This window comes from Heloderma suspectum, chromosome 5, assembly GCF_057233095.1.
Source record: "Heloderma suspectum isolate Gila_16-S chromosome 5, 16-S_ref, whole genome shotgun sequence".
NCBI lineage: Eukaryota > Metazoa > Chordata > Lepidosauria > Squamata > Helodermatidae > Heloderma > Heloderma suspectum.
The window spans coordinates 11,066,019-12,219,451 of record NC_139462.1 but is presented as its reverse complement, the minus strand read 5'-3'; the positions used below and the strand labels follow the sequence as shown (position 1 = coordinate 12,219,451).

The 1,153,433-nt window shown below is 44.7% G+C and overlaps 2 protein-coding genes across 4 annotated transcripts; one reads left to right on the top strand and one right to left on the bottom strand.

Moving 5' to 3' along the window:
- Positions 1–255,067: 255,067 nt before the first annotated feature.
- CTNNA2 (catenin alpha 2) lies at positions 255,068–1,112,265 on the bottom strand. 3 transcript variants are annotated; one of them, XM_084855357.1, is made up of 19 exons: positions 1,112,068–1,112,265; positions 975,651–975,757; positions 897,888–898,083; positions 858,571–858,737; positions 841,468–841,587; positions 832,373–832,639; positions 801,444–801,647; positions 504,257–504,337; positions 467,170–467,322; positions 386,601–386,693; positions 386,138–386,294; positions 375,161–375,361; positions 329,910–330,061; positions 320,639–320,752; positions 301,602–301,783; positions 293,841–293,946; positions 287,331–287,465; positions 276,535–276,678; positions 255,074–255,573 (listed from the first exon to the last, which is right to left on the bottom strand). In XM_084855357.1, exons 2-19 carry the CDS (start codon positions 975,750–975,752, stop codon positions 255,286–255,288), a joined length of 2,862 nt encoding a protein of 953 aa, XP_084711483.1. In that variant the 5' UTR covers positions 975,753–975,757; positions 1,112,068–1,112,265; the 3' UTR covers positions 255,074–255,285. The 3 variants fall into 3 exon arrangements, with proteins under 3 accessions (XP_084711481.1, XP_084711483.1, XP_084711482.1); XM_084855355.1 differs by lacking the exon at positions 276,535–276,678 and having other exon boundaries at positions 255,068–255,573; XM_084855356.1 differs by lacking the exons at positions 255,074–255,573; positions 276,535–276,678 and adding an exon at positions 266,421–268,755.
- Positions 563,743–566,156, top strand: LRRTM1 (leucine rich repeat transmembrane neuronal 1). Its single transcript, XM_084860194.1, has one exon. It carries the CDS (start codon positions 564,360–564,362, stop codon positions 565,926–565,928), a length of 1,569 nt encoding a protein of 522 aa, XP_084716320.1. The 5' UTR covers positions 563,743–564,359; the 3' UTR covers positions 565,929–566,156.
- Positions 1,112,266–1,153,433: the final 41,168 nt, after the last annotated feature.

Here is a 1,153,433-nt window from a genome sequence, read left to right as displayed (position 1 = left end):
AAAATGGCACCGTTTGGATTCTTAGAAATATTTCTTTTCTCTCTCTAAATGTTTCTAACCATCAACAAACTACTTCAAGCACACCTGTGGATCTGGGCAGGACCAGTTGGATTTTTTAAGTCTTTTCTTTGAAATCTTAAACTGTTTTAGAAGGTCCCCCTCAGTTTTATAAACAACTTGCTGTTTGGCATTAAAGTGAGGGCTGAAGTCAAGAAAGCTGTCCAAAGAGCACTTGGATATTCAGAACTCTTACTAATATTTCTTCTGCTGTTCCTTTATGGCCATTGGATGCAATTCAGAGAATGAGTCAGAACTAAAGGCTGGATGCGCTTGATCTTGTCTGATCTCAGAAGCTAAGCAGGGTGAGCCCCAGTTAGTATGTGGATGGGAGACTACCTGGGAATCAGGCTTCCTGCATTGAGCAGGGGGTTGGACTTGATGGTCTTGTAGGCCCCTCCCAACCCTACGATTCTATGATTCTATGAAGTCAAGAGGATATCAGTACATACTGATCAACCTGGGCTAGGGATGGGTGAGAATTTCATTTGAGATAATTTTTGATAAGAATGTATGAAATTTTGCAGGTTTCTGCATATTCAGGACAGAAATAACTTGAGGTGACAAAAGTGTATGTGGCAGAAACCAGGGATATTTGTACAAGCAAAACTCAAGCTCAAAGTTTTCTAAATTCCACCTTCAAGCTTATTCTGCCTCATGTCCATCTCGGATTGCAATCTTTGTTTTTTTCTTTTCAAATGAAATGTTGTGCATATATTCCCAAATGTGTGCATCAGTTGGGCACAGTTATGCACGTATGCCTTCTTCTCCCATTGACTGAAGTGTGTTTGTGCACATTTTACAAAACTATGCATGCCTATTAGACTAGGAACCAGAGGTAGAGAAAGAAAGAGGTTATGGAAAATAATGCTTATGACTAGGGATGGAGGGACTCACCCAAGTCTGCAGGCAGCAGGCACCCGTGAAGCCATCACTGCCGGCCACACAAACTGGGATGGCGAGCCCCTGGAGAGCTTGGTGAGTGGTCTGTGAGGACCTCAGCACCCTGCAGCCACCTACCCCTCCATGCGAGCTGCCATTTTAACACAAGCTGGTGGCGGTACATTTCCATATATCTAATGCTGCACACAACAGTGGCCATAAAGGGCCTCTAATGTTGCGGAAATGGTCCTTTACAGCCACCATTGTGTGCAACATTAGATATATAAACATGTGGATCCCCCATCTTGCATTAAAATGGTGGCTTACATGGAGGATGGGTGGCTCCCAGCCATTTGGGTGACACTGTGGGCAGGGACAGCAGCTTGCTGAGCCAGGTTCAGAGGGTGAGCAAGGGGGAGTCCAATGGACTCCCAGATCGTATTAGAACAATACGACAATGGAACCAATTACCTAGGGAGGTGGTGGGCTCTCCCACACTGGAGGCATTCAAGATGAGGCTGGACAGCCATCTGTCGGGGATGCTTTGACTTGGATTCCTGCATCGAGCAGGGGGTTGGACTTGATGGTCTTGTAGGCCCCTTCCAACCATGCTATTCTATGATTCTATGACAGACATATTTATACCATAGACTTAAATGGGTACTCTTCAAGTACTTGAAAGGTTGTCACAGGGAGGAAGGCCAGGATCTCTTCTCGATCATCCCGGAGTGCAGGACACAGAATAATGGGCTCAAGTTACAGGAAGCCAGATTCCGGCTGAACATCAGGAAAAACGTCCTGACTGTTAGAGCAAGACAACAATAGAACCAATTACCTAGGGATGTGGTGAGCTCTCCCACACTGAAGGCATTCAAGATGAAGCTGGACAGCCATCTGTCAGGGATGCTCTGACTTGGATTCCTGCATTGAGCTGGGGGTTGGACTTGATGGTCTTGTAGGCCCCTTCCAACCCTACTATTCTATGATGTTATGATCCAGTTGGGTCCTCGAGACATGCCTACTTATGACCAACATTTTTATCCCATCCTTCCTCCAAAAAGTTTGAGGTGAGGATGCTTATGACAACCCAGTGAGATAGGTTAAGCTGAGAAAAAGTGACTTGTTCAAGCCAGTGAGCATTGTGACTGAGCAAGCATGGAACCCAGATGACTTCTACCAGCAAATGGACCACAACTTTGTGGTACAACCACATTTGGAAGATTCCGTGTACAGTTCTGGTTTTCCTGTCACATCAGAAAGGTCATCACAGAGCTGGAAAATGTGCATAAAAGGACAAGTAAAATGATCATGATGGCCTTGTAGGCCCCTTCCAACCCTACTATTCTATGATCATGGGGGTGGTTTTGTTCTATGAGGGAAAGGGCCAGGTGCTTGGGAAATGAGGCCTGCTCCAGAGACAGTGAACAGATCTCTCTCACACACACACAATACTAAGGTCCATCATCCAGTGAAACTGATGAGCCAGTAAATTCAGGACAGACAAAATGAATTACTTTACACAATGCATAATTAATTCACAGAATTTGATGCTGCAAGATGACGAGATGACTTCTAAGGCAGATTAGACAGCCATGGGGGAGGAGATGTCTAAGAATGCATATTGGTGATGATGCCTACAGATAACCTACTGAATACTACCAGTGGGCAAACTTACCCCTGTTGAATTCATTATTTCCTCAGTTTATTACAAACTGACCCACGTAAGTGTGGATGAGAGTTCTCCCTTAAAATGAACTCTCATTCCACATAAATGAGCTTTTGCTCATGCGCAGTATCAAAGTGAATCTTGGGAGTTATAGTTTGGAAATGCATAGTGCATCATGGGTGTCATGCATCACCACATTATGTATCCCCATCCTGATTGGTTGTTTCCATGTGGCCTCTCACAAAAACACTCCACCCACCAGGAGCAGTAAGTAAAGTACACATTTACTTACAGAACAAAATAAAATAAAATGCTGTATGAATAACAACGGCTCATATCCAATCTGATGAGTAAGGGAGAGAGTGTGCTGACGTGATTGGTTGTGAGGTAAAGTGACAACATCACAGCTTACCATAAGCAAGAAAAGGATTAATCCAAAAAATGCAATGCATGTGCAGAAATAGTGTTGTTTGGGTACAGAGTGCACATGCTCAGAATCTCATGATCAATTCTGAACTTCATAGCAAATTTGTAAAATGGTGGTCCAGGCTTGATAAAAAAGGTGAGCATTACAAATGGGCAAAGCTGGACCAGCGTGCTGACTAATTATGGAATTTAGCAGCAACACCACAGAATACTAGGGCCAAATCTACACCTTGTGTTATATCGATAGGATCCCATCATGGTGATGCTATGTCCCTCTTGCACATTTATACCTTGTTGCACACACAATGACAACTCTTGTGGTATTTCGGATAATATGGAATAAAAAGTAGGACTGTGCACCGCTTCCGTCCGAAGCCCAAATAATGAGGTGAATCGGGCTGATTCAGAGGTGCCTTTTCTTGCTACAAAGCAGATCAGAACAGCACTAAGGCACCCCAGACTGAAGCAGGTCACTTATAAGTCACCTTGGTCCACCTCGTATATTTGGAGCTCTTCTTATGCCCACACAGGCTGTCTCTAAAATGTATCAATTTGTAAAAGATCACACAGAGAAGAAGAGGAGGAGGGAGGGAGGGGGAAAGAGAAGAGGAAGCGGAGGTGCCAAATATATCCATTTGAGAGCGATCCGGCCACCAGGAGGGGCAGAAGATGAGGAGGGAGGGGGAAGGGGAGAGGAGGAGGAGGGAGCTTTGCTGTGAGTCAGCCTCTGTTTGCTCTTTGTGAGAGAGGTGGCATTACCAGAGAGGAGAGGACTAGAAGCTAGAGCAGTGGTCTCCAAAGTGAGCTCCAAAGTGAGGTGCCCTGGGGGGGCACAAGATGATCCATTGGGGTCCGTGAGCTGCCTGATAAATGAGCAGCCTCCCACTGCCCTGATGAGCTGCCATTGTGTGTAATGATGGTGGTGGCAGCGGCAACAGCAACAGGATGGGACGGGAGTTGAGAGGGAAGCTCCATGACATTTCTCTCTTGGCTCCAGTCCTATCCTGCTTCTGCTGCAGCCACCGAGGGCAACTGTACCAGTTTCTATCAGCTATGGCAGAGGAAGCCTTACCCCTTCCCACTCTCCTTTGGCAGAACGAAGCCAAGAAGTAAGTGTGTCTGTGGACGGACGGTGGAATAAAAGGCACCTAACAATCCATGAAATCCGGCCGGAGTGGATTTTACACAGTCCGTACATCCCTACACACAGTCCACATTTCCAAAAACAGTGGGCAAAGGACTACACACATTAACAGTGATTATTTAAATAATATAATACTACACTGTGTGTTGCAGAGCAAGCAAGCCCAATATGGGGCACCTTTGGGGTCTTGGCAGGGCAGAGGTGGGTGAGGTGCTGCTGTGCCCTCCGGGCAGGGTTGCTGTGTTACTTTCTGCCTCTGTCAGTCCAGCAGATAAGTGTCGTTGCTCTCCGTTCAAGTCAATGTGCCCACCTGGCAGGGTTGCTGTCTTGGTTTGCTTCCCACCTACCAGCCAGTGTTTTCTCAGGCAATTCAGCCAAAGAGACCCTGAGATTATTGGCTGTGTGAATAGTAAAGTAGGGAAAGGGGTTATTTGCACTTCCAAGAATCCTACAGCAGAGTTTAGGGATAGTGAACTCCTAACTGCTTCAATACCTAACTTGATTATCCCTTTATGAACTTTGGTTTGAGTTTCTGAGAACAGCACCTTTCACCTGCACCTTTCACACAAACTAGTTGGCCAAACTGTCTAAGATTTGGCAGGTGAGATGCCCTCGTTGGGGGGGGGGGGGGCGCATTCCCCAACTTTCATGTACTTCTGTGCAAGCAGTGAAAAGTTATAGCTCTTTGCTTTGAGAGATTCCCTTGAAAAAATCAAATTTCACCTGCACGTAGTAGAAAGAGTAGTGGATGAAATTGCCTGAAAACTTTGCAGGTGGACACTCTGATAGTCCCCCAAATTTCATGTACGTATCATGAAATGTGAAAAAGCTATGTCCGTTTGCGTTTTTCCATGCAAGTCAATGGGAAAACACCCCACACGAGTGGTTCGGATGTCTGGATCTTGCTTCAGATTCGCCTCCGAGTCAAAGTGGATGGGGTCTAAATTGATCCGAGGTGAAGTGGGGCCACTTCAGAAGGTCTGAAGTGGCATCCGAAGCGAAGCAGGGGGTCCGTTCATTCAAAGCCCTGATAAAAAGCAGGAAATAAGGCTAGAAACGTGGTATCTGGAATGTGCCCCAATGGTTATCAATGCACTTGAATAGTGACGAAGAGCACTGGTGTATATCTAGCCCAGGAGTCATGCCTTGTTATTGCAGCCACCAAAATGAGAAGCCTTTGTGTGTGAACCAGTCTCAAGCGTACACTAATCATGTGATGGACACATAGGTGTCAATGGGGTCTCTCCAACCATCAGCTCACTGCACTCTAGATCTTCAGCTGTTCTGTTTTAGCATACTACAACTCATGTCTTTGGGGAAACATAGCTCATCCTGCCTCCCAGCCACAGGTTTTCAAGGGCAGCTCCAGCTAGCTGCCTTCCACAATTGCAACCACTCACTGGTTCTTCTCCCACAGGTGCAGTTGTTAAAATGAAAAATCGTTTGTCTTTTCATTTTGCTTTTCAGCTAGTTAAAAGAACCTGGGGTGTGCTAGTGGATGTAGTCCATGCTCCAGCATTAACTGCAAGGACAGAAAATCTCCTTATTCCATTCCAGATGCAGGAAGCAGATGTCAAGGTGAAGAGGGGCAGGAAGAGAAAGGAAAAAAAACCCCTAGCAGATTGAAATGTTGAGCAATTCACAGTCACACAAAATGTGATTCTTCTTGTGGGTGTATTGCAGCTTGTCATCTTATCTCTAATCACTCTTGTTAACTTTAAAGTTGTTCCTTTAGCAATCCCCCCCCAAAAAACACACGCACACCCCCTACACTTAACAATGTCTGCCTATGCAGTCTCAGAGAATAAGATGCCTATCCTGCCCAAATACTTTGCCAACCCCCTTGGTAATATTTGGATTAAAGTTGAGGAAATTAAAGAGATTGTCGTGGTTAAGGAAGTTTGCCATCTGTAAAATCGGAGACTAGTCACGCTAATCAGCTCCACGAGTTAATTGGATTTTGGAATGGGCTGGAATGAAAATGTCAGAAGCAGATTAAATTCAGGCTTCATCAGACTACACATTAATTCTATTCAATTTACGTAATAATTTAGGATTGGTTCCCCAAAAGGGAGAAAATGGCACAGATGTGAAACAAACAGGTAATTGTAACATATAGTGCGTGAAAACTTTGAAGTTTAGTTTCGAATTAACAGTTTTCAATGGGGCAGAAATATTTCCCAAAAAACATTTTGGATCTGTGAATATTCATGTTCTTTTGTTCAATCCTGCCTAATGTCATTAACATCATTTCCCTTGTCTGCTGCCATTTTAGTAGCATTTAATTCCCTGATGGCTACTTCTTTCTCCTTCCTGGCCCAGTCACATCGGTAATTCCAGTTTATAGGGATCATTGAGTGAAAGTGATAATATGAAACAACGATCCAGTGCATTCACAGTTGGCTGAAACAACGATCCAGTGGATCCACAGTTGGCAACAGAATTGGACTCAAAGGGCCCTTATCAATGGAACCTTCTCAAACTGGGGAGAGGTAACGATCGGGGTACCGCAGGGCTCAGTCCTGGGCCCAGTGCTCTTCAACATTTGTATTAATGACTTGGAGGAGACGGTGCAGGGAATGCTGATCAGATTTGCAGATGACACAGAATTGGGCGGCCGGGATAGCTAATACTTTGGAAGACAGAAACAAAATTCAAAGTGATCTTGATAGACTGGAGTGCTTGGCAGAAAACAACAGAATGACATTTAATAGGGATAAATGCCCAGTTCTGCACCTAGGAAAAAGAAACCAAATGCACAGTTACAAGATGGGGATACGTGGCTCAACAACACTACAAGCAAGAAGGATCTTGGAATTGTTGTCAATCACAAGCTGAATATGAGCCAACAATGTGATGTGGCTGCAAAAAAGGCCAATGCCATTTTGGGCTGCATTAATAGAAGCATAGCTTCCAAATCCCGGGAAGTACTAGTTCCCGTCTACTCAGCACTGGTTAGGCCTCATCTGGAGTACTGTGTCCAGTACTGGGCACCACACTTTAAAAAGGATGCAGACAAACTGGAGAGGGTTCAGAGGAGGGCAACAAAGATGATCAGGGGACTGGAAACAAAGCCCTATGAAGAGAGACTGAAAGAACAAGGCATGTTTAGCCTTGAGAAGAGAAGACTGAGGGGAGATATGATAGCGCTCTTCAAGTACATGAAAGGTTGTGATAGAGGGGAAGGCCAGGATCTCTTCTCGATCATGCCAGAGTGCAGAACACGGAATAATGGGCTCAAGTTACAGGAAGCCAGATTCTGGCTGAACATCAGGAAAAACTTCCTGACTGTTAGAGCAATACGACAATGGAACCAATTCCCTAAGGAGGTGGTGGGCTTTCCCACACTGGAGGCATTCAAGACGAGGCTGGACAGCCATCTTTCAGGGATGCTCTGACTTGGATTCCTGCATTGAGCAGGGGGTTGGACTCGATGGCCTCGTAGGCCCCTTCCAACCCTACTATTCTATGATTCTATGACATCATGATGATATGTAACTAATCAGATTTTCCCATGTGATACCATCAACTGAAGGTAGATGAAGTCAATAGAGAGTGAGGGGAATGTAAATTAAATAGTTAAACGATTTTCCAGTAGTGTAAAAAGGAAAGCTTTTTCGAAACGAATGGCACAATCCTATGCTTGGTTAGACAGAAAAAGGTACTACAATTCCCAACATGCCCCAGCCAGCAATAATTTACACAAAACATTTTTTTTCTAGTTCAGCTTTGTTTCTAACGATCTACACTTAGGGATGTATGAAAGGTACTTACCTTTCCTCGGATTATGCTGATGCTGGGGGGGAGGCATTCCGTCCCTCCCCCCGGAATCCTGGCCGGGGGGGAGGTGCTCCAGTCCCCCCCCGGAATCCTGGCCGGCCGGCTGTGCTCCACAGCGATTCTGCAGAGCCGCCAGCCGGCTCCGCCAGCAGCCAGACATTTGGCCGCTGGCTAGAAGGAACGCAAATGGCAGCAGCCGTAGCCACCGCCGTTTGCGTCCCTGCAGTCAGCTGTGATAGGCTACGTAAATGTTTACGTAGCCTATTACAGCTGAGTAAAAAAACAACAACGCGCATACGCAAATGGCCGTGCCCATGGGCGCCGCCATTTGCATTCCTTATTTTGGGACGTCTTAGCCTACGTAAACATTTACATAGACTAAGACGGCAAAAATAAGGGGAACGCAAATAGCATAGACGCTACGCTATTTGCGTTCCCCTTATTTTCGCCGTCTTAGTCTACGTAAATGTTTACGTAGACTAAGACGTGCCAAAATAAGGAACACAAATGGCAGCGCCCATGGGTGCCGCCATTTGCGTATGCACGTTGTTGTTGGGTTTTTTTAAGTCAGCCGTGATAGGCTACGTAAATATTTACGTAGCCTATCACAGTGTTTTTTTTAAAATCTAGCCGTGATAGGCTACGTAAATCTTTACGTAGCCTATCACGGTTTTTTGTTTTTGTTTTGTTTTTTACCTGGAAATGGCGGCGGCGGCAGCCGGTCAGGAGACCGGCCGCCGCAGCCGCCACCCCCGAACCGCCGCCGCAGCCACCGTTCCCTTCTTTCCTCAGTACTTGTAAAGCCTCATCAGACAGCCACTTGGCTTTCTTGCATTTCTTTTTCTTGGGGATGGATTGAGTTGCTGCCTCCTGAGCAATGTTACGGACCTCCCTCCATAGTTCCTCAGGCACTCTGTCTATCAGGTCTAATCCCTGAAATCTATTCCTCACCTCCACTGTATATTCAAAAGGGATATGATTTAGGTCATACCTGAACGGTTTAGTGGTTTTCCCTACGTTCTTCAATTTACGCTGAAATTTTGCAAGAAGCAGCTCATGATCTGAGCCACCGTCAGCTCCAGGTCTTGTTTTTACTGACTGTATGAAGCTTCTCCATCTTTGCCTGCAAAGTACATAATCAATCTGATTTCAATATTGACCATCTGGTGATGTCCATATGTAGAGTCGCCTCTTGTGCTGTTGGAAAAGAGTGTTTGTATGATCAGCGTGTTCTCTTGGTGTTAATCAATCTTTTTTTGGCGTTAGTTCTAGAAGGTGTTGTAGGTCTTCATAGAACCAATCAACCTCAGCTTATTCAGCCTCAGTGGTTGGGGCATAGACTTGAATTACTGTGATGTTGAATGGTTTGCCTTGGATTCATACTGAGATCATTCTATTGTTTTTGAGACTGTACCCCAGTACTGCTTTTCCCACCCTTTTATTGACTATGAGTGCTACTCCATTTCTTCTTGCCCACAGTAGTAGATATAATGGTCACCTGAATTAAATTCACCCATGCCTGTCCATTTTAGTTCGCTGATTCCCAAGATGTCAATGTTCAATCTTGCCATCTCATGTTTGACCACCTCCAGCTTACCTTGGTTCATTGATCTTACATTCCAGGTTCCTAAACAATATTGTTCTTTACAGCATCAGACTTTACAGTGATCCATGAAGGGGATGCATCATAATACAAGATAATAAATACATAATGTAAAATATCTAAAATGCAATGTTTAAAACAATTTAAACAGCTAAAAGATTTACAATAAAATACTGGACTGGATAGGAACAATTGCTGTAAATGCTGCCATCAAACACCTGGGAGTAGAGGACAGTCTTAACCTGGCACTGAAGCAATGACAGTGTTGGCCCCAGGTGGACCTCGGTGGGGATAGAATTCCATAATGGGGGGAGTACCCCTGAGAAGGCCCTCTCCCATTGTTGCCACCCTCCGAGCCTCCCTTGGAGGAGGCACTTGGAGGAAGGCGTCTGATGATGCATTTCCTAAACACTATCAAACGTCCCACACCACTCTTCTAATATTGTGTCTGTCTCCTTCCACCCCTTCATGGATCACTGACTTGTTGTGGCGAAGGGGCTTGCATAACTCAGTGAAGCCATAAGCTATACCGTGCAGGGCCACCCAAGACGGACAGGTCATGGCAGAGAGTTCTGACAAAATGTGGTCCACTGGAGAAGGAAATGGCAACCCACTCCAGTATTCTTGCCAAGAAAACCCCATGGAACGTATCACAAGGCTAAAAGAGATGATGCCGGAAGATGAGCCCCTCAGGTCTGAAGGTGTCCAATATGCTACTGGGGAAGAGCAGAGGGTATTTCCAAGTAGCGCCAGAAAGAGTGAAGCCGCTGGGCCAAACCCGAAAGGACACTCAGCTGTGGATGTGTCTGGCGGTGAAAAGAAAATCCGATGCTGTAAAGAACAATATTGTTTAGGAACCTGGAATGTAAGGTCAATGAATCAAGGTAAGCTGGAGGTGGTCAAACATGAGATGGCAAGATTGAACATCGACATCTTGGGAATCAGCGAACTCAAATGGACAGGCATGGGCGAATTTAATTCAGGTGACCATCATATCTACTATTGTGGGCAAGAATCCCTTAGAAGAAATGGAGTAGCACTCATAGTCAACAAAAGGGTGGGAAAAGCAGTACTGGGGTACAATCTTAAAAATGATAGAATGATCTCAGTACGAATCCAAGGCAAACCATTCAACATCACAGTAATTCAAGTCTATGCCCCAACCACTGAGGCCGAAGAAGCTGAGGTTGATCGGTTCTATGAAGACCTACAACACCTTCTAGAACTAACACCAAAAAAAGATGTCCTCTTCATCATAGGGGATTGGAATGCTAAAGTAGGAAGTCAAGAAATCACCGGGATAACAGGCAGGCATGGCCTTGGTGTACAAAATGAAGCAGGACAAAAGCTAATAGAGTTTTGCCAAGAGAACATGCTGATCATAGCAAACACTCTTTTCCAACAGCACAAGAGGCGACTCTACACATGGACATCACCAGATGGTCAATATCGAAATCAGATTGATTATGTCCTTTGCAGCCAAAGATGGAGAAGCTCCATACAGTCAGTAAAAACTGAGCTGACTGTGGCTCAGATCATGAGCTGCTTCTTGCAAAATTTCGGCTTAAATTGAAGAACGTCGGGAAAACCACTAAACCGTTCAGGTATGACCTAAATCATATCCCTGATGAATATACAGTGGAGGTGAGGAATAGATTTCAGGGATTAGACCTGATAGACAGAGTGCCTGAGGAACTATGGACGGAGGTCCATAACATTGTTCAGGAGGCAGCAACGAAATCCGTCCCAAAGAAAAAGAAATGCAAGAAAGCCAAGTGGCTGTCTAATGAGGCTTTACAAGTAGCTCACGAAAGAAGGGAAGCGAAAAGCAAGGGAGAAAGGGGAAGATATACCCAACTGAATGCAGAGTTCCAGAGAATAGCAAGGAGAGACAAGAAGGCCTTCTTAAATGAAATGGAGCCCCTCCAGGGAGGTGGAGCACAGGTGGAGCACTGCAGGTGGAGCAGCACAGCTGGCTCGGTATCTGGGGGCCTAGTCCTGCAGGGACTGGCGGTCTGCTAGGCAGAAGTCCACAGGGAAGGCCTGGTGGTGGTGGCAGCGGCAGCAGCAGCAGGCCCAGCGGCGGCAGCAGCAGGCCCAGCGGTGGCAAGCACCTCTTCCCCGGTGGTGGTGGTGGTGGCTTCTCCTGCAGGCCCTGGCTCTCCCAGGCCACCTCAGCCAGCCAGCTTATGTAGAATAAGACTTATGTCAATAAGACTTGCTCCCAAGTGGGTGTGTATAGGATTGTATCCTGATTTGCCCATCCCAGTATGACTGATCTGTAGGTGAGGTCACAGAAGTGAGGAATTGCGTGTGTGAAACAGCCATCTCTGATCCAGGACAACTGGTAGAGCTTTCTTTTGACTAGACATCATCTCAAATAAAGTACTTTTAAGGCTGCATCTACGCACACAGAGCAGAATGCATCTACGCGCACAGAGCAGAATGAGGTGGCAAGGAAGAGGTAAAATCCTGAGGGAATATAGAACGGACAATATCCCTTCAGAAGGCAGATGGGAGTGCCATTTTTAATGCTTTTCTAAATATTTTTCAAACCATTCCTGAAAATAGAAAACTACCAGTACACACAGACAGCTGCCTATAACAATTGTCCATGCTAAACTAATTTTCTGCTGGTATTTTTACTAAAACTGAAGCAGAACACCTCATAAAACAACATTTAGCTTGAACTTTTATGGTGGGGCAGGAGGGACACAAATGATTCCCTGAAACCACCATGACCTGCATTTGTTTTTGCTGTGATCTGTTTTGTGGCCCTAACAATATCTCAGGGGCTGTAAGTCACTGTTTTCCCCTCCCTAGATTTCCATGATCAAGGATATGGTCATCCTGAAGACAACCAGAGTGGGGACAATGCTTCCTGCTCTCACACTTGACTTGGGAACCATGGGAAAGAGAGAGAAAATGGCAACACTTTCCACCAAGACATTCATTAACATCAACACCCCAGTGGCATGTTCACTGCTGACTTCACTCATTTTCAAGCCCCCCAACAGCAGGGATGACTGTTTACCTTGGGGTGCACAGGGCATCCAGAAGCCCTGTCTGAGGCAGATGGAGGGCCAGGATGGCTAAGGCCTAGGTGGTTCAGGGAACAATGCTCCAGTTCATTTCCCAGAAGGGTTCCAGGCAATTCAAAATCTCTCTCAGCTGGTGGCCCTGAAAGAAACTGTATCCATCACTAGTACCTCCCTGTAAAGATGAGAGAATTAGAGAAGCTTGTTCTCCTCACGGTCCCTCAAGTTCCACCTTGAGGCTTGGTTGGCCTCATTCCCAATTGTGAGTCTTCCCCCACCCTTGTCATCTCAACAGGAAAAGTATGCATTCGGCAGCGGCGCGCGGGGGGGGGTGTTTTTAAAACGTGTCCATGTAAACGTGTACTCCACCTCATTGACTGAAGTGTGGAAATGCATCCCCCCTATGCATATTTTTAAGTTGCACATTTTTTCTGATCAACACATTTTGCAAGCATGATTGCAAGCTCAGGGATTTGTGAGCTTTGCCCACAAAATGCATTCACATTTGGGGGAAGCAGGGGGTGAGCAGAGCAAGTTCTAATGCTAAATGAAATAAAATTCTAGTATCTACCTCCCTCCCTGTGCACATATCCTTTCAGAGGCCATGGAGTTGAGGCAAAGAAAGAAATGGTTGCTGGTAGCCCAATTCTAGCTAAATAACAGGGCCACAGATTTAAATTATAGTGGGAGTAAATGTGATTGATTAAGGTGTGTTGTTCTTTCAAAATGAAAGCATAGGCAGAAGGGAACTTCAGTGGCAAAAGAATCAGTTGTCATTAGGATTAATGCTAAATGATCATTCACACATCTGCCTTATCTTGTGTTATGTTGCTGTTTTTAGCTTGAACTTTAATAATGGAGGCTTTATTGTGCATTACAATGATAAGATTTTGTCAGAATTTACTTGGACTGATTAGTTTATAAGAGTTAATTTTAAATGCACCTCCAGTGTTGAGAAACTTCCCTGAGTGGATTGATAATCTATTTTTTTAGGATTTCTCTCCCCCTTTCATAAATTGATCTATATTTTCCCCCATCTCTGCTTCTAATTTACTGTTTGTAATTAGGCATTAGCAGCAGAAGGAAACAAGGATGGGGATATGATATGATATATTTATTGTATGATATACTTTTATAGATCTGTTGCCATATAAAACAAAATGATTCCTATTACTTTTGCACGTTGAGTATTCTTATGAAAATATGCAATAAATAATGTTAATGCGGAGTGGTAAATGCACACTATATCTGATGGACCCTTGAAAGATGGAAAAAAGAATAGTTGGAAAAAATCAGTCTAGAATTGCATTGAATGTTCACCCATTTCAATCTGAGGCAGGGGAATAGTGCTTTTGGTGGGCTAAGATAATCCTCTCCCTCCTTCCTCACCTTATTTACTGCTATGTTACTAGGGATGTATGGTTTGTGTAAAATCTGTTGTGTCTGCATTTCATGGATTGGCAGGCACATTTTGTTCCATCATCCACTCATTGATGGAACTGGATTATTATTATTTTTGGAGTGTCTGAATTTGTGCAAATTCAGATTTGCGCAAATTTGCAGTTGAGTGAATTTGTGCTTGTGAAAATGCCCCAGTCCCCCCTGAAATGCATATCTTCATGTTTTAGCCTATGAAGGGAAATGTGCATTCTCAGCCTCCCCCCCCCTTTTTTACACTTTGCATATTTTTTGTATTACTGTCAGGAGCACCCTAGCTGCCTCTTGCAGTCCCCACCAATAGCCAACTCAGGACACAGACGATGAGGAATTCTTTCCAAGACTTTATTCCTGTATTACTTTATGACTCTTTCAGATACTAATCACTAGCGACAAAGCAAGGAACAGCACTGGGGAAAGATAGCAGAGTAGCCTAAGCTCCAGGTAAGGCAGTTGGTCCCCGTTTGAAGGGGAACCATGGGAGGATTCTGAACTTATGGGCTATGGAGAGATCCTCCCTCTTTCCCTTGGGTCCTTGGGACGTGACCATGGTTTGAGCGCCAAACGAGCGCAAAGCCTCCTTTCTGCGCCTTCCATCTGTCTTCGCTCCCTGTGTCTGTGCCGAGCGTCCAGCAAGCCCCCATCGCCCCTCCAGCACTCTTTCACTGCAGGGTCACTATCTATCCCAGGAATGCTGGCAGGAGGAATCTCTCCAGCTGCTGTGCTTGTGAGAGATGAGCGAGCTCCTCTTCCACGGATTGCTGTTCCTCCTCAGAATCAGAACTGCTCTGGGGCTCTATTGGCTCAGTTTCCACCCTGACAATTACTGAATTTGTTCAAGATTCCAGAATGTTAGAAATACAGTCCACAAGCCTGCAGAATTTGCCCACCCACTGCAGAATCTGCAGGTCAAATTCATAAAAATCCAAACTCATTTGATTCTGTTGTGGATTTCTATAACATCCCTATTAGGGATGGCAGAGAAATCTGCCATGGACTCCAATGAGGCTGGATTCTTTAGAATCCAGCCCCCCAGAGTCTGTGGCGGAATGGAGCCCCCCCTCCTGCCACACCACGAAGTTCTGTCAGGATGGACCCTACCTGCCACCGGCCAGGTCCAGGCCTGTCCTCTTCAATCCACAGCCGTCCATTGCCAGGCTGCAGACGCAAATTTGCGCCCCTGCTTTTGCTATGATAGGCTATGTAAATATTTACATAGCCTATCATGAGAAGAGCAGGGATGCAAATGGCATCCGCTACGCCGGACGCCATTTGCGTCCGCAGCACAGCAGCAGCCAGAAGTCCAGCTGCAGGCAGGCCCAACCAGCAGCTCTGCGGACTCACCGTGGAGTGGAGCCAGCTGGGGAGGATTCTGGGGGGAGGAACAGGTCACCTCCCCCCCCACGGATGCCCTGAACCAGACCAGTGAGTGGGGTTTGTACAACCCTAATCCCCATAGGTTACCCCCTCATTGGCTGTTTTGTTTTTAAAACGTGTTTTAAAAATATAAGGTCTTGTAATTTCGGGGAATATATATCTCAGCCTATCAGGAAATAGGGATGTACAAAAGTCACTTAACTTTTGTGGATTTTGTTGATGGTGGGGGGGGAGGCATTCCATCCCTCCCCCTGGAATCCTTGATGGGGGGGAGGCGCTCCGTTCCTCCCCCCCGGAATCCTCCGCGGCTGGCTGTGCTCTACGGCAGCTCCGTGGAGCAGCCGGCCAGGCCCAGCCAGGCCAGAGCCGTCCGCAGCTGGATTTCCAGCCAAGGAGGCTTCTGGCTAAAACAAAAACAAAAAAACCCGCGTACACAAATGGAGGCGGCTATGGCCGCCGCCATTTGCATTCCTTATTTTTGCCCTCTTAATCTACGTAAATATTTACATAGACTATGATGGCGAAAATAAAGGGGAACGCAATTGGTGTAGTGGGCGCTATTTGCATCCCCTTTTCATTCGCCGTTTTAGCCTACGTAAAGATTTACGTAGGCTAAAACAAAAGGGACGCAAATAGCACCTGCTACGTTATTTGTGTTCCCCTTTATTTTTGCTGTCATAGTCTACATAAATATTTACGTAGACTAAGACGAGCAAAAATAAGGAACGCAAATGGTGGCGGCCGTAGCCACCGCCAATTGCATAATCGGGTTTTGTTTTGTTTTTTAACCCACCCAGCCATGATAGGCTATGTAAAGATTTACATAGCCTATCACGTCTTTTTTTTTTTTAAACCTAGCCATAATAGGCTATGTAAATCTTTACGTAGCCTATCACGTCTTTCTTTTCTTTTTTTTTTACAAGAGTGGAAATGGCGGTGGCGGCAGCCGGTCGGAAGGCCAGCCGCCACCGCCGAAGCCGCCACCGGAGCCGCCGCTGCCCGGAAGATCCGCCCCAGTTGAGTCTCATCCTGGGGGGGATCCGTGGGTGGGCGGGGGGGCAGGCCGTTCCGCCACGGAGTTTGGGGGGGCCGAATGCACTGGCATTCGGCTCACCGAGATCCGTGGCGGAATTCTCTGCCATCGGTGCCCAGCAAAGGTAATTAGGTAAATCAGCCGCCACATAGCTGGCAGATGCAGGTGTGGTAAACAAGACACCATGGCTTATTAACCACCCTCATGTCAGCAAAACCAGGTCACTGTCATACAGCCAAATCTGTTTCTCTAAGTAGCACTGTAACATCATCACACTCAACTATGTGATTTCCAGGGCACGGCTTGGAGACGGGTGGCTGAGACGTTTAACCAACCAACCAGCAACCCTGGAACAGGCTATGGGTTCTGGGAGGTTTGTTAACCACCCCAGCTACCCACCATCGCCAGGTTCGGGCATCACAACAAGCCACACCCAGTGAAGATAATTAGTAATCAGACGGCGTGCAAACTGCACACGTGTGCGGATTACAAGCCAGCCTGGCTTATTAACCACCCTCTGTTGTACAAACTGGGCCAGTGTCACAAAGCCAATTGATAGTGAGGGCAATGCTTCCAGAATTGGCATCACATTCACTCTGAATAGGTAAAGACTAGAGCTTTGCACCAACCACAAGATTCAGGTTGGATCCCAATTTAACACCTCACAAAATGGCTCAGTTCTGCTTGGACTGATTCAGAGGCTGTCCGCTTAGACTCATGGACCAAACCTGAGTCGAGATTCAGAAGTCTGAGGCTTTATGCCTCCCATTGACTACTATGGAAAATATAAAACAGCTATAATTTCTTTTCTATTTGTCAGACATGGATGAAATTTGCAGACATAATAGCCCCTTAGTCTACCAAACGTGAGAAAAACAGGTGCAGTGGTATGTGTGCTATGGGCCTTTATATTTGATTTTTTAAAGGGAACTGCCAATAACTTCTTGTTATTATTTCTTGCCAGAATTGGATAAAATGTGCAGGGATAGTTGCTCTTTCTGAGGGGATTGAGCCTGCCAAGATGCACATGAATAGGTGCAGGGATCTCTGTGCAAGAACAGCATTTGCATTTTGAAGGTATCCTAAGAAGGACTCATTTAACCTTCTGCGTTCCTTATTGCAGCACCCCCTCACATAATTGTTTCCTGGCTGAAGCATCAGCTGGTGCTCTAGTTGATGTTTTGACCTGGGCCACATGCCTGAACCACATTGGCCCCAAGGGTCCCCATGCATGCAAAACCACCCCAATCGAGGCATTGCAGAGGGCAAGGGAGCGGTCCTTTCCATCCACCTGGCTGACTCAAATGCCACTCAGCCCAGTCCTTCTTGGACTCCAGCATCAGCCTGCCATTCTTCTTGGGATGGTGAGATAAAGAGAGGTATTTAACCTGCAGCATACAGAAAGGCAGTTAATCTTCTGTTCGAGGAGGTCATTTTGCGGATTGGGCTACAGGCTGATGCTCTGCCTTCTTTTATTGCTGGTTGTAGTGTCTATAGTTCTAATGTGATGTGTTTTAGTTTGTGATGGGCAAACTTACCCCAAGTGAGTTTGTTATTTACTTGGAAAATAATGACCTCACTCATGTAGGCGTGGATGAGACTTCTCCCTCAAAGTGAACTCTCGCTGCGTGTAAATGGGCTTTTGCACACGTGCAATATCGAAGAGCATCTTGGGAGCTTTGGTTATGGTGGTGACAATGAGAGAAGCTGCTAAGGAGACTGTAGAATGACTAAAACTTGAGGGAGGGGCACTGCCAACTCCTCCTCCTTCTCATGGAGTCAGAGCAGCAGTGGTGGTGAGAAACCAGATCAGGCAAGGAAAAGGTTAATCCAGCCAATGCAGCACATGCACAGAAGTGGCATTGCTTAGAATAGATGCAGACTGCACATGCTCAGAAACTCGCAATCACTTCCAAACTTAGTAGTGGCTTTGTACGTTCAGTCCAAGCTCATTTAAAAAGTGGGTATTGCCCGTCATCATCCTCATCCTCATCATTTCTATATCACCCCGTAGCCGAAGTTCTCTGGGTGGTTTACAGAAGTTAAAACATTGCATACAATGTAAAAAGTTTAAAAGCCATTTACATAAAAGCACACAGACAATATACACAAACAACATATAGCTAAAAACAACTTTGAACTATCAGTCATAACTAAAGACACATCCAGGACTGATTTAAACTCATCATGTGCTGCCAAATTCCTGGGAAAAGAGATGGATCTTAACCTGGCACTGAAAAGATAACAATGTTGGTGCCAGGCGGACCTCATGGGGGAGCTCATTCTACAGATGGGGCGCCACCACTGAGAAGGCCCTCTCCCTCGTTGCTGCCTTCTGACCTTCCCTCAGAGGAGGCACTCGGAGGAGGTCCTGGGGGCAGTTCGACCAGTGAATGGACTAATGACATGATTTGGTGGCATCACTAGTTTTAACTTGCTTTGCTGCCACTTGAACCTTATGGATGAACGATGACTTTTAAAATAAATAAATAAAGTCTGCTCCCCCCCTTCCAATTTCAGTGGCCATTTGCCACTATTTAATCCACCTTTCCTAAACTGCTGCCCACCAGATGTGTTGGATTGCGACTCCCATCATTCCCAGCCTGCATGGCTTGATCCCACTCTGCACCCATCCATTCTACTGGGCTACTGGCCTGAGAGACCCATTTGTCATCACTGGCCAACAATGCCATTGCCGAAATCAGGGGTGAGCAGACCTTCATGGTCTACTTTTTTTATTGAAGACACTAGAGTCAACATTTACAAACCAAGATTACATGCTCAAGATCTCTTAATGGTTAGGACTCTTTTTTTTTCCTTAAGTGATTCTGAGTATCAGGGCTGGTGCCAAAGGCAGGCAAATTTGGGCACCTGCTGAAGGCCCACACCAGCAGGGGCCCACTAATGAAAGCATCATGGAGTTACTCCTCCTCTTCACCATTGTAACCTGCTTGTTCATCTGCCTCTCTCTCTGGCCCAGACGGTGGTGGTGGTGGTGAGAAGGAGGAGCAGGAGATGCCACTGCCTGCACTGCTCTGCCTGTCAAGGAAGCAAGTGGTAGGTAGCACTGATGTGAAAGAGGATGAGGAGCAATAGCAGCTGGTGACAGTGGTGGAGAGAAGGTAGACTGACTGAGGGAGGGGGCCCATTGAAGTTGTCTTGCCCAAGGGCCCTCAAAATTTGGAGCCAGCACTGCTGAACATGCAGTCTTCATGAAAAAACACAACCAAGGCCTACATAGGTCAGGATTGTTAGCTAGAATCCCAGCAACCAGTGGGTGTTCCAACAGAAACTGGCCAATCAATCATCCCCTTGATGACCAATGACCTACCCTCTCCACACCCTGGTCTAGGTAATATCTACTAAGCTTACCTCTGTTCCATGCCAAGAATAGACAGCCCAAATACCCACATATGCATTGGGCATATGCTAATACCCACAAATCCATTGGATATATGGAAGGCACTATAGGAAGGCACTATTTTCCTATAGGAAAAGGAAGTGTCCCTGTGTTGGTGTTTTTAAACAATCACACCAGAAACATGCAGAAAGACATACTCAAAGTCAGGCAGACATCACAATACATAGGCATGCACAGCACGTTCCATTAGTGCACCTAGGGAATTCTACTTATTTTTATTTTTTAAAGGTGAACATTTATTGAATATGCAGTCATAAAGGACATTATTTTTAACCATCAAACTAAAGAAACTAAAACTTAACTAAACTGATGTTTTTTAAGAATTAATAATTAAATTTTACATAAAAATACAAACTTAAAAAATGAGGCACACACACAAAAATTGCAGCCACTTAAATAGGTCAAAGAATTTTCTAGAATAGTAGTCAGAAGGGGAGGGGAGGGCCAATGGTAATGTGGTGCCACAGTAGTGGGGACACATGTTACGAGCGAACATGGGCTTCCTATATGTTTCTACAACATCTGTATTACGCAATTTGACGCTTATTGCATAATACAACAATCTATACCTTAAAACTAAAAGAGCAATTGAAATGCAAAGCCACTTTTTTTTTTAGTCGTTAGGGTGTCCCTGGGCACACCCAGCACACCCTGTGTGTATGCCTATGTCACAATGGCTATGTGGGAGAAGTGTAAAACTGGGAAGAACACTGAGGAAAGAAAGGGAATTAGCTGCTCGTCTGCATGCAAACAAGTGTGTAAGTCCTCAGTCAGAACCTGCAGAGGAGAAATCAGGAAATGTCAGTTCATAGTGGAGAGGAAGGTAATACAAAATGGAAGGATCCCCCAGAGCAGGAATGAATCCCCACATCCTGTCAAAGACTTGATAACTTTCCATTTGACCATACTATCATTATAAAAATATGTAAGGCATGTTGGCACTTACTGATTCAATCAGCACGTGCAAGGACCAAAAGGTAGGTCCTCCTTTCATGACATGCATCATGTGTACTTGGTATACCACAAGAATTCTAGAGGAGCCCTGCTGGATCAGACTAAAGATCCACTGAGTCCATCATTCTGTTTCCCACACTAGCCAAAACATGAGGGCCATCGCCTCTCCTGCTGTCATTCCCCAGCAACTATGATTCAGAAGCAGACTGTGTCCACTTGGCAGGGAGCCATGGTCCATCTCAGGTCTAACCAATATTGTTAGCACTGGGGTGTTGGCAGCATTGACTTTGGAATTTGGAAGGCCCTTAAGCAGTGGGACTTCTTGACCTGGAAAATGCAGGCTGTGCAGGGTGAGAATTCTCTCATCTTGTCTCTGACCTTCTTGGAAGCTCCATGCAATAGGAAGAATGGTAGAAACTTGACTGTGAGAGCAATATGACAATGGAACCAGTTGCCTGGGGAGGTGGTAGGCTTTCCCACACTGGAGGCATTCAAGACGAGGCTGGACAGCCATCTGTCAGGGATGCTCTGACTTGGATTCCTGCACTGAGCAGGGGGCTGGACTCAATGGCCTTGTAGGCCCTTGCCAACCCTACTATTCTATGATTCTATGGTAGCCCAAATCTGCCATGCTTTGGAGCTGGCTCTCTTTATAAGCAGCAGAGAACATGAAGAGCAGAAAGTTAGAAACCTGGCAGGTCTGGAACTGGGAAGAAGCATTGTAAGGGAAGGCAGAGCCAAGAAAGCAAGCTTACATTGAGGTTGCACAGGAGATCATGCGCAGTCAAAGGAAAGCAAGGATCTGAGCCAGGGAGACTGTGTGAAGGGGGCTACAACAAGGAAGTAGGTAAGGAGCAGATTGATAAGGGCATTGATAGGCTGAGGGGGTGGGGATTAGAAAGGCAAGCAAACCTACATTGGGAGCCACAAAGACAAGGCTTGAGTCTAGCACTTGCTTATACCAAGACCCAAGCCTTACCTGGAAGCATTTATGGCAAGCCCAAGTCAGGAAGAACTAATGAGCTGTGGTCGTGGTGGTGGTGTAGCCACATTGGAACCTGGGAATACAATACTCCCCAAATATCTTTCACTTTACAGCCTTGAGTGGCTCACCACTACGGGCACCCACCAGGGCACAAATGAGGAGGCACCTGTTTGAAGTTGCAGCTGATCCTGAAAGATGTGGACCTATAAGGTTTCCCTGGGCAGAAACCACAGTCAGGTTAGAGGCTGTAGCTCAGTGGAAAGAAACCTGCTTTGAATGCAGATTGCAGAATTCCCCTGGTATCTCCAGTTTTCGTTTGTTAGTTTTATGGATGAGGTTGCAGCAGGTGTTGTGAAAGACCTGAGAGACTAAAGAGCTTCTGCCATTCAAAGCAGACAACAATACTGGATCAGAAGGATACATGGTTTAACCTGAGACAAGGCAGTTTAATATTTGCCACCTGCATGGATTATAGCATGGATTATAGCAGGGGTAGACAACAAAATTGGGCAAGTGGGCCAGTTGACTCGCTATCCAGCCCTCCACAGGATGAATGATATCAGGGGGCAGAGCTGAATCCCCTGATGGTATTTGGTTCCTGGCCAATGATCAGAGATAACAGTGGGGATTTCTCCGGGGGGGGGGGGCTTGGAGGCCAAGCCCTGCTCCCTGGAGGAATCCATGAAAGCCCTGCAGGCCAGATGGTGAAACGTCATGGGCCATATTGGGCCTGTGATGGATTATAGGTACATGTAATACAATATTTTGGAACAAACAGACAAACCAAGAGGGGGACATATGAAGTAGCTTTTTGTCTTGAGGGCCATGTGTGACCGAAACTACCAACAGTGGATCGGTAACTTGTGTGTGGCCCCTACAAATAGTAACCTAAGAAATACATCCTTAACAGTCTAAACCATAAATACATGATAAATGAGGTGTTATTGTTTCCAAGGCTTTTCCAGTTCTTAGCCTTCAGGAACCAAAGAAGTTTTTTAAAAAACATAAATAAATAGATCAAAGAAATGAAATATCTTTCATAATCTCCACTTTTTAAGGGGATCTTAGATACAAGTGGCTAAACAGGAGTTGCACTTATTTGAGAATTTGGCCGGAAACACTCAAGAATTGTAGCTGAAAGGGATGTATCAGTGCAAATTATGGTCATTCAAAGTAATAATTTCTTTTTAAAAATCAAATATAACTTGTAGCTATCTCTTCAGCTTACACAGTTCACCTATGAAACCTCTTATCACCTAATGGCAGAGAGATATAATCTCCATCAATAACCCATTTCTTTCTTGTCTCGTTTTTCAATTTTAGCGATGAAAGCTCCCCACGGTGTAATAGAAATTCATCTAAATCGACCTCCTTGATGGATTGGGAGCTTTTCAGCTAGTTTTATGCTAATCATTTCTCTGTACCAAACAGATTTTGTTGATGACTGTTTTCACATTGTTTGGGCATCAGCATGAAAAGGCAGAATTAAACAAACCTGCTGTTCTTCTCACAGTTCTTTAATCACCTCTCCATGAGTGGTTTGCTAGAAATGGGTTGGAGGGTTTAAGAAAGGATGAAAGAGATGGATAGCATTGTCCCATGTTTTGGGATAATAAAGCAATTTGCCATTAACCCGCACATCACCACCATCTCTTGTCACAGACCTCTTGAAGTAAGTAGGGGCTCAGATGAGATGACGAAGCATCAAGGCCCTCCAATGGAATCACTGGACATCAACAAGATGGAAGCCCAAGATGACCTTACTCCAACATAGACTGAGGTTTCTGTACAAAAGGCTACAGAAACATTTTCAACTTTGCATGGCATTGTGTTGGAGCTGTAAGGAGGATCTGGCTGATTTTAGACATATTGCAAATGCAGTCATCTTAGGAAGAGAACAACATCTCCCAAGAACCACTGGGCTCTGCCACCTAGAATGCAGCTAATCCGCATGGTGGTTCTAACGAGACCCATAAAGGGTATGGGTACTGGGGAGTATATTTGGGGCTGGTGAAGAAGCCTTTTGGAAATAGAGATGAATAGTTTCTCAAGTTTGCTGGAGTGGCTCAGAACTATTATTCAATTTTCTCTGATTGCCCGGCGGGTGGAGGGTCATATAATTAACAATCCAACCCAAGGCAAGTTTGGGAAAACTTACCCATCCTACTATTAACACTTCTTTTTTGTAAAACTTCAGTGATATTGATCTTACGTATGTACCGAACTTCCTCTCCAGCCAGCTTGTAGGTGTGGGGATAGAGATTCCAGAAAGTGAATGATATTGGGATGTGTGATTATTTATTCATTACTGATGTTATTACTAATACTTTGTCCATGATGAATGTGAATGTTCAAAGCAGGACTGAGAAGTGCAGAATTAGAAAAAGTACAACCTCCCCCTCCCCCAAACAACCACAGCTGACGTACTGTTGAAAGCTGTGCCAAAGATGGGAAAATCCCCCTGAAGATTTGTGTGTGTGGATGGGGGAGGGATTCTAATGATACTTTAAATAATAATTTATTTGAAATTATTGCCTTAGTTTCAAATAAAACACGAAGTTCTTCATTTTAAAAAAACAGGTTTTTTGTTTTTGTTTTAAGTTGTAAAAAAGCCAAGCTTGCTGCCACATTGCAACACTCCATAGCATCATCATTCCCATGGGATATTCTATTGAGGAAGTGCTATACAGTTGCTGTGTAGAATCAGCTCAGCATTTTACAATTTAACAAGGGGGGAGTAAGGAAAAAGTCTACAACACCTTGTATTTTATTTGAAATTAAGGTAAGACACCCAATCCCCTGCAAAGTTATTTAGAATTTGGTTGACCCCTCAAAGCTGAGCTATTTAAAATCCTAAAAGATGATGCTGTTAAAGTGCTGCATTCAATATGCCAACACATTTGGAACACTCAGCAATGGCCGCAAGACTGGAAAAGGTCAGTTTACATTCCAATTCCAAAGAAGGGCAATGCCAAAGAGTGTTCAAACTACCGCACAATTGCGCTCATTTCACATGCCAGCAAGGTGATGCTCAAAATCCTACAAGCTAGGCTTCAGCAGTATGCGAACCGAGAACTACCGGAAGTACAAGCTGGGTTTAGAAGAGGCAGAGGAACTAGAGATCAAATCGCCAACATTCGCTGCATCATGGAGAAAGCAAGAGAATTCCAGAAAAACGTCTATTTCTTCTTCATTGACTACGCTAAAGCCTTTGATTGTGTGGATCACAACAAACTGTGGCAAATTCTTAAAGTGATGGGAGTACCAGACCACCTTACCTGTCTCCTGAGAAACCTGTACGAGGGTCAAGAAGCAACAGTCAGAACCAGACATGGAACAACCGAGTGGTTCAAAATTGGGAAAGGAGTACGACAAGGCTGCATATTGTCACCCTGCTTATTTAACTTATATGCAGAGTACATCATGAGAAACGCTGGGTTGGATGAATCACAGGTCGGAATTAAGATTGCCGGGAGAATTATCAACAACCTCCGATATGCAGATGATACCACCCTAATGGCAGAAGGGAAGAGGATCTAAAGAGCCTTTTGTTGAGGGTGAAAGAGGAGAGTGCAAAAGCTGGTTTGAAACTCAACATTAAAAAAACTAAGATCATGGCATCTGGCCCCATCACTTCCTGGCATATAGAAGGGGAAGAAATGGAAGCAGTGACAGATTTTACTTTCTTGGGCTTCAAGATCACCGCAGACGGTGACTGTAGCCATGAAATTAAAAGACGCTTGCTCCTGGGGAGGAAAGCTATGGCAAACCTAGACAGCGTAGTAAGAAGCAGAGACATCACCTTGCCGACAAAGGTCCGTCTAATCAAAGCTATGGTTTTCCCAGTAGTAATGTATGGCTGTGAGAGCTGGACTATAAGGAAGGCTGAGCGCCGAAGAATTGATGCTTTCGAACTGTGGTGCTGGAGAAGACTCTTACGAGTCCCCTGGACTGCAAGGAGGTCAAATCAGTCCATCCTAAAGGAAATCAACCCTGACTGCTCTTTGGAAGGACAGATACTGAAGCTGAAGCTCAAATATTTTGGCCACCTAATGCGAAGAGAAAACTCTCTGGAAAAGACCCTGATGCTGGGAAAGACTGAAGGCAAAAGGAGAAGGGAACAGCAGAGGATGAGATGTCTAGATAGCATCACTGATGCAATGAATATGAACTTGAGCACACTCCGGGAGAGAACGCAGGACAGGAAGGCCTGGCGTGCTATGGTCCATGGGGTCACGAAGAGTCGGACACGACTGAACGACTGAACAACAACAACGAAGACAAAGAACCCACTCTACTTTCATGGGGGAATATGAATGGCCCCATGCCAATGGGGTGGTGGTATTTTCAACATGGCTCTACCATTAGCCTTGGACAATGTTGCTGTGAGGATAGGAGACACAGTTCTTCAGGAACCCAAGGAAATGCAGACCAGTGGCCTTTGCAGAGTATGGGTTTCGTACAACAATTTTGGTATCAACCAGGTAGTTAAACAGAGGCCTACCAGAATCTTTCAGAACCTGACCAGGCTTAGCTTGTGTAGTAAGAGCTTGAGTTCTAAATACAACCTGGGTCGGAACTACCTCATATACTGGTATGTTAGAAATATGAGGAAAACATGGAGTGAACTCCTAACCATTACACATGCCTGATATCCCTCAGTGTAGTAACCAGTGTAGTAACCATCTCCATTAAGCCCGTGCAGCCCTATGCCTCGCTGAGTGCTCAGGACTTCTCTGCAGCAACAAATATACACTTTTCACTTCGGAAATGGAAATATTTGAAGCACCTTCCTAAGATGAAGCCAGCCAGCTCAGCTCTGACTGTCTTGCCAGGCAAAGAATCCTTTGTACTGTATAACACAAGCCCTCAGCTAAACCCATTCGAATGGAACAAGCTGTGCCACTTCCATATTTGCTTGAGAAATGTTCCTTACTAGTTCCTAAGCTTCTTATTTATTGCTCAAGCAGCCAGAGGGATGAGGCAGTAAAATATGAAATGTGTGTTTCCTTGTAATGTTGTTATTCTCCAAGCCATTTGTTCATTAGCTGTAAATGCCTGAGAAAAACAGATGCCCAAGGTGGGCCTACTAGGAAGAACAAGCTGGGGCCTACATTTGGATATGCAAAGACTTGTGGGCCACTTTGTCAGAGTTATTACTCAATCTGATTGCATGTGCCAGGAGAGGAAGTGTAAGAATGCTAATGAGAAAGGATCTATCCATCCATCATTCCAATAGGATGCTCAATCACCCCATGAGAAGGCAGTGTGTGTGTCCCTGGAATGCTCTCTCCCCTATTCATCAGTTACCTGCATTGCCTTATGACAAAGGGAAAAGTTTATTTTCGACTCACACTGAACAAGGGACTTGAACAGCATTTTCAAAACTGTAATCACCTGTTTGAAACCTATTGGAATCCCCACAAAAGACATTGAGAACATGTGAGGACATGCCCAAAGTCACATTGGTGCTACAGATAGCCTGGCAGCATGCTAGTCCATAAATGGACCAGGTGGCAATGGCACATCCACTATGGTGGCTGGTTAAGGCTGAAGAGCCCCATGCCATTTTAAATTGAAGCACTTCTCGAACTGTGAGGAGAAGGTGGTGAACTGAACCAATCAGTCACTGCCTTTGGCAGGGGGCAACCAATGAAGACACTGGGGTGGTGAGAAGACCACCCGCTCATTGCTCCGGTCCCCTCACTGGCTGTGTGCTCTCAACTGCAGTGACTTAAGAAAATACTTCAGTGTGAAATGGCATGGGGACAGCTGATGCTACACTTTTCTTTGTTAGTGGCCTACTAGGCCTGGCAGCAGCAGGGCAAGGAGGATGAGGAGAAGCTGCCGCTGCCACCACTAACGCATTATCCCTTACCTAGGCTAACAAAAATACAGGACTGGCAGGGAGGGGAGCTATAGAGAGGTAGAGGGGGGTGGAAAGCACCTTGTCAGCCCCCTTCCAAATTTGGTGGTCATAGAATCATAGAATCATAGGGTTGGAAGGGGCCTACAAGGCCATCGTGTCCAGCCCCCTGCTCAATGCAGGAATCCAGATCAGAGTATCCTTGACAGATGGCTGTCCAGCCTCCTCTTGAATGCCTCCAGTGTGGGAGAGCCCACTACCTTTGGTGCCTTTGACTCAGAGAACATAGCCCCGATCCCTTGGCTATTGCTGGTTAGGTGAACAATGTTGGAACAGTGGTGGCTAGGGATCACACTCCCAAAAGATGTAAGCTACTGGTTAATTTGTGCTTAGGCTTTCAAAAGTAATTAGTACAGTGACAAGGGGCACTCAGGATGCAGAGCTATTTAAAAGCTCTGGATGCATGAGAGGTCCTTTGGTGCAAACAGAAGTCACAAGGGGAAGGCATGTTGCCAAGCAGATAAAGAAGTTTGTCATTAGCCTGTGTGTGTGTGTGTGTGTGTGTGTAAAAAAACAAAATGAAAACGAAAACCTAGCATGTTCACTACGTTCTGTAGTAGTAGTGGTTTCATTCTGTTAGAAGCCTAGCCTGAGTTGCTCTGCTGCTTAGCCAGAGGACTGAGTCAGTTGTTGTTCTTCTTAAATCAATTTATATACCACTTACCATATCAAAGATATCTCTAAATGGTTTGGCTATATATTAACTATATATAATGGCTATGTATTTCCTCCAGAATCAGAGGCATTATGTCTCTAAATACCAGTTGCTGGGGAACACAAGCAGGTCCTGCTTTTGTCCTCATGCCCTGTTTGTGGGCTTCCAGTTAGGGATGTCAGAGAATTTCGCCACGAATCTCGGGGGCATTCAGCCCCCCGAAATTGGTGGCGAAACGGTCTGCCACCCCCCCGCCACCCCCCGAGACGGGACTTACCTTAGGCGAATCCTGCTGGCAGCGGTGGCTCCAGTGGCGGTTCGGCGGCGGTTCGGCGGCGGCGGCTGCAGCGGCCAGTCTTCCGACCGGCTGCTGCCACCGCCATTTCCAGTAAAACAACAACAACAACAACAAAACGTGATAGGCTACGTAAAGATTTACATAGCCTATCACGGCTAGATTTTTAAAAAATACCGTGATAGGCTACGTAAATGTTTACGTAGCCTATCACGGCTGAGTAAAAAAAAAAAGCGCGTACGCAAATGGTGGCGCCCATGGGCGCCGCCATTTGTGTTCCTTATTTTGGCACGTCTAGTCTATGTAAACATTTACGTAGACTACGGCGAAAATAAGGGGAACGCAAATAGCGTAGACGCTACGCTATTTGCGTTCCCCTTATTTTCGCCGTAGTCTACGTAAATGTTTACGTAGACTAGACGTGCCAAAATAAGGAACGCAAATGGCGTAGATGCTACGCTATTTGCGTTCCCCTTATTTTCGCCGTAGTCTACGTAAATGTTTACGTAGACTAGACGTGCCAAAATAAGGAACGCAAATGGCGTAGATGCTACGCTATTTGCGTTCCCCTTATTTTCGCCGTAGTCTACGTAAATGTTTACGTAGACTAGACGTGCCAAAATAAGGAACGCAAATGGCGTAGATGCTACGCTATTTGCGTTCCCCTTATTTTCGCCATAGTCTACGTAAATGTTTACGTAGACTAGACGTGCCAAAATAAGGAATGCAAAATTCCATTTCAGAGAAGCTTTCAGCGACCACATTCCAGTGGTAGGCAGGCCAAAGGCAAAAGGAGCAAGTCCAAAAATATCAAAACTCCCAGCATACTTTAGCTTAAAGGTCTTACTGCCAGTAACTAAGCCTCAGCAGAAGCATTTCAACCTTTGGGAATAGGGAAAGAACTACACAAAAGCTGGGAAACCACCAAACTATCAGTGGCTGGAGGAAACTGGATGAGCCCTGGGGAAGGGGGCAGAACCATCTGGAGAACTTCTCTCTCTCTCTCTCTCTCTCTCTCTCTCTCTCTGTGTGTGCGTGTGCGTGTGCGTGTGTGTGTGTGTGTGTGTGTAGCTGTAGCATTTGATTTTGCTAATGAACAGAACCTGCCAGGCACACACACACACACACACACACACACACACACATATATATATATATATATATATATATATATATATATATATATTCTCTACAAAGCCATATCTGGCTTTTCTTCTGAAGACCTCACTTTGCAAGAAGCAAAAAGAGAATACAGCTCTGGGCAGCCTTTGTTGTAAGACAAGTGAAAGTGAAAAATGATGTGCAGTGGAATGTCTGGTGTACACAGGATATATATTTTATGTCCAACAAATGGGGGACAACAGAAAAGCATGAGTTAATCAATAAATAGTCAGTCAATTTCCACACAGGTAAGGGGGGGAAAGAAACTGCTGATGTCTGAACTGCAAGCTCCATAGGTTTCCTACTTTTTTATTACTTGCCACAGCTCGGACTTAAAATAAAGACAGATTTCCAGGGGTGGCCTTTTGTTTTGGCTTCTGTGAACTTGAGCAGCACTTGATAAAATAGGTATGTGCTTCCAAGGAAACCAGAAAAGATCAACAGGAAACTTGCCAATGGGACGAACCGTGATCCAGTCGTGGAACACTTGCTTTGCATACATAAGGTCCCAGGTTCAATCTCTGGCATTCTCCAGTTAAAGAATTTCAAGTAGAAGGGATGGCCAAGCCCAAGACCTCATGCACTGCAGAACACAAAAGACTGGACTAGACTGGCTAATGGTCAGCAAAAGGCGATGTCAACAAGATACACAGCATGAGAGTAAAAATGTATGGCTCAACTTAACCTGGGATTGAACAAGAAGCGCATTTCTGGTTTCTGTTGGGTTCCGAGCTCACATAGCACCTGAGCTTACTGGAGGAAGGTGATTAGGGGAAAAATAATATCACTGGCTCCATGATTTTCCCAATCGACTATATGGTATTAGCAGGTGTCAGCTAGGGATGTTAGTCACTGGGAAATCCAGCCCTTTGGGGGCTCACCGAATTTCTGTGGCATCCCCAACTTCGCTTCCATTTGTGAGTTGAGCCATGGGTTTTTCCTGAAATCTGGGAACTTTCCCCATTTTTAAAAAAATCACATAAATAGAAATTTGAGCAAATAGCTCCTGCAATTTGCATGATTTCCATGAATTTTGGTCATAATGTGCACAAATTGCAGCTGCTATTTAGGAAAACTGCAGCCACAAGTTCCACAAGTAACGGCCAAAATTTGCACAAATTACACAAATCATGGCTGTGAGTTGTGAAAATTTCCATTTACACTTTTTTTTTTTAAAGGAAAATCCATGAGCTGGCCCGAATCAAGGCAGATCAAGTTGGGCCAGATCACAGGAAATGAGCCAAGGTCCGGAAAGCCGAGCTGATGAAAGCTCAGCAAGCTCCACCCCTTAGACAGATTTCTCCATCATCTCTAGGATCAGCTTATGGTGCTCCTACCATTAACACCAAACCTATAAAAAAGGTCAGGAGATGTTGATCTCTCTAGGCCTAACCACCTTTTGATCTGCATCCCTCCAGATATTTCACATGACAACCCCCATAATCCCCAATCATGGGCCATGCTAGCTGGGCTCATGGGTATTGTAGCCCAAAACACCAGGCAGAGCTGTGTGCAAATGGCCTCTCAAAACTCTCTACCCTATTTGTGGGCAGAGAAACTGGTAGGACAATTTCACCAAATGTCTCCAGCGGGAGGAGAACTTCTCAACAGTTTCCCACAGGTGGGGCTCACCATTGGCAGGGGCTGTAGCACAGCTTCTTTCTTTTTTTTTTTTCCCCCAGGGGTTTTTGGCTTTTGTGTATGCTGCCATTACAAGTGGCAATAGCATCAACTGTGTTGGCAGGCTGGCCCCCATTTTGCATCCACCACAATGCGGGGCAGGGGTAGTGTTGTGTTTTGCTCCAGGGAAGAGGAGGAGCTAATGCTGTGCCAAAGGTCCTCCAATTTCCTCAAAGTTTTCCTCCCTTGTGAACCTCATTGTTCTGCCTCATTCTAAGGGTGTGTTATAATGCATTTTTGTGGTGTTTTTGAGCTTACCTAGTCGCTGTGAGGCAGCCCAGGGTGCTGTGTGTGCGTTTTCTTTCTATTATACATCTCTCCAGTGCTCTGCAGCCTCCCAGGCTGCCTGTGATTCCTATTCGGAAAAACGGTGTGGGAGAAATTACCTCATGATGTCTTCCTCTAGGTTTTAGCTGAAGTGTGGGAAGCTGGGGAGACTACAGGCTGCTGGAGATGTGATTGTACAATAAAAGACAGGACACTTGTGTACATTCCTCATCCACCTCCTGAGTAAAATAAAACCCAAATCCAGCCTTTGAGAATTTCTCTGAAATGCTCTTCACCACTGAATTTCTTTTCAAAGGCAATTTCTATTCTATCAGATTGAAGGAGAACGGTTGAAAAAACATGGGGGTGAAATTCTCAGCCACACTATGCCACACAGGGGTATGGATCTATGGATTGTGTAAAATCCGCTCCTTCTATATTTTGCAGATTGTCAGTCTCCTTTCGTTTCATCATCTGCCCATCAACAGAATGGGGGGGGGGGTTAGTTTCTGATCTTGCACAAACTTGCAGATGCAAAAATGCACAAATCCCCCCTCCAAATGTGCAAATTCCACCCAAATGTGCATTTTCACACTTTAGCCTATGGAGGAAATGCACATTTTCAGCCACTTTTATTTTTTTGCATATTTTTCTCCAATGAAATTTGCGCAAAATTCCCGAAGATTAGAAAAACATTCCGCTAGTCTGCCATATCCACCCAACAGGGGAAAAGCTGGTCTGCAGCAGAATCCACGGGTCAGATTCATAAAGATCCAAACTCCTTTGGTTCCATTGCGGATTTCTCCAACATCCCTACACAGGGGGCACTCACTGAGATGACTCTCATATTTTATTTATATGCTTTAATATAGGCTGCCTTTTGGTTCCATTGGTTTCACTTTTCATAATATAGGCTGCCTTTAATAATAATTATTAATAATATGTAATTATAATTATAATTATAATATAGGCTGCCTTTAACAATAATATTATAATATAATTATAATAATTATAATATAAGCTGCCTTTAATATCAGCTACCTTTTGGTTCCTCTGGTTCTACTGGTTCCAGTTTTGGTCCATCGTGGATTTCTCCAACATTGCTACAGGGACTACTCACTGAGATGGTTCTCATATTTTATTCATACATTTTAATATAGGCTGCCTTTTTATGGCATAGTCATAAAGCTTACTGAAGCTTACTTGAGATTCCCCAAATCCTTAACCATCCATCTTCCCAAAGAATAATGCATTTTTTTCATGTTTTAATAATAATATAGGAGTCGAGAATCAGTAGGCAGGAAATTAATAACTTATTTTGGCATTATATTTTTAATGTATGTCTAATAATAATAATAATAATAATAAAAAATAACAACAACTCTGTTTACATCTCTTGAATGGTCATAATTAGGTTATTACCTGCTCTTCTGAAAAGACTGGGCTCATACTTAAAAATAAAAGAAGGTAATTTCCACACCGCAGGTGTGATGTGCTCTCATCCTGGAAATATTGATTGGCTGCCTTAAAATCATGCATTAAGGCAAAAGCAGAAATGATAGATCAAACAGGTGGTTTCCTTTAAACAAGATGTTAAATACTCAGGTGCTACTAATTACACATCCCTGAATTTTAACCTCATAAATGACCTGGACAAGAAAAGGAAAATGAGAAGTTATCAAGTCATTAACATAAAGCAAAGCAAAGATTATCTTTGCTTTAGAAGTTACATCAATCTGTTGCCTTACTTATACCTAAGTATGAGCAACAGAAAACTGCATAGAGTGAAAATAACATCTCTGCAAATTAGAAATATGCTATTTCTTTGTTGCTTGGATATTGGTGGCTGTAGAGATTGGTTCATGTTTTCCCTTGCATGTGTGGGTAGGAGACATCATCTGGCTGTTTGGAATACTTGGGGTGGGGTGGGGTGGGGTGGGGTGCTCCCTTCCAACATCCACTAAAGTTCCCTGGGGCAAGAGAGGCTTTGGGACTTGGCCCACCATCTTCCTGCCTGTAATCTTGCAGAGAGGAAAAAGACCAGCCATCACTACAGGTCCCCCAAACCAACTCAGCATTTTCAGCAGCTGTGGATATATTTTAGTAGCAAATTGAATACACAAAGAGTGCATCATGTGATACAGATTCTACTAGACTGATTATAAACAAACTGGAACAGCCTGTTGCAAAACATTTCAACCCTCCTGCACATGGTCTCTCGGATTTACAGTTGGTTCCAAAAGAACAAACAAAAGACCCTGATATACTTGACAAAAGGGAAAATTTCTGAATATATAGACTCGGAACTCTTAGTCCAAGTCCAGAGGACAATTCATAAGCAGTATAACAATCATACCTCTGTTACTTTTCTTAAGAAACTTTTAACCTCCAGCAGCTGCTGATATCCATTTAACCTACTGATGAGGATGAAAGCTGAAACATTTGGCTTTACGCGCACGCACACACACACACACACTCTGTTATTTGTCTTTCTATATTTCATGTGTGTGTGTGTGTGTGTGTGTATGTATGTATATATATATATATATATATATATATATATATATATATATATATATATATATATATATAAAAATATAAATATAATCTACTCCCAGGCATTTATAATGGGGCACTTATGTCAGTTGCCAATAACAGGTCTGTTATCAAAAATTCTTTACCAAAATTGCTTTTAGCTATTTAAATCATTTTAAAATTTCTATGTTATGTTTTTTAGGCTATGTTTTATTATAATGTTGTAATATGTAATGGTTTTATAATGTTGTAGGTTTTTTTTTCCCCCTTTGGTTAATTGTTGTGAACAGGGCAGGGAGAGAGCCTTGGCTATTGGGCGGTATAGAAATGAAATTATTATTATTATTATTATTATTATTATTTTATTTTACACACAGTGTCAGGAGAAGAGTCTAGCCTTCTCTAGACTAGCCATTTCTTTGATGGGTTAATTTATTATTTGTTGGGATTCCCCCTCCCATAGGTAAATGTTCAGTCTTGAAAAATCCTTCCAGCAGTATGAAGTGGTATAGTCCAGACACTTTTACTAGGTGTGTTCTGCTTTGTATGTGTGTGTAGAAAGAGGGCTTCAAGCCACATTGAAAGCAAAGGAGGGATGCAAAGGCTTAAAACAGAAGACAGAAGCTTTCCATATCTGTTGCTCAGCTGTAGCTTTAGTATTATTTGTTTTGACTGGTAGCAGCACTCGTTATCAGAGGTCCATCTTGGAGATGCTGAGGACTGAACCTAAGACCTTTGGAATACAGGTGGGAGCGGAAATGTTTGATTGTCCTTCCTCCAAAAACACTAAGCAAGTACATCTGGCCAAAGATTTTTGGCTAGCCTTTTACCCAACACTGTAGTTTAGTTTTATATTTACAGGGAGGGTTGTTGTTATTTTTAGGGCTGTGCACAGACCCCCCTGCTTCACTTCAGATGTCACTTCAGACCTTCTGAAGCAACTCTGCTTTGCTTTGGACCAATTCAGACGCATTGCTTTGGATCGGAAAAAAAGATTTGGATCCCCGAATCATTCTGATACGACGTTTTCCCATTGACCTGCATTGGAAAACAGAAACGTCCACAACTTTTCAAGTTTTCATGATAAATACAAGAAATTTGGAAACCTGCCAGCTCCCATAGAGAGAATTCCACCTGCCAAATTTCAGACAGTTTGACTCTGTAGTTTTTGTGCTAGGTGGAGTTAAAATGTGCTGTTCTCAGAAACTCAAACCAAAGGTCAGAAAGGATAATCAGAGAAGTAAGGTGTTGAAGCGGTGATTAGGAGGAGGTCACTCTCCCGAATCTCTGCTGTAGCCTGTAGGTCTCTTTGAAGTGCAAATAACCCCTTTCCCCTAGTACTACTTTCCTATTCACAGTCGATGACCTCAGGGTCTCTTTGGCTGAATGGAATACACATTGCCTGGGGGGCAGGGGTTTGGGGACAATGGCTTCTGTGTATTCTTGCCACCTCTTCTTAATCTCATCTGCTTCTGTTAGGTCCCTGCCTTCTTTGTCCTTTATCATGCTCATCTTTGCACAAAACGTTCCCTTGAGATCTCCGATTTTCTTGAAAAGATCTCTAGTCTTTCCCATTCTGTTGTTTTCCTCGATTTCTTGGCATTGTTCATTTAAGAAGGCCTTCTTGTCTCTCCTTACTATTCTCTGGAACACTGCATTCACTTGGATATATCTTCCCCTTTCTCCCTTGCTTTTCACTTCCCTTCTTTCCTCAGCTACTTGTAAAGCCTCCTCAGACAGCCACTTGGCTTTCTTGCATTTCTTTTTCTTTGGGATGGATTGAGTTGCTGCCTCCTGAACAATGTTATGGACCTCCATCCATAGTTCCTCAGGCACTCTGTCTATCAGGTCTCATCCCTTAAATCTACAAATCTACTCCTCACCTCCACTGTATATTCATAAGGGATATGATTTAGGTCATACCTGAATGGTTTAGTGGTTTTCCCTGCGTTCTTCAATTTAAGCTGAAATTTTGCAACAAGAAGCTCATGATTTGAGCCACAGTCAGCTCCAGTTCTTGTTTTTACTGACTGTGTAGAGCTTCTCCATCTTTGGCTGCAAAGTACATAATCAATCTGATGTCGATATTGATCATCTGGTGATGTCCATGTGTAGAGTTGCCTCTTGTACTGTTGGAAAAGAGTGTTTGCTTTGATCAGCATGTTCTCTTGGCAGAATTCTATTAGCCTTTGTCCTGCTTCATTTTGTACACCAAGACCATGCTTGCATGTTATCCCAGTGATTTCTTGACTTCCTACTTTAGCATTCCAATCCCCTATGATGAAGAGGACATCTTTTTTTGGTGTTAGTTCTAGAAGGTGTTGTAGGTCTTCATAGAACCGATCAACCTCAGCTTCTTCGGCCTCAGTGGTTGGGGCATAGACTTGAATTACTGTGATGTTGAATGGTTTACCTTGGATTCGTACTGAGATCATTCTATTGTTTTTGAGATTGTCCCCCAGTACTGCTTTTCCCACCCTTTTGTTGACTATGAGTGCTACTCCATTTCTTCTAAGGGATTCTTGCCCACAGTAGTAGATATAATGGTCACCTGAATTAAATTCACCCATGCCTGTCCATTTTAGTTCGGTGATTCCCAAGATGTCGATGTTCAATCTTGCCATCTCATGTTTGACCACCTCCAGCTTACCTTGATTCATTGATCTTACATTTCAGGTTCCTAAATGATATTTTTCTTTACAGTACCGGATTTTCTTTTCACCACCAGATACATCCACAGCTGCGTGTCCTTTCAGCTTTGGCCCAGCCGCTTTACTCTTTCTGGCCCTACTTGGAAATTCCCTCTGCTCCTCCCCAGTAGTATATAGGACACCTTCCAACCTGAAGGGCTCATCTTCCGGTGTCATATCTTTTAGCCTTGTGATACGTTCCATGGGGTTTTCTTGGCAAGAATACTGGAGTGGGTTGCCATTTCCTTCTCCAGTGGACCACATTTTGTCAGATTTCTCCACCATGACCTGTCCATCTTGGGTGGCCCTACACGGCATAGCTTATGGCTTCACTGAGTTATGCAAGCCCCTTCGTCACAACAAGGCAGTGATCCATGAAGGGTGTTTTATACTTTGCACTTTATTGTGGTGGTGCTTTTGAGCACACCTAATCAGCGAAGGTATTGTGATGGATGAGGGTACTACTACTGTCTCTCTGTGTGTTTTTCTTTCTAGCACACCTCTCTCCATTGCTCTGAAACCTTCGCCACAACAAGGCAGTGATCCATGAAGGGGTGAACTGTGGTGCTGGAGGAAAATTCTGAGAGTGCCTTGGACTGCAAGAAGATCAAACCAGTCCATACTCCAGGAAATAAAGCCAGACTGCTCACTTGAGGGAATGATATTAAAGGCAAAACTGAAGTACTTTGGCCGCATAATGAGAAGGCAGGATACCCTGGAGAAGATGCTGATGCTAGGGAAAGTGGAGGGCAAAAGGAAGAGGGGCTGACCAAGGGCAAGATGGATGGATGATATTCTGGAGGTGACGCACTCAAGCTTGGGGGAGCTGGGGGCGGTGACAGCCGACAGGAAGCTCTGGCGTGGGCTGGTCCATGAAGTCACAAAGAGTCAGAAGCGACTGATAGAATAAACAACAACAATGTGTGTAGTGCTTTGCCCACTGTATTTTGAAATGTGTACTAGGGATGGCAGGGAATTTCACCACGGATCTCGGTGAGGCCGAATGCCAGTGCATTCGGCCCCCCGAAATCTGTGGCAGAATGGCCTGCCCCACTGCCCCCCCGCAGATCCCCCCCGGGATGAGATTTACCTGGGGCCCATCTTCTGGGCGGCAGCGGCTCTGGCGGCGGCTCCGGCGGCGGGTGGTCTTCCAACCGGCTGCTGCTGCCATTTGCATTTTTTGGGGGGGGGGGTTTACAGAGACATGATAGGCTACGTAAGTTTTTTGCGTACGCCATTTTTTTTTTTTTTTACCCAGACATTTTAGGCTACATAAAAACTTACGTAGCCTAAAATGACTGGGTAAAAAAAAAAAAAAAGGCGTACGCAAATGGCGGCGGCTATGGCCGCCACCATTTGCGTTCCTTAGTTTGGGCCGTCTCAGTCTACGTAAATATTTATGTAGACTAAGACGGCGAAAATAAGGGGAACGTAAATAGCGTCCGCTACGCTATCTGTGTTCCCCTTATTTTCGCCGTCTTAGTCTACGTAAATATTTACGTAGACTAAGACGGCCCAAACTAAGGAACGCAAATGGTGGCGGCCGTAGCCACTGCCATTTGCGTACACGGTTTGTTTGTTTTTTTTCTCCCAGAGCCCTCCACGGCTGGAAATCCAGCTGCAGACGGCTCTGGCCTGGCTGGGCCTGGCCGGCTGCTCCGCGGAGCTGCTGCGGAGCACAGCCAGCTGTGGAGGATTCCGGGGGGGAGGAATGGAGCACCTCCCCCCCGTCGAGCATTCTGGGGGGAGGGACGGAACGCCTCCCCCCCTCCATCAACATAATCCGAGAAAGGTAAGTGACTTTCGTACATCCCTAATGTGGACTACGAATGTGTAGTGCTTTGCTTGACCACAACTTGAGCATACACAGAGAGAGACACTCACAAGAGCAAAAGGCAAGTAAATAGAGAACTACTTACAAGCAAAGAAAAGGATAGATAGATAGTGTGTGTGTGTGTGTGTGTGTGTGTGTGTGTGTGTAAAAGATATAGTGTTCAAAAAAGGGAAGGGAAGGAATTGAGTAATTGAGAAGGGGTGGGGGAGCCAAGAACAATGAAAGAAAAGAGATAGAGATAGAGATAGAGATTAAATATAGATTTGGATCTAACTGGAAAACTATGAAGAAAGAGTTGACTTGGGGGGAGGGGAGCCAAAGAACAAGGCAAGGAAAGGCAAGGAAAGTAAACTACTTTTTAAATATTTCTTGGTTTTTGTTTTGTTTTGTTTTGTTTTAATAATGAATTTAGAAAGAAAGACAGAGAAAACTGATAGGGTGGTTCAGTAATTCAGAAAGGCAGGGGAGGGCAAAGAACATGCCAAAGAGAGTACTAGAGTACCAGATGTTTGGGTTTTTAAATCAATAACTGAGAAAAGAAAGCAAGTTGAATTGAGAAGGGATGGGTGGGAAAGTATAAGAGGAAGCTGCAGTACAACACACACACACACACACACCACCGATCTAGCAAACTAACTTAACAGTTCTCCCCAATAACCACCACCTCTAATAGCTCTCTCTCACAATGAACAAACACAGGCTTTTTTTTCTCCATTGAATAGAATATCCCCCCTCGCCTCCACCACTGTCATTGATTGGAGACTGCTGGGATATGTTCAGCCCTAACTTGGCAACTAGAGTTGCCATTTGCCAAAGCTCACTCTCTCCTCCTCCTCCTCCTCCTCTCCCCTTCCCCACAGGTACAAACCAGAAATAGAAGCTATGGTTTGTTGTTGGCTTACAATGTTTGGCTTGTTTAAACCATGGCTTCTTGTGATGTCTGAACCCAGCATCATGCCCTATCCTTAGTTTGTTTTCACTTTTGTCCATTTTGAAAGAGAGGTAGGGATGGCGGAGAATTTCTCCCCGAAACTTCGGGGGGCCAAGCACCAACATGTTCGCCAACCGTAGCTATTTGCGTTGCCCTTATTTTCGCCGTAGTCTACGTAAACATTTACGTAGACTACAGCGACTAAATAAGGAACGCGAATGGCGGCTCCCTATGGGGGCCGCCATTCGCATATGCGCTTTTTTTTTTTTTTAAAGTCACCCGTGATAGGCTACGTGACGATTCACGTAGCCTATCACGGCTGACTTTGCAGATCTAGCCGTGATAGGCTACGTGAATCGTCACGTAGCCTATCAGGGGGCGTTTTTTGTTTTTTGTTTTTACTTTCGCGTTCGCGGCCGGGCGAGGTGAGGCGAGGCGCCTCCTCCCCGGCCTGAATTTCGGCCGGGCGAGGCGGGAAGCCTCCCCCCCAGCCTGAATTTCGTCTGGGTGAGGCGGGAAGCCTCCCCCCCCGGCCTGAACTTCGCGGGGGGAGCAGCGAAGCGCCTCCCCCCCACCGCGAATGGCCTTCGACGACAGGTAAGTGACTTTCGTCCACCCCTAAAGAGAGGCACCCAGCAAGAGCAGCCTGAAAACAAAACTTTTCTGAAGGCTGGCAATAAGGGCGGAAGAGAAACAAACCAGAAATGGGGGGGGGGTGCTTGTCTGCAAGACAATTCATGGCTAAAGCAACAAGCCATGATTAATATAAACCATGGCTTAGTGTGACCTGTAAATGCAGCGATCATGTGGGGCATCTACTGGTCTGTTTTTGCTGGTAGTCTAAAGTAGTGTTTTAGCAAGTGGAACTGGAAATCAGCTTTCAAATGATGTGAATACTTTTCTGCCAAGGGCACCCATTTTGGAGCTGCCCCTGGAATCTGCATGCAAAACTCAACTGACAGCATATGGCTGGATTGCTGGGGTTAGCACCTCAACCAGCTGCACATGATTCAAGAGACAAAGGATACCACCCTCCTCTGTAGTTCTGAGTTCAGCTGGGACCTCAATTCAAGAAGGATGTTGGCAGTTTGGAATGAATTACAGGAGAAGCTGCCAAGATGATGAAGCATCTGCAAGAAAAATCTTACAAGGATATGGATATGTTTTTAGTGTAGAGAAAAGAAGATTAAGGGAGGAAATGTTGATGGTTTTCAAATGCATAAAATAACTCAGAATTGGGATAGGAGAATCAATCTATTTGGGTATGTATCACTTTTGCAGATGTTCATCATCCCTGTTCTGTCCTGTAATGAATTAATCTACCATTTTTAAAAAAAAATCTGCAGAAAAAATGATCATTAAATACATATTCCTAAATCTACGCTCTCTCAAGATACACATTTCTAAACACCTTTCCTTTTACGATACACTTTTCTAATTGTATTTTCTCGTCAAGATATGCATTTTGGGCAGTCCTATGCATGTTTGCATAGAAATATGTCATACTGTGTTCAATGGGCCCAAGTTAAGTAAGCATAGGATTGCAGCCAAACTTCACAATCCCGTGCATGTCTACTCAGAGTCAGCCACATTGAATTGAATGGCATTTACTCCAGGTAAGTGTGCATAGGACAGTAGTGCTGGGACTGTGCTGGAACACTGAGGAAATGCAAAGCTGGTCGATAACTATGTTCCAAACCATACATTAGTCGGGGAGTTGCTGATTAGGTCAATGTGTATCAGAATTGTAGTGCATTGGTCATCCTGGCTTGCCATGCCAGGAAAGTGCCTGAGTCACTTCTCAGGCACTGTGCTCCCTGTTTCCCACTCAGCTGTGCCTGCAGCCACATGTTGCATGGCCTGCTCTCAATGAGCTCTATTTATCAAAGTTGTTGTTGTCAGTTTTGCTGCATCTTCTATGTGGCCTTCTCTTCACGATCCACTTCACAACCATCAAATTCCTCAAGCACCCCATCTCTGAAGGAAACATGCGATGATTATCCACCGTATTAATCAACAACAATACATAAACAATTGCTTTTGCTGTCTTTTTAATGTTAGATTTCTCCCCACCCCCACCCCACCCAAACATGGAGGGAGCAATCCTATGGTCTCTAGTCAGCAGCTAGAAGGCCATAGGATATGTGGATTTCTGGGAACCGACCTCCCCCCCTTCTGCACTGCCTCACAGGCGGCACAGAACAGCCCTGTGCTCCACGCTCGCAAGAGGAGTGCGGAGTGGCCAAATAGGGGCATTCCAGGGGGCATTCCAGGGCGGGGAGGGCAGAAATGCCAGTATGACACATCCTATGTGTCGTCCAGCAGCCTCCTCTCCCACTCCGCCCTCCCGTGCCTAGACAGCCGAAATCCTGTCTAGCCGAAAATGCAAGAGAAGCACAGAGAGAACAATCCCATCTGTGCTTCTCCTGCCCTGCATTGGATAGGCGGTCGCCTCCAAGTTCGGAGGTAGCTGCCTATCTGCATAGGATTGCGCCCTAACAGTACCAGAATCAGAACAATATGTGGGCAAATAGTTCAGTGAGAATGCAAAATATGTGGAAGGGGGCATTACTGTATATAAATCTGAACTTTTTAAGTTCCACTTCTTCACAGAAACCTCCTGCACCCCTTTTCTACAAGAGTTATTGACATGAGCAAAGCATCCAGCCATATCATCCCTCACATGCACTTCAAGGTGGTACAGTCCCTGCTCTTCATAGTTCTGAATATGTAGCTTTGTTCTTAGACCACTTAAAGTAGCAGGATTTTGACATCAGCAGAAGCTCAGACAATTACCTTTCGTTTCATTTCTTTTTTTCCCCGTGCTTAATTTTCTCTGTAGGTGTTTGTCGCATGGATAGTGGGCTTGAGATAGTTTGAAAACCAAAAAGTACAATTCTGAACCACTTTCAGGAATGCTTGTAATTATTGATGGAAAATGCATGGCAGGAATCTAAAGTGCACATTTAGGAGGGTTGTTTCTATGAAGCCACGAATGTGATCATTCTTTTTTACTGCAGGATTATATAGCTGACAATAGCCTTATCAAAAGAAGAAAGAGGGAGTTCCATTGTCTGAGATTTCAGAGACAGTTAAAAAGTGCAACTTTGTATGCAGAATGGCATGGTAGGGGGTGGAACACCTTCTTTGTGACGAAACGCTAAAGCAGTTGGAGTTTTTTAGTTTCTTAAGAAATGGCTAAGGGTGTGTGTGTTGGGATAGGAGACCAGTTTATGAAATTATGCATGGTTTGGAGAAAGTGGGGAGAGAGAGAGAGAGAGAGAGAGAGAGAGAAATGTTCTTCTTGTCTCATGGTACTAGCACAGGGTCACCCACTTAAATTAATTGGTAGCAGATTTACACAGACAAAAGAAAGTACAACTGGAAGCAACAATACATTTTGGCAGGTCTCTCTATTCGCCAACAATCACTTGGTGAGCCAACAGTGGAAAGTTACATTTTAGACATACACACCATCTGGATCAAGAAAATGGTTTCATAGAATCACAGAAAAGTAGGGTTGGAAGGAGCCTATAAGACAATCGAGTCCAACCCCCTGCTCAATGCAGGAATCCAAGTCAGAGCATCCCTGATGGATGGCTGCCCGGCCTCGTCTTGAATGCCTCCAGTGTGGGAGAGCCCACCACCTCCCCAGGTAGTTGGTTCCATTGTCGTATTGCTCTAATGGTCAGGAAGTTTTTCCTGAGGTTTAGCCGGAATCTGGCTTCCTGTAACTTGAGCCCATGATTCCGTGTCCTGCAATCTGTGATGATCAAGAAGAGATCCTGGCCCTCCTCTCTGTGACAACCTCTCAAGTACTAGAAGAGCGCTATCACATCTCCACTCAGTCTTCTCTTCTCAAGGCTAAACATGCCCAGTTTCTTCAGTTTAGTTCGTAAAAGATTTCTTCATCATGTGTCGGGACTATTATTATAAGTATGTAAGTTTGGAAATATATTTTTGGTGTAAGGTACAGATGGAAATGAAATAATCTTATTTAGAAAAAAGACATACTGTATATTACGGCCTGGATCCAAATTTAGGCATGTCTAACTGGACCCCTTTATGGATCACTGCCTTGTTGTAGTGAAGGGGCTTGCGTAACTCAGTGAGGCCATAAGCTATGCCATGCAGGGCCACCCAAGACGGACAGGTCATGCTGGAGAGTTCTGACAAAATGTAGTCCACTGGAGAAGGAAATGGCAACCCACTCCAGTATTCTTCCCAAGAAAACCACATGGAACGTATCACAAGGCGAAAAGATATGACGCCGGAAGATGAGCTCCTCAGGTCAGAAGGTGTCCAATATACTACTGGGGAAGAGCAGAGATAATTTCCAAGTTGCGCCAGAAAGAGTGCAACGGCTGGGCCAAAGCCGAAAGGACACTCAGCTGTGGATGTGTCTGGTGGTGAAAAGAAAGTCTGATGCTGTAAAGAACAATATTGTTTAGGAACCTGGAATGTAAGAACAATGAATCAAGGTAAGCTGGAGATGGTCAAACATGAGATGGCAAGACTGAACATCGACATCTTGGGAATCAGCGAATTAAAATGGACAAGCATGGGCGAATGTAATTCAGGTGACCATTATATCTACTACTGTGGGCAAGAATCCCTTAGAAGAAATGGAGTAGCACTCATAGTCAACAAAAAGGTGGGAAAAGCAGTACTGGGGTACAATCTCAAAAACGATAGAATGATCTCGGTACAAATCCAAGGCAAACCATTCAATATCACAGTAATTCAAGTCTATGCCCCAACCACTGAGGCCGAAGAAGCTGAGGTTGATCGGTTCTATGAAGACCTATAACTAGGGATGTCAGAGAATTCCGCGACGGATCTTGGTGAGGCCAAATGCCAGTGAATTGCCCCCCCAAAATCCATTGCGGAATGAAGCCCTTGCCCCCCCAACGCACGAAAGGAGCACGGCACGAAGTCCCTGCCACCCCCACCCCACGAAAGGCGTGCGAAACGGAGCACTTACCATCCGCGCTGCTTTGCGAATGGTGGTTGTCCTGCAGCCGACATTCACTTCCTCATCTCAATAGCCGTGATAGGCTACGTAAATACTTACATAGCCTATCGCGGCTAACTGTGGAGGCCGTGATAGGCTACGTAAGTATTTACGTAGCCTATCACGGTGGGGGGGGGGAACCCCAGTGTACGAAAATGGTGGCGGCTACCACCATTTGCATACGCTGGGGGTTTTTTCCCCGTGCCATGATAGGCTATGTAAGTATTTACGTAGCCTATCACGGCTCACTACAGGGACACAAAAGGCAGCGGCTACGACAGCCACAATTTGCATCCCTGCAGGGCTGCCCAGGAGCTGGATATCTGGCTGCGGGCGGCCGGAGCCAGCCGGTGGCTCCGCAGCTTAGCTGCAGAGCGGAGCCGGCCGGGCAGGATTAGGGATGGCAGAGAATTTCTCCCCGAATCTTCGGGGGGCCGAGCACCAATGCATTCAGCCCCCCAAAATCAGCGGTGAAAATCTCCGCCACCCCCTGCCACCCCTGGGATGGGACTTACCTTTGGCGAATGTCCCTCCTGGTGGTGGGTCCCGGCGGCGGTTCGTCAGCCTTTCGTCAGGGGCGGGGGCGGCAGCCCGTCTTCCGACCTGCTGCCGCCGCCGCCATTACAAAGTGCAAAAAAAAAAAAAAAAACGTAATAAGCTACGTAACGATTAACGTAGCCTATCACGGCTAGATTTCCAAAGTCAGCTGTGATAGGCTACATAAATCGTTACGTAGCCTATCACGGGGGTTGTTTTGTTTTGTTTTGTTTTTACACTTTGCTTCGCAGCCGGGTTGACGGGGCGCTTCTCCCCAGCCTGAATTTCGGCCCGGCCAGGCAGGACGCCTCCCCCCCCTCGCCTGAACTTCGTGGGGAGAAGAGAAGCACCTCCGCCCCACCGCGAAGCACCCCTGCGAAAATGTAAGTGACTTTCAAAAATCCCTAGGCAGGATTCCAGGCGGAGGGATGGAGTGCCTCCCCCACCACCGCAAATTGCCAGCACGGAGCCGGGTAGGGGTTTTGTACATCCCTACCTACAAGACCTTCTAGAACTAATACCAAAAGAAGATGTCCTCTTCATCATCAGGGATTGGAATGCTAAAGTAGGAAGTCAAGAAATCACGGGGATAACAGGCAAGGATGTAGGGATGTCAGAGAATTTCGCCGCGAATCTCGGGGAGGTCGAATGCCAGTGCATTTGGCCCCCCGAAACTGGTGGCGAAACGGTCTGCCCCCCGCCCCCCCGGGATGGGACTTTCCTTGGGCAAACCCTCCTGGTGGCGGCGGTTCGGCGGTGGTTTGGCAGCAGTTCGGTGGCAGCCAGTCTTCTGACTGGCTGCCGCCGGCACCATTTCCAGTAAAAAAACAGCAACAACAACAACAAAACGTGATAGGCTACATAAAGATTTACGTAGCCTATCATGGCTAGATGTTTAAAAAATACCATGATAGGCTATGTAAATGTTTACGTAGCCTATCACAGCTGAGTAAAAAAAAAATCGCACGTACGCAAATGGCGGCGCCGATGAGCGCCGCCATTTGCGTTCCTGATTTTGGCATGTCTAGTCTACATAAACATTTATGTAGACTACTCCGAAAATAAGGGGAACGCAAATAGCGTAGCGTCTATGTTTTTTTGTTGTTTTTTACTCAGCGCGCGGTTTTTGTTTTTGTTTTTTACTCAGCCTTGATAGGCTGCGTAAACATTTACATAGCCTATCATGGCTGACTGCAGGGACGCAAACGGCCCGGCCAGCCAGGATTCAGGGGTGGAGGGACGGAGTGCCTCCCCCCAGCCAGAATTTTGGGGGGAGGGACGGAGCGCCCCCCCGGCCAGAATTTCGGGGGGAGGGACAGAGCGCCTCCCCCCACCGTGAATCAAATTTCGTTACAGGTAAGTGACTTTTGTACATCCCAACACGCATGGCCTTGATGTACAAAATGAAGCAGGACAAAAGCTAATAGAGTTTTGCCAAGAGAACATGCTGATCATAGCAAACATTCTTTTCCAACAGCACAAGAGGCGACTCTACACATGGACATCACCAGATGGTCAATATTGAAATCAGATTGATTATGTACTTTGCAGCCAAAGATGGAGAAGCTCTCTACAGTCAGTAAAAACAAGACCTGGAGCTGACTGTGGCTCAGATCATGAGCTTCTTGTTGCAAAATTTTGGCTTAAATTGAAGAACCTAGGGAAAACCACTACACCATTCAGGTATGACCTAAATCATATCCCTGATGAATATACAGTGGAGGTGAGGAATAGACGTAAGGGATTAGACCTGATAGACAGAGTGCCTGAGGAACTTTAGGGATGGACGGAAGTCCCTTACCTGGTCCCGCAGCTTGCTTCGCGGTGGGGGGGAGGAACTTCGGTTCTCCCCCCAAAATTCTTGGCAGGGGGGAGGAGCCGCGCCCCTCCTGGCTGAAATTCAGGCCGGGGCGGAGGCGCCGCATCCCTCGCCGCCGAAATTCTGGCCGGGGGGGAGGGCCCCATCTCCCCGGCCGCGAAATAAAAAAATAATGGGGAAAAAAAACACGTGATAGGCTACGTAACGATTTACGTAGCCTATCACGGCTGACTTTGAAAAAAATATATACGCAAATAGCGTTGCCCTTATTTTCGCCGTAGTCTACGTAAATCTTTACGTAGACTACCCGTGCCCAAATAAGGAACTCAAATGGCGGCGCCCATCGGCGCCGCCATTTGCGTACGTGCGGGGGGTTTGTTACTTAACCTATCACTTTAAAAAAACGTTTTGTTACTTAACGTTTTGTTACTTAACCTATCACTTTAAAAAAAAAAACTTTATGGGGAAATGGCGGCGAATTCTGAAAGAGATGGGAGTACCAGACCACCTTACCTGTCTCCTGAGAAATGTGTATGAGGGTCAAGAAGCAACAGTAAGAACCAGACATGGAACAACCGATTGGTTCAAAATTGGGAAAGGACTACGACAAGGCTGCATATTGTTGCCCTGCTTATTTAACTTATATGCAGAGTACATCATGAGAAACGCCGGGTTGGATGAATCACAGGTCGGAATTAAGATTGCCTGGAGAATTATCAACAACCTCAGATACGCAGACGATACCACCCTAATGGCAGAAAGCGAAGAGGATCTAAAGAGCCTCTTGTTGAGGGTGAAACTGGAGAGTGCAAAAGCTTCTTTGAAACTCAACATTAAAAAAAACTAAGAACATGGCATCTGGCCCCATCACTTCCTGGCATATAGAAAGGGAAGAAATGGAAGCACTGACAGATTTTACTTTCTTGGGCTCCAAGATGTCCACAGGTGGTGACTGTAGCCATGAAATTAAAAGACGCTTGCTCCTTGGAAGGAAAGCCATGTCACACCTAGATAGCATATTTCTAAATATTTACGTAGGCCAGAATGGCAAAAAATAAAGGAACGCAAATAGCGTCCAGTACACTATTTGCGTTCCCCTTTTTTTCCGCCGTTTTATCTTACGTAAATTCTTACGTAAGATAAGTCGGCGAAAAATAGGGAACGCAAATGGTGGCCGCTGTAGCTGCCGCCATTTGCGTATGCTGTGTTTCGTTTTGTTTTTTTTACGTTAGCTGTGATAGGCTACATAAATTCTTACGTAGCCTATCATGGCTGTCTAGTTGGACGCAAATGGCAGCTGCTATGGCGGCCATCATTTGTGTCCACATGAGGCCATCCGCGGCCAGAAATCCAGCTGCGGACAGCCCTGGCCAGCTGCTCCGTGGCCTGGCTGAGGAGAGGAGCCAGCCGTCAAGTATTCAAGGGGGAAGGACGGAGCAAAGGTAAGTGAGTTTCGTACATCCCTAGGAGGAACAGCAATCCATGGGAGAGGAGCTTGCTCATCTCTCACAAGCACAGCAGCCTGCAGAGATTCCTCCTGCCAGCATTCCTGGGATAGATAGTGACCCTGGCAGTGAGAGAGTGCTATGCCTCCTTTCCGCACCCTCCATCTGTCATCACTCCCTGCGTCTGCGCCGAGCATCCAGCAAGCCCCCCTCCAGTGCTCTCTCACTGCCAGGGTCACTATCTATCCCAGGAATGCTGGCAGGCGGAATCTCTGCCAGCTGCTGTGCTTGTGAGAGATGAGCAGCGAGCTCCTCTCCCACGGATTGCTGTTCCTCCTCAGAATCAGAACTGCTCTGGGGCTCTATTGGCTCAGTTTCCACCCTGACAGGGGGATCCTGAGGAATGGGGTGACCTGTTGTGCAGGGGGAAACTGGCATCTCCAAAACTCAGATAGAGGCACTTTCTATGCTCTTCTGTCCACATAAGGCACATCCTAGATCCAACCTACCATCTATAGCAATTATCAAATGGTAGAATGAAACACACACACACGTGTGTGTGCATGGACGCACACACACACATGTGTGTATGCATGCACGCACGCACGCACACACACACACATACCAAACATGAAAACCTGGATTTTATGCCCAGACCTGCCCCTGCTATACAATGATGTTCACAAATGTGGTTGGTTATTATCAGTAACAAGTGTGTGTCAGATATCATATGGAATATATGCTGCTTCCCACACTGATCAAACACTTGCCCAATTCCTCCCACAGCACTGAAAGAAACGATGAAGCAAAATAACACCACCTTTCTCATTTATGATAAATTGTGAATGACTCATGCCACATATGAGTTCATGCCATCATCAACTTGACAGTACTTTGAGAATAGCGAAAAGGGTAGGCCTCCTGCACCCGCATAGGAACAAAAGAGAGGTGTCCACCTACCTGCCTGCTTCCAATTGGAAAGAATACAGTGTAGGTGTGCAAAAGTATATTAAGGGCAGGATGGATGATAAAGGTGGCCACCCCCAGTGATGAGGAGGAGTTTCATGCCTCTCTCCCCATGGAGAAAGGGATTCAGCTGGCTCTGGGAGGAGTAGTATGGGTGGATCCCTGACTTCACATGGCACCTGGCATCTACTAGTCTAATGGCTACTAGTCTTGATGGCTACGTGGTACTGGTACACCAGTTGCTGGGGAACATGGATGGGAGGGTGCTAGTTCACTCATGCCCTGCTTGTGGGTTTCCCATGGGCAGCTGGTTGGCCACTGTGTGAAAAGAATTCTGGACTAGGTGGACCCTGGGTCTGATCCAGCAGGGCTCGCCTTATGTTCTTATCCCCATGCAAACAATTTGACCAGCTTCTCCTCCGGGGACAGAGGATTCCTCCAGGCCAAGCCCTGCCCCTGGAGGAACCTGAGGAGCCTCCACAGGCCAGACCGGGGAGCCTAGCAGGTTGGATTAGGCCCATGAGCTGGGGGTTCTGTACCTGTGGTCTAAGGTAAAGTTCCCCAAACTGGTACCCTCCATTTGTGTTGAACCACACATCCCATTATCTCCAGCCAGCATGCCCAACATTTTTTGTGCCTTAAACAATTTTGGGTATAGTGGTGTTACTGTAACTCTTCTGTGTCAAATCATTTTTAGTCTTGCGAGAGACACTTACGATGGGCAGTCCCCACTCCCCAGCTTAATTCATAATGGCCTGAGCTTGGGTTTGGTCCAACTTGAGCCCATGTTGACTCATTTTACATTTAGGGTGCAGTCCTATGGGGATAGCTGGCCACCTCTAAACTTGGAGGCGACTGAGTATCCAATGCAAGGCAGGTGAAGCATGGAGGGGAACTTCTCCGTGCTCTGCTTGCCATGCATTTGCAGCTAGATGGCCAATTTTGGCTGTCTAGCCAGGTTGCCTTGTAGTGGGGGCTGGAGGGTAGGGGGCAGGGAGCTAGGACAGCGCATAGGAAGTGTCATAACAGCACTTCCACCACCCCATCTCCCAGGAACCTCCCCCTTTTCAGCTGCTCTGTGCTGCTCTTACGAGCACAGAGCCAGGGATGAACCGTGCTGCCTACGAGGTGGCGGGGCAGGGGCAGGGGAGCTGGGTTTCTGGGAACTGACCTTGGAGCACTGGCTCCAAGCTCAGTTCTCATGAAATGAAAAATCCTATGGCCATCTAGACACTTTGTAGCAGCCACAGGATTTTGCCTTTAGTTGCATTATGAATCAGGCACAAGAACAACTACCTGCATATGACATCTTAAGACTACAGAAACCTTGATCCAGGGTGACATGGATGAAATATGCATTGTCCCATGCTGAACTGATAACACAAGTATTTGCTACTTATATGCATGTTCACTATGACGTTAGTCCCACTGAATATAAGGGGACCTACTGTAAGGTATGTATGCAAGATTACAGACTTAGTTTCTAAGGTGCCATGACACTCATGGAATAGCTGCATAAGCTTTGTGCGTTTGGGGCTATGCTCCCAAATAAATACATTTGTTGTTGTTGTTGTTCAGTCGTTCAGTCGTGTCCGACTCTTCGTGACCCCATGGACCATAGCACGCCAGGCCTTCCTGTCCTGCGCTCTCTCCCGGAGCGTGCTCAAGTTCATATTCATTGCATCCGTGATGCTATCTAGCCATCTCATCCTCTGCCGTCCCCTTCTCCTTTTGCCTTCAGTCTTTCCCAGCATCAGGGTCTTTTCCAGGGAGTTTTCTCTTCGCATTAGGTGGCCAAAATATTGGAGCTTCAGCTTCAGTATCTGTCCTTCCAATGAGCACTCAGGGTTGATTTCCTTGAGGATGGACTGATTTGACCTCCTTGCAGTCCAGGGGACTCGTAAGAGTCTTCTCCAGCACCACAATTCGAAAGCATCAATTCTTCGGCGCTCAGCCTTCCTTATAGTCCAGCTCTCACAGCCATACATTACTACTGGGAAAACCATAGCTTTGATTAGACGGACCTTTGTTGGCAAGGTGATGTCTCTGCTTCTTACTATGCTGTCTAGGTTTGCCATAGCTTTCCTCCCAAGGAGCAAGCGTCTTTGAATTTCATGGCTACAGTCACCGTCTGCGGTGATCTTGGAGCCCAAGAAAGTAAAATCTGTCACTGCTTCCATTTCTTCCCCTTCTATATGCCAGGAAGTGATAGGGCCAGATGCCATGATCTTAGTTTTTTTAATGTTGAGTTTCAAACCAGCTTTTGCACTCTCCTCTTTCACCCTCAGCAAGAGGCTCTTGAGATCCTCTTCGCTTTCTGCCATTAGGGTGGTATCGTCTGCATATCGGAGGTTGTTGATAATTCTCCCGGCAATCTTAATTCCGACCTCTGATTCATCCAACCCGGCATTTCTCATGATGTACTCTGCATATAAGTTAAATAAGCAGGGTGACAATATGCAGCCTTGTCGTACTCCTTTCCCAATTTTGAACCAATCGGTTGTTCCATGTCTGGTTCTTACTGTTGCTTCTTGACCCTCGTACAGGTTTCTGAGGAGACAGGTAAGGTGGTCTGGTACTCCCATCACTTTAAGAATTTGCCACAGTTTGTTGTGATCCACACAATCAAAGGCTTTAGCGTAGTCAATGAAGCAGAAATAGACGTTTTTCTGGAATTCTCTTGCTTTCTCCATGATGCAGCGAATGTTGGCGATTTGATCTCTAGTTCCTCTGCCTCTTCGAAACCCAGCTTGTACTTCCGGTAGTTCTCGGTTCGCATACTGCTGAAGCCTAGCTTGTAGGATTTTGAGCATCACCTTGCTGGCATGTGAAATGAGCGCAATTGTGCGGTAGTTTGAACACTCTTTGGCGTTGCCCTTCTTTGGAATTGGAATGTAAACTGACCTTTTCCAGTCTTGTGGCCACTGTTGAGTGTTCCAGATTTGTTGGCATATTGAATGCAGCACTTTAACAGCATCATCTTTTAGGATTTTAAATAGCTCAGCTGGAATACTGTCATCTCCGCTAGCTTTGTTGTTACTAATGCTTCCTAAGGCCCACTTGACTTCACTCTCGAGGATGTCCGGCTCAAGTTCAGTGACCGCACTATCATGGCTATCAGGGACATTCAGATCTTTCCTGTATAGTTCTTCTGTGTATTCTTGCCACCTCTTCTTAATCTCATCTGCTTCTGTTAGGTCCCTGCCTTCTTTGTCCTTTATCATGCCCGTCTTTGCACAAAACGTTCCCTTGAGATCTCCAATTTTCTTGAAGAGATCTCTAGTCTTTCCCATTCTGTTGTTTTCCTCGATTTCTTTGCATTGTTCATTTAAGAAGGCCTTCTTGTCTCTCCTTGCTATTCTCTGGAACTCTGCATTCAGTTGGGTATATCTTCCCCTTTCTCCCTTGCTTTTCGCTTCCCTTCTTTCCTCAGCTACTTGTAAAGCCTCATCAGACAGCCACTTGGCTTTCTTGCATTTCTTTTTCTTTGGGACGGATTTCGTTGCTGCCTCCTGAACAATGTTACGGACCTCCGTCCATAGTTCCTCAGGCACTCTGTCTATCAGGTCTAATCCCTGAAATCTATTCCTCACCTCCACTGTATATTCATCAGGGATATGATTTAGGTCATACCTGAATGGTTTAGTGGTTTTCCCCACGTTCTTCAATTTAAGCCGAAATTTTGCAAGAAGCAGCTCATGATCTGAGCCACAGTCAGCTCCAGGTCTTGTTTTGACTGACTGTATGGAGCTTCTCCATCTTTGGCTGCAAAGGACATAATCAATCTGATTTCGATATTGACCATCTGGTGACGTCCATGTGTAGAGTCGCCTCTTGTGCTGTTGGAAAAGAGTGTTTGCTATGATCAGCATGTTCTCTTGGCAAAACTCTATTAGCTTTTGTCCTGCTTCATTTTGTACACCAAGGCCATGCCTGCCTGTTATCCCGGTGATTTCTTGACTTCCTACTTTAGCATTCCAATCCCCTATGATGAAGAGGACATCTTTTTTTGGTGTTAGTTCTAGAAGGTGTTGTAGGTCTTCATAGAACCGATCAACCTCAGCTTCTTCGGCCTCAGTGGTTGGGGCATAGACTTGAATTACTGTGATGTTGAATGGTTTGCCTTGGATTCGTACTGAGATCATTCTATCATTTTTAAGATTGTACCCCAGTACTGCTTTTCCCACCCTTTTGTTGACTATGAGCGCTACTCCATTTCTTCTAAGGGATTCTTGCCCACAATAGTAGATACGATGGTCACCTGAATTAAATTCGCCCATGCCTGTCCATTTTAGTTCGCTGATTCCCAAGATGTCGATGTTCAATCTTGCCATCTCCTGTTTGACCACCTCCAGCTTACCTTGATTCATTGATCTGACATTCCAGGTTCCTAAACAATATTGTTCTTTACAGCATCGGATTTTCTTTTCACCACCAGACACATCCACAGCTGAGTGTCCTTTCGGCTTTGGCCCAGCCGCTTCACTCTTTCTGGCGCTACTTGGAAATACCCTCTGCTCTTCCCCAGTAGCATATTGGACACCTTCCGACCTGAGGGGCTCATCTTCCGGCGTCATCTCTTTTAGCCTTGTGATACGTTCCATGGGGTTTTCTTGGCAAGAATACTGGAGTGGGTTGCCATTTCCTTCTCCAGTGGACCACATTTTGTCAGAACTCGCTGCCATGACCTGTCCGTCTTGGGTGGCCCTGCACGGCATAGCTTATGGCTTCACTGAGTTATGCAAGCCCCTTCGCCACAACAAGGCAGTGATCCATGAAGGGGAAATAAATACATAAAGTTACATAAAAAATGTACTAGTATTCTCTATAATGAGTAGTTCATCCCAGTAATTTAATTCTTCTTGTAGTAGCAACAAGAAGTAGTTAATTCTGAGCAATTGCTGCTTGTATTTATTCAAATAAATCAGGAATTAATGTAGTCATATATCTCACACAGAGCACAGCCTCTTGCAAAGGAATTTATTTCCAAACCATGTGGTGTCTGATGCATAAAAGAGACTTCATAGACAGACTCAAGATCATTATTAAAGTTATGGGTACCACACACCATTACCTTTAATGCACTGATTAATAACAATTATTGCCGCCCCTCATAATAATTTTGGAAAGGCGCATTTGTGCTAATAATAATAATAAGAAAAAAATGTGAAATGTTTGGTTCTGATCACCACCGTTTCTCAGTTAAGCTTCTGGTTGTAAAACAATTCCACCCTTCTTACACAATAAGCTGCTTTAGATGGGAAACCTGCATGAGTTAGGCATTTCTTGGAGGTCCTGCAGATGGGATCCAATGGTTGTCTTGGAACTTGGAGCCCTAGATTCAAGTTTTGGCTTAGCCTTGGACTCACCAGTTGTCCTTGGGCACAGTGGAAGCTCTCTGCCTCAGTTCCCCATCGTATAACATGAAAATAAACAAGGAGCATTGCTTTAAAACAGGGGCGCACAACATTTTTGGCCCCTAGGACTACATTTGGTTTGCGAGAGGTGATGGGGGATGACAGACATGTATGAACAAGCATGCACGGATGCATGCGCACGTGCACAGAGACGTGTGCATGTGCACGGACACGTGCATGTGCACGCACACATAAACACACATGCGCACACCCAGAGCTTCCCAGATCGTTGCTTCCTCAGCACTGCTACTGGTGTGAAAGTAGCCTTGCCTACAGGTACCCCAGTTATCCCGAGGCTTGCACACCTCTGTGGCATGGAAGCAGTGAGGCCAGCTGCTCTGAGACACTGGGAGGAGGAGGAGGCTTTAGAGACCCCATGGGTATCGCTGCTTTCATACTGCCACTGCTGGCATGGAAGCAGAGATCCCAGTTCTTTCAGGGCTGATGAGCCTTGCTCCAGCAACCCTAATTGCTGCCAAGTTACTGCCACCATTAGTGGCAGTAAGACAGGGATCCAGGCTGCTTCAGGGCCACCTTCTCTCCACCCCAGTGATCCTGGTCTGATCACTGCTTCACTGCGGCCATTAGCAGCTGCTTTGGCTGGACATCTTTTGGCACCCTAGACCAGGGTGGTATTTGGGGGCCCAGCACACCCTCTCTTCTCTCTTGCCCCCAGCCCCAGAAGCAGCCACAGCTGCAGCCACTGCCACCACCACTAACCCCCGCTCCTCCTCATCTTCTCTTCCCCAGCTACCACAGCTGCCGCCACCACCCACCTCCCTCCTACTCACCTCCCTCCTGGCTCCTGCTGCTGCCTCCTCCTCCTTCCCTCTCCACTTTCCTTCCTCTATGCATCCTCCTGGCCTCCTCCTCCTCCTCCTCTCATCCCCTTCTCCCCCTTGGCCACTGCAATCCTCCACTTTTCCCTCTCCCTGGCCTGGCTGCCCTGCGCTCACCGCGAAGAGTCCTTCCTAGCAAGGCATTCTGGGCGAGGGTAGCCCCGGAGACCGCCTGTGCTGCCACAGCACAGGCAATCTCCAAGGCCGCCTCGATGCCTCATTGTGAGGAAGGGTCCCTCACAGGGAGGCATTTGGGTTGTTCCTTCTGGGTGGGCTCTTGGAGGAGCCCCACGGGCTGTTTTTCTGCTAGGAGATTTGCCCCAGAAGGGAAGCAGCCGCTGGCGCTTCCCAGAGAGCCTGCCCTGCCCCACTGGGCAGGTCAGTGCCTCGCTCTGAGAATCCCTCAGCGTTGGGCATTAGCCTGCCACTCCATGCATGCCCCCCTGGCAGCAGAGGGCTGTGGGGCTGTGGCTCTGGGCATGGCTAGAAGGACCCAGAGTGCTGCTACTCCCCACCCCCACTCCCCGAATTTGCTGCCCAAGGGGGCCACCATGTTCACACACACACACACACACACGGAAACAGTCCTGTGATCTGTAGTCACTGGGAGCTGGAAGAGGCTGCCTGCCCCAGTGCCCCTGAGCTGATTCCTGCCTTACTGCCACAGTTCTCACCACACAGCCACGTTTCTTTCTGCAGAGGTGGTGGTTTTCACAGCAGTCTGGGGGTCTTAGGGGGCTGCCGAAAGGGGGCTTGGGGAACTGCCTGTGGCCCATAAGCTGCACACTGTGCACCCCTGGTTTAACACAACCCGAGTCTTCCTGCATGAAAATGGCTGGGGAAATTCGCCGAGCTGCTGGGCAAATAGGCACTGAGAGAAGTCTGAAGGGGGAGTTCTCTACAGGACATGGTAGCAACTACTGGAACCCCTCACTACTTCAGCCACTCAGAGGCTTCTCACTACTTGGAACCACATTAGGGTGCACATGTGTCCCAATGTATAGAGGACAGTCCTCTATTTGAAGGGCTGCGGGAGGACAGTCTCTCTTCAAAGGCATCCTTTATTTGAAGGGTTATCATGTCCAAAGCCTATTTAAAGAGAAAGAAGCATAAGAAGGGTGAACCCCGGAGCCTAGAAGTTGCTCATCAAAAATTAGCACCTGTACAGCAGACTAAACAGGCATACAGGTCACCTGGTCACCACCACCCCCACTATGATGGGATTTATTGTTTTTCTACTTAAACTATAGTACTTATTTGTAAATTTGCACCTATACCTATAAGTTAGCATATACTTATTCTGTATAAATCTGTGTCCTCCTCTTTTCGGGTGCTGCATTTCCTATTTATTTATTTATTTAATTTAGATCCCACCTTTCTTCCATCATGGAACTCCAGGTGGCTACATGGGGTTCTCAGGTGGTCTCCTCTCCAAGCACTCACCAGCCCCAGACCTGCTTAGCTTCAGCACGGTGGCTGCCTCATGTGCCATCAGATGATGCCCTGGAACTGATTGTGGGGTGACGTGTTTCCACACAACCATATGGTGAAGACCAAACTCACAAAGTTTCTGATACTTTTATAGGGTGCTGCCTCCCAGACTCACCCCTGAAGATATACCTAGGGAGCAATCCTATGGCCACTAGACAGTGGCTAGATGGCCATAGGATATGCTGTGTTCTGGGAACTGACCTTGGAGGCCACACTACGCCCTGGGATGATGTGAAAGTGGCCATGATGAGACACATTCACTGTGAGCTGTGGTCTACTGAATCAGTGGTTCTGCTCACACCAAAATGAAAAAAGGAGGAATATGAATGCAATAATAATGATGATAATGATAATGATAATAATAATACCACCACCACCACCACACCATCTATAAAGAATGCAATCAGTGATAAAAAAAATTCTTCTGCTGCCTGCCACGTACGGGCAATTCTCCTGAAGAGCCTTCCAAGTGTCTGTGCCTCTCCTACTAGCTGATTTTGGTGCAGAATTATTACCTTTTTTCCCCTATGCATTTTCAGATAATTTGATTATGCTCATAGTGGTGCCCATCTTCCACACGCTGCCCTCTGCAGAGTGACAAAGATAATAAGACTCGAACAGGGAATGAAGGTGTGCTGTGCATGGGCCCTGTGGAAAGTAGTTTGCCCCTGTTGTGTCTGTCTTCTCACATGGAGATTTAATGCTATCCCCTGGAGATCCAGTCCACACTAAGCCTTGCATATGACTTCCAATTCTGCTGATCTTTCTGTGGTCTGGAAGCTGCCATGAAGGAGGAGAGGACTCTCTCTCTCTCTCTCTCTCTCTCTCTCTCACACACACACACACACACACACACATTAAATTGTGTTTTTAGGTGAAGGAAAGACACCCCAAGAGAGGCAGTTTGCACCTTTATCTAGCATTACAATCATCAGATACTGGAAATGTAACTGAAGAGTTTTGCTCATTGAGCCTATGAAGGAAGGTAGAAAAATTAGAAACAGCAGATAAAATGGCAAAGGCAGGGCCCTAATGTCTGAAAGCAGAAGCAGACTTTGGGGTGGCCATTTATGAATTGCTAAAAAAAAAAAAAAAAAAAATGAGGAGAGACATCACCAACAAGGAAGGACTTATTGTTTCAGTTGTGGAAGCAATGGAAAGTGGAAGATGTCCTGCCACAGGCCCATTGATTTCCATGGAAGACCGTAAGCATGTGTTGAGCTCTCTCCCATTGAAATGAATGGGGCATAGAAGTATCTCTCAATATTTCAACAGGGAACAGCTAAGCACATGCTTCTCTCTTTCACCGAAACTGAAATGTGCTTGACTCCAGCTGGAGTCATATTTAGGGGTTTTTAAAGTATAGATCCAAAATTGCATATAATACTGAGATACCACAGAACTGACCATCCGCATGCATGCACAAACTCTGCTATACAATCTGTATAAAATCTTCATAAAGCTTCAATATAAGATTCATAAGTCATAAATCAGAACTACAAATCTTCAGAAAGCAATAATTTCCTCCCTTCTAATCATGAATATATTTCATATTTCATAATTTAGTCACAAAGAACAAAATAACACAAAGTGGAGAATTTCATTTCATACTGTCAAACTACTCCTATACTGCATAAATGTACTGGCCCCTATCCAGCAGTCCATGTACACAACAGCTAGGGCTGGGCAGATGGAGCCTTGTAAAAGAAGCTGCAATTGTGACGATCAACTCCTTTGTATGGAGGAGGGAACCGGGGTACCCTCACTTAGTTCCCCACCCCCGAACATCCCAGGTCTACAAACACGCAGACCCATTTCCTGGATTACAATGGAGAATGATGCACACTTCTGCAGTTGGAGAGGGACACGCCTCTGTGGTAGAACATACAAGCTTTGCCTGCAGAAAGTCACAGGTTTCTCCAGGTTGCCATCAGTGGCATCTCCACTGAAAGAAGACCTAAGGTTTTATGTCTTGGAAAGATATCTCTCCCTGTCCAAGATCCTAGAGCAGCTTTCCCCAATCTGGTGCCCTGCAGATGTGTTGAACTTCAACTTCCATCAGCCCCAGTCAGCATGGTCAATGGTTAGGAGTTGTAGTCTAAATCATTGGGGGGGGCAGTTTGGGAAAGGGTGTCCTAGAGAGCCACTGAAAGAGCAGGTAATACTGGGCTAGAGATGGACCAATGGTTCCACTTGAGCTCAGCAAAGTTCTCCAGATACCATCTTGAAGCTCATTCTGACTCGCGTCCGTATCAGATTGCAAGCTGCTGCTGCTGCTGCTCCTTTGTCTCCTTCGTCTTCTTCATCTGCTTCTGCTTCTTTTGGCATATGAAAATCCATGCATATTTTTGTGTGTATTTTCCCAAAGGTTTGTTGTTTATTCGCTCAGTCGCTTCCGACTTTTCGTGACTTCATGGACCAGCCCACGCCAGAGCTTCCTGTCAGCCGTCGCCACCCCCAGCTCCCCCAAGGTCGAGTCCGTCACCTCCAGAATATCATCCAACCATCTCGCCCTTGGTCGGCCCCTCTTCCTTTTGCCTTCCACTTTCCCTAGCATCAGCATCTTCTCCAGGGTATCCGGTCTTCTCATGATGTGGCCAAAGTACTTCAGTTTTGCCTTAATATCCTTCCCTCAAGTGAGCAGTCTGGCTTTATTTCCTGGAGTAGGTACGCATCAATTTTGCACATCTTTGAAATGTACCATTCTTTTTACATTGATTAAAGCATGTTTGTATGCATTTTTCAGAAGTATGCATTTTTCATGCACATTTTTCAAATGTACGTATGCTATCAAATCCCCTTCATGGATCACTGTCTTGTTGTGGCAAAGGGGCTTGCATAACTCAGTGAAGCCGTAAGCTATGCCATGCAGGGCCACCCAAGACGGACAGGTCATGGCAGAGAGTTCTGACAAAATGTGGTCCACTGGAGAAGGAAATGGCAACCCACTCCAGTATTCTTGCCAAGAAAACCCCATGGAACGTATCACAAATATAGCATCACCGGCGATGCAATGAATATGAACTTGAGCACACTCTGGGAGAAAGCGGAGGACAGGAAGGCCTGGCATGCTATGGTCCATGGGGTCACGAAGAGTCGGACACGACTTAACGACTGAACAACAACATGCTATCAAATGCATTTTGTTTTGCTCCATGAATCAAATTGCAAGGTTGGAAATGTACAGACTTCAACTACAGATTGCGTCCAAGGCCATGTTCAGTCCAGAAAGTGCAAACTGGGTAATCCAGAGCAAAACCAAACTGAAATGAATTTCTGACACATCTGTATCACACACTCAAAATGTCCAGGAAAATGCATGCTAGCTGCACCACTGATGCAGATATGCATGCTCCCATGCACCCATCCCAGCAGCTGTGCATTCGACAACAGTGTGAAGTGTGGCATGTACAAATACACACACACACACACACACCACACACACACACATACAGGAGCTCCTCCATGCGAGTGCAAACCTGGAGTTGCCAAAGCGATTCTGTGAATTGGCTCTGACCAATCTTGGAATGAATGGTTTAAGGCAGGTATCACTGACCAGGGTGGCTCATAGACCAACTCAGTCAGCACTGCAAAGCCATTTTATCTGGAACTGGAACCCACCCTGCAAGATCTGAATCAAGGTGAGGCAAAACATTTGTCTACCTCTTCCCTCACAAGGGGAAATTAGTTGTCAATAGTCATTAAAGGCACAATCCTATGCATGTTTAGACAGCGAAAAGCCCTACAATTCCCAGCATTCCTTAACCAGCCATGGTTGTAGGGTAATGCTGGGAGTTGTAGGCCTTTTCTCTGTCTAAATATGCATAGGATTACGCCCTTAGAGGCAAATATCTTCCAATTTTTGCCATTCAAAAGCGCTGGCCTCACTCCAGAGCAGAGGTGAACTTTTCATTTAATGGTTACTGGTGATCAAAAGTGATATTTGGTCCTGTTTGTGGGCTTCCCAGAGCTATCAGATTGGGCACTGGAATAGATAGGTATGCTCCCACACAGCTCTTCTTATTTATTTATTTGCACTATATATCCCACCTTTAAGAAAGGTTGCAAAAACTTCCAAGGTGGCTTACAAAAATGAAAATACATCAATAAAATCACCATGAAGCAATATCAAAACCCACTGGGATTCCTCCCAAGGGGCAGTTGGTGTCAGTGGTCCTGTGAGGAAAGGGTGGGGGGGATCCATCTGGAGGAGGAACAGGCCTCTGATGTTAGCTTCGCCTCCATCACTCTCTTTTTCCTTCAGTGGGGTAGAATGGGGCAGATGACAGAGTGGTAGTGCGGGGGGTAGTTAGCTCAGCTGGAACAAGCTCTGATGTCTTCATCACCTTCCTCCTTCACTCAATAGTGAAAGTCTTAAAGTATGGGAATAGTTGTTGTTGTTCAGCCGTCATGTCTGACTCTTAATGACCCCATGGACCATAGCACGCCAGGCCTTCCTGTCCTCCGCTCTCTCCCGGAGTGTGCTCAAGTTCATATTCATTGCATCGGTGATGCTATCTAACCATCTCATCCTCTGCCGTCCCCTTCTCCTTTTGCCTTCAATCTTTCCCAGCATCAGGGACTTTTCCAGTGACTTTTCTCTTCATGATAGGTGTGCAAAATATTTGAGCTTCAGCTCCAGTATCTGTCCTTCCAATGAGCAGTCAGGGTTGATTTCCTTTACGATTGACTGATTTGACCTCCTTGCAGTCCAGGGGACTCATAAGAGTCTTCTCCAGCACCACAGTTTGAAAGCATCAATGCTTCAGTGCTCAGCCTTCCTTATAGTCCAGCTCTCACAGCCATACATTACTACTGGGAAAACCATAGCTTTGATTAGACGGACCTTTGTCGGCAAGATGATGTCTCTGCTTCTTACTATGCTGTCTAGGTTTGCCACAGCTTTCCTCACAAGGAGCAAGAGTCTTTTAATTTCATGGCTGCAGTCACCATCTGCGGTGATCTTGGAGCCCAAGAAAATAAAATCTGTCACTGCTTCCATTTCTGCCCCTTCTGTATGCCAGGAAGGGATGGAGCCAGATGCCATGATCTTAGTTTTTTTAATGTTGAGTTTCAAACCAGCTTTTGCACACTCCACTTTCACCCTCAACAAGAGGCTCTTTAGATCCTCTTCACTTTCTGCCATTAGGGTGGTATCATCTGCGTATATGAGGTTGTTGATTCTCCCGGCAATCTTAATTCCAACCTGTGATTCATCCAACCCGGCGTTTCTCATGATGCACTCTGCATATAAGTTAAATAAGCAGGGCAACAATATACAGCCTTGTTGTACTCCTCTCCCAATTTTGAACCAATCGGTTCGTCCAAGTCTGGTTCTTACTGTTGGTTCTTGACCCTCATACAGGTTTCTCAGGAGACAGGTAAGGTGGTCTGGTACTCCCATCTCTTTCAGAATTTGCCGGTTTGTTGTGATCCACACAATCAAAGGCTTTAGCATAGTCAAAGAAGCAGAAATAAACGTTTTTCTGGCATTCTCTTGCTTTCTCCATGATGCAGCGAATGTTGGCGATTTGATCTCTAGTTCCTCTGCCTCTTCGAAACCCAGCTTGTACTACTGGTAGTTCTTGGTTCACATTAGGGTAGGGATGTCAGAGAATTCCGCCATGGATCTCGGGGAGGCCGAATGCCAGCTCATTCAGCCCCCCGAAATCTGTGGTGGAAAGGCCTGCCCCCCCCCCCCCCCCCGCGGATCCCTCCGGGACAAGACTTACCTGGGGCAGATATTCTGGGTGGTGGCGTCTCCAGTGGCGGCTGGGGTGGCAGTGCAGCGGCAGCGGCTGTGGCAGCCGGTCTTCCGACTGGCTGCCGCCGCCGCCAGTTCCCGTGTAAAAAAAAAAAAAAAGTTTACATAGCCTATCATGGCTAGGTTAAACACACACACACACACGACGTGATAGGCTACGTAAATCTCTACGTAAATCCTATCACGTCTGACTTTTAACAAAAAAAACACGCGCCTACGCAAATGGCAGCGGCTACGGCCGCAGCCATTTACATTCTTTATTTTGGCCTGTCTTAGTCTACCTAAATATTTACGTAGACTAAGATGGCAAAAATAAGGGGAACGCAAATAGCCACCGCCATTTGCATACCTGTGTGTTGTTGTTGTTGTTTTTTTAAGTCAGACGTGATAGGCTACGTAAAGATTTACGTAGCCTATCACGTCGTGTTTTTTTTTTTTAACCTAGCCACGATAGGCTACGTAAATCTTTACGTAGCCTATCCTGTCTTTTTCTTTTATTCCCCCACACTGGAAATGGTGGCAGCGGCAGCCAGTCAGAAGACCGACCGCTGCAGCCGCCGCCGCAGCCGCTGCCACCCGGAAGATCCACCCCAGGTAAGTCTCATCCCGGGGGGGATCCGCGGGGTGGTGGGGGGGTGGCAGGCCGTTCCGCCACAGAGTTCGGTGGGCCGAATGCACTGGCATTCCGCCTCACCGAGATCCATGGCAGAATTCTCTGGCATCCCTAGTTCACATACTGCTGAAGCCTAGCTTGTAGGATTTTGAGCATAACCTTGCTGGCATGTGAAATGAGCGCAATTGTACGGTAGTTCAAACACTCTTTGGCATTGCCCTTCTTTGGAATTGGAATGTAAACTGACCTTTTCCAGTCTTGTGGCCACTGTTGAGTGTTCCAAATGTATTGGCATATTGAGCGCAGCCCTTTAACAGCATCATCTTTTAGGATCTTAAATAGCTCAGCTGGAATACTGTCATCTTTGCTAGCTTTGTTGTTAGTAATGCTTCCTAAGGCCATCACTCTCTATGGTGTCCAGCTCAAGTTCAGTGAGTGCACTATCATGGCTATCAGGGACATGAAGATCTTTCCTGTATAGTGCTTCTGTGTATTCTTTCCACCTCTTCTTAATCTCATCTGCTTCTGTTAGGTCTCTGCCTTCTTTGTCCTTTATCATGCCCATCTTTGCACAGAACATTTATTTATTTATTTATTTATTTATTTATTTATTTATTGCATTTATACCCCGCCTTTCTCCCTCTCGCAAGGAACTCAAGGCGGCTTACATTATCCTCCTCCTCACCGTTGTATCCTCACAACAACAACCCTGTGAGGTAGGTTGGGCTGAGAGTCTGTGACTGGCCCAAAGTCACCCAGTGAGCTTCCATGGCCAAGTGGGGACTAGAACCCGGATCTCCCGGCTCCCAGTCCGTCACTCTCACCACTACACTACACTGGCTCTCAGAACATTCCCTTGAGATCTCCAATTTTCTTGAAAAGATCTCTAGTCTTTCCCATTCTATTGTTTTCCTCAGTTTCTTTGCACTGTTCATTTAAGAAGGCCTTCTTGTCTCTCCTTGCTATTCTCTGGAACTCTGCATTCAGTTGGGTATATTCCCTTGCTCCCTTGCTTTTCGCTTCCCTTCTTTCCTCAGCTACTTGTAAAGTCTCATCAGACAGCCACTTTGCTTTCTTGCATTTCTTTTTCTTTGGGATGGATTGAGTTGCTGCCTCCTGAACAATGTTATGGACCTCCATCCATAGTTCCTCAGGCACTCTGTCTATCAGGTCTGATCCCTTAAAGCTATTCCTCACCTCCACTGTATATTCATAAGGGATATGATTTAGGTCATACCTGAATGATTTAGTGGTTTTCCCTATGTTCTTCAATTTCAGCCAAAATTTTGCAAGAAGCAGCTCATGATCTGAGCCACAGTCACCTCCAGTTCTTGTTTTTACTGACTGTATAGAGCTTCTTCATCTTTGGCTGCAAAGGACATAATCAATCTGATTTCAATATTGACCATCTGGTGATGTCCATGTGTAGAGTCGCCTCTTGTGCTGTTGGAAAAGAGTGTTTGCTATGATCAGCGTGTTCTCTTGGCAAAACTCTATTAGCCTTTGTCCTGCTTCATTTTGTACACCAAGGCCATGCTTGCCTGTTATCCCAGTGATTTCTTGACTTTCTACTTTGACTTCCTACTACGGCATAGCTTATGGCTTCACTGAGTTACGCAAGCCCTTTCGCCACAACAAGACAGTGATCCATGAAGGGGATGGGAATAGTTACACTACTGGAAGTCAGAAAGCATTGCTGATCTAGTACAGCCAGAGGTCTTGCAGTATATCCCCATCGTACCTCCATAAATATAAAGCCCTTGCTGCTAAGCAGTGGTGTCAACTTCATTATAGAGCTTGACCACCTCTGAAAGTCTGGAAAAGAGAAAAGAGAAAAGAGAATGGCCCGTAGGAATATAGCAGCCTTCTGGCTGAAAGAGATATGGCAATAGTTGTATGTCTTCCCTGTGAGCCAGAAGAAAAAGAAGATTAAGTCTCCATGCTTGGACACAGGACTTCATAGCATTGTTCCAGTCCGTGAATGAATACCTAGCCACTGGCAGTTTGTTGTGAGATTTTCCTAATTGTCTTGAAATAGCAGGGTGGTGGAAATCAATAACAGACAATGGCTGGTTGCCTAGAGGAAAAGGCCAAGTATGAGGCACCAATATCCATTTGCAAGGTATGTGTGTGAAGATCATCTGCCATTCAAAAGGCTTTTACCCAACTCTATAAATATTGAGATGTGCCAAACTTCCCTTGTTTCATTTTTGACCATCAGTTTAATTTCTCTTTTCAATGTGAGCCAAGTTCTTTTCATTTCTTTTTCTCCCAGCCTTTTAAAAAACTTAGTATGATAAAAGCTTTTAAGCAGGGTATTCTGCAAACAATTTATTTTCCCCTTCTTTTCTATGGCACTTCCCAACATCCATCCTGATCTTTTTGCCCAAGAAAGATTCAGATCTGGACAGTGATTTGAACTTGGGTTATATCTCTTATATTCTTGCAGTTCCCTGTGCTATCCTGTTTTGTTTTGTTTTTCCCATCAGCCCAAAGCAATTTTCAAAATAAAACAGCAAGCGTACAACCAATTCAAACTGGCAATAATATCTGAGACATATGCCAAAACTGCATATAATATAATATAGTAGGGCTGTGCAGGGACCCCCCGATCCTACTCGCAAGCTGCTTTGCAGAATCCAAGGCAGGCCCAATCTGGCTTGGGCAGATTTGGGGGGCCCCGACCCACCTCAGCCTTGAACCCCACTTTGGGTCCTCCCCTACACCCCTGTGCAAACCCGTTCACCTTGCCTCCTCTGCCACCATCCTCACCACCTCTTCCATCGCTGCCACTGCCGCCATCCTCACCGGTTCTGCCCTCGCCACCATCCTCGCCACCGCTACCACCACCATCACCGCCGTCTTCAGTGCCTTCTCTGCCACCATCCTCACTGCCACTGCTCTTGCTGCCAAAGCCATCTCCTCTGTCATCACCCCCGCCGCCGTCCTTAGCACCACCAACTGCTGAGGCCTGGACACGCATGGTGACTTTTAAAAAAGGCAACTCCCTGCAGTAAGAGTCACCACACAGTCCAGGTCTCAGCAGTTGGTGGCGGGAAGGATAGCGGCAGCAGTGAGGGTGGTGGAGGTGGTGGAGACGGTGAGGGTGGCAGCAGCAGAGAGGACGACAGTGATGGAGGCAGTGATGGCGGCGAAGACGGCAATGGTGGCAGTGGCTCAGTTAAGGACCTGGAGGTGCCGGTGGGGGGCTGGGCCAGGGGGGTTGGCTGGGGGGGCGAAGCTCCAAAGCACACCGAGTGCTTCGGAGAGCCCCCAACCTGCTCTGAGTCATTTCATACCCCTTCCGCTTTCCCTCGGAAGGGGCACAAATAGGGATATACGAAAGTCACTTATCTGGTCTCGCAGCTTGCTTCGCGGTGGGGGGGAGGCGCTTCACTTCTCCCCCCGAAGTTCAGGCCGGGGGGGGAGGCTTCCCGCCTCGCCCGGCCGAAATTCAGGCCGGGGGGTAGGCTTCCCGCCTCACCTGGCCGAAATTCAGGCCGGGGGGGGAGGCTTCCCACCTCGCCCGCCCAAAATTCAGGCCGCGAACTTCAACAGAAAAGTAAAAAAAAAAAGCCCCGTGATAGGCTACATGATGATTTACGTAGCCTATCACGGCTAGATCTGCAAAGTCAGCCATGATAGGCTACGTCAATCGTCACGTAGCCTATCATGGGTGACTTAAAAAAAAAAAAAAGCGCATACGCAAATGGCGGCCCCCATAGGGAGCCGCCATTCGCGTTCCTTATTTGGTCGCTGTAGTCTACGTAAAGCGTTGCCCTTATTTTCGCCATAGTCTACGTAATCTTTACGTAGACTACAGCGACCAAATAAGGAACGTGAATGGCGGCTCCCTATGGGGGCCGCCATTTGCGTACGCGCTTTTTTTTTTTTTTAAGTCACCCGTGACAGGCTACGTGACCATTTACGTAGCCTATCACGGCTGACCTTGCAAATCTAGCCGTGATAGGCTACATTAATCGTCACGTAGCCTATCACAGGGGCGTTTTTTTTTTTTTACTTTTCTTGGAATGGCGGCGGCGGCAGCCGGTCAAAAGACCAGCTGCCGCCCCCGCTCCTGTCGAAGCCCTGCCGAACCGCCACTGCGACCCTCCACCGGGAGCGACATTCGGGAAAGGTAAGTCCCATCCCGGGGGAGGGTGCGGGGGGCATGGGGGGGCAGAGAATTTCTCCCCAAAACTACTTCGGGGGGCCGAATACGTTGGCACTCGGCCCCCCGAAGTTTCGGCGAGAAATTCTCTGACACCCCTAGGCACAAAGTGACCCAAAGCAGCCCGCTTCGACTCGGGTTCAGGCCTCAGGACAGAGCAGTGCACAGCCCTAGAGCTAGGGATGTACGAAAGTCACTTGCCTTTTTGAAAGGTGACATTCACGGTCGGGGGGAGGTGCTCCGTCCTTCCCCCTGAAATTCTGGCTGGGGGGGAGGCGCTCCATTCCTCCCCCCCGGAATCCTGGCTGGCCGGCTCCACTCCGCAGGGATTCTGGGGAGCCCCCAGCTGGCTAGCCAGGACGCAAATGGCGGCGGCCATAACCGCCGCCGTTTGCGTCCCTGCAGTCAGCCGTGATAGGCTACGTAAATGTTTATGTAGCCTTAGGGATGGGGGAAAATTTCTCCCCAAAACTTCGGGGGGGATTCAGCCCTCTGAAGGTTGTTCCTGGAGAAATTCTCCGCCCCCCGCCCCCCCCCCGGGATGGGACTTACCTTTCACGACTGTCCCTCCCGGCGGCGGGTCCCGGCGGCGGTTCGGCAGGTCTTCGTCAGGGGCGGGGGCGGCAGCCAATATTTCGACCGGCTGCCACCGCCGCCATTACAAAAAAAGTAAAAAAAAAAAAACGCCCCTGTGATAGGCTACGTAACGATTTATGTAGCCTATCACGGTTAGATTTGCAAAGTGAGCCGTGATAGGCTACATTAATCGACACGTAGCCTATCACGGGTGACTTTAAAAAAAAACAAAAATGCATACGGCTAATGGCGGCCCCCATAGGGAGCCGCCATTCGCATTCCTTATTTGGACCCTGTAGTCTACGTAAAGATTTACGTAGACTACGGCGAAAATAAGGACAACACAAATAGCGTTCCCTTCTTTTCGCCATAGTCTACGTAATCTTTACGTAGACTACAGCGACCAAATAAGGAACGCGAATGGTGGCTCCCTATGGGGGCCGCCATTTGCGTACGTGCTTTTTTTTTTTTTCAAAGTCACCGTGATAGGCTATCACAGGGGCGAGTTTTTTTTTCTTTTGAAGTTCACGGCCGCGCGAGGCGGGAAGCCTCCCCCCCGGCCTGAATTTCGGCCGGGTGAGGCGGGAAGCCTCCCCCCCCGGCCTGAACTTCGGGGGGAGCAGCGAAGCGCCTCCCCCCCACCGCGAAGCAAGCTGCGAGACCAGGTAAGTGACTTTCGTGCATCCCTATGTAGCCTATCATGGCTGATTTAAAAGGAAAAAAAACGTGCATACGCAAATGGCAGCGCCCATGGGCACCGCCATTTGCGTTACTTATTTTGGCACGTCTTTTGGCACGGCGAAAATAAGGGGAACGCAAATAGCGTAGCATCTACGCTATTTGCGTTGCCCTTATTTTCGCTGTAGTCTACATAAATCTTTACGTAGACTACCCGTGCCCAAATAAGGAACGCAAATGGCGGCACCCATGGGCGCGGCCATTTGCGTATGTGCATTTTTTTGTGTGTTTTTTTAATCAGCCGTGATAGGCTACGTAAACGTTTACGTAGCCTATCACAGTGTTTTTTAAAAATCTAGCCATGATAGGCTACGTAAATCTTTACGTAGCCTATCACATTTTGTTGTTGTTGTTTTTAACTGGAAATGGCGGCAGCGTCAGCCAGTCAGAAGACCGGCCGCCGCAGCTGCCGCCGCCGAACCGCTGCCACTGCCGCTGCCACCAGGAAGATCCGCCCAAGTTAAGTCCAGTCCCGGGGGGGCCAGGGGGGCAGACCATTCCACCACCGATTTTGGGGGGCTGAATGCGCTGGCATTTGGCCTCCCCAAGATCCATGGCGGAATTCTCTGACATCATTACCTAGAGCACTGATTCATGCATGCACAATCATCAACAAGACTGTGAAAACTTATACAGGAGAAAACAAACAAAAAAAACAAGGATGTCGAGAGAAATCAGGAAGTATGCAGGACTAGTTTCTTGTAGTGATGCCACCAAATTTACTAATTAGTCAGCTCGCTGGTAGAACTTTGCCTGTTTGTAATGCTCACATTTTTAACAGGCCTGGACTGGTGTTTTACAATTTGCTATTAAGCTCATAATTGATCACAAACTTCTGAGCATGTGCAGTCAGTATCAAAACAACACTATTTCCATGTGTGTGCACTGAGTTTGTTGGATTAACCCTTTTCTTGCATATGGTAAACACTGAGGCTGACACAGGTCTCTCTTACTCTTATCAGTTTGGATTTGGGTCATTGTTATTCAAACAAACTTTTATTCAGTAAGTACATAGGTACTTTACTTACTGCTGGTGGAGTGTTTCTGTGAGAGACCATGTGAAAACAATCGACCAGGAAGGGGGTACATAATGTGGTGACACATGACATCATGATGCACTATTTGTTTCCAGACCTTGATATTGCACATTCACTAAAGCTCTCTTACATGAAATGAGAGTAGGGATGTACGAATCCCTTACCTGGCTCCACGCAGGGGCATCTGCGGTGGGGGGGAGGCAGTCCATCGCTCCCCCCGGAATCCTCGATGGGGGGGAGGTGCTCCGTCCCTCCCCCCAGAATCCTGCCCAGCTGGCTCCGCTCCGCGGCCAAGCCATGGAGCAACCAGCCGGCTCCGGCCTCCCGCAGCCGGACATCCGGCCGCTGGCCAGCCCTGCAGGGATGCAAATGGTGGCTGTCGTAGCTGCCATTTGCATCCCTGTATTGAGTCATGATAGGCTACGTAAATATTTACGTAGCCTATCATGACAGGGGGGAAAAAAACCCAGCGTCTGCAAATGGTTCCCCCTCCGCCGTGATAGGCTATGTAAATACTTATGTAGCCTATCACGGCCTCCGCAGGGACACAAATGGCATCCCTGCATTAGCCGTGATAGGCTTCATAAGTATTTACGTAGCCTATCATGGCTACGAAGAGGAGGAAGCGAATGGCAGCCAGGACGTCCACCATTCGCAAAGCAGCGCGGACAGGAACAGGTAAGTGCTCCGTTTCGAGAGCCTTTCGTGGAGTGGGAGTGGCAAAGACTTCATCCCGCACGCCTTTCATGGGTTGGGGGGGCGGGGGCTTCATTCCACGATGGATTTCGGGGGGCAAATGCACGGGCATTCGGCCTCACCAAGATTGGTTGCGGAATTCTCTGACATCCCTAAATCAGAGTTCATTTTAAGGGAGAACTCTTGTCCAAGCTTACATGAGTGAGCTCTTCTGAGGAAATAACAAATTCACTGGGGTATGTTCACCCATCACTAGTGTCTTGTCATTTAGAAAATGAACTAAAGAGTTTGCGGGATAAACTCCAGGAGGAGTCCCTGGCATCTCCAGTTAAAAGACCAAGTAGCAGGTGACAAGAAAGACTTCTTCCTAAGACTCAGGAGAGCCACTGCCAATTAAAGTAGACAGTATGGGGCTACATGGACCCATGGTATCACTCAGTACAAGAGACAGCCAGTGTGGTGTAGTGGCTAGAGTGTTGGACTTGGAGTCAGGAGATCTGGGTTCTAGTCCCCGCTCAGACATGGAAGCTCACTGGGTGACTCTGGGCCAGTCACAGACTTTTTCAGCCCAACCCACCTCACAGGGTGGTTGTTGTGAGGATAAAATGGAGGAGGAGGAAGATTATGTATGCCGGCTTGGGTTCCTTGAGGAGGAAAAAAGGCAGGATATAAATAAATAAATAAATAAATAAATAAATAAATAAAGTTTCTGGCATCTCCCGTTAAAAGGGTCACAGGTAGCAGGGATGGGAAATACCCCTCTCTGACACCTTGAAAAATGTTTTGCTAAATGTTCTGCTAAATGGCCCAGGATTCAACTCTGAATCGTTCCTGTCTCAATTCCTTGTCTCAAGGTTGAATGTGTAGGGTTTGGAGCAGGGGTATATGCTGTATGGAAGTCTCTACAGACTCCCCAGATGGGTCATCTTGGAGGATGGCAATCTTAGAGTGTTTGTCAAATGTCTGCTGACTCCCTGTGGTCCACGCATGCTGGTATTAAGGTGCTCTTCCTCTAAGAGGGTCTTGTCTGGCTCTGTATCTGGCCATGAGCTGATCTTGACAAGAGGGTGACAGAACATGACCTTCCATGGGTTACACCTGAATCTAATTATCCTGCCCTCTCCTAAGTTACCTTTTTTTCCTTCTAAACTAAAAGGCTCTTTATAACATCTTTATGACAGATACTGGCAACCTGGGGTCCTAGTACCACAAGCACCCCTTGGCAATTTCACGCAGCTTTCTACGGATGTCAGAGAAATCCTTCAAATGAGGCTGAATTCTTTGGAATCCAGCCTCAGGAATCCGCAGCAGATCGAGACCACTTACCTCCGCTCCAGGAGGACTGGAGGCAGAACGGCACTCGGCTGCTTCTTTCCAGCCAGAGCCGTTCGCCTCCTCCCTGTCCCTGCCAATTGCTATATCTTTAAAAAAATTATTTTTTAAAGACATGGCTATTGGCAGGGACAGGGAGGAGGCGAACAGCTCTGGCTGGCAGGAGGGAAGGTAAGCACCCCCAAGCCAGTTCCCCCTGCCCCTGGAATCCAAGTGGAGTGGAACCGCTCTGGAGGATTCTGGGGGGGGGGAGGAATGGATCACACACAACCCACACAAATTCTCCACAGGAACAGATGGTGGGGAATTCATACACCCCTTCAGCTTTCAGTCTTATTTCAAAAGCCCAAGTGATCAGTGCAGATCACTGGCAAGAACAGTCCAGCAGCCCAGTGGGCAGAGAGGTGGGGGAGAAAGAAAGAATGAGAGAGAAAAGGTGGTGGATGAAAGGGCAAGAGAAAAGGGGAGGGCCCACTTCCATTTCTTCCCACTGCTGACTTCAGCTCACCACCAACCTGTGGCCACCAGCAGATTACTTCCAAGGGAATGGATCCCTCAACAGAGAAAAGATTCCCCACCCTTGCCTTATAGGAAAAGATCACTGAAGTTAAAGCAGAGGAGTGGAATACCTGCCCACAGAATCCCAGTTTTGTAAACTACGGAAATAGCACCCATATGCTATTTGCATAATACTTCTTTTGCATTAAAAACTAACTTTCTTTCCTTTTCTGAATGCATCAAGGTTCTGTCAGGAGTTTTATTTTATTTTTTTTGTTAAAGGAGGACAGTGAACAATGAGGGTAGCAGGAACATTTTGCAAGATACGTCGTTTTTCAGTAACAGGGAAAGTGTTTTAACAACTGGTATTCATTGGCACGTAACTGAGTTGTCCCTCATTATGGACCTAAATTTATCTCCCTTCCCACACAGCCCCGGTGTTATCTCACATTTTCTTCTTCTAAATTATTCACATCCGAAATGTAGGATCGGGAAATGGGGAGAGCAGAGCACATTATTTATATGGCAGGAATGGTATGCTTGCTTCTTTCTTTATGAAGCTTTCTGCATAACAAGGTTATTCCATGGCCACCCCATTTCCAGATTTAGTGCTAGGGGATATATCTACATTTCTGCCTCTCAAATTTAAAAGGCCTACATCTCTCAAGCTTCTGAAAGTTCCAAGTATCCTCGATCTTGGTCTTAAATGTACTGTGAAAGAAGCTAGCATCTTTATTAACTCAGAGCTCCCTGGATGTGGGGGGGGGGAATGGAAATTCTTGAAATTCTTTTGCTCAGCTTCCCTGAGCTTAGATTCTTCTCAAAGTTGCAAAGGCTGATATATTATATGACCCTGCCATTTGGGAAGGCTTCTGTTAGGTCCTGGCCTGGGGTGGATGTAATTATGACCTATCTGATTTGAGAGTAATCTCCATCCTCAGTCTTTGTCTACAGCTGGGGGCAGGGGCTTTTGCATATTTGCTGATTTCCCAGCTTTTGGATACCGCCCCCCTTCTGAAAGGCTGAAATAACAGCTGTGTCCAAATGGCCTCTTGAAATCCTCCACCTTACTTGTGGGCAGAGAAACTTGGGAGACAATTTCACTGAACTTATCCCGGGGGAGGAGAAATTCTCAGCAGGACCCCCCATTGGCAGGGCTTGTAGTACGGCTGTGTTCTCTTTTGGTAAGGGTTGGGGGGGGGGTGTTGTGCTGCAACAGCATCAACTAGGGATGGACGAAAGTCCCTTACCTGATCCCGACACCTGCTTCGCGGTGGGGTGGAGGCGCTCCATCCCTCCCCCTGAAATTCTGGCCGGGGGGAGGCGCCCTGTCCCTCCTTACTGAAATTCTGGTTAGGGGGAGGCGCCCCGTCCCTCCGGCCGTGAAACCTCTTCTCCTGCCGGGACACAAATGGCGGCGACTGTAGCTGCTGCCGTTTGCATCCTTGCAGTCAGACGTGATAGGCTACGTAAATGTTTACGTAGCCTATCACGGCTGACTTTAAAAAAATAAAAAAGCTCGTACGCAAATGGCGGCGCCCATGGGTGCCGCCATTTGCATTCCTTATTTTGGCACGTATAGTCTACGTAAACATTTACGTAGACTATGGCGAAAATAAGGGCAATGCTATTTGCATTCCCCTTATTTTCGCCGTAGTCTATGTAAATGTTTACATAGACTACACATGCCAAAATAAGGAACGCAAATGGCGGCGCCCATGGGCGCCGCCATTTGAGTATGTGCTTTTTTTTTCCCCCAAAGTCAGTCATGATAGGCTATGTAAACATTTACGTAGCCTATCATGGTGTGTTTTTTAAAAAAAAATCTAGCCATGATAGGCTGCGTAAATCTTTACGTAGCCTATCACGTTTGTTTGTTTGTTTGTTTGTTTGTTTTACTTGGAAATGGTGGTGGTGGCCGCCGGTCAGAAGACCGGCCGCCACCGCCGCCGCTTCCAAACTGCTGACGAACCGCCGCCGGAGCCGCTGCCGCCATACATTCGAGCAAGGTAAGTCCCGTCCCGGGGGGGTGGGGGGGCAGACCGTTTCTCCACCAATTTCAGGGGGCCAAATGCGCTGGCATTCGGCCTCCCCAAGATCCGTGGAGAAATTCTCTGACATCCCTAGCATCAACTATCTTGGCAGGCTGGGCCGCAGTTGTGTCCACTGCAATGCAAGCTGGGTCAGCCTTGTCTAGCTCTACGGATGAGGTGGAGTTCATCTTCTGCCAAAACCTTTCCTCCGATTTCCTGAAAGTTTTCTCCCTCCATGAAAGAGGCTTACATTGTTCTGCCTCATTCAGAATGTTTTATAAGGTATTTTTGTGATGGTTTGGAGCTTACCTAATCACAGTTATCCTTCCAGGCTGCCTGCACATCCTGATCTGAAAAAGCCCCATGGGAGGAATTACCTCATAGTGCCTTAAACAGGGCTTCAATTGAAGTGTGAGAAGCTGAGGAGGCTTGTTGTTGTTTATTCGTTCAGTCGCTTCCAACTCTTCGTGACTTCATGGCCCAGCCCACGCCAGAGCTTCCTGTCAGCCGTCGCCACCCCCAGCTCTCCCAAGGTCGAGTCCGTCACCTCCAGGATATCATTCATCCATCTTGCCCTTGGTCGGCCCCTCTTCCTTTTGCCTTCCACTTTCCCTAGTATCAGCATCTTCTCCAGGGTATCCTGTCTTCTCAGGAGGCACCAAGTCCACTGAGGAGGCTACAGGCTGCCGAAGAGATGATTGTACAATGAAAAACAGGATGCTTGTGCTTACTCCTTGGCCACCTCCTAAGTAAGGTAAGCCCGAGAAACCCAAACCCAACCCATGAGAATTTCTCCAAAATTTCTTAACCATTGAATTTCTTTTCAGAAGCTATTTCTCTTCTATCAAACTGAGTGAGAATGGTTGGAAAAAATGTGGGAGAAATTTTCAGCACAGCTCTAGTTGAAATTAGGGATGTCAGAGAATTCCGCCACGGATCTCGGTGAGGCCGAATGCCAGTGCATTCGGCCCCCCAAAATCTGTGGCGGAACGAAGCCCGCGCCCAACATAAATATTTACATAAGCTATTACGGCGGGGGGGAAAGGAATGCAAATAGCGCCCACTACGTTATTTGCGTTCCCCTTTTTTTCACCGTAATAGCCTATGTAAATATTTACGTAGGCTAAAATCGCTAAAAATAGGGAATGCAAATGGCGGCCGCCATAGCCACTGCCATTTGCATACGCTGTTTTGTTTGTTTGTTTTGGGGGGCTTGCTGTGATAGGCTACATAAATACTTACATAGCCTATCACGGCAGCTTCGCTGGACGCAAATGGTGGCCAGTACAGCAGCCGCCATTTGTGTCGGCAGCAGCCCGTCCATGGCCGGAACTCTGGCTGCAGATGGCCCTGGCCAGCGGCTCTGCGGAACCGCCATGGAGCGGAACCAGCTGGGCAGGATTCTGGGGGGAGGAACAGATCGCCTCCCCCCCATCAAGGATTTCGGGGGGAGGGACGGAGTGCCTCCCCCCCACCGCAGAAGCCTTAGTATTAGGCTAAAATATTGTGGTAGTTTTGATGTTTGGGGTATTTTGTCCCACTTCTTTTCCCATTGGCCCTGCTCCCTACCACTGGAATGTGACCCCTGAGGGCTTCTATGAAACTGAAATTGGCCCTCACGCTGAAAAAGGTTCAATACCCCTGAATTACATGTTCAGATTGTGTGGGAAAGTATCTGTTTAATTGCAGATTGCAAGTTGATTACTGGCCAAGTTTTTTTGAGATGGTTACTGCTGAGAGCCAGTGAATATGCCAACCAGAAGCAAGAAACTCCAGGATCTACTCAGAAGTTATCTGGGGATTCAAAGGCTGCCTCATATCAGACGTTTCCTCGGATCTGACACGAGAATACAAAATGTATGTATATTTTTCATTCTGTTGTCCATTTATAATACGTATGTGTGGGTGTACTTGAACCAGGCACACTATCTTGTATGATGCCATGTGCCAGGACAGGGTGGAGAAAGACCTCCCACTGTTACCACTGCTCCTGGAAGCAGCAGCCAGGTGAATGGGAGGAGGATTGCAGGTAGGTGAAAGGGGAAGGGGGTTTGAGGAGTGAGGGAAGGGGGTTGACCAAGAAGGGTGGGAAAAAGATCTGCCCCCAAAAGAAAACACTAAAGAGGTGAAACTTAAGAGGTGCTAAAGAAAACAGCGCAACTTCCCCAAAACAAACAAACCATGCATCAAATGTTTTTCAATGCCATGATGTGTTTGAATATGATTGTTATGTCAGCATTTTTGTGATATGTCAGCTGAATCTGTGTTTGGTTGCCTCTGATGAAGTCCTGTCATAGTCTAAATGCAAATACAGGCATTTAAAAAAAAAAATGGCAATCAGCAGGATGTGCCCATAGACTTATACGCAAAATAGAGCTATGAATCTTGCGTATGTGTCCATAGGCTTATACTCAAGATTCACAGCTCTATTTTGCATATAAGTCTATGGGCACATCCTGCCAATTGCCTTTTTAAAAAAATGGCGATCGGCATGGAGGCGAAGGGCTCCGGTTGAAGATAAGCGGCCCTCGGCTCTGCGGAATCTTCATGGAGCAGAGCCGCTCTGCGAGGATCCTGAGGGGGGGAGGAACAGATCGCCTCCCCCCCCCCCCCAGATTCCCCCCTCCCAGAATAGACGGTGGGGAATCTGTACATCCCTAACTGGGAGATTAACAGTCTCCTGCTGGGCAATACCATCTGAGCTCTAACTGCCAGATGAAGTAATTTGCCAATCTGTGCCTTTCATCACTTGCCCACCATAATGGTGAGATGAGGGATAACTAACTGCTCCATCCCATCCCCAGTGGGCAGCTTCCAATGGGAAAAAGTCTCCAGGGACTGAGGGCCATTCCCTCCCCCTGTCCCCTTGAGCCAGCCAACAGTGAGGAGTAGGTTAGGTAAGTGTCCATTCATCCTCCAGTTTACTCAGTGTACTCAACAAGGTATCCTATCTCATGTCATGTCCTTCTAGATGACTCCTCTTCCGAGGATGACTTGGAGTCCCCTGAGCTGAACATCCCAGCAGAGCTACCTGTGCTGAGGGACCTTGAGATAGATGAGGGGGATTATGGGATGGCCATCTCCTCAGGGGAGATGGCCATCGACTCTTCCCCTCAAGATGTCATTCACCCCCTCCTGGACTTGGAGACGGACGCCAAACACCCACATAGCCCCAGGGAGTGCAGCTGCCTAAACGTGCAGTCTCAGCTGGCTACCAGATGCTGGAGTGCCTGCCTGAGGAATAAGGACTCCTTGTGAGTAAATGTATACTTGTGTGAACAAAGTTCTACTCACTAGTAGATCAGTACCCTCAGGGTTTGCCGCTGTGCTTTGGGTGGGGCTCTGAAGGCTCTGGCTGAAAAGCCTTCAGCTCTAGGCATAGAGTGCTGGATCAATGTCTATGCACCAGCTCCTAGACATCTGCCATTCCCCTGCTAGCACTGCTGTTCTCTGGACCTCCATGTTTTTGGATCTTGGACTATCCTTGCCATTGGAATGGAACCTGGCTATATCCCTGGAGATCTGTGCCCATACCACTGCAAACAGGACCTCTCAGCTCATTGGGTGCCTGAACTATTTACCAGTTTTGTCAAATTATTATGCAAGACAAAAGCCAATCAGACTACTCAGTACTAACACCACTGTCTCAGTGACAAACACTAAGGTGTAGGCAAAACCTGGTGCCCTGACTGTAAATAAGGGGCCTCCCAAAAAATTCCTACCTCGCCCCTGAAAGACCAGATAGCTATGCACTTACTGTTGCACAGGGAAAGGAGGATGAGATAATAGAATCATAGAATAGTAGGGCTGGAAGGGGCCCACAAGGCCATCGAGTCCAACCCCCTGCTCAGTGCAGGAATCCAAGTCAGTGCATCCCTGATGCTAGCTTCAGCCTCTGGACAAAAATGAAGTGATGGATGGGCACTTAAAGTCTGCGCTGCAATATCCCCTAACTTATAGTTGCCAACCTGGCAACTCTCCTTCAAGATATCTGAAGTCCTCGCTTACTGAAGAGGACTACTCATGAGTCAGGCCCTCCTCATGAGCAGGACATCTGACAAGCCTCTATCAGGAAGCAGCCATGCACTCGGTGGGGTTCTGGTAGCTTTAGCTATATCATAAATCATAGTCTATAACCAATATGCCTACATAACACCTACTGTAAAACAGCCTAAGTAGGAGCTCAGGACATAATGAAAGTAAATATAGAATCATAGAATAGTAGAGTTGGAAGGGCCTACAAGGCCACCGAGTCCAACCCCCTGCTCACTGCAGGAATCCAAGTCAGAACATCCCTGAAAGATGGCTGTCCAGCCTCATCTTGAATGCCTCCAGTGTGGGAGAGCCCACCACCTCCCTAGGTAATGGGTTCCATGGTCATATTGCTCTAACAGTCAGGAAGTTTCTCCTGATGTTCAGCCAGAATCTGGCTTCCTGTAACTTGAGCCCATTATTCCGTGTCCTGCACTCTGGGATGATCAAGAATTGATCCTGGCCTTCCTCTCTGTGACAGCCTTTCAAGTACTTGAAGAGCGCTATCATATCTCCCCTCAGTCTTCTCTTATCAAGGCTAAACATGTCCAGTTCTTTCAGTCTCTCCTCATAGGGCTTTGTTTCCAGTCCCCTGATCATCTTTGTTGCCTTCCTCTGAACCCTCTCCAGCTTGTCTGCATCCTTCTCAAAGTGTGGTGCCCAGAACTGGACACAGTAGTCCAGATGAGGCCTGACCAGTGATGAGTAAAGGGGAACTAGGACTTCCCGGGATTTGGAAGCTATGCTTCTATTAATGCAGCCCCAAATAGCATTTGCCTTTTTTTGCAGCCACATCACATTGTTGGCTCATATTCAGCTTGTGATCAACAACAATTCCAAGATCCTTCTCGCTTGTAGTGTTGTTGAGCCACGTATCCCCCATCTTGTAACTGTGCATTTGATTTCTTTTTCCTAGGTGCAGAACTTGGCATTTATCCCTATTAAATGTCATTCTGTTGTTTTCTGCCCGGTGCTCCAGTCTATCAAGATCACTTTGAATTTTGTTTCTGTCTTCCAAGGTATTAGCTATCCCGCCCAATTTGGTGTCATCTGCAGTGGTTTGAAATGGGATGGGTGGGAGGCAATGGCATCTTATAAAGGTGTGCATTCCACCATCCAATTGGCTGAAGGATCTAGTGTAGCTATGGCGATATGTTCCCTGCCATGACCATAGAGCTTCACGCTAGCCTAATGTGGGAGGAACAAAGCCACCCTAAGCAGAAATTTGGGAAAGCGATATTCTAATTGTAAAAAAAGAAAAGAAGAAAGTCCTTCAAAATGAATATTGCTCTAAATAGCACACACAACAAAACTTACAAGTCATGAGCTTCACCCATATTTACAGAGATGTAAGTGCCGGGGGGATCCTTCAGGGCAGTGACATTTCTTTACTGACAAAAATGTAAAGGGTGGAAAGTGAATACCTTTTGTACGTATTGTTCACTGACTGCTAGCAGCTACTTCTATCCTTGCAGCTTTATTGTCATTTAAAAGAATAAAAAGGGCCTCTTCCTGCATGGATACCATTCAGTCAGGGATGACACAGGCTGTGTGAAGACATGGTGTCATCACACCATCAGATTTGGCTATGTGTTCATGTCACAAAGCCAGATCAGAGGTGGAGCAGGGCAAATACTGTTTCACAGCCCCTGCCTCAGACAAAACTTCAGATAGAGAGGTGTTTAGGGGTGCGTGGGTGGGTGGAAATACATCCCCCCATTTCAATTCAACCCCAGAATCTTTTCCTGACTCTGCTGGGCCCAACTGATACTTCGCAAGATGCCCATCATAAATTTATCCAACTCTGCTGATGAATTAAGTTCCTTTTCTCACACTCTTTCTAGAGAAACAGTTCTCAGATTTTGCACTTTTGATCACCTTTTTCAATTATTATATTTGCCATACTTCAGATTCCATTTGAGATTTGCTTCAGATTATCAAAATTCTGAAATTTTTGCTTCCCCCGCACCCAATGCAATATTGTGAATGGTATTAACTGGAAGACCATGCAAAAAAATTTCACGAGCATTTGTGGAACAGTGTGCCCAGCTGTGGAGGAAAGCTTTATGAAAAGAAAAGAAAAATCACTGGTTTATTATACCATTAACCTTATATATTAAGCAAACTCATTATCTGAGCATGGATCCTCAGGTAGCCAAAACAGCACCATCCACACACAAGTGAGAGGTATCAGCAGGCTAAGTATAGTGGCTATAGAAAGCTGACAGATTCTTGCGGGGGGGGGGGGATGGAAAACCAAGAGGAAATAAAATGGAGTTTCCCAGAAGAGGGTATGGCTGGCTAGCTGGCTGGAATCCTAAACCAGAGCACTTCATGCTGCAACGTTAAGTTGCAGGTAGGGACGTACAGATTTCGTTCTGTTCCATCTATGTTTCATGGGTTGTCAGGAATAATTTGTTCTGTCATCCACACATCGACAGAATTGGATTTTTTGTTAAGGTTGTATGAAAATTTTGTTCCTGTTTGCAAATGTGCACTTGCGCTAATGCACACTTGCACTAATGTGTGCGTCCGCGCTAATACACAATTGTACAAATATGCATTCGCACAAGTGAGTACTTGCACAACTGTGTATTTGCACAAATCCACCACCACCATCTACAGAAAATGTAAAAACTTGGTCCTCAAGTCCATAGAATCCGTGCGATTAGGAAAAAGCCAGTCTGCTGAGGCATGTGCAGGTCAGATTAATTGAAGTCCTAACACATTTCAATCCATTGTGGATTTCTGCAGCATCCGTAGTTGCAGGTCCCAATTATATTTACTATGGATTAAATACAATATCACTTTAGCAGACTTCCACTCATGCAATGGGACATCTCCCCTCTCCTCCTGCAGATGGCCAGCATAGGCTACAAGCCTACAACCCTATATCTATAATGCTTAAAAAGCAAGGGCTGTACGAAATATAAAAGGAAATAAACCCTGCCCACAGGCTCACAATTTATATTGTTATTTATTCTTTATATAGCACCAGCCCCTGCCCCAAGCAGATTGCAATCCAGAAAGAGACACAAGGGAGACAGCAGAGGAAGAGAACGGAAACTGGGGCAAGGGCAGACAGGTGAAAAGGATGTGATTATTCCAGGTGCATGTACAGAAGATTAGTTACAGTAGAGCACTGGGAACATACAGTTACTTGGACTATGGAAGCTAACTCCAGTGTGATGCCCTCCAGATGTGTTGGATGGCAACTCCCATGATGATGCCCAGCTGCAATTCAGCACATCTGGAGGGTGCTGCATTGGGGAAGGCTGTATTAGGAGGTTGTGCTGAAAACTTCATGGAAAAATACAGACACATAACAAAGGTGAGAATGCAGCTGGGAGGAAGAACAGAGGGAAAGTAATGGCCAAAGGATCTCAATGAGTGAGGCAGGGCTGGGCCTGGCCGGCTGCTCCGCGGAGCTGCCGCAGAGCACAGCCGGCCACGGAGGATTCTGGGGGGGGAGGAAAGGAGCGCCTCCCCCCCAGTGAGGATTCCGGGGGGTGGGACAGAATGCCTCCCCCCCACCATAAACATAATCCGCGAAAGGTAAGTGACTTTCGTACATCCCTACTTAAAAGGGCCTGGCTTGTTTCTGCAACCTCAAGCTGTGACAACGTGGGAGTGGCTGGGGCATCCAAGTGTTCTCATGGCCAGACTCTTCCAAGTCCTAAGATGGCAAGACAACATCCACTGGATGCAGAGAATCCAACTGGCAATATCTTTCTGGGTTATTAAATCCTGGGTAGGTGGAAGCCTTGTGATGCCTTTCTGGGCTGCTCAACATCAGGTTTTTTATCCCACAACTTTACCGGGGCTTCTGCTTCTGGATTCTTTGTGGGATTAAGATGGGCTCCTTCACACACACTTCCTGTGTGGGTTTTTTTGGAGGATTGGCTTTATCTGCAAGTTCTATATGTATCATTATACAGCCACTAGATAGTGCTGTTGTTATAGCACCACTTTACACAGACAAATTCAAACTGATTCAAGCTGATTCTTTTTATTAGCTCATTATTCCTGTTTCAAATTAAGCTCTGGAAATGGTCAGAAGCCATGGGAGAGATGCTGGATCTTGATGATGTCATGTAAAGGACCCACAAACTTCCACAAGTAACCAATCTCAATCACAGGATAAAAGCCCCATGTGAAGAAGCCCTCTGTGACTGAACCCTCTTCCTAATTATTAATTCTGGAGCATCCTTGATGGACACGGGGTCAGGATTATCTGAGGATAAGGGTTCAGGGTCATGGTACATGACAGTGATGGAGCAAGCACCTGAACAAGAGCAGGTGGAGGGGAGGCAGTTTGAAGCTGCAGCCTTGCAGAGCAGTGCTGAACTTCTTTCAGCCTGAGTGCTGAATTCAGTGATGGACAGGGTTGAAGGCAAAAGAGGAAGGGATAAAGGTGAAAGGAGCAGGGACATTTTTTTAAACAACAACAACAACAACAAAACCAACAACAACCAACATGTATTAGCTTAAATCTCTTACTGCCAGTAACTAGGCTTTAGGAGAGGCATTTCAACCTGTTAGAACAGAGGTGGGAGAAACCACACAAAAGCCAGGAAACCACAAGTGAACAGTAGTCATGGGAAAGAAGGTGAGGCTGGGGGAAGGGTGTGTGGCCATCTAGTGAACCCAGGAGAATCAGACTGGGATCCTGGGTGGGCCATATTTGGCCCCTGACCCTGAGATTCACCTCCTCTGGTGGTGTAGGGGGGGTGATAATTGTCCTAACAGCAGTGGCAATTGTGGCAGGGCAGAGGAGGAGGGGATGGGACCAAGGTGGATGGTTGATCTAGGTGGAGGAGAGGCTTCAGGCTGGGTATAAAGTGTATGTGGGTGGTGCTTTGCCAGAAGCCAGTGGTTCCCTATCCCTGGGAAGAGCCAATGAAGACTCAACAGTATTGGAGTGATATACTCCAAATGACTAGGTTGTATTGGGACTTAGTCATGGCTAAGGGGCCACAGTGGCTTAGTGGTTAAGACCCTGAACTGCAGACGGGCAGGTCGGCAGGACAGCAGTTCGAGACCCGAGTGCTGCGTGACGGAGTGAGCTCCCGTCTTCAGTCCCAGATCCTGCCAACCTAGCAGTTCGAAAGCAAGAAATTGCAAGTAGATAAATAGGCACTGCCTCGGCGGGAAAGGTAACAGTGTTCCGTGCACCTCGGTGTTCAGTCATGCCAGCCACATGACCACGGAAGCGTCTTCGGACAGCGCTGGCTCTCCGGCTTAGAAATGGAGATGAGCACCACACCCTAGAGTCGGACACGACTGGTTGGGGACACCTTTACCTTTACCTTTTTAGTCATGGCTAAGTGTAGCTGGATTAGGGCTTTTCTCCTACTTTCCTCCTTTACACTCTGTCCATCAACATATTTTTATGTATGTGATTCATGGATCAGGGTGTTATAGAATCATAGAATCATAGAATAGTAGGGTTGGAAGGGGCCTACAAGGCCATCGAGTCCAACCCCCTGCTCAATGCAGGAATCCAAGTCAGAGTATCCCTGACAAATGGCTGTCCAGCCTCGTCTTGAAGGCCTCCAGTGTGGGAGAGCCCACCACCTCCCCAGGTAATTGGTTCCATTGCCGTATTGCTCTGACACTCAGGAAGTTTTTCCTGATGTTCAGTCGGAATCTGGCTTCCTGTAACTTGAGCCCATTATTCCGTGTCCTGCACTCTGGGATGATCAAGAAGAGATCCTGGCCTTCTTCTCTGTGACAACCTTTCAAGTACTTGAAGAGTGCTATCATATCTCCCCTCAGTCTTCTCTTCTCAAGGCTAAACATGCCCAGTTCTTTCAGTCTCTCTTCATAGGGCTTTGTTTCCAGTCCCCTGATCATCTTTGTTGCCCTCCTTTGAACCCTCTCCAGCTTGTCTGCATCCTTCTTAAAGTGTGGTGCCCAGAACTGGACACAGTACTCCAGATGAGGCCTAACCAGTGCTGAGTAGAGGGGAACTAGTACTTCCCGGGATTTGGAAGCGATGCTTCTATGAATGCAGCCCAAAATAGCATTTGCCTTTTTTGCAGCCACATCACATTGTTGGCTCATATTCAGCTTGTGATCGACAACAATTCCAAGATCCTTCTCGCTCGTAGTGTGGTTGAGCCACGTATCCCCCATCTTGTAACTGTGCATTTGGTTTCTTTTTCCTAGGTGCAGAACTTGGCATTTGTCCCTATTAAATGTCATTCTGTTGTTTTCTGCCCAGCACTCCAGTCTATCCAGATCACTTTGAATTTTGTTTCTGTCTTCCAAAGTATTAGCTATCCCTCCCAATTTTGTGTCATCTGCAAATTTGATCAGCATTCCCTGCACCTCCTCCTCCAAGTCATTAATAAAAATGTTGAAGAGCACTGGGCCCAGGACTGAGGCCTGCGGTACCCCACTCGTTACCTCTCCCCAGCTTGAGAAGGTCCCATTGATAAGCACTCTTTGAGTCCGATTCTGTAGCCAACTGTGGATCCACCGGATCGTTGTTTCATCTAGCCCACTTCGAGCAAGTTTGCTCATCAGGATATCATGGGGCACTTTGTCGAAAGCTTTGCTGAAGTCGAGGTATATGATGTCTACAGCATTCCCACGGTCTACAAGGGAGGTGACTTGATCAAAAAATGAGATCAGATTTGTCTGGCAGGACTTGTTTTTGACAAATCCATGTTGGCTTCGAGTAATCACGGCATTGTTGTCAAGGTGCTTCCAGATGGATTGCTTTATGATCTGCTCCAGAATTTTCCCAGGGATTGATGTCAGACTGACTGGTCTGTAGTTCCCAGGTTCCTCCTTTTTACCCTTTTTGAAGATAGGGACAACGTTAGCCCTCCTCCAGTCATCTGGCACTTCCCCGGTCCTCCATGATTTCTCAAAGAGAATAGACAGCGGTTCTGAGAGTTCTTCTGCCAGTTCCTTTATGACTCTAGGATGCAGTTCATCTGGCCCTGGAGATTTGAACTCATTCAAAGTAATGAGGTGTTCCTTGACCATATGCCTGTCGATCTCAAGCTGCAATCCTGCCCCTTCAGCCTGTACTTCGCCTTTGCCAGGGGGGTCATAGACCCTCTTTTGGGAGAAGACTGAGCCAAAGTAGGAATTGAGCACCTCTGCCTTTTCTTTGTCCTCTGTTATCATTTTGCCATCCTTATTTAATAGCTGAACAACCATTTCTTTCCTCTGCCTTTTACTATGCACGTAGCTGAAGAAAGCCTTTTTGTTGTTTTTAGCATCCCTCGCTAACCTCACCTCGTTCTCCGCTTTAGCCTTCCTGACGCCATCCCTGCAATTCTGTGCTACCTGCCTGTACTCTTCCTTTGTTACTTGGCCTTCTTTCCACTTCCTATATGTGTCCTTTTTTGTTTTCAGGTCATCCCTAAGCTTTTTGTGAAGCCACATTGGCTTCTTCTGTTGTCTTCCACCTTTTCTTCTTGTTGGAATTGTTTGTGATTGTGCCTTGAGAATTTCCTTTTTTAAAAGTTCCCACCCATCTTGGACTCCTTTTCTCGCTAGCATTGCTTGCCATGGGACCTTACTGATCATTGTTCTGAGTTTATTAAAATCAGCTTTCCTAAAATCCAGGGTACGCGTTTGAGTACACTCGGCTTTTGCTTCCCTTAGAACCAAGAACTCAAGTACAACATGGTCGCTTTCCCCCAGAGTTCCTGTAACTGCTACTTTCTCCACTAAGTCATCTCTGTTGGTTAGGATCAAGTCAAGGATAGCCGATCCTCTAGTTCCTTCCTCTACTTTCTGTAGGAGGAAGTTATCCACCACACAAGTCAGGAATTTCCTGGAGGGGCCATGTTTTGCAGAATTTGTCTCCCAACAAATATCGGGGAAATTGAAGTCCCCCATTACTACTACATCATGCTTCCTTAAAACATTGGCTATTTGCTTTTCAAAAGTTTCATCCTTGTCTTCTCCTTGATTGGGTGGCCGGTAGTAGACTCCGACCACCAGGTTCCTTTTATTGTTTGCTCCATTTATTTCAACCCAGATGCTCTCGATGGGGCTACCAAGCTCCTCCTCCTGTATTTCTGTGCAGAGATATGTATTTTTCACATACAGTGCAACCCCGCCTCCCTTTCTGTTCCTCCTGTTCTTTTTGAACAAGTTATATCCTTCAATTGCTGTATTCCAGTCATGAGAGTCATCCCACCAAGTCTCAGTTATACCTATCAAGTCATAATTTCCCTCCTGTATTAAGAGTTCAAGTTCGTTCTGTTTGTTTCCCATACTCTGGGCATTAGTATATAGACATCGAAGACCATGTGCTTCATAGTCTGGCTTTCTTCCTACCTGTGTCTGAAGACTATTATTGGACGCTATCAGAGCTGTTCTCTCCATTGCAGTGCATGCGCCTACGTCCATTGTTACCCCCAACATTACATCTCCCTTCCCCGTAGGATTCAGTTTAAAGCCCTCCTGATGAAGTTCTTCATGCTGTGGCCAAACACATTCTTCCCAGCCTTTGTGAGGTGCAACCCATCCCTAGCCAACAGCCCATCTTCCAGGAAGTATAGCCCGTGGTCCCAGAATCCAAATCTCTCTCGTCGGCACCACCTTCGTAGCCAGTCATTCACCTGGAGTATTTTTCGTTCCCTTTCTATCCCTCTTCTAACTACTGGAAGGATGGATGAGAAAACTATCTGGGCCCCAAAGTTCTTGAGTTTCCTTCCCAAAGCTTCAAAGTCTGACGTGATCTCTTCGTAGCTCCGCTTGGCGGTATCATTTGTTCCCACATGGATGAGAAGAAAGGGATACCTGTCAGTGGGCTTTATGAGTGCAGGCAACCTTTCAGTCACGTCTCTAATCTGTCCTCCCGGGAGACAACATACCTGGCGAGTCCACGGGTCTTCGCGACATACTTGGGTCTCGATCCCACGCAGCAAGGAGTCTCCCACTACTACCACTCTTCTCTTCTTCTTCTTGTAGGCCTGGGTTTCATCGCCTCTGTTTGACTGACCTTTAGCCTCTTGCTCACTCTCATGCAGGTTCCCCTGTGATTCTTCCTCTGCAGGCTGTCCTCCAGTCTCATCTGCAAGTACCTGGAATCGGTTCCACAGCTCCACCGCTTCCACTGGTGCAGAGTGTCATCTAGTTCTTCTTCTCCTAACTGTCACCGTTTTCCAAGGAGTATCCTCTACTCCATTTTTCTTCACCTCAGCATTTCCCACTGCCTCATCTTGCTGTTGCTCTTCAAGCTTCTGGTCTGCCCTTTGCTGCTGTAGTTCCCCCATTCTGTCCAAGAACTCTTCGTGTTCTCTTATTCCCCGGAGGGTTGACAGTCGCCGCTCCAGTCCACTTACTTTTTCCTCCAGCAGCGTGATCAACTTGCACTTGTTGCAGGTGTAGGCCATGTTGTTCTCAGGCAAGAAAACAAACATTGCACACACCTTGCAGGTCACCACCACTGGAGAGTCTTGTCCTTCCATAGCCTCTTTTCCCTTTTTGTGTCTAGCTTTGTGATTGTTCTAGACTAGCCTGTGCCTGCTCCTCTACTCAGTAGAGGTTAAAAGCAGAGTCCCACTGGTGTGGAAGTGTGTGTTACAAGACAAATAAATGAAAAAAAGTTAGTAAAAAAAAAATATTATTATTAATAATAATAATATATATTATTATTATATAATAATAATATTAAAAAATAATATTAATTATATATTAATATTATTTTTTAATAATTAATAACATAATATATAATAATATTAAAAATATTATTATATATTATGTTATTTAAGTGACAATATTCAAGAACGCTCCAATCATTGATCTGCATGATGCATCATGTTCCAGAGAGGTGCTGGACTAAGAAGCTTCTGGACTGAAGACTGGGGTGGAACTTGTATGAATTTTTGAAGACTTATGCAGGAATTGGCCCCACTGAACACATCGGGTTTACTTCTGAGGAAACAGGCAGGGGCTCAGACTGCAATCAATAATTGCCTTGAAAATAAGGCTTTCAGTGAGTATTCTTAATTGTGGGTCACCCTGCTCTAGCAATTAGTTCCAAAAACATCACACTGAAAAGAATCACTTCTTAATCTCATTAACTAAAAAAGGGAAATGATCTGTAATTCTTAGGCTCTGGAGGTGGGAGCTCTATTCAGTCCTGCTGGCAGGCTGTTGTATAGGGCTAAGAACTGGGATCTATTATAATCCACTTATCTCTGGAGAATTTAATTTCCACATGGATGTGTTTTTGGACGGAAAAAAGGAAAGAAAGAACTCTGAATGCATTGATGGCTTCCACATTCTGAATATTTCACTGTATCTAGTAGGAAGGTTAATAACTGATTCTCAATTTATATAGGAACAGTGGGGGCGGCATTCTCTATAGCCCTATTCAGAAGTTCGCCCCTATGTGATTAGAATAGTATGAGGAGGGGAGCAGGTAGAGGCCCGTTGGCCCTCTCCCCACCATTAAATTCTTGCTGCCCTTCTTGCAGCCACCATGAGTTGGAGGGATAACTTCTACAGCAGGGAACTTTCTCTACTGATGTAGCCTTCCTAATGCAGAACCCTATTTTCTCAACACAAGTACAGCTGGCTCCTTGCTGCAGACATTCAGCCCCCAACGCATGAAGGGATGGCCAACTTCTTTTAACTATGTGTGCCTTGAGAGGCAGTGCCATCAAGCAATGTTAGAATGCAATGATAATATTATCTCCATGCTATGAAAAGCCTCACCAGCTAACCTCTGTAAATTAAGTCACTGGTGAAGACACAAACACAGGGCAGTCCTGATTTGTTCCATTTAGCTGGTCAATCTAATCTGAACTAGGGATGTCGGAGAAATCTGTAATGGATTCAAATGAGTTCAGATTTCTGTGAATCTGGCCTGCAGATTTCACAGTGGACCAGCTTTTTCTGAGATGTGGATTCCATGGACTGTTTTTCACTTTGGGGGGTGGGGGATTTGTGCTGATTCACATTACTTAATACAATTTAGTGCTAATGCACATTAACTATTGCTGTGCTGAAAATTTTGACTCTTCCATTTTCTGCATTTCGGGGGTGGGTGGGGAAAAAATGAAAACTCTGGAGAAAGATGCTGGGAGATTTGAGAATTTTGGAGAATTCTCTCTAGGGGAAGGGAACAGGGTTTCCACATGCCCTTTTAAGTGTAGGCAATTCCTGAGAGGTCTTTCTATGTTGTTGTTGTTGTTGTTGTTGTTGTAAAAAACACCCCCTGCACTTGCAGGAGCCCAGGCCTCTTCTCTAGCCCAGAAGTTCTTTCTGAACTGCCAGGAGACAATGTGACCTCGCCTCTCCAATAGGCATTCAGGAAGAACTCCGAGCTGGTGAAGAGGCCTCAGCTCCTGGAAGTGTGTGTGTGGGGGGGTGTTTTTGTTTTTTTAAATAAAAAAAAATGGACAGAAGGCCCCTCAGGAATCACCTCCACTTTAAACAAAGGTGTGTGGAAACCCTGTCCCCCTCCCCAAGGCAAAAATTATCTGAAATTCTCCCCCTCCCTGCAAAAGAGGCAGAAAAAACAATGCCTCTTTTGCAGGGAGAGAAAAAGTTCCCCAAAATAGGGGGCAGGTTTCACCAAAGCTCTAACATTAACTACTGAAGACTAGCACATTTGAAGAAGTGTGCATTAGTGCTAATGTGAATTAATGCAAGTAGAATGAAATTCTGGTTAAAAAAATCCAATTCCGTCAACGAGCAGATAACGGATTGAAAGACGTCTGACACTAGACGAAATAGAGATGGGTATCTTTAACAAAATCCATGCATCCCTAATCTGAATGCAATGCAACTTCCAAAGAGGCCAGGGGGAGATGGTCAAGGACATGAGGAAGGGTGATCCCAAGAAGAGATCCCATGACTTCAGCACATCGCAATTAGGGATGGTGCGAGCGTCTGGTTGGGGTCGAAGCCCAGAGAGAAGTTGCCGGTTCGGCCCTCCGGACACCAGTTTGAGGACCTGAGATCTTGCCCGACTGTGGCATGCTGAGGCAAGAGCATAGGCCAGTCGCCAAGAGGGGAAGAAGGCAGCGCCTCTCCTCCTTCCCCCATCCTTGCCACAGCGGCAGTGGCTCAGGACAGGCTGGTCATTTTCCGTAAGTGTAAGAGCCTTATGGAAAATGACCAGCTTGTCCCTTGCTGCAGCTGCTATAGTAGGTGGGGATGGAGGGAAGAAGGAGGCACCTGTCCTCTTCTCCCCCCCACCTGCTGGAGACCAGGACGAGAGGTTGGGGGCTGGCTGCTGAGGCCCTTTTCCCCTGAGCCAGCCCTTGACAGAGGGCGCAAGGAAGAGGGGTGGCTTGTGCAGCTCACGGGCAGGTGGGGCAAGCAGGGAAGCTTGCAGAGCTATGAGGGGCAATTCGTCCAGCTCCCCCCACGCCGGACGGGGATGGGCTCTTCCATCCCTAAATGTAATGTCAACTTATCTATCATGGGGTCTTGTCTTGTCATGGCTTTGGAGAGTGGATGTGGTTGTAACAAGTTATTTGTGAAAAAACCTTTAGAAAAGGTTTTATTATTATTAAAGATAAACAAAGTGTCCTCAGTCTATTTGCAGGCATGTTCAGCAGCTGGGTCTCTGCGTACATACCCCTGGTCAATTCATTGGCACCAAATACCTCCTTTAGAAGACTGGGGAGGATCGTAGCTGGACTGTAGGGTGGCCATGTGTCCCATTTTACAGAGGAGAGTTCTCCGTTTGAAGGGCTGCCAGAGGATATTTGAATATGGTTCCCTACTGAAGGACAGTGTTGAGACCATGTCTAGTTTAAAGAGCAGGGGCCTTGAATTTGGATATCTACCACACGTGGGCAGTCGATTGAGCAGGCACACCAGTGTCAGGAGCACCCTAGTGGCCTCTTTCAGTCTACTCCAATAGCCAACTCAAGACACAGACAAAAGGATTCTTTTCAAGGCTTTAATCCTTTTACAACTTAATGACTCTTTCAGATGCTAATCACCAGTGACTAAACAATGAACAGCAGAGTAGCCTATGCTCCAGGTAGGCAGATGGTCCCCGTTTGAAGGAGAATCACTTGAAGACCCTGAACTTATAGGCTAGGGAGAGTTCCTCCCTCTTTCCCTTGGGTCCACGGGATGCGGCCGTTGCTTGCGCGCCAAATGGGCGCTATGCCTCCTTTCCGTGCCCTCCATCGCTCATTGCTCCCTGCATCTGCAGCGAGCATCTAGCAAGCCCCCCTCCCGCACTTTCTCACTGCCAGGGTCACTATCTATCGTAGGAATGCTGGCAGGAGGAATCTCTGCCAGCTGCTGTGCCTGTGAGGGATGAGCGGGCTCCTCTCCCATGGATTGCTGCTCCTCCTCAGAATCAGAACTGCTCAGGGGTTCTGTGGGCTCAGTTTCCACCCTGACAACCGGTTACCTGGTGAGCATCTTCTCCGCTATGGTGAGATGAGATGTATTGTATTTGTTTACATTATTGAAATTATTTATACATTTGCACCTATACTGTAACCCTATTGTTGTGGGTTGCACATATAAATTTGCATACACAAATTTTATGCATATCTGTGTGCTGCCTTCTGTCCCCTTTTGGGGCAATGCATGGCTCCTTAAGCTGGAGCCATGCTTGGGCAGGCCTGGCTGCTGGTTTGGGCCATGAATGGCACATATAGCAGCCATTTACTCCTGCTTCTTCAGCCATCTAGAGGTGTGCAGGCAGAAAGTGTTATAGCAAGAATAGAATATGAAGCAACCAGAATGGCTACGGGGGGAAATATTAGCATTCTCCAACTCTTCGAACATCTATGCCCCCCACTCCCCCAAGAGAGCACAGATTATTTCTGGATGGTTCAAAAAGAAGAAAAGAAAAAGAAAAATGGGGACCAGAAAGGAACATCTTTCAATGTGCATTTGTGCATCACATCCATCAGATAATTTGAATTAAACAGCTTCATTTCAAAGGACTATTCAGCTCTGAAATGGCTGTTTTTCACATAACATGCCACATTAACTGTATTCAGAAGGGGTTTTTTTTAAGAGCTAGAGTGATGGGGGGGAGCCCCACTTAGCATCAGTTAAGAATGAACCCCAAGATCTGAATCCAGTTGCAGGCCTGACTGCACATCCCTTTCCTGCCCCTGTGCCCTCCTTGGCTGCTCTGCTCCAAAGCAGAATCTAATTTGTTCAGACCACTGCCACTCAGGACCTAATGGCGGGGGAGAGAGTTTTGCTTTCAAAAGGTGCAGGCTTGCCCAGCTGGCTGCTACAGTGTTTAGTTTTGCCAGCAGGACTGGCTAGGTGAAGGGGGGGTAGCTGGAGGAGGCCCTGGAGGAATTGCCACCGCCACCACCACAGCAGCAATGGTCTGGCCCTGGCCACAGCTGCTGCAAGGTCAGAGCTGGGCTGGGTTAGGCAGGGCCATTTTAAGTCTTTGGGCCCTAGGCAGTTGCCCACCTATGCCAACCCCTGACTCTGGGCCTGGGCAATGGATGTACTGTTCCCTCTTCTCACCACCACCATTGTCTGGGCCAGAGTGAGAGGAAGGTGAAGAAGGAGGTTGCAACTATGAACAGGAGGTGCAAGTCCAGGGGGAACTGGTCAGTGGGCCCCTGCTGGAGTGTGGGCCCTTGGCAGATGTCCAACTGTGTTTACCTTAATGCCGTCCCTGTTCTCCTGTCTTACGAAAATTGTTTTTGCTTGCCTTAAAGTTCCTCAGGTGCTTTGCCTAAGTAGGAATCTCCTAATTCAACTCAAGATTTTCCTTTCTTTGAAACATAGATTCTAGACGAGGACAAAATCCTCAGTAATATACTACTTAACACAGCAGTGGGTGCAGTAATTCAGTCTCTCAAGGTCAATAGGACATTTGTGAACTAAGGCATTTTTATGTCTAAAACTGAGATCTGTCATATATTTTGAAAACTTACATTGGAAAGTGCTCCTAAAAGCAATGAATTATTGCTTTTAACACAAAGCTCCTATTTATTTTCGCTTCTGCTTCTGTTAGTTTCCATAATGGTAAAATTTCTTCATTGTTTTTGACAGTTCTAGTCCCATCCTATAAGATTTAATATTTACCTAACCAGATTGGAATTTATTTCTCTCATTAGAAGCATATATACTACCAGTAATTTAGGCATAAACAATGACGTAGAAACGAACTCAGATACAGAATAATATGTTTTTCTTGTTTAAACCCAGATATATGGGATCACCCCTTCATGGATCACTGCCTTGTTGTGGCGAAGGGGCTTGCGTAACTCAGTGAAGCCATAAGCGATGCCGTGCAGGGCCACCCAAGACGGACAGGTCATGGCAGAGAGTTCTGACAAAATGTGGTCCACTGGAGAAGGAAATGGCAACCCACTCCAGTACTGTTGCCAAGAAAACCCCATGGAACGTATCACAAGGCGAAAAGATATGACACCGGAAGATGAGCCCCTCAGGTCGGAAGGTGTCCAATATACTATTGGGGAAGAGCAGAGGGTATTTCCAAGTAGCGCCAGAAAGAGTGAAGCGGCTGGGCCAAAGCCGAAAGGACACTCAGCTGTGGATGTGTCTGGTGGTGAAAAGAAAATCCGATGCTGTAAAGAACAAGACTCTTACGAGTCCCCTGGACTGCAAGGAGGTCAAATCAGTCAATCCTAAAGGAAATCAACCCTGAGTGCTCATTGGAAGGACAGATACTGAAGTTGAAGCTGAAATATTTTGGCCACCTAATGCGAAGAGAAAACTCTCTGGAAAAGACCCTGATGCTGGGAAAGACTGAAGGCAAAAGGAGAAGGGGACGGCAGAGGATGAGATGGCTAGATAGCATCACCAATGCAATGAATATGAACTTGAGCACACTCCGGGAGAGAGCGCAGGACATGAAGACCTGGTGTGCTATGGTCCATGGGGTAGGGATGGCGGAGAATTTCTCCCCGAAACTTCGGGGGGCCGAGCACCAACGTGTTTGGCCCCCCGAAGAAGTTTCGGGGAGAAATTCTCTGCCCCCCCGCCCCCCGCACCCCCCCCCCGGGACGGGACTTACCTTTCCTGAATGTCCCTCCCGGCGGCGGTTCCCGGCGGCGGTTCGTCGGGTCTTCGTCAGGGGTAGGGATGGCGGAGAATTTCTCCCCGAAACTTCGGGGGGCCGAGCGCCAACGTGTTCGGCCCCCCGAACAAGTTTCGGGGAGAAATCCTCCGCCCCCCCCGCACCCCGCACCCCCCCCGGGACGGGACTTACTTTCCCTGAATGTCCCTCCCGGCGGCGGGTCCGGCTGGCGGTTCGTCCGGTGTTCGAGCGGGGCGGGAGTGGCAGCCGGTCTTTCAACGCTATTTGCGTTGCCCTTATTTTCGTCGTAGTCTACGTAAACATTGACGTAGACTACAGCAACTAAATAAGGAACGTGAATGGCGGCTCCCTATGGGGGCCGCCATTCGCGTACGTGCTTTTTTTTTTTTTTTTTTAAGTCACCCGTGATAGGCTACGTGACGATTCACGTAGCCTATCACGGCTGACTTTCCAGATCTAGCCGTGATAGGCTACGTGAATCGTCACGTAGCCTATCAGGGGACGTGTTTTTTTTGTTTTTTTTTTACTTTCGAGTTTGCGGCCGGGCGAGGCGGGAAGCCTCCCCCCCCGGCCTGAATTTCGGCCGGGCGAGGCGGGAAGCCTCCCCCCCCCGGCCTGAACTTCGCGGGGGGAGCAGCGAAGCGCTCCCCCCCACCGCGAAAAAGCTTCGGCGAAAGGTAAGGGACTTTCGTCCACCCCTAGTCAGGGGCGGGGGCGGCAGCCGGTCTTTCGACCGGCTGCCACCGCCGCCGCCATTCCAATGAAAGTAAAAAAAAAACAAACGCCCCCGTGATAGGCTACGTGACGATTAACGTAGCCTATCACGGCTAGATTTGCAAAGTCAGCCGTGATAGGCTACGTTAATCGTCACGTAGCCTATCACGGGTGACTTAAAAAAAAAAAAAGCGTGTATGGCTAATGGCGGCCCCCATAGGGAGCCGCCATTCACGTTCCTTATTTGGTCGCTGTAGTCTACGTAAAGATTACGTAGACTACAGCGACCAAATAAGGAACGCGAATGGCAGCTCCGTATGGGGGCCGCCATTTGCATACACGCCTTTTTTTTTTTTTAAGTCACCCGTGATAGGCTACGTGACGATTAACGTAGCCTATCACGGCTGACTTTGCAGATCTAGCCATGATAGGCTACGTTAATCGTCACATAGCCTATCACGGCGGCGGGTTTTTTTAAACTTTTTATTTCGCGGCCGGGCGAGGCGAGGCGCCTCCTCCCCAGCCTGAATTTCGGCCGGGCGAGGCGGGAAGCCTCCCCCCCAGCCTGAATTTCGGCCGGGCAAGGCGGGAAGCCTCCCCCCCCGTCCTGAACTTCGGGGGGAGAGCAGCGAAGCACCTTCCCCCTACCGCGAAAAGCTGCGAGACCAGGTAAGTGGCTTTCGTGCACTCCTACCATGGGGTCAAGAAGAGTCGGACACGACTGAACAACAACAACAATATGGGATCAGCAGATCCACAAGTCTGAAACTCATAACAAAACAAAAAAACTGCCTCACTCATTGAGATCCTTTGGCCTTTACTTTCCCTCTGTTCTTCCTCCCAGCTGCATTCTCACCTTTGTTATGTGTCTGTATTTTTCCATGAAGTTTTCAGCACAACCTCCTAATACAGCCTTCCCCAATGCAGCACCCTCCAGATGTGCTGAATTGCAGCTGGGCATCATCATGGGAGTTGCCATCCAACACATCTGGAGGGCATCACACTGGAGATAGCTTCCATAGTCCAATTAACTGTATGTTCCCAGTGCTCTACTGTAACTAGTCTTCTGTACATGCACCTGGAATAATCACATCCTTTTCACCTGTCTGCCCTTGCCTCAGTTTCCGTTCTCTTCCTCTGCTGTCTCCCTTGTGTCTCTTTCTGGATTGCAATCTGCTTGGGGCAGGGGCTGGTGCTATATAAATAATAAATAACAATATAAATTGTGAGCCTGTGGGCAGGGTTTATTTCCTTTTCTGTTTCGTACAGCCCTTGCTTTTTAAGCATTATAGATATAGGGTTGTAGGCTTGTAGCCTATGCTGGCCATCTGCAGGAGGAGAGGGGAGATGTCCCATTGCATGAGTGGAAGTCTGCTAAAGTGATATTGTATTTAATCCATAGTAAATATAATTGGGACCTGCAACTACGGATGCTGCAGAAATCCACAATGGATTGAAATGTGATAGAATTTCAATTAATCTGACCTGCACATGCCTCAGCAGACTGGCTTTTTCCTAATCGCACGGATTCTATGGACTTGAGGACCAAGTTTTTACATTTCCTGTAGATGGTGGTGGTGGATTTGTGCAAATACACAGTTGTGCAAGTACTCACTTGTGCGAATGCATATTTGTACAATTGTGTATTAGCGCGGACGCACACATTAGTGCAAGTGTGCATTAGCGCAAGTGCACATTTGCAAACAGGAACAAAATTTTCATACAACCTTAACAAAAAATCCAATTCTGTCGATGTGTGGATGACAGAACAAATTATTCCTGACAACCCATGAAACATAGATGGAACAGAACGAAATCTGTACGTCCCTACCTGCAACTTAACATTGCAGCATGAAGTGCTTTGGTTTAGGATTCCAGCCAGCTAGCCAGCCATACCCTCTTCTGGGAAAAAACAAAACCACATACGCAAATGGTGGTCGCTATGGCCGCCGCCATTTGCGTTCCTTAGTTTGGGCCATCTTAGTCTACGTAAATATTTACGTAGACTAAGATGGCAAAAATAAGGGGAACGCAAATAGCGTAGCTGACGCTATTTGCGTTCCCCTTATTTTCGCTGTCTTAGTCTACGTAAATATTTACGTAGACTAAGATGGCCCAAACTAAGGAACGCAAATGGTGGCGGCCATAGCCGCTGCCATTTGCGTACGCCTTTTTTTTTTTTTACCCAGACATTTTAGGCTACGTAAAAACTTACGTAGCCTATCATGTCTCTGTAAAAAAAAAAAAAAACCTGCAAATGGCGGCAGCGGCAGCTGGTTGGAAGACCAGCCACCGCTGCTAAAGCCGCCGCCACCCGGAAGATCCGCCCCAGGTAAGTCTCATCCCGGGGGGGAACAGTGGGGGGGGTGGGGGGCAGGCCATGCACTGGCATTCGGCCTCACTGTGATCCGTGGCGGAATTCTCTGCCATCCCTACTTTTAAGAGACAAAACCTCCATCGGTGTAAAGATGGAGCCAACCAGCCTAAAAGCCGCTGAACACCTACTTAAGGCTCAGTCATGACCTGTTTCTTGTTACAGCAACATACAGACACCCCTGTCTGGTCCCCAACCCCAGCACCATTCAGAGCTTTCTGTGGTGTTGATATCTTCCTTTCTTGCTTCACCCAAGAAAACTAAGCCAACCTGACTCCTGGTAAAGATTTGACCCATAGAAGAATCCTGCTACCCAGGCTATAGCACAGAGCACCAACAGCACCCATGGCTTGAAATGGTTCAATCACTCACTTTCCCTGGCTGCTTTGACCCTTCCTCCTTCTCTTCCCTGATGCTCCAGCACAGCAGTTAGCTACATGTTGGGCAACATAGCACAATGGCTTGTGGAACTCGTTCTCCCAAAGCCAGAGCCAATTACGTCATCTCTGCGCGCATGCTTTCTCTCATATGATTCTAATCACATCGGGAGTGAAATACTTACCTGAATAGAGACTAAAGCTATCCTTGAACTGAAGTGGGAAGCTGCTGCTGCTGCAAGAGCACAAGCTAGAAGGGCTGCAAAGTGTCTTTCAGAAAATTGCTATCTGATCGATTTTACAGAAAGGGAAGAACAGCTTCAGATTGGCTCCAGCAAAACATACAGCATCTTAAAAGACCTTCGAGCATGGTACATGAGGCTCAGCATCGAAAGAGCTAGTTTGATGTCATCCAACAGCCTACAGAGTGAAATGTTTCACTTTTTTCTCTATGGATAACAGTCCCCTCTGTCCTATCACAACAAGGCATGGGCAGGCACCCTCCCATATGGGTTCTCTGCATGCCCACCCAACCCCTGCCCCTGCTCATGCACACCCAGACCCACAATCGAGCTCCTTGTCACTTGCCGAGCCACCCATACTCACTGGGGCAGCCTAGTCGAGCTCCGTGATTGCCATTTTTTGGAAAATAAAATGGTGATCGCAAAAATGTGCATATTTGCCTATATGCAAAATGGGGCCATGAATCGCCCATCTATGTAAGATTACAGATGTTTGCTTATCTGTAATCTTGCCTATATGGGCCATTCACAGTCCAATTCTGCATATGCACACATTCGCATATGTGCAAAATGGGGCCGTGAATGGCCCATGTAGGCAAGATCACAGGCCGGCAACTGCTTGTAATCTTGCATAGCTGAGTGATCTATGTTTTTTCATGATCACCATGTTTGTTTGTTTTTTGAAAAATGGTGATTGTGGAGCTCAATGGTGAGTGCAGGTGGCTCAGCAAGCATGGCTCTGGGGTGCAGGCAGCACGGGGGGGGGGTGTTCTGCCAGATTCCCAGATGGAATCAGGCACCCACACCATCCCTAATCACAACTGTTTCAGTTTCTGACACTCCCCTCAGTTTCAAAACAGCACTGTTGCATGACAGGATTGTTGAACCTCAGGCCTGCAGGCCATATCTGGCCCACCTGAAATCCCAGTCTGGCCCTTCCTAGATGGCCATGCTTTCCCCCCTCAACTCGCAATTGTTTGTTGCTTTCCTAGTTTTTGCACTCTTTATGGCTTACTTACTGTGGCAGTAAGAGCTTTAAGTTAAAATATTCATGAGTTTGGGGCATTTTGCCCCAGCCCTTTTGCCTTCATTCCCAGCCCCACTTGCCTTCAGCCTCACTTTCCACAGGAATGTAGTGCCTAGGGATGTCAGAGAATTCTGCCACGGATCTCAGTGAGGCCGAATGCCAGTGCATTCGGCCCCCCGAAATCTGTGGCAGAACGGCCTGCCACACCCCCCCCGCCACCCCACGGATCCCCCCTGGGAAGAGACTTACCTGGGGCGGATGTTCCGGGCGGCAGCGGCTCTGGCAGCGACGGCGGCGGCGGCAGCTGGTCTTCCGATCGGCTGCCGCCGCCGCCATTTCCAGGCTTGTGGGGGAAAAAAAAAAGACGTGATAGGCTACGTAAAGATTTACGTAGCCTATCATGGCTAGGTTTAAAAAAAAAGACAAAAAAGATGTGATAGGCTACGTAAATCTTTACGTAGCCTATCATGGTTGGGGGTGGGTTAAAAAAAAACAACAAACGCGTACGCAAATGGCGGCAGCTACAGCCGCCGCCATTTGCGTTCCTTCTTTTTGGCCATCCTAATCTACATAAATATTTATGTAGACTATGATGGCAAAAATCAAGGGGAACGCAAATACCGTAGTGGGCACTATTTGCATCCCCTTTTGATTCACCGTTTTAGCCTACGTAAAGATTTAGATAGGCTAAAACGGTGAATGAAAAAGGGACGCAAATAGCTCCTGCTACGCTATTTGCGTTCCCCTTGATTTTCGCCATCATAGTCTACATAAATATTTACGTAGATTAGGATGGCCAAAAAGAAGGAACGCAAATGGCGGCGGCCATAGCCACCGCCATTGGCATATGCAGGTGTTGTGTGTGTTTTTTTTACCCAGAGCCCTCCGCAGCCGGAAATCCGGCTGCGGACGGCTCTGGCCTGGCCAGGCTGGGCCTGGCCTGGCCGGCTGCTCTGCGGAGCTGCCGCGGAGCACAGCCGGCCATTCGAGGATTCCGAGGGGAGGGACGGAACGCCTCCCCCCACCACCATCAACATAATCCGCGAAAGGTAAGTCACTTTCATACATCCCTAGTAGTGCCCAATAGTTTCTTTGGAACTGAATCTGGCCCTCCAACTTAAGAGGCCCGACATCCCTGTTGTATGGTGTAGGAGCCACTGCTGGAAATACACACGTCTAAAGCCCCTTAGGCACAAGGAACTAATCTCACAGATCTTTGGATCAAGACCAAGGGAAATAGGATCTGAACATGCAGTTACAAACTCAGGAAATTGGTCAAGGATTCTGCTATGGATGGCTTTACTTCTCCCAAACTGTAAGTGCTGGACATAAGAAAAGCCATGCTGGATCAGATGAAAGGCCTACCCAGTCCAGCATGCTGTTCCCAGAATGCTCATGAAAAGGCTACAAGCAAGGCATTAGCACAGCTGTAGCACCCTCCTGCTCATGTTGCCCAGCAACTGGTATTGAGAGGCATACTGCGTCTGGTACTGTAGATAATATATAGCCATCATGACTAACAGCCATTGGTAGCCTTATATGCCATGAAAGGAGAGTGCATTAGAATATACATTACAGTACAGTTCTATGAAGGGCCATTAACTGAAGGGGTGGGGAATCAATCAGCAGCTGGAGCCATCAACAGGCAGAGATTGAGCCAAAAGTGGGTGGAGCCAGATCCAAAATGCCAAAAATGAGGGCCAAAGGTATGAGAGAGAGAGAGAGAGAGAGAGAGAGAGAGAGAGAGGTTCTACTTCACATGGAGCTTTTATGCTGCTATTGAGATTGGTCACTCATGGAAGTTTAAAAAGGTAAAGGTAAAGGTGTCCCCAACCAGTCGTGTCCGACTCTAGGGTGCGGTGCTCATCCCCGTTTCTAAGCCGAAGAGCCAGCGCTGTCCGAAGACGCTTCCGTGGTCACGTGGCCGGCATGACTGAACACCGAGGTGCACGGCACGCTGTTACCTTTCCCGCCGAGGCGGTACCTATTTATCTACTTGCAATTTCTTGCTTTCGAACTGCAGTTCCTTTATATGACCTCGTGAACCTCTAGGGCATCTCCTGCAGTATTTTATTTATTTATTTATTTATTTATTTATTTATTTATTTATTTCTATACCGCCCAATAGCCGAAGCTCTCTGGGCGGGTCACAAAAATTAAAACCAAACAACACACAATAAAACAATTTAAAATATATAGAACATTAAAACCACAATATCACAATACAACCACAATAAAACCTAGCAGCGGTACAGGAGTTTAAAATACAGATTTAAAACAGCAAAGATAAAAATTTAGAAAGCTAAAATGCTAAAATGCCTGGGAAAATAAAAAGGTCTCCACCTGGCGCCGAAAGGAGTACAATGTAGGCGCCAGGCGAACCTCACTAGGGAGCTCATTCCAGAGCCGGGGTGCCACAACAGAAAAAGCCCTCCTCCTAGTAGCCACCCGCCTCACTTCCTTTGGCAGGGGCTCACGGAGAAGGGCCGCTGATGATGATCTTAAGGTCCGGGCAGGCACATATGGGAGGAGGCAATCCTTCAGATAACCTGGCCCCAGTAAATGACCTTGATTTCATTTTTAAATAGATCAGTGATAATGAGGTATCAGATTACTTCTGTAAAAAAGGAAAAGCCACAAGAAGAGGAGTGAGATCAATGAAACCTATGGAAGACTTAGATAAGGGGGGAGGGAGGAGGGGGGGAGAAGCGTGTGTAAAAGGAGTCAGTTATGATCCAACAGAAGCAGAAAGCCCTATTTTAAATGCGGGATTGTAGGCTGGTGTAGACATGCTCAGAGGAGACAGACAGACAGAGATGTATCGGAGGAGGATATTAAATAGCTTTTCTAAATCTGAAATTTCTCTCCCTCTCTTTTGTTTCTCTCTCTCTTTTATTTCTCCCTCTCACAAGCACACAAACTTCTCCTTTTCCCAGTCTCAAGGCCCATAGAGGCAGCAAGTTTAACTTGCGGTGGCTGTGTACAGCTGATATCCAACCCCACCCCCATCCTTCTCTTCTGGTTTTCTCTCCTTCCTCAGTGTATTAAATACACTGTCAACAGAGTGCAGTTAGCTAAGAGCAGGCCTGTCCATTCATTGTACCATCACTCCCCTACTCCTATCACCTGACCAAATAAATGCTTTCTTCCTTTAAAGTACAGCAGCTGGTAGCTCTGTCACTAACACTGGGTATATTTGGAATTATTGCTTGCAAAGGAAAGAATTTCTAATTTTTTGTCCCTGTCAGGCAAGCAAGGCAGCCAGAGCTGTGCAGAAGAAGAAGAAGAGGAAGGAGAAGAGGAAGAAGAAGAAGAGGAGAACACTTGCACCAATTGAATTCCCAATGTGTCTCAACATGGATCTTTATCCAGGGGAAAATCTCTTATGGGGCAATCCTGTGCATGTTTAGACAGAAAAAAGTCCTATAAGACCCAGCATGCCCCAGCCAGTCATGCTGGCTGGGTCGTGCTGGAAGTTGTAGGACTTTTTTTTCTGTCTAAACATGCATAGATTGCACCCTTAGAGACTTTTCTGGAGGATTCCCTCTCCCTTATTCTTCCAAATAAGGGTCTTCTTCCCATGAAATCCCACTAGCATCCCCAATTTTGGGTGGAGTGGAAGGAACACAGCAGGCTAAATCCAGTTCTCAACTCTGAGCAGCTGATTGGTAGAATGCTAGGCTTTTAAAACAGGCCATGTATGCTTGATTTTATTGGGAATTGTGCCTGCAGAACCTGTTTACACAAGTAATTCACCACCTAGCATATAACCCCTAGGTGGATTGATGCACTTGAATATAGTACAGAATACTATTTGATAGGAATGTACAAGAAGTTCATTTTTGCTCACAAAACATGTGAGCATCCTCTGTTTGGCACCCTGAATGTGAGCGCAAGAACGTGCCCACCAAAAACGTTTGCAAATTGCTGAACAAGTGCTCATGTTTGATTTGCATAACTTTCCCCATTCAATTTGTGCAAATTTCCCCAACAGACTGCATTAGCCCTGCTGTAGTCTATCAGAGTAACTTTGCACACATTGAGAAATGTGTGCAAATTTGAGGATTTTTGCAAAATGTTCACATTCAATTGCTGTTCATTTTGCGCAGTTTTCCTGTTCATGCAAAATGAGCCGCAATCGCAAACGTGAACAGGAATCAGGCGTGAGATGAGCATTAAGCTGATGTTTGGAGAACCTCAGCAATCTTGAGCGTTGCTCATTTGCCCATTCCTACTATTTGATGTGCTGCCTTCTAACTACTTTATGTATGATGCATTTCTTATTCTTAAAGAGGTAAATATAGCTTAAGTTTAATGGGTTCCTTGAATCCCCCCCCCCCCGTTTAGGGTGTGTTCCATATATAGTCCCAAAGCTTCCCATTTTCCAGTCTACCTTCTGCAGACACGCCCTCTGCATCAATTGGAAGGCAGGTGGTAATGCTCAAGAGCTCTCACCTCTGACCTTCATCCAAGGTAATAAATCATGATTTGTTTCCTGAGCTGTCAAGAAGAGGCAACTAAAAGGGGGAGGAGCTTTATCCCACCTTAAAAGAAAATCTTCTTTGCACTTTCCTGTTAGTAGTAAATAGAATCTGGTTTGCTACATCCAAGCTGATGACATTTGAATGGAACCTTTTAAGGTTACTGTTCTTTAAGCAAAGATGCTTGCCCTATATTGTGCACTTGGGTACATTAACTGGAGAAACATCAGATTTCCAGTCAATTCAGGATCAATGTCAAAGGATTGTAGCATATGTTGGTAGCAGCTGTGAAAACCTGCTACTCTGATCTCACTCTAAACTAATTAATTACATCTCTCCCTAACATATGTTAATAGCAAAACCCACATGATATATGCTAATATTATGGGCAGGCTTTGCCACACAGATAGTTTCAAAACCCCAAGATGACATGCAGGACAGCTTCTTCAGCAGAAAGAATACATAATGTGTTCATACACAATTACATTGGGTCACCCCATTTGTGGGTTTCTATAATTGGTGCAAAAAGCTTTTTATCACTGTTATTTTATATTATGCCATCAGTATATGGGTTCTTTACCAAAACAGGTTCCAGTCCCAAAGATATTACAGTCCAAGGATCTCTTACAATTTAAGTGGAGGAGAGGAATTAGAAATGTCCAAGGGTTAACACCAGACTTTGGCATGTGAGCTGGTCTGCTGAGTTGGGTGATGTTTTCATTCTGTAAGTTTTGCAAGTTTTATCTGTGTTTTAATGTAGTATAATTCTTTTTAACCAAGCTGCCTTGAGAACCATTTTCTTGGTGGAAAGGTGGGGTACAAATCAAATAAATAAATATGGATGGAGGTCAGTAGGAAAACAAGAGAGGGATGGAGTGGCAGGTGGGCAGAACAGGGGGGATATATGCTTACTTAGTTTGCTTATAATTAGGAATTAGAATGAAGAAGATAAGCGAAAGGACATGGAGAAAAAGTGGGTTTTCATGAGGGTAACACCTAGTTGTCCCAATCTTCTGATGCAGATTGGGAGAGATGATGTGATTCCATCCCTTTCCTTGTGATAGTGGCATTGGGGCACATGAAAAGAAGTATGCTGTAGACCTCTTTGTGTATATCTGGAGCAGTGGTGTAGTGGATCAGTGTACATTTTGAAGTGCAGGCACTCATCATGACAGTTTCCATTGGCATGCCCAAGGAGACTCCAAAAATTGCAGGCAACTGTGTTGATCTCTGAGAACAAACCAGTTCTACTTCTAGCAGTTTCCATCCCCACCAGGAGCAACTCTTTTGTAAAGCTAATGGGTCATAATTGCCCATTCCAGATCAACCCAGCCCAAAATACATGGCATTACAAAAGGGAACAATATATTGTTGCTGGGAAAATTAGTTTCTCCCCAGCTAAGCTGAGGATTGCAGCTAAGCTCGGAGGGAACAGAGAAGTCTGAGGGGGGTGGCTGATGGTCAGCATCCCTACCGTGTCTCTGTGAGCCCTGGCTCCACTTCACTACTGGTCTGGAGTGAATTGCAGAACTCCTTTCATACCCCCACAATCCACTCTGCCCAAACATGGTTGGTGGAGAATCAAGTGGTTCTGTTCACTCCAACTTTTCACATTGTCTTCAATGGATGGAGCACAAGACAAAGGCAGGAGTTCAGATGAAGGGGGGGGGGCACCCAGTCATGGTAAAGGCAGCTCTTCCTACGTTCTATGTCCAAATAATTTCTACAATCCAATTAGGGTTTTGTCTATATCTGAATGGGTAGCAGAACTGGATTTTGCCGACCTTCGATTCATGAGATAATATAAAAACAGACACATAGAGTTTCTGACCCATCCACGGAAGGCAAGAAGTAATTAAATAAGTGACTGAGTCCAAGTCTCAACTCCTGTGTTTTATAGCGGATGTACACCATCTTCGGAAACCTTTTACTTTGAAGTTAATTAAAAGCCTGAATTAAGACCCACAAGATGCCACTTGTGCGAAGAAATGTGACATCGCCTGAAAATAATGATTCACCAGTTTGATCCCTATGATTTTTTCTTTCTTTCTAAGGAAGCCCCGAAGATCCATTTGGTGATACATTGCCGATCTTAATTTTTCCAGTAAATGGAGATTTTAAAGGGAGTTTGGGGAGTCTGCTTTTGAACTTTATATCTTTTGCAGCATTATAAAACTTAAATGGCCCTTCTGCCTTCACTGCAGAAGAAACAACACAGAGGCTGGTGGCACCTTTAAGGCTAACCTATTCATTATGCCATAAGCTTTTGTGGGCTAGAGTCCACTTCATCAGATGGCACATCTGGAAGCTCTTTATCTGAGGTTCCAGATCTGAGAGTTCATTCTTAATCCTTTCCTATTTGCTGTAGAGGATGCTGATTATCTGATGGTTTAGCACAGCCTTCCCCAACCTGGTCCCAGGTCATAGTCTGAAGGCACATGAGGCAGCCACCTTGCTGAAGCTAAGCAGGTCTGGGTCTGGTCAGTGCTTGGAGGGGAGACCACCTGGGAACCGCATGCAGCCACCTTGAGTTCCACCATAGAAGAACTTGGTGGGTATAAATGGAATGAATGAATGAACCTGGTGCACTACAGATGTTTTTGAACTCAACTCCCATCTTCCCTAGCCAGCATGGCCAATGATCAGGAATGCTGGGATTTGTAGTCTAAAACATCTGCCAGGTAGGGGAAGGTTGGTTTAGCAGTTCTTGGAAGGCATGCTTCACAAGTTCTCCACACAGTCCATATGTAGTATGTAGTCTAGTCTGTAAATGGATCCATTCTCCCAAGAAGCTCCATCCTACCTGTTACTTACATGGAAAATCATTCCAGCACGATCAATTGCCCAGGCTGTGTCCAGTGGCTCACATTATGGTCCTTCCTGGTAAGAATTAGCAGTTACCTTTGGGGAAGCTCAAATTTTATTGATTGATTGATTGATTGCATTTCTATACCGTCCTATAGTCAAAGCTCCCTGGGCAGTTTACAGAAGTTAAAACAACATGAAATACAATATAAAAAGTTTAAAAGCCATTTACAAAAAGCGCATAAAAGGACACAGACGATATACACAAACAACATATAACTAAAAACAACATTGAACTATCAATCATAACTAAAGACACAGCCAGGACCAATTAAAAGTCATCATGTGCTGCCAGATGCCTGGGAAAAGAGATAGGTCTTAACCTGGCACCGAAAAGATAATAATATTGGCGCCAGGTGAACCTCATCAGGGAGCTTGTTCCACAGATGGGGGGTAACCACTGAGAAGGCCCTCTCCCTCGTTGCTGCCTTCTGAGCTTCCTTTGGAGGAGGCACTCAGAGGAGTGCCTTAGATGCCGAACGTAGTGCATGTGTAGGTTCGTTTCAGGAGAGGTGTGCCATCAGGTATTGTGATGATCTCAAGCCATATAGGACTTTATAGGTTAAAACCAGCACCTTGAATTGAGCTTGGAATCACATAGGCAGCCAGTGCAAGCAGGCCAGAGTCGGTCTTATATGTTCGGACGTTCTGGTCCCTGTTAGCAATCTGGCTGTTGCATTTTGCATGAGCTGCAGTTTCCAAACCATCTTCAAAGGCAGCCCCACATAGAGTGCATTGCAGTAACCTAACTTGGAGCTTATCAGAGCATAGACAACTAACGCCAGGTTATCCCTGACCAGATAGGGGCGTAGCTGGGCCACCAACCGAAGTTGGTAGAAGACACTCCACGCCACTTAGGCCACCTGAGCCTGAAGTCACAAAGATGGCTCCAGGAGGACCCCCAAGCTATGGACCTGCTCCTGCAGGGGGAGTGCAACCCCATCCAGAACAGGTTGAGCACCCTCCATCCAGTCTGCAGAATCACCCACCAACAGCATCTCAGTCTTGTCTGGATTGAGTTTCAGTTTATTAGCCCTCATCCAGTCCATTGTCTCAGACAGGAAAATAGGTTATTGTCCTTAGAGGTTTCTCAGCTGGGACCTTATGCACTCAAACCATGTGCCCTACCACTGAGCTATGGACTGTTCCCAATGGACGGTTTGTGAACGATTTTCCATGTCCTATCTATGGCTAGGGATGTAGAGAAATTTGCTTCAGTTCATTTTTGATCAAAACTTACCCGGTTTGCACCTTCCAGACTGAACACAGACTCAGATGCAATCTGTGGTCGAAGTCTGTACATACATTTCCAAATTTGCAATGTGAGTCATGGACAACTCCCCCCCCCCACACACACACACACATTCAACAGCATGTATACATTCAAAAAATGTGCATACAAATGTGTACTTTCCAAAAATTTGCACAAATACACTTTAATAAAATGGGAGAAGATTGCATACATTTCAAAGATGCTTACAACTGATGCATACATTTGGAAAAATATGCCCCAAAAATGTGCATGGATTTTCATGCGAAACAAAAACAAAAACCCAAAGCTTGCAATTTGATACAAAGTTACGTCAAAATGACCTTCGAGATGGAATTCAGAGAATTTCGGCGAGTTCAAGTTTTACTGATTCATACATCCCTATCTGTGACTGAGGCACAATTGGTCAGGATGGAGGGGGGGACCCAGTGGCTGCACCCAGATTATGGTATATACCTTTCCCCATGAGATCTGTTTTGTCCTCTCCCTTACTATTTTTCACCAACTGGTTAAAGTTTCCCTTTTCCAGCAGGCATTTGTCTTGCTTAGCAGATGGATTTTATGTGGCAGACCTTCATTTTAGGCCCTTAAAAGTGTGCCAAAAAGTAACTGAAATAAAGAAATACAATAAAATTGCTTTTTATCTGCCAAGTCAGTTTTTGTTTTCATCCTGTTGTTTGATTTCCTGCATAGGATCGTTTTGCTCTTCATTCTTGTAAGCTGCCCGGAGCAATGCAAATGCATTGGAAGGGTGAGGGTATCAGTTTTCTAAATAAATGAATGAACCCTTCATAGAAATTACATCAAGGTATTGCTTAAGCTGTCACAACTTCTAAAACTATGGAAGCAAAACCACAATGAAAAGAAGCATGAATGTTCAGAATCTCTAGAGAGTTTCACAGTGAGGCTCACCAGGCAGTTAACAGGTGGCTACTTTTAAGTACAGATGCTTCAAGCCATCATTGCAGATGGCTGTTCAGTAGAACATGATCAACACACACACATGTCTTAACTGAAGATTATGAATCATTTTTTTCCATAAAGAATTAAACATCACTTATTCTCCTTGGTAGAGCTGTAGAAAACAGCTGGTGAATTGGCATTCCAAATATATTCAGAACTAGCTGTGCATGGACCACCCAATCTGACTCGGAGGCTGCTTCGGGGCATCCAAGGCAGGCCCAATTCAGCTCGGGCTGATTCGGGAGAGAGAGCTTGCTTTGGGCTATGGAGCCAAAGTGGGATTCAGACATTCGAATTTCCAAAGTCAGCCGTGATAGGCTACGTAAATCGTTACGTAGCCTATCACGGGTGAATTTGAAAAAAAAAAAAGCGCGTACGCACGGCTAGATTTCCAAAGTCAGCCGTGATAGGCTACGTAAATCATTACATAGCCTATCACATGTGTGTGTGTGTTTTTTACATTCACTTTTTTATTTCGTGGCCGGGGAGACGGGGCGCTTCTCCCCGGCCTGAATTTCGGCTGGGTGAGGCGGGGCGCCTCCCCCCCCAGCCTGAATTTCGGCCGGGCGAGGCGAGGCGGGGCGCCTCCCCCCCCGGCCTGAACTTCGGGGGGAGAACCGAAGCGCCTCCCCCCCACCACGAAGCAAGCTGTGGGACCAGGTATGTGACTTTCGTACATCCCTACTTCCCTCCTCCAAAAGAATAAGACAATTGCCAGCACACATCCATAGGACCCAGGGAAGGAGTTGGGGTCTGGGTGGCGGTAGTGGAAGCAGCATGGTGGCTGGCCCTCCCAGACCATGTCAAAGCACATCAAAGAGCTTTGGAGCAACCCATTTCAGTTTGGGCTGCTTTGTGCCCCTTCCACCTCACCTCGGAGGCAGCCTGAAGTGACCCGAAACACCCTGCTTTGACTCAGAGCTTGGGTTTCATGCTGAAGCAGTGCATAGCCCTGTTTAGAACTTAAATGAGAATACTGCCAAAGGGGTTCGGAAAAGCCATTTGCTCTGACCATATGTTAAATTCCAAAAAAACCCTGGTAAACAGGAGGACGTGTACATCATTCAATATTAAAGAGTGTTCCAATACAAAGTTTATCCATATTATGACCTCCTCCCAAAAGGCGGCAACTAACAGGCATTACCAAAACATATGGATAAGGGTAAGAGAAGCATTAGGTGTATTGCATCTCCAACCATTATGTAAATTAGACAAACCCATATATATATTAGCGTCCAATAAACCAAACAACTGATATTACAACATTGGAAGGATAAATGTTCACCTCCTATAATGCAATGGACTGAGGACCTGACAACACTATGAATATTTGAACGGGTGGTATATAGGTGCCATTTGCGAATGGATAAATATATGGATATTTGGTCTGCTTTTCTTGAAGCTTATGCATAATCTCCTGGGGTTGTTTTTTGTTTGTTTGATTGATTGTTTGATTGTTTGATTGATTGCTTTTAGAATGGTGTATTTAATGGAATATTGATATTTCATTGCATGTAATTTCTTTTCTTTCTTTTTTCACTGTTTTGTTTTGTTAAAATCAGAATTAAAAGATCAATGGGTGGGGGAAAGAGAATGCTGCCATTATCATCTAATCTGATGGAATGAACGATATGGCAGATAAGAGGTTCAAGCTAGAAAGTTCTAGAAAAAAAATAAGTAAATAAATAAAAGCAGGCTAGTAACTTTTGTGGGATTATTTACTATTTTATATATTCCTTATGCAGAGATTTGGGAGCGGGGAAATGTGAAAAGAATAGCTCAAGGTTATGATTTGTTGTCTGTGCCTGATTGCAGCCATTTTATTCATCTCTCCCTCCCCCAATACCTCTCTTCCTCCCAAGAATCTTCATAAGCAGCCTGCTTTACCACCCAGAGAGGGGGGAGTGGAAGGAGTGGACTACCAGACTCTTTGTGTGTGTGTTGGGGGGGGGTAGAATGGAAGGAATGGCCACAGCCTTAGCATCCACAGTTCAATTCAATTCCTTTTGACTCCTACGTGTAGCTTAGCTCTTCCACTCCTGGAATTTTCCATTGTCTCCAAGAGACTGCCTTTGATTTGAAATGTCACTCCGATGACCCTTATTTGAAACAAAGCAGACATTCTCATTATCATTCCACAGTCACACTTCAGGCTCAAATGTCACTGGGCATATAGCTCACCTTTATGTGTGAAGAGCATCTCCTTACTTGTGGTTTCATTTCCACTGACAGATCTGCTCCAGTACTGTCCTCAGGCCTGTCGATCAAAGTGCTTGAGATATCACACTTGTAGCATCTAGCGGGAACTCTGCAGGATATTCTCAAGTTCTCCATCCAGAAAGTTCAAAATCTTAGTGAGATAAATGGGAGGCCTCAGGTGGAAAGCCAAAAGGTAGACCTTCAGAAATCCTGAATGGAGAGAAGAGACAAAGATCCTATATGTTCCCAATGGTACAATGGCCAGATACAAGCTGCTCTCCTGGAACAGCTTTAGAAACAATCAAATTCTCCCCCATTATATTTAAGGATGCTCACCATGTGACCAAACATCATGTCGTACATTTTCATGCTTCTTACCAGCATCATCAGTGCAGATTTCACAGCACTGGAAGGTAACTGCTCTGCATCAGCTACATGACTGGTATATTAGCATATGGCACCTAGCTCTCCTAGTGAAATTGACTCATCAGACCTGGCTCTCTAGAGGTTTGGTTAAACCTGATACCTTCTATCCTCTTTGGTATATCCTTTTGTAGCAGGGATGGGCAGAAGGTAGATCTCTGGGTGATATGCAGTAGATTGGCAAGGATTTCTGATGCTCAAATGTTCAACAGTAGCAGCAAAAAAAGACTCCCCAACCCTAAATTAGACTGCTGAAGTGAAGGAAGTTTGGGGTAACAAGGATTGGATATTTGTGTGGGGTAACTCTGAGTTCCTTTCACTTCTGGTACTCAAAACAAATTCCTGGGCTCAGAATTGTTTAATTCTAAGTAAATGTCTTTTGTGCCAGGTTCTAGTTGGTGGATCTTGGCGTTCTAGTAAAAAAAAAAAGTGGATCCTAAAAGCATAAATTAGACCCCTGCAGTAGAGCATATATTAAAAATGAGCCATCTCTTCCTAAGCTCCCCCTTAGCCCACTGAAAAGTCACATTTGGTTAAATATTTTATGTGCTTCTGCCTTATTGGTTAACTTAAAGGGTTACGTTTGTTTCCTTTGGTCTATATGTTTATGTTTTGTTTTTTATCTCAAAACTAGGCATGTTCTCTTTGCTAATTTATGTTGATTCATTGGGGGATGTATTTATTTTATCTTTGTATCCTGTTGATAAACTCAATAAAAAGAATAACGATGATGTAAAAAAGAGGGAGAGTGAAAACTCCAGCATATGTCAAGACCACTGCACTACCTCTTGACTTAGTGTGGAAGCATAGAGTTGTATCCAATGTTAGTCTAACTTAAGTCCCATTTATTTAAATGTGTTTACTCTAAGGAGGACTAACACTGAATACAACCCATAGGTTATATCAGCCTTCCCCAACCTGGTTGCCCTCCAGATGTTTGGGACTTCAACTCTGGTTAGTCCAAGCCAGCATGGCCAATGATAATTAATTAGGGATGTCCACGAAATCTGCCGCAGACTCCAATGAGGCTGAATTCCAGTGAATTCGCCCCCCCCCCAAGTCCACAGCAGAACGAACACACTTACCTGTGCCTCTCTGGACCAAATTTCCACCCCCGGCCGGTTCCATTCCGCCATCTGTGCGGAACCTGGAAGTAAGTGATCAGACGCAAATGGCGTCCGCTACACCGTTTGCATCCCCGTTTTTCCTCGTGATAGGCTACATGTCTCTATTTACATAGATACTTACGTAGCCTATCGCTTGAAAAAACAGGGACACAAACAGGGTCGCCATAGCCCTGAGCTCACCCACCATTCAGCCACGTCATGGAGTTCTCTGTCCGGATGACCTCCAGGGGGCTTCCGGGGGACTTTTCTACAGATCTGGAGATGAAGGGCTCCATCCCCAGGAAGTTGTTGACCGTGGCCGCATACAGAGTGCCATCTAGAGGGCAAAAGAGGCATTACACCTTGCACCTAGGGGACTGGAGTTCAAATCCCACCTCAGTGGGGTACTTGGCACTAGTCAGCCTCCTCCCCCCACACATAAAGCGGGGATATGAGTGACTTGTGCCACAGGACAAAGACCAGACTGAAGACAAGGGGAGACCAAGGAGCAGCTGCAGCAGCAGGCCATGAACCCCTCCAGCAGCCTCTGGAAGAGTGAGTGGAAGGATCAGGCCAGAAATCTGGGGGAAGGGCAAAACTTCGAGAAGTGCTTCCCCCCACCACCTTTTGCACATCCAAAGACACATCCAGCCAGCTCAATATGGTCAGGATGAGTTTTGCAATGCAGTGCAAATGCTGGGGGTAGTGCATTTATCAGGATGGTTCATCTCAGAGGAACGCAGGAAATCAAAGGAAATATCCTTATCCTTGTTTAGCAGATTGTGTTCCCTTGTGATGATGTGGGTGTGATAGCACTGTAGGAACACCATATAACTCAGAGCCCGCCAAGGGCAGCAATAAATTACATTGTGCCTTTACCAAGAGCTCATCCATGGAAAGAGGAGAATGCAAATGACCATTTCCCCTTGGTAAGTAAACGAGGTCTGCTCTCTTTATTAGGTATACATTCCTGGAATTCCAGAATGGCCAGGGATCATAAGGGCCTGCCTTATGATTAAACTCAGAGATTTGTCTAGAACTGCCAGATCTTACGGTTTGGCCTGCAATTTCAGGTTTTTAAACTTCTGAGGATGTCTGCGGTAAGAAGTAACATCTCAGAGAGAAGGGACAGAATCAAGGGTTCAGGCTAATTTGGGCTTGACTGAAGAGCTTTTCCTATTTGCTGTGTCCCCTATCCCTCAGGCTCCACTCTTCAGGTTGCCAAATAACAATGCTGCAATGCCAGTAGAACCTACGGTTTCAGAACTGCCTGGTCAGGGTCTAGAATGCTAGATATCCCATGCCTGTCCACTTCTTCCCACCTCTAGGTCAGGGCTGGGTAACTACCAACAGATGGGCCAAATTTGGCACACAAGGCCAGCCCATTGTGAAAGGCCCCTCCCACAGCTCCACCCCTCCACAAGCCCTGGCCCTTCAGGAAGGGCGAGTGGCAGATTAGGAGCTTTGCCCACCCCACATCCTCCTCAATGGGGGAAGACATGGGACAGGCCAAGCCACCCTGACCAAGGCTCCAACTGGAGGAGCACTCTTCCACCCCACACCTCAGCCAGGGTGGCTTTGCCCTCCCCACACCTTCCCCAATGGGGCAGATCACAGGACAGACAAAGCCAGATCCCCAAATATAGTGCCAGCCACAGTGAGATGTGTATTTGTGTGTGTGGGGGGGGAATTTATATGTGTGTATGTTCATGTGCATGTATGCATGTATGTGCTTGTATGTGTCCATCCCCCAACTCAGCACTGAATGTGGTCCTTGGGGCCAAAAAGGTTGCCCATGCATGGCTTAGATTCTTCTTGCTTTGATTCCTTGCACTTTTCCTCAAGCCTCATTCAATAGCAATGCTCCTCCAACTGCTATCGTCCCCCTTCTTCCAAGGGCAAAAAGACTCTCCTTGTAGAAGCAGGAGTGGATCAGAGCAGAGGCAAAGAAAGTCACCAAAGATGACAGAAGAGACACATCAACAAAAAGTGGCACCATTGGAGCATCTTTTCTCCCAGAGGCTAGGGATGGACTTCAAGAGAACATCATTTCCTGTTGGAAAGGAGGCTAGTGGGCCTCTCCTGCCTCCTAGCATTGCCACTTACAAATTACCAGAATAGAGGACAAAGGAGAGCACAGATTTGTAAAACAAATACTCACATGCTAATGTATATGCAGAGATCCACATTTTGAAATCATTGCTAGAACTGAAATTTAAATACAATACATCTCACCTTAGTGAGGACGACTATGACCCAGTGATCTGTGTGCCTGCTCAGCCTGCTACCCAGATGTTAACTGTTGATGAGCAACCTCAAGGCCCCTGCTCTCCCTTCATAATGTGCCTTATCCGTAAACAAGACTTGGGACTCAGCAGCGCTTCAAATAGAATCATAGAATAGAAGGGTTGGAAGGGCCTACAAGGCCATCGAGTCCAACCCCCTGCTCAGTGCAGGAATCCAGGTCAAAGCATCCCTGACAGAGGGCTGTCCAGCCTCATCTTGAATGCCTCCAGTGTGGGAGAGCCCACCACCTCCCTAGGGAATTGGTTCCATTGTTGTATTGCTCTAATAGTCCGGAAGTTTTTCCTGACGTTCAGCCAGAATCTGGCTTCCTGTAACTTGAGCCCATTATTCTGTGTCCTGCACTCTGGGATGATCGAGAAGAGATCCTGGCCTTCTTCTCTGACAACCTTTCAAGTACTTGAAGAGCGTTATCATATCTCCCCTCAAGCTTCTCTTCTCAAGGCTAAACATGCCCAGTTCTTTCAGTCTCTCTTCATAGGGCTTTGTTTCCAGTCCCCTGATCATCTTTGTTGCCCTCCTCTGAACCCTCTCCAGTTTGTCTGCATCCTTAAAGTGTGGTGCCCAGAACTGGACACAGTACTCCAGATGAGGCCTAACCAGTGCTGAGTACAGGGGAACTAGTACTTCCCAGGATTTGGAAACTATGCTACTATTAATGCAGCCTAAAAGAGCATTTGCCTTTTTTGCAGCCACATCACATTGTTGGCTCATATTCAGCTTGTGATCGACAACTATTCCAAGATCTTTCTCGCTTGTAGTGTTGTTGAGCCATGTATCCCCCATCTTGTAACTGCGCATTTGGATTCTTTTTCCTAGGTGCAGAACTTGGCATTTATCCCTATTAAATGTCATTCTGTTGCTTTCTGCCCAGCGCTCCGGTCTATCCAGATCACTTTGAATTTTGTTTCTGTCTTCCAAAGTATTTCCTATCCCGCCTAATTTTGTGTCATCTGAAAATTTGATCAGCACTCCCTGCACCTCCTTCTCCAAGTCATTAATAAAAATGTTGAGGAGCACTGGGCCCAGGACTGAGCCCTGCGGTACCCCACTTGTTACTTCTCCCCAGTTTGAGAAGGTCCCATTGATAAGCACTCTTTGAGTCCAATTCTGTAGCCAACTGTGGATCCACCAGATCGTTGTTTCATCTAGCCCACTTCGAGCTAGTTTGCTCATCAGGAGATCATGGGGCACTTTGTCGAAAGCTTTGCTGAAGTCGAGGTATATGATGTCTACAGCATTCCCACGGTCTACAAGGGAGGTTACTTGATCAAAAAATGAGATCAGATTTGTCTGGCAGGACTTGTTTTTGACAAATCCATGTTGGCTTCGAGTAATCACAGCATTGTTGTCAAGGTGCTTCCAGATGGATTGCTTTATCATCTGCTCCAGAAGATAGAGGACTGTAAATTAGGACACATGGCCAAACTACTGCCTGCTATCTACTCTGTTTTCCCCAAGATGAATCTTTTTTGTCCTTGTGGTGGGGGGGGGGAGCAGGAGGAGGATGGCTAGTTGGGTGGAAGCAGAATCGAGGCATGTGCCCGCTCAAAGTGGACTGTGTCCACCTCAGTTTTGCTCACAGACATTTAACCAGTGGTGGTCACGCAGCTGAATCAAATGCCTTGTTGTTGTTCAGTCGTTAAGTCATATCCGACTGTTAGTGACCCCATGGGCCATAGCACACCAGGCCTTCCTGTCCTCCGCTCTCTCCCGGAGTTTGCTCAAGTTCATATTCCTTGCATCGGTGATGCTATCTAGCCATCTCATCCTCTGCCTTTAGCCTTGTGATACGTTCCATGGGGTATTCTTGGCAAGAATACTGGAGTGGGTTGCCATTTCCTTCTCCAGTGGACCACATTTTGTCAGAACTCTCTGCCATGACCTGTCCGTCTTGGGTGGCCCTGCACGGCATAGCTTATGGCTTCACTGAGTTATGCAAGCCCCTTCACCACAACAGGGCAGTGATCCATGAAGGGGAATCAAATGCCTACCTCACCACTTTTCCTGCAACCTCTTCAGTGTCCCTAAGCTTTGCTATCTCTCAGGGATTCTTCCCTTTTCTCTGCAGAGATTTTAATCACAAAAAAACTGGCAACTCCCCCTTCCCTCAAAGAATGTGGACTGGAAATTGCTTAGTTCCCTGAGCAACTGAGCATTCCAAACCTCTGCCAATCAAAGTTGTAAGCTTCACTGTACAATATAGACACTGTAGTGGAGTATTTATGTTATAGAATCATATCATAGAATCATATCATAGAATAGTAGGGTTGGAAGGGGCCTACAAGGCCATCGAGTCCAACCCCCTGCTCAATGCAGGAATCCAAGTCAGAGCATCCCTGACAAATGGCTGTCCAGCCTCGTCTTGAAGGCCTCCAGTGTGGGAGAGCCCACCACCTCCCCAGGTAATTGGTTCCATTGCCGTATTGCTCTGACACTCAGGAAGTTTTTCCTGATGTTCAGTCGGAATCTGGCTTCCTGTAACTTGAGCCCATTATTCCGTGTCCTGCACTCTGGGATGATCAAGAAGAGATCCTGGCCTTCTTCTCTGTGACAACCTTTCAAGTACTTGAAGAGCGCTATCATATCTCCCCTCAGTCTTCTCTTCTCAAGGCTAAACATGCCCAGTTCTTTCAGTCTCTCTTCATAGGGCTTTGTTTCCAGTCCCCTGATCATCTTTGTTGCCCTCCTTTGAACCCTCTCCAGCTTGTCTGCATCCTTCTTAAAGTGTGGTGTTCATTGGGTCCATTACATTTTATGAAGTTTGGAGATTCAGTATTTTAACAACACTCAAATATTTGTGTTCTTGGCCATGTAGCATCTACCCTGTCCATTGGTTTTGTCATTAACCCAGTTTAATCCTAACACTTGTGCTAACTGTTGCTATATTGAAACAGGGAAGTTTAGAAATGCTCCATCTCATTTGAATAACAACAACATCTGGACCAAATCAAGGAGGAGGAATACATCAGGGGGAAACCTAGAGGTTCATAAAATATGTACACATCTTCATCCTGAAGCATCTTGAATGAAAATGGGGTATATTGCAGTATGAATCTTTAAAAAATGCATGTCTGTAATCCCAATAATATTCTATGGGTGCTTATGTCTAGTACCACTGTTACTCTGTGCATCTGTACACTGGTGCAACACTTGGCAACGGGCATGGAATCCTGGAAGTCTCTTTCTACAGTTTTGTTTTGTTTTAAGTACTAGTCCTCATGGATGTGGATATCTAATGAAGGGTGCAATCCTATGGGTATAGGTGGCCGCCTCCAAACTTGGAGGCAACCACCTATCCAATGCAGGGCAGGAGAAGCATGGAGGAGATCATTCCCTCCACTCTTCTTCTGCCCTGCATTTGCAGCTAGACAGTTGCCTAGCCACGGGAAGGCGGAGCGGAGCGGGGGAGGATGCTGCAAGATGATACATTGGATGTATCGTACCGGCATTTCCACCTTCCCCGCCCCGGAACGCCCCCTGGAACACCCTGTTTTGGCTGCTCCGCACTCTTCTTCTGGGCATGGAGTGTGGGGCTGTTCTGTGCTGCCTGCAGGGGTGGGCGGAGGTCGGTTCTCTAACCAACCTGGGAGGGCGGGCTCCGAGGTCAGTTCCCAGAAAACCAGATATCCTATGGCCATCTAGCTGCTGACTGGTGGCCATAGGGTTGCTCCCTTAAAAGATGTACTTATATTGATTTGTTTTACTTCCATCCAAAATAAATTATACATAAGCTCCTGAGAACAATGGCTCACCATTAACAATGTAGGAATCCAGCTGCCTCTACAGTACCCTGGCATAGATGGATATCCTGTCTTAACAAACAAAAACAGATGTAATTACCCAGGCTAAAGGGTAAGTCTAAACCATTCTTCAATCTTGACTTCCCCCAGTCATGATCTTCCAACCCATTTTCCCAGAAAGGATATGCAATCATAGTTATATAGGGGATGGATCTGGTTAAATGAAAGATATCAAGCTTTAATTAAAAAATTGATAACTTACTAATTTTGGAATGCATACTGGAGTCTACTTTTGCAACAGAGCATAAATCTGCCTGACATATTAATTGGATCTCACTTCATTACTTTCCGATTTATCTTGCACTTCTGCCACCAATCATAATTATATCCTGGAAACAGGATCTCCCAAATTTTTATGACGTGTGTGAACATGAAATATCTGTGAACCCCATGAATTCACACTGACAAATACTCTTCAGAACTGGCGTGATATTAGTGGCTATGAGTATGAAGTGCAAAGTCCTTGGCTGATAGGAGTTGTAGTCCAAAACGTATAGAGAGCACCAGATTGAGGAAGGCTGCATTTGATGATCTTAGGAAAGCCATTCTCTCTGAGCTACCTCCTCCCTGCACAGTATGGGTATGAGATAAGAGTGCGGAGTTACCCAAATCTTGAATCCCAAACCAAATCAGTCTGACTTGGACAAATTCAGAAGCTGTCTGAATCGAAGCAGGATTCCTACAAAGCAGATAAATTACGAATCTGAAGATTCAGGATTCAGAGGGGCATGGTGACACAGTGAATGGTTTTCACCAGGGCTCCCCAAACCCAGTGTTTTGGGGGAGGGATGCTGAAGTAATATATTGCAGAACTGATCCAGTGTTCTGTGCTCTTGGCTCAATCTCTCTCACAAGAGCAGGAACATTAAAAGAGATTCAGTAGAGTCTGTTTACTTCTTGGGAGGAGAGCAATGACAAATCTTGATAATATAGTTAAGAGCGGAGACATCACACTGACAACAAAGGTCCACATAGTTAAAGCAATGGTAAGTAACCTATGGCTGCGAGAGCTGGACCATAAGGAAGGCTGAGCAAAGGAAGATAGATGCTTTTGAACTATGGTGCTAGAGGAAAATTCTGAGAGTGTCTTGGACTGCAAGAAGATCAAACCAGTCCATCCTCCAGGAAATAAAGCCAGACTGCTCACTTGAGGGAAGGATATTAAAGGCAAAACTGATGTACTTTGGCCACATAATGAGAAGACAGGACACCCTGGAGAAGATGCTGATGCTAGGGAAAGTGGAAGGCAAAAGGAAGAGGGGCCGACCAAGGGCAAGATGGATGGATGATATTCTGGATATCTGGTGTGAGCTGGTCCATGAAGTCATGAAGAGTCGGAAGCGACTGACCGAATAAACAACAAAAGAGTCTATGTAGGACTGGGTGCTTGCTTGGAAAATCCTGGATGTTCAGGTCCTTCTGCTGCTGCCAGTGTATGCTTCACATCCATCATCCACCCTGTCCTACTGCACTCTCTCTGACTTTTGTGCCAATTGAGCAGAAAACCAACAAGTCTTAAACTGTTCTTCAGACATCATAACTCTGTACTGCTGTACCTATCCTTCTGAGATTTGGCAAGTTCCTTGTTTAGGAACGGGGAGGCTGATTTTGGTGGGGTGGAGATCCCCTTCTGGGTTTTAGTTACAACCAGCCTGAAGTCTAAAGGAGCTATCCAAAGTGCTGAACCCTAACCCCAAGTGGGTACAGCATCCAGGATACCTTCTTCAGACTTCTGGCTGGTTGTAACTAAAACCCAGAAGGGGATCTCTGTCCCACCAGAATTGGAACCACCACCACCCCTGTTTAGAAACACCTCTACAACACATACTATTTCCATACAAATGGCTAAAAAAATAGAGGGGGGAGGGAAGTAAGTCTCTTACGCTCCCCTTCAATTTCAACACTCCCCTCCCACAGATGTCTTAACAGGTTTCTTAACTAGGGACACTTCTAGGCTGTATGCTATTTCCATCACAATTGTCCGCCAAAAACATAGCAGTGTAAGCACAACCCCCAAACTAGAAACCGCCAAACTGTAATGGCTGCCCTTTCACACAAAACTCCCTGCACCTATCTATCTGAAACTTGGCAGATTTCATCCCCTCTGGGGGCAACTATCCCACAATGTCATCTAAGTCTGCCAAGAAATAAAAACATTAATGTCAGTTCCCTTTTGTAAAATAACAATAACAACAACAACAACAACAACATAATCACAATTTAAAGGCACATGGCACAAAACTCCCATATTTGCACATATTTGACTGAGATTTGGCGGGCATAATCCCACGCTCCGAGGTCAGTTCCCGGAGAACCAACCTTCCCCCCATTCCACACTGCCTCACAGGCAGCATGGAACAGTCCTGTACTCCATGCTCTGGAGCATGGAGTGGCCAAAATGGGGCATTCCAGGGGGGTATTCCAGGGTGGGGAAGGCAGAAATGCCAGTACAACATATCCTATGTGTCATCCAGCAGTGTCCTCCCCTGCTCTGCTTTCCCACAGCTATATACCCAAAAATCTAGCCACAAATGCAGGACAGGAGAAGCATGGAGGGGATGATCCCCTCCATGCTTCTCCTGCCCTGCACTGGATAGGCGGCCACCTGTCCCTAGGAGTGTGCCCTTATAGAAATTTGTCAATTGCCAATGGTAGTCAATGAGAAGCATGAAGATGTGGGTTTCCAAATTCAGATTCAGAGCCATGTCAAAGTGCCCAGCCTCTGAATCGGTCCCAGATGAACGTGGCTGTTTTCTGAATCATGGAGAGAGCAATCCTGTGGCCCCTAGACAACATCTGGGAACCATAAGATGCTGCAAATCTCATCCTTCATGCCTGTAGACAGAGCAACAAGCATGAAGAAGGAGATCCAGTTGTGGATCTTCCCTTCCCCAGAGCCTCCCAACTGCTACAGAGAGCTTCTCTTAAGAAGCTGCAAGAGCGACCTTGTAAGAAAAGTCCTGTCCCCTCCCGTCCACCAAGAGGTAAGTCAGCTAGATGAGCCCATCTAGCTGCCTTTTGTATTTTAAATGGAGGAAGAGAGGAAAAATCTCTTCCATTCTTCTCTTGCCCTGCCTGATTCTTGCTGGCAGGGCATGGGACAGGAGGAGGGCTCCAAACTCATAGAATTGTGCTCTGAATCAGTTATTCTGAATGTTGTGGTTGGTGAACACCCCTGGGACTGAGATAATAACTGACATATTTCACAGGTTGCTTGTATGGTTGAGTGAAAATGGCCCCCAGATTCTCCACCCATTTCATATGTGGTAAGTTTGAGGGGGAAACATTTTGTTGATTTTGGAATTTGAGGGGGAGGCATTCTGGTGAGTTTTTGGCATTTCGGGGGAGGCATTTGAGGAGGATTTAAGGGGGAGGCATTTTGTTGATTTTGGCGTTTGAGGGGGTGGCATTCTGGTGAGTTTTTGGAGGTTTTGGTGAGTTTTTGGTGTTTGGGGTGTTTGAGGGGGATTTGAGGGTGAGGCATTTTGTTGATTTTGGTGGAGGGCCTTGGGATTATTTAAAACATTTAGGGGCCTTACCATTAATAGTGGCAGCAGCAAAACAAGACTTGTTTAAAATTAATTTTACCCCCACACCCTCCCCATCTGTTGTTGCAGGGGCCAAGTCCTTCACAGTAGCCACTGGATGGCAGCTGCCATATTTTCCCAGAATGCCCTGGACTTTGTGTCATGCTGGGTCATTCTTGGGCAGTGGGGAATGGTGGCTGCCAGTGGCTCCAAATTTTGTTCCCTCTCCAGTTTCAAGCTAAATACTGTCACTTGAGATATTTCAACTTAGGATTGATTGTAAGGCTACTTGTAACTCCCCTCCACCACCACCCCACACACGCCTCTCCACACACCAACACACAATTATCCAGTGTTGTTACATGACATCTTGTAATATACTGATAAAAATGGTGAGCTGTTTCTGTCTTGGGCACACAGGAGGCATATACATTTTTTAATGGGCTTCTGCAATTTTCCCCTATTAAAAATAGATCTGATAAGAACATAAGAATATAAGAAGTGTTGTGCTGGATCAGAGCAAGGTTGGTTGATAATGATACAACATTATCTTCACACAGTGGCCAACCAATTGCCCAGGGAAACCCAGAAGCAAGGCACGACTGCAACAGCACCCTCTCACCCATGTTCCCCAGCAACTAATGTACGTAGGCATACTGCCTCTGATACTGAAGGTAGAATATAAACAACAGGGCTAGGAGCCATTGATAGCCTTATCCTCCATGAATTTGTTCAATCTCCTTTTAAAGCCATCCATGTTGGTGGCCATCACTACATCTTATGGTAGTGAATTCCATAGTTTAACTATGCGTTGTGTGAAGAACAGCACATACTTTTATCTTTTCTGAATCTCCCACCAATCAGCTTCATTGGATGACCACATTGGGTTCTAGTATTATGAGAAAGTGAAAAACAGGTCTCCCTATACACTTTCTCCACACCATGCATCATTTTGTACACCTCTATCATGTCACCCCATATTTGCCTTTTCTCTAAGCTAAACTGCCCCAGATGATGTAAGCTTTCCTTATAGGGGAGATGACTGAGGTTTGACTCATCTGACTTCTTCTTTTAGCTCTGTGGTTTTCAAACAGTGGTCTGGGGAACCCAAGTTCTCCTCAGAAGGTAATCAGGTGTTATTCAGTGAGAAAATCCATAACAACAGACACACTTCACTGAAAAGACCTATCTACTGCCACTAGAACTGAGCCAAAATTTCTCAGAAGACATTTTTTTTCTGGAAAAAAAAGTATCAGAGTTGTTGTTTTCACACATGCACGTGCACGCGCGCGCGCACACACACACACACACACACAGAAAGAGAGAGAGAGAAGGCAATCCTACATAATTATCTCCTCCCAGTGGAGAAACTCAATGAACTGATCCCCACAATTTCTCTTCCATCGAATAGGTGGGGGATTTTGCCATTTATGTACAGTGCTGCGTGATCTTCCTCATACAAACTGCAGCAGCAGGGTTATTTGGGGTGTACTTGAGCAGGGTCAACGTCAAAGGTAGGCATGGTTGGGCCTCTGCCAAGGGCAAGGAAGTGGTAGCAGTGGCACTGATGAGAAAAAAGATGATGCGCAACAGCAACTGGTGACAATGATGGTAAGAACGTAGACTTACTCGGGGAGGGGACTCATTGAGCTTCTCTTGTCAAGGGCCCTCACAAACCTGGAGCCAGAACTGCACCTGAGTGTGAAGTTAGACATTTTTTAGTTCATATTGGGTAATGACAGGTCCCAACAAACTTGGCCTGTTTCCTGAAAACCTGAGTTGAGCTCAGCACACGGCAGTCTCATAGCCATCAGTTTCCATGAGGGTGAAATTTTGAAAACCACTGTTTTAGCTTGTGGAGAACTTGGGTCTTGGGGTGGGTGCCTGCACACTAGGGCAAATCTACCCCTAACCCCAAGTGTGGAGGATCACCCCTCACCACTGGGCAATCCCTCCCTTTCCTTCTACTGCCACCATTAAATTATACCCCCCTTTTTATTTAACATACACATTTTCCCTTAAGCCAAGAGGCCAGGCGGTGTAAGACAAAACAGATCAGAGGTGCCAGAAAAGTAAACAATGATATATCTTGTTTTGTTAAAAAGAAAACAAGAAAGCTTATTATTTTAAGAATGTTGTTACTACTTTTTAAACAGGGTTTCTACCCATGTAGAAGAAGCCCTAGTTGCTGTCCCTAACCAACCTTAAGCCAATTCCCCTATCAAGCTCCACGCCAGTCAACTCACAGGCCTAACATGAGGGCTTGAGAGGCAGCCTTCTTTCCAGTTGGGTTCAACTTCCACCTGGAACCTTCAACACCAGGCTTCCTCTGAAGTCTTCAGTCTGGTCCAGCAGCTGTTCAGTCTCCACACCACGGCTATTTGCTGTACTCAGGCTTTCCTGCAAAGGCTGCTCCAGGCATCTTCCTCTTCCCACTTGCAAGCCTTCTTCAGCTTCTGCCCCACGTGTTCTCAGCTTGGCCTCTGGCCTTGTAGCCTTTGTTCCTCCCAGCTGATGTCTTCTTCAGGCTCCCCAGCCTCTCACAAGGACACCTCCTCAGGCAACTCTCTTGTCCAACTCACCCTGTCAGACTCTCCACAGCTCTTTATATTTGTTCCAGTCAGAACTCTCCAGCCAATCAGCTTTGGGGTGGCCAACTTTCCACCACCCCATCTCTGCGTAAATGTTTGACTAATGGGTATCTTGAGAATGTTCAGTCATTCCCCAATCAAATTGTACTGATTCCAATCCTCCTTTCATATACATAGAGATAACCTTGCTTCATTTTCCCCTTCTAGTGGTAACAGTAACTGCCAATTTACCAGCACACCATATTTAATGTAACTCCACTCAGGCACAAGCCTGGAGTAAAAACCATAGTTTCTTCTTCTTCTTCTTCTTCTTCTTCTTCTTCTTCTTCTTCTTCTTCTTCTTCTTCTTCTTCTTCTTCTTTTACTATTAACCCCTTCAGACCTGGAGGGAGCAATCCTATGGTCGCTAGTCAGCGGCTAGATGGCCATAGGATATGTGGCTTTATGGGAACCAACCTCAGAGCCTGTGCTCCAAGGTCAGTTCCTGGAGGACCAAATTTCCCCCCTTCCTGAGCTGCCTCACAGGCAGCTCAGAATGGCCCTGCGCTCCGTGCTCAGAAGAGGAACGCAGAACGGCAAAAATGGGGCATTCTGGGGCAGGGACAGTGGAAATGCTGGTACATCCTCTGTGTCGTCTGGCAGCCTCCTCCCCCACTCCGCCTTCCCGTGGCTAGACAGCCGAAATCAGCTGTCTAGCCACAAGTGCAGGGTGGCTGAAGAGCGGAGGGGATGATCCCCTCCATGCTTCTCCTGCCATGCATTGGATAGGCGGTCGCCTCTGAGTTCGGAGGCAGCCACCTATCCCCATAGGCTTGCGCCCTAAATGGCTGAAACAAAACAAAATACAACACGTGAACTTTTACCTCGGTTTTACCTCAGGTTCTTCACATAGCTCATCTGCCTTTTTTGCCTTTATGAGGGACACATGGTAAGGAAATGTTCCGTATAATAATAAAATGTTGGAAATGAAGCCTTCCATGTAAGCACAGACCAGCAGGAAGAGGAATGGTGCTTCAAAAAAGAAATGCCATAAATTTCAGATGAGTGTTGATGTCTTTCTTTATTAAACAAATGTTAATAATGTTGTTGCAGAGCTCTATTGATTGCTAATATGAGCTGGAAACACTGGTCTCTGGCAGTGTGCCAGCTGAAACCAGGAGTATTTGCTCATGTAAAAGTCAAGCAAGAGGGTGCTTGAGGGGATGAGTGCTGGGTAGGGAGAACATTGGGTCAGAGAATTGTCAGAGCTTGGAACAGCCAACTCCACAGGCTACAAATTGACCCTCATTTTCCTCTGTTCAAATATTGGGAAGCTGCTCTTTTCCCCATACCAGCTGGAATTGTGTTTTGCTGAACAATCCAATGGTGCTTTGGTTCTATAATAAAGTCAGCACCATACCTAACAGTAAAGCCATTGCATCTGCCCAGCTACTGATGAAAACAAGTTGCTGGACTAGATAGAACTTTGGTCTGATACAACAGGCCTTTTCATATGTTTGTATACAAGACTCAGAGAAATATAACATTAAGGTCCAAAACCTCTCAGTTGCATTTTGCACGCCCTATGTTCTATTTGAAAACAATGTTATTTTAGAGGCGCACATTTACCACAGCTTAGTTCAGGAGTCCACAACCTCTTTGGGTCATTTTGGACTCATTTGGGATTTTGAGGGTGTCATGGGTACTCACAAAATGGCTGCCATGGTAGGCATGGCCAATCACAAAACAGTCAATTACCAGAAAGCAACTGGTAAAAGAAAAGTAACTTGCCCAAAAAACTAAGTACAAGGCAGAGATACAGGTGTTGAGCTCCAAAACACAAAAACGCTCTTTTGGACCTAGGGATGGCAGGGCAGTCTGTCGAGCTGAGCAAATTACCACCAGCTGGGGGCCCTCAGACTGGAGTCCACAGACCAATGTGGTGCATGCTGAGTCAGGTAAGCATAGCAGGCCCTGCTGCTCCACTGAGCCACCATTCTGTGCAAACTGGGGGCTTGGCCTTTTCCGTAAAGCCCAATTTTATGTAAACAGTGGCCATGAAGAGGCCCATCCATGCAACATTATAGGCTACTTATGCAAAATCAGCCTTTCTGGAAAGGCTGAGCCACCATTTTGTGCAGAATGGCAGCTTGGAGAAGGAGCTGGACACCACATGCCACTCAGCGGGCACCGTGAGCAGGGTCGAGTGGCCAGCAGGGGACCGCCAAGCATCATAGATGGGAGTGAGTTCACCCATCCCTATCTGAACCCCAATAAAGATGGCCCTGGAGGACAGAACTTCACTTTTCAGCTTGCAGGTCTTCCACTTCAAATAGCAGGGCCAGGAAGCTTGGCCCATATCAGCACATGTGTGTCCACAGGCACCACACTGGAGATCTCAGGATTAGTTAAAATTTGGAAGGGCCAGATGAAATGACTGGGGGGAATAAATATTTGGTGCACAGGACACAGCTGGGCACCACTGCTACGTTGTCAGGAGCTGTGAGGCCTAGAACCAGGAACCTTCAGGTTCTGTGTGCAGCTACCCTATGTGGTGAGCTACCAGAACTCTGCAGCTTGGAACACCTTCCTGGCAGTTAAGTACTCTCCGGCTCTAGACTGGCCCCACTTACCCAAGTTGGCCACTGGGCTCTCACTGACAGAAAGAGCTATAAAACACTATATAGGACCGTAACCCTGTGCAAACATTTACCTGCTACACGAGAACAACTGAAGTGCAGATGGGACATGGGGAAGCATGTGTGCGCCTCGTCTGCTAGGGATGCCATGAGCTCCTCATCATGTCTGGGAGTCCAGACTCAACCCCACCCGCTTCCCCGAGCCGTGCCCGACCCAGCCCCTGATCAGTGAGCTGCCTACACTCATCCTGGGCCCATCTGGTGACCTCTGCGGCTGCCATGTTGCAAAAACAAAAGGCGCCTGCTAGGGATGTTGTGAGCATCTGGTTGGGGCTCAAAGCCCAGCAAGAAGTTGCCGGTTCGCCCCCCCCCCCCAGACACCAGCTCGCAGACCTGAGCTCTTGCCCAACTCGTGGTGCGCTGAGTCGGGAAAGAGCTCAGGCGCCCGCTCCTTCAGCAAGGAGAGGGGAAGAAGGCAGCGCCTCTCCTCCTTCCCCCATCCTTACTACAGCGGCAGTGGCACGGGAAAGGCTGGTGGTTTTTCATAATTTTTCCTGGCCTTACGGAAAACAACCAGCTTGTCCCTTGCTGCCACTGCTGTAGAAGGTGGGGATGGAGGGAAGAAGGAGGCACCTATCATCTTCTCCACCCCCTACCTGCTGGAGGCCAGGGTCCGCAGCTGGGGGCTGGCCACCCAGGCCCTTTTTTATGTGCCAGCCCTTGACAGCCGGCACAAGGAAGAAGGGTGACAGCGGCACCCCAGCGCTCTCACCCTGGCCTCCTCTAGAGAAGTCCAGGGCGAGAGGCTGGGTGGTGGCTGTGCCGAGTCCCTCCTTCCCTGCACCAGCCCTTAGCAGCCGGTGAGAGAAAGAGGGGCAGCACGCGCAGCTCGGGGGCAGGCAGGGTGAGCAAGGAAGCTTGCCGAGAGGCCTGGACTACACAAGCCATGGGGGGCAGTTTGTCAAGCTCCCAGATCCCGGACGGAGATGAGCTTGTCCATCCCTAGCGCCTGCAGATATGTGCACTTTTGCTCTTATGCACAATGGCACTGTGAATGGCCGATATGTGCAAGGTTACAAATGTAAATGGCCCATTTTAAAAAAATATATATTTTTTTTGCAAAATAGCAGCTGCAGAGATCGTCAGATGGGCCCGGGGTGAGTGCGGGCAGCTCAGCAAGCTGGGGGGGGGGGGTTGCCAGGCACAGGTCCAGGGGTGCCCGAGCAAAGGAGGGGCTTGGTGGGCATCTGGAGAACCTGGACGGGCGGGATGCCTGTCCTTCCCTACTGCCTGCAGAGGTCCTTATGTCTCCAGCTGTGTTAAAGACCTTCCCACATGGAGTGCAAAGATGTGAATAGGGGTTTGTAAGCATCTTATCAGCTGAACACACTTGCAAGCCCCTATTCAAATCAGCTGGTTCTGTGGAGATGTTTGGGGGCAGGGTTACATGTTTGCCTGTGTCCTGTCCCCACTCTGATTCTGATATACTCATGGAACACCAGTGTATAGCCCTCCTGCATGAGCAAATAGTCTTCCTAGCTCTGGTGTGTTCCTGTACAGTCCTTGGCTCTTTCTCTTGGCTTGGTTGCTCAGCTGTGACTCCCTCACTCAACTCCTATCTCTTGGTTCCTATCTCCCCTATGAGAGCTCAGCTACCTATGACTGAGCCCTGACATATATTGATCCAGCTGCATCATGGCTTGCAACTGCAGTCAATGTCCTTTGAGTCTCAAAAGATTGGACCTGGGATCTTATCTAAGGTATAAATGTTTGAGAAACCCAAAGTGCAGTTTTGCAACTTATTGGCTATTGACTGATGCATCCATCTAGTCTGGCCTCCCCCTGCCTTTTTTTTTTTTAAATGAATGCATACATAGAGTACTTGAACATACAGTACATGTTTATAAAGCTATTCAATTTGAAAAAAAGTAAGATGATTAGAATATAATCCTCATATCAATCAAACATGGCAATAGCAAGTTAGAAAAAAAAATGGTGCAGATTTATAGTATTGAAAATCTCAGACAAAGACAAATATGTTCAGTAGGTTCAAAGTAACAATGCTATGAGTGGTGAGCAAATAGCTCGGTCTCCAAATGTCAAGTGACAGATTAATTCATCAATGATTATTTAAGTCAAGCAGTCATTGACTTGATTTTTCTCTACTAACCATAATTGAAGTGCATTACGTATTTTTAACTGTCGATATCAAATAAAATAATTGTGTAATAAGAATAAAATTACTTTCAGGAGTGATTAATTCAGGGTACTTTTAAATGAGTTGAGATGAGAATGCCAAATGGCTAGCAAAATGGATAAAGATGCCTTTTGCAAACCCACAGGAATCAGATGGGCCAAGCAGCCTTAAAACAGCAGAGCCATTTGGTAGTCAACTTCTGTATGTTTGTGACGGTGACCATTGATATGAAGAAGTAGGGCAGGAGTGCAGAACCCCAATGTCATTAGGGAGTGATAGAAATCACTGCAAGACTGGAGACCAGAATCAAAAAAGAAGACAGCTACATCGGTTAGATTCCCAACATGTTTTGACATAAGCCTTTATCAAGAGAAAGATTCTTGGTCACTTTCCTGGACGATTCCCTCTCCACTCCTTATCCAAAGAAGTCTTCTTTGCAGAGTAGGGATGTGTTAACCCACCCTGTCTGGCTGCTCCAGGTGCCCACCCTGCCCCTGCCTCTGCTTGCCAGTCCCCAGACTGCGCTCGAGCCCCTCCTGCACTCGGTGAGCAGCCCGCACTCACCCCAGCGGCCTCATCAAGCTCCATGTTCGCCATTTTTCGAAAAATAAAATAGTGATCGCAAAAATGTGCGTATTTGTGTATGCTTGAAAATGAGCATTTTGTGAATGTAAGTATTTGTGCATATGCAAATATGTGCATTCTCAAAAATGTGCACTTTTGCATACACAAATATGCGCATTCGCAAAAATGTGCATTTTTGCATACGCAAATATGCGCATTCACAAAATGCGCACTTTTGCATACGCAAATATGTGCATTCATTAAAATGTGCACTTTTGCATATGCAGGGGCTCGGCAAGCAGAGCTCAGGGGTGTGGGCAGTCATGATTCCACCAGATTCCTGGATGGAATTGGGCGCCCGCCCGCACCATCCCTAGTGGAGAGGGGATCCTCCAAGAAAATCACCAAGAATCTTCCCCTTGATAAAGACTGACATCAAAACATGTTGGGAATATAACCAGGAGTGCAGAACCTCTTGCAACCAGAAGGCTAAATTCCATTTCTGAGAAGCTCTTGGGGACCGCAGTCCAGTGGTGGATGGGTCCAAAGGCAAAGGGGCAGGGCATGTTTTAGTTTAAGGATCTTGCTGCCAGTACGTAACCCTTAGGGGAAGCATTGCAGCCTTTTAGAATGGAGAAAACTGCACAAAAGCTGAGAAACCATCAAAGCATTGTTGGTTGACGGAAAGGAGGTGGGGCCTGGGGAAGGAGGCATGGTGTTCTGGAGAATCCTGGAGGACCAGATTGGGACCCCAGGTGGACTGGCTTTGGCCCTTGGAACTGAAGTTCTGCACCTCTGAAGAAGGGGAACCAAACTGCACTGATTATGCTGCTGCTGCACATTATCAATAGTATCAGGCCTTAGTCTGGAAGTCACACCCCCTTCCACTACCTTCCTCCATCACCAAGGAAATTTTGGCGGGTAGCATTGGTTTGTGGCGTAGGGATGTTGGAGAATTTTGCCACAGATTCCAGGGAGGCCAAACACCAGCGCATTCGGCCCCCCGGAATCCATGGCGGAACGAAGCCACCTGCCCCACTGTCAGGGTGGAAACTGAGCACATAGAACCCCAGAGAAGTTCTGATTCTGAGGAGGATCAGCAATCTGTGGGAGAGGAGCCAGCTCATCCCTCACAGGCACAGCAGCTGGCAGAGATTCCTCCTGCCGGCATTCCTGAGATAGATAGTGACCCTGGCAGTGAAAAAGTGTGGGAGGGGGGCTTGCTAGATGCTCGACGCAGATGCAGGGAGCAACGAGCAATAGAGGGCGCGGAATGGAGGTGTAGCACCCGTTTGGCGCGCAAGCAACGGCTGCATCCCGTGGACCCAAGGGAAAGAGGGAGGATCTCTCCCTAGCCCATAAGTTGAGGGTCTTCAAGTGATTCTCCTTCAAAAGGGGACCAACTGCCTACCTGGGCCATAGGCTACTCTGCTTAGTCGCTGGTGATTGGCATCTGAAAGAGTCATTAAGTTGTAAAAGGATTAAAGGCTTGAAAAGAATCCTTTTGTCTGTGTCTTGAGTTGGCTATTGGAGTCTACTGAAAGAGGCCGCTAGGGTGCTCCTGATACCCACCACCCCACAAAATGGCCCCTGAACGGAGCCTACCTTTGTCGGCCGTCGCAGTGCTCCTCGAATGGTGGCTGCATCTGCGGCCGCCATTCACCTCCTTTCGAATGGCCGTGATAGGCTAGGTAAGTATTTACGTAGCCTCTCAAGGCTAATGCAGGGATGCCATTTGCATCCCTGCAGAGGCCGTGATAGGCTACATAAATATATACGTAGCCTATCACGGCAATAGGCAGGAACGCAAATGGCGGCCGCCATAGCCACCGCCATTTGAGTCCCTGCCTTTTGACATGATAGGCTATGTATATATTTAGGTAGCCTATCATGGCAAAAGACAGGGATGCAAATGGTGGTGGCTAGGGTGGCCGCCATTTGCATCCCTGCTAGGGATGTCAGAGAATTTTGCCACGGATCTTGGGGAGGCCGAATGCCAGCGCATTCGGCCCCCCAAAATCGGTGGCAGAACAGTCTGCCCCCCCCGCCCCCCCGGGACGTGACTCACCTTGGGCGGATCTTCCTGGAGGCGGCAGCTTCGGTGGCGGACATTTCAGCGGCGGTTCGGCGGCGGTTCGGCGGCGGTTTGGTGGCAGCAGCGGCGGCCGGTCTTCCGACCGGCTGCCGCCACTGCCATTTCCAGTTAAAAAAACAAAAAAACAAAAAAGTGATATGCTATGTAAAGATTTACGTAGCCTATCACAGCTAGATTTTTAAAAAACACCATGATAGGCTACGTAAATCTTTACGTAGCCTATCATGGCTGATTTAAAAGGAAAAAAAGCGCGTACGCAAATGGCGGCGCCCATGGGCGCCGCCATTTGCGTTCCTTATTTTGGGACGTCTTAGTCTACATAAACATTTACGTAGACTAAGACGGCGAAAATAAGGGGAACGCAAACAACATAGATGCTACGCTGTTTGCGTTCCCCTTATTTTCGCCCTCTTAGTCTACGTAAATGTTTACGTAGACTAAGACGTGCCAAAATAAGGAACGCAAATAGCGGCGCCCATGGGCACCGCCATTTGCGTACGCGCGTTGTTGTTGTTTTCTTTTAAATCAGCCGTGATAGGCTATGTAAACATTTACGTAGCCTATCACAGCTGACTGCAGGGACACAAACGGCGGCGGCTACAGCCGCTGCCATTTGCGTCCCTGCTAGCCAGCGGCCGGATGTCCGGCCACTGGCAGAGCTGGCTGGCGGCTCCACAGAATCCCTGCGGAGCAGAGCCAGCCAGCCAGAATTTGGGGGGGGAGGGACGGAGCACCTCCCCCCCCGGCCAAAATTTCGGGGGGAGGGACGGAGCGCCTCCCCCTCGAATCAATTTCGTTAAAAGGTAAGTGACTTTCGCACATCCCTAGTCCCTGCGCAGCCCAGCGGCCAGATGTCCAGCTGTGCGTGGCCCCAGCCAGCGGCTCTGCAGAGTTGCCACGGAACGGAGCCAGCCAGGGAGAATTTCGCGGAGATGAACAGAGCACCTACCCCCCACCGCGAATGACCCCCAACGAAATGGTGAGTCAATTTCGTACATCCCGGCAATAAGGCCCAAAGCAAACTTGGCTTGAGTTTCAGTAAGTCCACTTGGGCTGAATTTGAATTAAGATCATATTCATTCTTCTGAGCTAATCCTATTCTTCATAATAGGGGATTATAGGGGAAGGAGCCTGGGGAAGGAGGACCAGCCAGCAGCTGCACCGGGTGATCCTGAGCCTGAGCCTGCTTCTGCCCCCGCCACAGGTACTTAAGGCGGGGCTGCCAGAGGCAGCGCCTCGGCGTGCGCCTCGGCGTCACGCCAAGTGCGACGCTAAGTGTGCACTTAGCGTCGCACTTGGAGTCGCAAGATCTACCCACCTGCTTCTCCAGAGACACCAGCAGCCACAATACCAGCAGCAAATAGCAGCAGCAGCAGAGGGCAGCAGCTTTAAAGACCAGGGGAAGGGGCAAACGTGGACTATCTGCTCCTTCTTAGCTGCTGTTCTCTTTTATCTCTTTTATATTCTTTTAAACTGTTGTATATTTTATATCTTAATATTTTAATATGTTCCTGGGAGGACTATTGGACAACTCAGGGGGTGGGGGAGGTGCCACCATAACTGTGGTCACGGGCAGGGGGAGGTATGGCGTTGGGGGATTAACAGGCCAGCTGAGGAGAAGAGGCGCTAGACACCTTACAGCTGTCCCCTCTTCTGGTTCTTCCCCCAACCTGATGGCTCCTGGCAGCCTTACCAGTCTGCCCTCGGGTCTGGTGGTGCTGCTGCTGAATGCCAGGTCGGCCCAAAATAAGACCTCCCTCATCCATGATTTGATTGTGGATGAGGGGGCTGACCTGGCATGTATTACTGAGACCTGGGTGGGGGAACTGGGAGGGGTCACTCTCTCCCAGCTGTGCCCTCCTGGGTACTCGGTGCAGCACCAACACCGACTTGAGGGTCGGGGAGGGGGGGTTGCCGTGGTCTATAGGAATTCAATCTCCCTCTCCAGGCTTCCTGCTCATTCGAGTGCAGATCTTGAGTGTCTGTACCTTGTGTTGGGTACCCGGGACAGATTAGGGATTCTGTTGGTGTACCGCCCACCCCACTGCCCATCAGACTCCCTGCCTGAGCTGACGGAGGTGGTCTCGGACTTGATGTTGAGGACCCCCAGGATGATGGTCCTGGGGGATCTCAACTTCCATGCCGAGGCCGCTGTATCCGGGGTGGCTCAGGACTTCATGGCCGCCATGACAACCATGGGGCTGTCCCAACATGTCATCGGCCCAACGCATATAAAAGGACACACGCTTGATCTGGTTTTCTCGACTGGGCAGGAGGATGGTGATCTGAAAGTGGAGGAATTAACATCTGTCCCTTTGTCATGGTCAGATCACTTCCTGCTGAGGTTTAGACTTCTGGCGGCCTTTCCCCTCTGCAAGGGTGGGGGACCTATTAAAATGGTCCGCCCCCGGAGATTAATGGATTCCGATGGATTCCAGAGGGTTCTGGGGGATTTTCCTGCTGCTATGGCTGGTGCTCCTGTCGAAGCCCAGGTTGCTCTGTGGAATGCAGAAATGACTCGGGCGGTTGACACGATCGCACCCAAGCGCCCTCTCCCTCTGAGCAGAGCCCGGCCAGCTCCTTGGTATACACCTGAGCTGAGGGCAATGAAGCAAGAGGGGAGACGGCTAGAACGCAGGTGGAGGAAAACTTGTGCTGAGTCTGACCGAACACAGGTAAGAGCCCACTATCGAGCCTACTCTGTGGAGGTGAGGGTGGCAAAGAGGCAGTTCTTTTCCACCAGCATTGCATCTTCTCAGTGTCGCCCGGCGGAGCTTTTCCGAGTGGTTCGCGGCCTGTTACATTCTGGGCCAGGGAGAGAGACGGTGGAACCCTCGGTAGCACGCTGTGATGAGTTTGCGCGGCACTTTGAGGATAAAATCGCTCAGATTCGTCATGAATTGGACACAACCATTAATGCAGTTCCATTGGTAGAGGCGTTCAGAGCACCGTCTGGTCCAGTTTTATTGGATGAGTTTCAGTTACTGAGGCCTGAGGATGCGGACAAGGTGCTTGGCCAAGTCCGATCGACCACTTGTGTGCTTGACCCTTGCCCTTCATGGCTTATTAAATCAAACAAGGAGGGGTTGTCCGGCTGGGTCCAGGAGGTTGTAAATTCCTCCTTGAGAGAGGGAGTGGTGCCTGCCGCTTTAAAAGAGGCAGTAATTAGACCACTCCTGAAAAAGCCTAACCTGGACCCAGAGGATGTTAACAATTATAGGCCAGTGGCCAACATCCCCTTCCTGGGCAAGGTGCTTGAGCGGGTGGTTGTAGGACAGCTCCAGGCACTCTTGAATGAAACGGATTATCCAGATCCATTTCAATCGGGCTTCAGGCCTGGTTTTGGAATGGAAACTGCCTTGGTCGCCCTGTGGGATGACCTCTGCCGGGAGAGGGACAGGGGGAGTGCGACCCTGTTGATTCTCCTGGACCTCTCAGCGGCTTTCGATACCATCGACCATGGTATCCTTCTGGATAGGTTGTCTGGGTTGGGAGTTGGAGGCACTGCACTACAGTGGTTCCGCTCCTACTTGGATGGCCGATTCCAGAAGGTGGTGCTGGGGGATTATTGCTCTGTGCCATGGCAATTGTGCCATGGGGTTCCACAGGGCTCTATTCTATCCCCCATGCTGTTTAACATCTACATGAAACCGCTGGGGGAGGTTATCCGGAGGTGTGGGCTGAGGTGCCATCAATATGCGGATGACACCCAGCTCTACCTCTCTTTCTCATCAAAACCAGGTGAGGCAGTGGCTGTTCTGAACCACTGCCTGGGCACGGTAATGGACTGGATGAGGGCTAATAAACTGAAACTCAATCCAGACAAGACCGAGGTACTGTTAGTGGGTGGTTCGTCTGCCCGGCTAGGTGATATTCAACCTGTTCTGGAGGGGGCTGCACTCCCCCTAAAGGATCAGGTTTGTAGTTTGGGGGTGCTCTTGGATCCAGAACTGTCACTTGAGGCACAGGTGAACTCAGTGGCACGGAGCACTTTTTATCAGCTTCGGCTGGTATACCAGCTACGCCCTTATCTGGACAGAGATAGCCTAGCTACAGTTATCCATGCTCTGATAACTTCTCGTCTGGATTACTGCAATGCGTTATACGTGGGGCTGCCTTTGAAAATGGTCTGGAAACTTCAGCTGGTCCAAAATAGGGCAGCAAGATTGTTAACAGGGACTGGCCTGCGAGCTCATATTACGCCAGTACTTTTCCAGCTGCACTGGCTGCCAGTCCATTTCCGGGCCCAATTCAAAGTGCTGGTGTTAACATTCAAAGCCCTTAACGGCTTGGGGCCAGGTTATCTGAAGGATCGCCTCCTCCCATATGTGCCTGCCCGGACCTTAAGATCATCAGCAGCAGCCCTTCTCCGTGAGCCCCTGCCGAAGGAAGTAAGGCGGGTGGCTACTAGGAGGAGGGCTTTTTCTGTTGTGGCACCCCGGCTCTGGAATGAGCTCCCTAGTGAGGTTCGCCTGGCGCCTACATTGTACTCCTTTCGGTGCCAGGTGAAGACCTTTTTATTTTCCCAGGCATTTTAGCTTTCTAAATTTTTATCTTTGCTGTTTTAAATCTGTATTTTAAACTCCTGTACTGCTGCTAGGTTTTATTGTGGTTGTATTGTTATATTGTGGTTTTAATGTTCTATATATTTTAAATTGTTTTATTGTGTGTTGTTTGGTTTTAGTTTTTGTGAACCGCCCAGACAGCTTCAGCTATTGGGCGGTATAGAAATGAAATAAATAAATAAAATAAATAAATAATACTGTTCTGAACTGGGCTGGAGGGAAGGTCACCCATCACTAAGTTTAAGTGCACTTTTCCCTTCCTTGGACCAATGAGTAAAGTCAATAATGACAGCCAATCATTCAGATTATCATGAAACAGAGGCTCCTTTTACAGACACGCACACACATGCACACACGCGTTTCCATAATGGTTGTGTTCCCCATGATGCAATTTCATATACTGAAGTGCCCGAGGCCTATGGCTTGGTTTGAGGGAGGGCAATGGTAGAGTGGGAAAGAAAGTTCTGGAATTGACACACAGACACACACTGCAGCCATGTGGGATCACACCACAGAGAAGCAGTTCGTCTGTGTGTGTGAGAGAGAAAGACAGAGACAGAGACAGAGAAGAAAGTACATAAGATGGCAAAGAAAGAATCTTGAAGAACGCTCATGTCCCATGAACAGAAACTGAGAAAGAATTATCAGCATGACTGGAGAGGAACCAAGACAAATACAACCCCTCCAACCTGCAACACTAAAGGGACTTAAGAAGAAGCCATTTATTAACATTGTCTCAGCAGTTCAATGGAATGCAAACAGAAAACAAGTCCCTGCTTTTGGGGCTGTAGGAGAACATTCAAAAGTTTACTAAGAGCAATTTGTTAGGTGTACAAAAAGGGGAAAAACTCAGATGGAATGATTGGCAGTATTTAACATAAGTAAATAAATATAGAGTATACAAACAGATGTGCAATTGCCACCTCAGTTTTTAATACAGCATAAAATGGGGGTAGCTGGGAAATGCATAATTCCAATAAGAGATTATTAGTAAGCCCCCTTTAAGAGAAATCTCTGTGCTGAACAGTATATAAAGCTCACTGAAAACATGTCATCTGTTCATGCCGTTGGTGCCTTGGCTGTCCCAGATGACTATTGGATCAATGAGGCTGAGTTATTAAGCAAGTTGTAGCAATTCCAAATTAACAAGCTTCAAGGACCAAGCGGGATTTGTTGGCAGTATTAAAGGGAAGATCAGCAGAAACCTGCATGGTAGTGGGATGTTTAATTCACATTAACAATTTGCTGCCGTTTTATGGTTCATCTAGAAGACAAAATAAAACATAGATGCACATTTCATTTAAGGGAGGAAAAATGGAAGCTGCAAATGTTACCATTACTGATCCATGATGGGTCCACTGCAAAAGTCTGGATCCTTCCTTATCGGGTTCCCAGTTTGTGACATTGCACAGGGGGCAGGGGGTAGGGGGCAGGGAGGCCGTATCCTCTTTTGCTGGAGCAGCTGAAACCAAGGAGGGGTTTGGTGAATCTGGGGGCGGGGGGAGGTGGCAAGAGTGACAGAAAAGAAGTGGCAGCCAGGACTTTCTCCATCTGGCTAGTGAGCTGTGGAGTGTTTACAGTGAGCAGAATCTCACTCCGAACAGCCTGCCAAACAGCCCAGTTCTGCTGGGAAACGAGGTCCTTTGCCTCCTCCTAATTCTGTAGAGAAACAGAGTGTGTGGAGGTGGCTCCCTTCATGCACCTTGTTCCTCAGAAGAATGGGACTCCCAACAACCCACCCAACCAGTTTTTGGAGGGCTCTCCCATCCTGCTGGGAAACAAGGTCTGTTTTCCCTGTATGCCTTATCTCCCAGCAAACTCGCTGGGATTTCGGGGGTGGGGATGACACTTCTGGTGAAAGTGGCCACTTCTGGCAGCAGGGAAGGATGTGGCCACCACAATGTTCCAGGGGAGCAATGCGCCCCCAACCCCTGAAAGTTGCCCACTTCTGCTATAGGTCTCACATTTGCTATTGGTTAATCCCTTTGTTTAAGCCACAGTGTCCAGCCTCATGTCAGTGTGGATCTGTGGACACAGCATTCAGTGCTGGCTCCAGATGCAGGAGGGCCCTGTTGGGCATGGCACACTCAGCAGGCCCCCTTCTGTCAGTGAGTCTACCTTCTTCTCAACACTGTTGCCGGCTGCTGCTCCTCCATCTCTTCCACGTCATTGCTCCCACCTGTTTCCTTGCCAGGCACAGAGCCAATGACCAGGGGGCTGTTGTCAGTAGGTCTCCTCCTAGGTCCTCGGCAGAAGCCCAGTCATGCCAACCCTTGGTGCCAGCCCTGACAGCATTCGTCATTGGGCACAAGTGTATTCTTCATCATCCACAGGGGGATCTCACCTAGGCCTGGGTGACAGGCTGTGCATCACCTTGCTCAGCAATAGGGGTACGTTGTGGGAAGGACTCATCCTGATGGTATTTAGGCCATGGAAGGAGCAACAGACAGTGAAGGAGATGCAACTAGGAAATAGAGGCTAGGAACAGATCTACAAATAGGTATGATTAAGAACCTTGTGGTTAGATGACTCCCCTGAAATCTTTACTTCAAGGCAAACATCGAACCTGAACATTTTGGTCAGTGCTAGGCCTTGTGTTTTTGAATGGACCATGGCAGACCTAACAACACTGAGAGAACTTCCATATCATGGAAGAGTGCTGAGAGCCAGTGTGGTGTAGTGGCTAGAGTGCTGGACTGGGAGTCGGGAGATCCGGGTTCTAGTCCCCACTCGGCCATGGAAGCTCACCGGGTGACTTTGGGCCAGTCACAGACTCTCAGCCCAACCCACCTCACAGGGTTGTCGTTGCGAGGATAAAATGGAGAGGAGGAGGAGTATGTACACCACCTTGAGTTCCTTGGAGGAAAAATGGCGGGATATAAATGTAATACATCATCACCATCATCATCATCATCTCACATCACCCCAGACAAAATCCTTTTCAATGGGGTCAGATTATAGTGCAATCATATACAAGCCTACTCAGGTGTAAGACCCATAGTTATTCTCAAGTAAGTGTGTATACTTGAGGCCGCGGTGGCTTAGTGGTTAAGATGCTGAACTGGAGACTGGAAGGTCGGCAGGGCAGCAGTTCGAGACCCAAGTGCCGCGTGATGGAGTGAGCTCCGGTCTTCAGTCCCAGCTCCTGCCAACCTAGCAGTTCGAAATCAAGAAATAGCAAGTAGATAAATAGGTACCGCCTCGGCGGGGAAGGTAACAGCGTTCCGTGCACCTCGGTGTTCAGTCATGCCGGCCGCATGGCCACGGAAGCGTCTTCGGACAGCGCTGGCTCCTCGGGTTAGAAATGGAGATGAGGACCAGACCCTAGAGTCGGACACAACTGGTTGGGGACACCTTTACCTTTACCTTTAAGTGTGTATAGGATTACAGCTTTCCTAGCACACATTGACTAGTAGTGATGAGTAATCAAGGCATGGGTGAATCTGTCCTCCCAGTCATGTTTGCTGCTTTACCTACAAATAAACCCCCGTTTTCTTATCAATACGTGGAGGTAGCCTCAGCTTTCAACTTCCTCTCTTCATGGCCTGCTAGAATTGTAGAATTTTTGCCACATCCTCTCTTAAATTGTAGCATCAGATTTATTTTATTTATTTATTTTTTTATTTAAGGAAGAGCCAGAGCACAGGTGCATTCCAATTTATTTATTTTTTTCTTATATACTTCCTGCTAGTAAGGTGGCATTTTTATTAGGTAATAAACATAACAAAATAATTTTTGTACCAGCTATCTTGGCTCATATTATGCCAGTTCTTTTCCAGCTGTACTGGCTGCCAGTCCATTTCCGGGCCCAATTCAAAGTGCTGCTATTAACATTCAAAGGGCCAGCCACGTTACCTGAAGGATCGCCTCCTCCCATATGTGCTTGCCCGGACCTTAAGATCATCCTCAGAGGCCCATCTCTGTGCGCCCCTGCCAAAGGAAGTGAGGCGGGTGGCTACTAGGAGGAGGGCTTTTTCTGCTGTGGCTTTTTTTTATATTTCAAAAAATGGCAACCGCAGAGGTCGACGAGGCTGCCGGGGTGAGTGCAGGCTTCTCTCCAAGCAAGGGCAGGGGGCAAGTGAGGGTGGGTCTTGGCGAATGGGGCTTGGGGGTATGGGGGGGGGTTCTGCCAGATTCCTGGACAGACAATACAGCTGCTGTTCCAAGTGGACAGATAGATGTTCATCTCCTGATTCTGCTACTGAGTCAAGTACTATGGTGAGACTGCAGTGAGACCACATGCGAAATGTTTGACTCAACTGGAAGACTGATGGCTTGGTCTACAAGGGAGGAGTATTGTGTCTTTCTGCATTTTTCAGCAGTAATGCTTCATGGCAGAATATTTCATGGCAGCACTACTGAGGTAAGCAAATTTACAACAATTTTTCAGTGTTTGAATTCAGTTAATACATACACTGCTTTCAGACAGTGCTTAGTTGCTGCATCACCATCTAAAGGACTCCAGAGAGAGTTTGGTCATGCCCCAGGCTATGTTTTTGTTCTGGAGTTTTGCGGGGAGGACAACAAATAGTTCCTAGTTAAACACTGATCTGTTTTGCACATGCTGCATTCTTTCTGCCATTTCCCATTTCCTACAACATAATACTTCTCTTTCTCTTTTTTTCCTTTTCTTTTTTGAGAGTAAGAGATTTAGTGGATTTGCTTCATTAGGTCTCCATATATGTCATTGTGAATATAGGTGATAGATAGATATAGATATAGATATAGATATAGATATATAGATATCCCAGACACTGTGTGTGTGTGTGTGTGTGTGTGTGTGTGTGTGTGATGTTTGGCTAATACTTTGATTATAGTAGATTAGATTAATGTTAGATTAGACAATGATCTCTGAGAAGGGTTTATTTATTTATTTATTTTCCTAAATAGCATGTGGCTTGACTTCTTCAACTGAGACACATCAGTGTGATTAGCAGAGCAATCCCATCAGTGTCAAATCAGAAGTAAGTTCTACTGAATCTGAGTACATGAGTATAGGATTGTAGCCTCAATATATTTTGTTCTTGCTCTCTATCTGTAGCATAATGAGGAATTATATAGCCCCTGGGGGATGGAAGATGTGACCTTGAATCAAGAAGCTGGACCCAATGAGTGCCATCTTATCTTCCAATCCAAATTATGGCTGAGGCAGATAGTTGATTATTTCAGCTGCTCTTGATGAACATTTAGTTTGTGGCCCTTCTATTTCCTGAAAAAATGATTAGTAATTGCTAAGAATCCTCTGTCCTTGATTAATAGGAAAAACCTCTATAATTGATGATTGAAACACTTCATCCAAATGTACTCAAGTTCTAAGATGTTTAGAGACCATTGTTTAGTACTCATGTATTACTCGTTTTGAACCCAAGCCAATACACTATCTCTTCTGTCAACTACTAACAGCATTCAACTATGCAATTTGGTGAATTCATCACAGTGGGAAAGACACTACTATTATCTCTTTTGAATGGACGGTGTGCCTGACATTTCATGTATTGCATGCTATCTCCCACTCTTGAAGATCTTCACAAAATCACTTCCCAGAGATGTTGCAACATATGAGCATCAAGTCCATATCCTTAAGTGGGTGAAAACCCATTGTAGGCTTCTTTTCCCTTTATCTAAACATCTTAAAGGCCGTCTTCTTCTTAAATGCATCCATCATTTTATTCCTGGTCTCTGCTGTGTTGCTTGTAAAGGCTGCGAGAAACAATGCCCAGCTCAATCAGTCAACAGTGCCTTTGTTTATCACTGATCAGAGACTGTAGGCTTGTTGGACAAAGGGGGCATTTAGGAAATGCACAAATGTAGAGATTGCTGCTCAGCATTGTACAGATTTCTGGCCACAAATACAGGTAGCATGTGGGCCCGCATTCGGATCCAGGAGGTGAGAATTGGGTACCATTTTAAAAAACCTTGACGAGTGAGTTTCTCACAGAACAATAGTGTGCAGAATCTGAACTCCACCAACAGTGCCATGATATCACAGACTTACTGTATATATGCTAGAAGTATGTTTTTGCTTTATTCATTTTCTCCATGATTTTAATCTGCTGTGAAATAATCTAAAGCATGGTTTCTTCTCTAGATTCAAGATGGTGATTACCCCAAAGGAAGGATTATCCAGATAGGTGTGAAAGGTGAGATATACAAAAGTGAAACCACGTTACCTGAGAATGTATGGCTGATTAACTCTCTGTCTCTTCTGGCAATATGATTGAATCACCCATTTAACTTCACAGTTCAATAACTTCACATCAACAGCACAGTTGTGGAAGAGAATGGAAGGTAAAGGAAACTTCAACACAAAGCATTGCATCTTGATTCACTAAAACAGAGACTTGTATATTGAGCAGAAAGTCAGAACTTAATCTACCAATGTGTATTCAAGTAAAATATGCATATAAAATGTTGGCGCAGTAAGGTAAGCTCTTTTGGAACATTTTGCAATTGGGAAGACAAAAATGACAGATCAGACATGTATGTTAGTATATGTTACAGCAGCATTGGCTTTATTAATAATATGAGAACAACAAAATACAAAAGTGACATCTAAGGAATTAATTACGTTCATGCTGATGGCAGCATACAGGGAATAGTTAAAAGTTGGAAAAGTGCAGATCTTTTAACACTGAAGTCTGGGTACATAGAGCTATGGCAAATAGTCATGGCCAAAAAAAATGGCGTTATCAACTTAAAATAGCAAAGGGAGCAATCCTATCTAGGTAGGCGGCCGCCTCAGAAATCAGAGGTGACTGTCTATCCAAAGCAGGGCAGGAGATGCTCGGAGGGAATCATTCCCTCTACACTTCTCCTGCCCTGCTTTTTTGGCTAGACAGCCTATTGCAGCTGTCTAGCCATGGGAGGACGGAGCGGGGAAGAAGGCTGCTGTATGACACATTGGATGTGTTGTACAGGCTGTTACACTCTCCCTGCCCCAGAACACCCTCAGCCACGCCCCCTTCCAGCTGCTCTGCACTCCTCTTGCAAGCATGGAGGATGAGAATGTTCCACGCTGCCTCCGAGGCAGCATGGAAGGCAGGGGTCCGTTCTCTGGGAACTGACCTGGGAGTGCAGGCTCTGAGGCCAGTTCCTGGAAAACCACATATCCTATGGCCTTCTAGCCACTGTCTAGTGGCCATAGGATTGCTCCCTCCAAGCAATGTTAAACTATCTGGGGGGGGGGGGTTATACAATATAGTATGATTTCATTTCACATACAGATCAGGGACAAATGCAGAAACAGCTATGAAAGTCTTTCCTCTAATTATGGAAAAGAGACTAAATATAATTACCTATTATGAAGAATCATAAAGAAAACCTCCAGGCGGCCAATGGATTCAACCTTAATTTTTTTTGTCTATAAGTAAAGGTAGATGTTAAACATACTATCTTCTGTGAAGAACTAGATTTCAACTTGATGTAATCCCCACTTTTTTTGTTTATATATTTGTCTTTAGATTTGGAAAAATAATAAAATCTTAAAAAATACAAAAAGAGCACATGAATGTTCATCATGTAATGACTATGCCAGAATCTGGTAAGGCCAGAACTAGGGACCTACTACAGCTCTGTGTAAAATTGCACCATCTGGTGATGAATCCCCGGGGCTGCAATCTGGACCTTCTGCCTGGATAACAAATGGTGTTCAGGTATTGGACTGGATTCCAACCTCCGAGGCTGGTCACTGGCTGTCCTTAACAGCCAAGAAGGCTTCCTGTTTAGGCCAGGACTAGGCAGCATCCTGGCTCCAGCATGTTCTGACTCAAACTTTGAGAATTTCTCCAGTCTTAAGTTCGGTTCATCCTGAATCTTGAGAATACTCTATGTAGAAATAACATTGGACGTTACCCTTTGGAGAACACCATTACGAAATTTGGAGAACTGTGAATTTCAGAAGATAGCTGAGGTTCGTTCTCACAGTGCTTTGAAAGTGCAAAATCAGATAAGTTCACATTAAAATGTGAAGTGAATGAATTTCTCCTCCATCCCTATTTGTATGAGTGACAGCCATAGTGGTGGCAACGTAACCTTTATATCACCTCCATGATTAGGCACATAATAAGGCAGCTTCTTTAGGCAGCTGATTTGGGGTGTCAAGAAAGGGCAAAAAATCATGGGTAATTTAATTGATTTTTGTGTTTTTGTGCAAAATGCCCTGACACGTTTTGGATACTATGTTCCTGTGAAGATTCCCCTTATGACCTAGACCTCTGAGTAACCCCTTAAGGATCTCTTGCCTCCTTCAGACTCTTACCTTCCTTCTTTTAAATTTCCCCTTCCCAGTAACATGGGGTTTAGGCTGTTGACGTGGCATGACTGACACTGTAGACACAGGGTTTAATCACAACAGTTTACTAGTAGATTTAAAGCAAACAAATCACAACTAAAGGTATTTATTTATTTATTCATTCATTCATTCATTCATTTCATTTCTATACCACCCAATAGCCAAAGCTCTATTTACACAATAGAGATGGGTGACACAAAGGTATTAAAAGAAAATAAAAGTTGCAAAATGAAAATTCCTTTACCCTACCTGTCTTTATACTTTTCTAGGCTGCCTCTTCCTCTGCTCACTCTTCAGATTCAGCTCTCACTTCAGGCTCGCTCTCTCTCTCTCTTTCTGGCTCTCTGGCTCTCTTTATATACCTTTCTCCCTCAACAACAAAGGTATTGTTTCAAACCTGAAGAAATGAAGCTTAAGTAGAGAAATGAAACTGACACTTAGGGAGAAATCCTATGTCCACTAGACAGCAGCTAGATGGCCATAGGATATGGTGTTTTCCAGGAACCGACCTTGGAGCTCACACTATGAGGTCGGTTCCCAGAGAATCGACCTCCCCCCAATTTCCGTGTTGCCCCCCAATTTCTGCGGAGACAGTGCAGAACAGCCCCATCCTCTGCACTTGCAAGAGTAGTGTGGAGCGGCTGAAAAGGGGAGTGTCTGGGGGCATTCTGGGGCAGGGAGGGTGGAAATGCCTCACGACACATCCAGTGTGTCATACAGCAGCCTCCTTCCCCACTCCATCCTCCCGCAGCTAGACAGCCACAATCTGCTGTCTAGCCAAAAATGCAGGGCAGGCGAAGCACAGAGGGAATTATCCCCTCCTTGCTTCTCCTGCCCTGCTTTGGATAGGTGGTCGCCTCCGAGTTCAGAGGCGGCCACCTATCTGGATAGGATTGTGCCCCTAGCCAGAGAAATGAAACTAATCCTCTCAGGGTTATACCCTCCCAACAGAAAACTCCAGGCATCTAAGCATGACCTTTTTCCCTTTGCCTCTGTAGGCCTCAAACCTTCACAGTACCATATGCTGCTTTGCTTCAGCCAGCAAAAATATATTGGACTGTCTGTGCCTGAGTAGTAGCCCCATTGAACAAAGCAGGACTTCCTTCCAAGTAAACATGTATAGGAGTCAGCTTCAAAACTTGCAGCCTAAAATATTATTTGGACTTTAAATGTTTTACCGATAGATAGATAGATAGATGATAGATAGATAGATAATTAATTAGGGATAGAACAATCTAGGCATTTCCATAGTCATAACAGGTTCCTCTTGTTATATACCTGTTATGAATCTAAACCAATTCAATCCACCAAAAGATTTGTATACCCCTTAATAAATGCATTTAATTTCCTTATTTTCAAATTTGGCCCTACTTAACTTATGCTTACCTTTTGGAATTTAATGGAGCCAGCAAATTAGATGTGGATCAATATGAATTACCAGTTTACAAACACAGGGCATGCAATGTAAACTCCATTTTTCATGTTGGGAAGTAGACCATTTCTCGTTAACAAGCGTATGGATTTTAAGACCTGGGCTAAATGAGTGTTGCCAAGCTTTCCGGCCTAAGCCAGTGCACAAAGCCGCTGGACATGTTCCCATTTTAATCCGCATCTCTCTCCTTTCGTGCTTGTCTAATCACGCCAGAGGAGTGGAGGTGTTTAATAAACCGTGTTTGAGTTGGAGTGATTCAATTAGGCAACATTTCCTTTAATCTGTCTGCACTTTGGACAGAAATTTTAGTCACTGCTAATTAAATATTTTTGGTTCAAGAAGAAAAGCAGAAATGTGTGGTTTGAAAACTGAGACCTCCGTGGCATTGATAGTGGAATCTCTCTCCCTCTTCTTGTCAACTAAATTAAAGATCTTAGAAACACACCATGGCATAACCACTCAAGCCTTTCTTGCTTCTCTCTCATTACCTTTTCCTCATATAAGCAGCCCAAGATGAACATCTGACATCTCAGTGATGTCTCTTAAAACAGATGTAGCCAACATAAAACAATCCCCACCACCTTTTCTTCTTAATTAGTTAATCCACCATGTGTCTAAAGCCAGATCTGTGCAGGAAAAAACAAATGAAGCTGTGTTATACTGAATAAGATCATTGCTCCATCTCGTGTGGATAGTGTTGTTATATAACGCATGCTTAAATAAAGTACATGAACATGGGGAAGAGAGATGGGGATGCATTTACTGGCCCCATCCACAATGTCCTCATGTGCACCAGCCCTACCCTCTCAATCCCTGACCTCCTCATGTCGAGTGGGGAGGTCTGCAGGGGGCTTCTGTTCATGAGTAGGGATGGGCAGATCTGTAAAGCTCAATCCTGTCAAGGCTGTTTTGCCACCACCATGTTTGTTCCATCCCCGTTCCACATGGGCTTTTTCTTTTCCCTGTACAGAAATGGGTACATACTCTGCACACACGTTTTTCCAATGTATGCATTTTTGTATGCATGCACCCATTGACTAAAGCATGTTTATGCTCTTTTTAGAAATGTGCATAGCTTTCTTTGTGCATTTTTCAAATGTGCATATTTGAATGGACACTTCTTTTTTCTTTCTTTTTTTCAAAATTCAGTGCAAGCAGATTTCTGACACAAATTGTCAGAAATGTTTGATTTGGGGAGATTTGTTTCTGAGAGTTGTGAACTGGATAAATCCATTAAAAATAAAATAAAAAAACCTCAACAGAGTGGATTCCTCAACCATCTCTATGCTCAAGTTTAACTCATTGCAAACTGAACCCTTTGAGCTATTGGGAACTCTGTTAAAGCATCCATATTTGGTTTGTATTTTGGATCAAATGAATACATATCCCTAGAAATAATGTGTTTCCAGGTGTACATCTGTCGCTTCTTGTTTAAATCAGACCTTTGCCAGCAAGGATGATCCCAATCTTCCACTGCATGTTCCTTTATATGCATCATAAAGAGGTGTGGACAAATCAGTCCAGTCTCGGGTTCACATCACTTTCACCTGCACTTATTCACCAATCTATTAAGTCCCATTTCTACAATAATCTGTTTATATTTTAAATAATCTAGTTGAAAAATTGCATTTAAATATCTATTTAAATGGCTACTCTGAATAAATTTTCTCTTTAAACAGGCATTTCTCAATATATTTTCCTGCAAAGGATGAAGTTTTAAATGCATTTTGCTACCCCTTTTAAAAGCCAAGAACTGCACTGGAACATTCAAACAGTGTGAAAGGTGGTAGAGAAATCACTTCTGATTTACATATTACCCCAGGAGTGCAGATCAGATGAATTTGTATCAGAATTTATAAAGATTGAATTCCTCAAAGCATCACCAATCATAAATGTCTGCACTGGGCTTATCTCAGCATGAAATAACCCCTGGTTACATATGTATGAAAAGGAAACTATTTAGCTTAAAAAATGTTCTACCAATTACCTTTGTAACCACTTTCAAAATCTATTCCAGACTTTGCACAACATTTTGCTCCTTGGCCCGTCCAAACTATGAAGCATGTACATGCCACACATGGCAAAATCTTAGTAGTAAATGGCTGGACGTGGAGGCTTCCTTAAAATTATTTGTACTCCGGAAATGTAATGATAGGAACATTAAAATACATAAATAAGAAAGCAACTAGGTGAGATATGACTGCATTACTGGAGAGTGAGTTATGAGTTGAAGAGACAAGTGACTGTGAGATGAGATTGGAAAAGGGATAGTGAGTCAAATTGTCACACAGGGTTGTAGTGGGGGGGAGGGAAACTGTCTTTGATAAGAGGAGAAAATTGGCAATTTTCTGAAACATGTATACCCATTTCCATAACTGAAACATATGCATCAAAATAACTCTGCAGTTTACTGACCTTGGCAATACAAGAGAAAGAATTGTTACGGTACGTGTAAACTACTTTTGAATTGCAGTCTTTGATATTCATAGTAGAAAAAAGAAAAGGTTCCTTCAACCAGGACAATATTCTTTACAAGTTTTTGTACACCGTATCATTCACAAAAGACAAATGGCTGCATCTAGTGTATGAAGGAAAGCATGTCTTTGTGAGAGCTGACATACTGGATCAAGCAAGTGGTTCACCTCAAACCATTCCTGTCCAGCTAGGTAATTACAGATGATGCTGTCAAGGTGATGCATGCCATAAGCCAGCAAATTTGGAAAACACAAGAATGGCCAACAGATTGGAAAAAATCAACTTATATCCCCATACCAAAAAAGGGAAGCACCAAAGAATGTTCAAATTATTGAACAGTGGCACTTATTTCACATGCCAGTAAGGTAATGCTCAAGATCTTGCAAGGTAGACTCCAGCAATTCATGGAACGAGAATTGCCAGATGTACAAGCTGGGTTTAGAAAAGGCAGAGGAACTAGAGACCAAATTGCCAATATCTGCTGGACAATGGAGAAAGCCAGGGAGTTTCAGAAAAATTCTCTTTCTGTTTTATTGACTATTCTATTTTATTGAAATAGAATATTTCTATTCTATTTCAATAGAATAGAAATATTCAATAATTTTTATTGAAATTATTTCAATAATTTTTATTGAAATGACTATACTATTTTATTTTATTTTATTGACATGCTGGGCTTGATGAAGTCAAAGCTGGAGTTAAAATCGCTGGAAGAAACATTAACAATCTCTGATATGCAGATGATACCACTTTGATGGCTGAAAGCGAGGAGGAGCTGAGGAACCTCATGACGAAGGTGAAAGAAGAAAGTGCAAAAGCTGGGTTGCAGTTAAACCTCAAAAAAAACAAGATTATGGCAACCAGCTTGATTGATAACTGGCAAATAGAGGGAGAAAATGTGCAGGCAGTGACAGACTTTGTCTTTCTAGGCGCAAAGATTACTGCAGATGCTGACTGCATCCAGGAAATCAGAAGACGTTTACTTCTTGGGAGGACAGCGATGACAAATCTTGATAAAATAGTTAAGAGCAGAGACATCACACTGACAACAAAGGTCCGCATAGTTAAAGCAATGGTATTCCCCGTAGTAACCTATGGCTGTGAGTGCTGGACCAAAAGGAAGGCTGAGCGAAGGAAGATAGATGCTTTTGAACTGTGGTGCTGGAGGAAAATTCTGAGAGTGCCTTGGACTGCAAGAAGATCAAACCAGTCCATACTCCAGGAAATAAAGCCAGACTGCTCACTTGAGGGAAGGATATTAAAAGCAAAACTGATGTACTTTGGCCACATCATGAGAAGACAGGAGACCCTGGAGAAGATGCTGATGCTAGGGAAAGTGGAAGGCAAAAGGAAGAGGGGCCGACCAAGGCCAAGGTGGATGGGTGATATTCTGGAGGTGACGGACTCCACCTTGGGGGAGCTGGGGGTGGCGACAGCCGACAGGAAGCTCTGGTGTGGGCTGGTCCATGAAGTCACGAAGAGTTGGAAGCGACTGAACGAATAAACAACAACAATTTAAAAAGAAAAAAGAAAAACTGGACTTAACAGTAGTGCTGTGCTGAAAATTTCACCCACATTTTTTTACCATTCTCATTCAATTTGATAGAAGAGAAATTGCTTTCGAAAAGAAATTCAATACTGAAGAAATTTCGGAGAAATTCTCAAAGGTTGAGTTTGAGTGTTTGGGGCTTATGTTACTTAGGAGGTGGCCAAGGAGTGAGCACAAGTGTCCTGTCTTTCATGGTACAATCATCTCTCTGGCCTCCTGTAGCCTCCTCAGCTATCTACACTTTGATTAAAGCCCACTTTAAGGCACCATGAGGTAATTCCTCCCATACGGCTTTTCCAGATAAGAGTGTGGGAGGCTAGCTATGATTAGCTAAGCTCAAAAATACTGCAAAATACATTGTAAAGCATCCTGAATGATGCAGAACAATGGAAGTCTCTTTCATGGGGAGAGAAAACTTCCAGGAAATTGGAGGAAAGATTTTGGCAGAACACGAACTCCACCTCATCCCTGGAGCGAGACACAAGACTGCCCCCACCTGCATTGCTTCAGATGCAAACTGGGGGCCGTCCTGGCAAAGCAGTTGATGCTGTTGCAGCACAACCCCCCCCCAAAAAAAAAACCCTAAGAAAAAAAGAAAGCAGCCATGTTACAAGTCCCGCCAATGGGGAGCCCTGACTGGGAGAAACTGCTGAGAATTTCTCCTGCCCCTGGAGAAATTCGGTGAAATTCTCTCCCAAATTTCTCTGCTCATGAGTAAGGTGGAGAATTTCAAGAGGCCATTTGTGCACAGCTCTACTTGACAGTCTTGAGAGGGGAGGAAGGGGTTTTAGATATGTGTATTACTTCAGTTTTGAAGCACACAGCTACCGTTTCTCTTCTTTGGCCCTGTCGTCATTCCGTGCTTCACATTCCTGATACATTAGAGCAACCCCAAAAAAACTGTTTTCCAACCTTAAATTAAAAAAAAGAAGTACTCCGAGCATGTGCAGTTTCATGTTTTAAACTCACTTAAGTCACGGCACCATCATGACTACAGCAATATAATGGAGTTTGCTTCTGCTGCCTGACGCTAAACGCATCAGTTTGGGAATAAGCACGATTTTTACTAAAGTAAAAATAATAAAATGGCCATCTTTAACTATGTACATGCCTGGCCAGCTGTCCCAACTCTAAAATGTAAAAAAAAAAAAAAAAAAAACAAGAAAAAAGAAGAAAGAAAATATGATGTGACAAGCGGTGGACTTTGGCATGGGTTTTTGCATGCCTGTTTTGGCCCAGATGGTGACATGGGGCCTGTTTGTTAGTGCCTCTATCACCTGCCACTCTCTAGGTGGACACTGAACCACTTCCTGTTTCCAATGGTGTAATGGAGGCAGGGTTCACAGGGACACAGCACCAGCATTATTATTCTCATTCTTATTATTAAACAGCGATGTTGACCATGTCAGCCACAGCCCTCAGAATTCCCTGTTCATTCTGAGCTTAGCTGCAATCCTCACAGTAGCTGGGGTGGGTGGGAATGTATTTTGTGAGCACGCGCACGTGTGTGTATGTGTGTGTGTGCCTTTCTTCCTCACCATTTTGTCTCAGAGTTGGGCTTGTGCGGAAGTGTTTGATCTGAGCAAGGGAACAGTGTGAATCTCTCTCGCCACCGCCACCACTTTCTGCTCACCCTCAGATTCAGGACCTTGGGCTGAGTAGCTTCTCACATACAAACCCTCCATCTTGGCGTTCAGACCTTGCATACTGACCCTTTGCGTACAGACCAAAGTGGGAGAATGTCTTCATCATCAGCGATGATGTCATCTTCCCTTCTCCCTCAGAGAGGGCTCCCCACCACTGCACAGCTGTCATTCACAAACACCAAAATATGCAGACCCTGCTTGAAGCAACCAGGCCAGTCTGACCTCAGCATCTTTTCCTTCGCATGCTGCAAACTCTGTATCCAGCCCTGCTTTGCCCTGTGCCTGGTCTGCCTCACAGCCCTGCTCTTGCACGTGTGTGAGGCTCTTAACTGAGGCCTGAGAGCAAAGAACAGTCCCACAGCATCCAGAGACTCCAGGCCACATGAGTTGAGAGGCCTGCAGGCTGTGTGGGATGAGGCTATTGGCCACAGATCATCCACCACTGCCCTGTGGAATTTACTCCAATAAGAAGGAGGGCCACCCTTACCATTAGGCAGAGTGAGAGGCAGCCATCTCAGGCAGCTGATCTGCCACCTCAGGCAGCTGACCTGCCACAAATTGTTAGTTATTTAATGCATTATGATTGCACTTCCTTCTGTAGTACAGGGGGAGAGGTGCCTGTGGGATTTTATGCCTTTGAAACAACTTCACTGGCCCTTGGATACTATCTACTCTTCGGGGGGGAGGGGGGTGTTCTTGATAGGTATCTGGGGCCAGACTGCAGGCCTTCATTAAGAACTGTGCATTAGAGTCATTGCCGCCATCTAGGAATTGGGGAGATATTCTTGACTGCCAGGATTGTGTTTCCTGTGCCCTCATCCAGTATAGCCACACTTCTAATATTATCTATAAGCAGAGTCATTTGCCTCCTTTGATGGCATGGCCCTAGCTGTGTGTCCACAGCCTTTGTGATTAATGCCACTTCTGGACAACTCCAGCCATAAAAAGGTGTATAATTGTCCAACTATTAGTGGGCATGGTCCCTCTTCCGCCTACTCATCTTGAAGCACCTTTAACAGATGATCAATGATTTTAAGCACTGTCAAGCAAAGGTGACCATAAACAATCCAAGGGATACATCTTCCCTGACATGACCCTTATTCACTTCAAATAAAAAGTCACTGCCCTTGATTAACATTGCGCTGCTGAATTTGATATCCCTGTAGTGACATTGATCAAGGTTTAGAACAAGATGGAAAGTTCAGTGCCATGAATATATATATATATATATATATATATATATATTCACATTTACCCAGCTTCTGAAAAACAGGTCTGACTGAAATTAAGGGACAATGTTCTGTTTCTTCCATCACAAGAGCTGATGGCCCTAGAGTTATGCACTTCTGAACAAGAGGGAGAGCAGACCAGTTGGGAGGAAAGACCAGCACTGAAGCCCAGGGTGAAGACATGATTGCTGAAATACTGCACGTTTGCTAGGTCAAGGAGTTTGGCAGGAGAGACATTGCCCCTGCTCCAGCCAACCAGCAACAAAAAGTTCTTATAGTTGTGAGAAATTACAGTGGTGGCAGCTCTCAGATGGAACCACCTGGTTATCAGAGAGCTGCTGCCACTGCCTGCCACTGCCACTAGGTAATCCTGCCAAGGGCCCATCTGGACAATGTTGTCTCAGCAGGGAGCTAAAGCCAGTCAAAGCCTTATATAGGCTGACAGGACCTATTAACGTGGTTAGCTTCACACTCTTGGAGTAGCTCACGGGACAGTTAAAGGGCCCTCACCTGATTAAGCAATCTGAGTCTTCTACAGGACTGGGGTGATAGAGGTTCTGCCAGGGACCCATCATCTGAGGAGGGTGGCAGGGCTGTGTCCTTTGGGAGGCCCTGAATAAACTAAGAACTGCCCTTCCCCTGAAGAATGCTCATTAGTCTTGCCTTAATCATAGTCCTCCACCATGCACTGAAAGCTCCAAGGGCCAGAGTCATGACAGGAGGTATTTGTAAGATTTAATAAGGAAGTGATTTTGCTGGGTGGTAACAATAGAGGTAAGAAATAGAGATGCCTCCTAAACAAGAGTAAAAGTTCAGTCTCACCTAAATGGCCTATTGTCTGATCTCCACCTTGATGCATAAACCCATCTTTACCGTGTCTTCCAGTTCAAGAAAATCACAGATGCCCACTGGTGAGCTCTATTGCCATACAGATATGCCCTTGGAGATAGGCTGGTCTCTAAATGTTTAAAACACATATAATATTTTGTATAGGGCCTTTCATATTAAATAAGCACCCTACCTTGGACTAAATACATGCAAGGATATTCTTACCATCCTATGGTATTTCATAGTGATTACTACCTATTATTAATGTTTATATGGAATCTCAGGCAAAGTAATGGGTAAGCCTATCAGTAGTATTAGCCATAGAATCTATATATGGAAAGACAGGATGCCACTGGTTGGGGAACCACAGTGGGAGAGGTGTGTTGCTTTCAAGCTTGCTTGAAGGCTTTCCCCAGACATCTGCCTGGCCAATGGGGGAATGTCAAATGCTGGATTAGATGTATGTTTTCATTGGATCCAGGAGGGCTTTTCTTAAGGTGCAATCCTATGGCTGCTAGACAGTGGCTAGATGGCCATAGGACTGTCCAGTTCCCAGGGAACCACCTCCCTGCCCCTCCTCTGCCACCTCATAGGCAGCACAGATTTTCCCAGGGCCCCAAGCTCATAAGAGCAGCATGGAGCAGGGCAAAGGGGGGCATTCCTGGGGGCAGGGAGGGATGGGGAGTGCGGAAGTGCTGGTATGATGCTTCCTCTGCTCCATCCGGCCTCCCCGCCCTGCAGCTAGACCGCTGAAATTAGCCATCTAGCCATGAATGCAGGGCAGCTGTAGTACAAAGGAGAGGATCCCCTCTGCACTCCTTCTGCCATAGGAAGCTGCTTCTGAGTTTGGAGGTGGCCACCAATCCTGATAGGTGGCCACCTCCAATTATGTTCTCAAAATCTACCAGCTCCCTTTAGGGATGTACGAAAGGCACTTACCTTCCGCGGATTATGTTTATGGTTGGGGGGGAGGCGTTCCGTCCCTCCCCCCGGAATCCTCGCCAGGAGGGGAGGCACTCCGTTCCTCCCCCCCCCCCCCAGAATCCTGGCTGGCCGGCTGTGCTCCGCAGAGATTCTGCGGAGCCGCCGGCCAGCTCCGCCAGCAGCCAGACATCCGGCCGCTGGCTAGCAGGGATGCAAACGGCGGCGGCTGTAGCCACCGCCCTTTGCATCCCTGCAGTCAGCCGTGATAGGCTACGTAAACATTTATCACGGCTGACTTAAAAAAAAAAACACGTGTGTATGCAAATGGTGGCGGCCACGGCCACCGCCATTTGCATTCCTTATTTTGGCACGTCTTAGTCTACGTAAACATTTACGTAGACTAAGACGGCGAAAATAAGGGGAACGCAAATAGCGTAGCATCTACGCTATTTGCGTTCCCCTTATTTTTGCCATCTTAGTCTACTTAAAAGTTTACGTAGACTAAGATGTGCCAAAATAAGGAATGCAAATGGTGGCGGCCATGGCCGCTGCCATTTGCGTATGCGCGTTGTTGTTGTTGCTGTTGTTGTTGTTTAAAGTCAGCCGTGATAGGTTACGTAAACAGTTGCGTAGCCTATCACATTTTTTTTTTTTTTTAAACTGGAAATGGCGGTGGCGGCAGCTGGTCGGAAGACCGGCCACCGCCGCCGCCGGAGCTGCCGCCGGAGCCGCCACCACCAGGAAGATCCGCCCAAGGTAAGTCTCGTCCCAGGGGGGAGGGGGGACAGGCCATTCCGCCACCGATTTCAGGGGGCTGAATGCGCTGGCATTCGGCCTCCCCGAGATCCGTGGTGGAATTTTCGTACATCCCTACTTATGTTCTCAAAATCTACCTGCTATATTACAGGAAGGCCATCCCAGGCTCCCTCTGCCACTTGCAACTTAGGTGCTGCTTGGAGGGGACAGCTCAGCCAGGAAGTTACCGAAAGGCACATGTTTGTTTTTCTGGCTGATCATCCCTGCCATTAGAGAGGGAGAGGGAGGAGGAGGCGGAGGAGCATCCATGCCCACCCCATATCAGCCTTCCATTTTCAGATATGACATATTTGCTCCAGCTGCAGCCACCTTTACATTCTTCCTCCCTGCAGAATTCCAAACAAGCAGAGGGAAACTGCCATCTGCATGGTGCAGAGAAGGGGTACAGGGTCTCAGGCCCATGGGCCAAAACTAGCCCTCCAGGGTTCTCCAGATGATCACACACACACACTCCTTCCCCTAGCCTCACCCTCTTTCTCCTGACCACTGATATTTCAGTGGTTTCCCAGCATTTGTGCAGTTTTTTCCTCCATTCCAAAAGGTTCAAATGCCTCTCCTAAGGCTTAGTTACAGGCTGTGAGAGTTTTAAGTTAAAATAGGCTGGTAATTTCTCCCTATACATGCCTGCCCGAGGCTGAGATCTGTTGGAGTCACCCTCCTCTGCATCCCACCAGTATGAGAAATATGCTATGGTGGGACGTGGGAGAGGGTCTTCTCTGCTGTGGCACCCCGGTTGTGGAATGCCCTCCTCTTGGAGGCTGGATTGGTGCAGACATTGGTCTCATTTCAGTGCCAAGTAAAACATGCCTTTGGCCTGCTTTATGTGCCAAGTAAAATATGCCTTTGTGGGCTAAATGCATTCCCTAAAGTAGTGCACTGTTTTAACTGCTTTATCGTTTTAGATTTTAATTGGTATTAGCTTGTTTAATGGTTTAATATGTTTTTAGCTGTTTAAATTATTTATTGTTTTATTCTGTTTAAATTGATTTTATATATATGCCACCCTGAGATCTTAATGATATAAGGGTGGGATATAAATCCTTGGACTGAAAGAGGTTCAGTGCCTTTGGTGTGGACTGCCTGAACTGAATTGATGTTGGTCCTGATATACCAGCTTCACTATCTCTAGCAAAAGAGATAGTGCCATGCAAAATCCTTACTGTTCTAATCTCATATAGGTTGGAAGAGCTAAGAAGGTTGCCAGTCAATTGTAACCTTATCTGATTGAAAGATCTACCTTGAAGCCTCTTCAGAGATTTGTGGTCCAGGAGATTATGACCAAGGGTGCTGACAGACTAACCAGCAACATGGTATATGAATCTCTGCTGAGTTTACTCCCTGTAATAGTATATCACTCCAGTGCCTGAGGGAAGTACTTGTTATTCTAGCACCTTTAGCTCCATCAGGCTCATAAGCACTTTATCTTCCTCCCCATCATTAAGGGAGCAAGATCTCGCAGGCTGGCGGGAAGCAATCTGGACTTCCCAGTGCAAAAAAAGAAAAGGGAAGATAGGAAACAAATAGAAGGCTGAGGTTTTGTAACCACTGAGGTTACAAAAAGCACTGCAAATTGAATGAGATCAGGGGTTTTCTAGGGTGATATTTTGGTTGAGCATGCTAAGAAGCAGGATGAGCAACAGACTTCACCCACTCCATTCCATTATTTCTCTGCCAGATTCATCTGCTTTGCATTCCACTCTGTCTATCTTCCACTTTAACTTGGAGAACTTCTACAGCTGATTTCAGAATGGGCACACACACAATTTTCTGTCTTTCAGTCTGCATCTTTTTTTCATACAAAGTACTGATATGCACCAGTGTGCACACATGTTGTTTAAATGGCAGGCAAAAAGGAAACTTGCATCAAGATTCCTTTCCGCACAGTGGTTTAATTAATGCCAAGTCAAAATACCTTCCCCCATGTTTGCCACCCTGTTCACATGCTACAAAGCGGGTGTAGACATTTTGCAATTCAAGATGGAAAGCAGCAACAAGTACGGGGGGAAAAATTGTGGCCAATGGGCGATAAAACTCCAGGGAGTCTCAGCTGGTGCTGAGTGCCATTTCTGTTTGTCCACCAGCCTCCAGAGTGGGGGCAGAAAGCATGGTGATGTCATGAAGGCAATGGAGGTGTCTGGTTGGTTGTTTGTTTTTTAAAAAAATCCCTGCAAAGCTGGGATTTTGAGAAGCAAATGGCTGGAGGAGGAGGTTTAATCCTCCTCCCCTGGTGTGTACTGGTCCTGATCTGGATTGAGACCATGCACACTTACTTTTGAGTTTAAGGGATCAACTACACATTATGCAATTAACAGAACATATAGTTTGATCCTTAGGAGAAGCATGTTGACCTTTTAGAAGGGGTGGGGGGTCTGGGAAAAAGGGTGTGGCCATCTAGGAAACCCAGAGTGCTGGATTGGGACCCCAGATAGGCTGGATTTGGCCTGCTGGCCTGAGGATCAACATCCCTGATGTAAAGTTACCCTTATGTTGGGGGCGTGGTTGCGGGCTGGGAGGGCTTTGAAGCCTTTGGATCCACTCCACCCATGCCATGCCCTCTTGCATTCCCCTTTCATCTCTCAGTGGTGTCAAAAAGGTAAGGACCACAGATCCCCCTGTGGGGACAGGGAGGGGTGATCCAAGGTCAGATCTCCCCTCCAAGGTCAGAGCTCATCCGATCTCTTCTTCTTCTTTTCTTTTCTTTATTCAAGTGGGTTTTTGTTGCTGTTGTTGTATGTATGCGTGGATCTGTATATATCCATAGCAATAAATACATATGAAATCTGTATATATATATATATATATATATATATATATACACACACACACACACACACACACAGAAAGACAACTTTCTAGCAATTACACATAATCTTCAACAAAAGTGTACCAGATATCCACAGAAGTATCCATTCTAAGGTGGCATCTATATGGCAGCCATTCAAATACTGAAAGATTGTAAGATCCAATCATTCCTAAAATAACAATATTAAAACAAAATCAAAAACTGGGATGCTGCCCTGGGGACCAGTCATCTATTTTATCTCTGCTGATGGTTTTGTCTTCTTTTTTACAGTTTGGCTGTTTTTACTATGTTATTTTTATGTTTCAACTATTTTTATTCAGTTCTGTTTTGGGGGGAGGGTTGGTAAGCTCTCCTGGGAACATTTTTAATGGATGTCATAGAAACATCTAAAATAATCAAGCAAACAAATCAATAAAACTGACAAGAGCTCAGTGCGTTTTACTTTTCAGTGTCATCATTCTAAACAAAATTTGCAGTGGTTTTGTTTGTGGTATTCCTTTTGATCCCATATAAAAGCCAAAGACCTTGTCCCATCACCACAGATAGCTTTTCCAGCAGGAAATATTCACAGACTGAATCTGGGACCTCAGACATCTTTTGGAATGGTCTCCCCAGGGAGAATCAACATACTACATCACTATATATCTATTGCCACTGGGCAAACAGATATTTTCCTTCTCAAAGGGTTTTTAGGTTGTGAACTGCTACTATTCAGGGATATGGTTTTTTTTTTTTTTACAACTCCTTTGTATGTATTTATTACTATTTTTTGTTTATTCATCGATAGGGTTTTTTATGTTTTATGTCATCCTGGGTTATTTTGTAAAACTCAGACATTTCAAATAAAGAAAAGTAGTGATGTAGGGAGCAATCCTATGGCCCCTTGACACATCTAGGATGTTTCAGATTCCTGGATCTGAGGTCAGAGACAGAGCTCTGACCTCGAAGGGGGAATCTGTGTTGCAACCCCCTCCCCCTCACAGACATTGTGGAGAAAACTGTGCCTGCTGCCTCTCCAAGGTCCGGAACACAGCCTCATAGAGGGGGTAAAGGGGACATTCTGGTGGGTGGGGAGGGGAGGGGAGGGGATTGGAGAGGCTGGGATATGAGCTATCCTGAAGCCTCTCCAGCCTCCTTCTCCTCCCCTTCTGAAATGCCCCAGCTGGATGAGCAAAACAAGCCCATCTTGCAAAAATGCAGAGCAGGAGGACAGGGAGGTGAAGATTGCCTCCACCATGCCTCCCGCTCTGCACGGGATGATTGTAAGCCTCTGAGTTCAAGAGTGGAAGTAATAGGATTGTGCTCATACTGGCTTAAATTGTTTAAAAGGGCCATGAGGGAAATTCATGGAATATTAGGTTATCAATAGCTATTGTATAATAGCTAACAAGAGTGTACAAGAAAGGGTATTCAGTTTGAAAACTGCTTTGGAACCTTGGATGTGGGGCCACTTGGATTCAGATATGAACCATGACTTCAATTCTGTTTGTTTTCCAAAGCTGAGGATGTCTCCTCAATGGCAATAATGGGGAAATCAACAAATGACTATTACTTTTTAATCATTGTTGTGGCAGAATTGGATGAAATATGCAGATGTAATAGCCCTTTATGAGGGGATGAAGCCTGCCAAATTTAAGGAAGATATTTATTATTATTATTTAGTTAAGTTATATCCAACCTTCCTGCTATAAATTGAACTACTAATAAAATTCGCAAAAACTGTAATGTAATTAAAACATCCCCTTCATGGATCACTGCCTTGTTGTGGCGAAGGGGCTTGCGTAACTCAGTGAAGCCATAGGCTATGCTGTGCAGGGCCACCCAAGACGGACAGCAGGTCATGGCAGAGAGTTCTGACAAAATGTGGTCCACTGGAGAAGGAAATGGCAACCCACTCCAGTATTCTTGCCAAGAAAACCCCATGAAACGTATCACAAGGCTAAAAGAGATGACGCCGGAAGATGAGCCCCTCAGGTCAGAAGGTGTCCAATATACTACTGGGGAAGAGCAGAGGGTATGAAACTCAACATTAAAAAAACTAAGATCATGGCATCTGGCCCCATCACTTCTTGACATATAGAAGGGGAAGAAATGGAAGCTGTGACAGATTTTATTTTCTTGGGCTCCAAGATCACCGCAGACGGTGACTGCAGCCATGAAATTAAAAGACGCTTGCTCCTTGGGAGGAAAGCTATGGCAAACCTAGACAGCATAGTAAGAAGCAGAGACATCACCTTGCCGACAAAGGTCCGTCTAATCAAAGCTATGGTTTTCCCTGTAGTAACGTATGGCTGTGAGAGCTGGACTATAAGGAAGGCTGAGCGCTGAAGAATTGATGCTTTTGAACTGTGGTGCTAGAGAAGACTCTTACGAGTCCCCTGGACTGCAAGGAGGTCACATCAGTCAATCCTAAAGGAAATCAACCCTGACTGCTCATTGGAAGGACAGATACTGAAGCTGAAGCTCCAATATTTTGGCCACCTAATGCGAAGAGAAAACTCCCTGGAGAAGACCCTGATGCTGGGAAAGACTGAAGGCAAAAGGAGAAGGGGACAGCAGAGGATGAGATGGCTAGATAGCATCACCGATGCAATGAAGATGAACTTGAGCATGCTCTGGGAGAGAGCGCAGGACAGGAAGGCCTGGCGTGCTATGGTCATGGGGTCACGAAGAGTCAGACACGACTGAACGACTGAACAACAACAACAATTAAAACATAACCACATCAATTTAAAACACATCAGCTAAAAACACACCAGTTAAAAAGAAAAAGGAAATAAACAGCACCCGCCACCAGTTAAAACCTGGTTCAGCAAACAAAACAGTTTAAGAGGCAAATATATGTTTGAATAAAATCCCTTTGCCAGCCAATGGAAGAACAATACAGATGGAGCTAGTCTTGCCTCCCTTGGCAGGAATTTCCAGCATCTGGGAGCAGCCACCAAGAAGGCCCTCTCTCATGTTCCCACCAAATATTCTTCCAGTGGTGTTGGGTCAGCAAAGATGCAATGCTATGGTCCCTGGAATGACATACTGGGGCCATACCAGTGGAGGCTGGTGGCTCTGATTTCAGTAGGGCTGTGAATCCATTCTGGGTTTCAGTCAGAACCAGGTAGAACTCTAAAGGAGCTATCCAAGGTTCTGTACCTATTCTGGGGCTAGGTTTCAGTGCCTTGGATAGTGCCTTCACTGAGCCATAGGAAAGATCCGATCCCATCTGAGGTCAGAGAGAGATTTCTGACTTCAGAGGGGGAAATCTAGCCTTGGACTCCCCTATCTTCCCCAGTGGAAAGATCTGTGACCCTCAGCCTTCTGTCGGCAGAGCTCCCACAGCAGAAAGGGAGAAAACGCAAAAGGGAGAGCTGAATGTGTGAACTGGCTCCATTGAAAAAGCACTGCATTTGAAGTGATGTGTGAGGCTGCAAATTTATAGCCCTATTTGGCTTCCTGGAGCTTGTTACCTCATATCAGAAGTTGCCAGCAAGCCAGGTGCCACCTTTAGCAGGAAAGTGTTGCTTGGGTAGGGAGGGATGAGTGGGTTGTACACCACTTGCTGGACCCCCATTGGCTGCCTGCTCCTGTTTGCCATGCATGGTGAGGTGCCAGGAAGTCCCACAAGCACCCAGTGAGCAACCGCCCAAACCCTTCCTGAGCCACCATTTTGTTTAAAAATGGCATCTCAGCCTTTTTTGTAAAGGCCGGTTTATGCAAATGGCAGCCATAAAGTGGCTATCTACATAAGATAACAGGTGCAAATGGCCATTTATGTAATCTTAGTAAATGGTCGCTTTAGGGCTGTCAATTGCATAAAAATGGCCTTTACGAAAAGACCAAGCCACCATTTTGTGGCTCGGCATGGGAGCAGGAATCCCCTCACTTGCCCAGCTCAGCATGTACTGAGTCAGGCCAGCTCAGGGATCCATGGACTGGCATCCAGGGGGCTGAGCTGACGATTTCTCACCAGGCCTCAGGCCCCAGCTGGATGCCCGTGACATCCCTGTTCTTGGCTTTCCCTGTCCTGGCAATTAAAGAAAAGGTGCTAGAGGAGCTTGCATCAGGTTGTGGGGGCTCAGTGGAGCTCCACATATATGATTGGGGGGTTGGTGTAAGCTGCCTACTGAAGAGGCAGCAGCAGGTCACCAGGCATCTCCCAGCCAGTAGTGGCCACATGAGTGATTCTTGGAAGCCCTGAGCGCTGCTGACAGTGTCGGTTCCAGGTTTTTGAGGGCCCTTGGGAAGACACCCTCAATACCCCCCCCCCTTAGTGAGTCTCCCTTCTCACCACCATTGTCACCATCTGCTATTTCTCCTCATCCTCTTTCTCATCATGGCTACCACTTGCTTGCTTGCTTGACAGGCAAAGAGACAGTGAGGAAGTACGTGGCATCTGCTACTCCTTCTCAGCACCACTGTTGTCTGGGCTAGAGTGAGAGGCAAGTGAACAAACAGCTTGCAGTTATGAAGATGAGGAGCACGTCCAGGAGGCTCTTGTCAGTGGGCCCCCGCTGGGCTGTGGGCCCGCAGCACGTGCCCTGCCATGCCTACTGTAATGTTTTCAAGACTCTAAAGTGAACCACAGAGACGGAATTATCAGGAACAAACTTTACTTAGCAGTGAGCTGCCTCCAAACTGTATACATAACTGCTTCACAGGCAGAGCAAATAGGCAGTAGCAACTACTGCTTCTCCTTCTCACCACCACTGTTGTCTGGGCCAGAGTGACAGGTAGGTGAACAAGCAAGCTGCAATTGTGAGGAGGGGCAACTCCAGGGGGCTCTTGTCAGTGGCCCCTGTTGAGTTGTGGGTCCTTGGCAGGTGCCCGAACATGCCTACCCTTGATGCTGGCCCTGAACACTGCAGTCACACCAAGGAGTGAAAAGGCACTGGAACAGCTTCAGATAAGTGCCTTCTATGCCCCTCTCAAAAGCACTGTGATTGGAAGTAAAAAGGAGAGGCCTGGTAAAGTTATTCCCTGGTTGGAAGCTTGAGCTGTCAATCATGAAATGGCACCCCCTCCTCCCCTTCCCCACTGCCTCGAGTTTTCCTTTTATGTAGAGCTTTCCTGGGAGATGTCCAACATGGTATCAAATTTGGCTTACCAAAAACTACCCTCTGAAGCTCTCAAGTGAGTCCAAACCATCAGGGCCAACCCATCTCAATTTGGACCAGAGCCGCTTCAGTTCAGACGTGTTCTGAATACTTCTGAAGTGGACCAATTCAGTTCAGAATTTATTATTTATTTATTTATTTATACATTTATATCCCACCATTTTTCCTCTTTAAGAAACGCAAGGCAACGTACATAATCCTCTTCCTCTCCATTGTATCCTCACAACAACAACCCCGTGAGGTAGGTTGGGCTGTGACTGGCTCAAAGTCATCCAGTGAGCTTCCATGGCCAAGTGGGGACTAGAACCCAGATCTCCCAGCTACTAGCCCCACACTCTCGTCACTACACCACACTGGTTCTCCAATTTAGGCTCTGTCCTAACACATAGTGCCCACCTGGATAGCTAAATGGACCTTCTGTATTTAGAAGCAGTATACCACTGAATATCCAGTCCTTTGGGCAAACCATGGAGGAGGTCTATCATCTTTGTGGCCTGCTCCCAGGCATCCTTGAAGCATCTTTCTGGCCACTCTTGCAAACAAGATATTGGACTAGAGGAGCCACTGATCCTGTCCTTCAGGGCTCTTCTGAAGTTATCATTTGCTGTGCAGATATTCAATGGCCAACTGGGTTTTTCACTCCCCCCCCCCTTTGGATTGGCACTGGCAGAAGCCTGTATTATATTGCTAACTGTTTTGGAAACCCTCCTGAATCTCAAAAGCATTTTGCCAGCACGGAGATGCGGCTGCTGTTTGAGAAATAGATGCCCGCAGCCCACTGGGTTCATGGAGATGGTTGCCTCTGAGCTCATCTTTCAGACTTCTCCCTCTGCAATTGTTGCCTTCTCTGCTGCTCATGAAGAAGAGAAAGGAGGAGGAGGAGGAGGGGGAGGGGGAGGGGGAGGGAAAAAAATGTTTCAGTCTGCACGGATCCCCGATTATTCCTCCAACATCCTGCCAGGTTCATGTGTGGCTTTTATCCTCTCTATTCTCAAGTGGTCATGTCATTAGTTCCAGATCTTGGCTTTCTGCAAGATCACCATCCCCTGTGGTTCAGGAGGCTGTCTTCATGCAAACTGGAAAGGCGAAAAAGAAAAAAGAAACAAACAGGAAAAAGTGAAAAGACTTTAAATTGTACATTAGAAAGTAAAGAACAATAATTAGCCAGACAGTTGGAATGTTGGCATCCACAGATTTTTCCAGTACAATGAATAATCTTGGTGTTAATTGCTATGCATTCTGAAAATCTTACATTCAAACCAGGAACTGGCTGGTTGGTTTTAATCAATATTTTAAATCCATCACCCCCCACCTCCATTGTCCTGCTCCTTGGGCTCCATTCCCCTCTTAGCATTGCCAGGGCACACTGAGTTGTATCCAAAGTTAGTCATACATAGAGTAGATCCATTAAAATGAATAGGACTTAAGTTAAACTGCTTTTGGATATATCCATTGGATTCAACCCCATGGGTTTAGTCATACTCACAGTAGACCCACTGGAATCAAGTCACATTTATTCAAAGAAATCAACTGGCAGAATTCCCTTCCAATTAAGATATTAAAAGATACAGTGGCCTTGTTAGGGTCTAGAAACTCCAGAACTAGCCTGGAACCATTGTCAAAGGCATATTTAAAACAGAGAAAATCCATCTAAAGAACCAAAACAAGTAGAACATTAAGAATAAAACAACAACAGAGAACCAGCATATTGAGACATAAAAACGGAGAGAAATCACACCTGGAAATAATTCCTCACTGCAATCATTTGTTAAGTATGTTTGATTTTCTTTTTGATACATTAAAATAAATGCACTCTATTTATAAACAATGAAGATTAAGAATTGTGACCCTGACCCTCACACAAGGACTTCTGTCCATTGGGCCTTCGGAGAGGTTTTAATGCCAGGCAAACGGACAACTTTCTCTTCTCTCACTGAGCCAGGGCTGTGAATACCTTTTCTGCGGTGAGCAGTAGGATCATTTGAGAACATTCTGTGCTATCATAACCAGCTCAACCAATTGGTGTCAGAAGCTCCATTGGTACAAATGAAAATACCATAAAGATGATCAGAGAAGAAAAAAAAAGAAATAACAAAGAAACAATACTTTTAAACAGAGGGTTGAGTAGTTAAGTCACAGATCTTATCCAAGCAGTATGGGGGAAAGCTTCTCAATATTTATTTACTTTGATATAGACCACCCTTAGGAATGGATAGACTCATCTCTATCTAGGGCATGGGGGAGTTCAACAAGCTGCCCACCCCTACTGACACAGCCCAGACCCGCTCAACAAGCCTCCCTTCTCACCCTGCCCTCCTTTTACAGCAGCAATTGATGGAGATGTAAGTGCTTCATGGCTGCAAATGTTGTGAAATGCACAATTTACATCCATAATTTTCCCAAGGTCCACATATGGTAAACACCATTCATGGACCTTGCCTTTTAAAAATTGGAAAGGCATTCCACGAAACCTGGCATGCATGTGCAGGTCTCCTGGGAAATCTGGTGAGCCCAAGTGGCTGGAATTTCCCTGCAGCAGACACCACCTGGACTGGACTTGATGTGTGTGTGTGTGGAGGGGGTTTGTCCATCCCTATCCAGGGGTTATTGTCAGTGGACCCTGATGTGGTATGGACCCTTGCCAGGCACTGGCCATGCCTACCCTTGATGCCAGGCCTCAGACAGTGGCCTGTGTCAGCCAATGTGTCAGCTAAGACTGCCAACTTGTTTTCACTGGTTCTGCTTCTGTGCTTGTAATAGCAGCCTGGGAGTCAGAAATTCGGTAGAGAAGCTTTTGCCATCACATTATCTGTATGTCAGAACAAAAGTCAGCTTTTAAAGTCCCACAAGTCAGAGTGCTATTAAAAGGCAGAACTAGATGTTCTGGGGAACAACCAAGCATGGCATCTCTGTGTCTCATTTCAGCCCCCCAGCCCCCCTCCCAATGTCTAGTGAAATTGGCCATGCAGTGTGAATCACTTCTTTGCCTGTGGATTTTCTCTTCCCTGAGATAAATTCTTCTCAAATCCATAGTTTCTCTGTTGGAGAGAGGGAGCATAATTGAAAAAAAAAATCAATTTGTGAGTATTTTTAATTATAACCTTTGTCTCTAGAGATTGGAAGGAGATTATAATAGAACTCCGAGACATGAACTCCATCATCCATTAGCCTACTCTGACAAGGTTCTTCCCCTTTCCCAGAAGTTCTGCCTTTGGGGTAGTAGGGTTGGAGAAGCAAATGGGGGCTCAAGGTCTTAGGTGGAAGAAGGTTTTGGTGCTGGGAAGTTTTTGGCTCTTTTGGACTCTCTAAGTAGAGCTTTAAGAGACTGAATTAAAGGGCACTTGAAACTTTGATACCAGGTAAGCTTGATCGTTTTTGTCCAGCAGTCACCAAGGCTTCAACAAGAGGCCCAAACTTAGGGGATGGGGTTGGTCTGCTCCTCTACTAAACTGACAATATCAGGGAAGATTAAAGATCTCATCAGACAGTTTTGCTTCCCTAGTTTGTATGGATCTTTCTCATTCTTATTGTAATAAATAAATCACTTGTTTGCCTTTAGAATTGCTCCTAGCTGCAGCATCATTACAGGAATATTGCAAGTGTTTATGCAAAATGAATAGTGGGGGCCTGTGTTAAAATGTTCATGCAATGAAAGTGAATGTTTGAGCAGGTTCAGTTAGGGATGTATGGATTTTGTTAACGGCGGGGGGAAAAGGAATGCAAATAGCGCCCACTACACTACTTGCATTCCCCTTTTTTTTTGCCGTAATAGCCTACGTAAATATTTACGTAGATAATAGCCTACGTAAATATTTACGTAAATATTTTTCGCTGTAGCCGCCACCATTTGCGTACGCTGTTTTTGTTTTGTTTTGTTTTTTTGCCTGCCGTGATAGGCTACGTAAATAGAAAGGGAAAGAAAAATATTCTGGGTGAATGACTGCCTACGAAGGTGGTGCCGGCACGAGAGACTTGGAATCTGGAACCACGGGCTATACTTCCTGAAAGATGGGCTGTTGGCAAGGGAAAGGCTGGGAAGTATGTGTTTGGTCACAGCATGAAGAACTTCATCAGGAGGGCTTTAAACTGAATCCTACGGGGAAGGGAGATGTAAAGTTGGGGGTAACAATGGACAAAGGCTCATGCACCGCCACCGAGAGAACAGTTCTAATAGCGCCCAATAACAATCTTCACAAACATGTAGGAAGAACACCAGGCTATGAAGCACATGGTCTTCGATGTCTATATACTAATGCACAGAGTATGGGAAACAAACAGAACGAACTTGAACTCTTAATACAAGAGGGAAATTATGACTTGATAAGTATAACTGAGACTTGATGGGATGACTCATGACTGGTATACAGCAATTGAAGGATATAACTTGTTCAAAAAGAACAGGAGGAACAGAAAGGGAGCTGGGGTTGCACTGTATGTGAAAAATACATATCTCTGCACAAAAAAACAGGAGGATGAGCTTGGTAGCCCCATCAAGATCATCTGGATCAAAATAAATGGAGCAAAGAATAAAACGAACCTGGTGGTCGGAGTCTACTACCACCCACCCAATCAAGGAGAAGACGAGGATGAAACTTTTGAAAGGCAAATAGCCAATGTTTCGAGGAAGCATGATGTAGTAGCGATGGGGGACTTCAATTTCACCGATATTTGTTGGGAAACAAATTCTGCAAAACATGGCCCCTCCCAGAAATTCCTGACTTGTGTGGTGGATAACTTCCTCCTACAGAAAGTAGAGGAAGGAACTAGAGGATTGGTTATCCCTGACTTGATCCTAACCAACAGAGATGACTTAGTGGATAAAGGAGCAGTTACAGGAACTCTGGGGGAAAGCAACCATGTTATACTTGGGTTCTTGGTTCCAAGGGAAACAAAAGCCAAGTGTATTCAAACGCGTACCCTGGATTTTAGGAAAGCTGATTTTAATAAACTCAGAACAATGATAAGTAAGGTCCCATGGCAAGTGACTCTAACAAGAAAAGGAGTCCAAGATGGGTGGGAGCTTTTAAAAAAGAAGATGCTAAAAGCAACAAAAAGGCTTTCTTCAGCTACATGCATAGTAAAAGTCAGAGGAAAGAAATGGTGGTTCAGCTATTAAATAAGGATGGCAAAATGATAACAGATGACAAAGAAAAGGCAGAGGTGCTCAATTCCTACTTTGGCTCAGTCTTCTCCCAAAAGAGGGTCTATGACTCCCCTGGCAAAGGCGAAGTACAGGCTGAAGGGGCAGGATTGCAGCTTGAGATCGTTAGGTATATGGTCAAGGAACACCTAATTACTCTGAATGAGTTCAGATCTCCAGGGCCAGATGAACTGCATCCTAGAGTAATAAAGGAACTGGCAGCAGAACTCTCAGAACCAGTGTCTATTCTCTTTGAGCAATCATGGAGGATGGGTGAAGTGCCAGATGACTGGAGGAGGGCTAATGTTGTCCCTATCTTCATAAAGGGTAAAAAGGAGGAACCTGGGAACTATAGACCAGTCAGTCTGACATCAATCCCTCGGAAACTTCTGGAGCAGATGATAAAGCAATCAATCTGTAAACACCTTGAAAACAGTGCAGTGATTACTTGACGCCAACATGGATTTGTCAAGAACAAATCCTGCCAGATGAATCTGATCTCATTTTTTGATCAAGTAACCTCCCTCGTGGACTGTGGGAATGCTGTAGACATAATATACCTTGACTTCAGCAAAGCTTTTGACAATCGACAAACAGAATCGGACTCAATGAGTGCTTGTCAATGCGATCTTCTCAAACTGGGGAGAGATAACGAGTAGGGTACCATAGGGCTCAGTCCTGGGCCCAGTGCTCCAACATTTTTATTAATGACTTGGAGGTGGAGGTGCAGGGAATGCTGACCAAATTTGCAGATGACACAAAATTGGGTGGGATAGCTAATACTTTGGAAGACAGAAACAAAATTCAAAGTGATCTGGATAGACTGGAGCACTGGGCAGAAAACAACAGAATGACATTCAATAGGGATAAATAGGGATAAATGCCAAGTTCTGCACCTAGGAAAAAGAAACCAAAGGCTCAATTACAAGATGGGGGACACGTGGCTCAACAACACTACATGCGTGAAGGTCCTTGGAATTGTTGTAGATGATCACAAGCTGAATATGAGCCAACGATGTGATGTGGCTGCAAAAAAGGCAAATGCTATTTTGGGCTGTATTAATAAAAGCATAACTTCCAAATCCCGGGAAGTACTAGTTCCCCTCTACTCAGCACTGCTTAGGCCTCATCTGGAGTACTGTGTCTAGTTTTGGGCACCACACTTTAAGAAGGATGCAGAGAAGCTGGAGAGGGTTCAGAGGAGGGCAACAAAGATGATCAGGAGAGTGGAAACAAAGCCCTATGAAGAGAGACTGAAAGAACTGGGCATGTTTAGCCTTGAGAAGAGAAGACTGAGAGGAGATATGATAGTGCTCTTCAAGTACATGGAAGGCTATCACAGAGAGGGAGGCCAGGATCTCTTCTCAATCATCCCAGAGTGCAGGACACGGAATAATGGGCTTAAGTTACAGGAAGCCAGATTCCGGCTGAACATCAGGAAAAACGTCCTGACTGTTAGAGCAATACGACAATGGAACCAATGACCTAGGGAGGTGGTGGGCTCTCCCACACTGGAGGCATTCAAGATGAGGCTGGACAGCCATCTGTCGGGGATGTTCTGACTTGGTTTCCTGTACGGAGCAGGGGGTTGGACTTGATGGCCTTGTAGGCCCCTTCCAACCCTACTCTTCTATGATTCTATGAAAACATCAACACAATTTGTGCAGGCATAGCCAGGGAGGGGAGGGAGGGACATATGTGAGTCATCTTCACTGCTGTCCCAGCCACTATCCAGTAACAATCTCATAACAATTACACAACCACCATATACTTAGGATCTTAACAGCAATGGCAGCACTAAACAAGGCAGGTAATCGTACTGAAACAGAAACACTAATGATAGATAGATAGATAGATAGATAGATAGATAGATAGATAGATAGATGATAGATAGAATATGAGGGCTCACCGGCTCGGCTTTCTGGAATGAAAGTGCAAACTACAGCTGGTTGATATATGCATGTTCCTTCCCTTGAGAACCTGACAAATTTCCAGGCATCCAGGTAGTTAATAGGGCTGAGCTGAAATAAGGCCCAATTTTGCAAACATCTTTGCTGGAATCAAAGCAAAAGGTCTGCATGGTGTTCTTTATGTGATACCTCATTAGCTAGGATTAGAGGTGTACGAAACAAACTCACCAGTCCGTGGGGGGGGGAGGCGATCCGTCCCTCCCCCCGGAATCCTCCCTGGCCGGCTCCAATCTGCGGCGAGTCCGCAGAGCCACCGGCTGGGCCCGTCTGCAGCTGGACTTGCATCCTCTGCAGAGCTGCGGATGCAAATGGCGTCTGGCGTAGCCAACGCCATTTGTGTCCCTGCGCTTTTCATGATAGGTTACATAAATATTTACATAGCCTATCACAAAAAGAGCAGGGACGCAAATGGCATTGGCTACGCCAGACGCCATTTGCATCCGCAGTGCAGGGCAGCGGATGGACAGCAGCGGACAGACCCGGACAGACCGGCTGGCAGCAGGTAGGGTCCATCCCGGGGGGATTTCAGGGGGGTGGCGGGGAGTAGTCCATTCCACCACAGAGTCCGGGGTGGGCGGATTCTAAAGAATCCAGCCTCACTGGAGTCCGTGGCAGTTTTTTCTGCCATCCCTAGCTAGGATCACCCATCTAAACATCACCCCTAGTACTTGATCCAGCTTCCCCAGATTTATTATGAACTGAACTAGAACATAGTGAGGTTGGCCCTTTCCTCTCTCAAGATCATTGTACAGAAAAACTGTTTAAGCCTTATTATATCAAACTACATTTCCTCAACTCCTGCAAGATAATCCCCCACACACACACACACACACTTCATTTCTTCAGAGATGATTCCAGTTTAACTGAGTTACCATAATTTCCCTTAAGCATTTCCTTTTTAAAATATAGGACCAAATATCTGAACGCATAAAAACCTGAATAATGTCATGACTGTGTTCTGAACAACAGTCCTTAGAGGGGAAGGTAAGTTCATTTATTTTCTAGATCAGGCAGCATGTCCTTTAATTCCCCACCCAAATTTCCCCCAGGGCAAAATATATCACCTTTCATGACAGAGGTCAGTAAGCATAGACAGTAATTCTATTAACTTCAGCTTCTAATATGTCTGTGTCTGGACTGAAAGTACCGATTAAAAAATCTGAACGATTCTCCAACTTTTAAACTGCCAATGAGAAACAGGCCGATGAGGGAGAAAGCAGTCAGGAGAGCACGCATCAGCAGCTTTGGGGGTCATGCAATATAACACAGAAGATGCAGAATAAAATTGAAGAGTCAGCTTGGGATGTGTGGCTTTGCTTGAAGCCTTTGAAAGAAGGCTATACCAGAAGGTACAGGACAATGTATCTATTAGGCAAATGCCTCTATGGCTGGGTTCACACAACACATGTTAACTTAGCATGATGGTTTCTATTCCGGAACAACCCATGATAGCTTAGCGTGTTGGCTGTGGGATGTTTTTCCCACCCACTGTGGGTTATTTCCCCCAAATAAGTCACCCCGAGGACCCACAGTCTGCAGTAAGGGTTATTCTACTTATGGTGGGCCATGCTGTCTGTCACACCAGCGTGGGTTATGGAGAACACCTACAGAGCTGCTCAGCAAGAGCAGCCAAAAACGCTGCCACCGTTCTTCTCCTATCAAGCGATTTCAAGGAAGCTGGGATACCTGCCCGGCTGGGTGGGAGGACTACAAGAGGAGAAGGGGCAAGGGGGAGGAAATAAACTACTCTGTGTAGCTTGTGTGCCTGATTGTCTGATGGGACCACAGTAGGCTGTTTGCATAACCACCTACCCAACCTAGCTAGCCATGCACCATGGGTTACCAGTTGTTTTCCGGGCCAAATTCAAGGTGTTGGCTTTGACCTTTAAAAACCTATATGGTTCTGGCCCAGCCTATCTCAAGGAGTGCCTCCAGCAGCACCAGACAGGCCGCTCAGCAAGATCAGCCTTGGATGGGCTTCCCTCTGTCCCATCAGCCAGGACAGCTGGGCTGGTGAGGATGAGGGAGAGTTCCTTCTCTGTGGTGGCCCCCACTCTGTGGAACTCCCTCCCTAGGGAGGAAACATTCCTCCCTAAACATTCCTCCCTCCGCCATGCCCCCTCTTTAACGAGCTTCTGCCATGCATTAAAAACATGGTTGTTCAGGCAGGCATTTCGAGTGGGTTAGGATATTTTTAGAAATACGATGTTTTACTGTGTAATTTTATTGTTTGAAACTGTTATATTATTGTGCATCACCCAGAGTGCCAGTCTGGTGTCTGGCCAGATGGGCGATGTAGAAATTAAATAAATAAATAAATAAATAAATAAATAAATAAATAAATAAATTGCAGCTTATATCTCAATCTATATCTCAGATCTACATATGTGCACTCTAAGGCATGCTTGGAGCTTCCAGATGAGGGTTTGTTCATTCAAGGTGGCCTATGCATTTCTTAAATAAATTAGTTAAATAATATGCACAGTTGCCTCAATCCCTTCAGTGGAGGACAGTAACTACTCTACAACCCTACATTGGTTTTATAACAGTTTTAACTAGCAAGTTCATACAATAGCCTGAGCTAGGGATGTGTCAACCCACCACCATCCCGGTTCTCTGGGCACCTTCCCAGCCCCCGCCCTCACTCGCCAGTCCCTGGATCACGCTTGAGCCCCTTCCACACTTGCAGAGCAGCTCACATTTACCCCTGTGGCCTCGTCAACCTCTGTGGCCACCATTTTTGAGAAATAAAATGGCAATCACAAAATGCGCATATATGAGCATGCACGAAAATGTTAACTTTCGCATACCTCGCATAGTGTCACACACACACTAGTGGAACAGAGAAGCCCACCCTATGATAGCTCTCCATTTACTTTGGAATTTAATGGGTTTCTTTGTCTCATTCTCTTCTTCCTGGCAGTGTCTGGGAGCAAAGTAGCTGTATAAAGCTTAGGGATGTCAGAGAATTCCGCCACAGATCTCGGTGAGGCCGAATGCCAGTGCATTCGGCCCCCCGAAACCCATGGCGGAACGAAGCCCCCCCAACCCCCCACCCCACGAAAGGCACGCAAAATGGAGCACTTACCTGCTGCCGTCCATGCTGACTTGTGAATGGTGGCTGCGTCTGCGGCCACCATTTGCTTCCTCATTATAGCCATGATAGGCTATGTAAATACTTACGTAGCCTATCACGGCTAACGTAGGGATGCCATTTGCATCCCTGCAGAGGCCGTGATAGGCTACGTAAGCATTTACGTAGCCTATCACGGCAAAAAAACACACAAAAAAAAGTGAATGCAAATGGCGGCGGCTACAGTGGCCGCCATTTGCCTTCCTTTTTTTTGCCGTTTTAGGCGCCATTTGCGTTCCCCCCCTTTTTTTTGCTGTAATAGCCTACGTAAATATTTACGTAGGCTAAAACGGCAAAAAAAAAAGGGGGAACGCAAATGGCGGCCGCCGTAGCCACCTCCATTTGCATTCGCTGTTTGTTTGTTTTTTCCCTTGATAGGCTACGTAAATACTTACGTAGCCTATCACAGCAAAATACAGGGATGCAAATGGTGGCTATGCCAGCCACCATTTGCATCCCTGCAGGCTGCCCAGCAGCCGAATGTCCAGCTGCAGGCGGCCCCGGCCGATGGCTCTGTGGAATCTCCGTGGAGCGTAGCTGGCTGGAGAGAATTTTGGGGGGAGGGACGGAGCGCCTCCCCCCCACCACGAATGTCACCCTTCGACAAGGTAAGTGACTTTCGTACATCCCTAATAAAGCTAGAAGAGAGTTGAGCTAGAACAAAGATGGACAAATCAACAAACAACAACATTCAACTACCACCTGGAGGACATTTTCAGGATGCATGTAGTTTCACCACTTGGTCTTCTGAACGTTCTCCTCAGAAGTATGGTAAACACAAGAACCCTGAACCCAAACCGTGAGAATTTCTCTAGGAGTGCACGAAAGCCACTTACCTGGTCTCGCAGCTTTTTGCGGTGGGGGGGAGGCGCTTCGCTGCTCTCCACCCGAAGTTCAGGCCAGGGGGGGAGGCTTCCTGCCTCACCCGGCTGAAATTCAGGCCGGGAGGGAGGCTTCCCGCCTCGCCCAGCCAAAATTCAGGCCGGGGAGGAGGCGCCTCGCCCGGCCGCGAACTCAAAAGTTTTTTTGTTTTGTTTTTTAAATGCCCCCGTGATAGGCTATGTGACAATTAACGTAGCCTATCACGGCTAGATCTGCAAAGTCAGCCGTGATAGGCTACGTAAATCGTCACGTAGCCTATCACGGGTGACTTAAAAAAAAAAAATGTGTACGCAAATGTGCGCAAAATAGCGTTGCCCTTATTTTCGCCGTAGTCTACATAATCTTTACGTAGACTACAGCGACCAAATAAGGAACGTGAATGGCAGCTCCCTATGGGGGCCGCCATTAGCCGTACGCGCTTTTTTTTTTTTTTTAAAGTCACCCGTGATAGGCTACGTGACAATTTACGTAGCCTATCACAGCTGACTTTGCAAATCTAGCCATGATAGGCTAAGTTAATCATCACGTAGCCTATCACAGGGGCGTTGTTTTTTTTTTCTTTTATTGGAATGGCGGCGGCAGCCGGTCGAAAGATCAGCTGCCGCCCCCGCCCCTGATGAAGACCCGACGGACCGCTGCCGGGAACCGCCGCCGGGAGGGACATTCGGGAAAGGTAAGTCCCGTCCCGGGGGGGGGGCGGGGGGTGGGGGGGTGCAGAGAATTTCTCCCCGAAACTTCCTCGGGGGGCCGAACACGTTGGCACTCAGCCCCCTGAAGTTTCAGGGAGAAATTCTCCGCCAACCCTAAATTTCTCTGAAATTGTCTTCTCTTTTGAATTTCTTTTCAAAAGAGATTTCTTTTCTATCAAATTGAATGAGAATAGTCAAAAGAATGTAGAAGAAATTTTCAGCACAGCACTAATCTGCCCATTCTTCCTATTACTCCTGCCTCAGTCATCTTCTCCTGTTCTCCCTCTTTTCTCCTGCCTCTGTCATCTTCTCCTGTCCTCCCTCTTTTCTCTACCCTTCTGCCAAGCATTAAATGCTAAGTTGCTTGGGGGGCAGCAAACGTTTGCTTTGAATCTTTCTAGGGTTGGCGGAGAATTTCTCCCCGAAACTTCGGGGGGCCGAGCGCCAACATGTTTGGCCCCCTGAACAAGTTTCAGGGAGAAATTCTCCACACCCCCTCTGCCCCCCGCCCCCACCCGTGACAGGACTTACCTTTGGCGAATGTCCCTCCCGGCGGCGGGTCCGGCCGGTGGTTCGGCGGGTCTTCGTCCGGGGCGGGAGCGGCAGCCGGTCTTTCGAGCGGCTGCCGCCGCTGCCATTCCAATAAAAGAAAAAAAATGCCCCCGTGATAGGCTACGTGACGATTAACGTAGCCTATCACGGCTAGGTTTGCAAAGTCAGCCGTGATAGGCTACGTCAATCGTCACGTAGCCTATCACAGGTGACTTAAAAAAAAAAAAAAGCGCGTACGCAAATGGCGGCCCCCATAGGGAGCCGCCATTCCCGTTCCTTAATTGGTCGCTGTAGTCTACGTAAATCTTTACGTAGACTATGGCGAAAATAAGGGCAACGCTATTTGTGTTGCCCTTATTTTCGCCTTAGTCTACGTAAAGATTTACGTAGACTACAGCGACCAAATAAGGAACGCGAATGGCGGCTCCCTATGGGGGCCGCCATTTGCGTGCGCGCTTTTTTTTTTAAGTCACCCGTGATAGGCTACGTGACGATTTACGTAGCCTATCACGGCTGACTTTGCAGATCTAGCCGTGATAGGCTACGTTAATGGTCACGTAGCCTATCACGGGGGCGTTTTTTTTTTAAAAAAAAACTTTTGAGTTCGCGGCCGGGCGAGGCGAGGCGCCTTCTCCCCAGCCTGAATTTCGGCTGGGCGAGGCGGGAAGCCTCCCCCCCGGCCTGAATTTCGGCCGGGCGAGGCGGGAAGCCTCCCCCCCCAGCCTGAACTTCGTGGGGGGAGCAGCAAAGCGCCTCCCCCCCACCGCGAAAAGCTTTGAGGACAGGTAAGGGACTTTCGTGCACCCCTAAATCTTTCACGGTAAACCACCATGCACAGAGAAGGTGCTACATAAAGAAACAGTAACTAAATTACATAAAGGAAGGAGTAGTATATGTTTACTGCCTTCTAGTTTTTCTTATTTATTTATTTACTGCATCTATATCCTGCCTTTTTTCCTCTTGCAAGGAACCCAAGGTGGCTTACATTATCCTCCTCCCCTCCTCCTATCCATTTTATCCTCACAACAACCTTGTAAGTAGGTTAGGCTGAGAGTCTGTGATGGGCTCAAAGTCACCCAGGGAGCTTCCATGGCTGAGTGGGGACTAGAACCCGGATCTCCCAGTTCCCAGTCCAACACTCTAGCCACTACACCACACTGGCTCTTCTTCCTATTCCCTGGGTAACAAGATAACCCAAGTAATCTTCCAAGGGTACTTAATCACTAGCCTCAATAGCACTCACTTCGCTCCATTAATTTAACCTTATGACATTACTCATTCACAAACTCATGTACTCAGGGGTGTATGAGAAATTTGTTTCAGTTCATTTCTGATCAGGGTTTACCCAGTTTGCAATATGCAGTTGAAGTCCATGCATTTCTGAGACCCCCCAAAATGCGTTCAACAGCATGTGTACATGTGGAAAATGTGCATGAAAAATGCATACTCTTGAGAAATGCACACAAATATGCTTTAGTCAATGGGAGAAGAGTGCATAAATGTCAAAGATGTGCACAACTGATGCATGCATTTGGGGAAATATGCAGAGATTTTCATGCAAAAAGAAAAAAACAACACGAAGTTTGCAATCTGATAAAGACTCAAGTCAGAATGAGCTTCTAGATGGAATCTGGAGAACTTTGGTGAGCTCAAATTTGGCTGATTCGCACATCCCTAAACTCAGTTCAGCTGCACACATTATACATATGTTCCCCCAATTACTCTTGTAAGAGAACAAAAGTGATTGTTATAAGTGTTATAACTTTACAAGACTTCTTTGACCTTCTTGGGACTTAGTTTAAATTAGTGACCCAAACTTTTTAGGTTTGATCTTCACAATCAGAGTGATAAAGACCTGGATTTAAAAGCACAAAGTAGGGATTCTAATCTGAAATCTGGTTTATGCATGGAGCAGAAGTGCAGAAGTAAGTGGTAGAGTCTTGATATGACAGAGTGGGCTATACTATACAGTTACTATACTATACAAAATTCAAAGTGATCTGGATAGACTGGAGCGCTGGGCAGAAAACAACAGAATGACATTCAATAGGGATAAATGCCAAGTTCTGCACCTAGGAAAAAGAAACCAAATGCACAGTTACAAGATGGGGGATACATGACTCAACAACACTACAAGTGAGAAGGATCTTGGAATTGTTGTTGATCACAAGCTGAATATGAGCGAACAATGTGATGTGGCTGCAAAAAAGGCAAATGCTATTTTGGGCTACATTAATAGAAGCATAGCTTCCAAATCCCGGGAAGTACTAGTTCCCCTCAACTCAGCACTGGTTAGGCTTCATCTGGAGTACTGTGTCCAGTTCCGGGCACCACACTTTAAGAAGGATGCAGACAAACTGGAGAGGGTTCAGAGGAGGGCAAGAAAGATGATCAGGGGACTGGAAACGAAGCCCTATGAAGAGAGACTGAAAGAACTGGGCATGTTTAGCCTTGAGAAGAGAAGACTGAGGGGAGATATGATAGCGCTCTTCAAGTACTTGAAAGGTTGTCACAGAGAAGAAGGCCAGGTTCTCTTCTTCATCATCCCAGAGTGCAGGACACGGAATAATGGGCTCAAGTTATAGGAAGCCAGATTCTGGCTGAACATCAGGAAAAACTTCCTGACTGTAAGAGCAATACGACAATGGAACCAATTGCCTGGGGAGGTGGTGGGCTCTCCCACATTGGAGGCCTTCAAGACGAGGCTGGACAGCCATTTGTCAGGGATGCTCTGACTTGGATTCCTGCATTGAGCAGGGGGTTGGACTTGATGGCCTTGTAGGCCCCTTCCAACCCTACTATTCTATGATTCTATGATTCTATGACTACCTTAAACCACAAGACCCCTCCCCCACCCCCACAATTTGTAATATGGGGATCATAATCCTAGCTGAACTTGCAGGGTTGTTGTAAGAGTTACTGAGTTAATGTATATGGAACAGTTACTATTGATAAGGTATTTTCCTATGATTGCGAGCATTGAACCATGGCAAGGTATGCATTTTGGATTAATTAATATAGGGGTAGTTAGTTCACAGACATATGGGCTTCATTTGGGTACTCACCACCACTTTGTGTAACCAGCAACTGAATGCATGAATGTGACCAGAAAGTATTGTATTTGAAGTAACATTGGGTGATACTTGATGAAGACATCTGATGAAGATACCAAGTGCCTGCCTGCACAGTAAATTGCAGTAAACCCAATGTACTCCACAAATGATCACATGACAGTAAAGAGAGAAAAATACCCCAGATTCTATGATTATTCAACTAGTGGACTATAATTTAGCCATCTCTGCTTTGCAGCAGTAATTTTTCAAGAAATGAGGTACAATGCTAGAACTCAATATTTTACTTTGTGACCTACAGTTCTTCCAGTCATACATGCATGAATAGCTGTGATTATTCCGTGGTTTGGAAAATGCACTCTGCATGTGCGAAGAGAAACTCTAATCACCATAAGTCCTCCAGATGATCCCTGACACTCAGCAATGGGTTTCAGAGTTGGTCCCTGACTTAAATTAAGCCCAGTTGCTGCATCTTGTATAATACACAATTTAATCACCAGCCCAAGGTACAAGCATAATTACCACCTCAAACTTTTTTTCTTTTTTTTTTAAGATAGCTATCTGACTGTCTAATCTCTGAAAAGGTTGTAAAACCATCATCATAAATTGGCAAGTAATTTATGCAGGTGTCCAAATAATGGGAAATAATCAAGAAGAGATGACAATGATGTAGAATTGCTAAATACTACTTTACAAAATAAAATGAGAGCGAAGCAGCACATTTTACCAAATTAATAGGACAAATTATGCACCACCATGTTTTCAAGTCTTCATCTGCTCCAGACACTGCTGAATATTAAAGCTACTAATAAAGGGCTCGTCAATATGACAGGCTGAATTGACTTCTAAGAATTGGATTGGCATCTAAGGGAGAGAGTAAAGAAGCTCCTGCCAAGACAATTAAGGTGGAGGCTAAACCTGCACCCTTCTACCCAATCATGCTCACCGGGGACCAGAGGCACTGGGAGCCACAGGAAAAGGTTGCATGGGTGGCAACTGTAGGTGGCTTGTGATGGAGCCAATATAACTGGGGGCACCATTAAAAGGTCAGCTTTTATTGCCCCACAGTTGGTAGCTGTGCTGGAATTTACCTCCCTGACATACGTTTTGTTTAACTTGCTTCTTTGACCTATAAACCACCTCTCAGTTCGGATGTTAAGGGAAGAAGTAGCCTGCATCTGGAAGAAGAAAAAAGCTGTATTCTGACCTTGAAGAAGGGCAGAACAGCAGCTTCCATTAAGATGATTCAGGCCTCACACATCCTAAGCAAAATTGCATATGTGATGTTTTGCACACACCTTTCTGGAGACTCCATTGTGACCCATCCTTGTTAAGGCAAGGAAACCCTGAAACCCAGATATTGTGCCAGATCTGAATTGGAATGGGGAAAAAAGGCAACTTTAGTCTCAAAGAGAGACACGTGGGAAAGTCTACCATATGAATGGCATTTTCTCTTTCTTTCTTTAGCCCCACTCATGCGGGTGGGGGTGGATTTATGAGAGAAAGTGACTGGGTGGGAAGATTTAACCCCCACCACCATGTGTGCGCAATTCTCCCAATCTGGATCAGGGCCCTGCATGCTTACACTAAAAGTAAATTAAAAAAACACACACATTATGATCAGCTACACCAGGGGACACCAGCATGGTGCTCGCCATGGGCACATCCATGCCCACCAAGGCCCTTGTGCCCTGAAAGTATCACACTATGGGCTCTGAGTTACATGAGGGAAAGGCAGCACTGCAAAGGCATTTGCTGTGTCTGAAATAGTAGACCTGTGCAGGGACAGTCAAAATCATGGCAGTTTTAGAAAGTTGTGCAGAGTGTGTGTCTGCATGAGAAAGAGACACCAGTTTTGTGGACGTGCCCTTGATGCTTTAATCAAAATTCCAAATGTGCCCACAAAGGCTGCCTCCCCATGACATTTAACGTAGCATGTAGTTTAGCCCCCAGTGATCACCTTTGTTTAAGACAGGGCTGGGCAACTTGTGACCTTCCAGATGTTTTGGTCTACAATTCTCATCAGACCTAGACAGCATAGGCAATGGTGAAGGATCATGGGAGTTGTAGGCCAAAACATCTGGAGGGCCGCAAGTTGCCCCCTGATTTAGGACAGTCACTGAGATCCTCTTGTCTGTCACCTGGACCTGTGATGACCAGGGATGTTAATGGAAAAGACCCATCTCCTTTGCCCCTCCCCTCACATCCAAAAGGAGAAAGGAAATCCATTTTATTTCTTTTCTTTTTTTTCTTCTCTCCTGGAAGAAGAAACCCATTTCCCAAGTAAGATGTGCCACCTTGAAGTGGGAGCATTGTTTTATTTCATTGTAATTACTGAATCCGGACAAGAGGGGTAAAAAGACCACCCCAAGTTTCTAGATTTGGTAGGATTTTTTTTTCAGTTGAGGAAGGACTCTCACACTTGCTACTCAGAAGAGCACCCCCCCTTTCTTCTCTCTTTCTCCCTTTCTCACTCCAGAAGGAGCTCAGCACTCACAATTCAGCAGGCTACCAAAAGGTAAATCTTTCCACTAACTTGGTTAATAAGTCAATTAGGTATGTTTTTTCTCCCTGTTTTCCTAATATTCCATACCACCTTGGTTTTGGAGCTCCCTATTGCTCATTTACCCCTTCATGGATCACTGCCTTGTTGTGGCGAAGGGGCTTGCGTAACTCAGTGAAGCCATAAGCTATGCCATGCAGGGCCACCCAAGACGAACAGGTCATGGCAGCGAGTTCTGACAAAATGTGGTCCACTGGAGAAGGACATAGCAACCCACTCCAGTATTCTTGCCAAGAAAACCCCATGGAACGTATCACAAGGCTAAAATATATGACGCCAGAAGATGAGCCCCTCAGGTCAGAAGGTGTCCGATATACTACTGGGGAAGAGCAGAGGGAATTTCCAAGTAGTGCCAGAAAGAGTGAAGTGGCTGGGCCAAAGCCGAAAGGACACTCAGCTGTGGATGTGTCTGGTGGTGAAAAGAAAATCCGATGCTGTAAAGAACAATATTGCTTAGGAACCTGGAATGTCAGATCAGTGAATCAAGGTAAGCTGGAGGTGGTCAAACATGAGATGGCACGATTGAACATCGACATCTTGGGAATCAGCGAACTAAAATGGACAGGCATGGGCGAATTTAATTCAGGTGACCATCATATCTACTACTGTGGGCAAGAATCCCTTAGAAGAAATGGAGTAGCACTCATAGTCAATAAAAGGGTGGGAAAAGCAGTACTGGGGTACAATCTTAAAAATGATAGAATGATCTCAGTACGAATCCAAGGCAAACCATTCAACATCACAGTAATTCAAGTCTATGCCCCAACCACTGATGCTGAAGAAGCTGAGGTTGATCGGTTCTATGAAGACCTACAACACCTTCTAGAACTAACACCAAAAAAAGATGTCCTCTTCATCATAGGGGATTGGAATGCTAAAGTAGGAAGTCAAGAAATCAACGGGATAACAGGCAGGCATGGCCTTGGTGTACAAAATGAAGCAGGACAAAGGCTAATAGAGTTTTGCCAAGAGAACATGCTGATCATAGCAAACACTCTTTTCCAACAGCACAAGAGGCGACTCTACACATGGACGTCACCAGATGGTCAATATCGAAATCAGATTGATTATGTCCTTTGCAGCCAAAGATGGAGAAGCTCCATACCGTCAGTAAAAACAAGACCTGGAGCTGACTGTGGCTCAGATCATGAGCTGCTTCTTGCAAAATTTCGGCTGAAATTGAAGAACGTAGGGAAAACCACTAAACCATTCAGGTATGACCTAAATCATATCCCTGATGAATATACAGTGGAGGTGAGGAATAGATTTCAGGGATTAAACCTGATAGACAGAGTGCCTGTGAAACTATGGACGGAGGTCCGTAACATTGTTCAGGAGGCAGCAACGAAATCCATCCCAAAGAAAAAGAAATGCAAGAAAGCCAAGTGGCTGTCTGATGAGGCTTTACAAGTAGCTGAGGAAAGAAGGGAAGCGAAAAGCAAGGGAGAAAGGGGAAGAAATATCCAACTGAATGCAGAGTTCCAGAGAATAGCAAGGAGAGACAAGAAGGCCTTCTTAAATGAACAGTGCAAAGAAATCGAGGAAAACAATAGAATGGGAAAGACTAGAGATCTCTTCAAGAAAATCGGAGATCTCAAGGGAACATTTTGTGCAAAGACAGGCATGATCAAGGACAAAGAAGGCAGGGACCTAACAGAAGCAGATGAGAATAAGAAGAGGTGGAAAGAACACACAGAAGAACTATACAGGAAAGATCTGAATGTCCCTGATAGCTATGATAGTGCGGTCACTGAACTTGAGCCGGACATCCTAGAGAGTGAAGTCAAGTAGGCCTTAGGAAGCAATACTAACAACAAAGGAAGTGGAGATGACAGTATTCCAGCTGAGCTATTTAAGATCCTAAAAGATGATGCTGTTAAAGTGCTGCACTCAATATGCCAACAAATTTGGAACACTCAACAGTGACCACAAGACTAGAAAAGGTCAGTTTACATTCCAATTCCAAAGAAGGGCAATGCCAAAGAGTGTTCAAACTACCGCACAATTGCGCTCATTTCACATGCCAGCAAGGTAGGTTATGCTCAAAATCCTACAAGCTAGGCTTTAGCAGTATGCGAACTGAGAACTACCAGAAGTACAAGCTGGGTTTTGAAGAGGCAGAGGAACTAGAGATCAAATCGCCAACATTCGCTGGATCATGGAGAAAGCAAGAGAATTCCAGAAAAACGTCTATTTCTGCTTCATTGACTATGCTAAAGCCTTTGATTGTGTGGATCACAACAAACTGGCAAATTCTTAAAGAGATGGGAGTACCAGACCACCTTACCTGTCTCCTGAGAAACCTGTACGAGGGTCAAGCAGCAACAGTAAGAACCGGACATGGAACAACCGATTGGTTCAAAATTGGGAAATGAGTATGACAAGGCTGCATATTGTCGCTCTGCTTACTTAATTTATATGCAGAGTACATCATGAGAAACGCCGGGTTGGATGAATCACAGGTCAGAATTAAGATTGCTGGGAGAATTATCAACAACCTCCGATATGCAGACGATACCACCCTAATGGCAGAAAGTGAAGAGGATCTAAAGAGCCTCTTGTTGAGGGTGAAAGAAGAGAGTGCAAAAGCTGGTTTGAAACTCAACATTAAAAAAACGAAGATCATGGCATCTGGCCCCATCACTTCCTGGCATTTGGAAGGGGAAGAAATGGAAGCAGTGACAGATTTTACTTTCTTGGGCTCCAAGATCACTGCAGACGGTGACTGTAGCCATGAAATTAAAAGACGTTTGCTCCTTGGGAGGAAAGCTATGGCAAACTTAGACAGCTTAGTAAGAAGCAGAGAGATCACCTTGCCAACAAACGTCTGTCTAATCAAAGCTATGGTTTTCCCAGTAGTAACGTATGGCTGTGAGAGCTGGACTATAAGGAAGGCTGAGCGCCAAAGAATTGATGCCTTCAAATTGTGGTGCTGGAGAAGTCTCTTACGAGTCCCCTGGACTGCAAGGAGGTCAAATCAATCCATCCTAAAGGAAATCAACCCTGAGTGCTCATTGGAAGGACAGATACTGAAGCTGAAGCTCAAATATTTTGGCCACCTAATGCAAAGAGAAAACTCTCTGGAAAAGACCCTGATGCTGGGAAAGACTGAAGGCAAAAGGAGAAGGGGATGGAGGATGAGATGGCTAGATAGCATCACTGATGCAATGAATATGGACTTGAGCACGCTCCGGGAGAGAGCGGAGGACAGGAAGGCCTGGCGTGCTACGGTCCATGGAGTCACGAAGAGTCGGGCACGACTGAACAACTGAGCAACAACAACATTGCTCTTTTAAGCCTCTCCATGTATTTGTCTTCCAACTGACTGCATTTGATCTACTGCTCCCCTTCCAAAATGGTCTCACAATTCCAAAACCAAGCACACACACACAAAAAAAATCTCCCCCCTTCCTATCATCCCAGGCTAAAACTGCCGTCTTCCCCTTCTCTGTAATTAGCCACCAAAGCTCAGTTCTGCTTGCTTCCATTCATGCTTACAACCTATTTTTTGGTTTGTTTGAAAGTGCACATTTTTCAGAAGCTGTACATTTCAAAAGTTGTGCATTTTTAAAGTGCACATTTTGCAGAAGTTAATGTTAGACATGTGCTCCCATCCCATTCTTGTTTGCTTGCGGGGTTGCGAACAGAGCTTTTTCAAGAGATTTGTAAGCTGAAATTAACTCCTCATACATCCCTAGCTGGGGGAAGTTGCCTGTTCCAACATTACATCCAGCATTTAGACATCAGAGAGGCTTAGAGGTAGAGCAGGCATTTGTGATCCCAGTAGAGATGGGGCAGGGGGATTTGTTCAGTTCATATTTTAAGATGCACTTACTTAATTTCACACTTTCTAACAACTGTGTGAAAGTAATCCTTCTAAATTCTCACTTTTCCACATTTTGCAATTGAGTTCTCCAATCAAAACGTTCACAAAAATTGTTTATTAGAGAAAATAATTTTCAGCTATGCATTATATTAGAAAAACCAATTGCAAAAAAGTGTTTATTCGGCAAAAATGCTTACAAAAATAGATGTAATTGGAAAAATGTGCACATAAAAATGCTTATGAATTTCCATGCAAACTTTTTAAAAAAATGCTCAAAGTTTGGGAAGAACCAAACTTAAGACTGGAGGAAACAGAAGCTGAGACAAACCACAATTGACAGATTAGACCATCCCCAGATGCTAATGCACATAGACTCTTCCCAGAAAGAGCAAAGTCTGCATGAACTTAGAAACATGCTCCTTGACTGATATTCTTCATGCAATGGTTAATGAATTGCACATGTATTGATTCAGTTGACTAATGCACACTCTACTTGCATAGCAAACAACTTTTCTAAGGAAAGAATGCATCCACTTGTCTGCTAAGTATGCATAGACACTTCACACAAAAAAGGTTACAAATCCATAATGCAATATAGCCCAGAGAGCTGCATTGTGCAACTTGAGATACTGAGTTTGATAGCAAATTTATTTATACAGTGCTTGATTTATGTAGTTTGGCTCAAGTAATCAGCTTAGCCTCTTCAGTGCTGCAGCGAGTCTGAGGGAGAGATCTAAGTTTTGTTTGGATGGAGCTCATTAAGCTATTTCCTGTCTTGTGTGGGAAAGTACTTGCAGCTTCACATATTGCAATGAACCGACAGCAGGATCAAAACATGGAGACAATGCGTGTTTTGATAATAGGCTATATACACCAGCTTAAGTTAGCATACCACAATGTCTTCTACGAACCACGATCTTTAATTCTGCATAAGTGTATTGGTTTTGAGTTTCCATTTGATTGTCTTTGACCTGTGGGACAGCATCAATGTAGGAAGATATTAGCTTTTGTTCTTAAGATATAACATGGCTACGCATCGGTTGCTACCACTGGGTAAGGAAGTCCACAAGACAGGGAAAGGAGTACAACACTCCTGTTCCTAAGCCCTACAAATTGAGATTCAAAGCAGGACCTCCTCCATGGACAGGTTGACCCTCCCATGAAGGGCGAGACTTTCACCTCAGGCTGTGGAACAAGAGGAGTGATCATGTCCACTCCCCCATCCCTGCTAGGGGGCCACCACTGCCTCCTCCAGTGGGTGCTCCAGAGAGTTCTGCCAGCTGCCCTCCCACTGTGGTATTTGCCACAGTAGGACAACGGTCTAGTGGGGCTTTCTGGAACACCTGCTTGTTCAGCAACACCGGTCCCACCTGGGGCTTGTTCCTCAGAGCCAGAGATTATGGGAGGGGTGTCCCAGGAAATTGCCTATACGGTGGGCAGTCTCCTGAAACACCCCTCCTACAATGCCCAGCTGTGAGGACAGCTTCTTCTAGCCAATGTGGCACTCCAGAGGGCAGGCAGTGGCAACAGGGGGGGGGGTGACAGCAAGCGAGGGTGGGAGGGTGGTGGGCCCATGGCAGTAATGCAGGAGAGGTGGCAGGAGAGCTTATGTCTGTACTATCCATGGATCTCAATGGAGGGGCAGGTTCATACTTTGCAGCCTTGATTAGGGATGTGCGAAACCGCCCCTGCCTGGGTTCTTCTGGCACCCACTGAAGCACCACCTCCACTCACCCCTTATGGACCTGCGCTCGAGGCCTCAGGAGCTCGGTGAGGCACCCACACCAGCCCTGGGCCTGTCTGGAGAGCACTTGCCATTTTGCCGCCTTTGTTCTTGTGAAAAAAGGGAGCTAAAAAAAGTGCACTTTTAAATATGCACAGTTTCTTTTAGCTCCTTCTTTCATTAAAAACAAGGCGGCAAAATGGCCAGCACTTGCCGGAAGGGCCCGGGGTGCATGTGGGGAATGTCTGGGAGGGTGTCTGCAATGGGGCCCCACCTCCTCTTCCTCCTGCCTGGTCAGCTGTCAAGGGCAGTCCATGGGGCAGCAGAAGCAGGAGGTGTGGGGTGCCCCAGCCGCTAGCTGTCTCATGCTTGCAAGCAGGAGACGGGCAGTGGAAGGGGTGCCCTGCGCCTCCTGCTGCTGCTGTCCAGGTGACTGTCAAGGACAGCTGACCAGACAGCCAAGTTCCAGCTGTCCCCGGCCGCTCATCAGCTGGGCCCGTCAGCGCCCTGGAGTTCGATGAGTGGAGGCCGGGGAGCCGAGCATAAGAGATTTTGCTGGCCTCCTGGACTAAGGCAGGCGCTCGCGACATCCCTAGCCTTGATCAGTAACCAGACATCGACTGTGTTTAGGCAGTCATCCAGACACTGCCTTGGAAGACAAGTGGAGTACATACACTACTTAAGGACCTGAAGGTTTTTCTGGGGACAGTCGGATGAGAGACTGGTGTGGAAATGGGGACCCTGTCAGACATGGACTTAGGAACTCACAGCCTAGAACAACCTTCCCCAACTCCCATAATTCCCAGCCAGCCTCACCGATTGTCCCAATTAGAGCTGTGTGCAAATGGCCTCTTGAAATTCTCCACCTTACTTGTGGGCAGAGAAATCTGGGGTATGATCTCCCTGAATTCTCAACTGTTTCTCCCAGGCAGGGCTCCCCATTGTGCAAGGCTTGTAGCACAGATTCTTTCTTTTTTAGTAAGGGGGTTTCGGGGGGGGTTCGGTTGGTTGGGTTGGTTTTTTGTGGTGCAACAGCATCAACTGTCTTGGCAGGTTGGGCTCCAGTTTGCATTCACTGCAATGCAATCCAGGTGGGGGCAGTGTTGTGTCTTGCTCCAGGGATGAGATGGAGTAGGGATGGATGGAACACTTACCTTCTGTTCCGTTCTGTTTCCACTGGGGGGGAGGCACTCCATCCCTCCCCCCAGAATCCTCGACGGGGGGGGAGGCGATCCGGTCCTCCCCCCAGAATCCTGCCCAGCTGGCTCTGCTCCGCGGCCAAGACGCGGAGCCGCTGGCCAGCTCCAGCTGCCCGCAGCCGGACATCCAGCTGCTGGGCAGCCTGCAGGGATGCAAATGGTGGCAGCCATAGCCACCGCTATTTGCATCCCTGTATTTAGCTGTGATAGACTACATAAGTATTTACATAGCCTATCACGGCAGGGGGGGGGGAAACTCAGTGTAGCCGCCGCCATTTGCATTCCTTATTTTTCACCATCTTAGTCTACATCAATATTTACGTAGACTAAGATGGCAAAAATAAAGGGGAACGTAAATAGCGTAGTGGGCGCTATTTGCGTTCCTTTTTGATTCCCTGTTTTAGCCTACATAAATATTTACATAGGCTAAAACGGCAAATCAAAAAGGAACGCAAATAGCGCCCACTACGCTATTTGCATTCCCATTTATTTTTGCCATCTTAGTCTACGTAAATATTGACGTAGACTAAACGGCGGAAAATAAGGCACTCAAATGGCAGCAGCCATAGCCACTGCCATTTGTGTACACGTTTTGTTTTTTTTTAACTCAGACATGATAGGCTACGTAAGTCTTTATGTAGCCTATCACGTCTATGTAAAAAAACAACAACAACAACACACAGACTGCAAATGGCGGTGGCGGCAGCCGGTCGGAAGACCAGCCACCGCCGCCGCTGAAGCCGCTGCTGGAGCCACCGCCGTCCGGAACGTCCGCCCCAGTTAAGTCTCGTCCCAGGGGGGATCCGCGGGGGGCAGGGGAGTGGCAGGCCGTTCCGCCACGGATTTCGGGGGGCTGAATGCCAGTGCATTCGGCCTCACCGAGATCCGTGGCGGAATTCTCTGACATCCCTAAGATGGAGTTACTGCTCTGCCAAAATCATTCCTCCAATTTCTTGAAAGGTGTCCCTCCCCCCCCCCACTGCCCCAGGAAAGAGGCTTCCATTGTTCTGCCTCATTCAGGGTGTTTTATAATTTATGTTTCTGGTATTTTTGAGCTCACCTAATCACAGCTAGCCTCCCAGGCTGCCTGCATGTCCTGATCTGAAAAAGCCCCAAAGGAGGAATTACCTCACGGTGCCTTAAATTGGGCTTTCATTGAAGTAGGAGTGTACAAAAGTCACTTACCTGGTCTCGCAGCTTGCTTCGCAGTGGGGGGGAGGCGCTTCGCTGCTCCCCCCGAAGTTCAGGCCGGGGGGGGAGGCTTCCCGCCTCGCCCGGCCGAAATTCAGGCCGGGGGGGAGGCTTCCCGCCTCGCCCAGCCAAAATTCAGGCCGGGGAGAAGCACCCCGTCTCCCCGGCCGCGAACTTCAAAAGAAAAAAAACAAAAAAACGCCCCTGTGATAGGCTACGTAACAATTAACGTAGCCTATCATGGCTAGATCTGCAAAGTCAGCCGTGATAGGCTACGTTAATCGTCACGTAGCCTATCACGGGTGACTTTGAAAAAAAAAAAAAGCGCGTACGCAAATGGCGGCCTCCATAGGGAGCCGCAATTCGCGTTCCTTATTTGGTCCCTGTAGTCTACGTAAAGATTTACGTAGACTACGGTGAAAATAAGGGGGTGGGGGGGCGGAGAATTTCTCCCCGAACAACCTTCAGAGGACCGAATGCATTGGCACTCGGCCCCCCGAAGTTTCGGGGAGAAATTCTCCCCCATCCCTACATTGAAGTGTGGGAAGCTGAGGAGGCTACAGGCTGCCAGAGAGATGATTGCACACTGAAAAACAGGACACTCGTGCTTGCTCCTCGGCCACCTCCCTACCACCAAGCAAGGTAAACCCAAGAAACCCAAACCCAACCCATGAGAATTTCTCCAAAAATTTATTCACCATTGAATTCCTTTTTGGAAGCAGTTTCTCTTCTATCCAATGAATGAGAATAGTCAGAAAAAATGTGGGATAAATTTTCGGCACAGCACTATACCAGATCCTACATTGACCTCAACAAGGCCTATCAAGGTATCACAAGATGGAGAAGGTGAAGGCTGGGCTCCAGGCCATAGTGTGCCCTGAGGGGGTGAGATTTAAGGCAGACTTCAAGGCCTGCACTATCTATAGATCAGTATGTATGTATGTATGTATGTATGTATGTATTCTGTATGTATTTCTTTTATATTTCACCCTTCACAGAGCAGATAATGGGAAGGGGCCTGCAAGACCATCAAGTCCAACCCCCTGCTCAATGCAGGAAGCCTGATTCCCAGGCGGTCTCCCATCCAAGTACTAACCAGGCTGACCCAGCTTAGCTTCCGAGAGCAGACGAGATCAGGCACATCCAGCATAGTCTACATCAAGACTCTAAATTCACCATTATATCATAAAAGTCAATAAACACAATCAATACAGTCAAACAATTGATTAGAAAAAAACAAAGCAAAACCATAACCAAATAGAGCACTTGCCTCTATCCTAAATGCCTGCAGAAATAGATCTATCTTTACCTGGCACCTAAATGACAGCAGTGTGGCAGACAGCCAATTCCCTGGCAGCAAGGAGTTCCAAAGCAGCAGTGCTGGCACCAAAAAGACCCTGCCACACATACAGGCCACATTCCTCAATGGCTTCCTGGCCAATATTAAATCCTAGTGCTTCAAGCCAGGGGAGGCTGGTGGTTCCAACTTTGGTGGGGATGTGCTCCCAGTCAGAACCAGCCAGAACTCTGAAATGGCTATCCAAGGTGCTGAGCCCATTTTGGAGATAGGATTCAGCACCTTGGATAGCTCCTTTAGAATTCTGGCTGGTTCTGACTGAAACCCAGATTGGATTTATAGCCCCATCAGAATCGGAGCCACCAGCCTCCACTGCTTCAAGTAGCTGAGTCCTCCGGAGCCATTTAGTGCTTTGTACACTAATACTCACACCTTGAATTGGGCCCGGTAGCTCCCTGGCAACCAGTGCAGAGATTACCAAACTGGTGTGATAGCCTCACATCGCCTGCCAGCACTCGGGCAGCAGCATTCTGCATCAGCTGCCAAACTGATCATCAAGGGAAGCCCCATGTAGAGTGCAATGAAATAGTCCAATTGGGAAGTTGTCAGAACATGGACTACTGTTGCCATTAGGGATGGATGGACACTCCCACCCCCCCGGCCCGATTTCACCTGTATTCTCGCTTATATGGACCATTCACAGCCCCCATTTGCATACAAGTAGATATGCACATTGTTGTGAGCACAATTTTTTCCATACAATGGCGCTCATGGCACTCACCGATGGCTCCCAGGTAAGTATGGGCAGCTTGGCAAGAGCAAGGGGGGGCCAGCAGGGGCTCGGTGAGCATGGCTTGCTGGCTCAGGCAGAGGGGGGGAGTTCATTGGACTCCCAGACCCAACCGGGCAGCCGCACCATCCCCAATTGTCAGGCTATCTCAGTCCAGGAATGGCCATAGCTGGTAAACTAGCCATAGCTGGGCATAGGTACTCCTTGCCACAGAGACCACTAAGGCTCCCAGCGAGGAGTACTCCCATCGAGGAGTACTCCCATCAAGGAGTACTCCCAGACTACGTACCTGTTCCATCAGGGGGAGTGCTACCCCATCCAGTACAGGCTGTATACCTAATTCTCAGCTCCAGGAACCACCTACCCACAGAGCCTCCATCTTGTCAGGATTTAACTGCAGTTTATTGGCCCTCACCCAGCCAACCACTGGGTCCAGGCACTGGTCCGGTACTCGCACAGTCTCTCCTGATTCAGATGGAATGCAGAGGTAGATCTGGGTGCCATTCATTTATTAGTGACACCATGCTCCAAGTCTCCAGAGGGTGCCCCACCCACCCCATCACAGGGTTTTCATAGATATGTTAAATGCAGTGGAGGCTGGTGGCACCGATGTCAGTGGGGCTGTGAATCCACTGTGGGTTTCAGTCAGAAGCAGCCAATACCCTAAATGAGCCATCCAAGGTGCTGAACTTATTTAGGGGATCGGGTTGAGCACCTTGGATGGCTCCATCAGAGTTCTGATTCGTGATGACTGAAACCCAGAGCAGAGCAAGGATTCCGGGAGGGGGACCGGCTTGGGGGGCGCTTACCTTCCCTCCTGATGGCCAGATCCATTCTCCTCCTCCCTGCTGATCGCCATGTCTTTTCAAAAAGGGGGGGGGGATCGGCAGGATGTGCCCATAGACTTATATGCAAAATAGAGCCATGAAACGTGCATATAAGCCTATGAACACATAGACTTAGACACAAGATTCATGGCTCTCTTTGTGTCTAAGTCTATGGGCACATCCTGACAATCACCATTCTTTTTTTTTCTTTTCTTTTTTAAAGACATGGTGATCGGCAGGGAGGAGGCAAATGGCTCTGGCTGGCAAGAAGCAGCCGAGTGCCGTTCTGCCTCTAGTCCTCCTGGAGCGGAGGTAAGTGGTCCCGATCCACTGTGGATTCCTGAGGCTGGATTCTTTGGAATCCAGCCTCATTTGAATCTGCAGCAGATTTCTCTGACATCCCTATTAAACAGCATGGAGACAAAATGGAACCTTGCAGGTCCCCACAGCTTAACTGCCCTGGAGATAGGAATGGAGCCACTGTAATACAGTGCCTCCCACCACGAGTCCACAGAGCCTGAGGTCTCCAGTGTAGTGCCTCTCTTGGTCCCTGCAGAACCTCTCTTGCTGCCTGCTAGTCCCCCTAACACTAGCAATTGTAATTCTATTTCTTAAGGTTTTTTTTAACCATTTCACTGGGAGGTTGCCAGCCTGCAAAGCAAAGTGCTGCCCTCCAGCACCATCTTCATTTGGGTTCAAAAGAGTGCTTGCTTGCTTGTTTGTTGAGCTCAGACTCCACCTCTACTGCGTACATTAGTTCTTGGACGAATTGGTCCACTTTTCGTCTCACCAGTGTGCCTTCTGGGAAATAAGTGTTTTGGGACTGGCCATTCCCAATATGGTAGCCATTTTGTGAATGGGCAACACCACACACACACACACACACACACACACGGCAGCCATTTTGTGAGAGTGCCTGTGAAGCTCGCTCAAAATTTCAACTGTGCCCACCAACCCAAAAAAAGTCGGGGACGCTTGCACTGAACAATTCCAGGAGGATACCACGGTCAGAGGTATCGAAAGCTGCTGAGAGTTTTGGTTCACATTTGGAGCATTCAGTTTGGTCTGAAAGTTACTGGGGAAAAAAGTGGTCTCCCTAGTAGATGTCCACAGTTCTGTATCCATCGTGTCTGGATCATTCAGTCTTTCCTCTTGCAGACGCCATGCAACAACCTCCCTGTCAACTCCACCAACTTTAATATGGATCTCTGTTCATGAGTCAACATATTCTGGAATCTACATATGACTCTGCCCAGTTATTTAAGGATCTGCCTTGCCCTGCAAATTTTGAGCAGCCCAGGAAAGAGAGGTGTTCCCTCAGGTTGGCTGGTCCTAGCCATTTGGGGCTTTGAAGATTACAAGCAGCATCTTTTATTTTCTTCTTTGTAAAGCTTTGGAAGCAGTTGCAGTTGATCTAATTAAATCCTATCTATGCTAGGAAAGCACTTTTTTTTCTTTAAACAAACAAATATAAACCCATATAAATAACAGAGCATGATTCTAATTATTATAACAGGATGTGCAATGCTGACTAAATTTGGGAGTTAATTATTCACAAAATAATGGTGCCATTCTCCCTCAAATAAAATGAGGGGGTGAAATGTATTTTGTGGCTCAGAGGTTCAGCTAATACCAGCACAGTCTCTCTATTTACCGATGTGTAGTGCATGCAACAGTTAAATGAGTTCCAATCAATTCCTCTACACAAGCTGCATGTACAAAATTTAACTAGCAAATTAGAGAGATGACATCTAATGCCTCCCGTGGGAGAGCGGAAATCCCCTGCAGAAGATGATCAAATTATTCATTGGCAATTGTATGAAGAAATGTTAAACTAATGCTAGTGTGGGATCTTTTCTTCCCTTACTGGAGTATTCTGTATAGGAATTATTTTCCCCAAAGCTGAACATTAATTACTGAACAAATGCAACTATTGAACAGCCCAAATCCCTGGACCGAATGATGTGGTTGTTCCTATACTCTCCCATTCCCTGTAGGAGGTTAGTAAGAGGAGGACCAACACTTTGAGAAGGTATTAGGGGGTGCAGTAGTAGCTGTCTGGTGTGCATGCAAAGTGAAGGGGTGTGGCTCAATGGTAAAGCACATGATTTGCATGTAGAAGGTCTCAGGCTCGAACCCTGGCATCTCCAGGTAGGGCTGGAAAAATTCCTGCCTGAAACTGCTGCTGCCACTCAGTGGGCTTTTCTACACGATGCTGTTAATCCGCTGTATCTACTTCCAGTTTCATCACAGAATTGAGAGCAGAGCACTACACGAAAAGCGTTTCCTGCCCTGCTTTTCTGCAACCTAACCTCAAGGTGGCACTGTGGTATAGCAGAATAGTGTAAATACACAAGTGGAAACAGCAGGAGGGGGAGTTCACTTTCACAAAAAATACTGAATTTTTACCTGCTCTAAAAAACATTCACCAAATGTGCTCTTCAAAAACAGAAGCAAAAGTCAAGGGTCATGGTGTCATCTAAAACCCCCCACAAACTGAGTAGGGAATGACAGGCACACAACAAATGCCTCATGTATCAAAAAAAGTGGACTAAACAGACCAATGGTCTCACTCAGTATATGGCAGCTTCCTGTGTTCCTACGTGTGTAGGCATTATGGAGGTGGGCAGATATAGAATCATAGCATCATAGAATAGTAGGGTTGGAAGGGGCCTACAAGGCCATCGAGTCCAACCCCCTGCTCAATGCAGGAATCCAAGTCAGAGCATCCCTGACAGGTGGCTGTCCAGCCTCGTCTTGAAGGCCTCCAGTGTGGGAGAGCCCACTTCGTCCCTAGGGAATTGGTTCCATTGTCATATGGGGACAGGACATTGTATCTGATGACAGAGCACCTGATTTGCATGCAGAAGATCCTTGGTTCTACTCCTGACATCCTTAGGTACCTATCTCATAAGAACATAAGGAAAGCCATACTGGATCAGGACTAAAGGCCTATCTAGTCCAACATTCTCTTCACACAATGGCCAACCAGATGCCTATGAGAAACTTACAACAGGACATCAATGCAATAGCATCCTCCGTTATATGTTTTCCAGCAACTGGTATTCAGAGGTATTGTTGTTGTTCAGTCATTCAGTCGTGTCCGACTCTTCGTGACCCCATGGACCATAGCACGCCAGGCCTTCCTGTCCTGCGCTCTCTCCCAGAGTGTGCTCAAGTTCATATTCATTGCATCGGTGATGCTATCTAACCATCTCATCCTCTGCTGTCCCCTTCTCCTTTTGCCTTCAGTCTTTCCCAGCATCAGCGTCTTCTCCAGGGAGTTTTCTCTTCGCATTAGGTGGCCAAAATATTTGAGCTTCACCTTCAGTATCTGTCCTTCCAATGAGCACTCAGGGTTGATTTCCTTTAGGATGGACTGATTTGACCTCCTTGCAGTCCAGGGGACTCGTAAGAGTCTTCTCCAGCACCACAGTTCAAAAGCATCAATTCTTCGGTGCTCAGCCTTCCTTAGAGTCCAGCTCTCACAGCCATACGTTACTACAGGGAAAACCATAGCTTTGATTAGACGGACCTTTGTCGGCAAGGTGATGTCTCTGCTTCTTACTATGCTGTCTAGGTTGGCCATAGCTTTCCTCCCAAGGAGCAAGCGTCTTTGAATTTCATGGCTACAGTCACCGTCTGTGGTGATCTTGGAGCCCAAGAAAATAAAATCTGTCACTGCTTCCATTTCTTCCCCTTCCATATGCCAGGAAGTGATGGGGCTATTTGCCATGATCTTCGTTTTTTTTAATGTTGAGTTTCAAACCAGCTGTTGCACTCTCCTCTTTCACCCTCAACAAGAGGCTCTTTAGATCCTCTTCGCTTTCTGCCATTAGGGTGGTATCGTCTGCATATCGGAGGTTGTTGATAATTCTCCCAGCAATCTTAATTCTGAACTCTGATTCATCCAACCCGGCGTTTCTCATGATGTACTTTGCATATAAGTTAAATAAGCAGGGTGACAGTATGCAGCCTTGTCATACTTCTTTCCCAATTTTGAACCAAACAGTTATTCCATGTCTGGTTCTTACTGTTGCTTCTTGACCCTCGTACAGGTTTCTGAGGAGACAGGTAAGGTGGTCTGGTACTCCCATCACTTTCAGAATTTGCCACAGTTTGTTGTGATCCACACAATCAAAGGCTTTAGAGTAGTCAATGAAGCAGAAATAGACGTTTTTCTGGAATTCTCTTGCTTTCTCCATGATCTAGCGAATGTTGGCGATTTGATCTCTAGTTCCTCTGCCTCTTCGAAACCCAGCTTGTACTTCCGGTAGTTCTCGGTTCGCATACTGCTGAAGCCTAGCTTGTAGAATTTTGAGCATAACCTTGCTGGCATGTGAAATGAGCGCAATTGTGCGGTAGTTTGAACACTCTTTGGCATTGCCCTTCTTTGGAATTGGAATGTAAACTGATCTTTTCCAGTCTTGAAGCCATTGTTGAGTGTTCCAAATTTGTTGGCATATTGAATGCAGCACTTTAACAGCATCACCTTTTAGGATTTTAAATAGCTCAGCTGGAATACTGTCATCTCCGCTAGCTTTGTTGTTACTAATGCTTCCTAAGGCCCACTTGACTTCACTCTCGAGGATGTCCGGCTCAAGCTCAGTGACCACACTATCATGGCTATCAGGGACATTAAGAACTTTCCTGTATAGTTCTTCTGTGTATTCTTTCCACCTCTTCTTAATCTCATCTGCTTCTGTTAGGTCCCTGCTTTCTTTGTCCTTTATCATGCCCGTCTTTGCACAAAATGTTCCCTTGAGATCTCCAATTTTCTTGAAGAGATCTCTAGTCTTTCCCATTCTGTTGTTTTCCTCGATTTCTTGGCATTGTTCATTTAAGAAGGCCTTCTTGTCTCTCCTTGCTATTCTCTGGAACTCTGCCTTCAGTTGGATATATCTTCCCCTTTCTCCCTTGCTTTTCGCTTCCCTTCTTTTGTCAGCTACTTGTAAAGCCTCATCAGACAGCCACTTGGCTTTCTTGCATTTCTTTTTCTTTGGGATGGATTTCATTGCTGCCTCCTGAACAATGTTACGGACCTCCGTCCATAGTTCCTCAGGCACTCTGTCTATCAGGTCTCATCCCTGAAATCTATTCCTCACCTCCACTGTATATTCATAAGGGATATGATTTAGGTCATACCTGAATGGTTTAGTGGTTTTCCCTACATTCTTCAATTTCACCTGAAGTTTTGCAAGAAGCAGCTCATGATCTGAGCCACAGTCAGCTCCAGGTCTTGTTTTTACTGACTGTATGGAGCTCCTCCATCTTTGGCTGCAAAGGACATAATCAATCTGATTTCGATATTGACCATCTGGTGATGTCCATGTGTAGAGTCGCCTCTTGTACTGTTGGAAAAGAGTGTTTGCTATGATTAGCGTGTTCTCTTGGCAAAAATCTATTAGCTTTTGTCCTTCTTCATTTTGTACACCAAGGCCATGCCTGCCTGTTATCCTGGTGATTGCTTGACTTCCTACTTTAGCATTCCAATCCCCTATGATGAAGAGGACATCTTTTTTTGGTGTTAGTTCTAGAAGGTGTTGTAGGTCTTCATAGAACCGATCAACCTCAGCTTCTTCGGCCTCAGTGGTTGGGGCATAGACTTGAATTACTGTGATGTTGAATGGTTTGCCTTGGATTCGTACTGAGATCATTCTATCATTTTTAAGATTGTACCCCAGTACTGCTTTTCCCACCCTTTTGTTGACTATGAGTGCTACTCCATTTCTTCTAATGGATTCTTGCCCAAAGTAGTAGATATGATGGTCACCTGAATTCAGTTCGCCCATGCCTATCCATTTTAGTTCGCTGATTCCCAAGATGTCGATGTTCAATCTTGCCATCTCATGTTTGACCACCTCCAGCTTACCTTGATTCATTGATCTGACATTCCAGGTTCCTAAACAATATTGTTCTTTACAGCATCGGATTTTCTTTTCACCACCAGACACATGCACAGCTGAGTGTCCTTTTGGCTTTGGCCCAGCCGCTTCACTCTTTCTGGCGCTACTTGGAAATACCCTCTGCTCTTCCCCAGTAGTATATTGGACACCTTCCGACCTGAGGGGCTCATCTTCCGGCATCATATCTTTTAGCCTTGTGATACGTTCCATGGGGTTTTCTTGGCAAGAATACTGGAGTGGGTTGCCATTTCCTTCTCCAGTGGACCACATTTTGTCAGAACTCGCCGCCATGACCTGTCCGTCTTGGGTGGCCCTGCACGGCATAGCTTATGGCTTCACTGAGTTACGCAAGCCCCTTCGCCACAACAAGGCAGTGATCCATGAAGGGGATTCAGAGGCATACTGCCTCAGATAGTGGATGTAATACATAGCTATCATGACTAGTAGCCTCTGATATTCTTAGCTGGCATAAATTAGTCTAACCCTGTTATGAACCTGCCCAAGTTGGTGGCCATCACTACACCTTGTGGTAAGAAATTCCATAGCTTAACTATGGATGGTGCAAAGAAGTCCTTCCATTCATCTGTCCTGCATCTCCCACCATTCTGCTTCATGGGAGATTCTACTCTTGTGACTCATAGTTTCTAGTCTTATGAAAGAGGGAGAAAACAGGCCTGGGAAAGACTTCTTTCTGCCAATCACCCTGAATAGCTGCTTCCAGTTAAAACAGACAGTCCTAGGTTATACGGACCAGTGGTCGGATCAGTACAGAGAAGTTCCATATGTTCACACAGGCTGGTCCTGCTAGTCCCAGAGCAACCTTGGGTCAGCTTCCCTAAATATTATCGGATCCAAACAGCTTCTTAGTTCAGACTCTTCTCTCACTTGGAGATAAATCACCCAGACAGAGGAATGCCTGAGACAGTGTCCCTTCAGACAGCACATAGGGAAATGAATGTGTGAATATTCTCCTACGTTAACAACAACAACAAAAACATAGCACTATCAGAAAGACAGCTGGGCCAGGCAACCTTCTTTAAGTAAGGGGAAAGAATTTGTAATATAAGGGACGTCTCAGAACACTTGTAGCCATGATTTTGTATCAGAATTCGGAAAGACCCAAAGGTACTTGCGTAGATCATAAGGACAGCTACAAATATATGAGGATGTGTGTCTGTCTGTCAGCATCACAGTGCCAAGACCGTGAAATGCCAATGAACATGACAAACATTCAGGTTTAATTAACAATGTGAGAGTACCATGCATTGGTCTTTTCAGTCGCTCTGATGGGAGATAGGGGTGGGCTTACCTCTTATTGCTTATTTATCTCATGCCTCCATAAGGGAAAAATCTGAAGGCTTGGAAAAGATGTCTGCCTTCCTTCCCTGTCCTCCCTTCCCTTCCTGCCCCCAAGACAAGCTAATAAAGCAATGGTTCCATTAGCTTGCTTACATGTGTGGGTTGAGGGGAACCTGCAAGGGTGAAATGGGAATGATGCCTCTGATTTTGCCTCTCTACCCCCAAACCCACCCCTGCATCCCATGCTAGCTGATGATTGCTCTGTTAGTTTGCATTAGGGGGTTAATTTTGTAGGGGCCAAATTGAATGGTGCAAGATGGTGATTTTATGAACTGGATATATTCATAGTGAATATATGTCTTCTGTGATAAGCCACCTGGGAAAGACTGCAATCTGGAAAGGCAGTTAAGATGCATTAAATGCATAACATAAATAAATATATCCCCTGTAGAGGATCAGCACCCCACCCACAGCATTTTTCCCAGCTGCTTCCCTCCCTCATAGGACCAAGTGAAATGGCTTTGCTCCATTCAGTCCTATGCGGAAGGGATAGAAAGCAGCTACAGAAGCAAACCTCAAGGATGTGAAGCCTATCTCCCACAAGGTACCATTTGGCACTGATCTCCCACCCTCAGAATTTGACTCTGCAGCCCCTTGGCCAGAGGAACATTCGGGTGCCTGTTAAAGCTTGCCTTCATTCTGAAGCCGGCTTTAATGAGCCCCTGAATTTTCCTGCTGAGCCTGGCTTGGATGAACTTCTTCATCATCCCTGTTTGCCTGTAGGCATTGCATAGACTAGGCATGGTGGAGAATTCCACCACGGATCTCGGTGAGGCCAAATGCCAGTGCATTCAGCCCCCTGAAATCCATGGCAGAACAAAGCCCCTCACCCACCCCACCCTGCGAAATGGGCCCGGAACGGAGCCTACCTTTGTCGGCCGTTCCGGTGCTCCTCAAATGGCGGCCGCGTCTGCAGCCGCCATGCGTGTCTTTCAAATGGCCATGATAGGCCACATAAATACTTATGTAGCCTATCACGGCTAATGCAGGGACGCCATTTGCGTCCTTGCGGAGGCTGTGATAGGCTATGTAAATATTTACGTAGCCTATCACAGCTAAAAAAGGGAACGCAAATGGCGGCCACCGTAGCCGCCACCATTTGCGTTCCCTTTTTTTTTTTTTGCCATGATAGGCTACGTAAATATTTACGTAGCCTATCATGGCTAAAGCGGGAACACAAATGGTGTAGGGGATGCCATTTGCGTCCACAGCAGCCCAGCAGCGGCTGGAGGCCCCGCTGCGGGTTGGCCTGGCCGACGGCTCCACGGCCTGGCCGCAAAGCGGAGCCAGCTGGACAGGATTCCGGGGGGGAGTAACAGATCGCCCCCCATTGAGGATTCCAGGGGGAGGAACAGATCACCTCCCCCCACCTGCGGAACCCGGCGGAGCCAGGTAAGCGGGGTTTCATATACCCCTAGCATAGACTATGCAATGCATTTCTACAGCCATTACTCGGAGGCACACACATGACATCTTTTGCAAATGTCTGTGGTAGCTCACAACTTGTGGTAAACAAACAAACAAACAATCCAGAGGCTTTATAAATAAATAAAAACTTTATAAATATAAACTTTATAAAATTTCATAAATAAATACAATAACCTTATAAATAAATAAACTGTATAAACTTTATAGAACTTTATAAATAAATACAAACAAAACTTGTAATCAATAAACAAACAATCCAGAGGCTTTATACGGCTTCTAATCACAGTGGTATCCATTGTACAGGTCTTGTTGTATAGACCCTTCTGTGTCTAACAGCACAATCCCGCACATTCTAGTCAGAAGTAAGTCCCATTGAATTCAGTAGGACTTATGTATAGGACTGCATCCTAACTGGGCTTTGAGGCCTGAACAGATATCTCAGGTAGCTCACTGGCATGACAGACTACAATTCAAGCCCTGGAGTCTTTGACAATGCCATGACTCACAATCGTATTTTGTGGTCCAACTGAGACCACACATCTACAGAAAGGACAGCACGTAAGAGTTTAGCAACAGAACTCTGTGAAACCACCTCGGCCGAACATGTCGGACACTCTGAGTCTCCAGCCACCTTGATGACTCTGCTTCATTTCTCATTATTAATGCAACCCCAAGGCTGCGCTAAAGAGGGTTCTTCACTGACCTCTGTGTCCATTTACTAATTCTCCGGATGAGCTAATAACTGTAATTATATCCCCAATGAAGCCCACTCTGAAACCTCTGTTCTTGTTCTGGCTGAGAAACCTGCTAAAGTTAAGGACTAAAAATCTTGCCTTTTGGTCCCATTTAGGTGTGCATAATTAAGACTGGGTAGTCCCCCCACACACACACTTTTTTTGTTGAATGCTTCTCTATATCAGAAGAATTTATGTGGGTTCTTTCAGACAATCCAAAGGTCTGCGAGCTTCCAGTGTGAATGTGGATCTCTGCATGAGCAGTAGTTGCACCTAGAGATGGACAGATCAGTCTCTTTCTGGTTTGTGTCATTTTCAATCATAAGTCCATCCCATCGTGTTTTGTGAAGTAGTTTTAAAGTCGCATAAATATCCACATTCAAACTGTACATTTTTCCATTATATATGCATTTTTGCATTCATTCCCCCCTGAAAAGACCCATTTTATGTGCAGTTCTTGAGCTGTTTAACTTTGTGACAAAATTCAAAAAATGAAGGATAACAGTATTCTGATCTGTGTATTAGTCCGGGAAGTGCGAATTGGGTTGATTTACTTAAAAATGCCGACTGAATGAAATTTTTCAGCCTCCCTAGTTCTGCTGTTCCCCTCATTTTTCAAGGAGTGCTTGATACAAACATTGGAGGATCCATGGGGATTAGATCCCAAGCAGTGACTCTCAGGAAGCCTTGCACTTCTCGATCCCTAATTGGCTGGCCCTGTGGAATGAGCAGCTAAAAGGAATTAGGTAGTGTCTGTTCCAACCAAAGTCAAGGGCAGGACAAGAAGCTGGCATGTTCTAAAGGCAGCAAGTGTTCACAAAATATGTCTACTGTGGATATAAAAGTGTGGAAGAGAGGAGCAAGGGAACACCTGATGGCCCCACCCATGACCATCACACATTCATCTGAAGCTGTGAATAGAGCCTATGCAATGCTGATAGGCTTTACTCATACCTACAGATAATGTGGAGGTCTTGGATGGGCTGCAGGTGTGATTCTGCCCCTTCCCTCCAGGAGTTCCTACCCACACAGATATGGCATGTGAATAATGCTTGTGTGTAAGAGCAGACCCTAAGTTCATCCTCACAGGCCCAAGTTCATCCTCTGAGCTCCCAAATGAGGTGAGGTGGGTGGCTACTAAGGAGAGGGCCTTGTTAATGGTGGCATTCCAGTTGTAGAATGTCCTACCCCGAGAGGCTTGCCTAGCATCTGCATTGTAGGAATGTATGAGAAGTTAATTTCAGATCATTCTAATCGGGATATATCCAATTCACAGCTTCCAGACCGAACATAGACTGGTATGCAATCTGCAGTTGAAATCCGTACATTTTCGAGCTTGCAGTGTGATTCGTGGACCCAAAAAACTGTGTACAACAGCATGTGTAAATCTGAAAAATGTGCATAGAAAAATGTGTACTTTCAAAAAATGCACACAACTATGCTTTAATCAATGACAGAAGAATGCATACATTTCCAAGTTGCACACAACTGATGCATACATTTGGGAAAATACACATGAAAATATGCCCAGGTTTTCATGCAGAAAAGCCCACAACACTTGCGATCTGATATGGACTCGAGTTGGAACAAGCTTCAAGATAGAATTCAGAGAACTTTGGGGAGATCTAGTTTTGCTGATTCACACATCCCTACTATGTTGTGGTCTTTTTAGTGCTGGGTGAAGACCTTTTTGTTTCCCCAGGCTTTTTGCCCTTCCATTTTTTTTAAAAAAAGTGTGTTATTGTGTTTTTAGATCTTTGCACTGCTGTTGGCTTTTATTCCGTTTCAAATTTAGGGGTTTTATATTATGTTGCACTTTGCTATTGTATGCCATGGTTTTAGGTTTGTTTTATGAACTGGCCAAAGAGCTTTGGCTAAAGGACATTACAGAAATGAGATAGATGATAGATCATAAAGAGAGAGAAAGAGAGAGAGAGAGAGAGAGAAAGGAACTCCCATTTACCTTAATTAGACTTCTGGTTAGGCTTGATTAGGATTGGGCTATATGTGTAAGCGGGCCGCGGTGGCTTAATGGTTAAGATGCTGAACTGCAGACTGGAAGGTCGGCAGGTCAGTAGTTCGAGACCCGAGTGCCGCGTGACGGAGTGAGCTCCCGTCTTCAGTCCCAGCTCTTGCCAACTTAGCAGTTCGAAAGCAAGAAATTGCAAGTAGATAAATAGGTACCGCTTCGGCAGGAAAGGTAACAGCATTCCGTGCACCTCAGTGTTCAGTCATGCCGGCCACATGACCACGGAAGCGTCTTCGGATAGCGCTGGCTCTTCGGCTTAGAAACGGGGATGAGCACCGCACCCTAGGGTCGGACACGACTGGTTGGGGACACCTTTACCCTTACCTTTATATGTGTAAGCATCTTATGGATAACTGTGTTGTGGATGTGGCTAATAGTTTGCCACACACACATTCCTACTTTTCACATGTGTAGCACTGGGAGACATATATTTCTGTTACGCACTTTGCAATAAATTCAATAAACATGCCATGGCTTCTTGGTATCTAAGTAATGGAAGACCTATAAAATACTATAGAGATAAAACATTCCACTCCACAGGTCCATTTCAACAGCACGTAAGAAAGATCTCTTTGCACCTTTGCTGTACTTTGCCAAGCACTTTGGGGTCTATTACAATAAAAGGCTGTGCATCAATATCAGAAGATATCATCTATGGACTTCTAATTTAGTCTGTAGACTTCAATATATAACTACTTCCCATTATTTAGCCAGCTCATTCTCAGAGAGACTCTCGTCCAATTTCCTCAAATGCCCAGCTCCATTTGACATTTATTTAATCTACTCCATTTTGGGCTGGTTCCCAAGTGCTTGTATGAAACTAATGACTATTATGGAATGTCACTCACTGCTGTGAGGATTTCCTCTCTGTGTTTTCCATGAAGATTGTGTCCACTTAATTCCACCTAGTAGTGCAAAATAGCTTGAATTCCCCCCAACCCCAGTTGTTCAGGCTTCTTATTTTCCTTTGCTTCACTGATCCAAAAGTAATCCAGTATAACAGCAGAGCACCATCACTCCCCATATGCATTTCTTCATTCTGTCCTCCCTTCAGATGATATTTAAAGGTCTGTCCCTTACACAGTACAATATGGCTTATCCAATTGGAGTAATAAATCACAAATAGATGATTGACAATGGAAGATGTTTTTATTGTATGAGAAGGCAGCAGTGAATTTGGATAACTTAGTTTATTCTACTTAAACATGGGCATGCCAGCAAAAACAGCAGACTTCTGTCAAGTGTCTGTGCTTCCACAGTCCTTGGTAAAGCTTACCTGTGGCCCAAATGTCATTACACTGTGGATTTCCATACATCAAGATTCCTATCTGAGAAGTGGTGGGCCAAACATTCTCCTCAGAGAACATTTGGCTCAGAACTGGACACAGTGGACAGCTCAAAATTAGGCAGTGGGGGAAAGGGGGGAACCTAAAATGGAGATTGAGAGAACTATTTCAGAGACCTGCAAAAATTGCCAAATATGGTGAGGAAGCAACATCCTTTCCAAACTGCTTGTTTTTACTTTAGCTTCTTTATACTTTTTTCTTGCCCCTGCCACAGGCATTACCAGAGCTCTTCACAAGCATTTCTTCCTGGTGGCTGCTCTTTTATTCCCCAGAATGCCCTGGATGTAGCATTATTCTGGAGTATTCTTGCAGGGAGGATTATGATGGCCGCCATGAAGTGGCTGCCATAAAGAGCTGGTGGAATCATGAAAGTGGCATTCTTGAAGAATCACAGGAACTCTGGATCCAAGTAGAGATGGATGAATCAGTGGGAAGTATCCAATGGTGCCATTCCACAAACTCAAACAGCACTAGTGAAGCTCCCCCGAATCTCTCCATTGTGCAAGCAGTTGCCCATTACACTCGATCAAGTGGTTGCACAACATGTTGCTCAACGGGGTCCACAACACATTGCACAACACATTGCACAAGTGTTCTGCACAATGCATTGCACATGGGTTGCACAAGAGGTATGTGCCACAGGTTGTACAACTGCTTGCACAACCATGCTTGCGGAAATGTAACTGAAGTTGGATTCTTCTCTTGCGCATAGTTCAGAACCTCGTTTCCCCCAGGGCAACATCATTTGTTCTAATGGAACTACACAGTTGGATACTGGCCTATGAATTTTGGTTTCTTTCCTTATTCTTTTTTTCCCAATCTTAAATTTGGTTTACCCCAAACTGTAATAATTTTAACAGTCTTAGTTTGTCCAATCTTAAAAAAAAAAAAAATGCAGATCGTTAAGACAAGTTGTGCAGAGGGTGTCATCTGCTTCTCAGTAGTGGATGTTCTGTTGGGAGTATGGAACTGATAAGCAAACTCTTCATGCAGTGGGAAATGTTAATAAGTATTGCTGTGCTGAAAATTCCTCTCCCATTTTTTAGACCATTCTCATTCAGTTTCATAGGACATAAATGGCTTCTGAAAAGTAATTCAAAGAAGGAGAAATTTCAGAGAAAATTTCAGAGAAATTCTCATGGGTTGGGCTTGGGGTTCTTGTCCTTACTTTACTTATGAGGTGGCTGAGGAGTGTGCATGAGTGTCCTGTCTGTCACTGTACCATAATCTCTGTGGCAGCCTGTAGCTTCCTCGGCTTCCTACACTCCAGTTAAAGCCATCATCAGGAGGCCATCATGAGTAGGGGTGGACGAAAGTCCCTTACCTGTCCTCGAAGGACGTTCGCAGTGGGGGGGAGGCGCTTCGCTGCTCCCCCCATGAAGTTCAGGCTGGGGGGGAGGCTTCCCGCCTTGCCCCAGCCGAAATTCAGGCCGGGGGGGAGGCTTCCTGCCTCGCCTTGGCCAAAATTCAGGCCGGGGAGGAGGCTTCCCGCCTCGCCCAGCCGCGAACGCGAAAATTTAAAAAAAAAAAAAGTCCCCTGATAGGCTACATGACGATTAACGTAGCCTATCACGGCTAGATCTGCAAAGTCAGCTGTGATAGGCTACATCAATCGTCACGTAGCCTATCACGGGTGACTTTAAAAAAAAAAAAAAAGCGCGTACGCTAATGGCGGCCCCCATAGGGAGCTGCCATTCGCGTTCCTTATTTGGTCGCTGTAGTCTACGTAAAGATTTACGTAGGCTACGGCGAAAATAAGGGCAACGCAAATAGCGTGACGATTGACATAGCCTATCACGGCTGACTTTGCAGACTTTGACTTTGCAAAAATTAATCGTCATGTAGCCTATCAGGGGGCTTTTTTTTTTCTTTTATTGCAATGGCGGCGGTAGCAGCCGGTCGAAAGACCAGCTGCCGCTCCCGTCCCGCTCGAACACCCGCCGAACTGCCGGCCGGACCCGCCGCCGGGAAGGACATTCGGCGAAGGTAAGTCCCATCCCAGGGGGGGTGCGGGTGCGGGGGGGTTCGGAGGATTACTCCCCGAAACTTGTTCGGGGGGCCTAACACATTGGCGCTCGGCCCCCCGAAGTTTCAGGGAGAAATTCTCCGCCATCCCTAATCATGAGGCACTTCCTCCCATGGGGCTTTTCTCAGTTCAGGAATAGCAGGTGGCCTGGGAAGCTGCAGAGCAATGGAAAGATGTGTAACAGAGAGAGAAAACACACACAGCACCCTCGGCCACCTCACAGTGATTAGGTAAGCTCAAAACCCACAAGAAATGCAAAATTCTGCCTCAGAAAAGTGGAAGCCTCAACACAGCTGATGCTGTTGCCACTTGCAGGAGCAGTGCAATAAACCAAAAACCCTTAGGAAAGATGAAAGAACCTGTGCTACAGCCCCTACCATTAGTGAGCCTTATCTGTGAGAAATTGTTGGAGAATTTCTCCTCCCCTAGGAATATTATGCTGCCTCTATCGCGTCCGCAGAGTGCTGTCTCAGGAGGCTGTTCCAAGTGGTCTGGAGCCTGGTCGGTCCAGTTGCTCCAGAACAGCTGGAACATTCTAAGGCCTCCTGTGAGGCCTTGGCAAGGCACTTTGCAGATAAAATTGATTGGATTAGGAGTGTTATTCCGTGCACTGTGGATACAGTTAGTGAGCATGTGGCGGTCTGTGGCACACTGGTTTTGTGGGATCAGTTCCAGCTTCTTCCTTCTGATGAAGTGGACAAGGTGCTCTCATCTGTAAGGCCGACCACCTGCTTATTTGATCCTTGCCCATCTTGGCTCATTATGAGCTGCAGAGAGAGGCTGGGTGAGGGGATCAAGGCAGTGGTGAACGCCACCCTTGAGGAGGGAGTGATGCCATCAGCCCTCAAGGAGGCAGTGATAAGACTGCTTTTTAAAAAGCCCTCCTTGGAACCCCAAGTTCTGAACAACTTTCGCCCAGTCTCGAATCTGCCATTTTGGGGCAAGGTGATTGAGCGGGTGGTGGTGATGAAGTTGAAGGCACACTTGGAAGAAGCCAATTATCTAGATCCATTTCAGTAAGGCTTCAGGCCTGGGCACGGAACAGAAATGGCCTTGGTCGCCTTAGTGGATGATATGAGGAGGGCTCTGGATAGGGGTGAATGCTCCTTCCTTGTTCTCAGTGGCTTTTGATACCATTGACCATGGTATCCTCCTGGACTGCCTGGAGGGGTTGGGCATTGGAGATACCGTATTGTGGTGGTTCCAGTCCTTCCTCTCTGGCAGGTACCAGAGGGTAGCAAAGGGAGAGGAGGTTTCGGACCCATGGCCACTCACTTGTGGCATGCCACAGGGTTCCATCCTCTCCCCAATGCTATTTAACATCTATGTGAAGCTGCTGGGGGCTATCACCAGGAGGTTTGGGGTGTGGTGTCATCAGTATGTGGATGACATGCAGCTCTACCTCTCATTCAAATCTTCACCAAGGTTGGCCATAGAATCCCTGTCCAAATGTCTGGAGACGGTGAGTGTCTGGATGGGGAGGAACAAGCTGAAGCTGAACCCTGACAAGACCGAGGTACTTTTGGTGGGAGACAAGAGGAGGCTGGGGGATGTTGACCTGGTGTTGAATGGGGTATGGTTATCCTTGAAAGACCAGGTCCGCAGATTGGGGGTCATCTTAGACTCCCAGCTGTCCATGGAGGCTCAGGTGTCAACTATGAGCCAGACAGCGCTGTACCAACTCCATCTGATACAGCGGCTGCGCCCCTACCTTCCCGACCATCTGCTCCCATCGGTAGTACATCCCCTGGTCTCCTCTCATTTAGACTACTGTAATGCGCTCTATGTGGGGTTACCCTTGAAGAAGGTTCAGAAGCTGCAGCTGGTACAGAATGTGGCAGCTCACCTGATAAAAGGCAGCCCCCGGCGAGATCACATCACTCCAGTGCTGAAGGAGCTGCACTGGCTACCAGTTGTTTTCCGGGCCAAATTCAAGGTGTTGGTTTTGACCTTTAAAACCCTATACGGTTCCAGCCCAGCCTATCTCAAGGAGCACCGCCAGCAACACCAGACAGGCCACTCAAAAAGATCACCCTCGGATGGCCTTCTCTCTGTCCCATCAGCCAGGACAGCTAGGCTCAAGAGGACGAGGGAGAGGGCCTTCTCCGTGGTGGCCCCCACCACTCTGGAACTCCCTCCCTAGGGAACTCCGCCATGCCCCCTCTTTAATCAGCTTCCACCATGCATTAAAAAAAATGGTTGTTCAGGCAGGCATTTGGGGTGGGCTAAGGTAATTTTAGAAATGAGATGTTTTAATGTTGAATTTTATTGTATAAACTGTTTTTATTGTTGTACATTGCCCAGAGTGGCTGGGTGACCAGCCAGAGGGGTGATTAATTAATTAATTAAATAGGTGAAATCTCCCCCCCCCCCAAGTTCTCTGCCCACAAATAGGCTGAAGAAATTTGAGAGGCCATTTGCACAAATCTCTGTTAATAATGCCTTGGTTAGAATTGCTACCAAATTTTGTCTGAAGTGAGAGTTTAGGATTTGATGGTTCCTGCTTGGAGAAATATCTGAGGATGTTCAAGGGAACCAAAATAATTTTGCTAAAGATAGCCAATCCAGAAGTGGGGGCATAGTTCAACATGTCTCTCATGAGCCAGACTTCTCTCAAAGGTGTATTACTTAGTGATTTCTCTATGCTGATGAAAGACAAGGTAAGATGTTAATCTGGAAGAAGCAGTCCATGAGTTCAATTGCAAATTCACATCAGAACTGGGAGGTACTGCAGGCAAACACTGTTTGCTGTATTCTAGGGAATTGTGGAAATAAAGGGTCTTGAATGAGTGAGCTGGAGCACTGAGATCTACACTAATCTACTCCCTCTAAGTCTCCACATTTTTTTCTTCTTCTATAGGCTTTGTTACATTAGCTGTCCAGTACAAATAATGATGTCCATGTGTAGGGTCGCCTCTTGTGTTGTTGGAAAAGAGTGCTTGCTATGATCAGCATGTTCTCTTGGCAAAAATCTATTAGCCTTTGTCCTGCTTCATTTTGTACACCAAGGCCATGCTTGCCTGTTATCCCGGTGATTTCTTGACTTCCTACTTTAGCATTCCAATCCCCTATGATGAAGAGGACATCTTTTTTTGGTGTTAGTTCTAGAAGGTGTTGTAGGTCTTCATAGAACCGATCAACCTCAGCTTCTTCGGCCTCAGTGGTTGGGGCATAGACTTGAATTACTATGATGCTGAATGGTTTGCCTTGGATTCGTACTGAGATCATTCTATCGCTTTTGAGATTGTACCCCAGTACTGCTTTTCCCACCCTTTGTTGACTATGAGTGCTACTCCATTTCTTCTAAGGGATTCTTGCCCACAGTAGTAGATATAACGGTCACCTGAATTACATTTGCCCATGCTTGTCCATTTTAGTTCGCTGATTCCCAAGATGTCGATGTTCAATCTTGCCTTCTCATGTTTGACCACCTCCAGCTTACCTTGATTCATTGATCTTACATTCCAGGTTCCTAAACAATATTGTTCTTTACAGCATCAGACTTCCTTTTCACCACCAGATAGGGATGGCGGAGAATTTCTCCCCAAATCTTCGGGGGGCCGAGCGCCAACGCATTCGGCCCCCCGAAATCAGTGGTGAAATTCTCTGCCCCCCACCCCCCCGGGATGGGACTTTCCTTTGGCGAATGTCCCTCCCGGCGGCGGGTCCCGGCGGCGGTTCGGTGGCGGTTCAGCACAGGTGGGGGCGGCAGCCGGTCTCCCAACCGGCTGACGCCGCCGCCATTGCAAAAAAAAAAAACTAAAGTAAAAAAAAACAACACACCCGTGCATAGGCTACGTAATGATTTACGTAGCCTATCATGGCTAGATTTCCAAAGTCAGCCATGATAGGCTACGTAAATCGTCACGTAGCCTATCATGGGTGACTTTGGAAAAAAAAAAGCGCGTACGCAAATGGCGGCGGCCCATGGGAGCCGCCATTTGCATTCCTTATTTTGGCACGTCTAGTCTACATAAAGATTTACGTAGACTATGGCAAAAATAGGGGAACGCTAGTTGCGTTGCCCTTATTTTCGCCGTAGTCTATGTAAATCTTTACATAGACTAGACGTGCCAAAATAAGGAACTCAAATAGTGGCGCCCATGGGCCACCGCCATTTGCGTACATGCTTTTTTTTTCCCAAAGTCATCCGTGATAGGCTACGTGACGATTTACGTAGCCTATCATGGCTGACTTTGGAAATCTAGATGTGATAGGCTATGTAAATCGTCATGTAGCCTATCACGGGGTCTTTTTTTTTTTTTTACTTTTTGTTTCGCAGCCGGGGAGACGGGGTGCTTCTCCCTGGCCTGAATTTCGGTCAGGCAAGGCGGCAAGCCTCCCCCCCGGCCTGAATTTCAGCCGGGTGAGGCGGGAAGCCTCCCCCCCTTCGCCTGAACTTCGGGGGGGAAAGCGAAGCGCCTCCCCCCTACCGCGAAGGCAAGCTGCGAAAAGGTAAGTGACTTTCGTACATCCCTACCACCACACACATCCACAGCTGAGTGTCCTTTCAGCTTTGGCCTGGCCACTTCACTCTTTCTGGTGCTACTTGGAAATTCCCTCTGCTCTTCCCCAGTAGTATATTGGACACCTTCCGACCTGAGGGGCTCATCTTCTGGTGTCATATCTTTTAGCCTTGTGATACGTTCCATGGGGTTTTCTTGGCAAGAATACTGGAGTGGGTTGCCATTTCCTTCTCCAGTGGACCACATTTTGTAAGAACTCTCTGCCATGACCTATCCGTCTTGGGTGGCCCTGCACGTCATGAGCTTCCTATTGCAAAATTCCAGCTTAAATTGAAGAACGTAGGGATAACCACTAAACCATTCAGGTATGACCTAAATCATATCCCTGATGAATATACAGTGGAGGTGAGGAATAGATTTCAGGGATTAGACCTGATAGACAGAGTGCCTGAGGAACTATGGACAGAGGTCCTTAACATTGCTCAGGAGGCAGCAACTCAATCCATCCCAAAGAAAAAGAAATGCAAGAAAGCAAAGTGGCTGTCTGATGAGGCTTTACAAGAAGCTGAGGAAAGAAGGGAAGCGAAAAGCAAGGGAGAAAGGGGAAGAAATATCCAAATGATTGCAGAGTTACAGAGAACAGCAATGAGAGATAAGAAGGCCTTCTTAAAAGAACAATGCAAAGAAATCAAGGAAAACAACAGAATGGGAAAGACTAGAGGTCTCTTCAAGAAAATTGGAGATCTCAAGGGAACATTTTGTGCAAAGACGGGCATGATAAAGGACAAAAAATGCAGGGACCTAACAGAAGCAGATGAGATTAAGAAGAGGTGGAAAGAATACACAGAAGAACTATACAGGAAAGTTCTTAATGTCCCTGATAGCCATGATAGTATGGTCACTGAATTTGAGCAGAACATCCTAGAGAGTGAAGTCAAGTGGGCCTCAGGAAGCATTAGTAACAACAAAGCTAGCAGAGATGACAGTATTCCAGCCGAGCTATTTAAAATCCTAAAAGATGATGCTGTTAAAGTGCTGCACTCAATATGCCAACAAATTTGGAACACTCAACAGTGGCCACAAGACTGGAAAAGGTCAGTTTACATTTCAATTCCAAAGAAGGGCAATGCCAAAGAGTGTTCGAACTACCATACAATTGCGCTCATTTCACATGCCAGCAAGGTTATGCTCAAAATCCTACAAGCTAGGCTTCAGCAGTATGTGAACCAAGAACTACTGAAAGTACAAGCTGGGTTTCGAAGAGGCAGAGGAACTAGAGATCAAATCACCAACATTCGCTGCATCATGGAGAAAGCAAGAGAATTCCAGGAAAACGTCTATTTCTGCTTCATTGACTATGCTAAAGCCTTTGATTGTGTGGATCACAACAAACTGTGGCAAATTCTTAAAGAGATGGGAGTACCAGACCACCTTACCTGTCTCCTGAGAAACCTGTACGAGGGTCAAGAAGCAACACTAAGAACCGGACATTGAACAACCGATTGGTTCAAAATTGGGAAACGAGTACGACAAGGCTGCATATTGTCGCTCTGCTTACTTAATTTATATGCAAAGTACATCATGAGAAACGCCGGGTTGGATGAATCACAGGTCGGAATTAAGATTGCTGGGAGAATTATCAACAACCGCAGATACGCAGACGATACATACCGCCCTAATGGCAGAAAGCGAAGAGGATCTAAAGAGCCTCTTGTTGAGGGTGAAAGTGGAGAGTACAAAAGCTGGTTTGAAAGTCAACATTAAAAACCGGAGATCATGGCATCTGGCCCCATCACTTCCTGGCATATAGAAGGGGAAGAAATGGAAGCAGTGACAGATTTTACTTTCTTGGGCTCCAAGATCACCACAGACGGTGACTGTAGCCATGAAATTAAAAGATGCTTGCTCCTTGGGAGGAAAGCTATGGCAAACCTAGACAGCATAGTAAGAAGCAGAGACATCACCTTGCCAACAAAGGTCTGTCTAATCAAAGCTATGGTTTTCCCGGTAGTAACGTATGGCTGTGAGAGCTGGACTATACAGAAGGCTGGGTGCCAAAGAAGCTTTCGAACTGTGGTGCTGGAGAAGACTCTTACGAGTCCCCTGGACTGCAAGGAGGTCCAATCAGTCCATCCTAAAGGAAATCAACCCTGACTGCTCATTGGAAGGCAGATACTGAGGCTGAAGCTCAAATATTTTGGCCACCTAATGCGAAGAGAAAACTCCCTGGAAAAGACCCTGATGCTGGGAAAGAGTGAAGGCAAAAGGAGAAGGGGACGGCAGAGGATGAGATGGCTAGATAGCATCACCGATGCAATGAATATGAACTTGAGCACACTCCGGGAGTGAGCAGAGGACAGGAAGGCCTGGTGTGCTACGGTCCATGGGGTCCTGAAGAGTCGGACATGACTTAACAACTGAACAACAACAAATAATGATCCAGAAGGAGTAACACATAGAAACAGCAAACCAAGGAAAGTCATCTCAAGGTGCATGGGTGCAACTTTGCTCTGCACACTTAATAAATCTTATCCAGGGCTGAGTTGTAATAATAACACATATTTGGAAGCAGTGTCCAAAAAAGTCTATCTTTGTCAATAGTTGTTTGGCATTGACCATGAAAACATTCACCTGTTTATTTCCCTTATCCTCATTTGCTTTCTCATGGCTTCACTTTTCCTTGGTCATTTCATCACACAGCCAAACTGGCTATATGACATTTTGACCTCATCCCATTCATTGTGTTGTCCCTGATTGGAAGGCATCACTGATGTGACTAACCCAGGAGGACAGGGAAAAGCAGCAGTTAAGGGGAGATACAGCATTGAACCGGCAGGAGCCAGGGGAAAGAATGGTCCTGAAAAGGAAAATAAATTGAGCAAAAACTTGTCTCCCCTGCTCCTCAAAAAAACTATTTTGACCCATACATTGAAACTAGTGCATATGTGGTACAGTCCTAATAATAACCTACATGCATGCACTCTCTCACTCCCTCTTCTTTTCTCTCTCTCTCACACAGCACACAGGCCACTGGTCAAGTCAGATGCTGGCCCCAGGAGTTTTCAAGTAGGCTAAAGAACCGTAACTACAACAGGAAATGACCTGTCTGAACCAGGTACGCTTTCTCCTGTGGTTTTTAGACCCATTCAGAATCATAATTCCCTATGGTTTTTCTCCCTAATCTCTTTTGATAGATACATTTTTGGAGAGACATTGAAAGACCAAATATTTAGGGGGGTTACCACCTCTTGTTTTGACACATGTCATGGAAGATGATTCCTTAGCGGTTTAATCAGACCTGATTGAGTTGTTAGGAACATATGCTTAGCAGTCTAGTGCAAAACACACTCACCAGGAGCATCCTATGTCACATTTCATCATTGAAACAGGGAGTTGATCAAAAGTTCAGAACATCATGTATGGCCTGGGGCATCCACCTGTTCCTTCAGATTTCCACACCTCACCATACATGGCAGATGGGGTGGATCAGCTGCCTGCAGAACTCTGCAATTATTATTCATTAATTACACTTTAGTAGCTCTGATAAAGCACTTCACAGTGGGGGGGGGAACCACCTGCAAAACCAAGCCAAATCCATCAACAGTTTACAGCTAATTAGATGAGCTATATCACCCACCATCACCAAAACCCATTTAACTTTTCTTTAAGTTCTAATATTTTCAGCACAATATAACTAATGTTATTAGCAGAAAAAGTATGTACATTAAAATATATTTTTTAAAAAACAGTAACAATGTTATTATTATTTAATTATTTAAAATTATTATTTTATTATTTAAGTTAATAATTTATGTTGGGGCTGCCATGTTTTTGAAACTATGACAACCCTAGGGATGTACAAAACAGCCTCACCTTCAGTCCACCGGGGGTCCGTGGGGGGGGGAGGCGATCCGTCCCTCCCCCCCGGAATCCTCGCTGGCCAGCTCTGCTCCGCGGAAAGTCTGCAGAGCTGCCGGCCGGCTCCGGCCGCTGGCGGATTTCTGGCCTCTGGGACGCAAATAGCGTCCAGCGTAGCAGCTGCCATCTGTGTCTCTGTTCTTTGCAGTAATAGGCTATGTAAATGTTTACGTAGCCTATCACGGCAAAGAGCAGGGATGCAAATGGCATAGCAGACGCCATTTGTGTCCCTGTTCTTTGCAGTAATAGGCTTAGGGATGTACAAAATCCCCCTTACCTGGCTCTGCCAGGTTCCGCTGGGGGGGGAGGCACTCTGTCCCTCCCCCCGGAATCCTTGCCGGCCAGCTCCGCTCTGCGGGGATTCTGCAGAGCTGCTGGCCGGCTCCACCAGAAGCCAGACATCCGGCCGCTGGCTAGCAGGGACGCAAATAGCAGCGGCCATAGCCGCCGCCGTTTGCGTCCCTGTAGTCAGCCGTCATAGGCTACGTAAATCTTTACGTAGCCTATCACGTCTGACTTTAAAAAATAACAAAACGCGCGTACGCAAATGGCGGCGGCTACAACCGCCGCCATTTGCATTCCTTATTTTGGGCCGTCTTAGTCTATATAAATATTTACGTAGACTAAGACGGTGAAAATAAGGGGAACGCAAATAGCGTAGCGGACGCTATTTGCGTTCCCCCTTATTTTCGCCATCTTAGTCTATATAAATATTTACGTAGACTAAGACTGCCCAAAATAAGGAACGCAAATGGCGGCGGCCGTAGCTGCCGCCATTTGCGTACGTGTGTGTGTGTGTGTGTTTTTAAAGTCAGACGTGATAGGCTACGTAAAGATTTACATAGCCTATCACGTCGTTTGTTTGTTTTTTTAAAACCTAGCCATGATAGGCTACGTAAAGATTTACATAGCCTATCACGTCTTTTTTTTTTTCCACACTAGAAATGGCGGCGGCGGCGGCACTCACATTCGGCCTCACCGAGATCCGTGGTGGAATTCTCTGACATCTCTAAATAGGCTATGTACATTTTTAGGTAGCCTATTACTGCAAAGAACAGGGACGCAAATGGCTTAGTGGATGCCATTTGCGTCCCTGCTCTTTGCCATGATAGGCTATGTAAATATTTACATAGCCTATCATGGCTAAAGCAGGGACTCAAATGGAGTCCGCTATGCTGGATGCCATTTGCAGCGGAGCAGCAGATGATGGCAGCGGATGGACCCCACCAGCCGGTAGCAAGTATGTTCCATCCCAGGGGGATTTCGATGGGGTGGCGGGGGGGGTAGTCTGTTCCGCCACAGACTCCAGGGGGGCAGATTCTAAAGAATCCAGCCTCATTGGAGTCCATGGCAGATTTCTCCGCCATCCCTAGGCAATCCACATGATGCTATGTTCCCCTTAGTAGGTCCATTGGTGGAGAGGGGACACCACTCTCCATCATGTATGACTATGAAGTTAGGTTTGGAAGTGTGCAAGGAATGGTAATATTTTGGTAATAGTGTTTGGAAGTGTGCAAGGTCATATTTTGGAAGCCAGAGGGAAGTTGTTGTTAATCACTAAGCTTTCTAGTGATTAGTGCCAAAGTTCCATTAAGAAAGTAAAAAAGAGACCTTCTGAATCAGACCAAAGGGTGACTAGTCGAGCAATCTGCTTTCTACAGTGGCCTGCAAAATACCTCTGGAAGCTGATCATAAAGGTAACGGCCATCGGAATCTGGTTTTGAGAGGTGTACTGCCTCTAAACATGGCGACTAATTTAACTATTATGGCTAATATCTATCAAAAGACTTAGTGGATAAACAGTACAATTCTTAAGTGAAAGTTATATCAACATGGTATAAATTGATAAATAATAATAAAGGCTGGCACTTTATCTATCATTGAGGCCTAAAAGATACAATGTATTTTTGGCCCACGGTTGGCATTTTGCCAAGAAACAGCTGAGCTGATACAGTTACTAAGGAGCTGATGATGTGCCTTGTGAGGTTTTTCACTATGTCAGTCACCATTGGAGAGCTTTTACACGAGACATTGGAATCAAAAGCAGGGACAAAGAAAAGGCAGTGATAGATCTTTTAGTGGACATTTCATTTGAACTCACTGGCCTTTAATTAAAAAACAATGAAATCAGTGGAAGCTGGTGGCTCTGATGTCACTGGGGTGGTGAATCCACTTTGGGTTTCAATGAGAACCAGGCAGAACTCTAAAGCAACTATCCAAGATGCTGAACTTATTTGGGGGATAGGGTTCAGCACCACAGATAGCTCCTTTAGAGTTCTGACTGAAACCCAGAATGAATTAACAGCCCCCTGAAATTGGAGCCACCAGCCTCCACTGAATGAGATCTTTGATTGCCAAAGTGTAACTGTTGATTAGTTAGGGGGTTCTGGTGGAAGGAAATACAAGAGGCAGACCTGACACTGTCAGTCGGAAGACAAAGGTGAAATCAAAGCAGGACTGAGAGCTAAATGGTTCCATTGGCTGTCTTAAAAGTTCAGTTATCCAATTATTTTTGTGCCCATTTCACCAAAATAGATGTATTTTTGTATGCATTTTACCTAATATACACATTTTTGCAAGCAATTTTCTAATATATATTAGGAAAATTGCATTATTAATTTTCTCTGTGTTTGAGACGAATGGAACTTAATTGGGAAAACTGTGCATTTTGAAGGATAACTATGTTTTGGTTCACATAGAGGTTCAAAAGTTCACATTCAGCAAGGGATCTCTCCTGATCCCTACTAATGGGTTTATTAGTGGTGGCACTACATTAATGCAGCATTTTCCCACCAGGGCTCAGGATTGGCCAATTCAGAATGTAGCTTGATCGGGATAGTGATGGCAATAAGAAAGACACTTCAACTCCTGGTGTTCCCATTCTTTGCATACCATGGGATTGCCCCTGACCTGATGGGTTTCATTAGAATAGAAGTCAACAAGTATAAATGAGCCCTTGTACCCTGGGTGATTCTTAACCCTTGCTTAGCCAGCCTTTCAGGACACATTGGAAATTTTAGAGTCAAGGTATGTGAGTCTAACCCCCCAAATAGCCGGCAACTGAGCTTCTTGGTGACATATTTATAGATGAACATGAAATAAGGGCTTCCACCACACACAAATGTCAGGTCCTGCCATGGTCCTGGATCTTCTCCTGTTGGTCTTGGGCCTCCCAAGGTGAGGAGAAAAATATCTGGATCTTCAGAGAGCCAGGCTTTTTCCAGTGTGGTAGCCTGGTGGAAGTATCTGACTGAGGTGGGTGAGATAAAATAGGTCGAAGAGGAATGCAGATGTCAATTACTGAAGGCGGCCCAGGCAGATGGATGGAGAGAAAGAAATAGTGGGACCAGTGCAACTGAGAAACTAGAACCAGGGTGGGAAACATGCAGTCATCAGCCTAATTTCAAAATGCCTTCAATTCAGACATCTGAAGAGTGATCTGTCCCTTCCCTGGGAGTCTGCTACATGGGAAGGAAGAATGAGAGAGAGAAAATGGGGTGGCAGAAAGAGAGAGAGAAAAGGGGTGAACTATCCAATTTTGCCTCTGGCTCTGCTCACTGCTGGCTTCAGCCCAGTGTGCCACTGTCATGAGGCCACCACTGATAGATTACCTGCAAGGGAATGCAGCCATCAATAGAGAAAAGGTTGCCCATCCCTGAAATAAAGGAAAGCTTGCAGAGCCACAGAACAAAGCAGGAATAGGCAAGGGCAGAATGAGGAGCGTAGCGTGTGAGCCTCATTTTGCGGCACAGACAACAACCTAGTTCTCATTAAGGTGGCAAGCCTCCATCTCAGCTGCACCAGTTCAGAGTGAAGGTAAGGACTCCCATGATCAAAAGCTGCACCACACACACACACACACACCCTCCAGGCGGAAAATTAGCCTGTCAAAGGAAAGGCTAGGCTAGAACACACAACCCTCCCACTGACACCCGCAGATGGAAGGGGTCCAACCCCAACACAGGCTTAAACCTAGGATGAATCTGTCTGGGGAGTCAAGCCCATGGAGCTTTTGGTGGCTCCGCCCTCCCCCCAGACTCTGGCTCGCTTGTCCGTGAGTTGGCCCGACTCAACCTGCACCAAGTCGGGCCAGCTCACAGACTTCTGCAGCTGCCATCGAGAGAGTTGTGCAGAGGGGCTGGCGGGCGATTGTGGCAGTGGAAATGACAGGCAGCGGGCAATTCCAGTGCCAGTTGTTGTACAAATATGTCACCATTTTTGTGCACAATGACCAGCTCCAGAATTGCCCGCTGCCTGTCTCGGTACACAAGTCTCCCTTCGCCCTGCTGGCACCCCATTTTGTGAGCATCTCTGAAAAAGATGCGTTTTTAGTCACCTACAATTGTACTCAAGATTTCCTGTGCATTTTTTTCCCCTCCAAAACTCATCCCATGTCTCAGAAATATATATATATATACAGATTTCCACTGGCAGTTTGGAGAGGGGTTTTTCACATTGGAATGCAAACCGAATGGATTTCTCATTCAACCCTAGTGACTAATCACAGAGAGGAGGACAAAGAGTAGGGATATACGAGAATTTCGTTTTTGCTCACAAAACATGTGGGCGTGCCTTGTTCAAAGGTCTGAACGCGAGCACGAGTACGTGTCTGCAGAAAATTTGGGGAATTGACGAACACGTGTTTGCAGTCAGCTTGTTCCCAATTCCATGTTCGATTTGCACAAATTTCCTAATTTGCACAAATTTCCTCAGTAGACTGAATCAGCTCCACTTTATTCTATGGAGAAATTTGTGCAAATTGTGGGGGGGGGATATTCACATGTCTACCATTCGAATCGATCGTGGCTCAGTTTGTGCAAGTTTCCCGTTTGTACAGAGTGAGCAGCAATCACAATCTCAAATGGGAATCATGGCCGAGACAAGTGGCAAGATGAAGTTTGGAGAATTTGAGTGATCTTGACCATCGCTTGTTCGCCCATCCCTAACAAAGAGCCAGCAAAGCTATATGTATCCTACGCTTTCAATGAAAATGCAGTGACCTCAAGCAAACTCCTGGAAGGTTTGAGGGTCAGAACTTACTGGGATTGAGAATCCTCACTTCCCCTTCCAGGGAAACAATATATTTTACTGGAGCAGCCATTTGTTCTATTGCAAGGATGCTTTTCAGTGCTTTTCCATTCAGTCTCACCTCCTCTCAGCTTATTTCCAGTTGATCTATTGATGAGGCAAGCAACATTCTAGCTCCGCTTTAAAGGGGGGGGGACGGGAGATTGTAAATCATTCATCTGAAGCTGAATTTCAGGGACATCATCCCAGCAGCTTAAACATGCAGTCACACACAAACCCTGTGGTTAGCCTTCTTTCAATTGCAGTTATTTCATGAACACATGTCAAGAATATCAATAAAACGGGGGGAAAAAACCAAGCAGGTTAATGCTAAGTCTTGTTTCTTGTGGACAGTAAAAAAAAAAGAGAGAGAGAGAGGGGAAGATGGGCTGCTGGTTCAAACGATAATTTCTCAGGCTCACAGATATAATATCCCTGTCTCTTTTCGTTTTGCATGGGAGAGACCACCTACCCCAGGAGTAGGGATGCTGGAGAAATTCAAGATGGATTAAAATGAGCTCAGATTTCTAAGAATCCGGCCTGCAGAATATGCTGCCGAGCTCCCTCCTCAGGCCATGCGGAGTCCATGGACTTTTGGATGATTTTTTTCACTTTCCCAAAATTTACACATATAAATCCGTAATGCATACATTTCTGCTGAGGAAATGTTGAATGGAATGGGGGACAACACACTAAATGTTACGTACTGAGGTAAATTATGTAAATACATACGTAAGTATTTATGTAAGTATTTGCATATTTTTCTGCATGACAACAAAAAAATATTCACATCCATCTGTGGGCAGACGACAGAATGAAGGGCTCCTGACAATCCATGAAACACAGATGGAGCAGATTTTACACAGTCTGTACATCCCTACCCAGGAGGGAAGCTGTTCCCTTCTAGAAAGTTGCCCAGAAGCAAGAGGAAAGGCCCACTTGGTTCTAGTCACTGGCTTGCGATACTATGAGGATTACTAGGAAGGTATACCTACAAGGAAAAGCATGGATAACAACCACAAAAACTGTTCACAGAATTATTACCATAAGTCAATAGATGCTTTGGAGCTGGCATCAAATAATTAGGGGAATTTTCTACATTTGTTCTTTGTTTCAAATTTAGAACTTTCACATAAAGAGCCAGTGTGGTGTAGTGGCTAGAGAGTTGTACTGGGAGATGGTAGATCCAGGTTCTAGTCCCCACTTGGCCATGGAAGCTTACGGGGTGACTTTGGGCCAGTCACAGGCTCTCAGCCCAACCCACCTCACATGGTTGTTGTTGTGGATAAAATGGAGAGGAGGAGGAGGGTTGTGTATGCCACCTTGGGTTCCTTAAGGAGGAAAAAAGGTGGGCTATAAATGTAATAAATGAAGATGAAGAAGGAGAAGGAGAAGAAGGAGAAGGAGAAGGAGAAGAAGAAGAAGAAGAAGAAGAAGAAGAAGAAGAAGAAGAAGAAGAAGAAGAATTTGTGTAACCTACTCATACCTTTTAAGTTGGAGTGATGAATAAGACCACCAACTAGCCTATTAACTAACTAACCCTGGGGTAGATTTGATTATCGCCACCCTTGGCCCGGACCTGGCACTGTGATTAGAGCTGCCAGGAAGGCTGGCAGGGCTGACACAAGGAGTGGACTTCATTAGACATCTGCCAAAGCCCACAATCCTGCAGGGGCCCAACTCTCCATCCTGGAGCATCCTGGCCCCACTCCTTCTTGCTGTTGCTGCCTGTACACTTTGCCCTCTCTAAGCATGCCAGCAATCACAGGAGTGAGAAGATGGAGCTGCATCTTCATTTCCCTTGTGCTCTTCCTCTGGGAGGCTGTGCAGGTCAGACAGACAGAAGGAGAGGCTTTGCTCAATGGCCCCCTGGCAGCAACTGCTGACAACTGCCCCATGTGGTGAGCTGTGCCACTACAGCTTCTCTGTGAAGAAACTCCCAGACTGGCTCCACCCAGCCTGGCCCTTGGTTCCTCTTGGAGGTGTACAACAGGGCTTCCCATCTCAAATTTCACTTCAGCAATAAGGTCTGCCAGAGCTCTGGATTCTGTCTGTGTTTCTGATCATGCCCTTTGGTCTAGACTCCTGGCTTGTTCTCTGGTCCTTCCTTCCTTCCTTCCTTCCTTCCTTCCTTCCTTCCAGATTGCTCTTTTTTGGCCCTGACTCCTGGTTCCCACTGTGGCCCACCTCTGAAACATCCAAAACCTGGATCCAGCAATGGATGCTGGGGTTTGACATGCCACTGAAATGCAGATTGTGGCATGTTCACCCAGAACCTAACAGGGTCTCCCTTGGGTCCTCCTCATACAGTACAGAATAAATGTTGGTCCCACCACTGAACCACCAGGCAGGCCCAGTATCAGCACTCAGCATCTCTGTGCAACTGCCTCTAAGGCACAGCCCATGGGCTGCATGAAGCCCTCAGAAGGCTTGGTTGCAGTCTGCCATGGGAGCCCAAGACCCTGACAAATTCTACAAATACACACAGACACAGACACACAATCCTGTTGCTCAGCTGTTCAACAGCTGGGGGAGTAGGATTGTGATGAAGTCATGTGTAAGGAGAGTCATCCCCATATGTCTTTTTTCCTAGCTAAATCACTCTCAGAACAGCTCACCGAACAGATGTTCCTCCCCATCTGAACTTGACTGAGATGGGGAGGATGGTGTGCGGTAATGACTCTCCCCGTGCACCTTCCTCCTTCGCTAAATCATGCAAGAGATGTTTGGTGGGCTGCTCAGAGTATAATTGGGATAAGGAAGAAGGTGCATGTACAGAATCATCCCTGTGCACCATCCTTCCCATTTAAATTGTGCGCCTCCCGCTCCTGCCACCCAACTGACTGGTGCTGGAGAAAGTGTCAAATAGCTAGGCAGAGGAGAAGGGGATGTGTGGTGGAATAGCAGCACATGGGGAGGAGAGGTTTAAATCTCCCATCCATGAAGATTGATGTGTGTGTGTGTGTGTGTGTGTGTGTGCGCGCGCATGCGCACGCATGCACGCATGCTCACGGGGGTGGGAATCTGGGGTCTGTCTATGTGTTTGAGGGAGTGAGGCAAGGGGGATGCCAGGCTGGGGAAAAATTGTTGCCCGTGCTAGTCTAGGGGCTGCAATATTGATTTCCAACAATGCCCTGAACAATGCTACATTGGGGGCATAGTGGGAAATAAAAAATACAGTTCTCTCTGTCTCTATCTCTCTCCCTCTGTTCCTCCCACCCTCTCCCTCTCTCATAATACTAGAACCCTGTGAGGTCCTCCTATGAAGCTGATTAGTTGGAGATTCAGGACAGATCAAAGGAAGGGCTTCTTCTTCACACAGCGCAGAGTCAAGCTATGGAATTCGCTACCACTGGATGTAGTGCTGGCCACCAATTTGGATGGCTTTAAAAGGGGGTTGGAGAAATTTCTGGAGGAGAAGGCCATCAGTGGCCACTAGTCCTGATGGCTGTATGCTACCTCCAGTCTCAGAGGCAGTGTGCCTATGTACACCACTTGCTGGGGAACATGGGAGGGAGGGTGCCATTGCACTAGTGTCCTCCTTGTGGGTTCCTGGTCGACAGCTGGTTGGCCACTGTGTGAACAGGATGCTGGACTGGATGGACCCTTGGTCTGAAGCAGCATGGCTGTTCTTATGTTCTCAGTCTCCATAGTTCCATACTGATGATCAGAGTGCTTGTGGTGATGTTTCTTGCTACTGCCACTGCCATCAGTTACAGCTACCAGGTCTTCCACACATAGGAGAGGGCCTTTTCTGTGGTGGCCCCCACTTTGTGGCATTCCCTCCCTAGTGACCTCCGCCATGCCCCTTCTTTGATGAGCTTCCACCGGGCTTTGAAAACCTGGCTGTTCATGCAGGCATTTGGGGTGGGTTAGGGGTTGTTATTGTTTTTAAAGCAATCTTGTTTTGTTTAGTGGACTATGTTGTATTTCATGTTGTTATTTCTATTGTATGCCGCCTAAAGTGGGTGGGTAGCCAGCCAGATGGGTGGGAATAAATCTAATAAATACATACAAATAATTAAATAAATGGGGAGGCACCCCAGAGCCAGGAGAACATAAAACAAAACTGAGCCAAAGAGTGGGCTAATATGACCAGCCTAGAAGGTGCCAAACACAAGACCTGCACATGCAGACTAGGCCCTGTGGATGTTCTGGCTACATACTTGTCTCAAGCCAGCCAGCTATTTGCTTTTGTCTGTGCACTCAAGCACCTGAAAGAACACATTCTAGAGGTGGCTTCTTTAAAAAGGAAAAATAAATAAATTGCTTGTAGCCTTCGAACAATAACAGCATCCCCCATCACTGCAGCTACCGAAAGGAGCGGCCCCAGGCAGGCAGCTCTTTCCCCTCACACATAACTCTCTGAGCTCTCAGTTATTGACACAACACAACAACACCTACGTTTTCCTTGCTTCCAGAAGCTAAGCTTGAAAAGTGCCTATTATTTAGGACTCTTGGGGAGGTCCCATCAAGTAAACATCATATGCAGAGGTTTCAAGACCTTGGAAACTTTGAATTGTTCAAGAGTTGTCTTTCTCTCCCCGCCCCCCCCCTTTTCATCTGCTATTGTTCTGCTAATGCTAGGGCTTGGGAAGCTATCAATTCTTATCCAACTGTGTGCATAAGAGCGGGGCTAAGGCCAGACTTCTTTTTCAAGCAATTCCTACATACGCTCCAACGTTTCACAGATAAAACAGAGCTCTGCTTGCAACAGCCATGTCCTCATACCAAAAAGGGTCAGTTCATGAGGAAGCCTCAACACTTCCACTCATCATCCTCATGGCGATCACTCGTGACCAAGTAAGATCATCTTCCAGGGGTAGAGTCTTAGCAGTGGGTCTGCAGGTGGCTGTGAAGGCCAATTCTGAATCCACACAGCCTCCCACAGTGAGGACACAGGTTTCCAGGTGGGAGGCGGTCACGGTGAGGGCTTGCTTGACGTACCTTCCGCTGAGCTCATTTCTCCCTTTCGCCCCGTACTCGTGCTTCTTCAAAGTCCATAGTGCCTTTAATATAGGCTGACCTCAGCTGAAACGCTCATGGGTTAGAGCTTCCCAGTTCTCAATGCTTATGTTACATTTTCTTGGAGTAGCTTTGAGAACATCTTTAAATCTCTTTTGCTGTCCACCAATATTCCATTTTCTGTTCATAAGTTGGGAATAAAGTAGCTGCTTTGGAAGATGATGATCAGGCATTCGAACAACATGGCCGGTCCAGAATTTGTGCACATCTTGCAGCTCCTCCATGACGACATGACGGCAACAATCATAGATGACAATGGCTCTCAAAGTGATCCATTCAAAGTGGGATCAGGTGTTAAACGGGGATGCGCCAGTGCTCCAACCTTATTCGCTATCTTCATCACTATGATTCTACACCTTGTTGAAGGGAAACTTCCCACTGGTGTAGAAATCATATATCGAACGGATGGAAAACTTTTTAACACTTCCACTATCTATTGCACAGCCTATAGCAGGAGGAGCAGAGTCTTCATTTACTCTGCACTAACCCCTTCCTCCACTCAGTTAAAAGGATGTTTGTTCTAGAGCTGTGCGCAAATGGCCTCTTGAAAATCTGCACCTTACTGGTGGGCAGAGACATTTGGGAGGCCATTTCACCAAATTTAATCAGGGGGAGGAGAAATTCTCAACAGTTTCCCCCAGGTAGGGCTCTCCATTGGCAGGGCATGCAGCACAGCTTCTTTCTTTCTTCTTAAGGGTTTTTTTGTGGGGGGGGAGGGTTTTGCTGCAACAGCATCAGCTTCTTGGCACGCTGGTCCCCAATTTGCATCTATCACAGTGCAGATGTGGGGTAGCGGTGTGTCTAGCTCCACGGATGAGGTAGAGTTACTGCTCTGCCAAAACCTGTCCTCCAAGTTACGGAAACTTTTCTCCCCTCATGAAAGAGGCTTCCATTGATCTGCCTCATTCAGGATGCTTTATAATTTATTTTTGCGGTGTTTTTGAGCTCACCTAATCACAACCAGCCTCCCTGCACATCCTGATCTGAAAAAGCCCTATGGGGGCAATTACCTCATGGTGCCTTAAGCTGGGCTTTAATTGAACTGCGGAAAGCTGAGGAGGCCACAGGCAGCCAGAGAGATGATAGTACACTGAAAAACAGGACACTTGTGCTCACTCCCCAGCCACCTCCTAAGTAAGGTAAGCCCAAGAAACTCATACCCACCCAACCCATGATAATTTCTCTGAAATTTCTTCACCATTGAATTTATTTTTGGAAGCAATTTCTCTTCTATCCAATTGAATGAGAATGGCCAGAAAAAATGTGGGAGAAATTTTTGGCACAGCACTAGTTTGTTCTTCGTCCTCCAATAGGCTAGAAAATGTTCAAAATATACCAAGGCAGCTGCAATGGGTGAAATGGCAGGCTCTCTACTGAATGGTGGGTACGTGCATTTATGTTAGGGATGCTCAAATGAGCAACACTTGAGCTCATCAAGTTCTCTGAACGAGCAACAAGTTTGCACATACAAACATGAATCAACCACGAGAGTAGCGGTGAGACCATGTTCGGAGAATCCTGGCCATCTCGACCATCCCTCATTCACCCATCCCTAGTATTTACTGGAGAAAAAATGCTCTGATTCAAGATTTAACTTCTGTAGAAAGTTCACCCTCAAAGAATGACAACATGAGCAAGTCACACAAACAATTTTTAAACTCAAAAGGCAAAAATAGGGACAGTGATCTATCATGGGGCGTGGGGGGGGGGAGAAGCTGTCCCTGGTAAATGGGGATAGTTGATGTATGTGTGGTCATGTTTCCTGCCTGATAGTTTGAATTATCACCTCCTTGCATGAAATGGCTGCTGCAGCTTAGCCATTATGGTCCAATATGGATGCAATATATTGCACCTCCCATAAATCATGGTTTCCAAATTGGGAACCAGAGTTAGGAACATGGACACCTTCCCCTTCCCCTCTCTGACATGGATCAAATTCCCACTCCTTTCCTTTGTTTGCCCTAACCATGGCTTGGTATTACGCATGAACTGAAGCTAACTGTGACATCACGCGTATGTAAACAGTGAACCTGTGATTATAATAATGTATTCCTATTATAAAACTATTTTTATGCTCAGTGTCTCTAGAGTGAGAATGGGATGAGTGACAGGAAGAATGGTGGGTTTGCATGTGTGAGATGACTGGCTGAGTATGTGGGTCGGGGGGTGAAGTGTGCTATATAAGCTGTGGTCTGTGCTGTGGAACTCAGATAGGATAGAGACAGGGATATGATTTGATAGTGATTAGAGACAGGGCTATAGAATTTTAGGACTGAGAACTGAAAGAGAGAGGGAGGTCTGTGGTGATTTGTGAAGTGATTGAGAGTGTGACCTAGAGTACTGTATATGAGAGAACATACATTAATAGAAGCATTACGAGTTACTTGTTTATTATTCAACAACTTACTTGCTGTAGTTAATAAAGTTTATTTGTGTAACCAAATCCTATGCCTTGTGCTCTTGGCTACATAAGGGGAAGGTAATAAAGGAAACAATACAAGTAAAAATATAAACAAGTGTGTCCTCGCAGATAGAGGAGTGAGTGTGGGTTGGACCTGAGCCTTAAAGGTCCTGGTGGCAGTGCGATTGTGTGTGGACAAAGCGTTTCCTGCTTGGGGTGAGAAAGGCCTTAGAGAAGGGGAATTCACACTAGGAGAAAGCAAGAACACCACACTCACTATATTAACACTAGCCTTATGGATGTGTGAGAATTTTGTTCCTGTCTGCAAATCATGTGAACATGTCCCTTTCACAACCCCAAATGTGGATGTGAGCACTGAGCAGGAGTGTAATTCGTGTGCAATTTTCACAATTTCCTGAGCTTGCATTTGTGTTTGAAAGTGTGCACTTGTGCAGGTATGCATTTATGAATCTCTGCATTCCCTGCCCCCATCCCAACTGCATTTTCACACTTTAGCCTATGGGAGGAAAGTTTGCGGGGGGGGGGGGCGTGGTTGGGAAAGTGTACATTTTTCATGTTTGAAAATTCACACTTCCTGTTTAAAAAAAAAAGCTCAGGTTCAAGAGCAAGAACAAGGCAAGACGAGCATCAAAGTGGAAAACGGAGAACCTCAAACATCGCTCACTCTCCATCCCTAACTAGCCTGTTTCCTTTTTAGTTGTCTTTGCAAACCCATTTCAAATAGTGGTTAAAAGGGGGGACACTGGTTAGCACTTACCATGGTTAGCACCACTTCAGAAACACATAAGCCATGGTTAAGGCAAGCAAGGAAATGGAAGGGAAGAATATGACAGACAAGGCAAGAAGGAGCTCATAGTTCTGGGGTTTGATCCTAATTTACAAAGTATGGTTTGCAGAGAGCCATTGTTATGTATGCACCAGGCTCATGTCACCCTGTGCGCTTAAATGCTTTTGAAATCAACAGGACTTAGACACAACTAACTTTCAAGGGTGCCAAGAGGATACTCCAGACTATGTTTTAAATCACATGTGATTATTAATCTGTACCAGCTATTTCCTTGGTAATAGCTGTACAGCTTGGACAACTCACTGTTTTTATACATGGAGTGACAATTCCCACAATGGTGTGCGTGTGTGTGTGTGCATGTGCGTGTGATTTCTTAAGCATGCTGGCCAAACGCACGAGTCCTTGGACAGGTGAAACTTTTCTTATTAAGGAGATGAATGACAAGGGAAAAGCTTCACCTATTTATTTTTTACCTGTCAGGCTGTTGTTAAAGGAACAGGAGCCAAGCCAATAAAAAAGTAAGGTGGTGATCCAAGCCTGGACAAGCAATCTTAATGAGTTTCTGCTTCTCTATCAATGGCTACTAATCTTGATGGCTGTGTGCTACCTCCAGTATCAGAGGCAGGATGCCTATGTACACCAGTTGCTGGGGAACATGGGTGGGAGGGTCCTGCTTGCAGGTTTCCTGTAGGCAGCTGGTTGGCCACTGTGTGAACAGAATGCTAGACCAGAAGGAACCTTAGTCTGATCCAGCATGGCTCTTAGGTTCACTCTGAAAAGAAAGAGAAACTTCTGATACAGCATAGAAAACATTACCCACAGCAATGAATTTCCAAGCTGGGTAAAACTCACTCCCGGTAGCAGAATAGATGCACACAAACATGATGTCAGCACTTTATCATCTAATTTAATTTATAGCTCCAGGGCCAATGTGACAATATAATTATACGCCATTTAGACCCTAGAGAGAGCACTTTTAAAAGCTAACCCATTCAGTGTGTACAGAACAAGTGAGATTCAAGTTATATTTCTGTGCCAGCTCGCACAACAAGGGTCTGCCATTTGCAAAGGCTGTTGCAGGAACATCAAATGATGCATGAATGGTTTTTCTAACAAAAGCCCAATCAAACATAATTAGCAAAAGAGAATCCTTGTGGCAATTCCAGGCAGAAAACCTGGTATCCTCTTGATATGTATGGCCAGGAAACAGCACAGAGAGAGAGAGAGAGAGAAGCCTTTAATGACTACCTCAAAGTGACTTTATTATAGCAGGAGTGATTCATACCATGTCTGTGCACTGCCCCCCCCCCCTTTTGTGGCTAGTCACTCAAGGCAGCAGAGTGGAGGAAGATGGGGCAGCGTTTCCTTTCCAGCTTCCTTCCTGCATGTTTCCATCACCACCCCTGGTAGCCCATTGGCTCCTCACCAACCTGCATCTAGGTTGGACCTGGCTGCTGCTTGGGGAACAAGCAGACTCTGATTTTTTGTGTGTGGCTTCTGAAATGCTGTCTAGGTCTCCCTCCTCTGCCTGCTGACCAACCTCCTTATCTGCCTCCCTCTCCACTATTTCTGAATGTCTCCAGACTGAACTCCTTAGCTCTGTCTTTTACTTGCACTCCTCTCTGCCTCTGAACTAGCCTACCTGGATGCAGGTAGCCTTCCGAGGCTCTGCCAGGGCAGAGCTGCAGAACTTCCATTCCAGGGGTGAGTGGAGCCAAAGGCAAAAGGGGTGAGGCTGAAAGCAAAAGCGGTGGGCCCCCAAATGCCAGCATATTACAGCTTAACACCCTTCCTGCCAGAAACTAAGGCCAGATCTACACCTTGTGTCGTGTCAGTATGATCCCATCATGGTAACGCTATATCCTTCTTGTGCATTGATACCCCGTAGGCCACGCAGTTACATCTGTTGCGATATTTTGGATAATGTGGAATACATAGCAGGAAATAATACTACAATAGTGGCATATCAAATGTGGAATGTGCCCCAACAGTTATCAATGCACTTCAGTACCACTATAAAGCAGTAGTGTAGATCTAGCCTAAGCCTCAAGAGAGGCATTTCAACCTTTAAGAAGGGGGGGGGGGACTGCAAATGACTGGTGGTTGGGGAAAATGAGGTGGGGCCAGGGGAAGGGGTGGGGCCACCCTGGAACCCTGGAGAGCCAGATTAAAATCCCAGGTGGGCCAGATTCGGCCCCTGAGTCTGAGGTTCTGCACCCCTGACCTGGGGCATCTGGTGCAGCTCTCCATCCGGACCCCAATTCTAGTCCTGCTGGGACCTGCACGCAGCACCTTTCTCCGCTTCACCTGCTTAGCTGCAAACAGCCCATGGCCAAAAACCATGCATGTGTGGCTCATCTGATGATCCTAGGTGCATGCAAAGCTCCATGTGTGATAAGACGGATATATCAGGGTGTGATTTAGGGCTGAGACAACTAAATTTCATTTCTCATTCTCACATGATAACTTGCCCATTGGTCTACATAGGAGTTTGCATCCAAAAAAAATTGACAAGTGATGTGAAAAATAGGGATGTCCGAGAAATCTGCTGCAGATTCAAATAAGGCCGGATTCTTTGGAATCCAGGTTCAGGAATCCGCAGAGGATTGGGACCATGTACCTCCACTCCAGGAGGACTGGAGGCAGAATGGCACTCAGCTGCTTCTTGCCGTTCGTCTCCTCCCTGTCCCAGCCGGTTGTCGTGTCCTAAAAAAAAAAAAAAAAATGGCGATCTGGAGGATGTGCCCATAGACTTATACACAAATAGAGTCATGAATCTTGTGTTTAAGTCTACGTGTCCATAGGCTTATACGCAAGATTCACCGCTCTAATTTGCGTATAAGTCTATGGGCACATGCGATAAGCAGGATGTGCCCATAGACTTATACGCAAAATAGAGTGGTGAATCTTTCGTATAAGCCTATGTACACATAGACATATACGCAAGATGCATGACTCTATTGGTGTATAAGTCTATGGGCACATTCTCCCAATCACTTTTTTTTTTTTTTTTTTTAAGACATGGCAATCGGCAGGAACAGGGAGGAGGCAAATGGATCTGGCTGGCAGGAGGGAAGGTAAGCACCCCCCAAGCCAATCCCCGCCTCCGGAATCCGAGCAGAGCAGAACCACTCTGGAGGATTCCAGGGGGGAGGAATGGATCACCTCCCCCCCCCAGGGATTCCCCATCAGAACAGACAGTGGGGAATCTGTACACCCCTAGTGAAAAATCAAATGTTTTCAGGCTGTGCGGAAGAGTTTCTCAGCTTCAGATATGTGAAGTACCTGACCAAGCTGCGAGGCTGTGGTGGGTATATTTCAGGCTTACAGAATCTACTCTGGTTTTTGTTTTGTTTTGTTTTGTTCTAACTAGGACATCAAGATCCATCAACTGAAGCCTAGTCAGCCCCACTCACTCCCAGACTTAAAGAATTCTGAGCCTGGGATAGGGATGGCGGAGAATTCTGCCTCAGACCCCAATGAGGCCGGATTCAAAAGAAGATTCAAAAGGCTAGCCTATTGCAGGAAAAAACACAGATGCAAATGCCATAGTGGATTCCACTTGCAGCCATAAAGCCCTTAGTTTAACCTAATTGCAGCCATTTACGGCTGCTTTTCGGTTAAACTAAGGGCTTTACTGCCACAAGTGGCCTCCAGTATGCCTAGGGATGGCGGAGAAACCTGCCACAGACTCCAATGAGGCCGGATTCTTTAGAAACTGGCCCCCTGGAGTCCATGGCAGAACGGACTGCTCCCCCCTGCCACCCCATGAACCAAGGTCAGGACGGATCCTACCTGGCACCAGGCAGTCTGGGTCCATCGTCTTAGTTCCACAGGTGGACGCAGCCCGGCAGCAGACGCAAATGGCATCCAGCGTAGTGGGTTCCTGCCCTTTGCTGTGATTGGCTACATAAATTTTTATGTAGCCAATCATGGCAAAGGGCAGGGACGCAAATGGCATCCCCTATGCCAGACGCCATTTGTGGCCGCAGCCTAGCAGCAGACAGAAGTCCGGCTGCAGATAGCCCCGGACGGCGGCTCTGCGGACTCACCACGGAGCGGAACCGGCTGGGGAGGATTCCGGGGGGAGGGACAGATCGCCTCCCCCCCAGTGGACCCCAGAGCAGACTGGTAAGTGGGGTTCGTACACCCCTAACTATGCCATTTGCGGCTGTATCCCTTCCTCACAGCAGTACAGTAATGGCAGCTGCCATTACACTATCTCCAGGCCAGCGATATGGAGCCAGCATGTGGCTCTGCAGAATCACCATGGAGAGGAGCTGGAGGATTCCAGGGGGAGGAATGGAGCATCTCCCCCCCCCCAGTGGATTCCCTATGGACCAGAAGGTAGGGAATCCTCCTATCCCTAGCCTGGGGGTTTATCTTGAGTCTGTTTCCCACCTCCCAGCTGAGCAGAGCAGAGGAAGCTGCTCCAGCTGGTCTTGGGACTATAGAAGCAAGCAAGCTCCCAGAGAGCAAGCGATCAGAGTGAGTGGACAGGGGGAGCAAACAGGAGTTGGTCAGGGTAGTTCAGCAGGGGAGGTCAAGGGGGAGGCCCCTAACATTTTTATTTTATTTTATTTGACTTTTTTATTTTCTTAAAAAAATATTTGTCTTGTTACACACACTTCCATACCAGTGGGACTCTGTTTTTAACCTCCAGTGAGTAGAGGACCAGGCACAGGGTACTCTAGAACAACCAGAAAGCTTGACACAAAAAGGGAAAAGAGACTATGGAAGGACAAGACTCTCCAGTGGTGCTGACCTGCAACATGTGTACCATGTTTCCTTGCCTGATAACAACATGTCCTACACCTGCAACAAGTGCAAGTTGATCACGCTGCTGGAAGAAAAAGTAAGTGGACTGGAGCAGCGACTGTTGACCCTCCAGGGAATAAGAGAACACGAAGAGTTCTTGGACAAAATGGTGGAACTACAGCAGCAAAGTGAAGAACAGAAGGGCAACAGCAAGCTGAGGCAGAAGAGGAAACTGCTGATGTGAGGAAAAATGAAGTAGAGGATACTCCTTGGAAAAGGGTGACAGGAGCAGAAGAACTAGAAGACACTCAGCAGCAGTGAAGGCAGTGGAACAAGGGAACCATTTCCAGGTATTTGAGGATGAGACTGGAGGACAGCCTGCAGAGGAAGAATTACAGGGGATCCTGCATGAGAGCAAGCAAGAGGCTGAAGGTCAGCCAAGCAGAGGCGATGAAACCCAGGCCTACAACAAGAAGAGAAGAGTAGTAATAGTGGGAGACTCCTTGCTGCATGGGATCGAGTCCCAAGTATGTCGCGAAGACCCGTGGACTTGCCAGGTATGCTGTCTGCTGGGAGGATGGATTAGAGACATGACTGAAAGGTTGCCTGCACTCATAAAGCCCACTTACAGGTATTCCTTTCTTCTCATCCACGTGGGAACAAATGATACCGCCAAGCGGAGCTACGAAGAAATCACGTCAGACTTTGAAGCTTTGGGAAAGAAACTCAAGAACTTTGGTGCCCAGATAGCTTTCTCATCCATCCTTCCAGTAGCAGTAGATAGAAGAGGGATAGAAAGGGAAAGAAATATACTCTGGGTGAATGACTGGCTATGAAGGTGGTGCCACCGAGAGAGATTTGGATTCTGGGACCATGGGCTATACTTCCTGGAAGATGGGCTGTTGGCAAGGGATGGGTTGCACCTCACAAGGGCTGGGAAGAATGTGTTGGGCCACAGCATGAAGAACTTTATCAGGACGGCTTTAAACTGAATCTTACAGGGAAGGGAGACATAAAGTTGGGGGTAAGAGTGGACTAAGGCTCATGCACCGCAATGGAGAGAACAACTCTAATAGTGCCCAATAACAATCTTCACAAACATGTAGGAAGAAAGCCAGACCATGAAACACCTGGTCTTCGATGTCTATATACTAATTCCCAGAGTATGGGAAACAAACAGAATGAACTTGAACTCTTAATACAAGAGGGAAATTATGACTTGATAGGTATAGCTGGGACTTGGTGGGATGACTCTCATGACTGGAATACAGCAATTGAAGGATATAACTTGTTCAAAAAGAACAGGAGGAACAGAAAGGGAGCTGGGGTTGCACTATATGAGATAAAAATACATATCTCTGCACAGAAATACAGGAGGTTGAGCTTGGTAGCCCCATCAAGAGCATCTGGGTTAAAATAAATGGCGCAAAGAATAAAACGAACCTGGTGGTCGGAGTCTACTACCAACCACCCAGTCAAGGAGAAGATGAGGATGAAACTTTTGAAAAGCAAATAGCCAATGTTTCAAGGAAGCATGATGTAGTAGTAATGGGGGACTTCAATTTCCCCGATATTTGTTGGGAGACAAATTCTGCAAAACATGGCCCCTCCAGGAAATTCCTCACTTGTGTGTCGGATATCTTCCTCCTACAGAAAGTAGAGGAAGGAACTAGAGGATCGGCTGTCCTTGACTTCATCCTAACCAACAGAGATGACTTAGTGGGTAAAGTAGCAGTTACAGGAACTCTGGGGGAAAGTGACCATGTTATACTTGAGTTCATGATTCTAAACGAAGCAAAAGCTGAGTGTAGCCAAACCCTGGATTTTAGGAGAGCTGATTTTAATAAACTCAGAACAATGATCAGTAAGGTCCCAGGGCAAGTGACTCTAAGGAGAAAAGGAGTCCAAGATGGGTGGGAGTTTTTTAAAAAAGAAATTCTCAAGGAACAATTACAAACAATTCCAACAAGGTGGAAGACAACAGAACAAGCCAATGTGGCTTCACAGAAAGCTTAGAGATGACCTGAAAACAAAAAAAGACACATATAGGAAGTGGAAGGAAGGCCAAGCAACAAAGGAAGAGTACAGGCAGGTAGCACATAATTGCAGGGATGGCATCAGGAAGGCTAAAGCTGAGAATGAGCTGAGGTTAGTGAGGGATGCAAGAAGCAACAAAAAAGCTTTCTTCAGCTACATGCATAGTAAAAGACAGAGGAAAGAATTGGTGGTTTAGCTATTAAATAAGGATGGCAAAATGATAACAGATGATGAAGAAAAGGCAGAGGTGCTCAATTCCTACTTTGGCTCAGTCTTCTCCCAAAAGAGGGTCTATGACTCCCCTGGCAAAGGCGAAGTACAGGCTGAAGGGGCAGGATTGCATCTTGAGATATGGCATATGGTCAAGGAACACCTAATTACTTTGAATGAGTTCAAATCTCCAGGGCCAGATTAACTGCACCCTAGAGTAGTAAAGGAACTTGCAGAAAAACTTTCAGAACCACTGTCTATTCTCTTTGAGAAATCATGGAGGACAGGTGAAGTGCCAGATAACTGGAGGAGGGCTAATGTTGTCCCTATCCTCCAAAAGGGTAAAAAGGAGGAACCTAGGAACTACAGACCAGTCAGTCTGACATCAATCCCTGGGAAAATTCTGGAGCAGATGATAAAGAAATCCACCTGTAAGCACCTTGAAAACAATGCAGTGATTACTCGAAGCCAACATGGATTTGTCAAGAACAAATCCTGCCAGACGAATTTGAACTCTTTTTTTTTTTATCAAGTAACCTCCCTTGTGGACTGTGGGAATGCTGTGGACATCATATACCCTGACTTCAGCAAAGCTTTTGACAAAGTGCCCCATGATATCCTGATTCGCAAACTAGCAAAAAGTGGTCTAGATGAAACAACGATCCAGTAGATCCACAGTTGGCTACAGAATTGGACTCAAAAAGTGCTTATCTATGGGATCTTCTCAAACTGGGGAGAGGTAACAAGAAGGGTACTGCAGGGCTCAGTCCTGGGCCCAGTGCTCTTCAACAATTGTATTCATGACTTGGAAGAGGAGGTGCAGGGAATGCTGATCAAATTTGCAGATGACACAAAATTGGGCGGGATAGCTAATACTTTGGAAGACAGAAACAAAATTCAAAGTGATCTTGATAGACTGGAGCACTGGGCAGAAAATAACAGAATGAAATTTAATAGGACTCAAGTTACAGGAAGCCAGATTCCGGCTGAACATCAGGAAAAACTTCCTGACTGTTAGAGCAATATGGCAATACGCCAGGAACCCATTACCTAGGGAGGTGGTGGGCTCTCCCACACTGGAGGCATTCAAGATGAGGCTGGACAGCCATCTGTCAGGAATGCTCTGACTTGGATTCCTGCATTGAGCAGGCAGTTGGACTTGATAGTCTTGTAGGCCCCTTCCAACCCTACTATTCTATGATTCTGTGATTCTACCAAAACTAAACAGAGTGCACAGTCCTTTTGCATGAAAATCCACTCCTGATTACTTCAAGTTCTCTTCATTTCAGCAGCATAATTTTGGTGGGAAATTGTTGTTGTTGTTGTTGTTGTTGTTATTAGCTGTTGTATGTTCCAGGGCTGTCTTTGAAGAATGCTTACAAACAAATATTTATTTTACCAGAATATGCATTCATAAACAGATATATCCCTATGTATGTCAAAACTTCCACTTGATGAAGATTTATCACAAGAAATAAAACTTGCAATGAAATCTCATTTTAGTAACAGTTATCTGCTTTCAATCCTAGTTCAATCAATGCATTCTGATTCAATAGGAGCTCCCCATTAGAGAACAAGAAGCATTCAAATCGAATTTTCTAGAGCGTCAATGTAACCCTGTGAGTCCAAGTGATTGTAAAATAGATACAAGTTCCTTTGAACTCTTTGTTTGCTTTGTTTACCTACATGATCCCAGCTTTTCAGGGCCCAATTTATTGTAAAGGGATACGTTCTCTTGATCTTTGACAACTGCCCCATAAGAAAAATGCTGCTCCTCCACCATTTGGCACTAGAGGGCAAATGAAAACAAGCCTCAGACAACAATTTCACTGAGCATATGCAGTTTAAGGATGTTGCGGATGCCTGACTGGGCCCGAGAGTCCATCGGGCTCCCCACACACACACACCCAGACTGCGCCTGCTGAGACCCTGGCTTCGCTCGCCCCCACTCACGCCATCCCAGACGCTCCCCGTGCTTACCCAGATCCATCCAGTGAGTGGCTACCATTTTGCCCACTTTAAAAAAAAGCTGGGGGGAGCTCAAAAAATGCATATTTAAATATGTGCACATTTGGGCCAGGAAAGCTTCATCTACACAATATTAGAGGCATTGTGCCTCTAACATTGCATAGACGACACTTTCCCAGCCTGAATGTGCGCATATTTAAAATGCACAGTTTTTGAGCTACCTTTTTGGGGGGAGGGGGGGAGTCAGCAAAATGGCAGCCACTCGCTGGACAGGGCCCGGGGTGACTGTGGGTGGCTCGCTGAGCTTGTAGGGGCTCGAGCGGGAGTGGCGCTTCAGTGGATACCTGCCGATCTTGGACGGGCGGGCGGATTCACACATCCCTAACTCAATTACAGTGTGCTTTCCCACACCCTTCCTCACACTTAAAGGGTCCCACACATACCTCTCCTTCTAATCGTGAATTGAGATGCAGCGTGCTGCTTAGTTTGTAGCTACGTTGGCCACGTTAACGTCATCGTCCTCTATTTGAAGGGCTGCGCGATCGAAGTCTGGTTGAAACATAAAGAACCCTAAGGAGGGAGAGCAGCAGAGGCCTTGACTTTGCCCATCAAGATGTAGAACACTTGGACAACAGACTGAGCAGGACCACAAGTCACCTGGTCACAGTCTTCCCCACTGGGATGAGATGTATTATATTTCAGCTTTTGTAACTAAATTACTGCTTAGACATATAAATCAGCATATGAAAATTGTATGCAAATCAGTACCTTCTTTTCATCTGCCACTTTGGCAATGCATTTCCTCCTTTTGGGCCATGTGTAAGTGATCATCTTAACTTAGATGAAAAGGGGTCACTGAGAAACAACAGGGAAGTATCAGCATAGTTCCGGGACCACTGAGGTTTGCAGAAGCCTTTTTTAAAGCATTTTGAGAAGCTAAGGAGGCACAACCTCAGCAATTTTGAGAGAGGGGGAAAAATGTCTCCCTGTCCACATTCTCCACATCATGCATAATTTTGTACACCCCTATCATGTCTCCCCTAACCATCCTTTTTTCCAAGCTAAACACTCCCAGCTGTTGTAACCTTCTCTCATAGGGGAGATGCTCCAGCCCCTTGGTCATTTTAGTGGCCCCTTTCTGCACCTTTTCCAGCTGTGCAATATCTTTCTTTTCTTTTTTGGTGTGGTGACCAGAGCTGGACACAGTATTCCAAGTGTGGTCGCACCATCTATTTGTATAAGGGGAGTATGATGTTGGCAGTTTTATTCTCAATCCCATTTCTAATTATGCCTAACATGGAGTTTGCCTTTTTTACAGCAGCCGCACACTGGGTTGAGATCTTCATGGAGCTGTCCACCACCACCACCCCAAGATTGCTTTCCTGGTCAGTCACCACTAGCTCAGATCCCAGGAGCAGGCAAGCAACCTTTTCAGTCAATGGTTACATTCATCAATAATAAAAGAAGCTAATTTGGAAGGAGAGAGTTTGGTTAAGGTATTGTTTTCCCCTTCAGAAGGCTGAGAAGGGAGGTCACCAAACTTCCATACTCCTTGTCCTTTTTAAGGGTCATATTCTGTTATGTACCCCTGGGGCCTCTAATACTCAGTATTTCAAACCTTTGAGTCTTCTCCCTAGTCTTAGAAAAAGGTAACAGGAGCTGCATGGAAAAGCACTTTATTAGAGTCTCCCCTGCCACCAGCCATCCTTTTGACATGGCATTTTAAAGACAAAACCACCTTTCATCTGGAAATCACACCTTCCCAACTTAATCCACTGGGGAAGTAATTAAATTTAATAGGAGGTTTGCCTTCTAAACAAAGACATCCTTTTTTTTTTTTTTCATCAAGGGATGTGTGGGTAGAATAAGAAAGGGTAAGAATACTTTCTTATTCCACTGAAGAGGGACCAGATAGCCTCTGAAGCATTCTCACATCAGCTCAACCACTTTCTCATAAATGTTCTTTCTATGCCCTCAATTTTCTAATTATCTTTGAACAAAGCCCCTGAAAGTTCAAAAAGGAGCAGGCAAGAACAGACTGGCTAAGAGCTTTGGCATTTACTTTGCCCCTATGAAAAACTTGAAGGGTGTTCTATGTACTGATAAGGTGAATTAGCAAAACATACTCAGGGCAGTTGAGAGTTAGCATATTAGGTGTGGGGAGGTTAAGATTAAAAAATGATTTTTTATTGCAGTTGAGGTGGTTTGGCTGGGGAGTAATGGACCCTACCAGATATGCAATAAACTGCGGAAGTTTAAAGGCTAAGTCTTATGATCCATGGCACTGAGGTAGGGTGGCCTATTATGTATCTCCAAAAAAAAGAGGAAATGCACCACCAAAAAAGAGGACACCAATTTGCATAAGATTTACATGTACTCATTTATATGCATAGATGCATATTTAGAAATTATTATTATAATTTAAGTAGAAATACAGTATATCTCACCATACCGTGGAAAACTGTGGCCCGGTAACTTGTGTGCTTTTGCTCAGTCTGCTGTCCAGGTGTTGTCGATGGCAGCTTCAAGGCTAGAGATGGCACAGGCACCTGATTCCATCTGGGAATCTGGTGAGACCTCCCCTTCCCGCACCCCCAAGCCCCACTCGCTGAGTCCCTGCCCCCGCTCGCCCCCTGCCCCCGCTCGGCAACTGGCCTGCACTCACCCCAGCCACCTTGTTGAGCTTCCTGGACTCCATTTTTTGAGAAATAAACTGGTGATCACAAAAATGCACATATTTGCATATGTGCGAAAAGGCGCATTTTTTCAAAAATGTGCATTCTCGCAAAAATGTGCATTCTCGCACATACACAAATATGCACATTCTCAAAAATGCACATTTTGCACAGGCACAAATATGTGCATTTTGCAATTGCCATTTTATTTTCCAAAAAATGGCAACCATGGAGCTCGACAAGGCCATCAGGGTGAGTGTGGGCTGCTTGCAGAGTGCAAGAGGGGCTTCAGTGTGGTCCAGGGACTGGCAAGCAGGGGCAGGGGCTGGGTGGTTGCCCGGTGAACCCAGATGGGGGTGGGTTCACACATCCCTATTCAAGGCCCAGCCTTTTTTTCTGATGGTTCTTTACCTTTAAGCTGGACAGTCCTTCATAGGACACCATCAGAATAGGGTACAGTCCTTTGACAGCCCTTCAAATAGAAAACTGTCCTCTGTAAGAGAGGACACATGGCCACTGTAAGGACATAAGAACATAAGAAGAGCCCTGCTGGATCAGACCAAGGATATATCTAGTCCAGCAATCTGTTCGCACAGTGGCCAACCAGCTGTTGACCAGGAACCCACAAGCAGGGCATGAGTGCAGCAGCACCCTCCCACTGTATGCTGCATCAACTGTGTGGCAGTCTTGAACGCCAAGAGAGAGCCAGTGTGGTGGTAGAGTGTTGTACTGGGACTCAGGAGATCCGGGTTCTAATCCCCAGTCAGGTGTGAAGCTGGATGATGTTGGGCCCATCACTGACTCTTAGCTTAACCTACCTCACAGGATTGTTGGAGGATAAAATGTCAAGGAGGAGGACCAGTTAAGCTGCTTTGGGTTCCTTGCAAGACCCAAAAGATGGAAGCTGTGCTGCTGGTGGGAAGGGGCTGCTGACCTGTGTGATGATCACCACCACTGCTGTATCCCAGAAAGACCTCAGCCAGGCAAGGAAGGGTTCAGGGTGCCATAGGGAACAAAGGAAGCTGCCTTATACCGTCAGACTATGTCTCCATTCAGCCTAGTATTGTCTACTCCAGGTGTGCAGACCCACAGACCCAAGGACCAGATCCAATGCTCCTGGGATCCCAATCTAACTCTCCAGGGATCCGCAGATGGCTACAACCCCTTTCTCCCATTTGGCAGCTTCCCAGCTTTTGTGCAGTCCCCTCACCCCACTTGTGAAAGGTTGAAATGCCCCTCCTAAGGCTTAGCTAGTGGCAGTAAGAGTACAGCTGTGCGCAAAGGGCCTCTCAAGTTTCTCCAGCCTATTTGTGGGCAAAGAAACTGGGGGGACAATTTCACCAAATGTCTCCTAGGGGAGGAGAAATTCTCCAGCAGTTTCTCACAGGTAGGGCTGTCTATTGGCAGGGGTTGTAGCACAGCTTCTTTCCTTTTTCCTCAGGGTTTTGCACTGCTTCTGCAGGTGGGAACAGCATCAGCTGTGTTGAGGCTTCCACTCTTCTGAGGAAGAATTTTGAATTTCTTTTAGTGGTATTTTTGAGCTTCCCCAATCCCTGCGAGGTGGCTGAGGGTGCTGTGTGTCTTTTCTCTCTCTAGTACACATCTTTCCATTGTTCTGGAGCCCCCCAGACCACCTGCCATTCCTGAACTACAAAAACCCCATGGGAGGAATTGCCTCATGATTTCTTCCTCATGACAGCTTTAATTGAAGTGCGGAAAGGCAAGGAGGCTACAGGCTGCCACAGAGATTACCGTACAATGACAGACAGGACACTCACACACACTTCTCAGCCAACTCACAAGTAAGGTAAGCTCAAGAACCCCACACCCAACCCATGAGAAGTTCTCCGAATTTTCTAGGGATGTCAGAGAATTCTGCCATGGACACCAGTGAGGCTGGATTCTTTAGAATCCGGCCCCCTGGAGTCCATGGCAGAATGGCCTCCCCCCCCCACGCTACCCTGTGGAATCCCCCTGGGACAGACCTACCTGGTGGCGGATGTGGCAGCGGTGGCTCTGGCAGCGGCAGCAGATGAAGCAGTGGCGGCGGCTCCATCATAGCGACTGCCATTGGCATCTCTACTCTAGCCCATGATAGGCTACGTATATATTTACGTAGCCTATCATGGCTATCATGGCTTCACCTAATGCGAAGAGAAAACTCTCTGGAAAAGACCCTGAAGCTGGGAAAGACTGAAGGCAAAAGGAGAAGGGGACGGCAGAGGATGAGATGGCTAGATAGCATCACCGATGCAATGAATATGAACTTGAGCACGCTCCGGGAGAGAGCGCAGGACAGGAAGGCCTGGCGTGCTATGGTCCATGGGGTCACGAAGAGTCGGACATGACTGAACGACTGAACAACAACAACAAAATCATGGCTAAAGCAGAGACGCAAATATTTACGTAGCCTATCATGGGCTAGTGTAGGGACGCAAATGGTGTCCCCTACGCAGGATGCCATTTGCTTCTGCAGCAGCCCGGAAGCAGGATTCCAGGATTCCAGGGGGAGGAATGGATCGCCTCCCCCCACCTGTGGACCCCAGTGGAGCCAGGTAAGTGGGGTTTTGTACACCCCTAGAATTTTCTCCTCCTTTGAATGTCTTTTCAAAAGCAATTTGTTTTCTATCAAATTGAATGAGACCGGTCTAAAACAATGTGGGAGAAATTTTCAGCACAGCACTAAGTAATAGCTTTAAGCTTTAAGCCAATGGAGGAGTACCAGATTTTTTTTAAAGGAATCAGCTTTGCTACATTTTGGTCCATGCAGGGCTGCACAAGCGAGTGCTCCGTACCAGTAAAAATTGCTTCACAGAACATACTTCCAGGTGCGGGGTGGAGTGGACATCATCTGATTTGCAGGGGCTGCTCAGTCTATAAGAGAGGCTTCCCCCATCCAGGTTTCCCCCCCGTTTCTCCTTTTCCCTTAAGCTCCAGATGCACTTGCGTTTCAGGAGCAAGCCTCATTGAGCACAATGGGAGTTACTTCTGAGTAGACACATATATGCTTCTGCTGGGAAAATGGGGGGCGGGGGACACAGGGATGGGAAACCAGCCCTCTTTCTAACCTGGTGCTGTGTAGGATCTCTATAATGCAATAAAAGAAAAAATGGAGAATCAGAGCCTCGAGATCGTGTTTTAGAGTATTTTGGGCATTTGTGCTTTAACTGTGCCATTTCAATTGAGGGGGATCTCTGTAAATTCTGATGTGGGCATTCAGGGGACAAGCCTCATTGAGCACAATGGCAGTTACTTCTGAGGAGACACTGATTGGTTTGTGCAAGGATGGGAAACACATAGGAAACACCCCTTGACCAAGGTCATGGTGAATGGCACAGCCCTGGGTAGGGCTAGCATACCCCTGGTAAATGTGGGGGTTGGGGCACACAGCAACTACACCGGGGAGAACCTGACTTGAGGAAAAGAATCAGACTTTATGCAGTCTCAGGAAGTTTGGTTTTTCCCTGATAAGCTCTGGAGTGACTGCTGGATGGCCACTATGTCATATATCCCTAATGACCTCCAAATGCAGCCAGCTTGGAGTAAATCACTCATGGAGACACCCTCTGTGTGAACAGACCTTGTACTAGATGGACCCTTGGTCTGATCCAGCAGGACTCTTCTTATGTTCTTAGCCTGCTCCCTAAACAGCACTTCAAATTCACTCACTGAGGTAGAACCTTTGGGTCAGCCTTGGTAATAGTTCTCCTTTCTCTTGAGCTGGTTGTTTTTCTCTCGGTCTTCCTGTTTCTTTACAGATCCTTTCCTCTTACTGACACTTATATTTGCATCTGCAGTGCTACTGTTTCAAAATCTGACAGATAAAAGGTTAGGTAGTATATGTAAATGAAATGGGGGAAGAGGTTGTGGGGAGACTAAGATGGAGCTATCTGAGAAGAAGAGAAAAGAAAACTATTGAGGAAGATAATGAAAAGAAGATGTGGCAGTGAGCAAAGGGTCTCTGCTTACACCATTAATTTTGTCATCTCAGCAAAGGAACTATGATGTGTGATCTTCTCATAATTGTTTCCTTTATTGGTAGCTTCCACTGCTAGGATACAGATTGTTATTTCTTCAGTTTAATTATTTGGCACATCATGGACAGGGGAGGGAGAAGGAAGGAAGAAAGAGTTGCTTGTATTTTATTTGACCAGCTACATTTTTGTCTCAAGACAAGGCATTAGCAATTAAGCTCTGCACTTGACAGAATGAGCAAATTGATGCAGTCTCCAGAAGACTGCTGTGTCCTTCACACTATGTAAATCATAAAATAGTACAGTGGGGTTGGAAGGGGCCTATAAGACCATCGAGTCCAACCACCAAATAGTCTCTTAGGTTTAGGATTCTTTTGAAGATAATTGATCTCAACCCCACTTGGCCTTGCCGAACAATGATAGACAGACATGAATTAGAGGATCTCAGACAGATATGACTTTAGAGGATCTAAGGTCTAGAAATGAGAAAGACTGAAGGAATCAGGTTTAGGCTTGGGAAGAAATCCATTTAAGATGGAGAAGGGCAATTCAAACAGTGCAGCAACCATCTAGAAAGGTTGTAGAATCTCCTAGAACAGCCTTCCTCAATCTGGGTTCCTCCATACGTTTTTGGCCTACAACTGCCATCAGCCCAAGCCAGCATGGGCAATGGCCATGAATGGTGGGCATTGTAGGCCAAAACATCTGGAGAGACCCAGTTTGGAGAAGGCTGTCCTAGAATATGCCTATGTCAGCATTAGTTTTAAATATAGGAGACCTAGCTACCAGGTAGGAATTGTGCTGGATCCTGTGGTGGTGATGATGATTGATGCCCCCTTCTGCTAAGCAGTGAGGGCAGCATACTACATTCTCCCCTCCCCGTGAGTTATCATCACAACAGCCCATGAGGTAAATTGGGCTGAGAGTGTGTGACTGGCTCAAGGTCACCCAGTGGGGATTTGAACTGGGTACTTCTTGATCATAGGCCAACACTCAATCTACCTCACGCAATGGACTCACTGGGTGCCCAGTCATCAGCAATGTAACTTTAATGCAGATGGCTGGGGACTCTAGGGTTACAGCTAGGAACATCATGGTCTTCTGAAGCAGGAACCTCACCTAGGGAACAATCTGGGACTGTTTGACACCAACATCTTACAGACACAAATGCTGTAGTGAAGAGGACTGTCAGGGTCTAGCCAGGTGAGCAGTCATCTCAGAATATTATATATGCTTGTGGTTTAAAGCACATTTCAGGCACAGAACAAAAGAGGGATGTGAAAACTTAGCCCTTCTGACTGAGATGCATTTTGAAGTCTCTGAATTGGTCAGACCTCATGTGTCCTGGTCTTCTGCCTTTGCCTGGTCAATAGGACAGAGCCTTCTACTGTGTACCATTCGGGCTTAGGCAGTTGCCTCTGCTGCAGGCACTGATCTCCAAACTCTAGTATCTGCACACAGGCTTGGGTGTGGCTGCCCACAGCCTCATTCCAACTCACACAGTGATTTTCCAAAGCAGCCGTGTATTTAGAAGGGCTTTTCAATGTAAGGTTTTAACAGTGAGCCACTCCCATGAACAGACAACCGTGAGGCTAACTTCCTGGTGCCAAACCAGCACAAATTAAAAGAAGAGTAATAGGATAACTCTTAGCCTTGGTAGGGCTAATGAAGCATTTTGCCCATCAGTTGGATGGACTCAGATTGATCCATTTCTGGCCTGGACCAATCTATCACTAAGAGCACAGCAGGGACCTGTTTTGTCAGCATATTACCCAGTGTGTCTCCTACATCATTCTAAATTACTCACAAGTTTAGATCTTGCCCATTTGAATCACATTGTAGCTAGAAGCATCACTCTTTCTCCTGGTTTCAGATTGACTCTAAATGAGAACAGTACTTGAGCTCTATCTTGTAATCCTTTCACAAGAGCTGGGAATGTACAAGGATTTCAGTTCACATTCACAAAGCATTGCACAAATCAGAACTTCTCCAGTCCGCAACTGCGAACATAAACAAGAGAGCATTTTTCAGTAAAAGCCCGCACATTCCCAAACTTGCGATCACATTAAAACACACACACACACATCTATCTATCTATCTATCTATCTATCTATCTATCTATCTATCTATCAATATCATCATCTATCATCTATCAATCATCTATCATCTATCATCTTTCTATATTTAATTGCACCCTAAAATGTGCATTATTTAAAAAAGAAAATACCAATTTTCATACTTTAGTTCATGGGGGAAGTGTGCACCTCTGGAAAATGTGCACAGAAGTGCGCAGAACTTCTCCCATTCAAATGAAATACCAAAAATACCTGCATATTGTGGCTTAAAATACTTAAGCCTTTGGGGAGGCATTTCAACCTTTTAGAATGAAAAAAAATCTATTTGAATCCTGCATATCCAGAAAACAATTCCCTGCACAAAGAAAACCAGCAGGTAGAAAGAAAGGTTACAGCCTCCCCCTCCCCGGTGTGCTAGCTTTCTATCTGCAAGGATTTTTATTTATTTTTTTCAATGAAGATGCATTTTTGCAGGGCACAGATCACTTTGCAGGGTCAATAGGACAAAGCCTGCATGATCTCACTCCCCCTACCCCAATATATTCACTCACTCTGCATAATAGTTTTCATAAGGTTTATATCATGCAGAAATTGATGGTAAGAGGGGAAACAGACCTGAAAAATCAGTATCGGTGATTTTTAAAAATCAGTATTTTTAAAGATCTATGTATGTCATTGAGGGTTCTTTGAACCTTAAAAACTTGCCTATTCCTACACTAGCCTAAGGTGTTCTGGTAAAAAGTAAAAGTTATGTTGAATCTATAAAGACAAATCATTTGGTGTGATCTACACACTCAGAAAAATTGGATGGTAGTACAGCCATATCAGAGAGCAGGTTGGGGATTATCTGTTTAAATGCTCTCTTGTGTAAAACATTTATTCAGCACAGGATTCAGATGAAAACGGCATTGATGGATGTGAATATATATGAGCCACCCTTGAAGGCTGTCAATAAGGCCTCTGGAATGGAAGAGAGATACATCCTGGTGCTTGTCCAACCAACTGCAACAAATGACCACATCATGGAGAATGTACGCCAGGACTTTGAAAGCCTGCTGAAAACAGGATCTTATTTAGGGAAGGCAGCCAAAATAAAATATTGTTCTTCATTCCAGAGCTCTAGCATTTTCACCTGCCAAAAGCAAAACAGCACCAGCGACATTTTTCAAGCTAAGGGCAAGACAACTTGGAGCATTTTAGCCCCCTCTAGCTACTCTTTGTTTGTGGTCTGCAGTTGTGGTATGAAGTGATTGCCATTAGGTGGTTGAGTCACCAGGAGAAAGGGGGGAAAGTTCTAAGAGAATTTATATTTACTCTGACTTCATGATGAAGTTGTACACTGAGATGAGAAGACCACTGATGTAGCATGCAGGAAGAAGGAATATAGGAAGCAAATTAGATATGCAGCTCATTAATGGCTTGACATGGGGTTGAGAATTAATGAATTGTAGAAAAATGTGGAGTACACAACTAATATCTGGAGTCCAGCTCATTTCAAGTCTGGTATAATCTTGTGTGGACTTAAAAAAGAGAGAGCATAGTATAGTTATAGATAGATAGATAGATAGATAGATAGATAGATAGATAGATAGATAGACAGACAGACAGACAGACAGACAGACAGACAGACGGAGATGGAGACAGAGATAGATGATAGAGATATAATCTGAATCTTTGTATTTGATTGTTGTTCAGTTGTTCAGTCATGTCTGTTTGTGACCCCATGGACCATAGCACGCCAGGCCTTCCTGTCCTGCACTCTCTCCTGGAGCGTGCTCCAGTCCATATTCATTGCATCAGTGATGCTATCTAGCCATCTCATCCTCTGCCGTCCCCTTCTCCTTTTGCCTTCAATATTTCCCAGCATCAGGGTCTTTTCCAGAAAGTTTTCTCTTCGCATTAGGTGGCCAAAATATTTGAGCTTCAGCTTCAGTATCTGTCCTTCGAATGAGCAGTCAGGGTTGATTTCCTTTAGGACTGACTGATTTGACCTCCTTGCAGTCCAGGGGACTCGTAAGAGTCTTCTCCAGCACCACAGTTGGAAAGCATCAATTTTCGAACTGTGGTGCTGGAGATGACTCTTACGAGTCCCCCGACTGCAAGGAGGTCAAATCAGTCAATCCTAAAGAAAATCAACCCTGACTGCTCATTCGAAGGACAGATACTGAAGCTGAAGCTCAAATATTTTGGCCACCTAATGCGAAGAGAAAACTCTCTGGAAAAGACCCTGATGCTGGGAAAGACTGAGGGCAAAAGGAGAAGGGGACGGCAGAGGATGAGATGGCTAGATAGCATCACTGATTACAACAATCTTATTTTTCTATAAGACAATGCATATTCCTTCATTACATTAATTGGATGGTCTCATATATTGTAAAAAAAAAAAATTCCCCCTTCTGAACAGAGATTGTGCCATTAAAGTAGAGCCCGTTGCTCAGAAAAGACCATTTTCTTGATGAACTGAATAATTTACCATGTCTGATTGTTCATTGCCTTCAGTTTTCAAACTTGCTGGATTACCGACTTACTGTTACTTTTGCAACAATAATTTATTCAGACATGCTGATTTCGTTTATTACTAGCCAAGAAAAAGAAAACAATTCTTGAGAATAAAGATTTATAGCCTGCTTAAAATAATGAAATTGTAAGGGAAGATGACCTTATATAGGTATAAAGGCATGACCAGGAATTGCCAAGAGTAATGTTTACATGGTTTCCAACCTTTCTGCATCATCTCAGTATATGAGTGTGTCAGGGTTCCCCTTATGACCTAAACCCCCTGAGCAATGCTTTAAGGATCTCTTGCCTCCTTAAGAGTCCCACATTCCTTCTTTTACCTTCCCCTTTCCAATAATGTGGGGTTTAGGCTCTAGGCGTGGGACGAGTCTAAACCCTATTGTTTAACTACAATAGTTTGCTGGTAAATTAAAGCATGGAAATTACAACTAAAAGTATTTACACAATAGAGCTAAATGATACAAAAGTCCTTAAGAGACAATAAAAGTGGCAAAATACAAGTTCCTTTGCCCTAGCTGTTCTTAGACTTCTCCAGGCTGCTACTTCCTGCTCTCTCTTCCTGCTCTGGTGGTCTCCCTGACTCTGCTCTTACTGCTCTTGTCTTTCTGAATCTATCTTTTTATACCCTTCTCCCTCAAAACAGAAAGTACTGCTTCAAACCTGAAGAAATTAAACTTCTGGACTACAGGGATCTTGGGTCTGATCCAGTAGGGTTCTTCTTGCGTTCTCATGAAACACTAGGTAGCTGCCAAAATCCAGCCATATTCATTGTGTGCTCCTCAGTAGAAGGTTCTCCTCATTTTGTGTTCAGTTGGGAATGTCAGGCTCTTCTGTACTGATGAGGTGACACGCAGCTGACCTTCATGACTGGCAAAATTGTTATATGCATAGTGTAAGGCTGTCCTTCCCCTGCCAAGTTTCTTCTACATGGTTTTCTTGGGCAGGCTGCTTGTCTCCATGGCTTTTAGGAGGCACACCTCACATCTTTCTCATGTTCTAAACATATAAACTAGTAGCCTCCTTTTGAGATAACTGGCTTACCAGAACGGGAAAGTATCTCTTTTTTAATTAACACCTGGCTCCCAGCCTAGCAAGGTGTTTTCTCTGTATGTGATTAGAACTTTTTTGGCAAGACACATGGGGGTATGAATCACTTCCCTCCTCCTCTGGCTAAACCTGATAAAAGGGCATAGAATTCTTGTTCTTTGGGGATCATTTGTCATTTAGACATGCCATGCTCTGAATCCTGGCACCTCTTCCCATTAGATGGAGGATGTATTCTCCAGTGGCTTACTCCATGGGAGTAAGTTACTTCTTTTGAGTACAACACAGGTTACACAGATGTATAGTACAGCTTTATTTTGTTTTCTTTAGGTATCCTTTGCTTCCCTTTCATCTCTTTGGACATTCCTCTTTTAATAAATATTATTTATTTATATATCTTCTAATCCAGCTGCATATGTGGAGTGTGGGTTTCTGACCAAGATCCTAGAAAGATCTCATAATACTAGAACCCAAAGGGGTCATCCCATGAAGCTGATTGGTAGAAGATTTGGGACAGATCAAAGGAAGGACTTCTTCACACAGCACAGAGTAACTATGGAATTCGCTACCACAAGATGTAGCGATGGCCACCAACTTGGATGGCTTTAAAAGGGAATTAGACAAATTAATGGAGAAGGCTACCAATGGATGCAGATGGTTATACGTTACCTCCAGTATCAGAGGCAGTATGCCTATGTACACCAGTTCCTGGGGAACATGGGCAGGAGGGTGCTATTGCACTCATGTCCTACTTGTGGGTTTCCCACAGGCAGCTGGTTGGCCACTGTGTGAACAAGAATGCTGGACTAGATGGATTTTTGGCTGCATTTAGCTTAAACTAAGACCTTTACAGCCACAAATGATGTAGTGAATGCCATTTGTGTCTGCAGTCAATCAGCCCAGCCAGCGATATGGCAATGGCGGCTGTATCGCAGGCACTTCGGAGCCAGCTGGCAGGGAGGATCCAGCTGTCGAGGATTGCTCTGGGAGGCGGAGGTAAGTCTTCTGATCCTCCACAGACTCCAGTGGCTGGATTCTTTTAAATCCGGCCTCACTGGGGTCCCTGGAGGATTTCTCCACCATCCCTAATTGGGACATGTGTTTGTGACTGGTGTCTATTTCTTTCCTACGGATACTCAAGAATAATTTAAAGGAAATACTGAAATGGGATATTAGACCATCCAGTCAGCAGGAAGGAGACTGAGTTTTGTCTCTAGCAGTAAAAAAGTTTCCTCTACCATTCTCAGACCTTCACCCAGATGGATGCCATAAGCATTTTGATTCTTCTTATATGTTTCAATTAACATATTTGCACTACAATTGCTGGGTTAGATCTAGATTTATATGCACAGAACTGAGCTGGCAGAAGCAGACTTCCCCACTCCAGCCTCGCCACAGCACCCTGAAAATGCTACAGACTGCTGGGGACCTGCTGAATGGAGTGAGCTGTGGTGTGGGTGATTCCCCAAAACTGGGCAGAGGAACCTTCCCTTCTGTTCACAGAATGCAGATCCTGGATTCAATCCATTACATATATGGAGACATTTTACAATTATATGTTTTGCAGTGCTACACTATATTCATCTGCTACATCAGAGGTGGGCAGGAGATGGATTGGGATGTACAGGTAGACCTCTGAGTAATTTGCAGTAGGTCAACAAGGGTTTCTTACTCCCAATCATCTCCCAATCGTCTAAAAAGCTTTTCCACCCTAAATTGTGTTGCTAAAAAAAGAATGCTCTGGCGGGAACTCAGGAGTGGATTTTTGTGTGAAAGGACGTGTGAGCTTGGTTCTAGTACAATGACAAATTTCTGGGCTGAGCATGTGCTCTCTGAGGCATTCTATTCTTTAATAATTGGTGTATGTCTAAAGCACCAGCCCTTGCCATAGGTTCCTGCCTATTCCCTGGGATCATCGTCTGAGGCCCTGCTCTGAGTGTCCCCACACATTCAGATTCAGTACATGGCTACTTGTGAGTGGGCCTTTTCTATGGTGGCCTCCAAACTGTGGAATGCCTTCCCTAGAGAGGTCCACCTGGCACCTCATTTGTTGACTTTTCAGCACCAGGCAAAGACTTTTTTTGTTCTCCCAAGCCTTTTAAAGGTATTTTAACTGCTGCTTAATTTATTTTTAAATAAGTTTAATGCTGCATTTGAACATCAGCTTCTCCATGTTTTTAGGTGCTCAGTTACTTACCTCTTTGAAATGCTGGATTTTTGTTGTTGCTTTAAAAAAGAACACCATAATTCTTAATGTGCTTCATTATTTGGTTTTGCCATTGGTTTTATTTTTGCTTTCATTATGTATGTTGCCCTGAGAGCTTTGACTAAAAGGCAACTCATACACTGAATAAATGAATGAAATGCAATGTCCACCTTCCTGAGCCTGTTTTGCATCTGGCTCCAGTTAATTAAAAACAAAGTAGATTCCATAAAGCTGACATCTGTCCATCGCTGTTGATACCCCATTTGTCCAGTAGGGAGCTCAAAGCCCCTTACATATGGATCCAGACCCTCTCTTCTCGAAGTAGCCCACGCTGCTCCACTTCTTGTGTCTTTAACCTGCATTATTAAGGCTGCAATCCTATGCATGTTTAGACAGAAAAAAAGCCCCTACAACTCCCAGCATGCCCCAGCCAGCTGGCTGGGGGATGCTGAGAGTTGCAGGACATTTTTTCTGTCTAAACATGCATAGGATTGCAGCCTAAGGGACTCTGGATACCTTAGCTATATGAGCCTATGTACACCAGTTATTGGGGTACATGGGTGGGAGGGTGCTGTTGCGCTCATGCCCTGCTTGTGGGTTCCTGGTCCACAGCTGGTTGGCCACTGTGTGAACAGAATGCTGGACTAAGTGGACCCTGGGTCTGACCCAGCATGGCTTTTCTTCTGTTCTTATGAGATAGTTGACTCAGCAATAGCAGCAGTGCCTCAGCTTTGAAAAACACAAATGCCAACATAGCTTCTGTGACCCCCACCCCACCCCCAGATCTGCACAAGTGCCAGACAAGTGCATTTTCACAGAACTGAGATCTTGCCTGCTGCATTAGCACAAATGTTCATACATGTTCATAACATGGGTGGGCTAAGGGCTAGGCAAGAGCATGAAGAAACAGCACTGCACTTGATCTTTTGGTCATTGTTGCATAGAAGTGATGGAAGGGACATGGATGGGGAGACAGGGTCAGGTGATCAGCTGTAGTATACCCTACTTTTCTGCCTACCTACTGATCTTTGTGGGGGTGGGGAACACAGGTGGAGGATCTGATGTCACACCCATGCGCTCCTGTCTTTCAATATGATATGAGTTCCCAGAAGATTGGGAATTGTGGTTTGAATGCAATTTCTTTCTTTGCTTTCTAAGGCTTCAGTAGGCATGGTCATTCTCAAAATAAAAGAATTCTACAGCCCAGTAGTTCAATCTAAGTGCAGTGTGCAACACAGAATTGGTTGGGAGGAAATATGTATGTAAAACAGCTGACTGGTTGAACATTATGAGTCATACTGAGAATTCCAAGGTTAAATAAGTTTATTGAGAGTTAGCGGTTATGGCGGTATATCAGATACCTTGTAATCCAAAGCTACACCTACATATTTGCCTCTAAATTCTCACACATGTCAGTTCCCATATCTCTACACATTCCATCACCGGTTCTTCTATGTCTAATAATATTAATAATAATAATAATAATAATAATAATAATAATAATAATAATATAATTATAATAATACAAAAGGCAATGTCAACCACCATGTTGTGCTTCATACTCCACCAGAAGAAATTCCATTGGCAAAAAGAAAACAATTTTAAACAAGAGAGAGAGGGAGGGAGAGAGAGAGAAAAACTTTGTTCATGTCAAGTGGGAATTGCTGAAACAGAAGCATTGTCATAACACTACTAGAAACGAAAGAAGAAAATGTGGGTTAAAAGAAGTGTTAATTTTTTTATCACCATCTTTGTTAAAAATTCACATACGATAATGAAGATGACTCAAAGTTAAATTGTTTCATTATCTGGGCCACACATTCAAGCATATTGGCTAGTTACATGATTGCACTGTAACAAAAGCAATACAAGCTGTTACGGTCTACCATTGCAATTTCCAGGTTTCCCCCTATAAATATTCCTGCCAATCTAATGTTTCTTGCATGCATTAAGGATTTGCTTTCCATCCTTCAGAGTTGACTATCTCCCCTTCCCCCACCCTGGTCTTACAATAGAATTGAGGGGGGGGGATTTTTTTTTGCTATTGTGGGAAAAAGAGGTCAGTGTAAGAAACACCCTGTGTCTTTGGGAAGGGAAATTGTGGATTGCTTAATGACTTTAATAAAGTCTCAGGTTGCATGCAAATTGACACTGCTTCATTATCTTTGTTTCCCCATGCCAGACGCATACAAGTTGGCAGGTACGCATACAAAAACAAGAAAGGAAATAGAAAACCCCTTGTGGTGAAGCCTAGTGAATTAGAAGGAATCCATCGCTTTAAATTCACTTAGAGCTTGTACTGGAGAAATGTGTTTCTTCTGAGAACCTCTTCTCACTCTCGTTTGATATTCCTCTGGTTTTTCTCTCTTGACTAATGGTTTCTTTTCTGGCGCCTTCATCTTCCAAGACACAACAGGTGAGTTGACCGCTGCTGTTCCATAGACCTTTTGATATTTGGTTGAAGCCACATATGAAGCTTTTACAGTAAGGACCACAGCATTCATCAGGTTTTTAGCTGCTTGGATGAGGGATGTGGCACTATCCAGCTAGAGAAATGCAAGAAAAGGAAGTGATAGGAGGGTTATTGTAGGACTGGCTTGAAGGGATGTGATGCTTGTGGAGCTGATCTGGTCATCTTGCTGAAGAGAACTTTATGCATAAATAACCTCTCTACAACAGACACACAGACTGCTATAAGCCACTCTACGATAGGCATGGGGGTGCATCCTCTTAGTGAGAATAATGGGTGGTTCCCAGCTTTTCAGTGCACAATTTTAAATGGAATTGAATTTCCATTTGTGATTTCGATATGCATTTGTGATCTGTACTGAAGAGTAGTAGCTCTTTCAGGATAATTTAACCAAAGGAAGGGGGCGAGGAGGTTATATATGTACCCACAACACACGAAAATCTGATCTTGGTTACTCTGAAGCTAAAAACAGATCTCCCTTGGATGCCATGCCTAACCCTTTTCTTAATCTGGCTTCTAGCAATGCTTTTACTGATTCATATCTTTAAAGCTACTGTGAGTCTAGGTGACATGAGAACAGTTGGATACACTTCTGACTTGCACAGCTGGCGACACTGCTGGAGCCCTAGTTCCATGCATCAAGTGTATACAGGACTGCACCAACACTGCGAAGATGTTGCCCACTTTCTCTCATTTCCCTGCACATGAGCCAGTCCAAGACATTTTGCTTGGCCACATGATCTACGTATAGTCCTGGATGTCTTGAAGTACCATGGAGAATGCTAGAGGATGCACTTATTGATATTTATTTATTACATTTCTATCCCGCCTTTTTTCCTCCTTAAGGAACCCAAGACGGTGTACATAATCCTCCTCTTCTCCATTTTATCCTCACAACAACCACCCTGTGAGGTAGGCTGGGCCGAGAGTCTGTGACTGGCCCAAAGTCACCCAGTGAGCTTCCATGGCCGAGTGGGGACTAGAACCCGGATCTCCAGACTCCCAGTCCAACACTGCAGCCACTACACCACACTGGCTCTCAATATGCCTAATAGCAGGCAACACCTTGGGCTGCTTATACAGTGAGGCCAACTCCGCATGCTTTCAGGATAAACATAGCGAGAAACAAGACAAAATTGCTGTTACAGCCCCTTCCCGTCAGTTGATATCAGGAGGGAAACACACCTTCACAAGGGCATGCCTAGGTCATATTTCACACGCCTTTTCCAATACAAGTATTAGTTCCTGTGCTGCAGCTGCCATTAAGCACCAAGAAAAAGAAGTAGGGAATTATGGCACAAAAGCAAATAATGTGTCCCCCACCCAACTATGTGAGACCCAAATATCCAACCTGTGAATCAAATGTATATGCACCATACTACTAAAACAAATATCTTTAAAGCTACTGTGAGTCTAGGTGATACGACAGTTGGATGCAATTCTGACATGCACAACTGGAAACGCTCCTAAGAAGACAGCAACAAACCAATTAAAGGGAAAGGTTGAAAATCCCCTCACCCCACTGTGTTGATCTGACCACAGGCAAGGGCATCGGCACCAACAAACTAAGCTTCTAAAGACCAAAAAGCTCAGCATTCTTCAAGGCTCCACCTGATCTTTTCAGACATTCTGAAATTCTCACTGAGTTGAATGGTAAACTTGTGGAATGGATAAGAGCATATTGCATATTTGGCATGACTGATGGCTCAAGCTTATCCAGACTCATGTCTCAGATGCATCAGAACAAACCAGCGAATCCTTTGCTCATCACTAGTTGTTCAAGTTGTGTTTATTTTTTATTTATTTTTTATTTGCATGCCACTTTGGTACTCAAATAATATCCAAAGTGCCTTACAATAAAAAAGAGTGTAACATAGTAAGAACATATTGTGTAAGATATTAAAAAGAACTGTTATGGAAGAAAGATCAAACTCATCCAGCTTTCTAGCAATTGCCAACCAATTCATTCCGGAAGGCTCAAAAATAAAGATACCCCCCTCCTGTTTCTCTACAGCCACTGGTACTGAATTATATTCCATGCAATGGTAACCAATATTTTTTTGTTTTTGCTTTTGATCCCTAGGTTACCATAAATGAACCAGATGCTTGTTCATGTGCTTTGATCAGTCCCACTTGGCTCCTCCTGCCAGCAGGAGTGGCCAAACACCCCATGGATGTTTCATCCCTGGGTTGTTTAGCAAGATGTCCCAACCCTGAGACTCTGGCTTGTCTCTCTCCCAACAAGTCAGAATTGCAACCTGAGAATAAACTATGTGAGGTAGATTAGGCGGAGAGGTGACGACTGGACTAAGGTCACCCAGGGACCTTTGTAGCTGACTAGAAATTTGAACCCAGGTTGCCCTGGGCCAAGACAAATATATGACCACCCTGGCAGTCAGTGTAGCGTTAATGGACTGAACTGGTAGTTAAGGAAGCTCCCATATGGACTGCTTTCAATGTGCTGTTAATATATTGTTTTATTTACATGTTAGATTTACAACCGGCTCTTTCTTGCAGGCCTGGTGCCAGCACATAGCACCCTTGGGCTGTTGCAGGGGCCCAGAACACCAACAGACCCAACACTGGTGCCTGCCCCACCCAACACTCCAATTAGTACTCAGTGGCTGCCATTCTAAGTTACCACAATGTCCCCAATCTAGTGTTCCACCTAGGGATGTTGGAGGAAACCACTGGGGGGTGGGGGAGTTCAACAAGCTTTCAGTAGTTCAACACCTCATCCCCCCCCCAAACTTTGGTCCATCTTCCACTGCAGAGCCTGACTCAGTCTGCAGCAAGTCAAGCCAGTTAGTGGATTTTCTGTGTTTGTGCAAATTATGGGTTTTTGTGCAAATTTGCGTAATTCGCACAAACTATAGTCACAATTTGCAGAAACGTCGAGCGCAATTTGCGCAAATCTCTCCACAAGACAGACACACACACACACACAGTTCCCAGAGTTAGGGGAAACCCAGAGTTTAGCCCACAAATGCAAACTGAGGTGGGCATGCCGTGAAACTCCATCAAGCCCCAAATTGACCTGATTTCCCAGCCACAGAGATCCATAGTTGCACCAGGGCATTTTGGTAAATTAAAATGGCTGGTGCCTGGCACTGAATGGAGCACACCAGCAGGTACGGCCCACCAAGGGCCTGCTGAAGTAGGAGGGGGCTATTGGAGGGGCCATTTGAACCTGGAGCCAGCACTGCTTCCTTGGAAACTTCATAGAAGCCCACATGGAGCTTCCCTGACCCTGATTTTGTCCACATTCATTTAGCTTCAGCAATGCTGTACGGAGGTGTTCCCAAGCTATATTAACATTTTTAAAGGCTGTACAGTTCCAGTATTGCTCATAGTTATATCTGGAAAAAAGAGAGGGAGCAAACCTAACCCACATACAGTACCAACAATTATGAGGACTTTAGTTAATTGGTTAAAATGATTCATTGTCATGCGCCCCTCAAACTGGTAATTAATTTTTAATCTCCAGATTCAAGAACATTTCCCCCTGCCCACACAAACAGATGCTTATTTTTCCATCTTTCCCTTTTGAACGAAAAACAAGTTTTAAGATGGATAGTAACATTATAATGGCAACAACGTGACAACACAACAGAGAGCTGTGATATATTGTCCAGCATAATGGTCTCGTACCATTCCACCACATGATTTACGACGCAACTTGCGTGTTTGTTGGCAAATAGCCGATCATACTCTATTAAATTAGGATATTTTAAATTACCGCTGAGATCTGCCATCAAACATTGTAGGCTGTCGAATGGCTTCTTCGCAACTAGCATCAAATGTCGGAGTTGGGAGAGAGCAAAGAAATGTGTGCCTTTAAACATTCTTCTGAGGTCAGCTCAATTGCTCAAGGCAACCAAAACAGTCACTTTAGGAGACAACAAAGGAGTGAAGGGCTAAGAAGTATGGATTAATCTTCCTTTCTTTCAATCAGAGATGGTATGAGACTATGAACGCAGGTTCAAGATGTGCCCAACTCAAAATGGAGTTTGTACCTAGGGGTGCATGAAAGTCACTTACCTGGTCTCGCAGCTTTTCGCGGTGGGGGGGAGGCACTTCGCTGCTCCCCCTGCGAAGTTCAGGCTGGGGGGGAGGCTTCCTGCCTCGCCCGGCCGAAATTCAGGCCGGGGGAGAGGCTTCCCGCCTCGCCCGGCCGAAATTCAGGCCGGGGAGGAGGCGCCTCGCCTTGCCCGGCTGCGAAATTAAAAGTTTAAAAAAAAAAAACACCCCCGTGATAGGCTACGTGACCATTAACGTAGCCTATCATGGCTAGATCTGCAAAGTCAGCCATGATAGGCTACGTAAATCGTCACGTAGCCTATCACGGGTGACTTTAAAAAAAAAAAAAAAAGTGCATACGCAAATGGCTGCCCCCATAGGGAGCCGCCATTTGCGTTCCTTATTTGGTCGCTGTAGTCTACGTAAATCTTTACGTAGACTACAGCGACCAAATAAGGCACGCGAATGGCGGCTCCCTATGGGGGCCGCCATTATCCGTACGCGCTTTTTTTTTTTTAAAGTCACCCGTGATAGGCTACGGGACGATTTACGTAGCCTATCACGGCTGACTTTGCAAATCTAGCCATGATAGGCTACGTTAATGGTCACGTAGCCTATCACGGGGGCGTTTTTTTTTTCTTTTATTGGAATGGCGGCGGCAGCAGCCGATCGAAAGGCTGGCTGCCACTCCCACCCCGCTCGAACACCCGCCGAACCGCCGGCCGGACCCGCTGCCGGGAGGGACATTCGCCAAAGGTAAGTCCCCTCCCGGGGGGGTGCGGAGGGCGGGGGGCAGGGGGGTGCAGAGAATTTCTCCCCAAAACTTGTTCGGGGGGCCGAACACGTTGGTGCTCGGCCCCCCGAAGTTTCGGGGAGAAATTCTCCGCCATCCCTATTTGTACCTCACCCGTATCAGTCAGCCCTGCTCTCTCCAAGCAAAAGAAGCCAAAACTTTTCCTAGGGGAAGGGGTTAATAAGTAGCAGAGAGGGCACATTAACACACATAGGGACATAGAGAGCTGCCTTATATTGAGTCAGACCCTTGGTCCATTTAGCCCTTGGTCCATTTAGCCCTTGGTCCATTTAGCCCTTGGTCCATTTAGCCCAGTATTGCTGACACTGATTGGCAGAAGTGGCTCTCCAGGGTTTCAGGCAGGATTCTTTCATAGTTCTACCTAGAGACGTGGGGATCAATCCAGGGACTTTCTGCATGCAAAGCAGGTGCTCTAGCCCTGAGCTACAGCTCCACAGGAGAGGCCATTCATGGGAGGTGGCCAATAGGGATGGCGGAGAATTCCGCCACGGACTCCAATGAGTCCCCGATGAGCAATTCTTCAGAGTCTGGCCACCTGGAGTCTGCGGTGGAACCGAAGACTTACCCCCACCTCTGCGTGGAATTCTCTTCAGCCGGATACTCTGGCTCCGGAATGCCAGCAATACGGCCGCCATTCCATATCACTGGCTGAAGTGGACTGACTGCAGCCGCAAATGACATCCGGGATGCCATTTTTGGCCGTAAAGGCCTTAGTTTAAGGTAAATGCAGCAGCTATAAATGGCCTTTACGGCTGCAAATGCCATCCTGGACGCCATTTGCATCCGTGCTTTTCATTAATGTGATAGGCTACGCAAATATATCCCTGCATTCCTGCTTTTATGTGATAGGCTACGCAAATATTTGCGTAGCCTATCACATTAATGAAAAGCACACCATTTGCGGCCGCAGTCAGTAGTCCCCTCCAGCCAGCGATACAGAAGGCGGCCATATCGCTGGAACTTCGGAGCTGGCTGGCAGCTCTGTGGAATCGCCGCAGAGCGGAGCTGGCCGAAGAGGATTCCAGGGGGAGGAATGGATTGCCTCCCCCCCCCAGACACCCCCCCAGACTGGCAGCTAAGGGATTCATACATCCCTAGTGGCCAATGGCACAAATTGAACAAAGGCAGTACACATCAGTTAAAAATCTCCCAAAAATTCTTTTTCCTTGCTAAAAGCTACCACTTATAGCAAGGCAAATGTGTAACAAACATCCTGTGTAGTGTAGTAATGTTTGGGTACCATGCGATGAGTATATACTGTGCTGACAGGGTAAGCATGGAGCCTTGATCAATACAGAGGGTGTGAATGTCTCCTGGGAGTCTGGCATATAGGTTCTATATGGGCTGGCATATGCATCCCTCTAGCTGTTTAACACTAAACAGTTGATGCAGGCTGAAAGAGTCCCCAAGTACACAGCAGACACGCTCCTTAAATGCACATCCCGCAGTTTTGTGGGAGATGCCTAACTCTTAAAAAGTGCAAGAACATGTATTTAGTGAGCCTGTCTCTTCTATGCATTCCCTACAGGCAACACTCAAGTGAACGTCACCAAAATTTCATCCAAAGCAAAATGTGAACCAAATTTGGGGATTCCTCCTTAGGGGTAACATCTTCAAGGAAAGTCAGAATGCTTTTGACAAGACCAGTTTTGCTCATCCCTAGAATAGTGATGTGGTAAACAAGCCTGTAAGCTCCAAATTAGCCCTCTGGGCACCCGTTTTTATTGCCTTGTACAGGGCTGGCCTCAAGGGCAGGCATGGCTGGGCACCTGCCGAGGGCCCACACCCCAGCAGAGGCCCACTGACAAGAGCCCCCTGGATTCGTTCCTCCTCTTCCCCACTGCAACGTGCTTGTTCCCCTGCTTTTTACTGTGGCCCAGACAACAGTGGTGGTGAGAAGGAGGAGCGGGAGATGCCACAGCCTCCTTGCTCACTGGCTCTGTGCCTGTCAAGCAAGCATGTGGTAGCGAGGAGGAGGAGGGGGTGGAGGAGGAGGAATAGTAGCTGGTGACAGTGGTGGGGAGAAGACAGACTCACTGAGGGAGGGGGGCCATTGAGGGTGTCTTGCCCAAGAGTCCTCGAAAACTGAGAGCCTGTTTTGCATGTAGATTTGTATTTCGACTAGGGATGTATGGATTCCCCACCATCTGTTCCAGTGGGGAATCTGTAGGGGGGGGGAGGTGATCCGTTCCTCCCCCCCCCCGAATCCTCCAGAGCGGCTCTGCTCCGTGAGGATTCCGGGGGGGGAGCCCGGCTTGGGGGCCGCTTACCTTGCCACCTGCCAGCCAGAGCCGTTTGCCTCCTCCCTGCTGATTGCCATTTCTTTAAAAAAAAAAAAAAAGGTGATTGGCAGGATGTGCCCATAGACTTATACGCAAATAGAGCCATGAATCTTGCATATAAGCCTATGGACACATGGACTTATATGCAAGATTCATGGCTCTATTGGCATATAAGTCTACAGGCACATCCTGCCAATCACCTTTTTGAAAGAAAGAAAGAAAGAAAGAAAGAAAGAAAGAAAGAAAGAAAGAAAGAAAGAAAGGGCAATTGGCAGAGAGGAGCCGAATGGCTTTGGCAGGCAAGAAGCAGCTGAGTACCGTTCTGCCTCCAATCCTCCTGGAGTGGAGGTAAGTGGTGCCAACCCACCATGGATTCCTGAGGCCAGATTCAAAAGAATCCAGCCTCATTTGAATCCGTGGCGGATTTCTCCAACAGCCCTAATTTCAACCCTCCTTAGGTTTTGATTTGAACAATGGCATTGACTACTGGGAGCATTAGCATGGCTGGAAATTGCAAGGAAAGAAGAGGACATGCATTTAAACAAGCTAGCATCACAACTCCCAGACAGGATGGGAAAGTTGCATACAGCAGAAAAAATAAAAGGTTTTTGTTATACTGTTATGACAGCTGTAATGATAAAGAAACAATGGATTGCATTTGAAAAGAAGGCTTTTTTTTTTTTACAAATAGCTACCACTAGACCTGGAAAGGAATAGCTCAGTCCTTCCCAGCCTGGTGCCCTCAAGATAAGTTGGACTATTACTCCCAGCCAGCATGTGGCCAATTGTCAGGAATCCTGAGAATTGTAGTCCAAAACATCTCCCAAAACGTTTGGGAGCGAAGATCTGCATTGCAACATTCAGAAAGGAGTGAAATCCAAAGGATTACTTCATTCCAAGCTGCATACCAGTTCAAGATGTCTCTTTGCTTTAGTCTGTTTGCTTTGAAATGTGAACTAGGGATGTCAGAGAATTCTGCCATGGATCTCGGGGAGTCCGAATGCCAGTGCATTCGGCCCCCCGAAATCGGTGGCAGAACAGTCTGCCCCCCCCGGGACAGGACTTACCTCGGGCGGATCTTCCTGGCGGCGGCGGCTCCAGTGGCGGTTCGGTGGCGGTTCAGTGGCAGCGGCGGCGCCAGCGGCCGGTCTTCCAACCGGCTGCCGCCGCCACCATTTCCAGTTAAAAACAAAACAAAAAAACGTGATAGGCTACATAAAGATTTACGTAGCCTATCACGGCTAGATTTTTAAAAAACACCGTGATAGGCTACGTAAATGTTTACGTAGCCTACCACGGCTGATTAAAAAAAAAAAACGTGCGTATGCAAATGGCGGCGCCCACAGGCACCGCCATTTGCATTCCTTATTTTGGCACGTCTTAGTCTACATAAACATTTACGTAGACTAAGACGGCGAAAATAAGGGGAACGCAAATAGCGTAAACGCGATGCTATTTGTGTTCCCCTTATTTTCGCTGTCTTAGTCTATGTAAATGTTTACGTAGACTAAGACATGCCAAAATAAGGAACGCAAATGGCGGCGCCCATGGGCGCCGCCATTTGCGTACGCGTGTTTTTTTCCTTTTAAATCAGCCATGATAGGCTACATAAACATTTACGTAGCCTATCACGGCTGACTGCAGGGACGCAAACGGCGGAGGCTACGACCGCCACCATTTGCGTCCCTGCTAGCCAGCAGCCGGATGTCCGGCCACTGGCAGAGCCGGCCGGCGGCTCTGCAGAATCGCTGCAGAGCGTAGCCAGCTGGCCAGGATTCCGGGAGGGGGAGGAACGGAGCGCCTTCCCCCCCCCAGCGAGGATTCTGGGGAGAGGGATGGGACGCCTCCCCCCCAACCATTAGCATAATCCCCGAAAGGTAAGTGATTTTCGTACATCCCTAATGTGAACAAAGCAAAATCCTTGAGCATCAAAAATATACCTCAACCCACTTTTTCCTAGAGATACACAATATTTTTTTTTAAACAAAACATGTGCCATTCATGCAAACATGTGCCATTCACAGCCCTGAATGTGAACATCAGCAGGAATGCAATTGCTGGAATTTTTTTTTGCATTTCCCAAACTTCTGAAAACGTGCATTTGCAGAAATGGCATTTCCCTGCAAAACCACATTTTCATGCTTTAGCCGGGGGGGGGGGGTGTACTTTAAAAAAGAAAAAGAAAAAAGGAATCTGCATTTTCCCTAATCAGGAATATGGAAAGGGTGAACTGAGCTTTGAGGAGGAATTTGGAAAACCTCAAAGACCTTGAACAACTTATATTCACCTATTCCTTATCCCCCCCCCCCACTAAAGCAGGAATATGTTCCAAAAGTTTGAATGAGACAGTATAATAATAGGGGTGGTGGAGGCTTGGAGGCTTTCGTCAATGTTCTAATTTCTTATTGTAATTTACATACTGTGCTCTCAGTCACCATCTATAGGGCCACACATGAGTCCCATGAGATTATCTGAGTTGAGCATGACATCTTACAGCACAAGAAACACTGTTTATGTAGAATATTTCTAGGCTGCCTTTTGAGGCAGAAGCCCTCCAAACAGCAGCTTGAACACTCTAAGTGCTTTATATGTTCTTTCGGTAATCCTTTCACCAGGGAGGGGCAACTTGGCCCTCCAGATACTTTGGCCCTCAGCTCCCATCACGCCTCACCATTGGCTAGGCTAGCTAGGGCTGATAGGACTTGTAGGCCAAGACACCTTGTTCTCCCCTGTGTTATATCAACCTTATAAGGGTGACCAGTATTATTCTTGTTCAGAGGCAGATATAATAGCAGCTTGCATAAGGCTACCCACATGAGTTCGTGGCAGAGGTGCAATTCAAATTGGAGGTATTCTGATTCACCACCACACCTCCATCTCTTAGGAGAGCAGAGGACAGGAAGGCCTGGCGTGCTATGGTCCATGGGGTCACGAAGAGTCAGACACAACTTAACGACTGAACAACAACAACAACAACATCCATACTGCAGAATGTGATAGAATCCAAAGATGGTAGAGTGGATTTACCATTCTACTTGGTGGGGGATTTACCATTTTTGGATGCTCTTCCTTAAAAATAAAGACCAGAAAGTAATAAACTGGACACATCAGGGCAAAAATTCAGGCTGCTTCCTGCTGTACTACTTTTCTACCTGCAGGGAATTATTTCATGAATCTGTGCATTCAAAAATGATATCCCTTCTCCCACACCTCCTGCAAACTGGAGTAGTATGGACCATTCTAACATCTCAGGACTCTACCACCTCATCCCCATTTCATCCCCGCTTCATTCTCCTGCATGATTAGGCTGGGCCTGAGCCATTACACCAAGGGCAGGGTACCTGTGGCCCTCCAGATATTTTGACCTACAACTCCTATCAGCCCTTGCCAGCTTAGCCAAAGGTGAGGCATGATGGGAGTTGTAGGTCAAAACATCTGGAGGGCCACAGGTTTCCCACCCCTGCATTACACTATACTAGAAGAGAAACATACACTGGGGGGGGGGATGCTACAGCTTATAGCAGGGAAGCAAAATAAAATCACTCATTTTGGACTATAGCCATGACTCAAACGTATGCAAAGGTTTTAAGATGAGAAAATGGGGAAATGAACCAATTTTCCCCTTTCCTTTTTTCTTTTTTTTTAACCTCATCACATTTAAAATTTACTTATCTGGACGAGATGCACTTTTAATTCATTAAGGTAGAGAGCTGGGTAGTGTAGTCGGCCAATCCATAGATTAGTTGCACTCATTTGCATTTTTTCAATTATTAGTAAGAAAACCACTGGGACTCCCAAACAAAATTAGTTGTATATTTAACAAATTCTGAATTTTAATGTGGCCACCCAATGCCATCTTCCTCCAGATAACATACAACAAACATACCAAGAGCTATGGACAGCTGTGAACCAGAAATATTTGTTACTCTGTAACCAGAGATTAATGTCTTAAAATTGCTTGGCTATTAGCTTCACTGTGCAAAAGAACAAAATGAATGAAAAATATTGAAGACAATCCAAAAATACACAGGATGTTCCTAAGCAAGTACACACATTTGCATTCAGAAAGATACATTTCTTCAATGGAATGATTTAATTGCTTTAGCCAATGTGATTTTTTAACAATAAAATTTAAAAATGAAATCGCATCTCATTTTGTATGCATGGAACACTCTTTTTAATATAAGTAGATATTTAATTTATGATAACTGGAGGGAAAAAAAACTAGGCACAAATGCAATCATAAAAGATAATTAAACACGCCTTAAAATTTCCGTTCAGTCCATGAATTATCTAACTGCAAAAAGAGTCCTTGAAGAAGTAATAGATATTGTTCCACCTAAGTTTGCATATATAATAATTGCTCCTAACAGGTAATTCTAATTATATTCATTTAAAATCAGAATGGTTGATACATAAATCTGTATTAAACATGGCCATGTGAATTACCCTGCATTGAAACATCCTATTTCAAACTATGTAGAAATAAAAAATGCCAACAGAGAGCTTGGTGGTTTAGATTGGATAGAGCTAAAATGGTGAAAATGAGGATTTCACCACAATGGCTAGGTCCCACTTGAATACTGGCCACAGTATTTCATGTTTAGCCTTGAGAAGAGAAGACTGAGAGGAGATATGATAGCGCTCTTCAAGTACTTGAAAGGCTGCCACAGAGAGGAAGGCCAGGATCTCTTCTCGATTCATCCCAGAATGCAGGACACAGAATAATGGGCTCAAGTTACAGGAAGCCAGATTCCAGCTGAACATCAGGAAGCACTTCCTGACTGTTAGAGCAATACGACAATGGAACCAATTCCCTAGGGAGGTAGTGGGCTCTCCCACACTAGAGGCATTCAAGATGAGGCTGGACAGCCATCTCTCAGGGATGCTCTGACTTGGATTCCTGCATTGAGCAGGGGGTTGGACTCGACAGTCACACACATGTAAATATTCTCATTTGCAGAAATGTACATTTTCGTGCATACACAAATACGTGCATTCACAAAATGTGCATTTTCGTGCATATGCAAATATGTGCATTTTTGTGATAGCCATTTTATTTTTCAAAAATGGAGACCACGGAGCTTGATGAGGCCACCGGGGTAAGTGTGGGCCACTCGCTGAGTGCAGGAGGGGCTCGAGCAAGGTCTGAGGACCAGTGAGCATGGGCAAGGGCCAGAGAACCCAGATGGGGGTGGGTTCACACATCCCTAGAGGTAATCCAACAGTTTAGGATGGGGAAAATAACTGCACAAAAGCTGGGAAACCATCAAATGTTCAGTGGTCAGGGGGAAGGGGGAAGGGGGTCAACCATCTGGGCAACCCTGGAGGGCTGGACTGGGACCCTGGGCCTGAGGCTCTGCCCCTCTGTTTAAGGGCCACAAACATACGTTCAAGTGAGGCACACACACTCTTACATACTTTCATCCTTCCATACTGAGCTTCAATTTCAAAATTCAGAATTGATACCACCAGATTCATTTTGATGCAACCTCAATTGGAACAAGCTTTTTTGGTAGCATCTGATCGGGGAGAAGACACAGCAAGCCTGATAGCCAAATGGATTTTCATGAAGCACCTCCAGCTTTCTTCAGCTGTAAAACAGGCTGAAGAGTCCCATTTTTATACCTTTTTCATGCACTGCATTACATTTTTGTTTTATCATGCTAAAACAGCATAGAAATGGACCCCACACACACACACACACACACACACACACACTTTAGGTCAAAAAATCAGATATGTGTGCTTTAGAAGTAATCCATTAGTGCTAATTTGTCTCCAGATGGAAAACTGGAACCAGCAGCATCAGAATGTCATTATTGTACAACTGGCGAATGTCCCAGGTTGTCAGTATTTATTCCCTGAATGTACTGCGATGAGAGCAAAAACTCCCAGCCCTCTGAGATGGAAATGTGCAATGCGAACAAAGATTCAACAACGTTGCCCAAGTATTCCCATGCAAGTATTATGACTATTCTGACTGGCCACCTTCCAGCCTGATAGAAAGTGTTCATTTCCGTCTTTTCTTCCATGCATCTGTCACAATATCTGCAAGATGGAAAGGAAGGCAGAATGGATCCTGACAATTGCTGATTCCTTTGCTTTCCATTCAGTAGGAAGGATTCCAGAAGAGAGCCAGCTGTCAAGAATAAAAGATGTCCAGATTTTGACAGTCAGCAGGAAGACTGGAAGGAGGATGTCAACATTATTCTAGCCAATGTAACTACATGAGAAACACGACTTTAAAACTGCATTTAAAAAAAAAAATGCAAAGCCGGAACAGTAGCTCTATGAAACTTGGAAGCTCACATGATTTCTTTAGCATACGTTCATTGCAGTAGAAACATTGAATCATACAATGAGTAGGGTTGGAAGAGGCCTACAAGACCATCCAGTCCAACCCCCTGCTCAATGCAGGAATCCAAGTCAGAGCATCCCTGACAGATGGCTGTCCAGCCTCGTCTTGAATGCCTCCAGGGTGGGAGAGCCCACCACCTCCCTAAATAATGGGTTCCATTGTCATATTGCTCTAACAGTCAGGAAGTTTTTCCTGATGTTCAGACGGAATCTGGCTTCCTGTAATTTGAGCCCATTATTCCGTGTCCTGCACTATGGGATGATTGAGAAGAGATCCTGGCCTTCCTTTCTGGGACAACCTTTCAAGTATTTGAAGAGCGCTATCATAGTAGAATGAAGTAGAACCATTATCTTCCCTAACTTATGTCTAGCTTTATGGAATCAACGCAATGACTGAAGTTCTGCTTGGGCCAAATCAGTGTAGACTATTCCTCAGTATTTTGGTCTCATCTGAAATGCACATTTCATATTACCACCACCTTCCATGCCAGCAGATACACTTTCCCCAATGCATGATCAGTGTGGATGTCTGCTATGTGGGGGCAATGCAGAGATTTTGGAGGAGGGGACAGGAAGTGCAAAGTACTTACGCTTCCTGTTCACAGCATCATCCCATCTACTCTAAGGGAGAATGTTATGATAGCTTCTAAAATATTGTCTTAAAGGGAGCAATAATTTACAAGAGACTGAGGGAAGGGGAAAAGCAGTTGTTTAAGCCTCGGCAAAACAAATGTTGGGTGGTTGTAAGGAAATGCTTCCTCTGTTGCAGGGATATTGACAAGAAGAATACCTTACAAATTCTATTATACATTGTCCTGACAAAAGACCACATCTAATAAAGTCCAGATCTCATGGGGATAAAGCATTTAGAAACCCCTTCATTCAAAGTATCAGTAAGATGAAAGGAGAAGGTAAAATCAAGCTCTAATCATAGCTACACAATCACGTAGGAACTGCACATAGTGATGTGCACAGGCCAAAGTATTAAAATGAAGGTTTCTGGAAAGGAAACATAAGAGATTTTATGGTCGCCTTCACCTCACATGTAGATGGTTGGATGTACTTTTAGGCATTATTTTGCTATTAAAAGTAGTGTGCAGAGTTTCTACACACAACAACACCTCCTAAATCAAACACCTCTGCATTTATCTCCTTTAAATATCAAACTATGCTGTCGTGTAATTTTTCCATCTCACAGATTTTTGGGCTAGGGATTAAGTAGTTCCATCAAGGCATACTCCTTTGGAACATATTGCTCAGCTCAGCATATTCACAGCTCTTGTATTAAAGAGTAAACAAGATCAACAGAATAAGTAGATCAGGGAGGAATTTCAACTTTACTTTGAAATGTTTTTAAATTCAAGCTCCTGAAATGCTACCAGATGTGTTGCTCGTGCAAAAAAAAGTGAACCTTTTATCTGCTAATGTGCAATGGTAGGCAACATACTGCCCTCCATATGTTTGGAACTACAACTCCCACAACCCCTGATCATTGGCCATGCTGTCTGTGGCTTATGGGAGTTGCAGTCCAAAACATAAGCAGGGTGCATTGTGTGGCACAGTAGTTCCAAGGACTTCTTGACGATTTCGTGTTGCAGTGTAGACAAACACCAGTTATGTTTTCTTTTTAAAAAGTCTGTGATCTATTTGATCCCTCTGTTGCCAGGAAGGTACGTAGCTGGGTTGCATAAGCTGTCATCTTCAAAGTCTATACTTATGGAGAAATCCCCCTGATAGAAAGAGGGGTCTGCCAGAAGAAGCATCTTGTGGATAGGTCTGGGTGCATTCAACATTTGCATTACTTCAGTCAGTGTACAGAGCTGTCCACACTTCAAAAGGACATAAGAAGATCTCTGCTGGATTGGAACAAAAGCCTATCTAGTCCAGCATTCTAGACCCAGTGTTCATAACCCAGACCATCCTGTCCTGGTTTTAGTATATATTCTCCAAATGGCCATTACCTGTAAAACAAATGAACAGCAAACACGTACGTACGTACATACATACGTACGTACGTACAAGAACCACTTACATTTCCCCGCAGCCCAGCTTAATAAAACAGCCATCCCCTGGCTTCTAAGATCACTCTTCCCCTGGTGCTAGTAGCAACTGGAGAAACAATTATCTCTGTGATGATGACTGGGGGATGGGAGAAGCTTTTACCTCCACCTTCCCATCCTATCAATGATCTAATCATCTCAGCAGCAGGGAGAGGAGGTTTAAACTGACCTATCCCTGCATACTGAGAGTGTGTGTGTGTATGTGTGTGTGCGTGTGTGTGTGTGTGTGTGTGTGAATGTGCGGTCCCCAGCCAACACTGGATGCGGCCCCTGGGGCTGAAAAAGTTGTGCACCCCTGCCTTAGCAGGTCCTGATCCTGGGTCCTAAGCAATGCCAGTCCGTGTGACTCCTTTATTGCTTCTTTCCTGTTATTTTTTTCCAAATGTGGCATGCTCCCAGTCATAAAAAGGCCACGCCAATGACTGACCTCCTTCTGCTTTGATGAAAGAGCAGTCAGATGCTTCTAAGCAGCTCCCCACATGACATAAGACGGGACCCCAAGCAGAGCCAATAAGATGATTTAAATGAACAAGAGGGGCAAAATCTTTACCAACCCTAGAGGCAAATATTCTCACATGACACTTCTCCTGGATTTTCTGTGCTAGAGCTTTGACATCTTGACAGCATTAATAGGTACCCAAAAGGCAGAACAGGAGTCAAAAAGTAACAAGAGAGGGAGAGAGAGAAACTCTGCTGTCTGCTTGACTGTATTCAAATGCTGTGGGATATAAGGAGGAATTCAGTAGTAACAGAAGGACATAAGAAAAAGAATGAAAAAAACAGAAGCTCCATATGTTGTTCAAAACAAGGAGTAGAGCTTAAAGAATATAGCCTGTAGCAAAAAGCTTAAAGTGTTAGGAAATCCCATTCCTTACTGCAGCCTTAACTCAAAGCAAAATGGAAGCTTGAAACCACTTATTCAAACTCAATTTTTATCAAAATAATGATTAAATGGACTGGTTCTTAAAAAAAAAAAAGATTTTAAAAAGGACATGTCATATTTTAATTTAATTTTGTTTAAGGGACTTACATGCCACTTCTCAAAACTAAAAGTCCTCCCAAAGCTGCTCACCACAAAAATATTAAGCAAAAATAGCACAAGAAAATAATACATCACCAGTATCCAATCACTGAAACCAGCTTTTGTATTGTTACCATTACTTAGATATATAGCCAAACAAAACTCCAAAGGGACCCCCAAAAAATCAAATTGCTTTAAATAGCTGTGTTTGTCAATTTGGGGAGTTGCATGGCTGTTTCTGGAATGACCCATTTATATTCCTACAAACCACAACCCTGATCATTGCATTTATGAGAAATGCATGTAACTGATGTTCACTGGAGTGCCAGTGAGAATCTGGATGAATGTGGGCATCTAAGAGATTCCCATAGAGGCTAAACACCTAGTCAAATGAAGATGAGTGCTATTCAGTGCACCCATTTCATCATTCAACAGGATAGCTCTAGAACCACCTAGAAGCTTAGCAGTCCAAAATGAAATGCCATCTTCTGCCGCAAATTATTTGAAGGACCTTGATTAGACCACACCAGAAACATGCAGGGTATATCTAATGCTGCTTCCATGCAAGCAGGACCCACTGCTAGCTATGGATGTACGGGTTGTGTAAAATCTGTTCCATCGCAGTGTTTCGTGGGTTGTCAGATGCCTTTCATTCCGTTGTCCCCCCATCGACAGAATTTGATTTCTTAAAGGTGTCCAAATTTGCACAAATTCACACATGCAGATCCACCTGCCTTGTGGATCTACAGATTTAGGCAAGCATAATCTGGCCTCTGCCATTGCCTAGGGGACCAATATGCACTGGGAAGCATCACCCACAAAAATGTCATGGCAAGAGGAAAATCCACCTGACCCCCATACAATGCCAAAGAAGGAGGCACTGATAGTTTCCTGAAGGGAAGCACAGTCTGGTTGCATCCATCAGCTGGAAGACTAACGGCTGTGGGGTTGAGTGTTTAATTTGGGTGGGTGGGGAGGTATTATTACAACGTGTTGCAAGCTGCCTTGAGAATAATTTGACCGAAAGGTGGGTTGTCCATAACCCCCATCCCAAACCCTAAGCAAACAAGCAAGCAAACAAGATATAAATTATTATTGAAGACTGCAAGTAAAAATGTTCCACATCTTCCAAGTAGTACATTTAGGTTAGATTCACACAATCATGTGTTCTAGAAGGGTTGCCATTTTTCACATGAGGGGTGAAAAATGAGCTTTCATTGCCTGAAATAGCCATCACCTGGCAAACAGTATATGAGAAAGATTTTGTCACATGTATACAATGTATGTGATCAGCATCATGTGAACAGGTTGCACCACATTCCTACAGGTATAATCTAAATGCAATATATCCCCTGGAAAGATAAATAGATCTCTGATTATCATCTTTATTATAGACATTAATAATATATATAAATAAGAACACATTTGAAAATCATGATTAGCTATACATTTCAATCCAAACTGAAAAGTGAAGGGGCAGGTGATTTATCCCTGATGGTTGTCACTATAAATCTAACAAGGTGCTTCCAGACGGACTGAGTTCTGTCAGGTGTTCTCAATCCATGTGCATGACACCCTCATGGGGACTGTGCCAGTTCCTATGGTTCTTGATAGCCACCCAAACCAGCTGGCACAGTCCAAATCACTGAATGTCGTGTTACCTCTGCCTCTCCCCCCAACCCCCCACACACCATGGTTGCTAGGAAAGGGTGGATACTAGACATGTGAAGGCCCAGGGAAAAATAGGAAAATTAGGGGAAAAACACATTTTTTCCAGAGGAACGTTTTTGCTTTTTTTCTGAAAAATTGGGAAAATTGTACAGCTTTGGGTTATGAAATATTTTCTTTTAGAATTTAAGACAAAATATTGTTATATTGTTACCCAGCTTTGACTCCCCCCAAAATGATTTCTAAAAACTATGTAAATAAGAACACTTTTACAGGAAGACTAGAGATGTAAAACATCTGGAAATAATGAAGCAACACAGATATAGATATAGATATAGATATAGATATATAGACATAGACATAGACATAGATATATAGATATAGATATAGATCTCCTCTCTGTAAGATTCCCAGCACAGTTCTTTCATTCCTTATTAAAATTATTGATCTAATATCTTGCTGATAGACATTCATGCTCAGTTTCCCAATATGTGAGCAGAGTCATTGTGCATTCCTGACAATAAATGAGCATTCTTGACAGCTTGTGTTTTGTTCTTTAGAGTCCTGTGTTTCTGATGCTGTAGCAGTCACTTAATGTAGTTCTAATCCAGTCAGACAATAATTACAAATTTACTGAGTTTACTTTTTAAAGTTATAATAATAATTTTATGAGCAAACTAAGTCATACATAAAATAACTTTAGGAACAGAAAAGCTTCTTTATGTTCCTAAAGCAGCCCTCCCCAACCTGGTGCCCTCTGGATGTTTTGGACTACAGTGCCCAGCATTCCTAACCACTAGTCATGCTGCCTGCCTGAGGCTCATGGGAGCTGATGTCCAAAATATCTGGAGGGCACCATGTTGAGGAAGACTGTCTTAAAGGACCAAAGTGACCTTAGATCTGTAAAGAGCACTAAAAAAAATAAGTATTGCTTATTTTTCAATTTTTCTAACATTTCCACTTTTTTCAGGGGAAAAAAATGGGAGAAAAAACACATTTTTTCCCCCATGGCCTCAACATTTCTGGAAATTTTACATCTCTAGTGGATATACACAAAACAACCATTATCAACAATTTTTTTTCCTCCTTCAAAAGAGATGCTGTGCCCCTGTTCTACCCAAGATATTTCCCAGGTCTTAGCAAAACCTCTCCTTAAAACCCCCAGATTTCTTTGCTCAGGCAGCAAAATTTTCACTTGAGGTGAAGTTCAGTGGCAGCTCAATTTGGCACTCTGCCTAGAGCAGAGGCATCATCAAACCTCTTCCAGTCCAGGTTCAATTTAGGGGCAGCTCTCGATGCTGCATTCCAGTGGTGGGTGGAGCTGAAGGCAAAGGAGGTGGGGTGGCAGCAAAAGAGGCAGGGCCAGGATACGAAAAGTTGACTGCATATTTTAGCTGAAAGCTGTTACTGCCAATAACTCATCCTTAGGAGAGGCATTCAGCCTTTTCAAATGGGGCAGGGGGTGGTGGCAAAAGCTGGAAAACTAGCAGTGATTGGTGGCTGGCAGAAAGGGGCGAGGGGAAGGGTAAATGGGCGTGGCTCTCTGGGAAACCCCAGAGGGCTGGATTGGGACCCAAGGTGTGCCAGTTTGATACTAGAGCTGTGCGCAAAGGGCCTCTCGAAATTCTCCAGCCTATTTGTGAGCAGAGAAATTGGGGTAGGGGGACAATTTTGCCCAATTTCTCCTAGGGGAGAAGAAATTCTCCCACAGTTTTGCACAGATAGGGCTCGCTATTGGCAGGAGTTGTAGCACAGCGTCTTTCTTTTTTCCTCAGGGTTTTTGGTTTACTGTACTGCTTCTGCAGGTGGCAACAGCATCAACTGTGTTGAGGCTTCCACTTTCCTGAAGCAGAATTTTGAATGTCTTTTGGTGGTATTTTTGAGTTTACCGCATCACTGCGAGTGAGGCGGCCAAGCGCTGTGTGTGTTTTCTCTTTCTATTACACATCCTTCCATTGCTCTGTGGCCTCCCAGGCCACCTGCACTTCCTGAACTGAAAAAAGCCCCATGGGAGGAATGGCCTCATGATGTCTTCCTCATGATGGCTTTAACTGAAGTGTGGGAAGCCAAGGAGGCTACAGGCTGCCAGAGAGGTTACTGTACAATGACAGACAGGGCACCCATGCATACTCCTCAGACACCTCATGAGTAAGGTAAGTACCAGAACTCCAAACCCAACTCATGAGAATTTCTCCAAAGTTTCTCCTCCTTTGAATTTATTTTCAAAAGCAATCTCTTTTCTATCAAATTAGATGAGAATGGTTGAAAAAAAATGTGGGATAAATTTTTGGCACAGCACTATTTGATATCCCTGGCATAGAGGTAGCTTGTAATGAGCCACTCGCCTTGTCACCTGTCACAGGAAATCTGTCCTAGGGGTATTGTCCCCAACTTCCCATTTATCCTTTGCTGGGGCAAGAAGCTGTCTGGATCCAGTTTTAGTTAGGGTGCTCAACCAGGGACAAATGAATACTTCAACCACTGACTGGCTGTGAGTTTTTTTTTTTTTTTTTAAGGAATCCACAGAATTCAATGCTCTCCTACAGAAAGACAAAAATGTGGACTAGCAGAGGGCACACATGGATCTTTGGTTTCCCATAGCCAAGTATGGGAACACTTTCTCACATCGCTTTTGGACAGGGGCTGCTCTGTTTCGGAAGTCAGTGATGAGCAGATGTCATCGCTTCCTTCCTGTTGAACACAGAAATGGACATGACTAAAACATTCCCACCTTATGGGGTAATGTCTCCTGTAACCAAAGCTGCTTAAGCTTGTACGGAAATGCATAAAGATTAGAAACAAGGTTACTCACCATGGAAGAGTCACCGCCTCCGTTTGCAAGTGTGGCTCCCTCAGCACAGGTGGGTAGGTGGGTAGAAAGTTGACTAGCCCTGCCCCCATCTATGACATCACACTCTACCTCATAAAAGGCTGTGAAAGTGCTCTGAACTCCAGTCTGATTTCCGAGAGATACAGAAAAGAGAGAGTGAGAGAGAGAGCAAGAGAAATATGGTGCCCTATTGCAGAGGGGAGGAGAAGGGGGGGCTAGGATGGGGAGGGGGACATGTACTGAAAGAGCTAGTCTCAGCAAAGTAGTCAGGGACTCTCCAGTGATGAGTAACCCTGCTTTGTTAGTCCTCTTTCTTGCTCCCTTATCACAGGTAAGCCCAAGCACTACAATAGCTCGCTAACAGGGTGAGTTACGGAGTCTGTCTGGATTAAAATGAATTGGGAAACAACTGGGGGCTGAATTAAATTCTGGTTTTGCGTGACTGGGTAAAGGAACATTCTAGAACTAGCAGCGGTCAGTCTTTTTGGCCACAAGTTCAGTCCTAAGTATGAGATAGCATGACTCTGGCTCACACTATGTAGTTGCTGTCCTTCCTGCCTTGGGTTCAGTCATGCCTCATGTCTGTTTCACTAAGGAAAAGGCAGAATCACCATGCTGACAGGAATGGGTGAGAATTTTGTTTCAGTTTGGTTTTTATAGGACTTTACCAAAATTCTGTTTTCCATATTTGGGATAAAAATAACTTGAGATTATTATTTTTTTAAAAAATGACGGTGGGAGAAAATGAAACTGACCCATTCTTCCATCCAGGCCCAGGGCTTTGAGTGCTTAGCTCTTAAAAGTCTGGGTCTAAATTCCTGGGTATTCAACCATGTTAGGGCTGAAGGAGCATTGCCAACTCTTCTTATCTGGCTGGCTCCTCATCTTTAACCCTTTCCATGCTGGGAGTAGCTGTATCTATTGAATTTGGCTGGTGTATTTGGGTGAGAATTTCATTTTAGTTTGTTTATAAGGATTTACCAAAATTCACCAAAGTTCTTCATATTGGGGAGAGAAAGAACTTGAGATCTTAAAAATCTGAGTGTAGGAAAAAACCAAACGGACACATTTTCCCATCCCTACAATGCTGAAGAGACAGGCTGGAGCTGAATCTGTGGATGTAGGTCTTCCCACTGTTTAGAAATGTCACACACTTATTTCTATTTATGCCATTTGTGGCACTCTGATCAGAGGTTTGCCAATCTTGTACTGGAAATATTGTTTTAAATCTGCTATTAGTGGCGTATTCCAGTGAGCCTTGTGCGTGTGTGTGCGTGTGTGTGTTTACGCGTGTGTGTGCATGTGTGTCAGAGCTGAATAGGATCTACAGAGATGGGAGAGGGACATTGCTTGGGTTTCTATAATGCTTGAGGGCATTCTGTTTGCAAGATGGAGCATAATCTCTTCTCCATTACTTAAGGGGTACCAAATACATTAGTCAAGAGTCTTTCTAAACTGGAGGGGTGAATACTGCTAGACTGTACTGAAGGGAGCAAGTGAATGGTGTACACTGATTTTACAAAACACAATCGAAACATCCAGGAGATTTCAGCAAAATGATGCAGAGGTGATCACTCATTTTAGTCTAGGAGTGAGGTCCAGTGACACTTGACTAGATTGAAAATGTGTTTAGAATATACAGTTCCTAATAAATAAAAGGGAAGCTAGCGAACATTTTTTCATTTCTTTCAATAGGAATAGAATACATACTCGAAGAAGGTTTATCTATTTCAACAGGTAGCATCCAAGTATATTGTCAAAACAATTCTCACATTACTGGGGGCAGGGGAATTAAGGTTTGGGGTGACAGCCTAGAAGCTCTGCTCCTTCTCTAATTCTAGCTGGGTGCTCTTTGACTTAACAACTGCAATACTGATATTATTTCAGAAATATTTGTTATAGGGAAACTCCCATTAAAATAAACCCTTGTTACAGAGAACTGTGTGTGGAATTCACACATCTCTCTTTATTGCCAGAATGATACATTTCATCCATATGATGATATCTGAAATGCTTCCTCTTCTTTTTAAATTTAAGTGCCCCTTTAAGACACATCTGTTCATCCTGGTTTTTCCCAACCAATCCTCTGTCTCTTTTATTTTCCCCCACCCTTTCCCTCTGTAATGTGTCTTGTCTTTACGTTTAGACTGTAAGTCATGTTCATCGTGACACAGTGTTACATGTCAGTCAATTTTGCTCAGTCACTGGTGCCCCACAGTCTTTTGTTCCATCAGTCCTTTTCATTTATGCCAAATCAAATCTAATACCAAGGATGGCAAAGTTATATTAATCCTGGTCCATACTTCACATTGTGCCATTTTATTTCTGCATAGGATGGATTCATCTATAGCTTCCTTTTAGAAGGAGAAGGGGAAGAAGTCATTGTTTATTACAGCAGAGTCATAAGTGATAAAGGGTTTAGACAGAAAAAAGTCCTACAGCTCCCACCATACTCCCAGCATAGCTGGCTGGGGCATGCTGGGAGTTGTAGGACTTTGTTCTATCTGAACATGCATAAGATTGTTCCCAGAGGGGATTAACACTAATATTGCTTTCTTTGGGCTTTCCACTTCAGTTTTTAATTTCCATTGTTGCAGTTTCCATGTTCAATGTTGTAATTTGCTTTGAACACTGAGGCATCAGGAAGTAAGTCTTTTTCTCTCTCTCTCTAGTGTCTCACTACTATGAGCTTAAGATGTCATTACAATATAGGCTAGTGGAATAGCTAGCAGAGCCTCTCAACATAAAAGCTTTTACTTAGGCTATTGGCTACTTGGATTAGGAAGGTACCCAGAACTTAGTCAAAAATATTCTGGGGCTGCACAGCTTATTTTCCCTCCCTACTAATCTTACCCACTGTTCCCTGGAGCCTTAAAAATCCCCTTTCAGAGAAGCATCCTTATAGCTGTGAGCACTAATTGGTGTCCAAGACTTGGACTAATATTAGATTTAGGTTTAAAAACATTCATTGTGCATGTGCAAAACTTTGATACTTTGCGTTGAAGTACTCTTGGGTCTGATTTAACACACACTTTGCATTATGCATCAAAATCCATATTTCTGAGCTGGGAAATATGAATGACAGTGGCATCACTAGTTTGGCTTAGTTCTTTTTGCCCAAAACTTCTTTATCAAGACTTCTCCTCTGCTTCTACATGTATTCTGCTCAATTTGTTGTTTTAATGCCTAGCATGGTGTTAAAGAAATAATAAGAAACACTATCCTTCCTAGATTATAGTGCAGAAGAGTCCGATAGAGTGCCATAAAATGTTTGGAAGAGATCTGAAGAGGCTTCGGTACTCATTAGCCATAGTTGACAGGTTGCCTTGGGTCCCTTAATACTGGAAAAACAATTTGTTAAGACACAAGATGGATTTCAAGCAGAATAGGAAGGCTAGGGATAGAATCTAACGAAAGAGAGACCAAGGCAGGGAAGATAGGCTGCATGATGAGCCAAATGTAACATAAAATAACTAAAATATTTAGAAAACGTATATTTCAGAACACAGGGAATAGTCCACAGAATTATACTGATGAGTGATCAAATACAAGCAACAGAAGAGTTTTATTAAATAGAAAGTAGATTTAGGAAGGAAATAGTCATCCCTTCTATGTGCAAGCAATTTTAAACTGAAAACTATTAAGGGAAATGGATGAAGATCTGTCATTTATAAGAAGCATATTGTAATCCTAGTTTCATTCATATTTTGGTATCTTGAAGCTGCAAGATTGATAGGTAATAATTTCTTCAGTTATGATTGTACATGAAATAATTTTTTCTTTGAGCAGTATAAGAATGGACAGCATTTGGATGGGTGTTAGTAGGCAGATTAATGTGCTTACTTGAACTACAGCATATAAAGAGTATAGAATTTACAACAATTCTTTGAAAAAGGTAAGAGATGAGGGGAATAATCTTGTCTTGAAAAGACTAGCTGTTGTAGGAAAGCAGAAAGTGTCTTGCAATTAAGGAATGCTAAAAAGCATTATACTCTAAGGAAGACAAGTGAAGAAATATGGGACACTGATGGTTTTCCCTCCAGAAGATTAAGCTTTGTTGAAGGGATGAGTTGAAATCCCACCTTTTCATGATGCCAAATCCTGGAGTTTTCAAATTTCTGGCAAAATGTTCCAAAAAGGTGTTGGTATGAAAGCAGAAATGGTAGAAGAACAGCTCAGGGATAGAAACTGTCACTGTATTCCTTCCAAGTTCAACATAATATAAATAATATACCACTATAATTCCCCATCATTTCCCAGTGACAAATCAGCATATTTACCTAATGCACCAGATGGTAATTACTTCCCTGTTTTTCTAACATCCAACACCATCTCATGTGCAGTAGTATCCCCCAGGCCCATTTCAGCAAGATTACCTTCACATCTGCCATAAACTGATAACACAAGGTATCATCATCACCTAAGTGGCAGAGCCCTTCCTTTTATCTGAGGCTGGCCAGCGCTCATTCCCCATATGTCGTTCACTCCATGGTAATTTCGGCAAATGAGACAGTATTTGGAGGGTTTGTTCCATTCACAGGAAGTGCCATGGAAAGAACTGCTCTATCAGTTTCCTCGATAGGTTTCTCCTTGTGATCCTGCACATGGTGATGGAATCATGCGCAGAAACACGCGCACACACACACACCCTTGCTTAAACTGACTATAAAGTGCATGCTGATGAGAGATCTGCCCACTTCTCTAGTCCTTTTTCTCTTCCAGCAATTTGGGTGGCCATGTGTCCCACTTTACTGAGGACAGTCCTCTGTCTGAAGGTATCCTGTACTGAAGAACTGTGTCTGGTCCAACTCCAGTTTAAAGATAAAGATCCCCAAGAAGGGGGAGTAGGGGCCTTGAACTTACCCATCAACAATTAGCACATGGACAGCTAGCTGAATGACCAGGCACATAGGTCACCTGGTTACCATCTTCCCCAGGTGAGATGAAATGTATTGCATCCTATATACATTATGGTATTTTTTTAAAATTTGTGTCTAGACATTTACATTAGCATATGCAAATTTATGCAAACCTGTGCCCTATTTTGTCCTCTTTTTGAAGATATATTTCCTCTTCTTTGGCGATGGCCAGCCTAGCAGCAATACAAAGTCAATGCAATAGAGCAGGAGTGGGCAGAAAGCAGATCTCCAGACATTTTGGGCATCAACTCCCAGCATTCCTGATCATGGGCTGTGCTGGCAGGGGCTTCTGGGAGTTGAGCTCCAAAACACCTGGAGATCTATCTTCTGCCCACCTCTACAATGTAGCTCTCAGCTCATAGCCTGTGAACCACATCAGTCTCAATGAACTAGGGATGCATGAGCAACCATTCCATTGTTCGTCTAGGAAAGGGTCAAGAGCTCAATGCAAGGGCTTGCAAAAGACTCAAAGGTGGCTTGTACTGAGTGCCTGCCTCTGCCATATCCTCCTTCCCCAGCCCTGGTGGCCAGCAAAGGGAAGCCAACTTTCAAGGAACGGTTGCCACATGTGTTACAAAGGGATTGCTCTGCGATGTTACCAAAACAGATTTTGCAAGATGGCCCCTCTTACAAAAACAACTTACACACAGTCACACACACACACACACACACACACATGCATGCACACACGCACACATTTTTGCTTTGCCTTTGAGAGTGAGGCACAATCTGCATGTCCTAAAAGTCCTAGTGAAGTCTAAAATATTATTCCCAATGTGAAATGTTTTGACAACTGTATCCAAAAGTAGATTATTGACACAGATATCTCATTTAGGTAAACACAATTACACCATTGTAAGTGATCGGTGAAACACAGACAGAGTGCAATTTTAATATACCAAATTTCACTTGTAAAGAGAAGGCAGGAGTTTCATTCTCACCCATTAAACATGTTTAGAAGAACGTGCCAACTGCAATTTTTAAAAACGTTGGTAGACTTCTTCTAAAGAAAAACCATATTGTTTCCCCAGGTAGGCATGCATTCTTCAATAACTCCTGCGTAACAGTTGGATTGATTTATTGCTGATCCAGCCCCTCAGAATCCTCAAGAAAACCAATTGTGATGACTATATTTTGTATATTATTCCTCTATTTCAACAATGAGACTCGGCGGGCTTACTTGGGGCTCCTGATCATCTCTAATTAGAGAGTGAAGTTCTTAGCAGTTTAATCTTTTTTCACACAATCTTCACTCTAAGTCAGTAAAGATGCCCCCACCCCTAGCATTCACCAGGCACACTGGCCCCAAACAGTCCTCAACGCTGATGTGTCTACTGGGCACATTCTCTGGCAGCCAAGCACTTGGAATTAACAAGAAAGGGATCTTTCTCACTGACACTGTACAACAGGCCACTGTAATGGCATGGCCGATGAGTGAATTTGTATTGGGGCTAATGGACAAGGTGCGACTCCCTCCTCACACATTCCATGGGTATGGAGGAGATGTTTGTCTGCACATACTTTATAACGCTAAACCCTAACAAACCTAACACTCAGAATCCATAGACAGATAAAGTTCTATCTACCATAGATATAACTTTACCAGAACACCCAGAATCCACTGCAACATAGCCTAAACACATCATTGCTTTGATGGAACAAGGTCCATCCAGTCCAGCTTCACATTTCCAACCATGGCCAGTCAGATATCTCTGGGAACTCAGAAGGTGGACATCAAGGTGGCTCACAAGATGGCCTCCTCCTCCTAGTTTGTCCCAACATTTTGTAATCAGAGGTGTGGTGCCTCTCAACTTGCCCTCCTCCTCCTCCTCCTCTCTGGAGCAAGATCAACTTTTAAAGACCCAACTGTTTATCTGAAGTATCTTATGAAGGACTTGTCATCTCAAACCATCCAAACCTCACTTCCCCCTTTCCCACCTTGCTGAACTAGGGCTGCACAGTTACTCAGTTGATCAGAACTTACAAACAAACATGGCTGGCAGGCACTATCTTAGAAGAGGCAAAGTGGGGAATGCTTTTTCTACAGCAGTGTCTGCTGCAATGTGTGCATGCATCATCGAAAAACAAAGGAAGTATCCTTTTCCTTCAGAATGATTGTTTAATGAATATGAAAATACGTGCAGATTTAATTAACCAAACAATTAAAACTCATGCCATTAATTGCCTAAGGTTTCTTGAATCGTGTGGCATCACTAGCAATGCTAGAACCAGGGATGCCAACTCATCTATAGCTCTTCCTCAGATGTTCATTTAGGTATAAATGAACACATGGAGGGGGTGATTGAGGTGGGGCCTGCTAGTCCTGCCTTCGAGATGTTCAGGTGCCCATTTGAACGGAGCTTCCATACATACACCTGAATAGACCTAGGCTCCTATATATGCAATATGGGATTCTCCTGTTCCAGAGTATTGGATTGCACATACAGAATCCTTGTCATATTTGGGTATATGTGCAATTGGTACCTTTGAACACATGGAGGTTGAGGGCAGGGTGCAACCCCTATCATCCCCCTCCATACATTGTATTTGTACCCAAATAAGTATATGAAAAAACCCCTCCCCCACAAGCCCACTTAATCTCTCATTTATTTGAATTATTACAACTTCCCAGTATTAGTATCATTTCAAGTGCCTTTTATATTATTTTCTGTTTAATGAGATGAGAAATTCCAGGAGAGATCATATTCCCATCTCACTCGTACTGGATCCTTAATGAAGATCCTAAAGGATAAAAAAAAAATGCCAGAAAAAAAGATATGGCTTTGCACCAATCACCACAAGCATTTCTACAGTTCTCTAACCTCAATGACATTGCAAATACCAAGTAACTTGGAGATGATTTCAGCACAAACATCACTGGACGACAATGCATGCATATTAATCTTCTTTGGAGACTATATACGTGTAAGGTGGTGGTATCCAACCTGAGCCCAAGTGTAGAGGGTGGGCCACAACAAATGTCAAAACATAAAATGGCTTTTTCGATTATCCATCATTTGGGAGAGGCCATGAGCACCGTACTGTATGCAAGTTTTGGAGCAATGATTTTTTTATTATTATTATTTAGTGCAAATAAAAGACGGCTTATTTGCAACCGGCTATCCAAGAGAGAATGAAGAACAAGATGGAAGCAGAAAGCAGGAAGTAGGCAAGGAGGTTACAGATGAAGTGAAAGTTGAATCCAGATCTCTGGATAGTCCTAGAGCATACAGTACTCAGCACTTTGAAGCTACACAGCAAATTACCAGTTGCCAGAAAGATATTGTGCTCATGTTTTTAATATATATATATAAATATATATATACACACACATATGAAATGTTACTTCCCAAAAGGACAAAAAGCAGGCAAATCCTCCAGTACAAATTTCACATGGGAAAGAAAGGTCATGGGAAGCTGATACCAGTGATCTCTCTGGATTTGGTTTTTGGCTTCCAACACATATTATTAATGGTAATGCCAAAAGTAATTAACTATTTACAAGGATGATGTTAGCATTGCTTAGGATTATGGCTGAATGAGGAAAGAAAATTATAAAGACAGTGGTGATGGAAGTTCAGAAGCAACAGATGCTAAAGACTACCAAACTGGGAATGAAGAAGTCAAACAGTTTGGTTGCTTTGATTTCACAGCGTGTGATGGGATGCCAACAACAACTTAACGCAAGCTATTTCAGCTACGGCCCGATGCCAGCTTCTGCAGGCGATAATAACAAGAGCAAAGACAGAAACGAAAAGAAAAGCACAACAGCAAAGCTGATGCATGTGCTGATTGGAGGAACTGGTAAGAGGCAGGTGGACGTGATAATAATTAATGAGGATGGGAAGCAGCTCCAGTGATGCCAGCAAGTCAAAAGAGAAAGATCTAAGCCTGTTACACAGACAGCAGGATGAAGGTGGGGTGTTCCCACAGCTGCAAGAACAGCAAGACTGAAATTACAACACTCGGTATGTGTGTCAAGAGACAGGGTCTTTTTTGGTGGAGAGGAAGGAAAGCAACATTTAAGCAGCCACCATTGCAGGACCACAAGGATGTTTTCACCACAATTATTCCCAAATAAAACTCCAGCAAAAAATAAAAATAAAAATTATCCTTATTCTGATTTGCAAACCCAACCATTAGTATATCGTAGCAAAATGCTTGACATTATGACTGTGTGTGTGTGTGTGTGTGTGTGTGTGTGTGTACATCTGCATGGAAGAGGAGGGAGGGCTGGTATACTCCAAGGACATATGTGGAGAGGGGTGTAGTGAACTCTGTACACACAGAGAGAGACTGACTGCACACACACCACATTGCTACAGGATCTGTGTCAGTGAGAGCTGACCACCCAGGGTTAGGACATGAAGGCAGGCTTTGCCTCCATGGCATACTTGTCCTCAAGTGTGGTGCTTTACTATTACCGGTCGGAAACATTCACATATATGGGAGAAAGAAAAAGGGTCACTCAACACTCCATTGAGATGGGGGCTAAATCTTCACCCTGCCCTTGGCGATGCCAGCAGCTTTTTATCAAGCCTCTTCTAGGTTCGGTTTGTTTTGGTCACACTAAAGTGTGACAGAATATTGGGAACTGGGTTGATGTTACGGGGAAAGGCTGGCATATGAGTAATGCATACATTATTGCTTTGAGCCAACAAAATTGTCTCCTGCCCACAAGGGTGGTTCATTTAGGTGTTATTGCAGCCATATGGGAACCATTTACAGAAAAGTGGTGCTCACACAGCTAGGGCAATGTTGAGAGGACCCCAAAGGATCACAAGGTTGTGGCTTTCATTGGGGGTGAGATGTTGGGAACTGCCACGGAAGTATAACACCAGCCTTCTCCAACCTGGTACCCTCCAGATGTGTTAGACTACAACACCCATTGACCCCAGCCAGCATGATGAAGGATGACAGGAGTTGTAGTCCAAAATATCTGGAGGGCATCAGGTTGGGGAAGGCTGTATTATGTGATGTAAATTATTATATCTTGGCAACAAACTATTTTTGGAAGCAACGCATGCATCCCCAAGGAGCAGGTTTTGTGAAATTTCCAAAGCTGGCTTTTACTTTATTTTTTTAATTTTTTTTTTGTGATAGCTATTTGCTCAACACAATATTGCTGGACCCTGAGTGAAAGCAATCTTACGACCCCTCCCTACCTTAACAAGAAATGGGTCTTTGACACAGAACCGTTTAGAGGAGGTACATTTCTGTGACTTCCAAAAGAAAATAACTTTGCAAGGAGTCAATACATTAAAAAGCTCCAGTTATAATAAGTATCTCTTGGCAGGGACGTCCTAGATTGTGTGTGTGTGTGTGTGTCTGTGTGTGTGTGTGTGTACACACACACACACACACACATGAAGGATGGATACTTTTTATACAGAGGAGCTGGGCTAAATTAAGCTGTTCTACAAGGTACCATAAAGAAGCAATAGGAGAACAGGTAAATGACAGAATAGTTCCCCCTTCAGTTGCTTACTCCTGTGTAAAAGGTGAGCAAGTAGTTGTTGTGCATAAAGGGACAGTACTCATTTTCTTTGCTGAAGTTCACACTGACATTTGGGGCAGTTAAAGATATCTCTTATCTGTGTTCTCTGTGCCTCTCTTGATTCTCAAAGGGGAAAAGGGAAGTTCCAGGGCCTTCAGCCTTTGCTAAATATAAAACAGTAGTTAATGATTAGTAGAGGATCAAAGCCTAGAATAATAATAGCAATAGATCTTTTAAAGAGCAAGAAACTTGCTTGTGAATAGCCACACATTTTGCTATTTTCAGAATACAGCCAACCAAAAGGCAGTCTATCCATCAAACAAGCAGAATATTCAAACAGCAAAATACAAGAGCTGGCTTACCCCGGATACAATAAGTTCTCCTCCCAAGTTCTGAACTTCTGCCTTCACCTTGCTACAGATATTAAGCTGGTGACAGTAGAGGGCAATACGCTGAAGGTATGCTAACAGATCTTGCTTACAGGCTGAATCAGGACACTATGAATAAAAAAAGGAGAGATAGACAGCATGTATTTGATTTATTTTGTTTTATATGCATAATATATAAGGAAGGATTAGCAGGTTTGCCAATACCATATTAGAGGCATTTGTTTCGCTTAACCCTTTGGCTACATACTTAACGAAGGCCAGTTCTCTCTCATAGCCCAGTTGTGTGAATTAAAGTACAAAGGGACCCACAGGCTAAAAAAAGAACACATTGTTTGTCACTTACCTGATGAGCTGTAAAGCAGGGTAATCTCTCTATCCATTTCCTTGGGACATGGCTCAGTTTGCACTAAACATCAGGTTCTACTGATGCATAATGCACATTCTTTATGGTGCAAGAAGGACCACATTTAAAGGAGATGCTTTCCAGCTCGTAAACCATTAATAAGGATGAAATGAAGCCGTTTGGTCACGTTGCAACCAGGAAGAACAATTTTACTCCACCAGTGGAACGCCACCTGTGGCATTCTTCTGACATATCATACAAATCAAAGAGGCAAGAGGCACAATTAAATTTGGTCAAACTAGGTCAGTGCTAGGACGGTTTTATGATCACAGCAACAACTTGAGTTGAGACACAATTTATGTGTCAGCTCTGGAGGGGAGGGGCAGGCTGACAGCTATTTTATAATAATACAAGATGCATCACCTTCCACCCACAGTGTAATAAGAGCAACATGCAAAATTAACGTTACTAGTGGTGCCTCAAGAGTGCTGTTTCCATTAAATCAGAAAGCCGCATGCCAAGAGTAGGTTTTAGTAGGGATTTTTGACACCAACATCCAAAAGCAACCCAAGAACATGTTAGCCTACGAAGTGCAATTTCTGTGATCCAAGACACGCTTGCATGAATTACTCTCCTGGTTTGTGCCCCACTGCATCTAGTTAAAGCGGGATGTCAGGTAGCAATACTGGGAAAGAATTCTCATTGACACGCTGGACAGCTGGGTTCGAGATCCACCATTTGTTAGGATCACTGGAGGCTGGTGGCTCCAATGTAAGTGGGAAGCACCTTGGAGAGGGGTCCCTTAGAGTTCTGACTGAAACCCAGAGTGGATTCACCACCCCACTGACATCGGAGCCACCAGCCTCCACTCGTCAGGATACATAACATTGACCTGATATATCAATGGCCCATGACTCAACTGAAACATGAAACATGCTGCTTTTTTGCTATCACAGATTTGTGGGGAAGGCAGCTGTCTCCAAGGTCAGCCCCAAAGGTTGTCATGGCCAGGCCCCTACTGAGGGCCACACCCCAGCAGGCTGAGATTATTCATGAAGTCAAGCAGAGGAGCACCAGCTCCAGATAAGGCCTGGCTGGGCTCCGGCTCAGCAATTGGAAGGTCCAGGGTTCCTCTCTGGCCTCCATCATTGAATCATAGAATCATAGAATAGTAGGGTTGGAAGGGACCTACAAGGCCATCAAGTCCAACCCCCTGCTCAGTGCAGGAATCCAAGTCAGAGCATCCCTGACAGATGGCTGTCCAGCCTCGTCTTGAATGCCTCCAGCGTGGCAAAGCCCACCACCTCCCTAGGGAATTGGTTCCATTGTCGTATTGCTCTAACCGTCAGGATGTTTTGCCTGATGTTCAGCTGGAATCTGGCTTCCTGGAACTTGAGCAGTGTCCTGCACTATGGGATAATCGAGAAGAGATCCTGGCCTTCCTCTCTGTGACAACTTTTCAAGTACTTGAACAGCGCTGTCATATCTCCTCTTAGTCTTCTCTTCTCAAGGATAAACATGCCCAGTTCTTTCAGTCTCTCTTCATAGGGCTTTGTTTCCAGTCCCCTGATCATCTTTGTTGCCCTCCTCTGAACCCTCTCCAGTTTGTCTGCATCCTTCTTAAAATGTGGTGCCCAGAACTGGACACAGTACTCCAGATGAGGCCTAACCAGTGCTGAGTTGAGGGGAACTAGTACTTCCTGGGATTTGGAAGCTATGCTTCCATTAATGCAGCCCAAAATGGCATTGGCCTTTTTTGCTGCCACATCACATTGTTGGCTCATATTCAGCTTGTGATCAACAACAATTCCAAGGTCCTTCTTGCTTGTAGTGTTGTTGAGCCACATATCCTGCATCTTGTAACTGTGCATTTGGTTTATTTTTCCTAGGTGCAGAACTTGGCATTTATCCCTCTTAAATTTCATTCTGTTGCTTTCTGCCCAGCACTCCAGTTTATCAAGATCACTTTGAATTTTGTTTCTGTCTTCCAAAGTATTAGCTATCCCGCCCAATTTTGTGTCATCTGCAGATCTGATCAGCATTCCCTGCACCTCCTCCTCCAAGTCATGAATACAAATGTTGAAGAGCACTGGGCCCAGGACTGAGCCCTGCGGTACCGCACTTGTTACCTCTCCCCAGTTTGAGAAGGTCCCATTGATAAGCACTCTTTGAGTCCGATTCTGTGCCCAACTGTGGATCCACCGGATCATTGTTTCATCTAGCCCACTTTGAGCTAGTTTGCTCATCAGGATATCATGGGGCACTTCGTCGAAAGCTTTGCTTAAGTCGAGGTATATGACATCTACAGCATTCCCACGGTCCACACGGTCCACAAGGGAGGTTACTTGATCAAAAATGAGATCAGATTCGTCTGGCAGGACTTGTTCTTGAGAAATCCATGTTGGCTTCGCGTAATCACTGCATTGTTTTCAAGGTGCTTATGGATGGATTGCTTTATCATCTGCTCCAGAATATTCCCAGGGATTGATGTCAGACTGACTGCTCTGTAGTTCCCAGGTTCCTCCTTTTTACCCTTTTTGAAGATAGGGACAACCTTAGCCCTCCTCCAGTCATCCGGCACTTCACCCGTCCTCCATGATTGCTCAAAGATAATAGGCAGTGGTTCTGAGAGTTCTTCTGCCAGTTCCTTTATTACTCTAGGATGCAGTTCATCTGGCCCTGGAGATTTGAACTCATTTCAAATGAGTTGGTTCTGACAGCTGGAACACAGGAAGCCGCCTGATACTGAGTCACACCATGGATCCATCCAGCTCACCAGGACTGTCTGGGCAGAGTGGCATTGGGTCTCTGGGGTTTCATACAGGGAACTTTCCCAGCCCTACCTGGAAAGACCAGGGATAACTTGGGGACTTCTGCATGCAAAGCATCTGCTGCATAGCTGAGTACTGCCCTTTCTTTAGATGTGCCTGGTGCTTGGCTGCAGCACAAAGGGCAGAGCGAAAAGCACTGGGAAAGGCTTGGGGAACCCCAGAGAAACCACAAAGTTGGCAGGAGGGAGAGAGAACCAGAACTCAGACGCAGATAAAGACTTGGCAGAAAAGTGAGTGTACAGGCAGGCACCCTAACAGCAATTACATCGCTTGTTTTACTCTCTCCTAAATCAGTAAAGAATTCTTAGGGTAGTTAAGGCTAACCTCCTCTGCTGTATATATGATAATACTGTGAAATCTCTATCTCTCTCTCTCTCTCTCATACACACACACACACACACACACACACACACAGTTGTCACATCTTTCAAGTGTGAATCCCAAAGAGGCATTTTCCCATGTAGTAGCCATTTAATACAGTCATATTTATTCCACTCTGGGGGCCTTGTATCTGAAAGAAACTTTAAAACAAATTCCCCAAAGAGCTGACAAAGGGTTTAAATAGAAGTACTTTGCAGCAAATTAAAACTTACAATCTCCCTCTCTTTAGAACAGTAATTAAAAATGCAATGGTCCATAAAAAGTTTACATTGCATGGAGGTTTCAAAACTTCCATAAAATGTCCTCATATCTGAGATTCTAAAGAAGGGCAAATAATTCTTGCTGATTTTTTAAAATAATTATGTCTCTGATAGTCCTCCCTCTGCCCCCATTTCTGCTCTGATTTCTTTTACAAATCTAATATCACTCACAAGTAGAGACAGGTAAGCTTTTTATGGAAGGCCTTGTAATTAGCTCAGATTTTCTGAGCTCTCTCAGAGAACTACCTAGGAAGGTAGTGGGCTCTCCCACACTGGAGGCACTCAAGATGAAGCTGGACAGCCATCTGTCAGGGATGTTTTGACTTGGATTCCTGCACTGAGCATGGAGCTGGACTTGATGGTCTTATAGGCCCCTTCCAACCCTACTATTCTATGATTCTAACTCTTGGGAAAATGACAGTTCTTTAAGATTTCATAATGTTGGGGCACCCCAGAAGCTCTCTGGAAGCCTTTCCTGCAGATCCCTCATCTATAGGGTGGCCAGGTGTCCTACTTTACAGAGAACAGTCTTCTATTTGAAGAGATGTCAGAGGACAGTCCTGTATCTGAAGGACTGCCCAGTCCAAGTCTAGTTTAAAGATAAAGAACCATTAGAAAGGAAATCTGGGCCTTGACACTGGCCCAAAACAGCACTTGGACAGCACTTGAACACAGGTCACCTGTTCAATCTTCCCCACTATGGTGAGATGTACTATATTTCTATTTAAATTGTAGGTATTATTTTAAATTTTCATCTATACATATACATGAGCATATGCAAATGTTATGCAAATTAGTGTCCTCTTATGACCTTTTTTGGTGGGTGATGGGTTTCCTCTTCTTTAGTGATTTGTAAGTGGCTGCCCTAATTTGCTATGATGTCACAGACAGTCTTGAAAGGGGCAATCATCAGCAGCAAAGTGTGCTGGCATGGAGGGGCTTGCATCAGTGGCAGAGGCCTCAAGATCTGGACTGACTGAACCAAGAAGCATTAGGGAGACTTCTTGACCTCAACGGCTGCTCTGTAGGAACATCCATGCCTTAAAGGCCAGACCTCGCTTGCTGTTGCAAGCCCTCCTTGTCACGTGAGCCTTTTCTTCATGATAACCAGTTCTAGAGATGGGAGGACCGGCAGTAAGGTAAGCTCATTACAAGTCAGGCCCAAACTTCAGGTATGGTTTGAGCTAGTTTGGTATCTTCTGAACTGGATGACGCTCTCTGCCGAAGGCCCCATCATTTGACTATATGGGAACAATAGCTTTTCCCAGAGAAAAGGCTAAAGGAAATTTAGTTATTTTAAATAGTTCAGAAGCTACACAGCAAACCAAATCCATTCTGTTAGTGAAAGTACCTGGAGGATAAAGGTCAGTCAGGTAGGTGGTCAATTATGAGAAAACAAAGAAACCAGAAGGGTTATCTCTGGAGCATCAAGGATTACCATGAACAACAATAAAGATGCAGGCAGTATCAAAAAGGTCTCTTTGTCATATGCATTCCAAGTGCAGTTCTTTATTAAGGGCAAAACCTATCAATATAATACAGTATATTATATGATACATTGTAATTAAGTATGGTAGCTTATGTATTGTTCTACAATATTTTATTGAATTTGACCCTGATAAAGAGCTGTACTTGAAATGCACGGGGCACTTCCCTTTTGAGTACTCACTCTTCTTGTGTGACAATTATTTACATTCTCCCCCAGTGAAGGTTTTATATGAATGTGCCCTTACATGGTCATATTTAAATTTAGACAGGTTCCTCCACAGCATTAGGCATGACTTTTTTAAAATGGCTTCCCAAAACACAGTTAAACATAAAATATTGGTGTGGCTCTGGGAATGGGAGAAGGACATGAAGAGGCTGAAAGGAGACACGGGAGAAACTGATGAAAGGACCCATGAATATACCAGCCCATGCTTTACAGCAGAGGTGAGCAACTTTTGGCCATCCAGATGTTTTGGCTGACAACTCCCATCATCCCTCACCATTGGCTATACTGACTAGGGCCAATGGGAGTTGTAAGCCAAAACATCTGGAGGACCACTCGTTGCTTTATCATCCCTGCTTTATCAGCCTGCCTACAATTTAACATCAGCAAGATAGGGCCTTCTCATCTGCCCACCTGTGAGAGCAGTTAGGTTGGTGACCACACAGGAGAGGGCCTTCTCTGCATTGGCTCCACACCTTTGGAATAAGTTGCCACTGCGGGTCCGCCATGTTCCATCATTGCAGGCTTTTTAGAAGGCCTTGGAAACATATTATTTTACCCTGGCCTTCTCCTAAGATGATTGCTGTTGTTGCTATAGTTACCTTTGTTGTTGCTGGTTTTCATAATTTGTATGGGTTTTTATTGCTTTTATGATTTTATCATCTTTAATATCTTCACGGTTATGTGTTTTAGTGTTCTGAGCTGCCTTGGGAGGGCTTCTGCCCTGAAAGCAGCCAAGTCATATAATTAATTAATTAATTAATTAATTAATTTACATGAGGGACACACATCAGATGCAGACCATAAAGCAGCCTCCCCAACTTGGTGCCCTCCAATGGCCATGCTGACTGGGAATGATAGCACCTGTAGTCCAGCACATCTGGAGAGCACAGGGTTGGGGAAGGCGGATGTAAGTTCTGCTGGTCATATTTCTTTCAAGAGCAAGTGTGAAATTACCTGATCGGCCACAGCGCGGGCCAATTTGTCCATTCTTGAGCCAGCTTCTGCAATCTTCTTGGCAGCATTAATGACATCAGACGTATTTTTTAATGGTCCCTTTCCCCTGGAAAACACAGAGTAATTATAGTGCCATCTAATTAAATTATGGGAATAAATAGGGTTAGGGCACCATCCTATCCCTGTTTAGACAGAAGTCCTACAACTCTCAGCAGTCTCCATCCAGCTACACTGGCTGGGGAAAGCTGGGAGTTATAAGATTTTTTCTGTCTAAACATGCATAGGATGGTGCCCTTAATATCCCAAATAAGAGTTTCCCTTCTTCTTTAAGAACTGGACTATGACTGTCTTCCCAATATAGACATCACCTTTAACTACTTATTATAGCATAGCCAATGATTAGTAGGAAGGAATTAAAAAAAAGCTTGCTGGATTTCCGTGTGTGCTCCAAAACACTGTGCCAGCACTTTGCTTTGATTTCTCCTCCAAGCTCATGAACTTCATTTAATAGTATGTGCATTTTTAAGTCCTCATTAAGATGGCATCTCTGCTGGAATGCAAAACTTTTTTTGTTTCAAACACACACACACACCCCAGTAGTTATTCCCCAAGCAGTGCTTGATGCAAAAGCTGCCAAATCAAATGCAAAAAATGGGACAAGCAGATATCAGAGGGGTACAGTGCAGCAGGAAGCAAGGTTGAACGGTCCACCACACATGGATTTATTCAAGGTTAAATTGTGGGAAAAGCTGTGTATTTCAGTCCCCATTTTTGTGGTTACTTTTTAAATCTCATCATAACTTCCAGAAGAACGTTATCAGCCCAGGTAAATAATAACCCTCTCCCCTCGGGAGCACATTTAACTGATGATCATCATAATGTGTACAGAAATATAGGGGCTCTTGAAGAATGACCATGTGGATATGAAATTTATAGCACAATCCTATGCATGTTTAGACAGAAAAAAGGCCCACACTTCCCAGCATTCCTGGCTGGGGCATGTTGGGAGTTGTAGGACTTTTTTCTGTCTAAACATGGAAAGGATTGCACCCTTAGCCTCTTTAAGTAGCACCCTTGAATAACAGTAGAAGCTTTTATTTTATGATCAAGCTATGCTACGCTCAGCTCCGTGTATTTTTTTTAGTGCTGTGCCGAATCCTGCCCCCTGTGGGAACTTTTTCTCTCCCTGAGAAAGAGGCATTGTTTTTTCTGCCTCTTTTGCAGGGAAGAGAAGAATGTTGGAGAATTTTCTCCATGGGAAGGGGGGACAGGGATTCCACATACGCTTTTTTTTTAAGTGTAGGCAATTCTTGAGGGGTCTTCTTTCTATTTTTGTATTTGTTATTTAAAAAAAAAACACCCCCTGCATTTGTAGAAGCCCAGGACTCTTCTCCAGCCAGGAGTTCTTCCTGAATGCCTTTTGGAGAAGGTCTCTTTCTGAACCTGGAAGTTCAGAAAGAACTGCTGGACTGGAGAAGAGGCCTGGGCTTCTGTAGGTGCAGGGGGTGTTAAAGAAAGAAAGAAAGAAAGAAAGAAAGAAAGAAAGAAAGAAAGAAAGAAAGAAAATAGAAAGAAGACACCTCAAGAATTGCCTACACTTAAAAAGGTAGGTGAAAACCCTGTCCCCCTCCCCAAGGAGAAAATTATCTGAAATGCTCACCTGTCTCAGCAATTTTCTTCCAGAGTCCCCCCACCCCACCCCAAATTCTGAAAATAGGAGAGTCAAAATTTTCAGCACAGCACTAATTTTTCTCTCTCTGCCATTTACTCTTTTAAAGCCAAAAGCAGCATTCAAAGTAGGGATGGACGGAAGTAACTTACCTGTCCTCAAAGCTTGTTCGCGGTGGGGGGGAGGCGCTTCGCTGCTCCCCCCACGAAGTTCAGGCCAGTGGGGAGGCTTCCCGCCTCGCCTGGCCGAAATTCAGGCCGGGTGGGAGACTTCCCTCCTTGCCCGGCTGAAATTCAGGCCGGGGAGGAGGCGCCTCGCCTCACCCAGCCGCGAACTAAAAAGTTTTTTTTAAAAAAAAATAACGCCCCCGTGATAGGCTACGTGACGATTAACGTAGCCTATCACGGCTAGATCTGCAAAGTCAGCCATGATAGGCTACGTTAATCGTCACGTAGCCTATCACGGGTGACTTAAAAAAAAAAAGTGCGTACGCTAATGGCGGCCCCCATAGGGAGCCGCCATTCGCGTTCCTTATTTGGTCGCTGTAGTCTACGTAAATCTTTACGTAGACTACAGCAACCAAATAAGGAACGGGAATGGCGGCTCCCTATGGGGGCCGCCATTATCCGTACACGCTTTCTTTTTTTTTTTAAGTCACCAGTGATAGGCTACGTGACGATTTACGTAGCCTATCATGGCTGACTTTGCAAATCTAGCTGTGATAGGCTACGTTAATCGTCACGTAGCCTATCACGGGGGCGTTTTTTTTTTCTTTTATTAGAATGGCGGCGGCGGCAGCCGGTCAAAAGACCGGCTGCCGCTCCTGCCCCGGACGAACACCCGCCGAACCGCCAGCCGGACCCGCCACCGGGAGGGACATTCGCCAAAGGTAAGTCCCGTCCCGGGGGGGTGCGGGGGGCGGGGGGGCAGAGAATTTCTCCCCGAAACTTGTTCGGGGGGCCGAACACGTTGGCGCTCGGCCCCCCGAAGTTTCGGGGAGAAATTCTCCGCCAACCCTAATTCAAAGCTACAAGTTCAGCAGAGGAGTGATGGGGGTGAGAAGAGACTACTTAACCTTTAACCCTATACATTTTTCAACCTTTTCAACCTAACTTTTGCTCCTGTGCATGTGGATGAGGAAAATACTGTGCCTTTCCCCACAGGGCAAAATGCATCTTGGGAGAGGACCAACTCTGAGCAGAAAACCAGTTGGTGGGGACCCTCCACCCCCCGCTGTACACACACATCCATCCACTGAAACGCATACCCCCAAAGGCTGCTTTCAGTTTTTAAAAGAAAAGATACAAATTACCACATGTAAAATTATGTTTGGCCTTCAGATTTGTATCAGGAAAGACTGATGTTTGGGATGGACTTTTGAAAATGCACATTTGCACAAGTGCACATTTGCAAATAGGAATGAAATGTTTGTACTTTCCTTTTAAAAAAACTCAATTCTGTCACTGTGTGGATGACAGAGTGAAAGAACCTGACAATCCACAAAACACAGAGGGAACAGATATTACAAAATCTGTTTGGCCTGTCCCACTTCAGGCCACAGCTTGGGGCTCTCACGAATAAATGGTCTTCCATAGAAATATATTTCCTGAACAATGAAAAATAGCCAGTTAGGGAGGAGGCTAAGGTAGTTTTCTATGTGAAGATTTCAGTTTTATTTATTTTATTTGTATGAAAAAGTATTCAAGCATGTGAGGTCCCTGCCTGCAGTCTGGAATAGTACAGCCCAGATATAGGCTTACCACCTCTGTGAGAATGAGGCCTAAGTCATTGGAGAAGTGTCATCTCAGTTGATATTGTAAATTGATACAGGCCTAGATGAACCATTCATCCTAAATAAGCTACAGTGCTGGATGATAGCCAAAGCAGTGCACTTGTTCTAGTGAAATATTCTGGGAGTTTTCCAAAGTGGGATCTCTTTTCATTGCTGCAATTCAAAACAGAATGGCTGTCCCCTTATCACAACAGGAAGGAGCAACTGACAGCACCTTAGCTGTAGGAACATTTAGTCTGCCCAGTACACGTACAGACACACACACACACACACACACACAATCCCGCATAAGGGAGCTCATGTGAAACACCTTCATATTTTTACATTCAGAGACCATTTGCCTCTGACTACTAGATCAAACTTCTCTAACCTGGTTCTCTCCAGATGTGTTGTACGTACTATAACTCCTATAGACAACAAGGCCAGCTGGTTGGGGGTAATGGGAGTTGTAGTCAAACACAACTGGCAGGTACCACAATTTTTTAAAAAGTGTATTTTTAATCTGCCCAATAAGCAACATTCTTGTCTGTAAACCCCCCGGAGATTCAAGGGAGGTTTAAAGACTCCTGTGCATTTTCCTGTCTTTGATCTCTTTGGCAGTCAATCTTACTTAATCTCAGCTTTTGCCATTATAGCTGATTCCTGGAAATGCAGGAGGTTTAGGAGAGCATGTGCATTTTGATTGGTGCTAAACAAAGTATTAGTACCTGACATTCATGTGGAAAATATACACTAACTGAACAGGCTTCCTGACAACGAGATATCCTCACAAGCTTAATGCTAAAGGGAGAAATGACATGGGAAAACAGATGAAGAAGACTGCAGGTGAAATGGCAGCTGGCTATGTACCAGAAAAAGTGCAATGCTCACACCCAATACATCATTTTCTCATATCTACAGCAAGGTTCCTAAACATGTTGTCCCAACTTTATTGCAGACCACCTGCATATCATTACACACATCCAGCTAAAATGAAGATCTAGTTTTCTCCAAGGTGGTTGACCTGAGTCAGGGCTGTACCACTTCAGGTTGTAGCTGGGAGCTCATGTGATTCTCCATCCAAACAAATACAGAACTATGATGCCAGGGAGAAGGGTTCTAGATGAGGGGTGTCTGGATAGCCAATACCCCTGCTTGAATTCTGCAAGCAGCTTTGGGACAGGGAGCACAATCCATCCCAAGGTGTCCACTGATCTTGATTCTGCTCACACGCATCCCCACTCACCACCCTATCCTGCTGCCCAAACATAAAAGCTTACCTTGGGGTCCAGGATGGGATAGCAGGTGGGGACAGCTCTTCCATAGACAGGGGAGGCGGCCTTTCTTCTTTCTTGATGCCTCTTTCTAAATCAGCTTTCCCCAGTCTGGTGCCTTCCAGATGTGTTGGACTTCAGCTCCCATCATTCCTAGCCAGCATGGCAACAGCCCTGCTAGCTGAGGATAATGGGAGTTGTAGTCCAACGTATCTGGAGGGCACTGGGTTGGGGAAGGCTGTTCTAAACTCAGTGTGTTTTAGTAAAATTTTATCCTACTTTTCTCTCATTAGGGAACCCAAGGTGTTGAGCATGGGGCTCCCTGGTGGTTCTCCACCAGGCACTGACCACGCTCAGACCTGCTTAGCTTCAGCAAGATGGCTGCATCATGCGCCCTCAGACCATACCGTAGTGGCATTGACAATGGCTTTTTTTCTGCTGGGGATCATGGGGTTTGAATCTGGGCAGCAGAGATTGTCTTGAGCAGGCCACCAGCCTGCATTCTGCTTGTACACATACATACGTACATACATACATACATTTATTATTGCATTTATATCCCACCATTTTTTCCTCTTGCAAGGAACCCAAGGCAAGGAACTTAATCCTCCTCCTCTCCATTTCATCCTCACAACAACCACCCTGTGAGGTAGGTTGGGCTGAGAGTCTGTGACTGGCCCAAAGTCACCCAGTGAGCTTCCATGGCCGAGTGGGGACTAGAACCCGGGTCTCCCATCTCCTAGTCCAGCACTCATGCCACTACAACACACTGGCAGCATTGCACCACATACACATGCCACCCCAAGCTATCTTGGTCCTTGTGGAGGGGAGGGAGTTTACCTATTGGACCAGGTCAGGATAGCAGGTGGTGGCAGGTCCTGTAAAGTTGGGAGAGGGCTGCTGGGCCTCTCCTTCTCCCGTGCTTCATCTTATCGTGAAGATGATGTTGGCAGCATAATGATACTGCCACTATCTTTTTTTTCTGTTGGGATCATGCAGTTGAACTGCAACCCATAGGATCCCAGGGCCAGCCCTACTATTATGCAGAGTGAGGCAGTTGCCTCAAGCAGCAGACCCTGGGAGGTAGCAGTAAGGGCTTGTAGGTAGGGATGCACGAAAGTCACTTACCTGGTCTCGCAGCTTGCTTTGCGGTGGGGGGGAGGCGCTTCGCTGCTCCCCCCGAAATTCAGGCCGGGAATACCCTGTAGTCTACATAAAGATTTACATAGACTACGGCGAAAATAAGGGCAACGCTATTTGCGTTGTCCTTATTTTCACCGTAGTCTACGTAAATCTTTACGTAGACTACAGGGACCAAATAAGGAACGCGAATGGCGGCTCCCTATGGGGGCCACCATTAGCTGTACGCGCTTTTTTTGTTGTTTTTTTTAAAGTCACCCGTGATAGGCTACGTGACAATTAACGTAGCCTATCACGGCTGACTTTGCAAATCTAGCCGTGATAGGCTACGTTAATCGTTACGTAGCCTATCACAGGGGCGTTGTGTTTTTTTTTACTTTTCTTGTAATGGCGGCGGCGGCAGCCGGTCAAAAGACCGGCTACTGCCCCGGCCCCTGATGAAGACCTGCCGAACCGCCGCCGGGACCCGCCGCTGAGAGGGACATTCGTGAAAGGTAAGTCCCATCCCGGGGGGGGGGGGCGGGGGGCAGGGGGGCGGAGAATTTCTCCCCGAACAACCTTCAGAGGACCGAATGCATTGGCACTCGGCCCCCCAAAGTTTCGGGGAGGAATTCTCCCCCATCCCTACTAGGAGAAAGGAAAGCTATGTGCCAAGTGGCCTGAGCTAGCTTTCTGCCTTCAGGTGCAGTGGAAGATCCTTTCCTGCCACCAGTGTCGAAGAAATAGTCAACTGCCAGTCCAAGTCAGCTTTGGAACATGGAATGGGAAGGGGCGCCATCTTGTTATTTGCCTCAGGCAGCAAAACGTCTTTGGCTGGCCCTGCATGATCCCTGGCAGAAAACAGCCAGTGTCATTTTCTGATGGGGATCTTGGGAATTGTAGTTCAACTCCATGATCCCTGACAGAAAAAGACCCTGCCAGTATCACTACCCTGGAAGTATCTTCTTCAGTTTAGAATGAAGCATGGGGGGAAGAAGGAGCTGTCTGAGCCCCCAAGAGAAGCTTTTCCTCCTTGGTAGGGATGGCGGATAATTTCTCCACGAATCTTCGGGAGGCCGAATGCCAACACATTCAGCCCCCCGAAATTGGTGGGGAAATTCTCTGCCAGCCCCCCGCCCCCCCCCCAGGGATGGGACTTACCGTGGCTGAATGTCCCTCTCGGCGGTGGGTCCCGGCGGCAGTTCGGCGGCGGTTCGTCGGGGGTGGGGGCGGTGGCCGGTCTCCCGACTGGCTGCCGCCGCCACCATTGCAAAAAAAAAAGTAAATTAAAAAAAAACACACACACACCCGTGATATAGGCTACGTAACGATTTACGTAGCCTATCACGGCTGACTTTGGAAATCTAGCTGTGACAGGCCACGTAAATCGTTACGTAGCCTATCACGGGTGTGTGTTTTGTTTTGTTTTTTACTTTTTTTTTCGTGGCCGGGTAGACGGGGCGCTCCTACCCGGCCTGAATTTCGCCGGCGAGGGATGGGCCGCCTCCCCCCTGGCCTGAGTTTCGGCCGGGCAAGGCAGGGCGCCTCCCCCCCCCCTCGCCTGAACTTCAGGGGGAGAACCGAAGCGCCTCCCCCCCACCACGAAGCAAGCTTCGAGAACAGGTGAGGGACTTTCGTCCATCCCTACGACCAGGACAAGATGGTGTGTGTGTGTTTGTGTGTGTGTGTGTGTGTGGGGATTGGGCAACTTCAAGCATTCTTTCAAGCACTGAACTTTCCCCTGCACCCCATCAATCCCCTGAAATGTACACACACACACACACACCACCACCACCACCACCACCACCACCACCAAATGTCTGGTCTGAAATCTTCAATCCAGCACCAGTTCATCTGGACAGTCCTCTACCATTAGTGTTTCTTCCTTGTCAACCACTCTCAGCAAGAGGAGTGTGAGACATACGTACCTAGTGAAGTCTGTCATCTCCATCATGATCATGCACATCTGCTTGGCCAGGACAATGATATCATTGCCACTGTCATCCCACTTGGCCACTTCAGCATCCAGTTTGCTTTTTTCTTGGTGGAATATCTCTACTTGCTCTGCTATTTTAGCCTTCTCCTCCTGGGGAAGCTGAGCCATGATAGCCTGTATCAGAAGAAACACACACAACATTTGTTTTTGTTCTAAAAAGCGAACTCTTATCAAGAACAAGTGCTGTCAATTATCTTCCTACCACTTCCACACAACTGGAGAAACCAGTTCACAAGAGCTGAATATTGTAAGGTGGAGGGAACGGCTTGGGAACATCTGTTTCTACAATTCATAGCATTTCCAGGGGGTGTTTCCACCAGCAATTTCCTCAGAGCCGTCTGCGTGTTGTGGTCGTTAGGGGTACATGACATCGCGCCCATCCAGCAGCCACCCTGGAGCTTATCAGGGAAAAACTGGATTTCCTGAGACTGCTTAAAGGCCGATTATTTTCCTTCAGTTGGGTTCTACCTGATATAGTTGCTGTGTGCCCCAACCCCCGCATCGACCTTGGGTATGCTAGCCCTGCCCATGGGTGTGCCTTTCACCATGGCCCCAGTCAAGGGGTGTTTCCTCACATTGTGTTGAATGAGGCATGCCCTCTCAATGCCCACAGAAATAACAGAGAAGCCCCTCATTTTAAAGGCCAATTCCTTAAGTGCAATTAAGCATGATCTTGAGGCTCCGATTCATTGCCTTAAGGAAGTAACTACTTCACAGCTTCCTTATAGAGACCCTATGTGTTAAAATGGGGGCTGTTTTCCTTCTCTTTCCCACAACAAACCCATTAGTGTCTCCTCAGAAGTAACTCCCGTTGTGCTGAATGAGGCTGGCCTTTGAATGCCCAGATCAAGAACTTACAGAGATTCCCCCTCAACTGAAATGGCACATTTTAAAGCCTAATTCCTTAAGAGCGATTAAGCACATCTGAAGGCTCCGATTCATTCTTTCACTCCGATTCATTCTTTCTTTCACTCCGATTAAGCACATCTGAAGGCTGCCTTAGGAAGTAAGTACTTCACAGCTTCGTTATAGATATCCTGCGGGTTACAATGGTTTCTGTCTTGTGTTTAGTGCTGTCTTTCCCACAACAAACCCTCAGTTCTGTCTCCTCAGAAGTAACTCCCATTGTGGTCAATAAGGTCCTGTGGGTTAACATGGGGGCTGGTTCCTGTCTTTGTGTTCTCTCCCCCCTTTCCCAGCACAAGCATATTTGTGTCTACTCAGAAGCAACTCCCATTGCGCTCAATGAGGCCTGCTCCTGAAATGCAGGTGCATCTGGACTTTCAGGGGAAAGGAGAAACGGGGGGAAGGGGGAAGCCTCTCTTACTGCTTGAGCAGCCCCTGCCAGTCAGATGACGTTCACCCCCACCCCCACCAGGAAGTATGTTCTGTTAAGCGATTTTTACTGCTGCGGAGAATCTGCTTGTGGAACCCTGCTCACAGCAAAGCCGATTCCTTTTTAAAAATCTGGTACTCCTCCATTGTGGGGCCGAGGTGGCTTAGTGGTAGGAGTGCACGAAAGCCACTTACCTGGTCTCGCAGCTTGCTTCGCGGTGGGGGGGAGGCGCTTCGCTGCTCCCCCTGAAGTTCAGGCCGGGGGGGGGAGGCTTCCCACCTCGCCCGGCCGAAATTCAGGCCAGGGGGGAGGCTTCCCGCCTCGCCCGGCCGAAATTCAGGCCGGGGAGGAGGCGCCTCGCCTCGCCCGACCACGAAATAAAAAGTTAAAAAAAAAACAAAAACGCCCCCGTGATAGGCTACGTGACGATTAATGTAGCCTATCATGGCTAGATCTGCAAAGTCAGCCATGATAGGCTACGTTAATCGTCACGTAGCCTATCACGGGTGACTTCAAAAAAAAAAAAAAGTGCGTACGCAAATGGCGGCCCCCATAGGGAGCCGCCATTCGCGTTCCTTATTTGGTCGCTGTAGTCTACGTAAAGATTTACGTAGACTACGGCGACCAAATAAGGAACGTGAATGGCGGCTCCCTATGGGGGCTGCCATTAGCTGTACGCGCTTTTTTTGTTGTTTTTAAGTCACCCGTGATAGGCTACGTGACGATTAACGTAGCCTATCATGGCTGACTTTGCAAATCTAGCCGTGATAGGCTACGTTAATCGTCACGTAGCCTATCACGGGGGCGTGTGTTTTTTTTTTACTTTTATTGGAATGGCAGCGGCGGCAGCCGGTCAAAAGACCGGCTGCTGCCTCTGCCCCTGTCGACGACCTGACGAACCGCCGCCCGGACCCACCGCTGGGAGGGACATTCGGGAAAGGTAAGTCCCCTCCCAGGGGGGGTGCGGACAATTTCTCCCCAAAACTACTTCGGGGGGCCGAACACGTTGGCACTCGGCCCCCCGAAGTTTCGGGGAGAAATTCTCCCCCATCCCTACTTAGTGGTTAAGACGCTGAACTGCAGACCGGAAGGTCGGCAGGTCAGCAGTTCGAGACCCGAGTGCTGCGTGACGGAGTGAGCTCCCGTCTTCAGTCCCAGCTTCTGCCAACCTAGCAGTTCGAAAGCAAGAAATTGCAAGTAGATAAATAGGTACCGCCTCGGCGGGAAAGGTAACAGCGTTCCATGCACCTCGGTGTTCAGTCATGCCGGCCACATGACCACAGAAGCGTCTTCGGACAGCGCTGGCTCTTCGGCTTAGAAACGGGGATGAGCACCGCACCCTAGAGTCGGACACGACTGGCTGGGGACACCTTTACCTTTACCTTTACTCCTCCATTACCTTCTCTTTCTGTTGTCGTGGAAACACAGCCCAGGACAAACCAGTGGTTTCAGGCACCCTACACTTTGTGTGTTTCACCTTCTGGGCTTAAGATGCTGGCCTCTAAAAGTACTAGAGAGGAATCTGAGACATGGCTGGCCCCCAAATTTCCAGCTGTGTACTTTCATACTGAGAGAAACACAATCGGTCAACATTATTAACGCATATGACTTTACACACACACACACACACACACACACACATTTATTTCTATTTCTATACTGCCCAATAACCAAAGGTCTCCAAAGCTTTTTCCCTGAAAGCTTTCTTTAATCATACAAAGCAACTGTGGCTAGCTGGCTTCAGGCTGAGCAGAAGACCAGCAGGTAGTTGGAGGTGTGGGAGCAGTTCTTTCCTTGACAGCCACTCATCCACTTAAAATTCATGGTGGGCATAATTAGGAAAAGAATAAAAAAACAAGGCTGTCACTACATACCGCCCTTACAAATCTGTGGTGCCACCACACTCACAATACTGTGCTTGGTCACCACACCTCAAAAGACACTGACTGTGGAGCTAGAAACGGTGCAAAATGGGCAACCAAAATGACCAAGGGGCTGGAGCAAGTCTCTTCTATGAGGAAAGGTTACAACATTTGGAGCTGCTTAGCTGGGGGTGGGGGAGGCAAATAAAGGGAGACATGACAGAGGTGTATAAAATTAGGCATGGTATGGAGAAGGTGGATAGGGAGACATTATTTTTCCCTATCATAATGCTAGAATTCGGGGTCATCCTATGAAGCTGATTGGTAGGAAATTTAGGATAGATAAAAGGAAGTAACTATTCACACAGCTCAGAGTTAAACTATGGAATTGGCTACCACAATATGTAGCAATGGCAATGAAAAGGTTAAACATCCCCTCCCTCCAGCATGTCCTCTACTCAGACCAAAGCCAGGGCCAGCCCACAGCTGCTTTGCAAAATTAACAAAATACGGCTCTGGATAGGAGTGAATGCACCTTCCTTGTTCTCCTCGACCTCTCAGCAGCTTTTGATACCGTTGACCACGGTATCCTCCTGGACCCTCGAGGGGTTGGGCATTGGAAACACCATATTGCAGTGGTTCCGGTCCTTCGTCTCTGGCAGGTACCAGAGGGTAGCACTGGGAGAGGAGGTTTTGGACCCGTGGCCACTCACTTGTGGGGTGCCACAGGGTTCCATCCTCTCCCCGATGCTATTTAACATCTATGTGAAGCCGCTGGGGGCTATCATCAGGAGGTTTGGGGTGCGGTGTGATCAATATGCAGATGACATGCAGCTCTACCTCTCATTCAAATCTTCACCAAGGTTGGCCGTAGAATCCCTGTCCAAATGTCTGGAGACGGTGAGTGGCTGGATGAGGAGGAATAAGCTGAAGCTGAACCCTGACAAGACCAAGGTACTTTTGGTGGGAGACAAGAGGAGGTTGGGGGATGTTGACCTGATGTTGAATGGGGTACGGCTACCCTTGAAAGACCAGGTCCGCAGCCTTTTTGGACTCCCAGCTGTCCATGGGAGTCAGGTGTCAGCTGTGAGCCAGACCGCGCTGTATCAACACCATCTGATACGGCGGCTGCGCCCCTTCCTTCCCAACCATCTGCTCCCATTGGTAGTACATGCCCTGGTCTCCTCTCGTTTAGACTACTGTAATGCACTCTACGTGGGGTTACCCTTGAAGATGGTTCGGAAGCTGCAGCTGGTACAGAATGCAGCGGCTCGTCTGATTAAAGGCAGCCGCCGGCGAGATCACATCACTCCAGCGCTGAAGGAGTTGCACTGGTTACCAGTTGTTTTCCGGGCCAAATTCAAGGTGTTGGTTTTGACCTTTAAAACCCTATATGGTTCCGGCCCAGCCTATCTTAAGGACTGCCTCCAGCAACACCAGACAGGCTGCTTAACAAGATCAGCCTTGGATGGCCTTCTCTCTGTCCCATCAGCCAGGACAGCTAGGCTGGTGAGGACGAGGGAGAGGGCCTTCTCTGTGGTGGCCCCCACTCTGTGGAACTCCCTCCCTAGGGAACTCCGCCATGCTCCCTCTTTAATGAGCTTCCGCCGCACATTAAAAATGTGGTTGTTCAGGCAGGCATTTGGGGTGGGTTAGGGTATTTTAGAAAATGTTTTTATTGTAGAATGTTATTGTTTTCAACTGTTTTATTATATGCTTGTACATCACCCAGAGTGGCTGGGTGACCAGCCTGATGGGCGATTAATTAATTAATTAATTAATTAAATAAATATCCTTGTGGGGGCAGGTGGAAGAAATCTGAAAATTACACATAATGGGTAGCTCCACCCTGACAGGGATGTGACTTACAGGTCAGGGTGGTAGGAGTTCTTCAACATATTTGACAGCTTCCCAATAAAGATAGAATGTCCTCTGGAGGATTGCCTTAGTAACTGGTTTTGCAAATAAGGTTATAGAATTGCGTTACCAGGATTTGTCTTGTGAACCAACTGAGAAAGCTGCATCAGACTTCCACTGGTAGACTGGGCCAAAAAAGGCAGGTCACGGGTCACCATAGAGGAAGCAGGCTGGGTGGGTGATGAAGAGAAGTACCTTATTGGAGCAAACTTAGGGTCGTACATGGACCCAAGGCAGTGGTATACCCAGTTTCCACTGAGACCAGTTGGACCATAGATATTTTTCCGCCATCCCCTTGTCACTCCTGAAGGATGCCCAGGGCCCTAGACAAAGAATCAAACTGCAGGCAGGCAGTAAGCTCAAGCAACTGGTTCACAGTGCAAGTCAAGAGGGAAACCAAGATCCCAAACTGGCAGGCAGGTTTAGGAAGAAAGGTCTTGGCCACAATTGGGTGCAATGAAGCTTGTTGGTACAAGAACTGTCAAGAGAAACTTGTTGTGCCAGCAAACCCTACTGGCATTGCATTAAAGGTCTCTTACAGCAGCACTGTGTAATTTACATTAGCGGTAGAGTTGAATAGGAGACTGCCCAATTGAAGAGCAAGGTTCATCCAACCATTTCAGCTTATTTGGAAAAGATTGCTCTTGTTGGCTTGCTCTGAATTGTATAGAAGAGGAAAGCAGGCTCTGGGATGATACCGGTGTCAGAAATGAATCTGAGCATGTGGAGATGTCTAGCAGCTCGGTTTCAGAATGGGAACAGCCAGAACAGGGGGAGGCACCCTCCCTAGTGAGCTCAGATATGGCAAGGCTTTCTTCCTGAGACCTTGACACACAGATGGCTCAGCCTGAACATACCTGCCTTTTCCTCCACCGTGAGAACCCCTGTTTCAGGGGAGGAGGAGAGCGAGGGGTGTTAACTTGAGGGATGCTAGGGTCCGTTGCAGAGTGAAGCGGGAAAAGTTAGGGGCAGGACTCAGACACTCCACCAGGTTGGCCACCCTTGGAAGCCAACATAGGAGGGGGCCACCCTTGGAAGCCAATGTAGGAGGGAGCCACCAAAGGGAGGGGCATCCCTGCAAAGCTGGTCTGAGATGTTCTTGCCCAGACTGCTGGCAACTTCTCTAACTTCCACTTCAGCTCCTCTAGTCTATTGATATATTCATAGATGTGTGGATTAGCCGTTTCATTGCAGTCTGAGAGTTTCCTAGAATCTGCATTTGTAAAGAAGCTAGTTGTTAACTAATAAACTAGTGAGCCTGAAGCCTTGTTTCCTAGAGTGTGTGGATTTCAAAGGGGGAGGATCAAGGAACATGACAACTGGTCCTAAACTTGTCAATTCTAGTTTACCCCGACTTTTTCAAGAAACCAGCAACAAAGTTGCAACATAGAATAGCAAAATTATAATAATTACTTTTGAAGATCAAATGGGCACTTCCAACAATGATTTCCAGGCTGAGATACTGTTTGGCTCCAGGGTTCTACCAAGCTGTGTGGTACATTTAATGGGGTGAGACATATATTTAAGTGTTGTTACATTTTTTCTTGTTTATGTCACTTTCAGTCAGCTGTAGCCTCCCTCTACATATTCTTAAAATGCTCTTGGCTTTTAAAAAATTCATAATTGACCTTTTCTAAAACCAGAATTAAAAAAAGGGTTATCTAGAAATAGGAGATCAGAAAAATGGAGAAAATGTGCAAGTTAATCAAATTAGAATTCAATGCCTGAGTTTTAATTAGGTATTATCAATGTAACTCAGCAGTCTGAAATGTTAATGTGCAAAGAAGCCCCTCCTCCCCTTTCACACACAAAGGCAAAGAAAGTGACTCCCCTCTTCTTTGCATTTGAAAGACAACACTGGGCCTGTTTTATGCATCTAATGCTCATCTTCCAAGATGATACATGTATCTTCCAAGATGATACATATTCATGTGTGTGTGCGCGCACTCCATTTCTGCTACTGATATCTGGTCTGATTCTCACCATAGCTAACACCCTAACCTTGACTGTCACACCTCTTTTAATAGCTGATGCATTTTTTAAAGAGCCCTCTCTCTGTGGGAGATAGAGCATTCAAATTCCAGTTTTATTTATTTCTAATCAAGGAGGCATTTTGAGCCATTAAAACACTGGCCTCTTATACCCTGCAGCATTACACTGGCAAAGAGTATTTTGTGGCCAGATACTGTGAGATCTTACGAATTCTCTAAAAGTCTTGCACAAAAGTGCAGATACTAGCTCTGAGTAAAGAATCCAACATTTAGGGAACATCAAGTTTCACTTTGTGAAAAAAAAGAAACAAGAAAATAAGCAAGTTTCTAGCCCTTAAGGCTGGCAAACAGGCTTGAAAGACAGTGCCATGAATAGTATTGTCTCTCCCATTGACCAGCATAAGCAGAATTCATGACAGAAAATGACAAAATAGATGCAAATCTGCTTAATGCATACTTATCTCAAAATCTAGCTTTTCTTGGCACCAACTTGGGGGCTGCTGGATAGTACTGTGAAGGCAGAACTCTTGCTTCAACTTTCAAGATCATAGTGGACCACCATAAATAGCCCTGATTCTGTTAACATGGGATATGAGTGACCCTACAATCATTTTACTAATGACACATGGAATAGGATGACAAATAAGAAAAACTCTGAATGAGAATGCTGCAAAAGGAACTGCCTACATTTCTGATGGTCTTGTTCCTAGAAACAAGAGCCATTTCCAAGCATTTGGTCATACTCTAGAGTGACCAAAAAAGACAGAACGCAGGATGAGGAAGCTAGGCAGATATGAGGAGGCTTGATTCACAGTGGCTGGAAGTGCAGTGAGGGTCTGAAAGGAAGTTTAGCCCCCATCCTATACATTTTGATGGGGGGGTGTTCAGATGACCTGCCATGCATTGAAATAGTGCATGATGGACATCACAGGGCTGCATGTGCTAGGCCATCCTCTGCCATGCTATGCATAATCTGGAGCTTACTGGAAGGGGCTCTATCTGCATACCAATGCATGTGCATAGAGCTCCTGCCCATGGAGGGAGACCCCAGGCCAGGGTTGCCCCACATCTGGAAGAGCTCTACACACATATATCAGCACACAGGTAGATTCCCTTCTAATGTGCTCAGAACTCTGGGGGATGGAAGGTGGGCTTGTCAGGGGCAGGGCTCACCTGCACAGGGGGTCATCTGAATCTCCCTAATGACAACCACACTAACTACAAGTATTTTAATGAAATGTTGGGTCTATTCAGTATCCACTTTGAAGGTCCTAAAACTTGTTGTAGATGCATGTGTTTGTTGGTGCATTTTGGGCAGTCCTGCAATACCCAGTCCTGGCCATGTGTCCTTTTTTACCGAGGACAGTCCTCTGTTTTGAAGGTGTCTTCTATGTGAAGATCTGTCCAGTACAAGTCTGGTTTAAAGATAAAGAACCACCAGAAGGAAGAGCTGATCCTTGAAGTTAAGAACATAAGAAGAGCCATGCTGGATCAGACCATGCCCAAAGTAGAATCCATGCTGGATCAGTCCATCTAGTCCAGCATTCTGTTCACACAGTGGCCAGCCAGCTGTTGACTGGGAACCCACAAGCAGGACACAAGTGCAAGAGCACCCTCCTGCCCATGTTCCCCAGCAACTGGTGTACACAGGCATACTTCCTCTGGTACTGGAGGTAGACATAGCCATCAGGACTTGTAGCCATTGATAGCCTTCTCCCCCAGGTATTTATCTAACTCCCTTTAAAGCAAATTGGTGGCCATCACTACATCTTGTGGTAGCTAATTTCATAGTTTAACTATGTGCTGTGTGAAGTACTTTTATCTATCCTGAATCTCCTACCAGTCAGCTTCATAGGATGACCCCATTGGGTTCTAGTATTTTGAGAGAGGGGGAAAAATGTCTCCCTATCCACATTCTCCACACCATGCATAATTTTGTAGACTCTATCGTCATGTCTCCCCTTACCCTCCTTATTTCCAAGCTAAACAAGCCCAGCTGTTCTAACCTTCCCTCATAGGGGAGATGCTCCAGCCCCTTGATCAATTTAGTTGTCCCTTTCTGCACTTTTTCCAGCTCTACAATACCTTTTTTTTAGATGTGGTGACCAGTACTGTACACAGTAGTCCAAGTGTGGTTGCACCATAGATTTGTATAAGGGCAGTATGATATTGGCAGTTTTATTCTCAATTCCTTTTCTAATTATGCCTAACATGGAGATTGCCTTTTTTACAGGGGCCGCACAATGGGTTGATATTTTCATCGAGCTGTCCACCACAACCCCAAGATCTCTTTCTTGGTCAGTCACCACTAGCTGAGATCCCATCAGGTTATATTTGAAGTTGGGATTTTTTTTGCCCCAACGTGCATCACATTACACTTGCTTGCATTGAACCGCATTTGCCATTTAGATGTCCATTCTCCCAGTTTGGAGAGATCCTTTTGGAGCTCTTCACAATCCCTTTTTGTTTTAACCACCCAAATAATTTGGTGTCATTGGCAAACTTGGCTCACTCCTAATTCCAGATAATTTATGAACAGGTTGAAAAGCATTGGTCCTAATACAGATCCCTGTGGGACCCCACTATTTACTTCCCTCCATTGGGAGAATTTACCATTTATTTCATAGACTCATAGAATAGTAGGATTGGAAGGGGCCTGCAAAACTATCAAGTCCAACCCCCTGCTCAGTGCAAGAATCCAAGTCAAAGCATCCCTGACAAGTGGCTGTCCAGCCTCATCTTGAACGCCTCCACAATGGGAGAGCCCACCACCTCCCTAGATAATTGGTTCCATTGTCGTATTGCTCGAACAGTCAGGAATTTGCCTGTCAACAGCACCTGGACAGTGGAATGAGCAAGGCGCACAGGTCACCTGGCCAAAGTCTTCCACACTATGTTGAGATGTACTGTATTTCTATTTAAAAAATCATAATTATTTCTAAATTTGCATCAATACATATACATTGAATAGGTGACCTTATTTGTCCTTTTTTTGGTGATGCGTTTCCACTTTGGGGGCAACTCATAAATAGCCACCTGATCAGTTGTGTCAGTTCATCTTATATCAGTCCTGATTTTCTCTTCTGGAAGGAATAAGCTTGACTTTTGATAAACAAAAGCACCACTGATGCTGTACTTATTTCTGGATGGTGTTTTTTTCCTAGATTTTGGCCTTGAATTCCATTGGTTTTTTATCTCAGCTGTTGCAGACTACTTAGCAAGAGTAAACCATTAATCCAAGAGTGGAAATACCCTGAGGGTACTACAAGCTTCACTTTTCCAGCATTCTCTGACTGCTGGGGTCACTCGTCAACCTAATCGGCAGTCTCGTTGCATAAGTCAAGGTCACCCATGACAGCATCTTCAGTTTATCATGAAACAATTACACTGCTAAAGTTGCCCTGATTCGGTAACAACTGCTTTCAGTTGCAATTAGATTTGCAAAGACTACTCAGCACGTTAAAACCATTCACCAAGACAAATTAGCACACTGGAAACCATGACTAATGGACAACCTTGAGGAGTACAGCACTCAGTATATGCCTTCAGTGGGTTTTTCAAAATTCATTTCCTGCATGCTCAGTGCTCACAGCTGCAGTACATTCTAGGGGTGTATGAAACCCCACTTACCTGGCTCCGCCGGGTTCTGCTGGGGGGGGAGGTGCTCCGTCCCTTCCCCCGGAATCCTCACCAGTGGGGAGGTGCTCTGCGCCTCCCCCCGGAATCCTGGCCAGCTGGCTCCGCTCCACAGCCAAGCCGCAGAGCCGCCAGACATCCGGCCGCTGGGCAGCCCTGCAAGGACGCAAATGGCGGCTGTCGTAGCCGCCATCATTTGCATCCCTTTCTTTCGCCATTATAGGCTACGTAAAAATTTACGTAGCCTGTCATGGCAGGGGGGAAACCTGAGCGTACGCAAATGGCGGTAGCCGCTGCCATTTGCGTACGCTGGTTTTTTTTTCCCCCTGCCGTGATAGGCTATGTAAATACTTACGAAGCCTATCACGGCAGGGGGGGAAAAACCCAGCGTATGCAAATGGCGGCAGCTACCGCCATTTGCGTACGCTCAGGTTTCCCCCCCCCCCGCCGTGATAGGCTACGTAAATACTTATGTAGCCTATCATGGCCTCCACAGGGACGCAAATGGCATCCCTGCATTAGCTGTGATAGGCTACGTAAGTATTTATGTAGCCTATCACGGCTGAAGAGGAGCAAGCGAATGGCGGCCGCAGGACGGCCGCCATTCGCACAGCAGCGCAGACGGGACCAGGTTAGTGCTCCGTTTCGTGTGCCTTTCATGGGGTGGGGGCAGTGGGTACTTCGTCCTGCGCGCCTTTTGTGGGTTGGGGGGGTGGGGGCTTCGTTCAGCTATAGGTTTTGGGGGGGCCAAATGCACTGGCATTCGGCCTCACCGAGATCCATCGCGGAATTCTCTGACATCCCTAGTACGTTCCAAACAAACATAGCATTCTACTACAGTTTTGCTTAAGTGGAGAGCTCATGCAAAGAATGGTAGAATCAGGGCAACTTCAACTGTTAATCCTTTTTTACACAGAGGGCACTTCTAAGTAGGAAAAACCTTGTGTTGTACCCCTGTGACGATGTATGCAGTTTGGTCAATATTTAAATATTGTCCTGTGAAGGGTTGAGGCCTATAGAGGTTAGGAAAACAAAAGGTCAGGCCTAGAGGCTTGGGTTTTTTGTTGGGAGGGGGTATCCCTGAGAGAAGTAGTTTCATTTCCCCAGTTATGCTTCAATTTCATTTCCCCAGTTAAGTTTCATTTCTTCAGGTTTGAAATAGGAATTTTGGTTTTGAGGGAGGAAGATATATAAAGAGAATGAGACAGCCAGTGAGAGCAGAGAGACAGCCTGAGCCTGAAGTGGGGGCAGATTCTGAACAGTGAGCAGGAAGAAGCAGCCCGGAGACGTTTAAGTACAACTAAGGTAAAGGAACTTGCTTTTTGCAACTTTTTATTTTCTCTTAATGCCTTTTGTATCACTCAGCTCTATTGTGTAAATACCTTTCATTGTGATTTACTTGCTTTAATTTACCAGTAAACAGTTGTTGTTGAGCCCTGTGTCTAGAGTGTCAATCACCCCACACCTACAGCCTAAACCCCATGTTATTGGAAAGGGGAAGGTAAAAGAAGGAAGGTGGGACTCTTCCGGAGTCAAGAGATCCTTGAGGAATTGCTCAGGGGGTCCAGGTCCTAAGTTTAACCCTGACATGTCCATAAACTAGAATGCTGGCGACAAGTGCAACTTTCCAGTAGAAATGGTGTTGGATAGTGATGAATCATCACTGTGAATCCCCCTTCTCTTAAAAACAAGACAATGAAATGTGCTGGAAGAGCCCAGGAAGCACAGGTCAGGGATGGTCAAGATGGAGAGCAAGTGGGAGATCTTTTCCACCCTGGACGACAGTTCAGTAATCAAGGCAGCATCTGAAAACCTTTCTAAACAACAAAGTTCTGAACAACTTCCTTGCTCAGTCAAACCTATTGATTAGAGTGCCAACAAAAACCCCAAGCACCGCCAGCAAAGGTGGTAGCAGCTTAATCTTGGCGGTGCTACCTCATGGTCAGCTCGTAGGGCCCTACTTTATGGAGGGCAGTCCTCTGTTTTGGAGAGCTGTCAGAGGAGAGTCCTCTATTTGAAGGTGTCCTCTATTTGATGAGCTGACCAGTCCAAGCCTGATTTAAAGTTAAAGAACCACAAGGAGAGAGAGAGAGAGAGAGAGAGAGAGAGAGAGCAGGAGCACTTGAAGTTGCCATCAAGCCTTAGCACCAAGACAGCAGAATGAGCAGGGACACTGGTCACCTGGTCAGGGTCATAAACTATGGTGAGGTGTATTTTTTTTCTATTTAAAGTATAGTTATTCTTTCTAAATTGACACTTATGCATATGTTTTTGCATATACAGATGTTATGCAAATTGGTGTCCCCTTTTGTCTTCTTATTTGGTGATTCAGTTCCTCTCTCTCTCTCTCTCTCTCTCTCTCTCTTCTTGGGGGGGGGGAATGTGTAAGTGGCCACCTTATCAGTTAGCCAGGTGGTCATGGGGCAGCATCCCACTCCTACCCTGGTGTTCCCCTGGTGAATAGGAAAGAGACAGAACTTCAGACGAAGTCAAGAGGAAGGTGGAGGCAAAAGCTTCCAGTTCCAGCAAAATGCAAGATATGGAAGAGAGGGCCAACAGCATGAACCAGAATGTGGCATTCAGGGCAGGGTGTGCCTGTGCTCCCTCAGAGTGTCAGAAAACCAATCCGGCCAGAGGGACTCTCACCCCTCCATTCAAAAAACCCATCTCAGCCTTTGTGTGACTCATGGACATTGTAAATTAGGGCTGTGCAGGGACCCCTGATCTGACTCGAAAGCCGCTTTGCAGCTTCCGAGGTGGGCCCAATCCGGATCAGGCAGATTCGGTGGGCCCCGACCCACCTTGGCCCCAAACCCAAAGCGGGTCCCCCCCCCCAATGCCCCCATGCAATCCCCCCCCCAGCTCCTTACCTGGGCCGCTGCCTCCTCTGCCGCCTTCGCCATCATCACCTCCTCCATTGCACCGCCCACTGCTGCTGTCTTCACCACCTCTGCTGCCATGAAAATGGGAGCAGCCCGCCGCTGCCTACTGTCTCTGCTGCCTGCCGCCACCTCCTGAGGCCTGGACGTGCAGCAACTCTTCTTGCAGGGAGTCGCCATTTTTAAAATGGCACTTCCAGGAGGTTGCAATTTTTAAAATGGCGACTCCTTGGAAGAAGACCAGTCACTGCACATCCAGGCCTCAGGAGATGGCAGCAGAATTGGCAGCAGGGCAGGGCAGCAGCGGCACGGTGGCAGAGGCAGCAGTGGGGTGGCGGCAGAGGTGTGGCGGCAGAGGCCGTGTGGTGGCAGAGAGGAGAAGGCGGCTCAGATAAGGACCTGGAGGTACCAGGGAGGCTGGGCTGGGGGCTGAAGCACACCGAGACCCAACCTGCTCCGGGCCGCTTCGTGCCCCCTCCGCTTTGCCTCACAAGGGGCACAAAGTCGCCTTAGCCTGCTTTGACTTGGGGTTCGACTTGACCTGTGTAAAATCCACTCCATCTGTGTTTCACAGATTGTCAGGTGCCTTTTGTTCTGTTGTCCACCCACAGATGGATGCAATATTTTTTTTTGTCATGCAAAATATGCGAATAATTATGTAAGTATTTATGTAAGTATCTACATAATTTAACTTAGTACATAACATTTAGCATATTGTCCCCCATTCCATTCAATGTTTCCTCAGCAGAAATGCGCGTATTTTTCTACAAAGAAATATACATAAATTTCAGGAAACCAAAAAAATAATCCGAAAGTCCATGGACTCTGCACAGCGACAGCCTGAGGGGAGTCACTCCGCAGTGGATTTCACAGGTTAAGATTCTTAGAAATCCGAACTCATTTTAGTCCATCTCAAATTTCTCCAGCATCTCTACATGGGAATGCACTTGTTCAGAATAAAGGACCAGAATGCATGACTGGGACTGGGATGTTGTTCTCCAGCCATACCAGCGGGATACTAGAGATGTGCAAACCTGATCCTTTAAGAACAGCTGTGCTGACTCAGACCAAAGGTCCATCTAGTCCAGTATTCTGTTCTTGCAGTGGCCAACCAGATGCCCATGGAAGCCCACAAGCAGGACATGAGTGCAATAGCGACCTCCTGGTAGTGTTCCCCAACAACTGGTATACAGAAGCATACTGCCTCTGATACTGGGGGTAGTATATAGCCATTGTATTTATTTACTCATTCATTTAAGAAATTCCTTACCCACTTTTCATTATAAAATAATCCCATGAGAACTAGTAGTCACTGATAGCTTTATCACTTACAAATTTCTCTAATCAGTTAAATTAGCCACTCTAATATTGTGAACTGCTGCGAGATGTTATTATATTCAGCAGTATATAAATGCCACAAATAAATAAATACATACATACATACATACATACATACTCCCCTTTTACAGCTGTCACTACATGAGAAATTTGTTTCAGTTCATTTTTTAATAGGATTTACCCAGTTTACACCTTCCAGTCTGAACACGGATTTGGACTCAATCTACCATCAACATCCGTATATTTTCAAGCTTGCAGTGTGATTTGAGGACCCCCCAAAATGTGTTCAACAGCATGCACATTTGAAAAAAGATGTGTATGAAAAAATGTGTACTTTTGAAAAATGCACACAAATACACTCTAATTAATGGGAGAAAAATATGTACATTTCAAAGATGCACACAACTGATGTGTACATTTGGAAAAATATGCATGAAAGTATGGGCGGATTTGTATGCAAAAAACTCAAAGCTTACAATCTGATAAGGACTTGAGTCGGAATGAGCTTTGAGATAGAATTCGGAGAACTTCCGCTAGCTCGAGTTTTGTTTATTTCCACATCCCTAACTACATCTTGTGGTTGCAAAGTCCATAGTTTAACTTTGCATTGTGTGAATAAGTACTTCCTTTCATCTGCCCTGAATCTCCCATTGTTCAGCTTCATGATGACCTCTTTAGATTCTAGTATTATGAGAGAGGGAGAAAAATGTCTCCCTATCCACTTTCTCCAAACCATAATTCCGTACACTTCTATCATGTCTCCTGCTAGTCACCCTTTTTATAAGCTAAACAGTCTCCAACATTGTAACCTTTTCTCATAGGTGAGTTGCTCCAGCCTCTTAATCAATTTGGTTGGCCTCCTCTGCACTTTTTCAGTTCTGCAATATCCTTTTTGAATTGTGGCAACCAGAACGTACCCAGTATTTTGATGTCACTTTTGAAGCACAGAATATCCACATTATATCCACAGCAATTCCATAGTGTGTCTTGCATCTCCTTGCCTTTAAGTACCTTGGGCATAACTAGGATGCATGGAAGAATGTGCACTGGAATATGGACACCATCTTGCTACTCCATTGTTTTCAGTGTCATTGACTGTGCATCTGAATGCACATTCCCACAATGATTCTTAAACTGTCAACTAGCTTGTGCCAGTACCCAATCCAGGTTTTGGGGGACCCTTGAGCAAGATTCTCTCATTGGGGACCCTACCCTGGGTGTGCCCAGGTCCTCTTCCTCCTCATCACCACCACTGCAACACTAAAGATGGAAGAACCAGGGATGCTCAAGATTGCCCAAGTTGTCTGAACTTCACTTCAAAGTTAAACTCACTACCATCCTTGTTTGTGACCTGTTGTTTGGTTGTTTGTTAGAACAGGAAAAGTACACGTTTCAGACAAGTGAACCCCCCCCCCCGACTAAAGCATGAAAATGCACATTTTTAATGTGTGCATTTTTAAAAGTGTGCATTTTTTAAAATGCATCTTTTGCAAAAACGAATGCATGCTTGGGAATCTACAAACATTTTGGGAGAAATAGCACTCCTGTTCACGTTCAGGATTGCAAACAGCTATGGGGCAGTATAGAAATGAAATTAAAAATAGCAATAATATAGTAACAGGGGATTTTTGAGTGATTTGTGAACTGAAGCAGAATTCTTGTGCATCCCTATGCACCATCTCCCAGAGATATACAACAAGTAGCAGTTACTATGACGTCTCTTTCTGATTTGTCATTGTGATTTGAAGTTACTATGATGTCTTTGTGATTTGTCATTGCGATTTGAAGTTACTATATCATCTTTTGTGATCTGACGTCTCTTTGAGTGATTTGTGAACCAAGGCGAAATTCTTGTGCATCCCTATGCACCGTCTCCCAGAGATATACAACAAGCAGCAGTTACTATGACATCTCTTTGTTTTCTCAGAAACAGCAAACGATCAGGTATCAACAGCAAGGAGGAGCAGAAACAGGGCCAGTTGTGATCCAACTACACTCACCTCTGACACTGGGTCTGGATTGTGTAACTGTTTCTCTAGCCAGCCATTTCCTCCCTATGACTAGACTGAAGAAGAATTTGCACACTGAGCTGCTGCTGATACCTTTCCTGATGGAAAGCAAATCAGATAGAATCTGGCATGAGCCTTCAGGATCATTGTACTGCCAGTGCAACGATATTCTGGGCAGAAACTCAATCTGTCAGATTACCGCAATATCCCTATAGAAAAAAAAAGTACTGTCCTAACAGCAAAACAGTGCAGATGACCTGTTTGGTAAAACAAAAGGAAAGGAAGGACAGAATGTGTGGTCTATTGAGGTGTAGGAGATAGGTTTCTAGGAATAGAGAATGGTCCACAATGCAGTAGAGATCTCCAGAAACAGTATTATGAAGGCCCCACCCAGGTGCTTTCTAGTCTCAGGGCCCTTCGCACACAATTGCCACAGTTCAAAGGCTCCAGCATGCAAACATGGGCTTTGATGTGCATGATGAGCAGCACGCAAGCAGAGTGTTCCATTCTTTGCAGTGTTGAGGGACGCGCCATATGCGTATGTCCATTCTGTGTGGAGAGTTCCATGTCACCAATGAATATAGTGAAGGCCTGATGCCAATGACTTCCACGTGGGCATTATAGTCCAATGGATATTTGTAATTCAGTCAGAGTCCTCACTCCTTAAATGTTTCTCCATCACCATGAGATCTAGGAACATGATCTCTTTTTTTAATACGAAACCTGGAATTCCTGGGACTCTTGATAGATGCACCAGATTAGGTGTTTGAAGCCAGATTCTTTTACTCCTAGTGTAAATTCCTGATCGGGGCGGGGGGCGGGGGCAGGGATGACCATCATATAAGCCAGGGTGCAGAACCTTTTTCTGCTCAAGATCTGAATTCCATTTTGGAGAAGTTCTTGGGGGTTGCATTGCAGTGGTGGGTGAGGCCAAAAGCAAAAGGGGATGGGTGAAAATATCAAAAATAACAGCATACTTTAGCTTCAAGCTCTTACTACCAGTAAAGCCTTAGGAGAGGCATCTGCTAGAATGGGGAGAAAACGGCACAAAGCCGGGCAACCTCCAAATGATTGTCATGTAACTTCCTCCACCCCCTTTGCAATCAACACACTCCAGGAAACAAGGCTCCAGGCCAACACTACTTTATCAGTTAACAACCAGTTTCTTTACAAATGCAGATTCTCTCAGACTGCAATGAAACAGCCAATCTACACATCTACAAACATCAACAGAGGAGATGAAGTGGAAGTCAGAGAAGTTGCCAGCCGTCTGGGCATGAACTTCACAGCCAGACTTGCTTGGCAGGGATGCCCCTCCCTTAGGGTGGCTCCCTCATACGTTGGCTTCCACGCATGGCCAACCTGGCAGAGCGTCTGAGGCCTACCCTTAACTTTTTCCACTTCACTCTGCGACGGACCCTACCATCCCTCAAATCAAGCCCCTCACCCTCCTCCTCCGAAATTTGAATTCTCATGGTGGAGGAATGGGGGAGCATGCAGGCTGGGCCCTCTGTGTGTCAAGGTCTTGGAAAGAAAGTCTCGCCCTATCTGGGCTCACTAGGGAGGGTGCCTCCCTCTGTTCTTGCTGTTCCTATTCTGAATCTGAGCTGCTAAACATCTCCACACAGTCAAATTCATTCCTGACATCGATTGGTGGTTGGGGGAAAGGGGATATGGCCGGGAAAGGGGGTTTGGCCTTCTGGGAAACAAAGGGCTGGATTGGTACCCCCAGAGGGTCAAATTTGCCCCCCGGATCTGAGTTTATGCGCCCCTGACATAAGCTCAGTAAAACTTTTCAATAAACTTTTCAATAAATACAATAAACTTTTCAATCAACTGAATGTGAGTGTCAAAAATAACCACCAATACATGGCAACCCAAACCGAAGCTCTGCCATCCAGTCATCTGAAGCTTCCTGTTCTCCAAATCAGCTTGCAAACGCACACTTTCTGCAGTGGAATTTGAAGCTGTGCTAATGTGTTGCATGGATTTTAAACTCACCCTTGCACTCTGCCCAGCAATAAGCTGATCGTCTTCAGTCTGAACACTCGTCCGGCTGCGAACATCGTAATCTTCCTGCTCAAAGTCAGAATCATCCTCTAGCTCTTCAGGAGTCTGGATTTTGAAAAGAGAGAGAAAGGGAAAGAAAAGAAGAGCTGGCAGAATTACAAAGGTTACAGACAAACCCCAGTGATCGCTAAGTTCCTGTTTCATCAACTACCTGCCCAGAGAACGCTGTTTCGTCTTCATTTTAAATTAACTTGTCTGTTAAGGCAGGCAGGACCCCAAATTGAATTGTCTGGGAAAAATGAAGCTGTTCCAACCCTGCTCTTTTACAACTGGCATTCATCATCACTTCGCCATGATTTCTCTCAATTCCGTTAACGGGGGTGAACGTACATTTTGCAAACTAACACCCATAGGACGTGTTTCCCCACTAGAACGTGATATTTCAAAATAATTGTATTTGGTCTCTGGGAAAGGAAGACCGATAACATGATTGTGCCAAACTGATTGCAAAATCTTTCACGGGATTAAGGATGTATCTGAGAAAAAGGCACCTTGAACTGGGAGCAACCAAATAGGATAAATAAATAAAAATGTCCTCCAACTGAAATTTAAATTGGACACATTCTGAAGTGTAATTTCTTAATTCTCAAAAGCATTGGGTGATGGAATGAATTCTGCAATGTGAGATTGCAGAGAAAATTGCAATATCCCAGTTCTATATTTGTGAAGGATATGAGAATCCTCCCCGCATTCCTTTGCTCCTATCACAGTCTCACTCCTCCATACTCTCCAAGGCCTTTTAGGGTCCCAGAGGTGGAGATGGCCCCTCTATCATAAAGGGACAGATGCATTGTAGAGCCAGTGTAGTGTAGTGGTGAGAGTGACGGACTGGGAGCCGGGAGATCTGGGTTCTATCCCCACTTGGCCATGGAAGCTCACTGGGTGACTTTGGGCCAGTCACAGGCTGTCCGCCCAACCTACCTCACAGGGTTGTTGTTGTGAGGATAAAATGGAGAGGAGAAGAATAATGTAAGCTGCCTTGGGTTCCTTGCAAGAGGAAAAAAGGCGGGATATAAATGCAACAAATAAATAAAATCATAGCAAATAGCCTATGGGAACGGTATTGGTAGTGTTGTCTATCTTTGTGTCTGCATGTAAGTTCGAAGGATGTCAAGCCACAGGATCTGAGGGGCAAACAAAAAACCTAGAAAACTCTCTGCTAAGGGAAAGGGGGATTTGATTGCCAAGATTGCTTTGTGCCATTTTTCAAAGTGCACCAAAAGACAAAAAACCCTTTCCCCCCCAATGCGAGTCTGTGCTTTGCTATTCTTGCTGCTCTCCCTTTAACTCCCACGTGAAATCAGCAGGAGTTCTGTGCGCATAAGAAGAAAACAGTCAAGGCAACCTTATCCTAACAACAGTGAAAAAGTGCCATTCTCTTATCTGAAACACAGTCATTGTTCACCTCCCTCTATGAAGGCAAGTTGTGCCATGTGCCTTGATGGTCCAATGGGGGCTACTGGAGACCCCAAGACCGCAAGATTCAAAGTAAGTGAATCCCTGCCACTTTGCAATGCTTCTCCATCTTCAGCTATCTTCTTCTCCATCTTCTGCAGGCACAAGGAACATCAACAGTCAGTAGCGGAGAGAGGGGCCATGGATGCCCCCCCCATTTGTCATAATCCCTGCTGCAACCAAACAAGAACAGTTAAGAGTGGCAGATGGAGGGGTCTGCCCTCAACTCTATGGCTTATCAGAAGATTCGTGTGATGGCCATGTGTACTGTAGTGACTAAGAGACTGAGCTATAGATCAGGGCATCCTTAGTTCACTCTCACTTTTTGCCATAAACTTTGCTAGGCAGCCTTAGGCAAGCCACAGTCTCTCAGCCCTTAATAGGAGGATAAGAATGACCGACCTTACAAGGCTGTTGAAGGATGGCAAGATAATACATACGAATCGCCATGAAGGAGCTAAAGCATATATAAATGCTAACAGTTTTGCTTATTCTCATCTTTGTTGAGTATAATTGTTTTATACAATTTTAGTCTTAGAACTGAGCTGCAAAAGGGCACATTTTACTAAAAAAAAAAAAATCCATCTTTGCGTTTTCATCCTGTTTCAGTGATAATTTGGGGTCCTGCAAAATGGTGTCAGGATTGATTCTGAGTGCAGGGAGATAGCAGCTCAGATTCAGAAGAGGAGCAGCCAGAACTGGGGGAGGTTTTTTCACAGGCGAGTTCAGCTATGGATAGGCGTGCTTCTCAGGTTACCAACCCCCAGATGGCCGGGCATGAAGCTTCATCCTTACTCCCCTCCATGAGAAACAGCAAGCAGGAGGAGGAGGGGCTTGAGGTCTGTGACCTAGGAGATGCCAGGAGGAGACGCAGAGCTAAGAGGGAAACGTCAGGGGCAGAGCTTAGACGTTTGAACCGGTTAGCTATGCTACAGAGGCTATGCAGGGAAGCAGCAGATGAGGGGTGGGACCTCCCTCCCTAAGTTAGCCTAGTCAGATAGCTGCCCTTTCAAACTGCGGGCAACTTTCGTTTATCCCATTTGAATCCCCAGGAGGCATTTCTTTGTAGCCTGAGAGTCTTCGGGGATTTTCATCTGTAATGAACCTGTGAATAATGAATTAAAGACATGAGACTGAAGCCTCTCTTTTTGTGTGTTTGTAAGTGCTTGAGGAAAGAGGGGGCCAAGGGAATCCTGACAAATGGGGTAAAATATTCTCCCATTCAGAGTAAGGGCAGGGAGCATTACCCTCACTCTGATGTGGCTTTGGTTGTGCTCTCATGTAGCTAAATCCGATTACCTGTATAGCATCCTGATGTCATCACACTAGCTATGTGATCACTGATTGGCTTGGTCATGCAATATGCAAGGAAGTCCAGCTTTCATTCTTTTTAATGCATCACAGCAGCTTACCAAGAAGGGGGATCTTCTAGAGAACACTTCCAGGGGCCCAAAGTGTTCTTTTTTACATCAAAAGCAGTTGCCCATGAAATTCAGCTCAGCCTTATTTCATTTGCTATTACTTGGGATGGAATTTTCTCTAGGTTAGACTAGTAAGCCATCCTGGATTTCTGTTATCATATTGCGTGGCTTGGCTCATTCACTTCAGTCATCTGGAGAGGTTCCTATGGTATGGTTATGGCATCCTCTTGTTAGCATTCTGTTGGCTTGTTTATGGGGTAGAAGATTGGACACTGAAGGCCTGATCCTGTCCCCCATATGATGTCAATGTTTAATATTTTAATGGTACCAACAATGTATGTGGGGTTTACTAGAGCCAGAGTAAAAAAAGTGAAGGGAAAGCATTTCACAAAGGATCAACGAGGAACGTCAGCTAACAAAAAAAAATCTGGTTATCAGCAATGGTATTCATACAAAGAGGAAAGTTTGACCTGGAAGTTACCATAAATATTAGGCTGTATCACCTGCTCTGTTCTGGCCTACCAGGTGCTCATCTCATTGTATATCTGGATGATCTCTCTACAGTTCCTTCCCTGACCAAAGTCCCCAGTTCAAGATGCACTGTGGGCTTAGGTCTTGAGAGCATGTGAGAAAAGCAAGGTTTACATTAATCGTGCATTAATACCTTTTGTCACCTAGGTTTAGGCCGACTTGGATTTTGAGAAGTTTGGACTGATGCTGCTGCAACACTACCTGAGCCTGTCACTGCCACTACCTCACCATACCACCACCACAACTCTCATATTTACTAGCAGCAGTAATGTGTCCATTATTCGAGCAGTGTGGGAAGCAGCTATGGTGCAACTACTGCCAGGGGGTTAACTGACCTTAAGATACTAGAAGTCTCCAGTGGTCTTGACCACGCTCAAAAAGCTGTGGTGGGCTCTGTTCAAGAAAGGGAGTGTGACACAATAGTTACTAAAAAGCAACATGATGACATTTTAATTCTATGTTACTGTTCAAATAGATTGTGCTCCCCAAGTTTCAGTGATCAAATCTAATGGAGGGAAAAGTAATGCCAGCAGCAGGAGAGTCATCCAGCAATGGCTGCTTGCCTTTCAGCCAAATGAAAATGAGAAAGAAAGACACTCTCTCTCTGTTATCTTCGGCTTTTTCAATTGGATTTCATTCCAATAATTCATCCGGAGGAAACACCATAAGAAATTGTGACAAAACAATATGTACCAGGGGGGCCATAAAATGGCGGAAGTTTAGTCTATTACTTTCTATTTCAATTTCAGCTGCCAAAATCATCTGGCAAAATATGTGACATTAGAAGTATTTCTCCCCCATCCCACCATGTTAGTGGGGGGGGGGATGATTCCCCCACCCACCCCTAGTGCAGACATTATTGATATTTCTTTGCACTTCTGATTCACTTCCACATGGTTGGTATAATATGGTAAAGCAGAAATGAAGCTTCTTCACTTTAATTTTTTACAGTTGAGGGGGAGGGAGAACCCTTCATCTAGCTTACAGGCTTTATTCCTACATGTCGTGTGACAAATATCTTTGATAATTGCTTTGTTCCCTGATGTGTACCCTGAACATTTAGTGTGGGGCAATGAAAGCCTCTAACAGACAGCCTGATGAGATTACAAGTCATTGTAATGTTCACTTTTTCAGAAAAGGTGTAAAGATGCACAACAAGAGAAGGAAACATGAGACCTACTGCTCCTGAACAAACTGTTCAGAAATTATGTTTTAAAAAAGAGATTTGAGCTTCAGTTTAGTGGCTCAGGGACACACAGAGCTTATGTGTCCCATTCTCTCCAACAGCGTACAACACTCAGAAGTGTAAAAAAGAATCTCAACCATATTTCTGCTAAGATGACATAAATAGGGATGGGAGAGCAATTTGTTCAGTTCACATTTTAATCGAACCCATACGTGAACAGAAACTCAGTTATCCTTCGAAATGTGTACTTCTCTGAATTTTGTAATGGAGACCTCCAATTTAAAAATGTGTGTAAAATGTGTATATTAGGGGAACAGGCAAACACAAAAATGTGTATATTAGTAAAAGAATGTTCAGAAAAAATGCTTTGGGAAAAGGTGTATCTTCAGCAAAATTGCATACAAAAATACATGTATTAGGAGAAATGCACACAGAAATGTCTCTGAATTTTCATGAGAACTTCATGAATCTCAAAATCTCAAAATTCAGGAAAATCCAATCTTAATATTGGAAAAGTTATTAAAGACTGGGACAAAGTGAACAGATTGGAAAAATGAGAAATGGAGAGAGACTGAAATGGACAGCTTCATCCATCCCTAGACACAACTTCCTTTCGCTTCAAAGGAGTGTCAGAGGTTCATTCTTTAACAAGCTGGTGAAGATGACATTGAAATGCTACAGGCAAAAGTATTCCCTCAATTATTATGCTGTTTAGTTTATTAAGGGGGGAAAGCAATACCTGATAAAATCAAATCAACTGGTTACTCAGCGTTTGAAATGACAGTTTCCTTACCTGAATAAACACTGAAAACTATTTCTTTGGAGGTTCAATGAAGCAGTTCGTTAATTTATTTATTCATTTAGATACTAAGAACACCTATCTCATACCCTGAGCTCTGCACATACATTTAACAGACACAAATGGTTCTAATCTTCATTACATGATTGAACTATAGTAAAACCTGATATCCCAATGCTTTGGGGAATGCACAGTTTTTCTGTAAAAGACAGATGTGTGCAAAGGAAAGGGGTTGCATATGTTCAGTTTTCAAAAGCCGATCAGTATTAAACTGTTGATCAGAACTAAACAGCTGACTCACAATTTCCAGACTTGCCTTATATCCCTGGCTAGTTTACTCAGTTTGTTGTTGCCATAACATACAAAGGAAAATAAAGGGGACCCCCACACACTCCCACACACCACTCAGCTTTAGAACTGGCCAGGTGTGGGTGACCTACATAGACAAGGTTGGTTTATTTGCAGATATCTAGTGTAATTCATCAGCGGTCAAAGACAATATAGCTAGACATGATCAAAATATTATGTACCCCTGCTTCATTCATTGGGGGAGAACCACTTACTCCTAGTTCCCATATCTAATTTATCTGAATATAAAAGCAGGAATGGTTGGCACAGGAGCCCATACCAGAGTGGGTTCAAATAATCAACCCAACCTAGAAAGAGAAAGGTGGAAATTCACGTTGCCAGCTGTAAAAATATGGTGGTTAGCTGGTTTCTGGTTCATATATTACTTTCTATATTTGGCTATTAGTTTCCTAGTAGCAATCACATGTAAATAGCATCATTCACAAAATGCACAGAGGTTTTTAAATATAATTTTTGGCTCTGCCAGCAAAATAACCATGAGAAGAGGGCTCAAACAAGCATTACAATTTACACACACACACACACACATTATTCATAAATAACTATGCATGTGGCATTGGTTCTTGACTACAAAAGTGTGAAGTGCTTGACAGTAAATGTTTTTACTGAATAACTTCCTTCTACAAAATAATCACTTCACTTTCTTTTCTTTTCTTTTCCTTTCAAATCCTTTAGAGAGAAACCTTTTGCCAATTTAGGGGTAGGGTGGTCGTGCCATTGCTTATTTCACAGAGCATGCCAGCTGAGCGAGCCACGTCATATCACTTTACGGATCATCTGGAAAGTGGTGCTGGTGTCCCTCACAAGGAAAGGAAGCCTGCGGTGAGTGATGCCAAGTGTGGTCAATGACTTCCTCTCCCAGCTGATCATTACTGGCAGCTACGGCCTGTGGCTTACTATTTCAGTAACACTGCTGGTCCCTATGTCATGTTCTAAGTCCACTCCTGTTCAAGATACAGCAGGTTGTAGCCTCTCCTTAGATTTGAGGGGCAGCGGGAGGGGCAGAGGGGGAATATGGAACACCATGATGGCCCAGGTCAGTGCTGGCTCCTTTTTGAGGGCCCTTGGACAAGACACCCTCAGGGCCCCCCCTCCCTCAGTGAGTCTACCTTCTCACCACCATTGTCACCAGCTGCTATTGCTCCTCATCCTCTTTCTCATCATTGCTACCAGTTGCTTGCTGGATAGGCAGACAGCCAGTGAGGAAGTAGACAGTGGCATCTACTGCTCTTCCTTCTGACTACCACCACTGTCTGGGTCGGAGCGAGAGTCTGGTGAACAAGGAGGCTGCAATGGCGAAGAGGAGGAACAACTCCAGAGGGCTCTTGTTAGTGGGCCCCTCTGGTGCGTGGGCCCTCGACAGGTGCTCAGCCATGCCTACCCTTGACACTGGCCCTGCACAAAATATATCATATGAACGTCAAAGGAGTAACCAGTTCTAGTCATAAACAGAAAGGAAACTCGAAGACAAAATGTATTCCAAAGTAAGGTCTTGGAACATGTTTGATAACTTCCCTACCTTTGACACCGGCCTTGGCCCAGGTTTTCTAAATGGCCTTTGTCTCTAGGAGAACCCATGAAGTATTAGAGAGATGGATAATGTTTTGAAGAGGCCTGGAGATGTGGAGGATGGTTCCCTAGGAAAACCAACTGTGTGGGGATGGGGGCTCCACTGTGGTGTCAGTGGGCACCAATGTGCCTAGGAACACCTCTAGGTATGTCTGTCAGGACCCCTGCCCCTCCTTGTTTGTTTGTTTGTTTGTTTATTTATAACTACGGATGTCAGATTCAAATGAGGCCGGATTCTTTGGAATTCTTTGGAATCCAGCCTCAGGAATCCGCAGCAGATCAGCCCCACTTACCTCCTCTCCTGGAGGATTCCACATGGGATGGGATGGCTGCTTGTTGAACCAGGAGCCGTTTACCTCCTCACCGATCGCCATTTAAAAAAAAAAAAGGCCATCGGCAGGATGTCCCCATAGACTTATACGCAAAATAGAGCCATGAATCTTGCATATAAGTCTACATATGCAATACTTATACACGATGGCTTCAAAATAGTGATTCTGTGTTTTGGACTTCAGAACCTACCTCTGCCTTTTACTTAGGTTCTGGAGCGAGTTACTTTTCTTTTACTCTCACTGTCTTCTTCTTCTTCTTCTTCTTCTTCTTCTTCTTCTTCTTCTTCTTCTTCTGTGAAATGAGTGTTTCGGCACTGTCCAGTCTGCCATAGCAACCATTTTGTGAATGGACAACCCCCCCCCACCGCCCCATGGCAGCCGTTACATAAGAGGAGCTGTGTGGCACTCTCAAAATTCCAGATGTGCTCACCAATGCAACAAGCTTGGAGACCCCGCTATAAAGAATGAGTACCTTTGCCCTTTATAAAGCTGCAAGGTGCTTACTTTGTGGAAGGGCATTTTCTGTACTACTTCTTGAGCCTGGGTTTACCTGCCCTTCTTGAGTTGTCACTGCTGGTAAGAATGCAAGAAGGGCAGGTAAATCCAGGTGCAAGAAGTCAGCTTCTCTCCATCATCTAGTTAAACCATGGCCTCCTAGGCCACTGCAGGGACTCATTTTGCTCTTTGCCTGTGTGAAATCTACCAGCCTTTTAACTTCCTCTAGAACTAGGGCCACTTGGCTCTGTCATCATCATATCAAGAGGGAACTGATGCCATGTTCTGAACTGTTGGGAATGCAAATGGAGTCACCTCTATGGGGGAACTGTTGGTCCCACCTCCACCCAAGTGTGCCCAGATACTGGCATGGCCTGAAGGTACATGTTGCAGCAGCAAACCTGCAGAGGCTTAGCAGGGCTGGAGCTGGTCTGTGCCTACAGGGGAGATCAGCTGGGGACTTCCTACCAGGCCCAGGTTGGTTAGGAGCTGTACCCAGATCTGGACTTGGGATGTACCTGATGCCAGTGATCTGGCTAGAGAAGATATAGTGTGATGTGTAGCTCTGTTGACCTTGCAAGTGCTGAAGGTCAAGATCACAGTATTTATACAAGCCCTGGCCAGTCCTGAGGTTCCATACTGCCTGCCAATCACAGGGGGTGATGTTGCACATCCATGTTTCCTTCTGTGCCTGAAGAAGGCTATGGAGCAGAACACACAGAATCCCAAGTACTCCATGGAGCTGAGTCCCAGGTGTCGAAATTCACAGTTCATGGATCAGAGTCTTTTATATTCTCTCGCATCGTAATCTAACTCACAGGTTTGTTGTAAGAGAAAACAGTGCCCTGAAGGAAGGATAAAAACCTATAAAAAGAGATCTTACGCACAAACGTGATCTGCCCTTGGTCTATTTATTTCGATGTCCCCCAAATCTTGCAGATGACAAAACAGTGCAAATGCCAAGCAGCTCTTATATCCTTTTCACCTCCCATAATACCTCCCCTCTAGGCCTAAATGTCTTCATTTCCCTGGGTGCCTTACGTACCCTTATCATCAGAACAGCTTTCCTGATGTCACGAACTCCATCATAAACCAAGCGGGAGGCGTCTATGAACTCATTCTCCTCAAACGGCTGTGGAATGTTCGCACTCAGAGCTTCAATGGCAACTTCGACTTGTTCAGCAAAACGTGGCATAACTAGATTAAACCAAATGAAAGGCAGTGAGAATGCCGGCCCCTTTCAGGTCTTGCTTTTTTTTTTTTTTTTTCTCCCTCCCTTGCCCTTGGGCATACTTTCCCACAGGCCTGGGAACATGCTGCTGTCATAGCATCAGGACATGAATTATTTTGGCAAACAGGCAGCTTTACACCAATAGAATAAATGTGCAATTCTCTGAGGGCAGAAAAACCCTCCTGTTCTATCCCCTCACAGAGTATACAGAACAAAGAATTTAACAACTAAAGGAGATGCAGCATAATGGCTGAAGCTTTGAGTCAGGAAATATTTGCTTCTGAACTCACCTCAGCTACAAACTCAATACATGGATCTAGGTGAGACAGTATTCTTTCAGCTTCAGTTCCCAGTCTATTATACGGGGATGCTAATACCAACAGGGTTCTCACGAGGCTCGTTGGGATAATGTATGGAACCCCACCCCACTATAGCCAGGCTAAGGAAACTTTTTTTCTTTTGAAGAGCCACAGACCCACAGGAAAAGTCAACTGGCAGCCATAGCTGACAGAGGGTGGACGCAGAGCTGATGCTGGGAGGAGTCAGAAACAAGGTTGGCAGCTCTCTCTGCCACCCTATCTCCCTCTCTGTCAATCCATCTTCGTGGGCTGCATGAAATTAGGCCAAAGGTTCCCCACCCCAGCACTATGGAGATGCCAAATATATTATTCATGGAAATTAGCATGGTCATACACAGAAGCAAATTTACATTAATCCTCTAGGAGAGCTAGTGTGATGCAACAATTAGATGACTAGGATTTGGGAGACCCAGGTTCAAATCACCGCCTGGTCGTAAATCTCATTAGGTGACTAAGACTTTGGGCCAGTCACTCTCTCTCAGCCTAACCTACCTCACAGGGTCTGTGTGGGGATAAAATGGCAGGTGATAGAACCATGCATGAGCTCTTTGAAAGAAAGACAGGATATAAATGTAATAGATAAATAAATACATGATCACATCAAGAGGTGTGTACGAGAGACAGTTTGCAATTGTATACTTATATCTATATCACAAGCTGCAACAAATTGTTTCCAGGTCTACTGGAAATCAAACATCTCTCATTGAATGTGTACATTTCCTTGTCACTTATACACCAGCAAAGAAAGTTACTAAAATCAATTTATCCAGTATTAAATACTTATGGGGATGCTTGTCTTCCCATATTATTATTTTTTGCTAACATCATTTGCAGATATAAGGACGTTACTTACAAGGCAGGTATATATTTCATTTCTAAAAATGTCACCCAATAAGATGATTTTCATTTATCCCCCCTGCCCTGCCTGGTTGAGCTCATGCAAGAACTGTACAATGTAACATTTGGATATTAAATGGTGTTTCACATGTGTTTCAAGATTATGGTTTTAATTATCTCGATATCTCGATAAAAGAGTTGGGACAGCAATGGCGAGGGATCATACCAAAAGAAGGGTGCGAGTAAGGTTCATTTGTCCATACAGCTTTAAAGCAGTTAGTAGGCACGTAGATAAACAGAGTAGTGTAGAGATCCGTATGCCCCAGAGATGGGCTCAGACCTTCAGTCCAACCCAAAAGAAACTGAGCTGCTTCAAGTTGGAACACTTGAAGCAGCCTAATTTAGCTGCTGCCCACTCCCTTTACTCCCAGGCCTTGGTTGGAAAAGGCTCCTATTATTTTTAGCTGGGGATCACAAGGTTATGCAAATCTCCGAGATCCCTCTCTGCAGTAGATAGCTCTGTGGCCAAAGAGAGGTGCTGCTACTTTCCCGTCCTGTATTGATCTGGGGTCCAGATTCTGTCAGGGCCCAGTCAAAATAGATTCTTTTAGATGACCAAGATGAAACAAAGCCACTTATGCACAAAGATGACAGTTTATTGATGAAAATAGATGCGGAATAAATATGCAAAGAAATCTCACACCTCTAATCAGCCAGTGAAGCTGTCACAGCTGATATGTCTATCTGAGTCCCCAAGATAGTTAGAAGTCATTCCTCTAGGATCAGCAAAAGTTCTCCAAGCTGGTAGCATGCATATTCCCCTTTGGAATGAGACCAAAGCACAAAGCCTTATTGGATCTTATAAGCTTCTCTGCTAGATGCCTCCCTCCAGCTCATGAACTGACAGGCCAGCACACACACATTCCAGGAGAAGGGGGACGTCTCTCTCCCAAAGTTGCTCGAAGCATCGCAGGCTGGGAAATCGATCACCCCTTCTCTGAGAAGAGGGCCTCAACATTCCAACATGGCAGGGGATGTTTCTCAGCTCTTCTGTGAAGATCAAGGCAAAACACCCATATCTTTTTCACTTCATGAGGTAAGTGGGCAAAGGCTTAACAATGTACAATATGGAGCTGTAGTTGCTTGCAACCATAAGGAGTGTGAAAGGCCTGCTTAATTAATTATAAAGCTGCCGGCTGAACCAAACTACACAGGTCTCTGGGTGGCTACCCACCAGCATACAGGAATGTTGTGAAGTCCACCTTTTTGCTAACCAACAAACTCACTACACATCCCCTTGATCTTCAGCTGGAAATGGTAGCCAAGTCCATGAGGGCTACTGCTGGACTGCATGGAGCCTATTTTCAGCCCAAAATCTTGGGCACTTGCAAGCCTCCACAACTTTAGGCTGGAAAGCCCTCAGGCCAGAGTTAAGATTTGCTGCAGGGGATTGGCAAGGTCTGAAAGATACTATGACCCCCTAGGGATGCTGGACAAATTGAAGATGGACTAAAATGAGCTTGGATTTCTAAGAATAAGACCTGTGGAATCTGCTGTGGAGCAACACCCTGCCCCAGGCTGTATGCAGTCTGTGGACTTTCAGATTTATTTATTTTTTTTTACTTTCTCGAAATGTACGCATATTTATTCACAGGAAAATACACAAGTTTCTGCTGAAGAAAAGTTGAACGGAATGGGAGACAATATGCTAAATGTTACGTACTAAAGTAAGTTATGCAAATTCTTATGAAATCTCTTACGTAATTATTTGCGTATTTTTCTGCATGACAGAAAAAAAGAAAATTGCATCCGTCTGTGAGTGGACGACAGAACAAAAGGTGCCTGACAATCTGCAGAGCACATATGGAGTGGATTTTAAACAGATTGTACATCCCTATGCCACCCCCATCTTTTCCCACTAGGGCCTTGGGGAAAGGGGAGGGAGCGGAGGTTAAATGGGACAGCTTCAAACATCCCATCAAACACTTTCCAGCTGGACTTCTCCAGGGCTAAGGGATCTCATTTGCGGCCAGGGTTTGTAGAGACTTGCCTGCCTTTGCAATCCTGGGCTGTAAATGGCAGCCCTTAGGAGCACATACCCCAGCTCAAATCAGGCAAGCTCAATGGGGTTTTGTTGCCAGACTTGAATTGGGGTTGCCTTGTTTGGGAGGGGGGAGTTTGCATTTCATGCTCTGTGGTGCACAAGCACAACATATTACTCTTAAAGCCTTTTGCAGCACAAGGCACACAATACTATAAAATGAACCAAAGTAAGCAGCTGCCTGGGGTGTGTGTGTGTGTGTGTGTGTGTGTGTGTGTGTTATACTCTACAGCAAGTGCAGGTGGGTTGATCTGGATTGGGACCCTAGTATTGGGGGGGGGGTAACGATTTCCCTCAACTCTGTGGCCCTGATCTAAATTGGTGGTACAATTTCTGTTGTCAAATAGCGATCCATTTCCTTGGAGCAGGGGTGGGCAACTTGTAGGCCAAAACATCTGGAGAGCTACAACTCCCGTGAGCCCTCACAGCTGGCTATCTTTGCTAGGGCTGATGGAAGTTGTAGGCCCAAACATCTGGAGGGCCACTAGTTGTCCACCTCTGCTTTGGAGTGGCTTTTCCTCATCACTGGACTCTACAGCCAGTCCACAAAGAGCTGGATTCAAGAGCAGAGCTTCACACCATCCCAATCAATGTTTAGCCACTTGTCTGCCTGACTGCAGTTCTGGTTTCTTTTGGAAATAACCCGTAGGGCATCTCAGCTACTCCATAGGATGCCTGGCAGATGACAACTTTGAACTCACAGAGCACAGTAGTCTTAATTTGTGGCAAAAGGGCCCACATAATCTTCAACTGTCATTTCAACTTACCAAATGACATGTAGCTCACCATGAATGCGTAAGATGGTTCTTTCTTACAGTGCTAAAACCTGACACACAAAATGCCTTAAAGTACACAGGAGAGCCACCACTTTCTAAATTCCAGCAGCGTGTAGAACATGAAAGATGCTAATGGCTATACATGAGCAATTCCCAGTATTAATGGCTGGGGCTTACATACATAGTTTATGAATATATGCATAATGGGCACATTCAGTATTTATTTCAGCAATATATAGGCCTTTCTGTGGCTTTTGTAACCCGCAAAAGCAGAAAAATCTTAGAACACGGCTTAGCATGGAAATGTTAATTGCTCTGAACAATCCTTTTGAAATGGAAACTGCTTGCACAACACTTACTTGTATGCAGGGCTGATGCTCAGCCTTTGTGTGATGTGGGTGGGGGATGTAAGGCTGTAGCCCTGCTGTCAACTCTGCTAAAGCCCGTGTTTATATTGTCACACTACGGCCAGGGGATTGAATTGCAACCGAAGAAGTCCCTGTCCCATGAACACACCAGGTGCCTTTAGTCAGGCCACTCCCTCTCAGCCTCACCTGTCTCTCCCATCTGCAACACAGAGATGCTAACACTGGCCTACCATGCAAGGTCATTGTGAAGTGGCTTGTTTTAAGAAAATGCCTATTATCATCGTTATTCGAAAGGTGCCATGGGGCTCAAACGAGGACACTGTGGATCAGGTATTGGCTCCTTGCGCCACTGGGGTTGCAAATTGGAAGAGGAAACTGTAGACCATCCCATGAGCTTCCTGGCTGGGGAAGTCATATGATACAGGGGGGCCAAATCCAGTGTTACTGGAGCGCTATAAAAAATCTGTTCTCCCTCTGTGTTTGGGGGATCTGACAGATGACAGTCTATTTCAAGGTGTCTTCTATTTGAAGAAGTGTCCAGTCCAAGTCTGGTTTAGAGTCAAAGGACCAGAAGGCAAGAGAGCAGGAAGGGGCTTTGAAATTGACCATTAGCAGCACTTGGATATCAGACTGAGCAGGCATACAGGTTACCTGGTCAGTCTCCTCCACTACTGTGAGATGTTGTCAGGGTTCCCCTTATGACCTGGACGCCCTGAGCAACCCCTTAAGGATTTCTTGCCTCCTTAAGAGTCCCACTTTCCTTCTTTTAATCCTCTCTTTCCCAGTAATATGGGGTTTAGGCTGTAGACGTGGGGTGACTGACACTCTAGACACAGGGTTTAACCAAAACAGTTTACTAGTAGATTTAAAGCAAACAAATTATAACTAAAAGTATTTACTCAACAGAGTTGAGTGATACAAAAGGCATTAAAAGAAAATAAAAGTTGCAACATGCATGTTCCTTTATCCTAGCTGTCCTTAGACTTTTCTAGGCTGCTTCTTCCTGCTCACTCATCAGACTCTGCTCTCACCTCAGGCTCTGGCTGTCTCTCTCTTACTGGCTCTCTTTCTGTTAGGGATGGCGGAGAATTCTGCCATGGATTCCAGTGAGGCCAGATTCTAAAGAAATCCCTGGAAGATTCTCCCGGAATCCGTGGCGGAACGGCCTCCTGCCCCCCGCCCCCCCCACAGAATCCCCCCGGGACAGCACTTACCTGGGGCGGATTCAGCGGCGGTGGCTACGGTGGTGGCGGCTGGTCTCCTGGCTGGCTGCGGCAGGGCTGCTGCCGCCGCCATTGCCATCCTTGGACCGTAAGAATTTACGTAGCCTATCACGGCTAACCTAAAAAAAAAAACGCAGTGTACGCAAATGGCGGCGGCTACGGCGGCCGCCATTTGCGTTCCCTATTTTGTGCCAATTTATCTTACGTAAATATTTACGTAAGATAAAACGGCAAAAAAAAGGGGAATGCAAATAGCATAGTGGACGCTATTTGAGTTCCCTTATTTTTCGCCGTTTTACCTTACGTAAATATTTACGTAAGATAAATCGGCACAAAATAGGGAACGCAAATGGCAGCTGCCATAGCCACCACCATTTGCATATGCTGCGTTGGGTTTTTTTTTAGGTTAGCAGTGATAGGCTATGTAAATTCTTATGTAGCCTATCACAGTTGTCTGGCTGGATGCAAATGGCGTTATGCCATTTGCGTCTGCACCAGGCCGTCCGTGGCCGGAAATCTGGCTGAGGATGGCCCTGGCCGGCTGCTCTGCGGCCTGGCTGCAGAGCTGAGCCGGCCGTCAAGGATTCCGGGAGGGAGGACCAGATCGCCTCCCGCCCCCCCCGTCGAGGATTCCGCGGGGAGGGACGGAGCAAAGGTGAGTTTCGTACATCCCTACTTTATGTACCCTCGTCCCTCAAAACTGAAAGTACTTATTTAAACCTGAAGAAATGACACTTTACTGGAGAAATGAAACGACTCCTCTCAGGGTTACCCCCTCCCAACAGAAAACTCCAGGCCTCTAAGCCTGACCTTTTTTCCCTTTGCCTCTGTAGGCTTCAAACCTTCACAGATGTATTTCTATTTCAATGATAGTTACAATTTCTAAATTTGCATCTATGCATATACATTTGCATATGCACATGTTATGCAAATCGGTGTCTTCTTTTCTCCCCCCCTTTTTTTTTGTTTTTTGTGATTCTTGTCCTCTTTTTGGCAATACATAACCCTACTTACCAGCCAGTCTACCTTCCTCTAAGGAACTTGGCCTTCTTTTACATATACATTTATTTCAAATTGATCCCCTGCCTTGAACTAGTCAAGGGACACATTTAAATATATCTATATCTATATCTATATCTATCTATATATCTATATATCAATATCAGAGCTTGCATGTAGGGATGTATGAAGCACTTACCTGTTCCGGTCGGGGCATCTGCTCGGGGGAGGGGAGGCGCTCCGTCCGTCCCCCTGGAATCCTCGACTGGGGGGGAGGCAATCTGGTCCTCCCCCCAGAATCCTGCCCGGCCGGCTCTGCTCCCTATTTATCACCATTCTACCCTACGTAAATATTTACTTAGGCTAGAACGGCGAAAAATAGGGAACGCAAATGGCGGCCGCCGTAGCCACCGCCACTTGCATACACCGTTTTTAGGGGGGGGGGTTAGCCGTGATAGGCTACGTAAATTCTTAAGTAGCCTATCACGGCAGCCTGGAGGGGCGGCAATGGCGGCCACAGCAGTCCACCGCCAGAACCGCCGCTGCCGCTGGAACTGCTGCTGCTGGAACCGCCGCCGCCAAATCCGCCGCCGGAACCGCCGCCGCATCCGCTGCCGCATCTGCCGCATCCGCCTCATCCGCCCCAGGTAAGTGCCGTCCCAGAGGATTCTGTAGGGGGGGCGGGGGGGCAGGAGGCCGTTCCGCCATGGATTCCAGGGGGGCAGATTCTACAGAATCCGGTCTCACTGGAATCCGTGGCAGAATTCCCCACCATCCCTACTTGCATGAAGAAACAGTCTGACATAACACACACTAATTAAAGCAGGGTGGGGGTGAATATCCTATCAATTGCAACCTGGCCATTTACAATCTTATTTGCAAATTTGGGGCAGTTCTTTCTGAGATGAATCCAGGACCACAAGCATCCTTTCTGTCATTTTATTCTTTCAACTTCTTTCTCCCCTCCCCCCATGAAATGTAAATCATGCAGGATGTAACAAAGAGGGATAAAAAAGAATCCCCACAATAACGATGAGAATTATGCTGCCATAAAGATTACACACCCGGTCAGCAGCAAAGCAGCCTCCATACTTAACCTTTTCCACCCCCTTCTTTGCCCTTTAACAAATGCTTTTCAAAAGGCTCATCGTCTTAATGTGATCAGATTATTGTGCTAATACCATTAAAATAGGTGATGCATATTCACTTTTTTTGGGGGGGGGGGAGAAATACATTATTTTTATTTAAATAAAAACCCAAAACATGGGAAGCTGCTTCTTTATGTTTGGAAGAGCTAAGTGACAGCAGCTTTGACCTCCCACCTTTCACATTTCTGAACTTTCATGCACAGATTGAGATACTCACTTTGCTCAAAGCTTGGCAGGAGTAACTCCTATATGAAGTGGTATGCTCTGAGCGTGACTCACTGGAGTGAAGCCCGTCACAGGGATTAATCTATCCAAAATAAAATTAATTCTACCAGCCTCCCTCCCTCTCCCGACATACTCTATAACACCTCGGTGGGTGCATCCTTCAAAGTGGCACCTTCATATTCGATGTACATAGCCTGTCGTCACCTGCCACTTTGGAAAAGGAGGGAAAAAATCTTGGACAAAAAGCACCTACTGTGAGTAGGGATGGCGGAGAATTTCTCCCCGAAACTTCGGGGGGCCGAGCGCCAACGTGTTCGGCCCCCCGAACAAGTTTCGGGGAGAAATCCTCCGAACCCCCCCGCACCCCGCACCCCCCCCGGGACGGGACTTACCTTCGCCGAATGTCCCTCCCGGCGGCGGGTCCGGCCGGTGGTTCGGCGGGTGTTCGAGCGGGGCGGGAGCGGCAGCCGGTCTTTCGACCGGCTGCCGCCGCCGCCATTGCAATAAAAGAAAAACAAAAACGCCCCCTGATAGGCTACGTGACGATTCACGTAGCCTATCACGGCTAGATTTGCAAAGTCAGCCGTGATAGGCTATGTCAATCGTCACGTAGCCTATCACGGGTGACTTTAAAAAAAAAAAAAAAAGCGCGTACGGATAATGGCGGCCCCCATAGGGAGCCGCCATTCCCGTTCCTTATTTGGTCGCTGTAGTCTACGTAAATCTTTACGTAGACTACAGCGAAAATAAGGGCAACGCTATTTGCGTTGCCCCTATTTTCGCCGTAGTCTACGTAAATCTTTACGTAGACTACAGTGACCAAATAAGGAACGGGAATGGCGGCTCCCTATGGGGGCCGCCATTATCCGTACGCGCTTTTTTTTTTTTTTTTAAAGTCACCCGTGATAGGCTACGTGATGATTGACGTAGCCTATCATGGCTGACTTTGCAGATCTAGCCGTGATAGGCTACGTGAATCGTCACGTAGCCTATCAGGGGGCGTTTTTTGTTTTTTTAAAAAACTTTTGCATTCGCGGCCGGGCGAGGCGGGAAGCCTCCCCCCCGGTCTGAATTTCAGCCGGGGTGAGGCGGGAAGCCTCCCCCCCGGCCTGAACTTTGCGGGGGGAGCAGCGAAGCGCCTCCCCCCCACCGCGAACGTCCTTCGACGACAGGTAAGGGACTTTCGTCCACCCCTAACTGTGAGCATCTCTACACCAGCCTAAAATCCTGCATTTAAAAGGGTGGCTTTCCGCTTCCATTTTAAATGCAGGATCACAATGGCCTCCCTTTACACAGCCTTCCTTTTCCTCCTCCCCTTTCCCCCCTCCTCCCCCCCCTTATCTGTGTCTTCCATATGTTTCATTGATCTAGATCCTCTCCTTGCAGCTTTTCCTTTTTCATGGAGAGAACTCAAGCAGAACACAAGCGAGGTAATTTGATACCTCATTATCTCTGATCTATTTAAAAACAAGAACAAAGGTCATTTAGTGCAGGAGACACCCTGGAGGTTAATGACATCATGAAAAGGATCTGCAAAGTTCTGTGAGTGAGCAATCTCAATAGCACCATAAAAGCTCCGTGTGAAGTAGGGATGGCGGAGAATTCCGCCACAGATTTCAGTGAGGCTGAATGCACTGGCATTCGGCCCCCCGAAACCCGTGGCAGAACGGCTTCCCCCCGCCCCCACCGCAGAATCCCCCCCCAGGATGAAGCTTACCTGGGGCGGATGTTCCGGCGGCGGTGGCTCTGGTGGTGGCGGTGGCAGCTGGCCTTTCGGACGGCTGCTGTGGACTCAAATGGCGGCCGTCGTAGCGGCTGCCATTTGCGTCCAGCCAGGCTGCTGTCATTGGCTACGTAAGTATTTACGTAGCCTATCACGGCAAAGGCAGCCACGCAAATAGCGGCCACCACGCCATTTGCGTAGCTGCCTTTGTTGTGATAGGCTACGTAAATACTTACGTAGCCAATGACGGCAACAACAACAACAAAACAGCGTAAGCAAATGGCGGCGGCTATGGCCACTGCCATTTGCATTCCCTTTTTTTCACTGTTTTAGCCTACGTAAATATTTATGTAAGCTATTACGGCGAAAAAAAGGGGAATGCAAATAGCGTAGTGGGCACTGTTTGCATTCCCCTTTTTTTCGCTGTAATAGCTTACGTAAATATTTACGTAGGCTAAAACAGCGAAAAAAAGGGAACGCAAATAGCCGCCGCCATAGCCACCGCCATCTGCGTACGCGGGGGTTTTTTTACGGAAGGCTGCCCAGCGGCTGGATGGCCGGCTGCGGGCAGCCCCGGCCGGCGGCTGTGCGGAATCTCCGTGGAGCGGAGCTGACCGGATCAGGATTTTGGGGGGAGGTGCAGAGCGCCTCCCCCCCACCGCAAATCATCCCATCAAAAAGGTAAGTGACTTTCGTACATCCCTAGTGTAAAGGAGACCTGTGTCTGTCTGCACAGAAACATTGTTTTGGATGCTCCACACTGGAAGTGCAGGAATGTAAAAATAGTCTTGTTGTGTTTGCTCCTTGCCTAGAAGAAAAACCCTGAGTGGAGCCTTTATTTGAGTGAAGCCTAGATGAAACAACTCTCAAGTGGATCCACAGCTGGGCACAGAATCGGACTCAAAGAGTGCTTATCAATGGGATTTTCTTAAACTGGGGAGAGGTAACGAGCGGGATACCGCAGGGCTCAGTCCTGGGCCAGTGCTCTTCAACGTTTGTATGAATGACTTGGAGGAGGAGGTGCAGGGAATGCTGATCAGATTTGTAGATGACTCAAAATTGGGTGGGATAGCTAATACCCTGGAAGACAGAATCAGAATTCAAAGCGGTCTTGATAGACGAGAGCGCTGGGCAGAAAACAACAGAACGCAGTTTAATAGGGACAAATGCCAAGTTCTGCACCTAGGAAAAAGAAACCGAATTCACAGTTACAAGATGGGCGATACTTAGCTCAACAACACTACAAGCAAGAAGGATCTTGGAATTGTTATCGATCACAAGCTGAATATGAGCCAACAATGTGATGTGGCTGCAAAAAAGGCAAATGCTATTTTGGGCTGTATTAATAGAAGCATAGCTTCCAAATGCTAGGAAGTACTAATTCCCCTCTACTCAGCACTGGTTAGGTCTCATCTGGAGTACTGCGCCCAGTTCTGAGCACCACACTTTAAGAAGGATGCAGACAAACTGGAGAGGGTTCAGAGGAGGGCAACAAAGATGATCAGGGGACTGGAAACAAACCCTATGAAGAGAGACTGAAAGAACTGGGCATGTTTAGCCTTGAGAAGAGAAGACTAAGGGGAGATATGATAGCACTCTTCAAGTACTTGAAAGGTTGTCGCAGAGAGGAAGGCCAGGATCTCTTCTCGATCATCCCAGCGTGCAGGACATGGAATAATGGGCTCAAATTACAGGAAGCCTGATTCCGGCTGAACAGCAGGAAAAACCTCCTGACTGTTAGAGCAATATGACAATGGAACCAATGACCTAGGGAGGTGGTGGGCTCTCCCAACCTGGAGGCATTCAAGATGAGGCTGGACAGCTATCTGTCAGGGATGCTCTGACCTGGATTCCTGCATTGAGCAGGGGGTTGGACTCGATGGCCTTGTAGGCCCCTTCCAGCCCTACTATTCTATGATTCTATAATTTCTTTTATTTAGTATATTTATATTCCATTTTTCTACAGTGAACTGTACTCAAAGTGGCTCATAATAAACATTAAGGGTGGAATCCAATGGGGTGCTTATGGCCCCATTGATTCTCTTGTGACCCGCGGATTCTGTTGTGCAAGTGCTGGGCCCCACCAATTCTGTTTTGTGAGCAGAACCCACCGCTTGTGCAACAGGGATTTGGCACCTCCCAGCGGAAGCCTTGAAACAGGCAGAAGTGCTGGTTTCTCCACTGGGACAAGTTGGTGGAGCTCCCTTATGCCAGCGCTGCTGACCTGCCGCATTCCAGAAATGAGCATTTTTGTTCATTCCCGTTTGCCCCGGAACCGCTAAATCTTCATTCCAGAAGCGGTGGGCACTGTTTGCAGAATTGGCCAGGTGTATGAGAATTGTGGAGGCTTATGCACCCCACTGGATTCTGCCCTAAGGTATCAAAAGTAAACATTTAAAAGAAGAAGAAAAACACAATCCATTACAAAAACATTTCTCTTTAAAAAAACAAAACAAAAAACAAAAACAAATCCCAATATGGAAACAGTTCAACAAAGGTAAAAGAAATTCAGGATTACAATGGAAGTGCTGAGCAAAAACAAAATTATCCCCCCCCACCAACACAAAAAAAACCCAAGGAAGATAATCCACACTACTAATGCTGATCTTATTGTGCTCCAAGGGTCCCAGCAACCTGGCTAAATGCAGTTAAGAGGGGGTGGGAAGGTGCCTCACAGCTGGCGCCTCATCTCCCCTCTAGAGAAGGGTGGCAGTAAAAGGGAAGACCTGCAGCAGGATGAGTGCTTACGCCATGGATGGGAGATGGCAGGATATGACGCCAAACCCTTAGGCAAAACCCACAATGCCTTCTGGGTTGTGGAGGGTAGGGATACCGGAGAAATTTGAGGTGGACTAAAACGAGCTTGGATTTCTAAGAATCCAACCTGTGGAAACTGCTGAGGATCGACCCCCTCAGGCCGTGTGGAGCCTGTGGACTTTCGGAGGATTTTTTCACATTCCCGAAAACGTACGCATATTTATTCGTAGGAAAATGCAGATGTTCCTGCTGAGGAAAAGTTGAATGGAATGGGGGACAGTACGCTAAATGTTACGTACTGAGGTAAGTTATGTAAATTCTTATGAAACCTCTTACGTGATTATTTGCGTATTTTTCCACATGACAGGAAAAAAATTGCATCCGTCTGTGAGCGGATGACAGAACAAAAGGTGCCTGGCAATCCATGAAACACAGAGGGAGCAGATTTTAGATGGTCCGTACCTCCCTGGTGACTTGAGCACACTCCGGGAGAGAGCGCAGGACAGGAAGGCCTGGCGTGCTGTGGTCCATGGGGTCACGAAGAGTTGGACACGACTGAACAACAACAAATTGCAAAGGTGTAGAAATTATGATTATGGGGGTTGTCTGTATCACGTGATTCTGATGGAACTCTGGCACCGGTGTGGTCTGGATAGCCAGTATGACTGGTCGCTTCCACATTACCAATGTGATGTGGAAGTCAGGCACTGGAGAATCAGAGTTTCAGCAGCTGCTGTTTCGCACAGGCAATATGTAAGCTGGACCTCGGATAGACACCGTTTGAGATGGTACTTTTCTGAGTGTTCCTTCTGAGTCTACCTCAGTAGAGTATATTACATGACTCTTGGTCCTTATTGTATCTTCATTGGACAGGCTGAATCAACCCATTATCTATGGAGAATAAATATCCCCCCCTCTTCTTTTCGCACTCCAAAATCAGCTATGTTTTAGCCCTTCCCTGTTACTCCCCTCTATTCTCCAGGCTTCCATGAAGACCAGTGCTGATACTGCAACATGAAATCCTGATGTGTTTAGGGGCTGTTCTGCTACCTTGGTCCATATCCGTGCCTTATTTCATCTTCCCATGGTGCGGCTGTGCCAGCTATTGGGAGCTATCGGCACTGCAAAGTTAAATGCATCCAATTCATCAAAATTTTTCTCTATCCCTCGCACTTGCCTTGCTTCTTTAACAAGGCCATTCAACAGTCTAATACATCTAATTGATGGGAAATTCTTCTTCAGATCAACCTCAGCAGCCCTTCTCTGTGAGCCCCTGCCAAAGGAATTGAGGCGGGAGGCTACTAGGAGGAGGGCCTTTTCTGCTGGGGCACCCTGGCTGTGGAATGAGCTCCCTAGTGAGGTTCGCCTGGCGCCTACATTGTATTCCTTTCGGCGTCAGGTGAAGACCTTTTTATTTTCCCAGGCATTTTAGCTCTTTAGACGTTTCACTTTGCTGTTTTAAATCTGTATTTTAAATCCCTGCATTGCTGCTAGGTTTTATTCTGGTTGTATTCTGGTTGTATTGTTTACTGTGGTTTTAATGTTTTATATATTTTGTATTGTTTTATTGTGTGCTCTTTGGTTTTAATTTTTGTGAACCTCCCAGAGAGCTTTGGCTGTTGGGCAGTATAGAATTGAAATAAATTAAATAAATAAATACATAATACAGCACACAATATCCCTTCCCCCTCCCTCTTTGCTCAATTAAAACTCACTTCTCCAGACACCGTACCTATTGCAACAGGCACTTATGGCCTAACATCTGCTTTGATCTACACACCCAGATGCATGGAAATTGAGGAGCTGAGCAGAAATCGGGGGGGAAGAGTTCCATGTGTTTTATGGTCTTCTAGCTTGGTCATATGTAGAGGACCACACAAATTGCAGCCCAAGGCACAGCAATAAGATGCTGAAGTACCGAATATTTTAAAGGGATTATTTACTTGATGCAGCATGAGAGCTTTGCTGGCATCCTAAAAATACATTAAAAGGGGGACATCACATGAAAAAGTAGCTTTTGCATTCTGTGCAGTGCAACCACCTGAAACAATGTAGGGCAAGAAAACCTTGGAAGTGTAGAAAGAACCACTGCATTTTGAAGTCTTTAGTTCAGTTTTATCTGTGTTAGAAACAAGCAGTTTGGAACTGGCAGAAATCCTCACCCTGCCGCCCCCCCAGAGGTGATTTGAATATTCACCTGTTTTTTATTCTGTTCAGCACCATCGTTTTTCCTGGCAGTGGCTCTTTCATTGTCCTTCTTTCTCCTTTCTGATTTAGTCATAGGGGAAATCAGTGATGGTAGAACCAGTGATGGTTGATCTCATTGAGATTCTCTGAGCTTCACCTCAAAGCTTGGTTTGTGTCATGTTCATGCTCTTTTGTTGTTATTTGACCAGGGAAAGTGAGCATTCTTTTCCTGGGCGAATGTTTGGGTGTGTACATTTTTGAAGTACACACCCAAATGTGCACTTTTCCCCCACTGACTAAAGTGTGAAAATACGTACATTTCCAAAATGCACATTTTTTAAAGGTGTACTTTTTAAAACGTTAATGCAAGCTTGGAAACATGCAAGCTCTCTCCCCCGCCCCTCCAATGCACTTGCATTCGTGGTCACACTTCGAGGTGTGAAAGGGGCAAATTTGAGTAAACAATGAAGCAAAATGAAATTTTCATACATCCCTGGGTTGATTCCATTCAACTGAATCATGCAACAAATGGGATGGAGTTGCTACACTATGCAGCTAATCAGATCTAACTATATAATGAGTCAAAGGCAGTTGATGGCAGGGGAGGGGAATATCATTTTCTCATGGGGTGTCAAACAGTCACCAAAAAGGGGAATTGTTTTTTTTGTCACCGCTCAATGTTTTTTTGGGGGGAGGGTAGCAAAAGAAATCCCTCCTGTAAGTAATTTCAGCTCAGCTCCAATATTAGATCAAGAGAGCCACTTTTGATATGCCCAAGGTCTTTCAGATGGGTTGTTTGACTCCCCCCCCCCCAAACAGTGGAGCAATAAACTATAGGCAAACTCTTCCTGAAACTCCTCTCAGTATCAAAAGTCTTCTGTCATATTTGGAGTATGTGATGGGTGTGTGAGAGCTGCCATTCAAAAGACCAAGCCCACAGGATGTGGATACTGTAACTGTAGTAGTGAATTTCCTACATTGGCAGGGGGGTTAGATTTTCGTTGAGGTCCCTTCCAACTACATGATTCCATGAGTATTTGTGGTGTAAGTGGATCGACTCCTTGAAGTTGTTTTTAGGTAATTGTTGTCTCTGTGTATATTGTCTGTTCCTGGGTGTGTGTTTGTTTGTTTGTTTGTTTGTTTTAATGTAAAGGGCTTTTAACCTCCATATACTGCATTTTTAATGTTTTTAATCTTTATAAACCACCCAGAGAGCTTTGGCTATGGGGCAGTATAGAAATGTAATTAAATAATTAATTGATTGATAATAATAATAACAATCATCATCTCTCCTTTGAAATGAATGCCACCCATCAGGCAACAGCCTTGAATACACAGTTGAGTACATGAAACAGCCTGGGTTAGGGCCACAGAATACCATCATTATTTTATTTTAAGAATCTGTACCCTGCTTTTCAATTTAAAAATGAATCCCTGAAGTGGCTTTTTAGATACTGCATCAGTTCAGTAGGTACAGTACAAACGTGCAGAAATAACAGGCACAGTAATTATTAATATTTCTCAAAATAGCATCTGATGTATATGTAGGCAAGAGGTAAGGTAGAGATATTATCAAAAGGGACAACAAAACTTAAAGACAAATAATAGGAGCCAAAGCCAGGCACAGCACCACACAGATTTTGGAGTGATCTGTGTTAGTTCAGAAGAAATTATTTTCCATCTCCAACTGGTGTTTTCCAAAAAGGGCATTTCCTCTCTGGAGAAAGACTCCTTGCCATATGGAAAAGTAATTATTTGAAACAGAAATAGACCCAAATGGTTATCAAGACTGCAGAGTTAAAAGATGCCTGCATTACTGAATTATAATGGGAGAAAGAAAGAATTGAACATGACATTGTATTTAGCTTGCCATGTTTGTCAAAGTCTTATTCCAGGAGGACTGTAAATTTTGTGTCAGAGGATTCTAAATATTTCATGAAGATTTTATTACACTTAAGTCCAAAGTAAAAAGCTTTATGCAGCTAATTTCCAACATGTCAAGCCTGATTGTTATGGGCATAATTAAAAGAAAGCATGCTTTTCACAATAGTGCCATAATGGTATTACATGATATGACATAGCCAATTAATCCAGTATGCCTTCAATGCTCACATATATCAGAAATGTTCAAGAGGTGGCCAATTAGGAATTAACAGGAGTTTGATATACAAATTCTTCTAGGGTTCCGAAAAACAATGACACTGAAGATATTTTTTTTCTCATTTCAACTGTATTCACACTAAGGATAGAGTAGCTTTGTCCAGGTCAGATTTGGGGAGCTGAGTTTTGCCAAAAGTTGCAAATAGCAGCAGATGTATGTTTGTATTTCTTTCCCCCATCCTCTCCCAGAACATTACAAGAGTGTGTTGGGGGGGGGGGAGTGGGGAGGAGAGAGGGAGAGAGACATGCATTGCATTCAAGATAGACAAATATATACTTTAAGTTACAGAATACCAGATGTGCTGCTGCTCAAGAGCCTAGATGGCTTTAAAAGAGGACTAGACAAATTTGTGGAGGATAGCTAGTAGCTATGTTGGCTAAATTGAACCTCTGGGTTCATAGGCAGAGTGCGACTGAATACCAGATGCAGGGGTGGGGGCAAAAACAGGTGATTTCTGAGGGACATTTGTGGCTTTGGACTTCTCAGGGATAGCTGGCTGGCCATTGTCAGAAACAGAAGTCCTACGCAGGCACTCCCCTGCATCATGTGTGGGGCTAAAATGGGGATGGGACATGTGCAAGCATGTATGCCCTGCCCCTAAGCTTCCTACATACCTGGCTAGCTTACATACCTGGGGCTTGTAAGCATGGGTGGTTGAATGCACTTACAAAGCTCTCACAGTTGGGAACCCTGCCTGATCAAAGTTGTTGATTGTGGGATTCAACCCAATGCGCTTACAAGCCCGTTTGCAGACTTTCACACTCAATGTGCAAAGATCTTTGAGCTATCCAGCATGTGCAGTGTTTAAGGCTGGGGGCATGCCTGCTTGCACATGTCCTGTTCCCAGTTTAGCTCTATGAGTGATGCAGGTGAATGCCTTCATAGAGCTAGAATTTTGTACTGGATGGGCCTTTATTCTCATCCACCATGCCTTTTTTTATGTTTTAAACCAGGGGTGAAGAATCTGCACCCAATGATCAGTGATAGCCAATGGTCAGGGATGCTAGTCAGGGATGAAAAGGAAGGACTTCTTCGCACAGCACATAGTTTAAACTATGGAATTTGCTACCACAAGATGTAGTGATGGCCACCAACTTAGATGCCTTTAAAAGGGGATTAGACAAATTCCTGGAGAAGGCTATCAATGGCTAGTAGTCCTGATGGCTATATGCTACTTCCAGTACCAGAGGTGGTATGCCTATGTACACCAGTTGCTGGGGAACATGGGCAGGAGGGTGCTGATGCACTCATGTCCTGCTTGTGGTTTCCTGATGGACATTGTGTGAACGGAATGCTGGACTAGATGGACTCTTGGTCTGATCCAGCATGGCTCTTATGTTCTTATGATAGGAGTTGTAGTCTAACATCTGGAGGCTCACAGCTGTTCCAAAATCTGTATGATTTGTGTGGTATGAGACTTATCAGTACCACTTTTCTGTTGTGTGTACAGGAATTGTCAAATTTGGCCATGGTCATTTGTATTTAGACAGCATCATCAATCTACACAGCTTTTTTTTGCAGAATAAGTTAAGTCCCCCCTCCCCCCCACACTAAAATAAGTCTTTGCCTTGAGGAACTTACAGTTTAAACCTTGACAGAGTGAGAGAAGGAAAGGGAGATAAAGATGGGGAATAAGAATGTCTATTTTGGGGTCTACTTCCTAGCTATAATTAAGTTTAAACAAAAGATTCTGTGTTTACTTGGCAGCACCAGCTTCTGTTTTGACCAGACAAAAAGAAACTAGGTCTGCATGAAACTGGAGGGGAATCTGGGGCAGCAGAAAGCAAGGGAGGCTGAGGTTCCAGGGTAGAGCACATGCCCTACATAGAGAAGGTCTCAGGTTCAGTCCGTGGTATCTCCAGGTAGGGATGGGCAAACAAACGATGTTCAAGGTCACTAGGATTCTCCAAACATTGTCTCAGTGCAAACCTCAAGCCTGATTCCTATTTGCATTTCTGATTGCTGCTCACTCTGTGCAAATGGGAAAATTGTGCAAATCAAGTAGCAATCAAATGGGAGATTCATGGACATTTTCCCAAATGTGCGCAAATTTCCCCAAATATGCACAGATGTCCTAATTTCCGTACACTTCTTCCACAGACTGGAAGGGCTGCTTCAGCAGGGCTCTTCAGCCTACTCAGGAATTTGCACAAATTAGGAAATTTGCCCAAATTGAACTAGGAATCGGGAATGAGACAAATGTGAGCACAAATACGACAATTTGTGAATATTTTTGGCAGACGGCGCTCATGCTTGCGTTTGGAGCTTGGAAAGAGCAGACTCACTAGTTTTTGTGATCAAAAACCAAATCCTCATACACCTTGTATCCAGCTAAAAGGAACTGAAATTTGTCAGAGACCAGGGGGAGCCACTGCCAGTCAGAGTAGACAATACTAGTCTCTTTGGACCAATGATCTGAGATAGGGTTAGGCAGCTTCTTATGTAGGATGTTTCCTCAGTCTTTGAACAAAGGAAGACATGTTTTACTTCGGTATGACCTCCAGATACAAAATTTACACCTGTGGCTCTCAATTTGAACAGAAAGGGATCAGGGCCCATTCATCTACAGTTTAAAGAGACAAACATTTAAAAAATACAGCTGTGTTCAGATTGAGACCTGTGGCATGTGTGTTTGTAATCAGGGACACACACCAATGTTGGGCTGAAGTGGCATTTAACCACAATGCCCTTGGAATCCATACAAAGGATTGTGGGTATACAGTCTCTTGTCTTCCGTGGACAGGGAAACAGGGGAGGGAATTCACATTTAGTTTATTGGCCCAATCAACTTCTAAATGTAGAGGTGCTCGGCATGTACAGAAATGACTATGCAGAATCAAGATCACAAAGCCCATAATACAGTGCAACAGAAAGGACAGACCTGCAGTATGATGTATTCAGGGCCTAGATCAGAAATACTTAGATGAATAGTAGTATACATCACACAAGGTACATTTCAAATCAGCCAATGGAAATATCTTAGTTGGGATTGGGAACCCTAAAGTAGCAATTGAATTAGGCTTGTTTCACGTCTAAGCATCACTGACTAAGCATCACTAAGTGACGTCTAAGCATCACTAAGCATCACTCATAAAGATGAGACAAAGTGTGGGGAGGAGGGAAGGAGCACACATACTTGTGCAGGAAGATAAACTTAAAAAAAATGTTAATGAGATTATGAGAGATTTGTAAATATAGCCATCCTTTGAGGTACTAGGGATGGCAGAGAAATCCTCCGCAGACTCCACTGAGGCCAGATGCCAAAGAATCCGACCTCCAGAATCCGTAGCGGAGCGGCTCCACTTACCTCCGGCTCCAGAGGATTTCGCGCGGAACAGCTCCCCGGCTCCCTAGACCAGGCGATACGCTAATGGCAGCTGCCATTAGCCTATCGCTGGGAGAAATACAGATGTAAACAGCGTATTGGATGCTACTGGCAGCCGTAAAGCCCTGACTTTGACCTAATTGCAGCCGTTTAGTGGCGTACAATACTCCATTTGTGTCTGTATTTCTCCCAGCAATAGGCTAATGGCAGCTGTCATTACCATATCGCCTGGTCTAGGGAGCAGTGCTCCCTAGACCAGGCAAGAGCGCTGGGGGGTGGCTGCACTGAGGCCCCTCTTCCCCGCACTGGCCTTGGACTGCCGGCACGCGGAAGAGGGATGACGACAGCCAGCGATAGGGTAATGGCAGCCGCCATTACCGTATCGCCCAGTAGAGGGAGCCGGAGTGCCGCTCCGCAAAATCCTCCAGACACAGAGCCACTTCAGAGTACTTTGAGGGGCCATGAGTGGCACAAATGGCCCCTCTGCAAACCTCCCCCCCGAACCAGAAAGTGGGGGGTTCGTACAACACTAGGCGGTACTGTTAAAATTCAATGCTGAACCATCTGGAAATAAACTCATTGTTTGTCCGTTGTTTTGAAGATGTAGTTTAGACCTTCAGAGTTTTCAGAGAGAATCTGAAGAACAGTTTAACAATAACAAAGGCATATGCAAATGTTCACGCACGCTGTGTCCCTTGTACACCTCTCCTGGGCTTTCTCCTTGTTCTCCTTTTTCAAAGTAAACAGCCTCTGTTTTTAGCATTTCTCCTTGCACAGAATCTGCCCATCTCTCCAGAAAGTTTTACTCCTTAAGCAGTCTGACTCATGGGAACATCTCCAGGGAAGTTACATGTATCTTCTCCAAGGATATGCACCCATGGGATCATTTCAGAAAGCTGCCTTTGACATACCAAACACTACATCAAAATAGGTACTGGAATTATACTAAAACCCAAACATGCTGGAAACTATTCCTCAGCTTCACAGGTGTTAAATCTGGAAGTGAGAGTTCTAGGTTGAAATCCACAGTCCACTATGAAGGTCCCTGGGGAAACTTGTGGTAGTTTTTGTTTCCTGAATTGCAGGGGTGTTGCAAAGCTATATATGGACTGCTGACCTGAAACTAAGGGTGTACGAAACCCTGCTTACCTGGCTACACTGGGGTCCGCAGGTGTGGGGACGCGATCCATTCCTCCCTCCCGGAATCCTGCCTGGCCAGCTCCACTATGCAGCCAGTCCATGGAGCCACCAGCCAAGCCAACCCGCAGCAGGGCCTCCAGCCGCTGCCAGGCTGCTGCGGCCGCAAATGGCGGCCATTGTAGAGGCCGCCATTTGCATCCCTATGCCGGCCTGTGATAGGCTACGTAAATATTTACGTAGCCTATCACGGCTAAAGCGGGAACGCAAATGGCATAGGGGACGCCATTTGCATCCCTGGTTTAGCTGTGATAGGCTATGTAAATATATATGTAGCCTATCATGGGCCAGCGTAGGAACGCAAATGGCGGCCACTTGGCCGCAGCAGCCCAGCAGCAGCTGCCACTGCTGCTTCATCTGCCGCTGCTGCCGGAGCCGCAGCCAGGTAGGGTCCGTTTCACAGGGCTTTAGCAGGGTGGTGGGGCAGGTTGCTCCGTTCCAAATTCACTGGAATTTGGCCTCCCTGGGATCCATGGCGGAATTCTCTAACATCCCTACCTGAAACAGGGAAGAGGCCGCACTTTACTCCATGTAAAAGATGCCCATTTGGGGAATTATTTGGTAGAGTGGGTTCAAACTAGAGCACAAAAGTTAAGCAATAAAGAGCAAAGGCAAGAAGCTTTCACTCTGAGTTGGCTTGGTGATATCGTCACACAGCTAAATCTGATCAGCTGCATGGTGTCGTAATGTCATCATGGTGGCTGCATGAGCCCTGAGTGGCAGGTACTATGTAAACAGCAAAAAGAACCCACCTTTTAAATCTAAAACAAATGAGGGGCAGCTTTCAAGATGGGCAGTGAATCAGAGAGATATGGATTGAAAGAGCACAAAAGAAGAGGGGGACAAATGTTCCCCCCAAACTCGCCTTTTGGTACCAAAAAGTGTTCAGCCACAAAAATTCCTCTTACCCCTATCCAAAAAAAGAGCGAAGAAGAAGAAGAGGTGGCGGCGGCAGCAGCCAAATCAGTGAATATTTGCTGGTACTGTTCATACAATTGCTCTCATTCAAGCAGAACTGGGATGCTTTTCACATAAGTGTAATATGTATATTCATCTCATGCACATATGTACAGCGAGACCAAGGGCTATGTGATAGCATCTTTTGGCCAGGTGCCTCAGTGGCACACAAGGTCAACTGCCTTGACAGAGCTGTGGGCCCTCTCCTAGTAATCTACCTTGGTGGAACAGAAACAAAAATGCTCAAATCTAGGAATATGCAAATCACCAAAAGATGAGCTCATCAACGTTCTCTGAATTCCACCCTTAAGCTCATATTCTATGACATGATACTTCTGTCTGTATCATGATTGTGAGCTCTGTCTCTTTCTTTCTTTTCACATGAAAATTCGTGTGTAGTTTTGTGTGCATTTCCCCAATTGTATGGATCAGTTGTGTGCATTTTTGAAATATACATTTTTTTCTCCAACTGATTAAAGCGTGTTTGTGCCCATTTTTCAAAACTACAAATTTTTTTCATGCATATTTTTCAAATGTACAGTTTTCAAAGGTGTTAATTTTTGTTCCGTGAACAAGCTCAGAAATGTACGGACACGGATGGCACATTGTGTTCAGGTCTGCATTTGGTTCTGAGGAGTGAAAACTGGATACATTTCATTCAAAAAATGAACTGAAAGACATTTCTCATACATCCCTACTCAAATCTGGTTCCCAACATCCAGGGGTTTAAGGCCTATTAGAGTTTACATCCCAGTTCCTTCCTGAATCAGTTTCTGAGTAATTTGCCAATAGAATCACATCAGATCTGATTAAGAATATAAGAAGAGCCATGTTGGATCGGACCAAGTGTCCATCCAGTCCAGCATTCTGTTCACACAGTGGCCAAGCAGCTGCCCACAGGAAACCCATAAGCGGGACATGAGTGCAACAGTACCCTCCCACCCATGTTCCCCGGCAACAGGTGTACCTAGGCATACTGCCTCTGATACTGGAGGTATCATATAGCCCTCAGGACTAGCAGTTCTTTTGACAGATCTAGCTTGACCCTATCTAGCTGATAGGGTCTGGCACTGGACGGCTAACCATGACTGCAAACTTTTTTTCATTCTCTTATTTTGGAACTAGCCTGAATCTCCTAACCCTGCTTCATTCTGACTCTGAAAAATGTGCGGCTGGCCTGTTGTTGCCAAGTCAGCTAAGAGACCCTGATGGGGCCCAAAGCCACATTGCCAACCCCACCCCCTTCATGGTATGAGCTTCTGCTTGGGCTGAGCCACTGTTTACTATTTACTTGTATCATTTCATGTACAATTTTAGTTGCAATGGATGCAACATTTTCTAACATAGGGATGAGCCAAAGAACATCTCCCAAATCGTTGAGGTGGGATGGGGGATTGCTGAAACTGTTTTAAAACAGGCAAGGCTGCCAACTGACCATTGATCTTATATTGAGGTCATTCTGAAAATCATGTTTATTAATTGCATCGATGGAGATGCCCTCTTTTGATGAATCCATCTTCCTTGCTATGTGCCTGTTAATTAATTATAGTACACAATGTTACTGTATCACCAATCTCTGGGCTGTTGTAGGGTTAAACCTCTTCCACTTGAAAATGGGACCATTTATATTTAATTTCCTATCTCTTTAATCAGGACTTAATCTACCAGATGTGGATTTTTTAAAACAGACATGTGTTAAAAAAAGTCACTCAACAGAGGTGTTCCCAGCATCCATTCGTGATGGGGTGCATAGAAAACTTTTTGAAATATATTCAATTATACCCATACAGTCCCCTTTTGTATGACATTATTTTATTATTATTATCATCATTATTATTATCATCATTATTATTATCATTATTATTTTCTTAGCAAAGCTCACTCTCTTTACAACAGTTCTGGCTGTTAAGAAAAACATGATTTAACTTTACCGAATACATGCAGATTTATCCCTCTCTTAAGACACTCAGCACTATTTTGAATGGGGATTTTGTTTTTGTTCCATTCTGTCTTTCACTGAATTAAGCCTCTCAGCTTTGTACTTCCTTGAACTGCACTAGCAGCCTATTGAAGAACCATATCCACTGGCAAATGGTTCTTCAGAATGAAGCTTTAGATAGCTTAACTAGTTGCTAGGCTGCTGGGTTGATTTTTAGATTGGAATTCAGCGGATTAATAAAACGTATATTAAGCAAATGAGTGAACCATCCCCGTGCTGTTCCACTTCCTTCAAAATGGCTGTGTGCTACCAAGGATGAATCAATGACTAGCAGTCATGTGGTTAAATAACACATGCGCGCGCGCACACACATGACATTGAATGGGGAGTGTTTGCATTCGCTGACCCAAATGCTCTCCAGGTTTGCTGCCTAACACTTTCACATCTGCATTATTCACTACGGCAGGCTTCTAATTAGCGACTCACCTCAGACAGGTAGGAGTATCCTCCAAGTGACCAAGTGGGGTGTTTTTGTGAATCAGAAGACAACAATGCTCCTCAAAGGATGAATACAGATGAGCATGGTCAATAATCAGTTTTGTGGGCAGATAAATTTGGTCCATTTTTTGCAGACTTATTTGCAAGACTGAACTAAATGAGAGAGAAGTATGACCGGTTCTACCAATGACTGTTGTATTATAAAAAGCAACTGTGGGATAGGGATGTCGGAGAATTTCTCCACGAATCTCCGGGAGGCCGAATGCCTTGGCATTCTCCACCCGAAATTAGTGGAGAAACGGTCCGCCACCCCCCCAGAATAGGTCTTACCTTCGGCGAGTGTCCCTGGCGGCGGCAGCCATTTCCAAGTAAAAAAAAAAGAAACGTGATAGGCTATGTAAAGATTTACGTAGCCTATCACGGCTAGATTTTCAAAAAACACCGTGATAGGCTACGTAAACCTTTACGTAGCCTATCAGGGCTGACTTGGAAAAAAAAAAATTGCGTACGCAAATGGCGGCGCCCATGGGCGCCACCATTTGCGTTCCTTATTTTGGCCAGGGTAGTCTATGTAAATATTTACGTAGACTACGGCGAAAGTAAGGGCAACACCAATAGTGTTGCCCTTATTTTCGCCGTAGTCTACGTAAATATTTACGTAGACTACCCGGGCCAAAATAAGGAACGCAAATGGCGGCGCCCATGGGCGCCGCCATTTGCGTACGCAATTTTTTTTTTCCAAGTCAGCCCTGATAGGCTACGTAAAGGTTTATGTAGCCTATCATGGCTGACTGCAGGCCAGGGACGCAAACGGTGGTGGCTATGGCCGCTGCCATTTGCGTCCTGGCAGGAGAAGAACTTTCGCGGCCAGAGAGTCGGGGCGCTCCCCCCCGGCCAGAATTTCGGCAGGGAGGGACAGGGCGCCTCCCCCCCCGAATTTCGGGGGGAGGGATGGAGCACCTCCCCCCCACCGTGAAGCAAGCTGCGGGACCAGGTAAGTGACTTTCGTCCATCCCTAAAACTATGCACCCAGTCAAGCTAATAGCTGCAGGGTTCAGGAATAATTCCAGTTAAGTAAATGGTGTGTGTGTGCGTGAGAGAGAGAGAGAGAGAGAGAGAGAGAGATTTAACCCACCTTCTCACAGCACCACAACCTCAATCTAAAACCTCATTCTATCCCTATGGATGCTTTTAATCAAAGACTTTGGGAGATCTGATCCTCTCATGTCTTCTTTGGGTCAGAGTGTATCACTGCTCCATTTGCCTGCAAGTACATCTGCTAAATGCATTGCAAAGCTGGAGGTGGGGAAGTTGGATTCAAGCTGAAGGATAAAACTAACAAACAAACAAACAAAACAGCAAGTCCTGATTTTCACATAAGCTTGTACATAGGAATGGGGGAGAAATCTGTTCAGTTCCTATTTTAATGTGAGCTTACCTAATTTTGCACTTCCAAACAACTATGCAAACCAGAATTCAGTTATCCTTCGAAATTTGCACTTTTCCAATGTAATGGCATTGTCCAATGAATAAAATGCGTACAAAAGTGCACATATTAGAGACAATCATGTTGAAATATGTATTATATTAGGAAAACCAATTGCAAAAATGTGTATATTAGGCAAAAATGCATTCAAAAGTGTATGTAAGGAGAAATGTGCACAAAAATGCTTCTGAATTTTCGTGCAATCATTTATAAAACAATTCTCAAAGTTTGGGACAAACTGATCTTAAGACTGGAGAAATTCTCAAAGTTCAAGATGAACCAAACTTAAGACTGGGAAAAAGAAAACACTCAAATTGACAGATCTGTCCATCTCTACTTGTACGTATACCAAGCCTACCACAGCAGATCATCTGAGGTCTTGGAGTCCAGCTATATATTACACTGGTCATGTGGGTAGCAGCTAGGGATGGCGGAGAATTTCTCCCCGAAACTTCGGGGGGCCGAGCGCCAACGTGTTCGGCCCCCTGAACAAGTTTCGGGGAGAAATCCTCCGCACCCCCCCCGCACCCCGCACCCCCCGCCCCGGGACGGGACTTACCTTCCCTGAATGTCCCTTCCGGCGGCGGGTCCGGCTGGCGGTTTGTCCGGTGTTCGAGCGGGGCGGGAGCGGCAGCCGGTCTTTCGACCGGCTGCCGCCCCCGCCATTTCAATGAAAGAAAAAAAAAAAAAACGTCCCCTGATAGGCTACGTGACGATTCACGTAGCCTATCACGGCTAGATTTGCAAAGTCAGCCGTGATAGGCTACGTGAATCGTCACGTAGCCTATCACGGGTGACTTTAAAAAAAAAAGTGTGTACGGATAATGGCGGCCCCCATAGGGAGCCGCCATTCCCCTTCCTTATTTGGTCGCTGTAGTCTACGTCAATGTTTACATAGACTACGGCGAAAATAAGGGCAACGCTATTTGCGTTGCCCTTATTTTCGCCGTAGTCTACGTAAACATTGACGTAGACTACAGCAACTAAATAAGGAACGCGAATGGCGGCTCCCTATGGGGGCCGCCATTCACGTACGCGCTTTTTTTTTTTTTTAAAGTCACCCGTGATAGGCTACGTGACGATTCACGTAGCCTATCACGGCTGACTTTCCAGATCTAGCAGTGATAGGCTACGTGAATCGTCACGTAGCCTATCAGGGGACGTTGTTTTTTTTTTTTTTTTTACTTTCGTGTTCGCGGCCGGGTGAGGCGGGAAGCCTCCTCCCCGGCCTGAATTTCGGCCGGGCGAGGCGGGAAGCCTCCCCCCCCGGCCTGAATTTCGGCCGGGCGAGGCGGGAAGCCTCCCCCCCCCGGCCTGAACTTCGCGGGGGGAGCAGCGAAGCGCTCCCCCCCACCACGAACAAGCTGCGAGAAAAGGTAAGTGACTTTCGTCCACCCCTAGTAGCAGCCTGACTCAACCTGCTTAGAATCCTGAATTCTACCACGCAGAGGCAGCCTTGACAAGAATGGAAAGATGGAGGAGTTTGAAATACTCACTCTCTTCTCACCTCCCCCTTCACAATTCCCAGCCCTCAGGTGAGCCATATTGACAAGGAAGGAGAAGAATTGTTAGCTCTTATGATGTAATTTTCCCTGCTCTTCCCCCGCCCACTGCTATGGAATATTAGCTGGGAGAAACTGAGTTCCCTAGTTCCAGGAGCCTCCTCTGGGTGCTGGATGGAGATAATTATGATCTTTTAGTCCTAAGGATATCAACATGGATACTATTTTACCGTTGTAGAAGGGATATATATTGCTGTACGTTAAATAGGGATGGCCAACTTCCCAAAAAATTGTGGAAGCAAATTAGCTGCTTTATTATCTGAACAACCATGACCAAAATTGACAGGCAAAACCATTCACTACTACTATGAGTGGCATAGATCTGAATAAATACAAATTTAAGAGTACAAAGCCAGGTCCACCTAAGACATAACTGTTAATACAAATTATTTAGCCTGGAATTAAAAGAAAATTGTCATTGTGTATAATTTAGGGGTGTACGAAAGTTCCGCCATGGATCTCGGGGAGGCTGAATGCCAGTGCATTCGGTCCCACAAAATCGGAGGCGGAACAGCCCCCCGCCTCCCCGCGTCCCGGGACGGGACTTACCTGGGGCGGATATTCCTGGCGGTGGCGGCTCCGGTGGCGGCTCCAGCGGCGGCTCCGGCGGCGGCAGCCGGTCTTCCGGCCGGCTGCCGCCACCGCCATTTCCAAGTTTAAAAAAAAAAAACGTGATAGGCTACATAAAGATTTACGTAGCCTATCATGGCTAAATTTTAAAAAACACCGTGATAGGCTATGTAAATGTTTACGTAGCCTATCACGGCTGATTAAAAAAGAAACAAACGCACGTATGCAAATGGCGGCTCCCATGGGCACCGCCATTTGCGTTCCTTATTTTGGCACATCTTAGTCTACGTAAACATTTACGTAGACTAAGACGGCGAAAATAAGGGGAATGCAAATAGCGTAGCGTCTATGCTATTTGTGTTCCCCTTATTTTCGCCATAGTCTACGTAAATGTTTACGTAGACTAAGATGTGCCAAAATAAGGAACGCAAATGGCGGCACCCATGGGTGCCGCCATTTGCGTACACGCGTTTTTTTGTTTTTGTTTTTAATCAGCCGTGATAGGCTACGTAAACATTTACATAGCTTATCACGGCTGACTGCAGGGACTCAAACGGCAGCAGCTACAGCCACTGCCATTTGCATCCCTGCTAGCCAGCGGCCGGATGTCCGGCCACTGGCGGAGCTGGCCGGTGGCTCTGCAGAATCCCTGAGGAGCAGAGCCAGCCGGCCAGGATTCGGGGGGGTGAGGGACGGAGCGCCTCCCCCCTGGCCAGAATTTCGGGGGGAGGGATGCAGCACCTCCCCCCCAGCATCAGCATAATCCGCGAACAGGTAAGTGACTTTCGTACATCTCTAGATAATTACAGGGGTGGGTGGAGGGAGATTCAAGAGATGTCAGAATAACTCCAGAGTTCTACTCTATGTCATTAAGAGGATGCAATTTAGTTCCACTGAAATGCAAAAAAATATTTGAGTTTATGAATCTTTGTGGCTTCATGGTTGGCATAAAGCAGCAATCAAGTGTCATGCATTATTTTTTAAAGAGGGACCATAATGAGACAACAGCACTTTAAGAAAGTTTTATCCACACCAATTGTACAGTCATTAATGCCAATGTCAGAGACACCGGGGAACACAGATGGGATCAGATGAGGCTACAGATAGTCAAAGAACACAAGGGGGCTTTTGTTATTATAGCTGGGGGAAAGAAATCACAAGTGTTCCAGTAAGCATAAAAAGGATACACAAACATTCTGGAAAAACAATATAGACATTCTGGAGGCCAGAAGAACACGCTTTTAAAGAGACAAGTGTTTACACTTCCTTGGTCTTATTTACCTCTGCTTTTTTCTACACTCTTAATAGATCTCTCTCTACTCCAGTGCCACTTTCCTATTATTTTATACAAAAGGCTCATATTCAGTTATCCATCTACATCCTTAATCTCTTACAGTTTCCTTTCTATGGAATTCTTTTCTGCCTAACATTCATACAGCACCTTCTCTCCTGGCATTCAAATGTTCCCCTGCCACATAAGGAAAGATGGAGAGATGCTTCAGAAGTTCCAAACGGGTAGATGGACAGGAAGCATGACTTACTTGTCCTTCCCTCTTCCTAAGTTTCCAGCTTTAATCCAAAGGTGAACCATAAAAACTCAGGCTTTCCCAACTTAGTTCACTGCCTCTCCTTAACTCGCAAGTCGCGTCCCTTCTCTTGTATCTTCTTCTCTCTCTCTCCTACTGTATCAGTCTGTCTATACTGCAAGCCTGTGGGGAAAGGTCTATTAGTTTTTACTGACGGTTTAGCACAGTGTTTAGCTGTAGCTACGTTATCCTAGGGATGTTGTGAGCATCCGGTTGGGGCTTGAAACTCGGCCAACCCCCCGGACACCAGTTGGCGGATCCCCGCACTTGCCTGACTCAGCGTGCGCTGTGTTGGAAAAGTGCAGGGATCCCCAATCCCTTGCCGAGCTGCCATTTTGCATAAAAATGGTGGCTTGGTCTTTTACAGAAAGGCCAATTTTGTTCAAGTGGCAGCCGTGAAGAGCCCATCTATGCAAAATTACTGGTATAAATGGTCTATTTAGACCATTTATGCCTGTAATTTTGCATAAATGTGCCTCTACAGCCACCATTTCTGCAGAATTGCCTTTTCCATGAAAGGGTGAGCCATCATTTTTACGCAAAATGGCAGCTTGGCAAGGGAGCAGGAGGCCACACACTGCTCTCTGGGCACCTGTGGACTGCCCAGTGGATTGCAGCACTCAGCAAGCAGTGTTGGCCAGTCAGTGGGGCTCCAGTGAGTGGCATGAGAGGTGGGATGAGGTGAGTTCGCCCATCCCTACATCCTCCTCCTCCTCCTCCTCAATCATCACTGTAAATATACCTAACTATTGAGTTACTACAGAGTTACTATATCACATCCTATGCTTGTTCAGAGAACAAGTCTATCCCCTACTGTCCCACCTGTCGGCTGCAGTCCTAAGGTTACAATTACCTATTAGGGCTGGGACCAAGAAGATTATGAGCAGAAGAACTAGAGCCGCTCATGCAGATGTACACCCCTTGTATATGCACCATACACACAGTTAACTAACTGTGCACACATCATGCCCCAAATATGGAAGAGTGTAACCGAATATGGCCCAGCTTGCCTTGCACAAGCAGTTCATGCAAATGGTTTGCACAAAGAAAATAGCCCAAAGGCAGGTCCCAACCTAGATGTGCAAGATGAAGCCATCATAGCTGGCCCCGTGATGGCCAGATTTACCTTTAGTATGCCACAGAAGTGAATCCTTCCAGCAAAGCTAGCATAGCAATAGTATTGGGCTCTTCTTTCCATTTCTAGCCCCCTTGTGCCCAGCAACCTAAATCAAGTAATGGAAATAAACGGGGAATCTGAGACTGGAAGGGAAGAAACAACCTGTGTCATGGGGGGAGAACAATGAAGGTTGGGAGTACATCTAACTGAGTAAAGTAGGGCTGCATGGGCAGTCACCCTACAAAGAATTATTTACCAACACCAGGAAAAGTGGTTTACATTCAGTAACCTTGGCCATGCATTGCAATATGGACATCTGGCCTTCCTTCAGAATAAAAGGGTATTCTGGACAGAAGTAGAACTGTGTCAGGAACCACCGAGGCTAGACAGTGCCAGCCGCAGATTTCTGAGGGCCCTTGGCATCCTCAGTGACATCCTCAATGTGGCCCCTACCTACCTACTCACCATCATCATCGCTAGCTGCCATTGCTCCTCATCTTCTTTGTCATCATTACTGCCACTTGCTTGCTTGACAGGCAGAGAGCCAGGGAGCAAGTTGGCAGGGGCATCTCCTGCTCCTCCTTCTCACCTCCACTGTTGTCTGGGCCAGCAAGAGGCAGGTGAACAAGCAGGTTGCCATGGTGAAGAGGAGGAGCAGGTCCAGGGTGCTCTTGTCAGTAGGCCCCTGCTTGGGTCTGGACCCTCAGCAGCTGCCCAGCTATGCCCACCCTAAAGCTGGGGACCCCCTGCTCTGTGTGTAGCTGCCCCACATGGGAAGCCACCAAAGTTGCAGTTCTGAGTTTCATCTAGGACAGTGAAGCTCTCTCAGGTCCAACCCACCCAGATGGGTCACTGGGCCCTCCTATATGGGAAAGGCTACCAAGGACTTCCTGTTTGGGCTAGGACATTGCCCGAGGAACTAATTTTCCTGGCTTTGGGGTGTTTGGAGTGTTTTTCAGCTCTGACTCTCTCATACTACCTGCTGACTAGAGACGCTGAAGGAAAAGTGACCTTGACAAATTCTGATAAGAAGAACTGATGTGATCCATGCCTCCTGAACTAATGTGAGGATTCGAATTAAATGGTCTACCAACTTTTGCATTTCCTGAACGTTCCAATGCAGTTCTCAGCTCACAAACACCAACCTTTGGGGAACACGTGTCTTCCGAGAAAAAAATACATTTAGAAATAAATGTGAGTGCAGATTTTTCTTTTCTTTGACAAAAACACACATACACAGATTAGTGTGGAAATGGGACAAAATGGGCTTCTAGGTGACATGAGAAACTGACATGGACCAGAAATAGACTGATTTCCCTTATTCCAGGCTCCCAGCTCCTATCTGCTGGCTGCCTGTAGCTCAGCCCTGAAAAGAAAACCTAGCATGTACACAGCTAGGGAACACACTGTGTGGCAGTTGAAATCAGAGCCTAGCTAGACTAATAATAATCACATCAGAGCCGAGGTAGCCACAGGTAAGTCAGCCTTGGCTTTTGAGCATCCTAAGCTACCTGGGAGATAGGCAAAGAAAGCTGTTGGGCAAAGATGAGCAACCTATGGCATCCGTTGTCCTAATTTCATGCAGCTCTCAGCCTAATTGTCAAAGCCCTCTGTAAGCAATCTGTTGAGACCTCTGGCAGGACTGCTCTGTCCCTCTCCCAGCAGCCTGTTGGGTGGGGAAGAAGAGGGAAAGAGAGAGGGGAAAGGGGAAAGGGGAGGCAGAAAGAAGGAGAGAAGGGGGTGGCCTCATCCGCTTTTGGCTTCAGCCCTGGCCACTTCTGGTTTCAGTCCCACCTACCACTGGCATGTGGATCCCAACAGATTGCCCCCAAGGGAATGTGGCCCTTGCCAGAAAGAATGGTTCCTTACCTCTGCAATAATGGATGATAGAGACGTTGTTCTGCTCTATCTATCTATCTATCTATCTATCTATCTATCTCTGCTTATCTCTTTTTTAGCAGCTAATTGTCCCTAGGAGGTGAGAAGGGGAGAAGCAGGGACAACAGGATAGATGAGATAAGCAGAGATAAACAATGGACAGAGGAAGGTGGCCAGGGGGGCTTGCTTCCTCTCGTTCGCTGATGAGCTTTCAGTGAAATGAGAACCTACTTTATGTGTGGCTGCTTTTGACGTGATGACTATAGCAAGGGTTACTTAACTCTGAGTTCTCTGAGCTCAAGTTAACCTGCACTGCTGTAGGATTCAGCTTCCCCGTTTTTTTAACACCCTTGGCATACATGCCTCCAAATGAGACATCAGAAAAATATCCCCCAACCCTTACAAAACAGTTGGAAATTAGCAGTTCACAATGACATGTGGATTTTCACAGCTCAACAGCCAGATGCTTTCCTTGAACAGATCTCTGAAAATGTAAATAATAATTTCTAAAAAGTGGGTTGCACTGAGTTCCCCCGTTTCTATTATTATTCAAATTAGTTCCCCTCTTCAAAAGCTCCTCATTTAAAAATGAATAGATGTTCAATTAAAGGGGGGAGGGGGAAATAACTAAAGGGAGCACAAAATATTGTCACCCGTGGGCTCTCTAACACAATGGGCACTCAAGGTTTGAGGGCAGAATCTGTCCTCATGTAACAGCAACAGCTCATATACTGACACATTCCTATAGCCAGAGTCGTTGGTTTACTGCAAACTAAAAACAAACAAACTAAAAACTAATTACAGAACCCAGAAAGCAAACTTAATAGCAAACCAAATATTCATTAAGAATGCGCACATTATGGAGATGTGTGTTTTGATCTAAGATACATTTAATTTATAGGGAATCGTAGCTGCTGAATCCTGAATCCCATGAAAAAGAGTGGCAGATTTTAGATTTCACGGGAGCAGATTTTTCCAACAAAGTGGGGCTTGGAATTATTGGAATCAGTAGAGGTTGCACTGTGTCCCCTCACTACCTATAGACTGAGGGAAGGGGCCATAGCTCAGTGGTAGAACATACGTTTTGCATACAGAAGGTCCTAGGTTCGATTACCGGCTTTTCCAGGTAGGGCTAGGAAAGAACCCTTCCTGAAATCTTGGAGAGCTGCTGCCAGTCAGTGTCACCAATACTGGGCTAGATGGACCCAGGGTCTGACTCAGGATAAGGCAGCTTCTTACGTTCCTATGTCCAGAAAGGCTACAAGTAGTCATCACTACTCTCCGTTATAAGGGAGGTTCTGATGTTCCTTAGATCTATGCTGGACTTGTCCAGATTCCTCGAGGTAGCAGTATGTGCCTCTGATATTATTACTACACAGCAGCACCTGTAGGGTGGCCATGTGTCCAACCTTGCAAAGGACAGTCTTCTATTTGACAAGGCAGTCCAATCCAAAGCCTCTTTAAAGATAAATAATCCTAAAGAAGGCAAGCAGGCAGGGGTCTTGAAGTGGCCCCAACAACATTTAGAACCTGGACAACTCACTGAACAGGGAGGGACACAGCCAGGTCACCTGGTCACAGTCTTTCCCACTATGGTTAGATCTAATGCATTCCTCTTTAAATTATAGTAATTATTTCTAGGGATGGACGAAAGTCCCTTACCTGGTCCCGCAGCTGTTTTCCGTTGGGGGGGAGGCGCTCTGTTTCTCCCCCCAAAATTCTTGGCAGGTGGGGAGGCGTCCCGTCCCTCCCCACCGAAATTCTGGCCGTGGGGGAGGCGCCCCATCCCTCCCCACCGAAATTCTGGCCAGAGGGGAGTGCCCCGCCTCTCCGGCCGTGAAAGAAAAAAGTTATGTAAAAAAAACAACAACGTAATAGGCTACGTAAAGATTTACATAGCCTATCACGGCTAGATTTTCAAAGTCAGCCGTGATAGGCTACATAAATCTTTACGTAGCCTATCACGTTTATTTGTTGTTGTTTTTTTACTTTACTGGGAAATGGCAGTGGCGGCGGCCGGTTGGAAGACCAGCCGCCGCCTCGCTGCCGCCGCACTGCTGCCACGCCGCCACCGCACTGCCGCCACGCCGCCACCGCACTGCCGCCAGGACCCACCGCCGAGAGGGACATTCGCACGAGGTAAGTCCCATCCCGGGGGGGGGGGCCAGGGGGGGTGTCGGAGAATTTCCCCACCAATTTCGGGGGGCTGAATGCGTTGGCATTCGGCCTCCCGGAGATTCATGGAGAAATTCTCCGACATCCCTAATTATTTCTAAATTTGCGTCTATGCATATAAATTGGCATATGCAATTGTGTCCTCTTTTTTGGTGATGCCTATGTATCCACCCCACATGATGGAAATGTCTGGGTAGGCCTAGTGTGGGCTCTCTATGCTGGGAGACTTGCTGAAAATGGGTCCCCCATTGCTCCACTTTTCATTCAGGAAGAATAAATTGGGGGGGGGGATGCATTAATCTATTGGAATTTCTATCAGTGATGTCACCCATCCTTCTTGGACACTGATTCTGTTAAGGATCAGCACAGATTCTAATCGTTTATTCATAATTTTTGCACCTGGGCCAGTGTAGGTGCTCTGTCCTGACGTCAAAACAGCACAAGAGTAGGTGAGAATAGATATAGATGGATCTTATCACACATTATAACCTGAAAGTTGTAATGGAGAACCTGCTTGCTTAGGCGCCAGGTGGTTGGTGAACCCCTGTTTCGTGCAACACTTACCTCTAGCAATATTGAGAGGAGTAGCTGATAGTTTGGTGCTCCCAGGCAAGAAAGGTGGGGCTTAGCATTGTCCAAGGAAGTCCAAGGCAGTGGGGAGAGAGGTACTGGCTGGTATTTCCTATCCCTATATTTCTAGGTTTTTCCTATGGGAAGAAAAATGCACATTCCACCCCCCACCCCCGTTTGTCATGAACACTGAAAACATGAAGAGGGGAAACTCACCAGTTCCTTGACACATTTAAAACTTTTAATCAGAGAGGGGGAAGCAAGGAAGAACCCCTATTAAAGCTGAGAGGAGAAGCAGTCCTTTTTTTCAACCATGTGCACAATGTCATCTCAGACTTCAGATATCATTACAGAATGGGCTGCATTTTGTGTGCGTGAAGTTTCTTGTTTTCCTTCTCAGTATGGTTCCCCACTTGACAAGGCAAACATGAATGCTGTGAATACACTGATGTTTCCTGCAGCAAAGACACAAAAGTGTGAACCGCACAGCAACATCTTTAAATATCTATGGAGATGGGCTTAGAAGCCCTGATGGGCCCTGGGGCCCTGAACAGATCTATCGAGGTCTTCAAAATGATTTTATGTTGTTCAGACTATACATGTTTGTTGCACAAAGCCACAGCATATCACCGATGAACCTGCAGCTATCATGTTTGCCATGTACAATGTACAGCTGCTCTGATCTTCTGGTTTAGTACATTCACAGGGGCTGTAGTTCGCTCTGAAAGATGCCATAGCTCAGTGTGATAGAGCACTTGCTTTGCATGCAGAAGGTCCCAGGTTTGATTCCTGGCATCTCCAGGCAGGCTAGGAAAGAATCCTGCTTGAAACTCTGGAGAGCTGCTGCTGCCAGTCAGTGTCGACAACACTGGGCTAGATGGACCATTGGTCTAACTCAATATAAGGCAGCTTCTTATCTTCCTACGCCCAGAAAGGCTGCAAGTAGTCACCACTGCTCTCCAGTTTAGGGCTGCCCGTTGCCTTCCCATCCAGGACACCTTCCCTACATCTTTGTGGGAATATCTAAGGCAGGGGTGGGCAATGTCTGTCCCTCCAGGTGTTTCGGCCTACGACTCCAATCAGTCCGAACCAGCAGAGCCAATGCTGAAGGAAGGTGGGAATTATAGGCCAAAGGTTCTGGAGGGACACAAGTTGCTCATCCCTGTTCTAAGGCGTCCCCAAGCTTATAAAAAATTGAGGTCGGAACAGGAGTCTCTAACTGCTTTGCTCATCCTCTCCCTGGATTCAGAGGCCCATGATAGAGTTGGTGCTGGCTTTTCCAGCCTATTTGAACCAGGCATCCATGTTGCATGACCAGCCTTCACATCGGAGTCCTTCACTGGTGTGAAATGCTGGGAAAGCCTGAAAGCCTTGTTAAGTGGTGGCTCCAGATTTTGGAGAGCCTTTGGGCAAGACCCCATCTATTTGTTTGTTTGTTTGTTTGTTTATTTATTTATTTTCTTAATCACCCATCTGGCCAGTCACCCGGCCACTCTGGGCGATGTATACCAATACAATTTTAAAACAATAAAATTCTTTAAAACATCATATTTCTAAAAAATACCCTAACCCACCCCAAATGCCTGCCTGAACAACCATGCTTTCAATGCGTGGCGGAAGCTCATTAAAGAGGGGGCATGGCGGAGTTCCCTAGAGAGGGAGTTCCACAGAGTGGGGGCCACCACAGAGAAGGCCCTCTCCCTCGTCCTCACCAGCCTAGCTGTCCTGGCTGATGGGACAGAGAGAAGGCCATCTGAGGCTGATCTTGTTGAGCGGCCTGTCTGGTGTTGCTGCCCAGCTCCCTCAGGGAGTCTCAGTAGCATTGTCACCAGCTCCTGCTTTGCCTCTTCTTCATCATAGCCAGAGAGCCAATGAGCAAGCAGGCAGTGTCCTCTACTGCTTCACCATCACACAACCTTTGTTGTCTGGGCCTGAGAAAGAGGCAGGTGAGCAAGCAGGTTGCAATAGGGAACCGCAGGAGGAGGTCCAGGGGGCCTTTGTCAGTGGGCCCCCTGCTGGACTGTGGGCTCCATTGCACTTGCCCAAACATGCAGACCCATGACGTTCACGTTGGCCCCTGGCCTTGTGTGTTATTGCTATCAAACTCAGCAATGACATGCACATTCACTTCTACACATTGGCAAGGCACCACACAAAAAGGACTGTGACAGAGATGTATAAATAGTCTTTGTACAGAATTCCTCAATCTATGTTACTGGCATCAGCCCTCCTGCCTATACTTGCAAATGAACAATGTAACAGAGTGTACACTGCTGAAGATGAAGCATCTGCAATTAGACCATCTCTGTCATCACACTGCAACTATGAGGTCTTTTTACTCTTTTTATTGGCACAAAAGACCTGAAAGAAGGGCTTGGCTAGGCACACATTTTCTACAGAGCCGTTAGCCCTTCATTATAATTCAAGTTTTATTAAAGAGCACATTAAATATGCCATGGAACTGCTGCATATTTGCCTTATTGTGTTTTATCATTGTGAATTAGTTTTATGAAAAGCAAAGAGCCAAAATGTTGCATAATGCTGGCCCAGAATTTTTAGCGATTAAGCATTATGGGTGTCTAAAAAAAATGTGTATGGGTTTTTTATTTAACACTGAACTGGTATGGATACAAAAAAAAGTTTTAAAATAAATACTTGCTTTATTAATGAAGAGTTTAATGGAAATGAATGAATGACAGACTCTTTGGCTGATCCCACAATTGAGCTGGGTTGAGCAAATTTAGATCCACTCTTGCTATGTATTTCAGTAATTAAAAACTAATAATAAATAAGGTGAAAAAGCATTCACATTTTAGGTGGCTTAATTAACTGGGCTAACTTGTTTTTGATTAGAATTTTTTAAAGCCCCTGATCCAGAGCTTTTAAAGCCCCTGATCCGGGAACACCCGGCAACAAATGCAGATCTTCTGCATATGCAGAATTCCACGCTCACTCCAATGGAAAAAGTCTCCTTATGTCCACATCCCTTTGTTCATCCTTCCAACGAAAAGAAAGGGTGAGCCCTTGCTGCCCGAGTGGTTGCTCCACACAGTCCAAGACGTGTGCCCAAGATACTTCGCAGTGTTGCAGAGAAGGATCCTTGAGAACCCTATCAGCTGTACTGGTACGCCGAAAGACAGGGCCACCACAAGAAGCATGAGCTCCTGGGTTGGTCCTCAAGGCGCAGCCACAGCTGCTTCCATGTAGCAGCTCATACGTTCCCTTGCACATCATGAGCAACATCCGGACAATACAGTGGGGCCTAGATGAGCATCACAATGCGCAGCCACATTTTCTTTGGCTACACCCATGTAAGGTTGGTTGCATGTACAAAGCTACAATTCTATGCATATTTATTTGGGAGAACTAAGTCCAGCTGAACTGGATGGGGCTGAGTTCTGAGTAAATGTTGTTGTTGAATTTGCTCTTTAATGTGAAACTCTTTGGTTTTTATCTTGGATTTGTTGTTTGTTTTTAATGCTGTGTACACTGCCCCGGGATCCTGTGGATAAAAGGGTGGTTTATAATTTATATATACACACGGAGGTAGGGGTAGTGTTAAGTGCACAACAGCAAAACAACAAGGAGGCTCTGGGTCCACTGTGGATGCCATAAAATATAAAGAAAGGATATCTTTCATACACACACACACACTGGTCTTTATCAAGGGAAAAACTCTTAGAGATTCTTCTGGAGGATTCCCTCTCCCTTGCTTCTTCCAAAGAGTCTTCTCCTGTGCCCTCAGAGATTGTCTAAATGATTCTCTCTCCTTTGTCTCTTCCAAAGAGTCTTCTTTGGCGTCTTCTTTGGAAGAGGCAAAGGAGAGAGAATCCTTCAGAGAATCTCTAAGGGCACAATTCTAAGCATGTTTAGACAGAGAAAAGGCCTACAACTCCCAGCATGCCCCAACCAGCCATGCTGGCTGTGGCAAGCTGGGAGTTGTAGGCCTTTTCTCTGTCTAAACATGCATACAATTGCGCCCTAAGAGTTTTTCCCTTGATAAAGACCAGTGCTGAAACACATTGGGAATTCAGTTGGTGCAGCTGTTTCATTTTTGGTTTTGATTTCCAGCCTTACAGCTGTTTTTTTCTGGTCCCTGTTGGTATTGCTGCATGTCTGTCTGTCTGTCTGTCTGTCTCTGTCTCTGTCTCTGTCTCTCTCTCCATACAAAACTGCTCCCATGCATGCCATTCTAAAGGGCTGAGGAACTGTACAGGAAGAGAGTGTTTTAAAGCTGCACGCGAGGATGCCCCGTCCCATCTATGACATCAGTTATGGCCTTAACAGTAAGAAAGGATGCCATTTAACTTTTGAAATGAGTTTCCACCCCAAATGCTCGAAAAATACTAGAGCTGTGTGCAGATGGCCTCTCAAAATTCTCCACAGAAAAATTTGGGAGATAATTTCACCACTTTTTCCAAGGGCAGGAGAAATTCTCAACAGTTTCTCACAGGTAGGACTTCCCATTGGCAAGGCTTGTAGCACAGCTTCTTTCATTTTTGATAAAGGATGTTTGTGTGTGCCAGGGGGGGGGTGTCATGTTGCAACAGCATCAACTGTGTTGACAGGCTGGCCCCCATTTTGCATCCATCACAGTGCAGGTGTGTGTGTGTTGGGGGGGGGAGTGTTGTGTGAAGCTCCAGGGATGAGGTGGAGTTAGTGCTTTGCCAAAATCTGTCCTCCAATTTCCTGAGAGTTTTCTTCCCCCATGAAAGGGCTTTCCATTGTTCCGCCTCATTCTCAGGACAGTCTATAATTTATGTCAACTTTCTTGTGCTGGTGTTTTGGGGCTTACGCTTACCTAATCACTGCAAGGCTGAGCATGCTGCGTGTGTTTTCTTTCTTACACAGCTCTCCATTGCTCTGCAGCCTCCCAGGCTGCCTGCACGTCCTGATCTGAAAAAGCCTCATGGGAGGAATTAGCTCATGGTGCCTTCTACTGGGCTCCCATTGAAGTGCAGGGAGCTGAGGAGGCTACAGGCTGCCAGAAAGAGGACTGTGCAATGAAGAACAGGATGCTTGTGCTCATTCCTCGGCCACCTCCTAAGTAAAGTAAGCACAAGAATCCCAAATCCAACCCTTGAGAATTTCTCCGAAATTTCTTCTCTTTTGAATTTCTTTTCGAAAGCAATTTCTCTTCTATCAAATTGAATGAGAACGGACGAAAAAACATGGGATACATTTTCGGCACAGCACTATAAAATACGATTTGCCATTCAATCTTGCTTATTCCCAAGGTCGGGTCTCCTTAGTTGTTACAGGCTCCTGTGTTTTCATTTTGACAGCAGCAACAACAGGACAGAAAGTTCGACACTGCTGTTTAGCCCTTCAAAAGCCATTATGAGATGTTTCTCACTTCGCATTCGATTCAGCAAATTCAAATGGATTTCCATTGCCCTTCAGACAACTCCAGACAAGCTCCAAGACTTTGAAATGAACTCCCACTGGAATTTATATTTCTATCAGTTCTCCCTCCTCCACATATAAACACACACCACATTCTCAATATTTTTGTTATTTAGATTTGGAACATGAACTTATATCATTAGGATGCTGAATTATCAAGAGACATCTAAGTTGAAATTTACATCTTTCCATAAATGGGAAATCTATTTTATTTACTGATGCATATTAATGAATACAGAACCTTGAAAATATGCCAATCCATCCTTTTAGGAGACAGATTTTTAAAAGTTTTGCTGAAGATGCTTGTAAGCATCTTCAGCAACTCAAACCCAGTTTGCCTCAATACACATTGGCCTTGGAAAAGCCAGTGTCTTACTCTCAGCTCCCCACCTGTAAAATGGGGGGAGGGGTAGTGTCCAACCTCATGGGGTTGATATAAGGTTTGCTCAAATGGAGAAGCCTTGCTACCTGCTATGGACTCCAGGAATACAGTGGGATGTACATGTAAATCAGGCTCCCACAAATTGTGACCCCACCATGTAAAAAGTAGCCTACAAGAATCTTATTGACCCTTCTGTTTTACTGACTGCAAAAACAGGGGAGTTGTCAAGCACTTGGCAGGCAGGAATATATGGCTGGTGCGTAAGAGTGTATGAGAAATTAGTTTCAGACCATTTTTGACCAGAATTTCTTCAGTTTGTGTACAACACAGACACAAACACAAACTGCAGTCAACGTCTGTACATGTCCAACCTTACAATGTGATTTGTAGAACAAAACATCTGTATTCAACAATGTACAATGTGCACAAACACACTGTAATCAATGGGAGAAAAATGAGTACGTTCGGGTAAAAAAAGTGTACAATCACTGTGTACATTTTGAAAAAAAAATGTGCATGAAAATATGCACACATTTTTGTGCGAAAAGAAAAAAAACAATGCTCACAATACAATATAGACATAAGTCAGAATGAGCTTGGAGGTGGAATTTGGAGAACGTTGATAACCTCACGTTTGCTGATTCACACATCTCTGCTGGTGGTCTTCTTTGGGGTCACACAATCAACAGTTGTACAAGCCTGATCTGAATTAATGGGGAGGAGGGGTAATGACTTGCCTGTAGCTATCCAATCAATTATGCGGGTCAATTCCCATGAAGGAAAAGAGTAAACAAGAAAAGTGACTAAGAAAGAAAAACAAACTCCACAAATATCTCACCTAGGGATGGTATCAAATTTCAGAATGGCAGGATTTGGAATATGAATTTATGTAACTTGGTCTCCTCAAACTCATTCCTGATCAGTTCCACTGCAAAATGGGCATGTACTCTCACCAGCTTTCCCTGCCCGCTTCTCTCTCCCACATAAGTGTCCCTGCTGGCTGCAGGGAGGACTTCTAGTTAGGGATGTCAGAGGAATCCATCTGGGAGGTGAAGCTCGCTGAGCTTTAGTCAGCTCGGCCCCCTGGACTTTGGCTCACTTTCCCATGAGCTGGCCTGACTTGATCTGCATCGAGCTGGGCAAGGTCACAGATTTCTGTCGTTGTTTTATTTGTCTAAAGCAATTTGTGCAAATTACAGCCACAATTTGCACAAATTACACAAATTTCAGCCACAATTTGCATAATTTGTGCAAATTCCTTTTTACAACCCCCCCCCACCAAAAAAGTTCCCAGATTTTGGGAACAAGCCCCCAGCTCAGCTCACAAATGCAAGCAGGGGCACTGCAGGAATCCGTCAGGCCCAAAAGGGTCCGGATTTCCCAGTGACGGACATCCCTACTTCTGGGTACTACAAAACCTGGGAAATGTAGTTCCCAGAGCTTCTGAGTTGGGAACTACATTTCCCAATGTTCCTGTTGTTTGGGATGTGCTGGGCCAGCATTCTAAGGCACAGGCAAGGTTGCACTATGCATCTCTGTAGCAATGCCCCACCACTGCTACCACTACAAGGTTAGTTATGGAGGAAGAGAAATGCAAATCAAAGGCTCACAGGGGCTACAGAGGAAGCACCCAAGCCCTATTATACTCATGATGTCATCAAGAGTGCATCAGGGACAAACGTTCAATATGCTCAGCAATTAAGTGATCAATTTTGGGTTTATTCATTGTTGTTTTCAAATAGTTATATCCAACCCCATTCTGAATGGGGCTGGGGGCAGGAAGGGAAACTCTTGCTTAACTGATCTCACCACATGGCTCTCATCTTCTTTTATGCAGCATGACAGCCAGCTTTGAAGTAGCGGTGTGGGATCAGTCAGGTGTTGATTGTGACAACTGCAATATCCAACTTCGTAGACTTGAAAGATGGGGGAAAGGAGGGCTGCCCAATTCTTTCTTCATAGCTCTCTCCACCAACAAAACTGAATCTATTATACATAGATTATACTTTGCTTGAGTGCAGAACTACATGTTACACACAAACACCTGCAACAAATCCACTTCTTCTAGGAAAAAAGCAGAAATTTGGAGCAGGCCAGTAGTTCTCCCCCACACTCTCTCAAGTCACGAGACATACATAGTTGTTAAATTTCTTTTTGCATACAACGTATATGAGAGCGACTAAGTGATGGCCACCAACTTGGATGGCTTGAAAAGGGGATTTGTCAAATTCATGGAGGAGAAGGCTATCAATGGCTACTAGTCCTGATGGCTCTATGCTACCTCCAGTATCAGAGGCAGGATGCCTATGTACACCAGTTGCTAGGGAAAGTGGTCGGGAGGGTGCTGTTGCACTCATGTCTTTCTTGTGGGTTTCCCATTGGCAGCTGGTTGGCCATTGTGTGAACAGAATGCTGGACTAGATGGATCCTTGGTCTAATCCAGCAGGGCTCTTCTTATGTTCAATTCCTAAGCACAAGAAACCCAAACCCAACCCAATAATACTGCCAGTATCAGACTGTCCTTATACAAATCAATGTTGCGACCACACTTGGAATACTGTGTACAGTTTTGGTCACTGCACCTAAAAAAGAATATTGCAGAGTTGGAAGAAGAGCAGAAAAGGGCAACTAAAATAATAGGGGCTGGAGCAATTTCCCTATCAGGAAAGATTACAACAGCTGGGATTGTTTAGCTTAGAAAAAAAGGCGAGTAAGGGAAGGCATGACAGAGGAGTATGTACACAATTATTCATGGAGTGGAGAAACTGGATTGGGAGACATTTCTCCCCCGGTCTCATAATCCTAGAAACTGGGGTCATCCCATGAAACTGATTGCTGGGGGATTCAGGACAGATAAACAAGGAAGGACTTCTTCACACAGCACATAGTTAAACTATGGAATGTACTTCCACAAGATATAGCGATGACCACCAATTTGGATGACTTTAAAGGGAAGGGGTTAGACAAATTCATGGAGGATAAAGCTATCAATGGCTACTAGTTCTGATGGTTATATGCTACCTCTAGTATCAGAGGTAGTATGCCTATGTAGACAGCTGGGGAACATGAGTGCGAGGGTGCTGTTACACTCATGTCCTACTTGTGGGTTTCCCACAGGCATCTGGTTGACCACTGTGTGACAAGAATGCTGGACTAGATGGATTCTTGGTCTGATCCAGAATAGCTCTTCTAATGTTCTTAAGGTATATGCAAGATACCATACCCATAGAGAACACGGCACATGACTTGGGCACATCAAACCTGATCTATGTGGTTTTAATGTTCTATATATTTTAAATTGTTTTATTGTGTGTTGTTTGGTTTTAATTTTTGTGAACTGCCCAGAGAGCTTCGGCTATTGGGCGGTATAGAAATGAAATAAATAAATAAATAATAAAATAAAATAATAAATATGTGTAGAAGTGGTGACTGTGTTAGAAGCAGTGCTATGTGCAGGCTGTACCGCAGTTTACATAGGATTCATTATATAATTGATCTAAAATGGGGAAAAAAGGATGGACCATAATGTACAATGTTTGCTATCCAGACTTACCTGTTTCAGAAAGCAACTTTGTTGCTTCTAACACTTTCTCTGTGTAAACACCAGCTTCATAGTTTTCCATCTCAGCGTTAATGATATGGATGACCCTGGCTGCACGACCTCGGATCGCCCCTGCAGTTCTGTCCAATGTGTCCACGTCTCCCTCTTGCAGTGCGATCACACATTTATTGACATCCTCCAGAATATGGTTTTCTGCACAAAAAGAATATCCTGATTGTTATTCACTGACATTGCTCTTGGAAAGTGTCCAAGCATTGTACAATCTGTCTTTATAGTAACAACTCCTAGTTTACAGAAGGCGAGAGGTGGCTGAGATAGTGATGTTCCCAGTGCCATTCAGTGGATCCTTGACTGAGAATGATTGGAGTCCAGGTTGTCCAAACCCAATATTCCATTCAAAAATTCAGAGTCACACTGGTGGAGGCATAAAAAGAATCATTTTATTGGAAACTGCATTTTTTTTTCATGTGAGGCAAACATGTGAGCTTCAAGTATCCCTCTACAAGGCAGATGTCCGACACCACAGACTCACATCTAGTGTAAAGGAAATCTGCTAAGAGTAGCTGGTTACCATGGGAGAGCTAGTTACCATGACTCCCTCACTAAACCTAGCCTTCATTATTATATCCAGTATTGTTCATTCTAGGAGGGAACATCCCACCACCCCCAACAAATCCTCCTCAAAGTAAGATGAATTCTGCTGTCAGGGGAAATTATGTATTATGTACTTATTTTGCATAAGCTCGCTCAGTTTGAACATGCAAAATGATATCTGAGCTTCCATAAAATTTCAGGGTGTCATTTTTATTTGTTGGCAAAGAAAGATGCAACAGTAGTAGGAAAGGAACAGTGATGATGCTGTCAGGTCCCAACCCCAAAGAGCTTACAATATACATTTTGACAGTAAGGGAGAAATACGTCAGAGAGACAGGAGGAGTTTAAGAGACTAGCGTAATGAGAAATGAATGTGAGCATATGTAGTTACACCTAAACTTCATTTCAGTTGGAGATTGGGACTAAGGAGACAGACCAACGGCATTAGTGCTGTTTACTGTGGCTAGGAGAACATGATAGGAGGCTAGGAGAGAGACAAGTAGTCATACAGGGCATAGAAGTTCAAATGCCTGACCGCTGGAGGGCTTTGTCAATGACACCCATGTATTTTCTGCATACTTACATATTTGAAGTCTAGAAGTTTCTTTTTTCTTTAAATAAATAAATAAACGAGTCCACCCAAAATTTCACAGGATATGAACTGGCTGAATAAGACCTAACCTAGGAATGGCATAATTAAGTAGATAGTATTTATCTCCAGTTCATCTCTGCAGCAAAGAATGATCCAATTGTGACTGCCAAATGGCATCTCTCTGCTTAGACTCACTGGCACAAAATATAAGGATAAAGGTGAACAGATGGTCCCAGAGAAGGTGGGCCTCCATTGTTGATTTCGGTAGAGGTCTGCCCAGAATAGAAGCTACTCCAAACTGTATGTTTTCATCTCAGTTTGGGTCCACAATTGTCCTTTATGCGTTCCCCTTTATCCCACCATCTCTGCCTAGGAATTTACCTGTTTGCTTACAACCGAGATAGGACTTTACTGCATGCCTTGGTGCATATGGTGCTATTTGGTTTTAATTATCTTCATTTTATCATTGTTTAATTGTGCTTCATGATTTTCAAGTTTGCTGCATGCCGCCTGGAAAGGGTTTAGCCTAAAAGGTGGCTTATGAATCTTTTAAATAAAACAAACAAATAATATCTACCATTAGTCTTAACACAATAGTCACTGGACCGCCTCCTTTGCAAACTATTATGCCAGTTTTCAGATTGCTTGTCCTTTCCATAGCAATTCACCTCAGCCAATACATTTAAGAAAAAAAGATTCTAAGGGGAAGATAGAACATGAAGCCTCTGAAGTAGAAGGTCGTTTAAAAAATGATGATCTCTTTCTTGGTTTGAACCAAGATCAGAGATTATTCTCTCACTGGAAAAAGTTCTTCTCCCAAGTGCTTTTCTGCAGATTGAACACTGGCTACAAAGGATGGGCAGGCCTGGGATCCATCAATCAGATAGCTGATTTCAATTGATTGGCTCATGAATTGCATCAGTGTTAGCAACAGACTCCAATCTGATAAGCCCAATCATTTGTCTTTAAGGGCCGGTTCACATACTTCCGTGAGACGGTGTGTGCTGTTTCTTTATGCTTAATAAGAGTTGAGTCGATGCCAACCTCTTTCCCGAATGCAGGAGTTCGGTGCAGATCTCCCTTTCACAATGGGCATAATGGAACATGGAACATGGATGCTCCATGCAATGATTCCTGTGCCTGAAGACCTGATTCACATTGTTCTTCCTGAACAACAAAAGATAGGGGAGTGGAAGATTCAGTGTGGCAGTGCCCTCTCTGTGGAACTTCTGCCTCTGGATGTCAGGCAGACACCAACATTGTTTTGTTTCCAGAGCCTGCTGAAGACATTTTTATTTCAACGAGCCTACCCCGGTTGACCAGCCATGGTTTTCCTTAGTATTCCCTGTGTTGTTGTGGTTGCTGTTTTTAAAACTTTTAATATTGTGTTTTCTTCCTTTTGTCTTTATTGTTCACTATTCCGGAATCTGTTTAGACGTGGACTGGTATGTAAATGTTGTAAATAAATCAATGAATAAGATTGCAGAAATCAAAGCTCCACATACAGTGTCCACATCTCACACCACATTATACACTATGTGCATGATTTATTTGCAAGGAGATCAGTCCTATGGCCTGCTAGACGCTGTCTAGAGGGCCATCGGATTTTTCAGTTTACTGGCTCCGAGCTTGTAGACAGCGCTCCGAGCTCGGAGCCAGGAAACTGCGCTCCTGCCCTGCCCCCTGCCCCCTTGTAGCCGGGATGGTTCTTTCTGCACCATTGTCGTCTCCGTGCTCATGAACAGAGCAGGGAGATGGAGAAAAGGGGGCGCTCACGGGAGCAGGGAAGGGAGGAGACTGCAGAAGAACTGTTACAAAGTTTCTTATGCTCCATGCGGCCTCCCCCACACACACACTTCGAAGTGCCCCAGCTAGACAGCTAAAATCAGCCATCTAGCCACGAAAGCAGGGAAGACAGAGTGTGGGGGAGAGGATCCCCTCTGTACTCAGCCCACCCTGCATAGGATAGTCAGCCACTTCCGACTTCAGAGGCAGCCGACTACCCAGACAGGATTGCACCCTTAAGTTTTTAATCATAGGGATGTCATGAAAGCTTGGGTTGGTCTGGGAGGCTGGTGGACTCCCCTGTGCCTGGCTGCCTGGCCCCTGCTCACCAAGCCATGGGGCACTGATGGACCCAGCCGCCCAGTGCCCAGGAACTTGGCAAGCCTTGGCACCCCTTGTGAGGAGGATGAGGCCTTGGCACCCCTTGTGAGGAGGAGATGGCTAGAGCACTTGGGGTATGCATGGCACCGAGGACTCCAGCAGTCGAGCCCTTGTGCGCATAAAGCACAAGGGCTTGACTACTGGAGTCATCAGCGCACAGAGGAGGGACGGCTCATGTGGCTTGGGGGTGGGGAAAGCAGGGAGGTTCACCGAGCAGGTCTGAGCCATGGAGGGGGGGCTCGTTGAGCTCCCCCACGCCCCAGATGGAGGTGAATCCATCCATCCCTATCTTATCCCTCTTTTCAGCCGAAAAGTCTCCCAGGGTGGCTTTCAAATAATCAGTAAAACAAGACAGTCCCTGCCCACAGGTTTACAATCCGATAAAGACACAACACACAAGGCAAAAGGAATGGGGAGAGAAGAGGAGGGGAACCAAGCCTTTCAGCAGGGCTGGTGGAATGTCCCTGCTCCCCACTTTCATCTCCCTCAGCTCAGACTGCTGGAATGGCTGCTGAGGTGACAACCAAGGGAAGAGAAGCCTCCATTGGGGTGGTCTTTGTTGGAATAGTGATGGCAGGAGATCACGCTAATAGAAGTTTATGTATGTATGTATGTATGTATGTATGTATGTGTTAAATGTCTTAATCGCCCACTCTGGCCGATGTACAATAATGCAACAGTTTAAAACAATAGAATTCCACATTAAAACATATTTCTAAAAATGCCCTGTTGTTGTTCAGTCGTTCAGTCGTGTCCGACTCTTCGTGACCCCATGGACCATAGCACGCCAGGCCTTCCTGTTCTGCGCTCTCTCCCGGAGCGTGCTCAAGTTCATATTCATTGCATTGGTGATGCTATCTAGCCATCTCATCCTCTGCCGTCCCCTTCTCCTTTTGCCTTCAGTCTTTCCCAGCATCAGGGTCTTTTCCAGAGAGTTTTCTCTTCGCATTAGGTGGCCAAGATATTGGAGCTTCAGCTTCAGTATCTGTCCTTCCAATGAGCACTCAGGGTTGATTTCCTTTAGGATGGACTGATTTGACCTCCTTGCAGTCCAGGGGACTCGTAAGAGTCTTCTCCAGCACCACAGTTCGAAAGCATCAATTCTTTGGCGCTCAGCCTTCCTTATAGTCCAGCTCTCACAGCCATACATACTACTGGGAAAACCATAGCTTTGATTAGACGGACCTTTGTCGGCAAGGTGATGTCTCTGCTTCTTACTATGCTGTCTAGGTTTGCCATAGCTTTCCTCCCAAGGAGCAAGCGTCTTTTAATTTTATGGCTACAGTCACCGTCTGCAGTGATCTTGGAGCCCAAGAAAGTAAAATCTGTCACTGCTTCCATTTCTTTCCCTTCTATATGCCAGGAAGTGATAGGGCCAGATGACATGATCTTAGTTTTTTTAATGTTGAGTTTCAAACCAGCTTTTGCACTCTCCTCTTTCACCCTCAACAAGAGGCTCTTTGGATCCTCTTCGCTTTCTGCCATTAGTGTGGTATCATCTGCCTATCTGAGGTTGTTCATAATTCTCCCAGCAATCTTAATTCCGACCTGTGATTCATCCAACCCGGCATTTCTCATGATGTACTCTGCATATAAGTTAAATAAGCAGGGTGACAATATGCAGCCTTGTCGTACTCCTTTCCCAATTTGGAACCACTCGGTTGTTCCATGTCTGGTTCTGACTGTTGCTTCTTGACCCTCGTACAGGTTTCTCAGGAGACAGGTAAGGTGGTCTGGTACTCCCATCACTTTAAGAATTTGCCACAGTTTGTTGTGATCCACACAATCAAAGGCTTTAGCGTAGTCAATGAAGCAGAAATAGACGTTTTTCTGGAATTCTCTTGCTTTCTCCATGATGCAGCGAATGTTGGTGATTTGATCTCTAGTTCCTCTGCCTCTTCAAAACCCAGCTTGTACTTCTGGTAGTTCTCGGTTTGCATACTGCTGAAGCCTAGCTTGTAGGATTTTGAGCATCACCTTGCTGGCATGTGAAATGAGCGCAATTGTGCGGTAGTTCTAACACTCTTTGGCGTTGCCCTTCTTTGGAATTGGAATGTAAACTGACCTTTTCCAGTCTTGCGGCCATTGTTGAGTGTTCCAAATTTGTTGGCATATTGAATGCAGCACTTTAACAGCATCATCTTTTAGGATTTTAAATAGCTCAGCTGGAATACTGTCATCTCCGCTAGCTTTGTTGTTACTAATGCTTCCTAAGGCCCACTTGACTTCACTCTCGAGGATGTCCGGCTCAAGTTCAGTGACCACACTATCATGGCTATCAGGGACATTCAGATCTTTCCTGTATAGTTCTTCTGTGTATTCTTGCCACCTCTTCTTAATCTCATCTGCATCTGTTAGGTCCCTGCCTTCTTTGTTCTTTATCATGCCCGTCTTTGCACAAAACGTTCCCTTGAGATCTCCAATTTTCTTGAAGAGATCTCTAGTCTTTCCCATTCTGTTGTTTCCCTCGATTTCTTTGCATTGTTCATTTAAGAAGGCCTTCTTGTCTCTCCTTGCTATTCTCTGGAACTCTGCATTCAGTTGGATATATCTTCCCCTTTCTCCCTTGCTTTTCGCTTCCCTTCTTTCCTCAGCTACTTGTAAAGCCTCATCAGACAGCCACTTGGCTTTCTTGCATTTCTTTTTCTTTGGGATGGATTTCGTTGCTGCCTCCTGAACAATGTTATGGACCTCCGTCCATAGTTCCTCAGGCACTCTGTCTATCAGGTCTAATCCCTGAAATCTATTCCTCACCTCCACTGTATATTCATAAGGGATATGATTTAGGTCATACCTGAATGGTTTAGTGGCTTTCCCTACGTTCTTCAATTTAAGCTGAAATTTTGCAACAAGAAGCTCATGATCTGAGCCACAGTCAGCTCCAGGTCTTGTTTTTACTGACTGTATGGAGCTTCTCCATCTTTGGCTGCAAAGTACATAATCAATCTGATTTCAATATTGACCATCTGGTGATGTCCATGTGTAGAGTAGGGATGGACGAAAGTCCCTTACCTGTCCTCGAAGCATGCTTCGCGGTGGGGGGGGAGTAGGGGTGTCAGAGAATTTCTCGCCGAAACTTCGGGGGGCCGAGTGCCAACGTATTCGGCCCCCCGAAGTAGTTTCGGGGAGAAATTCTCTGCACCCCCACGCCCCCCCGCACCCCCCCCCGGGATGGGACTTACCTTTCCCGAATGTCGCTCCCGGTGGCGGGTCGCAGCGGCGGTTCGGCAGGGCTTCGACAGGGGCGGCAGCCGGTCTTTCGACCGGCTGCCGCCGCAGCCGCCATTCCAAGAAAAGAAAAAAAAATAAAAACGCCCCCATGATAGGCTACGTGACGATTAATGTAGCCTATCACGGCTAGATTTGCAAAGTCAGCCGTGAAAGGCTACGTTAATCGTCACGTAGCCTATCACGGGTGACTTAAAAAAAAAAAAAGCGCGTACGGCTAATGGCAGCCCCCATAGGGAGCCGCCATTCGCGTTCCTTATTTGGTCGCTGTAGTCTACGTAAAGATTACGTAGACTACGGCGAAAATAAGGGCAACGCTATTTGCATTGCCCTTATTTTCGCCGTAGTCTACGTAAAGATTTATGTAGACTACAGTGACCAAATAAGGAACGCGAATGGCGGCTCCCTATGGGGGCCGCCATTTGCGTATGCGCTTTTTTTTTTTTTTAAGTCACCCGTGATAGGCTACGTGATGATTAACGTAGCCTATCACGGCTGACTTTGCAGATCTAGCCGTGATAGGCTACGTAAATCGTCACGTAGCCTATCAAGGGGCGTTTTTGTTTTTGTTTTAACTTTTTATTTCACGGCCGGGCGAGGAGAGGCACCTCCTCTACGGCCTGAATTTTGGCCAGGCGAGGCGAGGTGCCTCCCCCCCGGCCTTAATTTCGGGGGGAGAAGCCAAGCGCCTCCCCCCCACCACGAAGCAAGCTGCGAGACGAGGTAAGTGACTTTCGAGCACTCCTAGGGGGGAGGCGCTTGGCTTCTCCCCCCGAAGTTCATGCGAGGGGGGGAGGCGCCCCATCCCTCGCTGGCGAAATTCAGGCCAGGTAGAAGCGCCCCGTCTACCCAGCCGCAAAAAAAAAAGAAAAACACCCCCATGATAGGCTACGTAACGATTAACGTAGCCTATCATGGCTAGATTTCCAAAGTCAGCCACGATAGGCTACGTAAATCGTTACGTAGCCTATCACGGGTGACTTTGGGGGAAAAAAAAAAGTGCGTACGCAAATGGCGGCCCCCATAGGGAACCGCCATTTGCGTTCCTTATTTGGTCCCTGTAGCCTATGTAAAGATTTACGTAGACTACGGCTAAAATTAGGGCAACGTAAATAGTGTTCCCTTATTTTTGCCATAGTCTATGTAAATCTTTACGTAGACTACAGGGACCAAATAAGGAACGCAAATGGCAGCTCCCTATGGGGGCCGCCATTTGCGTATGCGCTTTTTTTTTTCCCCCAAAGTCACCCGTGATAGGCTAAGTGACGATTAACGTAGCCTATCATGGCTGACTTTGGAGATCTAGCCGTGATAGGCTACGTTAGTCATTACGTAGCCTATCACTGGGTTTTGTGTTTTTTTTACTGCACTTGTAATGGTGGCGGCGGCAGCTGGTCGAAAGACCAGCTGCCGCCCCTGCCCCTGACGAAGACCCGACGAACCGCCGCTGGGACCCGCCGCCAGGAGGGACATTCGTGAAAGGTAAGTCCCATCCCGGGGGGGGGGGCGGTGGGCGGAGAATTTCACCACCGATTTCGGGGGGCTGAATGCGTTGGCACTCGGCTCCCCGAAGTTTCAGGGAGAAATTCTCCCCCATCCCTAGTGTAGAGTTGTCTCTTGTGCTGTTGGAAAAGAGTGTTTGCTATGATCAGCATGTTCTCTTGGCAAAACTCTATTAGTTTTTGTCCTGCTTCATTTTGTACACCAAGGCCATGCCTGCCTGTTATCCCGGTGATTTCTTGACTTCCTACTTTAGCATTCCAATCCCCTATGATGAAGAGGACATCTTTTTTTGGTGTGAGTTCTAGAAGGTGTTGTAGGTCTTCATAGAACCGATCAACCTCAGCTTCTTCGGCATCAGTGGTTGGGGCATAGACTTGAATTACGGTGATGTTGAATGGTTTGCCTTGGATTCGTACTGAGATCATTCTATCATTTTTGAGATTGTACCCCAGTACTGCTTTTCCCACCCTTTTGTTGACTATGAGTGCTACTCCATTTCTTCTATGGGATTCTTGCCCACAATAGTAGATATGATGGTCAACTGAATTAAATTCGCCCATGCCTGTCCATTTTAGTTCGCTGATTCCCAAGATGTCGATGTTCAATCTTGCCATCTCATGTTTGACCACCTCCAGCTTACCTTGATTCATTGATCTGACATTCCAGGTTCCTAAACAATATTGTTCTTTACAGCATCGGACTTTCTTTTCACCACCAGACACATCCACAGCTGAGTGTCCTTTCGGCTTTGGCCCAGCCGCTTCACTCTTTCTGGCGCTACTTGGAAATACCCTCTGCTCTTCCCCAGTAGTATATTGGACACCTTCCGACCTGAGGGGCTCATCTTCCAGTGTCATCTCTTTTAGCCTTGTGATACGTTCCATGGGGTTTTCTTGGCAAGAATACTGAAGTATTGTTACTGGAGTGGGTTGCCATTTCCTTCTCCAGTGGACCACATTTTGTCAGAACTCTCTGCCATGACCTGTCTGTCTTGGGTGGCCCTGTACAGCATAACTTATGGCTTCACTGAGTTATGCAAGCCCCTTCGCCACAACAAGGCAGTGATCCATGAAGGGGAAAAATGCCCTAGCCCACCCCAAATTCCTGCCTGAACAACCACATTTTTAATGCATGGTGGAAGCTCATTAAAGAGGGGGCATGGCAGAGTTCCCTAGGGAGGGAGTTCCACAGAGTGGGGGCCACCACAGAGAAGGCCCTCTCCCTCATCCTCACCAGGCTAGCTGTCCTGGCTGATGGGACAGAGAGAAGGCCATCCAAGGCTAAGTTTCACCAAAGTTTCACCAAACGGTCAATCTGCTCCTAAAGCGTCAGAGATGAAATAGCAGAGGTTATCCAGGGTGCAAAGAGAATTGGCTGCCCTGGATACATGCAAAGAACCCTGCCTACTAGCGAGGTGGAGCCAAATAAGTTTTTTGCAACTTTAACCAGGGCTTCGTCTTGTATAGAAGGTGTGTGTGTGGGGGGGGGGGGTTCAGTTTACTTGTGCCTTTTGCAACCAAGTGAAATTTGCTTTGCCAAGCCTTCACTTTGTGGACTCAGTTATTCAGCAGCTCTTGCAAACAGGTTAGGAGCCTAGGAATGCTGCTGCTGCTGCTGTTGCTGGTGAAGAAGAGTCCAAGAAGAAGCCAATCAGAAGAAGAAGAAAGAAGGCTCAGAGAAGACCCCCTCGGAAGATGGCAAGCAGCTCAGACATAAAAGTGGGGATAGCAAAGATGAACAATGGAACACCGGCAACTGAGACTCAAACCGGACAAGATGGTGGCACTGTTGGTGGGTGATTCGTCTGCCTGGGTAAGTGATGTTCAACCTGTTCTGGAGGGGGTTGTACTCTCCTAAGGGATTGGGCTTGTCGTTTGGGAGTGGTCTTGCATCCAGCATTGACACTAAAGTCACAGATAGACTCCGTGGCACGGAGCACCTTTTATCAGCTTAGGCTATTGTACCAACTACATATTTACCTGGACAGAGATAGCCTAGCTACAGTTATCCATACTCTAGTAATGTCTTGTCTGGATTCCTGCAATGTGTTATATGTGGGGCTGCCTTTGAAAACAGTCCAGAAACTTCAGCTTGTGCAAAATAGGGCAGTAATATTACTAATGGGAGCTGGCCAACGTGACCATATTAATACACATATATCCCCATCTACAGTGCTGCCGGTCCATTTATGGGCCCAATTCAAACTGCTACTATTAGCATTTCAAGCCCTAAATGTCTTGGAGGCAGGTTACCAGAAGGATGTCTCCTCCCATATACACCTGCCCAGACCCTAAGATCCTCCTCAGTGGTCTTTCTCCAGGACTCCCCACCAAGGGAAGTGAGGTGGAGGGTTATTAAGAAGAGGTCCTTTTCTGTTGTGGCACCCCAGTTGTGGGATACGCTTCCCAGAGAAGCTCGCCTGGCACCTGTGTTGTACACCTTGGGCGGTATAGAAATGTAAGAAATGAAATGAAATAATTAATTAATTAACAGGTCTGGTAATTTAAGATGGAGATGCTCCTCTCCAATGATGATCTCTGACATGTGCATAGCACAGACAGGCCTGCGGATGACCCAGGAAAGTGGGATAAAAGGAAGAAGCAAGCAAAGGCAGACATCAGGGGCCTTTTCTGTTGTGGCACCCCGGTTGTGGAAAGAGCTTCCCAGACAGGTTCGCCTGGCATCTACGCTGTAATAGACGATCAGCTCATCCACATCTGAAAGGTATGTGGACTGTGTTGCAGAGACCGCATGGATGCACAAACTTAAGCGGTAAGCTGTACCTGCTATGGCAGCCATATGGGAGCTGTATTTGCCTCTGAAACCTCATGCTGCAGTAAACCAATCTATTCTTCACTTAATGACTGCTGTCTTGATTGAGATACCTGAGACAGAGAGGAAGTCATCCACAGAAGTGATGTCATCAACCGCTTCAGTAAGAACCCGCACCTGCTTCTCCCACTGGTCTTTGAAGACGTCCATGTTGTCCTGGGCCACTTTGCTCTGGGGCCTGGCAGCCAATGTGAGCGCTGCATTTATTACCTATGAGTCAGAGAATCAGTTCTTATGAGCAATGACAAAAAAAGACCCCTCTCTCAAGGGAAAAGAACAAATTGATTAAAGACTACATTAAAAGCACAGCTGCGTGCTTGGATTACTCTGTTCATTACGCAAGGCTCAGTATACAAATGCATTTTCCGCTATTTGGGCAAGGCAATCAACAATATAATAGAAAGCACAAAATTCTAATTTTTGTGCTGGGTGTTTTTCTATGTCAAATACCTTACACTCCTAAATGCTGCAAAAGGCTTCCAAGTATATTTTCTTTCATGCACAAATATGGCTTACCTGTGGGCACAGACTATCAATCTGGGTTGCCGCCATACGGACTAATTTTACACCTTCTTCATTATTGGAAATTGAACAGGCCAAATTGGCAACCTGCAATTAAAACCACGGGAATAAGAATCAGGTTTGCAGGCAACTAGTATTTTTTTCTTCTTCACTGAGACTTTTTATTTTATTTTAATGGGAGCATACCTAGGAAAAAAGCAAGTGTATGTTTTAGCTTTTTGTGAGCCTCCATAAATCTATATCACAAGCTTCCCACAGTGTGTATAAGGCCAAAGAAGTGCAAAGGATTTGCCTTACAATGCCTTTCTTTGTTCTTGGCTATGGAAGTAATTATTTATTTGTTTGTTTATTACATTTATATCCTGCCTTTTTTCCTCCTAAGGAACCCAAGGCAGCATACACAATCCTCCTCCTCTCCAGTTTATCCTCACAACAACAACCCTGTGAGGTGGGTTGGGCTGAAAGTCTGTGACTGGCCCAAAGTCACCCAATGAGCTTCCATGGCTGAGTGGGGACTAGAACCCAGGTCACCTGGCTCCTAGTCCAACACTCTAGCCACTACACCACACTGGCCTACAGCCTAAACCCCACGCTACTGGAAAGGGGAAGGTAAAGGAAGGAAGGTGGGGCTCTTAAGGAGGCAAGAGATCCTTAAGGAGTTGCTCAGGAGGTCCAGGTCACAAGGGGAACCCTGATGCAGGAGAACCACAGAGATCCACATGCTTTAGGGTCTGTTAAGGAAGCAAAAATGGCCAAAAAACTAAAACGTGGCCCATTAACTTTCCAGCACTATTTATTTATTACTGAGAAACATTACAATTCACCCTATTGGTTTAGTTCTTGTATCATCTATACAAAAGATTATCTATCAGTACTTGCAATATCTGTACAAGGGATGTTGGTATGTAGGCCTTGCACTGTACTTCCTACAAAACAGGTACTCTTTTATTGATCCAATACAAGTACTTACTAAAAGAGGTCAGGGAAGTATTTACGCTTCCTTATGGAGCTCCCCCCCATTGTACATTGATAGCCACTAGTGCAACCTTCCACAACCTGGTGCCCTCCAGATGTTCTGGACTAAAACTCTCAGCATCCCTGACCATTGGCCATGCTGGCTGTAAATAAGAACATAAGAGGAGCCATGCTGGATAAGAACAAGGGCCCATCAAGTCTGGCATTCTGTTCACAGTGGCCAACCAGCTGCACGCAGGAAACACACAAGTAGGACACAAATGCAAGAGCACCCTCCCACCCATTTCCCCCAGCAACTGGTGTACATAGGCATCCTGCCTGTGATACTGGAGGTAGGACATAGCCATTAGGACTAGTAACCATTGATAGCCTTTTCCTCCAGGAATTTGTCCAATCCCCTTTTAAAGCCATCCAAAGTGGTGGCCATCTCTACGTCTGTAGATGTAGCTGATGGGAGTTGAAGTCTAAAACATCTGTAGGGCACCAGGTCAGGGAAAACTGCGCTAATGCATTACAATAGTTCTCTAGGTGTTTTCCCCCTTGCATCATAACGTTTGGAGAAGAAGTGCAAAATCCAGAGGTTCTGTACATTAGTCTAGGAGGTGTGAATCCATTAAGTTTGCATTGGAATTCACAGATATCAAATTCCTCAAGCATCCTTAGAATCAAAGGGGTGTGTGTGTGTAGATACGTGGGGTACGCTATGTCCACTGAGATGCTGCTTACCACAATTTGTGAACGTTCCCTGTGAGTATTCACAAAGCCTTGAGGGCTTTTCAGAGGATTCCAAGAGAATACTTGCAAAAAACAACCCATCCATAGTCTGTCCTATGGGTGCCCTCCCTGCTATGGTACCCGCAGTTATTGAACCCGCCTGTCCAAATGGCAAACGGTTGAAATCACAGGATGTGGGCAAGAAACATATTTCTTGCCATGGTGGGAAAGAGCATTGACTTGCAAATTCCCCATGCTGTATTGCACCTTCCCAAAGTACAAGTCCCTGATTTCTGAATTCACGCACCAAGTTCTCCTGCAAACATATTCCACATCCTTTGCTCTTATTGGCACACAGAGTTTTACAATGGCAATGAATGAGAATTCATATTAGAGTATATTAGAAATGGCGAAGTGGCATCATTTGTGCTACTGAGAAGCAACTTCCACGAGTTGCTTCCTCTTCAGCAAACTGAGCATCAGCCAGTCTCAGTGTTAAGTTCTTTGAAACTGTTACACAGCCTGCATCTCACTCCGTAGTTTGTAAATTGCTCTGTCAGTATACATTTTCAGGAGATTGTCAAGATCACCTTTCCCTGACCTGGTGCCATCCATTTGTGTTGGACTGAAACTCCCATCATTCTCAGCCAAGCATAGTGATGCTGGCTGAGAATCATGGGGTTGAAGTCCAACACGTTCGGGGGGCACCAGGTTAGACAAGGCTGGTTTACATATTTGGATGATCAACACTCTCTCTCTCTCTCTCTCTCTCTCTCTCCTTTTTATTACACATATAACAAGCAAACATGCTATCTGGCAAAATACTTATCTTTCAAAGCACCACTTCGTTGTGGAATTCAGGAGAGCAGTACTCAGTGACCATCTCAAGATGTTCCTTAAACCAACAAAATAGCATTCCTGTGGCACCTTCTTTGCTGAGGTCTATGGGTCTATGCCAGTGGCCATTTTGCCAGCAATTGGGGCGAGGGGGAAGTATACCTTTTTTTTTTGCGGGGGGAGGGTTGAAAAGTTTTATTTGACTACCATAATGAGGAATAATTAATTGGTACATTTTGAAGTAATTTGGTAGTCTGGAAACTGAGAAATTCCGTGCAGAACACGGCATAATGGGCTCAAGCTACAGGAAGCCAGATTCCGGCTGAACATCAGGAAAAATGTCCTGACTGTTAGAGCAATGTGACAATGGAACTCATTACCTAGGGAGGTAGTGGGCTCTCCCACACTGTAGGCATTCAAGATGAAGCTGTACAGCCATTTGTCGGGGATGCTTTGACTTGGATTCCTGCACTGAGCAGGGGGTTGGACTCGCTGGACTTATAGGCCCCTTCCAACCCTACTATTCTATGATTCTAAGAAATTATGTGTATTTTTTATTTTTTTAATCTATTTTTATTGTGAGTTTCAACAAAACAAACAAAAACATAAAAAACCAAAAAAATGAAAATGCAACAACATATTCTAAAGTCCTCAGTTTTAAGTATTACAACATTATAGAGAGAGAAAAGGGGGGGGGAGAATAGATTACACATCAACTTCAGTAAAGTAGACCAGATATCCAAATAGAAGTCCATTCACAAGTGATGTCTATTTACCACTCTTTCAAATGTTGCTAGTGTTGTTAAGTCTTCAGTCCACTGCATTACCGGAGTGCACCTTGTAGAGTGCAAGACCTGGCCCCCTTGCAGGTCTTTTTTGTACATTCAATTAACATTTGTGCGTGCAGAATGATTACGGCAGGTTGTACTTGCAGCCTACATTGGAAGGTCTGAGAAAAGGCTTGCACCTGTGTGCATGGAGGGCTTTTTTCAGAGCTTACAGTGCATGAGTAGAGGCTGGGGGCAGAGCCTGCCACGATGATGCCATACCTCCATATTCTGGCTCTGTGATACTGAAACCACTACCACCACCACGTGTGTTCACTGAATGTGTGAATAAGAGCCACTGATGGAGTGGTGTGAGGGAGCACCCTTGAGAACTCAGAGGTGTGCTCTCCTTTTGTACATTACCTGGCCAGGTCAGAAGCAGTGTACGTTCATTGCAGCCTGTCTGCCCAAGTGCAATGTCAGAGATCGCCTTATAGTCCATCCATGTGCCCCTCTCCAAAACAGGCCAGGGCCCTAGACACAATGCCTAATGTTTATGTCTCTCTGTCTGTCTGTCTCTCAGGATGGCAGGAGCTATGTAGAGAATTGCAAGAGGCAAAGCCTAATATTTGCAACCAATGCGCTCTATGTGGGGCTGCCTGTGAAGACGGTTCAGAAGCTGCAGCTCATGCAAAATATGGTGGCCAGATTGATAATGGAGACTAGAAGGTCTGAACATATAAGATCAACTCTGGCCCACTTGCATTGGCTGCCTATATGCTTCCAAGCCCGATTCACGGTGCTGGTTTTAACCTCTAAAGCCTTACATGGCTCAGGGCCGCAATACCTGACAGAGTGCCTCTCCCAGCTTGAACATATCCATACCCTACGCTCAATATCTAAAGTCCTCCTCGGAGTGCCTACTCAGAGGGAGGCTCAGAAGACAGCAACAAGGGAGAGGGGCTTTTTTGTTTTGCACCAACATCATTATCTTTTCAGTTCCAGGTCAGGACTTTTCTCTTTTCCCAGGCATTTGGGAGCATGCAATGAGTTTTAAATTGATCCTGGATTTGTTGTAAGGTTCAGCTGATTGCTCAAGGTTGTTTTTAGATATAGTCTCTCTGTGTAATGTCTGGTAGTGCATTTTTTATGTTTTTTTTTAAATTTTGCCTATTGTATTTTTTATTTTTTTAACCTTTGTTTAGGAACCTGGAATGTCAGATCAATGAATCAAGGTAAGCTGGAGGTGGTCAAACATGAGATGGCAAGATTGAACATCGACATCTTGGGAAACAGCGAACTAAAATGGACAGGCATGGGCAAATTTAATTCAGGTGACCATCATATCTACTATTGTGGGCAAGAATCCCTTAGAAGAAATGGAGTAGCACTCATAGTCAACAAAAGGGTGGGAAAAGCAGTACTGGGGTACAATCTTAAAAATGATAGAATGATCTCAGTACGAATCCAAGGCAAACCATTCAACATCACAGTAATTCAAGTCTATGCCCCAACCACTGAGGCCGAAGAAGCTGAGGTTGATCGGTTCTATGAAGACCTACAACACCTTCTAGAACTAACACCAAAAAAAGATGTCCTCTTCATCATAGGGGATTGGAATGCTAAAGTAGGAAGTCAAGAAATCACCGGGATAACAGGCAGGCATGGCCTTGGTGTACAAAATGAAGCAGGACAAAAGCTAATAGAGTTTTGCCAAGAGAACACGCTGATCATAGCAAACACTCTTTTCCAACAGCACAAGAGGCGACTCTACACATGGACGTCACCAGATGGTCAATATCGAAATCAGATTGATTATGTCCTTTGCAGCCAAAGATGGAGAAGCTCCATACAGTCAGTCAAAACAAGACCTGGAGCTGACTGTGGCTCAGATCATGAGCTGCTTCTTGCAAAATTTCGGCTTAAATTGAAGAACGTCGGGAAAACCACTAAACCGTTCAGGTATGACCTAAATCATATCCCTGATGAATATACAGTGGAGGTGAGGAATAGATTTCAGGGATTAGACCTGATAGACAGAGTGCCTGAGGAACTATGGATGGAGGTCCGTAACATTGTTCAGGAGGCAGCAACGAAATCCGTCCCAAAGAAAAAGAAATGCAAGAAAGCCAAGTGGCTGTCTGATGAGGCTTTACAAGTAGCTCACGAAAGGAGGGAAGTGAAAAGCAAGGGAGAAAGGGGAAGATATATCCAACTGAATGCAGAGTTCCAGAGAATAGCAAGGAGAGACAAGAAGGCCTTCTTAAATGAACAATGCAAAGAAATCGAGGAAAACAACAGAATGGGAAAGACTAGAGATCTCTTCAAGAAAATTGGAGATCTCAAGGGAACGTTTTGTGCAAAGACGGGCATGATAAAGGACAAAGAAGGCAGGGACCTAACAGAAGCAGATGAGATTAAGAAGAGGTGGCAAGAATACACAGAAGAACTATACAGGAAAGATCTGAATGTCCCTGATAGCCATGATAGTGCGGTCACTGAACTTGAGCCGGACATCCTCGAGAGTGAAGTCAAGTGGGCCTTAGGAAGCATTAGTAACAACAAAGCTAGCGGAGATGACAGTATTCCAGCCGAGCTATTTAAAATCCTAAAAGATGATGCTGTTAAAGTGCTGCATTCAATATGCCAACAAATCTGGAACACTCAACAGTGGCCACAAGACTGGAAAAGGTCAGTTTACATTCCAATTCCAAAGAAGGGCAACGCCAAAGTGTGTTCAAACTACCGCACAATTGCGCTCATTTCACATGCCAGCAAGGTGATGCTCAAAATCCTACAAGCTAGGCTTCAGCAGTATGCGAACCGAGAACTACCGGAAGTACAAGCTGGGTTTAGAAGAGGCAGAGGAACTAGAGATCAAATCGCCAACATTCGCTGCATCATGGAGAAAGCAAGAGAATTCCAGAAAAACGTCTATTTCTGCTTCTTTGACTACGCTAAAGCCTTTGATTGTGTGGATCACAACAAACTGTGGCAAATTCTTAAAGTGATGGGAGTACCAGACCACCTTACCTGTCTCCTGAGAAACCTGTACGAGGGTCAAGAAGCAACAGTAAGAACCAGAGATGGAACAACCGATTGGTTCAACATTGGGAAAGGAGTACGACAAGGCTGCATATTGTCACCCTGCTTATTTAACTTATATGCAGAGTACATCATGAGAAATGCCGGGTTGGATGAATCAGAGGTCGGAATTAAGATTGCCGAGAGAATCATCAACAACCTCCGATATGCAGACGATACCACCCTAATGGCAGAAAGCGAAGAGGATCTCAAGAGCCTCTTGTTGGGGTGAAAGAGGAGAGTGCAAAAGCTGGTTTGAAACTCAACATTAAAAAAACTAAGATCATGGCATCTGGCCCCATCACTTCCTGGCATATAGAAGGGGAAGAAATGGAAGCAGTGACAGATTTTACTTTCTTGGGCTCCAAGATCACCGCAGATGGTGACTGTAGCCTTGAAATTAAAAGACGCTTGCTCCTTGGGAGGAAAGCTATGGCAAACCTAGACAGCATAGTAAGAAGCAGAGACATCACCTTGCCGACAAAGGTCCGTCTAATCAAAGCTATGGTTTTCCCAGTAGTAATGTATGGCTGTGAGAGCTGGACTATAAGGAAGGCTGAGCGCCGAAGAATTGATGCTTTCGAACTGTGGTGCTGGAGAAGACTCTTACGAGTCCCCTGGACTGCAAGGAGGTCAAATCAGTCCATCCTAAAGGAAATCAACCCTGAGTGCTCATTGGAAGGACAGATAATGAAGCTGAAGCTCCAATATTTTGGCCACCTAATGCGAAGAGAAAACTCCCTGGAAAAGACCCTGATGCTGGGAAAGACTGAAGGCAAAAGGAGAAGGGGACGGCAGAGGATGAGATGGCTAGATAGCATCACGGATGCAATGAATATGAACTTGAGCACACTCCGGGAGACAGCGCAGGACAGGAAGGCCTGGCGTGCTATGGTCCATGGGGTCACGAAGAGTCAGACACGACTGAACAACTGAACAACAACAACAACCTTTGTAAACTGCCCAGAGAGCTTCGACTATGAGGCAGTATAGAAATGTAATAAATGAATGAATGAATGAATGAATAAAAATAGTTCCAAATGTCTGTTTTTCAAAGTATCTTCTACTTGGGGTGATGATGACTAGCGGAATTGTATACTGACCATTGACATCATCCAGCCCAGAGAGGGCCTGGTGCCATCTTACCTGTGGAGAGACAGGACAATCTGCCTCCCGCCACACACACAATATCGTTCTGTGCCCCTGGCATAGCTGTTAAATCAAAAGTGGACAACTTTGGGAGTCCCAGGGGCCATTTCTCCACCAGGCCTCCTCCCACAGCTCCCCACCATGTGAGTGCCAAAAATTAACAAAAATACTAAAAATGGTGTCTTTAGTGGCTATGGAGCACGAAAAGGGTCAAAATTAGCTTGCAAACAAGCTGATTTTGACACTCTGGGTACTCTGTAGCCACTACAATTGTTTTTTATACCCTAACCCGTCCACACATACACAATTTTAATGAATTGAGGGGGTAGTAAGAGGTATGAGGGGCCCACATGCAGCCCACATACTGCCTGTTGCCCACCCTGCATTAAATGGACATTGGACACACCACTGAATTGCCTTCTAACAATCCCTTTGTAAAGGAACTGCCCCCAACTCTGCCTTTAAAAGTTGCTTTAGCGTAGTTTTGAAATGACCAAGCCATGGGTCAGGATGTCCCAGGTTCAAATCCTAGAAGTGTTCCATCTGCCTAATCTCTAATGCTAACCCTGGTTTCAGAACTGCGTCCTCCAGACTCATAGCAACTGTTGTTAACTTTCTCCCCTCCCTCCAGATAATGTGGCAGTGTCTGCCCCCCTCCCCAAAATAATGACAACACTTCCCTTTTTATGAAGAAGATTGATGTTTCAGAAGAAGGAAACTTGGCCTGCAAACTTCTTAATACAAAAGTTACTAACAGATCAATTAACAAAAACAACGGGGTTGAGTCAGAGCCACTTATAAATAAAATCAGATTTAGCTTGGATCTCTGTAGAGTTGCTTGACTTCAAATTCTAATTCTCTATTAAAACAAACATGCATTTAATAAACATTCTGCTTTAGTATTATTTATTGTGCCTGTAGGCAAAGCTGTCAGTTGGAAATCATTCATGAATAAGTTCAAACGCCCCTGTTTCTCTCTACCATTCCTTTGGTCACCCCTTGTGGCATGAATCTGTTCCTGTTTCCACTGCACAGTACCATATAAGCCCTGATCCATCTGTTCAAGTAGACACCCCCCCCCCTCACTGTTGTCAAGGACGTGGCTTGCATGCATCACTCTGTCAAGACCTATGAAAGAAATAACCACTCTAGGATGCAAGAAAAGCCTTACAGACATATCCTGGTCGAGCTCTTGATTGAAACGTGAGGGATCTTATTTTTATTTCAAGGGGAGACAAATGAATTGGCCTTTTCGCTAACAGCCTTGAAGCGCTTCTGTCAGAAATGCTCCTTTAAGATGACATCCGCCAGCTGATTTCCTATGTTTGCTTACTTAGCCATTGTTTTGCATACATCAAACAATACCCCTAATCTTCATCAAAAGGCCCCCAAAGCTACAGCAAACAGTAATTATGATGCAAAGGCAGGAGTAAAATTCAGGTGCTTCAATTCACACATATAGTGCAGATTTACAGGCATTAGAACACTAGCATGGAACATTAAAGTTCAGATAAAAAGGGGCTTCATGTATTACAAAATAAGCCATCTTTCAAACTTTCTTTTCTCCCTTTTATGATCATCAAGATGACATAATTGTCCTAAGGCTCAAAAAGCGTATATATCTTACCTCCTCTCAGGTACACTGGATATAATCTGAAAGCCATTTTAATGGCACCATAATAGGTACCTTGAAATGGCAATAGAAGCATCAACTTGGCAGCACACTAATAGAAGTGGAGGTTTGTTATTGCATCACTGGTGAGCAAACTTGAACCCCTCTTCGTATGGAAAAAAATACATCTTTAATTCAATGGTGCTTAAGTTTGACTTCACGTGCTGTCTCACATTTTAGCTTGCTCCGGTCTCATTGATTGAAGCACCATGGATTAATTTTGATACAGCTGGACAGCAGATTGTTTTAAGACATTAAAACTGGTATGTGGGGAGCAGGAGAGTTTTGAGAGAAGCCACTGGAAAAAGTATTTATTGTGTTGTTCATTCAAAATGGGATGTCATGATGGAGAATGCCACTTGTATGTTGTTAATGGGTTGTTAATTCCACTTCCATGCCCTGCAAATATACCTCTTTCTCTAGATTGGCAATCAAGGAGCTATAAAGCCTTAAAAACATCCCCCCCCCCCCAAAAAAAAAATAGTACGGATTTTTGCTCACTTATGAAGGGCCACGAAGACTAGGTGGGACACAACCTCTTGTTTTTGGATGTGTATGCAAAATTAGGGATGTAGGAGAATTTCATCCCTCTTTGTAAATCACGTGAACATGACCTGTTCGTGAATGTGAGCGTGCCCAGAATGCGAATGTGAGCAGGCTCACAATTTTGCAATTTCCTGAACTTGCATTTACATGCAAAAGTGCACACTTGCTCAAGGGCACACTTCCAAAATGTGCATGTGTGCATTTGCACATATCCACAAGTGTGCAAGCCCCCCATCCAAATCTGCATTTTCACTCTTAAGCCTATTGGGGGAAATACACATTTTTTGCTCAGGAACATAAACGTTTTGTGTTGCCCTCAACTCAAGATAAACCAGGTCTACACTGCAACACTTCCCTCCAAATAGCGATCGCTGAGGCCCCATCAGCTCTGCCAAGGCTCTACCTTTTCCCCCAGCATCAGCACTGCATTTATTCAACATCTACTCAATACTTACCTGCAGCGTTTTGCCTTCCATATCCTTTGTGCATTAACAATTGTTGGCTTCTGGTTTTGTTTTAAACCACACTTCCATGACTTGGTTTTCCTAGCTGAGTCAGCTGTCCAGTTGCGGAGCTAATCTCTGTGACCTTCTAATAAAAAAGGCTGTGTTTTTTTTTTTCCTTTTGTTGAATCAGCCCTACAAAAAGTACACATTTAGCAGCTCGAGTCACTTACTGAATACTAATTTAGAGCCCAATTTAGCCAGGTACTTTGGCACATAGATGTATTTGATATGCCGACTTTACTTGCACCAAGTTACTTGGTGAGATTCCACATGCGCTTAAATATATGGGTGTGATCACAGTGACAAATGTGTTTAGATCAGTTGTGCAGGACCAAACCAGACATGATATGGGATACACATGAACTGGCTTCCTGGCTTATAGTGTTATTTATACACCACTTTAATGCAGCTGATGAGGGTTCTGAATTAGAAAGAAGCAGTGGCAGGATGTGTGTGTGTGTGTGTGTGTGTGTGTGTGCGCGCATGCATGTGGATACAAATGCGTAACCCTTTCCCCTTGGGCTGCTTGCCCACTAAAAATGTCCCTCCCCCCAGCTGTTCTGCAGCTGTTGAAAATGGGGAAGGCAAAATGAGATAAAAGATTTGGGGATAAGGCTTACCGCTGGAAAGCGGCCAAAATCTGGAGGCCGCCATTATTTTCCCAGAAGTTCCCTTTGCGCCATGCTACATCATGACATGGTCTGCAGGGTGGGGGCTTCTTGTGGGGGCAGAAATGGCAGCTGGCAGCCAGCAGTTGTCAAGAGGGGCACTGCTGCTGCTGCTACCACCAGGGTGGCCATGTGTTTTACTTTACAAAGAACAGTCCTCTATTTGAAGGGCTGCTAGAGGACTGTCCTTTACTTTGAAGTTGTCCACTGTTGCAAGGGCTGTGTAGTTCAAGCCCAGTTTAAAGGTAAAGAACCATAAAGAGGTAGATCGGGCTATAGAAATTACTCATCTGCAGTTTGGATCCAGACAGCAGACTGTGCAGACACAAAGGTCACCTGGTCAGCCTTCCCCACTATGGTGAGATGTATTGAATTTCTATTTAAATTATAGTAATTATTTCTAAATTTGCATCTGTACATATCAATTAGAATATCCAAATTGATGCAAAAACATGTCCTCTTTTGTCCTCTTTTTTGGTGATGTGTAAGTGGCCATTCTAGCCAACACCCACAGGCAGTGCTGAAGAAAGCAATAGGGACTCGGTAGTTGTCCCTCTCTATTACCTCCATCCCCCACCCCCCAATTCAGCCAAAAGTTCTCCTTGGAGAACTTTGGGCCTAGCATTTAGAGGGAGGGGGGACATGAATGGTTAACTCCCACATTTTGAATGCCGAACAGCGAGATCTGACATTTGCCCCATTTTGAAAACTTTAGCTTTTGATGGCTCTCCAGTATGAGATTCACACTTAAAATTAGGGCTCTGCATGGACCCCCTGATCCAACTTGGAAGCTGCTTCGGGGCTTCCAAGGTGGGCCCAATGCGGCTCAGGCTGATTCGGAGGGGCCCCAACCCGCCTCAGCCTATGAAGCTGAGGTGGGATTCGGACATCCGAATCCCGTTTCCCTCCCCCACACACACACAAACGCAGCCCCCTGCTCCTTACCTGGGCCCTTGTTCTGTGAAGGGAGGGTGCCACCACCAGGGGAGCCAATGCTGCCACTGGTGCTGGGGAAAACGCTGCCCATCGCAGCCTGCCAACAGCTGACAGGCACGACGGCAGGACTCAGGAGTCACCTTCCAACTGAGCTCTCTCCCTTCCTTAAAAGGAGGGGAGGGCACCTGGCTGGAGGATGACTCCTGCCAATGAGGGTGGGCTGCCACTGTGGCTGCCACCAGCTCCCAGGCCCTCTGGATGCATGCCAGCAGCCGTCTTGCTCCAGGGAATGGGGGGAGCCATGTTCCCCCCATTTCTGCACCATGGCTGTGCCTGCCACAGATCCGTGATTTTTCTGGTTCAGTCCACAGAGGCAGATGTGCTCTGTAATATGTTGGTGGTTTGGAGGATTTGCTCAGCAAAACTCATATGAAATCACAAGGACCCCTGCCAAGGATCCCTGTTTTTTGCGCCTGGGCTGTGCCCACAAGTGGTGGATCTGTGATTTTTCTGGTTCAGTCCACGGAGGCAGATGTGCTCTGTGACTGGATGGTGGTTTGGGGGATTTGCTCTGCACAAATCATATGAAATCCAGAGGATCCCTGCCAAGGATCCATGTTCTTGCCCTGTGGCTGCCCCCACGAGTGGCAGATCTGTGATTTTTCTGGTTCAGTCCACAGAGGCAGATGTGCTCTGTGACTGGATGGTGGTTTTGCGGGACTCCCTTTTAAACATCATATGAAATCATGAGGATCCCTTTTTGATTTTATGGACCCTAGTTTTACCCAGTCACCTTAGCACACACTTTCTTCTTGGCTTCGTTCTGCCAAAGCAGAGTGGGAAAGGTTAAGGCTTCCTCCACCATGCCTGGCAGAGACTGGCGCAGTTGCTCTTGCTGGCCGCAGCAGAGGCCAGATAGGACTGGAGCCGAGAGAGAAATGCCCTGGAGCTTCCCTCTCAGCTCCCGTCCCATCCTGCTGCCATCACTGCCACCATCATTGCACACAATGGCAGCTCATCAGGGCAGTGGGAAGCTGCTCAATTAGCAAGTGGCTCAACTTTGGAGACCACTGCTCTAGCCAAATAACGTTCAGACAGCCATCTCTTCTCCAGTAACATAACACCACTTCTCTCACAATGAGCAAACAGAGGCTGACTCACAGCAAAGCTCACTCCCTCCTCCTCCTCTGTCTCCTCTCCCCTTCCCCTGCCTCTCCTGGTGGCTGGATCTTTCTCAAACTGATACATTTGGTGCCTCCGCATCCTCTTGCCTTCCCTCCTCCCTCCTCATGCCCCTCTGCAAGATCTTTCAGAAATTGATACATTTTGGAGACAGCCTGTCTAGGCTTCCCAGAAGGCACAAGAAGAGCTCCGAATATACGAGGTGGACGAAGCTTCATGGAGGAGCTGCTTCGCTTCAGGCTGCCTCAGTACTGCTCTGATCCGCTTTGTATCATGACGAGGCACCTCCGAATCAATCCACTTCACCTCGTTATTTGGGCTTTGTACCAAATCACGAGGCCCTACTTAAAATGTGCATATAATGTGAAAACTATGGGAATGATTCATAAAGTCATGACTTCACCATGTAAAAACTCCTGAGAACTAAACCCAAAATGAGGGGCAGAAGTTGGAATTCAGTATTTGCGCTGAATACCAGGGCTCACTACACACTAAAGTCATGAAAACGTTGACTAGAGGGATAGGTAGCACACCCTGTAGTAAACTCCTCTGCATATGCTGATGGATGTTTGGCTTAAGAGCCCCCCCCCCCATCTTGGTTAAACAAGTTCTGGGCTGCACACCCTTCCTGCACAAGATGTAGGAGCATCGCTGTGCTTTCTAACTAGTCCGTTGACTCATGGGGGGGGGCGGGGAAATGGGGGGTTTGCTTAGCTTTGTCCAAGCGCTAATTTGTGTCTATGGCTTGCTTAAAAATAGATGTGGGGCGCAATCCTATTGGATCTGCCCTGGGTACTTGTAAGCCTCTGAACCTGGAGGCATATATGTATCCAATGCAGAGCAGGAGGCACTTCACATCTCCCACTCTGCATTTTAGCTAGATGGGCATTTTTGCTGGGGAAGGAGGCTGGGGATGGCTGGGGATAGCTCAGGTCCCTGCGTCCCCAGTCTCCTCCCCTCCTGGCCCACTGAAAGGTCCCCTTCAACCCCTCTACAACCTTGCATTTGTGACCTCATAGAAGCAGCCGGTGCAGTCCTCTCTATGCCGGCTGCAAGGGGCAGGGGTGGGTGGGGGGAGCTCAGCTTCCTGGCTCTGAGGTTAAAGTGCTGTCTCTGGCCTTGGGTCCAGGAATCCGAGGCCAGAGACAGTGCTTTGACCCACAGCCAGGAAGCTGAAATATCCTATGTTCCCCCAGATGCTGTCTAGAGGGCATAGGAATGCTCCCTTAGAGAGTACCTGCGCAAGTATCCCAGGGACCATCAGATTGCTCAGAAAACCCTTCAAAGGTCGGAGAAAATGCTCCAACCTTGGAAGGGGAAATCAGAGATCATAGAATCATAGGATACAAGGCCATTGAGTCCAACCCCCTGCTCAATGCAGGAATCCAAGTCAAAGCATCCCTGACAAGTGCCTGTCCAGCTTCATCTTGAATGCCTCCAGTGTGGGAGAGCCCACCACCTCCCTAGGTTATTGGTTCCATTGAGGCTTCCAAGCAGTGTGGGCTCAATTGATAGAATTGCTCTCTTAAATGAATAAACATACCCTGTGGATGTGCAGAATCTCATTTCCTATTCTGAGCTGTAGAAGAACTTTGCGGGAAATCATAGTCAATGCATATGGCATTTAAACTAGCCTCCCATGGCTTACTGGCTCAAGGGGATGTGGGGTCAGGTGTCCAGCTTTGGCCTGGGTGACCTCTGACACCAAGGCTCATATGTCAGAAATAGAAGGAATGGTGATGGCCCATAATCCAACCCATTTATTGTGCCTTCGGTCTTTTGACTGCAGGTAGGCAACTCAATAAAAACAATCCGTCCAAAGCCATTTAGGGCACAGGCCTTCTTCCGGGTCAGATTTCCAGTGGGTTTGAGATTGACACATCTCCTTTTAGACACTGCCCCCATTGCCCCACAGCTCCACATGAGTTCCCTACATTGTTTAAGACAGCACTGATGCATGGAGATTCGAGTATGAAACAAGAGATGTGTGAGCCACCTGTAGCTTGCTTTAGATTGGCTCAGAAATAAATAGGAACTGGCTTGGCTCACTTCTTAGCAAATCCCAATTAGACCACCTCCTCCCCATTGACTGATTTGATTTGTACCCTGCCTTTATACCATGAAAAATGGCATTCAAGGAGGCATTTGACAGTCAGTGATCACTTATGACTCCATCAGATTGAGCCTGTGTCAAGGTTCCATTTATGACCTGGACCCCCTGAGCAACTCCTTAAGGATCTCTTGCCTCTTTAAGGTCCCAACTTACTTTCTTTCTTTCTTTCTTTCTTTCTTTCTTTCTTTCTTTCTTATTTATTTATTTCATTTCTATACCGCCCAATAGCCGAAGCTCTCTGGGTGGTTCACAAAAATTAAAAATTCTTTTAAACTTCCCCTTCCCAGTAATGTGGGGTTTAGGCTGTAGATGTGGGGTGACTGATACGTTCCACGTTCCATTGGGTTTTCTTGGCAAGAATACTGGAGTGGGTTGCCATTTCCTTCTCCAGTGGACCACATTTTGTCAGAACTCTCTGCCATGACCTGTCCGTCTTGGGTGGCCCTGCACGGCATAGCTTATGGCTTCACTGAGTTACGCAAGCCCCTTCGCCACAACAAGGCAGTGATCCTGTAGCCATGAAATTAAAAGACGCTTGCTCCTTGGGAGGAAAGCTATGGCCAACCTAGACAGCATAGTAAGAAGCAGAGACATCACCTTGCCGACAAAGGTCCGTCTAATCAAAGCTATGGTTTTCCCAGTAGTAATGTATGGCTATGAGAGCTGGACTATAAGGAAGGCTGAGCGCCGAAGAATTGATGCTTTCGAACTGTGGTGCTGGAGAAGACTCTTACGAGTGCCCTGGACTGCAAGGAGGTCAAATCAGTCCATCCTAAAGGAAATCAACCCTGAGTGCTCATTGGAAGGACAGATAATGAAGCTGAAGCTCCAATATTTTGGCCACCTAATACGAAAACTCCCTGGAAAAGACCCTGATGCTGGGAAAGACTGAAGGCAAAAGGAGAAGGGGACGGCAGAGGGTGAGATGGCTAGATAGCATCACGGATGCAATGAATATGAACTTGAGCACACTCCGGGAGAGAGCGCAGGACAGGAAGGCCTGGCGTGCTATGGTCCATGGGGTCACGAAGAGTCGGACACGACTGAACGACTGAACAACAACAACAACGTGGGGTGACTGACACTCCAAACACAGGGTTTAACCACAACAGTTTAGTAGGAGATTTCAATCAAACAAGTTACCACTAAGGTATTTATACAACACAGCTGAGTGATACAGAAGGCATTAAAAGAAAATAAAAGTTGCAAAATGCAAGTTCCTTTACCCTAGCTGTCCTTAAACCTTCCTAGGCTGCTTCTTCCTGCTCACTGTTCAGACTCTACTCTCACTTCAGGCTCTGGCTGTCTCTGCTCTTACTGGCTCTCTCACTCTCTTTATATACCCTCCTTCCTCAAAACCAAATGTACTGCTTCAAACCCGAAGAAATGAAATTTATACTTAGCTGGATAAATGAAACTGACACTTTACTGGAGAAATGAAACTACTCCCCTCAGGGTTACCTTCTCCCAACAGAAAACTCCAGGCCTCTAAGCCTAACCTTTCCCCCCTTTGCCTCTGTAGGCCTCAGACCTTCACAGGCTGCAATCCTATATACACATTAAGTCCTATTTAACAGTATTTCTTTCTTGTAGCCATGTACAGGATTTTGCTGTAAAGGGGGGCAATTTAATGAGTCTGTAGGACAAAAACACTAGTGTGGGGAAGCCCATCCACCACAGAGGACCATCTTGCCCCAAGGTCCTCTGTAGAATGATAGCCAGTCTCCCCCCACCAGCATTTTTTGTGGATAGAACAGTTAAAAACAGCCAGGCATCATGGGACGCTTGCAAGCTTCCCCAGTGGTTGGCTGCTGTTCACAGCTTTGCCTGGCCAGGATAGGTCTCAATGCAGCTTCGCCTGACCTTATCAGGCTGTCATTTTGGGTATAAGTCAGGCATTCCTCTCCAGTTCAGCTCTTGGTTGGATCTAGAGAAGAATTTGGGGTAATGCAATCCTTTCCTCTACCTTGAGGTGAGCAGTATGAGATCCCGAAGCTCTTAAACAGGCCCAAGTCCAGCAAGCTCTTTGGGCATCTCTCATCAAAGACATTTATGTATTATTTATTCAAAATCTTGGCCGCCTTTCAGGGCAGAAGCCCTCCCAAGGTGGCTTACAGAATAAAATACAGAAACATGGTTACAATATTAAAAGTGATAAAACCAGAAACACAATAAAACAGCAATAGAAATAACAATAAAAGCCAACAATAATACATGAAGGTTTTTCTGTGGGTTGAGGGACAAACACCCCAAACTCATCGTTAGAAACAGACCCTATCCCTGCACTGACATGAGAGGATGGAGAAATGATCTTGGAGGGTGACAGCGAGAAATGAAGGTGATTGATTGATTTTCTGAGGCACACGGATAAATACTTTTTACATCCTGATGGTGCACATTTATGTTCTTTCCATTCGCAGAAGGAAAATTTATAGCACCTAACTGATAGGATTCCTTCTGCGAAGGCCAGAGATAAATGAGCACATTAATCTCTTCTTACCTGTGTTCACCCAAATTGAGGGTTCTTTTTTCAATATTTAATCTGAGAATGCAGTTAGGATCCCTCCCCCATTCCCCCAACCTTTCTGTACATCCCCCCCCCATATTGAAAATAAAGCACTGAACAAATATCTGGAGGCAGTGGAACAAAAGGCTTAACTGGCCCTGGTGTTTTAAGGGGGCAAACTCCAAATTGACCTCCCACACCATCAAAAAATAGTGCTTGAAATTGCACAAGGAATCGTCCCTGAGATGTTGACGATCCTTCCTTCCTTTAATGGCATGCCCAATTGTTTCAACTCTTGCTGTGACATGAAAAAGATGAACTCTGTGCAAAATTGCAGCAAAGCCTTTTTTAAAACAAAAACAAAAACCATGCAGGAGATAACTGGAATTGTGGTGCAGTCAACATTCTCTATGACATTTGTTCATTTGTATTTAGAGCCATTGTGGAGTGGTCCAGTGTCCAGTGTAGGGGTGTGTGCAGCATAAGTAGATGGGTGCAAAATGGTTGTGATATTCTTTGGGTGGAGATAGCGGGACTTTGGGACAAGCTATGCATTTCACATGTCTCTGCACCTTTCCCAATGTAGCAAAGCTTGCTTCCTGGGCAGTATTTATTTATTTATTACATTTCCATACCACCCAAGAGCTGAAGATCTCTGGTTAGGAGACACAAAAACACACGAGAGCAGGAGAAGGTATTTGTAATCCCATGTCTAAAGGGAAAAGCCTATCAACAGTTTGCCTCGAGTCCCACTTAGTCCCACTTGCTGCCTGTTCGATTACGCCTCTAACAGGAAAATCCTATGCATGTCTGCTCTGAAGTAAGTCCCACTAAGTCCAGTGGGGCTTACTCCTATGTAAGTCTGCATAGGATTGCAGCCTATGACTGCTCTGAACCACACATTGGAGGAAGACAAGCAGAGGTGTAGGGTGGCCAGGTGTCCTCCTTTACAGAGGGCAGACCTCTCTCCACATAGGACAGTCCTCTATTTGAAGGTATCTTCTGTTTGAAGAAGTGACCAGTCCATGGCTGGCCACTTCAGTTAGCACCTGAAGACTGAGCAGGCACACAGGTCACCTGGTCAGCCTTCTCCAGTATGGAGAGATGTAATGTATTTCGATTTAAATTACAGTAATTATTTCTAAATTTGCACCTATACAGATAAATATACAGATGCATATCTTATGCAAATTGGCATCCCTTTTTGTCCCCTTCTTTGGTGATGCAATTCCACTGTTTTGGCAATTGTAAGTGGATACGCTACAGGGTTGTTAAATTTGGTGCCACGTCAGCAGCAGCTATGACTTAGGGCGCAATCCTATTATGGCTGCTAGACAGAGGCTGGACGGCCATGGGATTATTCATTTTTTGGGAACCGACCTCGGAGCCCACGCTCTGAGGTTGGATCTCAGAAATCTGCCTACCTGCTCCCACCCCCGCTGCCTCATAAGTGGCGTGGATCATCCCTGGTTCCATGCTCGTAAGAGCAGGTGGAAAGGGGGCATTCCTGGGGGCAGGGAGGGGACCTCAAAAGGGCTGGTACAATGCTTCCTATGAATTGTCTGGCTGCCCCCCCCCCCGCTCTGAAGTCCTGCGGCTAGACAGCCGAAATCAGCCATGTAGCTGTGAATGCAAGGTGGCTGGACCACAGGGTGGCTGCCTATCCCCATAGGATTGCGCCCTTAGAGTCTTAGACCAACCTTCCCAACCTCTTGCCCTCTGGACATATTGGACTACAACTCCCATCATCAATGCCCAGGCTGGCTGGTGATGATAGGAGTTGTAGACCACCAATCTGGAAGGCACCAAGGTTGGGGAAGGCTGACCTACACACTGGACAGGTTCAGCCCTCAGTAACTTCTCCATGATTGCCTGTGCTCAAAACCCAAGTGGGGTTTGTGCGGACACACCAATGGTATGGACAAATGCCTCCAACATGAGGCCACAGTGAACCTTGTTCAGACTTGCACAACTGCAGCAGCGATTTTTCAAGTTGCCATGATTGCACAACTCATAGTAGCTGCATTTATATTTGCCCACATATAGCCGCTGGTACATGCATCGGTACCTCCATGCGATCTCCACCATGGTTCAACCCGCCAATAGGCTAGGGATGGGGGAGAATTTCTCCCCGAAACTTCGGGGGGGCGAGTGCCAACGCATTCGGTCCTCCGAAGGTTCGGGGAGAAATTCTCCACCCCCCCCGCCCCCCCCCCCCCGGGATGGGACTTACCTTTTACGAAAGTCGCTCCCAGCGGCGGGTCCCGGCGGCGGTTCGGCAGGTCTTCGTCAGGGGCGGGGGCAGCAGCCGGTCTTTCGACCAGCTGCCGCCGCCGCCATTACAAGAAAAGTAAAAAAAACCCAAAACACCCCTGTGATAGGCTACGTAACGATTAACGTAGCCTATCACGGCTAGATTTGCAAAGTCAGCCGTGATAGGCTATGTTAATCGTTACGTAGCCTATCATGGGTGACTTAAAAAAAAAAAAAGCGCGTACGCTAATGGCGGCCCCCATAGGGAGCCGCCATTTGCGTTCCTTATTTGGTCCCTGTAGTCTACGTAAAGATTTACGTAGACTACGTTGCCCTTATTTTCACCGTAGTCTACGTAAATCTTTACGTAGACTACAGGGAACAAATAAGGAACGCGAATGGCAGCTCCCTATGGGGGCCGCCATTTGCGTACGCGCTTTTTTTTTTTTTAAGTCACCCGTGATAGGCTACGTGACGATTAATGTAGCCTATCACGGCTAGATTTGCAAAGTCAGCCGTGATAGGCTACGTTAATCGTCACGTAGCCTATCACGGGGCTTTTTTTTTTCTTTTAAAGTTCACGGCCGGGGAGACGGGGCGCTTCTCCCCGGCCTGAATTTCAGCCGGGCGAGGCGGGAAGCCTACCCCCCGGCCTGAATTTCGGCCGGGCGAGGCGGGAAGCCTCCCCCCCCCGGCCTGAACTTCGGGGGGAGAAGCGAAGCGCCTCCCCCCCACCGCGAAGCAAGCTGCGAGACCAGGTAAGTGACTTTCATACATCCCTACAATAGGCCCACACACAAGGCTTCCAAGATCTAAACCAGGCCTGATAGTTGTTTTATATCCTGCAAAAGCCCCAAGGAATGAAAGGTGAACCTCAGGGTTCAATGAAAGATCTTCTTCCCCCCTCGAGCAGCCAGCTGAGGAACCATAGAATGAGAGTTACTCAAGACTAACGCTGCTTGGCCTCTTTTGGCAATATTGGAAAACAAGCTGAATTCTTGCAGAAACTTGAAAAATGGCAAACTTTTCAACATGTTTTGAAGACTTTTTTTTCTCTTTAGGTTAGATCGGCTAGTGCTGTAAGGGGGAGTGTTTTTCTTCTCCAGGCAACTCGCTTACTTGAGACACCTGGATGTCAGGGTTGTATCTGAGCCCATAGAGTCCCAAAGCAGCCCTGATTCTGAGGAAGAGAGGCAACTCGTGCGGGAGGAACTCTCTCAGACTTCAGAGGCGCAGCTGGAGGGGGAGCCCCCCCTGCTCACATCCGTGGTGGGAGTGACAGTGAACCAGGTGTGGAAAGGGAGGGACAACCTGAACTTTTAGATGCGAGGCGCAGACGCAAGCACACGTGAGAGATCACAGGGCCCAAGCTTCGACGATTGGCTCGACATCAACAGTTGCGCCCAGAAGCATCACGGGAGAGGGGGAGAATTGCTGCCCTTTTCCCAAATGGAGTTCAACTGACATACTAACCCTTTGAACCCCAGATGGCTGCTCCTTTGTAGTTTCTCTGAGTGTCAAGCAATTAGCATCTGTATGCCTCATTAGGATAAACAGAATTAAAGCCTTGGAAAGCAGCCCTTTTGTCTGAGTGTTGATTTTGGCTATTGGAGTATTCAGTAGGCAACAGGGGAACCTTGACAGCAGAACACACAACCAACACATCCGCTTCTACTCCCTCCTGCCCCTGCACAGGCAGGCAAATGTCTCTGAGGTTGCAGCTTCCAAGAACAGACCACCACTTACAGATTCTTCTACAAGTTAAGTCTCACAACCTAAACTTAAACTAAGTTTTAGATGTATACCTGTAATACAGGGTGCCAAACCACATTCAGCCCAAGGGCTTTCAGGGGCCATATTTCAGTGGTGGGCAGGTCCAAAGGCCAGTTACTGCCAGTAACTATGCCTTAGGAGATGTACCAACTACGTCCTTTCTGGACAGATATAGCCTAGCTACAGAAATCCATACTCTGATAACCACCCGTCTGGATTACTGCAATGTGTTATACATGGAGCTGCCTTTGAAAATGGTTTGGAAGCTTCAGCTGGTCCAAAACAGCACAGTGAGATCACATTACACCAGTACCTTTCCAGCTGCACTGTCTGCTAGTCTGTATCCAGGCCCAATTCAAAGCTTGGGGCCAGGTTATCTGAAGGATTGCCTCCTCCCATATGTACCTGCCTGGACCTTAAGATCATCCTCAGTGGCCCTCCTCCATGAGCCCCTGACAAAGGAAGTGAGGTGGTGGTTACTAAGAAGAAGGCCTTTTCTGCTGTGGCACCCCAGCTGTGGAATGAGCTCCCTTGAAAGGTTCGTCTGGCACCTACACTGTACTCCTTTTGGCACCAGGTGAAGACTTTTTATTTTCCCAGCATTTTAGCACTCTGGTCTTTTAGCTCTGCTCTTTAAAATCTGTATTTTAAATCTCTGCATTGCTGCTAGGTTTTACTTTGGTTGTACTTTTATATAGTTTTAAGCTTTTATATTTTATATTGTTTTATGCTGTGCTTTGTGGTTTTAATTTCTGTGAAATGCCCAGAGAGGCTTTGGCTATTGAGTGGTATAGAAATGAAATGAAATGAAATGAAATGAAATGAAATAAGGCATTTCAACCTTTTTAGAATGGGGAAAATAATTCAATAATTCTTCATGTGAACTTTGGCTATTGCAGCATGTGGACAATAATTTAATGTAGACGCTGTCTATTGCAGCGTTAGGACACAATCCTATGCATGCTTAGACAGGAAAAGTCCTATAATTCCCGGCGTTCCGCAGCCAGGGTGGCTGGGGAATCCTGGGAGCTGTAGGACTTTTTCTGTCTAAACATGCATAGGACTGTTGCCTGTAATTATTGATTACACAGAATTCATTCATATCCCTAAATTACAGGATCTCCAATTCAAAGTCCACATTTTTCTGCTTTGGGACTACAGTTTAATCGTTATTGCAGAGCTAACAGAACTGTGCAAATTTTCAACTGAGCAGTAAACCAAGCCATATGCTCTACCTGATTAAGGACTGCAATGGGGATAATATTACTGATTAGGCCTCACATATTATCCCAGTCCTCAGAGATTTGCAGTTTAACTCATGAAAGCAGATTACCTTTTTCGAAGGAGCATTATTAGCTCGTAAATACATAAGACCGTTTGCACATAATTGTGTTTTCTTTCTTTCCATTTCAAAGCCCTCTGATTAGATGGCTTTTCTTGTGGTGCTTAAACAAGCAAATAACCCAGAAATATTTCAGATAGGCTAAATGCCATTTTCATAATGATTTTCTAATAAGCATAACTAAAAGCAATACTTTCAGCAACAACTGTATTTAGCACAAAATTGGAACGAAAACACAAATTGGTTAATACACACACGCGCGTGCACGCCCGCGCACACACATACACATATATATATGGTCAAACTGTGGAATATACAGATGGGCGCAAGATAAAAAAAGGATCATCTGCTAAAAGTTTAATTTAACTATTGCTGTTTGACTATTTTTATTAATTTTATTTCAAGATATAGGGCAGTATCCTATGAGTCCCCTGCACATGCGGGACCCACCACTAGTACAACAAGGAGTTAGCACTTTGTAAAGGAACAGGAAATGAGCAGAATGCTCATTTCTGGAATGGGGCAGGTCAGCAGAGCCTGCAGAAAGGAGCTCTGCTGGCCTGTCCCGATCCAGAAATGTGCTGAAGGAGTTGCACTGGCTACCAGTTGTTTTCCGGGACAAATTTAGGGATGGTGGAGAATTCTGCCATGGATTTCAGTGAGGCCGAATGCACTGGCATTCGGCCCCCCAAAATCCGTGGTGGAACAGCCTGCCCCCCGCCCCCCCCAGATTCCCCCCGGGACGAAGCTTACCTGGGGCAGATGTTCCAGACGGTGGTGGCTCCGGCGCTGACTCTGGCGGCGGTGGCGGCAGCAGTGGTGGCTGGTCTTTCGACTGGCTGCTGCGGCCGCCATTTGCACCCTGGTCTTTGCCGTGATAGGCTATGTAAGTATTTATGTAGCCTATCACGGCAAGCCAAGCAAAACAAAAACAAAAACGGCGTATGCAAATGATGGCAGCAACGACAGCCGCCATTTGCGTTCCCTATTTTTCGTAGGGATGTACGAAAGTCACTTACCTTTTTGAAGGGTGACATTCATGGTGGGGGGGAGGCGCTCTGTCCCTCCCCCTGAAATTCTCTCCGGCCAGCTCCGCTCCACGGAGATTCCACGGAACTGCTGGCCGGGGCCGCCCTCAACCGGACATCCGGCCGCTGGGCAGCCTGCAGGGACGCAAATGGCAGCTGCTGTAGCCGCCGCCATTTCTGTCTGCTGTTTGTTTGGGTTTTTTGCCGTGATAGGCTACGTAAATACTTACGTATTCATGGCCTCCGTAGGGATGCAAATGGCGTCCCTGCATTAGCCGTGATAGGCTACGTAATTATTTACGTAGCCTATCACAGCTATAATGAGGAAGCGAATGGCAGCTGCCATTCGCAAATCAGCACAGACGGCAGCAGGTAAGTACTCTGTTTCGCACGCCTTTCATGGGGTGGGGGGGGTGGGGGGCTTTGTTCCGCCATGGACTGCACTGGCATTCGGCCTCACCAAGATCCATGGCGGAATTCTCTGACATCCCTAATTTTTCGCCGTTTTAGCCTACGTAAATATTTACATAGGCTACTAAGGCGAAAAATTAGGGATGTAGTGGGTGCTATTTGCATTCCTTTTTTTTCGTCATTTTAGCCTACGTAAATATTTACGCAAGCTATTATGGTGAAAAAAAAGGAACACAAATAGCGCCCACTACACTATTTGCGTTCCCCCTTTTTTCCGCTGTAATAGCCTACATAAATATTTACGTAGGCTAAAATGGCGAAAAATAGGGAACGCAAATGGTGGCTGCCGTAGCCGCCGCCATTTGCGTACGCTGTTTTTTTTTTGGGGGGGTTGCCATGATAGGCTACATAAATACTCACGTAGCATATTACGGCAGCCTGGCTGGATGCAAATGGCGGCCACTACGGCGGCCGCCATTTGCGTCCGCAGCAGCCCGTCCACAGCTGGAAATCTGGTGGCGGACGGCCCTGGTCAGCTGCTTCACAGAGCCAGCTGGGCAGGATTCTGGGGGGGAGGACCGGATCTCCTCCCCCCCATCGAGGATTCCACGGGAGGGACGGAGTGCCTCCCCCCCCCACGAATAATCCTACGAAAAGGTAAGCGAGTTTTGTACATCGCTAGCCAAATTCAAGGTGTTGGTTTTGATGTTTGAAACCCTATATGGTTCCAGCCCAGCCTATATCAAGGAGCGCCTCCAGCAACACCAGACAGGCCACTCAACAAGATCAGCCACGAATGGCCTTCTCTCTGTCCCATCAGCCAGGACAGCTAGGCTGGTGAGGAAAAGGGAGAGGGCCTTCTCTGCAGTGGCCCCCACTCTGTGGAACTCCCTCCCTAGGGAACTCTGCCATGCCCCTTCTTTAATGAACTTCTGCCACACATTGAAAACTTGATTGTTCAGGCAGGCATTTGGGGCGGGTTAAGGTATTTTTAGAAATATGATGTTTTAATGTTTAATTTTACTGTTTTAGACGGTTTGTACTACTGTACATAGCCCAGGGTGGCTGGGTGACCAGCTAGATGGGCAATTAAGAAAATAAATGAATGAATGAATGAATGAATGAATGTACATTTCCGCTCATTCCCAGGGTTCCTTTATGAAGCACCAACAACATGTTGCATTAGTCGGAGGTCCTGCTGGGGCAATGGAATGAGCGGGCATGCAGCGGCAGTATAGGATACTGCCCATTGTTGAAACAAGAGCCAATTCTAATTTCTAATCCATCCTTATATTTATCAACTCACCAAATCATCATAGGTGACAGGAATTCCAGGCAGGTAAGTGAGTGGGCTGGGAGAGAAAAGACAGATCTCTCTGCCAGTCTGCTTTGTTTCAATGCTGGCTGTGGATGAAGCAAAGCCCTCCCCTGAAATCTGCGGCTCCTACACCAGCCTGTTTGGTAAAAGTCTTCTTTTTTTTACTGTCCTGCTAAGAGGGCATTATCCTGCTTTTCTATGCTGGCTATAGAGCAGGGGTTTTTCCCTCCTCTGTGGCCAGCACAGAAACACAGAATAGAAGTTTCTTAGCAGGTTAGTTAAAAAAAAATAAGTCCAGCAACTTTTCTGGGTTTAATTACAAGGCTGCTCTAACTAGTGATGGGGGAGAAATGCATTCAGTTCGCACGTTAATGTGAACCTAGTTAAGTCATGCTTTCCAAACCAAAACACAAACAAATCCACTTTTTTTCCCCCTACAGTATTTGCAGGTATCCAAGTTTTCTGGTGCGGTTCTCCACTCCAGTCAAATCATGTATGTAAATATGTGTATATAATGTGAAAGTGCATACACACACAAAAAACATGTATTGGTGAAAATAACATAGAGAAATGTGTGATATTAGGGAAAACTGCTTCCCCCCAAAATGTATATATTACACAAACTTGTGTACAAAAATGTATTCATTAGGAGAAACCTGCATGAAAAAATTCTTGTTGACTCTATAAAAATAGGTGAAAGACTGATGCAGAAACAGGATGAAATGCCACAAGATATAGTGATGGTCACCAATTGGGATGGCTTTAAAAGGGGGTTGGGCAAATTCATGGAGGCGAAAACTATCAATGGCTGCTAATCCTGATGGTTCTGTGTGCTACCTCCAGTATCAGTGGCAGTATGCCTATGCACACCAGTTGCTGGGGAACATGGGCAGGAGGGTGCTGTTGCACTCATATCCTGGTTGTGGGTTTCCCATGGGCAGCTGGTTGGCCACTGTGTGAACAAAATACTGGACTAGATAGACCCTTGGTCTGATCCAGCAGGGCCCTTATGTTCTTACATTCTTATGAAATGAACTTAAAACTGGAAAAATGAGAAACTGAGACAAACCAAAATTGACAGATTGGTCGGTCTCTAGTTGTAACCTAATATTTTCTTTCTTTCTTTCTTTCTTTCTTTCTTTCTTTCTTTCAGAGAAGACTACACATAGTGGGTTACATTGTCATCTCTTCATTGCATTCAATGAGAACTACATTTGTGGGTGCATTATCTTTCTTTTTTCTTTTTTTTAAATTCACTTGCTTACATTTATCCATCCTTCTTACTGGCCCTGAGAGTGAAGACAAGCCCTGGTGCCTGCTGTAGCAGACAAGAGCAGATGGTAGATTTCCCTTCCCTCCTGTTCAAGCTGAAGTTCTGATAGTGTGCTATGGTTTGCATTTCTATGGCTGACAACTGGGGACGGAAGGTTCAATTCTTGAATCTAATTTAATCCTTAAATTTAATTTTTGCAGGGATGGGAAATCGAACCGAGGTTTAGATAGAACATGCCCACATTTGATCTTATATCTCAAGACAACCCTAACATGACAGCTGAGTTTAACGAGGAGTTCAGAAATACCACTTCCCGAAAATACAGCAATTGTTTTGTATCAATGTGTAACTGCTTATGAGGAATGCATGAAAATTAATCATTGCAAACAGCTTTTGCTTTGCAAAAAAAAAGGGGGGGGGAGATGTTGCATGTTCAGGACACTTATCTACAAAAGTGGATATTTATTTATTGATTCATTCATTCATTCATTTATCTCATTTCATTTCATTTCTGTACTGCCCAATAGCTGAAGCTCTCTGTAACTTTCTTGAGGGCAGGATTTCCCAAAGCCCTTTTAGGCCCAGCTCTAAAGTGCAATAGGCTGAGTTATCATCTTCAGTTTGCTATCATTCCTTTTATTAATTATGTTTGGGGTGAGTGCCTATAGCTATGTAGCCAAAACAGCAGCACCCATGACCAAGAGGGAGGCATTAGCATACACAGGGGAACCACAAGATTTGCAGGAGTACAAATGAAATAAAGAAGTTTAGTGAAAAAGCCCAAAGGGGGCCACCTCCCCCCACCCCCCATCCCCAATGAGAACTGAGCATGTTCCATGGGCATGAAATGTTTACTCGATATTTGGGGGGGGGGATAGGGAGAGAGGTAATGGAATAGAATGTCTTAGAAGAGGACATGATGGCTGGCTGGAATCCTGCAACTTGTTTTTAAGGTCTAACTTATTTTGCAAAGTTCTAGGCGTGTATGCATCCCTATCCATTGGCTAAAATCTTGTGCAAAAAATAATCTATTTCTTTTACATGCTGACAATAAAGTTTGGAAACTTGTTGCTATAGACCACATGTGCAGAACGTGAGGCCCAGGGGCCAAATATTCCCTACCTGGTGGCCAAATCCAGCCCTACAGGGGACAGGGGTTCTGCTGAAGGCTTTGGACCCTTCCCCTGGCCCCAGCCTTTTTTTCCCTCAGCGATCAATCATTTGAGGGTTCCCCAGCTTTGGTGAAGTTTTTCCCAGTTCTAAAAGGTTGAAATGCCTCTGCTAAGGTTTATTATTTGGGGTATTTTTGCCCTGCCCCTTTCGCCCTGCCCACCACTACAATGTGGCCCCCGAGAACTTCTACAAAATGGAATTCAGCCCTCCAGCTGAAAGAGCTTCTGCGTGCCTGCGACAGACACTGAGAAGCTACAAATATGTGACTTTCACTTTCGAAAACCAAAGCCATTGATATTCACACTGTACGCTTCTTGTTTATGGAAATTTGTCATTGCTTCCCCATCTGTGAAAAGGCACTTACCATCCTCTCCCATCTATATATTTTTGCAAGTTACTTTTCTCTTTTACCTTGACTTTTGCTCTTTGCAAATTGTTAAATGCAGCATGATATCTAAGAGCAACATATATTTAAGCAAAATGTTAATGTCTTTATTTTTAGACACTATAGTTCTTATGTTAATGTAATGCTGAATGATTAAGACTAAGTGGTGATATTTTCCTTCTGTTAAGGAAAACAAGAAAGGGCTGTAATTTGAACCTTAAAATGTTAATGGTTAAACAAATCTAAGTTGCTAGGCTGGTGGTAACTGATGATAGATTCTGAAAGCACAGGCATTAAATGCAGAAGCATAAGAATCTGTTTCCTAAGAAGCATGCGTGTGTGTGTGTGTGTGTGTATGTGTGTATATATATATATATATATGTATGTGTGTGTGTACATGTACACACACACACACACACACAGATGTTTATAATGATTATAATGTTTATTTGTGTGTGTGTGTGTGTGTGTGTGTGTGTATTGGCCCCAGGAGCGTAGCCAAGTCATTTGTAGTGTTAGAGGGGCCTAGAGATCCATAATGCTTGCTTAAGTTCATTGTTGGTGCCATTCCCATGCCTCTGAGCATGTGCAGATGAGTCAAGGGCTGATAACAGCCTTCTCAGTGCATTCCTTGATAATGAGGAGAATGTCTGATCTCTGATGTGCCTGGGAAGCAAAGTCTGTTTACAGGTGGCTGTGCTTGAGAACCAAACACTGCTAGCCTACGCCGAGAATGAACGCTAGGGGCGTGTGCTGCTGTTATGCTGCCTATTGCTAATATGTATCGTATAAGGCCCATTGTACCCAATGGCTCGTGATTCAGAGAAGCTATCTGATCCAACCATTGGGTACGCCTGTGTGCTGTAAGTTACTCAATAAAGTCTCCTTGTAAGCAAACCTTTGAGTCTGATTTATCACTATCTTGGCACTTCTAACCTAAGAGTTCAACATCCACTGCAGGGATGACACATGTACACTACTACAAGGATGGTAGGGAGGGGCTAGTTCATGTCATAAACCTGTACCCTGCTCAGTGCAGGACCTGCATCAAAGGTGGGCATGGCTGGGCATCTGCCAAGGGACCACAGCCCAGAAGGGGCCTGTGAGGCCCTGAGGCCTTCTTGACCGCCTCACGATCCTACTTCTAGTCACCAGGTCAGGTGCTTTTTTCAGTGTCTCTCCTCAAGCTGCCACCTTTAGGCTCTCACCCACACCCCTCTGTTGGTGTATTGTGATGCTTCACCACTCTCTCAATTGCTGCCACCAATAACCCCTTTAGAGTTGCTTTCTTTCTTTTTTGGTAGCACCACAGACCAAGCACCCAGCATGTGGGGGTTATTCCACAAAACCCTTCCTAGCAACTAAAAATTGAAAATGAAGAAGGTTTATTTGATACAACTAGCGGTGTACAAACCCCACTCACCGATCCACCTGGGGGGTCCGTGGGGCGGGAGGCGATCCATTCCTCCCCTTGGAATACTCCCTGGCTGCCTCCACTCTATGGTGAGTCCGCAGAGCCGCCAGCTGGGCCCATCCACAGCTGGACTTCCGTCCACTGCCCTGCCGGTGTGCGGATGCAAATAGCGTCCAGCGTAGTGGATGCCATTTGCATCCCTGGTCCTTTCGTGATAGGCTGTGTAAATATTTTCATAGCCTATCACGAAAAGACCAGGGATGCAAAAGACCACTACGTCGGACGCCATTTGCATCCGCACACCGGCAGCGGATGCAAGGACTCAGTGGACTGACCCGGACCTGGCCAGTGCCAGGTAGGGTCCGTCCGGGACGAAGTTCACGAGGTGGTGGGGAAGAATGGTCTGTTCTGCCATGGACTCCTGGGGGGCTGGATTCTAAAGAATCCAGCCTCATTGGAGTCTGTGGCGGAATTTTCCACCACCCTTAGATACAACATGATGGGGAAATAGGAACTGGGTTGAGATGAGGAAAGGATATCAGGGATGATGATCAAAATAAGTCAACACTATAAACTACACAATATAACTCTTGCTTTTAGCTCTGTGTTCAAAACCTCTCACACCCTCTCTCACACTATCCGACACACTTTTTATTTTTTTATTAGATGTATTAATCGCCCATCTGAGAGTGGTCACCCAGCCACTCTCTGTCCCACAGACTATCTCACTAGATGTTCTCACTCTTATCTCCCAATCTCATCTCCCACACTTATCTAGCTGTACCCCCTCTACCTTCCCCCGAGACTGATCTGACTCCCTAGAAGCAATCCCCCCACCGTTTTCTGCGCAAGCTCTCCTCCAATCACACCGCATCCCATTCTCACTCAGCCACTCCCCCTTTCTTCCACTTGCTGAACTGTCATTCTTGCCCACACTCTGCCAAGCCCCGCCTCACACTCACCTGTCAGTCATTCCAGACACATTCCAGCCACCCTACATATATACAAGCCTTTCTATTTATGTGGAATCGCCACAGGGCCCACCGGCAATATTCTGAAGATCCTGAATAAAAAAATAAAAACAACATTTCTAAAGCCCTCTGCCCAACAAATGTACTGCATACCCTGCACTTCCACCTCCTCCTTTCTTCAAAGGAAGATGGATTTAACGAGTGATTGGTTTTAATTCCTGGTCCCTCTTCCCTTCGTATATTATTTGCACTGTTGCTTATTTGTCTAGCTACATCTGGGATTTATTTAGTTATCGGGGGTCAGTGCACGTATAACATGGTTTATAAAGTGATATTGAACAAGGAGAAAACAGTATTCGAATGATGCCTGAATAATAAGCAGCCAGCAACTGGAGGGCAAGGTTCGGCTTTTTTTCCGGTGGATGACGTGCCAATGTTTTGTTTTCTGTCAGAAGGAAAGCTTGTTTGTCTTTATTTTCCTTTATTTATAATTAATTTAAAAAGCAAAAAAATCCCAAAACATTGTCTAACCCTCTGTGGAAGCCACCAGGATGACAACTGGCTGGCAGCTAACATGGTAGGAGAAGAAACAGCAGGGCAGCATGTGACAGAAATGAGCGGATGCTGTGGTTTTATCTCACAGACAGGTATTCCCATCGGTAATGCAATGAGCTGCAAAAACTCCCAGTCTCTTGGCCTTGTGAAATATTATTTATTTATTATTACATCTATTTATAAACAAATATTTATTTATTTATTTATTTCTAATATTCAGAATATTGCCTTCCATCATCTCCCTTCTTCAGTATAAAAAGGTCAGAACAAAAACGACAGGTGGTGGTGGAAAAATCAAGAATTTATATACAGAATAAGACAATAGCATATAAAAACATGCATAACCGAATACACTAAAATACGCAGAGCGAAAACAGGCACGATGGTGGGGGCATGGGGGAGAGCCATTGTGACAAAATGGTTAAGTGTTGGACTTAAAGTGGGGAGAACTAGGTCCAGCTCTCTTTGGCCAGCCACCATCTCCCAGCCTGACCTACCTCATAAAAGGGACCATGTATGCCACCCTGTGTTCTTAACAGGAAGGAAGGAAAATCAGGAGAAACATATAATAGATAAATCTGTGATTGGCTCTCCCGTTTTACAAAACTTTAATAAAACAGTTGCAAGGGGTAGTCTGTCACGGGCTCCTTGGAGGCCTCTCTCAGTCTGATCCAGTAGCCAAGTCCAGACACAGACAAAGGGATTCTTTTCAAAGCTTTATTCTCCTCTTTTACAACTTAACAACTCTACTGTTAGCAACTAGATATGAGCAGCAGAGTACCTATGCCCTAAGTTGGAACAGTTGGTCCCTGTTTGAAAGGGAATCACTGGCAGACCCTGAACTTATGGGCTAGGGAGAGTCCCTCCCCTTTTCCCTTGGATCCTCTGGGCGCAAACGTTGTTTGCGCGCCAACTGGGCACTACGCCTCCTTTCTGCGCCCTCCATTTGGCGCCGCTCCCTGCATCGGCGTCACGCATCCAGCAAGTCTGCTTCCCACACTCTGTCACTCCCAGGACTACTATCTATGCTAGGAATGCCGGTGGGAGGAATCTCTGTCAGCTGTTGGCCCTGGGAAGGATGAGCACGCTCCTCTCCCAGGAGCGGCTCCTCTTCCTCAGAATCAGAACTACTCTGGGATTCCATGGGCTCAGTGTCCACCCTGACATAGTCCATTTTTTATCAGACCAGTGGCATCAGGGGAAGGGGTTTAATCCTTTCAAACAGATTGCCCACTGAAAGTACCATTCACCCCCACCCCCACCCCAGTGGGAGAGGGGAGATACAGGCACCAGTATCATGCCTGTTCCTCCCCCCAATGGGGTTAAGCAAAATTCAGTGGGGGAGGGGGAATTTAGACCAAAAAAATGGCATGGAAGCAGGGCTGAAACACAACTACACATCAAAGTATCCCATGGCGGCTTTATTTAAATTTTAAAAGTTTGGGAGATCCAATACAAATCTTACATTTGACATGTCTTTTGTCCCTCAGAAATGTTACCCCATTTACTATGTTCTATTGTAATTCACTTTACATGAATGTGATTCTGAGGCTCTGGAGTCCAGGGGTTCACTATTGAAGGGAATGGACCACTGAACATTTTGTCAGTGCTCCCAGATCTGGGCCAGTTCCTCATAGACATCTGTGCATAGCGTTAGTTATGATCTATAAAAACAATGGGGTTATCACATTTTAGGGGGTCTTCTCTCCATGGCCTATTGCAGTGATCTTCACTATTTTTGAAGCAAGAGCCACTTTGGCACCATAGACCACCACCAAGGTCACTTGGGGGTTCCCCGGCCATGGGAGGAGGGTCTCCTCTTTCCTCTCTTCCAACAGGCCAACTTGTTCCTTGGATAGGAATGGATGTTTTTCTTGTCACTCTACTTGAGTGCTGCAAAATCTCTCAGCACAGGTCCACATTGCTCTCTCACCCACACATTCAAATTCCCCTCCATCTTCAGATTGGCTAGCTGTACCACTGCAGCTAGCCAATCATGTTGCTCTTTGCTTCTTGTGCTCCTCCCTGTATGCCCCGGCCATGAGCTGCTCAGGTTTGAAGGTGCCGAGATAATGATAAGCCAGACCCAGATTTGCTTACAAGGAGCCTTTATTGAGTACTTACAGCACACAGGCGTACCCAGTAGTTGGATCAGACAGCTTCTCTGCACCCAGAGCCATGGGGTACAATGGGTTTTATACCATACATGTCAGCAGTGAGGCAGCATGACAGCAGCCAGCATTAATTAGCGTTCATTCCCAGCATAGACTAACAGTGCTTGTTCAGAAGGAAAACTTTCCCAGCACAGCCACTTGTAGCTCAGCATAAACATAGCCTCACTTCTCAGGCAAATCCTAGGCTCTGATAAGGTACTAGCCTTCATTAGCATGGAATGTGCTGAGACCACGCTATCAATCTTTGACTCATCTCACATGCTCAGAGGCCCACTAGCAAGGGGATTGCACCAATAATGAACCTAAGTCAAGCATTATGGATCTCTAGGCCCCTCTAAAACTACAGGTGACTTGGTTACAGGCCTGGGGCCATTAAACTCCCCCAATACAGTCAATTGGATGATTGCTCCTCCATTCACCTCTCCTTCTGGTCCCAGCACCTCACAGCTGACGAGCAGCAGGTCTCCTGACTCCCCACCCCCGAAGCTTCCTCCGGTAGCCCAGATCACAGCAGCCAGCCCACTGCTAAAGCAAACAACAAGGCAAAACTAGAGAGCTCCTGCTGAGAGTGAGCAGTTGCTGCAAAGAGGGGTGTGTGTGAGAGAGACAGGTTACTAGTGGCCCCCAGACCTTGCACTGAAGAACACTGTCCTATTGCAATTCCCAAGAGCACCCTTTTAAACAACATAATTCATGCACCAAGCTTGTATATTCGGTATGAAGTTTATTATCTGTAGAACTTGCTTCCTCTTTGGAATATTCACCAGAACCCTGTTGTTGTTGTTTATTCGGTCAGTCGCTTCCAACGCTTCGTGACTTCATGGACCAGCCCACGCCAGAGCTTCCTGTCGGCCATCGCCACCCCCAGCTCCCCCAAGGTCGAGTCCGTCACCTCCAGAATATCATCCATCCATCTTGCCCTTGGTCGGCCCCTCTTCTTTTTGCCTTCCACTTTCCCTAGCATCAGCATCTTCTCCAGGGTATCCTGTCTTCTCATGATGTGGCCAAAGTTCTTCAGTTTTGCCTTTAATATCCTTCCCTCAAGTGAGCAGTCTGGCTTTATTTCCTGGACTATGGACTGGTTTGATCTTCTTGCAGTCCAAGGCACTCTCAGAATTTTCCTCCAGCACCACAGTTCAAAAGCATCTATCTTCCTTCGCTCAGCCTTCCTTATGGTCCAGCTCTTGCAGCCATAGGTTACTACGGGGAATACCATTGCTTTAACTATGCAGACCTTTGTTGTCAGTGTGATGTCTCTGCTCTTCACTATTTTATCAAGGTTTGTCATTGCTCTCCTCCCAAGAAGTAAACGTCTTCTGATTTCCTGGCTGCAGTCAGCGTCTGCAGTAATCTTTGCACCTAGAAAGACAAAGTCTGTCACTGCCTCCATGTTTTCTCCCTCTCTTTGCCAGTTAACAATCAAGCTGGTTGCCATCATCTTGATTTTTTTGAGGTTTAACTGCAACCCAGCTTTTGCACTTTCTTCTTTCACCTTCGTCATGAGGTTCCTCAGCTCCTCCTCGCTTTCAGCCATCAAAGTGGTATCATCTGCATATTGGAGATTGTTAATGTTTCTTCCAGCAATTTTAACTCCAGCCTTGGCTTCATCAAGCCCAGCACGTTGCATGATGTGTTCTGCATACAGGTTGAATAGGTTGTTGTTGTTCAGTTGTTCAGTCGTGTCCGACTCTTCGTGACCCCATGGACCATAGCACGCCAGGCCTTCCTGTCCTGCGCTCTCTCCCAGAGTGAATAGGTAGGGTGAGAGTATACAACCCTGCCGTACTCCTTTCCCAATCTTAAACCAGTCCGTTGTTCCATGGTCTGTTCTTACCCTTGCTACTTGGTCGTTATACAGATTCCTCAGGAGGCAGACAAGATGACTTGGTATCCCCATACCACCAAGAACTTGCCACAATTTGTTATGATCCACACAGTCAAAGGCTTTAGAATAGTCAATAAAACACAAAGAGATGTTTTTCTGAAACTCCCTGGCTTTCTCCAGCGGATATTGGCAATGTGGTCTCTAGTTCCTCTGCCTTTTCGAAACCCAGCTTGTACATCTGGCAATTCTGGTTCCATGAATTGCTGGAGTCTACCTTGCAAGATCTTGAGCATCACCTTACTGGCATGTGAAATAAGTGCCACTGTTCGATAGTTGGAACATTCTTTGGTGCTTCCCTTTTTTGGTATGGGGATATAAGATAATTTTTTCCAATCTGTTGGCCATTTTTGTGCTTTCCAAATTTGTTGGCATATGGCATGCATCATCTTGACAGCATCATCTTGCAAGATTTTAAACTGTTCAGCTGGGATACCTTTGTCTCCTGCTGCCTTGTTATTAGCAATGCTTCTTAAGGCCCATTCAACCTCACTCTTCAGGATGTCTGGCTCTAGCTCACTGACCACACCATCAAATCTATCCCCGATATTATTATCCTTCCTATACAGATCTCCCCTATATTCTTGCCACCTTTTCTTGATCTCTTCTGCTTCTGTTAGGTCCTTGCCATCTCTGTATTTGATCATGCCCATTTTTGCCTGGAATTTACCTCCGATGTTCCTAATTTTCTGGAAGAGGTCTCTTGTCCTTATTAGTCTATTATCTTCTTCCACTTCCGCGCATTGCTTCTTTAAAAATAATTCCTTATCTCTTCTGGCTAACCTCTGGAATGTTGCATTTAATTGGGCATATCTCCCCCGATCACTGTTGCCTTTTGCTTTCCTTCTTTCCTGGGCTGCTTCCAGTGTCTCAGCAGACAGCCATCTTGCCGCCTTGGTTTTCTTTTTCTTTGGGATGTTTTTTGTTGCCGCCTCCTGAACAATGTTGCAAACTTCTGTCCATAGTTCTTCCAGGACCCTATCTACTAAATCTAGTCCCTTAAATCTATTCTTCACCTCCACTGCATATTCATTAGGAATATTCGTGAGCTCATATCTGACTGATCTGTGGGTCTTCCCTATTCTCTTTAGTCTGATTCTAAATTGTGCAATAAGAAGTTCGTGATCTGAAGTACAGTCAGCTCCAGATCTTGTTTTTACCGGCTGCATAGATGTCCGCCACCTTTGGCTACAAAGGATGCAGTCAATCTGATTTTGGTGTCGACCAAAGCATATTTCAGAATGACTCTTAGGCTGCAAACCTTAGGGATGGTGCGGGAGCCCAATTCCATCTGGGAATCTGGAGGAACTGCCCCTGCCTACACCCCGAGCCCTGCTCACCAAGCCACTGCCCCTGCTCGCCCCTTGCCCATGCATTTTCACACATATGCGAATATGTGCATTTGCAAAATGCACATTTTCATGCATACAAAAATATGCACACTTTTGGGATCCCATTTCATTTGTCAAAAAATTGTGACTGTGGAGCTTGCTGCTTGTCAAGTGTGGGAGGGGCTCAAGCATAGGCCGGGGACCAGCGAGTGGGGGCAAGGGCTGGGCAGGTGCCCAGAGAATCCGGACGGGGGTGGGTTTGCACTTTCCTAGCAATCCTATGCCCTCTTTGCTAGAAGTAAGCCAGACTGAAAACAGCGGAACTTATTTCTGAGTAAACATGCACAGGATTATGACCCTGTAAAACTTGTTTGTGTTTGTTCTACATTCAGTGATGGGGGTGATGCGAGCAGGTCTGTGCTTCATTTTCAGCGTAGTATATTTTACATTGTTTTTAAACAGCATCATTACCTATCTAAAGCCACGGGGACAGGGCAGAATATAAATTAAACTAAATAAATACATAACTCCTTATACACATGCGTAACTTACAAATGAACCTGCAGTGACAGCACTGGTGCCCAGGACAGTTCCATGCTCACAGTGGGCAGTGTGTGTGGAGCTGTCTTAGGTCATGATGTGAATGAAGAATGACAAAGCCCCGCTATTGCAGGTCTCCTGCTGCAAAGTCTGAAGCTTCTGAACCAAGGTGGATGGGTGCGATCTTGAGGCCCACATATGTCTGGGCTTCCTCCTTTGCTTTCCCACATACAAAGTCTAAGCATGCTTTAAGGTTTACACTTCCTTCGTCCCCAGTAGGGATGCTGCTTGAACCAAATGATGGTGTGTGTGTGTGTGTGTGTGTGTATGGTAGGGTTGGCGGAGAATTTCTCCCCGAAACTTCAGGGGGCCGAGCGCCAACGTGTTCGGCCCCCCGAACAAGTTTCGGGGAGAAATCCTCCAAACCCCCCCCGCCCCCCGCACCCCCCCCCCGGGACGGGACTTACCTTCGCCGAATGTCCCTCCCGGCGGTGGGTCCGGCCGGCGGTTCGGCGGGTGTTCGAGCGGGGCAGGAGCGGCAGCCGGTCTTTTGACCGGCTGCCGCTGCCGCCATTGCAATAAAAAACAAAAAACAAAACGCCCCCTGATAGGCTACGTGACGATTCACGTAGCCTATCACGGCTAGATCTGCAAAGTCAGCCGTGATAGGCTACATCAATCGTCACGTAGCCTATCACGGGTGACTTAAAAAAAAAAAAGTGTACGGATAATGGCGGCCCCCATAGGGAGCCACCATTCCCCTTCCTTATTTGGTCGCTGTAGTCTACGTAAATGTTTACGTAGACTACGGCGAAAATAAGGGCAACGCTATTTGCGTTGCCCTTATTTTCGCCGTAGTCTACGTAAACATTTACGTAGACTACAGCGATTAAATAAGGAACGTGAATGGCGGCTCCCTATGGGGGCCGCCATTCGCGTACGTGCTTTTTTTTTTTTTAAGTCACCCGTGATAGGCTACGTGACGATTAACGTAGCCTATCACGGCTGACTTTGCAGATCTAGCCGTGATAGGCTACGTGAATCATCACATAGCCTATCAGGGGGCGTTTGTTTTTTTTTTTACTTTCGCGTTCGCGGCCGGACGAGGCGGGAAGCCTCCCCCCCAGCCGGAACTTCGTGGGGGGAGCAGTGAAGCGCCTCCCCCCCACCGCCAACGTCCTTCGAGGACAGGTAAGGGACTTTCGTCCACCCCTAGTGTATGGCATTTCAAGTTAGCAGCATGCTGATCACTTGAAAAGCCTTGAAGTGCTCCTTCAAGTGATCAAGTTGATATGTGCTTGAAAATGCAATTTTTCCCCATTGCTGCACCTTCCCTGATGCTCACTTCACTAGCCAAAAAGTCCTTACCTTGCTGGAGGACATAGCAACAGTGGAGGTCTCCCTCAACTCAGTAGAGGCTCAATGGGCCCTCGTCTTTGGTTGCAAATCATACATGATATGATCACCAAGGAAACCTACCATGGTCTGCTGTCCCTTCCCTGAATGCAGAGCTCTTTTGTCTTGGGAATGGGGGATTGGCAGGGGGTCCCACCATGTAGAGCAGCCTCCCTGAACCTGGTGCCCTCCAGATGTGTTGGGCTACAACTCTCACCATCTTCAGCCAGCAGCCCCATTGGGTGTGTCAGATGGGGATGACTGGTGCTGTAGTCCAACACATCTGGAGGGCACTAGGTCAGGGAAGGCTGGTGTTGAGATACGGGGTGATTCCCAATTTGAGAAAGGGACTGCTCAACGCAGAAACAGTGCCGTCACTAGGGATGTCAGAGCATTCCACCATGGATGCCAATGAGGCCGGTTTCAATAAAATCCAGCCTCCAGCCAGAGTCTTTGGCAGAAAGGATCCCTTACCACCGCCTCCCTGCGGAATCCTTCCTGGACAGATCCTCCCCACCGCTGGCTCCGGAGCACCAGCAATACAGCCGCCACTGGCATGCCATCTCACTGGCTGAGGCTGACTCCGGATGCAGATGGCATCCACTACACCATTTGTGGCCGTAAAGCTCTTAGATTAAGCCATAAATGGCTGCATTTAGCTTAAACTAAAGGCTTTACAGCCGCAATTGGCACCTGCTAGCCTACGATAGGCTAGCCTATCGTGTGAAAACCGCAGACGCAAATGGCATAGCAGACGCCATTTGTGGCCGTAAAGCCCCTAGTTTAAGCTAAATGTAGCCATTTACAGCTGCATTTAGCTTAATCTAAGAGCTTTATGGCCGCAAATGGCGTCTGCTATGCCATTTGAGTCCGGAGTCAGCCTGAGCCAGCGATATGGCATGCCAATGGCGGCCGTATTGCTGGCACTCCGGAGTCGGCCAGCGACTCTGTGGAATTTCTGCAGAGCAGAGCTGGACAACTAGCGAGGATTCCGGGGGGAGGGAGGGATCACCTCCCCCCAAGGGCGGATTCCCCAGCAGAGAAGCAGGTAGGGAATCCGCCCATCATCCCTAGCCATCACTGAATTGGGGTTGCTCTAAATCAGCAGTGGAGAACCTCAAGCACAGGGGCCAAATCTGGTCTTCCAGGGGTCCACGTCTGGCCCTCCAGGATTCTCCAGATGGCCTTGCCCCTGTCTCCTAGCCCAAACACTTTCCCCCAACCACCAATGGCTTGGTGGTTTTCCATGATTTATGTAGGGCTGTACGAAAGTGACTTACCTTTTGCGGATTATGTTGATGGTGGGGGGGAGGCATTCCGTCCCTCCCCCCAGAATCCTGGCTGCGGGGGGAGGCGCTCCGTTCCTCCCCCTGGAATCCTAGAATGGCTGGCTGTGCTCCGCAGCAGCTCCGTGGAGCAGCCAGCCAGGCCTGGCCTGGCCCGGCCAGGCCAGAGCTGTCCGCAGCCGGATTTCTGGCCACGGAGGGCTCTGGGTAAAAAAACAACAACAACCGCGTACGCAAATGGTGGCAGCTACAGCCACCGCCATTTGCGTTCCTCCTTTTTGGCCGTCTTAATCTACGTAAATATTTACGTAGACTATGACGGCAAAAATCAAGGGGAATTTATGCTGGTTTTTCCTCCATCCTAAAAGGTTGAAATGCCTCTCATACGGCTTAGTTAGTGGCAGTAAGAGCTTTAAACTATGCTGGTATTTTTGGTGGTTTGGGCTCCACCCCTTTTGCCTTTGGGCCCGCTCCCTTTTGCCTTTGCACCCGCCTACCACTGCAATACAGTCCCTGAGAGCGTCTCCAAAATGGAATTTGGCCATTGGGCTGAAAGGGGTTCTGCACACCTAGTCTAACTAAATTGAGAAGGGGATCTTGCATATCAGAGCACCTCTGCCTAGAATAAGTGCCCCTTCCCTGCTCCTGTCTGTGGGGCAAACATCTGGATAAGAAGCAGGGGCAGTATTGTCCATCAGTGTGGATTGGGCAGGAAAGAATGTGAACCATAGCCCTGCATGGGTATTTGCCAGTATATTATAAAACAAAAGTCTTGGTTCTTCACTTCGTTTACATGTAAACCCAGAGATAAGTCAGTTTTAAAATCCCACATTGGCACAGGGTAACTCATAACTATTCTATCAACACTGAGAACAACTTGTGAAGATTTGTGAAGACTACGGTCTTTTCTTCCCTTCGCATTCACTCCTGGCATCGAGGCCATTTTCAAATTAACTGAGATAACCATCTCTCTGTAATAGGCACCGGCAACACACCTGCCATCATCAAGCAATTTTGTTCTTTAATGACCACTATCCCAACCCAAGCCCATCCTAACAAGCGGAATGTCACATAATCAACTGGTCTAATTTGAGCGGTGGGGGGAGAATACGTCATCTCAACAATTCCACACCTCTACCATGGAGAACCCCTTCATGGATCACTGAGAGACGACTCTACACATGGACATCACCAGATGGTCAATATCGAAATCAGACTGATTATGTCCTTTGCAGCCAAAGATGGAGAAGCTCTATACAGTCAGTAAAAACAAGACCTGGAGCTGACTGTGGCTCAGATCAGGAGCTTCTTGTTGCAAAATTTCGGCTTAAATTGAAGAACGTAGGGAAAACCACTAAACCATTCAGGTATGACCTAAATCATATCCCTTATGAATATACAGTGGAGGTGAGGAATAGATTTTAGGGATGAGACCTGATAGACAGAGTGCCTGAGGAACTATGGACAGAGGTCCGTAACATTGTTCAGGAGGCAGCAACAAAATCCATCCCAAAGAAAAAGAAATGCAAGAAAGCCAAGTGGCTGTCTGATGAGGCTTTACAAGTAGCTGAGGAAAGAAGGGAAGCGAAAAGCAAGGGAGAAAGGGGAAGATATATCCAACTGAATGCAGCATTCCAGAGAATAGCAAGGAGAGACAAGAAGGCCTTCTTAAATGAACAATGCAAAGAAATCGAGGAAAACAACAGAATGGGAAAGACTAGAGATCTCTTCAAGAAAATCGGAAATCTCAAGGGAACGTTTTGTGCAAAGACTGGCATGATAAAGGACGAAGAAGGCAGGGACCTAACAGAAGCAGATGAGATTAAGAACAGGTGGAAAGAATACACAGAAGAACTATACAGGAAAGATCTTAATGTCCCTGATAGCCATGATAGTGCGGTCACTGAACTTGAGCCGGACATCCTAGAAAGTGAAGCCAAGTGTGCCTTAGGAAGCATTACTAACAAAAAAGCTAGTGGAGATGACAGTATTCCAGCTGAGCTATTTAAAATCCTAAAAGATGATGCTGTTAAAGTGCTGCATTCAATATGCCAACAAATTTGGAACACTCAACAATGGCTGCAAGACTGGAAAAGGTCAGTTTACATTCCAATTCCAAAGAAGGGCAACGCCAAAGAGTGTTCAAACTACCGCACAATTGCGCTCATTTCACATGCCAGCAAGGTTATGCTCAAAATCCTACAAGCTAGGCTTCAGCAGTATGCGAACCAAGAACTACCGGAAGTACAAGCTGGGTTTCGAAGAGGCAGAGGAACTAGAGATCAAATCGCCAACATTCGCTGCATCATGGAGAAAGCAAGAGAATTCCAGAAAAACGTCTATTTCTGCTTCATTGACTACGCTAAAGCCTTTGATTGTGTGGATCACAACAAACTGCGGCAAATTCTTAAAGTGATGGGAGTACCAGACCGCCTTACCTGTCTCCTGAGAAACCTGTATGAAGGTCAAGAAGCAACAGTAAGAACCAGACATGGAACAACCGATTGGTTCAAAATTGGGAAAGGAGTATGACAAGGCTGCATATTGTCACCCTGCTTATTTAACTTATATGAAGAGTACATCATGAGAAATGCCGGGTTGGATGAATCACAGGTCGGAATTAAGATTGCTGGGAGAATTATCAACAACCTCTGATATGCAGACGATACCACCCTAATGGCAGAAAGTGAAGAGGATCTCAAGAGCCTCTTGTTGAGGGTGAAAGAGGAGAGTGCAAAAGCTGGTTTGAAACTCAACATTAAAAAAACTAAGATCATGGCATCTGGCCCCATCACTTCCTGGCATATGGAAGGGGAAGAAATGGAAGCAGTGACAGATTTTACTTTCTTGGGCTCCAAGATCACCGCAGACGGTGACTGTAGCCATGAAATTAAAAGACACTTGCTCCTTGGGAGGAAAGCTATGGCAAACCTAGACAGCATAGTAAGAAGCAGAGACATCACCTTGCCGACAAAGGTCCATCTAATCAAAGCTATGGTTTTCCCGGTAGTAATGTATGGCTGTGAGAGCTGGACTATAAGGAAGGCTGAGCACCAAAGAATTGATGCTTTCGAACTGTGGTGCTGGAGAAAACTCTTACGAGTGCCCTGGACTGCAAGGAGGTCAAATCAGTCCATACTAAAGGAAATCAACCCTGAGTGCTCATTGGAAGGACAGATACTGAAGCTGAAGCTCAAATATTTTGGCCACCTAATGCGAAGAGAAAACTCTCTGGAAAAGACCCTGATGCTGGGAAAGCTGACTGAAGGCAAAAGGAGAAGGGGACGGCAGAGGATGAGATGGCTAGATAGCATCACCGATGCAATGAATATGAACTTGAGCACACTCCGGGAGAGAGCGCAGGACAGGAAGGCCTGGCGTGCTATGGTCCATGGGGTCACGAAGAGTCGGACACGACTGAACGACTGAACAACAACAAACCATGGAGAGATTTGTGCTTTATGTCAAAATATTAATTAAAATTAATGAAAAGTATTAATGAAAATGAAACAGCGAATGATAAGTGACACACATTCTGTATTAGGATCATGGAGTGAAAGAGTCCCAAGATTATCTATTCCAGAGGCTATTTCTTAGGACATGATTTGTGTTTGGGGGAAGGCATGTATATAGCACAATGCAGAGGCCCTGTTCAGATGTGCATGGGGGGAGGGGGGTCGTAACCACCCCCTCTGTTGTTACGGTAACCATACTCCCACCAGCAATGATCCCAGCTATGTGATGGCAAGCATAGAGAAAGTCTGCACTGGCTAGAGCGTCATCGGAAGTGCAGGATGCTCTAGGCCACTTTCTCTATGGTTGCAGCCTAGAAACCACTTGGAGCCCATTCTGACCACTGGAGAGCCCACCACACATAACTGTAAGCCACCCTGGGACCCCTTAACCCTGCTGCAAGGGGGTGGTTCCAGAACCACAGTTAGCGGGTTTTTCTCCCACCACACAACATGCTAATGTAACACTGTTTTTTTCAGGGTCTTTAAAGGAACTCACAGCAACCATACTGTGGAGGGACAATTAATATATATTGTAACATCTTAATTAAAAACAATAATAATGCACATATAATAACTTTACACGCATGACCCACCAAAACAATAAAACAGAGCACAGCCCTCCTAAAGTTCTGTCTTTTTTTTTTTTTCAGCTTGAGTCCATGTATAAATAAAACTTATCTCTGGAGCTTGATTTTTCTGCAGGCAGAAGAAAGAAACAGTCTCTACTCAGTTCACTCCAGCTCCACAGCAATCTCTCCAAAACTGGATCAGGATCCAGCAACACAGGAACAACGTAAACGGCCCTGTCTCAAGGGTTCAGGGTCTTACAGGGAGGAGAAAATAAGCCTCTTTCACACTGCAGTTTTGGTAAATGCCTAAAATGGTGGCCATTCCCTATCTCATTCCTTTACTTAGCATATGCAGGAACATTCCTCAGAATTCTTAAAGAAACACATACCAGTGGGTTACACTAAGCCACTGTGGTTTGAGCAAATTCATGGCTTATCGTGATGTCTGAACAGGCCCACACACTGTTATGGCCCAGCTCCAGGGCTGCAGCGGCCTGTATAGTTTTTAGCCAGAAGCTGCTCAGAAGTGGGCTGGAAGGGTTTAGGCCTATTCAGCCTGTGTAATGTTGGAATCAGTGGGAATGTATCTCTGTCAGTGTTCTCAGAGGAAAGCAGGCTACTCCCATCCAGCGACTAGCTTTGACCTTGGTGGGGAGGGAGTTAGCAGCTTCTGTCCAAGAGCCTAACAGAAGAGAGGGGGGTTTCAGGGTTGTCACACAGGCTGAAGCATCAGCTTAGGAGGGCAGAATGGAGATAGCCTGTTTGGGCTAAATTCCCTTGTCAGTTAGTTGTTCGGGAGGAGGGCTATCACAGTCACACCTTTTAAGCAGATGCCCAAGCTGGGAGCCTTTGCTAGGAACATTCTCATCTTCACTGCCCAAAATCCTCTGTATGGATTTACTACCATATGAGCCTCTGGAGGCACTCTTCACTTGGACTCTCCATCCAATTTGGACTCTTGTCTCTTTGAACTTTGTATTGTTAAGAACCTTTCGTGAAAAATACTGCTATACTTTTCATAGATCTTGAATTTTTGTTTGCTATGGATTATGTATGTGTAGCATCAATTAGCCAGACTGCTTGCTAGCTTGGACTGATCCTGACTCTTGGACTCTTGTAGCATGGAGATGCCAAAGTGAAAGCCATGGTCATTGACATGACATCTCTGTGGGTGAGGGATTAATCTGGATGTACTCCTCAACCTCTCTTGACTTTTGGATTTGAAAGGCCTTGACCTGGGTAGCGAAGAGGTTCCAACAAAGATTTCAAGCCTGGACTTAACCTCTGCATGTGTGGATTTCTCTAGGTGTTTTTGTACAGCCCTTGACTTCGATTGCCTGGGATGAATTATGCCAGGGATCTTCTGAGCCCCTTGTCCTGTATTCTGAGCTATAGAGATTGCAGTGGGGAAACCAAATTGTCTGGATCTCTGACACGGATATAGTTATTGGCTTTGGATTGTTTCAGGATTGTTTATGGAGCCTATAGCTAATTGTCACCAGCTATATGATTTCTGAATAGTGTAACCATTAAGCTTTTACCCTGGGATTTGCTATAATAAAAGACTCTTACTGTTTTGGAGTGTCCTGTGCCAAAATGCCAGAGTGTGTGCTTAAAAAATTGGGCCCATCACACACACACACACACACACACACACACTTCAGATTTGCTACCCAAACTTTTGAGTGCAGCAACATTACAAGTCAATTTGGATGTTCTTCATTGAGTGGAACTACAGAGAAACCTCAGTGAAAACCAAGAAACCTCTAATAAAGCTCTGTTCATATGTTCAAAGTTTGACTCTTTATAATATACAATGATTTTTGTAGTTTTAGGTGCACCCATGAGTTTTAGCTTATCCTTAGCTAGTTCTAATTCTTGTTTACTTTCTCTAGACAGTGCAATACCTCCTATTTCTCAATTTCTTCTAATAAATTATTTCACTGTATGTATTTTTTAATGAATGAATAAGCTGATTTACTTATACATAATTCTCTAATATATACTTTAAATATTTCCCACGCTAATTTAACATCATCAGTTTTAATTTTTTTAAAAAATGGGGGAAATGTTTGAAATCAATGAGTTGGATCCAGACTTAGTCATGCTTCAAGAACTTAAGTCCCATTGATTTAAACAGGTCTAATCTAACCCAGTATCTCAGATCAACAATGGAATGCAATATGTCAACACTGAAAGAAACACACGTATTCTGGGAGGCTTCATTTAGGAAGGAAGGAAGAAATGTAAGGTTCATCTTGCACAGAACACCTTTTGCTTATTTTACACATGAATAAATGACCAAGGAGAGGGACTTTCAGAAGGATAAAATAATTTGGCCTCTGAAATAGGAAGATGCAACATTCACACAGAGTTATTTTTTTCACGGAGAGTTCTAAATTTGCTCATGATTGCCACCCCCCCCCATGCCCCACAACTTCCTTCATAGAATCATAGAATAGTAGGGTGGGAAGGGGTCTATAAGACCACTGCGTCCAACCCCCTGCTCAATGCAGGAATCCAAGTCAGAGCATCCCTGACAGATGGCTGTCCAGCCTCGTCTTGAATGCCTCCAGTGTGGGAGAGCCCACCACCTCCCTAGGTCATTGGTTCCATTGTTGTATTGCTCTAACAGTCAGGACATTTTTCCTGATGTTCAGCCGGAATCTGGCTTCCTGTAACTTGAGCCCATTATTCCGTGTCCTGCACTCTGGGATGATCAAGAAGACATCCTGGCCTTCCTCTCTGTGACAACCTTTCAAGTACTTGAAGAGTGCTTTCATATCTCCCCTCAGTCTTCTCTTCTCAAAGCTAAACATGCCCAGTTCTTTCAGTCTCTCTTCATAGGGCTTTGTTTCCAGTCCCCTGATCATCTTTGTTGCCCTCCTCTGAACCCTCTCCAGTTTGTCTGCATCCCTAATTCTGGTATTTCCTTCACCTTGAAAGCCATAATCAACAATAAAAGAAATCTGACCAACATTTCTAGCTGTGGAAACACATAATATTTGTGGAAGAGGGGGGAAATGAAGCTTCAAAACCCTAGAACACAACTTGTTAACTACAGACTCAGGATGCAGCAAGGTCAAGACAAACAACTGCCTGAATGGAAAGGATTACAAATAATTTCTTTTCAATGCAGACATTTGAATTTTACTTTTGCATGTTAAAATGAACTCATTTGCTTCCTAGACAGATAAAAAAATGCTATTCTCCATGAATCCCCCTGCGATTCTTATCAGTTGATGACTGCCTATTGTCAAAAGGTTTTGCCATTTCCTTTCGTCTTTTAGCAACATCCCAAATAGAAAACAAACGAAGTCAGAAAAATGGCTCCCATGCAGAGTGCCTTGCTTTGAATCTAGTAAATCTTGGTTTATATCAGCCATGAGGGTTTAAGGTTATCTCATGTAGTGACTCACTCTGACACATCTGGATGCAAAATTGGATTGGACATCTATTCTGTTTTGTTCTGTTGGAGACCTACAGCTAATTATTTGCAGCCAGCTTGACAAATGCAGAGAACGCCTCTCCCACATTTTCATTTTCTCAGTTTCTGGGCCGACGACTCCCCTGCCTCTTGATCCTCCTTGGTTCTCTATTCCCATGCCAACCAAAAGCAGCACAGCCTTTGTCCTGCATCTTGTGTGAGACTCCTTTTTCATGAGAACATAATTACTTTTCTAGGCCATCAAGTTCAGTATTCTGCCACCAATGGTGGCCAGACATATACCCTATAAGGCTCACAAGCAAGGCATGATGGGAACAAAGTCTTATGTTTGTCCCTGAGTCTGGTAATCACATGTATAGGGGCTTCTGAGTTCAGCAATAATGACTAGTCATTGTTGATGTACCTTGGGGCAACAGATGTTGGCAGGACAGGCTGCAAGACACCCTCTGTTGTGTACTATCTAGGGGTATTTGTAGGGATGGCGGAGAATTTCTCCCCGAAACTTCGGGGGGCCGAGCGCCAACGTGTTCGGCCCCCCGAACAAGTTTCGGGGAGAAATCCTCCGCCCCCCCCGCCCCCCCCCGGGACGGGACTTACCTTCACTGAATGTCCCTCCCGGTGGCTGGTCCGGCCGGCGGTTCGGCGGGTGTTCGAGCGAGGAGGGAGCGGCAGCCGGTCTTTTGACCGGCTGCCGCCGCCGCCATTACAATGAAAGAAAAAAAAAATGCCCCGTGATAGGCTACGTGACGATTCACGTAGCCTATCACGGCTAGATTTGCAAAGTCAGCCGTGATAGGCTACGTGAATCGTCACGTAGCCTATCACGGGTGACTTTGAAAAAAAAAAAGAGTGTACGGATAATGGCGGCCCCCATAGGGAGCCGCCATTCCCGTTCTTTATTTGGTCGCTGTAGTCTACGTAAATGTAAATGTTTACGTAGACTACACCGAAAATAAGGGCAACACTATTTGCGTTGCCCTTATTTTCGCCGTAGTCTACGTAAACCTTTACGTAGACTACAGCGACTAAATAAGGAACGCGAATGGTGGCTCCCTATGGGGGCCACCATTCGCGTACGCGCTTTTTTTTTTTTAAGTCACCCATGATAGGCTACGTGACGATTCACGTAGCCTATCACGGCTGACTTTGCAGATCTAGCCGTGATAGTCTACGTGAATCGTCATGTAGCCTATCAGGGGGCGTTTTTTTTTTTTTTTTAGTTTCGCGTTCGCGGCCGGGCGAGGCGAGGCGCCTCCTCCCCGGCCTGAATTTCGGCCGGGCGAGGAGGGAAGCCTCCCCCCCGGCCTGAATTTCGGCCGGGCGAGGCGGGAAGCCTCCCCCCCCGGCCTGAACTTCACGGGGGGAGCAGCGAAGCGCCTCCCCCCCACCGCGAACGGCCTTCGACGACAGGTAAGTGACTTTCGTCCACCCCTAGGTATTTGCTGCCACCATCCACAATCATTCAGTCTAAGCCTGAACACATGGAAGGTTTAGACTTGTACACTTACGGAGAAGGATAGATCCCTTTTCCAGGACTTCCTTTGACCTCCATGAAAGCCAGGTTAACACATATGCCAAGTAGTCCAACACTTGAGGTTAGCCAAATTTCTGTAGGAGAAGGCTATCAGTGGATGCTAGGCTTGATGGCTATGTGCTACTTCCAGGACCAGAGGTGGTATGCCTATGCACACCAATTGGTGGGAAACATGGGTGGGAGGGTGCTGTTGCACTCATGTCCTGCTTGTGGTTTCCTGCTCGACAGCTGGATGGCCGCTGTGTGAGCAGAATGCTGGACTACATGGACCTTTGGTCTGATCTAGGAGGGCTCATCTTATGTTCTTATGTTGAGCAAGACCAACCATCAGGGAGGCAAAAGAACTAAATCAACTCCAGTTTCCAGTTGAGTACATTTGTTCAAGAACAAAGCAGAGAGCAATTCAGCAATGCTCAGTTGCTTCTCAAGTAAAATGAAATGCAGAATTAATTAATAAAGACCTTACTATTAGGAACCTAACACATCAGAAGAACTTATCAAAGCATCTTACAGGTGTGTGTGTGGGGTGGCACCTGGAACTCTGCAGCATGGTTTAGCATTAATTCTTTGCCGGCCACTCAAAGACAAAGCAAGGTTTCATGAAGGCATTTCTTTGGAGGATTGGGAACTCCCACAGAGAGCATGGAAATTCAAACTGACCAATCAACAGCCTGAGAGGTCTGAATCATGCATCCACCAGGTGATTCCTGCGTGTACCTGGTAAAGGGAGGAGTAATGGGGGAAGAGAGGAGTCAGTTTCTGATGTGTAGCAATGCAGATTTTGGTACCCATAGATGTTTGGTCATGTCTGGGCATGTTAAAGGGAAGGGAGAAAGATTAGGGTTATCACAGAGCTGCCCTCCATCAATTTGTCCGATCTGTCTTAAAAGCCATTTAAGCTAGTGCCTATATCACCACATTTTGTGGCAATTTTATAATGATGCAATGCCTAAATAAACATTTCCTATTGTTTCCCCACTTACTGCCTATACATTTCTTTGGGTAATAAATTGTGAACTGGATGACACTGAGTTCTAGTCTTCTGGAGGATAGCGGTGTGTGTGTGTGTGTGTGTGTGTGTGTGCGCCAAATGAGAGAGGGAATGAATAATTTTGTTCTATTCATTTTCTCCAGATTGTTTCATTAGATCAACCCCCATTTCCCTCACAGTAGCTGCAGAGTTTGTTAAAGTTCAGATCACTGCTTTCTTTCAAGTGTTAGAATGTTCATGAACATCCCATGACATGACAGCAGGTCAGCCAATGGCTCAGATGGAGGTTCCAAAAGTGACATCCAATTTTTAGCCTACAATATTAAAGTCTCTTATTTCTGTCCTAGAAGCTAGCAACCAAACGGAATGGCTGACTTTTAATCAACAGGAACATTAGCCATCATGCCTCCTTGATCTCCCTGAGCTGATAGCGATCTGCAGCAACCTGCTGATCCATGTATTTATTGTTCTTCCATGTCTGTCTGAATATCATATGATTCCAGGGAGTTTTTTGGGAATAGATGTTAATAATGAATAATTTAAGTGTAGGTGGGGGTCCTATGCAGAAGATTGGGCTAGATGGCAGTTGAGGCCTCTGCTGAAACCTGCAATCCTTTGAACCTTAAGCCAACTTCCCAGTCATTTACTTTGTAATGGGAGTCATCTCTGACAGCACAATAGCACTGTTGTTTTTAACTGTAACCCATATTATTCATCTCTTACTCCTGAGAATATTCTCTTCATGCTTAGATTAGTGCCTTGCTGCTGCCAACAGAATTCCAGAAACTGTCTAATATTCGAACAGAGGGCCATTTGTATCGAAAATTTCTACCCATCTTTTACTTAGCTGACATAATCTCTGCTGCCCTACCACTTTTTGCACTTTTATGTCGGGCTCTCACTGAAAGATACAAGTGCATTTATAACACAGTTATCATCAGCTTCCTGAAAGTGAGTATTTCCAGACATATTCAAACATGTTAATGTTTTGCATGTGCTGCTATCCTGACATATGGGCCTCTGCGCTGTTCAGCAATACTTAGCAAAAGTAATCTGCACCACAAAGTCCAGTGTGGTAGAAATGCTAAAGAAGACGGCTCAACCTCTTTGAATGACATGGCGGATGGCAGATGGATTCAATGTAGCATGCACTGTACTGGTGATGAACATGGGAGAGAACTTCGCCAGCTCCTCCTTCCTTGAATCTTTATTTGATTTGCCCTGCCTCTCCACCACCAGCACCCCAGACAAAAAAGTGCTCAAGGTGGCTAAGAGTAACAAAATCAAGATTAAAATCAACAGATAAAACATTCATAAAAACAAACAGATTAACGCACAATTAAAAACGTATCGATAAAAGAAATAAAAATGATACTTTTGAAGGTTTGAGGCCTATGGAGGCAAAGAGGGAAAGGTTCAGACTTAGAGGCCTGGTGTGTTTGTGTGTGTGTTTTGGGAGGCAGTATCCCTTAGAGGAGTATATTTATTTCCCTGGTTAGAGTTCAGTTTCATTTCCACAGTTAAGTTTCATTTCTTCAGGTTTGAAACAGTACTTTCAGTTTTGGGGAGGAGGATATATAAAGAGAGTGAAAGAGCCAGTAAGAGCAGAGACAGCCAGAGCCTGAAGTGAGAGTAGAGTCTGAAGAGTGAGCAGGAAGAAGCAGCCTAGAAAGGTCTAAGGACAGCTAGGATAAAGGAACTTGTGTTTTGCAAGTATTATTTTCTTTCAGTGCCTTTTGTATCACTCAACTCTCTATATAAATACCTTTGGTGGTAATTTGTTTGCTTTAAATCTAATAGTAAACTGTTGTGGTGAAACCTTGTGTCTAGAGTGTCAGTCACCCCATGTCTAAAGCCTAAACCCCATGTTACTGGAAAGGGGAAGGTAAAAGAAGAAAGGTGGGACTCTTAAGGAGGCAAGGGATCCTTAAGGAGTTGCTCAGGGGATCCAGGTCATAAGGGGAACCCTGACAGCACCCAACCTAATAGAACCTGCTTTAATACAGTCCAGCTGACATGTGAAAGGCCTGCATGAATAAAAATATCCTTAGCTGCTGTGGAACGATTACAGAAAGGGGGGCTATCTAGCTTCCCTTGGCAGAGAGTTCCAGAGTATGGGAGCAGCCACTGAGAAGGCTCTCTCTTGCATCCCCACCAAATGTGCCTCTGATGGCAGCAGGACCAAGAGAAGGCCCTTCCTGAAAGATCTTAAAACCCAGGCAGGTTCATATGGGAGAATGCAGTCTTTCAGATAGGCTGGTCCCAAGTCGTATACATGATGTCCTGGTTTGCACATAATGGCAATTCCTGGGATGTTTAACCCAACAACTGCCATGACTGAGTGGAAGCAAGGGAGTATGCTGCCTCCCATGCACTCATCACTTCCACTTTCCATCAACAATCCAGGAATGCCCCTTTTCTGGGTTGTTATCATGACATCCAAACCCAGGAACACTGAGTTGTTTAGGGGTCAAACAACCCAGAATTAATCCAACAATTGCCCATGGTTTGTGGTTGGGTACCTTCTTAAGATATTGCCATGAATATGGCTGTCTTGGGCACTTTGAATGAGTGGTGAGGAACCTTCCAAAAGAAGGGTAATGTTCCTTAATAATGGTGGATGGTCCCTTGAATGGGGAAATTCACCTGCAGGGATCAGATCTCTGTGCTTTGCCAGGCACATGCATGTGCATGTGGGTGCTTGTAGGGAGAAAACAGAAAGAACAGGTTTGGAATTGGGTGTCACATCTGCTTTCTGGGAATACAATGCGGAATTAGAGGCTGATACTGTGCTTGCATATTTGAAAATATGCAAATATTACAAAGATACCATATGTCTCTCATGCTCTCTCATCCAAAGGAAATCAAATCCTGTAGCGCTGTAGCTTGAACTCACCATTCAGAAAGAAGGAGTGTGTGATGATATTCACAGAGGAAGCCACCACTTGGGGCTACATTTATCACCAATTATTTTGATGCAAGAAAGGTAAAATTTCTGATTCCACATTCGTTTCTGCCTCTTCTCATTCTCCTTTGAAAGATCTTCAGAAATAACTTACATAAACTCCCCATTGCTAGATCCAGATTTTCATTATTTTATACATAAGAACTCAAAGTTCTCAGATCAATACTACTAGTACAACAGCAAAGTGTCATATTTACAATATAGACTGCACATGAACTTGTTTTTTTATTAATTGCATTTGGAAGAAAAAGGGCAAGCAGGAACGACAGACACACACAACAAATGTTTTCTTTTTCTCCCCAGAAAGGTCTTTGGGCATGGCGAGTAGAAAAATATTGATTCATACTTCCTTACTAAAATAATTCCTACTAGATCTCGAATGACTGCTGTTCCTAATGTTAACCTCTAGACCTGAAGATTGAAGATGACTAGCAGAATTCTGTTCATGAGAAGTAGTTATGGGCTGAGATGGAAGGTGTTGATATATTTATAATCTGATCTAGTGAACTTGGGTTAACTAAGGCCTCAAGATGGAATCTTGAGCATTCAGTGTTTGCTTCTGCCTTACAATCAATTTATTTCCACATAACTAAATCCATTGGCCAGGGCTGGCTCATGACATTTTCCTGCCTAAGGTGATGGAATGGCAAATGATGCCCCCACCCTCATCAAGGTGCATTGTACCCAAGGTTGGCCAAGTTGTTTTGGCACCTGAGACAGGTATTCCCACAAGCACCTCTTTCTAGGAGGAGGATAATAATAATACTTATTATTATTATTATTAATAATAATAATAAAAAAACACATTATATATGAGCTTCTTGGACTGAGTCTGGCAGTAATGGCCCAATATCAGGGGAAAGTAGAAGATGAGGTGCATATTCCCAACCCTGTTGGGCCACATGAGTGCTTTTTCTTCTTCTTTTCCCCAGCAATGAATTTAGGTAAAAGCATGATAATCCAAGGGTGACAATCCAAGGGTCCAGATAATGGACAAAACTGCCAAAAAAGACAATATCTCTGAGGAAGAATTTATTTGCTTGAACTGTATTGGGCTTTCATGGCTTTTGTAGATTTAGCTCTTTTGAGTTGTTATTGTTTTCCTGTTCATCAGTGGTGGAGCTGCTCTGTTTGTTTGTTTTTCACTTTGGCTAAGAAGAGTGTCTCCCTAGGCATCCTAAACCAGAAAGAGCTTGAAGAAGCATATACACAAACCAGCAAGGTTGTAAGCAAGGGTATGTGAGAGTTTTGTTTCAGTTCACAACTCACTCAAAAATGCCCCATTCACCATCCCAAACGTGAACACAAATGGGAGCACATTTTCTCCCAAAATTGAGGTATGTTATACTTACTGGATGTATTATACCCATTTTGTTACCCACCAGAGTTAATAGTTTTCATATTGGCCACAATGGCACTTACTCAGTTTTCCTCTCTTCTCAATCACTGAACTTCTTTATAGCACACCCCTGTCCTGTTTTGACACAAATGTATATACAATTCCAGCTTTAAAGCAACCATTGAAATCTGGGGTTTTGAGTAGAGAAGCATTAAGTAAAATGCTTTCCCCATCCTCCACCATCCATTTCCCCATTCAAAATTGCTTCCTGGTCCAAATGTATGCACAGCCTTGCAAACATGTATCTGGAATCCTGTGTGTGTGTTATGTGTGTGGAGGCTGGAGCTTGGAATAGTTAAGCTCCCTCTTCCCTCCTGCCATTCCTCTGAGCACAATCTCAGCCTCCAGAGGCTGAAAACATCTACATCCTATGTTATGAATCTGCCGATTCTGTTTTCTTGCTACACGGAGAAATGGTGTTTAGCTCCTTTAGATGAAAGTGCAATTTGATGGCACGTGTTTGCATGCATGAGAAGGCCACCTTGTTTATAGCAGAACTATAGCAATACCTGCTTTGAATCATAAAAAGCAAAAGCCATGTATAAATGGCAATGCAACAATCCTTGATATTTTTCCCCTGTCTATGAACAATCCATACCCCTACTTAAAAAGGAACCAGGTATGAAATCAAAAGCAGCAACTGATACAAACATTTAAGGAAGTCCACAAGAGAAAACATTCTGCATTGTGATGCAGATGCAAGAAGCAGCAGCTAAGATTTGCATTGTATAAGAAACAGAATTTGGTGGGGATTAGGGATGGAAAAGTGAGTCATGTCTGAGCTTGCAAAGATTCTCCAAACATCACCCTGCCGCTTGTCTCCTGCTTGTTTGCAATTGCTGCTCGTTTCACACAAATGGGAAAACTGCACAAAATGAGCCACTATCAAACATGAAAGTTGCCCCCAAATCCTCAAATGGGTACAACTCTCCAAAGTTGCACAAATTTCCCACATAGACTAAAGCAGGGCTGATTTAGACATTTGTGGAAAAAATGGAAATTTGCACAAATCAAACAGGAGACGTTTCACAAATTGAATGTGAGCACATGTTCGGTAGCTTGTGAAATATTTTCGGTGGACATGTTCTCATGCTCATGTTTGGGATCGCAAATGGGACATGCTCACATGTTTTGCAAGCAGACATGAAATTTTTGTATGTCCCTGGATGAGTGAGGGCCAACAGTCTATGCAAGTCTGGGCTCTTGGGGGATGGGGGGCAGCTAAGGGAGAGGGATTTTGTGGGGGGGGGGTCTTTTGCCTTGGGACCTGGCCATCCAACAAGGGTTATTAAAAGGATATGAGCTTAATATTCAGTACTACTGCAATTCTGCATGACTCCTTTTGCCAGTCTGGTCTCCTGAGGTTCATAGATTCCATTTTAAAAGCCCTCAAATACCTAGCCCTCATGGCTATAGAAGAAGAGAACAGGTGGGTAGTGCCAAATTAAGTCTCTGAAGGCTGATGGATACTGGGCTTCAATTGTGGTTTTACTTGTTACTTTATATGGAGGGGGGGTCTGTTTGATAGGACAGGGCTTCAGTATTCTGCACAGTTCCTTGTTCCTCCTCCATGGCTCCTAACTGCCTAATCCTAATAGTTTTCTTTCCATTTTACCAGAACTATTAAAAGAATATGGTTTTAAAACACAAGATAGATTATAGACCAACACACCTGTAAGGTACCAGTTTGGGGAAGGCTGTTATAGACAGAGATATATTAAAGTTGAGTTGAATAAAAGGTTTATCAAGATTGAGAGGGGGCTTCATTTTCTATAATTTGAGGGGAATCATTGCCAAAAGGCTGAGCATGCTTAATTCCTAGAACAACCCTTGGTTGGCTAGAATCACCCATGTGACCAGGACAGGAACCATTGTTCTCACTTTAATGGGCTTTCATTTGCTCTTAAGTGACATCAGCACATGCCTGATTGGCTAATGATTGCACAGCATGATCATGTCCCATACTGAAAGCCCAATTATTTGGTAGCATCCAAGGGGCAATGCAACAGAGGAGTGGGGCTGGACACCAAAACCCTAAGGGAGGTGGAAACCGGTGACTGCAAACTTCCATGGAAAGTGGAATTACTCTTCCCCTCCCTGCCCCCAGTTCACAAGTTTTGAGACAAGAATTGAACTTGGGAAACATTTGGGCTCTTTAATAACAGATACAAATATAAAGTGTGGTGGATACACCACTAAAATGTGATACTGTGATTCTCATGATAAATATTTCATTCCTATGATTCCTTCTTGTTTTCTTTTGTAGTTTTGTTTTTCTAACCATAAGCTATTGTGAAGACACACAGTTTGCAGGATTTGCAACCCACCCTGCTCCCCCCACAATTTTTTTTTTTAAGTTTTAAAAATCATCACTGGATCAGAAAAATCATAGTTTTATTTAAGATTGCTGTGGCTGATCCACCATGATTCAGCTGTTAAGGTTGAGATGGCACTTCCGTGCTAAGCCTTTGTTCTCAGCCTCATATAAACTTTCTCAAGACGTTGCCCTGAGGCTGAACATTTCTCATGCTTGCTGCCAAGCTAGTGGGTAAAATCTTGCTGGGGCTTTGAAGAAAATCCATCCAACCATTTCTTTAAGGTGTTTGAGCATGGGAAAATAATATTTATTCACATAGAGAAATGAAGACTTTCTCCTCAAAATGGCAATGCTTGATATGTCACTAAAGAGCTTTCTGAGATCCAGTACTCATGATGCACTTTATAGTACCCTGGAAAGAAAGAAGAAAGATTGGATGCTTTTTTTTCACTAGTGCCTTCCACAGACACTAATTGGGCATCTGTGGAAGGCACATATAACAAGGGCCCACTGACAAGAGCCCCGTGAAATTGCTCCTGCTCTTCACCATTGCAACTTGCCTGTTCACTGCCTCTCACCTTGGCCCAAACAATGGTGGTGGTGAGAAGGAGGAGCATTAAATACCACTGCTTATTTGCTCACTGGCTCTCTGCCTGTCAAGCAAGCAAGTGGTAGTGATGATGAGAAAGATGAGGAGGAGCAATAGCAGCTGATGACAATAGTGGTGAGGAGGTTGACTCACTGAGGGAGGAGGCCCATTGAGAGTGTCTTGCTTAAGGGCTGTCTAAAACTTGGAGCAGCACTGTCTAGATGCACTCCCAAACCAGAGGGGCTCTAATTAGAGGGGGGAAAATCCACTGGGATGTTCTTCTGCACATGTCTTGTTGAAATTAATGAGTCACACAGGTAGGGAAGCTCAAGGATATTGTTCGGTCTGCATTTTTAAGAGAACCAACCTGATTCGCACTTCCGGACCAATACATGGATCAGAACAGAGTTGTCCTTTGTCTTAGGCACTATCAGAATTTTGTGAAGAAGTTCTCAGCTCAAAAAAGTACCAAAATATATACAGAAGGGGGTGTTTTAGGACAAAATGCATACAAATATTTTATGAATAAATGCATTTATATTTAAATATGATATTCCATGTGGTTTAAGAAATAAATACATTGCAGACTGATGCAGAAATGGGATGGAACAAACTTTTGAATGAGCACATGTGAAACTGACATGATCAGACATAGACGGATCCATCCATCTATCTCTATGCATAGTGTGCAATTGGGCACACACAGGAGAAGCTTGCACTTCATTGTGCCTCAAGGGCTGGCTCTACCTGTCTTCTATTCTGCCATCCTTAATTGTACTCAGAAGCCACTTCCTGAACAGACACCTAATTCTGCTTCATGATATGTCTACCTGAACTTGTTTCTCTCTATACTTGCAATTTTCTTTCGCTCTGATATTCATGGAAAATTACATCATGACTGGAATCCAAACTGCAAGTTCAGAGCCATCCAATTCCTTGCTAACTTTCTTTACTGACTTCACTGGCCATCAAAAAGTCTAGGCAAAGTTGTTATGTTGCACCATCATGCCTAAAGATGCCAGTGGACTATAATGGATGAGAGCAGCCTAGTCGATTGGAAGAGGCAATCTTTCAAGTCAAGAGATCTTTGTAGCCTCCATGCATAAACTCAGGAGTGCATTGCTCACACTTTTGTCACAACACAAACCTTAACTTTTCCACATGTCAGTTGCTACTGCTTTTGGTAACTGAAAAATGACCAAGCAAGACATTTAAGTGTATCCCGGACAGGATACAATGTAGCTATCGAAGGAGCACTAATTGTGTATTTGGAAAAGTCTAATAAAGCATGGATCATTCCTCATTTTGAAGCATGGATTCTCAAAGTTTGTCCTTATGAACCTCTTTAAATCATAAAGCCATAAAGTTATGGGAAATAAAGTAAAATACAACTAAGTTTGTGCCTGCAAAAGAGAGCGGGGGAGCACACCGGAGCCATTACTGAGAGAGGGACACAGCAGAGCTGAAGGTCCATGGAAAAATAATGGGCACATTTGCCATCAGATTTCAGAACTATCAATCAAGTGCAAAGTGAGTGGAGTACAAAGCTCACATCTCATGGCCCAGGACAGGTGTTGGAACCATAGTAGTGTTCTCCCCTCCCACAGACATTTTCTACAAAGAGACCTTCCCCTCTAATGCTCTAGAGGCCAGCTACAGCAGACATTTAAGGCACAATCCTATACACATTTAGACTGGGAAAATTCCTACAACTCCCAGCAACCCTCCAGGCAATCATGCTGGCTGGGGCATGCTGGGAATTGTAGGACTTATTTCTGTCTAAACATGCATAGGATTGCACCCTTAAAGGGTTTAGTCCTCCTGGAGGTATTTTATTTTTATAAGGCTTTATTTTATAAATAAAATATTTATTTATATTTTAAATAAATATAAATTTATTTATATTTATAAATATATTATATATATTATATATATAATTATATATATAATATTATATAATTTTATATATATATATATAATTATATATATATAAATATTTATAAATATATTATATATATTTATAATATAAATATATTATAAAATATATTTATTTTGATAAGGCTTTGGTGTGCCCCTTACTACCAAAGAGAGGCCTTAACTTCAGTTCCACTGTTAAGTTTTCTTGCAGGATACCTTGGCTTGGAAATGCAGCAGCATATATTGTAATGCAATTGAACTCAATTCAGTTTCTGCTTTTATTGTCTCACTCAGGCAATGCAGAAAGCAGTAATATTGTTACATCACAGCCACTATGTTCTCAAGATCTGAAAGGAAGGCTTCACAGGAAAATATACGATTGGTTTATAGAAAAGAGGTATATTGGCAGATTGTGCTTTACACTTCAGTGGTATGGTTTCTATTTCAGTGGTACCAAAGAAAATCAAAACCAAGCTTTCTGAAATCCCAAACCTGCCTAAGTATAGATTATCATGGGCAATTTAACAGCAGCATAACTGGAGTACACCAAGGTGGGGCTTGGCTATAAGAGAAATACCACCCTCCAACAGACCACTAAATATGTAGGGATACATATATTGGGACCACTCCATGCCCTTTCAAACTGCTAGAAGCAAATGCCATCATCACACAGATGCTGGTTGGATCCACTTTGCTCCATTTATGGAAAATTAAGCTCATCAGTATACAGACTTCGTATACTGTATTTTTTAATGGTTTTTAATCCTTGTGAACTGCCCAGAGAGCTTCGGCTATGGAGTGGTGTAGTAATGTAATAAATCATCGTCATCATCTATGAACTCAGAAACATTTACGGGTGGGCCACTTGATATGGACAAAGTATGTATACACATCCATATGTAAAGGTGTCATTTTCAGGTCATGCTTGCAATTTTTGAGGGGCAGGGGTCACAGTGTTGGGGAGGGTCAGCCCTCCAATACCCAGAAGCTACCTCTCCCCAAAATGACCCCTTACCTGTACTGTAATTAGGCATTTTAAATGACTCAGTGCAGCATGGGCAGGAGAGCAGGGAAACTGGCTTATCTCTGATCAGTGATTGGGAATAAAATAGAGAAGCTAACAGGATGTATGGAGACCTCCCGCAGGTTGTGTTAAGTCTGTAGGTTGGAGGTTCCCCAGCCCTGGCTTAAACCAACAGAATATGCCAGCTACATATATTCAGGATGTGCCTCTTTCCCCAAAAAAGGGTTTACCATTCATATGGAGAGCATGAGGTAATCCTGGGCTGAACCCTGCAGTATGTATTGCAGGTATCAGCAAATAGGTGCACTGAAAAAAAGGTCACAGGGCGAAGTCAAGGTATTAGAATCAACAGATGTTCCAAATCAAGAGACCAGTTTTTCTTTCAAAATAAAATATACAAGCTCTTTGTTGAAAATGGCAAGGATATGGCCTGATTTCTTCTAGTCCAATCCTATACATGTTTACTCATAGATTTCCTTATCATGGTCAGGTGCTAGCCTAGGGCCTGAGGACAAGCACATTGACTTGGCAGGATGAAGGTTGAACTTAGGCAGACTGAAGGTGAGTAGTCTGGTGGTACAAGAATGAAGTGGGGTCTTTTCACAGCAATACCTTGCCTAAATTGGGAGAAGGCAACAGCTCTGGGAACTTTATTGCAGTGGATGGCACCAGAGTGGCCCTTTAGTGTCACCTGATTTCCTAGGCCAGGAGAATTATAGGTGTAAATGACCCAGGTGGAACTGTATGTCACCAGCAGCTCTAATGCAGTGCAGAGCTTGTGTCTGAACCAAAGTGGTAGGTAGTTCATGCCTGGCAGGAGGTGCAACTGGACTCTTGTTTCATTTTGCTACAACAGACTAATAACATGCCTCAATGGAGGTGTGTGTGTGTGTCCTCTGCTCCTCTCTCTCATATATCTAGCTGGAGACTAACAAATTGGGAAAAAAGGTGTCTGTGTTTACAGCATATGAAGTGTCACTAAATACAGTCACTAATTTGGAAAAAAATGAAGGAGAAGGAAAGAGCTGCAGGCTTTTGAATAAATAACTGAATGGCTAGAGGTCAGTATAGAGTAGGGGATGGATTTGAACAGGGGTTCAAAATTCTGCTTTTCTGCAAAATTCTGCAAAATTTCTGCCAACCTAGCAGTTCGAAAGCAAGAAATTGCAAGTAGATAAATAGGTACCGCCTTGGCGGGAAAGGTAACAGCGTTCCGTGCACCTCGGTGTTCAGTCATGCCGGCCACATGACCACAGAAGCGTCTTCGGACAGCGCTGGCTCTTCGGCTTAGAAACGGGGATGAGCACCGCACCCTAGAGTCGGACACGACTGGTTGGGGACACCTTTACCTTTTTTACCTTTTTTTCAAAATTCTGCTTAGGCGTGAATGGCATGAGATGGCTCCAGGCAAATCACTATCCTTCAGCCTAACCTAGGTTGAGAGAATTAAACGAGACAACCCCCCAGACACTGTCCTGAACTCTGTGGAGGAAGGAAGGGATACAGATGTGACAGATAAAGAACTAAGATTGCAACCTGAAACATTTGCCCGAAGAAGTAATTCCAGTTGATCTCAAGCAAAAAATATTTAGAATTTATATGTAAGAATGGATGATCCACAAAATGAGTTCAGAGAATGGAAGTCTCTCTGTGTCCTTTTTTAGAGAGATGTTACCAAACTTGCCAAACTCCATCCCTGAACACAAAACACACACACACAGAATAAAAATAAAATAAACTATTATGTCAGGGAGAGGACCTCTCTCCCTAGAATTACAATGCACTAGCTTTCTACATGTGCTGGGGTTCCCTCCACCCAACTAAGAGCATGAGCTCCCTCCCAGATGAGCCTAAAATACTTGGTGGTGGCCCTGCAGATGTGGAACTGTCTTCCTATGAAATTACACATGGCCCCCATGGTGCAGGACTTCAACCGTACCTTGAAAACTCATTTATTCCAGACTGCCTTTCTTGAGCAGTGCTTTTTGCTACTGACCCTTGAGACTCTGTGCTTCCTGCATTCTTATGGTTTGACACTTCAAATTTATTTTAATGTATTTCCTCTCACTGGCTGCATCCAGACATAATGCTAAGCCATGGTTTATATTAACCATGGTTTGTTGCTTTAGCCATTAATTGTCTTTCAGACAAGCAAACAACCCACAGTTTGTTTTCCCTATTTCTGGGTTTGCCAACCTTGTGGTTTAATTTTCAGACTGCTCTTTCCAGGCACCTCTGTTTCAGGGCAAGGAGCAGTGCAAACAAGCCAAGTATAACCTACAGTTCTGGGTTCAGAGATCACAACAAGCCATGGTTGGAACAAGCCAGACTTCGTAAGCTAACAAAAAACATGGTTTCCCTTTCTGGTCTGTAGCTGGTTAAGAAACCATGGTTTGTTTGCAGTGATGTGTTATACAGTCAGGGCTTTCAGGGATGCAGCACTGGCACATTTACATTAGCATGGATATTTACATCATATGCCACCCCATTCAGACTTCTCTGTTCCCTCTGAGCTTATCTGCATTTCTCACATTAGCTGGGAGGGAATGAATTTCTCCCACCAACAATATATTGTTCCCCATTGTAATGTAAAGTATTGTGCAGTGGTTTGGTCTCAAATGGGCAATTAAGACCCATTAGCTTTACAAAAGAGTGGTGGAAATGAAAACTGCTAAAAATGGTTTGCTGATATGGATCAACACAGCTGCCTGAATTTGTTTGACTCTCCTTGGGGGTGTGGCTATGGGGACTTTTGTGATGAGCACCTGCACTTCAAAAGTTACCACCACACCACTGACAATGACAAGCCAGATTCCAACAAACCACACTGTGGCTTAGTGTTATGCGCAAACCAGGCCGTTCTTATGTGCCAGCTTGTAAAGGCTAGGTCCTGAAATGCAGCCTTACTATTAATAATATACTGTATTATTATTATCAGCAGCAACAATAACAATAATTTTTATTTATTTATTTATTATTAAATTTATTAATCGCCCATCTGGCTGGTCACCCAGCCACTCTGGGCGATGTACAACATACAATAAAAACAGTTTAAAACGATAAAATTCTACAATAAAAACATTTTCTAAAATACCCTAACCCACCCCAAATGTCTGCCTGAACAGCCACATTTTTAATGCATGACGGAAGCTAATTAAAGAGGGGGCATGACGGAGTTCCCTAGGGAGGGAGTTCTACAGAGTGGGGGCCACCACAGAGAAGGCCCTCTCCCTCGTCCCCACCAGTCTAGCTGTCCTGGCTGATGGGACAGAGAGAAGGCCATCCGAGGCTGATCTTGTTAAGTGGCCTGTCTGGTGCTGCTGGAGGCACTCCTTAAGATAGGCTGGGCCAGAACCATATCGGGTTTGAAAGGTCAAAACCAACACCTTGAATTTGGCCTGGAAAACAACTGGTAACCAGTGCAACTCCTTCAGCGCTGGAGTGATGTGATCTCGCCAGCGGCTGCCTTTAATCAGTCGAGCCGCCGCGTTCTGTACCAGCTGCAGTTTCTGAACCATCTTCAAGGGTAATCCCACGTAGAGCGCATTACAGTAGTCTAAACGAGAGGAGACCAGGGCATGTACTACCGACGGGAGCAGATGGTCGGGAAGGAAGGGGCGCAGCCGCCGTATCAGATGGAGTTGATACAGCGCTGTCCGGCTCACAGCTGACACCTGAGCCTCCATGGACAGCTGGGAGTCCAAAATGACCCCCAGGCTGCAGACCTGGTCTTTCAAGGGTAGCCGTACCCCATTCAACACCAGGTCAACATCCCCCAGCCTCCTCTTATCTCCCACCAAAAGTACCACGGTCTTGTCAGGGTTCAGCTTCAGCTTATTCCTCCCCATCCAGCCACTCACCGTCTCCAGACATTTGGACAGGGATTCTACAGCCAACCTTGGTGAAGATTTGAACAAGAGGTAGAGCTGCGTGTCATCCGCATATTGATGACACTGCACCCCAAACCTCCTGATGATAGCCCCCAGCGGCTTCACATAGATGTTAAATAGCATCGGGGAGAGGATGGAACCCTGTGGCACCCCACAAGTAAGTGGCCACGGGTCCGAAACCTCCTCTCCCAGTGCTACCTTCTGGTACCTGCCAGAGAGGAAGGACCGGAACCACCGCAATACGGTGTCCCCAATGCCCAACCCCTCCAGGCGGTCCAGGAGGATACTGTGGTCAACGGTATCAAAAGCCGCTGAGAGGTCAAGGAGAACAAGGAAGGAGCATTCACCCCTATCCAGAGCCCTCCTCATATCATCTACCAAGTCGACCAAGGCCGTTTCTGTCCCATGCCCAGGCCTGAAGCCCAACTGAAATGGGTCTAGATAATCAGTTCCTTCCAAGTGTGCCTTCAACTGCACCGCCACCACCCGCTCAATCACCTTGCCCAAAAATGGCAGATTTGAGACTGGGCGAAAGTTGTTCAAAACTTGAGGATCCAAGGAGGGCTTCTTTAAGAGCGGTCTTATCACTGCCTCCTTGAGGGCTGATGGCATCACTCCCTCCTCAAGGGAGGCGTTCACCACCGCCTTGATCCCCTCACCCAGTCTCTCTCTGCAGCTCATAATGAGCCAAGATGGGCAAGGATCAAGTAAGCAGGTGGTCGGCCGTACCGATGAAAGCACCTTGTCCACTTCATCAGGAGGAAGAAGCTGGAACCGATCCCACAAAACCGGTTTGCCACAGGCCGCCTCTTGCTCACTAACTGTATCCACAGCATGCAGAGTAACACACCTAATCCGATCAATTTTATCTGCAAAGTGCCTTCCAAGGCCTCACAGGAGGCCTTAGAATGCTCCAGTGGTTCCGGAGCCACAGGACCGACCAGGCTCCGGACCACTTGGAACAGCCTCCTGGGACAGCACTTTGCAGACGTGATGGAGGCAGCATAATATTCCTTTTTTGCTGCCTTCACCGCCATGTGATAGGCTGAAGATACAGCTCAATAACAATAATCACAGCATCATTTGATTCTGCAGTACTGAAAGAGTGTTAAGCAAGTGTTTTCACATATCATTAGCAATAACAGCAGCTAGGGATGTGCAAAACCCCCTTACCTGGAGTCCGTGGGGGGTCCACAGGGGGGGAGGCGATCTATCCCTCCCCCCCAGAATCCTCACTGGCTGGCTCCGCTCCACGGCGAGTCCGCAGAGCTGCCAGCTGGCTCCAGCTGCTGGCGGACTTCCAGCCACTGGGACACAAATGGCGTCCGGCATAGCCGACGCCATTTGTGTCCCTGCTTTTTGCCGTGATAGGCTATGTAAAGATTTATGTAGCCTATCATGGCAAAGAGAAAGGACGTAAATGGTGTCCACTACACCGGACGCCATTTTCTACCACAGGATGGCAGCGGACGGACTGGACTGGCTGGTGGCAGGTAGGATCCATTCCGGGGCAACTTCATGGGGTGGCGGAGGTGGGTGGTCCATGCCACCATGGATTCCGAGAGGCCAGATTCTTTAGAATCCAGCCTCATTGGAGTCCATGGCATAATTCTCTAACATCCCTAACAGCAGCCATGTTTGGGAGATGGGAAGGTGGTCTCTTAGTATGGTGTCCAGTAACCACTGTGGAGAAGAGGGAATGTTAGCATGGAAGGGGGAAGAAACCACACCCCCTGAAATACCCTCTGCTAAAGCTGCAGCAGCCCTTCCCTCCTTTGCACTCAGTCTCTCCTTATGAATGGCATCTCAGATGTTTATCCACTTAGGACACTGTCCTATGCATGTTTAGACAGAAAAAAAAGTCCTTCAACTCCCAGCATCCCCCAGCCAGCATGGCTGGCTGAGGAATGCTGGGAGTTGTAGGATTTTTTTCTGTCTAAACATGCATAGGATTGCACCCTTAATGAAGTGGGCTGCCAGTCTCTACTAGTGTGATGCATCTGGTCAGTTACCAAAGGCAGCTGCCTGCTCCATTCAAATGATGGAGCCCGCCGTTATACCCACTCAAGCCATTTTTAAATGCCCCCTACTCCCAAAGGAGACGGCTTTTTTGATGCAGTTTGGAGGCACTGTTAAAAATTCATGAGACTATTATCACCCAAATTACCCCTGTCCCCTGAGCCAGGCCAGACACCCAACGCTGCACACAAGCACTGCCAATAAAGGTTGTTAAGAGATGCACTGACACCAGCAAAACACCAGCTGTCCGGGCCACCCCCTCCTTCCATCCACAGCCAGTCCTGCCCACTTCTGCAAAGCCAGCATGCCACAGGGGGAGCTTCGCAGCCAGAATCTGTGACTGCATCTCCCTCTTGCCAGCAGTTTCAGCTCCTGGGGTCTTACGCCATGTCCGAGGTTGGCACAACCCAGTGCTTACTCCGTAGGCCAGCAGGGTCTTTATACTGCAAACTGAGATGGCTTTACCATAGCGGCTCAGGAAAACAAGAAACAGTTACCTTGCCCAAGACTGTAAAAGAGAGTGCAGAGATCAAATTGTGTAAACGTTCCCCTCTTTCCACCTCTCCAACAGTCGATGCAGTTAGTGAGAAGCAGGAAGAGGAAAAGGTTATGGAGCAGTGAACATAGCACCGCTAGCTGTGGTTGCAGTGTCCTGCTGCTTGAAGGTGAAACATTGACATGGCACAATGGCAAGCCACGTGCTTGCTTTTGCTGGTTCACATATTATGTCAGGAATCAGCTTGTGAGAGTCCTACTGGCATCAGGTGTAGTGTTGTGGCCAAGAGACAGAGTTGGAAAAAAACCCATTTCAAATGCCACCTTAGTCATGAACTCCATAGATGGCCCCAGGCAAGCCAGTTTTCTCAGCTATCAATTCCTAAATATAGGAAAGCATTCTCTTTGGCTTGGCTTAATGTTTTACCCTCTAAACTCTTAGGTGGAAGATACCGAAACACTGGTAAATGAGAGATGTTGCCCTTGCAACAATGTTGAAATGGAATCTGTAATACATGTTTTGTTCAATTGCTATTACTATCAGGGGGTCAGAGATGCCCTGATACTTCCAATTACTCAATCTTTTCCAGGTCGGTCTTTAGAATCTCTTATGTGCATCTTACTTGAAGGATCCAACAGATTAATGACTGAGCAAGTTGCTAAATTTTTGAACATTGCTATTTTAACTAGATCCTCTATGGCACTGTGACTTAATTTTATGATGTAGAATAACATATTTTATTATTCTGTATTTCTGTATCTTTTGCTGGTGGTCAGTTGCCTGTAAATAAAGGATTCATTAATTCAGCCAGTTTCCTCACATGGGATATGGAAACGATATTGCTATCTTACAAGGTTGTTGCAAGGATCATAGCACAATAAAGTTGCACAAACACACATCCCATGTTTGTCCTGTTATATAAGTTCCAGCATTAAAGAATGATTACACTGCCATTTTATAGTATAACCACAAAATGTGAGGAAAGTGAAGAATTTGGCCGGTTAGGGTGCAATCCTATGGGGATGGCTGTAAGCTTCCAAACTTGGAAGCTTATGGCTGTCCAAAACAGAGTGGGAAGCATGGTGGAGGCGATCTTCACCTCTGCATTCCTCCCACTCTGTATTTTTGCTTGACGGGCTTTTTCGCCCATCTAGCTGAGATGTCTGGGAGGGGGAGGGAAGGAGGCTAGGGAGGCCTGGGGAAATGGTTGTCCTGCCCACCAGCATGTCCCCTTTCCCTCCTCTCCAAGGTCACTTTTGTGACTTCAGAGAGGCAGCCGGTGGACCTCGGATCCAGGAATCCAAACTCTCCTATGGCCCCAAGACCTTGTCTAGGGGCCACAGGATTGCTCACTTAGATGCTTATTTTAATTTGTGGTCAAAGGCTGAAATCCTATATACTCCTGGGAGTAAGCCCCATTGAACTTAGAGATACTGACTTCTTAGTAGGAGCCTAGGTTGCACTGTAAGAGACGTTATTACAAAGCTGAAAGAAGAATGGCCAGTTTTTCAAGGAAGTCCTGTGGCACAATAATTGTTTTGATGACATGCATTTTCATAGGCTAGAGCAGCTTTCTCCAACTGGTTGTCTTCCAGCTGCATTCAGTTACAACTCCTATCACTGCCAGTCAACCTGGGCATATTGGCTGGGGATGATAGGATTTGTAGGCCAACACATCTGGAAGGCAACAGGTTGGGGAAGCTGGGCTAGAATCTACTTCTTAGATGCATTTTTTTCCAAGTAGAGACCCCAAAACTCTCTGCCCATGGGCTTCGGAAAAGCTGCACTTCGGTTCCCCAATTTTTAATCAGAATTCACAATGAAACAAGATAGTGAGCATGTATGCACCTTCCTTAAGGGCCCCCAGAATGGTGAAATATTTCCTCCTTCCATAGCCTCAATGATAAATGAACTGAGGCAATCATTCTGTTCCAAGTGCATGCCTAGTGCTTTGAGAAAATCCCAAGTTTGTCAAGATACAAAGCTTATTTACATGAATCATCAGAGTTTCTTGAAATCTCTATAAGCCCATAAAGTGTTGTTTCCACACAAATGGGGGGGATCTCTGTTCAAAAGGGGTGTTGATGGAAGAAATCTGCTGTGTTCCAGTTATACAGGAATGCCTAAATATCAAACGTCTGACTGTTTCCAACTACACATTTTAATTCTAAGATTGCATAGATATACTTACGTGGGAGTAAGCTCCACTCAACTCAATGGTGTCTACTACTGAATCAACATGCATAGGCTCAACTTGTAAAATCAAATGCCTTGATTTTGCAAAGGCTCATCTTCAGAGAGCTGAAATACAACCTTTAGCTTTGAATTAGAACTCCAAGGAGTCTTTTGAATAAATTTATGATCTCAACTGCTCAGAAAGGAGAGAAGTATCCAGGTTTTGCTTGATGCTATTCCTTTAGATGGTGATGGTAAGAATTCATTTTCTCCTCTCCCTTGACTGCTTCATAGAATCATAGAAGAGTAGGGTTGGAAGGGGCCTACAAGGCCATTGAGTCCAACCCCCTGCTCAGTGCAGGAATCCAAGTCAGAGCATCCCTGACAGATGGCTGTCCAGCCTCGTCTTGAATGCCTCCAGTGTGGGAGAGCCCACCACCTCCCTAGGCAATTGGTTCCATTGTCGTATTGCTTCTCCAAGTTTAGAATTGGGCACCACAGCTGTTGTGCTAGACTCAGTGGCAACTCCAGGTTTTTGAGGGCCCTTGGGAAGACACCCTCAATGGCTCCCCTTCCTGAGTGAGTCTACCTTCTCACTGCCATTGTCACCAGCTGCTATTGCTCCTCATTCTCTTAGAATCTTAGATCATAGAGTCATAGAATGGTAGGGTTGGAAAGGGCCTATAAGACCATCGAGTCCAACCCCCTGCTCAGTGTAGGAGTCCAAGTCAAAGCATCCCAGACAGGTGGCTGTCCAGCCTCATCTTGAATGCCTCCAGTGTGGTGTGATGTTCCTCATCATTGCTACCAGTTCCTTGCTGGACAGGCAGAGAGCCAGTGAGCAAGTAGACAGTGGCACTACTGGTCTGTTCCTCCTTCTCACTGCCACCACTGGCTGAACCAGAGGGAGAGGCAGGTGAACAAGCAGGTTGCAATGTGAAGAGCAGCAACAACTCCAGGTGGTGCTTGTCAGTGGGCCCCGCTATGGTGTGGACCTTGGACAGGTGCTCAACCATGCCTACCCTTGATGTCGGATTTGACTAGAGCAGGGGTGGCTAACATGTGGCCCCCCTGCTGCTGAATTTGCCACTGTAGTAGTTGCCCACCCCTTTGCTAGAGAAATGGCCTGCTCTGCAACGCTATGCTGATTCTACAGCCTGCTACATGGTATTGGTTCCAGTGCATCAGCTTGGCTGGTATGAATACACCTGCTGTAGCCTCAGAGCTGCATGAAACTTGGCAGAGTGGCTGCGTATGTGTGTCATGGGAGCAACTCATCTCTCCAGCATCCTAAAAGAGAACTGTGGTCAACACAGAGCCCAGCTACAGCAGTTCAACCTTATGTTGCTCATCAGTTCCCTGCTGGGATTGAGTCCATTGACTTTAATGGAAGTGGACTGCTATATGGTGTGGTGGTGGGCTGCTGAAATATAATATTGATTGGTGTAGTGCACTTGGGTTTCCTTGGGGGGGGGGAGTTTTCTTTTTCCAAACTCTCCTGGAAAATGTATGAAAATATGAGGTATGTATGATAATTTAGTCTCTGTTCATTTCGGACCAGAACTTGCCCCATGTGCACCCCCGAATGCAAACATGAGCACATTTCCTGAGCTTGCAATGCTCATGTGCAAAATGCATACTTCAGAAAAAAGGCACACTTAAAAAAAATGTGTATACAGGGAAAAATGTACATTTTCATTTTCACACTCTAGTCAATGGGGAGAAAGTATGCATATGGGTGCATTTTTTATTTATATTTTTTTTAAGTGTACCCAAATGGAGACTTTCCTCATCTGAATGGGATGAGGAGAAGCTCTCAATCGGGAACAGGAACAAGGCAAACTGGTCTTCACTGTGGAATTGTGGAAACCTCAACAAATTCAATCTTCACTGATTCTAGAAAATACCCTCAAGTTTTTGTGTCTGTTAGTTTGGAGAAAGCACAAAGTAAAACCAACCAAACCAATATGAATGAAACACACACTTTCTCCCCCACTGGTTCTATCTACCCCTTTCCCAAGCAAAAACAAAAACAAAAATACCCTTACTTTGAAAAAGAAAGGGGTTACCAGCAGCAGGGAGAGCTCTAACCTCTCCTTAACTGTCCAGGAGCATCCGCTCCCTTGACCCCTTGCTGCTGCCAGTTATACTTTCCCAAAGATATGGATCTTTTGTTTGGGAAGGGTGAAGCTGGCAGGGCAGGGGGCTGGAAGTTGGGGCGAACCCCACTTTGAGCCAGGTACAAATCCAAGAGGTTTCATTTTATAAAGCGATCCTATATCTCCTGTGTTTTTCCTTCCAGAGATGAATTGAGCCTGCAATGGCCTGAACAGGTTTCTGCACCACTTGAGAAAGGGGAAAATAGAACACGGCCTCCTATAGAGCAAAGTGCCACCATTTCACAAGGACAGGAGAGCAAAACACCAACTAAGGGAAGATGCCATTTCCTGACTTTGCAAAACCAAAAGAAATCTTTTCCTAAATGACATTCGGATGGTCAAAGGGATATTAATGAACAGCTCCTATAAGCCTAATAGACAAAGAGACTATAAAGCAGAAATAGAAGTGCGGTTCTTTAGTTCCATCTGCTGCAAATGACTATCTTGCCCTGCAATTCTATTGATTTGCCTGCACTATATCAAATTTTAATCACCATAAAATACAGGCTTGTTCAGCTCTTTGCCACCAACAAGTGCACTTTGCAGACAACTGATTATTTTGGACATCGCTAGAAACCTGTGAGAGGGAAAACTGATAGGTACACAAATAGGCTTCATAACATCTTCCTTTCAATTTATTCATGCAAAGTGACTTGGACACACTGTCTTTGGGAATAAGCGTATTGGGTTCTGAAGGGGAGCAGGCCCAAATAAGCAATATCTGAAATATTGCTGAGACTAGCACATCTACAGAATGACTGGTATAAGTATTTTGGGCTGGGGTCTCCAACGTGGTGCCCACGAGCAGCACTGTGGCTGAAGACAGATTTTCTTTTGTCCGTCAAACTCCCTGCCTCTCCTGATTTTTATTTACATTGGATTTTTAAAGAATATTTTTTCCTGCAAGGAAGGTCAGTCGTATCCCTACATTGTGGATGGGTGTGTGTGTGTCAGCATCTGAGGCTGAGAGACAGGAGGCCTTAGCTAAGCTGCTGCTGAGGTCATAGGAGGATTTCCTGGTTCACAGCTTAGCCTCTCGACCACTACTTGATGGTAGCTCTCTTTGAGATACTGAGCTGTAAATCAAATTAAGCCCTATGGCCCAAGAATTCTTGCAACTTCTATCAATATCGTGAGCTGATCCAGCCATTTGAACTTCATTCTGCACACCATATATGCACTGCATGATATCATTTATTTTAGCTTACAGACCACTCTATTTCCCAAGCTCATGGCTAGACTTCTGTAATGATCCTGTGAGATAAGCCAAGTATTCCACGCCACTATTTAAATTAAAAACAAAACAAACACACACTCAAATATTCCCATTTTGCAAATGGGATATGGAATCTGGGAGATAGAGGCTCTCTCAAGGAGGTATAGGTCCATGACTGAGGGAACCCCAAACCTTCGCCCAAATTACTTGGTACTTGAGGTCATTCAATGAGGCCCTCCTATTGGTGCCACAAGCTCCTGAAATCTGCTCTATGGTTTGCTCAGACCAGGGCATTTTGATTGTCTGTGCTAGGGATGTCAGAGAATTCCGCCACGGATCTCGGTGAGGCCGAATGCCAGTGCATTCGGCCCCTCGAAATCTGTGGCGGAATGGCCTGCCACCCCCTCCCGCCACCCCGCAGATCCCCCCTGGGATGAGACTTACCTGGGGCGGATGTTCTGGGCGGTGGCAGCTCCAGTGGTGGCTTCGGCGGCTGTGGTGGCTGGTCTTCCGACCAGCTGCCGCCGCTGCCGTTTGCAGTCTTGTCTTCCCCCCCGCCCATAGACGTGATAGGCTATGTAAAGACTTATGTAGCCTATCACGTCTGGGTAAAAAAAAAAAAACGCGTACACAAATGGTGGCGGCTATGGCCGCCGCCATTTGCATTCCTTATTTTTCGCCATCTTAGTCTACGTAAATATTTACGTAGACTATGACGGCGAAAATAAAGGGGAACGCAAATAGTGTAGTGGGCGCTATTTGCATCCCTCTTTGATTCGCCGTCTTAGCCTACATAAATATTTACAAGGTGTTGTAAATATTTACAAGGTGTTGCTTGCTGATCTTCTGTTAAAACCATTCCAGTTCACATTACCTGTTTCAGTGTGTGTGTGTGTGTGTGTGTGTGCGTGTGAAGATAAAAGGCCCCTTTCAAACAAACAAAACAGATGCGGAAAATCAAATTGCCACACATTTTAATCCCCTCTTCTCAAAGGCTCACATGGATTTAGAGTTTGCCTAAAGGCAGTCAGGAGACTGGTTAAAGGTATTTCCCTCACAGGACTCAAAACCAGATGAAAATGCTTTAAGGGCAAATGCCTAAAATGTAGTAAGGACTACAGTGAGTTTTTTGAGACATTTCAGTCATGGGTCGGTTATCATATTAGACAGGGCCCATTTTTTCAGAAACCTGCGGACTGACACTTTCAACATCGCTTGACAATGCTACAGATAGTTTAGAGTGTTTATGTATAGGAACATAGGAACATAAGAAGAGCCCTGCTGGATCAGACCAAGGGTCTATCTAGTCCAGCATCCTGTTCACACAGTGGCCAACCAGCTGCCCGCAGGAAACTCACAAGCAGGACATGAATGCAATAGCGCCTTCCTGCCCATGCTGCCCAGCAACTGGTGTACATAGGCATACTGCCTTTGACACTGGAGGCAGTATATAGCCATCAGGACTAGTAGCCATTGATAGTCTTCTCCTCCATAAATTTTTCCAATCTCCTTTTAAAGACATCTGAATTGGTGGTGATCACTACATCCTGTGGTAGTGGATTCCATAGTTCAACTATGTGCTGTGCAAAGAAGTCCTTCCTTTTATCTGTCCTGAATCTCCCACCAATCAGCTTCATTGGACAACCCCATTGGGTTCTAGTATTATGAGAGAGGGATCCAATTTCTGGATCCCCTTTCTCCACTCCAGTGGAGGCTGGTGACTCCAGTTCCAGACGAGCTGTGATTCCATTCAGGGTTTTAGTTACCGCCAGCCAAAACTCTAATGGTGCTATCCAAGTTGCTGAACCCTAACCCCAAAATGGGTTCAGCAGCTTGGATAGCGCCGTTAGAGGTTTGCCTGGTGATAACTAAAACCCTAAATGGAGTTACAGCCCCTCTGGAACTGGAGTTACCGGGCGCCACTGCTCCAAACCACACCTATATTTCCTCTGTGCTTATTTTTACTACTGAATTGTCATAAGCTGTATTTATGTTTTGGTAAGAGGTTTGAAGCCACTTCAGGAAAGGTATGACATGCTGCTTAATTTCTCTGATCTCCTGCAGCATGCTTTTTCCATCGCTGCTCCCTACCACTGGAATGCCTTTCCACGGTTCCACCTAATGTCTGGCTCTCCTCCTCTTATTACCACATCCAAGGATCACACCTCCTCAAGACACAGCACTTCACTCAGGCAGCTTTCCCTCTTACCTCCTTTTCCATTCAACCCAAGTTGTGAACTCAACTGTAAACCTATGCAAACCTGTCCATATTGTTTTTTATAGAGCTGTGCGCAAAGGGCCTCCCAAATTCTCCAGCCTATTTCTGGGCAGAGACATCGGGGGGGGGGGGAATTTTACCAAATTTCTCCTAGGGGAGGAGAAATTCTCCAGCAGTTTCTCACAGATAGGGCTCACTATCGGCAGGGGTTGTAGCACAGCTGCTTTCTTTTTTTCCCTAAGGGTTTTTGGTTTATTGTGCTGCTTCTGTAGTGGCAACAGCATCAACTGTGTTGAGGCTTCCACTCTTCTGAGGCAGAATTTTGAATTTCTTTGGGTGGCATTTTTGAGCTTGCCTCATCACTGCGAGGTGGCCGAGGTGCTGTGTGCATTTTCTCTCTGTTACACATCCTTCCATTGCTCTGCAGCCTCCCAGGCCGCCTGCACTTCCTGAACTGAAAAAGCCCCTTGGGAGGAATGGCCTCATGATGTCTTCCTCACGATGGCTTCAACTAAAGTGCTGGAAGCCAAGGAGGCTACAGGCTGCCACAGAGATTACTGTACAATGACAGGCAGGGCACTCACGTGCACGCCTCAGCTATCTCATAAGTAAGGTAAGCACCAGAACCCCAAACCCAGCCCATGAGAATTTCTCCAAAATGTCTCCTCTTTCACATTTCTTTTCGAAACCAATTTCTTTTCTATCATATTGAGTGAGGATGGGGAAGGGGGGAAGTGGGGAAAGTTTTTGGAACAGCACTACTTTTTGGATTGCTCTACCGCACCTGACATTTTTAAGGTACTGAATAAATAAGGGTTCGACTCTGCATTGAAGCCATAAAACCAATTCACCCTTACTCAGAGTGGTGTGGGAGCCAAACCCACACTGCTCCAGCAGCATAGGAAGGAAGGAAGGAACCATGTGGGAGAAGCAGCATCATGCAAAAAAGAATATGCTAGCATCACTCATCAAGCCAACTCAGTTTAGCACCTAAGCACAGTTTTCCTCATGTGATCCCTGCCTCTCCCACCTGATTTGTCCAGTAGCATGAGAATCTGGAAAATATCATACTCTTTTACTCACACATACAGTACATTTCCCATCTAGGATGTATATGGCTATCAGATCTTGTGATAATAAAGAGCCAAGTCAATCTTGCAAATGGGTCCCTAAACACTGGCTTGTTTTGCTAGCCAGCCATTATTTGGGGTTGCCACCAGTTCCCGCGCCTGCAGGTCCTGAGGTCCAGGAGGAGAGGGTATTATCTTATTTGTGCAGGATATGGAGAAGCAGTGGGTGTCTCTCCCGTTGCTCTTTCTTACCAGCCTGAAAAATACAGAGGAAATGACACCTGAAGTGTAGGGATGTATGTGGTATCAGTGTCCTGCTCAACAGTGGGCAGGGGACATCATTCCTAGTGGGCTGGCAAGTGAATGTCTGATCGTTCATTGTGTAAAGGACTTCCTCTTGCCTCTCCTTACAGTTTGTAATTTCTCCCCAAGTTCAGAGACATGCTACTAGTATTAGCATCTTACCTCCAATCCATTCAGCAGATAGATAGATCTAGATAGATAGACAGACAGATAGATAGATAGATAGATAGATAGATAGATAGATAGATAGATAGAATCTATAGAGACTGTAAAGAGTATATATCTCATCAGAACGGCATTTTTCTGGATTCCGTTTTTGTAAATGTCAATTAAAATAATGTAGCATGAGAAGCTATAAATGTTACTGAGCTACCTTATCATCAGAGAAAGAATGCTAATAACAAATGGTCACTAAGCCCATGTAATAACAGTGAACATAAAAATATATATAACTGTATTTGCATGTTCAAGAAACACATACCCTGTTAATTGGTCTTGAGCTATGAGAGGAAGCAGGATTAAACCTCCCTTCCTCAGTCATCTCACCATTGAGGTTGATATGGAACCCGTTACCCATTTAGTTGCCCAGCAACCCTACTACTGGTGAGCATGGCATGGGTTTTAGCCTTTCTAGAAGCATGGAAGCAAGAAAGCCAAACTCATATGGGGCTCAGACATAGAAAAAAGCTCCATATATTGAATCACTTCAGACAGGGCTCTGTATGCACTTGTTTTCTATATAGTTAAGCTTTAGAAACCTTGCAATTCCTGTTGCTGAAGAGTTCTGTATAACCTGAAAGCATGCACACCATTTTAAATGTATTATTCTCCAGGACAATCACAACAAGCATTATGTATAATGGACTTATATAGACATTTAACCATCCATATTTTTCAACTGTGCTGTAAAATGGACTATGATGCATAGTGTTCTCTATCATATATTATAAGAAGTGCTGTCCATTCCTTGGCCAATGACTTTCTAGGGAAAGGTCCAAGAAGTTTTTCAAGAGATTTGCACCAACAAGGTGTAATTTCTCTCTCTCTCTCTCTCTCACACACACACACACACACGCATGTAGACAGTGCTTACACAGGTTTAACTCAGGGGAGGGCAACCTCTGGCCCGTGGGCCTAATCCAGCCCACACTGTGCCCCAATCAGGCCCTTGGAAAGTAGTGCGCCCTCTGCAGGACCTGCCCCCTGCCCTCCCTAAGTCTGTCCCCCCTTCCCAAGCCCTGCCCCATGGGGGGAGAGGAATCCCCACTGGTGATCACAGATAAGCTGGGGATTCCCCTACACCACTTGGCCAACCAGGATGCAAGCCCAACTTGGAGGGGTAAAAGTAGGCGGGGTGGATGATGTCATGGGAGGGGTTTCAGGGGTGGGGCCCAGACCCTTGACCTCATCTGTCCTGCTGGCTTAGTATGGGGGTGAAGTCTGGAGCCTGGACCAAAACTGGTTTCTCTCCCCTGGTTCAAGTTAACAAAAGTTACTCACTGACCTTCAGTCAAATAAGAAGGTCTTCCCCACTCCCTGAGAATTCAGCTTGGTCAAGGCTGCTGTAGTGTCTCTGAGACATCAGAGAAGCCAAGCCAACCAGAGAGGGTGCAACTGCACTGCCTGGAAAACCATATTCTGATGTTCCAGCAAATCAAACACACATTGTGAGATACTGCTGACAGCTTATGGACAGCGAACATACTACTCAGAATGTTTCCTAAAAATACAGCACCTCCATGATTGCTAGAACTCTAGCATGATAGGCAAACTGCTTGGTAAAGCTAGAACTACAAATGCTTTGGACCACTTTGCCGCTACTTATGAAGTTGAGGGAAGGTGTAAAAGCCTACATGATTGCTAGCCACTGATTGTTCACATAAGTATGAAGTGTCTGAGCAGACCGTTTGGAATGGGGGCTGGATGTGTCCATTCTTTGAATTCAGTCCCTGAAAACCCACAAGCCCCCTGAACTGAGCTTACACTAGTTCTCCAACCATTTACATGGTAGAAAACACAACAGTGGGATTGATGGCAGCGCAGATATTTCCTGTGCCACAATTTATCTACATTTTCAGGTAATGTCACTGAAATTGGAAACACATCAAACCAAAAGTTTATGCAGCTGCATTCTAGTAAACATACTGCATGCTTAAATCCTTCGTTTGAGATCCTGGAACCACTTAATCCTCAAATAATAGAATTTTTTCAGCCTGAAATGAAAACCATTTTATTTCTATTCATTAAAAGTAGAATTTAGGCATATAAGGGCAATTCATTCCAATAAAAGGCCACCACTCGCTCTATTACCACCAGCCCATCCTCTTTTTTAATACTGCATTAACTATTTTGGACAGACAGTCTAATAATTGCCCAATGTGCTTTCTAATCCATTTGTGTCAGCCACAGTGCACTGGAACATCTATTTGGCTCTGCGCCTGGTACAGGCAGCCACCCTGCTGTACTGCTCAGCTGGCAAAGTTTGAAACAAAATCGATTTGCAAATGCTGGAGATGTTATTGACAAGACAGGAAATGTAGGTTAGCTTTCTATCGACTGGATGCAGTTTAAACTTATACTGAGGTCCAAGACCGTATAGCAGGGATGGGGAACCTGTGGCCCTCCAGATGTTGCTGGATTACAGCTCCCATCATCCCTCCCCACTGACCACATTGGCTGGGGCTGATGGAAGTTGGAGGCCACTGACATTTGTTGGGCCACACATTCCCCACCTCTGTCCTATAGGGTTAAATTGGGCAAGTAGATTTTAAGGAACCCAAAGGTGAATAGTGGCCTGAGATGTTTCTAGGTCTGAAGGAAAAGGCAAAATCCCTCCCTCGCTCCCCCCTCCCTTCCTCTCTCTCTCTCTCTCTCTCACACACACACACACATGCACACTAACACACACACACACATACAGCATTCAACTTCATTTTTAACACCACACTGTAATGAAGACTGGAGGAAGTACAGCGGCCACCTACGTGGAATTGGCCTAAAGTGACTACCTAATGTGACTGCTTCCCATTGCTTCTAGTGTTGCCAGCTATTGATTTTAAAATTTTCGGTGCCTGACTGAGTAGTTCAGAAAAGGGAACATGACTCAGCCATAGAGCACACACTTTGCATGCAGAAGGCACCAGGCTCTATCCTTGGCATCTCTGAGCTTTCTGGTTGCAGGGCTGGGGAGGACCTCTGCCTGAGCCAGAGTAGATGGTGCTGAGCTAAATAGATCAACAGCCTGAATTGGGATTAAGGCAGCTTCATATGAGCATGGAGCGGATCCTGATGAACTCTGTCATGAGCAGAGCTAATCTAAAAACTGGTCTTTCTTTTCCTGTAGCTGGTGGCGGCCAGGAGAAGGAGCTGTGCCTGTCCCTCCCTGGTTTCTAGTGTGGGGTTAAGGAGATGCATAGGGAAATTGGTGTGAGAGCAAGCTCCTACCAGTGCCACTGCCAAGTTGTGACATTGCTCTGTCATCGCCTACCTGGCCTCCTTCCATATCACTCACACAAAGGCAGCTTATGGCTATGCATGAAGAAGCACGTGGAATGGGCTGGGGCTGAGCTCATCAACCTTGCTCCTTAGCATGTAGGATACACAGTATAAGAATACCCACAACATGAAAACTATCAGGTTTCCCTTTTTCCCCTGCTGGAAACAATCAAAATCCAAATCAAAACACAGACAAGAGGCTTCTAATACATAGCTTTTAATCCACTTAATTCAATGGGTCATACAGATGCTAACTGTCAATGACTCACAGTCTACAAAGGAAATGCCTTCAGGGAGTTCAAAAGAAAGTTCTAAAGTTGCCCACCATTTGAAGAGAAGGCGGTCTTGCTATCCTAACTTAAGGGTGGGTGGGGATCTCTCTTGCTCTCTTGAGGTCTCTAAGCACAGCTGTTCCCGCCAAACCAATCGGGCAGATTGCCTAAGCTCCGCCCCTGCCATCTCCCTCTTGGCTCTGCGTCTGTACCTGGCATCTAAGAATTCAGACTCTCCAAGCCTCACTCACCTCTCCCTGTTCGCTATCTCTCACAGGGGTGTGTGAAGAGGGGCCCAACTCTGTCCAGCTAGGCTTTTGAAACCTGAGGAGTCTGTCTCTCCATGTCTCGAGGAGCCTGGGAAACTTCCTCCCCCACGTTTTGCAGATCCTCCTCAGAATCAGAACTACTCTGCCAGTTCCTGTGCTCAGAGGCAACCCTGACAAAAAATAATGACACTGATTTGACTGAAATCATCTAGTTCAGAGGTCAAAAAAAGGCGTTGGCTCGTTTTTGTTGTGTAGATCTAGTTGCTTCAAAAATAAGCTCAGGATGATGATGAAGATGATGATTGATTGGTTTAAAACTTTCAAAGCAGCCACAATTTTCAAAGCTCTGTACATATATTTTAAGTCCTTGGCATGCTTGAGGCTGCAATCCTAAACATGTCCACTCAAGACATACACCCCACTGAGTTCAATGGGGCTTACTCACAGGTAGATTGCAGCCTAAGTAGCTCTTTATGACGGAATTGTGTTCTGTTTCACCACATCTCTGCCAAAGCAAGGTGCGACACCACAACCAGGAGTCCAGACCAGCTTACCTCCACTAACTTGTTTGCATGTTCGCGGAACACTTGAGCATACTCCTTCACTTCTTTCTCATTACCACTCTTGGCTGCTTCGATGAGAACCAGCAATGGAACGTTGGTCTCAAGGAAGGAATCGGATATATGATCCATCACTGCTTTCCGGAGCTGTGAAAAGAGAGAGCAAAGAGCAGTTAAGTGGTTGAACATTTATCTGTACATGGTGCTGACAACATCGACTGGCCATTTGCCATTATAAATACATTCAACAGTTCTTACCAAGCTATTGGATGACCTGGATTTTAGCACATTGCTAATATTCTGCATAAGTATTCGCAGGGCCATTAAAAAAAATGCTAAGGATCTGACTGAGTCATCAGGACCGACATGGGGCAAGGCAGATTTCCTTAGCCTGGAAAATCCCTTTAAAATTTTATTCACTGAAGTAATTCAGGTTTACCTGCCCAATTCTCAAATGCTCAGGGTAGTTAGCAAGAGAACAGAATATATAAAATGTCCAGATAAAATAAATGAAATATTTAATGCATGGCAAACAGTGAACACTCATCTCTTCTGCCGCAGACTTTAGCCTGGCTAGCAAAGGCAACCCAAGACATAGTTGTCCAAGGCAGAATATGTATGGGGGGAAAACCTGCCAACTGCATATGAAGATGAGCAATGAGCAATAGAAGACTAAAGGTGCAATCCTATGCATGTTTAGACAAAGAAAAGGCTTACAATTCCCAGCATGCCCCAGCCAGCTATGCTACAAACTGGAGAGGGTTCAGAGGAGGGCAACGAAGATGATCAGAGGACTGGAAACAAAGCCCTATAAGGAGAGACTAAAAGAACTGGGCATGTTTAGCCTAGAGAAGAGAAGAGAAGAGAAGAGAAGAGAAGAGAAGAGAAGAGAAGACTGAGGGGAGATGTGATAGTGCTCTTCAAGTACTTGAGAGGTTGTCACAGAAAGGAGGGCCAGGATCTCTTCTCGATCATCCCAGACCGCAGGACATGGAATAGTGGGCTCAAGTTACAGGAAGCCAGATTCTGACTGAACATCAGGAAAAACTTCCTGACTGTGTTAGAGCAATACGACAATGGAACCCATTACCTAGGGAGGTAGTGGGCTCTCCCACACTGGAGGCACTCAGGAAGAAGCTGGACAGCCATCTGTCAGGGATGCTCTGACTTGGATTCCTGCACTGAGCAGGACTTGATGGTCTTATAGGCCCCTTCCAACCCTACTATTCTATGATTCTATGATAGGCCTTTTCTCTGTCTAAACATGCATAGAATTGTGCCTTAAGTGCCTGTAGAGAAGGGACTGCAATCCTCTTCCACAGAGGCCCCTCTTGTTTAGTATTGGACACTTGGTCTTGAGACCAGTGGGTTGACCAGACAATTCTGGTGATGGTTGCTCTATAGCACCATCAGTGTTCACAATGTTGTACTGCATGACAGAAGCAGAAAACATGTGTCTCTGTCCCAAGGACCCTCCAGTCTAAATTTCCACAGTGAGAGAGAAGGAGGAGGATGAAGGGCAGTGATGGATGGATGTTAGCTATTGGAGGCAAATGATCCATTTGGTTACCTTCCATTCCTATTTTTCAATTAGAGTGGGAACCAGAGAAAAAGAAAGAAGGAAAGAGATTAGGTTGCCCAAAGGAGGAAGCATGAGAAAGGGAAGAAGGGAAAATCAGACAGTGGCAGATAGTCTTTCAATGTAAAGACTAGGGGCAGAATCCAATGGGGTGCTTACGCCTCCACCAATTCTCTTATGCCCCACCCATTCCCATCTGCAAATGGGACCCACCACTTGTGGAATGAAGAACTAGTGCTTCCAGGGCAATGAGAAATGAGCAAAAACACTCATTTCTGGAATGGGGTGTGTTGGTGGAGTTCGTATAAGGGAGCTCCACCGACCTGTCCCAGTCGAGAAATGAGCACTTCTGCTCATTTCAGGGCTTCATCTGGGAAGCATTAAATGTCTGTTGTGGAAGCAGTGGGTTCTGCAAAATCAACAAAGCGCAAGAGAATTGGCAGAGGCATAAGCACCCCATTGGATTCTGCCCTGGTAGTGTAAAAAAAATGAAGAAAACAACTTGGGATTTTCCTTTTAAAGAAACATAGTCAAACCAAACTCTATCTGTTCAGGGAAACACTGTGGTTAACTCCACAATATATTTTGTGAATCTTATGTACACTTCCCATCTAGGCTTTCTGTGGTGGATAACAACCCATCACCTTAACTGACTTCCAGCCCAGCCAAAAGAGATAGGCCTTAACCAAACTAATTTCTTGTCAAACCCTCATGCTACACATCTCCACAGCCGTTGGCTTTGAGTGCACCACTTTTCATTTTTAATATCAATTTGACAATTGCATCCCCGTATCTTAAGGAAATATGCTAAGTGATGACTGTTACAGGATCGGAGAACTACCGCTATCCCAATGATGAATTATTAAGGTTTCAATCATCTTACTGGTTACCTTATAACACTGAGCAAAGCTTGACATTAACGTGTAGTTTCAAGAGTGGCAGAGGAGAAGATTGTGCCATCATTCTTAAATAATATTTTGGCTGCAAAGAACACTTAGTTCATTTTCGCCGACATGTAGGTTTTGGGTAGGCATACAGGTCTCCTTTCACTTAGAACAGAAACATGAAAATAGCTTCTTTGTGATGTGGCCGGATGGATAAAAAAACAGTGGGTAGAATAATCCCTTCTAAGGATGTGATTCTATGGCCACTAGACAGTGTCGAGACGGCCATAGGATTTTCTGGTTTCTGTGGGGATCATAGTCGTTCCTGGCTCCACACTCATAAGAGCAGTGTGGAGTGGGCAAAAAGGGGGCGTTCCTGGGGGTGGAAAGGAGAGTAGACCATGGAAGCGTCGTCACAATGCTTCCTATGTGCCATCTGGCCTCCCTCCCCCCCTGCTCCAACACGCCCTGTCTAGACAGTTGAAATTGGCCACCTAGCAGCAAATGCAGGGTGGCTGGTGCAGAGGAGAGGATCTCCTCTGTGCTTCACCCGCCCTGCACTGGATAGTCGGCTGCCTCTGAGTTTGGAGGCAGCTGACTATCCCCATAGGATTGCACCCTTAATTTACTTTTATTGGGGTTTTTTAAAATAGTTCACAATGAAATCTAAATATAATCCAAGCAAATATGATAAGAGTCAAACAGTTCTAATCTCTTAAAGTAACTTTTGATATCAAGTATTACAAATAGTATTTAAAATTTAAAAGATGATGCTGTTAAAGTGCTGCATTCAATATGCCAACACATTTGGAACACTCAACAATGGCCGCAACACTGGAAAAGGTCAGTTTACATTCCAATTCCAAAGAAGGGCAACGCCAAAGAGTGTTCAAACTACCGCACAATTGCGCTCATTTCACATGCCAGCAAGGTGATGCTCAAAATCCTACAAGCTAGGCTTCAGCAGTATGTGAACCAAGAACTACCGGAAGTACAAGTGGGGTTTCGAAGAGGCAGAGGAACTAGAGATCAAATCGCCAACATTCGCTGCATCATGGAGAAAGCAAGAGAATTCCAGAAAAACGGCTATTTCTGCTTCATTGACTACACTAAAGCCTTTGATTGTGTGGATCACAACAAACTGTGGCAAATTCTTAAAGAGATGGGAATACCAGACCACCTTACCTATCTCCTGAGAAACCTGTACAAGGGACAAGAAGCAACAGTAAGAACCAGACATGGAACAACCGAGTGGTTCAAAACTGGGAAAGGAGTACGACAAGGCTGCATATTGTCACCCTGCTTATTTAACTTATATGCAGAGTACATCATGAGAAATGCCGGGTTGGATGAATCAGAGGTCGGAATTAAGATTGCCGGGAGAATTATCAACAACCTCCGATATGCAGACGATACCACCCTAATGGCAGAAAGCGAAGAGGATCTCAAGAGCCTCTTGTTGAGGGTGAAAGAGGAGAGTGCAAAAGCTGGTTTGAAACTCAACATTAAAAAAACTAAGATCATGGCATCTGGCCCCATCACTTCCTGGTATATAGAAGGGGAAGAAATGGAAGCAGTGACAGATTTTACTTTCTTGGGCTCCAAGATCACCGCAGACGGTGACTGTAGCCATGAAATTAAAAGACGCTTGCTCCTTGGGAGGAAAGCTATGGCAAACCTAGACAGCATAGTAAGAAGCAGAGACATCACCTTGCCGACAAAGGTCCATCTAATCAAAGCTATGGTTTTCCCAGTAGTAATGTATGGCTGTGAGAGCTGGACTATAAGGAAGGCTGAGCGCCGAAGAATTGATGCTTTCGAACTGTGGTGCTGGAGAAGACCCTTACAAGTCCCCTGGACTGCAAGGAGGTCAAATCAGTCCATCCTAAAGGAAATCAACCCTGAGTGCTCATTGGAAGGACAGATACTGAAGCTGAAGCTCCAATATTTTGGCCACCTAATGCGAAGAGAAAACTCTCTGGAAAAGACCCTGATGCTGGGAAAGTCTGAAGGCAAAAGGAGAAGGGGACGGCAGAGGATGAGATGGCTAGATAGCATCACCGATGCCATGAATATGAACTTGAGCACACTCCGGGAGACAGCGCAGGACAGGAAGGCCTGGCGTGCTATGGTCCATGGGGTCACGAAGAGTCGGACACGACTGAACGACTGAACAACAACAACATTACACTGTTGTTGTAAACAAAAGATCATATAGGGCTAAATCCTAGTTTCCCTCCCCTCCTCCCCCTGCAGCCCACCTCCCAAAACTCCTCTAGGGGGTCCCCCAATTGTTAGACACAATCCATACTGTATATATTATTGCAGGCTTCCTCTTGGACCAATTTCACACCATCACAGACACCAGGATCCAGCAACACAATAATGTATCCCACTGGGATCATCTGCTGAGATGACTCCTGTTGTATCACCTCTAACTAGCACTTCAGTGTTTTCATTTTTCAATGTGTGAATATTAATTACTGTACCAAACAACACAGACTTGTGTAGAGAAACACTGTTCTGACCAGTAACAAACCCCCTTAATTCTGGAAAGTTCTGGGCATCTTCAGGTCTTGCATGCACACAGAGAAATCCATTAATTCTACAATTGTCCCCTTTTTGCTAAACAGGTATTATTCTGTACCTAGATTAGACCCTGGCATACACAGATTTGCCATTTCCATGTATCATTCGTTCCATGTGGTTATCTACCTGTGGATGTCCCAATTCCTAGAGGCAATACTTATTTGAGCCATTATCATGATGAGAATCCAGGTGTATACAGATCATCAAAGTGGAGATGCTCGTTCAAATAAATGGCACCTCCAGAACATTACCAAGGGGGGGGGGGGTGAGAGAGAGAGGGGGAGAACTATTAAATTCACAGTGGATCTTGAATACCAACAACTCTGTGTTGCCTGAATTCTGTGGTCAACACAGAACATAATCTGAGCTCTTAGCAGTTTTGAAAGACCCTTTGGAGTGTTGCTTGTGTAACAAAGTCATAGTATCTTGTGAATGGCCATCAAAACTATATCACCAGGTCTGCAGAAAGAAAGCTACCCGAAGTTAATGTGGATCAAAAAGAGGCAAAGAAGAAAGTGTTCTTATCTTTGGAGACTCTGAATGGCCTGGGTACATAACTTTAATTTTTTGTTTTTTAGCACAGCTTAGACATTGGTCCTCAGTACAAGACTGCCATCAAAAGTGAATTCACAGCCCAGTTTTAACTTGATCAGAAGTGCTTGCCATTGCAAGAGCTGAGAGTTGAGGGTCGCCAGCTGAATGACATGATGTCAATTTTATTAATACAGTTACTGCACACATGGGAAGAAATGAGGGTCATTCTCTCTCCCCATTCTGTTTCTTTACTACCTAATGAGGTGCCTGAAGTGAGCAACACAAAAGGCGTGTGTTGCGGGGGGGTCACCCCTTTGGATCATGATGTGCACATGACCCATTTCCATTCCAGGACTTGGCTGCTGGCAAGACGGGGAGGCTTTATCTGTCACAAACAGTGAGGGATATAGGCCTGCCTTAATGCCATAATTTGTCTGTGGGGATGTCTACTGAAGAGAAACCAGAAGACAGAAATGGAGGTGGGGGAGGTGGGCAAAAAGGAAATATTTCATTGGCCCAATGGGTTTCAAGTTAGGAGAGAGAGAGAGAGAGAGAGAGAGAGAGAGAGAGAGAGAGAATATGATGCTCTGACTTGGATTCCTGCATTGAGCAGACTTGATGGTCTTAAAGGCCCCTTCCAACCCTACAATTCCATGATTCTATGAGAATACTATTAAAACAATTATACAATATAAGGGTAAAACTTATGGAATGAGCTCCCTAGAGAGGTTCACCTGGTGCTTGCGTTGTACTCCTCCCGGCGCTAGGTGAAGACTTCTTTATTCTCCAAGTATTTTAGCATTTTAGCTTCCTAGCCTTTTAGCTTTGGTGTTTTAAATCTGTATTTTAAATCTCTGCATTGCTGCTAGGTTTTATTCTGGTTGTACTGTTATAATGTGGTTTTAAGCTTTCATATTTTATATTGTTTTATGCTGTGCTTTGTGGTTTTCATAGAATCATAGAATAGTAGGGTTGGAAGGGGCCTACAAGGCCATTGAGTCCAACCCCCTGCTCAGTGCAGGAATCCAAGTCAGAGCCTCCCCGACAGATGGCTGTCCAGCCTCATCTTTAATTTTTATTAATCGTCCAGAGAGCTTTGGCTATTGGGTGGTATAGAAATAAATAAATAATAAAATTTCCAGAATAAAAATACCAATAAATAAAATGGAAAAAGACAACAATCATGTTAGAAAACATTTGGCACCCTTACATGAAAATAAGAATTGGATGAAATGAGGTTTCATTTAAAAACAAAAAACCCACAAAGAATTATTTAATGTCAATGGAGTGATAGACGTGGGACTTGCAATACTGCAGAGTGTTACTGTTCAGGGTTCCAGCTATGTCATTCCCCCTCCACTGTTTTTCAGCCCCACCTTCCCAACAGCAGCCTGGTTCATACATAAGGAAAAGCCATCATGGGTGAATTTCCCCAGTGGGGCTTTTCGTCATGGCAGCAGCCACCATTTTGAATACTTGGGGCATGGCAGGGGCACACTGAGGCTTCTTGTTACATGCAAAACTTGCAAGGGTGGGTTGTTGGGGTAGTTGGTAAGCCAGCCACAACCCTAAAACAGCCCATGGGTTCAGGGCGACATGTCACCTACCCCAACAATCCACCCTTGCTGGGTTTACACATAATGACAAGCTATGGTGTGTCCTCACTGACACTTGAATATTCAAAATGGTGTCCACCATTGCAATGAGAAGCCCCACAGGGAAATTCACCCATGGTGGCTTCTTGTTACATGAGAACCAGGTCAGTCATTCGGCATTCCATGGCCACTGGGTGTTCTCAGTCCTGAATGGGCTGTTTTGGGATTCCTGCCCCTTGCTTTTTGTTTCCTAAGATTGTTTTTGTCTTTCTGCTAGCCTTGGCGTGGCCCCAAGCCTACTGATACCTCCCTCTTATGCATGGGTAGTGCCATTTTGGCTACATAAGCAATAGCTCTCACAACCTGAACACTGGAAATCACGGGAATCATATGCAACTTAAAAAGAACACCACTGTGTTCTCTTCTCTAGTGTGCTATAACCAAATCAGTTCAAGATCTGGCTACAATGATCCTTATATAATCACCTTTACACATCAAAGCATGCGTACACATCACACCTGTGTAGAGTTGTAAGAGGATTAACCTTTTAGTGATATTTTCATGTCTCCACTGAATGGGGAAAAAGTGTAATTCTTACCAAATGTAAACCTTAAAAGAACCTCGGAGAAATGAAAAACTCTTGCCTTTGAAGGCTAAGCAAGAATATAACTATTCAGGTAAGAGGAAGGCAGAAATCAGTTTTAAGCAATGGAAGAAATTCCAGATGCTACTTCAAACTGGTGGGTATTAAAGTATGTAAAGCATCCAATAACAAGTAAGTATCTCAATAGCAATCTAGAATCAGATTCATTTATGTTTTCTATAACCTCAAATGGAAGGTCTTTAATGGTGTGCACCATTTCATAGAATACAACCACACCATTCAAGATCTTAAAATGACCTTTGGGTCACATTTCCAGCATGTCATTGGTATCACTCAACCTGCACTCTAGAGATAGCTGGTGGGTTTTCTTTTTTCTTTTCTTTCTTTCTTTCTTTTTTTAATTAGGCTACAATTTCTCTACAAACATTATCAGTACAGCTTGTTTTCAGTTCTCTTTGCTATATTAACCCCATCGCCATCAGAAGACATTTGAATTTCAAACTCTCATGCAAACAAGCATTACAATCTCTTTGTGAATAGACATTTTTGAATGCCCTTGTATGCATGTTGAAAGGTATAGTTAACAGCTTTTACATATGCAATGGGATACCAAAAAATCAGCAATCCATCAGCAATAGCCTATAAGGAAGGAATGGCTCAACAAAATCATTTGTTAAATGTGACAGGAGTGTGAACATAAGGTGTTCTTCTAGTAGCATGAACAGGTGCATGACAACGGAATATTAATTGTCCCAGACAAGATATTCAAAGGTATTAGCTAAGCAGAACCAGTCTATTTTATCCATTTAGGGTCATTCATCAACGTAAATAACTGTTGGAAAGCTAATCTCATATCCCCACCCCCACCCCAAAGTATTTCAACAAAGACTAGGGTCTTCAATTCTTCAGTTCTTTCATAAGACTAGCCATGTGAGAATTTATCAGGAAGCAATGGGCAGGGAGATTTGTGACACCTTAAAGGCCAGTGTTTAGCATGACCATTCGTAGGCTACCATCTACTCTACTCCATTAGGTGTGGATGGGGATTATATACATCCATCACTTCCCCATCAAGCAACTGTGCCCCTCCAAGGTCCCCTAAACAGCCCCTCAGATGAGCAATGACCAAACCCAGGCCACTGCTACTCTCATAACCTTATTCCATGACTCTTTTGTTCCTACCATCATCTCACAGAGCACAAAGGCATTTGATGGAGGCTGTCTACCTATGCTAGAGGTGCACGACACACGACCCATGGGCTGCATGCAAGGCCCTATGTCATTTCTGCAGCTCCTAACTGCCCTTCCTAAGCTGCCTATATTTGGTGGTGCAGCTGCAGGGGGGGGGGGGGCTTTTAAAAGCACATATTTGTGGTTTGCTGCTGACATTCAGTGGCACAACAAAAGGGTTTTTGTTTATTCAAAGGGAGATAGCCCCTTTTCCCCACCACCAAGTTTGGGCAGAAAGCCATGAATCTGACCTTCTAGAATGAGGTCTTTCCCCACCCCACCCCACACACATACTGAATTTCAGCGCAGCATAACCAACCCTGACTTGATCCCACATTGGTTGCTATAGCCAAGCCAGCAGGTGTTTTACCAGCTCAATAAAGAATTAGAACAAGTCTTGTGGCACCTTAAAAACTAACACAATAATTCTGAAATAAGCTTTTGTGCACAGTAAATCCAGTAAATTGGTTAGTAAATTGGTTAGTAAATAACCAGTAAATAACCTATAATACCTACAGTAAATTGGTTAGTCTTCAAGGCACCACCAGACTCTTTTTTTTTTTTTTGCTGCAACAGACTAATGTGGTGACCCCTCAGGAAACTGCAAAGAATTGGAGCACTCCAGAGAAGCATAATCACAATCAAGTGGTATCAGTAATGGCTAAGAATGTCTCCTACGAGTCAGGAAGATCCTAGTTCAAATCTCACAGCAGCCATGCACGCATGAGGTGGATGTGTGAGCCAGCAGCGGTTTGCTCAGCTTAAGTCTCCCTTCCCATTCCTCCTTTCTAATATAGGGATAATAATATTGATCTACCTTACAAGGTTGTTGAAAGGATTACTAAGCTAATGTATGTAAACTCCTGAAATCTCTTATATAAATGCTACGAATTATTACTACCACTGTTGTTAAGTACAAACAACAGACAATATTGATTCAAGTCTGGTGCTTGAATCCTTTATTCAGACCTTGACAACTGGCCTGTGGCTGCTGCAGTAATGGTGGGGGTGAACAGACAGTCTCCACCACATGCCCTTCGGCAGCAACATTATTTTTTTAGGTACCCAAGGGTACCTAAAAAATGCTCAGGATTTTAACAGCCAGCATATGACATTAAAACACATCCATATATTTAAACAATAAAAGACAGATCAGGAGAACAGCTTCCTGTGTATTTTTCCTGGTTAGGGAGAAGGGGAAAAAAGAGTAGATCTTTACCCCTGTGTCAGTCCTGGGTATTTTTTCATTGTTTGGCCCCAGTTCTAATTGCGTTCAGAGAGGTTGAACTGCCCTCTAGAGTGGCACTTTTCATTGTTGTATAATTATTTATTCCTGCGCACACAGAACACACACACACACACACACACAGATGCCTGCTTGCCACTTACAGCCATGAAGGGAATTAAATGGCCTAATACTGACAGGAGACGTTACTGCCGCAGCGGGAGACTGATAGCTCTCACGGATAGTTAAATGTTTATCAAGTGCTTTGTGCTACAGAGTTCACCAGTAACAAAAGTTTACTGAACCTTTGTGTGCAACTGCGGCAAATGGCATTGCTCTCAGCATTTCCCTGTTTAGCGTGCACCATCTCAAGAACTCATTGACAACCCTACCGCTTGTTGCCGTTGTGTGGGCGCAATCAAATATTGATCGGTGCAAATGGAAGCAAGCCTTTCAACCGCAGCTTAAATCACACCTGAAGACAGAAATTACACCTTCCAGGCAAAGGCTGTGTGACTGGAGGGGGCAAAAAAATAAATAAATCCAGGAATCGTGCTCATAAAAACAAGCAAAAAACAACAACAACATGAAGCTATGAACGATGAAAAGAAATGAAATGTATGCATGAAATTTTGACCCATTCCATCCTCACACTTTGGGGTGGATAACTGCTAGAGGCAAATTTGGAGTCCCCCAGATCAGATGAGATGTTTGTTAAGGAAAACCAAATACATTTGAGTCAATTATCTGGGGGGATAGTGTAAAATTCATCTCACCTAAACTGAAATTTAAGGTAAACTTGGAGGGTCTTCCTTCCTTAGGGATGAGTGGATGCCTCTTGCTCCATTTTATTTTTGTTCTCCAAGCTGGCTCTGTGAAGCATTCTGCTCTCATTTAACTTGCAGAATGTCTAAAATCAAATTTTAGAATTGGTTCATGCTTCATTTGCCATAATTTTCAGTCTGTGAATTCTTCATCTAACTATCTATCTATCTATCTATCTATCTATCTATCTATCTATCTATCCTTTTACCCTGCCTCATCATAATCACATTCACATCTCAAGGTGGCTAATAGCAGAGGTTTCAAGGAGGAGGTTAGTTACTGATGTTCATGAATGCATATAGAAATTAAGGTTACAACCTTACACATGCTTACTAGGAAGTACGGTCACTGAGTATGATGGGACTTATTTCCTAGTAACCCTGCATAGGATTTCACTGTAATACACCTTGGAAAAAGAGAGTCTTGAAAGATCACACAATTGCATCAGAATTTCTTTCTGTGCTGCAGCTTAATCAATGCATATGCACACATCTGGGTTTTAATTAAAACATAACACAAAAAACGTTGTAGATTCAGATGACCCCTTCCCCCTACAATGCTGACCAAGACTCCAAGTCAAAGCATTTCTTAGGCTGTTTGAAGTAAGCCATCAAAGAAGTGGTAGTGGACCTCCACAACCACAAACTAGTTAAGCTAGATCGGGGGTGGGCAGATGGTAGATCTCCAGATGTTTTGAACTTTGTATTGGCCCCAGGAGCGTAGCCAAGTCATTTGTAGTGTTAGAAGGGCCTAGAGATCCTAGAGATCCATAATTCTTGCTTAAGTTCATTATTGGTGCCATTCCCTTGCTAGTAAGCCTCTGAGCATGTGAAGATGATTCAAAGGGCCGATAGCGTGGCTTAGCACATTCCATACTAATGAGTGAGAATGTTATCAAGCACTCTGCCTGGGAAGCGAAGTTTGTTTAAAGGTAGCTGTGCTGAGAACCAAGTGCTGTTAGTTTACGCTGGGAATGAACGCTAGAGGGTGCTTGCTGCTTCATTGCTAACCTGTAGAGTATAAGACCCATTGTACCCGATGGCTCTGGGTTCAGAGAAGCTGTCTGATCCAACCATTGGGTACGCCTGTGTGCTGTAAGTTAACAAATAAAGTCTCCTTGTAAGTAAACCTTTGAATCTGATTTATCACTATCTTGGCACCTCTGACCTAAGAGTTCAATGCCCACGGCCGGGGCAACACAGACATCAGCTCCCAGAAGGCCCTGCCAACATGGCCAATAGTCAGGAATGCTGGAAGGTGAACTCCAAAATATCTGGAGATCTACTTTTTGCCCACTCTTGAGCTAGATGGTTTTTGTTTTAGTCTGAGATTATGCCATGTGCACTGGCTGAAAAGTCCATCGTTGATGGCCTTCCTTCAGACACCCTAATTCCACTTGTGGTCCATGACCTGGTAACTGCCACCAAATCAGCTTACAGCAGCAAGAGAGAGAGAGAGACCCTGTTACAGAGTGTTCGTTAAGTAGCATAGACACAGACTTCCTTCTTGGGTGCAGACTCGACTCAGCAGGCAGCAGCAAGTCAGAAACGGCTGTACCTGCCACAGCAGAATGATGCAACATGATCAGATATCCACTCTGTGTGTGCTCTATAGCTAAAGCAGGCATCCTGGAACTAAGGGAATGAATTAAATATTTACTAATTGCTTTAAATGGCGGTAGGCGCCCACAGTTAGCCAAGCTAAGCATTAGCGTTAATCAAGGTATTGACTGCGATAAGCATCGGGAAGGTTAAGGGAGCATAATGCATCAGTAAGTTCCACACAATATTTGCCAGCCCTAGGAAAATAGATAAGAAGCCAATTTCTACTTTCCTAATATCACTTTTTGTGATGGGAATAACTGTCTGTCATTATGAGAACTGGTCAAAATATTCAGGGAAGCGTTATATCTTAATGGCAGAGCAGCTGAGCCCTGCTCAGGCTCTCTCAATGGACGGAGTCCATGTATGTGCATACAGAGTTGGGATTGTATTTGCTGGCCCAGCAGGGCACCTAAGAGTGGTCCTCAGGGTCCAAATTCAGGGCTTTGCAGCCAAGAAGTTCCACAAATGTCCACCAAGAGAGTGACTGGTGATAGGGGCTGCAGCCAATAGACCTAGTGTCAGCACCTACGCTGGCATGGGCATGCTGGGGCCCACTAGGGCTGATGCTGGTCACCTGATGCTGGCCATCCTTTCTTTCTTCTTATTTTTACAGAGGGACTGAAAGAACTGGGCATGTTTAGCCTTGAGAAGAGGAGACTGAGGGGAGATATGACAGCGCTCTTCAAGCACTTGAAATGTTGTCACAGAGAGGAAGGCCAGCATCTCTTCTCGATCATCCCAGAGTGCAGGACACGGAATAAAGGGCTCAAGTTACAGGAAGCCAGATTCCGGCTGAACATCAGGAAAAACTTCCTGACTGTTAGAACAATACGACAATGGAACCCATTACCTAGGGAGGTGGTGGGCTCTCCCACACTGGAGGCATTCAAGGCGAGGCTGGACAGCCATCGTCAGGGATGCTCTGACTTGGATTCCTGCACTGAGCAGTGGGTTGGACTCGATGGACTTGTAGGCCCCTTCCAACCCTACTATTCTACAATTATCTGATTCTATGATTAAAGGCTGGCCTGGCATGTACATGGTTAAAGAGTCTCTTTTTTTTACTTTAAAAATAAAATATAAATGATTTATAACTATTATAAATTATATATTATGTATATAAATTATCCTTTTCTGCAAGAAAATGGTGTTTATTCCTAAGGAGAATCAAACTCCAACTTAATCCTGTAGTCATGATAGTGCCATAATTTGCAAGTCTAGAATGTGAAACATGCTCAGAGTATGTCTTTCTTTTTTTAACCAGGGTTGGCAAAGGGGTGGGGGGGGGCTCTAATATATCAGGAATGTAGAATCAGTAGGAATGTACATCGTTTAGAAATCCCTTGAGCCCTTTTGGGGCTCGATGGACTTCTGCTGCCCACCTGACTAGGCTTGCATTTGCGAGTTAAGTCACAAGTTTCCATGAACTCCAGGGAATTTTTGGTGGCTTTTGGGGGGTCAGGCTACAATTTGCACAAATTATAAAAAATTTGCACAAATTGTGCCTGTAAATGTGCACAAATGAAAAAGTACAGAAAATCCTCTAACTGGCCTGACTTGCTGCAGACTGAGTTGGGCCAGTTAGTGGAAAATGGAACAAAGTCCAGGGGGCCAAGCTGCCAAAAGCTTGTCAAGCTGTGGCCCACGAACAGATTTCTCTGACATCCCTTTCTCTGACATTCTCAAGTGCTGTCTACACAAAGGCCTATGCATGTACAACCCCAATATGCACAGGCTCTGTACCTTCAATTTTTGAAGAATACAGATAACACATTCAAGTGAATGCACACAGGCCCCTGTGCGGATGGAATCTCAGAACTCTCAAAGCTAGCGGGCATGAACATGACCCTGCACTTCCCATGTGTAAGCTGTACCCATTTAGAATGTCCACACAGAGAGCTTTGGTATCCATGCAAGAGCCTTCAAAATCTGACCCGTGGAATCCCTAGAACACAATTCTTAAGTTTTGCTGAGCAGCTGAAGTTTCTTTAGGTTGGACTCGGTGGTCTTCTGGGCCCCCGTCCAACCTTATGATTCTATATGATTCTATCAAATTATTATTATGATTTTCCTAGTAAAATGTGCCATTTCAGGGACTTCTAAAAGAAAAGTGGGGGGGGGAATCATCGTCCAGTGCAAAACTGAAATCCTGCACTCTCTGTTGGCAGCATATTTGCCACAAGGAAGGATGTAGTGATGTACGAAAGTCACTTACCTTTTCACAGCTTGGATTCGCGGTGGGGGGGAGGCGCTCTGTCCCTCCCCCTGGAATCCTCCCTGGGTCGGCTCAGCTCCGTGGCGGCTCCGCGGAGCCGCCGGCCAGGGCCATCCGCAGCCAGAGTTCCGGCCACAGATGGGCTGCTGCAGACGCAAATGGCAGCCACCGTAGCGGCCGCCATTTGCATCCTGCAAAGCTGCCATGATAGGCTACATACGTATTTACGTAGCCTATCACGGCAATCCAAAAAAAAACAGCGTACGCAAATGGCAGCGGCTACGGCGGCAGCCATTTGCGTTCCCTATTTTTAGCCGTTTTAGCCTACGTAAATATTTACGTAGGCTATTACGGCGAAAAAAAGGGGAACGTAAATAGTGCCCGCTACGCTATTTGCGTTCCCCTTTTTTTCACCGTAATAGCCTACGTAAATATTTACGTAGGCTAAAACAGCTAAAAATAGGGAACGCAAATGGCGGCTGCCGTAGCTGCCCCTAGGGATGTTAGAGAATTCCGCCACGGATCCCAGGGGGGCCGAATTCCAGTGAATTCAGCCCCCTGGAATCTGTGGCAGAACGGAGCCCCCCGCCCCTCCACCCCGCAAAAGCCCCGCGAAACGAAGCCTACCTGGCTGCAGCTCTGGCTTCAGCTCCAGCGGTGACGACAGCAGCTCCGGCTGCTGTCGGGCTGGTGCGGATGCAAATGGCATCCTGAGTAGGGGACGCCATTTGCGTCCCTATGATAGCCCGTGATAGGCTACATAAATATTTACGTAGCCTATCACGGCTAAAGTGGGGACACAAATGGCGTAGGGGACACCATTTGCATCCCCGCTTTAGCCGTGGTAGGCTACGTAAATATTTACGTAGCCTATCACGGGCTACCATAGGGACGCAAATGGCGTCCCCTACTCAGGATGCCATTTGCGTCCGCACCAGCTCTGGCAGCGGCTGGAGGCCCTGCTGCGGGTTGGCCTGGCCAGCGGCTCTGCGGCCTGGCCGCAGAGCGAAGCCGGCCGGGCAGGATTCTGGGGGAGAGGAACGGATCACCTCCCCCCCGTCAAGGATTCAGGGGGAGGAACGGATCGCCTCCCCCCACCTGCAGAATCCAGCGGAGCCAGGTAAGCAGGGTTTCATACACCCCTAGCCGTCGCCATTTGCATACGCTGGTGGTTTTTTTGGCTTGCCATGATAGGCTACGTAAATACTTACGTAGCCTATCACGGCCCCCGCAGAGACACAAAAGGCGTCCGTGCATTAGCCGTGATAGGCTACATAAGTATTTACATAGCCTATCATGGCTATGATGAAGAAGCGAATGGCAGCCGCAGGGTCAGCGCGGACGGCAGCAGGTAAGTGCTCCGTTTCGCGTGCCTTTCGTGGATTGGGGGGGCGGGGGCTTCGTTCCGCCACGGATTTCGGGGGGCCGAATGCACTGGCATTCAGCCTCACTGAGATCCATGGCAGAATTCTCTGACATCCCTAGAAGGATGCCCCTTGGTTCTACCAGTGGCTGTTGTCTGCCTCTGGAATTGGAGGCGGTGGCTCCTTTAAAAGAGGCAAGCATCCATGATATGCAAAGCTTCATCCAATCCTCTTCCCCTCCTGCAAAGAGATGAGGGTTGATTTTGTTCTGATATTGTATGCTTAATGGACTGCTAAGGTTTGGAAGTCCCAAGATAATGATAAACCAGACCCAGGTTTGTTTACAAGGAGCCTTTATTGAGTACTTACAGCACACAGGCGTACCCAGTGGTTGGATCACACAGCTTCTCAGAACCCAGAGCCATGGGGTACAATGGGTTTTATACTATACATGTCAGCAGTGAGGCCACATGACAGCAGCAAGCATTAATTAGCATTCATTCCCAGCATAGACTAACAGTGCTTGTTCAGAAGGAAAACATTCCCAGCACAGCCACCTGTAACTCAGCATAAACATAGGCTCACTTCTCAGGCACATCCTAGTCCCTGAAAAGACTAGGTTGAAAAAACTAGCGTTGCCCTTATTTTCGCCGTAGTCTACGTAAACATTGACATAGACTACAGCGACCAAATAAGGAAGGGGAATGGCGGCTCCATATGGGGGCCGCCATTCGCGTACGCGCTTTTTTTTTTTTTTAAAGTCACCCGTGATAGGCTACGTGACGATTCACGTAGCCTATCACGGCTGACTTTCCAGATCTAGCCGTGATAGGCTACGTGAATCGTCACGTAGCCTATCAGGGGACGTTTTTGTTTTTTTTTTTTTTCGTGTTCGCGGCCGGGCGAGGCGGGAAGCCTCCCCCCCGGCCTGAATTTCGGCCGGGCGAGGCGGGAAGCCTCCCCCCCCCGGCCTGAACTTCGCGGGGGGAGCAGCGAAGCGCTCCCCCCCACCGCGAACAAGCTGCGAGAAAAGGTAAGTGACTTTCGTCCACCCCTAAGCCTATCACAGGGGCGTTTTGTTTTGTTTTTTACTTTTCTTGTAATGGCGGCGGCGGCAGCCGGTCAAAAGACCGGCTGCCGCCCCCGCCCCTGACAAAGACCTGCCGAACCACCGCCGGGACCCACTGCCGGGAGCGACATTCGTAAAAGGTAAGTCCCATCCCGGGGGGGGGGGCGGGGGGGAGAAATTCTCCCCCATCCCTAGATATAACCCTCTCTTTTCCCAGGAGGGGTGGTCCAGAATCTGCGTAACAAAGCAAATGAAATCAACATTTTTACATTTGCTAAGGGGCTCATCAACGGGTGGTGTGTGCGGATCACAGGAAAGGAATAGTTCTATGCAAAGGGATGAGATACCTTGAATCCATTTGCTCTTGATGGTAACAGGGCAAATGCATGAATTCACTCACTTATCCATGGGCAGTTCTAGGGTCACTGGGTAGTTTGTTAACCACCCCAGCTACCCACCCTCACCAGGTTTGGATGTCATCACAAGTCATACCGGTGAGGGTAATTATATAAATCTGGCCAGCACATGATCGGCACACACAGGGGGGTTAAGAAGCCACCATGGCTTATTAACCACACTGCGATTGTGCAAACCGGCCCACTGTATTTACAACATATCCAAACTTTAGGATCTAAAATAAAGCCTCCCTTTATTTTCAGGAGGACTGATAAAAAGATTTCTAGTAAATTAAACAACTCCCCTTTAACAGACTACTTGATTAATTTTTAGAAAGTTTGTACATGACCAAAATGTTTTGAGATACTGAAACAAGTATTTTTGTTTTATTTTATTTAAGAAGTTATTTATTAGCTGCCTTTTGGTCCCCAAAGGGCCCCCATGCTGACAGACAAATTAAAAGATATAAATATAATAAAACAATGTCATGATAACCTAATGATATAATAAACAATTTAAAATAGGAGGAAAATCATATTTAAAAACAGAGAACAAAACATTTGGTAGAGAAAATAAGTTTTAATGCCTTATCTAAAACTAAACATAGAAGGAGTTAATCTAACCTCCCTGGGGAGGGTGTTCTACAGTTAGAGTACTGCTACAGAGAAGGCCCTGTTCGATGGGTAAAATCCAACATAAGCCATGACTAATTTAAATCTCATTCATTTAATGGGTTTACACTAAGTAGGACTTCCATTGGCTTTCACCCTAGTTTCCACCAACCTAAACTCTCTTGGTGGTGGGACATGTAACAGACCATCTGAAACAGCTCATACAGAAGTATGAGATAACTTAAAATTTAATAAATGAATGTTATCACTCAGAAAGACTATTCTTTTTTATAATTCTTTAACATTGAAAGAAGCATTTGAGCTAAAATAGCCTCAAAAATAAACCTTAATTCACTGCCCCTTCAAGTAAATCTGCCCCACCCCCTAAAAATGATCTCTAGGCATTTTTTAGCAACTAAATATTTAATATTTATTTATTGCATTTATATCCCTCCTTTTTTCCTCTTGCAAGGAACCCAAGGTGGCTTACATTATCCTCCTCCTCCTCTCCATTTTATTCTCACGACAACAACCCTGTGAGGTAGGTTGGGCTGAAAGTCTGTGATTGGCTCAGAGTCACCCAGTGAGCTTCCATGGCCAAGTGGGGACTTCAACCTGGATCTCCTGGCTCCCAGTCCAACACTCTCACCACTACACCAGACTGGCTTTCCTTTTTATAAATATTTAGCCATTTAATCAACTAAAGCTTTGATTAATCTAACAATTAAACCCATTAAAGCTTGCAGCATTAAATTTGAGATGAAGGCACTTGTGTGGGGGTTCTTACTTTCAATTGGATGGGTGACTCAAGATAGAGTAGAACTCTCCAGAAAGAACCTTTAGTTGAACATTTATCTAATGTCTCCCATTATCAATAACTCCTAGGGATGTACGAAAGTCTCTTACCTGTATTGAAATTTGATTCGCGGTGGGGGGGAGGTGCTCCGTCCCTCCCGCTGAAATTGTGGCTGGGGCGGGAGGCGCTCCGTCCCTCCACCCCCGAATCCTGGCCGGCCGGGCTGCAAAAGGTGGCGGCCATAGCCGCCGCTGTTTGCGTCCCTGCAGTCAGCCGTGATAGGCTACGTAAATGTTTACGTAGCCTATCACGGCTGAGTGAAAAAACAAAACAAAAAACCGCACGTACGCAAATGGTGGCGCCCATGGGTGCCGCCATTTGTGTTTCGTATTTTGGCACATCTAGTCTACATAAACATTTACGTAGACTACGGCGAAAATAAGGGGAACGCAAAGAGCGTAGCGTCTATGCTCTTTGCGTTCCCCTTATTTTCGCCGTAGTCTACGTAAATGTTTACGTAGACTAGACGTGCCAAAATAAGGAACGCAAATGGCGGCGCCCATGGGCGCCGCCATTTGCGTACACGCGGTTTTTTGTTTTTCACTCAGCCGTGATAGGCTACGTAAACATTTACGTAGCCTATCACGGTATTTTTTAAAAATCTAGCCGTGATAGGCTACGTAAATCTTTACACAGCCTATCACGTTTTTTTGTTTTGGGGTTTTTTTTACTGGAAATGGCGGCGGTGGCAGCCGGTCGGAACACCGGCTGCCGCAGCCACCGCCGAACCGCCGCCGGAGCCGCTGCCACCAGGAGGATTCACCCAAGGTAAGTCCTGTCCCGGGGGGGGGGCGGGGGGGCAGACTGTTTCGCCACCAATTTCGTGGCGAAATTCTCTGACATCCCTAGAAGCAATACGATGTTGGTGCCTGCCTGACCTCCAGAGATTCGTGGAGAAATTCTCTGACATCCCTAGTTCCCCTTTATTTTCGCTGTAATAGTCTACATAAATTTTTACGTAGACTAAGACGGCCAAAAATAAGGAACGCAAATGGCGGCAGCTGTAGCCGCCGCCATTTGCGTACGCAGTTTTTGTGGGGGTTTTTACACAGAGCCCTCTGCGGCCAGAAATCCGGCTGCGGATGGCTCTGGCCTGGGCCTGGCCGGCTGCTCTGCGAAGCCGCCGCGGAGCATAGCTGGCCATCGAGGATTCCGGGGGGGAGGAGCGGATCGCTTCCCCCCCCGTCGAGGATTCTGGGGGGAGGGACGGAACGCCTCCCCCCCCCATGAACAGAATCCGTGGAAAGGTAAGTACATTTCGTACATCCCTACATGGAACAGCCCCATACTCCGCACTCATAAGAGGAGTGTGGAGCAGCTGAAAGGGGGTGTTCGGGGGGGGCATTCCAGGGGGGCATTCTGGGGCTGGGAGGGCAGAAATGCCTGTACAACACATCCAATGTGTCGTACAGCAGCCTCCTCCCCCACTCAGCCCTCCCGCAGCTAGACAGCCGCAATCAGCTATCTAGCTGAAAATGCAGGGCAGGAGAAGCACAAGCAATCCTGCCCTGCATTGAATAGGTGGTCGCCTCCGAGTTCGGAGATGGCCGTCTATCTGAATAGGATTGCGCCCTTAGTGTCACAGTACCCATTCTCTGGAAGTCCCTACCACTACAGATTATGCAGACACCAACCCTACAGAAAACATGTTTTCCAACAGGAATTCCAGGAGGGTAATCTTGTCCTCTGTATGAAGACTTGTTTTTGTACATCACTTGGAAAATTCTTTAATGACAGTGATTCATATATATCATTAATTAATAAATATGAGGCCTAATGTTGTGATAGCTCATTTAGAATGCAGACTTCTCATGCAGGGACCATGTCACTTCTCTGCTCTGTGAAGCCCCTTGCACAAAGTGCTAATTATATAGAAACATGGTTTAGGGTTGGTGGTCTCAATCAACTGGAATGCTCTCTCTTGCTCAAGGCAACCAGTAATATTCAACCTTTTCAGACCCAGAACCCACATTTAGACACAAATATGCATATATGTTTGTGCTGTTAATGCTATGGTCCACTTTAGGTCAGGCTGACCCACAAGTTTTGAGAGCCAATGATCTAGACCAGAGTGATTAAACCCAGACCTGCAAAGTCTTGACAAAAGCCATCCATGATTCATGCTTTAGCAAACGGCGACTAGCTTGCTGAAATACAGGAACATATGGCTTCAGCAAACATTCTGTGTCGAGTAAATTAATCCGAACCCCGTAATTAGGCAGTAAGGAAATTACGGCAGACCTGAAAGAGTAAATCAGCAGCAGTAACACACTCTCAATTTGCTCTGAAGCGCTTGAGAGCACGATAAAAACGTGCCATGTCATAGTGATAAACATCTCAGGAAAGAGGTTTGGAAAGAGCGAGAGCCAAAGGAGTAATTTGAAGTGAAAATAAGGAACAAGTCACCCTGCCTAATGTTGAAATCTAGAGCCTCCCTGCATGATCAGAATCACTCCAGTTTTACATTTAGCAGCATTTCTGTGAACCGCCCAGAGAGCTTTGGCTCTTGGGTGGCACAGAAATGAAAGAAATGAAATGAAAATAAAACATGTGTGAGGGCCACAAACTCCATCTAGCACTAGCAGCGCAATATCCAGCCAACTTGTAGGTTGTAATACTTGTAGGTAGACTTGTTGTATGGAGATAACCATCATGCTGTTTTTCAAATAATGGGGCTGAACACACACTCTGGAATGGGCTTTGCATGGGAGGGAAGAACAAACCACTAAGAAGAAAGCAATAAAAAACAACATACACAAACCAAAGTTCCTGAAATGATCGGCAAGGGCCAACCATTCTAGTCTCATAAACTTAAAAAAAAAAAAAAATCAAATCCAAACCTATGAGTGCATCACAGAGTGCAATGGAGTAGGCTGGGGGCAGATGAGCACATCCCTTGTCAATACGTCACATACAAATGTAAGAAGAGCCCTGCTGGATCAGACCCAGGGTCCATCTAGTCCAGCACTCTGTTCACACAGAGGCCAACCAGCTACCTGTGGGTAGGGATGGCGCTGTCATGTTCCCTTGGCCCCCACCTTCCTCATGCACACATACAAGAAGAGAGGCTTCAGTCTCATATCTTTAATTCACTATCAACAGGTTCATTACAGATGCAAATCCACAAAGACTCTCAGGCTACAAAGGAGTAACAGCAGGGAATCCAATTGGGAGCTACGATGCTGCTAGCAGTTTGAACAGGAACTTGCTGGCTAGAATAACTTAGGGAGGGAAATCCCTCCCATTCAGTGATGCTTCCCTACGCCGACCCTCATGCATCGCCAACTGGGTCAACTGTCTGAGCGCCACCTCTAACTTTTCCCACTTTGCTCTGCACCACAGTCTAGCATCCCTCAGGCCACACCCCGTGCTCTCCTGCTCCTCCTCCTCCTGGATTCTCACAGAGGAGGGAGAAAGGGGGGCTTTAGGACCAGCCATCTGGGTGCTAGCATCCTGAGAAGCACACCTATCCATATCTGAACTGGCTGGGGAAGATGCCTCCCTCAGTTCTTGCTGTTCCCCTTCTGAATCTGAACTGCTAACTATCTCCATACACTCAGAATCAATCCTGACAGGTGTGGGCGCCCAATTCTGTCAGGGAATCCAGCAGAACCCCCCCTGCCCGCCCCCGAGCCCCGCTCGCCCCCCTGCCCACACTCAGTGAATGGCCCACATTCACCCTGGCGGCCTCATCAAGCCCCACAGTCACCATTTTTGAAAAATAAAATGGTGATCACAAAAATGTGCATATTTGCATATGTGTTGAAATTTGCATTTTTGCAAGAATGCTCGTTTTCACACATCCGCAAATATGTGCATTCAGAAAAATGTGCATTTTTGCATACACAAATATGCACATTTTTGCTATTGTCATTTTATTTTTCAAAAAATTGTGACTCCAGAGCTTGACAGGGCTACCAGGGTGAGTGCGGGCTGCTCGCCGAGAGCGGGAGGGGCTCGAGTGCAGGCCAGCGACTGGCAAGCGGAAGCAGGGGCTGGGTAGGTGCCCAGAGAACCCAGACAGGGGTGGGTTCACACATCACTACCTGGGGGAAACCCACAATATTGTATAAATACTTTTCATTGTAATTTGCTTGCTTTAATTTACCAGTGGTGGTTAAACCGCAAGTGTCTGGTGTGTCAGTCACCCCACGTCTACAGCCTAAACCCCATATTATTGGAAAGGGGAAAGTAAAAGAAGGAAGGTGAGACTCTTAAGGAGGCAAGAGAACCTTAAGGAGTTGCTCAGGAGGACCAGGTCATAAGGGGAACCCTGACAAGGTTCAGCACATGGAGACAGCCAAATCACAGCCTCTGACTGCCTCCCAGACTGCCCTTCATCCTGCCAGTACAGCCTGTCCTAGCTAGGGTGGAACCTCAGAAGGAAGCAGCCTGTGAACTGGGTGCTCAAGGAAGCTCTTGAAGGAAGACACTATGACCAGCAAGGCAAGGGTCACAGTTGGTCAGCAGTTATGCCCAGTAAGCAAGATCGCAGCAAGGCAGCAAGGCCCCATGGACAGCACTCTGCAGGACCTGCTAGGCTGGAGTAGTTCCTCAGGAAAAGGAACTGCTGTTCCAGTAAGAGACTAACTTCAGCAGAGGTCTTAAGTAGGCTGCTCAGCTCAGGTCTCTCAGAAGCTTCACTGGGTGCTGACTGCAACCTTAAGGGGTGCAGGTTCATTTCTGCAGCCTTAAGCTCCAACATAGCTGGAGGACCTGAGAGGCTTTGGATGAGCCATTCTGGGAGATTCACTTATTAACAACATTTATATACCACTCTATGTCTAAACAGATTCCGGAGCAGTGAACAATAAAATATGAAAATGAATAAAACACCATATTAAATTTCTTTTTAAAAAAGAGAATACCAATAAAACCATGGCTGGTCAGTCAAGGAAGGCTTGTTGAAATAAAGATGTCTTCAGCAGGTACCAGAAGCAGGGATGTACGAAAGTCACTTACCTTGAATGAAATTTGATTCGCGGTGGGGGCGAGGCGCTCCGTCCCTCCCCCCGAAATTCTGGCCGGGGGGGAGGCCAGCTGGGCCGCAAACTGGGGGGGGGAGGCCCCGAATCCTGGCCAGATGGGCCGCAAATGGCGGCAGCCATAGCCGCCGCTGTTTGCATCCCTGCAGTCAGCCGTGATAGGCTACGTAAATCTTTACGTAGCCTATCACGGCTGAGTAAAAAACAAAACAAAAAACCACGCGTACACAAATGTACGCAAATGTGCCCATGGGCACTGCCATTTGCATTCCTTATTTTGGCACGTCTAGTCTACGTAAACATTTACGTAGACTACGACGAAAATAAGAGGAATGCAAATAGCGTACGCATGGTTTGTTTGTTTGTTTTACTCAGCCGTGATAGGCTACGTAAACATTTACGTAGCCTATCACGGCATTTTTTAAAAATCTAGCCGTGATAGGCTACGTAAATCTTTACGTAGCCTATCACGTTTTTTTTGTTGTTGTTGTTGTTTTACTGGAAATGGCAGCGGCGGCAGCCGGTCAGAAGACCGGCCGCCGCAGCCGCCGCCGCCGCCACACCGCTGCCGGAGCTGCCGCCGCCAGGAGGATTCGCCCAAGGTAAGTCCCGTCCTGGGGGGGAGCGGGGGGGCAGACCGTTTCGCCACCAATGTTGGGGGGCCGAATGAGCTGGCATTCGCCCTCCCCAAGATTCGTGGTGAAATTCTCTGACATCCCTAGAACCAATACGATGTTGTTGCCTCCCTGACCTGCAGAGGCAGGGAATTCCACAGAAAGGGAGCCACCATACTGAAGGATCTTCTCTGGGTGGATTCCATCCAGGCCATTGGTCTATGTGGATTGTGGAACCAGCAGGAGCATCCCATCTGATGACCTCAGGGACCAGGCAGGTTGATATGGGAGAAGGCACTCTCTCAAGTTGAGGTTGGGTTTGATGCGAAGGTCAAGACCTTGGGTCTGGGGGATGCATTAGAGGTTCCTGACAGCCTTCCCTGAAATGGGGTGACCAGTGTCTTGCTGGGCTTTGAGTCATTTTTGGTCTGATGCTGAGCCTCCAGACCAGGGGCCATGACACATCCCAGCCTTTAATAATTCAACATTTTTACTACCACTCCCCTTCCTTGTGTTTTGTGTTTCTAAGCCTGAGGTCAGAGTCTGCACCATATTTGCATGAATGTACAGTGGCTTCCACCAGCAGGATCTTTTCTTCCTTTCCCTCCTTTCATACCCTTTCAGGGACCCTCTGAAAAATCAATACACAGGGAGCCCTTCCTTCCTGGTGTCATGAAAATGTTCACAAAATCCATTTTCCTCTTTTGGCATATTAGACGGTAATAGGAGGATGTTTCAGGGATGTGATTTTAATGAGCAAGAACTGGTATGGTTTGGTCCATGCTCAGAGCTACACTTTAGGTTGATTACTAGCACTTCACTTCTTAAAAAAATGCTAACACTTTGACAGAGAGGAGTCTAGCACAGTGGGATGAGGCTCTATCACCAATCATGGAGCTTATTCTCTTGGAGGGAAACATATCCCTCCTTTCTTGTAACTTAATCGAGCCTTAGCAAGGGAGGCGCAAAATGGCTAACCTGAACATCTACAAGGTGACTACTTCTTGACATCCCATCAACTTACCTCTTCTAAAGGAGTGGCCACTAGCAAAAGCTTGACTCAATCTAATTTTAAAAGCCCTATTGGAATAGACAGCACAAACTGGTGAACTATGGACAGAAGTTCTTTTATAAATATATATAAAGGGGGGGGGGCTTTTTGAATACTTTTAATGAAGTTGCGACTGGGTCAGAGCCCTACTAAAAACACATGGAGGAAACTGAATAGACTAAAGAAAGCAGCCAGGATGCTCACAAAATGAAAATGAAAACAACAATAGCAACAAACACAGTATTCTCTTTCCACTGATAGCCAGGCTGTTCACAGAATGTGTCAAGGGTAGGGATGTCAAAGAATTCCTCGATGGATCTCGGTGAGAAATCCATCGTGGAATGAAGCCCCCACCCCCCCAACCCACGAAAAGGTGCGCAGGATGAGGTCCCCGCCGCCCCCACCCCACGAAAGGCACGCGAAACGGAGCACTTACCTGCTCCCGTCCGTGCTGCTTTGCGAATGGCGGCAGTCCTGTGGCAGCCATTCGGTTCCTCCTCTTCAAGCTGTGATAGGCTATGTAGATACTTAGGTAGCCTATCACAGCTAACACAGGGACACCATTTGCATCCCTGCAGAGGCCGTGATAGGCTACATAAGTATTTACGTAGCCTATCACGGCAGAGGGGGGGAAACCCCAGCATACGCAAATGGCAGCGGCTACCATTTGCATAGCTGCCACCATTTGCGTACGCTGGGGTTCCCCCCCCACCGTGATAGGCTACGTAAATATTTACATAGCCTATCACGGCTCAATACAGGGACGCAAATGGCGGTGGCTACGACAGCCGCCATTTGCGTCCCTGCAGGGCTGCCCAGTGGCCGGATGTCTGGCTGTGGGCAGCCAGCGGCTCTGCGGCTTGGCTGTGGAGTGGAGCCAGCCAGGCAGGATTCCAGGGGGAGGGACGGAGCGCCTCCCCCCCACCGCAGATGCCCCTCAGCAGAGCAAGGTAAGGGATTCATACATCCCTAGGCAAGGGGCCCACTGGTGTCCTCTCTAGGGATGGCAGAGAATTCCACCACGGATTCCAGTGAGGCTGGATTCTTTAGAATCCAGCTCCCTGGAACCCATGGTGGAACGGCCTCCTGCCCCCCCCCCGCGGAATCCCCTGGGATGGAACTTACCTGGGGCGGATGTGGCGGATTCAGAGGCGGTGGTTCCGGCGGCGGCAGCGGCAGCTGGTCTCCTGGACGGCCCGCGGCCGGGCTGCTGCAGCCGCCATTGACATCCTTCAAGCCATGATAAGTTACGTAAGTCTTTACGTAGCCTATCGTGGCTGTGTAAAAACAAACAAACAATGGCGTACGCAAATGGTGGCGGCTACGGTGGCCGCCATTTGCGTTCCCTATTTTTTGCTGTTCTAGCCTACATAAATATTTATGTAGGCAATTACGGCAAAAAAAAAAAGGGGGAACTGCAAATAGCGTAGTGAGCGCTATTTGTGTTCTTTTTTTCCCCACCATTTTATCCTACGTAAATATTTATGTAGGCTAGAACGGCGAAAAAAAGAGAAACGCAAATAGTGGCCACTATGCTATTTGCGGTTCCCTTTTTTTCACCGTTAAAGCCTACGTAAATATTTACGTAGGCTAGAACGGCGAAAAATAGGGAACACAAATGGCGGCCACCATAGCCGCCGCCATTTGTGTACGCTGCAGGGGGTTTGCCCAGCCGTGATAGGCTACGTAAAGACTTACGTAGCCTATCACGGCTGCCTGGCTGGATGCAAATGGTGGCCGCTACAGCGGCCACCATTTGCGTCTGCACCAGCCAGTCCACGGCCAGAAATCAGGCTGCGGATGGCCCTGGCCAGCTGCTCCGCGGAGCCGCTGCGGAGCAGAGCCGTCCGGGCAGGATTCCAGGGGGGAGGACCGGATCACCTCCCCCCTTGTCAAGGATTCCGGGGGGAGGGATGGAGCGCCTCCCACCCCCCCACGAACACAATCCGCGAAAAGGTAAGTGACTTTCGTACATCCCTAGTCCTCTGTAGAGTCAAGCCAAAATGTCTCAGGAGAGTTATTCTTGAGAATATTCTTTTTCACCCCATCCCTGAAAAACAGGACCAATTCTGAAGGAGCGCCTCCAGCAACACCAGACAGGCTGCTCAACAGGATCAGCCTTGGATGGCCTTCTCTCTGTGGTGTAGTGGCTAGAGTGTTGGACTGGGAGCTGGGAGATCCAGGTTGTAGTCCCTGCTTGGCGATGGAAGCTCACTGGGTGACTTTGGGCCAGTCACAGACTCTCAGCCCAACCTACCTCACAGGGTTGTTGTTGTGAGGATAAAACAGAGAGGAGGAAGAGGAGGAGAATGTAAGCTGCCTTGGGTTCCTTGCAAGAGGAAAAAAAGCTGGGATATAAATGCAATAAATAAATAAATAAATAAATAAATAAATCAGCCAGGACAGCTAGGCTGGTGAGGATGAGGGAGAGGGCCTTCTCAGAGGTGGTCCCCACTCTGTGGAACTCCCTCCCTAGGGAACTCCGCCATGCCCCCTCTTTAATGAGCTTCCGCCACGCATTGAAAGCATGGTTGTTCAGGCAGGCATATGGGGTGGGTTAAAAAAGGTAAAGGTGTCCCCAACCAGTTGTGTCCGACTCTAGGGTGCGGTGCTCATCCCCGTTTCTAAGCCGAAGAGCCAGCGCTGTCCGAAGACGCTTCTGTGGTCATGTGGCCGGCATGACTGAACACCAAGGTGCATGGAACGCTGTCACCTTTCCCACTGAGGCGGTACCTATTTAACTACTTGCAATTTCTTGCTTTCGAACTGCTAGGTTGGCAGAACCTGGGACTGAAGACGGGAGCTCACTCCGTCACGCGGCACTCGGGTCTCGAACTGCTGACCTGCCGACCTTCCAGTCTGCAGTTCAGTGTCTTAACCACTAAGCCATTAAACGATGTTTTAATGTGTCATTTTACTGTTTTAAATTGTACTGTTGTACATTGCACAGAGTGGCTGGGTGACCGGCCAGATGGGGATTAAGAAATTTAATAAATAAAATAAATAAATTTGCAGAGTTGCAGAGTATCCTGCAAATATTCTCTGTGCAGGCATGTTGACAGCAGCCAGGGTGTCCACTTACGCATCTCCCCCCAAAGAGGAATTGCATCAACAAAAAGAGGACAAAAGAGGACATCAATTTGCACAAATTTTGCATGTGCTAATTTTTTATCTATCTATAAAAATTTTAAATGAATCACTACACTTTAAATAGAAATATAATACATCTCTCCAGAGCAGGGAAGTCTGTGACCAGGCGGCCCGTGTGCCCGCTCAGTCTGCTGCCCTGGTGCTAACAGCTGATGGGCAGCTACAAGAACCCTGCTCTCCTTTTTTATGATCCTTTCTATTTAAACTGGACTGGACAGTTGTTCAAATAGAGAACACCTTGACAATAGACCACTGTCCTCAGACAGCCCTTCAAGTAGAGGACTGTCATCTGCAAAATAGGGCAAATGGCCACCCAAGTGGCAGCGTGGAGAGAAGGCTGGAGTAGCACACTGTAGTACCCATAAAAACCAGTCAGTGGTAGAGCCTGCTGGAGGCTTCTTACCATGCAGAGTCTCTTTAAGCCTCATGTCTGAAGAAGGCGAACCAAGTTTGCACAATGATCCAAATCTCATGTCACACAGCAAGCATGGTGCACAAGCAGCGTGCTGCTCCCTGACAGCTCCCGCTGCAAGTGGGAGGAGCCAAACAAACCTTCTGTCTGTGTTTGTTTAGCGTGGCATGTGAACCTGGACCTCTGGCCTGTCTGTCACCCAACAAGCCAGAGAAATAACCCAACAACAAGCCATGGGGTGTTTGTCTGGCTTGTTTGGGGAGAGATAAGCCAGAGGTCCTGTTCGCATGTCACACTAAACAAACTATGGACCAAAGGTCTGTTGTGGTTTGTTTAGCCACTCCTACTTGCAGCGGGAGTGTTCAGGCAGCATTTACAAGCATGCTGTTGTAAATGAAAAGGGAGGGTTCCAGAGGAACCCTGGCTTGTTGTGATGGTCCAACTTTCTCAATATCTTGGGGTAATACCTACTGGTGGAACTGCTACAGGGTATTTCCCCCAGAATTCTGAGCACACTTTTAGGCCTTATTCTTTTCAGGCAACAGAACTTGGAAACAAAGAAGACATTTGCTGCCAGGTGTGCTTATGATTAGATAAGGGAAAAAAATAGATGTTGGCAATACAGCCTGAAGACCTCATTATTGTATGTGTTTGTGATCTGCACCTTCAGCACTGAAGCTGCTAAACTGAACAGAGATCCCATCTTTCTGATCGCAATTTGCAGCTTGTTTAATAATATCTCTTTGCTAGGAACCGGGTAACAAATAATTAATTTCATAAAGGTCACTGGGGAGATTGGCAGATAGAAAAATAGCTTGTTGTTACTGGTTGCATGAAGCCAGATATCAAGGACAGGGTACAGTGAAATATCTTTGCTAAGGAAAAATAAACTATCTAGATCCATTTCAATCGGGCTTCAGGCCTGGTTTTGGAATGGAAACTGCCTTGGTCGCCCTGTGGGATGACCTCTGCCGGGAGAGGGACAGGGGGAGTGTGACCCTGTTGATTCTCCTGGACCTCTCAGCGGCTTTCGATACCATCGACCATGGTATCCTTCTGGATAGGTTGTCTGGGTTAGGAGTTGGAGGCACTGCACTACAGTGGTTCCGCTCCTACTTGGATGGCCGATTCCAGAAGGTGGTGCTGGGGGATTATTGCTCTGTGCAATGGCAATTGTGCCATGGGGTTCCACAGGTCTCTATTTTATCCCCCATGCTGTTTAACATCTACATGAAACCGCTGGGGGAGGTTATCCGGAGGTGTGGGCTGAGGTGCCATCAATATGCAGATGACACCCAGCCCTACCTCTCTTTTACATCAAAACCAGGTGAGGCAGTGACTGTTCTGAATCAGTGCCTGGGCACGGTAATGGACTGGATGAGGACTAATAAACTGAAACTCAATCCAGACAAGACGGAGGTACTGTTAGTGGGTGGTTCGTCTGCCCGGCTAGGTGATATTCAACCTGTTCTGGAGGGGGTTGCACTCCCCCTAAAGGATCAGGTTTGTAGTTTGGGGGTGCTCTTGGATCCAGAACTGTCACTTGAGGCACAGGTGAAGTCAGTGGCACGGAGCACTTTTTATCAGCTTAGGCTGGTATACCAACTACGCCCTTATCTGGACAGAGATAGCCTTGCTACAGTTATCCATGCTCTGATAACTTCTCGTCTGGATTACTGCAATGCATTATACGTGGGGCTGCCTTTGAAAATGGTCTGGAAACTTCAGCTGGTCCAAAATAGGGCAGCAAGATTGTTAACAGGGACTGGCCTGCGAGCTCATATTACGCCAGTACTTTTCCAGCTGCACTGGCTGCCAGTCCATTTCCGGGCCCGATTCAAAATGCTGGTGTTAACATTCAAAGCCCTTAACAGCTTGGGGCCAGGTTACCTGAAGGATCGCCTCCTCCCATATGTGCCTGCCCGGACCTTAAGATCATCATCAGCGGCCCTTCTCCGTGAGCCCCTGCCAAAGGAAGTGAGGCGGGTGGCTACTAGGAGGAGGGCTTTTTCTGCTGTGGCACCCCGGCTCTGGAATGAGCTCCCTAGTGAGGTTCGCCTGGCGCCTACATTGTATTCCTTTCGGCGCCAGGTGAAGACCTTTTTATTTTCCCAGGCATTTTAGCATTTTAGCTTTCTAAATTTTTATCTTTGCTGTTTTAAATCTGTATTTTAAACTCTTGCACTGCTGCTAGGTTTTATTGTGGTTGTATTGTTATATTGTGGTTTTAATGTTCTGTATATTTTAAATTGTTTTATTGTGTGTTGTTTGGATTTAATTTTTGTGAACCGCCCAGAGAGCTTCGGCTATTGGGCGGTATAGAAATGAAATAAATAAATAAAAAATAATTAAAAAACTCCATTGCCATGGTTTTCCAGCAACATAATGGCCAGGGAGCTACCAAATAAGTCCAGTGGTATCAAAATGCTAGTTTCAAATCCTTGATACAAGGAGATGAGTGTGGTGGAGTTTCAAGATGATTTGTTGTTGTGGATGTTGTTTTCTTACACCACTGCAGGTTTTTGGCTGTCACATGGTTGAATCCTCAAGGAACAGGGATAGTGGAAGCCAACACATGGAGAATTGTACAGCCCCATATCCACTGTGTCCAACTGTGTTATAACTCAGATGCCACTGGAACAATAATCTCTAATGGAGCCTTTACCATTGTAAGGCCAGAAGCATGGATTGTCCCATGGGACAGAACAAGGGAAGCCCTGCTGCCGACATCTGCTGCTACTCCTGCTAGGGATCCTTCCCCGCCTCCATTTTGGGTAGTGGTGGTGCTAATATTTACAAAACTCTTAATTTTCCTCAAAAACTCTCTCTCTGTGTCTCTTTGACCAAGTAGAAATGACCAGATCTGGTTCAAATTCTGCTCAAAATGAAATGCGGTGGCAGTGATTTAGGGATGCCCCCCAAGGAATTTCACTGCTCTTGTCAACATTATTTTGATGGCCCTTGAAACTCATCAGGTTATTTGCTCAAAGAGGGACCTCTCATTTTGCATCATTTGAAATGTATTTGTGCTGCAACTATAGCTTCTAGATTAGGGACCACAGTGCCTTAGTGGTTAAGACGCTGAACTGCAGACCAGAAGGTCAGCAGGACAGCAGTTTGAGACCCGAGTGCTGCGTGACGGAGTGAGCTCCCGTCTTCAGTCCCAGATCCTGCCAACCTAGCAGTTCGAAAGCAAAAAATTGCAAGTAGATAAATAGGCACCGCTTCGGCGGGAAAGGTAACAGCGTTCCGTGCACCTCGGTGTTCAGTCATGCCGGCCACGTGACCACGGAAGCATCTTCGGACAGCGCTGGCTCTTCGGCCTAGAAATGGAGATGAGCACCACCCCCTAGAGTCAGACACGACTGGCTGGAGACACCTTTACCTTATAGCTTCTAAAAGGAAGGTTTTTTTTAACTCCTTTCTTCTCCCCCACTATCCCTCAGGCCTGTATAAGTGAGGCAGCATCTATAAGGTCAGATAATGTCAGATAATATGAAGTCAAAATGTGAGTTCTTGATCTTGACATGGGAAGGATCATTACAGCAAGACTTGGAAACTTTGCTGCACAGAGATGTAAAGTTTCTTTGCCCATTATCTGGCTTTCTTCACATGGAGCTTTTATCCTGAGATTGAGGTTGCTCCTTCACGGAAGTTTGCAGGCTCTTTACATGATGCTGTGACCCTCCAGGGCATCTCCTGCACAAAATGCCCTTTGTTCCATTTTTAAATAGATCACAGATAATGAGCTATGAAATTACCCTCCTGTGTTCTGCTTGAGTTCCCCCGGTGAAAAGAGGAAAAGCGTCAAGAAGAGGAGCGAGAGCAATGAAAGATAATGGAAGACTCAGATATGGGGAGAAGGAGGGGGAAAGGAAGCAAGTGAAAAAGGGAGTCATTGTGATCCTGCATTTAAAACAGAAGCAGAAAGCCCCATTTTAAATGCAGGAATTTCAGCCGGTGTAGAGACGCCCTCTCTCTCTTCCAACCCCTGCCCCAGTTTCTGCCAATTTCAGTAATAACAATTCTTTGCATTGAGCACAAGATTGGGCTCTTTGAAGAGACTTTGCCTAACTGGAATAATGAATGAAAAAGACTAAAAAGCTGAAAAAGAAAAGGGCAACATTCTCAGCTGGCTCAGAAACCATCCGATTCAGACTGAGGCAGTGATGGCTCGAAGTGATAGATGCAATGCAAGAGGTGAAGCATTGGGGGTGGTGACCGTCACGCAGCTGGCAAACAGTGAGATCCACAGCAAAGGATGGTAGGGCCCTCGCAGTTTGATAACCCGCACGGAAGAAAGCCATGTTTTTCTGTCTGTCCTCCTCGCTTAGCTGTCTCTAGATGTCACCGCATAATCACAGACTCTCAGAAGTCATGTGTTCCCTGCTGCTGCAGGACAACTTGTACTGTTTAGAAATTACCAGCTTACCAATTTACTTTTTTTTTTTTCCAAGAGAGATAAAATACGAACACCAAATAACTGGCAGCAGGGAATACCCTGCTGCTGTGAACGTTCCTGCCTACCGTAGCCTGCAATGAAAGAGACTTTTGTTTTGTTCTGTTTGACAAGCTTGTCTGCAGGAGAAGAGCAAAGAATCCTGCCAGTTGGCACAACTTCCATTCAGACTTCAAACTCCCTGTCTTTTCCATGCAGTGCAAGAAGCAACGGCCAGCACTGTATACTGCTGCCCTGACATGCCTGCTTATTCCTCAACACTTTTTCCACAGCCTGGCTCCATTTCTTACTTCTCTCAGCGAATGACATTTGGAAGGGATCCATGCAGATGTGCATGTTTAACACACCCAGGGCATGACTGCCAACTATCATCTCCACCCCCATCAAAACCAGGAAGATTATTATTTAGTTGCAAGATGAATTGCAGATGAACTTGATGAGGGATCTTGAACTGAGGACACAGGAAGCTGCCTTATACTGAGTCAGTCCCTTGGTCTAACTAGCCCAGTACTGTTGACACTGACTGGCAGCAGCTCTCCAGGGTTTGAGGGAGGAATTTTTCCAGCCCTATCTGGAGATGCCGGGGATTGAACCTGGAACCTTCTGCATGCAAGGCAGGGGCTCTACCACTGAGCCACAGCCCCTCCAGAAAGACTTCTGGAGCAAATCTGGTACCTAGCTTGCCCCGTCTTCCTGCAAAACCACATGTTCGGGCTGCGAGCAGCTCCACCAACCATCACTCTCCTTGCCCTTGTAAATATCCTCTTCCCACTAACAGATTTTGTCTGCAGCAAACCACATCCAGTTCAGCTCCTAGCCTTGTTCCAGCCTCATAGCTACCCTCATTTCTGGGCCCTGCCAGCCAGCCCTATTACTTACTCCTTTTTGGTCCACCTTGCCAGTTCAGAATGCCTGTTGAATTTAATGTCTCACCTAACTGATTAGAGGCCTGTGGCTGTAACACAGCTACAGTCAAACTTGGGACAGGACGTGTGTGAGAACCCACACTGTTCCCAAGCATCCCCATGTGTCCGGGTACCTCAGAGTTCTTCATGCGTTGAGCACGAAGTCTGCATCAGGTCTTGTAAGTATGTTCAGTTGAACATGCTTTCACCGCCCCTGCAATCACACACCCCACCTTATCCAGAGGACCTATGTAATCACGAAAGTATCTGAGGCAGCCAGGCATGCAGGGATGATTGGGGGCGGGCTGTACATGCTCACAAACATCCTGTCCCCACTTCAGCCCTATGTCTGATGCAGGCAAACACCTGTATAGGGCTTAAATGTATCTGCCTCATTCCACAATTAGATTTTTTGGCCTAGTTCCCTTACGTAGGAAGATCCATGTAGGTGGGGCCAAAGCATAATTTTTGGGGTCCGGTACAAACTTTTAACATGGGCCCCTTCCTCACACATATCACAATCCCAACCCATGCATACAATCTCATGAGTCGTGAAAAAAAATGTTTCTACATAAATTCTGAAATTACATTTTCTACATTTCTGAAATTATACCATGGCCGAGCCAGGCCGACTCAGGGGCTTTTCTACAATGACCCAACACACATAGATCCCTTTTTCTATGTTTGTTTAACCTAACATCCAGCCCGAAGAGAAGTCCGATAAATAGGGATGTCGCAGGACTCTGGGAAGGGGGTGGAGACTGATAGAATCCCCCCCACACACACACACGTTTGGCCTCCTGGACCCCGCTTGCCGAGCCGCCACCACTCACCAAACCCACTTGCTACGTGCCCACATAGTCCTCTTAGTGAAAAACCATGTCGTGCAAAAATGGCAGCTCGGAGGTTTCTGGATATGTAATGTTATGTATGGCAGCAATAAAGGGGCCATTTACGCAACATTACAGGTGTGAATGGTCCAGTTATGCCTGTAATGTTGCATAAATGGCCCCTTTATGGCGGCCATTTATTGTATCCACAAACAACATATCCACAAAAAAACGCCATTTACATACATTACATATCCTGTTTTGATTTTTTTTTTTCCAATGGAGCAATGTGGCTGCAAACATTATATAAACAGACAAATTTAAGTAAAACTTTACTTTTCTGGCCTTTTTCATTGAAAAATCATGAATTATCTCCCCAAAGTCAATTTCTCTTGCAAGCCCACACTCAATAAACACAGCAGCTAGGTGCCTTACAGCACAGCCCTATATGTGTCTACTCAGAAGATTTCTTTGTTTTCAGTGGGGTTCAATCCCAAGTCAGTGTGTATAGCAATTGTCATCTTTTTTTTTTTTTCTTTTTTGCCCCTTAGTAGAATGCCTGCAGTTTCTGATGAGTACTAGGTTTCTGAAACTTTTTTTCAGCATCTGTCACACTCTCTGATATTGTACAAAGAAATCCTTAGGGTATCTACACACTTCACTGAAGTGGGTATTTTTTGTGCGTTTTTTTGTGGTGGGGGGATCTCATTTAATAAGTGAAATGGGAGTAGTTCATACTCTTTTCCAGAAGTAGGCTTGAAGATTAGCTACTGCATTGCGTGAGCCAGACTACAGAAAGGCCTTGTCCATTCTGAAAAACTGCAAGACCAATTGGCGTCCATTAGCTTCTTCTACAGAGCAATCCTAAGTGAGCAAGGAGATCTGCCATGGAGCCATCATAGCGTCAGGAGAACTGCAAGCACACAAGTGGTCAGGGCAGGAGGTGGGGAACGTTTTTTTTACTGGTTTTTATCCCAGCAGTTCCCATTGGTGGTTTTGTTTTGATTGTTTTGTTTGTTTTTAATTCCCTCCCACTGAAATCAATGGGAGGGCATTAAAGGCTGAGGCTCATGTGCATAAGGGACCCAATTGTGGGGCCTCACAGGAGGAATGGAAGGGCTTTGGATCCATACCTGCCCCTGCCCAACCTCTCATTTTGGGGCCTACAGTTGGCGGTAGATTTGGGAACATTTGTTTGATTGTTATGAGACACTGGTGAGCTTCCCTGAGAGTTGCCAGACTGAAGAGGAGTATACTAATATTTCAGTCAATCAATAAAATTCTCAGGTCATAGGCAAGTGACATTTACAGATAAATGCTTTTGCCTAACTCCTTCGTTCCAACCCATAGAAGGGCCCACACTCAGATGTGCAAGATGATTCTTGCCAACATAGGACACCTCTCAACAGGTCTGCTACTGGCTCAGCAGCTGGCCATCCACCAATGAAGGCACCCTTAAAAAAAATAGCCTCAGCAAACAGCACCAAGTACCTACCTGTCTTCGTAGATCTCTCGTTTTCTTGGTCATCTTGTCAATTGCTATATTCAGGGGGTCTCCTTTCTCCTTCCTTCCAGTCTGTTTAAAAGATAACATACAATGAAAAAAAAATCAGTTAGGAATAACAGCCCACGTAAGCATAAAATATGTACAGCTTTGCTCCATTATCACTTTGGGATGGTTGAAAAGCGGTATAGACGTTTTATGAAATAATTACCTATGTCACACCTGTAGACACTCCAATGCACAGACAGAGCACCCTCACTGACATTGAGAGCAGATGACGTGTGCACTTGGTTCTTTGAGAGAGCAGAATTCTACCCTTAATGGAAGGGACGGAAAAGCTTTTAACACCACCTGGGACAGATGGCAGAAACATCTAGCTCCCTTTCTAACCCTCATCAAACCCCACATCCCCAACTGCCTCTCTGAGATTTCTGCTTGGATAACTTGGTGCAGTATCTTGCATAGCTCCTATTTGTTTCAATGGGGCCTGCACAGAAGAACATCCAAGTGAATTTAGCCTTCTATTGTTATACAGTTTGCTTTGGTCTCAACCCAGATGTAGAGTTCATTTCCATATTAAATTTTTCAACTCCATTATTAAGGCAATAACTGCTGAGTGCAGCAGATTACTTTAAAACAAATCATAAAAGGATGAAGAGAGGAGATTAAGGTGACTCGGTAGATCGCACTGAAGTTTTGTGCTAATGCATTATATCCCTGTACTGTAGCCTTTGCTCTGAATATATTTATATATGGCAATACTCCTCACTATCAAACGGATATTAAGAGCTTCTAATCTCCATCCTGCCAGGCAGCAGGGATGTTAAACATGATAATAAGCAGCAAAACAGCTTGAGGACAGAAGGAAAATGTTCCTTACGACAGTAACAAGGCTCACATTGGCAGACATTGGGTGACAGATAAAGACGACTTCCACTTAAAACATTTTTCCCCCTTGCAGGAAGTCTCAAAGCAAAAAAGTCCTCAGTGAAGATTTTTAAAGTTGGGGGGGAGGGAAAAAAGTATTTTACAGTTCATAGTCCAATTAAAAGAAAAAACAGGGACAAGACTCACTTTAGGTTTCTAAGGTGTTTTAAAAAACGCTTTAAATTACTTCAAGGTATGTACTGTCTTGTCTTTTGGAAGAAGAGTGTTTCTTTAAAGATCAAGTCATGTCTTCTTGCCATATTTTTTTAAAACCAAAAGCTTTTAATCCTGAATCACAATGCAGCCTTCTCTCCTTTGAAATGACCCTAGTTTTCACATTAGGGCTGAATATTCAGAAGTTACCATGAACACCACAGATGGCAACCCAGCTATCTGTTGCCAGCTATGGGCTGGCACTGGGCATGTGGGTCGCCTTGTGCAAACTGCTGAAAACAACTCCAACACCCATGTCTGATCAACAAAAGCCCTCTTCTGGCATTCTTTGTCCCATGTTGAATGAACATGCACCCCCTCCATCGTCATATCCATTGTCCTGTAAGGGGGGGGGGGGTGAGCATCTGAACAGAATTGCCTCCATGGAGGCTCTATACATGATCCAGGACCAGGATCAGGATCCAGGCTCCTGAGTCGTGTGTAATGCCTGCATGGATACAGGAGGCTCTCCTGTTCAGGTCATCACACTCCACAAATACAGGGTGATGGAAATGCATGAGGAGTGGGGCAGGGCAGGTCGGGAACACTGATCTCCTTGCTCTCCATTGTTGAACGTGGCATGAAGAATGCCTGAAGAGGGCTAAAGAGATCAACACATAAGCCAGGGAAGATCAGTGTCTCTGTGTGTGTGTGTGCGTGTGTGTGTAGTGTGTATGGGGTGCAAAGCCATGGATGCCGCCCCTGTCCCCAATATCCCTGATCTTACCACTGAGGGGAAGGGTGGTGCTCAAAAGCCATCCCTGGGGTCTGCAAGGTCTGATACAAGAGCGAGGTGGATGTCTTGTAAAGGCATATTGGAGGTTGATTTGGAAAGATACAGGAGATATCTGAATTGGACGGGGAGCAGGGGAGGGGGTTTCACTGCTGAAGAAGGCAAGATTGGATTGGAATCTTCCTGAAGCTCTGGAGATTTGGAAGGACACACAGACACAGCGTGTCTGCAAAAAGTGATACGTTTTCTCCTCAGCTCTCCATATACGGAACACACCAGGGTGCGGAGAGTGGGGAGGGGAAGCGTGGGAGGGGGCGTTGCTCTAGTTCCCAACCAGAGAATAACTCTACCGGGGCTCTGCTTTTTACTTTGATGAGGGATGAAGAAGGCGCTTATCAGAGGTAGATCCACAGTGACTTTTGTGACTGTATCTGTGGCAGCGAAGGCAGCAGCAACGCTCCAGGCTTCCAAGAAGGACTTGAGAGCCAGCACTAACTGTGAGATGCCTGTACCCATTGCTGCCTGTTCAGAGGGTGGCTGCTGCTACTGACCCCCCCCCACGCAGATATATGGAGTTCCCCTGAGTCCAGCTCTCCAGCACTTTTTCTCTGGCTCCCAGCACAGCGAAGGCAGGGGCCTCATCTTCCTGATAAAGGTGACAGTTGGCCATGGCTGCAACATATAATAGAGAAGTGCTCAGAAGCCCGAGGAACCCAGGGAGTGTAGATGCAGGAAGGGAACCAATGGGATCATAGAATAGTAGGGCTGGAAGGGGCCCACAAGGCCATCGAGTCCAACCCCCTGCTCAATGCAGGAATCCAAGTTAGAGCATCCCTGACAGATGGCTGTCCAGCCTCGTCTTGAATGCCTCCAGTGTGGGAGAGCCCACCACCTCCCTAGGGAACGGGTTCCATTGTCGTATTGCTCTATGACAGGAATTTCATAAGGAATTCAGGAATTCAGTCAGGAAGTTTTTCCTGATGTTCAGCCAGAATCTGGCTTCCTGTCACTTGAGCCCATTATTCCGTGTCCTGCACTCTGGGATGATCGAGAAGAGATCCCGGCCTTCCTCTCTGTGACAACCTTTCAAGTACTTGAAGAGTGCTATCGTATCTCCCCTCAGGCTTCTCTTCTCAAGGCTGAACATGCCCACTTCTTTCAGTCTCTCCTCATAGGGCTTTGTTTCCAGTCCCCTGATAGACTGGAAACAAACTGGTCTTGCCATTAAGGTTGTTCGTCATGGGCCCGATGGATCCCCACAACAGACTTGGCTCAGCTTCCATTTGCAAGCCAAGCTGTGCAATAGTTCCCAAAACCCGGGAACTTTGCCCAGTTTTTTTGTGCAAAATTGCAGGCTGATTTGCACAAAATTGCAGCTGCAAATGGTCTAATTTGCACAAATCAGACCATCTACAGCCACGATTTTGCAAATATTGTACTATTTATGGACACACATTTGCACGCCCCCCTCATCCATGAGTTGGCCCAACTCATCGCATGCAGAGTTGGGCCATCTCATGGATGATCGAGCCAGAATCTGGGGGGCTGAGCTGGTGAAAACTCCTCGAGCTCTACCCCCAGAACAGATTACTGTGATATTGTTACTTGCCACTTCTGCTGCCTCCCCTCCCATTGCTTAATGGAAAGCCTAGTGTTGAGCTAGGCTTCTCCTCCTGAAACAAAGAGCCAGAAGAACATCTGCCTGAAGGGAGGGGGGGCTGTGACAGCTGCACAAGCAAGTACAGTTTTATGGTTGCACCAAGTACTACTGTAACATTGTGCGTTAATAATGAGCCCCACAAACTGCACACAGAAAACACAGGTGTGTGTGTGTGTGTGTGTGTAAACAAAGCAAATCTGAACACCCCCCACCCCAAGTTGTAAAGGCTGCTCTTGTGTGTGTGTGTGTGCGTGCACACACACACGCACACTATCTGTTTGATGTTTTAGAGGTCATGGATAACAAAAGTTATTTGTACTTTTATTCTGGATTTGCCTGATGTAGGGCCATTGAGGTCCAAAATGTGTTGGATTATATATAATAAACATTTTCATTCATTTATCCCATTGTTCTTCTATTTTTCATGGCCCGCTTACTTAGGGACATCTTTACAATTCATGAATACACATTTCCCCCAAAGCCATATTTTGGGGTGGGGAGTAATTATCTTTTTAGTCTCCACCCAAAATCACCTTTAAAGGCATCTCTCTCTCTCTCTCTCTCTCTCAATCTCTCTCTCTCTCTCTCTCTCACACACACACACACACAGAAACACACACACACTCTGAAACTATCATTGTAAAAAGTTGCATGTTACTTCCCTAAGGGCATCTCTGTGATCATATCATTTTCATAAAGATTGCCCCAAAGTTACCAAGGAGAGTTTTGAAGACCCTCAACTGAGTGGCTGCTTTGTGTGTGCGTGCACACACACACACACACACACACACAGATTGCCTCAAATTAAAAAATAAATAAATCAGAGACCAAAAACACCCTGCACATGTTTCTGAAATTTTGTTAGGTGTCACCCGCTCTCCCCACACAGACGGGGCTACTATTCCTGCACATTTCATCCAGTTCTGTGGGAAAGCAGGAAAAAAAACAAAGTAGTTATGGCCATTTGTTGATTTCTAATGAGAATCAGCAGGACTCACAAAACTTCAGATATCCGATTCAAGATTCAGATTCAGCCCTGAGTCAAATCAAGCAGCCTCCAAATCAGTCAGAATCAAATTGGGCTGTTTTCCAAATTGTCAAATTGAGATCCAAATGAAATCTTGTGGTCTGGGCACACCCCGCCCTCACATAAACCCTGTCCTGGTTTTCTAGAGATCTGCACCAGGTAAGTTCAGAAATGTAACCTTTGCAAAAGCAACCTTTACTAGTCAGAAGAATGGTGTCGGTGACAGCTATAACCTATGTACAAAGAACGGGCAAAAAACCAAAACCAAATAAATCTTCCTCTTCCTCTTCCTCTTCTTCTTCTTACTGTTGTATTTGCAATTTAAAAAAAATGCATAAAGAATGGGCATATGGGAAGGGTGTATGTAACACAGGCTGGAAAACATACATGCATGTTTACTAATTTGATGAAGCCAACATTTTGGGAGACTTGGAATTAAGGGGTTGAAAGGAAACTTGGCTCTTCTTCTCCTGTACAAGAAGTACAAGACACAAAAATAAAGCTTTATATAATGGTTCCATTTATAATCTAGAAGTGTCCCTGTTTTTCCAAACAGGTCTGCAAGGAGGTGTTAGAAAGTTCCATTCTTTTCTAATGCTGGAGTGCTCCTTCCTAGAGTCGTTGCAGTTGATGTACAAGTGAAAGCTAAAACCACTCCAACAGCTTTGTCTACTAACATATTATTACACATTGTGTGTCCAAAACATCCCAGTGCCATTTACCCAGTAATTTATCCAGCAAGAGACAGGTGGACAGATTATCTATCGATCCAACAGCTATAGTGCACTAATGTACATTTCTTCTCTCCCCCTTTCCCTATCCCCAAATCATCAGCTAGGAAGATAACACTATTATTCACAGTTCATTCAGAACTTCAATAGCACACTCTGTTATTAAGGCATACATTAACACTGGAAAACACACACACACACACACACACACACACACACACCCTAAAATGATTCTTATTATTTCCCTCCAACTGGAAATCATTCTTTTGAAGAAATCGTTCCTTAGTATCTCAGGATTGGTAAGCAGGAGTTTAAGAGTAAGAGGAAATCCAGTCTTATCAGCACTTATCAGAAGTAGCTATTTTACTTGACCAGGAAGGGCAATTATCCCTGTCGCCCCATCCATCCTCCTTTTGACTTACCTTACCCCTCTCCCAAATGACCTAGTAGTAGTCAGGGACTGCATGTTCTAGCAAACAGATTTCAAATGCTGCTGTCTATGATAGCCCCAGGCAACCTCAGTGACAAGCAGAGCCAGCTCCTGAGACAAATTTATCTTTTTCTGTATGGGCTAGGCAGCCTGGGTGTTGGAACAACCTTGTCCACAGGCAATCAAGAGTGGGACCTGCTGTTGGTTTTGCTAGGCCAACACACTTGCTGGGAGTCAAGGCTGGTTCACACATTCATATCCATTATACGATGATTTCAAAATTTAACATTGACTCGCGTGTTCGAATGGGATCTTCACTTTCATACCTTCTCACATCACCTCAAATGGGATTGTTCTCAATGGAGTCAGTCCACACATTCTACTGCACATCATCAAGAGATGACAATAAGAAAGTCTAGAGAAATTAAAAGCTAGACATGCATGTCTGAAGCAGGTCACAGACTGATCCAAAGCCATAATTGCCACATGCTAAGAGGATTGCAAGAATCATTCCTAAACGATGGATTACTTCACCTGTGGCTGCAAAGCATTGCCTGGTGCAAAATTTTGCTAGCATGCTCACTTTCAGTGGCTATGGCTAGCCACATCTACACTATATAACAAAATTAGACCATGATACAATGTGAGTGGGTTGGCATTGGCAAGTAGAGCCCTAAGCTGTAGGACCAGCCCTCTCGTGAGACAGACTGAGGCAGCCACCTCAGAGAGCAGATGCTGAGGGCAGAGAGTGGCAGAGAGGTGTTGGAGAACACAGCTGTGAGACGAGTAACTTCTTCTCACTCCATCCAACTAGCTTGTTTCCCAAACTTCACTGGGTGTATCTAAGATTCACCAGATGAAGACAGAATACAATGGCTGAAAGGACAGACCCCACTCAGTGATAGGCTTGCTAACCTCTACCAAGCATTTAGGGCTTCAAGAATAAATGTATGGGCAGTGGTCCCTGAAACCTCTCTCAAACCAGACAATACAAATATGGTATTAAAGAATATATATTTATTGCTCAAACAGTCTAAAGAATTTATTTATTTATCTATTTATCTATCTCATTTCTATACCGCCCAATAGCCAAAGCTTTCTGGGAGGTTCACAAATAACAAGAATAACAAGCTTTACCTAGGATGAGGTAGATTACAAACATTCCTAAATGCGCACCAATTATAATTGCTAAGAGTATAATGAAAATAATAGCAAGCATATTGTCAACATAGTAAAACCTAGGTTCTTCACAATCGAACTATCAATTTCAAAGTTTCATATTTACCTAAATGGAAGGCATGGGCGAAGCCAGCCCAAGCATGTATGGAAGGTTTATTGTTCTCCCAGGAGCTCTCTCCCAGATGAATCAAACCCTGGTCTTTTATAACCCCCATGAATTCGATGACCTCGTCCTTAGTTTCAGACCTGGTCTTACCACCATTCCCATTGCTTTCAGTGTAACCAGGCCTACCATTGTCACCAGTAACACCTAGACAAAGGTATCCCTGCTCAGCTAAGCAGTATGCTGCTTCCAGTACCTGAGCGACCCACGTGTGACAGCCTTCCTTCAATTCCGAGAATATATTCCATTACTCATAGTTATCTCATAATACACACACATGGAACTAGTCACGTCTACAAAATACAATACATTCTTATCAATTCCACACAGTGCAATGCATATTCCAGTACAGCTGTGTCTGCTATGCAGGATGCCTGCTGTCCTCAGGTGCAGTGGACAATGATGTCCAATTACCAGGGTTGAAGTAATATTCAATTGCCAGTCCAGTGCAGTCAGCTTCTGTATATGGAAATGGAAGGGGGCATCATCCTGTACTTTGCCTCAGTACAAAGCACAATGCCATGGGGGCAACCCTTCTGAGCTGATACTGTGCCAAAGTTCCTATGGAACAAAATATGGAATATTGAGGTCAAGTGAACAACATTCAGTTATTGTTGTTTGAGCTGACTGGATGATGTATGTGAAGAAAAGAAAAATCAGTTGGCAGGACAGAGTCATGTGAACATATGGGGCTTCTGTTTACACATAACACTAAGCCATGGTTTATGTTAATCATGGTTTGCTGATTTAACCATGAGTTGTCTTGCAGATGAGCAAACACACAGTGGCTTGTTTCCCTGTTTCTGGGTGTTTCCCTCCTGCCCATTTTGCCAGCCTTCAGAGCTGTTTCATTTTCAGGCTGCTCTTTCTGAGACCCTCTGTTTCAGGGCAGACAAACAAGCCGGGGGTAAGACTCAGTTCTGGGTTTAGACATCACAACAAGCCATTGTTTAAATAAGCCAGACTTCTTAAGCCAACAACAAATAATGGGTTGTATTTGTGGTTTACAGCTGGTTAACAAACTATGGTCTGTTTGCAGGGATGGGTTCAGATTTCAACAAAGCACACCATGGCTTAGTGCTATGTGTGATCCAGGCCACTGAGTCAGAGCATGGGTCTCTCTCGTGCAGTATTGTCTACTCTAACTGGCAATAACTTTTCAAGATTTCATCCATGGGTCTTTCCCAACACTGCTACTGGAGATGTCAGGGATCAGATGCAAGATGCTTCCACTAAAATTGAGTACATCCTCAGGTACATTCATGTTTGCAGACCAAAATAGGAAAGGAATAAACAGTTTAATATTTTGATCCATATTCAATAATATTTATTATGGCCCACCACAAAACCAGCACAGACCCGCAAAGAGACATGCCTGACATTAAACCCTTATATTTTATTTTTCTGTTCTAAGTAACAATTTATTTCTCCAATTTTTGCTTAATGATTTATTTATTTATTTATTTATTTTCTATACTGCCCAATAGCCAAAGCTCTCTGGGCGGTTCACAAAAATTAAAACCAAACGCACAATAAAACAATTTAAAATATATAGAACATTAAAACCACAATATAACAATACAACCACAATAAAATCTAGCAGCAGTGCAGGAGTTTAAAATACAGATTTAAAACAGCAAAGATAAAAATTTAGAAAGCTAAAATGCCTGGGAAAATAAAAAGGTCTTCACTTGGCGCTGAAAGGAATACAGTGTAGGCGCCAGGCGAACCTCACTAGGGAGCTCATTCCAGAGTCGGGGTGCCACGGCAGAAAAAGTCCTCCTCCTAGTAGCCACCCACCTCACTTCCTTTGGCAGGGGCTCACAGAGAAGGGCCGCTGATGATGATCTTAAGGTCCGGGCAGGCACATATGGGAGGAGGCGATCCTTCAGGTAACCTGGCCCCAAGCCGTTAAGGGCTTTAAATGTTAACACCAGCACTTTGAATCGGGCCTGGAAATGGACTGGCAGCCAGTGCAGCTGGAAAAGTACTGGCGTAATATGAGCTCACAGGCCAGTCCCTGTTAACAATCTTGCTGCCCTATTTTGGACCAGCTGAAGTTTCCGGACCGTTTTCAAAGGCAGCCCCACATATAACGCATTGCAGTAATCCAGATGAGAAGTTATCAGAGCATGGATAACTGTAGCTAGGCTATCTCTGTCCAGATAAGGGCGTAGTTGGTATACCAGCCTAAGCTGATAAAAAGTGCTCCGTGCCACTGACTTCACCTGTGCCTCAAGTGACAGTTCTGGATCCAAGAGCACCCCCAAACTACAAACCTGATCCTTTAGGGGGAGTGCAACCCCCTCCAGAACAGGTTGAATATCACCTAGCCGGGCAGACGAACCACCCACTAACAGTACCTCCGTCTTGTCTGGATTGAGTTTCAGTTTATTGGCCCTCATCCAGTCCATTACCGTGCCCAGGCAGTGGTTCAGAACAGCCACTGCCTCACCTGGTTTTGATGAGAAAGAGAGGTAGAGCTGGGTGTCATCTGCATATTGATGGCACCTCAGCCCACACCTCCGGATAACCTCCCCCAGCGGTTTCATGTAGATGTTAAACAGCATGGGGGATAAAATAGAGCCCTGTGGAACCCCATGGCACAATTGCCATGGCACAGAGCAATAATCCCCCAGCACCACCTTCTGGAATTGGCCATCCAAGTAGGAGCAGAACCACTGTAGTGCAGTGCCTCCAACTCCTAACCCAGACAACCTATCCAGAAGGATACCATGGTCGATGGTATCGAAAGCCACTGAGAGGTCCAGGAGAATCAACAGGGTTGCACTCCCCCTGTCCCTCTCCCGGCAGAGGTCATCCCACAGGGCGACCAAGGCAGTTTCTGTTCCAAAACCAGGCCTGAAGCCCGATTGAAATGGATCTAGATAATCCGTTCCATTCAACAGTGCCTGGAGCTGTCCTACAACCACCCGCTCAAGCACCTTGCCCAGGAAGGGGATGTTGGCCACTGGCCTATAATTGTTAACATCCTCTGGGTCCAGGTTAGGCTTTTTCAGGAGTGGTCTAATTACCGCCTCTTTTAAAGTGGCAGGCACCACTCCCTCTCTCAAGGAGGAATTTACAACCTCCTGGACCCAGCCGGACAACCCCTCCTTGTTTGATTTAATAAGCCATGAAGGGCAAGGGTCACTTTTATATGTGAAACCTTTACTCTTTAAATATACAGTGATATGAAGAGGGGAGGGGGAAACATAAAAGGGAAGGAATGAGGAGGGGGGCAGGTTGGGGGAAGTGTTTAGTGTTTGCATTGTACTGGAATATGGAAAAAAAAGTAATGAATTGCAAACTCTCTGTTAACTTTTGATGACTGAAATAGTTATAGATAATGAATACATGTATTCCCTGGATTTCACAGAACTGGAGTAGATTCACAATGCCTGTCAAACAGTTTGCTAAGAGACTATGAATCATCATGTTTGAAGGGAAAATAAGAGAAATTCAAATTACATTTTAAACTGTAGCCAAAACTCTTAGAACAATTCACATTCTGAAGAGCTATAAGCGGTCGTTTTTTAGTTAAGGAAGTGATGCGCCATTAAATGCTAAAAGGAAAAAAAAACACCCACTCTCTTCCATCTGAGGAAAACAGGTGTCTCTAATTTAACACTGGCATATGTTTTTATGTTAGAAGGAGGAGATTTTATCAGGAGGTAGTAGACTCATCCTCCCACCTCCCTTTAAAATTAACATGAACGTTCAGAAACATCTTTAAAAATGATATGGGTACAGTAATGACATCATGGGAAGGGGGCAAGTTTTGGAACAGACACAAATTTGCTGGTGGATAGATGAGACATCTGAAAATATAGCACTATTTTTGGAAATTTGATAAGAAAACCAACGATGATCGTCATGTATCATGCTTTAGGAATGATTTCAAACACATACCATCAGCTTCCTTTTCATCTGTTTCACCAGTTACATAAAACTTGTCTCCCACTTCTTTCTCATTGCAACAAACACACACACACACATGACTGCCCGATTTTCAGGGTCCCCCCTCCCCAACACCACACCCAATCCCATTCAGCAGTGTCCTTGTGTAGCATTTTTGGGATTTGTGTGGAGGGACCACCATGGGGAAGTCTGCTTCTGCCGACCCAGTTGTATGTGCCTATACTTGGATCCAACCAATGGTTTCCAACATTTGCCACTCAAACACCAATTGATGGTAGTGTGTATGCACATAGGAATGTCAGATAAATTCACAATGGAATTGTGAGTTTGGATTTCTATTAATCTGACCCACAGATTCTGCAGTGGACCATCTTCTTATGAGTTGCATAGATTCCCCAGATTTGTGGACCATCTTTAAAAAAAAAACTTTCTGGAATTCTATGCAAATTTAGTCATGGAAAAATATATAAAATTTAAAAATCACCAGTCAAAAATGTGCATTTCCGCCATAGGCTAAAGCATGAAAATGCACATTTGGGGGGATTTATGCATTTTGTGGGGGACTTGCACATTTTCACAGGTGCAAATTTGCAAAAAATACAGGATATTGGAAGAAAGTCTGATTCTGTTAATGGGTGGACAATGGAACAAGGGCACCTCACAATCCACGAAACGTAGACGGAATGGATTTTACAAAATCTGTACATCCCTATATGTACATACACGCATATATGTGAATGTTTATAAAAAGAAGAAAAAGAAAATGTTAACCATAAAAGGAGAGCTAATTAGGACTTTTGAAATAACGATGGTTACATTGAGTAAAATTAGGCCTCTTGTAGGAATGGACTGACTACAGCAGTAACATTAATGGATAAGCAGACTTCGGTTATCACATAGGGGAACAATTACTATTGTGAATGATTGGGATGGTAATAATTTTTAATTTATCTTTTAAAGAAAAAAAAATAGAAAACTCTCTCATAGACTTCTATATATTACAATTACAAAGTTGTAAAAGCAAGACCTATCTATATGATGCTAGGCGTAGCAGATATAGAAAATTCCAGTTACCCCAAAGACCTTCCAAGAGCCCAGAGGACTGACAAGAAACCACACAGTTCTTCATTTTCCTAGGAGAATTTCTTTATGAAAGTAAGATTCCCACTTATAGCTTAATGGTAGAGCACATGGGGTAATATACAATGGTGCCCCATTGCAAAGGGAAAAAGTGGCGACTGATGGCTGAAAATTATTGGCAAATTGTGGCTTTTCCCAATTGCACTAGCAAACAGTCATTACATTGTGTATGTGTTGGCTTACACTAGCGTAACATCATTAGCACTAGGTCTGGGACAACAGTGGATACTACCTATGTTTTCTATATACAGAGTGGCCCAAAAGTAGGTATACAGTATAGTTTATTTGCATTTTATTACATTGTTTATTACATTTACATTTGTTTAACACTGTTTAATCTCCTAAGTGCTCGAAATGTATTCCATCAACATTGCAACATTCCTCGAACCTGTCCAGAACACTGTGACACACAGTACGACACAAATTCCAGTCCGCATCAATGTCCATAAATGCTTCTATGTATATGTTTCCAATTTCACTCCTGGCATCACCAATTAGAAGGACCAATGGAAGCAGCACTGGGAAAAGGCTCCTGTCTGAAGGATGGGCAGATCATTTTTTGTCGGTGTCAATTTCATATGTGTTCATTTATAAATCCACCTTGTTTGCACTTTAATCTGTGGTTTTTTTAAAAAAATCCACATAAACTTTCATTTAAATACATCTTTTCTCACAAAATAAATATATTTTATCTCAGGGTACCTATTTCTAAACACAATTTGTCCTAAAATACATCATGTTAAAATGCATTTTGTTATATTTTAGTGGCCAAAAACTGCATTGCAAAATCCAGAGAACTGCAAAAACCAAGGGATAATTATGTTCCAATCCACAGATTAGTCCAGGAGGTGTGGGTCAGATCAGTTCACAGTCGAATTCAGAAGATCAAATTTCTCAAGCAGCCCTGGCTGCAATGGAGAAGGACTGTAGCTCAGAGGTATTTCATATATTCATTTAATTTGTGTAATTTATATCCCACCTTTCCACTAAAAAAATAGTGATTAATGGCTAACAGTAAATTTATTATTATTATTATCATTATCATTATCATCATCATTATTATTATTACTATTTAACAATAATAAAATAATCGTTAAAAGACATAATGATGATATTATCATCCTCATCAGTCAGCATAAAGTCATGTAGTTAATAATAAATTTGCTTTCTACAAGAACGTCTCAGGTTCCATCCCTAGTATCTCCAGTAAAAAAATGGTTTCCATGAGATCAGGGGACTGGAAACAAAGCCCTATGAAGAGAGACTCAAAGAACTGGGCATGTTTAGCCTTGAGAAGAGAAGACTGAGGGGAGATATGATAGTGCTCTTCAAGTACTTGAAAGGTTGTCACAGAGAGGAAGGCCAGCATCTCTTCTCCATCATCCCAGAGTGCAGGACATGGAATAATGGGCTCAAGTTCCAGGAAGCCAGATTCCGGCTGAACATCAGGAAAAATGTCCTCCTGACTGTTAGAGCAATACGACAATGGAACCAATTACCTAGGGAGGTGGTGGGCTCTCCCACACCAGAGGCATTCAAGATGAGGCTGGACAGCCATCTGTCAGGGATGCTTTGACTTAGATTCCTGCATTGAGCAGGGGGTTGGACTTGATGGTCTTGTAGGCCCCTTCCAACCCTACTATTTTGATTCTATGAAAACAGCAGCCTTTTGATCAGGTAAACACATATTTTTCTTAATTAGTTAACTGTCCATTTAAAAGTTTGACATTTCCAAAAAAGCAACTAGCCTTTCAAAGGAGAGCCTCCAGATGTCTTTACTCAGATGGCAACAAACATTTCAGTGAAAGAGCTAATTTCCTAATTACCACCCAGCATAGCACCCACAACTAACTCCTAATTTAGGGACCCACAGCTTGCCAGCTGCAGATTGCAATCTGTATTTGTTTCATTTTCATTTCAGCGCTCAGCTTCCTGATCTCAAATGATGCTCATGTAAAGGTAATGTGAAGTAAGCACATGTCCATACTAGGAAATCAGTAATTTCCGTACAGAAGGAAAAGCAACTAAACTAGAATGATCAGTAAAAAAAATGGCAACATTACTGTTGCTTAAATTAATATCTTGGTAATTTGGGGGATTTTACTGGGGCACTCCTTTCACATAAGAATATCACATCAATCATTACCAAAACAGACCTTTGCAAAACAGACCTTTGTCCAACATTTATTCTTTGAATTCCATAAACCAGAGGTGGACAGAAGGTAGATCTGGGTCTAGGGGTAGATGATAAGTAGTAGATCACTAAGGATTTCAAATTCCCAATTGTTTAACAATAGCAACAACAAAATGACTCCCCTCGCTCTAAATTATACTGCTGACATGAAGAAAGCTTGAAGTAACCAGCAGCAAAAGTTTGTGAGGAAGGACTGTGGGCCTCATTCAGTTCTGGCACTCAAAAGAAATTCTGGGGCTCAGAATTCTGTAATTCTAAACATATGTCTTTTAAACCAAGCTCTGGTTGATAGATCTTGGGGTTCTAGAAAACACACACACACACACAGAGAGAGAGAGAGAGAGAGAGACTAATTCCTGGAAGCCTGAAATTTGACCAACACTTCCATGAACCACTGGTCTGCAACAGGCATCCTGTGGATCACATCAGAGCCAAAAAGTTATTTTAGACTGATCGTCCACGCCCATTCCTTTCTCTACTGCTTCCAGTGACCACTAGCACCTCAGTCTGAGCTTCCATATCATTAGGTATGATAATGTAGAGCAGGGGTGAGCAGCATTTGGCCCTCCAGATGTTTTGGCCTACAACTCCCATCACCCCTAGCCAGCATAGCCAATGGTGAGGGATGATGGGAGTTGTAGGCCAAAACATCTGGGGGGCACAAGTTGCCAACCCCAATTGTAGAGAGTGAGAGGAGTACTGGAGTCCACAATGCAGAAGTTCTAGACAGTTCACCTGCTGGAATGAAACTATCAATACTTGTACATTCAAGCACTGATGGAATATTCTTGGAAAGCGATCAGTTGGTGGTCTGAAATACCCCCCCCCCTCAAAAAAAAGTATGTTACCTACAATAAACCTGAGAACTGGTCACATTTCCTTTCTCCTCAACCTTGCCCACCAGCATTCTCATATTCATAGCTCCACTACTAAGACTATCAGCCTAGATCACTGTAGAATCCATTATACCAAGTTGCATTATGAGACATCTGCCTCCTCTCTCCAATCTAATAATTAGAAGCTAGTACTATTTATAGAATTAGACTCACATGGGAAGAGAGTGGATTTGAATAATGAGAAATTCTGGGTTATTGCAGTTCAGATAACAGGTTTTCAAGTATAGTAACTTGTCAGGGTTGCTGTTAGTACATTGAGGAAACAACTTTCAGGCTTAGAGATGGCTCAAAAGGAAGAGAACCACCTAATTAATTATCTATAATACTCCCTACCAGTTCCGGGGATATCTCATATTCAAGGCTCCATCCTGTCAGCTTTATGGATCCTACTGGATCTCCACATAAACTGGGATTGTCATATAATACAGGTTTGCACAGACTTTAGGCTTGCAGAACCCCAATTATCTACCAGTTGGAATGTGGTACAAAATACTTATGTTAAGAATTAAAGAATTCTGAGCCCAGGAATTTGTTCTGAGACCAGAACTGAATGGGGCTCACAGTCCTTCCACACAAAAATCTGCTCCTGGTTACCCCAAGCTTTCTCCATTTCAGCAGTATAATTTAGAGCACAGGGAACCATGTTATTATGACTATTGTTAAATTATTGTTAAACAATTATGAGTCAGAAATCCTTAGCAACTGACTGCAAATCATCCAGATATCTATCAGTAGACCCAGATCAAATCTACATTCTACCAGATCTACATACAACATGATATTTACTTCCTATAGAAGGAGTGGAACAGGAACAAATGAATCAGGTATATGAGATCTTAATTCTGCACCTTCCTCTGCATCAACCATCATGCTTATCTAGGGGTTTTAGTTCTAGACATCCAAAAGAAGATGCCTCCTGCCCCCACCTTCATACCATGTCACCATTGACGACTGGCCACTAGAATGGGTGTTTTTCTATTGTTGGCATTATACTAGAGATGCCTGCATAGGTCTGCTAGTTGGCTGGTTTTTGTATACCCAGACATCCTGCTTGTTTTTTTTAAAAAAACTAATTATTACTATTTTCACACACACACACACACACACACTGCAGCTGTATGCCAGACAACAACTACTGCATATGTCAAATGTTGTGGGAGCAGCAACTTGTGTCCCTGGCAGCTAGCCTTGTTCCGCTGGCGGACCTCCAACAGAAGCCTCACCTACACTGCAATAAGCATGAGGATTAATTGCACACATAGTGCAACTTCCACCCATCACTTTGAATTAATGGCTGGCTGGCTAAGAAGATGACGAGATCCTCATTAGTGTAAATAATGAAGTGCTACTGAGCATTAGCTCTACTCTTTGACTCAAAGAATTTCCCTCTAGGTCCCTGCCACTAAGTTGGAAGGAGTCAGAAACAACACACACACACACACACACACACACACACACGGGGGTGGGGAGAAAGGATGGACCCAGGAAGAAGACATTCAAAGGGCCATGGCTGGGAAAGATAACTTCTCACTTCCCTACCATTTGAGGCACCTCTGCAACAAATATTGCATACAGCACACCAGATAGGGAAACCGGGGAAAACATGACAATCTTTTCCTGCCACCTCTTCAAATCAATAATGTTCTAAGCGATATCAATTCAAGTTGCTTGTCAGTTTAATTAGGGAAAGTGAAACACAATTACAGGGCATTAGTGCAAAGCCACTGCAGAGGGTCCATTTGGGACACATTGCAGCTGAAGAAACCAACTGACTGATGACATTTTCCATCAAAAAATTTAATTAAAAGCATTACCCAAGGGGCGGGAGGAGTATAGCAAGTGCCACTAATAATGAACACTGTTTTCATCTGTGCACTAATTAAAGCTCATATATTTATTTTGGAGGGGATTTTTCTTTTCTTTTCTTTTTTTTTGGCATTTCCTCCGCTGTCTTTTGGCACAAGGAGGGATGGGGGGGGGATAAGGCAGACACAATTTTAGGGAAATATTTCTATCCTTCAAGCTTAAGCTCATTGGAGGTTGCACACTGAAGGCGGGGGGGGGGGGGAGATGAAAATCAACCTTAGAGAGCTGTAAGGGAAAACTCATGCCAGAGCCCCTTGGAGAGCGATACTGTGTGTGTACAAGTGTTTATATGCTGGTGCTACAAGACTCCAAGGCAAGATGGACACCTGGTGGAACAGAAAGAACCAGTGAGATGTGGTCATCTTTGGATATAAACTGTATGGGAAAGGCAGGGAAAGGCATAGTGAGAGCATTGGCACAGTGTACATCAAAGAGGGCATAAAATCAAACAAATTAGGGATCACAAAGGCACAGACCTCTCCACAGAATCATTGATTTGGGACAGTACCAAGCCCCCAAAGCAATTTAGTACTGGGTATATATCATTGTCTGTCCCCCACCATGACAAGAATGCTTACTGGAGTTTTAGTGGTATTCAACTGAATTTATATGTACGTGGAAAATTGTCAGGGAAAATGAAATCAGGTAGACATGCAAAGCAGAAAGTGTAAGAGCAGTGGGTGACTTCAGTTATCCTCACACCGATTGGGAAAAGGTATCTTCCAGTCATGATGAAGAGGTAAATTTTCTAGATACCCTACATGGATCATGCACTCTAGAACAGTTGGTCATGGAACTGTTCAGAGAAGATTTGACTGTGGACTTAACCCTAAGTGATGTCCAGGACCTGGTACGAGATGTAAGTGTTGGTGAACGGTGACCACAATGGTATCCAACGGAATTTATATGTAAGTGGAAAATTGCCAAGGAAGTCCAACACAGTCATTAGAACATAAGAAGAGCCTTGCTGGATCAGACCAAAGCTCCATTGAGTCCAGCATTCCATTCACACAGCGGTCAACCAGCCACCTGTGAGAAACCTACAAGCAGGACATGAATGCAGTAGCACCACCCACTCATCTTCCCCAGCAACTGGTGTACTTAGGTATATGGCACTTAGGGATGCTGGAGAAATCAGAGATGGACTAAAAAGAGCTCGGATGACTAAGAATCCACTGTGAACCGACCTCCTCAGGCCGCACAGAGTCCGTGGACTTCTGGATCTTTTTTTAAAAAACTTTCCCAAAATTTACACATATTTATTCATAGGAAAATACAGAAGATTCTGCTTAGACTGGTAAATATATGCAGGAAAAAGGGGAATAGAATGTGGGACAATACACCAAATGTTATGTACTCGGGTAAATTATGTTAATTGTTGTGAATCCTCTCACGGAATTATTTGTGTATTTTTCTGCACACAAACACACAATCAAATCCGTCTGTGAATGGATGATGGAACAAAAGTGCCTGACAATCCATGAAACACAGATTGAGTGGATTTTACACATCCCTAATAATACTGGAGATAGCATATAGCCATCAGGACTAGTAGCCATTGACTTATCCTCCATGAATTTGTCACATTTGATATCAAAAGAGGAAACCTTTAAAAAATGAGGGATTGATAAAAAGGATATTGAAAGGGAAAGTCAAGAGGGTCTAACTGCTCCAGAACATTTGGGAGTATTCAAAGCCACAATAATGAGAGCTCAGCTAGAATCTATAGCACCAGTCAAGAAAGGTACCACCAAGTCCAACCCCCCCCCCCACGTGCTTAATAAGCAGAGTTAAGGAAGCCATTAAAGCATCCTTCTCCAACCTTGTGCCCTCCAGATGCATTGGACTATAACTTCCAGAATCTCCCAGCCAGCATATCAAACTCAGTCCAACACACATCTGGAGGTTGTGCAAGATTGCACTAGGTTGTATAAGATGTATTAGAGGCAAGAAAGGTTCCTTTAGAAAACTGAAATCTTGACAGAATGAGGAAAACAAAATGGAACATAAACTCATGCGTGTGCATGCACACAGACACACACACTGCAAATAGACAATATGTAAATATTTATATTTAAATAAAGATTTGTGTTTCCTACAAGACTGATATGGTTACCCCTCTGATATTTATTTCATTTAAAATGTCTACTCAGCCAGTCCACGGTTCTCTCAAAGGAGCACAAAATATAGATAGTCCTCAGTTTCCTCTGTTCACTTGTCTATGGCTTTCTTTTCAGGTCTGCCTCACATCATCTTCTAAATGGAGTGGCGATTGCACCAGAGTGCAGCCCCAACATTCTGCTGCTTTACAAGTTCACTAAATCTTTCCCTTGCCACATTCAATTTGCATCCTCCAACAGCTGCCCCGCTGCCTCCACCTTCTCCCCACTCCCCATGCCACCTGAAGTCACTTTATGGCTTACATTTCCATCACCAGTTTTCACTTTGAGAACTTGCTTTGTTCGTTTTGTCTGCAGCTGTTTGCAGGGGGAATATCAGAATGGCGAAATTCTGTTTTGTTGCAAAGATATATCACCCCAGCCAAACTGGAGAGGCATGTTCTTCTTTGTTATTATTACTGGTATTCCAAGTAGAATCTATTAGACTTGAGGCTGATTGCCATTTGCCTTCCCTTCTCTATCCCCCTCCTCTGAGAATAGCAGGCATCTTGGGTTCTACCTTGATTTTCAGTTATAGTAACAAAGCTTGGCAGGGTAATATATCTTGCCAAAGCTTGGCAAGATATATATTTCAGCATGATGTGCTGTTCTGAAATGACTGGCCTGCATGCCTTCCTTGGGATCTCTTTTCCTCTGCCTTGAAGCAGAACTGTGCAGCTGATTTGGTCTGATGACCAGACAGGACTCCCTCCTTGCACCAGGGATGCTCACAGAATTAATCCACTGTCTGCCATTCTCACGTATTTTGCCTCCTGTAACTGTTCCAATGACAGTTCACCATCACTGGGGAGAACAAGATGCTTGGCCATATTACCCTAACATAGGTGTACAGAATGGCATGCAGAATGACTGTGGAAAAGTATTCTCTGCTCCTAAGGGGTTGGTTGCAAACTGGTATAGAAGCTTTGCCTCCCCACCAATGAATTCTAGGTTTGGTAGGAGTTCTGTTAGAGATTCATAGTCCCTTCAGAGCCACCACGTCCAGAATACATGGAAGGAAGGGGCAGCAATGATTAGAAATGTTGGAGAAATCCACAGTGGAACCAAATGAGTTCAGATTTTCACGTATCTGACCTGTGGATTCTGCAACAGACCTGCTTTTCTCCTACTGGGCAGATTCTATGGACGCGCAGGCTGGTTTTCAAACTTTCCCAAATTTTGTGCAAATGTTGTCATAGAAAAATACGCCGGGGGAAAAAAAAACCTGGGAAAAATGCACATGAAAATGTGCGGGGGGGGGGGATTCATGCATTTTTGCACATGTGAATATGTTCATCTGCACAAATGTGAATTTGGGCAAATACAGAAACCAAACAAAAAAATCTACTTCCGTTGATGGGTGGATGATGGAACAAAAGGTGCCTAACAATCTATGAAACAGACGGAATGGATTTTACACAGTCTGTACATCCCTAGTGGTGATGGCATAAACCCATTTATGTTTGTAGTGCAGACATGCCATTAGATCAGTTGCAGTGGCAAATGCACATTTGAGGGTGCTGAGCCAGTGAAAGACCACAAGCCACAATGCTGCAATGGCACCATACACTCTCACTTGGAACACTGTGCTGTCAGCATCTTTTGGGTGTGCCTGTTTGACCATTACACTGCTGCATTCATGCAAGGGAGAAATGTGAGATATCAGGCTATAGTATGGGTAGGGCTAAACCATTCAGTAACTTTTTAAAGGAATTCTGAGCATCGACCTCTGGTCAAGAAGGCCAGAGACCACTTGCAAAGGATTCATAGGAAAACTAAAAACTAGGAGAAAAGATCTCAGAGCCTAATATTAACTGTCATTTCAATGTATAACCTAATGTATACAGTAGGATACCTACTGAACAAAGGGTACCTACTGAACAAAACATTGCAATGTAAAGCATAAATGCAAGAATGTTCCAACAGAGTTTAAAAACCAGATTTGAAGCATACAAGCTATTTAGGGGAACATACTGTGAAAATGTAATGAGCCTCTTCTCATTTGCAAATGTAAATGCTTCTCCAAATGGAAGGTATCACATTACTGGGGGGGGGGGGAACAAAAAAAACTCCATGAAGAAGGGCTGAGAGAATGAAGTTCAGCCTAGAGCTGGGGGGTGGGATTGCGGAAAGAGTACCATGACAATTTCCTAATATTTAACAATTTGATACTGAACTGGAAGGAACACAGGGTGGAGGTAAGGACTTGGGGAAAGGAGATGGGACCGATGCTCTGACTTGGATTCCTGCATGGAATGCTACCATTCTATGATTCTATGAAACTAACCTTGTATGATTTTCAAAAGCTGGCAACCTGGCTGGGAAAGAACAGGGAGATAGACATGTGTCCTCTTTTACACAGGACCATCCTCTGTTTGAAGGGCTGCCAGAGGACTGTCCTCTATTTCTAGGCATCCTCTGTTTGAAATGCTGTCCAGTCCAAGTCCAGTTTAAAGATAAAGAACCATCAGAAGGAAGAGCTGGGCCTTGAGATCGCTCACCTGAGGCGCACAGGTTACCCAGTCACAGACTTCCACACTGTGGTGAGATGTACTGTGTTTCTATTTAAATTATAATAATTATTTCTAAATTTGTAGTTATACCTATAAATTAGCATATGCTAATTTAATGCAAATATGTATATATTTTTTTCAGTGACGTGTGTCCTCTTTTTTCTTTTTTCTGGCTATTCAAAAGTGGTCATGCTAGGGAAGAAGAACATCACTTTGGAAACTGCCTGGAACACAAATAAGAATAGGAATAAAACCTCCCTAGGGAATTGGTTCCACTATCATATTGCTCTAACAGTCAGGATGTTTTTCCCAATGTTCACCTGGAATCTGGCTTCCTGTCACTTGAGCCCATTATTCCATGTCCTGCACTCTGGGATGACCAAGAAGAGATCCTGGCCTTCCTCTCTGTGACAACCTTTCAAGTACTTGAAGAACGCTTTCCTATCTCCCCTCAGTCTTCTCTTCTCAAGGATAAACATGCCCAGTTCTTTCAGTCTCTCTTCATAGGCTTTGTTTCCAGTCCCCTGATCATCTTTGTTAACCTCCTCTGAACCCTCTCCAGTTTGTCTGCATCCTTCTTAAAGTCTGGTGCCCAGAACTGGACACAGTACTCCAAATGAGGCCTAACCAGTGCTGAGTAGAGGGGAACTAGTACTTCCTGGGATTTGGAAGCTATGCTTCTATTAATGCAGCCCAAAATGGCATTTGCCTTTTTTGCAGCCACATCACATTGTTGGCTCATATTCAGCTTCTGATCTACAACCATTCCAAGATCCTTCTCACTTGTAGTATTGTTGAGCCAAGTATCACCCATTTTGTATCTGTGCATTTGTTTTCTTTTTCCTAGGTGCAGAACTTGGTATTTATCCCTATTAAATGTCATTCCGTTGTTTTCTGCCCAGCGCTCCAGTCTATCAAGATCACTTTTAATTTTGTTTCTGTCTTCCAAGTTATTAGCTTTCCTGCCCAATGTTGTGTCATCTGCAAATTTGATCAGCATTCCCTGCACCTCTTCCTCCAAGTCATTAATCAAAATGTTGAAGAGCACTGGGCCCAGGACTGAACCCTGCAGTACCCCACTCATTACCTCTCCCCAGTTTGAGAAGATCCCATTGATAAGCACTCTGAGTCCGATTCTGTAGCCAACTGTGGATCCACCCAATCGTTGTTTCATCGTTGTTTCATGGGGGACTTTGTTGAGAGCTTTGCTGAAGTCGAGGTATATTATGTCCACAGCATTCCCACAGTCCACAAGGGAGGTTACCCGATCAAAAAATGAGATCAGATTTGTCTGGCAGGATTTGTTTTTGACAAATCCATGTTGGCTTCGAGGAATCACTGCATTGTTTTCAAGATGCTTCCAGATGGATTGCTTTATCATCTGCTCCAGAATTTTCCCAGAGATTGATGTCAGACTGACCTGTCTGTAGTTCCCAGGTTCCTCCTTTTTACCCTTTTTGAAGATGGGAACAACATTAGCCCTCCTCCAGTCATCTGGCACCTCACCCATCCTCCATGATTGCTCAAAGATAATAGACTTGAACAGGTACAAAATGCAGCACCTTGCTTATTAATATCACCACAACTGTGGAACACTCTCCAATAGAAAATGAGTCTGGCTTCCTTTCTAGCTCTATAGGAGGGCATGGAAGACATATGGTTGGAACGATTGCCTAGTGAGGTTTTAAAATGCTGATCAGGCTTTTAGCTGTGGTACTTAGTTATGGCTTTTACTGGTTACATTTTATAATGATTTATTAGGCTTTGTTCTAATTAGGGATGGGGCAAGTATTTGATGTTCGAAGTGCTGCAAGCCAAATCAAGGTGAGCACAACCTACCACCAGAACCCCACCACCACCACCAAGTTTACTCACACCCACTCAAACCCCCTCTGCTTGCTTCTCCCTGTGTCTCATCAAAGGTAAAAGATGACTCACCTTGGAAAGGAGTGAGGAGAAGGTGGAGGATACTGGATCAATGATAGGAGAAGCCCACCTAGCCTCCTATCCTGCAGGAAAGGACACTCCCGGAGTGTCTTTTCTGCAAGCGGAGGTAGGGGTGAGGGCTGTGGTTCAGTGGCAGATCACCTACTTTGCATACAGAAGGTCCCAGATTTAATCTCTGGAATCTCCAGGTAGGGCTGGAAATATTCCACTGCCACTGCCAGTCAGTGTTGACAATAGTGGGCCAGATGGATCCATGGTCTGATCGGTATAAGGCAGCTTCCTATGTTCCTATCACCTCCTGTGGAAAATGTGAGGACCACTGGAAAATGTTCATTGCCCAACAGATGGTTCTCTCTCATCAACACTGGAGCAGGTGTGATTGTTTTGAGCTTGGGGGAGAGGGAAGGGAGACCAGGCAGAGGAGGGCTGACATTACACCCTTCAAGTATGAGGTTGAAACAGTGCTGGCGCAAGCTCTCCCACTGCCTGAGATGGGAGGGCAAACATGCACTGCCACTGCAGTGCGCGCACACACACACACACACACACACCGTTGTCCCGTCCCACCCCATTGCCACCATGTCCTCTCAGAGCAAGCCAGAGGATGGGCAGGGTCTCTGAAGAACCATGCCCGCTAGAGAAGGTGGTCAGCATGGCTCTTCACTGACTGGTACAGGTGGTACAGGTGATCTCCAGGGTCTTCCCTTCCATAGTGCCTGGCTCTGAGGAAAGACCCTCTTATTTGGGCCTGGCCAGCTCTCTGAAGAGCTGCGCCAGTCACTTTCTTTGGCTGATGCAGCTCTTCAGGGAGCGTGCCCATGCTCTGGCTCGCTCTGAGTGAGAGAAGTAATTAAAAGAAGCCAAATATAATTATATTTCAGTTTTCTAAGTAGATAACCCACTCCAGCTGAAATGAATAAACCTGGCTAGTTCTTCCTATCTCACCTTTTGTATTCTACCAACTCTGGCTCAGGACAAAAAGTAATACAAACTGCTCCATAATAATGTTTGAAAACTGAGTTGTTAAACCCCTACAATGGCTTCTGAAGTTATTTATATGCCCTTAATAGAGTACCAGTCTAATAGACCACTGGCCTAAGGCACAACCTTAAAAACTCTCTTTCTCTCTCTTTCATCACCGTTGTAGGTAATGACCTCTTTCTTCTGTGTAACTGACCAACACAAATTGTAGGTCTTCTAAGTAGTTATATGGGATATTTATATAAAAGAGAACTATTTTCTCAAATTAAAAATCAAAGTAATAAGAGATAATTCCTGCTGAGGGAGCAAAAGGAGATGAGTTCCCAATCATTAACTCTATGAAAGTGCTCAGTGGCCCATTCAGGGAAGAAAATCAAAAGGCACCTTTAGAATTGACAACAAACTACCTACAAAGGGATACTGGTAGCATCTAAATAAACACACGGTTGGTATCTTAGGGGAGAAGGAGGTTTTATGGTTTGATCTTGAAAGAGCTTTCACGTAATGGGTTATACTTCCCCGCAAAGCATTCCCTAGACTGCAAAAACAAATAATAATAAAAAACATAGCAAAACAGAAACCAAAAACACTAACAAGAAAGGGTCTATGTCTCCAGCACTCTCTCTTAGGGCCGATCTACGTTGCGCCCGCCATCGCAATGAATTCGGTGTCCCGTCAGGTTAAACGCTCTCGCATTAAAACGTGATTATTCAGACTCACCCATTTTCCCCGTTGCAGTGCTTCATCGAATGTGCAAGCTCGGTTCACACTCGAGCGCTGTGCTGTTTTCCTGCACGCGCTTGTCTGATCTCGGATGCTAAGCGGGGTCGGCCCCGGTCAGTAGTTGGATGGGCGACCGCCTGGGAATCAGGCTTCCTGCATTGAGCAGGGGGTTGTTCTATCCCTTCAAATGAGACTAAGTTTTACCCCCTCCTATCCCCCGCTCCGGATGTTGTTGTTGTTTTTAAATTAAGGCGTTATCCTCGCAGAATCAGGGCTTCTCCGTGATTTATTTTTTCTAATTGAGGCATGATCTTCAAAGCTTCTAAGTTGCGAAGCATGTCTTCTTGTCTTCTTCTGGCTACCAATCGCATAGCTTCCTCAGCAGCCCCTGTTTCCTCAGCAACAAGCAAAGGGCTGGATGTGCGTGTGCTTGTCTGATCTCGGAAGCTAAGCGGGGTCAGTCCGGGTCAGTGCTTGGATGGGAAACCGCCTGGGAATCAGGCTGAGCAGGGGGTTGTTGTATCCCTTCAAATAGGATTAAGTTTTACCCCCTCTTACCCCCCCCACCTCTGGATGTTTTTTTTTTTTTAATTAAGGCACTTCACAACTTTGAAACTTTGAAGATCATGCCTCAATTAGGGGGAAATTAGGGGGAAAAAAACATCGCGAAGAAGCCCCGATTCTGCGAGGATAACGCCTGAATTTTTTTTAAAAAAACATCCAGAGCGGAGGATAGGAGGGGGCAAAACTTAATCTCATTTGAAGGGATACAACAACCCCCTGCTCAGTGCAGGAAGCCTGATTCCCAGGCGGTCGCCCATCCAAGCACTGACCGGGACCAATCCTGCTGAGCTTCCGAGATCAGACAAGTGCGCGTACATCCAGCCCTTTGCTTGTTGCTGTGGAAACAGGGGCTGCTGAGGAAGCTACGCGGTAGCTGGAAGAAGACATGGGGCCGTCGAGAGCTGTGATTGGACAGGAGGGAAATTCAAGCACCGCCGCATATGGACAGGCGTGGGAGGGGACTACGACTGGATATGGTAGTGAAGGCGGAAAATCAGAGCACATTAAGGGGAAATACTGGGATATTAGGGTATTGAAAGTGGGAGCATGGAAGTGGGAAATTCCGGTTCCAATTCGAGGCGGCTACTGTGTAGTGTGAAAGGCGGGTGGTGAAACCTCATTGGAAGTGAAAAAAGGCATTAAGTGTATATCCAGCCTTACACATTTAACTTAGGAAAATATTGAGAATCTAAGCCTTCAAGTCAACTAAAAAGTGCTTGAAAATGATAAAAGCCCAAACTAATGGATTACATCTAGGATTACATCAATTAGGGCTGGAACAGCTTCTTTGTGTGTCCCTCCCTTAAACTCTAGGTTTCACAAATGGTATATGAACAGTATTTACGGAAGGAAGATGAGAAGCAGCTTTAAACCAAGTTTGACCATTGGTCCTTTTAGTATGGTCTACTCTGACAGGCAGTGGTTCTCCAAGGCTTCCGCTACAGAGAGGTGTTTTCCAGCCTTGCTATTGGACAACCTTTAATTGACCAGGGCTTGAACTCGAAGGCAAAGCATGTGCTAGTCAGGGTTTTTCCCCATTATGCTATGTACTTAGATAGGTATCAAATCTTCCATGCGGAACCATCAGTTATAATATGTCAAGCATCAAGAGGAGTGAGGGTGGATTTCGGAAGGGAAGGATCAAAGGGCCATGCAAATTAAGTGCCAAAGAGAGAGGCATTTTTAGAATTAAAAACTCAACCTTCTGGTTTCAATAAAGCTCACATTCAGCTTCCTCCCCCCTTCTTTTAAAGACTAACTTTTATCTCTGAAATGTACAGGAAAAACGGAGCTTGGTGACTTTCAAGTATGGTACATTCTTAAAAATTCAAAGATAAAACACTCACTTGCAGGGTAACCTAGTAAATCAAGAGAAGTTTAAGCATTTTTCACATCACAATTTAGTTAAACATTTTTCAGGTGGGTGTCTTTGGGGTCCTTCTCCCCCTAAAATTACAGATGACAGAATGACTGACTAGTGTGGCATCCCCCAGTGAAAGATGAGATAGAGCAGGATAATGTGACAAAGAGCTTCCCAGAGCAGGGTCCTTTTCGATGAATGTCATTTTGTTCTAAAAAATGTACACTTTTGACATCAGAAACAAATTGCAATGACATGCAAAAGCGAGAAACTGCCATAGAGAGTTATTTATCATTTTATATAGTCCCAGGTTTTGTCAAATGGCAAGAACGAAGTTGTTTCAAGGATGGGATCTATTTTGTGATAAGGTGATTTTAACAGCTTATTTTACTTTACTTCTGGTGAAAGTAAACATTGACAAAGAAGAGTTTATGCCTTTCTCACTTCATAGGTATGACTCCATTTTTATTTAATCATATGAGGCAAAGGGGGGGGGGGTTGCTCACCTGCCTGTGATGTCACATAATGTTCACAAACAGTCTAACTGTTAAGGGTGAATTTTCGACAAAAGGATGTCTCAGGTAGCTCACCAGGCTATGTTCTAAAGACAGAAAGTTCACAGATACTGCAGCATTCATGATTAAATCAACATGTAAGCTTGGTAAAGAGGGGAGGAGAGAAACTGGCAAACAGGACCAGCCCTACTATTAGGTGGAGTGGGGCAGCTGCCTCAGGTGGCAAATGCTAGGAGGTAGCAGCAAGCTGTTGGTGGAAAAAAATGTGTGCCATGTGACCTGCGCTGTACCCCTTAAGGTAGCCTGTTGCCTTATGGTGCAGCAGAGGATGCTGTCCCATCCTCAATACTGAGGTAAGATTCAACTGTCAGTCCATTCAGCTTTTGTAAATGGAATGGAAAGAATCTTCTTGTTCACCTCAAACAACAAATATCTGGTGGCAGACAAGAAAGTGGAAGAGATATCTCAGGTTGGTTGGGGTCTTTTCAAGCATTTCAGAACTCTAAATAAAATAAAATATAAGGCTTTGGAAAACCCAGCCTATTTCAAACTGAGGTGGGTGAGATTCAGCCACATTTAAAAATGACAAGGCAATCACCGAATCTACGGATATGACAGGGGTGCTAATTAAATCTCCTGATATATTAGAGATGTATGGATCCCCTTACCTGGGTCTGTGGGGGGGTCTGCAGGCGGGGGGAGGCGATCTGGTCCTCCCCCTGGAATCCTCCCCGGCCAGCTCCACTCCGCGGGCAGTCCATAGAGCCACCGGCCGGCTCCGGCTGCTGCCGGACTTCCGGCTGCAGCCGGTCTGCAGACGCAAATGGCATTCGGCATAGGGGATGCCATTTGCATCCCTGCCGTTGGCTGTGATTGGCTATGTAAATATTTATGGAGCCTATCACAGCAAAGAGCAGGGACACAAATGGTGTAGGGCCTATCACGGCCAATGGCAGGGATGCAAATGGTATTGGCTACGCCATTTGCGTCCCTGCTAGGGATGGCAGAGAATTCCGCCACAGATTCCAGTGAGGGAATTCTAAAGAATCCGCCGCCCCGGAATCCGTGGTGGAATGGCCTCCTGCCCCCCGCCACCCCCTGCGGAATCCCCCGGGACAGCACTTACCTGGGGTGGATTGGGCGGCGGATTGGGCGGCGGATTGGGCAGCGGATTGGGCGGCGGTGGTTCTGGCGGTGGCGGCAGCGGCTCTGGCGACGGCGGCTGGTCTCCTGGCCAGCCGTGGCCGGGCTGCTGCAGCTGCCATTGGCATCTTTGCAGCCGTGATAGGCTACGTAAGAAATTACGAAGCCTATCACGGCTAACCCCCCCCCCCCAAAAAAAACCAGTCTATGCAAATGGCAGCGGCTACGGCGGCCGCCATTTGTGTTCCCTATTTTTCGCCGTTCTAGCCTATGTAAATATTTACGTAGGCAATTACAGCAGAAAAAAAGAAACGCAAATAGCGCCCACTATGCTATTTGCGGTTCCCTTTTTTTTCGCCATAATTGCCTACGTAAATATTTATGTAGGCTAGAATGGAGCAAAACAGGGAACACAAATGGCAGCCGTCGTAGCCACCGCCATTTGCGTATGCTGTTTTTTTTGGGGGGGGTTAGCCGTGATAGGCTACGTATATTCTTACGTAGCCTATCAGGGCTGCCTTGCTGGACGCAAATGGTGGCTGCTACAGCAGCTGCCATTTGCGTCCGCACCAGCCAGTCCGCGGCCGGAAATCTGCAGATTCCGGGGGGAGGACTGGATCACCTCCCCCCCCGTCGAGGATTCCGGGGGGAGGGACGGAGCGCCTCCCCCCCCCACGAACACAATCCACGAAAAGGTAAGTGACTTTCGTACATCCCTAGTCCCTGCTCTTTGCCATGATAGGCTACGTAAATATTTACATAGCCAATCACGGCCAACAGCAGGGATGCAAATGGCATCCCCTATGCCGGACGCCACTTTGTTCCGCAGCCCGGCAGCGGATGGCTGCGGAACGAAGATGGCGACCTGGACCAGCTGCCGCCAGGTAGGTTCCGTCCCGGAGGGATCTCGTGGGGTGGCGGGGGGGCAGTCTGTTTTGCCACGGACTCCAGGGGGCCAGATTCCAAAGAACCCGGCCTTATTGGAGTCCATGGTGGATTTCTCCGCCATCCCTACTGATATTCACTTTACAGAAACAGGAAGCATTGGGCTAGCTGCCGTTAAAAGCCTTCTCAGATTTCAAAGTGATCTCTTCCTGCCATCTATTCCCACCACAGAAAGCTTCACTGAAGCTCCACAGCCAGTCTTTCCCCCCACCTTAGGAAATCTCTCTCTCTCTCTCTCTCTCTCTCATTTTCTGCCCCATACCTATTCCTTGTCTTTCAATCTCTCTTACTGTCTCTCACTAGGCATGAAGAAGCAGACGGAATTGACCAAACCAAAAACAAATAAACATGCAATTTTGCATTTAGCCTGATAGAGGCTTTTTGGAGGAGAGGTTAGAGAACAAAAAGCAGTAGCTGCATTGAAAAGAATGCTTGTTTTTGCCAGTTTCCTTGCATGAGCCGCAGTGGGAGGTTATACTGATGTGATCACCAATTACACCTCTTGGCATCACCATAAAGTGAAAACATATAATAATCGTTTCAGAGATTTTATATACAATGGTAATACACCACTTTGTACATATAATATTTTGTACACTTGGTGTACAAAATGAAGCAGGACAAAGGCAAATAGAGTTTTGCCAAGAGAACACGCTGATCATAGCAAACACTCTTTTCCAACAGCACAAGAGGCGACTCTACACATGGACATCACCAGATGGTCAATATCGAAATCAGATTGATTATGTCCTTTGCAGCCAAAGATGGAGAAGCTCTATACAGTCAGTCAAAACAAGACCTGGAGCTGACTGTGGCTCAGATCATGAGCTGCTTCTTGCAAAATTTCGGCTTAAATTGAAGAACGTCAGGAAAACCACTAAACCGTTCAGGTATGACCTAAATCATATCCCTGATGAATATACAGTGGAGGTGAGGAATAGATTTCAGGGATTAGACCTGATAGACAGAGTGCCTGAGGAACTATGGACGGAGGTCCGTAACATTGTTCAGGAGGCAGCAACGAAATCCATCCCAAAGAAAAAGAAATGCAAGAAAGCAAAGTGGCTGTCTGATGAGGCTTTACAAGTAGCTCACGAAAGAAGGGAAGCGAAAAGCAAGGGAGAAAGGGGAAGATATACCCAACTGAATGCAGAGTTCCAGAGAATAGCAAGGAGAGACAAGAAGGCCTTCTTAAATGAACAATGCAAAGAAATCGAGGAAAACAACAGAATGGGAAAGACTAGAGATCTCTTCAAGAAAATTGGAGATCTCAAGGGAACGTTTTCATTTCATCTAATGCGAAGAGAAAACTCCCTGGAAAAGACTCTGATGCTGGGAAAGACTGAAGGCAAAAGGAGAAGGGGACGGCAGAGGATGAGATGGCTAGATAGTATCACCGATGCAATGAATATGAACTTGAGCACGCTCCGGGAGAGAGCGCAGGACAGGAAGGCCTGGCGTGCTATGGTCCATGGGGTCACGAAGAGTCGGACACGACTGAACGACTGAACAACAACAACAACAACATGAGCAAAAACAGATGATAAACAGGCAGCCATATTATATGTATTCTTTGAGTATCTTGTCAGCGTTATGCATTAGATGAAAGCAGGAAAAGAATTTACAGCCTACTGTATTGCTCAGTGGATTTTACAGTTGTACAGTAGAGGAGAAAATACGTGAAACAGATGGATCTCCCCTGCACATTTCAAGTAATTCTCATGCTCATTATACAATATCAGGACCCACATCCAAAAGTTTTCTTCTTTCAGGGAAGTCAAAAACCTGGAGCTGGTTCAAATGTTTCACAAAGAAGCCAAGGGAAGCTTGAGAAATATGAAACACAAAGAGATGCATAAGCAGAAGATTAAAGAGAGATCTAAAGGCTAATACTGGGTTTCTTCAGCATGCTTTTAAAAGAAGAATTATGTTGTAGTTATGAGATAGCCTGTCAATACACTGTGGCAGAAAATAACATTAAAAACTGGTAACATCTTTTCATTTAATCTGAAATTATGATGCAGATTATAGCATTCAAGCCTTTTACTCGAAATGCTCTCCTTATTCCATTTAATATCTATTTACCAATGACAAGGTATACTTTTTTTTTAAGAACAAATCACAGGATTTTGCTTTTTTCTCTGAATTACATTGATCACAGCAACTTCTTCAGACAGAAAGTGACCTTTTCTGCATTATGAATTTCTCTTGGGTGCTAGGGTAGCCATGAAAATGTAACAGTGGGAAATTAATTCAGCGTAGTTTGACCACCAGTAAGCCTAGTGAAACCAAGCTTTTTGTTCATCCTATTATATTCATAAGCAAAAGAACCATATTTATTTCCAAACTGTCTTTTATTTGTATACATTCAGGATCACTACCCCTTACCAACAGAAGACCAAACAACCAAGATTCATTAGAATTAGGGATGCATAAGCAATTCAATCTTTTGTAATCCAAATACAAATTGAACTGTGATCTGCACCTCCCAGCTAGTGTGCAGATGGGAACTTAATTATTCACCAATTTCCACATCTCCTGCATGTTCCAATGCAGCACTACGATCAAACAACTTATCAAAATACATTTAAAACAATTGTATTTCAAGAAAAAAATATATTAAAAAATGTGTTTAAATACACATCTAAACACCAATTTTCATGTAGACATTATTTTTAAAAAATGCACATTCATGCAGGAAATGGGATGGAAGGGACATATAATTCATGCAGAAGTGACAAGGACTGGAAATAGACCAATTCATCCATCGCTAGTTAGAATCCAGTCTATCCTAACGAAAAGCTCCACATGAATCAAAGTGGTTTTAAACCTCTCTTGGCACTAACAACATAGAAGGTATTACTTTAAATACAATTGTAATTTCATTCTTTTACTTTCCTTGCTTGCTCATTGTTGCTGTTCGCATGGTTTTCCATTTCTCTTGTCTAAAAGCCACCGAACCAGCTTTTACGCCCAGAGATTCTAATTTTTAATCTCACTCACAGCTATCCCATATCATTAGGCAGTGCACCAAGTCTGCAGCGCTAAGCTGTCTATTTTCCTCCATGTTAAATAACTTATGTTTACATGTACAAGTAAACTTGTACATCGTCCAGCTTGCCTGGCCGCAGGGGGAATTTTGAGGATGGTGGTGGGGAGGCAGAGAGGAGGCAGAACGCCATTGGCATTCTGAGGCGGTACCACCAGGGAAGGGAGGGGCTTGCTCACCATTTTAGGCTGTGGTGCCCCTCCGTCCTTCCTCTTTGAAGCGTGGCTCCCTCCCTCCTGCACTGTATGCAGTGTGGGTTTTCTGGTCATCCTTTTGGGGGCTGAGTAGGAATTTTTGGCTCATAGTCTGATTGGCTTTGGCTATGTGTCTTTTTGCCTACTTCACACTGTAATTGGGGTTGGGAGTCAATGTAGGTTGTTTAGGTTCGATCTAATCACTTTGTGTATTCGGTCACATTTTAAGTTGGTGGTGATGTGCGGGTATTTCCAGTGGGATATAGGGTTGGTGAGCATTCAGAGGCACTGTTTCTGGTGATTGGTAAGGCCTGAGGCTTCCAGCTCAGGGTTACATGGCCCCAGTTGGAATATACAGATTACCTTTGAGGCCAACTCTCTCATCCACTTGGAGTTCTGCGGCCCAAGCAGGTTGACAGGGGAAGGCCTCCTGACCCCAAATTGGGCAGTCATGAGGGGTGGTGATAAAGCTGCTACTCCACAGACATTGAATGTCTTGCCTGATACAAGGCCAGGCTATGTGGCATAGAGAAGTTGCCCGCTTAGGTTTCCCTTTGCAGATCGAATCAATTCAATAAATGTGGCCCACAGTTTATATCAACTACTTGTGTCTCATCTCTTTATCCCCCCCGCCTTTGCCTGCAATTTGCTGCCCTCACATTAAACACCACCCTCAGATGGAGAGTGGTCTAACTAAATCTGACTGTCTCATCTTTATAGCACATTACAGATTATGGATGTAGCAGCTTTGGCAAAACACGGATTCAAAAGCAGTCCACATTCTGTCCATTTATGGTCAATACTTTTCTCCTCACAGTAGTTTTGCCCATATGGCAGGAGAAATGACACAAATGCATTATTTTGTGCATCACAAACCAGAGTTAATTCCCACTTACATTGCTCTCAAGCGTCTATTTTTTAATTTCCATGCTTTATATCTTATCTTGCCATTCCAACCACTTTGCACTGATAATCCTCCTAATTATATCTTTTCAAAAAGCTCCTTTCAGCAACATTTCAATCCACTCTAAAACAAAGCCATGCCTAAAGATCTCCTGCCACATCAATCATTTTCTTTGGTTGCTATCATCAGCTGTGCCTTTGCGCATACACAAATGACTATCTTGTTTCTTCTGCAGCTACCTATAAATGCACTTTACCCTGAGCAAATGTTGTGACCGAGGTGCTGGTGGTGACTTGATTCTAACATAAAATAAGAAATATTCCAAAGTTCTCAGGCCTTTTTTCCTCCTCAAACAATCCCAAACATCTCCAGTAACAGGAGCAGCAGAAAAGCCAAAGGCAGATGCTGCAGATATGGACACTATGGGCTGGATCCGCATTTAGGTGTGTGCAACTGGCCTTGGGGAGGCAGAGTTACCTCACCTCTCTCCCCCTCACAGCAGCTCCTCCAGTTCCTGAAAATGTTACACAGAGGGCTGGGGGGCATTGCTGAATGGTGAGAGCTGTGGTGTGGGAGTAGGGAAAAATCACCAAAAATCAGGCAAAGGCACCTTCCATCCATAGAAGACAGATTCTGGATCCAACTCATCGTGTGTGTAAATATGCATATTGAGAAATGATCAAATTGGTTCTTCATTTACATAGAAAGCTTCCTTTAATTTAATGTATCTGGTAGAGGCATTGGTTCAGTTTAGAGATTAACTGTATGGTTTACATGATTATATCCAGATCATTTAATATTATGAACTTAGTTGAAATTTAAGAGAATCTTTGCATTTAGATTTTTTTTTAAAAAAAACCCTTTAAAAAAAACCCTCCAATTTAAATTTTTTTATAGTTTTAAAATCATCTATTTTTATCCACTGTTCTTGGCTTACAATTACTTAATAGACTAGATCTATCTTCTATACATTTGTCTCCTCCTTTTACAAAGCCATCTAAGCTATTTTGTCAGTCCTTGGGTTGTAAATGCCTCCTTTGAAGAGGGAGCAGTCCCAGCCTCTTTAAAAGAAGCCGTAATTTGACAGCTCCTGAAGAAACCTAGCCTGAATGCATGCAACGTTAATAACTATAGGCCAGACGGTAACTTCCTTTTCTGGGATTGAGAGTGTGATGGCACTACAACTCCTACCACTCTTGGGTAAAACTGATTACCTAGATCCATTTCAGCTGGGTTTCAGGCCTGGTTTTTGGAAACTGCCTTGGTTGCCTGGAGGGCTGACCTTTGTTCAGAGAAAGATATGGGTAATGTGCCTCTGTTCATTCTCCTGAACCCCACAACAGCTATCAGTACCATCAACCACAGTATCCTTCTGGATAGGGTGTTCTGTTGGATGTGAGAGGTACCACTTGGATGCTGGCTTTAACCTTTAAAGACCTCAGCAGCTTCGGCGAGCTTACATGAAAGACTGCCTTCTGCCACACAGTGGTGAGAAAAAGTTTGTGAACCCTAATGATAATTACAGAAATTCCACAGTTGTACCACGTTAGCCTTCGTGAATCAAAACCAGTCTTTTTCTAAATATCCCATAGGGTTTATATGAACCAATTCTGTGTCTTGTGAAATAAAATGTTGTATAAATTAGGCAAACAATGAGTACTTAAGAGTCAGGAAAGGTAAGGTTCCTCCTGTGCAGGCACCGGGTCATTACTGACCCCTCGAGGGACGCCGCTTTCGCTGGCGTTTTCATGGCAGACTATAGCCGGGTGGTTTGCCATTGCCTTCCCCAGCTGTGACTACTTTCCCCCAGCAAGCTGGGTACTCATTTTACCGACCTCGGTGTCAAGGGCTCCTTGGAGGCCTCTCTCAGTCTAATCCAGTAGCCAAGTCCAGACACAGACAAAGGGATTCTTTTCAAAGCTTTATTCCTCTTTTACAACTTAACAACTCTACTGTTGGCAACTAGCTAAGAGCAGCAGAGTACCTATGCCCTAAGTTGGAACAGTTGGTCCCTGTTTGAAAGGGAATCACTGGCAGACCCTGAACTTATGGGCTAGGGAGAATCCCTCCCCTTTTCCCTTGGATCCTCTGGGTGCAACCGCTGTTTGCGCGCCAACTGAGCACTACGCCTCCTTTCCGCACCCTCCATTTGGCTCCCTGTGTCGGCGTCGTGCGTCCAGCAAGTCTGCTTCCTGTGCTCTCTCACTCCCGGGACTGCTATCTAAGCTAGGAATGCTGGTGGGAGGAATCTCTGTCAGCTGTTGGCCCTGGGAAGGATGAGCGCACTCCTCTCCCAGGAGCGGCTCCTCTTCCTCAGAATCAGAACTACTCTGGGATTCTATGGGCTCAGTGTCAACCCTGACACTCGGAAGGATGGAGGGCTGAGTCGACCTGAGCCAGCTACCCGAGGCTCACTTAAGAGTCAAGGTATGTGCAAAAGCAAGTGAACCCCTGGTTGTGTCACTTCAATTAAAGGGAATAATTAGTATCAGGTGTTTAAGGAATTAGGTAGATCTTTGGGGGTGAGTTTGAGAGGCACCACCCTATATGAGGATGAGAAACTTTGTGAGTTTGGTCTTCACCATTTGGTTGTGTGGAAACACGTCATGCCACAATCAGTTCCAGGCCACAGTCTGAAGGCACATGAGGTGGCCACCTTGCTGAAGCTAAGCAGGTCTGGGTCTGGTCAGTGCTTGGAGGGGAGACCACCTGGGAACCACATGTAGCCACCTGGAGTTCCACGATGGAAGAAAGGTGGGTAGAAATGTAAATAAGTAAGTAAGTAAGTGACATTCCTGAGGACCACAGAAAAGCAGTTATTGCTGCTCATCAGTCTAGAAAGAGTTACAAAACCATTTCTAAGGGCTCCACCAATCCACTGTCAGATAGGTAGTCTAGAAATGGAGACGGTTGAAGTCCACAGACACTTTGCCCAGGAGCGGTTGTCCTACCAGAGTCTCTCCAAGAACAAACCGGCACATCATCCAGGAAGTAAAAAAGAACCCCAGAGTAACATCCAAGGGTCTGCAGGCAACTATCGCCTTGGCTAATGTGAGTACTCATGACTCAGTGATCAGAAAAAGACTGAACAAGAATTGTGTTCATGGGAGGATAGCCAGGAGGAGACTGCTGCTCTCTAAAAAGAACATTGCTGCCCATCTGAAGTTCACTAAAGATCATATACAGTAAATGATCCCCAAGTCTTCTGGAACAATGTTCTCTGGAGAGATGAATCAAAGATAGAACTTTTTGGCCTCAATGAGAGATATTATATTTGGCGAAAAACAAACACTGGGTTCGAACAGAAGAACCTCATCCCAACCGTCAAGCATGGTGATGGGAATGTGATGATCTGGGCCTGCTTGCTGCCTCAGGAACTGGATGGCTTGCCATCACAGACACAACCATGAATTCTGCAGTGTATCAGAAGATTCTAGAGGAGAATGTCAGGCCATCTGTCTGTGAGCTCAAGCTGAACCAAAAGTGAGTCATGCAACATGACAACGATCCTAAACATGCAAGCAGAATGGCTGTGGAAGTAGAAATTCCATGTTTTAAGAATGGCCTAGTCAAAGTCCAGACCTAAACCCCACTGAAATGTTGTGGCAGGACCTGAAGCGAGCTGTTCATGCAAAGAAGCCCACAAATGTCACTGAGTTGAAGCAGTTCTGCAAGGAGGAATGGGCCAAAATTCCTCAAAACTGATGTGAGAGACTGAGCAACAATTACAAGCAACGCTTACTTGAAGTCATTGCTGCTCAAGTGAGTGCCACCAGGTACTGAATCTAAAGGTTCGCATACTTTTTCACACATGGATATTGAACGTGGAATCAGTTGTGGATAAATAAATGTTGAAAAAGCCTCATGTTTGTGTGCCATTCCTTTACTCCGTTTCTTTAGGGTTATGGGGTTGGATTAAGTTCTAATAACATTTTAGGTTGGAAATATGTGACAATCCTAAGAGGTTCAGACCATTTTTCTCACCACTGTAAGTACACCTACCAGTGCTGTGCCAAAAAAATTTCCCCACATTTTTTTTTTGAACATTCACATTCAATTTGACAGAAAAGAAATCACTTTCAAAAAGAAGTTCCAAGGAGGAGAAATTTTGGAGAAATTCTCAAGGGTTGGGAGTGGGGTTATTGGGCTTACCTTACTCGTGAGGTGGCTGAGGGGTGTGCACGAGTGTCCTGCCTGTCATTGTGCAGTAATCTCTGTGGCAGCCTGTAGCCTCCTCGGCTTCCTGCACTTCAGCTAAAGCCGTCCTGAGGAAGACATCATGAGGCAATTCCACCCATGGGGCTTTTTTCAGTTCAGGAAGTGCAGGTGGCCTGGGAGGCTGCAGAGCAATAGAAGGAGGCGTAATACAGAGAGAAAACACACAGCACACTCGGCCACCTCGCAGTGATTTGGTATGCTCAAAAACCAAAGGACATTCAAAATTCTGCCTCAGAAAAGTGGAAGCCTCAACATACTTGATGCTGTTGCCACCTACAGAAGCAGGGCAGTAAACCAAAAAAACCCTTAGGAAAAAAGAAAGCAGCTGTGCTACTACAACCCCTGCCAATGGTGAGCCCTATCTGTGCAGAACTGTTGGAAAATTTCTCTTCCCCTGCAAGAAATTTGGTGAAACTGTCCCCCCAATTTTTCTGCCCACAAATAGGCTGGAGAATTTTGAGAGGCCATTTGTGCACAGCTCTAGTTCCTACCTGAAGACCTTCTTCAGAGGCCCTGCTCCATGTGCCCCCGCCATATGAAGTGAAGTAGGTAGCCACCAGGAAAGAGGGCCTTTTTGGTAGCAGCACCCTGGTTATAGAACAACCTTCCAAGAGGGATTTGCCTGGCACCATATTTGTGACCTTTTGGCTGCTGTTAAAGGCTTATTTGTTCACCCAGGCATTTTAAATAACCCATGTAGTTAGGGCCTCTCCATTTTAAAATCTGTGGTTTCACTCTGGGGTTGCTGTGAAGTTTTCTTTTGTTGTATTTTTTTTTTATTCTATGGTTTCATGTCTTATTTTGTATTTAAATGGTTGTATAGTTATTTATTGTAAGCGATCCAAATAACTTTGTGTTATGTGGTGGCATACAAACATCATTCATAAACAAACATCATTCATAATTCTTCAAATGAGAGTTTATCATTAGAGTGACGTCCACATGCAATCTGTCAACTAAAAGCGGTAAAATCAGAAACCCACGCATACAGATAGCCAAAAGAATTTGCACACTAGTTGAAATTATAAAGCCTTACTGAAGGAGACCCTGGCCTGATCCGAAACGTGCTTACTCAGAAGTAAGTCCCACTGAGTTTAATGGATTTTCTTTCCATAAAAACGTGCTGACCATGATTCTGAGAACAAACAGCATGATGAAAAAGATTAATGTGCAAATCTGTAAATGCTGAATAAAGTAATATATTTGATGAAATTATTACCCAGTCTTATTTTTATTAAATTGTTTTAGCCAACAAAGTCCTTCAGCTACACAGAAGCTACATGATGAAATGTCTACTGGGCTGTATATTCTTTAGCTCAACTTGTAGTAGAGCTAAACTTCTCCCTATCTTCCTATTTCTGTCTCAGCAACAGACAAGCCTGAAATATATTAACTTCTTTATTATATTTCTTTTCTCCATTAGACAGTCATGTCTGAATGACTGGGGGGAAATTACAAGGAAATGCATATGCAAACCTGGTATAGTGATTCAGGGGGAAAGTTAATTGCTGGCTCCTCTACATATTAATAGTACTACCACAATTTTTTATCAATGGTTTTGTTCAATACAAGTGACACACACAGATTTTTTCCTAACTGCTCAGGCTGCATCACACACATTATTTCAGTTATCCTTACAACAGACCTGTATGGTAGACAGGTGGTGCTATCTCTGTATTATAACTGGGTGCTCAGAGAGATTGGATTGCTTGATGGCAGCTGTTGAGCTGAAATCTGAATTGGGGAAACGCTTGTAGCTTATGCTCTTAACCACAACAGGACCACAGCTCGCTAGCCCTGCAAGGCACAATACACCCTAGCCCAGACTTTTCCAACATGGTTCCCTCTAGATGTTTGGGATTTCAGGTCCCATCACCGCTCACATTTGTCCCTGGTGGCGCGGGGTAATGGGAGTTGTAATCCAACAGATCTGGAGAGCACCATGTTGGGAACGGCTACCCAAGCCCATCTGGCAAAGTATTTAAACATATTTAGTCACGCTAGATGCAATCTGTGGCTTGAGCCAGGAATCTTGGGGTCTGCAGTTCAGCCCCCTAGCTGATAGGGAGGTACCTGGGCTTCTGGGTAGTCATGCTTCAGAGCCCTGCTCAGACATGGAATAGAGTTCCATAGTGATCGGTAAGTGGTCTGCAGCCCTTCAATTATTTGGGCAAAGTATACATCCCAAGAGCCTGGCTTCCAGTCCATTATCTGGATAATGCAACACGGTATCCTGCCAGCTGTACTCAAAGCACTGGCCTAGTCAGGAACTGATTACAGTAAGCCTGGGATGGATATACTATGTCTGGTAAGTCTGTCTACAGCCTGATTCTTGTCCTAAGCAATCTACTGCCTACTACAAGACCCATGGAAAGAAATGAGATTCATATTATTATCCTACAGAGCCTACATACAGAAGCAGCTTTAGGATCATGATTTCATTCCATTCTTTCTTGTTTGATGAGATACAGGAATTACACACTGTTGCACAAGTACCACATTCAAATCATTACCCACTTCCAAATATTGGGTAATGGAGCTCTCCTGGAGCTCTCAACAGCTTACAGTAGCATAAATCATAGTATCGTTCTGCTGTCTGGGTGAGGGCAACACTGTTTGGTGGTGGTTCTGCACCTTCTCAAATGGTGCAGAAGATGGTGCTGGGAGATTACTGCTCAATCCCTTGGGGTTTTGCAGGGTTCTATTATTCCTCCCATGCTGTATAACATCTACATGGAAGAGGTCATCCAGGAGGTCTGAGGTGCCAACAGTATGCGGATGACACCCAGCCATAGCTCCCTTTTTCATCAGATGCAGGCAAGGCTATAGCTGTCCTGAACCAGGGATGCTTGAGACATTTGGTCTTTGAGAACTCTGATAAAAAAACAGTCCTGATCCTGGACTAATATGCAAATTAGAATGCAGTCACCCACCAACGTTTGCATTTCCTAAACATTATAACACAGTTCTGAGGTCAAAATGTTTATCAAAATATGTTTGAAATGTGTATTGGGGGGGGATGTCTTTAGAAATGCATTTTTGAAAGAGAAAATATGTATTGTAACACATACAGTAATTACATGCAAGTGTTCCTGCAGAATTTTTTTTTTTTTTAAAGTCACAGAAATGGGCCAGGACAGACGTACAGTGGACATGGCCTTGACATAGTGACATGGCCAAAGTGACATCGACTTCACCCAACTCTGCTAAGCAATTTTTCAGAAGTGGTGTCACACGTCCTAAAGAGCCAATGTAGTGTAGTGGCAAGAGTGTTGGACTGGGAGCCGGGAGATCCGGGTTCTAGTTCCCACTCGGCCATGGAAGCTCACTGGGTGACTTTGGGCCGGTCACAGACTCTCAGCCCAACCTAACTCACAGGGTTGTTGTTGTGAGAGGATACAACGGAGAGGAGGAGGATAATGTAAGCTGCCTTGGGTTCCTTGCAAGAGGAAAAAAGGCAGGGTATAAATGCAATAATAAATAATAAAATAATAATAATAAAGGGCGATTCTTTGTGTTGCCCTTTCTAAAATCTGCCAACCCCTTCACCAGTGCATGGAAGCTCAAACATTCATTTCAGAACTGCATTCTGCACCAGTGTGTGTGTGAGGAAACACAATGGCTTGGAACAGTTCATTAGGGCACTATCCTATTGAGATAGACAGTTGCCTCCGACATCCTCTGAAGTCAGAGGTGATCGCCTGTCCAATGCAGGCTGGATAAAGCACAGAGGAGAGGATTCCTTCATGCTTAGGCTGCCCTGCAGTTTGCCTTAGATGCCCAGTTCTGAGTGTCTAAGCACGGCTTCAGGGAGGGGGCAGGAATGGGGCTGAAGACCACATAGGAAACTGTCTAAAACAGCTTCTGCAGTCTCCTCTTCTCCCTGCCCTGGGAACACCCTCTTTTCACCCTATCAATGCTCCATGTTATGAGCCGTTATGACAGTTCTCTCCGTCCTGTCTATGAGGGAGAGAGGGCAGGGAGCACGGTTTCCTGGCTAGGAGCTTGTAGTGCTGCCAGGAAACAGAAAAACCCTATCTCCCCCAGACACTGCCTTGGGGATGCAGGATTGCACCTTTAGTATGTTTTGCAGTTTAACTGAAACTAAGGTAGAGATCTTACTCCCCACCCCCACCCGTATACACACACATCCTCTTGCATGCTCTGTATTTCCTAACAAATGCATGCAGTCTTTCAATGCAGAAATAGAATTTTTGATGAAGCACCCTGTGGCCAATTTGAAATGTTGGCCTGGGGCCCCCAACGAAACATAATTCACTCCAGTAGCTAGAAGAGATACAGCTTCAACATTTATTCCTATAAACTCATTATTGACCTGGGGGAAAATGCTAGCCTTAAGCAAGTTTTAATGAAGACTCTGGTGCAGTCGCTGCTGTAGCACTAAATGCGATAATGAGAAACAAACCACTTAGCAGCAATAGACCCAGGACCTGTATATAATCTGAAAAGTCAGTTCCTTGGGTTCTTGGAGATTCTTTCCAGAGATGACACAACGGCATCCAAAAAGATATTTAATTAGCTTGATCACTAATTTGTTACAGAAAACTCAGTCAGGCTGACCAAGATCATGGCTAGCCCCATGCAAGTATGACATATTCGAAGGCCATTTCCAGAACAAAGGAAACACTATATAAGCCTGCATTTCTGGGTTTGCCTTCTCCTTCGGTGGATAGCTGGGAAACACCTCTAAGATAGCCCTGGAGTCCTATCATCTTGGAGGTGTTCCCTTACCCCACCACTGAGATAGCTGGAGTTTAGGCCTTTGGCTTATTTTCAATTTCTCCCCCAGTTGTTGTCCCTCAGTTGCATGCCAGACCTCCCACTTGAGAGTCAGTATTTCATAGTGGTGTTTCTTCCTCTCGCAAGGAACCCAAGGCGGCTTACATTATCCTCCTCCTCTCCATTTTATCCTCACAACAACAACCCTGTGAGGTGGGTTGGGCTTAGAACTGGGGTCCCCAACCTTTTTGGGTCAGTAGGCACAATTGTAATGTTGAGGGAGTGTCATGGGTACTCTCACAAAATGGATGCCATGGGGGTTTCTCATTCCTAAAAGGGCTTCCATGGTGGGCATGGCTGGTCACAAAACACTCATTTCTTGGAAGGCAAACTAGCAAGACTAAAAATAAAAGTAACTTGCCCAAGAACCTAAGTAAAGGCAGAGGTGGGAGTCTGAGCTCCAAAAATTATTAACACACTTTTGAACCCAAAGAAATCTGGCACTGGAGGGCAGTACCTTGCACTGCAGCATGCCAACCTCCCAGTCAAAAAACAAAAACAAAAATTTAAATGCAATTCAAATGAGGTGGGGAAGGAAGGCTTGTGGGCACCCAGAGAATAAATACTTAGCTCCCATCTACTGGCACATGGAGACCCTAGCCTTGGAAGTTAGCAGAATATTCCATAAACGATAACAACACTCATCCCTCCTTCTTACCCCATCCATCATCAAGAAATTTACAAAGTAAGGCCCTTCCAGACAGGGGAAGCCATTTGAAAATCAGACTACAGTCTGGATCAACAGAGACAGGAACCTTCTGCCTGACTGACCTCATTAGTCTCTACAATGAATAGCACCAGAACGGCTCTGTTCCAGGCCTATTTGTAGCGGATAACTGGTGTTTCTTCAGGGGAGGATGCTGAGGTTGGTTGCTGCTGCAGGTTCTGCAGGCAAGACTGCACCAAGCCAGATGCAGATTTGGAGGGGAACGATTAAGGAGGCAACAGCTGAAGGAAAAGATTTTAAAAGGCAAAGTACAAGAGGCTGAGTGTAGCACTGGTTTCTACAGGAGAGGGATGGAGAATTGGATCATTCTAGGCTCACTTACACCACTGTAAATTTACAGCAACATGACATGACCCAAGTCATTGTAATTATTTCAGTTCAATTATTTCAACACGCTTAGCTCCCATTCAAAATAACTATATTCTAAATAAATTTACGCCAGCATTTTCTTAATCTCTGGAGACAAGATATCATTCTTCGTATATTGTACATGTTTGATCAAGGAATTCATAAACATAGAAGTTAAAGCACTTGCCCATAAGCAAGAGAGGATGCTCTATTTCAATAGTATAAGCAAAGATCAAGTGTTGTAAAGAACAGACTGGCCTTGCCAAGTCTCCATACTTGTTTAAATTTACTGTACATTTAATTGCTAATCCTTCTAATGCAATCTCTAAATCAATTTTTTTAAAGATATATAGTTAAGCTATTCTATTGATTTCAAGGTTGCAAGCCATTTCTCTCTGGTTGGTCTAAAATCAGATTCTACTGGGTGATTCCAGTAAAAATAGAACTGAGTCATGTATCTATCTATGCCTTATCTATGTATATAGATGAGAGATTGAGGTGGGGGTGGGGGAGAGATATTTTGACTTCAGTAGTAGATATTAAATGTCAGGAAGACTGGAGTTGCCATCTGCTGGAATGTGCAAAGAATGACAGCTGACATTTTTTAAAAAAAATCCTGCATTGCAAAACACATGCACATTGCAAAACATTTCCAAACCTTTGAGGGAAATATTCCTCGTAAATTCTCCAACAGTACATGAGCATCCTTTACTTCTCTTTATACAGCAGCTTTGCAAGGACCCCTTATTTTCCTTTTGGGTATGGTTTGTCTATTGCCTTTCCCCCATCTTCAGATGGCTTAAGACTAACCTTTTTAAATAATCGGCTGGCGTTTAATGTATGATATTTGGTGTTTGCAATTTTCATTCTGCTAGCTGTTGGATTTGGGGGAGGTAGATTTTCTGTACTGCTTTTGCTGTCTGAACTGCTGTCATTGTTACAATGGATGTGCTGTTTTCCATTGGTTTTACTCTGTATGGTGTATTTTGTACTTTTATGGCAAGATATTTTGATTTACCAGAAAAACAGGATATAACTAAACTAAACTAAACTGCACTAAGCTTTGAGCTTCACTATCCTCCTTTCCCTCCCTTCCGCTGTAAGGAGAACCAGTATATCTGAAGGCTGTAGCTCAGTGGTAGAGCACATGCTTTACATGCAAAAGATCCCAGGTTCGATCCCTCCAGGTAGGGCTGTGAAAGACTCCTTTCTGAAACCCTGGAATGCCATTGCATGTCAGCATAGACAGTAATGACCTAAATGGGCCAGTGGTTTCACTCAGTACAAGGCAACTTCCTAGGTTCCTAACTGTCAATATTTGAAAAGCACAGTTGATTGAAGATCTTTGGGCATTGAAACGGAAAGGGTAGCTATTTAGTTCTTCCAGGAAAATGCAGCACAGGTAAAGGAAGTTAGTCAATGGGAGCAAAATTTGTTTGCTACAGGAATACACACACTTCCTTACATGCAGCTAGAACCCAATGAAGGAAATATTGGGCAGAATCCCATACTGCTCCTGTGCCTCCACTTATGGTGTTGCACCAGTGGGACCATTACTAGCGCTTCCTAGAGCAACCCTGGGAATGAGTTAAAATCCCATGTCTCTGGAATGGGGCAGGCCAGTGGAGCACCCTTCTATAAGCCATGCTGACCTGTTCTGTTCCAGAAACAAGTGTTTGGGCTCATTTCCAGTTGCTTTTGGAAGCATTAGCTTCCCCTTGTGCCAGCAGTGGGTCCAGCTGGCTTGTGGACAGCATTAGACACTGTCCCAAAGGGAGAGATTATAGCTTGACAGACACTGTCACTAACTGAATCAGAATGTCTGAGTAGTGCACTTCAAACAAACATCGATAATAGGATGGAGTGGAAGAAATTATAATAAAGAAGGGAAGGATGACTGACTTCTAGGGTAGTTAAAATCTGACAAATCGCTAACAAATTCATGGGGCAGAAAGCAGCAACAAGCTGGGACATTTAGCACACTCTGCAGCCCCCCCCCCATGTTCCCCACACACACACACACACACTTTGGAAAAGGGTTCAAGACAATTTCAGTTTTTGCAGTCTCTACTGCACTGGGATGCATAGGAAAGGGGGAGAGATCTTAATATGTTTTAAAAAGCCTTGGCAGCCATGCTCATTAGCATGTTATCAGATCTTTTTGGATGAGATGACAGGGGCACTGAGGTCTAGAAAGGGGAGAGAGAGAGAGAGAGAGAGAGAGTTAGCTATAGGTTCAAATCTCACCCAATAGCGGGTCCCTGGGCAAGTTGCTATCCTCTCAGAGGCGTTCCCAAGCCGCAAAATGAACATAACATTGAATTATGTAACTCTCATGGGGTTATCATGAGAATGGGTAAGTTAATAGTTGGAAAGTATTTTACAGAGAATTAACTGATCTGAAATGACTATCAGGACAGTGAAGCAAGTGATGGAAAGACCAGTACAGATTACTGCTACCTTCCCTCTATTTTTAACATTGTAATGCTCTTGAGCTGCAAATTGCACAAAGACTTTAGAGCATGGATGGGCAACTTGTGGCCCTCCAGATGTTTTGGCCTATCACTCCCACCAGCCCTAGCCAGCATAGTCAATGGTGAGAAATGCTGGAAGTTGTAGGCCAAAACAAGTGTCCACCCCTGCTTTAGTTTCTATAGGATTCACTCAGACATAGCAATGTGCTGTAAAAGTAGGGTTTCCAAGTGGACCCATTGGCTTCCTCTCTGAATTAAGGCTTTCGCCATTCTTTTTTAGTGGAAGGAGTTCATGGTGCACATAGATTTGAACCCATGGGGAAGCCTGCATGCAAAAAGCCCCATGTATGCACCACTGCCCACATGGACCTCTGATTCAAAATGATTGACTCACATAACCAGCCTGAGGATTCACTTCTCTTGTCAAGTTACTCATTCTGGTGTTCTGGCATTTGTATCAGAGTTATATACAGCAGGAGAATAAAACCTGATGGATAAATGTATGCTTTGATGTTGCAGATGTGTTGCCTGTTCTATCTCTTCCCTAGATTGTTGACCATAAAGGAATATATTCCTCAAGAAGCTTGAAGCAAGCAGTGCCAAGTTTTAATCTTCTGTTCTTGAATGTAGGCCCTCTGTGTTACATTTCCTAATTGTGGGTTTTGCATTTGTCCCATTAATGCAGAATGACTGAAATGAAGAAATATCATTCAGCCATACAAATTGGTGGTAGTATCCGGATATAAGAGCCAGATTTGTTTTTAAAAAGTTAAAATCTGACAAATCATTAACAAATTCTCCGGGGGGAAGAATTATTGGGGGATGCTCTCTCCCCGGTTGTGGGTTCCCCACACAGTGTCTATTAACTTAACCTCCATTCCAGCTTTCTGACAATCTGTATCCTGCCCACTCTTGTAAAGAAGTTAAACAAGAGAAGGCAAATAGAGAGGCTCTTATAAAGAGAACACTGAAATGTCACAGGTGTCGGACATTGTTATAGAACAGTTGGTCTGGATTTTGTCAGATAATGTAGTGAAAAATCCTGGAAAACTATTACATTCCAATAATAACAACAACAACAACAACAACAACAACAACAGTTCCACCCACTATTTTAAATGTAGGTCACCTCCTTAACAGATTTTGGAGTTACACATTTGCTATCTGGGAAGCTACAGGTGATAACAAAAGCTGTATCTATGTGAGTGAATGTGTATTTGGAACATTGTCAAAATAAATAGGGTGATCTTAATGAGCAGATCCACGACCTAAAGAGGATAACACATGCAATGTGGTAATGAAGCAACAGCTTGAAATTTAATTACACTTATCACAACACCTTGAAGTTCTGTTGGACTGAAAATTAGCAACTTCTTTTTTTGTAAGCAGGGGGAGCAGGTCAAATGCCATGTTAATCTAACTTACTTGGTCCTTGTTCAACTGAAATTCTCTTAAAAATCCCATTTAGCAGAGGCCACGCACCAAATGTCAGCAGTGCTCCAGATGTAAATATCAGAGAAATAACTCATTTAACTTACTACTTTTGAAGTCGTTTTTCCCTCCCCAGTTCTTTCTTTATAAATGTTCCCTTTATAAAATGCACCACGGTTCAGTGCACTTGGAAATTAAAGACGACAGAGTAAAGATCAAAGTTTGAGTTTTTCCATTGCTAGCCACAAAGGGAAATTAAAATCACCACTCAAATTCCATTTTTATAACACAGTGATGGATCTAGCTTAGAAAATACAAGCCGGAGAAAGTCTACTGTTTGATTAAGAGGGGATCGGATTTTGTAGCAGTGTCTACAATGTCTCCAAAAAATTCTATGGTCTCTAAGAGGCTCTGCAGGGACCACAGGATTGCTCTCTAATATGGAAACAGGACATAACTGATTTATGAACGGGCACATGTGAAATTGACATGGACCAGAGCTTCAGCTATTGGGTGGTATAGAAATAGAATGAATGAATGAATGAAATAGTCTGATCTATCCATCCCTACCCATCACATCCAATGCTCTTTAAGATGGTCCCCTGAACCTCAGAAATAACTTTGCAATGGGCCACAAAGGGTTGCAGCTGGAAGTTAGAAAACCTCATTGTGCAAGTGGAACTTCCCTTGCTATTTTCTAGACCCATATTTTCTGTTGGAATCCCAAGGGAAACATCATGGAGAGATGGGTCGGTAAGTTAGGGGAGTCAGTAGTCACAGTTCTGTACCAGTTCTTCCTACCCTTTAACGGGTTCAAGTACTGCAGCATTAGAAGACACTAACATCCCAAAGCGCCGTACAATCTACTACCACTTTGACTTTGACACAATGTCAGTGAACCTTTTACAAGATTTGTGGGTTGTGATAACTTCTGTGTGCTGCTTTGCCTGGAATAAAACAATGATTTCATTTCCCTAATAGGGAAGGCTCAGGGTGGCTATTAATATGAGTAAATACATGTATCAGCATGAAACACATAGCAAATTAAAACAACATTCCCCACCAGTACAAAATGATCTATTTCATTCTTTTTAAAACAGTGTGTGTGTGTGTGTGTGTGTGTATAAGCATAGAATCATAGGGTTGGAAGGGGCCTACAAGACCATCGAGTCCAACCCACTGCTCTGTGCAGGAAGCCTGATTCCCATGCGGTCTCCCATCCAAGTACTAACCAGGGCTGACCCTGCTTAGCTTCCAAGATCAGACAAGATCAGGCACATCCAGTGTATACGTATGCCTGTTTTTATCCTGCTCAGTCCAAGAAACTCAGGGTGACATATCAGGTTTTCCTTAGAGCTGTGCACAAATGGCCTCTTGAAATTCTCTACCTTACTTCTGGGCAGATAAATCTGGGACATAATTTCACCAAATTTCTCCCGGGGGAGGAGACATTCTCAACAGTTTCTCCCAGGCAGGGCTCCCCATTGGTGGGGCTTGTAGCACAGCTGCTTTCTTTTTTGCTAAGGGTTTTGGGGGGTTTCGTGCTGCAACAGCATCAACTGGAGCCAGTGTAGTGTAGTGTAGTGGTGAGAGTGACGGACTGGGAGCCGGGAGATCCGGGTTCTAGTCCCCACTTGGCCATGGAAGCTTACTGGGTGACTTTGGGCCAGTCACAGACTCTCAGCCCAACCTACATCACAGGGTTGTTGTTGTGAGGATACAATGGTGAGGAGGAGGATAATGTAAGCCGCCTTGAGTTCCTTGCAAGAGGGAGAAAGGCGGGGTATAAATGCAATAAATAAATAAATAAATAAATAAATAAACTGTCTTGGCAGGCTAGCCCCCAGTTTGCATCCACCACAATGCAAGTCCAGGGATGAGGTGGTGTTAGTGCTCTGCCAAAATCTGTCCTCCAAGTTCCTGAAACTTTTCCCCCCACACCATGAAAGAGGCTTCCATTTTTCTTCCTCATTCAGGATGCTTTATAACTGATTTTTGTGGTGTTTTTGAGCTCACCTAATCACAGCCAGACTCCCAGGTTGCCTGCGTGTCCTGATCTGAATAGCCCTATGGGAGGGATTACTTCATGGTGTCTTAAACTGGGCTTTAATTGAAGTGTTGGAAGCTGAGGAGGCCACAGGCAGCAAGAGAGGTGACTGTAAAATGAAAAACAGGACACTTGTGTGCACTCAGCCACCTCCTACGCAGCAGCGTGGTGGCAAATTCAGAAGTGCAGGGTCCCTTCGTGACAGTCACAGCCACGCCCCCTCAAAGCCACGCCCCCTTCTAAGATTACACAACCTTGTAAGATATACAACCTTCAACTGGGATCCAAAAACAGTGCAGCTGAGAGTAAGGCAATGGTATTTCAATTGGGCATTTTGAGAAAAAATGCAGGGGTGCTAAAATCTTTTTCACTCACTCACTCACTCAAACACAAACATTTTAGGTTTTCAGAATATGATACTCTATGGAAGCTTCACCCCCACTCGAGTCGGTGGCAGGGAAGGGGAAGTGATGGCTGGAAGAGCCTGGCCCACAGCGGGAGGCTGGGAGTGGGAGGGACCTGGCTGAGACCTGGCTCTTAAAAAAGTCCCAGGTCTTCGTCCCTGTGAGATCCCCCACCACTGCACCCCTGCTCCTAAGTAAGGTAGGCCCAAGAAACCCAAACCCAACCCAGGAGAATTTCTCTGAAATTTCTTCACCACTGAATTTCTTTTCAGAAGCAATTTCTCTTCTATCAAATTGAATGAGAATGGTTGGAAAAAATGTGGGAGACATTTTTGGCACAGCACTAGTTTTCCTCCTTACTCCTCACAACAATCCTGCAAGGTAGATTTGGATAAGAAAAGTGACTTGCCCATGGTCACCCAGGAAGCTGTGTGGCTGAGTTGGGTTTTGAACCTGGGACTCCCAACTCCTAGCCTCACATTTTAACCACTATATATACCAGCCTTTCCCAACATGGCATCCTGTGTATGTGTTGGACTTTCTGGGAATGATGGGAGCTGTAGTCCAACACACTGGAGGGCAGCACTCAATCATGATGGCTCTAAAGCATGGGTGGCCAACTTGTGGCTCTCTACAAGTTTTGGCTTACAAGTCCCATCAGCCCTCACCATGAGCTGTGCTGGCTAGGGCTGATGGGAGCAGTAGGCCAAAAAAATCCAGAGGGCCACAAATTACCCACAACTGCTCTAAAGAAATAAAGCAAGCAAGCAAGCAAACAACCTTCTCCTACATAACAACAGAGACCTGTTGAAATTATCTTTTTACATAGCTAGTGAAGGTAGAAGAACCTTCACCTCTTTTGCATCTCGTCATCCTATACAGAAGGAGAAACAGGCTTACATACAATAAAAAAGTAAAAAGTAGGTCCCACATTGTAGGTAGGTAGAAGAAGCCTTGAAGTGTATGGGTTTTAAAACTAGAAAAACATACATGTTCTCTAGTTTTCAACATAATAGGATTTCACAAATTTGACTGGAATAACAGGGATGTATTATACATCCTTGGATGGCATAGGAAGCAGAATGGAGGGAATATATTCAGTCTCAATTGCACCTATGCTACCAATATGGCTTTTCAGCTTACTTTCCCCCAAGAAAAGTGTAATTAAATTGATCTTATGCATCCTGATTTGCATAGATTTAGTCAGTCTGCTTTAAAATGCATGTACATTTACCTCCTGACAGCTAACTTTTAATAACCCCCCCTCATTTAAATCTTCTAATATATATGCCTTCATGTTTATCTTATTTATTTATTTATTTCTATACCGCCCAATAGCCGAAGCTCTCTGAGCGGTTCACAAAAATTAAATCTTTGGGAAGAATGTGGGAACATAAGATTTTAGCAACAGTGAGAGCTGAAAGTGAAAAAGAAAGAAAAAGAAAGGAAGAATGGAGCCTCTTCCAGAGTAATTGGTTTACAAGTAAGTTCTTCCAATACAAAAAATGTAGTCTGTCTGTCTGTCTGTCTATGAGTTTGACCACCATCAGAGAGAGACCCAGGAAGGAATGTTTTGATTGGTCCGTTTAATGAGGAGTGCTGGACCACATGGGGGTAGATGGTCTTTAATTGCACTGAGTGACTTTGCCAACCTGTGTGAACCATCTGGATTGTTGTGTGGCTTGCCTGCAGACATTTCCAATATGGTGTGCTCCATTCAGTGCTGCAACATGGCATACTATAACACAGGAATGTGCAGTACTCCTTTGTGTTCAGTCACTGAAGGACTCGGAATTGGGAACAGGGCTGGATTCGATTATCTTTATGTTCCTTGGAGCTGTGCAGTTCCTAATGTCAGCCTCAAACCTACAGTAGGTCTTTTGCTGGTGAACTGAAGGATCGCTATGGATGGTAGGATCAGTGAGCCTCAAGTTCCACCTCAAAGCTCGGCCTACCTTGCTCCCTTTTTAGATTACAATCTGCTTTTTCTTTTCTTTTTTTCTTTTTTGTTCTAATGGGGAAAGGGCACATTTCAGAACATATTTTTTTTCAGTGCATACTTTTCCCCATAGACCAAAATGTGAAAACACATATTTTTTGAAAAATACAAATTCTTTCAAAGTGTACAGGTTTGAACATGAATACATTTGGGAATATGCGAGCTTTCCCCACCAAAAAATGCACTTGCAATTGGGGATGTACGGATTCCCCACCAGAACAGATGGTGGGGAATCTGGGGGGGGGGAGGTGAACTGTTCCTCCCCCCCCCCTGAGAATCCTCGTGGAGTGGCTCCACTCCGCAAGGATTCCACAGAGCCGAGGGCCACTTACCTGAATCAACGGGAGCCCTTCGCCTCCGCGCCGATTGCTTTTTTTTTTTTTAATGGTGATCAGCAGGATGTCCCAATAGATTTATTCGCAAAATAGAGCCGTGAATCTTGCGTATAAGTCTATGTGTCCATAGGCGTATATGCAAGATTTATGGCTCTATTTTGCATATAGGTCTACGGGCAATCGGCGAGGAGGCGAAGGGCTCCTGGTGCAACAAGCAACAAGTAGCCATGCCATCCCGTGCGGAATCCTCCAGGAAAGGAGGTAAGTGGGGCTGATCCGCCGCGGATTCCTGAGACCGGATTCCACAGAATGGTAATCGGCATGGAGGCAAAGGGCTCCGGTTGATTCCAAAGAATCCAGCCTCATTTGAATCCGCGGCGGATTTCTCTAACATCCCTACTTGCATTTGGAGTTGCAAACGATGCAAATCCGAGTCCAAAATGAAGTTGGGTGCTGTTGCGCTCATGCCCTGCTTGTGGGTTCCCAGTCGACAGCTGGTTGGCCGATGTCAGGATTGATTCTGAGCACAGGGAGATAGTTAGCAGCTCAGATTCAGAAGAGGAACAGCCAGAACCGGGGGATGCATTTTCCCAAGCCAGTTCAGAAATGGGTAGGCGTGCTTCTCAGGTTACTAACTCCCAGGTGGCCGGGCCTGACACCCCCCCTCCCCACCCCTGTGAGAAGCCGGGAGGAGGAGGAGAGCGGGGGCTGTGACCTAAGAGTTGCTAGACTACGGCACAGAGCTAAGAGGGAAACATCAGGGGCAGAGCTCAGACTGTCAACCCAGTTAGCAATGCATGAGAGGCGACGTAGGGAAGGGCGGGACATCCCTCCCTAGGTTAGTCTAGCCCGCCAGCCTCACTTCACACTGCAGGCAAGTCCCATGTTCCCATGTAAATCCCCTGGAGGCCTTCCTTTGTAGCCTGAGAGTCTTCAAGGATTTGCATCTGTAATGAACCTGTTGATAATGAATTAAAGGCCTGAGACTGAAGCCTCTCTATTTGTGTTTGAGAGTGCATCAGGAAAGAGGGGGCCCAAGGGAAATGTGACAGCCACTGTGTGAACAGAATGCTGGATTAGATGGACCCTTGATCTAATCCAGCAGGGCTCTTATGTTCTTATGAAGCAAAACAAAATTCTCATATACACCTAAGGATGGCACGTGGGGAAAAAGATCAATCACCCTCCTCTGGCCAAGGAGCTAGAGTAAAGCAAAATAGACTCTGCCCAGCAATGTTGGGTGATCATAGAATCATAGAATAGTAGGGTTGGAAGGAGCCTACAAGGCCATCGAGTCCATACTTCCTGACTCTCTTGTAAAGCATCTGGGATGAGAATGCTCACTTGTCTAAGCAACTTGGAGACCTGCTCTTCTTGACTACAGATTCCTGCCACCTCACCTCCATCATCACCTGCACAGGAGCCAAGTCTGACATCTGATGAGTAGGATGCAATCACCTTTTGAAAGATCTGTTATGTCTGTAACAAGTGCTGCCTGGCATAAAGTAGCAGTGTAGCACAACCCTATGAATAAAATTTCATTGAGTCCAATGGAGCTTACTCCCAAGTAAGTGTGCATAGGATTGCAATGTAAGAATAGCTTCTGTAGCAAGAGTTTACACTAGCACTTTGGCAAACACTATATGATATGATTTTGTTCCTTTGGAGCCATTGAGCTATTCCATGAACACAGTCCATGGGATTTTGTATAATTTCCCCCAAGGTGTATGCTGTTGTTGCTGGGTTTTTTAAAATAAAAATAAAAAAAAGCGGCCACTGGAGGCTTCCAACAGAAGTACAGAGGGGGAGGGGATACGAACTAACCCAGATTTTCTTCTCAAATTACAGCCAGCGAGGTACCCATGGGCACCAATGAGCTCGTCTGTTGGTGCCTACAAGGCACTCTGCCTCTCCTGATTTTAATTTTCAAAAACATTTATTGTTGTTGTTGTTATGTTATGTTATGTTATTAGGGAGGTTGCCATGCTGCAAAACAAAGTGCTGCCCTCCAGCACCGTCTTTGTTTGGTTTCAATGGAGTGGTTTTGTGTTTTGGAGGTCAGACCCCCTTGCGGCTTCGTACTTAGGTTCTTGGCCAAGTTACTTTTCTTTTAGTCTCACTGCCTTCTGGGAAATGAGTGTTTTGGGACTAGCCATGCCCATGGCAGCCATTTTAGCGATGAGCAATTCCCATGTCAGCCATTTTGTGAGAGTCCCCACAACACTTTCTCAAAATGTCAAATGTGCCCACTGACTCCAAAAAAGGTTGGGAACCTCTGTTTTAGGGGATGCAATATATAGGTCCATGTATCTTTTCCCCTGTTGGGAGGAAAACACCTTGAGAATGTGTGTGCGTATATTTCAGAGGAAAGGCATCAGGTAGGGGAATGTTTACACACCACTTCTGCTCCACCTCCTCTACTCCTAATTGCAGCTTCCAGTAGCTGCCTTTTTTCATTAAAAACAAAATGCTGGGGGAAATGTTGGAACACCATATAATGGGAGTCTGCTCCTACTTGTGAGAGGGATTTTATTCTGGATGTTCTATGGCCTATGACTAGCAGAGTAAATTTTACTTTATAAAGACCACTTCTGTGTTCATGGTGCTCTACACTTCTTCTCTTGTTCACCAATAACTCTGTGATGGTCAAAATGTAGGTCACTCACCAATACTCCCAAACAGTCAGGAGGATGAAAATCAAGAGTAATGGATGAACAGGACTTTGAAATCCATGTCTCTTGTGTTCACACTCAACGTTCTATGCAATATGCATTACCAGCATTTAAGTGAGACACTGACATGGCTAGAAAACACATCTCTGTTTACATGATCCAGGATACCTGAGAAGGTTGACTCACAAGATAAGATAACAATCCCTACTTACATGAAGAAAGGATTCTAGCTTTGTTTTCATTGCACTCCTATTGTTGCCCATCTTGTGTCATGCTTGCACGTTTTGAAGGGAGTTCTGTACTCTGCCCAGTTTTGCACAAAACGGCTGCAGTCCTGCGCTTAAGTACCAGGGAACAAGCCCCACTAAACACAGTGAGAGTTACTTTTGAGTAAACTTGCAGAGGGCAGTGCTGAAAAAGGAACAATTATTTTATTGATTTATTACATTTCTATACCACTCATTAGCTGAAGCTCTCCAGGCGGTTCAATCCTGTCACAGTTTACACCAGGGGTAGGCAAGAAACTAGGGATGTATGACCATTTCATCTGCGTTTGCAAAACAGTTGAACAAGCCCCATTCACATCTCCAAACGCAAACATGTGCACATTTTCAGAGAAAATGTTGGCACACTTCCAAACTTGTGAGCCTGTTCAGAAAATACACGTTTCTCACACTTCATTGAATGGGGAGAAAGTGCACATTTGAGTGTGCACTTCTAAACATGTGCATTTTCCCCCAAAGTAAAATGAACATTTTCCCTGTTCTAAAAAAGAAAAGAAAAGAAAAAATCTTGCGTTCAGGAATGTGAACGAGGTGAACCGAGCTTTGAGGGAGAATTCAGAGACCCCCAAGAAGCTTGAACATCACATGTTTGCCTACAAGACATGGCCCACGAGCTACACTCAACACCCCACGGCCGTTTTTGTGGGTCCTGTTGAGTCCCCCTCCTACTGCAGCTGCTGAATTTGCTGAGGTGGTAGCAAAAATTGTATTGATTTTGCAGGGGAACAAGGTGCATGGGGAGCATACACCTTGTTTGCAAGCTGAATTACTCTCCTGGCAGCCGCCCAGAAGTACAGCTCTTCTGGGAGACAAAGAACACACTCCCCATGTGCCTCGTTTCCCTGAAAAATTGCCACCATGTTTGCTGCCACCACAGCAAATTCAGAGATGGGATTGTGGCACAGTCCCCAGTCGTTTCCAGGGGGAGCAATACATCCCCACAACCCTGAGAAGGTGCCCAGCCCTGGTTTATATACATTTATCCCAACTTTGTTGAGTCACGGGGAAAGGCTGAAAATGATCGGTAGAGCACATACTTTATATGGAAAACATTCTGGCTTCAGTCTCCGATATCTCCAGGTGGGCCTGAACAGGTCTCTTGTCTGAAACCCCAGAGAATTGTTGCCAGTCAGTGTAGACCATATTGAGATACATGGTCCAATGATCTGATGGTATAAGGCAGCTTCCAAATTTTAGCCACCTATTCTTTTCCTTTTTTATCCATCAGAGCATCTCGCATTGATAAAGAAATCAGAAACTGAAAATGAGATAAAGAGGTTGTTTTAATACAAGTCCTGATCATGTAAACATTCAGTCTCTCTCTCTCTCTCTCGCTCATGCATGCACATCACTAAAAACTGTTCAACAGATTCTTCAAAAAAGGCACATTCACTGAGTCTCCATTTGCACAGGATAGTGAAAATCCTTTGAGCGGGCAAGATGTTTGCTCCCTTAACCCATGAAAACCTGCAGTGCCGATGCAACCAGAAGCTCTGTGGCGGAAGCAATCGTCCAGGTGTATCCAGACCCATTACCGTCTAGTACATCTGCGAAGCCTTTGGCAATGCATTTTACAACTTTCCCCCTGCCTGCCTTCAACCAACTCCCCTGCTGGTTTTGTATACACAGCTACCAGTGCACGGGACCGGCAGCACAGGACCGCCTGTGCAGGGAATAAAGAAGGAGGAGGAGGAGTCTGAGTATTCCATCCCCCCCACCCCCACCCCCACCCCCCAAAAAGAAGAAGATGCATTTGGGTTGGGATTAAAGCTTTGCATTTTGCTTGTGTGTCCAGTTCTGCATATTAAAATACACAAGAAGGAGATGCTGAAAAGGTCAGATTCAACTTTGGAAAAAAAAATCCATATTTTTGAACTTACACACTATGCCAGAATGTTTCCCTACTCTTCTTCTTTGGTAATATTTTCCATGGGCTATGTTTGGGGGATTTCCCTAGAAATTGACATTTGAACTCATTTAACTTCCTCTTTTCTTTTCTTTTCTACTAGATGCTGAATGCATGCATCAAAGCATATTCAAACAAATTCAGAAGCAACCAAGATCTCAGTAAATACTGTTGTCAGTGACAACATGATGCCCCCCTCCCCCTAGTCTCACCTACCTCAGTGGAACAGCTCTTGAGGGACATGCCTATTTTATTCAACACTCTAGAATACATCGATGGTGCTAGGAAAAAGAATGCATGTGTGAAAATCTTTAAGCTTGAATCGCCTGCTCCAAAAGCATTCGCCATCGGCAGACTTTCAGGTGTGTTTGCAAAATGGGCAAAGGATTGGATAGCATTGCCCTGGCAACAGAGCAGCACCTCTTCTCTAAGTCAGTAAAGGATGCAGAAAATGCTTGTCAACAATGGCCTTTTCCATACCTAATGATGGCTGAAAATTAGCAGGCAGGCATTTCTTGGTCCATTTCACAAAACAGCAGCACAATCTTAGAAAGCTGGGGGGTCTAATTCTGCCCCCCCCTTCCAACACTACACACACACACACACACATACCAGAAGTAAACTGCATGGTAGATTGATTCATATATGCAGCATTCTAAACACATGAATCACTCTTTTGTGTGCTGTAGCATATAGCGCTGAAAATTTTTGTCACAAATATGCCATTAGCAAGAATGCGAAACACATTCTTTTCTCTTTCTTTAATGCAGCAGGGTGAGACCATCAAACAGGATTCAATCTCACACACAGCCAGTCAGATTTGCAAGAGCCTCACTTTCATTTGGGTGAGGGGGGGGGGGAGAGAAAGCAGCAAGATGCTTCACTCGCTCTCCCAAACACATGCACTGGAATGAAAAACAAAACAGAGTGCCCACAAACACACACCTCTCCCTAAGGAATGAAATGAAAAGTCAAAACCTCCAACAATAGCGCATAATCCAAAGGTCGTAATTTGCACAGATTCCTCCAGAAAGTCAGGAAGCTGAACACATCCACCCATCCCAGTCTGTATCTCTATGTGCCTTATGCACTCGGACCCTTTAAACAAAGAGAAAGAAAAGGGCATCTAAATTCATAGTTTCCTCCTTAGAAATGCCTTGCCGCTGCAGCTGTCGATTTACGCGTGTGTGTGTGTATTTGAGCAATGGTGAGAGGGGCTTAAAGTATTTTCCATTTCATCAGAGAACATATATTCCTTTACTGGTTCACTAAAATGTTGGTTTTATGCCCACCCCTTTTTCCATTTGCCCATGTCTGCGAAGCACGGCGCAGGCATACAATCATGAACAGCTTACGACACTCATTGAGCGCTAGGTGCCTCTGCATGCTGTAGCTACATACTGCTCGGCTGGAAGGAAGGGATCCTTGCTGTCTCTCTCTGTTTCTCTCTCTGCTCTAAGCATCTTCTAACAAGCAAAGCGAACCAGGAATGGGAAATAAAGCCATCTTTAGCCGGTCTGGCCAGTGAATGAATTGTAAGCTGTCTCAGTGGAGTAAAAAAGGTTGTTGCCGCTCGTCTCCAATGATGGACATTAAAGAGATTGTCAAATCCTGGGGAGCTGTTAAGTAAAGAGTTTTGGAAGGGGCTTCTTTCTTTTCTTTTCTTTTTTTTATCCTCCTCTCTCACTCCCCACGTCACAGTATTAACTGCAGAGAAAAAGGAAAGAGGGGGAGAGAGAGAGAGAAAGGAAGGAAGATCGACCCTTATGCCCATACTTCTGAAACTTGAAGGTCCTGGGAGTCAGCTTAAAAATAAGGGAGGAAAAAAAAAGCTAGCTGGACATGCCTCTCACCCTTTGAGACGAAGCAAAGTGAGACATTGTGAGCCTGCCAGCCTCGCAGAAAGCCGAAAGAGACAGAATTTGTAGCAACAGAGAGCTCTTTTTTAGCCCTGCATATAATTAAGTCCAAACACAAAGGAAGCTGCTGAATGGAGGTTGTCACTCTCTGGAAAAGGGTGGGTAAGACACTTTTTAATTTCATTCTTTCGTGAAGAGAGAAATTTTTTTAATTGTTCTTTCCTTTGCTGCGGCATCTAAAATGGACAAAATCCCTTGTACCTTTTGAATGCCTCTGAACTTTAATGCTGTACAGATTTCTGCATGCTGCTTTTTCCCTAAAAACAACAACAAAAAACAAAAATCCCCAAAAGTGAAATACTTGGCCCAATGCTACTCTTGTTTTTGCCTCGTCCCTGTCCCCTTGCCCCCTGACTGACATACAATATGATGTAGAATTTGTACAAAAAAGGGAAACTGACGAACAAAAGAGTCAATGGACATTCTCAAGCACATTTGGGGATATTCTTGCTAATGGATTTCCTTCTTATTGGTGTCTGTTTAAACTGGCTGTTGAGGAAGCCCCCAGGGTTAATCTTGTGCACACTGGGTATCTTTTTCAAAATGCTTCCAGCCGTGAATAGTGGGTGTCCGCAGCTCTGTCGGTGTGAAGGCAGGCTTTTGTACTGCGAGTCGCTGAATCTCACAGAGATGCCGCACAACCTGTCGGGCGTGATGGGCTTGTCGTTGCGGTACAACAGCCTTTCTGAGCTGCATGATGGACAGTTCACAGGGTTAATGCAACTCACGTGGCTCTATCTGGATCACAATCACATTTGCTCAGTGGAGGAAAATGCCTTTCAGAAGCTGCGGAGAGTAAAAGAACTCACCCTGAGTTCCAACAAAATCACACAACTGCCCAACACCACCTTCCGGCCCATGCCAAACTTGCGCAGTGTGGATTTATCCTACAATAATCTGCAGGCTTTGGAACCGGACCTGTTTCATGGGTTGCGGAAGCTGACGACTTTGCACATGCGGTCCAACGCCATCAAGTTTGTTCCCGTTCGAATCTTCCAAGACTGCCGCAGCCTGAAGTTTCTTGACATAGGATACAATCAGTTGAAAAGCCTGGCTCGAAACTCATTTGCAGGCTTGTTCAAACTCACCGAGTTGCACCTTGAGCACAATGACTTGGTAAAAGTGAATTTGGCCCATTTTCCAAGGCTCCTCTCCTTGCACTCCCTCTGCCTACGGAGGAATAAGGTCACTATTGTGGTGAATTCCTTGGACTGGATATGGAAATTAGAAAAAATGGATCTCTCAGGCAATGAGATCGAATACATGGAACCTCATGTTTTTGAAAGTGTACCTCACCTCCAGTCACTCCAGCTGGATTCCAACAGGCTCACCTACATTCACCCAAGAATCCTCAACTCCTGGAAGTCCCTCATGAGCATCAGCCTTTCTGCAAATGTCTGGGATTGTGGCCGTAACATCTGTGCCTTGGCCTCATGGCTGAGCAACTTTAAGGGCCGCTACGACAGCAACCTACTGTGTTCCACCCCTGAATATGCCCAGGGTGAGGATGTCTTAGATGCAGTATATGCTTTTCACTTATGTGAAGATGCAACAGACCCAACAACTGACATTGACCTGCTGTCTGCTGTAGCAAACAACAGTGACCAAACATTTAGCTACAGCCCTGCCACTCTCAGCTACGACATGCAGGATACCGAAGGGGATAGAACGACAAATGCCGTCACGGTAACTATGCCCAACGAGAATGCCGAGAACGCCGTTCAGATTCACAAGGTGGTAACAGGGACCATGGCCCTCATCTTCTCTTTCCTCATAGTGGTTTTGGTGTTGTACGTTTCATGGAAGTGTTTCCCAGCCAGCCTTAGGCAACTGAGACAGTGTTTTGTGACACAGCGTAGAAAGCAGAAACAAAAACAAACCATGCATCAAATGGCTGCCATGTCAGCCCAGGAGTATTACGTTGATTACAAACCCAACCACATTGAAGGTGCTCTGGTGATCATTAATGAGTATGGATCCTGCACTTGCCACCAGCAGCCAGCCAGGGAATGCGAGGTGTGATTTAATTCTTTTCCGGTGGGGGATTTAACACAGTGTGCCAAATAGCAGTGGGCAAATGAAAAGGACAGTTGGATGAGGGTTGACTTGTGCTTACCAGTGCCCTTGTTTGCTGAAATTGTTAAAAAGAGGAGCTGTCCCCCCAAAAAATTAAAAAAAGACTTGATCTTTTAGCTTTATTGTGGCTTAAAACCTTCAAGACATTCAACTTTCAAAAAGAAATAAAATATTTCACATAACAGCTCTCTTTCTGTCAATATTCCGAGAACAAATCTGAGAGTGTAAAAAAAAGAAGTACCAATTATTGATTTTTTTTGTAAAACTACTACAAAAATATGTTTAAAATAAAAGCAAAATAGCATTTACAGTTTTTACAGACTGGTGTACATTACCTGAATTGTTAACCTATATAGGGGTGGGAAGCATGTATTTAATCTCTGTCTCTCTCTCAATCTCCTCTCTCTTGCCTATATAGAGTCAAGCCACAAAAGCTGGGCTCCAGATATGCTACATAGATGCACACGTTTAAATTAACCTGTTGGTCTGAGAAGTCTGTAGCTAGTTGTATCATGTTACTGTTGAATTTAAAAGTGTGACAGTTAAAATTATCCCCCACCCCCCTCAATATGCTACCTATAAAATTACTGCATAGTCTATTGGGGGCTGACCTGACTGGGGAAGCATTACATTCCCATGGCACATATGTCACTTTGTCAAAACTGCAGAAGGCTTAGAAGCACAGCTTCCCTGCAAGTCGCTTTAAGAGCTACCACTCCACCCCCCCCCAAAAAAAAACCCTCCAAGCCCTGAAGAATCTCTCTCTCTCTCCCTGCATCAAAATGGTCCCCGACGTAAGATCTCAGTTGGTGATCTAGGGGTAGGGATAGGGGAAACAGAAGCCTGCCTGAAATTGCCATTTCCTGCTCTTCTCCTCATGTCCCAAATTCTTCAAAGGCTTCTTTCAGATCTCATAGTGTCCACCTCCCACCCACAGTTTTATGCAGCAGCTCCCAAAAGTAAGGGAATCCATCACTCTGTGCCCTACAGAGCACTGATGAAAGGCAAGAGGAGGCCTCAAACCCATTTGCAGTGGTGGAAGCTCAGTGTGTGTTTTTGGCTCAGGAGTAAAATCTTCGCTATAATGCAGCAAGCTACCTTTGCACACAGGGTGGTGAAAGAATCCTTCTAGTTGCTATAGCAAGCCACTAGGGGAAAAGGCACAACCCTGGATGGCCAGGGCTGCTGATTGTACTTAATGGCATCTGTACCAGCAAACAGCAAAACTGGCCAACAAAACCACTTCATCGTTTTATTTCTGCCCCCTTTAAATTTCTGTCCCCTTTGGCAATAATAACTGCAATACGTTGCTCCTGCTCCCTGCACTCACCCCATTCGATGACCAGCCTACATGTCACCTCATTCTACGGCCAGCCCACAAAGTGTTCTTTCAAAACATTCTGATTCTACATGTGTTTCCTTTTTAAAAATGCAAAATCAGACAGGTGCCTCTCTCTCTCATCAAGATAATCAGACAGGTTACCATTTGAGTAAAAAGGATGGATGGTGGGTTTTGTTTTGTTTTTTTGGTAAAAACACACAATGCTTTACCTGTAGTTCCCGAGTGCAAATGCCATGGAATATCTTATATTTAATTAACTCAAAGTGTCACTGCTTTGAAGGAAATAGATGTCTGAAGCAGACCGCTGACCCCAGCTTGAAGAAGCCACAGAGAGAGAGAAGGGGGTGGGTTCCCAACTTTCCATAAAACGCACAGGAGGCATGAACTGAGTTAGACTCCTCATCCCTACCCACAGTGGCAAAGCTGTGCCTTGTAAAGTGGGAGCTTATCTGGGCTGCCTATTTCACAAGTTCCCTCTCCCTGTCAAAAGAATGGGCTCAACCTTTAGAGAATGAATGGTGATCCGCAACGCTGACAAATCACAACCCAAATTGAATTACAGGCCAGCAACTGATAGATATGGCTCCTTACTCTAGGAACGAGCATATTGTTCACTGCAAAGCCCCGCCCCAAATTAAATGTGCTTGTTCCAGTGCCTGTTTCACTTCAGTTTTGGCATTTCACAGGATGGTTAGAGGCAGCCTCCTACTGGAGTAGAGGCGGCATAGTAGATGGCACTGTTTATCTTAGAAACAGAGAACATATCTTTGCGATGCTAAGAGGAACTCATGCCGATTCTACTGCTTGTGATATCCTTCCTTGAAGCATGCCTAGTAAAGTGCTTGAGAACATAGCTCTCAAACACTCCCTAGATCAGATGCATCTTCTGTCCAAATCTAGCATGAATGCCTCCTCGCATATTTATTTAGATGCCCTACGTAAAAAGGCCGCAACAGGAATACTCCAGTTGAGACTGTGGAAGTGATACACACACACAACAACAGAATCCCTCCCAAGAATGGGCAACTGATAGATTAGTTCTCATGGACTCTTGTTGCTATGTGAATCTACTGTTGGGGGTGGCAATTCATTGTCACCAGCTTTTGTGGTTGTGTATGGTTGCTCAGAACTGCACAGCTTTGCTGTAGGGTTTCAGGGCATGCAAGATAGGACTGAGAGATGTTGAAAGAACTTTATCAGGAATTAGCTGTATTTCCAGTTATCTGTACAATATGCAGAGAATGGACAGACTGAAAGACAGGCAGGTGTGAAGCATTCATTTCCTGAGTAGCAGCATATATGGGCAGAAAGACACAAAAATGGTCTTGCTCTTTGCTAAGGCTGGCAACTTAAATCCAGGTAATTTTAAGTTCATTTGTTTTTAAGTCAAATTTTTGCTGTCCACTCACTCCTCTGTTTCTTGCATCTCACTGTGGCAGCTTAAGCTATTTCTAAAAGGTAGTGATAATATCATTCTGAAAGGTGCAGTGTTTTCCAGAGTCTGTGCTTTTGTTACAGTTTCCTTAAAGAAACCATTGCATTACCAATTACTTCTGAGTGCTTCTCCAAAAGTGATGGGTGGTGGATCACGTAAGAATACAGCAAAATGCAAAACAGGATCTGCACGAAATCCCCATGCATATAAACAGCCTGTAAACTAGATAGTCTTTTTTCCCCTTTTCTTTTTGGGCATTGCTGGTTAAATATATGTCACTAAGAATAACCCCTCAAACTAGTATTCCACAGGCTGCTTCCAAGATGACAAAAGTTAATGCAAGCAATACATTAATAATTGCAGACCAAGAGGGCAAACATTAATTTCCTGCAGCCCAAATAAGATTGCAGTCATTCCCACCTTTCTTCCAGGCAGCTGTCAGTGATCTGATTGAACACCACTGCATTTAAAGTGCAACGTGTAGCAGTAGCAACAGGAGAAAGAGCTTTCTCAGGGGTCCTTTCCAATTCCCACATTGGATGAACTGACTGCAGTGACTCAAATGCATCTGTTCTCTTTCACCAATCAAACCAATAGAAAGCCAGGCACCCTGCCCCCCCTCAGCCAAGCCCTACCTTACAGAAGTCTTCCTAGTATACAACCAATGCCATAATTCTTTGCCACTAAAATCAACGTATGCACCCATGGTCATACCAGCACATACCATCAGTTTTAGGGGACTGCTACAGTGTGTAACTCTGAATGCACATGAGGGTGAATTGCCTTCCTTCAGTACTACTCCCTTCTGTACTACAGTGGCGTGTGTGTGTATGGAGGGGGGTTGTATATGACAAAATTAAGGGTAATGTGTCACATTCTGAACATGTTTTGCATAAAGAAAATGCAGAGGGTCATTGACTTGATGGTCTTATAGGCCCCGTCCTATTCTATGGTTCTGTGATTCTATATGATGCAATGACTGATGCTCCGTGTTTTATCCTTTCCTTAAGGTGTAAAGGGTGCTGCAAGGCTCTTCCAAGCAAGTGGGAAATATGTCCTACACAGTACGTGCAGCAATGGCTCTCTTCCCTATAGTGGGTTAAGGAAGAGATGCCAATTGCTAATGAAAGGGACACATTTAGAAATGCATTCCACAGTTTGTAAGCTCCTGTCAGGCAAGCAAAGGTGTTCAGGAAGCATGGCATGCATCTCCTTTCACTCCGAGGGAAATCAGAACTTGCTTCTGAGAAGGGCACAAAAAGGTATCCCTCCTTGCCTGCCTTCTTCTGCTAGGAAAGAGATGCCAAACAAAGCCTCACTTCTATCAAATGCCTTTGCGATAAGCAGTGGGAGCAACATTACTTAGAGAACAGATAGCAAGGACAGAAATGAATTCAAGAGGAGAAAAGGAGGGGGGAAGGGAGGGAAGCTGAATGAGTGAGTGAATGTATCCACACACACAGATACACACACACACAGCACAAGACAGAGATGGGTTGAGATGCATAGGAAACAACACAGAGATGTCAAATCTAAATGGTGTGTGTGTGTGTGTGTGTGTGTGTGTGTGTGTTAGAGATGAAAAATGCAACGCAGTACAAAACTAGCAGATTTAAAAACAGAAAATGAGAATAGGAGGAGGAGGGGGAATACTCAGACAAGGTATTTTTGTTTGTTTCTTTTTCCGAATATATTTGTACGAAACTTTATGAACACTTAGTAGAACTAAGCAGGAAGATGCACAGATACCCAGCTAATCTAACTTTACCATCTTCAGGGTGCGATCCTATGCATGTTTAGACAGGAAAAAGTCCTACCATTCCCAGCATTCCCCAGCCATCATGGCTGGCCGGGGAATGCTGGGAGTTGTAGGACTTTTTCCTGTCTAAACATGCATAGGATTGAGCCCTGAATGGATTTAACTGTCCCAGCTTTACCATTTTCAGGTGTCCCGAAGGTGAAACCCTGGCAGCTAAGCTAGTCTGTACTGTAGACACATCCCACTTCCACTGAAAGAAGGGGCTGAGACCCATAACTTTCTCCTCAGGAGGTTCATAGACTCCCTTCCCTGAATCACATTCTCTCCCCCTTTCTTATCAGCAAAATCAATCAATGGTGTGCTTTTTTTCTTTATTTGTACCAGCTGCAGCACCCCCAAGGAGTTTCTTGAGAGCTTAGTGCTGATACAAAAGACAGTTTGTTTTCCTAACACCTTTCAAACATGACAGCTTTAGATTAGTGGCACCTAAAAGAAGAATTAAGAAGCAAATGGAAATCATAAAAAGATATTAACACATTCTCTTTAATTATTACAAGAGGCATCCTTTCGGGTTTTTGTTGCAAGCCGGAATAGGAAATAATTAACTTGATTATCTACTCTTTACCTCTACACACACACACACACACACAGAGAGAGAGAGAGAGAGAGAGAGAGAGAGAGAGAGTATAAGCACTTGTTATTCTATTTTTGGTTGTTACTGAAAAGTAGCTATTGCTATGGAGGGGAAAAATGCCTAAAAATACATTGAGATCCAAGCTGAAGATCAATCGTCTCCCTTTCTATCAGTGGGCCCTGGACTCCTCGCTCGCTCGCTCACTCACTGGATCAGCTTCCTTAAGACTTCAGTAGTTTTATTTCCCCCCTCCCCATGAGTGATTTATCAGCACACCACACGGTCCAGCATTACACATTCTTGACCTTACACATACTCAGTTGAGTGTTAAGAAGCTGGGCCTCAAGGCTGAATCTACACATAGCAGTTATACCGTTATCATAACTATTGGTTACCACTGGTGTCATGTGTACCAATAGTTATGATAACGGTATAACTGCTGGGTATAGATTCAGCCTAAAAGAGCTATATATCCACACATCCCTTTCTTGAGCCTTGACTTATTTATTTCCTTGCTTGTTCTCCTTTGTTGACGATCTAGAAAAAGCCATCAACCTAAAGGTTAATGTTTTAAATAGTTACTGGTTTACAACTGAAGCATCCAGTTACTCCAAGCAGGTATTCACAGCAACAGTTTGTTCGATTTAAAAAATGCAATACCCCCCCAGCCAACAGTTCCTTTGCTGCAGCATGGAAAACCTGGAGATAGGAAGGGGAGCAGAGAATGCAGGCTGGTCTTGGAAATTGTGTAGAAAAAGCAGTGCCATGAGAAACTAATGAAACAACACAGTGTTCCGGCAAGGCAAAAAAGCTGTAATTGGGTGGGTGGGTGTGAGAAACTCAGCTGAACGCAGAAGAACACTGTGGGTTGTTTTTTGTTGCTTTTTAATGGGGACTGCGTCTGGCTTTATAATGAATGCATTTGTTGTGAAACCTGGTGAGTCTTTCCGAATCACAGGCAGCTTGTTCCCCCACCCTTTTTATTGAGAGGATCGTGCCATTTTTGGTATTCAAGAACACACACACTCCCTTTCCTCGCTGCTTAGACCCATTTTTCTTCTTGTTCTTGTTCTCTAGTATTGATCATCCATAACACTCTAATTTCAAGGGGAGGGAAAAGGGGGGAAAGTGGTGCACTTTTTTCTTCTTTTCATTCCTTCTTTTTAAATGTCTTTGATATATAATGAAAGGTAAAGTATTGAAAAGAAAAGAAAAGAAAAGAAAAGAGAAAAGAAAAGAAAAGAAAGAAGTTGTGAGGTGTGGATAAGCTGAACCTGATCCCATGCAGGAGGAAGAGGGGGGAAGAACACTGGGCTTGCTCTCGGGCTAGTGCCTTTGAGATCCACTGATTGTAATTAGAGAGTGTGGCCTGTCTCTGAATCCCCCCCAGCCCGGCAGAGCTTAAGATAGGCTGGATTGTGCTCATTGTGATGTATGCATCGACTGGGAGAGCTAGTGTACTACAGTGGATGAGACTAGGACTGAGCCAAGACAGCTGCTGACTTCACAGCCCTATGTGTTAGTTGCAACAGGGCACCCCCACCCGCTACCCTTTTCAGCACTGCTTTAGGGAACCTGCAAACAGGGGCTCAAGCATTTGACTAGGAAGGGAGCCTAGGAAAAGCGGGCAGTGCTGTTTCTCGTTCAGTGTCGCGTGGCACTACATAAGGGGGCAATGGAACTGCTGCAGCACAGGAAGAGGTGAGATTGGTCTCCAGTTCCCTAAGCAATCCTCTGTCCGTACTACAGTAGGTACATTGCCTGCTCTCATAGGGCAGCACCAGTAGGATTGGCGGCACAGCGGTGTGACATCATCTCACTGGCTAAGTGATCCCTGATTGGTTAGGACTGTGGAGGGAGAGTAGCAATAAAATATCAACTGAAGAGGAACAGAGAAGAGGCACACTGTGGCTGGGGAAAAGGAACTATGGGGAAAAGGAACATTGGCTTCCCACCCCGGGGCATTTTGCATTTCCCCAAATCTTTCTTTTTATCCTCAACGTATTTATGCACAATAATTCACCTCTGCCCAACTTAAGATGATAGGCTGTGACCCAGGAAGTCTTTGGCTCAAATTACAACTCAGTCATGAACATACTTCACAGCCTAATGTGTAAGCTACTCTCTCTCCCTCAGCCCTCTGTCTTTCTGCAGCAAGTCTCTCCCTCAGTCTCTCTTACAAAAGCAGGGCAATTGCTAATCTCAGTTGAGTAAACACATACATTTTCGTCAACCGATTAAATCTTTGTGGATCTTCAAATAAATAACAAACACACACATTTCGTTTATACAAAACACATATATGTAATGCAGAAGGCACTATCTTGGAACATTCAATCTCTCAGCAGATATATTACACAGATGGTGGTCCCATTCAGATTTCTGTATCATCTATATCTATCTATTAATAGTTATGGATATCAGGAATTAGGCTCCTTATGGGTTCTGGGGTGCTCATAAATTACAGAAAAAAACTGTTTCCTGAAATTAGCAAACAATATCAGATATAATGAAGGAGGATGCAATATATGGCTATGTTTGAAAACATTTTTAACTGTGCCATGTATTGTCAAATTCATTATGGGAAGGAACAGTTCCACTGGTCAGATTTTTTAAAAGAATTAAACACTGTGTTCCTAATGGTTGTTGTTGTTCAGTTGTTCAGTCGTGTCCGACTCTTCGTGACCCCACGGACCATAGCACGCTAGACCTTCCTGTCCTCCACTCTCTCCCAGAGTGTACTTTTTATATTTGTGTAAAGCTACTTTTGCATATATTAATTATCATATAATTAAAGAAAAGGGGAGAGAAGGGGGGATACTTTTCCTGATATGGTGTTTACCACCCACAGTTCTTGTAAGTATTTATGTTGTTGTTGTTTATTCGGTCAGTCGCTTCTGACTCTTCGTGACTTCATGGACCAGCCCACGCCAGCACTTCCTGTCGGCCATCACCACCCCCAGCTCCCCCAAGGTCGAGTCCGTCACCTCCAGAATATCATCCATCCATCTTGCCCTTGGTCGGCCCCTCTTCCTTTTGCCTTCCACTTTCCCTAGCATCAGCATCGTCTCCAGGGTATCCTGTCTTCTCATGATGTGGCCAAAGTACTTCAGTTTTGCCTTTACTTTTTGCCTTTATATTATTATATAATATTATTTATTATATAAAGTATTTATAGTAATAATTAAATTTTTGTTTTGTTTTGTTTTTGCTGCCCTATTAATCAAGGACACCTTTTTAGTTCATCAAAAGGGGGTTTAACTGATTAATGTGATAGAACATAATGCATGAAGGGACCATCTGGATCAGACCACAGGTCTATCTAAACCAGCATCCTTTGCAAACATCTCTTGTTTACCTAGCAAGGATCTCAGTAATGAAGTATTTCATTTCTGTACTGGATGCAATGCCACTTCAGTGAGGAAACAACTACTGATGTTCCTCCTCTCTGCTTAGAGAAGAAAATAATGCCTATACCATAATCCCATACAATAAGGGGTGGATGGAGGATTCTGTCTTTCAAATGGGCACTCTGCCCAATTAAACAATACTAATTGTGTTCTCCACCACCACCATTACCACCACACACACATACAGTCAGGACCAGAAATATTGGAACAAGGATAACTGTTTTGGCTTTTGGCCCCTGTACACCACCACACTGAAGTTGAAAGGAAACACACCCAGATGGGAATGAAGTCAGGGCTTTCAGCTGTAATTCAAGGGGTTTGACAAAAGTGGGGCACTAACCATTCAGGAAGGACAGCCAGTGGCATACACCCCTCCCCCCATCGTTGGTGGCTCATAAGTAATGGAACAAACCAACATAATTTCAATCTTAAGGATCGCCTTTAATGCCTGGATGAAAATCCTTTGCAGTCAATGACTGCCTGAAGTCTGGAACCCACGGACATGACCAAATGCGGAGTTTCCTCCCTCAAGATGCTTTGCCAGGCCTTTACTGCTGCTGCCTTCAGCTGCTTCTTGTTTGTGGGTCTTTCTGCCTTCAGTTTCGTCTTCAGTAAGTGAAAAGCATGCTCCATTGGGTTGAGGTCAGGTGACTGACTTGGCCATTGAAGGACATCCCACTTCTTTGCCTGGAGAAACTCTTGGGTAGCTTTTGCAGTATGTTTTGGGTCATTATCCATCTGCAATATGAAGCGGCGTCCTATCAGTTTGGCAGCATTCGGCTGAATCTGAGCAGGAAGTATAGCCCTATACACGTCAGAATGCATCCTGCTGCTTTTATCAGCAGTCCGGTCATCAATAAACAGGAGCCTCGTGTGGCGCAGAGTGGTAGGCGGCAGTATTGCAACCGAAACTCTCCCCATGACCTGAGTTCAATGCCAGCGCAAGCTGGGTCTCAGGTAGCCAGCTCAGGTCGACTCAGCCCTCCATCCTTCCGAGGTCGGTAAAATGAGTACCCAGCTTGCTGGGGGAAAGGTAGTCATGACTGGGGAAGGTAATGGCAAACCACCCCACTATAGTCTGCCATGAAAACGCCAGCGTAAGCAGGCGTCCCTCTAGGGGCCAGCAATGCTTGCACAGGAGGAACCTTTCCTTTCCATCAATAAACACCAGTGACCCGGTTCCCTTGGCAGCCATACTTGCCCATGCCATAACATTGTTTCCACCATGTTTGACAGATGATGTGGTATGCTTTGGATCATGAGCTGTTCCTTTCCTTCTCCATGCTTTTCTCTTCCCATCATTCTGGTACAAGTTAATCTTGGTTTCATCAGCCCAAAGAATCTTATTCCAGAACTGGGCAGGCTTTTTTAGGTGTTTGCTGGCAAAGGCTAATCTGGCCTGTCTGTTCTTGAGCGTTACCAGTGGTTTGCACCTTGTTGTGAAGCCTCTGTATTTACATTCATAAAGCCGTCTCTTGACTGTAGATGTTGACAATGACATGCCTACCTCCTCAAGAGCGTTCTTGATCTGGCTAGATGTTGTGAAAGGGTTCCTCTTCACCATGAGCAGAATTCTGCGGTCATCCACTGTAGTTGTCTTCCGTGGTCTTCCAGGCCTTTTGCTGTTGCTGAGCTTGCCAGTTAATTCCTTCTTTTTCAGGATGTTCCACACTGTTGTATTGGCCACTCCCACTGTTTTTGCTATCTCTCTGATGGGTTTATTTTGTTTCCTCAGCCTAATGATGGCCTCCTTCACTCGCAGGGACACCTCTTTGGACCTCATGTTGGGAGTTCCAGTGAACAGCTACCAAATGCAAATGTAACACTCAGAACCACCTCCAGGCCTTTTACCTGCTTGATGGGTCATGGGGTACCCAGGAAACAGGCCACACCTGGCCATGCAGCTGCTTGCCAGCCATTCGTTCCATTACTTATGAGCCACCAACGATGGGTGTGTGTGTATGCCACTGGCTGTCCTTCCTGAATGGTTAGTGCCCGACTTTTGTCACACCCCTTGAATTACAGCTGAAAGTCCTGACTTCACTCCCATCTGGGTGTGCTTCCTTTCAACTTCAATGTGGTGGTATACAGAGGCCAACTGCCAACACAGTTATCCTTGTTCCAATACTTCTGGCCCGGACTGTATGTACACACGCACAAATGTTCCAGGGAAAACTGCAGTAAACTACTGATTGGTCTTCCAACAGCAATTTAACATAGAACTACTTCTGGTCAAGTTCAAACTCGGGGTCTGCTGGTAGTGGCAAATCACAAATCAGGAAACAGAAATCAGGAATCACAAATCAGCTAATTCCTGAACAAATCTGAACACCATATTTCCCTGGGTGCAGCCTTTTAAAGTAAATCAATAGAGACTAGAGTCCCCTGCAAGAGGGTAGGCTTTTGCCCCCAACTTGGGAAGTCTTTTCCAGCCTTGACATTAATCCAAGCCAGAGAAGAATTGGGGGGGGGACTTAATGCTTGTATCTTCTTTAAGGCAAGCACTTGTGCACCCCAAACCTTTCTCTGGATATGAACATAGCTTCACTGGTATCTCCAATTATCAGCCCCTATTCAATATGGCATTTTGGGCAGGCCAAAGTATGTGGTGGTAGACCAACTCTGAACCATGGATCCATATAAATCAGGGTTCAAACCTGGTTTCAGGATCGAAATTGGTTTGGTAGCTGTGGCTAACAATTTGCCTTGAGAGGCTGATGGGGGAAGTGTGATCCTATGGATTCTTCTGGACTTCCCAGAAGCCTTTAATACAGTAGACTAGGGGTGGGCAGAAGGTACATCTCCAGATGTTTTGGACTTCAGCTCCCAGAAAGGCCAACAGACAGGAATGCTGGGAGGTGAAGTCCAAAACATATGGGGATCTACAGTACCTTCTGCCCACCCTTGCAGTAGATCAACAAATCCTTCTGAACTACCTAAAGGAGTGGCTAGTAGAAGTACACTACTGAAATGATTATCTGATCCTTCTGACCCACTGGTTCTGTTAACATGAGACTGGGAGGAACATTTTCCCATTTGACATAATCAAATCTCAAGCAAATATAATCTCAAACACAACGGGTTAGTATCTAACTCATTGTTTTATCTAACACTCCCCCTCCCCATATTAATGAAGATGGCAAGGCATTAAATTACACTTGACTGATGTCATTAGTGACTAAGCACACAATCCCCCTTGTTTACATATTCTGCCCCTCTGTGTTCATTTTCAAAACATGCTGTTCTGTTCTTCCTCTCACACTCCCCCACCCCCTTAAACAGGCAAGCTGTGTAGCTGCAGAGTTTAACAACAGAAGACCTTAAATTGTTTTCTCAATAAAGTCCCTGACAAGAAATATCCATGTGTGTATTAAACTGGTAAAGAAAAGGCTTATCCAATTAAGCTCTTCACATCAGCCTCGTTGGGACAATTCTGCTCTCCTTATGCTCTAATGGTTATGAAGGGATGTTGGAGGGAGGAGAAGAAAGTTTAATAAATATAGAGCTCTCATTAGACACAGTTTTAAAATAATTTGGGGAGGTGAAAATCAATCTTAAGCCTTATCCATTTACTTAATCCTCCATCGTGATTTACAAGTTCATTTTCCAACTATTTCCTTCCAGAATTTTACACTGAGAGCACTGGTCAAGCACGTGGACTATAGAAACTAGGAGAGTGAGGTACACTCATGAAACTCACTCAGGGAGCATTGTGATCTCTCACTTTCTCCTAGGTAAAGTAGCAACCCGGTTTTGACCAGGGTGAATGTGATTAAGGGAAGAATCAACTCCCTGAGACACAGCAATAGAAAGTGTTATAACTATGAATTATCTTAACAATTTAGTTAAAATAATCTGAACAAAAAGTAAAGGGAAATTAAAAATAGGTGGATCCAAAATGAAAGGGCAAGAATAATTTGTTTTATTTTATTTAGTTTGGTTATTACTTGTGTATCACATTTGTATCCTGTACTTCCTGCAGGGAGCTCTAAATGAAATGGGTGAAATCACCCATTTTATTCTCACAACAACTCAGGGAGTGAGATTAGGCTGAGAGATAGTGACTTGCTCAGGATGTATAGGGAGCAGCGGCATGGGATGACGACTTACATTTTCCTGGGAGCAAGACCAATTGAGTAGACATGTATTGAACTGCACCATAAAAGAAGGGGATATAATGGGGGCCTATAGAATAATGAATAATGTGGTAAACACAAATAAATATTTTTTCACCCCCTCCTTCCCTCGTAATGCTCGAACTTGGTCAATGAAAGCAGCTTTGTCAGTAGGTTCATATCAGACAAAATAAAGTCCTTTTCACACAAAATGTAAATAACCTATGGAACTCATTGCTACAAACTGATGTCCAGTCATTTAAGGAAGGATTCAACAAGTTCATGGAGGATGGACGTCTCAACAATTACTAGTCATGCTAAATGGAACCTTGATGTGAAAACCAGACACCGGAGAAGAAAGAACAGCAGTGGGCTGTTTCTGTTAAGCCCTGCCTATGAGCTTCCAAAGGGACCTGTTCTGCTGCTCCTGGAAGGGGAAAAAATGTTATGTCACAGCAAATGGACCTTTGGTCTGCTCCCACAGAGATGTTCTAATGTACTTTAAGATCACACAGGCAACTTCATGGCTGAGCAGGGATTTGAACCCACTTCTCTGCCAGCCAGCAAAGGTTAAAAGATAGTTCTTTTCATAAGGCCACCTGCTGAGGTCTTCCCTGAAAAGAAATCTGAACTCAGAACCACACAAAATATTTTATGAGGTTCTTGTTGTTGTTGTTGATAATCTTTTTAGCAGCTGCCATCTCTGTGCTTCACATATGCGGTCAACAGCTCCTGCTTGTGTAGAGCCAGAGCTAAGCTGTCCTCTCTGGAGGACTGCAGTACAGACGGCGTCTGTACTACAACACTTCAGCTGACAATCTGGCTTGCTAAGAAAGCCTATATTAGGGAAAGTTAATAAAAAAAATGTTTTTATGCTTGGATATATAGCTCTGACTAAAGTATTGTGATGGAAAATTTACTTCTCTGATCCAGATCATTTCCCCAAACAATCTCTCAATAGGAAACATACATTTGTGGCTGCTGCCAATGTGGTTTCACTCCCCACAGTAAAGAGGACACCCAGTGTCAAATATTTAACCCCAATTTCATGTAAATCTTACAATGCAGCCTTCCCTAATCTGGTGCCCCCAAAAGGTTTTTGGACTTATACTCCCATCAGCCTTAGCCATCATGGCCAATGGTGAAGAATGCTGGGAGTTGTCCAAAACATCTGGAGGGCAACAAGTTGGGAGTGATAATGCTATTAAATATCATTTGCTTTGGTTTAGGTGCCTCAGCTGCTTCCACTCAAAGTCTTAAGCTGTAGTAGGGAGACCTTTTTACTCCAAACCTTAAATCAGCCTTCTCCAACCTGGCACCCTCCAGATGTGTTGGACTACACCTTCCATCATCCACATCCAGAAGGCACTTGGTAGTGGCACTTGGGGTGGTAGTATCTGTAATCCAACGCATATGGAGCAGACCTACACCTCATGTCATATCAATACGATCCCATCATAGTGATGCTATATCCCCCTTGCACATTTATACCTCATAGCACACACAATGGGCAGTATTTTGGAAAATACGGAATAAAAAGCAGGAAATAATGCTAGAAAAGTGGTATACAGAATGCATAATGTGCCCCAACTGTTATCAGTGCACTTCAATACTGATAAAAAAAAAAAAGCACTAGTGTAGATCTAGCCATGGAGAGTTCCAGCTTGGGGAAGACTAATTTAGATAAATGGTTGCAACCAAAAGGATAATCTCACCAAATACCAAGAAATTATCTGCCAGCAATGGCCCCTTAGCAAATAGAGATTAACGGTAGGAAACTTGCTACTTAGCAGTTCAGATGCATTGGAGACATAGGACCAAACTACCTGTTGTGCTAAATATGTATCTTCTGCCAAAAATGGCAGCCATGTGTCTGTCTCCTGCTTGTAACATCTAGTTGAATTTCTCTGGGGTCTGACGTCATGGCATTCTGTATTTGCTCTACTGCTAGCAGCAGTCAAGGATGCAAAGCATGACCACGGAAATTCACAACATTGTGATTTCAGGGCATGAGGAATTTTATTAGATTTGGGGGTGGGGCCTGACATCTTCTAGTGCAATGTCTGGTTTGGTCCACTTACTGTACATTTGCCAACTCCTTTCTTCGGAAAGCCTTCTGTACCTTTACAACTGAACGAGAGGAGGAAATCCAAAATGCACAGCTTTTCTCATAATGATGCTGGAGCAACCAGAAAAGAGGGGCCTGCCCTATCGCTGTTTAGTGCTCAGCGGGCCCTCTTTCAGTTGGCAGCTCTAATTTTTCACTTGACAGGACCCATTTGGCAAATCAGCCAATTATCGAATAAGGCAAGTGGAAGCTTTTGTAAACCCCAAAGATGTAAATGATAGCTGCTATATTCCATTTCAGAAAGAAAATAAATGTATAGCAACAATGGCATAGGCCTAGTATTGTTGTTCAGTCGTTCAGTCGTGTCCGACTCTTCGTGACCCCATGGACCATAGCACGCCAGGCCTTCCTGTCCTGCGCTCTCTCCTGGAGCGTGCTCAAGTTCATATTCATTGCATTGGTGATGCTATCTAGCCATCTCATCCTCTGCCGTCCCCTTCTCCTTTTGCCTTCAGTCTTTCCCAGCATCAGGGTCTTTTCCAGAGAGTTTTCTCTTCGCATTAGGTGGCCAAAATATTGGAGCTTCAGCTTCAGTATCTGTCCTTCCAGTGAGCACTCAGGGTTGATTTCCTTTAGGATTGACTGATTTGACCTCCTTGCAGTCCAGGGGACTCGTAAGAATCTTCTCCAGCACCACAGTTCGAAAGCATCAATTCGTCGGTGCTCAGCCTTCCTTATAGTCCAGCTCTCACAGCCATACATTACTACTGGGAAAACCATAGCTTTGATTAGACGGACCTTTGTCGGCAAGGTGATGTCTCTGCTTCTTACTATGCTGTCTAGGTTTGCCATAGCTTTCCTCCCAAGGAGCAAGCGTCTTTTAATTTCATGGCTACAGTCACCATCTGCGGTGATCTTGGAGCCCAAGAAAGTAAAATCTGTCACTGCCTCCATTTCTTCCCCTTCTATATGCCAGGAAGTGATAGGGCCAGATGCCATGATCTTAGTTTTTTTAATGTTGAGTTTCAAATCAGCTTTTGCACTCTCCTCTTTCACCCTCAACAAGAGGCTCTTGAGATCCTCTTCGCTTTCTGCCATTAGGGAGGTATTGTCTGCATATCGGAGGTTGTTGATAATTCTCCCAGCAATCTTAATTCCGACCTCTGATTCATCCAACCCGGCATTTCTCATGATGTACTCTGCATATAAGTTAAATAAGCAGGGTGACAATATGCAGCCTTGTCGTACTCCTTTCCCAATTTTGAACCACTCAGTTGTTCCATGTCTGGTTCTGACTGTTGCTTCTTGACCCTCGTACAGGTTTCTCAGGAGACAGGTAAGGTGGTCTGGTACTCCCATCACTTTAAGAATTTCCCACAGTTTGTTGTGATCCGCACAATCAAAGGCTTTAGCGTAGTCAATGAAGCAGAAATAGACGTTTTTCTGGAATTCTCTTGCTTTCTCCATGATGCAGCGAATGTTGGCGATTTGATCTCTAGTTCCTCTGCCTCTTCGAAACCCCGCTTGTACTTCCGGTAGTTCTTGGTTCGCATACTGCTGAAGCCTAGCTTGTAGGATTTGGAGCATCACCTTGCTGGCATGTGAAATGAGCGCAATTGTGCGGTAGTTTGAACACTCTTTGGCGTTGCCCTTCTTTGGAATTGGAATGTAAACTGACCTTTTCCAGTCTTGCGGCCATTGTTGAGTGTTCCAAATTTGTTGGCATATTGAATGCAGCACTTTAACAGCATCATCTTTTAGGATTTTAAATAGCTCAGCTGGAATACTGTCATCTCCGCTAGCTTTGTTGTTACTAATGCTTCCTAAGGCCCACTTGACTTCACTCTCGAGGATGTCCGGCTCAAGTTCAGTGACCGCACTATCATGGCTATCAGGGACATGAAGATCTTTCCTGTATAGTTCTTCTGTGTATTCTTGCCATCTCTTCTTAATCTCATCTGCTTCTGTTAGGTCCCTGCCTTTAGGGTTGGCGGAGAATTTCTCCCCGAAACTTCGGGGGGCCGAGCACCAACGTGTTCGGCCCCCTGAACAAGTTTTGGGGAGAAATCCTCCGAACCCCCCCCACACCCCGCACCCCCCCCCCGGGACGGGACATACCTTCACCGAATGTCCCTCCCGGTGGCTGATCGGTTCGGCGGGTGTTCGAGCGAGGCGGGAGCCGCCGCCGCCATTGCAATGAAAGAAAGAAAAAAAAATGCCCCCTGATAGGCTATTTGCGTTGCCCTTATTTTCGCCGTAGTCTACGTAAACATTTACGTAGACTACAGCAACTAAATAAGGAACGCGAATGGCGGCTCCCTATGGGGGGCCATTAGCGTACGTGCTTTTTTTTTTAAAAAAAGTCACCCGTGATAGGCTACGTGACGATTGACGTAGCCTATCACGGCTGACTTTGCAGATCTAGCCGTGATAGGCTACGTCAATCGTCACGTAGCCTATCAGGGGGCGTTTTTTGTTTTTTTTTTTAACTTTCGCGTTCACGGCCGGGCGAGGCGGGAAGCCTCCTCCCCGGCCTGAATTTCGGCCGGGGCGAGGCGGGAAGCCTCCCCCCCAGTCTGAATTTCGGCCGGGGCGAGGCGGGAAGCCTCCCCCCCCGGCCTGAACTTCGTGGGGGGAGCAGCGAAGCGCCTCCCCCCCACCGCGAACGTCCTTACTCCGCGAAAGTAAGTGACTTTCGTCCACCCCTACCTGCCTTCTTTGTCCTTTATCATGCCCGTCTTTTCACAAAACGTTCCCTTGAGATCTTTGATTTTCTTGAAGAGATCTCTAGTCTTTCCCATTCTGTTGTTTTCCTCGATTTCTTTGCATTCTTCATTTAAGAAGGCCTTCTTTTCTCTCCTTGCTATTCTCTGGAACTCTGCATTCAGTTGGATATATCTTCCCCTTTCTCCCTTGCTTTTCGCTTCCCTTCTTTCCTCAGCTACTTGTAAAGCCTCCTCTGACAGCCACTTGGCTTTCTTGCATTTCTTTTTCTTTGGGATGGATTTCGTTGCTGCCTCCTGAACAATGTTACGGACCTCCGTCCATAGTTCCTCAGGCACTCTGTCTATCAGGTCTAATCCCTTAAATCTATTTGTCACCTCCACTGTATATTCGTAAGGGATATGATTTAGGTCATACCTGAATGGTTTAGTGGTTTTCCCTACGTTCTTCAATTTAAGCTGAAATTTTGCAGTAAGAAGCTCATGATCTGAGCCACAGTCAGCTCCAGGTCTTGTTTTGACTGACTGTATAGAGCTTCTCCATCTTTGGCTGCAAAGTATATAATCAATCTGATTTCGATATTGACCATCTGGTGATGTCCATGTGTAGAGTCGTCTCTTGTGCTGTTGGAAAAGAGTGTTTGCTATGACCAGCGTGTTCTCTTGGCAAAACTCTATTAGCTTTTGTCCTGCTTCAGGCCTAGTATTAGAGATATAAAAATAAGGAAGAAAGCCTGCTTCCCGTTTTGAAATACCACAAGAATATAACATTTGCCTTGACAGATGAGACAGAAGACTCATCTACTCAAGTGTTCTATTTCAAATAGCATCTTCCCACATGCCTTTGGTGGTGACAGTCTGGTATTCCGATGCATATTGCTTTTATACGAAGGTTCCATTTAGCTAAACGATATATTCACTTGTATCATCGTGTCAGTGAACTTCACAATGCTATTTTGATTCTTCAAGGGGATATTATATATACAGCAGCATTTAGTTATTGCTGATGCAATAGAAACATGTGTCTGAAAGGAATTTAACTCGTGCTTTGACATAAATTTAAAATGATACGCGCCCAGTCACTAAAGCAAATATTACAAGGCGTGAAATCAGACTGACTGGTAGACCTCAACCAGAAGGCAGATGAGGAATCATCCTGCAAAAAGACATGCCAGGTAGAATCTAATCAACACTGGTGTCTAAGCAGGATCTTCCAAATTCATCTTCAATTTTAGTTTAGGTGAAACCTGGCGAGAACTTTAGAGATCATCATGTGGACACACACACATACACGTAACATTCCTAATCCTCATTAAAAAAAATTCTACTTTCCTTAAAAGCCCTACAAACGTTTTACTTGAACAGTCCCCTCTAAATACACTATACATTTTATTTTAGACTATATTCAGTGTCAACAGAATTCTGGACTATACAAAAGGCACCCCACTAAGAGACAAATTCTGGTATTCAGAATTCTTCTCCTCACAGTGCACAGGCCCAAACTAGGAACAGAAACACTACTGCATACTTGGAGCTGTAGAGAATGATAAAGAAGCCCAGTACCAGAAATATGATATCTAGCCCTTCGTATCAAAACATTTTCTACTAAATATAATACAGTATGGGCCCCAATTATGGTGCGGGACTTACAACAATAGCAATAAGAAAATATCCAGGTCTTAACTGTGAGAATTAAGCCCTGCATATCTGTAGGTAATTGTCAGAGATACAGGTATCTAGGAGAGAGAACATATTAAGTATCAGCAAGTGATCAGATGAAATACATGCAAAAATTCCAAACTGCAAGGATTAAATTGCAGAACTGTTCTTTCTCCCCCAAACAGAAACAACTGTTCCGGTGGGCAGGGTGATGGTAAGTGCACTTAGTTCAACACAAAATAATAATTTACCTAATACATTCTATCACACAACAGGAAAATAAGAAGAAGAACATACGATCATAAGAAGAGCCATGTTGGATCAGACCAAGGGTCCATCTAATCCAGAATTTTGTTCATACAGTGGCCAGCCAACTGTTGACCAGGAACCCACAAGCAGGACATGAGTACAAGAGCACCCTCCCACCCATATTACCCAGCAACTGGTGTACATAGGCTCACTGGCTCTGGTACTGGAGGTAGCACATAGCCATCAAGACTAGTAACCATTGATAGCCTTTTCCTCTAGGAATTTGTATAACCCCCTTTTAAAGCCACCCCAAAATTGGTGGCCATCACTGCATCCTGTGGTAGCGAATTCCATAGTTTAACTACATGCTGTGTGAAGAAGTCCTTTTATCTGTCCTGAATCTCCCATCAATCAGCTTTATAGGATGACTCTGGGTTCTAGTATTTTGAGAGAGGGAGAAAAATGTCTCCCTATCCACATTCTACACACCATGCATAATACTAGGTGATAATCAGAACTGAAACATTCTCAGTTTAATATGCTATGGATTTGTAAAGGGAAAGGAAATCACATTATCCCAGTAACATTTGAGTAGGGAAAAATACTATTTAAATGTTCACAATGTGAACCTCCTGTTTATCTGTCATACTGCCCCTCTCTACCACTGTTAAGAAGCCTAATGATGTAAGCCAACATTATGTAAAGACATGCCTGTTTCCTTCAAACTCATAGGATCCAGATTTAGTCATTAATAGTTAGCCACTACTTTAGGCCCCATTGATTTCAATGGGTCTCCTCTAAGTATGACTAAGTCTGGATCCAAATCAACATTCTGGGTGTCCTTATTGTGATTTAAATAAAGTTCTTCTGTTCTCTTTGTTTTATTTAGTTTTATTTTCAGGTTGGCCAGAGGGCAGAACAGAAATGCAAAAATACAATCCATAAAGTGATTAACAACTAAACCTGTATCTTACAGATTATAAGAATGGTCAAAAGGTAAATCAAGTGCAATTGTCCTTACAGTGACCAAGGTGGCATTATTCTGTTTCTGTCAATTTACCAGTGGGATGACCATGTGGCTCATGAGAATTCCTCAAAATGAGCTCTCAGCACAACAGACGGTGTAAAAAGCTACAGCGGATTAGAAATAGCCATAAAAATGATGAGTAATGACATGAAAGAAGAGAGTAAATGTCTCTGAGGAGGTGGCCGACAAGGTTAACTATGGATGGCCTAAAGGCTAATTCTGTATTTCTAGACAAGGTGATAGGACCTTTTTTCGGACTTCAAACAAGGCACAAGAGAGAGGATTAAGATAAACCTCTGTGGAGTGATAAAGATAAGCCAAAACTGGTGACAAAATACAATGCTGAGAAAAATAACTGTGTGTATAGCTGGGAATAAATTGAATTATTTGTCAGTGCTGCTATGTTTTAATTCAGATGCTCAACTAAAAAAGAGTTCAGTGGATAAGACTTCTTAGTTTAGCATCTAAATTAAATAGGGCTAACTATGAAAATCTGTAGGCTTCCATCATTTCAGTCTTGGGACCCACATTTAATTCCAGCCTGAAATATTTCTATTTATTGACATTTAAATTTATAGGCCAAATTCCTATCCTAAGACCCTCAAAATAGCTTAATATAAAATCATTAAAACTTAACAATAACATCATAAAACCACAATTAAAACTATCCACTTACAGTACCTTCAGAAGCTTTTAAAAATCTATAAAAATAGTAAAATTCAAACACAATAGATATTTAAAGCTCATGGAAGGATCTTTAAAAGCCTAAAAGAACAGAATACGCTGTTCAGTAGGAGAGGCCTAGCAGATGTTACTTGGGAGGGAGTTCCACAAAGTGAGGGCCACCACTGGAGAAAGAAAAAGAGAGCTTATTTTACTGGCAGATAGCCACACTACTAATGGAGATGGCACCCATAATGTATATTTCTCGAATCATGGTGCGTGCGCATTTGTTATGTAATATACATTTAGGCCAAGCACTCCCTATGCATCCTGGAATCCCATTCCTTCTAATATGCATCCTTGAAGGCACTTAGGACAAAATCAGCATCTTTAATTTAGCCTAGAAACCACTAGTGATTAGTGAAGGTCATGAAGAACTAGTATTGTATGAACTCTGTAATGAACTCCAGACAAAATCAGCAGGAGTCCAGTGGCTAGCACATTCCAGTAGCCATGTTGAGAGATTGCCAGAGTATGCAAGACAGAGGCCAAAACTCTAGTCTCCAGAGCTGGCATACGAGCTGAAGCAGGAGTGGGGGAAATCACTCCTGGCCTTGGCCATTACTTGGTCCTTCAAAAGCAATTCTAGATCCGATAGCATATCCCAGCTGCTAGCCTGTTCCTTTTGGTGGTAGTAGCTGATCCACACCAGCAGATCAACCCAGCACTTCATCTCACCTGGAATTATTTATTCAGTGAGGCCATTAATGACCTTGGACTGTCCTTCATAGACAACTGCACCACCAGCAGATACAGAAGGAAAACAGAAATAAAGCTACCTGTCATCAGCATATTGATGACAATGCACTTCAAATCCCCAGACAAGCCCATTCACTGGGTTCATGTGGACATTAAAAAAACACACTGGAGGAGAGAAGGAAACCAACAGGGGAAGACCAGTCTTTATTTAAACTGTCCATATGCTGCACTTTTGCTGTTTTTTTTTAAGGTGTTGAAGGTAGTTATAGTCTCCCAGCACCACCTTCAGGAAACAACCTGGTGCCTCCTACTCCCAATCCACAGAAGTGGTACAGAAGAAAACCAGGCCATTATTATCAAGAGCCACTGAGAGATCAACGGGAATCAAATGTATCACCCTCCCTATGCCTCTCCTAGCTTAGCTTCTCAGTCAGGGTGACCAAGTCACTTTCTATCCTGAAGCCATCTTGAAATTGATCGAAATAACCTATTTCCAGAGGGGTAGTCATGTCATTCTGTGGTAGTAAAAACAACAAAAGGTCTTCCGGCATCATAAAGGCTAAGAAATCTATTTCTGTAGACACTGTCCACTTCATAAGATGCATGTATCCAATCTATATAATCCAAAAGCACCTGGAGCTGATATACCACTCCCCACTTGACCATGTTGGCTATGAATAACACATTCAAAACTATTTTTCCAACACAAGGGCCTGAGAGAAGGTTTCTTTAGCAATGGTCTTACCATTGCTTCCTCAAGAGCAGATGGCATTCCTCCTTCCTGAAGTGATGTGTTAATGATGACTAGGATTGGATTCAGCAGAATCCCTCAACAAGCCTTCACCAGCCAAGATGGAAACGGATCAAGCAGGCATGTTGAAGGGTGAACCATGCCAAGCATTTTGTCTACATCCTTGGGGGATAGCAACTGCAACTCATCTAATGAAATCAGTCAAGGAGTGGCTCACCCATCTCTCTCATTTTATTTAAAGGGGGGGGGGCTTCAATGTAATTTTAAAAAGAGAAAAGAAAATGATAGTGCTACCATTGGGGCAATCAATCTTATGGTTTCCTACCCACTACCTGAATACTGAATAGAGATCGTCAATACTTAGCAATATGGAGACACACTGAATTACAAAATACATAAGGGATGGAACTCATAGCCATGTCATAAATAACATAGCCCCTCCAGTTGGATCACTGAAATACTTTTATTTTGGTCTTCTGGTTAAGAAAAAGGGATGTGGCTGCAACAGAAGATAATTGTGGGATGATAATTTGACTGCAAATGTTTATGAGCATAGGAAAAAAGAAATGTCCTATGAAGAAAAACAGAAAGATCAGGACTATGTTACACTCTTGTGAAATGTGTAACTATTCTCCCTCTAGTGGCAGACTTCTGAAAAAAAGAGAGAAAAAAATGCAGAGAAAAGCAAGCAAGAAATAAGAAAAATAGACATGACAAATGCAATTATATACAGAGCGGTGGGAGGGGAAGATATATTTAGTGTCATTTTCTACTGATAACATAAGTTATCACTAGAAATGTACAAGGCATCATTAAAGGTAAAGCCAAGAAGGAATGTATAGATAGGAGGAATATCTACACATTTCATTCAACCAAGGATCTCAAATATATAGCACAGTTTCCTCAAATCAGGGTGCGGTGTGGGAATGGCTTGACCCCCCACAAGTGGTATTAAGGCCACATACAATTTTATTTATTAAATTTATTTATTAAATTCCTTAATTGCTCAACCGCCCAATGACACCTCTTATCCCATAATAACTATCTATTCCATCCTGTGGTTCCTTGAGGCTCACAGGGGAAGCCGGTAGTATTGGCTGGCAGTCAGATCAAGGCAGGAAGGAAATAGGACTTTGCTCTGGGTGGCTGGAACTCTCTCTTACTAGGAAGATGCTGTCTCAACAGGGAACAAAAGCCAACTGAAGCCTTAAAAATGTAGGCTGACAAGATCTGTAGTGTGGTCAGCTCCATCCATAGTCCAAGACTGTTGAAGTGCCCCTCACATTATTTTGTAGCCTGAGGCTTCTGTGAGGCTGGGGAGATGGAGTTTCTGCTGGGGACTCGTCATCAGAGCCAGAGGGCAATGGCAGGTGTGTGTCCTCTGGCTGGGAGGGCCCTGAATAAAGCACTGACTGTACCCCTGAGGAAGCAGCCTGTGCCTCGTCCTCATCAGAATCTTCTGCTGCACACTGGAAGGTCTGAGGTCATGACACTAACATCCTCCAGTTCCCTAATCATAATTATTAATGCCAATTAAAGCAGGACATGGAAGGTGAAATCTGTGCCTTGAATTTATCCTGAGAAATCATGACTAACTAATGGTCCATGGAACTCTTTTAAGGCTGATGTATTAGGTACCAAGCAGCCAGCCTCAGGCAATAGCCAAGTTCCTGCATTCTGGAGCAGCTGAAGTTCCCAAACTGTATCCAGAGGCTGCACCTTGTAATGTACGAATCCCTTACCTGGCTCCACGCAGGGGCATCCTCGATGGGGGGGAGGTGCTCCGTCCCTCCCCCCGGAATCCTGCCCAGCCGGCTCCACTCCGCGGCCAACCTGCGGAGCTGCCGGCCGGCTCCGGCCGCCCGCAGCCGGACATCCGGCCACTGGGCAGCCCTGCAGGGATGCAAATGGCGGCTGTCGTAGCTGCCGCCATTTGCATACGCTGGGTTCCCCCCCCCCCCGCCGTGATAGGCTATGTAAATACTTACATAGCCTATAACGGCTTCCGCGGGGACGCAAATGGCATCCCTGTATTCGCCATGATAGGCTACGTAAGTATTTATTTATTTATTTTATTTCATTTCTATACTGCCCAATAGCCGAAGCTCTCTGGGCAGTTCACAAAAATTAAAACAAACAACACACAATAAAACAATTTAAAATATATAGAACATTAAAACCACAATATAACAATACAACCACAATAAAACCTAGCAGCAGTGCAGGAGTTTAAAATACAGATTTAAAACAGCAAAGATAAAAATTTAAAAAGCTAAAATGCTAAAATGCCTGGGAAAATAAAAAGGTCTTCACCTGGCGCCGAAAGGAATACAATGTAGGCGCCAGGCGAACCTCACTAGGGAGCTCATTCCAGAGCCGGGGTGCCACAACAGAAAAAGCCCTCCTCCTAGTAGCCACCCGCCTCACTTCCTTTGGCAGGGGCTCATGGAGAAGGGCTGCTGCTGATGATCTTAAGGTCCGGGCAGGCACATATGGGAGGAGGCGATCCTTCAGGTAACCTGGCCCCAAGCCATTCAGGGCTTTGAATGTTAACACCAGCACTTTGAATCGGGCCCATAAATGGACTGGCAGCCAGTGCAGCTGGAAAAGTACTGGCATAATATGAGCTCACAGGCCAGTCCCTGTTAACAATCTTGCTGCCCTATTTTGGACCAGCTGAAGTTTCCGGACCATTTTCAAAGGCAGCCCCACGTATAACGCATTGCAGTAATCCAGACGAGAAGTTATCAGAGCATGGATAACTGTAGCTAGGCTATCTCTATCCAGATAAGGGCGTAGCTGGTATACCAGCCTAAGCTGATAAAAAGTGCTCCGTGCCACTGACTTCAGCTGTGCCTCAAGTGACAGTTCTGGATCCAAGAGCACCCCCAAACTACGAACCTGATCCTTTAGGCTATCCTTTACATAGCCTATCACGGCTAGGAAGAGGAGGAAGCAAATGGTGTCCAGGACGGCTGCCATTCGCAAAGCAGCGTGGATGGGAGCAGGTAAGTGCTCCGTCCTGTGTGCCTTTTGTGGGTTGGGGGGCAGGGGCTTTGTTCCGTGACAGATTTCAGGGGGCCGAATGCACTGGCATTCGGCCTCACCGAGATCCGTCGCGGAACTCTCTGACATCCCTATGTAAAACACAGGGCAGTATTCAAGTTCTGATGCCTCACTGCACCAGGTCATAGCTCAAACCTAGTTAAGCTCACCTGTTACCACATGGGCACCACTATGACCTCATAAACAAGTAGAGAATCTCCCTTTCTTTGCGATAGTGGTGACAGTGGGACACTGGGCAGGTTTCACTAGGTACTTCACAGTTAAATCCATGAGAGCTGAATGTTCAGTATCTCACATTGTGGTAGCAGGCCAGAAAATCAGATGTCTCTGAGCACCACCCAGAGAGGGAAGTACCACAGTCCTTAAAATTATCTGTGATAAATGAACACTTGTAGCTAGAAACATATTTGTAGCATATTTTCCCATTCCAGTCATGCGCTATTGTAATGTGCTTCCCTTCCACCTGCACAGTAGAACATAGATCACAAGCAGTTGATTTTATCATTGAAAAATGATTTGGTCAATGCTGTGCATGTCTAAGTTTTCCCACCCTTGCAAAAAAAAAAATACACAAACCTTTCTCTGCTAACACATTTCCTTTCCACACAGATAGAAAGTGAGAGCTGTTGTGGAAAAATCATCAGTGCATACAGGGCAGTGAAGGCAGAAGGATGGGGCATAACATGGAAGGGAAAATGAGGGATGGAGGAACCAGGGATGCTCGAGCTTGCTGGAATCCTCCAAACTTTACTTCAAAGCTCAGTTTGGCTCACTCCCAGTCTTGTTTGCAACCTGCTTTTTGTTCCAATGGGAAAAGTTGTGCACTTGGAGAAAGTTGTGTATTCTTCAAGTACACATTTTGCAAACATGAACACAAGTTCAAGAATGTGGTAACATTTTCGGAGAACACATGCTGCTGTTCGTGTTCAGGACTGCAAATAGAGCATGTTCAAGGGATATCTGAACTGAAACGAAATCCTCATACATCTCTAGGGAAAACTAATATCTGTTTCTTGTTCAGTGTTTCTTGGTATAAAGTGACATTGGACATAGTCCTAATCTTCCCAGGAGGCCAGCTGGAGGGCCCTAAGGAGCAGCAGAAGTACGACTGCACCAGTGGAGGGTGATGTCTACCAGCACCCACTGGCAAGACAGGATCTGCTCAACTTGAGAAGCTCTGCAGCCCCACCTCGTGGCCCGGTATAAAAGGCAGCCTGGTCCACACTGCAGTACTTGCAGAATCAAGCATTGGGCCTGCAGGTGCTCACAGGTCCTCTAATGCAGATCAGCTGGGTGCCTCAGGAAGCCCTATAAAGAGCTTCCTCTTCCCTCCAGGCTTTGCCATACCGACACGAGTCTTTGTGGTGGCAGTGTCATGTTCTTACTTCTTGATCCTGGTTTCACTATGGCTTGCTGATACTCGACCCTTGCCTGTTCCTGATGATGTCTTTGCCTCTGGCCCTGCAGCATCTTGCTGGTAATTGACCTCTGCCTGCTCTGGACCTTGCTCCTGCCTCTGGCCACACCTTCTTTGTACCCGACCTCTGCCTGCGCTGGACTCTGCTCTTGCCTCTGGCCCTGCCAGCCCTTGCCAGTGTCTGACCCTTGCCCGAGGAGCCTTGGTTCTCCGCCCACCTCCGTCACCCCTGGCCCTGGTGTTCTACTCGAGGACACCTGCTGCCCATGTCCCAGACCTGACACCCACTTCTAGAGTTCTCCCAGTCTGCTATCAAACTGCAGTTGCCAAAGCTGTCCAGCTAGCTGTGGTTCTTAATGGTAACATGGAGGGAAACCGGTAGTGCTGAAGGCACATCTGGGCATACATGGATGTGCCACATCCACAACTCCCTTGTTCCTTTGATTGGGCCACATAAGTGGCGAGACGCTACTGTGGCCTGGGGGCTGGCACAGAATTCCCTCCCATTGTAATCAGTGTGTGTGGGGGGGAAATGGCTGCAACCCACTGTCCATCCTGGCCACAGAGAAACAGCAGGGTAATGGATTTCCCAGGCACTCCACCAGTAAACCGCACACGCAGACACACACACATGCACAGACACACCGTAATTACATGGGATTGCTCTGCCCATGTAATGGGTGAATGCAAAATCAGTTAGTTTGTTTTTCCTCCTACTGATATTATCCTGTCACTTGGGAAGCTTGAATATTTAGGTTTGTTTTTAAAGTGTTAGTTCTTATTAAAACAAACAAACAAACAAAAACAATGGGGGGACAATTCAATGGTCAAAACAAAACAAAAACCAGTTCATTAAGCTTTTAATAAATTTTGTCCACTTTTGTATTGTTCTTTCTCTCCCACCTAGTCCTTTTTTGTGGGATGCAACCCTTTGTTTTTCTACTTATTCCAAGTTATGACCTATTCATTGTTTTCAAGGGGAGCCATTACTGGGACAAATTAATTATCAGACTACTGACTAATTAATCACTCACTAATAAATAGCATCAACAACTCCCTTTTCATTACAGTTAGCACATTTCACAAACTACAAGAAGGACTTTCTCCCTACTAACCTTATCTCAAAGACTCTTTCTTGTTCATTACCTCAATACCATTTAAAAATAATAATTTAATCACAATTTTAATAGCTGATCATTTTTCCCTTCACTAGAATTAAATCATAAAAAGCTCTTTAATTCAATAGAATAATAATTGAATGACTTTAGTCATGCAAAGAATGAAAATTAAAGATGCTTTCCCCCGAAAACGTACAACATTTAACATCCTGGCATTGCCAGATGGAAGAAAGCTCTTACAAAGCAGCCTACACTTCACAGATATTACTTGTACATGAATAACACTCTATTAGAAACTCAGATGCTTCTTGATCCATGCTTTCCTAAAATCTTTTACAAAGGTAATAGAAACAAAATATAAAACATCCTCCTTCTGCCTGCAAAAAACATACCATAACTACATCCTAGAAGGCACACTAAAACTCCTACAGTACGACCATCCCATGTCTGGAAAAAATTATCCATGTTTACAGACATATCTGGATCTTGCCATGATTTTGGAAAAATGATGGCAGAACCATTCACCCATTTTCTGCCTATGTAAACCAATGAAAGATTTCACTGCAGGTGGAAAACCAGACTACTCCTCACAGTTGGGGAGAATAGATGCATTATTCCATTTCCACATAAGAGCATTGTTGTATATGTAGAAGCAACCTCAATTTAAGAAGGGGAGTCAACATTTAGATGTCAATAGCTACCCCCTTCTGAACACAGATGCCAATGGCCTCTGAGCCATTTATCAACCTCAAGTAGCTTTGACTAATGGAACTATTGATACATAGGGTTTTTTCTACAACAACATGAGCATTTGTGGATGCACCACAAAGTCTTAATTCAGTTCCTATTATTCTGCAGTCCTGATGATGTTAGGGATTCAGAATAATTCTATGTAAAGGGGCACCCATTGATTTCAATGGATCTACCCTTATTAAATCTGGAACCAACCCCCTTTTTTAAAAAACCACAGCATGGTTTTGGTCACCACATCAGTCATAGTGGTCAACTCACAGAGTTTCAGCAAACTGTATAAACAATTGCTTGTAAATCAGTACTGAATAATAAGTCATTAGGAGTTCGGGACACTTTCTAAAACAACTGTAACAAAGAAAAAGAAACCACAAAAAACAAACAACCAAACAGTATCTCACACTAATTGAGGCTGGAGCTCAGGCTGACAGTATGGAGTGCTGGACCAGAAATTTCTCAGACCAACCATGACTGCAGAAGGTCACATTGGGGTCAGATATATAATTGTCTCCCTTGGGACTCATGATGTTGAGCTGCAACTGGGTCAAGAGGATCTAGACTGCTTGCAGATGTTTGTGGGTATGAGTGACTGAGCTTCTAAATTAGTAAAACTAATCATCAGTTTATTAGGTGTGTAATTTCATTAGCCTGGGTAGTCACATAAAATGAATTCTTTATGGCATGACCAAAACATAAAATGCAAAATATTTACATTACGACAATGTCCAGAGATAACTGATATTTTTTTCTCAACATCAGCAGTTAAAAACAAATTATAAGTTCAAATAATTAGACAACAAAATTCACCGCAAAGAATTATGAAGTATTTGTATATGTTTGATATTTAGATTACATCCAGGAATACCTTTGAGAGTCAATTCAGATTCCATTAAAATGAAATACAATAATATATTCATTGCATTTTCATTGCACTGGGCACATGGAACCTAATCATAAACTCATAAACTACTTAGGCTATTTGAACTTTCCATCTAGTGTCCCCTCAATGTTAGAAAGGGACTAAAACAGAAACTGATTTTGTGTGCAATCCTATGCAAGTTTAGAGAGAGAAAAAGTCCTATAAGAACATAAGAAAAGCCTTGCTTCAGACCAAGGGTCCATCTAGCCCAGCACTCTGTTCACACAGTGGCCAACCAGCTGTCAACTGGGAATCCACAAGCAGGACATGAGTACAACAGCACCCTCCTGCCCATGTTCCCCAGTAGCTGGTGTACATAGGCTTACTGCCTCTGATACTGGAGGTAGCACATAGCCATCAGGACTAGTGGCCCTGGATAGCATTCTCCTCCAGGAATTTATCTAACCACTTTTAAAGCCTATAACTCCCAGCATGGCTGGCTCCAGGGATGCTGGGAGTTGTAGGAGTTTTTTCTTCTTCTGTCTAAACATGCATAGGATTGCGCCCTTAGGGAACTAACTTCTAATCTTCCATCTCTAGTGAAAGTTTTCCTAATCTCCTGACAAAACTGGTGCCTTTGACACTGCATCTTAAACAAGTGGATGCCAGGGAACTTACAATATGTTTAAGAATATAAGAAGAGCTGTGCTGGAAAGAAAGAGTCATGCTGGATCACTAGAGAGCTCAATGGCCAAATAATTAGTATCAGACATTTAAGGGGATGGCACCACCTCCAGTCCTCCCATGCAAGATATAATTCTAGCCAAGGCCCTTCATAAGACTAAATATGCAAACCTTAATTCCACCCAGTTCACACAACTACCTGGGTTTGCTACAATGTGGATTGAAGAGAGGCAGGGTGTCAATATGCTTGTGCAGCAGTGATTGCCTAGTGGTTTACTATGAACTCCAATATTCTGAGGCCCTATATATTACTAGGCTGGAAGAAAGGAATGCAAATGTGTGAATATACAAACCCAATATTGCTTGTGCTTGAGACTCAAGAACAGAATGATCTCATTTAATGAAACAGATAAGCTAAGGAATGCAATTATCACACGAAAAGCATTTTGCTATAACCTTCTCTTTCAGAATCCTTAAATAGCAAAATGAGGTGCTGACACTATTTTAGTTAAAGCTTGAATAAAATAACTCATTGCATGCATCTGTCAAGAAATATGATGTTTTCCAAAGCACTTGTTGCTATTAAAGCAAGTGAGCTCCCATTTCCCAACCTTCAGTCTGAACAGTAGGAGACAAGTTCTGAACCTATTCCACCTGACCCAAAGGTTAAAGTAATCAGATGAGATGAGTATTATGTTGTGAATGTTCAGAACAGGTTAAGAGACTTAGTAACCAAATCATTAGTGGAATTCAGGTAATGTGCTGGATTTCTCTCAAGGGCAACAAAGTAGTTTAAAGGTTCATAGAATCATAGAATAGTAGGGTTGGAAGGGTCCTTTAAGACCATCAAGTCCAACTCCCTGCTCAATGCAGGAATCCAAGGTTGTTTATTATTTTGATCAGAATTGTTCCATCACTTTGGTTTCCTCCATGTATGCAATCCTCCCTCTTTCCAAACATATTTTCTCACTCCCTCTTTCAGCTAGATACTGGTCAAAATTGCTTTATAAATATTCTGGATGAGGTCAGCCCACAGTGATGGATACTATAGATTTTTAACTGAATTGCCCACCATTGTTTCAGTAGCTCCTGTTCCAGTTGGTACTCCTTCTGGATGACCATTATCCCTACTAATAATGGGGTGAGAAATTTGTTTCATGTTTTAATGCAAATTTACTTAATTTCACACTTTTGAACCAATATAAGAACTGTTATCCTTCAAATTTTGCATTCCTCCAAATTTTGTAACAGAGTTCTCCAATTTCTTTTAAAAATGTACAAAACATGTATATTAGGGAAATGTGCACACTAACATGTGTATATTAGTTAACATGTTAAAATGCATTATGTTAGGAAAATTACTTGCAAAAATGTGAATATTAGTCAAAAATTGCATACAAAATGCATGAATTAGGAAAAATGTGCACAAAAATACATACAAATTTTCATGTAACTTTTTTAAAAAGAATCTCAGTGTTCAGGGTGAACTGAACTTAAGCTTGGAAAAATTTTCAAAATTCAGGATGAACCACATATAAGATTGGAAAATGAGAGACTGAGAGAAATTGAAACTGAGAGATTTGTCCATCCTTAATCCTTAGTCCTGATTCTTTTTGTCCTCTTCTTGCCTTGCTGTACCTTCATTGTTACTATGACTATTCATGCCCACTCATTTTAATGCTCATGGTAATTATTTGCTCCTTGAATTGACCAGGAAAGTACCACTGATGGAGGGAAATTAAAAATCAAATAAAATGAAAAAAAAATGGGAAAGCCTCTTGAGTAGGGATGTATGAATCCCTTACCTTGTTCCATTCCGGGGATCTGCAGAGGCGATCCCCAGAATCCTCCCCAGTTGGCTCCACTCTGTGGCAAGGCTGTGGAGCCGCTGGCCGGGGCTGGCCACAGCCAGACTTCTGGCCGCTGCCAGGTTGCTGTGGCTGCAAATGGCGGCCGTTGTAGCGGCCGCCATTTGTGTCCTTGCATTAGGCCGTGATAGGCACCTATCATGGCAAAAGGCAGGGACGCAAATGGCGGCCGCTACAATGGCCCCCATTTGTGGCTGCAGCAGCCCGGCAGCGGCCAGAAGACGAGCCGGAGCTGCTGCCGCATCCGCCGCCGCATCCACAGCCAGGTAGGTCCGTCCCGGGGGGATTTTGGGGGGTGGTGGCCATGGACTCTGGTTCCGTGGAGTTTCACCACAGACTCTGGGGGGCTGAATTCCAAAGAATCTGGCCTCACTGGAGTCCGTGGCGGATTTCTCCAACATCCCTACTCTTGAGTGTTAATGATCACTGGTGCAGAGTAGGCAATGCTAACAGCACATCCTATTTTAAGGTAAAAGTCCTACACAGTGTTGTATGAGAGGGATAAAAATATAGGTATATGATAAAGTTTTCTGCTGAGTCGCACAGAAAATGCAGTCTTTGAATATCTCATAAAACCTTACATTAAATATTCAAACTTCCTTCCAACTTTGCAATGCATTTTTAATTTCCTCTACTCTAGAATGGTACGTAAAATATAATGCTTTCTTTCCTTAGTTTGACAAATGAATAACCATGTTTCTGGAAATATATTAATATTGTGTGTGGTGGGGGCAGGGAGAGAGAGAGAGAGTCATTTTCATTACGATTGTGCTGAATGTTTACTGGTGAACAATTTCAACAGAAAAGATAAGGATTGGGACCCCCCAAATATTCTGCCCTCATTTAACACACGTATTCTGTCCCATTTGACAGTAACACTGTCAAGTAGCCAGTAAGATTTTTCTCTGTCATGTTGTCACTGTTTGTAAGAAAAAATGGTGAACTTGGGAAAATAAATGGTGGTCAAGGCAGAAGCAAGACTGAGATTGCAAACAGATATGACTCTGCAGAACCACTTTTCCTCCAAGGAGGAGAGTGATCCTTGAAATTATATTGGAAGAGGGACACAGTTGTGCATTTGCACTGCAAATATTTTTGCCCCCTGTTGTAGCCTCTAAAAATGGACAGAAAAGGAGTGATTTCATATTGGGTGTGTGTCCCCCCCCAAACATTCTCTATTTCAGCTCAGTCCTAATTTTTATATTCTTAGTCAAAATGTTTTGATTGCTATAACATATCATACTGATTTGAAGTCAACATTATCTCTGAATTTGAACTTCAAGGAGTGCCATATTTGAAAACAATAGTGTGATCTGTCAAGATTGGGGGTTGAGCTGAAACAAATTCCAGACCTGACATCTTCCTCAAGGTGTGCCCTTCTACAGATCCTTTAGAGACATCACAGCTTCAAAGCTGACAAAATCCCCACCCCTACCCCAAACTACCTTGACCACATCAGGGTGGGGAAGTATTCTACATTGATCGCCTTTTCTCTCTCTCTCTCTCTCATTTGACAAACCATTCTACCTCATCAAAATGACAACTTTTGATGCAAAAAGGAAACCCCTTCAAAATTCAACTCAGACCAAGCCAAGGCATCCCAGAGGATTTACAGAAGCAGACCCCTGATAGGAGAAACAGCTGTGACAAACTGTATGCTGAAATATGCAAATGGAGCTACAGTGTCATCCATTGTGATGGAAACAGGTATATCCTGCTACGTTGCTGGAAATATCACATATGAGTATACCAAGAAGTGGTCTTCAGGATGATTATTAGGTGATCCATTTCTGGTAGAAGGAGACCTCCTATTGTATTTTGTTATTGTTCTGTGGGTTGGCTCCAATCTATGCTCCATTCAGCCTGCCTTCCTCTTTAACTTCCTCCAATTATGTTTTGGAATTGGCACATGTTGTTTGTCAGTTTTCAGTTTACACCTCATCATTCCTGACAGGTCACCAATGCACAAACACACACATGAGCACAAGTTCACTGATTAAACACTGATTAAAACACCAGGGGGGGGGGGATCTTGATGTCAGCTTGTGATTGCATGAAGCCCTTTGTGCCTGGCACTTTAATCAGTCTATGCATTTGGTAAGTGGTATGGTTAAAAAGAAAAGAAAAAGGATGCAAAATGAAAACAATGGTCTGAATAGAGCTGTGCGCAAATGGTCTCTCAAAATTTTCCACCTTACTTGTGGGCAGAGAAATTTGGGAGACAATTTTACCAAATTTCTCCAGGGGGAGGAGAAATCCTCAACAGTCTCTCCCAGATAGGGCTCTCCATTGGCAGGGTTTGTAGCACAGTTTCTTTCTTTTTTCATAAGGCGATTTGGTTTTTTTGTACTGCAACAGCATCAACTGTGTTGGCCCCCATTTTGCATTCACCACAATGCAGGGGTGTGTGTATGGGGGGGCAGTGTTGTATCTAGCTGATGGGAAGTGGTAGAGTTAGTGCTGAGCCAAAATCTGTCCTACAGTTTCCTGAACGTTTTCTTCCCCCCTGAAAAAAGCTTCCATTTTTCTGCCTCATTCTCAGGGTGTTTTATCATTCTTTTTTGCGGTGTTTTTGGGCTTACCTAATCACCACTACCCTCCCAGGCTGCCAGCACCTCCTGATCTGAAAAGGCCCTGTGGAAGGAATTGCCTCACGACACCTTCCACTGGGCTTTGATTGAAGTGAAGGAAGCTGAGGAGGCTACAGGCTGCTGGAGAGATGATTGCGCAATGAAAACAGGACACTTGTGCACGCTCCTTGCCCACCCCCTAAGTAAGGTAAGCTCAAGAACCCCAAGCCCAACCCATGAGAATTTATCTGAAATTTCTTCACCACTGAATTTCTTTTTGAACGCAATTTCTTTTCTATCAATTGGAATGAGAATGGTCAAAAAAATGTGGGAGAAATTTGTGGCACAGCATGAGGTCTGAACCAAGTCTAGAAATCAAAAAGGGAAGAATGACAGATTACAAGAGTGGTGCAAACAAGAGCTTGCAATTCAATTTCTAGTCATGCTTGCAACCCACAAGTCCTGCAACATCTCCTGCTCTGCTCATATTTATGAGGGCTTTGCATTAATCTGTTACATCCAGGCCTGCCTCGGGAGTCAGCATCACTGAGCACCTGGGCCTAGAGATATACAAACTGTGTAAATTCCTCTCCGTCTGTGTTTTGCAGACATCAGGCGCCATTTGTTCCATTGTCCGGTCGCAGATGGATGCGAATATTCTTTTTTTGGCATGCAGACAAATACTGGAATGCTTACGTAAGAGGTTTCATAAGAATTTACATCCTTTAACTCAGTACGTAACATTTAGTGCATGATTCCCCATTCCATGCCACTTTTCCTCAGCAGAAACATGTGTATTTGTCTATGAATAAATACGCATAAATTTCAGGAAAGGCAAAAAAAAAAAAAAGCATCCGGAAGTCTACAGACTCTGTGCGGCCTGAGGGGGGCACCCCACAGCAGATTCCACAGGTCAGATTCTTAGAAATCTGAGCTCACTTTAGTCCATCTAAAATTTCTCCAGCATCCCTAACTGTGCCCCTGCTTGCTGCTACCACCCAGAGACTGTCCCTTTCCCTTGGGTCCAGAGAGAGATACCAAACCAGTGAGCAGCAATGTGAGCGAGGAGAAGGGGTAGCAGCCATTACTGCCTAGTTGTTTGCCCGTCCTCTCTGTCTGGGTGGTGGCAGTAGGAATTGGGTATGGTCGGGGGTGACATTCATTTTGTTTGACTTTTAATATGAACCAACCTAATTCCTAAATGCCAAGTTCTGCACCTAGGAAAAAGAAACCAAAACCACAGTTACAAGATGGGGGATACTTGGCTCAACAAGAAGGATCTTGGAATTGTGGTAGATCACAAGCTGAATATAAGCCAACCATGTGATGTGGCTGCAACAAAGGCAAATGCTCTTTTGGGCTGCATTCATGGAAGCATAGCTTCCAAATCAGGTGAAGTACTTATTCCCCACTACTCAGCACTGGTTAGACCTCATCTGGAGTACTGTGTCCAGTTCTGGGCATCACACTTTAGGAAGGATGCAGACAAACTGGAGAGGGTTCAGAGGAGGGCAACAAGGATGATCGGGGGACTGGAAACAAAGCCCTATGAGGAGAGATTGAAAGAACTGGGCATGTTTAGCCTTGGGAAGAGAAGACTGAGGGGAGACAGGATAGTGCTCTTCAAGTATTGAAAGGCTGTCACAGAGAAGAAGGCCAGGATCTTTTCTCGATCATCCCAGCGTGCAGGACACGGAATAATGGGCTCAAGTTCCAGGAAGCCAGATTCCGGCTGAACATCAGGAAAAACTTCCTGATTGTTAGAGCAATACGATAATGGAACCAACTACCTAGGGAGGTAGTCAGGGTGGAAACTGAGCTGATAGAGCCCCAGAGCAGTTCTGATTCTGAGGAGGAACAGCAATCCATGGGAGAGGAGCTCACTCATCTCTCACAAGCACAGCAGCTGGCAGAAATTCCTCCTGCCAGCATTCCTGGGATAGATAGTGACCCTGGCAGTGACAGAGTGCTGGAGGGGGGCTCTCTCCCTAGAGGGAAGAGGGAGGATCTCTCCCTAGCCCATAAGTTCAGGGTCTTCCCATGGTTGTCCTTCAAATGGGGACCAACTGCCTTACCTGGAGCTTAGGCTACTCTGCTATCTTTCCCTAGTGCTGTTCCTTGCTTTGTCGCTAGTGATTAGTATCTGAAAGAGTCATAAAGGAATAAAGGAACAAAGTCTCGGAAAGAATTCCTCGTCATCTATGTCCTGAGTTGGCTATTGGTTGGGACTGCAAGAGGCAGCTAGGGCGCTCCTGACAGTAGTGGGCTCTCCCACACTGGAAGCATTCAAGACGAGGCTGGACAGCCATCTGTCAGGGATGCTCTGACTTGGATTCCTGCATTGAGCAGGGGGTTGGACTCGATGGTCTTGTAGGCCCCTTCCAACCCTACTGTTCTATGAGTCTATGATTCTAATTCACACTTCCCAAAACTATGTGAACTAGAACACAAATGTTTGGCTTTCACACTGCTCCAAATTTTACAATGCCGTTCTCTGGTAGTATAATGTATATAAAAATGCATAAACTGGGGAAATTCTGTGCAGAAATGCATCTATAAAGGAAAATTGCATACAAAAAGGCATATATTAGGGTTAGCTGGTAACCTTGGCACTACTGATTTTGCTGGGGGGAGATACACTACAATGGCTACATCACATTTTTGTACACCCTCCCCACACAACCCTAATTTTCTTTTTCCTATTCACTTACCCCTTGCACTGGGCCTCATTACTACTGATTGAAATGTTTTTTATTTTAAGTTTTAAAAGCAGCAGCAATACTTTAACATAATTTTAAAATTAAAGATAAATATCTAAGCATCTAAAACATGCGGGGGGGGGGACAATTGCAAAACTAGGGATAGGCAAATTTGTCAGTTTTGCTTTCTCCTGAATTCATCTTTTTAAAAAGAATCTCATGTTCTTTCTCTCCTGAGTATCAACTTTGCAAAATTTGGTAAATTCTCCTTAAAAAAGAAAAGAAAGACCTGAAATGAAATTCTCACCCATTTGTAATTTGTAATTAGGCAGCCCTAATTCCAGCCCACAAACATGGCTGAATACACAAGGATTTTTAAAAAAAGATTTTTAAGAGCTGAGTGCTCAGAGCCCCAGACCTGGCATCAGTCAAAAGTCCTTTTAAAAAGGCCTTGAAGAATAAAAAGGGTCTTTGTTTGACACAGAAAGTCAACATGGCATGTGCCAGGTTGACCTCTCTAGGGAGGGCATTCCACAATTGGGGGGTCACCACAGAAATGCAGTGGAGGCTGGTGGCTACGATTTTGGTGGGGCAATGCATCCATTCCATGTTTCATTCAGAAACAGCCTTAACCCTAAAGGAGCTGTCCAAGGTTCTGAAACTATATTGGGGATACAGTTCAGCACCTTGGGTAGATCCTTGAGAGTTATGGCTGGTTCTGACTGAATCCAGCCCCACTGAAATCAGAGGCACTGGCCTCCGCTGCAGAAAAGGTCCATTCACAAATAGCTACTCACTGAATCAGTATGTGGGGACACTTGGACAGGGCCTCAGATGATGATCTCAGGGCATGAGAAGGGACATATGGGAAGAGGTGGTCTTTTAGATACGTGCTATGAAGGGCTTTATAGGTTAACACCAGCACCTTGGATTGGATCCAGAAATGAACTAGAATCCAGTGAAGATAGTACAATACTGACATAACATGGTCATAACATCCAGGACCAGACAGTACCCTAGCTGCCATATTTTGTAATGTCTTCAAGTGCAGCCCCATATGCAACACATTACAGTAGTCTAACATAACTGCAGATATGTCCAGAACTGGCTTCTCACATGGGTTTTCATTACACAGCTAGGCCAATCCACATGGGAAAGGTTACAGCGCCCCTCAAAGCTAATAACAACAACTATTTTTCTATGTAAAGGCAACAGTTTAGAGAGGAAATTCATGTATAATATTTAAGCAGTCCTCTGTGTCTATCTTTATGAATATATGTAACATGTGAATTAATTGCACACAGGGAATTCTGCACCGGTTTTGTAATTCCACATCTACCAGTATGTCTTTCAGTCCATCTCTGTGTTACCTGTTTTTGCATGTTTGCAGTCATGGGGGGGGGGGGAATCCTTCATTTCCCCAAAGGTAAATGTTGCAAACTATCATTAAGCGGAAGTTGTATCATATGGGGGAGAAGGAAGGCTCATAAATACAAGACCCATGTTTAATAATAGTAAGGAAGGAATCACCTCCAGATATAGAGGTGTGAAAGATATGAACTGTTTAATCTCTTGGGTGTTGTGAACCCAGTGTCAGCATAAAATAGCTAATAGGCACAGGTGAGTGGCAATGGTGACCACTTATGCCTGATTCAATTGATTAAAAAAGAAATTAGCTCATCCTAATGGAACAACAAGCATCTATTAGTCTCTAGATTTCATTGTTCAAACAATTTGATTGCTTAGAGCGCTTTCCAAATCCTAATAGAACACAAATGGAGGTGGGATTCATACATCTGCTAGCCTGTGAAAAAGCCAGACAAAATTTTGAAGCAATTGTCTGAGTTAATTTAAATTTTAATTGTTTTTATTTTAAAAGAATATGTTATAATTACATACAAATTTGAATATTACCAAACAAGCATAAACCTTCAGAAGATTAAAATAATCTATAGAAAATTAAGCAGGTGAATAAATAACAATAACATAATAAACTAGAGAATCCATTATAAAACAACATACACAAATATGGAAATTATAATCTTCCCAAAGGTTCATGTGGTATGTTGTATCGTGTATTGTACCAAAACATTACAAATAATGGCCATTTCTCCCCCCTGAAAAAAAGTCTTCCTTTGCTAATCCTTATAATATTTGTCGATTTAATCATGTAGATTAAGTCATAGAATCATAGAATAGTAGGGTTGGAAGGGGCCTACAAGACCATTGAGTCCAACCCCCTGCTCAATGCAGGAATCCAAGTCAAAGCATCCCTGACAGGTGGCTGTCAGCCTCATCTTGAATGCCTCCAGTGTGGGAGAGCCCACCACCTCCCTAGGGAATTGGTTCCATTGTCATATTGCTCTAACAGTCAAGAAATCCCATAGCCATTCCATTAAATGGTGCTTTGCGGCTTCCGCTTGTATGTTATTGACATCCTAGCTGTGACACATATTATGTTTTTGCCACCTAGGGGTCAAAAGGAAAAAAAAAGTGTTTCTTCAGAAAAGATGGAACTGAACATGCTCCAGCTCTGTAATTTTGGGGTGTGGGTCCAAGATGGATGCCAAACTGAGAACTGTCTGAAGAAAGACCAAGAAATAAAACCAGTTGTTGTGTTACCTTACTGGTGTAGCCTACCTATGTTATACTGGCTGCAGTTTAAAATAGATCATTACACCTCTTGTAACAAATAATATGTATAACAGGATAATATCCCTATCAGATCAAAAGGCAAGTCACAGCCAGTCATGTTATTTACACTCTCCCAAATAACCTTGCAAGTTTCCTTAATTTTAAGACATTCCTGCTAAATTATGGGGGCGGGGGGATCTGCTACTATAGACCCATTTCTTATTTATTTATTTGATTTATACCCTGCCTGTCCACCAAGAAAATGGTGCTAATCCCTAACATACATCACTCACTCCAGAATGAATATACCATAATCTCTTAGGAGTTAAATACCACCTCTACTGGATCTTGTAAACACTTTCCTTTAAATTCAATCATAATGTTTATTGAGGGACTTTTCCATGTCCAACTAATGTACCTTTTACCAGCTTAGGCTGGTATGCCAGTTGTTACCCTGTCTGTAGAGGGAGGATCTTGCCTCAGTTATTCATGCTCTGGTGACATCAGGGCTGGACAGGGTTGTAATGCACTGTACTTCAGCTTCCTTTGAAAACGGTCAGGAAAATCCCACTGGTGAGGAATGTGGCTGGCTGGATACTGGTGGCTGCTGGGTGGTCGGCTCATGTGACATCAATACTGTCCCAGCAGCTCTGGCTGCCAGTGCATTTCTGAGCCTAATTTAAAGTGCTGTTTTTAACCTCTGAGGCATTAAGTGAGTTGGGGCCAAGTTACTTGAAGGACCACCTTCTCCCATCTACCTGCCTGCACTTTGAGGTCATCAACAGAGGTCCTTCTCACTTGCAGCTGCCAATGACAGCTGGGTATTGTGGGAGGTCTTCATGCCTCCCACAATCCCTGGCTGCCTTTGGCAGCTTCGGTTGGCCAAGGGAGGTCCCAGCAGGACTCCTAATCACAAAAAGTTGTCATTTGGGGAAGTAGGGCTGGATTGGTAATATTCATTCATTCATTTAATAAATTTATAACCCACCTTTTTTCCTCTTCCAAGGAACCCAAGGTGACTTAGATGGTCCTCCTCCTCTCCATTTTATCCTCACAACAACAACCCTGTGAGGTAGGTTAGGCTGAGAGTCAGTGACTGGTCCAAAGTCATCCAGTGAGCTTCATGGCTGAGTGGGGACTACAACCCACAAGTCCCAGGCCAATACTCAAACCACTACAATACACTGTCTCAAAATTTGAACCTAGAGCTAGCTAGCTAGCTTATTAATTTACTTAATAGTTTTCATCCCCTGCCCTATTGAGTGCCTGTCCTCACAGGGTGGATTAGACTAAACCATCTAACCCATTTTTACTAGTCATGTCCACAGCTGGTCTTGAATTTGTCAGATTAAATTAAGGATGCCAGATTCAGCCTGTGCATCCCAACCAGCTAAGGATGAATGAGGGAACAGCAAGATCCACCACACCAGCTAATGAGGTCTCTTTGCACTAGCTGGCTAGAAATTCCTGACCTCCACACATTTTCTAGGAAAAGGCATAACAACATAAGAAGAGCTGTGCTACATCAGACCAAATGTCTGACTCAGTATAAGGCGGCTTCCAGTGTTTATTCTCTGTGTATTGTTACATTTATATCCCACTTTTTTTTTCTTCTTGCAAGGAACCGAAGGTGGCTTACATAGTTAAAACCTCACAATAACCCTGTGAGGTTGGTTAGGCTGAGAGTCAGTGACTGGCCCAAAGTTACCCAGTGAGCTTCATAACTGAATGGGGATTTGAACCCGAATGTCCCCATTCCCAGTCCAGCACTCTAACCACTACAACACACTGACGGTTTTATTTTATTAATATATTTTCATCCCACCTTTTAGGGCTTGGCCTCATAAGGTAGCTAACAATAAAAATGTTAGCAATAAAACAGTTGAACAAGCATTGAAAATGTAATGTGGCTTTCAGTTAATGCACAAAGAAGTATTTATAAAACTACTGTTGCAGCTGTAATTCTGCTATTGCCTATATACTGGATTTTGAAGCATTCTCCTCCTCCCACCTGGAATAAATTTTTAATAATTGTAATTACTGTCTCAATACTACAAGACTTCGTTATAACTGAATAGAGTTACAATAAGTATGTATTTATTTAATTAATTTAGGGAGCAATCCTATGGCCACTAGACAGTGGCTAGACAGCCACAGGATATGCTGTTTTCCAGGAACCAACCTTGGATCCCGCGCTCCGAGGTTGGTTCCCAGAAAACCAACCTCCCCCTTCTTTCATGCTGCCTCTGAGGCAGTGTGGGACAGCCCTGTCCTCCGCGCTTGCAAGAGCAGGCGGAAAGGGGTGTGGCTGGGGGCTTTCCAGGGTGGGGAGGGCGGAAATGCCTGTGCGACACATCCAGTGTGTCGTGCAGCAGCTCCCTCCCCGCTTGGTGGTCCTGCAGCCAGACAGCCGCAATCGGCTGTCTAGCTGAAAAAGCAGGGCAGGAGGAGCATGGAGGGAATGATCCCCTCTGTGCTTCTCCTGCCTTGCTTTGGATAGGCGGCCGCCCACGAGTTCGGAGGCGGCCGCCTGTCTAGATAGGTTTGCACCCTTAGGCATTTATATCCTGCTTTTGCAAGGCAAAAAAGCCTTTACAATAACCGACAAATAAGAAATGGTTACTAGTGCTCTGCCAAACCAGTGAAGACTGCTAAGTCCATTTTCAACACTTCTATGTCCATTTGAAAAGGTGTTATTTAACATAGCCAGAGACATGAACCAATGATATACAAATTTGTAGTGACTGAATTTTGCTTAATGGTGAGGATATAAAGGTCTAAGACAGGTTTTATCCCACATTTCATCAGACATAACACTTCTGCAGTCCAAAGTTGCTTCAAATAAATTTGAATTTATTTTTGACTAAACACTGTCCAACTAACACCTTACAACAAAACGTCATATGAATGTATTGGAACCATGGAAAAGGGAGAGATCCTTGTAATTTCTTCCTCATAGCTTCTCATGCAAAGAATTTGTTTTTGTTATCCAAGACATTTCTAAATAATATTATAAACTAGGATAGATGGCATTTGATTTGCAGAAGGCAATGAATCGTGATAAATTAATTAGAAAATCATTCTTTTTTTTCCTTTTCTTTTTTCTTGCACTCTCATACAGTTAGGCAGTTCATAGAACAGCAGGATTGGAAGTGGCCTACAAGACCATAGAGTCCAGTTTCACCATTATGGCATAATTCCATAATTTTATAAGCTGTTCTTTAGTATTAGGTATAGGTGATGTCTCTCCAGCAAAGGAGAATGTTATCTTGTCGTGGTGCTGGAGCTTGAGCACCTCAATGACGCTATGAGCTAAACCGTGAAGGGACACCCAAGACAGGAAGGTCATGGCTAGGGGTGGATGAAAGTCACTTACCTGTCCTCGAAGCTAGTTCGCGGTGGGGGGGAGGCGCTTCGCTGCTCCCCCCGTGAAATTCAGGCCGGGGGGGAGGCTTCCCACCTCACCCGGCTGAAATTCAGGCCGGGGAGGAGGCGCCTCGCCCAGCCGCGAACTCAGAATTTTTTTTTTTAAAAACGCCCCCGTGATAGGCTACGTGACGATTAATGTAGTCTATCACGGCTAGATCTGCAAAGTCAGCCGTGATAGGCTACGTAAATCGTCACGTAGCCTATCACGGGTGACTTAAAAAAAAAAAAGCGTATACGCAAATGGCGGCCCCCATAGGGAGCCGCCATTCGTGTTCCTTATTTGGTCACTGTAGTCTACGTAAATCTTTACGTAGACTACAGCGACCAAATAAGGAACGGGAACGGTGGCTCCCTATGGGGGCCACCATTATCCGTACGCGCTTTTTTTTTTTTTTAAAGTCACCCGTGATAGGCTACGTGACGATTGACGTAGCCTATCACGGCTGACATTGCAGATCTAGCCGTGATAGGCTACGTTAATCGTCACGTAGCCTATCACGGGGGCGTTTTTTTTTTCTTTTATTGCAATGGCGGCGGCGGCAGCCGGTCAAAAGACCGGCTGCCGCTCCCGCCCCGGACGAACACCCGCCAAACCGCCGGCCGGACCCGCCGCCGGGAGGGACATTCGGCAAAGGTAAGTCCCGTCCCGGGGGGGGGGTGCGGGGGTGGGGGGGCGGAGAATTTCTCCCCAAAACTTGTTCGGGGGGCCAAACACGTTGGCGCTCGGCCCCCCGAAGTTTCGGGGAGAAATTCTCCGCCATCCCTAGAGAGGTCAGACTAAACACAATCCCTGGGGAAGGTAACGGCAACCCACCCCAATATTCTCATCTTACAGAAGATAAGCTCAACTAGCCCCAGATGTGATGATGCAGGTAGCTCAAAGCTGAAAGGACGGCTAGTGGCCGATGGTGCTGGTGGTGAACGACGAATCCAATGTTCTAAAGATCAGCACACCATAGGAACCTGGAATGTAAGAACTATGAGCCAGAGCAAATTGGATGTGGTTACTGGGGAGATGTTAAGATTAAATATAGACATTCTGGGTGTCAATGAACTGAAATGGACTGGAATGGGCCACTTCACATCAAATGACCACCAGATCTACTACTGTGGACAAAAGGACCACAGAAGAAATGGAGTAGCTTTCATAATTAATAATAAAGTGGCTAAAGCAGTGCTTGGATACAATCCCAAAAATGACAGAATGATCTCAGTTCGAATTCAGGGTAAGCCATTTAACATCACAGCGATTCAAATATATGCCCCAACCACAGATGCTGAAGAAGCAGAAGTAGTTCAGTTCTACGAGGATCTGCAGCACCTACTGGATAATACGCCAAAAAGAGATGTTATTTCATTACAGGAGACTGGAATGCTAAGGTGGGTAGTCAAACGACACCTGGAATTACAGGCAAGCATGGTCTGGGAAATGAAGCAGGACATAGGCTGATAGAATTTTGCCAAGACAACTCACTGTGCATAACAAACACTCTCTTCTGACAACCTAAAAGACAACTTTATACATGGACTTCACCAGATGGTGACACCGAAATCAGATTGACTACATCTTTTGTAGCCAAAGGTGGTGGACATCTAAACAGTCGGTAAAAATAAGACCTGGAGCTGACTGTAGTTCAGATCACAAACTTCTTATTGCACAATTTAGAATCAGACTAAAGAGAATAGGGAAGACCCACAGAGCAGTTAGATATGAGCTCACTAATATTCCTCATGAATATGCAGTGGAGGTAAAGAATAGATTTAAGGGACTAGATTTAGTAGATAAAGTCCCGGAGGAACTATGGACAGAAGTTTTCAACATTGTTCAGGAGGCGGCAACAAAAAACGTCCCAAAGAAAAAGAAAACCAAGAAGGCAAGATGGCTGTCTGCTGAGACACTGGAAGTAGCCCAAGAAAGAAGGAAAGCAAAAGACAACAGTGATCGGGGGAGATATGCCCAATTAAATGCAAAATTCCAGAGGTTAGCCAGAAGAGATAAGGAATTATTTTTAAAAAAGCAATGCATGGAAGTGGAAGAAGATAATAGAATAGGAAGGACAAGAGACCTCTTCCAGAAAATTAGAAACAGCAGGGGTAAATTCCAGGCAAAAATGGGCAGGATCAAAACCAAAGATGGCAGGGACCTAACAGAAGCAGAAGAGATCAAGAAAAAGTGGCAAGAATATACAGAAGATCTGTATAGGAAGGATAATAATATCGGGGATAGATTTGATGGTGTGGTCAGTGAGTTAGAGCCAGACATCCTGAAGAGCGAGGTTGAATGGGCCTTAAGAAGCATTGCTAATAACAAGGCAGCAGGAGACGACGTATCCCAGCTGAACTGTTAAAAATCTTGCAAGATGATTAGGGTTGGCGGAGAATTTCTCCCCGAAACTTTGGGGGGCCGAGCGCCAACGTGTTCGGCCCCCCAAACAAGGGGAAATTCTCCGCACCCTCCCACACCCCGCACCCCCCCCCCCGGGACGGGACTTACCTTTGGCGAATGTCCCTCCCGGCGGCGGGTCCGGCCGGCGGTTTGGCGGGTGTTCGTCCGGGGCGGGAGTGGCAGCCGGTCTTTCGACCGGCTGCCGCCGCCGCCATTCCAAGAAAAGAAAAGAAAAAAACTCCCCCGTGATAGGCTACGTGATGATTAACGTAGCCTATCACTGCTAGATTTGCAAAGTCAGCCGTGATAGGCTACGTAAATCATCACGTAGCCTATCACAGGTGACTTAAAAAAAAAAAAGCGCGTACGGATAATGGCGGCCCCCATACGGAGCCGCCATTCCCGTTCCTTATTTGGTCGCTGTAGTCTACGTAAAGATTTACATAGACTACAGCGACCAAATAAGGAACGCGCATGGCGGCTCCCTATGGGGGCCGCCATTTGCGTACGCGTTTTTTTTTTTTTTAAGTCACCCGTGATAGGCTACGTGACGATTTACGTAGCCTATCACGGCTGACTTTGCAGATCTAGCCGTGATAGGCTACGTGAATCGTCACGTAGCCTATCACGGGGCGTTTTTTAAAAAACTTTTTAGTTCACGGCCGGGCGAGGCGAGGCGCCTCCTCCCCGTCCTGAATTTCGGCCGGGCGAGGTGGGAAGCCTCCCCCCCCCGGCCTGAACTTCGCGGGGGGAGCAGCGAAGCGCCTCCCCCCCACCGCGAAAAGCTTCGAGGACAGGTAAGTGACTTTCGTCCATCCCTAAAGATGATACTGTCAAGGTGATGCATGCCATATGCCAGCAAATTTGGAAAATACATGAATGGCCATCAGATTGGAAAAAATCAACTTATATCCCCATCCCAAAAAAAGGAAACACTAAAGAATGTTTAAACTGTCTAACAGTTAGGGATGCCAGAGAATTCCACCACCGATTTCGGTGAGGCTGAATGCCAGTGCATTCGGCCCCCTGAACTCCGTGGCGGAAAGGCCTGCCACCCCCCCGCCCCCGCGGATCCCCGCGGGATGAGACTTACCTGGGGCGGATGTTCCGGATGGCGGTGGCTCCAGCGGCGGCTTCAGCGGAGGTGGCAGCTGGTCTTCCGACTGGCTGCCGCCACCGCCCTTTGCAGTCTTTTTTTTTTCTTCCCCCATTCGTGATAAGACTTACGTAGCCTATCACGTCTGGGTTAAAAAAACAAAAAACGCGTACGGAAATGGGGGCAGCTATGGCCGCCGCCATTTGTGTTCCCTATTTTGGGTTGTCTTAGTCTACATAAATATTTACATAGACTAAGACGGCGAAACTAAGGGGGAACGCAAATAGCGTAGCGGATGCTATTTGCGTTCCCCCTTATTTTCGCTGTCTTAGTCTACGTAAATATTTACGTAGACTAAGACAACCAAAAATAGGGAACGCAAATGGCGGCGGCCATAGCTGCCGCCATTTGCGTACGCTTTTTTTTTTTTTAACCCAGACGTGATAGGCTACGTAAGTCTTTACGTAGCCTATCACAGCTGAATACAGGGACACAAATGGCTGCGGCTATGGCCGCCGCCATTTGCGTCCCTGCTAGCCAGCGGCCGGATGTCCGGCTGCTGGTGGAGCCAGCCGGCGGTTCCGCGGAATCCCTGTGCAGCGGAGCCGGCCAGCCAGGATTCCGGGATGGAGGCGCAGAGCGCCTCCCCCCCCCGGCAAGGATTCCAGGGGGAGGGACGGAGCGCCTCCTCCGCCCCCAGCAGAACCCGACGGAGCCAGGTAAGGGGGGTTTCGTACATCCCTATGAACAGTGGCACTTATTTCACATGCCGGTAAGGTAATGCTCAAGATCTTGCAAGGTAGTTGTTCTTGTTGTTCAGTCGTGTCCGACTCTTCGTGACCCCAGCAATTCATGGAATGAGAATTGCCAGATGTACAAGGTGGGTTTAGAAAAGGCCGAGGAACTAGAGACCAAATTGCCAATATCTGCTGGATAATGAAGAAAGCCAAGGAGTTTCAGAAAAACATCTTTTTCTGTTTTATTGACTATTCTAAAGCCTTTGACTGTGTGGATCATAACAAATCGTGGCAAGTTCTTGGTGATATGGGGATACCAAGTCATCTTGTCTGCCTCCTGAGGAATCTGTATAATGACCAAGTAGCAGCAGTAAGAACAGACCACGGAAGAACAGACTGGTTTAAGATTGGGAAAGGAGTACGGCAGGGTTGTATACTCTCACCCTACCTATTCAACCTGTACGTAGAACACATCATGTGACGGGCTGGGCTTCATGAATCCAAGGCTGGAGTTAAAATTGCTGGAAGAAACATAATCTCAGATGTGCAGATGATACCACTTTGATGGCTGAAAGCGAGGAGGAGCTGAGGAACCTTATGACAAAGGTGAAAGAAGAAAGTGCAAAAGCTGGGTTGCAGTTCAACCTCAAAAACCCCCAAGATCATGGCAACCAGCTTGACTGATAACTGGCAAATAGAGGGAGAAAACGTGGAGGCAGTGATAGACTTTGTCTTTCTAGGTGCAAAGATTACTGCAGATGCTGACTGCAGCCAGGAAAACGTTTACTTCTTGGGAGGACAGCAATGACAAATCTGGATCAAATAGTGAAGAGCAGAGACATCACACTGACAACAAAAGTCCGCATAGTTAAAGCAATGGTGTTCCCCCAAGTAACCTATGGCTGCGAGAGCTAGACCATAAGGAAGGCTGAGTGAAGGAAGATAGATGCCTTTGAACTGTGGTGTTGGAGGAAAATTCTGAGTGCCTTGGACTGCAAGAAGATCAAGCCAGTCCATATGCCAGGAAATCAAGCCAGACTGCTCACTTGAGGGAATGATATTAAAGGCAAAACTGAAGTCCTTTGGCCACATCATGAGAAGACAGGATACCCTGGAGAAGATGCTGATGCTAGGGAAATTGGAAGGCAAAAGGAAGAGGGGCCGACCAAGGGCAAGATGGATGGATGATATTCTGGAGGTGACGGACTCAACCTTGGGGGAGCTGGGGGTGGCACTGGCCGACAGGAAGCTCTGGTGTGGACTGGTCCATGAAGTCACGAAGAGTCGAAAGCGACTGACCGAATAAACAAAATAGGTGATATCTTCCAATGTCATGTATAAAGGACTCTAGCAGTTAGTCATATGAGTAGCTATTTCATAATACTGTCTCTGCACTGAACTGTAGTTAGATGACATTTTAAACAATGCAGAGGATCTAACTTAACTGAATATCCTACAGAAAATAGCATCAGAATTTTCATCTTTCTCACCAAAATGTGTAGGTAATGGACAAAACCACAAGATATGATTTTAAAAACCCTCCCTTTTAAAAACCCTCTCTTTGGCTTCTTTTATTAATTTTTACTGGTATAAACATTGTTCTGATGAGCATGGGCGATCACAGAGTTATGTACATTCCCCATGATGGCACTGTATACTAAAAACACACACACAGAAATTAGATACCCTCCAATTATGATTCATCCTGCCAACTTGAATTATCCAAAAGATCTGCTGTTACCTGCAAGCAGTCACAACCTGTTATAACCTAGTATTTAAAAAGTACATTCTCTAGCACTTGACAGCACAGTTTTATAATGAAGCTATTAAAGTGGATTACACTAATTTCCACTGAACATACCAACCTGCACCTTATTTCCCCCCCCCCCAGGCCTCTATCACTGAACAACCTGTCATAGATAATTTAGCAAAGGATGTGCATCATGTCCAAAACTCCAAAGCAAATGCTTATGTAGTTTATGGGGGGGGGGGTGTCCCGTGGCTCAGTGGTAGAGCCCCTGCTTTGCATGCAGAAGGTCCCAGGTTCAATCCCCGGCAGCAACTCCAGGTAGCGCAGGAAAAACTCCTGCCTGAAACGCTGGAGAGCCGCTGCTGCCAGTCAGTGTCAACATCACTGAGATAGATGGACCAAGGGTCTGACACAGTCTAAGGCAGCTTCCTATGTTCCTACGAGATATGAAATCAATAATACACAACAACATTTTAAGTCAGAGAGATTTAAATAGGCATCTTCCCATTCTGCGCTTTTGAGGATTCCTGTCAGGGAGGCATCCTCTTTCCCCTGAGCTCTGCTGTCCCCAACTATCTTGCCCCAGGATTCCAGGCAAAACTGCAGTATAGTCTGAACAGAGGTGAAAACTGGGTCTTTATCAGGCTTTGCTGTTTTTTTGTAGGAGACAAATGCCCTGTTATACGTGCCAATAATTTTGTCTGAATGGTAACACTACAACTATTTCTGAGCACAGACATGCAACGTGTAGAGCTCTGTGTGTGTGTGTGCACGTGTGTGTGTAGAGATTGGTGTAAAGCAACACAACAGCAAAGCAACAAGGAGGCTGTGTATCCAATATGGATGCAGTCAGCTTTAAGGTAAAATAGTCTTTCTGTCTTTCTTATATATTTTAACTGTTGTAAAAACAACAGAGTGTTCTGTTGTTAGTCTTTCTATCATGTGTGTGTGTGTGTGTATGTGTGTGTGTATAGGCATGCCTTTTTCAAGAATCCTTATAGAATCATTACGTAGGGATGGAGGAGAATTTCTGAGAATTTCTCCACAAATCTTGGGGAGGCCGAATGCCAACGCATTCGACCCCCTGAAATTGGCGGTGAAATTCTCCGCCCCCCCCCCCTGGGATGGGACTTACCTCCTGCGAATGTCCCTCTCAGCGGCGGGTCCCGGCGGCGTTTCGGTGGGGGTGGGGGCGGCAGCCGGTCTCCCGACCGGCTGCCGCCACCACCATTACAAAATAAAAAAGTACAGTAAAAAACAACAACACACACCCGTGATAGGCTACGTGATGATTTACGTAGCCTATCATGGCTAGATTTCCAAAGTCAGCCGTGATAGGCTACGTAAATTTACATAAAATACGTAAATAGGTTACTCATCCTTGTAACCTGAAATGAGAACTACGAGTGCATGTTTCATGTTCACAGAAGAACATGGATGTTTACTTAGACATTTCCAGTTCATTTTGCATGTCTGAGTGAAGGCAGGAATATATCATTTTCATAGAGAGAAGTAGGTTTGTGTCATCTCGTTTCACCGGAGTGTCCCTTACATTGATGAATTATTGTTGAAATCATGTCCCTGAGGAAGAAATTCTGAAATGCATTGGGCCTACAAATAAATCCTCTTTTGACATCTGGAACTCCTCCCCGTTTTTTTCCTCCTAGGGGTGTTAGCCCACTTTTATTATTGGTAATCTTGATTCAAGTCACAGGTGATAGAAATGAATCTCCAGCCAACTTTATGAGAGGGATTATGATGTCCCTGGTTAAAGCGAAACATTCAGTCTAGTATGCCACTTTGGCATGCCTGTGCATTTGTACATTTCTGTATTCTTTTTTCCATTCCTTCCCTCTTTCCTTTTAATTCTGTACTCTTAGGTTGTAAACAAGTTTGATAGACCAATATCATTGCCTAACGTATTGTGGATGCTAAATAATGGTTCCAAGTTTTGTCATTGTGGGCATCCTCATCTACTAGCTACTTTCAGGGTTTTCAGCAATTTGTTGTATATTCTGTGGGATCTGGACACTTCAATCTTTTAGGCTTCATCTCCCCCCACCCACCAAATAGTTTTGTTCTAAATGTGATTTGCAACATTTAAGATCCTTAATAGCCATCCACTCCTTTACGCATCAGTAGAAATAACTCATTACCTCTTAGAATGCACAGCTTTCATCTTTGTGAAATGTGGATATGTAAAGATGAACTATCCTTTAACCTGACAAATACAGAAGAAGTGAAAGATGGATGGGGGGAGGGTGGCATCTCACAACTCCACATAATTATCAACTTTTCAAGAGGCAGGACTGCTTTCTTCTGAAGGGCTGGGAGGAAACAATAGCAGATAAAACTGCTAGAAATAAATGCCTTCCTGATTTCTTTGATTAGCTGCATAATCAAGCCATTGTTCCTCTGGGTGACCTTTCTTGCCATGCTTATTAGTCCCCCTACCCATGCTGTCCTTACACAAAACTTTAGTATCTCTATTGTATTTTCTCCCCAGACTCCAGATTTGCTTTCCCTCCTTTCCCCCAACTGAAATGGTTCAGCATCCCCTAAAGTACTCATTCTTATCGGGCTCCTTGAACTATTTGATCAAGGTAATTGAATGCACAATTCCTATTCATATGAATCTAAACTCCCAGCTGCATTGCCACTCCCCCACCCGCAACCAAAGCCAGTCTTTTCTCTCTTTCTTTCTCTCCATAACTCTAGGGCTGGCTACTGCAGTTCTGGTATTCTTCGGTCATCAACAGATTGGTTCCCCCCACTGTACTTCCCCCAAGCCAACTCCTACTTAAATCACCTCCTACTTAACATCTGCAAGGGAAAAAAATCTGGATTTTCCTAGCCATTTGCTTGCATTACTCATTATTTATGCATAGGTCTAGGTCTAAGTCTAGGTCTGTCTCTATCTCTATCTCCCACCAATCACTCACAAGTGTCAAGGCAGCTTACACTTAAAATTACAATTATACAAACAATACAATAAAAATCAGAGAGCATTAAAAGCCTAAGAAGAGCTCTGCTGGATCAGACCATACATCTAACTAGTCCAGCATTGTTTCCCACAGTGTCAGTGGTCAACCAGGTGCCTCAGGGAAGCCCAGCAGGACACAAGCACACCAGCATCCTTCCACTTGTGTTCCCCAACATACTGCCTCTATTACTGAATTAATAAATAGCAATCATGACAACTAGCCATTGATAGTCTTGTCCTCCATGAATTTGTCCGATCCCTTTTTCGAGCCATATGAAGTTGTCTGCCATCACTACACCTTGCAGTAGAGAATTTCACGGAAGCACTAAAGCCATTAAGAAGTCAGCACATTGAAACCATACAAAACACAGCAGGGTGTGTGTGAGTGAAATCAGCACAGGCTAAACACCTGGCCGAGAGAGAGAGGTCTATTTATTTATTACATTTCTATACTGTGCAATAGCCAAAGCTCTCCGGGCAGTTCACGAAAGAAAGAAAGAAAGAAAGAAAGAAAGAAAGAAAGAAAGAAAGAAAGAAAGAAAGAAAGATCTTAGTAATACATGCAAAAAGTCATGACAGTTGGGGACATCTGAGTCTTGGTCTTTATTGCTTGTGAGACTGATCCTGCAGCGTTTTAGACGAGGACTTTTACTTCAAGTTGTGGCTCAAGGTAAGGACACTTAGGGTGTGTCTTCACAGGATTTTTCTTGGGGAACTGGATGCAGTTCTCAGCACAGCTGAATGTGAACTCTGCATGGCAAAGACTAAAAAAAAAAGGCCAGCATGAACCGACATGAGTGAAGGCACAATGTGGCTATGGAGCTTTTCCATGCAGGTGAGATATACTTGGGGAGTAAACTCCTCATACTGTTATAGAGGAATTCAGGCATGCTATTTGCCTGTGCTTTGTATTTCCATTTACATTACCCCGACAGCTTGGCTCAAGAATCCATTTTGTTCTAGAAGAGGGAGCAGAGGTACGGGGTGGACAGCCACCAGGAATGGCAACAATGCCTGGATGGTTGCAGCTGGCCAGAGTAGTTGTGCACACGTTTCCTCCATTGACTAAAGGGAGTTGCCCCATGCCTGCCTGACTGCCAAGTAACCACAAAACCAAATTGGTCAATCCAGAGCCTTATCAGGAAATGTGGCCCAATCTTGAAGTGTCCCCACATTCAGACAGGTCAACACACTAAGATGCCACCTGGACACTCCTCATGAGACCCTTTGTTCTGAATAGGGGGAGTTCCTTTTCTTCTACTGTACAGCTCTTGCCAAGTACAACTAGTAAGCATTAGCACAGCCTCCCTGAGATTTCTTTTTATTACCCAGATCCACATTGTTGAGAAATCAATTACCTAAATACTGCATATCCTAAGTCTTACAGCTGCATGTTTGGAAGTCCCATGTTTTTCTTATTGTAAGCTTCCCAGCAGCATCTGGCTGACCACTGAAGCAGCATACTGGACTAGATGGATACATGTTTGGATCCAACACAGCTCTTATGCACTAACGGCAGTATCCAATGGTGACTGCCCATGAGAAGACAGGTCGCTGATTCCATTGAGCAAGCATTACCCACCGCTTGCGCAGTGGAGATTAGCGCTTCTGGGGGCACCCTGTAATGAGCAGAAATGCTAGTTTCTGGAACAGGGCAGGTTGGCAGAACTCATATAAGGGAGCTGCGCTAAACTGCCTTGTTCCTGAAATGAGCGTTTCTGCTTGTTTGGAGACTTGGCCCCAGAAGCACTAAATCTCCATTGCGCAAGCCGTTGGTGCAGCTTGTGCAATGGAATTGAAGGGGCTGGCCACTTGTAGAATGGAAGCAGCGGTGGGGTCCTCTTGCAGATGGGCAAAGTTGGATACTGCCCTATGTTCCACTCTCCTGACTTCAGGGGCATGCATTAATGAGACTGCCTAAAAGATATGAATCTTAAATGCCTGAATAGCTTTTGCTCATCAGATTTATGGAGACAGTTTTAGAAAACATCTAATGTCAGCAAAGGGAACTATTTTTACCACTGTATATTGTTTAACAACCCTTGATGGTCATCAAATTTAAAGCATCTATAAAATGCAAGGCAGCTCCTGAGAATGAAAATGCAATTTCAAAAAACCCTAACGAGGAGATATCTAGAAAATCTATTGACAGTGCTGTCACTGAATTAACACCAAAGAGGTATAAATTAAATCAGGCATGGAAGGTCAGTACCTTGGAGTGTGGCAATGAAGCTCTACTAAAATCAGGGCAATTCTGTGCTTCTGTAAAACCACGGAGGGTGTATTTAAACTTCCTCAATGTCAATGTCATGTTAAAAAAAAAAAAGCTGCAGGAATATGCAGTAATTTAGCATCAGCAGAAACATTTCCCAGTTGGAGCAATGCAAACTATCCTACCTGCGTCCACCGGTTTAGGATGGAAAATTCTTGTGATCAGGTTGCCCAGCCATGCCTATGATGAGCTGGTTAAATGCACTTTCCTCCCTCCCCCTGTTACTTGTGTATTTTTGCCTTTTTTTCTTTTAAGTACTAATGAATTGAGAAATTATAGATACACGATTATAACATTTCATTCTATACACCAATAAGATGCTATTTATTTTTGTTGTAGTTTGCTCTCCTTTGTTTCTCAAAGCCCTTTCTCCTTCTCCTTCTCCTCCTCCTCTCCCCCATCAAATGTTATTTGCGGTGAACAATTTATCTATTGTTCTTGGTTGAACATGCTTGCAATCTGTCCTGAGCCTATGGTCTTCAACCCTCATGATCCCTCAAAGGAAAAAAATAAATAAAAATAACACCACTGGAAGCATCTTCACTTTACAAAGAGCCAACAAGGGCTTTCCCATCTTTGAAGAGGCATCCTTTGCCACCTGCTACCCCATCTTGGCTCCCAAAGTGAGATTGTGTCCTCCCCTCACCCCCCCCCCACACACATTCAGGGACAGGATGCAGGCAGCAAAGGGAATTGCACCCTTCTAGCTTTCTTTGGAACACCTGAAGCTTTTCTCATGGGTTTCTGAGTGTTCAAATGGAATGCTCAAAGGGCCCGATTCATTTTCAAGGCAAGCACAGGGCAGCTCTAAAAATAAACACAGCCAGTACAATGTGTTTCTTGCACATCACCCATTAATTTATGTAATTAATCGCAAACAGGTATAGGCATCTGACATCTTCCAGATGTCTTGGACTACAGCTCCCATAATCCTCAGCTAGCATGACCAGTGGTCGGGGATTATGGTAGCGGTAGCCCAAAAAATCTGAAGGGTAGTGAGTTGCTTATCCTTGGTCTAAAATCTTCCAAGCAAACTTACATAATAACTCCCAGCTAAGCTTGTGCAGTCCCTGGACCTTCCAGTAGGAAAAACTGGTGCGTGCATGTGTGTAATGCACATATAATATATTGCATACACTACAAATAAGATAAGCAAATATTTAATGCAAGGTATAAGGAGCAGTTGCTAGGTTTAGATAGCCCTAAACCCTTTGTTTAAAAAGAAATAAACCAATAATCTAAGTATTATTTATTTAGTAAAAAATATTCTCCGGCTGCCTTTAAAGGTAGAAATCCTTAATAAGCCAATTATTTAGGGAATAATTAATCTGGAAACACTATTGTGCCCTGCATGAGACTGCCTATAGTTTAACATCTGTTTGGGAGGCCTTGTTACGTGTCCCACCATCAAAAGAGTTTAGGTTAGTGGGAACATGGGACATGGCCTTCTCTGTGGCTGCACCCTGATGGTGGAACCCCTTGCCTAGTAAGGCTAGATTGGCTCTTTACTATTTAGTTTTAGGTGCACCATTAAAACCTTTTTTTATTCTGCCTGGTGTTTTGAAAGATTTTAAATGTAATCCTCTGTTCTGTTTTTAAAGATGTTTTCCCCCTCCTGTTTTAATTTGTTTAGTATGTTGTTTAATATGATATTATTTGATGTATTTTAATGTCTGTGTTGCCTTGGGGGCCTACTTTGAGCCAGAAGACAACTAATACCCATCTTTATAAATAAATAAATACATACATACATACATACATACATACTTTCTAAAAGCTGTTGTTGATGAGATAGCCATGCACCCAGAGATTAAGCAGAAACCCAGTTTGGAATGTTTCTAAAGGGGAGAAATAACAAGTTATTCAGATATTATTTGCCCATCAAGTCTGAGCTGAATCTTGCTCCAGCTCCCAGTTCTGTTTGGTTTAAGCAACAACAGTCTTTTAGGAAGAACAGAGAGGGCCAGACGAAATGCCCCAATATAGGGCTGCAGCAGCTTGGGAGACTGACTTTTTGTGGCACATGCTTCTGCAGGCCAGATCCTGCATCAGATGGAATAGGCTGCTGTCAATGAAACCTCAACAGGAGAAAAGGAAGCTCAGCTCCAGAAAACAAGAGAACAACAAAAAAGGGCACATGATTTGCAAGCAGTACGTCCTTGTTTCAACTGTGGCCCCTCAAGAAGGATTTAAGTTGGCAGGGCTGGAAGAGACCTCTAAAGAGAGAACTTTGAGAGCACCTACCATAGTCAGTACTACTCTAGAAGGGCCAGATGGCAATCTTCCTTGGGGACAAAGGGTTTTGACAAATGGAGGCTGGAGGCTAAGGGAGCTATCCAAGGTCCTTTAGAGTTCTGACTGGTTCTGACTGAAACCCGGAGCAGATTCACCGCCCCACTGATATCAGAGCCACCAGCCTCCAATGCTTGGGGACAAAGAGTTTTGATGTATCTTAAGAGTAGTACACAAGCTAAAAGCAATTGTTCAAATAATATTTGTTTTTGAAAGAATATTCTTTGAGTGAACTGTTTTAGCTGGTGTACCACACTAAAACACATCAGAACCTTTTTCCTCCTGAGGAAGATTGATCTTCAGACTCATTAGGTAACTCACATTTATTTTCATTTATTTTTAAAAGTACATGCCACCTTCCATCATATTATTAGATGTAATAATTAATTGCTATATTTGAGCAGCAGCTTGAGGCTCAGCCTCTTCTCTTTTTCACTTTTTTTTTCCTTATGAAAACTCAAGCCACAGTAAACTAGAATTGTTTGACTCATCCATCATTCTTCTTTTAATAGCAGGAGTGAGAACCTTTTCTCGACCAACCTAAATAATCACAGAGCAAAAATCAATTTGAAACTGAGGCACACATGTACCGTGAGTGCATCTTAAGCATTTTGGCACATGCGATTGCCTTTTTTTCTTTCTTATTGAAAGAAGATACAGTTCTCACTCCTTTGATTTTCTCAGAGGGGAAAAAGTTTGAAAAGTGTAAGTTGAGGACGTGGAAAACAAAAGAGCGATTGACAGACACTTCAGTGGTCTGTGGATTGGGATTCAATTAGGGCTTGCAATTTTCCTTGGAAAAAATAATTTTGGACAGAGAACTACATCGATCTTTCAGAATGCATGGTGCAACTGCAGTAACTTCTTTATAGAGCTAGTTCAGCAAGTACAGAATGGAAGATTTGAAGATTTGGATATATCCATTCAAAACAGATGAACTGGCTGGTTTTTGCTACTTTAGCAACATCGGTACTCTGTTGTACTTTGCCATTTACACCTGGGTTGAGAGTCTGCATCTCTTCCCGATGGCTTCATGCTTCACAGCTCGAGCTCAGCATTACCACTTGCTGAACTTTGGCAGCAGTCCCGCTTCTTCCACATGCAGAGAACAGGGAGCATAAGATTTAAGTGTAACAGTACCCTATCATCCCACCACTGCACCAGGTGAGCTGCTATGATATCGCTCTTCAAGTACCTGAAAGGTTGTCACAGAGAGGAAGGCCAGCATCTCTTCTCGGTCATCCTAGAGCGCAGGACATGGAATAATGGGCTCAAGTGACAGGAAGCCAGATTCCGGCTGAACATCAGGAAAAACTTCCTGACTGTTAGAGCAATACGACAATGGAACCCATGACCTAGGGAGGTGGTGAGCTCTCCCACACTGGAGGCATTCAAGACGAGGCCAGACAGCCATCCATCAGGGATGCTCTGACTTGGATTCCTGCATTGAGCAGGGGGTTGGACTCGATGGTCCTGTAGGCCCCTTCCAACCCTACTGTTCTATGATTCTGTGATCATGCTCAGCCATACCTCACTTTGAAGTATCTGCCAGCCTACTCTCTACCACTCAGATTACTTGCAATAGGAATAGGATTAGTTACATACAGGGTCCCCGTCATTCCCATTTTATATATGGGAAACTGAGGCTTGGGTGCTTCCCCCATTACTATATAGCAACAACACTTAAAGCCATATGTCTAAGACCCAGACAATTGTCTATTCACTGAAACACACTCACTCTCACGGTAGAGGTAAGCCTATCAGGTTTACCTTAATATCTGACAAGCAAAACCATCAATCTTGCCTCTGCTACCTTAAATTAGTTTCAGCAGACTCTGCCTTAGCTTCTACAAAGATGGCCTGAGATGGACAGGCAAGACAGATCAACTTGTTTCAGTTCATAGATTTCTTGAACGGAGATAGCCTAAACCTGAAAGCACACACTAATCTCATATCACATCTGAAATCTCACTAAAATGAACAGGGAAAATGCTCTTTGAAAGACTGATGGCATGACCTTAAACTCCTAACAATTTATGAGAAGTTAAAAGTCCAATGAGTAGAGAAATGCCCACATGTTACATACCATTAACTTCAGTCAATACTCTGAAAACTGCCTTGAAATGAATAAAGGGCAGGGGGAGACACTGCCCTAAATTATTATTTCATATAAGACAAATCTTATGAAACTGGACACAAGGGTTTCATTTTCCCCAGTGACTAATCATATTTTAGTTAAATAGGATACAATATCCCCAAAGTTAACTCAGTCTCTACCTCTCCTATGACCTTCAAACAGAACCCCAATCGATGCAATATAAATGCATACTTAAAATAGACCTAAAAGCCAGTCACAATGACAATAAACATCAGCTAAAGGCATTTACAACTATAATGTCATGCCAGGATAGACTACAAAACACATCAAAACACACACCATTCTCCATTTCCCACCAGAGAACTGATGCACTGGGCCTTGAAATCAAATGTTATTGCTTATTTATCTTTAAAGCTTATATCCCACCGATTTTCCTTACAGGGAGCTCAAGATGGGCTCTGTGGTTGACTGCACCATTTTCATTTCTAATATATCAATTTTGCCAGAATGGGGGAAAAATCATTCTAGGCAGCTCTTCTTCCTCACACATATCTGTCATATTTCTTGCATGGCCCTTTTTCTCAGCTGCCATCATAGGCGGCATAGAGGGAAGAGGCTTCATCCAGGAACCCATCATCTGCTACTCCGGGACCTTCCAGACCAGAGGAATGGCTTTACCTGGCTCCTCAGACTCAGAGAGCACACTCCCCGCCCCACCAAAGTTCTTACCACCTCCATGCCATAGGCTGCAGAACTGGAAACAGACCTTTAAGAAGTAGAGAGTTCCTCAGAGGGGATGGAGTTAACAGCAGGTCCAGACTGGCCTTTAGAAGGCTTCTTTGTGCTGCTGAGACAACAGCCCTTCCTGAGTGAGTGTCAGCCAGCATAGGTCTGTCCAGGATCCTGAAATCCCTTACTTTGCCATCCTGCATAGCCAGACTTGACTCTGCCTCACCCTTCTAGTAAGTGTTACTGCTTTCGACTCGCTCCCCTAGGATTCTGGAGCCAAGCTAGATAGGGAAATACCTGATGTATCACTCCCCCCGCTTTGGGGGGGGGGTATGTGTTAGATAGAATTCGGAAGTCTGGATTTCCAAGGGAGCCATACGTAGGAATCAGCTGAGGCATGAACTTCTCTTTGCCTCAAGTGTGTGTCTTAATATAGGCAAGAAACAGAATGCCAAAATGTGTCTTAGTAGGTATACAGACAGTGCAAAACAGAAGATCATGCCTTACACACACACACACACACACACCGCTCTGCCCCAGTCTCTACATGTAGATTTTGTTCTTTTGGCTTATGTTGCTATTTGGAGGAAGCAGGATCCTTGCAACTCCATAACCCAGGTTTTGATTGTTAGGTGTAAAAATGGGCTAGCCATGTATCAAATTTCAGCTTTTCGGATGGCCTGAAAGTTGATCAGATTTGGGAGCCCCAGTCTTTCAGACTTCTATAGTTATAGGAGTGTCTTGGCCTCTATAGTGTCAATAGTCACTTTTCTAGGTGGGCTGGAAATATCTTAACCACTTTGGGATAGATTGAATCCCAATTTTGAGAAAAAGGTATATAAAGTGTCCCATTTTCAGATTTTTTCTGGTCAATGCGGTGCCATAGATTGCATGTGTTACAAAATGCAGAGCTCTAGCTCATAGGGAAGAACCACTGTGTGAAGAGAATGCTGAACTAGATGGACCCTTGGTCTGATCCAGCATGGCTCTTCTAATGTTCTTAACCACAGCAATTCAGTACTCCCACCACTGAGTTAGACTACTGAGAATGCAAGAAATCAGAACACCTATGTCAATGATTATGCACCACCTTTGCCAATTCAGGTGCTAGAATATCTGAAAAGGGTAGCTGTTAAAGGCTGTAAGATATCAGATGCAAAACATGCTGGACTCCCTAGGCAAATAAATGCAGTAGCCAAAAAAAGAAAAAGAACTGCTTACACAGCTCTGCTAGCATGAGCTGTATATATATGCCGTCTGCTGTGATACCTAATAAAAATGTTAATAAGGTAAATTAAGTGAACAAAGTTAAATGATGCTAGCAGTGCCGTTAACTCAGAGCAAAGCATCTTTTGCAAAATGTGTCCGGTAAGTCTAAGAAAATGGGGGGTGAGCGGGGGGGGGGAGAAACATGCAGCCCAGCTTTCCCCCAAACCAAAACCTATTTCCTCAGGTAATTCATTCACAACAGGAAGTCGTGTACACAATCTATATTTTTTCAAAGTTCAGCAGAGTGGATAGTATTTTGCTCACTTTTTAATTTTCAGTTTGTTCTAGGTCAATGCAGATTTAGGAAGAGAACATAGTGTGTCCGGGCCTTACAGATGGAAAGTGGACAGTTGCAATACATCTGCTGTATGTTCTATTTGTCAGGCAGTTCCAGGAAGCTTCCTCTGTTGCGATTGGCATTCATCTGCTCTTACTGTGGTGAGGGGGGAAGAGAGGGCTGAGAGCTGTTTTTGTGTTTATGTATTGTAGGTACAATGAGAAGAAAGGCTCCAGCTGGACCAGTTCTCTTGAACAGCAAGGCTGCGAAGTTGCAAACTATCTTCTTCAATCTTACTGAAGAAGGCAAATGGATTTAAGCAACCCAATGGGCAGGAGTCAGGACACAGCATGCTTACTAGGAAATAAGTTTGTTTATGATCAGACAGTAGAAGAGCTGCTCTCCATTAATAGAGGCAATTACATAATCAGGCTTGGGTGATCATTTGCAATCTTCATATCTACACTGCATGAATATGACAGTGACCTGGACTTCTGAGTGATGTAATACTAAATCGGATGACGGTAAAACAGTACCAGGTGGGGAGAAAAAGAGAGAGTTGCATGAGGTTTTGCCTGACAATAGCTTCCATTTGGACTGTTCTATCTGTGCTTACCCTTTCAGTGTTCTGATATGATGTTCAGACCAGAGGGAATCAATATGGGAATATTCAGGAAATCTGACACCTGAATCAAATCAGTGTTGGAAATGATACCCCCCCAAAAAAGAAAATAAGATAGGAGAGTTTGAAAACAAACAGTGATCCTTCCTCTGTGTAGACCATGCCATTCATCATCTCCCTGGATGATATAAAATCTGTCTCGTTGTTGCCTGGATCCTACAAATGGCCTGGAGTAGTATTTTAGCATCACGACCACTAAGTAAACTGTCATCTATGTTCCCCACAATTGTTAAACAAGTTCTCATCCTAAGGTCTGACAACATTCCAGATTAAAATCCACCCTTTCCCATTCCCCCACTCCCTTTACTGAATTTGCCACACTTTAATGTCCACAGTCTAGTCTAGGCTTCTAAATCTCCAAACCACTGACAGAGTGTACAACCCGCTAGACCTCTTACTCCATTATTCTGTGTGACTTACTAAGCTACCTGTTTCACAACACGGCAAACAAATATGCTTCTATAACATTGGCTAGTGTATATACACTCATATATTGGGGCACCCATTGTATGACTAGTGATTTGCAAATTCTACACACACACACACACACACACACACACACACGCTGATTCTCAGAATTAGTCTGATTTGGAGAATTACTGCACAATGTTCAACATCAATCTCATTTTGCATCAGGACAATTTTGAACGGACCTGGATCCCACCCTACTGTGCAGCACCCATCTACCCCAAAGCCCTTCCTCTCTTTCTCTTTAACACTGACCAGGGCAGCACAAAAGGCACTTTCACAGTATGCCTCAGATCTCAGGCTCCGGCTGCCACTGCTGCTGCAAGCACAGTCAGCAACATCCAGGGCTACTCGGAACAATGGAAAAATTAATCCTCCCCCTGCCAAGCGCCTTGGTATATGTGAGAAAGGTCAGGAGACAGATTGGTGCTGGTTAAAATTAGATCCATTTTGGATCATCATGGATTCTAGAGGGAGGCTTCATTTTGACTTGTCTGATTTTTTATGTAGAATCTAATTGCAACTGATGTGATCCATTTAGCATCAAGTACCTCTTATTTTTCATTAAACTAAAAAATGGTCCAGAGAGCTCTAATTATGTGGAAGAAAAGTTGAAGTCTTATATGATTTCTAGTTGTGTATGGACATTGAGGGGAAGGGACAGAAAAAGATGAAACCAGAAACTGGTGAATACTTTTACTATTATTCCTTAGGAGTATTCTCCCCTAAGTTGTCCCTTTAAAATAAAGTATATTTGTAACATTTAGTATTCTGTGTGTGTGTGTGTGTGTGTGTGTGTTTCCAATGTTACCACTTAAGGTGCAGCTTCCCAAAAGATGTCATGTTCTCCAACCTTCTAACGAAACTTCCTCCAAGTTAAACTTGGTTGGAGAGGGGGAAAAAAGAATGCTTTAGGAATTGTTACCAGGATTTTCCCATTTCCTCTTCCCTCCCCATTAGTTTTTCCCTTTTTTAATTGTGTCTGTTAGAATGCAAGCCTGCAGCCAGGGACTGTATTATTTTTTAAATTTCTATTTATCACTTAGAAAAAATAGGCACTTAATACATTGAGAACAATAATAGGCATGCACAAATGTGTACACATACAAAAATGTGCATGTTTCAAAACATGAAATTACAACTTCTTTCCATCCTGTCCCTGTTTCACCATCGTCATGGTTCCTCCCCCACCCACTTCTATCCCTTTCAGGCAAAGATCTAAAACACAGCTTTCATACTGGGGTTCACACACCTCCATATAATCCCACCACAACACACACATTCCTTCCCAACTGGACAATCATGTGCTTTGACCATCCTTGACTAGGGATGGGAGAACCAGGGATGTTTAAGCTCACCAACGTTTTTCAACCTTCACTTTGAAGCTTCGTTCGGCTCACTCCTGTTTTCATTTGTGACAGGTTTTTTCTGTTCAGAAAAGTGTACATTTCTGCATGGATTTTTCAAGACTGTGCACTTTCCCCCCATTGACTAAAGCACAAAATACATATATTTTGAAAAATGTTCATTTTAAAAAAATGCCTTTCTTGAACATGATAGCAAGTTTGGAAAGGTGTGAACCTCTTTTTTCCCCCCTTTGGTAAAGTGTGCTCACATTCTTGTTGCAAATGAGGAAAGTTTGGATGATTTGCAAACTGAAATGAAATTCTCATGCATCTTGATCCTGGACCATTGTATATTACACTTTCATTATCCTGCTCCATCTAGTGGGATTATTGTAAACTGTCCTGCAAAAACGCAACACTGCTGGATAAGAAGTAGAATCGGGTGGGGTGAAATCAATTACTAATATTTAACAGATTCCCTTCCAAAGTCTGTGCTCCGATTGCTGGCTCCAAGTTTACTATGAAATCCTCCAAATTTTCCTGTACGGGCTATTAGATATGGGGCACCACAATTGTATCCATGTTCATGCAATTGCAGCTCTTACATTTCCGACTGGGTATGATTTTTTAAACACACACACACACAAAAAACACTGTAAACTCTGATTTGGCTTTTAGTGAACGCAAGTAAAGACAGGGATGTCACCTTATTCTTAATGCTCGGAGTGTCAGCAAAAAGATTTATGACTGCAAGAGGGTGGTGCGGGGGTAAGATAAATGGCTGCTAGGCCTGCCTAACTTTAGCAAGAGAGTCTGCAAATGCACATTTGGTCAATAAAGTATTTAAGCCCTTGGTGTTATGTGGGTTGTTGCAGATTAATTTTTGAAAGTCTGTCATAGAGTAACAAGGTCTTTAATTTTATTTTAACTCTAGGCATCAGACTGTGTATTGCCTATGTTCTATCGTCCAGAGTATTCTTCTCAAAACAAGGCTTTTAGATCTGGTGGTACAAGACAAAATACTCAACTATTGCAACTAATCCTATAAATATTCACAGCAGGCTAAATCCTCATGTCCCTCGGCGATGGAATTGAAAAAGGAGGGAGTAAAAAGACATTCAGCAAAGGAGATCGTTACCTTGTCGTGGTGCTGGAGCTTGAGCACCTCAATGACGTCATTAGCTAAACCATGAAGGGACACCCAAGACGGGAAGATCATGGCAGAGAGGTCAGACTAAATACGATCCCTGGGGAAGGAAACGGCAACCCACCCCAGTATTCTTGCCATGAAAACTAAATGGATCAGTACAACCAGAGATATGTCGGTATACCATCGGAAGATGGGACTCCCAGGTCGGAAGATGGTCAAAATGCTACTGGGGAGGAACAGAGGATAAGTTCAACTAGCCCCAGATGCGATGACGCAGCTAGCTCAAAGCCGAAAGGACGGCTAGCGTCCGATGGTGCTGGTGGTGAACGACAAATCCGCTGTTCTAAAGATCAACACACCATAGGAACCTGGAATGTAAGATCTATGAGCCAGGGCAAAGTGGATGTGGTTATTGGGGAGATGTCAAGATTAAATATAGACATTTTGGGTGTCAGTGAACTGAAATGGACTGGAATGGGCCACTTCACATCAGATGACCGCCAGATCTACTACTGTGGACAAGAGGGCCACAGAAGAAATGGAGAAGCCTTCATAATTAATAATAAAGTGGCTAAAGCAGTGCTTGGATACAATCCCAAAAATGACAGAATGATCTCAGTTCGAATTCAGGGTAAGCCATTTAACATCACAGTGATCCAAATATACGCCCCAACCACAGATGCTGAAGAAGCAGAAGTAGATCAGTTCTATGAGGATCTGCAGCACCTACTGGATAGTACGCCAAAAAAAGATGTTATTTTCATTACAGGAGACTGGAATGCTAAGGTGGGTAGTCAAACGACACCTGGAATTACAGGCAAGCATGGTCTGGGAGAACAAAATGAAGTGGGACATAGGCTGATAGAATTTCGCCAAGACAACTCACTGTGCATAACAAACACTCTCTTCCAACAACCTAAGAGATGACTTTATACATGGACTTCACCAGATGGTCAACACCGAAATCAGATTGACTACATCCTTTGTAGCCAAAGGTGGCAGACATCTATGCAGTTGGTAAAAACAAGACCTGGAGCTGATTGTAGTTCAGATCACGAACTTCTTATTGCACAATTTAGAATCAAACTAAAGAGAATAGGGAAGACCCACAGAGCAGTTAGATATGAGCTCACTAATATTCCTCATGAATATGCAGTGGAGGTGAAGAATAGATTTAAGGGACTAGATTTAGTAGATAGGGTCCCAGAAGAACTATGGACAGAAGTTCGCAACATTGTTCAGGAGGCGGCAACAAAAAACGTCCCAAAGAAAAAGAAAACCAAGGCAGCAAGATGGCTGTCTGCTCAGACACTGGAAGCAGCCCAGGAAAGAAGGAAAGCAAAAGGCAACAGTGATCGGGGGAGATATGCCCAATTAAATGCAACATTCCAGAGGTTAGTCAGAAGAGATAAGGAATTATTTTTAAACAAGCAATGTGCGGAAGTGGAAGAAGGTAATAGAACAGGAAGGACAAGAGACCTCTTCCAGAAAATTAGAAACATCGGAGGTAAATTCCAGGCAAAAATGGGTATGATCAAAAAGAAAGATGGCAGGGACCTAACAGAAGCAGAAGAGATCAAGAAAAGGTGGCAAGAATAAATGGAAGATCTGTATAGGAAGGATAATAATATCGGGGATAGATTTGACGATGTGGTCAGTGAGCTAGAGCCAGACATCCTGAAGAGTGAGGTTGAATGGGTCTTAAGAAGCATTGCTAATAACAAGGAAGCAGGAGATAACGGTATCCCAGCTGAACTGTTTAAAATCTTGCAAGATGATGTTGTCAAGGTGATGCATGCCATATGCCAGCAAATTTGGAAAACACAAGAATGGCCAACAGATCGGAAAAAATCATCTTATATCCCCATACCAAAAAAGGGAAGCACCAAAGAATGTCCAAACTATCGAACAGTGGCACTTATTTCACATGCCAGTAAGGTAATGCTCAAGATCTTGCAAGGTAGACTCCAGCAATTCATGGAACGAGAATTGCCAGATGTACAAGCTGGGTTTAGAAAAGGCAGAGGAGCTAGAGACCAAATTGCCAATATCCGCTGGATAAGGGAGAAAGCCAGGGAGTTTCAGAAAAACATCTCTTTCTGTTTTATTGACTATTCTAAAGCCTTTGACTGTGTGGATCATAACAAATTGTGGCAATCTTTACGTAGACTATGGCAAAAATAAGGGCAACGCAAATAGCGTTCCCCTTATTTTCGCCGTAGTCTACGTAATCTTTACGTAGACTACAGCGACCAAATAAGGAACGTGAATGGCGGCTCCCTATGGGGGCCGCCATTAGCTGTACGCGTTTTTTGTTTTTTAAGTCACCCGTGATAGGCTACGTGACGATTTATGTAGCCTATCACGGCTGACTTTGCAAATCTAGCCGTGATAGGCTACGTTAATCGTCACGTAGCCTATCACGGGGGCATTTTTTATTTTTTTTTTAGTTTTATTGGAATGGCGGCGGCGGCAGCCAGTCAAAAGATCAGCTGCCGCCCCCGCCCCTGACGAAGACCCGATGAACCGCCGCCGGGACCCGCCGCCGGGAGGGACATTCGGGAAAGGTAAGTCCCGTCCCGGGGGGGCGGGGGAGTGCGGCGAATTTCTCCCCAAAACTTCTTCGGGGGGCTGAACACATTGGTGCTCGGCCCCCCGAAGTTTCGGGGAGAAATTCTCCGCCAACCCTAGAAAGGAGTACAGCAGGGTTGTATACTCTCACCCTACCTATTCAACCTGTACCCAGAACACATCATGCAATGTGCTGGGCTTGATGAAGCCAAGGCTGGAGTTAAAATTGCTGGAAGAAACATTAACAATCTCTGATATGCAGATGATACCACTTTGATGGCTGAAAGCGAGGAGGAGCTGAGGAACCTCATGATGAAGGTGAAAGAAGAAAGTGCAAAAGCTGGGTTGCAGTTCAACTTCAAAAAACTCCCCAAGATTATAGCAACCAGCTTGATTGATAACTGGCAAATAGAGGGAGAAAACATGGAGGCAGTGACAGACTTTGTCTTTCTAGGCGCAAAGATGACTGCAGACGCTGACTGCAGCCAGGAAATCAGAAGACGTTTACTTCTTGGGAGGACAGCAATGACAAATCTTGATAAAATAATTAAGAGCAGAGACATCACACTGACCACAAAGGTCCACATAGTTAAAGCAATGGTATTCCCCATAGTAACCTATAGCTGCGAGAGCTGGACCATAAGGAAGGCTGAGCGAAGGAAGATCGATGCTTTTGAACTGTGGTGCTGGAGGAAAATTCTGAGTGCCTTGGACTGCAAGAAGATCAAACCAGTCCATCCTCCAGGAAATAAAGCCAGACTGATCACTTGAGCGAATGATTTTAAGGCAAAACTGAAGTACTTTGGCCACATCATGAGAAGACAGGATACCCTGGAGAAGATGCTGATGCTAGGGAAAGTGGAAGGCAAAAGAAAGAGGGGCCGACCAAGGGCAAGATGGATGGAGGATATTCTGGAGGTGACGGACTCGACCTTGGGGGAGCTGGGGGTGGCGACGGCCGACAGGAAGCTCTGGTGTGGGCTGGTCCATAAAGTCACGAAGAGTCGGAAGCGACTGACCAAATAAACAACAACAAAAAGACATTGGGTTTTATTTATTTATTTATTTATTTATTTCATTTTTATACCTCTAAATCCATCTTTGGTCATTAGGGGTGTAATAAGAGACTTAAGGAGAGGCAGTGCTAAAATGTAAGGACTCAGTCTCAGATCATTTTATTTAGTCTCATTCTCTGGTATATATGAGACTTCAGTGATCTTCTCAATGTTCTTGGATGGCCTATATAGCCCTGCTTTCTTCACATCCCAATTGGGGGCATAGAGATGATGAAAATTGGAGGCAGTAGTTAAGGCAGTGTGGAAAATTTAGTGATGGTCCTACATTGGCAGGGGGGCGGGGTAGGAGGACCAATGTTCAGGAGGGGAGACATATGGATTAGGGATGGACTAGTCACAAATTCTTGGGCTGAGCTTTTGCTCAAGAGGCAAGTTGTTCCTTAATTCTTAGCACACACAGACAGTGGAGGATCAAACCTTCCTCCTCAGCCATTTCCTTTCCAAAATCCCCCTCCCCCAGTGCACACAGTTACTGGGAGGGGGAAATCCAATGGGGAAGCTTCTTTTTTTAACCCCCACAGGGGGGATTTTTGGAAGCAAACAGCTGGGGGGGTTCATCCTCCCCTCCTAGTGCACACTGGTCCTGATCAAAATCAGGGCCATGCACCCTTACTCTTGAGTAAGAAAGCAAGAGAGGAATCAGTTACGTGCTGGCCTTCAGTCTGCCTGCCTGAGGTACTATTTTGCACCTTGTTCTGGTTGGTGGACGTCAGAGTACTAGTAAAACACGCGCACACACACACACACACACACACACACACACCAAAGATCCTGCAAGCCAAAATTCTGCCCTCCCCTGCTTTAGGGGAAAGAACACAATTATTCTATGGAGAATATCAAAGTTTAAATCATACAGCAACAGAAGAAAGAAACTCAGATATGGGTGTCATCATGGGCCATAGCTCAGAGAAAGAGCACATGCTTTGCGTGCAAAAGGTGCCAGGTTCAATCCCCAGCATCTCCTGACAATGTCTGAAAAAGCTGGAGATCCACCGCCGCTCAGTGTTGGCAGTCCAGAGCTAGATGGTCTAACTTGGTTTAGACTTGGAAGGGTCACAGGTTAGCGGTAGGGCACATGCTTTGCAAGCAGAACATCCCAGGATCAGGGCTGGGAAAGACTCCTGTCTGAGATTCTGGAGAGCCAAGAGCAGTCAGTGCAGAACAGCGGTGGACAATCTCCAGCCCTCAGCCTAAGTGTTCAGTCCCTCAGCCTTATTTCAAAAGCACAGTACAAGGGATCAGTTTGGACCACTGGCAAGAGTGAACTGTCCCTCTCCCAGCAGCCCACTGGGTAGAAGGATGAGAAAGGGGTGTCAGAGAGAGAGAGAGAGAGAGAGAGAGACGGAGAGGGAGGGAGGCAGGGAGGAGGAGCAGAAGGAGGAAAAGGATGGTGGTGGTAGTAGAAAGAGAGAGACAGAGTGCTATTGCATTCATGTCCACCTTATGGATCCCCACAGGCAGCTGGTTGGCCACTGTGTGAACAAAATGCTGGACTAGATGGACCTTTGGTCTGATCCAGCAGGGCTCTTATGTTCTTAGAAATCTTAAGGGAGTCTAGCTTTGGCTCTGGCCCTGTCCAGAGAAGAGGAAGAGGAAGAACAACAACAACTACCACCATAAAAATACAAGAAGAGCCCTGCTGGATCAGGCCAAGGGTCCCTCTAGTCCAGCATCCTGTTCACGCAGAGGCCAACCAGCTGCCCACGGGAAACTCACAAGCAGGACAGGAGCGCAACAGCATCCGCCTACCTGTGTTCCCCAGCAACTACTGTACCTAGGCAGTACTGCCTCAGATACAGGAGGTAGAATATAGCCACTGGTTTTGGTGCTGCCCATCACCTGCATGCAGCCTCTGACAGATTGCTTTCCCCGATTTTCATGTTGACCCTTCAGGGGTGGGTATTCACATACGAGAGCGGTTACCTGCCTTTAGCCCTGTGGATGGCATGGCATTTAGAATTAATAATATATATTTAGTTCCACTCAGGCCAAATTAAAATGAATGCAACAGGCAATAATTCCTACACTACGTTTTCACTCCAGCTTCCTCCACCCCACCCCCAGTGCAAATGAAGTCTCCGCACTAAGAATTAATCGTGTTACAGAACAAGGCTTCGCATACGCTGAATCAGGTTAATCTGAAGGCCTTCAGAGAAAACACGTTCCGTGAAAACCTTCAGCAAGAGGTAACATGCTCTCCCCTGATCGGCAGGGATTTAGGATATCTGCTCCCATTGCAAACAAGGCTGCTATTATGGGATGGATTGCAAATGGAGCTGAGCACTTCACCACATCAGGGGAAGGATCTGGAAGGAGGGGAGCTGCTTCATCTCCTGCTCCTCATATCCTTCAGTCAATCTCTGCCTTGCAGTTTACATTCAGTGCCACATGGTGGTGCCTCTTGTTACATTTCTGGTTTATGACCTGAAGGATCACAAAAGCCTCCAGAAAACTTTCCATGGACTTTGCCTCCAGATGTTCAAAAACCTTATTTGTGCTTATCCATGTTTCCCCCCCCAAATCAATGGTTATGGTTCTAGAAATATGTGCAGACCCTGTAAAATATTTTAACTAAATAAATGCTAGAGAAAATGTACCATTCTCAGACACATAATGTGTGTGTGTGTGTGCACGCGCACACACACACGTGCGCACAGGATAGCAAAGCCTAAGCAGCATATTTATGTATTTACTTATTTATTTCCTGTACTTATAAGGGATTCTCAATACACTTTGTTACCTGAGGCACAAAATATAAACTTAACACAGGACACAGTTCCCTGGGAACAGGATGTTCTCCACTGGAAGCAGCACTGAAATGAATGGGAGATGCTCAACAAGCACGTAAGAGTAGCCTTGCCAGCTTCCTTTCATTTCAGTGGAGCTTGTGCAGGAGAACATCCCAGAGACTATGCCCCATGATTCAGATCTGTCTCCCACTCTGCCACCTCACCCTGCACTCCAAATCTGCTGCCCAGTGGAGCTACCTCAGATAGACACAGAACAGCATCACATCTGATACTTCCAAGAAAGGAACTGTCAACCACTTTCCCTCTGCAGTATATTTATGAATGAAGACGTTACCATGCTTAACATGATATAATTATTCAACACACTTCATGAGAGCAGGGTATCCTATACACAGGGCTGGCAGCAAGAGTAAGCATAGTTGGGCACTTGCCAAAGGGGAGAGATGATAGCGCTCTTCAAGTACTTGAAAGATTGGCACAGAGAGGAAGGCCGGGATCTCTTCTTGATCATAATGGGCTCAAGTTACAGGAAGCCAGATTCAGGCTGAACATCAGGAAAAACTTCCTGACTGTAAGAGCAATACGACAATGGAACCAATGACCTAGGGAGGTGGTGGGCTCTCCCACACTGGAGGCATTCAAGATGAGGCTGGACAGCCATCTGTCAGGGATGCTCTGACTTGGATCCCTGCATTGAGCAGGGGGGTGGACTCGATGGTCTTGTAGGCCCCTTCCAACCCTACTATTCTATGATTCTATGAGAGCATGATAGCCTGTACACAGGGCTGGCAGCAAGAGTAGGCATAGTTGGGCACCTGCCCAGGGCCCACACTGCAGCAGGGGCCCACTGACAAGAGCCCCCTGGAGTTGCTCCTTCTCTTCCCCACTGTAACTTGCTTGTTCACCTGCTTTTTACCCTGGTCCAGACAGCAGCGGTGGTGAGGAGGAGGGACAGCAGATGCCTCTACCTTCTTGCTCACTGCCTTTCTGCCTGTCCAGCAAATCCAGAGAAAGAGGATGAGGAGCAAGAACAGCTGATGATAATGGTGATGATCAGCCAGTAGACTCACTGAGAGAGGGGGCCCACTGAGGGTGTCTTGCCCAGGGGCCCTCAAAAAGCTGGAGCTTGCACTGCCCATACCAAAAGGACCTCCAAGAGATGCCCTTCCTTGAAAACTGGAACTTGCCTCTGGAATTAATGAATTTCCAATGCAGCCAGAGACACAGAGGAATGATATGGGCTGGAATTTATTCCTTGGAGCAATTAGTGTCATGCCCCCATCAGAAGACTCCTCCTCTGAGAAGGAAGAGCTAGAGGCCCCAACGGGGACCGGGCTGCAAGAGGGGCCTGAGCCCATGGGGGAGCCTGCTGAGGTCCCAGCCGCTTGGGAAGAGAGGGGGTAGGCCTCAGAGGAGGGGGCTGAGCATCCCCCAAGTCCCAGGGAGCATGTGTGCCAGAGGAGGCAGGCTCAACTCAGAGAACCTTGACAAAGTGCCAGGCTGCAACAGAGGCCTACTCTGGACAAAAGCTGTTCCTTGTGAGCAGAAGGCCCTCCTTACAAGGAAGACTCTGCAAAGGAACTGAATGGCTGCAGCTGGGGCTTGGGTGGGGCTCTGGCAGCTCCAGGATAAAAAGCCCAGTAGAAGTTTACAGGAGCTGCTGGAAATATTGTGCTTGGCTCTGTCTCCAGCCTGTGGATCCCTCTTTCTGCTTGGGCCTACTTTGGTAAATGGCCTGGGCCTGGATTTGACTATTCTGTCTGCATAACCCCTTTTGTCTATACCTCCTGGCTTTGCTGTTTGCTACTTTGGATCTGATTAGGGCTGTTTGTGGACTCTTAGCTTGACCCTCTGTTGTGTCTTCAGCCACTGACTCGCCACCAGACACCAGTCCAGCCTCAGTACTGGGGGGGGGGGGATAGGACAGTTGGGCCACCGAATAGCCTTACCGTTCATTAAAAAGGTAAGAGCTTAGCAGCTAATCCCAGTGCAAACATGGGGAATAGCAGTGACACAAGAGGGACTTCTACTGCTCTCATAGAGTGGGATGGGCAGCAACTGCCTTTTGTGATCTGCCTTGATGTTTGCACAATTCCTCCCCTTTCCCTGAAAGCACAAACCTGCACTTGGAATTGGTATTCTCTCTTCTTCACTCACCTTTGGGAAGAGTTAGGGCCAAACCTAGATATGACAGTGGCAGACACATTTCTATTCTTTATTTATGTACTCTGCATTTACATACAACCCATCCCTGTTATTTAATTGCATTTATGTACTGTCTTTCTCCCAATGCTCTCAAGGCATTGTATAAAGTAATAGCCTACACTGTATAAAATAATGGCTACAATTTAACAACAGAAAAGGGGCAGGGAAGGAAGCGGGGGGGGGGCAGGGAGAGATATTAGCTCTCTCATGGCCATTAAATGAGAGAGCTAAGGGAGCAGAAGAGCCAAATGGCAATAGATCTCGACCAGGCTGAAGAGGAGGCTTCATTGTCTCATCTCTTGCTTTGAGGCAGCAAGGTGGAATGGTCCCTGGTGATAAATGGGGAGGTAAAGAGCTGGTACCCACAACCAGGCTGATGGTGGGGGTGGGATCTCCCTCTCCCTCTCCCTCAAATGTAGTGAAGTAGAATGGCTTTAAATGCAAGTCAGACTCAATCACATATAAACCATGGGGTGGGCACCCTGATTTAATGGGTCATGCAAGTAAGGGGTGGTGAATTTTATGTATGCATTCACTTCATTTTATTACATTTATATATTGCCCAACAGTCAAGGCTCTCTGGGCAGTTCACAGCAATTAAAACCATAAAATACAACATGATAAAACTTCAAATTTTAAAAGGAGCATCGAAAACCAAGTAAAACCCAACAGCAGTTACAACCCAGGGAAAGCTTGGGTGGAAAGGTGTGTTTTTAGGAGGCGCTTGAAAGATGCCACATGTTCCACCTTCCAAACTGCACTGGGGAGGGTTTTCAAGAGGGTGGGTGCTGCTACACAGAAGCCCTGCTGTCGGGATACTTCATGGTGACATTCCTTTCCCCCCATCCACAGCTTACCTCTGACCAACGAGATCAGCTTTCCCTCAGCTAGACTTTGCAAAAAGTGCCCAGGCAGTGAGATGTGTGCAGTTTAAGTGGTAGTGTGCGATGAGTTCATCCCCCCCACTCCCTTCCCTTATATGTGATTGAAGCAGATACACATCTAAGAATACTCTGCCACCATCATCTATAATTTGGCCCTTCATTCTAGTTACTCTTAACCACTACACTTTAGCTAGGTTCCTAGTGGTTGTTTCTAGGGAGTGGTGTAATGTTCTGCGAGCTTGTCAATTAATACTTAGGAACGTAAGGACAATGGAAGCTGCCTTGTCCTGAGTCAGACCCTGGGTCCATCTAGCCTGGTATTGTTGACACTGACTGGCAGCGGCTCTCCAGGGTTTCAGGCAGGAGTTTTTCCTGCCCTATCTGGAGATGCCGGGGATCGAACCTGGAACATTTTGCATGCAAAGCATGTGCCCTGCCACTGAGCTATGCCCCCTCCCCTTAAATGAAGAAAACCATTTATTTATTTATTTATTTATTTCTCTGTCATCTCACCGATTTTAATATTGGCCAATAACACTTAAGTTTGTACCTGAAAATCCCCTAGAATGAACCAAGTATCCAGTTATCCAGACCTAACACTGGATTTGTGCATGTTATGAAGGAGTACTAGGGCATTCTTGCTTACGTCTCAAATGAAGGCAGACTGTAGGTATGAAAAAGCACAATTTTAGATGGTAAAGAAGGAATTCAGCAGAAGAAAGAGAAGGACGGCTAAGTAATGTTGAACTTTCAACAGTTGCTGTCAATCTTGCTATGATGAAACTTAGAAATATGATGTCCTTTCTGACATGGAGTAACCTGGAAGGCCACTATCAGAAACAGAAAGGTGAACAAGGTGGACTCTTGGTCAGATCCAGAAGGCCTCTTCCTGACTGATTTTGAATTTGCCTACTGCAGTTCTATTGCCCACTGGCCAGGACACTGGGGAGCTTTCCAGGGGTTTACACTTTCCTAACTGTCTGTATGGCCTGCCAGGATTTTCTGAACACATAACATAGTTATATAACATATTAAACAACTGCATAAAGCACAGGGGCATTTTACTGTATTTAGCTCACTTTAAAAAAAAGTGTGTGTGTGTATGTGTGTGTGATGAGAAGTAAAATGCATTTGCTGGGTTTGCACATAATACTAACCTAAGGTATAGGTTGTTGAATTCTCGGTTGTCGTGATGTGTGCCAGCCATGCTAGCAAACCATGGTTTGTTAACCACAAACAACCCAGAAACAGAAACCATGGTTTGTTGTTGGATTGTGAACTCTTCAGTTGTTTAAACCATGGGTTGTCATTACATGAGAACCCAGAACCGTGGGTGGTTCATGGGTTGTTTCACCAGACTACAGAGGTGGCGGATAAGAATGGTAAAAATCAATAAATCAGGTATTCTATATGCCAGTACTACAGTGCCACCAAGGCATTTAGGACACAGGGATGGAGTGGGTGAGGGAGGAGGGAAACAAACAAACCAGAGATTGCAAAAACAAACTGGTTTGTTTGCCTGCCTACAACACAAACCCTGGGTATGGCAACAAACCCTGTGCTAACCATGGTTTAGTGTTATGCGTAAACCAGGTCAGTGCTTGTAGACCTATGATACTGAACTAGGGATGTACAGATTTTGTTAAGTCTGCTCCATCTGTGTTTCATAGATTGTCAGGTGTCTTTCATTCTGTGGACCACTCATTGACAGAATTGGATTGCTTGTACACGATTTTTGTTCATTTGCAAATGTGCACACTTGCACAAATGGACATTTGCACACACACACCCTTTTAAAAAACAAACAAAAACAGTTTGCAGGTCTGCAGAATCTGTGCAACTTGGAAAAAGCTGGCCTGCTGTGAAATCTGCAGGTCAGATTCACAGAAATCCGATGTCATTTGAATCCATTGCCAATTTCTCTGCCGTTCCTATCTTGAATCAAAGGTTATTTGTTATGAGTGCTGCTTGCAATTCCTAAACCGAGTCAGCACTGCTGTTTAATAAGAACCCCCATGGCTAGAAAAGTCAGCAGTAAGTGATTATAGAGTCACATTGCATTGCTAATGAGATAAATCCACAAAGACCCAATGCCAAATTCAGAGAACAATCGGAATGGAAGAGTGGGTGGCGGCCTGTGTGGGATAAAAGACAGAATTAGGCCCTAATCATGTTAAGAATGGGATTCTTTGATAAACCTTTTCAATTGACATTGGAGTTTCTAACATTCATGCTGCAGTCACAGGATGCATCACAGAAGGTGTAATGACTAGTTAGAATGAAAGAACTTGCTTCTAAGTAGGGATGTTGTAAGCATCCATTTGGGGGCTTGAGCTCAGTGGCTTCCTGGCAGTTCGGCCCCTCAGGACACCAGTCTGTGGCCCCCTGCTCTTACCTGATTCAGCACATGTCCTGCTCCTTGCCCAAGTGGCAGCTTTCCCATCCTGCTGTCACCACCACTGTGGAGAGCCACTGTGTCCCTCTCTGCCATGGTGCTTCCCTCTCGGTTCCCATCCTGCTGCCAAGCAACCCCACCTCCCTTTGCTGGTGCACAGCAGAGAGGGGCGTAGTTGCTCTCAGCGAAATGACTGGGAAGTGGCTCGTTGGGGAAGCAGGTGGCCTCTTGCCAGGCTCCTGCGAACCACCAGCCAGCTCGCATCCCAGCGCCAGCAAGGGCAGGCAATGGGCAGGGATCCAGTGAGCGGGTTGCAGGGCGGACTCAGGTGAGTTCACCCATCCCTAGTTCTGACATTGCCTCTGTGATCTCTATTCACACAAAGTTGTCAGAGATTATTTGTAAAATTAATTTTCTTAATGTTCATTGTCTTCAAGGGGGCTGCACCCACACTTTCAACTAACAAAATAGTGTTTGTTATTTTCTCTTCTATCTCCCCACCCCAATGTCCCCCCACCCCCTAAATGCCTGCAAATGTATCTTCATACATGCAAGAATTAAGCACGCCAAAATGTAAAAATTTAGGCTCCTTTCATCCTCAGATTCCTGGATCCTACCATGGGTGTGACCAGAGGACTATAGAAAATATTTTTCATTCTCTCATTAGAAGACAACAGGGAAAATGTTTCACATTGGGCTCTTGAAGACATAAATGTTTGACCTCTGTTAAATAGACACACACACACACACACACAGTTTTGCTTCGACCAAGATTAACAGCTTCATGGCATACTGTAGTGTTATCAGAATAAACAAGAGCGGGTCTGAAGGCCTTATTTGCCTCTAAGGAATAATGGGTCTCTGGCCAGTGTTGTCTGTGCTATTACACAGGTCCGGGCTGGCCCATTACTGCTGAGTATAATAACATGTGTCATACTCTGCTCTATTAAATGTGTTTAATTGATCTCTCTTTGTGCCTAACTTGATGATACATGGTTGCATTTGGGCTTCTTGTCATCACTACTGTGGTTTATCGTAGACCAGCATACGTGTCCTCTAAAGCCCAAAATCTTGAGACATGTTCAACCTTCAGGCTTTCTGTCAGTTGAATACCTCTTAAAGCAAGACTTCAGAATTGGAATGCTGTTCAAGCATTCAGTTCAAGAATGTTCAGTTCAAGATTTCTACGTTGTGCTTTATGAACGTGCAAATATGCCCATGAATGTAGTCTCTGGAGGAGCTCAGGGAACTGGACTGAGGATCACCCCATTTTATCTTCATAACAAAGCAGTTTGGGATGTATTGTATTGCAAGAATCCCAAGACACCAGAGACAGCTACTTAAATGCTTCTTTATTCTAGGCCTCCACAGGATGAGAGACTGTGACTTGCCCAAGGCCACCCAGATAACTTTGTAGCAGGGCAGAAATTTGAAACTAGGTCTGCCGGGCCTCATTACAACGCTGTCCGTTACACTACCCTGACAACTCTGGATTCTTCTAAGGCATCACCTCAGCATTTCAGACCTTAATTAAATGTAGTTGCCCTTTCCTGCCTTAAATCAATTACTCCTTAGAATCCATTTATAGGAGCAATGGACAAACAACCACATAGGGCATACCTGTTGGAGATAAGAACTGTGTTTTCCAAGGAAAGTAAAACACAAAAAGCAGTTTACAGACTTCGGTATACCTACAAGAATTACCAGATCCAAACTTGCTTTCATTCATCACACTCTCCTATGGGATTCTTTTGTCCATTCCCAATCTGATGGAAACTGACTTACTTCCCTTCTGCCCCTCCTCTAGATGATAATGGGTCTTTCTTGCAGTGTGTTTAGTAGGTAACCTGGCTGAATAAGATGTCCAGTATGCATGCAAATAGAGATATACTCACTAATACTCACTGCGGGCAGGGAAGGCAATACATTGTATTTTGAACTCCTGTGAATGGGTTTAATAAGAAAGTGTGTGTGGGGGGGGAGAGACCCAGGATGTGATACAACAGGACTTCTGTGTTGGCTTTGAATCCTGGAGTGCCAATTTCAAAACCCTGTTCAACCATTAAATGTGTCAAGTGGCCTGGGGACAAAAGACCACCCCCTTTGATTCACCTAACTCACAGCACTTTGGTCAATCTGTTCTTATGAGTATAAAAATAAGAACATAAGAGCCATGCTGGATCAGACCAAGGCTCCATTTAGTCCAGCATTCTGTTCACACAGTGGCCAACCAGCTGTCAACTGGGAATCCACAAGCAGGACATGAGTGCAACAGCACCCTCCCACCCATGTTCCCCAATAACTGGTGTACATAATCATACTGCCTCTGATACTGGAAGTAGCACATAGCCATCAGGACTAGTAGCCATTGATAGCCTTGTCATAATGTTCATAGTAATAAACAAAATGAAAGCCACTCCAGAATAGTGGTTACAACACTGAGATTGGATGTCTGATAGAAACCAAATTCCACCTCCTCATTCAGCTGTGAAACTCACTGTGAGTGAGTGAGCTGTGAGTGGTCAGGCAGAAGTGAGTTAATTTGCAGGGCAAACATCGCCCAGGACTATGTATTCAAGTCTGCAATCAAACTGTGTCTGGGAATATTTCTGGCACCTGGTGCATCTTTTAATTGGGCAGCTGCTTTGGAAATAAATTAATACCTGTCAGAGCATCTTACAATTTCAGTTCATAGAGGACAGCCTTGTCCAACAATGGCTTTCAGAAAAACGTTATCAGAAAATGTTTGAGCTATGCAAAATGTAATCCCCTCTGGAATATAGTTCTTACTCTTAATGGGCCACTTCACACACAACGTTCTTCTGGCACAGAGAAAAAAATCAGTGCTGGGCAGCACGGGAAGATCTGTCATGGTTGAAATCAGCCCAGCTATTGGGCTGCAACTGCATTCGTTATTAATTAGGGTTTCTGTTCAATCCACTAATTACACTCATAAAGCATACCCAAATTGGTTAAGGTATGTTCACACTAGAGCAGCCTTCCCCAATGTGATGCCTTCCAGATGTGTTGGACTACAACTAGGAACGTATGAGAAAGTTGTTTCAGCTATTTTTTTATCAGGATTTACACCTTCCAGGCTGAACATGGAGTTGGATGCAATCTGTGGTTGAAGTCCAAACATTTCCAAGCTTGCGATGTGATTCAGGGACCAAAAAAATGCGTTCGGCATTATGCATACTTTTGAAAAATGCACACAAATAAGCTTTAATCGATGGAAGAAGAATGTGTACATTTCAAAGATGTGCACAGTTGATGCATACTTTTGGAAAAAAATATGCATGAATATATGCATGGATTTTCATGCAAGAAGAAAAGAAAAGCTTGCACTCTGATATGGACTCGAGTTGGAATGACCTTTGAGAAGGAATTTGGAGAACTTTGGCAAGCTTGAGTTTTGCTGATTCCCTAAGTACAAAACATGCAGACTGAGGATGATGGGAGCTGTAGTCCACCACATCTGGAGGGCAGCAGGTGGGGAGGGTTGAACTAGAGAGACATTTGAAACCTCATATGAAGTTATGTTCCTTGTTGGATCAGACCAAAGGTGCATCAAGTCTAGCATCCTGTTTCCCATAGATGCCTCTGACTAAGACAATCAGCCTTAATTGGGGAGGGAGATAGGCAGTGGCAGTCAAGAGAGACAGTACATCTACAATGAGCATAAACCTCTGGAATACAATTTGGAGACACTTAACAGACACTTAGCGGTAAAGTCTTTAAGGTGCCAAAGGCAACTGTTGTCTTTGTAGCAACAGACTATCATGGCTATTCCCAGCAACCAGCTGATCCATCCAGTGAAATCACTAGGCCTTGCGGGGCCTTAAAAGTAGGGCTCTTATTTGCTCGATCTAGAGCTCTCTGTAGCAGAAGCAATGATCCCAGCTGTGTGTTTGGGGCTGCAGAATTAGGCTGAAGACAGGTCATTGTTCTTAGGAGAGCTGAATGTGGTCTTCACGTACCAGGATGTAAACATGTGCTTTTGGGGACAGGGGGGAGCAGGAGGAAGGTCCCTCTGATCAAATATGTTTTGCAGGTTTTTGAAACAATGCGAACCGCAACAACACCTGTTTATCGGGACTGAAACTGAGATAGTTGGCACAAGCCGCAAGCAAGGATCCACATCCTTCTTGCAAACCACTTAAAAATCACTGAAAAGCAGACTATCCTCTATCTCCAGACCTCTCAGAATTTTAAGGTGCAATCCTATGCATGCTTAGACAGAAAAAAAAGTCCTACAACTAGGATTGCCTCCCCCCCCCCAAAAAAAAACCACTGTTGTGCTCCTCATCAAGCTATCTGGTTTAGTTCAGGTCACACAACTGAACCATCAAAAACAGTGGTTCAGTTGGGTGGCCTAACAAGTCCCTAAACTCTGAATTTGTATAAGGTTCTTTATAGCCTAAAGGATGGGAAATCAATGTTCAAAATGAGCTAGCCTTTCTAGAGTTATACTCCTGGGTTGGCAATGGTTTATCATAAATAACATAAGCAACACAGTTCATCTTTAAAAACAAATCTGCGAAAGGTGATCTACTAATGGCCCCAATGACACTGATAAATGCTGAATGACATTTACATAAAGATAAGAACCTGTTTCTTCAACCTTGGCCATAAAAAAGCGAACGAACATAATTTAGGTTGTCCCAGAGCAACTGATATTATTATTTTTAAATGGACATTACAAATCAAAGGCACATGCACACACTCACAAATAAAAAAAATAATGGCATCTGAGAAGGTAGACTACATAAAATGTCTGTCATTCTCCAGTCCATCAAAATATTTTACTCATAGACTTTTTGTTGGTTGGTGTGTAGCAAATGGATATTTTCATTAAAATGCTCCCCACTTAGGGATGGGGGAACATTACAACCACAGATTTATACCTGGATTTTATCTGCCGGGAAAAGCTGGCAATATTTTATTCCGAACAAACCTGGTATTTCCAAGCAAGTGGGGTACTATTAAGGCCATTAAAAAATGCATACACGTTATATACACATACATTAAGAAACAGCACAGCACTTTTCAACAGCTGTGTAGTGCTGGCGGGTCGCGCCAGGTCTTCGCTCCTGTACTTTTATTGGAGCTGGCTCCCAGCCGGGTCCCAGTCTGCTGCTGCTGCTGCTGTGGGGGCAGATGTGGCAGGAGGAGGCAGCAGAGGAAGGGAGTGTGGGCACCTGGCAGCTGCCTCTTGCCTACCATGAAGAGCCAGCTAGACAAAGCGGGCGAGGGAGGGAGCCCGAGTGTCAGGGTGGACACTGAGCCCATAGAATCCCAGAGTAGTTCTGATGCTGAGGAAGAGGAGTCACTCCTGGGAGAGGAGCACGCTCCTCTTTCCCAGGACCAACAGCTGACGGAGATTCCTCCCACCAGCATTCCTAGATTAGAAAGCAGTCCAGGGAGTGACCCAGCACCGATAGCAGACTTGGTGGATGCGCGGCGCAGACGCAGAGAGCGGCGCCAAATGGAGGGCGCGGAAAGGAGGCGTAGTGCCCGGTTCGCGCTCAAAGAACGGTTGCGCCCAGAGGATCCAAGGGAAAAGGGGAGGGATTCTCCCTAGTCCTTAAGTTCAGGAGTCTGCCAGTAATTGCCTTTCAAACGGGGACCAACTGTTCCAACTTAGGGCATAGGGATGCTGCTGCTCAGATCTAGTTGCTACCTGTAGAGTTGTTAAGTTGTAAAAGAAGAATAAAGCTTTGAAAAGAATCCCTTTGTCTGTGTTTGGACTTGGCTACTGGATTAGACTGAGAGAGCCCTCCAAGGAGCCCTTGACACCGAGGGAGCTCTGCAGCCCCAAGGTCAGCTGCTCCCCTCCTCAGCAGGGGAGGAGGGAGAAAAGGGGCACCAGGGACCAAAGCCACCTCCGTCTCCTCGGCACCCCTTCTCCTCCTCCTCAGCCCTCGGCTTCTCTGCCTTCCACCCCCTGAGAGCCGCCATGCCTCACAACTCGACCATCCCCAGCCCGCCCCTCAGCTTCCTGCCCTTTCCCCAGCCTGCTGCCCCACGTCCCCGCTCTGTGCCTGCGCGCCCAGTGGGCTGCGTGAGCTTTGCCGCCATCCCCTTCTCCTCCACTGCCCTCGTCATCCTGCAGCACTGGCCACCCATTCAGGGCCACTGCTGGCCACACTGACCAGCAGGAGGAGCAGGCGCGGGGGTGCAGCCGCCTTTGTCTGTCCCTCGTGCTTCTGCGTGGGGCTTGCTGTGTGTGGGAGCGGGACTCTGGTGGGCTTGATGTGCAGACGTGAGCAGGGGATCATGTTTTAGCACCATGCAGTGGAAAGCTTCCACCTGCTGTTTGTTTGCACATCACGTTTGTCCTTCAAGGAGCAGGAGGGGGCCTGGGGTTGGATCCAACCCCTCTGGTTGACAGTAGGATCCTAGGCTTGTTTACTCAGAAGCAAGTCCCAATGTGTTCAATGGAGTTTGCTCTCCTAGTGAGTGTAGTTACGCTTGTAGCCTTGTATGGCAATCCTACTTGTCTATTCAGAAGTAAGTACCATTATGTTCAATGGGATTTACTCCCACACAAGTGTGAATAGGATTGCAGCCTTAAAGAAATTGTGGGTCACAGCAGACTAAGTTCCATTTATTTTAATGGGTCATTGCTTCACATCTCGTGGCAATGGCTCTTCATAATAATAATTAATAATAAATATACTATGATATTATTATGTTTCTTGAATTAAAAAGGTGTAACCAAATAATATTTTCCAGCAAGTTGCTGGACATGACTGTGTGTGTGTGTTGTTGTTGTTGTTGTTTTCTTTTCAAATGCACCTTTTAATAATTCTGAATTAAGGTGACCAGAGTAAGTGACTGAAATTTCATTTGTATTGTATAACCTTACAAGGTTGTATAATTTAGGAGATGGCGTGGCTATGACTATCATGAAGGGACCCTGCACTTCTGAATTTGCCACTGCACTACTGCTTTTCAAGTCACATCACCCTGTTTTTGTATACCACAAATGATGCACAGCACTCTTCCTTTCATATTTGGGGCATCTCTACACCAGCCTATAATCCTGCATTTAAAATGGGGCTTTCTGCTTCCGTTTTAAATGCAGAATCACAACAACTCCCTTTTTCATCCACTTCGCTTTCCCCCTCCCCTTTCTCCTCCTCCTCCTCGTATCTGAGTCTTCCATTATCTTTCATTGATCTCACTCCTCTTCTTGCTTCTTTTCCTCTTTTCATGGAGGAAACTGAAGCGGAACACAACGGGATAATTTCATAGCTCATTAACTGCAATCTATTTAAAGATGGAACAAAAGGCATTTAGTGCAGGAGACGCCCTGGGGGGTCACGGCGTCATGTAAAGAGCCTGCAAAGTTCCGTGAAGGAGCAATCTCTATCGCAGGATAAAAGCTCTGTGTGAAGAAAGCCTTAATGTTGGCCACACTACGGCACACCATGATGTTACTTGGCTATCACCAATAGCTGATGTAGGGAATCCTTAACAATGGCAGGGTGGGAGACCAACAGATGTGACCTGTAGACCATAAGTGAAATTGCAAGGAAGATACCTTGAGTAAACCCCATACAAACCATGCAGGAGAGAACAGAGCCTGCATGATAACATTACTACTGTTTTATTGGCTTGAAACAGATTCTGATAGTGTTTTGAAATATGGTTATTTGATGTTTTATTTGTATGTTATATGTGTGGGTTTTTTTTTAATTATGGGGCACAAGAAATCACTGTGTGTGTGTGTGTGTATGTGTGTCTGCATGCAAATAAATTATATTTCCAAATGTTTTATTTCCATCACGTTTTATTTTCAGAATTCTTAAAGAAGATGTAATAATTTTAGGGATGTACGAAAGTCACTTACCTTTTCGACAGGGTGATTCGCGGTGGGGGGAAGCGCTCCACACCTCCCCCCAAAATCCTAATCCGGCTGGCTCCACTCGGCGGAGATTACGCAGAGCCACCAGCCGAGGCCGCCCACAGCCGGACATCCGGCCGCTAGGCAGCCTTCCGGAAAAAAACAACAGCGTACGCAAATGGCGGTGGCTACGGCAGCCGCCATTTGTGTTCCCTTTTTTTCGCTGTTTTAGCCTACGTAAATATTTACGTAATCTATTACAGTGAAAAAAAGGGGAACGCAAATAGTGTAGTGGGTGCTATTTGCCTTCCTTTTATTCCCCGCCGTTTTAGTCTACGTAAATATTTACGTAAGCTATTACAGCGTAAAAAAGGGGAATGCAAATAGCACCCACTACGCTATTTGCGTTCCCCTTTTTTTAGCCGTAATAGCTTACGTAAATATTTACGTAGGCTAAAACAGTGAAAAAAAGGGAATGCAAATGGCGGCCGCTGTAGCTGCCGCCATTTGCGTACGCTGGGGTTTTTTTTAGCTTGCCATGATCGGCTACGTAAGTATTTATGTAGCCTATCATGGCAAAGGCAGCTACGCAAATGGTGTGGTGGCTGCCATTTGTGTGGCTGCCTTTGCCGTGATAGGCTATGTAAATACCCATCACGGCAGCCTATCATGGCAGCCTGGCCGGACACAAATGGCGGCCGCTATGGCAGCCGCCATTTGAGTCCGCAGCAGCTGGCCGAGAGACCAGCTGCCGCTGCTGGAGACGCCGCTGCCAGACACGGCGCTGCCAGACACGGCGCTGCCGGACACGCCGCCGGCGGACATGCTGCCGGTGGAACATCCACCCCAGGTAAGCTTTGTCCCGGGGGGGATTCTGCCACAGGTTTTGGGGGGAGGCGGTTCCGCCACAGGTTTTGGGGGGCTGAATGCCAGTGCATTCGGCCTCACTGAAATCCGTGGCGGAATTCTCTGCCATCCCTACATAATTTACAATCTCTAAACCAAATCTCATGCAGCCATGTATATGGAAGTGGGGTAGGGGTAGAGTAGAGTGCCAACCTCCATTTACTAAACAAACTTCCCTAAATCAACTTACTAAACAAACTTCCCTAAAGGCTCTTGAAAATAGCAGAATCCAAAGTTGCTATCGGCTCTGAGGCCAAGGTCCTCTTTTTGGCAACACATCAGAAGTTCTGTGCTGAGGCTGGGATGTAAAAGCCTGGCATTTGCAGCTGCCATATGGGCAGTCTTCATTCCAGAGCTTGTAAATGTCCATCCGAGGACTGAGTGACTGCAGGGATGAAATGGAGGGAAATGAGGACATGGTGCTGTCAATCTGTAGGGGGGGGGGGAAATAAACCGTCTTCCTCTGACACCACTCCAAAAGTGTCATTGTTGCAAAGAAACTGTATTGCTGACAATTTAATTCTCTGTGTTAAAAGACACTTTCAGTGTTTGTATTCCCAAAATGGAAGGCACAACCCACTTCCCAGCAACCTTCACACCAGTCACCTCCTATGCTCCCTCGTTACAATCTACAGGCACACAGTCTGCTCAGACGGCATGTTTTATTTCGTTTCCTGGTAGAAAGATACAACTCAGAATGAATTGTGTTTTGTTTTACTTTCCTTTCAGCCTCTTTCTTTCCATGCTGCTGCATCTAGACCAGAGCTTTCCAAACTTTTCATGTTGGTGACACACTTTTTAGACATGCATCATTTCGTGACACTGTAATTCACTTTTACTAGCAAACCAGAGGTTAAACTAACCCGTTATAAGAGATACGGACACATACATAAATTGCAATAACAAAATGTATGGGGATAGAACATATCTCATGAAAACTTTTCATTTATATTTCTTAAAATATATGATTTGTAAGATAATAACATACATTGTTGTCATTTATGAGTAACAGTATGTAAATATGTGCAAGAAAATGTGAAAAATAAACAAAATTAACTAAAGTATTTACAATACATATTAGGATACATAGGCCCAGGTAGGAGCCTAGCTGCAAAAACACATGAAGTAGAGAAGCAAAAGTCCAACAAAAATCGTGTAAATATATATGTCTCACTACAAGGCTGTATTGCTGTAAATATTTGCAATGCCTATGTCCAGAGTCCAGTTCCAGCACTCTCCGGTGGTACACTGCCGGTGGGTGGTTAATCCACCATTACAGCAGACTGAAAATAAAAATAAATGGCAGAAATCAAATTATAAGTACCACGTGGTGGGTGGCTTGCTGTTTGCCACATTGGGTTTGGGAGGGTGGCCTCCCTTCAGCCAGCAGCTGGTGGGGTGACTGGGTGACAGCCTGCGGCTGCGCTCGCCCGGGTGCTTGGGAGCACACTGATTCTGAGGCTTCTGGCCTCCGCTGAGCTCCGTTCCGACTGGCCAAGATGGCGGATGGCCCGCTTGGTGCAGTCCCAGGCAGCGTTTCCACCCACGTGCTACTGTGGCCTGGCCGCGCAGCAGCACGGTGCAGAAGTCCGCGAAGGGTGCGCTCGAAATCTTGCAGGGTTGGTAGCTGCTGCCACTTCTCCACGCCGGCGTCGGCCAAGCTCTGCTCCCAAGGTGGCGCCTCCCCTCCCTTCTGTTCGCCCCGCGCCTCTACCTCGCCGTACTGCTCCAACACCGCCAATCATCTGCATCCTACGTCAAGACGCCACATGATCCTAAAGCAGCTAATGTTAAAGCAGCTAAGCCTTAGCTGCTTTAACACTGGCTGCTTTAGGAAGTTCCCAGGGAGGAGCCAAGGAAGCAAACGCGAGTAAGGGAGCTCCGCGGTGCCCTTCCGCACAATTTTCTGCATTTCGCGCGACACACCTACACACTGCCGCCGACACACTAATGTGTCATGATTAGGGATGTACGAAAATCACTTACCTTTCAGGGATTATGCTGATGGGGGGGGAGGCGCTCCGTTCCTCTCCCCCCCCCCCGAATCCTGGCTGGCAGGCTGTGCTCCGAAGCGATTCTGCCGAACCGCCGCCGAACCGCCGCCAGAGCTGCCGCCACCAGGAAGATCCGCCCAAGGTAAGTCCCGTCCCGGGGGGTGGCAGGGGGGTGGCGGGCCGTTCCACCACCAATTTCGGGGGGGCTGAATGCGCTGGCATTCGGCCTCCCTGAGATCTGTGGCGGAACTTTCATACATCCCTAGTCGCGGCACACAGTTTGGAAAGCTCTGATCTAGACAGAAGTTCAAGGGTTACTGACAGATAGCTTCTTGATAATAGGGCTCACGATGGCTTTGCCTTCCACCATCAGAGATCCTCACAAGCATGATCACTAGTGGTGCTTTTTGCTTCTAGTGACACACCCATCTAGATTCAAAGAGCAGAATTAGCCGTCATAGGTGTCAGCCCAAGATGCAAATGCAAATAACCTGATTTGATCTTATAAGATTGTGTTATAGAGAATTGTTCCTTCAGGGCAGCAGCTGTCCTTGTCAGTAGAAAGTGCTTGCTTATAATTAGCCATTAAAGAAGACGAAGATCAAATCAGACCAAACCATCAGCACACTGAATCATATACTATGATGGTGATCTTGGAAGCTAAGCGGGGTCAGCCCTGGTTAGTACTTGGATGGGAGACTGCCTGGGAATCCGACTTCCTGCACTGAGCAGGGGGTTGGACTAGATGGTCTTGTAGGCCCCTTCCAACCCTATGATTCTATGATTCTATGATTCTATCATGATGATGATTTTGCTAGAGACTTGAAGAGAGTTTTTTAATTATTATTAAGCCTGCAATAGATGAATCAGTAAATGCTTTAGTAGCTTAATGAGGGTGAATTTAACCAATGACTGCCACTTTTAAGCAGCACGAGTCATTAAAGCACATCTATGGATTATTGTCCCCTTCATGGATCACTGCCTTGTTGTGACGAAGGGGCTTGCATAACTCAGTGAAGCCATAAGCTATGCCGTGCAGGGCCACCCAAGACAGACAGGCCATGGCAGAGAGTTCTGACAAAATGTGGTCCACTGGAGAAGGAAATGGCAACCCACTCCAATATTCTTGCCAAGAAAACCCCATGGAACGTATCACAAGGCTAAAAGAGATGACGCTGGAAGGTGAGCCCCTCAGGTCAGAAGGTGTCCAATATACTACTAGAGAAGAGCACAGGGAATTTCCAAGTAGCGCCAGAAAGAGTGAAGCGGCTGGGCCAAAGCCGAAAGGACACTCAGCTGTGGATGGGTCTGGTGGTGAAAAGAAAATCCGATGCTGTAAAGAACAATATTGTTTAGGAACCTGGAATGTAAGGTCAATGAATCAAGGTAAGCTGGAGGTGGTCAAACATGAGATGACAAGATTGAACATCGACATCTTGGGAATCAGCGAACTAAAATGGATAAGCATGGGCAAATTTAATTCAGGTGACCATTATATCTACTACTGTGGGCAAGAATCCCTTAGAAGAAATGGAGTAGCACTCATAGTCAACAAAAGGGTGGGAAAAGCAGTAAAGGTGTCCCCAACCAGTCGTGTCCGACTCTAGGGTGCGGTGCTCATCCCCGTTTCTAAGCCGAAGAGCCAGCGCTGTCCGAAGACGCTTCCGTGGTCATGTGGCCAGCATGACTGAACACTGAGGTGCACGGAGCGCTGTTACCTTTCCCGCCGAGGCGGTACCTATTTATCTACTTGCAATTTCTTGCTTTCGAACTGCTGGGTTGGCAGGAGCTGGGACTGAAGACGGGAGCTCACTCCGTCACGCGGCACTCCGGTCTCAAACTGCTGACCTGCCGACCTTCCAGTCTGCAGTTCAGCGTCTTAACCACTGAGCCACCGCGGCCCCACGGGAAAAGCAGTACTGGGGTACAATCTCAAAAACGATAGAATGATCTCAGTACGAATCCAAGGCAAACCATTCAACATCACAGTAATTCAAGTCTATGCCCCAACCACTGAGGCCGAAGAAGCTGAGGTTGATTGGTTCTATGAAGACCTACAACACCTTCTAGAACTAACACCAAACAAAGATGTCCTTTTCATCATAGGGGATTGGAATGCCAAAGAAGGAAGTCAAGAAATAACCGGGATAACAGGCAAGCCTGGCCTTGGTGTACAAAATGAAGCAGGACAAAGGCTAATACAGTTTTGCCAAGAGAACACGCTGATCATAGCAAACACTCTTTTCCAACAGCACAAGAGGCGACTCTACACATGGACATCACCAGATGGTCAATATCGAAATCAGATTGATTATGTCCTTTGCAGCCAAAGATGGAGAAGCTCCATTGTTGTTGTTGTTCAGTCGTTCAGTCGTGTCTGACTCTTCGTGACCCCATGGACCATAGCACGCCAGGCCTTCCTGTCCTGCGCTCTCTCCCGGAGCATGCTCAAGTTCACATTCATTGCAAAAACAAGACCTGGAGCTGATTGTGGCTCAGATCATGAGCTGCTTCTTGCAAAATTTCGGCTTAAATTGAAGAACGTAGGGAAAACCACTAAACCAGTCAGGTATGACCTAAATCATATCCCTTATGAATATATAGTGGAGGTGAGGAATAGATTTAAGGCATTAGACCTGATAGAGTGCCTGAGGAACTATGGACAGAGGTCCATAACATTGTTCAGGAGGCAGCAACTAAATCCATCCCAAAGAAAAAGAAATGCAAGAAAGCAAAGTGGCAGTTTGATGAGGCTTTACAAGTAGCTGAGGAAAGAAGGGAAGCGAAAAGCAAGGGAGAAAGGGGAAGATATATCCAGCAGAATGCAGAGTTCCAGAGAATAGCAAGGAGAGACAAGAAGGCCTTCTTAAATGATCAGAGCAAAGGAATTGAGGAAAACAATAGAATGGGAAAGACTAGAGATCTTTTCAAGAAAATCGGAGATCTCAAGGGAACGTTTTGTGCAAAGACGGGCATGATAAAGGACAAAGAAGGCAGGGACCTAACAGAAGCAGATGAGATTAAGAAGAGGTGGCAAGAATACACAGTTAATCGTCATGTAGCGTATCACGGATGACTTTGAAAAAAAAAAGCAAGCGCGTACGCAAATGGCGGCCCCCATAGGGAGCCGCCATTCGCGTTCCTTATTTGGTCCCTGTAGTCTACGTAAAGATTTACGTAGACTACGGTGAAAATAAGGGCAACGCTATTTGCATTGTCCTTATTTTCGCCGTAGTCTACGTAAATCTTTACGTAGACTACAGGGACCAAATTAGGAACGCGAATGGCGGCTCCCTATGGGGGCCGCCATTAGCCGTACACGCTTTTTTTTTTTTTAAAGTCACCCGTGATAGGCTATGTGACGATTAACGTAGCCTATCACGGCTGACTTTGCAGATCTAGCCGTGATAGGCTACGTTAAACGTTACGTAGCCTATCACAGGGGTGTTTTTTTTTCTTTTGAAGTTCGCGGCCGGGGAGACGGGGCGCTTCTCCCCGGCCTGAATTTTGGCCGGGCGAGGCGGGAAGCCTCCCCCCCGGCCTGAATTTCATCCGGGCGAGGAGGGAAGCCTCCCACCCCGGCCTGAACTTCGGGGGGAGCAGCGAAGCACTTCCCCGCCACCGCGACCCAAGCTGCGAGACCAGGTAAGTGACTTTCATGCATCCCTATTGTATGGTAGTTTGAACACTCTTTGGCGTTGCCCTTCTTTGGAATTGGAATATAAACTGACCTTTTCCAGTCTTGTGGCCACTGTTGAGTGTTCCAGATTTGTTGGCATATTGAATGCAGCACTTTAATAGCATCATCTTTTAGGATTTTAAATAGCTCGGCTGGAATACTGTCATCTCCGCTAGCTTTGTTGTTACTAATGCTTCCTAAGGCCCACTTGACTTCACTCTCTAGGATGTCCGGCTCAAGTTCAGTGACCGCACTATCATGGCTATCAGGGACATTCAGATCTTTCCTGTATAGTTCTTCTGTGTATTCTTGCCACCTCTTCTTAATCTCATCTGCTTCTGTTAGGTCCCTGCCTTCTTTGTCCTTTATCATGCCCGTCTTTGCACAAAACGTTCCCTTGAGATCTCCAATTTTCTTGAAGAGATCTCTAGTCTTTCCCATTCTGTTGTTTTCCTCGATTTCTTTGCATTGTTCATTTAAGAAGGCCTTCTTGTCTCTCCTTGCTATTCTCTGGAACTCTGCATTCAGTTGGGTATATCTTCCCCTTTCTCCTTTGCTTTTCGCTTCCCTTCTTTCGTGAGCTACTTGTAAAGCCTCATCAGACAGCCACTTGGCTTTCTTGCATTTCTTTTTCTTTGGGATGGATTTCGTTGCTGCCTCCTGAACAATGTTACGGACCTCCGTCCATAGTTCCTCAGGCACTCTGTCTATCAGGTCTAATCCCTGAAATCTATTCCTCACCTCCACTGTATATTCATCAGGGATATGATTTAGGTCATACCTGAAAAGTTTAGTGGTTTTCCCTACGTTCTTCAATTTAAGCCGAAATTTTGCAAGAAGCAGCTCATGATCTGAGCCACAGTCAGCTCCAGGTCTTGTTTTTACTGACTGTATGGAGCTTCTCCATCTTTGGCTGCAAAGGACATAATCAATCTGATTTCGATATTGACCATCTGGTGACGTCCATGTGTAGAGTCGCCTCTTGTGCTGTTGGAAAAGAGTGTTTGCTATGATCAGCATGTTCTCTTGGCAAAACTCTATTAGCTTTTGTCCTGCTTCATTTTGTACACCAAGGCCATGCCTGCCTGTTATCCCGGTGATTTCTTGACTTCCTACTTTAGCATTCCAATCCCCTATGATGAAGAGGACATCTTTTTTTGGTGTTACTTCTAGAAGGTGTTGTAGGTCTTCACAGAACCGATCAACCTCAGCTTCTTCGGCCTCAGTGGTTGGGGCACAGACTTGAATTACTGTGATGTTGAATGGTTTGCCTTGGATTCGTACTGAGATCATTCTATCATTTTTAAGATTGTATCCCAGTACTGCTTTTCCCACCCTTTTGTTGACTATGAGTGCTACTCCATTTCTTCTAAGGGATTCTTGCCCACAATAGTAGATATGATGGTCACCTGAATTAAATTCGCCCATGCCTGTCCATTTGAGTTCGCTGATTAATTGGCCAAGATGTCGATGTTCAATCTTGCCATCTCATGTTTGACCACCTCCAGCTTACCTTGATTCATTGATCTGACATTCCAGGTTCCTAAACAATATTGTTCTTTACAGCATCGGATTTTCTTTTCACCGCCAGACACATCCACAGCTGAGTGTCCTTTCGGGTTTGGCCCAGCCGCTTCACTCTTTCTGGCGCTACTTGGAAATACCCTCTGCTCTTCCCCAGTAGCATATTGGACACCTTCCGACCTGAGGGGCTCATCTTCCGGCGTCATCTCTTTTAGCCTTGTGATACGTTCCATGGGGTTTTCTTTGAAAGAATACTGGAGTGGGTTGCCATTTCCTTCTCCAGTGGACCACATTTTGTCAGAACTCTCTGCCATGACCTGTCTGTCTTGGGTGGCCCTGCACGGCATAGCTTATGGCTTCACTGAGTTACGCAAGCCCCTTCGCCACAACAAGGCAGTGATCCATGAAGGGGTTACGTAGACTACCCGGGCCCAAATAAGGACTGCAAATGGCGGTGCCCGTGGGTGCCGCCATTTGCGTACGCACTTTTTTTTTTTCAAAGTCACCCGTGATAGGCTACGTAACGATTTACGTAGCCTATCACAGCTAGATTTCCAAAGTCAGCCGTGATAGGCTACGTAACGATTTACGTAGCCTATCACAGCTAGATTTCCAAAGTCAGCCGTGATAGGCTACGTAAATCGTTACGTAGCCTATCACGGGTGACTTTGAAAGAAAAAAAAAAAGCGCGTACGCAAATGGCGGCGCCCATGGGCGCCGCCATTTGCATTCCTTATTTGGTCCCGGGTAGTCTATGTAAAGATTGACATAGACTACGGCGAAAATAAGGGCAATGCTATTTGTGTTGCCCTTATTTTCGCTGTAGTCTGCGTAAATCTTTACGTAGACTACCTGGGCCCAAATAAGGAACGCAAATGGCGGCGCCCATGGGTGCCGCCATTTGCGTACGCACTTCTTTTTTTTCAGAGTCACCCATGATAGGCTACGTAACGATTTACGTAGCCTATCATGGCTGACTTTGGAAATCTAGCCGTGATAGCCTACGTAAATTGTTACGTAGCCTATCATGTGTGTGTGTGTGTTTTACATTTACTTTTTTATTTCGCGGCCGGGGAGACAGGGCGCTCCTCCCCAGCCTGAATTTTGGCGGAGAAGGATGGGGCGCCTCCCCCCCGGCCTGAACTTTGGGGGGAGAACCGAAGCGCCTCCCCCCCACCGCGAAGCAAGCTGCAGGACCAGGTAAGGGACTTTCATCCATCCTTAGCCCTGCAGTTCGGTGAGTGCGGTCTGGGAGGGCAGGCAAAGGGGAGTCTGTTGGACTCCACACACCCAGACTCTCACAATATCCCTACACAAAGGAAAGGAGGAAACAATCCTCTTGGAAATGTACTATTCCACATTGTTTGTAACATATTTAATTGATTTTAGGTACAGCCAGCCCTACCCTGAGGCAGAGTGAGGTGGCTTATTATATTATTGTATTCGTACTGCCAGTGATGGGGGAGAGATGCTTGTGGGATTTTCTGTTCCAGGTGACAAAATACCTTGATCAGCCTCGAGTACCATGCACTTTGACCTTGTGCAAGAGGGGGGGGGGCATAATTTGCTGCTCTGCCTCAGATAGCAAAATGTCTTGGGCAGCCCTGATTTCAGGGGACAAATACCCTTATCTCAAGGTGGTCTTTTCTGACTGGGGAAAAGCATATATCAAACCCAGATTCCAGGAGGGTTCTTCTCAATTTCTTCCAAGAACTGCATGCTGATAAAACCTCTGTTCAGAAGTGATAGAATTCATAACACAATCACATGATTTCTCCACCTGGATTTTGTAGCGGTACAGCTCTGGAACGATGATGCCATGTGCTTTTGCTGAACGTGCTGACAGGGTGGGGTTGGGTGAGAAATTGCATGGAGATGTTTCTTGAAACCACGTAGATGAGGAAGAAACAGTTGCGGGGTGTGTGTGTGCAGAAGCAAGGCTGGCATACCCAATTAGCCTTTACAATGATGAGGAGCACAGAAGAGTTATTATGTTTAGACAGCAGACACAAGTCCATACATTTGAGAAACTGCATCACAGAACTGGGAGGCATAATTCTTAACACTTTTGCACACGAAAACATAGCTGCATTTACCCAGATGGATGAAACCACTGCAGATGTCAACTCCCTGCTTTATTTTTATAGATGTCTGTATATTTGATCACATTAATGTTTTTCGTATTTTATATATCAAGGTGTTGTGTTCCACAGTTCCTCACTAATTATTTTTGGAGAGGATGTCGGCTGGAGACTGAGAACCTCAAGAATGAATACACGGGAGCTTCGAATGCTCCGCATTTACTGTTCCTACAGGGTTGCCTGCTGGGTTCCCAGCTTTCAAGATGGGATTTTATTGATTGCATATATGAGAGAGAAATTTGATTTTTCTATAGAGTAGAGTTGTTATCTTGCATCAGTAATTTAAAAAAGAAAATCATTTTTTCTCCCCCAATCAAGTTCTTATATAAAATATAGGCCTGTGGAGAAGGAAACTGATTTGTAGGCCAGGTTCTGAACACTGTGACAGCAGTTTGTTATAGAGGGAGATTAATACAAAACAAATTATTATTTGGTCAGTACTATCTCAAAGTAGAGCAATTTTTCAGTGCTGTATTTGTTTTCTTTGGAAACACCCTCAAATGGAGGGAAGCATTTTCTGTCACTTTTCACAGAAGAGAGACACCATGGAGGGAAGCATTTTCTGTCACTTTTGGAGGGCAGCACGGAAGGAAGCTTGGAGGGAAGCATTTTCTGTCACTTTTCACAGAAGAGAGACACCATGCTGCCAGTCTTCCTGATAGGGATGACAGAGAATTCCGCCATGGATCTCGGTGAGGCCGAATGCCAGTGCATTTGGCCCCCCGAAAACTGTGGCAGAATGGCCTGCCCCCTGCCCCCCCACAGATCCCCCCCCAGGACGAGACTTACCTGGGGTGGATCTTCCGGGCGGCGGCGGCTGCGGCGGCGGCGGCAGCTGGTCTTCCGACCGGCTGCTGCCACCACCGCCATTTGCAGTCTTGTCGTTTTTTTTGTTTTGTTTTGTTTTTACAAGACGTGAAAGGGTAAGTAAAGACTTACGTAGCCTATCACGTCTGGCTTAAAAAAAAACCACACGTACGCAAATGGCGGCGGCTATGGCCGCCGCCATTTGCGTTCCTTATTTTTAGCCATCTTAGTCTACGTAAATATTTACATAGGCTAAAATGGTGAATCAAAAAGGGACGCAAATAGCGCCCGCTACGCTATTTGCATTCCCCCTTATTTTCGCCGTCTTAGTCTACGTAAATATTTACGTAGACTAAGACGGCCAAAAATAAGGAACGCAAATGGCGGTGGCTGTAGCTGCCGCCATTTGCATACGCGGGTTGTTGTTGTTGTTGTTGTTTTACCCAGAGCCCTCCGCAGTCGGAAATCCGGCCGTAGACGGCTCTGGCCTGGGCCTGGCTGGCTGCTCCGTGGAGCTGCCGCAGAGCACAGCCGGCCATGGAGGATTCCGGGGGGGAGGAACGGATCGCCTCCCCCCCATCGAGGATTCCAGGGGGAGGGACGGAACGCCTCCCCCCCCCATCGACATAATCCCCGGAAAGGTAAGTGACTTTCGTACATCCCTAGTGGGAAAGCATTCAAAGCTGAGTGGTTCTTGTTTTGCAAGCAAGTTCATTCCCACCACCACTACCAGCATATTAACATCCATATATGCCCAGACTGAGGACCCAGCGAAAATGCTAAGCAAACATTAGCAGTTTGATAGGATTCTGAATTAATTTGTTATGACTCTATCTAAAGTTACATTGACCTTGATAATTTTAACATCCAATAGTTTGCATTTATCAATACATTTCCCGCACTTTTCTTATGGTTGGAGAACAGCTCAGCCTCACTGCCGTCATTCACTTTTATTTATTTTCTTTATCATTACATTGATATCCTGCCTGTTGTCCTCTATGGAACCAAGGTAGGCTTAAATAATCCTCTACCTCCTCTCCATTTTATTGTCACAACAACCTTGTGAGGTAGGTTAGGCTGAGAGTCAGTGACTGGCCCAAAGTCACCCAGTGAGCGTCATGGATAAGCAAGGACTAGAACCCTCATCTCTCAAGTTTCAGTCAAACGCTCCGGCCACTACACTCAGTTTAAGTGTAAAATTGTTCTGCCATCATTATTTTGAAGCAGAAAGCTTAGAAGAAGCAGTTGGCTCAACAAGTAAAATATAGTAGGCCTGAGCCTCTCCCACTGTTTCTCCTCCAGATGAGTACATGTGGAATAATGCCCATCAAGGCACTTATATTTTATATATATATATATATATATATATATATATATATATATATAATCACATCTTAGTTTGTCATCCATGTGAATTTTGGAGCAAATAAAAGAATTGATCTGATAGGGTTCTTTTGTTTTGTTTATGGGAATGTGTGGATTACCATTTTAAAGTCTAAGACTATGGGAAGCAACTATTCACTATATCTGCTGAAGAGAGGATGTGTGTCAGGATTCTGCCCTGATCAGACCAAGAACCTGGGGTCTACAGGGTGGTGGAGCATGACAATCCCCCTGCAGACCCTCAGGCTGCCTTACCTGGGTTTTTGGCCAGTTCATGGACAACCCTCCCCCGCCCCACCCTGCCACAGTGACCTTCAGGTCCACAGAAGCAGAGAAGACAGTGTGCCAGGCAGAAACTTCAGGGCTGGCAACAAAGTGCCTAGCAAGATGGCGGCACAGTCTTGGAGGAGAGTCGCATGTGGCACACACAACTTGGCCAATGCCCCTAAGCTAGCTTGTTACCCTCAGATGTGGTGGATGACCTGTCTCACCACCAATGTTGAAGCAAGAGTCAGCTGCTAGTCCAGCTGTCTTCTGTACATTGAAGGGGGGGGGGCATCTTGTCAGGCAGCAAAATATCTTGGGCCAACCCTGAGAGTGGGTCTGCATAGCTGCTTTGTCAATTTAATAATACTTTGGATATAAAACATTTAGGTGCTTAATAACATAAATGAAATCAGCTGCCATTTGAATAGCCTAAAAGTAGAGTTGTTCACTGGCCAGTGTGTGTGCGTGTTTGTGTGCACGCACATGTACATATATGCAGAGATTTGTTAGAAAATATGGTTGAAATAATAAAGATCTAAAAATAAATAGTGTAAATGATACTTCATGCAGTCGTCAGGTGCCATAGCTTCTAAATGCACATCAACGTTTGTCAAGGGCTACACTGAAGTTAGGAAGATCATCAGGGCTACCAACCACAGTTTCCCATCATGTGCATGCAGATTTTAACTGCACACAAATGCTATCTGAAAATTAGCCCTCTGGTTCATGAAATATGTTCATGTGGCTACTGCTGCCAAGCAGTTTAAACAACGAGAACAACTCTAAGCTCATTGGATGTACTTTCCCTTTGTCAAAAATACTGTAGCCCTTCATGTGCTTCCTAATATCCCAGATCATTCCTTCCATTTTACCATATGATAAAGAGCCTCTTGAGTAGGCCACGGAGACTCATTTTTCAAGCCCCTGTGGATGTATGCTATTAAGCCTGGGGATTTCATATTAATCAATACCTCTTCCTATAAGCTGGTTTTGTTTTGATTCAGAAAGGGTCAAGCCCTGACCCCTCTGTGACAGCAGAAGCTAGAAATGAAACGTTGCTAATGATTTGAGCTCTGGGCTGGATTAACCATCTCACACATCTCTCCCTGCCCCGCTGGACACTTTGCACTCAGGTTAGCAGGAGCCATTTCATATCTGCGTTTAGCCGGCTGTCTTACAACACGAGCCAGTTTTCTGTAAGAAGCACAGGAGCCAGCTGTACCTCCAAATTAAGATGGGTTTATCTAAAACTGTAATGCCAAACATTATTTCAAGAGAGATGCATAACAGGGCCAGAATCCTGTGGCAATTTAAAACCCAGTCATCAAGAGACACGTTTTAACAGAAACAGCACCGTAAGCTTCTACTGACTGTTGCAGCTGAAACAGGAGCCATAGGGCAAGAGGGTCGGTACCATGCAGCTCTGCATGATCTACCATGTAAAGCTTCTCAGGTTTCCTTCCCCACTCCCCCTGCCCACAAGAAAGATGACTGTGCAGACTCAAAGATATGAGACCATTCCAAGAATGTGCTGGATCTGGTGCAAAGGGCATATGAAAGCTATATTCAAGCTCCTCCAACATCCTTTAATATCCTTATGCAAAACAACTGTGCTGCCCAGGAACTTTAGATTGGGGGGGGGGGTAGCTGGCCCTTTAGATAAGGCATCTTTTTCCTGGTGCCATCAACCCTGTACACTCATGGTGTTCCTTTCACCAAAACACACACACCCATAAAAAACAAAAAAAACACCATGAGGCCAAATCAATATAATCTGAAAGTATGGTGCTTGTCAAGGGCTCCTTGGAGGCCTCTCTCAGTCTAATCCAGTAGCCAAGTCCAGACACAGACAAAGGGATTCCTTTCAAAGCTTTATTCTTCTTTTACAACTTAACAACTCTACCGTTTGCAACTAGATCTGAGCAGCACAGTACCTATGCCCTACGTTGGAACAGTTGGTCCCCGTTTGAAAGGGAATTACTGGCAGACCCCTGAACTTAAGGACTAGTGAGAGTCCCTCCCCTTTTCCCTTGGATCCTCTGGGCGCAGCCGTTGTTTGCGCACCAACCAGGCACTACGCCTCCTTTCTGCGCCCTCCATCTGGCGCCGCTCTCTGCGACGGTGTCGTGCGTCCACCAAATCTACTTCCCACGCTCTGTCACTCCCTGGACTGCTATCTAAGCTAGGAATGCTGGTGGGAGGAATCTCCGTCAGCTGTTGGCCCTGGGAAAGAGGAGCGCGCTCCTCTCCCAGGAGCGACTACTCTTCCTCAGAATCAGAACTACTCTGGGATTCTATGGGCTCAGTGTCCACCCTGACACTCGGGCTCCAGTTTATTTAAAAAAAAAAAAATCTGATTGAGTTTGGTTTAAAAAGTTAAAGTATTCAACTTTCAGCAGAAATATTGGCTGGCAGGAGGAAAGAAAACCAGCAGCTCTGCTAAAGATGATGGTATTGACTGACATGACAAATCACTGTGCGGGACATAAATATTTGCTTGTACCACTCACACTGACAGTTATGCCACTTTAACACCAATCCACCCCCCGATTAAGCAAAACAAAAGAAAACCAAAAAAACTGGAGAACTAGTCTATTAATCATCTCCCTTCAGAGGTAGCAGACACTCCTTAATTTTAAAAGTATTAAACAGTAGCCTTTAAGCTGTGTTCATGCTTGACAGTTTCAATACTGGGGACTTTGCCCTGTCAATAGTTATTGTCCAAGAGTTACGCGCACTTCATTTGCATTAGAGAAGCATCCACCCAACCCCAATGCATGGTTTGGTACTACATGAACACACGGCAGCAAGCCACAGGCTCACAAATTCCCTCCTAAGCTTGTGTGCAGCCATTTTTTAAGTGACTCCCGGTCTCTTGACAAACCACCATTTGCCCTGTTCAGCTATTGGGCAGTATAGAAATGTAACAAATGAAATGAAATATTCACATGCAGAGAGGAAGGAGGGAGTGTGTGAGCCTGAGGCTTGCCACTCCATGTAGAGATAGTGGTGTGATTCAGCATTATTTGTGAATACTACCTTGTTCTTTTTGTTGTTTTCTTCTTCTTTTTTACACGTTTTGTTCTCAGACTTAAGTCACTTTAGTAACATTAAGAAATACACCTAGGCACTTTTTTCTATGCCCAGGTAGTTTCTAAATCAGTCCCAGGTGGTCCATGCTGCTATTGCACTGTGCTGCTTTTCACTGAAAGAGGGTGGGGCCATATCAAATGGAATAGCTCGTTCTAAGACTGTCTGATCATGACACTCACATCTAAGAATTGGAAATACTTCCTCCCCCCTCCTCCAGACTTGAATTGAACCCACAACCCATGGCAAAATCCATGAGGTTTAACTTTTCCCTAAAAGATGCCAGTGCTATGGTGCAGTGAATTCCATAAATGTTAAAAGCCAGTCTAATTAATTAGTGATCCGTCTCTCTTGCTCCCTCTCTACATTTTACACAGACACACACACACACACTTTTTTAAAAATGTTGCAATCAGCGCAATTTAGCAAGAATTGTTTTTCCCATGGCTTCTTTAAGAATCCAATCTGTCCTGACACTGGTGTTCTGAATTTCCAGCATAAAATTACTTCCACTGAGATAAAACTCAAGTCAATTGTTCCACACTAACTTTTGTACTTACCCTTGCATTTTATACCTTCTTATCTTTCTTTCCAACTTTTGTATTACCGTTTACTATGTTTATTAGAAAAACCTACAGCTACTTTGCATGTCAGATCCTAAACCATACTATGGCACAATTTGCTGCTTTATTTAATATAACAGGTGAAGATAAGAATTCTAATGGTTTCCATTACACTCGTCCAACTTTTGTTTCTTAAAATTTCAAAACTGTGTTAGTGCTGAAACTGCACACACACGCACATGTGCAAGCTACCTAACCAGTGAAAGACAGGGCACTCCATTTGCAAAAGTTCACGCATCTAAGGTGAGGTGTGTGGGTGCTTCACATGTTACACCAGAAGCAGAGAATCAGGAATGGAAGTCACTTGGAACACTTGTGCAATTCCCAGATGTTGTGCTGTGGTCAGAAAGGATGCAAATAGCTTACTGGAACTGCTACATCAGGCAGACCATCATTACAGTGGAGGAAGACGATGAGCTAAGAAGCTTGGCAGAGACTTGTCACTCATATAAAACGTTGTCCCTCCATATCTCCCCTGCCCCCACTAATCCCTCACTGTTTAAAAATTAAGAGGAAGATCATGTATGCTTTTTAAAAGGATGAGTGGCCCATTTCTAATGAACAAGGGAAGACTGATAGAATGTGCACTTAGTTCAAAGATAGTGGAACATGCTGAAATCTAAAATCATGCTGTTGCTAATTAAATTCAACAGTACTGTCTAGTTGCTCTGGAAATTTAATCCAAAAATAGACTGTCTGCAACCTGAGTGGAGCTCTCTGAGCCTCACATACAGAATCACAACCACTGCTCATGCTGTACCAGGGCTGCTGTTTAGCCTCATTCACATAAAAGGAGCAATGCAGGAAGCAGTCAGGCACTGAGCAGCAATTGCCTATGATCATTCATTAGCAACACAGTTGCTTGAACACCCATTCATTTAGTATGTTCTGCAGTTTTGGAACATGTGGCAAGGGGAAGTAAATAAATAGTATTCAGTACCATAACACTTACTCATCATACAATAAAATCAATCCAGCTGTGCCCTGATCAAAGACCCACCAAAAGAGGAATGCTAGTGATGCTGCCGAAAGCTGTTCAGACAAGTCTCCAAGTGGAAAGAGGCTTCCCATCTACAGATGCCATAAATTCCTTTCCTCTCCATTGCCTTTGTTGTATGAACTGGGCACAGGGCACAATTACTAGAATGTTTGTAGGCTATTTCTGCAGTTGCAATGGGCACAGGGAAGTAGGTGGTTTCTGGTGCAACATGGGCTTCCTTGGGGAGGAAAGGACAGATGTCAGTAGAGCTCCTTGCTTACCTGTTCGGGTGGGCACATTATACATAGCAGCACAATAACAGGAAGGTTTAAAAAACACTATTAGGACTGTTAGCAAATCAGAAAGTGGGCAAGATTTCATCAAAACTAGATACATTATAAAGAGTAAAACCCACTGGAACAGTACATTTTTACCAAACATATCCGGGTGGTGGTTGTATTCCCACTTTTGTAGCAGTTACTCACACTATGCAACTTCCTTCCAGCTTCTAGTTATGGCTGTATCTCGTGTCTAGGACTCTTCCTGTAAGTTTTCATGCTGTCTTTGTTCTATTATGCCTGTCAGGGGGCCCTAGCTGGCCTCTTTCAGTCTACTCCAGTAGCCAACTCCAGAGTCCAGACACAGACAAAGGATTCTTTTCAAGGCTTAATCCCTTTTACAACTTAATAACTCTATCACCAGTGACTAAGCTATGAACAGCAGAGTAACCTATGCCCCTGGGTTGGAAACAGTTGGTCCCCTTTTGAACGAAAATCACTTGCAGACCCTGAACTTATGGGCTAGGGAGAGTCCCTCCCCTTTTCCCTTGGGTCCTCTGGACATGACTGTTGCTTGTGCGCCAAACGGGCGCCATGCCTCCTTTCCGCACCCTCCATAGCTCGTCGCTCTTTGTGTCTGCGTCGAGTATCCAGCCAGCCCTCCTCCCACGCTCCTTCACTCCTAGGACCGCTATTTATATCTGGAATGCTGGCAGGAGGAATCTCTGCCAGCTGCAGGGCCTGCGAGGGACGAGCGCACTCCTCTCCCACGGACGGCTGTTCCTCCTCAGTATCAGAACTGTTCTGAGGTTCTATGGGCTCAGTGTCCACCCTGACATCGCCATCCTTCTGTTTTTGTGGCTTTTTGGCAACTGCACAATTCCTCTTCTTCTTCTTCTTCTTGTCCTCCTCCTCCTCCTCCGCCTCCTCCTCTCTCTCTCTCTCTCTCTCTCTCTCTCTCAGGCTTCTAGTGGTAGAGACTATTTTGGACATTATGTTTGTAATTTTTCTATCTAGAAAATAATGTCCCCAAATCATGTCAAAGAAGCAAGGGTTCTGTGAATCCCTTTCACTCAAAATGTATGCAATGAGAGATGCTCCTCAAAGGAAACAAACAAATATTGTTTCATGGATGTGAAAGAAAGGGATCCTGCCAGGATTGGCCCCAACCTCCCTGTGAGGGAGGACTGTCCAGGACCTGATCCTGGGATCCCCCTCCCCAAAACAGGACTGGCTAAACCTGGCCTTTCAGTCCCCCAAAATACCCAGTAGCCACCCTCTTAAGCCAAGAGGCACTGAAATAGCACTGAGGTTATGCAGAGAGACCACACCAACTAAAGGTGGGATAAAGGTTTATTAAGATCAAAATAAAGGGGTAGAGGGAAAGGGAAGAATGGAAGTAACAAGTTACACAGGAGGGTACAAAGCTAACTCACTTAACTATATACAGAGAGCTTCATGGATGCACACCTAGGCAAAATAATAAATCAACGGCCTATACTTGCATACCTAAGTATGAATCTCCCCAGATAGCAACTGGCTATCTGCAGGTCCAAGGCCACCAGGATGAAGGGAGACCCCACGCCTCGACCTCAGTCCTCTTTTAAAGCCCAGCCCTGGCAACCCAGGGCAGATTTTGCTTCAGCCAGTCACTGGCTCAGCTCCTGGTGGACCGCCCTGGCCTCCAAGAGGCTGGAACTCCCAACCAACTCCAGCTGTTGGCATTTCCCAATTAGCAGGGACTGTGCCTGGCCTTGAGCAAAGGGCCGAGGAGCCTCTAGATAACACACACTCGCAGGTGGTAACATCCGACATGACAGTCTGACCCGATCTTATGGTGGAAAGCGGTTATCCTTGACAGTGGATATGTTGGCTTTTTTAGATGCAGTGAACTAGTGGAGAATCCTAGATTTCTTCAACCATTGCTTAATGCAGCAGGGGGAAAATGAAAGGCCATCTCTTTGTTTTGATGTATTTCTCTTCAATCCCTGACATAAAGGACCGAACATAAGGCAAATATTTCTCATTGACATAGGCATCACCTTCTGTTGTCAGGAAGGTATTATGGAGGACTGGCAGGTGGCCCCAAAACATTTTTTTTTAAATATATGCATGTTGCACATTTTTACTGTACATTCCCTTCACTGAAGAAAGTGGAGATCCTGAGAAATGCTGCAATGGGCTAAGTTACAAACTACAGTATGTGTAATTTCTCAGTAAGTGAGCTATCACCAGGGTGCCTGGCAAATCAAGAGTGAACAAAAGGTTTACTTAAGTTTTTTTTCTTCCCTTCTATGAATGTTTCCAGCTGAGATAATGGACAAGAGAATAAACACTGTGCCCTTAATGACTAGTAGTGACCATAATTCTTTCTCTCTCTTTGCGAAGTTCCAGTGAACTGACTTCAATATCCCTTCACGGTTCCTCTGTGTGCAACTTTTGAAGATAGTTTTGTGCTCAACCATTTTTCCCCCATATGAATTCTGAAGAAAGGTGAGGAAACACCACTGCCTATTCATTTCAACCCAGGAATGTTCAAGCACATGAAAACATATTTGCACCAAGTCCACTCAATGGCAGATTCTTATTTTTGGTTTAATGGTATTTCCGTAACAGCTTCTCCTCTAATTGGAGGCAGTGGGAGAACTGTTTTCCATAAGACCTTGAGGCTCCCTGAGGTGCTATCTTAGATTTTTGTAAACCTACAAGACAGGGCATTATTCTCATTGGTTTAATGGATTAGCCAGTTAACCTCTCAAGGGATACATGTAAAGAGAGTGTTTTTTCATCCTCTGGTACACAAAGGCATATAATGTATGATTTCTGAGAAATGGTGAATAGATAAACATAAAACAAATCAATATAAATTATTATTCAAGACTGTTATCTCAGTGACTATACAGATAAAAGGGGGAAGTAGAGGATAAAGAGTTTTTCTGCTTGATTATGCTTTAGAATATCTCCCTCATTTCTCTGCCTAAGAAAACAAAAGGGAACATTACAGGAAACACGGACAAGGTTATGGAAATCTACTCAGTAAGGCATAAAAGTACATTGTTATAATTATAACCTAGCTCACTCAGTTCAGGGTTGTGCTTGGTTGTCTTAAATTGTTCATTTCCCCACTTTATCCTATCTAAAGATCAAGTACTAAGAACCTTTTTTTTATTATCCTATCATCTATTAAACTAGTGGCCAGTGAAGAGAGAACTTTTTCTGGGATGGCCCCCAAGCTATGGAATCAGCTACTTCCTGAAGTTCATCAGATTCAGGGTTCTGAGGGCAGTATCCACCGGCGACATTCTGCAAACTCAAATAGCGCTAGCAGAGCTCCGCTGAATCTTTCCATTGTGCAAGCGGTTGCCCATTACAATTGTGCAACCAGTTGTGTGAACACTTGCACAATACGTTGCACAATGCATTGCACAATGGGTGCAAGCAGTTGCATAACCAGTTGCACAACAGGAATGCACAACACACTGCACAACGTGTTGCACAAGAATTATGCAAAACTGCGCAACCACGCTTGTGCAAACGCAACTTTAGTTGGATTCTTCTCTTGCGCATAATTCAGAAACTAGTTTCCCCTAGCGCAATGCCATTTGTGCTAACGGAATGATGCACTTGGATGCTGCCTTGACTCTTTTAAACAGGGAAATAAGTAGGTCTTCCGTGGGTGATATATGTCTACTTGATTGTATTAGCTGCTGTATACACTTTCTTGTTCCTTTGGTTGAATAGGTTTTATTAGTATTAAATTATCTTTTTACTATGATATGTACCAACTGTCCTTCACCTTGAGAATCCTGCCCCTGAACAATATCAAGGGGTTTAACATTTCCTAATTGCATTTTAAAAAATGGCTGTCCAATGGAACAAGTTGCCTCAAGGGATTATAAAGTCATTGTTCGTATTGGTCTTCAAGAAGAGACACTGGCTAAGATATAGCAATATTAACCAATATGTAGGGATTACAGTAGACAAGTCTTGGGAACTCCTTCAAACTTCAAGCTATCACTGTGAGGCCACATCATAGAAAGAGTCATATATCTAGAGATAATAGGGGTGTCAGAAGAAATTGAGAAGGAGCCACATAAACAAACATCCAAGCTCAATTTCTGTGGGCAGAATCAGAGCAGGCAGGACAGTCCACCATGAATTGGAGGGCCACCCACCCTCATTCTGCTTGTGCATCAGCTACCTTCCATTTTGGTCCCCTAGGGAGGAAGACCTTATCTTGAGATCAAGGAACGAGCAGGAGTGAGTGATTTTGGCGCCATGGTGGCTCCTCTTTGGAACCAAATGAGACCATAATCCCAAGCAACAAATTTGTCAGTATCAAGACACTAGAAGTATCTCCTTTGGTTCTGAAAGATGCATACAGGGGAAGGAGGAGCTGCCATGCTGTTGGAGCCAACACCGACTGCTACCTCCATCCTGGCCCCCAAGGTAAGTTCTCCTCTGACACCGGGAACCACGATAAACTAGCAATTGGATGTATGAAAAGAACTGCTCCCCTTTGGATTGGCTCCATCGAACATTGAGTCCTCCTCAAGGGTTTCAGTGTTTGATTGGGCTGCTTGAGGGTGCCTGGTTCATTCATGGGGTGACCTAACTATGAAAAAGTGTCAGAAAACCATGAAATTCATGTAATGATAAAATCTTGGGTTTGCATTTAAGGAGTCCCCTTCTTTGTCATGTATAAATAACAAAAAAAATTGAGTGAAAATATTGATGGCCCAGATTTGCAAATATAACATCTCGCAAAATTGGAAGGAAAACACACACACGGGGGGGGGGGGAGGGGAGAGAGAGAGAACAGAAAAGCAAATCAATCACCAAACTATTTTAAGCTCAGAATTATGAAACAAGAAGACGTTCATGGCATTATAAAGTTAAGCAGCACTTACTCTTATTTAAAAATGTCATCTCTGCTCAGTGTAACTGTTTGATATTTAATGTAGATAGATGAGCTAAGTGGACTCTATGAAGAAAAAATTTCCCTCTTTACATCCACTCTAAAAGCTTTTAAAATCACTCTGTCAGGAACAATTTGATAGCATATCAATTGCATTCCCTTTCTTACTGCAGAACTTATTGTATGTGAACATCACATGGATGGGGGAAAAACCCTACTTTTGAGAAAATCTGACATGTGGATATTTCTAGTTGCGTGGGTGTGCATATAACTCATTTTACTCATTAGCATTTCATTAAATTACAAGAACATCTGGATGTGTAAGGGAGTTGCCACCTGAGCACACTGATCGATGTTGAATTCTTGATGAGTTTGACAAGATTTTGTGGGATTGCCAGCAAAACTTCCTCTGTCTTGGCATGTCTCAAAGAGGTTGACTATTGGGCCCAAATATGATGTGGTGTTTTCCTGTACTGGGCTGGGTGTGTCCCAAGGCAATCTGAAGTGACAAATTGGTATGGCTGCTATCGTGGCTCACATGGACTAAGTACTTACATGGTGCCTGTACCAGTCTCTGTTGACATCACAGCTAGTGGATTCAATTAAAAAATGGGACCCATAAGGCTGATTTACTGCTGTTATAACTAATACAAACAAATATGTTAACTATGCATCAGCTGGGAGGTGGATAGAGGTCATCTGACTGCAGTATCTGATTTCAATACTACCTGCATTTTTACTTTTATTTCTGCTAAAGTCAAAGAGCTACATAAGGCATGTACCCACAGGGACCACCCCCACTGCTTTGAACAGCATCTTCTACCTATCACAGTGTGCTTTTAAAATGCCTCTTGGTATCAAAAGTGGTTTCCAACATGGTAAAGAAGATGGATGCTGCTTTTCAGACAGCCAAAAATTCTGGCTGGGGCTTTTGAAGCCATTCAGGATTGAGGCAAGGGCAAAATGAAAATGCCCCCAAAGATAAGTGGGGGGAGCTTTGATGAAATTTTGGGTATGAGGGATTTGGTGCTTACATTACTCTACCTTAATTATCTGGCCAAGGGGTTCTTGCTGAAGTTTTTAAAAAGTTGAGACATAACAGGAAAAGAAAAAAGATCAAAGTTTGGCCAACTCCTGAGAAGTATAAGAAAATCATACTTTTCAAAGGGGATGGGTGGACTGCAAAATTGGAGTGGGGATTTTTGGCCAACTTTTAATTCAATCATGTGTCCAAAGACCTCTCTAGGACGTGGGGATCCCAACTGTGAAACTAGGGGATGTGAAACAAGGATGGGCCAGAGGTTAATCAGTTTAAACTGCAGTAATGGACATTTAAGTCAAATTCTTGGGAAAGGCTAAAGCTTGCGAAGTTAGCAAACAAAATAAACAAACAAGAATAACAACAGAAGCCCCTGCCCAGAACAATAGCTGAATTTCTTTCTTTGAAGGCCCTCAAGAACAGGCTGGGAGCCATCTCTCTGAGACAGGGATGTGTGAAACCACCCTGTCTGGGTTCTCAGGACGCCTGCCCAGCCCCTGCCTGCACTCGCCAGTCCCTGGACTGTGCTCAAGCCCCTCCCATGCTCGGTGAGTGGCTCGCACCCACCCCAGTGGCCTCATTTTGCTCCATGGTCACCATTTTTTGAAAAATAAAATGGTGATCGCCAAAATGCACATATTTGCATACATGCAAAAATGCGCATTTTGCGAATGTGCATATTTTCACATGTGTCAATGTGTGTATGCAGAAATATGCTCATTTGTGCGATCGCCATTTTATTTTTCAAAACATGGTGACCGTGGAACTCGATGAGGCTGTTGTGTTGGGGCAAGTGTGGGCTGCTTGGCGAGCACAAGCAGGGGGCGAGCTGGGTCAGGGGCTCACCGAGTGGGGCTCGGGAGTGCGGGAAGGGAGGGTTCTGCCAGATTCCCGGACAGAATTGGGCACCTGCGCTATCCCTACTCTGAGATGCTTCAGGCAGGAGCTGTTTAACCTGCCCCCTATCCTGCCCCCTCTCAGCACTGGCCTGCCAAGTTCCTTGCTGGTTCTACTACATTTCAGGACTTCTGCAACAACTACCAAGCAAACAACTTTGCTAAGCTTCCCCCGCCCCTGCCCTGCATAAAAATCATAAATTTATTGTTTTTATGCATGGGTCTTTAACTAGTTTTGACTTTACCTAATAAACCCAAGCATTTTTTTGGTAATGTTTTCATTTTTTGATAGCACACTGTGCTTCTTCCATATGCATTCTTTCATTGCTTGCTTTCAAGCATGGGACCTACGTCAATAATATATATGCTGAATCAATAACACATTACCTCTCCCTGCATATTTTGCGCAGCTGCCATCTGCAAGATAACAGGAGTAAGAGAAAAAGGACCAAAGACAAATCTATCACTGTGATCCGCAGCTACATTTTCTTCTACGGTCTTTCATATCCAATCCTTCCTGTTTTGTATATTCAACATTAGACAGAATCCCTGGTGGACCTCCCACCATGCTAAATGTAACTGCCTCCAGCTCTGTATTTCTGGCAGATAGTTCTCTCTCAGCATCCCAACTGCCTCTGTTGCACCTTACAACTACAGCTTTGTTGTACTAGCTAAACATATATTAGAAATGGTTAGAGGCAACATATTGTGCTGGTTTGTGTATTTTTTTTTTTTTTAGGTTGGAAAAGCTTCTAATCTTAGACCCATAAGGATGAATAATATGGCCCTAACTGCCCAATCCTAATCATGTTTCCTTATAAGAAAGTCCTGATGGACTTGGCAACACAGCTCTGAAAATACTCCAGGAGCCTAATGTCACTTTGTCTTTACCCCATCCTTAACAAGAGGCCCTAGAAGACCCTTCCTCTTAGCCAGAATATAATCCTGAAAAGAAAAGAAAAATCTCTGTCCTGGGACTCTTTGAAAAAAGCTGCTGTCACCACACCCTCTAGGTCTTTAGTATAGTTATTCATGTTGGGCTATAGAAGAGACTACATGCAGCTCATAAAACAGAGTTTAGTCCATCCTTGTACCAGATTAAGAAAGGCTCGAGGTGGTGGTAGGGAAATACAAAATATGTTTATTTATTATTACATTTATATCCTGCCTTTATTTCCTCCAAGGAACCCAAGGCGATTTACACGGTTCTCCTCCTCTCCATTTTATCCTCACAACAACCCTGTCAAGTAGGTTGGCCCAGGAACACTGAGGAGGAACAGAGGCTTTAAACTCCACCCTTTAAACTCCATCCCATTTTCTGATCTCAGCTGGCAGTCAGGCAAGATTTAAACCTCCCCTTCCTTGCACGCTGAGGTGTGTGTCTGTGCAGGGTGGGGGAGTGCGTGCATGCACGTGCGCGTGTATACACATGCATGCATGTATGCATGAATATGTGCACATGTGTGGTCCCTGACCTACCACCTGGCATTGCATTGCATTGCAGTTGGCCAAACTGTGTGATGCTTTGAATAATAGGATCATTCACATAACGTTCTACACTAAGTAAGTCAACTCCACTGCATTTAAAGCTTCCAAAAATACATTATTCTGGTGTCCTTTATTCCATGCTATTGTCAGCTTCCAGTAACGCATTATTCTGGCGTCTTTTATTCCATGTGATTGTCCTAAACAGTATGTTCAGCAATCTATGCTCTACCACAGGCTCTTAGAGACAGGCTTCTATGTGTGTTCGCGTGTATGAACCAGTCTATCATTTCTTTATCCTGCCCATGGATTAGCTAACTGGACATATACATGCTTATTAGTGAATCCTCGTGACAAGGGATGTCACTATTTCTTCCCTTGCCCCCACCCCTCCAGCCATGGATTTTGCTGTTTAATTCTTGAGGATTCTCTCTCAACTAATAATAAAACTCACAATTTAATGAGACAATGTTGCTAAGGAGAAAAGATGATCTCAGAAGCCAAAGGATGAGCCATGAAATTTGTAAGCTATTCAGTTGTTTCACAGCAGACAGCCGGAGATCTATTACTGTGTCTATTCATCTATTCCAGCCATTCCATTTGGCTCTAGAAGAGAGAGATAGGAAGCAAGGCTCGCTCCATCAGTTCTACACCAGCTCCAGTAGGGTACTGGAGGGGGAACACAGGACAATGCAGCTCTGAATGGAATGGCTCAAGAGCAAGAGCATGATGTCATCTGCTGGACCACCAGGACAACTGATGGACCCTCCTTGCTCTGGCAAGTGAATGAAGTGATAAGAAAGGCTTTCAAGTTTTACTGTTGCTACCATAGCAAAAGGCAGAGAATGAGGAAAATATTCTCCCCTTTTCTTTGATGGGGGTGTGCCAGTAGCTTGAATCTTAACATTTTTTGAAAGATCATTTGCATTTCTAATTAAAAGCTAAAGTTTGCATTTTAGCTGGCTGAAGATATAGATAGATAGATAGATAGATAGATAGATAGACAGACACACACACATATATGTATGTGTGTGTGTGTGTGTGTGTATATATATATATATATATATAGTTAAAGCTCAATCTATTTTACTTACGAAGTTGAACCTATGGAGTCAGAAGTGCCGCTGTATTCAGTAGAGCTTACCCCCAGGTGACTAAGGATTGAAGTCATGACCCATAAGCATCGTTGCAAAGTTTTATTAATGGTTAGCTTATTTGTGCTGGCGATCTGTGTTTTATGATGGAGTTTTTAACCAAAATGTTAGCTCCTTTGATTATAACTAACAAAAAAGCAGGATAGATAGATAGATAGATACAGATACAGATATAGACATAGACACACACACACACACACACACACTTCAATTAAAGCTGTCCATTAAGAACTGGTGTTTGAGTTTAATTGTGTTCCTCTTCCTGCCTCATCCCCGCCCCACCCCTTTGAGATGATAACCCTGCAGTGAGGGATTGCATTGATTGTTATTGATCGTATGTAAGCTTTTGCCACTGAAGAGTAAGGTAAAAATGCTTTAAATTGGGGGTAGGGAACCTTTTTCAGTCCGATGGCCAAATTCCAATCTGGAAAAGGGCTTGGGGACAGTATTCTGTCTGCAGGTGGGGTGAAAGGTAGGTGTGTGTGTGGCCAAAAGCAGAACAGATGGGGCCAAAGTGTTATTCTTACCAACTTTAAGTCTACTCAGAAGTAAGCAGGACAAGCCTCTGCATATTTACTCAGCTGGACTGAATCACTCAGCAGCACTTTCAAACATCAACCCAAACTCCAAACATCTGCATGTAATGAGAAGTAAACATGAATATCATGTCTACTCACAAGTAAGCAGGAGAAGTTTCTGAATGCCCAATCAAAAGTAGGCGCATAAGCCTCAGAAGTAAGCAGTGCTGAATCACTCAGCAGATTTGATCAGCAGCTGATCAAAGATAAGAGCATTTCTACACCGAAAGCTAAGAAATAAGAGTCAGCAGGGAAAAGCATCCCCCCTCCAACACACACGCGCACGCACACCATGGGAGGGGAGAAGAACAGTTCAAAGATAAGAAGTGGTGGGCTTTCTGAAAGCGGGGGATATTTACTGGCAAAGGCTTTTGTGGGCTTGATTACGGCCACCGTCAAGAGTTTGTCCTCCCCTGCTTAAATAAATGCTGGCAACGTCAACAAGTCATAAAGTTGAAGAAAAGCATTCTGCAAAGGAGAACTGCTTCTCAAGACATGGAAAGGCTCACCAGGCATGGCTATTAGGCTCATTCATGATGGCAATTCTCCCAGTTCTAATGGAAATAATTCGATGCATTAATAATGGCAACATAGCCTAGAATAACAGCATATGCTTTCTTCTTTATCCTACCTGTCAAGAGACAGATGGTCCCCTTGGCACATGATATAAAAAGAAGTTCCTTGTGATACTTTAGGGTAAGGAAACTGCCCTTATCCTGTCACGTAGCATCTGTATAGGGTTGCTATGATATTGCTACTGATATTGCCACGCAGAAAGCAACGATCTGGTTCTGTCTCAAGTTAACAAATGCTAGGAAGCAAAAACATACCCCAGATCTGAAGGAATCAGGCATATGTCTCTTTTTAAAATGTTTTAAGGGTGGAGACAACAAATTTTATCAATTTTATCTTTTTATGAAATGTTAAGGAAGATAACAAATATTAAGTTAAATAAAAAAGCTTGCCTAAAAATGGACTCCAATGTTCCGAGAAAGCACACGATATGAATGCATTGCACGCTTGAAATTTCCTGCATGTCAAAACTTCCCCACATGTGGATAAGTAGAAATGACGCCAGACCCTCTCTTCTTCATGCTATGTATTACATTTTGTAAAGTTGTTGTTGTTTTTACTCGGTACAAAAAACATATCAAAAATCAGCAAGTAAGAGACCTATAGAACATACTGCCATTACTGCTTTTATTTTAAGTTTGACATCCCTTCTACACTGCTACTGTGCTCGCCTCGTACAAACCCATAAAACAGTGACATATTTCACAGTTTGTTCTGTCACATAAAAATAGAAAATTGGGTTGTGTTACATCCTCTGTCACATAAAAAACCATCACCTGGGAAATTATGTTCTGCTGAGTCAGCTTCTGCAGGGCTAGAATTGACTTCTTTTTACTTAACAGAAAAGGGACCAATTCCGCCTCCTACTTGCTTTCCCCCCACAACTTTCTAGGCCTATAAAATGTCTCTCTTCCTTCCTCTGGATGCACACCCAGCCTTCACACAGTGCCTGACAGCTCAGCTTCACATGACAAGTTCTCTCCCTTGCTATTTTTATTCTTTCACCTTACCCCTGTCAAACAGTTCTGGTGAGTGTTTGGAAGCTCCACTACATACACAATCATCCAATTAACAGCAGCTATGTTGTGTCAAGGGTTGCTCTGCATGGCAATGAAACCCCAGAGTGAATAATTTCATTCATTCATTTATTACATTTCTATACTGCTCAATAGCCAAAGCTCTCTGGGCGGTTTGCAAAGATGAAAAAAACTAAAAATACAATATTATACATAATATAAAAAACAATTACCACACAAATATATAAACAGATGACCACACACATACACACACACACACATGTACATATAAACAATTACAATAATCAACAGTTAGAAATCCCAGGACCCAATTAAAAACCTTATCATATGCTGCCAGATGCCTCAGAATAGAGGAAGATCTTAAAGTCATAACCTGGATAACAATGTTAACAGGCGGGCCACATTGGCAAGACTGTTCCATAAGCGGGGGGGGGGGGAGGCACTGAGAAGGCCCTGCTTGTATTGAGCACCATGTACACATTGGATCCTAATGGCATTTTGGATTTGGTTGCTTGTCTTTATCTCCCATTCTTGCCTTTTCACTGCATTTACATTGCCATTCCCTCCTATCTATTACTAGTGACATCACTGAAATTCAGGAATAGTGGACTTGCAATGGTGAACTTAGAAGGTTACTCTAACAAGGCCCAGCTTGTAATTAGTTTGCTGGCACTGTCACCAGGGTCCCCACAGCCACTTCCTTCTCTTCCAATTTACCTGGTGGTGGTGGTAAGGAGATCTCCCTGTAGATCTCTCTGGTGCCTCGAATGCTGGAGCAGCACCATCTCAGATGCCATGGATCCTAGGAAATGCAGTTCTCCAAGGCACCCAAGTCCTTAGCATTGCCATAGTACACCATGGATAACAACATTTACCGGGATCCCTGGTGACAGAGATGCTATTATTGCAGTGTTCAAGGCACCAGGGAAAGAGGAATAGGGGCCTTACAGCGATGCCTTCAGTATCACTGCTATAAGGTATTTGGGAAGGAGGAAGCAAGGCAAAGTTAAGGAGCTCATGAGGGATAGGGGGCAGATCTTTGAACCTGCATGCATGTAAAGCCCTATTTACAACAGGGATGCACAAACAGTGGCCCTTCAAGGCTGACACTGTGCCCCCTGGTTGCCTTTCCCCCCACCCCGCAATCTCAGGTTTCCCAATTGCACATTCAGCCAAATGTGCTTACAAGCCCCTAAGCAGACCTTCATGTTCAACATGTGAAGACTGATGAGATAGTCATTTGAAAAAGTCGATTTACAATTTAAAAACTCCTTAGTTTGATTGGCATTACATCTAGTCATTTGTGTTATTAATTTCACAAAATAATTCATTTTTGGAAATGGAACATTTTGGGGGGAGGGGAGGGGAGGGGCATGGATATACCCTCATAAAAATTTCTGGAAAGTTTTCAACCCCACAGCACTGGCCATGGCATCTCTAACTAGGCAAAGGAGACAGCCAAGAGCCAGGGCAATATTCGGTAGAAAAAAGCAAAGCAAACAAACTCTATCTCTTCTCTTGTGGAGTTCAGCAGTTTGACAGCAGCAGAAGCTAGATATGCAATGCCAAGTTCAGGCAGCTTTCAGATGCTGGCAATACTTCTTTGTTTACAATATTTATACACAGTCTGTCAACACTAAGTTTCATAGTAAAAATGCCCCATTAAAATACTCCCAAACCTCTTAATTCTCCAATCTCCCACAACAGTTTATTATCTCCTTTCTTCCTCAAAGAGGATGTTCACTGCATATTCACTGCTAGCGGTGCAGAAAAGTGATGTATGAAGTCCTTTCCCCAACCCTCCTGCTGTTATTGCTGCTTTGCCTGAGGCGCCTATGAGGAGAAAACAGCCTTCTCTGTTTTATACAAGCCCCAGGCCTGGGCCTGGCTAAGGAGAGATGCCAGTGTCCAAAAAGGGCAGGGCTTCTCCTCATCCAAGAAGGCAATACTGATAGCTGTAGAGTTCCTTATATGCATTCTTGCGATGACAACACTCGCTTGCTGATGTGAGCTATATTGTATTGGTGTTAGAGATGTATGAGAATTTTGTTTCTCAAACTTGTGATAGTGTTCAGAAAACATTTCTTTAAAAAATGAGCAAATTAAAGCATGCATTTCCCCCAAAATGTGCATTTTCTCACTTTAGTCAATGGGAGGGAAGTGTGCATTAAAAAAAAATGCATGAAAATGTGCACTTTCCCCATTCAAAATGCCCACTTTTCCCACTGGAACTAAGAAAAAGAGAGAAACAGGCCACAAATAGAAAAGGGAGTGAGGTGAACCAAGCTCCGAAGTGGAGTTCGGAGAATCACGGCATGCTCTGGTTCTCACATCACTAATAACTAATCACTGATTAATTAATTACTAATTAATCACTAATCACAGTGTGCACTTCAAAGTAAAGATGGGGAAGTGGCCTTGTGCTCACCTCAAAAAACATTTCAGCCCTTCAAGTGCTAAAGCTGAATGCTTTAAGAGCCTTGAGGGACCTCTCTGAGCATTCAACTTAACACACAAAGGATACAGATGCTGGTGTTCTGCCATCTGCTACCCAATTCCCCCTCTGCTAAATAAACCCAATTCTTGACTGCGGATGGGATATCAAGGCAGAAGGGCAGCTTGCAGATGGCTTTCCCCAGTTCAATTTTGACTGCAACAATCTGAGTACAGGTAGTAGCACAGTTGAGCACCCCTGTTCAAATTCTCACCCCATCCTTAAAAGTATGCTTGAAAAGCAGGGCATTGCACCTTCTTTCCACATGTATATAATTTTTATTTGTAGCCGTTAGGAAGGAGGCAAGAAATCTGATGTGTTTTCTCTCACGCGCATGTACGTACGCACACACATCCCCAACTAATTAGGGAAGCATCAGTGCTGCATTATGCTGTTGCTATGCCAAAGCAACACAGTGGAGATTTCTGGAGCTAAAGGAGGGATGAATGTATCCACTTGACCAATTTAGCATGTTGTGGGTACACTTTGCTCTCTGTCAACCAGAAAAGGTGTGAACTGAAACTAGCTAACATGATCAGACAGTACCTTTGAATTCTCATCTACAAAGCATGCAAAAATACCCCCACAATCATGCAAGACGTCACTGACACATTACCTCTTCACCGCTCAGTATTATGCACAAAACGCACCCGGTACTGGTAATATGTAAAAGGTTGAAATGCAGAACCTGACAGCCCCTAACAAGAGACTTAGTGATAGGGATGGATGAAAGAGACTTACCTCGTCCCGCAGCTTGCTTCACGGTGTGGGGGAGGCGCTTCGGTTCTCCCCCCGAAGTTCAGGTGAGGGGGGGGAGGCGCCCCGCCTCGCCCGGCCGAAATTCAGGCCGGGGGGGAGGCGCCCCATCCCTCACCGGCGAAATTCAGGCCGGGTAGGAGCGCCCCATCTACCCGGCCGCGAAAAAAAAAGTAAAACACACACACACACACCCGTGATAGGCTACGTAACGTTTTACGTAGCCTATCACGGCTAGATTTCCAAAGTCTATGATAGTCGTGATAGGCTATGTAAATCATCACGTAGCCTATCACCGGTGACTTTGAAAAAAAAAAAAAGAAAAAAAAAGCGCGTACGCAAATGGCGGTTCCCATGGGGACCACCATTTGCGTTCCTTATTTTGGCACGTCTAGTCTACGTAAAGATTTACGTAGACTATGGCGAAAATAAGGCAACACAAATAGCGTTCCCTTATTTTCGCCGTAGTCTACGTAAATGTTTACATAGACTAGACGTGCCAAAATAAGGAACGCAAATGGCGGTGCCCATGGGCGCCGCCATTTGTGTATGCGCTTTTTTTTTTCCAAAGTCACCCGTGATAGGCTACGTGACGATTTACGTAGCCTATCACGGCTGACTTTGGAAATCTAGCCGTGATAGGCTACATAAATCGTTACGTAGCCTATCACGTGTGTGTGTGTGTGTGTGTTTTTTACTTTACTTTTTTTTTGCAATGGCGGCGGCGGCAGCCGGTCGGGAGACTGGCCGCCGCCCCCGCCCCCGCCGAAACGCCGCCGAAACGCCGCTGGGACCCGCCGCCGAGAGGGACATTCGCCGAAGGTAAGTCCCATCCCGGGGGGGCGGGGGGCTGGCGGAGAATTTCCCCAACACTTTCGGGGGGCTGAATGCATCGGCACTCAGCCTCCCGAAGATTCGTGGAGAAATTCTCCACCAACCCTACTAACTGATGGGGTCCTTTTCAAATTATCTCATAGTCAATCAGTAGCATTTCCAGAGATGCACCGCTTCTTTTCAAGAAGTTTCAGAAGGACCTTTGTTCCTTAAGTATGTGATATAGCTATATGAAATCGGCTGTAACTGAAAAAAACACACAGCTTGCATACGTTGTACTCAAGTTCTTTTAGTTTTTTGTTATGTTATGTCTTGAAAATACAATAGGAGTGGAATCAACATTATACGTTGGCTCCAGTCTGCCTTCGAATCATAGAATAGTAGGGTTGGAAGGGGCCTACAAGGCCATCGAGCCCAACCCCCTGCTCAATGCAGGAATCCAAGTCAGAGCATCCCTGACAGATGGCTGTCCAGCCTCGTCTTGAACGCCTCCAGGGTGGGAGAGCCTACTACCTCCCCAGGTAATGGGTTCCATTGTCGTATTGCTACAGTCAGGAACTTATTCCTGATGTTCAGCTGGAATCTGGCTTCCTGTAACTTGAGCCCATTATTCCGTGTCCTGCACTCTGGGATGACCAAGAAGAGATCCTGGCCTTCCTCTCTGTGACAACCTTTCAAGTACTTGAAGAGTGCTATCATATCTCCCCTCAGTCTTCTCTTCTCAAGGCTAAACATGCCCAGTTCTTTCAGTCTCTCTTCATAGGGCTTTGTTTCCAGTCCCCTGATCATCTTTGTTGCCCTCCTCTGAACCCTCTCCAGTTTGTCTGCATCCTTCTTAAAGTGTGGTGCCCAGAACTGGACACAGTACTCCAGATGAGGCCTAACCAGTGCTGAGTAGAGGGGAACTAGTAGTTCCCGGGATTTGGAAGCGATGCTTCTATGAATGCAGCCCCAAATAGCATATGCCTTTTTTGCAGCCACATCACATTGTTGGCTCATCTTCAGCCTGTGATCGACAACAATTCCAAGATCCTTCTCGCTTGTAGTGTTGTTGAGCCACGTCTCCCCCATCTTGTAACTGTGCATTTGGTTTCTTTTTCCTAGGTGCAGAACTTGGCATTTATCCCTATTAAATGTCATTCTGTTGTTTTCTGCCCAGCGCTCTCGTCTATCCAGATCACTTTGAATTTTGTTTCTGTCTTCCAAAGTATTAGCTATCCCACCCAATTTGGTGTCATCTGCAAATTTGATCAGCATTCCCTGCACCTCCTCCTCCAAGTCATTAATAAAAATGTTGAAGAGCACTGGGCCTAGGACTGAGCCCTGCAGAGTCTTAGTGAGGCAGTCTCAGTAGGTGGTGCTGAGGGATTCCTGTTCAATGTCATGGCTGGTGGCCTGTGGTGCTCCTCAGGGTTCCATCTTATCTCCCATACTATTTAACATATACATGAAAATGCTGGGAGAGCTTCAATGGCGACAGGTCTGTTCCCAGGCAGAATTCCAAGTGCTGGTTATGACCTATAAAGCACTATAGGGCTTCGGACCAGGCGTCCTAAAAGACCGCCTTCTCCCATATGAGCCTGCCCAGTCCCTAAGATCTTCTGGAGAGGCCCTTTTTTTCAGATCGTCACCTTCAGAGGCATCTTTTCTGGGGACCCGAGAGAGGGCCTTTTTGGTGGCTGCTCCCAGTGTATAGAACTCCCTCCCAAAGGAGGCTAGGCCTGCTCCCTCTTTGTCGTCCTTCCACTAGCAGGCAAAGACTGCTTTATTTAAGAAAGCCTTTAACCTGTACAAAGGTTGGGTGCTGTTTTTTAATACTATTTTTTCTCGAATTATGTTTTTATTGCATTTTAATATATTGTTTTAATCCATTTTAATTGGCTCTGTAAGCTGCCAAATGCTTTTCTTTCTTTCCTTTTTGCTAGAAAAAAGCATTTGGTGGCTTGCAGAGCCAATTAAAATGGCAGGGTACAAATAAAACAAAACAAAACAAAATAACCCTACAGCCCCTAGACAGCATCTGGGGGATTACAGGATGCTCTGGATCTCCCCCCTGAGGCCAGAGACAGAGCTCTGACCTCAGAGGAGGCTATCCGAATGTGGATATGCCACGACCCCCTCCAAGCCCCTCTCTCCCCAGTGGCTCTGTCTCCCAAGGTTGGGACTCTAACCTCAGGAAGGGAGGAAATGGGTGTGTTAGGCAGGCCAGTGGGTGGGGAGGTCCCCCAAGCGAGCGAGTGAATTAGACAGGCTCTGAGGCCTGTCCAATCAAAAATGCTTATAGCGAGGATGAAGGGGCCACCCCCCCAAAAAAAAAAAACTACACACCCTCCATCGCTCACCCTGCTCTGGAGACTGGAATCCTCCGTAATTTGGGCTAGATGCCCATAAGACTGCTCTCTAAAATATATATTTACAAAAAGAATGGTAATCACGTGCATTTAAGGTTACCAGGAGTTAACCCTGAAAACGCGTCTATACTTTTAAAAGCTCTGATTTGAATCTGATCACAATCACTCTCTCCTGGCTACCAGTGGCTGCCCCGCCCACCAGAAATAATTTCATGGACTCCCAGTGCAAATCCCTGTTCCCCCAATCTAGGCTGCTTCAAGTGTGTGAAGAGCTACCCAAACCATTTCATCTGTTCCTTGACATGTTCTTTGCCTAAGTGCTCACTGCCGTTATGAGAAGGTCACTTTCATGTCGTATGCACTGAAGGACTTTTTTTTCTCTCTTTTTTTAAAAAAAATAAATAAATCTGGTTGTATAGACTTTGCTAGTAATAATAGTCTTTTTTATCTATGTATTTCTAGTTTCAGAAATGGAACAGATAAATCACTTGCACACATTGTATGAACTCAGGAATCTACAATTAGCATTATGCGTATGCATATAGGGAAGGGGTTTGACCCTTAACATTGTACATATGCATATAGGGAAGGGTTTGACCCTTAACATTGTGCATATGCATATAGGGAAGGGTTTTGATCATTTTGGCATTTGAAGTGTCCTATATTCAGGAAAAGCAAGTTCCCTTCCTTTATAAGCAGGGCAATTTTTAATCATCATAATAAGAATTACAGTCAGGAACTGTTACAAATGTTCTGAATGCGTGCTCACATTTCATTGTTACATCTTCATTTCATTTTTGCTGCTGGGTTTAATTAGAATGACAGGTAGAGTAGCTGAAGCTGCAAACATAACACTAAAAAAGAAAGAAAGCTGATAGTGGTAACGAAATAAGCATTAGTTAATGTGAGTTCGAAATCCCATTTTATCTCTCGGCTCCAACCATCCCATGTAATTATTTCTCAAGTCAGTGTTTAATTGGTTCGCTTCAAAAATGTTTGCAAGAGTGAAACATCAAGAGCGTTCTATGTGAATGTCATGGCAGTGGAAAAGTGAGGCAGCAGCCACTGCAAATGCGAGTAGCTGGTAACTTTTGTTTGGTGGAGTGGGGGCGGGGTGGGAGAGGGAGATCATATGAAAACCAATGGACTAGATAGAAGAATGCTGGCCTAATCACATCAGGATTTACTAGATCATGTCAGATTCTTAGAACCAGGATCTAGTCCCCCACCCAACAAGAGGCATGGGACGTTGTGGGTAAGATAACCCAAAGGAAGGAGTGTCATTTCGTGCCACAGCATTCTCCCCGTGATTAGGCCAGCGTTCTTCTATCCAGTCCATTGGTTTTCATTGGGGGTTGGCCTCGATGGCCTCGTAGGCCCCTTCCAACCCTACTGTTCCATGATTCTATGATCCTCCTTAGCGCTAGCTCCAGGCTTTTGAGGGCGAGACCGCCTCCATGGCCCCCTCCGTCAATGAGTCTCCCTTCTCACTGCCATTGTCACCAGCTGCCATTGCTCCTCCTCCTCTTTCTCAGCGTTGTTGCCATTTGCTTGCTTGATAGGCAGAAAGCCAGGGAGCAAGTTGGCAGCAGCATCTACCACTCCTACTTCTCACCACCACTGTTGTCTGGGTCAGAGTGACAGGCAGGCCAACAAGCAAGTCTCAGTGACGAGGAGTAAGTGCGAGGGGTTGTTGCCAGTGGGACCCTGCTGGGGTGTGGGCCCTTGGCAAGTGCCTGACCATGCCTACCCCCAACACCAGCCCTCCTCGTCTTCTTCCCCCTCTTCCCCTTCCTCCTCCTCCTCTCTTTCTAGGAGCAAGCTTATGAATAATAAAAACTGTTAAGTCAGACTTAAATCTGTTTGGCTTACTACTTTCATCTTATGACTGGGGGAAGCAGGTAATTAACAACACAGTTTGGGAGTTTTTGCAAAGCCCTTTTATTCCAGGTGAGGGAAATGTGCATTGAGTCTTCTGTTACTGAGAGGCTGAGCTTTGCTGCCTTTTTTTTAGTATGTCTTAGCGCCTTGGCTCTTAGAATCTCAATTTTATCTGGGAATTGATGCAAACCAAAACTTTAGCCATACAGGGCAACTAACCTGATGTATACTGGATGCCCTCCTTTAGCACACAGAACAGGAAGAGTTCCCACCCTCTGTGAAATAGGCATAGGGCCTCTGGAACTATGCAAAGGCCTAACCCTTTGCCAGGTTTGCCAGTTGGCTATCCCAAAGCCTTAGTGAGGAAAGCTTCATGACAAGGCACTGTTATCATTGGTTAACATTTTAACTGCCATTAGCTTCCATTTATGTTAGGGACTTTTATCCAAAGTATGCTCAGAAATCCCTTTTGCGTACTACACACCTTAGGCATTCATCACCAATGGCAAGAAAGCTTAGGTACAACCAGCGCCCTAGATAATCTTCCCTCTTTGGATCTTGGGGAAAGCCCATGAACATTTTCTAGTTAGATCTCAGTTATCTACCAACTTCCAATTCATCCACCCCACCCCTGAGTCTTCTTCTAAGAAGTTGTCTTTCGTTCAGCAACAGAGATCCTCACCTCACCATCTTTAGCCACTCAAGCACACTCTGTTTGTGGGTTCAACAGTGATGTAATGGAGCTAGGGCTCACAGGGATGCAGAACTGGCACTTTTTTTTTTTTTTACTAGCAGGAACATTAACGTCATCTGCCACCCACTCAGACTTCCCTGTTCCTTCTGAATTTAGCTGCAATCCTCACAGCAGCTGTGGGAAGGTTGGATTAATTTTCCCAGCAACAACAATATATTGTTCCTCACTGCAATGGAAAGCATTTGGGGGTGGCTTGGTCTTGAATGGACAGTTAAGACCCATTGGCATGACAAAAGACCTGCTCCTGGTGTGGAGATGAAAAATGCTAGAACTGATTTGTTGGTATGGATCAATACTGCTGACTGCATTTTTGGACTCTCCTGGGGGGCGGGCTATTGGGACTGTCATGCTGAGTGCTTGAAGTTCAAAATTTAGCAGGAGACCACTGGGGGTCAGATCCCAATTATAAGGGGGGTTCAAAGGGCCCCAAAAGGGCTCTGGTTGCCCTTTATTGCCCCACCATGGCTCTTGTCTGGATTCTCAGGAGGGTTTTATTTGGTCTAGCCATCCATAATTCGTATCAAACAACCCACACAAGTCCAGTGTTCTGGACCACAAGACAAACTCTCAGATCACAGCACACCCTTGATGGAGAACCCTCCTCTCTCTCTCTTTCTCTCTCTCTCTCTCTCTCTCTCTCTCTCAAACACATACACACACACACACTAGATTAGGTAATATCTATGTTTCAACTTTTTAACTCCCTGCTCTCCTAACTTTAAAGCATCTACCCATGTATTAGCAGGCCAAGCTATTTCCTCATCCTATGCTCATTAAAGAATCTAGACAGATACCCTGCATGTATCTGTCTAGATTATTTTGCTCTCCTCTCCCCATATTAAGAAGCAGCCCCTCCTCCCCTTCTTTCGAAAGTACGTGCAAGGCACTCCATCTATCTCAGTTTTCTCTCTCTGCCCCCAGCCTCCTCCACAGACTCAACCAAATAGCTGTCAGTCCCATTTCAGTGCTGCCCCCTTACATATATTTTTGATTTATTTATGTATAGTAATAATCCATATATTCAGTTACTCTAAAGCTCTGTTCTTGTTCTTTCCCCACACAGGCTCCCCAGTTACTGCCACAGAACCCTGTGGCTTTGAGGAACATAGGAATCTGCCTTATACTGAGTCAGCCCCTTGGTCCAACTAGCTCATTATTGTCAACACTGACTGGCAGCGGGTCTCCAGAGTTTCAGCGAGGAATTTTTCCAGCCCTACCTTGAGATGCCGGGGATTGAACCTGGGACCTTCTGGGTGCAAGGCAGGGGCTCTACCACTGAGCCACAGCCTCTCCCCTCAACCCTACTTTTACTCCTTAAGGATTAAAGATCCCTGGCACATGTCAGTCAGTTACATGTGTATGCAAATGCGCATATAGACGAGGACACGCACTAACAGTTTGTGGATATTGAGAGGCTAGGTAGGCACTGGATTGAGTTTGAGGGATACTCCGAAATAGGAGTACCTTCAGGTAGTGTTGGGTATTGGAACTTCCCTTGATGGAAGGTGGACTCACCTTTATTTTTTCTGAGAGCTCTGAGGTTCATGAATCTTATACATACTTCTTGGTCACTGCACTCTACTGGAGCTGAGTGTTTGCTGCCACATTCCCGCTTAATACCCCCATAAGAAATGGCCATCTTGTCTTTCCATACCCATTAGAAAACCATTCCAACAGCTGTATGGCTTCCATAACATTTGTACATTTCATAAGAACATGAGAAAAGCCATGCTGGATCAGACCAAGGGTTCATCTAGTCCACCATTCTGTTTCTACAGTGGCCAACTGGATACCCATGGGAAGCCCACAAGTAGGACATGAGTGTGATAGCCTCCTCCTGCTCATGTTCCCCAGCAACTGGTGTACATAGGCATCCTGCTTCTGATACTGGAGGCATCATAGAGGCATCAGGACTAGTAGCCATTGATGGTCTTATCCCCCAGGAATTTATCTAACCCCCATTTAAAGCCATTCAAAGCGATGACCATCAGTATTTATTTATTTATTCATTCATTTATTTATTTCGTTTCTATGCTCCCAATAGCCAAAGCTCTCTGGGCAGTTCTTGTGGAAGTGAATTCTATAGTTTAACTATGCGCTGTGTGAAGAAATACTTCCATTTATGTGTCCTAACTCTCCCACCAATCAGCTCCATGGGATGATCCCACGTTCCAGTATTATGAGAGAGGGAGAAAAATATCCCCATATCCTTATTCAGAAAAATTGCCTTCCTCAGACCTAACCCCCAGGGCCCCAGGAGACATTTCATGCTGGTCTTGGAGAATCCTAGAAAAGCTAAACAATTATTTGTAAAAAGTGCTCAGAAGCATGCATGCAAAATCCCTTAACCTCAGTTGTTGTTGTTGTTGTTGTTGTTGTTGTTGTTGTTGAAATAGCTAAGCAGTGTTCCAAACATGCATAATCGGGGTGGGGGGTGGGGAGGCATAAAAGTGCATAACTTAATATTTATTTCCATAATGTAACTATTAGCAACCTTTTTTGATGGAGCAGTTATTTTACTGAGCAGATTCCTAATAACTCTTACAATGCACCATCTCTTAAAATGGCTTCTTATCCACTTTTAGTTCATCCCTTCTTCAGATCAAGGGGAAGGAAGAGGATGGGGGAGGGAATCACTACACTAACTCTGCCTTTGTAGTTCCACTCCCACCCCCCATGAGTCTCACTCCTCTCCAATTCAACCAAACCTAACTGCGAAGATCCAGAACTCTGCAATTAGTCATGATAAATGTATGTGCACATGGAGCCAAAGCCTTCTTAAATGTGTATCATCTTAAAGGAAACAGTACTTGTAGCACATATTTCACGGAACTAATGTGGACTTTCTGCAATGTGCAGAAGTAGAGGAAGAGAAACAGAGGGACACGTAGGAATTCATTTACCCCAAAACCAGCAGCAGACCTGAGCACATCATCTTAGCTGGCACTGCAGCAGGCAGTTCAATTTCTTTTGACTCGCACCTGCAATTATGTGTCTCATTCCTGTCGCAAATCCCTCGGCTTTCCCCAAGAAATGTACTAAGTCACCACTTGCTGACATTCTCTAGTGGCCTTGACAAAGCAAGGTGTCATTAAGACAGACACTTCTACAATTGGATTCAAACTTACCTGTGGCACCAAATAATATAGCCCTGCCCTCCTGTCTATGATCCTTAACATCCACAGCTATGAGGAGCATCCAATTATGAACTAAGCCTTCTTGAAAATAGCTTGTTGGCATTCAAGGATAATTGCTGAATTGTTTCAATGCCAAAAACAAATTTGTGATTATGTCTATTTATTTATTTCTATACCGCCCAATAGCTGAAGCTCTCTGGGTGTTTCACAAAAATTAAAACCATAAGGTACAGCATAAAACAATATAAAACAGGAAAGCTCAAAACTACAATATAAAAGTAGAGCCAGAATAAAATATAGCAGCAATGCAGAGATTTAAAATACAGATGTAAAACACCACAGCTAAAAGACTAGAATGCTAAAATGCTGGGAAAATAAAAATAAAAAAAGACTTTCATCTGGCGCCAAAGGGAGTACAGCAAAGGTGCCAGGTGAACCTCTCTAGGGAGCTCATTCCACAGCCGGGGTGCCACAGCTAAATGACCCCTCAAGATGATCTTAGGGTCCAGGCAGGCACATATGGGATGAGGCGATCCTTCAGATAACCTGGCCCCAAGTCGTTTAGGGCTTTGAAAGTTAATACCAGAACTTTGAATCAGGCCCAGGCATGGACTGGCAGCCAGTGCAGCCAGGAGAAGTACTGGCATAATGTGATCTCATTGGCCAGTCACTGTTAACAATCTTTCTGCCGTGTTTTGGACCAGCTGAAAGTTTCAAGACTGTTTTCAAAGGCAGCCCCACATATAACACATTGCAGTAATATAGCGATTAAATGCAGATATTTGAATTAAATAATATAAGCTTTATTATAAATACATAAGATTAACAAATATATGACTTTGATACAGAATGGAGAAGTTAGCTAGATTAACACAGGGGTAGACAACCATTTTGGACCCATGGGCACATTCAGCAATTTGAGAAGCGGTCCTCGGCACCACCACCACAAGGCCATGCTGCCAATGAAAGCATTGGCCTGCAGCCACCTGCCTTCTCGCTTGCTAAGAATGTCTCTGAGCCCACGTGTGGCCCAGAGACATTCATGGGAAAAAGATGGGAGCAGCTAGAGGTTCTCACTTTGCTCTAAAGTGATCCCAGCTGCCAAGAAAAAAATAAAAAAGTTGTTATTTTAAAAATAATAATAACATGTAGGAGGGGTAGGGCACATCCAAGAAAGGTGTCCAAAGGGGGTCATGTTGCCTACTCCTGGCTTAACCCAATTAAGCTTGCACCAGCAGCTATGATCAGATTAAATATATGTTTGTGTGGTGTGTGTATACATACTAGGAAACAGACAGAGAAAGAGAACAATTGAGGCAGGGGAGTTATGGCTAGGGAGGAGGGATACAAGAGGAAGTTTGAAACATTGTGGGTCTCAGTTCCTGTTTCAGGGGCTGTAGTTCTGTGATTCTGCAATGGGGAATTGGAGTCTAGTGTGGCCCTTGCAGGCCCCTTCCACTGTTGCACATTCTAAGGGTTAGAGGTCAGCAAGTATACATGATAGCTCTCTTGCCCTGGATGATCCTAAACCTTTGCTGAGGCAACTTTTAAGGACCAAATGGAGATTCTAGAGTCAAGGTATGTGAAGCATACTTCAGAAATAGCAGGGTGTTATGGTTCCACTTATGACCCGGGCCCCTTGAGCAACTCCTTGAGGATCTCTTGCTTCCTTAAGGGAGCAATCCTATGGCCACTAGACACTGTCTAGAGGGCCATAGGATATGCTCATTTCCTGGAACTGACCTCGGAGCCCACGCTCCGATGTCAGGTCAGTTCCTGGAAAACCGACTGCCTCCCTCGTCCACACCCCTTAGAGGCAGTGTGGAGAAGCCCCGTCCTCTTCACTTGGAAGAGGAGCGTGGTGCGACTGAAAAGGGGCATTCCAGGTGTGTGTGTTCCGGGGCAGGGAGAGCGGAGCTGCGTGTACGACACATCCAATGTGTCATACAGCAGCTTCTTCTCCTGGTCGGCCCCCCTGACACTAGACAGCCGATAAACGGCTGTCTAGAGAAAATACCAAGGCAGGAGAGGCACGGAGGGAACGATCCCCCCCCCATGCCTCTCCTGCCTTGCTTTGGATAGCCTCTGGGTCTTGGGGGGGTGTCCGCAGGGGGGGGAGGTGATCCATCCCTCCCCCCCTGGAATCCTAGCTGTCCGGCTCCGCTCCGCGGCAATTCCGCAGAGCTGCCGGCTGGCTCTGGAACACCAGCGATATGGCTGCCATTGATTGCCATATTGCTGGCTGGGCAGATTGACTACAGATGCAAATGGCATCCACTACACCATTTGCGGCCATAAAGGTCTTAATTTAAGCTAAATGCAGCCATTTACAGCTGCATTTACCTTAAACTAAGACCTTTACGGCCGCAAATGGCATAGTGGATGCCATTTGCGTCCGCAGTCAATCCACCCAGCCAGTGATACGGCAATGGCGGCCGTATTGCTGGTGCTCCAGAGCCAGCCGGCGGGGAGGATCCAGCCAGCGAGGAATCATCCTAGAGGCGGTGGTAAGTCTTCTGATCCTCCACAGACTCTGGGGGGCCGGATTCTTTTGAATCCGGCTAGGGATGGACGAAAGTCCCTTACCTGGTCCCGCAGTTTTTTTTGGTGGGGGGGGGAGGCGCTCCGTTTCTCCCCCCGAAATTCTTGGCAGGTGGGGAGGCGCCCTGTCCCTCCCCAGCGAAATTCTGGCTGGGGGGGAGGCGCCCCATCCCTCCCCGCCGAAATTCTGGCCAGAGGGGAGCGCCCCGCCTCTCCGGCCGCAAAAGAAAAAAGTAAAGTAAAGTAAAAAAAAAAACAAAGTGATAGGCTACGTAAAGATTTACGTAGCCTATCATGGCTAGATTTTCAAAGTCAGCCGTGATAGGCTACGTAAATCTTTAAGTAGCCTATCACGGCTGACTTTGAAAAAAAAAAAAAGCGCGTATGCAAATGGCGGCGCCCATGGGCGCCACCATTTGTGTTCCTTATTTGGGCACGGGTAGTCTACATAAAGATTTACGTAGACTATGGCGAAAATAAAGGCAACGCAAATAGCGTTGCCTTTATTTTCGCCGTAGTCTACGTAAATCTTTACATAGGCTACCCGTGCCCAAATAAGGAACGCAAATGGTGGCGCCCATGGGCGCCGCCATTTGCATACGCGCTTTTTTTTTTTCAAAGTCAGCCGTGATAGGCTATGTAAAGATTTACGTAGCCTATCACGGCTGACTTTGAAAATTTAGCCGTGATAGGCTACGTAAATCTTTACGTAGCCTATCACTTTTTTTTTTTTACTTTGTAATGGTGGCGGCGGCAGCCGGTCGGAAGACCAGCCGCCGCCGCTGCACCGCTGCCACACTGCCGCCGGGACCCGCCGCCAAGAGGGACATTCGCACGAGGTAAGTCCCATCCCGGGCGGGGGGGCGGAGAATTTCCCCACCAATTTCAGGGGGCCAAAGGCATTGGCATTCGGCCTCCCGGAGATTCGTGGAGAAATTCTCCAACATCCCTAAATCCGGCCTCACTGGGGTCCATGGAGGATTTCTCTCCAGTCCTATCCCTAAATAGAACTGAGCGATAGAAAAGGAAAAGTTACAAAATGCAAGTTCCTTTACCCTAGCTGCACTTAGACTTTTATAGGCTGCTTCGTCTTGCTCACTGTCAGAATTCCCCCTTTGTCCTGCTGAAAACTCCAATAGCCAAATCAACACTCAGACAAGAGGCTGCATTTCCAAGATTTTAATTCCATTTACCCTAATGAGGCATACAGATGCAAATTGCTTGAGACTCACAGACTACAAAGGAAAAGCCTTCAAGGAGTTCAAAGGGGAGCTACAAAAGTTGTTCTCCTTTTGGGAAAAGGCGGCAAACTCTCTTAACTTAAGCGGTGGGAGGGGAAACTATCCCCCTCTCCTGTGACACCTCTAGGCGCAGCTGTTGATGCCGAGCCAATTGGGCAGAGCGCCTAAGTTCAGCCCCTGCGATTTCCCGCTTGTGCCTGCGTCTGTACCTTGCATCTAAGAGTTCAGGTTGTCCTTCCCTCGCCTCCCCCTGTTCGCTGTCACTCACAGGGAAGCGTGAAGGGAGGGCCTCTCTGTCCAGCTGTGCCTCTGAAGACTGGGAAAGTTCCTCCCCCATGTGTTGCAGCTCTTCCTCAGAATCTGAACTGCTCTGGCACTCTATATGCTCAGAGGCAACCCTGACACTCACTCTTCAGTCTCTGCTCTGGCTGTCTCTGCTCTTACTGGCTGACTCATTCTGTTTATATACCCTCCTCCCACAAAACCGAAAGTACTGCTTCAAAACTGGAGAAATGAAACTACTCCTCTCAGGTTTACCCCTCCCAACAGAAAACTCCAGGCCTCTAAGCCTGACTCTTTCTTTCTTTCTTTCTTTCTTTCTTTCTTTCTTTCTTTCTTTCTTTTCCCTTTGCCTCTGGAGGCCTCAGACCTTCACACAGGGCAACTGAGCTCCTCGGTAACCCTTGTGTTTGCTTACCATCCTCCAATTCTCTTTTTCTTTTCCCCTCATCTTTAAAATGTCAGCGCAGTCAGAAATCCCTTAGAAGGCTTAGCTTGCCATGATTTAACTTTCCTGACTTAACCACATTGCTATGCAACAAAAATGGGGTATTTAAACATGCCTGTTTGCCTCAATACAATAAGGTGACAATGAAAATTATGACATTAACATCTCTGAATGTGTCTCCTTATTGAAGAATTACCCCTCCTGAGTTCCTTTCAACAGTAATTGCTATTTTGATTAATGCTTTATTTTGCTTGATGAGGATTTCTGTGGACATTCGAGACTATTCCTAACATGACTTATATGCATCAAGCATCCACACATCCCATCAGCAAAGGGGGGAAACCATGATACCACAGTATGAAGACACTTCAGCCAACCTGTCCTGAACACATTCTATTTGTTGTCAGCAAAATCCTGGGTACCAGCCAGGTTAACTGAACTCAATACTGGAGCAAGGAATAGAAAAGTCAACAAACTATATTGCTAATTATTTGCAAATGTTTAGGGAAGCAAAGGCACTAACTCTGTTTTCTTTTTTTCTTTTTTACTGCACCGCACTGCACACACCAGGCACCACTCACAAACCTAATTAGTATACTTAGCAGCCAATTAAATAAATGAAGTGATAATAATGGAGCAGATTATACAAAGTATTCCAAAGCATGAAGAAACTTTGTTTCTTTGCTAAAGGAAGAGGCAGCTGCAGAATTACAAATAGCAGCAACCTCTGTGAAACCTCTGCTGTGAGCAATTACAGGGACACATATTTAGCTATTGCTCTATGATTAAATAAAAACTTCAGTGTTAATGGGCACTGCATTCAGGAATAAAGGGATAATATTTTGTGGACTCCTCGAGGCTTTAATTTCTTGATAGCACATTAAAATATAGTCTGTCTTTTAGCTATTTCAATCTTGTTTAGCATAAATGGTTGAATGTGAAAATTCATTGGTTGCTATGGTCCGTGGAAGATGTCATTAAGAATTGCTGTACTGGATTTTTATTTTTTTATTTTTTTGTCTTCCTGTGCATGTAGGCAGTGATCCTGTGCCAAATGATGCTCATGCAGTCCTACTGAAGTCAATGGGTTTAAACATGTGTAACTCAGTCCAAGATTGCTGCCATAATTATTCATTCTCTCATATCACTTATGGACCATTGTTCTTGAATAATCCCAAATCTTTACACTGTTTGCATTCAGTGAGTCTGAAGAAACATAGCTCGGTTAGCCACCTTGAGAGGGTTCCACCCTTAAAGGTGGCCTGAAAATATTTTTAAATACATAAGTTAGGGAGTGGGGGGGGGGGAGCACACCAGTGTCTTTTAAAAAGCAAAAACTAAGGTCACTATTAGCTAAATAACACCACTTTTCCAAGAGCTGCATTTAACTCAAATCACCCAAGGTCATGTTAATGATCTGAGGGCAAAGATTTCATGTGTTGCTGTCTTAGTTATTTCACAAGATGCTGTAGCCTTGCAGTTCAAATAATATGTATGATTTGAGCTGGTTGTTCTTTTTGATTGTTCTCTCCACACAATTTTAGGAAAGAACAAACCATTAATCATGGGCAGGGCCAACATCAAAGCTAAGCATGGTAAGGCACCTGCCAAGAGCCCTCACCCCAGCAAGGGTCCACTGATAAGGGCCCCCTGGACTTCCTCCTTCTCTTCTCCCATTGCAACCTGCTTGTTCACCTGCCTCTCACATGGGCCCAGACAACGGTGGTGTGAGACGGAAGAGCAGTAGATGTCACTGCCAACTCACTGGCTCTCTGCCTGTCAGACAAGCCAGTAGCAGCAACAATGAGAAAGAAGACGAGGAGCAACAGCAGCTGGTGACAATGGTGATGAAAGGTAGACGCACTGAAGGAGGGACCCTGCTGAGGGTGCCTTGGCCAAGGATCCTCAAAAGCCTGGAGCCAGCCCTGGCCACTGGAATAAAAAAGGGGGGATGACTTTGTTCTCACACATCACAACAATCCTGGGTTGTTGCGAACGAGCAAGCGTGCCGATGGACACTACACAATTGCCCCTACTGCGAATGGCAGCTAAACCATTTAAACCAGGATGGGCGTTTGTCATGGCAAGCAAACCAGAAACATATACTGCAATTGGCTCTTACACATGACCTTCCACAACTGACCCACTAACCATTTTAGTTGCTCTTGGATAGGCACTGCTTAGCCACAGTGACCATTGCACTGGTAACCTCATGATTAGACTATTCTAATGCTGCCCTTGTGCCTGATTTAGAAGCTGCAGCTAGTGCAGAATGAAGCAGCTGGGATGCTCAGTGGAGCACCTAGCTATACACATATTACATCTGTCTTAAGAGAACTGTACTGCGCTAGCTGTCTGTTAGTTACTGAGCCATGTTCAAGGTTTTGTTGCTGACATTCAAAGTCCTAAGCAATGCAGGACCAGGGTGCCTATACACACCAAATCAACCCTTGACATCTTCTGAGGAGGTCTTACTCATCATCATCATCTACTCAGCACTGGTTAGGCCTCATCCAGAGTACTGTGTCCAGTTCTGGGCACTGCACTTTAAGAAGGATGCAGACAAGCTGGAGAGGCTTCAGAGGAGGGCAACAGAGATGATCAGGGGGCTGGAAACAAAGCCCTATGAGGAGAGACTGAGGGAACTGGGCATGCTTACCCTTGAGAAGAGAAGACTGAGGGGAGATAGGATAGCGCTGTTCAAGTACTTGAAAGGTTGCCACAGAGAGGAAGGCCAGGATCTCTTCTCGATTATCCCAGAGTGCAGGACACGGAATAATGGGCTCAAGTTCCAGGAAGCCAGATTCCGGCTGAACATCAGGAAAAACTTCCTGCTGTTAGAGCAATACGACAATGGAACCAATTACCCAGGGAGGTGGTGGGCTCTCCCACACTGGAGGCATTCAAGATGAGGCTGGACAGCCATCTGTCGGGGATGCTCTGACTTGGATTCCTGCATTGAACAGGGGATTGGACTCGATGGTCTTGTAGGCTCCTTCTAACCCTACTATTCTATGATTCTATGATCATCCCATGACCAACAGTGTGTCATCAAGTAACAGCACGTGAATGGGCCTTCTTAGCAGTGGCACCCACTCTCTGGAATGCTCTCCCTTGTGTGGTCCAAAAGGTGGAAACTGTGACATGCTTTAGAAGGCACACTTGTATGTTTACTCAGGCTTTCCCTGACTTATGATTACACTGCTTTGTTTTACTGTTTTAGTAACATTTGTAATGCATTTATTATTGTTCCATGTTAGGTATAATTAGGAAAGGAATAACAAATAAAATTGCTGATATCATCGTGGCTTTATACAATTCTATGGTGAGACTATGCTTGGAATACTGTGTACTGTTCTGGTCACTGTACCTAAAAAGGATATTATAGAGTTGGAAAAGGTGCAAAAAATGGCAACTAAAATGATGAAAGGTCTGCAGCAACTCCCTATGAAGAAAACTACAACATCTGGGACTGTTTAGCTTTGGAGAAAAGGCAAGTAAGGGGAGACGTGATAGAGGTATACACAATTACAGACAGTATGGAGAAAGTGGATAGGGAGACATTTTTCTCCCCCTCTCTTAATAATAGAACCCAATAGAGTCATCCCATGAAGCTGATCAGTGGGAGGTTCAGGAAAGATCAAAGGAAGTACTTCTTCACGGAGCACATAGTTAACCTACGGAATTCACACCCACAAGACATAGTGATGGCCACCAATTTGGATGGCCTTAAAAGGGGGTTAGACAAATTCCTGGAGGGTAAGGCTATCAACGGCTACCAATCCTGATGGCTATGTGCTGCCTCCAGTATCAGAGACAACCTGCCTATGTACACCAGTTGCTGGGGAACATGGGTGGGAGGGTGCTGTTGCACCCATGTCCTGCTTGTGGGTTTCCTGTGGGCAGCTCGTTGGCCGCTTTGTGAATGGAGTGTTGGACTAGATGGACCCCTGGTCTGATCCAGCATTGCTGGATCGTCTTCTTATGGTCTTATGATCCAGCATGTTCTTAAGTTTTTACATTGGTTTTTATATTGTATGTTATGTGTTTCTAATGTAAAGCACTTAGAGATCTTACGATATCAAGCAGCATAGAAGTAGTTTAAATAAATAAATAGCATATTCATAAGTATGCTTCCTCAGAGATTGTTGCAAAATTGGCCACGTGGAGTTAAAAAAATACATCAGAAGACATATTGGTGCATACAATGGAGAGAAAGCCAGGTATACACAAGTCACAGAAAAATATAGGTATACACAAGGTATGCAGCCAGGTATACACAAGTCACAGAAAAATGGAGAGAAAGCCAGGTATACACAAGTCAGAAAGCCAGAAAAATGGAGAGAAAGCCAGGTATACACAAGTCACAGAAAAATATAGGTATACACAAGGTATGCAGCCAGGTATACACAAGTCACAGAAAAATGGAGAGAAAGCCAGGTATACACAAGTCAGAAAGCCAGAAAAATGGAGAGAAAGCCAGGTATACACAAGTCACAGAAAAATATAGGTATACACAAGGTATGCAGCCAGGTATACACAAGTCACAGAAAAATGGAGAGAAAGCCAGGTATACACAAGTCAGAAAGCCAGAAAAATGGAGAGAAAGCCAGGTATACACAAGTCACAGAAAAATATAGGTATACACAAGGTATGCAGCCAGGTATACACAAGTCACAGAAAAATGGAGAGAAAGCCAGGTATACACAAGTCAGAAAGCCAGAAAAATGGAGAGAAAGACAGGTATACACAAGTCACAGAAAAATGGAGAGAAAGCCAGGTATACACAAGTCAGAAAGCCAGAAAAATGGAGAGAAAGACAGGTATACACAAGTCACAGAAAAATATAGGTATACACAAGGTATGCAGCCAGGTATACACAAGTCACAGAAAAATGGAGAGAAAGCCAGGTATACACAAGTCAGAAAGCCAGAAAAATGGAGAGAAAGCCAGGTATACACAAGTCACAGAAAAATATAGGTATACACAAGGTATGCAGCCAGGTATACACAAGTCACAGAAAAATGGAGAGAAAGCCAGGTATACACAAGTCAGAAAGCCAGAAAAATGGAGAGAAAGCCAGGTATACACAAGTCACAGAAAAATATAGGTATACACAAGGTATGCAGCCAGGTATACACAAGTCACAGAAAAATGGAGAGAAAGCTAGGTATACACAAGTCAGAAAGCCAGAAAAATGGAGAGAAAGCCAGGTATACACAAGTCACAGAAAAATATAGGTATACACAAGGTATGCAGCCAGGTATACACAAGTCACAGAAAAATGGAGAGAAAGCCAGGTATACACAAGTCAGAAAGCCAGAAAAATGGAGAGAAAGCCAGGTATACACAAGTCACAGAAAAATGGAGAGAAAGCCAGGTATACACAAGTCAGAAAGCCAGAAAAATGGAGAGAAAGCCAGGTATACACAAGTCACAGAAAAATATAGGTATACACAAGGTATGCAGCCAGGTATACACAAGTCACAGAAAAATGGAGAGAAAGCCAGGTATACACAAGTCAGAAAGCCAGAAAAATGGAGAGAAAGACAGGTATACACAAGTCACAGAAAAATATAGGTATACACAAGGTATGCAGCCAGGTATACACAAGTCACAGAAAAATGGAGAGAAAGCCAGGTATACACAAGTCAGAAAGCCAGAAAAATGGAGAGAAAGACAGGTATACACAAGTCACAGAAAAATATAGGTATACACAAGGTATGCAGCCAGGTATACACAAGTCACAGAAAAATGGAGAGAAAGCCAGGTATACACAAGTCAGAAAGCCAGAAAAATGGAGAGAAAGCCAGGTATACACAAGTCACAGAAAAATATAGGTATACACAAGGTATGCAGCCAGGTATACACAAGTCACAGAAAAATGGAGAGAAAGCCAGGTATACACAAGTCAGAAAGCCAGAAAAATGGAGAGAAAGACAGGTATACACAAGTCACAGAAAAATGGAGAGAAAGCCAGGTATACACAAGTCAGAAAGCCAGAAAAATGGAGAGAAAGCCAGGTATACACAAGTCACAGAAAAATATAGGTATACACAAGGTATGCAGCCAGGTATACACAAGTCACAGAAAAATGGAGAGAAAGCCAGGTATACACAAGTCAGAAAGCCAGAAAAATGGAGAGAAAGACCGGTATACACAAGTCACAGAAAAATATAGGTATACACAAGGTATGCAGCCAGGTATACACAAGTCACAGAAAAATGGAGAGAAAGCCAGGTATACACAAGTCAGAAAGCCAGAAAAATGGAGAGAAAGACAGGTATACACAAGTCACAGAAAAATATAGGTATACACAAGGTATGCAGCCAGGTATACACAAGTCACAGAAAAATGGAGAGAAAGCCAGGTATACACAAGTCAGAAAGCCAGAAAAAAGGAGAGAAAGCCAGGTATACACAAGTCACAGAAAAATATAGGTATACACAAGGTATGCAGCCAGGTATACACAAGTCACAGAAAAATGGAGAGAAAGCCAGGTATACACAAGTCAGAAAGCCAGAAAAATGGAGAGAAAGCCAGGTATACACAAGTCACAGAAAAATATAGGTATACACAAGGTATGCAGCCAGGTATACACAAGTCACAGAAAAATGGAGAGAAAGCCAGGTATACACAAGTCAGAAAGCCAGAAAAATGGAGAGAAAGCCAGGTATACACAAGTCACAGAAAAATATAGGTATACACAAGGTATGCAGCCAGGTATACACAAGTCACAGAAAAATGGAGAGAAAGCCAGGTATACACAAGTCAGAAAGCCAGAAAAATGGAGAGAAAGACAGGTATACACAAGTCACAGAAAAATGGAGAGAAAGCCAGGTATACACAAGTCAGAAAGCCAGAAAAATGGAGAGAAAGACAGGTATACACAAGTCACAGAAAAATATAGGTATACACAAGGTATGCAGCCAGGTATACACAAGTCACAGAAAAATGGAGAGAAAGCCAGGTATACACAAGTCAGAAAGCCAGAAAAATGGAGAGAAAGCCAGGTATACACAAGTCACAGAAAAATATAGGTATACACAAGGTATGCAGCCAGGTATACACAAGTCACAGAAAAATGGAGAGAAAGCCAGGTATACACAAGTCAGAAAGCCAGAAAAATGGAGAGAAAGCCAGGTATACACAAGTCACAGAAAAATGGAGAGAAAGCCAGGTATACACAAGTCAGAAAGCCAGAAAAATGGAGAGAAAGACAGGTATACACAAGTCACAGAAAAATATAGGTATACACAAGGTATGCAGCCAGGTATACACAAGTCACAGAAAAATGGAGAGAAAGCCAGGTATACACAAGTCAGAAAGCCAGAAAAATGGAGAGAAAGACAGGTATACACAAGTCACAGAAAAATATAGGTATACACAAGGTATGCAGCCAGGTATACACAAGTCACAGAAAAATGGAGAGAAAGCCAGGTATACACAAGTCAGAAAGCCAGAAAAATGGAGAGAAAGACAGGTATACACAAGTCACAGAAAAATATAGGTATACACAAGGTATGCAGCCAGGTATACACAAGTCACAGAAAAATGGAGGGAAAGCCAGGTGTACACAAGTCAGAAAGCCAGAAAAATGGAGAGAAAGCCAGGTATACACAAGTCACAGAAAAATATAGGTATACACAAGGTATGCAGCCAGGTATACACAAGTCACAGAAAAATGGAGAGAAAGCCAGGTATACACAAGTCAGAAAGCCAGAAAAATGGAGAGAAAGCCAGGTATACACAAGTCACAGAAAAATGGAGAGAAAGCCAGGGATACACAAGTCAGAAAGCCAGAAAAATGGAGAGAAAGCCAGGTATACACAAGTCACAGAAAAATATAGGTATACACAAGGTATGCAGCCAGGTATACACAAGTCACAGAAAAATGGAGAGAAAGCCAGGTATACACAAGTCAGAAAGCCAGAAAAATGGAGAGAAAGACCGGTATACACAAGTCACAGAAAAATATAGGTATACACAAGGTATGCAGCCAGGTATACACAAGTCACAGAAAAATGGAGAGAAAGCCAGGTATACACAAGTCAGAAAGCCAGAAAAATGGAGAGAAAGCCAGGTATACACAAGTCACAGAAAAATATAGGTATACACAAGGTATGCAGCCAGGTATACACAAGTCACAGAAAAATGGAGAGAAAGCCAGGTATACACAAGTCAGAAAGCCAGAAAAATGGAGAGAAAGCCAGGTATACACAAGTCACAGAAAAATATAGGTATACACAAGGTATGCAGCCAGGTATACACAAGTCACAGAAAAATGGAGAGAAAGCCAGGTATACACAAGTCAGAAAGCCAGAAAAATGGAGAGAAAGCCAGGTATACACAAGTCACAGAAAAATATAGGTATACACAAGGTATGCAGCCAGGTATACACAAGTCACAGAAAAATGGAGAGAAAGCCAGGTATACACAAGTCAGAAAGCCAGAAAAATGGAGAGAAAGCCAGGTATACACAAGTCACAGAAAAATGGAGAGAAAGCCAGGTATACACAAGTCAGAAAGCCAGAAAAATGGAGAGAAAGACAGGTATACACAAGTCACAGTAAAATATAGGTATACACAAGGTATGCAGCCAGGTATACACAAGTCACAGAAAAATGGAGAGAAAGCCAGGTATACACAAGTCAGAAAGCCAGAAAAATGGAGAGAAAGCCAGGTATACACAAGTCACAGAAAAATATAGGTATACACAAGGTATGCAGCCAGGTATACACAAGTCACAGAAAAATGGAGAGAAAGCCAGGTATACACAAGTCAGAAAGCCAGAAAAATGGAGAGAAAGCCAGGTATACACAAGTCACAGAAAAATATAGGTATACACAAGGTATGCAGCCAGGTATACACAAGTCACAGAAAAATGGAGAGAAAGCCAGGTATACACAAGTCAGAAAGCCAGAAAAATGGAGAGTAAGCCAGGTATACACAAGTCACAGAAAAATATAGGTATACACAAGGTATGCAGCCAGGTATACACAAGTCACAGAAAAATGGAGAGAAAGCCAGGTATACACAAGTCAGAAAGCCAGAAAAATGGAGAGAAAGCCAGGTATACACAAGTCACAGAAAAATGGAGAGAAAGCCAGATATACACAAGTCAGAAAGCCAGAAAAATGGAGAGAAAGCCAGGTATACACAAGTCACAGAAAAATATAGGTATACACAAGGTATGCAGCCAGGTATACACAAGTCACAGAAAAATGGAGAGAAAGCCAGGTATACACAAGTCAGAAAGCCAGAAAAATGGAGAGAAAGCCAGGTATACACAAGTCACAGAAAAATATAGGTATACACAAGGTATGCAGCCAGGTATACACAAGTCACAGAAAAATGGAGAGAAAGCCAGGTATACACAAGTCAGAAAGCCAGAAAAATGGAGAGAAAGACAGGTATACACAAGTCACAGAGAAATATAGGTATACACAAGGTATGCAGCCAGGTATACACAAGTCACAGAAAAATGGAGAGAAAGCCAGGTATACACAAGTCAGAAAGCCAGAAAAATGGAGAGAAAGACAGGTATACACAAGTCACAGAAAAATATAGGTATACACAAGGTATGCAGCCAGGTATACACAAGTCACAGAAAAATGGAGAGAAAGCCAGGTATACACAAGTCAGAAAGCCAGAAAAATGGAGAGAAAGCCAGGTATACACAAGTCACAGAAAAATATAGGTATACACAAGGTATGCAGCCAGGTATACACAAGTCACAGAAAAATGGAGAGAAAGCCAGGTATACACAAGTCAGAAAGCCAGAAAAATGGAGAGAAAGCCAGGTATACACAAGTCACAGAAAAATTACATATAGTGGAATTCTTTTTGCTTGATTTTTGTTTTGTTTGTTTGTTTAATGCCTGCCCACTTAAATAAGCCTAAATTGAAAGTCATGTTGCAACTCTGTGTATTTGTTTTTCTTTTTCTGACAAATAATCCACTAAATAACTAACAATAGCTAACAATAGATACTTTTTTCTTTCTTTTTTTCATTTCACATCTTGGGTTACTTCCTATCACATCCTACATGTCATCTATCATGCATTCTCTCTCCTTTTAATATTTAAAGCCATTAGCTTAAAAAGTCATATAATTAGCTACTTGTTTATATGTACTTTCCCCCTTTGTTTATTCATTTTAATAGAACAAAAAGAATATTAGGGCACAAGAGATAAATCTATTATGAACCATCCCCAGGTAATTTAAAATGCTTCTTCACAATGTACATTACAAATTGAAAATTAATGAGGAAACTTGTTTAAAGATTGGCTCCAAGGGTTTTTTTAAAGTGAATGCTAAACTCATTTTGAAAAGCAGTAGTTCCTAGTGATAAATAAGTCACATTGTTTCTTAAAAATATCACTATTAAATTCATTTTTCAATGTTTTTGTCATTACAAACATTATTACAGCATCTCAGCAAACTGCCTTATGCAGTGTAACACAGTTAAATTATATTTCCCCAGGCAAGATGCAACTTACTAAAACTTAGCATTCAAGGCAAATGAACCATGACTGGGTAGAGATATTTCTCACGAGTGAATAGCAGCATATAGATTCAAGATTCAGAGGTAGGGAAGGGAATGGGGAGAGGAAGAGAGCGATAACCAACCCAAAGCTCTACTTGTGCTCTCACGCACATAGAGAATTCCTGTAAGAATGGGCTACTCCTTTCACTTCTATGGAGGGGGACAACTCCTTAGAAAAATCTCTGTGCACATCTGTACCTGCCCCCTCCAGCAAATTGAAGGATTATGGCTCTGAGATTGAGTAGAGTAGCATACATCTGTGTACTGGTACGGGGGAGCTCCAATGGTTATTTGGACTAGCCCTTCCCTCCCCCTCCCCACCCCAGATTCCTTTTTCTTCCAACATATAAAGATACAACATTACAATAAAATTCAACAATTATAACAGCATATTACTAGCGTTAATGATTGATAAGAACCAGAACTATTAGTAGCACAAAAAACAGTACCTCAGTTGAAATACTAAAATCCAGGAGAACCAATAGGGTTGCAGTTTCCCCATCTATCCCCTGGCGTAAGTCATTAAGCAGGGTGAGCAAGGCTATTCCTGTCCCCAAACAACCAGGCCTGAAACTGGATTGGAATGGATCTAAATAATCAGCAGCACCCAACACTGCCTGGAGCTGAGAAGCTACCACATGCTCCAGCACTACAGCAAAAAAAGCAAATTACAGAGGGTGGTAGTTGTTCCCAAACCATTGGATCTAAGCTTGTGTGTGTATGTGTGTGTGTGTGTGTGTGTGCAAGTGTGTGTACAACAAAGATCTCAGCATTGCTTCCTTCAGAGTAGAGGGACTAAACTACACCTCTAGAAAGGATTAGCTGTGTCTGAAGTACAAATCTCCAACCCTGGCAGATTCCATAAGCTAGGATGGGCAAGGGTCAAGTGAGCATATGGTTGCCTCAATCTTCCATGCAGTTTGTTTACATCCTTGGGGTACACAAGCTGAAAACTAGCCATATGAATAGGTGGCACTCTAGCCCCATCCATCTCTGACTCTGTCAAAACAGTGTCATCCAAGTGGGTGTGTGGATACAAGCAACTTTATTGCAAGCAAATTGGTCACAATAGGCCTTTGAGGGTTCAAACTGCATTATTTATTTGCTTGTTTGTTACATTTCTATACCACCAATTGCCAAAGCTCTCTCAGTAGTTCACAACAAATTGTTATGTGTAAACAGGTACATCCCGCACCCAGGAAAGCCCTTCTCCACTCAAAAACACCCTCATCTGGATGGCATTGGGCAGATGCAATCATGGCAGAGAAGTAAGATTTCTTCATGTCCATCAGTGCTGCAGAGTACAATCAAAGATGGATTGTTTGATTGTATTTGGGATAGGTTTTCCACCATAGTCTTCCACCATTTCCACTCTAATAGTTGACCATGCCATTTCATTGCCTGTAGGAGCTGTAGCTCCTCAGAATGCCAGAGAGCTGAGATGGATCTATGACTGGGTCAAGGATGTTTGGGAGCAACCATATCAATGGCCCAGGTCATCTCCTCATCTCCTCATTCGAAGTGAAAACCTAAGCCTCAGCATGGCAGCCAGTTAAACCTGCAGAAAAATCTATGGGAGACCTCAGGAAATTATCTGGATTAACCTGCCTCTGGGGGTGGACCATCAAATTTGGCCCTCTACCCCTGCAAAGGTTATGGGCAGTTTGAAGGTCAGATTTGATTAGGTGATGGCCTGACCATGACAACAGAGCCACAATTGGTTCCTCCACCCACAGATCATCTCCCCCTATTTCAGTACAGAAAACCAGATCCAAAATATGCCCTGCCACATGGTTGACCTAGATATAATCGGAGATAGGGCCATGGTTGACATGGGAGCTATGAAATCCTGAGCAGCTCCTGATAAGGTAGCTTCAGTCTGAACATGAAAAAGCCTCCAAGACTACCAGCCTTTGGGTCCTCAACACTACATTTAAGACCACCTCCATAGCTCAGGCAGGGAGGCTGTTAGGTAGTGGGGTGGTTGGTACACTAAGAGAATACTAATCCTGTCTTGGGTGCCAGTGCATTTGACCAGGGAAATTGAATCCTTATGGACTAAGGCTACTGCCCCCTCCCCACCCACCTCAGTTAAGCTTGGTGCTGTACGAGATATCCTGGTTGTCATATTTGGGAGAGGTTTACTCTTCTTCCTTCATCCATCCAGGTCTTGGTGGCACAGGTTGCCATGCAATTCTATAATCAAATTAGAGATATACAGCCTTTTTCATTAGCTGACCTGGTGTTCGCTAACAGCATGAGTGAACTGCTTATATGCCACAAACAGGGATGATCAAGGGCATCATTTCAAAGATAATTGATTTGTTGTTGTTGCTGTTGTTATTCTTATTTTTCCTAAACCATGTCTATGAGATGGCTTTAAAAAGTGAGATGAGCCATACATTACATTAGAAGGGGGATTCTGTGGGTGGGGGTAACCTCTATTAAACTCTTTTTCTGGTATGAATCTCCTCTAGCAAGATCCCTAGGTAAAATCTTATTGTCTACCTGTTGCAGTCATTGATATTTCAGAAGATGGGGTCTGGGAGATGGTTAGTGATGTGGTTTGTGTGGTCTTTATCAACTTTGAGTATTTAATGAAATGAAGGGCAGCAGAAGAAACCAGGATCATAAAAAGTTAAAGTTATTATTTATGATATTTATTGGCCACCTTCTCCACCCAAAAGGTATTCAAGTTAACATATATATATATATATATATATATATATATATATATATATAGCATGATTTAACACACAATATAGTCATACAAAGCAAAGTAGAACATTAAGAAAACCGCATAAGCTAAAGTATCATCCTCAGTTGCAATTGTGATATCTGGGAATGTTTAAAAAAATCCAGAGCAGTCAGCCTTAATTAATTACAGTGGTTATTCAATTACAGCTTTAATTGGCATGGCTTTAGTATCTCCAATTAATCAGGACAGCCATTAACCCACTGGGACAGTTAAGACCTTCTTTTTCCCAAAAAAGGTAACCTTGCTTGAGCAAACTGATGTAAAGCTCAAAGAAAACTCTGTAGTACTGCAGCCTGCAAGTTGAAGCAAACTTGAATCCATTCACCAGATCTCCCAATTGCCCCTTGAACCCAATCCAGAATGAACCTTTAACACAAAAACAGGTAACTTGTTCCAAATAAGTGGTTCAGTACTCAAATGCTCATTCGTGGGAAGATCTTTTAGGGGTGGGAAGAAGAGCCTCTTATCACTTCTAATCCTAGAAAGGTAGGAGAGAGAACTATATGTATTTACCAGAAAACCAAGGCAGAGGAAGTTGAGGAGAAGGTTCTTGGGGAGAAGGTTCTAGGGCAGGCTTCCCCAACATAGTGTCCCCCAGATATTTTGGAATACAACTCCCCGCATTCCTGACCGTTGGCTATGCTGGTTAGAGCTGCTGGGAGTTGTAGTCCAAGACACTTGGAGGGTACCAGGTTAGGCAAGGCTGTTCTAGAGACTCATCATTTCCCCCATCTTCTACATTTACCTCAAACTTTGAGTACAAACAGGTTATCTCAGAGGAGGGAAAGGGAAAAAAAGAAGAATCTAAGTTGTGGGCTAGCTTAGAATTTCTAAGGACTTATATTCCAAATAATGAACTGTGCAGGGCTAATTTTTCAGTAAAAAAAAGTCTCTCTAATTCAAATTATGACCTTGAGCTACTCATCCAAACAGGCAGGCTTGTTTGATCAAAGCAAGGCCCATACATGTATTGGTCTGTACCTTCTTTTATGAATGAATCTGGTCTCAGATAAAATGGTATGCCTTCTCTTTGAATGGCAATGGTATACCCAATGTCAGTTTCCAGCCAGAGATCCTGGGACTTGTAGTCCCAAGCCCTGGAAGGAAAAGATGGCTTTCCAGAGCTTGGGAGAACACACTGCTGCCTCTGCTTTCCACTGCCCCATGGGGAATTTCTTGGTCTTAGAGCAAGGAAAGAAGACACTTCTTGCACAACCTTGAAGTTTTGTGCACATTCATTTGGAACTTGCACAAAGTCTTGACCTGCTTCAGCACAAACGAGAGGGCAATCATGCATCCCTACAAGTAAAAGAAAAAAACAAACGAAAAACAACAAAAAACACACCTGGTTATTTGAACCAGTTAGTGTCTGACTGAAAACCAAGCTGAAGAATAAACTAAAACTGAAGTACTTTGGCCACATCATGAGAAGACAGGATACCCTGGAGAAGATGCTGATGCAGATGCTAGGGAGAGTGGAAGGCAAAAGGAAGAGGGGCCGACCAAGGGCAAGATGGATGGAGGATATTCTGGAGGTGACGGACTCGACCTTGGGGGAGCTGGGGGTGGTGACGGCCGACAGGAAGCTCTGGCGTGGGCTGGTCCATGAAGTCACCAGGAGTCGGAAGCAACTGACCAAATAAACAACAACAAATGTACTGCACCCATTTTTTTCGAATGGGCCAGCTCCCAGTTGCAGTCACAGGAATACATTGCCAAAGTGTGTTTAGCAAGACTGATGCAGTGAACGGACTTCTCTCAACTCCACCAATTTTAACAAATTGGAAGGTTTGCAATGGTGGCTAAAGAAATACAAGATGACTTACCTCCGAATCCCCTAAATCACACCACTGTCTATTTTCTTGTTTTCGGTCAATATAAAGTGCTAGAGAATATTGCTTATTGATCACCAGGAATATGAAACAACAACAACAATGTAGCAACATTCAATATAAAGTCTGATGTTCAAATATGTATGCATCACTAAGAATATATATCTGCCACTCCTCATATCTAGTTCACAACACAGCTATTGATGAGGGCAGAAGCCAAAATGTTTAGCTTAAAATATATATTTTAATACTCTTGTCATTAGTCTTTCTATCTTTCATGGGGGGGGGGGTGTTAAGCTGATAGTCTTGGCGATCTTGAGTGCTTCATTTTGGAAAGGAAGGGCATATACAGAAAACCTTGTAATAAATAAACTGATCACTTATGAAGAGTTTTTGAACAGTCTTGTAAAGAGCCATTTGCCTAGTTACCTTACGGGAGTGAGAAACCTTCTTCAGTTGACCTGACAGGGAGGCTTCACAAAATCCCAAACCTCAACCCTTAGGCCATTATAGCATTTTTCTAGACTTTTTTGCAGGGCTGATTTTTTCATTTCTAATTTATAAACTCATTTGGTGTTTGACGAAATTAAAATCATATAGTAAGCCCAGAATAGACAGACAGACCTTTATGTAATTATGTTAGGGTTTTTTGGGTCACGGGATCAAGTTCTCATGTTATCATTCACCTCACCTCCCCCTTCACATCTACAAAATCACTGCACATATGCCCAGTTAGCACATCACAATACAACAAGGTTCCAGGGGAACCCTGGCATATTGTTTATGAGCGACGTGGTCATGCATGTGGCTTGATTGCTCCCACTGCTAAAAATCACGGACCTTCCCCCAGAATCCTGGCTTATCATGATGCGTGAAATGGGCAACAAGATGTTAATTAGTATATAAGGATATTTACTCTTTTTTTTTAATGCCCACTATATGTTGTTAAAAACAAAAAGCAAGGTATTGTTGTTATAACCTTCATCTTATTGGCCTACTTCCAAATGTTCCAGAATAGCCAGTCAGACCAAGGATGGTGGCCAATCTCTCATGACATAATTATCTGTCCTTCCCTCCATTGTTTATTGCCTACATTTCGATGGCTACATGATTTCTACCAACCTTGTGAACTCTAAACATTATGAATACAGTTCTAAAAGGTGAGAAAAGACCAGATTGAATTCCCCAAAGAATCTACTGGGTCAATATTAATTAATTCATAATATCCAGGGCTTTGCTCATCAATATCACTTAACCGAGGAGCCTTGGGATGCTGCTTCTTGCAAATCAACAGTCAACCTCACAAACCAGCGTTTTCTGTTGCACAAATGTGATAAAAACAGCAAAGAAGGTTTTCCTTATCATAGAAAGTAATGTGGTGAGAGCAGGGGTGGGTTAATTTTCTTGTGTTAGTTTTTGGCTAATTTGAAGATCTGCTAGTGCAGAGAAACCATCACCTTTATTCAGGATTCTTTCAGAATCTTGTTGACAGGAGCATCACAATGCATGCATAGAATTTGTTAGCTGATTAAGCAGCAAGCAAAAATATATTTTTGTAGTTAGCAGCAGCAGTCGCAATCATCATTGCCATCATCCAATCCATAGGAAATGATAAATGGACTGAGAAAAAGAAAATGGTTGATCTAGCAAGATTCTAGTTTTGGGGTTGGGAAAACATCTGCTGTTCTCCCTATTCCTGTTACAGATGTGGTGTGTTTTATAAGAAGCTCCAACCACGGAACAATGGGAGGATGTTGCTTGCTATAAAGTCACGGGGCTTGGAGGCAATGCATGCTGTTCCTCTTAGTCCAGAGCCCTGATGGGCTACAACCAGCTATGGGGCCTCATATATAATCTATGGGCTCTAGGATCCCCAAAGTTGTCCTACAGTATTTATACTTATATAGCTCACTTACTTTATCTTAATGGGTTTTTAACATTATCCATTAATACACATATGAATGGTAATACAGGCTCATTTGAGATACAGAACACTGGTCCTGCATTATTTTTTCTTCTTTTCTTGATTAAAATATAATTATGGAATGAAGAATTATCTCTTCTTTTCTTTTCTTTTTCTTCTGCAGGATAATCTAATGAAATTGTTATAATCAGTTTCATTGTGTTCCCATGTGGGAAGTGAAGATGAAAAGTGGCTTTGGGGTGAATACCTATATTTAAGGAAATGCTGAGATGTTTTACATTGAATGGTGCTGAAAATAAATGGTAGTTAGAGGAAGAAAAGTGTTCATTTGCTGAATGGAGCTGGCGTGTAATTTATTTTTCTTCATTAAAGGCTGTATCCTTCAAACACAGCTAGAAATGAGAATCCTTTGAAACTAATTGTTATAAACATGTTTAATCACATCTTTGAAGTTACTTTCAACATTGTATTTCCCTTCAGTTTAGATTAGATTAGATTTTTCCCTGCCATTCAACCAGAGCTGTCCCATGTGCAGGCAAACCTCATCAGCTAAATCATCAGAAACAAAGAGAAGTGGAGTCTTCTTTTGGACACAAGTTGCAAAAGGCTTTTTTCCCCATCTTTCCTGTCAGAACAACTAATGCTATATGATGAAATAACTTTCTTTTTTAAAAAAAAATCCCAGAAGTTACTTTAAAACAAAGTACAATTTTGCTATGGAAGTGGGACTGGGCTAAAGCCATAGCCAGATTAACCACAGGGTTAAGGGGGCTGTAGCTCCCTTCTGAACATCTTAGGGATAGCATTAGCTAGCCCAGATTTCAAATAAACGATTGTACGTTTCTCACAAAATGATTGGAATGTTCCTGAACATTTTGCCTGGTAAGATCATGATGATTTGATATGTTCTCTTATCCTTTTTTAAACTAGTTTCCCTTGTCTTTCCCTTTAGAACTAGTTATTGGTTGCATTTTAACTTTTCTCTGTATAGTTACCATATGATTAAGAGGATTTCCAGCATTTCGGGTGTGCAAATGGCTTTACATATCTTGCCTCATCTATCTTTGTAACTGTTCATGTCATATTCAGATGAGGGCTACCAACTTTTCTTATAGGTGGGTAATGGGAGAGTTACAGGTTTGGAAGATTCTGAAGGCCATCCAGCCCAACAATCTGCAGTTAGGAACCTTTTGGCATGGAGAATGGATTCACTCATGTAACAGCCTTTCTTGTAAGTTAAACGCAAAATATCAAGATATCCATACAAACCACTGCAGGGAGTAGGCATAGACAGTGTCATCTACTTTTCATTTCCCTATATTAACTCATTTAAATGCATGCCAAGTTAGCACTGCCCAGTAAGAAACACTGAAGCTGACCTAAACAACAGCTGGGGGGGGGGGGAGAGAATATACACATACGCCAAGACCAGTTTAAAATATGGAAGGTGGCAATTCGACACAGTGTTTCTTGCAAATTTGCTGACAATAGCTAATTATTTTGCTTGATGGAAAACTATTGGGGTTTGTGAAAAACTACTAGTGAATTTCCACTAATACAGTGGCTAGCTGCGATGCATGTCCACAGAAAATTTGCTTCCACATTTCTGATAACAATGGAATTAACTTTGGGCTTGTTGAAACATGTATATCTCTGCACCTGCAAAGGAGGTGTGTGTGTGTGTGCCGGGGGCGGGGGGGGGGGCGGGGATGACAACATTCAAGACCTTTAATGAAAACAGATCCAGACAGACAGTAGCCAAACAGACAGATCAAAACAGATCATGGCTAACCCCAAAATGATGCAAGTTACAACATCCAATACCATTTAATCACATTGATACAGGTTTATCTAACCTTGCTAGCAGACAAAGTCTACCTGCAGAGCACCAGCCTCCAAGTGAAATACAGAAGTTGCTTGGTACTGAATGACACTCTTGGACATCTATATCACTATTGTCTGCCCTGACTGCCCATGGCTGTCAAAGGCTTCCATCTTTCCCAACCCTGCTACCCAAGATCCCTCACTTAAAAACAAAAACAAAAACTGATGGTTGAAACTTAGAGTTTCTGCATGCACTATACTGACCAATGGAGGGTTTTATTTTTAAAACTTATATTTTCTTTATTTTTAATCAAGTTGAGCTAATAATGACAGCTTTGTTCTCCAGTTCTTAATCTGTGGAATGGGTTCAGTTGATGTTTTCCTCCCACCATGTTTGTGTGCGCTTTTTTTTATGTACTCTAAAGTTTATACCCTTACGGACAAGACAATAACAGGATTTTGTGGGGCCATTTACAACCATAATAATACAACCTCTAACACAATTTAAAATAATTACCAGAAACAATATAAAATTAAGTTCAGTAGAAGCCAGAGATCCAAAAACATTTCTGATCAAGTGAATAATATTCATGAACTTTTGAAGGCTCCTGAAGAATGTCAGACAGGCCTTCCTGGACAGGGAATTCCAGAGAAATCCCTTCTCCCATTCTATCACACCTGACCTCAGATAACAAATTTAACAGAACATCTTCTAAAGATCTCAGTCTTGGGGAGGGGGACATATGGGACAAAATGTTCCACTGAGTATCCCAATTGCAGGTATTTGATTTAAAGGTTGCCGGAGTGCCAGTACTTTGAATAGGACACAAAAACCTACTGGCAAACAGTAAATTTTCTGAGCTTAAGTCTTGTATGTACCCTACATCCAAATCTTGTTAATAGCCTTGCTGCTGCTCCTTGTACCAACCGTAGCTGTACACTATTGATAAGAAGCAGAAGCTGTTTATATAAACCAAAAGGGCTACTAATATTACTGACAACTAACGTCTGCTTCTGTGATAACAAATACCTCTATACATGATGTCTTCTCTTATAGAAGAGAGGAGTAGGCAGCTAGCTAATGCAAAAGAACTGGTTCTCTCTTTATGGTATTTTTGACCATTGACTCAATTAAGAGTATCACATCAAGACTAAATGATTGGCCTTTAATTTAAGTTTCAGCTCAATAAACATGTGCCATTTTGCTCCCATTCTCTATTATTTGTGTCTTCCCTTTTCACTTTCATTATTGTTGCTGCTTCCCTCAGATACCCTGCCTTATTGAAATGTGCCCATGATACCACTGGCATGCTCATTTAAACTAATTGCTGTATGTTCTGCTTTGTTCTGAGGTGATGTATTTGTACAGATATTTTTTGCAGTTGCCAAAAATATTTTTAATGGTTGAACAACTGAATACATAGGTATTCTTTTCTGTTACTTTCGGAAAGGAAGTGGAAAAAAATACATCATTAAATGACAGATCGGTTCCTATCTGGCCAACAGATAATTTTATTCAGTCATTCACTATTTCAGCACCATTAGTGTGCATGGATCATTACAGAATAGCATAAGCAAAATGAACAACCTGCCACCCCACCCCCCACAGCCCAATAAGCTTGCACTCTTCATTTGGACAGAAGACAGATGGAAATAAAGGGGCAAGGGTGACAAGGAACAGAATGAGGACAGTGATGGAAAGACAAGGGAAACAAGGAAGAATGTGATCAAATACAGTTGTGCATACTTGGGCTTGGTTTTATATTATCTGGAGTATTTGAAGGGATTTAAAGGAAGAGAGAGAAATGGCAACATATTGGGTTTCTGGGAGGGATTTCAAGGTGTATGGGGAAGCAACGGCACAAGGAAGAAGCCATTTCAGGGTGCAATAGACATTTGGTGGCTGAGGATTGTAGAACTGGAGGAGGAAAGGTAGTAAGCAGAGCTATTTTGGGAAAGCAGATATATTTTGGGAAATCAGAGCAGAAAGATAGGGTGGGACAGGACCATCAAAAGCTTAGTGGTTAAGGCAAGGAGTCTGTGCTGCATGCCAAAGATGATGGGAAGCCAATCTATTGGTTTATTTCTGCCCTGACAAAACAAACACCATAGTCCTATTCAGGCATTCAAAATCAATGTGTGAAGGGGGCAGCAGGGGCCACACACAGAAGACCCACCCCCAACATGGTGGAGGGCTGTAGCTCAGTGGTAAAGCATATGCCTTAAGGTCTCAGGTTCAATCTCTGGTGTCTCCAGGTAGGGCTGGAAAAACACCTGCCTGAAAACCTGGAGAGCCGCCGCTAGTCACTGTTAACAATACTGGACTAGATGGACCCAGGGTCTGACTCAGTATAAGGCAGCTTCCAATATTCCTAACATCCCCATCCTGGTGGCAGGGAGCTTCAGACCTTCACACATTCAGCATGGAAGTCTGAAAGGGGCTCCTACTTACAGTCTGCCAAACATATTCAGAAGCACCTGCAGTATAGGGAGCACTGCATTATCAAGGTTCTCAACTGCATGGCAGATTCTCAGCACATCCTGCTGAATGCACATAGATGTTCAGATGTTCACTTCACACTAAATGCACAAAGGTTTGAAGCTCCCTTCAGAGGGATGACTGTGTTGGCTGGTGGGGCTGATGTGTGCGACACTGCTCCAGCCGTCACACGTTCATTTTGAACACGTGAAGGGGCCTAATAACACGCTATGTGAGATGTACTTAATCCACATTCAACGGTATTTCTATGATGTTTTTAAATGCAAAATCCTAATAAATGTCTATCACACCCTCCAAGTCTCTGTACGCTAGATATCTAATGTAGCTCAGGGCATACATCAGATTTGGTTCATCCACATTGCAAGTACTTTAGTATCTAATTTTGCTTTCATTATTGCAGCTCACACAGTGGCCTATTTTGAAGGCTCTGTTATGGCTAAAATTTAGCAGAAATAAATACCCTAAAATTTAGTCATTTCTCTTACAATAGCAGCTTTTCACTGCCTTCTCTGATATGCTGTCCCAAGTGCTTATAGCCCAACTCTCTTAGAATCTAATTGAAAGAGCAATTAGTGAAATGTATACAAAACAAATTAAGTTGATCCACCCTGATTTGTCAATACCATTCAGCTGTAGCTAACTGTCACCTAAAGGTCGCCCATAGATAACACTCTCTGTAGAATAATAGAGAGTGTTATTAGAATAATAGAGAGTTAATGACAGCATTAACTTGCCATATCATGTCTACTGCTGCAGTTAACCTAGCTGAATATTTAAATTCTGCTCTCTCTGCCTATTTGCTTGTCTATTCGTAGAACAATATTTTATAATGAACAGCAAAATCAATTCACGCAAAAGTTTGCAGAAACAATTGGCCAAGCACTGACTTGGTAGAGATTTGCTGTTGACCTTGCTCTTCTCCATTTTGCAAAGATAACAGAGCAATTGTCCCTGTCTGAGTTAGAATAATAAAGCTACAGCCTGACAGGGCAACTTTAAACAGTCAGTTTCTTTTTTTCCCCCTTTTTCTTTTTTTTAGAATTCTGTAAAGTTTGAAAGCTGTATAATACATATAGGGTTATTTATAAATGTGCATCCATTTGGTAAAAAACACACACACCCTACAACCACCTTATTTATTTAAAATAATATTTCTATCCCACCTTTCTGCTTGACAACAGGCCTTCAAGGCAGCTGACAACAAGTGAAAATGAATGCATAATAAATGTAAGATTATTTGAAAAGGCAGTTGTGACTTATAAAAGCTCTGGGGGCATGAGGATGGAAAATGTCCTTTCCCCAGGCATTAGGTGTTGCCTCTATTCAAGCAGCCTGGGATAATTTTATCCCATGGCAGTGCAGTTCCATAATAATTAACTATGGAAGAACTACAGACCCACCTGGAGCAGTGTGGAGATAAGAAGCAGCAGTAGATCAAAGTTAGAGGCAACATCTGTAGAATGTGGGAAAGCTTCCAAGCAGAACACACATTAATTGTACCAAGAAGAAACAGGATTTATCTAAGCCCTTCCAGTAATTTGAGCAGGGTTGATTACTCCCCAAGATCCACCCAACTAGTTGTGCGTTAGAAGAACGTTAAGAAGTAGAGCCTTAGAATATAGTCTTCTGCTATAGTAGCATCCACTATGAAGCAAATAGCTTCACCTATTTCCCATGCACCTATGTCACATGCAAGCTGCAATCCTCTTCCAACAACTTATGATCAAACAGCAGGTAGATAGCATTCAGCAATTGTTGGTTACTATGGCAAAAAATAAAAAATGGATCCATGCCATATAATTGATCTATAACTATAACTGTGGCAGACATTTCAAATTTTCAAGTGTCCCCTTCACTCCTCTTCAGAAACCATGGCAGCTAGGATAGGTTTTTACTTTGTGAAGAACGTAATTGTTCCCATCTTAACAAGAATACACCATATATAAACATAAGCACACATCACGTGTGGACATAAACATGAAGAGAAAATGTGAGAGGATAGACACTGTGACAGGCCTGAATGCAAAAACAACATTTCTGGCTCCACTCATGACTTTGTTAACAAGTCTTACAGCTTTTTGGTTCATCCCCCCCCCCCCCCCGTATCTCTCACATATGATAATGCAAGAGTGACAAGTGTTAAAACAAACAAGATGAACTCTCCCTCCACCACCCACCCAAGATTACAGTCTGAGAACAAATTCTGATTTATTGAATGCAAGTGCTAGTAATGACTTATCAGTCTGGGTGAGAGAAGTCTATTACCCTCCAACCATATATCAAGTGGTTTTCATTTCTGTTATATATAGCATGTCAGGTAGCCCACAGTCAGAGCTGAACACTAAATTCACACCAGGGTTAATAAAACTTTGTAGTGAGCAAACATGACAGACAAGGTCTTGATTATAGAGTGCAAGACAGCAATTTCAGAACAAGTGTTTCTATCTATATTTCAAAGAAAAACTTAAAGAGCTCAAAATCAAAGTATTAGATAGACCAAAGTATAATCAAATGTAGTAACATTGACTGCAGGTTCTGGGATCTAGCTTATATGCTTAATGAAACCCCTCTACCAATTTCTAAGCACATCATGGAGCTTACAGTCCTAAGCAGTATATGCAAGGCTAATCTCTTAACCTTGGTCGAAGACATCATAGTGTTACATCTATGAGAGCCAGTGTGGTGTAGTGGTGCAGTGTTGGACTGGGAGTTGGGAGATCCGGGTTCTAGTCCCCACTCGGCCATGGAAGGTCACTGGGTGACTTTGGGCCAGTCACAGACTCTCAGCCCAACCTACCTCACAGGGTTGTTGTTGTGAGGATAAAATGGAGAGGAGGAGGATAATGTAAGCCGCCTTGGGTTCCCTGCAAGAGGAAAAAAGGTGGGCTATAAATGCAATAAACAAACAAACAAATACATCTGGATCAGCTGCGGTCAGAATGATTTGGTAGATTGAATTGGACCACAGAACCGGTTGACATAATTTAACCATAGTAACAGAGTAACAGCTGGCACATACTTGGAAGAAAGTTTCACTGAAATCAGAGGAACAGGTTTAGAATTGATGGGTAGACTAATGTATCAGAAACCAACATAGGGGATTTTCACTAGAAGCTGTCAACGCTTGCAGTAAGTGCAGTGAGTTTAACCTTCATCATGGCTATTTCTGAAAATAAGTTCCCAATTCCTAAAATATAATCAAGTGGGGCTGAGGAGAGAGGATTTCTCTCCACCTATGCACATATATTGAATATGCCAAACAAAAAAGTGCAGCAGTGCAGGATGAGAGGTGATAACGGAGTGCCTTAGCATTTTCATTTTTTAATTATACTTTTCTCTTGACAGCTTTCAATAATGCCATTGCATCATTTGGAGAAGAAAAAATAGCAAAACTGAACATGAGAGATTACATGCTATTTACAATGCTGGAATTAATTATTGTTTGGTCCCCAATACACATATGGAAGTCTTCTAGCCATAAGAAGTAAAATGTAGTCAAAAGTATTTAGACTTTGGTAGAAACCTGGATAGGTTTGAAGCAATGGATGGATGGATGGATGGATGGATGGATGGCGGGGTCATATAAGAGAAAAAAGAGAACACCAGAAAGAAGAAGGGCACCCCAAAGGAACACAGATTTAAATAATCTCCTTTATGCTGGGAACACACATAATCTTTCTTATACTGAAAAACACTCTTACCCAATGGCCTTCTTCACACGGAGCTTTTATCCTGTGATTGAGATTGCTCACTTATGGAAGTTTGTGGGCTCTTTAGATGACACTGTGAACCTCCAAGACGTCTCCTGCACTAAATGCTCTTTGTTCCATTTTTAAATAGATTGCAGATAATGAACTATCAAATTACCCCATTGTGTTCCACTTGAGTTCCCTCCATGAAAAGAGGAAAAGTGGCAAGAAGAGGAGCGAGATCAGTGAAAGATCATGGAAGACTGAGATATGGGGAGAAGGCGGGGAAAAGGGGAGGGGAGAAGGAAGCACGTGAAAAGGGAATTGTTCTGATCCTGCATTTAAAACGGAAGCAGAAAGCCCTATTTTAAATTCAGGATTTCAGGCTGGTGTAGAGATGCCCATAGGCCCCTTATCTTGTCAGGAATAAATAAAGAGGTTAATGTGCCCCACTGAGCCCCTCAGGAATATATCAAGATGAAGCTGAATTAGCAGGATCGTCCTTGATGTCCCAAAGAACACTATATCAGTACTATGTTGGGTCCAGAAGACAGCAGGCTTGTACTGGAGCGCCAGCCTTTTGCTCACAGCCAAAGCAATGATGTCATCTGATGAAGCCAGGGGAGGTTGGTGGATCCAATGCCAATGGGTTGTAAATCTGCTCTGGGTTTCAGTCAGAACCAGTCAGAACTCTAAAAGAGTCACCCAAGGTGCAGAACTGGATCTTAAAGGAACCTTTAACCTGAGGTGTGGTGCACACACAGTGGACTTATGCACTATGACCTTACTTAATGGGGAATATCTACTACTCAGATGGGGAAATTAGCTCAAACACTCTTAAGTCCAAAAACATGGTCTTTATTTTTTACAGATTTTTTTTCAAGCCACATGCATGCAAGCTCATTACAGATAATAGCAAAGAGCTTGATTAGCATGCCCACCCCCTTGCAAATGGATTGTTATACCAGTTGTGATAGGCCTAACTAGAAAAGACATAGGGCCTAGTCACACACCCATGGGGGGAGGGTGGTTAGGGGAACTACGGAGGGTCGGTAGTGGAACCACTACATGCAGGCCCATCAGACAACTGGGAATCACATGGCACCACATGGTTCTGCTACATACATACACACACACACACACACACACGTAGTTACAGAGCAAACTTACCTGAGTGGTTTGCTCACATCCCGACATCCTCCATGGCATGAATGGGCTCCCAGTAATAGCTGCACCATCATCCAGACTGGCTGTGCGACCATAGAGAAAGTCTGCAGCGGCTAGAGCATCGCCCGCAGTAGCAGACATTCTAACCAGCAGACTGTATGGTCATGGGCCAGAGGTCCTCTGGAGCCCATTTAAGCCACCAGGGAGCCCACCACATGTAACGGTAAGCCACCCCGGGGGCCCTTAACCCTTTTGCAGTGGGTGGTTACCTGGGGTGGCTTAGTAACCACGCAGAATGTGGTTTTCTCCCCCCACACAACACACTACGCCACTGTGGTTACAGGAAATTCCTCACCCACCATGGCTTACCGTGCCGCCCATAGCAGAGATGAACACTGGGGAAAATAGCATTTACCAAATAAGGAGGGGAAGTGGGAGCCATGGAAATGGCAGAGCTGGGGATTTGGAAGGCTACACAACCAAGAAGCGAGACTGCTGGATAAAATAGTGGGCTGCAGGGGCAGAAATGGATATATTTGGAGAAAAGATTGGATAGATTTAGGAGAAAAGGAAAAGAAATAGAGCAGAAGCAGCTATAGTTATTTGACTTCAGAGGAAAAAGCACCCAAAGGACTTCACTTCCTGGCCAGTTGCCAAAAGTCATAAAAATGCTGTGTGCATCTAGAGCTCCTCGGTAATAATGCTATGTGTTGTGCAGATATGAATCTCCTGAGTGGAAAAAAAAATCCTATTCTGAGTAGTAGCAAAGCTACAAATATGTCTAGATGTTCTCCTGTGAAGGAGAGAGGGTTCCCCAACCCTCAGGAGCAGATTTTGAGGGCATGTGGGGGGATACAGGGGGAGGGGGAATTTCCCCATTGATGGATGCTGTTCTATTGGCAGGAAGGGTTAACTGGATACCAGCCCTAGCCTATAGCCTCACACACCATCTCCAACATAAGCAGATACATCTCTGATATTTCTCTTGCATGTATTCCAGATTTACAATACATTTCTTTGATCATCATACGGTAAACGTTGCTGTCTCAAGGCTGACACAGAAATGTGTTTTGTCATCATCTTGACATTGCAACCTTGTGCACATAAAGAAGCATTAATGTGCTTCTCACTCCAAAAAATATGGAAGGAGCTGCATTTTCATTCTGAGTCACATTCAAAATATCAGTGTCTTCTGACAGCCCTTTCTTAGAGATGAGAGCTCAGGGGAGTTTTATGTCATTGCAGCTATTTAGTTGGCTTGTGTATTGAGATGCCAGCTCCCATGGATCTGAACATGCAGGCCTCAAAAACACAGCTCTCCCCACTCCACTCCAATCAATACTGCATAAGAAACTAGCGTGGGGAACCTGCTTTGGGGCTTCCATTACGGGCACCAATTTCAATCAACATGGCCAACTGCAGTGCTTAATGAAATCATTTGGGCTTCACCTGCTTGGAAGATGTACCCTCTGTCCCAGATGTACCCTCTTAACCCCAGTTAAGTGGAATTGGCTGAGGTAATTCTGCAATGAAGGAAATGCATTCTGGAAATGTTTATTGTATTCTGAAGTTCTAGAGCTGAGCAGTGACATTCAAACCAGATCCTGGCCAAAGTCCTAGTGAGCTCTAACACAAGTCACCTGTTGTTGTTGTTGTTGTTATTTCTTAGATTTGTATCCCACCTTTCCTCCAAATGATGTTCAAAGCATTATTGCATTACTTGTATTAGGTTAAAAAGCAGTAACTTCATCTCTTAAGTAGAAATAGAAAGAGAGAGAGAGAGAGAGAGAGAGAGATGGAATCAGAGGGAAGGGGAGGGAAACAAAGAAGGAAAGAAAGAAATGGGATACTTGACTTCGGGAAAATGTTGAAAGTAAATGAGAGACAACTCAAAGTAAACTCTCAATCAGAACTTTTTAAAAGATTAATATGCACAGGACTGGCTGTACTCTTAAAGAGAATGAATTAATATTCCCTTTGAAAAAGCAACTGTTACACCAGTAAAATTAAGCACCATTCTAAAAAACAATAACACTAAACAGAAACCAAAACGTAAAATTTGTTGAAGTACATTATTTACCCACAAGTTCAAGAATAGTTTAATTGTGCTTACCTTTTATCTCTGCATGCAACATTAGATTCATCAATCTGCTGCCAGATTTTCATGCCATGTTGTATAGCATTAAAGTGTAGAAGTCATGAATGCATGTCAATGTAATTTTAATTGTATTAAAGTAAGTGCTCTATGTTGATAGAATCAAACTGCTTTAATTGCAGCAATCAAATTTATTGTGTTCACTTATGCTAACTAATATTTAACATGCATCTCCCCCCAAGAATAACAGTGCAATCCTATGCACATCTACCAGGAGGAAAGTCCCATGGAGTTCAATGGGACTTACTCCTGGGTAAGTGTGTACAGGATTGCAGCCTCCATGGCACTTACTTCCTAGTAGATATGTGTAGGATTGCATTCTAAGAGGGTGCCTGTTTCTCCATATATAAAACATGTCATGATTGAGTACGCTTGTTGGGACCTCCTACTCTGCAGCAGATGTAGCAATGAGGACAGCAGGAGGTGTAGCTCAGTTGTAGAGAGGCCATAGTTCAGGGGTAGAGCACAGTCCCAGGTTCTATCCCCAGCTTCTCCAGGTAGGGCTAGGAAAGAATTCTGCCTGAAATCCTGGAGAGCTGCTGCCACTCAGTCTCGATAATACTTGGTTAGTTGGACCAAGGGTCTGACCTGGTACAAGGCATCTTCCTATGTTCCTATGATTTATTTCATTTTCCCTGCAGGGTGGGTACTCATCTTCCTGCACTTTGATCACGTCCACTGCTGTTGTCCTCAACTACTATTAAAGTGCTTCCTGCAGCTGCATGGCATGGTAATTGCCAAGGATTGCCCCCCATTTGGGCTCAGAAACAGCTATGGGGTGTTTAAAGCAGGGTAGGGCAAAATTAAGGCGCGTCAGATCTACTTTGAGTTTTTACTAGAACCCCAAGTTCCATGTACTGAAGCCTGGTACAAAATTAAAGAATTCTTCTGAATATGAGAATGAACTGAGCTCATAACCCTTCCACACAAAAATCCACTCCTGAATATCCTAAGCTTTCTTCATTTCAGTATTGTTATTTGGGGAGTGTGGGTGGAGGGTGACATTTTGTTGTGGCTGATGTCAAACAATTGGGAGTATGAAATCCTTGCTGATCTGCTGCAAATCAACATGAGGCCTGCCAGTAGATTCAGATCTGCAATCTGCCCATCCCTGTTTTAAAGAACACTTTAAGGACTTTATTGGAGCAACCATGACAAGCACAGATTGAAAGCAGCTCTGAATATCAGTGAGTTGGCTGACAAGCAGTTCACAAAACACATGCACCTAGCAATGTTGGCTTTGCTAAATACCAACATTTTGCCCTTCTTTTCAAATTCAGCATAGCTGCATCAGAGCATGGAAGAAAGTAAGTTTCAATTTCTAAACCTCTAATTTGGCAGCTGAAACATATGACAATGTAGCTGCAGCTAAAACATGTAGGGGTAAATTGTCTAAAAAAGCCAAAACTAGTTCATAGTTAAAACGGACAATGCTTTTCATAAACACATTTTTTCCCATTCACAAAGAAGTATCCTTACTTTGGCAGCAGTAGGATTGCAAATGGGGATGTGTGAATCAGCAAAACTCGAGCTTGTCAAGGTTTTCCAAATTCCACCTCGAAGCTCATTCCATCTCATCTCTGTATCAGATTGCTAGCTTTGTTTTTTGTTTCTTTTTTCACAAATATTTGTATTTTCATGCATATTTTCATGCATATTTTCCAAATGTATGCATCAAGCATGCACATCCCAATTAATTAAAGCATGTTTGCATGTATTTTTCAAAAATATGCATTTTCATGCACATTCTTCATATGTATGCATGCTGTTGAACACTTTTTTTGTGGTCCATAAATCACATTGCAACTTGGAAATGTACAGACTTCAACCGCAGATTGTGTTTGAGTCCATGTTCAATCCAGAAAGTGTTCATCCATTAAACAAGCTTCATCGAAGTAAAACCCTCAGCACTAGGGATGTACGAAAGTCACTTACCTTTTTGCAGCTTTGATTCGCGGTGGGGGGGAAGCGCTCCATCCCTCCCCCCGGAATCCTCCCTGGGCCGCCTCTGCTCCATGGTGACTCCACAGAGCCGCTGGCCAGGGCCGTCTGCAGCCGGAGTTCTGGCCATGGCCGGCTGCTGCGGCCACCATTTGCGTCCTGCCAGGCTGCCATGATAGGCTACGTAAGTATTTACGTAGCCTATCACGGCAAAGAGCAGGGGCGCAAACGGCGGCCGCTATGCCATTTGCGCCTCTGCTCTTTCCGTGATAGGCTACGTAAGTATTTATGTAGCCTATCACGGTAAAGGCAGCTACGCAAATGGCCACCAATTTGACCCATGTTCCCATGCTAAATTGACTTTATGGGGAAATCCAGATCTAAGAATAGGAGAGAAAATGTTTCTGTGGCAGACCTGGACAGATAAAATGATCTTTACCCTGGATCAATTATTGGGTGTTGATGATGAGTTTTGGCCATTTTCAACTTTGCAAGATAAATCTGATTTGCCAGCTACAGCTGAATGGCAGTATTTGCAGTTGAAACATTTGTTAGTATCTAGATTTGGTCCTGCCGCTTTACGGCCTCGGAGTCTCCGTTGCTATTGGAAACACTTACTGGAGTTGAACAGGTATATCAACCCATGATTTATGTTTATAAATATTATCAGTGAATAAATATGATACATGGGGTCTACAGCAGGAATGGAAGAACAGGGAATTGGCATGTCCATGGGAACTGCCATTTTGGGGTCTGTATCTGATATCTCTGTAGACCTCCTCTTATTCAGCAAAAACTTTTGCTTCGGTTTATTGGACATCACAACATCTCTTTAACAATGGCTTGTCAAAATCAGCTACTTGTTGGAGGTGCAATGCAGTTAATGCTTCTTTAATTCATATGTTTTGGAAATGCCCAATAGTCGCCTCCTTTGGGGAGGAAGTTATCACATGGATAAACCTTGTATTGGAAAACTATTTAAAATTTACTGATGTACATGTTCTCTTAAACTATTTACCTTCTTTCTGGAATGTAACACATGGTCAGCCTGAATGAATTGTTTGTGCCCTCTTGGCTGCTAAAAGACTGTTACTACAAAACTGGAAGGATAAAAGTTAACTGCCTATAATGCAACAGATTGAAGACTTAACAACACTAGCAGCATTTGAAAGAGTGGTACATAGGTCTCACTTGCAAATTGACTTATATGTGGATATCTGGTCTGCTTTTACTAATTTTTATGTGTAACCTTTTCTATTCTCCCCCCCCTTTTTTTTTCTCCCTAGAATGTTGTAATATTTGAAATGGAGGACTTCAGAGTACATTGCCATATTTTTAATTTTTTGGTCTTATGTTTTTGTTTTGTTGAAACTCACAATAAAAATTGATTAAACAAAGAAAGAAAAAGGTATGACCCACAAATTACTTGGAAATACTACCATGAGTCAGTATGTAATCAATAGTTATAGATCATTATGCTATATCATTACCCAATAGGAGTGCCATGCTGGAAAATGATAAACCAACCCCACAAACGATCCATCTCCCAGATTAGCTACCATGGTTAGGTTATGATTTTACAAAATCATAACCTATCAAAATCCCAGATTAGCTACCATGGTTAGGTTATGATTTTACAAAACAATGCCTGCCCAAAAGCATTTAGTTGACATAGGTACATTGGTAGTGGGGGTGGGGCGGGAGAGAATCAAATCCAATTACACAGGGTTAAACTAGGGATGTCAGAGAATTCCGCCACAGATCTCAGTGAGGCTGAATGCCAGTGCATTCGGTCCCCCGAACTCTGTGGCGGAACGGCCTGCCCCCCGCCCCCCCCCCGCAGATCCCCCCCAGGACGAGACTCACCTGGGGCGGATCTTCAGGGCAGCGGTGGTTCCGGCCAACCGGCTGCCACCGCTGCCATTTCCACTCTGGTAAAGAAAAGAAAGAAAGAAAGAAAGAAAGAAAGAAAGAAAGAAAGAGACGTGATAGGCTACGTAAAGATTTACGTAGCCTATCATGACTAGGTTTAAAAAAAAAAACACGATAGGCTACGTAAATCTTTACATAGGCTATGTGATAGGCTACGTAAATCTTTACATAGACTATCATGGCTGGCTGGGTTAAAAAAAACAACACCCTGCATACGCAAATGGCGGCGGCTACGGCCGCCGCCATTTGCGTTCCTTATTTTTGATTACGTAAATATTTACGTAGGCTAAAACGGGGAATCAAAAAGGGACACAAATAGCACCCGCTATGCTATTTGCATTCCCCTTGATTTTCTCCGTTATAGTCTACGTAAATATTTATGTAGATTAAGAGGGCAAAAATAAGGAACGCAAATGCGTACGAGTTTTTTTTTTTACCCAGAGCCCTCCGCGGCCGGAAATCCGGCTGCGGACGGCTCTGGCCTGGCCGGGCCTGGCCGGCTGCTCCACGGAGTTGCCGCGGAGCACAGCTGGCCTCAGAGGATTCCGAGAGAGAAGAATGGAGCGCCTCCCCCCCAGCAAGGATTCCGGGGGGAGGGACGGAATGCCCCCCCACCATCAACATAATCCGCGAACAAGTAAGTGACTTTCGTACATCCCTAGGTTAAACAAGAATGTACAGTGAATAATCTAATAATCCACAAAATAATCCACAAAATATAATTAATGCTACCATTTTATAAACCATATAATTAAATTATCCACTAATCCATTATTGTTATACAACTCCTAGCATATCTTTTATTACACTCTGATAATTATTCTTTTGCTTCCAGTATTGAACAAATTTATTATCTAAAGAATCGGATTTTGCTTTGTTTTTGTAATTTGATTTTCCCAGATTTGCTTACAGAGCATGACCTTATGCATTAGTATTCTATACCAATGTTATCTCTTAAAGATGGTAATTCTTCTTTCCAACCCAATTGTTTTCCTATTAATATATTAATATCTGAGTTAAGAGTAACATCTCTCTCTCTCTTTCTCTCTCTGGTGATACTAAACCACTAATCATTTGACTTGGATTCCTGCACTGAGCAGGAGATTGGACTTGATGGTTTTGTAGGCCCCTTCCAACCCTACTATTCTATGATTCATCCTGAGCAATAGAAGGACCACAGTAGGGATGGCGGAGAATTTCTGAGAATTTCTCCACGAATCTCGGTGAGGCCGAATGCCAACGCATTCGGCCCCCCGAAATTGGCGGTGAAATTCTCCGCCCCCCCCGCCCCCCCTGGATGGGACTTACCTCCTGCGAATGTCCCTCTTGGCGGCAGTTCGGCGGCGGTTCGGCGGGGGCAGCGGCCGGTCTTCCGACCGGCTGCCGCCGCCGCCATTACAAAATAAAGTAAAAAAAAAAAAGCGATAGGCTACGTAATAGGGGCGCACGAAAGTCACTTACCTGTCCTCGAAGCTTTTCTTGGTGGGGGGGAGGTGCTTCGCTGCTCCTCCCGCGAAGCTCAGGCCGGGGGGGGGAGGCTTCCCGCCTTGCCTGGCTGAAATTTAGGCCAGGGGGGAGTAGCGTTGCCCTTATTTTCACCGTACTCTACGTAATGTTTACGTAGACTACAGAGACCAAATAAGGAACGGGAATGGCGGCTCCCTATGGGGGCTGCCATTATCCGTACGCGCTTTTTTTTCTTTTTTTTTTAAGTCACCCATGATAAGCTACGTGACGATTTACGTAGCCTATCATGGCTGACTTTGCAAATCTAGCCGTGATAGGCTACGTTAATCGTCCCGTAGCCTATCATGGGGGCATTTTTTTTTCTTTTATTGGAATGGTGGTGGCGGCGGCGGCGGCAGCCGGTCGAAAGACCGGCTGCCGCTCCCGCCCCGGATGAAGACCCACCGAACCGCTGGCCGGACCCGCCACCGGGAGGGACATTCGCCAAAGGTAAGTCCCGTCCCGGGGGGGGCGGGGGGGCAGAGAATTTCTCCCCGAAACTTGTTCGGGGGGCCGAACACGTTGGTGCTCGGCCCCCCGAAGTTTCGGGGAGAAATTCTCCACCAACCCTACTACGTAACGATTAACGTAGCCTATCACGGCTAGATTTCCAAAGTCAGCCGTGATAGGCTACGTTAATCGTCACGTAGCCTATCACGGGTGACTTTGGGGGGAAAAAAAGCGCGTATGCAAATGGCAGCGGCCCATGGGCACCGCCATTTGCATTCCTTATTTTGGCACGTCTAGTCTACGTAAAGATTTACGTAGACTACGGCGAAAATAAGGGAATGCTATTTGCGTTGCCCTTATTTTCGCCGTAGTCTACGTAAATCTTTACGTAGACTAGACGTGCCAAAATAAGGAACGCAAATGGCGGCGCCCATGGGCCGCCGCCATTTGCATACGCAGTTTTTTTTTCCCCCAAAGTCACCCGTGATAGGCTACGTGACGATTAACGTAGCCTATCACGGCTGACTTTGGAAATCTAGCCGTGATAGCCTACGTTAATCGTTATGTAGCCTAACACGGTTTTTTTTCCCTTCACTTTTTGTTTCGCGGCCGGGGAGACGGGGCGCTTCTCCCCGGCCTGAATTTCGGCCGGGCGAGGCGGGACGCCTCTCCCCCCTCGCCTGAACTTTGGGGGGAGAAGCGAAGCGCCTCCCCCCCACCGCGAAGCCAAGCTGCAAAAAGGTAAGTGACTTTCGTACATCCCTACCACAGGGTCCATAGGAAGTTTATAGCCAACAATTTTCTCCACAGCCATATATTCTACATTTTAAACAACTAGATGGAACTGCAACATATCCCACTAAATATCTTACCAACTATGTGAGAGAAGTTTGGCACACTAGCTATCAACAAATTATCAATTTTTTTTAAATGCCAAGCTCAATATCACCAGATCTAAGGATAAAACTAATAGGGTCATATTTCTGTCTCCAGAGGGGTATTTGAATACAATTCAGGTTAGATTCAAGATATTCTTTAGTTTATTTACATAGTCATCCTAGTTGTATATTGCTTTTCCATATCCATTATGCTCACAGCAGTTCATAACAAAGATGGCCAAAATATAATTTCCTGTCAATATAAAAGATACTTCAAAACAATTTTGTAACAACGAAGTCATGAGAAAATAACAAATTAATGAATTCTTTCTGTTACCAGAAAGAACATAATGAAACACCCTCTGGCCTAGGTGGTAGCAGCAACACTGGAGTGAACCCTTTTGAAGTGTGAGGTGGGGACAGCCCTCACGCCACTGGTGTTAGTCAGAATGGGGTAAAACATCTCTGGCCTAGATGGTAAGGAGCAGGTAGAAAAACTCTCTCCTCTGGTGACCATAATTAATTTATTTAGGTTCAATATCCAGAATTCTAAATCACCTTAGAACTGTCCCCACCCTGATCTTTTAAAACTCCCTGTTGAAACAGTAAGAGTGATCACTAGGCAAAGAAGATAAACACCTGATGTGGTTATCAGGCAAAATATATGACCGCATTAAGGCATGGAGCAAGTATGGTTACATTACTTAAAATGAGGAGATTTTGTTTAGTTTTTTTCTCAGTTTTTGTCAGATATTTGGGGAAAATGTGTAAGAGTTAATTTGAATGTAATACACCTCTTCATTTTGTCTATTTGATGCTGGAATAGTTTTGATTGCCAGTTCAATGAGCTGGAAAGTCCAAGAGTGGGAGTATAATATTCAGGGGGGAAGAGGAAACAAATGATGTTTATTTTAAATAGGACAATTAAGTTGCCACAAAATATCATTGACTTATTTCCTAATGGGAAGTCATTTAAAACCTGGCTCTTAGCATGCTTGTAACTGCCCATTTGTAGCTTTAGGTGACACCCTGTGATAGATAAGCCCGAGTACATTTCAAGCAAAATCAATATGACTTATCCATGCTTAGCTGCTACAGAGTGGCAGCCCTTCTTTTACCGGATATGATCACACACTTGCATTTGGCCTTATCAATAACCAGTGCAGGGAGAGAGAGGGAGAGGGAGAAAGAGAGAGAGACCCAAGACCATGGCAAAGAGCCAGAGTTTGTTCCGATGATATACATGGCAACCACTTGAAGACAAAAACTGCTTGTGTGAGTGGCCTTACAATGTATGAAGAGCTCTGCTCAAAGTATACAAGTGTCCATCTGGCCAAGCACTCTCTTTCCAAGAGAAGCCAGCTGCATTGTTACAGAGAAGCTCGGTTATGGTGGCTGTTGTACACACATAGTTTGGATTGTATATTTGTGTTAGCATCACCCTAGCACCTTGTCTTATATGACTTTTGTTCTGGGAAAGGCTGCATGGGCAAGAGTCTCATAGCAACAGGGCTGGCCCTACCATTAGGCAGAGTGAGGCAGCTGCTACCGGTGCCAGATGCTGGGTGCGGGGAGTGGTGGGGAGTTGCTGGCAGACAGAGTTGTGTGTACCACACAGCCTACTCTGCACCTCTTAAGCAAGACTGCTACCCTTGGGTGCAGTGGAGGAAACTGTCCCAACACCAGTGTTGAAGTCTGGTTGCTGCCAGTCTGGGTGGCTTCAATAAGTGGAGGGGGAGTTAGCATCTTGTTTTTTGCTTCAGGCAGCAAAATATGTTGGATTTACCCTGCATGTCAGGTAGGACAGGATTATGTTTTATTGGACTGTTCTGTAGCAGCAAGTACATTGTAAATTTTTAATTGTTATTGCTGGTATTTGTTGTTTTATTAATGTTTGCTGCCTTATTATTATTATTATTATTATTATTTAAAATACATATATTTTTTAAACTGTTTTATTATATGCTTTGTACATCACCCAGACTGGCTGGGTGACCAGCCAGATGGGTGATTAATAAATTTAATAAATAAATAAAATAAATATTATATGTATTCTAATGTTGTAAGCCACCCTTCAGGTGGCCCAAAAATATTTTTAAAATAGGAGAGAGAAAAAAAGAACCTGATGGTAATATGTTAGGCTGCCTACCTTTATTGTAGTTGAAGTTCAGGACCCGTATGTCCTCTACCTTAATTGAATTAAGAGGAATTGCCCTCCTGTAGTGTGCAAAGAGGTAAAGAACAATATTGTTTAGGAACCTGGAATGTAAGATCAATGAATCAAGGTAAGCTGGAGGTAGTCAAATGTGAGATGGTAAGATTGAACATCGAGATCTTGGGAATCAGCGAATTAAAATGGACAAGCATGGGCGAATTTAATTCAGGTGAACATTATATCTACTACTGTGGGCAAGAATCCATTAGAAGAAATGGAGTAGCACTCATAGTCAACAAAAGGGTGGGAAAAGCAGTACTGGGGTACAATCTCAAAAATGATAGAATGTTCTCAGTACGAATCCAAGGCAAACCATTCAACATCACAGTAATTCAAGTCTATGCCCCAACCACTGAGGCCGAAGAAGCTGAGGTTGATCGGTTCTATGAAGACCTACAACACCTTCTAGAACTAACACCAAAAAAAGATGTCCTTTTCATCATAGGGGATTGGAATGCCAAAGTAGGAAGTCAAGAAATCACCGGGATAACAGGCAAGCATGGCCTTGGTGTGCAAAATGAAGCAGGACAACGGCTAATAGAGTTTTGCCAGGAGAACAAGCTGATCATAGCAAACACTGTTTTCCAACAGCACAAGAGGCGACTCTACACATGGACGTCACCAGATGGTCAATATCGAAATCAGATTGATTATGTACTTTGCAGCCAAAGATGGAGAAGCTCTCTACAGTCAGTAAAAACAAGACCTGGAGCTGACTGTGGCTCAGATCAGGAGCTTCTTGTTGCAAAATTTCGGCTGAAATAGAAGAACGTAGGGAAAACCACTAAACCAGTCAGGTATGACCTAAATCATATCCCCTATGAATATACAGTGGAGGTGAGGAATAGATTTCAGGGATTAGACCTGATAGACAGAGTGCCTGAGGAACTATGGACGGAGGTCCGTAACATTGTTCAGGAGGCAGCAACGAAATCCATCCCAAAGAAAAAGAAATGCAAGAAAGCAAAGTGGCTGTCTGATGAGGCTTTACAAGTAGCTGAGGAAAGAAGGGAAGTGAAAAGCAAGGGAGAAAGGGGAAGATATATGCAACTGAATGCAGAGTTCCAGAGAATAGCAAGGAGAGACAAGAAGGCCTTCTTAAATGAACCATGCAAAGAAATCAAGGAAAACAATAGAATGGGAAAGACTAGAGATCTTTTCAAAAAAATCGGAGATCTCAAGGGAACATAAGATGGGCATGATAAAGGACAAAGAAGGCAGGGACCTAACAGAAGCAGATGAGATTAAGAAGAGGTGGAAAGAATACACAGAAGAACTCTACAGGAAAGATCTGAATGTCCCTGATAGCCATGATAGTGCGCTCACTGAACTTGAGCCGGACATCCTAGAGAGTGAAGTCAAGCGGGCCTTAGGAAGCATTGCTAACAACAAAGCTGGCGGAGATGACAGTATTCCATCCAGCTGAGCTATTTAAAATCCTAAAAGATGATGCTGTTAAAGTGCTGCACTCAATATGCCAACACATTTGGAACACTCCACAGTGGCCCACAAGGTGGGTTTCGAAGAGGCAGAGGAACTAGAGATCAAATCGCCAACATTCGCTGGATCATGGAGAAAGCAAGAGAATTCCAGTAAAACATCTATTTCTGCTTCATTGACTATGCTGAAGCCTTTGATTGTGTGGATCACAACAAACTGTGGCAAATTCTAGGGATGGGGGAGAATTTCTCCCCGAAACTTCGGGGGTCTGAGCGCCAACGCATTTGGTCCTCCGAAGGTTGTTCGGGAGAAATTCTCCACCCCCTCGCCCCCCCCCCGGGATGGGACTTACCTTTCACGAATGTCCCTCCCGGCAGCGGGTCCCAGCGGCGGTTTGGCAGGTCTTTGTCAGGGGCGGGGGCGGCAGCCAGTCTTTCGACCGGCTGCCGCCACTGCCATTACAACCAAAGTAAAAAAAAAAAAACAAAACGCCCGTGATAGGCTACAGAACGATTAACGTAGCCTATCACGGCTAGATTTGCAAAGTCAGCCGTGATAGGCTACGTTAATCGTCACGTAGCCTATCACGGGTGACTTAAAAAAAAAAAAAAAAGCGTGTACGGCTAATGGCGGCCCCCATAGGGAGCCGCCATTCGCGTTCCTTATTTGGTCCTTGTAGTCTACGTAAAGTTTTACGTAGACTATGGCGAAAATAAGGACAACGCAAATAGCGTTGCCCTTATTTTCGCCGTAGTCTACGTAAAGATTTTTGTAGACTACATCGACCAAATAAGGAACTCGAATGGCGGCTCCCTATGGGGGCCGCCATTATCCGTACGCGCTTTTTTTTTTTTTTAAAGTCACCCATGATAGGCTACGTGACGATTTACGTAGCCTATCACGGCTGACTTTGCAGATCTAGCTGTGATAGGCTACGTTAGTCATCACGTAGCCTATCACGGGGGCGTTTTTGTTTTTTTTCCTTTTATTGGAATGGCGGCAGTGGCAGCCAGTTGAAAGACCGGGAGGGACATTCGGCAAAGGTAAGTCCCGTCCCGGGGGGGGGGGTGCGGGGGGTGGAGGTGTGCGGAGAATTTCTCCCCGAAACTTGTTCGGGGGGCCGAACACGTTGGCGCTCGGCCCCCCGAAGTTTCGGGGAGAAATTCTCCGCCATCCCTAACGCTGGGTTGGATGAATCACAGGTCGGAATTAAGATTGCTGGGAGAATTCTAGGGATGGATGAAAGTCCCTTACCTGATCCCGAAGCTTGTGTCGCGGTGGGGGGGAGGCGCTCCATCCCTCCCCCTAAAATTCTGGCCGGGGGGAAGGCACCCCGTCCCTCCGGCCGCGAAACCTCCTCTCCTGCCGGGACGCAAATGGCGGCGACCGTAGCCACCACCGTTTGCGTCCCTGCAGTCAGCCATGATAGGCTACGTAAATGTTTACGTAGCCTATCACGGCTGACTTAAAAAAAAAAAAAAGCGCGTACGCAAATGCTTTTTTGCGTTCTGCATTCCCCTTATTTTCGCCGTAGTCTACGTAAATATTTACGTAGACTACACATGCCAAAATAAGGAACGCAAATGGCAGCGCCCATGGATCACCGCTCCACAGATCACCGCCCCAGACAAGCATGACTGCTATGAGCTGTTGATTTTAATCGCAGTAACTTGTTCCTCCTTTAATCAGGTGTTGCATTAGGTTTTCATGGAACCTCAGACCAGGCACCCCAGCACTTAGCTAACTTGCCTTCTTTGTCTCTGTTCCTTGAGCTGCTGGGGAACACAAGCAAGAGGGGGCTGTTGCACTCATGTCCTACTTGTGGGTTTCCCATAGGCAGTTTTTTGGCCATTGTATGTACAGAATGCTGGACTAGATGGAGCTTTGGTGTGATCCATCAGGGCTCTTCTTGTGTTCTTAAGTTCCCTTGCCTTTCTTTTTTTTTTTTAATTATTTTATTCGGGAGAGTTAGGACTGGAGAAGAGACTGTGTTCCAATGCTCTCCATTCCAGATTCTATTTTTGAGCTGTGCTATGCATGTATGTGGGGCTCCAGGATCCCTTATATGGGGTGCCAGCCATCAGGTTCCCCATCATCACCTATATCAGCCAGGTCTGAATGGGACTGAAGACCACAATGTGTTGTGAAGACTACAATGTATTGTGATCAGAGTTGATTACCCCATTGTGTGCCCCCCCTTTTTTTCTGAAACAAGGCACATATACCTTCTTTTACTCTATTTCTTCCTCTTTCTTCTAATTTAACTCTAGGTCTACCTGTTCTGTTACTGAGTGACCCAACCCATGCCATTAACTCAAAGTTATTCTGGTGTGTGTGGATCTCCCAAATCCGACTTCACCATGTTCCTCGCACCCTCCCTGCCCTGGCCCTTATTTGGTGAACCATAACTACTGGCCTCCATCCATTCTTGCTCTGTCATTTTATCGTGAATAGTCTGCTGGTTCAGTTCTAGGTCTTTAGTATACTAATAAATTATTCTTATTTTTATATATATTTTTCTGGAAAAAAATGTCTTCTGTGAAAAATGTCTTATTCATACTTAATCTTTGTCAGTGAACAAATTCCCCCACTTTAGTCTAGCATGATACGTAATAGTCTACCATGCATGCACCACATCTCTGCAGAAGATCCCAACATCTGGGTTTGGGGGGAACATGAGTTCACACTAGGGATGTTGCGGGCACTCAAAGGGGTGTGTGGAGCCTGATGGACTTTCCCCCACTTGGCCTCCTGGACTGTGCTCACTGAGCCGCCACCCCTGCTCACTTACTGGAGCCATCAGCAAACACCCGGAACCGTCCGTTCCCTCAGTGAGTCCCCATTTTACGAAAAAAAATGGAGACTAGTTCTTTTCCGTAAATCTAATCTTACACAAATGGCAGCCATAAAAGAGCCATTTCTGCAATATTACAGGCACAAATGGACCATTTATGCCTATAGTGTTGTGTAGATGCCCCCTTATGGAAACTATTTGCTTAAAATTAGATTTATGGAAAAGAACAAGGGAGCAGACAGCTGCCGGACCCGCTCACTGGGCACATGGCTGCTCGGCGAGTGGGTCCAGGTGAACATAGGCCTCATGAGAAGGTCCAGGGGGGGTGCGAGTGGGGGCGGCAACTTGGCGAGTGCTCAGAGAACCTGGACGGTGGTTAGTCCATCCATCCCTATTTCACACACATGTGTGAAAAGGACATTCAACAACAAGATGCTGGTGAGGAATTCACAAGCAGGGAAGCATAATAGGGGAGCCACTAACTCATACAAAATCATGGACTATGCATGTGAATTTTTTTTTCTTTTTAGCACAGGTCCTGACATCTCATTGAAACCAACTCAGTAGGGCAGGGAGATAGTGTGTCAGAGTGCAAGTAATTCACATAACTTAATTCATTCTCCTCCTCCTGAACAAATCAGATTCAGAACATAGATTTGCCTCACTTATTACAAAGCTTTTCTAACTTTGGTTGCTTAGATGTTTCCACACAAAGACAAAGTTGACCCATCCTCTGAAACTGCACAATGCATTTGTGGCATCTACCCAGACCCAAAAAGTGAGATGGGAAGGGGCTTTGGAGGCTTTGGAGACACTTAGAAGCAGCACATAGTCCTACTACTTCAGAGTGGGACCCAAGAGACTCCATGACCATAGCAGTCCTCTTGCCAATGATATCCTGACCCAATGGCATCTTGACCCAAGCAAGATTTACTTATGGATTTGTCCAATTCCAAACAATACCACAGAATGTCAGTAACAAATATGCCTCTAAATACCAGTTGCTATCAGGCTTCCCAATCCCCCTCCCCCCAGAGCACACCCTCAGGTAATCTGACACCAGTCACCCAAATCAGTGAGATTTCTTTATTGCAGGAAATCCCACAGCGAAAACTTAATGGTTACACTCTTCAGAAATCATATAGCTGATGGTCAGTAGCTATAGGCTCCACGTAATTCCAGAACAGTCTAAAGCAAAACACTACCATGACTGAGATCCTCATCAATGTGGTTTCTCCGTTGTCATTCTCCACGGTCCTGAACACAAGGGAAGGGACTCTGGATTCCTGCATTACTAACCCCTCTTTGATGAGCATACGCCGGGCTTTAAAAACCTGGCTGTTCAAGTGGGCATTTGGGGTGGGTTAGAGTTTTTTTAGAGCAGTGTTTTTGTTGTTGTTGTTGTTGTTCAGTTGATTATGTAAATTTGTTATTAGTATTGTACACCACCTAAAGTGGCCAGGTAGCTGGCCAGATGGGTGGCTAATCAATCAATCAATCAATCAATCAAAAAAATAAATAAACCCAGGCAATCCTTTCACGGGGTTCCAATCTTGGACATGTAGGGATGTTGGAGAATTCCACCATGGACTCCAGTGAGGCCAGATTCTTTAGAATCCGGCCCCCTGGAGTCTGTGACGGAATGGACTATCCCCCCGCCACCCCCCGAAATCCCCCCTGGAATGGACCTACCTGGCGGCAGTGGATGCAGTGGCGGCGGATGCGGTGGCGGCGGCTCCGGCTCTGGGTCATCTTCTAGTCGCTGCCGGGCTGCTGTGGCCGCAAATGGCAGCTGGCGTAGCGGCCACCATTTGCGTCCATTCCTTAGGCCGTGGTAGGCTACGTAAATACTTACGTAGCCTATCACGGCAAAGAGCAGGGGCGCAAATGGCATAATGGGTGCCATTTGCGCCCCTGCTCTTTGCCGTGATAGGCTACGTAAATACTTACGTAGCCTATCACGGCCTAAGGCATGGATGCAAATGATGGCCAGTGTAGCGGCCGCCATTTGCATCTGCAACGTGGCGGCAGTGGCCGGAAGTCCGGCTGCAGCCGGCCCTGGATTGCGGCTCCACAGCTTTGCCGCGGAGTGGAGCCGGCCAGGGAGGATTCCGGGGGGGAGGGACAGATCGCCTTCCCCCCCCAGCGGATGCCCCGGACGAACCGTGAACCTCTCACCCCTATGGACATGGAAAGAGAATGATTCCTGGAATGAACCCATCAGGCAATCAAGGAATAACTTATTGAAAAGGCCAAAACAAAACCACAGCTATAGAGTGTTTGACCAACTTGAAATCTTTCATTGATAACTCCAAGCTGCATGGTCGAGGCCCAGCAAGATCAAGGGAAGGGCATGCCCCCACACGCAAGGAGTTCCGAGCCGCTGCTTTCGCATTGCCACTCCATGCATGAATTCTGGCTGAGGGAAGTCCAAAAGTCGTAGATCAAACCCAGCCCACCATATGCTAACTACAAACACAGACACACAATCCACAGCAGCAAGAGTTCAAGTCTATGAAAAGCCTCACAGTACTTTCCATGGCAAGTCCTTAACAATCCAACGTTCCAGTTCATGTGCAGAGTGCCTCCAAAAGCCCAGACGATGATGGATCCAAACAGAGAAGGCTTTGGGCAATGAAGACGAGATGTTCCTAGTAAAGGCTCTTCGCCTTTGCATCAGCTTAAAAGGGAAGACGTGACTGTAAGACACCCCCTCCGGATCCCTTGACAGACAAGGGCCTTTAGCCTTTCAGCAAGGCCCCTGTCTAAACAGGCATCACTGCTCAGCCCTCCAGCAGTGATGCTTTGACCTGAGTGACTCTTCTGCAAACCCCACCCCACCTCTGTCAGGTTCTCACGGACAGCTTCCAGCCTCCCTGCCTGCCAAGGCCAGACCAGCCAGTGGACAGGGAGTTGGGTGACTCCCCTGGCTCTGCTCTGAGAACACTGACAGAGAGAAGCTGACACTGATTCTCTGGACATTCCAGAGGATGAATAGGCCCAAGCCCTTCCAGGCAACTTCTAATCAAATCCTGGCTATAACCTACAAGGCCCTGACAGTTGCTAGGGAATACGAGTGGGAAGGTACTAATGTGCTCATGTTCTGCTGTGGTCTTCCCATGGGCATCTGGATGGCCATTCTGGGAAGAGAATACTGGATTAGGTGGGCCTTTGGTCTGATCTAGCATGGCTTTTCTTATGTACTTTTTATGCAACTCCAGATTAAATAGCTGTAAACCACAGCCAAAATGCCTATTCTTAAACTTCCAGCACCTTCAATATTGGTCACTTTATTTGGGTCACTCTTCCCCATTTGCTTCATCTTTCCTTAAGTTTAGCTTAAATAACTCTGCCTTTCAACTTTCTTTTTTCTTCAAATTCAAGGAGCAACAGAAAATCAAATTCCTTTTTGTGACTCTTAAACACTGGCAAGCCACTGGGAGCTAAGAGGCAGACATTCCATTACAGCACTTGCCTCCTTTACTCCAGAGAGGCAACAAGAATGCTTCAGAATGATGAAATGTTTGACCGCTACGGATTGTTAACTACAGCTGAGGAAGAAGTGAGTGAGTGCCACTGCACATCTGGTTTTTCTTTTTATCAATTATGGAGGGCCCACCTTCCCAGATTTCACAATCTCAAGTAGTGATTCTTAACAACTTAGCATTTAAATAGCATATTAAATGTTCAAAGCACTTTTAATATATTTTCTCAGTAATATTATCAGTTAGATGCAAATGGAGGTACATGCTTCAAAGTGATTGCTTTCTTTCACTGAGAAGAGGGAAGGATAAATAGGCCTGCACCCTTTCATTTAGGGGGGTGCCCCCCCCTGCCCAAACACTCATTTGGCAGCTGAAAGATATGAAATGCGGCTGCAGCATGGGGGAAATAGCATCCACTTCTCCATCTTGAGGTGAGGAATCAGCACTTTAGTAACATTAGCAATGACTTCACTCATCTCCATCCCCAACTCAGACACAACTGAAGGCATAAAGGGGTCTGAGCCGAGGATGTGGATTGGTGCAATAGATGCTGATATCACAAAGCTCCTGCTTTCCACCTTATTCATTTGTATGCCTAGCGACCATAGCGAGCACTTTGCTACTGTGTCCCACAGGGGTAGGCTACATTGGACTAGTAAAGGGAAAGGAAATATGAAGCTAAGGTAACCATGTAGATAAGGAAGTAGGATGCAGGAAAAGAAAGGTGGGGCAAACCCAACTGCCAACTGGGAAGTGATCTGGCCACCTATGGCCATGCCTTCATACACATTCCCACCATTTGGTTAGCACCCATCTACCATTTTCTTTATTGGTGCTGCTGGCAGTTGCATATAGTCTAAAGGGTTGTTCTTCACAAGACGACAAGACGAGAAGATAGACTGCAATCGACCTAAATAATCAGTGTCATCCAACTCTGCTTGGAGCTGACATGAAATGGTAGGTCTGAAACTGGACATAGTTTTTTTCAAAGCCAAGGGATCTAAACCTGGCTTATAGTACAGTAGTTTCACTATTGCCTCCTTCAGGACCATCAGAGCTGCCCTGTCCCTTGATGAGGCATTTACCACTTCTGATATCCATACTGTAAGACCAGTCTCCTCCCCAACACACAATTTATGTGTGTTTATTTGTTTGTTTGTTCTCTCTCTCTCTCTCTCTCTCTCTCTCACACACACACACACACACACACAATTAAGCAGGGAGCCATGCTCAAATGGCTGTTACTCAAAAACCAATTAAGACGTCTAATTTTAAATTTCCAAAATTAATTATCTGCTCCAAGATTAAGTGTTGCAAATTTAAAGAAGATGCACTGTGTTATCAATGCTTAGGGAGAATAAATGCCTGCCTTAAGTGCGAATCTGCATATACCTCCAACTATGAAGCCAAGCTAGAGCAACATGTGCCCACCACAGAATTTGCAGTGAAATTCTGTAGGCAAGCACATTAGGATGACTTCACTTCACTGATTTACCCCATGGAAATCTCATTTCTGTGACAGAGTCCAACATGTGCAGGAGCCTAGAGAACTGGCATATACATATATTTGTTCTTCACTTTTCCAAGTTCCAGGATGGAATTATGAGGTCAGTTTCCTTGAAAGGCAAGATCATGACCAAGGGCTCCAACCCCACTTAAGGGGGAAACAGCTCTAGATACACAGGACATCTCAAACCAAAAGCAGGATGTGTCCTCAGAGCTGGCCCTAGATGCCAAGCCCGAAGCCCTCCTCAGGAGTTCCGACACCAGAGAAGCCCAGGATGCCAGTGTTTCTCTGGATTGAAGAGGTGGCTTTGCCCTCCTCATACTCTGAAGACCCCAACTCAGAGGCTATAGTGGAACACCAGCCTCTCCTGCACTGCTGGAATTAATAGTTCATAAAACAGGCTAGGCCCCTTTAATACTAGAGACACCACTCCTCAGGGGAAGAGATAGTTCCCCAGAAGAAGCTACCACCTTACTCAAGGCTCAGTCTGGGTTTACTAGTTGCGCAGACAACATTCAACCCTGCCGTGCCTGACTTCCAGCCTAGGAAGTCAGCTCAACATGAGGAAGCTGTGAAAAAGGAAACCTGCCTGAACGGACTTTGCTTTTGGGATCCTGAAGTGGGGCTAGAGGTGCATGACCTTGCATCCCTGAAACCTGAGCTGAGTATATGCCCTCACTTGAGTTAGAACCACCACCACCAACACACACACACACACACATGCATATGGGACAGGTCAGGTGATTTTGTAATATAGTGTTTGGTTGCAAGTATATAGGTTGAGCTGGCAGGAAATAAGTAAACACACACGTGCTTCCCCTAAAAGGCAACAGATCCAGTAGATAGTCATGCCGGCTTTCTAGTCACCCAGCCTCTTCCCCAAATTTAGAACTGCACTCTCTTGCTCTCTTTGTTGAGTACACTTACATAGTACCAGTTTCATTTCAGCCCCCGTCTTACAGATAGGTATAGCTTCAGATACCTCCCACACTTTAATTTAGGTAATGTGTTCTGATGTATTAGTGGCCATAAAGGAAATGCTTACTGTTCACCATCATCTAGCAGACTATGCAAGTAGAAGGAAAATAATTATCTCTCGTGCAAAACCGAAGCATGGCTGTGCCATTATTATTCAGCAGTTGCTATTTGATTGGCTGTGGCCTTAGATTCAGCATGCCTCTGAATACCCATTGCTGGGAAACAACAGTGGGAGACAGCTATTGCCCACACGTGCTCCCATGGCCACCTGGTTGGCCACTGTGAGAACAGAATGCTGGGTGAGACCGGCCTTTGGTCTGATTCAGCAGGACTCTCCATATATTCTTATGGCCTAGGAACCAGATACATTGCACTCTCTCCAAATGACTGGGCTCAAACTAGATCTGGTTATGGGCTGCTTGCAAAACTCACAGCTAACAGAACAAAAGGCACAGTGTGAATCTGTCCGTACTGTTTCTGTTTTAAACCGAATCTGTTCAGTGGCACCAGCTACTAAGCCTACAGACTGGGAAAGTATGAAAGGGAACTCCAAACAGAAATAGGGAATCAGATCAGCCACTGCCCTGTAGACGCACTGCTGTATAGAAATTGAAGCATTCAGGCGTCCCTTAAAATGCAAGACTATTCTTGAAAAAATTAATAAATAGCAGTATAAGAAGCAGCTACTTTTTACTGGATGAGTAAAAAATACATTTCAAATGGCTGTAAAGCAATACCCTCTACATATGAGCTAACTTCATACAGAAATCATCCCTTTGGTTTAAGTAAAATAGTGCTACAAGAACATGTTGCAGAAGATTTCAGAACTGCAGGAAAATTGATTGAAACATGGAAAATAATATTAAGACTAAGGGAGCAATCCTATCGAGATAGGCGTCCATCTCCGAACTCGGAGGCGACCACCTATCCAAAGCAGGGCAGGAGAAGCACGGAGGGGGATCATTCCCTCCACGCTCCTCCTGCCCTGCTTTCTCAGCTAGACAACCTATTGCGGCTGTCTAGCCACGGGAGCACGGAGCAGAGAAAGAGGCTGCTGTACGACACATTGGATGTGTCATACATGCAGCTACGATCTCCCCGCCCTGGAACACCCCCCAGCCACGCCCCTTTCTGGCCGCTCTGCGCTCCTCTTGCGAGCATGGAGGATGGGCTGGTTGGTTCTCCGGGAACCGACCTCGGAGCGCAGGCTCTGAGGTTGGTTCCTGGAAAACACCATATCCTATGGCTGTCTATCCACTGTCTAGTGGCTGTAGGATTGCTCCCTAAGTGATTTTTAGCTGCATTCATCTTATAGCATGATTCTTCTTAAGTGAATTCATGCACTTGAACAAAAACACTCAAAACCACACATTTTTAATAGCTTGTCAAAGAAACTAAATCATGGTTTTATTAGTTATTCATCCTAACTCAATAAATGGTTTCAGCACCATTCATCACTCATTTATTTTTTAAAAATGGTTCATTTCCCTTGGCCTTTATTCGCTACTTAATATTCCTAATGAAGTTAATGTGGCAAATGATGTAATAAGACAAAAGAACAGCAAGAAATTTCTGCCACTGTAAGCATAATAATGTATTTCACTAAAGGGCCGGCATTAACAAAAGATCAGGGTTGGCTCTTACAGCTGAACAAGTTCATCCTGCTTGCACTGGAACGTTTTGCTCCCTAGTTTTTCATTATCATCACCCCCAAGGGAGGCTATGTGTTGCTCATTTTATACTTGGTTCCTTTGCTACTTGTTATATATCTCTCCGTGAACAAAGGACTTTGGGTGGGAAAAGACAGACTGGGAGGGAAGATCAATTCAGCAAAGAGAATATGGCATGCAATCCAGGAAACAACAGTAAGACACACACACACACACACACACACACACACACACTAAGAGAGCAATCCTATGTCCCCTAGACAGCATCTGGGGGAGATAGGATTTTTCAGTTTCCCAGCTCCAAGCTTGCAGACAGTACTACATAGCTGGGAAACCATGCTCCCCTCTCCCTCCCCCATCCCCTCATAGCTCACATGGAGAGAACCGCGCCGCCGCCACCTCCGTGCACAGAGCACGAAATGGTGAAAGTGGAGTGTTCCTGGGGGCGGGGATGGGAGGAGACCACAGAAGCTGCTTTAGATAGTTTCCTATGTAGTCTCCAGCCCCATTCCTGCCCCCTCCCCGAAGCCACACTTAGACACGTGGAAACATACAGATAAGGCATAGTGCAGGGTGGCTGCAGCACGGAGGGAATCTTCTCCTCTGTGCTGCTTCCATCCTGCACTGGATAGGCGGAAGTTTCCAACTTCAGGGCAGGTCGGAGGCGCCCGTCTATCTCTATAGGATTGCACCCTAATTATCCTCTACCAATAAACATAAAGAAACATAGTTCAGTGCATAAAAGCAAGGGTTAGTGGCATGGAAAAGTTATATTTTTTGTTGTTTTGTTCAGTTGATTATGTAAATTCGTTGTATTTTGTGTTGTTGTTAGTATTGTACACTGCCTAGAGTGGCTGGGTAGCCGTCCAGATGGGTGGCTAATAAAGCAAGCAAGCAAGCAAGCAAGCAAGCAAGCAAGCAAATAAATAACATATTTCTGAGATAACTACTTGCCCACATGTGGCCAAAGTGTGATACGAGGTGATGCAAATGGCACAAGAATCAGGTGTCTGCAGCAAACCTGGACAGAAACAAGAAGACCCATATGCCTGATTGTGGCACAGAATCATGTTTCGATTCATGCCTTATACAGAAGTGTTCCATTCTGCTCCCTGGCTCAGAGAAGTACAATAAATGCCAAGGATGCACAGGGAGTTGGTGAAGGTGAATGGATTATGTACTATAGCAGGGGTGGGGAACCTCTTTCAGCCTGAATGCCAGATTCAATTTTGGAGAACTGTTTTGGGGGCACATTCCAATAGTAGACAGGGCTGAAAAGGGTGTAGCCACATGGAGAACTCCAGAGGGCCAGACTGGGGCTACAAGAGGGCCGGATTTGCCCCCCAGGCTTCAGGTTCCTCATGCCTGTACTATAGTATGGACTCAGGTGGCATTCATGCTTTGGACTGGACTTGTGGCACACTTATCAAAAAATATTGGCACCACTGTACTAACCATGTGGATCACCATTACAGACTGTTAAGATGACTCATTCCAATTTTATTATCTTTTCTTATCTCAGAGACTAGATACGTTTAAAACCTGCTCTGTTTCAGAGATGGGACTTCATACACTTTCTGACCATTCCCTATATCCTCACGTTTTTGATAAGAAGTAGTTAATTATGCACTCCCATTCACAGAAAGTTACTGAAACAGTAGATAAACAATCTGAACCACATACCCAATTCTCAAGGCCCGCATGGGTTTCTAGAATATGCCCAGTCCTTCTTTATTGAATATAAGATGTTCTAGCTCCTCTCCATGTGCAGCATGCCTGCAATGTCCAATTCTCAGGTATTCAGACTTAATCCAGACCAATATGGCTCATTTGTTTCTTCAAGCGCATATGATATGACCATGAAAATGCCATAACCGAGCAGCAGAAAGGATGCAATTTCATATTTCATAGGCCCTTACAAGGCAAATACATACATTTCCCCCTTCCCTTAAATGTCTCTCTCTCTCAACTAGCTTTCCAAAACATTCACCTTCGTCTTGCAAATACTGGAGGTTTAGAGAAACAGAATATATTAAATGCAAACAGCTCCAGGATCTAGCACTAATTCGAGCTGTTTTGTTTCAGAATCAGCAGAAGAACTGGTCTAAGTGTCAAGAACCATCTTGTTGACTTAGCTTTCTAAATCAGTTATATACACATATTAATCTTTCAAAAACATCCACAGTGTTAGCTTTCTAAATCAGTTATATACACATATTAATCTTTCAAAAACATCCACAGTGACATTCTCTTTCATTTCAGTCACTATGCAGTAAGCTGTGTGAAATATTTGCCAACAAAAATGGGGGTGGAGTTTCACATGACCCCATTGCTTACTTTTATAATATAATGTTTGCTACATATTCGTAGCCATTTCTTTACCTGATCTACAGCATCAGCATCAGCATCATTAGACTGTTCCTGAGAACTCCAGACAATCAAGGATCACATAGGCAGAGTGATGACATCATGTGACACAGCCAGTCAGATTTAGCTACATGAAGATGTCACAAAGCAAAATCTAAGCAAGAGCAATGCTTCCTGCGCTTCTTCTGAGTGGGAAATGTTTTACAGATCTGCTCACACAAATAGAGGATGTGTTTCATTCTGGTGACATTTTCCACGACATGCCCCTTCCAAATTTCAGCTGAGCCCTGAAGTAAACTGGCTATTTAACTCAAAAAAATCCATCTACATCTACTTATGTGGTTACACAGATTAAATGACAAAATTAGATTAAATATAATTATCTAAATTGGATAAATGTTCTCCTTATATTACTCCTATTTAAGGTCTAAGCAGTAGGTACAATGAATCAAATGAGTTATTTATTTCCTGTTGCAGATTTGATCAAGTGCTACCGGTTATATGGTGGATTAATGTACAGAGCACAATCTCCCTCTGGCCTATTATAATATATCCATGACTCTTTTGTATGATGAAGGATTTTGTGGGAAAGTGCTTAGTCTTATCAAAAGACACTGTCCCAATAACATACTGCCTGCTTTCTCTCTCATTCTGTGGGACCAACATGCCACTTACATTATAAGGTTTCTAGCTGCTCATTCCTCAGAGGGTTTCCAAGACTATTCACAGGCTTGTTATGAAATAAAGTAATAGATAAATAAGACTGCAGTAGTTAGATAATGAATTAGCTAACAAATACTCCCACACTAATCAAATTATACATTGAAAACATCTAATTTCTCCATTGACTAACAAATTGGCAAAGACACACAGAGTAATGAAGCCAAGGTTGGTCTGAGTGTAGACTTTTAATCCAGAGAAGGACATATTACATCTGGGAAAATTGCTAGCACTGCACTATTATGTTTAAGAATGTAAGAATATAAGAGCCCTGCTGGATCAGACCAAGGGTCCATCTAGTCCAGCATTCTGTTCACACAGCGGCCAACCAGCTGTCAACCTGGAATCTACAAACAGGACACAAATGCAACAGCACCCTCCCACCCATGTTCCCCAGAAATTGGTGTACATAGGCGTCGTGCCTCTGATACTGGAGGCAGCACATAGCCATCAGAACTGGTAGCCATTGATAGCCTTCTCCTCCAGGAATTTGTCTAACTCCCTTTTAAAGTCATCCAAATGGGTGGCCATCACTATATGTTGTGGCAGCAAATTCCATAGTTGAATTACACACTGTGTGAAGTACTTTCTTTTATCTGTCCAAGTCGCATAAAATTTATCTCTACAAGAGAAATCCACAGATACACAGGGATATGTAGCACCTCGCACACTAGTTACACTGAGTCAACATTAATCAGCGGAGTAATGGCAGTGTAAGAAGGAAATATGGTACATCAGCTTGTCTGCATGCATTGGGCCTCATGTCCCAATACTTAAAGACTAACCTGACCAAATTGCATATTAAAATGCTTCAGAGCCCCACAGCATGCACATTGTCATGACCCAAACTCCCAGCAGGGACCTGAATACTGGCTGGAAGGGTGAGGGCCAACTGATTCAGGACAGGAAGTCACTATCCACAGAGAAGATGGATCGGTTATCTGACTCTGATCTCCGTGCCTGATTTGAGTCTTCTGGGTGGAGCTGTTTCCCTTTGAAAGGAGGATGGTTAACACACCAGACTGTGGAGGAGGCTTGTGGCAGCTAAAGCAGGGCTGGGCAACATGTGGCCCATAGGCCACAAACCACAGGCCTATAGACCCTGCTGTTCCCCTCTGACCCCCACTGCACAATGCACAGCAGCAGAAACATTGGCAGTTTGCCATTGAATGTTGGCACCAAACCACTACAGAAGGCCAAACCAGCCACATTTAGCTTATTTTCAAGCTAATTTTGATCATTTTAGCTCTCCATGGTAGTTTGCAGGGATGCTAGAGAAATTTGAGATGAACTAAAATGAGCTTGGATTTCTAAGAATACGACTGATGGAATCCGCTGCGGACCACTCTCCTCAGGCCATGCAGAGTCCATGGACTTTCTGATCTTTTTATTTTTTTCTTAATCCTTTCCTGAAATGTATGCATTTTTATTTGTAGGAAAATACACAGGTTTCTGATGAGACTGGTAAATATACGTGGGGAAAAGTTGAATGGAATGGGAGACAATACGCTGAAAGTTACACGCTACGGTAAATTATAATTATGTAAATAGTTGCAAACCCTGTTATGGAATTATTTATGTATTTTTCTGCATAATCCCCTGCCAAAAAATTGAATCCATCTGTGAATGGATGATGGAACAAAAGGCACCTGACAATCCATGAAACACAGACGGAGTGGATTTTGCACAGCTGTACATTCCTAATGGTTTGTTAGCAGTGGGTGGGGCCAAAAACAAGTGGGCATGAACTAACCCATACACTATGCTCAGCATCCAAAGCCCTCCTCTGGGTGCCGCCTCCATGGGAGGCTCAGAGGGTAGCAACAACGGACAAGGCCTTCTCGGTGGTGGCCTCCCAAAGGAAAGATGTCCTTGATGAGGCTCACCTGGCAGCCAACATTGTTATCTTTTCAGCACCAGGTTAAAACTGCTCTCTTCTCTCAGGCATTTGACAGCATATAATGAGTTTTTAATCTGGTCCTACATTGTCATTGGCTGATGTGTGTGTGTGTGTTTAAAGGGTTTTAGATATATGTTATCTCTGTGTGTGCTGTATATGTTTTATGTAAATGGGTCTGCACGTTGTATTATGTATTTTTAATGGTTTTTAATCTTTGTGAACCGTCCATCAGCTATGGGGCAGTATAGACATATAATAAATGGCCATGAAATGCCCCCCCCCTTACACTCTTTCCTACTGTCATACTAACACCTGCATCATTTAGAGACATCTGTAGTGGATTTTTGTTGAAGCGCACGGCAAGGAGTCAGGTGTGAATTTCCACAGTTCCATATACTGTTTAGCATATGCATTTTTATTTAGCAGAATAGCTGGCAATTATTATGAAGTTAGAATTGGTTCACACAGCTGTGTAGTGAAGATCAGTGCTTCTTTGCTCCTAACAAGAAGTAGACAATGCACAGTAGCTGTATGTTCTGTGCTTTCTAGCTGATAAGGATGCTTCATTCTCTGTTGTGGGGAACTTTCTTTTCAGGCAAGAGAGAAAGGGCCCCTTTCTTCCCCTTTGTAAAGGGAGGGCAGTGTGTGTGTGTGTGTGTGTGTGTGTGCGCGCGCATGCGCCTTCTGACAGTTTGTTTGGTGGTGGTGGTTGTTGTTGTTTTGTTATATCAAGTGTTTTGGGACAACGCCTGTCACTCCATCGGAATGAGAGCGACTGAACCATGACTTAAGGGGCGTGTCTTAGCGTTCTCTTTGCTTTCATTATCTGCATGCCTTTTCCATCAATAAACTCTATCATTCTTTCACACAAGTGGACTTGAGTCATATTGGTATCTTCGAATCTGGTTACTGAGGGCCTTGAGTGGATCAGGTCCCAGGTTTAAGGCAACATCCACAAACATAACACACATCCATTCTCACAAGATACACAAACTCATTCATTCTCATTCCCATTCTCTCTCTCTCTCTCTCTCTCTCACACACACACACACACCCCTGACACCAAACCTAATTGCCAGGCCGAGGGTGGAGGGATCTTTATGGAGGTTGCAGCGTGAGGGGAGGGTTCACCCTTTCCTCCCTAACTGCAATCCCCCCACCCCCAGTCCAGCAATATAGGCTTGAGAAAAGCCTCCTATTGACTGCAATGGAAGGTTTTTTCTCAAGCCAACCTGCTGCCGGGGTGGGGAGAAGGAAGGGAGGCTGAAGGCTGGAACTGTCAGCTTCACAGGCTGCCTCTGACTGCAGTCCTCCAGTTCCTCACTAATGTGCTAAAGAACATAGGATTGAGAAGGAAGCAGGGCCAGGTTTCTCAGCCTGTGCGTGTGCGTGTGTGTTTAGGAAGGAGGCTCCACAAAGCATTATTCCCCTCTAAGCCTTTGTCTAATCCCTTTTGAAAGCTATTTAAACTCGGGACTGTCACCACATCTTCTGGCAACGAGGTTCATAAATTATGTGTTGTGTGAAATTATTTTCATTGTCCTGCTGACTTTCACTGGATGTCTTTGGCGTTCTAGTGTTATGAGAAATTGAGAAATAACTATTTCCACTTACATTTTCTCCAGAGCAATGTTTTCTTGAGATCTTACATAAATGATTATCATGAAATTAGGACCTCTTACATTCTCAGCAATTTTCTGTTTCTTCTTTTGGGGGTGGGGGAGGGTGCAGGTTGGGGGGGGAGGGTTAACAACAATTGAACTGCAGACTGGAAGGTCGGCAGGTCAGCTGTTCGAGACCCGAGTGCCGCGTGACGGAGTGAGCTCCCATCTTCAGTCCCAGCTCCTGCCAACCTAGCAGTTCGAAAGCAAGAAATTGCAAGTAGATAAATAGGTACCGCCTCGGCAGGAAAGGTAGCAGCGTTCCGTGCACCTCGGTGTTCAGTCATGCCGGCCACATGACCACGGAAGCGTCTTCGGACAGCGCTGGCTCTTCGGCTTAGAAACGGGGATGAGCACCGCACCCTAGAGTCGGACACGACTGGCTGGGGACACCTTTACCTTTTTAGATGGATCCCAAAGTATTTATTTTCTCTGCTTGGTTATTACACTTGCACTATCCATTAAACAATTCACTGACTGATTAAACTAAAAATGGAACCAGCACATATCACAACCTACGCAAAGGGAAAAAAGACATGCAAATAAAGAAAGATTGTGGAACAGATTGCTTTTTAGATACTAGTGCTTGGAGTTTAGATGACACGTTTGAAAACTATCAACAGGAACAAAACAGGATGTAATCCAAACAAGGTCTCCACTGTGCTGGTACAACCCCCCCCCCGCCCCCATCACAGGAGGGAGCTCAGCTCCAGCAATCCTGCACAGTTCAGTTTCTGTGCAACGAATCTCAAGCGTGAGTCTGAATCATGAAAATAGCTTCACCACCTCCTGGAGAAGCAAACAGGAGCCACAGGTCTGTCACTCTTTGTTGAAAATACTGTGACTGCACGTCTTATGGTTGTTGCCTGAGTTATTATGATATGCATGTCTGGAGGTTTGTAGAGCTTGGGGGGCATTAGCTCAGCACCCTTAAATGCTGTGTGGCTGACCAAGCTCAAAATCAATCCAGCCAGTGTGGTGTACTGGGGTTGGAGTGTTGGACTGGGACTCAGGAGGCCCAGGTTCTAATCCCCGCTCATCCACGAAGCTCACTGGGTGACTATGGGACAGCCCCTGGCTCTCAGCCTAACCAACCTCACAGAGTTGTTGTGAGGATAAAATGGAGAGGAGGCTCTTGTATACTGCCTTGGGCTCCCTGGAGGAAAAGGCAGAATATAAATATAACAAATAAATATCAGAGATGTAAACTTCTAAATAATTCTAATTCAAAGATCAGTGTATTAAAGAATTATTGTGGCTGAAAATGCTTGTTGTTGTTCAGTCGTTCAGTCGTGTCCGACTCTTCGTGACCCCATGGACCATAGCACGCCAGGCCTTCCTGTCCTGCGCTCTCTCCCGGAGTGTGCTCAAGTTCATATTCATTGCATCCGTGATGCTATCTAGCCATCTCATCCTCTGCCGTCCCCTTCTCCTTTTGCCTTCAGTCTTTCCCAGCATCAGGGTCTTTTCCAGGGAGTTTTCTCTTCGCATTAGGTGGCCAAAATATTGGAGCTTCAGCTTCATTATCTGTCCTTCCAAAGAGCAGTCAGGGTTGATTTCCTTTAGGATGGACTGATTTGACCTCCTTGCAGTCCAGGGGACTCGTAAGAGTCTTCTCCAGCACCACAGTTCGAAAGCATCAATTCTTCGGCGCTCAGCCTTCCTTATAGTCCAGCTCTCACAGCCATACATTACTACTGGGAAAACCATAGCTTTGATTAGACGGACCTTTGTCGGCAAGGTGATGTCTCTGCTTCTTACTATGCTGTCTAGGTTTGCCATAGCTTTCCTCCCAAGGAGCAAGCGTCTTTTAATTTCATGGCTACAGTCACCGTCTGCGGTGATCTTGGAGCCCAAGAAAGTAAAATCTGTCACTGCTTCCATTTCTTCCCCTTCTATATGCCAGGAAGTGATAGGGCCAGATGCCATGATCTTAGTTTTTTTAATGTTGAGTTTCAAACCAGCTTTTGCACTCTCCTCTTTCACCCTCAACAAGAGGCTCTTGAGATCCTCTTCGCTTTCTGCCATTAGGGTGGTATCGTCTGCATATCGGAGGTTGTTGATAATTCTCCCAGCAATCTTAATTCCGATCTCTGATTCATCCAACCCGGCATTTCTCATGATGTACTCTGCATATAAGTTAAATAAGCAGGGTGACAATATGCAGCCTTGTCGTACTCCTTTCCCAATTTTGAACCAATCGGTTGTTCCATCTCTGGTTCTTACTGTTGCTTCTTGACCCTCGTACAGGTTTCTCAGGAGACAGGTAAGGTGGTCTGGTACTCCCATCACTTTAAGAATTTGCCACAGTTTGTTGTGATCGACACAATCAAAGGCTTTAGCGTAGTCAATGAAGCAGAAATAGACGTTTTTCTGGAATTCTCTTGCTTTCTCCATGATGCAGCGAATGTTGGCGATTTGATCTCTAGTTCCTCTGCCTCTTCTAAACCCAGCTTGTACTTCCGGTAGTTCTCGGTTCACATACTGCTGAAGCCTAGCTTGTAGGATTTTGAGCATCACCTTGCTGGCATGTGAAATGAGCGCAATTGTGCGGTAGTTTGAACACTCTTTGGCGTTGCCCTTCTTTGGAATTGGAATGTAAACTGACCTTTTCCAGTCTTGTGGCCACTGTTGAGTGTTCCAGATTTGTTGGCATATTGAATGCAGCACTTTAACAGCATCATCTTTTAGGATTTTAAATAGCTCGGCTGGAATACTGTCATCTCCACTAGCTTTGTTGTTACTAATGCTTCCTAAGGCCCACTTGACTTCACTCTCTAGGATGTCCGGCTCAAGTTCAGTGACCGCACTATCATGGCTATCAGGGACATTCAAATCTTTCCTGTATAGTTCTTCTGTGTATTCTTGCCACCTCTTCTTAATCTCATCTGCTTCTGTTAGGTCCCTGCCTTCTTTGTCCTTTATCATGCCCGTCTTTGCACAAAACGTTCCCTTGAGATCTCCAATTTTCTTGAAGAGATCTCTAGTCTTTCCCATTCTGTTGTTTTCCTCGATTTCTTTGCATTGTTCATTTAAGAAGGCCTTCTTGTCTCTCCTTGCTATACTCTGGAACTCTGCATTCAGTTGGGTATATCTTCCCCTTTCTCCCTTGCTTTTCGCTTCCCTTCTTTCGTGAGCTACTTGTAAAGCCTCATCAGACAGCCACTTGGCTTTCTTGCATTTCTTTTTCTTTGGGACGGATTTCGTTGCTGCCTCCTGAACAATGTTACGGACCTCCGTCCATAGTTCCTCAGGCACTCTGTCTATCAGGTCTAATCCCTGAAATCTATTCCTCACCTCCACTGTATATTCATCAGGGATATGATTTAGGTCATACCTGAAAGGTTTAGTGGCTTTCCCTACGTTCTTCAATTTAAGCCGAAATTTTGCAAGAAGCAGCTCATGATCTGAGCCACAGTCAGCTCCAGGTCTTGTTTTTACTGACTGTATGGAGCTTCTCCATCTTTGGCTGCAAAGGACATAATCAATCTGATTTCGATATTGACCATCTGGTGACGTCCATGTGTAGAGTCGCCTCTTGTGCTGTTGGAAAAGAGTGTTTGCTATGATCAGCATGTTCTCTTGGCAAAACTCTATTAGCTTTTGTCCTGCTTCATTTTGTACACCAAGGCCATGCCTGCCTGTTATCCCGGTGATTTCTTGACTTCCTACTTTAGCATTCCAATCCCCTATGATGAAGAGGACATCTTTTTTTGGTGTTAGTTCTAGAAGGTGTTGTAGGTCTTCATAGAACCAATCAACCTCAGCTTCTTCGGCCTCAGTGGTTGGGGCATAGACTTGAATTACTGTGATGTTGAATGGTTTGCCTTGGATTCGTACTGAGATCATTCTATCATTTTTAAGATTGTACCCCAGTACTGCTTTTCCCACCCTTTTGTTGACTATGAGTGCTACTCCATTTCTTCTAAGGGATTCTTGCCCACAATCTGAAAATGCTACAGGAAAAGTAATAATGCAAATTACTATAAATGCTCTCCTTTTAGAATGGTTCCCTTTAATTTTAAGCTACTTTCCCTTTTTCCCTTTTTTTTTCTTTTTTTTACCTTCAAGGTTTGACTATAATCTCCACATGAAGACAAATTACTTTATTATCTTCAGAAAGTCTGCTGAAAATCATTGAATTTTTAGTCCTAGTTGCAGAAAATATTTCTTCCTTGACAAAGTACATCAATACCTGTCAGTGCCATCGAGATTGAATACAAAGCCATTCATAGAACAAAAGTAACAAGGAAGATTTAGCTGTGACATTAATTTAAAGTAAAACATCCACATATAATCAGAGCTGTCAAAGTTTGTAGCTGAAAGTTTGTATCTGCATTTGCTTTTATCAGGGCTCCTGAAATTTTGGCTTGGCTTACTAACCAGCCCTGTTTTAGGTCACCACTGGCCTCTCCTTCCCATGAGTAGGCTGAATGTGCAAGAATGGGCGCAGGGGAAGGCATTTATGGAAGACAGATACAGTTTGAGTGGCTTGTACATTTCTGACAAGCCAGAGCAAAGGGCAACAGAGACCTGCCCTCTGTGATTCATGGAAAACTCAGAAAATGGGCACTCGCTATTTGCAAGCTGGTGAAAGAATTTGTGTGGCTATTTGAAACTCACTCAACAACAACAAAAAGTAGAACTACATGATTTTTAGATAGCAATGTTATTTTAGAAGTTCTTTCTTGTCTTAAACTACATGACACATATTATTTATTTGAATACATTGAATGTTTCCAAATACAGGAGAGCATTCACGCTCGCTAGTTTCAATGTGTTGTCCTCTGCACTGTTAAGTGGATAATTTAGTAAGATCCCAATTAACGAATATCTGTGTTCATGTTGAATGGGTGCAATAGAATCTGTTGATCATGTACTCCTGTACTGCAATCTGTATAAGGTCTTCAGAGAGAAGGTGAGTCCCCCCTTATTAAAAACTCTCCTGGGATGACCTTCTGAAGAGCTGGCAATGTTCTGTGTGAAGGATGTTTCATCCTATGTTACTGGGAAGGTTGCTAGTTTCTTCCTGTTTTCAGTGCAAACAAGGGGAAAAATTATGTTGGCCCCATTTTGAAATGTATTGGTTTTATTTAGTTACTCTTAATTAGCTGTATTTTTTTTTCTTCTGTACAAAAATTTGTATTGGTCTGTGACCGTAATAAACAATTCATCATTAAATATTATTTCTGTAACTGTCCATCTGGAAGAATCATCGGCATTACCTGCAACTAGTGATGCCACTAAAACTCAGAATTAGACTTTTCATTGGTAGTATTTATGATATTAGTAATAGCTATATGTATACCGAGCCTCAGTGGCTATCGAACAAGCTTTAGTATTTTCATTATTCAAACAGAGATGGATTACGAGTTGGTATCTATTTTCTGTGCTTGCACAGTCTGCTTGACTAAGCATCTAAACTCAGCCATTTCTGCATATGTCCTAATGTTGTGTAAACATTCCATTTGCAATACTCATGCTCACGAAATATGTCAGTTTAATCCTTTAGTTACTATTTTCCAAACCAATCAGCATAGAATTTTGTATCTGAAATCCTTCAACAAACTAATCACATTTGAACAAACAGCCACATAGGATCCACCGTTTGACAATTTTTTTATTATTATTTTATATCTGGGCACTGATGGGTGACACTATGAGGGGATACTGGAAAAGGACTCCAAGGAGGAGGGGGTCGGGAGGGGAGCGGTGCAGACCAGGGTGGTTGGCAGGTGATGGGGTGATCCATGCTTTGGCAAACGGAGGTGCCTCTTCCGCAGCTCGTACTCGTGCCACAGTTGCTCCCTCCAGCTCCAGTGGTTCCATACCAACTGCAGGGCAAACAGCAGGGCATGTGAAAATAGCCAACCATACATTGGAACATAACACAGTGGTGCATGATGCCATGATGCACAGCACAATCCCATACTACACTTCCCCAGATACACTTGGCTGACGTGTATTTGCAAGAATACATGACGAGATCTTGAAAGAATGGAGAATTTTCTTCTGAAGTTGGACCAAGAAAACAGATGAGCAAATTATTATTTCTGTTGGGGTGAGTTTTCTCTGCCTGCAACCATTATGCTACATAGAGTCATAGAACAGTAGGGTTGGAAGGGGCCTACAAGGCCATTGAGTCCAACCCCCTGCTCAGTGCAGGAAACCCAGTCAGAGCATCCTCGACAGATGGCTGTCCAGCCTCGTCTTGAACGCCTCCAGTGTGGGAGAGCCCACCGCCTCCCTAGGTCATGGGTTCCATTGTTCCTTCCTGACCTCCTCCTCCTCCTTGGAGTCCATCTGTACATTTGAGACAGATGATTTTATCTCAGCAACCCTGTCCTCTCATAAGAACTCACTCCTCTACCCCATTCTTTACTTCTTGCTGTATGGTAGTGTGTGCCCCCGGCTGTGGGCGTTGAACTCTTAGATTAGAGGTGCCAAGATAGTGATACATCAGACTCAAAGGTTTACTTACAAGGAGTACTTTATTGGGTAACTTACAGAACACAGGCGTACCCAATGGTTGGATCAGACAGCTTCTCTGAACCCCGAGCCTTTGGGTACAATGGGTCTTATACTCTACAGGTTAGCAATAAGCGTTTTAGCAGCACACACCCCTCGCGTGAATTCTCAGCATAGGCTAGAAGTGTTTGGTTCTCAGGCACAGCCACCTGTAAACAGACTTTGCTTCCCAGGCACATCAGAGATAAAGACTCTCCTCATTAGCGAGGAATGCACCAAGAAGGCTGTTATCGGCCTTTTGACTCATCTGCACATGCTCAGAGGCTTACTGGCATGGGAATTGCACCAATAATGAACTTAAGCAAGCATTATGGATCTCTAGGCCCCTCTAACACTATAGATGACTTGGCTACACTCCTGGGGCCAATACAGGTAGTAGCTCCAGTTGGGAATTAAGCACCCTGAAGAGAGAGAGAAGGAAGTCTCCTCCCTTACTCCATGTTTTCTGTAATTCATGGATGCTCAAGGGAGGGAGCACTCACCATGAGATAGGCTGGCAAGGGAATTTGTGGGGCCCTGGTTTAAATCACCATGTGAACAAATCCATAATCGTCAATGACTAAAAGCAAGACCTGGCAATTTAGGATTGTTGATGCTCAAGTCAGGATAGAAAAGAGTAACACAGCATGGTAAGATTGTGAAATACTACGAAAATGTACATTTAAAAAAAACTCTTATTATAATGGAGAGGCTGGATAATGTTGCAGATCAATTCCAGCTATGACTTAAAACACTGGCCCTCACAGGTGCAGTTTGAGAAACGAGCATCCCTTTTAATTGAAACTTTACTGCTACTCTACAGAGTAATAAACAACCCTGTAGCGTTCACACGGATCTTGATACCAATCACAAATGGTTTCAAAAAGCCATTACTCCTAGAGTTCCATTTGCACATCTCTCGGCAATCTATGTTGCCAGTCTAATTCCATTTCCCCCCCTCTGATATCTCCAGTTTGTCTGTTTTTCATTGCCAGGCTGAAAAGGTTAGCAGCTCATAGTAACATGGCTTAACTTTCAGGACTAGCCACCAGCCCTTCTCGAAAGGGAGGGGGCAGTGTCCTAACACCTGAATGTCCTGACCATGGAACTCATGAATGTGCTAAGCCAATCTCACATGCTCCCCGATACAATCAAAGCAACATCCTGTCACTCATTAATTAACAATACCAAGGCCCTGTACACCTTTTTGTGACCTTCTAGTTAGCACTAAACACACCCACTAAGGGTCTACTGTCCCCGTTTCAGAAAGTATATCTCTGGCATCTTCACCCCTGTGTTTCCCCAAAAACCCCCCTTTTCACGAGACACTCCTGTGTTTTGCATTCAAAACAGTACCCCCCCCCCCCGGTGTGCTTTTGAGAGCAGTCCTGCTGGCAGACACTGTCTGACTAACTCTTGGAATGCACTGCTGGATACCTGTCTTTGCTTCCCACCACTCCCATATCCCTGCCCAGCAGAAGCCCTACTGCATCCTGGGGCACCTTATCACCTGAGTCTCTATAATCCTGTCCAGTGAGGGCTGTAGTGTGGCCTGGGAATGGCTTATCTCCCTGTTTTTGGATTAATCTACTGACAAGGTTTCCTTCTCCCACTTATCCACTTTCTCAGCAAACTAAGAATAAGTAATCAGCCCTCTCCTTTCCTTCAGTATATGCTCACTTTCTTTCAGTCCATCCCCTCCCCTTTTGGGATAGCTTTCTAACTCACATTTGTACTAGGGATGGACGAAAGGGACTTACCTTGTCCCGCAGCTTGCTTTGCGGTGGGGGGGAGGCGCTTCGCTTCTCCCCTCGTAGTTCAGGCGAGGGAGGGGAGGCGCCCCACCTCGCCCGGCCAAAATTCAGGCTGGGGAGAAGCACCCCGTCTCCCCGGCCATGAAAGAAAAAGTGAATAACAAAACAAAACCCCGTGATAGGTTACATAACGATTAACATAGCCTATCACGGCTAGATTTCCAAAGTCAGCTGTGATAGGCTACGTAAATCGTCACGTAGCCTATCACGGGTGACTTTGGAGGGAAAAAAAAGCGCGTATGCAAATGGCGGCGGCCCATGGGTGCCGCCATTTGCGTTTCTTATTTTGTCATATCTAGTCTACGTAAAGATTTACGTAGACTATGGCGAAAATAAGGGAACGCTATTTGTGTTGCCCTTATTTTCGCCGTAGTCTACGTAAATCTTTACGTAGACTAGACGTGCCAAAATAAGGAACGCAAATGGCGGCGCCCATGGGCCGCCGCCATTTGCGTACGCACTTTTTTTTTTCTTTTTCCAAAGTCATTCGTGATAGGCTACGTGACGATTTACGTAGCCTATCACGGCTGACTTTGGAAATCTAGCTGTGATAGGCTATGTAAATCGTCACGTAGCCTATCACAGGTGTGTGTGTTTTACTTTTTTATTTTGTAATGGCGGCGGCGGCAGCCAGTCGGGAGACCAGCCGCCGCCCCCGCCCCCGCCGAAACACCGCCGAAACGCCGCCGGGCCCCGCCGCCGAGAGGGACATTCGACCACGGTAAGTCCCACCCCGGGGGGGGCGGGGGGCTGGCGGAGAATTTCCCCAACACTTTCGGGGGGCCGAATGCGTCGGCGCTCGGCCTCCCGAAGATTCGTGGAGAAATTCTCCGCCATCCCTAATTTGTACAAGGGTTCATAATAGGGATAAATCCATTCCGTATGTGTTTTGTGGGGTGTCAGGCATCTTTCGTTCTAAGACCCACTCATTGATGGAATCGCATTTTTTTTAACCGGAATTTCTTTGTACTTGTGCAAGTGCGTATTAGAGCATACGCAAATTAGCACGAATCCCCTCCCATAAGTGAAAGAAACCATCACTGAGTCCACAGAATCCATGTGACTCAGGAAAAGCTGATCTGCTGTGAATCTGCAGGTCAGCTTCATTGAAATCCCAGCTCATCTGAATCCACTGTGGATTTCTCCAACATCCTTATTTCATAATCAACATCCCCTTTTGCAGGGTTAAATCCTCAAGTCTTGGCTCTGATTCTCCTTCCCAGAAACCTTATGATGATGCTCCATTATCTAGACCAAAATGACAGCTCCAAGGAGGGGTGAAGGACAGTCCTGCTTAGTCACAAGGAAGGTTCTAACTGGCGAAAATGTCCAAACAATTTAGGGTTTTGAAATTCTATAGCATACAATTGAGTCCTGAAACCATTTGTGGTGATGTTTTAGGAAGTGAAAGATTTGTCTATTACAAAAATAGACAAAATCTTGTTTTTTCACCCTCTATGTTCCTTTTTCACATAGAATGGACAGAATACGTTCTGGACTAAGCATCCATAGACACGATGAGTAACTAATAACCACCTAGCATTTTGCAGAGTCACTTTGACCTCTGTGACTTTATGTGCATGGGTTTTATTTTGTTTTTCTCAGTTATTACAACAGGAGTAGAATTGACCCCAAAAGCCATCAGAGTAAAAACAATGATTTTTCTTTTGCTGAATCAACGGGAGCTGAAACACTACATGGCAATTCACACTTCATGACGGTTAAGGAGTATCTGGAACACAGAGTTGTGGAAGACTGAGGCAAAAGTTATGGTGTCATTTTGTTTTCTAGTGATATCAGGGTGACACAGCCTAAAGCAGCTTCCTATGTCCCTATGGTACAACTGATCTCACCTGTAGACAGAGGGTTAATTAGCTAGAAAACCTTTAATCAAATGAGAGACCTACTAATATCTGCTTCTGCTTCTTTTTTGCACCCCCCCCCCCACAACATACAAATGCTCTGGTCATGTAAAAAATTAAACCACTGGGTAGATCATGAGCTTTTGGATTTCTAACAAAGCAGTATATCAACTATGGATCTGTAAAAGCAGAGCAAGTAGCTATTATAAAAACAATTAGCTTATTGCCAAAATGACAAACCACAAAAGATTTATGAGATTTTCACATGTCATCCCTCTGACAAACGTTTCAGAAAGATGAATATGTAAAATAAACTACCCTGGATATATTGATATTTCTGCACTCTCACAAGGGGAAATTATGGGGTGGGGTGTGGGAGGTGAATCATAATTCAAAATGATCCATTTCCCACTTGTTATCTATAGAGCTTAACAGCACACTGAAAAGGAAGGAGGGGTGATTTTAATTTATGGATCTGAAATTCTCCTTCAGTTCAGAGACCAATCACTACATTTTGTGTATTGTCAAGATTCTCAAACTTAGCTGTGCAAATCTCTTTAAAAGAAGAGAACAAGCATATGACTTTCAAATATAAGTAACAAAACGTTTCATTCTCACCATGCTACTCAAATGGTGAAATTTGGCATCAGGAATGCAGTTTCAAACAGCCCCTGTAGCTTTGTAAGAAGGGAGGCGCCCTTAAGAGCAGGAGTTCAGAACTTCAGACCTGGGGGGGGGGCAATCTGGCCCTCTGGTGTTCCCCAGATGGCCACACCCCCTCCCTCTTTCCCACTACCACTGATTGTTTGGTGGTTTTCCAACTTTTGTGCAGTTTTTTCCCCCCATTCTAAAAGGTTGGAAGTAGAGCTATGCATAGATGGCCTCTTGAAATTCTCCACCTTATTTGTGGGCAGAGCAATTTGGGAAGCAATTTCACTGAATTTCTCCAGGGGAAGGAGAAATTCTCAACAATTTCTCCCAGGTAGGGCTCCCCCCCCCCTTCATGGATCACTGCCTTGTTGTGGCGAAGGGGCTTGCGTAACTCAGTGAAGCCATAAGCTATGCCGTGCAGGGCCACCCAAGACGGACAGGTCATGGCAGAGAGTTCTGACAAAATGTGGTCCACTGGAGAAGGACATGGCAACCCACTCCAGTATTCTTGCCAAGAAAACCCCATGGAACGTATCACAAGGCTAAAAGAGATGACGCCGGAAGATGAGCCCCTCAGGTCAGAAGGTGTCCAATATGCTACTGGGGAAGAGCAGAGGGTATTTCCAAGTAGCGCCAGAAAGAGTGAAGCGGCTGGGCCAAACCCGAAAGGACACTCAGCTGTGGATGTGTCTGGTGGTGAAAAGAAAATCCGATGCTGTAAAGAACAATATTGTTTAGGAACCTGGAATGTCAGATCAATGAATCAAGGTAAGCTGGAGGTGGTCAAACATGAGATGGCAAGATTGAACATCGACATCTTGGGAATCAGCGAACTAAAATGGACAGGCATGGGCGAATTTAATTCAGGTGACCATCATATCTACTATTGTGGGCAAGAATCCCTTAGAAGAAATGGAGTAGCACTCATAGTCAACAAAAGGGTGGGAAAAGCAGTACTGGGGTACAATCTTAAAAATGATAGAATGATCTCAGTATGAATCCAAGGCAAACCATTCAACATCACAGTAATTCAAGTCAATGCCCCAACCACTGAGGCCGAAGAAGCTGAGGTTGATCGGTTCTATGAAGACCTACAACACCTTCTAGAACTAACACCAAAAAAAGATGTCCTCTTCATCATAGGGGATTGGAATGCTAAAGTAGGAAGTCAAGAAATCACCGGGATAACAGGCAGGCATGGCCTTGGTGTACAAAATGAAGCAGGACAAAAGCTAATAGAGTTTTGCCAAGAGAACATGCTGATCATAGCAAACACTCTTTTCCAACAGCACAAGAGGCGACTCTACACATGGACGTCACCAGATGGTCAATATCGAAATCAGATTGATTTTGTACATTTCAGCCAAAGATGGAGAAGCTCCATACAGTCAGTCAAAACAAGACCTGGAGCTGACTGTGGCTCAGATCATGAGCTGCTTCTTGCAAAATTTCGGCTTAAATTGAAGAACGTCGGGAAAACCACTAAACTTTTCAGGTATGACCTAAATCATATCCCTGATGAATATACAGTGGAGGTGAGGAATAGATTTCAGGGATTAGACCTGATAGACAGAGTGCCTGAGGAACTATGGACGGAGGTCCGTAACATTGTTCAGGAGGCAGCAACGAAATCCATCCCAAAGAAAAAGAAATGCAAGAAAGCCAAGTGGCTGTCTGATGAGGCTTTACAAGTAGCTCACGAAAGAAGGGAAACGAAAAGCAAGGGAGAAAGGGGAAGATATACCCAACTGAATGCAGAGTTCCAGAGAATAGCAAGGAGAGACAAGAAGGCCTTCTTAAATGAACAATGCAAAGAAATCGAGGAAAACAACAGAATGGGAAAGACTAGAGATCTCTTCAAGAAAATTGGAGATCTCAAGGGAACGTTTTGTGCAAAGACGGGCATGATAAAGGACAAAGAAGGCAGGGACCTAACAGAAGCAGATGAGATTAAGAAGAGGTGGCAAGAATACACAGAAGAACTATACAGGAAAGATCTGAATGTCCCTGATAGCCATGATAGTGCGGTCACTGAACTTGAGCCAGACATCCTAGAGAGTGAAGTCAAGTGGGCCTTAGGAAGCATTAGTAACAACAAAGCTAGCGGAGATGACAGTATTCCAGCCGAGCTATTTAAAATCCTAAAAGATGATGCTGTTAAAGTGCTGCATTCAATATGTCAACAAATCTGGAACACTCAACAGTGGCCACAAGACTGGAAAAGGTCAGTTTACATTCCAATTCCAAAGAAGGGCAACGCCAAAGAGTGTTCAAACTACCGCACCATTGCGCTCATTTCACATGCCAGCAAGGTGATGCTCAAAATCCTACAAGCTAGGCTTCAGCAGTATGCGAACCGAGAACTACCGGAAGTACAAGCTGGGTTTAGAAGAGGCAGAGGAACTAGAGATCAAATCGCCAACATTCGCTGCATCATGGAGAAAGCAAGAGAATTCCAGAAAAACGTCTATTTCTGCTTCATTGACTACGCTAAAGCCTTTGATTGTGTGGATCACAACAAACTGTGGCAAATTCTTAAAGTGATGGGAGTACCAGATCACCTTACCTGTCTCCTGAGAAACCTGTACGAGGGTCAAGAAGCAACAGTAAGAACCAGACATGGAACAACCGATTGGTTCAAAATTGGGAAAGGAGTACGACAAGGCTGCATATTGTCACCCTGCTTATTTAACTTATATGCAGAGTACATCATGAGAAATGCCGGGTTGGATGAATCAGAGGTCGGAATTAAGATTGCTGGGAGAATTATCAACAACCTCCGATATGCAGACGATACCACCCTAATGGCAGAAAGCGAAGAGGATCTCAAGAGCCTCTTGTTGAGGGTGAAAGAGGAGAGTGCAAAAGCTGGTTTGAAACTCAACATTAAAAAAACTAAGATCATGGCATCTGGCCCTATCACTTCCTGGCATATAGAAGGGGAAGAAATGGAAGCAGTGACAGATTTTACTTTCTTGGGCTCCAAGATCACCGCAGATGGTGACTGTAGCCATGAAATTAAAAGACGCTTGCTCCTTGGGAGGAAAGCTATGGCCAACCAAGACAGCATAGTAAGAAGCAGAGACATCACCTTGCCGACAAAGGTCCGTCTAATCAAAGCTATGGTTTTCCCAGTAGTAATGTATGGCTGTGAGAGCTGGACTATAAGGAAGGCTGAGCGCCGATGAATTGATGCTTTCGAACTGTGGTGCTGGAGAAGACTCTTACGAGTCCCCTGGACTGCAAGGAGGTCAAATCAGTCCATCCTAAAGGAAATCAACCCTGAGTGCTCATTGGAAGGACAGATAATGAAGCTGAAGCTCAAATATTTTGGCCATCTAATGCGAAGAGAAAACTCCCTGGAAAAGACCCTGATGCTGGGAAAGACTGAAGGCAAAAGGAGAAGGGGACGGCAGAGGATGAGATGGCTAGATAGCATCACGGATGCAATGAATATGAACTTGAGCACGCTCTGGGAGAGAGCGAAAGAAAGGAAGGCATGGCGTGCTATGGTCCATGGGGTCACGAAGAGTCGGACACGACTGAACGACTGAACAACAACAACAGGGCTCCCCATTGGCAGGGCTTGTAGCACAGCTTCTTTCTTTTTTTGGTAAGGGTTTTGGGTTTTTTTTGTTCTGCAACAGCATCAACTGTGTTGGCAGGCTGACCCCCATTTTGCATCCACCACAATGTGGGTCTGTATGTGGGGGAGGGGGGCAATGTGTTGTGTACCTGTGTCAAGCTCCAGGGATGAGGTATAGTTAGTGCTATGCCAAAATCTGTCCTCCAATTTCCTGAAAGTTTTCTTCCCCCATGAAAGGGGCTTCCATTGTTCTCCCTCATTCTTAGGACAGTCAATAATTTATGTTGAATCTATTTTGGTGGTGTTTTTGAGCTTACCTAATCACAGCTAGCCTCCCAGGCTGCCTGCACTTCCTGATCTGAAAAAGACAGGAATTAGCTCATGATGCCTTCCACTGGGTTTCAGCTGAAGTGTAGGGAGCTGAGGAGGTTACAGGCTGCCAAAGAGATGATTGTACAATGAAAGACAGAACACTTGTGCTCACTCCTCGGCCACCTCTTAAGTAAGGTGGGATCAGGGGACTGGAAACAAAACCCTATGAAGAGAGACTCAAAGAACTGGGCATGTTTAGCCTTGAGAAGAGAAGACTGAGGGGAGATATGATAGCACTCTTCAAGTATTTGAAAGGTTGTCACAGAGAAGAAGGCCAGGATCTCTTCTTGATCATCCCAGAGTGCAGGACACGGAATAATGGGCTCAAGTTACAGGAAGCCAGATTCCGGCTGAACATCAGGAAAAACTTCCTGACCGTAAGAGCAATACGACAATGGAACCGATTACCTGGGGAGGTGGTGGGCTCTCCCACACTGGAGGCCTTCAAGACGAGGCTGGACAGCCATTTGTCAGGGATGCTCTGACTTGGATTCCAGCACTGAGCAGGGGGTTGGACTCGATGGCCTTGTAGGCCCCTTCCAACCCTACTATTCTATGATTCTATGATTCTATAAGGTAAGCCCAAGAAACCCAAACCCAACCCTTGAAAATTTCTCCAAAATTTCTACAGTATTGAGTTTCTTTTCAGAAGCAGTTTCTCTTCTATCAAATTGAATGAGAATGGTAGAAAAAAAGTGGGATAATTTTTTTGCACAGCACTAGTTGAAATGCCTCTTCTACAGCTTAGTTACTGGCAGTAACAGCTTTAAACTAAAGTATGCTGGTATTTTTTGTTACTATGGCTCCACCCCTTTTGTCTTTGATGCTGCCCACCGTTGGAATGCAGCATCCAAGAGCTTCTCTAAAACGGAACTCAGCCCTTAGGCTGAAAGAGCGTTTGCACCCCTGTGCTAGTCGCGGAAAGCATCTTTCCGGAGTCTCTCACTGGGAAGTGGAAGGGAAGCAACAAGGAGGCTGCCCTCCTCCAGTCTTTTCACAAGCAAAAGCCTGTCTCAGTCCTTGGGTCAACTTGAAACCTTAGAAGGGAGGGGCGTGTTGAGGTTAGTGGCTGCTGGATGGCTTAATTTGAGTTTGGTTGTGAGTAGGGATATGGCGAGGGAGACGAAAGGACCCAAGATACTGTAAATTTGCTAAGCCCCCAGAGAAAAGGGTGAGGTATAGCTTCAAGTAACATTCCAAAATAAAATAGCCTCTGTCCGCTGAAGCCTATTTACTTATATGACTATGCTGTGTGTCATAGTTCATAGCTTATATTGTAAAGCAAGAACCACAGCTACAATTGTACTCACTGAGAGAGGGGCCTCCATGGGGCATATGCTTATTTGCAGGACAGGCTAGTTGTGAGCCAAGGGCAAAGCACTGATCCATATAAGTGTTCCACATTTGTTTGTTTGTTTGTTTATTTATTTCTATACCACCCAATAGCCAAAGCTCTCTGGGCGATTCACAGAAATTAAAACCATGAAGCACAGCATAAAACGGTGAGGGAGGCCTCAGCAAGCTGGCTTTGATAGGAGGCCCCACCCCAAACACACTCCACATCCAACCCTCCATATTTAAATGTACTTACCACATGTGTCAGCCTACTCAGGTATAGCATCAGCACACCTGTGGCAAAGTTCCCATGCTTATACAATGGGGTACTAGCACTGCATGCATATGGACCAACAGACATGGTTGTGATGGGTTGCTTGAGGAATGCTTGCATGGTAAGCATTACATCAGTGGCCTGGGTTACATATAAACTGGGCCCCAGGTACACACTTCCAGAATCAGTCTGGGTTGACATGTTTTAGCCCCTACAGCGAGGTATGTTTTGCATTCCAAGAGTTTGAATCAGCCAAATGCATGTACTCAATAAATACTAAAGCCTGAAAAGACAGCCATTTCTTCAATGTCCACAATACAAGCCATTTCTTATGCAATTTGCAAGAAAAAAAATGGGCCATTCATTTTGTGGCATTCACTTATATAACTGACTCTAAAAACTAAATAACAAAGATGTGTATGCCAGCTAATTAAGAGCTTTTATTTACACAATACAAAGAGAGGAACTGCCCTCTTCAGCCTGGGCCAAGAATATACAATGGAATGCCTCTCCCCACCAGAATCAAATGGAGAGGCCCTGCTAGAAGTCCTCTTCAATGACGTGAACTCATTGGAGTGTGGGAGCTAGTAGGGCCTTTAAAATGGTGACCCTTATTCTATAGAATCAGCCCCAGTCTGAAGATGTTAAGGAGACAATGAAGCCATTTCATGATCACATGAAGAGGTTTATTCTTATTTTCCATTCAATACTGTTTCATATATTTTATTTATGTATGCATTAGCCAGATCTTCCTTACCAAGGAAAAGGCACACAAACTTATTATTTATTTTACGCTTAACATTATTGTGTTTCTGTATTAGGAATTTGTAATGCTATGGAACCCACCCTGAGAAGAAACTTTCAAACTGTTGGGTTAGGAACACCCCATGACGAGAGTTAGCAATAGTTAACAGTATGGGTATAATGCTGCTGCATGGTTAAGAGCAGTAAAGGAGCCAAAAGTGGAAATTTGCACATAGGACAGTGATGGGGAGCCAGCGGACACAATCCTAAAGTGCACTTCCAATTACTTAACCTTGGTTGACATTAGGTCTGCAAAAGCCCTATAATTAGTCTTCCTGCACTAAAGAGATATAGCATATTGCTTAGCTAATGCAAAAATGACATCAATTAAAAGACACACAGACACACACACCAGGCACAGATAACCCTACCTTTGCCTTCGAGCCATTTCCCTGCAAGTACAGGATAAAACTGAACAGAATATTTTATACTCCTCAACTCAGTCTGATTCCAAACGTTGCACTGCAACTGCCAATTCAAAAATGCAGATGGCAGAAGACAAAGTTAAATATCAAGAGAAAGGGAGGTGTGAAGGAGTGGGTGGTGTTTCACCACAGCTGAAGATAAGGTGAGAGTGGCTGGATCCAAGTTTCTGAGCTCAGCATTCATCAAAGCAGCAAGCAGCGAATCAGTAGGGATGGTAACAAGATGAACACTTCTATTGAAGTAATTTGATGAAGGAATTTCAGCAGCCCTAGCTGAGAATGCCACCATAGCCTGATATCACATGGAAATCACACAGAAAGATGCCAGTAGTGTGTTTATAGTGTACTCCACATAATGACTTAAGAAGGCACACAGGGAGATGATTTTCAACACATACATCCCAAGTGTGCATGTATATAGCCAATGTAATCTGAAAAATGTGTCAAAATGTGAACTCATGAGAGATCCCAACCAATCAACACATGGAACCTTGGGGAAAGACATGAGTCACCGTGGAGTCAACAGGGCACACACTTAGTACCACTAAGTCTCTAATGATATTTTTCATTGTCACTTATAACCACTAGTCTAGTGAGAAGATGAACCTTCCATTCATGGTCAATACCTGAACTGCTAAGGTAGAAACTATATTTTCATAGCACTGAAACATTAGTTAGACCAATACATTGGCTGTCTGGGATATTCAGTGTTCACATCTTTCTTCATAGTAGGAAGATCATCTTATTTCAAATCCATCTTCCAAACACTTCAAATATCGAGGGGTGGTTTTGGCTGTGTGTGTGTGGGGGGGGGGGTGTATGGAATTATATAATTAATTTCCATCTTGCACTCAGATTTGCATGCACCCTAAAGATCCAAAGTAGTTATGGTGGAGCAGCCAATCTTATAGCTGGCAAAATACACCTGTATTAAGATAGAATGCTGGCACAGGGTTGCCATTCCTTATGTAGCGGCATCACTCAATAGTAGCAGATGCAGGAAGTAGCAAAGTAGCACTAAAAATTGTGAATGAATTGGTGGCTAACATGGGATGCACCTGCTCCTCACCTTAATTGTCATGCCTGTGGGAGGACTGTAGAAGCAAAAATGCATCTTCTACCGTGGTAAAATAGGAACCGGCAAATCTAGACACCTTGGGGATTGGCCTTCTAGCTATGAACCCAGAAGTTTCTGCCTGCTATTTCTTGTACATATGGTGCTCTTCCCCCATTATATTCCTTCAAACAGAGTATTATTTATTTATTTAGTGTGTTTGTGTGTGTGTGCATTCGCGCACATGCGCAGGAAGGGAATGGCAGGAGACGATAAGGAGGGAGACCTTTCATTGTGCTTTCAATCCTGCCTCCTTCTCCCTTTTTTCTCCTCCTCTCGGTCTTGGTTGGAAGGTGGAAGAGTAAGAGTTGTGGGGACTACACACTCTATTGACTTGTGTGCTCTTTTTTTGCTTCCAGGTACATTGCCAGGCAAGGATCTCACATGTCTACAGTTCTCTTCCTCCTCTTCCCAGCCACATACCCCAGAGTGCTAGACAAACAAAAACAGCAACTCCTGTCATTCTACCTCAATATCTGTCCAAAAATCCCATGCTTTATGGGAATAAGGAGCTTCCCACCATTTATACCCTGAGGTGTACCACACTGGCCACCCATGTTAGTTTGCCTCATGACATTTATTCCTACATGTCTGCCCTTTGCAATATGTGCAACGAGCTATTTTGCAGTACCCAAGATGTAAGAAAATAGATCATTTTTGACAGTGCTAAATGACAGAAGTATCTCTCTGAATCGCTCTATGCTTGGCTGATAAATGAGGCATATCAGCCCCAGATTCTACTATCAAGTTAAAGCCCAGCACAAACAAACTAAAATCTTCAGGAGGTTGCTTGGAAAACATCCATACAGCTTATTGCAGAAAGAAAACTGTTTTGGCAAAGGGAATTGTACAAAACTGGTAAATGTATGCCTCCTATTATTTCCAATTCCTTCTTATACCATTAAGAGATACTGCCAGTCTCCAGCAAAGAGTGGAGCTCTAGTAGAATCAAGTTATAATGGGGCACAGAAAGAACTCCTATACCTTACTAGTATTAATGCTGCTTTAAACATGTTTGTTTATTTATTTAATTTACAACATTTGAATACCACTCCATATCTATAACACAGTCTGGAGCGGTGAACATAAGAGGTACAATAGTAAAAAGATAAACAATTAAAACACCATATTAAAATTATTAATAACAGGATGCCAGTAAAAACCATTGCTGGTCATTTAAGAAATGCTTCCTGGGACAGTAGAACTGTTTTCAGGAGACACCAGAAATGATACAGTGTAGGTGCCTGCCTGACTTCCAGGGGCAGGGAATTCCATAGGAAGGGGGCCACTACACTGAAGGCGCTTCTCCTGGTGGACTCCAAGTGGACCATAGGTCCATGTGGAACCACCAGGAGCGAAACCTCCAATGACCTCAGTGACCAGGCAGATTGGTAGGGGAGAAGGAGCTCTCTCAGGTATCCTGGTCCCAAGTTGTTTAGGGCTTTGTACCCTAGTACTAAAACCGTAAACCTGACCCAGTAGCGAATAAGCAGCCAGTGCAGTTTCCTCATCAATGGAGCTGCATGCTGAAAGATGTGTTATGAGCACACACATACCATTACTATGTATCAACACCATTTGTTAGAAACTTGGCTCCTGACAAAACTCACAACAACATTCACAAGCTGGGCCTATTGTGTGGTTGTTGTGTGCTCATCCATTTTCAACTGACATTTTAGTCCCATATTTAGTCATTTCAAAATGCAGTTGGGGAAGGAGGATTTCATTTTTGTGGGGTTCTCATCAAGGTTTAACCCCACCCACCCCCCAATAATGTCCATATAGCTGCTGGCCTGCCCAAATGTGTTTTCCAGATGTTTGTCCCTAGAGGTCATCAGTAGAAAGGAGGGGCAGGAGACAAAGGGGAGAAGGGAAAGATGGAGGGAAGAGAGAAAGGAGAAAGGGGGAGAAACTGTACAGAAACTGTACAAAACAGACTATTTGCATCAAAGCCTAGCCTGCAGTAGGGTCGATAAGAATCAATGTGTTGTTGTTGTTGAAATATATACATATATATATATATATATATATATATATATAGTCTGCTTTTTATTGTAAACAATAACTAGGTTACTATTAAATAATCTAGATATAAGCATCTTAGCTCTACAGTTGCTCTCTACACTGAATCAATGCCTCTGCCAGATATACTGAATATTGTACCTCAGGCCAATTATTATCTTTCAGCTTAAGCTACCTCACAGGTGAGGATAGAACGGAGGGAACCATGTACACCACTTTGACTTTCTTGGGGAAAAGTGGGATATAAATAGTGTAGAATTAGGAGGTGTCCTCGAGAGAGAAGTGATTTGAAAAGAAAAGAAAAGAAAGAACTGAATGAAGAAAATCCTACAAACTAAGGTAAGATAAAAGATGGAGAAAGGTTTCTGTACACTCCCCTCTCACTTTAGTGGACTCCTCTCTCTTCTTTGGGAGTGTGGGTCCTGAGTCAAGTTATGGCTGGTATTGCCATTCATACCTTTTATATTGCAAAGTGACAGTAAATGTTTGAATTTCACATCGAAGCATCATCTTGTTTTTGCCACCACTTCGCTGGAGCCTTCATGCATTATGTTCCAGATAGACTATGTCAGTTGAGTGTCACTAACTCTTGAAAAGAGTCAGAGAAATAAAAATAACCCCACAAAGAAAACATTGAGAATAGTTCTTTCCAGAGGTCAGAAGGAACCCTAACTTTAGCTTCTCCCAATTATAAAAAGTGGAAATTAAAATTGTATGCAAATATCAGTAGTTCTGCCCTTCATTTGAGGTAAATTAAACTGTAGTGTCTTAAAAGAATTTAAAACAGTATACTCCCTATAAGATATATGCTGTTGTGGCTATTTTAATAATGGAAAACGTAAAGCATTTTGCCTACCTAATTTTGAATATGTTCTGCCATTTTTGTGCACTTTTCTCACACTGTATGCATTTTTGTGTGCATCCCTCCTAATGCATGTTTAAGAGAAATGCATACAAAGATGAGTATATTGGGAGAAATGTACACAAAAATGCATGCAAATTTTCATGCAGACTTTTTACCAAAAAAATCACAAACTGGTTTGGAAATGAGACAAACAAACCTGTGGTTCAAAAACTTTGGAAGCTGTAGAAAATGAAACAGACAGAAGTATCCATCCCTACATACAGGAAGTGTGACTATTTAGAGAATCAAGTTCCTTCTAGTTATATACAACCGATCTTGAAGGAGAAATCTAAGAGACTGGGGAAGGGGTGCAGCTCAGACACAGAACACATGCTTTGCATACAAACATTCCCAGGTAGGGCAGGGAAATGTCTCTGCCTGAAGCACTGGAAATCCCTGTGAATTTCTGCATGTCGAAATTTCTGCTTAAATATTAACTTTTGATTATTACAGGTTGAGGCACATAAAGGGAATACTGTAAGTGTGGCAAGTATTTTTTTTTTACGTGTATAATACCAACTGAAGCAGCCTGAGAAAACTTTCCAGCCAACACAAATAAATCTTAAAACGGCAGTGGGTGAACCTGATGACAATGAAGCAAAGGGCTGGATGTGCCTGATCTCAGAAGCTAAGCAGAGTCAGCCCTGGTTAGTGCTTGGATGGGAGACCGCCTGGGAATCAGGATTCCTGCATTGAGCAGGGGGTTGGACTCGATGGTCTTGTAGGCCCCTTCCAACCCTGGTATTCTATGATTCTATGTCATAATAAAGCCAATACAAAACAACAACCTGAATGTAAAAAGCACCCAAGGCAAATAACAGTGGTTTGAAGAGAAGGGGCTGTGTCCAACTTAGTAAGATGGCGTTAATAGCACTCATCCATTGGTCATTTATAAATAAGCAAATTAGCAACAACTCATACAAAGGTAAGAAAACACCACTAATCCAAATCTCTCTTGTCTGCCTTTGAGGGAGCCAGCATCCTGCTCTACATCAATCTGAAAAGGCCCTAGTGGACCAATTTTAGCATATCATGGTTACCGCCATCACCTAATCACAATGTGCTTCAGCTATTGGGCGGTATAGAGATGAAATAAATAAATAAATGTGAAACATTACGAACATGCACCATGTGATAAGCACAATGTGTGGACTAACTTTCAAGTGCCATGTGTTTATTCAGGAACCTGCTAGAATGACATTATTCAAAAAGCAACCCACCAGTGACCCATGGATCATTATATTATGCTATGTATTTCTACAATAATGAGTGGATGGGTTTATATGAATGAGATTGTGGGCGCCTCAATTTTCTACCTCTGCATCTTCCAAAGGATGAATGTTTTGTTTTGTTCACCTGTATCAGAAGCCCCCCTAACAAGAGCTACTGCCCCCCCCCCAGCAATTTGCTCAAAGGTCTAAATCACACAAATGCAGTTAGACTGCTGTGGGGTTAGCCATCTGGCTTAGTGGCTCATTAGTAAAGAAATGACCCCTATGCATGGAACACAGCTGGGTCATTCCAAGCTAATGAGCCTTCAACGTTTATTGTCTACAACAGATGCATTGTCTACAGTGGATTGATCTGATAAGGTCTACTGTTACACACTCATTGCAAGCCATGGGGGAAAGGGGGATTTTACTGGCTTAATTGTAAGTATACTCAATAACTAACATTTTCACTTGCATAACTTTAATACAGCTTTAACCACCCACATTGACCCCTAGTGATATGGCAGGCTTATCTCATAAAACTAATAACTACAATACTGATGTGTGTTTTAGGTTTAGGGGGAAGGAGCTATTTTGGGGTTTCCTTGAAACATAATTTGCTTGGCAAGTTATACCAAGGTTGTTTAGAATTGTTCATCGACTATATAGGAGGGCTGTGGGATTTCCATTGTTCGAGATATTCAAGAAGAGATTAGAGAAGCATCCACTTGGGGTCCTTGGGAGATACAGAATGAAAGTCTAGAATAGACGACTCTACTAGATCATTGTTTATATGTAATACCACAATACAAAAGCAGGTTTAAAACAATAATAACTTTATGTACGATCTTCACTTTCCTCAAGAAATGTGTCTTTATGCCAAACCTCTGGCAAAATGTGTTTGACCTCCATTACCTTCATGTACTTGGCTGGAATGTGATCGAAAGTTTGAAGGGTTTCATTGTAAGAAATAAATGGAAACCATGCTGCCATAACAAAATTTCAACAAAAGAAAAGAAAAAAAAGAGAGAGAAAAAAATGTAACTACATAGATTTGAATATCAATTTCAGTGCATACATATGAAGTTTGTGTCTCTGTGTGTATGAAAATACAGGTTTTTAAGAACTATACATAAACTTCAACAAAAGCAGACCAAATATCCAAATAAGTATCCATTCACAGGTGGGATCTATACACCACCCATTCAAGTGTTGAAAGTGTTGTAATGTCTCCAATCCACTGCATTATAGGTGAGTGTTTATCCTTCCAATGTTGTATTGTCTGTCTTTTTGCTGTCAGAAAAGTATGGAGAATCCATTTGAACTGACCATGCATTAACTTCCAGGAAGCAGGTAGATAATTTAAAAGAGCATGTACACCAGTAAATATTAAGGTGTGTTCCAACACAAAATGTATCCATATAATGACCTCCTCCCCAAAAGGGGAAAGTACTGGTCCTTTCAAAAATACATGCTTAAAGGTGCAATCCTATGCATGTTTAGACAGAAAAAAAGGCCTACAACTCCCAGTATGCCCCAGCCACCATGGCTGGCTGGGGGATACTAGCAGTTGTAGAAATCTTTTCTGTCTAAAAAATGCATATGATTGTGCCCCAAAAGAAGCATTAGCTGTGTTACACCTTCAACAATTAGAAAAATTAGACAAACTCTTATTAAAGAGACATTAGGGTGTCCAACAGACACAAAACTAAAGTTGTTGCTGAATAAATCACAACCTGAGATCCATAGACACATCAGATATAAATGCCAAGGCGGCAATCCACTGATTAGGCAAAATGGGATAATCCAGTTTGCTATCCCTTTCCTGCTTAAGACCCTGTATATCATAGTTATTCACCAATAATAAGTATTTATAGACATGGATCGTAGGTCGATTTGCCTGATAGTCCTCAATAAGTGCTTCTGATAGCGAGGGAGATGCTGAAGCTGTAAAAGCAGCAGAACCAAACCCAGATATTTGAACTGAAAATATTGCCATTCAGCCATAACTGGCAAGTCATATTTGGCATGCAAGATAGAAAATGACAAAAACTCATCAGCAACACTCACCAAGATCCAAGGTAAAAATTGCCTTATACATCCATGTCCACCACAAAAACATGTTCTTACCAATTCTAAATCTGGATTTCACCACAGTGTCAATTTAGCATGGGAAAATTGATCAAAATGTAATTGATGTGACATGATATGCCACACATTTCTATCAGCTGTAAATGTGGGAGGAACCCTATCCCTTCTAATATGCCTAGAAGTTAATGCCATCCTTATTTATTTATTTATTTATTTATTTACAGTATTTATATACTGCTCCACATTAGAAGATTTCAGAGCAGTGAACCACAAAGATAAAAGAATAAAACACCAGGTTAAAACATTTTTTTTAAGGCAAATTTCAATAAAGTCGAAACTAATAAACCACAGCTGGTCACGCAAGGAAGGCCTCTTGAAATCATGTCTTCGGGAAGCACCGGAAGGAACATAATGTTGGCACCTGCGTGAGCTCCAAAGGCAGGGAATTCCACAGAAATGAGGAACCACACTGAAGGCTCTTTTCCTGGTGGACTCCAACCAGACCATGGATCCATGTGGAACCACCAGGAACATGACCTCAGTGACTGGGCAGGTTGGTAAAGATGGAGGCACACTCTCGGGTATCCTGGTCCCAAGTTGTTTAGGGTTTTGTACACTAGTACTAATACCTTAAACCTGGCCCGGTGGCAAATAGGCAGCCAGTGCCGTTCCCTCAGCAAAGGAGTTACATGCTGGAAAGGCGCAGCTCCCGATAACAGCTGAGCTGCTGCATTCTGCACTAGCTCCAACTCCCAGACCAGCCTTAAGGGCAGCCCCACATAGAGTGCATTGTAGTAATCCAGTCTTGAGGTTACTAATGCCTGCACCATAGTAGTCAAGCTATCCCTGTCCAGGGGAAGCCAAAGCTGGTGAAAGGCCCTCTGAGCTGTTGTGGCCACTTGGGCCTCCAGTGACAATGATGGATCTAGGCATACCCCGAGACTACGAACCTGATGTTTCAGAGGGTGTGCTCCCAGACCCAGGAACCATGCACCCACAGGGCTTCCATCTTGCCAGGATTCAGCCTCAGTTTATTGACCCTCATCCAGCCCATTATTGAGTCTAGGCACTGATCCAGGACTTGCACAGCCTCTTCTGATTCAGATGTCAGGAGACATCTTCAGGACAGCCAGCGTGGTGTAGTGGTGAGAGTGCTGGACTGGGAGCCGGGAGATCTGAGTTCTAGTCCCCACTCAGCCATGGAAGCTCACTGGGTGACTTTGGGCCAGTCACAGACTCTCAGCCCAACCTACCTCACAGGGTTGTTGTTGTGAGGATAAAATGGAGACGAGGAGGAGGAGAATGTAAGCTGCCTTGAGTTCCTTGCAAGAGGAAAAAAGGCGGGATTATAAATGCAATGAATGAATGTATGTCACAGGGAGATAGAGCTGCATTTCATCTGATGGCATTTAGCTCCAAGTCCCCTAATGACTGCTCCCAGTGGCTTCATATAGATGTTGAACAACACTGGGGACAAGATGGTACCCTGCAGGACCCCATAACTCAATTGCCAAGGGGCAGAAGAAAAGTCACCCAGTGTTACTCTCTGAAATCAGCCCCATAAGTAGGACTGGAACCACTGTAGCATAGTGCTTCCAATACCCATCCCATGGAGTCGATCCAGGAGGATACCATGGTCGATGGTATCAAAAGCCGATGAGAGATCGAGCAGAATTAATAGGGTTGCACCCCCCTGCCCCTCTCTCGATAATCATCCATCATGGCAACCAAGGCTGATTCAGGCCTGTAAACAGGACTAAACTCAGACTGGAATGGGTCTAGATAATCAGGATCCTCCAAGAGCGCCTGCGGTTGTTCCGCCACGGCCCTCTCCAGAACCTTCCCTAGAAAAGTCTTATTTGCGACTGGGCGGTAGCTGTCTGATACCATTGGGTCCAGAGTCGGCTTCTTCAGGTGTGGTCGTACTTCTGCCTCCTTGAGGACAGCAGGGACCACCCCTTCCCATACAGAAGCATTTATCACTCCCTGGACCCACCCAGTCATACCCCCTCAGCTCGCTTTTATTAGCCAGGAGGGGCAGGGATTGAGAGGGCACATGGTCAGTTGCATTGCTGCAAGCACCTTGTCCACATCATCAGGCTGCAACAACTAGAACTGATCGTACAAAATGGGGCAGATGGTGGCATCAGACACCTTGACTGGAACTGCACTAACAACAGTGTTACATTTGCTGCAGAGACAAACAATTTTGTCCTCAAAGTGCGATGCAAAAAGGTAACAAGGGGTCTTCCATGGGGCCAGGACCCCATTTACTGGGGAGGGTGTTAACAGCCCCATACTACCTGAAAGAGTTCTGCTGGATGGCTACTTGAGGACACAGTGGAGGAAGCAAAATAAGCCCTCTTTGCTACTTGCACTGCTACACAATAGGCACAATTATGTGATCTAGAGAGTGCTCGGTTACCTTCACTTTCAGTCTTGTGCCATTTGCTTTCTAGGTGATGTCCAGCCTGTTCCATTGACCGCAGCTCCCCAGTATAGCAGGGAGCAGAATGGGTTCCACAGGGCTTGAGGGGGCACTCAGGTGCAATCAAGTTGATGGCCCTCCGCATCTCACTGTTCCACAGTGAGACTAGGGCCTCAGCTGGATCACCAGCTTTCTCCACTGGAAAACCCCAAGAGCATTCAGAAATCAATTGGATTCCATCAGTCTCCTAGGGAGGACCATCCGAATGGGTCCCCCACCCCCGTGGGGGGACAGTAACACTGTAAGTTCAAATCTCACCAGGAAATTGCCTGACCATGTCAATGGGGTTACTTTTAGAGACAGGGTCCGCAGACAAGAAGTTTCTAAAACTGACCAAAGTGGAAAATCGGATCTAAATGGAAAAGACCAAAATTTAGTACAAGTCAATGAACAAGCCCAAAGATAATTTATAATAAAATGTTATTTATAATAAAAATAAGTCAAAAAAGCAAAACAAAAACAAACCATGCTGCCATAATATACTTCTGTGTAATTTATGTCTACTGTGCAATCAAAGGCTTGCCCAAAAAGTCCACTGAAAGTGATGACAGGGATACAAATGTTGGTCAGCACCAACCTTTTTGCATGAAAAGCACCATTGGGCTGTAATACTTAACAGATATATATTTTAGCTTCTCTAATGGAATATGGCAGCTTCCCCCAAGCTGGTGCTCTCCAGATGTGTTGGACAACACTTATGTAATTCCCAGCCAGCATGGCCATTGGCCATTGACTAGCTGGGAATTATCAGAGTTGCAGTCCAACACATCTGGAGAGTACCAGGTTGGGGAAGGCTGGAATATTGAGTGAATTCAGTGCTTTGAATTTTACAGACCTGTTTAAAATTCAGCCATTTGAACATGTCTGTGTAAAAGCTCAATGAAAGACAAAATGACGTTATTAGGGAAAAGGTCATGTCTGCAATGAAAATTAAATTCCACACTGTTCAAAAAACATTACAAGCTTGTTAATAACTGAGATAAATAGGCTGATGTTGCTACCCTCTCAGAGAAAGCAGTAATTTGTTTTCCCTTTTTCTTAAATAAAAATTAGGGGGGGGGGCATTCTCTGCTTGAACGGTCCTCGACCAGCTTTGTGAAACTCAATTTTGTTTTGTCTTTGAAATAATCACCGACATGGGCTTGCCCATTTCCTGGGATTTCCAGTGTTCAATGTAACATGATCACATTAGGACCACTGTTTATTCTACCTATCATGACTAATTTCTTTCAACTCTAGGATGACATCTATGATCTATCAGTGATATATGGAATGGTCTTTAATACAATAGACTAAAAGAACCAGGGGTTTCATTGCAGTAATTTCTCTGGGGATAATTCTATCTTATCTACTTATTCTGCTTAGCCTTAAAACCCAATTAAAATCTAATTTATCTGATCCCTGGATTCAGAATGCTATTTGACAATGAATCTGACAGCCTTGCAGTAACTGCATTATTATACATTGTGCCCAAAGGTAATCTAGATAGTGTTAAAAAAAATCAATCAGCATCCATTTTAAAAGACAAAGAAATGTCTAACTGGGGCTCTGATTTCACATTGCAGAATAATTGGCTGACCACATACCAACAAATGCTATTAAAAGATAAAGTTCTAAATTTTCTACAACTCAACTATGCTTGGGTTTTGTGTAGATCAGCAACTGTAATGGCTCCCTGGTGGGTCCATTATATTGTACCTGGTATGTTGCCCACAGCCCACATATAGGGATGGATAGACTCATCTGTGACTGCCCTTGCTGGCCACTCGCCGAACCCTTGCTGCCGCTGCTTGCTGAGCCACACAAGCCCCTAACAACCCGGTGAATACCTGGCAAGCTCGGCACGGCCACCTGGTCCCCTAGCAAGCCGCTATTTTGCATACAAATGGTTGCTCGTTATTGTGCGTGAAAAGTTTTTTACACAAATGGCGGCTGTAAAGCCGCCATTTACACAAGATTAGAGGCGTGATTAGAGGCCGGCGGGGTCCACAGACCCCAATCTGGAGGGCTGCGCTGAGGGGGGGAATCTGTCTGACTCCACCCCCCATCTGACTCCACCCCCATATTGTACACCGGTGACATCCCTACCCACATATTGATGCATTGCGCTATTTCAAATGGGAACTCTCCAGAGCGTGGATAACTGTACCAAGGCGAATAGGGTCACAGTTGGCCTATCAGCTCAAGCTCAGTAAAGGTGATCTGCTTCACTGAGGCCACCTATGCCTCCAGTAACAATGATGGCTCTAGAGCACCTCCAAATGACTGACCTGATCTTTTAAAGGAAGGGGCAGTGCAGCCCCCTCCAGAACAGGTTGAAAACCACTCAAGTGGGAGCACAACCCACCTACTATCAGCACCTCCATTTTATCTGGATTGAACCTTAGTTTATTGGTCCTCACCCAGTCCGTTGTTGTTGTTGATCATCATCACCATCATCATTACATTTCTATACTCTCCAATAGCTGAAGCTCTCTGGGCAGTTCACAACAATTAAAACCATAAAATACAAGATGATAAAATACAATATAAAAGCTTAAGTTTAAAACTACAGTATATAAAAAAGCAACCAAATAGAAGCTAGCAGCAGTGCAAAGATTTAAAATACAATACCAGATATAAAACTAAAACTGAAAAACTAAAATGCCTAGGAAAATAAAAAGGCCTTCACCTAGCACTGAAAGGAGAACAATGTAAGTGCCAAGTGAACCTCTCCGGGAAGCTCATTCCACAATGGGGGTGCCAGAGCAGAAAAGGCTCTCTTCTTAGTAGCCACCCACCCACCTCAGTTCCTTTGGTGGGGTCTCCCGGAGAAGGACCACTGAAGCTGATGTTAGGGTCTGGGCAGGTATATATGGGAAGAGACGATCCTTCAGGTAAACTGGCCCCAAACCATTTAAGGCGTTGAATATCAATACCAGCACTTTGAATCAGGACTGGTCATGGACTGGCAGCCAGTGAAGATGGAAAAGTCCTGGCATAATATGATGACATTGGCCAGTCCCCGTTAACAATCTTGTGGCCCTGTTTTGGACCTGTTGAAATTTCCAGAGCATTTTCAAAGGCAGCCCCATGTGTACTGCAGTAATCCAAACGAGAGGGTATCAGAGCATGGATAACTGTAGCTAGGTTATTTCTGTCCAGATACGGGGATAGCTGGTATATCAAACTAAGGTTATAAAAGGTGTGCTGTGCCACTGGGTATATCTGTGCCTCAAGTGACAGTTCTGGGTCCAAGAGCATCCCCAAAATACAAACCTGAACCTTTAGGGGGAATGCATGTAACCTCCAGAACAAGCTGAATATCACCTAGCCAAGCAGATGAACCACCCACTAACAGTACCTCTATCTTGACTGGATTGAGCCTCAGTTTATTGGCTCTCATCCAGCCCATTACCATGTCCTGGCACAGATTCGGAACATCCACTGTTTGACTTGGATTAGAAAAAGAAGAGGTAGAGCTGGGTATCATCTGCATACTGATGACACTTCAGTCCACATTTCCAGATGACCTTTCCCAGTGGTCATTATCTATTTCAATTGGCTGTTTTCTGTGTCTATGTTAAAGCATCGTAATCCTCGCAAAGATGTGGTAGGATATATATCTAAATAAAAATTGTGTTACTTGATGCGCCAGTGAATTAGACTGTATGTATTATATTATATATGAACTTGAGCACGCTCTGAGAGAGAGCGGAGGACAGGAAGGCCTGGCGTGCTATGGTCCATGGGGTCATGAAGAGTCGGACACGACTTAACGACTGAACAACAACAATTATATTATATACAGTTAACATTGTTAACAGACTGAACACAGAGTAGCACAGGGCTTTGCTGCACAGCTGGATCCTTGATCCCTCCCTCTGTGAATAGCGCTGAAGTTCATTAACAATTTCAGGTTAGAATGTTTAGAAAAAGCCTGCAGTATGCATGTGTGAGGATCTAGATTTTTTTTAAATAGATATAACATATAGCAATATCTGGGCAAACCTGCTGCCTGGGATTTTTATTCCATCTCAAGAGCTGTTAGTCTAATTTGGATAAAGGTAGCTCCTTAAATCATGCAATTTTTCTCTGTTTCATAAGGTGAAATGCAGGGCAGCAGTACAGCGGGATAGCTTAAAACCCTAGTTCTAGACAATAAACTATGGAGGGGTGTGGGAATGAAACTTCCACCAATCATTCAATGTATTCAGGGCAAGGCTTACTCTTTCTTGCATGTTCTCTCAGCAAAAATTGCCCTATCAGATTATTTGTGTAACCCAAGGTTACTACCTCTTATACCAAAATTTCAACAATAAATCTGATATCTTTTGTTGGATCATAATTAACTGGCATATAGCAGGAAGCGTCATTTAATTACCCACATACTTCCTTTAAATAATGCCCTCTATTCAAAACCACAATAGCCCCTCCTTTATTTGCTGGTTTAATCACAATGTTGGAATTATTCATAAGGGAGAAATCCTAAGGCCCCTAGATAGCCATAGGGCCATAGGATTGCTCAGAGTGCCCCCTCCGAGGTCCAAGACAGTGCTCCAACCTTGAAAGTGGGAGTTGCAGATCCACCACCTCCCCCACCCCCCTTTCAGCCAGCATGGAAAGACCCAAGGTAGGAAAAATTATCTCTGAGAGGGGGGAAAGGGGGGTTTCATTGGGGGAGAGGAGACCGGAGAGGCCAGGATACGAACTATCCTGAGGACTCTCCAGCCTCCTTTCCTCCCCCTCCAAAGTTCTCCAGCTAGACAGGCAAAAAAAGCCCAACTTGCAAAAAATATAGGGCAGGAGGATGGGGAGGCTAAGATTGCCTCTGCCACTCCTCCCACCCCACATAGGATGGTTGTAATCAGGTTTGGGGGCTTACGATCATCGTGGGCGCAATCAATAGAATTGAGCTCTAACTTCTCTAATGCTAGCTGCTCTCTCATTGTACAATTATAAGGAAATATATGGAAATATCTCATAGGACCACCTTTTCAAAGGTGTGGATACTAGGATTTTGTGTTCTTGAAATCATTCATTCACTCACAATATTTGTATATCACTCCACATCAAAGATTTTGGAGTGATGAATAACAGATACAATAAAAGACTAAAAACCATGTTAAAATAATTACTATTTTTTTAAAAAAAAGAAAAGAAATAAAGTTCTGATAAAACCAAGTTCTGATAAAACCTTGACCGGTCACTCAAGGAAGGCTTCCTGAAATAACCATGTCCTCAGGAGGCACCGGAACAACACAACGTTGGAGCTTGCCTGATCTCCAAAGGCAGGGAATTCCATAGGAAGGGAGCCACCACACTGAAGGCTGTTGTCCTGGTGGACTCCAGTTGGGCCATGGGTCCACGTGGAACCTCCAGGAAATACATCTAGACTTAAGTCTAAAAGTCCAAAAGCTCATCCAATGATGTACTGTTTACAGTAGAATTATTATGACAAGCCACATCTTACACTGATGACACTATAGACACATTGTCAGTTAACTTTAGCCCCATTCAGGTGTTATTAAACTAAGCAGAGTAAACATGCTAAGAGAGGGACATTGGTAGCCCCACCCCACTCCTTGCCCGTTTCAATCTCCCTCCATCCATGGTGGCTGTCCATGCAATGCTGAATGTTGGGAAATCAGCATACAGTAGAAGGGGATGGAAATGTGTGAGGATGGGGCGGACACTCCCTCTCCTGACATGTTTAGTGTACTTAGTTTACAAACACCTGAACAGGGCTTTTGTCTCTCTGCTATGACAGCTACTTTCTCTCCTCTTCTTATAAACATATTCAAATTTCATTTAAAAAATGACAGGAAAACTAATCAGATTTGATACACATCCAGGGCATGAAGTGTTAAGATAGCAAACTGGAGTAGGATTTTAAAGGGTTCCCTTTGCACCCCTAATTTTAGAATATTCAGCCTCACCTGGCTTAAGAATGTGAGAAGTATGAAACATGACATGGCTCTACCTTTGATCTAAGACTACAAAGTGGGAGCAAAAACTGTAGAAGGAGAGTTCTTTCACAAATGTGATTAAATTTTTCAGATGATAAAAAAAGACTGTGGGAGGCTCTGTCCCTGGAAAATGTACATTTTGCTTAAAGATTGCATGCAGTTCATGGTGCTTAGCAATGAGGGTATGTTTTGTATTCACAATAATTTTTACCATCCTGTTAACTTTAGTTTATCTTCCGGTATACCACAACTCTTATGCATATATATCTGCAACCTTTGCCACTAGCAAGCTACTGCCAAAAGGATTCCATGCCAAAACTACCAGTAAAAAATTATCTAAAGTGCCCCCAAATCCTTTTTATACCTTATGTTAAAATACTAGAAATGGGGGTTGGATCTGACCTTTCATAGGACTGCTTACATCTTTGTTATTTGCTAGAGAAACCTTCAGAATACAGTGACTTGTTAAAGATCCTGTACCTCATAAAAATAAGCTCAGCATTTTGTTTATTATTATTAAATTTCATTTTTATTACATCTGTTACAGCAGCGGAATACAGATATTTCAATTATGCAAAAGAGCATTGTAGTATGCAAGTATGCCCTCTTCTGGCTACCCAATAAAACAATTCGCAGAGTGTTTTTGCAATCTACTATAAGGGAAGCTCTTGACAATATGAATGCTGCAGGAAACATCAGTGTTAGAACAATGATTCCTGCAGGAGACACATGCAGAATGTACACACATGTACATTCATCTTTAAGCACCCCTGTGTGGGAAATGTGGCAGGTTCACAAAAGCAAGGGATCCATTACAGTCGTGAAAGAAACCAAACAAAAATAACCAAATGGCAACTCCATAGATTGGTGTTATGAACACTTTAAAACATTAATATTTATCAAGGGAATATTTATGCTCCTGATCAAGGACTGATTTAAAAAACCTTCATGTTGCAACACATCAAATCAGATATATTTTGAAAACAAGCTGGGGACACCAATGTATGCAAATCTGACAGGTTACTTTGCCATATATTTAAATGTGGATTGACATACATGTATGACATCCATATGTTAATGTCACAGCTATTTGCTTTGCCACAGCTATTTTAATGCGTGGATCTGCCCAAACACAGATTACAAAACAAAAAAACCCAAAAAGCTGTGTGCCTACATTCACCAAGCCGCTAAAGTTTATACAGATCTGAAAGCCTTGTAGGTGAGTTGCCCCACCCGCCCCGACCAGTTTGCTGTTTTAGGTACAGCAACCAGAACTGTACATAGAATTCCAAGTGTGGTTGCACTATAGATTGGTATAAAGGCATTCTGGTAGCGGGAGTTTTATTTTTGGTCCCTCTGCTGCTGATCCCAAATGTGGAATTGGCCTTTTCTCACAGCTGCCGCACACTGGGTCAATGTTTTCATTGAGCTACCCGCCATGACCCCAAGAGCCAAGACACCTTTCCAAGTCAGTCACTGGCAGCTCAGACCCCATCAGCACAGATGTAAGGGTCTGTGTCCCCAGTGTGCATCAGTTTGCACTTGCTTACGTGGGGTAGTATCCAACGCTGGCCTTGTGCGGGCAGCAGCACAGGCGGGCGTCCTCGCCGCCAGCAGCACATGCATGGCCCCTACCCCTGGTGACCAAGATGTCGTGCTTCCAGGGCCAAGTGCCGCAATGAGCAGAAATGCTCATTTCTGGAAGGGGCAGGCCATGTCTCTTCTGGAAATGAGCATTTCCGCCCGTTGTGGTGCTTCCCCCTGGAAGAACTACCAGGAGGCAGCCACTGGAAGGGGCCACACACATACTGCCGCCAGCAAGGGCACCCCTGTGTGTGCTGCCACCACTGGCCCTGAACTGCCTGTGCAGCACTGGATACTCCCCATTGAGCTGTATTGGCCATTTTAATTCCCATTCCGCCAATGTGGAGAGATCCATCAGGACTATTCACAAACTTTTTTCAAAAACCACCCTGAATAATTTGGTGTTTCAAGAGTGGGGCAACTATGAAGGACGCTTCTTCCACCAAGGTCTTCTCCTGCTGTGCTAGATGTAGCACTAAAGGACCGTGTGCCCCAAATGCATATATTGGAGTGGGCACAGAGTTCTGGAGACTGGAAAAGCATCCGCCAACCATAATCACCTCCTCCAGGAAACTGGAGCTGTCAGGGGCAGGTCAATTCTCCCTCTGTCCTCAATTTTCCTCCCCCTGCCTGCACTCCCTTCAACTGATACATGAACATCCCATGGCCGGGTTCACATGTCACAGTAACCCAAAGTGTTATGTTTTGCTGTTATGCTGGTGCGTGCTGCCTGATTGCTCCTGCTGCATTAAGCCCTATGTTCCAACTCCAGCTTGTCAGGGGAGACAAATGCCAGAGTTCCTGGTCCGCACATCATGGCAAATCACACAGCGACAGAGCATCCCTGGGTTGTTTTGATGCTCCTCTTCGCAGCGGGAGTGATCAGGCAACGTCTAGCTGTCTACTAGCACGCTTCCTCATTCACTATTTAGGGTTTTAAAAAAAAAACTGGGTTGTGGTATGTGAACCAGGCCACTGTCTCAAACTACTCTCAGCCATAGACTTACTTGGTAAATTCACAGTGTCTGCCTGAGTTCTGCCTTTTCTTCTTATTTATTTCTTATTTATTTATTGCATTTATATCCCTCCTTTTTTTCCTCTTGCAAGGAACCCAAGGCGGCTTACATTATCTTCCTCCTCCTCTCCATTTCATCCTCACAACAACAACCCTGTGAGGTAGGTTGGGCTGAGAGTCTGTGACTGGCCCAAAGTCACCCAGTGAGCTTCCATGGCTGAGTGGGGACTAGAACCCGGATCTCCAGCTCCCAGTCCAACATTCTAGCCACTACACCATGCCGGCTCTTCTTCTTCCTTCAGATTCTGTAATCTCTTTTGACTCTTTGCTCTTGAGAGTACTTGCCTGTCCTTGCCACTTTTCAAACTTTAATTCAGCAAAGTTTTGGAATATTAATTCAAAATTCAGTACATGCTTTGCTGACTTGGGGCCAATGTAAATCCTTCTTTGCTTCCTGCTTCTTGACAGCAGGCACAGCTTCAGAAGATACCTGTAAAACTACAGGAAAATAGGATACCACTAGGCCCTGTTGGTAATTTCTGTGGTATAATTTTAGGAATGCCTTTTGTAGGAAGACCTAATTCTGTTTTGTTTTTAAAAACCCATTCATATTAACTGGTAAGTTTACCAATCCTTTCTGAAGCATTAGCTGGTTGAAGAAATTAAGGTTCCGTCTGTACTGAGTGGTTGAACTGATTGTTCCAGTAACTTGGAACACCTGGTTTGCCTGGCGCCTACATTGTATTCCTTTCGGCGCCAGGTGAAGACCTTTTTATTTTCCCAGGCATTTTAGCTTTCTAAATTTTTATCTTTGCTGTTTTAAATCTGTATTTTAAACTCCTGCACTGCTGCTAGATTTTATTGTGGTTGTATTGTTATATTGTGGTTTTAATATTCTATATATTTTAAATTGTTTTATTGTGTGTTTGGTTTTAATTTTTGTGAACCGCCCAGAGAGCTTCGGCTATTGGGCGGTATAGAAATGAAATAAATAAATAAATAAATAAATAAATAAATAAATTGTTGCAGGAGAAAAGGGAATCAATTCATTATTCAAGTCTGGAACTCAGCAGTGTGAGAGTATCCTCCAAGCCTTTTTTGTCCAAGCCCTCCATCTTCTAGTCACAGTAGTTCTAGCATAGGGGTCCATGCTGGTCCCTATTTAGCAGCAGCTTATTTCTTTGAGAGTTTCACCAGGTTCAGTCATCAACTAATCCCTTAGAAGTCCCACCAGTGCACAACAAGCCATGGTTTCCACAGCATTCTTGATCCAGGACCATTACACACAGGTTCCCAAGTAGGTACCTTCTAACAAAGCCATAAAACTGTGTGGGCTCAGTCCAACACTACATCTGTTGGGAGTGAGTTAAAAAAGGCTGCTTCCAGACTAGGTTTTTATTGTGCAATAGCACTGCCTCATTCAGAGAATTTTGTTGTTGTTCAGTTGTTCAGTCGTGTCCGACTCTTCGTGTCCCCATGGACCATAGCACGCCAGGCCTTCCTGTCCTCCGCTCTCTCCCAGAGCGTGCTCAAGTTCATATTCATTGCATCGGTGATGTTATCTAGCCATCTCATCCTCTGCCGTCCCCTTCTCCTTTTGCCTTCAGTCTTTCCCAGCATCAGGGTCTTTTCCAGAGAGTTTTCTCTTCGCATCAGGTGGCCAAAATATTGGAGCTTCAGCTTCAGTATCTGTCCTTCCAATGAGCACTCAGGGTTGATTTCCTTTAGGATGGACTGATTTGACCTCCTTGCAGTCCAGGGGACTCGTAAGAGTCTTCTCCAGCACCACAGTTTGAAAGCATCAATTCTTCGGCGCTCAGCCTTCCTTAGAGTCCAGCTCTCACAGCCATACGTTGCTACTGGGAAACCTACAATCAAAGCCATGGCTTTCCCAGTAAAGAGAATTTTACAGGGGGTGAAGTGGTTCCAGATGATGTCATCTTCAATTTGTAGCCATCCCATGTTTTCCCAGTGTTTTTCTCATCCTTTTTTTTCTTACCAGAAAAAAAATCTGTTAAAGAAGAAAGGGTAAAATAGTTCCACAATGGCTTTTCTTTTATAGTGCTCTGAGTGTTCCATCTGGAAATACCCAAACTTAGTCATGTGCATTGCAGAAATCTTTGTGTCCTCCTTTCTTCCCCAATGGAAACTGATATCTTGATTAGAATAGTCACTCAGCAATCAGGGGCACAGTGGAAGGTTCCAGAGTTCCCATACTTTGTATACAGGCAAGGGTTGCTCTGGTAGTGTAATTAGGTTTGAGGTCAGCAAGTGTAAATGACAACTTTATTATCGCCTGACTGATCCTAATAGAGATGAGGGATAATTTTGTTCAGTTTACATTTTGATAAGAAGTTACCAAATCAATAAGCAAACTGTAATGCAGATATCCTTCAGAATTATTCTCAGAATTTGGTGCTGCAAGTCTCCGAACAAAAAATATGTATATTAAGGGGAAATGTGCATAAAAATCACATATTAGTGGGGGAAATGTACAAAAAAGCATTATGTAAGGGAACCTGGCTTGCAAAAATGTGTACATTACTGGAATAAATGTACAAAAATGTGTAAGGACAAATGCAGCTGAAAAGGAGTACAATTTTTTGTGGAGACTTAAAACAACAACAACAACTTGCAAACTGATATGGAAATGGAACAGGACAAATAAGGATTGGAAAAATGAGAAACTGAAATTGACAGATCCGTCCATCCCTATTACTTTTTAATTCAATTTCTAATCCACCCAATAACTAATGTTCCCTGGCTGGATCCTAAGCCCTTGCTTAGTCAGCCTCAATCATTTTAGGGTGCGATCCTATGGGGATAGGCGGTCACCTCCGAACTCAGAGGCAACCACCTTTCCAATGCAGGGCAGGAGAAGCACGGAGGGGATCATTTCGGCTATCTAGCCACAGGAAGGCGAGCAGGCTAAGTGGCTGCCAGACGACACATAGGATTCCGCTTTCCCTGACCCGGAACACCCCCTGGAATGCCCCGTTTTGGCAGCTCTGCGCTCCTCTTCCAAGCACAGGGCTGTTCCGAGCTGCCTGCGAGGCAGCATGCAAGGGTGGGGGGAAGGTCGGTTCTCTGGGAACAGACATATCCTATGGCTGTCTAGCTGCTGACTAGCGGCCATAGGATTGCGTCCTCCCTGTGTTGTTTTTATGTTTTTTATGTATACTGCCTCTGGCAATGAAAGAACAGTATAGAAATTATATATATGTATGTGTGCACGCGTGTGCACACACACACACGCGCGCACACACACACACACACACACACATATGCATGCCTCCATAATGCTTACTAATTTTACTTGGGATACAAATTGAGCTAATAAGCCTGTAACTCCTTGGATGGCCCCAGCTTGCTTTCTTTTTAAAACAGGTGTTACATTATCTTTCTTCCAGTCCCACGGGCATATATTTAGTGATGAGTTACATAATTTTGTTATAAGATCAACAATTTTACTTTTTAATTCTTTAAGCACTCGTGGGTGTATTCCACCTAGCCCCAATTGTCTGTTAATTTGTACTTAATTAATAAGCCATAGAATATAATATTTCATCTCTATTTGACTTAGTTCTTCCCAAAGCCAAGTGGTTCAGATGCAGGTTATCTGTCCACAATCTTAGCTTCTTTGCAACCTCTATATCCTCCCTTCAAGAATTCTTTCACACCACCTGCCTGGCTTCCCTGCTTTTGATGGATTTTGATACTTCTAATGGTTTTAGTAATATGTTCCTCAGTTATTGTTGTTGTTGTTTGTTTTGTTTTTTTGTGTACATTCTTGTCATTTTAAATGCATTTTGCTGGTGTTTGAGCTCTTTTTTAATTTTCCAACTTTTCAGTCAAATAAATTGTATATCACAGTTTAATGTGATGCAGTATGATACAAAGTCTGAAAGGAAGCCCAGAGGTGCAGGTGATCATAACACAAGGAAGGATGTGTTTGCGGTTTGGTTTTTTGTTTTGCTTTTACATTTTAAAGTTTTAAATAGTAAATGTGATTTCATTCCTTTAAATGTTTCTTTTATTGTAGTGTTTGAATGTTGTATTTATATACTTTTGTGAGCCGTCTTGGGAGGTGGGGGAGCTGTTTGGCCAAAAAGGCAACATAGAAATAAACTATAGGAACAGTTGAACTATGAGGAATAGTTGAAAGAGCTGGATATGTTTAGCCTGGGAAAGAGAAGATTAAGGGGAGACATGATAGCGGTGTTCAAATATCTGAAAGGCTGCCATGAAGAAGATGGAGCAAACTTGTTCTCTTCTGTTCCTGAGGGCAGCACTAGAATCAACAGATGGATATTGCAGGGAAGCAGATTTTGACTTTGGCAATGGAAAAAGGCTTTCTTGGAAGCAGTAGGTTCTCCTTTGCTGGAGGTATTTCAGCAGAGGCCGGATGGAAATCTGTCAGGGGTGCTGTAGCTGAACCCTGCAGTGCACAGCCTGCACTTAGCAGGGGGTTGGACTAGATCATTGATCCCTGAAGTCCCTTCCCACTCTATAATTGTATGATTCTATAAGATATCACTGTACGTTTCACAAAAGGAAGCACATCATGGTGGGCAAGTCAGTTTCACAGTGAGGCAAGCTATAATCTACAGTATCCAAGAGCTGAAGCACTGGATTTTATATGGAGTGAAAGTTAACAGTCCTCACTTACATGGCCAAGTAAAGCAACCTGACTGTAAAGGAACTTTATTTAAACCTCGAGTTCTACTACACTAAACCAATATGGATAAAAAGGCAATCCCAAAAGGAAAGAGTGTCAAGAGCAATACAGAAAGCCACATGAGATTTTAGGAATGTCAGGCAGAGTGATTCCTATCTGCAGAGACGGCACTGAATTCTGGCTGCATTTGATTTTACATGATATACTGCTCAGATTGCAGTGGCACCTAGTGGAGGTATAAGGAACTGGAAGCTGTATGTCCCCTTATTGTTCTGCATTTGCAATAAAAACAGGAACACTAAAACAATTTCATGTGTTGCCTTCAGTTCTTTATTGCAATATGACACACACTCAAAACACAGTTTCTTCAGCTCTGATGATAACATGCTTTGCACAAGCACTGTGAAGGCTCTCTATCTGGGCACACAGAGACATGTATTACATTATTTTGTATCTGCATTTCACCAGGGTGCAGGGATCACAATGCAAAGGAAGAACTGTGCCCTTCCTTTGTATTAGTACATTATGGGTGACACAGAGACAAAGACAAAGGTGGAAACCTAACGCATTTATCATTTATTTAAAATATTTATACCCTACCTTGCATTCTAGAGGTTCAAGGCTGCTCAAATATAAAAGAAACCATTCCCCTTGCTTAAATAGCAGTGGATTCTGGAAATATAGAAACAGAATGTCCAAATAAATTAACCCAAAATTTTTAGAAAGCTAAATTTACCACCATTTGGGGGTTAAAGCAAAGTTTTGATCAACTGAAACCACTGCAGAAAGTTAAAGAGGAGTTAAAATAATCTCAGTGAGATTTGTTAGGTTTCACTCTGCACTCAGAGAAGGAGTTAAGCCAATTATACTTGACTAGTATCTCTACAAGCAGGACTGATGCCTCTGGAGCAGGAAGGATTGCCTGCAGAGGGAGGTTTGGAGGAATGGAAGTTTCCAAGTTGTCCTACAACATCTCTAATACAAGACCAGGTGATTATTACAGTTTTCTCTTTTGGTACACATGCAACATGATTGTGCTCTGCAAATTAACTGGAGCTAAGTTATGCTCAGCTAAGGCCAGGATCTTTGTCTCACTTCAGCTTATTGCAATGAACTATTTCCCCCATGGTCCTGGACAGCCTCTCTTCAAACAGCTGGGAAGCCCAGCAAAAATAATGAAAATGTTATCCCAGACAGGCACCCCCAAGACAGTCTTTAGGAAGCTACTGCTGCTGTTGCCACCACCAAAAACAGAATGTCTCTGTGCCAAAGGTAACATGCTGCCTGTTCAAATATTCAGTCAGAGAAAGCATCAGTCTAACGCCCATCAATGGAAGATCTAGCTCAGCAACAGTATGCTAGAAGGAAAGAGACCATCAAAGCAAAAATCTGGAACAAATTGTTTTGATGCCTTATTGAAATTCCTGGGGGGTTCCATGCTATTGCTCTGTTTTGAACTGTGCTTATTGGAAGACAGCAAACTAGTATTCTGAACCTGGGAAATGAAGACATGGCAAGAGCAGAATAGTCAGAGTGCACGAAATTCCCAGGAAATGATGGAATCCATATATTGCTTAGGGATTTCTGCCTGTACAAGTTTCCAAGCAGTCATAGTAATATAAGGCCCACAATGTGATTACTGTCTGTTATCTGAGCTCAGTAATGGTCTGGATGTGGGCTAATAAACTCAAACTCAATCCTGATAAAACAGATTAATTTTGGGTGGGTGGTTCCCTAGTCTAGGAAGGGTGGATACAATCTGATTTGGACAGGGTTGTACTCCAACTGAAAAAAAGATCAGGTTTGCAGCTTGGGAATTCTTGCTGATCCAGCTTTGAGGCACAGGTGTATTCTGTGGCACAAAGTGCTTTCTACCAGCTTAGGACAGTTTGCCAGCTGTGACCTCTCCTGTTCAGGGATAATCTGACAACAGTGATCCACACTCTGGTAACATCCCATTTAGATTACTGTCATGGGTTGTACATAGGGCTGCCTTTGAAGACTGCTACAATTCGTTTAAAATACAGCAGCCAGGATTTTGACTGGGATGGCTTGCTGAGAAAATCTTGCCAGTCTTCAGAGATCTGCACAATGTTAACCGCTCACTTAAATTTGCTGGTTTTGACTTTAAAGCCCTTTGTGGCTCGGGGCACAGGTATCTTAAGGACTGCCTTCTCCCATATCAATATTTGTGGGTCCTTATCGGAGTGCCATCACCAGCAGAGATTGAGCATGTGGCAACAAAGGAGAGGACTTTCTCAGCTGTGGCACCTTGATTGTGGAACACCCTCCCCAAGGAGGTTCACCTGTCCCCCACTTCATTTAGATTTCAGGTGAAAATATTTTTACTCTCGTTCGTTTTAATGGTTTGTACTTTAAAACAGTATTGGGAGGATTCTATATTTCAAAACACTGGAATTGTTTGTTTGAAATTGCTGGTTTAATAGTTATTTTAATCGTGTATGATGATAATAATGTTATTTGTTTATTACCTTTAATTCATTTATTATAACTGTTATTATTGTTTTACTTGCAGTAAACAGCCCTGTTACTAGTATTATGGAGACATATAAATCTGAAAATGCAAACTAAAATACAACTTGAACTAATTCCATGAGTGGGGTAGACTCAGTATAAATTGCATGTTTGCAAAAATCAAAATGCTCCCAGCTATACTGAATTTTTGTTTTACAAAAGCAAATATTCACAGCAACAAACCTTCTCATCCTTAACAACAGGTATAATGAATTTGATCACAAGCAATCTGGAGGCAAGATTAATTCTTTCTGCAGCAGGAGTGGGAAAGTCCTCAAATACACAAAGAGGACAAACTTGGAAGTAGGGATGTATGAAAAAATTGTTTCAGTTAAGTTTTCATCAGGATTTACCAGTTCACACCTTCCAGACTGAACCTGGACTCAGATGCAATCTGCAGTTGAAGTCTGTACATTTCTGAGCTTGCGATGTGATTTGCAGACTGCCCCCTCTCGCCCCCCCCAAATGCATTCAACAGCAAGTGTACATTTGAAAAATGCACACAAAGAATACTTTAATCAATAGGAAGAAGAATGTGTACATGTCAAAGATGCGCACGACTGATGCATACATTTGGGAAAATATGCACGAAAATATGCATCGCTTTTCACGCAAATAGGAAAAAAAACAAAAAACAAAGGTCGTAATATGATACAGACTTGAGTTGGAATGTGCTTCAAGATTGAATTCTTCAGCGCATTTGAATTGCACATCCCTACTGGAAGCATGATTAATGGCTCTGAAATAACCCATTTGAGGATTTGAAATATCTCTTCAAACCAATGTTAGTTTGACACTCTTCTACCAGAGATTGTATTGTTTTGACATTCAAGATGAAGGGGAAATCTATCAGCAAACCCCTTCTTTCTGACCAGTAATGTCCACTGTATTGAAAAAAAAATGGGCAGTTGCAGTTTGCATCTTTGATCTGAATCTATGACAAAACATCCTTGGGGTTATCAAAAGTAGTTAGGTTAATTATTTCCAAACTGCTAGCATGGACCTTTAATAGGCTTGATTTTCTAAGTATTCCCTAAAAAGCCAGAAAAACAATGTTGTGATCAACTGATCTATAGCCCTGTCTAGGCTACTGTAACAAAATTCTACAATCCGGATGACTCAGCTATCCACCTCTGCCACCAATCACTGAAGATTTGACTTGTAGATGGCTATGGATATTTTGCTGTCTCATTAATGTAATTTACTGTTCACTGTCACACAGATTAACCTTGTGCAGTTCCAAGTTACAATTTGAAGAAGTACAAGAACGATCCGTATTCCCTTTCAAGAACGAAGCTCAGCTGGAGTTGTTATATATGGGCTTGGGTAGTGTCTTCTGAATTCATAGATTTTCATTTTCCATCAACCTTTTTCATTATAGTTTGGATATGCCTTCTAGAACAGCTGCCTCTAAGTGTTCAATAAAATATTTCAACTTTCACTTACCGTTAACACCTACTTGACAATGGATGGCATAATTTTAGGGCCTAGGAAAATTATTTTTGTATTTCACAGAGCAAAACCATTCAATGCTTCATGATTTCTTTACTTTACAAATATAACATCTTTCACACAAGGGATCAAACAAATGGACTTGTCCTTGTCTTCATCCAAATTTCTCTCCTGCCCTAATACTTACTGTCATACATTTTTAAGAACAACCATATGGAACCATCCATGCTGCTCTTTCTGCTGTGCATGTTTCCTTTTTAACTTCAGTGTTTTTTTGTTTCCTTGCTTGCTTATCATTCTCCACAGCCTTTTACTATGCCAGGTATGTCTTGCAATTATGCTAATTACTATTTTGAACAGCTATCGGTCATCTCAAAACCCTCTATCATTATTTCTTGTTGCTGCAGTGGACATTTAGAATGTCACCCATCCTGGAGATTCAGTGTGGATAACCACGCTTAAGGAACTGTTCACTTAAACCAAGAAAATAAATAACCATTAAAATGCTGGATTTAGTTGAACTTGTCCCATATGTGCTTAACCCCAGCCAAAAAAAGTGTTTAGGGTCCATCTGGAAAATGATTGTGGTCTGACTTGGGCAAGTCTCCATGAGCAAATTCCACTGCTATTGAGGGAATATCTCTCAGAGGCGGCATTGGGCAGATTTCACCAATGGATGGCATAATCAACAAGGACACTCATGAATTATTTCATGCTGCTCCCAGACAGAGGCTTTGCAAATGGTAGGATAACAGCTGCTAAATCAGAAATCATGAAAAGGATGGCAGATGTTTTTGCACAATGATATTTGATATGACTGTCAAACATAACAATTGTCCCTTGGCTTCAAAAGTTAAACAGCAAATATCTTTCAGTTCCCAGAAAGTATCCTGAGAGAATAGCGTTCAGTCTTCTTCAGTAATGAATACATTTTAGAAACATACCTTACCCAATCAAGCATTGTTATCTGTGGCAACAAGTGGTGGTGGATTTGCCTTACTATTTGTTTAAATGTTCAATTTACTTTTTTTTTTTTTTAAATCCAAACGTATAATAGAAGTATAAATGGTTCTTTGGTTCATCTAACAGAAGACGGTGTATTTGCTGATGGGCAGGAATACCGAAACTGTTACGGTTGCCTCTTTTGCATACGCTATAGCCAAACTGAGCCAAATAAATTGTCTTAGGGCGCAATCCTATGCAGATAGGCGGCCGCCTACAAACTCGTTGGCAACTGCCTATCCAATGCAGAGTAGGAAAAGCACAGAGGGGATCGTGCCCTCTGCACTTCTCCTGCCCTGCATTTTTGGCTAGACAGCCGATTTCGGGCAGGAGGGCAAAGCGGGGGAGGAGGCTGCCGGACGGAACATAGGATGTGTCGTTCCAGCATTTCCGCCCTCCCTGCCCCTGAACGAGGCAGTGCAGAAGGGGAGGTCAGTTCTCTGGGATCTGACCTCAGAGGACGGGCTCTGAGGTCGGTTCCCAGAAAACCAGATATCTTATGTCTGTATATCCACTGATTAGAGGCCATAGGATTGCTCCCTTAATGATATTGACAGTTAAGGTTTGTAAAATCCCTGCACTTCATGAGATTATACATTATTGAATGTTTTAAGCTAATTGGTATGAGCTGTTGGTCTTGACAAAAATACATTTAGACTGACAATGTCAGCATACTGAAACAGGACACCTAATTCCTACAGCCCCACTGGGGCTGTGCATCTCCTGTGCTCATCACTGCTAATTCAGGTTCAGCATAGTTGGTAGAGCAACTATGGGGCAAAAACCACATTTCCCTCACTAAACCCCCCATTAACCTTCTGTGACATATAGCTTTATTGTGGATATAAAATGTGCACATGCATTTGTAAGCCAAAAGTTTCAACTGTAAAGATTTCTCCTAAAGTACTATCAGCAAATAAAGAGCAACATTTTATAAGAAAGGGAAAATGCCTTCTAGTCTTGCAAAGGTTGCTCATAAAAACCCCCAGAAACTGCAAGTAACAGAACATGGCAATCCATCAACCCACAAACCATCTTTGGAAAATACCTTTTTAGAGCTTCCACCAAAAGGCAATAATTCCATAAGACAAGATCATATAGACAGCAATGACAAAATGATATATCTCACATTATCATCATCACCTGTTCTTTAACCACTCACTTTATAGCTTTCAACTCAAGATAAACCCACATCCTGCATTTATTGTCATTTGCACTCAAACATCTCAATTGCCACCTGAAAAAACACAGCAAGCCATTTCCGCTTCTTAATTCTCTACCTGGGAAGAGGAGATTCCTTGAAGTCAGCTCCATTTGTCTGAATGGTAAAAGCTATCTGATGCATTAAAATACAGTTGCCTTCACACATAAAATAAAGCAATGGGAAGTCAAGACACCTCCATCTCTTTTTTTTATGTTGCACATCACTGATTTTCACAAGGAGATGTGATAAATAACACATTATTTTCATGCATCTTTACATCCATTTTAAGAATATGGAAACCTGAATAACGCAGGGTGAAGAAGGATAGAGAAAGATCAATTTGCAATGCATTTTACCACTACTACGCTAGAGGATTCATTTTGGTAAACATGTTCCAAAACTGAAAAGTGTATGTTGTCTTCCCCCACCCCCCTATTCAGGACATGAAATTGCCTAATAGCTGTATTTGAAATTGTCAAGAAAACTGGGACAGCCTATGCTAATCTCTGGAAAGATATTCTATTGAGAGGGTTCTACCATTAAAGGGTTCTACCACTAAACTAATTTTAAATAACATTTAATAATAAAAATATAGGTTTAGCTTTTATTAACTTCAAGTAGAAAATGGCATATTACTCAAACCAATACAACAACCCTTGACAACAGGTGAAGAAATTACTCTGCAATACACCAAATGCTAATTGACTGGTGCTGGCCTTTATGGCCTTTTCAAGAACGGAAAAGGTAGTGCAAAACAACCACTGATGTTTTGCTAAGTAGCCATTAATGGTTCAAATCTAGAAGTATCTTGCTGTGACACACCACTTAGGAAGAAGGTTATCCATAATGCTGTAATGTGTAAAATAAAGTAATTGATATTGTACTAGCAAAAATATGTAGTGCTTGTGCCTGGAAATCCTAAATACTGTACTTAAGATATTTCAAGTACGCCATTGTGTGCACTGCCATAACGATCAAGATTACTCAGGAGCTTCAGGGAACCCATACAAGCCACAGCTGCTAAACATCTCCACTTAGACTATTAGCCATCAGTAATCCTTCCTTTATAGTTTTGCTGTTTTCTCGCACACACAAACCCAAAGTTCCCACACTTGTCTTAACAGGTAATAATGGAGGGACTTCAGAATCCAAACTAGAAGAAGAAGAAGAAGAAGAAGAAGAGGAGGAGAAGACAATAATCTAAGGCCTTACCTGACTTTCATAACTTCCTACTGTATACGGCTCTAGCATAATTTAACCCATTTCACAATAGCAATTGAGTTTTTTTGTACAAGACGTTCAACAACTTAAGAACAAAGCAGAGCTTCTAATACATTACAATATATTTTCTCTAAAATGATACTGGGGAGAGAAGAATTGTTTATACCCAATTACCTTCCAGGGGATCGTTAAAGTTTATGAGGCAAATGTATCAGTATGGTAAATATATTTGTCATATGTATACTGTCTTCTTCTAAAGAGCTCAGAGGTTTCTATCAAGTTCACAGGTAGCAATCCAGGAATTGCTCAGGGCCAAACTCCCAGAGGTTATTTATATTATTTAAACTGGCTGACTTTGTGCAGGTGCGTATGGGTGGGGGGGGGGGCAGAATCAGAACTGCCATGGTTTTGCAAAGTATATATACCTTTAACCATATCTAGAGAATAATTTAACAAACTATAGAGGGTGAAGAAATCAAAGGCAGAATTTCACTTACATTATTCATGTATTCACTAAGCAAGTCCTGGAGGGCTTGTCGTACAGCGTTGCACTCAGCTACAATTCTTTCTCGCCGGTCATCACGGGTACAAGAAGAGTCTGCCATGAGAGCTGCACCACTGATAATACTCTCCAACCTCTCTTCAAGAGATGGTCGAAACCGGGCTTCACTGAATGTCATGGGGTCTAGAATGATCTTGTTCTGAAAAATAAAATTAAAACACAATTTTGAGTATTATTACTGTAGCTTATGAACACAATGTTGGCTTGAGGGAGGATGTCACAGGTAATAATCAGCTTTAAAAATGAAGGTATGTTTGTAAGTACTTTCTCGATGGGCTAAATGATCCATTTTATAAATGAGCACAATACTTAGGGAACTCAGAAGTGGCAAGCCTTAAAATATCTTGTTGTAAAGGAATGTACATAATTGTTTATATACTTTGGCTTATTATATACTTGACTCAATAGATGTCAAGAGAAAGGAAATATTACACTTGCTTAAAGCAGAGAAATGTGACCTTCAAGCAACCCCCACCCCCCAAAAAACCCCGCTAAGATTTATGTATTATTTATTTATTTGTTAATTCCACCATTTTGAAAATGTAACAAACTCCGTGAAGTATATGACAAGGACAAAGTCAGATCACATCACATTCACATCATTACCACCCTACTGACCATATATAAAACCTAGGCGTTGTTCTGCAAGTGCTCTGTCTTCTTGGCAATGCTCCCTATATTTAATCTGCTACTGATCATATCACTTCTGCTTATAAAAAATTGCAGAAACAACCCACCCCCACCCTCTGGTGCTTCCAAACTGTGGTCTATGCTCTGGTCATCTTCCATCTTGACTACTGCAGCTGTCTTCTGTCTAAGCTTCTACTCCTGTACCTCAGTTCTTGTATATGAAAACTCCAATGTGAAAACCATTCATATCTTGCATTGCTGAGTTTGGGTGACACCCCTCCTCAAATCCCTACACCAGCTCCCTTACCTTTTTTTCCATACAATATCAACATTTTGCCTTAACTATAAAGTGATCTGGGCAGGTCTTGCCCCACATAACCTTCCTATCCTTCTTTCCTCTTATATATCTGCCCGTGACCTTTACTCCTCCCATACAGCTCAACAAAGACAGGGAGATGCGGGGACCAGTAACCCAGACCTCTCGATTTTGACTAAAAAGATAGATAGATAGATAGATAGATAGATAGGAAAACTTCCTTGAAGCAAAGCAGAGAGGTAGATAGATAGATAGATAGATAGATAGATAGGAAAACTTCCTTGAAGCAAAGCAGAGAGGTCAGCTACCAAGGAAGCATACCAGCAATTAGAAAGGATTAGATTAGCTTGAAATATTTGGAGCTGGAAAGAAAACTTCTCAAAACCAGATTACTGAACTGAACAGTTCTTAGAAATAGATTAGATCCTGAGCCACGAGCTCCTAATCACACTTGTTCTTCAGCTTTCAGCATGTAAAGCCACAAAATGTTCCATTCATTGTCAAAGAAGCACTGGGAAGTATGACACTGTGCAGCATCTCAAAACAATTTCCATTTTGGTGGGAACAATGTCCTTGATTTTCTGGCTTTACTACATTAAGGACATTTTATTGTCACATTAATCCTTTCTGCAGCCACTCACAATTTGATTTGCAGTACAAACAGCAAATCAGGATCCCATGGTGCATGTCTCCCTTTGCAGAATCCCTTGTCTCAGTGATAAGGGGGTTTAAGTCACCCTGGGTTGTTTCCTTACTCATGATAGTCTCTTTATAGCTCAAGATGGCACCTGCAAAGAAGTGTGACATTGTGTCCTCCTATCTTGCTGCAGTTTAGCCACACCACTGGCTGCTCCATAAAACAGGTTGCAACAAGCATAAGAAAAACCTGTATGCCAAAAACCTGTACGCTAAAGCATTGTGTTGCCCTGTCCCTGCAGCTAGAAGACACATCACAGAAGGAAATAAAATGAAACAGGAACACCGAGAAAGCCAATAAACCAAACTCCCTGGCAAGAGTTGCTCTGTAGATATCAACGCTTAAATTTTGTGCTACAAATCAACAAGCTGTGCTTTCCCAGACTAGAACAGCCTCCCCCAACTTGGTGCCCTCCAGATGTTCTGGACAACAACTCCCAGCATTCCTGACCATTGGCCATGCTGGCTACAGCGGATGGGAGTTGATGGCCAAAACATCTGGAGGGTGCTAGGCTGCAGAAGCCTGGATTAGAATGTCCAAAGTTGAAGTGGCATATCTTGCCCTCCAGTGATAACAGGTGCACTGTTTCTCCTTCCTGGAATGAACGCAACTCCCTGGTAAGAGGAATGTGCTTCCTCCGGGCCAGACATTATAATCAATCATGGGAGTGGAAGTACAACTCGCATGCACTGCTCCTCACCCTACATTTCCTGGAAGTAACATTTGTCTGGTCTGAAATAAGAGTTCATTTTAAAATGGCAAGGTTGACACTCTGTAGTACTGATCCCTCGCCTTCCCCCAAAAGGAAGCTAACAAGATGGAAAGATTCCCATGCAAGTCCCATGCAAATGAGCTTCATCTCATTTCCAAAGGCATACATTTAGGTGGTACTCTCCTGCAAAAGATGTCCCTCAGAGGAAATAAACTGCCACCCACTTCTTCAATGACTTACCTTGCATTATCACTTTTGTCTTAACATACCAAAGAACTAAATACAGATGGCTGAACAAACTGATTTGGACTGGATTGGACTGAAAATATGCCACCCTCCAAATAGGAAAATGGTTCAGCTCATTTCAAGGCTAATCTGAATTTGGCCATATGATTCCCCCCCCCCTTCCCACCCCCACAACAGCTTCACATGATTTCATCTTCTCCTGGGATCAAGGAGACTTTCAAGTGTCCCCATCTTGGGCTGAACAGCCTCAGGGAGGCTACTGGGATCCCCTGAAGTTGTGGGGAGCTGGCTGCCTTTGGCATTCAAAGACCAGGGTCAATTCAAAGGCCACTGGTCAAGAGCCAGTGTGGTGTAGTGGCTGGAGTGTTGGACTAGGAGTCGGGAGATTCGGGTTCTAGTCCCCACTCACCCATGGAAGTTCACTGAGTGACTTTGGGCCAGTCACAGACTCTCAGCCCAACCCACCTCACAGGGTTGTTGTTGTGAGGATAAAATAGAGGAGGAGGATTGTGTAAGCTGCCTTGGGTTCCTTAAGGAGGAAAAAAGGCAGGATATAAATGTAATAAATAAATAAATAAACAAACAAACAAATAAACAAATAAATAACATGCCCCCATGATTATGGGTTTCACGGAGGCTCCATACAGCCCAAAGGATAACTTGTGGGGTGGAGGTGTAAGCCAGGAATTCTTCTCCGGTTCAAATTTTAATCCGAGCCAAAGAAGAATTCAAGGTCCTCATAATGTTTGCGTCTTCTTTGAGGTAAACATTATGAATTCTTGAAGCTCATATTGTGGCCAAAGCCCTAGTAACCCCCACTACGTTCTCTAGAAATCAGGGGCATCATTAATCCTGGACCTCAAGGTAGATGTCTGTCAGCTGCAGGACAGGTGGCCGTATCCAACAGTTGTCCGAGACAGGTGGCAGCATCCCTTAATTACATTAAAAAGACAGCTCTGCAGTGCTGAGCACGTTACTCACAAAGCACCTGCTAACCCAGCTGCTGCCCTGCCTAGAGCCATCTTCCTTTCCCGGAGTGCCTTTAGGCCCTAGGGCCCTGAGGCACTTGTCTCAGAAACAAAGATGGCGGTAGGCACACGTGGTTGGAGTCGGCTCACAGGCACTTCGCTGAGCAGTGGGACTGTCAATGCAGAACTGCTTTATAAAAACGAAAGAAGAAGAAGAAAAAGAAAACACTTTTGACAAAGCCTGCAATGCAGGGGTGGGGTGAGGAGAAGACTCCTAGCATTTGCTCTACCATTCCAATCCCCCTGCCCCAGGCTTAGCAGGCAACATTGGGAAGGGTTTCCCTTTCCTTCTTTTCAAGATGATGAGTAAAGATAGATGCACTTTTCAGCCAAGCTGGCCTCAGTACTTCATGGGGCAGCACATCTACCACTCCATAACTGATTGGAAGAAGAAAAAGGAGGAGGAGGAAGAGGAAACCCCTTCCCTTCCCAATGTCACCTTGAGAAAGGTGAAAAGCAGAACATGCCCAGGGCAGCCTCACCATTTGCCCCACTATCTATCCCCCTTCCCCAGCTTACCAGGCAGCATCAGGAAGGGTGTTCCTCTTTCTTCCTCATTACAAAAAACAGTTCCACATGGCAGGGATGCTTCTCCATGATATGCCTGACCAGCCAGCTCTATGTATGCCCCCCATTTGTGTCAGCAGGCGTCCAGAGAGGGGGGAGGGACAGGGAGTGGGGAGAAAACTGGGCCCGGGGGTAGGCTGGGTGATGGACAAAGCAGGACAGCAGCAGTTGCAGAGGACCCAGGGTAGGGCGGTCTGGGAGGGCACAGTGCAAGGGGGCCTGGAGGGCATCTTGCCCAGAGCATCTTCAAACACAGCATCTTCAAACATAGCAGTGCCACGGCTAGAAGCAAAGGCTGCTAAGGTTGTGTGTGCTGGGGAGAATCATGCAAGCAGCAAGAGGTTCCTGAGTAGTGCAGAACAGCAAACTACCTGAGAAGCTTCTTATCAAGTCAACTCTGAATTGCTCAAGCAAAAATTTCAAGCACCTCTAGGAACACAGGAAACTGCATTATACCAAGTTGAACCATGGGTCCATCTAGCCCAGTGTTGTCAACACTGACTGGCAGCAGCTCTCCTGGCAGGAATCCTTTCCAGTCCTACCTGGGGATGCCAGGGATTGAACTTGGGACCTTCTGCATGCAAAGCGGGGGCTCCGCCACTGGGCTATGGCCCTCTGATCGTCTGCACCCCTGTTTTGTTTTGGTTTTGCCCCTCCCTCCTCCTTCCCACCCACATACAGCTTTGCATAGTACCAGACAAGGACTTTCCTCATTATCTATTTTAAGTGAGCTAGAAAGCCATTCTTATGAATTCTAGCCCAACTATGCTGCTGTGTGAAAACTGTATCCTTCATGTTTCAAAAACTGACGTTGGTTCAATTCCTTTATTAAAAAGGAAATAAGGTCTAAGTATCTATCTATCTATCTATCTATCTATCTATCTATCTATCTATCTATCCATACATACATACATACATACATATATAAAAAAGAAAATCTTACTTTTAAGTTACCAAAATGTTAAATTGCTAACCTTAAACTTCCCATAGCTACTGACAGTCGGTTAGTGAATGACTAATGTAAAGGGTTCCAGTTCATTTACATTTGCAATTAATCAAAACTGTTAAAGTCATAAATCAAAGCCTGACAATGTAATTCAGATCATGATTAATTGTCCTGAGGTTCACAGCTGCCAAAGACTAAGTAATACAAGATGTGCCTGTGGTAAAATGGCCAACATTTTCGATTATCACAGATGCATCTGAAATACCAGCAGTTCCTTCCCCCTCAAGGTGCAACAAGATCTCCTACTAGCTGAGAACATTTGAGGCTTAGAGCCATAATCCAGGTAGCAATTATAATTTAAAAATAGGGATTCTTACAGAATCTGTCTCAACCTGATTTCGAGCCAGATTTTTTAATTCAATATTTCTGGCATGGATTCCAGCTCAGTACTTGGTGGTGCAGGGTGATTGATTGATTGATTGATTGATTATATTAAGATCCCACCATTCCTCCAAAGAGCTCAAGGTGGCCTACATGGTTCCCCCCAGTCCCCCTTCCCCATTTAATTCTTGTAATAATCCTATGCGGTAATATAAAAACATTAAGAAGAGCCCTGCTGGATCAGGCCAAGGCCTATGTAGTCCAACATTCTCTTCCCACAGTAGCGATCCAGATGACCCAATGGGAAGCCCACAAGGAGGACATGAGTAAAATGTAGCAACCTCCTGCCTCTGATACAAGAGTTAATATGTAGTCCATAATGTTGTGTAGCCATTGATCCCCTTATCCTCCATGAATTTGCCTAAGCCTCTTTTAAAGCCATGCCAGATGATGGCCATCACCGTATCTTGTGGTAGCGAATCCCATAGTTTGATTAGGCGCTGTGTGAAGAAACACTTCCTTTTATCTGCTCTGGATCTCGTACCATTCACCTTCATTGCAAGATCTCAGGTTCTAATACTATGAGAGAGGGAGCAAAACATATCTCTATCCACTTTCAATACCTTGAATAGTTTTTGAGATAAGGGATACTGATTGGCCCAAAACCACCCAATAAGCTTCAAGGCTGTATGGGGATTTGAACCTGTGTCTCCCTAGTCCTGATCCAACATTCTTTCTGGGGGGAAAAATATTTTTGGATTAGTATTTTTTCCCACGGGAAATAAAACAAAACCCTTGCAAGTCACAGGAAGCCGGACTTGAGCCAGGGTCCGGCAGTCCCAAAGAGCTATCCTAGAAGTTGGTCTGTCAAAAGCAAGTGAGCTCTTTTGTACTTGTTTGATCACATTGCGGTGCAAAGTAACTCCTCAGGAGTTTTCTCCAATGTCCTTGGCAAGAACTGGCTGCCTCGAGCTGCCCCCCCACACACACACCCCACATACACATGAGATTCCAGATGCATAAACATCCATCTGAGGGGAGTAGTGTGAGAAGGTCATTTTCAGTGACAAACAGCCAGCAGGGAACGTTTGAAGCACTACTACCCATCTCCCAACTCACTGCTTACTATGCAGCCCCCAAAGTCTGTTTTTTCATTAGGAAAGCAAGCAACAGCAACAACATTTGGGCATTGTTACATGTATTTCCGTGTAACCTAATTTGCCCTTTCAAATGATTCAAATGTTACGGACCACAGTACCTACCACACAGACTGGCCCTACCATACAGGCGATGTCCGAATTAGTGTCATGGAGACCCTTAGGCTGATCCATATAGCAAGCAGCTTCCAAACATTATGTTGCCTGTGCCGAGCTAATGCTATGCCAAAGAGTTGTTCAGTCGCCTCTGTGTGGAGACTGTATCATTTGACAAGGTCTTCCAAGCCTCTGCTCCCCTCGCCTCTTATCTGGTCCCCATGTTTTGCTCACAGGGATGTTCATTTTGTTTCCTTTCAACATTCACCTCCTGACCCTGTCCTTGGCTGCCCCATCTGTGGTATCCTACAGAAGGGCCTGCTTCCACTGATTTTGACAGCTATGTGACCCTGAACTTTGATTCCAAAGGGCCTAACAATGTTATTTCAATCAAAAAATATTTTATTTCAAACTTCCCCCCCCCCAAATGCACATAAAAGAAGAGAGAGAGAGAGAGATTGGTGTAAAGCAGCACAACAGCAAAGCCACAAGGAGGCTCGGGGTCCGCTGTGGATGCTGTCAGGCTTAAGGTAAAATGTGTAAGAAAGACAGAAAGACTAACAACAGATTACTAAAAATATATATTTTAACCAAAATGTTTCGGCTTCTGCCCTCACCAGTAGCTGTGCTGTTAAGTGGGAATTACCCAATAATTAACAGCACACTTAACAATTAACAACACAGCTACTGATGAAGGTGGAAGCTGAAACTTTTAGCTTAAATATATATTTTATACTCTGTTGTTAGTCTTTCTCTCTTTCATACACACACACACACACATATACATATATACACACACACACACACACTCCTAATATAATAGCATAAATACGGAGATTCACAAAAATAAAATAACTAAAACCTATGCATACATTTGGTCTCCCCCCATTACCTATAATAGGGGTGGGCAATACATGGCCTGTGGACTGCATTTGCCCCCCACAACTTTTTTTGTAGCTCCCACTGCCACCACCAAAATTCTCTGCTAAAAGCCAGCGTTGCAGCAGTTTAAAAAAAGTTGATTTTCCTTCTTTTCAAGAAAACAAGATTTGGCTTGCCATTGAAATTTGTTGGCATGGCAGCAGAGCAGCAAAAAGGAGAGAGCCTGACCGTTTTAGGCCCATTTTCTTTCTGTCATGCCTTTGGTGGTGCAATAGCAATGGAGGGCAGGGGGCAGCCCCAGTGGATTTGGGGAGGTGTGGGAGGGTTGGCCCCCAGAGCCCCCAGAAGTTGCCCACCCCTGATCTATAACAACAAATAGTAAGCAAAATCAAGGAGAAAGATCATCATTAGAACAGGAATGTAAATGTTTTTGGGGAAAAACCCACAGATGTGTGGTTCCGTGACTCCTAACTATCAGGAAGCAAAGAGGCTTCAGTGAATGAAATCTTAGGCCTCTGCAGAATTATTTTAAAAATGGCCTTAGGTTTTCAGTGAGGTAAGCAGGAAAGCAAGGAACAAACCAGAAGGGAATCAAGAGGTGAGATGCAGAAATCTGTGTTTGTCAACTGGCAAGGAGTCGAGGGAGTAGCAGATCACAGCTGATGCTGCTTTGGAATAATTTTGTTGTAATCAAAGCATTTCATAAAGGAAGGCAACGGTTGTGTGGAATAGCCTGTGGGCCATTCAAAGCTTCTGCTCACAGGTCAGCACCAACGACTTTTCTTCTATGATGCCAGTTTTTTTAGAAAAAAATATTTATCACCTGCATTTAGACTTAGATAGGGCCCCCAAGATGGCGTACAAAAAGAAGAAAAATTAAAACAAAATCAAAACAACAAACGAAATTACCAGCAGAGCTAAAAAAAAAAACACGCAGAGAGCAGAATCAACCCAGTTTTAAACACCAATAAAAGCCCAAAGGAGCAACAACAACAACAACAAAACATATTCAGTTTTTATATATAAAGCTGAGCAAAGACAGGGCCAGTCTAACCTCCCTAGAGAGGTAGTTCCTCAAGCAGTCATAGAAAGGCATAGAAATTGCATGGCATTCAATCATGAGCAATCGGAACCTTCTTGTCTCACCAAAATCTGGATTGTTCTAGTTCTCTCTTTTTTAAAAAAAATTATCTGATAGAGGACAGTTGTCAGAAAGGAGCTGAGAGCATTGGAGAAAAAGTTTCTGGACAGGGGTGGGAAAGATGAGAATTTTTGTAAGGTGCATTTCTCCAGGCCCAGCCACCAGCCTAATTGACTTCTCATTCTCTCCCTTGTCAAGCAATTCAGCCAGGGATGAGGGAGGGACATAATGGCAGCAGATCCCATATGACAGGTTGTAACCAGGAGAACTAAAACCTTGCAAAGAGGGGTGCTTGTACAATTTCTCATTTCATGCCTTGAAACAGAGGAAGGAGATAGGGTGCGGGGAGAGATGAGAAATGTTGATGGCTGTATAAGCAATGTGTGAGATAGTGTCCTATAGATTGTATCCAATGTTAGTCCTACTTAAGAGTAGACCCACTGAAATGAATGTGGGTCTACTCTTAATGTGTTAATGTGTTAGGTTAGACTAACATTGGATAAAGCTCTATGGATTTCCATGATCCATCATTTCTTCCAAGGGGACAAGTCATGAGAGATTCCACAGACATTTCGACACATGACAAGCCAGGTCTGTAGAGCAGGGCTGATATCCAGAAAGAGTGAAGGATTAGGGTAGATCTAAGAGATTTTGACATGCCGCAGAAGAAATCCAAATGGCTCCTTTTACTCCATTACCACCACCACCACCACCAAATCTAGAATCATCATAGAATAATTATTATAGAATAAGTAGGTTTGGAAGGGGCCTGTATGGCCATCGAGTCCAGGGGCCGTTTTACTCTATTCCATGCCTAGCAGCTGCATACCTGAGGAGCATAAGTTCACTGGCTACTTATTCACTACCAGGCCAGGTTTAAGGTATCAGTGCTAGTGTACAAAGCCCTAAACAACTTCGGACCAGGGTACCTGAGAGAGCGCCTCCTTCCTTACCAACCTGCCTGGTCACTGAGGTCATCAGAGGGCATGTTCCTGGTGGTTCTACATAGACTCATGGCCCGGCTGGAGTCCACCAGGAAAAGAGCCTTCAGTGTGGTGGCCCCCGTCCTGTAGAACTCCCTGCCTTTGGCAGCTGTGTTGCTTCTGGCGCCTCCTGAAGACAACATTTTAGGAAGTCTTTCTTGAATGCCAGCTGCGGATTATTAAATTTGGTCTTATCAGAACTTGTTTCTTTTTAAAATGTTTTAATTGCTTTAACATGTTTTATTCTTTTATCTTTGCTGTTCACCACTCCAAAATCTTTTGATGTGGTGCGGTATATAATATTGTAAAGAAATAAATAAAATTATGTGAAAGTGCACAATGTGGCTAGGTGGAGTAGGACTGAGGAGATTGTAGCCCCCCTTGTGCAATGCATACCTGAGGAACATGGTGAATGACAGGCCTATGTAGAATGATACTGACCCAAAAGGTACATCAGCTTGAGCATTCAGGGTTATATAAGACACTTATCCATGAGAGGATGCAGACAGTTACAGAAATGTCTAAGTAAATGAGCAATGAAAAAATAGAGACAAGTTTGAAAATAGGTCAAGTTTAGTTAAATGTAATGTCTTGACCAATCTCTTGAAGATGCCTGATTTTAACAGAGGCAGTGTTCTTGGAATGCTGTATGCTGATAAAATATGGATGCTTGAGACTGAGATGGACAGGTTTGGCAACAGGTTGTTCACATTTTATTGCTGTTGTGATGGCCAACTGCAGTTTCTGAAGCGGGTATGAAGGCCTGTCATTTTGTTTGGTTGGTTTTGTTTCCAATATACTATATGTGGCATGTCGGATATCTGCATTCAGTTAAATAGGTAAATTTGCGCATGACATTCTATTACATGTCATCTCTTGCCAGGCATCACATTTCTGAAGATGACAATGTTGTTAAGATAAGGAGAGGTGGTGTGGTGACTGGATTCTCAACACTGAGGTCTGGGAATGACAACTGGTGGCTTTAATTCAGCAGTCACAAATAATTAGTGCAGGTTAGGAAGCTGCCGGAAGGTGGTGAAGGGAGGCTTGTTGGTGGCTTTCCTGATCTGCACATCCCTATTTCTATCACTTCTGGCTTTCTCTACCTCTTGGCTATCACAGAACTATCACAGCTCCGATGTCATGAGGATGCTCTCACAAAGTGAGCGCAACCAAGTTCTTACTGGGTGAGAAGCGATGGCAAAATTGACTCCTTGGACTGTCACAATGCCTACATCATAGAATCATAGAATAGTAGGGTTGGAAGGGGCCTACAAGGCTATCAAGTCCAACCCCCTGCTCAATGCAGGAATCCAAGTCAGAGCATCCCTGACAGATGGCTGTCCAGCCTCGTCTTGAAGGCCTCCAGTGTGGGAGAGCCCACCACCTCCCTAGGTAATTGGTTCCATTGTCGTATTGCTCTTACAGTCAGGAAGTTTTTCCTGATGTTCAGCCGGAATCTAGCTTCCTGTAACTTGAGCCCATTATTCCGTGTCCTGCACTCTGGGATGATCAAGAAGACATCCTGGCCTTCTTCTCTGTGACAGCCTTTCAAGTACTTGAAGAGCACTATCCTATCTCCCCTCAGTCTTCTCTTCTCAAGGCTAAACATGCCCAGTTCTTTCAGTCTCTCTTCATAGGGCTTTGTTTCCAGTCCCCTGATCATCTTTGTTGCCCTCCTCTGAACCTTCTCCAGTTTGTCTGCATCCTTCTTCAAGTGTGGTGCCCAGAATCTTAGGCCCAAGTGCCTAAGATCTTTGTTTCTAACCCAGGTTTCCTCGGATCATCTTCTCTTTTCTCCTCGAAGTTACATGACCTGGAGGAGTGTGGAGTGACAGTAGACTGGGGACCCAGGAATGTCTTGGTAGCCAATGGAGCAACTTAGAGATTTATTTCAGATAAGAGTATAGAGCAAGGTGTCAGGATGGAACCAGGTTTCCTGATTTGGTTTCTGAGTCAGATTCAGAGGCAGAGCTAGAAGAAGCACAGTTGGGACAGAGAGCAGGAGAGGAAATTCCTCAAGACTCTCCAGGAGTCAGGGATGAATCTTCCCAGGGGTTTTGTCAGGCCCTTGTAGGTTATAGCCAGGATTTGATTAGAAGTTGCCTGGAAGGGCTTGGACCTATTCATCCTCTGGAATGTCAGAATCGGTGGGAGGTTCTCTCTGTCAGTGTTCTCAGAGGACAGCCAGGGGAGTCACCCAACTCCCTGTCCACTGGCTGGTTTGGCCTTGGCAGGCAGGGAGGCTGAAAGCTGTCCATGAGAACCTGACAGAGGTGGGGTGGGGTTTGCAGAAGAGTCACCCAGGTCAAAGCATCACTGCTGGAGGGCTGAGCAGTGATGCCTGTTTAGACAGGGGCCTTGCTGAAAGGCTAAAGGCCCTTGTCTCTCAAGGGATATGGAGGGGGTGTCTTACAGTCACGTCTTCCCTTTTAAGCTGATGCAAAGGCGAAGAGCCTTTACTAGGAACATCTCGTCTTCGTTGCCTGAAGCCTTCTCTGTTTGGATCCATCATCGTCTGGGCTTTTGGAGGCACTCTGCGCATGGACTGGAACGTTGGATTGTTAAGGACTTGCCATGAAAAGTACTGTGAGGCTTTTCATAGACTTGAACTCTCGCTGCTTTGGATTGTGTGAGTCTGTCATTAGCTCAGCATACTGGCAGGCTGGGTTTGATCTACGACTTGCATACGCCTGGACGCATGCAGTGTGGAGTGACCAATGCTAAAGAGGTGGCACCGAACTCCCTGCGTGTCTAGGTTTACCCTTCCTTTGATCTTGATATGCCTTAACCATGTAGCCTGGAGTTACAAAAAAAGATTCAAAGTTGGAGTCTCTATGGATGTGGTTTGTTTAGTCCCTTCAAGAAGTTATCCCTTGATTGCCTGATGGGTTCATTCCAGGAATCATTCCCTTTCTATGTCCGGGGTTGGAACCCCATGAAAGGATTACCTGGGTTAGGTACCCAGGAATCCAGAGTCCCTTCCCTGGTGTTCAGAACTGGAGAATGACAAAGGGGAAACCACGTTGATGAGGATCTCAGTCACAGCAGTAGTGTTTAGCTTTGGACTATTCTAGAATTACATAGAGCCTATAGCTACTGCCCATCAGCTATATGATTTCTGAAGAGTGTAACCATTAAGCTTTTGCCATGGGATTTCCTGCAATAAAGAAATCTCACTGATTTAGGTGTCCGGTGTCAGATTGCCTGAGACTGTGTGCTGGGGGGATCAGGAAACCTGACAAATTTATCCAGCAGGAGACCCAGGTTCAGAGACCATCTTCTCCCTCCCCCCCATCGGAACTCAGCCTGTGTTGGAGGGGGAGTGAGAACAAGAATTGACAGATCCCAGAGTCCATCTCAGGGTTAAGCAGGCGGAATTGAGAGGAGGTGAGAGGCAGACCGCCAGATTGGCTGCATCTCAGAAGTTGGGTCAGGAGGGCCCTCTCTGAAGGAGGAGTCCAGGTAAAACCTGTTGGGCATGGTGGGAAATGGTCCATTTAGTCAGTAGGCAACTGCCTTGCTTTGTTTAGCTAATCAGGCTTAGAGGACAGCTCCTAGACTGCACAGACGCTAAAGGTGTGAAGATGTGTTTTAACTGAATGAAGACTTTGTGGATTGCACAATGAGTCTATGTTGCCTCATGATTCAGCGGGAGGGCTTGAAATCCTGACACAGGGTTAGGCAACCTTTGGGGCAATTTTGGCAATTTGAGAAACTGTCCTAGGTACCATCACAAAATGGATGCCATGGGAAGAGCAGCTTACCAGACAGGAGCTCACTGCTCCCTCTGTGTGAACGGGAAACTTGCACAAATTGAGCCGCGGTCAAACAGGAGATTTGTCAGCGACATCACATTGTTGGGCCAACAATATGATGTGGCTGCAAAAAAGGCAAATGCTATTTTGGGCTGCATTAATAGAAGCATAGCTTTCCAATCCTGTGAAGTACTAGTTCCCCTCAGCACTGGTTAGGCCTCATCTGGAGTACTGTGTCCAGTTCTGGGCAACACACTTTAAGAAGGATGCAGACAAACTGGAGAGGGTTCAGAGGAGGGCAACGGAGATGATCCAGGGACTGGAAACAAAGCCCTATGAGGAGAGACTGAAATAACTGGGCATGGTTAGCCTTGAGAAGAGAGACTGAGAGGGGATAGGACAGCGCTCTTCAAGTACTTGAAAGGTTGTCACAGAGAGGAAGGCCAGGATCTCTTCTTGATCATCCGAGAGTGCAGGACACGGAATAATGGGCTCAAGTTACAGGAAGCCAGATTCTGGCTGAACATCAGGAAAAACGTCCTGACTGTGAAAGCAATACGACAATGGAACGAATTGCCTAGGGAGGTGGTGGGCTCTCCCACACTGGAGGTGTTCAAGACGAGGCTGGACAGCCATCTGTCAGGGATGCTCTGACTTGGATTCCTGCATTGAGCAGGGGGTTGGACTTGATGGCCTTGTAGGCCCCTTCCAACCCTACTATTCTATGATTGTATGATTCTTTCCCCCTTCTTTTTCTTGGTCGCTGGATGTGCTGCAGAAGAATCAGCCTGCAGCTACCCACCACCATAATTTCCTAGCAGTGTCTCTGAGCCCACTTGTGGCTCAGAGACATTTGTAAGAAACAAATATGGCAGCAGCTGAAGGCCTTCACTTTGCTTTGAAGTGATCCCAGCTGCTGCTAAGGATTTTTTAATTAATTTATTAATTTATTCAATTTCTTAGTCGCCCATCTGGCCGGTCACCCGGCCACTCTGAGTGATGTACAATGGTACAACTTAAAACCGTAAAATTATACATCAAAACATTATTTAAAAATACCCTAACCCACCCCAAATGCCTGCCTGAATAACCAAGTTTTCAGTGCGTGTTAATTTTTTAAAAAATGTGGAAGGGGGAGGTAGGGATGTATGAAAGTCACTTACCTTTCCACGGATTATGTTGATGGTGGGGGGGAGGTGTTCCGTCCCTCCCCCCGGAATCCTCGCCCGGGGGGAGGTGATCCGTTCCTCCCCCCCAGAATCCTCCAAGGCCGGCTGTGCTCTGCGGCAGCTCTGCGGATCAGCCGGCCAGGCCCAGGCCAGAGCTGTCCACAGCCAGATTTCTGGCCGCGGAGGGCTCTGGGTAAAAAAAACCAACGCGTATGCAAATGGCCGCCGCCATTTGCTTTCCTTATTTTTGGCCGTCTTTGTCTACGTAAATATTTACGTAGACTATGACAGCGAAAATAAAGGAGAACGCAAATAGCGTAGTGGGCACTATTTGCGTCCCTTTTTGATTCACCGTTTTAGCCTATGTAAATATTTACGTAGGCTAAAATGGCGAATCAAAAAGGGACGCAAATAGCACCCGCTATGCTATTTCCGTTCCCCTTTATTCTCACCGTCATAGTCTACGTAAATATTTACGTAGACTAAGACGGCCAAAAATAAGGAATGCAAATGCCAGCGCATTCGGCCCCCCGAGCTCCATGGCGGAACGGCCTGCCCCCCCCGCCCCCCCGCGGATCCCCCCCCGGGACGAGACTTACCTGGGGCGGATGTTCCGGGCAGCGGTAGCTCCGGTGGCATTTGCGTACGCGGTTGTTGTTTTTTAACCCAGCCATGATAGGCTACGTAAATCTTTACGTAGCCTATCACATCTTGTGAAAAAAGAAAAAAAAAATGACAAGACTGCAAATGGCAGCAGCGGCAGCCGGTCGGAAGACCAGTCGCCGCCGCCGCCGGAGCTACTGCTGCCCGGAACATCCACCTCAGGTAAGTCTCGTCCCGGGGGGGATCCGCGGGGGGGCGGGGGGGTGGTAGGCCGTTCCGCCATGGAGTTCGGGGGGCCGAATGCGCTGGCATTTGGCCTCACCGAGATCCGTGGCAGAATTCTCTGACATCCCTAGGGAGAGGGCACCATGTTGTCAATCCCCGCTTTAAAGAATGGCCTGATCTGAAACAGTTCACAGGGCATAAGTATAATCCAACATCCCTCTCTATTTCAGGGTTCCAGCATAGTGGTGGGGCAATATTCATCTTCCTGGGAGTTCTCTCCATTTGTGCACATCCTAAGAACTGTCTGCATCCAGCTCTTACAGCTTCAGGTGACAAATGAAGGAGATCGCCAGAATATTAACTAAAGCTATTCGGTGAATAGTTTCAGAGCCCTTTTTTCAGACAGGATCTGACCTCCCTAGCACATATCACAAAGATAATAAGCTGCACATTAAAACAGTCGCCTTCAAATGTGAAGGGGGATAAACACGAGGGAAGTGAAAGAGAGCACCAATATTCATGAACTGAGCTCTGCTTTGAAAATAAATTGTTCCACAGACTGACCACTAGATGTCACTATGGCACAACAAATAAATACAACTCAGGGCAGGCCCTAAATTCTCAATAGTAGCAGAAATCTAAGAAAATGGAGTTTTTAAAAAAGGCTATAAGTTACATGCAACATATTTCCTTTTCTTTCTTTCTTTCTTTCTTTCTTTCTTTCTTTCTTTCTTTCTTCCTTTCTTTCTTTCCTTTTAAAATGAAATCAGCCTCTGAGGTTCAGAGTTTCAGTAGGGGAACCCATAGGCAAAGGCTGCTTAACCCTTCCCTTCTGAATTTTGCCATTAAAAATGATCCCCAGGTACTTTTCCCACTGGGGAAGAGGGAGATTCTGACTGAAGAAAGAGCAGGAAACATCTTTACTTTGCACCCCCTGCTACCGATAATTCCCTTCATGCATCTGCTTCTCACTCCCTGTCTTCAACTTTTGCTGTTCTTTACAAGAGAAGCATATGCAAGGATTGTCAGACTGGAAAGGGAATCACACCAAGGAGTGTTCAGGTCACAAAAAGGCCTACCTTATTAAGGAGTCTTCTCCTATTTCTAATTGTATTTTATTTTCTAAGAGTGGTGATTAAGAGTGGTGACTGTTTTACAACCACTGCTGTGATTACAGTGGCTCCGTTCTTATATCAGAACGCAGGGTTTAAAAACAAACAAGCAAAACACCTGGCTTGTCGTGTGTGTGTGTGTCTATGTGTTGTATCTATCTATCAACCAATCAATCTTTATTTGCTTAAACCAAAGGTCATCACAAAACATGACTAAAGAAGGGGGAAAGCCTAAAAGAAATCCACAATAAAAGATCAAAGCAGATAATCTCCAGTACATATGATCATACATAATTCCATCTCATTTTAAAAGCAGCCATTGGAAATAATGAAATGGTATGCAATATCACTGCCTTGTTGTGGCGAAAGAGCTTGCGTAAATCAGTGAAGCCATAAGCTATGCCGTGCAGGGCCACCAAAGACAGACAGGTGATGGCGGAGAGTTCTGACAAAATGTGGTCCACTGGAGAAGGAAATGGCAACCCACTCCAGTATTCTTGCCAAGAAAACCCCATGGAATATATCACAAGTAGGGATGTCAGAGAATTCCGCGACAGATCTCGGTGAGGCCGAATGCCAGTGCATCCATCCATTGTGGAACGGCCTGCCACCCCCCCACCCCCCGCTGATCCCCCCCGGGATGTGACTTACCTGGGGCAGATGTTCCAGACGGCGGCAGCTCCAACGGCGGCTTCGGCGGTGGTGCCAGCAGTGGCTGGTCTTCCGAACGGCTGCTGCTGCCACCATTTGCAATCTGTGTCTTCCCCCCCCCATAGACTTCATAGGCTACATAAAGACTTACGTAGCCTATCACGTCTGTGTTTAAAAAAAACTAGCCCACTATGCTATTTTTAAAAAATAGCTCGCTACACTATTTGCATTCCCCTTTCTCTTCTTTGTCTTAGTCTACGTAAATACTGACGTAGACTAAGACGGCGAAAAATAAGGAACGCAAATGGCGGCGGCCATAGCTGCCGCCATTTGTGTACGCGTTTTGTTTTTGTTTTTTGTTACCCAGAGCCCTCTGTGGCCGGAAATCCGGCTGCTGACGGCCCTGGCCTGGGCCTGGCCAGCTGCTCCGCGGAGCCACTGCGGAGCACAGCCGGCCGTTGAGGATTCCAGGGGAGAGGACCGGATCGCCTCCCCACCCAGTCGAGGATTCCAGGGAGAGGGACGGCATGCCTCCCCCCCACCATGAAGAGGATCCACGAAAAGGTAAGTCACTTTCGTACATCCCTAACCATAAGGCTAAAAAATATGACACCGGAAGATGAGCCGCTCAGGTCGGAAGGTGTCCAATATACTGCTGGGGAAGAGCAGAGGGAATTTCCAAGTAGCAACAGTGAAGAGGCGGGGCCAAAGCCGAAAGGACATTCAGCTGTGGATGTGTCTGGTGGTGAAAATAAAGTCTGATTAGGGATGTCGGAGAATTTATCCACGAATCTCCAGGAGGACGAATGCGAACGCATTCAGCCCCCCGAAACTGGTGGGGAAATTCTCCAACATCCACCCGCCCCACATCGGGATGGGACTTATCTTGTGCGAATGTCCCTCACGGCGGCGGGTCCTGGCGGCGGTTTGGCGGCGGTTCAGCGGTGGCCGGTCTTCCAACCGGCTGTCGCTGCCGCCATTTCCAAGTAAAGTAAAGTAAAGTAAAAAAAAAAAAAAAACCATGATAGGCTACGTAAAGATTTACGTAGCCTATCACAGCTGACTTTGAAAATCTAGCCGTGATAGGCTACGTAAATCTTTACGTAGCCTATCACGTTTTTTGGGGGTTTTTTACACTTTACTTTTTTCTTTCGCGGATGGGGAGACAGGGCGCTCCCCCCCAGCCAGAATTTCGGCGGGGAGGGATGGGGTGCCTCCCCCCAGCCAGAATTTCGGCCGGGAGGGGCGCCTCCCCACCCGCCAAGAATTTCAGGGGGAGAACTGGAGAGCCTCCCCCCCCCCCGAAAAAAGCTGCGGGACCAGGTGAGGGACTTTTGTCCATCCCTAAGTCCGATGCTGTAAAGAACAACATTGTTTAGGAACCTGGGATTTAACGTCAATGAATCAAGGTAAGCTGGAGGTGGTCAAACATGACATGGCAAGATTGAATATCGACATCTTGGGAAACAGTGAACTAAAATGGACAAGCATGGGCAAATTTAATTCAGGGGACCATTATATCTACTACTGTGGGCAAGAATCCGTTAGAAGAATGGAGTAGCACTCATAGTCAACAAAAGGGTGGGAAAAGCAGTAGTGGGGTACAATCTCAAAAATGATAGAATGATCTCAGTACGAATCCAAGGCAAACCATTCAACATCACAGTAATTCAAGTCTATGCCCCAACCACTGAGGCCGAAGAAGCTGAGGTTGATCAGTTCTATGAAGACCTACTACACCTTCTAGAACTAACATCAAAAAAAGATGTCCTCTTCATCATAGGGGATTGGAATGCTAAAGTAGGAAGTCAAGAAATCACCGGGACAACAGGCAAGCATGGCCTTGGTGTACAAAATGAAGCAGGACAAAGGCTAAGAGAGTTTTGCCAAGAGAACACGCTGATCATAGCAAACACTCTTTTCCAACAGCACAAGAGGTGACTCTACACATGGTCATCACCATATGGTCAATATCGAAATCAGATTGATTATGTACATTTCAGCCAAAGATGGAGAAGCTCTATACAGTCAGTAAAAACAAGACCTGGACCTGACCGTGGCTCAGATCATGAGCTTCTTATTGCAAAATTTCGGCTTAAATAGAAGAACGTAGGGAAAACCACTAAACCATTCAGGTATGACCTCAATCATATCCCTGATGAATATACAGTGGAGGTGAGGAATAGATTTCAGGGATGAGACCTGATAGACAGAGTGCCTGAGGAACTATGGACAGAGGTCCGTAACATTGCTCAGGAGGCAGCAACGAAATCCATCCCAAAGAAAAAGAAATGCAAGAAAGCAAAGTGGCTGTCTGATGAGGCTTTACAAGTAGCTGAGGAAAGAAGGGAAGCGAAAAGCAAGGGCTGCATATTGTCGCCCTGCTTATTTAATTTATATGCAGAGTACGTCATGAGAAACGCCGGGTTGCATGAATCACAGGTCAGAATTAAGATTGCCGGGAGAATTATCAACAACCTCAGATACGCAGACGATACCATCCTCATGGCAGAAAGCAAAGAGGATCTAAAGAGCCTCTTGTTAAGGGTGAAAGTGGAGAGTGCAAAAGCTGGTTTGAAACTCAACATTAAATAAACTAAGATCATGGCATCTGGCCCCATCACTTCCTGGCATATAGAAGGGGAAGAAATGGAAGCAGTGACAGATTTTACTTTCTTGGGCTCCAAGATCACTGCAGACGGTGACTGTAGCCATGAAATTAAAAGACGCTTGCTCCTTGGGAGGAAAGCTATGGCCAACCTAGACAGCATAGTAAGAAGCAGAGACATCACCTTGACGACAAAGGTCCATATAATCAAAGCTATGGTTTTCCCAGTAGTAATGAATGGCTGTGGGAGCTGGACTACAAGGAAGGCTGAGTGCTAGGGATATACGAAAGTCACTTACCTGTTCGCGGATTATACTGATGCTGGGGGGGAGGCGTTCCGTCCCTCCCCCCCGGAATCCTGGCCGGCCAGCTCCACTCCGCAGGGATTCTGCGGAGCCGCTGGCTGGCTAGCAGGGACGCAAATGGCGGCGGCTGTAGCCATAAATGTTTACGTAGCCTATCATGGCTGATTTAAAAAAAAACACACACACACGCGTAAACATGGGCGCCGCCATTTGCGTTCCTTATTTTGGCACATCTTAGTCTACATAAATGTTTACGTAGAGTAAGATGTGCCAAATTAAGGAACGCAAATGGCGGCGCCCGTGGGTGCTGCCATTTGCGCACACGCGTGTTTTTTTTAAATCAGCGTCTGCTACGCCATTTATGTTCCCCTTATTTTCGCCGTCTTAGTCTACGTAAATCTTGATGTAGACTAAGACGTACCAAAATAAGGAACGCAAATGTTGTTGTTTTTAAGTACGTGCGTTGCGTACGTGTTGCGTACGTGCGTTGTTGTTGTTGTTGTTTTTAAGTCAGCCGTGATAGGCTACGTAAACATTTACGTAGCCTATCATGGGTTTTTTTAAACTTAGCCGTGATAGGCTACATAAATCTTTATGTAGCCTATCACTTTTTTTTTTTTTTACCTGGAAATGGCGGCGGCGAACCGCCGCTGCCGCCGCTGCCAGGAAGATCTGCCTAAAGTAAGTCCCATCCTGGGGGGGCGGGGGGCCGTTCCGCCACCGATTTCGGGGGCGCATTCGGCCTCCCCGAGATCCATGGCGCAACTTTCGTACATCCTTACTGAGCGCCGAAGAATTGATGCTTTCGAACTGAGGTGCTGGAGAAGGCTCTTACGAGTCCCCTGGACTGCAAGGAGGTCAAATCAGTCCATCCTAAAGGAAATCAACCCTGGCTGCTCATTGGAAGGACAGATAATGAAGCTGTAGTTAAAATATTTTGGCCACCTAATGTGAAAACTCCCTGGAAAAGACCCGATGCTGGGAAAGATTGAAGGCAAAAGGAGAAGGGGACGGCAGAGGATGAGATGGCTAGATAGCATCACCGATGCAATTAATATGAACTTGAGCACAGTCCGGGAGAGAGCGGAGAACAGGAAGGCCTGGCGTGCTATGCTCCATGGGGTCACAAAGAGTAGGACATGACTTAACGACTGAACAACAACAACAACAAATGCAATATATTTGTTCTGGTCAGCCAAAAGGATACACATTTTCTCAAAATTTGACATTTCAGGGCAAGAAAGAAAAGAGGATAAAAATCTTTCTCTGGGTGCCCTATACAATGGGCAAGCTCTAGGTTGTTGTGAACACGGTAGAGGTTCCAACCTGGGCTTGTCTCTCCCACAACAAGCCAGAGTCCCTGGTTCGCACATCAGACCAAACAGCCAAGAGATGGAGCATCCCTTAGTTGTTTAGGTAAGGGGAGACATGATAGAGGTCTACAAAATTATGCGTGGTGTGGAGAATGTGGATAGGGAGACATTTTTCTCCCTCTCTGAGAATACTAGAACCCAGTGGGGTCATCCCATGAATCTGATTGGTGGGAGATTCAGGACAGATAAGAGAAAGGACTTCTTCACACAGCACAGAGTTAAACTTTGGAATTGGCTACCCCAAGAGGTAGTGATGGCCACCCATTTGGATGGCTTTAAAAGATGGTTGGACAAATTCCTGGAGGAGGAGGCTATCCATGGCTACTAGTCTTGATGGCTCTGTGCTACCTCCAGTACCAGAGGCAGTGAGCCTATGTACACCAGTTGCTGGGGAACATGGGCGGGAGGGTGCTGTTGCACTCCTGTCCTGCTTGTGGGTTCCTGGTGGGCAGCTGGTTGGCCACTGTGGGAACAGAATGCTGGACTAGATGGACCCTGGGTCTGATCCAGCAGGGCTCTTCTGATGTTCTTAGCTGTTACCACTTGCAGTGCAAGCCATTGGGCAGGCTGCACCAGCATGCTCTCTCATTCACAACAAGCAGGATGTTTAAAAGAGCTGGGTTTTCAGAACCGGTATATCCCTGCATGCATTTCAGACAGGCTCTGTTTCACAGGTTTGTGACAAAGCTCTGCTTTGTAAAAGGACACAATAAAAAAGCTCTTTTTCCGCATCACCACAGCTTTGCCTTCAAGCTCACGCCTGCAGTCTGTTTTTGTATTCATTTCTTTGCCATTTGCACTGTCAACACAGCCTTGTTGGAAAACATTTGTGTTTATTATGTTAGCTCCTCTGCTACTGAGTAATTCTGGAATCACGTGAGCAAATCTTTTAACTAGATTTTTCCCTTTGTTTATCAGTCATGCTTTTCTGCCTTGATTTGGGTCTTTCAGTACACACACAATGGAGCACAGTGATTCTGCCTTTCAGCTATGCCAGATGTTATTTGACATCCAGCAGTCTGCTGGCCGGTAGTCCGCCCTTCACATCCATATGACATCTCCCTGTCAGTCAGAGTTGCCATCTCGTCCCAACCCCTTGCTGCTAAGCATGCTCACGTTACGTGCCCAACAGCTATTCGCAGATCAACTCAAACAGGCCACTGTCATTGAGCGGGTGCATATTAATACCAAGGAACTGGCAGTCCACAACGCGCAGTGTTCCCCAAGAAAGCCACACACCACAGAGGAACTGTTTAGGACAAATGTTTAATTTTGAACTCAGTGTTTTATACTGTTTAGTCTTTGTGGTTCTGAATTGTGTGTGTGTGTGGGGGGGCGGAATCCTACAGATTGGTTACACCAAGCAATACGAGCCTTAAGATATTCTGGGGGAGCACTTGTCTCAGTTCCACCACCATCAGAGGTATACGAAAAAGGGCCTTCTTGGTGCCTGCTCCTTGGACCTCCCTGCCAAGGCGCGCTAGGTTGGCTCCTTCTTTGCTATCCTTCCGCCGACAGGCAAATACATTTTTATTCAATTAGGCCTTTTGCATGCAAACTGTTACTGAAGCAGGTTCTATTGGGTTATGTGCTTTTTGGTTCTTTTATTGGTTTCTTGTATTATGTTTTAATCTATGTGTTTTTTTTTATTATTGTTTGAGCTAAGTTTATTTTAATCTCTCTCTTCTTTAGTATTACTGTTATCCAACATGAGCACCATTTTGTTTGGGGGAAAGGCAGTCTACAAATCAAATAAACAAACAACACAAATACATTCTCAGGACAGATAAAAGGAAGTAGTTAAAGTATGGAATTTGCTACCACTAGCTCATAATGACTGAGCTAGTTCCAAATCAAGATGAAGGAATCTGTAGTAGGAAAGGTGTTACAAGATGTTAATCCTGCAATGGCAACATCATCAAGCAGAACCTTTCCATATAGTAGCGTATGGAATCGATACATTCACTTTAAGATGCCTTCAAAGACCTATATGAATTCAGAGTAGATGCCAATGCACTTCTTTCTGTCTACAGCTACATTCATTGCTTTGTTTTGTTTTTGTTTTGTTGGTAGTTGTTTATGCATTGAGGCACACCAATTTTGAATTCATTTTTTTTTAATTAAAGCATTCAGCCATTAACACTGTATGAAATTAAGGGTGCAACCCTATGGCTGCTGGGCAGCAGCTAGATGGCCATAGGATTGTTTGGTTTTGGGAACTGACCTCAGAGCCTGTGCTCCAAGGTCGGTTCCCAGAAAACCACCTCCCCGCCCCTCCCCTGCCCCCTCATAGGTGGCGTGGATCGTCCCTGGGCTCTGCACTCATAAGAGCAATGCAGAGCAGGGCAAAAGGGGGAGTTTTCTGGGGGCGGAGGGGTGGGGAGCACGGAAGTGCCAGTACAATACTTCCTATGCACCATCCGAGTTCCCCCCCGCCCGCTCCGAGGGGGGAACTGGCTTGACAGCCAAAATAAGCCATCTAGCCATGAGTGCAGGGTGGCCGGAGCACAGAGAAGATCCCCTCTGCACCCTGCCCACTCTGAATCGGATAGATGGTTGCCTCCAAGTTAGGAGGCAGCTGCCCATCCCCATAGGATTGCTTCCTTAACTGACTCTACTTAGTGATTGGCTTAACCTATTGTACCTACTGAAAAGCATTGCTTTCTTTTTTCAAGGCAGCATAGGGTTGTATCCAGACTTAGTCACACTAAGAATAGACCCATCGAAACCAATGGGATTCATGTTAGTCATGACCAGAATAGGTTTACTCTAAGTCTGGATAAAGCCCATATACATTTGTTACTGGTCCTTAAATTGTCAAATTTTTAAATGCATCTTCTCCCATTCTACCCTTTAGCGTGCTACAACAGAACTGAAGATTCATCTGTAACAAAACCATTAAGGAAGAAATGCATTGCTCTAGAAAAAGTAATTGCTATAACTTAATGCCAGTCTTTAAGTCACACAGCTAAGAAATTACACATTAAATACATGAATGCATAATATTATGAGTAAGGCTAAAAATAAAAGTCTAAAGTCTGAAGATTTCAAAATATGACATTTCACACAAGGGATTTGTAAGTTCTTGATGTCTACACAAATGATCCTTCACAACTAGTAAATTATATTTCTGGCTAACCCTGACACATAAAACAATTACTCTGTAGAATTATTGAAAGGTGGCTGTTCACGTGTGAAGTACAACTGAAGATTCAGCTCTTTAAAAACCTACTTTCCAACATACCCTGGTCCCTGCTGCCTTCAAACATTTTGCCTGTCAAGAGGAGAAGCTCGAATCATGTCTTATTCAGAGAGAATGTTGTTCTCATTACTTTATTCCAGAAGATTTTCCTTCATCTGAAATGCATATAATGCAACCTTCACATTATGCTGGTCTAGCTGATAGCTTAGCACATAAACACAAGAACTGACCCACAGTAGCCTCAGAAAAGTCAGCACTGGATAAGTGATGTTTCAACCTCAAGGAAACTGAAAGCTTATTTTGAAGGCCACCACTATATAGCGATTTCAGGAAACATCTAGAGCAGATGACTCATGTGCTCAAAGAGAAAGGGTACAAAGGAAGCAAGACACTTCAGTTAAAATATGTTTTGTTCTGTTGGAAGCATCTTCATGAACACGTGCACAATAATTTCCCATTTAGCTTTTGGAAAAATTCCAGTGCGACTTCAAAAACTATACCGTAGATATATTTATAGATTATGCTGTAAAGATAAAATAACATTTCTCCAAGCCCATCAGAAATGTGAAAAAAAAAGATTACCTGCAGTTAGAAGGATGCATGTATAATATAGCAATACATAGTAGCTGGTGGAAGGTCTGCATATTACCTTCAATCCCATTTGTCATTGTGTTTATCAGTACACAACACAATGCCCCTTGCTGGATTTCTGTACAGTCCTTTCTGGATAGCAGTAGCTAGCATCAACTTGCAACCGCCAAGCATCACGTGATTCTAGTGCGCTTAATACATTTGCTGCACATTACCATGAAAAGAAAATTGGGTGAGGGTGGGGTGGAGTTTTCTGCCAGTTCCACAACATGATCAAACTAAACTAACATGCATTTAGGAAGTTCTTCCCATCATTGAAGGCACTTTGTATAATGTGCACAGGCACCTGAAATGTACAGGACTATAAAAATCCTGCATTATAGTTTCTATCTGCTGTGATATTGCATTTTAAGTAGGGATGGGGAGAAAAACCTTCAGTTCACATTGTAATGTGACATTACCTAATGTCACACTTTCAAACCACTATGCAAACAGAAACTCAGTTATCCTTTGAAATGTGCACTTCTCCAAATTTTGCAATGGTGTTGTCCAATTAATAAAAACATACAGAAATGTATATATTAAGGAAAAAAATCAGTAAAAATGTATTATATTAGGAAAATTGTTTGCAGAAATGTGTATAGTAAGCAAAATGCATACAAAACTGCATGTATTGGGAGAAAAGTGACAAAATGCTTGTAACTTCTCACATGAACTTTAAAAAAAAATTCTCAAAGTTTGGGACGAAGCAAACTTAGGACTGGAGAAATGCTTAAAGTTCAAAATGAATTGAACATAAGACTGGAAAAATGAGGAACTGAGAGGAACCAAAATTGACAGATTTGCCCATCCTTAATTTTAAGTCATTTAATAAAGCCCATCATCAATATGAAGTAACTTCACCGCTGGTTTACTGCAGGAACCTTTAGTGAAAATGCCTAGGCTGTTCAGGGTTTACACTTGACCTGCAAGGATCTGGAGTGTAAACTGCCACCAGAAGCCCCAGAAATACTTCCAAACATTCTGAGGAAATTGTGATACATATAGAATGCAAACAGTCCTGGAGAAAGGATTAACTAAGGGTGCAATCCTATGGCCGCTAGACAGCTGTAGGATTTTTCGGTTTCTGGCAACTGAGCTCAGAGCTAGAGCTCGGAGCTTGGTTCTCAGAAACCCAGCTCCCCTCCCCCTCCCCTGCAGCCTCACAGGTGGTGTGGTTCATCCCTGGCTCCATGTTCATAAGAGCAGCAAAAGGAGGCATTCCTGGGGGCGGGGAGGGGAGCAGACCACAGAAGCACGGTTATGACACTTCCTAGGCATCGTCCGGCCGACCCCGACCCCGGTCTGGTGCGCCCTGGCTAGACAGCTGAGGTCAGCCATCTAGGCGCAAATGCAGGGCAGCTGGAGCATGGAGGAGCAGATCCCCTCCACGCTCCACCCACCCTGCATTGGGTAGTCGGCCGCCTCCGAGTTCAGAGGCGGCCAACTACCCCCATAGGATTGTGCCCTAAGTGTTTTTTGTCCTCTTGTGCAGGAACAACTCTGGCAACGTTAAATTTGGACTTGCCAGTGTGTTTTCTACCAGACCCCCCTCACGGGTAGATGGTCTTGAACTGGTGGATGAAGCTTCCACCCGAGGAAAAATAGGGCAGGCCTGTCAGAGAACTTGGATCCAAAGGCTGTTCCTTGCCTGAAGCCTAGGTGGCTGACTTGTGCCTATGACTAATGCCTAGGTGGCTTGGTAAAGAGAAATACTAATTTGCTGCAACCTAACTGAAACTGAAATTTGAAACCTTAAAATATTGAAAGAAGCAGAAAAGGACAGGGAATGTAGATGAAAAAAGCCACCTGCCTACAGGCTGCTGAAGCTCCCTCTCCTACTGAAGATGGATCTGTGTAGAAGTACTAAGGCAGAAGACAATTCGGGGAGGACCCTTTTACTTGCAAACAAGGCACTTTAAGTCCTGACTTCTATTCCACTGGTAGAAAGCTCCAAACTATTCCAGAACACATGCCTAGCAGAAGGAGAGCTTGACCTTCCTCAAAGATGACACATACCCATCCTGCCTCATTTAATACACAGTATATGAGACAGACATGTTCTACTCTGCATGGGAGAAAAACAAAGGGAAACAGGCATGGCTGAACCTCCACTGTAGTGGCAGTGTGGACAGGACAGCTATGAAGTACTTCATTCCTGAAATAAACTACAATAGCACAGCATTTGAAGAGGTGCAGAGGTGCATGCTCTAGAGCCAATACTTTCCAGCAAGAAACTTTCTACCTTCACAGTGACTTAACTGCCAAAGACTCCTTCTGTACTGGAGAGGATTCTGTGGATACTTGATTGCACACTCAATTAATGTGGGCATTTGCCAGGCTTGTGCCCAGCTGTTGAGCCATGGCCACATCAAGCACAGCCGAGAACACATCAAAGGCTCCTCTGTACCTACTTATCAGCTTACCATCCCCAAGAGCTAATAAAGAGTTACATGGGTACTTTCTAAAGGCCAACAACATTCTATGTATCAAGCAAAAGAGTCTCATCTGGCCAGACGTTAATACTGGCTGTATGGTTATTCTTATGTCATTTACAGTGATGCAATGGGCAGCAATGATGCCAAATGTCATTAAAATGAGTTGAACTCAGGCAAGAATTAATTTGGTCGCTCCCATATATTTCATATTAACATCATAAGGAATACTGAATGGCAATTTGGATTCTCCAGTCAAATAAAATTGGACAAGATTCTAGGGTTGGCGGAGAATTTCTCCACGAATCTTCGGGAGGCCGAGTGCCGACGCATTCAGCCCCCCGAAAGTGTTGGGGAAATTCTCCGCCGGCCCCCTGCCCCCCCCCCGGGATGGGACTTACCTTCGGCGAATGTCCCTCTCGGTGGCAGGTCCCGGCGGCGGTTCGGCGGGGGCGGCGGCCGGTCTCCTGACCGGCTGCCGCCGCCATTGCAAAAAAAAAAAGTAAAGTAAAAAACAACAACACACACCCGTGATAGGCTACGTAACGATTTACGTAGCCTATCACGGCTAGATTTCCAAAGTCAGCTGTGATAGGCTACGTAAATCGTCACGTAGCCTATCACGGGTGACTTTGAAAAGAAAAAAAAAAGCGTGTACACAAATGGCGGCGCCCATGGGCGCCGCCATTTGCTTTCCATATTTTGGCACGTCTAGTCTACGTAAATATTTACGTAGACAACGGCAAAAATAAGGGAATGCTATTTGCGTTGCCCTTATTTTCGCCGTAGTCTACGTAAATCTTTACATAGACTAGACGTGCCAAAATAAGGAACGCAAATGGCGGTCCCCATGGGAGCCGCCATTTGCGTACGCGCTTTTTTTTTTCAGAGTCACCCATGATAGGCTACGTGACGATTTACATAGCCTATCATGGCTGACTCTGGAAATCTAGCCGTGATAGGCTACGTAAATCGTTACGTAGCCTATCACGGGTGTGTGTGTTGTTGTTGTTTTTACTTTTTTTTTCGCGGCCGGGTAGACGGGGCGCTCCTACCCAGCCTGAATTTCAGCTGGGCGAGGCGGGGTGCTTCCCCCCCCTCGCCTGAACTTCGGGGGGAGAACCGAAGCGCCTCCCCCCCACCGCGAAGCAAGCTGCGGGATGAGGTAAGTCCCTTTCATCCATCCCTACAAGATTCAGATTTTTCTTATGTAGACATGGTCAGTATCCAGTGGTGCCCTTGCATGGGAGGCCCAGGTCTCGCCCCTTCCAGAAATGAGTGTTTCCGCTCATTCCGGCGCTTGCCCTTGGGAGTGGCCGCCAGTGGTAAGGGCTGCACACATGCCACCACTGGCAGGCCTGGGCCACCCATGCAAGGGTGCCATTGGATCCAATCTAAGTCAGGGATGCTTTGACAGACTCCTGCGTTGAGCAGGGAGTTGGACTCAATGGTTTTATAGCCCCTTCCAACCCTACTATCCTATAATTCTATGATTCTAACCCCTAAGCAATAGGCCACACATGAGTACCAGTTTTATGGAAAACATATTCTAATAAAATGTGAATGAGCGAAAATGTACTGCAAAGAAAGGCAAAGCAAAGCAATATAAACCTTCAGAGTTTAGGAAATGCATAGCAAAGCCTTCATCATGTACAGCAGGCGTGGGCAACTTGTGGCCCTCCAGATGTTTTGGCCTACAACTCCCATCAGCCCTCACTATTGGATATGCTGGCTAGGGCTGATAGGAGTTGCAGGCCAACAGTTGCCATCTCGAGGGCCACAAGTTGCCCAGCCCTGCTTTACAGGTCCAGTCTCTGACTCATTGTGTAAAAAACTACACTCACCAAAAAAAACACCCCCAAACAAGTTGCCCACCCTTGATATATAAAGTGTGCCAATCCTTTCCCCAGCTTTCAAAGACAGAGTCTTAAAAGTCTCCCTTGAACTCTGAGTCTGAAGACTATTACCAAGTAATATGTTTTACCTTTCTACACAGACTTTACTGCAAATCAAATCATCCTTCATCAGTCCCTTTTGTTGAAGCAAACTAAATACGGTACTAAAGAATTTAAATTCAGCTGTGTAAAATATTAGCGTAACCGAATTTAATTGGGCTGCTCATCCCCCTGAAGGCTGGTAGCGGGATAGGATTTTGCTAACGCAAGACTTATTTATCTTTGTCAAAGCCCACAACAGCCCAGTGTAAATACTGGCTGCAAGAACTACGGTTTCCTCAGTTCAAAAAAGCAACTGTGCATTAAAACTTCCACGATTGCACATGAGCACCTTGCTATTTCACTGGTTTCCAATTTGCTTCCAGACACAAGTTAAGGTGCTGGATTGGTTTTGCCCTATAAAGCCATGCATTGCTTAGGACCAGGCTATCTGAAGAACTGCCTGTTCCCCTATGAACCTATCTGATTCAGATCTTTGCCAGTGACCCTGCACTGGGTGCCCCCTTTGATGGAAGCAACAAAGGTGGCAACTGGTTATAGGGCCTTCTCCTTGTTGGTGTTCTGGTTCTGGAACATCCTCCCAAGGGATACCTGACAGGTACCTGTTCTTTAACATCTCAAAGCCAGCTGAAAACTATGCTGTTCTCCCAGGATTTTAACTAGACTATTTTAAATTCACTGCATGTGTTTTTAATTGCTATTTTGATCTTGTTTACTGGCATCCTTTTGTATTATGCTCTGGGGGGGGGTTGGGGGGGTATCCTCTTGGTTTTTTTTTTTTCATCTTCTGCCTCTCTTTTCTGTTGTATAGTCATTTCACTGTGTTGCAGTAATTCATGTTTTAATCTTGGCTGCAATACGAAGGGATATAAAGAATACAAAGGGATATAAAAATATAAAGAAACAAAGTAAGAATAGCATATTTTGGAGCCTATCAAAATAATTCTGGATAAAATGCAACACATTTCTAAAGGATCCTGGATATGGGCTGGAAGAGACTCCTTTAGGAACATTCCCTCTTTCTTTTCACACATGCTTCGAAAAAGCCCCACTTACATCAAACTCGTTCAGTGCTGCCGCAAGCTCCCCAATGCCAGTGTGAGCCTTGTTTTCATCGGTTGGTGAGGTGGCCTGAGCAGCACTTGAGATGCCAGCAATTGCTTCTTGGACTTGCTTGAAGACATAATCCCTGTTGGCTCTGGTTGCTGCTACATCAGGGTGACGGAGGAACGCTTGAGAAGCTGTATATAGCATGGTGGCGTTCTTCTTCAGGGCACCACGAGCAGCAGCCATTTCATCCCTACAGTGGGGATCCTTTAGTTCCTGTTTCAAAATATATGCACAGGCACATGTATTATTATTATTATTATTATTATTATTATTATTATTATTATTATTATTATACGACCCAACAGCCAAAACTCTCTGGGCAGTATACAAAGATTTAAAACTATAAAAATACAGTGTACAGAAGTTAAAAGCCATTTACATAAAAAAACACGTGAACAGACAATACACACATAGACAACACATATCTAAAACAACTTCAAGCAGTCAACCATAACCATAAGACAAATCCAGGATCGATTAAAACTCAACATATGCTGACAAATGCCTGGGAGAAGAGAAAGGTCTTGACCTGGCACCGAAAAGATAACAATATTGGTGCCAGGCAAGCTTCATTGCGGAGATCATTCCACAATTGGGGGGCCACCACCGAGAAGGCCCTCCCCCTTGTTGCTGTTTTCCGAGCTCCCCTCGGAGTAGGCAGCCGGAGGAGGACCTTAGATGTTGAGAGTAGTGTATGGGTAGAATGCACTATTAATAGAACTTATGCCCAGATGGTTTTGGGGAAATGTAAAACAACTTTAGTGGGTAAAGTAGCAGTTACAGGAACTCTGGGGAAAAGTGACCATGTTATACTTGAGTTCTTGGTTCTAAGGGAAGCAAAAGACAAGTGTAGCCAAACCCATACCCTGGATTTTAGGAAAGCTGATTTTAATAAACTCAGAACAATGATCAGTAAGGTCCCATGGCAAGCGACTCTAACGAGAAAAGGAGTCCAAGATGGGTGGGAGTTTTTAAAAAAGGAAATTCTAAAGGCACAATTACAAACCATTTCAACAAGAAAAAAAGGAGGAAGACAACAGAAGAAGCCAATGTGGCTTCACAAAAAGCTAAGAGATGACCTGAAAACAAAAAAGTACACATACAGGAAGTGGAAAGAAGGCCAAGCAACAAAGGAAGAGTACAGGCACGTAGCACAGAATTGCAGGGATGGTGTCAGGAAGGCTAAAGCTGAGAACGAGCTGAGGTTAGCGAGGGATGCTAACAGTAACGAAAAGGCTTTCTTCAGCTACACGCATAATAAAAGACAGAGGAAAGAAATGGTGGTTCAGCTATTAAATAAGGATGGCAAAATGATAACAAATGACAAAGGCAGAGGTGCTCAATTCCTACTTTGGCTCAGTCTTCTCCCAAAAGGGGTCTCTGATCCCCCCAGCAAAGACGAAGTACAGGCTGAAGGGGCAGGATTGCAGCTTGAGATCAATAGGCATATGGTCAAGGAACACCTAATTACTTGGAATGAGTTCAAATCTCCAGGGCCAGATTAACTGCACCCTAGAGTAAGAAAGGAACTTGCAGAAGAACTCTCAGAACCACTGTCTATTCTCTTTGAGCAATCATGGAGGATGGCTGAAGTGCCAGATGCCTGGAGGGCTAATGTTGTCCCTATATTCAAAAAGGGTAAAAAGGAGGAACCTGGGAACTACAGACCAGTCAGTCTGACATCAAACCCTGGGAAAATTCTGGAGCAGATTATAAAGCAATCCATCTGTAAGCACCTTGAAAACAATGCAGTGATTCCTCAAAGCCAACATGGATTTGTCAAGAACAAATCCTGCCAGACAAATCTGATCTCATTTTTGATCAGGTAACCCCCTTTGTGGACTGTGGGAATGCTGTGGACATAATATACCTCGACTTCAGCATAGGAGTGTACGAACCCCACTCACCATTCTGGGTGGCGGCGTCCGCTGCGGGGGAGGTGATCTGTCCCTCCCCCTGGAATCCTGCCTGGCCGGCTCGGCTCGGCTCTGCAGTGAGTCCACGGAGCCACTGGCCGGGCCCATCTGCAGCCGGACTGCCGTCCGCTGCCAGGCTGCTGCAGCCACAAATGGCAGCTGGCGTAGCGGCCACCATTTGCATCCCTGCTCTTTCCGTGATAGGCTACATAAATATATACATAGCCTATCACGGCTAATGCAGGGACACAAATGGCGGCCGCTACGCCATTTGTGTCCCTGCATTAGCCATGATAGGCTACGTATATATTTACGTAGCTTATCACTCAAAACAGCAGGGACACAAGTGGCGTAGTGGCCGCCATTTGCATCCCTCCTCTTTGCCGTGATAGCCTACGTAAATATTTACATAGCCAATCATGGCCATGGGCAGGGACGCAAATGGCGGCCGCTACACTGGCCGCCATTTCGTTCTGCAGCCCAGCAGTGGATGGCTGCGGAATAAAGACAACGACCCGGAGCAGCCACCGCCGCCAGGTAGGGTCTGTTCCGGGGGGATTTCGGGGGATGGCGGGGGGGTAGTCCATTCTGCCACAGACTCTGGGCGGCCAGATACTTTAGAGTCCATGGCGGATTTCTCCGCCATCCCTACATCAGCAAAGCTTTCGACAAAGTGCCCCATGATATCCTGATGAGCAAACTAGCTCAAAGCGGGCGAGTTGAAACAACAATCAGGTGGATCCACAGTTGGCTACAGAATCGGACTCAAAGAGTGCTTATCAATGGGACCTTCTCAAACTGGGGAGAGGTAACGAGTGGGGTACTGCAGGGCTCAGTCCTGGGTCCAGTGCTCTTAACATTTTGATTAATGACTTGGAGGAGGAGGTGCAGGGAATGCTGATCAAATTTGCAGATGACACAAAATTGGGCAGGATAGCTAATACTTTGGAAGACAGAAACAAAATTCAAAGTGATCTTGATAGACTGCAGTGCTGGGCAGAAAACAACAGAATGACATTTAATAGGGATAAATGCCAAGTTCTGCGCCTAGGAAAAAGAAACCAAATGCACAGTTACAAGATGGGGGATATGTGGCTCTACAACACTACAAGAGAGAAGGATCTTGGAATTGTTGTAGATCACAAGCTGAATATGAGCCAACAATGTGATGTGGCTCCAAAAAAGGCAAATGCTATTTTGGGCTGCATTATTAAAAGCATAGCTTCCAAATCCCAGGAAGTACTAGTTCCCCTCTACTCAGCACTGGTTAGGCCTCACCTGGAGTACTTTGTCCAGTTCTGGGCACTGCACTTTAAGAAGGATGCAGACAAGCTGGAGAGGGTTCAGGGGAGGGCAACAAAGATGACCAGGGGACTGGAAACAAAGCCCTGTGAAGAGAGAAAGAACTGGGCATGTTGAGGAGAGAAGATTGAGGGGAGATAAGATAGTGCTCTTCAAGTACTTGAAAGGTTGTCACAGAAAGGAAGGCCAGGATCTCTTCTTGATCATCCCAGAATGCAGGACACGGAATCATGGGCTCAAGTGACAGGAAGCCAGATTCCAGCTGAACATCAGGAAAAACGTCCTGACGGTTAGAGCAATATGACAATGGAATCAATTACCTAGGGAGGTGGTGGGCTCTCCCACACTGGAGGCCTTCAAGACGAGGCTGGACAGCCATCTATCAGGGATGCTTTGACTTGGGATTCCTGCACTGAGCAGGGGATTGGACTCGATGGTCTTGTAGGCCCCTTCTAACCCTACTATTCTATGATTCTATGATTCTAACTTATCTATCTGATTTGTGTCCTGCATTTCTCCAAGGAGCTCTGGAGAGTGTACATGGAGATGTCTCATTTTCACAACTACCCCATGGGATAGGTTGGGCTGAAAGATGGTGGTTTGCCCAAGATCACTTGGCAAATTTAATAGCTGAGTGAATATACAAACCCCAGAGTTATGGATGAGGGGAATAGCTATCTTCACAGAAAAGTGTGTGTATGCGGCTTTTGGGGGTGGGGTGGGGGGAGGAGAACAGAAGGGATTCAGAATGATGAAGATTCCCAAGGAGCAAGGTCACTGGGCAAGCGAACAGGGAGGGCTGACAGGAGTTTGGCAGTGGAAATTGGCAGAGGAGGTCAAGGAGGCGGCCCCTAACAAAATGTCCTTATCAGTTAAGTGGACAGTGTCTGCTTAGAAGGGCCCACCAACTCAGCTGCTAAGGGAATAAGAAAACAGAAGAGCCATACGGAAGAGAAAACTGGTAGCAAACACAGAGGAGCCATACGGAAGAGAAAATGGATGGAAGTGGTGCAGCAGTGATGACCTGGAAAGTATGCCGTATGTTTGCTTTTCTGCCTAAAGATAACATAGCATAGATTTGCAGCAAGTGGGAGCTGGTTGCATTACTAGCAGAGATGTGAGTGGCTACAGTCCAAGGTAAAAGAGATAAAGAAGAGTTCATGGACAGAACCCAGAAGGTGCTGGAAGAACAACCTCATCGGGCCACTCAGAAAGAGGACCAGGATGAATGAAAGGACAGCAGTGGCAGTCTGGAGGAAGAGATTCTGAAGATTCTCAGCACCGCTGAAACCACAGAAATGGGGTGAGAGGAGGCATGGATAGCCATCATGTGAAGACACCAGGTCATACAGTTGGTGTCTCCACAGAATTCCTACCCTGCACACTCCAAGAGGTCATCCTAGAGGGGCTTTTAAATGGATGAACAAGGGCTAAGATTTGGATTAAGATGCCTAAGCCTGTGCCTCCACCATAAACTCTTGGTGGAGTGAAAAAGGCAAATAACAAGGAGGCTGAAACAATGATTCTGAATTAATTGGATGTTCAATCAAAACCTTACACAACATTCGCCAACAGAATTCCTGCTGAGGTTTAGACTCCTGGCGACCTTCCCCCTCTGCAAGGGTGGGGGACCTATTAAAATGGTCTGCCCCTGGAGATTAATGGATTCTGATGGATTCCAGAGGGCTCTGGGGGATTTTCCTGCTGGCGTGGCTGGTGCTCCTGTCAAAGCCCGGGTCGCTCTGTGGAATGCAGAGATGAGTCGGGCGGTTGACACGATCGCGCCCAAGCGCCCTCTCCCTCTGAGCAGAGCCCGGCCAGCTCCTTGGTATACACCTGAGCTGAGGGCAATGAAGCAAGAGGGGAGACGGCTAGAACGCAGGTGGAGGAAAACTCGTGCTGAGTCTGACCGAACACAGGTAAGAGCCCACTATCGAGCCTACTCTGTGGCGGTGAGGGTGGCAAAGAGGCAGTTCTTTTCCACCAGCATTGCATCTTCTCAGTGTCGTCCAGCGGAGCTTTTCCGAGTGGTTCGCGGCCTGTTACATTCTGGGCCAGGGAGAGAGATGGTGGAACCCTTGGTAGCATGTGTGACAAATTTGCACAGCACTTTGAGGATAAAGTCGCTCAGATTCATCATGAATTGGACACCACCATTAATGCAGTTCCATTGGTAGAGGCGTTCAGAGCACCATCTGGTCCAGTTTTATTGGATGAGTTTCAGTTACTGAGGCCTGAGGATGCGGACAAGGTGCTTGGCCAAGTCCGATCGACCACTTGTGTGCTTGACCCTTGCCCTTCATGGCTTATTAAATCAAACAAGGAGGGGTTGTCTGGCTGGGTCCAGGAGGTTGTAAATTCCTCCTTGAGAGAGGCAGTGGTGCCTGCCGCTTTAAAAGAGGCAGTAATTGGACCACTCCTGAAAAAGCCTAACCTGGACCCAGAGGATGTTAACAATTATAGGCCAGTGGCCAACATCCCCTTCCTGGGCAAGGTGCTTGAGCGGGTGGTTGTAGGACAGCTCCAGGCACTGTTGAATGAAACGGATTATCTAGATCCATTTCAATCGGGCTTCAGGCCTGGTTTTGGAATGGAAACTGCCTTGGTCGCCCTGTGGGATGACCTCTGCCGGGAGAGGCACAGGGGGAATGCGACCCTGTTGATTCTCCTGGACCTCTCAGTGGCTTTCGATAGCATCGACCATGGTATCCTTCTGGATAGGTTGTCTGGGTTAGGAGTTGGAGGCACTGCACTACAGTGGTTCCGCTCCTACTTGGATGGCCGATTCCAGAAGGGGGTGCTGGGGGATTATTGCTCTGTGCCATGGCAATTGTGCCATGGGGTTCCACAGGGCTCTATTTTATCCCCCATGCTGTTTAACATCTACAGGAAACCGCTGGGGGAGATTATCTGGAGGTGTGGGCTGAGGTGCCTTCAATATGCAGATGACACCCAGCTCTACCTCTCTTTCTCATCAAACCCAGGTGAGGCAGTGGCTGTTCTGAATCAGTGCTTGGGCATGGTAATGGACTGGATGAGGGCTAATAAACTGAAACTCAATCCAGACAAGATGGAGGTACTGTTAGTGGGTGGTTCGTCTGCCCGGCTAGGTGATATTCAACCTGTTCTGGAGGGGGTTGCACTCCCCCTAAAGGATCACGTTCGTAGTTTGGGGGTGCTCTTGGATCCAGAACTGTCACTTGAGGCACAGGTGAACTCAGTGGCACGGAGCACTTTTTATCAGCTTAGGCTGGTATACCAACTATGCCCTTATCTGGACAGAGATAGCCTAGCTACAGTTATCCATGCTCTGATAACTTCTCATCTGGATTACTGCAATGCGTTATACGTGGGGCTGCCTTTGAAAATGGTCTGGAAACTTCAGCTGGTCCAAAATAGGGCAGCAAGATTATTAACAGGGACTGGCCTGCGAGCTCATATTACTCCAGTACTTTTCCAGCTGCACTGGCTGCCAGTCCATTTCCGGGCCCGATTCAAAGTGCTGGTGTTAACATTCAAAGCCCTTAACGGCTTGGGGCCAGGTTACCTGAAGGATCGCCTCCTCCCATATGTGCCTGTCTGGACCTTAAGGTCATAATCAGCGGCCCTTCTCCGTGAGCCCCTGCCAAAGGAAGTGAGGCGGGTGGCTACTAGGAGGAGGCTTTTTCTGCTGTGGCACCCTGGCTCTGGAATGAGCTCCCTAGTGAGGTTCGCCTGGCGCCTACATTGTATTTATTATTATTTATTTATTTATTGCATTTATTCCTTTCGGCGTCAGGTGAAGACCTTTTTATTTTCCCAGGCATTTTACCATTTTAGCTTTCTAAATTTTTATCTTTGCTGTTTTAAATCTGTATTTTAAACTCTTGCACTGCTGCTAGGTTTTATTGTGGTTGTATTGTTATATTGTGGTTTTAATGTTCTATATATTTTAAATTGTTTTATTGTGTGTTGTTTGGTTTTAATTTTTGTGAACCACCCAGAGAGCTTCGGCTATTGGGCAGTATAGAAATAAATAAATAAATAAATAAATAAATTTGTCTGGGAAGAATACCTCACCTATTTTGACTCTCTAGTAGCTTTCTGGGAGCAATGACATCACCTCAAACCATATTTTATTATGACTTCTAAATCACTCTTCTTTTTTGCCATCGTTTAAAAAAAAATGAACTTTAGAGTCATCTTTTTAAACCATCCCAATATTAACAATGTTATTGTGCACATAAGGGATTCTAGTTCCTCATTAAAAAGAAAAATCTCCACTTGCTGCTGTATTGCTACTAGATAGTGCTTTCCCCTCTGCAAGAAGACAGCTTTTCTATATCCAAGCCTTGAAAAATGGATTAAGCTTTTATAATCATATGGCCTAATTTTCAGAAGAGCGAGTTCTTCTTCCTCTATTCCCATCAATATAGCCAATTTGAGAAGGAAGCACTTAAATGATTAGGGTTCTTAAAAGGAGGCCACTGAAAATGCTTCAATGCCTTACAAAGAACATTGTTGCTTTAAAAAAACCCACCCTGTTCACACACTGCCCACATTTCTTTTTTAGTTAACAACCTTCAGTCTGAATAAATGGATCAGCATTGACTTCAGATGAAAAACGACAGTTGAAAACCAGCATAACGAAATTACTTCAGGTTTTGCTTTTGCCACAGATCTGCACATGGTGCGTAATATAATCCTCCTTACCACTTGGCAGGAAGACAGTGATCATCCCAGGGCAGTTTAGCTGTAGGAGCTCATTCTTAACCTGACATCATCCAGAAATTACTAGCAGATAGAAGGTCAAGAGACAAAGCAGGGAATTTTCTGTATATAGCTACTGATGCTGTCAAAGCTCATCATTTCCAGGTCCAGAATATGTACTCCAGCAGCTTGTAACCTTCATTTTCAGTTCAAGGCAAAGAGTATGACCCCCAGAGTCCTTCTCCAGCTCACAATGTAGATAGAGCTGGACAAGAACTCCAAGGATCCTTGTCCTGCCATTCTCTTCTCTCAAACGTATCTGGATGCACAGGGGTTGTAGTAGTGGTAAACTCTCTCTGGAGGCATCTGCCTTCCTCCTTGGCTTGTTTGCTCCCTCCAGGACTCAGAAAGCTGTAACGTGAGCCTTCAGATCACAGGGAAGGTAATTGAAAAACCTGTAGTCTTCCTGGTGACCAAACTGGGGGTGCATCGGGATCTCTGAATTTGGGATTCAGTTCCAGAAACTTTCTTGGAAAATAGCTCAGATTACCAAGCTCAGTTCTGAATCAAGCTGGGTGGAGTTCACCCATCATTCATTCATTCATTCATTCATTCATTACATTTATATCCCGCTTTTTTTTCCTCCTTAAGGAGCTCAAGGCGGCGTACATAATCCTCCTCTCCATTTTAGCCTCACAACAACAACCCTGCGAGGTAGCTTGGGCTGAGAGTCTGTGACTGGCCCAAAGTCACCCAGGGAGCTTCCGTGGCTGAGTGGGGACTAGAACCCGGATCTCCCGATTCCCAGTCCAACACTCCAGCCACTGCACCACGCTGGCTCTCCATCACTGTATATGTTTTCTTTCTGTTGTCTGTAACTCCTCAGGCTGCATCAGAAGCCACTCTGGGGGGGTCCCTTTTGCAGTTCCTTTTAAGGGGGCACAAGAGGCTGCAGTGGGACAGGGCCACATCAGAAGACCCAGAATGCAGGAGAAGCTCTGCCTGTTTCTCTTTGCCCCAGCCTCACAAGTATCCCAAATGGATAAAACATAAAACCTGGATTCCCTTGCATGTTATGCTGAAATAGTGCTGTCTCTCTCCCACCCCCACATTTACTACTTTCATTATGCCCACCTGTTGCCTTCTGGCAGCTACATAGTTAAGTTTCACCATCTCTTTTCCAAATTCTTTGAAGCGGTTTGCAAGGTCTTGCTCATTCGTGGCATTCTTCACAGCTTCTAGTGCTTCTTCTACCTATATTGGGGAACAAAATGAGAGAGTTAGGTCTACGCCAGCTGATTTCCAAAGCTCCTTTAACACAAGGCAGTCTAAGAACTTTTTTCATATGTTACAGATTTGACATGTTCCTTCATGCACTCCGTATCATAAGTGCCTTGTATTGTTTTGTGGCTTTCAGATAGTGAAACAAACATGGGTATCTGCTTCCTGTGGTTCATGTATAAAGCTGATACATGAACTACAAAATCCACACCCCAAAAGGACTTATATCTGGTCCTTTTCTCAACAAACGCTCCCCACCCCGCCTTGCTGTATGGCATTTTTTGAAACCAATGGGAAAATGCCACCCTGCCACACAAAGGAAAATGAGTTTAGAACACACACGGGGCATGCCCAAACCCTTAAAAACCTAAAACAACTCTTTGGAGCCCAGTCCCTAATTATAACATATTCTCCCTAAAACTGTTAACGTGTAAAGTGGTGCTCTGTCAATATGAGTGAGCCAAAATCTTTCACTGTTTTCTGGCAGTATGGCAAGGGGTTAAGGAGAACATCTCTTAAGCTCACAAGCATGCATTTCCAAGGGACTAATCTCCAGCAACATGTGATTGTAAGGAGGTATCTTCCAATGAATAAAAGCTATTATGCAACCCTCATTCTCACTCAGCTGAAAATGCAAGGCTTGCAGAAAGGTTAAGTAGATGCAAACACAGATCATACAGGGTGGCTTTGGTGTGAAACATAAATATATTAGCACGCACCTGTTCATGCCACGTACTGTATGGAAGTGATACCCTGTGTGTGTGTTTTTGCCACATGTGTGCTGCAAACGGGATGGGGGAGAAATTTGTTCAGTTCACATTTCAATGTGAATGTTCCTAATTGCGCACTTTTGAACCACTATGCAAACCAAAACTCAGTTATCCTTCAAAATTTACATTCTCCAAATTTTGAAATAGAGTTCTCCAGCCACAAACTGTGTACAAAAATGTATATATTAGGCTGCCTATAAAATTCATGTTTTATGAGAAATTTGAACACAAATTCTTATGAATTTTCATGCAAACTTAATAAAAAAAAATCCTCAATGCTCGGGATGAACCAAGCATAAGAATGGAGAAATTCTCAAAGTTCAAGAAGAACCTTTTCTTTTCTTTTTTTCCAAGATTGGAAAAATTAAAAACTGGGAGAACCCAAAATGGACAGATTCATCTATCCCTACAGTAAACACACTGTAGTTGGGGAAACAAGTACTAGAGGGGGAAAACATGAAACTACTTATGCTATGCCATATGTTGTATAATTCACCAATTTCCAGCAAGAAAAGAACATAGCTACAACAGAAGCAGGCTCAGCATAAAAAACAGCAGCCGTGAAACGAGGATGATTTTGAACTTTCAGTTTTTAACATGTGTGCTACTGCTCAATCTGTTTTAAAACTAATATTTTTTTCACAAAAAGCAAATGACAGCCAGGCAGGAAAAACACCCACCCATAGTTGTTTAAGTCTGCTGTACAAAAGAGAAGTAACACTGAGCTTTACATCATATTGGCTTTGAAAAATGCAATGTTAAATAAGCTGTCATGATAAATTACTAGCTCAGGGTGAATCACATAAAACTGGTGATCACAACGATAGTGAAAAGGCATTCCAAACATTTTATGCAGTCTGATTGAAAATCATTCCTTCCCATAGGTGAAGACAATCCAGTCAAATAAAAAAGGTGAAAGTCTCACCTTTAGGAGTTGGAAAACATCATATAAATCTATCCTTCGGCCTATATGCCCTTTGAGGCCATATACTTTGCCACTTAATGGCTGCAAGTTAGTGTTAATAGTCCGAGTTTCTATTTACAGAATCAAATACCACTGGTAAAAATTAAACAAAGTCTAAGATGTGTTGTCTGCGCAATATGGGGTAGTAAAAAGTTTGAGACTCCGCATGTGAACTTTGGAACTTACTCCCCAAAGAGCCTTGCCTGGTGCTGTCTGTTATTGTTTAATGCCAGATGAAAACATTATTTGCTGCCCAGGCTTTTTGTGATGCTTACTGGGGTTTATTCAGCTTTGTTATTTATTTATTTATTTATTTATTTATTTATTTATTTATTTAACAATATTTATATACCACTCCACAACAGAAGGTTTTGGAGTGGTGAACAAAGATAAAAGAATAAAACTCCAGGTTAAAAGAGTTAAAACATTTTTTAAAGACAAATTCCAATAAGGTCAAATTTAATAACCCACGGCTGGTCATGCAAGGAAAACCTTTCAAAATAGCAATACTTTCAAGAGACGCTGAAAACAACATAATGCTGGCACCTGCCTGACCTCCAAAGGCAGGGAGTTCCACAGGAAGGGGGCCACCACACTGAAGGCCCTTTATCTGGTGGAAAAGAGTTCTTAAGAGTTTTTAAGAGTTAATCTGTTGTCTTCTTCTGTTTTATTGTCTTAGGGCGCAATCCTAAGTGACCACCTATCCAAAGCAAGGCGGGAGATTCATGGGGGGATCATTCCCTCTGCATATCTCCTGCCTTGCTCTTTTTTGCTAGACAGCTGACCGGGAGAGGAAGCTGCCATACGACACATAGGATGTGCCGTACATGCAGCTCTGCTCTCCCCACCCCAGAATGCCCCCCAGCCCTGCCCCTTTTCAGTCGCTCCATGCTCATCTTCTGAACACAGAGGATAGGGCTTCTCCGTGCTGCCTCAGAGGCAGCACGGATGAGGGGGGAGGTCAGATTTCCGGGAACCAACCTCGGAGCACGGGTTCCAAGGTCAGTTCCTGGAAAACAGCATATCCTGTGCTCTAGACAGTGTCTAGTGGCCATAGGATTGCCCTTTCCATTTTTAATTCATGCTCTATTATTTAAACTTCTTTGGGAGATAGCATACCTAAAAGTGGTATATTAAGGCTAAAATATATACATGAATATAGAGAATAATTAACTTTCAATTCCCTCTTAGAAAGATCTTGTATGTTAGGATACTTCCCCCTTTACCCTCTGGAATAGTGAGATGGGGTTTAGAACATACTCTAATGTATCCCATATAGAGGCAGGGAGCAAGGCCATATGTGTCAAGTTCCTTCATCCTCCCCCTTCACAATCAACACACTCCAGGAAACAAAGCTTCGGGCTACACTACATTATTAGTTAACAACTAGCTTCTTTACAAATGCAGATTCTAGGAAACCCTCAGACTGCAATGAAACAGCTAATGTACACATCTACGAAAATCAATAGAGGAGCCGAAGTGGAAGTTAGAGAAGTTGCCAGCAGTCTGGGCAAGAACGTCTCTGCCAGACTTGCTTCGTAGGGATGCCCCTCCCTCAGGGTGGCCCCCTCCTATGTTGGCTTCCAAGGGTGGCCAACCTGGTGGAGCATCTGAGCCCTGCCTCTAACTTTTCCCGATTTGCTCTGCAACAGACCCTAGCATCCCTCAAGTCTTGCCCCTCGCCCTCCTCCTCCTCGCCCTCTTCCTCCTCCTCCTCTAAAACCTGGGTTCTCATGGTGGAGGAATGGGGAAGCCATTCAGGCTGGGCCCTCTGTGTGTCAAGGTCTTGGGAAGGAAGTCTCGCTGCATCTGGAGGGTGCCTCCCTCTGTTCTGGTTGTTCCCATTCAGAATCTGAATCTGAGCTGCCAGACATCTCCACACGCTCATATTCATTCCTGATGATATAGGGGGCAGAGCTCTTTGTGAGGAAGGGCAGGATATAAATCAGATACAAATAAAGGCCTCTGAAGGGAGGAATATTGGAACATGGCCCAGTGATGGCTAAAGTATTGTTCCAGGAGTTTCCAAAGAGAGCAGTATTTGGGAGTGTTAGGGAAATTAGAGCTAATTTCAGTCCTCCACATAATAATTTGAGTGTGGGTTTCTGCCTGTTGTACCCAAACACAGTATCTATCCATCAAACAGAATATATCAAGGACTTGGACAAAGAAAGGAGGACAGAGCACAGGGGCTATCCAATATGGATAACTTCTGTCTCCTGCCTCTCTCATACTACAAGTAGAATGGATATATGGTCACATAATGTTTCATAGAAATGTTACTCCCTACCCTAATGTTCATAGTAGATTTGGAGGCAGACATGGGCAAAACTGGACAATCTGTTAGAGACAATGTATGGCATTAGATCTGATTCCCTAACTTATTGGCTGGTGACTTTAGCAGTAGATAAGAAACAAGCTGTCAAGATGCAATGAAAAGTTGAGGTATTGTGGTAGAGGCTATAAATAAGCAAGCACCGCAAACATCCAGGACCTCTATATTAAAAGAGCTAGCCACTTAATTTTCAAACTGCCACATAAACGTCAGATGAAAATCTGTAATAGAGGAAGTGATCGTCCATCAAGACATTGATTGATTGATTGATTGATTGTACGAAGATGCACAAACCACATGCAATTGTGTGGTTGATTGCATAATGCTCTCTTCACCTTATTTTCACAATTTCGTAACTGAAAGAAAGCTGAAGAGTGATCACCTCCCAATCAAAACCATCTTTATAGGTTCCTAGATGTAAATATTTCAGAATTATACAAACATCCTCTACAAATTTAATTCAGACCAAGCTCCTACAGCTAGATAGCGGGCTAAGTGAGTTGACAGGGCAACAAAGGAAAACTTGGGCAAAGTGACTAGGAAATAGAGACATTTTCTGAAAGATTACTAATTATGATACAAATTATTTTGTAAGTTCTACAAAATTGCAAAAACTTACCCACAAAGAAAAGAATGGATTTCTAGACAGAACTTTGATTTGATTTTGGGTTGTTACATCTGAAAGAAATTCAGCAAAATTTGGGACCTTACTATCTTACAGATTACATGAAGTTAAGTCATCTATGGAAGTGGTTTAACTACAGCTTGTTAACCACACACACACAAATCACAACCCAATAACAAACCATGGGTTCTCTTCATGGATTGTTCATTGTTAACCACCCATACTTAAACTATAGTGCAGAGTTCACATATAATGATAACCCACAATTCAATGACAACTCATACTCATCCCATACTCTCGTCATTATGTGCAAACTAGGCCATAGTTATCTATTAACCAAGTTAGGAGATTGGCCAGAGGGTGACAAATTATAGCAGAACAAGAAGCAAGATTCTGCACATGGAAGATATTACTGATCAGTGCTTTGTTCTAGATCATTTGCTTAAAAGGATATGTCCAAAGAACAAGGTGACAGCTGCATGTATTTTAATTGATTTAATATTGACCTTTGACAAGGTTGACAGACAACAACTCTAGCTTAAATGCCAACATAGATAAGCATCAGTCCTGGAGAAAACTCTCTATACAGGACCAGAACAGAAATTTAGGGTGAGCTTCTCAGAGAATATTTCCACATTTGGTTGCATTTGGTGCTCTCTTATTTGTAGGTCAACACTGTAGAATAGCCTTCCTTAACTTTGTGCCCTCCATATGTTGTTTGGGTACAAGTCCCATAATCCCAGACCATTGGCCATGCTGGTTGGGGCTTAAGGGAGCTGTAGTCCAAAACATATAGAGGGCGCCAAGTTGTCTGGCCCTGATTCAGAGATCTGGGAGATTTTTATAAAGAAACCCAAACAACACAAACAAACGAAGAAGAAACAAAGAAGTAGCAGTAAAACAGCTGGTGTTAAATTATTCTAAAATGAACATTGTCCTATCAGGAAAACAACCATGGGTTCATGAGCATAAGATTGATGAGGTTAATATTGAGCAAGTCAAGAATTTTAAATATTTAGGAATCTAATTTAACAAGAGAAGTTCCTGGGTTGGCCACCTGACAGCAATGCAGCTAGAAGCTGTTTAATCAACTCAAGCAGTAATAAATTTTGCCTGACTTAAGGGGAGTAGGTCTTCTATGAAGACCTACAACACCTTCTAGAACTAACACCAAAAAAAGATGTCCTCTTCATCATAGGGGATTGGAATGCTAAAGTAGGAAGTCAAGAAATCACCGGGATAACAGGCAAGCATGGCCTTGGTGTACAAAATGAAGCAGGACAAAAGCTAATAGAGTTTTGCCAAGAGAACATGCTGATCATAGCAAACACTCTTTTCCAACAGCACAAGAGGCGACTCTACACATGGACGTCACCAGATGGTCAATATCGAAATCAGATTGATTACGTCCTTTGCAGCCAAAGATGGAGAAGCTCCATACAGTCAGTAAAAACAAGACCTGGAGCTGACTGTGGCTCAGATCATGAGCTGCTTCTTGCAAAATTTCGGCTTAAATTGAAGAACATAGGGAAAACCACTAAACCTTTCAGGTATGACCTAAATCATATCCCTGATGAATATACAGTGGAGGTGAGGAATAGATTTCAGGGAATAGACCTGATAGACAGAGTGCCTGAGGAACTATGGACGGAGGTCCGTAACATTGTTCAGGAGGCAGCAACGAAATCCGTCCCCAAGAAAAAGAAATGCAAGAAAGCCAAGTGGCTGTCTGATGAGGCTTTACAAGTAGCTCACGAAAGAAGGGAAGCGAAAAGCAAAGGAGAAAGGGGAAGATATACCCAACTGAATGCAGAGTTCCAGAGAATAGCAAGGAGAGACAAGAAGGCCTTCTTAAATGAACAATGCAAAGAAATCGAGGAAAACAACAGAATGGGAAAGACTAGAGATCTCTTCAAGAAAATTGGAGATCTCAAGGGAACGTTTTGTGCAAAGACGGACATGATAAAGGACAAAGAAGGCAGGGACCTCACAGAAGCAGATGAGATTAAGAAGAGGTGGCAAGAATACACAGAAGAACTATACAGGAAAGATCTGAATGTCCCTGATAGCCATGATAGTGCGGTCACTGAACTTGAGCCGGACATCCTCGAGAGTGAAGTCAAGTGGGCCTTAGGAAGCATTAGTAACAACAAAGCTAGCGGAGATGACAGTATTCCAGCCGAGCTATTTAAAATCCTAAAAGATGATGCTGTTAAAGTGCTGCATTCAATATGCCAACAAATCTGGAACACTCAACAGTGGCCACAAGACTGGAAAAGGTCAGTTTACATTCCAATTCCAAAGAAGGGCAACGCCAAAGAGTGTTCAAACTACCGCACAATTGCGCTCATTTCACATGCCAGCAAGGTGATGCTCAAAATCCTACAAGCTAGGCTTCAGCAGTATGCGAACCGAGAACTACCAGAAGTACAAGCTGGGTTTCGAAGAGGCAGAGGAACTAGAGATCAAATCGTCAACATTCGCTGCATCATGGAGAAAGCAAGAGAATTCCAGAAAAACGTCTATTTCTGCTTCATTGACTACGCTAAAGCCTTTGATTGTGTGGATCACAACAAACTGTGGCAAATTCTGAAAGTGATGGGAGTACCAGACCACCTGACCTGTCTCCTGAGAAACCTGTACGAGGGTCAAGAAGCAACAGTAAGAACCAGACATGGAACAACCGAGTGGTTCCAAATTGGGAAAGGAGTACGACAAGGCTGCATATTGTCACCCTGCTTATTTAACTTATATGCAGAGTACATCATGAGAAATGCCGGGTTGGATGAATCAGAGGTCGGAATTAAGATTGCTGGGAGAATTATCAACAACCTCCGATATGCAGACGATACCACCCTAATGGCAGAAAGCGAAGAGGATCTCAAGAGCCTCTTGTTGAGGGTGAAAGAGGAGAGTGCAAAAGCTGGTTTGAAACTCAACATTAAAAAAACTAAGATCATGTCATCTGGCCCTATCAGTTCCTGGTATATAGAAGGGGAAGAAATGGAAGCAGTGACAGATTTTACTTTCTTGGGCTCCAAGATCACCGCAGACGGTGACTGTAGCCATGAAATTAAAAGACGCTTGCTCCTTGGGAGGAAAGCTATGGCAAACCTAGACAGCATAGTAAGAAGCAGAGACATCACCTTGCCGACAAAGGTCCATCTAATCAAAGCTATGGTTTTCCCAGTAGTAATGTATGGCTGTGAGAGCTGGACTATAAGGAAGGCTGAGCGCCGAAGAATTGATGCTTTCGAACTGTGGTGCTGGAGAAGACTCTTACGAGTCCCCTGGACTGCAAGGAGGTCAAATCAGTCCATCCTAAAGGAAATCAACCCTGACTGCTCATTGGAAGGACAGTTACTGAAGCTGAAGCTCCAATATTTTGGCCACCTAATGCGAAGAGAAAACTCCCTGGAAAAGACCCTGATGCTGGGAAAGACTGAAGGCAAAAGGAGAAGGGGACGGCAGAGGATGAGATGGCTAGATAGCATCACGGATGCAATGAATATGAACTTGAGCACGCTCCGGGAGAGAGCGCAGGACAGGAAGGCCTGGCGTGCTATGGTCCATGGGGTCACGAAGAGTCGGACACGACTGAACGACTGAACAACAACAAAGGGGAGTAGGGAGTAAAGTAGTTGTTCTAGTGTTGAAAATGTTTGCTAGGAAACTTATTGCATACATTGTTTATGGAGCAGAACTATGGAGTGTGAGTTACTTAACATAATTCAACATTATTTTCTAATATCACTCTGGATGCTACCCTGTTGTATTTCTGCAGCAATGTTGAAAGATAAAGCTGCCTTGAGTGTGTGACTCATACATACATTACTCCTATAGTGTTTAAACTTACAGCATGTCAGAAATGCACAACAGATAAAGAGATGTTACTTGAAACAGAAAACAAATATCTCGGCAAATAATTGGAGAAATAATTGTGAATCAATAATGTTTGTGGGTTGGTTCCAGGTGAAATGAGGATTTTAAACTGGGATCCTTCCAGAAAACAAATTAAGAATAAGTTAAAAGAGACTGACATCTATTAAGTGTGTTTTTGTTAAACGATTGTCGCAGTAGCATCATTTTAGAAGTATGAGTCTACCTTGAGATTATTTGTATCAGTGGCAAAACCTATGGCGGTCTGTGAGTTATAGCTGAACTGAACACACAAGAGATGGGAAATTATTTTTTCATCCATAACGCCAGCCCCCTTTCAAAGCACAGTGTGCCTTGGACAAAGGGACCAGCACATGTGTGGCAAATGATGAAGGGCAGGAGCCCTTTGGGAGGCACGCGTGACTGTCAAATCATGGGGCTCTTATATTATTGTGCAATCTGTCAATACGTTCAAGAACTTCATCTTTTGTCACTACTATTTGCCACAGTTTCTCAGACTCCCTTACTGAAAACATCACTTCAGGCACAGGTATCTATCTTTTTCAATGAAGACAGATGTAAAGAATTCACTCAGTTTCTACTTATCTTCTTGTAGCGTGCCTTCAACTCCATTGTCATCCAACGGTCCAACTGCCTCCCTACCTGGTTTTCTTCTCCTGATATATTTAAAGCATTATTTATTGTTGGCCTTGATATTGTTAGTGATATGCTCCTCAAAATGCTTTTTTCTGCATCTCTTGCCTGCCTGTATCTCCTTTATGCATGTTTCTGTTACTGTTGTTTTCATTTGGGCAAGCCTTCCATTTTCTGAAGGAAGCCTTTTTTCCGCTAACAGTTTCCTTGACACTGCTTGTTAACCATGCTGGCAACCTCTTGGACTTAGTGCCTCTTTTTCTTAACCTGTGATATACATTCTAGCTAAGCTTCTATTATTGTGGTTTGGGGTAACCTCCAAGCATTTTGAAGGGATTTATCCTTCTTTTTTTCTTTTTTTCTAAATTTCATTACTATATATAGATGGTACAAATTTATCAAAATCTTTAAAACAATAAATACACAACTGGTTAAGCGAACAAGTGAACACAGAGCATATAAACACATAGAACAAATATACTAAGAAAATAAAAATCTATTTCCAAAAAGAAATGATCTCAAGGCATGGAAACAGATGAAGATAAACAGTCTTACTGTCCAGATCTTATATTTTTATTTTATTTATTACATTTATATCCCACCTTTCTTCCATCATGGAACTCAAGGTGGCTACAGGTGGTTCCCAGGTGGTCTCCCCTCCAAGCACTGACCAGACCCAGACCTGTTAAGCTTCAGCAAGGTAGCTGTCTCATGTGCCTTCACACTATGCCCTGGGACCATTATAGAGCTGAGTCAACCTGTCCATACGTCACCATGAGACTCTGGAGCAGACCAAGGGACTTAACCTTCTTGACACCCCCTTTCAACTTCCTTTTTACCAGTTCCCTAATTATAGAAAAGTTTCCTTTTTTAAAAGTCAAAAGTGACTTCATTGAAGTCAAATGTGATTTCTCTAGCAACCTGTTAGTTTTCTGCCCTGGGCAGAAAATGAGGAGTTCCACCTTGGCAGCCCATATAGTTTCTTTGCTGGGCTCAAGGAGGGATTAAACACTTCATCCTTCCTCCCGCAACCCACTCACTCACCTGCTTGGAATTTCATGCACTTGCTTGCATGCTATTCCTTATTGACTATGGCTACCAGATGAGTGTTTAAATACAGGGCTGTGCTATAGGAAAAAGGAATAGTGCCCAGGCATTTGAAACAGTTGTCTAATCCTGACATTTGGGTATTGCTAATCACACTAACACATCTCCTCCCTAAATACATCACGAGTTGGAGTTTTTTCTGCCTTTCCTTTTTTATTTGCTCATTGTGTATGATCGTACCTTATACATATCAAACCATGCATTAAATAATACATAACTGAGTCAGTGTAACATCTGATACACTCGAACAGTAAACAGCGTTCTTTGCTACTGTGGTTATAATTACCCAATCATACCATCAACTCCCTCCTTTCCTGTTAAAAGAAGTGCAACTACAAACCTTACTGATTGCCATGACAGTTAAGAAAATTTCCATGAAAACCAAAATCTCATCACCGTGCAATTTGTTCCTGCAGCTTCGTCGCCACCACTGAAAATACTAAGTAATTTTGTGACATGGAAATTGCTACAGTCCTAGCTTAAAGAAGGACTAGCACTTCCATTCTCATGCAAATGAATTTGCTGACAATTTTTATTACAGACGGCTTTTCTCCTTTTTCAATTAATGTCAGTGCTTTCTGCCAGGGGGTGTGTGTGTGTCTCTCTGTGTGCACATGCATGTGGTTGGGGAAGAAGTAGGTATGGGACTATTAGACCTGCTTATTGAGTATTGATGAAATTGTCAGTGGAATTAGGTAATTGCCTCAGGATAACGGCCTCACATCATGAGGTCTGAAACTTTTCAGGGAAATAAATGCGGCGGTAGAGATGGAAATTCTGCTTGCAGTGAAATGCTACAAATGTACGTTCATGTCAGGAAACTATGCTGAAGGGACAATGTGTCATTTCTGTTACTCTACCTGACTTGTATAGATTTAAATATTTCATCAGAATGTCTAAGACAGTAGCTTGCTGTGGACATGAGTGCCAGGAGAAAAAATGAATGACTTTTAGGGTCAAAGTCTTTGTAAGCTAGGAGTGTACGAAACCCCACTTACCTGGCTCTGCCAGGTTCCGCAGGTGGGGGGAGGCGATCCATTCCTCCCCCCGAAATCCTCAATGGGGGGGGGGAGGCGATCCATTCCTCCCCCCCCCCCGGAATTCTGCCCGGCTGGCTCCGCTCCGATCCACAGCCAGGACATGGAGCCACCGGCCGGGCCAACCCGCAGCAGGGCCTCCAGCCGCTGCCGGGCTGGTGCAGACGCAAATGGCGCCCTGCGTAGGGGACACCATTTGCATCCCTACGCAAGCCCGTGATAGGCTACATAAATATATACGTAGCCTATCATGGGCCAGCCTAGGAATGCAAATGGTAGCCGCTACAACGGCTGCCATTTGCAGCTGCAGCTGCAGCAGCCTTGCTGCGGCCGGAGCCACCGCTGCCACCGCCGCCAGAGCCAGAGCCCGAGCCCGAGCCACAGCCAGGTAGGCTCCGTTTCACAGGGCTTTCACGGGGTGGTGGGATGGGGGGCTCTGTTCCCCCATGGATTCTGGGGGGCTGAATTCGCTGGAATTTGCCCCCCCTGGGATCCGTGGCAGAATTCTCTAACATCCCTATTGTAAGCACAGTTAGCTTGCTACTAAGCAACATTTCTACATAATTAATTAGAAATTTCTCTGGAGCAGCCTGATTTCCAAAGGTGAACAGCATAACATGGATCCCATATGCTCCAGTGGGAGAGCTGTCAGTGTGCGACACCTGCAGGGAAACACATCACCAGGTTTTTAAAGCAGTTTCTCCCCAAACTGGGCCACCTGTCTCCTTAGGGTTTTACAGGAAGACAGGGAGATGCATGAGAGGTAGGAACTAGGACAGAAGCTAGCTGGCAATTCTTGTAGGACCAACATTTGGTTAATAGCACAAGGGTGAGATGGGATGGGAAACTGTAGAGATCGTTTGTGGGTGACATGCTGATTCTGGCTTTTGGGGTAGAATGCACTACCCAGGGAAGAAGGGGTTGCTCTGAAAGTAGATAAGAGAAGAGACGTTTGACCAGGAAAAGTTTGGAATTTGCTACTTTAAACCTCTACATCATCTTATTTTATGTACTTGCATTGAATATTGCATGCCTTGAAAGCCAGATACAACTATCCCATGCTACCCATTTCTTTTATATATATAATTGTTTGTGCATTTCCTGGGAACTGTTCTACTATTCTCTACTGATGCACTGTAAGTTAGCAGTGGTGGATCTAATATAGCTGCCTGGCAGACACCAGTAATCTCCATGTAGAAAACTCCTGAGATGCATCAGTCAGTTTTCTCCATGCCAAGCTCCACTCATTGCCTTTGAAAATGCCAACTGTTCTTATATCACGAGAGGAAGTAACAGTGTCTTCTAGGTTCCTGAGCTGCAGAGAACTTTAAAGCAGCCCACCACTACTCGCTTCTGGGATGTGTTTGCATTGCAAGTGGCATCTATCAGGGATTGGAGAATACAGGAACTCATACATCTAGCATCGAAAAGTCACAGAATCCTGAACTTAACCCACATTGTGCACGCTTCTCCCTCTCTCTGTCTGTCTCTCCCACACACACACCCCAACCTCAACAGTATACCGCAGCCCTCCCTAGCCTGTTGTCGTCTGGATGTGTTGGACTGCAACCCCCATCATTCCCAGGCAGCATGTTCACTGGTCATGGTGGCTGGAAATGATAGGAGTTGAAGTCCAACACATCTGGAAGGCACCATGTTGGGGAAGGCTTATACAAGTATTACAGCAAGGCCAGCGGGGCAACCCACAGCGTGCGGGAAGTGATTTTAAAGAACTTCTCCCAGTCTTTCTGTTTGTTACTAAGTATGGAACCTCCAGAGAGCCCCCGATTCACCAACTACATTGGAGAGAATGAATAAATATTGGGAAATAATGAAGCCAGCTATTTGCTGTTGAAGCCAATTGTACTCAGGAGACCTCTGCCTGGGAGGCCTAAATGTGCCGTTGCTGCTTTGCGGTAGTTTGCATCTGCTCACAGCTCTCCTTCTACCAAAGCAGAATCCCTGCAGTGTAAAGCCTGTAGGAAGGAATCCAGACAAGGCACAATCCAAAATTATATCTAGCATTACAGCTGAGGAAATTGGGCAGAAAGTTTTGTCTGTTTATATATTTGTCATTAACATTTACACAGTTGTTGTTGTTGATGCAGTTCTTTCTAGAATTTATAAACTGCAGTTCCACCTATAGAACTGGCTGTGGGGGATGATATACAGAGCATGAAAAAAGGGAACACACACACGCACACACTCATTCATTTAAATTGCATAAATTAAATTCATAAACTGCAGTTAAATTCATAATCTGCAGTTAAATTCATAAAGAGAGAAGGCAGAGGACAGGAGGCTAAGGAGATTGTGCTATCAGCTTCTGAAGGGTGCATCAGTTGCCCTGAGAGAACCTAGTTGTACTACATTTGTATGATTTTTTTGCTTAGGATTTTTAAAATTTTAAAGCTGCCTTTTCAGGACGGTGGTGTATAAATGCATTAAATACATATATACATTAACAGGGGAATAGTACCTTTAGCATCTGAATTCTCTGACGCTGGAGCCTCCGACATATTCTAAACCCTTCTGGGCTCGCTGGCAGGGCAGAGATGATGGAGAAGCAGCATTCTCCACTCTTCTCTGCTCATCCTTCCTGTTCTGGCAGTTGACCTATTTCCTTACACCAGATCCAGCCCTGGCCTACATTTACCCCCAAGCTGGCAGCATGGGTTGGACTGGGAGGGCTTTGAATCCTCCATCCATGCCAGACCCTGATCCACCCCATTTGTACCTCTCCCAACATCAGAGCTCCAGTGTCAAGGAGATAAGTTACATGGAACTTCCCATGGGGGCTGAAAGGTGAGGGCGGGGATCAGAAGTCAGATCTCCTCCTCCAAGGGTAGACTTCTCTTTCCACCTTTGACTTCTCCTCATATATATCCAATATATGCTATGTTCCCAATATATGCTATGTTCCCTGGGATGCCTATTTGTAAACAAATAGCATGAAGGACAGATAATTAAAAATGCATGTTTATTATTATACGTGAAGGTTACAGAGATTCTTGAAATGAACAAAAAAGGACTTAATAAATAGTCTCTAAGTAAATAGTCTTGTTGCCAGATATTAATGTGTGCCAAGTTGTTGGCATATGAGTCAATCAAAATAATTCAATAAAAGGACTGTGCATACACTATAAAAACAGGGTTCTGCATTTACAGCCAACTTGTAAGACTTCAGCTTTTCATCACTGTCATCATATATCATAGAGATATTTGTATGAAAGGGTGCTTGAGTCCACAACACATATACACACAGAAAATCTGTTCTGTCAAGAGATGATCTGAACTGGACCAGCTTGCATTATGAAGTGAAAAAATGTGGTCACATATTCAAGACACACATCGCTTACTATGCATATACTTGTGAGGCAGTGTGCCAACTTCTGACAGGAAAGCACTGTGTTCATTAAAGCAGGGGTTGCCCCTTTCCCTGCAGGAAAGGATTTGGCAATTTCCATTACATGCCCTGGTTCTGGAGAATTCAAAATGCGGCTGCATGGATCTCATTCCAAGCTAAAGGTTGCCTTGAATCATTCCCTCGGGAACAACATACTCCAGTAATTTCACAGAAGGAGGGAGGAGGGGCAAAGAACTGGCAGGTGGGATCAGAGAAAGAAGATAAGCCACATTTTAAAATATTATGCTCAGGCCAGTTTACAAAACAGATCCCCCCCCACCCCTCGATTAGCAACAGCCAGCTATGAAAAGAGGAATGGGAAAATCAATCATTACACTGGTTAGCTCCAATTACAAAGCATTTTGTTATATGCCTCTGCAGGCACGAAGGCAGACAGCGGCAAACCAAATACAAACCCACAGTAAATCATGTGCTGCTCTATAATTCCTTTGTGGCTTTCATATTCTCTCTCTCTCCACCCCACCCTCGCCCAACACCGGCCATCTTTGATGATTCATTAAGCACTCACGGTTTCCAGCTCTAATCAAAGTTCTGACATTTGAATGTACTCAATTTTATACTGTGGCTCACAGGACAACCAAACGTATGTGCTCTGAGTCTACCACAAGAGGGTGATAGTCTACAGCTTCCATATGTCACTGTCTAAAAAGCAGTTCTCACAAAACAACACTGACTTTCATGTGCACCTGCCACATTTTGTTTTCATAAGAACACAGAGAGCAGACATGCTGGATCATACCAAATGCTTTATCTAACCCAGCATCCTGTTTCGCACAGTAGCCAACCAGCTGCCTCTGGGAAGCCCACAGGGAGGACATGGGGACACCAGCCCTCCCTTGCTGTATCTGATCCTAGAAGTAGCATATAACCATCTTGACCAGTAACAGTTGATAGCCTTATCTCCCATGAATTTGTCTAAAATTAGCTTTTCATCTGAGGCCAAATACAGCCTTTCTAGGAATTGTGGGCATGATGGTTTCCATATGATCAGTGAGTTTTGCTGATGCAATGATAACATGTCACCAGAAAGCAGTTCCATCTGCATATTCCAGTGATGTCCTGTGCTGCTGCATGATATGGCCAGAGACGATCTTCATATGCATAGCACCCAAACAAAATGAGGCCTAGACATGGAATGTACATACAAAAAGTTCCATTTTAAGCATTGAAATGTTAACCCAGCATGAACTTTAAGAGCGGCAGCAACAGATATTTGGGGGACAATACTGAATAACAGTAAGTTGTGTGTGATGGAAGAACGGAAGACATCCAAAGGAGTTTACACTTGCCCTTAACTCTTAATCCCTATTCCTATTAGTCACGCATTTCCACATTCAAACAAGTAAATATCCAAATTTTGGATGCATCACCTCACAGATGCCAAACCCAGATCCAAGGCACGGATCCTGCAGTAGTAGGCCATTATTTATTTTTTCCTCCTAAGCCAGATTGTAATACTTCAGACCTGAGAAAGTAACACTGGTGGGCTTAATGGACTGGGGGACAAGAAGGATTCCTCAAAATATAACTTTCACTGTTTGAAATTAACCTCCATGTCTATGTGCATCTACAAAACTAACACCAGCCTAGTAATAATTGGTTATTGCATGTAGCACACCTGACGGAATGCCTCTCCCAGTATGATTTTCATCTGTGGCCCTCCTCCAAGTGCCTCCTCCAAGGGAGTTTCAGAGGATGGCAACAAGGGAAAGAGCCTTCTTGAGGGTGGTCCCCAATGGAACGTTCTCCCCAGTGAGGACTGCTTGGCACCAACATCATCATCTTTCTGGTGCCAAGGTAAGGCTTTCCTCTATTCCCAGGCATTTGACAGCACATCATAAAACTTTTAAGGGATCTTGGGATTTTATTATTGATTTTGCAAAATAGTGTGTGTGTGTATGTATGTATGTATGCATGTATATATATACATGTGCGTGTGTGTGTGTATATACACACACAGACACACACACACAAGTGGGTTTATATTCCATTATTATATTGTATTTTTAGGGTTTTATCTTTGTAAACCGCCCAGAGCTTTCGCTATTGAGTAGTACAGAAATGTAATAAATGGATGAATGAATACCATACTACATCTACCCACTGGTACACGCACATCTACACACACAAGGACATCACAACATTTCAGGAAACTTACAATTTTCAGGTGAGACAAAAGCCTCATGACATCTGCCATGTCAGCCAAGATGAGCAAGCGAGTGACAGCTGAAAGCAGAGCTCGAGCTGCCCGTACCATGGTACCTCGTTTGACAGAGGAACAGGGATCGTCGGCAAACTCTGATGAAGCAATTCTCATCGTTTCACCTGAAGGACAATTAAAGACAAATACAAAAAGCTGATGAGAAAAGCTGTGCAGTCAGGCTCAGGAGGACTTTGTTGGCATCTCTAACTTGATATCAAATAGATAATGCATTCCGTTTCATGGTATTACATTAATTGTGAGCTGGAAGATCACTGTTGCTCCAGTGTGAAAATTATCCGTACACTGGGGTTTGCAAATCAATATCAAATAACCACAAATTCCAAGAACACCAATATTGCCTAATATTTATATGACTTGATTAGTTTAAGCTATCGATTTTAGTGAAATTAAGAGCAGCCTTCATAATATTGTCCTGAATTTGTAGAGGAGGGCTGTGCTTCTTTTTTTCTACAATGCAATCATTCCTTTAATTTTCTTATGCATTAAAACTGCATTTAAATAAAATATGGCACAGAAGGAAATACAAATAGCCCTTAGCATAAACACTAGCATTTGAATCTCAGAACTACAACCAAGAAAGACTTCCTTCCCTTGGTACTCCATTTTTAAGCCTAATTATTGCAGTAATAATTTTTGTAGCCCAGAGTACAATTTGAATCAATCCATAAGGGTACCATGTTGTTACTTCTCTCACTTGCTCCAATTTTGGAACTGTACTTCAAAAGAAAATAAATGAATCCATTAGATTTCCAACACAAACACAACATTCTTACCAGAACTTTAATAAAATTATTGTTCTTTTATACCAACTCACCATATATTTGGGGGAAGGGAAAGTGAAAATGTTTATTAAATCTTAAACTTTATAAAATATTAATGAACGTTAATTTGCAATTAAGCAGGGGAAAACATTGAGAATTAAATAAAACTACCATAATTTTGTAAGCACTCACATAAGCACACACATACATATATTGTCCATGTCTCGAAAGAAAACCTGACGGGACTCCAATGACTAGAGCAGATGGTCCAAGCTAGGTCTGTCCTAAAATTTGTCACTAAGCTTGCCTAAATACCAGGAGGTTTGAAAAGTTAAAGATTTTTTTATCCAGAAAGTAATGCATAGGCTTCCAAACTACTAACACCCTTCTTAAAACATACTGTCATTTCCCGCATTTCAATTCCCATAGTGCTTTGCCACATTTCCATTATAGAATCATAGAATTCTATTCCCCCTAATTCCAGATCATTATGAACAGGCTGAAAAGCATTGGTCCTAATACAGATCCCTGTGGGACCCCACTATTTGCTTCCCTCCATTGGGAGAATTGACCATTTATTCCTACTCTTTGCTTCCTGTTCTTTAACCAGTTACTGATCCTTAAGAGGACCTGTCATCTTATTCCATGACTGCTAGGTTTGCTCAGGAGTCTTTGGTGAGGGACTTTGTCAAAAGCCTTTTGGAAGCCCAAGTAAACAATGTCTACCAGATCACCCCTGTTTATATGTTTACTGAGACTCTCAAAGAACTCTAAAAGGTTAGTGAGACAAGACTCACCTTTGCGGAAGCTGTGTTTATTCTTTTTCAGCAGGGCTTGTCCTTCTATATGCTTACTAATTTTATCTTTAAAATGCCTCCAACTAATTTACCAGAAACAGATGTTAAGCTAATGGGCCTGTAATTTCCTGGAGGCAATGCCAAAGAGTGTTCAAACTACCATACAATTGCGCTCATTTCACATGCCAGCAAGGTTATGCTCAAAATCCTACAAGCTAGGCTTCAGGCAGTATGTGAACCAAGAACTACCGGAAGTACAAGCTGGGTTTCGAAGAGGCATAGGAACTAGAGATCAAATCGCCAACATTCGCTGGATTATGGAAAAAGCAAGAGAATTCCAGAAAAACGTCTATTTCTGCTTCATTGACTACTCTAAAGCTTTTGATTGTGTGGATCACAACAAACTGTGGCAAATTCTTAAAGAATGGGAGTACCAGACCACCTTACCGGTCTCCTGAGAAACCTGTATGAAGGTCAAGAAGCAACAGTAAGAACCAGACGTGGAACAACTGACTGGTTCAAAATTGGGAAAGGAGTACAACAAGGCTGTATATTGTCGCCCTGCTTATTTAATTTATATGCACAGAATACAACATGAGAAATGCCGGGTTGGATGAATCACAGGTCAGAATTAAGATTGCCGGGAGAATTATCAACAACCTCCGATACGCAGATACGCCACCCTAATGGCAGAAAGCGAAGAGGATCTAAAGAGCCTCTTGTTGAGGGTGAAAGAGGAGAGTGCAAAAGCTGGTTTGAAACTCAACATTACAAAAACGAAGATCATGGCATCCGGCCCCATCACTTCCTGGCCTATAGAAGGGGAAGAAATGGAAGCAGTGACAGATTTTAGTTTCTTGGGCTCCAGGATCACCGCAGACGGTGACTGTAGCCATGAAATTAAAAGACGCTTGCTCCTTGGGAGGAAAGCTATGGCAAACCTAGACAGCATAGTAAGAAGCAGAGACATCACCTTGCCGACAAAGGTCCGTATAATCAAAGCTATGGTTTTCCCAGTAGCAACGTTTGGCTGTGAGAGCTGGACTATAAGGAAGGCTGAGCACCAAAGAATTGATGCCTTTGAACTGTGGTGCTGGAGAAGACTCTTATGAGTCCCCTGGACTGCAAGGAGGTCAAATCAGTCCATCCTAAAGGAAATCAATCCTGAGTGCTCATTGGAAGGACAGATACTGAAGCTGAAGCTCCAATATTTTGGCCACCTAATGCGAAGAGAAAACTCCCTGGAAAAGACCCTGATGCTGGGAAAGATTGAAGGCAAAAGGAGAAGGGGCGGCAGAGGATGAGATGGCTAGATAGCATCACTGATGCAATGAATATGAATTTGAGCACACTCCGGGAGAGTGTCAGGGTGGACACTGAGCCCATAGAATCCCAGAGTAGTTCTGATTCTGAGGAAAAGGAGTCGCTCCTGGGAGAGGAGAGCGCTCCTCTTTCCCAGGGCCAACAGCTGACGGAGATTCCTCCCACCACCATTCCTAGCTTAGATAGCAGTCCTGGGAGTGACAGAGCACGGGAAGCAGACTTGATGGACGTGCGACGCCGACACAGAGAGTGGTGCCAAATGGAGGGCGCAGAAAGGAGGCGTAGTGCCCAGTTGGCGCGCAAACAATGGCTGCGCCCAGAGGATCCAAGGGAAAAGGGGAGGGACTCTCCCTAGTCCTTAAGTTCAGGGCTCTGCCAGTAATTCCCTTTCAAACGAGGACCAACTGTTCCAACGTAGGGCATAGGTACTCTGCTGCTCATATCTAGTTGCTAACAGTAGAGTTGTTAAGTTGTAAAAGAGGAATAAAGCTTTGAAAAGAATCCATTTGTCTGTCTGGACTTGGCTACTGGATTAGACTGAGAGAGGCCTCCAAGGAGCCCTTGACAGAGAGCCGAGGACAGGAAGGCCTGGCGTGCTATGGTCCATGGGGTCACGAAGAGTCAGACACGACTTAATGACTGAACAACAACAACAATTTCCTGGATCCCCCTTGGATCCCTTTTTGGAAATTGGTGTTACATTGGCCATCTTCCAGTCCTCTGGTATAAAGGCTGATCTTAGGGACATGTTGCATATTTTGGTCAGAAGATCAGCAACTTCATATCTGAGTTTTTTGGGAACTCTGGGACGGATACCATCTGGGCCCAGTGATTTATTTGCTTTCAATTTATCAATAAGGTTGAAAACTTTATATTTTGTCGCTACTATTTGCCTCAGTTCCTCAGACTCCCTTCCTGAAAACATCAGTTCAGGTACAGTTATCTGTCCTCTGTCTTTTGCAGTGAAGATGGATGAAAAGAATTCATTCAGCTTCTCTGCATCCAATGGTCCAATTGCCTCCCTAGCTGGTTTTCTGCTTCTGCTATATTTAAAGAATTATTTATTGTTGTCCTTGTTGTTAGAGATATGCTCTTCAAAATGCTTTTTTTGCAACTCTTATTGTCCACTTGCATTGCCTTTGTGCAAGCTTGTGCTCCCTTTTGCTTTCCTCACTTGAGCAAGACCTCCGTTTTCTGAAGGAAGCTCTCTTTTCTCTAATAGCTCCCTTAACACTGCTTGTTAACCATGCCGGCGACCTCTTGGACTTGGTGCTACCTTTCCTAACCTGTGGTATACATTTTAGCTGATTTTGAGTAATCTCCAAACATTCTGAAGGGATTTAATCTTCTTTACTCCCCCCCTTTAACTTCCTTGTCCCCAGTTTTAGAGAAGTTTCTTCTTTTGAAGTCAAATGTGACTGTGCTCGACTTCCTGAACAATTTTCCACTTAAATATATATATATAAAAAATCTGATAGCACTGTGATCACTGTTCCAAGTGGTTCAACAACATTTACATCTTGTACTAGGTCCTGGGCGACACCACAAGGTCGCCTCCCCTCTGGTTGGTTCTATGACCAACTGTTCTAGGGCACAATTGTTTAGGACATCGAGAAATTTAACCTCTTTATCATGGCTGGAGCATGCATTTATCCAACCAATGTGGGGGTAATTGAAGTTGTCCATTATTACAACTCTTCCTTGTTGGGAGGCCTCCCTGATTTCATTTTCCATCTCAAGGTTGCTGTCAAGGGCTCCTTGGAGGGCTCTCTCAGTCTAATCCAGTAGCCAAGTCCAGAGGCAGACAAAGGGATTCTTTTCAAAGCTTTATTCTTCTTTTACAACTTAACAACTCTACAGGTAGCAACTAGATCTGAGCAGCAGCATCCCTATGCCCTAAGTTGGAACAGTTGGTCCCCGTTTGAAAGGCAGTTACTGGCAGACCCCTGAACTTAAGGACTAGGGAGAATCCCTCCCCTTTTCCCTTGGATCCTCTGGGCGCAACCGTTCTTTGAGCGCGAACCATTTGGCGCCGCTCTCTGCGTCTGCGCCGCGCATCCCCCCCAGTCTGCTATCTGTGCTGGATGACTTCCTGGACTGCTTTCTAAACTAGGAATGTGGGTGGGAGGAATCTCCATCAGCTGTTGGTCCTGGGAAAAAAGGAGCGCGCTCCTCTCCCGAAGGAGCGACTGCTCTTCCTCAGCATCAGAACTACTCTGGGATTCTATGGGCTCAGTGTCCACCCCGACAGTCACTCTGAGAATTCTGGTCTGGGGGATGAAAGCATGTTCCTACACTAAATTAGTTTTGGAGCCTACCTCTTTTAAGTGTTCTAGTCCAGAACACTCTAGTCCGACACTATGCCCTCTTTTACATGCAGGGCAAGACCTCCCCTGGTACACCCTTCCCTGTCCTTCCTATAGAGTTTATATCCAGAGATGACTGCATCCCACTGGTCCTCTCCACTCCACCAGGTTACTGTAATGCCCACTATATCCAGGTTTTCCTTTAAAATCAAGCTCTCAAATTCTCCCATTTTGGATCAGAGGTTTTTAGCATTTGCATAAAAACACCTGTACATGGTATCCCTCCCCAGATGCCTCTGGCATGTATGTCTTTTGCTATGGGACATTGCCCCCTTTGACTGGCTGTCCTGTTCTACCATATACTCATGGCCTATTTCCTCCCCAGCTCCATTTGGGCAATCAGAAACGTTTTCATTTTCATTCCCTTGGGATGATTCAACCCAAAATGGATGCTTCCCAGCTCCTGTCAGCTTTCCCCCAGGGTTTAGTTTAAAAGCTGTTTTGCCACCTTTTTTATGTTTAGCGCTAGCAGTCTGGTTCCATTTTGGTTCAAGTGGAGCCTGTCCCTCTTGTACAGGCCTGGCTTGTCCCAAAACATTCCCCAGTGCATAACAAATTCGAACCTCTCCTCCCCGCACCACCGTCTCATCCACACATTGAGGCTCCTCAGCTTCGCAAGTCTAGCTGTCCGTGCGCATGGAACAGGTAGTATTTCAGAGAAAGCCACCTTGGTGGTCCTGGATTTCAACCTCCTACCTAGCAACCTAAATTTGGCTTCTAGGGCCTTACAACTACATTTCCCCACATTGTTGGTACCAACATGGACCACGACCACTGATTCCATCCCAGCACTATCTACTAGGCTATCTAGATGGCTCATGATATCTGCAACCTTCGCACCAGGCAGGCAATTCACCACGTGGACTACACGCCCATCACAAACTCAGCTGTCTATGTGTCTAATGATCGAATCTCCCACTACCATGAGCCCCCCTCCCCCCGGAGGCACATCCTCAGTGCAAGAGGATATTTGTTCATCTTCCGAGGTATAGGTCCCTTCTAAAGGATTGTTTCCCTCATCCTGAGAATGAAGCCCTCCTTCCCCGAGACCCGCATTCTCCATGACAGCAGAGGAGCTGTCACCCTCAGAGTGGGCACAGTTATTAGGTCCCTGAAGGTCTCATCCACCATTCTCTCTGCCTCTCTTAGCTTCTCCAGGTCAGCAACCTTGGCCTCAAGGGAACAAACTTGTTCCCTGAGAGCCAGGAGCTTATTACACTGAGCACACACCCATGACTTCCATCCAACACGTAGACAGTCGTACATGTGGCACTCAGTGCAATACACTGTATAGCCTCCACCCCCGTGCTGGAATGAGACGGTTTTTGTTATGCTGTTAAAAGCCTACAAACAGTCACTGGAGTGAGTAGGCCCTTGTCCATTCTTCTTCTTAACAGAATCTTTGATTGCTAGCATCACAAAACAGAAGTAAGTATCGGTAGTGCCCAAAGCCACAGTAAATATTACATGAGAAAAACCTAAATGCCAGTACCTCCAGTTGCTAAACATGACTTACAAATCTATTCTTGAAGCTGTAAAGACTGAAAGCAAATTATGAACTACAGAGAACATGAGCCAACAATGTGATGTGGCTGCAAAAAAGGCCAATGCTATTTGGGGCTGCATTAATAGAAGTATAGCTTCCAAATCCTGGGTAGTACTAGTTCCCCTCTACTCAGCACTGGCTAGGCCTCATCTGGAGTACTGTGTCTAGTTCTGGGCACCACACTTTAAGAAGGATGCAGTCACACTGGAGAGGACTAAGAGGAGGGAAACGAAGATGATCAGGGGACTGGAAACAAAGCCCTGTGAGGAGAGACTGAAAGAACTGGGCATGTTTAGCCTTGAGAAGAGAAGACTGAGGGGAGATAGGATAGTGCTCTTCAAGTACTTGAAAGGCTGTCACAGAGAGGAAGGCCAGAATCTCTTCTCAATCATCCCAGAGTACAGGAAGCCAGATTCTGGCTGAACATCAGGAAAACCTCCTGACTGTTACAGCAATATGACAATGGAACCCATTACCTAGGAAGGTAGTGGGCTCTCCCACCCTGGAGGCATTCAAGATGAAGCTTGGCAGTCATCTGCTTTTAACTCTGAGAGTGCATGAGAGTGCTCACTCTCATGCACTTGCTCACTTGCTCATCTTGCTCACTCTCTGCATGAGAGTGAGCAAGAGGCTAAAGGTCAGTCAAACAGAGGCGATGAAACCCAGGCCTACAAGAAGAAGAAGAGAAGAGTGGTAGTAGTGGGAGACTCCTTGCTGCGTGGGATCGAGACCCAAGTATGTCGCGAAGACCCGTGGACTCGCCAGGTATGTTGTCTCCCGGGAGGACAGATTAGAGACGTGACTGAAAGGTTGCCTGCACTCATAAAGCCCACTGACAGGTATCCCTTTCTTCTCATCCATGTGGGAACAAATGATACCGCCAAGCGGAGCTACGAAGAGATCACGTCAGACTTTGAAGCTTTGGGAAGGAAACTCAAGAACTTTGGGGCCCAGATAGTTTTCTCATCCATCCTTCCAGTAGTTAGAAGAGGGATAGAAAGGGAATGAAAAATACTCCGGGTGAATGACTGGCTACGAAGGTGGTGCCGACGAGAGAGATTTGGATTCTGGGACCACGGGCTATACTTCCTGGAAGATGGGCTGTTGGCTAGGGATGGGTTGCACCTCACAAAGGCTGGGAAGAATGTGTTTGGCCACAGCATGAAGAACTTCATCAGGAGGGCTTTAAACTGAATCCTACGGGGAAGGGAGATGTAATGTTGGGGGTAACAATGGACGTAGGCGCATGCACTGCAATGGAGAGAACAGCTCTGATAGCGCCCAATAATAGTCTTCGGACACAGGTAGGAAGAAAGCCAGACTATGAAGCACATGGTCTTCGATGTCTATATACTAATGCCCAGAGTATGGGAAACAAACAGAACGAACTTGAACTCTTAATACAGGAGGGAAATTATGACTTGATAGGTATAACTGAGACTTGGTGGGATGACTCTCATGACTGGAATACAGCAGTTGAAGGATATAACTTGTTCAAAAAGAACAGGAGGAACAGAAAGGGAGGCGGGGTTGCACTGTATGTGAAAAATACATATCTCTGCACAGAAATACAGGAGGAGGAGCTTGGTAGCCCCATCGAGAGCATCTGGGTTGAAATAAATGGAGCAAAGAATAAAAGGAACCTGGTGGTCGGAGTCTACTACCGGCCACCCAATCAAGGAGAAGACAAGGATGAAACTTTTGAAAAGCAAATAGCCAATGTTTTAAGGAAGCATGATGTAGTAGTAATGGGGGACTTCAATTTCCCCGATATTTGTTGGGAGACAAATTCTGCAAAACATGGCCCCTCCAGGAAATTCCTGACTTGTGTGGCGGATAACTTCCTCCTACAGAAAGTAGAGGAAGGAACTAGAGGATCGGCTATCCTTGACTTGATCCTAACCAACAGAGATGACTTAGTGGATAAAGTAGCAGTTACAGGAACTCTGGGGGAAAGCGACCATGTTGTACTTGAGTTCTTGGTTCTAAGGGAAGCAAAAGCCGAGTGTACTCAAACGCGTACCCTGGATTTTAGGAAAGCTGATTTTAATAAACTCAGAACAATGATCAGTAAGGTCCCATGGCAAGCAATGCTAGCGAGAAAAGGAGTCCAAGATGGGTGGGAACTTTTAAAAAAGGAAATTCTCAAGGCACAATCACAAACAATTCCAACAAGAAGAAAAGGTGGAAGACAACAGAAGAAGCCAATGTGGCTTCACAAAAAGCTTAGGGATGACCTGAAAACAAAAAAGGACACATATAGGAAGTGGAAAGAAGGCCAAGTAACAAAGGAAGAGTACAGGCAGGTAGCACAGAATTGCAGGGATGGCGTCAGGAAGGCTAAAGCGGAGAACGAGGTGAGGTTAGCGAGGGATGCTAAAAACAACAAAAAGGCTTTCTTCAGCTACGTGCATAGTAAAAGGCAGAGGAAAGAAATGGTTGTTCAGCTATTAAATAAGGATGGCAAAATGGTAACAGAGGACAAAGAAAAGGCAGAGGTGCTCAATTCCTACTTTGGCTCAGTCTTCTCCCAAAAGAGGGTCTATGACCCCCCTGGCAAAGGCGAAGTACAGGCTGAAGGGGCAGGATTGCAGCTTGAGATCGACAGGCATATGGTCAAGGAACACCTCATTACTTTGAATGAGTTCAAATCTCCAGGGCCAGATGAACTGCATCCTAGAGTCATAAAGGAACTGGCAGAAGAACTCTCAGAACCGCTGTCTATTCTCTTTGAGAAATCATGGAGGACCGGGGAAGTGCCAGATGACTGGAGGAGGGCTAACGTTGTCCCTATCTTCAAAAAGGGTAAAAAGGAGGAACCTGGGAACTACAGACCAGTCAGTCTGACATCAATCCCTGGGAAAATTCTGGAGCAGATCATAAAGCAATCCATCTGGAAGCACCTTGACAACAATGCCGTGATTACTCGAAGCCAACATGGATTTGTCAAAAACAAGTCCTGCCAGACAAATCTGATCTCATTTTTTGATCAAGTCACCTCCCTTGTAGACCGTGGGAATGCTGTAGACATCATATACCTCGACTTCAGCAAAGCTTTCGACAAAGTGCCCCATGATATCCTGATGAGCAAACTAGCTCGAAGTGGGCTAGATGAAACAACGATCCGGTGGATCCACAGTTGGCTACAGAATCGGACTCAAAGAGTGCTTATCAATGGGACCTTCTCAAGCTGGGGAGAGGTAAAGAGTGGGGTACCGCAGGGCTCAGTCCTGGGCCCAGTGCTCTTCAACATTTTTATTAATGACTTGGAGGAGGAGGTGCAGGGAATGCTGATCAAATTTGCAGATGACACAAAATTGGGAGGGATAGCTAATACTTTGGAAGACAGAAACAAAATTCAAAGTGATCTGGATAGACTGGAGTGCTGGGCAGAAAACAACAGAATGGCATTTAATAGGGACAAATGCCAAGTTCTGCACCTAGGAAAAAGAAACCAAATGCACAGTTACAAGATGGGGGATACGTGGCTCAACCACACTACGAGCGAGAAGGATCTTGGAATTGTCGTCGATCACAAGCTGAATATGAGCCAACAATGTGATGTGGCTGCAAAAAAGGCAAATGCTATTTTGGGCTGCATTCATAGAAGCATCGCTTCCAAATCCCGGGAAGTACTAGTTCCCCTCTACTCAGCACTGGTTAGGCCTCATCTGGAGTACTGTGTCCAGTTCTGGGCACCACACTTTAAGAAGGATGCAGACAAGCTGGAGAGGGTTCAAAGGAGGGCAACAAAGATGATCAGGGGACTGGAAACAAAGCCCTATGAAGAGAGACTGAAAGAACTGGGCATGTTTAGCCTTGAGAAGAGAAGACTGAGGGGAGATATGATAGCACTCTTCAAGTACTTGAAAGGTTGTCACAGAGAAGAAGGCCAGGATCTCTTCTTGATCATCCCAGAGTGCAGGACACGGAATAATGGGCTCAAGTTACAGGAAGCCAGATTCCGACTGAACATCAGGACAAACTTCCTGAGTGTCAGAGCAATACGGCAATGGAACCAATTACCTGGGGAGGTGGTGGGCTCTCCCACACTGGAGGCCTTCAAGACGAGGCTGGACAGCCATTTGTCAGGGATGCTCTGACTTGGATTCCTGCATTGAGCAGGGGGTTGGACTCGATGGCCTTGTAGGCCCCTTCCAACCCTACTATTCTATGATTCTATGATCTGTCAGGGATGCTTTGACTTGGATTCTGGCATTGAGCAGGGGGTTGGACTTGATGGTCTTATAGACCCCTTCCAACCCTACTATTCTATGATTCTAAGTTTATTCTTTTTGAAGATCTGACATTCTAATTTAAACACATAGTATTAATTTTGTACTTTGGGAAACTTTCACTGCCTTCTCCAGAATGAATCAAACTTAAATTTAGCTGAAATAATAAACACCTAACCTGAATTAAGCAATTGGGGGTTACAGAGAATGCTTGAAGATGAGCAATCAGGATCTTGTCATTCTCAGAAACAGAGTGGTATTGGGCAAGTTGAGATCAGTTAGAAACACCTGCTCCATTAAGAACATTCATAGCCAATTTTGTGGTGTAGTAGAAAGAGTATTGGAGATCTGTACTGCAATCTCCACTCAGCCATGCTGGGTCAGTCATTCTTTCAAGCTTTCCTATCTCACAGGCTTGTAGAGAGAATAGCATAGGATGGCCACCCCACCCCACTCCATGAGTTCATTGGAGGAAAGGTGGGATACAAATGTAATACACTCAACATAATGAAAACAGGTGGTTATGCTCTCTGACCTGGAAAGGCTTTGCTTCAATCCAGTGATTAATAGTAATCTCCAGGGCACAGAGATCATGCATGATGGATGAACTAGGTTTGTACCAGCCCATTCCAACCCAGCCCCCATATTGTCTCATGTGTATACGTTGATGACCCCCTACCCTCAACTGAGTAATTTAAATGAGCATGAGGCTGATCTGTGCAATCATGACTCCTTAGACTTCTGTGTGGACTCTGTTTTAATATTATATCCCAACTGTGGACACCAAGCAGGCACACCCATACTTGCTGACTACATGCAGACTCTGAATACTGGAGGTTTCTTTGAATAGGGAAGACGTCTCGAAAAAAATAAGACAAAAGTCCTCCCATATAACCACAAGCAAAACAGGTTTGGATGTAATTAAAAAACACACACGGAGATAACATCACACACCATCCTGGCCTCTAAGCTTTAATAAGACGAGCAAACATAACTCGAATAGGCTAGGTCAGCGCTCATTAAAAAGGCTTCTGTCAAACATGCAGTTCAAGGGAGAGCAGCTGGTTACACCCTAAGACCCAGGGGCCTTTTAGTAGCTTTGACCTGACTGTGAGGCACAGGCATTCCTAGTGGTTGAAACTGGGAGCCAAATCCCAGGGCTTTCATTCCATGTTAAGAGGAACTCCCGCAAAGCCTACAGCTTTGGACCACTCGTGTGGTCCATGAGGGGCCTCGTGTGGCGCAGAGTGGAGGGAGCAGTAATGCAACCAAAACTCTCCCCACAACCTGAGTTCGATCCCAGCGGAAGCTGGTTTTCAGGTAGCCGGCTCAGGTCGACTCAGCCCTCCATCCTTCTGAGGTCGGTAAAATGAGTACCCAGTTTGCTTGGGGAAAGGTAGTTAGGACTGGGGAAGGCAAACCACCCTGCTATACAGTCTGCCAGGAAAAAGCTGAGGAAAAACGGCGTCCCTCTAGGGGTCAGTAATGACTCGGTGCTTGCACAAGAGGAACCTTTCCTTTTTTGGACCACTCAGCATTTAATGAACCAGTTTTCTGCTACCCAAACAATTAAATACAAAGAGGAGGCATCTGAAAGAGAGCCCCAAAAGGCCCTTCTTAATTATAGACTAGATGGAGGAGCTGGTGAGAGGAATGAGCAGGCTTCCTCAATTCTCTCTCTCTCTCTCTCTCCGACCTGATTGACATGATACAATAAACCATAGTGGGGTGTCACCAGGGGTTGTTTCAGGCTAGCTTGCTGTGACATCCAAACCTGAAGGGTTGTTTTTTTTTTAATTGTAGTTTGTTTTCAATGAACAAGCCACCCTGAGAACCCATGGCTCGTTGTTGGGCTGTTCTGGATGAGTTGTTTTCAAGGTGGCTTGTCATGACGTCCAACCCAGCATGGAAACTTCACCACGGGTTGTTGGGAAGGCTAGAGAGCTGCCCGGCAAGAGCAGCAAAGACCCCTGCCACTCCTCACAGTCTTGCTAGGGCCGCCACCATCCTCCCTTATCTCTTGTTGGTGTCCTCTGCCCCATACCTCTAAAACTAGAGAAGGAAGGACTAGAGAAGAGTGTCCCAAACACATCTGCAACATTTGTATCATTTTTTTTGTTCTTGCACAAATGCACACATTCAAAAGTCTGCAGCTATGAAATTTGTGTAATTTCCCCCTCTGCTTTACTGCTCTGCCAGGAAATTTGCATATACTTTCTGATCCCACTCACTGCTCTACCTTGAAATTTGTGTGTATTTACCAATCCACCTCACTTGACTGCCTTGAAATTTCCATATCTTTACCGATCCCCCTCAGTCCCTGCTCTGCCTTGAAATGTGCACATCTTTACCTTGAAATTTATGTATCTTTACTGATCCCCCCACTCCCTGCTCTGCCTTGAAATTTGCTTATCTTTACCTGTCTCCATCACTGCTCTGTAACCTGTATGTAAATCTGACAACTAACACCAGAGACCAGCGGAGGAAAGCAACAAGCATGTGGTGGCGAGGCAGGGGGGAGCCGAAAGCAGGTAGCGGATGCAGGAGAAGGAGCTTTTCAGGTGGGTGTAATTACTCTGTAGTTGGTGAAAAAAGGAAAGGTTCCTCCTGTGCAAGGACCCGGTCATTACTGACCCCTAGAGGGATGCCGCTTTCGCTGGCATTTTCATGGCAGACTATAGAGGGGTGGTTTGCCACTGCCTTCCCCAGTCGTGACTACCTTTCCCCCAGCAAGCTGGGTACTCATTTTATCGACCTCGGAAGGATGGAAGGCTGAGTCGACCTGAGCCGGCTACCCGAGACCTGGCTTCCACTGGGATCGAACTCAGGTTGTGGGGAGAGTTTCGGTTGCAATATTCACTAGCAAGGCAAGCGCTGTAGTGGAGATGAAATTGATAAGGACACTGACCAAACAATGATATCAGCGTGCTGGGCTAAATGGTGGACAAGTGATCTTGCACTCCTGCATACTTCTGCAAGACCTCAAATAATTTGTTTTAAAAAAGTTTGCAACCATAGTACTGCATTAATAAGGGCTCAGAAAATTGTATGCATTTGGTGATCTGATGCGCACGGTGTGTGTAGGGGAGATTCCCACATGAGTCGGCACCCTCAGTGGACCAATTGCAGAAAGGATGCTAACATAGGGAATGAGAAAACAAGGATTTCTTCTGCAAAGGCACCTGGGATATATGCTGGAAGTGGGCGGGAAGACTGAGGGAGAACCAGCTCCTGGTACCGGATCGTCTGTGAGAAGTAATATGGGTTATCAAGCAAACAACCAGGCCATGGTGGCTTATCTTCAGGGGGGCTTAGTGTGACATGTAAACTCACCCTCCCTCTCTCACGCTCTCTCTCTCTATACCACCAACCACCCTATCATCCATTCTTAATGGATGGCAACTCTATAATATTCCTTGCCAGATGTGCATGCTGGGTGATAGATCCCACACTCTATTAAGCAATGCAATCAGGAGAGTGTATACTTCATGTTAGCTACTAGTGCTGGGCATGAATGAGACACCCAGCTGTTCTCTGCAAGGATTTCACTCTCCCATGGATTCTAATACAAGCTGGGATCCCATGTAGCATTGTTCTACCCCCATTCATATTAACTCGCTTCTTCACCACCACCGTGTTCCCCCCTTCTGGCTAAGGACGTAAACGTGTGCAGCCCGGATGCTTGGAGAAAACCACATAAGTTGTTTTCTGGACTAAGGGATGTGCTAAAGTGCATCTGCCTTCCAACAAGGATGGCAGAAGCCTTGGGGCAGGGGAGTGAAGGCAGACATCCACCCATGCTTGTCAGGTATAATAGCTCCAAACGTTGCCAACACTGTATATTTAATGAAGCTCAAGGTGCCCAACTGCTTTAAATAACAGTGATTAGCAGTTCTTCTGACAATGATTCACACTCCCACTCTTAACTTTCTAAATTGTAAGCAGCATCATTAACTTACTTTAAATAGCTTCCATCGATCTACCCCATGAGACTTGTTAGTGCTATATCAGTTTAGCTTCCATCTATTTACCCCATGCGACTCTTCAGTGCTATTTCAGGTTTTGGAAGTGGGCAAGAGTTCTATTATGCTTTTCCTTCTCAAAATGCTCAGTATACCTACTGTTGTGTCTCTAAAAGCTAGTAATGACTGAGTAGCTGGAGGATCGCAAAAACAGCATCAATGTCAGTTAAAGATTATATAGCATATTGGATTTTCCTCAGGCTATTAAGCATTTTTAGATCCAGTCACTCAGAGCTTCACATAATACACAGGCCATTAAATGTATGGATTTTAATTATCGTAACTGCAGACTTTCCCTGGGGAAGTTGGAGAAGAATGCAGAACTTGATGATCTTTCAGACCACAAAGCTATCAACCTGATGTACAACACCTTGCAAATGTCACCTTGCAGTAGCAACACATTTTGTTGTTGTTAAATCTTATCTATTACACTTATTCCATCCTTCTTTATGGCTATGTAACATATATTCTGCCATGCTCCACTTTACATGCTGGTATGTACAAGACCATTTATTTATTTATTTATTTATTTATTTATTTATTTAAAAATATGATTATTCCAGAAAATAAACAGTATTGCAGGTCAGTTTTCTTCCACCTTTAGACTCAACCTCAAATGCTGGACATACTTCTATTTATTTTAATTATTTTACCATATACTCCTGTTTCTCCCCTTTCTTTTCCCTCTCACCCATTTTATTCCTCTGAAACCATCCCAATTAATTTCTTTCTCATTTGAAATGCTGAATTGACATCAGCTTGCTATTGAGCTAAGCTAGTTGGTTAGTTAATCTCCTATGAACTGGAGTGCCTGTCTTGGTAAAAGCAAGTTAGTACAAGAATTAAACTTTGCCTTTCCTGGGAGATCAATATTTATGTAACATTTTCTAGATAAAGAGAATATGGCTGGAGAAAGAGGGTTGAGCCAAGCAAATTGGAGAAGAGGGATAGAAAGCATAGACTCTAGTGCTTATTGTGCATGTCATGAATTAGGAAGAAATGCAGCTGAAAGGGAGCTGGTCATGTGGAGAAGTGTAAGCAAGAGCTGAGGAGTTGGGCTGTCACTTCTTCCCCTATCCCTCAACCCTGGTATAACAACAATTTGACCTACAGAAAATAAGGAGCTGAAGCTTTCCCCCATCACTTTACCTCCATACTAGGAAAAACTTCACCTATTTGCTATGTGCCAGGCTGCTGTAACTCAGTGAAGCCATAAGCTATGCCGTGCAGGGCCACCCAAGATGGACAGGTCATGGCAGAATTCCGACAAAATGTGGTCCACTGGAGAAGGACATGGCAACCCACTCCAGTATTCTTGCCAACAAAACCCCATGGAACGTATCACAAGGCTAAAAGATATGATGCCGGAAGATGAGCCCCTCAGGTCGGAAGGTGTCCAATATACTACTGGGGAAGAGCAGAGAGAATTTCCAAGTAGCGCCAGAAAAGAGTGAAGCGGCTGGGCCAAAGCCGAAAGGACACTCAGCTGTGGATGTGTCTGTTGGTGAAAAGAAAATCCGATGCTCTAAAGAACAATATTGTTTAGGAACCTGGAATGTAAGGTCAATAAATCAAGGTAAGCTGGAGGTGGTCAAACATGAGATGGCAAGATTGAACATCGACATCTTGGGAATCAGCGAACTCAAATGGACAAGCATGGGCGAATTTAATTCAGGTGACCATCATATCTACTACTGTGGGCAAGAATCCCTTAGAAGAATGGAGTAGCACTCATAGTCAACAAAAGGGTGGGAAAAGCAGTACTGGGGTACAATCTTAAAAACGATAGAATGATCTCAGTATGAATCCAAGGCAAACCATTCAACATCACAGTAATTCAAGTCTATGCCCCAACCACTGATGCCAAAGAAGCTGAGGTTGATCGGTTCTATGAAGACCTACAACACCTTCTAGAACTAACACCAAAAAAAGATGTCCTCTTCATCATAGGCGATTGGAATGCTAAAGTAGGAAGTCACGAAATCACCGGGATAACAGGCAAGCATGGCCTTGGTGTACAAAATGAAGCAGGACAAAGGCTAATAGAGTTTTGCCAAGAGAACATGCTGATCATAGCAAACACTCTTTTCCAACAGCACAAGAGGCGACTCTACACATGGACATCACCAGATGGTCAATATCGACATCAGATTGATTATGTCCTTTGCAGCCAAAGATGGAGAAGCTCTCTACAGTCAGTCAAAACAAGACCTGGAGCTGACTGTGGCTCAGATCATGAGCTTCTTGTTGCAAAATTTCAGCTGAAATTGAAGAACGTAGGGAAAACCACTAAACCAGTCAGGTATGACCTAAATCATATCCCTGATGAATATACAGTGGAGGTGAGGAATAGATTTCAGGGATGAGACCTGATAGACAGAGTGCCTGAGGAACTATGGACGGAGGTCCGTAACATTGTTCAGGAGGCAGCAACTCAATCCATCCCAAAGAAAAAGAAATGCAAGAAAGCCAAGTGGCTGTCTGATGAGGCTTTACAAGTAGCTGAGGAAAGAAGGGAAGCAAAAAGCAAGGAGAAAGGGGAAGATATATCCAACAGAATGCAGAGTTCCAGAATTTATCCTACTAATTCCCAAACTTGTTTTCTCCAGCTTTCAGCAAAGCCGAGTATGCAGCAATACCCATCTTCCACAATGAATACATAGAATCACCATATTCTAAATATCCAGCCACAATCTGTGCAGGTCCTGCCCTGCCTTGTCCTCACACTTTGTTACTTCCCAAATCTCACCTACTGGCCCCACCACCCTTATTCTTATCCATCACCACTTTATCTACTCACCCATGGCCAAGTGGCTTAGTTCAGAAGGGCATATAATATTTGAGAGCTGGTGTTGTGTAGCATCTGGCTGAACTATGGATCAGGAAGTTCAGAATTCAAAGTTCATCTCTGCCATAAACTCACTAGGTGGACTGAGTCAAACCCACCCTCTTTCCTCTGATACCCATTTGTCCGTCCGTGCTACATTGCCATGACAATTAAACCTAGGCACCTGAAACTTGGCATGCCTACTAAGGGGATCCTAGGGGTGTGCACCTCAGGGTTATTTTGTTCTTTAAATGCATTAATTCATTTTGATAAATGTAAAAGTGTCCATGCAGTTGAAGCCTGAAGCAACAACTTCAGCCACTGGGGCAGATGTACCTAATCCGAACACAGCTTTGCAGTCCATGCAGCAAGGATTCAGAACCTCTTTCAGACTGAGGAACAGATTCAATTTTAGAGACACTCTTGGGAGTTTCATTCCAGTGGTGGGTGGTGCCAAAGGCAAGGGAGTGGAGACAAATATGGAAAACAACTGAATATTTTTAGCTTAAAGCCCTCACTGCCAGTAACTATTCCTTAGGAGAGGCATTTCAAGCTTTTTCAGTGTGAGGGACCATGCAAAAGCTGGGAAACAACCAAATGATTGGGGGCGGGGAGGAGAGGAAACCACTTCGTGACATTGGGATGGGGTCATGGCCATCTGGGTTACCCCAGAGGGCTGGAGTGGGACCTGAGGAGGACAAGATTTGCCCCCTGGGCATGCGGTTCAACACCCTGCCATACAACTTGAAGCCAGGGGAGATCAGTTATTAGCATTCTATGCCCGTCTCCTCTGTGCCTAGGGGTGCCAGTGGGCATGGCATCACTGAGACAGGGCAGGCACAATGTGTCCAACTCTGCCTGTTGCGTAATTTTGTTGGAAGGCTTGGCTGTGCCAGGTCTGTTCACCACTATGGAATATAGAGGTAATACTGACCTACCTTAAAAGGTCATACAAGATAATGTATGCATGTATGTATTTCATTTCTATACCGCCCAATAGCCAAAGCTCTCTGGGCATTCACAAAAAAACCACAAATACAGCATAAAAACATTATAACATATGAACGCTTAAAACCACAAAATAACAGTACAACCAGAATAAAACCTAGCAGCAGTGCAGAGACTTAAAATACAGATTTAAAACTTCAAAGCTAAAAGACTAGGAAGCTAAAATGCTAAAATACTGGGAGAATAAAAGGGTCTTCACTTGGCGCGGGAAGGAGTACCACGTAGGAATACAATGTATGTGAAGTACGTTGAACTTTTAAACATAGTATATTCATTCTAAGAATCATCATCCCCTTTATCTGAATCAAGCCCCCCCCCCCCCCACACACACACACAGCAGTACCATAAAAAAATATAATACTGGTGTTCTGAACTGTTCAGAGTCTCCTGCCCTCCTTGTCATGCCTTTTAAATGAATACTAGTGCTGCAGAGTTGTGGATGATAGGGTACAATATTCCATAAAGCATGTCAACAGTAACAATGAAGAAAAAATTGTTTGAAGGATAGTCTATGAGAAATAAATGCATCTGACTAAAAAGGGTTGGAAATATAGGTTCAGGGTACAGCACTTTTTATTCTGTCTCATTTGTCAAGCATGCACTTCCAAGATAATCTTAATCAGTCCTTCTACAAACTGTATTTTTTCAGTCTTTCTTCAACATTAGAAGAATGCAATGCTGTTTTTCTCGGACTAAAATTAAATGGCTGGAAAAAATGCAATGAATACATGTTTTTCATTGGCAAATCTTATATCAAATTGCTTCAGGTGTTAATGGCTTGCATGCAAACCTGTAAAGGTGTTTTCTACAGCATTTTGTGAAGAAAGAAAAAATATGAATTGCTAGCTAATGAAGTTAAATCAAATATATACTTTAGGTACTAAGATTGAAATGGTTACATAGATGTGCTAACCTCAAATGTGACATGAATATAATGGAAGTGCTTTTACAAAAAAAGGGGGGGGGGGACCCAACCACACAGACTTGAGTATCCTGCATGAAACAGGTTTTCACTGTATTGTTTTGAATATTGCTCTCATTTTGTTGTTTAACGAGATTTGCAGACCCTATTTTGTAGAGCAAGGCAGGATAATACACCATACCTGTATTCCAGTCATAATAACAAACACTTCCTTTTTGGCTGCAGTTCATTATACAGTTTGCTCTCTAATATCATGGGCATCTAGACACACCAGTACACCTACTAACAGTCTCTCTTCAGAAGTAATCCCTTCCTAGGCCACAATCACAGTTTGTGATCCTCTCCCAGTGGAGTACTTGTGGCCAGACGTATTCCACATGTCAAAGTCTCAGTTACTTAGGGCCAAACTCAACATTCCTCAGATCACACATAGTGTAAGCATGATCGTTTTACTTACTCCTGTGTAAGTATGCATGGCTCTGACTTGGATCAGGACCACAGCACTCTGAGAGGGGTGGGGTTAAACCTTCCCCTTCCCATCCCCCCCTCCCCAAATCCTCCAGGAAGTAAAACAGAACAACAATCTCAATTGGACTCAATGGAGACTTTTCCCCCTCTTTTGTTAGTTAGTTAATTAATTAGTTTATTTATTTATTATTACATTTCTATACCGTCCCATAGCTGAAGCTCTCTGGGCAGTTTACAAAAGTTAAAACATTAAAATACAATATGCAAAGTTTAAAAACCATTTAAATAAAAGCATACAGACAATATGTACAAACAACATATAACTAAAAATAACTTTAAACTAAAAACAATTTTAAAAGAAAGCCAAGAATAAAACAACAAAGCTTAAAACAACACAGCTTAATAACAATACACAAGAGTCAGCAAAAGGAACACGAGTTCTCAAAAGGGAAGGCTTGCCGGAATAAGAGAGTCTTTAATCCCCGCTTAAAGACCTTCAACGTGGTCAGCAGGCGCATTTCAACCGGCAGGTCACTCCACAATGGAGGGGCGCCAAAAGAAGAGGTCCTCTGGCGTGTGGCTGCCAGTCTCACATTAGGCAGCCGCAGCAGAGAGCCCTCAGAGGACCTTAGGTGATGGACTGGGACATAGAGGAGAAGGCGCTCCCTCAGGTTCCTTAGACCTAGACCACATAATGCCTTAAGGGTCAGGACCGGCACTTTATATTTTGCTCAGAAACAAATTGGCAGCCAGTGTAAAGATTTTAAAACCGGTGTAATATGTTCCAGAGACCAACCTGGCTGCCATATTTTGTACCAGTTGGAGTTTCCAACTCAATATATGGTAGCCCCAAGTACAATGCATTGCAGAAATCAAGCCTAGAGGTTTTAAAATCTGGGGTGTATGTGAAATTTCGGGGGGAAATGGTTGTGGGAGGAAGGTTCGACCCCCACTGCTGGAGTGCCATGGTCCTGACGCACACTTCCATGGGAGTAGATAAAACTATTTTAAAAAATTACACATGTGTGATTAGGAGAACATTTAGTTTGACCCTCACTCTTCATGTGGCCAAGAGATAGGCTCTCCACAAATTCCAGAGAAAAACTCCCTGCACCACTCATGAACATGGCAATCCACTGCTTCTCTTGTCAGTTGAAAAGCAATTGTAAGGGGCGGGGGGGGGGGAGGCACTCCACATCAGAACTCTGGTACCCACAAAATTCTGCCAAATCAGGGAAAGATGTCTTTCTATGGTTTGATAGAAGGTGAATGCACCTAAGAAATTATCATCACTTTTTAGTTTGCAGACTGCATCTCAGTCCTCCATCATGTTTAGGCCCATACAGGTTTTGTTGTATTTATACAGAGGGGGAAAGTCAAGCAAATTTATTAACAGCAGTAGCTTTGGGTAATGATACTTCAATTATTTGTTTGTTTGTTTGTTTGTTTTCCCACTCCCAATCACGTATTTACTATTGCGGATAAGTGTCCTGAACAAGCAACAAGTTTGTGAAATTGGACTTGTATAAAAAACAAACAGTGAATAACTGACACACATGTTGTATATTAGCTTGCTTGGCCTATCCTTTGAATGGGGGAGCTGATAAGCAGTGGCCCAGCACAGCAAGCTAGCTGTGCCAGAGCTCTGAATGGGGGGAATGATGAGCAATAACTCCGTAAGCCATAGATAGCCAGTGCTAGGAATGGGAAACAATGAGCAATACCAAAAATTGGATTGACACAAAAAGTGGTCCAGATGTGGTACTCTTGTTCATTGAGGTAGAGATACCTTTGTGAGGGGGTACAGGGGGCTTAACTGGATGATTTCACATATCCCTATTTTGGAATGTAAAGAATGTTAGCAGTTTTAGGTAGTTCTTGATGCTTTAGTCAGTGTGGCACTGATCAGTGTGGAGTACTCCCAGCGATAAAAATAGGAAGATTTCAGAGAAGGAGCCAATGAAACAATCATTGGTATTAAGACAGTAGGAGACAGAGACCACAAGAAAGACAAGGAACATGTTGAATGGCAGCAGGGAATGACCACACCATCACAGTTTTTCTACATTATGTTATGTTTCACAGGTTGCCAAGAAATTCCCAGATAGCCCTTTCCTGAAAATGATAAATGCTCTATTAACAAGAAATGTATTGCAGACACACTGCACAAAACCAATAATTTGTAGAACAACAACAGAAACCTTGGAATACGCACTCTTCTCCAAATGTCAGCTTGCATGAAAGCTACATCCATTCTTCTACTTATCCATTCAGAAATAGGCAGTGTTAGATTAAAAAGAAAACGGATAGAAGTGTAATGGACTGTAACGAGCACTGACCTATTCTTGATTTCTGGTAAAAATTTAATACTTGACATTTTGCTGCTGATAAAAATCAGAATTCTGTGGCAGCTTATGTTAATGCAATATAGATAACCTTCTCTTATCAAGGGATGCATAATGCATTAATGCTTCGAGAACAGAACACTATCAAAACAGCGAGTCAAAGAGATAACAGAACACTGCATAGTCAACTTATTGTTTTTATATATGCCATCACTTCTTGAGGGAACAAGCTCTCCTTGAAGCAAAGTTGGGGCATCTTTGCATGGGGGGGGAGGATACTGTATGGGAATGCTTCTTTTTTCCCCCTCACCAACAACCAACACTGCTAATTTTGGAGAAGTAGTATAATGTGCTCTTTGGGGGGCTGTTGGACCCCAGGTGTAGAATAAGAGAAGCTGCCCCTTAAATATCCCATTCCAGAGTCCGCAAGAAACCCAAGTATGTTGCCAGCATGCTAACGCAAGACCAGAAGGATGCTGGGGTTGCCTTGCATTGGTCCTAAAGCTTCCCTGAGTCATCTGTATGCCACGGTGTGTCCCAAATTTCCCTCCAGAATTGCCCAGTCATGGCGAAGCAGAGCTCATGGGTGGGTCAGGAGGGTGCAGGACTGACATGTGGCAGGGTTTAAGTCAAGATCAGGATTTCAAAAGACAAAAATAACCAGAGGTAAGACTTTCAGGACCTTGGATAAAGCCTAAGCTGCAGAAAACCTGGTCTAACAAGAATTCAATTTCGCCCATCCATCCATTCATTATTATATTTATATCCCACCTTTTTTTCCTCTTGCAAGGAACCCTAGGCAGCTTACATAGTCCTCCTCCTCTCTATTTTATCCTCACAACAACCCTGTGAGGTAGTTTAGGCTGAGAGCCAGTGACTGGCCCAAAGCCACCCAATGAACTTCATGGCCGAGGGGAGACTTGAACACAGATCTCCCAAGTCACAATCCAACTCTCTGACCACTACACCACACTGACTCTCACAATTGAGCCCTGACCCTGACTGCCCCCTCTCAAGCTCCATCCCCTTACTAAAGAGTGCAGAATTTTACTTCTCCTGGACTTCATGCTGGGCACGCTGCCTACTTTGGCAAGGCAGCTCAGTGGACAAGAGAAAGCCTTCAAGATGAAGATGCTCGGGCTCTTTGATGGAACCAGGCTCCAGAGCTGCAGTCTCAGATGGTCCTGACTTGGGGGTCTTGAGCCCAGGACCTACCTGGCTGTTGGACTCAGGTTCACTTGTGGGGCTCAGGCCCCAATGTCTCCTCTGAGTCAGCAGTGCTGGCCCCTCACACATTGTGTCCATGTCCAGGCCACTGATGCATGTTGGGATCATGACAAAAGATTCTCTCTTTTGCACACATAAATGCATGCATACACTGAGGTTTTCAACAGTTCACTAGGCCATTATCCCCAAAATACAGTCACATGATTGTACGTATGCAATCAGTTTTTAACCCAGAGTGCGGAATTTAGAAAAGTGAGACTTGAAATGAGTCTTCTGAGCAATATTAGTGAAAATAAGTAATACTGAGGTGATAAGAGAAGCAGCTTAAGTTGTTTGCCTAACTCTAGTGGGGAAAAAATCCTCTTAAAATACAAGCTAATGCCGAGAACAAACAAGCAGAAAATCCATAGATGCTGAATTTAAACAACCAATGAATCACCACTTTCTAGCCCAGACTCACGGGCTCGTAATGACAACATGTTTGTTTTTGGTTTTTTTAGACTGGAGGTCTGATAGCTTCCCAAACCAATAGCTGTAAAAATGATATCACCTCCTAAACGCAGGCAGGGGATCCTGTCTATTCTCTTTGTGCCGTGTCTGACAGCTTTAAAAAGAAAGCAAATCTGAAAATGTGAAAGAAGTTATGGGATTATAAAGCAGATGATGTTCAACATCACCTTGAAAGGGACATAAGCGAAACTATCCACAGTATCTCCTTGCAAAATGGGAATGCAAGAAAAAGAGAAGAGTGCACCTGGAGAGACAAGAACTACAGTGAAAAGCACAAGGAGATAAATCACTGTGTGAACAGTTCATAGGTAATTTAGTTAGCACGGAAACATTTTACACTGGAACAGACTGATCACACTAATTTAAAATGGTGGGTGACGAACTGATAGATGCACCCTTGGCTTTTCTCTTCCATCATTTAACAAACTTATAAAGCTTTTTGCTGCTAAAGATTCAGCCCTATGTTCTTGAAAAAAAAAAAGGTAAATCCAATGTAGCTCCATCACCTCAAAGAGCCTATGCAATGTCTGCTCATTTATCACAAGTGCTTCATATCATTGTGGAACAGGGAATTTAATGCCTTTCACATTCCCTGTTTTCTGAGAGCTGAAAGATAATTAATGGATTTGGAGAGGGCCTGAGCGGACTAACAATAGAATATTTGCATAGAACGACATTTAGCACGCAGTATTTCACAGAACAAGTAATGGCAAACCTGAATAACATTTTGGATGGTAGCAAATACTTAGAAAAGGTTATGAAAATTTCCCCCAATAAAATATGATGAATGGTTATGGACACATCAGCACAGGTCCCAACGATAACACAACTAAATTTAACAATGCCTGTACTCTGATATTCAGAGTTAGCTGGTGGTCCAAATTAACCAGACCAGAAGACATTACGTCAAGAATCCTTAATGAAACTATGCACAATATCCGATTGCGTCAGCGGGACTGACCACTGGTGCAACAGGGATTTTGCGATTCTACAAGTAACTCAAAACAAGTGCAAACACCAGTTCCCGGAATGGGACAGGTTACTGGATCTCGCAGAAAGGAGCTCTACGGACCTGTCCCAATCTGCAAATGAATGTTTCTGCTAATTTCTGGGGCTGCTTTTAGAACCGCAAAATCCCCATTGTGCTAACAGTTGCTTCTGCTGGCACAAAAGAAACAGCAGGAGCAGAGCAGCAGAATAGCATACTGACCTATGTTTACAGATCGTAAAGTTATATTTAGTGAAGGAAAGGCTGAGTACATGACAACAGAGTTGCATTTATCTGTAACTCATGCAGTCAACCCATATGGGATCAGCATATGCTGAGGCCAGAGTTTACAATCTTCTTGAGTTTGGGTGAATGAGACATTCCTTACCTTTCCTTCCTCTTAACTGACAGTTTTCGGTTCCATTTTCTTAATTGCTCACATGTGCTCTGTTTCTTCATGCCACCACAGAGGCATACGAAATATATTTACGGAAGGGCTGGTTGTGTAACTGCCCAAAGAGCCACTTAAAAAGCCACTTCCAGTATGTGGAACTCTGTTTTCTCCTTCGTGGGCTCCTTTAAGTCTCACAGAAGGGAGAGCTCTGTTCTTAGGTAGTGGAAGTGACAGAACATTAGTCAGTGAAGAGAACACTCCACAGGACTGAGTTGCCTACACAAGCCTCCAGGAAGCCCACGAAATCAATAGCTCTCCTTCACCTCAACTGCAGGTTCAATATAGCAATCATGGCTAATAGCAATTGATAGTTCTCTCCTCCATGTGTTTGTGGTCAGTGTGGCCAAGAGAAAAGTAGCCGGAGCCAAAAATTAAAAAAAAAAAAAATCCTCCAAAATCCCACTGTTAGCAATTTACAAGTAAGCCATTGCAGGCACTATTCAATGTTGCTGTTGCTGCTGCTGCTGTTGTTGTTGTTGTTGTTGTTATTATTATTATTATTATTATTATTATTATTATTATTATTATTAACATTTCGATACTGCCCAATAGCCGAAGCTCTCTGGGTGGTTTACAAAGATTAAAAACATTAAAAATACAATATACAGAGATTAAAAACCATTTACATTTTTTTAAAAAAATGTACAAATCATAAAATGGCGGAGGCGTGGCTAATCGGAAAAACACCTGAGATATCTGTTCCAGCCCCATGAACTGGAATTTATACACATGTTTTGACAACTGGCTATGTTCAGTCTGTAAGATCCAGGCTAGGCCAGAGATAATTGCTCATATATATTCATCTTTTCTCTCTCATTTTTTTCCTTTTCTTTTAAATCCTTTCTCTTTAAATGGATATGATATACTTAGGGATGGCGGAGAATTTCTCCCCGAATCTTCGGGGGGCCGAGCGCCAACGCATTCGGCCCCCCGAAATCAGCAGTGAAATTCTCCGCCCCCCCGCCCCCCCCCCCGGGATGGGACTTACCTTTGGTGAATGTCCCTCCCGGTGGCGGGTCCCGGCGGCGGTTCATTGGCCTTTCGTCGGGGGCAGCAGCCGGTCTTCTGACCGGCTGCCGCCGCCGCCATTACAAGGTAAAGTGTTAAAAAAAAAAAAAAACCCATGATAGGCTACGTAACGATTAACGTAGCCTATCACGGCTAGATCTCCAAAGTCAGCCGTGATAGGCTACGTTAATCGTTACGTAGCCTATCACAGGTGACTTTGAAAAAAAAAAAAAAAGCACATACGCAAATGGCGGCGGCCTATGGGCGCCACCATTTGCGTTCCTTATTTGGTCCCAGTAGTCTACATAAAGATTTACGTAGACTACAGCTTTAAGACTGATGATATGATATTGAAATGTAAGGTTGATTATCTATGCTGTACTGAATTGTAATACTGGCAATGTTATAGGTATAACTTTTAAGTAGAATGGTATTTGAACTTTTGTTCAATGGAGTTTAAAGTTAATCCTTTTAAGTAACTTTTTAATATTTTTTTCATTTTCGTTCTTGCTTTCTTCTTCCTTCTCCTTCTGTTTTCTTTTTTCATTTTTTTTCTCTCTTTTTCATTATTGCTGTGTCCTCATAAGAATACTGTATTGTTGGGAAACTGTAGATACTGATTAGGTTGTTGGTACTGTTTATTTCATTTATAAAGATAAAAATAGTATAAAAAGTATTTTTTAAAAAAGGGGAAAAAACATGAACAGACAATATACACAAAAGAAAGATATATCAAAAACAACTTCAAATAAACAATCTCAAAAGCAAACAACCATAACCATAAGACATTCCAGGATGAAGTAAAACTTATCATATGCTGCCGAATGCCTGGGAGAAGAGAAAGGTCTTGACCTGGCACCGAAAAGACAACAATGCTGGCGCCAGGCAAGCCTCATCAGGGAGATCATTCCATAATTATGCTTGTCTACTCAGAAATAAGCCTGATGAACCACAGAGTCATGCTGTGGAAGGCAGACCTGTCAGCAACCTGGAGTATTTTGTTTTCAATCCTACAAATGCTTCCCCCCGGCCCTTAGACGTACCTAAGCACAATGCATGACCATTCACATGCAATCCACAGGAGGTTCAGCTCGTTGCAAAGCCATCACATAGAATCCAAAGGGCAGGATTTTTAAAATGCAGGAATCTGATGAACCTCCTCCCATCCCCCACAGTTAGTCTCATCCTCAACATTTGGAATGAAGCAGAGCTGAAATACTTAAAAGCCCCACCAACTCCCACCTGTGTCTCTTGCAGTCATTAGCAGAGAAATGCTGTGAACAAGTAAGTTCACCCCCCCCCCCCGCCGCCTCTCATTGTTTGGCACTTGCATAAGGAAACAGTTCTTGGCTTATGCGGAGGAGAGCTCAGATCAGCCATGTGGAGCAATAAATGGAACTGTACCAGAAGCTACCAGCAGAGGGCAGCCATGAGAGCAGCAGCTGACTGAAAAATAGGGCTGTGCCGGGACACCCCCCCCAACCTGGCTCAGAGGCTGCTTCAAGGCTTCCAAGGCGGGCCCAACCCCCCCCCCCCAACCTGGCTCAGAGGCTGCTTCAAGGCTTCCAAGGCGGGCCCAACCTGCCTCAGGCCACTTTGGGTCCAACACAACCTACTTCAGGCTCCGGGACTGAAGCGGGATTCGGATGGCTGAAACAGGCTCTCCCCCTCTCCACACCCCCGATGCACCGGGTGAGCCCCCTGCTCCTTACTTGGACCCTCAGGATACATACCACCGGCCTCTTCGTGGGATTCACCATTATGACTTCCTCTATTTCCGGAAGTTGAATCCCGTGCACATGGCGTCCGTAAGGCACACAACATTACAGGTGTTTCTGCCTGTAATGTTGCATACATGGTGGCCTTACAGCTGCCATTTGCACAGGATTCAATTTCCAGAAATCGAGGAAGTCACAATGGAGAATCCCACGAAGAGGCCGGTGGCTGCCGGCATGTGTCCTGAGTGTCCACGTATGGAGAGGGGGCTCGCGCAGCTGGGCATGCAGCTGGGCTTCTGGATCACTCTGAAGCACTTCGGAGAGACCCAATCTGCTTCAGTTTGCTTTGGACCAATCCCAACCCACTCTGGGTGCAGCACGAAGCAGCCCAAAGCAGCCCACTTTGGCTCGGAATTTGGCCCCAGAGCCAAAGTGGTGCACAACCCTATTGAAAAACCTTAACAGTGGAGCAACCTATGCAATGCATTCTGGATTGCACTGAAGGTTTCTGAAAACACAGGAAGTCGCTAGAAGCTGGGTAACCATCGGAATGTGCAGCGGGAAGGTTAAAAACGGTTACAAAATGTTTTCAACATCCCCCACCCCGAGCAACAATGGAGAGACCAGATACTCAAAGTGAACATTGAAGACAAGTACCGGAAGGGGGCAAGGACCAGACTGAGGACTGCAATGTTCCAGACCAGATCTGGGAACCACAGGTTCCCCATCCCTGGTCTAATCCATTTAAAGCCATCTAACCTGGTGGCCATCACCACATCCTGTGGCAGCAATTTCCATAAATTAAATTAATTGTGCATTGCATATAGAAGTACTTTCTCTTATCTGAACATCACTTTCATTGTGTCACCCCCACATTCAAGTATCATGGGAGAGGGAGAAAAAAATCTCGTTTCACATCATGCTAATTTTGTAAAGCTTTCTCACGTCCCCTTCTTACCCATCTTTTTTTTTTTTTTGTAAACAAAGATGTTTCCTTGGAGGTAAGATGTTCCAATGCCTTGATCATTTTGGTGGACATTTTCTGCATCTTTTCCAGATCTTTTTTGCATTTTTATTTTGGAATTGGGGGTGACCAGAGCTGTATACAATGATATCATGGGAGACTTTGTCAAATGCTTTGCTAAAATCAATATACAATGTCCATGGCATTCCCATAATTTAAAACTAGTAACTCTATTAAAAAAGGAAGTAAGGTTGGTCTGGCATGACTTATTCTTTATAAACCTATGCTGGTTCCTAGTAATGAATGCATTATTTTCTCGATGCTCACAGACCGAAGGCTTAATTCAATGATTTTAAAAAAAACCCTGCTGGTTTAAGTCCATAGTTAAGCATTTCTCATGCTGGCTCAAGCTCCACAAAGCCAGAAAGACTGATGCCTTAACAGATATGCCCCCATAATCAGTGATAATGTTGTGCAATGACACAAATTTGCTTGTTCATAACTTACCCTTCCACACACCCACACTTTTCCTGGGTCTTTTGGCCCAAATCTAGATGGAAGGCTGGAGAGCCAGGGACTAGCAGAGATGCTCCACATTTTCCTCCTGGTCCTCTATTGCCTTATGAAGCATCTGGCCCTTACTGTATGGCTAGAGGAATCCTCCTGTGAGTTGACCCATGCCCGGGATGTTGTTGTTTTCCTCTCTCAAATCTTCCTCCTCAGAATTGTCTCACAGAAAACCCCTCAGAATTCCTTACAGCTCCTCATCCGGGCCAAAAAGGGCTGTATTCCAGGCATCTTGCAGGAGGGGGGGAGGGGTTAAATGTTTAGACTGATCTTATGAGGTCACATTCCATAACAAAAAAATAGACACTGCACATAGACTAAATTCAGCAATTTCCTCTGCAACATAGAATTCCTCTGAAAACACTGAACTACCGGTAGCATTCTACCTTTAGAATGACACTGAGCATGCACGCCATAACTTTGCCAGCTGTTTCTGCCATAAGCTCTAATGCGAAAGAAAAACCTTAATACCTTTTGAACCACTGCTCAGAACTTCACCAAGTCTGTGAATGTACCCTTCCTCACCACCATCCCCACCACCACACACACACTTTAAAAACAGAGATGTTTGCCTGTCTCCAGTCTTCTGGCACATCACCCTCCAAGAATTCTAAAAGAAAACAGAAAACATGAAATAAGGTCTGCAAGCTCTTTCAACACTCTGGGATGTAATTTATCTGCCTTGAAGACTTAAACTCAGAGTAGTTAGGTGTTCTCAGACCATCTCCTGGCCTAACCTGGGCTATAAGGCCCTCCTTTTATCATTTGTCCTATTTTTTCAAGGTCATACACAACTCCCATGGTCAGAGAAGACTGAGGCAAAAAAGAAACTGAATAGTTCCACCTTCTCCCCTTTACCTGTTAACACTTCACTATCTTCCCCAGGCAGTGGACCTATCCCTTGTTCTTCTTGATCCTAACATAACCAAATAAACCCCTTCAATTGTTGTTTTTATCATCTTTCACAAGCCTCTGCTCATTCTGGGCTTAGCCTTCTCAACACCATCTTTATAGGTTCAAGTTGCTCTACTGTACCCATGGTTTGTTATATGTCCCCTCTCCCATCTCCTATGCAGATACTTTGCCTTTGTCTCAGCTCATCAGAGAACTCCTTGTCCTGTCACTCTGGCTTCATTATTTGTCTCCCATTTTTTCCATCATAAAATCCATAAGAAGTCCTGTCCTCTTATCTCATGACTGCTAGGTTTACTCAGAAGTCTTTGGTGAGGGACTACCCAACCCTTTTGGAACTCCAACTATATACATCTACCAGATCTCCATAACCACATGTTTGTTGATACTCTCAAAGAACTGCAAAAGTTTGATTAGGCAGGACTTCCCCTTGCAGAAGCCATGCTGATTCTTGGCAAGTCATATACTTCTACATGCTTAATAATTCTTTCTCGAATAATGATTGCTACCAAGTTACCTGGGATAAACATTAAGCTAACTGCTTCATAATTTGGTGGATCCCATTAGGATCTTTGTTTAAAAATTGACATTACATTAACTATTTCCCAGTAAGGAGTCTGATCATGAATGTACAGGAAGCATTTTGAACACCTGGAAGTACTATATATGTGACAATGATGCTTGCGCTCTCATCTAGAAGATGGGTAAAAGATACCAAAAGTGAAAGCCTATGACTTGTTCTTCCACTCTCCTCTGTAATGTCTAGTGATATTCAGTGCATATTATATCAAGCTACTGTGAGAATTACAGGACAGAAAGCAGAAGACTTTTTTTTAAGTAGCAGTGTCTGGTCTTGCACCGTGTCTGCCATTCCCCCGAGTCCTGGCCAACAATAGTTAATGGGAGTTACAATGGTGGGAACCAACTAGCACTTAATGATGCTGCCACCAGAGAGAATGTTGTTGTTGTTCAGTCCTTCAGTCGTGTCCGACTCTTCGTGACCCCATGGACCATAGCATGCCAGGCCTTCCTGTCCTGCGCTCTCTCCCGGAGCATGCTCAAGTTCATATTCATTGCATCCGTGATGCTATCTAGCCATCTCACCCTCTGCCGTCCCCTTCTCCTTTTGCCTTCAGTCTTTCCCAGCATCAGGGTCTTTTCCAGGGAGTTTTCTCTTCGCATTAGGTGGCCAAAATATTTCAGCTTCAGCTTCAGTATCTGTCCTTCCAATGAGCACTCAGGGTTGATTTCCTTGAGGATTGACTGATTTGACCTCCTTGCAGTCCAGGGGACTTGTAAGAGTCTTCTCCAGCACCACAGTTCGAAAGCATCAATTCTTCGGCGCTCAGCCTTCCTTATAGTCCAGCTCTCACAGCCATACATTACTACTGGGAAAACCATAGCTCTGATTAGATGGACCTTTGTCGGCAAGGTGATGTCTCTCTGCTTCTTACTATGCTGTCTAGGTTTGCCATAGCTTTCCTCCCAAGGAGCAAGCGTCTTTTAATTTCATGGCTACAGTCACCGTCTGCGGTGATCTTGGAGCCCAAGAAAGTAAAATCTGTCACAACTTCCATTTCTTCCCTTTATATATGCCAGGAAGTGATGGGGCCAGATGCCATGATCTTCGTTTTTTTAATGTTGAGTTTCAATCCAGCTTTTGTACTCTCCTCTTTCACCCTCAACAAGAGGCTCTTGAGATCCTCTTCGCTTTCTGCCATTAGGGTGGTATCGTCTGCATATCAGAGGTTGTTGGTAATTCTCCTGGCAATCTTAATTCCGACCTCTGATTCATCCAACCCGGCATTTCTCATGATGTACTCTGCATATAAGTTAAATAAGCAGGGTGACAATATGCAGCCTTGTCATACTCCTTTCCCAATTTGGAACCAATCGGTTTTTCCATGTCTGGTTCTTACTGTTGCTTCTTGACCCTCATACAGGTTTCTCAGGAGACAGGTAAGGTGGTCTGGTACTCCCATCACTTTAAGAATTTGCCACAGTTTGTTGTGATCCACACAATCAAAGGCTTTAGCGTAGTCAATGAAGCAGAAATAGATGTTTTTCTGGAATTCTCTTGCTTTCTCCATGATCCAGCGAATGTTGGCGATTTGATCTCTAGTTCCTCTGCCTCTTCGAAACCCTGCTTGTACTTCTGGTAGTTCTTGGTTCACATACTGCTGAAGCCTACCTTGTAGGATTTTGAGCATCACCTTGCTGGCATGTGAAATGAGTGCAATTGTGCGGTAGCTTGAACACTCTTTGGCGTTGCCCTTCTTTGGAATTGGAATGTAAACTGACCTTTTCCAGTCTTGCAGCCACTGTTGAGTGTTCCAAATTTGTTGGCATATTGAGTCAGCACTTTAACAGCATCATCTTTTAGGATTTTAAATAGCTCAGCTGGAAGACTGTCATCTCCGCTAGCTTTGTTGTTACTAATGCTTCCTAAGGCCCACTTGACTTCACTCTCGAGGATGTCCGGCTCAAGTTCAGTGACCGCACTATCATGGCTATCAGGGACATTCAGATCTTTCCTGTATAGTTCTTCTGTGTATTCTTTCCACCTCTTCTTAATCTCATCTGCTTCTGTTAGGTCCCTGCCTTCTTTGTCCTTTATCATGCCCGTCTTTGCACAAAACGTTCCCTTGAGATCTCCGATTTTCTTGAAAAGATCTCTAGTATTTCCCATTCTGTTGTTTTCCTCGTTCTGTTGTTCTGTTTCGTTCATTCTGTTGTTCATTTAAGAAGGCCTTCTTGTCTCTCCTTGCTAATTTCTGGAACTCTGCATTCAGTTGGATATATCTTCCCCTTTCTGCCTTGCTTTTTGCTTCCTTTCTTTCGTCAGCTACTTGTAAAGCCTCATCAGACAGCCACTTGGCTTTCTTGCATTTCTTTTTGTTTGGGATGGATTGAGTTGCTGCCTCCTGAACAATGTTACGGACCTCCGTCCATAGTTCCTCAGGCACTCTGTCTATCAGGTCTCATCCCTGAAATCTATTCCTCACCTCCACTGTATATTCATCAGGGATATGATTTAGGTCATACCTGAACGGTTTGGTGGTTTTCCCGACGTTCTTCAATTTAAGCCGAAATTTTGCAAGAAGCAGCTCATGATCTGAGCCACAGTCAGCTCCAGGTCTTGTTTTGACTGACTGTATGGAGCTTCTCCATCTTTGGCTGCAAAGGACATAATCAATCTGATTTCGATATTGACCATCTGGTGACGTCCATGTGTAGAGTCGCCTCTTGTGCTGTTGGAAAAGAGTGTTTGCTATGATCAGCGTGTTCTCTTGGCAAAACTCTATTAGCTTTTGTCCTGCTTCATTTTGTACACCAAGGCCATGCCTGCCTGTTATCCCGGTGATTTCTTGACTTCCTACTTTAGCATTCCAATCCCCTATGATGAACAGGACATCTTTTTTTGGTGTTAGTTCTAGAAGGTGTTGTAGGTCTTCATAGAAACGATCAACCTCAGCTTCTTCGGCCTCAGTGGTTGGGGCATAGACTTGAATTACTGTGATGTTGAATGGTTTGCCTTGGATTCGTACTGAGATCATTCTATCATTTTTAAGATTGTACCCCAGTACTGCTTTTCCCACCCTTTTGTTGACTATGAGTGCTACTCCATTTCTTCTAAGGGATTCTTGCCCATAGTAGTAGATATGATGGTCACCTGAATTAAATTCGCCCATGCCTGTCCATTTTAGTTCGCTGATTCCCAAGATGTCGATGTTCAATCTTGCCATCTCATGTTTGACCACCTCCAGCTTACCTTGATTCATTGATCTGACATTCCAGGTTCCTAAACAATATTGTTCTTTACAGCATCGGATTTTCTTTTCACCACCAGACACATCCACAGCTGATTGTCCTTTCGGCTTTGGCCCAGCCGCTTCACTCTTTCTGGCGCTACTTGGAAATACCCTCTGCTCTTCCCCAGCAGCATATTGGACACCTTCCGACCTGAGGGGCTCATCTTCCGGCGTCATCTCTTTTAGCCTTGTGATACGTTCCATGGGGTTTTCTTGGCAAGAATACTGGAGTGGGTTGCCATTTCCTTCTCCAGTGGACCACATTTTGTCAGAACTCTGTGCCATGACCTGTCCGTCTTGGGTGGCCCTGCACGGCATAGCTTATGGCTTCACTGAGTTACGCAAGCCCCTTCGCCACAACAAGGCAGTGATCCATGAAGGGGACCAGAGAGAATACCTATAACCAAATTCAATAAATGCAAAATGCTTCCGATGTACAGTCACTAGCAACTTGCTGTGTCCACCTTATTGCAATTTTTAAGAAACTATCATATGTTTTCTTGGTCTCAAAAGAAAGAGTGCCTCTGACAAAAAAATCACTCAGGTATCAAAACCGTATTAAATTGTGCATTAAAACAAACTTATTACAGGAACTAGAAGTCACACAATTTCTAGGGGAATACTCATACACACTTAGTCTTTTATTTCACATCTAACTATGAATGGCACTAATTAGATCTGCAAAATATATATCACATTCTACATTGCTAAAAGGGCACCGGTGATGGGAGTAGATAGCTATCTAACCAGTCATCAGATAAGGACTGCCCAGGCCCGAGACTTAGCTAGGCCAAGATCCATCGTCCAGTGGCTCCTTCTCTCATTCATTGCAATCAAGAATTAATGAAGTTAATAAGCAACTGTACAGCAAAAGCCGATGCATCAACAGAAGGCACACTGATTGCATCAGGAACAGAACAAGTCAGCTGGAGATATGAAAGCTAAAAATAAATAAACAAACTGCACAGCAGGGGGCTAAAAAGCAAAAGGAGGAGCCTTGCCTAATGTTATATTCTCTTCTTACTCCATCAAAGCTCCTATAGTTTGAAGGAAGCAGCACCTACCTTGCTTCATCAAGGATTGGTGTTACATTCAAATGAGACCAGTGATCAGGTGGACCTATAAAATCACCCATTATTCTCTGGAATGTGACTGCAGAGGGTTACCCCCTCCCACATTAACAGTTCCACTAAGCTAACCAAAATAATTAAATCGTAAAGAAGAAGTAGAATAAATAATAACAATTCTTTCTTATACAAGGCACACACCTAATGAAACTGCCTCTATGAACAAATAAAACACTGTTTTGTGATTTAACTATATTGCTTGCTCTCATCCTTGTCCCAAGGGAAGTGGATTCAATATTAACTTGGACAGGGGTTCACTAGATTAAAAAAAAAAAAACAACTTATGACTGAAGAACATACAAGCCATAAAGCATGAGACATTGTATTAGTTTCCTAATTTATTTTCAAAGTAATTTACTCTGCAAAAGTAACACTCAGGGCTATAGAAGAATCACCTTGCTCGCTGCTCTTTGAAAACTGTTCTCACCTCCCATCACGTGCTGCCTCAACACTAGGTTGCAGTAATGGTGAAATTTAAAAATGTATAAATACCTTCTTCCTAACTATGTGATACCATCCAACTGTGGATCATAATGTCACTGTGATGACATCATAGCATTATATAACTACTCAGATTTGGCTACATAATATTACAAAGCCAATTGCTAGTGAGAGTTCAGTAGCAAACCATACAATTGTTCTGCTTCTGTTTTCCTATCTATTATATAAAAAAGACTTCATAAAGAAAATTAGAGATGGGGTAATGCTTCTTGCTCTCACTCAGAATTAGCTTCAAGATAATGAATCAGATTTAAGAACATAAGAAGAGCCATGCTGGATCAGACCAAGGGTCCAGAATTCTGTTCACACACCGGCCGACCAGCTGCCATGGGAAACTCATAAGCAGGACATGAGTGCAAAAGCATTTTCCCACCTATGTTCCCCAGCAACTGGTGTATTTACTGCCTCTGATACTGGAGGTAGCATAGAGTCATCAGAACTAGTAGCCATTGGTAGCCTTCTCCTCCAGGAATTTGCCTAACCCCCTTTTAAAGCCATCCAAATTGGTGGTCATCACTACATCTTGTGGTAGTAAATTCCATAGTTTGGCCTTGCACTGTGTGAAGAAATACTTCCATTTATGTGTCCTGAATCTCCCACCAATCAGCTTCAGAGGATGACCCCATTGGGTTCTAGTATTATGAGAGAAGGAGAAAAATCTCTCCTTATCCACAATCTCCACCATGCATAATTTTGTGCACCTCTTTCATGTCTCCCCTTACCCTCCTTTTTTCCTAGCTAAACAATCCCAGCAGTTGGAACCTTCCCTCATAGGGGAGATGCTCCAGCCCCTTGATCATTTCAATTGTCCTTTTCTGCACCTTTCGAAGCTCTACAATATCTTTGTTTAGGTGTGGTGACCAGAACTGTACACAGTGTCGTCGCACAATAGATTTGTAAAGGGGCAGCATGATGTTGGTAGTTTTATTCTCAATCCCTTTTCTAATTATGCCTAACATGGAGTTTGCCTTTTTCATAGTAGCTGCACACTGGGTCAACATTTTCATTGAGCTGTTTACCACAGCCCCAATATCTCTTTCTTGGTTGGTCACCTAGCTCAGATCCCATCAGGTCACACTTGAAGTTGGGATTTTTTTTGCCCCAATGTGCATCACTTTGTACTTGCTTACATTGAACAACATTTCCCATTTAGATGCCCATTCTCCCAGTTTGGAGATATCCTTTTGGAGCTCCTCACAATCCCTGCACAGGGACTGGCTGTATGATTGCAGCATAAAGCCTATTCAGAATGAGGGCAAGAAGCCCTACCTTAATACTGAATAGGCAAACACTTTCACACTCTTCAATGCCCTCAACTATTGAAAGAGGCTGCTTTTTACAACTTGGAAAAGCTTTCATGAAAAAGTTCCTATCCCCATCTCACTTAATACCTAAATGATATATAACTAGTTGGCCCAATAAAAGATAGCTAACTTTATTTTCTGCCTGAAAAAGAAGTCAGCGTGACTCGCATATATTTATAACAATAGAGACAAAGCTCTTTAAAAAGGTGCCACCACGATGATGACGATAATACAACTTTTGACTTATTTAATCAGAATCTATGCAGCGGAAGAGCTGCATCATTTTAGAAGTAGCTATCAAATTAATGAATTTATCATTTATTTATTTACTTATGTTTATTCAAACCATGTTTATCCTCCTCTTCAGCCAAAAGGGCTCTGAGTGCTAGGGAGATGTGAATCAGCAAAACCTGAGCTCGTCAAGACTATCCAAATTCTACCTCAAAGCTAGTTCCAACTCATGTCCATATCGGCCTGCAAACTTACTTTTTTTTTTAGCACAGAAGTTTGTGCATATTTACATGTACATTTTTCCAGATGCATGCATCAATGGTGCAGATTTTTGAAGTGCACACATTTTTCTCCCATCTCTTAAAGTATGTTTCTGTGCATTTTTCAAAACTACAATTTTTTTTTCATACTGATTTTTCAAATGTATGCATTTTTCCAAAAACATCTTTTTTGTTCCATTGAACACATCATAGGCTCGGAAATGTATGTACTTTGACCACAGATTATGTTTGAGTAGGTGTTTGGCTCTGGGATGTGTGAACTGGGTAAATGAACTGAAACAAATTTCTCATACATCCCTACCTAGTGAAGCTTACAATCAGAAATGAGACAGTCCCTGCCCTCAGGCTTACTATATAAAAGGCACAACACAAAATTGGGAGGAAGGAGGGAAAAAAGCAAAACTCGGGCACTAGATTATTAGTTGCACAATTTGGCAGTTCATGAAGCTGGATCTAAGCACAATGGAAGGGTTGCTGCTTCCTTTACCCCTGATGGCACAAGCAGCAGTGGCAGTTAGTAGCTGGAGGAAGGAGGACTATTGGAGCTGTATCAAGGCATGATAGAGGGATGCCTGACAGCTGCATCCTCTCCCTCCGAAGAGGGAGACGGCATTCAACATGTTATTTGGTTTATAATTAAACCTATCAGTTAAAAAGCCTGATCACATAATACAAAACATTGTTTCAAAGTAATTCTTTGCAGCAGACAACTGTGATGATTGATTTAAGGGGGGAAATGCACCTCATGTAATCAGCGTGTGAAGCAGCATTTCTGAAGAGGAGCCACATGAAACAATTGTCTGCAAGAAATGATTTACAAAAAACATGGCAAACTCTGCAACTCTCTAGTCAGTTAGGAGGCTCACATAAGAGGTGATGCCTTCTAAAGCAATGAATTGAAAGATCATTGCACACTTGTTTGAAAATTAGACAGTACTTGCATTCAGTGTAAGCCGTAGCAATGGCATTGTTAGTACCCAGAAGACATCTGCAATTACACAATTATTTTTTAGACATTTATACACACCTTGCTTGCGCACGTCCTCCACAGCAGCCACCAACTCATCTTTCAAGTCCTGGCTCTCCTTGGCAATCTGTTCTCCTTTTTCCAAAAAGTTTTGGGTAGCTTGTTCAACTGAGGCAGCCAGCACATGAGCCTTCTTAGATCGACCTTTCTTTTTACCAGATGGTCCTTTGTTGCTTGTGTTGACCAGGGTCGTCACCTTTAAAGGTGAAAGAAGAAAGCGTTTTATAAGCAGACCTTTAATTTGCTTTACATTCAGTCATTCTTAACAGACATAAGGTGCACCATTCAATAGTTCCTATTTTTTTTAAAAGCAACCACACACCAGGCATAATCCAACCTGACACTTATGCCCTGGCCGATTCTCTTATGCCCCACCGGGGCAAATCAAAACAAGCAGAAACAAGTGCACAGGGGAGCTCTGCCAACCTGCCTCCTTCCAGAAGTGAGAGTTTCCACTCATTTCAGGACTTCCCTTAGGGAGCACTAAATCTCCCTTGTGTAAGCAAAGCATACATCCCATTTACGCAATGGAATTGGTGAGACCCACCACTTGGGAAAGGGGATCAGTGGGGCAGAAAGGAATTGGTGGGCACAGAAGCACCCTGTTGGATTCTGCCCACCTCTTCCTTGTGACTGAATAATGTAAGTCTAATGGATGGGCATGTTTAGCCTTGAGAGGGAAATACGATAGAGCTGTTCAAGTACCTGAAAGGTTGTCACAGAGAGGAAGGTCAGGATCTCTTCTTGATCATCCCAGAGTGCATGACATGGAATAACGGGCTCAAGTTACAGGAAGCTAGATTCCGGCTGAACATAAGAAAACACTTCCTGACTGTTAGAGCAATACGACAATGGAACCAATTCCCTAGGGAGGTAGTGGGCTCTCTCACACTGGAGGCATTCAAGACAAGGCTGGACAGCCATTTGTCAGGGATGCTCTGACTTGGATTCCTACACTGAGCAGGGGGCTGGACTTGATGGTCTTATAGGCCCCTTCCAACCCTACTATTCTACAATCAATTCTATGTTTGTATGGGTACCTCAAGAAAGGCCTCAGCAGAATATCTTAATGCACCGCCAGGTTCGTATGGGATTAAGTTCTGAATTAGGAATCTGAGCCCCAACTAGGGATGTGCATACAAGCAAAACTTGAGTTCTTTGAAGTTCTTCTAGTTTCACCTCAAAGCTCGTTCCTTCACATTTCTGTATCAGACTGCAATCTTTGGGGGGGTTGCATGAAAATCCATGCATACATTCATGCATATTTTTCCAAATGTACACATCAGTTGTGCACATCTTCAAAATGTATGCATTCTTCTCCCATTGATTAAAGCATGTTTGTGCACATTTTTTTTCAAATGTACATGTTTTTTCAAATGTACACACATTATCGAACACATTTTTTTGTCCATGCATCACATTGCAAGCTTGGAAATGTACAGACTTTGACCAAAGATTGTGTTCAAATCCATGTTTAGTGTGGGAGGTGTGAAATAGGTAAATACTGATCAAAAATGAACTGAAACGAATTTCTCATACATCCCTAGTCCCAACTCATTTAGAGCTTTAGATGGTAAGAACCAGCACTTTGAACTGGCCCTGGAAGAAAACTGGCATCCAATTAAGTTCTTGGAGGAAGCAATCCTATAGCCGCTAGTCAGTGGCTAGATGGCCATAGGATATGTGGTTTTCCGGGAACCGACCTTAGAGCTCTCGCTCTGAGGTTAGTTCCAGGAGAACCGACCTTCCCCCCACTTCTGTGCTGCCTCACCGGAAGCGCAGAACAGCCCCGTGCTCCCTGCTTGGATGAGGGGCACGGAGCGGCCCAAATAGGGCATTCTGGGTGGCGTTCGAGGGTGGGGAAGGTGGAAATGCCATTACAACACACCCTATGTGTTGTCCAGCAGCCCCGCTGCGCCTTCCTGTGGTCCCCTCCATGCTTCTCCTGCCCTGCACTGGATAGGTGGTCGCCTCTGAGGTCGGAGTCGGCCACCTATTGCCATATGATTGTGCCTGTAGAATAGGAATTATGTGCATAAACCTTGCTACAGTGGACAAATGTCTGGCTGCCATGTTCTGCAGCTGGTGGGCCTGTTCACACAGCATGCTTGCTAACCCATGGTGGGTGATCAGCTACACAGAGTAGGTTGTTTTGCAAACATCCTACTGTGCTCCCATCAGATGATCAGGAAAACAAGCTACACAGCATCGTTTATTTCCCCCACCCCACCCCACCCCCACTCCTCCTGTAGTCCTTCCACCTGGCCAGCCAGGTGTCCCACCTTCTTTTGTGGTGGAAACCATATCCCTCCATCCCTTGCACTGCCTCTACATCAGCAGCCTGTCTCCGACTGGTCCGCTTCATGCTAGGGGTGTCTTCATCTGCTTCTGCCAGTTCCTCCTCTTCCCCAGCCCCCAGTTCTCAACCCCATGTTGATCCTTACCAACTGCCCATTTACTTCCCTTCCTGCTCCTACCCCATTCCCCAGTCCTTATTCCTTACTCACCATCCCAATTTCCAAGCCTCTGACGGCTCCCCCCTCACCAGCAACAAACCAACAACACAGAATAAAAAGAAATAAAAAAACCTCTTCATTATATGCAAAACAGCTTATTTGGCTTGCTTAATACTGTCTTGAACCTACCCGTGGGAACATTCAACCCCCAAAGAGGGAGGGCCTCCAACTCCTTGAAGCTTTGCAGAAATGGGACAGAATTTAATATACAGGTTCCCCTTATGGGGAGGCACAAGATGCAGTACCAGATAATTGTGTGACTTTGCTTTTCCACGGAAAAGTGAGGATTTAACCACAGGTGAAATGGTTTGGGAACCATGCGGGGGAGAGGATGCTTTGGAGTCGCAGACACAGCTGAATGTGGCAGGAAAACAACTTTGCTCGAGGTCACTCTGCCGATTACACATTTGTGTGCGTGAAAGCACCTTCACAACTTTGCAGTGCGCACTGCCGAAGGAGGGGAAAGGGAGGACTCAGGTGGCAAAGGGGATGGAACGCCAATGGCAGTCCAATCTGTTGCTAGGCAAATCTTGGGAACAGAGATTGCTTTAGCGGAGCAGAGCAGAAGCAGCAGTTTTGGCTCTGTAGGCAATCTCCATAACCCACGCTGGCACAACACACAACATGCTAACCCATCATAGATAAAACAACCCCTACTGCAGACCATGGGTTCTCAAGGTGGGTTGTTTGAGAGAAACAAGCCACCATGGGTGGGATAAACAGCTCACGGATGACACTCTAACCCATCATGGGTTGTTCCAGAAAACAACCCATCATGGGTTGTTCCAGAAAACAACCCATCATGGGTTGTTCCAGAAAACAACCCATCATGGGTTGTTCCAGAAAACAACCCATCATGGGTTGTTCCAGAAAACAACCCATCATGGGTTGTTCCAGAAAACAACCCATCATGGGTTGTTCCAGAAAACAACCCATCATGGGTTGTTCCAGAAAACAACCCATCATGGGTTAGCATATTGTGCGAACCCAGTCATTATGTAGCAGCGGCAGTTGTGGGATTTCCCCCTACTAAATATAAAGAGAGCCACATTTTGTCAGGTCAACCTTTGAAGACACTGTTAGGCGGAGCATGATGAGTGCAAGCTACAGGTGTCACACCTCCACCTACCTGTGCAACTTACTGACAACTGCACTGTGATTTACCTCTGCTCATTTAACACAACATGAGTACCTCTTTTCAAGCTGTCAAATGTCTGCTCTTAACATCTTTCAGGCTTCAAAATCTCATATGACAGAAAACAGACTGCCTTATACAAAAACACAGTATGATGACATTTGGGTCCCTGACGATGGAAAAAAATTAATTGTCAATTTATAAGCATGACACCCTACTAAAAGACAAGTATAGTATTGCTTTAACCTTCTTTCTGACCATGACCAAGAGCCAAAAAAAGCCATTAAATGCTTTTTTGCCACTGAAACACTTTGCCACTTAACAGCACTGTCTCTCTTCTCTGTCACCCTCAGGCGTTCACCTCAACAATATTATTACTACCTGACATCATATCTCATTTAACCCAAATGAAAATGAAACAAGACAGTGTCTCAGCAAAAGAGCACCCCATGCCAGAATAGTAACTTATATTTCACGTTCACCATTAACTTGAGAGAAAATCAAAAGGATCATGGAGAAAATACAGCAAAATGGTGTCTGGGCACTTTTAAAGGAGCTCAACAGTCACTTGCTATCTTCTGGAGCACTTTAAGTTTGGCGTATGTATTGTAAGACATGGGCATATAACACAGGAAACATACCCATAGCCTGAGGCTGTATAAATACAACATATTTAGCCCCTTCAGACATTCATTCCTTATGCGATTACAAGAACATGATAGGGAGAGCAGGCACTCGTTCACCCTACCCATGCTGTCACATCCCCTGCCAGCCTTCACCACCCGCCACCCACCATCCATGAGGAAGTAGGTCTGAAGTAGAGAACTGGCTCCATGCATTTGGTTCACTGCATAATTTAGAATCCTACGAACCCCAGGTTCTGAATCACGTGGGGAGATCACATGTGTAGCGGCAGGCTCCCCACTTCAAACCTTTGGCCCCAATACAGTTCTCTCTCTTCACCTGATTTTGATCGTGTGTGGAGAGAAATTACTGAAAGGGGCTCTGTTGTTCTCATACCCAGTGTTCACACCTGGCTATGCATAGGAGGTTAATAGCTCCTCAGGTAAGCAAGGACAAATTAAAGGTAATTTGGAACCACATCAAGTTCCCCTTAATTTCATTATGCCTGCAATTTCTGGTGGGTGCAACATAGATGTGAATCTTTGCTTCTTTGGCTGAGCGTGTGGTGGAAGATGTAAATGCTTCCTCATGAGAGGGACATGTTCCAGTTCCTCTAAAAGGGAGCAGTGGTAAGAGTTTTATTAAAAGGTGTCGTCGTTGGCTTCCACCACCCTAGATCGGCCTTCCTCAACTTAGTGCTCACCAGATGTGTTAGATGTGCAACTCCCATCATTCCCTAACAGCATGGCCAATGGAAATTTGGGGAAGGCTGCCCTAGATAATTACTGGCCAGTCTTAGATCGTTGTCTTTTTTTTTTTTTTATAAAAAGTAAGAGTCTGGAGATGGTAGTGCTGTCACAAATCAAAATGTTCTTCAGTGAAGCTGATTATCTAGATCCTGTTCATGGATCCCTTTCAATGCCCTGCTCTGTCGCTCCCTATCAACTAATGCCAAGGAAACTGTAGAAGTCCTGACCCATTGCCGGGCTGCAGGATGGGACTGGATGTGGATAAACAAATTGATGTTCAGCCCAGACAAGATGGAAGTCTTATTGATCAGTAGATACATCCTGTGATGAGGTAGTAGTACTCCCGCAAAATATCAGGTATGCAGCTTCGGGGGGGGGGGGGTGCTTTTGGACCTGGCACTGCCCCTGGAACATCAGGTGGCAGGAGTGCCTTTCCCCAGCTTCACCTGGTCTGCCAGTTGCACTCCTTTCTGACCACAATGATTTATGCCTTAACCACCTCTTGTTTGGATTACAGTAACACACTATACGTGGGTCTGCCCTTGAAAAGTGTTTGAAAACTACAACAGGTAGTGCAAAATACAGTGGCTAGGCCTTGCTCAGGAGTGCACTTTGCAGACATTACACCAGTCTTAGATCAACTGCACTGGCTTCCAGTTTGTTTTCATCCACCATTCAAGGGACTAGATTTGACCTAAAAAGTCCTACACAGTTTGTGAGTGTTGCAAATTAGATATGTTTAGCAAAGTGGTTCTGTATTTTATCCAGAGGTGTTTTAAGAACAGGAAAGTGGAATCCTCTAATGTGAAATACTATCCCAGTGACTGTATTGTCAGTGCGATGCCTCAATATAGCCTGTGGAAGAATTCTACAAGTCCTTGCTCCTGCTCTTAAATACTCTTTTTTATTATTGTTCTATCCATTTCAATACAGAATAAATGTTAGCAATTCTCCTATCTATTTGGGATACAGCTAAAAGTTATTCCTACAGTGACACAGCTAAAGGACACAAGAGAGCAGGCACTAAACAGCACTAAAGGTATAATCTCAGCAATAAGAGGTACTCAATGACATGGAAAGGAAGTGTTGAATGGCTTGGCTTCGCTGTTTTATATAAAGGACTGTATGGTTAGCACAAACTAGTAATATCTGAAACAAAGAAAAGCAGTGTCTGGCATCATTCACTCAGTGAACTGGTAGTTGCCTAAGTTGCTAAAAACTGAGAACAAATGATGAACAAAAGCAGTTCAAGATTCAAACAGATTTAATTTTACTCAGCTGTAAAGAGGAGGAAGATAGAGCACACACAGACACACATGTAAGCTTAGGGTCTGGTATTGAAATTGCAACTGAGACACTACAAAAGTAATATAAATCTCTGAAAACAGTGAATGTCTAGTCCTTTACTGATTACAAACACTCAGTGCAACTTGATGCTGTTCTTTATGTCAGATCAAAAACTGTGCCACTAAAGCAGCCTCCCTCAACCTGACGCCCTCCAGACGCCCTACAACATCCAGTCTTCCTGACTACTTGCCATGCTGGTTAGAGCTGGTGGGAGTTGAAGTCCAAAACATCTAGAGGGCATCAGGTTGGAGAATGCTGCATGAAATGGAAGTAATTTGAATTTGATTTTTAAGTACTGCCTGCTGGCTTGGAGAATATATATTGAGGCTCTAATGACTCTTACACTAATCTACAGATGTGTAGCATCAAACATGCATTGACACTTGATTAAGCCACATGATCAGCATCATCTTATATAAGAATACAGTAGGGTAAGGCTTATAACTCAACATCTACCAAACCAATTTTGCTCATTTTTGTTTTAAACTGAAGCTTGAGCAGTGCAGGCATGCAGAAAAATCTGAAACTTCAAAAAAGTCCAAAGCTCAAGTTTTGGGCAGCTTGGGAACTGAGAAGGGAGAGGGCTTAGGCAAAAGGGAAGCTAATGCATATGCCCTACACTGTGAATGTAACATGTGAAACAGGGTATGTGTACACATATAATAATGCTTATTCCTGTGAGCTCTTAGAGTCCTAGGCCAATAAAAGGACGGGCACAGAATGCTGGGAAAGGGGCTGAAGGAAAGTCAGTTGGGGATAGAGTAGGAAGAAAAGAAGGTGAGGAGAAAGAACTGAAAGGACACCACAGGGAGAAGAGAGAGAGAAATCTAATCTTATATCACTTGTTTTGACCTCCAACTTCAAGAAATGGTGTGAAGGGGGAGTAAGGGTGTTAAGAGGGGTTGCCCCCAAATGCCCAATTCCTTGTAGTGTCGACAGTGGGCAAATGAATTACATGGTGGACTGCTACCACCTCTTAACAAGCCTGAACCAGGAGATACACATACCTTCCAGGACACACTTGGGACACAGAAATAAGGGTTCAAATTGACACCTTCTATTTCATGCCCCAAGCCCAAAATTCTAATCAGTAGCAGGACCAAAGCAGAAGGCTTTGAATTCAGCCCACACAAACTTTGAAATAGATGTGAAGTTTATTAACAACAAGGAAGGGGAAAGGGAGTAGAAAAGGTACAAATATCCAAGGAAATCAGAGAAAACCCAAAGCAATCAGAGAAACCCTTTAAAACAATAGAGAAACATTTTGAAGCAATGCTGCAGGAAAAACCAATAAAGTGCTACCTATCCTATTTACCAAAGTAAGGGTCTTCCTATAGGACAGGATCCAAAAGATCGCAGGCCCAACAGCCAGTTTGCAGATGGAGACTGAAGATCAAAGTGAAGACTGGACTAAAGACCAGACAAAGTCCAGATTTGAAGACAAAGACCAAATAGCAACAGTACCCCACACACCCACACCCACATTTTATACTGCCCTTGAGATGTGTGAGGTGAGCTTACATAGCCAATCACTGTCAGGCTGGATAACTACCTTGGCTTTTAGGAGGGGAGGGGGGAGTGAAAAGCTCTTATTGCAACCCAGCTGACATCAGTCCATCTAATTTTGGCAGAAATTCTGCTCCAACCTTGAAGGCCTGGAGACTAGAAAACCTTATGACAATGTACACAGGTGGTTTTAATGAGTGTGTACCAGCCCATCCTCATGAAATGGAACTTGTTACCAGTAGCTAAATCTCAAAAAGAAAAATGGATTTCTTGACAAATGGTAAACAATCTTTTGAAAAAGAACATCTTTTTTTTTGTTTTCACCATTGCCAGTTTACTTGTAGTACATTTATTTTACAAGTGTAAAGTTGTTCAAGTTGCAAGGGAACTGGGCAAACATATTTTTATCCAAGCATTCTCAGACTACTAGCCCCCGAGGCCACATGGAATTTGCATTAGTAATTTAAGGTTAGTTATACATCAGCGGAGATCCAATGCCAGATAGAGCTAGGGAATATATACGCCATATGAGGCCAATGGTTCAATTGGGCCACTAGTGACTACATGGGACTCCAAGCAGAATCAGGCACCCTACTGTATACTTCCTGTCCACTCCTCTGCTGCATACTGTCTTGAAGCAGCATGAGACAGCACAAGAGGGTGCCTAGGCAAAGATGAATGAGTAGGAGCAAAGTATGGTTCAAAGGCAAAACCGTCCAATAACATTCCATTATACCAGTTATAGGTTACCAAACAGTTCCTTTCTCCAGATTTCCCCAGAGGAAGAAAACATAACAAGAATAGATATGCAAGATTCAGTCTGGGAACTTTAAACTGCATTTAATAAACTCACATAATAAGTAGATTGGTTATTAATAGTTCAGTGACCTGCAAGACTTCAAACAGCTGTAGTTATGTGTCATGGTATTTAGCAGCAACCCTGTGGACCATTTGGAAAAGATTAAAATCACTGAATTACCAATACGGGTTATAATAGCCAGCTTGGTTCATGTAATAGCCAGAAGAGAGGGCTAACCAGCCAGTATACAATACCCAGCTGATAAGGGGATTTTGTCTGACCCTCAAAAGGTAAAACACATTTGTAATGGGGCACTTGTTCCTGGCTACTGCGTTGCTGAGTTGGAAATTCCCATAGTGAAAATGTTTCCTCTTTTCTTTTTTAACCATATGTATCTACCATAATGAACTTGAGCACACTCCGGGAGAGGGCGGAGGACAGGAAGGCCTGGCGTGCTATGGTCCATGGGGTCACGAAGAGTCGGACATGACTTAACGACTGAACAACAACAATATCTACCATAAGGACCCAAGGCCAATTGAGTAACATCCTTGCAGCCCAAAAGTTTTTTTCTATTGGTTCAAGACCTATTTGTTTAAAGAAGTCAGCATGCTAGAATTCAGGGGAACTCTCAAACACATGACAATATCACACCCAAAGCTGTGAAATGGGGTTAAAAATATAGTACAAAATTCCACAGCGACCAAACAATAGTGTACACTGAAATGCTCCTTGGGCATTTTAGACTTCGTTATCATGGGAGTCTTGCAGTGAACATGTGCAAGCCCTTGGTTGTGCCTAGCTCTTTAGTTATCAATCAGCCAGCGTTTCTCTCCACCCCACCCCCAAAGGCCTGTGTTGGAACAGACAATTAGCAAGTGCATTAATTTAAGTGTGTTTATTTTCCAACTACTGTAACCAATTTTAAACATGCAGTGAGGATCTCAAAGGAAGCACAAAAGAGTGATTAAAAAGTAATTTGGATGTGATCAACTCCTTTTGAAGATGGCTGACCTCTCTCAGCTTGTGCTAAACCCAGGTGGGCAGTCAAAACATGCCTTAAGAACAGAAGGGAATACTGCAGGTGGTTTTACATCTCAATTAATATATTTCTTGACATTACCCTGAGCAAAGGATACCATTTAAAGCTATGTGATGAATGGATAATGCTAAAAGTCCTAGTCTTGGATGAACATGGATATTAATGTTAACAGAAGATGCAGACTGAGAGATAACTGCACCCTGCATGAATTCTAATTTTAAAAACAGGTTGCTTTATAGATTGACAAAACTGAAAGGCCTGGATAAGCAATCTTAGATTGGAACAGCTCAAATACTAAGACCTGCATTTTGAGTTATGATTCTGGTGTACCTCAGGGAATCTGGAGTGGCATACAGCGTGTGACGGGCAAGAGAAGCAAGAGGAGTGGCTGGTGAGTGCAAATAATTGTGAGCAGCTCAAATGCGTTCTGCTGAAGAGACTACTTTCCTGGAAGTACTGTATGGCTACTCAGGATTTTCCAGTGGAAGAGACTGATTCTCTTGGCTACTTGCTGAGCCCTTGACAAATTTCTTTCCTGATTCTATGACTTCACTACAAGTACCTTCCCCCTGCATCCAGCTTGCCTGGCCAGTCTAGGGATGTCAGACAATTTCTCCATGAATCTCAGGGAGGCCGAATGCCAGAGCATTCGGCCCCCCGAAATTGGTGGAGAAACGGTCTGCCACACACACCCTGCCCCCCCCCCCCCCGGGACGGGACTTACCTTGTTCAAATGTCCCTGGCAGCGGCGGCTCCGGCAGCGGTTCGCCAGCGGTTCTCCGGCGGCAGCCGGTCTTCCAACCGGCTGCCGCTGCCACCGCCATTTCCAAGTCAAACAAACAAACAAACGTGATAGGCTACGTAAAGATTTACATAGCCTATCACGGCTGACTTTTGAAAAAAAAAAAAGTGCGTACGGAAATGGCGGCGCCCATGGGCGCCGCCGTTTGTGTTCCTTATTTTGGCACGTATAGTCTACGTAAACATTTACTTAGACTACGGCGAAAATAAGGGGAACGCAAATAGCGTTCCCCTTATTTTAGCCGTAGTCTACGTAAATGTTTACGTAGACTACACGTGCCAAAATAAGGAACACAAACGGCGGCACCCATGGGCGCCGCTATTTGCGTACGTGCTTTTTTTTTTTTAAGTCAGCCATGATAGGCTACGTAAACATTTACATAGCCTATCACGGCTGACTGTAGGGATGCAAATGGCAGCGGCTACGGCCGCCGCCATTTACGTCCCAGCAGGAGAGGAGGTTTCGTGGCCGGAGGGACAGGGCACCTCCCCCCGGCCAGAATTTGGGGGGGGGAGGGACGGGGCGCCTCCCCCCCAGCCAGAATTTCAGGGGGCGGGACGGAGCGCCTCCCCCCCACCGCAAAGCAAGCTTTGGGATCAGGTAAGGGACTTTCGTCCATCCCTACTGGCCACACGGAGGATTATACACATTTGGGGTGGGGGAGAGAGGAGATGAGCAGGAATGCTAGTGGCATTCCAGGGTGGCAGCTTACTGGCCATTTTAGGCCGAGGGGCCCTTCCCTTCTCCTTCTTCGAAGTGTGGTTCCCTCCCACCCATCGTGTATGCAGTGTAGGTTTCACTAGTCGTCCTTTTGGGGGCTGAGTAGGAATTTTTGACTCATAGTCTGTCATGCCCTGACTGGTGGAGTCCAGGAGCTAGAAGCTCCAGAAGCCCAGGATACCCCAGACCAGGGCCTGCCACCAGACCCACAGGAGCCTAAACTCTCAGGGAAAGTGGCTGCAGGGCCATCCTTGTCAGGAGAGACTCTGCCTCTGAGGCAGAGGCTGAGCCACCCCCTGATCCCCGGGAGTGTCATCGCCCCAAGTGACAGGCTAGCAGGGCTCCTGTGTGAAGGAATGCTCACCTCCAGAAAAGGCCTCCTCAGGAAAAAGGGACTTCTCAGGAGTAGGCTCTAGAAAAGGAACTCTGATTGCTACACCTGAGCTCTGGGTGAGGTCTGGCTGACTTTGGGCTTAAAAGCCTTCACTGGAAACCCAGACAGTGTTGGAACAACTTGGTCCATCCTGCCTCTGCCGAGTATCTTGCCTCTTGAATTGTTTCGTGTCTGATGCTCTGTTTCCTGGCCTTTTGGACTGCTCAATGACCCTGCTTCTGGACTGTGGAACTTACCTGACCGTTCTACTGTGTTTGACCTCTTGCTTGTGATCTTGATTACTCCTGCAGCTGCCTGATCCTTGTTGCTTGCCTGACTGCTGGTGTTGGTGAGCATTTGAAGACACTGTTTGAGGAGACGGGTAAGGCCTGAGGCTTCCAGCTCAGGGTTTTGCAACCCCAGGTGGAAGATAAGGATTACCTTTGAGGCCAACTCTACTCATCCACTCAAGAGTTTTGCGGCTTGAGGGGAGGTGACAGGGGAAGGCCTCCCATCCCCAAACTGGGGAGTCCTGAGGGGTGGCAATCAAAGATGCCACTCTATGGGCAGCAAATGTCTCACCCAATACAATGCCAGGCAACGCTGGCTTAAAGGAAGTGCCTGCTTAGTTTGCCCTTCCCCAATCTGAGCAATTTCAATTGTTGTTGTTCAGTCATGTCTGACTTTTCGTGACCCCATGGACCACAGCACGCCAGGCCTTCCTGTCCTCCGCTCTCGCCTGGAGCGTGCTCAAGTTCATATTCATTGCAACGGTGATGCTATCTAGCCATCTCATCCTCTGTCAGCCCCTTCTCCTTTTGCCTTCAGTCTTTCCCAGCATCAGGGTCTTTTCCAGGGAGTTTTCTCTTTGCATTAGGTGGCCAAAATATTTGAGCTTCAGCTTCAGTATCTGTCCTTCCAATGAGCACTCAGGGTTGATTTCCTTTAGGATGGACTGATTTGACCTCCTTGCAGTCCAGGGGACTCGTAAGAGTCTTCTCCAGCACCACGGTTCGAAGGCATCAATTCTTCGGCACTCAGCCTTCCTTACAGTCCAGCTCTCACAGCCATACATTACTACTGGGAAAACAATGTGGCCCAAATTTCATACCAACTACTTGTATCTTTATTCTCCCCACCACCACCTTTCACCCACAACTCCAAATAACAAAGCTTGAAACCCCTTTATTTGTGTGTCTCTGTTAGCTAATATGTGACATTATTGGTTCTGGTAAGAGAACAGATCACACAACAGTTTGAAAAAAAGCAAGTTATTTTCTTTGTGAATGTAGTGGAAGAGGAGTTAACGAAGGTCTAGAGACTGGAGTGTGGCTTTAAAAGAAACAAAAAATGAATTTTATTGTTGTATTTAAATATACTTTGTAGATACTAGTATGATTTTTTTTACCATTTGTTTAATCCAAAATTACTAATTTTAAGGCATTCTTAAGGAGTGCAGGTAAAGGACCCTTTTACTGGAATTATAAGGTAGTAAAAGACCACAACATACTTGAATGCAAACCTTTGTGGGCAGATCTCCCCTTCCCAGATATCATCTACTTAAGAACCTGGTGTCATTGTTTCTAGGCTGCACTATGGCATATTAAGGTATCCTATACTGAACAAGTTGATTGGCCCATGCATCCCAGTATTAGATGCTACCTGTAATCTTTACAACTGGAGGTGCTACGAGGTTGAACCTGGGAGCATCTGCATGCAATGCACATCCTCTAGAACCTAGCTACAACAGGTCTCTAAGGAGAGGTTGCATGCAAGCAAACGGGGGGTACATAAGGAGTAAGCCTCCCAACGAAGCCCTATGCTGCTCAGAGTAAAACAGGTCCCCCCTCCCAACTCCTACTTTAGCTATCTCCCAATTTCTCTCTCTCTCTCACTCACTCACTCACGCACACACACCCCTTTTGCTAGTACATATCAGAACTACAAGACATATTCAAATACAGTGTCACCATGAGCAACTGAAAGAAAGCTTCCAAACTAGGCAGGCACATCTCCTTAACAATCCCCCCCACCCCACCCCAGTCCTGAAAATTATTTCTGGCATAAAAGTGTTAGTCCCTCCCCACCCAGCCCTGCTACTGTGCATGCACCTTAAGAGTCTTAATTTCTATTTTGAATACCTGCAGTGCCTTTGGAATTTGACCTTTTGAGTCAAACTGTTATTTTAATTACATTTTCTTCAACAACTAATATGCTGTGGCATTCTGCTATTAAAAATTCATGACATTCAAGATGTCTTATATCCAATCAAACTACCAGTATTAACCTAGATCCAAAAAATAATGGGACTATGCCCAAGGGAGCTATAAACTGGGGGCTCTGGAATAGCAGTCCATAATACCAGATGCCACATCTGGACCCAAGGGGACTTTCAAAAGCAACTCTATATATGGGCTTGCCTCAAGTACCTTTTTGGAACTTAGCTGTTGTATACAGAAGGAAGTTGCTCTGTGTTCAATAGGGTTTACTTCCAGGTAAGTGTGTATACAGCTGCACCCTTAGGTATATACACTCGATGATCACAACGATACATATGGGAGCATAGTTGAATGGGAAATTCAGAAATTTGCTTTTGTCCTGAACAGATTAATAATGCCCATAAAAGCTGCACTAAATCTGCACATGCTGGAGATACCATAAATTAAAGTTAATGGATTCATATGTGTTGTATTTCACAGGAGAAAATGAGTTAATAAAATGTGCATTGAGCAACTTGTTATTTCATGGCACTGCCCTTTCTTCTTTCAGGATCAAAATGGCCACATGTGGAGTATTGTGCATTCACCAAGCCTTGTCCACGCTCTAATCCATGCTCCAGCCCCCTGCATCAACTGGAAATGCCACTCCTTAAGATCAGCTGGTCTTCTGCCCTAGAATACAATGTAGGGATGCATCCAGAAGGGAGAATCATCCCCTGTTATCCCCGATCTGTGCATCCCTGGAAGTACTTTCTACTAACATACAAGAAGACCAGATCCTAGTGATGGTCAACCACTAAGAATATCACATAAAAGCAAACACCATCTTTTTGTTGTTGTTTATTCAGTCAGTTGCTTCCAACTCTTCGTGACTTCATGGACCAGCCCACGCCAGAGCTTCCTGTTGGCCGTCGCCACCCCCAGCTCCCCCAAGGTCGAGTCCGTCACCTCCAGAATGTCATCCATCCATCCTGCCCTTGGTCGGCCCCTCTTCCTTTTGCCTTCCACTTTCCCTAGCATCAGCATCTTCTCCAGGGTATCCTGTCTTCTCATTATGTGGCCAAAGGACTTTAGTTTTGCCTTTAATATCATTCCCTCAAGTGAGCAGTCTGGCTTTATTTCCTGGAGTATGGACTGGTGTGATCTTGCAGTCCAAGGCACTCTCAGAATTTTCCTCCAACACCACAGTTCAAAGGCATCTATCTTCCTTCACTCAGCCTTCCTTATGGTCCAGCTCTCGCAGCCATAGGTTACTACGGAGAATACCATTGCTTTCACTGTGTGGACCTTTGTTGTCAGTCTGATGTCTCTGTTCTTCACTATTTTATCAAGATTTGTCATTGCTCTCCTCCCAAGAAATAAACATCTTCTGTTTTCCTGGCTGCAGTGCAGTCAGCGTCTGCAGTCATCTTTGCACATAGAAAGGCAAAGTCTGTCACTGCCTCCATGTTTTCTCCCTCTATTTGCCAGTTCTCAATCAAGCTGGCTGCCATAATCTTGGTTTTTTTGAGGTTGAACTGCAACCCAGCTTTTGCACTTTCTTCTTTCACCTTCGTCATGAGGTTCCTCAGCTCCTCCTCGCTTTCAGCCATCAAAGTGGTATCATCTGCATATCTGAGATTGTTAATGTTTCTTCCAGCGATTTTAACTCCAGCCTTGGCTTCATCAAGCCCAGCACGTCGCATGATGTGTTCTGCGTACAGGTTGAATAGGTAGGATGAGAGTATACAACCCTGCCGTACTCCTTTCCCAATCTTAAACCAGTCCATTGTTCTGTGGTTTGTTCTTACCATTGCTACTTGGTCGTTATACAGATTCCTCAGGAGGCAGACAAGATGAATTGGTATCCCCATACCACCAAGAACTTGCCACAATTTGTTATGATCCACACAGTCAAAGGCTTTAGAATAGTCAATAAAACAGAAAGAGATGTTTTTCTGAAACTCCCTGGCTTTCTCCATTATCCAGCGGATACTGGCAATTTGGTCTCTAGTTCCTCTGCCTTTTCTAAACCCAGCTTGTACATCTGGCAATTCTCATTCCATGAATTGCTGGAGTCTACCTTGCAAGATCTTGAGCATTACCTTACTGGCATGTGAAATAAGTGCCACTGTTCAATAGCTTGAACATTCTTTGGTGCTTCCCTTTTTTGTTATGTGGATATAGGTTGATTTTTTCCGATCTGTTGGCCATTCTTGTGTTTTCCAAATTTGCTAGCAAATGGCATGCATCACCTTGACAGCATCATCTTGCAAGATTTTAAACAGTTCAGCTGGGATGCCGTCATCTCCTGCTGCCTTGTTATTAGCAATGCTTCTTAAGGCCCATTCAACCTCACTCTTCAGGATGTCTGGCTCTAGCTCACTGACCACACCATCAAATCTATCCCTGATATTATTATCCTTCCTATACAGATCTTCTGTATATTTTTGCCACCTTTTCTTGATCTCTTCTGCTTCTGTTAGGTCCCTGCCATCTTTCTTTTTGATCATGCCCATTTTTGCCTGGAATTTACCTCCGATGTTCCTAATTTTCTGGAAGAGGTCTCTTGTCCTTCCTATTCTATTACCTTCTTCCGCTTCCACGCATTGCTTGTTTAAAAATAATTCCTTCTCTCTTCTGGCTAACCCCTGGAATTTTGCATTTAATTGAGCATATCTCCCCCTATCACTGCTGACTTTTGTTTTCCTTCTTTCTTGGGCTGCTTCCAGTGTCTCAGCAGACAGCCATCTTGCCTTCTTGTTTTTCTTTTTCTTTGGGATGTTTTTTGTTGCTGCCTCCTGAACAATGTTGCAAACTTCTGTCCATAGTTCTTCTGGGACCCTATCTACTAAATCTAGTCCCTTAAATCTATTCTTCACCTCCACTGCATATTCATGAGGAATATTAGTGAGCTCATATCTAACTGCTCTGTGGGTCTTCCCTATTCTCTTTAGTTTGATTCTAAATTGTGCAATAAGAAGTTCGTGATCTGAACTACAATCAGCTCCAGGTCTTGTTTTTACCAACTGCATAGATGTCTGCCACCTTTGGCTACAAAGGATGTAGTCAATCTGATTTCGGTGTTGACCATCTGGTGAAGTCCATGTATAAAGTCATCTCTTAGGTTGTTGGAAGAGAGTGTTTGTTGTGCACAGTGAGTTGTCTTGGCGAAATTCTATCAGCCTATGTCCCACTTCATTTTGTTTTCCCAGACCATGCTTGCCTGTAATTCCAGGTGTCGTTTGACTACCCACCTTAGCATTCCAGTCTCCTGTAATGAAAATGACATCTCTTTTGGGCATATTATTCAGTAGGTGCTGCAGATCCTCATAGAACTGATCTACTGCTGCTTTTTCAGCATCTGTGGTTGGGGCGTATATTTGGATCACTGTGATGTTAAATGGCTTACCCTGAATTCGAATTGAGATCATTCTGTCATTTTTGGGATTGTATCCAAGCACTGCTTTAGCCACTTTATTATTAATTATGAAGGCTTCTCCATTTCTTCTGTGGCCCTCTTGTCCACAGTAGTAGATCTGGTGGTCATCTGATGTGAAGTGGCCCATTCCAGTCCATTTCAGTTCACTGACACCCAAAATGTCTATATTTAATCTTGACATCTCCCCAATAACCACATCCACTTTGCCCTGGCTCATAGATCTTACATTCCAGGTTCCTATGGTGTGTTGATCTTTAGAACATCGGATTCGTCGTTCACCACCAGCACCGTCGGCTGCTAGCTGTCCTTTCGGCTTTGAGCTAGCTGTGTCATCACATCTGGGGCTAGCTGAACTTATCCTCTGTTCCTCCCCAGTAGCATTTTGACCATCTTCTGGCCTGGGAGTCCCATCTTCCGATGGTATACCGACATATCTCTGGTTGTACTGATCCATTTAGTTTTCATGGCAAGAATACTGGGGTGGGTTGCCGTTTCCTTCCCCAGGGATTGTATTTAGTCTGACCTCTCTGCTATGACGTTCCCGTCTTGGGTGCCCCTTCACATTTTAACTCATGGCATCATTGAGGTGCTCAAGCTCCAGCACCACAACAAGGTACTGATCACATATTTCATAAGTAGTAGCCAGCCACCCTACCCCATAGAAGTCACTAGTTCAGAAATTCAATTTATCAGATCTCTCTCTATTTGTATTTATTTTAGAAAAAATGTTTATTAAAAACATTTTGGTTGAGATGGAAATAAACATAATTTGCTATTTTTATGAACCTATTAAAAATAGCAAATTATGTTGATTTCTACCTAAACCAAAATATGGTTTTAACACGCTTTTAAGGAATAATGGCAGACACCCAGGTGTTTTCTTGTCTGTTTGTTAAATATCAATTGGATGGCGGCAATGCAGAATTGCTGAACAACATGTATTATTGAACAAGAAAGATTAATATATGTTAACTCAAGAAAACAGATCACCTGGGACACCAGAGCCATACAAAGGTGAAGAACTGGCAAAATGTAGGATTACTATAGCTGACACTAGGACAGAATCCTGAATGATTACATATACAGAATCAAGGAGAACTTGCAACTTCTCTGCATGTGATCATGTGGTATATAGCATGTGGAACAAAAGCATCAGCACTACATAGTACATCAAATATCATTATGTCATGACACAGGATGTCACTGAAGAACAACATAATTCGGTCAATTGACTAAAATATTTTGAAAGGAGGGCACAAGCAATCAAGCAAAAAAAACAACAACAGGCAAAATAAAAACTAAATGAAAAGAACTTTTTTGGTTTGGTCCTAATTTATACAGTTAAGTATAATACATAACTCATGTTATATTAGAGGAGGATATGATAATGGAAAAGAAGCTGATAACTAGCAGTCCATCAGTTGAGCAGTTCACATGCAATGCTAAGCTGGAATATGATCAGGCAGCGTGTTGGTCCACACTACCTGATCATGCCCACTGCAAGCAGATAGTTTTTTGTTGGCTTATGACTCTGGCTTGTTGGGGGAAGAGACAAACCATAGTTCTTGGACATACGTCACAGTAAGCAACCGACACATAGGAGATCCATGGTTTGTTTCCTGCTTGTAGTGAGAGCCACTGGGCAGCATGCCGAAACACACTGCTCGTAAACAATGAGCCAGAGTTCTCCTGGAATCCTAGCTTATGATGTGAGAACTGCTGTGATTCAGTCCACAGTTAAATGCACCAGAGACAGATGTAACCAAAAGGAAAGATACTCCTTTATTTCTGCCATCGTTTTATAATGTAGTAATAGCATTCAGCATCGCTTTGTGGGCACAAACAAATAGGATTTTCCACGTAGTGCAATTTACAATAAAATGTAAAGTGCTGTACATTATTCTCCCTCTTCTTAAAATTCTGATATATCATTTTGCTGCTAGAAACAGTCAATGACCTGAATAAAAGACAGCACTGACATTTCAGTGTAAGGCCTTTATCCCTTCTTTATATAATGCCAGCCTTCTACTTGAATGCACTATCTTGTTGGTTGACTGATTAGACTAATAGCATCAGCCTAAAGCACAGCTTTTTACAACTTTCATCATTCTTTTTTTTTGGGGGGGGGGAAGAGATCCAAGAAAACATGGCAAAGCATACAGTTGTAATTAAGACGTCTGGCTCTGTTCTTTAAGTGGCTAATTAAGAAAAGAAAAACCTTTGCCAGAGTTAGAATAATTGTTAAATAACCAACTCTTCAAATACACAAATCCAGATCTGGAATTTCAATTCTGTTCCAGATTTGGTCATACTGAAGAGCAGACCCATTGAAATCAATGTAGCTTCAAAAATTAATCATGACTAAGGGTCAAAGTAGACTTTAAAAGTCAAAGCTAGCAGCTACCTCTTTTTTCTTCATTTTTTTCTCTAGTGTAAAGACAGAGGGCAGTTCAGTTTAGGGATGTACGAAAGGGACTTACCTTGTCCCGCAGCTTGCTTCACCGTGGGGGGGAGGCGCTTCGCTTCTCCCCCCGAAGTTCAGGCGAGGGGGGGGAGGCGCCCCACCTCGCCCGGCCGAAATTCAGGCCGGGGGGGAGGCGCCCTGTCTCCCTGGCCGCGAAAGAAAAAGTGAAGGAAAAAAAAACCCGTGATAGGCTACGTAACGATTAACGTAGCCTATCACGGCTAGATTTCCAAAGTCAGCCGTGATAGGCTATGTTAATCGTCACGTAGCCTATCACGGGTGACTTTGGGGGAAAAAAAAGCGCGTACGCAAATGGCGGTGCCCATGGGTGCCGCCATTTGCATTCCTTATTTTGGCACGTCTAGTCTACGTAAAGATTTATGCAGACTACGGCGAAAATAAGGGAACGCTATTTGCGTTGCCCTTATTTTCGCCGTAGTCTACGTAAATCTTTATGTAGACTAGATGTGCCAAAATAAGGAACGCAAATGGCGGCGCCCATGGGCCACCGCCATTTGCGTACGCGCTTTTTTTTTTTTCCAAAAGTCACCCGTGATAGGCTACGTGATGATTTACGTAGCCTATCATGGCTGACTTTGGAAATCTAGCTGTGATAGGCTACGTAAATCGTCACGTAGCCTATCACGGGTGTGGGTTTTTTGTGTGTTTTTTTTACTTTTTTATTTTGTAATGGCAGCGGCGGCGGCAGCCGGTCAGGAGACCGGCTGCCGCCCCTGCCCCCGACGAACCGCTGCCAGGACCCGCCGCCGAGAGGGACATTCAGCCATGGTAAGTCCCATCCCGGGGGGGGGCAGGGGGCCGGCGCAGAATTTCCCCAACACTTTCGGGGGGCCGAATGCCTCGGCACTCGGACTCCCGAAGATTCGTGGAGAAATTCTCCGCCATCCCTAGTTCAGTTAGGACCCCAGCCTGTGGGTTGAGTGGTGGGCTTCAACCCTTTCCTGCCTGCACAAGCCCCTTCCCCCGGCATCCGGCTTGCCTGGCTGCGGGGAGGACTTTGTGGGTATGGGGAGGGAGAGAGGAGGGGAACGCGACTGGCGTTCCCTGGGTGGCACGTTTCTACTGGCCGTTTTAGGCTAGGGCGCCCCTCCCTTCCACCTCTTCAAAGCACAGCTGCAGGGCGGGTTGATACGCACTCCTGCAGCCGGGGAAGAAGTGGCCGATTGGAGCTGGGCGGCTTCACCTTGGCCGACTCGGCGCCGCTCACCACCTCTCGGTGTCGTTGGCAGCATCTGGGGCTCTGCAGGGCCTGATTTCTGCAGCAGCGACGGCTTGCTGCAGTGTTCCTGGTGGCGGCGTTTCCCGCTCGCCGGACAGCGAGGCCTCTCGCACGCATATGCACAGTTCCCCCAGGCGCGAAGCGGGTGGTTTTGCGCTGCTACTGGGCCTATAGGCCCCAGGTTTATAGGGTGGGCCTCTAGGGCCTCACCACCACCACCTGTTTTCACCCAGTGCAGCAGGTGTGGGGATCAATTGGGAGGAGGGACCTGGGAGGCTTTGCCCCCGTTCTTTCTGTTTAGGCAATTACGCCGTGGCTGCTAGGGCCCGTGGGGCTGGTTTTGAGGGGCGTGGCCTGGAGTGTGCCTGGGCAATTTTCTGGGCCTGCAGACCTGAGGTTTTCTGGGTGGGCCATTAGGCCTATCCCCCCCCGCACCCATACAGTTGGTGCCAAGGGGTCTGGGCTATTGGTGGCAATCCCTGGGCTGCCTCTTGACACCCCCCTCCCCTGTAGTACTAGCCTGTGTACGTTGAGGCAGTGTTTAACCCTGTCAGGATGCCACCTAAGAAAGAAATGGGAGGGGAAGCCCCCCCCCCACAGCATTTTCATAGAGCTGATTCATCCTCCACTGAGGATGATAGCCCTACGGTGGCTATGCTTCTTTCCAGGTTGGAAGCAGCGGAAAGGGATAAGGGGATTTCTGCTCCAATTATTTCTCTTAAACAGACCATTTGGAGTACGGGGGCAAGGTTGACTAGGAAGCAGTTTCGGAGGAATTTTCTGCCTTCAATTTCAGCCAGGTTGGACACTCTGGAGGCATCTCCTAGCTCCATTCCAGTGCAGGTAGCAGAGCTGTTGGATATTTCTTTGGCCTGTGACTAGGGATGGCAGAGAATTCCACCATGAATTCCCTGGAATCTCCTCCTGCCCCCCTGCCCCCCCGCGGAATCCCCCGGGATGGAACTTACCTGGGGCGGATGCGCTGGATTCGGTGGCGGTTCCAGCAGCAGCAGCGGCTCTGGTGGCTGGTCTCCTGGCCGGCCGCGGCCAGGCTGCTGTGACCACCATTGGCGTCTTTGCAGCTGTGATAGGCTATATAAGAATTTACATAGCCTATCACAGCTAACCCCCCCCCCAGAAAAAACCCAGCATACGCAAATGGTGGTGGCTACGGTGGCCGCCATTTGCATTCTCCATTTTTCACAAAATATAAGATTTAATGCTTAATCCTTTTAAGCATTAAAAGGAACGCAAATAGCATCCACTACACTATTTGTGTTCCCTTTTTTTTTGCCGTAATAGCCTATGTAAATATTTACGTAGGCTACAACGGCGAAAAATAGGGAACGCAAATGGCGGCCACCGTAGCAGCCGCCATTTGCGTACACAGGTTTTTGGGGGCGGGTTGGGTGGGGGGGTTAGCCGTGATAGGCTACGTAAATTCTTACGTAGCCTATCACGGCAGCCTGGCTGGACGCAAATGGCAGCTGCTACGGCGGCCGCTATTTGCGTCCGCAGAGGCCCGTCGACGGCTGGAAATCCAGCCTGCGGATGGATGCTCTGCAGGATTCCGGGGGGGAGGACCGGATCGCCTCCCCCCCCATCGAGGATTCCGGGGGGAGGGACAGAGCTGGACACTCACTGTGTCCAATGAGTCAGGAGCCACAGTGGGGAGTGGGTCGTTTCCAATTCTGCCACTTCCAACAGTTACTGCCTCTACGGGGAGCATTCCTGAGCCCGCTTCTCAGCAAGTATCCTCTGCCGCTGCGGCTTGCACAGCGGTGTGGCACGGCCCTACAGCCAGTGACCCTGTGGCTCCAGTGGTGGCCCCCATTTCTGGCAACGATCCTTGTGCCAAGGTTATTGATGAGGCAATGCCAACAGGCAGTACCGTCGCACCCCTCGGGTATCACCTATTGCCTGTCAGGGTGGAAACTGAGCCCATAGAGCTCCAGAGCAGTTCTGATTCTGAGGAAGAACAGCAATCTGTGGGAGAGGAGCGCGCTCATCTCTCACAGGCACAGCAGCTGGCAGAGATTCCTCCTGCCTGCATTCCTGGGATAGACAGTGACCCTGGCAGTGAGAGAGCGCTGGAGGGGGGCTTGCTGGATGATCAGCACAGACGCAGGGAGCGGCAACAGATGGAGGGCGTGGAAAGGAGGCGCTCTGCTCATTTGGTGCTAAAACAACGGTCGCGTCCTGAGGACCCAAGGGAGGGAGGATCTCTCCATAGCCCATAAGTTCAGAGTCTTCCCGCAGTTCTCCTTCAAACGGGGACCAACTGCCTTACCCGGAGCTTAGGCTACTCTGCTATCTTTCCCCAGTGCTGTTCCTTGCTTAGTCGCTAGTGATTAGTATCTGAAAGAGTCATAAAGTAATAAAGGAATAAAGCCTTGGAAAGAATCCTCCTCATCTGTGTCCTGAGTTGGCTATTGGGGGGGACTGTAAGAGGCAGCTAGGGCGCTCCTGACATTGTTGGCCACTAGGGAGAAAATATTGAAGGGTGAGTTTGTGGATGTATTCTCCTTGTTATTCCGGAAATTGGAATGAAAAGACAAGGAGAAGTCCCGCAACAAAGAACAGGAGCAGGTTAGGGACAAGAATGGTTCTCGCACCTGGGCAAATTGGTTGCCTGATTTCCTCATCTACATGGGTATTATACAGCAGAAATACCCAGAGCGGGGTTGGGTCCTGACCATAGATATGTATATTATTTACAAGGCCTATACAGAATAAGAGGGCGGGGTATGGCTGGCATCTGATGAATCATTTCATACGTGGGCCGCTCTTGACCCACCCTGCATTGGGATGTGAAGGACCATGAACTGTGGCTCCAGTTCGTGACCCCAGCAAGGCCTGGCTTTGGGGACAGGTCAGACAGTGGCCACTTATTATCCAAACAGCAGCCCACTTCAACCTTTCAGGCCAGCGCGGGGCAGGTTGTTCAACACCGCTTGCTCTGTTGGGAATTTAGTGCCTGCGGCGCCTGCTCTAAAACCTCTTGCAAGTTCCGGCACAAATGCTCTATGTGTGGGGGCAACATGGTGGTCTTAATTGCCCCAGGGCCAGGGGATGGCGGGGAGCAGGCTGGGAGGGGCAGGCCAATAGGAAACAAGGTGGGGGGCAACAGCCCCTTCCAAAAGGGTCCCAGCCCAATTAAACTGCAGTCTCTTTTGTTCCTCCTGAGGTGGTACCCACTGCGGGAAGATGCTGTTCATTTAGAGAAAAGGTTTTCTGAGGGATTCCGGATTCCTTTCAGGGCCAGCATCATGCTCAGTTTGCATGGAACCAGAAACTGATTGTGTGTTTTGAACATCTGGTCAGGGAAAAAATCCAGAAAGAGGTGGCCATTGGCAGGGTCATTGGTCCATTCACTACACCTCCTATTCCCAACTTGAGAGTGTCTCCCCTGGGTATTGTACCTAAAAAGGCCCCTGGGGAATACAGGCTGATCCATAACCTGTCTTTTCCTAAAGGTGGATCTGTGAAAGATGCTATTCTGGAGCACTTTTGTTCCATACACTATGCATCCTTCGATTCTGCAATTTCTGTGGTAAGGGCCTATGATCATGGGGCCCTCATGGGCAAATGTGATATTAAATCCGCATTTCGCCTTTTGCCTATCTGCCCTGATGATTTTGATCTTTTAGAGTTCTGTTTTCAAGGCCAATTTTATGTTGATAGAGCTCTTGCTATGGGGTGCTCTATTTCCTGTGCTATGTTTGAGAAATTCTGTTCATTTTTGGAGTGAGCCCTTAGAGATAGGACAGGATTGCAGAATACAGTACATTACCTGGATGATTTTTTAAAAAAAATTGCTGGCCCCTGCATCCCCTACATGGCAGCACATTTGTGGGCCAAGCAACTGTCCAGCTCTGTAGTGCACTTTTGGTGCAACAATCAGGCCACGGTTCAGGTGATTAATTCTCTGTCAACCCGTAATCCTAGAGTAATGGATTTGGTTAGGGCATTCACTTTGCAATGCCTCTGGTTTATTATCTTGTTCCGGGCCCAGCATATCCCTGGCTTGGATAATGCCATTGCTGATGCTTTGTCGTGTAACCAGGTACAGAGGTTTCAGGACCTTGCTCCCTGGGCACAGGAACTGCCAGAGACCATGCCAGCCGAGCTTTGGGAGATTGGCGGGACGAGGCCGAGCGGGCCATGTGGCAGTCTGTAGCACCTAGCACAAGGGCTTCTTACTTCAAGGCAGGTAGAAGTTCTTTGTTTTCAGGGATTCCTTGCAACTGCTGCAGGTTTGGCCCATTCCAGTAAAGCACCTGTTGCAATTCTCCATTCATACCTGGCAGAGAGGCCTTTTGGCTTGGACCATTGGTGGAAAACATTCCGCTCTTGCCTTTTGGTCCAAGCTGAAGGGGGTGCCCAGTAACACTGTTGACTTTAGGGTGAGGTGAGCAATTCAGGGTTGGGCACAGATGTCTCTTGCAATACTTGACACCCGGCTTCCTTTGACGCTGGATATACTGCTGGGACTGAAGGGACAGTGGACATCTTTATGTCACTCTCAATACGAAGCTACCCTTTTCCATGCCGCAGCTTAGATGGCTTTTTTGAAGCATTTCTAGGGATGGCGGAGAATTTCTCCCCGAAACTTTGGGGGGCCGAGCGCCAATGTGTTTGGCCCCCCGAACACGTTTCGGGGAGAAATCCTCCGCACCCCCCGCACCCCCCCCGGGACGGGACTTACCTTCACCGAATGTCCCTCCCGGCGGCGGGTCCGGCCGGCGGTTCGGCGGGTGTTCGAGCGGGGCGGGAGCGGCAGCCGGTCTTTCGACCAGCTGCCGCCGCCGCCATTGCAATAAAAGAAAAAAAAAAACGCCCCCTGATAGGCTACGTGACGATTAACATAGCCTATCACGGCTAGATTTGCAAAGTCAGCCGTGATAGGCTACGTCAATCGTCACGTAGCCTATCACGGGTGACTTTAAAAAAAAAAAAGCGCATACGGATAATGGCGGCCCCCATAGGGAGCCGCCATTCACGTTCCTTATTTGGTCGCTGTAGTCTACGTAAAGATTTACGTAGACAACAGCAACCAAATAAGGAACGCGAATGGCGGCTCCCTATGGGGGCCGCCATTAGCGTACGCGTTTTTTGTTTTTTTTTCAAAGTCACCCGTGATAGGCTACGTGACGATTGACGTAGCCTATCACGGCTGACTTTGCAGATCTAGCCGTGATAGGCTACGTTAATCATCACGTAGCCTATCAGGGGGCGTTTTTTGTTTTTTTTAAAACTTTCGCGTTCGTGGCTGGGCGAGGTGGGAAGCCTCCTCCCCGGCCTGAATTTCGGCCGGGCGAGGTGGGAAGCCTCCCCCCCAGCCTGAATTTCGGCCGGGGCGAGGCGGGAAGCCTCCCCCCCGGCCTGAACTTCGTGGGGGGAGCAATGAAGCGCCTCCCCCCCACCGCGAACGTCCTTCGAGGACAGGTAAGGGACTTTCGTCCACCCCTAAGCATTTCAGATTTCAGAATTGGTTGTGGCCTCCAACAGCAATCTGTCCGTGCAAGCATTACAATTTAAGGATATTCAATTTTCACAATCAGTTGTGTGCATCCGTCTACAGAGGTCTAAGACTGATCAGCGTGGGAGAGGAGTGCAGGTGTCTCTTTTCCCTGCCACTCGGGAAGCGTTATGCCCGGTGGAGGCTCTAAGGGCATTCCTCAATCTTCAAGGGGATTGGCACAGCCCCCTTTTCTGTCATAGCACCTCTGCCCCCTGGCCAAATACCAATTCTGGACTGTCATGAAGCTGGCCTTGAAGGGTCTTGGTTTAGGTGCATTCCGTTTTTGTTTTTTTGTTTTTTTATGTATTGGGGCTGCTTCAACTGCTTCAGCTATTTGCTTCCCAACAGACAAAGTGCAGTTGGTGGGTAGGTGGCACTCCAAGGCCTATAGAGCCTATGTGAGGCCACTACCTGGGCACTAGTTCATATGCTGTTGTTCTCACGTGTTCATGTTTGTTTCCTAGATCACTGGAGTGCTCAGGGGCCAGTGTGTGTGTGCTTATTTGTGGCCACAGCATGGTCTTCTGGGTCAAATGGAGGGCCTCCTGGTCAAGCTGTGGATCCCAGCTCAGATGCAGCCAGTATGCCAAAGTTCAGTTGTTGGGCAGATGTGGCATGCGGGGAGTGCCTCCTGCCTACATTATTCCAGCACAGTGTGGTTTGTGTTCCCCCGCAGGTTGTGCTGTTACACCACAGGGGGAATGATTTGGGCTTGCTGAAGGGCAAGGCCCTCATTTTGCAGGCTTTGGCCAACATTCAAGTTATCCAGCATGGTTGGCCAGGAGTTTCTATTCTGTGGTCATGTTTATTGCCCAGACTGGTATGGCACAACGGTTTGGATCCTCGGGTCCTGGATAAGGCCCGCAGGAAGGTGAATAGGGAGATAGGTAACACCATATTCAGTCAGGGGGATGGGATAGTTAGGCATCCTGATATTTCTTACGTGTGGAGGGAGCTATATAGGCAAGATGGGGTCCACTTATGTGACAAGGGCAATGATTTGTTTTTGGCCGATCTGCAAAGTGGCTTGCTTGAATGGCTTCAGCACAGGTGGGGGCAGAACGGCTAAGCAGAGGCTTGCAGCCCTCCTGTGCTGGGTATGTGCGGGCACCTTGGTGGGTTTTAGAGTTGGTGGGCATTTGGAAGTACCATTGCAGGTGACTGGTAAGGCTTGAGGCTTCCAGCTAAGGGTTTTGCGGCCCCAGTTGGGAGATAGGGATTACCTTTGAGGCCAACTCCTCTCATCTACTATGAGTTTTGTGGCTCGAGGGGAGGTGACAGGGGAAGGCCCCCAACCCAAAATTGGGGGTGAAAGTCTCGCCCAATACTACGCCAGGCTACGCTGGCTTTGAGAAGGTGCCCGCTTAGTTCCCCCTTCGCAGATCAAAGAATTTCGATAAAGGTGGCCCAGATTTTATTCCAAATACTTGTGTCTCGTCTCTTTATTTCCCCCTCCTTAAACCTGCAATTTGTGTTGCAAAACAATTACCCAATGGATCACTAATTTCCGATATAAATTGTAGATGTGTTGTGCGGGGAGGTCCAGACTGGGACTTCAGCAGGGGGAAAGGGTTACAATAGGGTCCCAATCTGGATTGGGGGCCTTGCACTTACACTAGAGTAAAAAATAAATATCTGCTTTTTAAAGTACTATCTGCTTCAGCCCTAACTTCAGTCCCATTGATTTCAGTGGGTCTAACTAAGAAGGACTGAGTCTGGACCCAACCCTGTGTCTAAATATGGAACTCGCCCAATGTAACTAAGACTTCCCCTTCCTTGCCCCTCTTTATAAAGTCACATCCAATATTGGGTTTCCTCATTAGTGCCAAAAGGGACTGGTAGCTGTCAGAAAGGGAGAGATGGCTGCGGGGTGGGGGTGGGGTGCTACATTAGCTTCACCAGAACCAAGTGCCATCGCACTCCTCCTTCCCAGTTGCTGCCAGTAACCAATTCCACCTGTTCTTTTTTTTTTTTAAAGTGAATATACCAAAACTCTGAACTGACTTGTTTTCCTCATCCTACTACCTCTGCTTCTTTTCATGTTGCTTCTGTTAGATTGTAAACCACTGTCGCAGGGATGTGCTTATTCCCTTCTGTGCTCAGTGGAATATTAAGCGTCATAGTCATCCATCGCTGAAAAGCAGCCACTAATTCTAAAATTTTAAGAATATTTAAGATTACAGTGTCTCAAAATAATCTGTTTCAAGGAAAGAACAAGATAAATATTTTGAAGAATGTTGTACATCAAAGTGTTATATAAGTGATTCATAATCCTTTCAAACCCCTCAGATATATACAGTACTGTTTTTCTATCACAATTTCCTATGTTCACACCTCTGACAGATTTTGAGATGGAACTGAATGTAATGACAAAATCTAAAATAGTTACTCTTGTTGTTCACCCCCGGATCTTGTTTAGCAGTTTTCAATATTTGGGTTTAATTTTCCGTAACTCACCATAAATTATAATCCAGGCACCTATCATACTGATGTCCTGTGTCTGTCAACACATACACACACACTCTAAATCACAAATCCTTTTGCTTAAAAGAACTGTCTGACCCGTGTTGATGACACTGATATAGTAATTATGATATATATTACACACTGATTTTTTGTGATTTAATCTTGACTATCTCCATCAAATCAGATGAGCTAGTCATTATGGCTATATATTGCCTTTAATATCAGAGGTGGTATGCCTCTTGATACCAGTTTCTGGGAAGCATGAGCAGGAGAGAGCTAATGTGCACCTATCCTGTTTGTAGGTTTCCCAATGGCATCCAGCTGGCCACTGTGGAAACAGAATGCTAGACTCGACAGGCCTTTGTTCTGATTCAGCAGGGTTCATCTCATATCCTTATGGACCAAATTCCCTGCACAAGGACCACGTCCATAGTTCACATCCACAAACACATGTTACCAGTTTCAGTAGGGAAGGGATACCTGAGTTGTCCCAGCAGGAAAAACTGTAAAATTACCCTCTCACAATCCAGTGCCAACAACCTCAGTCATTACAATCTCTGAAGTTCTTCTCAGGTTTTGGTCCATACGTGAATACGTCCTTAATCAGCATGAGTGCAGGGTACTGGGCTACTAAATCAATGGAACATAGCTATCACAATATAAGTGCTCATTTGCAAAACATTCTCAACATTTTCTAGAGCTAAAATCAACACACTTATTTTTATCCTTCAGTTCCCAAGGGCCTATTTGTTTCCAAACGTTGCCTATTAGACAGTAAAGCTGCCAACTCGGGGCCTTGGGGCCATTCCAGAGTTTCATTATACTCCCATTAGAAAGCAAAATATTATTTAACTACATGAACAATGGCCTATTGTTTTAAACCAATGCTTTAATATTAAAGTGACCCTCTCCACCCAGTTTAGCAATGCTGCATTTTTTCTATGGGGCAAAGGAATATTATTAATGAAACTGACCAGGCACTGCAACCAGAAGGTCCCAGGTTCACCTCACACCATCTCCAGTTAAAGGCTCTGAGGTGGCAGTGTTGTGCAAGACCCTTACCAAAGACCATCAACAACTGAAGCCATCAACAATGAATATAGATGGATGTGGGCTAGATCAACCAATTTACTGACTTAGTAAAAGGCAGATGTATATGTTCCTAATGTAGATTATTACCCAGGAGATTCAGGTAGGGTTATAGCAATGTTTAAAAACAACCAAAACTAAAGATCTGACATATTATGATTGAACATCCATAAGCATCAGCGATATTAAAGTCAGACAACCTTGCGTAGCCTCATCCAATCCACTGCTATTTCTGTGTCATTCCCCTAAAGGAGCCCACTGAATGTGACCAACACAACCCTACCACCCTACATTTATATCAGGGATGCAAAAAGTGCAGCCCTGTCTGGAAGCCCCCCAAGCTCCCAGAAAAATCCCAGGAAGAAAGGAAAAATGCTGTAGGATTGGGCTCGATGGTTTCTGCCATAGAAGTCTCATTCCTACAGTATCCCCAGAGTGTCCTACCTACACAGTGCTTGAAGGCTTTTGCCTGGGCTTCTATAGCATGAGACCTACAGCCTGTTCCTAAAGCTTCCCCCCACTTTTTGTTTCCTTCTGAGTTTTTTCTGAAAATGTTTTAGGTAACGGACTGTGGGATGTCAGGTCCTTCTGTAAGAGAGTGGATTAGAGGAGGGAGAAGAGCTCGGAGCCAGGTTCCCTGGATGGCTGGGTGTTTTGAGAACTGAGGTTTCTGGGAGGGTTGATTTTATCCAACCAAAGCAGTTGCCAGGCCTCTGAAACCCTCTTGGGGAGACCTTGGAATTGAGTGAGTGGCATGTGGTGTGTGTGAGTGGCATGTGGTGTGTGTGTATGTGCACACGCACACATGTGTGCCCGGCACAACCCCAGCAGACACCCGATGCAACCCTCAGGGCCGAAAAGGTTGTACACCCCTGTTTTATATTATCAGAAAACTAAGTGTGAGAGGAAATAGCTTGCCAAAAGGATCATGTCAGACCATTTGTGGCTTGTGGGGTTTGAACAATAGTCCCCAGGTTCAAGCTAAACTCAGAAATATTCAGTCTTCTTAGGCGAAATAGCCCATCACTTGGAAGTAGACAATTGCTTTGTATTTTAGGGTCTGATTCAAATTGCCTACAATGCTTGATAGCAAAAATGTAAATTAGTGGGATTCTTGTGTACCCGTTGGATACTTTACTGAAAACTGTATAAAACCACTGTTCCCACCAGCAGTACAAAATGTATGTACCTTCAGTTTAGTTTCAAGATTCATGAAAAAATAGCTATGAAAATCTGTGCTGCTGGTTATTACATTCCTTTTTAAAGTTGTTGCATTTCATTACCTTGTACATAGTTTTACAAATCCTGGTTTCTGCCAAACTGGCAATAATTAGACAGGTGTTTAATTGAGCTAATTAAGCGATATGCAGCTTTTTCCTGTTTGCCAATTGCTCTCTATGAAGACAGGTTATTAACAAAACTGATTACTTAACTATCCCATTTAAGAAATCTGTTTAGTGTCTCAATGTTAAGTACAACTGAGAAGGGGGGAAAAAAAACAGCATTCTGCATTTCTTCACCATTAGTCAAATTCCTTGGATTAATCACATTTTGAAGGCCTAGTATCTTTTTCTACAGTACTCTGGAAGTGAGAAGTGAAGTGTACCTGACCTTTCCATCCACATCCTGTTATATCTTTCACATGCTGCATTTACATGAATGGCAGCAAAGAGCATTAGGAACGCTTGCAGGAGTGGCCAGACCTCTGTATGATGTCCACAGTTTTAGAGCTAGTGTAGCACAGTGCCTAAAGAAGTCTGGTGAGGGAGATCCTGGTTCAAGTTGCACTTCTTCCATGAACTCACCCTAAGCACGGCGCTATTCTCTCAGCTGAGCCACAATGCCACAGATATAATCAGGAACTAGTCTGTCCTGATCCAGAATATGTGAAGTCCAGGAAGATTTGGCTGTCTGGTTGTAGCTGAGAAACTGGAACCAGGAGGAGTTTTTCTAGCCCTACCTGGAGATGCTGGGGATTGAACCCAGGACCTTCTGCATGCAAAGCATGTGCTGTACCACTGAGCTATGGCTCCTCCCCTGAAATTTCCAGTCAAAACTAAACTTTGAATGACGCAACCCTTTGTATTTAGGAGCCTTGGAGACTGAACACACAGGCAGCCAGCTTCTCTAAGCTATCCCACAGCAATGGCTATGAACTGGCCTCCAATATTAAGACCTCACAATGCTCCTCTTTAACCTGACTTCACAACACACAGCAACTCCTCATAAACCTGAGCTTTGACTGGCCACCATCTCTTCTTCCTGCTGTTCAGGTGATCCTGCTCTGCTTCTGGATTCTGTTGCCAGCACTGATCTACTTATAACACCTTTCCACAACCAGGCATCTTCCAGAAATGATGCAGTCTCAGCACACCTGGAGGGCCCAAGGTTGGGCAAGGCTGACTTATAGCACAATCCCTGTTCTCACAACATCCTTCTCATTGTTAGCCTTCTCAGATCTGGTGTTTCTGCCTCTCGCCATGCTACTTTAAAATTTATTTTCTCCTGCTCATCGGCAAGCCTGCCAATCTGTCTATTGGCTTCCAGCCTGAACACTGCTTTGTCCTCTTTGGGATGCCTGCCTGGATTGTGCAAGTTTCTAGTCATAACTGTACACTCAATTATCCCTGATCTTGAAAACACCATCCATGTCCAGATTCTTCACACTCTTTTTTTCTCTTCCTTTTACTGACTCACAACATCAGCAAAGAGCTGGAATGATGAGCAAAGGGCTGGATGTACCTGATCCTGTCTGATCTCGGAAGCTAAGCAGGGTCAGCCCTGGTTAGTACTTGAGACCGCCTGGGAATCAGGCTTCCTGCACTGAGCAGGGGGTTGGACTCGATGGTCTTGTAGGCCCCTTCCAACCCCTATGATTTCATCACACATTTCTATAGTTTTACAAAAACAAATAAGCAGTAAGTAACCTATTCTGCCATTCTGCAATGATACAACTGCCCTTGTCCATTACCCCCTCCTATTTTACAGAATCTTCTTCACTCATACTATGTGATGAGATGTCAAAATGCAGCATGTGTACAAATCACAATCTAAACCATGTGTGGCTGGCTTTGCATCTTGTGTATTCCTAACCTCCCAGCAAGCAATTAAGCTCCCCAGAGCTTAAAAAGCCAGTGACAGGTAATGAGCCGGTGTCTCAACGGCTACTCCATAAAGACGAGTGCCAGAAAGTTTAGTTGCCGACCCCACCACTTTCTACAACCCTCTTCCATTAAAGTCAAGGGTGGGAAAACTGTGGTCCTCCAGGGGTTCTTGGGTTACAACTCCATCATCCCTGTTCATTGACCGTACCGGCTGGAGCTAATGGGAGTTGGAGTTCAACAACATAAGAAGGGTCACCTGTTCCTCAGCCCTGCATTAGTGTCATGACCATAGGGAAAAGGCAGCATTCCTTGGGGGCTGGATTTGGCAGCATTCCTTGGGGGCTGGATTTGGCATGAGGGCCACCAGTTGCTGGCCTCTAACCTAACCATTATGGTGCATGTCTCACTCATTTTGCATGTCACCATTATAGTAAGCCAAAGTGTGGGTGGAGCTACAGACTGGCCTCAGGAATGTGACCATCAATGAGCATTTCACTCCACATTGCCCTACATGGCTTCAGTCACTTGGCAAGGGAGGGTATAATTTTAGGTAGACAGCCAGACACAATGGATTACCCACACTGAGATCAATCAACTGCATAATTTGATGAACACAGAGTTATGGTTGAAATGTTGATTTCAGCTATCAGGTTCTACTCTTACAGGATATATTCCAGTTCCTGGCTAATCATTCTGGGCATGGGAGACGATTTGGACCCAACTACACCAGACTGAGTTTCTACCTCAATTTGAGCTAGTTTCTGTGTGAAAGCCCATGTCACAGTGTTTAGAATCATCTTTTCAACAAGAAAGCATAGCAAAGGTCACCACAGCTCAGAAAAAAAGCAAACCTAAAATTTATACTGACTGGACTCCTGGGTATTACACATAAAATGTAAGTTCAATATTATTAGCTGGGAGCTTTGTTCCAATAAAGGAGACTTCTTTTCATAGTTAAAACAATAAAAGATTTAATTAATTCTCAGGTGGGAAACCATAACTAGAATTTGAGGCAGCATTCAGATCAAGCTGGAAAATCAATTCACACAATTCCCCTGTGCATCATTCTAAATCTGCAAAGAGTCATTCAAACTTTAAATCAACATCAGGGATGGGAAGCAATTCTCTCCACAAATAAGTAAGGATTTCACATGCCAACTTTCTTAGAAACCGGAACTAACCATTGCATGTACTAACAAATCTTCACAGTTTGCTTCTTCTAATCAGAAGCGTTTATTACATGTAATTATTTCTGCACCCCTTCTGCTAAACCAGATTGTAATCATTATATCCTAAAAGCATTTCTATTATACCAACTTTTTCCAGTACGTTTTACAAAATGTGAATGTATCCATACAGGTCGAAGATAAAAAAACATTTCCACATTTCCACATTTCTATGCTGATTTATATAAAAAGTCACTTTGGGGTTGGAATGTGAAGCGTGTGTAGGGGTGTATGAGAAATTTGTTTGTTTGTTTTTGAACAGAATTTACCCAGTTCATACCTTCCAGACTGAACACAGACTTGCGCACAATCTGCAGTTCATCTGTACATTTCTGAGCTTGCAAAATATATATGTATGTACGTACGTGTTTGACACCATGTGTACATTTGAAAAATGCGCATGAAAAATGTGTACTTTTAAAATGCACACAAATAAGCTTTAATCAATGGGAGAAGAATGTGTATATTTCAAGGGTGCACACAACTGATGGGTAAATTTTGGAAAATAAGCACAAAAATATGCATGGATTTTTTAAGGGGAAAATAACATAAAAAAGCTTGCAATCCGATATGGACCCGAGTCAGAATGAGCTTTGAGATGGAATTCAGACAGCTCAAGTTTTGCTGATTCGCACATCCCTCTGTGTGTGTGTCTGAGATGGTAAGACACACACATACATTTCCAAAATAATGAATTCATTTAAAATTGCAGCTGGGTAGAAAATTGCCTTATGCCAAGTCAGACTGTCGGTCCATCTAACGTAATACTGTCTACACACAGACTGACAGCAGCTGTCCAGGGATGCAGACAGGGAACCTTCCCAGCCCTGCATGGCAATGATGAAAAGCATGTGCTGTACTACTGAGTATGGTGATCCTTCCCTCAAGTAATGAAATGTTGTGTCTATTAAATTACATTATGAAGTAGTCCCTGCAGAATTACATTCAACGTGTAACCAAAAACAGCATAGTAGTGAATTTATTTTTCAGTAGGAGAGGAAAAAGTTTTAATATGAGTTTTAAAATACTAGATAAATATTCACATTTTTGGATGAACACGTGTGCAGGAGCACGGCTGCATCTGCTGGCCTCAACACTGACCTCCACATGTTTACAGAAGAAAATGTCTAGGGCCTTTATACAAAATTGGGAACCCTGCAGGGTTCTTAGCTGCATGGAGCCAATTCACATAGGTTATTATTCATATGTTCCACCACAGGAACAATCCTGTTTCTCACACTCTTATACAGACTTTCATCTGAACATGCGAATACCCTTGTGCTTGTTAATTACTATTAGGGATGTCTGGATTTTGTGGAATCCATTCCGAGCATGTTCCATGGACAGACAGAATTATTTAAAAAAAATATATTTTTGCCTGTGGAAAAGTCCACCAAAAAAATCTGCTACAAGTTTTGCAGCCATTTATGTAATTTCCATCAGTACGTAATATTTAGCCTATTTATCTGCTGCTTCCATCAACACAGTGTTGTTTTGCAAACACTTAGATCAGCATACAAATGATATAAGTACACAAAAGAAAGAGTGCTACGTGGAGGTTGAAGAGAGGTTGGAGATGTACTAAACGTTGTGGTGTTTTTTAACAGCATACATATCAACGTAATTTTTCAGAATGGCACATGTATTATATTTGAATAAATTTGCGTACATTTTGAGAAAATAAAAAAATGATCTGAAAGTCCACTGACTCTGCATAGCTCAAAGAGTTCCACAAACTGTGCATCAAATTAATTGACATCCGAACTCATTTTAATCCATCCCAAATTTCCCCAGCATCCCTAATTAATATAAAAGAAAAATCCCCCATAGCTTTCAGAAAAGCTCTTCTGAATTGACTGAATCAAATACTAATCCATCTCATATATAATAAAGTGACACATAGTGATCTATTGAGTATTGACTCAATACATACGCATTACAGAGTCTCTCAGTCTTAAAGCACATCCTTCCTCGGTATTTAATATGCTGCTACTTTATTCACCAGTGGGTTCACCTCACAACCCCAAAGGCTTAATGCCACTTTGTTAATTACAATGCAACCCTAAACATGTCTACTCTGAAGTAAATCCCACTGATTTCAATGGGGCTTCTACGTGAATGTGTATAGAATTGCAGCCTTGCACTGCAATCCTATGCACATCTACTCAGAAGTAAGTCCCATTGAATTCAGACAACATGGCTGCACTACAGGTTACAGGAATACCAACAAAAGTATACAAAGCAGCATATTTCTGCCTTTCCACTATGTTACCCCTCCCTCCAAGGAACTGATAGCTGCAATTAAAGGCATAATATATTGATCAGAAAGTTTCATCACATTATCAAAGAACCAGTAAAATGTACCTACTACTTTGTTAATTGAGCTGAGAAAATCTATTAGTGAAAATCTATTAACGTTAACAGATGGTGAGCATAGTTGGCGAGAGTTTTGAATAGTAGTCATGGAATAATAAAGTAGTATCTGCATGACAACTTATTTAGGCAAACATAATGCAAATTACAAGGCAAAAAACAATCTGCATGCCACCATAAGGTAGATTTTAAAAGTGTGCAAGTTACTGCATTCTGAAATAGCTAGACACTATTATAAGAACCCCCCTTCATGGATCACTGCCTTGTTGTGGTGAAGGGGCTTGCGTAACTCAGTGAAGCCATAAGCTATGCCATGCAGGGCCACCCAAGACGGACAGGTCATGGCAGAGAGTTCTGACAAAATGTGGTCCACTGGAGAAGGAAATGGCAACCCACTCCAGTATTCTTGCCAAGAAAACCCCATGGAACATATCACAAGGCTAAAAGATATGATGCCGGAAGATGAGCCCCTCAGGTCGGAAGGTGTCCAATATGCTACTGGGGAAGAGCAGAGGGTATTTCCAAGTAGCGCCAGAAAGAGTGAAGCGGCTGGGCCAAACCCAAAAGGACACTCAGCTGTGGATGTGTCTGGTGGTGAAAAGAAAATCCGATGCTGTAAAGAACAATATTGTTTAGGAAGCTGGAATGTCAGATCAATGAATCAAGGTAAGCTGGAGGTGGTCAAACATGAGATGGCAAGATTGAACATCGACATCTTGGGAATCAGCGAACTCAAATGGACAGGCATGGGCGAATTTAATTCAGGTGACCATCATATTTACTATTGTGCGCAAGAGTCCCTTAGAAGAAATGGAGTAGCACTCATAGTCAACAAAAGGGTGGGAAAAGCAGTACTGGGGTACAATCTTAAAAATGATAGAATGATCTCAGTACGAATCCAAGGCAAACCATTCAACATCTCAGTAATTCAAGTCTATGCCCCAACCACTGAGGCCGAAGAAGCTGAGGTTGATCGGTTCTATGAAGACCTACAACACCTTCTAGAACTAACACCAAAAAAAGATGTCCTCTTCATCATAGGGGATTGGAATGCTAAAGTAGGAAGTCAAGAAATCACTGGGATAACAGGCAGGCATGGCCTTGGTGTACAAAATGAAGCAGGACAAAAGCTAATAGAGTTTTGCCAAGAGAACATGCTGATCGTAGCAAACACTCTTTTCCAACAGCACAAGAGGCGACTCTACACATGGACGTCACCAGATGGTCAATATCGAAATCAGATTGATTATGTCCTTTGCAGCCAAAGATGGAGAAGCTCCATACAGTCAGTCAAAACAAGACCTGGAGCTGACTGTGGCTCAGATCATGAGCTTCTTGTTGCAAAATTTCGGCTTAAATTGAAGAACGTCGGGAAAACCACTAAACCGTTCAGGTATGACCTAAATCATATCCCTGATGAATATACAGTGGAGGTGAGGAATAGATTTCAGGGATGAGACCTGATAGACAGAGTGCCTGAGGAACTATGGACGGAGGTCCGTAACATTGTTCAGGAGGCAGCAACTCAATCCATCCCAAAGAAAAAGAAATGCAAGAAAGCCAAGTGGCTGTCTGATGAGGCTTTACAAGTAGCTGAGGAAAGAAGGGAAGCGAAAAGCAAGGGAGAAAGGGGAAGATATACCCACCTGAATGCAGAGTTCCAGAGAATAGCAAGGAGAGACAAGAAGGCCTTCTTAAATGAACAACGCAAAGAAATCGAGGAAAACAACAGAATGGGAAAGACTAGAGATCTCTTCAAGAAAATTGGAGATCTCAAGGGAACGTTTTGTGCAAAGACGGGCATGATAAAGGACAAAGAAGGCAGGGACCTAACAGAAGCAGATGAGATTAAGAAGAGGTGGCAAGAATACACAGAAGAACTATACAGGAAAGATCTGAATGTCCCTGATAGCCATGATAGTGCGGTCACTGCACTTGAGCCGGACATCCTCGAGAGTGAAGTCAAGTGGGCCTTAGGAAGCATTAGTAACAACAAAGCTAGCGGAGATGACAGTATTCCAGCCGAGCTATTTAAAATCCTAAAAGATGATGCTGTTAAAGTGCTGCATTCAATATGCCAACAAATCTGGAACACTCAACAGTGGCCACAAGACTGGAAAAGGTCAGTTTACATTCCAATTCCAAAGAAGGGCAACGCCAAAGAGTGTTCAAACTACCGCACAATTGCGCTCATTTCACATGCCAGCAAGGTGATGCTCAAAATCCTACAAGCTAGGCTTCAGCAGTATGCGAACCGAGAACTACCGGAAGTACAAGCTGGGTTTAGAAGAGGCAGAGGAACTAGAGATCAAATCGCCAACATTCGCTGCATCATGAAGAAAGCAAGAGAATTCCAGAAAAACGTCTATTTCTGCTTCATTGACTACGCTAAAGCCTTTGATTGTGTGGATCACAACAAACTGTGGCAAATTCTTAAAGTGATGGGAGTACCAGACCACCTTACCTGTCTCCTGAGAAACCTGTACGAGGGTCAAGAAGCAACAGTAAGAACCAGACATGGAACAACCGATTGGTTCAAAATTGGGAAAGGAGTACGACAAGGCTGCATATTGTCACCCTGCTTATTTAACTTATATGCAGAGTACATCATGAGAAATGCCGGGTTGGATGAATCAGAGGTCGGAATTAAGATTGCTGGGAGAATTATCAACAACCTCCGATATGCAGACGATACCACCCTAATGGCAGAAAGCGAAGAGGATCTCAAGAGCCTCTTGTTGAGGGTGAAAGAGGAGAGTGCAAAAGCTGGTTTGAAACTCAACATTAAAAAAACTAAGATCATGGCATCTGGCCCCATCACTTCCTGGCATATAGAAGGGGAAGAAATGGAAGCAGTGACAGATTTTACTTTCTTGGGTTCCAAGATCACCGCAGACGGTGACTGTAGCCATGAAATTAAAAGACGCTTGCTCCTTGGGAGGAAAGCTATGGCCAACCTAGACAGCATAGTAAGAAGCAGAGACATCACCTTGCCGACAAAGGTCCGTCTAATCAGAGCTATGGTTTTCCCAGTAGTAATGTATGGCTGTGAGAGCTGGACTATAAGGAAGGCTGAGCGCCGAAGAATTGATGCTTTCGAACTGTGGTGCTGGAGAAGACTCTTACGAGTCCCCTGGACTGCAAGGAGGTCAAATCAGTCCATCCTAAAGGAAATCAACCCTGACTGCTCATTGGAAGGACAGATAATGAAGCTGAAGCTCCAATATTTTGGCCACCTAATGCGAAGAGAAAACTCCCTGGAAAAGACCCTGATGCTGGGAAAGACTGAAGGCAAAAGGAGAAGGGGACGGCAGAGGATGAGATGGCTAGATAGCATCACAGATGCAATGAATATGAACTTGAGCACACTCCGGGAGAGAGCGCAGGACAGGAAGGCCTGGCGTGCTATGGTCCATGGGGTCACGAAGAGTCGGACACGACTGAACGAACAACAACAACAATTATAAGAACCAGTAGAATTCTATAGGGATGGGGTGGGGGGAATCTATATTGAGTTACTTGCCTTATATTGATAGAGATTTGTTTTCTTTCTCATCCTTTATTTTAATTATGCCTCAGGAACACAAATACAGTTCTCATCACGTTCCTTTTAACCTATTAAAATATTCAGAAGACCAAAAATGTCAAAGAAACTAGCAGCACTCGGGACCTCCTGTGTCTTATTAAAAAAAAAAAGTAGAGGCCATGTTGCTATTTTTTATTTATTTATTAAAAATATTTACACTTAAGGTGGACCAAACAAAGCACAAAATCTCATCAAAAGCTGCCTTGCCTTTCTAAATAAGAGCCACACTATTTTGACATGTTGATAAGATGCGTAAATTATCATTTATCTGGTCAGGTGAATGCTCTGGCACATGTTAAGATTGGAACACACCTTTCGGAAGTTCATCAGCATTCAGTGAACTACTGTCTCTCAACACCAACATCAAAATGTTTTCATACAACTCTATAGTGCAACTACACTTGGAATGCTATGTACCATTCTGGTCACCGTCCCTAGTAAAGGATATTTTAGGGCTAGAGAAGATGCAGAAAGGGGCGGAAATGCTCAGGGGCTGAAGCAACTCCCCTAGGAGGAAAGGTTACAACATTTGGGCTGTTAAGCTTAGATTAAAGATAAGGGGGGGGGAGCCTAGAAAAGCCTTTAGTATGATCTAGAAGGGCTCTTATTATGTTCTTAACACATGTTGCAGCATTTACAAGCTAGGAAAATAAATGACTTGTCTGATCTCAGAAGCTAAGCAGGGTCAGCCCTGGTTAGTACTTGGATGGGAGACTGCCTGGGAATCAGGCTTCCTGCATTGAGCAGGGAGTTGGACTCGATGGTCTTGTAGGCCCCTTCCAACCATATGATTCTATAATGGGTAACCAACAGTGGTCGCTTTAGCATCTCGCCTACAGCTGTAACCAAAACCTCTCCTAAAGTAAAATTCAAAGTGAATTTGCGGGTTCCTCTTTGGAGGAACCCACACTCGGTTTTCAGCAGATTTCACCTAAAGAGAAATTCAAAGAAAATGTACAGGTTCCTCTTCAGTTGAAACATTTAGAAATTGTAATGGAAGTCAAAAAAGCTTCTAGCGTGTTTGAGGAAAGCCAAGAAGTTTTCAGGCTAGTATGTTCTCATAGAAATTTCACACATCCATATTTTTTTCAGTGCTGTGTCAAAAAATTGAACTGGGTAAACCACCACCAAATTAAAAGTAGTTTTTCAACAAGAAGGTGTAGTATCAGAGAAGTAAAAAACACACATTCTAGACAGAGCAGCTCTCGTTCCCAGAGTGTCCATGCTCCGAAAGGAAGCAATTAAAAGCTAACAGGAGCGGGAAGCAGCTGATGGGTGTGCGTAGGAAGCATGTGTAGAAAAATCTGTCTGTTTCACTTTGACATTTTTGACATCTTTTTCAAACAGGAATTCACTCTATCCCATTTCCACATTGTTTGCAGTTTTTTTTTTTTAAGTCCACACAAAACATTATTTGCATTTTCATACACATTTTTTGTACACATTTTCCCTAATTTACACATTTTTTATTAGAGAACTGCATTGAAAAATTCAGGCCAAAGGGTAATTATATTCCAGTTTGCATATTAGTTCAGGAAGCTCAAATTAGGTCAGTTTGCATTAAAGTGTGAAACGAACGGATTTTGCCCCCATCCCGAGTAGGAAGTGGCAGAATTTCAACCTACACTGTACAATAAAAATGGATTACATGTATGTGTGAGCACACAAGTCAAATCATTTCGACCTCATCCTGTGCTTCATTAGTTTGCAGCAAGATGCTGGAAAGATGTTAGACATGAATAAAACTCAACACTAAGAATTTATCTACTCCTTTATATAAGCTCTTTATACTAGTTTATACTAGTAGCCATCACAATATCTGGAGTAATTTATTCCAATCTATGAAATAATACTTCCCACTTGAAACAGTCTAAGTGTTTCAAGTGCACTAGTCTTACATCTAAGTGCATTTGTGCACATGCATCATGTTCCACCCCAACTCTCTCTCCTCCCTTCCCTACAGTGGAGTAACAGAGTTGGAAGGACCTCAGAGGTCATCTAGCCCAACCCCATTAATGCTGGAAACCCCCTGGTACAGCATTCCTGATAGGTGGTCACTCAAACCTTGCTTGAAAACCTTTAACAGACAGTTCACCACCTTCTGAGGCTGACTGATCCATTGTTGAGATTTGGAACTGTTGATTCAGGTCTTATCCTCTAGAGCAAGAGAGATCAAATTTGTTCCCTTAACTACTTATTTCTGTAAAGGATTTTTAGCCCTGCTTCAGCTGAGAAGGGCTCCTTAAGACAAACAGTATGACAATCCCTGCTCCAAGCCTTACAGTCTAGAAGGCACAACACAAAAGGTAATGAGTCTGGGAAGAAGGAGGAGTAAAAGCAAACTCAGGCATTTGTTCTTCGATACACAGCTCTTCTAAGTTTTATATACTTGGAGAGCCAGCATGGTGTAGTGGCTAGAGTGTTGGACTGGGAGCTGGGAGATCCGGGTTCTAGTCTGTACTGGGCCATGGAAGCTCACTGGGTGACTCTGGGCCAATCACAGACTCTCAGCCCAACCTACCTCACAGGGTTGTTGTTGTGAGGATAAAATGGAGAAGAGGAGGAAGAGGAGAATGTAAGCCACCCTGGGTTCCTTGCAAGAGGAAAAAAGGTGGGATATAAATGCACTAAATAAATAAATAAGTGTTCTTTCTGGCAGGGAGGAGGGAAGCAAGCTCCTTACAGCTGCTCCTTTTCTAGCTGATAAATGGGCCAGGTTGGTCTGTCCCTTGCCATGCTGGTCGTACTGTGAAACAAGCAGTGCAGCCTCCCAGTGACCCTTGGTTCCCTAGTCAATGGCAGAGGTCAAACTGTGCTGCCCTTCAGCTCTGCAGTCCAAGGGCAACTCTGTTTTTATGTGACAAACCTTCAAATATTAGTAGACTATCATATCACCTCTTGATTGTCTCTTCTCCAGGCTACCAGCACTCCAGGTGAGGAATGACCAAAGCAGAAGAGAGTGGTATCATTACTTCGTGTAATCGGGACACAATACTTAAGTTGATGAATCTTAGAATTTTATGAGCTGTTTTAGCCACTGCATCACACTGCTGACTCATGTTTAGCTTGTGGTCTAGTAAAACTCTTTGATCTTTTCATATGTACTACTGCCAACCAGGATGTTATGCATCCTATAGTGTGCATCTGATTTTCCCCATCTAAATGCAGAACTTTACTGTTACCGCTGCTGAAATTCATTTTGTTAGTAGTCTTCCCTTCATCAAAATTTAGAGTATAACTTCCTGGGGTCAATTACCTTTCTTTTTGCTTGTATTACTCTCCTGTAAAGCACTTTCTTCTTATATAAGAATACGGTAGTGTAAGGCTTATTACTAGAGATCTACCAAACCGATTTTCCTCTTTAAAAAAACAACTGAATCTTGAGCAGTGGAGACATGCAGAAAAATCTGAAACTTTGAAAAAGTTCAAAGCTCAAGTTTTGCACAGCTCGGGAAGGGTGAGGGATGAGACAAAGGGCAGGTAAATGCATATGTCCCACACTGTGCATGTCACTCAGTGTGTGGCTGAACGTGTAATAATGCTGGCACCTGTGAGCTTTTAGAGTGCTGGACCAATGAAAGGACAGGCACAGGATGATGGGAAAGGAGCTGAAGAAAAGTCAGTTGGTGACAGTTAGAGGAGGAGGAGGAGGAAGAGCTGAAAGGACACCAGACGGAGAAGAGAGAGAAAAAATAAATGACCTCAAAAAACTTCAAGAAATGGTAAACAATCTTTTGAAAAACAATATTCTTTTTCTGTTTCCACCTTTGCTGGTTTATTTATAGTACATTTATTTTAAAAGTATAAAGTTGTTCCAGTTGCAAGGGAAACAGAAACATATTGTTACCCAGTCATTCTCAGACTATGAGGCCCTGTGGCAAGACGGGATTTCCACTGGTATATACAGGTATCACAACCACCACTTATGGCTGAACTACACTTGGACATGGCACAGGGAGTATAATCACTAGCGTTTATATGCAGAAAGGCTCATGAAGCTCACCTTGGGTGCACACAGCTGATAAACCCAAGATAAAATATCCCTTCATGATGTAGCAGCAGTAACAATGCTACCTGATGCATTTTATAACAAGCATTTGTGGCTGATCAAGCCTGAAGGCCAAAAATAATACATTACAGGTGTGTATGTGTGTGTGTGTGTGTGTTATATTGCTGACTAAATATTCCTACTTGCAGATGTCTGCCTAATTGCAAATATATTTGAGCTGCTTCCAAAAATGGTATTATAAGAAGCAAGCCAGCTGGGTCATTCAAATCTACCGAGATGCTGTCAAACTGTCACAATCCTGCCTATTTCTATTATTGGCTTTTGTTGCTGAGGCTGCCCAAGACTTGCTGGGCTAACTCCATGAATAATGTAAGGTATCTGGCTAGAATTTATTAGTGTTAAGAGTGCAGCAGCAGTTGCACACACACAAAAATCAAATAAATGTATTTTCTGGTAGCAGATTTGATAAAACATTTGTGTAATCTCAGCTTTACATTGTAGCATGCGGTTAGTACATTGTTTTTCTTTTATCCCACCAAAGAGAAAGAAGGATCTTTAAATGGAGAACATCTGTTTGACGGAACACATATCCTAATTTAAAAGGCATTTCAATACAATCTTCAAGCAATAAAACTTCCTTAAACCAAGACAGCACTTAAATGTATTCCCTTTTTGAAATACCTCTCTGTGTTTTTTTCTCTACCATCCACATCATAGCACTAACTATTAGTTTACTTGGTTTCAAAGAGTCTCTAGAGAGGAAGCTGTAAAATATGAAAGCTGAAGCCTTTTGTTTTCTTCCTTCTTGCCTCTCTGCTATTTGGTTTTTATATACCAAGAATTTTCAAACTTCTCTGCAATTGTACAACTGCAGAAGAAGAGGGGTGGGGAAGATCCTTAAGAACATAAGGAGAGCCCTGCTAGATCAGACCAAAGGTCCATCTAGTCCAGCATTCTGTTTACACAGTGGCCAACCAGCAGCCCACAGGATACCCACAAGCCGGACATGAGTGCAACAGCACCCTCCCACCCAAGTTCCCCAGCAACTGGTGTACATAGTAGGGCTGTGCACCACTTCAGAGCCAAATCTGAATCCCCAAGTGAATTGGGGTGCTTCAGGGGGTGCTTCGTTGAGCTCCAAAGTGGGTCAGAAGAGCCCCGAGGCAGACCAAAGTGAAGCGGCTTGCCCCCGGAGCACCTTGGTGTGCCTCAGAGATTCAGAGCTATTCTGAAGCCATTCTGAAGCCCAGACAGCCTGTCTGTAAAATGCATCAACTTGTGAAAGATCAGGGAGGAGGGGGAGGGAGGGGGAAAATGGTGAGCCTTGGTGAAGGGCAACTCTAGTTGCCAGATTAGGGCCAAACTGAACCCAGAAGTCTCCAATCAGTGACAGTCAGGGGCGAGGGGGATGCTGTATATAACAGGAGATCTGTCTGCTTTCGTTTCACCGTGAGAGTCAGTTGTACTTGCTGCTAGCTAGAGGAGAGAGAGGTGCATGCGTGCGTTCTACTGCAGCTTCACTTGCCATTCGTTTTCCTTCCCACCCAGCCCTTCTCAATTCAACTACTCCTATTAGTCTTCCCCTTCTTTCTTTTTAGATTCTTTATTTAAAAAACACACACCACGAAAATCGCTTTCCTTGCCTTGTTCTTTGGCTCTCCCACCCCCACTTCTCAGTTCCTGTATTCCCTCCCTTCCCATTTAAACTCTTGTCTTTCTAAAAATAACAAAAAACAAAGGTTTTCTCTTCTGTTAAGCTTTATGGTGTATTCCCCACACACACACACACACACACACACACACACACCAGCTTGTAGGGAGTTTTTCTTTTTGTATCTCCTTTTCTTTTGCTCACGTGTGTGCTATGTGTGCGTGCTTGTGGCCCAAATACTCATGGAGCAAAGCACTACGCATGAATCCATACAATGTAGTGGGCAAAGAACTACGCATCTATACAATATATAATATATAGTGGGCAAAGCACTACGCAATTTGTTTGTATACTGTGGTGCAAAGCAAGCCCAATATGATGCATCTAAGTGGTCTGGGCAGGGGCAGAGGTGGGCTCGCCCCCAGTCCGGATAGTGTGCCCTGGCAGCAGCGTGTGGAGGCCAGTCAGAGCAGTGCCCAGAAGTCACTGTTTGGGGAGGCAGATGCAGGCAGCAGCAGTAGCGGCCCGGCAAGAGGAGCAGCACCTTCTTCTGTATTGGAAGAGGGGGGCCTGCTGCACCCCTTCCCATAGCTGCCTCTCCCCTCTGCCATTACTGTTTTCCCAGGTAATGTGTCTTCCATTCAGCCACAGAGAGCCTGAGGTCATCCAGTGTGAAGCTGAATAGGGAAGTACTAGGGGAGAGGGCTTATTTTGCACGTCAAAAAACCTACACCAGAGATTCGGGAGAGTGACCTCCTCCTGATCACCTCTTAAACACCTAACTTCTCTGATTATCCCGTTATTACCTTTGGTTTGAGTTTCCGAGAACAGCACATTTTACCCATGCCTACCACAAAAACTACTGGCCAAACTGCCTGAAGTTTGGCAGGTTCAGTCACCTCCATAGGGGCTGCCAGGTCCCCAAATTTCATGTATTGTAAAAACTGAAAAAGTTATGATCATTTCTGTTTTCCAATGCAATGGGAAAACGTAAAATCTGAATAAATTGGATATCTGAATCTCACTTCAGATCTGAAGAGACATACTGCTCTGATACTGGAGGTAGCATATAGCCATCAGGACTAGTAGCCGTTGATAGCTTTATCCTCCATGAATGTGTCCGCTCCCCTTTTAGAGCCATCCAACGTGATGGCCATCACTAAATCTTGTGGAAGTTAATTCCATAGTGTGACTATGTGCTATGTGAAGAAGTTGTTTCTTTTTTTAAAAAACTCTGTCCTGAATCTCCCAACAAATCAGCTTCATGGGATGACCCCATTGTGTTCTAGTTATTTGTTGTAGAAGTGAATTCCAGAGTTTAACTATGTACTAATATCTGATTTACTGAACCATTTACTACTGTTATTCACTGCTAACTGATAAAAGCATTTTGCTTCCTGCTTTAGAAACCCCGCCTCACCTCATGTGCTTCATTTCATAAAACAGACTCTCTCTTTCAGCTCCTCACCCACCCATTCCCCACAGATAATATGGGGATAACAACATTGGCCTACCTTCCATTATCTTAATAATCCTACCTTGCAAAGGTTAGGAACCCAAGCTCAATGCTAGATGGTACATTTTATGAGCAACACGTGTGACTGGTGAAGGTAAAAGAGTACAAATAGAATGTCAGAAGGGATGGTGGGGGGGCAGTTTCTGATGCTGACTTAATATGCCTACTTGTGGATTTCTGTCCCATTGCGAACTTTGCCTAGAACTAGAATTCTCCATGTTGAAAGTGTGGAACCTTCCTCAAATGAACACAAGGGTACTCCAGCAAGGGACATCCTAAAGCTCTGTTATCCACTACTCAGCATCCTCCCTATAACTGCCTATTGTCTATGGGTTGAGTTCACACAGGCCTGCTAACCACAGCAGATAGTTTTTACATTACCACAATCACAATACTTTTCACACATGAAACAGTACATCACTAAGTGATAAGTTGTTAAGTGATCTCATTTCATGCGTGTATCCAGGGGGGTTGCTAGGTTCTTAAAAGATCTGGGGCACAGGCCCATAACACAAATTTGCATACACACACTCTCTCTCTCTCTCTCTCCCTCTCTCTCTCTCTCTCTCTATATATATATATATATATCCAAGTCTAAGTGCACCTCTAATATATGTGTGTGTTTGTGTGTGTGTGGTGTGTGCATGTGGTGTACTTGCGTGTGTGTATAGATTACATACATACATAAGAAGTGTGCACTCACCCCCCCCCTTCAACTCAGACCCCGATTCAGCAGTTTTGAAAACTTCCCGCTTCTGCTCAGGCCAATTTGTAGTCGGACCATCTCAGCTCAGCACCAAACCTGAGTCAAGGTTTGAAAAAACCAGTCTTTATGCTTCCCATTGACTACCATTGGGGGAAAAAACCTGCAACTTTTTTCTCTTGGTCAGAACTGGGTGATAATTTCAGGCACAGTAGGCCCCTAGACGGGGATTACACCTGCCCAATGTCAGAAAAATAGGTGCAGGGTTTATATTTTTATTTTCTTTTAAAGGGAACTGCCAATGACATTTTTCTTACTTGGAAGAACTAGATAAATATTTCAGGATTTATTGCCCCTTCATAGGAGATCATGCCTCCAAATTTCAGAATGATAGCCACAAGGGTTTTTGTGCAAGGGTAGCCTTGACATTTTGAGGTCTCAAAAAGAGGACATACTTCTCTCCTTATTTTCCTTGTGGACCATTGTTCTGAAAATTATAGACAGCCTAGAGATGTCCCTAAGTAAGAAACCAGCAAAGTTTCAGAAGGATAGGTGCAGCAGTTCAAGTGGAAGGGAAGTTCTCCAATTTGGAGGAGGGAGTGATTTGCTTTCCCTTCCATTCACCCCTTCCCCAATAGTTTTTGGGTAAATTTGTATGAAAATGCACAGGTCATTAGAGGTGTCCCCCAGGAAGGAAACCTGCAAAGTTTCTGAAGGATATAAATGCATGCAAATTTAGAATTACTAGAATTTATTTACATTTCACCAATGTTAGCAGCAGGGGAACATGGGTGAGAAGGTGCTATTGCACTCATGTCCCGCTTGTGACTTTCCCGAGGGCATCTGGTTGGCCACTGAGGGAACAGAACGCTGGACTAGATGGACCTTGGTCTGATGCAGCATGGCTCTTCTTATGTTCTTAAATATAGCATGCCTGTGAGCATATCTGGAATGCTTTTCTTTCATCACTGAGCACTTACATTCTCCTCCTACCAATTCTGTTCCCCTCTATGCAACCATTTCTCCTCATCCTACCATCCTTCAGCAACTCTTCATAAAAACAGATGTCTTGTTTTGTGCAACTCTCCTGTACCTCCTCCTTGTTATGCACAAGCTCTCATTTTATCTTCCACCCATAACTTCATTTGTGCCAAGACTTCACCAGGATTCAGCCAAGGTGTCTGTTTTCAAAACTAGGAATAAGCTATGGAGAAACTCTGAGCATGTACTAAGTGCCTTTCCCTCACCACTGAAGCTAGAGTTCATGCGAAATTTTTTTAAAAATCCACAAATGACAAAACATGCACAGGACTGAGCTGAAAGGGTAGTCAATTCATTAGATGGAATTGGGTAGCTTTGTATTAAGCCTTCAATACCATGCTCACAACTCAAGACTTATTTCTGAGCAAACATGCAGAACATCAAGGTGCAAACCTCCCTGCAAAAGTAACTCGTGCTGGAATCCTATGCACGCTTTCCTGAAGGTAAGCCTCATTAAACATAATGGGGCTTTTGAGTATGCATACATAGGATTGTATGAATGAGCAGTATTTATCTCCCCTCCACTTAAAAACAAACCAAAAACTCCTATTTTTATTAAAGCTTTTGATCATAGGAACATAGGAAGCTGCTTTATACTGAGTCAGACCCTGAGTCCATCTAGCGCAGTATTATTGACACTGACTGGCAGCAGTGGCTCTCCAGAGTTTCAGGCTAGGGGTGTACAAAACCCCGCTTACCTGGCTCCGCCGAGTTCCGCAGGTGGGGGGAGGTGATCCGTTCCTCCCCCTGGAATTATCGATGGGGGGGGGGAAGGCGATCCATTCCTCCCCCCCCGGAATCCTGCCTGGCCAGCTCCGCTCCACGGCCAGGCCGCGGAGCCACCAGCTGGGCCAACCCTCAGCAGGGCCTCCAGCCGCTGCTGGGCTGGTGCGGATACAAATGGCGTCCTGAGTAGGGGACGCTATTTGCATCCCTATGGTAGCCCGTGAAAGGCTATGTAAATATTTACATAGCCTATCACGGGCTACCATAGGGACGCAAATGGCGTCCCCTACTCAGGACACTATTTGTGTCTGCACCAGCCCGGCAGCAGCCGGAGCCGCTGCCGCTGGAGCCAAAGCCGCAGACAGAGCCGCAGCCAGGTAGGCTCCATTTCGCGGGGCTTTCGCAGGGTGGAGGGGTGGGGGGCTCCATTCCATCATGGATTCCAGGGGGGCCAAATTCGCTGGAATTCGGCCCCCCTGGGATCCATGGCAGAATTCTCTAACATCCCTATTTCAGGCAGAATTCTTTCCTAACCCTATCTGGAGATGCTGGGGATTGAACATGGGAACTTCTGCATATCAAGCATGTGCTCTACCACTGAGCTACAGCCCTTCCTATTGTTGGATAATGGCAACTGACAAACAAAACAGCCCCAGATTTGTTTCTCTGCTACCATGTGAACCCACTTTTTTCAAAGACTTGAGTGTAGGGATGTACGAAAGTGACTTACCTTTCCGCGGATTATGTTGATGTTGGGGGGGAAGCGTTCCGTCCCTCCCCCCGGGATCCTGGCTGGCCGGCTCTGCTCCGCAGGGATTCTGCGGAGCCGCTGGCCGGCTCCGCCAGTAGCCAGACATCCGGCCGCTGGCTAGCAGGGATGCAAATGGCGGCGGCCATAGCTGCTGCCGTTTGCGTCCCTGCAGTCAGCCGCAATAGGCTACGTAAATGTTTACGTAGCCTATCACAGCTGATTTTTTTTTAAAAAGCGCATACGCAAATGGCGGCGTCTACACTATTTGCATTCCCTTTATTTTTGCCGTCTTAGTCTACATAAATGTTTACATAGACTAAGACGTGCCAAAATAAGGAACGCAAATGGCGGTGGACATGGCCGCCGCCATTTGTGTACGTGCGTTGTTGTTGTTTTTTTTTAAGTCAGCCATGATAGGCTACGTAAACATTTACGTAGCCTATCATGGTGTTTTTTAAAAATCTAGCCGTGATAGGCTATGTAAATCTTTACATAGCCTATCACGTTTTTTTTTTTTTTTTAACCTGGAAATGGCGGCGGCAGCCGGTCGGAAGACTGGCCGCCGCAGCCACCACTGCCGGAGCCGCCGCCGGAGCCGCCGCCAGAGCCGCCGCCGCCAGGAAGATCCACCCAAGGTAAGTCCCGTCCCGGGGGGGGGCAGGCCATTCCGCCACCGATTTCAGGGGGCCAAATGCGCTGGCATTCGGCTTCCCCGAGATCCGTGGCGGAACTTTTGTACATCCCTACTTGAGTGAGAAGGAGAAAAAACAACCCTCTTGTCTGTTTATATAAAGTTAAATACAGTTCAGAACTTATCTTGCCCACTGAAGAGAATTCTCTTTAAGAATTCCCCAAGATATGCTCTGGGTGGAATAAAGAAGAGAAAGAAAGAACAGGATAGGGGAGGGAAGAAGAAAAGAAGAATGGTGATTGGAAATGCAGGGTTGGGGGGGGAGGGAGAGAATTCCCTAAGCCAAGTGGTTTCTTTCAGAGAGGTAGTACTTCAGAGGAATTTAGGAGGCTGTGGAGGGTTTGTAAGGATTGCACACACTTAAATTAACTTCATGAGGTGAGGTGGCAGAGGGCTTTTTCTAGCTTGTTTAAAACTGTAGAACCTGTTTAAAAACCTTAGCAGTTCCTCAATCATGATGCCACACAGTCCTAACCCTTCTTTTGGAATAATTTGAGTCCTGCAGCTATTTCGGAGAAATTAAAGTGGAGGGTGAGAAAGATGTTTGTGGAGGCTGATTGGATCTTTTGCTGTACTGAAGCTACTAAACTTCTGCAGAAGTCAAAGATTCTACTCTGGGGCAGTAAAATCAGGTGCTGTGTGAAATACCAGTATTTCACATGAAGCTCTTTCTTCCCTTCCTTCTCTCTCTTCAAAATTTCATTGCAAGCAAGCTCCCAACAGTGGGCATGTAAGAACAGAAAAGAAAAGTAGGGGGAGAGAGGTTATTTGCATCTCAAAAAAAACCTTCACCAGAGATTAGGGATAGTGAGCTCCTAATGGTCACCTTAAACACATTCTGATTAGGATCTCTAATCCCCTGCATGGCTTGGCAGTTTTTACTTTTTGTTTTCGTGTTTGAGAAAAGGAATCTTTACGTATGGCTAGCACAAAAACCCCTGGACCCAACTGTCTGAAATTTGGCAGGTTTAGTCAGCTCCATGGGGGCTGCAAGTTCCCCAAACTCTATGCATGTGGAAGAACAAAAAAGTATAGCTCTTTGCTTTGACACATTTTCTTCAAAAAAGCACGTTTTACCTGTGGCTAGCACAAAAGTCACTAGGCCCAACTGTCTGAAATTTGGCAGATTCAGTCATCTTTATAGGGGCTGCCAGGTCCCCAAACTCCTTGCACTTATGTGGAAGCACACAAAAAATATTGCTCTTTGCTTTGACAGATTTTCTTGAAAACAGAAAATTTTACCTGTGACTAGCACAAAAGCCACTGGACCTAACTGCCTGAAGTTGGGCAAGTTAAATCAGCTCCATGGGGGGCTACCAGGTCTCCAAATTTCATGTATGTATCATACAAACTAAAAATGTTATGGCCATTTCTGTTTTCCAATGCAAGTCAATGGGAAAATCTTTTTTAAAAAATGGCAATTAGGAAGGCTCAAAAGATCCGGAGCACAGCTCAAAAAGATCTGGGGCCTGTGCCCTGGTGGTCCTTTGTAATGACACCCCTGTGTGTCTCAGTCCTAAGCTTTACTTCAAACTTCCTACTACCTCCTCCAGCATATGTCAGTGGAACAACAAACTCAATTACACCCCATTTTAACCAGTGTTTCAGCTTGCTTTCATCTTGCTTCCTCACCCCATCCCTTTTCCACTAGATGATCTGACCTTGGCTTTGACATACATCCCAGTAAGCATCCAGTCCTTTTAATAACATATATTCCAAATCAGTCTCACCTACGCATTCTGGCTTCACAACCTTACACTCCAATCCTGAACTCATTTGCAACTTAGTTATATCCCATTATTTTCCACTGATTTCTTCTCAAGTCGTCATGAATTTCAGTAATACTTTGCATTTTGGATCCAGCAATCCTGTCCAAAATAATATCTACCTTGGACCTGAGTCCAGCTAATTTGCATATCCCTTGGCCAGGCCAAAGTTCTGGCTAACAGCAACAGCCTTGGTGGGCAGACCAAAAGTGGAACAGGCAGAAGGAAATACCTGGACAGTAGCCTACTTTCCTGAACATTACTTTCCCCAACTGCCAACATTGCAAAGAGGGTGTGTCCATTATAAAGTAATTGATTTTTCTGTTATACTAGGAAACTTGCCTGCTCAGGATTTGATTCACACAGGTATTGACATTTTGCAGCTCTTTTTGCCAGACAAGAAAAACACTCAGAAAATGGAATCAATGTTTAGTTTTTGCTTAAAGATTGTTTACTTGCATGTCAAACAGCAAGGGGGGAAAGTTGCAACATATTTGATATCTCCATCCTGATAGACAGACACTTGCAAGCAGAAGCCTAAGAACAAGTTTCTCTACTTAAAACATTCCATAGTTAAAGTGGATAATCCAAAAATCAAACAAAGCCCCTTACAACTTCAAGGCAATGCCATGACTTTTAAAAAAATGGCAAAATGCCTGCCCTATGCACGTCAATCAGTTGGGGTGTGGGGAGCAATTAAGAGTTTGCTTTGCACTGGGGACTGCACTACAGGATGGGAGACTAATGGGGTTGGTGAAGGTTGTAGCTTGTTAGAAGTCATGGGAGCTACTGTTAAAGCAGGGAAAATGTAGCCTACTTGTATTTAACCCTTCATATCACAGTCTTTAAAAACACGTATACGGGTCTCTCCAAAGAGAAAAGAAGCATGCATATTGTATGGCTAAATTTTTATAAAGTTTTCAGCACTGATTTTAATTGAACAGCAAAGGACTTTAAACTGTATCAAGATTGTCTCACTGTTCCCCTTTAAAGAGTTGGACTGTCCATATTTTATACATGGGGAAAATGAGTCCACAACACTCTACAGCATGTTAGAAGTATACAGGATACGTATATTGGCATGTCACTGTGAAAATGAGTTTAGCTAATGACCTGTGATAAATAGTCTCCGTGGACAATTTGTAGAGTATACAAGTGAGGGTGCTGCTGTTCAGGATTCCAGCCACTCCATTCCAGTCCCCTCCCTACTAGGGATGGCGAAGAATTCCACCACGGACTCCAATGAAGCCGGATTCTAAAGCATCCAGCCCCCCAGAGTCCGTGGCGAAACGGACCACTCACCTCTGCCACCTCGCAAAGTTCGCGCCGACCGGATCCTACCTGCCACCGGCTGGGTCCGGGTCCATCCGCTCACTCTGCTGCCAGTCTGTGGACACAAATGGCATCTGGTGTAGCGGACACCATTTGCGTCCCTGCTCTTTTCGTAAATCTTTACGTAGCCTATCGCGCGAAGGGACAGGGACACAAATGGCATCTGCTACGCCACTTGTGTCCCTGCTCTTTGCCGTAGATTTACGTAGCCTATCACAGCAAATAGCAGGGATACAAATGGCATCTGCTATGCAGACCGGCAGCGGACGGAAGTCCAGCAGTGGATGGACCCTGCCGGCGGCTCCGCAGACTCGTTGCGGAGCACAGCCGGCCAGGGAGGATTCCGGGAGGAGGAATGGATTGCCTCCCCCCCCCCGCGGACCCCCCAGCAGACTCAGGTGAGTGAGGTTTGTACATCCCTACTCCCTACCCCAATTTTCCATTCCTGCCCTCAATGCTCAGTCACCATTCCATGCCCACTGAGCATGCACAGTCTTCATTGAGCTGTTCAGTTGTGTAGTCATTGTTTTGCCCGCTTAGGGCTTCCCACCCCACTAAAGACTTGTTCAAACTTGTGCAAACCTCAGGTGTCCCCCAAGCACACTGATATCTCCTTCATGTGTATATGCATGCACGTGGTGCTGTTTTGGTTACATAAGGACCAACACTTGGAGAACTGAGATTGCTATCAGGATTTTTTTTTTTTTAATGCAGCGTTCTGCTTATCTATACATAAAAAGCAGATATGTTAAGTGGACAGAGGAAACATTCATCTTGTTTGTTTATGCAATGACATGCAGTGACATGCAATCACAGGGCTGATATGGTTCAGACAACATCCTTCTCATATTCAGATCCAGCCGCAGGATGACTTTAAACACACTAGGATAGGAGTAGGCAAACCAGCATTCCCACTGGTACATCAACACGCATCAAGAAATATCTGCTTATCTGTTTCAGAGGATAAGTTCTAGGGATATATATTAGATTCAGCTGAAGCCCAAAACAAATCAGGCCACCTTGGAACATTTCTAAGGCTTTGCAAAGCAGGCTTCCCTTTGAAGTGACCAGAACTGAAGTGGACCCTACATGAGGCTTTGTTTCCAACCCAGCTTTGGAAAGGCAGGCAGTGTATCTACAAAATTAGCATCTTTTACTTTATTTCTCTAAACCACAATGAGAGATGCGGGGGGGGGGAGTGAGGTTGAGTGAGTGACAGGTCAACCTTCTAATCATATGGCACAATATAGCAGGCAATCTCCAATCACTGTGCTTTGGGGGGAGGGCAAGGATGCAACTGTGAGATGGCCATTCTTCCAACACCACCAAACTTCACTATGGAAAAAACCTTAAACTGTTTTTCAGTCATCATAATTCTGTAGTCCCTGCACCTATTCATCTGTAACTTTGCAGGTTTCTTGCCTGAAGACATCTCTATGATGTGTGTTTTTTTTCATACAAATTGTCCAAAACATTACAGGGGAAGGGAAAGGAGTGCGAATCATTCACCTCCCAAATTGAGAACTCCCCTTCCACATAAACTGCTGCACCTATCCTCCTGAAACTTCATGGTTCTCTTGCTTAGGGCCACCTCTATGCTGTCTGTCGTTTTCAGAAGAATGGTCCACAAAGAACATAGGGGGATAAGTGTGTCCATTTCTGAATGCCCTCAAAATGTAAATGCTGCTCCTGCACAAAAATTCATCTACCTATTAATCTGAAACTTGACAGGCTCCATCCCATCAGAGGGGGCAACCATCCCTGCAAATTTCATTCAATTCTGTTAAGAAATAAAAATGTTACCGATAGTTCCTTTAAAAAAAATCAGAATATACAGGTGCGCAGCACAAAAACTACTGCATTTATTTTACTGAAATTTGGCAGCCTCTGAAAGGCTCACTAGGCCTGCAACTTTCATCCAGTGCTAACAAAGAGGAAAAGGAGCTATGATAGTCAGTGGGAGGAACTAAGCCTCAGATCTCCAAATCTCAACTCGGGTACTGAACAGACAGCCTCCAAATAGGTCTGAGCAAAATTGGTCCATTTTCTGAAGTGTCAAATCAAATCTCACAGTCAGTGCAAACTTCTAGTAACTACACCAAAATGCTACTATGCATAAAACTGTTTTTCAGATAATTATTACATCCACTGTATGTGGTAAAAGGAATGCCATGAATACAAATTTATAATATATAATTATTACAATTTGTAAAATTTTGTAAATGACTAACATAATGAAGAGAAAACATTAGCACCCAAGCATTAACATACACTAGGTGGTGGTGGTGGTGGTTATCATCATCATTATATTTATACCCCGCCTTTTTCCCAGTACTGGTTACAAACATTAAACATATACAATTAAAACATATGAAAATATACAAAGTTAAAATATAATTAAACAACAATACAATTAAAATTATGAGCCAGTGTGGTGTAGTGGCAAGAGTGTTGGGCTGGGAGCCGGGAGATCCGGGTTCTAGTCCCCACTCGGCCATGGAAGCTCCCTGGGTGACTTTGGGCCAGTCACAGACTCTCAGCCCAGCCCACCTCACAGGGTTGTTGTTCTGAGGATGAAATGGAGAGGAGGAGGATAATGTAAGCCGCCTTGGGTTCCTTGCAAGAGGAAAAAAGTCGGTATATAAAAATGCAATAATAAATAATAAAATAAATAAATAAAACATTAAAACAGCATTTTAAAACAGCATTTTAGCAGCTTACCCCCAGGTTCCAACTATGTCCCAAAAGTCTGCTGGAATAAGAATGTTTTAGCCTGTCTCCGGAAACACATCAAGGAGGGAACCATCCTAGCCTCCCTGGGAAGGGTGTTCCACAGCTGTGGGGCAGCCACTGAGAAGGCCCCCTCCCAGGTTCCCACCAAAGGTGCCTGTGAAGTGGTGGGACTGAGAGAAGGGCCTCCCTGGAAGATCTCAGGACACAGGCAGGTTCATAAGGGAGGATACGGTCTTTCAGATAACCTGGACCAGAGCCTTATAGGGCTTTATAGGTCATAGCCAGCACTTTGAATTATGCCCAGAAACAGAGTGGAAGCCAGTGAAGCTGTTTTAACAAGGTAGTTGTATGCTCCCTGTAGCCATCCCCAGTCAACAGTCTGGCAGCAGCTCTTTGGACCAGCTGCAGTTTCCGAACACTCTTCACAGGCAGCCCCACATAGAGCACATTGCAGTAATCCAAATGGGATGTAACTAAGGCATGTGTCACCATGGCCAGATCAGACATCTCCAGGAATGGGCACAGTGGCGCACTAGTTTTAACTGTGCAAAAGCACTCCTGGCCACCGCTGAAACCTGAGCATCTAGGTTACTTAAATAGTGCAATTCACTGCTGACTGCCAGCTGGAACGGAAAACAGACCACTCACTTAGAAATTGGGGTATATTCATGTAGAAAAAGAAGCTTACGAGTATCCAGTAGTCTCCCATTAGAAATATATACAGAGAAAAGCTTGGTTGGTTGCCAGTGAACTGCATTTTAGAGGAATTACAACATATCTGGAAGTTATCTATATATAAGCATCTCCACTGTAGATTGCAGAAGGCAGCATGGCTATAATCTTTTCAGAGAAGTGAGTCCATTTGAAGTCTACCTTGAGGGGCACCGTTGAACTCAAAAATCCTGGAATAGGTGGAACTGATGCAACACCAGTTTTTCAAAACATTTCCTATGAAGATGGGTAGATTGCTCCTTCAACCAAAATTAGAGAGATCTGTGAAGATTCCATATTTCCAGTAGGTGTTGCTGTAAGCCTTTCTAAGGTTAAAAAACAAAACAAAAACCCAGACTTGACACCAAACAAAGATATGGATGCTACATTGAAATAAGGCTCTACTAAGGAGTTAGTAAATGGCAGGAGGAATTATTGCTGGCCAGGTGATTATAAATCCTTAACCAAATCCCTGAACTGTTACTTTGAAGGGAGATGGTTTCCTTGGGATCATACAGCTGTAAGTGGAAACCTGAACTATTGAACTGAGGCTGAAAATGTAGTCTGACAAGGCGCTAGGTGCTTCCTTCCTGTGCACAGTAACCACAGGTAAGGCTCATTCACAGTGGCCTCATGGGTTGCATGTTTGGGGCAATTTTTACATTTCCATCATTCCATCTTTCATGACAACTCAGAGCAGTTTACAGCAAAACCAAGAGATTAACTCCTGACATGAGTACAAAGAACAGAAAGATACGGAAGTCCCATATACCCTCAGCCATAATAAAATCCCAGATGGGTCTCCACAATTAGATCTTACACTCAGCCACTGTTCAATGCGAATGCAATAGCTTTCTGGAGGATTTTCAGGTTCAAGTTCTGAAACACACCAAGAACTTTCACTAAGGTTGCCTCTTTATATATTGCCATGCAGAGCTTATGGAGAGGCATAACAGAGGACGTAGACTTGCATATGGACAGCCGAAGCCAAGGTGCAGTGAAGAAAGATGACTCATGCCACAAACTTGCATAAGGGCTAGATAGCAATCAAATAAACGATGGAATATCCAACATGAAGCCAACTTCAGATGTACTAAATCTAATTCTAATAAAAACTGATTATATAGAACTCTATCACCTGGTTTAATGGTACTGATCATTATTATATCAGGATGCATAGTAAAAATTAAAGATAACCATTTCAGGTCTAAACTGTATTATGTATATCTACTAAAAAGGGGCCATGGTAGCTTAGTGGTTAAGACGCTGAATTGCAGACCGGAAGGTCAGCAGGACAGCAGTTCGAGACCCGAGTGCTGCGTGACGGAGTGAGCTCCCGTCTTCAGTCCCAGCTTCTGCCAACCTAGCAGTTCGAAAGCAAGAAATTGCAAGTAGATACATAGGTACTGCTTCGGTGGGAAAGGTAACAGTGTTCCGTGCACCTCGGTGTTTAGTCGTGCCAGCCACATGACCGCGGAAGTGTCTTCAGACTCTTCGGCTTAGAAATGGAGATGAGCACCACACCCTAGAGTCGGACACGACTGGTTGGGGACACCTTTACTTTTTATATCTACCAATGCTGCAGTCAGACTTAGGCTCTCTTCCTCTGGCACAGCTTTGAGGAGATAGGAAGTTTCCACTAGATTACCCACAGCAGAGCATGTTGTCTAAACCCTAAACTGTGGTTAATCTTAACTATGGTTAATTGAAACAAGCCAGCTTCATGAACTATGTTTGAAGCTAGCTTGCTTCCAGTAACCCTAGTTATGAATAAAGACATTTATCCAGGTTCAGACGATCTAAGAAGCTGTGGTTAATCTAAATAGGAAACTAAATTATCTGAACTCCATCTCACAGCCAAGGCTTATTGCACTTTAGTGTTATATGAAAAGAAGCCCTTAGACTCCGTGTGTTCTTCAGTTATTCTCATTTCAGAGTAGACAAAGCAGATTGGAGACCCTACATTCAACGTTGCTGCCTCAAGTATTCAGATGATTAAATGATTATCAAAATTCCAGTTTCTGTTGATTTGGTTTTAGCGAGTATAACAGACTCACTGTTTTAGGTAACTAACAGCTGCTGCCCATTTTGTTCATAAATATGTGGAAGCAGTTACGTGTTAGGTTGAAATCATGTGAGTGATTCTCCTGGACCATTCTCTATGGATATACGCAAACTATACGTTCATATCAATTGTATAGATTAACAGCTGGCTTTCCTCCCAAATAATGCTGAGAATTGTAGTTAAGTGGGGATTAAGAATTATGTATTAGACTTTCCTAGTAACTTTTTACAGAACTACAGTTTCCAGGATTTCTGGGGGAGATGGAATGACAGTTTAAGTCTGATATAGATATGCCCTGCTTTAGGACTTGTTCTTTAAACATGCCACAGCAGAAAGGAACTGACTAAAAATGATATCCAGCCTAGATTTAACAGACCTACATGCAAACACTGAAATCTTTACTTTTCACCTAACATCAACTGATCAGAAAGTCGAAGGATGTTTAATGCCAAGTACTACAAGCAGAGTTCTGCTACCAAAATTTGCAAGAAGAGCAAAGCCCCCTGGCTTTTATAATTTATGCAAATAATCAAACATTCAGAGAACATTATACTGAAACAAGCCACTATAAAAGTTACAATTATTTGAAGGGATACAAATTTGAGATATGGCTATAATCCCAGCCAGAGTCAAAAAATGTTATTTTTACTACTATCCATTAAAGACTCCCTAAGTGGGATTAGCTCGATGTGACTCTGAGTTGGTTGTAAACATAAAAGCAGTATGTTCAAAATATGGAGATTAAAAGAGGTCTTTGTGGGTTGGGGGGTTGGGGTGTGGCAGGGGGAGCCCAATAGTCAGGAAACCACTCTTCCTATTTCCATATGTCTCAATACTATTCTTAAACTCTACACCTGTTGGGCAGCAGTGTGCTGGTCCCTTGATTTCCATCCCCCACACCCCCTGGAATAAACACAGGCAGATGACAACATGGATGACATGGGCCCAAACAGAACCCAGGCCACCACCACCACCACCACCCCACAACAAAATGGCACCTGTATATGCATCCAGAGAGAGCAATTTCCTAAAACTTGCAAAATCTCTTCTCAGATAAGACTGCAATCAGATTGGGGATGCTAACATCAAAGATTCTGCCTTGAAGCAACCACTAAAATGGTTATGTTCTCTGGGCAACATATGTCTACCTTCCTGTCTTTAAAATCCTCTTGTCTGTTCTTGTCCTTTAGAATCTGGAGCTCATTATAGTGAGACTTATGTTTTTAGGTTGGTGTATCAGTCTTCTTGGTTTAAATATTTTATTTAATTCCACATATATGCAACACGCTCCAAACATTCTTTAGAAAGGGGATGATTATTTTGCCTGGTATCTAAGCCTGAGATCTAAAAAAAAATTGTTTCGACTATTGTTCCAAATGGCAGTTACTCAGCCACAAATCACATAAATTATGTAAAACGAAAAAGTCAAATTCAGACTCCACTCCAAACACTAAGTTAAAATTTGACCAGTACAGAATATCAATGTACCTGTCAACTCCTGACAGAATGCTCAACATGGAAAGTTCTCTTTGAATTTAAAATCACTCAAGACATTAAATCTATCAAGACATAATTTACTACAAAAGCATTTTTTCCTTAAGTTCCAAGACAGAGAGACAGAAGTGCATGCCCTAACTTACTATTTTGCACTATGGTCAGTATAACCTTTCATAACAATATATGGTTAATTAAAGTATTTCAAGCCATGAATTGAAGCTTAACCGCTTCGTTGTGCAATGTGCAGATATGCTTAATTTGCTGTGAAAACTTCAATAGATGAATATACATCCTCTGGAAATAACTTAATAGCAGCAGTTCAGGATTCTGGATTGATTATGCTTCCACATGAACTGCTGAAAGAAGAATTGTTACTATTAGTAAGAGGAGACATAGAGTAAAGACTTTTAGATGTTAAATGAAAAGCAACCTATTAATTTCTGCATTCATTTTATTTCTATATGCACATACAGAAATAAAAGCTCTTAAGAAGATAGATAGATAGATAGATAGATAGATAGATAGATAGATAGATGACCCAGTCAGGTGTAATGAATGCCACAAATATATAACAGCACCACACCTTCCATTCTTCCCAGTTAGCTGGGAAATAAAATGAGTATGGCACTTAAGAGGAAGTGGAATGGTCTGTAGCTATCAATGCCAACATTCTCAAGCATATGTTAACGAAAAGAGTATATGCATGAAGTGTGCATATTAGAGCAAAAAATCCCTTCACATATATGCTGAGGGGATCTGAGCTAACAGTGACAGACCAAGAAAAAGATCTAGGGGTTGTGGTGGACAGCTCAATGAAAATGTCAATTCAATGCGTGGCTGCTGTGAAAAAGACAAATTCCCTGTTAGGCATAATTAGGAAAGAAACTGAAAATAAAACTGCTAATATCACACTGCTCTTATACAAATCTGTTCTGCGACCACCCCTGGAATACTGTGTACCATTCTGGTCACCATACCTAATAAAGGATATTGTAGAGTTGAAAAAGGTGCAGAAAAGAACAACAAAATGATCAAGGGGCTGGAGCAACTCCCCTATGAGGAAAGGTTGCAACATCTGGGACTATTTAGCTTAGGAAAAAGGTAAGTCAGGGGAGAGATGATAGATGTGGACAAAATTATTCATGGTGTGGAGAAAGTGGATGGGGAGATATTTTTCTCCCTCTCTCATAATACTAGGTCCCAGAGTCATCCTATGAAGCTGATTGATGGGAGATTCAGGATAGATATAAAGAAGTACTTCTTCACACACTGCATAGTAAATGTATGGAATTTGCTACCACAAGCTGTAGTGATGCCCACCAATTTGGATGGCTTTAAAAGGGGCATGCACAAATTCATGGAAGATAAGACTATCGATGGCTGCAGTATGCCTCTGTATACCAGTTGCTGGGGAACACGGACAAACTCAGAGACTTCCATGAATTCAGTGCTCCGCCGGGCTGCTGCCAGTAGGCCAAGTTAAGTGACAGAGCCCATTTTTCACCTCTCCATGCTCCTTTTGTTTCTGCTCTAGATGGACCTCTGACCCTGTCTTGCAGAGGCACACTGGGAGGGGCAGGGCTGGGGCTGGAGAGGCAACAGGATTCTCCATAGTATGACCTCTTCTCTCCCCTCCCCGCCCACCAGAATGCCCCCTTACCGACCTCTCTGAAGTCCTCCAAGGCTGCGTTTATGACCTCGGAAAGCAGCTGATGCAGTTCTTTCCACGGCAGCTGCTAGGTGTCAGGGGCAGGGGCAAGGGGGAAGGGCCGTATTTTAAAATCCCCCTTCCAAGGTCATAGCAGTGGGGTCCTGGAGACATGACCCATGAACCATAGGATTGCTCTTCCTGAGTTCAAAACCAAGTGTTGCTTATTCACATACTTCCAATCATCAGAATCAGCTCTGTTTTCTTTTATATCTAGAGGCAAGCTTTATCACAGGTATTAGAGGGTTACAGTTAAAATCAACTGAAGATGCTATGGAACCAATGACCTAGGAAGGTGGTAGGATGTCCCACCCTGGAGGCATTCAAGATGAAGCTGGACAGCCATCTGTCAGGGATGCTTTGACTTGGATTCCTGCATTGAGCAGGGGGTTGGACTCAATGGTCTTATAGGCCCCTTCTAACTCTACTATTCTATGATTCTGTGATTCTATAGCAAATGCTTGTGAAAATGTTTCCTACCAACATAGCTCACAGAGCTTTTCCTTTTAAATCCGGAAACCATGATCTATTCCTATGGCTCCCAGCAACACAATTGCACAAGAGTAATCGGTACCACAAATTAGCTGGTGTGCATTCTTGCACATTAGTTTCTAAATTCAAGGACTACCATATCAAATATACAGGAAATAGTTGACAAATGCAATGGGAGGTCAAAGCTATAATAAGCTCCAACTGTATTATAATGGCTAAATGGGCAGGGCTTCATGTAAATTATTTTATTCTATCTTTTATTTTAAATTATTTTTAGGCCACCTTTAAGGGTAGAACCCTCTAATTTGGAATTTAGGTTATGCAGCTTAGTTTAGAATATTTGGAACAAGCTATGCTCCGAGATGTAATAGCAGAAAAAAAATGCATTTGTTTCCAAACGACTGCACATAAGCATATTTATACAATTAAGCTGGGAAACAAGAGCTGGTAATTGGCTTATCCCTTTAATAACAGAGATGACTGGGTAGCTTTTCTGGCTCTAATGCTAAACAATGTATAAATCATTAAGTAAATGAGCTCCATGACGAATAATAAATAAGAGCAAGGAAATAACTTGCTAAGAAGGCTTATGCATCTCTTCCTAAGAAACTGGATAAAGATCCTTTAGACGTAAGATATTCTGCTGACAGGAGATGAACTGAAAAGAACTACCTTCTAACTTAACTGTAGAGTATCAAATGGGGAAAACCCAAGGGGGCATTTGTGTAGGCTTTTCTAATTAATTCCTCAACTCTAGTCTTGTAATATCCCATCTTTAGAACCAATGGTGGTTGTAGGCAGTGTTCCAATATCTTATTTTGGTTCTCAGCTAGGATCTTTACATTAGTTATTAAAGACCCTCCCCTTGTGTTTTGCACCTTCAAAGTATATCAGAGGTGGCCTGAGGAGATTTTTCACCCCAGTTGGATACTAAGTGCTCTCTCTGATTGTCTGATAAAGTGTTCTAGACAGGGCAATTAAAGCTGCCCTCAGAGATGTGTGTGTTGGAAAGCTGTAAAGCAGCAATGATAATGAAGGAGTTCATGATTTAATAACTCCACCAGAGCACTACTGAGTACAGCATTTTTACAATAGGTATCTCACAGCACAATTCTATATGAGATTACTCATAAGTCAATCCCACTGAGTTCAATGGTGTTTTTTTTTTCCTGAGTTCATAACATTGCAGCCTTGAGACAAGATTTTACTCAAATTGATGACTTTTGGTTTTTCCTTGATGGAACCTAGTAAGCACAATGCATCACAATGCTTTCAGCCATCTGGTTTTCCATTTGTTATTTTCTGGAAATACCTTCCTGACACAGTCCATATATGACAATTTATTCCACAGAAAGTGATTAAAGAATTCAAGTGTGTGCGCACATGCCCACATATACTGCATATTTTCTCTCTCTCTCTCTCTCTCTCACACACACACACACACACACACTGCTGTTAGAAATCTTGGTGCAGCCTTAAAAACAATGGGAGGAACTAGCAGCTGAGCAGTAACCTAAGTCAAGGAGAAAGGCTGTGGAGTAGTCCATATTCTAATTGTTCTAAAAAGAATCTATATTCTAATTGACCTTCTATGAACTCTTACAAAAAACATCAAAGGGGTAGCCCCATTAGTCTGTTGCAGTCTTGTGGCTCTTCATCATTTCCTATCGGATCCACCCTTGATACTTGTAAGACTCCAAACTTGGAGGCTTATGAGTATCCAGTGCAGAGTGGGGGGTGCTAGGACGTGACCTTCACCTCCACCACACCTCACGCTCTGCAATTTAGCTAGATGAACATTTTCGCCCATCTAGCAGAGGCACCAGAGATGGGGAAGGAAGGAGGCTGGGGAGGCCTGGGGGCATGGCATAAGCCATCCTCTCCTCTCTATGTCACCCCGGCCTTAGGCGTTGAACTCTTAGGTTAGACGTGCCAAGATAGTGATACATCAGACTCAAAGGTTTACTTACAAGGAGTACTTTATTGAGTAACTTACAGCACACAGGCGTACCCAGTGGTTGGGTCAGACAGCTTCTCTGAACCCCGAGCCACTGGGTACAATGGGTCTTATACAATACATGTCAGCATCAGCAATGAGGCAGCACAAGACTAGCAAGCGCCCCTAGCGTGCATTCTCAGCATAGGCTAGAAGTGTTTGGTTCTCAGGCACAGACACCTGTAAACAGGCTTTGCTTCCCAGGCACATCAGAGATAAAGACTCTCCTCATTAGCAAGGAAAACACCAAGAAGGCTCTTATCGGCCTTTTGACTCATCTGCACATGCTCAGAGGCTAACTGGCATGGGAATTGCACCAATAATGAACTTAAGCAAGCATTATGGATCTCTAGGCCCCTCTAACACTAAGATGACTTGGCTACGCTCCTGGGGCCAATACACCCTCCTCGCCCACCACTATGCCCCCTTCCTCTTCCCTCCAAGGTCATCTGTGCAGCCAGCATGGTTCTCTCTGTGCCAGCTGTGAGGGAGATGAGCATGAGGCATGGAACTCGAACTCCTGGGTCCGAGGTCAGAGCAAGGTCTCCGACCTCGGATCCAGGAATCTGAACTATCCCTCAGACCCTGTCTAGGGGTTATAGGATTGCTCTCTAACACATTTTTGGGCATAAGCTTTTGTGGACATGGATGAAGTAAGTGATTAGTGTCCACAAAAATGAATGCCAAAATAAATCTTTGTCGTTGTTTTAAACAAAATCATTCATCAGTATTCTACCATATCATAAATTTTTGTTTTTTGTTTTTGTTTTTGCTTGGAGCGAACATGCCATTAATTGCTTCAAATTTCTTTGGAGAAGAAAATATATATTCTAACTTAAAACAGGATTTTAACACCTCCATGTCTATATATTTATTTAAAAACTTCTCACAATATTACAAGGTTCTGAAGTTGTAAGACTCCATCTGGCTAAATTAGTTTTTGCTTTTTAAAAATCAGTACATCAGTTTGGAATGTAAGAAGCATAACTAATTTGCGTTATGTCTAGTTACATTGTCAGTTCCTTGAACAACTACTATCCTACTATTTCACCTCTAGGGCCTACCATATTTGAAGGTCTCTAGTAGTGACAGGAGAGATGTATTACCACTCAAATACAAAATGCTAGAAAAGAGTGATAGAAGATAATACTTTCACAATATAGTTAAACGAGGTACTTCTCCAGCCCACACACAGAGAAACATAAAACGGACAAATACAGAGGCAAAAGAACCACCAGAGTGGTTTATTGGCTTGAGGTTTTGGCGTTGATCTGGGAAACACAGCTTGATGATCTCAACTCAACTGCAGGGCCTTGGGGATGCCACCATGTCTCAGACTAACCTATCCCATGCTTTTATTGTAAGCCTAAGGCTGCAGTCTTATGCACACTTATTTTGGACTGGGAGTAAGCCCCAGTGAACAGAGTGGGACTTGCATAGGATTGTGCTCTAAATGTGCCAAATTGTGGACCATGGAGGAAACGCATAATACAAATATAACCAATCAGTAAAAGAAATAAGATTACAATCCACAGGCATAAGTTCTCAAAACATAAGGAACACCCTTCCCAGAAGATGCAGGTACATTTCCCCTGCACTGTTCCCTATTCAGTAGGGAGTGGGGGGGGGAGAGGAGAGGCTGGATAGTTCCAGGAGACAAAGCAAAGACTTCCCTAAATACAAATCACCATGTCCATGTGTACCTCTCCTGTTTAATGAGGGTGTTGGTGGTGACCATTTTGCAGGGCTTCTTTGTTCTCTGATATATTTCCTGTAGGACCTCATAGCCTACTATGGGCTCATATAGCCCTCTTTTCCTTTTATCTGCCTTCTGTCAAAGACCACCAGGAAGGGAGAGGCTACATCAGGCACAACCTAGCTCAGGCTTATCTATCAAGGATCCCAACAAGGCTTCTAGTGCCAAGACTCCATACAAGAGTTCCGTAGCTAACTAAATGAAATTTTCAAACTTGAGTATTTTTCAAACTTGACTATATTGCCCAATATAAAAATTTCAGTTGGGTCCCAGAGTATGAGAGAGTACTTTGAATCATCAAAATGAAACACATCTGAAGAGCTAAGAAACTGCTGCCCAGTATAATACCATCCCCAGTATGCAAACATCAAAAGATTAATTGTAATATGTTCTTGGAAAATTGTGGAATTGGTTGAGGAAAAGGTGTAGTACTGGAGAGAAATATTAAGGCAAAAATGTACCTTACTGGAAGACTAATTTATCACAGAGAGGGGGAAAAGACTGAGAACTTCTTTATTGTTCCACTCATGGAAGCCTGTGCAAATGGAACAGCATTCTTCTAAAAGCCATGCCTATTATGTGATTCTATTTCTGCCTTGCAAACTGAAGGAGGTAATGTAGCCAAACTCACCTCCTTCCAAGCCTCTCTATGTATGTATTGATTACAAAATTGCCCGGCCAAATATTGCATCTGCCCTACATTCCAGTTGCTGCTGCCTATTCCCCTTGGCTCAGAAACCTTAGTTACGGTGTCAGGCTCCAAATGATAAGTATTAATTTCCTTTCCAGAGCCAAATCCTATTACACCATGGAACGTGGTGAATCACGGAAGTGAAGATGCAGTCTCCTGTGCTAAATTAGGGATGGGCAATTTGTTCAGCACCAAAGGCCAAGTTGGAAGTACAGCATGAGCCACACTAAATTTGCATATTTTAATTGCATGTGACTAACCTATTATGGACAGCATTTTCATGACATGTAAAAAGTTAAAATGGGTCGACAGCTTGTCCATACCCTACCACATTCTCCTTTATAATTGACGGGTTCAGTTCTAAAAAGAGAGAGAGAGTCAGTCCCTGTAACAATATTTATATTATCTTAGAAATCTTGAGTTGGGGAAAAGTTAATTTAATATTTACTTGTTTCTTTTCTTCCCAAACACTAGCAATTTGGACTTGCTCTTCTACATTTCTGCCAACATGCATTAGGGCTGCAGACAACAAAAAAGCAAAACTACTAACACGCACTCTGATAAAATGAAAAGGTTTTACGATTCTAACAGGAATCTGCAGGTTAATCAATAGTAAGGATGGGGGATTATCCTTCAGTTTTCACATTTCTCTGAATTGTGTAATGCAGTTTTCAGATAAAAAATGTGTACATTAGGGAAACTTGCACATACAAATATATACATTAGGAGAAATGTTCCTAATGTATGCATTTCTCCCACTCCACACATTTCTCCCAATGTCTGCATTTTACATGCATTACCCCCAGTATACACACATCTCCCAATATATGCATTTTTGTACACATTTCACCTCAAGTATGCATTAAGAGTAATGCATACAAAAATGCATACCTTAAGGATATCATAGAATCACAGAATAGTAAGGTTGGAAAGGGCCTATAAGATCATCGAGTCCAACCCCCTGCTCAATGTAGGAATCCAAGTCAAAGCATCCCTGACAGATGGCTGTCCAGACTCCAGCCTTGTCTTGAATGCCTCCAGTGTGGGAGAGCCCACCACCTCCCTAGATAATGGGTTCCATTGTCATATTGCTCTAACAGTCAGGAAGTTTTTCCTGATGTTCAGCTGGGATCTGGCTTCCTGTAACTTGAGCTCCTTATTCTGTGTCCTGACTCTGGGATGATTGAGAAGAGATCCTGGCCTTCCTCTCTGTGACAACCTTTCAAGTACTTGAACAGCGTTATCCTATCTCCCCTTAGTCTTCTCTTCTCAGGGCTAAACATGCCCAGTTCTTTCAGTCTTTCCTCACAGGGCTTTCTTTCCAGTCCCCTGATCATCTTCGTTGCCCTCCTCTGAGCCCTCTCCAGTTTGTCTGCATCCTTCTTAAAATGTGGTGCCCAGAACTGGACACAGTACTCAAGATGAGGCCTAACCAGTGCTGAGTAGAGGGGAACTAGTACTTCATGTGATTTGGAAGCTATGCTTCTACTAATTCAGCCCAAAATAGCATTTGCCTTTTTTGGAGCCACTTCACATTGTCACTCAGATTCAGCTTGTGATCTGTAACAGTTCTAAGATCCTTCTCACTTATAGTGTTGTTGAGCTACGTATCCCCCATCTTGTAACTGTGCATTTGGTTTCTTTTTCCTAGGTGCAGAACTTGGCATTCATCCCTATTAAATTTCATTCTGTTGTTTTCTGCCCAGAGAAGTGCATAGTTAAATGCATATGAATTTTCCTGTGGTCTTTTTACCCAAAAAATATCACAAATGGATGCAGAAACAGGACAGCATGAATTTGTGCCTCAAAAAATTAGAAAGTTGTAAAAACCAAAACAGACTGATTCAAAAGTAGGATTTGTGTGGGAGGGGAAAGCTTTAAGTGTTGTCTGCCCCCACTTCATGTGCCTTTGGTATCTCTTCTACACCAGCCCTGCTGAGATTCTTCTGCCTCCAGTGTCATAAAGCCTGTTTTTGCCTCTTGATTGCCAAGGATTGTGCCTGGCGGTGTGCCTGATTCAGCACCAGGATGCTATCCAAAGATCTGTCAAGCCAGCTATTCATACTGCCCAAAGCTTCTGAATTTAGAAGTCATTCCTGCTTAGGATCAGAACTGAAGATATGTTTTGCTTGCCAACATAGAAAGAAAGGAATGCAGCAGCCGACAGCAAGTTAAACTGCCATCTTTGAAAGGGGGATGCCTTTGAAAACTGTTCAGAAATTTCAGCTGGTCCAGAATGCTGCAGCGAGCTGTTGACCAGGGCTAGTTACCAGGAGCATGAGACTCCCTTGTTACCACAGCTTCACTGGCTACCACTCTGTTTCCAAGCAGAATTCAAAATGCTACTTATGACCTATAAAGCCCTATGTGGCATGGGACCAGGCTACCTGAAAGACCACCTTTTCCCATATGAGCCTTCCTGGTTCCTAAGATCTTCTGGAAAGGCCCTTCTTTCAAGACTGCCATCTTCAGAGGTGGGTTTGGTGGTGACTCAAAAGAGGGCCTTCTCAGTGGCCGCTCCCTGGCTGTGGAATTCCCTCTCTGCTGACCTTCCAACAGTAGACAAAGACTGATTTATTCAAGCCTTTAGTCTGTTGAGCTGGATCCTGTTTTGACTCTGTTATTGTTGTGTTTTTAATTGTTTTTTTTTTAAATATATTTGCTTATTATTGTTTTTATCAAATTTTATTAGTGATTTTAAGCCACTTTGAGTAGCATTTTTGGTAGAAAGGTGGGGTACAAATCAAATAAATAAATAAATATTTGCCATCTCCACTCACTGCATCTTTTATCCCTCCTGTTCTGGGCCTTACCTCCAAGAACAGGAGGGATGCAATGCTGACAAATTCCAGGACGGCCCAGAAGGCTGACGCCCCACCCTGTAAGGCCAACAATTTCCAGCTTCATTTCAGCCATTTGCATGAGGGTCAGGTCACCAGGCTATTTCTTGGAGGTCTGCCAAAGCCTGGTTTTGTCTTGTTTTTTGTTTTGTGTGTTTTTAACTTAACTGTGAGCAGCCTGTTTCAATCTCAGCAGATCAGTATAAGAGCTTCGTAACATTAAGAACTGGTACTTGATATCGCTTCTTTTCCATTTCACTCTGCATTCTTTTCTTGTTGTTGTGTCAGCTCTTTTAGATTGTAAACTTGATTGTTAATCTGGAAGAATCTCTGGAAGCTTTTCCATCTGAAGAGTGGGGTAAAGGTAGGAATGTCAGAGAATTTCACCACGAATCTTGGGGAGGCCGAATGCCACCGCATTCGGCCCCCCGAAATTGGTGGCGAAACGGTCTGCCCCCCGCCACACCCCCCCAGGACAGGACTTACCTTGGGCGAATCTCCCTGGTGGTGGCGGCGGCTCCGGTGGCGGTTCGGCGGCGGCCGGTCTTCCGACTGGCTGCCGCCGCCACCATTTCCAAGTTAAAAAAAAAAAACCGTGATAGGCTACGTAAAGATTTACGTAGCCTATCACAGCTAGATTTTTTAAAAATACTGTGATAGGCTACGTAAATGTTTACATAGACTAGACGTGCCAAAATAAGGAACGCAAATGGTGGCGCCCATGGGCACCGCCATTTGAGTAGGCACGGTGTTGTTTTTTTTACTCTGCCGTGATAGGCTATGTAAACATTTACGTAGCCTATCACGGCTGACTGCAGGGACGCAAACGGCGGCGGCTACGGCCGCCGCCATTTGCAGTCCCGGCCAGCCAGGATTCGTGGCGGGAGGGACGGGGCGCCTCCACCCCGGCCAGAATTTCAGGGGGGAGGGTCGGGACACCTCCCCCCCGGCCAGAATTTCGGGGGGAGGGACGGAGCGCCTCCCCCCCACCACGAATCAACTTTCGTAAAAGGTAAGTGACTTTCGTACATCCCTAGTAAAGGTAACTTGATGGATAGCATTCTCATAAGCAACTTCTGGAATCCCTCTGGTATTTGTGCCTCTGGTTAGATTTGCCCTGAATCCAAAACCCCTTTGCTCCATCAACCTGCTACTTCTACTCATTTCATACAGTGTTCTCAACTTCCAGTGCACGTTGCAGTGTTTGTTATGTTCACCTCTACAACTGGAGCCCCAGTCTCCCAGGTTGAACACAATACACTGGTTCTCAACTGGGGCATTTTGATGTCTTCACTCTGATGCCACAACTGCACTTTGCAGAAAATTGATCAAAATTTGATTTTGAGAACTTTGTACTCCTGGGCCTTGCTGAAGGAGCGACTGGGATTTTCTCAATCCTCCCAGGTATCTAGCAAGCCAGATTCTTCAACTCTTAGGTCAACTGGCCTTTTATTAGCAATGCAAATTAATGCCAAGAAAGGTCTTGAAGCTGATGCTTGAGATCACTTCAGTGTCTATGCCAGAAACAGTTTTTTAAAGGCCAAATTTTGTACTTCCTACATTCAAAGGTTCCTGAAACATAATCGGCACAGCACTGCATGTAATTTATAGTTTCAAAGAGATTTCTGAATTGTTCACAAAGAGTTCTTTGTTATTGCGTTAATAAATCTGCTTTGTTTAAAAAGTAATTATAAAAAGTTACAAAGTTATAAGTATCATTTTATCCCAGAAGTATAAAGCCTCTTTCAGGTTGAGGGCCAAATTCAATCTGAGAGAAGCTCTCGGGGACCACATTCCAGTGGTGAGTGAGGCCAAAGGCAAAAGGATCAGGGCCAAAATACCAAAAAAGCAGCACATCTTAGCTTAAAGCTCTTACTCCAGTAATAGGAGAGGCATTTCAACCTTTTGAAGTAGAAAACTATGCAAAAACTGGGAAACCACCAAACACTTGGTGGTCAAGGAAAGGGGCATTGCCATCTGGGGAACTCATGAGGGCCAGACTGGGATCCTAGGATTTGGCCCACACACCTGAGCTTTGACACCCCTGTTTTATAATGAAAGCAAAAAAGAATCTTGTGGCATCTTAACAGTTCACAGTATTTATGGCATAAGCTTTCATGGGCTACAATCCACTTACCAGTTCTCTTGGACGCTGCTTCCAAGACGCTGGGAACTAAAGTGGGCCATAACTTCCACTCCTCTCAGGTGGTGCACATGCTCAGTCCACAAAAGGAGAGGCAAGAGCATTCAGCGAGGAGAGTTACAAAAATATGCATCTCATATGAATGTGCTTTCTACTGTGTCAGACCACTGGCCCATCTCACCCAAACTATCTGCTTCAACAGGGCCCAGCCCTGCTACCTGGGATTCTTTTCACTGGAAATACCAGGGATTGAACCTGAGACCATGCCCAGCTTATGCTCCACTACTGCGCTTTGCACTCCAACATCTCCCCAATCCTGTGAGTGGAAATGTAAAGAGGAACAAGCAGTAATTTTTTTCCAGCAGTTATCTGTTCTTAAGTATACAGACACTGTGTAGAAATGCCATGACCTGTCAGCCATTAGTAATTCGTAACCATCTGCCATATTACATATGGATTCAAGAACTAGGTTTTGTTTTATTTTCCTAACCAAGGTTGGTTAAAAAAAAAAAAAAAGTGGGACATTGTACCATGTTTTGATCCTCGTTTCTTTTAGCTAACTTCAGCTAGTTAGAACAAACCACAGTTCCTATATTCAGATGTGATGGTTTGTCCCAGGGCATAGTCGGAAGGCACATGAGGCAGCCACCTTTGTGAAGCTAAGCAGGTTTAAATCTAGTCAGTGCTTGGAGGGGAGACTACCTGGGAACCACATGTAGCCACCTTGAGTTCCATGATGGAAGAAAGGTGGGATAGAAATGTAATAAATAAAATAAATAAAACTGAGATTTATTCTAAAGTCAAAGCAGAAGCTTTCACTCTCCTTCTCTCACATGGGAAAGGGAAAGGGGAGCATGGAAGCCAATGGCTCATCACAACTGATTTACAATAATCTAAACTAGGGTTTCCCCAACCTGTAGGCCTCCAGATATTTTAGACTTCCCCATCAGCCTGAGTCAGCATGGGCAATGGTCAAGAATGCTGGGACTTGTAGGGCACCAGGGTTAGGGAAGGCTAATCTAAACCATGGATTGGATGATGATCTGAACCCAGGCCATTGCCACTGGACAGGCATTTCACTTCTGTTGCTCAAGACAGTCATTGGCCTATGAAGAGCCTCCAGGGAATGAAACATAGATATTTCTCAGAAGTTGCTCCTTTATTTTTTAAGGCTGCAAATGATTAATAAAATCTGAGTAAACAGCAGGGCTAGTAAATATTTTTTGTTGTTGTTGTTCCATGTCTGTAACTTTTGCCCACCTATCTCAAAGGCTTGTTAAGCCTGATGATAGTTGTTTTAGGAGCTACTACAAATAATAATTGTACAGTTATGAATTCATCCACACTCACAACCACTTTGAGGTAAAGGGAATTATTCCAGTTGTAGAGCCGGGAAAACAATGCTGGGATATTTAAATCAAAGCACTATTCAATTATCTGGATTTTTAAAACGTATTACTTTCCTGTCATATTTTGACCATAAAGGAGCTCACAATAAATCAAATTTAAAACAAAGATTAAGGGTGCAATCCTATGAGATCCACCTCTCATGCTCGTAAGCCTCCAAACTCAGAAGCTTACAAGCATCCACTGCAGAGCGGGAAGCAGGGCAGAAGTGATCGTCACCTCCACCATCCATCCCACTTTGCATTTTAGCTAGACAGGCTTTTTTGCCTGTCTAGCTAGGGTGCCATGGAGGGGGAGGGAGGAGGCTGAAGAGGTCTTGGGATACTGCATAAGCTGGCCCCTCCAGTCCCCTCCCCACCCACAGCAATGACCCCTTTGCCTGCTTCCCAAGGTTGCTTTTGTGACCTCGGAGAGGCAGCCAGCTTGGTTCTCTCCATGCTGGCTGTGGGGGGTGGGGGAGGGGGACAGGAGCATGGATTCATGAGCCCGAGTTCAGACCACTGTCTCCAACCTCAGATCCAGGAATCTGAAAGATCCCATGGCCCCCCAGACACTGTCTAGGGGCCACAGGATTGCTCTCTAAATCAACAAACCCAAATAAAGAGTGCCTGTAAAATTAGCCAGTTGCAGAAACATAACAGAAATAAGTTGTCATCGTTCTAAAAAGCTCAGTCAACAAGGTCCTCTGAAAGACAATTTTGTTAAGGCTTTCCTAAAAGCTTTCATAGTTTTAATCACACAAACTTCTCAAGAAAGCCTATTCTACCAGGGGAGCGGAACCACAGAGAATTATTTCTTAAGTCACTGCGACACGTCAAACCTCAGATGGTTGAGCCACTGGGAGCTGAGCCACAGAGGCCATAATGGCTAGCTGAAGTATGGATTCAGAAGTCTGCTGTTTAAATCACATGAATTCACTATGTAGCCTTAGAAATGCCAATCTCTTCCAGCCTGACCTACAATATGCAATATGAGTATTATAGTGACTTGCCTTATAGGGTTGTCGGAAGTTTGTGAACGAACATCCTTTAAAGTTAGTATAATACAGGCTGTTTAGCCTGCCCCCATTAACAAATGGGTAACCAAATTCTGACCCAGCTGATTTATTATTTGTTTATCAGAGGCAGCCCAGCAAAGCATATTATGGGTGATCCAATCTGAAATTACCAGAGCATAAGAAACAGTGGGTAGTGCACCATGTCCTGGGAGAACATCAGAGAGCATACTCAAAAAGTCAGCCAAAAGCTAGTAAAGGGGGCTATTGGCCACGTATGCCACCTCAGCTACCCAGAGCATCTCCTCCTTCCTAGGGAGGCTGAAAAATAGGTTTCCTGCATCCCGTCCAGTACACTAGCCACTGGACACATATGAGCTCTTTTCTATATAGGAGGAACCACTGTAACCAGCTAAACCATGACATCTGGGCAACAGAGATGTGGCATGCTGAAGAGGTGGGAGATTATTTCTGTCCTTGACTTGGCTGCCAACAAGTAAGGAAAAGGAGCTGCCAAGGGTATTTATTTAGATTGGAAATTTCCATTTTCCACCCTGCCAAGGGCAGAGCGAGACTTTGCATTTCCATCTTCTTAATGAATATCCACCAATCTTATTTTGTTATGCTTTCCTAATGGCTTTCTTAAAATGACTATAAATCTAATTTGAGAGCTGCAGAAAGGCAGTGTCAGTTAGTAAATATTCATAACTATTAGGCAAAATTAAATAATTGAAGTTCAGAATAACAATTCCTCCATTTCAAGTGGATATTCTAATTCCAATCCTTTGCTGCAATCTAAACTGCTCCTACCATAATATTTTGGAAGAAATATAAATTTAATTCCATTAAATGTATTTTGGGGAACCACTTAGTCAATTCTTTCATACAATAGATAACTATAAGTGGTTTTTCTCCCTTTTTTGCATTTTGTTTTTTGCTTTGCACTTGTACAAGATTTCAGACTGTTTTCAATTTCCCCAGTCTTTATCTGGTAAGGAATAGGATATAATGCCTTCGCAATTTCATTCCCACAGCCTACCATGTTTCCTCTTAACCATCACCTGGGTTATAATTATTTGCAGATAACTTTTCTGACAACAATCCTATAAATGGAATGTGCACAGTGCTTATCAATAGCTAATATTAAATATGTTTTATACTACAAAGAAAACATTTGCCCTTCTTTCATCCTTTCATATTCTGGGCATTCCTTATGCTCTTCTTTCCACAGAAATGTTTTGCACTTCTGTACTTTGGATACCTTCCTATGATTATAGTTTCATTTCACTCTATGTTCCAAAGATGAGAAGAGGGTCTACAAAACACAAGTGCTAGAGAAATGTGTCCTCAAACAGGAGCACTAGCTACGAGAGCACACATTTATTTTAAGGTTATATTATACGCCAGTCCTAGCACTTCTGAAGCCACTGGTAAAAATATCTGAATAGCTGTCAGTATGAAAAGAAAGCAAAACATGTATTTTTGCTATGAGCAATTATGAAATAAAGTGTCAGCAGCATTTATTTTAGAGATATCAACAAGGAAACATACTTTCTCTAACAATTTGCTGCAATGTTGTTAGCAACTCCTAAAAATCCCCAGGAAATGTAATGAAAAATATTATTTAGGCAGAGCTGTCATGTACATGGTGCTTCACAGAATGACATAAACATGACAACAGGGCTCAACCCCTATGAACTTACAGCCTGAATTTTGAGCAGGAAACGGCAACAGGGGTGGCGATTAAATCCTCTAAAGGCAGGGCTATACTAATAAAAAGCAGCCAGCAAACAACCATGACACTGAACTATTTTGGTGTGCAATCATCATTATTCATGTTTAAATCAGCCCTGTAAGACAAGATTTTTTCCATCTTTTAATGCTGAATTATCACCACCACCCTTTTAGCATATGATGAGTTGTGACAAGGAAAACCTGACAACTCCTGGCCACCCAGAAGACATATATTCATTTAGAGCATTCTTCTGTTTGGCTTCAACTTCTCTCACCCTCTTTCAGACCAAAATGTTCAATGAAGCTTGAAAAATGTGCAATACGAGTAGTCTGATTAAAGTTATCTGACCAACCTTGTCTTTCTGTCTTAAAATCATGAGGGAACAATGCTTCAACTCCACTATAAACAGGAAGGATAATTACATCAGACATGAGAAAACATAACTAAAACAATCAGAACAGCCAACACTGTGCTAATAACTTACCTGTGTAACTAGAGGCTCCAATAACCTCTCCACAGTAAGAGTCCTGATTTCCAAACTTTTGGGGTCCCATTTTAAAATGATAGGTGATGTTGCAGAAGTCATGCTCCCTAGAACAAAGATAATCAGTTAATGATTATAAGCTATGTCCATAGTTACATATCAATTTGAATTTTATATCATACTCTACCTTGAGAATTGATTGCTATATATATTATACAGCACCTTTAGTAGCATTATTGGTTTCACAAAATAGAACTAGTTTTGCATGGTGTACCGTATACCAGCCCAAAATATACAAGAGGAGATTGTGTGCCACACTCATTTATCTCCAAAGGACACACACTAAGGCTCCAAACCTATACTCACCTAGGAGTAAGCCCCAGTGAAATCAGTGGGGCTTCTGAGTAGACATGCATGGGATTGTGCTGTAAGTGGATTTCTTCCCCATAATCATTACTTGTTGATTTTAATTGGCAAGACACCATTTCCACACTTTGGGATGGGGGGTGGGGATAAGGCTTTCCGTAAAAAAATATATATCAGTGAACCACAATGCAGCCTCAAGACATCAGCTTCAATGTGGACAATATGAAAAACAAGCATCACGAATATTTAGTTTTATGCTATGGAAACATTGCTAAACTTTCCGGCAGTAGGTTAAAAACTCCACAATTTTATTCCAACTGATAGCCCAGGTGGCAAAACCTTCCTTAAACGTCAACATTCAAGTGGAAGGGAAGGACTCAAGGGCTGCCCGCTCACCCAGTGACCACTGTGTTTCAATGACTGGTTGAGACTGCACTTTACTTCCTTTCCCCAGGAAAAGGTCACTCAGTAATGTTGGAAAGGGGTCATGGCAATTTGGTGTATTTGTACCCCTTTGAAGAAGTCTGCCTCACACTTTTAGAATGATTGATCTAAAGCAATAAATTGGCCACCCACAATATGGATGACCCCACCACAGACACACTTTTTAAAGTGCTTTCCTGTTGAGACACATTTGTGCAGACTACTGCAAGGGCACATCTCACCAGCATCGATGCACCTCTCCTTAGAAACAACACAAAACTACCTGAACAAGTGCATTTAATTTATCAATAGATGCCCACACAGTTCATGACCTCAGCTTAATTTCTTTCTACCCATCAAGGAGAGCAAACTATTTTTGTGGCTAGAGAACTACAACACATCCCAAGTTTTTGCAAATCAGGAAGTGCTACTTATCGAGTCCTGCCACTTATCCCATGTTCCTACTAGTATGATACATGCTTGTTGCATTCACACTTTAAATTTTTCAGTGTAAATCCAGTTCCCTGCTTATCGGGGAGCCGCCATTGTGAGGGCGCGCAGGTCCTGTGGCGGGGAAGGAAGGGAGCTGGCGAGAGCCTGGGCAGCAGTGCCTCCCCTCGGCATGAGCACTGGCCCAATCAAAAGGCTGGTTGCCTCCACTGGAGGGAACAGTGGCAGGCAGTTCTCTCTCTCAGCCGTCTGAGGCTCATAGAAGAGCGAGGACTCATGTGTTTGCTGGAGCCTTTGCTGTTGCCAGCATCCCCACCCACCCACACCTGGCAATAGGAGATCTTGCAGTGGACAGAAGTCAGTCGCCAGTAGCGGGACTGGGAAGGAATTTTACCTGCCTTCTAATTGGCAAGAAAGGGGGGTGGGTTTTTTTGCCTTCCTCATTGCAAGAGTAGACCATGTTTAAATAAGTTGAACTATTTGAGTGTTCTCATGGTAGAACTCTATTGTTTATGTCGCAGCTTTGCGGGGCATGATAGGTATTGGGCTGGATCAATTTGGAAGGGAGAGTGGGATTGGGCTCCCTACTTCCCTGTGGTAGGATCCCCATAAGGGATCTGAGTGGGTGTGGCACCAAGACCAGGCCAGCATGGTGGCACCAGACATGCCACATCCAGGGTGGAGGGAAAGGGTTCACGTTAGCGGTCTGCACTATGGGGGAACTCTGACCCTTCCACCCCTCACCGACGCTCCTGGGAGATTGGCCAGGAAGGAATATTGGGCAGCAGGTGGGCTGCCCAATGGGAGATCCATGCCCTATGCCTCTGCCAATCCTATTCAAATCAATAAAGTTGTGGCCAATTTAATAACCCATTTAAGTTGGTGTCTGTGGTTTGTTCCTTTCATCTGCTGGATGGACACAATTTGATGCAGTGCCACACAAATATAGAACACCTAATATAACCTGTGAATCAGTCCACACCAAGAGCAAATGGCTGGAGATCCCATGTAATTCTTCATTTACACTGACACCCTGTGATAAAAAATCACCATATTCTGTATCCTTGACATTTAGTGTAGGTTTTAATTGGCTCATTTAGTAGGATATCAGAAGAAAATGTCTTAAGACTTGTCAGAATGTTTCATGGTCTCTAGCTCTGGTTTACCAAAACCAGCTAAATGTTAGCTTTTAACATTATATGCAACAGGACATATTATAAATAGATGACATACAAATATAGGAGACATCATGCTAGATCTTTGCTTTTTTATTTCCTAGAAATGTCTTTATAGCTCGTTAACTGTAAACCATATACTAGAGGTAGCCTTGTTATGTTTACCTATTAGCTAGTACCTATTCCATTGCCCCAACAATGGAAATGGTTTAAGAGGGAACAAAACATTCTCTCTCTCTCTCTCTCTCTCTCTCTCTCTCTCTCTCATATACATAGGTAATTGCTGAAGCAATATATTAACACCCCCTGTCTATCTAGCAACAACATATGCAAATAATTACATTTAACTAATCAAAGCCAAATGCTGGTTTTCAGGGTAGCAATGTAACCATTATGTTATGGTCCCACTAAGCAAAGAATAGGCTACAGAAAAGCAGAAGGGTACTAACACCACAAGTCAGAAAGGTTGGATATTTATTTTTGTATTTATTTTGATAGATAGAAATTTCTGTCCTGCCCTTCTAATTTATTTATTTATTTTATTTATTAAATGTATTAATCACCCATCTGGCTGGTCACCCAGCCACTCTGGGCGATGTACAGATGCCTTTCGACCACTCCGGGCAGCACACAACAACTAAAAAAAAAAAAATCAAATAAACAAGATACTCAGTAAAAATGCAATAAACTACAGCAAAGGCAAGAACCACAGGTAAAAACATGACCTTTAAATAAAACATCAAGTACTTAGCAATGCAAAACCATTCTGAAATAAAAATGTATTGATCAACCAGGTAAAATAAAGCCAGAGAAGGGGCCATCCTACCCACTCAGAGAAAGATTTCCATAATGCTGGTGCAGCCACTGTGTAGGTGCTACTGTCCCTATCTGCTATGCCTCCAACCCAGATGGGACACAGGGAAGGGCCTGTCCTCCTGATCATAGGGACTGAGCAGAATGGATTGGGAAGAGGCACTCCCTCCAGTGTCCTGGACCCAAGCCATTTAGATCCTTCAAGGTAATTACATTTTGAACTGGCAACCAGAACACAAGTTGCAGGATAGCAATAATATGGTCCCATGGGCCACCAATAATATCTGTGCTTCTGCATTCTGGATCAAACAAAGCTTCTGAAGAACCTTCAAAGATAGCCCCATGTAAAGCACATTCCAGCAATTCAATCTTGATGTAACAAAAGGATGTGTTACCATAGCAAGGTCTGACTTCTTCAGGAACAGGCATGGCTAGTACACCAACCAAGGCTGCACAACGGTACTCCTGGCAACCACTGCTACCTGGCTATTCAGATGCAAAGCGAAATCCAGGAACACCTCCAAATTGCAGGGGGAACTGTATGTTCTAAAGGAAGTGTGTGGAGTCCCCAACTTTATATAGCCAACCATGAGGTATAGGAGGAGAATTAACAGGTGGGAAAGGGAGCTTCTGTCCCTCAAATGCTACCTCCCAAGACATTTGTGGCTATATTTTCCCCCCAACCAGGCTCAAAAAACAGGAATAAGCCTGGCTGATGGTGAAATGGCCTCATGTTGAGGAGCATTTGTAAGGGAATCATAGAATCGTAGGACTGGAAGAGGCCTATAAGACTATCAAGTCCAACCCCCTTCTCAGTGCAGGAATCCAAGTCAGAGCATCCCTGACAGGTGGTGTCCAGCCTCATCTTGAAAGCCTCTAGTGTGGGAGAGCCCACCACCTCCCTAGGTAATTGGTTCCATTCTCATATTGCTCTAACAGTCAGGAATTTTTTTCCTGATGTTCAGCCGGGATCTGGCTTCCTGTAACTTGAGCCCCTTATTCCATGTCCTGCACTCTGGGATGATCGAGAATTGCTCCTGACCATCCTCTCTGTGACAACCGTTCAAGTACTTGAAGGCACTATCCTATCTCCCCTCAGTCTTCTCTTCCAAAGGCTCAACATGCCCAGTTCTTTCAGTCTCTCCTCATAGGGCTTTGTTTCCAGTCCCCTGAAAACTGAAGGGCATTCCACCCCTAAGAATGCCCCCCCTCCCATTACCTCACAAATTGCATGTTTGGAAACACATAGTTGCCAAAGAAAGTGTGTAACTTATTCTTAATACATAGATTGGGTTATATTACCCAGCTTTTCAGATCTGTTTCTGAGCTCTACAGTTCTATTAATTATAAGGTACTATGTATAATTAATTCTACATAAAGCTGGAAGGAAACAGTTAAGTAATATTTAGGTAATAAAAGAGGTAATAAAAGAGGCGCTGATGCAGGCACTCTGCAAGTCTGGTCTCTCACATTTAAAAGCAGCCCTATTATGATTTTTCAAGACCTGAGTGTGGAGACCCTTCAAAAGAGCCAATTATTCCAAGCCTTCTGATCTAAACTCAGGGATGTTAAACTCAGATATCAGTGGGGCTTCCACTTTCGCCTAGTGGTCAGCTGCAGGGGCACCACAAACTAGGCTGACACCATTCATGAGGCAAAAGCCATGTTTTTGTCACTCCTGTTAGAGTGGACACCAGATGAGGACATCCTGGATGATGAGGAAGAAGAACAGAGCTGCCTAGCAGACAACCCAGTTTGGAAAACTGCGAGCAGAAAGCTCACTCACTGACCATGCCTCCAGACCTACTACCTGACAGATGTCTATGCTCAGGCTCAGTCAATTGGAAGAGGTAGATATTATACTGAGATCATACTGAGAGGGCCCTTCACAACCTACCCTTGCTGAAAAAAGCAGATTAGATGAATGGGAGATTGTAAGTACATACTGAGATCTTGACTGCATACCAACTGACACGCAGATCTGAAGTCATGCTTATGTGCATTAATATACATGTGGTGGTAAGCTTACATAGAGTGATGCACATGCAGAGGTATTATCTGTGCAAATGTGTATCAGTTTTAGAAGAGTGACTTCAAATTGAAAGTAACCCTTTTAAATATTAGCAATTTGGTGAGACCTGGTTGTTATATGTTTCATGACTAACCCAGCTTATATGAAGTTGTTGTTCAGTTGTTAAGTCACGTCCGACTCTTCGTGACCCCATGTACCATAGCACGCCAGGCCTTCCTGTTCTCCACTGTCTCCTGGAGTGTGCTCAGTTCATTTACACCAAGTACAGGCAGACAAATCTCTGAGTTGCTGCATGAAAGAACTAACTAGAATCCCCCCCGCCCCATATGCTGGCAGAGCATTTGGTGTTGAGAGAGAGAGAGAGAGAGAGAGAGAGAGACACACACACACACACACATACATACACACACACACACACAGTTCAAAACAGCAGACAATATGGATACATGTTCCTAACTCAGCCCATGTAGTGGGACTTGTAAACCTTACAGTGGATATAGACCATGGGGGGAGCTTAAAATACTAACCTTATATGTAAAGGGACTGGTCAATCCAGTAAAAAGACAAGTCTTAAATATCATCCAAAAAGAAAAAACTTGAAATAACTCCCTAACAAGAAACATACAAAACAAAATCAGGGGACAGATCATTGCCTCATTGGTGGTTTGGGCAATGATTTATGGCCCCAGGTACATTCAAGGTCAGAGTGGTCACAATCATACTGTCAAACATGCTGGCCTTTCAATGCAAAGGTGAATTAAGGGACCCAGGTGGGACGGGGGGGGGAGGCAAATTTTTGGTTCTCAAGGGGAAGTATGCTGACTGCACATTGAAACTCAACATTAAAAAAATGAAGATCATGGCATCTGGCCCCATCACTTCCTGGCATATAGAAGGGGAAGAAATGGAAGCAGTGACAGATTTTACTTTCTTGGGCTCCAAGATCACCGCAGAAGGTGACTGTAGCCATGAAATTAAAAGACGCTTGCTCCTTGGGAGGAAAGCTATGGCAAACCTAGACAGCATAGTAAGAAGCAGAGACATCACCTTGCTGACAAAGGTCCGTCTAATCAAAGCTATGGTTTTCCCAGTAGTATTGTATGGCTGTGAGAGCTGGACTATAAGGAAGGCTGAGCGCCGAAGAATCGATGCTTTCGAACTGTGGTGCTGGAGAAGACTCTTACGAGTCCCCTGGACTGCAAGGAGGTCAAATCAGTCCATCCTAAAGGAAATCAACCCTGAATGCTCATTGGAAGGACAGATAATGAAGCTGAAGCTCCAATATTTTGGCCACCTAATACGAAGAGAAAACTCCCTGGAAAAGACCCTGATGCTGGGAAAGATTGAAGGCAAAAGGAGAAGGGGACGGCAGAGGATGAGATGGCTAGATAGCATCACCGATGCAATGAATATGAACTTGAGCACGCTCCGGGAGAGAGCGCAGGACAGGAAGGCCTGGCGTGCTATGGTCCATGGGGTCACGAAGAGTCGGACACGACTGAACGACTGAACAACAACAACAACAAATGCTCTGAAGAGTCGGACACAACTTAACGACTGAGCAACAACAATGCTCTGAACTCAGGCCAGTGGTCAGTTCTGAAGACTACCCCTGAACACCTTGAGGCCTGTACAGATGGTGAGGTAATATTGGGTAGAGACTTCAACCCCATCAGGGATGGAAATTTGGAGAGGCATGGAAACAAACCAACTTTGAGTACACCGAAGTGGAATTTAGATGATCTAATACAGGGTTATGAATTGCTGAACTCCTGGAAGGATCACAACCCCAGAGGAAGGGACTATACATATTCTCTCCATGACACAATACCCATATACGTATTGACAACATCCTACTTTCCAAGAGCCTATGCAGTTTCATAACAAACTCGATGACCTGAGAGCTCTAGAGTCTCAAACCATAGCCCTGTCATAACCACACTTAATATATACAGGGCAACAGCCTACCTCAAATGCATGGAGGCTTAACCCATTCATTTTAATGAGGCAAGACACTACTGACAAGGTGTGGGAAGATATACAACACTTCAGATTGAATAGGCCAGGGGATCTAACACAAACCGCATTCAGGGATGCCATGAAGGTACTAATCTGTGGGTCCTGTATAACCCAGACAGCAGCCCTTAAGAGAAGTAATGAAGCCAGGTGTAAGCAACTGGAAGCAGAGCTAGCCAAATTAGAACACCTTCATTAAAAAAAAGTTCCACTAGTGTGAACAGGGATCTTCTAAGAAACTGAAAACAGCTGGAGGCATTAGGAGTGCATAAGATTGCTACCCAACACCTGTTTTTGCAACAAAAATATTATGAATTTGGGAATAAAAGTTCAAAACTTCTAGCAAATGCCCTAAAGAAAAGAACAGCTAGGAACAGAATCATAGCACTTCTAAAAGAGAAGGAAAGCATAGCACACTCCAGCAAAAAAAAAAAAAAGTGAAAATTTAACTGAATTTTACAAAACTCTCTACACATCAGAAAATTGAAAAATATTTAGACAAAGTGGGCTCTAGCCACTAAATAAAGAACACTGTAATAGATTAAATTGAGACATTAATGAGGAGGAAATACTGCAACAGCAAGACTCAACAGCAAATCTCTGGGCCCAGATGGCTTTACCGGTGACTTCTACAAAAAAAATGAACAAGAGCTGTTGCCTCACTCAGTAACCCTCCTGGATGGCATCCTGGCTAGTGATCCCACACCTAAAACACGGAGGGACTCCTATATTATAGTGATCTTAAAACCAGGGAAGGACTCCAAGCTGGCCCAGTCATACAGTCCCATAACACTTCTAAATCAGGACATGATGCTTTTTACTTCAATCCTGGCAACTAGAATCAATGGCTTCATGACCCAATACATCAATCCGGACCAAGCAGGCTTCAAACCAGGCAGACAGCTAACTGACCTAATCTGATGGCTTCTTAATGTCATCCATTTTAGCCAACACTCCAAGAGACAATGAGCAGTCTCTGTCTCATGGGATGCCTGCAAAGCCTTTGAACAGTTAGAATGGCCTTTCTTTAAAAGTTTGCTCAGCAAAATGCAAATGGGGGATGGGTTTATAAATGCCATATGGGTGTTATATCTGTCATTTAATAGAACTATCAGGTCAATGCACTAGATGTGCTGAGCATAAGGCTTCATCAAGGGACTAATTGGGGTGCTCCCTCTCTCTGCTTTAATTTGCCCTTTCCTTAGATCCCTTGGCAAAGGCTTTGAGAGCTAATCCCTCTACAAAGGGGGTGGAGGTGAATGGCTCCCTCCATCTTCTCAATATGTTTGCAGATGATGTTGCCCTATTCCTTATTGATCCCCTTGCATCAATCCTACTGGTCCAGAAAGAATGACAAGAATATGGGGAGGTGGCAGGATTCAAAATTAATTAATTATATTAAATTGGAACTACTTTGCTTTAGTTTCTCTCCAGGAGTTCAGCAACAAATCCAGGCCCTATCAGGCTTTGCTGTAAGCAACAAATTGTTCAAATAGTTGGGTGTGACTATTCACAAGAACCTATCCAAACTGAACCAGCTGAACTTTGGCCCAGTCCTGTCCCAAATTAAAGTTGTCATTAAAAGGTGGGGTAAATGAAATCTATCCTGGTTGGGACAGGTGTCCACAATAAAGATGATCTTGCTCCCAAAACTTTCTCTCTTGTGTAGGGATGTTAGAGAATTCCGCCACAGACCCCCAGAGTCTGTGGCAGAAGGGAGCAATCTCCCACCACCACCTCGCAAAATTGTCCCGGGACGGACCCTACCTGGTGTCGGCCGTCCGGTCCGCCTGCTGCCCCTGGTCTGCGGCTGCGAATGGCCGCCACAGTCTGCAGCCGCCACTTGCGTATATGTAAACATATACGTAGCCTATCACGGCTAATGCAGGGACGCAAATGGTGTAGCAGCTGTCATTTGCGTCCCTGTGTTAGCTGAGATAGGCTACGTATATATTTACATAGCCTATCACGGCAAAGAGCAGGGACGCAAATGGCGGCCGCTACGCCATTTGCGTCCCTTCTCTTTTTGTGATAGGCTATGTAAACATATACGTAGCCTATCACGGCTAATGCAGGGACACAAATGGTGTAGCGGCTGTCATTTGCGTCTCTGCGTTAGCCGTGATAGGCTACATAAGTATTTACGTAGCCTATCATGGCAGAGAGCAGGGACGCAAATGGCGGCCACTATGCCATTTTCATCCCTGCTCTTTGTCGTGATAGGCTACATAAATATATACGTATAAATATATACATAGCCTATCTCAGCTAATGCAGGGATGCAAATGGTGGCCACTATGGTGGCCACCATTTGTGGCCACAGCTCAGCAGCGGACAGAAGTCCAGCTGCGGATGGGCCCGGCCGGTGGCTCCACAGACTCACCGTGGAGCACAGCCAGCCAGGGAGGATTCCGGGGGGAGGGACGGATCGCCTCCCCCTCTCCGCAGATGCCCCGGACCGGAATGGGGTAAGTAATTCGTACACCCCTACTCTTGTGCCAAGTGCTGCCACTAGAAATTTCTGATAAGGAACTATGTGGCTGGCAGAAAATATTTGACACACCTTCATACATAAGGGAAAGTGAAGGAGAATCAGGAAAGATGAATAACACAGAAATATAAAATAGGGTAGACTGGGGGTCTCTAATATCTGTAAATACTATGAGGCATTCCAGTTAAAGCAAATGATTATACTCATCCAGACAGCCCAAATCACCTTGAGGTCCAAATGGAACTAACCAGCTCCAGAGAGTTTTCATGGAGAAGTCTTCCCTTTCTCCCAAATGCTCTTAGTAAGGGAGTTAAGCACCTGGCCAATCCATTCTTGGTGTGTTCCCTACTTGTGTGGAAACAGGAATGTAGAAATGTGGCATACAAAACAGGTGCCTGAAATGCCCCTGCTACTACCACTCCTAGACCACCCCTCTTTCTAAAGCCAAGATAAAAGAGACTGTTTTAAAAACTGGGAGTGAAAGGCTTGTACCACATAGCTAATTTCTATGTAAATAAATGGCCACAAGAGCATGCATCAACTGAAAGCTACGATGCAGCTAACTGGCTACATCTACACCAGGTTGCTTACTTTTTAGCAAACAAATGCATAAAAGCTGGAGGCTCACTCCCTTTGAATGTATTATTATTAGAGCACAGTGTAATTCTTTAAAAAAATGTGTCAGATATTTATAGGATTTTAACTGACTACCCAACAAGCCATCTTGAAGGCCTTAAAAAAATTTGGGAAGAAGCTATCAGTGAGCAAATCTCAGAGGAAAAATTCCAGTTCAACAATGTGGAACCAGAAACCATAGTCTCTTCACATGTAAGGGAATTAGTGCTTACATAAATTCATACATGGTATATTACACCACTAAAACTTTCACAAATAGCGGGCTCACAACCACTGGAATGTTGGAGAGGATTTGGCTGTAAAGGTACCTCCCACATGTGGAAGCTGTGCCCCTTAGAGAAGACCTTTCGACAATTACTGAACAACAAATTCCCAAAGGTCCCAAAATAGCCTTGCTGGGTATTTTTGAGGAAGAGCATAAAGCAATATAGAATAAGGACCTAATTTTGTTCCTCTTTGTGGCAGCAAGATTAGTTTTCCTAAGACACTGGAAAAATTATAATGTAATTTCAATTGAAGTTTGGTACCAAAAGGTTTGGCACATAGCCATTGCTGAGAAGCTAACATAGCAACTTAGGCCTCTAAAGGAACAAACAAGTGTACATGCATTTTACATGATTTGGCATCCTTTTATTTCTTTCACCAATGTTTCAGAAAACAGGTGTACACCACCTGCCATTTATGCACAAGTCTGGAAAATGTAATCATTAGTTTGATTCTCCTTGATAATCTAAGCATACTTGTACTGCTCTGTTTTAGTTGTCCTGTTGTAGTTGTTATTTTATCCTGAAATCTGTAACAAAAAATGAGAACTATAATGATGTGAAAGCTACCTCCTGTTCTTTTGTACAAAGATCTGCAAAAGTTTAAAACTTTTAAAAAAATTATTTTTGTATCAACAAAAATCCAAAACTTTACCTTTAACAAATAACATTTTAAAAAAGAAAGTGATGTTAGATTTGGGTTGAATAAAATGTAATTTAAATTGTTCTTTCAGTTCATAATGACCATCTTTCTTTCACTCGTCTTACAACCATTCTGACTGCTGGATTTTGTCAGGATCAAGGAAGGGCAGCTGTACCCCAATTTCTGTGTTTTGTTTTCTTGGAGTAGCCAGGATAATGTGCTGTACATCTGTTTTGTGGGGCTCTGGCACCCTACTGGTGGTGTAAGCAGCTGTTTAGTCTCATCATTGCCTGGATCAGCCCTCATCTCCGTGGGGCTAAGGCCACAACATATTGTGGTCTGAGGTGATTACACCATAGCTTGTGACCAGAAGCCTGTGTGTAGACGAAAGGGTAACTTATACGTTTCCAAGGACAGATAAAAGGAAGTACTTCTTCACACAGCACATAGTTAAACTATGGAATTTGCTACCACATGATGTAGTGATGGCCACCAATTCGGATGGCTTTAAAAGAGGGTTGGACAAATTTCTGGAGGAAAAGGCTATCAGTGGCTACTAGTCCTGATGGCTATGTGCTACCTCCAGTACCAGAGGCAGTGAGCCTATGTACACCAGTTGCTGGGGAACATGGGTGGGAGGGTGCTGTTGCGTTCATGCCCTGCTTGTGGGTTCCTGGTGGACAGCTGGTTGGCCACGGTTTGAAAAGAATGCTGGACTAGATGGACCCTTGGCATGGTCCAGCAGGACTCTTCTTATGTTCAAGAATCCATGGCCAACAAGGATGTGAAGTCCTTTGGCTTCCCTTTACTCTGAAACAGTAACTTTATTTATTTCTCTTCCTCCTGAAATCATTCTAAACCTATTAATTAGGCCCCTGTGGGACCCACATTTTGCCACTGAGATGTGAAGTAAAATAAAACCATTGTTCACCTGTGTCAGTGAGCCACCTTCCACACTTGTCAAAATATGATTAAGGCATGAATGCAAAACCTCTTTCATCCCAAGGGCCTGAATTCAAAGCTCTTGGGGGCTGCATTCCAGTGGTGGGCAAGGTCAAAGGGGAAAAGGGTGGGGCCAAAATACAAAAAAAAAAAAATACCAGCAAATTTTAACTTAAAGCTCTCACTACAAGTAACTCAGCCTTAGGAGAGACATTTCAACCTTTTAGAATGGGGGGGGGAAATTGCACAAACACTGGGAAACCACCAAACAATCAGTGGTTGGGGGAAAGGGGGGGCTTCTGGGGATCCCGAGGGCTGGACTGGAACCACCGGAGAGCAGGATTTGGCTCCCAGGCCTGAGATTCTGCATCCCTGATATACAGTGCACTGTGAGTGACGACATCTCTGCAAAATACCCCTGTATTGCTGGGCTCCTCGCATATAGATACACCCATGCAAGTTTGTGTGCACATCACATGTGAATGAGGGCATTCAGTGACACTAGTGCCTAACATAATATTCCTTTATGTATGGTCTGAAATGCTACATTGCTACCGCATATAAAATATTAACAAACAACTTAGCATGCTCTAGGGGCTCTCATTCTAACCAAGAGACAAACACAGAGGTTAAAGAAATTGTATAAAGCAAATCACTTGTCATATACTGAGTCATATTCTGCAGTCACAGTGATACACAGAAACCGCTACAACTGGCACTCAGTCCCAATCAGGAAACGCATAAGAGAAAAGAAAAATGGGAGATGAGGGCACAAAAATACATGAAAAAAGTAATTGGAGTTGAGGGAGAGAACCAGACATTTAAAAACAGCAGCAGCGGCAGCAGCAGCAACAACAGCAAAACAAAGAGAGAGAGAAAAGGAAGGGGGAGAGATTTGCAAAAAAAAAAAGGAAGGAAGGCAACCAACGTCAAGGAAGATATGAAGAAAACACCCGGTGGGAGGAAGCACCTGTCATTATTCACTGACAGGCGGCACAGCCCCCAGGAGACCTTGCTAATATAACAAAAGGTGGCAGAGGAGGCCTGAATCATCTTTTACCCACAGAAGGAAATTGAAACAGGTGAGGCAGACAGTTCAGAGAGATGCATTGTACCATTGTACTACACATTTTGACATACTTCATTATGGACTTTTAGATTCTGTTGCAGTTCAAGTCATTTCTATAAGCTGTACAGAGGAAAAGAAAGAACTCCCATGCAAAGAAAAAGCAGTGGTTGCTATATACACACACATACACACACAACCCCTCCTAAACCCACACATTTCCGAGTGCAAATATTATGAGAGCTGTAGGACTACACATATTATCATTTTAAAGTACTGAATCTCTATATGATGCCAACAAGTGAACCATTTGACGGGGGAAACACCTAAGCTTGGGATCTGGCTCAAATATGAAAAGTCTGTCGCATTTTCAATTCTAGAACAGCTGAACAGTTAACAATAGTAGGAAAGCTAGACAGCAACAGTTACGGTCTCAGAAGGCTGCCTGTACTGTGAGTGGCACAGGAACATAAATAAGGAAAAGTGACAGGAAGAGGAAAAGTGAGCAATGGGGCTAACCACCTGGATTATCGAAGGACTTCTCTAGCAAATGAAATTCCCGCCTGTGGTCTGATCCAACCACAGGCGGGGCTTCTAGTCAATCAGAACACCAGGCTGAAGACTAATCATATGCTGTGCAAGTTTAGTGGCTATATGTTGCCATTTAGAAATGAGGGTACATGGCTTTCACGATGTAATGGGTATATCAGAAGCTTCCTGAAGACTCTTGTGTTTGTGTTTTATCTCATACATACCTCTGTTTTACATGAAAATAAGCTTTAACTGGATCACCGTTTTCTTTTTCCACACTGAAATAGCTACACCACAGGAGCCCTCTGAGAGCCCTATTGTCATAATTTCATTAGGATGACCAGTTTTTTTGACAGTCCACTTTCCTTGACCTATCAAAACATACCTAAATATTTCCCCTTCATTGGTATCGGATAGAAGAGACATTTGTTCCATTTAAATTTTTATACAAACTTGCCCAATTTGCACCTCCTATATGCAAACCAGAATACACTTACACACTGAAATCCACACTTTTCAGAAATTTGTATTGCAGTTTGTAACTCCAAAAACATGTATATTAAGAGAACGAGTGCACAAAAATATTATATTAGGGGAAAATATGAACAAAACCGTGTTATATTGGGGAAAGATTGCTTGCAAAAAGTGTGAACACCAAGAAAAGTGCATACAAAAATTTGTCTGTTAAGAGAAATGGGCAGAATAGTGTTTCTCCATGGCATGGAAAGTAAATACACATGCTGTTTTGATTGACAGAGTCTAAATATTCATAATTTGCACTAAGTAAATACAATACCTGCCCCATTGTGTCATTTTTACACTTGGCCTCCGCTATCACATACTATTAGCCTGGTTCATTCTTTTACATAGAATCATAGGAGTTGGAAGGATCCATCTAGTCCAGTACCCTGCTCAATGTAGTCAGTCTAGAACTGGACCCTCTGATTGAAGACCTTCAGCAATGCAGAGCCCATCTCATACTCAGATGGTTAGTTCCAGTGTTGAATTACTGAGACTGTGAAGGCAGTTCAACTAATGTTCAACCAAAATCTACCCATATGTAATTTAGGGCATCAACCTATCCAGATGACCATCAGCCTCCAAACTCAGAGGCTGATGGGCATCCTATGATGGGCAGGAGGAGGGCAGAGGCGATCGTCACCTTTGCACTCCTCTTGCCATGCATTTTCGCTAGATGGGAGATTTGCCTTTGTGGCTGGGGCTCTGCAAAGTGGGAGGGAAGGATGCAGGGCCATCCGGAGGATTCTTCATAAGTCTTCTCCCCTCCCTGTCCACAGAACCACCCCTCTTCCATCCTTTCCAAGCTCACGTTTGCACACTCATAGAGGCAAGCTGGCATAGTTCTCTCCTCGCTGGTTGGGAGCGGGAGAGGAGCTCAGACTCTAGCCAGACTCTGCCTAGGGGCCACAGGATTGCTCTCTTAACCTATTAGATCTAGTCTTGCCTCTGGGGAAGCAGAGATTAAATCTTTTCCCCTCCTCTATAGGACAGCCCTTAAAATATCTGAAGAAAAGAAAACCTTAATTCAATGTATTTGACAGAGAGTCATGGATTCAGTTCTAGGAGATTATGGGTACAGACTTCAAGTTCTGCATTACATTTTGATATTTTAAACCAGGCTATTTTTAAGGGATAATAATGGAAATTTTACAAATATATATATATATTTTTAAAACCCTGATTTTTAAAATGATTTATTTTCATCCACCATGATGTACGTGCCCATCTGACCCTCATGAACTTGTGGTTGTCGTGGTTGTTATGCTTGTTTTAAGCAGGGGTCCAATTTATCCTGAACCAATTTATAACTACATAGAAGTTATGTAGGTAATTGATAATTTGAGAATGCAAAGTGATCAAATCAAGCAACAAGTACACAGTTTAGGAACAAAACAGCAAACAACATTTGAAAAGGGCAGGAGTACAAAACTGCAATAGACTAGGCAAGTATGACGTCTTTAAAGGATATCTGGGCTGCACTTAACTCAAGCAGAGGCTGACTTTGTTTGTAGTTTGGATGGCAAACTATTATTCAATAAATGAATTACTAAATTAGCACCAGCCTAGGTTGCAGTCATTGTGAGAATTTATAGCTGTGTTTGCCCACTGACTGGGACAAAGAGGGAGAGCAATAGAGCAAAAGAAGAAGTATAATGGCTGGAAACTCTCCCTCTACACCAAAAGACATCCAGCATTTCCTCACTTTTATCAGGACTGGATCATATAAAAGGATGGAGGATGCTTCACTCCAGTAGTCTCGATTGGGCTATGGCTGTCCAAAATACACTCACAGATGCTTACAGAGGAACATATGTCTGGTACCGCATGTGTGCCAGGACCTCGTGGCATGCCCCATGACCAGGGATGAGCTAAGGTGGCATGGGAAGCTGTTAGGAATTAGACTCCTGCCCACCCACTTACAGAGGTGGTTGTGATCTTGACCTAAGGACTCTTTGCCTTGCTATTTCCCCAACATACTGTTTTGTTCTGTGTTTACATGCCCTAGGGTGAGTGCTGGAACCAAACACCAGTACAGTTGTCACCCTGGAGAACAAAAGTATTGGAGCATGTCCATCACTCACCCTAAGGTATGTATGCTCAAACCAAAACAGGGTGTTGGGGAAACAGCAAGGCAGAGCCTCACACAACTATTCCCTCCACAGTGGCCACTAGAACCTCTCTCTCCTACCAGGTGTCTCCAACTGCCAGAACTCACTGCAGGGCTGAAGCTGGGTATTCTTCCTACTGCCACTGGGAATTGCTTCTCCTTCTCCCATTTCTCCGCTTGTCCCTCTCTTGCTCAACTTCTGCCCACTCTCCACTTGTCTGTTCCTTCTCCCTCCCTGCTGGGGAACACATGGCTTTATCCCAGCTTTCTCCAACCTGCTGCCCTCCAGATGTCTTGGACTTCACCTCCCATCAGCCCCAGCTAGCATGCCCAATGTTCAGGAATGCTGGCAGTTGTAGTCCGAAATGTCTGGAGGGCATCAGTTTGGGGAAGACTGCTTTATCCCCAGGGCTTGGAAGCAGTGCCTGCCCCTCTCCAGCTATCCTGACTTTTTCCTCCCAGGGGTCACCAGCTGGGGTTTTTTTTCCACCTTGTGGTGCAGTGTGGCTTCCATGTGGAAGCTGATCGGCAGCTCCCGAGCTGCTCTGTGGGAGCAGAGCTGTCCTGGCTGCCACCTAATGTCAAGATGAGTCTGGAGTTAGCCACTGGTCAGCTACACTGTCCTTTGCATCTTACATCTTTGCATCAGATGCAGCACTGGTGAACCTGCAGCAACTATGTTAGCTGCACAAAGTGTGTAGCTGTCCTAACATATCTAGCAGAGTTCTTTGACAGCAGGGAATATAAATACTACTATACATCCACATTTTAGCCAAGGATTTAAATCAGGGCCAGTCTCTGCTCATCTTCCTCAAGGTCTGGCTTTAAGACAGGCCATCACTTGTTACCCACCAAGCCAAATACAGCTCCCCTGCTATGTACTGTTGCCACCATGAACTTCAACTGTTTTTATAGTTCCACACAAGCAGCAGAAACAGGCAGTTCAATGGTCCCCTGGTGTGGTGCACCATTCATGACTGGGGATATTGTGCAGGCCTGCTGAAAGGGGATACTTTGCTTCATATACTAAAGCTGCAATCCTATGTGTTTAGACAGAAAAAAGTCCTACAGCACCCAGCATGCCCAAGCCAACATGGCTGGCTGGGACATGCTGGAAGTTGTAAGACTGTTTTGTTTTGTTTTGTTGTTTTGTCTAAAAACACATAGGACTATGCCCTAAATGTAGTATTGGAGAAAGCAGCAACAGGTAGAAAAAGAGCTGAGTATGCATATAAGTATGCATATACATGCCACAAAGTATGTGTGCGCGTGGGGGGGGGGGGGGCTTATAACACTGTTTTTTCCATCAGCTTATTCTTAGTCATTTTCGTAATTCTATTCAACCAACCCAACTGCTTCATGATCAAGAGGCCACTTTTGAATAAATGCCCAAAGGATTCTCCCTACTGGTGTCGGAAAAATGATCAAATGCTTTTGAAGAAATCGCCTGTGAAGTTCTTCGTACAATCCATTTGATACAGAAGGGGTCTATTACACTTCTCCAAATGTGCTCACCATAATCCCCAGGAGTGAAGAGAAAGCATATCACAACCAGCAATATTGGCTCTGCAGTTCAAGCATAGCTAGCAGAATGGATTCCAATAACACATTGAATTTCCTCCAGTAATTACTATATCAGGCCCCATTAACTTGCATTTGGCTACTGCATCTCTCTCGGAAAGGCATCTAATCTTCATGCAGAAAGCAGTGAAGAACCAACTTCTTCTGCTGGATTCTGTCCCAGTGCTAATATAGTCACTGTAAAGAATTTATATCTTCACAACAATGTTTAGCTGAGCAGCACTAGGACAGAGTAGTATTAAAAAAAACACACACAAATTAACAGAATGGAATGTGTGATGAAGGCAGGGAAAGAAAATCATGAATGGGTTCATTATTTTATAGCAATTGCCCTTCACCCACAAATCCACTAGAACTCTCAGATTTCCAGGGCAGAAAATTAGGATAACATACAGTACCTAATGAATGATCTCAGTACGAATCCAAGGCAAACCATTCAACATCACAGTAATTCAAGTCTATGCCCCAACCACTGAGGCCGAGGAAGCTGAGGTTGATCAGTTCTATGAAGACCTACAACACCTTCTAGAACTAACACCAAAAAAAGATGTCCTCTTCATCATAGGGGATTGGAATGCTAAAGTAGGAAGTCAAATCCTAAAAGATGATGCTGTTAAAGTGCTGCACTCAATATGCCAACAAATTTGGAACACTCAACAGTGGCCACAAGACTGGAAAAGGTCAGTTTACATTCCAATTCCAAAGAAGGGCAATGCCAAAGAAAGTTCAAAGTACCGTACAATTGTGCTCATTTCACATGTCAGCAAGGTTATGCTCAGAATCCTACAAGCTAGGCTTCACCAGCATGTGAACCGAGAACTACTGGAAGTACAAGCTGTGAAGAGGCAGAGGAACTAGAGATCAAATCGCCAACATTCGCTGGATCATGGAGAAAGCAAGAGAATTCCAGAAAAACATCTATTTCTGCTTCATTGACTACGCTAAAGCCTTTGATGTGTGGATCATAACAAACTGTGGCAAATTCTTAAAGAGATGGGAGTACCAGACCACCTTACCTGTCGCCTGAGAAACCTGTACGAGGGTCAAGAAGCAACAGTAAGAACCGGACATGGAACAACCGACTGGTTCAAAATTGGGAAAGGAGTATGACAAGGCTGTATATTGTCACCCTGCTTATTTAATTTATATGCAGAGTACATCATGAGAAATGCCGGGTTGGATGAATCACAGGTCGGAATTAAGATTGCCGGGAGAATTATCAACAACCTCAGATACGCAGACGATATCACCCTAATGGCAGAAAGCGAAGAGGATCTCAAGAGCCTCTTGTTGAGGGTGAAAGTGGAGAGTGCAAAAGCTGGTTTGAAATTCAACATTAAAAAAACAAAGATCATAGCATCTGGCCCCATCACTTCCTGGCATATAGAAGGGGAAGAAATGGAAGCAGTGACAGATTTTATTTTCTTGGGCTCCAAGATCACCACAGCCGGTGACTGTAGCCATGAAATTAAAAGACGCTTGCTCCTTGGGAGGAAAGCTATGGCACACCTAGACAGCATAGTAAGAAGCAGAGAGATCACCTTGCCGACAAAGATTCGTATAATCAAAGCTATGGTTTTCCCCATAGCAACCTATGGCTGTGAGAGCTGGACTGTAAGGAAGGCTGAGCGCCGACCAATTGATGCCTTTGAACTGTGGTGCTGGAGAAGACTCTCACGAGTCCCCTGGACTGCAAGGAGGTCCAATCAGTCCATCCTAAAGGAAATCAACCCTGAGTGCTCATTGGAAGGACAGATACTGAAGTTGAAGTTCAAATATTTTGGCCACCTAATGCGAAGAGAAAAGTCACTGGAAAAGACCCCGATGCTGGGAAAGATTGAAGGCAAAAGGAGAAGGGGATGGCAGAGGATGAGATGGCTAGATAGCATCACCGATGCAATGAAGATGAACTTGAGCACACTCCAGGAGAGAGTGGAGGACAGGAAGGCTTGGCGTGCTATGGTCCATGGGGTCATGAAGAGTCGGACACAACTGAACTGAACAACAACAACAGTACCTAATGACAAAATCAGGGTGATTAATTCCATTAAAAGCTTCAAAAGAACAATAACCAGCCTTAGAAAATGAAGGAAACGATTCAAGATATTAAATATTTATCACTGTAGGATGTTTTCCATGTCTTTGATAATAGTTGTGCAAAATAGCATAATGGTGTCCAGAATTAGTTCGCAAATTATTTTTGTATTTTAAGAATAAGTGGAATTCAAGTAGTAGAACAAAGCACACAAGGTGCATGAGTTGCTGCAACATGGTGTTCCTAAGAGCTAACCCCACAAAGTAAAATGAGCACTCCAGGTAATTCTAGAGTAATTATCACAAATATGAGATTATGGTCAGAATCCTTAGCAGAAAAAAAGAAATAACAATGCAGATTAAATATTAGTTCACGCAAGTCTGACAGTTTTAAAGTGCCTTCCCCCACACACATTTTTAATTATATACTTCCCTGCAGCACCTTTAATATCTCATAGAAAAACATCTGTAGATCTCTGATTTGCAACATTTAATATTTATTTCCAAAATTAATTCCCGGAAATGTGGGGTGGGGGGCAGCAACTGGCCAAATTGGACTAGACACTGTGGCTCTGAGGCTATTCTTCTCCATGGTAGCTATAGGTTACATGAGGCAGAAGCATCTGGAGAAGACAAAACCTGATAAAAGTAGTTTGAACAGAGCCAAGAAGGGTTTAACATGGGCCCCCTTCACACTGAGCTTTTAACCTGCGATTGAGATTGCTCCTTCAGTTTGCAGGCTCTTTACACGATGCCGTGATCATCCAAGGCGTCTCCTGCACTAAATGCCCTTTGTTCTGTTTTTAAATAGATCACAGATAAATGCTTAAATATTTTGGCCACCTAATGAGAAGAGGAAACTCCCTGGAAAAGATTCTGATGCTGGGAAATGTTGAAGGCAAAAGGAGAAGGGGACGGCAGAGGATGAGATAGCTAAATAGCATCACTGATGCAATGAATATGGACTTGAGCACACTCCGGGAGAGAGCGCAGCGCAGGACAGGAAGGCCTGGCGTGCTATGGTCCATGGGGTCATGAAGAGTCGGACACGACTTAACGACTGAACAACAACAACAATGAATTATCAATTACCCCGTTGTGTTCCGCTTGAGTTCCCTCCATGAAAAGAGGAAAAGCTGCAAGAAGAGGAGCAAGATCAATGAAAGTTCATGGAAGACTCAGATACAGGGAGAAGGAAGGGGACAGCGGGGAGGAAAAAGGAAGCACATGAAAAAGGGAGTCGTTGTGATCTTGCATTTAAAATGGAAGCAGAAAGCCCCATTTTAAATGCAGAATTTTAGGTGGGTATAGAGATGCCCATAGAGGTTTTCAAAATGTGTTCCACCTTTTCCCCAGCCTCCTCCTCAGGACTGAGAACCTCAGGAATGCCTGCTTTCACTTTGGGACAGCCGTACCCACTGTCCCACAAGCTTCAGCCCTTTTACTCTCTCTGGATTCCATTCCAGAGAAATTCAATATGCTCAATTGGTTCTCTCAACCCACTACAGCAGAAGTAACAAGGAAATAGATATAATAAAGGTAGTGCAAAATCAAATGACACATGGGAATTTGCATTTTTAAAAACAAATAAAAAATTATTTAACACAAGAGTTATATGTTATTATTATTCATTAACACTTGGTCCTAACTTCCCTATCTACTCTACCCATTCTAAAATCCTAGACACAAGCCCCACTAATGAGATGCTGCTTCCACGATCCAAACGCAAGATTCCTTGGAAGTTTGTTAAGGGTTTTTCAGTGAAAAGATCAGTAATGAGAGTCAAGCTTTCCTGAACGTTAGCTAGCTCACCCCTGCCAATTGTCCCCTGCAATCCACAGTTTCAGGGGAGCTATAGGAGCAGGGGCACAGCTCAGGTGGAGAACACCTACTTTGCATGCAGAGGGTCCCAGGTTCAATCCCCAACATCTCCAGGTATGGTTTGGAAAGAATCCTTCCTGAAACCCTGGAGAGCTGCTGCTGCCAGTCAGCATCAACGTAATGGGCTTAGATGGACCAATCATCTGACTCAGCCTAAGTCAGTTTCCTGGGTTCCTAATGCCAGATATATTCTGGGGTGCAGTCTTAGTTGAAATCATGCAACAGTTAATCCCAATAGTATCCGGCATAAACTAGGAGTGTACTATTCCCCTCTGCAGTGTATCGGAGTTCTGTGGCAGATGCTCAGAGATTCAACCACAAAGGAGTTAGATGAGGAATGGCTGTCTTGAAAGAGGAAAAACCATTGGTTCAGTAGTATGCACAGTAAGAGAAGAGGTTTAAGGAATGGCTTTTTCTTTGGAGGAGCAAAAGGAGGAGAGAGAGATGATGACTCTTCTATGCAAACAGTGAAACCTCTCTCCCCATGATATACCCTGCCCACAAAAGTTGCTCCATATTCCACAGTTATAAGAGAATGTAGACTATTCACCAGCAGCCAGGATGGTTGAAGGCCATCAAGAGCTGGAAATGCTTTCTCATGGCTTAAAAACACAAATGAAATGCTAGCTCGGACAAACACTTGGACAGCTTAAAGCCTAGGCCAGGAACCAGTGCTATTATGCTACAGGAATACACCAATTCTTCTATTGCAGAAAAAGCTCTTCTGATTGACCATGTTGCCAGGACAGCGACTGAATTCTCTACAATATATAAAGCCCATTTCCTCATGACAGCTGTTTTCTAAGTAATCTAAGAGTTAACACTTTTGATGTGATAGCTATTTTTACCAGCACAAGAACTAAACAAATAGCAAACAAGTATCTTAGATAATGGAACAAGAATTGTTGCCAATTAGGCAAATGCATACTAGATGTGTGTGTTTGTTTAACAACAGCATCTGTACTAATGAAAGTGATATTAAAGTGATCCCATGATTCACTATGTACGACATAAAAACATTCATAGGTATCTGTGGATATTTTTCCGGGGTGGGGCAGAGGGCAAAGCTGCAGTGCACAGCAGTTTGTGGTTGCAATTCGCATATGTAGTCCACGGCGCTACAACGCACATGTTCACTTTCTTCCATGTGCACGTTGTTGCTTAGCATCACCTTCCATCACACTTAGAAGCCTACACAAAGTAGTAGAAGATGCTGGGAACTGAACAGCACTAATGCAGAAGAGTGTTATATTCAAGCATCATGAACTCCAATAAAATTTCTTAAGAACATAAGGAGAGCCCTGCTGGATCAGACCAAGGGTCCATCTAGTCCAACACTCTATTCACACAGTGGCCAACCAGCTGTTGACAGGAGACCAACAAGAAGGACATGAGTGCAACAGCACCCTCCCGCCCATGTTGCCCAGGAACTGGTGTACATAGGCTCACTGCCTATGGTACTGAAGGTAGCACAGAGCCGTCAGGACTAGTACCTATTAATAGCCTTTTCCTCTAGGAATTTGTCTAACCCCCTTTTAAAGCCATTGAAATTGGTGGCCATCACTACACCCTGTGGTAGCAAATTCCATAGCCTGACCTTGCACTATACTACATTTTATCTGTCCTGAATATCCCACCAATCAGCTTCATGGGATGACTGCAGGTTCTAATATTATGAGAGAGGGAAAGAAATGTCTCCCCATCCACATTCTCCATACCATGCATAACTTTGTACACCCCTATCATATCTCCGCTTACTCGCCTTTTTTCTAAACTAAACAATCCCAGGTATCATAATCTTCCCTCATAGGGGAGTTGCTCCAGCTCCTTAATTATTTTAGTTGCCCTTTTCTGCGTTTTTTCAGCTCTACAGTATCATTTTTAGGTGTGATGACCAGAACTGTACACAGTATTCTAAGTGTGGTCACACCATAGATTTATATAAGGGCAGTATGATATTGGCAGTTTTATTCTAAATTCCCTTCCTAATTATGCCTAACATAGAGTTTGCCTTTTTCACAGCAGCCACACACTGGCTTGACATTTTCATCAAGCTGTCCACCACAACCCAAGATATCTTTCTTGGTCAGTCACCACTAGCTTAGATCTCATCAGGTTAAACTTGAAGTTGGGATTTTTTGCCCCAACGTCCATCACTTTACATTTCCTTATGTTGAACCACATTTGCCATTTAGATGCCCATTCTCCCGGTTTGGAGAGTTCCTTTTGGAGCTCCTCACAATCCATTTTGTTTTAACCACACTAAATAATCTGATTTCACTGGCAAACTTGGCTACTTCACTGCTCACTCCCAATCCCAGATCATTTATGAACAAGTTGAAAAGCTTTGGTCCCAATACAGATCCCTGTGGGACCCCACCATATACATCCCTCCATTGGGAGAATTTGCCATTTATTCCTCCTCTATGCTTTCTGTTCTTTAACTGTTACTGATCCATAAGAGGCCTTCTCCTCTTATTCTGTGAGTACCAAGTTTGCTCAAGAGTTTTTGGTGAGGAGTGGGGGATAAAAAAAACCCTCCACCTATGAATTTATTTATTTATTTAACAACATGTGTATACATCCCAAACAGATTCCAGAGTAGTGAACATAAAAGGTAAAATAATAAAAAGATAAAAAGAATTAAAACACCATATTAAATTTGTTCTTTTGAAAACACAATACCAATGAAAACTGTGGCTATTCGGTTAAGGAATGCCTCCTGAAAAAGAGCTGTTTTCAGGAGGCGCTGGAAGCAGCTCGGAGCTGGCACCTGCCTGACCTCCAGGAGCAGGGAGTTCCAAAGAAAGGAGGCCACCACACTGAAGGCTGTTCTCCTGGTGGACTCTGATCAGGCCATAGGTCCATATGGAGCCACCAGGAGCAAGCCCTCTGATGACCTCAGTGACCAGGCAGGTTGGTAAAGAAGGAGGCCCTCTCTCAGGTATCCTGGTCCCAAGTTGTTTAGGACTTTGTACGCTACTATCAAAACCTTAAACCTGGCCCAGTAGCAAATGGGCAGCCAGCGCAGTTCTCCCAGCAAAGGAATTGCATACCAAAAAGGGACAGCTCCTGACAATAGCCAAGCTGTTGCGTTCTGCATTATTTCAGCTTCCGGAGCAGCCTTAAGGGCAGCCCCACATAGAGTGCATTGCAGTAATCCAGTCTTAAGGTTGCTAATGCCTGTACCACTGCAGCCAAGCTATCCCTGTCCAGGAGAGGCCATAGTTGATGAACCAGCCAAAGCTGATAAAAGTCACTCCAAGCTGCAATGGCCACTTGGGCCTTCAGAGACAATGATGGATCCACAAGTCTCCGTAATCTATGAACCTGATCTCTCAAGGGGAGTTCAACCCCATTCAGAACAGGCAATAAGCCTATCTCCCAGACTCAGGAACCACTCACCCACAGGGCTTCCATCTTGCCAGGATTCAGTTTCAGGTTATTGACCCTCATCCAGGCCATTACTGAATTTAGACAGTGATCCAGGACTTGCACAGCCTCTCCTGACTCAGATGTCACAGAGAGATAGAGCTGTGTGTCATCAGTGTACTGATGGCGCTTGGCTCCAAACTGCCAAATGACCACTCCCAGCAGCTTCATATAGATGTTAAATAACATTGGGGACAAGATGGTACCCTGCGGAACCCCATAGCTCAATTGCCAAGGGGGCAAGAAATGGTCACCCAATGTTACTGTCTGAAATTGACCCCACAGGTAGGACTAGAACCACTGTAACACAGTGCCACCAATGCCCATCCCACGGAGTTGATCCAGGATGATACCATGGTCAATAGTATCAAAAACCAATGAGAGATTGAATAGAATTAACAGGGTTGCACTCCCCTTGTCCCTCTCTCGATAACAGTCATCCATCAGGGTGACCAAGGCTGATTCTGTCCTGTAAACAGTTCAAAACCCAGATTGAAATGGGTCTAAATAATCAGTATCCTCCAAGAGTGCCTGCAGTTGTTCTCTTGTACCTAGGAACAAGAGAGAGAAAAAACTCAATGAACAATGCAGCTGTCTTAAGAATCTAATATCAGATATTTTATGGCATCACTGCCCTAATCATAACACTGACAACTTCACATGACCTGCCTGGAATTAATTCCTTCATTTTGGAAACATTGGTGAACACTCTCTAAAGCAGACCTCAAGGTATCAGAGAACAGGTCCACCATTTCTGGTAGATTTGGTGATTGAGCAGTGACAAGGCCTGGACACAAGGTCTACCAAAATTGGTAGACTGGCTTCTAAGAAATTTGTATACCAGGTCTACCCCTCTGTTGTTTCTCAGTGGATAGACCTGGTGTCTGAACACTGTCTCCACCTGCACCTGAAACCTTCAATACTTTCCCTGACTCTTCTCACCCTTTGGGCCAACAGCCGTTACAGGAGAGAAGGACTTGGTTAATATAGGGGCGGGGCGGGGTTGATCTGCTCAGCTTGCAGTCCACTCCTAGGATCTGATCTGTAGGCAACACACAATAGATTTAGGTACTTAGATTTCATAGAATCATAGGGTTGGAAGGAGCCTACAAGACCATCAAGTCCAACCCCCTGTTCGCAACAGGGTTATTTATCACTACAATACATAAGAAAACCCCAACTTCTGAAGAGCTGCATGGGGCACTGTCTCAGCTCCAAGGCCTGCAATCAGAAGATGCTCAACTTGGACCTCCTGCAAGAGCTAAAAATGGCAGCTTCTCCTTAAGGTTGTTGTTTATTCATTCAGTCACTTCCAACTCTTCATGACTTCATGGACCAGCCCACGCCAAAGCTTCCTGTCGGCCGTCGCCACCCCCAGCTCCCCCAAGGTTGAGTCCGTCACCTCCAGAATATCATCCATCCATCTTGCCCTTGGTCAGCCCCTCTTCCTTCTGCCTTCCATGTTTCCTAATCCCCGTCCTCTAAACAAATTTCACTGCTTCTACAATCAACTTCACAGCTCCATCTCCATTTTCCTAAAACACCAACAGACCAGGAGACTGGATAACAACACCTTACTATACTGTACAGTTGTAGTACACTATTCTAACACACACACACACACACACACACACACACACAGAGTAACAATAGGGCAACTTTGTAGGACTGCTGTAACCTATTCTTTTCAGCCACAGCCTTGCCTCCTGCAATATGGGTATAACAGTGCTGAACTTTACCTGCACACATTCTCAGGGTAATTTTTAAAATTTTTATAAACTCATAAAGAAGTATTAACAAGACCAGAGTTAGAAAGTTTATGAAACCTGTCTTTACTGGTGCCTTGTGTTTTTTGGTAGACGCACTACTGCCCAAACTCAGCTACACTAATCTCCTGGATGTTTACCTTTTTTAAAATGAGTCTGCAATTACTTCCTAACAGAGAAGACCCCAAGAAGGCTTAACACACCTCAGGTTAACACCTCCAGAAAGCGGGTGTGTCACTGCAATGTCTTCCTTCATTGGCTAAAAACACTGAAAGGCAGAAGCGGGCTATTTTCTCACAGTACAAATCGGCAGAATACTGGCTGAACATTTTGCCTCACATCTTGGGTTCTACAAGTGCTAGAGACTTGCTTTAAAAAAAGAAAAGAAAGAAAGTTGGGAATCTGGAGATTATGGCTCATCCGGGTGGCGGGGGGGGGGGCACTGCGCCCTCTTTACCTTCCTGCAGATGCCCATGGATGCATCTCATGTGTGTGCTTCCTCCTAAAAGTGCCCTAATATAAGCATTTAAGAAATGACCCTATTTGGTCTAACACCATCCATGTATGCAATTACATTACAGGACCAAGAGCCTCAAGGATGCAGTTATTTTCGGTGGCCTTCTCCTAAGGCTTTCATGCCGCTGTTTGATGGAAATTCTTAGTGCATTGCTGATTTTAATGACTGCATTTGGGTAATTTTAGTCCTAATGTTTGGATTTTATTAGTTATTAAAATGTTAACTGCATTTTAACTGATGTTTTATGAATCTGTAAGTCACCTTGAGAGGGCTTTTTTGTCCTAGGGATGGCCTGTAAGTATCCTGTATACATATATGCTACAAAAAAAACTTGCAATTTCTCTCCCATCCAGACCCTTTCCTCCTTTTTTTCAGTTTATAACTTTCTGACAAGCTATATTCTCTTCCTAATACTTCCTTTACTCATACTTCCTTTACTCATCAGTACTTTCCTCATCCTGATATATTTTCAGGCTAAGCTCTTAATTCTGCTTTGCAGTTAACGGCATGCTGCTGAAACAAACATTTAATATCTACTTTAGCTGCACATTGGCATATTTTATTTTAAAAATATTTGTAACGCCATAGCAATCTAAAAATCTCCCAAGATGTAATGGGGAAAGGAGGTGACAGAGCTAGAGGGCAGAATGTTGAATGTCTGGCTCTCTTGGAATTATTTTTCAATTTATGAAAGCATGACTTGCTTTCTGCTCACTCTTATCTTGAGCACTTGGTGACCTCAAAGGAAAAAAAAGAGGATTTTTTTTCTTTTTCTTTTATTTTTTAACAGTGATTTGACAGTTTGACTGGGAATGTGTTGAGCTGTATGTTAATCAGGACCACTCTTTCCTCCATCCCTTCCCATCAGAATTTAGTTGTATCAAGTCACAGAGTCAGTGTTATCCCTGCCTAGCACATTTAAACCATTTAGGCTTCTTAAGCTAGCGACGATCAGACTAATTACAGGACACTGGGAGTGGGAACATTCTAATCGACTTTATTGAAATTATAATATGCTCATAGCCAGGGATAAACACGGAGCTAAGGCCATGAAGCACTGGGAATCTTCTAGGGTGGCTATGTGTCCCCTTTTACAAAAGACAGGGCTTTTGAACAGTGCTCTGGTAGCTATCTGAAGGGCTACCAGAGCACCGTCCTCTATTGGAAGGGTTGTCCAGTCCAAGTCCAGTTTAAAGATAAAGAACCTTCAGAAGGAAGAGCTTAGAGTTGCCCTCAACATAGGCTGACCATATGTACTGTTTTAAACAGGACAGTACTGCTTTTTTTCATATTTCCTGACTGTCCTGTTGTTTTAACATAAATGTCAGTTTTGTCCCGTTTCTAATTTTTTTGTAAAAAACTGAACGCGTTTATCATAAGGCTCTATGGTAATCAATGTGTGCAGTAAAACTACTAGTGTGATGAAAGAGGAAGTTCCATTTACTTCATCCAGTCAGGGCCAGGCTTCTTAAGCTAGCGATGATCAGACGCTGCCCCCTTGCTTGTCTGCAGTGGCGGGGAATTCATGAGGCGGTCGCTAAGCCCCATTCAGCGTGTGGGAGCCAGGAGGGTGAGTCTTACTGTTATTTCTACCATCATTCCACCCATAGAGATTCTTTCTGCCCTACATTCAGTTTGATTCAGACTTTTTAGACTCGTATTTCGGTTCAACAGGCTGTTAGCTATTTTTTTTATTACAGCGGAATATTAAATAACCCCATCCCATTTTTGTCATCCCAATATCCCATTTTTGTCTCAAAGAAATGTGGTCAGCCTACCTCAACAGCACCTGGACAGCAAGCTGAGCAAGGCACACAAGTCATCTGGTCACCATCTTCCATGGTATGGTGAGACCCTGATGCTGGGAAAGATTGAAGGCAAAAGGAGAAGGGGACGGCAGAGGATGAGATGGCTAGATAGCATCGCTGATGCAATGAATATGAACTTGAGCACGCTCCAGGAGAGAGCGGAGGACAGTGCATGCTATGGTTCATGGGGTCACGAAGAGTCGGACACGACTTAACGACTGAACAACAAATTTCAATTTAAATTATATTTCTAAATGTGCATATATATATATATATACACACACACACACACAAACACACACACACACACATATTAGCATATGTAAATTTTATGCAAACTGCTGTCCTCTTTTGTCCTCTTTTTGGGTGATGCAGTTCTTCTTTTTTCATGATTCATAAGCAGCCATCCTACTTTTACCAGAAAGGAAACCTCATTGTATGCTACAAGGGTGAACTTGTAGCCTCTCTCGCTTTATCCTACCTTTTTGTACTCTTGCCTACAAAATGCATTACTATACTCCTCCTTCGGCTAGTCCATCAGCTAGGTGAAGCTATTTTTCTCTGTCTTTCCTCATTTTTGCTTTGTTCTATCTTTGAATCAAGCTTTGTTGAACCTCGCCAATATCTTAACATCCAGGACAGGCACCCTTAAGTTTTGATCCTTTTACTGAACAGCTACCTAGTGAGTCTTCCTCCCAACACATACACCTCTGTACTATTGAACAGCTATCCCTCTGCTCCCAAACCTCTTTGCAGCAATGTTTAATCTTCTTGTACCCAAACCCTGCTACACTCTGACTAGCCAGATCACCCCAGGACAAAATCATAACCTTTTAACTGGACCTGACTGTCTCCCTTTTGCTTTGCTGATATCTCTCATTTTCCACATTAGGCCACATGCACACACACACGCACACACAAATAATATATAGCACATGTTTCTTTTTCTGTATTTTCAGAGCCATTTCACACATACTTGCTAGGATTATCAACATCTCTAGTATTTGGGGAGTGGGCTTTTGTTAACCCTATAAATGCTGGTTCTCAAATGCTTTAAATAAGCTGCTTAACTTTTCTTATGCTTTGATTCTTAATGAAAATTCATATTACTTTTTTCAAAACACTTGTCTTTAGCTTGCTGATCCTCTAACAATAACATGCCTATTTTCAGTACTGCTTATTGGCTCACAAAAATGTCGCTCCTGGGTGCCTGGCAAGATGTGACAGCCCATACTTCATGGGTAAATGAAGACACAAGGGACTGTCATGTCGTGTGAACTAGGTCAAATCCTAAGAAAGCCCTTGCACGTGTGGGGTTACGCATAGGTAAGCATGCACGTATGCATTAACCTGCATATGTTGTAACTAGATCAAGCATCCACCCCAGGTACTACTCCAGGCCATTGCTGGAAAAGCAAAACCTCCCTACACATACCTCTTAGATTTTACAGATGTCTCTTTGTCAGAAGGGAAAGTATTGATCTATCTTATCTCCTATATTCTGATCACTATAAAAACAGGCAGCCATTTGCCTTTATTTGTAGAGTACCTGATAGTTCTGGGAGTCAAATGAGCATTCTTCTTTTTTTCTGTAGCAGTTTGGGATTTCTAGTGACCTTAAAAACACATAATATGGCTCACCACCATGCGCACACTAATTTGCTTGGTCCCATGGCCTACAGGCAAGAGTAAATTCCCACAATCTGTTTCTGTTGGGCAGTTTCAAACAGACATCCTTCACCATCATTCCAAGATAGATACCAGGAACAATGTACACAAGTGGGGAGGACAGCCTGACATCAACTGGCTCTGTCCCTGAACTATGCACATGCATTTCAGTGCCTGAATGCACATATGCATGCAGGCTCATTCTAGATGTTGAAAGAAATGCACACAAGTCAGGAGGCAAAGCTTACTGCTGTGATAACACACACATACACACACACACACACACACCAGTTCTAGATACTGAGAATGTATGTAAAGATCTTCAGTCGGTTGTTCATTTTTTAAATCTTTGTTATTGTGAGTTTCAACAAAACAAAACAAACAAAAACATATCAAAATAAAAAAACTGAAAATCTAACAACATACCCTAAAGTCCTCAGTTTAAAATATTACAATATTCTAGGGAGAAAAAAGGAAAAAAAGAATAGAATAGATTACACATAAACTTCAGTAAAAGCAGACCAGATATCCAAATATAAGTCCATTCGCAATGCCAATATACCACTCTTTCAAATGTTGCTAGCGTTGTTAAGTCTTCAACCCATTACATTATAGGCAGTGAGCTTTTATCCTTCCAGTATTGTAGTATCAGTCTTTTAGCAGCCAAGAGGGCACGAAAAATCCATTTACATTGACCATGTGTTATGTTCCAAAAAGCAGGTAAATAGTTTAAGAGGACATGTACATCAGTAAAGTTCCAATACAAGGTTGATCCATATGATAACTTCCTCCCAGGAGGAGGCAACTATTGGGCATTTCCAAAATATATGACTTAAAGAAGCATTAACTGCATTACTCCTCCAACAATTAGCTGAGTTTGGCTAATTCAGTCAGTTGTTCATGAGGCTGGTTTTACAACGTCCAATATACCCTGCTCTAGATTGAAGGGCCTGGGGGAAAAGTACAATGTCTAGGGGTGGGAAGTACTGGGATTTACAGGAATGGCTATTTATATGAGTGACCACCAACCCACATAAAGAAGAAAAGATGCTATGAGGAAAGAGAGTGATGTAAGCATATCCAACGTACAATTCAAATTATTCTTCAGTTCAAATCATTTTAGCTGGAAAATATATATAAAAGACCAGGACAGGGATGAGCTAGTTGGAGAATGATGAGTTGGAGAGAAAGATCCAATTCCTTTCTGGACTGGCCTTTTGAGCTTTCCCATCGTATTTAATTTTTTGCATTCATACCCTGACTGTCTAGCAAATATTGCAGATGTCTTACAATCAAAATAGAAAATACACAATGATACTAAAAAAAAAAAAGTGTGTGTGTGTGTGTGCGTGCGCGTGCGCATGTGTGTATGTGAACCAACCAGAGAACTTCAGCTATGAGGTGGTGTATAATAAATAAAATGAAATGGTCTTTTTTTAAGATTAGAAGTGCAAAAATCAGTAGCAGCAGCATAAAACAGTGGTAATCTAAAACAGCTTGCTGAAATAGACCAATCTTCACCGCCCAGCTAAAACCATGCAGTTAAGGGAACAGGCAGACCACCTCTGGGATGCTTTCCCAGATCTTGGGTGTCACAACTGAGATCTTAGGTCTTGGTCTTAGCAAGAAGAAAGGCAGCTGATCTAATTTTGATGCTGCTCCAGATAAGATTCCCCTGATACACACTCATTGAAAGTATCACATAGTAGGATAGCCAGTCCTTCCAGATAGCTGCCTTCTCTCCTGGAGAATCACTTAATCCAGTGATCCAGCAGAGGAGTCAGATGTGAGCTTAGCACGTCTTCAGCAAGGAAGCCATCATCTCCTTCTCAACACCTCCCAGCTCTTTGACTTCCTCAAGGCAAAATCAAAGGAGGAGAGCCAAAAAAAAAAAAAAGCAAGTCCTGGGGCAGAGATTATAGCAGCCTTCTCCCAACATGGTGCTCCTCAGATGCTTTGGACTTCATTTCCCATCAGCCCCAGCCAGCATGGTCAATGGTAAGGAATTCTGGGAGTTGTACTCCAAAAAATCTGGAGGGCATCAATTAGGAAAGCCTGACTTTCAGAGATAAGTGTTATTCATTGTGTAGTATATTCCAACGCTAGTGAAAGAGGAAGAAATCTGGCTACCACACATAGATGCATGCACAATCAAGGACGCTTGCCTTCTGTTGCGTTGTTATCCCTCTGTCCACAGTAAATTACCATGTAAGGAAATAATGGCTTCAGTTATATCTACATGTTAGGGTTGAACAAGCAGGACCAGCAACAAAATGTTGTGGTATATCCTCAGATTCTAACAAGAGACCTCTTTTTCAGGACTCCAGCCATTTATTTATTACATTTCTATACCAGCCAGCCATGGCCTAATATAGGACACCATTCCATTTCTTTCCCCCTCCCCCTTCTAACAGTGGTTCTCTGGTCTTCTTTTTTTTTTCAACTGATAGTTAATATGGAGTGGGGGAGGGGGGCTGCCCCTGACATTTTAAAAATTTGTTTATGTATTTATTTTACTTCTGCCTCAGTTTCCACCTGAGATACTCCTACATTCTTCTTGTTTCTCGGTGACCCCATTTTGGCCCCATTTCTGTTGGCACTCCTCGGGTTGCTATTAGAAGAAGTGATACTGCCAAAATTTAAGCGAATCCCCCCCCCCCGTAATAGGGACATATTATATATATTTAACTAGAGAGAGATATGCCTAGAAAAGATCACCAGTTTTTGCTTGAAGATGGGATAGAAATTCTACTAATGTACAAATATGGGGTAGCAAATTATCAGCATCTCCCTTCATACCAAAGTTTCTTTGGGGAACATTTGATCTGGCAATATTATCTTAGAAAGCAAGAAAAGCAGTTCAATAAATACAACCACCAATTGGGGAGGCGGAGAAGAAAACTATCTACAGCCCAGTACATTTTGCACAGTGAACAAAAGCTGTGTTCTTTTAGAAACTTCACAAATGGTATTGGAAGAGAGTTCTATGATTCATAAGATAAAAACAGCTGAAAACATAATTTATGAAAAAGTTATTTGATGATAACATAACCACTTCAGCTTTGATTCCTGCCTTGCCATATCAATAGGAACCACTGAATTATTTCCTTGGCATTATACTCGAAGTCATCCATCTACTCTAAGATAATGCAGCATATCTCAATCTATGGCTTGCCTTCAATGGTTCTGGGCGCATCAAGCAGACATCTGGCCAATGTCTCAGGTAAAAAAAAGAAACAAAGTTTCTATTATAGAAGCATGCTCAAAAGTCTCTGCAATGCATGACAAGAAATCAAATCATCTAAGATCTGATCTTTCACCCAAGAACCTGCTTCAAGTGAACCATCTCATGTCTCATTTTGAACTAACCAGCAGCCATTACATTTGCAGAGATTTTTACTTGACTCTCCTGCCTACACAATTACTGCTAGCATTGGAAATAAGCATCTTTTACTTCTTATGGCTATAAACAATTAATTTCCCTGCAACGACCATGATATGAGAAATGAATGTCTACGGTAATTGGCAAAAGTTTTGTACTGTAGTTCATACACAATAGCATATGCTGAAATCTAGGCCTGTCATTTTGTCATGGGAGGAGCCAGTGGCCTGTATGGACACAAGATGAAGGGAAGTCGATAGTGCCCTGCTAAGACTCCGTGCCTCCTCCTCCCCGTTGCTCAACATGTAGTGTCATCCTGGTGAAACATCCCAAACAACAAAGGGAAGAAGAACCCATACTCCCCCAGGTAATTGCCAGCTCAGTTGGAGGCATAGAGCACTCCTTCCCCAACAAAACCAAGCTGCCCAAGTCACTCTGAATAGCAGTGATGTTGCTCTTCACAAGCTGCAGGAGAGGCAAGTCAGTCACATTCACGAAGGTGAACAGGGCAGGGGAAAGAACTGTCTCACCCAGAGGCAGATCCAGCCTGAAGCCAGATTCCGGCTGAACATCAGGAAAAATGACCTGTCTGTTAGAGCAATACGACAATGGAACCCATTCCCTACGGAGGTGATGGGCTCTCCCACACTGGAGGCATTCGAGACAAGGCTGGACAGCCATCTGTCAGGGATGCTCTGACTTGGATTCCTGCACTGAGCAGGGGGTTGGACTCGATGGTCTTATAGGCCCCTTCCAACCCTACTATTCAATGATTCTATGAACTCCCCCCTGCCCAAGGATCAAAATTAAAGATGCCTCATACCCTCAACAGATGTGGTGCCAATGGCCACATAACAGCACCCCACACACTTCATGCCATGAAGAGCCCATACCACCTGGTTCATATCATGCCCATCACTATCTGCATATCTGCATACCCCCAACTAAGCCCTATCTGTCAGAGTATGACCGACGCATGCTACAGTTTTAATAAACACGATCATCAACTGATACAGTAGGGTGCTCAACTGATGATCTTAAATCATCCATCCCTTGCATAGTCAAGATACCAATCAAACATCCACAACTGTGAGAGGCAATCAAGATTTTCTCAGAGGAGTTTAAAGTTTAAAATATGAAAATCAAGAATGTATCTGGTGTGTTCTCCATCTCTGTCAGATCACACCAAATAATCCTGGACAGTCATTACTATGATATTGAAAGAAATAATATCTTTTGTAATATCAAGGACAATTGGCCTTGCTGTCTGGGACTGATGAGATTTGGATTCCAAGAACATCTGGAGGGCCAGAGGTGCCCCACCCCTGCCCTAGAGTATTAGGGTCCAATTTAGTTATAATGGTGAACTGATAGTGTCAACCCATCTCCAAGCATGGATAATGGAAGAAGCCATCTGTCAGAAGAACCAGCTTCAGACGTCCACTTGAACTGCAGCTCTTCGGCTCTTGATGCTGTTCTTGAGCTCTAAGATCTAGCCCTTCTATATTAGGTGCAAAAATTGTTTCTTTTTCATTTGAGAGGGGAGTGTCTGTGAGGATATAGAGTGTAAGGAAGTATCATTATCACCATGAAAATAAAAATTCAACCACACTTTGTCATGCAAAGTCCTCTATGATTCATTTGCACACTCAAGGTTTTATTGGCCAATTTGTTGTTTATTCGGTCAGTCGCTTCCAACTCTTCGTAACTTCATGGACAAGCCCACGCCAGAGCTTCCTGTCGGCCATCGCCACCCCCAGCTCCCCCAAGGTCGAATCTGTCACCTCCAGAATATCATCCATCCATCCTGCCTTTGGTTGCTCTTTTCTTTTGGTTCCTCTTTCTTTTGCCTTCCACTTTCCCTAGCATCAGCACCTTCTCCAGGGTGTCCTGTCTTCTCATTTTGTGGCCAAAGTACTTCAGTTTTGCCTTTAATATCATTCCCTCAAGTGAGCAGTCTGGCTTTATTTCCTGGGGGTATGGACTGGTTTGATTTTCTTGCAGTCCAAGGCACTCTCAGAATTTTCCTCCAGCACCATAGTTCAAAAGCATCGATCTTGCTTCACTCAGCCTTCCTTATGGTCCAGCTCTCACAGCCATAGGTTACTACGGGGAATACCATTGCTTTCACTATGTGGACCTTTGTTGTCAGTCTGATGTCTCTGCTCTTCACTATTTTATCAAGATTTGTCAGTGCTCTCCTCCCAAGAAGTAAATGTCTTCTGATTTCCTGGCTGCAGTCAGCATCTGCAGTAATCTTTGAGCCTAGAAAGACAAAGTCTGTCATTGCCTCCACGTTTTCTCCCTCTATCTGCCAGTTATGAATCAAGCTGGTTGCCATAATCTTGGGGGTTTTTGAGGTGTAACTGCAACCCAGCTTTTGCACTTTCTTCTTTCACCTTCATCATGAGGTTCCTCAGCTCCTCCTCGCTTTCAGCCATCAAAGTGGTATCATCTGCATATCGGAGATTGTTAATGTTTCTTCCAGCGATTTTAACTCCAGCCTTGGCTTCATCAAGCCCAGCACATCGCATGATGTGTTCTGCGTACAGATTGAATAGGTAGGGTGAGAGTATACAACCCTGCCATACTCCTTTCCCAATCTTAAACCAGTCTGTTGTTCCGTGGTCTGTTCTTACCGTTGCTACTTGGTCGTTATACAGATTCCTCAGGAGGCAGACAAGATGATTTGGTATCCCCATACCATCAAGAACTTGCCACAATTTGTTATGATCCACACAGTCAAAGGCTTTAGAAAAGTCAATAAAACAGAAAGAGATGTTTTTCTGAAACTCCCTGGCTTTCTCCATTATCCAGCGGATACTGGCAATTTGGTCTCTAGTTCCTCTGCCTTTTCTAAACCCAACTTGTACATCTGGCAATTCTCTTTCCATGAATTGCTGGAGTCTACCTTGCAAGATCTTGAGCATTACCTTACTGGCATGTGAAATAAGTGCCACTGTTCGATACTTTGAACACTCTTTGGTGCTTCCCTTTTTTGGTATGGGGATATAAGTTGATTTTTTCCAATCTGTTGGCCATTCTTGTGTTTTCCAAATTTGCTGGCATATGGCATGCATCACCTTGACACCATCATCTTGCAAGATTTTAAACAGTTCAGCTGGGATACCGTCATCTCCTGCTGCCTTGTTATTAGCAATGCTTCTTAAGGCCCATTCAACCTCACTCTTCAGGATGTCTGGCTCTAGCTCACTGACCACACCGTCAAATCTATCCCCGATATTATTATCCTTCCTATACAGATCTTCTGTATATTCTTGCACCTTTTCTTGATCTCTTCTGCTTCTGTTAGGTCCTTGCCATCTTTGTTTTTGATCATATCCATTTTTGCCTGGAATTTACCTCCGATGTTTCTAATTTTCTGGAAGAGGTCTCTTGTCCTTCCTATTCTATTACCTTCTTCCGCTTCCATGCATTGCTTGTTTAAAAATAATTCCTTATCTCTTCTGGCTAACCTCTTGAATTTTGCATTTAATTGAGCATATCTCCCCCTATCACTGTTGCTTTTTGCTTTCCTTCTTTCTTGGGCTGCTTCCAGTGTCTCAGCAGACAGCCATCTTGCCTTCTTGGTTTTCTTTTTCTTTGGGACTTTTTTTGTTGCCGCCTCCTGAACAATGTTGCGAACTTCTGTCCATAGTTCTTCCGGGACCCTATCTACTAAATCCAGTCCCTTAAATCTATTCTTCACCTCCAATGCATATTCATTAGGAATATTCGTGAGCTCATATCTAACTGATCTGTGGGTCTTCCCTATTCTCTTTAGTCTGATTCTAAATTGTGCAATAAGAAGCTCGTGATCTGAACTACAATCAGCTCCAGGTCTTGTTTTTACCAACTGCATAGATGTCCTCCACCTTTGGCTACAAAGGATGTAGTCAATCTGATTTCGGTGTCAACCATCTGGTGAAGTCCATGTATAAAGTCGTCTCTTAGGTTGTTGGAAGAGAGTGTTTGTTATGCACAAAAAGTTGTCTTGGCAAAATTCTATCAGCCTATGTGTCCTGCTTCATTTTGTTCTCCCAGACCATGCTTGCCTGTAATTCCAGGTGTCGTTTGACTACCCACCTTAGCATTCCAGTCTCCTGTACTGAAAATGACATCTTTTTTTTGGCATACTATCCAGTAGGTGCTGCAGATCCTCATAGAACTGATCTACTGCTGCTGCTTCAGCATCTGTGGTTGGGGCATATATTTGGATCACTGTGATGTTAAATGGCTTACCCTGAATTCGAACTGAGATCATTCACTCATTTTTGGGATTGTATCCAAGCTAGGGGTGGACGAAAGTCACTTACGTGTCGTCGAAGCTTGTTCACAGTGGGGGGGAGGTGCTTCGCTGCTCCCCCCGCGAAGTTCAGGCCGGGGGGGAGGCTTCCCGCCTCGCCCCGGCCGAAATTCAGGCCGGGGGGGAGGCTTCCTGCCTCGCCCGGCCGAAATTCAGGCCGAGGAGGAGGCTTCCCGCCTCGCCCGGCCGCGAACTCCATTGTTTTGTTTTTTTAAAAAAAAACGCCCCCGTGATAGGCTACGTGACGATTAACGTAGCCTATCACGGCTAGATCTGCAAAGTCAGCCGTGATAGGCTACGTTAATCGTCATGTAGCCTATCACGGGTGATTAAAAAAAAAAAAAAAAAAGCGCTTACGGATAATGGCGGCCCCCATAGGGAGCCGCCATTCGCGTTCCTTATTTGGTCGCTGTAGTCTACGTAAATCTTTACGCAAATAGCGTTGCCCTTATTTTCGCCGTAGTCTACATAAATTTTTACACAGACTACACCGACCAAATAAGGAACGGGAATGGCGGCTCCCTATGGGGGCCGCCATTATCCGTACGCGTTTTTGTTTTTTTTTAAAGTCACCCGTGATAGGCTACGTGACGATTTACATAGCCTATCACGGCTGACTTTGCAAATCTAGCCGTGATAGGCTACGTTAATCGTCACGTAGCCTATCACGTGGGCGTTTTTTTTTTCTTTTATTGGAATGGCAGTGGCGGCAGCCGGTCGAAAGACCAGCTGCTGCTCCCGCCCCGCATGAACACCCGCCGAACTGCCGGCCGGACCCGCCGCTGGGAGGGACATTCGGCAAAGGTAAGACCCGTCCCGGGGGGGGGGTGAGGGGCGGAGGGGTGCGGAGAATTTCTCCCCAAAACTTGTTCGAGGGGCCGAACACGTTGGCGCTTGGCCCCCCGAACTTTCGGGGAGAAATTCTCCACCATCCCTTATCCAAGCACTGCTTTAGCCACTTTGTTATTAATTATTTGCGTTCCCCTTATTTTCGCCGTAGTCTATGTAAATCTTTACGTAGACTACCCGTGCCCAAATAAGGAACACAAATGGCGGCCACTATTTGCGTACGCGCTTTTTTTTTTTTCCAAAGTCAGCCGTGATAGGCTATGTAACGATATACGTAGCCTATCACGGCTGACTTTGAAAATCTAGCCGTGATAGGCTACGTAAATCGTTCCGTATCCTATCACATGTTTTTTTTTTACTTTACTTTGTAATGGCAGCGGCGGCAGCCAGTCAGAAGACCGGCTGCCGCCCCCGCCACCACCAAAACGCCGCCGAAACACCGCCGGGACCCGCCGCCGAGAGGGACATTCGAAGGAGGTAAGTCCCATCCCGGGCGGGGCGGCGGAGAATTTCCCCCAAGATTTCGGGGGGCCGAATGCGTTGGCATTCGGCCTCCTTGAGATTCATGGAGAAATTCTCCACCATCCCTATGAGGAATAGATTTAAGACATTAGACCTGATAGACAGAGTGCCTGAGGAACTATGGACGGAGGTCCGTAACATTGTTCAGGAGGCAGCAACTCAGTCCATCCTAAAGAAAAAGAAATGCAAGAAAGCAAAGTGGCTGTCTGATGAGGCTTTACAAGTAGCTGAGGAAAGAAGGGAAGCGAAAAGCAGGGAGAAAGAGGAAGATATATCCAACTGAGATATACCTCAGAGAATAGAGAATTCTATTCTCAGAGTTCCAGAGAATAGCAAGGAGAGACAAGAAGGCCTTCTTAAATGAACAATGCAAAGAAATCAAGGAAAACAATAGAATGGGAAAGACTAGAGATCTTTTCAAGAAATTCAGAGATCTCAAGGGAATGTTTTGTGCAAAGACGGGCATGATAGAGGACAAAGAAGGGAGGGACCTAACAGAAGGCAGAAGCAGATGAGATTAAGAAGAGGTGGAAAGAATACACAGAAAAACTATACAGGAAAGATCTGAATGTCCCTGATAGCCATGATAGTGCGGTCACTGGACTTGAGCCAGACATCCTAGAGAGTGAAATCAAGTGCGCCTTAGGAAGCATTATTAACAACAAAGCTAGAGGAGATGACAGTATTCCAGCTGAGTATTTAAAATCCTAAAAGTTGATGCTGTTAAAGTGCTGCACTCAATATGCCAACAAATTGGGAACATTCAGCAGTGGCCACAAGACTGGAAAAGGTCAGTTTACATTCCAGTTCCAAAGAAGGGCAACACCAATGAGTGTTCAAACTACCGTACAATTGTGCTCATTTCGCCATTAGCATACGCGCTTTTTTTCTTTTAAGTCACCCGTGATAGTTTACGTGACGATTAACGTAGCCTATCATGGCTGACTTTGCAAATCTAGCCGTGATAGGCTACGTTAATCGTTACGTAGCCTATCATAGGGGCGTTGTGTTTTTTTTTTTACTTTTCTTGTAATGGCGGCGGCGGCAGCCGGTCGAAAGACCGGCTGCCGCCCCCGCCCCTGATGAAGACCTGCCGAACCGCCGCCGGGACCCGCCGCCAGGAGCGACATTCGTGAAAGGTAAGTCCCATCCCGGGGGGGGGCGGGGGGCGGAGAATTTCTCCCCGAACCTTCGGAGGACCGAATGCATTGGCACTCGGCCCCCTGAAGTTTCCGGGAGAAATTCTTCCCCATCCCTAAGTGGAAAGCCTCCACAGATACAGGAGGCATCTTTCTTCAGCCAGTCATCTCCCAAAAGTTGATGGTGGAAATGCAATGACAGAGAGGGATGGGGCTACAGCACTGCCTCACATCACATGTTTGCTCTGTTCAGGTACAGAATGCCTGAACAGGGCTATAGGTTTCTTGATATTATAACAATATTGTTATCTTGACTACAGTTTTTATACATCAATGTTTTTAATGATGCACATTACTTTCCATCCAAACAGCTAATACCACTTAGATGTTACACTCTCTAGTTCTACTTGCAAAATTAAATGCAGAATTAAGTTGGCATCCCTAACTTTGGCCATAAGTTATAGTCCACTTTTGGGGGAGACAGGAGAGATGACAGAGAAGAAAGGACAGCCACTACCAACGTAGAACTGCTGAAGCTAGAAACTAGAATACTAACTGTGGGAAGCAGATGTTGGATGTTGAGAAACTGAGGGTTAGCATTAGACCAAAAAATCTGGAGCCATCCATTTAATAGCTTTAATGTAACCATGGGGAGATAATCACTGTCATTGCACAGTTGGTCTGTTAAGCTTGTGCAGGGAGAACTGGCAGAAGGGAATGTGGAAGTTTACTGCCATTTTCCTGCTATTCCTGTTTTATGGAGCAACGAGAGGACTTAATTTCACAGTGTAATAATCACCTATAAACCAATTTACAGCCCAGTCCATAACAAACTCTATAAGCCTAAGGCCACATCTTCTTCAGTGGGACCTGTGCTGACAGAACACTTCAAGAATCAGAGGCTTGGCTGTAACAGGGCATTGGAGGAGAGGTGTTGGATCATTGCCATGGCATCTGCCAATTGTCTTTATGCAGATACAGGGAAAGGATGCCGAATATGAGGACAATCGGACACTTTGCCAATATCTCTGGCCAAGTGGGCAAAATATCCAGGGAACTAGCTGAAAAGAGACCCCAATAAACCAAAGCAGAAGCTATAAAATTTTGTAAGTTTTTGTCCACTCTACACTGAACATTTTTTTTTAAATGAACTTGGTCCTATACACCTCTCCCAACTCCTCCAACCCAATGCTGGGCTAGTGCAAACCAATGTGTGTGGTAGCAGTTCAGAGGATCAGGGTGTCTTACTGCAAAATGCTTTCACATCAAAACTGGCAGACTCAAAGTTCTACATGACAGCAAAATGTTAATAGTCCAGTTGATTAGGCATTTTTCCGCTTTAATTAGTGCTTGGATGACTATATAGAATCCCACTCTGCCTACAAGCTCCAAACAACATTATGCAAATCCCCAAACTTCTGAAGAAGGCATCTCTATGTTAGTTGAACCATCCAAGACATTAGGAGTTGGAGTAAAAGTTGCTCTGCTATATTACAGGCCAAAGAGGATGCTTCTAAAAAATGGAACAAAGCAAAATCAGATGGTATCATTGGAAATAAGCAGACAGCAAAGAGCTGTGCCAATTCTCCAAGCTTACCAAATGTACAGGTATATCGATACAGTGCTGAAGTTCCATTGAAAAAATGACAGCCATGTAACATAACTAGAATACAGCAAACAGCAATGACTTGCCTCAGATTATCACATTTCAAAGCAGAGTTTGCACTACTGAGGCAATGGTGTGACCAACCTGTGCCGGAGGAGAATCAGGAGAATCATCCACACTTCATCTTATGCAACAAGAATCTCCAAGACTAAGGTCTACACAATCTTCCTCGTTATTTCCTGCTTATGAATGTCCTACAGTGTCATTGTTTGTTTGTTTGTTTGCTTGCATGCATATCCCACCATTCTTACAAGGAACTCAGGGTGGTGCAGGGTGGTTCTCCACCCCTAGCCCATTTTATCCTCACAACACCTTTGTGAGGTAGGTTGCCTCATGAAAATGTCGACCCAGAGTGCGGCTGCTATGAAAAAGGTAAATTCCATGTGAGGCAGAATTAGGAAAGGCATACAAAATAATGCAACCAATATCATACTGCCCTTATACAAATCTGTTCTGTGACTACGCTTGGAATACTCTGTACAGTATGTATGTATTTGTGTATGTATGTATGTATGTATGTATTTGATTTATTAGCCGCCCATCTCGCTGGCTGCCGAGCCACTCTAGGCGGTGTGCAATACTTATAACAAATTTACATAATCAACTGAACAAAACAACATAACAAAACAACACTAGTCTAAAAAACCCTCACCTACCCCAAATGTCCTCCTGAACAGCCAGGTTTTTAAAGTTCTGGTTACCTCATCTAAAAAGGGATGTTGTTGAGTTGGGAAAAGTGTAGAAAAGGACAATAAAAATAACCAAAGGGCTGAAGCAACTCCCTTATGAGAAAAGGTTTCGCCTGGGACTGTTTGGCTTAGAAAAAAGGTGAGTAAGGGGAGACATGATAGAGGTGTAAAAAATATGCATAGTGTGGAGAAAGTGTATAGGGAGATATTTTTCTCCATCTCTCATAATACTAGAACATGGGGTCATCCTATGAAGCTGATTGGTGGGAGATTCAGGACAGATAAAAGGAAGGGCTTCTTCACGTAGCACATAATTAAACTATGGAATTCTCTACCACAGCATGTAGTGATGGCCACCAATTGGGATGGCTTTAAAAGGGGGTTAGACCTATCAATGGAGGATAAGGCTATCAGTGGCTACTACTCCTGATGGCTCTATGCTACCGCCAGTATTAGAAGCAGTATTGCCTAGGTACACCAGTTGCTGGGGAACATGGGTGGGAGGGTGCTGTTGCACTTGTATCCTGCTTGTGGGTTTCCCCTGGGCAGCTGGTTGGCCACTGTGTGAACAGAATGTTGGACTAGATGGACCCTTGGTCTGATCCAGCAGGGCTATTCTTATGTTCTTAGGTTAGGTTGAGAGAGTGCGGCTGCCAGACAGTCATCCAGTAAACTTTATGGCTAAAGATTTGAACCTGGGTCTCCCAAGTTCAAATCCCCACTCAACCATGAACTAACTCAGCCATGAAACAGCTCTGTCCTAGACTGGCAGCAGTTAGCAAGATGGCCAGCTTTTTGCAATGTAAATGTTTTGCTGGCATGAAAATAGCATGTCTGCTTCACGTTTCAGACACCATGACAATCAAACATTTAAGCTATCACCACACCTTTCAACTACAGAGGTGTTGCATTTATATCTAGGATGGATTGGGCATTATTCGGATGACAGAGAAGGAAAAGGTAGAGAAACACTTCATATACCTCCCAGGAGATGCTGCAGCTGTTTGTTCCACCCTGTGGTAATTATCCTACAGGATTCCTCAGAGTCCTGTCTTCCTTTACATACTTTTAACACCCACATGAAGACACTGGGTGAATAATCCTGAGTTATGGGGTCCAGTGTTGCCAGTTTGCCACAGTGACACACGTCTTCATCACAACAAGGTGAGACTTGCCATAGCACAGTCTACAAAGGACAGCTTTTGAAGAACCTCTGGCAACTTCAGTTGGTTCAGAATGAGGCAGTAAGGGTGGACACATTTTAGAACAGCTGAACTAATTATTAATTTATTTCTGAGCACAAGTCAAGGTGCTGGTTTTAATCTGTTATACCACCTCTTTTACACTTTTTTCTTCATTTTTATCTTAGTTTTGTATCTTGAAATTGAAGATAGCCACCTTGGTCTCTCTCTCTCTCTCTCTCTCTCTCTCTCTCTGGGAAATGCAGGATATAAATAATCTTAAACGCATAAATAAAACTAATCTGCAGCTGACTCCCTCCCTCCCTCCGTGTGTGTGTGTGTATTTGTTTTTTCTTCTTTCCATCAAATCCCTTGGCAATGGCTTCCTTGAACAACTCTCTCAGATCAGTGATGGACAGCATGAGGGTGGATAAACTTAAGTGCAATCCAGACAAAGAGAGCCGTTGATAATATGGGGACTAAGCAGACCAGCTAACTGCGGAAATAATGGGATCGCACTCCCCTTAAAGGGTCAGATTAGTCTGAGGGTACTTCTGAACCCAGCATTCTCCTTCTGCAAACTTCAGCAGGTTTCCCAGGCATGCCCACTGCTAGAAGACATAGATGTGGCAGACGTCATCCATGCCCTGGTGACCTCTATCTATCATGCACTCTACATAGTAGGACCACCTAAGAAGATGGTTCATTAGCTTCAACTGCTTTAGAATTTGGCTGTCCAATTATTAATATATGGCCACAGTAAGCATGTCTTGCCCATTCTAACACAATTTCACTAGCTACCAGTTTGTTTCTGAGCACAATTTAAAGGTGCTGATTTTTAGGTGTAAACCCCTAAATGTTCTAAGATGTTTTTGAAGGAGTGGCTACTCCATATGATCCTATCCCAGGGGTCTTGTGACCACCTAAAGTCCTGCTCCAAACTTCATCATGTATGGTTGTCATCTACAAACAGCAGGGCCATTTCTTTGGTGGCCCCAGAACTGTAACATCCTCTTCCACAGGAAGTTCAGTTAAATCCTCTCATTTCCTTGCTGAAGCAAGTAAAATCATTTTTTTTATCTGCCAGGTTGGATTTTTATTCTCTCCTTGCTGCTTGTATTCATTTTTATTTTGTGCTTTAAGTTTTAGATTTTTCATGGGGGCTTAATTGTTAATTTAGTCTAAACTCTTTCAAGAACTCTGTTGAAAGAAAACTTGCATGCATATATATATATATATATATATATATATATATATATATATATATTTGAAACATCAAATGAATGGGCCAATACAGGCAATTGTTGCAAACTGCTTCCAGAAAATTAAGTATGTGAATATTGAGTGGGAGTTATGTACAGGATGAGTTTAGGAGAATGAAATACATCAGTAACTAAAGGGCAACATTACTGTAGTTAAACTTGTCAAAAATGTCACAGCACATCTCACACACATCCTGTCCCCACACTGAGCCACTCTGGGGCTTGAAGCATATTGCATCATCAAAAATTGTTTTAAAGAGGTTTTCTCTCCTTTGTGCAGCTCAAGTTTTAAAAGGGCAATCCTTTGCAATATCATGCCAAAACACATCAGGGTAGCTACAATGATAAAGATCTGCTTGCCCAGAAATCCCTGAGGATCCACACTTTTGCATTTCCTAATAACCTCATGACAGCCAAGATGATGCACAACCATTTTGAAAATTCGTGTGTGTGTATGTGTGTATTTAAAGAAACAAAATGAGTGAGTTCTAAAAAGAGCTGTGAATACCTCCTTTGCAGATACCAGGTTCTCTTACACACAAGGGAAACAGTCTCTTCTTATCAAGTCCTTCAATCAAATGTCTTGAACTATTTTAACTTAAGATCAGCCTCGGATGGCCTTCTCTCTGTCCCATCAGCCAGGACAGCTAGGCTGGTGAGGACGAAGGAGAGAGCCTTCTCTGTGGTGGCCCCCACTCTGTGGAACTCCCTCCCTAGGGAATTCCGCCATGCCCCCTCTTTAATGAGCTTCCGCCACACATTAAAAACATGGTTGTTCAGGCAGGCATTTGGGGTGGGTTAAGGTATTTTTAGAAATATGATGTTTTTAATGTATAATTTTATTGTTTTAAACTGTTTTATACATCGCCCAGAGTGGCCAGGTGACTAGCCAGATGGGCGATTAACTAATTTAAAGAAAGAAAGAAAGAAAGAAAGAAAGAAAGAAAACCATAAAATGAGGTGCTCACTGAGCTGCATGTCAGAGAAATTACTGCAAATTATGTAGGTCTTCCAAATATGAGAGAATTGGTACACCGTGCACTCCTTCCTATTACTGGAAAACAGGTGACCGCTTCCCCATGCTACATAAAGGCCATTCCCTTCTCTATGTTTATTCCTAAATATACAAGCAGAGCATATTGGAAGCACCAGAGAGCAACTTGCGGGGGTCCCCCTTCCCTCCCCACATTTCAGCTAACTCCAGGTAGAAACCTCCAGTGCAACCCTGCAGGTAACTTGCCCATTCTGTAAACTATCCCCTTATCTGTTAGTTGCACTGAAGGAATTTCATCCAGTTATTTCTCACCATTAACAAACTATCAGCTTTAAAAGCTTGTATGTCAGCCACCGTAACATCTGAGCAAAGCTGAATTTGTTTTCTGACTTTCACATAAATTGCATTTCAAACTAGGGATTGATAATTCTGTCAGTTTCACGTTCTCCTGCATTCACTTTCTTTAAATCCTAAATTCTTCTTTGCAAATGTTGGCAAATCCTTATCTAAAGTGAACTGGAACAAAATTCTCACCCAGCTGCACCAGCCGCATTCAACAGTTACAGCTATTCCCAGCATGGAGCTGTTAAAGATGAGGAGTATGTCAGAAAAAAAGGTGGCAACCCTAATTCAGCACTGACATGGGGCGGGGGGGTTGATCTTCACAACAATGGAATGAGAAGCACGTTGGGAGTATTATCTGGATTTTCATGGAATTGGCTTTGGTCCATCATGGACATACAAAGCAAGAAAAGCTGAATGTACTGTACCTTAAAAATCTGCTTTTCGAGGGTCACACAGTGCTTGAAAGCAACATACTTCCAGGTTGGATGGGGGAAGTAGAAGTGAACATCATCAACCCAGCAGGTGTTGCTCAGCCAATGAGAGAGGCTTGTTTCCTGCCCCTGTCCAGGCTCCCCCCAGCTACCACATTATTATCCCTGACAGCATCTGAAGGCTCCCCATGAGAGCACCCCACCAGCACAGTTTCACCCCATTCCAGCCAACTGTCAGGGAGTTAGAGCTCCCACCCCCTTTCTCCTTTTCCAGGGAGTAAAAACACAGATCTAGCCACTTCACTCATTGACAGTCTGCATCCTGTGTTGCCCAGTCATAAAACCCCAGTTGCGCACTAGAGTGATTTAGCTGCTTCACCCATTCTCAGTCTCCAGACTCTGTTGCCTGCTTTCCCCCCATTAAGAATCTGTAACATCTTTTTCCCCCTCAGAAAATCAGAGTTGCGCTGTTTCAAGTACTAGCTATCTAGCGAGAGGAGGTGGCCAGAGGAGCAGGAGCCTGCAGCCTCCATATTTCGCTGTACTGATATGGCAATAGTGGAAACTAAAGAATGTAGGAGAGGGTGGAGAGGAGGGGCCAGGCGAGGCAGCAGCAGCAGTGCTAGCAGAAGGAGGCAACTCTAGCCAGCCCTTTCCCTCTGTGCAGAGAAGCAGTAAAGTAACACAAGCATCAGAGAAGCGGGGAAGTAACATAAGCATCAGAGAAACAAAGTTACACAAGCATCAGAGAAGTGGGGAAGTAACACAAACATTTGTAGCACATAATCACAGCTCTCAAGGGGGATGGGTGGGGAAATGGAGGCTAGTTACTCCCACTGGCGAAAAGGAAGTACAACATGATTCTGAAGGCACAGGAGCGCTCTAGCTAGCGCTTTGATGAGATGGAAAGGCAGGCTAGTTACTCTAGTTACCTAGGTTACCGAGGTCACAACCAGATGAAAGATACATCCCTAGGAATGCCCAATCATACCGAATTTAAAGCAGAGAGAAGGGTACATAGCAGCTGAAGCACAGGGGAGCTGAATTAAAGGAAAAAATGGAGTAAAAGTACTCTGCAAAAATGCGGCTTCCCCACAGGTAAACTCCAGGGTGGCCGAGGACTGGCCACTATGTCATGTGCTGCAAAGGAACTCCAACTGGTCCCAATCTGCAGCAAATCACCCATGGAGACAGGCCCCAGGCTGAATATACAAGGATTCAAACCCAGACTTTTAAGAGCAAAGCACACAAAGCCCTTGGCCTGGATGGATGAATCCATCAGTTTTGGTTTCTTCTACACCCATTTTTTTATCTTTCCATTTCTTTGGAAGTTTCCATTTCTTTCCATTTTTATCTTTCTTTCCATTCTAAAATGAAGAAAATTGTGCATTTTGGTAAATTTTTATTAAAAAATGAACTGAAACAACTCTCCGTCAACCCTATTTCAACTCAAGAAATAAGAAGTTGTTGGGGAGAGAAATCAAGTTCAAGATCTACTTTATCCAAAGCAATTCATATATTCTATATATCCAGTTCATCCTTCTTCCTCAGCATATGCCTACAATTCCTTGCATATACCAAGTACCACAACAACCATTACCATAGCAACAATTAAAGCAGAGCACCACTGCACAGTTCATATATCTTAAGATGATGCTCTTTAATCTATTCTTTAACTTGCTTATAGTAGCTTGACATTGTGTGCTGTTTTGCAGGTTCTAAAACTACACATCACTTTTTTATTTTAGTAAATGTTTCCCTCTTAAATTCCTAGGACAGCCTTCCCTGATCTGGTGCCCTCCAGATGTTTTGGACTTCAGCTCACATCAACCCCAGTCAGCTAGAATGCTGGAGTTGTAGTCTAAACATCTGGAGGGCACCAAGCTGTGGGAGGCTGGCCTAAGTGAATGCTACTGTTGACCAAGTTAGAAGTCTTGTTTTGGCACAAAGCATTATTGTAAATACTGCCCTGAAACCCATTCATGTGACGACTCTCTATGGTTATTCAGTGGGGGTGGGGTGGATCAGAATATGCTCTCTCCTCTCAAAACAGCATGCAAATACAGAAAAAAAACCCCACATCCAGCTATTACAGAATACTGAAAGGTTCTGGCACTGAGCCACAGCTCCATTTAAGTCCTTGGCTTGAGCGTTTACAGGGAAAACAGCCAACTTTAACAAATGTATTTGTCCATTCCATGTATGGATTATGCAATGTGGCACAGGTGCTACACACAACAGGGGGTTGTGGAACTCCTGGACAAGGAAGAGGAGAGTCCATGAACCCACTTATGACAGCTTCAGGTTTGCTGTTCTTCCTGCATCCTGTCTCAGTAAACAAAAGAGAGAACCACGTCAAAGCACAGAGTAGGCACCTTCGGACATCACAGTAAGACAGATTTTTTTTAAAAAAATTCTGGCTTACCATGAGGAAGCCAATGTTGGTGCATGCTGCTTGTTCGCTCCCACAGGGCTCCTCCTGCCAGCAGGAGCAGCTAAACAAGGCAGGGACTCTGAGCCCGTAGTTTGTTCAGCATGACAAACCCTGGTTTATGACTCTGGCTTGTCAGAGGAGAGACAAGCCAGAGGCGCTTGGGCAGGGGGGTGGAGAGAGAGGGAAGGAGAAGTGGCCTCTGCATGTACTACAGTGTGCACTACTGTGGCACTTCCTTAACATTTGAATTTGACTTCTGGCACATTCACCAAGAAAGATGGCCACAACTACTCTATGGCTCGCGCTTTTCACAGACAAAGTTAAGCAGACATCAACAGACAAAAGTCCAGTTTTCAAGGTACCATATCACTCAGTTGTCTTTGCCGCTACCCACTAGAGCTGACTGCTCTTCTGGAATGTATGTAGGGAATGTGATACTGTCAGTGGGAATTGGAAGCATCATTTTCCTGCATGCGAATCACACTAAACGCCTACATTCTAATTTGGAAGGGTTTTGTCAGATTTTGTTTTCTGTTTGTCACTCACACAGCATAATCAAGGCAGCATTACATCATTCCGGTAATACTGTCTAGACTGTAACAATGTTCTTTGAAATAAGTAAACAAATAGTTGCTAAGCTCTCAGCCTTAAGCACTATGGAAAATGTTCTGGCCAAAATAAATTCAGGACACGTTTAGTATGATGAGGGTCCGGTTGGCATAATTGCTGGACGACAGCAGCAGATTTCACTACAGTGAGGCTAATCCAACGGTCAAAACCAAATTCATATAGGCAGATGAACTAATCAGCAGGCAGATGGGAAATAAAGGAAGGCCCACAACATAAGTGAGATTTACAATATTACAGATTTATGCACCAATATTTGGCCAGGAAGAAATCAGTTCTGAACTGAAAGCAATGGTTTTCAAAACAGCATTTTGGAGAATTTTGGAGTTCCTCAATGAGAAGAGCAGCAATGGCATACAAGTTTCTATGAAAGACAGCTTCCTCATCACTACTGATCTTCCTCTCCAATCCGCAGCCACAAGTAAGTGTTGGGTATATTCTAGGCCACCCATTCAATTCAAGCAAGGCAACAACGAGGTCCACCAAGCTGGGGCCAGTATACCATATAAACCAATTGTGCATCATGGGATCCACCCTGGAATCCTCACTTCTGCAGGACACTTTCTGTGGCAGCCATGCAAGGATTCCTCAGGGGGTTAGACCAAGCTATGGAGGATATTAATGGCTACCAGTTATGATGGCTATATACTACCTCCAGTATCAGAGGCAGTATCCCTATGAATACCAGTTGCTGGGGAACAGCAGCAGAAGGGTGCTGTTGAACTCGTGCTTGGGGGCTTCCCACAGGCAGCTGGTTGGGAAACAGGATGCTGAAGTAATAGGCCTTTGGTCTGATCCAGCAGGATGATTCTTATGTTCATCAGATAAGGAATTGCAGAAAAGTTCTCTGAAAGTAAATATTTTGAAAAACATTGTCCCTTTATGTTCTGTGACATAAAAGCAGGATTTCAGAAATCATAATGAATAGGATAAAGGAGTTGAATTTTACCCATGACATGAGAAACGGATCTAAAAAAGAAAAAGTATAAAAAAGGGTAGAACTGGTATAAAAAGGGTTCTTCACCTTCACATAATTCTCAGGAGTTGTTATTCAGTTTTTGGAATGACATTGGGCTGGATCCAGATCCAGATTTAGGCCTGTGCAATTGAGCTGGTGGAAGTGGATTTCCCAGCCACCTCCTCCCCACAGCAGCCCCTTGACCCCCCTGAAAGTGCTACACAGAGGCAGGAGACTCTGCTGAATGAGGTGAGATGTGGTTCAGGGCGAAGGGGACACCCTGAATATCAAGCAGAGACACCTTCCATGAGCAGAGCCTTTCCATCAATGGAAGACGGGTCCAATCCATAGTATTAAAGAATTAGTATTAAAGAATAGAATTAGAGAAGAATACGCTTGGATACTTCTCTTACCTTTACATTTAAAGTGATCTGGGCAAAAAAAAAAATGACCAGAATTAAAGGTAAATTTAAAAGGAGGAACAGTCGTTCCATATGAGGTGTGTTATAGTTATATGTGTGGCTTTTCAGTGATGACCGAATAAACTGACATTCAGAATATTCTAAGCCAATTTCCATGGTACTTTAATACCAGATTAAAAGCCATCAGGATAAAAAATGGAACAATTTAAATAGTCTGTGACCTTTTTCTCTAACAGCAGTACCAATTGGGCACAATAATTCATTGCCATCTGTGTAAGTCAGTAAACACCACCACAGCTCAAGATGAACATTCCACTACTTGGAATCACAAAAACGATACACACACACATGCACACATATGCCAAAATATAAATTGCCCAGCTCTTAAAATTACTGGTATCTACTCTAAAGAAACCTACTGCCTCCATATGTGAGCAATATTAAAAAGAGGTAACTGCCTTAAATGATTACTTAAAAATACTTGCAAAATTCTTTAAAAGCATTACTGACATTAACAGCAGAGATAATTACCACAGGCTAAGATGTCCAGCCCCTTCATGGATCACTGCCTTGTTGTGGCGAAGGGGCTTGTGTAACTCAGTGAAGCCATAAGCTATGCCGTGCAGGGCCACCCAAGACAGACAGGTCATGCCGGAGAGTTCTGACAAAATGTGGTCCACTGGAGAAGGAAATGGCAACCCACTCCAGTATTCCTGCCAAGAAAACCCCATGGAATGTATCACAAGGCTAAAAGATATGACGCCGGAAGATGAGACCCTCAGGTCGGAAAGTGTCCAATATACTACTGGGGAAGAGCAGAGGGTATTGCCAAGTAGAGCCAGAAAGAGTGAAGTGGCTGGGCCAAAGCTGAAAGGACACTCAGCTGTGGATGTGTCTGGTGGTGAAAAGAAAATCCGATGCTGTAAAGAACAATATTGTTTAGGACGCTCAAAATCCTACAATCTACGCTTCAGCAGTATGTGAACCGAGAACTACCAGAAGTATAAGCTGGGTTTCGAAGAGGCAGAGGAACTAGAGATCAAATCACCAACATTTGCTAGATCATGGAGAAAGCAAGAGAATTCCAGAAAACCGTCTATTTCTGCTTCTTTGACTACGCTAAAGCCTTTGATTGTGTGGATCACAACAAACTGTGGCAAATTCTTAAAGAGATGGGAGTACCAGACCACCTTACCTGTCTCCTGAGAAACTTGTACGAGGGTCAAGAAGCAACAGTAAGAACCAGACGTGGAACAACCGATTGGTCCAAAATTGAGAAAGGAGTACGACAAGGCTGCATATTGTCGCTCTGCTTACTTAATTTATATGCAGAGTACATCATGAGAAACGCTGGGTTGGATGAATCACAGGTCGGAATTAAGATTGCCGGGAGAACTATCGACAACCTCAGATACGCAGACGATACCACCCTAATGGCAGAAAGCGAAGAGGATCTAAAGAGCATCTTGTTGAGGGTGAAAGAGGAAAGTGCAAAAGCTGGTTTGAAACTCAGCATTAAAAAAAACGAAGATCATGGCATCTGGCCCCATCACTTCCTGGCATATAGAAGGGGAAGAAATGGAAGCAGTGACAGGTTTTATTTTCTTGGGCTCCAAGATCACTGCAGACAGTGACTGTAGCCATGAAATTAAAAGATGCTTGCTCCTTGGGAGGAAAGCTATGGCCAACCTAGACAGCATAGTAAGAAGCAGAGACATCACCTTGCCGACAAAGGTCCGTATAATCAAAGCTATGGTTTTCCCAGTAGTAATATACGGCTGTGAGAGCTGGACTATAAGGAAGGCTGAGCGCCGAAGAATTGATGCCTTCGAACTGTGGTGCTGGAGAAGACTCTTACGAGTCCCCTGGACTGCAAGGAGGTCAAATCAGTCCATCCTAAAGGAAATCAACCCTGACTGCTCATTAGAAGGACAGATACTGAAGCTGAAGCTCAAATATTTTGGCCACCTAATGCGAAGAGAAAACTCCCTGGAAAAGACCCTGATGCTGGGAAAGACTGAAGGCAAAAGGAGAAGGGGCTGGCAGAGGATGAGATGGCTAAATAGCATCACCGATGCAATGAATATGAACTTGAGCACACTCCGGGAGAGAGCAGAGGGCAGGAAGGCCTGGCGTGCTATGGTCCAGGGGGTCATGAAGAGTCGGACACGACTGAACGACTGAACAACAACAAAGATGTCCAGGTCCAACTTGCTCTGACATCAACATTTCAGACAAAAATCTTAATAAAGGAGAGAACTACAGTGAGCATTCAATTGTACTACATCTTGAGCAGTGCAGTCAATGTGATTTTGAAGTTCATGGCTGTCTAAGAACCTCACACTATGATTCACTCAAATTGCAGTAAAAAGGGGACTCCAACTCAACTTCAACAGCTGAAGAATAAAGGTTGTTTTCTTCCCCTGCCTGGCATAAGCACAATGTGCCAATAGTCTAAAAATGAGATTCAGCTATAATGCTGCGACTTCTGATTGTCTCTTCTTTCACCCCACCCTTACCTACTGAACAACATCATTTAATAGCACCTTTATGACCTATACAATTGTGATGAGAGCAAAATTTATCTCGGGGAGGTCTCCCACCTTCATGCAGCTATAAACCCTAGATTACAAATTGCAAAATGTAAGGATAGGTAAAACTAAAATTAAGTCTACCCCTGATCTTATTTAGCTCTGAATGTCAGTTCCACCAGCAACACCCCCACCACACACACACACACACTCCATATTTCTGGGGGGAAAGCCACAAACTGGTGTCAATTACCTGCTTTTGTTTATGTTCTACAGGAAAGAGTTGAGTAAAGCCAAGCGGGATTTACTTAACCCAAGAATGTGAAACATATTTATTCATACATTTTAAAGATTTATATACTGTCATTCACCAGCTGATCCCACTGCAGTTTTCAACAGGTGTATAGCCAAAAACTTGTTTAGGGAGGCCTTTGGCTGAAATACCTTCTCTCCTCATTATGTATATGCTACAGCTAGTTTCCTTTCTTCACTGTCTTCACTTCATCTGGAAGGTTTCATGAACATCTGTTTTTGTCCATTTGTGTGTATGTGGCTTGTATGATGTTTGTATATTTTTATGATTGTTTAATGCATTTTGTGGATTTTACTGTAAGCCATTTTGAGTCTTTTTAAAATAAATCTAATGCACTTTGTTTTCCAGAGCTATTTGCCAGTCCACCCCCACACACACACATTTCCCTAACCTGATGGTTTTCAAACTTCCCACATTCAGGGAAGTTCTCTTCCTATCTGTCTGCCAAGATTTGTCTGCCAAGAAACTTCTATGCACTTGCCACAGTATTCTCTCTATGCTGCAGGAAACCCTAGGTTGCATTCTAGGGCACACAGTTTATCCAGGGCACAGGCTCTGCCATTAGGCTTTGTGAATAGTCTACACCAGGGGTGGAGTGTATGTGGCTCTCCAATGTTTTGACCTACAACTCACATAATCCCTCACCACTGGCTATGCTGACTAGGGCTGATGGGAGTTGTAGGCCAAAACATCTGGAAGGACACATGTTGCCCACCACTGCTCTACACAAATTGAGAGCACCCCAGCATGCAGCCAACACATTCCTGAGGCTGTGCATTGTAGCACAGGTAAAATCATCAACAGTGGCCAAACTTTCTTTCAGGAAAGTATCTGCCATCACTGAACTTCTGATAAGCTTCCCAGGAACACAGTTTGAAGACTATAACCCTAGCCTGTTCCCCACTTCTTGAAAATTTCTAGCCATTCCCCTTTCTCTAGCTGTTCTGTATTTTATTTTTACACTGCAGTGCTCAGTCCTGATTTGACACCCACACCACTACCTTGACTTGCTCTGCCGCAGCCATGCTACTGAAATTCCCCAGTTCTGGGAGGCGGGAGAGCCCCTTTTAAAGGAAAGTCGGCAGTGTGCCACCAAATTTCTGTGCTGTGGCAGCTGCAAAAAGAAGCTATTTTGCTTAAATTAGCCCCATTCCACTGCTGCCACACTGCCCAAATTTAGCAGTATGCTGCCAATTTACCTTTTAAACTGCATTTTTCCCCCTATGGCCACATCACTGAATTTCAGCAGTGGGGGCGTCAAAAAAGGCTGGGGGGGGCACATGAGGCTCTGGGGCAATGAGTTGCCCACCCCTCCATGTTATCTGGAGGGATTCTTTCTGCCATATATTCTCCCTCATAGTAATAGATTAGGGGTGGGCATAGCTTCCAAATCCCTGGAAGTACTAGTTCCCCTCTACTCAGCACTGGTTAGGCCTCATCTGGAGTACTGTGTCCAGTTCTGGGCACCACATTTTAAGAAGGATGCAGACAAACTGGAGAAGGTTCAGAGGAGGGCAACAAAGATGATCAGGGGACTGGAAACAAAGCCCTCTGAAGAGAGGCTGAAAGAACTGGGCATGTTTAGCCTTGAGAAGAGAAGGTTGAGGGGAGATATGATAGCGCTCTTCAAGTACTTGAAAGGCTGTCACAGAGAGGAAGGCCAGGATCTCTTCTCGATCATCCCAGAGTGCAGGACACAGAATAATGGGCTCAAGTTACAGGAAGCCAGATTCCGGCTGAACATCAGGAAAAATTTCCTGACTGTTGGAGCTTAGGGATGGGGGAGAATTTCTCCCTGAAACTTCGGGGGGGGGGCGAGTGCCAACGCATTCGGTCCTCCGAAGGTTCGGGGAGAAATTCTCTGCCCCCCCCCGGGATGGGACTTACCTTTCACGAATGTCGCTCCCGGCGGCGGGTCCCGGCGGCGGTTCGGCAGGTCTTCGTCAGGGGCGGGGGCGGCAGCTGGTCTTTTGACCGGCTGCCGCCGCCGCCGCCATTACAAGTAAAAAAAAAAACAAACGCCCCTGTGATAGGCTACGTAACGATTAACGTAGCCTATCACGGCTAGATTTGCAAAGTCAGCCGTGATAGGCTACGTTAATAGTCACGTAGCCTATCACGGGTGACTTTGGGAAAAAAAAAAGCGCATTAGCAAATGGCGGCCCCCATAGGGAGCCGCCATTCGCATTCCTTATTTGGTCCATGTAGTCTACGTAAAGATTTACGTAGACTACGGCGAAAATAAGGGCAACGCAAATAGCACTTCTCCCTGGCCTGAATTTCGACCGGGCGAGGTGGGAAGCCTCCCCCCGGGCCTGAATTTCGGCCGGGCGAGGCGGGAAGACACCCCCCCCTCGCATGAGCTTCGGGGGGAGAAGCGAAGTGCCTCCCCCCTACCGCGAAAAAAGCTGCGGGACAAGGTAAGTCCCTTTCGTACATCCCTAGGAGCAATACAATGGAGCCAATTACCTAGGGAGGTAGTGGGGTCTTCCACACTGGAAGCATTCAAGACAAGGCAGGACAGCCAACTGTCAGGGATGCTCTGGCTTGGATTCCTGCACTGAGCAGGGCGGTTGGACTCGATGGTCTTACAGGCCTCTTCCAACCCTACTATTCTATGATTCTAAATGAATTGCTAAGTATTTTCATCTGATGGCGCATCAAGGCATAACCACCTCTTAGGATGTTATTAGTTTTGACTCAGATGGAACCGTTCAAGTGCAAGCACCCACTAAAGTATTTTAATGGATTAGACAGGTTCTTAGCACTTAGCAGTTTAACACCCTAGTAATTTGGGATTACACATAAAAGTACAAAAGGGAAAAATTAAAAGATAATCATGTGTGCACCTAAGAGAACACAGTTACAGTGCTATCAAGCATTTATGCACATATCTGATTGCAACAATAATGATAATATGCCACCAATAATTCTGGAATATTTAAGAAAGGGGAATGGGTTAAAATAACATCTCTACTAATCAAGATTGTTCCACAGTTAGCTACAACATCTCTGAACTAAAAATCAAACATCGATTCACACACACCACAAAGTCATGAGGATTTTTTAAAAATTCTTTACTCTAATTACGGATGTATGAACCCCACTCACTGTTCTGGTTCGAGCCGTCCGCGGGGGGGGGGGGGAGAGGAGAGCCATCCCTCCCCCCGGAATCCTCCCCGGCCAGCTCCGCTCCGCAGTGAGTCCACGGCGCCACCGGCCGGGCCTGTCCGCAGCCGGACTTCTGTCCGCTGCCAGGCTGAGGATGCAAATGGCGTCCAGCACAGCAGATGCCATTTGCGTCCCTGCTTTAGCTGTGATAGGTGCAATAAATATTCACGTACCCTATCACAAAAAGGGTAGCAACGCAAATGGCGTAGCACTTTAGCCGTGACAGGTTACAGAAATATTTATGTAGCCTATCACGGCTAAAGCAGGGACGCAAATGGCGTCCACTACCCCAGGTGCCATTTGCGTCCGCAGACCGGGCCAGCGGATGGCAGCGGATGGCCCCGGACGGCCGGACCAGCCGGCGGCAGGTAGTGTCCATCCAGGAAGAATTCCTCAGGGTGGCGGTGGGGGAGTAGTCCGTTCCACCATGGATTCCAGATCTGGGTCTGGGTCTCATTGGAGTCCATGGCAGATTTCTCCGCCATCCCTAACTCTAATGCCTAAAGCACACAGAAACAGACTAGTTGACTCATATTAGATCCTTTCATTTCTGTATCATTGGTATCTCTTCTGCTTCACCAGAAGCAGTAAGGCACTAAAATCAAACCCATTTCACCTCCCATCAATTAATGTAAGCTATATTCGTTCAGAAACAGTGACTGAGGCTTTTATTAGATCTGTCTTAAATGTAAGTCAGGTCCCTCTGTCATGCATTTAGAAGAATGGTATTAACAATTAAAAATAAACAGAAATGCTATATATTTCCCTACCTCAAAAGAATGCTTTATTCAAACAATGCCATTAGATGAAAAATGTAACTTATTCTACCGAGTGGATTTTATGTGTGCCAGCTTTGAAGAGTATATGCTTTCCCACAACTTCTCTCTTCCTCTTAGTACAAAGATTGTTATTCAAAGATTAGTACGAAAGTCTAGCATTTTCGCATAGGAGAGTATATCAAAGCATTTCTATCTTCGTTCATTTTACATCCAAAACTTAAAGGAAACAAAATACTGGGGCTGAGGGGAGAAGGCAGAGAAGTGTTCTTCAATCCTTTCTTTCGTGTGAAACCAGGAGCTATTTCTATGTATTTTACAAACCAAGGGCAAAGTCTAGCAGGGGTTTATGGTGACCACTTATAAATTTCCAAAAAAGAGGAAATGCATCACACAAAAAGAGGACAAAAGAGGACACTGAATTGCATAAAATTTACATATGCTAATTTATATGTATAGATGCAAATTTAGAAATAGTTATTATAATTTCAATATAAATACAGTACATCTGTGTGCCTCACTCAGTCTGTCATCCAGGTGCTGTTGATGGGCAACTTCAAGGCCAAGCTCTTCCTTCTGATGGTTCATTAGAACAACGCTTCTAATGGACAACCCTTCAAATAGAGGAGTGTCCTCTGGCAGCCCTTCAAGTAGAGGACTGTCCTCTGTAAAAGCAGACACATGGCCATCCCATGTGGGATTGTTTTTTTTAATGGAAGTTGCTGCTACCACCCAGATTCAGGTGGAGAGGGTACCCGACCAAGATTGTCTCTGGGCCCATTGAGGGCTCTAGGTGGGGAGACCAGTTCATGCAGCATTCATCAAAGACACTACCATAGTCATTCTGATGCAGGAAGCAGAGCTGGGCCTTACAAGGTTTGCCCTAACCTTCTTCATTGCCAAGCCAATTTTGCACAATGGACTTGAAAACCATACATCCGATTGGTATGAAACTTTTAGGATTTGTTCTACCTCTGTCTGGGATGGTTTTAGGCATAGTGAAACTGCCATCTTGAAACAAAATGTTGGCCAATTGAATTTCAGACACTCACTGCCTCTATGCCATTTGATCTATTGTTATTAAACTTCTAGGATTTGTTCTACCTCTATCTGGGATACTTTTAGGCATAGTGAAAATTTCATCTGCCATCTTGAAACAAAATGGTGGCCAATCAATTTTTTTACAGGTTTACTGCTTCAATACCAGTTGATTGATTCCAACCAAACTTCACATCATGATTCAGCACTGCAGCAAGCAAATTTTAACCACACAAAAAGCAATATAAAAATAATAGCACTTAGTAAATGAAAACAGAGATTGGCTGAAAAGTAATACAAATACAATACACAGGTAACTCCATGGCAGAGGCCATGCCTAGGGGTTCCAGTGGGCATGACTTCACTCAGATGGGGCAGGCACAGTGTCTCCAACTCCAACAGATCTGTAAGGCTTTGTTGTATCAAACTAAGGGCTCTTCCCAACCCACGTGAAGCTGGGTCCATTTTCTAGTATATTTATATTTAAAACCATCAATAGGCCAATTATAGCAAAGAAGAGTATACTTGTTTTTTAAACACCAATTAATATTTAAGGGGTTATATGCTCTTTTCCATTATCTGTTGCAAATTACTAAAATCAATTAACAGTAGAAAATACAGTATTTCCTTGGTGTTTTAATGCTGCAGGGTTTTGTTGTTACTTTACATTTTGTTACACTATAAAACAGAAATAACTTTACATCAAATTTAAATGGTAGCATTATGCTACAATACATAGTTCACCAAGTTTCCCTTTTTGATAAATAGGCCAACAGGCACTGTTCCAGTTCATGATGCTACTCTGAAATGTGATCTAATTACAAGTGCTTGATTTAACTGAAGATATGCATATCACATGACAAGGTTAAATTCATCGTGAGGGATTAATTTGCTTCTTTCTCTAACTTGCAGCTTGATCCTTTTGTTCTATTAGCAAGATAGAAACATGTTAGGCACGGCTGCCAAATATGAATATATGTTATTAATTATAATAATAATTATACTCTTTTTTCAGATTCACAGCCATCTGATAATGCAGAAAAAGTCTGCAATAAACACAAAGGCTCTTGAAGAGTAAATTCATTAAGACAGGCTACCATAGGGGTCCTCACACACAAGTGTTTCTATTCACCAAGTTATGGGGCCCCCAAGCAATGAATTTCTAGTGGTACTAGGCAACATGAGTAAATGGAATACAATATGAGAAATAAAATGTAATGCAGATAAAGACACACACACACACACACACACTCAGAAAAGTTAATGACTGTGTAACCTACTGGTATATTTTTCTTTAAGAATTCTGAGTGGAAATATTCCTGCATATGCTCAGTAAAGGCATGAGACAGGGAGTGGCCACCATTTTAGTTTGTTACCAAAATGCACTGTGGAAGAAGCTTGCTTTCTTCTCTCTGTAAGACCCTGAACCCTTGAAACAGGTTAGTAGGGAGGTTTCCTTTTGATTTTTTTTTTAAATCATGATTTTTTTTTTTACAAACACTATGAGTTCCTTGTTTGTTTATGATCTTTTATATTGCATAAAAGCCTGCTTAACAAGTTGTTCCTGTGTTGCTGGATCCTGATCCATTTTTAAGAAGATTGCTCTGGTGCTGGAGTGAACTCAGTAGATGCTGTTTTCTTTCTTCGGCCAGCAGAAAAATCAAGCCACAGTGAGAAGTTTTATTTATATTTTTGTTGTGGACTCAAGCTGAAAAAAGACAGAACTTTGGGAGAGCTGTGCTCTCTTTTATTGTTTTGGTGATAAGTGAACTGTTATACATGTAAAATTATTACATGTGCATTATTATTGTTTTTAATTAAGAAATTAAACTGATATATGTTAATTGTTCCTGTACAAGTTCTTTGCCGTGAGTCCCTTTAGAGACCCTGAAGAAAAGTGTTACAATAGCACAAACGCATCTGAGCAAATTTACAAATATACACTGGGAGTAAGTGCTGAAGTCCCAAATAATCAGAATCCATGAAGCAGTGGAAATGCTTGCTGCCGAATCCTTGCTACCACACAATGGAACTTGCTGGAACTGGAACTCATTGAGACAGTCTGAAAATATACTGATAATAAAAAGTTCAGTGAGACGGTGGCCCTACTGCTTGTTTCCGTAATTGAAAAACATAAACATACATGAACGCTTATAAACCCAGGCATTTCATTAGCATGGCACTGATATTTGTGTGCCTTTATCAAATAAACCAGTAATGGGACAACTGCTGCTTGCAGACTCACAATATGTTGGAATGTACTTAAAGTTCTCATACTGTACCACTCAGCATATGTCTCAGGCACAATAAAAACCAAATTTGAACCTGCCTTGAGACAACAGTCTTCATCAGAAGCCCTTTTCCAGGTTCCCCCAACTATGGAGATCAGGCAGGGGGCTACCAGTAAGACAGCCCTTTCTCTAGCTGCGTCCTGACTGTCAAATTCTCTTCCACATGAGATTTACCTGGTTCCTTTGTTACTGTTATTCAGTTGCCACAGAATCTATGCTGTTTGGCTCAGCTTTGGGTGCTTCCCATTTTGCTGTTAGATTATTGTATGGTTTGGTTTGTACGGTTTGGCTTTCTGCCTTATTAGGACTATCAGCTCCAGGTTTTTAAGGGCCCTTGGACAAGATACACTCGGTGCCTCCCCTCCCTCACCTACCTTCTCACTGCCATGGTTATCAGTTGCTATTGCTCCTCATCCCCCTTTTTCATCATTGCTACAACGTACTTCAGGCAGAGAGCCAGTGATGAAGCATACAGACACATCTACTGCTCTTCCTTCTCAGAACCTGTTGAAAGTGAAAGGTTGGTGAACAAGGAGGTTGCAGTGGTGAAGAGGAAGAGCAAGTCCAGGGTGCTCTTGTTAGTGGGCCCCAGCTTGGGTCTGGACCCTCAGCAGGTGCCTAACTATGTCCAGCTTTGACACCTGCCCTGGGGACTGTATCTGACTTGGCTAGTGGGAGTTGGTGGTTGAAGTGTTTTTTAGGCTACATAATATCTTGGTTTGTATTACTATACTCTTTTATTCTGCTGCTGTTTTGTATTTGTATGATGTTTGATAAGCCACCCTGAGTCCAATTTGGCAGGAAGGTGGCATACATTAAAAAAAAAATTAAAAATTGCACAGGAATTTCAAGGCAGAAAAGCTAACCATAGTCAGAGAGATCAGATAGTAATGGGAATTTATAGGGATTCCAAGTATAAGCTTGGCAGCATGAATGTTTGACAACCAACATGCTATAATTACCTGTCTGAGGATGAAAATGTTCTTAGCCATGTTAGACTAGTTAAAACCCAGTTCCTTCATATTACGTACCTAGATTCTGCAGCACTGGGATGACTCAGTTTGTTGTCATACTAAGGACAGTCTCCTTGGAAGGAACTCCAAAAAGGTTGACAGCCCAGCAAGCCAGGGCTTTGATCATTTTAATGAGACCAGGCTGCCAAAGTGTTATATGCTGCTGGTAAGTGACAGTCCCAGTTCCTGCAATTCATTCTTACATTTACCACTTTCATAGAGAAGTGAGCACAAGTTCTCTTATCCCAGTGAAAAAACTATGCGCAGGAGTTGTTCTACCAGGAGATAAAATATGCTCTAAAACCTCAAAGCAAATTCTTCACAATTATATTCACTGGGATATGCAGTCTTACCAGGCTTTCAGCACTGCATTATCTTTCAGCTGGTGCCAGATTTGGTGGAAACAACTCAGTGTGGATGCTTGAGCAGCAACTGAATGAAACAATGACAAAGGAGCCAATGTGATTTTAAATGCTGGCTGTATCTTTTCAAATCTAGTAATGGTGCCAGATTTCAAACTGCCATGCCAGCATTATAGCATGCATTATTCCAAACTGGATTGGCAACAAGGTACCTTTGTCAACAGGCCAGAACTTTCAAGGCCTTGCCCAGCGGACCTTTGGCATAGGAATGAGGTGTATAGACAAGTATTACTTTCGTTGGCAGGGACACTGCTGATTCCAAATACTAAATAAGGTTTCGAACATTTCCAAAATGGTTCTCTGAAGTCATGTTTAGGTATTGCTTGTTCCGCCCCATATTTGAGCTGGAGGTAGAAGAGAAGATCAGTGTGAAAGCCAGGGATGGGCAACTTGTGGCCCTCCAGATGTTTTAGCCTACAACTCTCATCAGCCCTAGCCAGCATAGCCAATGGCGAGAGATGATGGGAACTGTAGGTCAAAGCATCTGGAGGGCCACAAGTTGCCCACCCCTGCTTAAGCCATATTTGGATCGTGGTGTAATAAAGCAGAACATCCTTGCATGAGGATTGTCCTCAGAAAAGTACAGAGAGGCAACAAAATAGTGCCACTTCTTACATTTTAAAGGCATACTTGCAGTCATGAGACACTCCCATTTCTGACTATATAGGCAGATGTAAAACAAAAATGATAATAAATACAACTACTTCAGAGAAATGCCACACATGTACTCTTTTTTTTAGAGGGTGGGGGCACTCTACTGGCTGACTGCGGCTGCTCATCAACTGCACATGCATGGTGATTCTGCTAAGCCTCATAGGAATAACAAATCCACCCATCTGAACTCGAGCAGAATTTTTGTTTCAAACTTTTAAACAAATGCGGGTTTGGGCATTAGCCCAAGAGCATTAGCAACAGGGAAGAGACCACTTTCCCCCAGCTGTCTGCCAATATGCAATGCCTACACGTGTGTAATACTTGGCACACACCTAGCTAACCAGATTCCAGGTTTCCATTTCAACTGGCAGCCAGCGCTGCAGCTAGGGATGTGTGAATCAGCAAAACCCGAGCTCGGGGAAGTTCTCTGAATTCCATCTCAAAGCTTGTTCCAACTCAGATCCATGTCAGATTGTGAGCTTTGATTGTTTGTTTGTTTTTACATTAAAATCTGTGCATATTTCCATGTGTATTTTTCCAAATGTATACATCAATTGTGCATATTTTTGAAATGTACGCATGCTGTCCAACACATTTTTGTTTTGGTCCACAAATCACATTTCAAGCTCGGAAGTGTACAGATGTTTACTGTAACTAATTTCCCATACATACATAACTGCAACAGATATGATTAGTCCTTAAAAAATACCAAAAAATTATTCTTAGCAGTCATGTCACTTGCCAGATTTTAATATACGCTACAACTTTTAATGCAAATTATTGCCACCCACCAGTGTGGGGTAGTGGCTAGAGTGTTGGGCTGGAAGCTGGGAGATCTGGGTTCTAGCCCCCACTTGGCCATGGAAGCTCACTTTGGGCCAGTCACAGACCCTCACCCCAACCCACCTCACAGGGTTTTGTTGTGAGGATAAAATGGAGGAGGAGGATTGTGTATGCTGCCTTGGGTTCCTTAGGGAGGAAAAAAGGTGGGATATAAATGTGATTGATAGATAGATAGAGAGAGAGAGAGAGAGAGAGAGACTGAGACTGGCTAGTAATCTCAAATTAGTAAAGCTAACTACAAACGTTTTGTTCAGCCAGCTGATCTTCAATGAAACATCTGAACTTCAGGAGGGCATGGTTTCAGTTAAGGAATTAGTATCTATTTAAGCTGTTGGAGTCATGAAACACTTAAGAACAAAGGGAAAGGAAAAGAGTGCCTGACATAGTATGCTGTCATATCTTTGTTCTTGAGAACAGATACAAAACAATGGACTAATATTTTCAATATAGTGAGTCATAGGCACAATTACAGATACCAAGAGATTTATTGTGCCTATATGCTCTGTTCCTTTCATACAGTTGATTCAACTTTTCGATCACAAATCTTGTAATATTCAAACTACAACAAACTCCCTCTCATTTCATCAGAGTTGGTAAATGAGGAGATATTCCAACTAGTTTTCACCCAAGATTAATAATAGCACTGGACTCCATGTCATCTTTTGCAAAAAATATGTCTACACAAAGAACGGCAAAGATCTAGTTTTAGATACAGGGGTTTATCTCAAAAACAAACACAACAGCACTCGAAACACCTATGCTCAAGAAAACAGATCTGTTAAATTTTTGCTGCTCCAGTTAACATTTGATTTTAACAATAATAATGCAGATGAAATATTTACATACTCCTGTGAGTTTGCACTGTTGATATCCACTATCAGACATAGCAGAGCCGTATTCTCTTCACCAGGCACCATGTGATTCAAAGTAACAACTAAAATATATTGCTGTACAACCCACTGTCCCAAAACCAGAACTACATACCCATTACACCTCCCTAAACACACTGCATTTCCCTACTCGCTTCAGTACAGAGTTATTTATGTATTTAAAACCTGTTTAAATAATATTTCTTTTGATACAAATATGTATTTCATTATTTAAAGCTTTGCCTTATGGCCTAAAATCCATCCCAACCACACACATCTGCAGGGCTGTTTTGTACTAACAGGTAGATTAGATGGTATGGAGTAATCTCAATAGGTTGTATCCAAAGGTGGTTGTGCCTTAGCACAGGGGTGGCACCTTCAGGCACTTCCAATGGTGCCTGTGAATGGAGTCCCCAATGTGACACCCATGGCCACCCACAAAACTTTTAAAGAAATCATTGTTTTCCTTTTTTTAATGTACATACATTGATTTGTATATATCCATAGCAATTAATACATATGAAATGCATACAACTTTCCAGCAATTATACATAGGCTTCAACAAAAGCAGACCAAATATCCAAATAAGTATCCATTTGAAGGTGGTATCTATATGTCACCCGTTAAAATATTGAAAGCATTGTAGGGTCCTCAATCCATTGCATTAAGTGGGCATTTATCCTTCCAATGTTGTAATATCAGTCTTTTAGCTGTCAAGAGGATGTGGAGAATCCATTTACACTGACCATTTGTTAATTTCCATGTGTGTTGCCCCGGCTGTGGGCGTTGAACTCTTAGGTTAGAGGTGCCAAGATAGTGATACATCAGACTCAAAGGTTTACTTACAAGGAGTACTTTATTGAGTAACTTACAGCACACAGGCGTACCCAGTGGTTGGGTCAGACAGCTTCTCTGAACCCCGAGCCACTGGGTACAATGGGTCTTATACGATACATGTCAGCAATGAGGCAGAACAAGACTAGCAAGCGCCCCTAGTGTGCATTCTCAGCATAGGCTAGAAGTGTTTGGTTCTCAGGCACAGACACCTGTAAACAGGCTTTGCTTCCCAGGCACATCAGAGATAAAGACTCTCCTCATTAGCAAGGAAAACACCAAGAAGGCTCTTATCGGCCTTTTGACTCATCTGCACATGCTCAGAGGCTTACTGGCATGGGAATTGTACCAATAATGAACTTAAGCAAGCATTATGGATCTCTAGGCCCCTCTAACACTATAAATGACTTGGCTACGTTCCTGGGGCCAATACACCATGAAGCAGGTAAATAATTTAAAAGAGCGTGTACATCAGTGAATATTAAAGACTGTTCCAGTACAAAACGTATCTGTGAAATAAAAGGTAAAGGTAAAGGTAAAGGTGTCCTTTACTCCAGTATTCTTGCCAAGAAAACCCCATGGAACGTATCACAAGGCTAAAAGATATGACGCCGGAAGATGAGCCCCTCAGGTCGGAAGGTGTCCAATATGCTACTGGGGAAGAGCAGAGGGTATTTCCAAGTAGCGCCAGAAAGAGTGAAGCGGCTGGGCCAAACCCGAAAGGACACTCAGCTGTGGATGTGTCTGGCGGTGAAAAGAAAATCCGATGCTGTAAAGAACAATATTGTTTAGGAACCTGGAATGTCAGATCAATGAATCAAGGTAAGCTGGAGGTGGTCAAACATGAGATGGCAAGATTGAACATCGACATCTTGGGAATCAGCGAACTAAAATGGACAGGCATGGGTGAATTTAATTCAGGTGACCATCATATCTACTATTGTGGGCAAGAATCCCTTAGAAGAAATGGAGTGGCACTCATAGTCAACAAAAGGGTGGGAAAAGCAGTATTGGGGTACAATCTTAAAAATGATAGAATGATCTCAGTACGAATCCAAGGCAAACCATTCAACATCACAGTAATTCAAGTCTATGCCCCAACCACTGAGGCCGAAGAAGCTGAGGTTGATCGGTTCTATGAAGACCTACAACACCTTCTAGAACTAACACCAAAAAAAGATGTCCTCTTCATCATAGGGGATTGGAATGCTAAAGTAGGAAGTCAAGAAATCACCGGGATAACAGGCAGGCATGGCCTTGGTGTACAAAATGAAGCAGGACAAAAGCTAATAGAGTTTTGCCAAGAGAACATGCTGATCATAGCAAACACTCTTTTCCAACAGCACAAGAGGCGACTCTACACATGGACGTCACCCGATGGTCAATATCGAAATCAGATTGATTATGTCCTTTGCAGCCAAAGATGGAGAAGCTCCATACAGTCAGTCAAAACAAGACCTGGAGCTGACTGTGGCTCAGATCATGAGCTGCTTCTTGCAAAATTTTGGCTTAAATTGAAGAACGTCGGGAAAACCACTAAACCGTTCAGGTATGACCTAAATCATATCCCTGATGAATATACAGTGGAGGTGAGGAATAGATTTCAGGGATTAGACCTGATAGACAGAGTGCCTGAGGAACTATGGACGGAGGTCCGTAACGTTGTTCAGGAGGCAGCAACGAAATCCATCCCAAAGAAAAAGAAATGCAAGAAAGCAAAGTGGCTGTCTGATGAGGCTTTACAAGTAGCTCACGAAAGAAGGGAAGCGAAAAGCAAGGGAGAAAGGGGAAGATATACCCAACTGAATGCAGAGTTCCAGAGAATAGCAAGGAGAGACAAGAAGGCCTTCTTAAATGAACAATGCAAAGAAATCGAGGAAAACAACAGAATGGGAAAGACTAGAGATCTCTTCAAGAAAATTGGAGATCTCAAGGGAACGTTTTGTGCAAAGACGGGCATGATAAAGGACAAAGAAGGCAGGGACCTAACAGAAGCAGATGAGATTAAGAAGAGGTGGCAAGAATACACAGAAGAACTATACAGGAAAGATCTGAATGTCCCTGATAGCCATGATAGTGCGGTCACTGAACTTGAGCCGGACATCCTAGAGAGTGAAGTCAAGTGGGCCTTAGGAAGCATTAGTAACAACAAAGCTAGCGGAGATGACAGTATTCCAGCCGAGCTATTTAAAATCCTAAAAGATGATGCTGTTAAAGTGCTGTATTCAATATGCCAACAAATCTGGAACACTCAACAGTGGCCACAAGACTGGAAAAGGTCAGTTTACATTCCAATTCCAAAGAAGGGCAACGCCAAAGAGTGTTCTTGCGCTCATTTCACATGCCAGCAAGGTGATGCTCAAAATCCTACAAGCTAGGCTTCAGCAGTATGTGAACCGAGAACTACCGGAAGTACAAGCTGGGTTTAGAAGAGGCAGAGGAACTAGAGATCAAATCGCCAACATTCGCTGCATCATGGAGAAAGCAAGAGAATTCCAGAAAAACGTCTATTTCTGCTTCATTGACTACGCTAAAGCCTTTGATTGTGTGGATCACAACAAACTGTGGCAAATTCTTAAAGTGATGGGAGTACCAGACCACCTTACCTGTCTCCTGAGAAACCTGTACGAGGGTCAAGAAGCAACAGTCAGAACCAGACATGGAACAACCGATTGGTTCAAAATTGGGAAAGGAGTACGACAAGGCTGCATATTGTCACCCTGCTTATTTAACTTATATGCAGAGTACATCATGAGAAACGCCGGGTTGGATGAATCAGAGGTCGGAATTAAGATTGCTGGGAGAATTATCAACAACCTCCGATATGCAGACGATACCACCCTAATGGCAGAAAGCGAAGAGGATCTAAAGAGCCTCTTGTTGAGGGTGAAAGAGGAGAGTGCAAAAGCTGGTTTGAAACTCAACATTAAAAAAACTAAGATCATGGCATCTGGCCCCATCACTTCCTGGCATATAGAAGGGGAAGAAATGGAAGCAGTGACAGATTTTACTTTCTTGGGCTCCAAGATCACCGCAGATGGTGACTGTAGCCATGAAATTAAAAGACGCTTGCTCCTTGGGAGGAAAGCTATGGCCAACCTAGACAGCATAGTAAGAAGCAGAGACATCACCTTGCCGACAAAGGTCCGTCTAATCAAAGCTATGGTTTTCCCAGTAGTAATGTATGGCTGTGAGAGCTGGACTATAAGGAAGGCTGAGCGCCGAAGAATTGATGCTTTCGAACTGTGGTGCTGGAGAAGACTCTTACGAGTCCCCTGGACTGCAAGGAGGTCAAATCAGTCCATCCTAAAGGAAATCAACCCTGACTGCTCATTGGAAGGACAGATAATGAAGCTGAAGCTCCAATATTTTGGCCACCTAATGCGAAGAGAAAACTCCCTGGAAAAGACCCTGATGCTGGGAAAGACTGAAGGCAAAAGGAGAAGGGGACGGCAGAGGATGAGATGGCTAGATAGCATCACGGATGCAATGAATATGAACTTGAGCACTCTCCGGGAGAGAGCGCAGGACAGGAAGGCCTGGCGTGCTATGGTCCATGGGGTCACGAAGAGTCGGACATGACTGAACGACTGAACAACAACAACAACAACAACAACAACAAGAAGAGGTGCCCACAGCAGTTTCTCATATTTCCAAATGCATCCACAGGTCTGGAAAGGTTGGGGACCCCTGCCCTAGTGCAAAGCACTTCTAGAGTTATTTACATATTACATATTACTCTATAATGTTTACTCCAAAGTAACCCCCCTTGAACTCACAGGGTCAGGTAAGTGTATACAGAATTGAAACAGCAACCTTTTTTTGAGAGAGATTTAACAGTCTTCACTTCAAACATCCTTTTTACGAATCAGCCTAAACAGAAGTGCGAGTCATACATTTCAATGTGAACAAAATCCAGAACATTTTCTTAAATGCCTTTACAGCACAATTCCGTGCATATTTTCTCAGAAGCAGATCCCACTGTGTTCCATGGGGCTCACTCCCCAGTCATCGTGCATAGGACTGCAGTCCTGAATCAGCTAACAACAATTCTTGAGGGACAAGAATATAAGCATGATTACTCAGATGTAAAGTATACCAAGGACATATCATAACTTGGCTAAAATGGGATGGGGGAAATCAGGGCATAGAGGCTTGTGGATTTCATTGAACAAACACCCTTCCAGGACTGACGATCTGTTCAGGGCACCATCCAAAATACTTCCAAGGTGTAATATGCTTTGCCCTTCTTAGAAGCCACAGTGCCAAAAAAAGGCGGTCACTTGTAGCCGACCCACCCCACCCCACCCAGCCCCCAGTTTGCCATCACTATCCCTGCAACAGACTTTGACAAACTCCCTACACTGAAAACTTTCTCTCTTTTGGTCTCTTCTGGCCCTGTTGTTAGTGGGTTTGGGAAAAGGAAGTCTTGTTTTGGTTTTCCACCCCATCCCGCTCCGTTCTATCCCCCCCCCCACTTCTGCCACCACCAATTACCTCCTGTCCTGGCTATTTCTGAGAACTCTAGTCTGACCTCCGGTCCAAGGCCTCCACACGAGAGTTTGCTGCTGCAGAGCAGCAACTGTGAAAAAATGCACGACAGGTAGGCAGGCTGCAGGGAGGTCCATCAGCGGCAAGTGCTGCTGCTGCTGCCTGCTGCCCAAGCCAGGGTGGCACTGACCGCCTGATCTCATCTGATCTTGGAAGCTAAGCAGGGTCAGCCCTGGTTAGTACTTGGGTGGGAGAGCACCTGGAATCAGGCTTCCTGCACTGAGCAGGGGGTTGGATTCGATGGTCTTGTAGGCCCCTTCCAACCCTATGACTCTGTTATACCTCTATGACACTGCTTTGCCTGTCCCATGGTCCTGGGCAGAGGGTTCGTGGTGCCTGCTCGCCTTCTCACTGTGCAGTTGCTGCAACAGTAGCAACTGTGCTGCTCCTGGCTCTTCTCCTGGGTGGGAAGAGATGTAAAGGGTTGACACTTGCTCCTTCTCCTCTTCCTCAAGTTCTCAGTCAGAAGGAAAAGCCAGCCATACTGGATCTCATCGCTTTGGGCAAGGGGCAGGGCAGAGAAGTCACCAACAGCAGGGATGAGGTGTGGGTGTGGGGGATGCGTTCACTCTGGTTGCACCCCCGGTAGTTGGTACCTGGGGCAGTTGCCTATTCATAGGTGTGGTTCCTATATCTCTTCAAATTAGTCACAGTCAACTTAAACAGGTCTTTGTTCAGCAGATTATAGATTTCCAAACCTATATTCAGCCCATCACCAAATTATGATGGCTTTCCCTTTACATTAGGGAAATATGTCCCTTTCTCTTTCCCTTCATCAAAAACTCTGGTCATCTTGCCTTGATCACTGCATTCTTCTCCTCTCTAGTCTTCTTTGTCCACTCACATCCATCCAGCACTCTGCTGACAAAATCATTCATACACTGATTACATGACAACCCACATTAAATCCCTACATTGGCTTCCTGTCTATACCTGGATTCTGTACAAGCTTCTTGCCCTTACCTTCAAACCCTCCATAGCCTTGCCCCACCTTATCTCACTGCAGTTATATCTCAACACATCCCACCCATGTCCTTCACTTCTCCAGCTACACCATACCCAGCTCTCTGAAGATCTTCTCCTCCCTGAAATGACTCCACCCTTTCTCCCTTGCTGAAACTTATGCCTAGAACTGCGTTGCAGAACAGCTGTGTGAGAATCATAGAATAGTAGGGTTGGAAGGGGCCTACAAGACCGAGTCCAACCCCCTGCTCAATGCAGGAATCCAAGTCAGAGCATCCCTAACAGGTGGCTGTCCAGCCTCGTCTTGAATGCCTCCAGTGTGGCAAAGCCCACCACCTCCCTAGGTAATTGGTGCCATTGTTGTATTGCTCTAACAGTCAGGAGGTTTTTCCTGATGTCCAGCCAGAATCTGGCTTCCTGTAACTTGAGCCCATTATCCCATGTCCTGCACTCTGGGATGATCGAGAAGAGATCCTGGCCTTCCTCTCTGTGTCAACCTTTCAAGTACTTGAAGAGTGCTATCCTATCTCCCCTCAGTCTTCTCTTCTCAAGGCTAAACATGCCCAGTTCTTTCAGCCTCTCTTCAGAGGGCTTTGTTTCCAGTCCCCTGATCATCTTTGTTGCCCTCCTCTGAACCCTCCCCAGCTTGTCCGCATCCTTCTTAAAGTGCAGCGCCCAGAACTGGACATAGTACTGCAGATGAGGCCTAACCAGTGCTGAGAAGAGGGGAACTAGTACTTCCCGGGATTTGGAATGCAGCCCAAAATAGCATTTGCCTTTTTTGCAGCCACATCACATGGTTGGCTCATGTTCAGCTTGTGATCTACAACAATTCCAAGGTCCTTCTCGCTTGTAGTGTTGTTGAGCCACGTATCCCCCATCTTGTAACTGTGCCTTTGGTTTCTTTTTCCTAGGTGCAGAACTTGGCATTTATCCCTCTTAAATTTCATTCTGTTGCTTTCTGCCCAGCACTCCAGCCTATCAAGATCTCTTTGAATTTTGTTTCTGTCTTCCAAAGTATTAGATATCCTGCCCAATTTTGTGTCATCTGCAAATTTGATCAGCATTCCCTGCACCTCCTCCTCCAAGTCATAAAAAAAAGTTGAAGAGCCTTGAGCCCTGCGGTACCGCGCTTGTTACCCAGGACTGAGCCCTGTGGTACCCCGCTCGTTACCTCTCCCCAGTTTGAGAAGATCCCATTGATAAGCACTCTTTGAGTCCGATTCTGTAGGCAACTGTGGATCCACCTGTTGTTTCATCTAGCCCACTTTGAGCTAGTTTGCTCATCAGGATATCATGGGGCACTTTGTCGAAAGCTTTGCTGAAGTTGAGGTATATGACTTCGACAGCATTCCCACAGTCCACAAAGGAGGTTACTTGATCAAAAAATGAGATGAGATTCGTCTGGCAGGATTTGTTCTTGACAAATCCATGTTGGCTTCGAGGAATCACTGCATTGTTTTCAAGGTGCTTGCAGATGGATTGCTTTATCAACTGCTCCAGAATTTTCCCAGGGATTGATGTCAGACTGACTGGTCTATAGTTCCCAGGTTCCTCCTTTTTACCCTTTTAGAAGATAGGGATAACATCAGCCCTCCTCCAGTCATCTGGCACTTCTCCAGGATTTCTCAAAAAGAATAGACTGTGGTTCTGAGAGTTCTTCTGCCAGTTCCTTTATTACTCTAGGGTGCAGTTCATCTGGCCCTGGAGATTTGAACTCATTCAAAGTAATTAGGTGTTCCTTGACCATATGCCTATCGATCTCAAGCTGCAATCCTGCCCCTTCAGCCTGTACTTCACCTTTGCGGGGGGGGGGGTCATGGGAGAAGACTGAGCCAATGTAGGAACTGAGCACTTCTGCCTTTTCTTTGTCATCTGTTATCATTTTGCCATCCTTATTTAATAGCTGAACCTAGGGGTGGACGAAAGTCACTTACCTGTCGTCGAAGCTTGTTCGCGGTGGGGGGGAGACACTTCGCTGCTCCCCCCGCGAAGTTCAGGCCGGGGGGGAGGCTTCCCGCCTCGACCAGCCGAAATTCAGGCCGGGGGGGGAGGCTTCCCGCCTCGCCCGGCCGAAATTCAGGCCGGGGAGGAGGCTTCCCGCCTCGCCCAGCCGCGAACTCCAAAGTTTTTTTTTAAAAAAAAAACGCCCCCGTGATAGGCTACGTGACGATTAATGTAGCCTATCACGGCTAGATCTGCAAAGCCAGCCGTGATAGGCTACGTTAATTGTCACGTAGCCTATCACGGGTGACTTTAAAATAAAAAAATAAAGTGCATACACTAATGGCGGCCCCCATAGGGCGCCACCATTTGCATTCCTTATTTTGGCACATCTAGTCTACATAAAGATTTACGTAGACTACGGAGAAAATAAGGGAACACTACTTGCGTTGCCCTTATTTTTGCCGTAGTCTACGTAAATCCTAACGTAGACTAGACATGCCAAAATAAGGAATGCAATGGCGGTCCCCATGGGAGCCGCCATTTGCGTACGCGCTTTTTTTTTTAAAGTCACCCATGATAGGCTACGTGTCGATTTACGTAGCCTATCACGGCTGACTTTGCAAATCTAGCCGTGATAGGCTACGTTAATCGTCACGTAGCCTATTACGGGGGCGTTTTTTTTTTTTTCTTCTATTGGAATAGCGGTGGCGGCAGCCGGTCGAAAGACCGGCTGCCGCTCCCGCCCCGCACGAACACCCGCCGAACCGCCGGTCGGACCCGCCGCCGGGAGGGACATTCGGCAAAGGTAAGTCCCGTCCCGGGGGGGGTGCGGGGGCGGGGGGGCATGGAGAATTTCTCCCCGAAACTTGTTTGGGGGGCCGAACACGTTGGCGCTCGGCCCCCCGAAGTTTCGGGGAGAAATTCTCCGCCATCCCTAGCTGAACCACCATTTCTTTCCTCTGTCTTTTACTATGCATGTAGCTGAAGAAAGCCTTTTTGTTACTATTAGCATCCCTCGCTAACCTCAGCTCGTTCTCAGCTTTAGCCTTCCTGATGCCATCCCTGCAATTCTGTGCTACCTGACTGTACTCTTCCTTTGTTGCTTAGCCTTCCTGACACTCCTCCCTTAGAACTCCTCCCTTAGTTCCTTCACATCCTACTCAAAACCCACCTTTTCAGCGAAGCTTCTAGAACAACCCCCCAGAGCCAATACCTTACTGTAACTAAGCCAAAGTACGTGTAACTGAAATATCTGCATATTCTTCCCCCTGTTTAGCCCTGCCTCTGTTTACCTTTCCTCCATTGTTGCCTTTGTGTCTATTTTTAAGAAGGTAATTCCCTTGGAGTAGAGATCTGTAAAGCACGTTTCTCTGTGAAGTTCCATGTTCATAGATGGCGCTATATAAGTAAGCTAACATCATATAATCAGTGGTGTTGCCAGTTTTGACAGCAGGGGGCTGGGGGGGGGCACTGCTGCCCCTCATACTCTCTTCCCCCTGCTTAAGAGGTGACATAAATGGAAAGAAGATGTCCCTTTTCCTTGGGGGGGGGAGAAAAGGAAAAGGTGACCCATTCCTTCCCTTCTTGCCATCTTGTAAGTAGTGTGTGTGTGTGTGTGGGGGGGTACGAATGCTTCAAGCATGCTGGACAACCTTTGTAAAAAGTGTTTAAGCTTTAAAAAGAGACCGACTTCCCCCATGGTTGTTTTCTCCCCTCTTCCCACTTAGGGTGGTGTCAGTCTCCACAATGTGTTTTCTTTCTTTTTTCCTTATAGAGCAAAACTCCAGTCAGTTATGCCCAACATCTTTATTTCCCAGAGTGCCTCTGGGCCAACATGCTGCTGTCTCGAAGTAGTGCAACAGAAGTGAACTACCAGGGTAGTTCAAATCCTCATATGCCTTATTGCACTGGTGCAAAACCTTAGGCCTAGGGCTCAGATCCAGCCCTCTGGGGGCCTCAGTCCAGCTCCTGGGTTCCTTAGAAGCCCAAGACCCTGCCCCCTGATCCCACCTCCTTCCCCTGAACCACCGATTGTTGGATGGTTTCCCAGCTTTTCTGCATTTTTCCCCCTATTCTGAAAGGTTGAAATGTCTCTCCTAAGGCCTAGTTACTGGCAGCGAGAGCTGTAAGCTAAAGTAGGCTGCTGCTCAGGGGGGGGGGGGGTCCCACCTCTTTTGCCTTTGGCCTCACCTACCAATGGAATGCAGTGCCCTAGAACTTCTCCAAAATGGAATTTGGTCTTTGGGGTGAAAGACCGTCTGCACCCTGACATTATTGGGAGACTTGCTAAACAGGGAAGATTAGGTTTTTACCACTTCTGCCCCCAACAATGGCAAACAGGGGAGCAGTACAATCATCAAGCAAGAGAGAAGTACAAAAACACAATTGGGATCAACCACTTTTCTCCTCAACTTAAGAGGCCCCAAGGGATATGTGCATTAAATTGGGCTGTGTGAAACTTGTGGAAGTCATCTGTTCGTTAGCAACCTAGCTCACAGATTCCAGCCCCAACAATTTCTGCATTCTCCAGTGCTTCAAAATCTACAGATAGCAATGCAATGGAGATCCCTTAGCTACCAAAAATCAATGAATATATTACTTCTGCAAGCACAATAAATAATCTAATCTAATGTGTATTTGTCCTTAATGTTCAGGTAAGGAACACCCTGATCTAGGGGGGATCAACTGTACCAGTAAGGAGTGGTGCTATATTCTATAATGAGTTTAAGATCAGATTTCATTGTTTTATTTAACATCTTAATTTTAAACTACTCTTGAGAACCTAGTACAGCCTTCCCCAACCTGGTGCCCTCCAGATGTTGTTGTTGTTTACTACAACTCCCAGTATTCCTGACCTTTGGCTATGCTGGCTGGGGCTGATGGTAGTTGTAGTCCAAAACATCTGGAGGACACCAGTTTAGTACATCAGAGAAAAACCCATGTATACAACTACAGAGTTGACTGACCATGGGTACTTAACTGGGGTAGCTTCATCAAATAAGCAAGAACATTTAGAAAATAAGTAAAACTAAAAATTTATTCCTTATATTTTTTTTGTTTGATCATCCAGCTTGAGAAATATTAATAGATGTTAGGTAATAGGCAACTGTGTTTGACTGCAGCAATTGTTCAAGACTCACCATTCTCCTAAAAATACTTGTCCTTCATGTTAAATGAAGCCAGCAGCGCTGCTATAGTATTTCTAAGCAGCAATGAAACAAACTGTGATAGTGTGCTTCAAGCCTTCAACAGACAGGCAGGTAATTCTATATGCTGCATTTAACTCCCACTTTTCTCTTCGATAAGAAAGCTTCATTCGAAGAAAATGTGTTAACAACAACAAAAAAAGAGTTTAACAGGTGATAAAGCAGTGTCGCATATCACAACACATCAGTTTCTGAACCCTTATATGCATAAAAATCGAGGTTTAGCGTCCAATAATCGGAGCTGACACAGAAATCCTTCTCCATTCCCCCACTTTCAATGTCGTGCTATTTTCATGGAATATCAAGAGAAATGCTATATAGACAAGATTTTTCTGCTGCCTGAAATGTTCTGCAGTGCAGAAGAGCCTACAAAAACAGATATTTAAAATGTTTCCTATATTAATGCAGGCTGGGGAAGTAGGGCAGACAGTAATGTCATTCTACCATACGATATATAATTTTCCGGTAAGTATGGTTACATTTTGCCTTTATTTTCCGTTGTATTCATTATATTGCTCCAAAAAGGACAGCTAGAAATTAACCTACATATGAACCCGATGATATCCTCATATCAAATATAGAACTACTGTTATTTTTAAATAACAAAATTTAAAAATGCAGACCTTCCCAACACCAATAAATTCCATCTTCACCCCAACTGCTTTAAACTGCCAATCAGTGGTGTAGAGCTAGATTTTGCAGTATAGGCGCTCATCAGGACAGACGCCATAGCCATGTTCCCAGGGAGAGTCCAAACCTTCAGGCAGCTGTGTTGACCCATATCAACAAGTCCTTGCGTTTGTCTTCTCCACCAGGAACAGGTCTTCTGTAAAGCTAATGGTCTTAATTTCCCACTGAAGACCAAACCACCCCAAAATACTTTGTACTACAACAGGGAGCCATATATTGTTGCTGGCAAAATTCATATCCCCCCTGCCCCTCAGCTACTTGAGGACTGCAGCTAAATTCAGAAATAGAAGGGAATTTGTGGGGGGGGGGGCAGAAGATGTCAGTATCCCTGCTAATTTAAAAAAAAAAAAGGCCAGTCACTGTCTTCTTGCAACCTGTAGCTCCACTACACCACTGCTGCCAATGCATACAAAGCAAAAAACAGTTTACAATACCTTCCAGATGGTGTTTGCAATCTGGGTCCAAATTGGTTCCTGGATCTATCTCGGTTGTGCAATTGATCCAGTAACTCAAGGAAAAATCAATAAAATCAATAGATTTTATGGGACAATAGGAGCCCATGCTGTGAACTGGATTTAATTACTTACTTACTTACTTATTACATTTCTATACCACCCCATAGCCGAAGCTCTGTGAGTAAATATGGAGAAGGGGGGTCATGTTACAAGTTTATTCCAGGTCCAGAGAAATCATACTTGGGCAGTGGTCTACAGTAAACAATTATGACATAAATGGAGAGCAACATAAAATCCTAAATGAAGCGCACGCACTCCCAGACCTGAACACCAAACAGACACTTTCTGCTTTAAAATTGGCTCCCAACAATAAATGTTATCAAGACTTTACAAGGCAGGGTCAGATACAGAGTGGGGAATGTTAGATGTAAATTTACTTGATAAAAAACCACTGTGGTACTGGGGATTTTGATGGATTGCCTAAGGGCAAGCATTAAATGCAGACAATCGAAATGTTGTACCACTCTTTAAATGCTACAGTAAAAGAACAGGTTAGCTTTCAATTGTTGTTGTTCAGTCTTTAAGTCGTGTCCGACTCTTCGTGACCCCATGAACCATAGCACGCCAGGCCTTCCTGTCCTCCGCTCTCTCCCGGAGAGTGCTCAAGTTAGGGGTGCACGAAAGTCACTTACCTGGTCTCGCAGCTTGCTTCGCGGTGGGGGGGAGGCGCTTCGCTGCTCCCCCCGAAGTTCAGACCGGGGGGGGAGGCTTCCCTCCTCGCCTGGCCGAAATTCAGGCCGGGGGGGGAGGCTTCCTGCCTCGCCCGGCCGAAATTCAGGCCGGGGAGAAGCGCCCCGTCTCCCCGGCTGCGAAGTTCAAAAGAAAAAAAAAAAAACGCCCCTGTGATAGGCTACGTATAGGGGTGCACGAAAGTCACTTACCTGGTCTCGCAGCTTTTCACGGTGGGGGGGAGGCGCTTCGCTGTTCCCCCCGCGAAGTTCAGGCCGGGGGGGGAGGCTTCCCGCCTCGCCCGGCCGAAATTCAGGCCGGGGGGGAGGCGCCTCGCCTCGCCCGGCCGTGAAATTAAAAGTTAAAAAAAAAACGCCCCCGTGATAGGCTACGTGACGATTAACGTAGCCTATCACGGCTTGATCTGCAAAGTCAGCCGTGATAGGCTACGTAAATTGTCACGTAGCCTATCACGGGTGACTTAAAAAAAAAAAAAAAAGCGCATATGCAAATGGCGGCCCCCATAGGGAGCCGCTATTCACGTTCCTTATTTGGTCGCTGTAGTCTACGTAAATCTTTACATAGACTACAGTGACCAAATAAGGAACGAGAATGGCGGCTCCCTATGGGGGCCGCCATTATCCGTACGCGCTTTTTTTTTTTTTAAAGTCGGACAAAGACCCGACGAACCGCCGGCCGGACCCGCCGCCGGGAGGGACATTCGCCAAAGGTAAGTCCCGTCCCGGGGGGGTGCGGGGTGCGGGGGGGTGAGGAGAATTTCTCCCCGAAACTTGTTCGGGGGGCTGAACACGTTGGTGCTCGGCCCCCCGAAGTTTCGGGGAGAAATTCTCCGCCATCCCTAGCTACGTAACGATTAACGTAGCCTATCATGGCTAGATCTGCAAAGTCAGCCATGATAGGCTACGTTAATCGTCACGTAGCCTATCACAGGTGACTTTGAAAAAAAAAAAAAGCACGTACGCAAAAGCTATTTGCGTTGTCCTTATTTTCGCTGTAGTCTACGTAAATCTTTACGTACACTACAGGGACCAAATAAGGAACGCAAATGGCGGCTCCCTATGGGGGCCGCCATTAGCCCTACGGGCTTTTTTTTTTTTTTTAAGTCACCCGTGATAGGCTACGTGACGATTAACGTAGCCTATCATGGCTGACTTTGCAAATCTAGCCGTGATAGGCTACGTTAATCGTTACGTAGCCTATCACAGGGGCATTTTTTTTTTTTTTACTTTGCTTGTAATGGCGGCGGCGGCAGCCGGTCAAAAGACCGGCTGCCGCCCCCGCCCCTGCCGAAGACCTGCCGAACCGCCGCCGGGAACCGCCGCTGGGAGGGACATTCGTGAAAGGTAAGTCCCATCCCGGGGGGGGGCGGGGGGCGGGGGGGCAGAGAAGTTCTCCCCGAAAAACCTTCAGAGGACCGAATGCGTTGGCGCTCTGCCCCCCGAAGTTTCGGGGAGAAATTCTCCCCCATCCCTAGCAAGTTCATATTCATTGCATCAGTGATGCTATCCAGCCATCTCATCCTCTGCCATCCCCTTCTCCTTTTGCCTTCAGTCTTTCCCAGCATCAGGGTCTTTTCCAGTGAGTTTTCTCTTCACATTAGGTGGCCAAAATATTTGAGCTTCAGCTTCAGTATCTGTCCTTCCAATGAGCACTCAGGGTTGATTTCCTTTAGGATGGACTGATTTGACCTCCTTGCAGTCCAGGGGACTCGTAAGGGTCTTCTCCAGCACCACAGTTCGAAAGCATCAATTCTTCGGTGCTCAGCCTTCCTTACAGTCCAGCTCTCACAGCCATACATTACTACGGGGAAAACCATAGCTTTGATTAGACGGACCTTTGTCGGCAAGGTGATGTCTCTGCTTCTGACTATGCTGTCTAGGTTGGCCATAGCTTTCCTCCCAAGGAGCAAGCGTCTTTTAATTTCATGGCTACAGTCATTGTCTGCGGTGATCTTGGAGCCCAAGAAAATAAAACCTGTCACTGCTTCCATTTCTTCCCCTTCTATATGCCAGGAAGTGATGGGGCCAGATGCCATGATCTTAGTTTTTGTAATGCTGAGCTTTCAATTGGGCACATTCAGAGTTTACATGGACTGAATATACTCTTTGCAAGAACACAGAAAGCCCACACCAAGCCACATATTTTCTACCTGCAAGAGAACATTATTTTAAGGGCCTCTGGGCTTGTTCAGAAAGCAAGGACTAAGCAAAAATGTGGTTCCCCACCCCTGCCCTGCCCCAAGTGTATCTCCTGGGTAGACCAGGATTTGATTCAAAAACTGTGACTTGCATCGTAATAAAGATGACTTGAGCCGGACATCCTAGAGAGTGAAGTCAAGTGGGCCTTAGGAAGCATTAGTAACAACAAAGCTAGCGGAGATGACAGTATTCCAGCCGAGCTATTTAAAATCCTAAAAGATGATGCTGTTAAAGTGCTGCATTCAATATGCCAACAAATCTGGAACACTCAACAGTGGCCACAAGACTGGAAAAGGTCAGTTTACATTCCAATTCCAAAGAAGGGCAACGCCAAAGAGTGTTCAAACGACCGCACAATTGCGCTCATTTCACATGCCAGCAAGGTGATGCTCAAAATCCGACAAGCTAGGCTTCAGCAGTATGCGAACCGAGAACTACCGGATGTACAAGCTGGGTTTAGAAGAGGCAGAGGAACTAGAGATCAAATCGCCACCATTCGCTGCATCATGGAGAAAGCAAGAGAATTCCAGAAAAACGTCTATTTCTGCTTCATTGACTACGCTAAAGCCTTTGATTGTGTGGATCACAACAAACTGTGGCAAATTCTTAAAGTGATGGGAGTACCAGACCACCTTACCTGTCTCCTGAGAAACCTGTACGAGGGTCAAGAAGCAACAGTCAGAACCAGACATGGAACAACCGATTGGTTCAAAATTGGGAAAGGAGTACGACAAGGCTGCATATTGTCACCCTGCTTATTTAACTTATATGCAGAGTACATCATGAGAAATGCCGGGTTGGATGAATCACAGGTCGGAATTAAGATTGCTGGGAGAATTATCAACACCCTCCGATATGCAGACGATACCACCCTAATGGCAGAAAGCGAAGAGGATCTAAAGAGCCTCTTGTTGAGGGTGAAAGAGGAGAGTGCAAAAGCTGGTTTGAAACTCAACATTAAAAAAACTAAGATCATGGCATCTGGCCCCATCACTTCCTGGCATATAGAAGGGGAAGAAATGGAAGCAGTGACAGATTTTACTTTCTTGGGCTCCAAGATCACCGCAGACGGTGACTGTAGCCATGAAATTAAAAGACGCTTGCTCCTTGGGAGGAAAGCTATGGCCAACCTAGACAGCATAGTCAGAAGCAGAGACATCACCTTGCCGACAAAGGTCCGTCTAATCAAAGCTATGGTTTTCCCAGTAGTAATGTATGGCTGTGAGAGCTGGACTATAAGGAAGGCTGAGCGCCGAAGAATTGATGCTTTCAAACTGTGGTGCTGGAGAAGACTCTTACGAGTCCCCTGGACTGCAAGGAGGTCAAATCAGTCCATCCTAAAGGAAATCAACCCTGAGTGCTCATTGGAAGGACAGATAATGAAGCTGAAGCTCCAATATTTTGGCCACCTAATGCGAAGAGAAAACTCCCTGGAAAAGACCCTGATGCTGGGAAAGACTGAAGGCAAAAGGAGAAGGGGATGGCAGAGGATGAGATGGCTAGATAGCATCACGGATGCAATGAATATGAACTTGAGCACGCTCCGGGAGAGAGCGCAGGACAGGAAGGCCTGGCGTGCTATGGTCCATGGGGTCATGAAGAGTCGGACATGACTGAACAACAACAACAAAAGATGACATATACTCTAAAATTCAAGGCACTTTACCAGACGTTCCTCCTCTCATTCAGACCAATATGGAATCCTTGTTGGAAGGGAGAGCAAAGATTATCTAACCTAATGGTTGCTATTGTGAGCAAGATTCGCCACTCAAAAAGACTCATAGTTAAGATGCACCACACCTTCAAACCCCTACGCTCAACCTATTTCAAATATCAAAGTGTCTAAATAGGCTCGTTTATAGCTCCCTTTGGAAACACTGAATCTCATATGAGTCTCCACAGCCATTAAAGACATGGAATGGAAGCTCTGTTCTAGGCTTCACACTTTGTCATATGCAAGAGTTATGAGAGGGCTTTTCTATCATAGTAATGTTCTGTAGAATTCCCTGCTCAAGACAGTTTGTAAATTTCCAGCACTCAAGGTCTTTTGAAGATTGTCAAGAACTACCCTTTTTAAGAAGTAATCTCCCCCATCTCATGGTGTGGAGTGCTGTGTTTTTATTGGTTTGATTTGGTTTAATGTGAAGTCCCTTAATTGTTCAGTGTTTATCTGTCAGCACAAGTGGTCTAGCTATATAAAGGTTTCTTGGAGGAAAGGAGGATGATGAAGTAAGACTGTCTGAATTTAGACTAAGGCTACAAACCTATGAACTCTTTACTTGAAAGTAAGCTTCATTGAATGCTGTGGGGCTTAGTTTTAAGTAAGAAAATTCATAGGATCCATTTGTAAATATGCATATTTTCATGGGCTCCTACTTGAGTCTGAACTCTATCTGTATTTGTGCAATATAAAAGCACTAGTTCATCATACTGACTGCAAATCTACAACATTTTTTACTAATCTGCCACGGCCTTTTAAAGATCTGGAGATCAGAGCATGAAAATCTCATTTTCTCACAGCTGTACTTGACATCCAAGATCTGTGTCTTCTTTTCACCTGACCGAGATGCTGCTGCCTCAGTTTTGCATCACTGCCGGGGAGTAGCAATGAGCTAGATGCAGACAAACAGGCTTAAAAATCTAGAAAAGTTGGATATGTAGCTAGGTAGGAGGATCTGGTGACCTTGAAGAGTAGGTTATTCTATTCCTTAAGGTGGCCTGCAGTTTGGAGGTGCTCTTGTATGCCCAGGTGGCCACTCCTGGGAAATAATTACTTTTCTACTACAACTTGATAACCTCCTTATTATACTCTTGTAACGTACTCAGTGTGGGCTGGACTTTGAAGACTACTTGAAACTGCAGTTGGTGCAGAAAGTGGCAAACTGTTGACTACTATAGTTTCCAGCCACAATTTAGGAGCTAGTTTTGACCTATAAAAACCTAAATGACCTGACACTCAGGCAGCTGAAAGACTGTCACCATACAAACCTGCCTGTGGGTCCAAGTCATGATCTGAGGCCCTGCTACATGTTCCACCTCCATCCCAGGCCAGGTTAGTCATCACCAGACACAGTGTCATTTTTAGGGTGCATTCCTAGGCATGGATCACTGCCTTGTTGTGGCGAAGGGGCTTGCGTAACTCAGTGAAGCCATAAGCTATGCCGTGCAGGGCCACCCAAGATGGACAGGTCATGGCAGAGAGTTCTGACAAAATGTGGTCCACTGGAGAAGGAAATGGTAACCCACTCCAGTATTCCTGACAAGAAAACCCCATGGAACGTATCACAAGGCTAAAAGATATGACGCCGGAAGATGAGCCCCTCAGGTTGGAAGGTGTCCAATATGCTACTGGGGAAGAGCAGAGGGAATTTCCAAGTAGCACCAGAAAGAGTGAAGCGGCTGGGCCAAAGGTGAAAGGACACTCAGCTGTGGATGTGTCTGGTGGTGAAAAGAAAATCTGATGCTGTAAAGAACAATATTGTTTAGGAACCTGGAATGTAAGATCAATGAATCAAGGTAAGCTGGAGGTGGTCAAACATGAGATGGCAAGACTGAACATCGACATCTTGGGAATCAGTGAACTAAAATGGACAAGCATGGGCGAATTTAATTCAGGTGACCATCATATCTATGACCATGGGCAAGAATCCCTTAGAAGAAATGGAGTAGCACTCATAGTCAACAAAAGGGTGGGAAAAGCAGTACTGGGGTACAATCTCAAACACGACAGAATGATCTCAGTACAAATCCAAGGCAAACCATTCAACATCACAGTAATTCAAATCTATGCCCCAACCACTGATGCCGAAGAAGCAGAGGTTGATCGGTTCTATGAAGACCTACAACACCTTCTAGAACTAACACCAAAAAAAGATGTCCTCTTCATCATAGGGGATTGCAGTGCTAAAGTAGGAAGACAAGAAATCACCAGGATAACAGGCAAGCATGGCCTTGGTGTACAAAATGAAGCAGGACAAAGGCTAATAGAGTTTTGCCAAGAGAACACGTTGATTATAGCAAACACTCTTTTCCAACAGCACAAGAGGCAACTCTACACATGGACGTCACCAGATGGTCAATATCGAAATCAGATTGATTATGTACTTTGCAGCCAAAGATGGAGAAGCTCCATACAGTCAGTAAAAACAAGACCTGGAGCTGACTGTAGCTCAGATCATGAGCTTCTTATCGCAAAATTTTGACTTAAATTGAAGAACATAGGGAAAACCACTAAACCATTCAGGTATGACCTAAATCATATCCCTTTTGAATATACAGTGGAGGTGAGGAATAGATTTAAGGCAATAGACCTGATAGACAAGAGTTCCTGAGGAACTATGGACGGAGGTCCATAACATTGTTCAGGAGGCAGCAACTCAATCCATCCCAAAGAAAAAGAAATGCAAGAAAGCAAAGCGGCTGTCTGATGAGGCTTTACAGTAGCTGAGGAAAGAAGGGAAGCGAAAAGCAAGGGAGAAAGGGGAAGATATATCCAAGTGAATGCAGCATTCCAGAGAATAGCAAGGAGAGACAAGAAGGCCTTCTTAAATGAACAATGCAAAGAAATCGAGGAAAGCAATAGAATGGGAAAGACTAGAGATCTTTTCAAGAAAATCGGAGATCTCAAGGGAACGTTTTGTGCAAAGACGGGCATGATAAAGGACAAAGAAGGCAGGGACCTAACAGAAGTAGATGAGATTAAGAAGAGGTGGAAAGAATACACAGAAAAACTATACAGGAAAGATGTGAATGTCCCTGATAGCCATGATAGTGCGGTCACTGAACTTGAGACGGACATTCTAGAGAGTGAAATCAAGTGGGCCTTAGGAAGCATTCATAACAACAAAGCTAGCAGAGATGACAGTATTCCAGCTGAGCTATTTAAAATCCTAAAAGATGATGCTGTTAAAGTGCTGCACTCAATATGCCAACAAATTGGGAACACTCAGCAGTGGCCACAAGACTGGAAAAGGTCAGTTTACATTCCAATTCCAAAGAAGGGCAATGCCAAAGAAAGTTCAAACTACTGTACAATTGCGCTCTTTTCACATGCCAGCAAGGTTATGCTCAAAATCCTACAAGCTAGGCTTCAGCAGCATGTGAACAGAGAACTACTGGAAGTACAAGCGGGGTTTCGAAGAGGCAAAGGAACTAGAGATCAAATCGCCAACATTTGCTGGATCATGGAGAAAGCAAGAGAATTCCAGAAAAACGTCTATTTCTGCTTCATTGACTACACTAAAGCCTTTGATTGTGTGGATCACAACAAGCTGTGGCAAATTCTTAAAGAGATGGGAGTACCAGACCACCTTACCTGTCTCCTGAGAAACCTGTACGAGGGCCAAGAAGCAACAGTAAGAACCAGACATGGAACAACCGATTGGTTCCAAATTGGGAAAGGAGTACGACAAGGCTGCATATTGTCGCCCTGCTTATTTAATTTATATGCAGAGTACATCATGAGAAACACTGGGTTGGATGAACCACAGGTCAGAATTAAGATTGCCAGGAGAATTATCAACAACGTCAGATACGCAGACGATACCACCCCAATGGCAGAAAGCGAAGAGGATCTAAAGAGCCTCTTGTTGAGGGTGAAAGTGGAGAGTGCAAATGCTGGTTTGAAACTCAACATTAAAAAAACTAAAATCATGGCATCTGGCCCCATCACTTCCTGGCATATAGAAGGGGAAGAAATGGAAGCAGTGACAGATTTTATTTTCTTTGGCTCCAAGATCACCGCAGACGGTGACTGTAGCCATGAAATTAAAAGACGCTTGCTCCTTGGGAGGAAAGCTATGGCAAACCTAGACAGCATAGTAAGAAGCAGAGACATCACCTTGCTGACAAAGATTCGTGTAATCAAAGCTATGGTTTTCCCAGTAGTAATGTATGGCTGTGAGAGCTGGACTATAAGGAAGGCTGAGCGCCGAAGAATTGATGCCTTCGAACTGTGGTGCTGGAGAAGACTCTTACGAGTCTCCTGGACTGCAAGGAGGTCAAATCAGTCCATCCTAAAGGAAATCAACCCTGAGTGCTCATTGGAAGGACAGATGCTGAAGCTGAAGCTCAAATATTTTGGCCACCTAATGCGAAGAGAAAACCCACTGGAAAAGACCCTGATGCTGGGAAAGATGAAAGGCAAAAGGAGAAGGGGACGGCCGAGGATGAGATGGCTAGATAGCATCACTGATGCAATGAATATGAACTTGAGCACACTCCGGGAGAGAGCAGAGGACAGGAAGGCCTGGCGTGCTGTGGTCCATGGGGTCACGAAGAGTCGGACACGACTTAACGACTGAACAACAACAACCTACAATTCCTAGCATGCCCCAGCAGGCATGTCTGGTTGGAGCATGCTGGGAACTGTAGGACTTTTCTCTCTCTAAACATCCCTAGGATTACACCCTTATCTTCTTTCAAGTGAGGCTCAGCTCTCCCCTTTCTCCCTTACCTCTATTCCAGACAGCTTTTGGAGAGAAATGTAGGCAAAGCTGGCTCTATGCTTCTTTTTATTTTTTTTAATTGGACTTTTATTTATTGTATTGGTTGTTAAAGCTTCCTTCGCATTTTAATTATACTGTGAACTGCCATGGGCTCCTTTGGGGGTAGAAATGACCTTTGGAGGTAGATATAATTTTTAAAAACATATATACATCGCATACATACTTATCGAGTACCTTTAACCAACCCATATGTATGGTCCAATATTTTAATGCCAACTCAAAAATCTCACATAATTTTAGCCCTGAAAAGGGCACTTCACCCACGTCTCTGCCCTAAAACCTTCCATGAAGTAATTTCCTTTTTGGTTAGGGGAATGGCCAAGCCTAGAGAAAAATAGCCCAACCCCCCACCTGTAACTTGACAAGGCAGTAGCATTGGCTTCAATTAAAGGCTTCAAGGTGGTGACAGGTGGGGATCCCATCTTGTAGCCCCCATGAGCTAAGACTTAAAAGGAACATGTATAGGAGATGGAAGGAGGGACATAACACCAAAGAAGAGTAGCACAGAGTAGCCCAAACCTCTACATATGGTGTCAGGAAGGCCAAAGAATGAGCTGAGGCTTGCAAAGAATGCTAAACACAAAAAAAGTGTGCAGGGCTTCTCTGACTATGTTAGGAGCAAGAAGAAGATCAAGGAAGGTGCGGGCCCACTGCTTAAAGAAGATGATGAAATATTAACAGGTGATGGAGAGAAGGTGTAACTATACAACTCAGTCTTCTCCCACAAGGGGAGTTGTGTTCAACCTGGGACAAGTAGAACAAATGAAATAATGATTGGTCACCCCTGCCTTAAAGATGTGAACTCATTTAAAGTAGCTACTTTAAATAAGTTCAGATCTCTAGGGCAGGGGTGACCAACTTGTGGCCTTCTACATGTTTTGGCCTACAGCTCCCATAATCCCTCACCATTGGCTTTGCTGGCTAGGGCTGATGGGAGTTGTAGGCCAAAACATCTGGAGGACCACAAGTTGCCCATCTCTGCTCTAAGGCCAGATAAATTACACCCCAGGGTGCTACAAGAGTTTCTGGACATTATTTCCATGCTGCTGTCTGCAATCTTGGAGAAATCTTGGAGAACAGTCTACCACAATCTAGATACTCAACACATTATTGCCCAGGTCAAACACAGATCCCAGAATGACCAATGGCATGCTCTCAAAATGCATTGCACAGCAATATTTCCTTGTCTTTAGGATCCTTATATTCTGCACTGCTTGAATGAAGTTGTAGAAACCCCAAAGAGTCCATTTTATCTGATCATGATTTCTACACCTCCAGCCACTTACAATGGATTTTTCCACCAACCTCTATGGAGAAACATTAGGGTTGCTACAGTAATAACATGTCAGCAATTCTGCTATAAACCTCAGAAGTCTGAAGTAGAGTTGTAAAAATTTGCTTAAGGCAGGAAACTTGCCTGCAAGTATCAGCCCAAAAGAGAAATTGTACTTGCTTTCAACACACATTTATTCAGTGCTTATGTTAAGGAATCAGAAGGGAAGGAGGAAAACTAGCAAACAAAACAACAGTAGTACATCTGTAGCCCTTTAACTGAATCACTGGGCTTGGAAATAGTCACCCTTCCCCAATTTCTAGCACAACTGTGCAAAGTATACTGATTATACTTAAAATTTCAAAACTATTAATGTGGTCATTCACTATATGCATGAACATATAAGAACTTTGAACATACAGTCAGGGCCAGAAATATTGGAACTGTTTTGGCAGTTGGCCTCTGCACACCACCACACTGAAGTTGAAAGAAAACACACCCAGATGGGAGTGAAGTCAGGACTTCCAGCTGTAATTCAAGGGGGTTGACAAAAGTGGGGCACTAACCATTCAAGAAGTACAGCCAGTGGCATACACACACACCCATCGTTGGTGGCTCATAAGTAATGGAACAAACCAACATCATTTCTGTCAGGAGCGCCCTAGCTGCCTCTTGCAGTCCCCACCAACAGCCAACTCAGGACACAGACGATGAGGAATTCTTTCTGAGACTTTATTCCTTTATTACTTTATGACTCCTTCAGAATACTAATCGCTAGCGCCAAAGCAAGGAACAGCTCTGAGGAAAGGTAGCAGAGTAGCCTAAGCTCCAGGTAAGGCAGTTGGTCCCCGTTTGAAGGAAAATCATGGGAAGACCCTGAACTTATGGGCTAGGGAGAGATCCTCCCTCTTTCCCTTGGGTCCTCGGGACGCGACCATTGTTTGCGCGCCAAACAAGCACTGCGCCTCCTTTCTGTGCCCTCCATCTGTCGTCGCTACCTGCGTCTGCGCCGAGCATCCAGCAAGCCCCCCTCCACCGCTCTCTCACTGCCAGGGTCACTATCTATCTCAGGAATGCCGGCAGGAGGAATCTCTACCAGCTGCTGTGATTGTGAGAGATGAGTGAGCTCCTCTCCCATGGATTGCTGTTCCTCCTCAGAATCAGAACTGCTCTGGGGCTCTATTGGCTCAGTTTCCACCCTGACATCATCCCCACTCCCATGAGCCCCCCCCTCATGCTCCTCCGCTGGGGCCCCGGGTTTGTGGGGGTACAGCTGCTGGAAGTGCCTCAGCAGCAACGGAGCATGCACATTTTCCGCGGGTTCCCAGGATCGCTCATCTGGCCCGTACCCCTTCCAGTCCACCAGATATTTCAGGCAGCCACGAGAAAGGTGGAAGTCCAGAATCTCCGTGACCTCAAACTCCTCCTCCACCGGCACTGGCGGTGGGGGGGAGCTGGCCAAGCGATGAGGGTCGCCAGAAACCAGGGGGGACAGCAAGGACAGATGAAAAACAGGATGGATCTTCATGGAGGGGGGGGAGAGCCAGGCGAAAAACAATAGGGTTAATCTGGGCTGTAATCTGGAAAGGCCCTGTGCAGCAAGGCACGAGCTTCTTTGCGGGCGAGTGAGAGGGGAGGTATTGGGTGGACAACCAAACCCAGTCCCCCAGTTGCACAGACAGACCTGGCTGGTGCCACCGGTCTGCAGAGCCCTTGTAGGCTGTCTTGGCTTGCTCGAGGGAGTCGCGTAAGAGGTGGTGTACTGCTTGCAACTCCTCTAAAAAGTCATGGGCCGCCAGCACCGAAGAGGGAGCTAGGGTGGATGGGAAAGCCTTGGGGTGGTAACCAAAATTGGCAAAAAATGGAGTTTGGCGGGTGGAAGCATGGCAGGCATTGTTATAAGCAAATTCTGCGAGAGGCAGCAAGGAAAACCAGTCATCTTGCTGGTAATTGACATAACAGCACAAATATTGCTCCAGAGTCACATTGGTACGCTCGGTCTGACTGTCTGTCTGTGGATGGTGGGCAGAGGAAAGACGGAGCATCACATGGAGAAGCCCAAGTAGCTCACTCCAGAAATGGGCAGTGAATTGCCCCCCCCCATCCGAAATGAGACTCTCGGGCCATCCGTGGAGCCAGAAAACACACGCCAAAAAAAGCTCCGCTGTCTCCCTGGCTGTGGGCAACCCAGAGCAGGGGATGAAATGGGCCATCTTAGAAAACAAATCCATCACCACCAGAATAGTGGTCTTACCGTGTGAGCGAGGCAAGTCAGTGATGAATTCAATGGAGAGCAGTTTCCAAGGTCCTGAGAGGGTAGGCATGGGGTGAAGCAATCCTGTGGGCTTGCCTGAGGGGGCCTTCGCCCGCTGGCAGGTTGGGGAGGAGGCGACATAGATCTTGACGTCCCGACACACACAAGGCCACCAAAAATCCCACGTCACTCCGTGCAGGGTCTTGGTGAAGCCAAAATGCCCAGCGGTGGGGGAGTCATGGCACTGATGGAGGACTTTCTCGCAGAGGGGTCTAGAAGGCACATAGACCCGACCGGAATGGTAAAGCAGGCCACCTCGCAAAGAGAAGAGGGTAGAGTGGGGGAGGCCAGAGGCTAGCCCCAATTCCTCCACTTTTGTGCGGACAAAAGCATCCTGAGCCTGTTCAGAGTGAATAAGTTCCTCCCAAGAGTGAGGCACCACAGCTGCCGCCAGGCTCTGGGGGGAAGAATCAAAGGGGGGGGGGTTCCCTCACCCCCTGGCTGGAGGTCCGGCTTATGAGAAAGAGCATCTGCTTGTAGGTTGTCAGAGGCCTTCACATGGGCGCAGGCGCACCCAAATGGCATCATTAGGTATTCATACGCTCCGTACCGGGTGCCGAAACAGGTCTTCCACTCATCCCCCCCCCCCGGATGCGAATCAGATTGTAGGCGCCATGCAGGTCCAACTTTGAGAAAATCTTGGCTCGCCCCAGGATCTCTGGTATGAAGGGGAGGGGGTACTTGTTGGGGGATCGAGACCGAATTCAAAGCTCTGAAATTGTGCACTGGGCGGAGTTCACCCGATTTCTTGTGCACAAACATGGCAGGGGTGCAGGCGGGGGAGGAGGAGGAGTGAATGAAGCCATGTCTGAGGTTTGGTCCAAAAACTCCTGCAGAGCTCGAAGCTCCGGCTCCAAAATCGAATATAGCCAGCCAGTGGGGATGGTCGCCCCAGGAATGAGGTTAATGGCACAGTCAAAAGGGGGGGGGGAGCTGGTCGGCCTCCTTCTTGTCAAAAACATCCTGAAAAGCCGCATACTTCTCTGGGGGGATCACAGTAGCTGAAGAACTGCCAGAAGCAGACGAGGAGGGGGAGGAAAGGGTTAAGGTCTGAACTGGGACTGGCGCCTCGATCGGGAGGCAATGCTCCCAGCAGTAGGGAGACGCAAACTCCACTTGCTGAAGCCCCCAAGAAATCTGAGGATTATGCTTAGAGAGCCAGGAAACACCCAGCGCGGTTGGGTATTGGGGAACCTTGGCCAAGTGAAACTGAATCTGCTCTGGGGCTCTATTGGCTCAGTTTCCACCCTGACAATTTCAGACTTAAGGATCGCCTTTAATACCTGGATGAAAATCCTTTGCAGTCAATGACTGCCTGAAGTCTGGAACCCACGGACATGACCAAATGTGGAATTTCGTCCCTCAAGATGCTTTGCCAGGCCTTTACTGCTGCTGCCTTCAGCTTCTGCTTGTTTGTGGGTCTTTCTGCCTCCAGTCTTGTCTTCAGTAAGTGGAAAGCATGCTCTATTGGGTTAAGATCAGGTGACTGACTTAGCCATTGAAGAACATCCCACTTCTTTGCCTTGCGAAACTCTTGGGTAGCTTTTGCTGTATGTTCTGGGTCATTATCCATCTGTAATATGAAATGGCATCCTATCAGTTTGATGGCATTCGGCTGAATCTGGGCAAAAAGTATAGCCCTATACACTTCAGAATTCATCCTGCTGCTTTTATCAGCAGTCAGGTCATCAATAAACACCAGTGACCCAGTTCCATTGGCAGCCATACATGCCCATGCCATAACACTGCCTCCACCATGTTTGACAGATGATGTGGCATGCTTTGGATCATGAGCTGTTCCTTTCCTTCTCCATACTTTTCTCTTCCCATCATTCTGGAACAAGTTAATCTTGGTTTCATCAGTCCAAAGGATCTTATTCCAGAACTGGGCAGGCTTTTTTAGGTGCTTGCTGGCAAAGGCTAATCTGGCCTGTCTGTTCTTGAGCGTTACCAGTGGTTTGCTCCTTGTTGTGAAGCCTCTGTATTTACATTCATAAAGCCATCTCTTCTGTAGATGTTGACAATGGCATGCCTACCTCCGCAAGAGCATTCTTGACCTGGCTAGATGTTGTGAAAGGGTTCCGCTTCACCATGAGCAGAATTCTGCGGTCATCCCCTTTAGTTGTCTTCCCTGGTCTTCCAGGCCTTTTGCTGTTGCTGAGCTTGCCAGTTAATTCCTTCTTTTTCAGGATGTTCAAACTGTTGTGTTGGCCACTCCCAATGTTTTTGCTCTCTCTCTGAGGGGTTTATGTTGTTTCCTCAGCCTAAGGATGGCCTCCTTCACTCTCTTGGACATCTCTTTGGACCTCATGTTGGGAGTATGATACAAATGCAAATGTAACACTCAGAACCACCTCCAGGCCTTTTATCTGCTTGATTGGTCATGGGGTACCCAGGAAACAGGCCACACCTGGCCATGCAGCTGCTTGTCAGCCATTCATTCCATTACCTATGAGCCACCAATGATGGGTGTGTGTGCATGCCATTGGCTGTACTTCCTGAATAGTTAGTGCCCCACTTTTGTCAAACCCCTTGAATTACAGCTGGAAGTCCTGACTTCACTCCCATCTAGGTGTGTTTCCTTTCAACTTCAATGTGGTAGTGTATAGAGGCCAACTGCCAAAACAGTTATCCTTGTTCCAATATTTCTGGTCCAGACTGTTTGTTCCCGTTCTATGCTATCATTAGCCACTACATAAGTAGAGATGTGGAAGCTTGGGGGTGGGGGTGGGGAACCAGAAAAATGGGGTGGGGAAAACCAAGTTGTTTTTTAACTCCCCTTTTTTCCAAGGGTTTTTTGTTTGTTTGGAAATGGGGGGGGGCTTTTTGTCTGTTTTTTTCTACCCCTCCTTCATGTTTTCCTGTTCCCCCTGCCCCAGCCTTTACATCTCTACACATAAGGCTATGTATTCCATATCTCTATACACCCTGCAGAATCTAGTATTTGGCAGAAGAGTCAATTTCTAGGGAATGTGTAAGTTTGAACTTTAAATTCTATTTTTGTTAGAGGAAGATTCTATCCCTCATTGTTATAGAGATATACGCGGAGGTATATAGCCAAAAAAGATGATTGAGCATGGCTCCCTATAGTTTCCTAACATCCTGTTACAGACTCACAACAGTAGTCTTGGGCCCCATTTACATGAGCCCTTTAGTCCAGGACAGCTACAAGTCGAGGTCCTTCAGGACAGATGACGTAGTTGCCACTTTGCAGCCATCCGTGGTTTTCTCCCAGAAAATGCAGATTTCCGAGGAGGCGTTTTGCTGCGATGTTTTTGGTTTGCTGTGGGTTTCCCCACGGTTGAAGCCATCTGTCCCTTTCCCGAACCATCTTCACATTTTGTGGTGGGCGTGTTGTAGGCATGCTTAGTGCTTGCGTCACTCTGTGATGCCCCTTTACTCCCCCCGTCCCTTCGCAGCTGTGCAGTTACAGAGGCACAGAGAGGCGTCTTCATTTATTTAATCACACTTTCGCACATTTTTGCACTTCGTATCTTCACAATAGTTGTTTTGGACTCAGTGCCCAAGAGCTGGGGGGGGGGGTTCTTAGGGGAGGACAAACTTTGCTTCTGCCACCATTTTGGAGTGATGGGTAGGCACATACTGCTCATGCGAACCATCGCAAGAGTCGCAGGCTGGGGAACTGACAAACAGATGGCATGGAAATGGAGGAGCACTGAACACCCACTTTTTACCTAATGAGGGATGGACAGACACAACAGAACCCTTAAAATACAAAACAGCCACTGCAGTGTTGCACCCCCATGCTCAAGAGGCTGCACAGCTGCGCATTAAATTATCATGGCAAAAAAGGGGCACGGCAGAGTCTGTTAGGGAAGCATTCAGTAAATCACAAGTGTATACCACCAGAAGCTAATTCGAGGCTGCAATGCTGCACAGTTGCGATGGGGTGGGGGGTGAAAGTGGTGCCATGTAGATGGGGCCTTGGGTGACTAATAAAATCAATATTAACTAAAGCTGCAATCCAAAACTTACTTTCCAGGGAGTTAAATCTCATTGAACTCAACCTACTTCTGAAAAAATATGCTTGGGATCCCACCACATATCTCCAATTCCGGAAGATTACAATAGTAATGTAAATTTTAGGTTTATGTATGTATGTATGTATGTATGTATTTATTTATTTTGTAGCCCCACCTTTCTACCAAAATGGCATTCAAGGAGGCTTACAGAAACAATTAAAACTGATTAAACAATAAAACAATACATTAAAATACTATAAAAACATAACCATTTCAGGAAAAAATATTAAAAATAGCATCCAACCCTACAAACCCACTTACAGGCTAAAGCCCTTCTTAAATAAAGTGGTCTTTGCCAGCTGGCAGAAAGACAACATACAGAGAGCACACCTAGCCTCCCATGGGAGGGAGTTCCACAGTCAGGGAATGGCTTTGACAGAATCACTTGCTTTTCCAATTTCATTTCCGCTTAATGATACTATGCACCAATCAAAGCTAACCTCTGGGCCACTGTTCAGTTCAGAAGGTAAGACACTAATAGATCATTTATGACGGAACTATTCACAATTACTATTTGTTGCGGTCTTTCAAAATAATATTTATTTAATAACAAGTGTGATGCAATATTTAGCCTCATGCACACAAACGAGAAGATTATGGGCCATGGGATAAGGTAGCAAACAGATCTGAGAATACTCAGCTAGATACAAATTTGATTTCATGTTACTTCCTTAATTAGCTTCTGGTGGTATACACTTGTGAGAGAGAGAGCCAGTGTGGTGTAGTGGCAAGAGTGTTGGACTAGGAGCTGGGAGATCCGGGTTCTAGTCCCCACTCGGCCATGGAAGCTCACTGGGTGACTTTGGACCAGTCACACATTCTCAGTCCAACCCACCTCACAGGGTTGTTGTTGTGAGGATAAAATGGAGAGAAGGATAATATAAGCCGCCTTGGGTTCCTTGCAAGAGGAAAAAAGGCAGGGTATAAATAAAATAAATAAATACTTCCAGCAGAGCAGCATTTTACGGGTCGGGATGGCGGAGAATTCCGCCATGGATTTCAGTGAGGCCGAATGCACTGGCATTCAGCCCCCCGAAATCCATGGTGGAATGGCCTGCCCCCCCCCCCCGCAGATTCCTCCCAGGACGAGGCTTACCTGGGGCGGATGTTCCGGACGGCGGCGGGTCTGGCGGCGGGTCTGGCAGCGGCTGGTCTTTCGACCAGCTGCCGTGGCCACCATTTACATCCTGGTCTTTCCCATGATAGGCTACGTAAGTCTTTACGTAGCCTATCACGGCAAGCCACCCCCCCAAAAAAAAAGGTATACGCAAATGGCGGCGGCTATGGCAGCCGCCATTTGCGTTCCTTATTTTTCACCGTTTTAGTCTACATAAATACTTACATAGTCTATTACGGCAAAAAAAAGGGGAACACAAATAGCGTAGTGGGCGCTATTTGCGTTCCTTTTTTTCGCCGTTTTAGCCTACGTAAATATTTACGTAGGCTAAAACGGCGAATAAAAAAGGAACGCAAATAGCGCCCACTACACTATTTGCGTCCCCCTTTTTTTCGCCTTGATAGTCTATGTAAGTATTTACATAGACTAAAACGGCGAAAAATAAGGAACGCAAATGGCGGCCGCCATAGCCGCTGGCATTTGCGTACGCCGTTCTTTTTGCTTGTTTTTTGCCCAGCCGTGATAGGCTACGTAAAGACTTACATAGCCTATCACGGCTGCCTGGCTGGACGCAAATGGCGGCCACTACGGTGGCCGCCATTTGCGTCTGCACCAGCCTGTCTGTGGCCAGAAATCCAGCTGCGGACGGCCCTGGCCGGCTGCTCCACGGATCCGCCGCGGAGCACAGCCGGCCAGGCAGGATTCCAGGGGGGAGGACTGGATCGCTTCCCTGCCATCAAGAATTCCGGGGGAAGGGACGGAGCACCTCCCCCCCCCATGAACACAATCCGCGAAAAGGTAAGTGACTTTCGTACATCCCTATTTACGGGTAGGAAATGCAGAATGCGTGAAACACCTCAATGCAGTTAGCAAAGCCAATAGTGTGCATTACAGTAGTGTAGCCTTTAAGATACAAAAACAATGAAACACTACTCAGATTCCGTTGAAGAAAAATATGGGGGGGGAGAGAGATGAGAGTAAAAGAGATTTCAAGAATCAGATCACTTCCTTATAATACAGAGTTGTGAAAGAAGGGATGAGGGGTGAACACGTACAGATTTTTTTTTCTGCAGCCCATGCAAATTTATTTGTATATCTGAATCCAGCCATCATTTTTAAGCCTTCTGGTTCTCATGCTGCATACAGATACAAGGGAATAGGCAACCATTACACAGCCTTTGAAATACAACTGAATTGTAGCCCTGTTCAGGTATTAATTTGAGCATGCAAGGGCTAGTCGGGGGCAGAGCACTAGGGATGTACAGGCTGTATAAAATCCACTCCATCTGTGTTTTGCAGATTGTCAGGTGCCTTTCGCTCCGTCATCCGCCCACAGACGGATGCGAATATTTTTTTATGTCATGTGGAAAAATATGGAAATATTTACGTAAGTATACGTAACATTTAGTGTATTGTCCCCTATCCCATTCTACGTTTCCTCAGCAGAAACTTGTGTATTTTCCTATGGATTTTTATGCGTAAATTTTGGGAAAGTAAAAAAATCATCCAAAAGTCCACGGACTCCGCAGGGCCTGAGGGGGTCGCTCCGCAGCGGATTCCGCAGTTCGGATTCTTAGAAATCCGAGCTCATTTTAATCTGTCTCGAATTTCTCCAGCATCCCTACTGAGCACACGTGCAAGCCCCACCCCCAACATTCCCACACAGGTGGGCTTGTCTTCAGGCCTTCATGCATTCAAGTCTGAAGAGGGTTTCTAAGTTTGTTCAGTGAATGTGCTTAAAAGTCTCCATATACACAGAGATATGAAGAGGAGCCTGCCTGGGGATACTGGGGTGGGGCTCATGTGTGTGCCTCGACCCTGCTCACTGGGCCTTGCATCTTCAGGAAAATGCCTGAATAGGGCCTTTACGAGAGCTCTGTCTAGCCACAAATGTTTGGAAAGCAAATACAGGAGCCCAACTAGTTCAACAGCACTTGACAGTGAACCACTGCACCCCCTCATAGACACACTCAGAACTCCAGAGGCAATAAAACTCCAGCAATCAAGAACAAGGAAGCCATTCCATTGTTTCTGGATTCTCCATCTTTCTAGTTCAATATAGAAAGAATGAGGCCTTGGAAAGGAGCAGTTTCAGAGTTGTTGTGGTTCAAGTACAACATGAAAAGGAAAGGTTCCTCCTGTGCAAACACCGGGTCATTACTGACCCCTAGAGAGACGCCACTTGCGCTGGTGTTTTCATGGCAGACTATAGCGGGGTGGTTTGCCATGTCCTTCCCCAGTCGTGACTACCTTTCCCCCAGCAAAGCGCAATTTAGTATTCATAATAGGTATGTTCCACTCCATTGAAACAAATGGGATTTGAACTGTTTTAGTTTGACTGGATTGTGCCTACAGTCCATAAAGTCTGGAACACTCTCCCACATGTGGTCAGAGATGCAAAAACTATGGCGAGCTTTAGACACCTGTTGAAGACTCACCTGTATACTCAGGCTTTCCATGACTTATAATCGTACTGCTCTGTTTTACTGTTTTTGTAATGTTTTAAATATATTTATTCCTAGCTGATATACCCAGCATTGCCCGGGATGTAATTTTGTCATAGGTACTATTTGTTAGAAACACATTAAGGTAGGTTTAGGCTTCTCGGAAAGGCTCCATAAGAAAGGTGAAAAGGAAAATTAAGGAGATTTTTTGTTTATTTATTATTTTTTTAAAAAATTCTTATAAAGAGGACACAACACAATTTTTGCTTATTGTTACAAACTAATTCTGGGAGTTATAACTGTATGTGGGAAGAACATGGAGATTCCCGAGCAGCATGATGGGAGACATGATGGCGATGGCGCCAACAACTATGGACCTAAAGTTAAATATTAGGAAGTAGTTTGATATCTTTGCTTTTGGAGAAACTTGTCGAATGTGTTTCCATTTTTTTGGAGTCATGTTGAATCCACCAGACTTGATTAAAAAAGCACAACAACTGTAATGAGCAGATTGAATAAAAAACACTACTAAAAATGCAAGAGACTGAATCTGTAACCACTACTACAATATAATCCACACTGAATCTCATACCACTATTAAAATGTTCAGCAGAGGCTTCCTTGTTGGATATTGCAGGAACAGGGGAGAGAAACTAAATGCTCTCCACAGTCAGAAAAGAAACTATGTGTAAAGGGGAGGGAACAAATGGCAGCCAGCCAATCCAAGGTGAAGGAAGTCAGAGTGAATGGGAGAGAGACCAATAGAATGAAAGATGGCCAATAGGATGACTGGTAGCTGAAATGAGAAACCTGGCCTGCACCATGATTGAGAGGGTGTACTTGTTAGTAAGGGAAAGTATAAACAAAGTAATAACGTATCCCAGTGACTCCTGTCATACACTCTGGTAAGTAAGAATGTGAAGTAAAACAGGCAGCAACTATAGGGCTCAAATGGCAGGCTCAGTGGGCCCCTACATTGTGATTACACCCAGGGCAGCTCCCCCGTATGCCCTGCGTTACAGACAGCCCTGCAGCCAGCCACAAACACACAAACCCACACACAACTTTTGACTTTTATATATAGAGAAGATTGTTATTATATTGTTTTTTTATTGTTATGTAAACCACTCAGAGATCTGATAATATGAAGAAGTATATAAGTAGTATGTCCCCTTCACGGATCACTGCCTTGTTGTGGCAAAGGGGCTTGCGTAACTCAGTGAAGCCATAAGCTATGACGTGCAGGGCCACCCAAGATGGACAGGTCATGCTGGAGAGTTCTGACAAAATGTGGTCCACTGGAGAAGGAAATGGCAACCCACTCCAGTATTCTTGCCAAGAAAACCCCATGGAACGTATCACAAGGCTAAAAGATATGACGCCAGAAGATGAGACCCTCAGGTCGGAAGGTGTCCAATATACTACTGGGGAAGAGCAGAGGGTATTTCCAAGTAGCGCCAGAAAGAGTGAAGCGGCTGGGCCAAACCCGAAAGGACACTCAGCTGTGGATGTGTCTGGTGGTGAAAAGAAAATCCGATGCTGTAAAGAACAATATTGTTTAGGAACCTGGAATGTCAGATCAATGAATCGAGGTAAGCTGGAGGTGGTCAAACATGAGATGGCAAGATTACACATTGACATCTTGGGAATCAGCGAACTAAAATGGACAGGCATGGGTGAATTTAATTCAGGTGACCATTATATCTACTACTGTGGGCAAGAAGAAATGGAGTAGCACTCATAGTCAATAAAAGGGTGGGAAAAGCAGTACCGGGGTACAGTCTCAAAAACAATAGAATGATCTCAGTATGAATCCAAGGCAAACCATTCAACATCACAGTAATTCAAGTCTATGCCCCAACCACTGAGGCCGAAGAAGCTGAGGTTGATCAGTTCTATGAAGACCTACAACACCTTCTAGAACTAACGCCAAAGAAAGATTGATTAACACCAAGAGAACACGATGATCATACAAACACTCTTTTCCAACAGCACAAGAGGCGACTCTACATATGGACATCACCAGATGGTCAATATTGAAATCAGATTGATTATGTACTTTGCAGCCAAAGATGGAGAAGCTTCATAAAGTCAGTAAAAACAAGACCTGGAGCTGACTGTGGCTCAGATCATGAGCTGCTTCTTGCAAAATTTCAGCTTAAATTGAAGAACGTAGGGAAAACCACTAAACCGTTCAGGTATGACCTAAATCATATCCCTTTTGAATATACAGTGGAGGTGAGGAATAGATTTAAGGGACTAGACCTGATAGACAGAGTGCCTGAGGAACTATGGACGGAGGTCCGTAACATTGTTCAAGAGGCAGCAACGAAATCCATCCCAAAGAAAAATAAATGCAAGAAAGCCAAGTGGCTGTCTGATGAGGCTTTACAAGTAGCTGAGGAAAGAAGGGAAGCGAAAAGCAAGGGAGAAAGGGGAAGATATATCCAACTGAATTCAGAGTTCCAGAGAATAGGGATGTCAGAGAATTTCTCCACGAATCTCAGGGAGGCCAAATGCCAGCGCATTCGGCCCCCCAAAATTGGTGGAAAAACGGTCTGCCCCCCCGCCCCGCCGGGACGGGACTTACCTTGGGCAAATCCTCCTGGCAGCGGCAGCTCCAGCGGTGGTGCGGCGATGGTGCGGCGGTGGGGCGGCGGTGGCGGCCGGTCTTCCGACTGGCTGCCGCCGCCATTTCCAAGTAAAAAAAAAAAACACATCATAGGCTACGTAAAGATTTACGTAGCCTATCACGGCTAGATTTCTAAAAAACACCGTGATAGGCTACGTAAATGTTTACGTAGCCTATCATGGCTGTCTTAAAAAAAAAAAAGCACGTATGCAAATGGCGGCACCCATGGGCGCTGCCATTTGCATTCCTTATTTCGGCATGTGTAGTCTACGTAAACATTTAGGTAGACTACAGCAAAAATAAGGGGAACGCAAATAGCGTTGCCCTTATTTTCGCCGTAGTCTACGTAAATGTTTACGTAGACTACACATGCCAAAATAAGGAACGCAAATGGCAGCGCCCATGGGTGCCGCCATTTGCATACGCACTTTTTTTTTTTTTAAAGACAGCCGTGATAGGCTACGTAAACATTTACGTAGCCTATCACGGCTGACTGCAGGGACGCAAACGGTGGCGGCTACGGCCGCCGCCATTTGCATCCCGGCAGGAGAAAAAATTTCGCGGCCGGAGGTACGGGGCACCTCCCCCCCGCCAGAATTTCGGGGGGAGGGACAGAGTGCCTCCCTCCCACCATGAACCAAGAGTCGGGATCAGGTAAGGGACTTTCGTCCATCCCTACCAGAGAATAGCAAGGAGAGACAAGTAGGGATGGCAGAGAATTTCTCCCCGAAACTTCGGGGGGCCGAGCGCCAACGCCAACAAGTTTCGGGGAAAAATTCTCCGCACCCCCCCCCTGCACCCCGCACCCCCCCCCAGGACTGGACTCCACGGGTCCGGCCAGCGGTTCGGCGGGTGTTCGTGAGGGGCGGGAGCGACAGCCGGTCTTTCGACCGGCTGCCGCCGCCGCCATTCCAATGAAAGAAAAAAAAACAAAAACACCCCCGTGATAGGCTACGTGACGATTAACGTAGCCTATCATGGCTAGATTTGCAAAGTCAGCCATGATAGGCTACGTCAATCGTCACGTAGCCTATCACGGGGGCGTTTTTTTGTTTTTTTTTTAAACTTTGGAGTTCGCGGCCGGGCGAGGCGGGAAGCCTCCCCCCCGGCCTGAATTTCAGCCGGGCGAGGCGGGAAGCCTCCCCCCCCCCGGCCTGAACTTCATGGGGGGAGCAGCGAAGCGCCTCCCCCCCACCGCGAAGAAGCTTCGACGACAGGTAAGTGACTTTCGTCCACCCCTAGAGACAAGAAGGCCTTCTTAAACAAACAATGCAAAGAGATCGAGGAAAACAATAGAATGGGAAAGACTAGAGATCTCCTCAAGAAAATTGGAGTTATCAATGGAGCGTTTTGTGCAAAGACGGGCATGATAAAGGACAAAAAAGGCAGGGACCTAACAGAAGCAGATGAGATTAAGAAGAGATGTAAAGAATACAAAGAAGAACTATACAGGAAAGATCTGAATGTCCCTGATAGCCATGACAGTGCGCTCACTGAACTTGAGCCAGACATCCTAGAGAGTGAAGTCAAGTGGGCCTTAGGAAGCATTACTAATAACAAAGCTAGCAGAGATGACAGTATTCTAGCTGAGCTATTTAAAATCCTAAAAGATGATACTGTTAGAGTGCTGCACTCAATATGCCAACAAATTTGGAACATTCAGCAGTGGCCACAAGACTGGAAAAGGTCAGTTTATATTCCAATTCCAAAGAAGGGCAATGCCAAAGAGTGTTCAAACTACCGCACAATTGCGCTCATTTCTCATGCCAGCAAGGTGATGCTCAAAATCCTACAAGCTAGGCTTCAGCAGTATGTGAACAGAGAACTACTGCAAGTACAAGCTGGGTTTCGAAGAGGCAGAGGAACTAGAGATCAAATCGCCAACATTCACTGGATCATGGAGAAAGCAAGAGAATTCCAGAAAAACGTCTATTTCTGCTTCATTGACTACGCTAAAGCCTTTGATTGTGTGGATCACAACAAACTCTGGCAAATTCTTAAAGAGATGGGAGTACCAGACCACCTTACCTGTCTCCTGAGAAACCTGTACGAGGGCCAAGAAGCAACAGTAAGAACCAGACATGGAACAACCGATTGGTTCAAAATTGGGAAAGGAGTACGACAAGGCTGCATATTGTCACCCTGCTTATTTAACTTATATGCAGAGTACATCATGAGAAACACTGGGTTGGATGAATCACAGGTCAGAATTAAGATTGCCGGATGAATTATTAACAACCTCAGATACGCGGACGATAACATTGTAATGACAGAAAGCGATGAAGATCTAAAGAGCCTCTTGTTGAGGGTGAAAGAGGAGAGTGCAAAAGCTGGTTTGAAACTCAACATTAAAAAAACTAAGATCATGGCATCTGGCCCCATCACTTCCTGGCATATAGAAGGGGAAGAAATGGAAGCAGTGACAGATTTTACTTTCTTGGGCTCCAAGATCACCGCAGACGGTGACTGTAGCCATGAAATTAAAAGACGCTTGCTCCTTGGGAGGAAACCTATGGCAAACCTAGGCAGCATAGTAAGAAGTAGAGACATCACCTTGCTGACAAAAGTCCGTATAATGAAAGCTATGGTTTTCCCAGTAGTAATGTATGGCTGTGAGAACTGGACTATAAGGAAGGCTGAGCGCCGAAGGATTGATGCTTTCGAACTGTTGTGCTGGAGAAGACTCTTACGAGTCCCCTGGACTGCAAGTAGGGATGTACGAAAGTTCCGCCACGGATTTCGGGGAGGCCGAATGCCAGCGCATTCGGCCCCCCGAAATCGGTGGCAGAACGGCCCCCTGCCCCCCCCCACACCACCCCAGGACGGGACTTACCTTAGGCGGATCTTCCTGGCGGCGGCGGCTCCGGCGGGGGCTCCGGCGGCAGTTCGGCAGTGGTGGCTGCGGCGGCCGGTCTTCTGACCGGCTGCTGCCGCCGCCATTTCTAGGTAAAAAAAAAAAAAGTGATAGGCTACGTAAAGATTTACGTAGCCTATCACAGCTAGATTTTAAAAAAACACCGTGATAGGCTACGTAAATGTTTACGTAGCCTATCACAGCTGATAAAAAAAACAAAAATGTGCGTACGCAAATGGCAGCACCCATGTGCGCCGCCATTTGCGTTCCTTATTTTGGCAAGTCTTAGTCTACGTAAACATTTACGTAGACTAAGACGGTGAAAATAAGGGGAACGCAAATAGCGTAGCGTCTACGCGTACGCGCGTTTTTTGTTTTTTGTTTTAAATCAGCCGTGATAGGCTACGTAAACCTTTACGTTCCCTGCTAGCCAGCGGCCGGATGTCCGGCTGCTGGCGGAGCCAGCTGGTGGCCCCGCAGAATCCCTGCGGAGTGGAGCCGGCCGGCCAGGATTCCAGGGGGGAGGAACGGAGTGCCTCCCCCCCAGCATCAGCATAATCTGCAGAAAGGTAAGTACCTTTTGTACATCCCTAACTGCAAGGAGGTCAAATCAGTCAATTCTAGGGATGGGGGAGAATTTCTCCCCGAAACTTCGGGGGGCCAAGTGCCAACGTATTCGGTCCTCCGAAGGTTGTTCGGGGAGAAATTCTCCGCCCCCCCACCTCCCCCCCGTGATGGGACTTACCTTTCACGAATGTCCCTCCTGGCGGCGGGTCCCAGCGGCAGTTCGGCAGGTCTTCGTCAGGGGCGGGGGCGGCAGCTGGTCTTTCGACCGGCTGCCGCCGCCGCCATTACAAGAAAAGTAAAAAAAAAAAAACGCCCCTGTGATAGGCTACGTAACGATTAACGTAGCCTATCATGGCTAGATTTGCAAAGTCAGCCATGATAGGCTACGTTAATCGTCACGTAGCCTATCACGGGTGACTTTGAAAAAAGAAAAAAGCGCGTACGGCTAATGGTGGCCCCCATAGGGAGCCGCCATTCACTTTCCTTATTTGGTCCCTGTAGTCTACGTAAAGATTTACGTAGACTACGGCGAAAATAAGGACAACGCAAATAGCGTTGCCCTTATTTTCACCGTAGTCTACTTAAATATTTATGTAGACTACAGGGACCAAATAAGGAACGCGAATGGTGGCTCCCTATGGGGGCCGCCATTTGCGTATGCGCTTTTTTTTTTTTTCAAAGTCACCCGTGATAGGCTACGTTACGATTACCGTAGCCTATCACGGCTGACTTTGCAAATCTAGCCATGATAGGCTACGTTAATCGTTACGTAGCCTATCACAGGGGCGTTTTTTTTTTTTCTTTTGAAGTTCGCGGCCGGGGAGACGGGGCGCTTCTCCCCAGCCTGAATTTCGGCCGGGCGAGGCAGGAAGCCTCCCCCCCAGCCTGAATTTCGGCCGGGCGAGGAGGGAAGCCTCCCCCCCGGCCTGAACTTCGGGGGGAGCAGCGAAGCGCCTCCCCCCCACCGCCAACCAAGCTGCGAGACCAGGTAAGTGACTTTCGTGCATCCCTAGTCAATTCTAAAGGAAATCAACCCTGACTGCTCATTTGAAGGATAGATACTGAAGCTGAAGCTCAAATATTTTGGCCACCTAATACGAAGAGAAAACTCACTGGAAAATGCCCTGATGCTAGGAAAGATTGAAGGCAAAAGTAAGGATGTCAGAGAATTCCGCCACGGATCTCGGGGAGGACGAATGCCAGAGCATTCGGCCCCCTGAAATTGGTGGCGGAATGGTCTGCCCCCCCGCCCCACCGGGACGGGACTTACCTTGGGCGGATCTTCCTGCCAGCGGCGGCTCTGGCGGCAGCGGCCGGTCTTCTGACCGGCTGCCGCTGCCACCATTTCCACTTAAAACAAAAAAAAAAACAAAAAAAACGTGAGAGGCTACACAAAGATTTACGTAACCTATCACGGGTAGATTTTTTAAAAACACCGTGATAGGCTACGTAAATGTTTACGTAGCCTATCACGGCTGATTTAAAAGAAAAAGAAAAAAACGTGCGTACGCAAATGGCGGCGCCCATGGGCGCCTCCGTTTGCGTTCCTTATTTTGGCACGTCTTAGTCTATGTAAATATTTACGTAGACTAAGACAGTGAAAATAAGAGGAACACAAATAGCGTAGATGCTACGCTATTTGCGTTCCTCTTATTTTCGCCGTCTTAGTCTACGTAAATGTTTACGTAGACTAAGACGTGCCAAAATAAGGAACGCAAATGGCGGTGCCCATGGGTGCCGCCATTTGCATACGCGCATTTTTTTTTCTTTTAAATCAGCCATGATAGGCTACGTAAATATTTACGTAGCCTATCACAGCTGACTGCAGGGACGCAAACGGCGGCGGCTACGGCCGCCGCCATTTGCGTCCCTGCTAACCAGCGGCCGGATGTCCAGCCGCTGGCGGAGCCAGCCGGTGGCTCCGCAGAATCTCTGCGGAGCGGAGCCGGCTGGCCAGGATTCCGGGGGGGGGGAGGAACGGAGCGCCTCCCCCCCCAGCGAGGATTCCGGGGGGAGGGATGGAACGCATCCCCCCCAACCATTAGCATAATCCCCAAAAGGTAAGTGATTTTCGTACATCCCTAGGCAAAAGGAGAAGGGGACAGTAGAGGATGAAATGGCTAGATAGCATCACCGATGCAATGAATATGAACTTGAGGATGCTCCGGAAGAGAGTGGAGGACAGGAAGGCCTGGCATGCTGTGGTCCATGGGGTCATGAGGAGTCGGCCACGACTTAACGACTGAACAACAACAACAACAATTAAGTAGTATGTATGAATAAATAAATGCCACACAAATAATACTAGCAACATGGAAACAATCATATTGTAGTAGTCCTCTAGCCATCATATTTTTGATAGGATCTCCAAGTACCAAACAAATTTGACCATCTGAGATCAAATTGCCAGATTTATATGTTGTATAAAGCAACCGCCATTCACTGAACACCATCTACACCAAGGGTACAAATATTTTGACAAGTTGATTTTTGCTAACTGCATAGAAATGCCTCTTGCTCTTGCAGCCACAGTTTAATGCCAGCCTGTATCAACTTTTAGCCACTTACATGGTCTGACATAGCTATAGAGCTATCAACAGGGTTCTTTAAGAAACCCTATGACAATTACTAAAAAAACAGCAGTTGCAACTGTGTTCAGATCTGATGCATCTAGTGTTCTGTATATACTGGTCAACAGTCGCACAGCTGCCTTAGACAGCAGCAGTACAGCCAAAAGTCAGCATGGGCTTACTAAAAACCATAGTTGCCAAAGCATGAAACTACTGCGTGAATAGGCCCTCACACACAGTGAAATAAGACATCAAAATATCTATGTGCATTCTATCCCAATAGGTTTAAAAGTAACGAACACCACAATAAAAACAAACAAAGAGAAAGTCTCCTCAACTGCCTCTTTATGACAGTTTTTTATATGTTTATTTTTTCCAGACCAGAAAAGGAAGAAGAGAAGAGGACCTTAAAGGAGTGTCTGAAAGATAATTAGTTACTTCAAATATACTACCCATCAACAAGATGTCTTACTTGCAGGCAATAGCTGCACGTTCCCCTATTCACAAAGGTGCTTCCCTGAAAAATGTAGTTTACATGGGATGTTCCTCAGAGAATATAAGAGCAACAAGGAGGAACATCCTGTGTGAACTAAAACTCCAAGGAAGCACTTATGTTGTCTCCAAGGAAGACATTCTGTTGACATGCATTGGAAATTGTATTAGAATACATTTTCAAGTGCCAGTGTGAGATTCATTTTTCTTCTTTTTCTTTTCTTTTCTGGCCATTTTTGATGCTGCCTTCCTTTTCCTTTTGTTTATCTTTTACCACATCTTTTTGGGGCAATCTGTGTGTGTGCAGGGCAGGAAGAGCACACACACTCCGACAAGCTTCCAATCAAGTGGCCTGGTTGGAGTGGGAAACACTATTTTGCTATCTGTAAAATACCACTCCATAGAGGCCACATCAAGTAGCAATGCAACTAATGCAGCAGAAGTTACCACTATTGCAAGGAGGAGGCAAATTTGAAAATTACATTAAAATGCTATGGCCAGAAACCAGTTTCATGACACATCAGTGGTATGCACAGTGCTACTTCTTTAAAATAGATAATTGTGAATTATATTCAGAGAGGTCCTATTTTAATGTAGGAAGTGATATGATACCATGGTAGTTCTCCACCTCCAAGAGGTTCTGCATTTGGCCCACAGAACCTGCTCGGGTTCCTCCAGGGAGCACAGCTCTTCCCAACCCTCACCAAGTCCCTTTCTCCATGCTGAGAGAGGCACAGAACTCTGTGCCCCTCTCAGCACAGAGAAAGGCAGAATGGGCATGAGGTGGAGGTGGCAGTGCACACGGCCACAGTGGGTGGCAACTCAGCCCCCACCAAATAAATGGTTCAGCACCCCTGCCTTGTAGGAATTTGACTGGATTAAACAGTAAATTTTTACCCCCCTTGTAAGAGTGAAAAGAATCAGAGAGGCCCCCGTACAGTGATTCTAGTCTTGTAGGTGAGGGTTCTGTTAAGTTAAACATCAAGGGGTTCATCAGCCTTTTCTCAAATAAAGAGAGAGAGAGAGAGAGTCTACAATAGGCTCTCTCATCCTCCATCACTCCCATGCCATTTATGGAGGTTTATGGATCATTTAAGATCACCAAGATCATTTATCACAGGGGTGGGCAACCTGTGACCCATGGGCCACATGCAACCCCCACTGCCTTCTATCACCTCCTGCACCCCAAAAAAAGTTTTTAAAAATTCTAACCCAAACAAGGCTTCTGGAATGCTATAATGCACCCAGGGGGTCAAATCTAGGTTGCAAACAAGCTAGATTTGACAGTGCTAGGGCTCCATAGCACCTACAGAGAAATAAAAGGATCAAACAAATTATTCACTATTGGGGGGGGTCACCCAGCCAGTATTGCAGCTAGAGCCAGACCTCAGTACTGAGGTCCAGGGCCCCACAGCCCAGCAGGGTCCCAAATTAACAATCAGAGAGTGATAAGTGATGGAGGCAGAGGTAAACAGGCCCAGCTTCTGTGCTAGACTGAGCATGATAGAACTGATGCTGTTCATCACAGCATCCTTTCTTCTTATTTTCAAATATATATATATATATATAAATATATATATATTCTTTCTTTCTTTCTTTCTTTCTTTCTTTCTTCTGGGAATTACTGACCAGTAGTAGTATCCAATGCTAGTCCTATGTAGAGTAGACCCATTGAAGTGAACAGGACTTAGGTTAGCCATGATTAACTTAAATCTCATTCATTTCAGTGGGTCTACTCTATGTAGAATTAACATTGGATACTGCTCCAGGAATGCACATGGTTACATATATTATGCAGTACGCATATGTACACCAGTTGCTTGGGAACATGGGTGGGAGGGTGCTTTTGCACTCATGTCCTGCTTGTGGGTTTCCTGTGAACAGCTGGTTGGCCACTGTGTGAACAGAATGCTTGACTAGATGGACCCTTGGTCTGATCCAGCAGGGCTCTTGTCCTTATCTTCTTACCTTCATTTTATTATTTTTTACTTTATAAACATACACACACACACCAAAGTTGTGATTTGTATTCCCAAGTAAATATGTGCTTCACAATGGAAGCAATGCACATAGCCATCTAAGGAGCCCCTGGTAAGATCATTCAGTCCAGGGTCCAAAATTACCTAGCTGCACCAATGCACCCAACAGACTGCAGCCTGGGTAGGTGGGGGGTCTAGGGAACAGAAATGGTCCCCAGACCTCCTGAAGTTTCCCACCCCTGATTTATCAGAACACATCATTACAGAGTAGCTCCTAGGCCATTTCCTCATGCAACCATTAAAGAGCATCTTCATGGCTGGGTCATTTCATTACACCAGCAGCGTGCAACCACACCAGTGCTGCTTTTCCACACTACTGTGCAACGTGAGAAGCCTGAGACCACATGGGAGGAACCCATGCTGCAGCTCCTCCCTATGACAGATCTGACCCCATTTCCTGAGGGTTGACATGGGGTTGGAAAAAGAAGCTGCAGCTGGGGCTCCTGTCCCTCCTTGTCCAGGCCTACTCATATTATCCTCACAATGTGGGAAGCCGCAGGACCACAGCAGCTTCCACACTGCAAGGGCAACGCGATTAGCTGCCCTGAGTCTCATGTGATATATGGGACACACGTGGATATTATTAATAAAAAGGACAGGAAGATAATTTGAACCTGCAATCACAAATGTAAGTTTACATTTGCATTACAGGCTGATTTAAGCCTCTCTTGTGAAGGAATACCCTTAGTACTTGCGTCTCTCTAATCTGAAGTTCTGCCACATTAACAGCTCTTGGCTGCCGGCAGCAGTGGGAGTAGCCCTTACAACCTTGTGGTCACCATGAAACATTAACATAAGCAGCCCCCTTCTTAGCAGCTAGCTGTTTTTCCTATTGGTCTCTCTAGCCATCAAGAATGCTGCCTCTAGCCATCAAGAATGCTGCCTATCAACTAGAATTCCATCCCTCACATTAGACACGTCTGAAAGCCCTTAGAATCTTCACCTAGATTTGCAAAACCAGCCTGGGGTAATCAATCCTGTGAGTTCTATAGCAGTGATGGGCAGATATCAGATTTGTCAGATGTACTATGGTTTTTACTAGAAACCCGATATCCACCAACCAGAGCCAGGTGCAAAAGACATGAACTGAGAATTAACAAACAAGGTGTTCTCTGAGCATATACTGAGCCTAGGAATTTGTTTTCAGTATGTGAACTGAATTAAGCATACAGACCTTTCGCACAAAAGAGCACTCCTAGGTACCCCAAGCTGTCTTCATTTCAGCTGCCTAATGTAAGTGGGAAAGGTCATTTTGTTGTTGCTGTTGTTAAAGGGGGTGGTCAAGAAAGCCTTGCCAATCCACCGCAAATCATGCAGAGATCTATCTTCTGCTTACCCCTGTTCTACAGGAACCTCCAATCCCAAATGTTAATATTTGCCAGTGTGCGCAATAATATGTGCACATGTATGCACTGTGCACACAGAGCGAGGATCAACACTTCCAGAAAAATAAGGCAACGATCCTTGTATAAGACATTAAGGTAAATGTTTAAAGTATATTTTCTAGGACTGTTCACCCATTAGCCCAGTTTATTAAAGTTTTTCATCTAGCCTCGAAGCTACTTGATCTCAGCTTTAGAGACATGCTTACATTCATTCTACTGATGTCAGGAAATAATTATGCCTCTGTTCTATAATGATTTACATGTTGTTGTGACACACAGTAACTCTGCCCCATGCTGATCTTAATTTGACTGAAAGCTATCCTATGTGTTAAAAAAGAAAACACATTTTCCCTCCATTTTTTCTTCATAAAGGGAGTCCTTAACTAGCTTCAATGGCTATTTGTCCTTTCCTTCAACCATAATACATTATTGCCTTACATTTATTAATGCCCGTATATGTTGTTGTCCTCTCTGCTTATGAAAGCACTATTTCTCACAAACAACTATTAATGCATGCAGCAGCTACTCTTAAGGGTATTCATGGGCAACAAGAAGTTTACTGGGCGACCTTGGGCCAGTTGCTATCTCTCAGCTCTACCTCACATGGCTGTTGTGAGAATAAAATGGGGTGAGAAGAGCATCATGTACACTGCCTTGAACTCCTTTGAGGAAAGGTGAAATATAAATGTGATTTGTAAATAAGTAATATCATGCAGTATAGAGCAGGGCTGAAGTGGAAGAACTGCCTGCACAAAAAGAAATTGGCTTTCACAATCTGTGACCACAACCTTCTCCCAGAAAGAAAAAAAAGATAGCAATTGCACAAAGATTTTAGAAAAAGCACTTGCCAGCATTGAATACATCTCCAAAAGAAGTGGTGATAAACAGAGTAGCACCCTCATTCACCATCTCAGTCCAAAAATACTCCATTATACCCAGGTCTGAAAGCAATATGATGCCAGTATATCCAGCCAGCAATGCCAATCAGGCATCACACCAGAAGTGTGCTATTGATAGAAATTGCCACATTAGGAGAAGTTTAACTATTAACTCTACTACATTTAATTTGGTTTCATTTTCTAGGCTTTAAACAATCTTAATGTCAGGGACAGTGCAGAAAAGGGCAACTAAAATGATCAAGGGGCTGGCGCAACTCCCCTATGAGGAAAAATTACCATATAAGAACATAAGAAGAGCTATGCTGGATCAGACCAAGGGTCCAGCATACCTAGTCCATCATTTTGTTCACACAGTGGCTAACCAGCTGCCCACAGGAAACCCACAAGCAGGACATGAGTGCAACAGCACCTTCCCGCCCATGTTCCCCAGCAACTGGTGTACATCAGTTTACTGCATAGGCATACTGGCTATGTCTGGGACTCTTTAGCTTAGAAACAAGCTGATTAAAAGGAGACAGGAGACAGTCTGCATGGTTTCATAATCCAGGTATATGATATTTGGAGGCTGTCCAATAAATACTGTAACATCACAAACATGCAGTAACATTCTTGAACAAATATTGAAGAAACTGTGAAAAATTCCACTGTATCTATGAAGAAGAGATTTAAATGTCATCATCTTATTCTCTCCTTGTGGTGTACACATCATATAATATTAGAGAAGATGAGCAACCATTCCAACATTTTGTTCCAAGAACCAGCAGGTCCTCTCTGCTTCATGATTAAAAATAAGATTTTTGGCAAAGGAAATAATGTATCTTAAGAGTAGTTTCAGATGCACTGGCTCTCTGAACATGTGTATTTTGGTGTTCTGCAATTGCGCTCATTTCACATGCTCAATATGCTCAAAACCTACAAGCTAGGCTTCAGCAGTATGTGAACCAAGAACTACCAGAAGTACAAGCTGGGTTTCGAAGAGGCAGAGGAACGAGAGATCAAATTGCCAACAGTCACTGGATCATGGAGAAAGCAAGAGAATTCCAGAAAAACGTCTATTTCTGCTTCATTGACTACGCTAAAGCCTTTGATTGTGTGGATCACAACAAACTGTGGCAAATTCTTAAAGAGATGGGAGTACCAGACCACCTTACCTGTCTCCTGAGAAACCTGTATGAGGGTCAAGAAGCAACAGTAAGAACCGGCCATGGAACAACCGATTGGTCCAAAATTGGGAAAGGAGTATGACAAGGCTGTATATTGTCGCCCTCCTTATTTAACTTATATGTAGAGTACATCATGAGAAACGCCGGGTTGGATGAATCACAGGTCAGAATTAAGATTGCCGGGAGAATTATCAACAACCTCCGATATGCAGACGATACCACCCTAATGGCAGAAAGCGAAGAGGATCTAAAGAGCCTCTTGTTGAGGGTGAAAGTGGAGAGTGCAAAAGCTGGTTTGAAACTCAACATTAAAAAAATGAAGATCATGGCATCTGGCCCCATCACTTCCTGGCATATAGAAGGGGAAGAAATTGAAGCAATGACAGATTTTATTTTCTTGGGCTCCAAGATCACCGCAGACGGTGACTGTAGCCATGAAATTAAAAGACGCTTGCTCCTTGGGAGGAAAGCTATGGCACACCTAGACAGCATAGTAAGAAGCAGAGACATCACCTTGCTGACAAGGCATCGTATAATCAAAGCTATGGTTTTCCCAGTAGCAACGTATGGCTGTGAGAGCTGGACTATATGGAAGGCTGAGCGCCGAAGAATTGATGCTTTCGAACTGTGGTGCTGGAGAAGACCCTTACAAGTCCCCTGGACTGCAAGGAGGTCAAATCAGTCAATCCTCAAGGAAATCAACCCTGACTGCTCATTGGAAGGACAGATACTGGAGCTGAAGCTCAAATATTTTGGCCACCTAATGCAAAGAGAAAACTCCCTGGAAAAGACCCTGATGCTGGGAAAGATTGAAGGCAAAAGGGGAAGGGGACGGCAGAGGATGGGATGGGTAGATAGCATCACCAGTGCAATGAATATGGACTTGAGCACACTCCAGGAGAGAGCGCAGGACAGGAAGGCCTGGCATGCTATGGTCCATGGGGTCACGAAGAGTCGGACACGACTGAATGACTGAACAACAACAACAACAAGTATATTAACATTACTTTGATACCTTGGCTGAGTTATCCATTTTGTTCTGGAAGAAGCAGTATGCGCAGCTGTCAAGATAAGGCTCTGGACAGCCAAAGAGGACAGGATCCAATGCATATGTGCTTCCTCCATTGATTAACAGAAGGTGCTCCCTGGAACTACAGAAACATACAAATGCCTGCCTGACTGCTATACCACCACTTAGCTGACAGACCCATGAGCCTATCTTTGAATAGGTCCATCCAGAGTCTTACTGTGAAATTTGGCCCAATCCTGAAGTGCCCCCACCTCCTACAAAGGTCACCAGGTTCTGATACCACCTGTATGACCCTCATGATGCTGTTTGTTTTGTATAGCTATAGTTAATCTATCCTACAGTATAGTCCACTCTATAGCTAGCTAGTCTGGAGCAAATCAATGGGCAAGGATCCTCCCTGAGCTTCCTTTTCATTTCTCAAAGCCAAACTGTTGTTCTCTTTGTTTTGACGCATCCTAGGGCCAGCCTCCAAGGCATCAAGTCCTTCAGACCCTTTGTTTTGAACTCTGTGATTGCCCTGGAGGTCAGGCACTTGTAGTTCTTTCTTTTTAGTTGGGCATTCCCCAAACTTGTGGGTCTTACAAGAATTACCTGAGGTCCAACTGGCTTCTACTATCATTTCTCATTATGGTTTTCTAGCACAATTCTCTACTCCACTCAGGCGCCTATCAGACACTTCAAAGTCCCTAGCTTTCCTATTGAACCACTTTGTTTCTTCCTTGCCTAGATATATCTATTTGCCTCGTATAACCAGAGAAAAAGCTTTACCTCCTGGTAAAGCATTCACTGAGTCCAAAACCATGTATAACTAGGAACAGATGAGAATTTTGTTTGATTCATTTTTTGAAAAGAACTTACCAAACTTCACAAATTTCTTCATAGAAATGGCTGGAAAGAACTTGAGATTTTTTTTTATTATTATTTTTTTAATGAATGCAGGAGAAAGCAAAACTGTCCATCCAGGCGGAGAGCCTTGACTGCTCTTTAAAGGTCTGGGTTTGAATCCCTGTGTATTCAACCATGTTTGTGGTGTTGAATTAGGGTTGTATAAAACCATACAAGGAGTAATTTAGTACAGTCTAGATAACTCAAATAAGTGAACCAAGTCACAAGCTGCAAGTGATTTTTCTAAAAAAAAAAAAATAATAATCCTAAGGTCACTAGCATCATTCCTTCGGAGAAATTCCTCACCAGAAAATATGACAGCCAATTACACTCCTTCAAAGAAGGTAGTCACAAGGAATACAAAAATCACTCCTATCAGACAGCTTCCTCTACTACATTTCAAAGTCATTCCTTCCTTTTCATCTCTCTGTGCGGACTCCAAGTATAATTAGGAGGTTCTCTCGGTATTCAAAGGAGTCCAAAGTGATTTCTTCTAAGTTACCAGCACTACCATGATTGTTACTCTCTTAATAAAATTCTCAACTTAAACTAAACATTCCTGGAACATGAGTGGCAATGCCCAAGTGGAGGAATGGACCACGACACTTGGGGGAAGCTCTCACACTAGGACACAATGGATGAGACAACAGTCAGGGGCTGGACTTAGAAACGTACAGCCATTCTCACAAATAATGGGAAGGCAGAAGCTTACAGTGCAAAGTTGTTAGAAGTCAGAACTCACCAGCAAAACACAAAAACTAGCCATACATATAGGCAAATATGAAGCAACTCACCAAACTATAGGAAAAAACTACCAGTGATTATATAAGCCCTACAATAAAGTATGTATGAGTTACCAGAATTTAAGGTTATTTACTTCCATTTACTTCAAACAGTATAAAGTCCAAAAGAGCCAACTTGGATGGATTGTGAATTGGGGATAATTTTCCACCCCATTTGTGAGGAAGGAACAAAGCTGTGTGTGTGTGTGTGTGTGTGTGTGTGTGTGTATGTTTTTATGAGTGACATTTTTCAAATACTCTAATGGGGAAGGTATTCTCTTTGAAACAAAGTAACATTACAGCAGGGATGGGCAGAAGGTATATCTCCAGATGTTTAGGACTTTAACTCCCAGAAGCCCCTGCCAGTATGGCCAGAGGATAGGAATGACAGGAGTGAATGTCCAGAACATCTGGAAATCTACTTTCTGCTCACCCTTGGATTACACAACCAGTCAGCATAATAAAATGTTATTCACTTTATTTGAAATTTTGGAAATATGCTTGCCATCAATAATTCCAATGGGACCCCCCCCCTTTAAAAATATAATCATAAATTCCAATGTGTGCCTTTTTCCCCTGCAGAAGGCTGAGAAACACAGTTGTGGAATGATTTAGTATCACCAACTTTAAACAAGTCACATTTCTTTGCTGGGGACACCAGCAAGTATTTATGTGCTTGTATAGTTATAAATTAAAGTCATATTTATGCACAAGCTATTTCAGCATATCCAGTAATGTTTTGTTCAACTGGACAATCATTGTGGAAAAGCTTATAATCTCATGTCAAAGGATCACTAACAAATGTGGGTGGGTGGCAGGGGAGGGGGCAGAGGGAACCCAGCACATTCAAATCCGTTTTGAGCACTGCATCCTAAGTATATATGATTACCAGACTTTTGAATTTGTTTGGTTTTGAAAGGGAGGATTAAGTGTCAGGACCCAGCTTCAGTACTGCAGCGGGCCTTGTAGGTTATAGCCAGGATTTGATTAGAAGTTGCCTGGAAGGGCTTGGGCCTATTTATCCTCTGGAATGTCTAGAGAATCAGTGTCAGCTTCTCTCTGTCAGTGTTCTCAGAGCAGAGCCAGGGGAGTCACCCAACTCCCTGTCCACCGGTTGGTCTGGCCTTGGCAGGCAGGGAGGCTGGAAGCTGTCTGTGAGAACCTGACAGAGGTAGGGTGGGGTTTGCAGAAGAGTCACCCAGGTCAAAGCATCACTGCTGGAGGGCTGAGCCCTGGTTAGATAGGGGCCTTGCTGAAAGGCTAAAGGCCCTTGTCTGTCAAGGGATCTGGAGGGGGTGTCTTACAGTCAAGCTGTCCCTTTTAAGCTCATGCAAAGGCAAAGAGCCTTTGCTAGGAACATCTCGTCTTCATTGCCCGAAGCCTTCTCTGTTTGGATCCATCATCATCTGAGCTTTTGGAGGCACTCTGCACATGGACTGGAATGTTGGATTGTTAAGGACTTGCCATGGAAAGTACTGTGAGGCTTTTCATAGACTTGAACTCTCGCTGCTTTGGATTGTGTGAGTCTGTCATTAGCTCAGCATACTGGCAGGCTGGGTTTGATCTACGACTTGCATACGCCTGGACACATGCAGTGTGGAGTGACCAATGCTAAAGAGGTGGCACCGAACTCCCTGCGTGTCTAGGTTTACCCTTCCTTTGATCTTGATAGGCCTTGACCATGTAGCCTGAAGTTATCAACAAAAGATTCAAAGTTGGAGTCTCTGTGGGTGTGGTTTGTTTAGTCCCTTCAAGAAGTTATCCCTTGATTGCCTGATGGGTTCATTCCAGGAATCATTCCCTTTCTATGTCCAGGGTTGGAACCCCGTGAAAGGATTGCCTGGTTTAGGTACCCAGGAATCCAAAGTCCCTTCCCTGGTGTTCAGAACTGTGGAGAATGACAAAGGGGAAACCACGTTGATGAGGATCTCAGTCACAGCAGTAGTGTTTAGCTTTGGACTATTCTGGTATTACATGGAGCCTATAGCTACTGCCCATCAGCTATTTTTATTTTATTTATTTAAAATATTTCTTGGCTGCCTTTAAGGGCAGAAGCCCTCCCAAGGTGGCTTATAACAATAAAATACATAAAAAACAGTTAGAATATTAAAAGTGATAAAAATATAAAAACAATGAAAACAACAATAAAAGCCAACAACAAAACCAACAATGATGTTAAAAGCAGCAACAGCAGTCATATCAATAGAAGGCCAATGTAGAATAATATGTTTTCAAGGCCTTCTTAAAAGTCTGCAATGACAGAGCATGGCGGACCTGCAATGGTAGCTTGTTCCAAAGGTGTGGGCCTTTTCTGATCTTAAAGTGCGGGCAGGCTGATATGGGTGTAGGCGGTCCTTCAGGTAACTTGGTCCCAAACCGCTTAAGGCTTTAAAGGTCAAAACCACCACTTTGAATTGGGCTTGGAAATGCACTGGTAATCAGTGCAGCTGGTGCAGTACAGGCGTTATATGATCGAATCACTTTGCCCCCACCAATACTCGGGCAGCCGCATTCTGCACAAGCTGAAGTTTCTGAACCATCTTCAAAGGCAACCACACGTATTGCGCATTACAGTAGTCCAGCCTGGACATGACTAGTGTGTGGATAACTGAGGCAAAGTCTATCCTCTCCAGATAGGGCCGCAGTTGGCGTACCAGCCTAAGTTGATAAAAAGCACTCCTGAATACCGCAGCCACCTGGGCTTCCCCAGTTAGCTCAGAGTCCAGGAGGACTCCCAGACTGCGCACTTGGTCTTTCACAAGAGGTGCAACTAGGGATGTCAGAGAATTTCTCCACGAATCTCGGGGAGGCTGAATGCCAGCGCATTCGGCCCCCCGAAATTGGTGGAGAAACGGTCTACCACCCCCCCGCCACCACCACCCCCGGGACGGGACTTACCTTGTGCAAATGTCCCTGGTGGCGGTGGCTCCGGCGGCGGTTCGGCAGGTGGTTCGGCAGCTGCGGTGGCCGGTCTTCTGACCGGCTGCGGCCGCCACCATTTCCAAGTCAAACAAACAAATGTGATAGGGTACGTAAAGATTTACGTAGCCTATCACGGCTAGATTTTTAAAAAACACCGTGATAGGCTACGTAAATGTTTACGTAGCCTATCACGGCTGACTTAGAAGAAAAAAAAAAAGCGCGTACGCAAATGGCGGCGCCTCCCCCCCACCGCGAATCAAGCTTCGGGATCAGGTAAGGGGCTTTCATACATCCCTAGGCGCAACCCCATCTTAGACCAGTTGTAACCCTCCATCTGAAGTACTGTGGGTTTCCCAACCCACAGTACCTCTGTTTTGTCTGGCTTAACTTTCAGCTTGTTCACCCTCATCCATCCTCAAACAGCCTCTAGACACTAGTTCAAGAGTTCCATAGCCTCCTTGGGATGTGCGGATTGAAATGAGAGGTAGAGCTGAGTATCATCCACATACTGATGACATTTCAGCCCAAACCTCCTGATGACTTCCCCCAGTGGTTTCATTGAGATGTTAAAAAGCATCAGGGACAAAATAGAACCTTGCAGGACCCACAGGCTAATGGCCATGGGGTTGAACCAAAGTCCCCCCACACCAGCTTCTGGGACTGCTCCTCCAGAAAGGACTGGAACCACTTTAAAACTGTGCCTCCCAAGCCAAATCCAGACAAATGATTCAGAAGGATACCATGGTCAATGGTATCCGAAGCTGCTGAGCAGTCCAGAAGAACCAACAGGGTTGCATTCCCCCGGTCCATTCCCCAGCGTAAGTCATCAACCAGGACTACCAAAGCTGTTTCTGTCCCATAACCAGGCCTGAAACCTGATTGGAATGGATCTAAATGATTTAAATGGATCTAAAGCTATATGATTTCTGAAGAGTGTAACCATTAAGCTTTTGCCATGAGATTTCCTGCAATAAAGAAATCTCACTGATTTGGGTGTCCGGTGTCAGATTGCCTGTGTGAGTGCGCTGGGTGGATTGGGAAGCCTGACACTAAGGTCCAGAAGAAGAAAGAACATTCAAAGACTCCAATGCAGATCCTTCAAAATCTAAGGTAGTTTTGCCACTAATACCTTGTGTCCCAAGTCTCTTCTAGAATTGCCAGATTTAATATGAGGCACGGCATTTATGCCTTTAGCACACGGGGAAAAAACAAATGTAATTGGTGAATCTTCTTCCATTTTAGGTCGTGGGCGGGGGTGCTGGATCAAATGGAACCTGGCAAGCCTCTAATCTCTACCGATAAGGGATTTTAGTAACACTAAAGCATATAAGAAAAACTGGAAACGCTTCCCCAAATAATTACACATGATTTATGGTAGAAAAACTGGAACAAAAAAAAAATGTGCCCAACTGATTTCTACCACCTTCTCCGGCCAATTAAGTACTTTAAAAGATCTTAGTGAAGGAAATTTCTTTGGGACATGTAATCCTTTAACAATTTCTTGCCTGGCTGACTGATTGTCAGCCAACCAAAGAACAAGCTTTGTGCATTTAAGCTGTCTGGAGAATATCTAGGCATGTTTCCACCACCACTACGTTTCAGTGTCATTTTATGATTGCCAGGGATCAGGAGAATAATTAGGCTAAAGGTAGCCTTTATCTATGCATGTAGTTTGGGATCTGGAAACTTTTAAGCTGGAATTGGCCTATTAACATAGTAGAAATACCCTGTTATGGAGACTGAAATTGAGCCTGGATTGTTTCTAGAGCCTAAAAATATGGGAACACAACTCCCCTGCACCACACTATTCTATTCGGTCCTACATGTGCACATGCACATGCGTGCACACACACACAATCATTGTTGGCTCAGTGGGACCTGGCTGCAATTGCTGCATTAAACACAGGTTTTAATTTCCACATAAATGGGAAAAACCTACATGCATAACAAAGTATAAATATACGCAAGTCAAGACTAGACAAGATTTCTTTCAGTTAATGAATTGAAGTAAACTGATAACTACACCCATTATCAGACTAGCAGTACTTTATAGGAGACCTCATTGTGTTAAATTATCCCTCCCAGCTACAAGCAGTAACCATTTGTCCCAAGACCAATAGAACACCTTGAGGACAGGTAAGGCTAGAAGAAAGAGCCTCTTCAGAAATAAATTGATCTAGTACACTCTCACTTAACCCAGTTCCCCCCCCCCATGTACACATTCTCCTTTCCTCATAAGGGTCTCTTCACTCCCTGTAAATAGCCAAAGAATGCATAGCTGCTTAAGGAATAGAACCATCTGATGTCTATGTCCAACATTTTAACTGTAGCACTACTCTGGTTCTGCATATTATACTTCAAGTCATCCAAATATTTTCATCTTTTAAAAAAGCTATATTAAGAAATGACTGCATCCAATTCAACACTACTGCTAATGTAAATTATGTTGCACTTGTATACGCGATCTCTAGCACAACACCAATTGCATTTGCTGGAGCAACATGTATTCCAGGCAAATCTGGTGCACCAGCAAATGCTGTTGGTGTTCCACTAGATGCCACTTAATGCTAGCACAACATAATTTATGTTAACGGTTGTGTCGAATTGGATACTGCCCATTGTACTGAAACTATGCTATAGATGTATCACAAAACATAATCCCCTGTTGCGTACATTGCACAAGACTAGTTTTCAGACCGTAAGACAGACCTGCATTTGGCCCTCTATAGCACTACAGTCATGCTCTTCAGACACATCATACAACCACCTTGTTGACACTAAGGAGGTTATGTATGCCACCTAGGAACATAGGAAGCTGCCTTATAATGAGTCACACCATTCGTTCATCTAGCCCAGTATTGTCGGCACTGACTGGCAGCGGCTCTCCAGAGTTTCAGGCAGGAGTTTCTCCTACAATACCTGGAGATGCCAGGGATTGAACCTTGGACCGTCTGCATGTGAAGGAGGTGCTCTACTACTGAACCATGCCCCCAACCTGGGGCTTAGCCACAGCACCACCTTGAGCTCCATATAAGAAAAGAAATATATGCAGTAAAATGAAGTCTTCAGAGCTATGAGATTCTTTAGCTGTACATGCAGTACAGAAAATATTAGAAAAAAATGGTGAAGAAGATATACCAGTTAAGGTTCATAGTCCAAACCCATTATTTCAATCCTAAAATCTCTACATTCGTTGTTCTAATTATATTTCAGTAAATGAGAGCCATTGTTCCTACTTTGTTTCTCCTTCTCTTCATGTTCTACATGTAACCCACCCCCCAAAACCCTCTACGTTCCTTACTGGCACATAAGGGCACTGCTGCACCCAGGATGTTCCACTGATTCAATACTCATTAATAAGAAAATAATGTAATATAATTTATATCAAGCCTCAAGCCTCCTGTGAATTGCTGGATCAAGATAATCACTACCACATAATTCCTCTAGCTGCCTGACAGATTCTAAGGAATGTGAAAAGACAACAAAAAGTGAAAAGAGCATTAGATTTGTATGCAAGAGACCCAGGTCCCAGTCTCACTTCAGCCATGACTTAACTGTGGCTATGATGGTAGTGTGTTCCAGCATGGCTCAAAATAAAGTAGTTGCAGAGACCTGAGCGCTGAGCCCCAGGTTTAAATACCTGCTCAGCTAGATAGCCTTAGACATTTTTTTCTCAGGAATTGTAAGTCTAAATTGCCACGCTGAAGACCTTGGAACAAGAGTAGGATGCACTGTGTTGTTCCAGATGATAAAAACACAGAAGATCTAAGTTTTTATACTTGACTTATCTCAACCTTAATTTCACAGGCTTAAATCCAACAGCACGACAGCAGACTTTCGCTTGGGTGACAGGACTTCCCCATCCTCTCCTCCCCCCTGCAGCCCTTCACGTACCCCCACAATCTACTCTGAAGGGTCTACCAACCCTTCAGGGAAGATTTGGGGAGTGTGCAAGGGGCTGCAGCAGCACAGACAGAAAATTTCTTCCACAAGTGGCTTCCATTCTGCTGACAGAAGAACACTGTTGGATACAAGACCCAGCCATAAAACAGGAAAATAATGACCTAACTTAAAAGTCTGTTACACCGAATGAGAAGTGTGGTTATGTATCAAACTGTTTAATGGATGTAATGATCATTTATCTATGTTGATTTAAAAAGTGGAGTCCAACATTGCATTAGAAGAGTGAATATCCCAACAGCAAATAAAATCATTCCCAGAGTCAATCAAGCATCAAGCTAATCTCGTTTGCCTCAAATTATTCAAGGAAGGAAAAAAACTGAAAGTAATTTTCATGCTTCTCCTCAATAGGTTTTATTACAGTCATACTTGATAGCATGATGCCTCTCGAAAGAGCACAGTTGTTACCTACTGTAGCTCAACTAATTCTTTCTGGATTCAACTCACCAATCCACTGTTAATAGAGCTCTTGGAATAGTTTCTTCCATGATTTACCACTTACTAATTCTGGGTCTCTTTGCAGACATACTTGATACATACAATTGCCTGTTGAAAGGCTGACAAAACTGGCTAATACTTAACTATAGTCAATAATTTTCATTGTATTAATATTAGCCTGTCTGGAATATTAGATAACATTTGATATATTAGGGATTGTAATGTACATTTTTACATAGACTTCATGAAAGTGTTGACAATTGGCCCCGTTGTGAAGAATATTGTTACTCCTCCACTTCTAAGTGAGAAGTTCCAGGGCCAGGACTACAGGGATTACCAATGCAATCCCATTCACATCTACTCAGAACTAAATTCTGTTGAATTAGATGAGTTTTATTCCCAGGTAAGTGTGTATAAGATTGCAGCCTAAATTGCCTTTGGAAAACAATATGTTTCCATGCCCTGGCCAGGAGCCAGAAGTGGTTGGAGAACTACAACTCCCATGTAGCTCTGCGCCACGCAGGTGCACAGGGAGAAAAACACGAAGGCAGGGATGGAGGGACAGCCTTGGGCTTTGCGAGTCGAGCCAGCTCTCAGAGCAGTCATATTGGTGGCAGGGATGGTGATGGAGGTGGTGCCAAATGCTCTGAGGCGGTGGCAGAGGAGGAAAAGTAGTGGCCCTAGGAAAAACCAGGTTTTAAAATGATGGAAGAAAAGGGATGGAGGTGGGCTTAAGTCCTGAGGGGAAGAAGCAAATGTCTTTCAGCGGTGACAGGTGTGAGGAAGTGAGAGCCAAAAGTCCTCAGAAGGAAAGTAACTCCATACAGCTTCTGGAGGACTGATACAGTGGGAGTCAAGGAACAGTATGTTTCTCCCTCAGACTGCTAGCGCCCATGGCGACATGGGCTTTACACTAGTATTATTATATTTTCTTTATTTACAGGTTTAGAAGCAGAACATAAGTGGCCCCCACTCTGTGGAACTCCCTCCCTAGGGAACTCCGCCATGCCCCCTCTTTAATGAGCTTCCACCGTGCATTAAAAACGTGGTTGTTCAGGCAGGCATTTGGGGTGGGTTAGGGTATTTTAGAAAATGTTTTTATTGTAGAATTTCATTGTTTTAAACTGTTTTATTATATGCTTTGTACATCGCCCAGAATGGCTGGGTGACCTGCCAGATGGGCGATTAATAAATAAATAAATAAAATAAATAAATAAAATAAGTGCGGGCACACAGACACTCCCACAAGGCAACAAAGCTGCAGTCCCACATCAGACCTCCCCCAAAAGAAATACCCTGCACTTCATGATGGAGTTTAATCTTCAGCCAATTCACACCTCTCTGTCCCTTTCACCTGCCCCCAAATTCAAAATTCCCAAAATGGCTGTTTCACACTCTCCACATACCTCAGACTACACCCAGCACATACATAAAACACATAGACCTATCTATCTATCTATCTATCTATCTATTTATTACATTTCTAATCTGCCAGTAACTAATGTTCTCTAGATGGACCATGCATCAGCCCCATGGTCATCATGAAGTTCAAAACTACCTTGATAAAAGGGACTCAGCCAGAGGAGAGGGACAAAAATGGTGAAGAACCTGGGCACAAAATCCTATGAGGAAAGGTTGAAGGAATTGGATATGTTTAGCCTACAGAAGATTATTAAGAGGTGATAGAATAGTCATCTTCAAATATTTGAAGGGCTGTCACATAGATGATGGAGAAAATTTGTTTTCTGTTGCTCCAGATGGGGGACCCAAAGCAATGAGTTCAAATTATAACAAAGGGATTTCAGCTAAACATTGGGAAGAACGTCTTGACTGTACACAGTGTTTGAGAGTGGAATAGAGCACCTCAGATTGTGCTGGGCTCTTCTACATTAAGGGCGCAATCCTATTCAGATAGGCGGCCGTCTCCGAACTCAGAGGTGACTGCCTATCCAATGCAGGGCAGGAGAAGCACAGAGGGATCATTCCCTGCTGATTGTGGCTGTCTAGCCATGGGAAGGCTGAGCGGGGGAGGAGGCTGCTGTACAACACATTGGATGTGTCGTACAGGCATTTCCACCCTCCCTGCCCCAGAACGCCTCCCAGAATGCCCCTTTTTGGCAGCTCCACACTCCTCTTGTGAGCGCAGTGGACAGGGCTGTTCTGCGCTGCCTCGGAGGCAGCACGGAAGTGGGGGGAAGTTGGTTCTCTGGGTTTTCCTGGTCGGTTCCAGGAAAACCAGGTATCCTAAGGCCGTCTAGCCACTGTCTAGCAGCCATAGGATTGCTCCCTAAGAGGTAAGATGGACGCCTATCATGGATGCTGTAGCAGTGCAATTCCTGCATCAGCAGAGGGTTGGACAAGATGACCTTTGAGGTGCCTTCCAACTCCAAGCCTTCCCCTGCCAACTCAGAAAGAGAGTCTGTAAGGCACTCATGTGGGCAGTACACTAACATCATCCCTATATACCCAATCACATGTACAAACACTCAAAATTAGAGTTCTTCTAAAAAGGAAATCTGGAAGGGATGATGGAAATCCAAAGAACCACATCTACTCTCTCCCCTGCTCACTGAGTATATGCTTAATAAACTTAATCCAGGCAAGACAGAGGTACTGTAAGTTGGAAACCAGCTACTTCCGATGGAGGTTTACAACTGGTCTTAGATGGGGTTGCACTCTTCCTGAAAGACCAACTGCACAGTCTGGGAGTCCTCCTGGACTCTGAGCTAACTGGGGAAGCCCAGGTGGCTGTGGTCTCCAGGGCCCCATTTACATGAGCCATTTATTCCAGGGCTGCTGCAATACAAGGTCCTTCGGAATATATGACGCAGTCGCCACTTTGCAGCCAAACCATGGTTTTCACCTGGAAAATGCAGATTTGCAAAGAGGGGTTTTGCTGTGAAGTTTTTGATTTGCTGTGGGTTTCCTGCAGTTGTGACCTGTTTGTCCCTTCCCCGAACTGACTTCAAATTTTGTGGTGGGCGTGTGGTAGGCATGCCTAGTGCTTGTATCACTCTGTGACACCCCTTCACTCCTCCCCATTCCTTCACGGCTGTGCAGTTACAGAGGCATGGAGAAGCATGCTCATTTCTTCAACCACACCTTCACAGCTTCGTATCTTCACAATGGCTGCTTTGGTGTCAGTGGCCAAGGGCTGGGGGGGGGGGTGTCGGTGGAGCAGAAGGTCCAGGACCAACTTTGCTCCAGCCACCATTTCAGAATGATGGGTAGGCACGTACCTCTCGTGGGCCCAAGCCTTGGCATGTGTGAACCATCATGAGAGTCTTGGGCCGGAGAACTGCCAAACAGTTGGCCTAGTAACAAAGGAACAGACCACCCACATTTTACCTAATGAGGAACAGACAGACACAAAAGAACCCCTAAAATACAAAACAGTCACTAACACCTGAACTGTCCCACCCCCACCCCTACGTGCCTGCACAGCTTCGCATTTAAATATAACGGTAAAAAAAAGAAGAGCAGCACAACTGCTGTTTACTTTGCTTCAACAGCTATGTGTCAGGGCACAGCGGATTTTCCCATTGGAGAAGTCTGCAGTAAATCATGTGTGTACCGCAGCAGAAACTAATTCGCAGCTGCAATGTTGCGCAGTTATGACGGAGTGAAGTTTGAAAGCAGTGTCATGTAGATGGCCCCCAGGAGCGCTTTTTACCAGCTTAGGCTGGTACACCAACTGTGGCCCTATCTGGAGAGGACAGACCTTGCCTCAGTTATCCACACACTAGTCATGTCCAGGCTGGGGTTGCCTTTGAAGACAGTTCAGAAACTTCAGCTTGTGCAGAATGTGGCCACCCAAGTATTGGTGGAGGTGAGGCAGTTTGATCACATAACACCTATGCTGCACCAGCTGCACTGGTTACCAGTATGTTTCTGAGCCCAATTAAATGTGCTGTTTTTGACCTTTAAAGCCTTAAACAGTTTGAGACCAAGTTACTTGAAGGACTGCCTTCACCCATATCAGCCTGCCTGCACTTTAAGATCAGAAAGAGAGGCCCTTCTCATTGGCCCACCCATGACAGCAGTCAGGTGGGTGATCACACGTGAGAGGGCCTTCTCTGCAGTGGCCCCATACCTTTGGAACAAGCTGCCATCAGAGGTCCACCATGGTCTGTCACTGCAGACTTTTAAGAAGGCTCAACTTCTTTCCCCCTCAACTCCTTCTCTATCCCTGCTGTCTTCCTTCATTCACCACTCCTTTTGCTCCCCTGCCTGAGCACTCCACCCTTCTGCTTCTCCAAACCTCCGTCCTTTGTCGCAGCATCCTCTTTGTACCTCCCTCCCAGTCACTCTGGTCACTTGCTCCCCTCTCTTTTGCCTAAGTCACCTTTCAAACATCCACCATTTTTAGTGGCCCCTGCTCTTTGCAGCCTTATTCCAGTGGCATGATTGTTTGCCAGCTTCTGGGCTGCGTGACAGGTTCCCTGTACAGGTTGGCTATTCTGCCTGCAGCTGCTGAGGCCTATCACCAGCTTTTGCTGTGCATAACTGATGTGGGACCTCAGGTAGGTGACACTTTTCAATGAGTTCTCTTTTTGCTCTCTACAGGGAAAACTGGTGAATAAAATAGCAACATTCTATTGATGCTATTATTTTATTCCTAGAGAAGCATCAATTTGTCTGAAGTTGAGATACATAGTGCATGCAACTTCACTAATAAAAACATCCTCATTTTTAAAAACAAAAGGAATTCTGAATGCCGCTTTGAGAAACAGTTACTATCACTGCCAAAAAATATTTAAGCAAGTCAGATAATTGTTAACTCCATCAATAAAACTGAAAGCACTGGAGTCTACTTACACTTAAGTCAAGAATCAACCATGTTTTTTGTTTTTTGCTGTTTGTTATCCTTTATAAACACTGAACACTGTGGTACAGAAGTCCAGTTCCTTGGTTTCCATATACTGCATATTGTATCCAATTTGAAAACAGTGAAAATGCCTTTCTATTTGACATCAATAAAACCTCATCCAGAATATTTAGTTTAGTCCTGAGCACCACAATTCAAGGAGGATAAGAATTCAGAGAGCTATGAGGATGAAAACCAGTTTAGATGGCAAAGTCACATGAGAAAATCCAAAGGAACTTAATCTAAGGGGATGATGACTGGGGCAAAGGAGTATGTGTAAACAATGTCAACTAACAGGAATATTAGAGAGAGAAAAGAACAACTGTTCTTACAACAAATCCTAAGAACATTTCAGCAATAGCTGTGTAAAAGTGCTATGGAATTTCATTCCTTGGGGCAGCAAAATTCCAAAAAGGGACAGATATCAGAATGGATGCTTTAGAGAAGTGTGACTTTCCCAAGGGAGTCCTTCAGTAGGGCATAAAGAGATTCAGTAAAACTGTTTTCTGCAACATTGTTTAACTCCCTCGTCTCCATAAGATCAAATCATGGTCTTCTTTACTGGATATTCAATGTCCTTTTTTTCAGTTGCAAATGAGATACATGTTCAACAAAGTTGAGAGCAAGAATGTATTTTGAAAGTTACAATAAATTTCTAGAACAGCACAGGTTTTCCGATCTCAACAAATCTATCAATTTGACCTTATAACTATCGTAATATGAAAAGTGCCTTATCAGAGGTTCGCAACTAAATAACCATCAACAGAGAACATAAATGTGTGTAAATTAAATAGACTGTATCACTTCACTGCTTGTAAAAATGGATAGTACTACTAGATATTTTATAGTAATGGCCAAAAGCAAAACCAAGTTCAATAAGAGGCCGCGTAAATTCCTGGCAAAATGCAGTATCATCTTTCAAAACATTCATCCTAGCGCTTAAGTAATCCATGAATACATGGACCGTAACACGATAGCAGAGACTGAAGTTCTGTGTTACTCCACAGTGTTAAAACTCATGAAACAACAATATCGATCTCATTCTAAACATCCTTTCTCATTTTGAAAAAGGATGATAAGACATATGGAACTATACATGTATACTTACACACATTCTATATATCTAGCATTAACTAATTCTGAAACTGCACATTCCTTTCACAATTGTACTTCCCCATCTGCCCACGACCCAAACTTTACATCATATATTCTCTGAAATCAAAGAGAGGAAGCACTTTTCAGTACTTCACCACCTATTTGCTAGCATAACTGGAAATTCCAAGAACGACAGTATAAGATGTTAGCTGTGATGCTTCAATGCTAAATATTTCTAACATCTGGAAGCAGTGGTTAATTTCAATGAAACTTCCTTTTAACTAAGTGTGCTGAAGAAAACAGGGTACATTATAAATAAACATACAGGTATTCTAGTAAGTAAATGCATTTATAACCAAGGTATTGGTTCTATGTTGCCTGTGTTGTACATTATGCTTTGAATACACATTTTCCAAGTAATATTTCTCTACTAGTTTAAGGTCACATGTGAATTTTCTGTGGGTTTATATAGAGTTCAGACAGAGAGCAGTCCTATTTCAGCATGTCAAGATGTTGATAAAAGTCCTCTTTGTCCTAAAGTACAATGGACTGAGAGGTTATTCTGACGCAGAAATTTCTTCTGGAAAGTAAGTGGACAATTGCCAAGGAAGTCCAACATAGTCACATCTGACTTCAAAAGAGGACGCTTCTCAAAATTAGGAGTATAGTAAAAAGGAACTTGAAAGGAAAAGTAAAGGGGGTCAAATCTCTCCAGAACTCTTGGACGATATTCAAAATTGAAATAAAAGACGCTCAGCTAGAATATTTATTGTCAGGAAAGGTACCATGAAGTCCAAGAGGACATTAATGTGGTTCATGAGTAAAATCAAGGATGGCATAAAAGGCAAGAAGTCTTCAGAAAATGGAAGTTTTGCCCAAATGAAGAGAACAAAAGGAACCAAACTTTGGCAAAATACATGCAAACAGACAATAAGGAATGCAAGAAAGAAAGAAAGAAAGAAAGAAAGAAAGAAAGAAAGAAAGAAAGAATTTGGGGAGCATTTTGCTATAAACAGTAAGATCAACTATTTTTAAGAAATCTTTAACTACATGAGAAGCAGAAAACCAGCTGGGGAGGCAGTTGGACCACTGGATGACAAGGGTGTATCAAAAGATGATAAGGAAATTGCAGAAAAGCTGAACAAGAACATAAGAAGAGCCCTGCTGGATCAGACCAAGGGTCCATCTAGTCCAGCATTCTGTTCTCACAGTGGCCAACCAGCTGCCCACGGAAATCCCACAAACAGGACATGAGTGCAGCAGCATCCATGTACTGAAGAGCAGATATCCATGCCTAAATTAATATTTTCAGTAAGGTAGTCTAAATAACTGAGGGACATAGTGGTGGCCAGAGATGAAATGGTAGAAATTACCACATTAAAAATTCACAAATCGCCAGGTCCAGATGGTATTCTTAAAGAACTCTAATGTGTCATTGTTGATCTTCTAGTAAAAATATGTAACTTATCCTAAGATTAGCTTTTGTACCCAAAGACTAGAAAGTGGCCATTGCAACACAATCTTTTAAAGGGGGATCCAGTGGGGACACAAGTAATTACAGATCAGTTAGCTTAACATCTGATCTGGGTAAATTGATGGAAACCATTATTAAAAAGATAAATGTGTCAAGTATCTAAAAGAAAAAGTCTTGATACAGAAGAATTGAAATAACTTCTGCAAAAGCAAGTCCTGTCTCTCTAACAGTTTAGAGTTCTTTGAGAATCTAAACAACCACGTGGATAAGAATGGTGCAGTAGACATGATGTGCTTCAGGGATACAGAACCTCTTTCATCCCAAGCGCCAAATTCCATTTGGAAGAAGCTTTCAGGCCTGAGATTCTGTACCCCTGGTGAACTTGGACTTTTAAAAAGCATCTGACAAAGTCCCTCATCAAAGGCACCTGAATTAACTTAGCATTCATGGGATAAGAGGAGCGGTCTTCATATGGACTGGTAACTAGTTAAAGAACAAGAAGCAGAGACTAGGAATAAATAGATTGTTCTCAAAATGGAGGGATGTAAGAACTATGTTCCGAACACTTTTAAAATTATTCACAAATTACCTGGACTTAGGGATGAGCAGTAAGGTGGCCAAGTTTGCAGATGACTCCAAATCATTTGGGATAGTAAAAACAAAAAGGATTGCAAAGAGCTCCAAATGGATCTCTCCAAACTGGGAGAATGGGCAACAAAATGGTAAATGCAATTCCACATACATAAATGTAACGTGATGCACACTAGGACATTTTTTTTTACTTCCCATATACACTGATGGGGTCTAAGCTGAATGACCAGGAAAGGAATCTTGGGGTAAATAAAAATGTTGACCAAGTATGTGATAGCTGTGAAAAAGGCAAATTCCATATTAGAGAGATAATTAGGAAAGGGATTAAAAATAAAATTTTCAATAAATATCGCAATGTCATTATACAAATTGATGGTGCAACCCCACTTGAAATAATATGTACAGTTCTATCCAGTTCACTTCAAAAAGGGATATGGTAGAGCTCCAAAGGTTGCAGAGAAGGGCACCCAAAATTACCAAGGGGCTGGAGCAACTGTCCAACAAGGAAAGGTCACAATTTGGGTGGAGGTGATGGACTTGACCTTGGGGGAGCTGGGAGTGGCGATGGCCAACAGGAAGCTCTGGCGTGGGCTGGTCCATGAAGTCACGAAGAGTTGGAAGCGACTGACCGAATAAACAACAACAATTTAGGAAAGGGTGAGAAAGGGTGGCATGATAGAAGTGTATAAAATGATGCATGGTGTGGGAAAAGTGGATGGAGTATCTCATAATACTAGAATCTGGGGTCTTCCACTGAAGCTGAATGGTGGGAGATTCAGGACAGACAAAAGGAAGTGCTTCTTAACATAGCACTTAATTAAACTATGGAATCTGGTACTATGAGATGTGGTGATGGCCACCAATTTGTATGGCTTCTAAATGGGAGTAGAGAAATTCACGATAGATGAGGCTATCAATGGCTAGTAGCCATTATGGTTATATAACACCTCTGGGATCAGGTGCACCATGCTCTGAATACTGGGGAACAACAGCAGGAAAGGGCAATTACCCTCATGTACTTCTTATGGGCTTCTCATAAGGATATGGTTGGCCAGTATGGGAAAGAGGCTACTGGACTACATACACAGGCCTTTGGTCTGATTCAGTAGGACTCTTATGTTCTTCCAAACCCACATATCCACGTCAGAGATTGTTTAACAAATTTCTTAAATGACTCAACTGCTCAGTGGCCCTTTGACACACTACTGATGTCATATTTCACATTTTACAATAATCCCCCTCTATGAGGACACAGAAAATAAGGGCAACATTTCTGCCACAGAGATAAAATAACTGAAATGTGATTCACATGGACATCATAGAACCCATTAAATGCAGATGACAGGTCCTAGTCCTTCACACACTCACATGCCTAGACGTTTTATTGACGTGAACATGTCAGCAAGTTTAACATTAAGGCTTTAATTTGTACAGTACAGGATACCTTTACTATCAGTTACTAACCATGCTTTACAAAAGACAAAATCTCTGAAAAGAGTTCTTATATTCTTGATTTGTTTATATATCCATTTTGTAGACATCAGAACATTAGACATACCATTTGAAATTAAATAATTAAGGGTGCAATCCTATGCTTGTTTAGACAGAGAAAAGACCTACAACTTCCAGCATTCCCCAGCCAGCAAAGCTATAGGATATGCTGTTTTCCAGGAACCGACCTCAGAGCCCACGCTCCAAGGTCGGTTCCCAGAGAACGAACCTCCTCCAACTTCTGTGGCAGCGCAGAATAGCCCCGTCCTCCACGATCACAAGAGGAGCACAGAGCAGCCAGAAAGGGGCGTGGCTAGGGGCGTTCTGGGGCGCGGAGATCGTAACTTCCTGTATGACACATCCTGTGTGTTGTACAGTAGCCTCCTTCCCCGCTCCATCCTCCCGCGGCTAGACTAGTTTAGCTGAAAAGGCAGGGCAAGAGAAGCGCACAGGACAGGGCCCTCCCCGCCGTGCTTCTCTTGCCCTGCTTTGGATAGGCGGTCACCTCTGATTTCAGAGGCGGCCATCTATCTAGATAGGATTGCTCCCTCCGGGTGCAATCCTATGCATGTTTAGACAGAAAAAAGTCCTGAAACTCCCAGCATGCCCCAGCCAGTAATGCTAGCTGGGGCATGATGGGAGTTGTAGGACATTTTTCCTGTCTAAACATGCACAGGATTGTACCTTAAAGAGGCAATAGTTATGTCTATATGCTCATTTATTTTGTTTTTAATTATTATACTGTTTATGGATTTTTGTTTTATCAGTGATTAAATGTCATTACTGTGCCTTTCCAGTTAAGCAAATGAACATTTGATTGATTGAATTACTATTAAAAAAAACCCAGGCATAACTACTACATTTCTGTTTATACAGCCTCTTCAGAATACACAACTAAGAACACTGCCAATAATTCTGATAAGTTAACAGCCTACCATCTCTAAGGACATACGTGGCAGCAATAATGCACAAACCCTTGCACTGCTGATTATTGTATTTTGTAAATGTCAAAGTCCCAGAGCACATGCTCAGGTTGACAAAGTACAAACTAAAGTTCTTAATTCAATGGGCAAATGCACAAAAAGGAAAATTACTGGGAATATATTACCTATCAACACAGTCGAAAGTGTCACAGTACTCCTGACAATATATTCAATATAGGAAGGGAAAAAGAAGCAACCCCATAAAATATATTAGAAAATATATAAACAAGAGCTAAAAGGTGATCTGTGAGTCCAATATCCTCTCAGCAGCCTTCTCCAACTGTGAGGTGTCATCAGTACATCCAGCCTTCAGAGAATAACCTTAGAGATATCTGTCTGTCTGTCTGTCTGTCTTAATCAAGCACCTCTTTTCCATTCACTTTTTGACATGGTCAGTGGTCACTTTGCTCAGAAGCCAACCAAACCTCAACATGCAATGTCTAAATCTGTTCAGAGAATACTTAGCTAAACTTTGTTCATGCAGCATACTATCAATCACTTCCCATTCCAAAACTTGCATAACTTTCTCCCCATTGATTAGATTGAGAAGATATACCCAAAATATTTAGGGAAAAGAAGACTGTCTTATATTAACTACAAATGTAAATAATTCCCCTCAACCCCAAGGAAATGTCTTGATGGGACGGCTGGATCCCAAATCAAATATTAAGCAGGTGGTTTGAAGTTGGTCAAAAATGGGAAATGACCTAAAGGGAAGACGAGGCATTTAAAAAGCTAGCTTTGTCAGGCTCCTCTTCAACCACAGGCTCTCCATCCCCTTTTCCTGGTGGCTTCTTACTGAGACCATCAGAAGCAGGAAGAGACTGTAATTTAAAGACAGCCAAATGATGAGTTTTAAATACACAGACACACAAACCGCTGCCTCAGAAAGCACTCTTGCTAAATAACGGGCCCATTAAACAAAAGGGAGCAAAGATCTCCTTTATATAAATTGTAGGAAACAGATTTCACACACACACAACCAAAACCTCTCTGATCCTTTTGCCTCTCCCGTTTGCACAACAACAACAACCTCACAACCACGCACACAATGCAGAAAAATGACCACTTATTAAGGTCTAGCCGGTGGGGGTGGGGTGGGGTGGACGGGTTTCTCGGATTCTCTGTCTGATTCCCTCCCTGTGCCTATTCGCACGCGTGTGCGAGAGAGAAAGGAAAGCAGAAAAGAGGGGAAGACGCACATTGTGTATGTGGGGGGGTTTCTCCCTTCAAGGCAGAAATTTAAAATCCTGTAATAGATGTGCATATCTTGGGGAGGGGAGACCGGCCGGGGGGGTGGGGGGAGAGACGGAAGAGTCCTGGTTGGGGGAGACGAGGAAGCCCGTGAACACAAAGGAGAGAGAAGGGAGGATGGAGGGAGGAGAGGGAGGGAGAGGTGGAAAGGTGAGGACAGAAGGAAGAAGGGGGGAGAGGTGACAGATGGAGGAGAAGGGTGGAAAGAGGTGAAAGGCTTCGGGTGGAGAGGAAGAAAGGAGCGGTAGGCAGATGAGAAGGAAGGATGGGACGAAGGGGAGGTTGGCGAGGAAGGAAGGAAGGAAGGAAGATGGATGGAAACGAGCTGAGGAAGGTGATGGAGAGAAGAAAGGAGAGGAGGCAGCCGGCGGAGAGACGGGTGGGTGGGCGGAAGGAGGGAGCGAGGGGGGAGGGAGGGGTGAAGGGGGAGGCAGCAGGAAGGGTGCTGTGCCCTGGCCTCACCTCAGCTCGGTGGGTGGGTGGGGGTGAGAGCCGCCGCCGCCGCCGCCGCCGCCTCACGTCCGGCTGTGGCAACGAAGGACCGGACGGGCTGGGCTGCCCCGCACAGCTCCCCTCACGCACACGGCCGGCCAGCCAGCGCGCCCAGCAGCAGCCGCGGCGGTGCCCGCCTCCCTCCCGCGTTCGCTCCGGCTCGGGCCCGCCTCCCGCTGCTCTCCTCCTCCTGCTGCTCGCGCTCTGGGGGAAGGAGGGAGCGCGCCTGCGCCGGAGATGGCGCCGGGCGACGCAGGTGCTGGCTGAGGAGAGCCCGGGTCGAGATCGAGAAAGGGCCCGCCGCCGACCTGAGCGGCCGAGGGAGAGGCCGGCGCGCGGGCAGAGGGAGACCGGCCCCGCCGGCGCCCGGTGCGCAGGTGCCGTGGCCGGGGCGGCGAAGGGAGCCGCGTTGCTAAGCGGCCGCCCGTCACAAAGAGGCGGGGAGGGGCGCGAGGCGAGGAGCGGCGGGGGCGCCTGCCTGTCGGCACGCGTCCTCCTCGCTCCGGGGTTGTGGGTGACACGCGTCGAGGCCGGGGCGCGGCTCCCACGTTCGCGCGCACATGCATTTCTAGGAGGGAAGGGCAAAGGCCAGACTGAAGGCTGGAGAGGGACAAGTGGCGAGCTGAGGCGAGGCGGCGGAGGCTGGCGGCTCCCATTTCGGTGGGGCTGGGAATCCATTCTGGAGTTCGGTCAGAACCAGCCAGAACTCCGAAGGAGCTATCCAAGGTGCTGACCCCCCCAAAAAAAAACCCCGGGTTCAGCACCTTGGATAGCTCATTTGAGTTCTGGCTGGTTCTGACTGAAAACCAGAGCAGCTACCAGCCTCTACTGTTCCCTCTTGTCCCTCCCCTCTGCCCTGCCTTTCCATTCATTCCTCCCTCCTTCCCTATCTTCTCCCTTCCACCTTCCTTCTTTCCATTCTTGCTTCCATCCTCTCTTCCCCCAGCTGAGACTACTCATGGCCTTCAGCTCATCCTCTTCTTATCTTTCAGGCTGTACGCCTCTCCTCACTCACCTAGCCGGAAGTTCCGCCTTAGGAGTGGACATGGGCCGCAGTACGCAGCCGAGTTTTCTTTCATCTTCCACAGCTCCTTCCATCCCCTTGATCCTTCTATGCATCACCCCCTTTCTCTCCTTCCATAGATAGATCTAGGAGGGTTTGAGGTCACACTTCAGTCAGCCATTGTGAGGTCAGGAGCACGCACACACTTCATAATTTCTGACATCACCTGACCTCCATCTTGACAAGTATACCTGATGCATAAGTGATGGGTGAGGACAAATGCAGACAGTCATGCTGAAAGAACAGTTTGAACACACTTTTGCTGTATTCTCAACCATTTGCTTCAGGGCAAAGAATATGTGTTCAGACTACTATTGTTGTTGTTGTTGTTGTTGTTATTTATTGCATTTCTATACCACCCCATCGCCAAAGCTATGTGGTCCTCCTGCTGTTCTTGGACTGCATCTCCCATCAGCCCTAGCCAGTGTAGTCAACAGTGAGGGAGGATAGGAGTTGCAGTCTAACAACATCTGGAGGGCCACAATTTGACCAACCTTGCTTTGGAATGTATGTGTGTTTCCATCCTAAAATAAATATCTCTGTGGAAAGGTACATAGCTCAATGGCACTTCCTTGGTGTTCCTCCTACCCTGGCGGGTACCATTTTTGCCATGGTGTTGTGTCATTCCAAGGGGTGCTCTGAGAAAAGAAATGGCCCACCAGTATTGACCACCATTTATTTTCCCCTGATAATCATTCTGGGGAAACAAAAATGGCAACTGCCTGTCATGGAGGACTGTCAGTTAGTTTTGCCCCCCTGAAATTTGCACTCTCTTGCCACTGAAATGTGAAGAAAGGGAGGTAGTTTTGCCCCTTTTTACCCTCCCCCCCATGTAACCTTAAGATGAGCACTAGTTTGAGGGCATGTATAAGTGGTTGTGAGATAAGAAGGATTCCTCCTTACTTCATAATTATGTGATGTGTTGGGTGTAGTGGATAAAGTGTTGGACTTGGGCAGGTGAGAGAGCCATTCTTATCCACAGAGCTTGCTAGATGAGCAGGGGTCAGCCAGACTCTCTCAGTTTAACTTGTTGTTGTTGTTGTTGTTGTTGTTCAGTCGTTCAGTCATGTCCAACTCTTCGTGACCCATGGACCATAGCACACCAGGCCTTCCTGTCCTGCGCTCTCTCCCGGAGTGTGCTCAAGTCCATATTCATTGCATCGGTGATGCTGTCTAGCCATCTTATCCTCTGCCAGCCCCTTCTCCTTTTGCCCTCAGTCTTTCCCACCATCAGGGTCTTTTCCAGTGAGTTTTCTCTTCGCATTAGGTGGCCAAAATATTTGAGCTTCAGCTTCAGTATCTGTCCTTCCAATGAGCACTCAGGGTTGATGATGTGAGGAAAAATAAATGGGGTTAACCTGTGCACAGCACCGTGAAATACTTGGAGGAAGGGTGGGATATAAATATATTTGTATAAATATTGGGCCTCAACCCTAATGCAAGAAGAGATGGCCTCATGAAAGATACTTCTGTGGCATTCACACAGAAAGCATGTAGTTCATGCAGTGGAGTGGGGAAGGGAGATACAAGGCAATAGGATGTGAGGTCATACATCAAGGATTGTGAGATAAAAGGCACCTGTGAGGTACATCTAACCTGTTCATCAGATGGCAGTTGTAAATTGAGCTTAGGGATTGCCTCGCCCCTTATGTCCCTGCCCGGTCCTTGTGGTCCTCAGGAGGAGTACTTCTGATGGTGTTGCATGCTCCTGAGGTTTGCCTCAGGAGCACCTGCAATGCACATAGTGTTCCAGCTCCCACCCTCGGGAACACACTCCCCATTGACATTAGGCACCAGACTTCAGTCTTGACCTTTAGACATCTGCTCAAGACCCACCTCTTCATGCAGCCTTTCCTTGAACGGTAACTCACCCAGTAGTGTTATAGTTGACTAGTGATTATTTTACTTTGTCTGTATGTAATATATTGTTATGTTTTTATCATTTCTGTAAACCACTTTGATACCCCACCAGATATATATAAACAAAATGGAAAATTTCTGGATCTATAGACTGAGACCTCTTAGTCCAAATGGCCTTAATTTGGAGGACAAGTCGTAAGCATTACACCAAGCATGCCTCTGTTTCTTCTCCTAAGGAATTTTCATCTTCAGGCATTCCAGACTCCTGCTCCTGATACCCAGTTAACAGCACAGCTACTGATGAGGGTGGAAGCCAAAACGTGTATCTTGAAATATATTTTTAAACCACTGTTGCTAGTCTTTCTATCATATATATATATATATATATATATATATATAAATACATGGGGTGAGGTCTACATGCTATCCATGGTGCTGCTGTAAAATAGAAAATTTGGCAGAAATTGTCATAATGAAAATCTCATTTACCCCCCCCCCCAAAAAAAACAAACAAACAGAAGTATTAAGTGTTGCAACCCAATAACAGAAACATGATCAGCCAATTAAATTGCCAGGAGGAAGATTAACATAGCTATCATTCTTTCTAGAAAACATATTGCAATGTCAGCCACAAGTAACCTTTATGAGCCATGCTTATATACATTTACAGTGTGTCATTCTCCTTCATCATTTATAGCAGATTACTTTCCCCCTTTCTGAAGGTATGATGTCAGGATTTCTGGAACTTGGGCCTAATCTGTTCAACTGAATTCCATAAGCAGTTCTAAAGCTGTAGTGTTATTTTCTTCTCAGTCCCCAGGCAGTTATGAGCCTGGGAAGGGAGTGGGATAAGCAGTACAGAGTTATTCTCTGGTATAACACCTAGTTAGAAACAAGCCCATGATATTCTTTGGTCACTATTAGGTGCCTCACTGAAACTGAAGCAAAATTCTGGCTCTCGTTCACTACCAAAAACAGAAGCTGCATCGTTCTTACTTGGCTCATATAGCATCTCTGGTTCTGTATAAAGAATGGTTGAGAAAGCAACATTTATCAAATTTGAGAAGCCAGAGGATAGTCTTTTCCGGCTCCCAGAGAACATGATGATGCAGTTATATCATTATTTGTTCCAAAATTATGCTCTTCCTAATGTTAATTTTGTGTGATTAGCAAGACAGAAATTAAAAAAAAAACAGGAAGCATTTCTTGATTTCGCAATTCTGTCTTTCTTGTCTGCCAGTGGGACTGAGAGTGGAATATTGCTTATCAAGGCTTTACACTTCACACAAGTTGCAGGAGGTTATCAGGGTTACTTTTAGATCACAAAACAGCCAATTGTGTCTCTGTTTAGCAAAGCACAAGTGCACATAGTTTGCACCTTGGAATGGGTGAGAAGCGGCTGGCTGTGAGGGCAGGGACTTACACGTTTGTGAGTGACTGCCCTGAAATGACTTTGGTGGTAAAATGGAAATGACTCTGCAGAAATTTTTTTGCAACCACCAAGTAGGTATTCTAGAAAGGGCCACCCTTGGTAGCACCACCAAAAGATTGCAATGCAAAGAATTATCTCATAAAATCTTAGAACAGTCCTTTGAATTCATGATCATACATGGTTTAGATTTAATATCTCTTGCACATCCAGTACAAAACGTTGTGGGGCTCAACATTTGGTGACAAAGGTCTTGGGGGTCTACATGCTGTACTGAATGCAAAAGTATTGTTAGTAGGAGTGCACGAAAGCCACTTACCTGGTCTCACAGCTTGCTTTGCGGTGGGGGGGAGGCGCTTCGCTGCTCCCCCCGAAGTTCAGGCCATGGGGGGAGGCTTCCCGCCTCGCCTGGCCGAAATTCAGGCCGGGGGGGGAGGCTTCCCGCCTCGCCCGGCCGAAATTCAGGCCAGGGAGGAGGTGCCTCACCTTGCCCGGCCGCAAAATAAAAAGTTAAAAAAAAAACACCCCCGTGATAGGCTACGTGACGATTAACGTAGCTCATCATGGCTAGATCTGCAAAGTCAGCCATGATAGGCTACGTTAATCGTCACGTAGCCTATCACGGGTGACTTAAAAAAAAAAAAAAAAAGCGCGTACGCAAATGGCTGCCCCCATAGGGAGCCGCCATTCGCGTTCCTTATTTGGTCGCTGTAGTCTACGTAAATCTTTACGTAGACTACAGCGACCAAATAAGGAACGTGAATGGCGGCTCCCTATGGGGGCCGCCATTAGCCGTACGCGCTTTTTTTTTAAAAAAAAGTCACCCGTGATAGGCTACGTGACGATTTACGTAGCCTATCACGGCTGACTTTGCAAATCTAGCCGTGATAGGCTACATTAATCGTCACGTAGCCTATCACGGGGGCGTTTTTTTTTTTTTTTAACTTTTATTGGAATGGCGGCGGTGGCAGCCGGTCGAAAGACTGGCTGCCGCCTCTGCCCCTGTCGAAGACCTGCCGAACCGCCGCCGGGACCCGCCGCCGGGAAGGTAAGTCCCATCCCGGGGGGGGGGTGCGGGGGGGTGCGGAGAATTTCTCCCCGAAACTACTTCGGGGGGCCGAACACGTTGGCACTCGGCCCCCCAAAGTTTCGGGGAGAAATTCTCCCTCATCCCTAATTGTTAGTGTATTCGAAAATGGGTTGCAGCAGGACTGCATCTGTTATACTAAACAAACCCAAACTAATGACCAAAGGGGGAGCCCCAATAGTCTGTTGCAGCAAAAGCAACAAAGTGTCTTGTGATGCCTTGAAGAAATTTATTATGGCATAAGCTTTGGGGGTCCACAGTCCACCTCATTGGATGCATCAAGTGTTACCATAAGTTGCAGACACACACACACACACACACGGGTTTGGGTTTGGGTTTTTTGGTGGTAGAGGGGTTGTAAATAGTGAGGTCATAAGGAAATGAAAAGCAGGAAATACCAAGAGTGACATTCATGTTATTAGCAGTGGCCATTCACGATTCATGAAACAGTTGTTCCTACAGATGCCCATGAGGCACATTCGAAGTACAAGAAGATGCAGAGCTTGCTGGAACACTTGATGTATGCCATGATATCATAACAACACCCTGCTCTGATACCTAGTAAGACTACACCCCATCTTTGAAAGGCCCAGTCCTTCCTGAGGTGGAAAACTAATGTCTGGGTTCTACTACTTCATCTGCAGGTGAAGGTTTGCATGACTGAATGCTCTTCTATGCAACAAATAAGTAAAATCCCTCCATATGGAAAACTAGCTTCTTTTTAAAACTTGGAGGGAATTTCTTTGTATGGAAGAGTGTTTGATCATACATACCCCTGTCTGTATTCTGAAATTGTACAGCCTGGACACAGACACTCTTGATGTCTAAAGGTCTCAGACGGACAGGTATCAGCATTGGCAGCCCAGTGTTTGAGGATCAAATGCCAAATCTTGCAAGTCGTTTAAAACAAGCATCATATACAGAGTCATCAGCAAGCTGAGGTCTGGCGCTTTTGGTCCCACACCAGGCCTGGCCATCAACCATCCCATTCCTCATTGTCTGGCTCAGAACAACCTGTCATTCAAAGCAGCCAAGGACTCTCTCCTTGCTTGTGCATGCAGTAGCTAGAAGGCAAGCAGCAGATGTAGTTTATTTGGGGGGGGGGGTGAACCAGGGGAGACCTCCCCCCTCATTTGTGTTTCAGAGATGATGGGACAACATCGCTCTGCATCTCCCTTTTTTAGAAAGCTGGATTTAACTAGTGAGGTTGCAGTCCTGATGCATGCTTACTTGGGAGTAAGCCCAGTTAAACACAGTGGGACTTGTTTCCAAGTAAACATGCACAGGGCTGAGCTGCACGTGTGGGTAGCATTAGTTCTACTGTACAAAGATTCCTAAAAAAATAACAGTTCTGTTGTAGAACACATTGAAAGCCTCATTTAAAATTCTTCTTGATGCTTTTCCTCCAGAGCTCTGGGAATGATTTTGTCTTTCTTTTATTGAAGCTTCTTTTTTCCCTTTGGTGTGTGGCCCTCCTTGGAGTTGTCAGACATACAGCATATGACAGTTCAACCTGTTGTTTGCTATTAGGAAAGTGGTTTAGGAAAACTGGAATATATTCAAAGGACATGCTCTGTTTACAGCACATCCAGGTTTTAGAAAAAAACACTTTGTGGCAATTGTGAATGTTATCGCTGGTTAAGGAATAGGATTAACATCTGGGTCTTACTAGTTGAACATATATCCCATTGATTTCAGCAGAGATTGCTCTCAAGAAAGCATGCTTAGAATCACAGCCTCGCAGCTCAATCCTATACATATGCATCTGAACGGGAGTCCCATTGAGTTTATTAGGGCTTCTAAGTAAGTGGGGAAGGGCCAAAACTCACTGGTAGAACCATGGTTTGTATGTAAGAGATCCTATGTTCAGTTCAAAAGAGCTCTGCTAGAAGGGCTGAGAAGAAGAACACCCGCCTGTGATCCCAGAGTCTCTGCCATTTTTAGACATAATTAATGATGAAAAAGAAGACATTTCTGGACAAGTGCAGAGTGCTTTCCACTTGTTATTACCTACCAGCTTTCACACATTAAACAAAAGAGTTTCCAGGTCAGAAACCATGATTTCCAGATAGAATTGAGCCACAGAGCATCTTATAAACCAAGCACTGCAATCATGACAACCTTGCAATGAAGTGTCACACAGCTATATGACATGGTTGCTTCCCAAGATATCCCATGAAAACTACCTAGTATGCAGTTTAACATTTAGCCCAGCATTTTCCCGCTATTCCTTCTCCATTATCAGTACGATCTTCAACCACATATTCATAGGGCTGAAAAGAACAGTATATTTGAGCAAACAAGACAGCCTTTTGTTGAGACATATGCAGACAAGGATGAAAAGATGTTACCAGTGTGAGACTCCTGAGCCCTTTGTGTAACAAATGCTTATTGTCAGTGGGGTTGGGCCATTTACTGTCCTTGAATAATCAGGCAATAAGTAGCAAATTAATCTTTCATTTCTTTCCTTTGGGTCACTCTTTGTCCTTTTGACTCGTACAGTCCAGTGGCTTTTTTCCCTGTTCATATGCCTGTGTCTGGGAAAATCATATTAGAATAAATCAAAAGCTGTGTGTGTGTCTCTTAGTATATTAAAGGAGAACCTAATAATACTTGGCACTTTCTGAGTGTTCGAAATCTTTCTCATACATTATCATAGTAATTATCTGTATATTGCAGATGATGGGGAGCTGAGGCTGAAAAAGTGCCGTTTGCCTAACACTTTCTGGCAAGGTCATGGCAAGGTCTAGGTTTGGGTGAAGGAGTTTGTGGCTCACATTCTTAGCACCTAGGCTACACCAGCCTAGTGTAGTGAGCCCATAGGGTGGCCAGCATTTGCCATGGGCAACTGCTTCTTGGAACTTCCACCCAAGTACACTGGATGGTGGGTATGTCAGTCTTCATTTCACGTAGCCTAGATTTGGGGCTTCCCTTCAGTGCACAAAGGGAGGAAGCCGGTCATGTTTGGTGCCGGTAAAAGTGCATTGATGGGCATAATTTCCTTATGGAGGGAAACTAAAGACTGCTATCAATGCACTGGGCCCAGGAGAAGCCCTAGACTAGCTGCCAGAAACTGGAGCCCCAGGCAAACCATGCAATCGGCGTCCCCACTCCCAGACCTGAAAGGCAGATCTAGGCGGAGCGTTTTGGTAAACTGAGAAACATTTTGCCCCCATCTTCCACTTAATCAAATGGGCCACACACAGACATGCACACACCATGCCTCTTCAGAAGCAGAAGTATTATTTATAATAAAATGTGCCCAGTTTTTTGTTCGTTTGTTTGTTTTACTAAGCACTGTCTCAGCACAGAGGATCTGATATAAAAAATAAAGGAGATGAGCCCGTCCGTCCGCTCTGCGAAGGAACAGAAACCCCATCCACAGCGCCCAAGGGAGGTCCCTGGAAGATGGGTCCTGATTGCATCTTCAGGGCGACATGGCCAAGAAGACACTGCCAGCCCCTAGGCTCAGCAGTCAGAAAGGAAAGGAAGCGGCTGCTCTCGGGGGAGCCGCTCACTCCCTGCCTCCAATTGGGAGCAGGAGCAGAGCAGGGGGATATCCCACATTGCCTGATGGAAGACTAGGTCACACAGGCGGGCAGGCACGCAGGTGGGCAGGTGGGCGGCCTGACTTAGCTCCACCATCCCCAGTCGGCCCCTCCCTCGCCTCCACAGCCTTGGTCATATTCCCACTGTACACGCATGGGAATTGAAATAATGGCACTCTTTGTTATTTTACTTGTATTTTTTATTTGTATTTCCCCCCTTGAATTTGGCCCACATTTAACTTGGCACCCTAGGCAACTGTCTAGTTCACCTAGATGGACAGGCAACCTCTGAACAGGCCATAAGCTTTCAGAAATAGGGTCTATATGGGGGCTAGAAAACTGACAGCCCCAAAACACAGTCCATCCATCTATAACCCTATGTAATTTAACCTCCCCGTCTCAGCATCAGGGCTGAGCCAGAGACAGGCCAGGACTCAGAGCCAAGGAAGTTGGAACCCAAAGCCAGGAAGATATTGTTCTTCAAACAAGTTCCCAGCCTAAACAGGAAGCCTTGTTTAGGCCTTCTTGTCTAGGAAGGCCCAATAGCCATCCTGTGTGGGCAGGGCCAATCCAGAGTTTCTGTCCTTCACTGATACAAACAATACTAGAAGGATCTTGGAATTGTTGTAGCTGAATATGAGCCAAAAATGTTATGTGGCTGCAAAAAAGGTGAATGCTATTTTGGGCTGCATTAATAGAAGTGTAGCTTCAAAATTATGTGAAGTACTAGTTCCCCTCTACTCAGCACTGGTTAGGCCTCATCTTGACTACTGTGTCCAGTTCTGGGCATCACAGTTTAAGAAGGATGCAGACAAACTAGAAAAGTTTCAGAGGAGGCAACAAAGATGATCAGAGTGCTGGAAACAAAGCCCTCTGAGGAAAGACTGAAAGAACTGGGCATGTTTAGCCTTGAGAAGAGAAGACTGAGGGGAGATATGATAGCGCTCTTCAAGTACTTGAAAGGTTGTCACAGAGAGGAAGGCCAGGATCTCTTCTCGATCATTCCAGAGTGCAGGTCACAGAATAATGGGCTCAAGTTCCAGGAAGCCAGATTCCAGCTGAACATCAGGAAAAACTTCCTGACTTTTAGAGCAATACAACAATAGAACCCATTCCCTAGGGAGGTGGTGGGCTCTCCCACACTGGAGGCATTCAAGATGAAGCTGGACAGCCATCTGTCAGGGATGCTCTGACTTGGATTCCTCCACTGAGCAGGGGGTTGGAATCAGTGTTGTTATAGGCCCCTTCCAACCCTACCATTGTATGATTGTATGATTCTATGAAGTCCCAAACTGCAGCTCTGATAAGCCACTGCACACAGAGTCTAACCTAGTTCTAGTTCTAGCAGCTCCTGACACCAAGGATCACAGTTATGAACTATATGAGCAAAGGCCCCTCCTCTCCCTGCCTTGCCTCACCCACTGGCTTGCCTGCTTCCTCCCTCTCCATTCTCTTCCTAAGGTCAGAGCTCCTGAAGTTGGCATTTTCTGCTCAGATTCCGCCTCTGCCGTCATAGATCTATGGCCCACAGTGAGCTGTTGACTCCAGTTTTGGAGAGGCTGTGATTCCATTCAGGGTTTTAGTTACTGCTAGCCAAAACTCTAGCAGTGTTATCCATGGTGCTGAACCCATTTTGGGGATAGGGGTCAGCATCTTGGATAACACTTTTAAGCACCATGGATAGCACTGTTAGAGTTTTGGCTGGTGGTAACTAAAACCCTGAATGGAAACACAGCCCTTTGAAAACTGGAGTCACCAGCCACCACTGCTATGGCTTTGGGGGGCGTGGGGGAATCCCAGGCTTTCTATGGCCCCTTAGATGCCATATAGAGGCCATAGTACTGCTCTCTTATGAGGATACTTTTTATTTTGTTTGTTTGTTTGTTTATGAAATTTCTTTATCGCCCATCTGGTTAGCCACCCAGCCACTCTGGGCGATGTACAAAGCATACAACAAAACAGTCTAAAATAATAAAATTCTACAATAAAAACATTTTCTAAAATACCCTAACCCACCCAAAATGCCTGCCTGAACAACCACATTTTTAATGCACAGCGGAAGCTCATTAAAGAGGAGGCATGGTGGAGTTCCCTAGGGAGGGAGTTCCACAGAGTGGAGGCCACCACAGAAAAGGCCCTCTCCCTCGTCCCCACCAGTCTAGCTGTCCTGGCTGATGGGACAGAGGGAAGGCCAACTGAGGCTGATCTTGTTAAGCGGCCTGCTTGTTTGCTGGAGGCGCTCCTTGAGATAGGCTGGGCCGGAACCATATAGGGTTTTAAAGGTCAAAACCAACACCTTGAATTTGGCCTGGAAAACAACTGGTAACCAGTGCAACTCCTTCAGCACTAGAGTGATGTGATCTCACCGGCGGCTGCCTTTAATCAGGCGAGCCGCCGCGTTCTGTACCAGCTGCAGCTTCTGAACCATCTTCAAGGGTAAATCCACGTAGAGTGCATTACAGTAGTCTAAACGAGAGGAGACCAGGGCATGTATTACTGATGGGAGCAGATGGTCGGGAAGGAAGGGGCGCAGCCGCCATATCAGATGGAGTTGCACTGTCTAGCTCACAGCACTGTCTGGCTCACAGCTGACACCTGAGCCTCCATGGACAGCTGGGAGTCTAAAATGACCCCCAGGCTGCGGACCTGGTCTTTCAAGGGTAGCTGTACCTCATTCAACACCAGGTCAACATCCCCCAGCCTCCTCTTGTCTCCCACCAAAAGTACCACGGTCTTGTCAGGGTTCAGCTTCAGCTTATTCCTCCCCATCCAGCCACTCACCGTCTCCAGACATTTGGACAGGGATTCTACAGCCAACTTTGGTGAAGATTTGAACGAGAGTTAGAGCTGCGTGTCATCTGCATATTGATGACACCACACCCCAAACCTCCTGATGATAGCCCCCAGCAGCTTCAAATAGATGTTAAATAGCATCGGGGAGAGGATGGAAACCCTGTGGCACAAGTGAGCAGCCACAGATCTGAAACCTCCTATCCCAGTGCTACCCTCTGGTACCTGCCGGAGAGGAAGGACCGGAACCACCGCAATATGGTGTCTCCAATGCCCGACCCCTCCAGGCCGTCCAAGAGGATACCGTGGTCAATGGTATCAAAAGCCGCTGAGAGGTCAAGGAGAACAAGGAAGGAGCATTCATCTCTATCCAGAGCCCTCCTCATATCATCCACCAAGGCGACCAAGGCCGTTTCTGTCCCATGCCCAAGCCTGAAGCCCGACTGAAATGGGTCTAGATAATCAGTTTCTTCCAAGTGTGCCTTACTGCATCGCCACCACCCACTCAATCACCTTGCCCAAAAATGGCAGATTCGAGACTGGGCAAAAGTTGTTCAGAACTTGGGGATCCAAGGAGGGCTTCTTTAAAAGTGGTCTTATCACTGCCTCCTTGAGGGCTGATGGCATCACTCCCTCCTCAAGGGAGGTGTTCACCACCGCCCTGATCCCCTCACTCAGTCTCTCTCTGCAGCCCATAATGAGCGAAGATGGGCAAGGATCAAGTAAGCAGGTGGTCGGCCTTACAGATGAAAGCACCTTGTCCACTTCATCAGAAGGAAGAAGCTGGAACCGATCCCAGAAAACCAGTTTGCCACAGGCTGCCTCTTGCTCACTAGCTGTATCCACATCACACAGAATAACACTCCTAATCAAAGCACTTTTTACCCTGCATATGCTTTAGTCAAGGCAGGTTACAATAATAAATACAATTACAAATACAATACAATATCAAGCAAAATGCATCAGAAGGCATATTGTGATTTCTCTACTACCTTGTAGAAAGACATCTGCATTCTCCCATAAATACCCAGTAACTGCTGCACACATCTTCCCCAATATGATGGCCTGGAAAGGCTGGGTGAGATTTTGGCCCACCACCCCAGCCACCCACCCGAAAATGATCACAACCATGAGACCAAAAGTTACCTAATGAAAAGGTGAGTGCTTTGCCAATTTCCTGAAATGGGAAAGGACGCAAAACAATCGAGCTCTCTGCTAAGGCAGAAGTGGGTTTTATTTTTTAATAGTCATGTAAAATAAATCAGCTCATAAACACTTTACAGCACAACTTTGCAAGTCTGCCCTCATTTTGTCGTCCCCTTCATCCAGAAATTGCAACCAGATCTCCTTTGGATATAAACAGGATATTTTAGCTGAATATTATCTAAACTTGTGCCACACAATCCTAAGCATGTTTATTCAGAAGTAAGTCCCAAGAAATGCAGTGGGACATCCACTCAGTGCGCTTAGTGATACAAGCTGATCCAATACATGCTTAACTGGAAATAAGACCAACTGTTTAATGGGGAGTCACTCCTAGGTAAGTATGCATAGAATTTCAGTTGTCCTATGGGTTATATCCAGTGAGAGTTGAACTTAAATTTCATTCACTTCAATGGGTCTAACATTGGATACAATCCTATGTGTCTTTGGACAGAACCAAATACCACTGGATTTACTTCTACATTAATCTGCAGCCTTACATCCTGATCCTGTACGTTTCCTTGGATGTCAGCCCAAGTATGTCAATAGGATTTATTCCCAAGTCAATATGCATAGGATATGTTTTTTGTATTTAAGGCTGCAGTTCTGTGCATGCTTAATTGTGAATTAACTCCACTGAATTCAGTAAGAGTTACTTGTGAATGAGCATGCATAGGCTTAAGCTGCACAAATGGTTATCAACCCTGAGCCTAAGCCATAGCATGCTCAGCTAAATAAATTCACCTTCTGTTCAAAACCAGGATGGCCACTTACACATGACAAAGAAAGAAAGAAAGAAAGAAAGAAAGAAAGAAAGGGATCACCAAAAAGGACAACAAAAGAATACACAGATTTGCATAAAATGTATAGATGCAAATTTAAAAATAATTACTATATGGTTGGTCCATTCCCTGTAAAGTTTCAGGTGAGCCCTTAAGACTTCTTAAAAAGTTGGGGTGCCTTTAGGGTTTTGGTCTTCCAGGCTGAAGTTTTGCCTTTTTACTGTTTTTCTGGCTGGCGACAGGATTCCCTTTTGCCCCTGATGTAAACTTCAGAACTCAAATCAAAACACAGACAAGAGGCTTCAATTCTCGGCTTTTACTCCACTCCTTCAATGGGTCATACAGATGCAAATGGTCAGTGACTCACAGTCTACAAAAGAAACACCTTCAGGGAGTTCAAAGGAAAGCTACGAAAGTTGCCCACCATTTGAAGAAAAGGCGGGCTACTGTCCTAACTTAAGGGGTGGGGGATCTCCATCTCTCTTGTGAGGCCTCTAAGCACTGCCGTTCATGCCGGGCCAATCGGGCAGACCATCTAAGCTCTGCCCCTGTAATTTCTCTCTTGGCTGTGCATCTGCGCCTGGCCCTGGTGCCTAAGAATTCAGGATCTCCATGCCCCCCTCTCCCTGTTTGCTATCTCTCACAGGGGTGTGTGAAGAGAGGCCCTCTCCATCCAGCTGAGCCTTTGAAGCCTGAGGAGTCTGTGTCTCTATCTCTGGACAAGCCTGGGAAATTTCCGCCTCCACCTCCTGCAATTCAGAATCTGAGCCACTAAGCCACTCCCTGTGCTCAGAGGCAACCCTGACATCTGGCTTGAATGTGTATTTTGGAGAGCAATCCTATGGCCCCTAGACACCATGGGGTGGGGGGATTTTTTCAGATTCCTGGACCCGAGGCCAGAGAGAGTGCTCTAACCTCAGAACCAGGAGTCTGAGCTGCCTGCCCCCTCCCCTTTGCAGCAGCATGGAGAGAACTGCACCAGCTGCCTCTACAGGCTCGGAAAGATGAACAAGGAGAGGAGGGAAAAGGGGCGTGCCAGTGGGTGGGCAGTGGAGGGGTCAGCTTATGCCATATCCCCCACCCCAGCTTCCTTCCCTCCCCCCTCCCCGACACCTCAGCTCGATCATCCCAGAGTGCAGGACAAAATATAATGGGCTCAAGTTACAGGAACTCTGCTGAACATCAGGAAAAACTTCCTGTTACAGCAATACGACAATGGAACCAATTACCTAGGGAGGAGGTGGGCTCTCCCACACTGGAGGCGTTCAAGATGAAGCTGGACAGCCATCTGTCAGGGATGCTCTGACTTGGATTCCTGCACTGAGCAGGGGGTTGGACTCGATGGTCTTATAGGCCCCTTCCAACCCAACTATTCTATGATTCTTTGACAGGCAAAAACACCCATCTAGTTAAGTTGCAGAACGGGAAATGCAGTGCGCCTCCTGCTCTGCTTGGATTATAGAATCATAGAATCATAGGGTTGGAAGGGGCCTACAAGACCATCGAGTCCAACCCCCTGCTCAGTGCAGGAAGCCTGATTCCCAGGCGGTCTCCCATCCAAGTACTAACCAGGGCTGACCCTGCTTAGCTTCTGAGATCAGACAAGATCAGGTACATCCAGCCCTTTGCTATTCATACACCTCCAAGTTTGGAGGCTTATGAATGCCCAGGATGGATCATCTGATAGGATTGTGCCCTTAATGTTTCAAATGTGTTGATGGTTATTGTTGTTGCTGATTTTTAACTTTGTGTGGTGTTTTAGCTTTTGCTTTGTTTTGCATGAATTTGGGGGGGGGGGAAGCACATTTTTAAAACTGTTCAGACAAGGGTTAGGCAGCCTTTTGGGGCCCAAGGGGACATTTGGCAATTTGAGAAACAGTCCTGGGAACCATCATAAAATTGCCACACTGCAGATGAAAACATCAAGCCTGCAGCCACTGGCCATCTTTATTACTTAAGAATGCCTCTGAGCCCCACATGTGGCCCAGGGGCGTTCATGGGCAAAGAAGATGGGAGCAGCTAGAGGTTCTCCTTTTGCTTTGAAGCAATGCCAGCTGCCAGTAAGAAACGTGAAATTCAAAAAGAAAAAGTCGGGCAGGAAGGTTATCATGTGGGCATCAAGAAAGATATCAGAGGTCATACTGGTGCTTATGGGTTCCACGTTGCCTACCTCTGGCTTGGACAAATGCATGGCAAATACACACACACACACACACACACGCACATACATACGTTCAGGGCTTATATCTATGCTGCCTGAGGACTGAGATCTGTTGGAGGGGCCCTCCTCTGCATCCCACCAGTGCGAGGCATACACTACAGTGGGATGTGGGAGAGAGCCTTCTTTGCTGTGGCACCTCGGTTGTGGAATGCCCTCCCCTTGGAGGCCCAATTGGCACTTTAGTTTCATTTCAGCGCCAAGTAAAAACATGGCTTTTTACCAAAGCCTTTGAGGGCTAAATGCATTCCCTAAAGTAGCACACTCTTTTAACTGTTTTATTGTTTTAGATTTGAATTGGTATTAGCTTGTTTAATGGTTTAATATGTTTTTAGCTGTTTAAATTATTTATTGATTTATACTGTTTAAATTCTTCAGCAAAGGAGATTGTTACCTTGGTGTGGTGCTGGAGCTTGAGCACCTCAATGACATCATGAGCTAAACTGTGAAGGGACACCCAAGACGGGAAGGTCATGGCAGAGAGGTCAGACTAAATTTGATCCCTGGGGAAGGAAACAGCAACCCACCCCAGTATTCTTGCCATGAAAACTAAATGGATCAGTACAACTAGAGATATGTTGGTATACCATTGGAAGATGGGACTCCCAGGTTGGAAGATGGTCAAAATGCTACTAGGGAGGAACAGAGGATAAGTTCAACTAGCCCCAGATGTGATGACGCAGCTAGCTCAAAGCCGAAAGGATGGCTAGCAGCCAGTGGTGCTGGTGGTGAACGACGAATCCAATGTTCTAAAGATCAACACACCATAGGAACCTGGAATGTCAGATCTATGAGCCAGGGCAAATGGTTATTGGGGAGATGTCAAGATTAAATATAGACATTTTGGGTGTCAGTGAACTGGAATGGACTGGAATGGGCCACTTCACATCAAATGACCACCAGATCTACTACTGTGGACAAGAGGACCACAGAAGAAATGGAGTAGCATTCATAATTAATAATAAAGTGGCTAAAGCAGTGCTTGGATACAATCCAAAAAATGACAGAATGATCTCAATTCGAATTCAGGGTAAGCCATTTAACATCACAGTGATCCAAATATACGCCCCAACCACAGATGCTGAAGAAGCAGAAGTAGATCAGTTCTATGAGGATCTGCAGCACCTACTGGATATTACGCCAAACAAAGATGTTATTTTCATTACAGGAGACTGGAATGCTAAGGTGGGTAGTCAAACGACACCTGGAATTACACGTTGGCGCTCGGCCCCCCGAAGTTTCGGGGAGAAATTCTCCGCCATCCCTAGGTCGACACCGAAATCAGATTGACTACATCCTTTGTAGCCAAAGGTGGTGGACATCTATGCAGTCGGTAAAAACAAGACCTGGAGCTGACTGTAGTTCAGATCACGAACTTCTTATTGCACAATTCAGAATCAGACTAAAGAGAATAGGGAAGACCCACAGATCAGTTAGATATGAGCTCACCAATATTCCTAATGAATATGCAGTGGAGGTGAAGAATAGATTTAAGGGACTAGATTTAGTAGATAGGGTCCCGGAAGAACTATGGACAGAAGTTCGCAACATTGTTCAGGAGGCAGCAACAAAAAACATCCCAAAGAAAAAGAAAACCAAGAAGGCAAGATGGCTGTCTGCTGAGACACTGGAAGCAGCCCAAGAAAGAAGGCAACAGTGATAGGGGGAGATATGCCCAATTAAATGCAAAATTCCAGAGGTTAGCCAGAAGAGATAAGGAATTATTTTTAAACAAGCAATGTGGGGAAGTGGAAGAAGATAATAGAATAGGAAGGACAAGAGACCTCTTCCAGAAAATTAGCAACATCGGAGGTAAATTCGAGGCAAAAATGGGCATGATCAAAAACAAAGAGGGCAAGGACCTAACAGAAGCAGAAGAGATCAAGAAAAGGTGGCAAGAATATATGGAAGATCTGTATAGGAAGGATAATAATATCAGGGATAGATTTGATGGTGTGGTCAGTGAGCTAGAGCCAGACATCCTGAAGAGTGAGGTTAAGAAGCATTGCTAATAACAAGGCAGCAAGAGATGACGGTATCCCAGCTGAACTGTTTAAAACTTTGCAAGATGATGCTGTCAAGGTGATGCATGCCATATGTCAGCAAATTTGGAAAACACAAGAATGGCCAACAGATTGGAAAAAATCAACTTATATCCCCATACCAAAAAAGGGAAGCATCAAAGAATGTTTAAACTATCGAACAGTGGCACTTATTTCACATGCCAGTACGATAATGCTCAAGATCTTGGAAGGTAGACTCCAGCAATTCATGGAACGAGAATTGCCAGATGTACAAGCTGGGTTTAGAAAAGGCAGAGGAACTAGAGACCAAATTGCCAGTATCCACTGGATAAGGGAGAAAGCCAGGGAGTTTCAGAAAAACATCTCTTTCTGTTTTATTGACTATTCTAAAGCCTTTGACTGTGTGGATCATAACAAATTGTGGCAAATTCTTGGTGGTATGGGGATACCAAGTCATGTTGTCTGCCTCCTGAGGAATCTGTATAACGACCAAGTAGCAACGGTAAGAACAGACCATGGAACAACGGACTGGTTTAAGATTGGGAAAGGAGTATGGCAGGGCTGTATACTCTCACCCTACCTATTCAACCTGTACACAGAACACATCATGCGACGTGCTGGGCTTGATGAAGCCAAGGCTGGAGTTAAAATCGCTGGAAGAAACATTAACAATCTCAGATATGCAGATGATACCACTTTGATGGCTGAAAGCAAGGAGGGGCTGAGGAACCTCATGATGAAGGTGAAAGAAGAAAGTGCAAAAGCTGGGTTGCAGTTCAACCTCAAAAAACCCAAGATTATGGCAACCAGTTTGACTGATAACAGGCAAATAGTGGGAGAAAACGTGGAGGCAGTGACAGACTTTGTCTTTTTAGGCGCAAAGATTACTGCAGATGCTGACTGCAGCCAGGAAATCAGAAGAAGTTTACTTCTTGGGTGGACAGCAATGACAATTCTTGACAAAATAGTGAGGAGCAGAGACATCACACTGACAACAAAGGTCCGCATAGTTCAAGCAATGGTATTCCCTGTAGTAACCTATGGCTGCGAGAGCTGGACCATAAGGAAGGCTGAGCAAAGGAAGATAGATGTGTCTGAACTGTGGTGCTGGAGGAAAATTCTGAGAGTGCCTTGGACTGCCAGAAGATCAAAGCAGTCCATACTCCAGGAAATAAAGCCAGACTGCTCACTTGAGGGAATGATTTTAAACGCAAAACTGAAGTACTTTGGCCACATCATGAGAAGACAGGGTACCCTGGAGAAGATGCTGATGCTAGGGAAAGTGGAAGGCAAAAGGAAGAGGGGCCGACCAAGGGCAAGATGGATGGATGATATTCTGGAGGTGACAGACTTGACCATGGGGGATCTGGGGGTGGCGACGGCTGACAGGAAGCTCTGGCATGGGCTGGTCCATGAAGTCACGAAGAGTCGGAAGCGACTGACCAAATAAACAACAACAACAACAACTGTTTGAATTGCTTCTATCTGTTCACCGCCCTGAGATCTTGATGATATAGGGTAGGATACAAATGTTTTAAATAAATAAAATAAATAAATAGTTTGTAGCCAAGTTCTTTGGAGTTTAGTCCTGATGCCTTTGCTGAGGAAAAAGTACTGCATCTTGTAAATAACATGTATATTAATAATAGAGAAAAGGCCTTTCACAACATACACGTTCCATTTCCCTTGAGCAGCCAAAAACAGTCTCCAGAATTAGGGGTAAGGACTGCCCGGGCAGTCAGAAGATGTGGCTTCCACACAAAGCTTTTGGTCCTGCACCTCTGGCTTTACAAATTAAATGCTAGCTTAGCCCTCTTAAAGCTGCCTGAACTGCACCCAGAAGCAAATAACATGCCAGTTCTAACAGCTTGTTAATTGCACTGTTATCAAGGTTGTTCCTGTCGACATGCTGGTGCAAAGAATAAAATGTCAAAATACACTAATGAACAGCCATTTGATTTAACTACATCATGTGCCCTCCCTTCACCCCACATCTTCCTTCTTTAGGGGGAATCAGACTTTGGCAAAATGAACAGTGCCGGTGGTCCTAAGAGAGGGGAGGTTGCTTCCCATGGGCTCATGGTCCCAGAGTTGGGTTTTCATGGTCTGCTAAATCTGAGAGTTGATAAAGACCCTAATCTATGATAGTTTTCTATGCTTAGGAAAGGAATAAATATATATATATATGAGAAGAGCAGGAACCCTCGTATCTCTTCTATGCCTGGATGTAGAATCCACTGGGATTAGAGATGGATGAATCTGTCAGTTTCAATTTCTCCCCATTTCTCCTTTTTGGAGTCTTCAGTTTGATTCATCCTATTTTCAGATCAGTTTGATTAAATAAAAACTTTGCATGAAAATTCATATGTAGTTTTGAGTGCATTTCTCCCAATACACACATTTTTGTGCACATTTTGTCTATTATATGCATTTTTGCAAGAAATTGTCCCTAATGCAATGTATTTTAATGTTATTTTTACTAAGATGCACATTTTATGTGTATTTTTTCCTGATAGATATGCAGGCTTTGATTGAAGAACTCCATTGAAGCCTGTTTCTTGGCTTCAGCTGGTTGCTCCACTCCTGGCTCCTGGCTCAACTGGGATTGTTGTTGTTGTTCAGTCGTTCAGTCATGTCCGACTCTTCGTGACCCCACGGACCATAGCACGCCAGGCCTTCCTGTCCTGCGCTCTCTCCCGGAGCGTGCTCAAGTTCATATTCATTGCATCCGTGATGCTATCTAGCCATCTCATCCTCTGCCGTCCCCTTCTCCTTTTGCCTTCAGTCTTTCCCAGCATCAGGGTCTTTTCCAGGGAGTTTTCTCTTTGCATTAGGTGGCCAAAATATTGGAGCTTCAGCTTCATTATCTGTCCTTCCAATGAGCACTCAGGGTTGATTTCCTTTAGGATGGACTGATTTGACCTCCTTGCAGTCCAGAGCACTCGTAAGAGTCTTCTCCAGCACCACAGTTCGAAAGCATCAATTCTTCGGCGCTCAGCCTTCCTTATAGTCCAGCTCTCACAGCCATACATTACTACTGGGAAAACCATAGCTTTGATTAGACGGACCTTTGTCGGCAAGGTGATGTCTCTGCTTCTTACTATGCTGTCTAGGTTGGCCATAGCTTTCCTCCCAAGGAGCAAGCGTCTTTTAATTTCATGGCTACAGTCACCGTCTGCGGTGATCTTGGAGCCCAAGAAAGTAAAATCTGTCACTGCTGCCATTTCTTCCCCTTCTATATGCCAGGAAATGATGGGGCCAGATGCCATGATCTTAGTTTTTTTAATGTTGAGTTTCAAACCAGCTTTTGCACTCTCCTCTTTCACCCTCAACAAGAGGCTCTTGAGATCCTCTTCGCTTTCTGCTATTAGGGTGGTATCGTCTGCATATCGGAGGTTGTTGATAATTCTCCCAGCAATCTTAATTCCGACCTCTGATTCATCCAACCTGGCATTTCTCATGATGTACTCTGCATATAAGTTAAATAAGCAGGGTGACAATATGCAGCCTTGTCGTACTCCTTTCCCAATTTTGAACCAATCGGTTGTTCCATGTCTGGTTCTTACTGTTGCTTCTTGACCCTCGTACAGGTTTCTCAGGAGACAGGTAAGGTGGTCTGGTACTCCCATCACTTTCAGAATTTGCCACAGTTTGTTGTGATCCACACAATCAAAGGCTTTAGCGTAGTCAATGAAGCAGAAATAGACGTTTTTCTGGAATTCTCTTGCTTTCTCTATGATGCAGCGAATGTTGGCGATTTGATCTCTAGTTCCTCTGCCTCTTCGAAACCCAGCTTGTACTTCCGGTAGTTCTCGGTTCGCATACTGCTGAAGCCTAGCTTGTAGGATTTTGAGCATCACCTTGCTGGCATGTGAAATGAGCGCAATTGTGCGGTAGTTTGAACACTCTTTGGCGTTGCCCTTCTTTGGAATTGGAATGTAAACTGACCTTTTCCAGTCTTGTGGCCACTGTTGAGTGTTCCAGATTTGTTGGCATATTGAATGCAGCACTTTAACAGCATCATCTTTTAGGATTTTAAATAGCTCAGCTGGAATACTGTCATCTCCGCTAGCTTTGTTGTTACTAATGCTTCCTAAGGCCCACTTGACTTCACTCTCGAGGATGTCCGTCTCAAGTTCAGTGACCGCACTATCATTGCTATCAGGGACATTCAGATCTTTCCTGTATAGTTCTTCTGTGTATTCTTGCCACCTCTTCTTAATCTCATCTGCTTCTGTTAGGTCCCTGCCTTCTTTGTCCTTTATCATGCCCGTCTTTGCACAAAACGTTCCCTTGAGATCTCCAATTTTCTTGAAGAGATCTCTAGTCTTTCCCATTCTGTTGTTTTCCTCGATTTCTTGGCATTGTTCATTTAAGAAGGCCTTCTTGTCTCTCCTTGCTATTCTCTGGAACTCTGCATTCAGTTGGGTATATCTTCCCCTTTCTCCCTTGCTTTTCGCTTCCCTTCTTTCCTCAGCTACTTGTAAAGCCTCATCAGACAGCCACTTTGCTTTCTTGCATTTCTTTTTCTTTGGGATGGATTTCGTTGCTGCCTCCTGAACAATGTTACAGACCTCCGTCCATAGTTCCTCAGGCACTCTGTCTATCAGGTCTAATCCCTGAAATCTATTCCTCACCTCCACTGTATATTCATCAGGGATATGATTTAGGTCATACCTGAACGGTTTAGTGGTTTTCCCGACGTTCTTCAATTTAAGCCGAAATTTTGCAAGAAGCAGCTCATGATCTGAGCCACAGTCAGCTCCAGGTCTTGTTTTGACTGACTGTATGGAGCTTCTCCATCTTTGGCTGCAAAGGACATAATCAATCTGATTTCGATATTGACCATCTGGTGACGTCCATGTGTAGAGTCGCCTCTTGTGCTGTTGGAAAAGAGTGTTTGCTATGATCAGCATGTTCTCTTGGCAAAACTCTATTAGCTTTTGTCCTGCTTCATTTTGTACACCAAGGCCATGCCTGCCTGTTATCCCGGTGATTTCTTGACTTCCTACGTTAGCATTCCAATCCCCTATGATGAAGAGGACATCTTTTTTTTGGTGTTAGTTCTAGAAGGTGTTGTAGGTCTTCATAGAACCGATCAACCTCAGCTTCTTCGGCATCAGTGGTTGGGGCATAGACTTGAATTACTGTGATGTTGAATGGTTTGCCTTGGATTCGTACTGAGATCATTCTATCATTTTTAAGATTGTACCCCAGTACTGCTTTTCCCACCCTTTTGTTGACTATGAGTGCTACTCCATTTCTTCTAAGGGATTCTTGCCCACAATAGTAGATATGATAGTCACCTGAATTAAATTCGCCCATGCCTGTCCATTTTAGTTCGCTGATTCCCAAGATGTCGATGTTCAATCTTGCCATCTCATGTTTGACCACCTCCAGCTTACCTTGATTCACTGATCTGACATTCCAGGTTCCTAAACAATATTGTTCTTTACAGCATCGGATTTTCTTTTCACCACCAGACACATCCACTGCTGAGTGTCCTTTCGGGTTTGGCCCAGCCGCTTCACTCTTTCTGGCGCTACTTGGAAATACCCTCTGCTCTTCCCCAGTAGCATATTGGACACCTTCCGACCTGAGGGGCTCATCTTCCGGCGTCGTATCTTTTAGCCTTGTGATACGTTCCATGGGGTTTTCTTGGCAAGAATACTGGAGTGGGTTGCCATTTCCTTCTCCAGTGGACCACATTTTGTCAGAACTCTCTGCCATGACCTGTCCGTCTTGGGTGGCCCTGCACGGCATAGCTTATGGCTTCACTGAGTTACGCAAGCCCCTTCACCACAACAAGGCAGTGATCCATGAAGGGGAAACTGGGATACCTGCCTATAACTCAGTCTTGACAGTGGTATAGCAGAGGAGTCCACAAAGGCATATCCTCCTTGCCAGCAACAACTGCATTGCTATGCCTGTGCTGGCTTGGCATAGTTAAAAGAAAATCAGTGGTGGGCACGAGACAATCCCATAACACCCATTACCATTCCTTGTAGGAACACAGAGGCATTGAACTGCTGAGCTTTGAATCAGCACTACCCTTCCTAAAGGATATCAACACTCCTTTAGGAAGGACTCCTTTATAAGCCAGAGATCTCTGTGCTTATAAAGCTGGGCCCTGAGATGTATGGCTTCAATTCTTACCTCTGCTAAACCATCTCTGCCTTGATGACTTTGAGGAAATTCCCTTTAAGTCTGTCTTCCACACACAAACTCTCTGTGAAGTTTATCCTCACCAGTTTCTTTTTTGGATTAATGAAACATGGACTGGAAGAAAACATTGTGCATGCTAATTCATAATACATTCATATTTGTCTGTTTCAGTTCATCTGTTTGCAAGTAGCATTTCATTGGGAATTTGGATCCGAGAATGGATGACCCTCTAAATATCCCAGGATACTAGAAAATTACTCCAGTTTTCTTTCCTTTTTCTAAAAAAAAAAAAAAAAAGCAGCAGCAGCAGTGGATGGGCTTTGAAAGACAACAAAATAAAAGAAACTCTAATTTCACCACTCTTTTATCTCCAGCTTTCCTGTGAAATCTGTATCGTTATGCATTACAATAAGATTCCAGGAATGACCAGAATTATAATTGAAAGAACAGTTGGCAACTTAAAAGCACAATGTACAGCTTGATCCTGTGCGTGTTTGTTCAGAACTAAGGGACAAACTAACACATGACAGAGATACTTGACTGGATGAACTCCAGACATTCAGTTTTAAAAGCAGCAATGGGAAGCGGGTGTGGAAAGAGAAGAGTTCACAGACATGCAGGGGGAAGAGTTGATTCCCCCCTCATTGAAATCCCCATCCAAAGCTGCTATCACCCCTATGGTGGAAGGAGGCAGATATCCCTTATACCCATCTTCCCACCCTACCCGCCTTGGGCCGAACAGCTATGAGTGTGGGGAGGCAATATTGATTAGGGAGCTGGCACTGGGGCAGAGCCTAAGCCCGCTTTCCCCAACATGCTGTCCTGATCCTCCAAGAATTCTCCCCTTCTATTTTATCCTCACAACAACCTTATGTGATAGGTTAGACTGAGGAATGGTGACTGGCCCCAGATCATCCAGTGAGCTTCATGGATGGATGGGATTTGAGCCTAGCTCTCCCCAAGCCTAGTCAACACTCTAATCCACCCTTGCCCATCCTGATGTCCTCCAGATGTGGTGGACTACAACTCCCATCATTCCCAGCCAGCATGGACATTCCCAACTAACATAGCCATTGGCCATGTGGGTTGAGAACGTGGAGAATTGTAGTTCAAAATATCCAGAGGGTGCCCAGTCAGGGATGGCTACAGGTCATGCTGTCTGATGATGGGAGTTGCAGTCCATTGCATCTGGAGGGCATCAGGTTGGGGAAGGCTGCTGTATTATGTGGATTGTTCTCCTCACTTCTTCCCTGTGCCTAATTTTAAGGTGTTTATTTTTACCATGCTGAGAGATCTTCCACATCATGTGTAGTTTGTCCTCAATCCCACTGTGTTCAATGGGGCTTACTTGCAGGCAAATTTGCACAGGGTTACAGCCATACAGTGTAATCCTAAATATGTTTGTTCAGAAGTAGGTCCTGTGAGATACTTAATGTATTTACTAGGGAGTAAGCCTCATTGAACATGCTGGGACTTACTTCTGAGTAAATCATACTTAGGATTACACAGTAGGATGCTAAAATAAATCTGGGGAAATGTGACTGAACTGCCTTTGTGAATGTGAGCTAAGCTATTCCTTCCCAGCTGTGTATTACGTAACAGGGCCATTAAGAGTAGCTTATCTCTAAAGAAGAAAGCACATCAGTTTAATGGGACAAACCTGATGACTAGAGTAAGTGATGATAACGATATAGATGATGAGAACTGCCTCACAAATAACTAAGGCAGAAGCAGAAGTTAAAAATAAAATCCTGACATTCAGCTTCAAGGTGAGCTATACATCCAAAACCTCTCTTCATAAAGTGTTAAAAGATAATGGTGACAAATGAAAGATTAAAACACCCCAGCAACTCATATATTCTGCTTTAGTCAGTCCAGAACAGAAGAAGGATGGCCCAAGATATTTTGATGCAGGAAATCCAAATGGCACCTCCCTGCAATAATACAAAAATATAGGGATGTGGAAAGCCTCCCTGAATAGTTTGCTAGTCTTAAAAAAAAAAGGGAAGGGGGAGGACATGATTAGACAAATTCATCGATGATATGCCTATTCAATTAACAACAACAATAGACTTGTGCTTTAACATGTTTTGTTAAGGGCTTTCCATGTTCACACAATGAACATTTTAGACTGCATCAGTAGAAGAAGCAGTTTCAAAATCACAGGAAATAATCGATCCACCTTACTCTGTGCTGGTGAGACCCCACCTTGAATACTGCGTCCAGTTCTGGACACTACACTTTAAGAAGGATTCAGATAAGTTGGAATGAGTTCAGAGAAGGGCAACAAAGATGGTCAGGGGACTAAAAACTAACACCCACAAGGAAAGACTGAAGGGACTGGGTATGTTTAGCCTTGAGAAGAGAAGATTGAGGTGAGGATAGAATAGCACTCTCCAAGTACCTAAAAGGTTACTAGAAAGAAGGAGGCCGCAACTTGTTCTCTCTCATCCAAGACAGTAGGACACGAAATCACAGGCTTAAGTTACAGAAAGGCAGACTCCAGTTGAACATCGGGAAAAACTTCTTCATGGCCAGAGCAGTCAGACAATGGAACTAACTGCCGGGGGGGGGGGGGGCTCTTCATCACTGGAGGTATTCAAGCAGAGACTAGACAGCTATCTGGAAGGGGTATTTTAAACTGGATGCTAGCACCAAGCAGGGTGTTGGGCTCAATGGCCTAAATGGCTCCTTCCAATGCTATGATCCTATGTGCTCATGGTACGTTCAGGGTACTGAGCCTAGGGATGTCAGAGAATTTCGCCACGAATCTCGGGGAGGCCAAATGCCAGCGCATTCGGCCCCCCAAAATCGGTGGCGAAACAGTCTGCCCTCCACCCCCACGACGGGACGGGACGGGACTTACCTTGGGTGAATCTCCCTGGCTCCGGCGGCTCCGGCGGCGGTTCGGCGGCAGCGGCTGCAGCACCCGGTCTTCCGACTGGCTGCCGCCGCTGCCATTTCCAGTAAAAAAACACACAAAAAAACAAAAAAAGTGATAGGCTACATAAAGATTTATGTAGCCTATCATGGCTAGATTTTAAAAAAATACCGTGATAGGCTACGTAAATGTTTACGTAGCCTATCACGGCCGACTAAAAAACAAACAAAAAACCCGCGCATACGCAAATGGCGCATACGCCCATGGGCACTGCCATTTGCGTTCGCGCAGTTTTTTTGTTTTTTGTTTACTTAGCCGTGATAGGCTACGTAAACATTTATGTAGCCTATCATGGCTGACTGCAGGGACTCAAACGGTGGTGGCTACGGCCGCAGCCGTTTGCAGACCCGGCCGGCCAGGATTCGTGGCGGGAGGGACGGGGCGCCTCCCCCCCGGCCAGAATTTTTGGGGGGAGGGACGGGGCACCTCCCCCCACTGCGAATCAAATTTCGTAAAAGGTAAGTGACTTTCGTACAACCCTAAGAGCAATGTTACCAACCAGATAGTCATCCATCTCCTTCACGACATCTTTTTCAGAAGGAGTTGTTGTCTTATTAGCTCAGCTTCTTGCAAATCTCTTCTGTGGTGGAAGGAAGCAGCATTAGATGGGAACATCTGGGGTGCACAATGCTCAGATCAGGTGACATAGAGCAGAGTATTAAGAAAGTGAACCCCAACTCATGATGATTAGCATAGTTTAGAATGAGCATAGTTTAAATTGTGCACCACTCTCAAACCAGACAAGGGGAAATGGTGGTGTATAACTGTAATAAATAAATAAATAAATAAATAAATAAATATGCATTCAATCAGTAGAAATTACAATAATCACCCAGATGGCACTCTTCTGCAAATCTCCATGTTAATCACTTCTGACAAGATCTTCCCAGATGCTAGGAAAAGGCTTGGTGTGTGTTATTGACATACTCCCATTTTGGGGTGGGAGGTGGGGAAGATTTATGTTGTTTGAAGTTGAGAGTCCAAGAGGAGAAATGTTATTTGAAAATGGATCTTGTTTTGTAGATCTTGGGAGCAGATCACCTCTCCCTCAAAAAGGGTGGGGGGAGGGAAATGTGGGCTAGAGAACATTATACTACCTTAGAATAATTATAAAGACTGAAAACGTAATAAAAAATAAAAATATGTGTTGTACAAATAGGGGCATTACACGGTGCAGGGGAAAAACAATGCTGCTTTTTTTTAAATTGTTAACTGCTTTAAAGATGGTATCTACAAAATTATGCACTAATCAAACAAAGATCTGAAAAAGAGCCATGAAGTGAAATGCAGATTTCCCCACAGGTTTTACAAAAAAATATTCTTGATGAGCCATTTCTCCCTGCAAATAACTTAAAAATATGCATAATTTAGCAACAGACACCTACTTGAAACTAAATTAAAATACCAATATGGTCTGGGATACAAAAAGTGAGATCATATGGTCATGTGGGGGAGAACTCTGTTCAATTTGTGGCTTGTTTTTTTAGCAGCCAAATCAGGAATGGGGAACCTTTTCCAGCTGGAGGGCCAAACTGCAAAATGGGAAAGGTCTTGAAAGGGGCATATTCCATCTGTGGGTGGCGCTAAATGAAGAGTGGGCAGGGCCAAATGTGATTATCACCATTTTAAACCTACTTGGAATTAAGCAGGACAAAGCATAAGAACATAAGAACATAAAAAGAGCCCTGCTGGATCAGACCAAGGGTCCATCCAGTCTAGCATTCTGTTCACACAGTGCCCAACCAGCTGTCAACTGGGAACCCACAAACAGGGCATGAGCGCAACAGCACTATCCCACCCATTTTCCCTAGCAATTGGTGCACATAGGCTCATTGCCTCTGCTACTGGAGGTAGCACATAGCCATCACAACTAGTAGCCATTGATAGCCTTTTCCTCCAGGAATTTGTCCAACCCCCCTTTAAAGCCATCCAAATTGGTGGCCATCACTACATCCTGTGGTAGCGAGCTCCATAGCTGAACTATGCACTGTGTGAAGAAGTACTTCCTTTTATCTATCCTGAATCTCCCATCAATCAGCTTCATAGGATGACCCCGGGTTCTAGTACTTTGAGAGAGGGAGAAAAAGAGCAAAGAGCTTCTTTGCTCTTTTCAAATAGCATCCCAAATACCAAGCATCTGCATGTCTATTCACAAGTACGCAAGTCTCCTGCCTGCAAAATGCACACCTCAGTTCTGTGCATCCTCAATTGGAAAGTTAAAGGTTTTTCAAAACTAGATGGAATGTTAGCCAAGACAACTGAGATTTCATGTCAATAGGTGCACCACACAAATACGTATGTGAGTTGGATTCTGTCAAACATGGCAGGGCCATGTTAATTCATGTTGAGGAGAAGGCTTGGTAGAGAGAGGGAAGAAGAGGACACAAATTCATTTTTCCTCCCCTTTTTCTCCACTTCCCCCCTGTCATGGCAGTTGTCCCACATTACAACAGGTTGTTTGGCATCCCGCATCCATGGAGGTGACTTACAGATAGATGTGCTGTTATCACTCCCCCAAATTTGCTTGGTCAGGGATCTCTTCATGCCAAATGTACACATAGCAGAGAAACGTGTGAGTTCCTCTAACAGCTAGTGTCATGTCCCCTGATTTGGAGGCTCCACCTTACTCAGAGGAGGACTCAGATTCAGATAGGCTATAGGCCATCCCACTTTAGGGGGAGCCTTCAGCATCCCTTTCTATGCTGTCCCAGTCTGAGGATGTAGGTTTCCCATCTGTCCCCCACCCACCGAGGAGCATGAGACTGCAGAACCAGATGCTGCTGGCCCTTTAAGAAGTGCAGTCAGAATCCAACAAGGGTGGAGCCACTGAAAGACCAGGCTCTGCCAGCCTTCTTAAGGCCACAGTTGACTCCAGTTCTTTGCTGGGACAATGGCTCCTTATAGGAGAATACTCCAGCTAGTACTTTGTGCAGTATGTTCTCCAAGGTCCTGATGCAACAGATGCAACAGATGCAACAGGACCTTATGCAAGGTCCTGATGCATCAAGGTCCTGATGCAACAGACAGTGAGCACCACATTACACTCTGCTTCCTCTGGGCCTCACTCCTAATCAGGACAGCTATATCCCTAAAGATGACTCAAAGAGGTGGTGCTGCCACCAGACCAATTTGTGTGGGGACTTCCCAAGTTGAGTAGATTTTTTTTTTGGTGGTGATGGAAACAGGATATGCACCAACCTCTCTCAAGAACCAGGCTGCCATAGCAATCATTGTTTTGGAGGTAGTTCTAGCAGGGGTCATTTTGTTCCTGTTCCAGCTATGGGTGAGAGCACTCACCTTCCTTGGACACTACATCACAGCCTAGCTGCTGCCATTCAGTGCTACCACTGCTTACAGAGACCTCTGAGAGCACTGCACTGCAATGAAAACAGAATGTGGAGCAGCTGTCAGCTGTCAGAAGGGGTGGTAAGGAAGGCTGAAGGGCAGGGCAGTACCTCTGGCCCTTCAATGCCAAGATTCTCCTCCTCATTAGGTCAGATAGCAGTAGAGGAGAAAGAGAGAGGCAGGGAAGGAGGATCTCCCAGGCTGAGGAGCTGGCTTTGGAACACAGTGGGAAGGAGCGTCTTCAGAATATACCATAATCAACAGTCGCCTTGACAGCACTGTTGGACCTTCACCCAACACACAGCTAGGAGTTAAGCTAATCCACTGTCAAACCTCCAGTCAACAAACTCCAGTTTGATCCACTGTTAAACCTCCAGTCAACAAACTCCAGTTTGATCCACTGTCAAACCTCCAGTCAACAAACTCCAGTTTGATCCACTGTCAAACTTCCAGTCAACAAACAGCTGTTTAAATTCCATCCACTTTGGAAGATGGACTTTCTGTCAAGTGTATTTTCCCCTGTGGCCAGTGAAGAATCCAAACCCCAGCACCTTTTAAAATTCTCCATGTCCTTGCCTCTTTTGTGTACATGTAGAGGCTCTATAGTGTGGGAGGGCTAGGAGAAAGTCATTGCCACCCCAGCAAGGTAGGACCCCCAAATTCAAAAATCCTACAAAATGTCCAGGCTGCCCTCTTCCTGGCACATGTCTGTGATTAGGGTATAGCACAAGGCCCAGGCACATCCATCAGTAAACGACATCTCAGTAAAAGATAGTAGAAGACATCTCAGTAGTGGTATCACGCATTTGCACCTCCTTCCCTTGAGAGACCTACCTAATCTAGTTCTTTTGGATTTCTAGAACAGCAGCAAAGATTTCTTATTGCAAGAAGCAACACAAAACATGTCTGATTGAACATGGGGTAGAGCTCATGTAAAAGCCTCAACATGATGAAGCAATTACATTTCACCACCACCATTGCATCTGCAGAGTCACCCAACAGAGCTTTATCAGGTGGTATAAATCCTGTAACACTATGGCCCACAAAAAGAAAAGGTAGACCACTGAATAGCTCATTGTGACCAAGTTGTGTGACACTTGGCAGGTAAAGTCAATCATATCCACACCAACTTGGATGTCATAGTTGATACAGCTCCAGTGGATGTAACTTTGGCCCCTGCTTGTCCAGTTACAAGGGATAGTTTTCAATTTGTAGAGCCTGGGGTTGCGTACAGGATCCTTAGGAAGGTGAGGCCTACCACTTGTGTGGTGGACCTTTGATCTTGCTGTTGTTCAGTCGTTAAGTCATGTCTGACCCTTCATGACCCCATGGACCATAGCACGCCAGGCCTTCCTGTCCTGCGCTCTCTCACAGAGCATACTCAAGTCCATATTCATTGCATCGGTGATGCTATCTAGCCATCTCATCCTCTGCCGTCCCCTTCTCCTTTTGCCTTCAGTCTTTCCCAGCATCAGGGCCTTTTCCAGGGAGTTTTCTCTTTGCATTAGGTGGCCAAAATATTTGAGCTTCAGCTTCATTATCTGTCCTTCCAATGAGCAGTCAGGGTTGATTTCCTTTAGGATGGACTGATCTGTCCTCCTTGCAGTCCAGGGGACTCGTAAGAGTCTTCTCCAGCACCACAGTTCGAAAGCTTCAATTCTTTGGTGCTCAGCCTTCCTTACAGTCCAGCTCTCACAGCCATACATTACTACTGGGAAAACCATAGCTTTGATTATATGGACCTTTGTCGGCAAGGTGATGTCTCTGCTTCTTACTATGCTGTCCTCGTGTGCCATAGCTTTCCTCCCAAGGAGCAAGTGTCTTTTAATTTCATGGCTACAGTCACTGTCTGCAGAGAACTTAGGGCCCAAGAAAATAAAATCTGTCACTGCTTCCATTTCTTCCCCTTCTATATGCCAGGAAGTGATGGGGCCAGATGCCATGATCTTAGTTTTTTTTTAATGTTGAGTTTCAAGCCAGCTTCTGCACTCTCCACTTTCACCCTCAACAAGAGGCTCTTTAGATCCTCTTTGCTTTCTCCCATTGAGGTGGTACCGTGGTATAGTCTGCGTATCTGAGGTTATTGATAATTCTCCCAGCAATCTTAATTCCGACCTGTGAGTCATCCAACCCAGCGTTTCTCATGATGTACTTTGCATAAAAGTTAAATAAGCAGGGCGACAATATGAATATGCAGCCTTGTCGTACTCCTTTCCCAATTTGGAACCAATCGGTTGTTCCATGTCTGGTTCTTACTGTTGCTTCTTGACCCTCGTACAGGTTTCTCAGGAGACAGGTAAGGTAGTCTGGTACTCCCATCTCTTTAAGAATTTGCCACAATTTGTTGTGATCCACACAATCAAAGGCTTTAGCGTAGTCAATGAAGCAGAAATAGACGTTTTTCTGGAATTCTCTTGCTTTCTCCATGATCCAGCAAATGTTGGCGATTTGATCTCTAGTTCCTCTGCCTCTTCGAAACCCAGCTTGTACTTCCGGTAGTTCTCGGTTCACATACTTCTGAAGCCTAGCTTGTAGGATTTTGAGCATAACCTTGCTGGCATGTGAAATGAGCGCAATTGTACGGTAGCTTGAACACTCTTTGGCATTGCCCTTCTTTGGAATTGGAATGTAAACTGACCTTTTCCAGTCTTGTGGCCACTGCTGAGTGTTCTAAATTTGTTGGCATATTGAGTGCAGCACTTTAACAGCATCAACTTTTAGGATTTTAAATACTCAGCTGGAAGACTGTCATCTCCGCTAGCTTTGTTGTTAATAACGCTTCCTAAGGCCCACTTGACTTCACTCTCGAGGATGTCTGGCTCAAGTTCAGTGACCGCGCTATCATGGCTATCAGGGACATTCAGATCTTTCCTGTATAGTTCTTCTGTGTATTCTTTCCACCTCTTCTTAATCTCATCTGCTTCTGTTAGGTCCCTGCCTTCTTTGTCCTTTATCATGCCCGTCTTTGCACAAAACGTTCCCTTGAGATCTCCAATTTTCTTGAAGAGATCTCTAGTCTTTCCCATTCTGTTGTTTTCCTCGATTTCCTTGCATTGTTCATTTAAGAAGGCCTTCTTGTCTCTCCTTGCTATTCTCTGGAACTCTGCATTCAGTCAGATATATCTTCCCCCTTTCTCCCTTGCTTTTCACTTCCCTTCTTTCCTCAGCTACTTGTAAAGCCTCATCAGACTAGGGATGGCGGAGAATTTCTCCCCGAATCTTCGGGGGGCCGAGCGCCAATGCATTCGGCCCCCCGAAAACAGCGGTTAAATTCTCCGCCCCCCGCCCCCGCCGGGATAGGACTTATCTTTGGCGAATGTCCCTCCCGGCAGTGGGTCCCGGTGGCGGTTCGTCGGCCTTTCGTCGGGGGCGGGGGCGGCAGCCGGTCTTCCGACCGGCTGCCGCTGCCGCCATTACAAAGTGTAAAAAAACCCAACAACCCCGTGATAGGCTACGTAAGGATTAACGTAGCCTATCACGGCTAGATTTCCAAAGTCAGCCGTGATAGGCTACGTAAATCGTTACGTAGCCTATCACGGGTGACTTTGAAAAAAAAAAAAAAGCACGTAAGCAAATGACAAATGAGCAAATGACTACAGCGTAGTCTAGGTAAATCTTTACGTAGACTACCGGGACCAAATAAGGAACGCAAATGGCGGCGCCCATAGGGCGTCGCCATTTGCGTACGTGCTTTTTTTCCCCCCCAAACTCACCTGTGTTAGGCTACGTAATGATTTACGTAGCCTATCATGGCTGACTTTGGAAATCTAGCCATGATATGCTACGTTAATCGTTACGTAACCTATCACGGGGTTGTTGTTGTTTTTTTTACACTTTGTTTCGCGGCCGGGGAGACGGGGCGCCTCTCCGCCTGAATTTTGGCCGGGCGAGGCAGGAAACCTCCCCCCCCCGGCCTGAATTTTGGCCGGGCGAGGCAGGACGCCTCCCCCCCTCGCCTGAACTTCGGGGGGAGAAGCGAAGCGCCTCCCCCCCACCACGATGCACCCCTGCGAAAAGGTAAGTGACTTTCGTACATCCCTACATCAGACAGCCACTTTACTTTCTTGCATTTCTTTTTCTTTGGGATGGATTGAGTTGCTGCCTCCTAAACAATGTTATGGACCTCCGTCCATAGTCCTCAGGCACTCTGTCTATCAGGTCTAATCCCTTAAAGCTATTCGTCACCTCCACTGTATATTCATAAGGAATATGATTTAGGTCATACCTGAATGGTTTAGTGGTTTTCCCTACATTCTTCAATTTAAGCCGAAATTTTGCAAGAAGCAGCTCATGATCTGAGCCACAGTCAGCTCCAGGTCTTGTTTTTACTAACTGTATAGAGCTTCTCCATCTTTGGTTGCAAAGGACATAATCAATCTGATTTCGATATTGACCATCTGGTGATGTCCATGTGTAGAGTCGCCTCTTGTGCTTTTGGAAAAGAGTGTTTGCTATGATCAGTGTGTTCTCTTGACAAAACTCTATTAGCCTTTGTCCTGCTTTATTTTGTATACCAAGGCCATGCTTGCCTGTTATCCCGGTGATATCTTGACTTCCTACTTTGGCATTCCAATCCCCTTTGATGAAAAGGACATCTTTTTTTGGTGTTAGTTCTAGAAGGTGTTGTAGGTCTTCATAGAACTGATCAACCTCAGCTTCTTCGGCCTCAGTGGTTGGGGCATAGACTTGAATTACTGTGAAGTTGAATGGTTTGCCTTGGATTCGTACTGAGATCGTTCCATTGTTTTTGAGATTGTACCCCAGTACTGCTTTTCCCACCCTCTCTTATTGACTATGAGTGCTACTCCATTTCTTCTAAGGGATTCTTGCCCACAGTAGTAGATATGATGGTCACCTGAATTAAATTTGCCCATGCTTGTCCATTTTAGTTCACTGATTCCCAAGATGTCGATGTTCAATCTTGCCATCTCATGTTTGACCACCTCCAGCTTACCTTGATTCATTGATTCATTGAACCTCATTCCAGGTTCCTAAACAATATTGTTCTTTACAGCATCAGATTTTCTTTTCACCACCAGACACATCCACAGCTGAGTGTCCTTTCCACTTTGGCCCAGCCGCTTCACTCTTTCTGGCGCTACTTGGAAATGCCCTCTGCTCTTCCCCAGTAGTAAATTGGACACCTTCCGACCTGAGGGGCTCATCTTCCTGTGTCATATCTTTTAGCCTTGTGATACGTTCCATGGGGTTTTCTTAGCAAGAATACTGGAGTGGTGGTTTGCCATTTCCTTCTCCAGTGGACCACATTTTGTCAGAACTCTCTGCCATGACCTGTCCATCTTGGGTGGCCCTGCACGGCATAGCTTATGGCTTCACTGAGTTACACAAGCCCCTTCGCCACAACAAGACCTTTGTCCTTCCTGGCTTATGAAAGCAGCTGAGGCAGGGGGACTGTTTGAGTGGGTAAGAATAGTAGTGAATGCCTCTTTATGGCAAAGTGTGATTCCATCTTGCCTAAAAGAAGTTTTATGATCTTTGTTAAAGAAAAAAAAAAGCCCTCCTCCTTGAACCCCACTATACTGGATAATTTCCAGCTGGAATCCAACATTCTATTCTTGGGGCAGGTGCTGGAGCATGTGGTGGCTACTCAGCTCCAGGGATTTCTGGATGAGATGGATTTTCTAGATCCAGTTTAATCTGGCTTCAGGCCTGATTATGGGGCAGAGGCTGCTTTGGTCACATCCGCATTTGAGCATCACCTTTTGGGTGGAAAGGTGGGGAATAAATACATGCATGCATGCATGCATGCATACATACATAAAATATCTTTCCACAGGGCTGCAGCAGGAGAGGAAAGGGTTCTATTCCTTCTCTCATGGCTTGCTGTGGTTGTGAACACCATCACCCCACCCCACCCGCAGCAGCTGCTCTTTGCATTTTTAAAAACCATGCATGTTAAATTCAAAGATGCATTTAACATCACATCTAGTTTATTCCTCAGGCTGCTGCTGACCTTGGGGTGTCAAGGGCAGGATCATGGTGCAGGAGTGAGTTAAGGAACTATAAAACTGCAACCACTACACAGGATTCTGACAGCAAGCAGAGGTGCCATCTTCGCCCTTCTCCATACTTCATCCCTGTGAATAAGGCTCACCTTCTCTGATGTCACGCAACTGCACACAATTAGCTCGGAGAGAAGTTTGCACACATTTTCTACCCTCGAAAAGAAGATGAACATTTCTGTCTGTGCAACTTCAGTAGCCTTTCTCTGAGGTTTGGACTGATCCCGTCAGCTCATTTGCCTGGTGCATTCTTGCTAATGGCTTAAACTGTGGTTGGAACCGGCTAATAGAGACAGATGAATCCTTTAAAGAGGAAATAATCTCTAACACTCTGCTATTCTTGGCCAATGTTTATGCTCAATGCTCTTTCCCGTTCTGGTAGCAGTGCTGAGGGTGTTTGAGTTAAGCAATGAGCAAATGCTTCCAATATGGCATTAGAACTTCACTGGCTTCAAATAAAATCATTGCCAGTGGAATATTCTGCTTCTTTGTTTGCTAAGTAAGATCTGTTGCATTTTTTCTATAGCTTTTTTTCCCCTGGGAGAGGGGAACTCCTAATGCATTTATTTAGCATTATTTATGACTTATGGTATTTCTGTCCCCGCTTTCTGAATCAACCAAGGCAGTTTACAAAACATTCTGAAGATCAAACAATCCCATACAAACATATAAAGGTCTGTTGTCATTTTCCCAGCATGCTGCATGTGGCATCCAAGGTATTTGTACTCTGTAAGATATATTTCGTTGTTGGAACTTGCAGATGATGCAATGCTTAATATAATCAGCCTTCCCAATTTTTCTGCTTTTGAAGGTGACACATTTCCAAAGATAAATACAAGTGATAGTATGTTATGATCCAGGATTGATGATAAGTGCTTTGAGTTTGGCTCTCACAAGTAATTTCTGTTAGCTTGGAATGAAATGATAGGAGGCTGGCTGATGGGTTTTTCATGGTGTTGTGAGCTTGCTATCTCCTTCGTCACAAAATGATCATGATGCTGGAATAATATCTACTGCAGTATCTTCCTTTGTTGAGGAGGGACTCTTCGGATAGGATTTATATCTGGTGGACGTTAGTCAACAGGTCCAGTGGCAACAGGGCTAGGCAGGGTTGGGCACCTGCTGAGAGCCACATCCCAGCAGAGGCCCACAGATAAAAGCCTCTGGAGTTGCTCCTCCTCTTCACCATTGTGGCCTACTTGTTCGCCTGCCTCTTGTCCACCTGCCTCTTGTTCACCTGCCCAGACAACAGTGGTGATGCCCACTTTCTCACTGGTTCTCCAACTTCAAGCAAGGATGTTGTACCAATGTTCAGAAAGAGGAGGAGGAGCAAAACAGCTGGTGGCAATGGCAATGAGAAGGTGAACTCGCTGAGGGAGGGGGGCATTAAGGGTGTCTTGCCCAGGGCCTTTCAAAAATTGGAACTGATCCTGACAGCCAATGACATAAGAAGAACCCTACAGGATCAGACTTCAGCAAAGGAGATTGTTACCTTGTCATGGTGCTGGAGCTTGAGCACCTCAATGATGCCATGAGCTAAACCGTGAAGGGACACTCAAGATGGGAAGGTCATGGCAGAGAGGTCAGACTAAATACGATCCCTGGGGAAGGTAATGGCAACCCACCCCAGTATTGTTGCCATGAAAACTAAATGGATCAGTACAACCAGGGATATGTCGGTATACCATTGGAAGATGGGACTCCCAGGTCGGAAGATGGTCAAAATGCTACTGGGGAGGAACAGAGGAAAAGTTCAACTAGCCCCAGATGTGATGATGCAGCTAGCTCAAAGCCGAACGGATGGCTAGCAGCTGACGATGCTGGTGGTGAACGACGAATCCAATGTTCTAATGATCAACAGACCATAGGAACCTGGAATGTAAGATCTATGAGCCAGGGCAAATAGGATGTGGTTATTAGGAAGATGTCAAGATTAAATATAGACATTTTGGGTGTCCTTGAACTGAAATGGACTGGAATGGGCAGTGGAGGTGAAGAATAGATTTAAGGGACTAGATTTAGTAGATAGGGTCCCAGTAGAACTATGGACAGAAGTTCGCAACATTGTTCAGGAGGTGGCAACAAAAAATGTCTGAAAGAAAAAGAAAACCAAGAAGGCAAGATGGCTGTCTGCTGAGACACTGGAAGTAGCCTGAGAAAGCAAGCAAGCAAAAGGCAACAGTGATAGGGGGAGATATGCCCAATTAAATGCAAAATTCCAGAGGTTAGCCAGAAAAGGAATTATTTTTAAACAAGCAATGCATGGAAGTGGAAGAAGATAATAGAATAGGAAGGACAAGAGACCTCTTCCAGAAAATTAGAAACATTGGAGGTAAATTCCAGGCAAAAATGGGTGTGATCAAAAACAAAGATGGCAAGGACCTAACAGAAGCAGAAGAGATCAAGAAAAGGTGGCAAGAATATACAGAAGATCTGTATAGGAAGGATAATAATATCGGGGATAGATTTGACGGTGTGGTCAGTGAGTTCAGGCCAGACATCCTGAAGAGTGAGGTTGAATGGGCCTTAAGAAGCATTGCTAATAACGAGGCAGCAGGAGATGATAGTATCCCAGCTGAACTGTTTAAAATCTTGCAAGATGATGCTGTCAAGGTGATGCATGCCATCTGTCAGCAAATTTGGAAAACACAAGAATGGCCAACAGATTGGAAAAAATCAACTTATATCCCCATACCAAAAAAGGGAAACACTAAAGAATATTCAGACTATCCAACAGTGGCACTTATTTCACATGCCAGTAAGCCAAGGTCTCAAGATCTTGCAAGGTAGACTCCAGCAATTCATGGAATGAGAATTGCCAGATGTACAAGCTGGGTTTAGAAAAGGCAGAGGAACTAGAGACCAAATTGCCAATATCTGCTGGATAATGGAGAAAGCCAAGGAGTTTCAGAAAAACATTTATTTCTGTTTTATTGACTATTCTAAAGCCTTTGACTGTGTGGATCATAACAAACTGTGGCAAGTTCTTGGTGGTATGGGGATACCAAGACATCTTGTCCACCTCCTGAGGAATCTGTGTAACGACCAAGTAGCAACAGTAAGAACAGACCACGGAACAACAGACTGGTTTAAGATTGGGAAAGGAGTACGTCAGGGTTGTATACTCTCACCCTACCTATTCAACCTGTATGCAGAACACATCATGCGACGTGCTGGGCTTGATGAATCCAAGGCTGGAGTTAAAATTGCTGGAAGAAACATTAGCAATCTCCGATATGCAGATGATACCACTTTGATGGCTGAAAGCGAGGAGGAGCTGAGGAACCTTATGATGAAGGTGAAAGAAGAAAGTGCAAAAGCTGGGTTGCAGTTAAACCTCAAAAAAACCCCAAGATGATGGCAACCAGCTTGATTGATAACTGGCAAATAGTGGGAGAAAACGTGGAGGCAGTGACAGACTTTGTCTTTCTAGGCGCAAAGATGACTGCAGACACTGACTGCAGCCAGGAAATCAGGAGACGTTTACTTCTTGGGAGGAGAGCACTGACAAATCTTGATAAAATATTCCCTGTAGTAACCTATGGCTGTGAAAGCTGGACCATAAGAAGGCTGAGCGAAGGAAGATAGATGCGTTTGAACTGTGGTGCTGGAGGAAAATTCTGAGAGTGCCTTGGACTGCAAGAAGATCAACCCAGTCCATACTCCAGGAAATCAAGCCAGTCTGCTCACTTGAGGGAAGGATATTAAAGGCAAAACTGAAGTACTTTGGCCACATCATGAGAAGACAGGATACCCTGGAGAAGATGCTGATGCTAGGGAAAGTGGAAGGCAAAAGGAAGAGGGGCCGACCAAGGGCAAGATGGATGGATGATATTCTGGAGGTGACAGACTCGACCTTGGGGGAGCTGGGGGTGACGACGGCCGACAGGAAGCTCTGGCGTGGTCTGATCCATGAAGTCACGAAGAGTTGGAAGCAACTGAGCAAATAAACAACAAACAGGATCAGAACAAGGGTGCAGTGCTAGGGATGTACGAAAGTCACTTACCTTTCACGGATTATGTTGATGGTGGGGGGGAAGGCATTCCGTCCCTCCCCCCGGAATCCTTGCCCAGGGGGGGAGGCGCTCTGTTCCTCCCCCACGGAATCCTCCGTGGCTGGCTGTGCTCTGCGGCAGCTCTGCAGAGCAGCCGGCCAGGCCCAGCCAGGCCAGAGCCGTCTGCAGCCGGATTTCCGGCTGCGGAGGGCTCTGGGTAAAAAAACAAAAAACAAAAACTGCGTGTGCAAATAGCGGCGGCTACAGCCGCCATTTGCATTCCTTATTTTTGCCGTCTTAATCTACGTAAATATTTACGTAGACTATGACGGTGAAAATAAAGGGGAATGCAAATAGTGTAGCGGGCGCTATTTGCGTCCCTTTTTCATTCACCGTTTTAGCCTACATAAATCTTTACGTAGGCTAAAATGGTGAATCAAAAGGGGACGCAAATGGCGCCCACTACGCTATTTGTGTTCCCCTTTATTTTCACCATCATAGTCTGTGTAAATATTTACATAGATTAAGACAGCAAAAATAAGGAATGCAAATGGCGGCGGCCGTAGCCACTGCCATTTGCGTACATGGTTTGTTTGTTTTTTAAACCCACCCAACCATGATAGGCTACGTAAAGATTTACGTAGCCTATCACGTTGTGTGTGTTTTTTTTAAACCTAGCCATGGTAGGCTACATAAATCTTTACGTAGCCTATCATGTCTTTTTTGTTTTTACAAGCCTGGAAATGGCGGTGGTGGCAGCCGGTCGGAAGACCAGCCGCCGCCGCCACCGGAGTCACCGCCACCCGGAAGATCCGCCACAGGTAAGTCTCGTCCCAGGGGGGATCCGTGGGGGGGCAGGGGGG

Coding starts and splice junctions, on each gene's coding strand:
- LRRTM1 (XM_084860194.1), top strand. CDS start 564,360: ATGGATTTCCTTCTTATTGGTGTCTGTTTAAACTGGCTGTTGAGGAAG.
- CTNNA2 (XM_084855357.1), bottom strand. CDS start 975,752: ATGACTTCTGCAACATCACCTATCATTTTAAAATGGGACCCCAAAAGT. Junction 898,084..975,650: donor TGGAGCCTCTAGTTACACAG/GTAAGTTATTAG, acceptor TCACCTTTAAAG/GTGACGACCCTGGTCAACAC. Junction 301,784..320,638: donor TTGCTGGGCAGAGTGCAAGG/GTGAGTTTAAAA, acceptor CTTCTGATACAG/GCTATCATGGCTCAGCTTCC.